Here is a 1,153,433-nt window from a genome sequence, read left to right on the forward strand (position 1 = left end):
AAAATAAAAATAATAACAAATAATTATTATTTAATAATTTTCTTAAATATTTTATTATATTATTATATTGCAGCATGCCGGCATGGAGTAGGGATTCAGCAGAGAGGTGTGAGGGGCTCAGCCCCAATCCCAACTACGTGGACACCTGCCAGTCCCCCCAGAAAAATTTACTGCAGAGGATAGCACTGAATCTGCAGCACTGGGAGAGGGGCATGTCTGATCAGAGCACTTGGGAGCAAATGACGGGGAAGGAAGAGAGAGTGGAGCACATCCTGACCCACTAAACCTTGAAGACAATATTCCTGCTCAGAGCAGCCAATCCACAGAGAAGACCATATGGCCAACCCCACTATGAGACATGACATCCCTCACTGCCCTACAGGGGATAATACTGGAGACACAGTGTGGAAATTCCGCCTGATCTGATCGCACCACACCGAGGCAAAACACTAAGGGCATAGAACAGAACAGCAAGGGGAAGAGGGCAACGAAGTCCCCAGGGAATACCAAAAATAGACTTTGGGGCCAGGGCTTGGCACCCCATCAGACATGACTGGAAAACACTCCTAAAGGCCAACAAATAGTCCTTGAACTAACTACAAGTTCTTCTTTCTTGTTGTGTGTGTGTGTTTTGTCATTGGCTTGTTATTGTTTTGTTTTATTTTGTTGCTTTGTTTTGCTCTGTCTTGTTTTTGTGCATGTTATTATCTCCGCAGGTCTGTCTAAATAAGATAGGCTGGATTTATAATCTGGAGGAGGAAATGATGGGACCGACAGTTTGGGGGCGGGGGGGACGGGGAGACCTGGGAGAGAGGGAGGTGGAGGGAAAGGTAGTGGTGTTAACAAACCCAGGGACAAGGGAACAACAAGTAATCCAAATCGGTGGTGAGGAGGGTGCAGGAGGCCTGGCAGGGCATGACCAAAGGTAATGTAACCGAGAAGAATTACTGAAACCGAAATGAAGGCTGAACATGACAGTGAGACAAGAAAAAAGTAAAAGGAAATAGAGGAAAGAACTAGGAGGCAAAGGGCATTTATAGAGGTCTAAATATAGGCATGTACATATGTAAATATACTTATATATGAGTATGTAGAAATAGATCTATGTGCATATATGTATAGGTTTATTGTTAAGGTAGCAGATAGACATTGGGCCTCCACTCAAGTATTCCCTCAATGTAAGAACACTTTGTTCTATTAAACTGGCATTCCATGATGCTCACCTTCCCGGCACAGTCGCTGAAGACAAAGTGGTTGCATAAGCAAATGCAGTGAAGAAAGCTGATGGTGCCCAGCTATCAAAAGATATAATGGCTGGGGTCTTAAAGGCTCGAAGATAAACAAGTGGCCATCTAGCTCAGAAGCAACAAAACTCACATCGAAGAAGCACAGCAGCCTGCGTGATCACAAGGTGATGAAGGGATCAGGTATCAGGCATCATCAGAACAAAAAAATCATATCATTGTGAATGAGGGGGAGTGCGGAGTAGAGACCCAAAACCCATCTGTAGGCATTTGGACATTCCCTTACAGAAGGGTCGCGGGGAGGAGACAAGCCAGTCAGGGTGCAGTGTAGGAACGATGAAACATACAACTTTCCTCTAGTTCCTAAATGCTTCCACCCCTCCCACTATTGTGATCCCAATTCTAACAGCATGGCAGGAATAGAATAGATACTTATTTTGCAATAAATGGGTAGAAGCATAGTAGTCGGGTAGAGGGCGGACCACACCCAGGGAAGTACATGAGAGTCCAAAAAAACAAGGGGAAAAAGGGAAGGAGGAGGAAGAATTGGGGTGGGGAAAAACAGATGATGACATGGGGGTAACAGGGCCCTAAAACACCCAGGAGGAGAGTATTGATTGTGTCCCCACAGAACTGGTATGTGCATACAGACCCCATCATGATGTGCCAAACCAGGAGGGCAACGTAATGCATGGAGGAATCCATAAAAAGACTGGACTATATACCCGGCCCCAACCAGAATCAGCCTGACCTCTACCATGGAAGGGAATGCCACAGAAAATGAAAGTAGACCCTCTGGTGAGGGAAAAGAACCAACCTACCATACCAAGAAGGAAGCTGAAGCAAATGAAGGGGGAGGAAGGGAGTGGAGCACACCCTGGCCCACCAAGCTCAGAGGATGATAACCTGGCTTGGAGTGGTCAATGCACAGAGAGGACCATATGGCCAGCCCTACTGCGAGATGCAACATCCTGCACTGACCCATGGCCCTCCATGGGACAGCACCAGAGACACAGTGTGGGATGTGTGACTGAGCTGACCCCACCACACTGAGGCAAAACAATAAAGCCATGCAATACAACAGCCAGGGGAGCAGAGCATGGAAGTCCTGAGAGAGTATCAAAATAGAATTTGGAGCCAGGGTGTGGCACCCCATCAGACTGGGCCAGAAAACACTCCTAAAGGTCAACAAACAGACCTTGAACTATTAACAGGTTTTTCTCTCTCTCTCTCTTTTCTTTTTTCCCCCTTCTTTTAGATTTTGTATGTCATTGGCTTTTTGGTTTGTTAGTTTGTTGTTGTTGCTGCCAGTCTTCGCCTTGTTTTTATGTGTCACTTTGTTTGGCGCAGTTGAGATTTTATGTGTATATTATTATCTCTGCAGGTCTATCTAGATAATATAGGCTGGGTAAACAATGTGGAGAAGAAAACAACGGGACCTAGCTCGGGGGACATGGGAGAGTGGGAGGTGGGGGAAGGGAAGAGGTGTTAACCAACCCAGGGAGAAGGGAACAAGGAGTGATTCAAAACCAGTGGCAAGGAGGGGGGTGGGAGGACTGGTAGGGAGTGATCAAGGGCAATGTAACCGAGAGGAATTACTGAAACCCAAATGAAGGCTGAGCATGACAGTGGGACAAGAGGAAAGTAAAAGGAAATAGAGGAAAGAACTAGGAGGCAAAGGGCATACATAGTGGCCCCAATACAGGCATGTACATATGTAAATATGATTATGGGGGAAATAGATCTATGTGCATATATTTATAGGTTTAGTAGCAGGGTAGCAGATGAACATTGGGTCTCCACTCACGTAATCCCTCAATACAAGAACACTTTGCTTAACTAAACGGTTATTCCACGATACCCACTTTCCCAACACGATCGCTGAAGACAAACGTGTGAGTAAGCAAATGTGGTGAAGAAAGCTGATGGTGCCCGACTATCAAAATATATAGCACCTGGGGTGTTAAAGGCTTGAAGGTAAACAAGTGGCTATCTAGCCCAGAAGCAACAAAGACAACACAGTAGAAGCACACTAACCTGTGTGATTACGAGGGGTTGAAGGGACCAGGTATCAAGCACCAAAGAACAAAAAATCATAACATTGTGGAAGAGGGGAAGTGTGGGATGGGGACTCAATGCCCATATGTAGACAACTGGACATCCCTTGCAAATGGGTAGTGGAGAGGAGATGAGTCACTCAGGGTGCAACTTTCCTCTAATTCTTAAACGCTTCCTCCCCTCACCGCCACCACTATCATGATTCCAATTCTACCTTACAAACCTGGTTAGTCCAGAGGATGTACAGTGGTCCAGATAGGAACTGGAAACACAGGACAGCTGAACCCCTGAGGACCAGTGGAGAGAGTGGTGATACTGAGAAAGAGGATGGAATGGGGGTAGAAAAGGGGAACCGATGACAAGGATCTACATATAACTTCCTCCCTGGGGGATGGACAACAGAAAAATGGGGGAAGGGAGATGTCAGACACTGTAAGATATGACAAATAATAATTTATGACTTATGGCGGGTTCATGAGGGAGGGGGAGTGGGGAGGGTGGGGGAGAAATGAGGAGCTGATATTAGGGGCTCAAGTGGAAAGCAAATGTTTTGAGAATGATGATGGCAATAAATGTACAGATGTGCTTGACACAATGTATGTATGTATGATGTATGGATTGTGATAAGAAATGTACAAGCCCCCAATAAAATGATTTAAAAAATAAAGTATTAGTATATTATTAAAATATTTTAATAATAATAAAACAATAATTTTATTGGGGGTTCTTACATATATTGTAACAAACCATACATCCATTATCTCAAGAGTACATGTAGAATTGTTGGCATCAATTATTTCTGAACATCTTCTCCTTGAGCCCTTTGATATCAGCTTTTCGTTTCCCCCTTTCCTTCCCCATGCTGCCACTCCCATGAACCCCACCCTCATGAACCCTTGATAATTTACAAAAAAATTTGTCATGTCTTACACCAGCCACTGTCTCCCTTCACCCACTTTTCTGTTGTCCATCCAGGGGGGAGGGGGTTATAGTAGATCATTGTGATTGGTTCTTCCTCCCCCTCCTGGTATAGCTACTCTCATTATAGGTCCTGAGGGTTTTATCTGTTGTGGATTCCTTGTGTTTCCAGCTATGATCTGTACCAGTGTACATGCACTGGTCTAGTCAGATCTGTAAGGTAGAATTGTGGTCATGAAGGGGTGTGGGGGAAGAAGCATTAAAGAACTAGAGGAAAGTTGTATGTTTCATTAGTGTTATACTGCACCCTGACTGGCTCATCTCTTCCTTGTGACCCTTCTGTAAGGGGATATTCAATTGTCTCCAGATGGGCATTGGGTCTCCACTTGGCCTTCCCCCTCATTCACATCGATATGATTTTTCAATCTGGGTCTTTGATGCCTGATACCTGATCCGATCAATACTTCATGATTACAGACTGGTGTGCTTCTTTCATGTGGGCTTTGTTGCTTCTCAGCTAGATAGTCACTTGTTTATCTTCAAGCCTTTAAGACCCCAGATATTATATCTTTTGATAGCTGGGAATCATCAGCTTTCTTCACTAAGTTGCTTATGCACCCATTTTGTCTTCAGTGATTGTGTCAGGGAAGGTGGGCAACAAAGAAGGCTGGGTTATTAGACCAAAGTGTTCTTGCATTGAGGAAGTACTTGAGTAAAGGCCCAATGTCCGTCTGCTGTCTTAATACTTAATATATAAATATATGTACATAGATCTATTTACCTCTCTTTATATATATATGTAAATACATCAATAAAAATATGTACATGCCTGTTTGCCTCCTAGTTCTTTCCCCTATTTCTTTTTTACTTTCCTCTTGTCTCACTGTCATGTTCAGCCTTCATTTGGGTTTTGGTATTTCCTCTAGGCTACATTGCCCTTGAACAAGCCCCACCAGGTATCTTAGGCCCTCATCTTCAATTTTAGATCACTTGTTGTTCCCTTGTCCCTGAGTTTGTTGACAGCCCTCTTCCTTTCCCCCACTTCCTCCTCCCCTGTGTTCTCTCAGAACTGTTGGTCCCATTGTTTTCTAACTTCGGATTGTTTATCCCGCCTACTTTACCTAGATAGACATGCAGAAACAATAAGTAAAAATAAGCACAAAAACAAGACAAAGCAAAACAAAACAAAAGAAAGCCTATAAATAGTTCCAGGTTTGTTTGTTGACCATTAAGAGTGATTTCTGTTAGAATCTAATGGGGTGCCACCCCCTGGCCCCAAAGTCTATTAAAATAATTTTATTGGGGCTCATACAACTCATCAATCCATACGTACATCAATTGTGTCAAACTCATTTTTACATTTGTTGCCTTCATCATTCTCAAAATATTTGCTCTCCACTTAAACCCTTGGTATCAGCTCATTTCCCCCGTCCTTCCTTGTTCCCTCATCCTCTATCAATCCTTAATAATTTATAAATTATTTTTTCATCATGTCTTACACTGTCTGACATCTCCCTTCACACTTTTCTGTTACCCAGTCCCCAGGGAGGTTATATGTAGATTGTTATAATTTACATATTTCTACCCCACCTTTCCTCCACCCTTTGGTATCGCCACTCTCACCACTGGTCCTGAAGGTATCATCTGTCCTGGATTCCCTGTGTTTCTGGTGTACAGTGTATCTGTACCAGTGTATATCCTCTGGTCTAGCTGGATTTGTAAGGTAGAACTGGTATCATGATAGTAGGGGGGAGGATGTATTTAAAATATAGAGGAAAGTTTTGTTTCATTGTTGTTACACTGCACCCTGACTGGCCCATCTCCTCCTGGCGACCCTTCTGTAAGCAGGTGTCCCATGACCTACAAATGGACTTTGAGTCTCTACTCTGCTCTCCCCCTCATTCCCAATGATATGATTTTTTGTTCTTTGATGCCTGATCCCTGACACCTCATGGTTACACAGGTTGGTGTGCTTCTTCCATGTGGGCTTTGTTTTATCTTCAAGCCTTTGTTTTATCTTCAAGCCTTTAAGACCTCCAGACACTATATCCTTTTTTTAATCGTTTTATTAGGGGCTCATACAACTCTTATCACAATCTATACATACATCAATTGTGTAAAGCACATCTGTGCATTCATTGCCCTCATCATTCTCAAAATATTTTCTCTCCACTTAAGCCCCTGGCATCAGGTCCTCATTCCCCGCCCTCCCTCCCTGCTCCCCCCTTCTTACTGAACCCTTGATAATTTATAAATTATTATTTTGTCATATCTTGCCCTGTCCGACATCTCCCTTCACCCACTTTTCTGTCCGTCCCCCAGGGAGGTCACATGTAGATCCTTGTAATTGGTTCCCCCTTTCCAACTCGCTTTCCCTATACCCTCCAAGTATCGCCACTCACACCGCTGGTCCTGAAGGGATTATCTGCCCTGGATTTCCTGTTTCCAGTTCCTATCTGTACCAATGTACATCCTCTGGTCTAGCCAGACTTGCAAGCTAGAATTGGGATCATGATGGGGGGGGGAGAGGGCGGGGAGGAAGGATTTAGGAACTGTATTTTTTATCGTTGCTACATCGTACCTTGGCTGGCTCGTCTCCTCCCCTAGACCCCGCTGCAAGGGGATCTCCAGTGGCCTACAAATGGGCTTTGGGTCTCCACTCTGCACTCCCCCCCTCATTCACTATGGTAAGATTTTTTTTTTGTTCTGATGATGCCTTATACCTGATCCCTTCAACACCTCGTGACCGCACAGGCTGGTATGCTTCTTCCGTGTGGGCTTTGTTGCTTCTGAACTAGATGGCTGCTTGCTTACCTTCAAGTCTTTAAGACCCCAGATGATATATCTTTTGATAGCCAAGCACCATCAGCTTTCTTCGCCACATTTGCTTATTCACCTGCTTTGTCTTCAGTGGTTGTCAGGAAGGTGAGCATCATAGAATGCCAATTTAATAGAAAAAGTATTCTTGCATTGAGGGAGTACTTGAGGGGAGGCCCAGTTCCTTCTACTACCTTTATTAAACCTATAAATATAGGCACATAGATCTACTTCCCCATCCTCATATATAAATATATTTGCATAAGTACCTGCCTTTGTTTAGACCTCTATAAATGTCCTTTGCCTCCCAGCTATTTCCTCTATTTCCCTTGACTTTCCTCCTGTCCCACTATCATGCTTAGTCCCCACCTGGGTTTAAGCAATTCCTCTTGGTTACATTACCCTTGATCATGCCCTACCAGGCCTCCCACACCCACTTCACCACCAATTTGGATCACTTGTTCCCTTGTCCCTAGGTCTGTTAACACCACTTCCTTTCCCCTAACCTCCCCCTCACCCAAGTCCCCCTGGAACTGTTGGTCTCCTTGTTTTCTCCTCCAGATTGTTCATCCAGCCTATCTTATTTAGACATACCTGTGGAGATAATAACATGCACAAACACAAGACAGAGCAAAACCAAGCAACAATATACAACAAAACAACAACAAACCATTGACAAAGAACAAAACAAAATACAAGAAAGTAAAGCTTGTAGTTCAAGGATCTTGGCCTTTAGGCGTGTTTTCCAGTCCATTCTGTTGGGGCACCACGCCCTGGCCCCAAAGTCCACCTTCAGCATTCCCTGGGGACCTTGCCACTCCATTCCCTTGCCGTTCCGCTGCACTCCCCCAGCGCTTTGTCTTGTTGTGGCGGGGTCAGATTGGGCACAATTCCCAGGGTGTCTCTGGTGCTGTCCCCTGCACCATAGGTCAGTGAGGGGCATCATGTCTCATAGTGGACTCTCTGTGGACTGGCTGCTTAATTGGGGTCATCGTCCTCAAGGTCTGGTGGGTCAGGATGTGCTCTACTCTCTCCTCCTCCCCCTTCATCTGCTCCCGTGTGCTCTGATCAGATATATCCCTCTCCCAGAGCTGCAGATTCAATGTCAGCCTCTGAAATAAATTCTTCTGGGGGAGGGGCAGGCATCCACTTAGTATTTGGGACTGGGGCCAGCCCCCCAGACCTCTCCACTGGTTACCTACTCCACGCCAGAATGTTGCATTCACACCATGGGCATTGGGTTGAATTCTGGTCCCTCTTTCCCTGTGGAGATTTAAACAATACCCCCACCCCCCCTTGGGTGGGTTAGTGCCCCATGTCCCGCTACCCATTTCTTCCTTATTTTCATCTTTTTTTCCCCCTTTCCCCACCTCCTCCCTAGTTGTCTACCTTGTGCATCCCTGCATTTGATCTGGTCCCTGCCATCCTACATGGTCCTCACCCCAGGAATATTTGTATACAGCTTTTTCCCGATGCCCCTTTTGCATTTTTTTTAACGTTTACCTTAGCGGACTCATGTTTTACTTGTCCTTTTGTGCCTGACTTACTTCGCTTAGCATGATTTCCTCCAGTTCTTCCCATGATGTGCTTCATACATTCACCACTGCTTTTTAGTGATGCGTAGTACTCCATTGTATGTATATACCAGCTTTCTAATCCAATCGTCAGTTGATGGAAATTTGGGTTGCTTCCAACTCCTTGCAATTATGAACTGTGCCCCAATGAACATTGGAGCACAAATGTAGGCCTTGGTTTGTTTCTTGCCTCTTCTGGGTATATGCCCAATAGGGGGATTGCTGGGTCATATGGTAACTCTTATTTCCATCTGTTTTAGATATCGCCAGATCGATTTACATAGTGGTCGTACATACTTACAAGTCCACCAGCAGTGGATGAGAGTTCCTGTCTCCCCACAGCCCCTCCAACACTTGCTGCTTTCTGATTTTTTGAATTGGGCTACCTTTAAGGGTGTTAGTTGGTACCTCATTGTTTTAATTTGCATTTCTCTTATGGCTAAACGTTGGGAACATTTTCTCATGTGCTTGTTGGCCATTTGGATTTCTGCCCCTGTGAAACTTCTGTTCAAGTTCTTTGCCCACCTCTCAAGTGGGCAATTTTTTTTCTTTCTTTTTGAGTTAGCAGAGTATTGTAGTTTTTAATAATAAGGCCTTTGTCTGATGTCATTGCTAAAGATGTTTTCCCATTCCGTGGACTTTCTTATTACTCTCTTGGTGAATTCTTTCAATGTACACAGGGGTTTTATCTTCAGTATATTCCATTTGTCAATTTGTGCCTCCTGTGTTTGTGTCCTTCCCTATTTCTGATAGCCTGTGTATTACCTGTGCCAAAGTCCTCAAGTTGGTCCCAATTCCCTCCTTGATGGCCCCAATAGTTTGTGGTTTAACTGCCAAGGTCTGTGATCTACCTTGAGTTTATACTTGTGCATGGAGCGAGATAAAGGTCTTGCTTCATTTTTCTGCAGGTAAATATTTTTTCCAGCACCACTTGTTAAAGAGGGCATATGCTTCCCATTGGATATTTTTGGGGCCCCTATCAAAGATCAGTTGTCTGTATGCTGATTTTATTTCTGGGTTTTCAGTTCTTTCCCATTGGTCTGAGTATCTGTCATTGTACCACAGACACTATATCTTTTGATAGCCAGGCACCATCAGCTTTCTTTAACACATTTGCTTATGCACACATTTGTCTTCGGTGATCATATAGGGAAGGTAGGCACACAATATGATTTTTTGTTGATGCCTGATACCTGGACCCTTCTACACCTCGTGGTCACACAGGCTGGTGTGCTTCTTTCATGTGGGCTTTGTTGCTTCTGAGCTAAATAGTTGCTTGTCTACCTGCAAGCCTTAAAGACCCAGATGCTGTATCTTTTGATAGCTGGGCACCATCAGCTTTCTTCAACACATTTATCTTCAGCGATCGTGTCAGGAAAGTGAGCATCATGGAATGCCAATTTCATAAAACAAAATGTTCTTGCATTGAGGAAGTACTTTGAGTGGAGTGCCAATGTCCATCTGCTGCCTCAATATTAAACCTATAAATATATCCATGTAGATCTATTTCCCCATCATCATATATATATGTACATGCCTATATTTAGACCTGTATAAATTCCCTTTGCCTCCCAGCTCTTTCCTCTATTTCCTTTTACTTTCCTTGTCCTACTATCATGCTCAGCCTTCATTTGGGTTTCAGTAATTTCTCTTGGTTACATTGCCCTTGCTGAATTCCTACCAAGCCTCTCATACCCTCCTTGTCACTAATTTTGGATCACTTGTTCTCTTGTCCCTGGGTTGGTCACCACCACCTCCTTTCCTCCACCTCCCCCTCTCCCGTGTCCCCCTGGAACCATCAGTACTGTTGTTTTCTCCTCCAGGCTGTTCATCCAGCCTATCTTATCTAGATAGACCTGCAGAGACAATATGCACACACAAAAAAACAAGGCATAGCAAGACAAAGTGACAAAAGAACAAAACAAAGAGAACCAATGACCAAGACAAAAAAAAGAAAAACCTGTAAATAGATCAAGGTCTGTTTTTGACTTCTAGACGTGCCCTCCCGTCGAGTCTGATGGGGTGCCATGCTCTGGCCCCAAAGCCTATTCTTTGCACTCCCTTGGGAGCTCACTGCTCTGCTCCCTTGGTTGTTTGCCATACTCCGTGTTTTGCCTCCGTGTGGTGGGGTCAGACTGGGCCAATCCCAACACTGAGACTCCAGTGTTGTCCCCTGAAGGGCCACTGGTCAGCGACCAATCTATTTTTGGTATTCCTTGAGGACTTCATTGCTTTGCTCCCCTTGTTGCTTTGTTACACACAACTTAAGTGTTTTGTCCTGGTGTGGTGGGGTCAAAATGGGCACAATTCCTACAGTGGGAATTTCTAGCACATCTTATACTATACAAACATCAGAAAACAGGAATCATTTTTAGAGGTTTAATGAGATTATAAAATGAAATCAATTATAATAATAATATAGTTTATATTTTCATAAAATAATCTAAGTTATATGATAAAGAAACCTTGACTATTATCTGGTAAACATTGTTGGTTGAACAGATATAGAAATGGCAGAATGCTAGGCCACTGCCAAAGAGTGCTTATATTACAGTTAACAGTACCAATTTTGAAGACAATTCAAACTTCCTAGAAGGATAACACAAAGAGATGGAAGTATTTAATATAGAAATCAGGAATATTTTGGTTAAGGAGTAATGAAAACACATTTCAAACGTGTGTTAAAACACATTTAAATGAAAACATTCTTTTCTTTTAAATGAAAATGATAACTTTTACAATTGCTTGAGGTGTTGTAATATGTCCACTGACATTCCTAGTTGTTGTAGTAAACTGGCTGTCTGTTCTAAAATCCAAGTGAGGCTTGGACTTTCAGAATGTGCGTGCTGTTCTGTTCCACAGCTTTCTGAGTAGGAACAATCTATCCCACCGGGACTTTTGTTTCCGTTTTTGTTAAAGTCAGCACTAGTTTTATAGAGTCTTTTATCTTTAGCTTCATCAATCTTTTTCTCAGCTGGAATTGCATGACAAAGGTCCATATTCTGAATGGAGTCCAATAAATCTACAACCTGGGGCTGTGCTGTGATTGATTTCAGATGTCTGAGCACACACTCTTCACATTGGCCTACTGCATCCAGAAGATGATTTATCTTACTGATGAAAGCGGGACTGTTACCATGAAGGTGACACCAGGAGAGCAAAGCACTGCGTGAAAACATGAACAGGAGTTAAATATGAGAAAAACTAAACAAGCACAGACTGAGAATTCCTGAGGCGAATCTCTATATTCCTTTCTCTCTCGCTAAATACCAGGTAAAAGTGAGTTAATGAGGGTAATATTTATAAAAAACAAGGAAATTAGTGATTGACTTCAAAATTAAGGAATGAAATTTATGCTGTATATACTCATGTATAAGCCGAGTTTCCCAGCACCTTTTAATGTGAGTTTTTGTGGTAAAATTAGGTGCTTCGGCTGATATTCGGGTTGGCTTATACTTGCGTATATACAGTATATGTATGAAATGGCCTTTCTATATAAATTTAACAAGTGGATTTAATTATATACATTCAATATACAATAAACAATTGGTTTTAATCACATTTCTTGGAAAAGGAAACAACTCAGAGAAAGAGAGGTCAAAAATGAGTTTCTCCCTTAAACATATCAGTTTCTAAGCTAGTGATTCTCAATTGTGTTTGCCCATTAGAATCACTTAGGGGAGCTTTTGAAACTATTAAGCCTGGGTCATTCCTCAGACTAATTATACCAGAATCTCTGGAGGTAGGACCCAGGTATCACTCTATTTTTAAAAAGCTTTTTACATAATCTCAAGGTGCAGCCAAGGTTGAAAATCATTGTTGGAAGCATACGGGTACTTTCCATCAAGAATAAAGGCTGGATGAAAAAGCTTTAGAAGCAATTTCACTTTCCTGGCTGTGTTGTAGAATACACATTGGCAAAAAAAGAATACACATTGGCTGCTAAGCTGTTAACAATTTTTGGCAAGAAGGTAAGACACCTTCTAGCTAGAGAACTACTTGTGTGTATCTAAAGTAACTAAAAGGCAACCTTTTCTAGTAGGGATCCAAAAGAAATTTTGCTGTCTTTGTCATTTCACATCGTTTTCATAATCACATTGTTGTCATCCTGTCTGTCCAATCTACTCTGCCTCACTGGGACCCTATGGGACAGAGAACTGCTTCATAGGCTTTCCTGGTTGATGATCTCTATGAGCACAGACCACCATATCCTTTCTCCCACTGGGTGACTGGTGGGTTTGAATTTGCTGGCTGGTAGCCAAGTGCTTAGTCACTGTGCTGCCAGGGAGTCTTTCAGTTAATCTTCAAAGTCATAACAGAATGACAGATGTGAACCTATCTTAAAATGGAATTGACATAAAAATTAACTAAGCAATAAGCTTTCCACACTTATAAAAGATTAATGTAACTTAACGATATTATAATGAATACTTGATTATCTTCTGACTAGAGTAGACTATAAAATTCTGATTTTGATTTATTTTCCCAAATTTCAAACAGAAAAAATTCTTGTCTTGATAACTTTTATTTCAGTCCTTCAGTTGTGACTCGTTGGAGATTGTTTTTCTCAATTGAGGACAGTTTAAAAGGTAAAAAGCGTGTTTGCTTCGGTAGCACATACACTAAAATGTAAAAAGCATTAAAAGGACAGGTCTCCCAGGCTCCGGGATTCCTTTGACAAAGACTTGGCTTTGATTTATGCCATTGTTGGTACTGCATCTTGACACGTATTCAGTGGTCAGGATTAAAATACGTTTTCCATCACCATCTATAACTTTCACCATATACTTCCAGTCTAGCATTCTCTCTAGAAGTCTTTAGTTTTGCTACATGTGCAAAACGAAAAGCTTACACTTGTGGACTTTATTTAAAAAAAAAATTATTGTAGGAGTGAGCGGTAGTTTGGGTGGCAAGAAGTTTATATCCTTTTATCATTTCCTTTCAACAAAGGACCATACCTGGCTCATAACTGAAAGTGGACATGGTGGTGATGCTATTTTTGACTCTTTAAAGACAATACTATTCTATGCTCTAGCGTTCTCTTGAGGATTTAACACCAGGAAAAGCATTTCAGTTTAAACACTTTATTTTCACATAATGCATCCATTAAAAATTCTTCAGTACTGAGATTAAAATTATTTAAAATTGAAGTTTTCAAAAGTACCTTAATGTTCCCCTGAGTTGTCCATAGTTTATAATGCCTTCTGCACCTTCCTTATAACCTTGATTGAAGCCCTGCTGAAGAGCAACTGCTTTGCCAGCATCGACACCATCTCTATAGCCTTCCTGAAAATAAGGAACAATTGCAGCTGTAACTAGCACCATGTGGAGCCACTGAACCAATTCAGGAAATTTGATGAAATGGACCTTGACTTTACTTCACATAATGATTCTAAAACATATACTATGTCCACACAGGCAAAGTAGCCGAGTCTTCCTACTGTTTATTGTCGTCTAATTTTTCTTTATCCTACTTTCAAAGTCTAGACTAACTGGTGGTAAATTTAAAAAAAATACCGTTTCTTATGTTTTTTAAACCCTGTGTTCGCAATAACTTCACAGGAAGGGAACACAGAGAATTACTCTATGGTCTCCATGCTTGACAACTGATTAGACTGGTTGAGTGTGGAAGCAGGGCAGTAAATTGGAGTTGGGGAAGGTACTGGGCACTTAAGTGCAGCAGGGAAAAAACGGGAAAGCAGGTAAAGAAGATGAATGTATGCTTGATGCCCAAATTCCAACAGACGACATATTCTCTGTCGGCCTCTTGCGGTGTCACAGCACTGGAACTGGGCTCAGTATTTACTGGGCCAGCCGCAGCTGTACATTAAGTATTCCTATAAATGATAATACTGCTGTTGGACTAAGCAAATGTTACTTTAATGAAATGTTAAACAAGGGGGGAGATTCACCAACTGCAGTTTTAGAGGCCACCAATTTAACTACCTGGAACGGTCTTCTCCATGCGTGGGACTGCTAAGACCACGGTGGGAAAGTAGTATTCACTGGCAGCGAGGCTGCCTTCCCCAGACGCCAAGTCGCAAGAGTGTATGTGTGCTCCACCAGGAAACTCACTGTCTCACTCCAATTCAGTCCTGCTGACTCATAGTGACCCCATAGGACAGGGTAGAAATGCCCCTGTGAGTTTCCGAAACTGTAACTGTTCATGGGAGTAGAAAGCCCGGTCTTTCTCCCATGGAACTGGCTGGTGGTTTCGAACGGTTTACCTTGCAGCCCATTGGGTTTGGGAGGCTAGAAATCATTAAGAATGACGACTGCCTTATCTTTCTCCATTCTGCAGCTGGTGGATTCAAACCAACGACCTTTAGCTTAGCAGTCAAGTGCTTAACTCACTGTGCTAAGATTCCTGGTGACTAGTGAGACAGTTGCGCGACAAATGATATACACCTAAAATAAAAAAACCAACCAAACAACGTAAAACTCTCCTTACTTAGGCAGCAATATTCTCTAGTGCCCACTGACCGTTCCATGGTCTTTACATCAAGGTCATTCCCCCCCCCCCCTCACGCGTTGAAGGGCAGCTTGCTATATGTAGGCACCGCACCCAGGTAAGCACGCACGCACGCCAACCGAGCTATAATTAGTAGTCAGCGTGTACGTTGCTTGGCCATCCCCGACCCTGCACGCCTTCACAGGACAAAGTTGTTTCGGTCCCTCCCCGGCGTCGCAAGCACCCTGCAGCTTCACGCACTGCCCCAAGGTAACCCTTTGGGAAATTCTGGCAAGCGGTGGGAAGGGCAGGCCCGGTCAGGCCCGGGCCACGTGGCCTTCTCTTCTCCGGGGACCCAGTTTCTCCCCGACCCTGGCGCCCCGCTCCCAGCCGGGCTCCTACGCCGCGCTTTACTTTGACTCGTCTGTGCATGTGGCTCTGCCATTCCCGCTGCACCAGCAGCGACTCGTCCGCCTCCTCATCAAACACATCTCCTTCTCCGGGGCATCGCATCAAATGCGCCGTTTGAACCCAGGACATCAGCGAGGATCGCGGCGGTCGCCGGGCACCGGAAGTGCCGGCACCGCCTTCCGGTAGGAGGGGCGGGACCAGGAAGCCGGGCGGCGGCTTGGGCGGCGCCTGCGCGGTTGGGTGTCGTGGCGCCTAGGATGCGGTGTCGTGGCGCCTAGGATGCGCCGCGGCGCCTTGCCCGCTGGCTCTGTGGACGCGCGGCGTGGCGGCGACCTCTCGCGACACCCCGGCGTTCTTGGCGTCGGCGGAAGGCAGCTTCGGCCGGGACGCTGTACTTTCCCACCGGGTTGTCGGAGTCCGGCGCGTTGGTAAAACCTTCCCAGATGGGGGAGCGGTTACTAATCAAAGACGGCTCTTAAAGAATCCTCTCTGCCCTCCAGTGCGTCCGGGTGGTGTTATAGCGAAGTGGAGTGTGGGGCAAAGAGCCTGAAAGTTTGGTACTGCGGCCACTTTGAGACAGACAGTGCTATCTGGAAAACGAAATTATTTCCCACGGGTTTTCAGAGTCCTAACAGAATTTAAAAACATTTTCTTTCTTGAACTCCTGGATATCAGCTCCCTTCCTCCCCACCTTCTCCACCATGCCCCACCAAGAACCCTTATTCTAGTTGTTATCTCTATAGGTTCCCTATTCCTGGGTTTCATATACTGAAAAACAAAAAAACATATAGCAAAGATATTCAGGAAGGCTTCTCACAATGACAAAATACATCAGAGATAAACCCTAATATGAAAAACAAAAACCACAGTTATGATTATAGAAAAATCACTGGAGGTTTATTTCCTGTGTAGATTTTGTAAATGCATTTTGGGTTTTCAGAATCTCACAATTTAAGCTCTGATACTATTCTCTCCTTTGGTTTTGGATAATAGAATTTACAATCCTTGGGCACAGATGTTGGTGTGCTTCATCCATGTGGACTTCGTTGACATCTCACTTAGATGGTTGCTTGCTTGGAAACAAATCTTAAAACCCCCAGACAATTAAAAATAAAAAAATTTAAATCCTTTTATTAGGGGCTCATACAGCTCCTATCACAATCCATACATATATCAATTGTGTAAAGCACATTTGCACATTCATTGCCCTTATCATTCTCAAAACATTTGCTCTCCACCTAAGCACCTGGCATCAGGTCCTCATTTTCCCCCTTCCTCCCAGTTCCCCCCTCCCTCATGAACCCTTGATAATTTATAAATTATTATTTTGTCATATCTTGCCTGTCCGACGCCTAGACACTATTCTGTCTGATAGCTGACCCCATTTAATGCCTTCCCCACATTTTGCTATAGCACCCATTTCTTCTGGGCTTCCTTCATGAGGGCGAGTATCATGTAATGAATGTAAGGTAGATTTGGTGATGGAAAGAAAGAAGACAAAGGCAGAAAATAGTTTTATTTCAGAACTCCCAGGTGAGGTTCACAGGTCCCTAATTGGGGCCAGAGAAGTCGTGCCACCCCAGAGGGAGGGGAGTACAGAGCAAGGGACAGGAACATCCTGAGCTCTTGTGTGGTGGTTCACGGGTCCCCAATTGGGGGCCCTCAAAGTCACGCTATCTGGGTGACAGGTGAGGAGTTTTACAACCTGGGTCTAGGGCATTATCCCTAAAAAGACTGACAGAAAGCCCATTGGCATGGGTTTTGAGGTAGTGCCTAGTTTGTTCAGTCTGGCTTCTACATTGAGTTTTTCTTGTGTGGCCCTTGGGGGGGGGGGTGCTGTGTTGCCTCTAAGGCCAGCATCTTGCCGGAGTGACCCCAGTCAATGTAAGGTCTTCTCTTTTGAGGTGATCCTTATGAAGAGTACATAGGGGGTGATGTATGGTGCCTGACTTGTAGACAGCCTTTATACCTGTTTGGGAATTAGGGAGACTAACCCTTTACAGGAATAGAAAGCCTCGTTTTTCTCCCAGAGAGCAGCTGGTGGTTTCAGGCTACTGACCTTGCAGATCATGGGTATCGCAAGATTCTCTACATAACAGTATTTACCTCTCTAGCCTTGAACTCTTACACTCTTCACTGTCTTCCTTTGCCTCCATTTTTTTTTTCTGGCTAACCTCCCTGTAATTGTGTCCTCCTCTTCTCATCATCAAAGGAACACATGACTGCCCTAGGCAAAGTGCTAGGTAGGAATTTAACCTCTGCCCCTTTCCTACCCCTAGGAGCTATCAAATAAATGTCTCCTTTAGTGTGAAAAACTTTCCTGACTTTTTACAGTAGTGACTCATGAAACATTTGTCCTTTTGTGATGGGCTAATTTGGGGTTCTGGTAGCAGTTCTAACTATGAATTAAGTTGCTAAAGTTCAAACCAACCAGTTGCTCCATGAGAGAAAGATGAGACTTTCTGTTCCCATAAAGATGTAAAGTCTCAGAAATCCAAACAAGCAGCTCTACTTTGGCATGTAGGACTCTGAGTTAGAATCTCCTCCAGTGGTTCTCAACCCTCCTCATGCTGTGACCTTTTCATACATTTCCTCATGTGATGACCCCCAACCATAAAATTATTTTTGTTGCTGCTTCATCACTTTCATTTTGCTACTGTGATGAATTGTCATGTAAATATCCGATATGTAGGATGTATTGGGCAACCCCTAGAAAGGGTTGTTCAACTCCCAAAGGGGTCGTGACCCCCCCCCCCTAGGTTTGAGAACCGCTGATCTACTTGATGGCAGTGAGTTGGGCTTTGGGATTTACATTCATAAGGCGTTAGTTTCAGGAACCCTCAGGGTAGTTCCACACTATCTTTACTTGTAGAATGCAGAATTTCCTCGGAAAAATCAAACTTGTCCTCTGTACCACCACGACCCTACTCAAACACACTCATTTTGTTTCTATTTTTTATATCACCCATCATTTTCTAACAAGCTACATAACATATCTTTCTTCTTGTCTATTCTACGTGAATACAAAAAGTTTACCAGGGTTGGGAACATTTGTCTGTATGGTTTGCTAATGCATATCCCAAACATTTCCCAATAAAAAGTAGGTGTTCACAAAATATTTGCAGATAAATATTCCATTATCCCATGGCTCACTTGACTCACACACCTGGCAAAAAGAAAACAGTGCAATTGGTGTTCATTCAAGGAGTTCTGCTGATGCAGTGATTCTGGGTTGGGCCACTAACCTCAACTGGTTCAAACCCACCAGCCAGCTCTCTGGGAAAAAGAGAGGTTACCTGCTCCCATAAAGATCTGTTTATTTCCAAGGATATAAACTATAAGATTTGTGACTATAAACTAACAAGGATGTCTCTAAGGGGAGCCCGAGGCAGATAAAAATCATAGATCTGGTAATGGATCCAGTTCTTATTGTCAGGCAGAGGCAGGAGTTCTGAAATAAAACTATTTTCTGCCTTTGCCGTCTTTCTGTCACCAAATCTACCTTATACTTAGGACATGATATTCGGCCCTCATGAAGGAAGCACAGACGATGTGGGCTCTGTAGCAAAAAGTGGTGAAGACATTAAATGGGGTCAGCTCTCAGAGAGAATCGTGTCTGGGGGTTTTACGGCTTGTTTCCAAGCAAGCAGCCCTCTAAGTGAGGTGTCAACTAAGTCCACCTGGAAGAAGCACACAGATATAGACTGGTGAAGCCACAGAGTATAGCTCTTAGTTAACCTCAGCCAAACAATAAATCTATTTAAAAAAAGATTAAAAAACCAAACTCATTGCCCTTGAGCTGATTCTGACTCACAGTGACTCTATAGGACATGGAAGAACTGCGGCTGTAGGTTTCTGTGACTAACTCTTTATGAGAGTAGACAACCTTGTCCCTTTCCCACAGGGGCAGGTTGTTTCAAACTGATGACTCTGTGGTTAGCAGCCCAATGCATAACCAACCCACTAGCCACCAGGTAGTCAGATCTATGAAGGGAACAATAATACTAGCGAGGTATACATACTTTAGAATGGTAAAAGTTTTGAGATCAAACTAAAAAATCCAACTCACTGCCATCGAGTTGATTCCAATCTACAGTGACCCTATAGGGCAGGGTAGAATGTTCCTGTGGGTTTTTGAGACTCTAAATATTAATGGGAGTAGAAAACCTCATCTTTTTGTGAAAAATCATTCTAATTGGGGGCTTGTACAATTCTTATTACAATCCATACATATATCCATTGTCTCAAGCTCATTTGTCCATATACTGCCATCATCGTTTTCAAAGCATCAGCTCATTTTCCCCTCCCTCCCTCCCCAAGTCCCTCCCTCCCTCTCTCCCTCCCTCATGAACCCTTGATAATTTACAAATTATTATTATTTTTCCATGTCTTGCACTGTCCGATGTCTCCCCCTACCCCTTTGTCTTTTGTCCATCCCCCTGAGAGGGGGTTATAGGTAGCTCTTTGTGATTGGTTCTCCCTTTCTCCCCCAACCTTCCCCTTCCCCTCCTGGTATGGCTACCTTCAATATTGGTCCCAAGGAGTTTATCTGTCCCGTGTTCTCTGTGTTTCCAGCTCTTATCTGTACCCATGTACATGCTCTGGTCTAGCCAGATTTGTAAGGTAGAATTAGGGTGATGATAGTGAGCAGGGGTAGGGGGGAGGAAGCATTATAGAATGAGAGGAAAGCTGTATGTTTTATTGGTGCCACTCTACTTTTGTAAGGGGATGTCCAATGGAAAGCCTCACTTTTTTTCTCTGAAAGACTAGTAGTTTTGAACTGCTAACCTGGTGGTTAGCAGTCCAATAAAGATAAAGTTCAAAAGAGTTCCGAAATCCAAAAGAGTTAGGAAAGAAGGAGGAATGGAAACAGAAAACACAGGAGGAAGTGAGATAAATGGTGTTATATTGTGGGAGTAGCAATAAATTATATGAAAAAAATGAAATATTGACTGGAAAATGGACCAGCTCTGTAAATCTGGACCTAATTCATAATACAAAGTTACAAAATGAAAGACTACACAAATTTACTATAAATCAGAAACAAATAGATAGTTGTAGTTACATAATCTGCTGTCAATTTGAGACTGAAGAGTGAAGGGGTAGAGTTTAGAGTGTCAATCAGGTCACAGCTTGATGACCTCATTTGGAGGCCCTACAGAGATAAACAGCTCGCTGGAGGCGGGACATTCACTCACTTCCTGTGAGACATTGCTGCCGACAAGATATATGGAGCTATGCTAGAGCACTGGAGCTGAAGGAGCCTTGTGGAGACCCCTGCAAGTGCTGAGATGCTTCCACCACCACTGGATCCACAAGACTTTCCACCCACTGGCCTGTGATCTTCCTGCATTTGACATCATTGCATGTGTGGCATGAGTTTGAAGAGGACTTTATAGATTGGTATTGGACATATGGGCTAATATCGGACTTATGGACTTGATCTGGACTGGATTGGGATGTTTTCTCAATATTCAATTACTCTTTTATATAAAGCTCTTTCTTATACATGAGGGTCTATGAATTTGTTTCTCTAGTCTACCCAGACTAGCATAATAGTAGAGAAGAAATAAAAATAACAATGGGAATTAATGAAATAGTAACTCCAAAGCTTGCACAAGTAAGTCCCAAAGCTGATTTTCTTTGAAAATATCAGTAATATAGATAATACTTTCATTGCCTTGATTAAGGAAATAGAGAACAAAATTACACAAAATAGAATTGAAAAAGGAGTTAACCATTGATACTGAAAAATCCATATATTAAGAAAAATACTAATTTAAACTCAGTAGTTTAAAAATTTTAAAACTAGATTAAAAAATGTTTTAAAACTAAAACACATTTTAAAACCTAGAAGATGGGAATGATTCCTAAAAAGGTAAAAACCACAAAATTAACTTGAGAGTAGGAAATATAGAGATTAACGTAGAAAAACTCAAAGCATCTACTATAAAAATGGCATGTGTTAATTTCCTTTCTAATTTTTTGAAGAATCATGGATATTTTAATGCGATTTTTACTATTCTAGGGCAGAGAAAATGAGAGATGCTTTTCAAATAATTTCATATACTTAGCCTTACAATAACCAGATAAAGATAATTAAAAACAATAAGAATGCTAATCAAGAGTTAATGAAGGTCAGAGCTTAAACTGGTTTGGGACCACTTGTGGGCTTGCATCACTGAATGTGGGGGTGTTGAGAAATTTTGCAACATTGAACGGGTCCTGAAGGTCCATTGACCACAGATTAACTCAGTCGAAGGTGTAAGGAATCTGGGTGTTTATGACTGTGCTTGCCCATGTTGCATTGTTCTACTTCACTGCACACACAATATATGCTAGCAGTCACTCCAAACCTATCTCTAGTCAGAACTTGTGCCTCAAACTCTAGTCTTTAGATTTAACGTAGTAATGCCCTGTAAGCGGTCAAGAACTACAGTTGAAGGAGCTCTGGCAAGGAAATGATTTATCCTTAGACATGGTGAAGCCTCCTTATTTTTTATCCTCCCCACCTCTCACTCCATGGTGCAGAGACTGTTCCAGCCAAGAGAACCGAGCCTCCCTTCTCTCACCCAGCCCACTCAGAGGATGCTTTCCCCTCAGGGTGTGAGATAGGTAGTTTATTGTGCCAAGCTGGCCAATAAACACATGTAGGGTTAATTGAAGGGCCAAGGGATAAATGGCTCAGTGAGCCTAGCCTTTCTAGTTCTCAGGTCTCTTGCTTTCTGATGGTCGGACCAGCGTGCAGCTGCCTTAGCCAGTTCCCTGCTTTAGCTGGCAGGGCTCACTTCCTGCAAGACATCCCTGAGGAGAAGCCACATGGATGCAGCCCTGGGTGCTGGAGCAGCTTTGTGGAGACCCTTGCCAGTGCTGAGATACTTACATGTTCACTGAGTCGGCTTTCCTCCTGCAGTCGACATCATTGCATCTGTTTTGTGAGATGGAGGGGACTTTGTGGAATGGTGTTGGACATATGGGTAATTGGGTTAATGCTGGACTTGTGGGCTTGGGCAGCACTGGGTTGGGATGTTTTCTTGATGCACACTTCACCTTTATATAAAACTCTCTCTTATACATGAGTTTCTGTGGATTTGTTTCTCTAATGTACCCAGACTAATACAGGGTGGAACTCAACCCCAGGCATGGCAGATCAAGGATTTGGGCTCTGACCGCCTTGTCCAAACCGACTCATGGGTCAGAGGGTCTGCAGCACCTACTCATAGAAAAGAGCATCACTCCAAGAAATTGTGCAGTGGCCCCCTAGCTCCAGAGCAGTGGCACAGAGGTTTTTTTAGGGGCAGAGGCAGATGTAGGAACAGGGAGCCCTATAGCCAACCCTGCCACACCCCAGCCCGGCCTCTCCCGCACGTGACTGATTTTATTTTAAATAAAACGTAGGGAAGTTCCAGTCTAAGGGTATGGTTCACATCAACAGATACCTTAGTGGTGAGCACGTAGAGACTGGTAGCTCAATGATAACATGTGCAATAACACACCAGGCAGATATTTGAGCGAAGAAGATACAGAGAAAGCTCAGATGAGCTTTCTTGGGACAATGACAACTGTCAAAGACTGGCTTCAAAGACAAAGCATTGTAAAGGGTACCACTTTCAATTGGATAGAATTGTGGGGTGATCTTTTTTTAAATAGTCCAAAGTTCAAGTTCAGGTGGATAGATATTTTTAAAAGCCTCTGGTACTTTATAAAAAAAAAGTACAATAAATCTAGTGGTTGATTCTGGAAATGCAGAATCTTTTCTATAAAAAAGATAGATTTAAATGTAATCATGCGATCTAAGTTGTGTTGTTCCTTCTTTACTCTTAAAAACTTTTTGCTGGTTGTAAGAATGCTATGATGGACAAGTTACAAAGGGGTAGGATAATGAAAGTCAGCATCAGCCTAAGGCCAAGCCTATGAAGTGGAGGTCAAACGTACCTCTACTCTCCAAACTTTCTTATCCACTTTGACTTCTACTGTCTTTCCCATAGCAATCTATTTCTCTTCTAGGTTACATAATCTGTTTCAATGGCCACACAGAATTCACTGACAACACCTGCAATTATAGGGTTTACTAGAGAAATTAGGTTACAATTCAGGATCAGAAATGCTGAGGACACAGTTCATAGGTCAGGACAGCCTCTTCTTAGACATGCTTGCTGGCAGGCCTTTCTCTGGTCCCCAGCCTTTCAACTACGAGGCCCTTTGGTCTTTGCCCTGCTTGGGAAATGTTACAACGTTCTTTTAGTGCTGCTGATAAAGGTACAAAGGCCATCTTACTCTGCCATCAGCCCCAGCCCAAAGGCACTCAGCTCTAGCTCCATCCATGAGCAAACCAACTCTCCTAGTTAAGTGCCTAGAGGCCTCCCATTACACAAGTGAGTCTCCTGCCGCAAAGCACTCAGTTTTCCTAGCTCTGGGAGCTAGGAAGTCCACCATCCTATCTGTGTGCCAGCTCTTGATTCTGCTGCTGCTCTTCCTCTGCCCCTCCTCCGGTGTCAAAGTTCTCTGTCTCCTGGATCGTGGAAGTCCATCATTCCAAAGGGTGTGCTCCATTCTTGGCTCTTATTTATTGATGATAGTGAGATCCCCCTCCTGCTTCTGAAATGGTTCATTTCAAACCCAGTGAGATGGCAAAAACGACTAATTCCCAAGTTTTTACTGAGTTACAAAGACGATGGTTAGAAGAGTCCTATCAGATAATCACTTCATCACAATATACAGTCTCTACAATTCCTATATATACAAAACCGAACACGTATCCATTCACACGTCTACATCAAGAGTTAAATGACGATGGTTGTATACTTTATAGTGTATCACCATTCTCACAATCTCTACCCACATGATTTTATCACCATTAGTTTAGGTTTTTGTACCTTAAGTTTATAATGTATGCTTTGCGCTGATTGTTGTCACTTTACACTCATACAGATAATCCTTTATCAGAATGCCATGTTCAAGGCAGGCATTCTTTGTTAACTGGACTGTTGTTTAGTTTAATGATGGCTTCATGGAATGTTTTGGATGGAGACGTAAGATAATTTCCAGACAATAGATTTGGGGGTTCTTCCAACCTATATGAGTAGAATCTGACCAAATGAAAAGAGAAAAATATTGACCCAGTGAGGTGATGTATATTGCTGCAATATCAACTGATGGGCCTCCTCTATACTGGACTTAATTTGGATGCAGATACACAAAGTTCCAAGTGGAATTAAGATTCTTCACATTAAAGAGCATGCTTGTTTCCTAGGAGTACTGAATTGATAGGAATGGGCAATTTATAAAGTGGATATCCAAACGGGAAGTAATAAAGCCATAAAGTGGCTGTCTTATAAACTTACATGGACGAATTTAGGTTCAAAATGAGTGGAACAACAGAGGGTCCCATGGAATCACTTCCTCTTTTCCTGATAAGTCTAGGGAAGAGAGGGTCGGGTAAGATATGGATCAGATTACATGATTCAGGTATAAGTAATTGTTAATAGAATTAATTGTGATGATAAAAAGTGTCCTGTAGAAGATGTAACTGAAAAAAGGGTGGAAGTTAAATTTTCTTGTGTGAAAGAGAAATGGCTAGAAGAGTCCTAGGGGGGCTGTGGTGAAGTGAATTTTCTTAATATGGTTCTTCTATTCATGTCTCTGTAATCCCTACCAAATAATTGGATAGTGCTATGCAAATAGGCCATGTGTAACAAGAATAAAGGGGATTGGTCAGTTTTAATTGGCACTGACTATAAGGATGAGCCACCTCAAAAGCAGGAATAGAGAGAAATCCCAGGACCATCAAGGAAGAAGTACCACCTGTGAAGCATATTCAAAATCTCTGTCTAAAGAGGCGGAGGCCTAGATCTGAGACACCAGAGGGTATGGCACGGAGAAGAACCCATGGGGGAAAGCAGGGGAGTCAGGCTGAGATTAGAGGCCAGGCAAGGAGGCCATGAGACAGAGCAGAGGAACAGTGTAGAGACTATGAAACTATGAGACAGAGCAACAGGTGGGCTTCCTGGCCTGAGGAGGCAGCTGCCAAGGGACCATGTGATTTGAGATTTTGGGAACCAGAGAGAGAATTGGATACTGGCTGAAAACAGGAATCTGTTGGGGACCAATGACTGTATCTTACTGTTTTCTGATCCTGACTTGTGGTAGCCTGCTAATTCCCCCTAATAAACTCCACAATTGTGAGTTTTGTCTGGGAGCTCTGTGTGGCCATCACAGTGAATTATTGAACCCAGCAGAAAAGTAGAGCGTCGTGGGAGGAACTGTTGGTGTCAGAATGGGGTAAACAAGGATAGAGGTTGGGAGGAATGTCTGACCTCGACCTTGTGGCAATTGGCCTTGATGATGAGTTAGATTATCTTTCTTCCTTGTGTAGTTAGAGGTGCTTAGGAATACCTGCCGTGTCATCATGCAGTAAGTATAAATTTGACTTTATAAGAAACTGACAAACTGTTTTCCAAAGTGATTGTACTATTTTCCACCCCAACCAGCAATACATGGACATATCAATTGCCACAGTTCTTCCTCATCACGTGAAATTGTCAGTCTTAGTATTATTCTGGTGAGTGTGTCATGTGTTTTTAATTTGCATCTCCCAGATGATTAGGATGTTGAACATCTTTTCATGTGGTCATTTTCCATTCTTATATTTTTTCAATGAATCTTTATGTCCATGAAAAATTTTGGTTAAATTTCTTCTTACTGCATTCTAAAGACTCTTCTGATATGCAGGATACAAATCCTTGGTCAGATACATGTATTAAGAACATGTTTCATGCATCTGAAAGCAGATACAGAGACTGAGTTAGGAATACGGAAGCGTGATTGGAAGTTGGAAGGTGAAAAATAAAAGGTGGAAGTGTTAGGTAGACTAGCGTAGGGCTGGGGAATGTCCATTAACGCATGCCCAGAGGGCCAAGCTACGGAAACAAAGGAGTGGCGCACTGCACATGCTCAGAGGTTCAGGTTTCCCACCGGGTATGCATGGGTGGGCACTGCACCTGGATTGGCCCACCTAGGCCAGGTGAATTCAATTCAGCCAATGGGGTCGATCAGGGGTCGTCCACCACGCCTCCCTGTGGAATGCTTGAAAAGGCATGAGCCCAGAGTCAAAGGACACTTTTTTTGCGTGACATCCGGAAGCTTCCAGCCAAGCTGCATCTTCAAGAGGAGTCCTATGGGTGCCATGTAAACCTGAAACTTCTTCTAACTCTCATAAAACTCACCTGGATCACAAACCAGGCTTCGGCGTGAACTCTTTCTCGCACGGAGCCAAGGACCGAGGTATAGATCTAGCTCCAGAGAGATCTAACAGAAGCACAGGTGTGAATGAAAAGCATTCAGGAACTGATGCCGATCTGACCCCTGTGGTGGTAAAGGGAGGAGGAAATCAGATTAGGTAGTGAGAGCCCCTGGTTGTGATGTTCAGCCGACATTTTGGTGTCACAGGCAACTTTAAAGGGAGCTCCTGGTAGGCAGTCATGGTCAAGTTTTGGTGCCCCTGCCCTTTCAATCACTGTCTGGTGGATGCCCTGAAAGTGTGTGGCCATGGTTGTAAATCTCAGACAGATCCTGCAGGCACCCAAAGCTGGAGATTGACATCTAATTATACTCCTTTCTCAAGAACAAGATGATCTCCCAAGGTCTTTTCAACTATGTCATCCTCTTGTTTGCAGGATAGGGTCCTTCCTTAAAAAAAACTGAACTGTAAATAACAATATCTCCAGCATGCATTTTGGTGTCACAATGTAAACTCTCTCTCCAGTATTTAGTAAACTTATCTTGCAGTGTTGTATCTCTTATGTAAACAGTCTTTGATGAGGTCATCCCTGAGAATTGGCTGTGTTTTCTGCCCACCCCTCTGTACATTGCTCATCTTTGTCTTTTCTTTCGAAGCTTTCAACAATTCTTTTTAATGTCCTTCTATTTCCCAGCCCTTGCTAACTTTCATTTTTTTTCTGTCTTCCACACTGTATTTGTGCTTTTTGCAAACAGTTTTTTTGTAGTTGATATCATAAACTCTAAGAGGTCACAGACTTTGTTCTGAACCCTCTGCAGTTTCAAGCACACTAGCTTTCATCAGTGAGCAGAACTCCCAGTGTCCATGCCAAGAGAAATAATTTTCCGCTTTTTTGATTTCTTCTAAACATTCAAGTGTCCAAGATCTTTAGTAGCATTCAGTGACCTAGTCCTTGGGCGCTGTCTTTTAATTGCTTGTATCAGGATTTCCCCAAGATTGTACAATATATATTAGAAAATTGAAAATGTTCTACTAGTAAAACTATGTGGGAGAGGATTCAAAATATTTCTTCTAAAGAGAGAACATTTGAGTAGGATAGTATATGGTAGGTAGATTCTGGGCAGAGATGCCTGTTTTGTTTTTAAATTTTTGTGTCAGAGGAAGACCCCAGTTATAACCTGGCTGCCAAAGCTAAAAGGAAAATTATTAGTTCAATATAGAATGTTTGTTGGCCATTAGAAAAGATGAGGTAGAAATGTCAGACAGGAAGCCTGATTGATCTTTCAAATGGCCTATTGATGGACATTTATGACAAATATAATTTAAGCATATTTAAGTCTGTTCCATTTTAAAAAACTCCTTCCTTAACTCCAAGCCCTCCTTTAGCTATTGATCAATATTCCACTTTCCCTTTATAACTAGACTTCTTAAAAGAATCGGTGTCTCCATTTCTGCATTTCTAACCTCAGCTCACTGCAATCTCGCTTCCAACCCTTCTGTTGCATTTTAAATGGGGTTGAGGAGGTGGTGGCAAGTCCCACAACATCCTTGTTCTAATATCTTGCCCAATGCTCCTCAAATTGTCAGACTCACATTTCTAACTACCTAGTAGTGATCTCCACTTAGCTTATTCCTAGGGATTTTAATGCAGCGCATCTGAATTTACTTTTATTTTTCTTTCAACTTCTTATTCATCATCTGTTACCTAGCTCTTTGCTACTATAACTGTGCTGCAGGTGCCTGCAGCACCAACACCATCTGGAAACTTGTCAGAAGTGCAACCCCTGCTAGCATCCTGGACCTACTGAATGAGCATTTTCATCCTCAGATGATGTATAAGCTAAATATGAGAAGCACTGCACCTCAGTCAATGCCACCACTACCTTCCTGCTCCTGGAACCCAACTCCTCTGGTCCTATTTACGGAGCTATTCACTCATTCATCATGTCTGAAATATTTCTCATGTGCATTCATTCACCTCCATTGCACTGCCTCTGCTCTGGTTCAAGGTGTCATTATTTCCCACCTGAAAATGACACAGTTTCTAACTGCTCTCCTGCTTCTTGCCTTGCTTGCCAATTGAACCCATTTTCCTGACTTGCTCAGAGCATTGTTTCTAACGTGAAATCTGCAGGGACAGTGTTGCTTAATTCCCTTCAGTGATTCCTGATTTCTCTTGAGATCAAGTTCAAATGCCTCTATGTGGACAAAAATGCCATGAGTGATCCGGCTCTTCTTCAATTCTTTGGCCCCACTTCTTGCCACCCTTCTCTTCTAACTAGAATGCAGCCTCTCCCTCTACAAGCAACTGCTTATATTTCAGGTCTCAGTTACGATGCCTCTTTCTTCTTTACGAAGATCAATTTTCTCTAATCTTGTAAGTCTAGGTTAGTGGTTCCTCCTATGTATTTCCGTAACTTTCCATTTATTTGCATTGACCACTGTATTAGTCTGGGTAAACTAGAGAAACAAATTCATAGACACTAATAAATGTATCAGAAAGAGGTTTGTATACAAAAGCAGTTGAATATTGAGGAAACATCCTAGCCAGTCCAGATTAAGTCCATAAGTCCAATATTGGCCCATAGGTCCAATACCAATCTATAAAGTCCTCTGCAGACTCATGAAACACATGCAATGATGCCAAATGCAGAACAACCACATGGCAATGGGTGCAAAGTCTTGTGGATCCAGTGGGCCATAGAAGCATCTCAGCACTGGCAGGGGTCTCTTCTGTCTCCAAAAAGGAAATATAGGAATTCCCAGAATCCTCAGGGGAAGACCATGCTCACACAGAGACCGCATTAGCTATGACCCGATTGACAGACTAGACTCCACCCCTGCACTCTTAATTCTCTCAAGTCCCAAATTGACACCGGATTAAGAACTACCACAACCACTTTGTACTATAAATGCCTCTTTTATACATTCCTTACAAGTTTCCATGCTCTTAGAAGACAGGAACTGTGTGTTCTAGTTAACTACTTGTAGTTCATCCCTGTGGTTGTTAGGTGCCATTCTATGGTTCTGCAACCCTGTGTACAACAGAGTGAAAGGCTGCGTGGTCTTGTGCCATTCCTATACTTGTTCTTAGGTTTACGCCATTGTTGCAGCCACTGTGCCAAACCATCTTGTTGAGGAATTCTCCCTTATCCCTAGTGCCTAATATAATACCACATAAATGTTTATCAAATAAATCAATGCATTTAATTGGCAACAGTACAGGAGGTCTCATAGTCATGAGTTAGAGGGACCTGGACCAATCTTGTAAGTGCTTTTATCCCAATTATAGCCCCATTCCTGCTTCTGTAGCCCCACCTGTAACTGTGATATATTAATTTTTGAACAATTATGAATTTGTGACAATTATCTTCACTCTATGCCCTATTTATCTAGCTTCTCAATTGTGAATCCATCCCTTATCTGCCTGATGGGTCTGGGTCTTTGTCTCTTTAAAGGCTTAATAAGTGAGTCTCCTTAAGTAAAAAAAAAAAATCTTCAGAAACTACATGTTAAACAATTCCATATCTCACTTAAAATTATGCAATAATAAACCATCTCTATAAATCCAGATTAGATTGACTAAGAAGCTACTAAGACTGGAATATTGTGAGGGAGATTAGAGTAGGCTGGGCAGGATATAGAAAGGACACTGTGGTAGTTACATAATCTGGTGTCAACTTGTGACTATTAAGAGTGAAGGGGTGAAGTTTAGCCTGTCAATTAGGTTGCCCCTTGATGACCTCATTTGGAGGCACTGTGGAGATAAAAACCTCACTGGAGGCGAGACCCATACTCTGCTTTGTTTTCCTTCTGACAAGACACATGGAGCTTTGCTGATGGAACCAGAGCCCTGGAGCTGGAGGAGCCATGTGGAGACCCATGCCAGCACTGAGAAGCTTCCACCACTGCTGGATCCACAAGACTTTCCACCCACTGGCCTGTGATCTTCCTGCACACAGTGTCATTGCATGTGTTGTGTTAGTCTGTAGAAGATTTATAGACTGGTATTGTTCTGGACAGGGCTCAGATATTGTCTTTTTAAAAAAACAATTATTTATTTATTTAATGAATCACTTTATTGGGGCTCATACAACTTTTATCGCAATCCATACATACATGTATGTATAGATATTTTCTTAATATACAATTGCTCTTTGATATAAAGCTTTTTCTTATACACACACGAGTGTCTCTGGATTTGTTTCTCTAGTCAACCCAGACGAAAACAGACCCATTATAATTAAAAAAAATTATGTGTCATGACTTAAAAAACTTTTCCTTTCAATTTTGTAGCCATAGTTTAAAGCTACTTATTTTGAAGTCTATATATTTAATTGATTTCATGCATTGTATGTACACTTCATGATTCTTAGACTTTTCCATGCTTATGTTTTATGTAGTTTTAAATTATCTTCTATTTTAAGATAAAGTTCAAATCCCAGGTGTAGTTTTGAGTCCCTACCTATGTTGGGTTGAATAGTGGTGTAATAGTGCCACTTTTAAACAGAATGCTCTTGGGAAACTTATTTGTTATCTCTGTACCGCAGCTCATTTGTAACAGTGAATAAGGATGACCTCATGGTGGTGCCATTAATATTAAATGAAAAACCATAAAAGGCTCCTAGAATTTCACCTGGCACAATTTTAAGTGCTCCATAAATATTAGCTATTACTTCTATTTTTCTTTTATGACCAGAGATCAAATGCTTTCTTCTCAAGTACTTTTACCTCCGGTATAACTCAATCCCTTTTCCTCCCATCCTTTTTCATGCTATTTGTTTCTGTGTCCCTTCATCTTAATGTTTGCTACTTATCTGTTAGTTTGTCATACTTTGGTAGCTTCCATGATGCTGTGATGCCAGGAGCTAAGCCGCTGCTATTCCAAATGCCAGCAGGATCACCCAGGGTGAGGAAATTTCAGCAAAGCTTCCAGACTAAGAACAACCAGGAAGAAGAGATAGCTTGTTTTCTGAAGGAAACCTTATGAATAGCAGTTGAATGTTGTCTGATACAGTGCCATAAGATAAGCCCCTCAGGTTGGAAAGGATTCAAAATCCATGTAGACTTGACCTTGATGACATTGATGGAGCTGTTGGGATCTTCATTTGCTGATGGGGCATAGCTCAAAATAAGAAAACATACCTTTAAACACCAACATAAGCAATGACTATGCCAGATACCTTGCCAGATAGAATACACAGGAATCAAATTGACCACCTCTGTGGGACGTGATGAGGGAGAAACTAGATATCAACAATCAAAACAAGGTCAGAGCCTTAAGTTCAGGTGGAAGTTGAAAACAAAATGAAATAAACAAATCATTGGATGTGAAAAGTATGGATCCAGGAAAGGTAAAACTTGTCAAAAATTAAATGGAACAAAGACTGACGTTCTGAACATTACTGACATAAAATAAACCTGTAATTGCCATGATTTTGCACCGTATGATTTTGTGAAAGGTGGGGTTGTCTTGAGAAACAAATTCATTCCTATACACTCATGTGTATAGGAAAGGGCTTTATATCAAGAAATAATTTTCTATCAAGAAGCCAGCCCAGCCCAGCCCAGCTCAAGTCCATAAGTCCAATGCTAGAAAGGGCCCTCTTCATACTCATACTCATACTCTTCATCGCTGTAGGCAAAGGATGCAGAAAGGTGAGGTGGGATGCAGGAAAGTCACGATCAGGGGAGTGCAGTCTTGCATGGATCCAAAGTCCATGGAAACACAGCAGGGCGCTAACACTTCTCAGGGTCAAGTGGCCCATATGAGGGTTCCTAGCAAAGTCACAGCAAGCAGGAAGGCGATGGTGCAGAGAGAGAAGGGGAGGCTCTCCATTTCTCTTTATAAGAACTAGACATTCTCAAGGAGTCATCTTCAGGCTGATGTTGTACTTTCATACAGATTCAAGTTGACATTAAGTTATCCAACTACCAGAGTTTACTATGTCAAAAATGACAAATTCAAGAGGAATGATGTCACATTCATCATAAAAAAGAACATTTGAAGATCTGTCTTGAAGTACAATGCTACATGTAATAGGACAATATCTTTATATCTATAATATGTCATATATAGTCATATATGGTGGCTAGGAGTCAGAATTTTACTTCCCGGCAGTGAGTTTGGTTTGAAGTCCACTTTGTTTGCTGTGTCCCCAGTGTCTAAGGATTTACAGGCACTCAATAAATAAATACTTGTTAAATGAATAAATAGATACATAGATTGACTTTCAGCTTTCTACTCTATTCAACTTCTTTTAAAAAATGTTCTAACTAATGTTGGATTACGCATGTGTTAGGCTGAATTGTTTAGAGAAACAAAACCAATGAGACTCTTATATATACATTAAAGAACTTAATATCAAGAAGTAATTTCATATCAAACAGGCACCCCAGCCCAGTCCAACTCAAGGCCACGGGTCTGATGCTAACTAGGGGCCCTCTTCAGACTCGTGCAGCCACAGGCTGATGATGCCAAAAGGTGATGTGGCAAGTAAGGAGATCACAGGCTGGTAGGTACAGTGTTAAGAGCCTGGTAGATGGACAGCTTGGCAGACAGACAGACAGACAGACAGACAGACAGGATGGCTCCCAGGGTTGGCAGTTCACATAGGGCTACCCCTGGAGGCAGACACAAAGTCCCAGAAAGCAGGAAGGTGAAAGGGGCAAAAGTGAAATTGTTTCTTGTGGTATGCTTGCTAGTGCATGGTGGGTGGTCAGCTGCTTAGAGGTTATCTCCCTGAGGCAATCAGCCATCTAGAGCAATCAGACTCTATAGTCTGTCCACCCTAAGTAGGGTCTACTTCCTGATGATAAGGATAGCGCATTGTTTCCCTGAAGGAGAGCCCAGAGACAAGGTCATGCCAACTCAGGGACAACCAAGGTTAGGCTGCCATCTTGAATCTAGATCCACCCATCTTGTCACATGTGTACCCTCAGTACCTCCCCTTCCTATTGTGTGTACAACCCTAGCTCATCTCCTTCCTGTTGACGTATGCCTATTGGACAGTCCCTCCTGTTACATAGGTGCTTACCTGTAATCAGGAGGTTTGTACGCTTCTAAATGTATATAAGCCTTGGTTAGAAATATATTCTCTCTCCTGCCCTTATTCTCCCACCTCCACGTGAACCACCAAGAGGGGCTGAAGTAGCATGTTATCATAAAATGTATCTGACTCCTTTATTTTACTCTCTCTCCTATCATTTTGATATTATTGCTGTACAATTGTGCCTACGGACCCTTCAGTTGTTAGAGGCTGGTTTCCTCTGGCAGTCTCTGTTCGATCACTCTCTTATACAAAACATCACCCCCCAAGGGGGCATCACCAGGCCTACCACCTGTTGACAGACTGGACTCCACCCCTATCTCCACATAGGTACCATCATTTATTGACATAAAATCTAACTGCTACCTCCAATAAGCAAGGTAAACACGGGCTTACTTGTGCTTTGTTATTAATATAAAGATAATTTCACATTTTTGCCCAGCACATTAAAAGATTTTGCTTCTAGGAATGGCTGGCAACTGAGGCTCTTGCAACTGCACAGGACCTTTGCATAGAATTAACTATATAATACCTGAATTTTTAATTTCAGGAAAATTTTTTTGTTTTTATTCTTCACTTTCATAGTTATCAATATATATAACAACCAAAATATATTAAAAAATACAAAATTTGAAATTTTTGAAAAATGTAACCAAATCGGCACATTCATCCATGGATTTATATTATAATATAAGAATAAAAAATGCACCTCCATTTCTATATTATTTTTCATCTTATTTTATTATTAAATAAAAACAAATTGAAAACTTATTTTATTTATAAAATATAATACAAAATTTATTTGTTTATACTTTTAGTTAGTGTGAAATCGAACAAAACAATTTTTTTCTTTTGTGATACAAAGATGAACTTTGCATTTGCTGCAGAAAAATACTGGTGCACTCTTGGAGTTTACATTTTTGCATCTTCCTCTGTTTGTGACCTCAGGGTAATGGGGAAGACCATCCAAACGGGTATCTCTTCCAGGGAAACTTGGTGGCAGGACCTCTTCTCTTTTTGTTAGCAAACTCAACATCAGTAAAGCGAGTAGAAGGTCTGCCTCTTTATGTTGGTCTATTACTTTTTCCTTCAAGAAGAGGTCCGGCGATGCTCAATTTGAACTCTTGCAGACTTCGGGAATTTGTGAATTATCATTGAAGTGAATCTTGCTCTTTATATCTTCCCATCTATCTCTACTTATCACTTCCGATACAATAGGACAGTTTAGTTTGCTCTTCCAGTATAAAGGTGAATTTGAGAGCTTCACCATTGACATAGCAAGCAGTGTACCCCAAAATTGCTCAAGTTCCTGGCTACTCAGTGCAAGAGGTTTATTGGGATTTTGCTGGATTGCATTAAGATTCGATTGGTCGACAATATGAGTAATGATATCCTTTGAGAAAAAAAATCTCTAAAATATTCATCAGGACATTTTACTACCCCAGAAGAATCTGTTTGCCCTAACCATTCAGGCCTAGGTCTAGCTGTACCATCTCCAAAAATGTACCACCAAAGAGGAATTCTTTGATTTCCTGATGTAGATGGCTGTTAACTTGTAGTTATTGGAATTGATTCTTCAACTTCAACAACTGAAGTTCTAACTCATCTTCACTAGTATTATCATTACTAATGCCGAGGTTTACTAATTCATCCAAATCAGAATAATCAGGCGTATATTCACTTCCTATCAAGGGAAAAATAAAATTGTTATCAAAATAGTTTGAATAGCAATATAATTACAATTTTATATTGTAAAATCAAAACTTTAAAATATAATACACATTTTATTTACTAATTTCTTCCATATTAGCATCTGGTTCCTTGTCTGAGTCTGTACCATTTCCATTTACGTCATAAATTTGCCATTTTCCATAAAACAAATCACAATCCATGCTGTGGTAATTTTTGTCATTGTTGATTCAAAAGATGAGTTTTGAAAATGCGGAAATATATAATAAATATAATGTTTTTTAATGAGTATTACACCTTTGGTATAAAAACTACAATTTTATGAACATATATGCAAAAATATCAACACTAAAACTTCACTAGATTGAAAATTATCATAAAATGCACTGAACGCAAACGATCACTTAACCTCAAATGCACAATTGGTCAAAACATTTGCCACTGTTCAAGCATTTTGTTGCTAAAATGTGTGACTAGGATATGTATTTGTACTCCCGGTAGTAAAGTGCAACGATTTCATTGACATCTTTGTCAACTCCAAAAGCTTTATACTTTTGGTACCAGATGCGTTTTAATTAAATGTGACGAAAACGTCATGCTCGGCATTATAGGGTTAAATCCTCTTTTCAAATTGACAATCCCTCACAGGGATGGAGTACTCAGTAAATAAGATCAACATGGACCTACTTGTGCTTATTTACTAATGTTTCATGAAGATATTCACATTTTCATTATATTGAAGATGTAGTGAAACCCATGTGAAAATATGCTTACTTACTAGTCTGTAATAAGTAATTACACTTCTGGTTTGTGCCATACTCTTGATTAGTGAATTTTTTTTGTTAATCATAATTAACTAGGGCATAGGAGGGGGTACCTCCCCCAAACCGGATTTTTTTTTCAAAGCGATGTAATTACATTTTTTTACAAAACAACCTTATCATGTTCAAAGTACTCTTCATTACATGTAATGCACTTGTCAAATCTGCGATTCCATTCTTGGAAACATTTTTCAAATTCAACTGTTTGGATGGTTGACAGCACCTCCCTTGTTTTTGTCTTCACCTCTTCCATGTCGTCAAATCACTGTCCTTTCATGCCCCTCTGCATTTGTGAAAACAAAAGGAAGTCAGACCGAGTGAGGTTAGGTGAATAAGGTACAGAGGGCAAGAGAGTCATGATATTTTTTGCTAAAAGCCGGTGCACTGAGATGGCTGTGTTGTGGTGGTAAACCAGTCCTCCATTTGCCACAAATCAGGCCTTTTTGGGACACACTGTTATGCTATATTTTCAAACCTTTAAATAGAAAGCTTGATTAACAGTCTCACCTGGCGGAATGAATTCCAAATGCACTATCCCCCTCACATAAAAAAAAAATAAACGAGCATCTTCTTTATCTTTGATTTCACTTGATGAGCTTTTGGGGGGACAAGCTGACAATGGCGTCTTCCACAGGCTTGATTGATGGTTGCTTTCGGGGTCGTAAGAATAGCACCACGTCTCTTCACCAATAATGACCTTGGGGAAAAAGTCTGGGTTGCTTTGGAGCTGTTCTGTCAGCGCACGGCTTGTTTCTAGTCTACTCTCTTTTTTCCTGGTCAGCCAGAACCCGAAGCACAGATTTCCCAATGACCCTTTTCATTCCCAAATCTTCTGTTAAAACTTGCTGAACTGAGCTCCAATATAGTCCAGATAATTTCTCCATCTTCTATGGTCCATTGTCTTTGAGCACAAGTGTCAGAATTTTGTCAACACTTTCGTCCATTTGGGAAGTTGACAGACATCCAGAAGGAGGTTTGTGATCAATCGACATTTCACCCTTTTTGAACAGAGAAAACCACTCAGACACTTGAGTTTTTCCTAGGGCGCTGTCCTTGTAAGCTGTGTTCAACATCACAACAGTTTCTGTGGCATTTTTCTCCAGCAGTAAACAAAGTTTCCCAGTCGAACACTGTTCTCTTAAGTCAGCCATCACAAAAAATGAGATTCAAGGGAAACTGCTTTCATGAAAAAAATTCACCGTGACCAGGGAAAATCCTCCCAGGTGACGCCACTGAGTCCACTAATTCAGAGAGAGTTGCTCAATGATCACCAAGCGGGGAAAATGTGAACTAAGAAAGCTCCGTATTAAGGTATATATGGTATGTGATAGAAAGCTGCCAATCAACATCAGCTGACAGTTATATTTAATTTTGGATATCTAAGTATACTTAAATTATCTCGGCCAGTTTTGTTGAATGCAGTGTTTGAATGAGCTAAGTTTTAGTAAGACCTAGATTTCCAAGATTCATTTCCAACACTTCTTACTTTCATGTTCAAGGACTCGAGCTTTTTTGAATGTTTTCATCTCTTCTATGGGAGTCATGGCGCTTGTCTCGCAGTCTTGATACTATAATCTAGTGAAATCATATAACAAATGCCTACTCAGTTTCTGCCATTCAGTTCCACAAAAGCTGGCTCTCTTTCCTTCCCACCTTCTCCCTGAATCATGTGGTTGAATTGATTCTGGAACATTCATTTTCTACAAAGGAACATCATTCATGTGGGAGATCAGTGCAGACGATTCTATTTCATTAAAGAGCTGCTGATTTAATAATTTACTTAGAAACAGGCCGTGGTTTCCATTATAAAACCCATCTGGCATATGTGCAAGGGACGACTATTATTTTCCTACTGGCAAGAAAGCTGATGGGATATAAATACTTGACAAACGTGCACAGAGGAGTGTGCGCTCCTGGAATGTCTGCATCGGAAGAAATATCATAGGGTGCCCTCCAGTAGAAGTGGTTCAACATAAAATTTGTCACTTCGCAAGCACTTGAAATATTGCCCCATTTCTTATACCCCAGCACTGTGTGTGCTTATTTGATAATGTTGATCTGCCTCCTTATTTCAGGCGTGAAGTGACACAGCCCTGTTTTATAATTTGCCAAATGATTGAAGGTATAGGGCGGGTTGATATTATCCCACCAATGCCACGATAACCAGTTCTTAAAGAAGAGGGGGCAGTGAGCACTTGGCTGGAGGGGGGTAGGCTCTGTGGGAATATACTTTCTTGGTAGATTGTTTATGATTTCCCCCCTCTGCATAGTCAGAGAAGTAGAGGGACATATTTCAAATTCCCGCTGGCAAGGACTCTAGCTTCTTTCATAAGGATTTTAAAAATTCCATCCCTTTGAATCTTGTCATTGATCTCTGGATATCCTGCAGGCTTTCTTTCACAAAGCTTTCAACAACACACAGCGTCGAGCGGGCTGGGCAGGGAGTGTGGAGGTGACAGCCTGTGCTGGCATGCACGGGTGTGGGCACGCGTGCCTATTTGCAGCTCTCTTGATTGAAACGCCAATATTCTGTCACTTTCTGGCCTGAATTTACTGTAGCAATAAAATGGAAGCCTCTCTCTCCGCAGTGGAGTGTGGCAGTCCAGTATTTATTCAGTTGAGTCAGCTTCCTGGAGATCAGTGTCAGCGCTTCCTTTTGGTTTCTTTCCTGTTACTCGTCGACAGAGTCCATCCACTGTTGAGTTTGGAGGCGCGGTGGCATGCGAGGATCGGAGTGGTCTTTCCGTGCTGTGACAGTTCTTCAAATAGGGAAAGACAGGAATTGTGTCCAATCCCCAGAGATAATAACCAGAAATAGGACTTACCAAACGTTTTCTTGTTTGAAAGTGTTGGCATTTTCATGTTTTAACTTCTTCTGTAAAGAATAGATCACCAAATATTGGTGGAGCAAATGTTCACTTTGCAAATGATCACATAATGTGAATAATGGGGGCCGTCCTTAAATAATATGGGTTGTGGTCTTCAGGTTCCTAAAAGCATGAAATAACTACTCTCAGAATTCTACATGCCCCGAAAACTTTAGATTTGGGAGGTAATGAGCAAACAACAGCCACACTAAACCTTTGATAATAGCCAAAGATTATTTTCTATTTTGTGGGTTAATTCAGTTTTTAAATTTTTGGTGGGTCCTGTGTACCTGTATTCTGACCAAACAGAAACTGAGCACTATGAACAGCCAGCTCACTTTGATTTTTCCTATGAGTCTATGCACAGAGAGGAACAGAGCTTTTTCTGGGATACTTTGCAGAGTTTGCCCAATTCAGGATGAATTGCCCCCTGGAGGCTATTAGGTTAGTGCCGCACTATAAAAAGATTGAGGGCTCATTCATGTATTCATTCTGTGACTACTAAGTGACAAACACCAGGCCTGGCTGTGAACACAAAGATAATTCAAACATGGCTAACACTTGACAGTGAGCTCTTTCCCAGCAAAGAGTTTATAATCTACATAGGAAAATACATCGAGGCCATAAGAAAACCATACTATAACACAGAAACTAAAAGGCTATTAAAGCATATGGCTAAAGAGAAGTTTAGATAAATTGTTCTGAGTACGGAAATATGAAATGTATTGCAGAAATGAGGACTTTGAGAAGAGATTTGAGCTGAACTTGAATTTACAGGGAAAGAAGGCTCACACTCTCTAGCTGGGGAAAGCACAGCCGTGGGGAGATCCAGGGTGTGGATTGTAATCATTTCTTGTGGTGGTGGGTAAGGCAGATGAGAGAAGAAAATGTAGGGTCTGTTTTGGAATTAGGACTTTGGGCTCAGGTGGTGACCCAAAAAGAATGGCAAAGGAAGGTGGCTCTTGGGGGTTGCAGAGCAAAGGTAGGGAATCTGGGCAGAAATCATTTATTTTATCTTCGTAGTAAGGAATCCGGAAGCGGGTAGACCAGTCTTAGATGATGGGGGTGGTAACAGCATAAGGTAACAAGAGACAACACAACTTAGATCATGGCCAAGTGTGCCATGTGTGTCCGGGAAGGGCTTCAGCTAAGGTCATGAGAGGCTGAGCAGGGCTGTGGAGACATTGTGGAAGGCTATTGCGCAATGTATGACAATTTTGGTTCCATCTAGAGGTTTCTGGTCTCAAACTTAGGGCAAAGTAGAAGATAAATAATTTTATTATGATTTCTATATAGTCTTTTAAAAAAAATTCTTCCCATGGTTCGCAGTTCAAAACCACCAGCAGCTCTGTGGGAGAAAGACCAGGCTTTCTACTCCCCTAAACTGTTAGTCTCAGAAACCCGCAGGGGTCCCTATGAGTCAGAATGGACTCCAGGGCACAGGGTTTGTTTTTTTTTTCTTTCTGGTTTTACCTTTTTACCCTGTTTGACATTTCTTCCTTTCTTTTTTAAAAAATTATTTTATTAGGGGCTCATACAACTCTTATCACAATCCATACATACATCAATTGTATAAAGCACATTTGTACATTCATCGCCCTCATCATTCTCAAAATATTTGCTCTCCACTTAAGCCCCTGGAATCAGGTCCTCATTTTTTCCCCTCCCTCCCCGCTCTCCCCTGCCTCATGAACCATTGATAATTTATAAATTATTATTTGTCATATCTTGCCCTGTCAGACGTCTCCCTTCACCCACTTTTCTGTTGTCCATCCCCCAGGTAGGAGGTCACATGTAGATCCTTGTAATCGGTTCCCCCTTTCCAACCCACCCTTCCTCTACCCTCCCAGTATCACCACTCACACCACTGGTCCTTAAGGGATCATCCGTCCTGGATTCCCTGTTTCCAGTATCTATCTGTACCAGTGTACATCCTCAGGTCTAGCCAGACTTGCAAGCTAGAATTGGGATCATTATAGTGGGGAGTGGGTGGGGGAAGGGAAGCATTTAGGGAACTAGAGGAAAGTTGTATTTTTCATTGTTGCTATGTTGTACCCTGACTGGCTAGTCTCCTCCCCGAGACCCTTCAGTAAGGGGATGTCCAGTGGCCTACAAATTGGCTTTGGGTCTCTACTCCGCACTACGCCCTCATTCACTATGGTAAGATTTTTTGTTCTGATGATCCCTTATACCTGATCCCTTCGACACCTCGTGATCGCACAGACTGGTGTGCTTCTTCCCTGTGGGCTTTATTGCTTCTAAGCTAGATGGCTACTTATTTACCCTCAAGCTTTTAAGACCCAAGGCGCTATATCTTTTGATAGCCGGGCACCATCAGCTTTCTTCACCACATTTGCTTATTCACCAGCTTTGTCTTCAGCGGTTGTGTCAGGATGGTGAGCATCATAGAATTCCAATTTATTATTTTATTTTTTATTTTTTTCTACCAGAATGCCAATTTAATAGAAGAAAGTATTCTTGCATTGAGGGAGTACTTGAGTGGAGGCCCAATGTCCTTCTGCTACCTTAATACTAAACCTATAAATATATGCACATAGATCTATTTCCCCATCCTCATATATAAACATATTTGCATATGTACAGGCCTTTATCTAGACCTCTATAAATGCCTTCTCTCTCCCAGCTCTTTCCTCTATTTCCTTTGACTTTCCTCTCATCATAGCAAGAACTATTATGCTCAGTCCCAACCAGGATTTCAGCAATTCTTCTTGGTTACATTACCCTTGATCATGCCCTACCAGGCCTCTAACACCCTCCTCACCACCGATTTGTATCACTTGTTGTTTTCCTGTCCCTGGGTTTGTTAATACCACTGCCTTTTCCCCCACACCCCCTTCTCCCATGTCCCCCTGGAACTTTCAGTCCCGTTGTTTTCTCCTCAGATTGTTCATTCAGCCTAATTTATTTAGACAAACCTATGGAGATAATAACATGAACAAAAACAAGACAGCAAAACCAAGAAAAAATATACAACAAAACAACAACAATAACAAACAAAATGACAACAACAAAAAAAAGAAAGAAAATCTTGTAGTTAATTCAAGGATTGTTTGTTGGCCTTTAGGAGTGTTTTCCAGCCCAGTCTGTTGGGGCACCATGCCCTGGCCCCAAAGTCCACCTTCAGCATTCCCTGGGGACCTCGCTGCTCCACTCCCTTGCTGTCCTGTTGTACCCCCTTAGTGTTTTGCCTTGGTGTGGCGGGATCACGTTGGGTGCAATTTCCATACTGTGTCTCTGGTGTTGTCTCCTGTAGGGATATGGGTCAGTGAGGGACGTCCTGTCTCCTAGTGGGGCTGGCCATGTGGTCGTCTTTGTGCACTGGCTGCTCTAATCGGGAACATCGTCCTCAAGGCCTGGTGGGCCAGGATGTGCTCCATTCTCTCCCCCTTCATTTGCTCCTGTGTGCTCTCATCAGATATGTCCCTCTCCTGGAGCTGCAGATTCAATGCTGTCCTTTGAAATGAATTCTTCTTGGGGGAGGGGCAGGTGCCCACTTAGTAGTTGGGATTGGGGCTGACTCCTGTTTGACATTTCAATGCCAAGTATTCATTTTTTTAAAATTGCTAATTCTTAAGGTTTTTTTTTTCTTCTTTGGTGCTGCTTATTCAATGCCCAACGTTGACACTCACATGAGATAATTGAAAATACCATGGCTTGCAAGCAACAAAGCCCACATGGAAGAGGCCCACCAGCCTGTCTGATCACAAGGTGTTGATCGGATCAGGCATCAAAGAACAAGAACAGTCATATCATTGTGAATAAGGAGGAATGTGGAGTAGAGACCCAAAGCCCATCTGGAGGCAATTGGACTTCCCCTTACAGAAGGGTCACGGGGAGGAGAGGAGCCAGTCAGGGTGCAGTAGAGCACCGATGAGAAATATAACTCTCCTCTAGTTCTTTAATGCTTCCTACCTCCCACTATCATGATCCCAATTCTACCTTACAAATCTGGCTAGACCAGAGGATGTACACTGGTACAGATACAAGCTGGAAACACAGGGAATCCAGGACAGAATCCAAACCCCTCAGGACCAGTATTGAGAGTAGCGATACCAGGAGAGGAAGGGGAAGTTGGAGGGGAGATAGAGGGAACTGATCACAATGATCTACCTATAACCCTCTCCCTCAGGGAAGGACAACAGAAAAGTAGATGAAGGGAGACATCAGACAGTGTAAGACATGGAAAAATAACAATGATTTATAAAGTATCTAGGGTTCATCAGGGAGGGAGGGAAAAATTAGGAGCTGATATACCAAGGGCTCAAGTAGCAAGAAAATGTTTTGAGAATGATGATGCCAACAAATGCACAAATGTGCTCGACACAATGTATGGATTATGATAAAAGCTGTACAAGTCCCATGTAAAATGATTAAAAAAAAGAAAGAAAATACCATGGCTTGGGCTTAATCCTCAAAGTAACAGTCTAGTTTTTCAATACTCCTAAAGAGGTCTTGTGCAGCATATTCACCCAATGAAGCATGCCTTTTGTTCAATTGACTCCTGCTTCCATGAACATTAATTGTGGATCCAAGAAAGATGAAATTCTTGACAACTTCAATCTTTCCTCCATTTATCATGATGTTATCTATTGGCCCACCTGTAATTCTCGCCACTTCTCACTTCTGTGGGGACCTGTGGGAAGCACCATGGGGGAGCGGCTCCTAGAGATCTGATTAGAGCTAGAGGAGCTGCCCTGAACCAATAAACAGAATTGTGATTTTCACTTCCTGAGAATTTGAATTCATCTTCAGAAAGAAAGAAAGCAAAAGTACTATTCCATCCTCTAGATCACAGGTTCCCAAACTTATTTGGCCTACTGCCTCCTTTTCAGAAACAAAAATTTCTCAATGTCCCCCTCACCCCAGCAATTAAAAAGTTTTATATTCCAGCCCATAATCCAGGATACAGTATAGGTATCTGTTTTTGCAGTCCCTTTGGATCATTTCAACCACCCCCCAGGGAGCAGTATCACCCACTTAGGGAAATGCTGATCTAAATCTTGGGCAAAACTCACCATCATCTCTAATCTGGAACCATACAGGGAAGATGATTCTAGACATACTTTAGTTTACCTAAATTGACGAGGTACCAATGATCTAAATATGACGTGGTTACATAACATGATTCTAAGTGCCTTACCTATATTAAACGTCTTCAATTCTAACACCAACTTCATAAGGCACATACTATTATTATTTTTTTGACTTGTTATAAAGAAAAATAACTAATCAGTTACTCTTTTTTTAATTTTAACAATTTATTAGGGGCTCATACTATTCTTATCACAGTTCACACATATACATACATCAATTGTATAAAGCACATCTGTACAGTCTTTGCCCTAATCATTTTTTCTCCTCTTTTTTTACATTTATTGGGGACTCATACAACTCTTATCACCATCCATACATATACATACATCAATTGTATAAAGCACATCCATACATTCCCTGCCCCAATCATTCTCAAGGCATTTGCTCTCCACTTAAGCACATACTATTATTTTGCCTAAGAGTACCTAACTCTCGCTTAACACCAAACAACCAATAAGTGAAGGATCTAGAAATTGACCCCAAGTTGTTTGGCTTCAGTCTGTGTGCTTCGGCAACGCATTGAATATATTACCCGTATTCGGTCCCCACACTCTAGGAAAGGCAGAAAAACGTAATATGCACATCATTAGATTGTGCTGTGCCAGAGAATAACAAGGGCCAGGAAGAAAGCAGACAAGTGGAGAGGGGAGGGAGCAGTTAGTTTGCACAGACCATGGGGAGGATTTCTCAGGAGAATTAGCTTAAGCAGACCCTTGAATGAAGTAAGTAAGATTTCACAGTGGTACACAGGCCCCGGGGTGGGAGTGGAGGGTTTGTGCTCTTACCTTCAGAGGCTGATAGAGGTGGAGCTGCGTGAGTGAGGATGAAAGGCAGAGCGTTAAAGAAGGCGAGGACTGGGATAGATCATGTCAAGGATTGGAGGGCCTTAGTTTTTACTCTGAACATGATGGAAAATTCCAGGCAGGTTATCAGTAGAGAAATTGCACAGTCTCCAGGGACACAAGAAGCCATTGCCCTTAGTCACTTTTCAGGTTTGGAAATGAACTCACACGCTGGATAAGTTTTCAGCTAATCAACAGACAAGCCTATAAAACCAAAAACTCATTGCTGTTGAGTTGATTCTGACTCATAGGAAGGGGTAGAACTGCCCCTGTGGGTTTCGGAGACTGTAAAGGCTCGTTTTTCTCTTGAGGAGGGGCTGGTGGTTTTGAACTGCTAACTTTCCAGTTTTCAGCAGAACATGTAACCACTACTCCACCAAGGCTCCCAACAAATCTATAAGGCCGCACAATAATGCTAGGGAGGTACTACTTCTTAGAACAATCAATCATTTAAGACCAAAAGGCCAGCATTAGCCTAAGGTCAAAGTTCAGATGGGTTAGGAAGGGAGGAAGACTGGAAATAAGAAACAGGGAGGAAGTGGGAAAGTGCTATTACATTAAGTGGATTGCAATCAATGAAACAAAATACATGTGAATTGTTGGATATAAAATTAATCATCTGCTCCATAAACCTTCCCCCAATTCACAATGAAAGATTAAAAAAAAAAAAAAGAAGCCATTGCCCAAGTCAGGGCACAGGTAATATGGCGTGAGAAGAGGTCAGATTCCAGATATGTGTAAAGTGGAACTGATAAAATGTTTTAGGATTGGATCGAAAGACATCTCAAAGATCTTATTTAGCTTACAAATCAATGTGACTTGACTGCCGAATTTAGGAAGTAACGGTTGATTCTCTTTTCCTGGTATGCCCATTCAAAAGCATTCATGTGTCCGGATGTTTGCTCCATACCAGCACTCCCTAGCAGAGCTTTCTCCAACAGTGGAAATGCTTTTGATCTTTGCGGTCCGTTATGACAATCTCTCTCTCTCTCTCTCTCTCTCTCTCTCTCTCTCTCCATTTGCAAAGGAGGCTATGTTAATTACCTCAGATAACATAGCTAATAAATGACCTCGGGGTTAGCAGCTGAGCACCTCAGTACCGTGCCGCCTGTGCCTCTTATCCTTCATGGAAGTAACATATAAGTAGATTTTCAGAATTATGTCCGAGGGAGCTCTCAGTCAAACTACCCAACAGGAGCCAGATATCATGCTATGTAATCCAAACACAATATGTGAAATAGAAATTGTGAATGAGCAAAGACTTAAAGATATTAATAAGCACTAAATAAGAAAATCAGAATTTGTACCCTAGTCCATCTGAATCCATGTGTATGTGTGATTTTAAATCTGTGTTAAGTAAAAAATTTAATTTCAGCTTTATTTTCCTTCATAGCTTTAAAGATATTCCCATGATCTCTTCTGACAGCTGCTGAGGTCAATGAGAAATCTCTCCAAATCTTGACTTTTCTTTGAAGGTAATCTGATTTTTTTCTCTGGTGACTTTTAGGATTTTCTCGTTATCCAGGATTTTCTGCCATCTCACCCTGCAGTTTCATTGTGACATGTCTTTGGGTAGATTTAATCCTACTCAGCACCCTCTGGACATTTTCTTTAAGCAATTCTTTTCAATTGTGAACTATAGTACACAGAAGGAAGTATAAATATGTGCAAGATAGAGTTTGAGTATGTAATAATAAATGTGTAACTAAATAAAATATTATAAAGAGAATATTTATACCCTTCTCAGCTTTAAAAATAAGTGTTCAATTTTTTAAAGTTGAATTCCATAAGCCCGAACATTCCCCCTTCCAATAATAACTTTCCCCCATAAAAACAACAACAAAAAGAGTGCTACTATCTCTACAGGGTTTTCCATGACTAATTTTTTGGAAGTAGATTACCAGCCCCTTTTTTCAAGGTGCTGCTGAATGGACTCCAGCCAGGATTTGGGTTAGCAGCTGACCATGTGAACCAGGGTCTCCGACAATGACTGGGAAGTGAAATGCATCAAAGAAGATGGAATTGAGTTTTTTTCCCCCCAAGCAATTTTAGAGAGACCAGATCAAGAGGCCCAGGTGTATAGCTATTTTGGGAACAGAACATTTGAAGCAGAGAAAATATCAATTGTAACAGCCTTCAGGGAGGAGCGGTTATGTTGGAGCACCAATGAGGGAGATAAGAGCTCCTTGTCATTACCAGAGCCGAGAGGGTTCACTGTCCTCCCTGCTGTCCCTTAACTACCCACCACTCTGTGAATAGTACCGTCAACAGACTCTCTTCAATGACATATTTTGAAGATGTCATCTGTTTCCTGCAGGGGCCTGATGGATATGAATAAGCTTTGGTGTGCTGTACAGTTTGTATACATTAATACCGAAGGAGCTTGGTGAAGGAGAAATCATTATAGGTTGATGTAGGAGGACCTTGATTTTTAACTTGAAGAAAATAAAATAGAATCACATTCTTTCTGTGATCCTTTCTGATTAATAGTAACTTTTCACCTGCTAGCCTCAATCAGTAATCTAGGTGTTATCTTGGATTTCTTCTTCATCCCCACTCAACATAGAATTCATCACTAAGCCTGTCCAATTTTCTAAATCTCTCTTCCATCTTCTATTCATTCTTAGATCCCTGTTATCCACCAACTGTATGCCTATAACAGTCTCCTTGTATCTGGTCCCATATTTTCTCTAAAGTCCCCTTCGTGAAATACAAATTGAATTATGTTTCTGCTCTACTTAAGCATTTACTTGTTTCCCCTGGTCTGTGAGAGGAGGCCCACCGTTTGCATTTCCAGTCTTAGCCCCTTCCTTATCTTCTCGTGTGCCTTATGTGCAAGTCACACAGGGTAACACAGGCTCCTGTCTAGTCAGCTTTGCCCACATATCCAGGCCTTTGGCCAGGCTTCACCTGTGGCAATAACACCTTTACTTTTCCTCTGTTCTCTAAGTCCAGCTGACTTTTCAAGATTCAGCTCAACTACCAGCTCCTCAGGAAACTATTCTTTGTGCAAGGTTACTCACTTCTCACTTGTGGACATGGTTATGTTTCAAAGATCAGCTCATTATGTGAAAATCAGCGTTATATGAAAATGGAGACCAACTACACCAAATTACAAAATGCACGATAACCAGCCACACTGCTGTATCTCCAGTAGACCACACGATTATACAATCATGGATTGCATCATTACTAACTGCCACACTACTGAGAATTATGGCTGCAGTAGCTGGATGATTTTATGTCAACTTGAATTTGTATGAAAGAGTAGGGGTGGATACAACTTAATCAGGTGGCAGCCTGATGATGCTTCCTTGGGGGTGTGACCTTCTTATAAGACAAAAGTTGGGATGTCCACCCCTCCCCACTCATTCTTTCTGCCCCTTCACCTTCCTGCTTGCTGGAACTCTACCGGCCTGTAGGGATGGTCCCATGTAGGCCACCTAACCCTGGGAGCTTTTGGTACCTTGTCATGTTTCCACGGACCTTGGATCCATGGGCGTTTGTACCCACCAGACAGTGATCTTCATGCATCATGTTTCACCTTTTTGAATCATCTGCCTGCAGCTTCATGAATCTGAAGAAGCCCCTGATTAGCCTCAGACTTGACGAGTTGGACTGGGCTGGGATGCCTTCTTAATATAAGATAATTTCTTCATATAAAGTTCTTTCTTGTACCTAGATGGGTCTCGTTGGTTTGTTTCTCTAGACAACCTGGTGTGATGCAATGACCCAGGCAACCTGACACATAACTTTGACCATCCCAGCCAGTGTTACTCTTGCCTTGTACTTCAGCATTAGTTACTATCAGAGGCATGTCAATGTGCAAAGTAAAAATTAGATTTTTTTTTACTATGGTCATACATGTGAAGTGCCAGATAATGAGATAGTTGAAAAGTGAGGTATGGGTCTAAATAAAAGAGTGGGGTTACAGGTCATGTTGTTAGGCACAGCTTCATCTGTTCCAACATGTAGTGGCCCTGTGTGCAGCAGAGTGGAATGTGGCCTGGTCTGCATTATCCTCACATTTGTTATGTTTGAGCTCATTGTTGAAGCCACTATATCAAATCTATCTCATTGGTCATCTTACTGTTTGTTTGTTTTTTGCTGATCCTTTACCAAGCATGATGTCCTTTTCCAGGAACTGGTCTGTCCTTATAATATGTCTGTCCTCACTTCTAAAGATGATTCTGGCTGTACAAACTTTGTTCTCTCGGCAGTCCACAGTTCTTTCAATATTCTTCACCAACACCATAATTCAAATTAATACACTTCTGTGATCTCCTTTATTATTGTACAGCTTTCATAAGCATATGAGGGGATTGAAAATCCAGGGGTTGGGTCAGGCATACCTTTAGTGCATCAGATCTGCCATTGTACTACATTATTTTATATCTTGATTGCTACTTCTATAATGCCAGGGTTTATTAAAATGTATTTCTATATTAAAGCATCTCTGCGATCACTGGATGGCTTCATACAAATGCTCTCCACAATATACTTGCCACAGTCTCGCTAGAGTGACTTTAACACAGAGGTTGATCAAACTAATGGCTTTGGAGATGCTCTGCTAGGCCAGATAATCAGTGCAGGTAAGTCAGCTCAGAAGGATAAGGTGATAGCGTTTGTGGAGTCCAAAGAGGTAATCTTGCTAGATTTTCTTGAAGGACATTGAACAATCTTGGGGGCTTAGTATAACGAAGTTGTAAGAAAATTGAAAATCTGCATTGGTGAGAAAAAGGCCGGGAATTCCTGCCCCGTCCCATCACAATAATGATCGCTAGACTTGTCTCCTTAGAATGTTGTCACGAAACAAGCCTTACCCCAACCTTCCTATAGGCCCCACATTACCCCATTCAGACTTCTCTTGGTTTCCTGAATTCAAAGACCAGTGCATCGGAACACTAGTTGAGGTCTTCAAGGATGCCCAAGCTGCCATTTTGATGTGGGGTGAATAGAAGTGTGTAGAATTCTTTGGGGGAAAGGCTAGAGAGATGAGAACACCCCCTTCAGAAGTGGAGAGACCTAAATGGAGGGCATGTAGAGAAATAGTAATTTCACAAGGTGATATTTTTTGTTTAAGAAATTGGGGCTAACATATTTTGTAGCGATACTTTTTTTTTTGGGCAGCATTACTTTTTGACTTTATTGACTCTTTTGGGATTTTAAAAATTTGAAAAGTCATCCTGTGCTGGCATTGAGCTAAGTGCGGTGCATAAACATACAAGGTTGTTGTTATCATACAATGTGGCTTTAGTAATAGTTGACGACACCAAGATTGCAGATAGAACCATTGAACATGGAAACAAGAAAATAAATATGAGATGGAAAACTTGGGACAAGTCCTCAGAAGGAGATAAATGGAACAGTGCAGGTGAGCAAGGGAGTGGAGTGAGGGGCGATTGCACAATAGGATGGAGTCTTTTCAGAGCAGATTACAATTGAACTGATACCTGAAGAGTGACAAAAGAACAGCCAGGTAAACTATATTTTTGTAGGGTGGAGGTTGGACAGAGGCGAGCATTTTAGACAGAGGGGAGGGTCTGAGAAGGAAAGAAGAACATAGTGTATTCTAGCCACTGAGAGCAGGCCGGTGGCTCTGGCCTGTGACGGGCTGTTAAGTAGCAGGAGATGAAGTTGCACGGGTAGGCAAAGCTGGAAGTTGTGTGACTGTATGTGTTTGCCTTCATTTGAAGGTACAGGAAGCCCTCACATTTTTGTAAGCAGGGGAATGACCGCTCTCATTCATATTTAGTGGGAAAATTGACTACAATTTGGGGAAGGGGCTGGAGGGAGAGAAAATTAACAGAATGATGGGTTAGATGTCCCTTCTATACATTCTTAAGGCACCTGGTACTTATTGGAGCATAGAGCTTCTTAATGATAATTGTGATTTTCTGCCTATTCGTTTGTTGCCTCTACTTGTTGGAGAGCTCTTGCAGGATAGGGATTTCATCTTTAATTTCTGTGCCATTTAGTATGTGCTTAATAAATGTCATTTTATTCTTTTTTTGTTGAGTTAAAGGGCTTACTAAGGGATGAAAAAGAAAAAAGATACACTGAATTAGTACCAGCCTTTTTATTTCTAGATTTCAGTTCTTTGGTCTTGTGTTAGTCTTGGTGGACAAGAGAAATAAATTCATAGAAACTCGTATGTGTATAAGAAAGAGCTTTATAAGAAAGAGCAGCTGTATATTGAAAAAACATCCTAGCTCAGTCCAGATCAAGTCCTTAAGTCTGATATTAGTTCATATGTCCAATACTAATTTATAAGTTTCTCTTCAGACTTATGCAACACATACAATGATACTGAATGCAGGAGGATCACAAGCCAGTGGGCAAAAATTTTGTGGATCCAGTGGCAGTGGAAGCACCTCAGCACTGGTGTGTATCTCCACGTGGCTCCTCCAGCTCCAGGGCTCTGGTTTTATCAGCGTAGCTCTGTGTGGCTTGTCAATAGGAACGTCTCATAGGGAGAGAATGTGTCCCACCTCCAGGGAGGAAGACAGGAGTTCCCTGAATCCTCAGGAGAAGGCCATGCCCACACAGAGGCTTCATTGGCTATGACTTGATCGACAGGCTAGACTCCACCCCTTCCCAAGTTGATGGGAGATTATGTAACTGCCACAGATATGTTTTAGAAAGTTTCAAATTGGTTACTGCTAAGGAGTCTGTCAGCTATCAAATTCTGTAAGCCATGATTTCTGGATAAAAAAGAGGCATCAAATGAACATATTGAAAGACAAGTGGAGTGGACAGGGTGTATATATTTGCTAGAAGTTGGATGTGAAGTAGTAGATAAATGGGAGACTTGTATGATTGGAGCTACTTGGTTCAATTTAAAACAAAATCAGTTGCTATTGGGTTGTCGTTGAATCAGGGCAACCCCATGTGTTTCATCTTAAAACTGTGCTCAGTGGGACTTTTCATGGCTGGATTTTCAGAAGTTGACCTCCAAGCTTTTCTTACAAGATTTCTAGAGGGGAACTCCAACTGTCAACCTTGGATTAGCAGTTGAACATGTCGTTTGCCCCAGCAGGTTTCAATAGCAGTGCTTACCCAGTGGAGTTCCTCTGCGGCCTAAAAAGAGGTTCTAAATGTAAGGCACGATAACCACCCTTTCCCATACTCACCAGAAAGCCCACTTTGTCTTCTCTGCATAAAGCAAAGCGCGGGCAACCTTTGAACTCTCAAAAGTTTGTACAATGACAATGCACCAGGCACCGATTTCTGTACCATAGCACAGTAGAATAAAAAGTCTAGCAGGTTGGGGCTGAATAAAATTGAAGATACATATGACAAAATAAATTTGGTGTTCCATAAAATCATTTTGGTGAGCAGAACTCATTAGATTGGGAAAATTAATCACAGTGGATTCAGGGTCCCATAGGCAGAGCACTGCTCATGGCAGAGTAATTCTGTCGTTGTCTCGGGACTCTGCATGGAGGGTGGATTGATGATGATCCCTTCCTTGTTGAGGTTTCAGGCTCACGTCTCATTGATGTTTATGCCTGCCAGGTGGCAGAGCTTCTATATTTCAGGGTATTTCTTAGCTGTTTCTTGATCATCGCTCATGCACAGAAGTTGTACAGTATGTAGGCACAGGCAAGGCATCAGTAAACACTAAGAGAAAAAGACAGTGCTGAAGGCATGTGCTTATTCCCCAGGATAACAGGGATGCAGTTATGACAAGAAAAAAATGGGTGTTCAATATCGGGAAAAATACCCCGCCTGTTTGACTTTAAGAATCCTTTCCCAAGGGAAGCTGTGGACATCTTACTACTTCAGGCTTGTGAAAATAGATGGGATGATGTTCTGTATATCATCCTGCAGGGAGTTAAGTGCACTCTGGTCCAGGGAGTGAGCTAAAGTAGCCAATGGCCTCCCTTAAGTCTCGTGTTTTGCTTTTAGCTGAAGCCTTTGCACGGACATGTATTTCCTCATGCTCCAGAGAAGAGCTGCCTCTCTCAATATACCCCTGGGTGAGACTCATGCTCACGGGTTTGCTGCCAAAGGCTCTTCGCTGTGGGCTTACATCATTTCACTGGCGAACATTGCTTCTCTGCCCCCTCCCTCTTTCCTCCTGCACTCCCAGATCTCTTTTTCCAGTTTACCTCCCTCCCTCCTCCTCCCTTGACTTCTCCACTTTCCTTCCCTCTCCTCCTTTCATTTCCTCTTCCTCCCTCTTTCTTTCTCCTCTCTGTGCATCCTCTTTCCTTGCATCTTCATCCTGCCTCTTCTATCCTAATTAGTAGACAGCGATGAGACAACAAAGGCTTGGACTCTGGTTCCTTTGCAAACAAGTCATCCTGGTGTGCCTGCTTCTCAGATGCTCACTATACCATGGTGAGTGAAGAAAGGAAATGATGAGTCTAAGCCAGAGGGGATCCTTGTGGTATAATGGTAGAATTTTCACCTCCCCTGAAGGAGATCCTGTTTTGGTTCCTAGACAATGCACCTCAGTCATTGCTACACTTTGCCTGTAGTGGTTTGCGGGTTGTTGTAATAGTGAACAGGTTTTAGTGGTGCTTCCAGACTAAGGCAGATTGGAATAAAGGCCTGGTGGTCTACTTCTAAAAACCAGTCAATGAAAACCCTATGGATAAAGATGTCTGATCCACAACTGATCATGGCATTGGGACTGGACTGGGGAGCATGTCATTCATTGTGCATGGGCTTGCCAAGGGTCAGGAGCATCCAAAAACAAGCCCATCAGAGTCAACAAACTCGCTAGAGTGGGAAATGTGAGAGACACAGGAGGTGCTGAGGCTTGTTGGCAATTCCATAAGTAGGCAAGTCCTCCAAAGTCATTAGAGGGGTGAGGGAGATCTGCACCCCCCCACCCCCCACCAAGCCCCATTCCTGCTCTAGGGTGGTCAGAGATCTGCCTGGGTTTCCATAGCTTCATGATTTTACATCATTGTTAATAATTTGAAGGCAAGGGAAGGGACATTTTAATTCCCTAAGGACACACTAAGCCTCTTATTAAGGTTTAACGCTAAGGAACCCCAGAATGAAAACACTGAAGACCAATTTCTCATCAATTTCTTTTCTAATCAATTTCAGTAAATATACCAACACTTATATTTGGGGCAAGTCTCAGAAGACAAAGCTAGGGCATATTGTTGATATAATCACAGAGCTGAGTTTATAGCCACTATGGGGCCTAGACAAGCCAAGAGACTGAGACAGACTGCCAGCAAGTTCTTGGAAAGTTTCCCCTTTTCTCATTAATCCAGTTTATTTCACACTTTTAGCTGATTAGGCAACAGAAATTTTTCCACATAGTAAAATCTTTTCTTTTAAAATTGTTTTATTAGGGGCTCATACAACTCTTAGTACAATCCATACAGACATCAGTTGTGTAAAGCACATTTGTACATTCATTTCTCACATCATTCGTTTTTTTATATATAATCACTTTATTGGGGGCTCTTACAGCTCTTTTTAAAAAACAATTTTTTACATAGTAAATTCTAATCATTCGTAATTTAAATGTACCTCGTTGAAGCCGTCTGAAAGTGACCTAACAGCACATTCTATAAGGTAAAGCGTCGTTGTACTGAGGATGGATCTGCAACGCCACCAGGCAAGAGTTGTTCAAGAGACTCGGCTTATGGCCCAGCTTCTCCCTCTTACCATCTTGAATGTGCTCTCTTCACAGTCTGCATGAGGGGAGCTGAAGATGTCTTCTTCCTGAACACCACGATTCTTCTTAAACGCCTCAGTCCTCCTTGGGATCACTGTGTCCCAATCTATATAGTTCAGCCCAACCCAACCTTTCTTTTTTTTTTTTAAAACAATGTATTAGGGGCTCATACAACTCTTATTACAGTCCATACATATACATACATCAATTGTATAAAGCACATCTGTACATTCTTTTCCCTAATCATTTTTTCTCCTCTTTTCATTTTTTACATTTTATTAGGGACTCATAGAACTCTTATCACAATCCATACATATACATACATCAATTGTATAAAGCACATCCATACATTCCCTGCCCCAATCATTCTCAAAGCATTTGCTCTCCACTTAAGCCCTTTGCATTAGGTCCTCTTTTTTTTTCCCCTCCCTCCCCAACCCAACCTTTCTAAACACACGTATAATTATAAGGAAGATCCAAGAAGCAGGCACACCAGAGCAAATTCAAAATGCTCAACATCATTTATTCCTATTGTAGCCTAGGCTCTGTGTTAGGTGTTGTCATGGTTACAAAGATGCGTATGACTCAGGTTTTGTCCTCAAAGAAAATACACCCAAAAGGAGGTGTGGTGAGGTGGGGAGATCAAGTACACAAATGTCCACAATACAAGGCAATGACATAACCACCAGGAAGAAATGATAAACAAAGCATTGGGGCAGTGTTTCGTGTGTAGTACACAGGCTCACTATGGGGCAGCACGGAGTTGGCGGCACTTTAACAACAATCCATGAAATGGAACCATGCCGGTTCCCCTAAGAAGAGTGTAAAGTACCTCAGATCTCTCACAGGGCAGGCACTTAGTCTTTAAAGTCTTATTTTGTCTACCTATCTCTTCAGTCCTCTATACGCTTAACTACATTGCCTTTTTGTTCTTGTTTCCCAAACCCAAGGAAGATGAGGAGATTATAGCTGGGACCCTGCAATCCCATTATCTCTAGGCCTATGAAAGATAAAGTGCCACCAGTGTATCCAGAAAGTCATTTTTCAGTAGCCATAGGTGACAAGAGTGACATTTCTTTACTGGGACATCTTGATGTGACATACCATAAATATTCAGGTTCTGTAGCCTTTTTTTTTCTTAAAAAGGATAAAATATCTCCTTTCTTGTATCAGACTAGTTTCAAGGTCAGATTCAGAATGACTCAAAAATTGAAACCAAGCATTCTCATACATGAGAGACAAGGAACAGTAGGGGAGTGGGCCGAAGGAGAGGGAGAAGTAGAAACCGACAAATGAAGTCGGGAGGGACTCGCATGGTGGGGCCTGCTGCTGCTGTTGTTAGGCGCTGTCGCGCTGGGTCCATCATGGAGAGCCTAGGCACCCCAGAAGAAAGAGTGCAGGCCCCGTGCCATCCTCACCATCCTTGTTATGCTCAAGTTCAGTGTTGCAGTCCCGGGGCCAATTTCCTTGGCAGTCTTCCTTTTCCCCTCTGACCTTCTACTGGACCAACCATGATGCCCTTCCCCAGGGACTAGTCTCTCCTGATAACAGATCCAAAGTACAAGAGACGAAGTCTCTCCATCCTCACTTGAAAGCATTGGCCATACTTCTTCGAAGACAGATTGGTTTGCTCTTCTGGCAATTTATAATTCTTTCAGTAGTTTTCACCAAGACCACAATTCAAGTGCATCAATTCTTCTTTAACTTCCTTATTCATATACCGATTTCCATAGGCATATGAGGTGATTGAAAATACCCTGGCTTGGGTCAGGGCACCTTCATCTTCAAAGTGACATCCTCACTCTTCATCACTTTAAAGAGGTGTTGTGCGGCAGATTTGCCTGATGCGGAAGGTCATTTGATTTCTTGGCTGATGCTTCCCTGAGAGCTGATGTGGACCTAAGTAAAATGAAATCCTTGACTTTAGTCTTTGTTCATGTTGTATTTGTCCAGCTTTAAGGATTGTTGTGTTCTTTACACTGAGTTGTAATCCACACTAAAGCCTGCAGCCTTTGATCTTCATGGGCAAGCGCTTCAAGTCCTCCTTACTTTCGGCAAGCACGACTGTGTCATCTGCATATCACAGGTTGTTCCTAAGCTTCCTCCAACCCAGATACCTCGTTCGTCTTTATATAGTCCAATTTCTTAGATTATTTGCCCAGCATATAGACGAAATAAGTACAGTGAAAGGAAACAAGGATGTTTAAAGATAAATTATCTCCTTTCTTAGATTCAGAATGACTCAAAAATAGAAACTAAGCATTCTCATACATGAGAGACAAGGAACAGTTAGGGAGTGGGCAGCAGGAGACCGAGAAGTAGAAACTGAAAAATGAAGTCGGAGAGGGCCTTTTCCAGATTGTAAACGAAGCGGTATTCCCTTGCTCTATTTGTGTGACTGTCTCTTGGTTCATGGGTTCTACACGAGCACAATTAAGCATTCTGGAATTCCCATGTTCCTCAATGCGATTCATAGTTTTAGAATCTCTGGTGAAATAGTGGGTTGTGACTTGGACTGTTAGCCACACGGTTAACAAGGTTCAAACCCACCAGCTGCTCCTTGTTGTGTGTGTGTTGAGGGTGGGGTGGGGGTGGGGGAGAGCAGCTTTCTGCTCTCAACATAAAGATTTAAATCCTCAGAAATTTACAGGGGCAGTTCTACTCTGTCTTATAGTCTCTGTGAGTCAGAATTGACTAGAGAGTAGCGAGTTTGATTTGGTGAGGCATATCACCTTTAAAAACCATGTGTAACTCATGGTGATTCATGCTTGTCAGAGTAGAACTGACGCCCCAGGGTTTTCAGTGGTTGATTTGCCGGAAGTAGATGACTAGGCCTTTCTTTCAAGGTGCTTCTGAACTCAAATTCCCAGTCTTTCAGTTAGCCACTGAGTGTATTGGTCACTTTCACCCCACACCTCTATTGCCATATTAGTGAATTCAACTTAAAGAAACCCTATAGCACAGAGTAGACTTTCCCCATGGTTTCCCAAGGCTATAATCTTTATGAAATCGGACTGCCATATCTTTCTCTGGTACCATCCAAAGATTCTTACTCTTCACCCAAAAGTCAAACTCACTGCCATTGAGTTGATTTCAATCAATTGCCACCCTATAATTGAGTCTATAAGACTATAAATATTTACGGGAGCAGACAGCTTCATTTTTACCAGTGGAGGGATTGGTGGGTTTAAATCACTGGGCTAGCCTTGCCCAATGTTTGTCTCAAAGTGCCTCCTATAGGCCCAGGCAAATGGAGTGTCTGCTCTGGCTTTCCTTTCAAGATAGGCTCTAACTCTCCTCCATCTGCTCCATCCTTATGGGATGGGAAATCTAGGAGGTCAACAGGTGTGTACCCACCTTGAGCCCCACCTGGAGGCAACATGCTGCTTCTGAACCATGCTCCCAAACACCTTACACCTGATTCCAAGGCCCACATTGGTTTATTTTCGTAGTATGGCCTTCTGAGGGCGACTAGTTAGGTCTGTATGTCCAAAGGGTGGCCAGTGGTGGAGGGCTATAGAGTCTGGATGGGTAATCTGAATGTGGAGAAGGTATTTTATGATGTGGGAAGAACCAGGGGAGAGAGAGGGGAAGGGAAGTCTGTGATTCTCAAGCTTATATTTGCATTCTTACCCCAAGCCTGCAAATGTTAGGGGCAGGTCTCTGTAGAGGCGCAGGCTTATAATTTTTTAAAGTAAAAATACAGAATTTGAAAATAGTTCCTGGCAACTCAGAGAATCAAACTCCCTCTCTCTCAGTTCATACCTATTAAGCTATGTACACATCAGCCGTGATTCTCTGGAGCAAGCACCACAATACCTTTGGTCAGTAGAAGTGAATTTTGTATTTATATCTGCCGTTTCACTGTTGGGAAAATAGTTCAAGGTAACAATACTAGGATCTTTTGGTCCATAGCTGGGATCCTTGAAATGCTGGGGCAACATTAACGATGAGGAGGACTGACAGACTGGTCTAGAATCTCAGGAAAAACCAGCGATGTCCACATATTCAGAGAAGGAGGAGGCAGAGCTCCTTTTGAGCTTGGGTGTGAGAAAGACATTTTCACAGGACGTTGACAATCCAAGACCATCCTATGCAGACCAAGGAGATGCTACTGCTTGGAGACATCATTAATTGTTCTAATTCCCTTTCTGCTGCCCTGGACCAAGACCCCAGAAGACTCCCGTGTTTGTTCTCCCCCACTTAAGGCACTCTTCAATCCTCTACCCAATGGGAGATGCTTCAGGAGCTCTGAGGCTCACATGTTTGCTGGCCTACCGGGGCCTGTGCCTGGTGACAGCTGTTGAAGGGTGATTTGGAGATACCAAGACTCCTGCAGGCTCGCTGGTCTTTCTCTGATGGATCACAGGAGATTGGGCTGCCAGATAGTTTGGATGTACTTGTTTTGGTGAGTGAAATTGTCTGTATAGCAAACCACTGCCAGTTGATTCGGATTCACCGTGCCTCCCTGGCAGCGGCGAGAGCTGCTCCAGCAGGTGTCTGAGGCTATCCGTGTTTACAGAAGAAGACTGCCTCATCTTTCTCTCAAGAGGTGACCTTTCAGTGAGCTACCTGATGCTTAACCCACAGTGCCACCAGAACGCTTCTAAATTGTCTATATAGACCAAACCGAATAACCAATTGCTTTAGTGTCAACTCCAACTATTACAACAAAAATGATATTTAGTTAATAATAAATGTTGGTTGAACTTGATTGGATCTATCATTTGCAAAGCAAAAACTTCTGAAGAGTCTTATCTCCCATCTTTATCTACATTGCCATGCAAACAGACCAAGTGGTATTTATATGATTATAATTTATCCTTTTTATTATATTTGGCTTCTCTAAGGTGTTTATTATTTGATTTATTATATTATTATTATGTTTTCCATGAAAATTTTAAAGCCCACCAAATGATTTGTGTTATAATCAGCACATAGCTTCCTGAAAAATGACATTAGAAGCAACCTTCATGCAATATTTGTTATTAAAATAGTTATGAAGGGGTTTTTTGGTTAAAACACATGGAAAGGTTTACTTATAGCCATCTGTCTTCTTAATTAATAAGAGAAGTGAAAACCCCTACCTAATTCACACACACACATGCACACAAAACCCCTAAGTGATAGAACTAAACTGTTTCAAGAACAGCTAGTCTACAGATGCTAAAGGCACGTCAGACAGAAACAATGGCTATGAAAACACATAGTAAATATATTGATAGTCTGCAGGAAAATGTTTACTAGTCAATAAAGCCAGCTGCCCATAGAAAGCAATGTGTGCTGGCTGGTGTGCATGTACATGTATGAGAGCATGCATGTGTGAGAGTTAATGTGTGGATGTGAGCTCATACATGTGGATATGTGCGTGAAGGTGCGGTGTGTGTACATGCGTGTGTTTGTGAACATGCACGTGTTCACAATGTGCTTGTGTATGTGTAACCCAGTGTGCATGTATGCATGTAAGCATACGTGAGCTCTAGGGTGGGTAGAAGGTCTACCCTGGTAGCATGGTGGTTGAGCATTCAGCTACTAACCTAAAGAACCCATCAGTCGCTGCCGGAGAAAGATGTGGTCAGCTGTTTCCACAGAGATGACAGCCGTGGAGATGCGATGGAGCCACTGCTCTGTCCTGCAGAATCACCAGGCGTCAGGGTCAGCTTGATGACAATGGGTTTAAACAAACAAACAAACAAGCAAACCGATATGGGACTACATTTGTGTGCACACATGTGGATGTGCACATGTGTGGACTTACCGATGTGGGTGTGCATGCGTATTTGTTAAGTACTCTGCGTATGTGTGTGGATTTGTGTGTGAGTGTGCAGATGTGGGTGTAAGTACATGTGCCTCCATGTGTGTGAGTGAGCGCAGGGGTATGCATGTGAATATGCATGTACGTTGTAGCATGTACAAGAGTACGTGCATGTGGGTATGCTTGTGTGAGGGTGTAGGGGAGCGTGAATATCTCTTCTGTATGTGGTGTGACTGTAGATGTATGCGTTTGAGTAGCATATATGTGAGTGCACACAAGGGTGGGCACACATCCCTGAGCCCGTGTGGGCATACATACGTGTGCCAGCGTCTGTGCGTGTACATAGAATATCAGCAGGTGGGTTCTGCTTAGAGTGCAGGACTTGCCGCTCCTTCTGGAGGCGCAGAAACGAATTAAGAGAGTCCCTCTTACACTTTGGTGCTCCTTGAAAACTGGAAGATTTTTTCCAGTTCTCAGAAAACCACTTTCAGGGAATGAGGGTATAAGAAAAACGCGTGCAGGCTGCTTTGAGAGAGGCCCTCTTTCTTCCGGGGTGAAGGGGCTGGTCTGGTTTCTCAGCAGGAGCTCAAGACTCATCTTCCTCCCTGCCTCTTCTCTTTTCTCTCTCCTTTCTTTACTTTGGTTGTGTGTCTTATCCTCACTTCCCCCATCTCCACACCCCCCCTTGCATCCTTCTCTGGCCTCTTCCCAGGCACCTCCCTTTTCTCTCCTCTCCCACCCTCTCCTTTTCTCTCCTCAACTTTTCCTGCAGCAGGTGAGATGCATGGTAGGACCCCTCTCGATTTCTATTGTGTGCATCACGCTCCTGTACGACATCCCTGTAAGCATCAGGAGACGGCTCCTTTTCTTGGAACCCATGATTTATTTAAGGCTTTTCTACGGCTTACTGAGGCTCCAGTTCTGCTGTGGAGTATTCCTACAGAGAGAATTTCAGAGCCTGCTACTTAGAGATGTTGTGGTTTCTTTGTCTTCTATCACCTTCTACCTTTTTCTTCTATAAACCAATTGCCTTCTTCATGTTAGTGGAAGTGGAGGAAAAATTACCCAAACAACAATCCAACAACAAACCCATAGCTCTGCTACCACTGGACTTTTACTTCCCAGCCGCAATGCACTGGTGTGTAAAACCCCAAAATACATTTATCTGAGCTATTATTTTTGTTCTTGCTCTTCATAGCCTTTCTATAAACAAATGCCTCTATTTTAATAACTTTCAGAGAAATAAGGCCCGTTAGAGCTTACAATCTGGGCACTAGGTTTTCAGAAGGCTACAGTTTACACTGGGAGTCCCACATCCATATGAGTCGCCACACAGATTTAGACTGTTGAGATTTTTCTGATCATTGACTGACAATGTGCAAAGCGTTCCCTTCAGGTAGGTGTGTATGAAAGTAGATGACTACCATTCCCCTAGCCATCCAGGGAAGGGCAGCATCATTCTCCAGGACCTGCTGCAGTGTGCGCTCCATGGAAATCAGGGCACCGGGATGCCTGGGTCTTAAATCATACCCCGCCTGCCTCCATAGGAGGGCCCTGAACCAATCATGTAAATGTTTCCAATCTGTGATAGTGTACATCTCCCAGTCACGGTCCCTTTCCCAATTCAGTAATCCTGTATTTAACCGTGATAAACTAATCTGCTTGCCAATCATGAGTTTGTGTGTGGCTATTTCCTTTGTTTTCCATGCCTTATTTCAGGGACACGCTTCTGTGAATCCTTGGACACGCTTACGGTCTCATGTGAATGGTCTCCCTCTCCTGGCTGATTTGTCTTTGTCTTGTCTTTGTGCTGTTTAAGATGTAATAAATGTGTCTCTATAAATAACATTTGAATCTGGGCTCTCCGTTCCCTCTTGAATAGGCCCAACTGGTTCTCAGGGATAAGGATAGACATGGATTATATTTTGAAATTATTTACCACCTGTCAGTGCCTGTGGCTCTGAATCATTGATGCTGCGATAGCTTCTGGCTGGGAGACGAAGCCCTTCACGGAGGCAGTGGCTCGAGCAGCAGTTGGCACACCCGGGCTGGCTCCATCTAGCTGCCAGACTTTCTTGGGCAGGAGAGTTTGCTCCTGCAAGGCCATTCTTTTCTCAGAGAGAAGCCTGTCCATGTCTTTGTACAGAAACGAGTTTAGGGGTGAGCTTTCCTATTAACTCACTGTAATACCACAGCCAAGTAACTTAAAATCTCCAAACACCAATTTTTCCCTTTCTCCAAATGTGAAAAGAATATTGTTGTGGCCAGCTGCCATTGAGTTGGCTCTGAATTCATGGTGAACTTATGCACAACTGAATGAAAACATAGCCTAGTCCCGCGCCATCCTCCAGGCTAGTTTCAGATTAAAGTACTGTGATGCACCGACTGCTTTTTAGAATTGATCATCAGCCTTTCCCCTAGTCTGTCTTAGTCTGGTGATGTCCGTGATACCTGGGCAGCGTGTCCCACCATTGGCTGTGGATGATGGCACGGTGTATTAAGGCAAGCATTCCTTAGGATGTGCTCGTTCCTGAGAAATGGGAGACCTCCCTGTGAGGGCTGATCAACAGATGCTTCTCTGATAACACTTTCAGTGAGTGACCCTGAAGGTAGTTGGATAGAAACTTTTGTCGTGAGTGGACTCTTTTGCCAGAGTACTGCGTGACACCACTGCAGGTTATAAAAGCGCAGAATTGGGAGACTCAGTGCATTCTCATTGAGTTCTGTGTGGCCAGACTGGGTTTTCCTCTTGTCCCTTCATCTTCTATGCGAGGTTGTTCAAATGCTGCCTCTTCTTTCTCCTTCAAAAATGGCTTGGGTGGGGGTTCTGAGCAGAGACCCCAAGCCCATCTGTAGACAATGGGACATCCCCCTACAGAGGGGTCACAGGGAGGGGATGGTCAACCAGGGCGCAGTAAAGCACCCATGAAACACAAACTATTCCTCTGGTTCCTTGAGCTTTCCACATCCCCCACTACCATGACCCCAGTGCTACCTCTCACTTTGGACTAGACGGGAGCATGTGCACATGGACAGATAAGAGATAAGAACTCATGACCTAAGGAATCCGGGAACAGGAAGGGGAATAGCGATACCAGGAGGGTAAGGGGAAGGTGGGGAGAGAAGGGGAGGAAGGGGGAATTGATCACAGTGATCCATACATAACCACTCCCCAGCCCCTCCAGGGGGCCAAACAGCAGAAACCATGTGGGAAGGGAGACAGTGGTCCGTGTAAGATATGATAATAATAATCATCATTTATAATTTATCAAGGAGTCACGAGGGTGGGGGGCAGGGAAGGAATAAAGAGGAGCGGATACCAAGCTCAATAGAAAGTAAATGTCTACAAAAGAATGATGGCAACATACATACAAATATGCTTGATACAATTGATGTATGGATTGTTAAAAGAGTTGTAAGAGCCCCCAATAAACTATATAATTAAAAATAAAATTGAAAAGAAAAGCAACAGAGAAGTAGAAGAAAATGTGTACTTTGTTTTATATGTAGGCACACACCTCCTGGAAGTGAAACATTTCAGAAAGAAAGCAACATGATTATAGAAATCAGAATTAAAAAAAAAAAACTAAACCTGCTTGCATGGCCCAACCCCTTGTCTCATGCCTACGTTACTGTCAAAGCCGCCCTTACCTGGCCTACATTTACTCTGCAAGAAATTCAAAGTAACTTAGAATTTGATTATAAAAACAAACAAAACCATAGCATAATTTGAAAAAACCCATAGAATTCAAAAAAGAAAAAAAAGAATAGTTAAAGGGTAAAATACAGATAATATTTCTACCTAGAGGTGAAAAGGGGTGGGGGGGAATGAAACAAAAAAATAAAGAAAAGTTTTAAGGAAAAATGCAAATAATATCTCCACCTAGAGACAACAATTTTTTTCTGTGTAAGCACAGGTTTTGTTTAAACAGCAACTGAAAAGAATTGCCATTTGTGTTTTCACGTTAGAGTATGCTGATTGCTATGTAACAAATTACTCCTAAACTCAGCACTTTAGAACAATAGACATTTATCATTGCATGCGGGCTGAGGTCCAGGAAACCCCAGCAGTGGCCTAGTTGGGTGGTTCTAGCTCTGAGTCTCTCATGTGGTGGAAATCAAGATGTCAGCAGGAGACGAAGACATCTCAAAACCGGGCTGGGATGCAAGAGTCTGCTGCCAAGATGTGCCCTCGGCTGGCTGGGGCTGGAGGCCTCGGTTTCGTGCCAAATGGCCTTGGTTTTGTCATGTAGACATTGGTGTCTCCTGGAGTGAGTGAGCCACAAGAGAGGAGTAACCAGGCAGGAGCCACGCCTTCTGTTTTAAAACAGCTTTGTCCAGTTGACCACCAGACCGACATGACCTGAATCTGTTCTGGGTGCCAGTGTCTCTTACTGGCTCCACGACAGAAATTTCTTCCCTGACTTTCAATGATTGTTGGGGTCTTTTCCTTCTCATGCATTATTGTCCGTATACAATTATGTTTTTACCCTTATCACCTTAGCGTAGTTTTGTTTTCTGCTGGGTCTCCCAGCTGTGACGCACAGGTGGAGTGGATGCTTAAGGATAATAGTGGATTCAAGGGAATATAGGGAGTACATGGTGTTGGGGGAAATAAAGAGGGAAAAGGGTTTTGGGGAGTACCTAATGAAGACAGGAAGGGGGAGGGAGCACTAGAAAGGATTGTGTTTGCATAAATAATCTTAAAGGTGATTTAATCATGGCAGGGTGGGGGTGGGATGCTCTAAAATTGAGGTGGGGGTAATTGTACAATTCTCCATGATATAACAGAATGATTGAACTATTGAATTATATGATATATGTTACTTGCCAATAAAACCATTGAAAAAATGTAAAAAAACCCTGCTTTGTTACAATCTAGTTCTCATACCATATAACATTAATGTAAAGTGATTCAGTGCTTTCTGGTATATCCACAAGGTTGAACAACTGTCATTGCAATATAATTTTAGAACCTTTTCCTCTCTCCTAACAGAAATCCATATGCATTAGCAGTCCTCTTGCATTCTCCCCTAACCCATCTCTCATCAGCCCTAGTGAAATGATCTCCACTGTCACTGAATCAACCGTTCTATAAAACAGGGTAGAACTGCCCCCAAAGGGTTTATAGGGCTGTCATTTTCATGAAAGTAGATGGCCACATCTTCTTTGCAAGGAGTAGCTTGTGGGCTTGAACTGCCCACCTCTCAGTTAGCAGCCAAGGGCTTAACCAATGTGTGACCAGAGCTCTTCCCATCAACCTTCTTCACTGCCGTGGAATCGATGCTGACTCATCGTAGCCCCACAGCAGAGTCAAAATGCCCCCGTGGGATTCTGAAGCTGTAGATCTTTGTGGAGACAGAAAGCCTTATCTCTCTCCCATCGTGAAGCTGGGATGTTGGACCTGCCGATCTTGCCATTAGTCGTCTAACACACAACCTCTTATGCCACCAGGGATCTGCCATCAACCTTAGGCAACTATTAAATACTTGCTGCCTCTTCTACACTTGCCTATTCTGAACATTTCCTAGGAAATCATACGATATATTGTCTTTGTGACTGGTTTCTTCATTTAGCATAATATTTTCAAAGTTAATCTGTGCCATCCCATGGGCGGTCCATCCTTTTAAGCTCACTCCTTGTTTATTAGGAACTTTGATGACGTAGTGGGTTATGCATTGGTAGTTTGAATACAACAGCTGCTCCTAGGAAGAAAGATGAGGTTTTCTACTCCAGTAAAGAGTTACAATCTCAGACACTCACAGGGGAAGTTCTACCCTGTTGTATAGTCGAGTTGACCCGAAGGCAGTAGGGTTGGTTTTCTGCTTCAGTCTGAAAGATCGGGTCATGTGTGGAAAATCAGTGTTATGATAACTTTAGTGTCCAAGAGTGCGTGTGAAGCTGCCCCATGTCCAGCTCCTCCTCTCTGTCTGCTTGGGCACTGTTGGTGGCAGGTTGGCTTGTGCAGTTTCTAACAAATGCTCAGAGCTGATTAGTTCCGAGTATTCAACCAGAAGGGGACCTCCCCAACTCAGACCCACATGGAATTTTTGCTCTTCTCAGAAATGTCTCCCATTAGAATCTCCAGTCACTAATCCCAGAGCCCCCATGTGTGCAAGTGGTGGATATCAGGGTCTGCAGTCAAGTGGGTTTCATGGGTTCTGTTTATGTCCTTCTGCTACCTTCTTGCAGACTTCCGGCCTGAAGCCACAGCTCTCTCACAAGGCGGGGCAGCCACCATCCTGGGGGACTGGCTGGGATTCACAGGGCTGATGAGTGTGTGTGCTGATCAGTGGCCCCAGGCCCTGGTGTCCAGCTTCTTGTTTTCTCTTTTAACTTTCTTCACACCCAAGATTGGGCAGCAGAGTGGGATGGGAAGGGTCAAGGACATGGGACTCAAGAGGCAGACACTCTCACTCAAAACACACTATTCTTTGCCTGTCTTTAAGGTGATTTGAGTATGTATTTTTACTATTGTTATAAACGCAAATTTTCAGTTTTTGTGTGGATAAGTTATTGACTATACAAGGTAAGTTGTGGCAGTTATATAATCTCCTATCAACTCGAGAGCATTAAGAGTGAAGGGGTGGAGTTTAGCCTGTCAATCAGGTTGAAGTTTGATGACCTTATTTGGAGACTCAGGGAGATAAATAGCTCACTGGAGGCAAGGCCACACACACTTTCTCTGCTTCACATTCCTGTTGACAAGCCATACAGAGCCATGCTGATGGTAGCCAGAGCCCTGGGGATGCTTCCACTGCTATTGGTTCCACAGGACTTTCCACCCAGTGGCCTAGGATCTTCCTGCATTCAGCATCATTGCATGTGCTGCGTGGGTCTGAAGAAGAATTCATGGGCTAATATTGGATTTATGGACTTGATCTGGACTGGGTGAGGGTGTTTTATTGATGCATACTTACTTCTTGATATAAAGTTATCTCTTATGCACCTTAATGTCTCTTGACATTAATGCCTAAAATGTGTTTGAACATGTCTCCGTGATCAGTGGGTAACCACAGACAAGTTCTCTCAGTAATACACTTATTCTTGTTATGTAAACAAGAATAAAAATGGTGTAAAAAAAGAGTCCAGTCAAAACAGCAATTTCCAAGGGGGATGTGCTGAGTCAATGAAATTCAAGGCAAGAGCTCAGCTCAGAAAGTTATAGATACTGTCTTGGGATGCCAAAGGGCTAATCTTGATATATTTACTTGAAGGACACAGTCTGATCACAGGGGCTTATTTAGAAGTTTCAAGGAAATAGAAAACTGTATTGGTGAGATACAGGTTTGAAAAATTGCATGGAATCACGACAAGGATGGGCTGTACTATAAGAATTAGTTGGGAAACCTTACTCCATCCATCCTACACCTCTTGACATGTTCCACATCCCCCCATCCTCCAAAACTCAAGAGCATTTAAAAGGAATGCTGTCGGAGACCCTGGAGGATGCCCACACTGCCATTTTGACACAGTGTAAATAGAGGAGTGTAGAACTCTTTGGGGGATGGTTAGAGAAATGGAAATAAAACCTTCAGCAGATGGAGGGTATGCCAAGAAACAGTAGCTTCCCATTTTGTTTAAAAAAACTTTTATGATTTATTGGAGAATCCTTTTTTCTTAAATTTTAATTTTTCTCTGCGTATCTACACATTTTAAGAAGGTACTTCTTTTAAAAATAAAATTGTGTTGGGTTAAGGGTTATAGAGCAGATCATTAGTTTTCCATTTGGCGATTCATACACATTTTGTTTCATGTAATTGTATGAAATTCCCTCAGTGTAACATCATTTACCCTATTTTTTGTGTTTCTTGTTTCAATTCCTCCTTCTTTCTTTGTCACTGGAAAAATGCTGCCCTTTTTATCTCAAATGGTTGATTATTCTAAAATGTGCATGCTTCCTTAGTGTTATTGCTACTCTTATAAGCCTGTTTATTGTTTAACTGAAGGTTGAGCTATGCAGGTAAATTCAGTCCCAAGACTGAAGGGTGACTAAGGGCCATCACCTTTGGGGGTGTAAGGGTCATTGGCATTGGAAGCCATGCACCATCTGATACTTGGGATCCCAGATTCATGGTGTCTATGTGGCCCATTAGTCCATGCGATTAATTATTTCACGTGTCTTGAATTTTTTTCACTCTTCTTTCTCTGAGGAGAGAGAAACCAATAATTATACCTTAGATAGTCACTCATGAGTTGGCAAACCACAGTTATATGTAGTAACACTTTTTGACTTTCCCTCATAGCTTCACATTTTGATGTTTCTGTTTAATAAAGATTTTGATGACTTTATAGCAATACGTTTTTACTTATCCTTGTTAAAACAGACAATAACAAACGAAAAGATGTTCAACATCACTTGTTAGGTACCACTGAGTTCCTCCGACATACAGCCCTGTGCTAAACAGAGGGAAACACGATGTGGTTTTGCACCAGTCCCACCATTGTTACGTTTGAGCCCATTGCTATGACCACTGGGTCAGTGCATCTTTTCTATGACCCTCTGCTTTAACAGTACGATGCTCCTTTCTAGGAACTATTTTCTCCTGATTCTATGAGACATGAAGCCAGCCTCGCTTTTAAGGAGTATTTTAACTTTACGTCCTCTGTGGGAATCTGAGGACCAGCAAGAGGATGAATGTGGATAAATTCTGTAGGCTCATGATGAAGAGTCTGGAAGACCAAGACTCTGGTGGAGGAAGGCCTTCACATTTTTGAGTTTGAGATTAACCCCAGTCACATTCCTCTAACTCACGATCATTCCCCACAATATGTCCCCACAATAGTGCTACTATAAAAATATTTCTTACAAGCCCATGGCTGAGCACCGTGCGGCTGGCGGCCCTTATCTAGGGAGCAGACCTGTTTCTATTGTTCTTCTGGCTCTAGAGGTAGTTGACTCCCTTCTGCCTGCCCCAGGACTAGTGCTAGTTTTCTCCCCCAATAAGCTCAGGAACCTCCAGGGTTCAGACACTGCCCATGTTGCTGTGTTTGTGCTGAGACCATATAAACTCACTGTTAAATACATTTGCACGCTCTCTCTAATACCTGGCTTCATGGAAGAGCGGAGCCCTTGCATGTCTGTCCTTTCAGTTGCACAGTCTCTCCATAGGACCCCCTTGGTTGTAAGCCTGGTCCTTACCTTCCTCCAAGACAGATTTGTTTGCTCCCCCCAACTACCATGATCCGAATTCTACCTTGCAGGGCTGGATAGGGCAGAGGTTGTACACTGGTACATATGAGGGCTGGAGGTACAGGGAATCCAGGGTGGATGATACCTTCAGGACCAAGGGTGTGGGGGGCGATGCTGGGAGAGTGGAGGGTGAGTGGATTGGAAATGGGGCTCTGATTACAAGGATCTACATGTGACCTCCTCCCTGGGAGATGGACGGCAGAGAAGGGGGGGAAGGGAGACTCTGGATAGGGCAAGATATGACAAAATAACGATGTATAAATTACCAAGGCCACATGAGGGAGGAGGAAGCAGGGAGGGAGGGGAAAAAAAAAGAGGACCTGATGCAAAGGGTTTAAGTGGAGAGCAAATGCTTTGAGAATGAATGATTGGGGCAGGGAATGTGCGGATGTGCTTTATACAATTCATGTATGTATATGTATGGATTGTGATAAGAGTTGTATGAGTCCCTAATAAAATGTAAAAAAAGAAAATGAAAAAAAAAGAAAAAAATGATTAAGGCAAAGAATGTACAGATGTGCTTTATACAATTGATGTATGCATATGTATGGATTGTGATAAGAGTTGTATGAGCCCCTAATAAAATGTTTTAAAAAAAAGAGATTTGTTTGTTCCTCTGCCAGATGAGGGTACTTTCAATATTTTTCACCAGCACAATAATTCAGATGCATCAATTCTCTTACTCTCTTGCTAATTTATTGTTCAGCCTTCATATGAATATGAGGTGATTGAAAAGACACTGGCTTGGGTTGGGTGCACTTGAGTTCTTAAAGTGACATCTTTGGTCTTTGATAAGAGGTCTTGTGCAGCAGAGTTCCAAGTGCAATACATCATTTGATTTCTTGACTCTTGTTTCCTTGAATGTTGCTTTTGGATCCAAGTGAAATGAACTCTTCGACAACTTCAGGCTTCCTTCATTTGTTGTGATGTTATCTATTAGTCCAGCTGTGAGGAAATTTGCTTTCTTTACATTGAGTTGTAATCCATACCGAAGGCTGTAGCCTTTGCTCCTTATCAGTAAGCACTTCAAGTCCTATGCACTTTGAGCAAACAAGGTGATATCATCTGCATGCCACACGTTGTTCTTGAGCCTCTCTCCAATCTCGACGTGTTCTTCTTTAGGCAGTCCAGCTTCTTGGATTCTCTGTTCAGCATACAGATTGAATGAGTGTGGTGAAAGCTTCCAGCCCGAGTGCACAGCTTTCTGATTTGAGGCCATGCAACATTTTTTTGGTCTGTTTGAGCAGTTGCTTCTTAGTCTATGCACAGGTTCTGCACGAGCATAGTTCAGCACTCTGGGGTCCCCATACTTTGCAGTGTCATCCATAGTTTGTTAGGATCTACATAGTCCAGAGCCTTTGCATAGTCAATGAAACACAAGTAAACATCATTCTCATTCTGTGCTTTCAGCCAAGAGCCATCTGATATTAGCACATCCACACCCTCTTCTGAATTTGGCTTGAATTCTCTGTTAATGTTCTATTGCATTGAAAAAAATTATCTTGCCCTGTCCAATGTCTCCCTTCACCCACTTTTCTGTTGTCTGTCCCCCAGGGAGAAGGTCACATGTAGATCCTTCTAATCGGTTCCCCCTTTCCAACCCACCCTCCATGTTCCCAGTACCACCACTCATACAAAATAATAATTTATAAATTATCAAGGGTTCATGAGGGAGGGGGGAGAAGGGAAGGAGGGGCAAAATGAGGACCTGATAATGCCAGGGGCTTAAGTAGAGAGCAAATGTTTTGAGAATGATGAGGGCAATGAATGTACAAATGTGCTTTACACAATTGATGTATGTATTGGTTGTGATAAGAGTCTTATGAGCCCCTAATAAAATGATTTAAAAAAAACAATGATCATGAGTGCATAAGCAAAAGTTACGAACGAAGCTGATGGTACCGGCTATCAAATGAGGCCTCATTTCTCCCCCTCCCTCCCTGTTCCCCCTCCTTCATGAACTCTTGATAATTTATAAATTATTATTTTGTCATACCTTGCCCTGTCCAATGTCTCCCTTCACCCACTTTTCTGCTGTCCATCCCCCAGGGAGGAGGTCACATGTAGAGCCTTGTAATTGGTTCCCCCTTTCCAACCCACCCTCCCTCTACCCTCCAAGTATCACCACTCACACTACTGGTCCTGAAGGGATCATCCTCCCTGGATTCCCTGTGTTTCCAGTTCCTATCGGAACCAGTGTACATCCTCTGGTATAGTCAGACTTGCAAGGTAGAATTGGGATCATGATAGTGGCGAGGGCTGGGGGAGAGGAAGCATTTAGGAACTAGAGGAAAGTTGTATTTTTCATCGTTGCTACATTGCACCATGACTGGCTTGTCTCCTCCCTGAGAGCACCCTGCAAGGGATCTCCAGTGACCTACAAATGGGCTTTGGGTCTCCATTCCGCACTCCACACCTCATTCACTATGGTAAGATTTTTTGTTCTGATGATGCCTGATACCTGATCCCTTCGACACCTCGTGATTGCATAGGCTGGTGTGCTTCTTCCATGTGGGCTTTGTTGCTTCTGAGCTAGATGGCTGCTTGTTTACCTTCAAGCCTTTAAGACTCCAGATGGTATCTCTTTTGATACCACATTTGCTTTGCACCACATTTGTTTTGCACCCATTTGTCTTAACCACATTTGCTTTGCACCCATTTGTCTTCAGCGATTGTATCATGGAGGTGAGCACACAATGATATGATTTTTTGTTCTTTGATGCCTGATAACTGATCCTTTTGGCACCTCATGATCACACAGGCTGGTGTGCTTCTTCCATATGGGCTTTGTTACTTCTGAGCTAGATGGCCGCTTGTTTACCTTCAAGTCTTTATCTTTTGATAGCCAGGCACCATCAGCTTTCTTTCCCACATTTGCATATGCACCCGCTTTGTCTTCAGTGGTTGTGCCAGGAAGATGAGCATCATAGAATGCCAATTTAATAGAAGAAAGTATTCTTGCATTGAGGGAATAGGTAGATCATTGTGATCAGTTCCCCTTATCTTCCCTCACCTTCCCCTTCCCCTCCTGGTGTGGCTACTCTTAATGTTGGTCCTGAGGGGCTATCTGTCCTAGATTGGTGAAAGCTGGACCATGAATAAGAAGATTAGAGAAGGGTTGATGCATTTGAATGATGGTGTTGGTGATGAGCACAGACCGTACCGGAAACTGTCAGAAGAACAAACCCAAGTACAGCCAAGTGCTCCTGAGAATGGGTGATGGTGAGACTTCATCTCGTGCACTTTGGTCAAGTTATAAGGAGACACCTGACCCTGGAAAAAGACAGGAGGATGGGTGAGTAGTGTCTCACTGAACAAGAGGAAGACTTACATGACGTGCCTGACATGAGGAGCTCCAACAACAGGCTCCCGCATAGATCGTGTGATGCACTGGACGAGGCAGTGTTTCCTTCTGTTGTACGCTGGGTAACTCTGAGTTGTAGCAACTTGGCAAAAACAGCAACCCACCATTTTAGTAAAGGGGTATGGTTTCATAAGTTGTTCATCAGAACTTTGCCAAATACGTTTACGTGGTGGAAAACGCAGTGGTTCATGAAGCCTTTACATCAGCCTTCACTTGCACCTAAATACAGGTACTTCGATACATTTTTTACCTTAATGTTGTTAATAATTGATAAGCATTCTCTTTGACCCTGATCATTAATGTTTTGGGGAAACCAAGTCTGATGTTACACCAACCTCACTCCCCTGCTTACCTGTCTGTGAGTGATTTTGTGATACTGTTGGTGTCGTGTTTACGCGGTGGCCTCCAAATGCAAGGTCAGCAGTATACACTTGCCAGCCGCTCTGTGGGGGGAAAGACAGGGCTTTCTACTCTCATAAAGGCCCACAGTCTCGGAAACTCACAGGGGCAGTCTGCCCTGTCTATAGTTCACTGTGAGTCTGAGACCACTCAGTGGCAGCGGGCTTGTTTTGATTTTGGTGCCCATCAGCACTCTGGTACGGAGAACAGTGCTGGGCAAAGAAATAGAGCTCCCGCGTTGGTTGTGAGGCTCAGTACCGTATTTGTTCAGCGAGGCCCGTATGGCCCCTCCCTTCATCGGTTCTACAGTGGCGTAGAGGAATAGGCCATGGGACACATTATCGTGTTACTCAGACTATGTCTTTCTCAGATCCTTTGTATTTAATTTCTTTCAGGCCTTGAGTGCGTGGTTATTTGTGCACATTTGCAAATACATGTTCATTTGTAAAGTACATTCAAATGTTAGTATGGTCTGGTTTTAATGATAGAAATGTTTTGCTGCACTTAATTTTAGGAAAAGAGTATAAATGATGAAACAGACATTATGCTTTTTTTTTTCCTCTTAAAACTAAGTCCAGCAAAACATTGCTGGAGTCGTGTGTTTTCAGCATAAGCACACTGGTTAGATTTTGAGTATCTTCTGATGTTTGTGCACATGCTGACCCCAGGTGCAAGATGTCCCTCAGTGTCATCTTCACATCCCTGGGAGGCTCAAGACTGCTGCTGTGGCCCAGGTGCCTCCCAACCTACAGGGCTCGCCTTCCAGCAGTGTAGTACACAGCATTTTGTTTTGAACCCCAGGGTTTTCGTGGCTAATTTTTGGAAGTAGAGCTCCAGACCTTTCTTCCTAGACTGGAAACTCCATGGAAACCTGTGCACGATAGATGGCCCTGCTGGTATTTAAATTCCAGAGACATCGCTTCCAGCATCACAGCAACGTACAAGTCACTGCAGCAAAACAGACGGAAAAGGGATCAAATGTCAACTATTAGTGCCTCAGAAAATGCAATCAATCGAGATCTGAAAAATATACCATCTCTTACCTAGTAGAAATTTGTCAAAATCATTGTTTCTTGAACTTTTTGGTTGGCAGCAACCAGAATTATGGTTTGGGCTGCTAACCATAAGGTCAGCAGTTCAAAACCCATCATCTGTTCCAGGGGAGCAAGACTAGACTTCCTACTCCTGCAAAGAACTATGGTCTCAGGAACCCATGGGGGCAGTTCTACGCTGCCCTGTAGGGTTGCTGTCAGTTGGAATTGACTCATATTATTGAGAGAATTTCGCTTTCATCTTCAGTATGTTCTAGGCCCAGTGATTCACAGAATAAACAACACCCTTTCTTGTAAATTTTACCTTCGTAAGTGAACTTGGCATGTGTTAATCAAGCTTAGGTTATAGGCAGGACTTTTGAAAGTATAACTATAAAGGTGTTCAAAAATTTACTGAATAGATGTCTGATAAGAGTATCTCGCACCAGGTGGCGCTAAAGGACTGAACTTGGAAATGGACTAGTAGGTCCTTTTGCCTGTGCACCGAGAAAGAAGGTAAACCTCACCCTTTCTACACCTTGTTACCAGTAAAGGCTAAAGATTGTTCCCATCTAATGGCTGAGGTTACTTCCCTAGATAGTTGCTCTCCCTGAGGTATGAGTCACATAGTAACTTTACTGAGCTCTGAAGTGGCAACACACACACACACACACACACACACACACGTTTTCAAAAGACAAATGAAAACAAATCTCATGTGAAATATCTTCTTACAATGGAGTCATTGAAGCTTGCTCTCACCATGTAGGTACCCAAGAACGGAGACTATAGGAGAGTAACAAAAGAGTGAACCAACATACCCTTCGTGACATAGTGGAAGGCTGTGAAAATGAGGAAGGCCCTCTCCAAGGTGGGGTGACATAGTGGCTACAACAATGGGTTCAAGCAGGGGACAATTGTGAGGATGGTGTAGGACCGGGCAGTGTTTTATTCTGTTGCTCATAGGGTCACTGTGGGTCGGAACGCACAACAGCAACAACAACAATAGCCTAAATTTTCCCTGCAGGAGCCCCAATGACTGTAGTGATTAAGCACTGGGCAAAGAGCACTGGAAACTGTGCATTTGAAAGTCATTGGTTTCAAAACACTGGCTCCTCAGTGACAAAGTCTGAATTCATACTGATTACAGCCTCAGAAACTCTATGGAGCAGTCCTGTTCTGCCCCAGAGGGTCATTGTGACCTTGAAATGGACTTAATGGGGATTTAAACTGGCATAGACCATTAAGCCCAGGGTTGGCAGTTGGAAGGTTGGTGATGCCTATATCCAGAGACTCCAAAGAAAACCGCTCCGCTCATCTGCTTTTGAAAGGTCACAGTCTTGAAAGTCCTGGAAACACAGTGCTACTCTGCCCATTATAGGTGATCCTGCTGGTATTTAAATTCCAGAGACATCGCTTCCAGCATCACAGCAACATACACGGCACTACAGCAAAACAGACTGAGAAAGGGATCACATGTCAACTCTCAGTGCCGCAGAAAACACAATCAATCGATCATCTGAAAAATCTCCCAGGTCTTACTTAGAATAACTTTGTTGAAATCATTGTTTCTGAGTTGGGTCTCCATAAGTAGGAGTGGATGTGTTAGCAAATGAAGAAAAGCAGCAACAAAACAAAATGACAAAAACTCGCTGCCATCTAGTCAATGCTGACGCAGAGTGAACCCCCGTGGGTTTCTTCATGGGAGTAGGATGCCTGAGGTTTTGAACTGCCGACCATATGGATTGCAGACCAACTGAGATACAACCAGAGCTCTTAAAAAAGGTGCTCCTCAAATTCTTCCCCCTTGAGTAGACTATAAAGCAACTCTTGTTATTCCAGCCCCAACCCCAAGATCTTTAAGTCCCACCAGCTTAAGTTTTGGCATTTAATAAAACCCTGCATGCCTAGCAAGATGCCCTAGGGATGCTGTGGGTTAGGTGTTGGGCTGCTAAGCTCAAGGCCAGTGGTTCAAATCCACCAGCCACTAGGCAGGAGAGAGTTGAGCCTAGCTCCTCCAGTATGAACTCACAGGCTTGGAAACTCACTGTAGGACCACCGTGAGTCAAAATTGATTGATTGCTGTAGGTTGGGAATATGTTTTTTTCCTTGCAGTCGTTCATGTACTCCTAGATATTTTTCTCCAGCATTGTTACCAGAAGGATAAAATCTTTTTTTTTCTTTTCTTGTGAGTGAGACAGTGAGTGAGTGAGTGAGTGAGATAGTGAGTGAGTGAGTGAGTGAGAGAGAGTGAGTGGGTGAGACAGTGAGTGAGTGAGTGAGACAGTGACTGAGTGAGTCAGTGAGTGAGTGAGACAGTGACTGAGTCAGTGAGTGAGACAGTGAGTGAGTGAGTCAGTGAGACAGTGAGTGAGACAGTGAGTGAGTGAGACAGTGAGTTGAAGGATAAAATCTTAAAGGGAGTTAATAAGTTTAAAAGGTCTGCTACAAGAAAACCTGCATCTCAGCACCTGAAAGACAGAGCTACCAAAGGAGAGAATGACAACAATTCCCCGGAGAAAGCTGTTTCCGTGGTCTGAGGTGCAACTGGGAAGGTATAAGAATAGTGAGAGGAAGGTGCTCTGGGAAGTGACTGTTGGGATGGGATGGAGAAGAAGGTGATCATAAAAAGTGTCTGAGTTTACAACCATCATCCCTTCCTTTTCTAAAGTTGAGGCTATTAAAAAGGCAGGGCAATACTTCAGCAAGGAACCCTGTGGCACAGCTACCAGAAAGGTCAGAGGTTTGGGTACAGCTAAGAGCAAGGTCAGAGGTTCGAACCCACTAGCTGTTCCTCAGGAGAAAGAGGTGACAGCTGCTTCCATAAAGATTGATAGCCTTAGAAACCCATTGGGACATTCTATCCATCCTATTGGGTCACTATGGTCAGAATAAATGAGATTGCAATAGGTTTTGTTTTCTGTTTGCTTTTGTATAACTAAGCATCTGTAGACTGCTTGACTTACATAGGTGAGTCTCTGGCAGAGTGGTTAAGGGCACTTATCCAGAGTGATGGGCTAGCACACATCACAGTGCATTAAAAAAATACTGTGGGATTTTTAGATTTAGAAATTTATATAAATAAATGGTATCTAGGTAACAAGGCATTTGCCATTTTAACTTTCTTTACATGTACAATTTGATGACATTAATTATGTCTTTCATGTTTTCAATGATCACCATTATCCATTCCTCAAAATTTTCAGAATTATGTCATGAATTCTCCCTTTACCTCCTCCCTCATGCCTGCCCATGGTAACCACTAGTAAATGTTGGTCTCGTCTCTCTTCCTCTGTCTTCCATCTCCACGTGGACCGCCAAGAGGGGCTGAGGTGAAATGTTGATTGATGGCAAACTTCATTCTGGACCTCCATCAACTTACCAAATGGATGAAAATGTCAACAAAATTTGTGTACTTGTGCTCAAAGACCGACAATGGACCATTGAAGAGATGGGGAAGTTATCTGGACTATCTTGGGGCTCGGTTCAGTGAATTTTAATGGAAGATTTGGGCATGAGAAGCCTCACTGTGAAATTTGTGCCTCGGGGTCTGACTGACCAGTGTAAAGAGAATCAACTGGAAACATGCTGTGCTTGGAAAGAACAGCTCTGGAGCACCCCAGACTTTCCCCCCAAAGTCATTACTGGTGAGAGACATGGTGCTATTCTTAAGATCCCCAAAGCAAACATCAATCAAGCCAGTGGAAAATGCCACTGTTACCTTGCCTAATGTCACCCTCCCCCCAAAAAGCTCATAAAGTGAAATAAAAGATCAAGATGATGCTCATTTGTTTTTTGGTTTTTTGATGTGAGGGGGCGTAGTACATTTGGAGTTTGTTCCACCAGGTCAGACATTAAACCAAGCTTTCTATTTAAAGGTTCTGAAAAGATTGTGTAACAATGTGTGACAAAAAAGCCCTGATTTGTGGCAGATGGGGGACTGGTTTTGCCACCATGACAATGCACCTGCTCACGTAGCCATCTCATTGCACCATTTTTGGGTAAAAAGCAGCATAGATCTTGCTCCACGAACCTGACTCACCTGACTTCACTCCGTGTGACTTCTTTTTGTTTCCTCGAATGAAGAGGGACATGAAAGGACATTTCAACATCCTATGACAACACATCTTATGTTCTAAGGGGAGGCTCAGTGGGCAAGCTATGGAATTTACAGCATTACATGGGGCTATATAGGTTGGGGAGAGGGCTCATTAAGCCAAGAATCTTGCTGAGAGAACTTGCCTGCAGCCACCCATTGATTACAGAGACACATTCAAACAACATGTTTGAAATCACCCTACACATGTATAAATTGGAACAGAAAAGTTGGTGAAGGGAGACATCGGACAGTATAAGAAATGACAAAATAATAATTTATAAATTATCAAGGGTTCATGAGGGAGGGGGGAGTAGGGAGGGAGGGGAAAAATGAGGAACTGATACCAAGGGCTCAAGTTGGAAGCAAATGTTTTGAGGATGATGATGGCAACAGATGTACAAATGTGTTTGACACAATGGATGTATGTATGGATTGCGATAAGAGTTGTACAAGCCCCCAATATAATGATTAAAAACAACATTTGGTCTCTATATACTGGCCGGTCCTGGATACTTCATATAAATGGGATCCTCCAATGAGAGACCTTCAAAGACTTTGTGGGAAACGGAGTTAAAGGATAATGCAATAGATATGGGAGTAGCGATACCAGGAGGGTAGGGGGAGGAAGTGGAAACCGATCACAATGATGGACACATAACCACCCCCCAGGGTGACAAACAACAGATACGTGGGTGAAGGGAGACAGTGGTCAGTGTCCAAAAAGAAAACAATAATAATTTATAATTTAGCAAGAGGGTCACGACGCTGGGAAGGTGGGGGATGGAGGGAAAATAGAGGAGATGATACCAAGGGCTCAAATAGAAAGTAAATGTTTAGGAAATGATGATGCCAACATCTGTACAAATATGCTTGAGACAATTTATGCATGAATTTTTATAAGATGTAATAGCCCCCACTAAATGATCTTTTTTTAAAAAACATTTTATTAGGGGCTCATACAACTCTTATCACAATCCATACATATACATACATCAATTGTATAAAGCTTATGATCTTTTAATAAAAAAATAAGCTATAAGAGCCCCAATAAAATGATCTTAAAAAAAGATAATTGAATTTTCAAATGATTTTTTGGAAGTCCCCTTGCATATACCATGTTTTGTTCATGTACCTATTTGTTGGTGAGCGTTTTGGCTGTTTCCACCTTCCGGCTATTGTGAATGATGCTGAAATGAGCATCAATGTGAAAGCACCCACGTGAGTTCCTGCTCTAAAATTTCAGGTACATATCTAGGAGTGACATTTCTGGATCATACGGTAATTCTGTTTAACTATTTAAGGGATTCCCAAGCTGTTTCTCACTGTGGCTAATGGTAACATCACAACCACCAATGGACAATTTTGATACTATTTTTGAGCCAACAACTTCTCCCTCCATTGTTAATCTGTCATCCTGTCTGACCTGATCTGTTGTGCATTGCTGGCTTGGGAGGAAGTGATGTACCGTCGCCACCCTGCTTCTACCTTGCCCCCATTCCTTCTGGCTCTGAGGGTTCTATGAGACAAGGGGGAGGATGAGGTGATGGGAAGGTTAATGGTCTTGAACTTAGCTCAATTCTACTCATCTTGCTTGGCATCACTTGGATCAAAGGACCAACAGGAAACAGCTTTCTCTCCTAAATCTTCTGTGTTTGTTCCACGTCATTAAATATTCTCTCCAGGAACTACTGTCAGTTTAAATTAATTCAGTGGATGAGAGCAGTAGGAGAAAGAGGGTTATGGTTAGCTTTTTCAAGAGTTGGCTTCAAGTTTAAACAATGCAATTAATAGCATCTCCCCACCCCCATAGACATAGTGCTAATGATTCCACAGGAAAACATACGTTATTCCAACTTCCTATGATAACATACACAAGGTCCCACAAAGAGTCTGTAAACATGACTCACATAGATGGAAATGTATGTCAGATTTAAGATGGTAAAGTCTTAGGGGAAAGCCAACACTGTATTTGGAGATCAAGTAAGAATCTTGGTCTTACCAGTGATTGGCTGTGAAGTAAACTTCTTCACGCGTCATTGCTCTAATCAATGAAGTAAGTGTCCTCCGATGGAGGTGACCCTCCTTACCCTAGGCCTGACTGGGATGGAGGGATAACTCAGGGCCCTCTGGTATTCCTTCCTTACCGACAACCCTGTATGTCCCTGCCCTCAAATCCAGCTTTTCTAATTTTACAGGGGGAATCACCCCATGCATTACGCCAATTCACTGCAGAGTTGTCCAGTGACTTTACTTCCCACCATAATAGTCCTCATTTCTCCAACAAAGAGCTCTCCTGCACCCTACAGAAATCACAGAACTTTTTCCTCTAAGGTGAATTTCCCATGACAACAGCGATTTTCAGTGAGGGGTTCTGAACATATAGAGGGGCCCTTTCTGAACTGAGCTGACTGCCATTTTTCTTTTTTTAAATCATTTTATTAGGGGCTCATATAACTCCAATCACAATCCATACATACATCAATTGTGTAAAGCACATTTGTATATTCGTTGCATTCATCATTCTCAAAACATTTGTTCTCCACCCAAGCCCCTGGTATTGGATCCTCTTTTTTTCCCCTCCCTCCCCAGAGCCCCCTCCCTCATCAACCCTTGATAATTTATAAATTATCATTTTGTCATATCTTGCTCTGTCCCACATCTCCCTTCACCCACTTTTCTGTTGTATATCCCCCAGGGAGGAGGTCACATGTACATCCTTGAAATTGGTTCCCCCTTTCCAACCCACCCTCCCAATGCCCTCCCAGTATCGCCACTCACACCACTGGTCCTGAGGGAATCATCTGTCCTGGCTTCCCTGTGTTTCCAGTTCCCATCTGTACCAATGTACACCCTTTGGTCTAGTCAGACTTGCAAGGTAGGATTCGGATCATAACAGTGGGAGTGGGGAAGGATGCATTTAGGAACTAGAGGAAAGTTGTATTTTTCATCATTGCTACATTGCACCCTGACTGTCTCATCTCCTCCCCAAGACCCTTCTGTAAGAGGATGTCCAGTGGCCTACAAATGGGCTTTGGGTCTCCACTCCAAACTCCCCCGCTCATTCACTATGGTAAGATTGTTTGTTCTGATGATGCCTGATACCTGATCCCTTGATAACTTGTGTTCGCACAGGTTGGTGTGCTTCTTCCATTTGGACTTTGTTGCTTCTGAGCTAGATGGCCACTTGCTTAGCTTAAGCCTTTAAGACCCCAGACATATATCTTTTGATAGCCGGACACGATCAGCTCTCTTTGCCACATTTGCTTATGCACCCATTTGTCTTCAGTGGTTGAATCAGGGAGGTGAGCACACAATGATATGATTTTTTGTTCTTTGAAGCCTGATAACTGATCCCTTCAGCACCTCGTGGTCACACAGGCTGGTGTGCTTCTTCCATATGGGCTTTATTGCTTCTGTGCCAGATGGCTGCTTGTTTACCTTCAAGCCTTTAAGACCCCAGACGCTATATCTTTTGATAGCTGGGCATCATCAGCTTTCTTCACCACATTTAGTTCTTCACCCACTTTGTTTCAGCAGTTGTGTTGGGAAGTTGAGCATCATAGAATACCAATTTAATAGAAGAAAGTATTCTTGCATTGAGGGAGTACTGGAGTAGAAGTCCAATGTCCCTCTGCTACCTTAATACTAAGCCTATAAATATAGGTACATAGATCTATTTCCCCATCCTTATGTATAAATATATTTGCGTATATACATGTCTTTATCTAGACCTCTATAAATGCCCTCTGTTTCCCAGCTCTTTATTCTATTTCCTTTGACTTCCCTCTTGTCCCACTATCATGCTCAGTCCCCACCTGGGTTTCAGCAATTCCTCTGGGTTACATTACCCTTGATCATTCCCAACCAGGCCTCCCACACCCCCCTTCTTACCACTGATTTGGATCACTTGTTTTTTCCTTGTCCCTGGATTTATTAACACCACTACCGTTCCCCACACCTCCTCGTCTCCCATGTCCTCACGGAACTATAGGTCCCGTTGTTTTCTCCTCCAATTGTTCACCCAGCCTATCTTACTTAGACAGAGCTGTGGAGACAATAACATGCACAAAAACGAGACAGAGCACAACCAAGCAACAATATACAACAAAACAACAACAACAACAACAACAAATCAATGACAAAAACAAAGCAAAACAAGAAAGAAAAGCTTTCAGTTAGTTCAAAGATTGTTCATTGGCCTTTAGGAGTGTTTTCCAGTCCAGTCTGTTTGGGCACCACACCCTGGCCCCAAAGTACACCTTTAGCATTCCCTGGGGATCTCACTGCTCCATTCCCTTGCTTTTCTGTTGAACCCCCTTAATGTTTTGCCTCAGTGTGGCGGGATCCAGTCCGGTGCAATTCCCACACTGTGTCTCCAGTGTTGTCCCTGTAGGGCTATGGGTCAGTGAGGGACATCATGTCCCATAGTGGGGATGACCATGTGGTCCTCTCTGTCGACTGGCTGCTCTAATTGGGAACATCAACTGGCCTGGTGGGCCATGATGTGCTCCACTCTCTCATCCTCCTCCTTCATCTGCTCCTGTGTGCTCCAATCAAATATGTCCCTCTTCTGGAGCTGTAGATTTAGTGCCGTCCTTTGAAATAAATTCTTCTGAGGGGAGGGGCAGGTGTCTACTTAGTAGTTGGTGTTGGGGCCAGCCCCCCAGACCTCTCCACTGGTTTCCTACCCCACGCTGGCATGTTGCATTCACATCTTGGCGCACTGGGTTGAAGTCTGGTCCCTCTTTCCCTGTGGAGACACAGGGTGGGTTAGTGCCCTGTGAACCCGCTACCCTTTTCTTTATTCTTATTACATATTTTTTTCCTTTCCCCACCTCCTTTTTAGTTATCTACCATGTCTATCCCTGTATTTGGTCTGGTCCCTGCCATATTACCTGGTCCTCACCCCAGGAATGTTTGTATACCATAGCTTTTTCCCTGTGCCCCTTTTGCCTTTTTTTTTTTAAGCTTACCTCAGCAGCCTTTCAAGTCTTTCTATATTTAAGTCAATACTATCTTGCGGTCTGTTTTCTCTTTTGTGCCCTCTGGGTGAGGTTGTTCTATGTGGTGGTCTCTTATTTGTGCTTGGTGAGTGTTGTTCTTCTTCCCATACTGGGTTGGCAAGGATCTTTTGTAGGGCTGGGTTTCTTCTAACATATTCTTTGAGTTTTTCCTTGTCTGGGAAGACTCTTACTTCTCCATCTATCTTGATCGATAATTTGGCTGGGTAGAGTATTCTTGGGTTTGCATTGTTTTCCTTCAATTTTTTGAATGTTACTCTACTCTTGCCTCTTCATAGTTTCTGCTGATAGGTCTGAGCATACTCTTATTTGGGAACCTTTATATGTGATTGCTTGTTTTTCCCTAGCTGCTCTCACGATTTTCTCCTTTTCCTCAAAGTTGGATAATTGAACTATTATGTGCCTTGGTGACTTCTTCTTGGGATCCCGTCTAGCTGCTGTTCTTTCAGCCTCCGGAATGGTTGCCTGGTTTTCATTCATTAAGCTGGGGAAGCTTTCCTCCAAGAATTCTCTCACTATTGTTGCAGATGACTTCTTTGTTGTGTCTTCCTTCGGTAAGCCAATAATTCTAATGTTGTTCCACTTCATAGAATCAGACATAGCTCTTAAGTTTCTTCAGCTTCTCTGATGATCTTATTAGATTTTTGTTTGCGTTTGTTAAAGACTGCTTGGCTATTCTCCAAGTCACTGATGTGGTTCTCTGATTTCTCCAGTTGCTTCTTGAGGTCTGTGAATCTGCTACTGGTTTTTGTTGTCTCCTCCCTACGCTCCTGTATTTCTCTTTGGTTTATGACTTTTACCTCTTCTATCATTTCGTTCTTTTTCTGTATTGTTTCCCTCATATCCTGTATGACTCCAAGCAGCATTCTGAAAATTTCTTTCTGTGGCAGCTCAATGTCTACTTTTTCTATGCATGTCATTATGTTCAGGACATCTTCTGGCATTGCCTTTGTTTCTCCCATTTTTTCGTTGAGGTCGTTGGGGCTGATGGCCGTTTGCGTTGCATCGTTTTAGATGAACCAGGTGCCATTTTCCTGGGAGTCGAAGAGCACTGGCTCTCTCTGGGAGACTTGAAGGAGTACTTCTTTGAACTGCCTATAGCTTATTTCACTATGGAATTAACCTACTACTTTATCCTCCTGTGGCTTCCCTTTCAGGGGAGTGACCCAGAAGGGTTGCCTGTTTTGGTGTTGCAGAGGTTGGGCAGAGGTTCCTGCTGCAGTTTGGAGCCTTGAGTAGTGTTGGCTGAGCTGCCTTATGCCCCCAGGCACACAGGTATAAATTCCCCAGTAAGAAGCTTTTCCCAGCCTAGCTAGTTACCCAGGGTGTAGCTCACCTAGCTGGGTGTGGCACAGGTGTAAATGTCCTAGGCTAAGGGGAGTGGTCTGGAGGTTAGCAGTAGAATGTGAGAGACCAAGAAAGAGACAAAGAGGAGAACAAAACTTAAAAGGCAAGCCCATGAGCCTGTGGGGGGCAGGGGAGGGGGGATATAGTGAATAGATTAAACAAAACAACAATGTAGCCCAGTTGCAATCCCCGCCAGTGGAGCTGCAAGGATTTAGTCCCTGCTCTGAGGCAGCAGCAGCAGCAGCAAGATGTGGCTGTGTTGATAAAAGGCCCCTGGGCAGTCCTCTAAGACCGGGAGGGGGGGGGAGGAGGGGGAGGACAGAGAGGAGCTGCAAGGGTCCAGTCTCTACCCAGAGGCGGGTGGTGGCAAACTATGGCTGTGTTGAGACCAAGCCGCCCTATAGGCTCCAAATGGTCCTGGCTGCAGCAGAGACAGTGACAGGGCCAAGGTCAAGCCCCGGCCGGCCTCCACTGAGGTAAGCCAAAAGCCCCCAACCCCTCAAAACCCCATTGTTTGTGCCTACTTATCTTTATGATGCTCCTCCTGCGTTCCAGCAGTGTTGAATATTCCTTTAAGCAACTCTCCTGGGCTGAATTCTTCAGAGTCCCTCTGCTATGTGTTACTCCATCGCCATCTTGCCAGAAGTCCCAACTGCCATTCTTACCTGCAGTTAGTACCGCACTGTATTATTTTTAGCAGTGCTTTTGTTCAATGGCTTCTCTTGAAAGCAATTACTCTTTATTCGGTGAAAACACAGAGAATGCCTTACACTCGTGGGGCAGGGCAGAAAATGTCAGGTGACTTTGATGGGCTGCCTTTGCTAAATAACCAAAGTGTGGCATGATACTGTATGCTTTCGAGCTGACTTTGACTCAGTCACCCTACAACACAACACCATTGGGCCTGGTTTGTTTAGGTAAAAACTGACAGAGCAGATTAGTTTCCCATTCAATATTTTGTACACATTTTCATTGTGATATTAGTTGCAATCCTTTAACGTAAGAGCACTTGCCCTTCTTGTCCCCATAGTTCCCTCTTTCCATCCTTTCATCTTTCCTGCCCCCTTCTGTGTGCTGCACTTTGGTTTGGGCAAGGGCTGCCCTCCTGCCCTCCTACGGTGGATTGTTATCAGGAGTACAGTCCTCATAGGTGTTATGGTTCACTTTTTGAGGCCTGCCTATTGTTTGACTGAAAGGTGATTTCCAGGAGTGGGTTTAGGTCCTGGTTTGAAGGGTGGCTAAGGGTGAGAGTCAGGGAAGTTCCATCAGTCTTTATCAGACCCGAAAGACTGGTCTTTTGGAGCGGGGGAGGGGGAAGGCGGGGGGATTGTGGTGGAGGGGAGGATATGTGTGTGTGTGTGGTGAATTTGAATTTTGCTCCATATATTTCTCCTTCTTTGTCCAGCAACTTCTATCATGACCCTGATCAGAGCGGTAGGCATTGTTGGCTGGGCACTGTCTAATTCTTCTGCTTTCAGGGTATCACTGGCGGGTGTGGTTCATTAGTCCTTTGGACTGTCTCCTAGAGGTTGTGGTTTTTTTTCATTATCGTTTACTCTAGATATCCTTTACTCAGAAGAGACCTATTGTTATAGCTTACATGGTCTCTTATCAGCTTTTCAGACCAGTGGATTTTCTAGGCTACAATCTTTTTTTTTAATTACCATAATCATTTTATTGGGGGCGCTTCCAGATCTTAAACAAACCTTCATTTGAATTGTATAAAGCACACTTGTACATATGTTTCCATCATTATTTCCAAAACATTTTCTTTCTACTTGAGCCCTTGGTATCAGCTCCTCTTTCCCCTCCTCTTTCTCCCACCCTCGTGAACCTTTGATTAATATATATTATCATTATTTCATATTTTACACCATCTGTTGTCTCCCTTCATCCACATTTCTATTATTTGTCTCCAAACAATATATCTCCAAACTTGTGATCAGTTCCCCTTTCCTTCCCCAAACCTCATGGTATCGATACTTCCACTATGGTTCCTGAGGAGATGATCTGTCCTGGCTTCCCTGTGTGGACATCTCTTGTCTGTACCAATGTGTGTGCTCTGGTTTAGCTGGATTTGTAAGGTAGCACTGGGTCATGCTAGTGGTGGGGAGGAAGCATTCAGGAGCTAGAGGAATGATGTGCACTTCATCAGCGTAGGCTGCTATCTTTCTGACAGCAGATCGCCAGGTCTTTTCTCCTGTGCACATGTCGGTAGGTTTGAACGACCAACTTTTAGTTTAGCATCTGCCTACCGACACATTTCACCACCAGGGCTCCTTTGGGTGTGGGGTAAACATGCCAAAAATGTCAGCTGGGAGACGTGCTGTGACTCACACCTTGTGCGGTAGGTGGAACAAGTGCTGTGTGTCGAAAGCAGTGTCTTCTCTCCTTTCAAAGGCAACTTCCTTCTTTGTCAATAAACTCTGACAAAGGTCTCCATGCTTTGGGGTCATCTCCCTGAGTATATTTTCATAAAGAAGTGGGGCTCATCTGTATGAATTAATACTGTGCTGCAAAGCCACCTCTCTCTGGGAAGAGATGTGAGGTTGGAAATTGGGCAAGGACACACTCATATCCCACAGGCCCTTGAGCCTCCCTTCTGTCCCTGTAGGGGCCCATGCAGCAGAAACACCTGCTGTTCTCGGTATCCAGCTCCAGGCAGCACCGCACTCTTAGGATTAAAGGGTACTTAGGCAACATCTAAGGCATTCAAGGGATCATTGCAATTTAAATTGGCGCTCTGATAGTTTGCAGACATAATCCAGGCCTGTTAATAACTGTAAAGTCTTCAACATAATGTGCTCTTTAAAAATATCCACATTCAGGTTACTCTGTGCGTCTGTGTGTTCACACGTGCACGCTCATGCTTAATGCACATTTACTCTTCAGCTGTTAGTATTTTAATGAATGCATTTGTAATGGCAGGGGGTATATTACAGATGCATTTTTCCTTTAGTCCCTGGAAGCTTTTAAGGAGTCAGGAAATTTCAACTAATAGAGATAATGTTTTATGTAGTCCCTTAGTGCATCTGTTGAACATGTAGTCAAAGGAGTTCATTGAAATAAATGCTGCGGTTGAATTTTTAACCATGGCTGCATAAATACGTGGCCGTCGATCACCCTTATGCCCACAGGAGCCAGAAAATGATCTGTGTAATTAACCCTTTGATTGATCTGGCCTTCGGCTGTCAGAGTGGAAAGGCTGATTTCCCACATGGAGTCTGGGGTCCTGGTGAAGAGGAAGGTAGCAGAATGTTTTTGTGGGAGAAAGTTTCTTTGGCAGCACTAAGTAAGCATGCATTTCATAGAATCTTTAAACCCTTCCATCTCTTAAATTTCCCAGTTTGTGCTGAAGAGTTGGAAAGTACCGGGAACTCATGTTGGATCTCAGACCAGTGATAGTGACTTCAGAGATGTGGAAGGCAGAATTCTGAGATGGCCCCAAGATTCTTGCCCCCTGCTGCTCAAGCCCTATTAATGGACTTCAATCCTCTATCCCCAAGGATGGAATTATTCTAATCAACCAGGGAACTTGGAAGAGGACTGCAAGCCTCAGATGAGATCACAGCGTGGGCCCACATCTAGCAGCCAGTCTGGTGAAGTCCAGAGCAGAGGCTCCGGCTGACCTGTGCCCTGGTCCCTGGTAACAACATGATAGTAAGGGTGTTATTTTGAACAACAAAATATGTGATAATTTGTTGTACTTAAATGTTGCTGTTGTTAAGTGCTGTCAACTTGAGCCTGACGCATCGTGGGGACCCTCTGCTCATCAGAATGATCACTGCCTGATGAAGCAGGGAACCAACAGAGAGGTCTGAGGGGCTGGACCCAATCCCAACTACATGGACAGCCCCCACTTCCCACAGAAGAATTCACTTCAGAGGACAGCACTGAAGTTATAGCTTAGGGAGAGGGACATGTCTCAGAGCACACAGGATCAAATGAAGGGAGAAGAAGAGAGAGTGGAACACATCCTGGCTCATCAAACCCTGAGGACTATATTCCTGATCAAAGCAGACAATGCACAGAGAGTACCATAGGGCTGGCCCCGTTACAAGACACAACATCCCTCACTGACCCATAGTGCTATGGGGGACAACACTAGAGAAACAGTGTGGGAATTGCGCTGACCCCACCACCCTGAGGCGAAACACTAAGGGCATGCAACAGAAGAGCAAGGGGTACAGAGCAACAAAGTCCCTGGGGACTACCAAAAATAGACTTTGGGGTCAGGACATGGCACCCCATCAGACTTGACTGGAAAACACTCCTAAAGGACAGCAAACAGACCTTGAACTATTTACAGGCTTTTCATTTTTTGTCATTGGTTTTGTTGCTGTTGTTGTTATTTTCTTTTGTTGCTTTGTTTTACTCTACCTTGTTTTGTGTGTGTATTATTATGTCTGCAGGTCTATCTAGATAAAATAGGTGAGATAAACAAACTGGAGGAGAAAACAACCAGACCGATGGTTCGGGGTGGGGAAGGGTCATGGGAGAGGGGGAGGCTGGGGAAAGGAAGTGGGTGCTAACAAATGCAGGGAAAAGGGAACAAAAAGTGACCCAAAACCGATGGTGAGGAGGGTGTAGGAGGCCTGGTAGGGCCTGATCAAGAGCAACATAACCGAGAGGAATTACTGAAACCCAAATGAAGGCTGAACATGATAGTGGGACAAGAGGAAAGTAAAAGGAAATCGAGGAAAGAATTAGGAGGCAAAGGGAATTTATAGAGGTCTGAATGCAGGCATGTACATATGTAAATATATATATAGATGATAATGGGGAAATTGATCTATGTGCATATATTTATAGGTTTGAAATTAAAGAGGAAGATGGACATCAGGCCTCTACTCAAGTACTCCCTCAACACAAGAACACTTTGTTCTAATAATCCGGCTTACCTTCTGGGCAAGATCACTGAACACAAAGTGGGTGCATAAACAAATGTTATGAAGAAAGCTGATGGTGCCCGGGTATCAAAAGATATAGTATCTGGGGTCTTAAAGACTTGAAGCAACAAAATACACATGGAAGAAGCACACCAGCCTGTGTGATCATGAGGTGTCAATGGGATCAGGTATCAGGCATCAAAGAACAAAAAAATCATATCATTGTGAATGAGGGGGAGTGCAGAGTGGAGACCCAAAGCCAATCCCCTCACAGAAGGGTCACAAGGAAGAGATGAGCCAGTCAGAGTGCAGTATAGCACCGACAAAACATACAACTTTCCTCTAGTTCAGCAGTTATCAACCTGTTGGTCTTGATCTCTTTGGGGGTCGAATGACCCTATTACAGGGGTCACCTAAGACCATTGGAAGATATATTTCTGATGGTCTTAGGAGCTGAGACACTGCTACTCTATCCATCTCCAGGTAGGTCCACCCACATCCAGATATGCCCACATATGAGTACCCAGCATGAATACTGTTACTCATGCTACACCATGCTTCAAGACAAAATTTCATTTATTTGTCATTATATATAAATATTTCACAATATATAACTACATATTGTTTTTGTGATAAATCACTATACTTTAATTATGCTCAATTTGTAACAATGAAATACATCCTGTATTACATTATGATTCATAACAGTAGCAAAATTACAGTTAGGAAGTAGCAAGGAAAATAATTTCATAGTTGGGGTTCACCACAACATGAGGAACTGTATTGTATAAAAGGGTCACAGCATTAGGAAGGTTGAGAACCACTGCTCTAGTTCTTTAATGCTTGCTCTCCCTCACGCTATCATGATCCTAATTCAACCTTACAAATCCAGATAGACCAGAGGATGTGCACTGGTACAGATAAGAGCTGGAAACACAGATAACCCCCTAAGGGCCAATAATGAGAGTTGTGATACCAGGAGGATAAGCGGAAGGTGGGGGAGAAATGGGGAACCGATCACAAGGATCTACATATAACCCTCTCCTTGGGAGACAGACAACAGAAAAGTGAGTGAAGGGAGACATTGGACAGTGTAAGATATGACAAAATAATAATTTATAAATTATCAAGGATGAGGGAAGGAGGGAGGGCGGGGAAGGGGGAAAATGAGGAGCTGATACCAAGGGCTCAAGTAGAAAGAAAATTTTTGAGAATCATGATGGCAACAAATGTACAAATGTGCTTAACACAATAGATGTATGTATGAATTGTGATAAGAGCTGTGTGAGCCCCCAATAAAATGATTTAAAAAAAGAAAGAATGATCACTGCCTGGATGCACTGTCTTCACGATTGTTGTGATGTGTGAGCCCATTGTGGTAGCCACTGTGTCAATCCGTCTTGTTGAGGACCTTTCACCTTTCCACTGACCCTCTCCTTTATTAAGCATGATGTCCTTTTTCAGGTGTTGGTCTCCTCTGACAACATGTCTAGAGTACTCGAGGCAAAATTTCACTATTATCACATCTCAGGAGCCTACTGACTATACTTTTCCTAAGGTAGATTTCTGTTTTGTTTTTAATCAATGGGACTTTCAATATTCTTTTTAAAAAAAACATTTTATTAGGGGCTCATACAATGTTTATCACAATGCATACATACATCAATTGTATATAGCACATCTGTACATTCATTGTCCTCATCATTTAAAATTTTTTTTTTTACATTTTATTAGGGACTCACACAACTCTTATCACAATCCACACATATACATACATCAGTTGTATAAAGCACATCCATACATTCCCCGCCCCAATCATTCTCAAAGCATTCGCTCTCCACTTAAGCCCTTTGCATCAGGTCCTCTTTTTTTTCCCCCTTCCTCCCCTCAAAATTCTTTACCAGCACCATAATTCAAATGTGTCAATTCTCCCCCAGTCTTCCTTATCTATTATCCAAATTTTACATACAGATGAGGTGACTGGAAAGACCATGGCTTGGGCTCAGGTGCACCCTTCTCTTCAAAGGGACATCGTGCTTTTCAGCACCGTAAAAGTGCAGCTGATGGTCTTAATGCAATGCAGTGCCTCATTGGATTTCTTGACTGCTGCCTCTATGCATGAACAAGTCAAATGAAGTTCTTGACAACTTCTATCTATTTTTTCTTTGAAATATAGCTCAATAGAAAGAATAAATAATAGGTCTGGGGCGAGAATTTGCATTTCTAACAGGCCCTCACAGGGTCCTGAGGCAAGAGCCACATGATGAGAAACACTGGCATTTGATTTTCTTCAGCGACACCATCAATATCTACTCGTGCACACTGCCTGGGAGACAGTAACAGAGGTCAGCCAGAAGGGGTAGAGCCGCAGGTTTGAAGCTACAGGCATATGCAAGCAGCATGGATTTTAAAAAATTATAAGCATGGCCAACAGCAAAAATAGAGAATACAATGTTCGAAGAACAATTAGGATCAGGGCTTAAAAATTAGGGCAGGTAAAAATAACATGCATTGAGGTGTGAGGTTAACCCACATGCAGTTTGTATCCTTGAAGTATAGTTAATTTGACAGTTCCATTCACACCCTCTCTCTCATCACAGATAATGACTGTTACCCTGTCTATTTCCTACCCTGCTCATCACTTATTCACACACTCATTCACACACACACACACACACACACACACACACACACTCACTCACTCACACAGCTCACTCATTCCCACACACACTTTTGAGAATCAAATCCCATCTATACTTCTTATGGATAAGCTTCATGCTCTATTTCTCAGTTAGATGCTAAGTGAGGATTTATAGCAACAAATATGCTCATGAGTCATTCCAACATGACCCCGTGAATTGTGTAGAGTAGAATTGTGCCTTGTGGGTTTTCACTGTCTAATTTATTTTTCCTGAAGTAGATCTCCAGGCCTTTCTTCTAAGACATGTCTGGTTGAACTTGGACAACTAACCTTTTGGGTAGTAGTTGAGAAAATTATTTGAATTACCAATGATTCTTCCACTGTGAGTGACACACACACACACACACACACACACACACACACACACACAGTCAAGTTGATACCGACTTACAGTGATCCTTACAGGACAGAGGAGAACTGCCCCAGAGGACATCCAAAGCTGGGAATCTTTAGAAATCTGCTGCATCGTTCTTCCAAGAAGCAGTTAGGTAGTTGACCCTCTGTCGTTACAGTTCGCAGCTGAGCGCTTAACCACTGTGACACCAGGGCTCCTTCCCCTGTGACAGAGTATGAAAGATAGCACTTTTCTGTAGTCATCCAGAAGGTTGGCAAAGACGCTGGCATTGCTCAATAGATATGGGACGTTTCACTGCTCACTGCCCTCCCGTCCATTCTGGCCATAGCAACCCGACAGAGCTGCTGTTCTCAACCTGCGGGTCGCGACCCGTTGGGGGTGGAACGATCTTTTCACAGGGGTCGCATAAGACCATCGGAAGACATATTTCCGATCACCTTAGGAACAGAGACACCGCTCTTCTATCTGTCTACAGGCGGGTCCGCCCACATGCAGATACACCCACCTACGAGTACCCAGCGTGAACACCAAGCTTCAAGACAAAATTTCATTTATTTGTCATTAGAAATAAATATTTCACAATATATAATTACATATTGTTTTGTGATTGATCACTATGCTTTAATTATGTTTACTTTGTAACAATGAAAATACATCCTGCATATCAGATATTTACATTATGATTCATAACAGTAGCAAATTACAGTTATGAAGTAGCAAGGAAAATAATTTTATGGTTGGGGGTCACCACAACATGAGGAACTGTATAAAAGGGTAGTGGCATTAGGAAGGTTGAGAACCACTGCTATAGAACAAAGTGGAACTTCCCCTGTGGGTTACCAAGACTATAAATCTTTACAGGAGTAGAAAGCTTCATAATTCTCCCGCAGAGGCGCTGGTGGTTTTGAACCACTGACCTTACAGTTAGTAGCCCAAGGTGTAACCACCACACCAACAGGACCCCTCTTTACTGGCTGGGGGAAAATGGACTCTGTACCTCTAATTATGTCTGACAACTATCCTTAACTGTCTTCCATGTTGTGACCATACTCTGCCTCCCATTTCCCCTCTCATCTTCCTTTGTTTCTTTGGAGCAATCTTTAAGTCATGAACATGTAGCTCCACTGAGGTTTCCCTAGTAGAACAAAACAGCGAGAGCCTAGCTTAATCCCGAGGTGTCTTACACTTTTCTTTTAGTAATCTCAGTTCTGCCCAAACCCCAGCCCTCCGAATAATACGGGCTTACTGCTGTGACTTTATTAGCTGAGCCATCTGGGCTGGTTTTCTTGTCTCTTCTTAGTATTGTGCCTCTCACCCAAATATGAAGGCTCTGCTCTCTCCAGGCATCTCCACATCCTGAGATGGTTTACACAGTCGTTCATTGCCAGGGGCTCCAAAGGGAAAAAACTGTGATTTTAAAGTTATTTTCAGTATTGCTTAGTTTGATGACTTCCCTGTTCAGATCTATTCAAATAGTGAGAAGGAGTGATTGAGTACTTGAATGTGTGTGTGTATGTGTGCGTGTTTGATGGGCAGGATGGGAACTGCAGGGGAGAGTAGGTTAATAGTCATCATTGTGGTGGGTAAGAGGGTCTGAGTAGTATTATGGAATTATTTATACGTCTAGAGTATGTACTACATCTTTTTATTCACAGACAAAGGCAGACTACCTAGCTAGCATATTTGTTCAGTCCTGTTGTAATGGTGACCATATTTTAAAAAATCTTCTTTCTTTATTTCTGTTTGGAAGCATAGGAATTCTTTGCCAGGCAGAAGGCCGGAGTCAGTGGGCTTCAGTCCCACTGAGCACGCCGTGTGAGAGGCTGTTTCATGAAGAAAGGAGACTTTGCATGTCCCAGCTGTCTTTTTAGAGTCACATGTCCAAGTCTGTGTGTTAGGTTGGTGATTACATATTGTTTTCTTTTTTTCCCCTGAGTAAAATAGAAAAGGAAGAAAGAAGCATTCATTATGCAACTTCCTTCTTAACTTTTTTTTTTCCTTCTTAACTTTCACTGCTCTCCCCATATTAGGAAAGCTTTATAAACAAATGAAAATTTTGTATTTGAGAAAATTTGGTTCCAAATACAATTTTGAGGAATCTGTCGAATGTGTCCGGTTCTTTTATATCGAACGTCTCTTCCCCTACTTTTCTGTTGTATGTCCCCCAGGGAGGAGGTCACATGTACATCTTGAAATTGGTTCCCCCTTTCCAACCCACCCTCCTATACCCTCCCAGTATCACCACTCACACCACTAGTCCTGAGGGGACCATCTGCCCTGGCTTCCCTGTGTTTCCAGTTCCCATTAGTACCAGTGTACATCCTCTGGTCTAGTCATACTTGCAAAGTAGGATTCGGATCATGGCAGTGGGTGGGAGGGAGGAAGCATTTAGGAACTAGAGGAAAGTTGTATTTTTCATCGTTGCTACATTGCACCCTGACTGGCCTGTCTCCTCCTCAAGACCCTTCTGTAAGGGGGTGTCCAGTGGCCTGCAAATGGGCTTTGGGTCTCCACTCCGCACTCCCCCGCTCATTCACTATGGTAAGATTTTTTGTTCTGATGATTCCTGATACCTGATCCCTTGATACCTTGTGTTCACACAGGCTGGTGTGCTTCTTCCATGTGGGCTTTGTTGCTTCTCAGCTAGATTTCCACTTCTTTACCTTCAAGCCTTTAAGACCCCAGACGCTATATCTTTTGATAGCCGGGCACCATCAACTTTCGTTGCCACATTTACTTATGCACCCATTTGTCTTCAGCGATTGTGTCATGGAGGTGAGCACACAACGATATGAATTTTTGTTCTTTGATGCCTGATAACTGATCCCTTCAGCACCTCGTGGTCACACAGGCTGGTGTGATTCTTCCATGTGGGCTTTATTGCTTCTGTGCCAGATGGCCGCTTGTTTACCTTCAAGCCTTTAAGACCCCAGATCCTATATCTTTTGATAGCCGGGCACCATCTGCTTCCTTCACTACATTTAGTTCTTCACCCACTTTGTCTTCAGTGGTTGTGTCAGGAAGGTGAGCATCATAGAATTCCAATTTAATAGAAGAAAGTATTCTTGCATTGAAAGAGTATTTGAGCGGAGGTCCAATGTCCCTCTGCTACCTTAATACTAACCTTATAAATATATGCACATAGATATATTTCCCCATCCTCATGTATATTGGCCTGAAAACAAAACAAAAGCAACAACAACAAAAAATAATTTGGCGATTGCCGGGCTGGCCCCAATCCCAACTATGTGGACCACACCCCACAACCCCAAAGAATGCATTTTAGATGACAGCACTGAAGCTACAGCTTGGGGAGAGGAGCACATCTGATAAGAGCATACAGGACAATTGAAGAGGGATGGAGAGGGAGAGGAACACATCTTGGCCCACCAAGCCCCGAGACTGATATTCCTGCTCAGAGCAGATAATGCACAGAGAGTATCTTCGGCCCAGCCCCACCACAAGGCATGGGGTCACTCACTGAACCATAGTGCTATGGAGGACAACAGGAGAAACAATATGGGAATTACACTCAATCTGACCCCATCACACTGGGGCTAAACACTAATGGCATCTAACAGATCACCAAGGGGAGCAAAGTGATGAAATCCCCAGGGAATACAAAAAATGGACTTTGAAGAAAGAGTGTGACACCCCATCAGACTCGACAGGAAAACACTGGTAAAGGCCAACAAACAGACCTTGAACTACTTATAGGGTTTTCCATTTTTATCAGTGGCTTTCTTTGTGTTGTTGTTATTTTGTTTTTTGTTTGTTGTTGTTATTGTTTTCTTGGTTTTGACTTCCTTTGTTGTTTGGTTTGGCTTTGCCTGTTTTTTGCACTTATTAATGTCTCTGCATGTCTATCTAGATAAGATAGGCGGGATAAACAATTGGGAGATTAAAAGAAAAAGACTGATGGTTATGGGGAATACGGGAGAAGGGGAGGTAGGAGAAAGGAAGAGAGGTGGGAACCAACCCAGGGACAAGGGAATTACAAGTGAACTAAAATCAATGGAAGGAAGGCCATAGGATGCCTAGTGGGCTTAATCAAGGGCAATGTAGCAGTGAGGAATTACTAAACCCAAATGAAGGCTGAACATGATAGTGGGACAAGAGGAAAGTAAAAGGAAATAGAGGAAAGACCAGGATGCCAAGGACATTTATAGAGGTCTAAATACAGGAATGTACATATGTAAATATATTTATATATGATGAGAAGGGAATAGATCTATGTACTTATATCTATATGTTAAGAATTAAGTTTCCAGATGGGCATTGGGCCTCAACTCAAGTACTCCCTCAACACAAGAACACTTTGTTCTAATAATCCGGTATTCTGCGATGCTCACCTTCCTGACATGATCGTTGAAGACAAAATGGGCACATAAGCAAATGTGGTGAAGAAAACTGATGGTGCCTGGCTATCAAGATATAGCATCTGGGTTCTTAAAGACTTGAAGGTAAACAAGTGGCCATCTAGCTCAAAAGCAGCAGGGCCCACATGGAAGAAGCACACTAGCCTGTGTGATCACGAGGTGCTGAAGGGATAAGTTATCAGGCATCAAAGAACAAAAAACCATATCATTGTGTGCTCACCTCCATGACACAATCACCGAAGACAAAATTGGTGCATAAGCAAATGTGGTGAAGAAATCTTATGGTGCCTGGCTATCAAAAGATATAGCATCTGGGATCTTAAAGGCTTGAAGGTAAACAAGCGGCCATCTAGCTGAGAAGCAACAAAGCCCACATGGAAGAAGCACACCAGTCTGTGTGCTCATGAGATGTTGATGGGAACAGGTATCAGGCAGCTAAGACCCAGAACAAAATCATACCCAATGTGAATGGAGTGGGGTGGGCATGGAGTGGAGGTCCAATGCTCATCTCTAGACAATTGGACATCTCCTCACAGAAGGGTCACAAGGAAGAGATGAGCCAGTCTGGGTGCAGTATGAAGCACACAACTTTCCTCTAGTTCTTAAAAAAAAAATCATTTTATTGGTAGCTCATACAACTCTTATCACAATCCATACATACTTCTATTGTCTCAAGCACATTTGTACATGTGTTACCATCATCGTTTTCAAACCACGTTTTTTTACTTGAGCACTTGGTATCAGCACCTCTCTTCCCCCCCCTCCTCCTTCCTCTCTCCCTTATGAACTCTTGATAATTTACAAATTATTATTACTTTTTCATGTCTTGCACTGTCCGATGCTTCTCCCCACCCCCTTGTCTGTTGTCCATCCCCCTGGGAGAGGGTTATAGATAGGTCATTGTGATAGGTTCCCCCTTTCTCCCCCCACCTTCCCTTCCCCTCCTGGTATGGCTGCTCTCAATATTGGTCCTGAGGAGTTTACCTGTCCCATATTCCCTGTGTTTCCAGCTTTTATCTGTACCCATGTACATGCTCTGGTCTAGCCAGATTTGAAGTGGGGTCATTATAATGGGGGTAGGGGGGAAGCATTGAAGAACCGAGGAAAGCTGTATGTTTCATCAGTGCTACATTGCACCCTGACTGGCCTGTCTTCTCTACCCAACCCTTCTGTAAGGGGTTGTCCAGTTGCTTACAGATTGACTTTGGGCCTCCACTCCATACTATCCCCCTCATTCACATTATGATTTTTTTTTGCTCTGGGCTTTTGATGCCTGATCCCATTGACAACTCATGATCACACAGGCTGGTGTGCTTCTTCCATGTGGACTTTGTTGTTTCTCAGCTATGTAGGTGCTTGTTTATCTTCAATACTTTAAGACCCCAAACTCTATATCTTTTGATAGCTGGGCACCATCAACTTTCTTCACCACATTTGTTTATGCACTCACTTTGTCTGCAGTGATCTTGTCCGGAAGGTGAGCTGGATTATTAGAACAAATTGTTCTTGTCTTGAGGGAGTACTTAAGTAGAGGCCCAATGTCCATATGTTTCCTTAATACTTCCCTCCACTATCATAATCTCAATTCTACTTTACAAATCGGATTAGATCAGAACATGTACACTGCTACAGATAAGAGCCCACAACACAGGCAATCCAGGATAGATAACCCCCCAGGGCCAACAATGAGCATAGAGATACCAGGAGGATAAGGGGAAGGTGGGGAACTCCATCACAAGGATCAACATGTAACCTCCTCCCAGGGGGACAAACAACAGAAAATTGGGTGAAGAGTGACAGGACGATGTAAGATATGAAAATAACAATCTATAACTTATCAAGGGTTCATGAGGGAGGGTGGGGGAGGGAGAAGAAGGGGGAAAATGAGGAGCTGATATCAAGGGCTCAAGTAGATAGAAAATGCTTTGAAAATGATGATCGCAGCATATGTAGAAATGTGCTGGACACAATGGATTAATGTATGGATTGTGATGGGAGATGTAAGAGCCCTTAATAAAAGTATTAAAAACAAAAAAAGAGTTGGGCTGTTAACCACATGATCAGTGATTCTAACCCACCAAACCCTCTATGGAAGACAAAAGAAATAATCTTTTCCTGTACACATTCTGCTGTACAGCAAGTCTACTCTGTCCTATTTAGTCAGAGTTGGAAATGACTTGTCTGTTGTGAGTTATATGGTTTGGAGAGTGGTTGCAACAATGGACTCAATCACAGGAACATCTGTGAAGATAGTGCCTCAACATTCATCTGGCACCTTGAGGATTCCTCACCCCCCCACCCCCTATCATGACCCCAGTCCTGCCTTTCACTGCGGTCTAGACAGGTGGGGGTGGGGATGTGCTCAGGTACAGAGAAGAGATAAGAGCTCACCACAGGAACAGAAATGGGAGTAGCAATACTAGAAAAGGGGAAAGTGGGGAGAAATGGGGGAGGGGGAACTGATCACAACTATAGACACATAGCCCTTACCCCCTTCAGGGGGACTAAGAATAGAAACCTTTGGGGAAGGGAACAGCAGTCAATGTAAGATATGAAATTAATAATAATTTATAATTTATCAAGGGGTCATGAGGGTGGGAGGGGGAGCGCGGGGAGGGGGGAAGAGGACCTGATGCCAAGGGCTCAAATAGAAAGTAAATATTTAGAAAATCATGTGGCAGCATATGTACAAGTATGCTTGATACAATTGGTGTATGGATGTTATAAGAGCTGTAAGGGCCCCCAATAAAATGATCTCTTAATTAAAAAAAATAGAGAGTGTCATGTTTTGTTCTACTATCCGTAGGGACATTGGCAGTTGAAACTGACATGATGGCACCTACTCACAACAATATCAATAAGTAGTGCAAACGCTACTGAATATTTTGGATTTTGATCATTCCAGCTCATCTGGTGTAGCCCTGCTCTGCATAGGAGTGATTGCTGCATTCTCTCAGGGAAGCAGTGCTTCCTCAGATGCCGTTCCAGGGTTGGCAGGTGGGTTCCACTTAAGGACCTGGCTCTATGTAGCAGCATAAACACCACTGTACAGAGTTGAGTTATATAACCATGTTTCCCTTTAGAGGAGCCTGCCTTGTTGATTCTTCCATCCCATCTGCATCCTCACTCAAAGTCTTTTTCAAAGATAGAGCTTGAAATCAATGTGATAAAGGGAGCTGGAAGAGAGGATTTTCTAGAATGTTCCAAAAGGGCATGATAAAACAATGGTCCAATGACAGGAATAGACGGTTCACAAAGCTGTTTAAGTGGTAACAGTTGTTGGTGCTATATTTGTATGATTAAATCTTTATGGATGCCTTTAATAGTTCCTTAAAATAGTTTTCTGAAAGTTGAATTGCGTATCCTTAAAAATGTTGATATATATTGCAGAATTGCCTTCTAGAAAACACATATCAACTAATGCTTTCAACGGCAATATATAAGGGCACTGCATTTCCCAGCAACCTGGGCCATCCTGGTTTGTTTGTTTGTTTTTTAACCTGTTTTTAAAATTTATTTTCTACCTGTGTCAATGCGAGAGGGGAAAATAGTATCTTGCTATTGCTTAGATTTGCATTTTTATGATTGCGATATATTGCAAAGAACCTTGTTTTTCACGTCTGTTTCTCCAGAATAATAATTGCTGGTCTATTTTTTGTGTGTGTTTGGTTTCCTCTGATTGATAGATGCTTCGTCTTTCTCATTCAATATTTAAGAGTGTAACAAGGTGTGAACAATGCAGGAAGCACCGAAAGAAGATGGAAGAAACACATATCGTCACCATACCAAAAAGAATGATTGACAATCAACCATTTCAAGAAGTAGCATATGATCAGGAATCAAGAGTACTGGAGGAAGAAGTTCAAGCTGCACTGAAGATAATGGGAGACTGAGCGGTTTAAAATCTGGAAGAGTTTGTACCTGGGCTGTATTCTGCCACTATATTTAGTTAATCTGTACCCTGATAAAATAATCCAAGGCACTGAGAGTATGAAGAACACGGAATCAGGTCTAGAGGAAGGCTCACTGACAACCTGTGAGATGGAGAGGATACAACCTTGATTGCTGACAGTGCAGAGGATTTGAAGCACTCACTGATAAAGGTCAAAGACAACAGCTTTCAATATACATTATATTTCAACATTAAGAGAAAAAAAACCCTCACATTTGGGCTAATAAGCAGCATCATGATAAATGGAAAAAAGATGGAAACTGTCAAAGATTTCATTTCCTTTAGATCCACAACCAGTGCCCATGGAAGTAGTAGTAAATAAATGAAAGAATGGATTGCGCATGGCAAGTATGCTGCAAAAGATCTCTTTAAAGTGTTAAAAAAGCAAAATGAGGACTAAGGTATGCCCGAGCAAAGTGCAAATACTTTGCATGGTCTCATATGCATATAAAAGTTGAACAATCAATAAAGAAGACCAAAGGACAACGGCTGCCTTTGCATTATGATGTTTGCAAAGAACATTAAATATATCATTGACTACTAGATGAACGAACAAATCTACTTGGGAAGAAATACAGCCAGAATACTGCTTAGAAGGAAACATGGCGAGATGTTGTTTCATCTGCTTTAAACATGTTGTCAGGAAGGACAAGTCCCTGTAGAGGTCAGTGAAAAAGAAAAACCTTCAACAAAACTGCTTCAAGACCAAGGGTGTGAGGGGCGATGCTGGGAGAGTGGAGGGTGAGTGGGTTGGAAAGGGGTAACTGACTACAAGGATCCACATGTGACCACCTCCCTGGGAGATGGACGGCAGAGAAGGGGGGGAAGGGAGACTCCAGATAGGGCAAGATATGACAAAATAACAATGTATAAATTACCAAGGGCACATGAGGGAGGGGGAAGCGTGGAGGGAGGGGGAAAAAAAAGAGGACCTGATGCAAAGGGCTTAAGTGGAGAGCAAATGCTTTGAGAATGATTGGGGCAGGGAATGTGTGGATGGGCTTTATACAATTGATGTATGTATATGTATGAATTGTGATAAGAGTTGTATGAGCCCCTAATAAAATGTAAAAAAAGAAAAGGAGAAAACAACAACAACAAAAAACTGCCTACACCAGTGGACTCAAACAGAACAATTGTAGGGAGGGCACAGAACCAGAGAGTGTTTCATTCTATAGAACGCGAGGTCACTGTGAGTTGTACCCAACTAACTGGATGGCACCTGACAGCAGCAACAACAACAACAACAACAACAACAAAACAACATGCAGTAGTGTACGGAGAAGCAAATAGCAGATGCCAAGACAAGTGTAACCATATAAGAAATTTTCAGAGAGAAATGTGTAGGAGAGAAACAGGGAGGAGGATGAGTACAAGGGGAGGACCAACCAGACTACAAAGCAAGTCTGAGCCTGTGTGAAGAAAAGTAAGAAAAAGGTTGGTGTGTTCTTCCATGTGGACTTTGTTGCTTCTGAGCTAGATGGCCGCTTGTTTATCTTCAAGCCTTTAAGACCCCAGTCACTATCTCTTTTGATAGCCGGGCATCATCAGCTTTCTTCACCACATTTACTTGTTCACCCACTTTGGCTCCAGCTGTTGTGTCGGGAGAGTGAGCATCATAGAGTTCCAATTTAATAAAAGAAAGTATTCATGCATTGAGGGAGTGCTTGAGTAGAGGCCCAAGGTCCTTCCACCACCTTAATACTTAACCTATAAATATAGACACATAGATCTATTTCCCCTTCCTCCTATATATATTTGCATATACATGTCTTTGTCCAGACCTCCATAAATGCCCTTTGACTCCTAGCTCTTTCCTCCATCTCCCTTGACTTTCCTCCTGCCCTACTACCATGCTTCGTCGCCACCTGGGCTAGAGTATACCTCTTCTCTAAGCAACCTTACCCTTGATCATTCCCCACCAGGCCTGCCACTCCCCCCTCTCTACCATTTTGGGTCCCATGTTTTCCCCTTGTCCCTGTGTTTGTTAACACCACTTCCTTACCCCCCTACCCCCCCCTTCCTCAAGTCCCCCCGGAACTGTCAGTCCCGTTGTTTTTCCTCCAGATAGTTCATCCAGCCTGTCCTATTCAGACAGACCTGTGGAGACACTAACCTGCACAAAAACAAGACAGAGGAAAACAAAGCAACAGTATACAACCAGACAACAAAACAACAAAAACAAACCACTGACAAAGAACAGAACAACGAGTGGTCCCGAAGGGATCAGTTACCAGGCATCAAAGAACAAAAAATCATATCATTGACTGCACACCTCCATGATAGGATCGCTGAAGACAAATGGGTGCATAAGCAAATGTGGCGAAGGAAGCTGATGGTGCCCGGCTATCAAAAGAGACAGTGTCTGGGGTCTTAAAGGCTTGAAGGTGAACAAGCGGCCATCTAGCTCAGAAGCAAAAAAGCCCACATGGAAGAAGCACACCAGCCAGTGTGATCACGAGGTGCCAAGGGACCAGGGATAAGGCATCATGCAAAAAAAAAAGATATATGTGTGTCTGTGTATATATATATATATACCATATTAAATGAAGGGGGAAGTGCAGAGTGGAGACCCAAGGCCCAAGTGTCGGCCAATGGAGATCCCCTCATAGAGGGGTTTAGGAGAGGAGATGGGTTAATTAGGGCGCGAGGTAGTACCTATGAAGAACACAGCTTTCCCCCAGATCCTGGATGCTTCCTCCACCCAACTACCATGATCCGAATTCTACCTTGCAGGGCTGGATAGGGCAGAGGCTGTACACTGGTACATATGAGGGCTGGAGACACAGGGAATCCAGGGTGGATGATACCTTCAGGACCAAGGGTGTGAGGGGCGATGCTGGGAGAGTGGAGGGTGAGTGGGTTGGGAATGGGGCTCTGATTACAAGGATCCACATGTGACCTCCTCCCTGGGAGAGGGACAGCAGAGAAGGTGGGGGGGAAGGGAGACTCCGGATAGGGCAAGATATGACAAAATAACGATGTATAAATTACCAAGGCCACATGAGGGAGGGGGAAGCAGGGAGGGAGGGGAAAAAAAAAGAGGACCTGATGCAGAGGGCTTAAGTGGAGAGCAAATGCTTTGAGAATAAATGATTGGGGCAGGGAATGTATGGATGTGCTTTATACAATTGATGTATGTATATGTATGGATTGTGATAAGAGTTGTATGAGTCCCTAATAAAATGTAAAAAAAGAAAAGAGGGGGAGAAAAAAAGTGATTAGGGCAAAGAATGTACAGATGTGCTTTATACAATTGATGTATGTATATGTATGGACTATGATAAGAGTTGTATGAGCCCCTAATAAATTGTTAAAAAAAAAAAAGAACCAAGAGGCAAAATAAATTTACAGAGATAACAAAGAAATGGCCTAGACGGCCATGCAGTCTAAAGAAAGTTCAGCAAGGCTGCTTGGGAACTTTTGAGATAAAGAAGTCGCTTAGAGAAGTCTTGTGTCTCCCAAGAATGAGCCTGTCTTAGAACCTCTGCCACACTACGTTGTTGGCTGGGGCAGTGTTATGTCAAGCATGCTACCCACTTGAAGATCCATGAGGTGCCCAAGCTCTCTTGTTCTCTCTCTTTTGACTTTGTCACCTGCTCCAGTCTCATGGAGGGGAAAGGAAAGAGAGACGCTTCAAATAAAAACCAAAAGAGCTGATTCAACTAGAATTTTTGAAAGAACAAATAGAATAGTTTTTTTGGAAGTCCTCAGTAGAATAGCAAACACACACACACACACACACACACACACACACACACCACAAAAACCACATAGAGAAAGACATTTTTCACATGTTTCTCAGAATCCTGTACTAGAGACTCACATGCAGGGCCTGGTGGGAAGTGGTGGTACCCAGCAAAAGTGGTGAGCTATCCAGAGGTTCTTGTATCCCTCAGGCGCCCCTCATACAGTGGGGTCCTGCCAGAAGACCAGAAGAGAGAAACAGAGCGAGCAAGCGTGAGAGCAAGAGTCAGCGAGAGCGAGCGTGAGTCAGCGAGAGCGAGCGTGAGTCAGCGAGAGCGAGCGTGAGTCAGCGAGAGCGAGCGTGAGTCAGCGAGAGCGAGCGTGAGTCAGCGAGAGCGAGCGTGAGTCAGCGAGAGCGAGCGTGAGTCAGCGAGAGCGAGCGTGAGTCAGCGAGAGCGAGCGTGAGTCAGCGAGAGCGAGCGTGAGTCAGCGAGAGCGAGCGTGAGTCAGCGAGAGCGAGCGTGAGTCAGCGAGAGCGAGCGTGAGTCAGCGAGAGCGAGCGTGAGTCAGCGAGAGCGAGCGTGAGTCAGCGAGAGCGAGCGTGAGTCAGCGAGAGCGAGCGTGAGTCAGCGAGAGCGAGCGTGAGTCAGCGAGAGCGAGCGTGAGTCAGCGAGAGCGAGCGTGAGTCAGCGAGAGCGAGCGTGAGTCAGCGAGAGCGAGCGTGAGTCAGCGAGAGCGAGCGTGAGTCAGCGAGAGCGAGCGTGAGTCAGCGAGAGCGAGCGTGAGTCAGCGAGAGCGAGCGTGAGTCAGCGAGAGCGAGCGTGAGTCAGCGAGAGCGAGCGTGAGTCAGCGAGAGCGAGCGTGAGTCAGCGAGAGCGAGCGTGAGTCAGCGAGAGCGAGCGTGAGTCAGCGAGAGCGAGCGTGAGTCAGCGAGAGCGAGCGTGAGTCAGCGAGAGCGAGCGTGAGTCAGCGAGAGCGAGCGTGAGTCAGCGAGAGCGAGCGTGAGTCAGCGAGAGCGAGCGTGAGTCAGCGAGAGCGAGCGTGAGTCAGCGAGAGCAGCAGCAACAGAGGAGACAGCGCAATAGTGCACTCCTTGCTGTGCCACATGAGTTCTCTGAAGCCTAGAGGAGAGTTCCAGAAGGCCAGAATTTTACAGTGGGCTGGAGGCATGTGTTAAAGCATATGTCTCACTTCTTTTCCACTTGGGTAGCTATGCTTATTCAAAACTTGAGTCATTGTAGTGTATTGCTGAAAGATTCTGCATTAGTTAGCCTGGGCAAAGTTATGGTGCAGTAACAAATAACCCCCAACACAATAGTTAAAGCAACAAAGGTTTATCTCTTGCTTACATACTTTCCCCATTGTGTTGACTCAGGGTGTGTTCTGCCTCATTGCCGTTCTCATTCGAGGACCCATTCTAATGGATCAACTACGTATGGATCAGTGCTAGGGGTCTGGAAGAGGAGGACAGGAGAGGACACGGCGAAGCACAGATGGCCTCTCAAATCTTTTGCCTGAAAGTGACACCCATCACACATCAATGACCAAAATAAGCCATGCAACATACCTGAGCTCAGTGTACTAGGTAAGCTAGACCTTCTTCAACGTGGGGCAGGGGACCTGGGTAAATGGTAATATACTCTCCACCGTTTTTCCACTGGAGGCTTTAGTTCAGCTTCAGGGAACTGAGAGGAGGTGGTAAAAGGAAGCAGTTGTACAAATTAGTTCCAGGTATCTCTCTCGTCTACTTCATAAGCAAGGGTAAATTACCCAGGAAACAAGGTAGGCACAGGCTTGCTTGAGCTTACTTGCTTATCTGAAGTCTACAGTTTACTTTCACTACAGATTAATAAGTAAGCACAGTAAGCCCATGTTTACCTTGCTTACTGGGTACTCTGCCCCTGTGGATTTGAAAAGAGGCTTTGATTCTATATAGAAAGATGTGGGGTTGGGAGAGAGATGGCTGTCAGCCACATCCAGAAACAGAAACTTTGATGAGGTGAAAAACTGTGACTATTTTCACGACAGATTTATCAGGAAGCACAAGCAAACCGGCACTTTCCTTGCTTATCAGGCAATCTGACACTGTACATTAAGTACAATCAAGTTAAACTCCTTCCCAGGTTAAAGATGCTGTATTTGCGTTTCCTTTTTCCTAGCAAAGTTTTCTTCCAGATACTTGCAAAACTAGCTTCCTCTTGCCATTTAGTTGTCAGCTTTTAAGTCATCTCAGAAATGTCTTTCCCGACCACCTTCTTCTTTCTCGAGTGCCCCCGACTGGCACCCCCACCAGCCCTCCTTTTCACTTTGCCATCTTCCAATTTCTTTGTGGAATTTATCTCTATCAGCAAACACACACTATCTGATAATTTTGGTTTACTGCTTATTTATTTACTGCCTGTATTCCCTTCCTCGAATGCAGGTGTCATATTTATTGCACTCTGCTGTCTCTGCCAGCCAAGTTCACGGGCTGCTGTGATCTGGTAGAAAGAAGCTAGGCCTAATGGTGGAGGGAAAAAGGGAAACGAATCAAAAACAAAAGCCTCCCTGGATGAGATCAGGTGCCAAGAATACTTGAAACACCACAGTAGGAAAAAGCGGGGGAGAAGAGACTGTATAGGGCAAGCATCCATGAAGAGCCAAAAGATAAGTGCGAATAGGAGAAGAAAAGAACAGAACCTGAATGGTCTTACTGAGTATTGATAGAACTAGTCAAGAAAAGATCAAAATACTTTTATTTTTGGCTGTTGCAATACGTGCGTGATTCCTGACAGCAGCTATAAAAAGCAGACTGGATTTTACAACACAAGATCCAGGCATCATCCAAACACCACCAAATAACGCTGAAATTCTGTTTGCGTGTATCGCCATCCATAAAACGAGTCCCCCAAATAACCCGGAATCACTAGCTGGGGCAGGGTTTGAAGATTCTGAGACAATCCCTCACTTGTGCTGTCCACGGGGCCCTACCAGTGCTTACCACGTGCTGGACACTGAAGGAAAGGTCACTCCCTGAGAGGCCACAGGCTTCCTGAGCCAGGCTGGGGAGGGATGGTACTGGAGAGGTGGACTGGCACTGTTCTCCATCCCTTTGCAGTTAAGTCAATGGGAAAATGGTGGAGCGAGAAAATGGGCCCTTATTGAATATTTTCAAGCCTATTCTCAGATCTATCATTTGGGACTGTACAGTGAAAAGATGAGAACACTCTGGAAAATAACTGATTGCTGCTAGAGAAACAGAAGATCTGTTAAGTCTTTCTTTTACTTGTAGAGTCACAGATGAATACATTGGCCTATGAATTTTGTGATAGTTGCATTGTTGACAGTTTAGTGTTAAGTGAAACCTCTCCAAAGCTTGCTCCTACACAAATTAATTTATTAACAAATCTTTTTGGTGTAAAGAATTCAATAAAACTTAGGCTTGTTCGACAGTTTTTACATGTATGGTTCATTGACAATGGTTACGGGCGTCACACTGTGTCACTGTTCTCCCAATTTCAGTCTATATAGTGTGTCGCCATTGTTACCTTGGACTCTTCCCCATTAAGTTCCCATCTCTGTGTTGTCCATTTAGTCTCATATCCGTAATTCTTTAAAAAGCCCAATGCTCAAGGTGAGCACTGTTTATTAAATGAGCTGAATTGTTAGTTGAAAGATGATTTTTATGGGATAGTTTTCAAACAAGACTTAAAAATTGTTTCCAGATAACAGATTTGGGAGTTTCTTCAGTCTCAATGTAGCCTATGTCTGGTTTCTTCCTTTTGATTAAGATCCATTTGATAGGCTCTTGATCAAAATGATTAGTACTGATAGCCAGGCCCCATCCATTTCTGCTGGACTCGTGGCCGAAGAAGCAGAAGTAGCCCGTGGGTGCCATTAGACTCGCAGTCATTTCCTTCTCTGATTCTGGGTCTTCTTTCTCTGTTGTTCCAGGCAAATTGAGACCAGTTGTTATATGTGAAGTGAGGCGTGATGGTGTAGTGGCTACATGTTGAGCTGCCAAATTCAAGGTCAGTAGTTCAAAGCTACCAGCTGCTCCACAGGAGAAAAACAGGGCTTTCTATTCCTGTAGAGAGTTATAGTCTTGGAAATCTACGGACGCAGTTCTAGCCGGTCATATAGTGCCTCTATGGGTTGGCATTACTCTATGACAGTGATTTTGTTTTCTGGTTGGTTTTATGTTAAGTGGTTATTTGTGGGCGTTTAAGACTCCAGGCCCCAGTCACTGAAACAGAAAGCAGGACAGAAGCTCTAAAGCAATATTGGGCCAATTGAAGAGAGGCTCACGAAGCCATCACAGATGGAATTTTCAAGAGAGAGACTCGCTAAACGAATAGATCTGAGTACACACTCGCTGATGAGTGAGCCTCTGCTTTGGCAGGTGGCCAAAGGAATGAGTTTCGAATTTGAGTGTCTCTCATGAGGGCATCTCGTTATTTGACACTAAAGCTCCAGGGACCCAAGTTTCTCGGTATCTCATTTGGGACAGGCCTACAGAAGAGAGGCTTTGGTCAACCCCCCTCAGATTCGGCCTGCAGGAACCTCGCAGACACGGTAGCCATTTTTGAGTAGGGATGTTAGGGTGAAGAGGGGGAATTCTGATATAGTTCTAAGATGTGACAGGGCATGAAAATACCACGAAAACAAAAGTTGCATGTTGAGTAATTGAAATAATAGTTTATTTTAAATTCTTTTCAAATAACAGCACACCCTGAAGACATCCCTAGAATTAAGTATTTCTGTCAATTATTTAGTAAGGGCCTAATTTACTCTTGCTAGGGAAGAAAATTACATGGCTGCTCCTGAATTATTAAACAATATTTTGATGCCATTGACAGAGCAAGTAGGAAGGTATTGAGCAGTCACTATGCTGGAGGAAAACCGGCTCGGTTCACTTTTCTCTTGGGAGTGAAATTGAAGAGAAATCAAGTCATGAACTCCGTGAACTACATCGGCAAACTGTGATGGAAAGTCCCAGAGAAAGTTTGCTGTCCTTTTACTAGACAAAGTAAAAGAGTTCTCCAAGTCTTCTAAGAACTACTGAACATTAACTTCAAAACTGAAATATGACTATTCCTCAATGTTTCCTTGTCCTGGGTTCTGCTGGGAAGTTTAGTTTGGGAGTGAGATCTGACTCAGTTTTCTTGTTATGGGATTCCATAATCTATCTTGGGAAATTCCACTCTATGTCCCTCTCAACACCTATCAGAGGAGCCCTGGTGGTGCAGTGTGCTATGCTTTGGACTGCTAAGCACAGGATCCATAGTTCAAACTCACCAGGGCCCCTGGGGGAGGTTGTCTGCTCTTGAAAAGACTTGCAGCCTTGTAAGTCCTAGGGAGCTGTTCTATTCTGTCTATTAGAGATGTTATGAATTGGAACCAAAGAGATGACAGTGGTTTTTAAATTTAAATTGTACATGTTAATATACTTGTGGAAGGAGGGTTGGTAGTGCAGTTTAAGTAAGTGCCTGCTTGCTAACCAAAAGGTCAACAGTTTGAATTCACCAGTAACTCCACAGGAGAAAGATGTAGGACACTTGTAGGCTATCCTACAGAGTCCCTTGAAGTTGCAAAAGACTCAACAGCACTGTACTTTTTGGTCTTATGCTCCCACTGCCCCCGCCTCCTTACTGGCTTTTTACTTTGGTGCCTCAATAGGTAAGTTCTAGGCTCCTAACTGAAATAACAATTTGACAGATGCCAAAACCACCAGCGGCTTCATGGAAGAAAAGGTGTGCCCTTGGAAAACATTACAGGCCAGGAAGCTGCTGTAAGCGCAGTTCTGCGCTATGCTGTAGGGTCTCCTCCACAGCACAAGGTACCATCCCCATCTGGGAAGAAGACGCTCTGCATTCTGTTAATGAGGCGATGCCGGGTGCGAGTTGTGTTCTAAATGGAATGATTTACAGATTCATAGGCAGTTCGATCAAGGAGAACAAGGAAGGCACATGAAGCTTACCAAAGACCTGACGAATGTTGGAACTACAAAAGCTGCAGGAGCACCTTTGCCAACAGCCATCAGAGAAAGAGCCGGCTCTTCCCCAAGCCTAGTGCCCAGGATTTGGACTTCTAACCTCCTGAACTATGAGAAGATGCAATTTCGTTCTTTAAAGCCATCGCTTGCAGTATATTTGTTACAACAGCAGTAGAAAACTAAGACAAATGAACAAAGGCTTTCTCGAAAAACCCTCTTTCATCTTGTTAGCCCTAAAGCTTCCACCCTCTCCCTTTATAGTTTGGGGAGAATCACCAAGAATTGTCTTGTTTTAGAATATTTAAAAAGATGATTGTGAGTTAATTGCAGATATACCTTAAATATATTCTTTCTTACTCTCCCCCGTGTGCCCTTCCCCTACCCGCTCCCCACCCAATTGTTTTGAAGCTGGTTTTGGTTTAGGTAATCTGAGTATAACTAAAGGCTAATCACAGATGGTGCTAATTTAAGCTCTGTCAGCAAACATCATTAGTCAACTGAAAATTTTGGCATCAAGTTGCTTCAGAGATGAGGCAGTCATAGGGGACCTAATCATTGTTTTTGGTAATTATATACCTTTCAAGTTCAATTACACTTAGAAACCCCAGAGCATTTAATTCAAATACCTCTTTTTCAATGCATAAACAAATACCACATCTTCAATGTATATGTGTATACAGACACCTCTTTGTCAATGTGTGTGGCATAAAGCATACCAGGGGTTCCAGGAGTTGATTGAAAATCTATTCAATTATCTTGTGGTTTTTAAAAAAAGTACTGTATTTTGTCTAAGATTGTTGAATTCTAGAGTTAGCAGAGGACTTAGGGTGGGAACCCAAGTTTCTAGATTATTTTAGCTCCTATTTGTGGCAGAGAGAGAAAGACAGAGAGAGAGAAAGAGAGAGAGAGAGAGAGAGAGAGAGAGAGAGAGAGAGAGAGAGAGAGAGAGAGAGACTTCAGCAACTGAGTCTTAATATTCCAAATCTCTATATGGTAGGATTTTACATCCAACAGTTCGTACGCGTTTTGTTTCACCTCATTCACTGTAATCCCCTCCATGTGCTATCACTTACCCAGTTGCTCTCTGTGTTTTCTATTTGTCTAAGCTTTTTCATTGGGTGAATGCTGCCCTTTGGACTGTAAATGGTTGATTAGTCTGCAACAGGGTTGAGTTCAGTTCTAGACCTAAGGGCCATATTCTTTAAACATTTTTATTTATTTACTTACTTTAAGATTTTTATTGGCACATAATCCACATATCATACAATTCAATAGTTCAAGCATATCAAGAAGAATTGTACAATAATTACCCAATCAACTTTAGAGAATTTCCTTTTTTCATGGTTAAATCACTTTTCTAATCAATTGTGGAATCACAGTTTGTTCTAGTGCTCCCTCCCACATCCCACATGCATATGTTGCTCCCCCAACCCCTTACCCTCCCTATCTCACTTCCTCTCGGCTACCTCTTGTATAAACACTTGCATCAGTTATTATCTCTATGCATCTACTCCTTCTGTGCTTCACAAACTTGAAAAGCTAACAGAAACAATTAAAAAACAAAAACAAAATAAATTTGCAAGGATAAACTAATGATAATATAAAGATAAAAATACAAATAATCAGGGAGGGAGGGGAAAAAAAAAAGAGGACCTGATGCAAAGGGCTTAAGTGGAGAGCAAATGCTTTGAAAATGATTAGGGAAAAGAATGTGCTTTATGGATGTGCTTTATACAATTGATGTATGTATATGTATGGATTGTGATAAGAGTTGTATGAACCCCTAATAAAATGTTTTAAAAAAATAGAGCAATAGAATACAGTTGAAATGAAAGCAAAAAAAAAAAAATTCAAATAATGAGCCAGCAAGAAAAGACCATCATCAGTATTTAAAGGCCAGGGAAAAATTTTTTGTCATGGACCAAGCAAGAAATACTTGCACCTACAACAATTTCAGGTTGGGTCAAGAGGAAGGTCATATTGCTTGGGGGACAGCACTGGAGGCACAGTGTGGGAATTGCACGTGATCTGACCTCACCACACCAGGGCAAACCTTTGTGCAACAGAAGAGCAAGGGAGTAAAGCAATGAAGTCCCCGGGGAATACCAAAAATAGACTTTGGGGCTAGGGAGAGGCACCCCATCAGACATGACTAGAAAACTCTTCTAAAAGTCAACAAACAGACCTCGAACTATTTATAGGCTTTTCTTTTCTTTTTGTCATTTTGTTTTCTTTTGTTCTGTATTGTTTTTGTGCTTATTATTGCCTCTGTATGTCTCTCTAGATAAGGTAGGTGGGATAAACAATCCGGGGGAGAAAACAATGGGACCAATGGTTCCAGGGGGACACAGGAGAGGGGGAGGTTGGGGAAAGAAAGTGGGTGTTAACAAACCCAGGGACAAGGGAACAACAGGTGATCTAAAATCAATGGCAAGGAGGGCATAGGGATGCCTGGGACAGCTTGATCAAGCACAATGTAACCCAATGTAACCCTTCCTAGAGGAATTACTGAAACCTGAATGAAGGCTGAACATGAAAATGGGACAAAAGGAAAGTAAAAGGAAATAGAGCAAAGAACTAGGAAGCAAAGGACATTTATATAAGTCTACATACAGGCATGTACATATATAAATTTATTTATATACAATGATAGGGAAATAGATCTATGTACATATATTTATATGTTAGGTATCAAGGTAGCAGATGGACATTGGGCCTCTACTCAAGTACTCCCTCAACATAAGAACGCATGGTTCTAATAACCTGGCATTACATGATGCTCACCTTCCTTACACAATCACTGAAGACAAAATGGGTGCAAAGCAAATACAGTGAAGAAAGCTGATGGTGCCAGGCTATCAAAAGGTATAGTGTCTGGAGTCTTAAAGGCTTGAAGACAAAAAAGGGCCATGTAGTTGAGAAGCAACAAAGTTCACATGGAAGAATCACACCAGCCTGTGTGAAAGTTCACATGGAAGAATCACACCAACCCGTGTGATCATGAGGTGTCCGTGGGATCAGGTATCAGACATCAAAGACCACAAACAAAAAATCATATCAATGTGAATGAAGGGGAGTGCAGAGTGGAGATCCAAAGCCCATCTGTAGACAATTGGACATCCCATTACAGAAGTGTCACAAGGAAGAGACAGACCAGTCAGGGTGCAGTATAGCACTGATGAAACATACACCTTTTTCTAGTTTTTTAATGCTTCCTCCCCCCACTATCATGATCCCAATTCTACCTTACAAATCAAACTAGACCAGAGCATGTACATGGGTACAGATAAGACCTGGAAACACAGGAAATCCAGGACAGATATGCCCCTGAGGACCAGTAATGAGAGTAGTGATACCAGGAGGGTAAGGGTAAGATGGGGGTAGAAAGAGGGAACTGATTGCAATGATCTACATATAACCCCCTCTCTGGGGGATGGACAACAGAAAAGTGGGTGAAGGGAGACATTGGTCAGTTAAGACATGAAAAAAACAATAATTTATAAACAATCAAGGGTTCATGAGAGAGGAAGGGTGGAGAGGGAGGGGAAAAATGAGGAAGCGATACTAAGAGCTCAAGTGGAAAGAAAATGTTTTGAAAACGATGATGGTAACAAATGTACAAATGTGCTGGAAACATGGGTGGATGTATGGATTGTGATGAGTTGTATGAGCCCCCAATAAAATGATTAAAAAAAGAAAAAAGAGGGAGGCCAATCGGCCACTGTTTATTCAGTATAATCACAATTACAGTGATCTCTATCAGATAGTCAAATTGTTCAAGGCCCTTGCCTGTGGCTAGAGGGGATCTGTCAGTGGCTTAATCTGACTAGACACTCCACAGATGGTTTTGGGATCCCACTGTCCTCCATAACCTTCTATAAATTGGGTGTTTATAATTTAAGATCTGACACTTTTTCCTTTGTCATATTTGAATTTTGCTATTGTCATCTTTGGGTCACACAAGCTGGTGTGATTCTTCCATGTGGGGTTAGTTAACTACTCCTTTAGCTGGCTGCTTGTGTAAGACCCCAGACACGATTCCAATTGATAGTTGGGCACCATCTGCTTTCTTCACCACACTTTGCTGTAGTCCCCTTATCTTCAGTGATCATTTCATGAAGATGAGTATAGAGCAGGGTCATGTTATCAGAATGGACTGTTCTTGGATTGTGGCTAGGGTTAAGTGGGGGCCCAGAATCCATCTGCTTGTCTCTGGGATATGCTCGACACAGGTTTACTTTGGCCGTCATGTTATGACAAAATCAAAACCCCATAAGACCAACTATACCAACAACAGCAACAAACCAACCAAGCAACAAACAGACAAACAAAAACAAACTAAATGTAGGGAAACAAAATCCCACAGAAACAGAAAAGTAAAACCCTGTCAATCATCATAAGGAGATTGCACTGATAACCTCATTAGTGTTTCCAATGACGCACTCTGGACACTGTTGCTATTAGTGTTTCCAATGACGCACTCTGGACACTGTTGCTATGAGTGTTTCCAATGACGCACTCTGGACACTGTTGCTATGAGTGTTTCCAATGACGCACTCTGGACACTGTTGCTATGAGTGTTTCCAATGACGCACTCTGGACACTGTTGCTATGAGTGTTTCCAATGACGCACTCTGGACACTGTTGCTATGAGTGTTTCCAATGACGCACTCTGGACACTGTTGCTATGAGTGTTTCCAATGACGCACTCTGGACACTGTTGCTATGAGTGTTTCCAATGACGCACTCTGGACACTGTTGCTATGAGTGTTTCCAATGACGCACTCTGGACACTGTTGCTATGAGTGTTTCCAATGACGCACTCTGGACACTGTTGCTATGAGTGTTTCCAATGACGCACTCTGGACACTGTTGCTATGAGTGTTTCCAATGACGCACTCTGGACACTGTTGCTATGAGTGTTTCCAATGACGCACTCTGGACACTGTTGCTATGAGTGTTTCCAATGACGCACTCTGGACACTGTTGCTATGAGTGTTTCCAATGACGCACTCTGGACACTGTTGCTATGAGTGTTTCCAATGACGCACTCTGGACACTGTTGCTATGAGTGTTTCCAATGACGCACTCTGGACACTGTTGCTATGAGTGTTTCCAATGACGCACTCTGGACACTGTTGCTATGAGTGTTTCCAATGACGCACTCTGGACACTGTTGCTATGAGTGTTTCCAATGACGCACTCTGGACACTGTTGCTATGAGTGTTTCCAATGACGCACTCTGGACACTGTTGCTATGAGTGTTTCCAATGACGCACTCTGGACACTGTTGCTATGAGTGTTTCCAATGACGCACTCTGGACACTGTTGCTATGAGTGTTTCCAATGACGCACTCTGGACACTGTTGCTATGAGTGTTTCCAATGACGCACTCTGGACACTGTTGCTATGAGTGTTTCCAATGACGCACTCTGGACACTGTTGCTATGAGTGTTTCCAATGACGCACTCTGGACACTGTTGCTATGAGTGTTTCCAATGACGCACTCTGGACACTGTTGCTATGAGTGTTTCCAATGACGCACTCTGGACACTGTTGCTATTAGTGTTTCCAATGACGCACTCTGGACACTGTTGCTATTAGTGTTTCCAATGACGCACTCTGGACACTGTTGCTATGAGTGTTTCCAATGACGCACTCTGGACACTGTTGCTATGAGTGTTTCCAATGACGCACTCTGGACACTGTTGCTATGAGTGTTTCCAATGACGCACTCTGGACACTGTTGCTATGAGTGTTTCCAATGACGCACTCTGGACACTGTTGCTATGAGTGTTTCCAATGACGCACTCTGGACACTGTTGCTATGAGTGTTTCCAATGACGCACTCTGGACACTGTTGCTATGAGTGTTTCCAATGACGCACTCTGGACACTGTTGCTATGAGTGTTTCCAATGACGCACTCTGGACACTGTTGCTATGAGTGTTTCCAATGACGCACTCTGGACACTGTTGCTATGAGTGTTTCCAATGACGCACTCTGGACACTGTTGCTATGAGTGTTTCCAATGACGCACTCTGGACACTGTTGCTATGAGTGTTTCCAATGACGCACTCTGGACACTGTTGCTATTAGTGTTTCCAATGACAGCACTCTGGACACTGTTGCTATTAGTGTTTCCAATGACGCACTCTGGACACTGTTGCTATGAGGAGTCTATGCAAGTACAGGTCCACCGGGAGGGGCCATATTCTTGAAGGTCTCATCGTCTCTCTGATCTGAAAGGCTGGTCTCTTTTAGGATTTGAGTTTTATAAGAAGGAATATTTTGATATAATTAATTATAATGCCAACTCTTCTAGTTTGTATTTATTTGGGGGGGGGAGATTTCAGGTTATATGGTCTTAATTTAAGTTGAAATTATTCCTTCATGTCTAGAGGGGGCTGGATCCTGACAGCTTTCTTTCCATTTGTTCAGATATTTGGTTTTTGGGTAATGAAAGAACTTGGGAATCAACAGACACACTAAAGAGTAAACATGGTTGTTATGTGTCGCAAGGACACATTGGTGTTTAATATGACTTTGTTTCTTTTTTCTTTTGCAAGCAAGGATAAGTAAAATTTCTCATATAACTTTATTTAGCTGTTAAGTTTATGTATTCAGTTTGGGAACATAAAATGAATAGTTTTGAACTTTCATGCAACTCATCCTCAGCTGATTCCCATGAGGGGGAGGTCAGCCACACCTCTTTTACCAATCTTGACACCATCCCTCCCTCCCTTGGGCTCTCTACATCTCCTCTGATCTTAATAATCTTCTAGAAAAGCCACATCGAGCTCATGGACCACACACACTTAGAGTTTAGTGACCTATTATGGGCCAGGGTATAATTCAAGCTCAGGACTAACATTAACTGTACTTCTAAATGGGAAATACTTGAATCAGGAGAATCAGAGTCATTTGAGGTACTTGCTAAGCTTTCTAAGTTAGAATCTTTTAGGGACACTCATATTTGAGGATATGGAGAGGTGGTGGTATAAAACTGTTTTCGGCTATGTGCAGGGACTGGGGATGGTATATAATAGTTGTAATAAAGATGTATTTAAAAAATCCTGTAACAGCTGGACATTAGGAAATACATCATTTTTAAATACAAAGAAATGTTACTTACAAATATTTAAGAGTCTGACAAAAATCAAAGTTAATAAATGTTGTGCGGTCTGTTCATGCTGCCCGGATGTTCGCTGTGTACCGGCTATCTTTGCCTTTGGTAGTGGCAGGGGAATATGCTTAAAGAAGGAAGTGAGCTTCACCTTGGTGATGTCTCTCCCAGTGAAATGAATGCAAACCTCTAATGTCATGACCCACACTCCCTGCACCCCAACATCCCCCCCAGTCCCACACTTTCAGTATGCTTTAAGATTGTTAGCAACCCCAGCGCAAGTCCAGAGTAATCTGTGAGCAGATGAAGGTACCCGTTTGGAGCTGGAAGTGAGGCATTTACCTCGGCGGCCAGGAGTCTTCAGTGGAAGGCTGCTAAGCCCATCCTTGGAGGCTGTGGCTGTGCGAATTAATGAAATAGCAAGTGGGTATTATCTTACTTCAGAATACCTGGGTGGTGTGGATGGTTAATGTGTTTGGCTGCCAACCCAAAAGCTGGAGATTGAGTCCACCCAGATGTGCCTGGGAAGAATTACCTGGCATCTGCTTCAGAGTTAGCTGGGTAGCAACTAGTTTAACAGCTGGTTTTTCCCTCATTTTTAAATTCCATTCCCAAACGGCATTTGTACTCTCCAGAAAGGACTGAGAGCTTAGATGTTTGAATCCAAATGCACTGCCTAGAATAGCTTAGAAGGGAGACTTCAGGAGGAGGAGGAGGAGGAGGAGGAGGATAGAGATGCAAACCTTTGGGGAAGATGGCAGACATGTGAAAAATACGGAGGAGAAGGAAGTCTGATTCTTGGGATCAGAACCCAAGTCGTAAGATTTTCTGTGCGTACTGTGAGGAGAACAAAGCGAGGGGAGGGATAGGATATGGAGGAAGGAGGAAGGAAGGTTGGGCAAGGGGAAGAAAGAGAATTACATATATGAAGGCTTTAACAGGATAATGCTGTTGATTTCATTTCTTGTGATGGGCTATGTAAAGATAAATGATGAGTTTCTTTAAAAACAAAACAAACGGACTAAAATCGTTCCAGATTCCTTATCCCTCAAACCTAAACAGTAGTCTGAGTGGTTAAAAATAAAAAGGAGGAAGGCTAAAAATATTACTCTTGGAGTTTTACTGTCAAACAAGTTCATATCACACAAACAAAACCAGAGAAGATTTCTGTGTCTGAGTGAAAATAGCAGAGCTGCCTGCCTCTGGGAACCCAGGAGGGCTCGGAACAGGAAGCCATCAGGGGTGACCAGAGCGGATGGAAGATCAGAGGGATGTCTTAGAACATCTGCTTTGTACACGTTCCTGGGGTCTTCTCATGAGGCTGGGGATGAAGGAAAATTATGATCAGTGTTAATTTGACTTAAAGGCATTAAGGGGAGAGAATGGTAGACATCATCAAGTCTGTGGCATGAAATTCCCCCTTGCTGCATGTGGAACTGCAGGAGCCCCACAAGGTCCTGAAGATGGACGACATTTGCACAACTGCAAGCTGGCGTTTGCTTTTTGCAGAAGTTTTTAGTTGATGAAACCTAACAGACAGGAGTGGGAGGAGTGTTACTTTCTAGATGACAAAGAAATTACATTGTCATTAATATTGCAAGTCACTGCTTTGGGGAGAAAAATCCTTGTTTCATTTTAAGATTTTTCGTTGGGTCCACTCTGAGATTGGGTTTACTCAGGAGAGCTGGCCTTCCAGACAAATGCATTTGCCTCGATGAAACACATTTGCAATAGCTTTCCAACAATGGCCTGGCGACTACTCCCAATTCACATTGGACTTCAAAAAAAATATGTTTTTTATCCTTTTTTGAAAATGGACCAGGTTTGGGGCACTAATTCACACAGCTACCACACCCACTCTTTCTGCCCAGAGAGTGAGGAGAATGAATGGGTCAATCAGCTGACACATTTCCATCCAATTTCAAGGATAGAATGTGTTCATTTTCTGACTAATGGCATGTCATTTTGCAGGAGCCTTTGGTCACGAATTAATCCTGGAATCAAAACAGATTTTCCGGGGAGCAATCTTCCATCAAGTATTGATTTTTTTACACTCATGGAGTCTGTACTCCCTAATTTAACCTGACAATGATTCTGCACAATGGCCTGGGAGCACCTTGGCAGCTGGCGGAGGGAACTTTTACTGTCTTTGCTTTCTGCAAAGTGGAAGGGGGAGTGAACACACCGGCTAGCCCAGTCAGTCACTGGGGGGCGATTATGACCCGATGCTTTACTTTTGATGATTTGGAAAGGGCAGCACGCTGCCTTCTCACTTTTAAAGCAGGGCTCAGAGAGCTTTCCCTTGCTCAAACTCTGCCCAAGCCCTACACTTCCTTTTTTAACTGCCACTTTTAAACAAATCTATAATCTATCGTTCAGTCATGGCCAAGGTTTTCCAATGATGCCATCTTGCTGTGCCCACCAAGCATGAGAAAACGGGGATGAATTTTCCAGAGGATTTTAACTTTGAATTTCAATAAACTTTGCTGCCTTTTTTTCTCTTTTACTATTTCCTTGAAAATATTTTTGGATTATTACATGTCTGGGTTCTTGTCGGATTCATGTGAATGTGGCAAAAATTCGTAAGATGTGATAGATTTTAAAGGGGGCCTTAATGAGCTAGATATCACAGAACCCATACTTAAAAAAATCATTTTATTGGGGGCTCATACAACTCTTATCACAATCCATACACACATCCATTGTGTCAAGCACATTTGTTCATTTGTTGCCATCATCATTCTCAAAACATTTGCTTTCTCCTTAAGCCCTTGGTATCAGCTCATTTTCCCCCTTCCCCGCTCCTTCCTCCCTCATGAACCCTTGATAATTTATAAATTATTGTTATTTTGTTATATCTTACATTGTCTGGATGTCTCCCTTCACCCACTTTTCGGTTGTCTGTCCCCTAGGGAGGGGGTTATATGTAGATTCCTATAATTGGTTCCCCCTTTCTACTCCACCCTACCCATGCCCTCCCGGTATAGCCACTCACACCACTGGTCCTGAGGGATCATCTGCCCTGGATTCCCTGTGTTTCCAGTTCCTCTCTGTACCAGTGTACATCCTCTGGTCTAGCCAGATTTGTAAGGTAGAATTGGGTTCATGATAGTGGCAGGGGGGAGGGGTGGGGGTGGGGCAGGGAGGAAGCATTTAGGAACTGGAGGAAAGTTGTATGCAGAATCCCTACTTTAAGGACCTTAGGGTTAGGAAAATATGGGAAAAGTAAGTACATCCATCTAAGGCTGATCATGTAAACCATGGAATACATAAACATGAGCCAATGGCGCGTGGGGATTGGGCATAGAGACAAGATCTTCCCTCGTTATGGAAGATTGGGGAGAACTTCATGGAGGAAAAGATATCTGAGTTGGGCCTGGAGGGATAATGTGTCTCACAGTTAATAAAGGCTTATCAAATGTCTCTGTGATCCCAGGGGTGGTATCCTTTCACCCTGTTTAGTGAATCTGTACATTGAGCAAATAATCCAGGAAGCTGGATTATACAAAGAAGAATGCAGCATCAGGACCAGAGGAGGGTTTATTAACAATGTGTGATATGCAGATGGCACAGCCTTGCTTGTGAAAGCCTTGCTTGATCAGTACTTCCTGATCAAGGATTGTGGTCTTCAGTATGGACTGCTACTCATGTAAGGAAAACATAAATCCTCCCACTGGGACCGATAGGTCCCATCAGGATAAATGGAGAAAGCATTAAAGCTGCTAAGGATTTCACCTTGCTTGCATCCACACCAATGCCCTTGGAAGTAGCAGTCAGGAGCTCAAACAACACATTGCATTGGGCAAACCTGTTGAACAAAATTTCTTTCAAGTGTTGAAGAGGAGGGATGTTACTGGAAGATTGAAGTGAGCCTGACCCAAGACATTTTAATTTTTAACCTTTTAATGATACGAGTTGTACAATCCATAATCAATTTTGGAACATTTTCTACATTCTTATAGCCTTTCTCTTAGTATCTCCTGTTTCCTCAACGTCCTTCTGTTGGAACCCAAGAAAACTATTGATCTAGTTGCTGTCTCTATAGGATTACCTATCCTGGATCTGGTATAAAGAAAATCATACAAAAAGAAGGGGGAAAAAAGAAGGAAGAGCAACAATAAAACACAACCCAGAAAGACCTCATTCCACGCGAGAGCACAAAGTGATAAAAGCAGGACAAGTTAAAAATGGTCAAAAGGTAGATACAGTATTTTAATCACTTTATATGCACATGAAAGTGGGGCACTGAATAAAGAAGGTTGAAGAAGAATCTATGCATTTGAATTATGGTGTTGGCAAAGAATATGGAAAGTGCCATGGACTGTGAGAAGAACAAATAAATAAATCCATGTTGGAAAAAGTAGAGACAGAATATTCGTTAAATGGAGGATGATGAGACTTCATCTCACATGGTTTGGACATGTTTTCAGGAGAGACCAGGCCTGGGTTAAGGACATAGTACCTGGTAAAGTAGATGGAAAACCCTCAACAAGTTTGATGGATACAGTTGCTGGCTGAAAGAATGGGTTCAAATTCAACAGTCATTGTGAGGATGGTGCAAGGACTGGATATTGCTTCATTACGTTTTACACAGGATCATTCTGAGTAATCACTGACTTGACAGCACCTATCTACCACCACCACCTCCACGACTACCACCACCACCACTACCACCACCACCACCACCACGACCACCATCACCCCACACATCACCACCACCTCCACGACCACCACCACCACCACCACCACCACCACCACCACCACCACCACCACCTCCATGACCACCACCTCCACCACCACCACCACCACCACCACCTCCACCACCACCACCACCACCACCACCACCACCACCACCACCACCACCACCACCACCACCACCTCCATGACCACCACTTCCACCACCACCACCACCACCACCACCTCCATGACCACCACCATCACCTATACCCCCCCACCCCCTTCCTCCATCACCACCTCTTCCTCCATCACCATCTCTTCCTCCACCACCACCACTACCACCACCTCTACCTCCACCACCACCTCCACGACGACCACCACCACACCCACCATCCCACGACCCCCCACCTCCATCACCACCTCTACCTCCCCCACCACCTCTACTACCACCACCACCTCCACCCCACCCCCACCACCCCTACCCTCACCCCCACTCCACCCCCACCCCAACCTCCACCACCACCACCACCACCACCACCACCACCACCACCACCACTACCACCACCACCACCACCACCACCACCACCACCTCCACAGCAACAACAATGGTTCCTCTTTATTTTCCAGGGTGCCTGGCAAGTGTATTCTCCCTGTCATCTCTTCTTCATCCCTTTGGTGAGGGAAGATGTCTTCTAAGATTAGCTAAACATATGACACACAACACTGGACAATGAGATCAACAGTAGTTGTTCAGTCACAGGTAACACAGACAAAGAGAAGAGGACACCCTGCCATGTAGGTACAAATGGCTATGGCTACTGAGAACAGAATGGGGAAAAATGGGCTGCGCAAGATCAGCTTTGTAGTAACAAGAAGATAAGCTGTTAGTTCGTGTAGGAGCAAATGCTTAGGTTGGATAATTCCCCGGGCTGGCAGGGAACTGAAGTCTGGTACTCATGAATAAACAAGCACCGTTCCTGGCACCGTGATAAGGAGAGTTGTTGCCTATGGGGCAGTATTCACTTGGGATGCTCAATTCCACTAGATACCAAGGTGGCACATAACATTGAATCTTAATTTGAGATGTTATACCACAGTGAACTGGGACCATGTGACCAGCTCTGGTTTAGGGACTGAGCGGAAGGGACATATGTCACTCTAAGGTGGTGACAATTCAAAGCCAGTGTCCCTCCTTCATCTGTTCTCTTCCTTTGCCATAGTAACTGGATAGAGAAAAGCCCTTGCCCTCTAGATTCAAAGTCCAAATTGGATTTTGCGTGAGCAAATATAAGCTTTTATGGTACAAAACCACCAAGCATTCTGGGTTGATTTTATATCACAGTGTAGGTGAACCAAAGCAATACAGATGACTAAGATTAATTGAGAAATGATTTCAGAATTCAGAGTTGTGCAGCATTGGGCCCAGGACCACTGAGCTTATGAACACTAGGTGCTTACGCAGATCACAGGAAGCAGTGGCAGGTTTTAAGTGAAGTTGAATTATTTTGTGAAACTTACTGAGAAATTGTTTGGGAAGAGTACATGTACATTTATTACAGATGGAAAATGGAATCAATAAACTGACTGAATAATGCATTAAGCAGTCTTAGTGAGTCCCTGACCCACGGGTATTGTAATAGACTGTTGTGGCCTGGAAGTCAGATCCGCTGGGTTCAGTTTCTTCAACTCAAATGGGAACAAAATGATCACTCACGCAGCATCTTAGCCAGCAAGTATAGAGCTAAGTAGAAGTGGAACTTTGGCCCTCGAAGAACTTGCAAATAGCTGCATGGATGCAATGGAAGAACGGGCAAGGAGCGATCAGCAGCGTGGCGAGTCGGTCAGAAAAGTAGGCCAAAGAAGACTTTCTAAAACTCTGAAAAGCTGGATCGTGGGGAGTGAGAGTTATAAATTAGTGAGAGAAGGTACACGGAGAGTTTCAACAGAGAGCGATTGACCTGAGACTAAATGATCTGCCTTGCTGATGGATAGAGCTCATGGGGGGTTTTGTGTGAAAGCAATGCCAAATGTCCTCCTCAAAAGGGAAGGGCTAGACCTAAGTGTGGACGATGGGAAATCTCTCTGCCACTGCTTTCTCAATCTTAGGTGTTACATATTGGCATGCAGAGCTCAGAAAACATGGGCACGTAGTAGGTATGAACCTGGTTGGTCACCATTCACATCCATGGCTATGCCGCACTTTTAAGAGTGACTGGCTTGCTTACCACCTTTGAATTTTTTTTTAACTCCTCCAGGTTGTTACCATCTGTAGCAGTCACAAAATTATTCCATTAGGCTACTTTGCAACTAAAAATGCCTAGAGATGACCTAACCGAGAAATTGTGTTTCCTCCTAGTACTCTGACCCACAGGAGTACAAGAAGCAATTTATTCAGGTGTAAGATGATAATTAAATTAATCAGATATTTTTTGTACTGTACCTAGTCTAGTATTGGCATATTACAGACTCTTAATCATTGATAATATTATTACCAATTTATTTCTTTCATCATTAAATCAGAAGGCAAACTCTTTTCATTGACGATGTCAAATGAAATTTGACTGTCTATTACATCACTACCATCTCTACTCAATCTAAGGAGCCCAGGTAGCCCAGTGGTTAAGCACTGGGCTGCTCACTCTTAGGACAGTGCTTTGAACCCACGGTAGCATCACTCTGCTTCCATAAAGATTGCTGCCCTGCAAATCCTGTGACTAACGCCAATGTCATCGTCAATTCCAACTCCTGGCAACTCTATAGGACAGGAATACTTTTCCAAAACTGTAAACATCTACGGAAGCAGGCTGATACATCGTTCTCCACTGGAGGCAGCTAGTAGGTTGAAACAGCAGTATTTTGGTTAGCAGCCATGCACTTTAACCTGCACACGAGGGTTCACTTTGAAACTCCAGACATGGCTCTAGTCTGTTCTGGAGGGTTGCTATGAGTTGAAATTGATTTGATGGTAACAGATTATTTTCCTTATTGGAGACCTGAGGTTCTGAACTGTTGAGAGCAAAGACGTCTTTTATCGTTCCTCTATTACCAAGTGAGAAAAATGTTTTCATGTCTACAAATAAGCAATGCTTGTGGGTGTTTACTGATGTTTTAGAATGTGCAGGTGTGCTCAAATGTGCAAAAATAGAATGCATGTTTTGGAAATCCTGGTAAATCTTTAACTTCCTGTACCAGTACCTTTGGGATAGAAGATTGTCCAGCTCTTTCACTTCTGTTTTGTTTTATTATGGGAGAAATCTAAAATTACTGTGCCTCATCTTCTTATATTTTAAAAGTTCTTCTTGGTACTGAAATGTTCACTTAAGAAAAATAGAGCGCATGGCGTTTGAACAAGTGTCCAGTGGGAAATGAGTTTTGAGGAGGGTAGGCTACAAGTTATAACAAATGATCACATAAAATCCCTTGGGTATGAAGCATGATTGAAACAGCACATCTCAACAGTTTTACACGGATATTGTCTTCTGAAGGAATGATTATTATTTTTCTTTCCTGTGAATTAAAGGAAGCCTCTGCTCAGTTGAAAGGGTGTTGCCTCTATTCGTTCTCCCCCCCACCCAGTGTGTCTGCACATTAGTGAAATGCTTTAAGGGCCTTCCCCATGCAGGGTTGCAAAGTGCTCCATTATATGCAAGTGCGAGAGATAAATAGCACTTTTCATAACTGTAAATTTCAAACTTTCCCTCTTTTAAAAACATATCAGCGATCCTAGTGCACATCAAGATATTTAGATTTGAGAGAAACCACTTTCCGATTCTTGAGTGATGGTAGCGTTTTTTTCTATTTGTGGTTTGAGCTGCATTTTAGAGCCAGTCTTCAAACCAACTTCAATTCAAATTATTCCTCTGAGCCTATCAGGTGGGAGACATTTACAGGGAGGTAAATACTGGTTTTGATTATTTTATGCCTCCCCCTGGCTCTTGGGCATAAGTGACAGTTGGAGAACACAAAAGCTGTGTTATCTTCTGGAAGACCTCAGCTTCAAGAGAGTCTGCCAGTTCATCAAACTCTAGTGGGCTGATTGTAACTCATGGAAACCCCTGCTGTGCGTGTCGAAGTAGAACTGTGCCCCATAGGGCTTGCAATGGCTGGTTTGCAGATGTAGATCACTAGTTCTTTCTTATGAGGTGCTTCTGGTTGGTCTCAAAATGCCAACCCCAATGCTAACAGACAACACCCTTCAGGGATACCCAAGAAAATTTAAAAGCCTCCAAAAAACTCAGATGTTTCCAAGGCCTAAATAGAATGGAATTTCGACTACTGAAGAAGGCCAAACAAAACGAGGTTCTGGATGAAGTTGGAAGATCCATTGACTATATCCCTATGATCACAGAAACGAAGAGTCCCAGTAACGACAGTGGATTGTAAAACCTTAAAAACCACAAAAACATTAAGCACACCAACATATAGAATTTATTTGCATAGTGTATGTGTTAGTCTGGGTACTTTAGAGAAACAAATCCACAGAAGCTCATGTTTAAGAGAGAGTTTTATATAAAGGTTAAATGCACATCAAGAAAACATCCCAACCCAGTGCTGCCCAAGCCCACAGTCCGAACATTAATCCTTTAACCCATATGTCCAACACCAATCTACAAAGTCCTCCTCCATCTCACAAAACAGATGCATTGATGCCGACTGCAGGAGGAAAGCCAAGTTAGTGAATGTGCAAACATCTCAGCACAGACAGGGGTCTCCACATGGGTGCCCCAGCACCCACGGCTGCATCGGGGTAGGTCCATGTGGCTTCTCCTTAGGGGTGTCTTGCAGGAAGTGAGCCTTGCCAGCTAAAGCAGGGAACTAAGGCAGCTGCACCCTGATCTGACCATCAGAAAGCAAGAGACCCAAGAACTAGAAAGGCAAGGCTCACTGAGCCATTTATCCTTCCGCCCATCAATGAACTCCACATGTGTTTATTGGCCAGGTTGGCACAATAAACTAACCATCTCAGTGTAGAAATGGGGATTGGGGAGGAAGAATAAAAAATTGGTGTTTTATATTTAGCCCTCACCTGATTCGGTTATTTTATTTGGTTGGTTTATTTTATGAATTGAACATAACTTTAACATATAGGGTTTTCTTTTCCTTTTTAAGCAGAATCAGGGTCTGTTTGTTCACATTTACAGAAAAAGTTCACTTATGTTCACAAAGTTGTAGGGAATGACCCTTTGAAATAATGAGATTTAAATCCCACATCAAACATACATAGTCACACAATGGGGGATAGCATTTAAGAAGAATCCACCAAGGTCTATATTTGAACTTTACTGTGTAATAATGACTTACTGGGAGAATAAGAGATGTGAAAAAACATTTTAAGGAAACAAAACAGCCAAGTCCCACAGATCTAGTTTTATGTCTATCAATATGTACAAAGCCCTATAGAAATTACATGGTAACACTAAGCAATTGGCATGCCCCTAAGAATTTTGCATCCTATTGTGGGGATTTCAAGTCCTGTATTTTTAAAAAGTAATTTTATTAGGGATTCATACAGCTCTTATCACAATCCATACATACATCAATTGTGTAAAGCACATTTGTACATTCATTGCCCTCATCATTCTCAAAACATTTGCTCTCCACTTAAGCCCCTGGTATTCAAGTCCTGTCTCATCAAATAAAGTTTTCCTAACAAAATTTGGTGGACTTGAACAAAATGTCTGATGTGCAAGGGGAAACAAGATTTTCAAACATTAGAAAGCAAATCATCGTTGTGGATTTAATTGCCATTGACAGAAAGAGACCATTGGGTTGGAAAGATAATCATTGTTCAGCCAAAAAGCATTATATAATTTAAAATTAAGGAAAAAAATTCTATTAAGTGAAAACAGCTGGAAAATGGAAGCTAATAAAGAAAATATTTAATTCCAATGATTTGCTTTATTTCTTATTTTATTTTTTGGCCAGTGAACGTCTTCACTACCAATGTGACATGCGTGACTAGGTTTTACATGTCTGGGCCAGACATAAACTGATATTTATTGATAAATGTCAGTCTTGAGAAAAAATATAATGAGCCCACTGCTTTTAAGCATATTGCATTTCCATACCAATCCAAGATTTTTTCCCATGGCTTCAGAAGCACCGGATTCCTCTTACCTTACAGCCGGTCAAGCCATTCAATGGGAGCATGTGTTGATGAAACAGTTCACTTGCAAAGAGAGGCAGAAAAGGTCACACCAGGTGGAACTTCTTTCCCTTCCTCAGTTGGACATCAGCTCAGGACAGAGCCATCTCTCCCTCCCCAACTGGACTGCCACGGTGATTTAGCTTTGTGTTCGTGGACACTGAAATTTCTTCTGTTTTCCTTTCTCCTTTTCACATCACGAACTTTGTAAGCATCTTTTTCAAAGTCCAGTTCTCTACTCATTTCATTGGCCAACCATTCTTGCCCAGCTTTCAATCCTGATCCTGGGGGATCTTAAAAGAGTGAGCCTTTTCCCAGTGGATCATGCAGTAAAACAATCACTGGGAAGCATTAATACAGATACAGTATGGATTTGAATGACTCCCCCCCCCCCGCCCCCCAAGAGTCTGTACTGCAGCCTGGCCAAATTGGTCATATCCACGTTTATGAATCTAAATGAGGTCCTGAAATGTTGTGATTTGAGTTGGTTGAAATGTGTTGAATTGTGTTGAAATGGTCCCAAAATACATGCTGAAATCCTAACCACAGCACTGTAAAATGCTTGGAAAGAGGGGATTTCTTTTGGTATTCCAATGAATGAGTCCTAAGTCTAATCACGTCTGAGTTCTAAAAGGAGCAGAATAGGCACAGAGACCCAGAGCAAGAGGAAGACGGACAAGGGCCGCAGATATGCTAAGGATTGCTAGCAGTTACGAGAAGCTGAAATAGATAAGAAGGGACTTCTCTGTAGAGCTACATCTTGAATCCAGACCTCTCATCTCCTAAATTGTGAGAAAAAATATTTCTGTTCTTTAAAGCCACTCATTTCATGGTATTTCTGTTATAGCAGATACTAGGTAACTAAGACATCCCAACTCCATGGTCATTGAGTAGATTCTGATTCACAGCAGTTCTGTAGAGGACTTTGAAGCTGTAAATCTTTACAGAAGCAGAGAGTGTAATCTTCCTTCCTCGGAGTGGATGGTGGGTTTGAATCTCCATCTTTGTGGTTGTCAGGCCAATGCTTACCCCAAAGGGCCACCAGGTGTCTTTAACTAAGACAGGGACCAATACTGTTTAAGCTATTAAGTTTTCTTCCTCAGATTTCTTTTCTCTAGGAGACATCGAGTCATCACAGAGTTAGTATATTCATTAATTCATCTATTCATTAGTTTTTCATTTTGCTTTTCCTAGGTGCTGAGCATTTATTCCTGACATTGGGAAAAGAGAGACTGAGACACAGTCTTTGCTCTGAAAAAGAAATTATTTTTGAAGGAAGACAATGGTTCTATAGAACGAGTTTAGATTTGCTTTCGAAGTTTCCTGAAGAAAGGCCCCGAGTTCACCCACTCTAGATCTTTGCTCCTTTTTTATCAAAACCACACCCTATGGATGTTCCAGCACGTTCTCTCTCTCTCTCTCTCTCTCTCTCTCTCTCTCTCTCTCTCTCTCTCTCTCTCTCTCTCTCTTTCTTGCATTCCTGTCACAGGTGGTGCTGTCGGTTAGGCAATGCAGCAGAATGATCAGTAATCAAACTATCCAGCCACTAAGATAAGTCTGCCCGCTCCTGTAAAGATTTACAACCTTGAAAACCCTGAATAAGGTCACTGTGAGTTAGACTATGAGAGTGGGCTTTGGTTTTTGTGAGTGATGTGATTTGGAAATTTAATTTTAGCAATTTGAAAATGAGATAAGAAATTATGAACATTTACACCCCAAGAATTTTGTGTGTCTGTAAACAGGAGGCAAGTTTGCTGCTCAGAGGTGGTGAAGATTAGTGAGAGGTCTCCTGTGCCCTTAGCCTTCTACTTCTGGAGCTCCTTTCTCCTGCGACCCACCAGCCCCTCGCAAAGCCCCCGTGCATGTTAGGAAGTGCAAAGAATGCCTTTCATGTGCTCAGAAACACATCGACTGCACGGAGCCAGGCTTTCCTTAGTGTCTGTTAGCCACCAGGATTGAGGAGCTGCTGCTGTCTGGCCAGACACAGGGATCATTCCATTGACCCCCAGATGGCTTTTCTGGGCTGCCCACTGCTGGTTTTTTTTTTTCTTCACAGGAATCACCTGTTGCTGTTCCACTGAATGGGCTAAGGCCCTGCCACTATCACGTGCCTCACAAGAATTGTTAAAGAGGTCTTCAGACTCCGTCCTTTCCCCCACTATGCAGTGTAAAGTGCCAGGTCTGTAGACTTCAGAAGACCCTCTCTACCAGCTCCCCCATATCTAGAGCCAGAACACATCAGCAGCAAGTTAAGATGTAAGTTAAATTCCATGACAGGTACAATTTAGAACAGCTACCTAGAAGATGGCAAATTTATCAGATCAGGGAATGTTACACGACTGCTGAGTTCTTCTCATTGCTCCATGGAGAATGGAGACTTTCAATTGAAAGGGCATCATCCAATACGTGCATGCAATTTCCTCAGCAGTGCTGGGCAACCCAGGAAGAAAAGAGAGGTTTGAATTGAATCAGAGTTGAGGATAAGCAGGGCTGGTTGGGCATAGTAATATTGAGTGCAAAGGGATCGAGAAAGCTTGTAAAATTGTTGTTGGAGTGATGATTGATTTTGAAGCTCAGTTGGTTGGGGCAGAGAAGGAAGGGAGGTCTGAGTTGGAGGAATCATTTTTTTTTTTTAGTATTTATTGATTGACACTGTAGCAGATAGGCACAGGGGTAAATCGTGGGGAAATTGCCCTTGAGAAGCTGGAGAGGTAGAAAAGTACTTAACATAGAATGCTAAGTGATGCAATAATCTGGGGAGCAACAGGGGTACACGGGCACATCTTACTTTTTCTTTGAAATGACAGGAGACCTTGTAAGCAAGGAGTTAAGCAAGAGGGAGGAGAAGAAAAAGCATGCACCCAGGCAGAGGGACCAGTTTAGGCAAAGGCTGATGATCAGAGAGCAAGAGGAAGTCAAGATTAGCTCAGCACGATGGGGCTGTGGGATACTGTGGGGTGAGGCTGCCGAGGTAGTCAGGAACCATACCAAGAAAACTAGGGGGTCTAGAGATTTCAGAGATAGCTAGCCCTCATGGTCTCACCTCCTCCCATCCTGACCACCAATAAACTGCCTCATCACCAAAGGAACCCCAGAACCAAATCTGGGTAATATATAGTCCTCTGCTCCCAGGGTGCCTAAAGACCATAGCCCAGCAACACACAGGCAGAGATGTTAATAAGAGAGATGGAAGAATCAGAATGAACAGAGAGAAGGGAGTGGGGAGGGAAAAAGAGAGGGAGGCAAACACACACACACACACACACACACAGACATATGCACACCTACCGATGGAGATAGAGAGAGATTAATTACATAATTGTCAGGTTTCTCAACAGATCTCTAGTTCCTGAATCTGAGCACACACACTAGTTCTTGGGATCTGGATAGTCCCCTTGGCCCTTTTAATGCTTCCTCTTTGTATTTAATCTAAGTGGATTTCTATTTGTTTGCAACCAGCTCACTCACTCACTGCCATCAAGTTGATTATGGCTCATAGGGACCTTGTAGAGCAGGATAGAATTGCCCCTGTGAGATTCTGTGGCTGTAAGTTTTTACAGGAATAGAAAGTCCGGTCTTTCTCCCATGAAGAAATTGTTTCGAACTGCTGACCTTTTGGTTAATAACCCAATTAATAATTAATTAATAACCACGATGGCACCAGGGCTGCATTGAGATCAAATAATACAGTCTGCTGCAAAAGCCCCTCTGGAAGGGGTTGCAAAGTAAAAATGTAACTTTGAGAAGTAGGTTGTGCTTGATCCCAGCCATGGTATTTTTAATCTCAGACTCATGTGAAAGTTGGACATCAGAGAAGGAAGACTGACGACGAATCGATGCATTTGAATTTGGCGTTGGGGAAGACTATTGCACGTGTCATGGACTGCCAACAGAACCAAGTCACCTATCTGGGAAGAAGTATTCCCAGAGTGCTCCTTCGGGGCAAGCATTGCGAAACTTCATCTCATGTACTTTGGACATGTTACCAGCAAGGACCAATCCCTGGAAAAAGACATCCTGCTTGGTAGAGACAGTGAAAAAGAGGAAGGACCTTAGCGAGAGGGATTAAAACCGTGGCTGCAAACATGCTCAAACATAGGAATAATTTGAGGATGTTGTGGGACTAGGCAGTGTTTTGTTCTGTTGTACATAAGGTTGCTATGGTTTAGAACAGGCTAAAAGACACCTAACAACAACAACAATAACAACAGGAATTAAAAAAAATGAGTGAAGAGAAAGACAACACATCCTAAAGAAAAAGAAGACACGGAGAAGGGCACAGGAGTTAGGGACAACAAAGGCAAATTCTATCACATACACAATCTTGCACTATGGGTAACAATAAACAATAATCTGTGAGTGAATACACAGGCAGGTAGGTAGGCAATATGAACAGGTATTTTAAAAGGACAACATTCAACAGTTATTTATAGGTTTGGCAGATGATAGTTCTATAAATGTAGTTGCTTGTGCCATAAATATACTCCTGTTTATAATAGAAAAAAACACACCAGGGCGATAAGTGTGTAAATTTTCTTAGTAAAAACAAAGCACATGCAGAAATGAACTACTGGGCCTACAAGCAAACAGAACAGAACAGAACATAAAAACCCATGCTTTGATTCCATTTTTGACTTATCAAATTAGAAACTCTATGTATGAGATAATTTCAAGTGTTGCCAAACTCATGTAATAAGCCTTATGTATTGTGAGCTATATGCTAGTCATGCAAAGTCGGAGCGCATTTTGATCCATGAGATGGGTTGCCTGATAAAAGACAGGACACCCAATTAAATGTGAATTTTGGATTGTAATTGGTGTCATTAAACTGTACTTGTGAAAGATGTTGAATTAGCAAATGTTTAGAAATGAAGCAATGCAAAAATCTTGAATCTCATATAAACAGTAAATCATGTTTTTATTGCTATTGATATTATTAATGTTATTGCATGACACTCATTAAAGCATTATTTATTACTGGCTTCTGGTATTAGTTTCTTTTTCTAACTCTGGGAACTTTATATGAAGAATTAAGGGAAATGACTGGTCCTTCATTACACATAATTCGAGAACCTTTGAGTTGAAACACTTAGTGCTGATAAGTGATAATTTGGGAAGGGTCCTTGTCATGATTGTTAACGGCAAATAGCAGCAACCTATTTGAATTCATTTAAATCTAAAAGGAATTTGTTAGAAGGCTCCGAGGTAACTCAGAATCAATGGGAAGGATGTAGAACCAAGTTAAAGTAAAGGTAGGATCCAAGGGAGCTAGAAGCCAATGAGCAGAATCAAGGCCAAGTCATAGGACATTCTGGTTGACATGGCACCTCTGAAGCCACTGGCTCTTCACATCCTTGTTGCTGTGTTTAGCTCTGCCCCTATCAACATCGTTAGTAGTCTCTGTGCCTCTAAGTTACCCCAAAGAAGACCTGGTGGCGTAGTGGGTTACACTTTGGGCTGCTACACAAGGCCAGTCTTTGAACCCCACCAATCACCTTTTCAGAGAAACATGAAGCTTTCTGCTCTCCTAAATATTTCCCAACTTGGAAATCCACAGGAGCAGGTTTTACCTTCTTCTAAAGCAGTGGTTCTCAACCTTCCTAATGCCTTTCATACAGTTCCTCCTTGTGGTGACCCGCCCCCAACCATAAAATTATTTTCATTGCTACTTCATCATGGTAATTTTGCTACTGTTATGAATTGGGTGACCCCTGTGAAAGGGTCAGATGACCCCCAAAGGGGTCGCAACCCACAGGTTGAGAACTGCTGTTCTAAAGGATCAATCTGAATCAGAATCAACTTGGCAGCAGTGAGTCCTTACCCCGGGCAGCTTCCAGGTCCCAGTGGGGACTATGTGAGTCTGTGTCATGCATCCACACCTCTAGCTTCCAGGCAGTGGGAAGAGGAGGTAACTGGCCCATTGGATCTCTGAAAATTGGACTCTGTCTCCACCAAGATTCCCAAAGAGAGAGAAAAAAAGAGTTGTGAGGGAGCAGGATGAATCTGGGTATGCAAATGACTTGCATACTTGACGGCTAAGCTAATGGTTGAAGGTTTGAGTGCCTCAGAAGAAACCGGCGGTGGCTCCATTCAGCAAACACAGGCACTACAAACCCTCTGGAGCCCCCGGAGCTCCATGAGCTGGAAGCTTGAAGGCAATTGGAGCAAGAAATGAGAGCTATCCACTACAGAGATTTGATGTGGATTATTTTTAAGTACTCAGGTAGTTTGGAAGAGGCAGATGGAGATTTTGGGGGGTTAGAAGGGTTTTCTCTTCATTCATACTCTGCCACTAACTCTCTGGGACCCTCAGGATTCATCCAACCTCTCTGAGCCCCAGTTTCTTTACCTACAAAATCAACTTCCAGAATCAATACAATTTCAAAGAAAATATTTGGATTAACATTTTTAACTCGCCAAGTTTTTGTTTTGCCAAGTAAAGATAGTATAGAAAACAACTACTAGTACGATCATTGTTGAAAATGAAATATGTATTAATGACAAAAATTAGGAAAGGTGATGTCTTAGAATACAAATCGATTAGTTCTTTAAATTCTTTTTTTTTTAGTTCTTTAAATTCAATTGGCTTTCAGGAAAAGTTACTATGCTGATATTTTTCTTCTTTCTCACTTGAATAGAATCAGTGAACATGTCATCATCATAGTCTAGTATTAAACCATGAGGAGTGTTTGGGAATGATCATTCTTAATGGTTTTTAATATCTTTTCCAAAAAATTCTTTTGAAATTATTTGAATTTCACAGGGCTAGAAAGGAGGATTTCTGTACGGGTTTTTGGTTGGCATTTAAAATTTTTCCTTCTGATACCGGAGCAAATCTTGCTTTGATGACCTTCAGTGCAAAGTATAGTCTATCTTTTTAACGTGCATTTAAAAAACTCTTGCATGGCAAAAGGAAGCCTTTGGGATAAGGAACATCTACCTCTTTGTTTTGCTTAATGCAACTGTCATAGAGGTGCCCAGAGACCTTGGCAGTCAGTGCATTTCTATAAATCTTAAAAATCAATCCACTAATCAATACAAAGGGAGGGCTGGTCGACATGCCCACTTTGAGGTCTAAATGGTTGGCCAGCTTGGCCTTTCCCATGACTGAGGAGACATTGATAAACTGGGGATGTGCACCTGGTCATAAAGATGCCCCTTGTTTCTCTCTCCTTCGGATTCTCTTCAAAGTTAGAGACCTTGCAGGCAGCTGGGGCTGAGGGAGTTGAATATGTGCATTTTGAAGGAAGGGACTAATGGATGCACGTATAAAGCCTGATGAATAATAACAAGGAGAAGGGACACATTATTGACCAAGGCTAAAAGTATACAGCAAAGAATCACAGGCTTCCTCACACTCAGGACAACTTTGCAGTGATAAGGATCCAACTTTCTAACAATGGGGAGTGTGGAGACGGTTGTAGGGAGAGGCTCTTCGCTGGGTGTTCAGAGTCAAGCATATGAAAACACGAAAGGGTTTAGTGCAGCGAACAGTACTGCCTTCACCAGGGCTTTCCATGGCCCTGGTGGTTTGCCTTTTCAGCCCTAAGAGCTATAATTCTGTTTCCCTTTGTAGATTTTGTGTTGGCTCAGTTTGATTCTTCCATTTCTTCCCTCCCCTTGCCCTCCTGTGCCTGTGGTTGTCTCTTTTTAAAATCTTATCTTGTGAGTCCAGTTTGCTTCGCTCTTTGTGCTGATCCTTTTAGGACCTTGGATGCATGCCCATCTTATTCATTCTGATGTCTTTCCCTCCAACTCTCTTGCTGACTTGGATGCTAGGCTATTTGAACACAGTAACTACCATTTAAAAGAAACCTTTCTCATGCTTACTTCCCCCCCCTTCTTTATCCCAACTTATCTATTGCTAATTCTTCACAAAGTTCTTGAGTGAGAAGAGTTGGCCATTCACATAGTCTTTGTACATAATGGTAAGCTTGCTATGTGTGTGACGGAGTTCTCATTATCCAGTGCTTCACTAACAGAAATACCACCAATAGATCGCTTGGAACAAACAAAACTGGACTCTTCCACAATTTGCTGTCGTTATGAACTTTGAACTGGTTGTGAGTCACAGCGACCCTGCACACACCTCCAGGAAACCCTACCTGGTCCTGTGCCATCTCCATGATGAGCCATTGATTCAGTCACTGAGTCATTCCATTTTGTTGGGAACCTTCCACTTTTTTACTGTCCCTCCACTTCCCTAAGCATGATGTCCTTCTTTAGGGACTGGTCTCTCCTGACCTGTCCGAGGTACGTGAGACGAAGTTTTGCCATCCTTGCCTCTAAGAAGCATTATGACTGTCCTTCCAAGTAAGATTTTTGTTCTTCAGGAGTCTGGAACAACGACTTTACCTCAATCGCTCTATAGGAAGACTTTGTTTCTGTTGGCTCACATTTAAAAAAGTTATTAATCATTTTATTGGGAGCTCTTACAGATATCTAACCATTCCATAGTTCAATCACATTAAGCAGTATTGTACAATTACTACCAATATTAATTTCAAACATTTCTTTCTTCTTCAACTCCTTGATAGCAGCTCCCCTCTATCCCCTCCCTTGCCCCCAGGAACCCCCCTCAGGAAACCCTACCATTTCCCCCACCAAATTTACACATCCACTATATCTATTCACACACAATTCTGTTGTTCGCTCCCCTTGAGTGGGGTTATATTGTCATCATTGCTATCAGCTCCATCCCTCCCACTATCCCCCCACCCTCCTCCTCTTCCTGTACCCTCAGGGAACCATTACTATTGTTACTTTTTCTGAAGGGTTATCTATTTTGGCTTTCATGTATAGGACGATCTTAATTATACATTTGAATATATGCAAGTGTAACATGATTAATGATGTAAAGCAAATAAAAACCCTAATAGTAAGGCGAGAAAATATTAAAGGACTATAGGATAGTTATGTGTTTCATCAGTGCTATACTGTACCTTGGGTTTATCATCCCTTCCATATGGCCCTTCTGAGAGGGACTGTTCAATTATTTTACAGGTGGGTGTTGGGTCTCCACTACATCCCCACACCTTTACATTGATTTGGTTGCTTGTTTTGGAACTTCTGATACCTTTCCCATCAACACTTCATGATCACACTTGCTGGTTTGCTTCTATGTGGGTTTTGTTGCTTCCCTGCAAGATGGAGGCTTGTTTAACTACAAGCCTTTAAGACCCCAGACACTACATCTTTTCATAGCCGGGTACCACCAGTTTTCTTCATCACATTTGCTTCTGCACTGGTTTTGTTTCCAGTGCTCATGTCAGGAAAGTATTGCCACATTATTAGAACAAACCATTCTTGTACTGAGGTAACATTTAAGTAGAGGCTGGAAGTCTATCTACTTCCTTCTTGCATTTGCATAGATGGACATATATAAAAAAAACCCTATATTTATAGATCTACATATTTACCTATACATATTTTTTCTTATTGCTACAAAATCATAGGCATCTTTATTAAACAAAAATATAAAAGGGTGAAGATATGGTCCCTCAACATGTTGTCTATCTATCTAGGTCCATGTACTTCGGTAGACAGTCTCTAGCTCTCTCACCCTCTCCCAACAAATTCTAGTTTTTTATTTACCCCACATTAAAATGGCAGTTTTCAAAACCTAATACCCACCTCACCCCAAACCCAAAACTGACCACCTTCCAGTTGAAACCGACTCATAGATACCCTAATAGGATATGGTAGAACTGCCCCTGTGGGTTTCTTTCATCCTTTGTTTTTTCCCTTATTTTTCTCGGGGTTCTTAAATCTCTTATCAGAATCCATACATTGCTCCAGTGTGTCAAGCATATTTGCACATATGCCGCCATCATCATTTTCAAAGCATTCTCTTCCCACTTGAGCCCCTGATATCAGTTCCCCATTTCTTCTCCCTCCCTCCCTCATCAACCCTTGATAGGTTATAGATTATTATTTTTATATTTTACATTGTCCTCCATTATCCTTCATCCCCTTTCCCATTATTTGTCCCCCTGGAATGGGATTATAGTGTGATCCTTGTTATCAATTCCCCCTTTCTCCCCCCACCCTCCTCTAATCCTCCTGGTATCTCTACTATCACTGTTGGCCCTGAGGAGTTTATCTATCCTGGATTCCCTGTGTTTCTGGCTCTTATCTCTAGAAGTATGCATGTTCTGGTCTAATCTGATTTGTAGGGTAGAATTGAGGCCATGATAGTGGGGGGAAGGAAGCATCAAAGAACTAGAGGAAAGTTGTGTGTTTCATAGGTGCTATACAGCACCCTGACTGGCTCATCTCTTCCCTGTGACCCCTCTGTGAGGGAATGTCCAATTGTCTACAGATGAGCATTGGATCTCCACTCCATGGCCTGCCCATTCACCTTGGATATATTTTTATTCTGGTCTTAGATGCCTGATATCTGATCCCTGATATAGACACCTCATGATTACACAGTCTGGTGTGCTTCTTTCATGTGGGTTTTGTTACTTCTCAGCTAGATGGCCACTTGTTTATCTTCAAGCCTTTAAGACCCCAGATGCTTTATCTTTTGATAGCTGGACACCATCAGCTTTCTTTACCACATTTGCTTATGCATCCATTTTGTCTTCAGCGATTGTGTCGGGAAGGTGAGCATTGCAGAATGCCCATTGTTAGAACAAAGTGTTCTTGTGTTGAGGGAGTATACTTGAGTTGAGGCCCAATATCCATCTGCAACCTTAATTCTTAACATATAGATATAAGTACATAATTTTATTCCCCTCTCGAGATATATACATATATATATTTACATATGTACATGCCTGTATTTAGACCTCTATAAATGTCCTTTGCCTCCTGGTTCTTTCCTCTAGTTCCTTTTACTTTCCTCCTGTCCCACCATCATGTTCAGTCTTTATTCGGGTTTAGTAATTCCTCGCTGATACCTTGCACTTGATTAAGCACCACTAGGCATCCTATCACCTTCTTTCCATTGATTTAAGTTCACTTGTTATTCCCTTGTTCTTGGGTTGGTTTCCTCTACCCCCTTCCTTTCTCCCATCTCCCTTTCTCCCACACCCCCCCTGAACCATTGGTTCCGTTCTGTTCATCTCCGAATTATTTATCCCACCTATCTTATCTAGAGAGACATGCAGATACATTACTGTGGTAGTCTGGGTACTTCAGAGAAACAAATCTACAGAAACTCATGTGTAAGAGAGAGTTTTATATAAAGATTAAGTACACATCAAGAAAACATCCCAATCCAGTGCTGCCCAAGCCCACAAGCCCAACATTAACCCATTAACCCGTATGTCTGACACCAATTCACAAAGTCCTCTTCCTTCTCACAAAACACACATTATGATGCTGACTGTAGGAGGAAAGCCAAATCAGTGAACCTGTAAGCATCTCACGGCTGCTCCAGACCCTAGGGCTGCATCGGGGTAGGTCCATGTGGCTTCTCCTTGGGGATGTCTTGCAGGAAGTGAACCTTGCCAGTTGAAGCAGGCAACTGGATGAGGCAGCTGCACCCTGTTCTGACCATCACAAAGCAAGACACCTGAGAACTCGAAAGGCGAGGCTCACCGAGCCCTTTATCTCTCCACTCTTCAATTAACCCCACGTGTTTATTGGCCAAGTTGGCACAATAAACATTAACTATTTTAATTTCTACGTACAAAAGCCTATACTTACATTTTTCCCCTTCTTTCCTCTTTTTTCTTTCCTCCCTCCCCACTATCATGTTTTCCCATCTCACTAATTTCTCTCAGATACAATTTGATTAATCAAAATTTACCAGAGAAGCTACACCCTCTTTGTCATCAAATTTAGAACCCTTACTCTTTCCCTGTATCCATCATTATTGGCTCACTGCTCACTTTCCCTTTCCCTCTCAGGACCCCGGAACTGTCGGTCCAGTCACTGTCTCCATAGGATTGCCTATCCTGTTTATTTTGTATAGACACACACACACACACACACACACACACACACACACACACAGTGAGAGCGAGAGTGAAACAAAAGAACATACAAATAGCCACAAGTCTACCAGGTATCCTGACAGAGTGGACAAATATCCTTCTGTTAAATTGAGAGAAGGAGATGTTATTATCTGTCTGTCCCATCCTTTTTTCTTTCAGAGCTTCCCATTCTGCTTATCTAACCCCATATACACCTTAAGGTGTGCATCCTAAAAGTCCCTATTGCTATTCCTGCAGTCAAGATGGAGTGATCTACTGCCCTCCAACTCCCCCTCCCACCACACCTTTAGACTCTCAATGTGACCCTCTGTGATAACCCCAACCAGTTCAGATGGGGTGTCAAGTGCTACCCCAGCATCGGAAGTCTACACCTGGGATTCCTCAGGGACTTTGTGGCGTTGCTGTCATCACTGGTCTCTTGTACTCCCTCTTGGCTTGCCCCCATGTTGGTGGATCCAACTAGCCACTCTCCCCCAACTGTATCTTCAGAGCTGTTTTCTGCAGCACTGTCGTCTAGTTTGGAGCTGAGGCTGGCCCTGCGGTCATCTCTGGGAATGAACTGCTCCAAGCAGGAATATTGCCCTCAAAGATGGACACACAAGAAGGAAGTCTACTCCTTGCTTGTCCTTCCCCATGGAGATATAAACAATACCTTCCCCTTCGGTGGGTTAGTGCCTTGACCCCCTCCCCCCATTGCCATTGTTTTTCTCCCCCATCCCTCTGTAGACCTTCAAGTCATATGAGGCTCATATTTTAGGAAGGACTTTGTCTTCTTTTAAGCATCTGTAGGTTCAGTAGTCCTTGGAGATCTCTATGTGTCTTGCATCAGTCTTCTTTTCTTCCCTTGGATCTAGTAGGTTCTCAGCTCAGGAACTTCCAAAGGATACATTCTACTATTAATTCTTCTTTTGTGGTGGTAGTATGTCCTTCTGTGGCTGCCCCACTATCTTTCCTTTCACCTCTTGTAAGATAAAAGGTGTTGCAGAAAATACGCCAGGGGAACTTTCCCATACACTGGATCAGGACTACCATAGGATTAAGGTATTCTGTCCCACACTTACTCACCTAACAGCTGATTGACTTATCACATCAAATCACATCACAGGGCACCATTACCTTCCTGCCACATTACATTGCTGCCAAACCACCTGGAATCTTGGTCCAGTCAAGTAGATACACACACATTTATTTGTGTGTATGTGTATATATTTATATATTTTTTGGTGTGTGTGGTACTATTCAATTCATGATAGATTGAGGATATAGATTGACTCTTAAACACATCCACCAGCATTTTACAAGTAAATAACAATTATTTTAACCATAGCCTTCTTATTCCAAAGCTAGTTGATAAAATGGCAAGGAAGTTGTTATTTGACCTTCAGCTTTTCTAGGACGAAGGAGACTCCAACTCCACACTACCCAAGGATGATTCCTATGAGGCAGAGCTCAGACATGCCTCCACTGTCCAGCCTTCTTTATCCTGTCTGACACCACCTCCCTCCCACCCCCCACCCCCAACAAAGCTTTACTTGTCTGCTGGGCCTGATAGTCTATGACAATAGAACTCAGACAATATTCACGACGATAAAGTTCATTTGTGAAATTGACAGGTTACACATCAGGATGGGAAATGTTCACCATACAGTTATTTTGTTTAGAGTATCTTTTTGCAGTCATGCCCACATGCATGTTTCCAGTCATTGGCATATGTGTCAACAAGATAGGATTTATTGAACTTTGGACTTTGATGCTTGGATACTAGATGCTGTCAAGGATATGCATATAGTTGAAGGGGTACATGTAGGCACCAAAGTAGAGTCCCAAATTCATCTGAAATTTTAATCATGTCTAATAATAATAAGATAGATAATAAATATAATTTAGCTGCCAATATTAAAATATACAGATCCTCCCTTCTGTTTATCTTGATAAAGATTGTAGTTGTTATGCAATGTTAATGGCATTGGAATTAGAAATTGGGGTTCAAAAGACTTGAATAGAAGATAACTAAAGAAGATGCTAAGCTGTCCTTGAAATACCACTGGAGCTCCTCTTGGGTACTAGGAGGCATCATCCGTTGCTAGGTTTTCCCATAATTCTTCAGTCCAAACTGATCTGTCTTTCATGTGCTAACACAGGACTGAGCTGTGTTTTGTTCTGTTGTGGGTAGGGTCTCTATGGGTTGAAACTGACCTGATAGCCTCGAACAACAACAATAACAACAACTGCCATGAAGGAGCCTTGCTGGTGCTGTTGGGTAAGTGTTGTACTGCTAACCTTAAAGTCAGCCATTCAAATTCACCAGAAGCCCTATGGGAGAAAGAAGAAGCTATCTACTCCCCCCCAAAAAATCCAAAGCTCATTGGGCCTCCACCCAAGTACTCCTTCAATGCAAGAATACTTTATTCTATTAAACTGGCATTCCATGATGCTCACCTTCCCGACATGATCACTGAAGACAAAGCAGGTGCATAAGCAAATGTGGTGAAGAAAGCTGATGGCTATCAAAAGATATAGCCTCTGGGGTCTTAAAGATTTGAAGGTAAACAAGCTGCCAACTGGCTCAGAAGTAACAAAGCCCACATGGAAGAAGCACACCAGCCTGTGTGATCACAAGGTGTTGAAGAGATCAGGTATCAGGCATCAAAGAACAAAAAAAATCATAATTGTGAATGAGGGGGAGTACGGAGTAGTCAACTGGACATCCCCTTATGGAAGGGTCACGGGGAAGAGACCAGCCTGTCAGCGTGCAGTGTAGCAACGATGAACCATACTACTTTTCTCTAGTTCCTAAATGCTTCTTCCCCACCCCACCCCCCACACTATCATGATCCCAATTCTACCTTACAAATCTGGATAGACCAGAGGATGTACACTGGTACTGAAAGGAACTGGAAACACAGGACTGATGAACCCTCCAGGACCAGTGCTGAGAGTGGCGATACCGGGATAATGGAGGGAGGGTGGGGTGGAAAGGGGGAACCAATCACAAGGATCTACACATAACCTCTTCCCCGGGTGATGGACAACAGAAAAGTGGGTGAAGGGAGACATTGGAAAGTGCAAGATATGACAAAATAATAATTTATAAATTATCAAGGGTTCATGAGGGAGGTGGAGGCGGGGAGGAAGGGGGCAAAATGAGGAGCTGATGCCAAGGGCTTAAGTGGAGAACAAATGTTTTGAGAATGATGAGGGCAATGAATGTACAAATGTGCTTTACACACTGATGTATGTATGGATTGTAATAAGAGTTGTATGAGCCCCTAATAAAATGATTTAAAAAAAGAAAAAGCATCCAAAGCCTCAGAAATCCTATATAGGGTCTCTCTATGAGGTAAACTCGATATGAAGGTATGGATTTACTAATGTCAGGTTAAAAAAACAAGCTAATAAAGATTTCTGACTTTGAAAATGTTACATTTTAGCATTAAGAGACAGATGAGAAATTAAAAGCACTAAATAATTAAGGTATGTAATGTATGATATAATTACAAATGCTGTGGAAGAAAAGAGTTTGGGTGGTCTAGTGGTTACAGAGGTTGGGTGCTAACTGAAAGATCACTGATTTGAACCCACAAGCTGCTCTGTGAGAGAAAGATGTGCTAATAGCCTGGCACTCTTTGATGCTCACTTTCCCCACATGATCACTGAAGACAAAATAGGTGCATAAGCAAATGTGATGAAGAAAGTGGACGGTGCCTGGCTGTTGAGAGTTATAGCATCTGTGATATTGAAGGCTTGAAGTTGTGCAAGTGGCCATCTAGCAGGGAAGAAAATAAGCCCACATGGAAGAAGCACACCAGTCTGTGTGATCATGAGGTGTCGATGGGATCAGGTATAAGGTATCAAAAGATCCAAAACAATTATAATGATGTCAGTGAGAGGGATTGGAGTGGAGACCCAAAGCCCATCTGTGGACAATTGGACTTCCCCCCACAGAAGAGTTACAGGGAAGGGACAATTCAATCAAAGTGTGGTATAGCACCGTTGAAACACACGTCATTCCTCTAGTTCCTGAATGCTTCTTGCCCATCACTACCATGACCCAGTTCTACCTTACAAATATGGCTAGACTGAAGTACACACACTGGTACAGATAAGAGCTCTCGACACATGGAATTCAGGACAGCTAAAACCCTCAGGACCAGTAGTGTGAGTAGTGATATGAGGGTAGGGCGATGGTGAGGGTTGGGTGGGTGGAAAAAGGGGGAATCTATCACAAGGTTGGATATATATATAGCCAACCTCCAGGGGGGGATGAATAACAGAAATATGAGTGAAGGAAGACAATGGACAGCGTAAGATATGAAATAGCAATAATAATATGTAATTGATCAAGAATTCACAAGGGTGGGAGGGTGAGAGGGTAGGGGAGGGAGGGGAATAAAGAGGAGCTGATACCCAGGGCTGAAGTAGAAAGAAAATGTTTTGGAAATGTTGATGGCAATATATGTACAAGTGTGCTTAATAAAATTGAATGATAGATTGTCATAAGATTTGTAAGAGCCCTTCAATAAAATGATTGATAAAAAACTCGAAAAACTGAATCAAGATGTGGCAGTCTACTTTCATAAAGATCTACTGTGAGATTCTGGTCTGCAGAAGGCAATGGATGACAATGGGAACTCGAGACATTTGTGAGGTCTACATAGGAAATAAGCCTCCGCTGGTTTCCCTCAATCCACAATAGAGGGATGGGAAGAAACTGGCTACCAGAGAGCATTGGGGAGATAACTATAGATCAAATCGATAAGCCTGACTTGAACAGTTAAAACCTTGTCAGCTGATCCACTGCTGAGGCATGTTGGGCCTAATCTGGTTTTCAACACTTTCTGTATTTTTTATTTGTTCATAGTAGGGTTTATCTCACATGTATTTGGTCATTGGGGGGTGATCCTCTTGAATTTTTGTTACACGTTTTTCTGTTTTTCAGTATATGAAACCAAGGACTGATAAAGTCCTTGACTGATAGAGTCAGCTGGTAGAATACGGCTTTTTTTTGAGGGGGGTGCACAGTGGTGGTGGTGGTGATGGGGAAGTCAAAGGGAGCTGATGGCAAGGAGTTCAAGAAGGAAGAGAATGTTTGGAAACTGACTGTGGAAGCAATTGTAGTACAATACTGCTTGATGTGATTGAACTATGGAATGATATATCTGTATTGGCTCCCAGTAAAATAGTTTTTGGGAAATTAAAAAGATTAGAATCCATATGGATCGGTCTACCCTATCCACAGGGTTGGTATCAGTGGGAGTCGATTCAATGGCGAAGTGTTGGCTGTGGATGAAAGAACAAGCAATGTCCAGTGTAATTGCTGCCATGTAAGTTTGATGGCGCATATGACCAGTCTCATGTGCAACAGAGTAGACCTGTGCTCCACAGGGGGTTCCATGACTGTGACCTTTTGGAAACAGATCCACCAGAGCTTTATTCCAAGGTGTCGTTCTTTTGCTTAGGAGCCAAGTGCATTAGTTTCTTGCTCCACCCAGAGGTTCTAAAAGCAGAGCAGCTTGTGGGTTGAAGGATGGTTCGGGGCGGCGGCAGTGCAGGTAGCAGTTTTCATTAGGATGGTTATTATAGGTCTCACTGAAAAGGAAGGAGAGTAGGGAGCAGTGACTTTCTAGGTGGTGTGGGCAGTTCAAGTAAAGGCGCTGGAACAGAACGAGTGACTGCATATCCCAAGAAACTCAAGGACACTTGAGACCACTTGAGCCCATTTGGAGCTTGACCACAGTTTCTCGTGTTGTTACCACAACCATAAAATTGTTTTTGTTAAAAAAAAATTGTTTTTGTTGCTATTTCATACCTGTAATTTTGCTATGGTTATTCATCATAATGTAAATATCTGATATACAGGATGTATTTTCATTGTTACAAATTGAACATAATTAGAGTATAGTGACAAATCACAAAAGCAATATGATGTCATTACATGTTGTGAAATATTTAATTCTAATGACAAAATGTCTTGAAGCATGATGCAGCATGGGTAACAGTCTTCACGCCAGGTACTCCTAAGTGGGCATATCTACATGTGGGCGGACCCTCCTGGAGAGAGATAGAGGAGCAGTGTCTCATTTCCTAAGACCATGAGAAATACTGTGTTTTCCGATGGTCTTAGGGGACCCTTGTGAAAGGGTCTTTCGACCCCCAAAAGGGTCATGTTCCACAGGTTGAGAACTGCTACTCTAAAGCATTGGTTCACAAACTTATTTGGTCTACTTTTCCCTTTTCAGAAAATAATTTACTCCATGGCTCCTTGGCAATTACAAAATGAAGGAGTACAGTCCACAATCCAGGATAAAGTATAGGTATCTGCCTTTGCAGCCCCCACTCTCCTGGACCCGTTCGGTGTGTGCCAGGGGGTGGGGGTGGTATGGCTACTTTGGGAAACACTGCTACAGTGCTACTAGTCACCTGAGCACACATGTCCATGATTGACAGCTACTAGTTTTACCAGTGCTTCTTGATGGGTTGGCAAAGCCAGCATGAAAATGGTCTCCAACCCTAGGACTCCTTCGAGACAACCAGGGCATATTGTGTGTTCTATAAGGTAAACTGTAAGATGAGTCTAGTTAGGATTCTGGGTGAATAATTCCTGGGTTTTGGCAACCCATGCAGCTGTGGCATTTCAGTCATGGGGATTTCAAGATATAGGACTTCTACTTTTGATTTCCTAATTTAAAATAGTCCATAAATGTTTAATAGAGTCGTCAGTATACAGGAAAATCATTTTACTATATAATATTATAATAGAAATATCTTGCTCCATATTTTCTAATTCTGTAATAAAAAGATTTTAAAAAATAAAATAATGTAGAACAATACTTAATACTGGAAGGAAATGCAAGAGAAAAGTGTACTGAATTGAGCCCTTTGCTTCATCTGTTGTCATAGAGGTGGCTCATGTGGTGGTCCAACCCTGGCAGATCAAAGAGGGACGAGCCTGAAGCCTGGCGATCTTCTGTTACGAAGTGTTAGTGAAGGAACTTAGCTTGTCTGACCCTCATAAACCCACTGCCACTGAGTTGCTGCAGACTTCTAGCCACCCTGTAAAGCAGTGGTTCTCAACTTTCCTAATACCGTGACCCTTTAATACAGTTCCTCATGTTGTGGTGAGCCCCCATCCATAAACTCATTTTTGTTGCTACTTCATCACTATAATTTTGCTACTGTTATGAATTGGGAGACCCCTGTGAAAGGGTTGTTCGACCCCCAAAGGGGTTGTGACTCAAAGGTTGAGAATCGCTGCTCTAAAGGGTTTCTGAGGTTGTAAGTCTTTACTGGACCAGATGAACCCAAACCGAAACTCACTGCCATTCAGTCGGTTCCAACTCATGGCACGCCTATGAGGCAGGGAAGAACTTCTCCCCAGTATTTTTGAGACTGTAACTCTTTACAGGAGTAGAAAGCCTCATCTTTCTCTTGTGGAGCGGCTGGTGGGTGGTTTTGAACTGCTGACCTTGAGATTAGCAGTCCAGCATTAGGCTTTAGTAAATCTTCGTCTATGAGAACTCTTATATTTATCAGTTTCGAAGAGCTACACCAGCATGCTCCTGAGAAGTGAGAAGGGTGAGACTTCCTGTTGATAACATGAACCTATCACTGAAAAGGGATATTATGTTGGATACAGCGAAGGGTCAGTGCCAATGAGAGAAAGCTTCAGTGCCGTGGATTGACAACCAAGTGCTCAAATGCATCAATGATCAGGAAAATTGCACGGCCCAAGGCAGTATTTTATCCCTTTAAACACAGGTCATTATGATAACTGGCAGCTATCAACAATACGTATATCTAAGCAGGCCTCAAATCTGAAATAGCAAAGATTTAGATGTGATGGCAGATATCCAAAAAACGTCAGTATCATTTCTGTTTTAATATAGAAGACTGCCTTCTGAAGAAGAGTATATGCAAAGGGTTTCAACAGTTCATTATGAATGTTGTCTTGCTTGGGTCCACAATCAATGCCCACGGAAGCAACCATCCAGAGATCAGAAGATGCATTACACTGGGTAACTTGGTGGCACAAGACCTCTTTAGAGGATTGAAAAGTAAGGACTTTACTTTGAGGACTAAGGCATGCTTGAATTTGGTATTTGCAATTGCTTCATATGCCTGCGAAAGCTGGAAATTGAATAAGGAAGACCGAAGAACTAATGCATTTGAACTAATGCTGGCAAAGAATATTCAAAGTACCATGGAGTGCCAGGAGGTCCAACAAGCTTGTCTTGGGAGAAGTATGTCCAGAGTGCTCCTTAGAGGCAAGGATGGGGAGACTTCCTCTTGCATACTTCGGACACATGGTCAGGAGAAACCAGTCCCTGGAGTAGGACATCGTGCTTGGAAAAGCAGAGGGGCCATAGAAAAGAAGAAGGTCCTTCAGAAGATAGATTGACACTGAGGGCGCAACAATGGGCTCAAGCACAGGAACAGTTGTGAGGATGGTGCCGGGCGGGGCAGTGTTTCCTTCTGTCGTGCACAGGACTGGTGTGGGTTGGAACTGGCTTGATCGCATCTAACACAAGAGCAGTGGCTGTTGTTATTGCATAAGAGTCCCTTGCATGTCCACGAAGTTCCATTTTTGCCATTATACGAGTTCTAGACCTGTTTAGGTCAGAGTTCAGCACTCCCAATAAGGCAACAGAAAATATGTGATCGGTTTCCACGTGGCCTTGCCAGAAGGCCTGATAAAGGTAGAACTCTTAAATGGTTAGCAAGGGAACGAAGACTCCCCAGAACGGCACAAGTGCATACAAGGAAGTTCTGGGGCGGACCCACCAGCCCAGGTTCCAGGTTGGCTTTTTGCCTCTTCGTGGCTCACCTAGCTTTGTTTAATGAAATAGCCTTTAGAATTGATGTGTACTATTCAACGCTTACAGCACATGGGAATGACAAGGAAACCGGACAACACACGCTGTTGCTAGATATGGTTGCAGCAGTTCTGACTCCTAGTGACCTTATGCACAACAGCATCTTCACAGTCATTGCTGCAGCCACTGTGTCAACCAGGCTCATCGAGGGCTTCCTCTTTATCCCTCGCCCTTCCCTTTACCAAGCAAGATGCCTTTTGCCAGAGACTGGTCCCTCGGGACAACATGTCCAACACAGGAGAGACGAAGTCTCAGAATGCCCTGTAAGGAGCATTCTGGCTGTACTTCTGAGACAGATGGTTAATCCTTCTGGAAATCCATGGTTGTTATTAGGTGCAATCTAGTTAGTTCTGACCCATAGTGACCCTAAGCACACAGAATGAGACGCTGCCTACTCTGTGATATCCTCACACTTGTTTCTGTGCTTCCATCCACGTAGCCACTGTGCCAACCCATCTCCCTTTCTCTGAGCCACTCTCCTTCATAGTCAGCCCCCATGTTATGACTGAGTTCTGTTTCTAAGTCAGGGTTTAAATAGAATTTGCACATAAGTTGTAATGGCATCTAACATCTGTTAGGCAAATGTTTGTCTTAGTATATGTTATATAGTATATCTGCGTAGACATAAAAATTAAAGAAACACTTTTATATACACTGAATTATATACATAAGAATACAGCAATAATAATAATAATATTTGGCGCCCTTTGTCAAGTAGCCTCCCTCTGTTACCACGAGGCACTGAATATCCCTTGAGCTGGGGGTACAGGGGTGCTGCGGTTGGCTGTTGCCTCTGGACAAGCTCCATGAGACATTAGTGCTGGGGGCAGCGGCATAGCTCGGCAGGTGAGCCTGGTGCTGTGCTGCGCTGACTTCCAGGTGGTGAGCAACAAAGCCACTATTTGGCTCAGATCCTTCCCCATTCAGACCTTCTGAAGGTGAAGGGCATGGCCTGAACCCAGGCACTATACCATTGGTTTGCAGTGGGGAGAGTGTGGAGATTAGGGTTCAAATTCCCTTCCACCATTGACTGCCTAGCTGGCTTCCCTGAGTTCTTATCTTTGTTTGCAATGTGTCTGCAGGGCCTGGCACTCAATAAGTACCAGGTTCCTCCTTTCCTTGATCGCTCCTGCCTTGATAGTTCCCCTCGGGGTTGCATCCTGAGGAGAGTGAATCAGAAATGGGAAGTAGCAATGACCAGATTTTAGAAATCTACTTTATTCGTAATAGAATATTGGCATTATTTCACTTAATGACCCAGAAATTGTTACTGAGTGCTCTATGCCAGGGGGTGGTGTGTGAATGTGGCCTGGGGACTGGGGACTGCCTGTCTGCAACATCCTCCAGCAATTCCTTAATTCAAAGGCATCACTTCCTCTTTCTTATCCATCACCTGGTTTTCAAATACACACGAGGCTATTGGAAATACTATAGCTTGGGACAAACGCACCTTAGTCCTCAAGGTGACATCTTGCCTTGTAATATTTTGGAGAAGTCTTTGGCTGCAGATTTGTCCAATGCAATCAGTTGTTTGATTTTTGAAGGCTGCTTCCATTGGCGTTGATTGTGGATCCAAGTTAAAGGAAATCTTTGGCAACTTTAATACTTTTACATTTACCATGATGTTGCTTAAGGGGCCCATTAGGAGGACTTTTAGGCATCCCTTTATGTACCGCCATGAGTTTTCCTTGGAAAACTTCACTATCTTTTAACTCTGTATTCACAATACTTTTTGAAGCCCCGTTGTGTTACTGCCAAACCCTGACCATGTAGGCTGAGTTAGCGAACTGATGGTAGACTGGAAAACTAGTTAACTGAGGCTTATCGTCAGCCACAGTAAACATTTCCTGAACTTGTGTCCTGAGTCTGATGTTGTACCTTAAATGGAAATGACAAAGACATGGTTGTATCAGACACCATTTTCCTTTGGTGAACACTCTAATTTTTTGTTGTTGTTGGCATAATTCTTTTATATATATATATATTTATTAATAAATCATTTCATTGGGGCTGGTAGAACTCTTACCACAATGCATCCATCCATCCATTGTGTCAAGCACATTTGTACTTTTGTTGCCATCATCATTTTCAAAACATTTTCTTTCTACTTGAGCTCTTGGTATCAGCTCCTCATTTTTCCTACTTCCTCCCCCACCCTCCCTCTCTCATGAACCCTTGGTAATGTATAAATTATTATTTTTCATGTTTTACTGACCACTGTCTCCCTTTACCCACTTTTCAGTTGTCCATCCCCCTGGGAAAGGGCTATAGGTAGATCACTGTAATCAGTTCCCCCTTTCTCCCCACACCTTCCCCTTCCCCTCCTGGTGTGGCTATTATCCATATTGGTCTTGAGGGGTTTATCTGTCCTGGATTCCCTGTGTTTCCAGATCTTATCTGTACTCATGTACATGCTCTGGTCTAGCCAGATTTGTGAGGTAGACTTAGGATCATGATAAGGGGTGGGGTGGGGGGAGGAGGCATTAAAGAACTAGAGAAATGTTGTATGATTCATCAGTGCTATACTGCACCCTGACTGGCTCATCTCCTGTGTTCAAGTCTCTGTCCACCTATGAAGCTTGTGATCTTGATCAGACCTCTTAACTATTATGAGCTTGAGTTTTCATTTATAAAGTGGAAATACTCATACCTCCAAGGGGCTTTATTACGAGAGAATAAAATAATATGTATGGAACCTATACAAATATAAGAAATTATTGATTTTCTTAGTAGATTAGGACAGCATGTCACATGCAAAGGAGAACTAGTTAAATAATATATGGCCAAACTATACTTATCTGTAGTCAAGTCCACAGGCCACTCACAGATCTCTGCCAGTGATGTTCTACATATAAGCGGTAGCTAATAGAAACTCATATGCAAACATGGTAAATGCTGTGGTGAAGAGATCATAGTGCCTGGCACATAGTAGGAGTTCTAAAACTATTTGTGAAATGGAAATGAATCTCACAGAATGAGTAGAAATTACATAGGTAAATGGTGCAGTGAGTAGACATTCCAGGTAGCTCTAAACGTGTTTTGGGAATTGGGGAAATTTTTGGCAGTTTGGTTTGGCTAGGACCCAACACTATGAACTGGGAATTGATGAAAGATGTGGCAGGGGAAGTAACCAAGGATGAGATACTGAAAGGCCTTGTGTGGTATGTTTGGCTGTTTTCATTCTGAAGGCAATGGGAAATTCTGGAAAGGCTTTAAATGAAAGATACATATGTTCACATTGGCCTTTAAGAATAACCACTCTAATGGCCAGTGAACATAATTGGAGAGGAGGAGAATGTCATGGTGGCCTGAGTGCAGTGAATGGATCTGAACCAAGCAGGGGCAGTGAGGATGGGGACAGGAGATAGATTCAAAGGGAATTCACAAGGCAGAAATACCAGGACGTTTGGTGACTTTGTGTACATGCACGTGTGCTTGCCTGAGTGTGTGTGTGTGTGTGTGTGTGCACGCGCGGAGGGGTGGGATGATTCCTGGATTTCCGTTTTGAATGGCGGATGGATGGTGACACTATCAGGCTGTAGATCGTACATTAAAAAGAGTAAGGATGTTTGTAGTCTGCTTTAAGAAAATAGAAATGTTTCGTATGCTTTAGGAGTATTTTCATTCACGCACCTTGAAAACTTTACTTGGTGTCACCTTCTTCCACTGACCTTAGTCTAGTAAATAAGGCAGATGGATCAAAATGCCTGTTTCTTTCAAAGGGCAAGACAGTTAATGAGGAGCCCAGCTGTGTGTTAGGGAGGATCTGGTTTTATCTACATGTTGAAACAGATGGTCTTGAACACTTTCCATCCAGATTTTTGAGGAATGATTGCCTTGCTACAGTTGCTACTGAATAGATGATGTGCATAGAATTGGTTTAGTGGAAAGTTTTCATGAGAACAGCTTTACAATAATTTAAAACATATTGGTGACGGCCTCAAGATCTAGTTTATTTCTATCCATTCATTTTCCATTTTTGAGCCCGACTCAGAACTGTTTTCCATCATTTTAATGTGAAGTTTATTCTATTTGTAGTACAAGAAATATGTTAGAATTTTAATTTCTGGAGAAATGTTACTGGTTTTGCATAATGAATGTGACTTTCTTGGAGAAAAGGTTATTTTTATTTCTGAGTCACTGGCTCATCGAAGTTTCTGGCACAAATGATATGCTTAGTAGATATTGGTAGAATATGGAATGCTTGAATTTAACTGATGGTCACTCGACTGCCTTTCAAAGGAGAGATTTTTTAATTTCCCAAATCAAATGTCTGTCATATTAGCAGACATAATTTGGGCCTTTGTCCTAAATATTTGAGAGTATTTCAGAAGGAAAGAAAGCTTGATACATTGCTTTATTGGATCCCTTCCCAGCTTTCTTTTGCTACTTTTAAAGTCAGTCTTGGAGATTTCTTGACCACTTCCCTTGCCAGTTTATAATGCATGGATACTTGGATCTTTGGTTCTGCTGATTACCCAAAGCACTTCTTATACATCATAAAATGAACTTGAAATATGGACTTTCCTATGACATAAGAAAAGGTTGCCACAGTGCATTAAAAACATGGGGATCGTGGTTCTTAATATGTTAAACAACGATTTTTACTCTCACTTTCAGCAAGATGGTCCTTCGTCTTTCCTCCTTTTTGATATAGTATTTTATATAACATGATTTAGACATTTTCAGATTCCATTAAAGATCAAACATGACTATATCTACATGCTTACGTTTTCCAGAACACACAAGGACAGATGTCTTAGAACAGCCAAACTCTTTCCCAGCAGAAGCCTATACAGCACTTAGCAGAAAGCGAAGTGTTAGGAGCAGACTGAAGTGCCCATGGGTTGTGACCAGTGGAATTATAGACTCTGTTGTCAATTTGAGTGAGGGGGCGGAGTCTAGTCTGTCAGTCATGGTATAGTCATGAGGCCCATGTGTAGGCATGGTTTTCCCATGAGGATTCTGGGAATTCCTCTATTTCCTCCTTGGAGGCAGGAGACACACTCTCTCTGCTCACTCCCTGGGAGATGCTCTACAGACAAAACAAGGCACTACGCGGAAAGACCCCGTGACCATGCCCTGGGTACTGGAGGAGTACCGTGGAGACCCCTGCCAGCACTGAGATGCTTTTACCACCATGGGATTCACAAGACTTGGCACCCACTGGCCTGTGATTTTCCTGTATTCAGTGTCATTGCATGTCTTTCATGAGTCTAAAGAGGACTTTATAGATTGTTATAGGACATATGGACTAAATCAGACTTATGGACTTAATCTGGACTGGGCTGGGATGTTTTCCCAACACTCAATTGCTCTTGTATATAAACCTATTTCTTATACACACATGAGTGTCTATGGATTTGTTTCTCTAGTCTACCCCGACTAACACACTGCCCACTTTGATTTCTCATTTTCTATCTTCTGGTCTTGTAGGGCCTTCTCTTTCATTCTGTTTGGTCTTGGGAGGTTGTCATCATGAGATCTCCAGTCCTGTACTATGCACAGGGATGCGCCTATGACCCTGAAGGACCAATTCAAGTGCATCATCCGCTCCGGCCCTAGAGCTTCGTTCAGAGATGGCAATGACTCTACATCCTAGACTTGCAGCTTAAAGAAGACATGAGAAGGCAGCCAAGCAGAACAAACCTGGCTCTGATGACGTCACTAGAACCACTATGTCCATCTGCGATTGAGGTCTACAACAGAGCTTCCCAGTCAAGTACAAGAACACCGTCTCTTTCTGTTGGAGCAAGTTTGAGTTGGATTTCCGTAACTTGCAACCAGAGGATTCTTAATTGATAGGGTATTTCATTTGCAATGACCATGATGCTAAGCAGCCCGTCTTGCGTCCTTCCTTTTCATAACACTGGATGTTATAACGCACACTTGTTGTAAGTGTGCGCAGTGAGGTGACTTATCCAAGTTTAAGATACACTTAGGCTAGAAGCTCATGTCAAACAATTCTTTATTTTTTATGGTACAAATTAAAAGTGACAGATCGGAAGCTGTTAAGAAATACACAAAGTGCAGCTTTACTGACCGTACAGATATTGCTCTAGATTAAGTACTGTTTTGTCAGCTTTCTTTTCTTTTTTTAAACATTAAGCAACCTGTGCAGATAAATCAACTTTGGTTTCAATGTCAGAGCAAGTAAGGAGCTTTAAAATATCCAGTTTGGCTTCTTGGTCACAAGTCCATCATGTCTGTGTCTCGTCATGATGATTTTCCCCAAACAACCCAGTCCATTGTCCTGCCCTCCGCCTTGCTGCCTGCTCCAGGCAGGGAGCAGCAGACCTCTTTGCGGTGCCTCGTTCGTGACCCTGGTGACCAGTCTAGATCACAGCACATAGGACAAAAAAAATAAAAATGAAACCACGTTCTTAACAACAAAGAAACAAATGTGCCTCACGTAATTTCCAGTTGAAGACAAGCAAACCACATGACACAAAGCTCATTACAAAATGTTCTCCAAACAGATTTTACAGTCAAACATTCAAATGAAAATCAATGTTCTTTTTCTCCATTATTCTTATTTTTTTTAAGCTTGGTTATTAACTGGGTACAAGTAGAGTGCTGAGGTAAAACATTGATGAACAGTTTGTATTTCTTTTTAAAATTTTTATTTCTTAAAATAGGAACAGTTTAGTATTGCAAGATTGTCAGCAACATTTAGCCATATCTATACAATGTGCATATACCTACAAACATTGAGCTTTGGTCCAGCGTAGAGAAGACGAGCAAAGGCATTTTACAATTTTTTTTTTTTGGTAATAGCTTGAGTTCTTGGATTCGCCTCTACTTGTTTTGTGTGCATGTGTTTTTCTCCCTAGCTCCTTTTGCTTTCTCGCTCTCTCTCTTGTGCGCGTGTGTGTGCGTATGCGTGCGTGTGTATCTCTGTGGATACAACAGAAAGAAACCAACCCCCATGCAATGCAATTAAAATTTCCAACTATTCCAAATGTTTTTGGTCAAGAAAGAAACACAAACAAACGAACCCACCAACAAATGTCAAGTCTAGCATTCATGGTTGTCTTCTTGTGTTGTGCAGTAATGAAGAAAACGAAGATGACAATAATTTCAAAATATCAAAAATATTGAAACTTGAAATACAATCACACGTGGGTGAAGTGGCTTTTTGTTGGTGGCAACCTCAATTTTCAGTCGATGAAATCATAAAAGATACTTTGATGGGATTGGCATATGAAGTTGTTTACCAGTGGAGATAGGAAATGCCCCAATAAAATTATGCAATAGGTGTGGCCCCATAGACTTATGAGTTAGTTATACATTATAATTATATTCCTAAGAATCTGTTTAGGCACCTTTTTATGCCTTGTAGCAAAAAATTTATCCATAAAAAATTAATATAAGAAGCATCATAACACCTTATAAATAATTTATAAAACAATACAAAATTATAAAACTATCAAAAACTCACTGCACTTGGATGGTTTCATGACTGTGGGATGAATGACTTTCTTTTTTATTTTGCTCTGGGAGATTATATCTGTGTTATATTTTCACTCTCCTACATTATACTCTCTCAATCACAGATCTCAGCACTGAGCTGACCTATGTTCCCGCTGCCAGAGGACACACTGAAGCATTTAGCCTCCATCATATGTTCTCCTCTTGGAGCGCTGTTCTCGATGGAATGTGGAGCAGGTCCTCGGAGAATGCGAACTTTGTTTTGATGGACAGATTGCTGGGTTTCTGGGTGCAACGTTTGAGGAGGCAAATGGGCACCGTGATGTTGCCGTCGAGGATCGGGCTAGTCATTTTCCAGTGAGCATTTGGTGGATGAGATGGAAATATTTGATGGAGATCAGTTCCTGCCCTCAGGATTTCTCTTAGTTTCTTTGCTGGTATTCTGGGGTTGTGGCATGAATCCACCAGGGAGGTACAATTCTATTGTACCATTTATATCACCAGCAAAGGAGCCAACAAGAAAAACTGAAACCCCACAGAGAAGAGGGCGTATTAGGGGGGAGGGAAGATGGCATTTCTAATCAATTCAGAAACTTGAGGTTGGGCTTTTCTTCCAAACTTTACTTCTAGATGATGCATCAGCATGATTATTATTTAATCACTCATAAATATTTACATTTCACAGTAGGCAAATCACCAGGTCTCTCCTGCTTCTTTAACTTCACATCTTCCACTTATACCTGACCACCCCCCCAAAAAAAATCAACTGCAGGAGGCAAGTGCCAACCATCCGCACATGTCAACATTTTCTTCCAGCTTATTAGAGTATTTTAGCACATGGATTTCCTCTAGTTCTAATCATGAAGCCTTTCCCATAAGCTATGGGTCCCAAAAGCCACACCTTTGACTTTTATTTCAGTGGATACATCACTGAAAGTCAGGTTGAAACGACCTTTTCCCTCCAGAACCCATTGCCCCAGTTCCAATGGTTTGAATTTATCTGTCAACTTTCTGCTCCATTGATATATCCCAAGAGAAATTGCCCCTCTCTGAAAAAAGAGTCGATCACTGCAAGTGGAATGAAAGAAATAGCAGACAAGATGAGATTAACAGGATACGTGATAGCCTGTAACAATCCTGTGACCATTGCTTTGTTTCGGACTGTTCCTTTGTTTGTGTGTATATGGGTGTGTGCATGCTGCGTATGTATTTTGACTGAAACCTTGAGACATTTCTTTGGCTATCACACTTCTGAAAGAAATTGCTTTGCACAGAAGCATAACATAGATGTAAGTATTGAACCAAATGTGCAGCTTATGTTTATATTACAAAATTAGTTTTGGTCAGCTCTCCATGTACGTGGCCAACAGACTGAGAAAAATCCCAAGCTCTGGTGTGGACAGTGAGCACAATTACAGCTTATGCCAGTGTTAGCAGTTCATTGAGCAAAGCCCTAGCTATTTCAGAGTCTCTACTGCATTTCTCCAGGATCTGAGTGGAAAAGACACGTCTCCCCCTCCCCACTTCAGTGGCCTTCCAGCAGACCCTGGAGGCCCCATGTGCGGGAGATGGAGAAATGGAGGCGAGTGGAGAAATGCAAACTTTGTTGTTCTGTTCTCAGACCCACAAGTCCTAGTGAGAAGAAAGCAACGGATGCTTTGGCACACGATCCAGGATGACCCCTCCCCCAATAAAAATAAATAAATACAAAAGAAAAGAAAAGAAGGGAACCCTTTTCCCCACCGAAAGAAAACCTCAAAAATGAGCCTCAGAGAACGGCTTCAACCATGACCCCCATTGCACAGGTGGTGAGGACAGATAGGCAAGATGTGCGAAATCAGGCTTCGTAATTTTCCAATAAGTACAAATGTAAAAATCCATAACACAACCACACACAGAGAAGAGTAGACTAACACGCGCGTTAGCAATGCCATGTTTCAGACTTTGGTTAATAGGTTTCGTAGTGAATCAGCACTTGGTACCTGAAAGGATGCAGTCCTTCCTCCAGGTGGCAGGCTTGTATTCGCTTTTCACAGGTAAAAGTTTCTGTTTGCTTGTTTGCCATTTTGCGTGGTGGGGCTTTTGTTTTTGGTTTAGTTTAGTTTTGCTTTTACTTCTTTCCTCTTAAAATGTGTTCACATTTTCTTCATATACAGAAAAGAGCATGTGGTTATTTGGTTTTCTTTAAGTCCATTAAAAAATGCTTTGGGGAGACAGGTGGGGCGAGGAAACTATCCTACCATATACACCTTCAGTGTGGTATATTCCTTGTTTAAAAGTTTTCAAAAAAAATCTTTTTGTTTGTTTTGGAAAACCAATGGACACATAGAAATCACTCCGTCCATTTGGTAGTCTTCTTTGTCCTTTACTTACAAGGGTGATGACTGGGACTACGTAGATAATTTTTTAAAACATTTGTTTGTTTGTTTCTGACCGAACCAAGAGTGGAGTGGCGTTTCAGTGGGTTTTGTTCTTGATGGCGTGGTGGGCATCCCTTTAGGAGTTTTCTTCCAGAGAGTCTGTTAAGGGCTCCGGAGGAACCGCTGAGGCCGGCTCATGCTGTTTTAAGCGTTTGATCGTGTTCTTCAGGGCTTGTCTCTTATTGCAGAACCAAACTCTAACTACTTCCCGGTCATAGTTCAGCTTCTCTGCAATTTCGGTCATTTCCTGCCCAGAGGGATGTGTGTTCTTCTCAAAGTGGGCATTGAGAATCTCCAGGGCCTGGGGTGTGAAGGAGGTGCGCCGCTTGCGCTTTTTGGACGGCTCACTTCCGATAAACTCTGTCAGGTTCTGCATACCTGCTCGGTGGCGGGCCTCAGCCTCAGCCATCCACCGCTCAAGCACCGGCTTGATCTTCTGGGCACTTTTAGGGGTGATGTCCAGCTTTTCAAACCTGGCAGGATACAAAAGGCCAGGGTTCAGTTTGGCTGTCAGACTGCTAGCTATAGTGTTCTCTTGGGCTTCCTGTGGTAGGAAAAAGTGGCTTCTCAGGATGGTGTGTCTGGGGGGAAAATTGAGAAAGAACAGTCTTACACTGAGTCCTCTGCCAGGGTGGGCCTCCTGCCTGCCTGCCTGACTGACTGGCAGAGCGAATTCACTCCAGATTAACAGCCAGCTGCAAGGTGGCCACCCCCACTCTCAGCCAACGCCTGCCCTCCCCCCACATGCCTCATGCCACACTCATGCAACACTCAGCTCACACACCGTGAGAGGGTCAGCGAGGAGAGAGACAGCAAGACACCAGGACATCACAGTGGGAAAAAGGGAGAGGCAACCTCGGAGTTTTTCCTATCAGCTCTGAGTTCTATGCTTTGAATTTCACTACAGCGGTCCCTTGTCCCCAATCCTCAGAACTCGTAAGGCAAAAATTAACAGCTGGAAGTGACATCAATGGCAACCACTGTCAAGCTCTTTCGTGTTAATGTTATTCTTTATATGTTTTACATTGTACAAAGAAAAGTTTCAAACTGGAGGCACCAATGAACAGGAGCCAACATACATTCCCAGGAAGCAAAAGGTCCGGATGTGAAGCATTTGTTCACAGGGAGAATGTGTCAAGATATAAACAATTTGTTTTAGGGGTGGGGAGCCACTTACCTAAGGCAGCAACTTCACCTTCCTGTCTAGTGCCCACCTTTACATTTCAAAGGACTTCAAGCTGGCACTGACCTTATTTAAAATCAATCTCTACCCCCCCTTCCTTCCTTTCTTCTTTATGTATAGAGACCCTGATAGCTCCTTTGACCAGTGAAATGCTCAGTATTTTTACTTTGCACTGCCCAGCTCAAGCTATATTTATTTTTTTCTCAATAAGACTCCCTTTCTTTCACTCCTAGCAGAATACGAGCTTCTCTTCTGTGACGTTTGGCTTTCTTTACGTTCCCCCCCCGGACTTGGTAATGAAAAATGTTCTAGTTATTATCTTAGTCGCAGATGGCCACTGGCCAAAGTCCCTTTCATGTCTCCCAGTCTCTCTTGTGTGTCTCATCTTCGTTTGCGCTCTCTCTTTGAGTAGCAAACAATTTTCACCATACGTAAGTTAACAACATGCTCCTTTTCCAGGTAAAACAGAGCCAGTTGCTACTTTATTGTCCTATTCAAACAGCTGGACACATTGTAATTACTATGAGCAGGCCACCCCTGGGTGAGCTCAGGCCGTCTCAATAGGTCCAGCATAGTGGTGTACTTTTGCACCAGGGCACCAAGCTGTGTTTAATGTGCAATATCTGCAAAGTGTACTTGAATGATATCATTTTCTGTAAATGAGGTCTTCCATATATCAATTGCCATCAGCAATTCTCTGGTACATTGACTTAAAAAAATATGAAGCAACTTGGACAAAATTATATAGGGTGTTTTAAGAGGTCATCGTGGTACCAAATTTGCCCTCACTCTTGATGAAATACAAAAAAAGGGACCGATTCCTTTTTCTTTGTTTGTCTGTTTGTACCATATTCAAATTCACAACCAGCCAGCGTGACAACTTTGGTTACTGAGAATTTCCTTCTCGTCTCAAGCGTTCAACGCTGTTGAAAACTAGTCGTTTGATTGCAGACGCCATTACTGCATCGAGCTAAAGAGCACCCGCTCGAGTCAGTTAGGAGCTACGTTATAAGGAGGCCCACAAAAGAACACAAAAAGCTAGGCTGCCTTTATATGCCACGATCTTATCGTCAGCCCTGCATTTTAGATATGTTGTGATAAGCTGCACAAACAACATGAAATTTTAATGTGATTTCCATAGCATACACTCCCGTATGTGGTTCAAGGAGTTGTTTATTTTTAAAACAACCTGGCTTCCAGTACCAGTCTTGGTGGGAAGAAGCACATTTTGCTTTCCACACCAAGGGAGCTAACCATTGAATGTCACTTCCTAACCTTGTCACTTGTGTGCTATCACCTTGTTAATTTGCCACACACCACATTTTGCCGGTGTTTACCATAAAAGTCCCAATGCTTACATTCTTGATAATACAATACAAGCTTTTCAGCTCCATAGTAATCAGGGGGCGAAGCTTGTAAGAAGCATGCTCGGGGACCTCTGTGCTTGACTGGTCAAAGCAGAGTCTACGAGTCACCCTAGGCAAGAAGAGCATGACACCTGGGTGTGTAGATTCAAAGGAAGATTCCCTTCCACCGTTTGAATGAACGGAAATGGTTAGGGCTCTTTTAACACTCTCCATCTTTTCTTGGTACATGGTTCAGAAGGCTGCCTCAGGGAAACACTGGCAGCTGGAGCAAGGATGCTCACCAAGGCCCCTAGCAAGTTTTATTAGACAGTGACTTTCCAGGGTCTCACTTCATTTCAGCCATAGTGTTACTGGCTCCCCTCCTCTGGGGAAGACTCTAGAAATCAACATATTTGACTGGGAATATCCAAGAAACACCAGAGGATTAGTTAAAACATTACATAGCCCAAAACTCAAGCAAGGAAATCATAATTTAGGACCAAAAATGAAGTAAAATAAGCCAAGGAGGAATTTAGCAACAATGACAAATTGCAAGAACTTAAAAACCCGTGCTTGCCTTTATCACAAGCCTGTCAAGATGAAACAAAATTAATGCCGCCCAGCAGGGAGCAGCTGTATTCATATCATTGATGCTGCTTGTTAGTGTTGGTGCTTCGGTACATGTGGTTTGGAATCACATATACAAGCCTTGAAATAAATTTCCCAGCAGTGGTATCCTTGTATAGACTGAATAAAGGTTATTTTCTACAGGGAGGTATCTTATAAGAAAAAACAGTAGGGGAGGCCATAGAAGTGAGAGGATCCTATGGTGCTTTTTGTATTTAACAACAATCAATGGGTTTTATGGAAAATCATTGAGCAAAATGTGAGCTGCAAGCAACTACCCCATACTGATGTTATTTATAACCTTAGTCTTAAACTGCAGGAAAAGTACACTTCCGTCCTTTGGGGAATACATTAAAAGTATAAAGAGCAGATAAAAAGACAGCATTTCATGGATCACCAAGAACAAAATCCACTTAAATGAGTTTAGAGTTGGTTTCCTGGCTTTTCCTGATGGAGGAGGACCTATAAGGCATTGCCCAAGAGGAAAAAGCTCTTACCGAAGTGCCTTTGTTACCTCATGCATAAACACAGGATTAGTGCAACACACACGTGCATGCGTGGGATCTGCTGCTTCTGATGACTTCACCCAGATCAACTTGAACACAACCAAGGCTGGACCTGTCACATAGTTACTTCATTTTGGGGGAGCAGGGTGGGCTGGGTTCCCACAACCCCTCTCTGAGCCACTGAAAACAGTTATTTCTTTTTCAGATGTGCTTTGAAAGCTGGGTCTGGCCAGGCAAGTGAAATCACCCCCTGGAAGGCATCCTGATGGCTCATTTTTGGAGGGTGGGTGGATAGGGTAGCCATGCCTGGGCAGAGACGGTGGGAGCCTTAAAGAAATGGGCACTGACAGCTGTACAGTGCTCAGGACCTCTCTCTGCAGGCAGGGAATATTGGAGGGTGGGCCCGGAGGGAAGCCCCCTGACTTGGGACTGAGTGTTGGTACCAAGACCGCCTTGGTGGTTCTTTGTGAGTTGACAGGGGTTGTCAAGCCAGTTGTCCCCGAGCCTGTGCCAGCATCTTTATTTCCACCCCCCACCCCAACATATAGCTACTACCCCTGACTGTTCCCATGCTCAGCTCCTCGGTTTTGCCCACCCGAAGAAAGAAAGCTGATCTGCCAGGCCAACCGCGGCCTGGCCAGGAGAGGTGACAGCATGCGGGCGCGGGTTACCTGCAGATGGCCGACTGGCTGTACGCGGGGCCCTCTGTGGCACTGAGGGCCTGTCCCACCTGAGTCTGGGTCAGGCCCAGGGACAGGCGCCGGATTTTAAAAGCTTTGGCAAATTCTCGGATCTCCTCCAGATTAACCCCATCCACCTCACCCGCTGCCGTTTGAGGATCTGTGGAGATGTGTTTAAAAATAGGATCAATACGTCAACACACACCCGAGTCATATCTGTTTATTACGGTGTGTAAGAAAAGTGGCTCTCTTTCATAGCGAAGCGAGGTCTGGGTGAAGGGTGCGGGGTGGGGGCTAGCACATGGGGATTTTCTCTTTGTCTCCCAGGTGAGGCACCCAAGCCTCCATTCTGAACTCCGGACACCTCCACAAGTCATCCTGGGAGACGTTTCAGTCATGGAGAGAAGCATTTTGTTTCTACCCCAAACAAAAGCACGTTTCCTAGAGAAACTCCTCTTTCGCCTGCCAATAGATCCATGTGTACAAAACAAGGGAAACTGAAAGGTTTCCATTGAAATGTGCTTATTGAAACCATTGGTGGTAAAAGGATCGTCTCGAAGGAAATTGTATTTGGTGTTTTCCCTTCACCCGATCACTGACAAAGCCGGCCCACTCATGCAGTGTCTCTTCCGATGCCCAGCCACCATTAAGGACAGAGTAGAACTGCTCCCTGGGGCTTCAAAAGCTGCCACCTACTTTCTTGCTCCCTTGTAGCAGCGGGGGGATTTGAACTGCCAACCGTTTTGGTAAGCAGCCGAGCATTTTAACCACTGCACTGTCTGGCCGCCTTCAGTAGGCGATCATGGTGCCTGATGACTTCAGAAGAGCATGCTTATGAAGCTGTGAGACCAATATTGTTTTTTCTCCCCCCCAGCAGTTTCCCGACACAGCCACCGTCGTCCCCTGAAACGGCACATAATAAAAAATGCTGACCACAGGAAGGTTCCTTTGGTGCCGGATAAGGCGGTCAATTTAGGACTTATCAAGGGAAATGACAAAACAGCTGGAGAATGAAACTCCCCCCCCCCCCCCCCCCCCCCCCCCCCCCCCCCCCCCCGGCTACTGATCCCTGGATAAATGAAAGCACACACCAGGCTGGAGTCAGCATGGGATGGGGATGGTGGAAGATTTCAAAGTGGGGCTCAATCCTGCCTGCCGTGAAGCCAGCCTCCCCGTGAGCTGCCTCTATTGTTCTTCACCTCACTCCTTAGTCAGGGGGAAAGTTTTTCTTTTCCTCTTGCTGTACAATAACCCATCCATTTCAGTAAATTCTAGTCCTTGTCCAGCTCAGGGCTAGGGATAACCCTGCAATCCTGGCAAGACATAAACATCTGCATTCCAAGGGCCAATTTTTTTTCCTAAGGACTTAAAAATAAAGATGTCAATGTGCACGGGTAGGTTTGGAGCTTCGCGCACAGATTCTCTTGTTGCAAGAGCGGAACCCATCCCTGCCAAAGTAGAACAGATTCTGTCAACAGAATCTGAAACATAGGTGTAACTTCTCATAAAAAAAGCCTTGTCGAGTTTTTTATATGCCTTTTGTCACAATTTTGCTGGGCAAGGATGGATTGAAAAGTGGTGTGTCCACAGTAATCCAAGTGTGCGCATTATTTAAGGGGCTGCTGGGTATCCTCATTGAGTGGCAGGGAAGGGACAAGAGAAATATAAGCAGCAGCCCTGGCCTTTATGGAGTTAACAGTCTATAGGGGCTGGGGGATTGATATCCAATGTAAAAAAAAATTAGTGAAACACACCAGCCAGAGTCTAATCAGAGACTCATGATGTGCTGCCCCCACTAGAATGTGCAGAGATGGAAGACCTGGCAGGAGGGGGATTCAGCTGGGCCTTACCCAAGGGGCAGCTTTGGGAGGACATCACCACTTGCCACTGAACTGACTAGAGCCCATGACTTCTCTTCGTGTAACAGGGCAGCGTCACATCCATTCTGTAGGATTTCAATGGCTGATTTTCCAAAGTAGATTGTCAAGCCTTCCAAGGCACCTGGGTGTGCGGGGAATGGAGAGTGGGGGAGAGACTCCAGCTTCCAACTTGCTGGTTAGCTGTCTAGTGTGTTCACCATTTTCTTCCCCTTTCAGAGAATGGAGTAGGCATGCTAGGACCATCGGGAACAGAATGCAGAGAAGGACAGATGTGGGAGGAACAAAGCTTCGTGGGGCTGGGAACGACAGAGGTCTAGCTAGACCTGCTTCATGGGGCATCTTAGCTGAACCTCGGTGGAAGCAGATTGCCACATAATTCTCCTGAAGTTTGCTTAACCCATAGCACCACCAGAGCTTTTTGAGTGTGTATTAGAGAGGTGAATATGTCTCTACAGCGACGTTGAGAATCTCTTTGTATGTGCGGATTTGAGGCAGGGAACAGGAGTAATGTGAAACTTAACTAGATGTTAAGGTGAACCGAAACACTGCTTTTTTTTTAATCCCCCAATTTTCTTCCAAAAGACAGACAACATTTTGTCATCAGATATGTATTTGGGTTGCCCCCAGTGGAGGCAGCCTCTGGATCTTAGACCCCACCAGCACACCAGCCTGGAGCCGCTTCAAGGGCCCTCAGGGTCCTGGGAGGCCACACTCAAGCTCTGAGCAGCGCTGAGCCCCTGCTCTTCATTCATTTAAAAATTTCCAGCACAGACATTGTAAACCAGCAGCCTGCAAATAAAACTCAGTTTGTCTACTACCTAAAAATATTTTGAATTAGTTGCCAATATTTAAATATCAGAAGATTTCTAACGAAACATTGAGATGGTCACTTTCCTCGTGACATTCTGGAAGATTGGGAGGAGGTGGGCCTGCGTTTGCTTTGGGAGAAAGTTGCTCAGCTGGAACCTGTGACTGTCCCTCAGATTGTCTTCCTCCTCATTTCCTGTTTTCCGCACTTTTGGGTTTGACTGTTAACCTTCTAAGGCCCTCTGGTGGTTGGAGGAGTACATGCTGGGCTGCTAACAAGACAGTCAGTCCGCAGCTTGAAACCGCCAGGGGTTCCTCAGGAGAAAGACGAGACTTTCTACTCAAGTAAAGAGTTACAGTTTCAGAAAGCCAAAGAAGGCATGTTCTATTACAGAGGCCCTGTTCTAGAGTGTCTCTTTGCGTCGGCATCCACTCAATGGCAGTGAGTTTGGTTTTGGGTGAACGGAGCCCTGGTGGCATTGTCAGGTAAGCATTAGACTATTATCAGTAAGGTAAGCAGTTCAAATCCGACAGCATGTCCAAGGGAGACAGCTGAGGCTTTGTGCTTCTTAAACAATTGATGGCCTTGGAAAGCCTATGAGTTGGAATAACTCTATGGCGGTGGACAGTGGGTCTGGTTTTGGTATGTTCTTGATCGGTAAGGATTTCTTCTGCCCTGCTCTGGTCCTGAGATTCCTGGAGTGCCGTAAACAGTGACACACTCAAGTACTAGCACAAAGCTTGGCCGTGTGACTCCCCACAAGATGCAGTAAAAAAACGCCTGACCATCTACTTCCAAAAGATCACAGCTGTTGAAAGACCATCTGGAGTCCCACCAGGTCAGCGGTTCCCACTTAACACACATTCTCCACACATTGGCAATCTGCTTCCATCAAGGCTTTGCAGCCTTGGCTACCCCATGGAGCAGGTCTTCTCTGTCGTTCCCAACCCCACAGTGCTTTACTCCTCTCACATCTGTGCTTGCAGAGCACGCACGGGGTTGCCATGAGTCAGACTCCACTTGACAGCACCTGACTAAGAGAGCGTGATTTGGTTGCTGTTTCCTGTAAATTGATTATGCCATGTGTTTTCCCCTTCTCCTTCGATTGACTTTGCTTGTTATGCCTCCCAGTCAGTTCCCTGAGACCCCCAAAGTAACTTTGCCTGTGTGGTGTGTGGTCAGGCTGTTGTCATCAGATGCCTGATGCGGTGTCAGTCTGAAGGAAGGCAGTGGACTTTCAGCCCCACTGCATTGAGAGGTACTGTGTGGATTCTCATTAATTTCATTTAGAGCTTGAACCTAACAGATGCTCTGAGAGGAGGGAGGGAGGGAGAAAGAGAGAGAGAGAGAGAGAGAGAGAGAGAGAGAGAGAGAGAGAGAGAGAGAGAGAGAGAGAGAGAGAGAGACTGACTTTGCTCTAGTAAACATGACAGTCTTAGGAACCCAAAGGGGGCAGTCCTACTCTGTACCCCAGGGCTGCTGGGAGTTCAAATTAAGTCTATGACAGTCACTTTTTAGGCTACTAGATACTCATCACATGAGAAGTTGAATTCCTTCTTTCTCTTCCCACACATTTCCTTCTTGTCTTATTCCCAGTTCCACATGCAGAGGGGATCAGGTAGGAATTCTAGGGACATAGAAACAGGGTGATGGAGTCCTAGCAAAGGCCCAAGAAGGAGAACGCAGTATCTTTTAGTGCAATTTGCTGATTATTGGCGGTGAACTGACTTCTTTCTAGTCATGTTCTCTTCCACAAAATTTCGATGCCAAAATGCAGCACTCTGATCGTTCCCCATGGATCTAAAGACCACAAAAGGTTTCCTTAGCTAAAGAGGAAGTTCTCTCCTGGACAAGTGGTAGTTCATTCTGGTTATACTGTGTAGAACTCATTTTCTTTGTCATCAGATGGTATCTGAAAGACGTTCTGAATTAACCAAAGGACTCATGATATATATATCCCAAAGTTCCTGTCTTAACTTCTTGAGGTTTTTCTTATTGTTCAAATAGTTCTCCCTCATTAAGGGAGATGACTACTCTTCTGGTTGAGGAGGGAAGCAAGAGGTGAAGGTGGGCCTTGGAGGACTCTCTGGAATGTTATGCTGGCTTGATGTCTAGCTCAGAGGCTAAGATTTCATCCTGGGAGGGTTAATCTGGCTTCTGCCGCCCAGTCCTCTGGTCCCAGGAGGTGGGTTTGGGTTAATTTTAAGGATAAACATGAGGCCACCCAGATGGGAACCTCAGGAGGAACCTTTTGATTCTCAAAAGGTTGATCCAACACCTTTAACCTCTGGGATCACCTTTAGAGAAGTTTACTGCACAGGAAGATAGTCCAATATTTTAAAGACATTCTTAGAAAGCAACACTAATGACTACAGGGCCTACCCCGAATCTGACCCTGGCGAGAGGAGCCAGAAGATCAACCCACAGAGACATTAATTAGCTGCGAGGTTCAGGAAAACTGGCGTGGTAAATAGGCAGCGACTCAGCAGTACAATGATGGCAGATTCCAAATCCTATCTGGACTGCACGGAGTGGGAAGGGGCATATGTAAAGCGTGCAAGAACAACCTTTTCAATAGGATTGTTCTGCATGAGCACTGGGCCCATCCTGAGTCCAACGTTCAGGAGGGATGGATCAGGATAGCTTTCCTTTTGAAGTTTAGCTCCTTCTGTCAGCCTGGGCAGGAATACGAAGGATGTCTAACAAGATGAGCAGTCTCCATCCATCACTATCCTCTTTCAGTGACTCCTACTGTGGGATTGTTTAGTAGAAAGATACACGTTTAAAGAAGCTGGGAACTCTGAATAAACTTAAATTAACTTCTGGCTGCTTTTCAGTGCTAGTTTCACAGCAAATAATGGGCACATTTTGCCAAATACTTTTGAGGAATAAGAAATCATTCAGGAACACGCAGTGTAATTTGGGAGAGCAGTGTACTTGCAAGAGGGTGCCTTCAGTGGGTTGTGGAGAATGGCGTGAATTGTGATCACGTAAACCAAGGGTTTCCTTGTGTTGTAAGGAATTGCCAGGAATTTTTGTGTTCACTTTATAACTTTGTTTTGTCTGGGACTAGCTATCAGTCCTCTGTTATGTAAGGATGAAGCTCACAACCAGAAGTTTCAAAAGAAGTACACTGGAAAAAAACCCCAACAAACCAAAACCTAAGGAACAATCAAACCCGCACATATTTTTCTTATTATAAACAACACATTGCAATTCTTAAGTGAAGACATTTGTGAAGATATTTGACTTTTCTTCTAAACTTTCCTCAAACCTTACTTCTGGAAACAGTAGGCACATCTGATGACTACAGAGACTGAGCAAGTTTTCACATGGGGGAAGGGGCACAGGTGATAGGAACAGGTCTATGCACATATTTTAGCAAGTGCATAGTATTTGGTAATTCTGCCCTCAGAGGTGCTGTCTTTTGCATATGAATATCCTGGTACTTTACTGAAGTATTAATTCTACATTTCTTTGCCTAAATTGGAGATGATTTCTGGGTGGTCTAGTTAACTGAGGACAATGGCATGTTGGGTCACACTGCAGGTAGAGGCTATGATTACATCGTGGAGTATTTATTGACCATAACTTTGACCCAAGGTTCAAATTCAGCTTGACCATGTCCAGATTTATGACATCCTCTTGGGGGGATTTTCTGGTCAATTAGCAATTCAATTCAAGGATTAGCAAATGCAAGGAGTCCTTCTGTTTGTCTCCATCTACATCAATTTCCCTTATTGCCATACCGCTACATACATGTGCTGATCTTAGCATTTACTTCCCTTTTTGCACCTTGGCTTGGTTGCAGCAGCTCATGAACTCTCCCAGGGCAGGGGCCATACGTTGTTTCTGTTTTCTTTTTTCCTACCTCCACATCTGGATCCCTAGTGGTGTAGTGGTTATGAATAGGGCTATTAACTGCAAGATTAGCCGTTTGAATCCACCAGCTGCTTCAAGGGAGTAAGATGGGAGAAAGAGTTACAGGCTGGGGCAGTTCTACTCTGTCCTACAGGGTTCCTATGAGTCAGAATTGACTCCATGGTAGCGTGTCTTGCATACACACAGTACTCAATACGTGGTTTTTTCTTTGCCACCTACTACTAAAATCCCCCTCTTTCCCGCTCTGCAGTTCAACCTACGTAACAATGACATCTGATATATGTGGTTGAGTTTCCCCAATTCACCCATCTGTAGATTGAGTGATGTTTCAGCACATTTCGATCTTGGATATGCATTCCATCAGATGTGTGGTGTCTCATTTGCTCTCTTTGTTCTGTCACAAAGGAGATCCATCCCGTGCCTTAAAAACACCCACTTGAAAAATATTTAGATGGTCTAATATCTCGATGTCATTCAAAAGGCACTGGCTGAAAGGCCACGCATAAGCAGCTGCTTTTGAAGGCAGCTCCCTGGGGTAGAATGCCGAGATCCATTTTGAGTCCCACAAGCAGGGTTCTCTTCCTGGTTCCGTCACGCATTACACTTTCCACACAGGGAAAGTCATCGTTTCGAGATCAGACTGAAGCCGACCCTACTGAGAGAGAATGGCCCAGGATCTGGCTCGTGCCAGTGTTGATACCTGAACATGAGCATTCACATGAAGGCGCACGGGGGCCCAGTGAGCTAAGCTACGGGTTGCTAGGTGACTATGACGACGGAGGTTTAAGCAACCCCCTTTCTCCACGTGCGAGAGATGAAGCTGTTAGCGCCCATAAAGACTTAGAGTCTCAGGAACCCTAACAGATAGTCTCTTTTTTCTCCCTTGGAGGGGCCGGTGGTTTTGAATTGCTAACCTGACAGCAGCCCAACCTGCCATCCCTACGCCACCAGGGCGCCCTTTCAAATAACCAGAGAAGAACTCATAGAGGGGGTGTGGGCTTCTCACCAGATTCTGCAGATGAATGAGAATTTTCTGTTTCATGGGCGGGTGCAGTAAAGGCTTCCCCTTCCCCGGTTCTTCATTTCACATCAAGATCGAAATGTGGCCTCTTCATTAGATTCATCATATTGAAGTTAGGTGATCTATTAGTTATGAGGCAGTTCAAATTCCACTTGGTTCATCACATACCTCTGGAGCTAGGCAGGTCCTTGATTTCTGAAATCGCCTAATCTTCCCCTGTCCAATTGCGGTAAGTGACTAGAGCATACCTAGTTATACCCACTCATCCATTAAGTAGATCCTATTGGGAGAAAACCTAGTTATAGTGAAGCTCATTTTATCCTTAATTTTATTCCAGTAAGACTGAAGTGTCTGGCCCCAATGACCAGCTAGATAGATTTAAAAACCTAATATGACGGGTGGATGGCAAAGTTCACATGTGCTCTAAAATCATGTGGGACTGTCCCACCTTTAAGGTCAAGAGTACCTGGGCATCTCAATATCTTTGCAGTCGTTCATGTTCTACTCCACTCTCTAGGCACGTGCTCTCCTGAGCTCTCCAGAGAATGATAGGATAGGAATAGGCGCTGCTTGAGAGGAGGACAGAAAGCCCCTCCACTTTGCTTTGTGCATCTCGACTTAGCCCCTGCTATCTCAGGACCCTTCCTGTTCATGGTACAACAGGTCATTCTCACCGCGTGACCAAACACAGATTTATGCACATGAGTCTTCAACTTATGGCATAACTACCTTTGCAAGGTCTTAATCCTGTAAATGACTGGATTTTTTTATTCCCTTGATGAACAACAAGCTATGCAGATCTACTGCAAAAAATCATTTTATTGGGGGCTCATACAACTCTACCACAATCAATTGAATCAGGCATATTTGTACATATGTTGCCTTCTTTCTCTTCTAGACATGTACTTTCTATTGAGCCCTCGGTATCAGCCCTTTTTTTTTCTACTCCCCATAACCCCCGATAGACTGTACATTGTGATTATCTTCATCTCTCACATCGACCGCTGTCTCCCTTCCCCCATGTTTTCTGTTGTTCTCCCCTCTGTAGAGGGTGTTTGGTTATGTGTCGATCATTGCGATCAGTTCCCTCTTTCTCCCTTCCTCTCTCCCTCTTCCCCCTCCCCTTCTGGTGTCGCTATTCCCACTCCTGTCCCTGGATTCTGCGTGTCCTGAGCTCCCGTCCTTTTCTATACCTGTGTACAGGTTCCGGTCTACTGCGATTTTATAGAAAGGCAAAAATTGCGTCCAAGGTGAATAAACATTGAGTTAAATTTTTGCACTCTTCATTTTAGCGCTCTTCTATTTGCATGTATAAATACGCTGTCTTCAATTGGGCCCAAATACCGTTTCTAAAGCGTGTGTGTGTGTGTGTGTGTGTGTGTGTGTGTGTGTGTATGAAATCTCCCACTCCAGGAGGCAAAATGCAGGCTGACTTTACGTGATGAGTGGTGGTTCAGAGATTCTCCCACCTGCTTCCAGTCGAGGCAGCTCCCTGACATGCCCCTGGAGGCAGCTCATTGTGCACACCCACCCGCCCGCGCTCTTTTATTTCTCTGGCACCTACAAATAGCACGGCGGGGACTTCAGAGGCACTTGACCTGCTGGCTGAGTGCGTGCCCGTTGCTGCTTATTTCAGCTCTGAGTGGTGTGCCTCATGCCCTGCCAACTGATCAGTTTCTACCTTATGAAGTGGCAGGACTAACTCAGCATACTGGGAGCCACTACAGATGGACACTGGACCCCCACACATACACTAACCAAGGGGGTTGCTTTGGGGAGTATTTTTTTTTTCATAGTGGGCATATGGACTACATCCCAATATTGGCAGGGTTCTTGGTAGCAGACCCAGAGGATTCCTCTGTGTGGTTGAGAAAGAGAGAGAGAGGGAGAGGGAGGTGGAGAGAGCGTGGAGAGGGAGTGGGGTAGGGGAAGGAAAGGAGGTCGGGATGAGCAGGACAGCAAGAAAAGAAAGAGGTTGCAAACAGGCAGTAGGAAGACCACGGCAATTTAACACGAGCCAGATGATACTTACTGCTGACTAACTGGCCCACGCTCAAAGCTGAAGAGGAGGAGGATGAGGAGGAAGAAGAGGAAGCCTGCCGGACTGGACTTTGAGACATGGAGGCTTGGCTGTGAGCCAGGTGCAGAAGGCTGCCTTGGGAGGCCGCTTGGCCCACTGACGTCTGGGAGGGTTGGTGGAGCTACATGAGGGAAGTGTAAAAAATACACAAATGAATGACAAATCAGGGGACAAATGCCAAGGTTTCAGGTGGAGTTGAACAGTTTTATTTCAAAGATCATATGCTTCTCAGGACAAATGCATGGTCTACAGCAGGGGTGTCACACTGGCGGCCCACGGGCTGCATGTGGCCCCTGAGGTAATGTTCTGTGGCCCACGATGCTCTGAAATAAAATGTAACAGGGGGATTATGTGTATGGTATTGCCTTGATCTCCTCTAAGTACTATTTTCTTCATAACAATTTTTTCTATTTTCATTTTATTTCAGAGCATCGTGGGCCACAAAAAAATTACCTCAGGGGCGGCATGCGGCCTGTAGGCCTCCAGTTTGACACCCCTGGTCTACAGAATAAGCAAGGATAACTATATAATACATACATACATATATTTGGCATCTTGTCATGTGCTTGGTAGGCATTTTATCATCAATTCTTTAAAATATTTTTCTGCGCCCCTCTCTTAGTGATTCTAAATATATTATTAATTTCCAGGTTGGCTCTCTGGAGCACACAATTTTGGACATTTCTCAACCCTGACAGGTCACTGGACTTTTTCTGTTATAGGATAGTAACAGCCTTGAGAGGCTTCTGAAATATGCATTGATAAAATATAATGCTCCAATCAACTTGGAATTCAATACTCCAATTGATTCTTGTGACTTGACTTAACCATTATGTCCTCCATTACAGGGGCTTAGCGACTCCAATTTAGGCTGAGCGTATATGATATAGGCACTTTCTGCTCTCCTAGACAAGTCTGGGTGGGTCGCTCTGGAGTTGGGAAAGATGCCCTCTGATAACCTCTAGACGAATAAGAGGGAAGAGTTAGAAGTTAGAAGAGTCACGAAAAATTAAGAAGTAGCTCTTGACTTTGACTCATGGCAAGACTGTAGGTTTCAGAGAATTGTGCTCTATACCATTAAAAGTAAATCGCCAGGTATTTATTTCTTTTGAGATGCCTCTGGGTGGGCTCAAACCTTCAACCTTTTGGTTAGAAGCTGAGTGATTAACCATTTGAAGCCCCCACAGACTCTTCAGGATGAAAACATCTGGTAATGTTTCTCTCTCTCACTGCCATTGAGTCCAGGCCAACTCATAGTGCTGCTGCAGGACAGAGTAGAAATGGCCCTGTGGGTTTCCAAGACTGTAACTGTTTATGGGAGCAGAATGCCCCGTCTTTCCACCCGGGAGTGGCTGGTGGTTTGGAACTGCTGACCTTGCAGTTACCAGCAGTCCAACATGCAACCATGATGCCGCCAGTGCTCTGCCAGTTAATGACTTTCTTATTCGGTGCCAATAGCTGTGTAGGATAGTCATGGTCCATCTCATTAAATTCTCTCCTTAGCTTGTCATGTGGGTCCTAATTTTACTTCTTTATAGATGAGGAGGCTGCGGTAAAATGAGGTTGAATGACTTATAGTTCTTCCAGCTGCAGGCTGGCCTTACGCAGGGGCCTGAGCTCTTAGCCACAACGCCACATGCAAGAATGAAATGCGTTCACTGAAGGGCTGGTTTGTTAAGGACTGGGCTCTGAGTGGGAAGAGAAGCTCAGCCAAGGGGAAGAAAGAGAGAGGCAAGGGAAATGATTCTGGATGCTGGGTCTTCATGAAGGCCTGACAGCGCCTCAGCAGCAGTCACTTTCGTTGACGGGATAATTCTACCCCCACATCATCACCTCTCCAGGCACACTTTTTGGATTTCTAAGTGCTTTCATAGCCACCCCCACACTCGCAGAAGTATATCATTGTTGGTTTTAGCTGCTGCTGGGTTGGCCTCCCACTCATGATGATGTCATGTGCAACAGAAAGAAAACTTGCATGGTCCTATGATTGGTTGCACATTGGACGATCGCGATCATAGGGTTTTCTTTGGTTGATGTCTGGATATTAATCTCCAGGTGTTTTTTTCTGGGTCCATTTGAGTTTGGAAGCTCTGCTGAAACTTGATCAGCACATAGCACCTTGAAAACTTCTACTGGCCAACAGAGGGCCAATGACTGAGTATGAGGCCCGTTGGTCAGGAATAAAACCCAGGTCTTATGTATAGCATGGCAAGGCTTTAAAACAGGCACCCATCTGTGCCTACCTTTTCAGCAGCTAAGGGCCAGTCCAGGCTACTTCAGTTTCCTTTTTGTCACTGTGTAGGTGTATGTAGGTGTATGTGGTAGGTACATACTCTGTTGTCAATCTGAGACTGAAGAGTGAAGGGATGGGTTTAGCTTGTCAATCAAGTCACAACTTGACAACCTCATTTGGAGGTGGTAAGCTTGCTGGAGGTGGGACACACACTCACTCCCTGTGAGATGTTACTGATGAGGAACCTGATGGAGCTATGCTGATGAAGCCAGAGCCCTGGAGCTGGAGGAGCCACATGGAGACCCACACCAGTGCTGAGATGCTTCTACCACCACTGGATCCACAAGACTTTCCTACCCACTGGCCTGTGATCTTCCTGAATTCAGCATCATTGCATGTGTTGTGTCAGTCTGACGAGGAATTTATAGATTGGTATTGGGCATATGGGCTAATATCAGATTTATGGACTTGATCTGGACTGGTGGACTGGGATGGGATATTTTCTTAATGTACAATAACTCTTTGATATAAAACTCTCTCTTACACACATATGAGTGTCTATGGATTTGTTTCTCTAGTCAATCCAGACCAACACAGTGTATGTCTGTTTTCACCTTTTTGTTCAACCTGAATGAGATATAATATATACAGATTAACAAGCACCCATTTAAAGTTTGCTGAGTTTTGTCACAACCAAGATCTAGAAACCCCTTATCAACTCCCCTCACCCCCTTTGTAATCAATTTAGCCCTCAATCCCAGACAGCCACGGTTCTCCTCTCTGTCCCTCTGTGTTAATTTGGCCCAGTGCTAGAGGTGGAATCTTATAGTATGTCGGCTTCTAGCACCTGGCTTCTTCTGCTTGGCACACTGCCCTTCAGATTTATCCATTTTGTTGTGCGCATCAGCAGTTCATTCCCATTTATTGTGCAATAGTGTTCCACTGTAAATGTACCACCAACTATTGATCCTTTCAACTGGTGATGGACATTTGAGTTACTGGCTGCACGGGTTATGCAGGGGGTTTTGTGAATGAGGCTGTGAAAAATGTTTATGTACAAATCTTTGGGTGTGCTTATGTTTTTCTTCTCTTATGTAAATACTCAGGGATATAAATAACTCTTGGATTATGCTGGAGATGAATTTCTGTCTTTTTAAGACTCTATCCAACTGATTTTCAAAACGGCCGCACCATTGTATATGCCTGCCAGCAATGTATGAGACTTCCAGTTGCTCCATATCCCAGTCAAGGTTTGGGATTGCCAATCTTTGTCATTTCCTAAAATTTAAAACTTTTCTTCCATTAAGTTGACATAAAACCTTTAAAACAATTCTTGATGAAGTCCTGTCTTAGAGAACTTGCCTAGGAAGCTGTTTTCTTCTCTGCTTCCCTATGGTAATATATTTTTCACCTGATTCAAATGACATCTCTATCAGGTCATTATGCCTGGTGTGATTATGAGAATTTTAAATTTCTAGACACCAGACAGATGACTGCCCCAAGGCCAGGTGGTGTGTAGAATGATTGAGCCCAGTTTTCCAATCCTTAGCTCAAAATTCTTCCTAGGATATCAAGTTGTCCTTCCTACAGAATTTCCTGCAGGTAGATTTCAAGTAGCCTTATAGCTACTCAACGGTGCTAAATGGAAGCTGGATTAGGAAGCAAAGGTAGTTAAAATCAATGTGGGAACTCAAATTAATATGCATCAAGCATCTGCCGCAGGTAATTAGCCAATCTGCCGAGCACATAATCAACAATCAAATTCAGTAAATTTTATTCTGTAGGGACACACATTAAAGATTAAATCTATTTTTAATTTGCTTAATAAAATGTGATTTATATTTGCATGTCAGTCTACCCCAGCTAACCTATTGAGCTGTCCTTCTAAGTACTGCTGTTTGACAAACGCTTTGTACAGTTTTGAGTTACTGAATCATGAGATAGTCTTCCATTTTACCATTCCATCAATATCCTATTGGCTCTGGCTGTGGTAAAATGCCACAGAAGCACTGGATAAGACAACAATCAATTGAAATATTCCTTCCTCAGATGCAGTGCAGCAAAGGAAAAATGACTAGGCTGTGTCTCATGTTGGAGTCCCTAAAGCAAAGAGGCTTATGAAGAACTTTTAAGAAAACTGAAAACTGCATTGGTGGAAGAAAAAACCAAACCCCAAACAAACAAACTAGGAAATTGCAAGGAGGAATTTCCCCCTCACCTTGACAATGTACTGCCCATTCCTTGTGGGCAGTCAGGCTGTCCTGTGGGCATTTCCTTTGGCAACCTACCCCATTCACCATAGAGCCCCGGTCTTGTCCATTCAGATGCCCCTTTACTCCCTGAGCTCAAAAAAAATTAAAGGGAAGATGATTCGGCTCCCTTTTATTTTCAGGATGCTAAAATGGCCATTTGGATGTGGTGTGAGTTAGATAGATGGAACACCTCCTTCAGGAACATAGAGACCTAGATGGAGGATACGCTGAGAAATAATAGCTTCACATGTATGTATGTATATATATATATATATACACACACACGCATATATATTAAGAATGGTTTTTATGACATTGCAGCAATATTTTTTGACTCACCCTCATATTTCTAGTACCCCAAACTTGCTTTTCTCTGTATTATTTCCTGTCTCTACACCCTATCGGCTACTCACGTACACCCTGACTAGACTGCCGATGGAGCCTCTGGGGGTGCGAACCTTTGGGTCCACCCAGAGGGACCTGGGGACAAAGACCTGGTGATCTAAGTCTGAAAACTCAGCTGTTGCAAACCCCGGGGCATATAGTTCTGGTCTGGAGGGTGGCCATGAGCTGGAATGCACTTCATGGGAACAGTGTGGTTTCTCCTTTTTAAAATAGAAGTCGATGTTTATTTCCTTTCAGCTTTCTCGCCTACTCACGCTCTTGGCCTGTTTCAAGCCCGAGTCAGGGACGAAGAGACTGAGAGCAGGGCAAATAAACAAGAAAGGAGGAAACAACGGAAGGGAGCGTGGACGTCCCGCCCGCCGTGTTTGCACAATGAGAGAAGAAGGGCACAGAGCCATCCTGTAAGAATCTACTTAGTGGCCCAGAGTGTGGCTCTGAGGGTTACACAGGGGACCCAAAATAGGGAGGGACAGGTTTCAAAACCGAAAACGTCTCCCGCTTCCTGCCCGCTCTCCCGGCTGGCTTCACCGGTTTGTGTGTGTTGGTTGGCACTGCTGGGGTGTCTAATATATTCATCAAAAATAGATTCAAATACAAGAACACATTAAAGGCGTTTTAGATTTCCTGCGCCACCGCTTCCCATATATCTTTCATGTGTAACGCAGTGTATCTTTAATAATGTTTAGTTTCTGCGATAAAGTCTTTTCTAATTAGATTCAAAATTGCTATAAAAAATAACTGGGGCTGACAAGCATCTTGGAAAATGGAATACAATGCAGAATGTGCTAGACAAGTTGGAAAAGCAAATGCCTATAAACAGTAACATTCAAATGGGTCAAAGAAAGAGACATTCATTTTTGGGAGGGGAAATCGAAAGAAAATGAAACAACTCTCCAAATACGCACAGGCCACTTGCAGGCTTCTCGCCGTGTGCAGCGAGCTCAGGCGGTGGCATGGCGCGCGTTACCAGAACCTGCGAGCGAGGCGTGGGGGGAAGGTAGGGTAGTGGGTTACACGTCGGGCTGCTGACCACAACGTCAGCAGTCTGAAACCATCAGCTACCCCGTGGGAGAACAATGAAGCTTTACACTCCTGTGGCAGGACCCCTGGTGGTGCAGTGGTTACATATTGGGCTGGGAACCACAAGGCCAGCAGTTCAAAACTACGAGCTGTCCTTCAGGAGAAAGAACAGGTTTCCTACTCCCATAAAGAGTTCCAGTTTCAGAAACCCACAGGGGCAGTTCTACTCTGTCCTATAGGGTCACTATGACTCAACCTTTTTTCTTTCCTTCCCGCCCTCCCCTTTTTCTACTCCAGTAAAGAGGTATGGTTTCAGAAACCCACATGGGCAGGTCTTCCATGTCCATTAGGTTCAGTATGAGTCGGAATCAACCCGATGGCAGTGTGTAGACTCTGCGCTGCACTTTGTTGGAGGTCCCACCATCGCTTACAGATAACTGAAGTGGGGGTTCTCGAAAGTCAGCATGGGTCAACATCACCTGGAGGGATGCTCGGAACAGAACCTGCTGGGCCCCACCCAAAGGGCTGCTAATTCAGGTTCAGGTGGGGCTAAGTAATTTTTGTTCCGACATGATGCTGATGATGCTGGTTGGGGCCTCTTACAAGAGACTGGAAGGAGGGTCTCTGGGAAAAGATGACGCTGGGCGGTGCCGTTTATAAGGCCCTTGCTGATTCACATTACAGGATGACAAGGGGAGAGTAACCCAAGTCCTGGGGCCATCGCAGCTCTGAGGGGAGCTTACCCCAAGCCACAGTCATTGCCCCATGGAAAGAGCAAAACGTTACTTTTGGGTTCCACCAAATATTTTCCCAGGAAGGATGTTTATTGTTCCTATTTTTACTTATTTTTGGATGAGCATGGGGATCCTTATCTTTAAAAAGCCTAATATTTTACTGACTTGTATTTCCTTGTACTGCTCACCAAGGGTCGCTGATGAATCTTGTGGAAGCCCTTGTCTGGGCTTCAGGACCCTGGCGGTGTCTTTTCGTTCCCAGCGTTGATACCTCAGAGGGAACATGGTGGATCCTTCTAGACTGTTCATCACTGATGAGATACACCATCAGCCAGACTGGCTGGCAGCCTTAGATTGTACTCAGGCTCCATTCATTAGAGGCTGCTCTTGTAAATTGTCACTTATTCGGGCTCACAGCATGGTGACTGCATGTGCGAAAGAACAAAACCTTGCCCTCTCGTGGGCCATCTGCCTGATCACTGATGACGTAATGAAGGAGTCCATTGTGGTGGCTGTGCATCATCCTATCTCCCCTCATTTTTGCTGACCCTCTGTTACCCAGGGAGAAGGACAGGGCTTTCCACTCCTCTCAATGGTGACAGTCTCAGAAACTCACAGGGGCTGTTCTACCCTTGCCTATAGGGTGATATGGGTTGGCAAACTCGATGGCAGTGAGTTTGGTTTTGGTCTGTTACCAAACCAAACTGGCAGTTGATCTTTCCTGACAAGTCCAAAATAAGTGAGAAGTCACTCCAGCCTCGCTCCTAACGCGAGGCTGCACTTCTTCTAAGAGGGATTTGGTCCTTTTCCTGGGACTCCATGGGCTATTCGTATGAAATTAACAAGGTAACTTTTAATTAAATTAAAACCTCACCCTCAGTCGTTTGGTCAGGAAGCGCTGTAGTTCACCCCATGATAGCGGGCTTTCTTCTGATGTGAGTGAGGGAACTCTCTGCCATTTATAGCTCATTTCACTGCTGGAACTCGGCTTTTGTGAAATCAAGCACTTATCATACATCACATGAAGATCTGGATTGAGAAACTTCTCTAATGTACAATAGAAACCCTTGATTCTTTTTTTTAGTGGTTGTCCATATTATTTCTTCAATGCGAAAGATAATTCTTTAAGAGAAATTGAAGAGCAATATCCTTCTATGTCTAGCTCTGAGCTTTTTATATTCTTGCCTCTGGGGATTTTATGATCGTCTATACTCAGAATCACAGCTTTTCTAGCTGAGACCCAGTCTTGCCGATTTATACACCCAGCCGACTTTACTAGGTGTGCCGAGGAGGCTCAACCAGGGCGCATGCATTCACTTTACTTGCTTTGTGTTTCATGATGTTTCTGAACAGGTCCATTCTCAGTTCCTCAATTTTCCTGGGTTGGGATCGACTTGTGGTATGGGCCTTGGACAAGCGAGGCCAGCTTGTTGGTCCCTGCTGTGGTCTGGGGGGTGGGGGGGGGGGCTCCGGAAGGTTCTTGTATGACTCTTTCCAGGAAGGCCCAGGGCTTCTCTCAGCATGTGTAACCACGAGAGGTGTGTGCACATGCACGGTGAGGTGAACCCCACTTTGTGGGATGTGACTGACAGAGTTGGAAGAGCAAGGTACACCCCCAAGAGGCTGGCTGTTTATTCCCAGACACTCCTGTTGTCATTCTTCAGGGAGGAGGGTGGTGGGAGTTTGACCAGCAGGGGCGCATATGCCCCTGTGGTTACAACGAGGCTTTTATTCCAGAGCCCACAGGTGCTGTGACACAGTTTGGGGGATGCCTCTGGATGCACGGAACAGACAAATACAGTGGACATCGTTTTGAGGCATGGCCCCATGCTTGCTTCATAGTTGTCATTGCTTAGGTAGGCCAGTCTTCTTGATGGAAATGGCTCTACCTCCAGCCTAGAGCTGTACTTTTATGCAACGGCACCAGTCTGTCACCCACACACCCTTCCCTGGCATTTGAGGTGAGAGTGAGAGCTACGCTGTCATAAATGCTAATGATTTCTAATGAATTCATCACCTTACACGCACATTGCCACTGGGCTTTACTGATGGAAATAGTTTTTAGAAGACTGTACGGGTACAGGCTGATCTCGCCATGTTTTTCTCCCTTGAGATTATTTCAAACAGTTGAAACGAGTATTTTAAAAGGCAACACAAGACAGAGAATCTTGCTTTCTTTGGGCAGAGAATCTTGCCTTCTTTTCATTTGGAAGGTAGAGAAGCCAATGGAACCCTTTGTAAATAGTTGAAGAGGCAAGGCAGTGAGGAGAAGAGGGGAGCGTCCTTAATGGTATAGAACAACAGAAACTTACACTTGGAGTCCCTGGGGGATGCAAATGGTTAATAGGTTCAGCCACTCACGAAAAGGTTGGAAGTTCAAGTCTACTAGAGGTGCCTCAGAAATAAATAAGGTCTGGTGGTTTACTTGGGGGAAATCAGTCATTGAAAACCCAACAGTGGACAGTTGTACCCTGTTACACCTGCGGGCTCTAGGAGTTTCAGTGGACCCGACGACCACTGCCTGGCCTGCACCTGGGCTAGAGGAGGGCGGCTCGAAAGGATGGAGAAATGGTATTGAAAGATATTGGATTTTTCCATAAACTTCCAAGGCCCCTGTGTTCCTGTTAAACTTTGTCCACACCTGCCTGGTTCCAGGACGTTCTCTCTTTCATTGTGTGATAGGACTGAGTTTATAAATCTGAGTGTGTCTTGCACAAGACTACGACCTCCCCAAAATAATTTTTCTTTCTCCCTTTATCTTTGAATTTAGCAAGGGCCCCGACAGCACAGTGGGTTATGCATTGGGCTGCTAACTACAAGGTTAATAGTTAAAAACCATCAGCAGCTTCTCAGGAGAAAGAAGAGGCTTTCTACTCCTGTAAAGATTCACAGTCTTAGAAACTCACAAAAGCAGTTCTATTCTGCCCTGTAGGGTAGCAGTGATTCGGAATAGATTCAATGGCAGTGAGTTTGGTTTTTGCTAGAAGCATCCAAGTCCTCACAATTGGATCAACAGGTAACATCATGACAAATGGAAGGGTGGGGGGGTGGGGGAGACTCTGGATAGGGCAAGATATGACAAAATAACAATCTATAAATTACCAAGGGCACATGAGGGAGGGGGGAGCTGGGAGGGAGGGGGAAAAAAAGAGGACCTGATGCAAAGGGCTTAAGTGGAGAGCAAATGCTTTGAGAATGATTGGGGCAGGGAAGGTGCGGATGTGCTTTATACAATTGATGCATGTATATGTATGGATTGTGATAAGAGTTGTATGAGCCCCTAATAAAATGTTTAAAAAAATATATCATGACAAATGGAAAAAAAAATGGAAATTGTCAATGATTCCACCTTGCTTAGCACCACAATCAAAGCGCATGGAAGAAGCAGTCAAGAGATCAAATGCAACATTACATTGGTAATTCTGTGGCACGAGACCTCTTTAAAGTGTGAAAGAGAGATGTTACTTTGAGGATCGAGGTACACCTGCTTCAAGCCAGGGTATTTCCAATCACCTCAGATGTATGTGAAAGTGGGGCTTTGACTAAGGAAGACCAAAGAAGAATGTATGCAGTTGAATAACAGTTCTGGTGAATAAAAATGGAAAGTGCCAAATGAATTGCTGATCCCAAGGGCTCAAGTAGAAAGAAAATGTTTTGAGAATGACGATGGCAACAAATGTACAAATGTGCTCGACATAATAGATGGATGTATGGATTGTGATAAGAGTTGTATGGGCCCACAATAAAATGATTAAACAAATAAACAAAAAATCTGTCTTGGTAGAAGCACAGCAAGAGTGCTCCTTGGAGACAGGGTGGGGAAGCTTCGTCTTATGTACTTTGGACATGTGGTCCGGAGCAGGACCAGGCCGTGCTTCATTCTGTTATACATGGGGCAGCTGTGAGTGAAAACTGACCGGATGGCATCTAACAACCTGCCCCCCCCACACCATGTGGTCCTATCTTCATTTTTTAATGCTTACTACTCAGCCGTTAGCATGACACATAGGAGACACTTGATTGGTATTTAAATGAAGAAATGAACCAGACCATTATGGTATCAGGGAAATCCAACCATTCAGCAACTCCCAGTGTTTATTCTTTAATATGTAGGCAGCATCTTGGGATCCCTTGGTGCTCAATAATGATTTGTTCCCACTTAGAGCTAAAATATAAGTGCTCTTGGCTTCTACTTGATCTCACTTAAAATGCATCTGAACATTAAGTGTCATGAGTGTAGATACCTAAGAAAACACCCTATTGAATTTTAAGCCACTGCGCGTGTAGACAATGCAATCTATTCTTGCGTTTCGACTTGAGAGCCATGTAGGTATTCCCCTCCATGCCCTAAGAATGTAAGATAAATTGGCTTGCTTTTCATCAGCATTCCTAGGTTAGGATTAGTGGGATTAAATGTACTGTAATTGAAAAATGACTTGTCATTGACGGCGGCTGAGTGGAAGAAGGAAGGCTTTACCTGTTGGCCTGGCTTGATGGGGGAGAGCGTGATGCCCTGGGTGTTGATCACCGGCAGGATCTGGTTCCCGATGACCGTGGCGATGATCTGGCCCTGGGCGTTTGTCAGCAGCTGGGGGGTGATTGGTTGCACCTGAAGGCCCTGTGCACCACTTGCTGCTTGGCCTGATGGCCCTGGACTAGGCATCAGTGGAATGGTTCCAATAATCTGCAAGAGACAGGTCAGAGATGAGCAGCCCACCCTGCGCTGGTGTGCACATGCATGAAGACCCCCCTGAATCCCGTCTCTGGGGATGCTACCTGGGGGACTAGAATCTGTGAAGGGGGTTAGAAATGCAGCTGCGGGCACTCATATGAAGGGATACATGGCCCGAGTTCAAGTGAGGGAAGGGAAGAAGTCTTTAAAACCCATATTGGGCTGCTCCTGATGAGGTCTGCAGTTCAAAGGCATCAGCCACTCTGTGGGAGGAAAATGCTGAAGCCATTTTCATAAAGATTTCTTCTGGTAAATGCTATGTAGGGTCACTGTGCATTCGAATCAACTTGAGATTACAGTGGGCTTGATTTAATGACATAGACCTGTGGTTTCTGCCAGGGAAGCACATATCTCTTTTTTCCCCTTAGAACCAGGGAGCAGGAGAACCTTGGGACACCCAAAGCCATAGTCTATGTGGGAGCTGCACGTCTGCCCCTCAGGACTGAACACACACGAGCTCCACTGCACCTGCCTCCCACCCGTGTTCCCTTCTGCATTCCCCATCTCTCCCCCCCTTCACCAACAGCCTGCTCTCTCTCTCAAGGTCAAGGGCCAATGCTGCTCGGTGGCTTTTCCTGAGACTCCTCAGCAAGATTACCAGGAAACCCTTTGCCCTGGAGCTGACTCCAACTCACGAGGAACCCATGTGTGTCAGAAGAGAGCTGTGATCCATGGAGTTTTCAGTGGCTGATCTTTTTGGAAGTAGATCACCAGACCTTCCTTCTGAGACTTCTCTGATTGGACTTGAACCTCCAACCTTCAGACTCATGGTTAAGCATGTCAATGCTTTAGATCAGAGAGATGACCCAGTAGGATTTTAACTGAAACTCATTTGTTGAAAGGGTAGACCTGTCCTGTGAGTTTCTGAGACTGGGACTCTTTATACCCCATCTTTCTCCCATAAAGTGCCTGGTAGTTTCAAGCCACCAACCTTGTGGTTAGTAGCCCAACTCTTACACCACCAGGGCTCCTTCCGTAGGATTAGGGCCCTATGATAGCATCAGTATCTTCATGGTCCTCAAGAATCCAGACTCTGCAATCAGAGAGATGAGGCTCCTTTCTCAGCTGTGCCACTTACTTGTTGTTAAAGAACTCAAGCTAACTGAAGGTTTCTAAAAAAATCTTTGAAACATGTAAAACAAAGGTGAAATGAGTATGAGGAGCTGAAATCAGGAAAAAAAAGATCAATCTTTAATGTTGTAGTTTAAACAGGGGCCCAAAGTTTAGTAATTCAGGTGGCAGTATGGGCTTCGCTTTGCTGTTGAGTAGTTTCTGACCTTAAGAGTTTCTGACCTTAAGGTGGCTCAAACGGTTAGACACTCAGCTACTAACTGAGAGATTGGCAGCTCAAACACACTCAGAGGAGGTTCCTTGGGTGGACAGTCTGGTAATCTCTTTCCAAAAGCCAGAGTCTTAAAAACGGCGGAGAGCACAGTTATACCATGAAACACACGAGGGTCACTCGGTGTGGGATGGGAACTGGTTTTCTCTGGTCCCAGTGAATGGATTGTGCGGATGGCCAGCAGGAATGGCCTGGCCGGGTCCAATGGCTAGGCTACAGAGAAAGGGAGTATGGTGAAGCAGCCTGTGTACAGTGTACTTATAACATACCAAAGCAGAGACCGTGGTACATACATTGTCAGGGACAGTCTGTAAGGGACCAACATATGATCTGTGCATCCAGTTGATGGGGACCCATCGCACTTCCTGTGTGATGTGAATTCCCCTCCCCACACTGTTTGGTGGTGGGTGAAGCTGCTCTGCTTGACTTTTGACTTCAAGGGCAGATTCCCGGATGTGCACTGAGGCCAGGGAGTCCAGGGGCTACCGTTGCCTGTTCATCGGATCTCAGCAAGTGGTTTTGCACATAAGGTTTGATTTCACTCATGATTCTTACATCAACCCTATGAAGTAGGCATTAGGGTTGAAAGGGCAAGGATATGAGGGCTGGGGTGGTTAAGTGAGTGGACGAGCTGGTCAGCTCATAGAAACTGGGAAATAAGGAGCTCTGGGGGTGCCGTGGGGGTGCCGTGGAGAAGCATAACCAGCTCGGAAAGACCTGGCGATCTGCTGCTGAAAGATTACAGACAGGAAATCATAGACAGGAAATCACAGACAGGAAAGGGCAGTTCTATTCTGTTGAGTGGGGTCACTGTGAGTTGAAATCGGGTGAATGACACAATAGCATCAACAACAAGGAGCTAGAAGTGGTATTTAGGTCAGACTGACCCCCAAATTCCTGCTTTCCCCACTTTATGCAGGTCATTGAAGGGGATCAGCTCAAAGAAGAGGCACCACAATCCCTTTTGTAATCTACAACACTGGGCATATATACAATCTCATTCCTCTCCTCACACACCCTGAGGCAGGCCTTGAACGCAGTTTCTCCATCAATGTTGTTTTGAATGAATGAATGGCTATCACTCAGCTATCCATTGCACCTGGGACCCTAGGAGAACTGTGAGGCCACACCACTCAGTGACAAAGATCATCCAGAAAAATAACCCTCCCCTCACTTGGCAGTTGCTTCCACCACCAAAGCCCCGTGGGATTGCCCTAATGGGGGAGCTGAGTGAGTATCAAGTATCAGTGGCAGTTGTCAATGGATGTTGATAAAGGTCAAGTAATTACTAGGAGAGTGGTCAGTAGAGCCGCCGGGAGTGTTCACCTCATTGAACTAGCCCGTGGTGTATGCCCAGTAACATCAGCAAGGCACGCATCCCACCCATGTGAGTCCGGTCAGGAGGGGTCCACATCGATAGATCAGAGCTCATAAGTACTTTATTGATGAGTGGCCTTGCATTAAACAGCTCAGGATCCAAGGCTGGCTATACAGCCCCACAGGCAATTTATGAGAGGCTGGGAGAGTGCTTCATTGGAAAACCCCGCTTTCCTCCTTGACAGTCAACCCACCTACCCTGGCTCCTCTCCGTTTCTGAGGCTTAGAAGCCCTGCCCCATCTGATTGGCTTAGGTTGGAAGCCTGTGGGGAAGAGGCTGGATTCATTTAGGTGGCAGGGTTGTGGGCTCTATTTTAGGCAGCATTTCAGTATGTTTAGATGAGGGCGCTTCAGAGGGCGACGAGGCAGCTGACAGTTACAGAACGCACTGGTGCTGAGGAGAGCTGCCTTGTAGTCGCAGAAGATTGACATGAGTCTGCTGGCTTCCTTGGTAATGAGATGCTCTGCCGACTTTCCGAGCAGAAGGAAGGCAGGTGAATGCAAGCAACTTCTTAAGCATCACCTCTCTTCTCAATGTTGTGCTGTGACATTACTAAAACATGGTGCTACGTATGTTCCTTTCCACATCGATTGCTTGGCATCGCTTAGGTAGACTAGGAGAACGCTGATGTTAGAGCCAGGCAAATCTGTCATGGCATTGCTGAGGGAGCTCTTTCATAGAGAGGCGGGGCTATGAAGTGAAAGTGGGGGTCAGGCGAGATTCTAAAGTTGGGGTGTCTTCTGTGAAACTATGCATCGCTCATTTTTGCTTCCCTGTCAGGTGATTTGGTATCAGTCTCCCAGCAGATCAAAATCTTGGCAGTGCATTGGGAGGGATTTTGTAATATGCCCCTAAATGCCTTACAACGCTCTGGTTTTAATTTGCTTCCACTCACGAAGTGGTAGGGAATATCTTGTCTAAAAAGTCAATGATGGGCCTATGTTACTTAGGTTGACTCTTATTCCTCTTAGCATTTTTACCATCTCGTCAAAACTCCTCCAGGACTCCGGATTTCAAGAGGAAGCATTTGCATCTGGACATCTTTCCATGGAACCAGGAAAAGAAAACCTGAGAAGGCCTTACCTTTGGCTCTTCGATTTGAGAACAACGGTCAGAGAGAACACTTTGGAGACTCTTGCCTCAGCTTTTGAAATTTAGGTTCCTGGCTCCCCAAGCACAATGAAATTAGTTTCTGTAGAGTAGATTCCATGGGTCAGAGTAGAATTGTGCTCTACAAGGTTTTAAATGGCTGATTTTTCAAAAGGTTGTCAGGACTTTCTTCTGAGGTACCTCCGGGTGGACTTGAATCTCCAGCCTTTCTGTTAGCAGTTGAGTCAGTTGAGTACATTAATTGAGCACCATCCCTCTGAGTCCCAGAGCTAGAGATTTAGTATCAGGAGAAATCCTGAAGAAAGGACATGTCTTTGAGAAAATAAGACCACTAGGCTCTCCCTTCTGTCCAAGTCAGTAAGTACTCAAGACAAATACTCCTGTAAGTTTTTCTACCAATGCTGGGGACGGTGGCTGAGCAGCTAATACTTGCTAATACCTAAGGCACTGCATCTTGTGCTATGAAAACACAAAGAAGATGCATTAGGGACAGCCACACCACATGCAAAGAGGCTAACATTTTAAAAGAGGAAATGATTCGATTCAATTGATTGCCAAGGGCTGGCAACTTGATAAAAATCTCTGTACTCATAGTTTGGGCAAGGATCCTGGGTGGTGTAGTGGGTTTCATGTCGGGCTGCTAACCATAAAGTGATCAGGAGGTCGACACTGCCAGCCACTCCATATGAGAAAGATGAGGCTTGGGACTCCTGTGAGGAGTGAGAGCCCCAGGAACCTACAGGGCAGTCGACAATGCCGTATGCAGGATTGCAGTGAATCAGAATCAACTTGTTGGCCATGAGTTTACGATTTTTTAGTTTATGCGCTGGGTGCTCAAAAGAATATTGGGAATAACTGACCATGGAGAGGTAGGTGGGTGTGGTTAGGGAAGAATTTACAGAATTAATGCGTTCTTGGGTGAGAATTGGAAAAGTAGTGAAAAAATTTTAAACAAGAGTCTAGAAAAGATTAACAGTGAGGAGCATGGGCATGCTGAGTTGCTAGTTTGGATCCAAGAGAGGGTGGAAATGGTGGAGAAATGGCACTTCAGTGTCTGGAGGGTCAATCCCATATAGCACCAGAGGATTGAATAAGAGACTTTAGAATTCGACGTGGTGTTCATGAAGTCTTTTTGGTGTGAGAGTGACAGGATAGATAGAAAGGACTGAAATCGAAGAGACATTACAGACCAGGAGATCAGTAGCTAGGATGCTATTGTAGCCACCCAAGTGTGAAGCAAAATACCTCAATGAATCCTTGACATCAGGGATGCCTGATTCATCGACTTCCACTTCAATTCAAAAGCACGATCTACTATATGTCTAAGTTGCAACATTGGAAAAATTTGATTGACGTTATTGCCCCATCAATCCCAAGGCAGATAGCGCAGGCATTACTTGCAACGATTTGCTAGGTCTTTGCCCTGGCTCTCCAACTGTAATGATTCATGTCTGATGAATGCCTTAACCAGGCAGAACCCCATAATGGCATTGTAGTGATAATTTGTGACCTCAAAGAGTCCCAGGCCTCTCTGACAGAAGACTTATTTGGTTGTTGCTATTCATATCCACCTGTCTCTTTCTTTAGATTGGTTGTGGCATAAACCACAACGGAAGAAGAGTCGATGTTGCTAGAACAACTAAAAAGAAATTCATTAAAATGACGACTGGTGCCCATCATTTACAACTCCCTTTAAGTATTTCCATAAGAATTTGGGTGGCACCGAGGCAAAGCACTAAGGGGGTGCAGCAGAACAGCAAGGGAACGGAGCGGCGAGGTCCCCAAGGAATGCTGAAGGTGGACTTTGGGGCCAGGGCGTGGTGCCCCAACAGACTGGACTGGAAAACACTCCTAAAGGCCAAAAAACGATCCTTGAACTAACTACAAGCTTTTTTTTCTTGTGTTTTGTTTTGTTCTTTTTCATTGGTTTGTTGTTGTATATTGTTGCTTGGTTTTGCTGTCTTGTTTTTGTGCATGTTATTATCTCCACAGGTCTGTCTAAATAAGACAGGTTGGATGAACAATCTGGAGGAGAAAACAACTGGACAGACAGTTCTGAGGGGACATGGGAGAGGGGGAGGTGGGGGGAAAGGAAGTGGTGTTAACAAACCCAGGGACAAGGGAACAACAAGTGATTCAAATTGGTGGTGAGGAGGGTGTGGGAGGCCTGGTTGGGTATGATCAAGGGTAATGTAACCAAGAGGAATTGCGGAAACCCTGGTGGGGACTGAGCATGATAGTGGGACAGGAGGAAAGTCAAGGGAAATAGAGGAAAGAGCTTGGAGAGAGAAGGCATTTATAGAGGTCTAGATAAGGCATGTACATATGCAAATATGTTTATATATGAGGATGGAGAAATAGATCTATGTGCATATATTTATAGGTTTAGTATTAAGGTAGCAGAAGGACATTGGGCCTCCACTCAAGTATTCCCTCAAGGCAAGAATATTTTCTTCTATTACATTGGCATTCTATGATGCTCACCATCCCGACACAACCTTTGAAGACAAAGTGGGCGCATAAGCAAATGTGGTGAAGAAAGCTGATCGTGCCCGGCTATCAAAAGATATAGCGTCTGGGCTTTTAAAGGTTTGAAGGCAAACAAGCAGCCATCTAGCGCAGAAGCAATGAAGTCCACGTGAAAGAAGCACACCAGTCTGTGTGATCACGAGGTGTTGAAGGGATCAGGTATCAGGCATCATCAGAACAAAAAAATCTTACCATAGTGAATGAGGGTGGGGAGTGTGGAGTGGAGACCCAAAGCCCATTTGTAGGCTACTGGAGAACCCCTTGCAGAGGGGTCTCGGGGAGGAGACGAGCCAGTCAGGGTGGGATGTAGCAATAATGAAAAATACAACTTTCCCCTAGTTTCTAAATGCTCCCTCCCCTCCCCTCCCCACTATCATGATCCCAATTCTAGCTTGCAAGTCTGGCTAGACCAGAGGATGTACACTGGTACAGATAGGAACCAGAAACACAGGGAATCCAGGGTGGATGATACCTTCAGGACCAGTGGTGTGAGGGGCGATACTGGGAGTGTAGAGGATGAGTGGGTTGGAAAGGGGGAACCAATTACAAGGATCTACATGTGACCTCCTCCCTGGGGGACGGACAACAGAAAAGTGGGTGAAGGGAGACATCTGACAATGTAAGCTATGACAAAATAATAATTTATAAATTATCAAGGGTTCATGAAGGAGGGGGAAATGGGGAGGGAGGGGAAAAATGAGGACCTGAAGCCAGGGGCTTAAGTGGAGAACAAATGTTTTGAGAATGATGAGGTCAATGAATGTACAAATGTGCTTTACACAATTGATGTATGTATGGATTGTGATAAGAGTCCTATGAACCCCTAATAAAACTTAAAAACCCCTTTCAAAATTTAGGTGGCTTCCACATAAATGTGATTATCAATAATTCAGCAGCAATTATAATTAAATCCAGACTAAATATTATTTTGTGATCAGAGCAAACACAGGAATTCAAGGCCACATACTATGTTGGGTTACTATATTATTTAAAAAATGCCCATCTGTACCATATGTACAAATATGCTTGAAACAATTGATGTATGCAAAGTTATAAGAGGTGCAAGAGCTCCCAATAAAATGATTTAAAAATCCAAACCAAAACAAAAAACCAAAAAACAAACATGAAAGTAGTATAGTACTAAAAAAAGATACAATGCCCCCTGGACCTCAGTCTGGTAGGCATGCTCAGTTGAATGACTTATAATGGATGGAGGGTAAAGCACTTTGAATTTATTCCCCACATACATAGGTGTCATTAACAACACTCTGAGCATGGCATCACAGAAGCCCAGGGCATCCAGACAAGTGGTCTGATGGACCGCATGTCGTAATAGCCTATGACATGCTGTTACACTCTGCTACAGAGAATGGGATTGCAGTTGTCAAATTGACAAGCAATTTTCTCGCACATATTTTAAAGAAAAGGAAACCTGGTGAATTCCTCATGTCTTTCAATCTATCAGCAGAGACAATTCTTTCTCAAATATTTGTGTAACCTCAGCACTTTTTGGTCAAGAGCCTTTTGTTAACATCGCATCACCTCGTCCATTTTTGAACAAAGAGCTTATAGCGTCTGAGAGCCGAGGAGCTGGTGGGGAGACATCACCAGGAGAAAATACAGCCAATCATCTTTTCCTTCCCTTCTGGTCTGGCCATCACCACTTCTCTCTTCTTCTAAGTGATGGCTTTATGTTCTTCATGCGATGCAGTCATTGCAAACTCCTTGTGTTTCCAGGTTTACATATTGTTATATATATTGAACTCTACTCTTCATGCTGCCCCAAATAATTGCTGAAATCCTAACCCGTATACCTGTGGCCGTGACTTTGTTTGCGACCAATAGAGCTTTTCTCTGAAGACATTATTTGGCTAAGTTGTACCAGAAGTAGGTTAGGTCTGAGTGAAGTAATATAAAACAGAACCACAGACATAGAAACAAAGTCACAGGTTAAAAACTAACCCCAAGTGATGCTGGCAGTTGGTGCATCTGTGCAATAGTTAGGCTTTGTTCAAACCTGGCTAGGCCAGGAATCTCAGTGTTTTGGCAGTTCTGACCTAACATGATGTAATCAACTCCTTGATGGAATCTGCTGTGAGCAGCTAAGTAGTTGTAGGAAGATTAGAACAGAATGCAACCTCCTTACTCAGGTCACAGCCCTGAGGCAACGGAAAGGGCTTTTCCTTGGGGTAGGGCCCCTCCCTTATGTAAGTAGACACTGTGGGAGAACTTGCTTGCCTTGTTCTCAGACTGGATCCTACATCTGATTCATTCACTTTGGTTTCTCTGGTCTTGAGCCAAGGGCGTGTCATATTGACTGCTGACCCTGGGAGCCATCTGTGGCCTTGCCCACCTTGGACTCACTCACTTTGGCAGCCTGATAACTGCTTGTGGTTTTCCTGCCTATCTTGGATTCATCATCCTCCGAAGTTATGTGAGTCAGGAGAAGCTTCAAACTTAACATCTGACCCACAGAACTTGCACTGAATGTGCCTACTTCTATGACTGTGTGAACCATTTTTAAAAATAGAAATTTCTGACTATCTATCTATCTATCTATCTATCTATCTATCTATCTATCTATCTATCTATCTCTATCACTGGTTTTGCACCTCTAGAGAACCTAACCTAACACAAGCAATAAATATCAAAGGAATACCAAAAATTGCTGGCAGCCATCAGGAACTCAGAGAGAGGCTTAGAGCAGCTCTTCTCTCAAAGGCCCAAAAGAAATAAACACGATGGACACTCTGATTTGGACTTCTAGCCTCAGGAACTGTAAGAAAATAAGTTTTTCTTCCTTTAAAGCCGTCAACTCTGTGGTATTATGAATATCCTAGGAAACTAAGACAAGTCTGAAGGATATTCTAAAAGTTATTTTGGCTGCACCAATTAGGACATTGATTCCAGGAAGTATATATTTGTTTCCCAAATGAGTTGTGCTTTCCTAAGACCCTATCTAGGGCCTTCTACTTTACTATGTCCAAGATGAAGAACAAGAGGAATATGAATATTGGGAGTGGTTCTAGCAGAAAATCCAAGTCAGAGAATGGTCAGGGCTTGAGGATAACCAAAGGAAGGCTATCAACTGAAGGAAGCCATTAATCAAGTGCTGGTGAATTGATTGCTATAGAGTTGAGGATTCCTCATGGTAACCCCATGGGTATGAGACTATAGTTGTGTCCCATAGGCCTTTCAATAGTTGAAGACACTTCAATGCCCTCAAAGGATTTTCAGAAGAAGATTGCTAAGCCCTTCTTCCACAGAGCTCTGTGTGGACCCCAATCTCAAACTCTGGTCAGCGGATTAGCCATTTGCACCACACACCAAACGAAGGGCAAAGAGATTTGATCTTGCAGGCAATGCCAATGAGTGGACTGTGGCTTCTTGAAGCCTTGGGAATTTCAGGGTTCCGGAAGACAGAGCCATGATTGGTGGCTGGTAGGGGTATGGAAATAGAGAATGACAGAGTGCTACGGGGGCCTAGCTTAAGCCTGTAACATGAGACAAATGAACTTAGGCTGACTTGCAAGAAATGGATGACACACGTATCTTTAAGGATCATCTGTGTGAAAGGAATTTTTAAAGTGTACATTTTAATGCTTATGTTAGCTGGGAACACACTTTGACTTGATTATTTTTCACTGCTAGTGAGAAAAAGGATCGCGGCTGGGTGTTCTGTTTGGCTTCAACTCTGGAAATACTCATGCAGCATAAAAATATTGGAGGTGTGAGGGTCTTGAAGGTGTTACTCTCTGTCACATTGGGAGAAAAATAATTTGCATGAAAATGGATATCAGAAAAAACCCCAGCTATCACAACAATAAAAACAATCCTCAGCTTTAAAAGCTTGTTTTTGTTGTCAGGGACTGTGGAGTAGTTCAGATTCCTATTGACCCCTGTCCAGCATATGAAACTTCCTTAAAAGCCACTAAAGATTAATCTCTCCTTAATATAATTTGAGATGAAGATAGAGGAATGTAATTCCCACTGTCTGGGAATCAGAGTACTGTATTCAAACTGAGGCAATGCATGTATGACTGGGATACTGTAGGTGAATTATGTCATCTCAGTGATCTCAGTATGCTGATCTGTAAAATGGGAATAATAAGGTCTACTTCACAAGGTCATCGCGAGGTCTAAATAAAAGTATACGTGCACAGCATCTAGTAGGTGTTCTATCAACCTGACAGGTGTCTGATAAAATATTTGTTCATCGCTTCTGTTTGCTCACATACTTGTTTGGAAACTTCTGGGCATTTGCATGGAGTTTCAGTATCAGAATTTATAGAGGAAGCTTCTGCAAACCAGTGGAACCATTCTAGAATGCAGACACTCACAATAAGGGTACACACTGTCAGTCTCTATGGGAGCTGACAGCCTCGTTGTTGCTTCCATGAAGCAGCTGGTGGGTTTGAACTGCCGATCTTGTGGCTAGCACCCAACCCACAGTGCCACCAGGACATCTTACCAGTGGAACAAGGTAACCGGATTAGTAATGTCTTCTCAAATTTGTAGAGGGGAATCTGAAGATGAGAGATCATGGCTTTTGAGCCTAGTGGGGAGGAGAGAAAGATAGGGGGAGGAAGAAGAGGGGAAGAGAGAGGAATATAAATCGACTTTGAAGTAGTGCTGCATGCACTGAGAACAGGGGCAGAGAGGGGTCGGGGTCATATAAAATTCTGCTCCCCAGGACCACGAGTGGAGTGGGCACAGGGACACAGAGCTTTGAGAAGGGGCCCCAGGAAAAGCTCTCTTGAGAGGGGAGCAAGCAGGGGGAAGAAAATGTAATCTCAGGAAGTGCCAATGGAAGGTCCCAACCAGACCTTGAAGGAACTGAGGAAAGTTGCTCTCACCATCTGCTGGTCCAGAGCATATGCAGCCCATTTAAGACAGTTCCGTCACGTGACACATCTGATCCCAGTCGCCTCTTCCCACTTCAACCTGATCGGGTCAGAAGCCAGCTCAGTACACTGGTTGAAGGAGAAAATCATTCCCACTGGGAAAGAGAACTGGACCTGCTGATCTTTCCACAGTCCTGGGCCCTATGAAGAGGGTTCAGCTGGGATGTGGTGGTAGTGGAAAGGGGCCAATTTCACACGTCTGTTAAGTGTGAGCTTGGGTAATTGTTGGGGAGAGTGCATCTTGTTTGCAATTCGGCAATGCTGTTAGGTGTCATCAGTTCGGTTATGACTAATAGGGATCTTATGACACATACAACAGAGTGGAACACTGTCCTATCTTGTGCTGTCCCCAGATTGAATTATCTTTAAACTAAGTACTACTGAGCGGATTCTGACTCACGGTGACTCCATGCAAGTCAGAGTAGAACTGTGCTCAGGAAGGTTTTAAATGGCTGAGTTTTGGGGAAACAGATCACCAGGTCTTTCTTCCGAGGTGCCTCTGGGTGGACTTGAACCTCCATCCTGTTGGTTAGCAGCTGCAGGCACTAGTCATGCCTATATATTACCCAGGGACTCTGTATTACCAATGAATGACCAGAAATACCATGTGACCAGAGTCTGAACGTTTCCCCAAGGCTAGAGGAAGCACCGTGACAACTGGGAAGGAGCAGAGGTAGACAAGAGTAACGTTCCTTTGATAATTACACCCCTGGGCTTCAATCCATGCCTGATTTCCTCACTTACACTGGAACACTTTGGAGTTCATAAATAGACTGATATCCATAAATTAGTAGGCAAAAAACTTGGAATATATAATTCTCTACTGGTCCTTTCCTCCTCACCGACTATTATATGTGTGAGGAGGTTACCTGGGAGAGTAATTTACTATCTTTTCATTTTTTGGATTTAAATGTGGCATGTGGGCCCGCCATTAAGTATTTTGTATAATATCCATATGAACTATTGGTAAAGGTGTATTTTCTAAGTATTTGGTATTTGTAATTCTAGAGACAGTTAAGGTAGGAACTGCTCACCCCTCAAATATAACGCTTCAGAAGGGAGATTTCATGGGCCACAGCTGCAGGACGTCGTCAACTAAGGATGCTTGAAAATTTAAAGGAGAAAGCAAACAAGAAGGGGATTCGAAAGAAAGAATTTCATCAGCGGCCACAGCGAGCGAATTCTCAGTTGTGGGCGGAGTCTGTGTTTCCCCAGAGACGGTGGATTTGGTTCATTTCGGAGTGAGAGTTGCTGCTATATATACACCGATTGTTCAACTTTCAGCTGACTTAAAAATGGATGCTGTTCAAATGTTAGTTGTTGAAATTCCTCTCAGGCTTTTGGAAGCCTAAAACTATAACAGGGAGACACAGTGCCCACCGAACGAAGAATAATGATGGGGTGCAAGGAAAAGCCAGAAAAGTCCAGAGAAGTGTTGACATCTGACAATTAGTGCTGGTGTTCTCATAGGAATCGGCAATATCTGTAAGCAACAACACAGAGCTTTTGTGGCGTCCCGTTCCCTGTATTTCATTAAAAACTACACTGTATTGCTGTGCAGGGTGTCCTGTTCGTTTCCTTGCTGGGAAAGAGTGATCAAATGCATAATCCTTTGTTCGCCCAAGACAAATGAAGCCGGGGGGGAAAGGATCCTACAAGATCTTAATGGCATTAGACAGGATGCAGAATGCCAAGCAAAGAAGCTTGCCACGAAAAATTTGCTTATCAAGCAGGCCCGAACCTGCTATGCAGCCCATTAGCAGCAAGCATCTTGGAAGAAATTCCACATTTCATGGAACTGACAGGCCTCCCAAGTAAGAGTCAACACAGTTGAGAAAATGATCGCTCTTATTGGACCTGAATCTTTCCTGAGTTTCTTGGTAAAATGAAGTTAAGAGGCACGGCCCTGTTGTGAGCCATTGACAGCCCCCGTTATAAGAATACTACAACTGAATCTGGCAAGGCCAACCTCTGGAGGCAGATTGTTTTATTTATAACTTTATTTTGGTTAAGATGCACTGTGATATCAGCTCTTCAATGTTATGATAATCACGAAATTTGCTATTTTCTCTTTTATTTGGGTCTCCCCTCAAAGGTTAATTAACACCGAGAGAAAAGGAAATTTGGTCCAGAACATAATGAAAAGTATTACATTTATATAAGGCGATATATGCCATTGAGATTACAATGATCCATCTTGATTGGATCATAAGATTGAGATTAGAATGAAGTGAGGAGTCATCATAAATAGGCAAAGGCCAATTCCTGGAGTGACTGATGGGCAAGGCTTGGTGTCTGTGAAATACATTCTTTCCTTAAACTCACGTCTCTGTGCCTTTACGTGTAAGTGCCTACCATCCGCACAACTTTTAAAATTACATCTGAATTATGTATCCTCTATGTTGAAAAGCCCATTGGCAAATTCTGGATCCTTTAGGGACTTCCACATTTCTCTAGGAGCACTGGTGGCATAGTGGGTTACATGTTGGTCTGCTAACCGCAAGGTCAGCAGTTCAAAATCATTAGCCACTCCAATGGGGAAAGATGAGGTTTTCTGCTCCTGTAAAGATGTACAATCTTGGACATCCATGGGGGCTATTCTACTCTATGCTTTAGGGTTGCTACCAGTCAGTGTGAACTTAATGACAATGAGTGACTATTATTCTCTATGAAGGAGCCGTAGTGGCACTATGATTAAGCACTGGCTTCCAACCAAAAGGTCAGCAGTCCAGAAAACCAACCATTCCATGGGAGAAAGGTGTTCCCATTCACTTCCATAAAGAATATAACATTAGAAACCTCGTGGGACAGTTTTATTCTGTCATACAAAGTTACTCTGTCAAAAAGAACTTAACAGCGATGGATACCGTCTTTATGATGAGCTGTGGTGGCTGAATGGTTAACCTAATCAGAGATGGTTAAAACCCACCCAGGAACTCTGCCAGAGAAAGAGCCAGCAATGCGCCTCCGTAACAACCACAGCCAAGCAAACCCGAGGGACAGTTCCAGGGCACGACAATTTCACAACAACAACACAACGATTTGTATATGAATCTGTTTTCCTCACCTTGCTCCTTACTTATCCACTCAATGAAGAAGTGAGATGAGGAAGACAGAAAAGGGGAGAGTCATTTGCAAAGTATTCGTCCCAGCAATTGTGAAGATTTGGTTGGGCAAGGTGAAGGAATCAATGGGAGACAGCCTTCTGTGATGGGGAGAACTACCCAGTGGCACCCCATTGGGCCTCTAAGCAAGAGCCAAATGAACAAATTTCATAGCACTACCTGGAATTCTCTTGGAACAAAAGGAGTGGGGTTTGGAGGCTTCTTTTTGGAAATGGGGACCCACTGAAAAGATCTCACCTAATTTAATCCAATCCAGCCTGTTTATGAATTTGTCATATGTACACATTGGCAGTGTTTTAATTGTCAGCATAGAGTAAAGGACTGAGGTCCGCATCACTGATAATTGAATCTTGCATTCCACATCTATGTACTTTATTGAGTGCCTGCTGTGTACCAGTTGTTGTGCTAGATTTTGTGCATCTAGGACACATTTGATTTCCCTTACCTTTGTTTTAGACCCCTCTGATTGTAAAAAGAAGATGACTGAAATGCATACTGAAGTCAGGTAAGCACTAGACCTGGACTGCTTTATGGGAGCTGGTGGGACGTGGATGCACTGGAGCCTCTAGCATTTCAAAAAAGTTCATGGACGATCTTCATTATCTTCTAATCTCACTTTTTAAAGACCCTTCATATTTTTAAAATAGAAAGTTCAAAAATGTTTCAAGTACCAGGATGTTTTAAAAAGAAGTCTTGCGAGTGGACTTTGCTTTTAAATATTTCTTTCCATCATCCCTTTCTCTTTCCCCCCACTGACTACAACTTAAATTACCAAGACTTTTCACTTTGTCTGCAGTTGTTTGCCTTGCAGAGTAGCAGAAACACCTCTCTTCCACCGAAATGCATCACAGGGAAGAAGCCATCATTTTGCAGAAAGACCAAACTTTGTAAGCTTTTACAGGCTTTGCCTACGGATTTAAGTTTTAATTCCAGGAAAAAATACCTAAAATTTGGGGAAGTATTTCTGCTTCTGCCTGTTGATGCCAGATTAAGTAACTAAATCAGATTAAAGTCATTTATTGCTTGAGAGAACCCCTTTTAGTTTGACTCAGCTTTAGTCCTCAAAAGCTTCAGAAAATATTCCTAAATGAACTCCTGGACTGTTTATTTGACATTTCTTCCCCAGCAGGACAAAAAGAGAGATAGCTACAATATTACATACACACACACACACACACACACACACACACACACACCTGAATCAGGAACCAATGTTCTCCAACATTTCAGATTCTTTGAAGCAACAGGAATTGGTAAAGAAAATATTTGCAGCAAATTCTGCATGCATTTAGTTCCATGCAGGGCTGTCTTTATATTTAGCAGGCTCTAAATCTCAATTAAAACCAGTATAAAAAAAAACCAACCCAGTATAAACAACAAAACAAGCCTCCAAGGGTGTGTGTGTGTGTGTGTGTTGGGGGTAGGAGGGTGGTGGTGATGGTGATGAATGAAGCCCCTTCAAATGCTTCAAAAGATAAAGCTGTTTCTCACCATCCAGTTTCACGAATCTACGATGATTAAAAGGCATTTTTAAGGAGAATATCCATTGTTGTGGCAAAAAAAAGTTGTCTTCATCACTCTAACATATATTACTTTTTAAATTTTCTGCTGGTAATTTTTTTTAATGTTCTTTAGGTGAGACCATAGAATTTTTCATTTGTCACAAGAAAGACCCTAATTCATTAGAATTATGCTGATGAGTTTCCCCCATAAAATTGCATCCCCACTTTCACAGGTGAGCAGTCTGTACCCCTTTCTATCATGATCGGGCAGTATTGATGGATATAAATGGGTGGATGCTTCTTCCAATTGTGTTTTTTCATAGCTCTCTGGTTCCACTTTTAAATGGCCCTTAAAACACACTATACTCTGGTACTTCAAATTTAATCCTTGGGAAATGTCTTTTATCATTGCTAATAAGCCACTGGCCTCTTCTAAGCTCAACAATGTATAACTTATACCGAAGGCATACATTTTGAAATTTTTAAATTCAAAATTTTTTTGTGAAACACGGCTTCCTTAAGGGACATGTTTCAGTTTTGCTAGATCCAATCATGCTCAAACTACTTCTATAGTTCTTAAATAATGGAGAAGCTAGAATAGTGATACCTATATTAAAGCACAATTGAGGCCTATGCTTAAATCACAAAATCAATAAAGATTTATCTCTGTGTGCGAAAAAAAGCACAATTGAGATCTTTAAGATAATTGAGACCACTAATTCAATTCATACCTCAAAGGGTTAAAATTAATATGGTTAACTTCTCTGAAAAAATCAAGGCATTTCTAGCCATGGATGTGGGACCATATTTGGATTCTGGGAAGGATGAGTTTTAAGTACTTTTGGATCCATCCAGGCTCAGAATTACAGGAACAAGTCTAGTAATGCAAACAATGCTCCTTATCCACACTTTCTTATCTCCACATGAGCTGAGACAGAAACTCTGCTTTCACAGATTTCTAAATGTATATAATTTTGCTATTTCAAGGAATGAAAATTGAGTTTGAGGATCTGGGTTGCATGCTCTGTACTTTCTCTGCTGTGTCCAATTAAATAATGTTCTTACCATCTTTCAAACAAAATAATGACTGCAGAAGTATTCCTTTTAAAGGTGCTACCCTCTCTCTCAAACAAACTAATAAGACCCCAATGAGTTCTTTTTTAACCCCATACGGAGAAGTCTTTCTTCTGCTTACATTTTTAGCTTGCAATCAAATCCTTAAACTCAATGGGAATTTCAAACAGATGTTTATCTTTTTAGTTGTAGATGTCGCTCATCTTGTCCTCCAGGTTGTCTGTGATAGCTTGTTTGCATCACGGGCAAGTTTACTGAAAGTGAATCATACCTCTGTGGCCCTTTCTTCTGATTAAATGAAATACAAGTGGTCTCCATTACAACATATTCAGTTTACAATGCCTAATACTTCTGACTCTTTACTTTCTTTCACATTTTATTATAAGTAATATGTACTACAGTATGTAATTTGCTGATGTTATCATTTTCAGACATTCACTCGCAGTTGTTCAAAGATTGGATTTATAAAGATAAAAGGCAATAATAATAAAACTAAAAAGTATAGAGGTACCCAACTTAGCTCAGAACTGACTTAGTATGGAGACGTCAGAACAGAACCTCAATGTAGGGCTTCACAGGGGCCTACTTGTACAACATTTTGTTCTGGGGAAGGGTGGATGCTATCCAGTTCCATGACTGTATACTCATGCTTTATGAAAGCAAGCAGACAGCATATCATAGTTTTCTGCTGATAATATGAAGAAAGCAAAGGTCATCCAGTTTTCCCAGCGACCGGTGATGTGGACAGGAGGCTCCGAATTAAGAAACAGGTCTTCTTTGTGTGCTGGAGGAGCTGAGATGTCAAGACAAATATAGCTGAGGGACCAAGGTGGATGGCAGGACTTATGTGGCACTAACTATGTGCCAGGTCCTGTAAGAAGCATTCAACCTGCCTCATTACTTCTCATCCTTCTTACAAACCTTGAAATGTTAGTGGTTTAAAAAAATTGAAGAAAGCTAAACCAGTAGACAATGGTCATTTTTGACAAGTTGATGTAGTTAGCTTATTGTGCCAACCTGGCTGATAAACACATGTGAGAATAATTGAAGGTGGAGAGATAAATGGCGCAGGGAGCTTCGCCTTTCTTGTCTCTTGCTCTTTGATCATCAGACCAGTGTGCATCTGCCTTTCTTGTTCTGTGCCTCATTTTCAAACTACACTACCTGTGGGACACCTAACCCGTGGACTGTGTCGCTGTAATTTGAGGTTCCTTCAAGACCTGCTTCACCACACCATTGGAATTTACATCTCTTGAACTGGGGCCTGTCGGACCCTGTCATCTGGCTGACTGTTGGTGACCTGCCTTACTGTTTGCTGCCTGTGCCAGGATAGCCTGAATTGCTCTACAGAGGATTACCTGGCGGCCCTCAAGACTTGAAGGACTGCCAGTGTCACACAACTGTCTCATGGGAGTGAGTTGCACTGAGCTATCTGTACTGCTTTATAGTTTATTTAACTGTTTATTTCTTATATTATCTATCTATCCATCTGTATAACTATATATAAAATTATCATCTTTCTGGTTTTGCTTCTCTAGAGAACCCTAACACAACAAGGAAAATGTTGAAATATGGAATTTAAAACCTATAAACTTAAATATATTAAATAGACCCCATTTTAGGGTCTAGGTGGATTTATCTATCTAGAGATGCATATGGATACCCATCTATCATTTACTTACCTACCTGCCTGTCGAATGAAACCCATTGCTGTGGAGTTGATTTCAACTCACAGTGATCCTGGAGGCTAGAGGAGAACATCCCCATTGGGTTTGCACAGCTGTAATCTTTGCAGAAGCTGACTGTCACGTCTTTCTACCAAGGAATGCCTGATGGGTTCAAGCTGCTTGCTTTCAGTTAGCAGCTGAGAGCTTAACCAGGGCTCTACATATGCAAGGAGGCTTCAAATTTCCATGGAAAAATTCCTTTTAAATTTCATGATAGTTCTCTTACAGAATATAATATAGTTACCTCTGTATCTATCTATCATCTATCTATTTATATGATTCAAAAGTTTCTGTGAAAATTCCATGATCTTTTCATTCTAGTTTGCCACAAATACTGAACAAGCAAGTGAATGAATATGGCGAGTGCTATATTCATGGAATGAGTACTACATGGAAAACACCATATTAGACCTCAATACACATAATCCTGAAAGCAGCTTCACCCAGTGGAAAGCTGGGCTTTGAAGCAGCCAGATCTGGGCTTGGATCCAGACTCTATCACTTGTTAAAGGTATGTTCCTGGAAAGTTGACTAACTTTCTGAGCTTCTGTTTCCTCAGCTGAAAATTAGAAATAATAGGGCCTACCACACAAGATCATTGAGAGAATGAAATGCAATGATGTATCCGTGAAAAAGGCCTATCAAATTATGCATGAGTTTTACTCAATTTATTCATTAATTCAATAGATCTTATTAATTACTCATTAAGTACTGGCACGGTTCTAGTTACTAGGATACATCAGCGAACAAAATAAAACGTTTCACAGTATTACTAGAGCACAGTGGTTAAGAGCCCTCTGTTACCAGAGAAGACAGGGTTCGAACCCGTTCTTTCCAGCTGGATGAATGTTGTGTTTTTTTCTTTTCTTTCTCCCCCCACCTTTTTTTTTTTTTAACAGATTGGGACATTTCTTCACCTGTAAAATGAGGCTGCACATGTGGATGATCACAGTGGTAAGCGGGGAGTGAAAGCACATGTGTCAAGTGCTCAGAAGAGTGCATGATACATAGAAAGTGATCAATAAACACAGCAACTTAACTAATTTTATCACTGCTGTTGACACCAGTCCTGTTAAGAACCCAGAGAGGAATGCACGGCTGTCGTTTCACAGATGAGAAGCTGTCGCTGAGGAGGGCTCAATGCCTTGCCTTGGACCACAGAGCTGCCGGGGATGGAGTCAGGATTCAGACCTGTCTACCTAATTTTCGAGCCTGTGTTTTTTATCTTGGGTTCCTGGGTGGCACAAGCAGTTATTTCAGAGAACCAACCTGTAATTTGATAAGAACTGTGCACAAATTCATCATTCCATTTCATTCTTTCAGTCTACTATTTCCAGTCCTATCATTCAAAATACCCAAATACACACTGCCATTGAGCAAGTCAAGGCCAACTCATAGTGACCCTATAGTACAGGGTAGACGGCTTCAGTGATTTTATGAGACTGTAACTCTTTACAGGAGGTGAAAGCACCCTCTTTCTCTCTCAGAGCAGCTAGTGGTTTCAAACTGCTAACCTTTTGGGTAGCAGCCCAATGCGTAACCACTATACAACTAGAGCTCTTTCAGGAGGTTACTGGTACAAAGCCACCTAGTGGTGCACACTGCCGAAGAAAGGACGGGTAAATCTGCTTTTACACAGATCATTGCCTCCAAAACCAAACCAAACAAACAAACAAAAAATCCTCCAAACAAGACACACCTATAGAGGTGGCCTCTTCTAACACCTGAGGGCACCATGAGCTGGAATTGGATGGATGGCAATGATCTGTTTTATTTTTTTCATTTCTTTATTCTTGGCTGTCTTCTATGTGAGCATGTGAATGCCTGCTATATGCACTATCCATCTCTGTTACTCAGATTTGCAAGATGGAAATGCTTAGTTGAATGAATAAATAACCATTTGGAGGAATGTCCTATGTCTAATGCATGACCAAAGATTGTAGCCTTCAGAATAGATTACAATTCACTATAAAGAATACCCAAATCCTCACAACTGGACCAATAAGCAAAATCACGATAAATGTGGGGGAAAGATTGAAATTGTCAAAGATTTCATCTTGCTTGCCTCAATAATCAATGCTCATGGAAGCAGCAGTCAAGCGATCAGTTGAAACATTTCATTGGGTAACTCTGCTGCACAGACCTCTTTAAAGTGTTGAAGAGCCAGGCTGTTACTTTGAGGACAAAGGTGTGCCTGATTCAAGCCATGGTATTTTCAATTGCATCATATGCATGTGAAAGTTGGACATTGAATAAGGAAGACTAAAGAAGAATCAATATATATGAATTATGGTACTGGTGATGAATATTGAAAGAACCATGATATGCCCAAAGAGCAAACAGATGTGTCTTGGAATAAATATAGCCATCCAGGATGTTCCTTAGAGGCAAGTTTGGTGAGACTTAGTCTCATGTACTGTGGGCATTTTATCAGGAAAGACCAGTCCTAGAAAAAGATATCATTCTTGATAAAGTGGTGGGTGAAATAGAGGAAAGCCCTCAAGGCAGTGGGCTCAAACATAAGAACAATTGTGAGCGTGCTTCATTCTGTTGTACATATGGTCTATATGAGGCAGTACTGAATCAGAGGCAAACAACAACAACAACAACAACAACAACAACAACAACCTGCCTCTATGGGGTTCTGAGACTGTAACTCTTCATAGGAGTAGAAAATCTAATTTTTATTACTCAGAGTAGCTGGTGGTTTTGAACTGCTGACCTTACATTTAGCAGCCCAATGTGCAACCCACTATACCTCCATAACAGCTTAGGGTAAGATGCAATACCTTTAACCTGGTCACTGCCCAGATCTGATATAAGAGGAGGTTACTTGGGGCGTGGCCTGCATTACCTTTTATTTGGGAGATAAGAGGAGAGAGAGAGAAAAAAACAATAAATAGAGAAAGGATCCTCAGTACAACTAAGAAAGAGAAACCAGGGAACCTAGCTGTGAACCCTCTATAGTCAAGGGAAGATTGATCCCAAGACACATGGAGATCTCGAAAGGACACAAAGTCTACAGATGTTGAAAGATGACAAGGGTCATCCCCAAGAGCCAAGAGAGAGAAAAATCTTCCCTAGAGCTGGCACCCTAATTTCTTTTAAATTAAAGCCATTAACTTGTGGTATTTCTGTTACTGCAGCACTAGATAACGAAGACACTACCTTTCGCTGAACTTATTCTTTCTTACTGGCATAGAGTTGGTGACATGGTCTCCAAAAGTAAGCACTATGCTCCAAACTGTGCGCCAAGAAGAAAGATGAGTGCAATACAGGGCACATACAATAGCAAGTGGTACAATGAATATTTATTTTGATGTCTAATACATCACATATAAATTCAATGTCTATTCTTTTGCTGATGATGTTTTGCTTAATCACAATGACAGTTTTCAGAAAGGACTGATGTTGCAGTGAGGATGTTGTATCAAAATCTAGCACCTCCTCTCTTACTTTGTCACCCGACTCAGACCAAGTTTAGTTTTATTTTTTTCAGTTAGAAAAAAGATGACATGGATAACTTTTTACCTCATTCCTGACCTTTTACTAAATACTAACAAAAGGACCATTCTCAGTATCCCAGTGTTACTGAATTTGGCTAACGCTATTTATCAAAACATTTTCTCAACTATAAGACTTCCATGTGTTTTCCTTTTTAAACATTTGTGAATTTAGGCTACCTCTAACAATTGCTATGTTTGTTTAATGTGGTTGTATTCTTCCCCCATTCCTCAAAAGCTAACATTAAATTGGCGCTATAACTTATCAGTGGTATCTTAGTCTCAAAATATAATGTTAAGCACTTACTCATTTTCCTCTAAAAGACCAGCTCCCCAGAAGAAGGGAAGAGCTAGAAATGTATCTAGCCTTGCAACATTGCCACTTTGCGAACTCAATCCATCCTAAAACCATTCTGCTGGGTTGGGCTACTACGAAGCTCAACAGAAAATTCACTGGGACCGGGTTTCCAATTAGCACGGAAGGGTTCCCTCTGGGGAGCCCCCATAGGAAATGCAACTGTACACGAGATGGCTTCAAACGCTGCTGGGAAAGTGGAATGAAATGATAATGGAAATTTCCCACTAACTTTTGGAAATATATTCCCAAGAAATTCCCAAGAATTCCCTGGGCTTGGTGGGGGCAGGAATTAAATTTCCCCTTTAGGGAGGAAGAAAGAAGGCCCAAGGGGTTTCCAGATGCTGATGGAACACCTAGGGCATGAGCGTGGGCTCTTGAGCCCTAGAACGTCAGGGAGGGGTGGGAGGATAGGTGTGGATTTTGGGCTGAAATCTGAGTTCTGCCACTTACTGGAGAAGCACTGCCGTGTCGGCGCCCACGCCTTTTCACCTGCACAGTTAGGGTAATCCCACCGACGGCAAAGTGCTCCTACAATGAGCCCAGAGGATCCGGGCAAAGTCCCGACTCCAGTGCCAGCCCATAGTGAAGACTCCGTGCATGGAGAGATCATGATTTTTATTACTCTTCTGTTGGGATCACTCATTCTAGAGAAACAGTTAAAATCCAGTATTCCCGAAGGAAATAATAGCATCAGAGAGCTTTGCACATTGAAATGAGCTGTGTAAATCTTAAGTTAATGACATGATTTTGCCATCCCTGGTAACTTTCAAGTTGATCCCAACTCATGGTGACCCGGGGTGTGCCAGCTTAGGAGTGCCTAAACTGTGCTTTGCAGCGTTCCAGTGGCTGATATTTTGCAAATAGGCTGTTGTGCTTCTCCCTCAATGACAATGAGGCTCTGGGTGGACTCCAATCTCCAACTTTTTGTTTAGCAAAAGAACACAGTAACCGTTTGTCCTACCCTCATTGTTCCATAAGGCTGCTCTATTTGGAGTGTAAATGACATTAATGAAACAAATATCCCCAAAGCCAGAGTAACTCTGAGGAGGCTGGCTATATGTAAATGATGACTACTTGTTTCTTACCTGTGTAGAGTGATAGCTGTCAATTGGGTTGCCTACTGGTTAATTTGCCCCCCTCTATCCTCTGGAGAGAAAGAATGTGCTCATATTCTTGATCCAGGAGACTATACAAGAAAACATTTCTCTGTTCACAGGAAAATGCAATACCCATGTATGTAGAATCGATTAAACAAACAAACAAAACTGGAGTAAGAAGACAAAAATGTGATTGTGTGACAGCTCTGTTTTGATGAGAGAAATATTGGTATCTCTGGTTCAGTCCCCAAATTTCGATTTATTTGTGTCATCCTGCTCATCATTTTTATTGTACAGGGCAGATTGTGCTAGGTTTTGCTGTAGGGAAAGAGGAGGGCAGAAAGATAGATTCCAGAGGGAACCTTAGTTTTAATTCTTTAAATTGACCAGCTCTTTGGTCCGATGACCCTAATGTGATTAACCCTTTCATTTAAAAAATGGTAGGGGGGAGAGAAAGCGGGGAAAAGGAGGGAGGGGTGACCTTTGGCAGGGCAGCAAAGGTCTTGCCTGAATGATTCCCTGCAATCACGAGGGACAGTGCTGGTTCTCTGCTGATGGCGCTGACCGACTCTGTGACCTGATTACGTCCCTGAGTGTCAGCAGCTGAGCCACTACAGAAACAAAACATCCCATCGAATCCATCTCCATTGTAATCACTGTGTGGAGGAGAGGCTGTGAGGAGCCAAGAGCCATCAGGCCTCATTAACACCATTTACTATCAAGAGGCCTGGTGCATGTGGCCCCACTCATCAGAATAACGAGGACCTGACCCATCATCTGACACCACCAACTCAGCCACATCCTACTTGGTGGCTCTTACTAGTAATTGCAGAACAAAAGCTTTAAAGATGTGCCACTTTACTGTGCGGTCGGGGGCTGCCACACATTTCTTGGTCTTTGATTTTCATACTTGAGTCTCTGGGACTTCTTCAGAACAGTTTGCAATCTCCATTTCTTTGCACCAATGTGACTCGTAGTGTGTATACTCCATGTGTTATAGAACAGAACCGCTATACAGGGGAGGCAGACAAAGACCGTGATGTTGTCAGACGCCCTAGAGTATTCCTCTTATAGCAAAGACCCAAAGTATGGGAATTTGTTATAGTGACAACTTTAGCACCCTGGATATCAAAGGAAAGGCTAATGAATTGGACTGTGAGCCACGTGGAAGGAGAGATTGTGTAAAAACAGTGGGTACAGAGAATTAGGGATTGCTGGTTCCCTGCCAATTCAACATACATGGCATATTCTTACTGAGATGAAGCAAGTAGTGTTCCCAGCCAAAGCATCCATTAAATGGTGTTGCCAGGCAGGAGTAATTCTGCACCTATGTCCAGAGTCATGCATGTCTGTGCTCTGTCCTGTAAAGATTAAGTAGACTCATTCCCCGTGCCTCCTTCAGAACTGCTGTGGAAGAGCCCTGTGGTATCCTTCTCCCCCATGAAAACCCTCAGGCATGTGATTGTAGTCTGACAGCACCCACCATCATCCCACCCCTTGAACCAGGATCCCATGATCTGGTGGCATCCATCCCTTCATTCAGTCACATACTGGGGACATACTGATCAGTGGCATTGGCTTCCCTGTCTGATCAGTGGCATGGGGGTCCTGGGGATGGCAGTGCTTGCTCCTGTGGTCTGGAAGTTCATAGACTAGGAGCACCTATACTCCACCTAGCCCCTGGCACTAGAAGCTTGCTACATGGAAATTCTCACTCCTATGAGCAGCCACCCACATTGGAGGCTAGATGAGCCATGCCTCCTACTCCTCCTAGCTATTTATGCCAGGGGCCCAAGGCTGATGAATATTCTTCCCCAATGTTGAGCTCTAGCAGACAAGGGGACACCATCCTGGCAGACACCCATGGACTGTTTCATTTCCTCACAGCCCTCCCTTCAACTAGAGACTTATGCCACCCAATAGCCTTTCCTGCCTGGGACTATCAGTAAGAATTTACATATAACCCATCAAGTGATTGATGATCCAGGCACTCTTGTCTCAACCACCTAGAAACTAGCAGTGTGTACAAAGAGCATGTAACACAGTAGCTAGCAAATATGTTCCTGTACTCAGTCAAGGTGGGTAGCCAGATAGAAATATCACCTCACCAGAAATACCAGCTGTATCCTCAGCCACACCGCAAGTCTAGTGAACAGAGACCCACAGTGAACAGAGACCCACAGTTGTACACTCAACTGCTGTCCCCAACCCCCAGAGATTGGTGCTGAGAGTCCCAGTGCAGCCCGATGAGTGATCAGAGTGACACACATAACCCATCTGATTGGATACATAAAAGAAAAATAAATAAACAAAAATTAGGATTCAACAAATAAACACACAACAAACAAACAAACAAACAAATATGGTAACACCTTAATGCCTTGGAGACAATTCAATATCAAATTACATAAGGAAGCGGGATAAGATCGCTCCAACAGATGATCAGAATAAAGAGTGAGAAAAATCTTCCAGGGGAAATGGTAATTCAAAAGACTAACACATGGGATTCTCTAAGAGACTAATAAAAAATTTCAAGGAAAACATAGATAAAATCAAGAAAAGTATGGGAAAAACAAACAAAACCACGGGGAAAGACAAAGCAGTAAAAGAATTCAGGAAAACAATACAAGAACAAAAGCACAAAAATAGACAAGTAATCAGAAGCCAAACAAAAACTGGAACCAGAAAACTAAAAGATTAACAAAATGTTGAAGAAATAGACAACTCAATAGAAGGGCACAGGAGCAGAACTGGATCAATGAAAGACAGAGTTGGTGAAACAGAGGCTAAATCTCGGGACACCAATTTATTTGAAGAAAAATCAGAAGAAGAATAACAGAAAATGAAGAAAACCTAAGAAGATAAAATTGTATAGAGTTGCAATTCCAAATGAGGAGACAAAACAAACAAATAAAACACAGATTTGTCAAAGATTTTCTGGCAGGAATCTTTTCTAATAGCATAAAAGATGAGATGTCCATCCAAAAAGCTCAACAAATCCCATACAAGATAGATGACAAAAGAAAGTCACCAAGACATATCATAATCAAAGTAGATAAAACCAAATTAAAAAAAGAAGAAAATCCTAAGCAGTAAGGAAAACCAAAAAATCAGCTCAAAGGGAAACCATTAAGACTAAGCTCTGATAACTAGGCAGAAACCAGGCAGGCGAGAAGGCAATGAAATGATATTTATAAAACCTTGAAAGAAAATAATCACAAGCCAAGGATTATATACACAATGAAATTGTCTCTGAAATTGATGGTGAAATTAGGATGTTTTAAGATAAATATAAATTAAGAGGATTTGTAAAAAACCCCAACCTAACAAGAAATATTAGAGGGAGTACTTCAGACAGAACAGCACACCATCCTGAAGTTAGAAAACAGGACAGAGTCAGCTAGATATCAACCCATAAAGAATGATCGAAAATAAAACAAAGCTAAAAGGGAACCAGAGATGCTGTCTGTAAATGAAGCCACATCAGAACAAAAAGGGAACTAAATGGTGTAGTTCTAGAACATCTGTATGGAGAGGAAGTCAAGGGGATAACAAGGAATAAATGACTGCTTTAAACTTAGGAAAACACAAGTAAATGTCAAGGAACCACAAAGAAAGTTAACAAACCTACCCATCAAAACAAAAATGGAGAAAAACATAAAGCTCACTAAACAGAAAAATCAATGAAAAAAGAAACCAGAACATTCACAAACAAAAAGAACATTCACAGAAAATTAAGTGGAACAACAAAACTGTCAACACCACAGCGGGTGGGGGAGGGGACAAAACAAAATGACAGCAGCGAATGCATACCTATCAGTAATAACACTGAATATCAATGACTTAAGCACACCAGGCAAGAGACAGATAGGCAGTATGGATTAAAAAAACATGACCCATCAATATGCTGTCTACATGAGACACACCAGAGACTCAAAGTTTTAAATAAACAAAAACTCAAAGGATGGGAAAATATATCAAGCAAACACCTGAAACCAAGCAGAAATGGCAACATTAATCTCTGGTAAAATAGACTTTAAGGCAAGCTCCCTCATGAAAGATAAGAAAAGACAAAATGATTAAAGGGTCAAATTACGAAGAGGATATAACTATATACAAATCCAAAGATAATGTTCAAAAACAAAAGAAACAAACTAATCACATTGAAAAGAGAAATGAACCGTTCCACAATAATACCGCACTTTGGTGAAGGACAGCACAACTAGAAAGAAACTCAACAAAGACACAGAAGATCTAAATGCCACAATCGACTAAATCGACCTCATCGATATGTACAGAACGCGCCACACAACTGTAGCAAAATAAGCATTCGTTTCCAATCCACTCGGAACATTCTCCAGTATAGAAACCATTTTAGTCTACAAAGATTCAATAAAACCCCTAACACTGAAATATGAGCATTTTCTCTGATCGTAATGCTATACAAGTAGAAATCAATAACAGGAAGAGCAAAGAGGCAAAAAATAAAAAATAAAATACATGATGTGGTAGTTACATAATCTGGTATCAATTTGGGACTTGAGAGATTAAGAGTGAAGGGGTGGAGTCTAGTCTGTCAATCGGGTCATAGTCAATGAGGCCTCTGTGTGGGCATGACCTTCTCCTGAGAATTCTGGGAACTCCTGTATTTCCTCCTTGGAGGTGGGAGAGACTCTCTCTGCTCACTCCTGGAGAGATGCTCTACTGACAAGACACATGGCACAACGCTGACAGAACCCATGCCCTGGGAACTGGAAGAGCCATGTGGAACTGCCAGCACTGAAATGCTTCTACCATCACTGGATTCACAAGAATTTGCACCCATTGTCCTGTGATCTTCCTGCATTCGGCACCATAGCATGTATTTTGTGAGTCTGAAGAGGATTTTATAGATTGGTATCGGACATAAAAGCTAATATGGGACCTATGGACTTGATCTGGACTTGAATGGGAGGTTTTCCCAATATTCAACTACTTTTCTATATATAGTTCTTTCTTATACACATATGTGTGTCCATGAATTTGTTTCTCTAGTCTACCCAGACTAACACACATGGATATGGAATAACATCTTGCTTAAAAACCACTGGGAAATTGTGATAGTTACCTAATCTGGTGTCAATTTAAGGATTAAGAGTGTAGAGGTGGAGTCTGGGCTGTCAATCTGGAGATAGCCAATGAGACTTCTGTGTGGGCATGGCCTTCTGTGAATTCTGGCAAATCTGGTACTTCTTCCTTGGAAGTGGAAGATACCTCCTCTCCCTCTCTGCGACTCCCTGGGAGACATTGCAGAAGACAAGCCACATGGACACCACCAGACCACAGAAGCTGGAGAAGCCACAGAGAGACCCCTGCCAGTGCTGAGATGCTTACAGTGCCACTGGACCCAAAGACTTTCTACCCACTAGCTGGTGATCATCCTGTATTTGGCTTCATTGCACGTGTTTCGTGAGTCTGAAGAGGACTTTACAGATTGGTATCAGACACATGGGCTAATATCAGACTTATGGCCTTGGGCTGGACTGGGCTGGGATATTTTCTCAATATTCAATTGCTCTTGTATATAAGACTCTTTCTTATACACATATGTGTGTCCATGGACTTGTTTCTCTAGTCTACCCAGACTTACACAGCAATAGAAGAAATAAAACTCTGAAGTCATATAAGAATGAACACAACATACCTAACCTTTGAGATATATCAAAAGCACATTCACCCTTCCTGCTCTCAAACTGATTAGACAACTACTATAGCTTGGCAAGGATACAAATAATAAAAAAATGTTTGTGGAAGAATTCCATTTTCTGTTCTATATTATTTCACCATGAACCTTTGTAAGCCCTCTTATACATAGATCGATGGAACAGAATTGAGAACCCAGAAGTAAATCTATCTACCTGGTAGATTTTTGAGAAAGGTCTGGAACCCATGACACGGGACAGGGATGGTCTCTGTAACAAATGGTGCTGGCAAAACTGGATATCCATGTGCAGAATCATGAAACAGGATCCAGATCTCAGACCATATACAAAAACTAACTCAAGATGCATAAAAAACCTAATGTAAAAGTAAGAACTATCAACAAAGAAACCAGGGATAGACTAAAGGGCTTGAGACAAGGCACACATATGAGAGGGCCTCAGAAAGTTCATGGAAAAATTGAATGAAAAGATAATGGAGTTTTCCCATGAGCTTCTGGAAACCCTATCCTACACTGTCAAACATAACTAAAAGTGTGCAAAATAATATTATTTACGATACACCCCAGAAAGATATATACTTAAGAATAAATCTAACCAGAGATTTAAAAGATGTATACAAAGAAAACTACAAAAGACTATTGCAAAAAACTCAAAAAAGACCTATGGGGAAAAATATTGAACTCATGGATATGAGGATATAACATTGTGAAAAAGTTGAGCCCCTTTGTACCCAAGATAATCTATAGGTTTAATACAATCTCTATACAAATGCCAATGGAAAATTTTAAATTGTAAATGATATGGAGGTTTACATTTCAGATAAGTATTTTGGAATTAAGAATTTAAACAGCTTATCAAACCTCCTGATAGCTTGCCTGCCTCCTTTCAAAAATGTTTTCCCCCTTTATTTTAAAGATCATTTTATTTGGGGCTCTTATAGCTCTAATAATATCCCATATATAATTGTATCAAGCATATTTGTACATATGGTACCATCATTATTTTCTAAACATTTACTTTTTACTTGAGCCCTTGGTATCAGCTATTCTTTCCACCCCCCACCTTTCCCCCTCCCACCCTCGTGACCCCATGATAACTTATAAATTATTATTATTTTCATATATTACACCAACTGATGTTCCGCTCCCCACCCCAGTTTCTGTTGTTTGCCCCCTGAGGGTGGGGTGTAGTTATCTGTGGATCATTGTGATTGGTTTCCCCTTGGCTCCCCTGTTCTCCCCACCTTCCCTCTACCCTCCTTCTATTGCTACTACCATTTCTGTTCCTGAGGGGCTTATCTGACCTGGATTCCATATGTTGTGAACTCTTATCTGTACCTGTGCACATGTTCCAGTCTAGCCCGCAGTGAAAGGCAAGACTGGAGTCATGATAGTGGGGGGTGAGGAAGCCTCAAGGAACCAGCAGAATATTGTGTATTTCATCTGCATAATACTGCGCCCTGCCTGACATCCTTTCCTTGTGAGCCTTCTGTGAGGGGATGTCCCATTGTAGGTGGGTTTTGGGTCTCTTCTCTGACCCCTCTTGTTCTCAACAATATGTTTTGTTTGTTTGTTTGTTTGTTTGCTTTGGGTCTTCTGATGCCTGTGGCCCAATCCTGTCATCACCTCATGATAGCACAGGCTGGTGTGTGTGCTTCTTCCATGTGGGCTTGTTCCTTCTCTGCTAGATGGCTGCTTGTTTAACTTCCAACCTTTAAGACCCCAGATGCAATTTCTTTTGATAACCGGGAACCATCAGCTTTCTTTACTATATTTTACCACCCGGAATGTGCCCAATATCATGCAACAGAATTTTTAAAGGAGATGCAAACATTAATCATCAACTTTAAATTGAAAGGAATGGGGCCATGGATCAGTAAAGAATTATTGAAGAAGAATGCTGGAGGTCTCACACCACCTCATCTCAGAACCTCCTAGAGAGCCACAGTAGTTAAAACAGCCTAGGACTGGCACAGCGATAGAGTCATAGACTAGTCAAACAGAAGTGAGAACCCAGACATAATTGTATTTACCTATAGAAAGCTGATCTTTGCCAAAGGGCCCAAATCCATTAAATAAGGAAGAGGCAAATGGTGCTGGCAATGCTGAATGTCTATCAGACACCACACACATAAAATCACACCACACACAAAAACTAACTCAAAATGGATTAAATCACCGAATCTAAAACCTAGATCTATAAGGAGCATAGAAGGAAAATTAGGGATGATGCTAACATACTCTGCAAAAAGGGGGCCCTTGTGACATAATGAGCACACATTTGGCTGCTAACTGCAACATAGGCAATTCGAAACCACCAGGCTCTTATGGGGAGGAAGATGGGGCTTTCTATTCCCCTAAAGAGTTACAGTTTCAGAAACCCACTAGGGAAGTTCTACCCTGTCCTATAGAGTTGCTAGGAGACCATATCAACTGGTTGCCAGTGAGTCCGGATTGATGTGGAGTATGTAAAGACAATGTTCAGCATCCTATGTCATGGTACACTTTCTGTACAAACTATCAAATGAGAAACAAAACAAAATTGCAATGATGATGAAAATGTTCCCAAATGGGATAATGGTGATGGACGTGCAACTCAGCAAATATTCTAAAAATCACTGAATTGTAGAGGATCATAGGATGTGAATTATACTTCAATAAAATTGTTATTAGAAAAAATAAGGAGATACAGAAAAAAAGCCCCCATTCATCAAGGTTTTTTTTTTTTTGGCTCTAATCCGTATGAAAGCAGTTTGCCAGGCCTTTCTTCCACATGGCTGGTGGGCTCCACTTCCCCAATCTCTAGATTAGAAGCCAGCACAAAACTGTCTGGGCCATCCATAGACTTTAAATTTAGAAAAACTGGGGTTTAAAAAGTTAAAGAAGTTTCCATGGAGTGTCGTGAGCCTCACCTGTCTAACTTCATTCATATTTATGAATTGGGCCCCCTCTCTGCAGGACCTGGAGTCCCCCTGTCTATGGATCTGGCTGCCTACCATCTCCCCGGCTCCTCTGAAAAGGGAACTCTTGTTTGTGGAGCCTCTGAGGGGCACATTTTATTCGAGGCGTTTAGGGAAACACTGCTTTAATGCAATTGCCTCTTCTGAAATGAGGAAATAAAGCTCTCAACTGGGCTCAAAGGGGGAATTTGATATGTTAGTGGAAAAAGATTGAGGCTGTTTATTGTGGCTGTTGTTTATCTTTATAACTTGGACAAATTCAGGGTCACATTCCTATAATGTTACTAACCTTGTGAACACATGTTTCCCAGTCCCTAAAAAGATCTGCGTTTTTTTTACAAATATTATTCTATTTCAAAAATGCTATTTGATACAAGTTTCATTAAATGTAATTAAATGTTTATACCATAAAAGACTTCATATTATAATCTTTCCAAATGAGAAAATAGAATCTTTTGTCAGACACTTGATTTTTGGCTTAGAAAAAATGGACCAAACCCATGAGTTAAACAGATGACATAAATAGATTGATCTGCTCCTAATAGTTGAAAGAAAATATATAGACACAATTACTGTCTGAATTTTCTATGAAAATCTCTTTATTCTCATGTCTGCTGTACAGACAATGTCAGGGTTAGGAAATCTCCCACTAACAGGCAACTTGTACTTGCACTTTCATGGTAAGTAAATTTGCCCTCATTTTGAAACTATTAAACCAGCTTCTCTCACCACAAAATCTTCATAAAACTCACCTTCCTTTGCTGACTGTGCAACTTCTGAACCACTGAAAAGGCTCCAAGGCTTCTGTGACATTAACCAATTCCAATGCCACTAAGTTGATTCTGACTCATAGTGACTCTAGAATATATAGTTGAGCTGCTCCATAGGGTTTCCAAGATTGTACATCTTTACAGGAGCACACAGCCTCATCTTTCTCCCATGGAACAATGGGTGAGCTTGAACTGCTGACCTTGCTGCTAACAGCCAAGCATTTTAATCACTGCGTTATCTGGGATCCTCTTGCATTATTCCCCTTCCCCCCAACAAAACAAATCAAAATCACTGACATTGAGCCTATGCTAACTCATAGTGACCCAATAAAACAGAGGAGAACTGCCCCTGGGAGGTTCTGTGATCATGAGAGTAGAAAGCACTGTTTTTTTCCTGAGGAGTGGCTGGTAATTTTGAACTGCTGACCTTGAAGCTAGCAACCCAATTTGTAACCACTACTCCACCAGTAGTGGTTCCTCTATTCCAAAGAGTCTGTTGCCACTAAAGCAGTGTTAAATAAGAGCCATGTGTACCTGCTCTGACTTAGTTACGAGTTTGGCTTAATGACACAGCTTAGGTCTATTCTATTATTTCATTCTTTTTAAAAAAATACATTTAAAATGATATCATTAGTATATGACATATGCTTTATGTCACTTTTGGCCTGAATTTTTAGTAAACATTTTATAGTAAAAATACAAAACCTGCATGAAAAGAAATGGCCAACTTAATTATAGTAATGACTCGAGAAGGAAGGAGAAGAGATAGAAGAGAAGGGTATTACTTGTAAATAAATGAAAACTTAAATGTAATAGTCATGTTTAAAAATGAAAGCTGGAAGAAGGTTAATTTCTGTCACATGGATGTTTGGAACATTGGTGAATTTTGTATTATTTATTTTTGTGGTAACTTTTTGATATATTTAATGTTTTTCATTATTTAAAAATGACAGGAGAAAATCAACGATGTACGGAAATGATTAGCTTCATGGACTAATGAACCACTTGAACATCAGTATCCACAACGCCAAGACCACTGGAACTAGGTAATGCCTATTACCACGAGCAAGTGCTCTGAAAGGGATCGCTTTCACACTGGTTCTCAACCTCTGGGTCACGACCCCTTTGGGGGTTGAACAACCCTTCCATGGGTCACCTGATTCCTAACAGTAGCAAAATGACAGTTATGAAGTAGCAACAAAAATAATTTTATGGTGGGGGGGGGTCACCACAACATGATGAACTGTATGAAAGGGTCGTGGCATTAGGAAGTAGAGAACCACTGATCTAGAAGGTCCTGGATAGAGTGTGAGAAAGACGTGGAACGTACCAGGCTCACTAGCTGGATGGAACAGTGGAACCCTGGCATTATGGTCTTTAGATCTCCTTCAGGCCTGGAACTGAGGTTATCCAACTGGCTTCATTTCAGTTAAACAATGGACAGGTCTATAGGGGACAATTCTTGTCAGGGAAGCACACACACCCGAGAATAGTTAACCCTTTGAGAGCAAAAGGAAGCATTTACTCAAAGATGAAGGTCTAAAGGGGTAGGAAAGAGGAGGAATGGAAATAGGAAAGGTGGGGAAGAAGAGGAATAAGGGAGGTTGCCTTGAGGAGATTACAATCAATGCGATGAAAGATAATGTGGAGGAATTGTTGGATGTAAAACTGATAAAGCGCTCTGTAAACCTCCTAAAAGTTTGCCAAAAAATGACACAAAAGATATATGCTAGACTTCCCAAATTCTTGATCAACAAGCTTTAGTTATGTCTTTCTAATGCGTCTGGTTTGCTATAGTCACATTCTCAGTTATACAAGGTTAATCACCTTTGCACAGGGCTCGAAACAGTTTTACAAATGTGGGCAGCTACGACAGTTAGTTCTCCCCATCAGGCCTAATCAAACTCACAGTCAGATTCAATAAACATTTAAGTGAATAATTTCATGATATTTTAGTTGTTTGGTTAAGACTTGAGTTTATTGTAACTTTGTCTAAGCTCATCTTGCCATGACTCACTCTAAAGAATGCTTATCTTTTTATTCAAATGATGTCTTAAGTTCCACTGGCAACCCATAGTTCTGTGTCAGTGGCTCATTTATCATCCTAGAAGGACCAGCTATAATTTGTTAAATTCTTAAGGCATATCAGGCACTGTGCTAAGCACTTTTTTTTTTAGCTCTTATCCTATTTAACTATACAACAAATGAATTTTAGAAGTCTTACCATATTTGTTTACTGATGAAATTTTTTTTGACGGAGTGTTTGACTTTAACCTCCACCACTTAAAAAAAAAATCTCACTGTAGCTGAGGACTAATTTCATCAGGAAACACTCTGAGCTTCAGTTAAAATGTAAAATGCTTTCTTTAGCCTCCGGAGAAACTAAAATTTCATTTGCTTTTACTTTTCTGCAGTAATAGCAATCAAGAGATATTGCCAAGGACACTAGGGATGGTAATTCTGTAACTGAACAAATCAATAGTAAATCTACTTGCCAAATCCTGAACATACTCATGGAATGAATGTGAGAAACACGTACATAACACTTATGCCCAACTGTACTGAAGTATCTAGGCGAAGTATGCAACTTCCTTACAATCATGTAGAGTCCTAGAACCTATAACCTCCACTCTCAAGCTCCTCACTCATCCAGAACCCCGAGGAACTGACGGCACTTAATGGTCTTGACTGATGGCAGAAAATAGCGCTTACTGAGTGATGACTCTGGGCCTCATCCATTTCTGAGGACTTTGCACATTATAATTCATTTAATCCATGAGAATAGGTTTCATGACTGCCCCACTTTTCAGATGATAAAGTTGAGGCACACCTTCTCCGGTAAATAAATTGCCCAAGGTCTCACAGCTGGAAAGTGCCAGTCTCTGTCCAGAGTCCTTTCTCACTGTCTGCGCCTCGTACTCTCTCTCTCTAAACCTAAAAGCAAATGCATATTTCCAACAAATGCTAGGAAAACTGCAAACAATACTGTCCCTGCTCCTACCTCTGCCAGTAATTATCGTCTGAGTAATTATCACCTGTGAACTGAGACAGTATGATAGGCTCCCCAGCCCCATATGGTTTCATTTTAACCTTCACAACTGAGGGACTTAGATTTTATTATCCTTATTTGATAGTTGGTGAAACTGAGGTTCAGAGAGCCCAAGTCATTCGCTTAAGGCCATTGAGCTCGTTACTTACTGGTCGACTTGGTATTTAAACAAGTCTGTAGCGAGTGCTCCTTCTAGTGCCTTTTTCCTACACAGGCAGGTGTTCCTGATCCAGTAAGTGAAGAGAACTAGGACGCTCTCCCCAGCAAGCCCATAACCATTGCCAATCTCACGCTTAATAATTGCCAGTAGGATACTTGCTCCTATCTCACCTCGGTGACTTTGGGTATGATATAATTTTAAAATACTTCCACCTCCCTGGGGTAAAATATGCGCTCTGTGACTTTTGAATGTGGTATCTCTATTAAAATTAATCTTTGATGCACCATTGAACAGAGTCTGTCCTTTGAGTTAAATGCAAATGAATGAGCAGGGTCACAAGGCATAAAATAACTGAGGTTTTTCTTCCATATTTGTTCATAAGCAATGGTTGGGGGGGGGGGGAGAAGAGGAAAAAATTCCTTAAATAGATTCTGATTTCCCATCTCTTTACATTTACTAAGTTTCCGTAAGTTGAAACAAAGTCAGGCTCCAAGACAGGGTAACTAAACTGTAAGCTTCAATGGCAAGAGTTCTTGGCCCGTTAAGCGTTGAAGGCCAAGAGTCTGAAGGACGCTTGATAGAAGACCACTTGTGGACACCTTGACCTGGAGCAGGACCTCTAGCAGTGGACTGTCTGCACTGTCGGCTTCCCACAGTCGCGCTTACCAGCCTTTGCACGTAGGTTCCCATAGAACTTTATGGATGGGCCTTTGTCTTACCCAGATTGATCTTTGACTCACTGTTTTAAGACCAGAAAGATATGAAGTTGGAACCTGATCCCGTGTTGGTCTCAATTCAGTCAGTTTGTGACTCGTGGGCAAACCTTCGTTCATTTCCAGGGAGCCCAAAGAAGCTCAGCAGATGGAGAAGAATCAGGGCCTTTTTGTTGTAAAAAATGGTGTCTTGGGTGCTTCCCAACAGATCCTGTAATTGTGCCAATTTTTGTGTGTGGTACCAAACAGGTCTTTCCAATTTAGATGTAGATTTTAATGTCATTACCCCTGAGCCTGGGTAAGGTGAGCATTCTAAGGGAAAAAAAGTAGATGATATCAAGAACTCAAAAGGGAGACTCTAAATATATTAAGAGTTTCTCTTTGCATCATTTCTGGAGGCGGATGCAAAGAATTAACATTAAACTCTGTCAACTTGAGAGACTGGAGTTTCAAGTCTACTGAGAAGTGCTTCAGAAGAAAGTCCTGGTTATCCAATGATGAAAAATCAGGCATTCACAGCTCTACGGAGCGCAATTCTACTCTTACCCATATAGAATTGGAATCAACTAGTTGGCACCAAAGGGGCTCTTGTGTGGCATAGTGGTTATTAGGCTGCTAAATTCAAAGTCACCAGTTGGAAACTACCATCCACTCCTCAGGAGAAAGATAGAGCTTTCTACTCCTATAAAGAGTTACAGTCTCAGAAAATCACAAGAGGGTTTTACGCTGTCTGATAGGGTCACTATGAGTCGGAATTGAGTGTGTGGCAGTGAGCTATTTGTTTGTTTGAGTTGGCCACTGGTGTTCTCTTTTCTGGGAAAGCCCTGTGGTGGTTTTTAAGACATTGAAAATGGGTTGAGTGTAATAATAGTAGTTTATACAATATTTTGAACAAGGCTAATTGTATTAACCAACTTATCCAATTAATGCAAGCCAAGAGCAGATAAGCAGATACACACACATACAAGATTGATTTTTGCCCTTCTTATTTGGTACAATTTGACTCTGTGGTGTTCTTACCATGTCATAGCTCAAACAAATATCTCTGTGCCAACAGACGTAGGGCATCTGCCTTTGACCGAAACCATGATCATGTTTACACCAGAAAGGTCAGAAGAAAGCAAACTGCTATATATATGTGGTCAATTCATCAAGTGAAAGAAATATGAGCATTTTATGTCACGGACTCTTTCTGTACTAGAAGGAAGACTCGATGCCCTTGCGATTTTGTCTGAAAACTAAATGTAGAATAAACACTTACCCACAACTTCACCAGTGGGTATAAATAATTTCTCTGGAAACACAAATTTCCCCACTTTTGGAGGTTTGGACTGCATAAAAAAATTGCATAGCATCATTTCTAAAAGTGAAAAAATTAAAATAAAATCAACTCTTAATTAGTACCTAACTGAACAGAAGCCACTGCTATCAAATTGATTACAGACTCTTAGAGACCCTATTGGATCCAGGATCCAGTAGAATTGCTCCTTTATGGGAATAGCCCGCCTTGCTTTTTGTCCTGTGGAGCTACTGGTGGGTTTGAATTGCCAACCTCGCAGTTACAAGCCTAACATTAAACCCACGGTGCCTAGTACTAATAAAACTGCTTCACACCTCATTTTCGATGGGCTTTTATGGGCTGGGAGGGCTATCCCTAGGAATGGTGACTGGTAAGAGAAGTGAATGTATTTGCCTTTTTTTTTGCATTTGTAGTTGATGAAATGATATTTCACGACATCATCTGAACAAAGAAAATCCTAATATTTGCCTTGTTGGGAGGTGCCCGTCAGGTGAGTTTGATTCATAGTGGCCCCATGTGACAGCGCAGAGCTGCCTCGTTGGATTTCCTAGTGTGTGAGTTCTAGGGGAGCCCACCACCAGCTCTCTCCTGTGGACTAGTTGGTTGGGTTCGAACCACCAACTTTGGGGCTAGCAGTCCAGTGTTTCCCCATTGCTCCCCAGGGCTGCTAAAAGTCTTAGTAATTCCTTCTACCTAATCATGTGTTTTCTCCATCATAAATATTCAAGGGATGGGGCAAGAGCTACCTTTGGCATGAACGCTGCCACAGAAAAGTCCCAGGGAAATGCTAATCCGTGACTATGATTTCTATGCTCAACCCTTAACACTTACATTTCAGGGGCCACCTGGCCGGTGAGCGAAGTGATGTGTTCTTTCTCTGGGGACAACTCTGGGAAGCAGCTTCCTGGACCGACCCAATCTGACTATGAGTTATAGATATTCTAACCAACGTTTCCTGCACACCCACAGCCTCCAGTTAGAGGTGGGCTGCATCCAATGATCTTTTGATGAAAAGGGATTGGAACAGGGGTTAAAGCAGACATTGAAAGGTTACTGTAGAGGGCACAGTGTTCATACAACCCTCCTTTAATATGTGTGGTGTGCACCTGTGATAAGATGATTCATTACATCGGGCCTGTCTTTGACAAGCTCCATCGTTCAGCCCTTGGGGTTCTGACGGGACAATCCTGCACCCGCCCAGGAAATATAACAAGGTCAGCTTTTTTCCCCCCCTGGGGCGAAGATGGATACAGTTTAGCTTATAACGCATCTTTGTTTATTTTTTATGTAAAATAAAAAGCAGGGTCCCAGACAAGGCAATTCCCTTTCTCCACAGAGCAGGGCAATCCAAGAGGCCACAAACACACTGCTGGGTAAATTCCTGGGGCAGAGAAAAACTTCTCCCTTGCGGTGCATCCTAATAAACAGTAACATTTGAAAACCAAGTATTCTAACCACCAAAGCTGTGCTGTTTAAGTCCGGCCTTCAAAGGAGCTGCCCCGTGACATCAGCAAGATGAACAGCTGGCTGTACGCCTTTAGTGTTGCTAGCATCTTGAAGAGGGGGCTGGCCTCACCTGCAGCCCCAAGAGTGCCCTGGTGCCCGTGATGCAGGCACAGCCGCTGCCGCAGGGATCCACCGTGCTGTCCACGTTCATGTGCTGAGGGATGTTCGCTGGCCCAACCATCGCCAGCAAATCCCCCAGCACAGGAGACAGCCTCGCTTCTGCAAGAGGGAGGGGTGAGGGGCGGCTGCCCTGCCACTGGGCTCATGCAAACACCTTTCCTGAGCTGCATTTTCTTCAGACATTCGCCAGCTGCTTTAGGAAGGCACATCTACATGTCCTAGAGCGATTAGGGAGGACACGTACCCGTTTCCCCCATTACCCGAGTTGGGGCAGGGGGGAAGCACAATTGAAATTTCCTTAAAATTTTTAACTATTGAAAAAACCCAAACAAACAGAATGCCTAGTAACAAAAGGTAACTTCTTCAGTTAAGCTCATCGCATGAGAAATAAAAATAAAGAGATATAAAACAACATTCTAGGGAAAGGCAAAAAAAAAATCAGAAATCTTGCCTCTAAAATATAGAAACACCTCCCAACGCATCTTCCACTCTTGACATTGCTAGTAAACATTATTTATTTGCCTCGAATGGATTCGGTTACATATCACTGTCATGCAAAAGAAATTCATTTCCTTTCCAAGTTCAGTCTGCCATAAAAATTCACTCTCGTTTCCATCCCCCACTCACCTGTCCTTGCGCATTAGTAACTAGTTGACCTGTGACCCCCTGAAGGCTGGAGAGGGCATTGCCAAAGGCCTGTGAGCTTGCTACGGAGCCCAGGGCTGCTGCTGCCGCAGCCGCCGCAGCCTGACTTGCTAGTGGATTATTAACCAGCTGCAAAGAGAGAAAAGATCAGGGTGAAAACCACCAAGAGGCAGAGGCAGAGGCACAGCACAGGGATACAACATCACCCGGAGGAGGTCCATCTCGCCCCAACTCGCTCATGCAAAGGGCGGGGCACCCACTGGAGGAGGCTCGGTGATCATTCCCTCAGGGCTGGAAGGAAAATGACTCTTCACTAACCACTGGGCTGCTTCGTGGAGTCTGGGTACAGGACCAGTCCCTGGAGGGAGCGCGTCTTGCTTTAAGGGCTCTTAGGGTCTTTTCAGGTGGAGGGTTAAGACTTTTTTCGGAGAAGTCCCTGGATTTTGGTCTCCATCCTAAATAAAACTATGAGGAAATGGCTACTTTTCTTGAGGTAACCAGATAGACTATGGGATAAACAGGATGGGAGAGGTAGGAAGCATGAAATGGATTTTAAAGCTTTCTGAGATCATCTCCCTTGGAGGCGCCCTGGTGGCATAGTGCTTAAGCCTTGGGCAGCTAACCACAAAGTCAGCAGTTTGAAGCCACCAGCTGTTCCTCGAGAGAAAGATGAGGCTTTCGACTCCTGTTTAGAGTTACAGTCTCAGGAATGCATAGGGCTGTTCTACCCTGACCTGTACTATGAGTCCAACACAACGTGATGACTGTGTATTTTGCTGTTGTGGGGGGAGGGCTTGTGAATTGCAGTTTCTTATAGGGTCATGAAATAAGGCATATATGTCACTTCTTTTGTCAAAGGCAGAAGGAAACCAAAGTAGCAATGAAATCTCTGATCTCTGTTCTCAGAGGATGAATTTAGGTTTTTTGTTTTTCCTTTTTTAAGGGTTTCACCCTGGCCATGAGCTTCAAGGCCATCATGGGATCGAAGGCCAAGGAGAAGAGTTCTTTAGTGAATAGTCAGGTTGACAGGCCTGCCTTCTACTTTTTTTCTGGAACAGGAGCAAATAAGGAGAGAATGTGACAAGAGAGAGAAGGGGAGTGCGGGGGAGAAACCTGTTCAGGGAGAAGTTATGGCTGCCAAAATCTGCTTTTCCATGGAGACCAATTCAATATTCTTTATCCTGCCAATTTTCCACGCCACAGGTTTTCAGGTCTTCTGACCATGAGGCAGAAGTGTGGCTTGAACTAAAATCTGCATTTAGGTTAATGACTAGATATAAATTCAGGAAACATTTAAACTATTTTCACAGTATTGGTTTTGATACATGAATTTCATTTGTATTTATTCTAGGGTGTTATTTTTTCTCATATACTTTCTCTCAAGTACAACAATTGTTGTGCATAATAATGCATTCTCCATGAAATTCCTGTATTTTTGCAGAAATGTGCCAAGACTAAGGCTTGGTGGGAAAAAAAGGATTGTCATACTTAAATCAAATCCTGAAGTTCTTCTAAAAATGCCTCTTTCTGTTTCTCTTCTATTCTTTCTCCATTTTGTTTCTGTGTCTCCTCTCTCTTTCTTCCTTGCTTCTTCTTTCTCCCCTCAGAATAGTACTCAATTCCTTTGGAAATTTGCCTAGAGCCTATATCATCTGATGAGGAAGGAAATACTGTCAGAGGAAGCATCAAAAGATGAGGATTTAATAATTCTTTTTTATTAATGTGGTATGCTTATCATATTGGTTTCATTATTCATTTATAACCAAATTTCACATAACTAATTCTATGATGATTTCATTGACCTAGCATTTTTTAAGAAATAGAAATCCATTTAAAACTCATTATTTTATGTGTCTTTTACCTTTATCTCTCTCTTAAAGGCAATAATGACTTTCTTTTTAAGGATAAAAAAAATGCTCATTCATCAGTCTAAAAAGTAACCCTGTCTTATCCCAGATTACCACCATAGGATTTCAAATGCAGGTTGGTCTTGAGCTTGTTTTTTGAGTATGTTTTTTATTGTGTGGATGAGGTAAGTAAACAATGTGTCCTTTTAACAGCTAAAAGCTAAGAGTTCATATTATGTCCTATTTCCCCCCACTCCTGAGAGACCATGTGAGGTCCAACTTTCCCATAGGATTAGTACTCAAACCCCATTGCTGTGGAGGTCATTCTGCCTCATGCTGACCTTTGAAGGTGAGTGGAAATTCCCGGTAGACAGTCCAAAGCTGTCATCTTAATGGAAGCAGAATCTTTCATGGACTGACTGGTAGTTTCGAACCACGGACCTTTCAGTTAGCAGAGGAATACTTTAACCACTGAACTCTCGGGGCTCCTAATGATAAGTATCCCAAGCCCCAAACTCACTGCCATGGACTCTATAGGACAGAATAGAACTGTTCACTATCATTTCTAAGGTTGTAAATCTTACAAGGCACAGACTGTCTTGTCTTTTCCCCCAGGAGTGACTGATGTATTTGAAATGCTGATCCATACTGTTAGCTGTCCAACGTCAGTCCCTCTATACCACCAGGCTTCATTTAAGATTAGTACTCAAAAAAACCGAACTCACTGCCATCAAGTCGATGCCAACTCATAGTACAGATACTGCAAATTGGTATACCATTATAGGGTCGTTTGATTACTCTTGTGTTTAAAAAAACAACGAAACCCACTGCCATAGAGTTGATTCTGATACACAGTAACTCTAGACAGGGTTTTTGAAGCTGTCAATCTTTAGGGAGCAGATAGCCCCCTCTCTCTCTAGAGAAGCAGTCGGTGAGTTTGAACTGCTGACCCTATGCTTGCCTGACAGCGCCACCAGATTGCTTCTAGGCTTACATTTCCTTAATGCAACCTAACCTGAAATCATAATGAAATGATTAAATTTTAGGAATATCTCTAAATGAACTTCTTAATCATCAAAGAGAGATTAAATTGCAAGCAGCTAGGTTCTAGTGTCAACTATGTTGTTTTGTCCAGACGTTTGGGCAGGCAACTTTCTAAATCAGTGTACACAAAAGCTCTTTGAGAAAGATAGTGATTCTTATTTAATGAAAAGTATTAAGACAAAATGTTTTTTAGAAAGTCTATCATCTAGCTCAATCTGAATTTAATATGGGAAATGGTAAAATTAATCTGATACAATACACTAGTGTAGATGATCAATTCCCCACATTTAAGATATAAACACATTATTGTTCAGTTAGAGTTCCATATCTTTGCTATAAATTCAAGTATTGTATAAAGGATAAGCTATCATTCTGAATATAAACTAATAATTAGAGTATGTATTTAAAAGCTGGTTTTTAAGCCTCTGTGTGAGGGAACTTTTTATTTGTTTTTAACGTTCATTTCCTCTGTCTTCCAGACCCTAGGTTGACATTCAATTTGTTCCACTTTTTGTTGTCCTGCCTTCTTAATGGAGCAAGTGCCAACTCCAATGCCTCTGTAACATCTTACCCCACAATCTACTGGGTCTTTGTGAAAGACACATGTACTCTGGTGAGATGTGTTGCTGGCCCCTGGAACCGGAGTGACAATGAAAGTCATGTGAATGTGGTCTCTACAGAGAGCATGTAAGTCTTTGTGTAAGCTGACAGCATTTCAGGTGGACCACTGGAGTTATTGATGGATGCATCTTCATAAATATCTTTTGGCTCTGCTGTCTGTGACTGCCAGGGCAGGGGTATGCTAATATGCATTGAGATATGTGTCAGGGAAGGGGAGGGAAACCATACATGTTCTCCTTATCACCTCGGGTCATGTCACCCTGTATTGTCCCTAGTCATGTCATATTGGGAGTGTTTCTATCAGTACTTCTTCTTGACTGGAGACCCAGGGTAGAGCTGGACTGGAGGGAGCCCAGACACAATAAATGCACCTACGATCATGTTAACATTCCAGGATCAACTGGCTATCTTAAAGTTGCTGCCAAGTGTATGCCTCCAGAGCGTTTACCGCCAATCTGCCTACCTAGCAATGGATGGCACAAGTGAAATCTGATCAATTAGAGAGTTGTATTTTCAACATACCAACTAGAAAGACCTATTGAACATGGGTGCAAGCTTTATTTATAAATGTGAAAGCTCTCACAACAAAACTTTGCCTTGGGCTCGTGTATCCACCCATGTCTGTCAGCTTGTCATCCTGTGGTGACTTGCATGTTGCTATGATGCTGGAAGCTATGCCTCAAGTAGTTCAACTGCCAGCAGGGTCACATCTATGATCGACAGGCTTTAGTGGAATTTCCAGACAGAGACAGACTAGGAAGAAGGAGCTGGGGATGTACTTCTAAAATAACTGACCAGGGAAAACCATATAAATAGCAGAGACCATTGTCTAACTGATGGAACATGAGTTCCACAGGCTGAGAGGTATTCAAAATATAGCCAAGGAAGAGCTGCCTCTTTAAAGTAGAGTCACCTTTCATGATGTGGATTGATAAAAGCTTTAGGGATCTTCATTTGCTTATTTGGCAAGACTCAGCTGAGGAGAAAAAGTTGCAAACATCCACTAAAAATCAGAATGTTGAATGCACAAAATATGAATCTAGAAAAATTTAAAGCCCTCAAAAATGAAAAGGAATGAAAATAATCAATATCCTACTTAGGTATTACTGAGATGGACTGGACTGGTGTTGGCCATTTTGCATTGGAAAAATCATATGGTGTACTATGCCATAAGGAAAACTTGAAGAGGAATGGCATCTTATTTATCTTCAAAATGAACATTTCAAGAACTATCCTCAAGACAATGCTGTTAGTGATAGGATGATACACATATGCTGACAAGGAAGATCAGTTAATATGACAATTATTGAAGTCTAGATACTGACCACGAATGCACCAAATGAAGAAATTAATGCTTTTCAACAACTTCTGCAGTCTGAAATCGATCAAACATGCAACCAAGATGCATTGACAATTACTGGTGATTGGAATGGAATCTTGAAATAAAGAGGAAGGATTGCTAGTTGGAAAATATGGTCTTGTATGGAAATAACATTGGAGATTGTTCATTTCAATATATTATTTCCCCCCAACAATATAAACAATGACTGCACATGTGAACTTCACCAGATGGAATACGCAGGAATCAACTCCGCTGCATCTGTGGAAAACAGACAATGGAGAAGCTCAATATCATCAGTCAGAACAAAGCCAGGGGCTGACTGTGGAACAGACCATAAATTGTTCCTGTTCAAGTTGAAGATGAAACAAAAGAAAATTAAAACACGTCCCTGAGAGCCATAATATATCTGACCTGAATTTAGAGACCATCCCACGGAAAGATTTGATACACTGGATATTAAAAACTGAAGACCAAATGAATTGTGGATGATGTCAAAGATATCATGAAGAAAGCAAAAAGACATTACAAAAAGAAAGAAAAGAGAAAACTGGATGTCAGAGGAGACCCTGAAATTTATTCTCGAATATAGAGTAGCCAAAGAAAACAAAGAAAGGTTGATGTAAAAGAATTGGACAGGAGATTTCAAAGAATATCTTGAGAAGACAAAATATTATCATAAAATATGTCAAGACTTGGAGTTGGAAACATAAAAGGGAAGGATATGCTTTCATTTCTCAAACTGGAAGAACTGAAGAAAAACTGCAAACCTCCAGTTGATATGTTGAAGGATTCTACGGGAAAAACACTGCAAGATGCAGGAAACATCAGAAGATGGAAGCGATACAGAGTCACTGTGACGAAGCCACTTCGGGAGGAAGTATAGGACCAAACACCAGTGGTTTTGAAGGAAGGGAAAATGCAGTGAAGGCAATGGCCAAACAACAAAACCGAAACCAAACCAAAGCAAAACAAAAAACAAGGTTCCAGGAATTGATGGAATGCCAATTGACATTTCAATAAATAGATGCAGAATTGAGAATGCTCCCTCATCTAGCCAAGAAATAGCTGCCAGGTCAATTGGCTGAAGGAAATCCGTATGTGTGTACATTTCAAGAAAGATAATCCAGCAGAATGGAGAAAGTATCAAATAATGCCAGTAATATCACATGTAAGTAAGATTTTGCTGAAAATAACCCATAAACTCCTGTAGCAGTACACGGACTTTTGATTTTGAGGATGGCACAGGGGACTGTCAAAAAACTGGAGACAGACGACATGGAATGAGGACCAGCATAGTAGATGCCTTATGGGTTTGGACTGAAACCAGAGACTACCAGAAAGATGTTTACCTATGTTTTATTGACTATGAAAAGGCATTTGATTGTGTGGATCATAGTGGATTATGAGTAAGAATACCAAATTCTAGAACATTTTGCTCATGCGGAATTTGTATAGATAGACCAAGAGGTAGTCCTTTGAACACAACAAGGGATGCTGCATGGTTTATCATCCCGTGTGTCATGGTTGTATCCTTTCACAATACTTATTCAGTCTGTATGTTGACCAAATCACCCAGGAGGTTGGACTACATGAAGAATTCCGCATCTGGTCTGGAGGAAGAGCGCTTAAGAACCCTGGCGAAGGGCATCATGCTTAGTCAAGTGGTGGGCCAGTAAAAAGAGGAGGCCCCTCAAGGAGGTGGATTGGCAGGTGGATTGGCAGGTGGATTGGCAGGTGGATTGGCAGGTGGACTGGCAGGGTGGCTGGACAAATGGGCTACAGCATAGGAATGCTTCTGAGGGTGGCACAGTGTAGTTCTGTCGAACTTGGAGTTACTATGAATCAAAAGTGACCAAGTGACACCCAACAACATAAATAGGCTCATGTTGTTTCTAAATGAATTCTAGAGCTTGAATTGATTAAGTGGTATTTCTGGAATTCACAGATAACCAACATACCTACTAAATACCTCAATAGGAACATGATTTCTTTAAAAAGCCACACCCTGCCAGGATGGACAGCAGAGAAGTGGGTGAAGGGGGATGTCGGATGGTGCAAGATATGACAAAATAATAAGAATTTATAAATTATCAAAGGCTCATGGGGGAGGGAGGCACGGGGAGGGAGGGGAAAAATGAGGAGTGGACACCAGGGGCTCAAGTGAGGAGCAAATGTTTTGAGAATGATGAGGGAAACAAATGTACAGGAGTGCTTGACACCATGGATGCATGTGTGGATTGTGATAAGAGTTGGATGAGCACCCAATAAAATCATTTAATAAAAAAAGCCACCAGCTGCCATATCCCCCCACCCTTAGAATTTTAGTTAATAAAATAACTGAGAAGAATCTTTAAAAATGGTTTTGTACTGTTTTTAGGCTGCCTCGGAATCTCACAGTCCCCCTCCTTTCGCCAATCATTCGTGTAGTGAGGGCACCAGTTCTTGAAACTGGACTGCCCTCCCTCGTTAGCCAACTGTGAATATAAGTAAGTTAATATCTGTAAGCCTCAAGCCTTCACCTGTAAGTGGGTATAAAACAGATCCAACCCACAGAGTTCTGATGAGATTTAAATGAGATAATGCATGCAAAATTCTACAACAATGTCCAGCATGTATCATGATCTTAAGAAACACTAACTGCTATTAGTACAGTGCACACTGTACATGAGGACTAAAGAATTGATCTTAATTATAATTCACCTCCCTACATACCTCCTCATTTTGGAAATGATGTGAACAAACGTAACAATGTTCTCTACATGGTATTTTTAGTTTGCTCTTTAAAAGGGAAAGTTGAGAGAAGCCATGAGCCAACTAACACGACAATAGAAGAGGTGAGTTTCATGACTTCAGACTAGAGAATATCAGAAAGAAGTATTTGAAACATGGCTAAGGGAACAACAGGTGAACTAAAATCAATGGAGAGAAGGGCGTAGGATGCCTAGTGGGGCTTAATCAAGGGTAATGTAGGAGCAAGGAATTACTAAACCCGAATGAAGGCCAAACATGATGGTGGAACAAGAGGAAAGTAAAAGGAGGTAAGAAAGAGGAAAGAACCAGGAGGCAAAGGACATTTATAGAGGTCTAAATATAGGTATGTATATATATATATATAATGGGGTGGAATAGAACTATGTATTCATATCTATATGTTAAAAATTAAGGTTGCAGATGGACATTGGGCCTCAACTCAAGTACTCCCTCAACACAAGAACACTTTGATCTAACAATTTGGCATTTTGCGATGCTCAACTTTCCAACATGATCACTGAAGACAGAATGGGTGCATAAGTAACTGTGGTGAAGAAAGGGGATGGTGCCCGGATATCATAAGATATAGCATTTGGAATCTTAAAGGCTTGAAGATAAACAAGCGGCCCTCTAGCTGGGCAGCAACAAAGCCCACATGGAAGAATTACACCAGCCTGTGTGCTCATGAGGAGTTGATGAGATCAGGTATCAGGCATCTAAGACCCAGAACAAAATCAGACCTAAGGTGAAATGGGTGGGGGGTATTGTGTGGAGAATCAATGCCCATCTGTAGACAATTGGACATCCCCCTATAGAAGGGTCACAGGGAAGAAATGAGGCAGTCAGGGTGCAGTATAGCACTGATGAAACAAACAACTTTCCTGTAGTTCTTTGGTGCTTCCTTCCCCCCACTATCATGACCTCAAGTCTACCTTACAAATTGGATTAGACCAGAACATGCACACTGCTACAAATGAGAGTCCACGACACAGGAATCCAGGATAGACACGCTCCCCTCACCCCCACTTCCAGGGCCAAGAAGGAGAGCAGAGATACTAGGAGGATTAGGGGAGGGTGTGGGGACAAAGGGGTAATCAATCACAAACATCAAACTGGAATCACTTCTCAGGGGAAAAAACAATGGAAAAGTGGGTGAGGGAGGACAATATAAGAGATGAAAATAATAATCTATAACTTATCAAGGGTTTGTGAGGGAGGGAGAGTGGGGGAGGGAGGGAAAAATGGGGAGCTGATATCAGGGGCTCATTTGAAAATGATGATGGCGGCATCTGTGCAAATGTGCTTGACACACTCTAGGAATGTGTGGATTGTGATAGAGATGTAAGAGCCCCCAATCAAAGTATGTAATACTAAAAAAAAAAAAAAAAAAGAAAAGCAAAAAAAAAATCCCAGAAAAAAACCCATGGATTTACTTGCCGGTACTGGGTCCTCATACTTGAAAAGAGCAGCTGATTCACTGAAAATTTAGTAGGAGATTTGACACTGAGACCGGGTCACAGGAGACAGACCAGGACGAGCAGAGCTTCATCTGTTCTGTTATCTACTGAGTTAGTTTGCGACCTTCGTTAGGCATCCACAAAGACCCACATTTTGCAGTTTTACTTCCTGTCAAAATTTTGTAAATGAATCTCTCCCACAGGTGATAAATTTGATAGGAAGAGCATTAAAAAATCGTTTCCGCACTTGCAATTATTTATTTGAAATATATTGGGTGTCTGTTTAATAAAAAATAAGATTCTTTAAAAAAATCATTTTATTGGGGGTTCATACAACTCTTTTCAGAATCAATACATACATCAATTGTATAAAGCACATTTGTACATTCGTTACCCACATCATTCTCAAAACATTTGCTCTCCACATAAGCCCTTGGCATCAGCTCCTCACTTTTCCCCCTCCCTCACTGCTCCCGCCACCCTCATGAACACTTGATAATTTATAAATTATTATTTTGTCATATCTTACACTGTCCGATGTCTCCCTTCACCCACTTTTCTGTTGTCCGTCCCTCAGGAAGGAGGTTATATGTAGATCCTTATAATCGGTTCCCCTTGTCTACCCCTCCCTCTGCCCTCCCAGTATCACCACTCTCACCACTGGTCTTGCCTGAAGGGATCATCTGTTCTGGATTCCTTGTAAAAATAGGATTCCAACATGGTCCAAATGGAGAATCACTCAGTAGACTATCGGCAGTTCAAATCCACCATGTACTTCAAAGGTGAAATATGAGGCTGCTTCTTTAAAGACTTGCAGTCTAAGCAACCATTAAGGAACAGTTCTACTCTGTGCTACTGGGTTGATGAGAGTTGGAATCGCCTCAGTGTCAGTGGGTTTGGTTTTGGTCCGGAATGAGGCAAACAGTGTGTGCTAAACTACTATCCTAAAACTTGTTAGTTGGAATCTGCTGAGACTCATTACAGAAGAAAGACCTGTCTGCATGCGGTAAAGACTGCTGTCAAGAAAACCCCATGGCTTTACTTTGTAACCACTGTGACACACGGAGAAGCCATGAGTTGCAATTGACTCCATAACCACTGTGTGCAGTTGCTGTTTTGAACTTTGATAATAGAAATAAATGCATCTCCAGTCCTAAAGTGCAGTGGGCTTATCCTTGTTAGCCGTGGACCCTGAATAGTGACAAGAAGGAAGACTTTGCAGGACATCTCCCAACGTCTCTTCAGTGTAAACTAAGGTCACTATGTGACGGAAGGTTATTTTTCCCCCAAGTCTTGCCTCATCTCTCTCATGGCAAGGCTCCTCTCCTGTAGCTTAGTAAGGGATTCTTGGATCTGACCATTAATAGTCACAGAGCTTTTCATGGGCATTTGTTGATTAGATCATTCTTCTGTTCGAAATCTTAGTTACAGAAATATGGCACCATGATGAGGCAATTTAGCGGTGGTAGTCTCTTCTTCCGTTTATGCCAAACACCTAGGACTTCATTGCCTTGTTCCAAGAGGGCCTTACGAATACAGATGACTCCAGTTCTTTCTTGTAAGCATAACTGCCCATGATCTATAGGGTATGAGTTTGGAGCAGCTCTTTTTTGCTACCAGCTTTTTCAATTTAGAACCCAGGATGGGTATGCCACTTGTTTTTAAACGAGGATGTTCATAAATGTTTTACCATGTGTCATTCTTCGTCTATGGTCTGAAATGAGTCAGCACGGATTGCTCATGAACAGGAAAGTACATGGGGCTGTTAGAGGCTATCTACAAGCTTAGGTCCCTGTCCTTTCCTATCACTGTGTTTGTGGGGAAAAAAACCAACAGAACAACGACCCTCCCCCCCCCCACTACCTATCCCGAAAACAAAAACATGTCTCATGGTTCCTTGGGACTCTTTTAACCAAATCAAAACTTGCACTTCTTACCCACAATTGTTTTCTTAACAGGTCAAGGAAAACTCAAGTACACAAATATTGGGAGGGGGGACTGGGGGATTTATTCATTTCAAGGATTGCTTTGATGTGTTTTTTACCCTACTCGTTTTCCCCCTAGTCCTATGATTATTATTGTGCTATAAAATCCTCCTAACAGTTAGAAATCAGTTTTGTGAGTTTTAAAATTGCTGCCTGCTCCCTAACCACTTCCTTACAGAGATAGAAATATGCTGAAGGTTGATCACCCAACTCTGTGATTCCAAACACTCCGTTAACCACTACGGAGGCATCTCTTGGGGGGGGGCTTGATATTCTCCAAGACGATGCTGAAGCACTGTCACATCCTGAAATGCCTTCGTCAATGTGCGGTCATATTCCTTTCAGTACTGCCCCGTAGTTAATTATGTTTTATTTTGATTAAAAGTATGGTAAATATACATATTTCTAAAAATAAAACTAAAAGGAAAGCACTTTCTATTGGGACCCCAAGACACAGCCATTTAGGCCAACAGGAATGTTTTTAGAAGCCAGAATTTCACACATTAATAATTCTAATAAAATTGCTGTTTAGCTGACTCCAATTCATAGTGACTCCCGTGTGTGTCTCCATACCATAGCTGATTTTTCATAAATAGATAACCAGACCTTTCTTGCCCAGTGCTTTTGGGTGAATGGATACCTCTAGTCTCTTGGTTAGCAGCTGAGTATGCTAACCATTTTCTCTTCCCAGAGGCTTTCAGACAGGATTAAAAACTGCCACCACTGAGTTGATTCCACCTTGTGGCAACTCCGTGCATTACAGAGTAGAACAGTTCACAAGGTTTTCTTGGCCGTAACCTTCATGGTAGCAGATTACTCGGTCTGTTTTGTATGGCAACACTGGGTAGATTCAAGTTTGCAATGGTGTTGTGCACCACTTGGGAAGAGACCAGATAAGGACAGGAAGAGGGTGGGTAAGCCTAGTCCTGCAGGAGGTGAGTTGGCCTCACAGTTGTCCCACCCCGAGGTAAAGAAGCCAGTCAAGGCTCTGCTCTTGGCGTAAAGTGGGTCCAAGCCGAGGGAGTCTGCGGCAGAAGAGCTGCAGGTAGTAGCTGTTGAACCACCTTCATGGGGCGCGGGTAATCAGGAATCGGGATGGGACATTACTTCCGGGGAATCAGGAATCGGGATGGGACATTACTTCCGGGGAATCAGGAATCGGGATGGGACATTACTTCCGGGGAATCGGAATGGGACATTACTGGGTGCTGCACGCTTTGTGTCTGTTCCCCTTCACTCATTCCTTTCTTTCTTTTTAAAAATCTTTCATTGTGTTTGGGGTGAAAGTTTACAAGCAAATTAGGTTACCATTTAGCACTTTTTCTTTCTTTTTGAGATTTGTGTGAATGTTTACAGAGCAAACTAATTTGCCATTCAATAATCCATGTACATTATGCTTCATGACACTCATTACAGCCCCCTACAATGTCACCACCCTCTTCCCACTCCCTTCCGGTGTTTCCAGTCTCCATTTGACCTCCTTTCCTACCTTGTCAGTGTCATCCCTAGGATCCTGGGATCTTGCATGGCATGATTAAGAAATGCTAGCACCTTGGTATTGTGGTTAATCTTAAAATCCTGTCTATTGTTTGGTTGAAAGTTGAGTCACAGAGGTGAGTTGAGTTCCAAGCTTGAAGGGTGACTGAGGGCCACAGACTGGAATTCCACTAGTCTCTTAAGAGACCCATGAGCCGGGTCTTCTTCATGCTTTTGAGTTTTGTTTCTTTGTTCTTATTCTAGCCAGGACCTGTTATTGTGATTCAGAACATTTGTCAGCCAGGCATCATCTAGTTCTTCTGGTCTCAGGGTAGTTGAGACTGCAGTTCAACGTCTGTTTGTCCTTTGCATTAATTGTTTCCAACTGTCGGATTATTTTGATGCTTTTTTGCTTCAGACGGTGAAAGACCGTTGACAGTTACAACCAACAGTGGTAAACTGATTACAGTTTGACAAATTGTTAACATTCTCATGGTCTCCATTCTGGTTATTTCATTTCTATGAATCAAGCCCCCTTTCCTTTACCATTTCAACGTTGGTTTAGGAGGGTAAAAAAACCCACAAACCATACAAATGTTGTTTTTTTTTTTAAATTTAAAAAGAGTTCAGTACTCACTGGTGACATTGCTTATTTTCTGATCCAATTGTTTGTTTATTTCTTCACTCAAGAAATAAAGAAAAAATGTGTGCCTATCATGTTTTGGGTACAGAGTGAGGGAGACACTGTGATTAAGATCAACTGACATGCTTACTGCCCACAGAGGGTTGATAGGCAAATGGGGAAAGGATTTTGTTGGGAAGTGAAGGGAGTTAGGAAAAGAGGAGATGGCCAGGGGTCAGTGTCAGTCCAGAAGAAAGGTGGCAATCTGATTCTAGGGGTGTTGGAGGTGATGGGTTCCCAGGGACCTAGGAAGGGTAGCCTTGAGTCTGTACATGTGGACTTGCTCCTAGTTGCTAATGAATGTCACTTGCAATGAATGAACCATTCTGTCTTGGAAAGCACATAGCCAGTACGAGGAAGAACTCTGGAACAAGATTTCCTGCTGGGTCCCAATGCTGAGGCTTACAACCTATAGTGTGATGCCAGGAGAGTCATGCACACTCCCTGTCTCAGGGGCTTCCGTTTTAGGATAATGGAATAACGATCGCAGGAATACCCTATGAGAGTTGCTGTGAGAAACAAACCTGTTAATATACGCCAAACAGCTGTGGCCGGCAGAGAGTCAGTACTCTCTGAGTTCTACGACAATGGTCAGCCCTTCTGGGAGCTTGTGGTCACACTGACATTTCAGAACTGCAGCTTCCCTCGCTCTTAGTCCTTCCATGACTTATCAAAGATGGTCAATGACTTCAGTTTGCATTAGCTGTTTCTACTGTTGGAAGTCTCTTTCCAACTTATGGATGTCAGCCTCCCAGGTTAGACACCACATCTGTGAGCACACTCTTGATGTACAGCCTTCCCTTTCTTTTAGAGCAGTGGTTCTCATCCTGGGGGGTCATGATCCCTTTGGGGGTTGAGCGACCCTTTCACAGGGGCCGCCTATGACCATCGGAGAACACACATTTCCGATGGTCTTAGGAACCCAGACATCGCTCCTCTATCCATCTCTAGGTGGGCCCGTCCACATGCAGATACGCCCACCTATGAGTACCCAGCGTGAACACAATGCTTCAAGACAAAATTTCATTTATTGTCATTAGAAATAAATATTTCACCATATATAATTACATATTGCTTTGTGATTAATCACTATGCTTTAATTAAGTTTCATTTGTAACAATCAAAATACATCCTGAATACCAGATATTTACATGATGATTCATAACAGTAGCAACATTACAGTTATGAAGTAGTAACAAAAATAATGTTATGGTTGGGGGTCACCCCAACATGAGGAACTGTATTAAAGGGTCACGGCTTTAGGCAGGTTGAGAACCACTGTTTTAGAGATCTGTGCCAAGGCATTCAGAGAAAGAATGGTACTATGTTTTGGATTTGTTTCCAGACCATCCATGGTGGGTTATTTGGAAAGGGATGAGGTGTTAAAGGTGAAACAACACAGGGTTTGAGTTGATTACAATCGAAGCTGGGTAGCAGATACTTGCCAGTTTGATTTGCTCTGTTCTCTACTTTTAGGTAAGCTTTCAATATCCCATAATAAACAAGTTTAAAAGTTTTTCTTTCATTAGCTATCCAGTCTTCTCAATTGTTCCACAGAATTTATTAGTATCTGATATGTTATTCAATTATGTGTTTAACTTCTTTATCGCAGCCTCTTGAATGAAAACTTTGCTCACTTCTCCAGCAGTACTTGGCACAGGTGTTTCCTTTCTTGCATCCAATGAACATATGGGTTCTTCAAATGTGCTTTTAACATAAGCTTGCTGCTCATCTAAAAGCTGGAGGTTAAGTCCACTCAGAGGCACCTCAGAAGAAAGGGCTGGGGAGCTACTTCTGAAAAAAATCAGCCCTGGAAATCCAATTGTGCACAGGTGTATGCAATTACCATGAGTCAGCATCAACTTGTTGGCAAGCACTTTGTTCTTCAATATAACAAACATTTCGTCCCTAAGTAAGTGCTAACTAAATGAAGAGAGGAAGGCATGAATAGACGATATTAGGCCTTGGGGTTTGCCTTCCTGACATTTACAAAAAGGAGTAAAGATATTCGAGGCCAGTTTGGAGTCCTTTTAAAAATACAAGATCATAGTTCATAATCTCTCATACCACACTGGGATAATTGGCCAGAGTCTCAAATGTTGGTAGGGTGACCCAGAGTCCTGTCAGTTCCCAAGTGTCATTTCATCATGCAAAATTAGTAGCCCCAAATATAGCATTTTTCTTGTCTGTTCAGGCAGATTTCCACAAGGTTAAAATTGGCACTGAATGGTATTTCTGTACCTGGAACAGTTCAGATACAAAACTCAACAGGAAACTATCTTAAGATGAAGGCTTCGGTTTTCCCTGTTTTTCTCAAACCAAAGCCTTTTGTTGTCACTAGAACTGCAGGCATGGAACTGGCTGGGTCCAGGGCTGGGTAGAGGCTTTATTATGGACTCAAAGCTATTTTGGAGCTGAAGGATAAGATGTAGTAAATTAGAGCTTTTATTCCTTATCATTGGAGTAGAGATGGAGCTGGCGATGTAGCCTGGATCCCCTATTCCAGCTTCCAGGGCTTAAAGCAAAGCATTATAGACTGTAGCATAAGCAGGGATTAACAGGCCTGTTTTTCCAGTTAAGGGTGGACTCTTAAGTGTCCTGGTTGCAAATAATCCTGCTTAGAGGCTTAGGCCATGCACTGCAACATCCATGAAGGTGGTGGCATCTTCTCCATTCATGCAGCCACATTGCATTGGAACTTTTGGGTCTTGGGCCACCTGGGCATTTAGGTGCTTTCTGGGTGCTTGAGCACACTGGGCTCAGGGTCAACAGTAAGGTTCCACTCAGTTGGTTTCATAAAACCTGGGAATCTGCCTGAACAGACAAGAAAAAGGCTGGACTGCATGGAAGGTGATTAGACTGGGCCATTCATGGGCATGGGCGCACTCCTTAGAGAATCTTCTAGAGAAATATCAGAAAGAGGGGGACTCTGCAAGGGCTGTGGTTAAAGTTAGGCAGGATGAGAAGTGAGACCTTCATAGAGGGAGCACAGTGACATTTTGAGGGAGGAAATGGAAATAAACATAGCTGATGACACACTATGATGTGGGAGCAAACTTCAAAGCCCTTCAAAGGCACACATTACTTTTTATTTTTAAATTTCTTGATAAAATCATCATATTCAGAGTTGAAGGGCAAAATTAGCTTTTAATTTAACTCAATACGTGTTCCTTTCACTTGTCTTTCAGTTGGTTATACTGTGGTGGCTTGTGAGTTGCTATGGTACTGGAAACCATGCCACCAATACTTGCGATACCCTGGTGTTCAAGTGTCCGCCCAGCTTCCAAATTAAGAGCAATCTAGGAAGAAGGAGTAGACTTCTGAGGAATTGGCCCCTGAAAACCTTATAAATAGCAACACACTATTGTTGGACATGGTGCCTGATGATAACTCTACCCTCAGGTTGGAAGGCACATAGAAGATGCCTGCCTCTTCCACGTCGAGTTGACCACGCTGAGTGACGTGGGCAGAGCAAAGCTTTGGGGATCTTCCCCTGCTCATGAGGCACAATTCAAAATGAGAAGAAAAAGCAGCAAACATCTATTACTAATCCGAAAGTATGAACCCTGAATCTTGAAAAATTGAAAGTTGTCCCCCCAAAGCTGCAACATGTAAAATCCAATATCCTAAGCATTAGTGAGTTGAGATGGGTTGATGGTGGTCATTGTGAATCAGAAAGTCATATGGTTTACTGTGCCAGGAATGGCCATTTCAAGCAGCAACATATTACTAGTCAAAAACAAAACAAAACAAAAGTCTCAACATCTATCCTAAAGTACAATGTTGTATGTAACAGACTAATATCTATAAGCATACAAGGAAAACCAGGTAACATATTTTTATAAAAAATTACCCACCAACAACTAAAGCTAGTGATGAAACAATTGAAGAATTTACTAGCTTATTCAGTCTGAATTGATCAAAATGCAATCAAGATGCATTGGTTGGGGGGAAATGGGCAGCTAGTAATGACGAGCACAAGGATGAAGAAAAAGTTCTAAAAGTGATGTGGTGATCATTGTGAAACTCTTCTTGATATGATTGAATTGTGTGATATGTGAGTTGTATGCCAATCAAGCGGCTGGAAACAAAAAGATGCATTCATAATTACTGGTGGTTAGAAAGAGAAAGTTGAAAAGTTGAAGACAAAGAGGAAGAATCAGTAGTTGGAAAATATGACCATGGTGAAAAAAGCTGTAGATTGTATGATATAATTTTGCAAGATAAATGACTTTTTTTCAAATTAAAAATACCGTTTTTTCCTTTTCAGTCACATAAACAGTGACTACACATGTGGACTTCCCCATATGGAATACATGGGAACCAAATTGGCTACATCTGTGGGAAGAGTTGACATTGTTTTGGCTCAAAATCATTAGCCAAAACAAAGCGAGGGGCTGGTTGTAGGACAGACCATCAACTGCTCATAGGCGTGTTAGAGAGAAGCTGAAGAAAGTGACAAGCCCATGCGAGCCACAGTCTGAGCTGGAGCACAGCCACTTAAGTTTCGAGACTATCTCAACAGATTTGATGCCATAAAAACTAACGACCGAAGGCCAGATGAGTTGTAAGATGACATAAAAAACCATATATTAAGAAAGCAAATGGTCATTAAAAACAGGAAAATAGAAAAAAAAGTGGTTGTCTGAAGAGACTCTGAAACTTGCTTGGGAATGTAAAGAACCTAAAGTGAATAGAAGAAATGATGAAATAAAAGATCTTAACAGAAAAAATAAGAACACTTTGCGAAGACAAAACTAAAGCTTTATAATGAAATGTACAAAGACCCCGAGTTAGAAAACCAAAAGGGAAGAATACACTCAGCATTTCTCAAACTGAAAACTGAAGGAAAAATTCAAGCCTCGAGTTGAAATATTGAAAGGTTCTAAGGACAAAATATTGAATGATGCAGGAAGCTTTATCAGAAGATAGAACGAATACACCGAGTCTCTGTACCAAGAACTGTTTATCACTGAATCATTTCAAGAGGAAGCATATGATCAAGAACCAATGGTCCAAAGGAAAGAAATCCAAGTGGCACTAATAGTAACAAACAAAACAAAACAAAAACAAGGCTCCAGGAATTAATGGAATACCAATCAAAATGTTTCAACAAGTGGATGAAGTGCTGGAAACACTCACTGCCATTAAATCAATGCTGACTGATAATGACCCCCTGTGGGTTTCTGAGACTGTAGCTGTTTATGGAAGTAGAAAGCCCAGTCTTTCTCCTAAGTAGCTTCTAGTGGCTTCAAACTGCTGACTGTGGGCTTTGCAGCCCAAAGTGTAACCACTATGCCTCCAGGGCTCCTGGAAACACTCACTAGCCTATAACAAGACATTTGATGATAGTTATCTGGCCAATCATCTGGAAGAGATCCATATCTGTACCCATGCCAAAGAGAGGTGACCCACCAGAATGTGGGAATTATCAAACAGTCTCACTCATATTACATACAATTAATTATACTGAAGATAACTCTAAAACAAAGGCTGCAGTACATCAACAGGAAGTTGCAATTCAAGCTGGATTCAGAAGAGGATGAGCAATGAGGGACATCGTGGCTGAAAATAGGGACTATTAGATGTTTACTTTTGTTGTATGGACTATGTAAAGGCATTTTATCATTAAAAATAAACAAAAAAATTATAAATAACATGGAAAAGAATGGGGAATTCAGAACACTTCATTGAGACCTCTCTGCAGAACACGGGGCAGATGTTGGAACAGAACAAGATGATTCTGCAGGGTTTAAAATGAGGAAAAGTATGTGTCAGGGTTGAATCCTTTCAACATTTTAAATCAATCTTTATGCTGAGAAAATACCTGAGAAACTGCACTATATGAAGGAGAATGTATCAGGATTATAGGAAAACACATTGACAGCCTACAATATGCAGATGACACAGCCTTGCTGAAAGGCAAAGAATTTGAAGCAGTTGCTGATGATCAACGACTAAACCCTTCCGCGTGGATTATAAACCAATTTAAAAAACTTAGCAACTGGATCAATAGACAACATCGTGATAAACAGAGAAAAGATTGAAGTAACAAAGAATTTCTTTTTCCCTATATCTACAATCGCTGATCATGGAAAAATAAAGAAATGAAATGACACATTTTTGGAGGGGATAAATCTGCATAAGACCTATTTAAAAATTTTAATAGAAAGGACATCACATTGAAAACTAAGGTGTGCTTGACCCAAGTCATGGTGTTTTGAATGGTCCCATGTGCTTGGGAATGATGGAAAACGCATAAAGAAGACTGGAAAAGAAGTGATGCATTTGAATATTGGTGATTGCGAAGAATCCTTAACGTACCACGGACTGCTGGAAGAACAAACACGTCTTGGAGGACGTACAGTCAGAATACTCCTTAGAAGTGAGGATGGTGTGACATCATCTAAGGGACTTTGGACACGCGGTCAGGAGACCGGGGCTAATTCCTAGAGAAGAAAACTATGCTGGGTAAAGTAGAGGGTTCGTGAATAAAGGGAAGACGCTCCAAAAGATGGGCCAACTCAGTGGTTGTAACCACGAGCAGTGCTCTCTCTCCCAAGGGTAACAATCACTGAGGCTGGCACAGAGCCTGGCCGTGTTTGCTTTTGCTGTATTTAGGGTGGGAGCTCACTCGATAGGCGCTAAACACAGATACATGTTTGGTTTTCAGCATTACAGAGAAACACCAACTCTAAATCAGATTTTATATGGAAAAAATATTGTTACTACAAGTCTGCACATCTCATTTCCTTTTCTGTCTAGTCCCCCATTTAATAACCTGAAAATCTTTCTTTTCATTGAGTTTCATGCTATTTTCTACCTACATGCTATAATGCTATTCTTACCAATTGCCTAGCGTCATGGCACATTAGTTAGGTGAATTTGTTGATATTTCAAAATTACTCCCTCTCTCTCTAGATATATCGGAATGTACACATGTGTATATATATACATATATATATATATATATTCTATCTAGTTTAAACAAATGGAAGCATTTCTGTGATAAAAGAAAAACTATCTTTTTAAACAAAGAACGGAAGGGCTGAGGCTTCATATTTGGTATGATGCTAGTCCCTAGTTATTGAGAAACACAATATACTCTTTACCCGCCGATGCCCAACTTACACAGGCTAGTTCAGCACTTGCTGAGTCTTCGATGCTGGCAGGAAAAGTAGGTGCTAGTGAGAGCAGAGAAAAGGGAGGACAGGATGAGGGGCTCAGAAAGCCAAAGTATAAATTCTACCCATGTGAAGCCTCGGGATTCTTCTGTTAGTCAGATTTTATCTAGCTAACCTGCCGGACTTTGTGACCAGCTCTGGGTTCTAGAAGTCGATAAGACCAGAGCTTCATGTATTGAGTCATCTCCAGACCAGCCAATTAATTGCAGGTTTCCACTCAGCTTACCCAGTGCTCTAAGAGAACCAGCACTGGGAAAAGGGAGCTCAGATAAGAACCCTTCATCAGGCCTTGAAGTAAAGGAGAACAACTTTGCAATTGAGAGCAGAGTCAACAGTTCAAATCCACCAGTCACTCCACAGGAGAAAGACGAGGCTGTCTGGTTCAGTAAAGATTTATAGTCTTGGAAACCCTGTACAGTCACTATGAGCCAGAAGTGACTCAATGGCAATGGGTTTAGGCCTTTTTCACTTTTTAAATGTTATGATGTTGAACAGGGTTTGATGGCGCTTTCAGACAAGACTAACAAGAGAAGTTTGATGATCTACTTTTGAAAAACAACAAGTGAAACTTTTAGGTTCGTAACAGTCCTATCCACAACCATGGGGATGGCAGCGGGGGTCGCCATGAGTTAGAGACAGCAGCTAACAATAACAGGAGCTGACTGGCGAGTAAGAGGGAGGAGAGGGACCTAGATAATTGGGAATGTTGTTGTTGTCAGGACTAGTCCAGTTGGTTCCGTTTCAGAGTGACACCAAGGAATAGCAGACCTCCGGGAGGAGCAGAGCCAGACACAAAGAGGTGAGAAACAGCATTTATTTGGGGCATGAGTCATCACTCGTTTGGCAATTTGGGGGACATAAAGTGGAAAGAGAGGAAGCAGCAGAGGATGAGGTGATGAGGGAGCTGCTGGAAGATGCTGTGCATCGTCTTATGGGCTGTGCCCTAACGATGGAGGAATTAGCATCAGACCTAAATTTCAGATTTATCCATGTCTCTGTTACTCACACCAAATGGCTGGGTTGTTGTTAGGTGTAGCGAGTCAGTTCTGACTCAGACTGACCCTGTGTACAAAAGAAGGAAACATTCCCTGGTCGTGGGCCATCCTCACAATTGTGCTGATGTTTGAGACCATTGTTGCAGCCTCTGTGTCGATGCATCTTGTCGAGGGGCCTTCTGCTTTTTCACAGCCCCTCTAAGCTCGTTGTCCTCAGAGACTGGTCTTTCCTGGTACATGCTCCGAGTAGGCGCGAGGCAGTCTTGCCATCCATGCTACCAAGGAGCATTGCTTGCGTGAGACTACTGGGGGTAGGGCTGTGCAAATATAGTGTGCACAACACAAATAGGGGGATTTGTCCATTTTATTTGCCATTCCCTTGGCTGGATCCTTACAGTTTACCATTTTAACTTGCGGCAACTTATTGGCTTTCCTAATTAATCCCCATGGTTATGAGTCTTGTCTGTGACTTTTGTGTGGCCCTTTCAATGAACTGTTAAACCCAGCACACAAGTCGAGCGCCATGGGAGGAATGGTTGGTGTCAGAAAGGTAAAGAAAGATGAGGGTAGAGGCCTGTCTGACCCTTGCCTCATGGCAGCACAGACACCGTAGCAGGTCAGATATGGCCACATCCGTGCCATTGACTGGAGCTTTGGAAACTGAGCTGGCTGGGCTGGCAGTTGTCAGCCGGGTGGCAACAACAGAAGGCTGCTAGAAGTAAAGGCAGTTGATCTCACGATCCAGCAAACACCGAGCATTTACTCCACGGCAGGCATGGTGGGGAGTCTAAGGAATGGGGAGACAGACATGTAGCTAGAGAATTAAGGACTTATGTGTCCAAGTTGTGGTAGAGGAGTGCTCAGTGAACTCGGGGGACAGTAGGCTACTGGCCAGCTCTGTGGAGGAAAGAAAGGGAATGTCAAGGAAGTTTCACAACAAGAAAGAACAAGGGCTCAGTCCAGAGTAAATGACATCACTGACAGAAGGGAGAAGAAAGGCAGTTAGAACAGAGTAAGAACAGGATTGTGGGGGATTATGGGAACCCGAGAAAAGCCTTCATGTGTTCCGAATGCGCAGAGCATAGTCAGGGCAGGAGCTAGGTCTAGGAAAATTGTGAGCATGAGTTCTGGTAGCATCGAAAGAAGATGGCACTATAAATTAGTGAGCATCTGTGTGAACCACATGCAGGGGTTCATACCATGGCATCTGCTGAGTGCCTGCTACGTGAGCTGTTGCTATGAAAACTCTGTTCACTTCCTTTTGCAGCGTTACAAAGATAGTCTCAACAGCTTTGCAGCTTGGGAAACAGCATGAATTGGTAATCATCAAGTCATAAAGCATTTTAATTTAGTCTGTATAAAGACGACTCTAAAATGCTGACTGACCAAAAGTTAATTAAACGTTGGAAAAGAAAATGATGCCATCACCTTTTAAAATATAGAATGTTCTCTGTCGCAAATAAATAAAATTGAAAAATGAGATTATGACTATGTCCAATATTAAGATTGAGTTGCTATTTTCTAAATTAGTTATAAGGGCGGTGGTAATAAGGCCTCAGACCCCTGGGAATCTATCTAGGGTGCATTGAAGTCTTTCAATTACCTTGGGACTGTTTTACTCCTGAACAAGTGTATTTTCAATTGATACTATTTTTGCCATTCAAACATATATATATAATTGATATGAGGCTTATAGCCTTAATTTTTTATGTGATATATTATAATTTTGGACTCTATGCGAATAGACAAGATTAAGGTGAGAGTAAGTTTCCACCTTGGTAGAGTGTTTGAACTAAGTCATACCCTTTGTTTCCTGGGGCATTTGGTCTGCTGAGGAGCTGTGGGGGTGTAGAGGTTACACACTGGGCTGTGAACTGCAAGGTCAGCTGTTCAGAACCACCAGCTGCTCCTTGGGAGAAGGATAGGGTTTTCTACTTCCATAAAGAGTTACAGTCTTGGAAGCTCACAAGGGTAGTTCTACTTTTCCTGTAGGTCGGCACTGACTCAAAGGCAGTGAGTTTCAGTCTGTTGGGAAACAAAAACCACATCTGTTTCGAAGCCATTCTTCTGTCGATACGTGCTATCTCAGAAGCCGGGACACAGAGAAATCCCTGCACCACCAGGAGTGGAGCAGTTTGAGACCTATTGATGAAGTGATGGAGGCCAAGACCAGAGACACCAGAGATGCAGACCAGGAGACCATGGGAAAGAGCAGAGGAGCAGCGTGGAGAATAGGAGACTGTGAGGTAGAGCAGTGGGCTGGCTTCCTGGCCCCCAGAGGCAGAGGACAAGCGTCTTTGTGGCTGAGAGGCTGAGGACCAGAAGGAGACTTGACTGCTCACCGAGGAGAGGTGTTGTGGACCAATGACTGTATCCTTGCCATTTACTAATCCTGACTCGTGTTGGCGTTCCTTAATAAATCTCAGTAAACGTGAGTTTTGTCTGCGAGTCTGTATGACCATTGAAATGAATTACTGAAGGCAGCATATCAATCAGAATGCTCTGAGGGGAACGGTTGGTGTCAGAGTCGGTAGACGAGGACGGAGAACAGAAGCATGCCTGAGTCCTGCCTCATCGCAATAGGGGAACCAGAGGAGGTCAGAGATACCCCCCTCCATACTATTCACTGCAAACGCAAGTTATTTCTCAGAAAAGCAAGGCCCATTGGCCAACAAAATGTCTTACAACAAATGTTATGCATAATATCTTGGTATCCTCAACACATGAGCAAATGGAGAGCCTCTTTTAAAGTGTTAATAAGCTTTATTATTATGCATAATAGCTTGCTTGCCTCAGAAAACTATTCATCGAACAGTTGAAAGCTAGCAGAATACATGCTACCCCCCTCCCCTCTCCAAAATCACAATACTATGTTTGGACCATGCACTATTTTCTTCCAAGGACCAGCAGAAACCAACATACCTATTGTTGGTCTACCACTGAACACTGGACATCAGCTTTCACAGTGATGGTCTGGTGTACAGTCTATACTCCCTCAGTTGTCATTGACTAGGTGGACTGACACAGCGGCGGCAACCATAGGCTCAAACGTCAGAACACTTATGAGGACGGCACAGGGCCAGGCAGTGCTTCGCTCTGGGGGACACAGGGCCGCTACGGACCGCAGCCTATTCAACAGCACCACGACGCGCGCAGGGTAATCCCACATGTATCAGAGCAGAACTGCGCTCTGCGGTGTTTGCAATGGCTGGTTTGGGGGAAGTAGAAGGCCACTCTGGCTGGACTCAAACCTCTCACCTTTCAGTTAGCACTCTAAGCATGTAATTTCTGATTGCATGACACCCATCTTTAGGTGGGTGTCTGTATTCATTCCTGGGTTTAGCATTCACAAAGGGTTACTCCTTGTCATGAGTAGAGACTGAGTTCTTGTCAGTGGTTTTCAGACACCAATCTCCCTGTCATAGGAGCACCTGGTACATCCACTCCAGGTGTGCAGATACAGTCTCTCCTAGCTCAGGAGCGAACTAGGGAACCAGACAGCCCACATTACTAGAGAAAATATGACTCTGTAGAAATGGAATGATAAGTACATGAAACAGAAGGCAAAAAACATGGCTAGAATGCCCAGAGGTCAATAGAATACATTGGTTATAGCTTGTTCTAAAAACATTAAGCTAATAGTAAGAACCACTACCTGGAGGATCCGTAAGCCAAGAAAATATAAAAAGCTGTTGTATAGATAGTTTGGCACGTTCCAGTTAATAAAACCAAACATAGATTTAAAAACATAAAGCTGAATGTTACCAAGAGCAAGATCAATAGCAAGACTGTATCAGAATTTCCCACATTTCCGGTGAAGAGAGCACAAAGTCACTGCCTGAAGAAACCAAGCCACCCAGGTGACACGGAGAACAATGCTTTGGAAGTTTTTTTTTTTTTTTTTTGTCAATACTGGTCATCAAGGTCCCAAAGATGATTGGCTATCTGTTTTTGGGGTTTTCTTCCTGAGTCGGCAGACTGGCTGCATCATCTTGACCTGCCTGAGCCTTCTTTACTGCGTTTGCAAGATTTAGTCTGAACTAGATCAGTGGTTCTCAGAAGGTGAGCCCTGAACAGAAGGTCAGTGTCAGGAGTTTCAGGTGTATGTCTTTCAGAATTGGCCTTCCCTGACAAATGCTGTTACGGTTAGTTAGCTCAGCTGCAATCTAATGTGTTAACACATTAAGATGCTGTCCAGCCTTGTACCATCTTCCTAATTGTTGATATGCTGTGACTTTGTGTTGTGGTTTCCGATCGAGGGAGGCTCACCTCCCAGCACTCTATCAGACAATATGGTGCTGTGATCCAAAGCACTTACATTGGCCAGCTTTTGGAATAGCTTGCCAGTACTTTCTGGCTTGTTTGGAAGCTCCACTGAAACCAACTCACTGCTGGTATTTGAAATATTGATGACATAGCTTCCACAATCACAGACAGACCACTACAGTGTGTCCAACTGACAGAGGGATGGTAGTCTCTGAGGCCTATCAATCAGCGATTCTTTGTGTCGCTCCAAGAATGAAAGAAATGAATATTTCCACCCTCCCCCACATGTCTTGAAGGAGATTGGACTGAAAGTAATTCCTGGGGCTTCTCAGACTCTCTGGAAGAGGCCTGGAAAAAGTGGGCTTTCTGTTGCAGTGGCTCTCGAAGTGGTACCCTGGGATCCATAGCATCAACTCTACCTGGGAACATGTTAGAACTTCTTGCCCTCCACCCAGACCTACTGAACCAGAAACTCTGGGTGTGGAGCAGCAGCCTGTGTTTAAACAAGCCCTCTAGGTTGTGATGATGTACGAGGGGGTGCCCTCCCTCCAAATAAGCCAACAACCAGAAAAAAGCTCCTCTGGGCGAAGCTGTCATAGTATGCATTTTTCCCGCTAGGCGGGCCTTGAGCAACTCGCTCTGAGTTAGTGACCCAGGAGTATCACCTGGGAAGGTTCTGTCTGGTCATAGTGAAACTTATCATAAAAGTAGTTTCAAGAGAACTGAAATTTTGTATCCTGCTTGGGAAAAATGCCGCAGAAACTGTTGGGATGTTGAACACAACTTACAAGGGCAGCACTAAGGGAAAAACTCAAGTGTACCTATGAGCGGTTTCCTTCTTTCAATAAAGGTGAAGTGTTGATTGATGACAAATCTTGTGTGGACATCTGTCAACTTCCTGAACAGACGAAAATGCTGACAAAATTGGTGCACTTGTGCTCAAAGACCGACAATGGACCATTGAGATAAGGGGAAGTTATCTGGACTATCTTGGAGCTCGGTTCAGTGAATTTTAATGGAAGATTTTGGAAAGAGAAAGGGTCTCTGTGAAATTTGTGCCTTGGGTTCTGACTGATCAGGAAAAAAGCGTCAAGAGGAAATATGCTGTGCTTTGAAAGTACAGCTCCAAAGTGACCCAGACATTTTCCCCAAGTCATTACTGGTGATGAGACATGGTGCTATTCTCGCTCTTAAAAAAAAATCATTTAGTGGGGGTTCATAAAACTCTTATCACAATCCATCCATCCATCCATTGTGTCAAACACATTTGTACATCTGTTGCCAACATCATTCTCAAAACATTTTCTTTCTACTTGAGCCCTTGGTATCAGCTCATTTTCCCTCTCCCCTATGCTCCCTCCCCCTTGATAATTTATAAATTATTACTGTTTTTTCATGTCTTATACTGACTGATGTCTCCCTTTACCCACTTTTCTGATGTCCACCCCCCAGGAGTGGTTTATATGGAGATCGGTTCCCCCTTTCTATCCCACTTTCCCTCCGCCCTCTGGGTATCTCCACTCTCAGCACTGGTCCTGAGGGGTTCATGTGTCCTGGATTCCTTGTGTTTTTCCAGTTCCTATGTGTACTAGTGTACATCCTGTGGTCTAGCCAGGTTTGTAAGGTTGAATTGGGATTATAATTGGGGGGAAGGCAGTATTAAAGAACTAGAGGAACATTGTATGTTTCATTGTTGCTACACTGCACCCTGACTGGCTCGTCTCCTCCCCAAGACCCTTCTGTAAGGAGAGGTCTAGTTGCCTACAGATGGGCTTTGGGTCCTCACTCCATACCCACCCTCATTCCCAATGATATGACTTTTTGTTCTGATACCTGATCCCATCGACAACTCATGATCACAGAGGCTAGTGTGCTTCTTCCATGTGAGCTTTGTTGCTCCTGAGCTAGATGGTCGCTTGTTTACCTTCAAGCCTCTGGCCGCCACCCTAGTGGTAATCCCGAGTGTGGCTTGGGGAAAATGTTAACTGTCAGAAAAAATTTATCATACCTGGAATGTCTACTAGAGAGATTAAAATGAGTACTTTCTTAAGAATTACAGGCCTACAATATAAAACAACAAATTTTATGCAAAACAATATACCACTTTGGGTACAAAATTACTGACATAATTAGACCGCCAGGGAGGTTACAACCCCAGACACTATATCTTTTGATAGCTGGGCACCATCAGCTTTCTTCACCACATTTGCTTATGCACCTGCTTTGTGTTCAGTGATGGTGTCCGGAAGGTGAGCATCATGGAATGCCAATTTAATAGAACAAAGTATTCTTGCACTGAGGGAGTACTTGAGTGGAGGCCCAATATCCATCTGCTACCTTAATACTAAACCTGTAAATATATTCACATAGATCTATTTCCCTATCGTCATATATAAATATATTTACATATACACATGCCTGTATTTAGACCTCTATAAATGCACTTTGCCTCCTGGTTCTTTCCTCTATTTCCTTTTACTTTCCTCTGTGCCTATCATGCTCAGCCTTCATTTGGGTTTCAGTAATTCCTCTCAGTTATAGTGCACTTGATCAAGCTCTATGAGGCCTCCTACACCCTCCCCACCACTGATTTTGGATCATTTGTTGTTCTTTTGTCCCTGGGTTTGTTAACACCCACTTCATTTTCCCCACCTCCCCCTCTGCCAGAGACATGTGCTATTCTCATGACCCTGAAAGCAACCATTAATCAAGCCAATGGAAGATGCCATCATCACCTCAACCCTCCTTCCCCCCACCAAGTTCAAGTGAAATCAAACATCAAGATGATACTCGTTTGTTTTTTTGATATGAGGGGGATAAGTGCAGTTGGTATTCATTCTACCAGGTCAGACTGATAGTTAAGCTTTCTATTTAGAGGTTCTGAAAAGATTGTTTAGCAGTGTGGGACAAAAAAGGTCTGATTTATGGCAGATGGAGTATGGATTTTGTCACCATGTCGTCAATACACCTGCTCATCCAGCCATCTCAGTGCGCCCCTTTTGGGCAAAAAACCACATGACTATCTTTCCCCATGCATCTTCCCAGCCCTCACTCCATGTGAATTCTTTTTGTTTCTGCAAATGAAGAGGGACATAAAAGGACAGAGATTTGATGATGGAGGAGAAGTGAAGAAAAAATGAGGGAGATGTTGTCAGCCATCCAAACATATGAGTTTGAAAAGTGTTTCAAAAAATGGAATCTCAGATTTGACAAATATCTTAAGGTTGTTTTGTAAAAAAAAAAAAAAACAACCCCAAAACATAGCTTTGAAAAAAATTCAGTTTTTTTTGTGGTACTCCTGTGTACATCAAAGTCTTCAAACCCATGAACTAGAACACATGTAAGGTTCTTTTACCAGTAAATTATATTATGATGCCAAAGTGGTGAAAGAAACATTTGCAACAGTGTTACAGCTTATTTATTTATTTATTTCATTTCCTGTCAGAATTACCAAATAATCATGAAAGAATCACCAAATAAAGATAGTAAGTATAGTTCTCTATGTACATTTTCTTTAATGAGTGAGAAAATATGCGTGAAAATATGTGCCTAGGTCAGAACAGATAGCAAGATGCTAAAGCAACTGTGCTATCCCCCCATGGCTTCTCATTTGACTTCCAGAGGCCAGTGAGCAGCAGTCAGGTGATGCACAACCCTGAGATGAGGTTGGTACTATGTGCTTTTCCAGTGTGACCAGACCTACCAAATGTCCCATCATAGGGAACATCAATGAAAATTTAATTTTTAATATATTTTAAATATACTAGTTATCTGATGTTAATATATGTTAAATATACTAGTTATCTTAAGTCAATCAAGGAAAGACCTTCTGGGACAGATGATAGCAGAGACTAAGAACTGGCCTTTCTGTTTTACCTGTGGGCGGGAAGGAAGCTTGTTATTCTTGTTAGGTCCCATTGAGTTAACCCCTGATTCATGATGGCACCACGCACAAGAGTTGCCAACACTTGCTAGGCCGACAATCCTCATGATCGGTCGAGGACAGGACATTGTGATCCACAGTTTTAATTGGCTGGTTCCGTGCCGTAGATGGCCTCCCACAAGCTTTTAAGGTACCAGATCCTATGCAACAAACTGGGAGGCAGAACTGAAACACTAACCATGTTATCAGACCAATTAATTAAGATGCCCTATGAAACTGTGACTGAATCTCCACACCAAGGAAAACCTCCCATGAGGTGTTCGCTTGTACCTAAGCAGCCTAGCTGTTACTCTTTTTTCTTATTTTCCTTTTGGTAAATATATCTATTACAAAACTTTCACCAACTCAACTTTGAACAGGTATACAACTTATTCAGCATTATAATAATTGTGCAATTCTACCCTTAATCAATGTGGTTTTTTTTCATTGCTGTGAGACTCCTCTTTCCCTCCTCCCTCTCACCCCTTGTTGCCCCAAATAAACTTCAGGCTCTATACATTTGCCTTTACTTGTCTTTTTATAGAAGTGAGATCACACAATATTTGTCCTTTTGTGATTAGCTATTTAAAGGAGCATGTGTCTTCAAGCTCCATCCATCCTCTTACCTGTATGGAAACTTAATTTCTTCTACTGGCTGAGTAATATTCTACTATATATATTACATTTTGTTTATTCATTCGGCTGTTGGTTGGCACTTAGGTGTTTTCCACCTTTTGGATATTGTGAATAGTGCTTTAATGAATATTGGTGTACAAGCCTCTTTTTGGGTCTCTGCTTTTAACTCTTTTGGAGTAGAGTTGCTGGTTATACGGTAGTTCTACTTTTGGTATTTTAAAAAGCAATCTTCACATTTTTTACATAGTAGCTGTTTTATTTTGTATTTCTGACAGTAATAGGTAAGGGTTCCAATCTCTCTGCATTTTCTTCAACATTTGTTATTTTCTGTTTTTCTTTTCTTTTAACCTTTACCATCCTACCCCAAATAAAAATAAAATGAAATAACTAACCCCAAACCTACTGCCATCAAATCAATTCAGACTCATAGTGACTCTATTTAAGATTCCTGAGACATTAAATCTTTATGAGAACAGGCAGCCTCATCTGTCTCCCAGGGGGTGGTTGGTGGATTTGAATCACTGAAGTTTCCATTTGCATCCCAACAACTAGCTCACAGCACCACTAAGAGTTCTTTTTTTACATTTAATAAATCTTTTTATTGGGGCTCATAAAGCTCTTATCACAATCCGTATATACATCAATTGAGCAAAGCACCCTTATACATTCGTTGCACTCGTCATTCTCATAATTCACCTTCCACTTGGGTTCCTGGAATCAGCTTGGGTTCCCTTTTTCCCCCCTCCCCCTCCCTCCCCGCTCTCCCCTTCCCCCTGGTCCCTAGTTCTTAGCCATCCTCAAACCAAAACCAAAACCAAACTCACTGCCTTCCAGTAGATTCTAACTCACAGTGATCCTATAGGACAGAATAGAATTGACCCCGTGCGCTCCTGAAACTGTAAATCTTTATAGGAGCAGAAAACCTTCTCTTTCTCCTGCAGCCCACGATGTAGTTAGCAGCTCAACGCATTACCCTCTGCGCCACCAGGGTTCCTAGGAGTAAAATGGTATTTCGTTGTGCTCTTGAGTCACATGACTTTTTATGAGGGAAAAAAAGAGATAGTACTAGATAGTATTAAGAGGAAATTAATTTTCAGGACTTTATCAAGAGAAAGTTGGAGTTCCTAATGTCTTTTAAATAGTGTACATTTTTGGCTTGTAGTTATATATACTACCAAGCAGTGACATTTTCATGGACTCTTTAGAATTATATTTCTAAGTTGTGTTTTCTGGAATCCTGGCTCTAGAATTTTCTCTGGAATAAGATAACATGATGTATCTACCGCTTGATGAGTCCCAATGCATCACAGCACAGTGGAAGCTCTAAAAGTTGTCCAGCCGTAAGAGACAAAACAACAAGCTATTCAGCTTTTAAATTCTATTCTGCAATCCAATTTGGCCATCTACCTCCTTTTTATGGAATCCCTACACCTATCTTTTTAGAACTGGTGCTCTGTGTTTTACACTCTGGAAGAAGAGAAGTGTTGTGTCACTGTGCTTTCACACAGTTAGCAAATTGCCTACACGAGTTCGGAAACTGCGTTGGCAGCGCTTATCCACTGCATCTCAGGGAAGGATGCGGCGTCCACGTCCCGATGCTCCAGAAACCATCCAGGGCTGAACCAAATGCCCTCTGGTGTCCCCATTCATGTTTACACGGGCTTTTTAAGATGATTTGTGGATTGAAGAAGAATCATGGAGACACAGGAACTTTGCTCATCTACAAACTCATCGAGGTACCATCATGGCAGCATGATGGTAATATTTCTGCATTGTTAGTAAGGGACCTTATGACCCCAGAAACACACCTGAGAGACCCGATCGGGTCCTCTTTGGTTTCCTCTAATGGAGCACCTTCTGCATCCAGGCAAGAGAAGTGGGACCCGAGGCAGCACAAAGGACATCTTCCGGAAAAGCCACCTTGGCGCATCACTGGCCTAGAACATGAGGATTACGAACGGAACCCTGGGTATCCTATACATACGGGTCTATTTCAAAGGCTGTCGGTGGTGAACTCCGTCTGTGGCTAACTTGTCTAATTCTGGCTCGAGAATGACATTATGATTTTTATTGACTTGGGCCATCGTGGTTAGTTGCACACACCATGTGTAGGTATGTGGGGAAGGACAGGGGGAACCTGAAGCTTTTGTTGTGTGTTTGACACCCCAGTTAACAAAGATAAAACCAGGCAGCACATATTTGAATATACTGAGATCTAATGTATTACCCCCACTGCTGTTGGGTTGCTTTTGTTTCCCAGGGATGCTATGGAACAGAGGAGACTGCCCCTAGCATTTCTGAGGCTGTGCGATTGACCTGGGCAGAGCATTGCCTCTGGGTTTGAACAGCTTGCCCTGGGGTTGGGTTATTAACCCCAACATGCAACCTACGGCACCAGTTAGGAATCAAACTCCTTTTTGCTTTTGAGGCAAATTAAAAATTAGACATTTGGGTCTCTATTTTCCCTAGTGTCTATAAACACATTTTTATTTAAAAACCTGGGCAATATTGGTTGCTAAATTTATTTGTATCCATTAGTCATTTGTTTTATATCATGATTGTAATTAAGGCAACTTACGCAAATATCTGGTTTGATTATACCTAAAGTTCTGGGGGGGGGGAATTATTTGAACACAAAATATCTCTCTCCCATTGCCATTGAGCTGATTGCAACTCATAGCAACCATCCTACAGGACACAGTAGAATTTCCCCTGTGGCCCCAAGACTGTAACTCTTTATGGGGATCAAAAGACTTATCTTTCTCCTTTGGAGAAGCTAGTGGTTTTGAACTTCTGATCCTGTAGTTAGCTGCACAACTCATAGCCAGTAAGCCACCAGGGCTCATGTAACATAAAATATAGGGATCATAAATTATAATGAAATTGTACTATTAAAAGTCTGGCTCTAAGACTAGCTGGTTGTATATTTTAGAATTTGTCAGTGACAAAATGATTTTGAATCATGCCAGAATAAGGTGAAAACATGTAGACATATATTTCTGGGAAATAAGTTTATTAAAATATGATATATTCATGTGCTTGATAGATAGATTGGCTTGTCTAATTTTGAAGTTGAATGATGCTATATACTTCCTATTCCTGCCTGATGTTAGCATTATGGCTAATACAGATATGTATCTCTTTCATAAGCATCTTCTCCAGAAAGAGGATTAATAAACTTATGTGTATGACTATCTCTAAAATGCCTAAAATAAAACAATAAAATTGTGGTAAACATGTTCAGGAAATAAAAGGAAAATTGCATTCTACCTCAGGAGATTTTTTGAAGCCATCCTGTAATTTTCTAAACATATTTTTTAATGCACTTCTCTTTTATGAACTCTATCCTATAGTATTTACATTGAAATCTTATAGTGCACTACAAGATAGGTTATCTTACCTGATGTGGAGGGCTTAAGTGGAGAGCAAATACTTTGAGAGTGATTAGGGCAAAGAATGTAGGGATGTGCTTTATACAATTGATGTATGTATATGTATGGATTGTGATAAGAGTTGTATGAGCCCCTAATAAAATGTTTAAAAAAAAAGATAGGTTATCTCAACTAGGAATGGCTTCAAGTGTTGAGTGAGGTTTGTATATTAGCCGTTTCTTTTACAGAATAGGTAGAAGATCAATTTGACAGCAAAATAAGAAAAATTCCCCCTCTCCTTTCTGAGTCTTGTTTGCCTTGTCTTAGAAGCTTAAGCCCAGGGAGTGTAAGCGATTGTTCTCAGAGTAATGGCACAACCAACTTTTTTTTTAAAAATTCACTTTCATAATTAAACTAGGATACCGATAGGACATTCTAACCGTGGGACCAAGGAAATTACTTTTATTGATGGGGAATTGGAGCGGTAGTCAGTTAATATAACCTTCGAGCCATAATTTCTTATGCGACGTATTACGATTCTGGACCTTATGCCTGTGGCTAATCCCATTTTGGAGGGCATTCTTTTTTACAGAATTAAAGTGCAATGTCTTTAGACCTGTGGTTCTCAACCTGTGGGTCGCGACCCCTTTGGGGTCAAATGACCCTTTCACAGGGGTCACCTGATCCATAACAGCAGCAACAGTTATGAAGTAGCAATGAAAATACTTTTATGGTGGGGGGTCAGCACAACATAAGAACTGTACTAAAGGGTCGTGGCATTAGGAAGGTTGATTTTACTCTACTACTAGAGAGTGTGGCTTAAGCCACATCCTTTGTTTCCTTGGGGGTTTTGGTTTACTAGCAGACAAAAACACCCTTCTATCAAAGCCATTGTTCTCTCTGTAAGAGCTATCTCAGATGCAGACAGAAATCTCAGTACCGTTGGAATAGCAGGTTCTAGATCTCTGTCTGAGTGGCACTGGAGGCACCAGAGACCATGGTGTGGAGACTCAGAGGAGTGACACTGAGATATGAGGGACCGTCTCTTCCTCTGGCCCGAGACTGGAGTTCTGTGTTAGGCTCTTCCTGGCCCACAGAAGCAGAAGCCAAGAGAACAAGGGGCTGAAGACTGGAGAGAGGCTTACTGCTGGCTTAGGGCTTGGACTTACTGTTGCTGTGGGCCAATGGCTGTATCTTCTCTGTTCACCGAGTCTGACTTGTGGTAGCCTGTGAACTTGCCCAATACACCCCCACAGTTGAGCATTGTCTGTGAGTTCTATGAGGCCAGAACAATGAATTATTGATCCAAGAACTGAAACAAGAGTTTTGTGGGAGAAATGGTTGGAGTTAGAATAGGTCAAGAAGGATGGAGTGTGAAGGCTTTCTGACCCTGCCTCCCAGAGGAGGTCAGGTCTGTGGTGATGCCTCTTAAACTCCCATTCTGGAGCCTATGGTGGTTTCACGATGAAAACAGGTTTAAAGTCCCTCCTTGCCTTTGCCCCAATAGCTCTCCATTCGCTTTCACATAAAAATGGAAAACCATCTACTCGGCTCCTTCCTTGAAGTGTTCTCCCTTGAGAAATTATAATTTGCTGGAAAGAACTACTTCTTTTACCTCCTTACTTGATAATGAACGGATAAGCTGTGGCTTTCAGATGGAATGGGTAACTCCTCTGAAGGCAGACAGTTTGGCTCGGGCAGGAGTCAGCCTCAGGAATCAATGGCTGCCTCTTCAGAGCTTAAAACAACCGTACAAGCCAGAGTGGATCTGCCATGGGGTTCCCAAGACTGTAGTTCCTACACATCTTTCTCCTGTGAAGCATCTAGTGGATCTGAACCACAGGCTTTTCTGTTTGTCTCAAGGCTTCACCACTTTGCCACCAGGGTTACTATGACTCAAAGTCAACGTAATAGGAACTCGGTTGGTTTTTGTGTTTGGTCAAATCTTAGCTTCCAATCCATTCATATACACAGCTCAGACCCTAGCATCCAGTGAACTCTCTCTCCATCAATGTTTGTTGAAAGCAGGATGTTTGATGACTGTAAAGGGGACTGATCAAGAACAACTGTATCAATCAGAAACAACTGCTTTTGGCAGAAATTCTCCCTGTATTCAAATGAATAAAGCTAATTAGACATGCCCAGCTGATCATACCCAGTTGCATTGTTTGGAGGCTGAAAACAATGGAGTTTCATATGAATAAAATGTGCCCACCCCACCACATGCCAATGCAATACCAACATTCCAGCGTAATTCCCTGTCTTTTAAAGACGACAAAAGTAATGGAATTGTTAGACACGTAATTTAACTGTGGAAGTACTTAAAACCAACTGGTAAACCGTGTGAAACAAACACCTGGTTTCTATTAGTTCTACCATTGTGATATGTGTTCAGAATACTAAGGTTCTAGAAATATAGTAAGTCAAAAAGGATTGTGAACAATTTCACAGAGAGGGGTCCACTCAGAGTGAGCAGCAGAGTTGGTCATCAGGTGGCCTACTTTCCTGGGGATGAGTTGGTTGGGTCTAGTTGCTATCCCTTCGGCTCACTGGAGGGACTGCCTGTGGGCTCCTCCAACCACGGGGGGTGGGGGGGTGGGGGGGGGCTCCTGAAGCCAGTGGCCTTAAGCAGCTGGCATTGTTAGGAGGTGCGAAATTCTCAAAGCCTTGAGACTTAATCTTAGGCTGCCTCTGCCGTTCTTTCAAAGATCATGCCTTAAGTCCAATAAAAAGTGGAGAAGCAGAGAAAGAACAGTATCAATCCTACAATCCTCTCCTAACTGGCCCACGGCCTCACCAGACCATATTTGTGTTAAAAAGAATGGCAGTCCATGAACCTGAGGATCTCTGCATAGGCTAAATGTGGTAATAACCAAATCCAGTTATTATTTGATTCAACGTAGTCTTGCTGTCTTTTGCATTATTTTCAGTCAGTTAAAGAATAAAATAATGTAGCATCCTTACTAACCCACAGCCATTACAGCAACCTCCCCCTCCCCCTCCTCGTTTGGTCCCAGCATCACTGCCAGAATGACTGTCTAAAAGAAGCTTGATGATTTCATTGTCTTGTTTCAAATGTTCTGATGGTTCTCCCATGACTTGAGAACAGCAGCTCACTTCCTTGGGTTGGCATGAAAGGAAATTCCAATATGCCCCCTCCATCCCATAATCTTCTTCCTTATTTGTTCTACCCTTATCTTCTCTTATAAAGACACTTGTCATTGGGTTCAGGGCCCACCCTTAACTTGAATGATCTCATCTCTCACTGAGAGCCTTAGCTAAAATATATCTACAAAGACCCTTTCTTTACAAATGAGATCGCATTCACTGGTTCTATGAGATATTTAACATCTGCTATGATCAATAAATGAAGTATATTATTTGATGGCTGCTATACTTGCATAGCAACCTGGTGGCTTAGTGGTTATATTTTGGGCTCTAGCCCGAAATGTCAGCAGTTTGAAACCACCAACTGCTCCAAGGGAGAAAGACAGTGCTTTCTGTGGTGGAAAAGAGTGACAATCTCAGAAACTCACCGAATAATTCTATCTGGACCTACATGGTAGCTTTGAATCAGCCTCAACTTAATGGCAGGGAGTTTTGCTTTTGGTTTAAAAAAAAAATCATTTTATTGGGGGCTCATACAACTCATCACAATCCATCCATCCATCATGTGTCAAGCACATTTGTACATTTGGTGCCCTCATCATTCTCAAAATGAGATTATAGTTTGGGGTGGGGGCAATATTCAACTCACTACACTCTCTGAAGCTTGATGCAGAATGAAGAGGAGGCTGAAAATATAAGTTTTCCTCCCTTCCAATTTAAATAGGAAAGAAAAGTGGACAAATGTTGATATTGAGGCATTTGGTATCTTATTCTCCTTAATTCTGTATGGATTTTGGTATTTGTTTTATTGGATCTGTGAGGGTATTATGTGTTTTTTACTATAAGCCCTCTCAGATCCCTTATGGAAGCAGACAGGTTTTATAAATTATAAATATACAAACACCACCATCTTCTAAATCCTGGCCTTCAAAGGATATTTAGGTAATACCATCTGATAAGAATTCATCCTTCTGCCTATAAAGATCTATTTATAAAACACTAATGCTTCCAAATGTTCTAAATCATTTTGGTTCAAGTTGTTCTATTTCACTGTTTACAGGGAGGTGAGGGAAACATTATTATGACTAAGATATGATAAAGATCTTGCTTAAATATGGCTGGCATGATAGAAACATAGATGCTGAAACTGAGGGGGAATATGTGAAATAATGAATCTGTTCATTAATTCAACCTCTGTTTATTATCTGTCACATAAGTGTCTGGTACTGTTCAAGAGACTGGAGGATCAACAGGGAGTGATAGAGACAGGATGGGAACACGAAACTATTAGGACCATTATGAGGGAATTGGGATCAACTTGAGAACTTTGGCACAGAGAATACATAGGCTATCAGAAATAGGAAAGGACACAAACACAGAGGAGGCAAAAATTGACGAGTGGGATATACTGAAGATAAAACACCTGTGTACATTGAAAGAATTCATCAAGAGAGTAATAAGAGAGTCCACGGATAGGGAAAACATCTTTAGTAATGACACATCAGACAAAGGCCTTATTACTTTTTTCCAAAAAGAAAAAAATTAATTGCCCACTGAGGAGGTGGGAGAAGAACCTGAACAGAAATTTCACAGGGGCAGAAATCTGAATGGCCAACAAACATGAGAAAATGTTCCCGTTCTTTAGCCATAAGAGAAATGCAAATTAAAACAACAATGAGAAACCACCTACACACTCAAAGATAGCCCAATTAAAAAAACCAGAAAGCAACAAACGTTGGAGGGGCTGTGGGGAGACAGGAACTCTCATCCACTGCTGGTGGACCTGTAGGTATATACAGCCACTATGGAAACAAATCTGGTGATATCTAAAACATATGGAAATTGAGCTACCATATGACCCAGCAATCCCACTACTGGGCATATAGGAGGAAGAGACAAGAAACAAACCAAGGCCAGACATCTGTGCTCCAATGTTCATCACGGCACAGTTCACAATTGCAAGGAGTTGGAAACAACCCAAATTTCCATCATCTAATGAGTGGATAAAAAAACTGTGGTACATACATACAATGGAGTACTACACATTGCTAAAAAGCAGTGATGAACGTATGAAGCACATTGCCGCATGGGAAGAACTGGAGGAAATCATGCTAAGCGAAGTAAGCCAAGCACAAAAGGACAAGTACAACATGAGTCTGCTGAGGTAAGCTTAAAAAAATGCTAAAGGGACATAGGGAAAAAGCTAGTTTATAAAAACATTCCTGGGGTGAGGACCAGGTAGTACGGCAGGGGCCAGACCAAATCCAAGGTTACATATGGTAGCCAACTAAAAAGGAGTGGGGGGAGGGAGGAAAAATTAAACAAGAAATGGGTAGCAGGGGAACAGGACACTAAGCCACCCAAGAGGGTGTGTGTGTTGTTTATATCTCCACAGGGAAAGAGGAACCAGACTTCAACCTGGTGCTCCAAGAGGTGAATGCAACATACCGGCATGGAGTAGGGAACCAGTGGAGAGGTTTGAGGATGACCCCCAATCCCAACTACATGGACAGTTGCCTTTCCCCTGAGAAGAATTTATTTCAGAGGACAGCAGTGAAGCTGCAGCTCAGGGAAAGGTACATGTCTGATCAGAGAACATGGGGGCAAATGAAGGGGGAGGAAGAGAGAGTGGAGCACTTCCTGGCCCACCAGGCCTTGACAACGATACTCCTGCTCAGAGCAGACAGTCCACAGAGAGGACCACATGGCCGGCCCCACTATGAGACATGACATGCGTCATTGACCCATAGTCCTACAGGGGACAACACTGGAGACACAGTGTAGGAATTGCGCCCGTCCTGATCCCATCACAACTAGGCAAAACACTAAGGGCGTGCAACAGAACAGCAAGGGGAACAGAGCAACAAAGTCCTCAGGGAATACCATAGACTCTGGGGCCAGGTCTTGGCACCCCATCAAACTCAACCAGAAAACACTTCTAAAGGCCAAAAAACAGTCCTTGAACTAACTACAAGTTTTTCTTTCTTGTTGTTGTTTTGATTTGTCATTGGCTTTTTTGTTGTTGTTTTGTTTTCTTTTGTTGCTTGGTTGTGTTCTGTCTTGTTTTTGTGCATGTTATTATCTCTGCAGGTCTATCTAAATAAGATAGGCTGGATGAACAATCTGAAGGAGAAAACAATGGGACCAACAGTTCTGGGGGCACAGGGAGAGTGAGAGGTGGGGGGAACGGAAGTGGTGTTAACGAAGCAGGGACAAGAGAACAACTAGTGATCCAAATCGGTGGTGAGGGTGTAGGAGGCCCGGTAGGGCTTGATGAAGAGTAATGTAACCAAGAGGAATTACGGAAACCCAAATGAAGACTGAGCATAATAGTGGGATAAGAGGAAAGTAAAAGGAAATATAGGAAAGAGCATGGAGGCACAGGGCATTTATAGAGGTCTAAATAAAAGTATGTACATTTGTAAATGTATTTATATATGAGGATGGGGAAATAGATCTATGTGCATATATTTATAGGTTTAGTATTAAGGTAGCAGTTGGACATTGGGCCTCCACTCAAGTATTCCTTCAATGCAAGAATACTTTGTTCTATTAAACTGGCATTTCATGATGCTCACCTTCCTGACATGATCACTGAAGACAAAGCAGGTGCATAAACAAATGTGGTGAAGAAAGTTGATGGTGCCCGGCTATCAAAAGATATAGCATCTAGAGTCTTAAAGGCTTGAAGATAAACAAGCGGCCATGTAGCTCAGAAGCAACCAAGCCCACATGGAAGAAGCACACCAGTCTGTGTGATCATGAGGTGCTGAAGGGATCAGGTATCAGGCATCAAAGAACAAAAATCATATCACTGTGTGCTCACCTCCCCGATATGATTGCTGAAGACAAATGGGTACATTATCAAATGTGAAGAAAGCTGATGGCACCCAGCTATCAAAAGATATAGCATCTGGGGTCTTAAAGGCTTGAAGGTAAACAACCGGCCATGTAGCTCAGAAGCAACCAAGCCCACAAGGAAGAAACACACAAGCCTGTGTGATCATGAGGTGTCAAATGGATTAGGTATCAGGCATCACAGAACAAAACATAATGTCATTGTGAATGAGGGAGAGTGCAGAATGGGGACCGAAAGCCCATCTGTAGGCAACTGGACATCCCCTTACAGAAGGGTTGCAGGGAGGAGGTGAGCCAGTTAGGGTGCAGTATAGTGATGATGAAAATACAACTTTCCTCTAGTTCCTAAATGCTTCCTCCCCACCCACTATCATGATCCCAATTCTACCTTACAAATCTGGCTAGACCAGAGGATGTTCACTGGTATAGACAGGAACTGGAAACACAGGGAATCCGGGATGGATGATCCCTTCAGGACCAGTGGTGAGAGTGGTGGTACTGGGAGGGTGGAGGGAGGGCAGGGTAGAGAGGGGGAACTGATTATAAGGATTTACATATAACCTTCCCCCTGGGGGACGGACAATAGAAAAGTGTTGTGAAGGGTGACGTTGGACAGTGTAAGATATGACAAGATAATAATTTATAAATTATCAAGGGTTCATGAAGGAGGGGCTATGGGGGAGGGAGGGCAAAAATGAGGAGCTGATGCCAGGGGGTTACGTGGAGAGCAAATGTTTTGAGAATGATGAGGGTAATGAATATACAAATGTGCTTTATACAATTGATGTATGTATGGATTTGTGATAAGAGTTTTATGAGCCCCCAATAACATGATTTGAAAAAAAAAGAAATGATGGCAAGATGCCTTACATTTCCCCAAGGAACACAGGAAACAGGTAAACAACAAATACAACCATTGTAGGTAGTGAGAAGTATTAGAAAAATAATAAAAACGGCAATATGATAAATGATGGTGGGGACAGAGGGAACAGAAAATTTAAGAAGATATGAGGTTTTAGTAGTGGCCAGGAAATATACAAAAGGTGATATTTGAATAACAGTTTAGAACTGAGAAGTCAGCCATGTAAATATGTGGAGGCATAACTTCTGGGAGAGGGGACAGACAGTGCAAAGGCCCTGAGGCAGAAATGCATAAGGCTGTTTGTCAGCCTCAGGCTTGAAAACCATGTGCCATCACTAGAATATTGGTTATTTTAATCTACTCCCAATGCACATGGCAGAGTGGCAACAAGTCACAAAACGAAAACAAACCCTGTAGATTCAAATGGACTCTTCTGTTTTCCACTCACTTATTTCTCATCTTACATTTTTATAGACACCAGACACAATAACCAATATGAGCATGGCTTGCATTTCATTGTATTTTGTTAAAACTTCTTACAAGCTTTGTGGGTTTTAATATAATGATCTGTCCCAGTTACTAAAAAAAAAAAAAAAAAAAAAAAGGAATTGACCAGGCCATAATGCTGGGTCCAAGCCCTAGAGCATTTGATCTGAATCAATTGAATTTCAAAGGATGGAGTATTATTTTATGAGCCACAACCAATAAAATTCCCTTCTCCCAACTTCAGTGCTACAAATGAGAACCGCTGGGGCTTGTTTGGATTTATCCCTGCTTCCTTGACCTCTAATGAAGCAGGGGTATGGATTCCTAAATCCACCTTTCTATCAAAGATATTTGAGTTATTTACAGTTAAACCATTTGTTATTTACTATATATTTTGGGTAAGTCTGTTGCATAAAACCCCTTCAAAATATTGGAAAGCAAGGAGTTTTTAGTTTGAGGCCTGAGGTACACCTATTTTCAGTTGCTTCATGTGCATGTGAAAGTTGGATTTTGAATGAGGAAGACCAAAGAAGGGTCCATGCATTTGAATTATGGTGCTGGCGAAGAAAATTCAAAGTACCAGGGACTCCCAAAAGAACAAACAAAACTGCCTTGGCAATGTAGCCTCGAATGTTTCCTAGAGGCAAGGATGGTGGGATGAGAGTTCGCCTCACATACTTCGGACATGTTGTCAGGAGGGACCAGACATCATGCTTGGTACAGTATTAGGGCAACCCCAAGGAAGAAGGGCCTCAACAATATGGATTGCCACAGTGGCTGCAGCAATGGGCTCCAACATACGAACAATGGTGAGGCTGGTGTTTCATCTGTTGTACGTAGCGTCACGACAAGTTGGAACTGGCTTAACGGCACCTAACAACAACAACAGCATCTAACAACAACAACAGCATCTATTTGAAGACTCCTACTTTAAAGCTTATGTGTCATATTCAAACTGCGTTTTTGGAGGGGATGATAGGATCAAATTATGTTACTTCTACAGAGGGGCCTGTGGGGTGGGGTGGGGTGTTCAGTGGTAGAGATCGGGGTTGGATTCCTGGCCAATGTACCAAAAGCGCAGCCACCACTTCTCTGTCAACAGAGCTTCCCAATTCAGATGGACTAAGAAAGGCCTGGTGATCTACTTCCCAAAGTGCATGAATTGAGGACCAAGTTGGTGGCAGCTAACAACAATAACCTTTCTAGAAATGGCTAAGTGAGAACAACATAAATTGAAGACGTATTTTAATGAGATCTCATGTAACAAGAATTCTGAGAGGTAGACCAATGACTAAGAACCAGTGTCTCACAGGGTCCCCCAGGCTCTTAGGGGAGGAAAAGCTCACCAAGGAGGATTTTGTACATGTTTTATAATCACTGCGATTTATGTGGATCAAGTAGGGATTAGCCTTCAGGGCACCCAGATTCTAGCCCATAAAACACTGGTTTGTTTATGACTATGAACACTTTTGTGACATTCTTTTGGGTTTTGGTCAATGGCTAAGCATAACTGAGCATTTTCTGTGGACCAGGTACCAATTTCAAAAGTCCAAGACACAGATCTTAATTTGGAAGAGGCTATACAATTGGGTGTATCTAACTTGGGTGGGGGGTGATGTGGGGTTCTCTATGAAGCTCAAGTCTCCTGAGTCTAAAGTAAGCAAAGAGTCTTAGAAGAAAGGGCTGAAATATAGCAGGAGAGAGCAGTACACAAGCTGCTACTTAAGGTGGATAAGATTGAGTTTCTAAATCACAAAGACCAATCTCAGGTGCCTGGGGTTTCTAGAGGCATGGGTACTTAGATCACCAGGACTTCTGGACAGCTGAGTGGTTTTGTTGTTGTTGTTGCTAGTGTTGTTTTTGTTTTACTGTGAATTAGGTGGAGGTTTATTGAGCAGGTCATCACATTTACTTTCAATAGTTAATACACATTTTGTTTCAACCCTTCATTGCAACCCTCTCAACGTGCCATCACTTCTCCCATTCCAGCCCGATCATTCCTATTTCCACACTTCCCTTTTCTTAATCCTTTTTCTCTTGGATAAATGTTACCCTCTTGAGCTTTAATGGTTGATTATTCCAGTGTGGGGCTGTGTTAAGTTCCAGGCCTGAAGGGTGACTAATGGCCATTAGGGCAGTGGGTGGTCTGAGGATCCCACCAATTCTAATTCAACAAGTAAGCTGGTATATTTTATGATTTGGGATTTTGATCCACATTTATACCCCCTACTCTATCAAGGATCTTCTAATGTGATCTTTTTTCAGTGTAATTGGTAGTGGTTGGCTGAGCATTATTAAATCATTTAAATTTTTTTACAAAGAAATACTAAAAAAATTGCTAATCTCACTACTTTCAATTACCTGTCATAATTTTTATTACATTAGAGATAAATTCTTGCTGTAAAAAGTTATAAAAAACAGAGAAGCAAAGAGGACATACATTAAATAAAATGATCCCCATTCTTCCATGACTTGTTTGTCAGTTTGCTGTACTGTGGTGGTTTGCGTGCTGTTGTGATGCGGCAGGCTATGTCACTAATATTTTAAGTACCAGCAGGGCCGCCCAAAGTGAACAAGTCTCATCTGAGTTCCAGGCTAAGAAGAGAAGGAAAGGAAAGCATAGGCTGTCCACTTCGGAGGAATTAGCCACTGAAAACCTGAAGGATAGAATTGAAGTATTATCAGTTGCTGAAAAACCTAATGAACAGAAGCAGAACTTCTTGAGAGTGTCAGAAGATGAGCCCCTGAGGTTGGAAGGCACTAAAAATATGTCTGAGGAAGAGCTGCCTCCTCAAAGCAGAGCCAACCATAATGACACAGAGGGAGCAAAGCCTACTGGAGAAAAGCCTTTCGGACCTTTATTTGCTGTTGGGCATGTCTCACATAAGAAGAAACAGCTGCGGACATCAATGAATAATTGAAACTTGGAATGTATGAAGTGTGAATCTAGGAAAATTGGAAGTCATTACAAATGAAATGCAGTACATAAAGATCGATATTCTAGGCATGCGTGAGCTGAAATGGATTGGTATTGCCTATTTTGAATCAAACAATTATCTGGTTTACTATGCTGGTACTGACAGAATCAATAAGAATAGTGTTGCATTCATCATCAGAAAGGACACATCAAGAGCTATCTCCATGTACAATGCTGTCTGTGAAAGGATCATGTCTACCCACATAAATGGAAACCCAATCAATGCAAATATTATTTAAATTTATGAGCCAACCACTAAGGCTAGTCATGCAAAAATTGAAGAATTCTACCAACACTTTCAATCTGAAATTGATCAAACACACAGTCAAAAAGATGTTTACTTTTGTTTCATGGGCTATGCCAAGGCTATGTAGACTGTATAGGTCATCACAAACTATGGATAGTCTTGAGATTTCTTGGGAATTCCAGAAGAAGACTTCGGAATTCCAGAACACTGTTGTGGAATACTGCATGATTTAAAATCAAGAAAGGTGTTTTTTCAGGGATGTATAATCTCATCATGCTTATTTGATCTGCATGCTGAGCAAATAATTAGAGAAGCTGGGTTATATGAAGAAGAATGTGGAGACAGTGCAAGATATGACAAAAATAATTTATAAATTATCAAGGGTTCATGAGGGAGAAGGGAGTGGGGAGTGAGGGGAAAAATGAGGAGCTGATGCAAGGGGCTTAAGTGGAGAGCAAATGTTTTGAGAATGATAAGGGCAATGAATGTACAAATGTGCTTTACACAATTGATGTATGTATGGGTTGTGATAAGAGGTGTATGAGCCCCTAACAAAATGATTAAAAAAACAAAGAAGAATGTGGCATTATTATTGAAGTAAGCCTTCTTTACCTTCTTTACAAACTGCGGCATGTAGGTGACACAATGTTGCTTGCTGAAAGTGAGGAGAATTTGAAGCACTTGCTGTTGAAGATCAAGGATTGTACCCTTTAGTATGGCTTACAATTCAGTGTAAAGAAGACCAAAATTCTCACACCTGGAGCAATAAGGTAATATCATGATATGTGGAGAAGATATTGAAGTTGTCAAGGTGTTTCATCTTGCTTGGACCCACAACCAATGTTCATGGTAGCAGTAGTTAAGAGTTTGAAGGACACATTGCATTAGGTAAATATGTTTTACAAGACCTCTGTAATATTTTGAAAAGCCAGGATGTTACTTTGAGGACTAAGATGAACCTGACCCAAGTCATTGAATTTTCAATTGCCTCATAAGCATGTGAAAGTTAGGCACTGAATAAGAAAGATGTAAGAAGAATCAATACATTTGAATTATGGTTCTGGTGAAGAAGATGGAAAGTATCATGAGCAGCCGAAAGAACAAACAGATATTTCTTGAAAGAAGTCCAGTCAGAAGGCTCCTTAAAGGCAAGGATGATTTTAAAAAAAAGAAAAAGGCAAGGATGGTGAGACTTTGTTTCACATATTTTGAACAGGTTATCAAGAGAAACCAGCTCATAGAAAAGGGCATTTATAGAGGTGTAATTATAGGCATGTACATTTACAAATATATTTATATATGATGGTGAAACAGATCTATGCACATATATTTGTAGATTTAGTATTAAGTCACAGATGGACATTGGGTCTCCACTCAAGTACTCCCTCAATGCAAGACACTTTGTTCTATTAAACTGGAATTCCATGATGCTCACCTTCCCGACATGACTGCTGAAGACAAAGCAGGTGCATAAGCAAATGTGGTGAAGAAAGCTGATGGTGCCCAGCTATCAAAAGATGTAGTGTCTGGGGTCTTAAAGGCTTGAAGGTAAATAAGCGGTCATCTAGCTCAGAAGCAACAAAGTTCACATGGAAGAAGCACACCAGCCTGTGTGATCACCAGGTGTCAAAGAGATTAGGTATCAGGCATTGAAGAACAAAAATCTATCATTGTGAATGAGGGGGAGTGCGGAGTGGGAACCCAAAGCTCATCTGTAGACAACTGGACATCCCCTTACAGGAGGGTTGCAGGGAGGAGACGAGCCAGTTGGGTGCAGTATAGCAATGATGAAACATACAACTTTCTTCTAGTTCTTTAATGCTCCCTTGCCCCCACTATTATGATCCCAATTCTACCTTACAAATCTGACTAGACCAGAGAATGTACACTGGTACATATAGGAACTGGAAACACAGGGAATCCAGGAAAGATGAACACTTTATGACCAGTGGTGAGAGTGGGCGATACTGGGAGAGTAGAGGGAAGGTGAATTAGAAAGGGGGAACCAATTACAGGGATCTACATATAACCTTCTCCTTGGGGACAGACAACAGAAAAGTGGGTGAAGGGAAATTTTGGACAGTGTAAGACATTACTAAATAGTAACAATTTATAAATTATCAAGGGTTCGTGAGGGAGGGGGGAGCAGGGAGGGAAGGAAAAAATGAGGAAGTGATACTAAGGGCTCAAATAGAAAGCAAATGTTTTGAGAATGATGATGGCCACAAATGTACAAATGTGCTTGACACAATGGATAGATGTATGGATTGTGATAAGGGTTGTATGAGCCCCTAATAAAATTATTTTAAAAATAAAATAAATAGAAAAGGATATCATGCTTAGCAAAGAGGAATGGCAGTGTAGGAGGGGAAGATGCTCAATGAGATGGATTGACACTGGCCGAGCATGCTGTAGGAGTGAGCAGTGTTTCATTTGCTGTACCCAGGGTTGTTGTGAATTTGAAATAGATTTGACAGCACCTAACAACCGACCCAATCCAGAGAGAACAAGGCTAGTGAGCATTTTGGTGTTTTTCTTCTTAGACTTCTCTCTGATAACGTATATATTAACAGTTACAGCAGCACAACATAAACATTTCCCCTAACCTTTAAAATCAACTTTTAATTGTTTATATATGTATAATTTGTTTTCTATATATATGTTTTTGTTTTATGTTTTCCATGCTAATAAACATTTCTGGATTTCCTAAACTTAATGGCCATCACCAATTTGTCAGTTTGCTGTCCTGTGAGGACTTGTGTTTTCTATGTTTCAGGGAGATATGGCAATGCAATGGCAAATACCAACAGTACCACTGATGGTACAGAGCCTAGGAACAACTACCGACAAAGGCCTGGCGATAAACTTGTGAAAACGATCAAATGAAACCCTTTCGGACACAAGAGAATGTTGCCTGACATAGTGCCGGGCACTGACCTGCGACAGGGAGCATGAAGATGGCCTAGCACTGGCAATGTTTTGTTCAGTTCTACAGAAGGTGGAGCTGACTTGAAGGCAATCACCACTGGCAAATAATGTGCATGTGCATACTAAGATTTTATGATATTTTAAAATTATTGTTCTGTTTTGTTTCTGGGTTCTCAATTGGTTTAAAGAATTGAGTTGCTGGCTAACAAAGGTTCCAGTAGGGAGTTCATACCAGGTTTTATTTATTTTCTTACATGTCATCAAGAAAATATGTAGCTATTAGCACAGAGAGTTCTTAAAACTTTTTTTTTTTTTTTAGCAAAGTCTGTGTAAGTTACTACAGACATCAACTGGTAGGTTAATAAGGGAAAACAGGAATCTAATCAACGGATTATGGGAATCAATTTCATAATGAGGTCATTTTCTTATATAAATTGCAATCATGCAAATATCCCCAGGGGTCAGGTGGTGGTGGGTGGTAGAGGTGGAGAAACACTTATGCATAGAAATCAGTCTTTTGCAACTCACAGCACAGAATTTCACTTGGGTTCACAAGGGGTAGGCCATGAAATTGGTAAAGATGGAAACAGGCTGAATTGTGCTGAGCATATTCGTACTTCATTCGTGGACTGTGGGCTTCCCTATGGTAACCCTTTTTCTTGTGTGGGGATGAGATCACTGGAGGGCAATGAGCCTATTACCCCTCTCAGTGTCATATGATGCATCTCCCAGGGGCCACTGGAGCAAGTAGGGTCTCTGTGTGAGCAGTTTCCCAGGTACAGGACCTTCATGGCATTGGAAAGTAGGGCATTTGAATTTGGTGTGAAAACTCTCATCACAGGCACTCCCACCCAGTACGGTGAAGGAAGCGCAAGAAGATAAGATTTAATAGGTGAAGAGGGCATGAGGCAATTCATTTTCAGCCACATTAATTGCTTTGCACCATGAGCAGAGATTTATTATAGAAGCAGGTAAATGCTAATATGGTAAAAAACAATTGTCATGAAAAAGAGGTTAAATGTATAATGAAGTGATTGTTTTCCCAGCATGCAGCACTCTCACATTCACACTATTCTTATTTTATTATAATTTACACATCACCTGCGATTCGCTATAGAAGCAGTGCTGAGCTGAGAAAAAAAGTGTGAAATGGAGCATTCTCCACCCTGCCCTGCCCTGGTTCAGCTGGCACAGGGCCATACATTAACAGTGCCAGAGATGCACACACTTTCTGCAAAATAGGCTTCCCCACGTGTGATAACATTTACCATATAACAGCGTAAGTCCGATACCTAACACATATTGCTTCATGTACTCTTCTCAACACCTTGAAAAGTAAATTACACTCTCCTACTTTCTGGACTGGGATTCCAGACCACGTCATTGTGCTCATGTGGAACCTGTGCATAGACCCAGAGGCAGTCATTTCACCTGAACAAGGGGACACTCGCTACATGGTTTTCAATCAGGAAAGGTCTGCATCATGATTCTCTCCTTTTGCCAATCTTAACCAGTCTGTATACTGAGCAAATAATCTGAGAAGCCGGACTATATGAAAAATAACAGCATCAGGATGGAGGAAGATTCACTAACACCCTGCAATTCACATAACCCTCCTTGCTGAAAGTCTTTGAAGAAGACTTTAAGCACTCACCGATGAAGATCAAAGACTACAGATTTAGTATAGCTTATACTTCAAAATAAAACAAAAGTCTTCACAACTAGACCATTAAGTAACATCATGATAAACAGGGACACCCTTTAAGTTATTAAGGATTTTATTTTGTTTGGATCCATAATCAGTATTCATAGAAGCTGCACTCAAGAAGGGGGAGAAACAGGGAGCCGACTACAAGGATGGACGACTTATTAAACACCCCCACCCACCCAGGGGGACAGAAACATGAGCAAAGGGAGAGAGCAGACAGTGTAAGATATTGAGGTGGAAGAAAGGGGAAAGTACTGGTGGGGCAGGAGGAGGCAAAGGAAACAGAGGCAAGCTCTAGGAAGCAAAGGTATAGATAGGGATATTAACAGAGGTATGCACTTATGCAAATAAATTAATCCATAAAATAGAGGTATTGACCTATGTTCAGATATTTATAAGGCAATACACTGAGGCTGCAGTTGGCCTTGGGCCTCGGCTCATACCTTCCCTCAATACAAGAACACTTTGTTCTAACAAATTGGTATTCTGTGATGCTTAACCCCCCTATCTGCCCCGACATAATCGCTGAAGACAAAGTGGGTACATAAGTAGACATGGTGAAGACAGAGGATGGTGCCCAGCTATTAAAAGATATAGTGTCTTGGGTCTTAAAGGCTTGAAGTGAAACAAGCGACCATCAAACAGTGAAGCAACAAGCCCACATGGAAGAAGCACCCCAACTGGTGCGATTGTGAGGTGTCATTGAGATTTGGCAACAGGTATCAAAAGATCCACAACAAACAATAAACAAATAAATATGCATTGGTGAGAATGAGAAGGGAGGTTTAGAGTGGAGATCCAAAGCCCATCTGTGACCAATGGAACATCCCCTCACAGACGGATTGCAGGGAGAGGTTGAGTCAATCAGGGTGCAGTAGAGCACTGATGGATCATACAATATACCTCTGATCCCTTGAAGCCTCCTCATCCCCTACTATCATGACCCCAGTGCTGCTTCCCACTCTGGACTAGAAGGGAGCATGTACATAGGTATAATCAAGAGATGAAGCTCACGGCACATGGAACCCAGGAACAGGAATAGGAATAGCGATACCCAAAGGGTAGGGGAAGTGGCGAGAGGTGGGAAGGGAGGGGGTTACTGATGGCAATGAATGAAAAGAGGAACTGATCCCAAGGGCTCAATTGAAAGTAAATGTTTAGAAAAGAACAATGGAGTTCCAATATGTCAGATAAAATTGATGTATGGATTGGAACAAGAGTTGAAAGAGCCCCCAATAAAGTGATCCAAAAAAGAGAAAATAATAATAATTTATAATTTATCAGGGGTCTATGAGGGCAGGAGGGCGGGGGAAGGACAGAACAAAGAGGAGCTAATACCAAGGTCTCAGGCAGAAAGAAGCGTTTTGAAAATGATGATGGCAACATATGTACAAATGTGTTTGATACAATTGATGTATGGATTGTTATAAGAGCTGTAAGAGCCCTCTATAAAATAATTTATTAAAAAAAGCACCAGCAGTCAAGAAATCAAAGGGCACATTGCATTGGGCAAATCTATATTCAAAGATCTCTTTGGTTTTTTTAAGATCATTTTATTAGGGGCTCTTATAGCAATCCATAAATCAATCATATCAAGCATATTTGTATATATGTTGACATCACTATTTTCTAAACATTTACTTTTTATTTGAGTCCTTGGTATCAGCTCTTCTTTGTATCCTCCCTCACCCCTCCTCCCTCATGACTCCTTGATAAATGATAAATTATAAATATTTTCATATATTCCTTCCCAGCGGTTTCTTCCCCACTCCACTCCCCACCTTTCCCGTACCCTCCTGGTATCGCTACTCCCATTTCTGTTCCTGTGGGGTAAATTGTTCAAAATCAAAGATGTTACTTTGAGGACTAAAGTATGCAGAACTGCAGCTGTGGTATTTCCAATCTCCTTATACACATGCAAAAGTTGGCCAATGAAAACATCACAGACACACCTGGAAGAATGAATGAATGAATCCATTCAAGAAGTACAGCCACCATGCTCCTTAAAAATAAGAGTAGCAAGACTTCCTCCCATGTACTTTAAACGTGTTATCCTCAGGAGGACATCCTGCTCGGTAAAAGGTCAATAAAAAGGAAGAAAACCCTCAAGGTGGTAGACTGATGGTGGTTGTAACAATAGGCTCAGACAGCCACGATTGTGAGGATGGTGTAGGACCAACCACTGCTTTGTTCTTTGAAGCCACCAGTTGAAATCGACTTGACAGCACCTAACAACAGCACAATCATTTTTAGGTGAAGAAATGAAGTCACATAATCTGCCCAGGGGTCCTGGAGCAGCTGCCATTAGAACCTGGGTTTCACTCACTCAATTGACCATGGTGCCTTCTTAACCCACTGCCATCTTGTTGATTCTAAGTCATAACAGCCTTGATAGGAATTCTAAGACTATACTTATGGGAGCAGACAGATTCACGTTCTTCCTAAGAAAGCTAGTAGATATGAACCACTGAGCCTACAGTTAGCAGTCTAATAGCTAATTGACAGGTCCACCAGGGGCCCATGCTTCCTTCTTAGAGTACAGCAAATAAAAGAGAAATTTTGTAAGTCAGGTTTTTGCAGTACAAGTTACATGGAGTTATGAAAATACTCAGTCGAACCATCGTTCTTCTCATGTGAATAATACAGTCATTTTTTGCCAGAGTTATCTATAGCTTTTCAATTGGGTTGGGATGAATAGATCATTTCTAAATAAAACAAGAGAGCATAAAAAAATGAAATGAATGGGCTCAATCCCAGTTGAAGCAAGAAGAGTAAAATACATTTCCCTGCTTGAAAGAAAACAATTCATCTATTGGAGGTTCTACAAATGCCCTCTTTCAGAAAGTCATATGGCTTTGCCTAGAAGGGCATTTTCTCTTAAAATGACTCGGCTTTCATTTTGAGTAGGAAGATCTTTTCACTCACTAACACAAGTTACCAGTTCTCTCTGGAACCCAGGAGTGGATGGGGGTGGGGTGGGAGGGCAAGTGTGGGTCCTATGGAGAGGAAGCAGGATGGCATATCCAAGAAGGGAGACTGACCCGGTAAATAATTTTAACATAAGAAAGGAGAACAATATTAGCTCTTGTGAGAGAGCAGAGCTTGTAACCCAGTGAAATTCACTTGAGGATTGCAGAAACTGGGTCGAGTTTCCCTTGAAGAGTAGTGTGGGCTGGGTCATTTTCTGTATATCTGTTTTGGGAAGACTGACAATTAGGGAAATAGTTAAAATGACACTGAAAGGAATTGTGTGGAGAGTGGGGAGGAGTGGTAGGTTGGGGACAGAGAAAGGGACAGTGACTAGCTAAGGAATTTGTAGACTTAGAAAACCAAGAGCCATCTGGCCAATCCTGACACATAGCAACCGGTTGGGGCAGAGAAGTGCTTTTGGGGTTTCTGAGTCTGTAAATTGTTAAGGGAGCAGATAGCCTCATTTTTCTTCCTTGGAGCTGCTGGTGGGTTTGAGCTGCCAACCTTGAGGTTGGCAGCCTAAAGCATCAACCACTAGGCCACCACGACTCTTTTCAGAACACAAGATTAGCTGAGGAGTGACTGCTGGAGGAGAACAGGGTAGCAAGAGCTGTTTTTTTTTAACACCAGGAGAGTTTTTCATATCAAAAATTCCATTTCCAAATTCTAGAGTTCTACCTCTGACTTTAGCCTTGCTCCAGAGAAATCCCAGGAGGTTGTTGGATATTTCCATGATGATGATGCACAGTAACTAAAGCTCATCTTTTTCAAAATAGAACTCAGTATCTCTCCCTCAGAGCCCTTCCTCCTGAATGAATTCCCGAGCCTTTCCCCTCTGGCTCCTTCTCTTTTCGCTTTTTTGATCTGCTCAATCAACCACCAATACCAGCTACCATTAAGTTGATTCCAACTTCAGGGGCCCTCGTGTGTCAGAGTGAAATTTTCCACATGGCTTTCAGTGGCTGTATTTTCAGAAGTAGATGGACAGGCCATTTCTCTGAGGTTCCTCGGGTGGAATCGGAAGTACACCCTTTTGGTAAGCACATGACCGTCAGCACCACCTGGAGACTCATCCGTGGCTAAATCTCATAATTTTGATTTTGAATCTCCATCTATTCTTTCCACTGCTATTGACCACTTGAATCCACATTCTTTCTCATCTTCACCTGCCAAATCATCTTGCTTGCTTTCCCTTAGAATTCTCCACGTTGGCTTAATTTTCCTCACAGGAAAAACAAATCTCCAAATTCAGTTGCAATATGAGTTTCAGACATGTCTGTGCTTATGTTAACCAAACATGTCAGATGGAGTCTTTTGAATTATTATTACAAGAAGTGGATTATCTTTCAAGGTAATGGTTAGTGAATAGTTTACGAGATGGCCCCAAACTTGGCTCAGGAGAAAGACTACCTGGATTTGCTTACATCATGGCACCAGTGAGAGGCACAAAATTCCTTGAAAGATGCTTATTCTTGAGGACATATTGCTGGCAAGAAAGTTCATCCGAAATTTAGGTCCAAGCAAAATGGAAAAGTTTTAAAATCAGGAACACTTCATCTCCTAAACAAATTCTTCTTAGAAGTTTTCGTCTTTTGTGGAGTTTGTCTGTTTTAAATCCAGCTTGTTTTAAAATTAACTCATCTTATAGGTTGAAAAGGCCCTGGTGACACTCTGGGTTAGGCATTGGGCTGCTAAGTGCAAGGTTGGCAGTTCAAGTCCATCAGCCACTGCTCTGGAAAAAGATGAGGCTATTTGTCCTGATAAAGATTTAGTCTTGGAAACTATATAAAGGGTCACATCAACATTGTAAAGAGGTTCTTAGCAACTGCACTTAGATTGGAATGTAACACCATTCCAGGAGATCTCCCTTTGGAACCACTTTCAATTTATCCTAATATTTTAATATTGTTTGCCTTTTCTTGGACTGAAGTGTTTCACTGTTTTTATATAACCATTGTTACTGGGTCCCTTCCCCACCCCCTTCTGTTCTTTGTCCTTGTTTCATGTGATTTTCTCTATAGGGAACGCAGGATTTATGAAGGGAGTCACGGGGGGGACAAAAGTGGAGGGTGGGGACAAGGGAAGTCAATACCAATGGTACAAGAAAGAAGACCATGTTTCAGAGGTGATTATGTTGATGACTGTACAACCTTCATAATACGACTGAACTATTGAATTGTATGATATGTAATTATAGCTCAACAAAACTAAAAACAAAACCCCCAAATTGTATAGGAGCAGACAGACAGCCTTATCCTTCTCCCACAGAGTGACTGTTGGACTCAAACCTTGCGGTCAGTAGCCCATCCTATGAGCTACTACACCACCAGGGCTCCTCCATGTGACAGAGCAAGTGCAAAGTTGCTGGCTAGAGATGCGAGGATCAGCCTGCCTCCCATTCTCTACACCTCCAGCTAGATGGGATATTCCCCTGTCCTGCTTCTCTTCCTGCTGAAGTGACCTTTATGGTTTCTACTAGTCTTTGGAGTGTGCCGGTTGTAGCATGGTGAGTGAGATGCTGTGCTGCGAAGCATAAGGTCAGCAGGTCAAACCCAGCATCCGCTCCTCTGAAGGAAGATGAAGCGGTCTGCTCTGGTAAAGATTTGCAGCCTCAGGAAACTCTTGTATAATACCACAGAACACGAATCACCAATTTGCAAGGCACTTAAAGTGGACAAGATTGAGTTATTTCTACAGACTATAGGTTCTTGAGGGTCCACAGCAGGTCCTCTGCTAAGTGTACCCCCTCACCCCCCAATCAAAACAACAAAAGTCTTATGAAGTTAGGGGCTATGATCTTCCTATTTGACAAATAGAAAAACAGGTTCAGAGAGGTTAGGTGGCTTGCCTAAGGTCACACAGCTACTGAGTGGCAGAGATAGGATTTAGATTTAGTATAATCGTAATACTTTACTGTCTACCTGAAAGGAACAGAGGTGGTGGAAAACAGGTTTCCTCCCCACAAATTTAGTCTCTCGGCTAAAGTGTCTCCTAGGGATGTGTCTGAACCTTCAGATACAGTCAAACACAACGCATGTACAAGGGGCTTCAACAAGTGTCACGGGGAAGTTCCTGTATCTTTGACTTCCATTTCTCCAGGAACTTTTTTTGGAAGCTCCCTTGGATGTCTCTAGGGATTAAAGCTCTCCTAGAGTGCTCAATACTCCTCTTCTGGGGGGACTGTGTTTAGCCTTTGGCTTTTGCACACACCCACCCCTTCCTTTCCACATTTCTGCATTTAGAGAACCAAGGACAAATTGTCCTCAAGGAGACTCTGACTACTGTGTCCGAGGAGGACTGTGCTCCAATCGGCATTTTCAATGGCGGATATTTCCGAAATCGGTCACCACACCTTTCTTCTGAGGTGCTTCTGGATGACCTTGAAATGCCAAACGTTCATTTGGCTGCTGAGGGCATTAACCATTTGTCCGCTCCAGGGACGTCTACGCTTGAATAAGAGCCTGAAGTATTTTGAAAACTCAAGGGGGAAGCATCGGCCTCACCTGGAGAGCAACTCTACCTCACCATCCTGGCAAAGGGAAAGGCGGATGGTGAGCAAGGCGACAGCAGGAAGAGCTGTAACAGGCGCCCTTTCAGCTGGCGCCAGGTGGCGTCTCGGTGACTGTCTCTGGAAAGCTCCAGGAGGCTGGGAGGACTTTTGTCTCCAAGGACGCCAGAGGCTGTGGCCTCTGCCAAAATAAACTTTCAATTTCCCGCCCCCGCTGCTGATCACCTGAGTAAGGACTGCAGAGTAAATGAAAATAGCCATTCCCCGGAGAAAAGTATTTATTCATCTAATGGCTGGAACAAAATGCCACCTCTGCTGTGATGACAAAAGGTTTAAAGTGCATTACTGTCGTTTCTCAATACACTTGTGGTCTGACTGCCGGGTCAGAGGTGCAGCAGCCCATGTAGTCCCCTGAATGGAAAAAAAAATGTAGTCTAAAAGTGCCAAATGGGCACCACCTAATATCAGGTAAAACAAGCATATTCCCTCTCCTGACCGCCCCCCTTTCCCAAGCCTCCCCAATGTTAGAGAAATAGAGAGAGATTCCAGTCATTTCTCATTACTGTGAAGGTCAGCCTGGCTGGGAAAATTGTTTCTGCTTCACAATTCCCCAAACTGTAGAAAGCAGTTAGACTTCTGGACAAAAACTAATGTTGCATTCAAAGGGAAAAGAGGCTGAGATGGCATTGCTGCAGTAATAAGCGAATTTTTTACTCTCTCCACTTCCCTGTGAACCTAATCAACTGTGACATGAGAAAATACACTGGCTCACCCAGCCAGAATGTGACTGCCACCTGAAAATGTCCTCAAGATTCCGCTGTCTGGGGCTTTACAACGATCCTTCCGACATCAATTTGGTGCGTGTACATCAAAATGCCATTAGAAATGCCCACAGTGTTCTCCTGTCGTTCCCATGCCTGCCCTGGGCCTCCAATCAAATCCCGATACAGAAGGCTCCCTAGCGATTGACTAATGTTTTCTTTCTGTACTCATTTGGAGGCATTTGCTTATACAAAAAGGTGTCTTACAGAAATAAATGGGCGCTCTCAGGATTGCTCTCCCCCAAAGCACCTGTGGACGCCGTTAGAGGGACAGGAAGAATCCAAGGGACTTTAAGAAACCGTCTTAAACTTTTGACAAGTATTTGTTGACTAATAAGGAGGGTCCTACCATCGTCCATAGCATTAATTTGCTGAACTGTGGCGATATTTCAAAGGCGAGCAGTGGGGTCACCCCTGGTGGACAGGTTTCAGCTGAGATCTCAGCCCAAGACAGACTAGCAAACAAGGGCTTGTGAATCTAAATTTGAGAACTACCCAATGAAAACCCACTAATCGGAACAAAATATTGTCTGACACAGGGTTCTGATCATGGACGCAGCATCAAAGGACCGGGCTGGGTTTGTGCCATTGGGTCGGTGGTCTCCATGAGTCGGAGTCAGCTTGACAGTGACGATCAACAAGAACCACAGCGATAAAGCAGGAGTGAAGCATTCCCACCAGAGCCAGCGGTTGCTCAGCGCTGCACAGCAGGCTGGAGTTCTAGAATCGCCAGCTCAAATTTGTATATGGAAATGACTGCCTGTACAGCCCCACAGGGCAGGTGAGGTGAAGAGATGTATGGATTGTTTTTTCCTCCATTTTCCTGAACGTCACACATGTGGGCTTTTTTTTTTTTTAATTTTTTTTTTTTACATGTGGGCTTTTTGTGTGTGGCTCATACAGAGACACAAACACATGCATAAACGAAGTGAAGCAGTTTGGGATGAGTGCTTGGTGCCACTTTTAATATTTCTCAGTCACATGAAGTTGAACAAATGTAATGTGACTCTTCACAGTGGCATTATCATCTTTTCCCTTTGCCCTAATATTTACAGGAAATATTACAAGTGTTTGACATATAAATTCAGCATTTGACTGACTTTAATAACCATGTGATCAATAAGAAGTGATATTTTTATAGTCCAGGTTCAATATTTAGTGTCAAGAGTGGCAAATCTTCATCAAAGCAATAAGACTAGATTTTTAATTTTATTTTTCAGAGCTCGTGATTTCTTTCTTTTCTTTTTAAAGTCTTCTCTTCGGAATGAGTATCATTAAGAATCAAGATCTATAAAAAGCTGGCCATGTTTACAAGGGGTGTGGACATTAAATGGAGCAGAGCGAGAGATATATTTGCTTTCTCAATGGCTTCCTTTTGGATACTAAGAAGAAATTCAACATGGTGAGCAAGATAGAAACTGGATGGAAAATCAATGAATGTAAATCTGGGAGCTTAGTTTTTATTCAATAAGGATACCAGTCCCTAGCCTCTTTGTAAAATTATTGCTTCGCCAGTAAATAAACTTACACAGTTAGCTAGGACTAAGGTAGGTAGGGTTCCATCTCCTGTGTGCTGGGGTTGGAGTCATTTCTGAAATTTAAAAACCCAAATTCTTCCACCTCCCTAATTCTCCCCCATCCAATGCTCCTCCTAAGCACAGAGTAAAATAAACATTAATCATCTGGATTGTTGGCCTCGCATATGAAAGAGGACCTTTGCTGCTTTTGATACTTGGGTTTATACTACTGGGGTGCGTCAGTCTCAGAGGTCAAGTGATGGGTCCCTAACAGTGTTCACAACCGGGGAAGCCACTCCTCTCCTGGCATCAGGAGGATGTAGTTCCCATCACTTTGGTGGCCCCCTTCCTCTTCTTTCATCATTTTCCCCGTTAGCATCATATGGAATACTCATATAGCCCCCACTATGGGCCCAAACCTTACACATACAAAATTCAACCTCTGAAAACCTTACACATACAAAATTCAACCTCTGATGAAAGCTACCAGATCGATACCATTATCTCTTTTTTAAAAAGGAAAAAACAAAAACTCAAGGCATGGAAGGGTGAAAAGCTTAAGGTCATGCAGTTCTCAAGTGAGTCTGAAGTCAAACCTAACAGCACTGCTTCAGGCTTTTCTCATAAGTCTGCACTACACAGCACTACTTCTTACTATCTGTATTTTGAGAAGGTATTGTCATTATCATGATTCTTTGGCAAGGATTAGCAAATCATGGCTGAGAGGCCAAATCTGGCCTGGAGTTTTTCTACAGGCCTGTAAATGAAACATGTTTGCTGCACATGGATAGTTTTAGTCGATTTGATTTGTAAGGAACAATAATTTCGAGCCCCAAGTACATGAAAAAGATGGCATTTTCCATGCATTAGTAGACTTGTCTTACTTCATTGTTGTTAATATGTTTTGAAAGCCATCAATAAAAATTGTGGAAATTTGTTTTCACTTGATATAAATAATCAAGTATGTAAATAATATCCTCCCTTTCACCTCTTAGGCCAGAAAACCTAAATATTTTCTATCTGGCCCTTAACATAAAACATTTGCATACCCATGCTCAATAGCAATGCACCTATGGACCCATTAATGTAAACGATGTAGTTGGTTTGATCAATCCCTCTAAGCAATCACTTGTCTTGACCAGGGGTTTGGCAGCGTCAAACAACTGAGAGTACCCAAAGCATGGAGGCCCTGTTGTTGTTGGTGGTGGTGTTAGGTGCTGCTGAGTCAGTTCCACCTCATAGTGACCCCATATCTTGTGCCAGCCTCACAATTGTGCTTATGTTTGAGCCCACTGTTGAAGGCATCGTGCCAGTCCGTCTTGTAAGAGCCTTCCTCGTTTTGCTGCCCTCCACTTTACCAAGCATGATGTCCTTCCATAACTGGTCTCTCCTGCTAACATGTCCAAAGTACATGAGACGAAGTCTCACCACTTGTCTTGGAAGAAGTACAGCGAGAATGGAGGCCCTGGGTAGTGTAAATGTCTAGTGCACTCAGCTGCTAACTGAACGGTGGGGACATCTAGTTCACCCAGAGGGACCTTGGAAGAAAGAGCTGGTGAAATATTGAAAACCCTATGGAGCACTAAAAGCATGTGATACACATAGAATTGACTTAAGCAAATTCCTTTTGCTTTCATTTATAAAAATTAAAACCCGACATCCCTTAGAGAAGGAAGAGATGAGCCAGTCAGGGTGCAGTACAGCCCCGTTGAAACAGACAACTTTCCTCTAGTTCTTTCATGCTTCCTCCCCTGTCCCCACCCCACTATCATGACCCCTTATAAATTTGGTTAGACCAGAGCATGTACATGGGTGCATATAAGAGCTGGAAACACAAGGAACCCAGGACAGATAAACTCATAATCGATATTGAGAGTAGCGGTACAGGAGGGTAGGGGAAGGTTGGGGGAGACAGGGGGACCCGACCACAATGATCTATGTATAACCCCCTCCCAGCTGGGTGAACAACAGAAAAGTGGGTGAAGGGAGACATGGGTCAATGTAAGACATGAAAAAAAATTGTAAATGATCACAAGGGTTCATGAAGTAAGAAGGGTGGTGGAGGGAGGGAAAAAGATGAGTAGCTGATACCAAGGGCTCAAGTAGAAAGACAATGTTTTGAAAATGTTGATGGAAACATGTACAAATGTGCTTGACACAATGGATGTATGTATGGATTGTGATAAGAGTTGTACGAGCCCCCAATAAAATCATTAAAAAAAATTAAAACCAAAGTGTGTCTGGCATGATTCTTCCCTCCATTGCTGGGGACAGTCACCGAGCTGACTGTAGAGATAAAGTGATAAGTGGTGAGCTAACTTTCAGTAGAGCCAGGTGGAAGAGTAGGGAGAACTGCCCTCTAATAGTCTAGGTTTGATTTATTCCTAGACTGAACTTTGGAGCATTTTTGCTCCAGGACCAGGCTTCCTTTGCTCTGATCACCAGTGCCCTTCTTGATCCCGTTGACTTTAAGGGATCAAGTCATTCTTCCTTCTACAAGTCTATACAGAGGGAATTATTCTCCCAAATATATATATATATTGTCTAAGAAATTAAGTCCCTGATGGTACCCAGGGATTTTAATATGCTTGACTGTTAAGCAAATGGTTGAAACCACTCAGAGGTGCCTTGGAAGAAAGGCATGGAGAAGGATTTTTAAAAAATCAGCCACGAAAACGCTATGAAACATAGTTCTACTCTGACACACACAGGGCTGCCATGAGTCAGAATTGACGCTGGTAACTGGTTAAGAGAAAGAGACTAGTTTAGATGGGGAGTAGGGGACATGATTGGACACTTTAGTGGTAGCCATTGAAGCACAACAGAATCCATCCCAGTGACGACGGACTGGCAGGGAAACCTCCAGGAGCATTCTTCCTCCTGTCCTTCTGAAGCCTCTTCCTGCTTCTCCAAACCCTACTAACATTGCTCGAGTTCTGCCTCCTCCAGAAAGTTCTCTTGGACCATTCTTACTGCTTGGCTGGCTCCTCTTTGGGTCTCTCTGAAAGCATCCAGAGCCTAAACACACAGACTTCACTACATATTCTGGGCCATCCATCCCTCTACTCTATGTTGGTCACAATGATCCAAGTCATTGGAGAGTTGCAGCTAAGCTTCCTTCCATGTACTCTGGGCAATCCACCCCCTGTGCGTGGCCATCTCACCCATTTGAAAGAGGTGGGAAATGCCTTCTTTATCGAGACGTTGGAGTGTGAGACACTGTGAAAGTACACTGTAAGCCACAAAGCATGATACAAATAGAAGATTTTTATAACCATGCTATGCTACTTAAGAAGATAGAGGCTAGAAGCAAAATGCTTTGAAAAGATTTACATTTTATAAGTTTGATAGTTCTAGCACTAAAAGGTTTAACCCTTAGCTCTTTTGAGAGAGCTTAGTTATCAAGAGGAACTTACTTCTTTGAAGGTGATGAACAGGCAACCTTTCTCTGTGTTATTCTGATTTCCTTTCAGGTGGGCTCTTATGAAAAGTGTGTACATGCTCACATTTTAATGTTATGTTTATTTTCACGGCAGGGATGGGTACTAGACACATGGCTTCCAAGGCTAACTGCACATGTAGATGTTCAAACTTAAAATTAGAGATCCAAATTTCAATACACCTGAATTTTCTGAGTAGAGGAGGAAAGCAAAGACTCCCCAAAACTCTTATTTGTGTTAGTTGAAAGAACTGTGGCTAATTCATGAATATTTAATTGATAAATAACATCTCAAATAAATGTTTACTAGGAATGAATAAAGGTCAAAGTCTTCCTTGTGAATTCTTGAAATATCGCCCATTCCTAGCCTCCACATCTGCATCCCTGGGAGTGAAGAGGAACTCCCAGATGGCATGTACTCATGGGAAAATCTACACTCCTCTCTCCGCTAAGCTCTCAGAGTCTCTCATGGTCTTCCCTGGAGGTCACGTCTGTGTCTCTATTGTGCAGGTCACCTCAGAAATACCAAGACCTCGAGAGGCTCTCGGTGGCCACGGAGGCGGCGGAGGCCAGGGAGGAAGATGTAAAAAAAAAAAAAAAAGAAAGAAATACCAAGACCTCTAGGCCCAACTTCTTTATCTGGCCACTTTCCCATCTGGCTCTAGGTACCCATGCTCCTCAGTTCTCCAGACCTTCAACGGAATCTCTGGAACCTCAGCTATGTAATCTATCCTTTCCATGTCTTCTCTGAATGTTCTCTACAACTTTTGGCCTGAGTAGGACTCTGGGTTGCCCCTGAGGATACCGCTTCCCTGAATCCCTCCTAGGTGATGATTGTGCTGTCCTAGGATCTCTGGGCCTGCAGAAACGTGAGTGTTAGGCTTGCTTCTCATCGATGATCCCAGGCCATTCTCCCCCCTCCCTCCCTGAGAATTCTAGCTTTGTATTTCATGCTCTCAGACTGCACTTCCTCCTATTGTTCACTGCAATCATCTATAGATCTCTAAGTTACCCCCCCGAATTTTGACCCTCTCTGTCACTTTGTGGAATCAATACAGTTGTGGTGTGTGTGTGTGTGTGTGTGTGTGTGTGTGTGAGTATGTGCAGTTTTTAATATTCTGATCTCTCAGCTGTTTGAAATTCTGTGGTCCGATGTGCAAGTGCAAAGGTCATGCTCTCGTGTTGTCCCTAACCTCAACCCTTCCAGCATTTCACATGGCTGAAATTGGCTGGAGAAGGGCTCCCAACTGTGCTGACCAGTCTCACTTTATCAGTGTAACTGTTCACTTCAAGCAGATCTTTGATGCCACCCCAATTCTATGGCATCTCTCTGGTCAGAACATTCTCCAACATTCCTAGAAGGACTGTTTCATGTTTTTCTCATTTATTTTCTCTCATTTCCCACTTACCGTACCATTCTCGCTCTCAATTATTTATCTTGCTTCTTGTTATTGAAAAAAATAGAAATAATCAGAAAAGCATGTTGAGTACCTTTCTAGTGAAATTTGCTTTTCATTGATTTAAGGACACTTCTGACTTGTTTCATCAAGATTTCCGCATCTAGTAGACCTTTGGAGTTCCTGTGGGTTTCAAATGGCTAACATCATAGTCTATGAACCAAAAGGTTGGAGGTTTGGTTCAAGTCCACCCAAAGGCACCTTGAAGAAAGGCCAAGTTTTGTGTCAACTTGACTGGGCCAGGATTCTAGTATATCCCCCATCATGAGATCTCCTGAGGATCTTCCAATATAAGTGGATACCATATTAATGCTTATTTTATTTTTGCTGGGTATGGATCCTATAACTGTCTCCTCATCTAATCTCCAGTTCTGTGGATTTGAGCTAGTGGCCTGCTCTACTGCCTGCCGACTCTGAGAGTCATCAACAGCCTACTACCTCACCTGCTGCCTTTAGTTTCATTTGCTTGTATAGTCCAAAACCTGCAGTCTGACTTGCTGATCTTGCATTCATAAATCCCTACACTACATGAGTAGGAGGATATTGCATTCTGATATCTGACCCACACACTCAGAACTTGTTTGCCTCTACACTGTATAAACCATTTCCTTGATATAAATATCTCTGTATATATACATATATAAATTTTACTGCATTTGTTTTCCTAGAGAACTTTGTCTAAGACAGGTGTAAGGATCCACTTCTTGAACATCAATCACTGAAAACACTATGGAAAAGAGTTTTACTCAGGAGCATATGTGGTTTCCATGAGTTGGGAGAGACACTTGGCAGAAACAAATGGTTGAATGGATCAGTGCCATCAGTATATCGATATACAGCTTTAATTTCCATCTTAAAAAAAGGAAATCAACCTTTCTTTACCCCACATCCCCTCCTGATACTGCACCATTTGTTTGCTTCCTTGTCTAGTGAAATATCTCAAAAGAGTGATATATTCTTCCTGGAACCAATTTTATTCACTTCAATTCATCATGGACATTACATTGAACCTTTTGTCAAGGTCACCACCATTTACATGCAGGAGCTTCATACAGTGATTCATTCTCAGCCTTCATCTTATTTGATCGATCAAAAACAGTGGACAAGTTAATGAATCCCTCATTGAGGTACTTGCTTTACTGTGCCTCCTGTATACTACCCTCTCCTACCTAACTGGCCTTTCCATTTCCTTGACCAATATCTCTTCCTTCTAAGAATTTCTTAATGTTGGAGTGCTCCAGGGCCCAGTCCTTGTCCCTCTTTTATACCTATGCTCCCTTTCTACATGATACGGTCTGAGCTTATGACTTTAAGCACCAGTAAAATACTTGTGAGTCCCCAAATTTATATCCCCAGCATGGACCTTTTCATAGAAATTGATTACCTGCTTCCTCAACACTTATGCTTAGTTATTTCATGGTCTCTCCAGCAAAATATATCCCAAACTGATATGCTAAAAAATTTGTTTCATTTTAATAAATGGCAACATTATACATCTAGTTGCATAAGTCAAAGTCATTGTTAACAGCTTTGACTCTTTTCTTTTTCTTAGACCCCCAAGTCAATCCATCTGCATATTCCATCAGTTCTTCCTTGGAATCTGTACAGAGTCTGAGTACTTCTCACCACCTCTACCACTTCCTTCTCACTACATCCGCCACTTCCAACAAGCCATCATCACTCCTGCCTCGATGACTGCAGTGACTTCTCAGCTGCACTTGATATTTCTGCTCAGGACTCTGAAGTTTTTATTCTCTTCACAGCATCTACAGACTTCCTGTTTCACCCAGAGTAATATCTAAAGACTTCGAAGTAGCCGAGATGTGATCTGGTCCCAGCTTCCTCTTTGACTCCATCTTTTGCCACTCTGCTCCTCTCAGTTGTTAATTCCCTGAACCTACTCAGAATCGTTTTACTTTAGGGCTTTGCTCTTGGTCCCTTCTGTGAAGTGCTCTTCCCGTACATTTGGAAGGTTCTCTCTGGAAAGCGGTGTCCAAGAGAGCTGTCTTTCCTCATCAACCTGGGTCAAACAGTAAGCTCCCTACGTTAGTACTTCCGGTTGTCAATGCTTGACAGACTATGTATTTAAGTGTTTATTTGATTTTAAAAACTGGTCTGTAGCCCTGAGCTCTGTCCTAGCTCTTAGAATAGTACCTGAGGTCCATATATGCTCAACACAAGGGGCCACAAGCTAGAAGGGACATGGAATTTATAAAACATCCCCTGATGATCAGTCTCAGTGGCCTTAGAGTTGACAAGCAAGCATAGTTCCAAACAAGGTGCTTAACGGGGCCTCCAATAGCCTCTTGCTTGGGTTAACACCAGCTGCCTTCATTTCGTTTGGACTCCTGGTGGTCGTGAGTGTGTTACAGTAGACTGTGCCCATACAGCTTTCAATGGCTGACTTTTTTTCACGCGTAGAACACCCGGCCTTCTTTTCTGGGGTGCCTCTGGGTAGACTTGAACATCCAATCTTTCAGTAAGCAACCAAGAGCATTGTCTGTTTTTACCAGGCAGAAACTTCTCTCTTGGGCTACAGAACTCATGTTTATTGGGGTAAATGTTTGTCTGCTCCCTTTCCTATTTTTTCTCTAGCAGTTGATGGCTTTCGATGGAAAATCAAAAAGCATTGCCTAAATGTACACGCTCTGAATTTGGCTCAGGACTGCCAACTTCAAGATGCAGTTCAGTGGGTGGCCCTTTAAGATCAATTTAAGGCTAGGTTATAATTTTGTTTGCGTTCATGGAAATAACAGTTGTCTCCCACACTAGGGGAGAGAGCTGGGACGGCTGTGGCCACATGAGGCCTAATACCCAGAGCAACCCTGGGGAACTCTCAGATTCTTATCGGTGAAGGCACGCTGGGGACCTGGCACTGCCCTGTAGGACCAGGTGCATGGCCCACGGGCAGCTTGTGAAGGACATATTGTCACTGCGTGACAGAGCTATTTTCTATGGGCTTCCCCTTTTTGTCTGACACATTCACTTGTGCAAATAACATCCGTCCTCTCTCAAACCACGCCTGCGGGCACCCTTTCTTCAGACTCAACAACTTCAAACTTCACTATGACCTCTTCCAAGTGTCCGAGTAGGGAGATGCGTTGAGAGAAACATATCTTTTAGTACTGTGTCTTGTCTTTCAATGTAGGTTACACAAAAGAGAAAAGAATAAACTTTAAGATGTTTTTAACTGCCATTCGATGGCATGTTTGGCCATTTTCTGAAGATAGGTCCATGTTACCACCACATTTGGGAGAATCTATGTTAAATAAAAGTTTTCAGTAGCATATCTGAAGGCGATCATAATCTGTGTCACATCACGAATCTGTTTCTGAAATCCTCAGAATGCATTTTAGTATGTCTGTGGGACTTCAGCTCTTTGGATCACATACCATTTGCATCACACCCAAAAGGGACACAGTCAAACAGATGGATTCTAATTTAGAAACCCGAAACTCAACCTTCTATTGCTTTCAAAGGGTATAAAACACAACAAAAACCCGATAGTCTGGCCTCTTCTCCTCGAAACCTATCTAAACGATGCGCTGTTACTGCTGTTGTTGTTAAGGGCCATAGAGTCGACTCCGAGTCACAGGGAACCTGTGCACAAGAGAACACTGCTCAGTCCTGGGCCAGCATCACCTGTGTTTTCATGCCAGAGCCCTTGGTTGCAGCCACGGCCACTCCACCTTGCTCTGTGGCGCTGCCCCTCTCCTGACACGTCCAGTGAACTTGAGACGACGTCTCACCATCTTTGCCTCTAAGCAGCGCTCACTCCGCTGTGCTTCCTCCATGACAGATGGGGTTGTCTTTTTAGCTGTCCCTGGTACTTTCAGTATTCTTCTTCAGCGCTACAATTCAAATGAATTAATTATTCAATATCCAACTTTCACACGCATATGAGGCTATTGAAAAACCATGCCTGGGGCCAGGTGCACCTTAGTCCTCAAAGTAGCATCCTTGTTTTCAACCTCTTAAAGAGGTCTCGTGCAGCAGGTTTACAAAAGGCAACGCATCGTTTGAACTCTTGACGGTAGCTCCCATGAACATTGATTGTGAAAAGAAAGTTGCGTGCTTTCCTTCAGACTCTTGAATCTCAGAAGGTTTTTAGTTCATATTTTTGTCAGTGGGCCAAGAAACTGGCTTTTGGGGGCTCATACCTAATCAATGCAGCTAATCTTTATTTATGCGATAAATTGGGGCCGGCCTACAGTTAACACATGGGAGTCCCCACAAACAAAAAGAAAGTAAATTTAATAATGAGGGCTTCATTAAATGAAACGTGTTTGAATCTTTGCAACACACTCTCGTTCCTTTTGGATTTCTGAGTTCTCTCAGGTCAAGAGAAAAAATATAGACCATCACACCCTTGGGTAACTTTTAAGGAAACATGGTAGCACAGTGGGTTAGGCATTTGGTTACTGACTGCAAGGTCAGCGGTTTGGTCTAGGGAGAAAGATGAGGCTGTCTGAGCCTGTAAAGATTTGCAGTCTCAGAAACTCTCTATGAGGCTGCAGTAATCAACTCGATGACAGTGGATTTGGTGTGTGGGGTATGAAGATACTTTTGAGCCTCAGGGTCACTGTGGTAGTCAGAGCTGGTCAGGCTCTGTGCGTACTCCCAGGATGCAGTCTCATGCCTCCATATAGACAATGGAATCACCATGAGAAGAGACAGGTGAGTGGTCAGCAAAGGAGAGAGCAGAAAGGGAGCGAAACGAAGATTCGGCGAGTGACTATTATGTCCTAGGCACCGAAGAGCATTTTCTATTCGCTCCTTCATCCTCACAAGGAATGTGCATTTCTCTGGAAAGTTTTACAGTTGTAGGAGGTCTCAGTCATCATATATGACTCCAAAGTCCCTATTCTTTCTACTTTCAACATTACACCTGCAGTTGATAGAAACTGTGCATTTTACCTTTAACGTTTCCATTGTCTTTGACAACTGTCTGGTTTATATCTACTGTCTTTATATTCAGCATATTCCTTAGAAAGTCCTTGTCTAGTACTAATTAACACTAGCCAACAAGAACTTAATGAACAGACAATTGCGTTGTGGGCATTACATCACGAGAGTGGCATGTCCCCTTTGTTAATATTTCACATGCATTACAGCGGTAGAAGATTTCATCTGGAAATGTAATTCTAAATGAGGATGTTAATTGGCTCCTTGAAAAGTGCTTGAATACTTCACTGCAAACAAACCCCACACGTGAAATATAAAGATTCTCTATGTTGCATTTGGAATCTGATAAATATTTATTATCAATGCTGTTTGCTTTTAATCTGTTCAGGATATCACTTCTCCAGCTTCTTAGTAGTTAAACAAAAATGGCATTTACATTACAATATTGCTTGCCAACAATCTCATTTTCTGGTTTAGTCAGCAGCCCTTCACGCTTGATTAGTCTTTAATTATACAAATACCTACATATTAAAAAAAGTTTTCTTTTTTTCCATACTTTGAGCATGTAATTATTTTCTCTTGCACGCAATAACCTTTAATTTTAGGATTAAGCAACTGATTCTCTTTAGTATGGATGGGCCTCTTCAAGTGTTAAAGCAAATTTGGTTATTGTATTATGAGAAAAATTAACTTTGGGAGACCTCTCATCACCGTGCATTTGATAGTGCCCCGACCAACTGCCGCGGCAAGCAGAAAGTGCTGGGCATCGAAAGAGCAACAGCAAGCACGCGTCTTCCTCTGGCTTCCTCCTCCCGCGCCCGTCTGAGGGCTGCTGTGGGTTGAGGTGCCGGAGTAGGTCACCGCCTATAGCGGCCCTGCCTATGTACGACCGAAAGAACCACCATCCAGTCCTGCACCGTCCTCGCAGGTGTTCGTATGTGTGAGTCCATGTCTGTGGCCTAGGTATAGGATGACGTAAGCAACTAGAGCTGAAAATAGACCTCCTTTCCTCTTTCCATAAAATCAAGCTGTGAACAGATGTTTTACATAGCAGTGTTTTAACAGGAAGTCTGTTTACAGTCTGAGTACAGAAAGCCACAAACGACCAACTTTTATAGTCAAAGAGCTTTCCATAATAAATCCACAGACTGTCTCAAAAAGGACAGAATCGTACGTTAAATGGTGTTTCTCTCTGCAGGCTCGAAAATGGAGGGCTATTGAGAGAGTCGCTATGGTGGCGTGGTGGGTGCGCATTGGGCTGCAATAGGCCTGGCTGGCAGTTCGAAACCACCAGCAGCTCCATGGGAGAAAGACTGGGCTTTTCTAGAGTGAACAGTGCATAGTCTTGGAAACCCACAGGGAGAACTCGCTATGAGTCAGCATTGGCTCAGTACTTGTGAGGTTAGATTGAGAAAGTCAAACGATAAGAATTAGTAGTGTCGGCAAACCAAACTTTAGTGCATTGGTGTCAGGTGCCAGTAAGTCAGTCCGAGTCTTAGTGATTCCACATACAATGGAATGGAATTCTGCCTGGTCCTAAATGAGCTCAGCCTTGGTCTACAACAGCATCAACATCCATTGAGTCGATTCTAACTCATAGTAACCTTCCAGGGCGGAGCAGGGCTTCCCAGTCTTTACAGGAGCCGATAGCCTCGCCTTTCCACCACATAATGGCTGCTGAGTTTGCACCCCTGGCCTTTCACAGGGCAGCCCAGTGCTTAGCCTTTGGCCACACCAAGGCTCCTGTAACTTTAGCTTTAGTATAGATGCCTGAAATGATGTATATACTGCCAGACACCTGGGCGGACATTTATTCTGTATTAGTTTCGTCATCTCTCCTCTTATATAAATTCCAGGGGGGACTCATCCATTCCCATAGAGAGACCATGTTGATGAGCAATTTCTCTGAGACTATCATGGCATTCAATTTACACACACTCACTGTCATTGCTCTGATGGCCACATTAAATACTGTCTTAGCCAAGCAGGTCTCTGAAACAAACAAACAAACAAACAAACAAACAAACAAACCCCTCCCTGTCACTGAGTCCATTAATGCCCTATAGGACAGCGGAGTGCTGTCCTGGGTTTCCAGGACTACAACGCTTGCCGCGAGTAGAGAGCCGCATCTTCCTTCTGCACAGCTCTGGGTGCTATCAAACTGTCGACAGTGCAGCCGGCAGCCCAGTATGTGACCCACTGCGCCCCCAGGTTTCCTGGGTGATTCAAGTGGCTTGTGCTTCGCTGCTAAAGTTTGGAGGTGTGGTCAGGAGGGATCCATCCCTGGAGAAAGCCATCAATCATGTGGGTCAGAGAGGGTGATCCTCAACAGGTGGATTGACACAGTGACCGCCACAATGGTCTGAAACATCACAACGATTGGGAGGAAGGTATAGAATCAGGCAGTGTTTTGTCTGTTCTGCATAGCACCTAACAACAACTAACGTCAATATCGACAGGTGAGCCCACCCGAGGCATCATGGCTCTCTAGTGTCTCCTACGTGAAGGCATCTTTATTTGGCTGGGGCAACAGCACTAGACAAGACAAAGTCCCCACGCTTCTGGAGTTTACATTGTAATTAGAAGCAGAAAATAAGTACTCAAACGTGCCAGGTGTTGAGAAATCCTCTGAAGAAAAGCAAAAGAAGGAAAGGGGATTGTTGTCGCCGGGTGTCACTGAGTCCGTCCCGACTCATAGGGAGCCTCGGTCCAGCAGGAGGAAACGCTGCCCGGTCCTGTGCCAACCTCACCGTTGGTCTTATGGCTGAGCCACTGATGCAGCCACCGTGTCCGTCTATTGTTGAGGGCCTTCCAGCTTTGCTGCCCCTCCACTTGACAAGCATGATGTTCTGCAGACACTGGTCTCTCCTGACAATATATCCAAAGTACATGAGAAGAAGTCTCGCCATCTTTACCTCTAAGGAGCACTCTGACTGCACTTCTTCCAAGAAGATCTCTTTGTTCTTTTGGCACACCATGGGACTTTCAATATTTTTTGCTAACACCATAGTTTAAATGCATCAGTTTTTCTTCACTCTTCCTTACCCAATGCCTAACTTTCACAAGCATATAAGGATTGGGTCAGGAACACCTTAGTCTTCAAAGTAACCTCTTGCTTTTAATACTTTAACCTCCCCGGCGGTCTAATTATGTCAGTAAATTTGTTAAGGGACTTCTCTGAAGTGTAATCCTGAGTGTGGCTTGGGGTTACCGCTTCTGACAGCTAACATCTACCCCGAACCACATTTGAGATTACTGCCAGACAGGTTAAAGGGGTTTTGTGCAACAAATTTACCCCACATGCAGTGCATCCTTCGATCTCTTGACTGCTGCTTCCATGATCCTTGGTTGTGGATCCAAGCAAGATGAAATCCTTGACAACTGATGTTACCTATTGTTCCAGTGTGAAGATTTTTATTCTCTTTACATTGCAATTTTATATAAGATGATAAGGGAATTACTTGCTGATGGGGCAGAATTTGAGCCAAGACTAAAATTTAAGTGAAGAAGTAAGGTGCATGCTAAAGGGGGAAATATCCAAGCAGAAGGAATGGTTAAACACAAAAGGCTTGGGTATAAAAGGTCTATATTTAGCAATAAATATACTTTATAATAGTATACTTTATAATAATAAAATTATCGGCTCCATAACTTCTGATCCAGGATATGCCTCTCCAAAATATTTTAGATGTATCTTTTTCTATCTTCTAAATAGAATGCTCAAGATTGTTTTCTTCTTCTTGGTTTTCCAACTTGAGGCATTCTACCTGGACTTCCAAGTTGTAGAATGGGGACCCACGCGCTCACAGCCTCTCTCACACGTCCCTTCCTTCTACTTCCTCTGGGCTTCAGTAGGCTTCTGGTTCAATCTGTATTCAGGGTTTACCTTTGTGTGACTATGAAAGTACTATTTACTGCTGAACAAATTAATACCCCATGCTTACACTTCCTTTCTGGGGAAAAAAATGGTTTGTTCTTACCAAAATAGTTCATTATTTTATTTTCTAGTTTTCTTGGTTTCTATCAAGAGTTCATCCTAAACTCATCACAAAAGTGGTAAAACCCCATCTGCCTGCACTCCTCCCCTCCCTTTCCCACTCCTTCATGCTACCATTTTCTGGATGTTCTCCCAATTACTCTCTGAACGCTCCTTGGGCGTAGCATCCGCTGCCTGCTTCGTGGATGCAAGCCTTCTCTACTCTCTAGAAGGGCATTGCAATTTAGCCTTTCACTAAGATTTGTTTTCTTTTCCTGTGTTTTTCTTTCTTCTCAATTTGTTTTGGTTTATGATTTTGAATAAAAGCACTTTTCAAATATCTGGTCATTCTTTGTTATACTTGCATAAATAAGAATGAGGAACGTTTTGCCTCGGTATGGTTTGGTCAGTTCAGGTGCAATTCCCACACTGTATCTCCAGTGTTGTCCCCTGTAGGCTTATGGGCCAGTAAAGGATGTCGTGTCTCCTAGTGGGGGCCGTCATATGGTCCTCTCTGTGCATTGGCTGCTCTGAGCAGGAATATTGTCCTCAAGGCTTGGTGGGCCAGGATGTGCTCCACTCTCTCTTCCTTCCCCTTCATTTGCTTCTGTGTGCAATAGAACATCAAGGGCAGCAGAGCAAGGAAGACCAAAAATAGACTTTGGGGCTAGGGTGTGGCACCCCATCAGAATCCACTGGAAAACACTCCTAAAGGTCAACAAACAGACCTTGAACTATTTACAAGCTTTTCTTTTTTTTGTTATTGTTTTTTGTTGATGTTGTTGCTTTGATTTGTTCTGTCTTATTTTATGAATATTATTATCTCTGTAGGTCTATCTAGATAAGATAGGCGGGATGAACAATCTGGAGGAGAAAACAACGGGACCAACACTTCCAGGGGGAACATGGGAGAGGGGGAGGTGGTAGAAAGGAAGTGGTGTACACACCCAGGAACAAGGGAACAACAAGTGATCCAAAATCGATGGTGAGGAGGGTGTAACAGACCTGGTAGGGCTTGATCAAGGGCAATGTAAATGAGAGGAATTACTCAATCACAAATGAAGACTAAGCATGATAGTGGGACAAGAGGAAAGTAAAAGGAAATAGAGGAAAGAACTAGGAGGCAAAGAGCATTTATAAAGGTCTAAATACAGGCAAGTAAATATGTAAATATATTTATATATGATGACGGGGAAATAGATCTATGTGCATATGTTTATAGGTTTAGTATTAAGGTAGCAGATGGACATTGGGCCTCCACTAAAGTACTCCTTCAATGTAAGAACACTTTGTTCTATTAAACTGATATTCCATGATGCTCACCTTCCTGACACGATCGCTGAAGACGAAGCAGGCGCATAAACAAATGTGTTGAAGAAAGAAGATGGTGCCCAGCTATCAAAAGATATAGCATCTGGGGTCTTAAAGGTTTGAAGAGAAACAAGTGGCCATCTAGCTGAGAAGCAAAAAAACCCACATGGAAGAAGCACACCAGCCTGTGTTATCATGAGTTGTCCATGGAATCAGGTATCAGAACAAAAAATCATATCATTGTGAATGAGGGAGAGTGCAGAGTAGGGACCCAAAGCCCATCTGGAGGCAACTAGACATCCCCTTACAGAAGGGTTGGAGGGAGGAGATGAGCCAGTCAGGGTGAAGTGTAGCAATGAGAAAAAATACAAGTTTCCTCTAGTTCTATAATGCTTCCTCCTCCCCACTATCATGATCCCAATTCTATCTTAAAAATTAGGCTAGACCAGAGGATGTACACTGATAGAGATAGGAACTGGAAACACAGGGACCCCAGGACAGATTAACCCCTCAGGACCAGTGGTGAGAGTCACAATACCAGGAGGGTGGAGGGAAGGTGGGGTAGAAAGGGGAACCGATTACAAGAATCTCCATATAACCCTCTCCCTGGGGATGGACAATAGAAAAGTGGGTGAAAGGAGACATCAAACAGTGTTAGGAATGTCAAAATAATAATAATTTATAAATTATCAAGGGTTTGTGAGGGGGGGGAATTAGGAGCTGATACCAAGGGCTCAAGTAGCAAGCAAATATTTTGAGAATGACGATGGCAACAGATGTACAGATGTGCTTGACACAATGGATGGATGTATGGATTGTGATAAGAGTTGTACAAGGCTCCAATAAAATGATTTTTTTTAAAAAAGAAGAAGAATCAGTAAGGTACCAGGCTGCATTGTTGAAGATCTACAAAATCAACAATCAGGTGTGTTCCTCAGAGACCATGCAATCACGAGGCAGGGTGGTGGCAGGATGCATATACAAGGGGAAGTCAAAAAGTACTGCTACACATAATAGACCCTTTATTCAACAAAAATATCCAAAGTGGGGAGCTATTGTTTGAGGATGAGTCCTCTATTCTAGGTCCATACACCTCTGAAGATGATGTTTCTGTTTCCCTGCAGAGCTCTGTACTCTACAATTCACACTTTTTCAAACGGCAGTTTTGGCACGAAGGGAATCACATCATGTTCCTTTGAAATCTTCTTTCAATTTTGGGGACAAAAATGAGACTAACGTGGGAAGATCAGCACTGTTGGGTGGATGGAGTAAGGTTTCCCATGGACATGCTCCTCGTACCGCCATGCACCTGGAGACAAGCAGGTGCATTGCTGTGATAGAAAAGCATTTCTCAGCACTCACTTTTCTGGCCTTTTTTTTAATCCAATGGAATATTTCATTCTTAAAATTTATTCCTAAGAAGCCCCACGACTGTCCTGCCCCCTTTGAGAAACATCTGTCAAGATTACCCTCTAAGAAATTCCCCTCCACAAAACAAAAACAAAACAAAACTACCACCACTTTTTGAGTTGACCTCTCTGTCTTGAACTAAACCGGCCCAGCATATCCTTGGGCAAGACATTGTTTTGATTGGACATTTTATTTCAAAGACACCCTAATGAGACTAAAACAAGTCTTTACAAAGAGAATTTATCTGCAGCTTATATGTCCACTGATGATAGACATATGTTGAAACATGTTCTCTTTGGAATACACCTACATAGGTGTGAGCTTGAAATTTAGTGGCAATACTGTTTACTTTCCTTGTCTACTTCACCTCCAATGTACAGATCTGAGGGCCCAATCAGGCCAGGTGCCATCACTTGGGACATATATTACCTTCATTTCTTGTCATCATATTGGGTCTCTCCCTAGCATGTAGCTGTAGCTGATGTCTATAAGCTTAGAATAGCTCTTGGTCAGTGTCTCATAAATACAGCTCCGGGTGGGGAAGAGAAAGTTCTTTCTCTAGCTGGATGATAGAGGGAACAGAGGGTCTAATTACTCATTATATAGTCACCTCCTGTTGTCCTCAGTATTGCTCACCTCACGCCCATCTTGCACAGCACCTAGTACCTCAAGGTCCCTACAAGTAGGAAGGGGAAAGGGACCCCAGAGATGTCCTGCTGCTTCTTGTCTCTCTCTCTCTCCTGCTTCTTCTCTCTCTCTCTCTCTCTCTTTTGGACCCTTGGTGCTTAGTTTTCTCAGATCTGTTAACTCCTCTACCTACTTTCTTTCTGGCTTTCAAAATTTGCTAACACTGCTTATCTACCATTTGTTGCTTTTCTTCTGATTCCTTTTCCATTTCTAATGGATTTTGTCATTAGATAATCTTATTATCATTTTAGGGTGGTTGAGAAGGGCATATAGATAAATGCATGTATTTAATCCACCACATCCAATAGGAAGTATACCTATGTATTCCTTTTGAGGATTTGACATTTTTGTTATTATAGTACCTTTTGCAAGGAGCCCTGGAGCTAGAGTGGTCCAGCGCTTGGCTGCCAACCAAACCCTTGGTCGTTAGAACCCACCAGTCAATTGGAGGGAGACAGTTATGTCAGACTACTTCCACAACGATGAACAGTCTTGGGAACCCTGTGGAGCTCTTCTGTCTGACTCTATGGGTAACCATGAGTTGTAATGGACTCAATGGCAGTAGCATGCCTGAAATTAAAAAAAAAAAGTCCCAGGAGCCTCAGATACTGGTAGGTAGTCATATTTCCAGTTGTTGGCTCATAAAGATCGTGCATTTCCTTTTTGCAGTTTTCCTCAATTGGAATCCAAATAAAAGGCACACAGTGAGACTGATGTAGTATCTTTTCATGTATAGGTCCAATTCTCCAGTCTCTCCTGGCCTCCCATCCTCTCCCATCCCATGCTCTCACCCCACCCGCCTTCTGTTTCTCTCTCTCCCTGGAAATCTAATTATTTCATTTATTCTTAGATCTATTATTTAGATCTAAAGTTTTAAATCTAAAACTTTCCCTATGTAGTTTTTATCTATGGCCAATCTGGGAACCATACACACCGTTCAGGTGTCATCTTCATAGAGGAAGGATGGAGCAATTAGCACTCTGGCACCCACCAGTAGACTCGTTTATGAAACCTTTCCCCACAACCCCTCCAGACCACTTGCCCATCTTTTAATAATGTTGCATATTTGGCTCTTGTTTACTAAGAGATTTTTTTTAAAAACATCAGTTCTATTCTTATCTCTCTGTGTATGAATCCTTCTTATACTATATACATACTATATACATCTGTATTTACTACAAACCATCTACCTATATTTACTGCACACCATCTCTTCTTCTGTTCTCATTCATGGTGTTGGTACCTCTTCCAGCACCATAGGACCAAACTTAGTCAGAATGTTCTAAATGCCATTTAGAAGGAGTGACAAAAGTTGATAGGGATTGAAGAGCGTCAATAGGCAAAGACTGGGATGGACAAAAAGTAGATGGCCCGTATTATCCTTCATTTAAGATGTCTGTGATCTCAAGTAGAATCCCATTCTAAAAATCGTTAGCTGAGTCATCAAGTAGAGGGAAAAACATGTATTTATGAGAAATATTATTTCTGTGCTTTTCCTAAATTAGCAAGTTATCCCAAGTTCTTAGCTTTTGTGGCCTCACGTGGACTAAACAGAGCTGAAGGTAGTTTGGACAAATGTTGATGACAGTATGGTGCTCATGGTCGTGCAATGAAGTGGCCAAGTAATTTGTCATCCAAATAGGACACTTGTGAGAGTCCTGATGAAAAGGTACTATATAGAAATATACTGGACAATAGACCTTCCTATTTTATGGATATGTAAAGGTCACTCATATCAGATCCAAATAGACTGGGTTCTCAAATCCCAGATCCACATTTTACAAGATCCATAGCTTTTGATGTTACCACTTCTCTAAGCCTTCATTTCCTCTGCTCAATAGGGACTCTAGAAAACCCAGCCTCACCCGGGAGGTGTAAGGATAAAACATATACAAAACATCCATGATAGTCTCCAGTGTGTGTCCACTACCCACCAATGAATTTGTTTTCGTTTTTTAAAAGAATATCATTATTACTTTTTTAATGGGAGATTCTATATACAGGTGTCTACTCTAACAGGTTTGAAGCAGCCAGAGCATGGGGCAGTCAGAGCCGGAAACTTCCAGATGTCCAAGGACTATGGGGACCTGACATGCACCCAAGGTGGGAGAATTGCTTTCATTTTCCTTGGATATCCCTATATGCTTTATAATATTTTTACACTTTGGAAAATATGAATGAATTAACACAGCAATCAGATCTATAAAACATTAAGAACTCCCGCTGGAATAATGTTTATTATACTCTGAATACCAGAGTTTGAAAAAATTGTTACTGAGATGGTGGAGAGAGTGAGGACAAAAATATAAATGAAGATGAATACAAAAGAGATGGCCCTTACTTTGATGTCCATTTCCCCCTAGGCTAAAGAAACTGATTTAAAGCACACTTAATCCAGTCTTTATTCCCCAAAGCCTATTGAAAAGATCCTGCAGCGAAGGATGAGTTAAAATAATTTTACAGGAAACATCATCATTAGGTTCTGTGTCAACCTGGCTGCACCTATAAGCAGATCTGGGTAAAGTTCAACCTCTCAATCAGGTCACAGTCTGATGATGTGTACTTGGAGGTGTGAGCTATTTGATAGCTATACATTTAAAAACAAAAACCTCCAGATTCATATCACATCATATCTAAATATTGGTCTGAGTGCTTAAAAAGGAAGAAAAGTAAAATTGAAGGCTTTAATGACATACAAGTTCATTGCAAACATTGAGAGAGAGAGAGAAAGAGAGAGAGAGAGAGAGAGAGAGAGAGAGAGAGAGAGAGAGAGAGAGAGAGAGAGAGAGAGAGAGAGAAGCTGTGGAGAAATGACTCTCCCTTTATCTCATTCCTGTTGTTCTGGATGCTGGATGTTGATCTTGCTAGCTTCTTGGGATGGCAGTCACCATGTGGTCTGTCCACAGCCTGCCAGGTCGCCTATTGACCCTGGATCCCATGGACTCTACCTCCATCAGCCTGGGGTGTTCCTGCTTCCTAGTTCATTACTCCAGCAGCCGTGTGAGTCAGCACTTGTCTACAAACTAAAGGTGGTGATTGAAATACCCAGGGGTAATCTAAAAGAAAAACCTGGTGGTCTGTTTCTGAAAACAAGAAAGCAATATGGTTTGTTCTAGATAAGCAGAGACCAACAGCTGTGTCTTAGATGGCTGCTTGCAAGCTTTTAATACCCCATAGTTCTATTCTGTAACACATGTGATTGCTAGGTAGAAATCAACTCGGTGATAAAGGATTTGGGTAATTTTTGTTTACATACCCAAGAAAGTTTTAAAAAGTTTATGGAAAGCAGAATGAAAAATTTCATGGGATTTTTCCATGACTTTTTGGAAGCCTCCTAAAGGTAGGTGAATATGCCACTGTGTAGAAAGCTCTAGTGGCAAAATGGTCAGGTGCTCAGCTTCTAACAGAAAGACTGGTGATGTGAACTTACTTGTTGATCTGCTCCCATAAATATTACAATATAGAAAACCTTATGCTTCTCACGGGGCTGGTTTACTGGGTTAAAAGGCTTCGGGCCATAATCACATCAGACAACTCAGTCAATCAGCTTAAAAGAGTTCCTAAGATGTTAATTATTTTACATTTATTTTGGTGAGTAGTGTACGGGGTCTTAAAAGTTTGCAAGTGGCCATATAAGATACAACGATTGGTTTCTCCTTATCCAGAGCAAAATAGAATGGAAGAAACTAAAGAAGGGGAGAAACTGAGAACAGAACTCGATGTTGCCCAGCTACCACTTCTGAGTGTTCAAACCAGGGGCACAGTAGAAGATCCCAAATAAAACGCCAAAGTTAAAAAAAAAGAGGCCTGATTATTAAATCAATAGAGTTTAGAGGAACTCCTGAGATTATCTCCCAAAGATACTCTGAATTTGGAATGGGAGTCACACATAAAAGTCACTTTTAATTTAAATAATAGATTGGCTTAGAAAATAAATAATATCCATGTGTACTATGGTTCCTCAAATAATCAACTATATCTACTCTTCAATTATCAACTGCCATTTTATACAGTATTTCACATTTATGACAATACTAAAAATTCTACTATCCAACCTTTTTGTATATGAACAACATATCTGGCAGTAACAATGCTGAGGTGAAGGACAAGAGTAATGCTGGTTGTGATGTTTGACTTGGTCATGATTCTCATGGTTTGGCATTTATGTTGTGATAACCCTGGACAGTGATATAATGATGAAATTTGGTAGTTATTATTGACATAGCCACCCTCCATTTTGTGATCTGATATGTTCCATCCTCTCTTTTTACATGATGTCTACTTGTGCATTACAGCTTGGTTGTTGGGACTTAACCACCTTAGTAAGTGATAAGCTATGTATATGAGACCCATTGGTTAACATTTGCTCTAAAGCAAAGATCAGAAGGGAAGGGAAGATAGATGAGTGGAAATAGAATGCATAAGACAAAAATACTGAGAATGCCGACATATGAAACACATGAACAGTGTTGGAAAGAGTTTGCATAAAAATTGTTAAATGGGAACCTAATTTGCTATGTAAAATTTCATGGTGTAAGATATGACAAAATAATAATTTCTAAATTATCAAGGGTTCATGGGGGATGGGAAAGGGGAGGGAAGGGAAAAATGAGGAGCTGATACCAAGGGCTCAAGTAGAAAGCAAATGTTTGAGAATGATGATGGCAACATATGTACAAATGTGCTTGACACAATGGATGGATGTATGGATTATGATAAGAGGTGGATGAGCCCCCAATAAAATGATTAAAACATAAAATAATATATAACAATAACTTTAATAATACAAAAATTATATATGGCATAGTCTGTCAATATAGTTCATTAATATTTCCTATGGGGGAAATAAAACACAAAATATTTTAAAGAAAACTCTATGGGGCTCTTACGTAGGATTTCATGATGTTTAATCATTTGAAACGCTTAATAATAGCAACATTATCTACCTACCTACCTTTGTTGTTAGGTGACATCAAGTCAATTCCAATTTATAGTAACCGTAGGTACCACCAGACTAAACAGTCTAGTCCTGTGTCATTCTCATAGGCAATGAGATAATGTCATAGCCACTGTGTTAATCTGTTGTTGAAAGTCTTCCTTTTTTTCCATTGACCCCCTACTTTACTAAGCAGGACATCCTTTTGCAGGGAATGACTCGACCCTCCTGATAATATGCCCAAAGTAGACAAGATGAATCTTACTATTCTCCCTTCTAAAAAGAATTCTGGTTGCTCTTCAAAATATAAGCTGTTCATCCAGGACAGATACCGAGGGGGCACCTCCCCACCCAAACAAACCAAGAACAAACAAACATGCAGAAAAAAGCTCCGCTGGGCAGATGGAGCTTTGGAAGTACAATTTTATTTTTTCCCACTAGGCGAGCATGGAGCAACTTGCTCTGAGTTAGTGCACCCAGTGGTATCGCCTGGGAAGGTTCTCTCTGGGCACAGTGAATGGTTTCATAAAAGCAGTTTCACTTGAACCTCATTTTATGTGATGGCTGATTTAAGAGAACAATGTGTGGCTGCGAAATTTTGTTTCCTACTCTGGAAAAATACTGTAGAAAATATTGTGATGTTGAACACAGCTTACAAGGACAGTGCTATGGGAAAAACTCAAGTGTATATATGTTTTTCTCTTTCAAAAAATGGGGAAATGTCGACTGATGACAAACCTCCTTCTGAACTTCCATCAACTTCCCGAATGGATGAAAATGTCTACTCATAGTGCATTTGGAGTTTGTTCCAGCAGGTCAGACTGATAATGAAACTTCCTATTTAGAGGTTTTGAAAAGATTGTGTAACAGTGCGTGATGAAAAAGGCCTGATAAGTGGCAGACGGGGTCCTGGTTTTGCCACCAGGATAGTGCACCTGCTTATGCAACAGTTTAGGGACAAAAACAACGTGCCTCTCTTGCCTCGGACACCTTCCTCACCTGACCTCACTCCGTGGGACTTCTTTTTGTTTCTGTGAATGAGTAGGGACACGAAAGGACAGTAATTTGATGACAGAAGAGGGGAAGAAAAAGTGAGGAGGTGCCATCAGCCATCCAAACAGATGAGTTTGGAAAATGTTGCCAAGAATGGGATCTCAGATTTGACCAATGTATTAAAGTGTAAAGAAGGGTACTCTGAAGGTTATAAGGTTGTTTTGTAAAAATGTTTAAATACATAGCTTTGAAAAAAATCTGTTTTGGGGGTACCCCTTCAATATGTTCATTCTTCTGTCAGTCCATGGTATATTTAATATTCTTTACCAAGATCATTCAAAGACATCGACTCTTCTTTGGTCAATCATATAAAGTATACAGATTTTTCATGCTAATAAAGAGATTACAAATATCAAGGCTTGGATCAGGCGCATTTTAGTCCTCAACTGCCATCTTTGCTTTTTAATACTTTCAGAAGATGTTTTGTTTTTAAGCGAAGCAGATTTTCCAAATGTGATACATCATTTGATATCTTGACTGCTCTTTCCATGGGGGTTGATTGTGGATCCAAATAAAATCAAATCCTTGACAAGTTCAATCTTTTCTTCTTTTATGATAGTATTTCTTATTGGTACATTTTGATGATTTTTGCTTTCTTTAAATTGAGGTATAATCAATACTGAAGGCTGGAGTCTTTGACCTTCAATAATATGTGCATCAAGTCCTTTTCACTTGCAGCAAGCAAGGTTTTGTTCTCTGTATATCGCAGGTTGTTAATGTCATTCTCCAATCCTGACATCACATTCTTTTCTTATATTTTTGTAGCATGCAGATGTTTGGATTATTTACTCAGCATACAAATTATGCTTAAGAATGGCAAAGGGATACAACCTGATGCACATCTTTCCTAATTTTAAACCATACACTATCTCCTTGCTCTGTTTGAATGACTGACTATGAACTGGTTCCACATGAGCACCATGAAGTGCCCTGCCAATTCCCAATTCTCAATATGAATGTATAATGTGCTATGATCTCATAGTCAAAATTCTTTGCATAGTCAACAAAGCACAAGTAAACATCGTTCTAGTGTTCTCTGTTTTCTTCCAAGATCCAGTTGATACCAACAAAAATAATATCCCTTGTACCACATCTTCTTTAGCATCAGGCTTAAATTTCTGCCTGTTCCCTCTTTATATACTGTTGATTCTCATTTATACATGCTCTCATGAAATGGTTGAATGCTCACTAAAATTTTTTGGTACTATGACTTTTTGTATTTTTTTCCATTTTCTTTTGATGCTTCTTACAACTTTCAGCATTTAGCCTATAGGATCTTTCCATATTGCAACTCAGAGTCTGAACTTTTTATAAAGTTCTTTCAGCTTGAGAAATGCTGCGTGGATTCTTTCTTTTGGTTTTCTAACTCCAAGGCTTTGCGCATTTCTTTATCATACTTTGCTTTGTTTGCTCCAGCTTCCTTTTGAGATCTTCTGTTAAGGTCTTTTACTTCATCATTTCTTCCATTCATTTTAGCTACTCTATGTTTAAGAGAACCTTTCTGAACATCCTCTGACATCTATTGTTGTCCTTTCTTTCCTGTCATTTTAAAAAATCACTTTCGGCTTCCTGCATTATGGTGTTCTTGATGTCATTCCACAACTCCTCTGATCCTCAGTTATGAGTGTTCAGTGCATCATATCTATTCTCGAGAAGGTCTCTAAACTCAGGCAGGATCTACTCAAGGTCATACGTTTGGTCTCAGACACTTGTTTTAATTTTAATCTTCTCAGCTTCAACTTGCAAATGAATAGAAATTCTTTTAAATGGTGTGTTAAACGGTTAGCCCTGGCATTTTTCTGCCTTGCTCAGATCTTCTTTTTCCACAAGGGTAGCAGATTTGATGCCTGAGTATCCTATCTGGTGAGGTCTAGGTTTATAATCATTGTTTATATAGTCAAAAAGTATTTGCAAAATTAAATCATGTATGCACCATCATGGTTTCTATCATTAAGGCCATACTTTCCAGCCACTGTTTCTTCTTTATTTCCAACTTTCATATTCCAATAATCAATAATGATCAGTGCATCTTGACTTATAATGGATTAATTTCTGACTGTAGAAGTTGTTAAAATGCTTAATTTGTTCATCTTGGGCATTCGGAGTTGGATAAATCTGAATAACTGCCATGTTAACTGGTCTTTCTGAAAGGCATATAGATATTTCCCAATAACTGAAAGCATGGCATTTCAGGATAGCTCTTGAAATACTCTTTTTTTTTTCATGATGAACACGACTCCCTTCCTCTTCAATTTGTCATTTGTAGCGTAGCAGAACAGATGACTGTCTGATTTAGAATGGCCAATACCAGTCCATTTCAGCCCACTACTGCCGAGGCTATCGATCTTGATGCATTCCATTTTTGATGACTTTCAGGTTTCTTAGATCTGCATTTTGTACATTCCCATCTTCTAATTATGAATTGATATTTGCAGGCGATTCTTCTCATTTGAATCCTACCAGGCCAGCAAAAAAGTCACTCCATTTATGTCATTTGAGGAGGAAAGGTTTCCTAGTCATATTTTGAGTGTTCTGAAATCTGAGACACTCACTTTTTGGCAGGATTTCAGCTAATGTTCCACTCTTACTCATAAGGTTTTCAGAAGTGGTCTGCCACACTCTTCCTTCCTGGTCCGCCTTCATGTGGAAGCTCTGCTAGATCCAGTCTACCTTGGGTGACCCCACTGGTATTGGAAATTCTAATAGAATAGTTTTCAATATCATAGCCACAAGCAAGGTGTCATAGAATGACTCAAGTGGTGGAATATATCTATAACTGAAACAAAACTTTCAAGAAAACTGTGTCATTTTACTATATGTGATATGTCCTAGAATTTTCTGTTCTTAAAAAAAAAAAACAACTGGTTTCAAATCACTAACTTGGAAGGGGGAAAAATCAGTAAGTTGGTTTAATAGTCATTCATACTGTTACCATAAATAACACCAGAGCATATGATCCCATCTAAGTCTTTCTAAGGATCCGTACATTACAGTTAGAAGACACAGCCGTTTGAGTGCCAAAGCTACCTTGTCTTCTATGACCACGAGTCTCTATACTCTTTGGTTCAATGGACTCCTTCATTTACAAAATGGACCACATTCATTTGTTTGGCCGATGGGGCCCTTTTCAGGCAAGTATAAGCAGCTGTTCTGGAGATGAATAAATGGCATTTGGATAGTCCATCAGATCAAGGTCGTACTGCTTCAAAGGTATCTAACAATTGTCACTTGTAATAATGAGATTCCCTTTCGTTGCCTCTTTCCTCAAAAATCTCTGTCTTAAGATGATTTTTCTAGAAAACTTAGGAAAAGCTGATTTTTAGTTTTACCTATCTCATTGATGAGGCAGAAGTAGTTAGTTGGTGAGAAGGCCTAATTTTTAACTTACAAGAACTCCCAATTGAGTGCCTATACTGGGTACGAGTTGGGTGCACTTCTTTGCATCCTTAATGGGGAGGTCCAAATAATAGTAGTGATAATAAAACTTGAGTCACATTTAGCCGCAGGGCTGGGGACTCTGCTGAACTGACTTGTTTTCTTAAACAAACAAGAAAACAAATAAACAAAAGCAATAATACAGTTCTCCATTTACCTCCCCTCCAAACACATGGTAGGGTATAAAGTGATGTTTAACATTTACCACACCAGGGCCATGCTCATTTTGCAACAATGAGATCCTGCGGTGGAGGGTTAGTCTGTCTCTTGCAGCCCCTGGATCATGATCATTCCCATCCATACTCTGGATCGGAGCTATGGTAGCCGAAAGGTTGCTCTAAAGGGGTTTTTCCCATTGCTTGGACACAAAGGTTTTGTCCCCTGACCTTTTGATTCGTGCTCTGCACCGAGTAAGTCAAAGATGTCTGCACCTCATTGAAAACGAAGAGTAGAAAATTCAAAAGTACAAAGCCCAACAAGCACAATGCTCCAAGCCTGCCTCGCCGGATTTTAAAAGCTCACCATTTTAAAACAGTACACTCGCCCCGATAAGAGACGGTTTCTTGCTTACTGTCCTCTCTCGGCGCCCCCCTTCATTTGTTTGGTGCCTGGTTTGTTTCTGGTTGCAGCAGGGAGTTGAGAGCCAGCAGGAAAGTGAATGGAATCAGCCTCCAGCCGGCCGCCTGCAGCGGCGGGTTACGGATCAGCGTCGAGCCAGCTCCCGTCCCGGCCTGGGCCGATGTAACCCACTGGAGTGGCAAATTACATCAGACCTACAGCTGTAACCCGACATTATGATTAATTTGATCAGTAATTTCTCCTGTTTTTCATTTTAATCGGTGTGACTATTCTGCTGTGGCAGGTCTTTCAGATCTAATTAAGATAAATTTCGGAGTAAAAGACTTGGCAGTATTTCCCAGTCAAATCCAGGCACCCAGTGTGAAGACCTGGCGCTCCAGTCAATCACCGCCAGGAGGGCGAGGCGCTCGCTCCAGATCGGCCATTCCCACTTAAGCAAATTCATGATCTCCGGCTCTGCTTCGTCATTCTCTCCAAACAGCCCTGGCTGAGAAGAAAAGGCCCAGACAGTGGCATGCCCCCTGCGCTTCCACTCCCCTGACTTCCTCAGACGTGTGGGTAACACTCTAAGCCCAGGCTTTGAAGGATCCCTGGCTTGGCGTTTCTAACAAAGAGTTAAAGGGAGGAAAAGTGAGTATGTAGACATCGAATGACTCACACATAGATGTTGGGTACACATGACCATAACTCCGCAAAATTAACGTCTACATATGTCTTATATATCTGGATGCCTTTTATATGTATGTATATCTTATCCTTTTGTGCAAGAAAACACGCTGTGCATGGGCAGGTTTAGGACTTCATTTTCCCAGCTGGGGCTTCTGTTCTCTTCTTTCTGTTGGGGAATCAATGTTCTGACTCATGGCGACACCGTGTTCTAGACACAGCAGAGCAGTCCAGAGTCTTCCTGGCAGGAAGCTGTAATCGTCACAGAAATATTTTGCCAGGCCTGTCTTGTGGAGTCACTGGATGGGTCCGGATTGCCAACCTTTCGGTTGCACACTGCGCCACTCACTGACCTCATCCTTAATCTCCAAACCAAGACACCAAACTCCCTGCCAGTGAGCCCGTTGCAACTCACAGTGACCCGCTAGGACAGGGGAGAACGCCCCGGTGGGTTTCTGAGACTGTAACTCTCTGTGGGAGTAAAACCCATCTTCTTTCTCCTGCAGCACTCCCCTAGTGGCTGTATTGAAACAAGATCTATGAGGTTTCTTATTTGAAGATGAAGGTGTTAATGAGTTGAGCCCTCCAACCCCACCCTAAACTATTTCGTTTGCAGGCCCTCTGTCCAATTGGGTGCAGATAGGCTCCAGCATTTGCTCGGGTCCCTGGGTTCTCATACCACCTTCCAGGAAACAGAAAGTATCGGGTCAAGAACATCCAAAGGGAGGATTTCCTGATGACTTCCGTTGCATTTTAATCTGAGTGTCATTTTGTAGACAGTACCCCGCCCCTCCGACCTGGATTAAAGGGAAAGGATTTCTACAAAGATATGATAGGTGATCTCAAATAGCAAGAACCACATTCTGACCTAGATATTTTGAGGATTTTCTTAAAACTTCCCCATATCTTTGCACATGTCTCCAAAATTCTCAAGACTCCGTGCTCCTGAAAAAGGATATTGTTCCTATGGTGGGAGAGGGGGCTTCCTAAATGCTTTCTCGTTGCTGCTTGGAGAAGTGGTGGATAGTCTGAGGCGAGTAGGTACGTTGTTCACAGTCATATTGTAAGGCAATCCTAGATCTAAAAGTTAGAATGAGACCTTTCAAATTCCCACAAATATCCTGCCAGCTCTCTCGGTTCTAGTTTCATTAGTTGGTCACTGACTAGTTGGTCTTTTTGTGTTTGTGTTGCTGTTTGGTACAGTTTCATCCTGGGTATGGGAGCATACCCATGAATATACAGGTTTGACAGAGGATATGTGTACGTGGGTCTTTATTTTTGCTGCAAATATATCCATAGATGCGGTAGAGCATACAGGGGGCCAAGTTAAGAACACATTTTTTTTTTACAAACCATAGATTCTCTTCTTTTAACATTTATTTTAAAGAATCATTTTATTGGGGGCTTATACAACTCTTATCACAATCCATCCATCCATCCATCCATCCATTGTGTTAAGCACTTTTGTACATGTATTGCCATCATCATTTTCAAGACATTTTCTTTCTACTCGAGCCATTGATATCAGCTTCTCATCCCCCCACCCCCACCTTTCTTAACACTTCTTAACCAAACAATTTGAAGGAGTGATTCTCTGGACCTAAAGGTTTAAGTCAATTGTCATAACACAGTCCACAAAGACAAGGCTTTACATTCTACTTTAGGGAGTAGTGGCTGGGGTCTTTAAAGGTCACGAGCAGCCAGCTCAGGTGTAACTATTTGTCTCTCCCTGCTCAGACAAAAGAAAAGTGATGGAGATTGAAGATGCATGGAAAAAATCCTCCCAATAGACTAAAAAGACCATGTGAGCATCAGTCTCCATGAACTTGAGATCAGAAGACATAGATGGTGCCTGCCTATCATTATCAACTGCCCTGAAAGGAATCATACTAGAAGAAAGAGAGGGAGAAAAATAGGTGGGAAACAGGAAAGAGGTGGGATGGGTGATGTTGCATTAAGACATGTGATCAATGAAATGAAGTAAAATGTATATGAATCATTGAATCAAAAAGTGGATGATCTGCTTTGTAAATGTTCGCCCAGTTAACAATAAAAAGGTTTTAAAAATCTGTTGTATTTATTGAAGAAAGGGACGAATGTGTGACCGTGTGTCCAATCTTCACGTTGGAGTTACTGATTCTTGAACACAAATAAAGTCAAGATTTAGAGCAGGAGATACAAAAAAGACTGACAAGGAAAGTCATGGAAATGGTCCCAGGAGGGTCTCTGCTCTAAACAATGGGGTCTCTATCTTGAGGTACTAGGGAGGGCATCATTAGGTGACATCAATAAAATTATTATATGATTGGAATAAAATAAAAAGATGGAAATCCCACAATAAAGATGAATAAAACAAGGCAGATTAGCACAGTTGAATCACAGTTTGTATCTTGGTCTTTCAAGGTAATCCAAACCCAGTGCTTCTGAGTGAAGTTCAACTCATAGTCATCTACTGGCAGAGTAGAACTGTTCCACAGGGTTCCCCAAACTGTAATCTTTATGGAAGCAGAATGCCCTATCTTTCTCCAGGAGAGAAACTGGCGAGTTTAAACTGCTGACTTTTTGGTTAGCAGCTGAGCACTTGGACCGCTGTCTACCAAGACTCTTTCTGGTACCCACTCTTAATTTCCCCATCGGGGAAATGGGTTTGACAGTTTGCTGTGTAGAGCCTTGCTATTCCAGGTGTAGCCTTGGCGTCAACTGAGAGCTGCTAAGAATGGCATGATCTGTCGTGGAGTCTCTCGGTGGTGTCCCTGGAGGGGTGTGTTGGCTGCACCAAATGACTGTCAGAGGTGGTGATTCCAAAATGACTATGTATGCATTTTTTGGGGGGGGAAGGGGAGGCACAGAGTTTTGGGTAGAAATGATGAAGCATACAACTTTCCTCTAGTTCTTAAATGCTTCCTCCCCCATCTATCATGATCCCAATTCTACCTTACAAATCTGGCTAGACAAGAGGATGTACATTGGCATAGATAGAAACTGGAAACATAGGGAATCCAGGATAGATGACCTCTTCAGGACCAGTACTGAGAGTGACAATACCTGGAGGGTGGAGGGAAGGTGGGGTAGAAAGGGGGAACTGATTACAGGGATCTACATATAACCTCCTCCCTGGGGGACGGACAACAGAAAAGTGGGTGAAGGTAGGCATCTGTCAGTGTAAGATATGACAAAATAATGACAATTTATAAATTATCAAGGATTCATGAGGGAGGGGGAGTGGGGAGGGAGGGGAAAAGGAGAAGCTGATATCAAGGGCTCAAGTAGAAAGCAAATGTTTTGAGAATGATGATGGCAACAAATGTACAAATGTGCTTGACACAATGGATGGATGTATGGATTGTGATTAGAATTGTATGAGCCCCCAATAAAATGATTAAAAACAAAAAAAAAAGGAGAAAGGTTATAAAAGGCTCCCTGGTCAGCTACTGAGAATGTTGCAACTAATACCATTGTAATTCAATGTTGAAACTTTCTACAAAACAATTTTGTTAGTATTCATGTAATTCAACGAATATCACCTGTAATGCTTTATGATCAAAATAATAATAAACATTACTGAGGGATTTTATTTATCAACCTTCCAGGGGATTCATTTGGGAATAGAAGTTTGAAAAACCCCTGTATGGATGAAATTAGATAACATCTAACATCTGGCAGGCATCAAACAAGTTCTCAATAAGAAGCAGTTCTTGTTTTGAAAGGTTGTTAAAGATCATGAAAGGATTATTTATTTCCCTTATTAAATTTGAAGATATTAACCACCAGACTTGAGATTCTGCTGCAAATACTAGGGAGAAGTCTATCGTCAGAATTTCAAAAACATTAAAAAATGCAGATAGCGTGGTTCTAATTCTCTAGTGGGAATTTTAATTCCCTTAGGAAGAGTACAACAAAAGCAACAGAGGCTCATTCTTTTTAGAAACAACAGTAACAAAAACAACTTAAAAAAGAAAATGATTGGGGCAAAGAATGTACACATGTGCTTTATACAATTGATGTATGTATATGTATGGCTTGTGATAAGAGTTGTATGAGCCCCTAATAAAATGTTTAAAAAAAACTGTGAAAAGAATTGTATGAGCCCCAATAAATTGTTAAACAAACAAACAAACAAAAAAAACCCAAAACAACTTAAAAAGCCCACTGCCTTGAGTCAGTCTATGTCAACTCACAGCAACCCCATAGGTCAGGGAAGACTGCCATCTGAGTTTCTGAGACAATAACTCTTCTTATCTATCTATCTATCTATCTATCTATCTATCTATCTATCTATCTATCTATCTATCTATCTATCTATCATCTATCTATATCTCCTATCTATCTATCTATCTATCTATCTATCTATCTATCTATCTATCTATCTATCTATCTATCACCTATCGATATCTCCTATCTATCTATCTATCTATCTATCTATCTATCTATCTATCTATTAGTTGGGATTTAATACAGATACCACTCCAAATTTTGATCACGTCCAGCAGAATGCACACACAGTGCTACCACAATCAGTTTCCAACCACTCTTTTTCTACATGGACTCCTTGACATCGTGTCCCTTTACCTCACCTCCACCACTGTACTCCTCTCTCCCAAACCCCTTGCTCTACTTGCTGTCCTATTAGGTACATCGATCCTAGGTTTCAATACTGGAAGATGTAAGTAAACTCTTTATGGGAGTAGAAATCCCCATCTTCCACCAGTGGAGCAGCTGTGTCTTCACACCGCTGATGTTGTGGTTAGCAGCCCACCCGGGCTCCTTGCTTATTAATCAAACATGGTTATTATCATAAAAAGATATGCAGGCAACCCATATTTTAGATTAAAAAGCATTTTTTATGAACAAAGGGTAGGACCTTGCTCTTTTAACACTGAATTATTTGGGAACCTATGTACAAGACCAAATATGGCTGTATTCAACAAAGAACTCTGGAATCACTTAGAGAGTTTATAAAGTGTCCTGCTTCACCCTGCTTACATTCCATCGGAACTTTGTCCCTATAGCCCGTGCCCCTGAAACAAACAACTCCTCAGGTGATTCTAAAATCAAGCCAAAGTTGAGAACCACAGCCACCGATTTAGGAAACTTTCCTGGACAAAGAAAACAATGCAATTTAGCCAAGTATAGCTTGCAGGTGTCTGAGCTCTTTGGTGATATATGGGAGAGACGAGAAATGGGATTGTTCTTGTGCCAGAGTGTCCAGCCAGGCAAGGTTGTTAGCTGACGGCTCCCAGTGGCGCAGAGAAGATGTGATTATAAGCAGGACTTCCTTTCTGGTCTGGCAATACCTACTGTACCAATTAAGGAGGGGCCACTGGATTGGAAAAACAATAGTTTGTGGCTTGTGTCTTGGAGAAGCTGGGAGTAGAGTCAACGTGACAGGTACGTGCAGGGAGCTGCTTCCTTTCTGCCCTGTTCAGGCCAGTCCCCGTGACCCCTAGCTTTAGCAGATTGGGCACATTCCCAGTCTTGGAGGTGATCACTACTTTTAAGCACGTTGCTCCTCAGAACCTTAGACAGGAAGACAAGATGACCTTCTCACTGATTTTTAAAAAGAAGTTTCCATGTCAGCCTGACTCAGGGAGCTTTCCTTGGGGGAAGTTGGAAAATTTCGCTTATCATCTTCTCCTCTCTGAACTCTTAAACATTGCTGTGTTCTCTTTAAACATCGCATTCACACAACCTCACAATGAGAAGAAAGAGTGCTCATCTCTGCGGGGGATATGGGATCCGACTGGGTAAAAGAAGGGACTCTCTAGCTTTACCTTTTTAATTAAACTTTTTTTTATGACAGTTAAGTAACTTCTGGCGTAGAACACTAAGTAGTGGTGGCAGGCAGATCACTGTTACACAACTGTTTAGACAAAATGTGTCACCTGGAAAGCCTTCATTGATTGGAGCCCAACTGGCTCTTAGACACGGAGGCACTAGCTTAGAGAGCAGAGCTGTTGCTTACCAATGCCGAAAGTTCCCAGCACTGCTGCATTCATAGCGGCCCTGCTGGCAGCCCCACTGAGAGGAATTGCCCTTTCAGGTAGAAGTCTACTACAAGGAGCACTTGAAGCTTTGTCATATGGTCTCCTCTTACAGATCATGAAAGGAGAGCCTCTACAATGGTGAGCCTCTATATGGTGACTTTCTCTGCTTTCTCTCGGCACAGCAGTCCTCCGGTTATGAACAAACTGCATTCCCAAGTAGGACTTTATGCCTACATCAGACTATAAGTCAAGTTCGTCGGTAAGTCAGATCAGGTTCAAGTGGGTCTTATTCGAGTGCATGAAAGAGCCCTCGTGGCGTAGCAGGCTACATGTTGGGCTGCTGCCTGTAAGGTCTGCAGGCTGAAACTACCAGTTGCTCTGAGGGAGAAAGCCAAGGCTTTGTATGCCAGTAAAAAGTGACAGTCTCACAGACACACTGGGGCGATTCTACTCTGTTCTCTAGGGTCACCACGAGTCAGAATCGATTCCATGAAGGACTCCTGCAGGAGCCGTCCGCAGGCTTGGCTGGTTACAGGAAGGCTGGCAGTTTGAAACCAACAGTTGATGTGCCGGACCAAGTCGTGGGAGTCTATTTGCATCAACATTGTCGTCTTGGAAACCATTCCCTTCCCTAGAACAGTGTGCAACAATCCACCAACTGAACCCAGTAGGCTAAACAGTCGAGAAAAGACGAGCTTGGAAGGCTCGAAAAAGGTGAAGGAGAAATGAAAGCTCGGAAGCAGGAAAGCCCAAATCTGGGGCAGTCCTTCTAGTGGACAATGAGGAAAGGCCTGGCGAGTGTGCTCCCATCGACAGCACAAGTCTTGGATATTTTCAGAAAGGATTATGAGTTGGGCTGCTAACCGCACGGTCAACAGTTCAAAACCACAAGTTGCTTCATGGGAGAATGAGAGGCGGTCTACTCCCATAAAGTTACCGTCTCAGAAACCCACAGGGGCAGCTGTAACCCATCCTAGCGGGTCACCATGTGTGAGCGTCAAGGCCACTGCAGTGAGTTTGGTTTGACTTCCTTCTATGTCCTCACTGCTCATGATTTTGCCTGTTCACCACGAGGCACCGGCAGTCACTCTTCCCCTCGCCAGTGCACAGAGATGTGATGGGAAGAGGCGCCCAGGACTACCAAGCTCCTGCTCCATTCATGGCATCGAGGGGACTGCGAGTGAGAATACCCTTTTCTCAGGTCAGCTATAGCCTCCTTGTCCTTTGATTAAGGACTTTCCAGTACTTAGAAACTTCCCCACCAACTGGACTGCCCTCACTCTCCAAGCCCGTGTCGCAGGACATGCTGTATTCCAAAGAAGAGTCCCTCAATAGTACACACTGTTAATGCACTCACTTGCTAACCAAACATTGACAGTTCAAATCCATCCAGAAGGTGCCTTAGAAGAAAGACCTGGTGATCTCCTTTTGAAAAACCAGACATTGGAAACCCGATGGAGCAAAGTTCTACTTGGTACCCATGGGCCGTCATGAAAAATAATCAACTCAGAGACAACTGTTTATGGATTTTAAAAAATCATTGGAAACCCATCGGGGTGGTTTTACTCTGTTCTCTGGGTGACTGTGGGTTGGAATCCGTTTGCAGGCAATGGGTTTGGTTTGGGGTTTTCTGTAAGACTTTCCAAGGATGCGAACTTTGCAGGCTGTGCTGGGGAAGAAGGTGATGCAATGAGGAAATTGTTGCGTGTAGAGGTTGGTTCAAACATCTCAGAGTTATCCGAGTGACTCACCCTGTTAGAGAAGGACGCCCCAGAGCAGTGATTGCTGAAGGATTGCCCAAGGGATATCAGCTAGCATCTTAGTCATGCGAACTACATACAGCTACTGCAGGGTGTCATTCCTGTCAGGGTGCTATGGGAATTATCTCATGGTAGTATACTGTGGGCAATCATTTTTAACTCTGGTAATTTTTCCATAAAATTCTAGGGTTCTGTGGAGGAGACTTTGGAAGATGCTTGCAACCAAATAAAGAAATAAGAACGTATATTTTACCAACAAGTGCAATGAACATTGTAGAGGCAGTGAAATATAAATGGTGATGCTTTGAGTTTGGACAGACAAAGTCTGGAATCTCAATTGAATCATTTTTTTTCAGTGATGTTGAGGAAGTTGTTTCAATATTCTGAGACTTTTTTTTTATCTAGATGAAAATAATACTTTTTGCTTCATAGATTGTTGTGAAGAGAAAATGAGAAACTGAAGTACTTAAAAAAGTACATAGTGATCATTTGTTAGATGGTATTATTATGACTAGTATTGTTATCCAATGCAGTAATTCATAAAATTACACACACTGATGCATTCACACACAAATACACACATTTTATAAATGTTAAATCAAGATATAAATTATTAGCCTAGTATTAAATAAGTATTTCCCTTATTGGGAGTATTTCTTGAGTATTGAATATGTGATGTGGTTTATGGTATTGCATATATACAACAATATTTGTGTACATATACAAAATATACATATTGAAAATATGTATATATTCAATTATACGTATTCTTTATTTCCAAATAATTCAAACCATGTCACTTGTGTTACTTTATAAATAGACTGTGCAGTTGGAAAGGACTTAAAAATCATCTAAGATTAGCTTTTCACTTTATACGTGGCACACTGTTTCCCAAAGAAATGAAGTAGCTTGTCTAAGGTTGCACAGCTATTTCGTTGCAGAAGTGTGATCACTATGATTCCTTTTCCTTATCTATACATGACACCCCACAACTTTGTATAACTAAGAAATTAATTTTTGACTCTATAATATTGACAAAGAAACTGAGGTTCACTAGCTTCAAATGAGAATTTTTAAATATTGCATTGTTAGGCAGCATGAGCTCAAACTCATGTCTAAAATCTTTCTCTCCTTTTGCTAAATCCTTTGAAGAATCCTCATTACGGTGAGCCTTTATGCAGGCTTTGCCCTGTGTTGTACTATGTCTACACCACTTCCAGTTAAGACCCCCCCATGTCCAGGACTATTTACTTCATGTTCAACTTTGAGCTTGTCTGTTAGTATCTACTTCCTCCTTAGACTATACTATCTATAGTCAAGAAAATGGGTCGAGGGGACACTAATATTTTAGAATGTCAATTATTTACCAAGAGATGAATTAAATGCTTTCACATAAGTGATTTGATTAGCCATCATGTCAACCCTTCCACCTATGGGAAATGGAGGCTGAGCCAGGATGTAAATCAAGGTAATTCTGCTTCTGAAGACTGTGCTTGCTCTGTATGGCTTCCCACAGTTGGTTCTGCAAATTTACCCCAGGGCCACATGTACATTATGGGTGTTCAATGAATGTTTTCAGATAATGATTAGAAAGCTTTCTTTGTGATCTGGAACCTATTTACTTGCAAATCTACAGTGGGGAAGTCAATTGAAAGACCCATGGAAATTACCAGACCTACATTGTGAGACATGAACTGAGGCTCAGAGATGAACAACACTGGATTATCAATGCACTAGAATATTGTATTCAATTCAATATAAACTCAGGCTATATTCTACTGGCTCAGAGTAAAGTGCTAGCTAGCACATTTTTGGCATCTCATATTACCACTAAAACTTGATTCTACACACTGTTTCAGAAGACCTCTTAACTAGGCTTTGAGATAAGCTTATCTGCCTCCACCCACAAGACAGTGGTGGGACTGGACAGTGTGGGAGGCTCCGGGGACTTTGCTGAGCTCACTACAGAGGAATAGGGAGCAGCCCCACTGTTTGGCTCAGAGAGGTTCTCTTTTCTTTGAGAAGCGAGAACTTGCTACATTCCAACTTACTACATTTCAACAATTCAAGGCTTCTTTAGGTCTCTTCGAGTCTGGCATCCTTTCCATCTTCTGTTCCTTCACACCAGTGTCCATATTCAGTGGTGTGAACAGGCGACCTGCTTTTTAAAATCTCTTTCTATCTGATTTAACTAGTCTTCAGAACAGTACCCTGCAAAATCTAGTTGAGGACAAAGAAGCATTCACAGAATGTGACTATATTCTGAGTAAACTAATTTTTTCCCCTGCCACTCTCAAACCAATATAAACTTTGTTGTTCCTCCTGGATCTTAAATGCTTGTAATAAATTCTTTAAAATGTCAGTAATGTGAACTGAGAGTTTTTGTAAAGAGACCTTTTTTTCTTTCATAAAAGGAAAAAATGCCCCTTGTAGAGTATATGGGCAAATTGGAATTTTAGTGAGTGCTTAATTCAGGTGGGGAAAGGACTTCTCAATCCGTACCCCACCTCTTTATTTATTTATTTTAAGTCACTTTACTGGGGGCCCATACAACTCTTATCACAATCCACACATCCATCCATGGTGTCAAGCACATGTGTACATTTGTTGCCATCATCATTCTCAAAACAGTTTCTTTGTACTTGAACCCTTGATATCAACTCCTCATATTTCCCCTCCCTCCCTCATGAACACTTCATAATTTATAAATTATTATTATTTTGTCATGTCTTACACTGACCTACTTTTCTGTTGTCCATCCCCCAGGGAGGAGGTTATAAGTAGATCCTTGTGATCACCAATCTCACCACTGGTCCTGAGGGGTTGGTTCATCTGCCCTGGATTCCCTGTGTTTCCAGTTCCTATCTGTACCAGTGTAGCATCCTTTTGTCTAGCTGGATTAGTAAGGTAGATTTGGGATCACGATAGTGGGGGTAAGGGGAAAACATTAAAGAACTAGAGGAAAGCTGTATGTTTCATCATTGCTACGTTTCACCCTGACTGTCTCATCAACTCCCCGTGACCCTTTTGTAAGGGGATGTCCAGTTGCCTACAGATGGGCTTTGGGTCTCCACTCCACACTCCTCTCCCATTCCCAATGATATGATTTTTTTTGTTGTTCTTTGATGTCTCCTACCTGATCCCTTTGATACCTCGTGATCACATGGGCTGATGTGCTTCTTCCATGTAGGCTTTGTTGCTCCTGAGCTAGATGGTCGCTTGTTTACCTTCAAGCCTCTAGCCTCCCTGGCAGTAATCCCGAGTGTAGCTTGGGGTAAATGTTAACTGTCAGAATAAGTTTATCATACCTGGAATGTCTACTAGAGAGATTAAAATGAGTAATTTCTTAAGAATTACAGGCCTACAATATAAAACAAGTTTTATGCAAAACAATATACCACTTTGGGTACAAAATTACTGACATAATTAGATCACCAGGGAGGTTACTACCCCAGACACTGTATCTTTTGATAGCTGGGCACCATCAGCTTTCTTCACCACATTTGCTTATGCACCTGCTTTGTCTTCAGTGATTGTGTCAGGAAGGTGAGCATCATGGAATGTCAGTTTAATAGAACAAAGTATTCTTGCATTGAGGGAGTATTTGAGTGGAGGCCCAATGTCCATCTGCTATCTTAATACTAAACCTATAAATATATACATATAGATTTATTTCCCCATAATATATAAATATATTTACATGTGTACATGCTTGTATTTAGACTTCTATAATATAAATTCCCTTTGTATTGTAGTTCTTTCTTCTATTTCCTTTTACTTTCCTCTTATCCCACTATCATGCTCAACCTTCATTGAGTTTCAGTAATTCCTCTGTTACATTACCCTTGATCAAGCCCTACCAGACCTTCTACAATCTCCTCACCACTGCTTTTCCTACCCCACCTCTTACTAAATGAGCAAGTCATGAATGGTGCTTTCAACCCATTCAACAGTACTATAAAAGGCAATAAATGTATGCTCTTTTTTAATCTTTTGTATAATTAACATTTGCTTAACAAACATATAACACACAGAGCATTTTCATCAGTGTACAAGGAGACTTCTACAAGGTCATGGAAAAATCCATGATCATTTAATTCTACTTTCCACACATGTAGAAGGGGAATTTCCCTCATATTATATAAAAATATCCACAACTACTTTGAACCTTTTTTCTCCTCTATAATACTGAGATTTTGTTTGGCTCATAGTCAAAGAGAAGGTCTTACCCACCCATGTGGACTCTGATAGCTCTTACAAGGTCTTCATGGCCTGATTGCTCTGGGAGAACGTTGTGTGTGTGTGTGTGTGTGTGTGTGTGTGTGTGTGTGTGTATAAAACTCCAAAGCTACTGCCATTGAGTAGATTCCAACTAAGAGTAACCCAAAAGTAATGCTTAATTGGGTCACTTTCACCAAACTTACTGACATTTATCAGGTAAACCACAACTTTGTTTAGTGAAAAATGTCAGTCAAAAGAGTCATCCAAGGTGTCTAGGTCAAGATGGCTGACTGATCTCATATGTCTATTGAGTTGTAACCTGGAAACCCCAATGTCCAGAGATGGTGGAAGCAGCAGATGGGGAAAGGGAATGGTAAGATCACCCACGGGGCACCTAGCCCTTCCTCCCACTAGCCCTTCCTCCCACGAGACCAAGCTAGTGAACGTGGGCAGATTTGAGTGGCCTTAACTTGCAAACTAGTGTGCCCTCCATACACCTGGCCCCTGGGACTTGCACCACAACCTCCCCATCTCTCGAGGAGTGCTTCCTGGAGGCTGAGTGCACCTCAGCTGGCGAGCACCCCTAGGCTGGCACAAAAGTCATGTGACCTGAGTATGGATGGCTCCCATAACCACCTCGAGTGCCAGCTGAAGCACCATCCTGGCCCCCTCACGACTGAATCCCTTTGAGAGCACTCCATGTAAACCAGCCCAGACCACCTAGAGGAATAGTCTGCCCTCTAAGAGGGCTCCTGCTTCACCCACACCCCAGGCCATCCCCAGAGTTGACCCCCCTGCCCCAACACAAGCCATTTGGCATAGTCCTCTCTTCCCCAGCCCCTCCAGGAGATGCTATATCCTGAATAGCTTCAGCCCAGGAAGCTCCAGTGTGGGCTTCTTGAACTCCATTCCTTTAGGATAGTTGGCTACCCTAAGCGCCACTCTTTTCTAAACTACAAAACCTCTTGCCTCTTAGATATCATAGCCCTACTCAACTCTCTTGTCTCCAGCTGAGTGTTGGCCTAAACATTCCTGCCAGTCCAAACCTCAAATGTGTACAGACACTCACTCTTAGGGACTGCTGTTAACTACTCACCTGCTCTCTGCCCAGAACATACCTAAAATCTCTCCAGGAAGTGTTTAGACCTTCAGCTTTTGGAGCTCTTCCTCCCCTTCTTGAAAACAAAATCCTGTACAAGTTTCATAATTCCTTTACATCCAGTACTATCCTTTCTTTTGGACTTTTCAATAAAAATATTTCCCCTACCATCTCCACAATCCATAAGTCAGCAATATTCTCATCTCCTAGTCAGCATCTTATTTAGACAACTAGATCATAAGCAATACCCTGCCCCCTGGGACCATTAGTCTTCCACCCCTTCCCCATGAGTCATCCCAATAAAAGATCCTCAGCTCTGCTCTCTCCTCCCAAGACCTTCCTCAGAGACCAGTGCTTCCTGAAAGGTGTGAATTCCACCTCCTCCACATTCATTCAGACTCAGGGTGGTGAAATCCCGCACTATAAGACTGGTCTCTTAGCTCTTGCATCCCCCCACCTGATCCACTCACCTCTGGGTCTAAACCTATTCCTGTCAGTACAAGCACTCAAATGGGTAGAGCCAGCCACTCCTAGGCACTGCTGGCCAACACTTAAGTAATCCGTGCCTGCACATTCATGAATTCTCCAAGCGTAACGTTTAGAGCTGTAGCTCCTTCTTCTTTTCCCCCTACCTTCTTTAAAATAAAACTTGTACTAGTTTGTAATTCCTTTTTAATTTGTATAATCCTTTATTTCATTCTTTTCAACAAAAATTTTTTTTTCTATCACTTCTACAGTCCTTAAAACTCTCATCTCCCAGCCAACACCTTATTTAGACACCCCCCCCCAGGTCATTCAGAGCAATAGTCTGACCCCTGGGCCAATCATGCCTCATCTCCCCCATTTGCCCATGGCAATAACAAGGAAAGCTTTATGGTTCTGGTATCTTCCCCACTCCCAAACCTTCAGAGACAACTGCCTCTTGAAAGATGTGGGCCCCATCTCCTCCACATACTCATGAACTATCTTGAGAAAGCTCTCCACATCTTGCCATCCCACGAAATCCTTGCACCACCAGGCCACTTTCAAACCTAGACATATTCCATCCTGCCCAAGCACTCAAGCAGTTGGACTCAATCACTCTTAGGCACTGATTGCAACTGCTCACCTGGTCCTTGACCTTTGTGTCTCCAGCCCAGGTGTTAAACCTACATAGGCTTCCAATGCTTCTGGAAACACACTGTTCTTCCACCAACACAAGTTACAGTGCTCCTGGGCAGAGCTTAAACCTCAATCAAACACCAATAGCCCTTCCTTTCTGCTGCCCCCCCTTTTTACACTTTTGTACTTTTCTTCATCTTTCTTTTTTATCTTCAAAACAAAATCGTATACTTTTATAATTTTTTTTCAATTATTACTACTCTTTCATGCTTTCAAATTAAAAAATATTTTTTTACAAATATTTCTTAAAGTATTACAGGATCGTTTTTTTCTTTACTCTTTTACTTTCCCTTCTGTTATTTCTATCTTTCCCTTCTCCCCTATTCTGCCCCCTTTTCCCTGTTCTGAGGTATCTTTTATTCTTCTACTACACCACTCAACACAGTTAATTACTCCCACACTACCCAACCTCACTACCACCCCTAACTGCTACACCAAGACATCAGAGAAATAGAAGAAAATATCATTTTAGACACAAACAACCCCCCACCCCAAACAAGGAAATAGGCACAAATAAGTGAACAGCATCCAGCCCTAAAGGAAATTGCTGAAATTGAACAGGTTATAGAATGACCATAAAAATCAGTATTATGATGAAGGCACACGTGCAACATAAGAATAAAGACTCTGAGAGAGAAGAGGGAAGAATAGGAAAGCTAGTTACCACATAAGAAAAGCTCCAAACAGAAACCCAGGACTCCAACACTGCGTTTTATGAGAATTATAAAACATTATCAAAGAACAGAGAAACAGAATTGAAGAGATAAAACTCAGAATTCGTGAACTTGAAGAATAATATATTGACTCCAATATAAAAATAGGATAAACAACAAAAATGCAAAGGTGACTGCAGAAATCCCAAGAATCATGTCTGACACAATCAAGAGGAACAATGTACGGCTTATAGGGATTCCAGAAGAAGAAGAAACAACAAAAAGAATCGTTCCCAAACTCCTGGAAACAAATTTTACTAACTGCATAAAAGATAAAACAAAGATTATCCATGAAGCAAGAAAACTCCAATCAGGATGGACCTCACAAGAAAAACAGTGCGGCATGTTGATTATAGTCAAACTATCAAAGACAAAGCATTCTGAGAACTGCCAGAGAAAAATGAACAGTAAAACACAAAGAAGCAGTAAATAGAATCGGCTCAGATTTTTCAGCAAAAACCATGCAGACAAGAAGACAATGGAGCAACATATTTAAAAATCTTGAAAAAAAAAGTCAACCCAAATCTGGTATAAAGCAAAATTCTAATTCAAATATGAAGAAAAAATAAAGGTATTTTCAGACAAGGAGAAATAAAAAGTATTTTCAAACACAAGGCAATGACTAAAAAAACCCCAACTAAATGTAATACTATGACAAAAACAAAACAAGCAAACAAGCAAAAAACCCCAAACTACCAACAACAGCAGCAGACAAACCAACACACTTAAGGCAGAATCCAAAATAGTATATGACCATCGGAAAACCAACCCAAAACCCCTAATACACACAAACACAAATCCAAATGTCAGCACACGGAGCCCTGGTGGCGTAGTGGGGAGGGACGCATTGGCCTGCTAACCTCAAAATGTCAGCAACAAACCCACGCATATCAATAATCTCACTGGATGCTAATGGATTAAGTGTACCAGTCAAGAGACAAAAAGGAGCAGATTTGATAAGAAAACAAGACCCATTAATGCCACTTATAAGAAACACACAAAGAGACAAAAGCAGACTCTATACCTAAGGCTGGACAAAAACATATGGAACAAATGGCAATAAACAAAAGGCAGGAGTGCCGATATTAATCTCTGAAATAATAAACTTCAGGCAAATAACATAATGAGAGACACAAATAGTCGCTACAAAATGATTAAAGGAAAAATAGACTAAGGAGACATAGCTATTATATATATATATATTCTTTCTAGTGAAAGATCCTTGAAATAAATTAATCAAATCCTCACAGAATTTAAGAGAGAAATAGACAGCTGAACACCGATAGTATGAGACTTCAATGTGACATTCTTCAGGAAAGGGAGACCATCAGTAAAGAAACTCAAGGAAGACATAAAGGTGGGGCCCTACACACCATTTTATTAGACCACAACACTATAAAACTAGAAATTCACAATTGAATGGACAGGAATAGAAAGACAAATACATGGAGACTGAACAATATACTACTTAAAAATGACTCAGTAATAAATCAAACAGGGATGAAATTAAGACATTCTTTGAAATAAATAAGAATACCACAAGATATCAAAACTTTTGGGATACAGCAAAAGCAGTTTTCAAAGGACAATTTTTTAGCTATCAACTCACACTTGAAAAAAGGAGAACTCCCAAATCAATAGCTTAACACAACACTTTCAACAATGGGAACAAAGGCAACAAAATAAACCTTTCAAAACAAAAGGAAAGAAATCATAAAGATCAGGGCAGAAATAAACAAACTGGAAAACAAGGAAAAAAGGGATAAAATCAACAATACAAGAAACTGGTTCTTTGAGAAGCAAACTTGACAAAGGAAAACAGAGCAGATGCAAATATCTAGAATTAGAGATGAACATAGCCTCTCATAACATATCAAAGCTTGATAACCTAGACGAAATGGAAAAATACCTACAAATACACTATCTGCCCACATTAACATAGATAGATGTCAAAAATTTCACACACCCATCACAAAAGAAGAAACAGAGAAGGGCATCAAGACACTCTCCCAGGAAAAGCTCAAGACCAGATGGCTTCAGAGGAAAAGTCTGTCAAGTTCAGTGAAAAGCTGTCAGCAAACCTACACAGACTATTCTAGAATATAGAAGAGGACAACAAAGTCCCAAAATCATTCTATGAAGTGAACATAACCTTAATAACAAAACCAGGCAAATAATCCTCAAAGACAGAAAACTACAGATCCATGTCCCTCATGAGCATACATGCAAAAATTCTCTACAAAATTCGGCCCAATATAATCCAACAAGATATCAAAAAAAATTCAGCACGATCAAGTGGATTCATACTAAGGAGGTAAGGATGGTTCAACATTCAGGGAAAAAAACCAATATAATCTACATAAATATATCAAAGAATGAGAACCATACAATCTTATCAATAGATGTAGAAAAGGCATTGGACACTATCTAACACCCACTTCTGATAAAAACACTCAAGAAAACAGGAATAGAGGAGAAATTCTTCAACATAATAAAGGCCATATATGAAAAATTAATAGTTAACATCAAGCTCAATGGGGAAAATCTGATATATTTTCCCTGAAAATGGGATCCAGACAAAGGTAATCCTTATCAATGCTTTTATTCCACATTCAGCTGGAAGTCTTAGCCCGAACCATTAGACAAATAGAAAACAAGGATACCTTAATGATATAGGATTACTTCTTGATACAAAGCTCTTTCTTATAAATATATGAGTGTCACTGATTTTGTTCTCTTGAGAATCCAGTCTAACACAGCATCTTCAACAAATGGTGTTAGAAAAATTGGATCTCCATATGCAGAAGAATGAAACAGGACCCATACCACTCCTCATGCACAAAAATTAACTTAAGACAGATTATAGACCTCTATATAAATCCCAAAGCTAGAAGACTTACCAATGAGAAAATTGGGACAAATTTAAGGACCTAGTCAGAGACAAAGTTGATGACTGGGATCTACTAAAAATAAAATACTTAACTTCATCAAAAGAGTAAAATGAGAGAACTCAGATTAGGGACACTAAATTTAGCAATCACACAAAGGACAAGGGTCTAATTACTCAAATATATAGAATTCTGCAACATCTTAATAAGAAAATAAAAAATAACCTAATTTAAAAATAGGCAAAATACAGGATACTTCACAGATACTTTGATCAAAAATGACACTCAAATGCCTAATAAACATGAAAAAATGCTCATGATCACTAGCCATTTGGGACACGCAAATCGAAAGTAAGATGAGGTGGGGGAGGAGGGTATAAAAGAGGAGTTTATACCAAGGGCTTAAGGAGAAAATATTTGGGAAATGAAAATGGCAACATCTGTACAAATATACTTGATACAACTGATGTATGGAATGTTATAAGAGCCCCTAATAAAATGATTATTTTTAAAAGTAAGATATCATCTTACCACCAGAATGGTGGCTCAATTAAAACAAATCAAAACAAAACCCCAGAAAACTGCAATGTTGGAGAGCATGTTGGAATGAGATTGGAACTCACTTCTGGTGGACTTGTAAACATGTATAATCATTGTGGAAAATAATATGGTGCTACTTAAAGCAATTGGGAATAGAAATTCCATATGACCCAACAATACTTCTAATGGGCATATACCCCAAAGAAGTAAGAGACAAAATGCAAACATATCTATGTTCTCCCATGGTCATTGCTGCACAGTTTACAATAGCAGGAAGCTGGAAAGGGTAAGAATGAATAAGGAAACTGTGGTACATATATACAATGGAATAATATGTACCCCTAAAAACTGATAAAACCATGAAATATCTCACGAAATGAATGAATCTGGAATCCATTATGCTGAGTGAAATTAGTCAATCACAAAATAACAAATTTTGGGGAAGACCACTACTATAAACACCATGACAAAAGGAGGCTTTTGTTCTCAGGCGATCTAATCTATCCTAGATTTCCAGGTAGCCAGGTAGTGTGTTTGCCTAGTGCTCACGAACCCCTTATTTGTACAACCCATCAGTTGTACATCTTAAAAGTCACTTTGAAAGGGGAGTCTTCACCTTAATTCTCACGATGTGGGGAGAGGGAAATGAGTCACTTCTTGCCATATAACATTATTCTATGGTCACTCTGAATTAACTAACATTCCTATTGGACATCCACGTCAAGAGATGGCGTGGTGGAGGACAATGTCTGTCTTGGAGAAGGTGACTATTCTTTAGTCAATGGGTAAACTGGGTGGGACAACCCATAATTCAGAAAATTGCTTAACATTAAGTGTAGAGACGACCAAAGAGGGAAAAATCTCAGTATTATGTCCCTAATTGGACACTTATGACTTATTTTTATTCAGCTCTTGGTGATCCTGGCCAAGTACTATAGAAAACCAGGGCTTAGACTCTCTCAATATGCACAACATCTTTCAGAGGCCACAACAGAAGGATTCCATTTGGAACTCCCACTAAATGAACTGGATTTGGCTTTGTACACACCAGTTGCAGATTAAAGGAAGTGAAATCATCCCGTAGCCTAAGTCTGCAATGTCCCGAGAAGAGCAGACAACTACTTCAAATGATATGGATGTGAAAGTCACTGGAAGTTATTGGTTCAAAATTCTTGCCTTGAGGTTGCTCAATAAGTGGCAACCCAGGACCACCATATATGCGCTGTTTTCATAATCTCTTAGCCTTTTTAGGATATGTTTAATACCATTTTGCCTTTGTGAATTGTGGTTGTTACCTAATCTGGTGTCAATTTAAGGATTAAGATTGTAGGGGTGGAGTCTAGGCTGTCAATCTGGAGATAGCCAATGATACTTCTGTGTGGGCATGGCCTTCTCCTGAGAATTTTGGGAAATCTGGTACTTCCTCCTTGGAGGCAGAAGACACCTCTCTCTCCCTGCTACTCCCTGGAAGACATTGCAGAAGACAAACCACATGGACACAACCAGACCTCGGAAGCTGGAGAAGCCACAGAGAGACCCCTGCCAGCACTGAGATGCTTACAGTGCCACTGGACCCAAAGAGTCTCTACCCACTGGCTTGCATTTGTATCATCCTGCATTTGGCTTCATTTCATGTGTTTTGTGAGTCTGAAGAGGACTTTATAGATTGCTGTCAGACATATGGACTAATATCAGACTTAGGGCTTTGGACTGGACTGGGTTGGGATGTTTTCTCAATGTTCAATTCTTCTTGTATATAAACTTCTCCCTTATATATATACATATGTCCATGGATGTGTTTCTCTAGTCTACCCAGACTAACACATGAATGAACATTATGGAAAGTTTTCTCGATCTCCAATCCTTATTGTTTGAGTAAATAGTGTCTTGTTACTTAAATTATTAATTTGCAAAAATAAGCAATCCGGTATTTTGGTCTAAAAAATCCTATACATATATACTTTGTTTTTCTTGACAGTGTTTTAAATTCTATACCACTGGCTAAATTAATAATATAAGTAATACTACTGTATGCCCTATCCCCAGGCTAATTAAAAATAACCTTCAACAAAGTAAGAATGATGTCTTTAGAATGAACCTTAAATATGTAAAAACCATGTGTGTGTGTGTGTGTATGTATATATATATATGAATATATTTGAGCTAGGGCTTAATTTCAGGCCTAATCTAACAACAATTAGTTCTTATGATATGGTCATGCTCAATACCTGCCTCCATGAAATCATCACTGAAGTTAGGGGTGATGTAGCAAAGTGTTGTGAAGAAACCAGATGGTGAGGATGGAGGGAAGGTGAGGGAGAAGGGAGGAACAGATTACAAGGATCTACATATAACCTCCTCCCTGGGGGACGGATAGTGGAGAAGTGGGTGAAGAGCGATGTCAGATGGTGCAAGATATAACAAAATAATAATAATTTATAAATTATCAAGGTTCATCGGGGAGGGGTGAGGGGGAGCAGGAAGGGAGGGGGAAAATGAGGAGCTGATACCGGGGCTCGAGCAGAGGGCAAATGTTTTGAGACTGATGAGGGCAACAAGTATACCAAAGTGCATGACACAATGGATGGATGTTATGGATTGTGATAAATAATAAAATGATTTTTTAAAAAAGAAGAAGAATAGTGTCTGGGATATTAAAGGCTTGTCTTATAACAAGCAGCCATCTAAGTGAGAGATTGAGCATACAAGCCTATTTGTTGCAGGAAATACAAATAATAGAAATCAATCCCGGAGGAGAGGACGGTATGAGAGTTTCAATTGTGAACACCTGGTTTGCAGAAGGCTATGGATAACAGTGAAAGCACAAGACCCGTTTTCAGGGACCCTCATGGGGATTAAGGCTCTTGTGAATTCTCTTTGACTATGGAGGGTGTGTGTAGTGAGGAGTACTGCATCTGTAATTACCGTATATACTTGAATATAAGCTGACCCGAGTATAAGCTGAGGTACCTAATTATTACCTGGGAAACCAGAAAAACTGATTGACTTGAGTATAAGCCTAGGGTGGAAAATGCAGAAGCTATTGGTGAGTTTCAATAATCAAAACAAATGAAAATAAAATTACTAAAAATTGAGACATCAGTGGCGTAATGTATTTAAATATTTATTTTAAATAAAAGGACAAGTCACTTAACATTAGTAAACCAGCACAGCAAGTGGAAAATAGGATCAACAAAAACAAGAAGATATCAACAATGATACCTTAAGAGTACTATTCCTTGAGCTCAATCAGCAACCAAGCTAAAATGTAGAGTTAAAATGCTTCAAAACTGGATTCCTCATCATCATCCATATCCCAATGCAGAGCTTCAGCTGGTGTGAGGTCATCATAGACGCTGTCCTAACTGAGTCATCACCATCACTGCTATCATTTTCATACAAAGCGCAGTCTTCACTGCCATCCATAGCATTACTAATACTACATTTCTGGAAGGCACGTCGCACCATGTCTTCTGGAATGTCTTCCCATGCATCTTGAACCCACTTTGCTATTAACTCTATGTCAGGCTTCATGAGATTTCCTCCTTTTGTTAGTCTGGCTTGACCAGATGACATTCATTCATGCCACATCCTTCCCACACGGTCTTTAAAAAGCTTATTCAAAGATACACGTCATAGGACGGCTCTGATTGGTTAGATGTGAGTAAACAAACCTTCAAAGCCCTGCAGTGTCAGTGGGGCTTTGAATAAACAGCGGAGAAACGGCAATCACCCAGGAGATAATGGGCGCTCATCCCGTTACCTGGGGGGGAGGGGCAGTGAGATGTTACACCTCGCTGGGGTACCACTGACCCGTGTATAAACCGAACCCCAGTTTTTCACATTGTGCTGAAAAACTCGGCTTATACATGAGTATATGCGGTAGGTCAAAATGCGACACTTGGTAATCTGAGTACAAGGAAGAAGAAATGTCCTGGAATTCATTGTGGTGATGGTTGCAAAGCTCTCAGGAATGGAATAAGGTTGCTATCACTTGGTTAGGTTAGTGGGTTCTCTAAACCAATCCATGATCAATCACACACTTATCTACTTTGTAAAATTTTTGTTGAATTATCAAGTGTAACTAGAAAGTGACATCCAAGGCCTTGCTGACTAGCTATATTGATTTACATGTATTATGAATTGAATTCTGTGTTCCCCTCTACAAACCTCCCCCGCCCCCCCACCTACCACAGGTGGCAGAGTGAGTGAATTGAGATTGTGGCCTTTGCACTCATGGTTATGATCCGAACAAGTAGAGCTTTTCATTTATTATGTTAACGAGGCCATGTCCGTGTAAACCAACACCAAACCCGCTACTCTCAGGCTGATTAGCACTCATAGCGACCCTATACGACAGAGTAGCTCGGCCTCTGCGGCTTTCTGAGATATGAACCTCCTGTGGAGCAGTCAGCGGTTTCAAATTGTAATCCATGGCACGACAAGGGCTCCTTTATATCTATACAATCCTAGTCATTTCTGAGATATAAAATGAGATGGGATAAGATATACACGAGAGCAAGACAGATGCCAACAAACATCAAAGACTGATGCCAGCCTCAAGCAACTAGGAAAGAGACCCCCAAAAGGAACTGACACGGGGAGGATTCTAATTTGGGTATTTAGCTTCCAAAAATGTGAGACTTCTTTAAAGTCACTCAAAGTATTTGTTAAGGTAACACTGGGGACCAAAGACATATAAGACCTCTCCAAGCATTGATTGCAGAGAATATTTGCTAACTCGTTCATTCACATAGATAGTCACCAGCAGGGACACGATCTGAAGGTGTGTCCCTGAATACAGTAATCAAGATGAATAACACTTTAACGGGCTACTCATAAAAATTAATGGCAAAATATTCATAATCCACAGAATATCTATTATTTTTTTCTTTTGCCTCAGATTCCAATATAGCTCATAATTATTACTGATTTTATCTCTAAAAACATATTGATATTTTGTAGATTATAGAGTGTTTGTATTAATTTGGATTTTAAAAAATATTGCATAATATATCACCTATCTTGACTATTGTGTTTTGGGACATGCATTTAAAATTTGCATTTGAGATGAGTGCTTCACCAGCCTTTCCTTCATTCTTCCTTGGAGACTTCTACCCAGTGATGATGTTCTGTGTAGACATGCAAGGGGGCTTTGAAAAGTTCATGGAAAAAATAGAATTAAAAGATAATGGAATTTTTCCATGAGCTTTCTGAGGCCCACTTAAAGCTATCTGAGCTTTATCAGACATAATGGTCACTTAACAGGTTTTTGGGTTGTGTAACATAAAACACTAAATAGAACTGAAGTAGGTCTAGAAAACATTTAGTTCAGTCCCTTTCCTTTACAGAAGGGAGGTGGCAGTGGTTCAGTGGTAGAAGTCTGGGCTCGATTCCCACACACCTCATACACAGCCATCAGCGGAGACTTGCCATTGCTATGATACTAAACAGCTTTCCTCAGAGATTCCAGACAAAGATGGATTTGGAAGAAAGGCCTACTTTCAAAAATCATCCAGTGAAAACCCCATGGCTCAGTGGTTTGATAGGAAATCAACCGTGATGATGGTGGAGGGCCCAGCAGAGTTTCATTCCATTGGGTTAGGGTCAACACAAACTGGGCCAATTCCACAGCAGCTAACAGCAACTTTAAAGATAATAACATTTAGATCCATAGAGCTTGGGGTGATTATCCTGTGAAACTGATCAAGACTAATTATGAGCATGAGTGTAGGTTGGAGAGGTTGGACCAGTGAGCGGGATCTTTTCTATGAGAAGCACATGACGGGAAACTATTTGTTTAATTGAAGACAAACGTGTGCATAAGCAAATGTAGTGAAGAAAGCTGATGGTGCCCGGCTATCAAAAGATATAGTGTCTGGGGTCTTAAAGGCTTGAAGGTAAACAAGCAGCTATCTAGCTGAGAAGCAACAAAAGCCCACATGGAAGAAGCACACCAGCCTGTGTGATCATGAGGTATTGATAGGATCAGGGATCAGGCATCAAATATCCAGAATAAAAATTCTTATCATTGTGAATGAGGGAGAGTATGGAGTGGAGACACAAAGCCCATCTGTAGGCAACTGGACATCCCCTTACAGAATGGTCTCAGGGAGGAGACAAGCCAGTCAGGATGCAGTGTAGCAGCAATGAAATATACATCCTTCTTCTGCTTCTTTAATGCTGCTCCCCTCTACATCCCCCACCCGCCACTATCATGACCCCAATTCTACCTTACACATCTGACTAGACTGGAGTGTGTATACGGGTACAGATAAGAGCTAGAAATATAGGGAATCCAGGACAGATAAACCCCTGAGGACCAATATTGAGAGTAGCCATATCAGGAGGGTAAGGGGAAGGTGAGGGGAGATTAGAGAAACCAATCACAAAAATCTACTATAACCCCTTACCAGGGCAATGGATAACAGAAAAGTGGGTGATGGGAGACATTGGTCAGTGTAAGACATGACAAAATAATAATTTAGAAATTATCAAGCATTCATGAGGGAGGGAGGGGGGAAGGAGGGAAAAATGAGAAGCTGATACCAAGAGTTCAAGTAGAAAGAAAATGTTTTGAAAATGATGATGGTAAGAAATGTACAAATGTGCTTGTATGTATGTATTGTGTTAAGAGTTGTATGAGGCCCCAATAAAATGATTTTTACAAAAAGAAACTATTTGTTTAAGGAGAATAAAAGGCCCATAAGTCTACTTCCCAAGGGCTTGTTAAAAAAAAAAAAAATCAAGTACCTCCTTCTCCCGTCACTGATATAGTTGGGAAGTTTGCACTGAAATGTTTGAATGGGAAAATTTCCCTAGTGAGAGCAGGAGGATGCACACAGCACAGCAGAGACGGAGTTCAGACTCGGTTTTACTCCCAGGTGCCTGAGCTGTAACAAAAGCTCTCTAGCCTCAGCCCCTCTGAGGACGTGACCAGGCCCCTCACTGCTCATCCCAGCACAGATAGATTTCTCTCCCCTAACTGCTTTCACCGATCTCTCCCTCTGTCATTTATTAAAATGTGCAATACAACAAGAAAGGGAAATGATTAGCCTGCTTCCTGCCATGTAAGACGGTGGGTAGAAGGCCAAGGTTAAATGCAGTATTTGGTTTTTTAAGCTCCTCTAATGTATAGGTGTGGAAAAGCAATCTGGGACCAGCTCCTACGGCGGTGACTCTTGAGGATAAGAACTTGACTTTAATTTGGACTCTCTGGCTCAGCTAAACCCTGCCCCTGCTATCATTACCTCTCTTATGCTTGTCCCCACTCGCTGTTAACTCTGCCACCCAGCTGAGTGGGGAGAAATTAACCTGACCTTGAAGAATACTCAGTAAATCTTCAGGGCCGCCAGGTTTTCAAGAACCAATGAACATTCCCGAGGCCCGCCAACGTTAAGATTGTAGTCTCAGAGACCTCAAAGGAACCGTAAACACCATGTAGGCTAATTCACATTTTGCAGACGAAGAACACGAAGAGGTAAAGTGACCTGTCTAAGGTTTCGAGCTGGTTGGAGGCAAGGTCAGCAGTACACCAAGGTCTCAAACTCTCCCGCCATCCTCCTCCCACTACCTTAAGGATAGGCTCCCACCGAGCCCAGCTCGCCCCCAGAGAGCTCCCAGGGGAACACCAGGGCATCCTCAACATGTGTTGACTTTCTCTAGAACAAACAAGAATTTTCAAGGACCATTCACAAGAAAAGCTATCTCAAGGTCATAGGAGGGAAGCATTTTTCTCCCACCACTCTTATGCCCCTGGAATCTTTATTCCAGATCAATATGACATACTTAAATTAAATTGTCCGTTCTTTTTTCTACCCAGAACCGATCAGACTGTATCTTTTTTCCCCAACAGTTTCCTTCCATTTGCATTTCTGACCAGCTCATACCTAGCACACTGTCTATCTCTACTGTTAGATTCTGGTGCAAGCCTGGGGCTCCTGGGTTGGAGCAAAAATAAGGAGTATAGAATGATAGCCTTTTGTAACCCATGGGCTAGATCAGCTCACACACGTGTTTTGGTCAATCTCATACACTATTTAAAAAAATCTGACATCGTTTTATATCCAAGTCTACTTACTTGCATTAACTGCCCCACATTTGTACTTGGAAGCTCTGTTTCAAACTTCTTTCCATACCCCTCTCAGGAGAGAATAAAGTTGCGGGTGGGTAGGTCTTGAGTCTCAAGGGAGAAGTTAAAGACAGACCTCCAGGGGCTAGCTCATAGGATTCATGCTTGACCACCTTCCCTTTTGTAAGCCAAACTTAATATAATGGAGTAAATTCTGCCTCCTAGTGACTGATAGGACCAAGTAGAACTGCCCCTGTGAGTTTCTGGACTGTAAATCTTCATCATATTTTTCTCTAGGTGGTTTCGAACTGCAGGTCTTGAAGGTAGCCGTCCAATTTGTAATCCACTATAGCACTAGGGCTCTTGATTTATAACCTGAGAGGTCAAAATGAATGAACTACAGTTCTTCTTAAGCTGAATTTCTCTGAAGTGGTAATATTACATAGACTTATGTCTATCTTGAAAAAAAAAACAGCCTGGCTTTATAAATGCCATCTATTTGGGGGTTGAGAAAAAGGGAAATAAAATTATACTGCAATCTTACAGAAAAACCTGATGAGAATTATTTAGCGAATTTTGGTCTATAGTATTACAACCCGCCAGCAATATTAATTTTTTTATCTAGAAAAACCACTTCACTCAAGTATATCTAAGCAAGGTACTCTGATTTATTGTTTTTCTATTCCTAAGACATGAGACCATCTGTACAGATCTGGGAATAATTGTTTTTATCCTTCAATATCTTTAAAGCCAAATAACTTTATTTTTTTTATATTTTTGCCAAATAACTTTAATCCTAGCTTTCCATGAAAACCTAAGTTGCCTAGGTTCAAATTAATATCTATCAAACAAAGTTTGAAAAATATAAAATATAAGGCCCACATAAAAATCAGGTGAAAGTGGTAAAATGAAATATAAGCTGGCTGATATGAATTTCGTTGATCTGTATGGCCATAATAATCTTTAAACAAGAAAACTTAATTCTAGTTCAACAGATCATTACCTGTCAGAGTTAAATTAGCTTTGTAATGCCTTCTAAATGGTTTTCTTTTTTTAAAAAAAGTTCAAACATTTCATGTTCCACAAACTCAAAAACCCTGCATCTATTTTAGTACATATGTATATATATATTCACACACACATACATATATATTCCATGAAATTTTGCCTTCTGAACATATGCTGACAGTAAGTAGGAAAAATCTTTTTGTTCTTTCTAACTTAGATGTATTCAAAATTATTTACATATCTACTATGTAATATATATATATATATATTTATTTATTTAAGTTTTGCCAAACTACTCCTTTGGTTTTCCCTAATTTCCAAATTGCCCATGTAAGAAGCTGGAATAGTCTCTCACCATTATCTTTATTAAGTTTAAAGGTTCAAAATCTAAAAATTCCAAAGGTGAGATAATCTCAGCGTTACAGAGAAGAAATGGTGCACTGAGGCATAATTCATTGCAGAAACAAAATAGGTCCTTTGATTTCATGGGGGAAGTAGTTGGGAATATTTCTAGAAATTCTCCTAAGAGAATTTATTTCCATGAGGCCAAATGGTCACTTTATCTAAAATCATGTCAATGCTCATTCAACTGGGCTTGTCGCTTGTCTACACTGGGCTTTTACTGACTAATAGAAATTTCAGAGACACTGACAGTGTTCAGGGAAGGCTAATGTCCACATAACTCAAAGCTTTTACTTAAAGGATAGGAAAACTGAACGATATGCAACAACGGGAGACAGAGTTAAGCAATCTCATACACCAGGGCAGGGACATATTTTTCTTTTGGCAATTTTACTTTCTTTGGTGACGTGGACACAGGGAGTATTTAATCATTTGGCACAGTGGTTCAACTGCTCTTAAAAAGCATGAACTCTAGAGTTGAATTCCAAATGTTGAAAACGTTTGGTTTTCTCTAATCATGCATTTTGTAAATTTGACCATACTAACTCTCTCAGTACATGGAAAGTGTACAATGAAGTATTTTAAAATGTAATGTTTGTATCAGTTCCATGTCAAAGGCTGTCTCTTTCTAGCTGTAAGATTTGTAAAAATGACCCCTTCAACCCTGACTTAAAAAAAAATTCCACACCGCAAGTCACTGTGGCTTGAGTTCCTAGGAGACACATAACACATGATTCATCTCACCCCAAAATTTTAATTTCCAGGAAAATTTTGGGCAAGTAGAATCCATGCACAAAGAATCAAAGTTATGCAACAACAGTGTTAGTCAACTCTAAAATATTGTCACTATCACTAAAGTACCTGACTTTCTGTCTGCATACCAATTCTTTCTGATTTTCTTTATTTCGCTATCTGGGACTCAGGGATGCCATGTTTATTGGCATCTTTTGGTTGAGGGGGGTTGTACTGATCACCACCACTGAGGAAAGTGTGTGTGTGTGTGTGTGTGTGTGTTGGGAGGGGAGTGTGAGTTGACATTTGAGATGAGTGAGAGAGAGGCTGCTTACTCAGTTGGATTTTGTCACATATGAACAATAATATGAGAGAGAGAGAGAGAGAGAGAGAGAGAGAGAGAGAGAGCTCATTATGTTAGTCCAATAATAGTTGGATTTCCTGAAATGTTAATTCCTGGATCGGATGTGTGGCCATCCTAGTCGTTACATTTTGAAGTAGCTTATTTTAAGCCTCCCAAATGTTAGGAATGTATAGTCCTGAATTCTCCTACCCACTTCTCCTCCATGCCAGTAGATTAAAGATGAGGTTTTGCGATTTGCCTGAAAGACCTATTTTTGAGACCCTCAGCTTCACAGTCAGGAAGCGACTATCGCGATGCTAACTATCTGATCAGAATGCCTATTTTCAGATGGACTTGGAATGAATCTAGAATATTTGTTAGTATATGAAGCAATGGTTGGAATCTGGGACATAAGACTGGGGCTAAATTTCTTTACTCTCCTAACCCCAGAGAGTCTTTAAAAAATAATAGAAACAAAAGAGCACCAAGCACTAAGGTAAGACACTGCTGTATTCATAATATAGAGAAATAACCACCGTGCCTCATGGACAGTAGATGCAGTTCTCCGCGGGGCCACAAAACTGTGCTAGTAATAATTTTAATTGGATGCTATCTTTGCTGCCTTCAAAAAGTATCATAAAGTGGAATTATTACCGGCTACAAGCGCACTTACAGTGCCGGCCTCTCACAGGAGGAAACAGATACCATTTATCCTTTGGAGGGCGACATCAATGGGCTTCTATTTGGTTTGCTTACATGCATCCCCTGTTGCCGCTACTTGCTGCTTCTTCCTTAATCTACGAGATCAATTTGAATCAGTCGCTACCGAATGGGGTACTGTTTTTGCTGGCCTCTGTTTTTTGAGGGGCCATAGCATCCCACGCAAAGGTGTTCCCAGATCTTGGGGGCAGGGCAGAGGGTGCCATACCTGCAGAGGGGTGGGTGGCGTGAGTGGCGAAGGTAGACCATGTCCCGGGGATTGGCTGGGTTTCTGAGGGGGGCTGGAACTCTGCTGAGTTGGAGACTGTTGGTTCTGGTTCTGGGCGTTCGGATGGGACGGATGCTGCTGGGGCGGAGGAGCCTGTGGCAGCTGAGACCCTGGAGCTGGCAGCTTCTGGCAGGCGGGTGGCGGAGGCTGCTGCTGCTGCTGGGGCGGGGTGGCCTGGGGCTGGGGCTGCTGACACTGTGAAGCTGCTTGGGAGGGAGTGGGTGCGTGCTGGCTGGTGGCCTGCGGAGGTTGCCCCTGCCCCTGCCCCTGCTGCTGCTGCTGCTGTTGTTGCTGCTGCTGCTGGAGCTGCTGGAGCTGCTGGAGCTGCTGGAGCTGGGAGCTCAGGGATGAGGTAGCTACAAGGAAAGAAAGTGAATGTGGATTTGAATACACAGGACAACATATCTTGCTGCGCCTTTAGCAGCGTGGCCTGTGCAAGGTCACAGGGTTCCTTCTCCTCCCTCCCTCTCCTCTGACTTAAACTCTGGTTACACACCCCAACCTGTTGGTGTTTCTTCGGTTCTGACTCAACGCGTCTCCAAGTGGTACAGAGTGGACCAGCTCTTTGGATTTTCTTGCTGGTAAGCTGAAGCGTTATATCCCGGAAAGAGTCGCAGGGCCAGAAACCCAAAGGGGGCAGTTCTGCTTGTCTCACAGGGTCGCTAAGAATCAGAATTGACTTGGTGCCAGTGAGTTTGGCTTAGAAATTTTAAAGTCAGCGGACCAGCGGCGCTTTCTTCCATGTGCTGAGGGGCTGTTTCCTAACCACCACACGGCATTAAATGCTACCCAGAGACCTTTCAGTTAGACAGAAGTGAGACAAGTGAACACCTGTTGCAAGAACATTTACATTTGGAGAGAATCGAAATGTAATACATCAGGCCTTTGAGAAGTATTGACCAGTGGAAGCCAAGGAAGTGCATTGGGGGCAGGAGATCGATTCTCAGCACTTTCTTTTCCATGTGTTCTTTTCATCCTTGTTGGGAAATACACACATGCATTTTTGAGAATTGCTTTAAATTTCTCAAGTTCACCCCGTTTCATTCTTTTGGTAAGTGCTCCAGTGGAGTTAAAATAAGAAAAAGAAATTTCTGGTAATTTTCTTTTCCTCGCCAATGCCATTTAATGGTATCATTTTCACAGAGTATATCAGACCTCCGGCAATGTGCTTAGACATGCTGGCTTCAGGTTTCCACAGTTAAAAAACATTTCCCCCCAAGTTAAAGATAGTACACACTTCTTAGTTTTTCAGAGTCAAATGCCTGAGTCTGAGTTTTTGCCTGCTGATGAAAGATATGAGTCTCCTCCCAAACTGGAAGTCTCTAACTAGGCAGCGGAATTTGACTGTGAACTGCATTTCTATAGATCTTTCCATTACTGAGAAGATTAGACATATTCACACCTCAAAGGCAGACAGAGGCCCAGAGAATGAAATCATCTTTCAGGATTTTCTTGTTAAAACAGAAAGAGATCGTGGGAAAAGTTGTCTTTGCACTGAGCATACGGAATTTGTTCTCATAAGCTCAGCGGACGTTGAACAATGTCTGCATCAAGAAGACACTTAGGCCGAAGACGGATCGATAGAAAATTCTTACTGAAAAGCAGGTTCACAGTCTACTTCGCCCAAAGTTTAGTCTAAGAAGGGGGAACCGATTACAAGGATCTACATGTGACTTCCTCCCTCAGGGACAGAAATCAGAAAAGTGGGTGAAGGGACAGGGCAAGATATGACAAAATAATAATTTATAAATTATCAAGGGTTCATGAGGAAGAGGGCAGTGGGGAGGAGGGGAAAATGAGGAGTTGATACCAGGGTCTTAAGTGGAGAGCAAATGTTTTGAGAATGATGAGGGCAATGAATGTACAAATGTGCTTGACACATTTGATGTCTGTGTGGATTGTGATGAGAGTTGTATGAGACCCTGATTTAAAAAATATCTTTAAAAAAAAGAAAATAGGGACCACAGGGAGGAAGGAGGATCTGTTATGATACATCGAGGGCCTGCAGTGGTGAGGTGAATCAGAATCTTGATAAGGAGTCGTTTAACATCAAACTACGATCTGCTCTGTAAATGTTTACCTAGTTCACAATTTAAAGGAAAACATTAAACAACAACAACAGAAGCTTCCTAGCAAGCCTGCAAATGAGCGCGAGGACCAATATGCAGCCCTGTGATGTCGTGAGTTCAGCTGCTAACCACGGGTTGCCAGTTCAAGCACACCAGCCGATCCTTGGTAGAAAAGTGGGCTTTCTGCTTCCATAAAGATCACAGACTTGGAAACCCTCAGGGGCAGCTCTGGGCTGTCCATAGGTTTCTCGGAGTCGGAATTAACTTGATGGCAGTAGGGCTTCACTGCAACATGTCCCAGCTCTTCCTCATCTTAGGATTAGTTAAAGCGTCCAAAGGCAGTAACTTGTGTTTGCAACACTAAACTAACCTCTTGACGTACAGTCAAAGCTGACCCACAGCTACTCTAGTACAGGTTGCTGAGACTGTCAGTCTTTATGAGAGCAGGCAGTCCCCTTTCTCCTTTGGAGCTACTGGTGGGTTTGAACCACCATCCTTGTGGTTAGCAGCCAAATGTTTAAGCTACAGTGTCACTGGGTTTCTGTAACTAGCCCAATTGCAAACAAACAAACAACAAAAAGCACATTTTAAATCTTGTGGCTCAGTCTAATGACATATGGTACAGTTGCCTTCATATAACAAATATGCTTTGAGAAATATGTGTCCATTGAACCATATGTTGCGGGTACCTGAAGAATTTTGCACGGAAGTCAACCAGTGACTTTTTAGGTAATGTTGAGAATCATTTTGCATAATATATCAAACATTTGCTATATAACCAGTACTATTTCAGGTATAAGATAGGCTTTAAAACAAGACACTGTCCTGACTCCAGGGAGCTTACAATCTATTTGGGAAGCTAAGATTTACATACACACACACACACACACACACACACACACTCACGTAAGGTTTGGGGGTAACTGTTAGGGAGTTCTGCCAATGGCAGATGTGTGCTATAGATGTGTTAATTGACTGAATAATCAATGGTGTGAAACTGGTAAAAAATTCCAGGAGAATCTGGAGAGGGAATCATTGGTGATCAAGCTCGACAAAAGCAGGTGTTCACGGAGACTGGGATGTGTGCAGAGAGGGTTCAGGAGGATACAACTCAGACCTCAGGAGGGCAGAAGAGAGAACATGGAAAGAGACAGAATGTCTTGGACTGCGGTTCTTAGTAACAGTGTGGAGAGTGAACTGTTTGGAACATTGGTGCTAGGAAGTTTTGAATAATTTTAGATTCCGGAAACAGTGGACTGAAAATCAGAGAAGCTGGTTTATATGAAGAAGAACATGGGATCCGTATTGGAGGAAGACATATTAATAACCTACGGAATGCAGATGACACAAACGCCCGAGCTGAAAGCACTTGCTGAAGATCAAGACTGCAACATTCACTATGGATTACAACTCAATGTAAACAAAACCAGAATTCTCCCTTTTGTACCAATCGGGAACATCATGATAAATGGAGAAAAGACTGAAGCTGTCAAAGATTTCATCTTGCTTGTATCCACAATCAATGCTGGTGGAAACAGCTGCCAAGAGATCAAACGACACATTGCAGTGGGTGCACTGGGTGCTGTACAAGACCTCTTAAGTGTTAAAAATAAGCAGATTACTTTGAGGACTAAGGTATGTCTGACCTAGGCCATGGTGTTTTCAATAGCCTCAAATGCGTCTGAAAGTTGGACACGGAATATGGAAGACAGACGAGAAATGGATCCATTTTTACTTCGGTGCTGGTGAGGAATATTGAAAGTACTGTGGATGGCCGAAAGAACAAACTAATCTGTCTTGAGAGAAATGCAGCCAGAACACTCTTCAGAAGCAAGGGTGACAGGTCTTCATCTTATTTACTTGGAATATGTCAAGAGAGACAAGGCCCTGGCATAGGATATGCTTGGGAAAGTAGCAAGGCAGTGATAAAGAGGATTGACATAGTGGCTGCAAGAATGGGCTCAAACCATTTTGAGGATGGTGCAGGACCAGGCAGTGTTTTGTTCTGTTGCACATAGGGTTGCTGCAAGTCAGGACAGACGTAATGGCACCTAACAGCAGAAAAAGTGGAAAGTTCATCTCATAGAAGGAGTCAGACAATAGTTCATTCCCAACTGACCTTTGATATAAGGTAGATTTAAAATATCATCCAGTTCATTTCAAGTAAGGTATGCTGTGTTGGCATCCCTGGGAGGGGCAAAGGTTTAGTGTACTCCATTGCTAACCAAAAGGCTAGTGGTTCAAGTCCTCTCAAGGCTTATTGAAAAGAGGGTAGACAGTCTACTTTCCAAAAAATCATCCACGGATAACTCTGTGGAGCACAGTTTCACCCTAACTCACGTGCAATTGTCATGAGTCAGAATCAACTTATAGGCGAGTGGTTTAGCTGCATTGGTGTAATAATAGTTCTACAGTCCCCAGCAATTCCAAAGAGCACTTCTGTGCTCTAGACCCTGGAGGACTCCATACGGGCCAGTTGGGATAGCAAGTCCTCACTAGTCTTGAGAATCAGACTAGGTCATTCGAGAACTCTCACGACAATTGTGCATTCTGCCATTTTTTTCTAAGTCCAGGATTGTGGGAGGGAGGCTCATAAACTGACACTGGAGGTAGAGATGGTCTATGTACGAGTAGAAAACACTCATCATCCTCTTTATCAGAACTTTAATGGGAATGCCTAGTTTTGCCATTGTCTCCTTTTCTGCACTTTTGTACAAAATCACATTTCATTGAACAGCTGGGAGCCCAGATCAACTCTGACCTCCCAGGATCCTCTGCAATCTGGAGGGTCCTGAGGGAGTGTGGGGGTGGGGGTGGAGTTGGGGTGGGCATGGGGGTAGGGGGTGTGTGGTGGCTCAGATCTCTTCTTTGGTGGAGCTTCAGACACTGAGAACCTGATTGCATCTGGCCTCCTGCCTGATTCAAATCAAGCCTGTCCTGATTTCTTTCAGGTGGGGCACACATGTCAGTGCTTATTTTCATGGTTGACTTAAATAATACCACACTGTTTCTTTTGGGTTAGAAAAGCATTTATCTACATCAGCATTTAGACACAGGAAAGACTGGGGGAATATTGGCAGATAGATATTGGCAGACAGGAAGGTGCAGCAGACCTTAACCTACTAATGAGACATGGTCCCAAATGTGTCTTTGTTCCTTTATGTCTATGAGTTAGCATTGCTTGGATATTTCTGTTCCATAACAGCAGCTTGTCTGGGAAGGTATTAAAAAACAAAAACAACCCCCCCCTTCTAACCCCCAAATAAAAACCAAACCTGCTCTTGAGTCAACTGACTCATGGCAAGCCCATGTATTACAGAGGAGAACTTCTCCACAGGGTTTCTTGACCATAATCTTTATGAAAGAAGATAACCAGGCCTTTCTCATGCTGATTCAATGAGTGGTTTGCAGCCACTACCCTTTAGACTACTGGCCAATCACAAGCCACTTGTGTCACTTGGCTCTACAAAAGGTGTAAGCCTAAAGCTATATCCTTTAAGCTACCTTAGTTAATTAGACACCTGCAAGTGACAACAAAAAAGGAAAATAGAATATGTGCAGGTACATGCTGAATGGAAAGAAGAGCATGAGGGGATTGCATAAGAATGTAACTGGTCTCCAAAAGTTACAAATCACCCGCACAATGATCAAAAACGAAAACTAAAAAGCGCTGAAACATGGAACATACCAATGAGTCAGTGTAGAAAGCCTACTGCAATATAGACACAGAAGCTGAATAAAGACAAGCGGGTGCAAGGACATAGTTGAGCTACAAAGAATGTTTGCAGATAAAATGATGCTTGTTGTGATAAAAAACTGATGGTATATGTGTAAAATGAAAGATTTTACTTTCTTTCCTGGTATTTATATCTTTTGCTGATTAAGACCTATGATAAATGTAAATTTTAAGTACTATAATGGCAGTTCTAAAACACCGAGAGTTACAGAAGTTTACAGTAGGGTATTTAGAAATTTTAAACCCTACAATTGTGCAAAAGAAGCAAAATCCCATCACGCAACCGTTGACTTTCCCAGAGAGAGACAACGCTATGACAAAACCCGGTAAATAATTTAGTCCGGCAAAGGAGTAACCACGAGGCCCGTATTGTTTTATCATCTGTAAATTAGAAACAAGTTTTCATTTTGAAATGTTGCTAAAGATTTCTTCGGCAATCCCATATTGAAATAGAGGCACACAATGAAAAGTGTCAGAATTATAATGAATGGGAGCTGCAAAGGATTACTGCCGGGGCAGGAAATTGGAGAATGGAAAGCATCACATGCATCCATATTTGAAGAACAAGTCCCTAGGAGATTCTGGGGAATGACAAAAGCGCCCTTCCCTAGCAAGGGATTGGGATGGGGTGGGATCTATTGTGAGTAGATTTTGACTCATGGTGATCATATGTACTCTAGAATTCAACTTGGCTCTTATCTTTTACAGAGGAGCTCTGTTGGTACTGCAGCTTAAGTGTCGGGCTTTAAATACAAGGTTGGTGGTTCAAACACCTACATGGAAGAAAGATGGGGCTGCCTATTCCTAAACAGGTTTACATGCTCAGAAAATCCTATGGAGTAGTTCTACTCTGTGCTAGGGGGTCCCCGAGTTGGAATCAACTCAGTGGCCATGGGAAATCTGCAAAAACTTCTTTCCACTCTATAGAAGACAGATGAAACTCTCTCCTCCCTTAAAGAGGTACCGTCTAAGAAACCCACAGGGACAATTCTACCCTGTTCTATAGGTTGCTATGAGTCTGATGGCAAAATTTGTTTTTTTGTGTGTGAGGAACCTTTTCACAGAAAACACAAATAATAAAGGAGCACGATGCTTAGCAACTCATCAACTTTATGCAAACTTTAAAGTTATAGTGCTGTAATAATTCCATCAAGATCCCAATTTCATCATTTTCTTGGACTATGTAGGTTGAGACATATATGGGCAAGGTTGGCAAACGCTTGCAAGGTTTGGGTCTGAATACCTTCTGGGCAGGAGTGTAGTTCTGCTGGTATTTAAATAAGCACATAGTCCACAAAAATATGTTTATATAGAGGAGAGGACCCATTTTAAGGAGGGAGGATGTGGGAATGGGGTCCAGCCCCAGCAATCCCATGGTTTAAGCCTGGGTTTGGGGGAGAAAATGAGCGCCAACTCAAGACAAAAGGAGCTGCCCTGAAAACAATGGGCTAAGTGAAAGAACTCGAAGCAAAAGGTCACGGGCTGTATGATTCCATTTCTATGACATAGACAGAGAGGCAAAGCCACCAAATCAAAGAGTAGATCCGTGACTGCCACAGGCTGCATCGAGACGGGAATGGGAGACGGGAATGCGAGACGGCTCCTTTTGGGGTACCAGGCTTCCCTTAGGGTGATGCAAATGTTCTGGGACCAGATAGAAGTGTGATTGCATAGCATCGTGAATCTATTTGGGGTCGCTGAAGTGTATACCTTGAAAATGGTACATTTTATGTTATGTGCATTTTATCAGCATAATAATGATGCTTAAAAACAAACAAACAAAAAACCTGTTTCTCTGAATGCACACACACTGGAGACCAAGCTACCAGGCTTTGACAGCTCCCGGGAGGAGATATTGCTTCCCCACTCAGCATGCCTTTGTGGTCCTGGGGGTTTAGGGCAGTCACCAGCCTGGGAAGGACAACAGAGTTCTGGGCAGCACAAGGAGGAATACTGTGTCCACTAGAGACTCACGAGTCAACTTATTCCTAAGCACATGTAAGATGTACTGTGAAACTTCTAGAAATGCCTAGAGAAGACTTGGTTGGGAGAAAAATTTGTTGTACCAGTGAAGAACAGAGGCATTACAATTGGATTTCAATATAAGAGAGCACGACATTGTTCAGACACCATTCCCATTGGATTAGCTCCTTTAAGACAACCATATGAGTTGGTAATATTACCTACCATGATATGGAATTAGAACTTGGACTCAGAAAGGTTAAACGACCTTCTCAAGTTTATACAGCTGGAGAATGCTAAGGAGGACTCCATCTTAGGTCAACTGCTTTCCAAAACCACTTCTAATAGCATAGCATGGCATGGCAGAGCATGGCATGGCAGAGCATGGCATGGCAGAGCATGGCATGGCAGAGCATGGCATGGCAGAGCAGAGCATGGCAGAGCATGGCAGAGCATGGCATGGCAGAGCAGAGCATGGCAGAGCAGGGCATGGCAGAGTAGGGCATGGCAGAGCATGGCATGGCAGAGCATGGCAGAGCATGGCATGGCAGAGCAGAGCATGGCATGGCAGAGCAGAGCATGGCAGAGCAGGGCATGGCAGAGCAGGACATGGCAGAGCATGGCAGAGCATGGCATGGCATGGCATGGCATGGCACAGCAGAATATAGCATAGCTTGTACAGACCAAGTGACTGGTTTCTCCCTAATGAGTTCAACAGAAGGACTTGCTCACTCATAGAAGGAAATCTTCCCTAAGTTTGGTTCTTAAAAATTTTTTTAACTTCTTATTGTGAATCGAGTGAATGTTTACAGATCAGTTTTACATTAAGCATTTCATATCCAATGGGTGTCAACTCATTCATTGCGATCCCAGCAATGTAACATCACTTATTGCACTTCCTCCCTGCATTTCTTATCCCCATTCCTCCTTTTCCCCTAACCTTCCTGAACTTGGTCCTTGGGTAAATATTCCTTTTTAAAAAAATCACAAGTGGTTGGTTATGCTAAGGTGTGTTTACTTACCAGTGTTAGTGCTTCCCTTATAGATCCGTCTACTGTTTGGTTGAAACTTGAGTAATGGGTGATTGCAGTTCCAGACGCGAACAATGACTAAGGGTCACAGTCCTGAGGGTTCCACCAGTCTCTGTCCCACCAGTAAACACGCTCCCTTTTATGATTTTGATATTTGTTCTATGTTTTCCTTCCACTCTATCTGGACTTTCTAATGTGATCCCTTTTAGAACAAGAGACAGAAGAGGTGACAAAAGACATGGCTTACAGAGTCTAATTTTAAAGGTATGTGTTCAGTGACGAAGCACTCAGATCTTGGGAAAGTGTGCAGTTGTATCTTTTTGCAGCAGGCAAGACATTTTTTAAAACCTGCTGATATGAACCATAAACATTTGTCTTTAGGAAAAAGATGTTCATTTGGATATATGTCACAAGTATTACAAGGGTCATGGGAAGGGATGGTGGGAAGTAAAGGGAGGGGAGGTGGAAAGAGCCAGGGTACCCTGAATTGGTCCCACAAGATTGCCTTGGTGGTAAGAGAATGCTTCCTTTGTGTTTAGACATAAGGCAGAAGCAATTCAGCGCTCAGCCTTGGTGACAGTTGAAGAAAAGCAATTGAGTAGGGCATTAACTCTCATTGTCCCTTGGACCATATGACATGTTATCTTGAGAGTATTACTGGGTGGCAGCGTGGCAGCTAAGTGTTCTCCATCTGAATTTGGCCTTATGAAGGAGGAGTGGCTCTCAGACCAGTCCTGTCCTTAGAGACTTACTGAACTTATAGGCCACCAGAAAGGAAAGAGCTACACCATTGTCTCCCTGCCTCGTATTTATGACTGCCTTTTGTTAATATTTTTAGAAGAAGAAAGAAAAAAGTCTAGGACAACCCAATGAGAGATACTAATAAAACTGGACACACACACACACACACACACACACTCCTGTAACATCAAAGGCAGCTGAACCAAGCATGCAGTCGGGGACCCTTTCTGGTGCCCTCTGGAACAGCCTGCACTGGCAGAGACTTTGCAAAGTATCTGGAAGACAGCATGACTGGGGATTTTTAAAAAGTGCAGAAGGTGAACACTCTCTGAGAAATCTTCCCTCTTTTTCCTGGACAACAGGGTCAGAAATAAAGACTCCTCTGCCTCAAAGACTATGATGTGCAACCATCTCTTACAGGTGATCGCAGTGACCTGCTCCAGAAATATTGCTGCATGGATCCTTAATTTGCATCCAAGGCAGGGATATAAATGACTCTTAAGATTTCAGGAGAAAACAGAGGGATATCACCCATTGAATACATCCCTACATATTTCCATATATTGGATGAAGCATCCAAGCTGCTTTCTGAGGTCAGTTATTTTCACCAAGTTGAACAGCCTATCTCAAATTATGGGTCAGAATCACCTGGGAGCTTGTTAGACAAGTGGATCCTGTAGAGTAGAGCAAAATCTGTATTCTAAAGAGCTTTCCCAGGGGATCAGGAGCCATTGCCCCTGAGGCTCCCAGCAGCCCATTCAGGAGTAGCTGCAAAGAGGGACAGGTTTCTACTTTCTTGGCCTTCAACCTGAATAGCTTTATTATCCATCTTAATAACTTTGTGAATGTTTTTTTAAAAGAACAAATTTGTCTTCTATTAGCAAAACAAACAAATAAAAACTGGTTGAAACAAAACCCTGGGTTGGAAAGAAGAGAAAAGTGTTATCTGGAAATGTTCATCTTCTTCAGTATGTTCTTTTAGAAGTTGGGACGATTCCCTCGTCCTTATTGCCTTTGTAACATTTTCAGATAGCCCTGGTTTGGGAATATCTTAATGAAGATTAAGTCCAAAGCATCATGATAACTTTTAGAGGCACAGTTAAATAGTATGCAAAGCATCAACACAAATTGTGTTAAGAAACCTACTCTGTATTGTATGTTAGTGTCTATTCAAATGTATAATTTTGACCTCCAGTGCATGGGTGTAATGAATAAACATCCATTTCTATCCTCACTTTCTAAAAACAAATTTGCAGCCATTGAGTCGATTATAGCTCATAGTGACACTATAGCACAAGGTATAACAACCCCTGTCAGCATCAGAGACTATAAATCTTCATGGGACTAGAAAGCCTCATCTTTTTGCCACAGAGCAGTTGGGGGTTTCATACTGCCGACCTAGAGTTTAACAGCCCACTACAGAACCCACTATTCCTTTCAGGGTCCCCAAATTAAAGTCAAATAACAGAAAACTGTGTGGAAATATTGAGATGGAAGGGTGGCGTCAGCATCTGAATGATCACAACAGGCTTCAGGAAAATGAAAATGAAAGGACGAGTGTCCACTGTAAAGCAGACGGAAGCCACTGTGGAACGGCTCTCCCTAGAAGAGCTGCAGGAGAGGGCTCGCACTCCAGCAAATTCCCCAAGTGACTTAGGACTCAGTGTTGGCAAGTACACCAGTGAGCTGGACAAGAAAGAGAGAAAAATGAAAATAGGAAACCAGAGTAGGAATTGGGAAGAGGGTAACTACATTGAGGGGGACTAAAATCAGTGTCACAAGAAATTTGTAGAAATTGTTAAATGGAAAATTTGCTCTGTAAACTTTTACTGCAATAAAAATTAATAAAAAAATATACTGCATTCATGATATAAGAAAAGGATGCTATGACAGATGAATAATGAGAACCTAAGGAAAAATGCTGGAAATTAAATATACAATAATTTGAATAATAAATGACTAGAGACTATGGAAGATCAAATGAAATAAGATATAGAAAATATGAAAAAAAATAAGAGATTGAGAGAATTAGTCCAGAAACACAATATTCTACTAACAGAATTTAAAACAATTCCAAAAAGAAAAAAATTATCAAGAAAATAAGATCTTTGCTCTAATTTAAAGGTCCTATCAAGGTGGGTGCCAGCTAAGGTGAAAGTTTCAGAATATCATATCCAAAGATATTTTATATTCCTAAACAATTTCAGAAAGAAAAAAAAATGCTCATGTACAAATAAACACTTTAAACTGGCATCTTATCTCTCATTAGCAAAAATGTATTACAAAAAACAGCAATACCTAAAAAATTCGAAGGGAAATGATCTCTATTGTAGAATTCTATTGCTAGCTGAACTATCTTTCACTAGCAAGACCAAGGCTCATGTTGGAATTTGTCAGACTGACATTTATCTCTACATACATTTCTTAGGACACTGAATGGGTATTATTCTTCTATTATCATCAAAATAAGGTAGTGAGTGAGCCAAGAAGACACAGGAATCAGAAAATACTGTATGTTACCAATGGGGGCATTAAAAGTCAGCCTCACAGTCCAGCAGTCCTAGAGAGCAATCAGTCTAACTAAAGTATAACGGCAATGAGGTCTAGCTGAAATATGTCAAGGGGGGTGGGTGGAATATGTGTTTGTGGGGTGTGTGTGTTGCAGGGGATGGGGTGGTTAGTTACCATAGAAGTGATAAAATTTTGAGATTTTGGAAGAATTTGATAATATAGGAGAAAAGAGACGCTAAAACTTTAGCAAATACAAAAGTTGTCTAGGTCCCCACCTCCAGGGGGATGGACAACAGAAAAGTGGGTGAAGGGAGACATCGGTAAGTGTAAGACTTCAAAAAAACTAATAATAATTTATAAACTGTCAAGGGTTCATGAGGGAGGGAGAGTGGGTGAGGGAGGGAAAAATGAGAAGCTGATACCAAGGGCTCAAGTAGAAAGAAAATGTTTTGAAAATGATGATGGCAACAAATGTACAAATGTGCTTGAGACAATATATGTATTGTGATGAGTTGTATGATCTCCCAATAAAATGATTAAAAAAAGAGAAAAACTTAAAAAGCTGTCTAGGAAATCACAATCCAGATCGGAAACAAATATGTTCCAAATTACAATAAGAAGTTAGCTTCAAGAAGAACCACTGAATGGATATGGAGTAATAGAAAAAGTAAGACATTAGAAGATGGTAATACTTTACTCTAGATAATATATTTCTTCCCATAATAAAAAAACTGGGGAACACAAACCATTTAAAATCTGAGTATTGTTTTCTAAGAAATAGCAGAAGAAACACACAGTATGATCCCAGAATGTAACAAAATGTGGCCCACCCCGACAGCCACTAAATCCATTTTGATTCATGGTGACCTTATATAGGGTTTCTGAGATTATAAATCCCTACTGGAGCAGATAGTCTCATCCACTATTTGAGCTACTGATCTTGTGGTTAGCTGCTCAGTGTTGACCTAGTAGTGTCACTGGGTTAGTGTGACAGGATAATGCATTTGAATATTTTCTACATGGCACTGAAGTCCAGACTGTGAAGCACGCTTAATACAGTATATTTCTTGGCTTTGCAGGAAACAATATTTACATAGTCAAAATAAGGTACAGGGTGTTTAATGGCTTTCAGTTTTTTGAAACAATGTAGAAAGAGAGCATGGAAGATTTAATGAGAACATAGATGCTATCATGCTTGACAACGCAGAGGGAAAAGGAAATGAAAGGGTGGAGGGAGGAGGGAAGTGAGGGCTGGAATGATAAGTGTGGAATCAAGAGATGTTTCTCTAAAGGACAAAAAGAAATGGGTCTGAGGTTGTTATTTAAATAAAAAGGTTAACTAAAAATAGTCCTATAATTCTACTGGGAAAATGGGGAAAGAGAAGATAGGGTTAATGAGCTAAACTTTCATTCACCATAGTAGGGATTGGATAGATAATGAATAGTGTCAGTAAATCAAGAAACATACCAGATATGAAGAAATCTGGTGGTAATCACATAAAGTCTATATTGATATCAAGAAATGGTTATGGTTTAATGTGAATGAATTAGGGGAATCTATCGAGGATGAAGAGTACAGCTGAGAACTGGACATTAGTTCATGAACTCTAAATGCATGCACAATAAAACTACATGCATGACAAATGCATATATTGATTATAATTCCAAAAGATCAGTCTAAAAATGTGAATGTCTAATATGCTATTTGCTAAACCATCTGTGCTGGGCACTATGCTTGGCCCTTGACCCTCATTTTCTCAATAAGTGTTCCAAGGAACCTTATAAAGTAGGTGTCCAAATGTGGATTCTCCATGAAAGTGGCCCCAAACCAAGGCTTTGAATGCAAGTGATTTATTAAGGAAGGGGTCCCAGGAGAAATCAGTAAGAAGCACAGATGGGAAAGAAGCTCGGCAAGGGTTTGATTTCAAATCCACCTCATCCTCAATGCAGGGAGCTTTGAAAAAATGCAGCTCACAATTTATCTAGTTTCAAAACGTTCCTTCTATTCTTTCTATACCAGCAAACCGCTGATTACAGGGGGAGATGGGACACGAACTTATGTACTTCAGTCCTCTCTAGAAAGGCACGTTGCTTTCTTCCAATTGAAGTACAGTATTTTAAATGACTATTAATAAACATTTGTGAAAGTTCATCATTAGGTGACCACTTGTGTGCTTTTGTGACGGTGGAAGCCATGCCACTGATATTGCAAATACCAGCAGGAGTGACCACAGTGGACAGGTTTCAGTGTCCGCTGACTTCCAGATTGAGACTAGGAAGATGGGACAGGTAAACCACATCTGTAAAATTAGCAAATGAAACATGAGTAGCAGGGGAGTACTGATTTGGGGAAGAGATTCTTCCTCACAGTAGAGTTGATTTACTGATGTGCCTGAGTAAAGCCTCTGCTGCTGTAATTTGAGGATGGGGTATGACTCAAACTAGAGTAAACATCCTTCATAATCTGAACATAGAACGTACAAAGACTGAGTCTGAGACAAAGTGAAAGTCATCACAAATGTTATGGACACGTAAAGAGCAGTATCCCAGGCAGCAGTGAGTTGAAAAGGACTGGATTGGCCATTTTGAATCTGGTAATCCAATGGTCTGCTATGTTGGGAATGAATTGAAGAGTAATAATGTACTTCTCTTCAAAAAGAACATTTCAAAAACTATCCTGAACTGCAATGCCTTCTGCGATAAGATAATACACATATGCTTAAAAGGAAAACCAGTTAATACAACTATTATTCAAATTTATACATCAACCGCTAAAGTTACTCATGAAGAAACTAAAGAATATACCGGTTACAAATCGGTAATTACTGGCGATTGGGATGCAAAAGTTGGAATATGAATGAGGAGGGATCAAAACCAAAGCCAAAGTTACTATCGTTGAGTGGATTCTGACCCGGAACAACTCCAAAGGGCAGAGCAGAACTGCTCCGGTGGGTTCTGAGACCATAACTTTTTACAGAAGTAGAAAGCCTCATCTTTCTCCTACAGAGTGGCTGGGGGTTTCAAACTGCTGGCCTTCTGGTTAGCAGCCCATTGAGTAATCCAGTATGCCATCAAGACTCCTTTTACATGGTAAACTGTCTCAATTCAATTGATATGACAAGTTTTATACATATAGTTTGCTGGCAACCTTCTGACAAGATATGGACTTCACTGAAGCTTGTCTATAAGCAGAGAACATTTTTCTGAAAGAGTAATCATATCAAGACTTTAAAAATTATACTTTTATTTACAAATCAAATGGCTATTTTAGGTTTGTAAATCTATCTCTTTTGTGTAAATATAGTGAAACTCTGATCCATTTTAGGACACTAACGGATTAAGTTTTTCATCAGCCTTCCATAGGCTGAGACCCAAAATGGTGACAGGTGAATCAACTTGAGCTCCCTGCCATAGGATGAACCTTCTCTTGAAAAGTCAACACTATAACTTTCCCAAAGCATATTCCATAAAATGTTAGTCCCTAGAGATGGTCCATGGAAAAAGTGTTCTACGGTCCAAAAAAATTAGGAAACATTGTTTCATATCCTGTTTCTGGAAACTGAAGTGAATACTCAAACACTAAAGATGTAGAATTTCAGTATTAAAGAAATTTATTAACTACTCTATCTAGCATTGACCAAATTCATTTGATCTCAGAAATTTATCATTTTGCTTTTTTTGACACAAACTTATTCATACGTGGTAGTAAACATCATAAGGAAACCGTTTTCAAGTAAACAAAAGGTGTTTGTCTTTTTTTAAAGGGCAGGACAATTTTATAATAGAAAGAGTCCCCATCTAGCTATCTTCCCATCTATCTACTAATGTATATGCATGATTTATTTATTTTAGTTCAGGGACCATGAATTTCTTAGTAAATAGAATGACTGAAGACAATAATCAAAGTCTTACATTTATTCCAAATAAAACAGAATTAATCAATTGATATATTTAACTTAACTGGTGTGGTTAATTCATGCTGAAGAGAAATTTTGTGTGAGTATAATGGGCCCTCTTGATTGGTTTCAAAGGTTAATATGTGCGTGAGATAAGTATCAACCTAAGAATTTCTTAGTAGATAAAGTTTCCTTAAGATAAAAGACTGATTTTCTTATAAGAAAAAGAAAACAATATAGAAAAGCTGCTTGAAGGGTACCAAGGTGAGAGATCAGGGCTAGACTTTTCTGTGGTATGGTCACCACTCATCTGCAGACATTCGATAGTGATCAGAACATGGACTGCACAAAGTATGAATCTAAGGTAATTATAAGTCACAAAAAATTACATTAAAAACAAAAACACTGCTGGAGTCAGAATGGACTCATAGCAACTATATAGGACTGGTTAGAACCGACCCCGTAGGTTTCCAAGACTGTGGATTTTTACCGGAGTAGCAAGCCTTGTCTCTCTCATGGAGTGGCTGGTGATTTTGAATGCTGACCTTGTGGTTAGCAGCCTAACACATAACCATTATGCCACCAGGGCTCCTCAAAACCTATGGAATCTATAAGTGTTGATGCTTTAGGCATTAATGAAATGAAACAGACTGATTTTGTCTTTTTTCCTCAATCAGATGTCTATTAGGTCAGGAATGGCAAAATGAGCAGAATGGTGTCACATTCATTGATAAAACGAACATTTCAAGATCTGCTCGAAAGGATGGTTCTGTCAGTATTAGGATACCTTCCATACCCCTACAAGGAATAACAGTTAATACAACTCTTATTCAAATTTTTGTACCAACCATTAATACCAAAGATGATGAAATTAAATATTTTTACCAATATTTGCCATCAGAAATTGATCAAACATGCAATCAAGATGCAATGATAATTCCTGATGATTGGAATGCCAATCCTGGTGTTTAAAAAGATGGGTAGTCAGTTGAATGGATTTTGAGCTCTCACTTATTGTAGTCCTATTCTAGGAACAATTAGCTCTTCTGGAATGGTTCTGCTCCGCAGTTGCCCTCATGAGGAGATCACTGAAGATATAGGTGCTGTGGCAAAGTGTGGTGAAGAAATCAGATAGTACCTGGATACAATAATAAGAATAAAAGAAACAGCACGTGGCGTCTAAAAGGCTTGTCTCAAATCAAGCAGTCATCCAAGTGAAGAGCTATCTGAGTCCACAAGGATGAAGCACAGCAGCCTGGGTGATACAAGCACTGATCATACTAAAATCCAAACCTGGAGGAGGGAAGTGTACAAAAATCTAAATTCCAAGCACCCAATTTCCTGAATGCCATGGATGACAGTGGAAGCCCCCAAACCATTTGCAGAGCCCCTTCAAGGATTAAGTCTTTGGTGAATCCCCAACTGACTACAGTCTAGGCATGTGACTAGCCTTAATATCAGACAGAAAGCACCAAAAAGTGGATTATAGCAGTTGAACTTAGGCTGGATGACGCAACACCTTGAATGTGACACATTTTAACACATTCTGAAGTTATTCTACTTTTAAAATACCTTCTGCTTTCTTTTCAATTGAGGTTTTCATTTTTTTGGCCATTGTTGTTAGATCTCTTCTTTTGTTTTGTATATTTTTCTCTTTAGCGAACTCAGGATTAATAATTATCTGGGGCACAAAAGTTGGGAGTGGGATGGGTAGTCAACAGCAAATGGGTTCCAAAGTTGATTGTAGTGATGATTATACAACCCTTCTTAATGTTATTGGACTATTAAATTGTATGATATATTAGTTATATTTCAGTAACATTATTAAAATAAATAAAATTAAAAGCAAGATAAAAAACACAAGCCCGATTCAGAAAAAGATGTGAAGACAGGGATATCATTGATATCAGATAGATCTTGGCAGACAGCAGAGAACACCAGAAAAACATTTACATGTTTTATAGACTATGCAAAGACATCCAACTGTGTGGATCATAAAAAAATTATGGAAAACATCGTGAAAAGTTGGAATTCTAGAATACTTAATTGTACTCATTGACACCTGTTCATAGACCAAGGGGCAATCGTTTGAACAGAAAGGGGATATGTCTAGGCTGAATCCCTTGACCAAACTTATTTAATCTGTATGCTGAGCAAGTAATTCAACAAATTGAACTGTCTGATGAAGAACATAACATTAAGACTGGAGGGAAACTAAACAATTTGTGATATGCAGACGAAAAAAATGTTGTTTGATGAAAACAAAGAGAGCTTGAGGCGATAACTGATGCAGCTCAGATTACAGTCTTCAATATAAAATAAAAATCTCCACACCTGGACCATAAGCAACAGCCTAACAGTCACTGGAGAAGATTGAGGTTGTCAAGGACTTCATTTCCTTGGATCTATCACCAGTGCGCACAGACAGGAACTGAAATAACGTGTTGGGCAAATCTACTGCAAAAGATGTCCTTAAGAAGTTCTAAAGCAAAGACATCACTTTGTAGACTAAAGTGCATCTGACCCAAACCATGGTTCTTTTGAGGACTTTATCTGTATGAGAAACTGGAAAATGACAATAAATGAAGAAGGATTTATGGATTTGAACTATGGTGTTAATGAAGAATATTAAGGGTTCCATGGACTGGAAGAAGCATGAATGCATTTGTTTTGGAAGACTTACAGTTGGAAAGATCCTTAGAAATGAGGACATGCAGCCTGCATGATCACGAGGTGCTGAAGGAATCAGTTATCGGGCATCAAAGAACAAAAAAATCATATCATTGTGTGTTCCCCTCCCTGATACGATTGCTGAAGACAAAGCGGGTGCATAAGCAAATGTGCACCATAAATGTGCAGCATAAGCTGATGGTGCCCGGCTATCAAAAGATATAGTCTGGGGTCTTAAAGGCTTGAAGAGAAACAAGTGGCCATCTAGCTCAGAAGCAACAAAGCCCGCATGGAAAAAGCACACCAGCCTGTGTGATCACAAGACATTGAAGGGATGAGGTATCAGGCATCAAAGAACAAAAAATCATATCATTGTGACTGAGGGGGAGTTCGGGGTGGGGACTCAAAGCCCATCTGTAGGCAACTGGACATCCCCTTACTGAAGGGTTGCGGGGAGATGATGAGCCAGTCAGGGTGCAGTGTAGCAACGATGAAATATACAACTTTCCTCTAGTTCCTAAATGCTTCCTTCCCACCCAGTATCATGATCCCAATTCTCCCTTACAAATCTGGCTAGACCAGAGGATATATGCTGGTACAGACAGGAACTGGAAGCACAGAGAATCCAGGGTGGATGATCCCTTCAGGAGCAGTGGTGAGAGTGGCAATACTGGGAGGGTGGAGGGAGGGTGGGGTAGAAAGGGGATCCACATATAACCTTCTTCCTGGGGGACGGACAACAGAAAAGTGGGTGAAAGGAGATGTTGGACAGTGTAAGATATGACAAAATAATAATGTATTATTTAATGTATTATTAATAATCAAGGGTTCATGAGGGAGTGGGGAGTGGGGAGGGAGGGGGAAAATGAGGAGCTGATGCTGGGGCTTAGGTTGAGAGCAAGAGATTGATGAGGATAATGAATGTACAAATGTGCTTTATACAATTGATGTATGTATGGATTATGATAAAAGTTGTATGAGTCCCCAATAAAATTATTTTTAAAACTCTATCTATTGAGGAAGAAAGAACATAAAATGTGTATAAATATGTGTAGCTATAAAAATAGAGGGAGAACAGAAAGGCAACAAAAAAGTTTAAAAACAAATAAATATTCCCTTCCATCTTTTTGCATTAGACTGTTTAGTCTCCTTCGAGTGTTAATATAATATCACATCAGAGCTCCAAGGATATAAATTTGCATTCTGACAAAATTTCTGAGTGGAGTCCACATATACCTTGATTTTGCTTGCTTGATGTTTCTATAACTTGTAGGGAATACTAGATTGTATATGAAAATATTTATTTCCTATTTGAAATCCATTTTTAACAGATGAAACCAAATTTATCCATCAAAGAATTCCAATATTTCATAACAATTGGTTTCCCTCTCTATTGAGTTTGGCAGATGGTTTAGTAAAAATTATCATAGAAACAAATGATCTTTCCATACATTTCAGTTACTTGCATTCTACCTTATTCTCTAATGTATGAAACATCAAGGTTGTCTTGTTGTTTTTCCTGTGTTTTGTTTTTGAGAGGTTATCCCTGACTGTGCCTCACTTTTTCCTTACTTTTGCATGAGTATCAGGACAGAAGATATATTTGGGTAAAATGGGAAGAAGCTCAGGGAAGTATTGGTGCAAAATCAGTTCCAATATTTTTATCTCCATAAATGTGAAAACCAGTTATTTAATATCATTAATGATGTCTCCTCAAAAGACCAATCCACCTTCCACTAGCAGTTAAAAATATTAAATTATGACTATTTCTGAATATGCTTTTCCCAAGGAATTTTTTTACGTCTTTCATTTATTTTTTACTTCTTTCATAAAGAGAAGTCAGTATTTTCCAAGAGATGCTATAGAAAGGGGAGAAATATGCTTATTTTGTATTCCTTTTCTAATCAAATAATCATTTAAATGAAGAAGACAAAGCATTTGCTTTTCCCTTTAATGGAGATTCACAGGAGAAAAGAGTACAGGCAATTCAATGGCTAGTATGCATGGTTTAAACACAGTACTCTGCTCCAATTTCTTTTAGGTTATAGAGCATGGGCCAGTGCTTATTTTCATGGTTGATTTAATACATTCCTTTTGCCAGTGTGGGGATTATTCCCTACAGTTATTCTCCAATGATCTGTCAGTTCAGATTAAAAAAATGTTAAGTGACAAAGGTGCTGTGGCTGGTTCCTTTCTAAGGCTGTGAGGTCAGGAGTGGATAGCAAGATCTTTCTTTTCAAGAATCTGATTATAGTCTCCTTTTAATTTCCCCGTAGCATCATGGACAACTCTTATCTCGACTGAACTTTATACTCCCTAAACGGGGAATTTAATTTTGCTCCTATACAACAACTCCAGAGTTGCTAAGAAGCTTTATATATCTTACTTATTATTTGAGAAAACGAAATGGCATATATTTCCTCTCACTTTACAGATGAAGAAATCTCAACTCAGATATGATTCCAGAATCAAATGTACCCTAGCTTTGCTTGGCCTTCACAGTAAAGAATAATATTTTGCTTCAGTCACATCTATTTTTATATTTTGAGATGTAGGAATCAAAATAATATCTTTGCTCAATTTCAAATTCTGGATTTATTGAGAAGAAACCAAAGACTTCAGTGGTGTAGCAAAATGTTGAATATTTATGGCATTCGTATTACATAACAGACATTACTACTGCTCTCTTCCTAGTCTCTTTTCTATCTTTGGGTAGAACTTAGTAGGATAAGCATTGATCATTGAATGATTTTTTTTACTGATTTGCAAATTAACCATATAAAACATCTTCAAAGCTGTCATACATAATAACCTAAATTAATTGCATTAATATCAAACCCTGTTGATGTCATTGAGAACCACTAAGTGCACTGCAGCTCATAACAATTGCCCCACAGGGTCTCCAGGGTGGTGATACTCAGGACAGCAGACCTCCACTTCATTCTCCTGCAAAGCAACACAGGGGTTTCAACTGCTGACTTTGCAGTTAGCAGCTAAATGCTCAACCTCTGTGTGTCACCAATGTTTCTTTGATAAAGCTTACTGGGGGAAAAGAGTCATCAAAAAATAATCCAGGGAAAATGAATAAAAAGCAATAAATGGTTGAAATCTTAATGAGGCAGGAATGTAACCGTATCATTACCTTTATGGGTACACTTTGTTGTTGTTGGTGAAATGTCTCATAGATTTGGGGCAGATGGTTGATTTTGTAAATGGGAAGCACAATGTGAGGTTAAGTCAAAAGTAGTATCACAAAAATCACAGACACCTATTGTCTCTTGATACATTCTCTGCTTAGGTCCACACAGCCGTGGTCAGGTAAGTCTTGGACTTCTGACTGCAATGTGGAGATTCAAATCTGCCTGCTGCTCTACAGGAGGAAGCTGATGCTATCTGCTCCCATGAACATTTACAGCATTGGAAACCCTATGTAGGGCCACCATGTGTCCGAATCGACTCAGAGGCAGTTCCCTCTACAGGGGGTAGAACCACAGAAAACATGGGGGAAGGGAGACAGCGATCGGTGTGAGAGATGAAAATAATAGCAATGCACAATCTATCAGGGGGTTATTAAGGTGGGGTTCGGTGAGGGAAAGAGCTGATACCAAGGGCTCAATAGAAAGTAAATGTCTAGAAAAGAATGAGGGCAACATATGGACAAACATGCCCGATTGAATTCATGTATGGATTGTGATGAGTTGTATGAGCTCCCAATAAAATGATTAAAAACAAACACCTTTCCAGTAAGAATTTTGTGCTCTTCCCATGTCAAAACAGCAGCGTTCATTTTCAGTGCTCTTTGAGTTTGGGGCACAGAAAGGAATCTGAAAGGGTAAGAGAAGGGCTGTTGGGTAGATGAGATGAAGTTTCCAAACTAGAATCAAAGTTCTTGTATGTCAGCTTTTGCTCCCGGCAACGAATGAGTAGTTATGCTATTGAAATCGGAAAAAATTCCTTGATGCAACTTAAAAAAAAATTGGAGGCTCGTACAGATCTTATCACAATCCATACATCCATCCATTGTGTCAAGCACATTTGTACATTTGTTGCCATCATCATTCTCAAAACATTTGCTTTCTACTTGAGCCCTTGATATCAGTTCCTCATCCCCCCGCCCTCCCACTTGCCCCTCCCTCATGAACCCTTGATAATTTATAAATTGTCATTATTTTGTCATATCTTACACGGTCCGATGTCTCCCTTCACCCGCTTTTCTGTTGTCCATCCCTCAGGGAGGAGGTTATATGTAGATCCTTGTCATGGGTTCCCCCTTTCTACCCCACCTTCCTGCCACCCTCCCGGTATCACCATTCTCAGCACTGGTCTATCTAGATAAGATAGGCTGGATGAATAGTCTGGAGGAGAAAACAAGACAGCTGGTTCCGGGGGGACATGGGAGAGGGGGAGGTGGGGGAAAGGAGGGGGCATTGACCAACCCAGGGGCAGGGGAGCAACAAGTGGTCCTTGATGCAGCTTTGCTGGCATTCTCTCATCAATGAAGTTTTCAATTTTCTAATATGCCTCTGTGATTGTCCCATGTCCTTCGAGAAAATTTATCAAGACGGTCCCTTTGGGTTCACAACAAGTAATCCCCATAACTTCCTGAGCTGAACTTTCTGCCTCAAATTTAACTGGCCCAGCAGATACACATGGAAGCTATTGTTTGAGCGGACTCTACCATCTGGATCATCTTGGTCAAACAAGACTTGCTCCTGCTTACAATTCACTCCCATACAATTGACTATATTAGCTTTAATCTTGCTAAAAGACTGATGGAAAGGTCATGTCTTTGAGCTAGGTGGTTTTCATACCAGACTTTTAGCATTTTGTATTTAGTAAAAAGCTTTCTGAGGTCAAAATATTACCTTCAGGACCAGGGGTGTGAGGGGCGATACTGGGAGAGTAGAGGGTGAATGGGTTGGAAAGGGGGAACCGATTACAAGGATCTACGTGTGACCTCCTCCCTGGGAGATGGACAACAGAAAAGGGGGTGAAGGGAGACGCCGGATAGGGAAAGATATGACAAAATAATAATCTATAAATTATCAAGGGCTCATGAGGGAGGGGTACAGGGGAGGGAGGAGAAAAAAAAAAGAGGACCTGATGCAAAGGGCTTAAGTGGAGAGCAAATGCTTCGAAAATGATTAGGGCAAAGAATGTACAGATGTGTTTTATACAATTGATGTATGTGTATGTATGGATTGTGATAAGAGTTATATAAGCCCCTAATAAAATGTTTTAAAAAATAAATGCTATTACTGGGAAAAAAATGAAAATGCTAAATCATGTGAGATTCCCACTTCAGTATTTATTAGATCAATGGTAATTCTATGGTCTTTTGATTTCTGGGCTTCTGCCATAATTTCTTTGTTCCCTGGGGCCGATGATCTTTTGCCTCTTGGCTTATCTTTGGTGTCTTCTCCAGCCTCTTTAAAATGTTCGGGTCACCTAAAATCTACTGTTTTATTTGGAGCGGTGTTCAAATAAACTTGTTGCCAAGCTTTAGTAATTTGGGAACGTGTCTACTTGAGGTTTGTTAAAAATTTGCCATTAGTCTAATGTCAGAATCATTTTACCCAATGTACAAAAAGTATCCTTATTTTAGGGCACCCCAGTGAGATGAATAAAAGCACATTATTGAGAGAGGGTCTGCAGTAGACCCCTGTTTGCAGAGGTATTTAAGAATCTCTTTCGCTTGGAATAAACCTGTGCCAGTATGAATTATGCTCATAGTTATAATACTTTTTGATTTACACCTGTAGTATAGTTTTTACCTTGTCAAATTCACTATGGACAAAAGAAGCAAACAAAGCAATATCAACCAGTATAGATTAAGTTCTGCTGCTGTAACAACAACAACAAAACCCTTAGTGGTTTAGCACAACAAATATTTACCGTTTCTGTCATCAGAAGTTGATAGAGGGACTTAAGTAATTGTATTTTTTAGGCACCGAGGTTGATGAAGCAGCCACGATCTTTAATACTGCCAGATGGTGCCAGAAGGAATGAAGATATTGCTTTTAGTTAGGCATTAGGCAGAAAGGCTGGATGCAGTAACCGAAAAGTCCCCCTCCATATGAAGATGTGGTAGTGTGTGTCCATAAAAAGTACAGCTTTGGAACCCCTATGGGGAAGCTCCACTCTGTCCTAAACCAGTACCATGCGTTGAAACTATGGCAATGAGTATTTGGGTAACCTCATTTGGACTTCTCTATTTCTTTGGGAAAGCCAATTGGGTTTTCATCTCTTACCTTTCCCACCCTCCCTTTCTTGTTCACTCAACAAATGTTATCAAGTCCTATGCCAAGTGCCCATCTGCCACCAAAGTTATTGTTCTACAACACAGATGGACTTAATCCACTAATTATAAGATGAAGACAAAGAAGACAATGACAAAAAAGAATAAAGAGAAGCAGGTACTGCCAAAATACTCACCTACAATCCAAAAAATTAAATCCCTGCCCGGTCCTGGAGAGTCACTGGCTTCAACCCACCGCTTGAGACTCATTTGAACCTTCTTTGAGGAGTCTCTCCAAGTGGTAGCTGGACACAGCTTTCAGACCCAGGGATGTCCCACCCCCATATTGATGAAGCCAGGGCTTGTACAGAGACTTTAACTGGTTAGCAAGACTTCAAAATCAAGAGAACATGTGAAATATTCTTTGCTCATTTCTCTTTCAGAAGCCAGAAGGTCTAGCAACATGACTGCCTTTTCCGTGTGGAAACAGCCTGTACCTGCAGGGGGACTTGAGGTGCACAGCAGCTGCTTGGCCAGCAGAGATGGTACCCACAGGAGTGACCGTGAACTCTTCCATCTGCTTTCCCCTTTACATTGCGTTGTGCTTTGCACTACAGTGAATTATGCGTGCTTGTCTCTTCTCCGCATGAATAGTTGGCTTCTTTAGGATGGTAAAGATTCTGCTAACTCATGTATTTCTGTTTTAAAATTTCTGGCCTTTCCCCTCTGCAACCTACATACAGTAGATGCTCACTAAATACTTGAGAAATGATTACTTTATATCATCTCAACTGGGTTGCTACGTGTGACTTTTATTCACCACTTCCTGCAGCGACAGTTGTGGCTCAGGGGCAGAATTTTCACCTTCCCTGAGGGACACCCACTTTTTATCCCTTAGTATATGAACCAAGATCCCTGGTTAATATGCCTCCTATGCGGCCATCTCCTGTCTGTCAGTGCAAGCCTGAGTTTTGTTATGGATGAAGATACAATAAGAAGAAAAGTCTGAAATCACCAAGTGAAAACCCTGTCGCTCACAACAGAAGTGAATCACAACAGGCTGGTCTATGCCTTATCACAGGGAGGGAACAACACTTGCAGCATTTCATTCCATTGTATAGCATGTATCATAAAATTGCTTCAGTTTTGATTCACTGACGGAGATGATGGGGAAATTCTTCACACTAATGAACTCCATTGCCTTAGTTTTGGGGAGCAGGGGGAGCACGGTGGTACCTGTACATCAAATGACCTCTAAGCATGCGAGGACCAGTAATTAACTTTGGGGGGCAGTGCTTTGAATTCATCCAAACCTTAAGTCAAATATTTGTGATTCTTTGCTTGTAGCACTACATAGTCATCCTGACATATTTGATGATGAGAGCTAAACACCCCGCATAATACTTTTGTTAAAAAATTTTAGCAGTGTCTTAAATGAAGTGAATTCATATTGAAGGAGTCCACATCTGAATGTGTGTTACAGGAGTTCAGCATGAAACAGGTAGATAAAATGTGGTCAAAGGGAAGATTAGAGACAAGCTTAGAGAGACCTCAAATGTTACCTGGATAAACAGAAAAGAGCGTTAGGTGGGTCTGAGATAGACAGATAACACCAGAAGCTTAGAAGAGTGAAAAATGTCATCCCAACCCAGAGCTGACCCAAATTCAACCCAGTCTGGGGAGAAACATAATGAAGCATCTAGATTAAGAAGGTTTGAGGTAAAGGGCAGGTTGTTAGTATGTCCCATGTAGCAGAAAGGGAACATCGACCATGCATAACTCATGTGTTCCCCTGCTAACTGAGCAGGTGGGGCAAGGCAAGGCAGGCTTGTAGTAGATTCGTGGGGCCCCACGGCTCAGTTCCTATTGCCTGCTTCCACCCTCCCACTTTTTCCTTGCCATCAGCAAGTGCATACTCTCCCCACAGGGGAAGCTGAGCCTAAATGTAGGATGGAGGGGGCATAACTTGACTAACTGTACTGATAAAACACTTACACATCCTTTCCACTTATATTAATGAATTAAATCATAAATGCAAATCCTGAGTAGGTTTGGGGTGCTATAGAAAAGCTGATTGGAGGAAGATGAGAAGCTGAGTTCGACGACACACAGCAAGGAACACCGGCAGCACAGTGGGCTACCCATCAGGTCACTAATGACCAGGTCAGTGGTTAAGACTCATCAGCTGCTCTGTGGGAGAAATTGGAGGCTTTCAGTCCCTGTAACGAATTACAGCCTCGGGAACCCACAGGCCACTTCTACTCTGACCAATAGAGTTCCTCTGAGGCAGAATCAACTCAAAGGCACGGAGCTTGATCTTTGAGGATGGCAAATGATCAGTGCCAACTACTCATTCTTATCATGATGCTGTTCTCTCAACCCACAGCTCTCGTCGTGGATGACCTGGACTGACGTAGTAGTCCCGTCTTCTATTCCAATGTTTCCTTTGAAGGAAGCACGCTTTCTTCGGTGTTTGCTAACTCGCCCACAAACAACCTCACTTCCCTCTCTACACTCACTCTCCTCTTTCTTCCCATTCTTCCTTCCTGCGCACCGTCCCTCCTATCCCTACTACGCACCAGGCAGTTCAGGAAGCCAGAGCTAGAAACATGACTTGGTTTCGAAGCTGGGCTGAGTTTCTGTCTTCTTTGTGTCCACACACATTCTACCTGGGAATACAGACGAGCAAAGGTCTAATTGTGCTACAATGTGGTGTGTTAATATTTCTTATTGCTTAATGGTTTTCCCTGTGTCCATACTTCCCCCAAATCAGTACAAAGTACCCCCACCCCCATTAAAGTCCCATCCTAAGTCTTAGCATCAACCCCATTTTCTGGTGTTAGCTGTCCACATCCTCCTGTGTGTGACCTGTCACTCCACTTGCTGTGGTGGTTACTCTCGCTGAAAGGGACTTTCTCCCAGTTCTTCTCTCGTATGACACCATGTTCTTTACACGGCCCAGCTCATTTTTGTTCATTCCCACTTAGTGGAATCAACTTGATGGCAACTTTTGCTTTCCCTTTCTTTGTTTGATTCAAAGAAATAACAGAGTGTGGGCTCTGGTATGGGTGCATCTCTTTTATAGACGCTGCTGCTGTTGTTAGTTGCTTTGCATGGATTCTGGCTCGTGGTGAAGTCATACCTCACAGGGCAGGATTATTCCACTGGGTTTTCTTAGCTGTGATATTAGCCAAAGCAAACTGCCAGGCCTTGTCTTCTCTGATATCACGAGGTGGGTCTAAGCCTCCAAATTGGAGGTTGGCAGCGGAGTACAAACTATGTGAAATCTGTAAGACAGGCAGGGCAGCCTGAAGGAGAGGAGGGGCCTGTGATAGAGAGGACACAGGGAAAGAGGTCCCCCAGGAGGGAAGAATTGTTATGCCACTGCTTACTGGGAGACCACTCTTACCAGAAGGCGCCTCCCCACCCCTCCCCCTGGTCACTGTAGGAAGATGGAGGAGTGCTGGGAAAGGTCCTTAAACTAAGGCCTTGATTCCCTTATCAGCCTGAAAACACAAGGTGATACTCAGAAAGTGACCTCAGCCTTCCTTGATCACTACTTCTTGCCACACGTCCAAAGACTTCTCTAGCCTAGCACAGACCTGTGAGGATTGCCTTGCTCATATGGTTAGAGGAACTGGTCCAAATCTACAGCCTTGTGCCTCCTTGAAGGGACCTTGGAGTCTGTACATTTCTCTGGAAAAATCCACATTATACATGTGAATGAAGAATTTGGAAATAATCGTATAAATGATCCTTTAGATCATTAATAGAATTAGAACTGTGAACTGTCCTCAGAAATCCTAAACTATAGGTAGGATTATCTCCCGGCCGTCTCCCACTCAGCCTTGAAACGCAAACATAAAGCTTTCCTTCTCGGGCTGCAAAGCAAGACGTGAAAACGGACAGTACATAAATCTCAGGCCGGGCAGCCCTATGAAACACAGAGAACCTGATATAGAAGAGGCGTGTGTTTTAGTATGTTTTAATTTTGATCACCTGAAGCTTTAATCTACCCCACTTTATGGAGGTTGTCACAGTCAAGTTTCCAGTGTTCCTCTCATCAACTTGACTCGGAAATAGACACAGGGACCAACCAAACAAAACAATACACACTTATTTGGCAAAAATCATAACAAAGTAAAAAAGCAAACAAACATAAACACCTGTTTTATGCTCTTGTTTGCAGTTTACAAGTGAGACTGAGCCTTCTCACTGAAATATATGGTGTGAACTCCACTCTTTTGAATGTCTGACTCTTTCCCGTCTGTCTTTTATTTTCACTGCAAGGAATTCTAGAATGGGACTTCAACTCAGGCACATTCCTGCAAGCAACTCAGTTTGGAGGAATTGGCTAAAGGTCATCTTAATGCAGGTATGATTTTCAAAAGAAGCATGGGATAACCTGCCTATCCAATTACAGTAAACAGATTTCTCCTGTTGGAATTACTGCTGAATTGGAAATCTCTTCAGGAAAGGCCAGCCAAGCAGCGAGACTGGTCTGAGTCACTTGGAGTGTTGTGATCTGAAGCATGTGGGAGGAACTGAGTGAAACAGCAAGTGATCTGAAGTCAGGACTACATTTTCAGTCCCCGAATGCAAGCTTCCACAAAACCCGACACATCTGGTGAGAGCTGGTTGTAAGGTATTTGCACAGCATCTGAACGTGGGACTCTCCAAACTAACCTCCTTACACAGTGTGAATGTCTTCCACAGCGTCCCTGTCAAAAGCATCTGCTTTGTAATCTCCCTCTGCAAAGAAGCTCAGTGTTACAAAGAGAACTATTTCTCCGTTGGTGACCTTGGCTGGGGAAAATGGTTCACGTGCTAGGCTATGAATCAAAATGTTAGAAGTGTGAGTCCACTCAGAGATGCTTGAGAAGAAAAATCAGTCACTGAAACCTACTGAGCACAGTTTTTTTTCCCTCTTCTTTTCTTCTGGTACACAAAGGGTACCAGAATTGACTCAATAGCAACTGGTTATTTTCTGGGTTGGAACTGATCCAATAGGAACTGGTTATTTTCTGTTAACTCTGGCAATTTGATGAACCTGTTTAGGGATGTGGGGGAGTTGCAAATCTACCACTTTGTAAATATTCAGATTTTAGAGAAATACTTGGTAAATCTTTGACATTGCTTCTGATACACTGAGCACAAAATCTGAGATCAATTAAAGCAAAGGGTAAGCGTTTGCTAGATTGTTCTAACAATAGACAAGAAATAAGATAAAATAATGAAAATAGAATATTTAATTTTGGTAATAACTTCATTCTCATTATGGTGACTATTGCTAAGGAGAAAATCAAGAAGAAAAGAGAGAGTGAGTAGTGAAATTTTAAACGAAAATATTACCAAGTAGATACTTAATACAGACTTGAAGACAGTTGCTATGGATTGAATTGTGTCTTCCAAAAATATATGTCATCTTAGCTGCGCCAGGTTTCCTTATCATTTAGCAGTGACGTAATGATGTGATTTAAATAACGATGAGATCATCCCCATGATGCGATCTGATGTGGTCAGCTGATCACGCCTCACAAAATTAGGGTGTTAGGCAGTGCCTTTACTTAGGTCATAGCACTGATTGAATATGAAGGGAGTTTCCCCGGGTTGCCACCTGCATCATCGTTTGTCTTACAAGAGACCTAAGGAGAAATAAATGAGCAGAGAAAGGTTGATCAACTATCGACAAGAAAAAAGAGTTAGGAGCACAGCCCATTCTTTGGACCCAAGGTCTCTGCTCGGTGGTGTTCTGTTATAGCAGCACTAGGTAACTAAGACAAGGGAAGGGGCAAGACCTTCCGAGAGGGGGATGAAGAATCCTCTAGCCAGAGGGAATGGTGCAATGGCTGGCTGATGTGTTCGATAATCAGCAAGGTTATGCATGACCTATGCGTGACGGTACGAATAGGACATGGGGAGAGGGATCAGAAGAAAAGGCTAAGGGAAACCAAATAACAGGGATCTTGTGTAACACTGTAAGAACTCCAGCCTTTACACGGCATGAGTGTTCTCTCCCCAGCTCGTTCTTGATTGAATTTCCATAGTGTGATGTTCCATGTGCTTCCACATATTTGTAGCTTTACTACTTGAGTGCCTGCTTGGCTTGGTACACAATACTTAGACCACTCCTTCTCTCAAAACTTTATTAGATTTTGCACCATCACATTGTGGAACTAAGTATTTTTGTGGAGAAGTTGGAGACAAGCTTAATATTGATCCTTTCTAGATAACTTGCTTTTGCTACCTAGATGCTGGAATAATGAGCCTTTCGAGTATTTAACAATGTCAGTTTATGCCTTACAGTAAGCATTCCTGAAGCATGCCCTCATGCAGTGTCAATCTTGTAAAAATTTCCACATTCTTCTAAGTATTTTTCCATTTTCTCTGGAAAAATCAATTATATTTATGTTGGATCATCATCATCTTTGCTCCATATCTTATCCCCCTCTAGTGGGTTCAGCATTTTTCCTCTCCATTTAGTACATAAAGATATAGTGCCATTGACTCTGCTCTATTCCAAAAATGAAAGGATGCGGAGACACCAGTGGGGAATTCAGGTTTCCAGAGAGCATGGATCTCCCTCTAAAGAGTGACAAGATCCGCTTCATAGTGCAAAGCCTAACATTGCTGGTTCAAGGCGATCCTTTTCTGTTCAAGTTCTTTATTCTTAGACCAGCGTGGTGTTTGCAAAACTCTTATAGAACACGTCAGTGCTTTATATGCTCAAGTTAATAACATTGCAGTTTTTCTAGTATTATTGTTCCTACCACTGGTTCTATAGCATTTTCTTTTTTATTTTGACTTAATTACAGGCTTTCTAGAGATTATTATTTTTTATTTTTAGAATCATTTTATTGGGGGCTCATACAACTCTTATCACGTTCCATCCATCCATCCTTTGTGTCAAACACACTTATACATTTGTTGTTATCATCATTCTCAAAACATTTGCTTTCTACTTGAGCCCTTAGTATCAGCTCCTCATTTCCCCCCCTTCCTCCCTGCTTTTCCCCTTTTCATGTGCCCTTGATAATTTATAAATTATTATTATTTTGTCATATATTACACTGTCCAACATCTCCCTTCACCCACTTTTCTGTTGTCTATCTCCCAGGGAGGAGGTTATCTGTAGATCCTTGTCATTGGTTCCCCCTTTCTAACCCACCCCCCCTCCACCCTTCTGGTATTGCCACTCTCCTTCTGGTCCTGAAGGGATCATCTGTCCGGGATTCCCTGTGTTTCCAGTTCCTCTCTGTACCAGTGCACATCCTCTGGTCTAGATAGATTTGTAAGGTAGAATTGGGATCATGATAGTGGGGGGGAGGGGGCATTTAAGAACTAGAGGAAACTTGTATGCTTCATCGTTGCTACCCTGCACCCTCACTGGCTCGTCTCCTCCACGAGACCTTTCTGTAAGGGGATTTCCAGTTGCCTACAGATGGGCTTTGGGTCTCCACTCCGCACTCCTCCTCAATTTAAACACTTAAAAAAAATAAACTCTTCACTTTATCTCTCCATCCCTGTTTTTTTAATTTTACATACATTTACACGAATCTCTACGCATGTCTCCCTTTCTATGTGGCTTCGCCTGTAAGTATACTCGTTTTCATTGTGTATGTATCTATACCTACACTATGAGAAAGACCTTTGGCGGGACAAAGGATGCATGGCTGCGAACTGAAAGGTCAGTGGTTAAAATCCACTGGACTCTGCATAGAAGAACGATGAGGCAGCCGGTTCCAGAAGGATGTACAGCCTCAGAAATCCTCCGGGGCAGTTCTACTCCATCCTGTTGAGTGGCTGTCAGACGAGAGGACTTGATGGCAGTAGGTTGTTGTTGCTGCTGCTGCTGTTGTTACCAGACAGCTGTATCATTGCATTATGTCTATCTTGATTCGATGCTGCTCATCACTCACAGACTCACTCATTCCACCAGGAAGTAGCTATTGAGCACTTAATAAGTACCAAGCACTATTCTGGGTAAAGATAAATCTCCGACACCCTCAAACTCACTGCCATCGAATCAATGCTGACCCACAGTGACCTACTGGACAAAGTAAAACTGCAAAGGTGGGTTTCTCTGACTGCAACTCTTATGGGAGTAGAAAGCCTCATCTTTCTTCCTCAGAGAAGCTGGTGGTTTCGAACTGCAAACACTGAGGGTAGAAACTGAATGAATAACCACTATACCACCAGAGCTCTTTAACCCAGGAGCAAAAATCTCTACCCTTGGGGAGATGATTCCATTTGAATACAAAAAGACAGAAGAGAAATTCAAGACCTCACGAGTCAGTAAAGTACACGGTAAGTGTTATATGTGAATGGCCAGGAGCAAGATGGACAACCAACGGATGGTTCTGAGCACAGCAGTGATATTACTTGATTTTTTTTCATTTTTAAAAGAAACATCCTAACTGCTCTTTATATTTTTTACCACTAGCCTAATCTGACCTATCTTTGTCCTATGTCATACGAATGGATTCTACTCAATCTCTTTCATTATCAGAGATTGTGCCTTAGAGCTTCAGCTGAAAACTGAGTTTCTTGTCATTTGAGAAAATGAGAAAGAAGACAGAGAACGTTGGAACTTTGGAAAAGCACTTTGTAGATTCACACTATGTTTTCCCTTCCAACGTATGGTTTAAAATAGCACCCCAAGATAACTCAACCCTAACAGGGATGCTTCCTGCTTCTCAGGGGGGTTACTCTGGTTATTCAAGTTGAAATACCTTTTAATTTAAACAAAAGAATTCAACTCTAGGTAATCATTTTTCACCTTCCTTTCCCAAGCGTTGACCCCAGCCATTTCTTAGGCAGTGATGAAAAAAGGTAAAAGTTGGTGAGGATGCCTGGATACAGGTGGGGCAGGGGACAAGTTCTATAGCTCTCTCTTTTGGGCACTCACTTAATGGCTCTTGATTCATATATATATATATATATATATATATTTGCCTGTCATTCTGGTATATATATCTGGTTGATTCTGATCACCTCCCCTCCCTCTTAAGGCCTGGTGATCTACTTCCAAATATCAGCTATTGAAATCCCACGCAGCCCAGCTATACTCAGACACAAAAGGGTCACCTGAGATGGGGCTGACTTGATGGCAATGTGGTCGGCTACTAGGCTTCCTTTCTTCCTAACTGGGAGAATAAAATTAGTGGCCTGTGCACATGCAATTTAACATTGTCCTTCAGCATCCTGAAGAATAAACTGATTTATGGAGGTGTTTTCTTCATTGAAAAAGGAATCCATCCTATTTTTACAAGGCGGTTCCTTCATTTTGATATTTAAGGCAATAGCAGATACTTGGCATGAATATTTGAGGACATTTTAAAATTAATCTCAAGAACTGGCTGTGAAAACGAGTCTTTTATTAAAATAAATCCATGCTTATGGATAACAACTACCATTGTGGTTTTGAGTCTTATGAAACAAAACTTAAACAGGTGTTTGTAGTCCTTCCTTCCATTACTTATACACAGGCTTTTATTTTCCTAAGAGTATGTGACATGCTGAAATTTATTTAACTATTTTTCAACCTTGGAAGGCTATTAAACATATATTAGTTCCAGTGTGCAGATCTGAAAGGCTTCCCATCCTTTACAATATAGATACATTTTCCTTTTTCTGCTCTTTGTAAAATACTGTGAAGTGTTTCACTGCGAAGTCATATACTCTGGATTGCCCCAGATTCAGGTAATTTAGAGGTAAGGCTCCAGCAGTAACCTTAACTTTGCCTTTTCTTAGGGTTACAACAGTCTTTTGTTATGTGATCACAGCAGCCCAAAGAGCTACATTTTCCACCGCTTTATCTGCCATTCCACCTGCAAAACCCTCTTTGAAGTCATTGAGGCTCTGGACACAGAGGAGCAGACATAAGGTAGGAGAATTAGGTCTTATGCATTCACAACTGCAAAATGACACCTCTCAGTGCATTTCTTATCTGTGAGGAAAGGTCAAAAGGGGCCACAATTTAGCTCCTTGATGGTTCCTTCTGGAAGAGCTATAAAAAGAGTGTGCGCTCTTCCATTTTTGTAAGTCATATTCCATGTCATGCCACCAACTTGTATGGAGTTGCTGGATAAAAGCCTCTACTGTACAGGAGAGGTGACCTTGACAATGACAAGCATAGGCTTTCTGGTGTTTTATGCAATTAAAATGTTAACCTTGAGACATTAGACAGTGTAAGATATGACAAAATAATAATTTATAAATTATCAAGGGTTCCTGAGGGAGGGGGCAAGAGGGAGTGGGTAGAGAGGGGGGGGGAAATGAGGAGCTGATGCCAGGGGTTTAAGTGGAGAGCAAATGTTTTGAGAATGATGAGAGCAATGAATGTACAAATGTGCTTTACACAATTGATATATGTATGGATTGTGATAAGAGTTGTATGAGCCCCTAATAAAATGATTTAAAATGTATGTAAATAAAAATGTTAACCTTGAAATTATACTAGCCTTTAGTTTTCTTTATGAAGCCCCAGTGGTATAGTGGTATAGTGAGCTGAGCTGTGAGCCACATGGTCAGCAGTTGTAAACCATCAGCAGCCTTGTGGGAGAAAAACTGGGTTTTCTCCTCCCATAAGCAGTTCAGTCTCAGAAACCCACAGGGCCACTATAAATCAGCATTGAATTGATGGGAGTGAGTTAGGTTTGTTTTTTTTATTCCTTTCAGTTTGAGAACCTGAGTAAAATTATGAAAAATATGTACAAGGTACATCAAAAAGCTTCCTTGCAGAATTATGCACTCTTCAATTCATACCATGTCCAAAGGTTACTTTGAGATCCAGAGCATGTTTTAAATGTTCTTTGAGTTTGGAGAACAGAAAGAGCATGGCAGATTATACTTGTAGATTTTGTCATGTTTCCAGCTTTTTAAAATTTATACATCTTTAATTTCTTGTTAGTTTTTCCATTCTAAAAGTATTCACATTTTATACACAATTTTACATTCTTAATTTTATATTCATTTTCTCAAAGAGGGATTTGAAAATTACATGCACTTCATGCTCTACAACCCAAAACCTATCCCTGTAAAAAAAAATTCTGATTTTTAAAGTGGTGCCTGGCTGTCAATTGCTTTGTAAGCATAATAATAACTGCAGAGATGGGTATGTGCCAAACTTTTAGAATTCAACACATGAGCAGTCATTTGGGTGGTTCTCTTCGACGCCTGAATAAACCAGATTGACTCCAGATCACAGGTGCAATTTTGTACAAAGGCAATTAAAAACAGGAGCAAAGAATCCAGGATAACTCTTGATGCCCACTCTGATAGAAGTAGCCTATCAACAGGGACCTTTGGCAAAGTAAATAAAAAGCCCAATCTCTGCCTAGACAGAAGTAACTATCCAAAGATTAACACACACAATGGTGCTCTATACAGGTTGGGAACACATGCACATAACATGTCAATGGTACCCTACACAGGTTGGGAACACATGCACATAACATGTCTTTCTACTCAGAAAGAGAGTCTTTACGTATTTGGAGTTCTGTAGAAAATTCTGAACTCTTGGCCAGTTTTTCTGAATTTAGTCAACTATTTAGGTTAGGTTAGCTAGTGAACTCAAGTGAGCTTAGTGCTAAAATCTGTGCGACAATGATTATTAAAGATGCCAAAATGTTGTATTAACTTCCAGAAAGTGCAATCGTATGGAAGATTCTCATTTGGCCCCTAAATTGATGTCATCGTAGTAAGATGGTAGGATGATGGGCTTTGAACACTTGGGTTTTACTATGCATCAAGTGAGACTGGCTGACTAATTAACCTCCCCGAGTCTTGGTTTTCTCATCTGTAAAGCACGTTCAATGATATCCACCTGCAATAATGTTAAGAGGAGTAAGTATGATGCTATGAATAATGTGTCTGAATAGTAGCAGGGACTTGAAAAATATAGTTATTATTTCCTGTGGGTTTATGCCAGCTTCAGGTAGAAGGTCATAGTCATTGACTCATTAGTAATAGTGGCTTTTATAAGTAGGTGTGACTTTATTTTCAACAATGCTAATTTATTGGCAATAGACACGTGGGCAGTTGTAAACGATTTCAAGTGTTAGGATTGCTGATTTGTGGGCCTGGTCTCTATTTGTCCATACTGCTCACATCTATAGGATTTCTGAATTTGCCAGTGTAATGTTTCTTTCTTCAGTTAAGTAGCTAGGGAAACAGGGGCAAACCAAAAACAGAAGGATGAGAGTTAGCTTTCAAGGAGAGGAAACTGCGTTCTGCTCCATAGTGGTTAACGTTCACCCTTCTCTCCCAATGAGGGAACTTATTCAGTGCAGCTTTCGAGGAGCAAATTTTGTTCACAATGGTCTTAGAACACTGAAGAATAGTAGCAAAGGCCTGTTTACCATCTTATCATTTCAGAGAGGTATAATATTGCCAGTTTAAGCAGACAGTTTTCCTGCATGCCGTATGTGTATGTTCTCATCGGAATTACACAACAGGGGAAAGTCTTTTCAGGATTCCACACACATAAATATGATACCTGGAAACCTTTGCAAAATGTCTCTGTTGAGGATTATAGCTACCGATAAAAATCAAAACCCCAGGAAATGCGCTGGTATTCCCTGAATACCTGAATAAGATTGTGACATGAACTGTATGGCGGGTCCGATTCATATTGAGAACGCTGAATACACCCAATATAAAGGTGGAGCACCATTATGACTTTTGCTACCATGAAAATGGCCATCTAAGATACAACTTTTGGTCTCTCCCTGTCCGCAATAAAGAAGAGTGAAAACAACTGAAGACTAATGAACTGTATGAGCCACAGCCTCTACTACCCAGGGACCAGGAAAACTAAGTGGTACCTGTCTACGATGACAGCTCACTTCAATCAGGATCACAAGAGAAGGTCCAGGGCAGAGAAGGAGAAAAGAATATAGAGCAGCATCCAAAACAATTAAGACCAGTCTTACTGGTCTGATAAAGATTGATGTGACCCCCAGTACTGTGGCTCTTAAACATCCTTCAAGTCTGGAACTGACCTTAGCTCTCAGGGATCAACTTTCAACCAAGCCTTATCTGGGTTTGTGCTAAGCCAAGTTGACTATAGAAACAAATCCAGTGACACTCACATATGTGTAAACAAGGGCTTTAGATCAAGAAGTAATTATAGATCCAGAAAATATTCCAGCCTAATCCAACTCAATTCCATAAGTCTGGTATCAGTCCACATTCCCCATTCAGACTCATGAAGCCACATGCAATGCTCAAGAATGAAGGACAATCACAAAGTCAGGTAGATATGAGGTCGGTGGAAACATGGCAGGCCGCTGACAGCTCTCCAGGTCAGCAAGCAGCAAGGTCAAGGGAAAGAAAGAGAAGGGAAGGTCCCTGGGCCCTCCTTATGAGAAGGCCATGCCCATAAGGAAGCACCATCAGACTGTGACCTGACTGGTTGAATGCCACACCTACATTGTTATACATCTTCAAGTTGACATGAAATTATGTAATTACCACATGGTCTATAAAGTGAATAATAGCATCAAGGAGGAGCTTACTCCTCAACCTACCAACTGTGTGAGACCAAAAGGACAGACTTTGCCCAACACTTCAGCTCAGAAGGCAGGAAGGGGCAAGTAAGAAAGGTGGATACAGAAGCCAGGGAGGAAGTGGGAAGCATGCTGGTTCATTGATGGGATCACAACCAATGTCACAAAACAAAATATGTATAAAGTGTTGAATGGAAATCTAACTTGCTCTGTGAATTTTCACCCAAACTACAATAAAAAGTAAATAGGAATAAATAAAATTGCATTGAACATTAAAAAATAAAGAACGAGAGACAATAAAGGTTCTTAGTGTTTTACACATAAAAACAAAAGAAGATAGAACATCATACACAATTGACTAGAGCAAGAAGAGTGGAAGAAGTGACATGTGATTGCAAACTGCATGGCGTTCTTGAGCACGTCACTGGATTTCGCTAAGCCTTACCTTCTTGAAGGATACAATGTGAGAGAGATGTCTTTTTAATAAAGTCACTTGGAGGATTAACTGAAATAATGTGTCTCAAGAGCCTATCTCCTTGCTGAATGCTCAACAACGATAATTATTATTTTGTTCTATAAGACATACATTGTAGATTACAAGGATCTACATATAACCTCCTCTTGGGGGATGGACAACAGAAAAGTGGGTAAAGGGAGATGTCTGGCAGTGTAAGATATGACAAAATAATAATTTATAAATTATTATGGGTTTATGAGGGAGGGGGAATGGGGAGGGGGGTAGAAAATGAGGAGCTGATTTTAGAAGCCTAAGCCAGTGTTTTGAGAATGATGAGGGAAACAAATGTATAGGTGTGCTTTACACAATTGATGTGTGTATGGATTGTGATAAGATTTCTATGAGCCCCAATAAAATGATTTTAAAAAGGACACTTATTGGATTTTAGCATCAAGTGTGTTGAATTAGGAATTTATGTATGCTGCAACTTCTTTCTCTGCATATTATCTTTAAATCTGCTTGTTTTTTAAATATCCACTCTGTTTACATTTTTAATTGATTGAATCTTTGAAAATTTCTTTATAAAAATTTCCCCTTGCTGTTATTTTTAGACAATTCTATTCCTATTTGATATGAGGTAAATCCCACTGAAGGTTTTTGTGCAGAGAATGACATTGTTAAGATGGTGGATTAGTGAGTAAATCTCATACTCTGCAGTAGTTTGAAGTGGGTTGAAATGGAACATAGATAAAATGAGTATTAACAGTCTTGGTAAGAAATAATAAAGGTCTAAACCAAGTGGTCTTGAATGAATAATACTTTTCTAACTACTTTTTTTTCTCCAAGTGGAATGAATGAGATGCATTACTGTGAGATAGTTAACTTGTTTCTTCCTTTTTCTTCCTATTACTATCTAGATCATGCATTCATTTGTGAGGTGTTAGGCTGACGGGACCATGACATGGGCAGAGCTTCTATATCCATCGTTATCAACATCAGAGTTGATCCTGAAGTTTAACATCCACATTTACTGACATGGGGAAGACAATCTAACTTTCAGAGCATCAACCCAATCACCTACTCCAATCAATATTTAGGGATAACTTATGTTATACCAACCATCACACACACACAAAGATAATAGTGTGAAAAGGTAGGGCTAAAAGTAATTACAATCTTAGGATCTACCACCACCGACAGTTTGTCCTTCTGGACTATCTTCTATTATGGTCCTAGAAGCTATGCCACTGATATTTCAAAGGCCTGTAGCATCACTCCTGCCTGGTGCACAGGTTCTAGTGGAGCTTCCAGACTAAGACAGACTAGGAAAAAAGACCCAGTGATTGATTTCTGATAATTAATGAGTGAAAACTTTAGGGATCTAGCAGAATATTGTCTGATACAGTGTTGAAAGATGAGCCTCAATAGATCAATAGTCATCAAGATAACACAGGACCAAAACTATTTTTGTTATACACACCATTCTGCTAGCCAGGAAGTTGCTATGAGTTAGAGCTGACTAAATGGTAACTTGCACCAACAACAATCTGAATGTGAGTTGTTTCTATACATTCATATGAAATAGTCAAGCAGAAGGACAACAATGTAAATCAGTATATGGATTAAAGGCAATGTGTGCACTATAACAGCTAATGCCTTTTCAAGCCCCTGTGCTGATGCTGGAGCACCGGTTCTCCAAGTATGGTCTCCAGACAGAAGCAGCAGCAGCATCACTGAGGAACTTGTTTAAAATGGAAATCCACTGGTCCTGACTCAGACTTACTGAAAGAAAATTCTGGCCATTGGGTCCCAGCAATCTAGGCTTTATTAAGTCCTTCAGGTGCAATTCAAGTGTGGGAATTACTGCACTAGAATTAGATCTCCGCTCTTGAGGCATGCCATTCTTCACTCAGTAATGAATGAGTGCCTACTATGTGCTCAGTTCTATAAGCATTTACTGTGCTCTGCCTGGGGCTCAATAAACCAGAGACGTTCAGAAATATAAAAGATTCAGGTGCCCATATCACTCATGGAAAACCTAATTTTTAATTTACTCCAGCTGCTTGACTTTTGTAACTTGTTGTTTTGAAGTCCGGGAAACTACTGCTCACTGAAATACCACACATTGTGCGCTTTGCTAACCACTGAGCAGCCTCTTAAGAGACGTTCAGGTGTGGCTCCTGCTCTCAAGGGAGTTTCAGTGTTCACTGAGATAAATCAACCCTATAGACCCGAGCTAGGAATTCAAATACTAAATTTCATGGTTCGAGAGTTGAGTTTTCCCTTTTCTATTGTTAGGCTATGACCACATGGTCAGCACTTAAACAAATCACCAGCCACTTCCATAAACAGTTTGGTTTATTTTCAAGTTATTTTTATTCAAATGACTATATCACCCAAACATTTTGGTTTTGGAATAAACTACACACAAAAAAACAGAGTATCTGAGGGAAATAAATATCACTCCTAACACATTTTTTGGTACTGTGTTCATCTGTTTTGATTACTGTTCCTAGGAAGAGGGACTTCTTCCCTGTAGCCTTTTATCCCCCTACTTCAGATTCCTAAGATTCCTTAAGTTCAAGGTTTATTGGAACAAAACTTGCTTTATCCCTCTTGAATTTACCCAAAAGCATGGAGTATGAAATAAGAAAATGTGCTGATTTTTAAAGCGGGAAGGAGATGATTTGTGAAAACTGTATGCTGGAGAAATTGATGTCATTTTCAGGCAAACTCTCCATTAGTGTAGTAAGTAGGTGCTTCAAAGGGGCTATGCTGAACACTGAGACATGCTCACCAGGAAGACAATTTGAGGACAGGTCCTTGTGTTTTTGTTCTGAAAAAATCACCAACTTTAGATTTTTGGGGAAAGGTAAACACATGACTATTATTATTGGGTTCCAAGTAGAGTAATCAATAAAGTCTCTCATTATGTCTACGTGAATAAATTGGAAAATTATGGCTTCCTAAAGTTCATAAAAAGCTGAGCAAGCAAATCCAGAGTATTTTTTTAATAGGATTGTGGCAACCCAGGTATAACTTGTTGATGAACTGCCTCAAAGGTCTGTCCTTGGCCCTTCCTATTTAACATTTTCCTGAATGACTGGAACCGAAGGATTTGGGATATGACAGTCAATACAAGGATGGGAAAAACGAGTATGGCAAAACTTCAGGAGAGACTGGGATAATGAAACCAGCCAGATGAAACAGGATATAATGAAGAACACGTCAGAAATACATGATATAGTTTTGGTCATGTGTGCACATGCACGCGCGCGCACACACATCTCTGCTGGACTGCAGCTCCTTGGGCTACAGCCATACATAATAAAAGTCATACGGATCCTGAATGACCATGAGCAACAAGGGAGTCAGAATGATAGAAAAAGGAGCTGATAAGCTCAATAAAAGGAAAAGTATGAAACAAAGACTATAAAAGCCCTCTGTACCCCAGGCTGGCAGACCACATTGGGAATCTTGGCTTCATTTTGGGGGACCGTAACTTACAAAGGGCACTGAGAAGAATGTTATAATTTCTTGGTGATTCTGAAAGAAATAAAGACTCTGAAAGACATAAAACCCAGACTTCTAGTAATGACCCAATTCAAGTTTTAGAGGATGGCAAAAAGAAGTTAAAATTGTAACAAATAGGAAATGGGGGGATATGGTCACACGGTAACAAACATGGGAAGATCCTCTCAGTAACTACTGAGGAGGTTCCACTAGGAAGGGTATCCTATGCTTCCTGGAAGTGAGAAGATCAACTTTCAAGCTAAGTAGAACCAAGTGGGAGAGCAGCAGTGCCTTCTGACAGATTCAGTAGTGACCAGTGGCATGAGGTGCTTCTGTGAGCGCAGACCCTCCTCAGCACAGCTGTCTTTTTCCTGGCCTGTGAGGCAACCCATCCAGCCCAACGGATTACCTCATGGACCTCTGGAGGCCCTTTGTGGATAGCAGATCACTAGAGCCGCTTTGCCTTGCTGCCTCTTACTGTTCTGCTTTGTTCTTTGGTGACCCGCCTCCCCACATGGCACACACATGTGCACAATAACACTACCAAAGAAGCATGGATCGACATCCACAAGGCAGTTTTAGTTTTTGCTATATTTTGTCTTCTTCGATTTTTCTGCTATTGTTCTATTATAATACTTTTTATTTTTTTCTAGTTCTCTCTTACTTCTTCTTCTAGTGTGAACTAACCCTCCTTAGAGTGCTCATTTCCCCCAGACAGAAAGAGGCAGGCTTGGAGATTCTGGAATACCCATTTAAGCAAGGGATCTTTTCCCTTCTGAGTGATAAGAGCCCCTCAGAACTGCAGTGCCCACACCCAAGCCACACTCAAATCTTTGTCTCTGTTGTTCCTCCTCATCCCCGAACCCATTGTCTCATTCAGCACTTTTCCCCCGTGAAATATATTTCCATTATACCTATTACTTCTGACTCCTCCTCTTAAAATTAATTTTCATTTATTTTTAAAAATCTTTTGGTCTATCCAGACAGCCATTTATCACATTCTGTCATTTTATTTTATTTTCTCTCTTCTCTCCTCCTTTCCCACTTACCCATCTCTCTTCTCTATTTCACCACAGTATGCTTTATGGTTCTTTTAAGCCTTTATAATGTTACTAGACAGAGCCAACTACCACAACATCACCCAACATCTCACATACCACACACGTCCCACAATGCTGAGGAAACACCAGTCAGACAAAGTGAAAAAATAAATGCATATACCCCAAATTACCCAAACCCAATGGGGTACACTGAACAAAAGGCCCTGGAACTATAAGAAACAGAATTCAGAAGACTGATGCATAGGTACTTTCAAGAGATGGCTAGTACACTAATGAGAACAATTGAAGAAACTGAAAAACTAAAATTTTAAACCTAAAGGAATCCCAGAAGATAAACACTGAGTTAACAGAATTAGACAACATATTAAAAGACTAGAGGAGTGGCTTGGGAGAAAAATAAAATGAATTGGTAAGATTGAAGACAATGACTTTGACTATAATCAACTAGAGAAAAAAATCAACAAAAAATGGATCTTAAGAAAGCCTGAGAATGCTATGGAATACAACCAAGAGAAACAAGCTATGTTTCATGGAGACCCCAGAACAAGGAAAACCAAAATTACCTACAGATAAAATAGTATCAGAAATCATGGGGGGAAATTTTCCTTAATATCGCAAAGACGGAGAGAATATTTAAAAACCAGAGAGAACCCCAAGTAGGATAGAAAAAACAACCCCAAAACATGACACAACATAATTGAACGTTTCACTTTCAAGGAAAAGGGGAACACCAGGAAGATAGCTAGAGAAAACAGAACAGTCACCTTCAAAGAAAAACTGATAAAGACAAGCTCAGATTTTTCAGCAGAAGCTACACAGGCAAGAAGATAATGGAGTGACATATAAAAATTATGAAAGAAAAAAACCCTTGTCAATGAGAATCCTATAGGCAGCAAAAATTATCTCTCGCAATCCAGGGAGAAATAAAAGCATTCCCAGACAAGGCAAACAAAAAAATTCATAGAAACAAGGCCAAGATTACAAAAAATATATTAATTGGTTCACTATGGACATCAGCAGCAGACAAACCTGATAGCCCGGTACTATCTGGTCTTTTCACTGCACTTTTATGTAGCCTCCATATCTTCAATGATTTCTTCAAGAGGGTGAGCATTGAGCAGGGCTATGTCATAAGAACTGATTATTCTTAGATTTGAGCTAGATTTAAGTGTGAAACCAAGATCCCTTCATATCTAGGGTTTGCATATGTTTCCAGTTCAATTTAGCGATATCATTATCATTTTATTATAGAGAACATTATAAAACATCTCCATGAGGCATACGGTAATTCTACTGATAGTATTATTAATTTAGACAATTGTATAAAATTAAAAACATTGCTGAGAAAAGGGAATCGTGTAAGTATTAGATGACTTCTGACTGCAATATATTAATCATTGACCTGTATAGATTAAACTCAAGTGACTGGACACTGTTTGCAGGAAAAATGGGGGTTGGTGATAGAACAAAATGGTTCAATAACACTCATTAATTCAAAGGCAGAACCAGGCCTAACCAATTAATACATGTCATAGGAAAGGAAGAGAGGCATTAAAATAGCCAATGTATGGCAGTCCAGGGCCATCATTCACTGGGCACCCCCAAAGTAAGAGCTCCTAGCCAAAGTCCAACAACTACCGATTCCACAGCGTTGGGACAGCAGGCATGTCCCTCTTCTCACAGGCACATCTGCCTTAAGTCCAAGGGAGCATGCCCTTTCTGTAAATCCTGTTGGTGAGTTTGAGGAAAAGCCCTGCTCAATGACTGGTTTTCCCACATGGACTCCTTCTGCTGTGGCCTATGCAGGATGTTGTGCTCCTTGCAGGACAGAGTCTAACGTCCCAGTCTTGTGTAGCACAAGCGCTGGATTGAAACTTGGTTAGAAGTGTCCAATTAGGTGGTTAGGAACCGTCAGATTTTCCCTTGGGGTAAGTTTTGCTAAGCATAGTTTTCCTGATGGGAGGTTGTTCCATCAGGTGTATCCATCAACACGAGGGCATTCGCCTTCTGGAAGACATGCATCCCCCTTCACAAATCTAGACTAATTTCCAGCAAGGTTCTGTTATCACTCTTGTGGGAAAGTCTGTTGATTTGGGGTGACCTTAGCACAAGGTTGTGTAGTTGTATAACAACTGAATGATCTTCTCCTTCTCCCTTTTTATGTATCAATAATCCCCCGATCTGCACCACAAGACAGCACTTCAGTCATGTGTGCATGGGGTCATCACGAGTTGGGGCTGATCCAAAGGCAGTTAACCAGAACAACAACATGACAATGTTGCATTAAACCATGTAGACGTTTTGATTTGTTCGGAAATCAAATTTTCTTACTCCCCCTACCCCTAATTATATGTGAAGAGCATACTTTCCTATGTTGGATGATTCATTAGTGATTGAAGGAAGTCAGAACTGCAAACTGTATCCTCTTAGATTCTTCCTCAATTCAGCTTGCCTGTGGGAGACAATCCAGTGTTTTGGCTCTCCAGTTGGCAGTTGGGCAGGCCTTGCAGAGATTTCTGGGAGAGGCCGCAGGATGACAGGCTGAGAGAAACCTGAGTCTCCTGGCCGGGGAAATGAAAGCACAGTGGCTGTCTAGCAACAAAAAGCATGGCCTGGAGGAAGCTGCCGGGGGCAAGTGCCTGTGTACCACCTTAATGAAGTTGTGGCCCAGCTCTGCTTCCCTTCAGGAGAATTCTCCCGAGCCTTCCTGCCTGGAGGACCTTGGTATCAGCAAAGGCCTTTTTGGATTCGAAGGAGTCCCCCCCCCCCCCCCCCCCCCGCAGATGCTGTGCAAATGCCAGGGAGACAGACACCTGGAGCTTCACACAGGCCAATGCTCTGTGCCTCCATCCAGCTCATTCTATTCCCAAAAATCTGATGCCTCAATGTCCAATTATGAATGAAATCATGCCCCAAATCTGAAACAACCCCAGCCCCTCATTTCATCATCGGTCATAGTTTTCTGCTAGACAGGAGAGGTCGTTTCCCCTGCTATGAAATCGATGTGTTTCTAGCTGGTTTTTGTTTTGTTTATTTCAGTGGTTTTTAAAAAAAATTATCCATGCTGTGGGCATTAGGCTGGGAGTTGGGTTTATTAATTATTTGTGATTTCTCTCTAGGATCTTTCTTAAAGAGATGAAATAAACAGCAGTGGCCAAAAGGGTCCACAGATAAGATTTTATACTACAAAAGATGAAAAGAAATGCAGAGTGAGTTTAAAAATTAAAAAGAAAGAAAGAAAATGCAAATATCTGACAGACTGGACTTAGAAAAGCCAGTGAGGGCAGTTTCATTTGACTACTCTGCATCTACCCGACACTGTGAAGAGGTGTTTCACAAGAGGGAGAAATCTGTCAGGACACACGATTGTATTTATTAACAGGTAAGAGGAGTATGTCACACCGTTTTATAAACTTGTTCTGGCCAGGACTACACAAAGGTCAGTCAAAACCTGTTGCTACTGGGGTTTAAGTTCACACATTCACAAGTTTATTCCCTGCAAAACATATTTAAACATGTCTCTGCCATCATTGACTTGCTGCATACAAGTTCTCTCAGTAATATGCTTGTCTTAGTCTCCTTCCAAAAACCCAAACAAAACACTGCCACAGAGTCTATTATGGTTCCAATGACCCTATGAGACAAAGCAGACCTGCCCCTGTGGGTTTCTGAGACTGTAACCCTTGACAGAGTAGAAAGCCTTGTCTTTCTTTCATGAAGAGACCGGTAGTTTCCAACGGATGACCTTGCAGTTGACAGCCCAACGTGTAAGGTTCAATCACACAGGGATGTCTGAGGGGATCTGCTGGGCTGGTTCAAGTCAAGGTGAAGAACTCAGCTCAGGAGGTTTTGGCAACTGTTTACTCAGAGTCCAAAGGGGGAATCTTGTTGGGTTTCCTGGAAGAGCAGAAGCCATCACTGAGACTTATTCAGAGGAAGTTATTGGCATTCCATGATGCTCACCTTCCCGACATGATCACGGAAGACAAATGGGTGCATAAGCAAATGTGGTAAAGAAAGCTGACGGTGCCCAGCTATCAAAAGATATAGTATCTTGGGGCTTAAAGGCTTGAAGGCAAACATGTGGCCATCTAGCTCAGAAGCATCAAAGCCCACATGGAAGAAGCACACCAGCATGTGGGATTATGAGGTTTCAAAGGGATCAGGTATCAGGCATCAAGGACCAAAAATGAATGAGTGGGAGTGCGGACTGGGGATCCAAAGCCCATCTGTAGGCAACTGGACATCCCCTTACAGAAGGGTCATGGGAGGAAACGAGCCAGTCAAGGTGCAGTGTAGCAACTATGAAATGTACAACTTTCCTCTAGTTCTTTAATGCTTCCTCCCTCCTCCACTATCATAATCCCAATTCTAATTTACAAATCCGGCTAGACCAGAGGATGTACACTGGTACAGATAGGAACTGGAAACACAGGGAATTCAGGACAGATGATCCCTTCAGGACCAGTGGTGAGAGTGGCGATAACAGGAGGATGGAGGGAAGGTGGGGTAGAAAGAAGGAACCAATTACAAGGATCTACATGTAACCTCCTCCCTGAGGGATGGACAACAGAAAAATGGGTGAAGGGAAATGTCTGACAGTGTAAGATATGACAAAATAATAATTGATAAATTATCAAGGATTCATGAAGGAAAGGGGGCAGGGAGTGAGGGGGAAAAGCGAGGAGCTCAGTTCAAGGGCTCAAATAGAAAGCTTTGAGAATGATGAGGGAAACAAATATACAAATGTGCTTGACACAATGGATGGATATATGCATAGTGATAAGAGTTGCATGAGCCCCTGATAAAATGATTTAAAAAAAATAAAAGGCAATAAAGTAGGTATTGCCATTGTCTCCAAAAAAAAAAAAGAGGAAGTTTTAAGAAAATGGAAAACTGCATTGGTGAGGAAAAAGCCAGCAAAGGGGTGCTGGGGAATTTGCCCATCAGGGCCATGCACCTGTTTGTTCTCTAAGGGGAGACATGGGGATTTCACAGGGAAACTTCACTTCAACACCTGATCTTGCCCCTTCACACTTTGATCTTCTTCTCCAAACTCAAAGAACATTTTGAGAAGGAACAGAATTTGAGTGCCTGAAATATGAGAAGATTACCATGTGGTCCAGAGCAAAGAGCACAGAATTCTTCCGGGAAGGACTAGTCTAATGGAGCTACTGCCTTCAGCAGTGCACAGGCCCAACTAGATTGTGTCGAGAAACAATAGCTTCACACATCGATATTGTTGTTTAAAAAGGTTTCCATGTTTTACAGCAATTAAAAAACACGTATTCCTCATGTACTTAACAATAGAGTTTCAGTCCTTCCACATCGTGGTTCTAGTGCTTGCCAGGTAAGAGATTGATCAGAGGGAAAACTATATATCAGTCTTTGTCTTCTAAAAAAAGTGCCAAAAAGTTCAAGAAAATCTCCATTATCTTTCTATTCTAGTTTGTCATGATATGCAAGGAGCATTCTCACACTACAATAATGTGGCCTATCTATTTCGTCCCCGGCTAAGTATGAGTTTTTGACGAAGCTTCATTTTATAGTGAAGGTCAAATGAAAACATCAAGCTAGCGGTCATTATGGAAACACGGTGCTAAGTTGCATGTTTCCAAACCAAACCCGCTGCCATTGAGTCAATTCTGATTCATAGCCAGCCTATACAGGGTTTACCAGGCTCTCGATCTTTAGGGAACACACAGTCTCATCTTTTCTCTGGCAGAATAACTGGTGGGTTTGAACCCATCTTCTGTTTAGCAGCCCAGTGCCACCGAGACTGCTTATACTTTCTATGGGCATCTTGAACTCAGTCCAACAAAAGAACACGCATTTACACAAGTGAATGTGTGGGCATGTAAGTAGCCAAATGTGTCAGTACAGATGATTTCAGCCCAGTTTTCGATCCCCAACACTCTCCCATGATTCCTCAGGTCATGGTGATTTTATACTTCTCAATTTCCCCATGAATAAGACAACTCACCCCTACCTCATAGAGTGGTGAATAAACAAGATATCCCCATTGTGGCAGTGACATAATCTGCTGTCAATTTGAGACTTGAGAGTGAAGGGGTGGAGTTTGGCCTGTCAATCAGGTGCAGCGTGATGACCTCATTTGGAGGCGCTAAGGAAATAACTAACTCACTGGAGGCGAGACAGGGAGCTCCCTCCCTGGGAGACATTGCAGTTGACAAAACACATGGAACGACCCAGTGCTCTGAGCTGGAGGAGCCACGTGGAGACCCCTGACAGCGCTGAGATGCTTCCACTGCCACTGGATCCACAGGATATCCCACCCATTGGCCTGTGATCTTCCTGCATTTGGCATTATTACATGTGTTTCATGAGTCTAACGAGGACTTTATAGATTGGTATCAGACACATGGACTTATGGACTTGATCTGGACTGGGCTGTGATGTTTTCTTAATGTACAATTACTCTTATATAAAGCTCTTTCCTATACTCATGAGTGTCTATCAATTTATTTCTCTAGTCAACCCAGACTAACACACCCACTTACTGGACTTAAAGGGTTTTTAAAACACAATGGTAATCCGTATCTGAAAATATTAACTTGGTCCTAAGGTGCTGCCCAAACCTGATGTGCAGACTTAACCCCTACAATGACCCTTTACCATCATGGTTCACACACAGCTCAGAGCCAGGCTCCCCAATCCTTATGCAGAGCGGTGCCTATTTCCCTCGGCCAAGATGTGGTCCAATGTGACAATGGTTCTATGTGGATCAGAAAGGGAAGCCAAAGGAAGAGCTGGACAACAGAAAAAGGTATGAAGAAAGGAAAACAAATTCAGTGGGAGTAACGGCGGGCCCCATGTGGCCTTATTATATGAATAGACTGCAGATAACTGCATCTTTCAGCTGCAGCGCTTCATAAATTCTGTCATCTTGTTAGGATTGTCAGATGCACTGACCTCACTTCCTCCATTAACGAGCTTGCCTGATTTCTTGCGGGGAGATTCTCTACAAACACACAGCCCAGGAACACCTCATAAACAGCTTGTCAGCCTTGTAATTCTGGAAGTAAACGCACTCCATGCCAAGGAGAAGGAAGGCAGAGCCTCAGAACCCGCTGACCAGCTGAGCGGCCGCAGAGACTCCCCGGCCCATCACCAGGCAGCCACAACAGTTAAGTCTGCGAAGCTGCCGAGACAAAGTGTCACCCCTTTGTCCAGGCTGGTGTTAGAGGTAGCTTGGTGGCCTTTCCCATGGTGACCAGAGACAGAGGCTGTCATTTTCAGAAAGAATGAGGAGAGAGGAAGACCAACAGCCATAAAATGGTTGATCCATGCAATTCAGAATCGGCAGGGAAATTTTTCATGTGACTGGCCAACATAGCAACTCCACATAACGCCACACACCCTTCGAGCCAGCGCGGGTCCAGATGTGAAATGCCGAGGTGTTGGAGGGAAGACTTAGCCCACCTTAGGGCTGACTACCTCCACCCTCCCCAAAGGCATCAAATAAAGGTGGATGAATCCATTCCCTGTCCATCGAGCTTGGAAATGGGCCACCTACAGGAAGGGAATGTTGTGGGCTGCCCACTCTGATGTTTTATTTTCTGATTACTTTATTTGTTTTTTATTTTAATTTTTAAATCATTTACTGAGAGTTCATACAACTTTTATCACAATGCATACATACATCAATTATGTAAAGCACATTTTTCCATTTGTTGCCCTTATCATTTTCAAAACATTTTTCCCTTCCCACCCCGCTACCCCCTCCCTCATGAACCCTTGATAATTTATAAATTATTATTATTTTGTCATACCTTACACTGCCAGACATCTCCCTTACACACTTTTCTGTTGTCCGTACCCCAGGGAGGAGGTCACATGTAGATCCTTGTAATCGGTTCCCCCTTTCCAACTCACCCTCCCTCTATACTCCCAGTATCGCCACTCTCACCACTGGACCTGAGGGGATCATCTGTCGTGGATTCCCTGTGTTTCTAGTTCCTATCTGTCCCACCGTACATCCTGTGGTCTAAAAAACAGTTTTATTGGTATATTAATTCACAAAAGGTATAATTCAAAAGTTCAGTTGTATGAAGGAGTGTTGTACAATCACCACCCCAGTCAATGTGAAAACATTTTCTTCCTTCTTGTACTCATTAATTATTAGCTCCCCATCCTGCTCCCCCATACTTCTTCACCCCAGCCATACACCCAAGGAATCATTCATTCATCCAGTTCCTATCTCTATAGAGTTGCCTATCCTGGGAGTTTCCGATTATTTTTAAGAACCGATCTTGGAGATCTATGTGTAACCTCCTCTCTGGGAGATGGGCAATGGGGAGGCGGGTGAGGGGAGACGCCGGGGAGTGTAAGATAAGATATAATAATTATTTATAAACTATCAAGGGACCAGGGGGAAGGGGGGAGTGGGAAGGGAGGGGGAGGGGAAAAAAGGGAAACCAAGCTGATTCCAGGAACCCAAGTGGAAGGTGAATTATGAGATTGATGAGTACAACGAATGTATAAGGGTGCTTTGCTCAATTGATGTATGTACAGATTGTGATAAGAGCCTTATGAGCCCCAATAAAAAGACTAAAAAAAATAACCAGGAGAGACACCAGCAGAATGTTCCCAAGGAGTCAGGGTGGATTAAATGGTCAACATTTGCGTTGGGCTTCTATGAGACTGTGGTGTGTGTGTGTGTGTGTGTGTGTGTGTATAGAAGTCTTCAGTCCAGTCTTGAACCAGAATCTTGCCTGTGTGTGTGTGTGTGTGTGTGTGTAGAAGTCTTCAGTCCAGTCTTGAACCAGAATCTTGCCTCTAGAAAGGTGAGAAAAACTCATCTGTGAGACTGCTGTGTGTGTGTGTGTGTAGAAGTCTTCAGTCCAGTCTTGAACCAGAATCTTGCCTCTAGAACGGTGAGAAAAACTCATCTGTGAGACTGCAGTGTGTGTGTGTAGAAGTGTGTGTGTGTGTGTGTGTGTGTGTGTGGAAGTCTTCAGTCCAGTCCTGAACCAGAATCTTGCCTCTAGAACGGTGAGAAAAACTTATCTGTGAGACTGCAGTGTGTGTGTGTAGGTGTGTGTGTGTGTGTGTGTGTGTGTGTGTGTATAGAAGTCTTCAGTCCAGTCCTGAACCAGAATCTTGCCTCTAGAATGGTGAGAACACTCCCAACCGTCAGCTTGTGCACCAGTCGGGTCCCTTAAAGCTGCTCTTACCGAGTAGCCCTGGTTTTACCATCTCAAGATAAAGTGCATCGAATTAAATATAAAAACAAAGCATTGGCATGCCAAGGAGGGCCTGGCTCAGCTTCCCAGGGAGCTTCCTTCGCCTCCCTCAGGGATACCGCCCGGCTGCTGGGATTCATGCTAGCTCTGCACACACCAGGGTGGACGAGCACCCAGTGTTTCGCGCCGGCCCTGGTGCCTTTACCAGATAAGGCAAACAGCTCGGTGGCCTAGCCCCCTACCCTTTTCTTTCCTGTAATGATGCCACCAGAGCCCCTACCGGCGCACACTGCAATCAGAGTCTGCGGAGAGGGAATGGATTCATCAAAATTCATTTGATGCCTTCTGGGGCGGGCGGAGGTGGGCAGCCGGGAAGGTGGGCCGAGCCTCCCTCAATACTTGATCGTTTCACATCACGACCAGTGCAGGCGGGAAGGCTGTGGAGGGTCATCCGTTATTTCGAGTTGCTATTTTGGCCAGCCACATAAAAAATCTCCCTGACAATTCTGAATTGCATGTATAAACCATTTTATGGCTGTTGGTCTTGCTGCTCTCTTTCTCAGGGTTTTTGTCCCCCTCCCCCCTCTGAGTAGCCCATATTTCCTCCTTTCTGCTATATACAACATAAACATTTATCTTCTTGGACCACATATTAAAAAAAAAAAGGTAAAAGGGAATAGTAAAAGTCCAGAGTCAAATGTGAGTGGCAGAGCTGTAATTCTTTATGAAGTAGCAGGTAAGATTGATTGTCAAGGGTCAAAAGGCTAGGTCAAACTCTGCTCATTCGTCAGCTGAATGTCATTTTTGTTTTCCCTGTCACCAGATAGCTTGGAAAAAAATTGCAAGTCCTTCCTCATTATCCGGGGCTCGGCTCCTTTTCTGCCATCCACTATTAATGAAACCGTGCTTCAAGCCTGGCCCTCATCTTTCGAGGTTCTTCTTCATCTGCTACCACCGTCCTCTCTTCAGCACTCCGGAGACAGGGCCGTTTCAAAGGCCATTTTCTTCCACAGTCACGCTGCAAAGTTGCTGCGCGTGTGAGGGGGATTTCTAAACACACGCGAGGCGTGAACGTTGGGACGAACCAAGCTGTAATTAAACCCTCGCAGGTGAAAAAGCTTGTAATCCAGTGTAATTGGATGGTGGCAATATCTTTGCATCTCACAAAGAGAAAACCAAGTGAGGTGTAATGTTTAGAAGCCATCTAAAATTAGGTGCCATCAATAAGGGGGGAAATTCCCCATATCATTACAGTTGGTCACCAGCAATATAATGCACAGCATAAGCCAACGCATTGGTTTCGCTGAGAGGCTGACGTCCCAGACACCATAGGTCAAATGTAGGTTAACACTGTCCAATAATTTCACCCTCAAACGACTCTTTTAATTAGCTCATGTTTAATTATCCTAATGTGGAATGGAATCATGATTAACTCGATGGGGATTAATTTGTTAAATTTTAAGCAGAGATCTGCCAAATGCTATAGTTATCAGCTAAAAGAGGTGACTCCATGATACACAAATTTATATCCAGATAGCAGTTTGACGTTCAAACCTTAAGCAATAAAAATGAGTTCCTCATAATTAGTATCATGCTGCACCCCGCCGCAGCCCGCTTTGCCTCTAAATATTGTTAGGCCATAGACCTAGGCCAGAGTTGATAAATTTGGTTTAGAATTTTCTTTATCAGAGCAACATTATTTGGACCACTTGTCTAGTCTCCTCTTTGAGCATTTGTGATTTTCATTAGCTTAGCTCATCCCTAGTGAATAGCAATGGTATGAACCCATATGTTTTGTGACCACAGGTCTGCAATCCCCAAAGGAGCGAAGTCAAGAGACTGAGCATGGTGGTCTCTATGTAAGTCTGTCTTCTGGTAAAACGACTCAGTGAGCATGCTCTACATTGACATTAACAAACAAAAACATTTGGTGACATTCTAGGCTACTTTCAATTTTCTTAAAAATAATTATTAACTTTGAATATAGCATCCCTTGATTTGATTGTATTATGTGTTTGGTCTTTTTAAAAGGGCCCTTGCAAAGCTAGGTTCAGCTTGATTAGCAGGAACTTGGCACAGCAATGTTTAGGATCTGGAAGACAAGAGCAAAACTCTCAAAGGAAGAACCCTCCACAGGGAGTGGCTAGCTGGGCAGGCTTGCCCGGGCAGCCTACAGCCTTTAGTCCCTCTCTAGACAAATCCTCCCGGGAACGCTCCAAGGGAATGGTGGGCTGCCCAGCTACGAATGCGGGGGTGAGATTGGAATTCAGAAAGGGGCTCTGTGAGAATGGTTGGCACTTAGGGCAGGGTAATTCAGGCAACTCTCCACGGAGCAGACAGGCTAATCTAATATGAAATCGAGTTCAAATATGCAAAAGATGTGTACACAAGAAAAGAGCTGGAATGAGCTAGTTAAATGATTACATTTAAAACATTTTCCTTAAGTCTTTTTTCTACTTTTGGATATTATTTTCATAATGATTTATGATGAAATAACTTTATATTTTGCTATTGTGACTCTTAAGTTTATTATTTGTGTCACCGGGAAACTTGTAAACAAGGTTCAAGTCCATAGCATTGTATCAAGTGACTTCGCAGCCATGCTGATCAAACTGCTGCTGATGAATTTGAGAATGAGCATGAAGGATGACATCATAGCCCCAAGATAATTGTCCCAGACTTCAAATAATGATGGAAATGTAATATCTTTAACTATAAATGAACGAAATCCTATATGGTGAGGTTAGGACACTGGTTCTAATAGCCACATCCAAATCAAACCTAACTCTTTTGAACATAAAATTCAAATTGGGAAATAAAAGAGTGTTAAAAATGACTATACATATTTTTATTTATCATACCATTTTAATATTATTCAATGGTTGATAGTCATAGTAGAATTGCAGATTGTTATCAATTTCTGATTTTAAAAAGAAGACAGCTAATATTGCTGGCAACTGGGTAAAAATTGCTAAAGATCTTAATTGCTTTTTCATATGAGTGTCAATAGAAAAATACATGAAGACCTGCTTTAAGGTTAAAATAAGACAACTGTACAAACAGGATCAGCCCAAAAGTATTGCTAAAAAATAATAATAGCCTTTATTGAACAAAATATCAAAATGTGAGGCTATTGTTTCTTGACATCTCCTCCAGCTACATCAGTACACTTCTGACTGGTGCTTCTATCTCTGTGACACTGCTGCTCAGAGAATCCGCTGCTCTTCGATGGATACCAGGTCAAAACAGTAATTTTGGCATTCACAAATGACTCAAATTGTGGTCCTGTGAAATGCTCTTTGAGTTTTGGGACCAAAATTAATTCGGAAAGGACACAGGTAGTGCTATAGGATGGATGGTTTCAGGTTCCCCATGGAAATTCTCATAGGACAGCCCTTGATCCCCTTGAAAAATGAGCAGGTCCATTGTTGTGATGGGAAAAGGTTCCTCCGCACAACTTTCTTGGCCCTTTTCTCACCAATACAATTTTCCATTCTCTTAAAATTTATTTCTAATAAGTCCCTGTGGTCTCCCTGTGTCCTTCGAAAACATTTATCAATATTACCCCTTTGGAGCCCTCCCAAAGGCCAGGGTCACAGCCTCCTGAGCTGACCTCTCTGTTTCGACTTGAACTGGCACAGAGCATCCCTTCGGAAGGCACTGCTAGGATTGGCCTTTTAATTTCATTTCTTAGGCACCCTAACAAGACTAAGGTAAGGGTATTTCTGAAAGCATTAAAGAAACAAAAATGTTAATAAACCTGCACATGTATGAACTGGACGCCCAATAATGATTCTTTTTTCTATACCCTTGTATATATAGGACAGGAAGATTTGGTGTAATAGTGGCATAGGTAAAACAAGCAATAGACTTTAGCTGATTAATTTGCCACTGCCAGCAACATGATCATGTGGTGAGCGCCTTTACTGCTGGAATGGAATGCACATGAAGGCTACATCAGCTCTTCTGAGTGCTGGTGTTTAGTTCCCAGTATGGAGGCTGTACTGGCACCAAGGCAGTGTGGGCAGCACAAGAATGATACCAGGACTGGAAGAACTTTGGGCGAGAGAAAACTTCACATGCTCTTTACCAGAGGTAGCTGGAGGCATGCGCGAAGGTAAAAGAAATTGTAGAGGGAGAGGCCCGGTATGAAGACGAAAGGAAAACTTGAGTATTGTCTTATGTTTTTTAAGATTCCTATCAGAAAAAAAAAGATGATAGTTAGGTACCAGTTGCTGTTGAATCGACCCTGACTCGTGGAACCCCTTATGTGTGACTGAGTGGAAGCATGCTTTGCAGGGCTTTTCAATGGTTGATTCTTTTGGATTGAATTAACAGGCCTTTCTTCTGAGGTATCCTTGGGTGAACTCAAACTTCCAAACTTTTGGTTAGCAACTGTGTACTTCCACCCTTTGTACCAGATTTGAAGGGTGGCTCATTTCAGAGGTTCTACCAGCCTCTAACTGACCAGGGAGCCTGGTCTCTTTTATGCTTTTGAGTTTTGTTCCACAGCTTTTTCTCCCATGATCTCCAGGACCTACTAATGCAATCACTTTCAGAGTCGAACATCTTTTAAGTAAGGGATCAATTGGACAATAAACACCTCCCTCTTCCCATTTAAAAATAATCCTTGTTAACATCCTATGGAACTAATTAGCATCCTTAGGGCACACTTTAGAAAATCTTGATGTTGACAGATGAGTTAGATCTGAGAGCTAACGCTTCAGGGAAGCCTATTTCAGAGTAATATAAAGGAAAACTTTCTAACAACCTGGCCTGTCAAAAGTAATAAATTCCCCATCACCGGAAATGTTTGAGAAGTCACTATAGATTGAGAGAAAATTGAGCAAGTCTGGCAAGGTGTGCTATTTTGAGGAACATGTTGGTAACAATCCTACCTGTATTTTGCATGATTTGTCCATTAATTTAATAATAAAATTAAATATTGTACTAAATATGAACCATTGGTGGTTCAGTCATGGAATTCTTGCCTTCCATGTAGGAGACAGGGTTTGATTCCCAGCCAGTGCAGCTCATGGATAGCCACTGCCTACCTATCATTGGAGGCTTAAACTTTGCTACGATGCTGTTGAGCAAGGTTGTCACTTTGGAGACAAAGGTGTACTTAACGCAAGCCATGTATTTTCAAGCACCTCAAATTCATGTTGGGACATTGGATAATGAATAGGGAAGACCAAACAATAATGGATGCATTTGAATTATGGCACTGGTGAAGAATATTGAAAGTACTGTGAACTGACAGAGAAACAAATAAATTGGTCTTGCAAAAAGTACAGCCAGGATGCTCCTTAGAAACTCCTTAGATGTCGATTAAAAAAAAAGACACAAAGATGATGTGGCAGTTACATAATCTCCTATCAACTTTTGAAGGAATGGAGTCTAGTCTGTCAATCAAGTCATAGCCAATGAGGCCTCTGTGTGGGCATGGCCATCTCCTGAGGATTCTGGGAACTCCTATCTTCCTGCCTGGAGATGGGACACACAGACACCCTGCTTCATCTTCCTGCTGAGAGGCCACATGGAGCCGGAAAAGCCAGAGCCCTGGAGCTGGAAGAGCCACATGGAGACCCACGCCAGCACTGAGATGCTTCCATCACCACTGGATCCACAAGACTTTCACCCATTGGCCTGCGATCTTCCTGCATTTTGCATCATTGTATGTGTTGTGTGATTATAAAGAAGAATTTATAGACTGGTATTGATCATATGGGCTAATATTGGATTTATGGACTAGAATTGGGATGTTTTCTCAATAAACAGTTGTTCTTTTATATAAAGTTCTTTCTTATATACATATGAGTGTCTATGAATTTGTTTTTCTAGTCAACCCAAACTAGCATAGATGATGAGACTCTATCTAATATTCTTTGAACATGTTGCCAGCAGAGACTAGAATCTGGAGAGACATCTTGCTTGGTAAATTAGAGGGTTAAGACAAATGAGGAAGACCCTCAACAGTGGGTTCAAATATAACAGCAATTGTGAGAATGACACAGGACCAGGCTGGGCTTCATTCAGTTGTGCACAGGGTCACTAGGAACCAGAACCGAGTCAATGGTACCTAAAACCAACATTAAACCTAACACGGGATAGAAATGAAGTCTTCCACAAATAGCACTTTTTGAAATAAGCTGAGAACCCTGCCTAAATGTATATTTCTAAGCAGGAACTCCTGAATGTCTGTTACTGACTAGCAATTCATACATTCAAAAGGCCTTTTGCCAGTCAATCAGGCATTTGGAAAGATAGAGATGACTGATAACATCACATGCAAGGCATTCTCTTCCACCCAGTGCAATAGATGTTCAAGGTTTCTACAGCAGCCTGGAAAATGCATCAGACATGTAGCCAACCGTGTCTTCAGGGTTGGGTGCAAACAAGAGGTTAAAAATTAGTTATGGTGGAGGGAGAAACAGGGTGGGGAGAAACTGAGTGGATGGCATCCGGGGAACAGGTCACTAACCCACCCGGGGGAGAGTATTGGTTGTGTCCCCACAGAATTGGAACATACATACAGACCCCCCCAGGACACACCAAACTAGGAGGGCAACATAAAGCACGGAGGAATACACAAAGAGACTGGACCATACGCTGGCCCAATCCAGAATTAGCCCGACCCCCACATTTGAAGGGAGTACCACAGAAAATGAAAATAGATCGTCTGGTGTTGGAAAGGAACTGACCCACCACACCACACCCAGAAGGAAGCTGAAGCAAAGCAAGGAGGAAGAACGGAGTGGAGCACACCTGGGCCACCAAGCTCAGAGGACGATAGCTCAGCTCAGAGGGCCCAATGTACAGAGAGGACCATATAGCCGGCCCCATGGTGAGATGCGACATCCTGCACTGACCCATGGCCCTACATGGGACAGCACCTGAGACAGTGGGGGATGTGCGACTGAGCTGACCACACCACATTGAGGCAAAACACTGGGGCATGAAATGGAGCAGCTGGGGAAGTAGAGCAAGGAGATCCCGAGGGAGTATAAAGGATGGACTTTGGGGCCAGGACCTGGCACCCCATCAGACTCATGCGGAAAACACTCCTAAAAGTCAACAAACAGACCTCGAACTACTAACCGGTTTTTCTGTTTGTTTGTTTGTTCTTGCTTTTTTGCTGTCTTTTTGTTTTCTTTTTTTCTCTCTTCTTTTAAATTTTGTATGTCAGTGGCTTTTTTGTTCGTCAGTGTGTTGGTGTTGCTGCTGTTGACGCCATGTTCTCATGTGCCACTTTCGTGCTGTCAAAGCCATCCGCATTTTTATGCACATATTACTATATCTGCAGGTCCACCTAGATAAGATCGGCTCAACAAACAACGTGAGAAGAAAATAACGGAACTAACGGTCCTGGGGGACATGGGAGTGTGGGGGGTAGGGGAAGGGAGGAGGTGTTGGCCAACCCAGGGACAGAGGAACGAATGGTTCAAAACCAGTGGAGGGAGGGGATGGGAGGACTGGTAGGGAGTGACCAAGGGCAAGGTAATTGAGAGGAATTACTGAAACCAGAATGAAGGCTGAACATGGTAGTGGAACAGGAGGAAAGCATGAGAAAATAAAGGAAAGGAGTAGGAAGCAAAGGGCAGACATAGAAGCCTAAATACAGACATGTACATATGTAGATATATTTATGATTAAGGGGGAAATAGATCTATGTGCATATATTTATAGATTCAGTAGTAGGGTAGCAGGTAGACATTGGGCCTCCTGGCACACACGCCCACAATACAATAGCACCTTGCTCAGCTAAACAGTCATTCCATGATACCCACCTTTCCGACATGATCGCTGAAAACAGACGTGTGCATAAGCAAACGTGGTAAAGAAAGCTGATAGTGCCCAGCTAGCAAAAAGATATAGTGTCTGGGGTCTTAAAGGCTTGAAGGCAAACAAGCAGCCATCTAGCTCAGAAGCAACAAAGCCCACAGAGAAGAACCACACAAGCCTAAGTGAACACGAGGTGTTGAAGGTATCAGGTAGCAGACATCAAAGAACAAAAAACATCATTGTGTGATCATCTTCCCCACATAAACGCTGAAGATGAATGTGTGCATAAGGAAGTGTGATGAAGAAGGCTGATGGCGCCCGGCTATTGAGAGATATAGCATCTGGGGACTTAAAGGCTTGAAAATAAATAAGCGGCCATCTAGCCCAGAAGCAACAAAGCCCACATGGAAGCAGCACACCAACATGTGTGATCAGGAAGGGCCGAGGGGACCAGGTTTCAAGCAACAAAGGCGGGGAAAAAAAATCATATCATCGTGAATGAGGGGAGTGCATAATGGGGACCCAATGCCCATCTGTAGACAACTGTACATCCCTTGCAGAGGGGTAGTGGGGAGGAAATGAGTCACTCAGGGTTCAGTGTAGCAACAATGAAACTCAAAACCTTCCTCTAGTTCTTAAACGCTTCCTCCCCCTCAACTATCATGATCCCAATTCTACCTTGCAAACCTGGTTAGACCAGAGGATGCACAGCAGTACAGTGGGGATGTGGAAACACAGGGAATCTAGGACAGATGAACCCCTCAGGACCAATGGTGAGAGTGGCAATACCGGGAGGGAAGGAGGGGGTAAGAAAGGGGGAACCATCTCGGCGATCTACATATAGCCTTCTCCCTGGGGGATGGGAAACAGGAAAGTGGGTGAAGAGAGACACTGGGCAGTGTAAGATAAAATAAAATAATAATTTATAAATTACTAAGGGTTCATGAGGGAGAGGGGAGCGGGCAGGGAGGGAGAGGGAAAAATGAGCTGATTTCAGGAACCCAAGTGGGAAGGCAAATTTTGGGAATAATGAGGGCAACGAATGTATAAGGATGCTTTACTCACTTGATGTATGTATGGATTGTGATGAGTTGTATGAACCCCAATAAAATGATTTAAAAAAAAGATGAAATGGCAGCAATTTACCCAAGGATACAGTTCCCCAAAGGAACGATGAAACCTGGAGACACAGGGAAGAAATGGTATAAGCAATGGATGATTGTGGGGACTGCACTGGATGCGTTGAATCAGAATGTGTCTGACATGTTGAATGTAAAGCTATGGTCTGCTCTGTAAACCTTCCTCTAAATTCACAATTAAAAATGTAAAATAATGGGACTAATAAACTAAGCACTATGTATTAAAAATGAGTTATAATACTTGAAGGATGAAAAATCCCACACACAATACAAGGTGATGATTCAGAAAAACAAAACAAAACAAAATATGGGTTTGAGATCAGAAGATCTGGCTTTATCACTTGTTATGTGTTTGACAAAGGTAAGCCACTGGGCCGGGTTTCTTCATTTGTAAAATGGGATGCTATTCATGCTGAGGGGCCTGCAATGGAGAACCCTAGAGATGAACTTGGCACAGAGTGGGTGAGGCCTGTAAGGACCCTAGGTCCAGATGAGAAGTAACAGTTGCAGAGAGAATATGAAGGGCTAGGTACCCAAGGCACGGAGGCCAACTCTATATGCAGGGCTTACATGGTCAGAGAAGGAAGAGACAGCCTCTCAAATGGCTAATGCCATAATCCTGCTTAATTTCAACTTAGCTTGGTGGGCGGCGGTGGTAGAGATATTCCTGATTCCTCGGGTGGGATGGAGAAACTCCAATGCATTATGATTCTAAGGTCAACTACTTGGCAACCGGAAAGTGTTTAAAAGCCAGCACACAGAAAAAAGAGATGTGCATTTTCTCTAAAGGATGCTGGCTCTTCCTCCCTCCCCAAAGGCAACATCACTATTTTAAAGAACAAAGCTCAAATTAAATGTTTAGCGCTGCAATGTGCTGTTGCCAAGTGTGTCAGGCTATTTATGAACAATTTATAATTTGAACTGTTCTCCAGACAGCTGGTCATATGTACACTGAAGTAGTCATAATAACCTGTCAAGAGAAATTTCCTATAGCACATTCATTAAAGGAAATACGGGCAAGGACAGCAGCCTTTTTAAGCTCCACTAGACCCCTTTATCTTGCAGCCGTGGATGGCTGTACCACAAGCTGCAAATCCCACAGCAAGTCCAAAGCTCACAGAGGTGTATTGCATACCCTCGTTGAAAAGGTGCTGAGAACTGCAAAATCTGTAGGCTGTACACATGTATTTACATATATAGAACTGCAGAAGCCAAGCCGTTGATGTGTTAAATGGAATCAACCAGGTCTCCAACTTACATAATAAGGATCTACCTTAATCATATGGATGTCAGAAAAATTTATCTCACTACCAAGTCTTTTGTACAAAGTAATTTCTTAGCTTCTTGAGGTTTTAGGCTCTTGATACTGCATGTAGTATAGACAAGTGGCTCAGACTTGGAGGCAGATGGATAGGATTTTCAAACAGGTCCCTTGGTGGGGCAACCAATTTGCACTTGATTTTGAGCCTAAAAAATCGACAATTTGAACTAATTCAAGTGGTGCCCAGGAGACCTGCTGACACAGTGGGCTGTGCTTTGGGCTGGTAACCAGAAGGTCAGAAGTTCAAACCCACCAGTAGCCCTGTGGGAGAACGTGAGGCTTTCTACTCCTACAACTATTATCATCTTAGAAACCCACAGGAGCAGTTCTACTCTATCTTTTAGGATCACTGTGACTCAAAAATGACTCAATGGCAGTGAGAAGTGGTTCCATAGAAGAAAGGTCTGGTGATACAGGGCGCATTTCGACTATAATTCTCATGGGACCACCATGCATTGGAATTGACTCAATAGCAACGAGTCCGTCACTTATTATATGTGTCCTTGGGCAGGTCACTTAAATGCTCAGATGTTCATTGGAGAAATGGTAGTCTTAATGCATGTTTCACATTTTTGGAAGGCCTAGATGCTAAGTTTGGAAGAAATTAGGAAGGAAAATGAGTAATCTTTTTGAGCTATTTAAAGTGCTGTTTCTTTATCATGTTCAGTGGGCTTGGAAATTGGTGAAATTAAAAACCAGTGGTCATTCAGTCAGGTATGACTCCTTGGCCTCATTTGTGTCAGGGTAGAACTGTGCTCCCTAGGATTTTCAGTGACTTATTTTTCAGAAGTAGATCACCAGGCAGCCCCGAGTAGATTTGAACCTCCCACTTTTTGGGTTAGCAGCTGATCACAGTAAGCATTTACTCCACCCAAGGATGCTGAGTTAAGGTAAGCTTAAGAATTCATGATTTGCAAGCTTTTGGATGTCTTGCGTTGTCTGCTATTTTGCTGGCATTTTATGTTGTCCTTGTTGTGAAGGTGGTCACGTCTGATGGCAGCTCCATGTGTTCAGGGTAGGACAGCCCCCTGAAGTTTCCCAGGCTGGGAGCTTTGGGGAGCAGATTGCCAGTTCTATCTTTCCAGCTGCCTCTGGGTGGCCCTGAACCACCAACCCTTCAAGCACCGAACCATTAAAACTATGAAAAGATGGCTTAGTACACAAAGCATCCGTCATTCTATCCCAAAGGAATTCCAACAAGGTATCTGTACCTTCTAGCAGGATCATGAATATTTGGAAATTAACTAGAGTCTGAATTTGTGAGGATCACATTTTAGAGACCTGCTGGTCAGATTGTACAAGATGTTTTCATTCACAAATATCACCCAGTATTTCTTTTATTTCCCCACCTAATATAATTTAAAAAAAATCATTTTATTGGGAGCCCTTGCAGATATCATGAATTCCACAGTTCAATCACATCAGGCAGTACTGTATAACTGCTACCACAATCAGTGTCAAAACATTTTTCTTTCTTCTTGAACCCCTTGAATATCAGCTCCCCTTTTTCCCCTTCCTCTCCCACCCTGCCCCCATAACCCAGTGTGTCTGTTATGAGAGTATAGTGAAATCTCAGCGTAATTCATAGGAAACCTTGTGCTCTGGGTTAGTTACCTATGTGTACATAGTTTTCTTTTTTTGGTAAAAAATTCACCTTTCCCACCTCTATGCCCCTTGAGTGAATTATGAAAATATGAGTATATCAAACACATAGTTTCATGAAGTTGCCATTGTTAGGTGGCATTGAGTAGGTTTTGACTCAGAGCCACTCTCTCCAAAAACCAACCAAACAAAGCATTGCCCAGTACTGTACCATTGTCACAGTCCTGGTTATGCTGGGGTCCATTGTCGAGAAGAACTCCCCAAAGCAGATGCACAGTGAGGGTAGCACTGCTGACCATGCAGTCAGCAGCTCAACACAGAGCCGCTTCGCCACAGTGTTGAAATCACTGTCAAGACTCATCTTGTTAAAGGTCTCCCTTGTTTTCTTTGACCCTCTGCTTCACTAAGCATGGTATCCTCCAGAGATGAGTCCCTTCTGATAGCATGTTCAAAATCCACGAGGCAAAGTGATACCTTTCTAATTTGTAAGGAGTATTCTGGCCATACGTCTCTGAAGACAGGTTTGTTTGTTTTTCTAGAAGCCCATAATATAGTCAAGATTATTCATCAACACTAATTAAGATGAAAGGTCTTCTCAGGTCTTCCTTTTTCGTTATCCAGCTTTCACATGCCCACGAGGCCACTGAAAACACCCTGACATGGGTCAGGTGCACCAGGGTCCTCAAAGGAACATCTTTTCTCTCTACCACTTTAGAGAGGTCTTGTGCAGCTGGCTTTCCCAGTGAACTATGTTGTTTGGTTTCTTGGCTGCTACTTCCATGAGAATTGATTGTGGAGGCAGGTCTTAATGATAGTGTTTGCTAATGTCTCTATTTTGATGAACCCCCTTTCTTTGGGGTGTGCTCACATATATAGATCTCTTCTAAGTGGGTTAACCAGATAGCTGTTTTCAAAAGATTTTGGCACCGCGTCTATACTCCAGAAACACGAGTGTTTCCAGTGTTGCAACCGTTTGTGGAAATGTCTCAACTGAAATGCGATCAATTCTTGAAGCCTTGTTTTATGCAGTGAAGTTTGTACTTCTTTCAGTACCATCAGTTCTCAATCATATACTTCCTCCTGAAATAATTAAATGTCAGTAGCGGCTTTGTTTTTCCCTGAGTCATTCAATATTTCGCCCATAAAATACTTTGATATCACAACTCAAAGCTTTTTTCAGTTCTTCCAGCTTGAGAAACGATGACCTTATTTGTTCCTTTTGGTTTTCTGACTCTAGATCTTTCTTTGTCACCTCCTTATAGTACCTTGTCTTCTCAAGCTGTCCTTAAAATCTTCTGTTTATGTCTTTGACTTCATCATTTCTCAACTTTTAGAGTCTCTTCTGAAATCCCTTTTGGTCTCTTCTTTCCTGTCTCTTTAATGACTGTTTGCTTTTTCATGTGTGATGTCCTTCCAGGTCTCACCTGATCTTCAATCATTAGTGTTCAAGGCATCGAATCTGTTCTCAAAGAGAGTCTCTAAATTCAGATGGTTAAATTCTCAAGGCTATATTCTCACTCTGTGGACTTGTTTTAATTTTCTTCTGCTTCAATTTGAACTTGCATACGAACATTCCATAGTCTAGTCTGCAGTCAGTTGCTGGTCTTATTCTGACCAACGTCACTGAGCGTCTCCTTTGCCTCTTTCCACCCCCTCACTCATTGCCATTTAGTTGATGCCAATGTACAGAAAGCCTACAGGACAGGGTAGAACTACCCCCTGGGTTTTTGAGACGGTCACTGTTAAGGAGAGTACAAAGCCCCATCTTACTCCTGCCAAGCCACTGGTGGTTTCAAACCACTGACCTTGTGGATCGAAGATCACTGCATAACCACTGCACCATCAGGGATCCTTCTCTTTCCACGGATGTACTCACTCTCTCAATAACAGCCTGTTCATGGCTCATGGTTGCTTTTTGCGGCAACACAAATGGAGACTATCCATTTGTGAGACTATAATTTTGAACAGGTTATTCATGAAAATTCTATCAGATAATCTCCCCCTGAAGCTTCTCTTATCGAGGCCATATTTTCCAACTACTGATCCTTCTTGGTTTCCAACTTTCACTTTTCTAATACTGGTAATTGCCAATGATCTTGATTGCATGTTTGATCAAATTCAGACTGCAGAAGTCCTTACAAATCTTCAATCTCTACATCTTTGGCAGTAGTGTTTGGTACAAATATTTGAGTAACAGTTGTGTGAACTGATCTTCCATGCCGGTATATAGATATCCTTCTATCACTGGCAGTGTTATACTTCAGAATAGATCTTGAAATGTTCTTTTTATTCCTGAATGTGACACTGCCCATCTTCAATTTGTCGTCAAGGAGTAGAAGTCTTATACAAAGGGGGAATACCAGTCCACTTCAGCTGGTGAATGCCTTGCATATCCATCTTGATGATTCCATTTCTTCAGACAAATCCCAAAATTTCTAGATTCATGCTTCGTACATTCCACATTCTGATTACTTGAGGTTGTAGCTGCTTCTCAGTTAGAATCTGATTTTAAAATAGAGACTTTGAAACCATCACTCCACCCACCACCTCAAGTCGACTTTGAGGCAGGCAGCAGCTTTTCCTCAGTTATATTGTGAATGCCTTCCAGCCTGAGTGGTCACCCCTCCTTGATTACAGTTGACACTGCTCATCAGCAGGTTTACACTGGCCAATGTGTTTGACTAAAGGGCGAAGGCATCCTTCCTAATCTGTCTGCGTAATCTGGAAGCTCTACTGAAACCTGTCTGCCATGGGTGACTTGGTGGTGTTCTGCGGCCATAGCTTCCAGCATCACAGAGACACGTTAGCCACGGTGGTATGGCAAACCGACAGACACAGTTCTAGCTGCGGGTTGGCAATGGAGATAATGATGACTGCCATCTCAGAAAGCAGGATCCCTGGTGGTATCGTGATTATGCAATCTGTGTGGTCGGCATCACTGCCACCCCCGGAAAGGAGTTTTTGAGTCATGTCAGGGAAGATTTGTAACATGAGAAGAAAGATGCTTGCTGGTGGAGAAGGGTGTGGCTTCCAGTATAATGTGAAGGAAGAACGTGCTGGGGACGAAGAGTCCTGAGTGAATAGAAGACTGGGCGTGTGACAGGGAAGGGAATGAGGCAAACTAAGAAAGTGTGCTGGAGCCTGATTCTCAACAGGTCTGCCTACTCTGTCAGGAAGTCAGGGGTGACTAGAGCCAGCGGGGTAAAAATACAAAGAGGAGGTTGGGCAGCTTCTAATCCAGTCTAGAAGTTCCAAGAAATTCGAACACTGTTACAGAGACTGATGCGAGGATGTGGGGCTGGGGGTGGTTGATCATGAGGGTGGAGGGGGAGGGTTGAACCTGAGGAATGTATGGATGGCGGGGCCTTGACTGAGAGGTTATATGCAGTGTGCAGCACACAAAAGACTTTCCAGCTGAGCCACATGCTCGACTTGATGTCAGGCACAGAGTCACATTGTTCATGCCCATGATGTCCCCAGATTTGCAGAGGTAAACAAGGAACAATTTGAATGATCAGAAAGAACCCTAAAGCAGGAAAGTGGGTTCTTCCATTGGAACAGAGCGGAGCAGGTGCAAGATGGGTACCCAGACTGGGCCACACAGAATCTAATCACACTTATGAGGAAGAGCTGGCAACCAATGTCAGGATCCCCCAAGCACGCCTAGTTGCATTGCTTTCCTGTATAAGGGGAAATTATGAAGCATCCTCATTAGAGAATATGGGCTCAGTCATTCTCGGGGATCTTCTTTCCCTAAAGGTCAGAATTAAAGATTCCTGGAACAGGAATCACACAGACGACATCTGACTGCAGTGCAGAATGAACAAAGCTTGCCAAGCAAGCTTCCCGTCCATCCAACAGCTGGCATACAAAGACCACGTCATGGCTCTGTGTCTGCCCTTTGGCTTTCCCATGCCTGGAGACGCAGACTTTTCTTTCCAGTTTCTGGTCGCCTTTTAATGTTGAAGTGCCCAGTGGTTCGTACGCTTTTCTGAAATCTCCTTTTCAACTTTGCCTCAGAGTTACTCTTCCATTATGGAGTCTTGAGAACTCCAGTTCGTCCCTTTATTGGCTAACAAATCTCCTAGGAATATTTCTCCTGAGTCATCATCCCAGCATTTCACGGGGTCCGTTACAGCCACTTAACCTCACGGTTGCAGTTAATTTTTAACTCTTGGGTAAGGTGTGTTGCCAGGTTTCTCCACTGTAAAGTTACTGGGTATCCTTTTTCACACTCCGTGTATGAACTGCATTGCTGCGCACTTAGTCAAGCCTCAAAGAAGTAGGTGGGAGAATTGAGCTCCACTGTGGGGGGCCTACCAGTATATGTTATTCACAACTCTTCCCATACTGGGTTTCCCATTGGGTTGATAACCTCAACATCGAAATCGAAACTACCAGCCACTCTAAGGGAGAAATAGGGGGCTTTCTACTCCTGAAAGGTTTTACGGTTTCAGAAACTCACAGAGTCAGTTCTATCGTGTCCTCCTGGGTCACTATGAGTCAGAATAGACTCCATGGCCGTGATTTTGGTCCTTAAGGAAGATTGGAGACTAGTTTTATCTTCTTCTTATCCCTAACTTTTCTGAATTAGTACTTCGGGGTTATCAGTAAATATCCAGAAAGTGCCCTAGTCTTACCAGCTCACACAATTCCTTAACATGTTAGGCATTTACTTAAAGTCATCTCTTCCTCCCTCTCAAGAAAGTCCACAAAGAAGCAAGGAGTTCTCACTTTCTTACCACGTGCTGAACTAGAGTTGGATGACTGTGTGTTCAGGAATATAATCTAAGGATTTATTTACTAATTCCTCTCTACTCATGTTATAAGGGCAGCATTAGAGAGGGAAGCCATTTTGTCAATGAATAAATCTTTACTTCTATGAAGATGACAGTTCATGAAGTCCCATGGGGAACTTCTACTCTGTCGCTTAAGGTTGCAAAATTGACTTGAAAGCACACAACAACAGCAACAATGTTTAAGGCTGGTCTTTTCCCATTGGGCGTCCACGCAAGTCCTCCCTGAAGGCAAGAACACTGTGTTCTAGTAACCTGGCACTCCACGATGCTCTCCTTCCCTACAGGATCGCTGAAGACAAAGTGGGTACATAAGCAAATGTAGAGAAGAAAGCCAATGGAGCCAGGCTATCAAAAGATATAGCGTCTGGAGTCTTAAAAAATGTGAAGGTAAACAAGCGACCATCTAGCTCAGAAGCAACAAAGCCCACATGGAAGAAGCACACCAGCCTGTGCGATCACGAGGTGTCAACGAAATCAGGTTTCGGACATCAAAGAACAAAAATCAAATTATTTTAATGAGGGGGAGTGCAGATTGGGTACCCAAGACCCATTTGTAGGCAACTGGACGTCCGTTACAGAAGGGTCACAGGGAGATGACGATCCAGTCAGGGTGCAGTGTAGCAATGATGAAACATACAACCCCTCTAGTTCCTAAATGCTTCCTCCCCCACCACTATCATGATCCCAATTCTTCCTTACAAATCTGGCTAGACCAGAGGATGTACACTGGTACAGACAGGAACCGGAAACACGGGGATCCAGGACAGATGATCCCTTCAGGACCAGTGCTGGGAGTGGCAATAGTGGTAGTGTAGAGGGAGGGTGGGTTGGAAAGGGGGAACTGATTACAAGGGTTTACATATAACTTCCTCCCCCCTGGGGGATGGACCATGGAGAAGTGGGTGAAGGGAGACATCGGACAGTGTGGGATGTGACAAAATAATAATAATTTATAAATTATCAAAGGTTCATGAGGGAGAGGGAGTGTGGAGGAAGGGGAAAAACTGAGGAGCTGATACTAGGGGCGTGAGCGGAAGGCAAATGTTTTGAGAATAATGATGGCAACCAATGTACAAATGTGCTTGACACAATGGATATATGCATGGGTAGTGATAAGAGCTGTAACGAGTCACCAATAAAATGATTTTTTTAAAAGTGAACGTTAGAAATGTATCATGATGAAGCCAGAAGTATAATATAGCAAGTTGACATATTTTTGTTGATATTTAGCCAGTGTTTGAGGAGCCCTATCTTGGTAATGAGGAACCCTGAGGGCTCAGTTATATGTTGGGCTGCTCACCACTAGGTGTATGGTTTGAATCTACCAGCTGCTTTGAAGGAGAAAAATGAGGCTCTCGACTCCAGTAAAGATAAAGTCTTGGAAAAGCCAAGGGGGAATTATACTCTGTTTTATAGGGTTGCTATGAGTGGGAATCGACTTGATGGCAGGGAGGGAGGGAGAGAGGAAGGGAGAGACAAAGAGAGAGAGACAGAGACAGATATCTTGATAACTGAAGTCTAAAGAATTTTTAGTGCTGTAATAATACTTAGCATATTTATTCTCACTTATTCCCAAATCAACAAAACAAAACCCCTACCTCCTCCAAAAGTTTAGCTTACTAGGTATTTGGTTTTGCTTGGCAAATATTTACTTCTTTGGAAAGGCTTGGTGATATAGTTGCAAAAAATCAGCTATTGAATACCCCATTGAGGTAGTTAGTTTATTGTGCCAACCTGGCCGATAATCACATGTGGGATTAATTGAAGGGCAGAGAGATAAATGGCTGGGCGAGCCTCGCCTTTCTTGTCTCTTGCTTTTTGATCATCGGACCAGTGTGCAGCTGCCTTGCTTGTCCTGTGTCTCAATTTACAGGCTGCACTACCCACGGGTCACTGTAATTTGAGGTTCCTTGAAGACTTGCTTTGCCACACCATTGGGATTTACATCTCTTGAGCTGGGGACTGTCGGACCCTATCATCTGGCTGACTGTTGGTGACTCGCCTTGCTGTTTGCTGCCTGTGCTTGGATAGCCTGAATTGCTCTACAGAGGACTACCCGGCGGCCCTCGAGACTTGAAGGACTGCCAGTGTCTCACAAAAGTCTCATGGGAGTGAGTTGCACTGAGTCATTTGTACTGCTTTATAATTTAATTAACTGTTTATTTCTCGTGTTATATATCTATCTGTATAAATATACATATAATTATTAGCATACTGGTTTTGTTTCTCTAGAGGAACACCCACAAAGCACAATTCTATTCTGACACACATGAAATCACCATGAGTGTGAATAGATTTGATGGCAATTGATGGCTGTGTTTGGTGTGGCTTGAATATGTATCCAAGGCATTGGTGGGTCAGTGGTAGGATTCTCTCTTTCCAAGTAGGAGATCCACGTTCCATTCCCAGTGAATACGCCTCGTGGTCAGACACGGCCCATCTGTCAGTGGTGGCTTTCCTGTGGCTGTGATATTGAAGAGGTTTCAGCAGATCTTCTATCTAGAGTATGATGGACTACCAAGAAAGGGCTAGTAGTTCTCTTCCAAATAAATGCAACCAATGAGAATCCTATAGGTCACAAATATCTGATGCACAACCTTTTCTGAGAACGGTGCGGGACGAGGCAGTGTTTCATTCTATCGTGCCACACGTTGCCATAAATTGCCTCAAGTCAGGAGCTAGCCAACTGAATGGCAGCTCACAACAACAGCATTATGGGTTTGGGGGTGAGGGTTGTCCTTGGAATTCACTTAGAATTCAGTCATGGCCCTGTCCCCTAGGACCTTTTGGTCTGATAGCAGCGGGCAAGGGGATGAACTAGATCAACAGGTAATTTCAATGCAATCTGGCAAGCGCTTGTAGAGATTTCTCCCCAGTCCTACAGGGCTCTGGGTGGAGAGGTGGGTGAAGTTGACTGGGAAGACTGGCGTCTGAACTGTGATAAAGGGGGCGTTAGCCCGCTCTCTGCGCCTGGCTGTCATAGCTGGGAGGACGGTGAACTAACTGACGCGTAATACATTTCTGCTTGGCATGTGTGCCGCATCTCTGTTCAAGCAACCATGGAGCACTGTGCTTTCTTTAAAACAAGACACAAATGATACGCACTAAACACGCTGGAGTGAATACTGACAGAGACATAGGAACCGAAGGGGAAAAACCGTAAAATAAACAATAAAGGGATCTCACAACCACCAACTGAGGAAGAAAAAAAGAAGTCTCCACTTTTTTGCACCTCAAATGAAACAAATTAGTAAGTAGAAAGAGGGTGTTCTGTTTGGCCTGTGCAGCGTTGTCATGTCGACAATTTTCTCACAACTTAGTGGCTTCTTTTAAAAGCATTTTTAATAGAGCTCATGATTTTGTGGACTGGGTTATTCAAGCAAGGTGGATTCTCCTTCTTCTCTGTGGCATTGGAGATGGTTACTGGGTATTACTGAGTTGGCAGCTGGGCTGGAGGACCTAAGATGGTTTCATTCTCGTGTCACCCCCTGCAGAATGGCCGGCAGGCTGGCCTAAGTTTGATCCCTTTCCTCTGCCCATGGTGTCTCTAGTATTCTCCACAGGATCTTCCTTAAGGGTGGCCAGGTGTCTTACATGGCAGCTCAAGGATCCAAGAATGTTTACTCTGCTGGGACTGGGAACCCCCTGGATCTAATGCCGGGAGATTATCTTTAAACCTTGAGCCCAAACCATACCATGAAGCCATCATTAAACTAAACAATGGTTTAGCCCAATTACTAAAGAATATTAACCTCAGAGCAGTGCCCTCATAAAGAACCAGCAATATGAAATTGGCCACCGCTAATGCATAGCCCAGGAAGATCTTTAAGGGCAGACCTTCTAAATTAATGGGGATGAAACAGTGTAAGTAGAGAGCATGGTGATGTGGTGTGAAGTATGTAGTCAACGTGATTCACTATTTGTGTAGAAATTGTGAATGGATGTGTGTTTGCTTCTGAATATTGTAACCAAAGAGAAATCAAATGTTATTTAAACAACAGCAGCAGCAGCAGCAACAAATAACCCACAGAATAGTTTCTACTTACAAATGTAGTTATCTCTGGACCTCCCCCAAATTTTCTGTATAACTAGGATAATTTTTCAATTTAGTCCCAAATCGACTATCTGAATGACTTCCAGAAGTACTTCCTTATTTATTATTTTTTTGGTAATCTGAGCAAATAATACGCACAAACACATAAATGCTAGTTCCTCATCTTCATAACCTGGATAAAGTCGTGACAGTCTCATTCTGGATCAGAAACAATCAAATCTCCCAGGTTTTATCCCCCTTTCACAGCAAATCAGTTTTACTGAAAACATTTCCATTTCCAAGATTTTGAGTTAAAAAAAGAAATAAATAGAATGGCTGAGCTGCTCCTGGGTTTCTTGCCCCCATATTACAGTAAATTATCGCTTCTGGCAGAGATAATGCTTGAGAATGAGCATTTGGGCATGTCACTGATGGAAAGGGGGGGGGGGGATACATCATGCCACTTTGCTCAGCCACAAGAAAGGAATTGTGTACAGCTCACACTGCGGCGGCAATTGGCTGCTTCTTATGGCTCTTGCAGCGACCAGGGCCACTTTGCTGGCAGATGGCCAGGACTTGGAGCTTTCTGTAATTTCTTGACTATTGAGACGGCTCCCTGGTCACAGGGTTATTTATTTTACCGATTGAACACAGAGCAGTACCTGGATTTTCTTTGTTTAAAAAAAACAAAACAAAAGCCTGGACATTTTCCCTCTTGCCCTTCATTTAGATGAAAGGTCAGCTAACTTTTTCTGTAAAGCATCAGGCAGGAAACATCAGCGGTATTGTGGCTATCTGGTTTCCACTGCGACAACTTAACCCTGCTTCCAGCAGGAAAGCCGTTGGAGACAACATGCCCATGACTGTGTTCTGTGTTGCCAGTCAAGTCGGTTGTTACAAGAGAACTTCATGTGTGGACACCGAAACTTGAATCACATGTACTTTGTAGATACTGTGAAAGATGACTGTTCTTTGAATTCTTTGCCTGCAACCACTTCAAAATCATTCTTGCCTGGCAGGGATCACACAAGAACAGGTGACAGGCTGGATTTGGCACACAGGCTGTAGCTTGCCAATCTTCATGAAGATAAAGCCAAACCTCACTTGACCTCAGGGCAAGGCTGGCCCTGAGCTGGAGCAGAGGATGCTCTGTGAGTGTGTAATGGTCAACTGACTGACCCAGGATGCTGTTTTCAGCCAAGAGTGGAACCACCATGCGTTGGTTCAAGCCCATCTCTGTGACAACATTCCTATGCACACGTGGCAAATTCTTTACCTTCTCTGTGGCTTTGTTTCCTCACTCTAAAATCAGTTTGTTATGGAGATCAAGTGAGTTTATGTCTACAAAGTACTTAAGAGACTACTAGGCACATAGGTAGGTGTCGGCTCTCTCATGTCATCCTTGACATAATCTAGACAGACAGGTATTACTAATTATCTGTCACATAAAAGGACATCATCTTGATCAAGTGACAGGTCCATCCCCCTGTCTCACTCTCACACTGGAATTTGAACCCGGGTCTGAATCCTTTCTTAACTATGATGCTACCTTGTCTCCTCTCCAGGGAAATGCAAAAGAGCAATACACAAGGGCTAGTTGTGAAGTACTGGGAAATCTGTATTGCACACAAATGGGAGGATAGCTATTTTAACTACTATACTGATATAAATTATCTTGTATTTGGAAAAAAAATATTGTATCTTGGTTTGGCCCAGGCATTGAAATACCAGCTTTTAGAGTAGAGAGGGGGGTTGGGTAGACGTCCTTGAGTTGGTCTTTGACCCATGACGATCCAAGGTGTTACACAGTAGAACAGAATAGGATTTTTTTGGCTGTGATATTTATGGACACAGTCCAGCATACCTTTCCTTCATGAAGCCACTGAGCAGATTTGAATTACCAACCTTCAGATTAGCAGCCAATTACAAACGACTTGTTCCACCGAGGCTAGCAGTCTGGGACAAGGTCACTATTTCTTCCCACTCCTTTATGTTTGGTGGGGCTTGACAGCAACAACAAGGTTGCCGAGAGAGTTATGACTTATACGCTTTAGTAATAACATCTACCTGTGAAAACAAGGCACCACGGAGCACAGGAAAGTTCATAGCACAACAAGCCCAATCAGGCAGGCTCTCACAAGCTAGGAGGAGCATCCCAAGGATTCCACCTAACAGGTGACCGATCTCTCTCTTAAACTCTAAAAGATTAGGCAGCTTGGGAAGGCAGATTCTACATGCAGAATTGAAACTCCAAAATCTAAACTCACTGCCATAGAGTGGATTCCGACTCACAGTGACCCTGCAAAGCAGAGTAGACCTGCTGCTCTGGCTTCTGGGAGCTGTAAATCTCTACAGGAGGAGATGGCCTTACCCTTCTCCCTTGGAAGGGCTGGTGAGTTTGAACTGCTGACTCTGTGGTTGGCAGCCCAATGTGTAACCCACCATGCCACCAGGACTCCTTCCTGAGCTAAATGGTGCTGATAAAGCAAGGAGACCCACCAAAAGGGGGGGAAGATTCAAAGTGTTTTCAAGGGGATAGCTTATGCTTGGTGGTCTGACTTCTCCCGGCCACACCAAGTTTCTAAGTCACTTGCTCTGGCAGGACAGCTCTGCCATCAGATAAGAATATTGTCCCAGGGAGAACCATGGGAAATCAAAGTCCTCTTCATAATATCTGAAAGCAATTGCTTCCCTTGTGCCATGAGAAGTCATCTAGGAAAGTACAAAGTCACTCTGGAATGAGATGTCCTGCCAAGACATCTAGAGTCACACCTGACTCCCATACTCAAATGCCCACTGACCCTCGACCTTCCTTCGCTTGCTGTCAGCCAGGAGTTTTAAGTCCTGTCTGTCCTATGTCAGCTTGTTCATAATCAACACTGTAAAACATTTCCTTACTACTTTGAGGAGTCCCTGGGTGATGCAGACTTGAACATATCCAACTGCTGAGAGAGTTGGTGGTTGGAACTCACTCTGAGATGCCATGAAAGGAAGGTCTGGGGGTCTACTTCGGGCAAATCCACCCTTGACAACCCAATGGGGCTCAGCCCCTCTCTAATACAGATGGGGTCCCCGTGAACTGAAGGTAATTGCTGGGCAACTGACTTTTATTATCTATGCACACAATTTCTAAAAACAAAACAAAAACCAATATAATCCCTAACTGTAACACAAAGGAAAAACAAATAGAAAATAATGTTGAATAAGATAAAATAGTTCCATATGTAAAGGCTTGGGAAACACCATGGGAAAGGGCAGTGAAGTAGTCTGATAGTTGCACCAATATGTAAAATTCCATGTAGACTACAGCTTGTAATGAGAATGACACAGGAGTGTGGTCTTAGCAACCTAAAAACTCAAGTCACAGCCATAGTCGATGCTGACTCATAGTGACCCTACAGGACAGGGTAGAACTGGCCTGGTGGGTTTCTGAGGCTCCTATAACTTTTCACAGGAGTAGGAATCTCTGTCTTTCAACCACAGACAAGCTGCTTACAGGTCCCAGCTCAAATGTCACCACTAAGCCACCAACATTCTATGGCAACAAATACCATTTGCAATGGAGACTTTCCCACAGAGGGAAACATCCTGCTAACTTTGTTGGCAGATCTGAACAAAACAGAGTTTCAGTCTTCCCTTAATTCCAGTGATAACTGCCTTTCTAGAAAATCCAGTGGGATTTGCATTAATTGTTAAAGAAACATTATTTGGATGTGGGTATAAAAAGAAGTTCAGAATCTCAGGCCAGATGATGTTAACCGGGGTTTTCCTGAACACAAAATGCCTGGCTGGTCCTGGGAGGGCCTTGCTGGATGCGGGATGATTCTTTGTCCTGCAGGATGTTAGCGTTGCTGTCCCCGACCAACTGCTCTACACAATGCAAAGTGACAACGCACTCTCTTTAAACCCTGCCATTTGTAGTGCCCTGTAGAAAACTTCTGCTTGAGTAACTTAACAGCAGTTCCAGCTCTCTGTTTAAAAAAGGTGCACTAAACATCACCGAGCCCCTCTGCCTTCGTCCTTTATGGACTCTCACCCCATCACCGGTGTGAGCCGTCACCCCAAACCATTTGTATGATTGCCCCCCAAGTGCGAACACGCATAAAGATAACATCAGGCAGATCCGAAGTGGCGCCAATTAGTGTCCCAGCACCGACATTCCAGCTCAGGTGGGCGCGGAATGGGGAGAGGTGATTTTATTTTATCTCCTTTCCATTATCTTTGATGGACTTTACAGCAGTCACAAAATCACCCCCGACAGGGGCGGGCATGTGCCTCGATGACTTTCACACTCTGTTGCCACATCGCTGTAAGCAGACAACACATAAAACACGCTGGTCTTCTCGCTGAGGCGGAAATGGAGTCAGCTCCCACCGGCTAAGGCATCTCAGGTAGGAGTGTGTTCTGAAACGGGTTGCCCAGAGTTGGGCACCCACCCCCCCTCCATAGCTCCCCTCCACTCCCCACCACCACCCGGTTCATGCTCTAGTCGCCAGCAAATCTGAGTTGTCACGGGATTGAAAGACCTGAACATGAGACCCTAAAGGGCTTTGGCAGGACAGTGCGGTGGTACAGAGTCAGCTCCAGGTGTATATTGGAATCAAACACGTAGTAAATCATGAAGAAGGAATTAGAGGGTCATTGGACTGGCTAATTAGGGGTCATTGTTTGTGTTCAATTAAATTTAAAATTTCTTTTCGAAAAGTCAACAGCTAGTGCGATGTTTTTGGCATCTTCTGTAGCCACAGGAGTAGCACCTGCAAACACTGGGGGCTAACACACGAGGTGGGGGATCCTTGGGTTGTCAAAGCTCATAGAATGGTTCCACTGTGTACATCAAATCTACTGCTCAATATTTTGGCATTATTTTGAGGTGGAATACCTCTCCCCCATCATGCAAAATGCAGCAAGTGACTAGAATTCTCTTTGACTCTGATTGGCCTCAAATTGGACTTTTACAGAATATTTTTACTGTTCTTCTGTCAGTTTGTCGTACGGTGGTGGCGCGCATGCCACCGTGACTCTGGAAGCTATGCTCGCAGTATTTCAAATACCAGCAGGGCCCCTTCTCATGGGTGGGTTGCAGCAGAGCTTCTGGAGTAAAACAGAGTAGGAAGAAAGGCCTGGCAATCTGTTTCTGAGAATCAGTTCATGGAAACCCCATGAACCACAGCAGCACATTGTCTAATAGAAGGCTACAAGGTGACCTCCCTAAGTTGGAAGCTGCTCTGACAGAGTGACTAGAGCAATGCACTTGGGCATACCAAGGAGCAAGAAGGTGGCGCCAGCCCGAGCAAAGCTTTGTTCTGTTGTACATGGGGTCCCCAGGGGGGAGAACTAGTAAGTGAAAGGAACTTGGGCTATGATGTGACAGGCAACAACTGTGGGGCTCCTGCTGTCTCCCGAGGGCCCAGCAGGAGCCTTGCTCAGAGGAGGCAATCACGGAGGATGTATTGATGGATAAATGAATGAATTCAGGAACAATGCACACTTGGAGGTGCACATGAGATCTGAAAACCACAGACGTGGCCATTTATATATCCTCTAAGCCAAGAATCTACATGTCTCATTCCTGCTGTTTTCATGACAATGTACTTCCTGTTCTCCTTGCTTGTCCTGCTTCCTCCTGCTCACACATTGCTGTTACTTTTGACTTGCCTCTTCCTTAGTTTTCCCTCCGTCTGCCATCTCACACTCCAGACAGGCTGCCTACATGCCATCCCTGCTGGCGCTGGCAAGAATCATTACTGGTTACAATAATAAAAAATTGGCATGTTATTATTTGTTACCATTTTATGAAAGAGGGCATGTTCATATTCAAATCAACACACAGGGAAATGCAGAGGCCCAAGCCCAAGCGTGGGGTTGGAAGACCCGATCAACGGTGCAGAAGAGCAGGGGCTGAGCGATTGCTTTCCTGGGGCAATCAGCTCGCCAGTCTTCCCTGGCGAGAATGGCCTTCTACATCCTTGAGGTCTGGCCCATGAACAACCTAGAAACCTTCCTCCTGGTCATAGGGATGTGTCTCACTGCCTCCCCTCCCCCAATTAAATCCAACTTTCTGGGGTACTTTTTGATCGGATAATCTTCATTAAACTCTCCCATGAGTCCTTGTCAGGGGATCTCGAAAGATGGGTCACACAAACGCAGCTGGATTCCAGTCCATAAAAAAGGGTGAATGAATCACAGTGTCTTCACAAGCATTCTCCCTTCCCCGTGGGGTTAGAAGCTTTGATTCATCTGAAAAAGCCTACACTTGGAGGGAAAAGGCAGACTGGCCGCTCTCTTCCCTTTATTGCTTGATATTGGAACAATTAGAAAGCGTATGGACTTTGGACACAAAGGGTTAAGCCAACTTCCCCTGATAAAGGGAGAATTCTTCCTGGGAACTCCTTGGAGACACTTGTAATTAATTTGATCTTCTTCAGTCATTAACTCAGACTCATAGTGAGTCGTCTGCACATTGCTCTATTAATTCACTGGAGATCACTTCCTGGGATTCATTTAGTTAAGCAGCGCTGTTGGATTACATTTTAAAACCCTTAAAACTGGTTGTAATTGATGTCTGTTTATAGAGGCTTACTTTAATGGAGTCACAGGGAGATGGAAATCTCACCTGCTAGTCAGAGATGCCATCTTAACAGCAGAAGGCTCAGCTCGGGGAGTATCGGGTTGAAGAAGAGGCGCTGTCAATTAAAATGAATGACTATTTTTCATCTTCATAATAGTTTTAAAATGAGGAGCCATTCAATTGTGACAACATCGATAACGTATTAAAGCCACGGTCTCCTCTCAAAATGCACGCATGAACATGGGTAAATGTGTGCATGCTACATTCAAATGAACTCAGAATTTGGTGAAGAATTGTCAGGAAACTGGAATTTCGCAGCACGTTGAGTGTCTCCTGAGGAAGTCGGAGTTGGCAGGGCAGGGATGCCCTGTCTGGCTGTTAAACCCCAGGGTTTCGTCTTGGTTGGTAGTCTGTGAGGTCCTATAGCTCAACATCTAAATATCCTGGTTCCCAGGCTAGGGGATTTACTCCCAGGCCCGCATTTCCTGCCTCATCTGCTCAGAACTAGCAGGGCTGGTATTTTTACTAGGCTGGCGTGGGAGGAGGGTGGGTTCATTTTTTCCCCATAAAACAGAAAATCACGAATCGCCTGCAGTACACACACATTCTGACCTTTTCGGTTTATTTCACCAGGCTGGCTTCTCTCTGCCTGGCCAGACTTTGCCTTTCCTTTAAAGTTCAGTTTAAGGCCTAACAAGCTCCTCTAATAATCCTCCTCTGACCACGCTGGGCAGTGGGAACAAACACTTTATGGTTGTAAAGCCGTCTGCCCTTTTCCCAATCAATGTTTGATACCTTATCAGATTTATCCTTCAGAAAAATTCTGTGTGGGATGCAAAGTGTGTGTGTGTGTGTGTGTGTGTGTAGTGAGTGTGTGTGTGTGGTGTGTGTATGTGTGTGTGCATGTGTGTGTATGTGTGCGAGTGAGTGTGTGTGTATGTGTGTGTGCATGTGTGTGTATGTATGTGTGTGTGTGTGTGTGTGTGTAAGTAAACAATAGTACCACTAGTGCTTGCAGAGGTTTATTCCAAACAAACACTTTCACAACGGGCTATCAGTGACTGGCTGGACACAAGTGACTTCAGCTGTGCACTTGTGCCGGTCTTGCTGCAGTGCCTAAACAAAAAAGAAAAGCCCCCAAAAGACGGGCTTCCGAGAGGATCTGCTGGGTCAGTTGATTGAAGGAAGAGAGGTCAGCCCAGAAGGTATGGTGACTGATTACTAGGATTCCAAGATCAATCTGGATAAATTTTCTCAAAGGGCCTGGGATGATCACGGAGCTTATTAGGAAGAAATCTGAAGAAAGTGGGAAACTGCATTGGTGAGAAAAAGGCCAGAAAAACTGCTCTGAGGAATACTTTCTTCCTCTAATGACTGTGCCCCCCCCTCCACCTCGCCCCCCAGGGTTGAAATGGTATCCCTATGAGATTTTGTTTGCTTGGAAACCATCCACCCTACTGCCCTGATCTTGTGCCTTCAGACATCTTTTTGTCTCCAAAGTTCAAAGGGGCACAATTTGAGTCCCGGGGTGGGGACTACTGCTGTGCAGACAGTGTCCCCTGAAAAGCAAAGCATTTGGGGGGAAGGGTTAGCGAGACAGAAACACCACCTTCAGAAGTGTGCAAACTTAGATGGGAGATAGGTTGAGAAACAAGTCGTTTCGCAGTTTGATATTTGTGTTTCCTAAATATATTATTGTAAATACATTTTGATATACTGTCTTGTGTATAAAATATCAGTTTCTACTTTGGGCTCTTACTATTTTGCCTGAGGAGCCCAGGCGGTATAGTAATTACAAGGGGGCTGATTAAGCCTGAAGGACGGCGCTTCAAAACCCCCAGCCGCTTCATGGGAGAAAGATGACGTAAAGAGCTAGTCTCAGAAACCCATGGGGGCAGTTCTACCCTGTGCAGTAGGATCACACGAGGAGTCAGAATCAATTCGATCGATGGCAGTGAGTTTTGTTTTTGGCTTTTATATTTCCTTACTGAGTACACTGCAACCAAGAAATGGCCACAATCTAGAACTATACTGTCTGATTAAGCACATCTACAAATGTCTGATCTTCAAATATCTTCTGAAGTTCACAGTTAGAGGTGCAGTCTGAGGAATACACTCTGAATATCATGTTCAATGGACAAAACCCGGACTACTACATGAAACCAAAGAATCATACCAGTTGGCATGAGTTCATTCTGACTCATAGTAACACCTGTGTGGCTGAGCAGAGTGCACGCACTTGCTGCTTTCTTTCCGAAGCAGGTCTTTAGGCTTCTTTTTTGATGTGCCTCTGGGTAGATTTGAACCACCAATCTTTCAGCTGGGAGCATAACCATTTGTGCCACCCAAGGCCTCCAATGACATAAAATGTGTTTTAAACTTTAAAACACACCTGTATAACGAGCATGATTAGCTAGAACACTGGAAGGAAAAAACACAAGAACAGAATCAGATGTTAACTCTGAGAGGATGAATAATCTCAAAGCAGTTAAATTTTTTAAAATTGTAATGACATTAAAGAGAGAAAGAAGGGAATAAAACATCTTTGCCTCAAAACAAATTAGGGCGCTTTAATTTTTTAGAAATATTTTTCTCTAGTTTTGGAACTTTCCAAAAGCATATATGGGTCTTTTATAATAATAAAAAGGCACACAAAAGAAGTCTCTAAAGCCGTGACTTGAATGTCTGGGGACGGCATGTGGTTTCACAACAAGGAAACAAATTGCCCCAATCATCTTTAACGCGATCTCATATCCGATGAGCCAAACACCCTACCTCAGGAAACCCATAGAAACTTAGCTGTTTTCAGTCAAATAAAAGTGCAGGGAAATGGTGATTTTCTGAGCAATAGCACTCTTGTTGTCAGAAGAGAAGGGGAAGGGAGTGGAGGACTATTCACAGAAAATGCACTGGGTAATTTTGTTAAGTATATGTTGTAGGTTCCAATGCATTTTATATTTAAAAAAAATCCCAACTCCATCATTCATGTAGGCTGGGGGGGGGGGTGTGTAGGAAGCAACAGCAACTGCGCTATAAATAAAATGCATATGATGAGCCTTGAAAGGAAAGGAGTTTATGTTCCGATGAGAAGTCTATCCATCTCTGGGCTGATAGCTTAAGTAAAGGTTTCCATTGTGGTGTTGATTAGTATATGATTACGCTTTTCTTAGATATTAAAAATGACCTAGTTATTTGTAAGAGAAGGAACACAAAATGGTTCTTTTCAGCAGCATAGTGACTATTATGAAGTTGGTGATCGGGGATAAATAGTTGAACAGTGATCCAATATGGCTCCCACCAATAAGATTTACTAATATCAAGTTATACTGGGCAAAAGAAAATGGATTAAAAATTGAGTCCCAAACCAGCATCTGTTGGAATTTAAATCTTCTCTAGCCACAGTCATAGACACACATCCCTGTGGTGATTACTGGCTCATCTAGCCGTAGTCTGGATTCCCCTTGCCAAATAACTAGGCGGGACCAGGCGAATAGGGTTTATGGAATTCTAATGCAGGCATTGATCAGTTTTGCCATCCCACTGGATTTAAAATGAGCCTTCCTGGAAGCAGGACTGGGGGAATCTCACCGACCTCAAGAAAGAAGAGCCAGGCTTAGAGTGTAATCTTTGGACTTTGAGACCCTGTACATTGAATCTCCTCATTTCAGAAACAGAGGCCTGTGAGCTGGAGATGGGGTGGACACAGCAGCACCAAGAGCACTAGACAGAACAGTAGTCTTCTTGCTTCAGAGTGCAAGAAAGTTGAGTACCTTTGGGCAGAAAGCTTGCTTGCAAATTGAGGTGTTTTCTGGCACTTAATTGGAGGGTGGGTGTGGAGTGGGCTGTTGAACCACAGAGCTAGACTGTCCTATGGCGACATGGCGTGTCCCTTGAACGTTTATTAGCAGTGCTAAAAGAGCTTCGTACCCCTTACTTGAGCAGAGCGGAGGCCAAGGGACCACGTCTGAGAGGCCCAGAACCCCAGAGAGGTGTACCTTGGGCAGAGCTTTGAAGAGGCACTCCTGGTTGGAAGAGCTGTATCATCAGTATTTCTGATCTTGAAGCGTAACCTGTTAACTTCCCTAATCAGTCTCATAAGCATTGAATATTGTCTAAGAGTTCTGTGTAGCCATTGAAGCCAAGAGTGCCGTGGGAGGATCTGTGTAAGAATTGGTAAAGACGTTTGGCGGATGGAAGCATGGCTGACCTCCCCGTCATGCAAACTGGCCTTGGGCTCATGGGTTTGATTTTCTTTCCTTCTTCTTTTTTTTGGTCACAAACCACTTTACTCGGTGTAACTCTCATCCCATATAGCAGTCAACTCAGAAAGCACATCTCTAACTGTCCCTCTCATAAGGACTCCCACGAGACCTCAAATCACGATGAGAGGAGACAATGAACGTGTTGTGACTTTACAGCTTCATTTCCGTTATGGCTGCTCTGACTTCTTAAACATGAAAGTACCTTCAATTTTCTTTTTAAGCCAATCTACATAAAATGACAAAAATAAAAATCCAGGTACCCAGACAACATACAAAACTCCCAGGACCATCCACAGGTTTCCAACTCATAGCAAACCTCCAGGACACAGCAGAACCTCCCCTGTGGGTTTTTGAGGATGACCTCTTAAAACTTCATCTTTCTCCCATGAGCAGTTGATCGGTTTGAAATGCTGCTCAATGCTAATCCACAATGCCCCCAGGGTTCCTCCCAGACACAATAGTGCAAAAGAAATGACCAAATGTTTGCAATGGAAAGGGCCTTATGGATTGCTAGTTCCCCTTTGTGTTTTCTTAGATGTTATATGGGAACATGGTATAGTTCAGTCAGGTCTGAGTTCAAACCCTGCCTTTGTCATTGAATGGCTATGTGATATTAAACAAGTTACTTAAGAATTCTGGGCCTCTACTTTGTAATCTATAAAACAGGATTAATATTAATATCCACCTAAGCATTGAAAATAAAAACAAACTCAGTTCTATTGAGTCAATTCTGATTCATGGTGACCCTATAGGACAGGTAGGACTGCCCTTGTGGATTTCTGAGATTGGAACTCCTTGTATGAGTAGAAAGCCTCATCTTTCCCCTCCTCAGAGCAGCTAGTGGTTTTGAAATACTAACCTCAAGGCTAACAGCTCAATTATAACCACTATGCCATGAGGGCTACAGGGAATGATTAAATTAGCTATTTTAGATAAAGTGCTTAAAACAATGCCTTATATTCTAACTAAATCCTAGCTCCAATTTAAGAATAACTAGTTCCTATATCATAGCTCTGCTTTATACTCACCCTCAAGAAGGGTACACAGAAGATATGGGTGCTACAGTAAAGTGTGGTACAGAAATTAGGTGGTCCCGGTTGGCACAGCTCGTGAGAAAGTCCCACAGCCTAATGGAGGAAGACCTACATGTTCAAAGAAGATCATTTTGGTGAGGCACCAACGCATCGAGGAAAACTCAGGGAGGAAGAGAGTTTCCCATTGGTCTGGAGGAGGAATAGCTTCACTAAGCAGGAGGAACAGACGTGTGTCAAGATTGAGGGCCTTGTCAGGGGTGTTGTGGCTGTGAGAGAGCTTCAGTTTACCATGGTGACAGCTGTGTTTGGAGAATTCAAGTTGTGATGTTAATAACAGGTCTATTTAGAATTCTCTGGGAATGCGAGCTCGCCCCCGCATCACAGAAAATCGGCTTCTCATTCCCCTAAGCATCCCCACCAAACCCGCCCCCCCCAAACATCCAAACTTAACGGTGAATTGGTTCCTGTAGGTTGCTATGGATATGAACCTTAAGCCTTAGGCAACCACTAGTCTAATTAAGATCATTATAGTTTCCCATTTTGGAAAGTTCATATAAATGAAACCATATGTTATATGGTCCTTTGGGGAAAAAAGAGAAATGGACTGTGGTAACAATTGTACAATACTGCTTGATGTGATGAACAATAGAATGATATTACAACTGTCTTAGCTCCCAATTAAATGGTTTTGTAAAAAGACAAAAACGGAAACAATGCCTTATAAATAAATGTCAGGTCCAGAATGGCTCAAGATATCCCAAATGGGAAGTTAGTTACAATCAAATACAGTAATACTACATATGCAGGAAATTCAAGGATTCGTGGAAAATTGAATTATTTTTAGCACCATTTTTCTATTAACTTTTTAAAGCCCCCTTGTATATGAGTTGGATAAGTACTTAAAGGTAATCATCAGTGCTCACCTTCCTGACACAATTGCTGAAGACAAAGCATAAGCAAATGTGGTGAAGAAAGCTGATGGTTCCTGGCTATGAAAAGATATAATGTCTGGGGTCTTAAAGGCTTGAAGGTAAACAAGTGGCCATCTAGCTCAGAAGCAACAAATCCCACATGGAAGAAGCACACCAGCCTGCTTAATCATGAGGTGCCAAAAGGATCAGTTATCAAGCATCATCAGAACAAAAAATCTTATCATTGAGGGGTCACCTCCCTGATACAATCACTGAAGACAAAATGGGTGCATAAGCAAATATGGCAAAGAAAGCTGATGGTGCCCGGCTGTCAAAAGATATAGCATCTGTGGTCTTAAAGGCTTGAAGGTAAACAAGCGGCCATCTAGCTCAGAAGCAACAAAGCCCACATGGAAGAAGCACACTAGCCCGTGTGATCACGAGGTGTTGAAGGGATCAGGTATCAGGCATCATCAATACAAAAAATCATATCATTGTGAATGAGGAGGAGTATAGAGTGGAGAACCAAAGACCATTTGTGGGCAATCGACATCCCCTTACGGAAGGCTCACAGGGAGGAGATGAGCCAGTCAGGGTGCAGTGTAGCAATGATGAAACATACAACTTTCCTCTAGTTCCTAAATGCTTCCTCCCCCCACCACTATCACGATTCCAATTCTACCTTACAAATCTAGCTAGACCAGAGGATATACACTGGTACAGATAGGAACTGGAAACACAAGGAGTCTAGGGAGGAAGATCCATTCTGGACCAGTGGTGAGAATGGCGATACCGGGAGGGTGGGGTGGAAAGGGAGAACAGATTAGAAGGATCTACATATAACCTCCTCCCTGGGGACAGACAACACAAAAGTGGGTGAAGGGAGACATCAGACAGTGCAAGATATGACAAAATAACAATTTATAAATTATCAAGGGTTCATAAGGGATGGGGAGCAGGGAGGGAGGGGAAAAATGAGGAACTGCTGCCAGGGGTTAAGTGGAGAGCAAATGTTGTGAGAATGATGAGGGCAATAATGAATGTACAAATGTGTTTTACAAAATTGATGTATGTATGGATTGTGGTAAAATTTGTATGAGCCCCTAATAAAATGATTGGAAAAAAAGAAAGAAATTCCTAGGCACATTTTTACTTGTAAACGCCTTGGATCAAAAGGAGATGAGCCACCTGGGAAGCAACTTGTACATATGTCCATACACAGTAGATTCTGTGAGAACCAGAACTCAGTAAACTGCTTTGTTTCTTCTTAAAAAAAAATTTAAAAAGGTAATCATTCAGGAAAAATACATACATAATTCCACTGAGTTGATTCCTATTTATAGCAACCAATATAGGACAAAGTCAAATTGCCCTTTGGAGATTCCATTCTAAGAACTTAAATCTTTACAGGAGCAAAGAGCCTCATCTTTCTCCCACAGAGCTGCTGGTAGGTTTGAATCAATGACCTTGCAGTTAACAGTTCAATGCATAAGCCACTATATTGTAAATATATATGTATAATATATATAGGTATATTGAAATATATGTTTCAGTAAATGGCACAGGAGTTATAGTCAAGAGGTTAGTGAAGAATTCGACATTTTGGAGCTGGCTGATTGAAGGGAGAAGAGCTGATAGAGTCGGATGGCACCCTAATTGTAGTACACTTGCTGCAGGGCAGATAATCTGGTTGGGCCTTGACTGGTTGTAGAGTTCACAGTCCCAGGATCTTTCAGTTCATCTTGATGGCAGCTTTAATTGCTTGGTGATTTGTGAGACAGATTTATGGAGTCTGTGTGTCCGGGGGAGAGGGTGTGTGTATGCGGCATGTGTGGTATGTGTGTGAGTTGGGTATGTGGAGTGTGTGGTATGTTGTGTGTATATGGAGTATGTGCATATGTGAGTTGTATACATGAGCAGTGTGTGTATATGGAATGTGTGAGCTAGTATATAAATATCTATGGGCTTGTGTGTGATGTGTGTGGTAAATGTGAGTGTCCTGTCTATGGTGTGTGTGTAAGAGAGAGAGAGAAAAGGGGTGTGTGAGCTTAGTGTATGTAGACTATGTGGAGTGTGGTATGGGTGGAACTTGTGTATGATATGTCTATGGAATATGATGTATCCATGGAGTATACATATGTGGAGTATCTATGAATTGTGTATGTCTGAGTATGCTATGTCTGTGGAGTATGTTGTGTATGAGGAATATGGTGTGGGTGGTATGTGTGTGAGCATGTTGCATGTATGTGGAGTATGTGCTTACCAAGCATGTGTGTGAGTAGAGTGCATGTGGAGTGTATACACATGAAGTATGTAGGAGTATGTGGAGTGGGGTGTATGTGTGCATAATATGTGTGTGCATGTGCTGTATATGTAGCGTGTGTGCATGTGAAGGATGCATGGAAGCATGCGCACTGGCTCCCAAAGGGCCTGAGGCTGTGGTTAAACTTCACCTGGGGGAGCCCGGAGCATGTGGATGCTGAGGAGTTCATAACAAAGCCGGGAGCTGGAGGTGGGCGAACTGGCTGGAATGAGCAAGGCACAGATTTCCTTCCAAAGAGAAGGCTGCAGGAGGGTAAGGAAGGGTCGCAGAGGCATATAATCCAGGGCAGCCTGATGAAAGGCTTTAGGGAATCCAGGGTGAATGATACCTTCAGGACCAGGGGTGTGAGGGGCGATGCTGGGAGAGTGGAGGGTGAGTGGGTTGGAAAGGGGGAACCGGTTACAAGGATCTACATGTGACCTCTTCCCTGGGAGATGAACAACAGAGAAGGGTGTGAACGGAGACTCCCGATAGGGCAAGATATGATAAAATAACAATCTATAAATTATCAAGAGCTCATGAGGGAGTGGGGAGTGGGGAGGGAGGGGAAAAAAAAGAGGACCTGATGCAAAGGGCTTAAGTGGAGAGCAAATGCTTTGAAAATGATTAGGGCAAAGTATGTACTAAGGATGTGCTTTATACAATTGATGTATGTATATGTATGGATTGTGATAAGAGTTGTATGAGCCCCTAATAAAATGTAAAAAAAAAAAAGAAAGAAAGAAATGCTTAGCACAGACAGAAGTACTCTGGTGGCAGGAAAATGCCAGAAACACCATGTGGAAGGACTGGGGGAGATGGATGGCTAAGAATAAGGCTTCCCTGAGAGAAACCAAGAGGAAGGGTGGAGAGCTGAGGCAAAGCCCCAACCAGCTCATCTCAACCCACAGTTGTGCTTTCATGGCCAAGGCCACTCGTGTGTCCTCTGAAAGGAAACTGGTTTGTTTTTTTTTAAGTCCTCAAAGAGGAATTGGCTCCAGGAGCGAAGGCTAGGTATGCTGATGTCCTGTGGCCCACGGTTGGCCCACCCTGCCTGTCCCTGGATTTCTACTCCCCTCCTGCCCTGCCTTCTGCACATTAGGACCTGCCGGGTCATCTCCTGCTAAGGTGGCTCCGAGGCCATTCCCCCAAGGGCAAACTGTGGTTTGCAAGTGAGCTCTTTAAGAGGATAGTCTACTTTCAAGGACTGAGAAAGTTCTTAACACATAGTCGGGCTACAGAATTTATCTAGGATTAGACATAAATACTTAATTGGCTTAAAGAACCATTCGCTCCTTCAGCATCTTCCTCAGGATAGCAAGGAGATTCGGAAATAACAATCTTCAGCTTCTCAAATTCATGGACAGGATTTGTTAAGCAGGAGGAGCTATCTCATGCCCGCCCCAACCCTGTAGTCTTTTAAATGTCTCTGCGAAAGTGGCTCCCAGATAATCATCCCACTTTTGATAGAGCGATTACCAGGTAATGCTATCAAATAGCAATCATGATTAAGCAAGTTACACCAGCCCTCGAGCCCTGAAGCAATTTCTGTGAAGAATGAGTATGTCCTTCAAATGTCATAATAAGAAAAAAAATTAGATGCAATTCACCCAGTGGAGTATGTGAGGCTGGGGAAGTACACTATGTTTACCTCTTCCCATCAGGTCCCAATGGCCCACAATTAGCTTCCTTTCTTTGCAGTCTCCTGCCCTTTTGCATCCTTTCTTATGTGAGTTGCCCTCAGGGTGCCTTTGTTTGCTTGTCCACCTGGACTGCTTTACAACATTACCAGTCTCTCCTCCACCTAGGCCCTGTTTAATCCCAAGAGACATGAAAACCTGCTGCTGTCTACTTCACCCGAAGTAGGTGTCCAGTTGAGCTGCTCCAGGGAGTTTCCTTTGACCTTTCTCCTTGACCTTTTTATAGCGACCCTCATTTTCCATCCCTAAATTTTCACTAGCAGTCGCCAGGCCTTTCTTCCGTGACACCTCTGGGTAGCAGGGACCGCCCATCTTTCACAGCTGATGGCATTAAATCCCAAGGACACTGTTTTGGGACTCCAAAGATAGACAAAGCAGCGAGAAAGCAATGTGTGCCTCCTGGTGATGTTGCCATGGGAGATGTCAAACACCGTAAAACATCATAATTTGAACTCAGAAGGAACTGAGCAACGTTAGAATCCCGTGACCAGCGGGAAGGCGGGCATTGGTTGATTAAATCACCAGGAGGAGGCAGCCTATTTTTTTAAGGGAGAAAGTGAGGGCACATGTCAGCTCCACTGAGGGCAGGGTGGCTGTGAAGCACAAGAAAAAGAGGTAAAACAGCTGGCTTAATCCAAAGGCCCTGCACATTAATGCGCCCATTTTCTCATTTACACCCAGAAAATAGGTGTGGGAGTGAAAGGCAGACCTGCCCCCTTCTATCTCTCAAAGTGCAGGGGCGTGCTGTTGCCTCTGGGCATTCCCTGCCACCCTTCTATTTGTGGACCCAAATAAAGGGGAAAGAAAGTATGTGGGAACAATGCTTGCATTTCTGAGGGTGAGAGAGACCATGACTGGCATTGTCTGAAAGTTAATTCCACTACAGTGGAGAGAAGGAACCAGTTTTGATGGTCTTGCCTGTGTGTGGCCTCAACTTGCATTGAATTCCGTTTCCATTGCAAACCTGACAGGATCATGTAAAAGAGATGAGAAACAAGTCCAGTAATTTTGTCTCAAGATCACTGATATACATTAGAATTAAGTACTGATGGTTTCTTTTAAACTTTTTTGGTGCCTTTTGATAAAAGTTGTAGCTGTCTGGAAGCTTTCATATACCTGAGAACCTCGATGGGAAAGAATAAAAATAGATTAAGTGTGGGGTGTGGTGCATGTGCACATTTCCCCTGTGTTTCCTCTGCCTTATGGGCATACAAATCTCTGGTCACGTGCATTTTCTTTGTGCTATTTGCGATGCGGTATATAATATTTATTCAAATGCACAAATCATATATATTTTCTTTCTTTTCAGATATTTTGGGGCTTGAAGGTGCAGTTTGAAGCTCTATTTTAAGTCCATTTTTCTCACCTTCTTAGTTTGCTCTTTATTTCCCAATAGGCATCTTCCTAAAGCTTGATCAGCATGTAAGAACACAGTACTGTGCTTTTTTACACTCAGAGTTGTGGTTTGTGGGTGTGTGATCATAGGGAGACACAATTTAGGCAGTTTACAAAAGTTTGATTATGGTTTTTCTTACTGGATAACATATAATGATCTTTAGATGGGCAACAGAAAAAAAGTAAAGAATACAATAGGAATTTAAAATTACTCTGTGTAAGTTAAGTAGTTGAAAATGATTTAGAAAATTCTAATTAGGCTTTAGAGTGGCTTTACAGAAATAGAGTTAACTCCTTACTCTGGGTACATGCATTCCCCCCCAATGCCATTCAAGATCTAGAAAGAAGAAAGTGTACCCCTTTTCTTCTCTTGAGTTCCCACTTTCCTTTCTTAACTAGGCTCAGTCTAAAACCAAACCCACTGCCAGTGAATTGATTCTGACCCACCCAGTTTCCCAAAATACCAGGGTATGTGAAAAAAAAATCTTCTAAAAATTTAGAGAGACCTTTATTAAACAAAGATACCAAAATGTGAAGTTACAGGTTCTCAACTTATCCTCCGTCTAGGTCTATGCCCTTCTGAAGGCACAGCTTCTATCTCTCAAACCCTTCCACAAGAATTCTGTACTCTGATCTTTACCCTAATGAGATTAAGACAAGGGTATTATTACTGAAAGAATTTGCTTCCAGTTTCCAGCCAGCCATTAATTTCAGAGGCATGCTGAACCACATTGCAGAGCTTTGTTCCCTCAGTTTAGACTGCAGAGGCACGCTAAGCGCATTCTAGACCCACACAGGTATGAGTAAGAGCCCTAGTAATAATGCGGGTTGACTTGAACTCTGTATAAACATATGCGGAGAAGATTATCTTTAGTGAGGGCTGCTCTGGCGGGAGTTTCTCATCAGAGGGCTGGGGAACTTTTAAGTGTATATATGCTAGAGAATAATAGATTCTCATGGACTACTAATGTAAAAAATTTTTACTAAAAATTTCATGGCTTAAAGTGCATACATTTATCATCTTAAAGTTCCGGAAGTCAGAAGTCTGAAATATAGTTTACTGAACTAAAGCTAAGGCATCAGCAGGGCTGCCTTCCCTTCAGGGGACCTAGGGTAGAAGCTGTTTCCTTCTAGGCAAGCTCCTGGCGCAGTGTTTCTCACAGTGGGTAACACTACCCTCAGGAGGTGCTGAAATGATGGAGGGGGGCAGGCCGGGTGGGGGTGGACAGAGTGCAAAAGCAGATCCCTAAACTTTATCCTGGAATCCAGGCCATAGTATCAAAGTTTCAGTTGTCAGGGGAGGGGTTGAGTAATTTTTTTTTTTTTTTGCTGGAAAGTGGAGGTAGGCTACATTAGAGAAAATATTCCCTATAGGCTGCTGGCTTTCCTTGGCTTGTGGTTCCTTCTACTCTGTCTTCAAAGTCAGCAGTGGTCCCTCAATTGTTTCTGGATTACTCTAACTTGGTTTCACGATCACATCTCCTTCTTTGTTCCTGGTGCCTCCTCTCCCTTTCTTTCTGACTTCTACAAATCTAGTGATTGCCCTGGGTCCACCTGGACAATGCTTTACGGTCAGTTGAATAGCAACTTTAATTCTCCTTTGATCCATAATGTACCACATCCCCAAGTACCAAGGATTAGAACATGGACATCTTGTGGAAGCCATCATTCTGCCTACCACATGGAGAAGGAATTTAATGTGGAAATATTTCTAGCTTCATCTTCCTGACTTATTTCATTTATCTTGAAGATTAGCAGTTTCTCACTCTTTTCCCTTAACCCTAGGACATGCTCTTCTTGGGGATTTCCATACTCAAGCTCACTAGCCTTCGGGAACATTGCTTTTAATTTGTCCTATCAGATTCCACTTTTCTTGTACTGAACATTTGTTGAGAGCCTACTATGTGCTAGGTCATATGCTTTATAAACAGCAATAGGTGTAAACAAACAAGCAAGCAGGAGTGATTAAAGCAACTATAGGAAGAAAGGGAGGAAATTAAAGAGCCCTAAAGAAAACAGTGGGCCAGATGATCTCGCTATGAGATGAAGAAATATCAGTAGGGAATTCAAAGAACCTCAGTGGGATAAAGAGAAATCAATCTTATACTTGAAACTCTCCAAATCAATGAAGCCACCGGAAAAGGTACACCAAACCCCCGTTCTATATCCTAGTTGTTTAGAATTTTGTCTCTATAAGGAACACTCTTATATATGGGAATATTAAGCAAATGTGTACTGATTTTTTAGTATCCAGACTACATGTTGATGCTGGAAAACAGATGATACAATTCTTGTCCTGAACGAGTTTACAGTCCTGAATTTTGGGAGGGAAGAGGGCATATTTGTAAAGGGGTAAACCGGAGCCTCTACCTCAAACCCCGTCATCTGACATCTCCCAGAGCACCCTACCCTTTGGAAAACTAGCTTGAAAACCCCTTTTCTTGTCCTCTCCTGCTACTGTCACCTATAAAGTTATAGGCTAGCCATGGTTTATTTGGATAGTGAACAATCCAAACCAGACATTTAACTGATTTAACAGTTTGAAATAGAATTTTACTGTGTTTTATTTGACAGTTTACACAGCCAGTAGGGTTCTCATTGAATAGCTACTCCGCAAAGTGCCATTGACCTTGGTTACATTGTCCACAAAGTGTCGACGTTCTCCTTAATGCCATTCTGGATGTTTCCATTCCAGTCGTTTGATCTCTGTCACTTTGCCCTTTCGTCTTTGCTTGAGCATCGTTGTTGATGATTTGTTCTCAGTTTTAAAGGTGTGCTGGACTCATGGGTTGGCTGGTTTAATTTTTTAATTAAAAATTAAAGTTAAAGTCTTTTTCTTTTCCAGAGCAGTTAACATTCTGCTCAGTCTCCCAAACACTGGTACTAGGATTGTTAATTACGTAATAATTCCTTAAACATTTACTGACAGATTTTTGTATCCATACCAAGGATACAAAGATGAAAAAAGACATGCTTCTTTGTCCTGGATTATAAAAAAGAGTTTCCTTTCCCTGAAATGTATGCAATAAACTACTGGAGTATATTCTAATAAACCTGTAAAGACTAACTTCTATAATTTGGCTTTTCCTATTGTTCTTTTGTCAAATTGCTATGACTTTCTGATTCCCAACCAATTACTCCCAATTACAACCAATTGAAATCATTTTAATAACAGTTAATGTTTGTCATTCAGTGAAAAGGTCACTTGCTCTCGTGTGAAGAAGCCACATTCACTTACTGGAGCTATGATGATTTACAATGAAATGTGTAACTCTTTTTAAAGGAGGGTTCCAAACTCACTTTTCTATTTGTATAACCAAAAATTAGTCAAACTATCTAGACTTCATGCTTTCTCAAAAACTGTCTAGGCACCTTATCAACCTATAGTTTATGCACATGTTCTGGAAAGCTAATCTACATCATTCTTCTCGGACTGCAAAATGATCTGGCTGGGACAGGCAGAATTATAACACGACTTTGAAAGGGCCTTCATCAGAAAAGAACATCGTTCTTGGTAAAGTCGAGGGCCAGAAAAATGAGAGAAACCCTCCAAAGGTGGATTGACACAACAGTCCCAACCATGAGTTCAGACAACCCAATGATGAGGAAGCTGGTACAGGACCGGGCCCTGCTTCACGGTGTCCTACATAAGGCGGCCGTGAGCAGGGTTCTGACTGGACTGCAGCTAACAGCAACAGGGTGTCTAGAACTTACGTCCCTACTCTGGCCCTGGCCAGCCTCATCTTCCGATATTGCAGCTCACAATTACTTCTGTCTTAGAAGATGGATGTGCTGTGCCTCCATCCTCCATCCAAGGAGGAAGGCCAATCAACGTTCTCTCTACCAGGTGAAATCCATCACGAAGAGACATTTAGCAATGGTCACTGAAGCTGAAGGTACAGTAAGGAGTCAGAAAGCAGACCCAGGATGATCAAACAGGCCCTGGAAGCAACACTGTAAGAGAAATTATGAATGAGTGGAGTCCTGCCCTTTGTAGAGAGAGGGAAAGGGGTAGATGCAAGGGGGAAAGCCCAGATATTATGAGAAAGCCCATGCAGGCTCCTGGAAGAGTGGTGTAGACTCCCAATGAAGCTCCTGGTTTGTCCCCTGGGACTTTACTTACTGGCAATTTTCCTCCGTATCTTCTCATGAGAGTCTCATTCAGATTTCAAATGCACCACTTCTCTTGACTTCACTCCGCTCTGCATTAACGTGGCAGTGGAGTAGACTCACCAAGCTGATTCAGTTTATAAATCGTGGGAATGCAAGTGCTGAGCTCGTCTTTTGAGGACGTGATACACAGAACTATTGGGCTTCATGGCTACCGGGTCATTGAAGACGTTTTAGAAAAAGAAAGAGACTAACCACACTGTCATTTCCCTTCAAATCATTCAGTCTTTGTCTTTTCTGCAAACATTTGCAGAGCTTTAGGTGCTTGGTGGTTCGGTGGTAGCATTGCTGCCTGGTGTGTGTGAGATCGGTGCTTGATTCACAGTCAGTGTACCTCATGGGCTGCCACCAGGTGTCTGTCAGCAGAAGCCTGCGTGTTGCTATCATGCTGAGCAGAGCGTTCAGACACGAGGGAGAAGAACCTGGTGATTGCTTCCAAAATCAACCAAAGTAAACCCTGTGAATCACAGTGGTCTATGAACACACGCGCTGCTAGAGCTGTGCTTGGTGCCTGGGGCATGCGGCCCTTCGGAGCCGCCACAAGCTGGCTCCATTGCAGCAAATGTCAGCCACGTCTAGTCTCTATGCTGGGAGCACACGCGCTGAAATGAGCATGCCAGGATGAACTTGGAGATGCACAGGCTTTCCAGAGGGGACAAGTACAGGCCAACCAAAGAGCTGCCGCGGCAGAGGGAAGCACGGCTCAACAATGGCTTTGCTGGCACCGATTCTCCGGTGACTGAGATGCCGGGCTGTGTGAGATAAGATAAAATAATAATTTATAAATTATTAAGGGTTCATGAGGGAGGGGGGAGCGAGGAAGGTTCATGAGGGAGGGGGAGGGGAAAAAGGAAAATGAGGAGCTGGTTCCAGGAACCCAAACAAAAAGCGAATGTTGAGAATGATGAGGGTAATAAATGTATAAGTAGGCTTCCTTACACAATTGATGTATGTATGGATTGTGAGAAGCATTGTATGAGCCCAATAAAATGATTAAAAAAAGGAAAGACCTGACATTGTACTTCTAAGAGGAAATAAAATCAGTCACTGAAAAAAAATAAAATAAAACAAAAGCTTTCAAGCAACATGGAGGTGCTGTCAGGCAAGTGTCGGACTGCTGACCACCAGGTAGGCAATTGAAACCCGCCAGCAGCTAGCTCCATGGGAGAAGTGTGCGGCTTTCTGCTCCCATATAGACTTTCAGTCTTGGAAACCCTAGATGGCTCACTTGGAGTCCGGATTGACTGACTCTATGCCAGTGGGTTTATCAAAGCTCTCCCATGGGCTCATGCCAATGCTGGAAAGTTTACTCTCTCAGCTAGTTACAGATGTGTTTTCCAAGCATTGTGCATTTTGAAGAATGGATGAACATGAGATTAGTTACAAAGAGATAGGATTTTGCTAATAGGTATACTCTGAGGGGGGGTGGGTTGGAATAGTTGGCCATCTTAAGGCCAAAAGAATAATAGGAAACAAATGATTAAATAACTTTGTAATAAACTCAGATGAAAAAAGAAATAGAAGTTTCTTCTCAGGGCCCCATGTCAATGGTTGCTCTAGGCATCTGCAAGGCTCTTCATCTCCCCCTCCATCCTTCCTTCTACCCACTCCACCCCTTTGACTGGCATTGGGTGTTCCCTGGTGTCTCAGCACTATGATCCCCATTGTATGCTTCTCATTTCGGCAAGGGCACTAGCAATCTGCCTGTTGTTCTGGGGTTGGTAGCAATTCTGTAATTTCATTCTCTCATTAGAAGCTGTGTGTTTATTTATTAAAGCTGCACACTGCCCAAAGGCAATGTACCAAAAAATAGAGAAATCCTGAAATTAAATAAAGGCTATTATTACTGTTATTTTATAAAGCTTGTCTATCACAAGCCACCGTGTACATTTATAGACTAGAAGCTCTGTTAACCAGGTGTTCCCCGGCACTTCAATCAACTAACTGTGTACCAACCCTGTTTTCAGCTTCTGCCAATGCGCAGGCCTTTGCTAACAAAGGCAAAGGAGGTGACACACAAGGCTGAAATCTTGCATCTTCTTGGAAATTCTCCAGTCCCCATCCGAGTCCCTTGGAGTAGCACCCTGGGGTCTTTGCATTGAGCTCAAACACACCGGAGCAGCCTCCAGGACAGTGAAGGGAGCACTGGGTTTCCAGATGCCTCTTTCTTCGCTATTAGATGGAAGAACCATCTACCATTTTCCCTGGTGCACAGAGCAATCCCTGGTAGTGCGAACTGCCAACATGCTTGGTAGTTAACAAAACGTTGAAGGCCTTAGTCCACCCAGAGATGTCTCAAAAGAACAGTCTAGCCACCTGGAAAAATCAGATACTCAAACTCCTATAGACAGCACAGTTCTACTCTTGGTGCGTACGGCATTGCCAGGAGTTGGAATAAACGTGACAGCAGTAGGCACTGCTCCCAGTATTCAGTGCACGAGTATTTATGGAAGACCTGCGGTGAGCAAATCACAGCAGTTAGGACCCAGCCAAGGCCAGGCATTGTCCTTGCCCTCTTGGAACTTACATTGCTGAAGGACACAGAAAACAAACCAACACATTCTCAGGGCAGCACCTGGGGTTGAGAGCTCGGGCTGCGAATGAAGCAGAGACGGGCTGATGTGAAGCAGCACAGAAGCAGGTCAGAGTGCTGATTTATACAGGATGGTTCGAGAAGGCCTCGTGGATAAGATGCTATGAGCAGAAGCCCCCTGTGGGAGGGAGCAAGCTGTGTGGCTAGAGGAGGGAAAGACATACCAAGGGATGCAAGCAGCAAGCAGGAAACTGAGAGCAGATGCAAATCGAGCACAAGTTGGAGATCCCTCCAAATGCAAATGTGCTGAACTTTTAGCATCAAAAAGCTGATTCATAAATATATGATATAATGACCTTTTCCATGGAGAAAAGCTTTGAGAATAACAAAACAGGGTTGTGTTAATGCCTTTTCATTGCAGACTAGCAAAGATGCCTCTGTTTCAAGGCGTCAGTCACTTGGATGTCTTCTCCCCCCCCTCACCCCCCTCCCCGAGTCGATACTACAGCCACTGTCATCTGTACTGCTCACGTCCCCACCCCAGCCTGCTGGGGAATTCCCCCTCATTCTCATATTCTCTCCACTAGCAAGTGTATCATGAGGCAGTTACTTATGCAAATAGGGTTACTCTGTGAGTCAGAAAGACCAACAGGCAAATTCTGATCATGTTGTTTATTGGCTGAGACCTTGTTCAAGTTCTTTATCTTCTCCACATCTTTTTTTCTTTTTTAATTTGTAAAATAAAGAAAATCCTATTTGTTCAGAAAGATCCTATGGAGATCAAATAAGAGATTTGGAGATTAAATTTGACAGCCTGTGCAAATCCTTAGCTCCAGGCCTCAGTCCCTGGGCAGTGAGAAAAGATGCACCCAGGTGGCTGTGAGCAGAGAGGTTGGTGCTTTGAGTTCACCTCGAGATGCCTCAGAAGAAAGGCAGGGCAATCTTATTCCACAAGACCAGCCACAGACAACAAACCACTAGCAGGCACGACTGCTATGACAGAGACAGGGTCACCATAGGTTGGAATTGGTCCAATGGGAATTGGTGCCTAGCACTCAATAAACAATTGTGTGTTTCTCTTCTTTCTCTTTCTGTCTGTTTCTAGATCTTTCTCTCTCTTGGGCACATCCACCACCACCACCACCACCACCACCACCACCACCACCACCACCACCTCCACCACCGCCACCGCCACCGCCGCCGCCACCACCACCACCACCACCACCACAACCACCACTACCACCACCACCACCACCTCCACCACCTCCACCACCACCACCACCACCACCACCACCACCATTGTCATTCAATTGGGGTTGGGATCAGAAGAGGCCCTGGAAAGATGTGACAGTATCTTATGAAAAACAAAAGAGAACACAAACTCTTGCCACGGAGTTGATTCTGAATCATGGGGACCCTATATGGTGTAAGTAGAATTATGTTCCATAGGTTTGCCATGGCTATGATTTTTAAAGCAAATCATCAGGCCTTTCTTTCAAGGTGCCTCTGGATGAATTCCCACCTGGATCCTTTGGATTATCATTCAAGTACTTAGCCTTTTGCATCACCTTGGTGGCCTGTGCTCAAAATGTCCATTCATAAACATGTACAGGATCAGGGAAAATTCTAGGGCCATTCATAATTCCGTGTGTGTGCGTGTTGGTGTGTGTACTTCTGGTGATGGGAGAGAGGCGATACAAAGTGGAGATTTAAACTTCCTCAGGACCTTCTTTGGTGGTTGAACTCAGCCAGCATCTGAGGTGGGAACTGGGAAAAGAAAGCACGTTGCTGTGTTTGCCCCAGGGATGAGGCATCTTCCTGGTGTTCCAGGGACAGACTGCCCTCAGGTCATTCAGTCTGCTTCCCAGTAAGTGCTGACCTCTCCATGGAGACTTGAGTAGAATAAGAGAAATGGCCCAGACAGCCACGTACTGGGAAGGACACCGAAAGGACCATGGCATTTCAGACAGGCCACTGAGAGGACAAGACAGCTCTCAGGCACAGGGATGGTGAGAGACAGCCAGGCTGGAAGGAAACCATTGCGGATTCTGTTCCTGGCCCTTCAATGATTTCAGGGTCCCTATTTTCTCCCTCACTTATTGTCAAATTTTAGGATGGATGAGGTTGGGGAGGGCGGGCAGTGAAAACAGCAAGAACAAAGAAAAAAGAAGAAAGAAAAGGGAGAGAGAGAGAAGAAAGTTGAACCCACTAGATCTCCTTACCCTCCCCCGTGCTGGTGAGGGGAGGAGATTCAGGACTGTGAGCGGAACCCAGGAGCCATTTTCCTTCTTCTATCCTCTCCTTCCTCCTCCTCCTCTCCCTCCTCCTCCTCCTTCTATCTCTCCTCCTCCTTCTTTTCATGTAACAAAATATGTTTGCACAAATTTAGTTTAACTGGTATCTGAGCCTACTTTAAATGGGGAGCCATTGTCTCCATATATTTTTAATTTCCTACGAAGAGCACCATATTTTGACCACTATTCCCGAGGTGAGTAAAGTTGGGAGAAGATGAGGCTTTTTGCTATTACGCTGGACCATCTTGGAAACCCACCGGGGCAGTTCAGCTCCACTCTGTCCTGTCGAGTCAGGCGATAGGAGTTCGCATCAACTTGACGGCAGTGAGTTTTGCTCATGAAGTTGATGAGATGGATGAGTAGTTGGGAAATATCGGGGTAGCCTTGTTGGTGGGGACAGTGCTGGAGACGACAGGATCGAATTTTGCAAGACCAAGTTAGTACAAACACTTTTCCTCACTAACAGAGGCAGTCACTACAGAAACATTGAGATATTTCAACAAGCATGAAAGCCTGGAAGCCGTCACTTGTCAATGGAGACCTTTGGCAGAGAGCTCCTAGTCCCCTGGGAAAGCACCTTCTTTGTGCTCATTCTGATAAAAGGTGATTTAGCAGAATGTGGAAATTATTGAACAAGAGCATATCACATGCATACAAATTTTGCTGAAAATAAGTTAAAAAAATAGCTGAAGTAGTACTACAGGAACTGCTGGGAATTCCAGTCGGAATCAGAACAAGAGGCCTCGGGGAAGAAATCAGAAGGGCATTGGCTGAAGATATGTACTCAGAAAGATGTTTATCTATGTGTCATTGACCACACAAAGGTATTTGTATGGATTATAACAAATTACAAATCCCACTGTGAAGAAGGGGATTCCAATATACGTCACTGCACTCCTGCCAAACCTGCACAGAGGCCAGAGGCAGTTCTCATGAAACATGGGAGCGCGTGGCTTGAAATCATGAAGGATGCATGTCAGGGTTGCCTAGTTTTGTCAAACGTATGACATTTGCTGAGTAACTCACCTGAGTTCCTGGACTATCTGAAGAAGAACCTGGCCTCAAAATTGGGGGGAAAGTATGAGCAATCTATGATTTACTTGTTGGAAGGGAAGAGGACTTGGCAGCCCGACCCTGTCCTAGCCACAACTGGGGGCAGTGAGTTTGGTTTCCATGACATTGCCGCCATGGTGAGACAGACTAACAGCTCCTTGTGTGAGGTCTTCGCAGTCACGGGAGGAGGGTTGGGATTTCTAGGGAGAGGGAAGCAGTTCTTTGCAGAATATACAGCCCAGTGCTATGTGTGCGTGTGTGTGTCGCTTAAAGAGCTCTGGTAGCAACTTGGGTTGTGAGCTGGGCTGCTAACCGCAAGATTGGTGGTTCAAACCCACAAGCCCCTCCTTTGGAGAAGATGAATGTTTCTGCTTCTACAAAGAGTTACAGTTTCAGAGACCACATGGGCCAGAATCAATTTGATGGAAGTGACTTTGATTGTGTGTCTAGTCATGGATTTAAACTTAAATTCATGAATTTAAAAGGACATCTTGTTTCTCCTCCTCATCAGAATCCCAAACACAATCTCCTTAGATAAATTTAGAATTAAACACGGGAAAGGAAGAAGTGCTTCGGACCTAGACTTTGAATCTATAAATTGTGAAAAAGCACACTGATTTTGATATGCATTATGAATGGTCTCAGGTTAGACCCCATTTCAATGGAAAGAATGCAAAACTCTCCTTATTTACAAGCCAAGGACAAGAAAAGAAAAACAAAATAAAAAAGAAAACAAAATAATTTTCATGAGCAGTCTTATTTAAAAGACTTCCACTCATTTATATATAGTTCTTTAAAACACGGAATCAATTCACTTTCTTATTCAGGCAGGATGATACTCCCACCACTCTCATGGTTGATCTGACTCTTGGAGATTCTGTAGGCAAAGTAGAACTGCTGTCTGTGGTTCTCCAGACCCTGTATCTGTGTAGGAGCCAAAAGCCTCCTCTTTCTCCCTCAGAGCTACTGGGCGTTTCCAATAGCTAACGATGTACTTGTAAGTTCAACATGCAAACCATGACACCAGGTATATATTCTCCATGAACTGTGTGTGCCTTATTTGTGAATTGGTTACAAAAATAAAATAAGTCAAAACAAAACTATAGCCTCCAGTATGGAATAAACCTCAGCATAAAAATTAATAATACTCCTCACAACTAGACCAATAAGCAACATCATGATAGATGGAGAGAAGATTGAAGTTGTCAAGATTTCAGTTTACTTTGACCCACAATCAGTGCCCATAAAAACAGAAGTCAAAAAATCTGCATTGGGTAGATGAAGGCCTTTAAAAAAATTAAATTATTTACTTTCATTTTTTACAGTCTGCTGTCTCCCTTCACCCACATTTCTTTTTAAATTTAAATCATTTTATTGGGGGCTCATATAACAATTAACACAACCCATACAGACATCCATTGTATCATGCACATTTGTACAAATGTTGCCCCCATCATTCTCAAAACATTTGCTTTCCACTTAGGCCCTTGGAATCAGCTCATTTCCCCCTGTCTGCCCCCACTGCCCCCTCCCTCTTGAACCCTTGATAATTTATGAATTATTATTTTATCATATCTTACATGGCCCAATGTCTCCCTTCACCCACTTTACTGTAGTCCATCCCCCAGGGAGGAGGTTATATGTAGATCCTTGTAATCAGTTCTCCCTTTCCACCCCACCCTCCCTTCACCCTCCCGGTATCACCATCTCACTACTGGTCCAGAAGGGATCATCTGTCCTGGATTCCCTGTGCTTCCAGTTTCTATCTGTACCAGTCTACATCCTCTGGTCTAGCCAGGTTTGTAAGGTAGAATTGGGATCATGATAGTGGGGGCTGGGGGGAGGAAGCATTTAAGAAGTAGAGGAAAGTTGTGTGTTTGGATGAAGGCCTTTTTAAAGTGTTTAAAAGCAAAGCTGTCACTTGGAGGTCTGTGGGGCACCTGAATCAAACCATGGAATTGTCAACGGTCTCACATGCATGTGGAAGCTAGACAATGAACCCGGAAACCAAGGAAGAAAGGCTTTATCTGGATGCTGGTGTTGGCAAAAACTACCCGACTGCCAGAGGACTGAACAAGTTTGTGTTGGAAGAATAAGCCTTGGAAGTGAGGATGGCAAGGCTTCCTTTGAAGTGTTTTGGCAATGTTATCAGGAAGGACCGGTCCCTGAAGAAGGACATCATGCTGGTACAGGAGACAATCGACATAAAAGACAAAGCCTCTCTGAGAAGGGAGTGACGCAATGACTGCAACAGTGGGTTCAAACAGTAATCATGGAAGGGCAGTAGAGGAGTGGGCAGCATTTTGTTCTAGGGTACAAAGAGTAGCTCTGAGCTAGAAGCAGCAGGTCACAACGTAGCCACCAGGACCACAACAACACAAAGCCTACCCAAACTAGACAAATTATTTTTCAAACACATTCACAGCACCATTTCACTCATGGTTCTGAAGAACCAGTAAATGTAATAACTTTGGTTTGGAGTAGAAAAGTCTTCTGTGATAGGGTCAGTTAGAAACAAAAAGAATAATTTCAGACAACACCCAGTGTCGATGAAACATGTTATAAGGAGAAGGCAGCTCTGGAAAGAGGAAATATTCAGAACATTGAAAATGATGGAGACCGCTTCTCTTTTCTGAGCAACGGAGATCGTCTGTGCTCATACAGCTCTGCTTCTCTTTAAATATCAAATAAATATAGTTTAGGTAAAGTGTTTTACTTTACCAAAAGGTAACGCTATGTGAAATCTATACCCTTAATTGGGTGCTGCCAAAGTTCAAAGTGTTTTAGTCTTAAGTGAAAAGAGCCACCCCTTCCTCCCGATTCGCAAGCTTCAAAGTGGACGTCATGATTGTAATTCCAGGGGCGACACGAAAGCAAAGCATGCGTGCAATGGAAAAGATTCATTAAAGCAGGTCCTTATCGTGTCCCATGCTTTTTATTTAAAAGAAAGCTGTGTCATCGACATGAAATAGACAAATAGGGACCCAAGTTCATTCGTGGTTACCAGTAGTGGGAAGAATGGGACATAGGGAACTCTAAGCTGAGGGAGCAACGAGTTTCTATTAGTAGTAGTGGAATAATTTGTAAGTAGATGTTGGGGTGGTCACAAACCATAATGGAAATAACCAATGTCACCGAGAAAAGTGACATTGAACTATGTAATTTATATATGGCAACAATTATAGAAGTGTTGAATTACCAAATGTTAAGACCTCTCACAGCCATCAATTCAATTTCTGACTCATAGCAACCCTATAGGATCAAGTAGAAGTGCTCATGTGGGTTTCTGAGACTGTACATTTTCAGTGGAGTAGAAAGTCTCATCAGTCTCTCATGGAGTAGCTGGTGGTTTCAAACTACAAACCTTGTGGTTAGCAGCCTAATGTGCAACCCACTGTGCCCAGCAGGGCTCCATGTTTACACACACACACACACACACACACACACACACACACACACACACACACACGAGGGGGTACTCCCCAGAAAACGGATTTTTTTCCCTCAAAGCTATGTATTTACATTTTTTTTTACATTACACTTTTTTTTCCCATTACACTTAATACATTTGTCAAATTGGCAATTCCATTCTTTAACCGCTTTTCAAACTCATCTCTTTGGATGGCTGACAGCACCCCCGTTTCTTTCTCCCCTCTTCTACATCGTCAAATCACTGCCCTTTAATGTCCCTCTTCATTCGCAGGCGAGTCAGGTGCTCGGGGCAAGAAAGACATGCTGCTTTTTACCACAACGGTGTGCTGACCTTGCTGCGGCTCTCGTAGCATGCACCTTTCCTGTGAGATAAACAGCAAGTAACTCGCTCTGGGTTAGTGTGGCATCACTTGGGAAGGTTCTGTCTGGCCACTGCACTTTTTTTCATAAAAGCAGTTTCACTCTTTTGTGATGGCCAATTTAAAAGAACAGTGTGTGGCTGTGAAATGTTGTTTTCTGCTCAGGAAAAATGCGGCAGAAATGGTTGTCATGTTGAATACAACTTACAAGGAGAACGCTATGGGATAAACTCAAGTGTACGAGTGGTTTTCATGTTTCAAAAAAGGTGAAATGTCCATTGATGGACATCCTTCAACTTCCCAAATGGATGGAAATGTCGAGTGATAGTATATTTGGAGATTGTCCCACCAGGTCAGACTGTTAATCAAGCTTTGTATTTAGAGCTCGGAAAAGACACCTCATGACAATATGCAACAAAACAGGCCTGATTTGTGGCAGACAGGGGACTGGTTTTGCCACAACAATGTACCTGCTCAGCAGCCATCTCAGGGTGCCAGTTTTGGGCAAACAAAAATCAGCATGCTTCTCTTGCCCCACACACCTGACCTCATTCCCTGTGACTTCTTTTTGTTTCTAAGAATTCAGAGGCCACAGGAAAGGCCAACAATTTGATGACAGAGAACGGTGAAGGGAAAAAAATGAGGGAGGTGCTGTTGGCCACCCAAACAGATGAGTTTGAAAAATATTTCCAAGGATGGACTTGTAGATTTGACAAATGTATTAAGTGTAATGGAGAGTACTTGGAAGGTTGGTTTGTAAAACAGAAATGAATACATTGCTTTCAGAAAAAATTCTGTTTGGGGTGGGTATATATAAATGTGTGTACATATATATCTATATAGCTACATAGATATGTATAATCTGTATGTGCTTCTCTATCTAGATACTCACTGCCATTGAATCAGTACTGACACATAGTGACCACCCCACCCCCACTCCCTGAATGTGGGCTGCTGAGATTAAGTGGTCCCCAGGGGAGAAAGCAGTCTTTCTCTTGAGGAGCTGTTGCTGGTTTCAAACAGCCGGCCATGCAGATCACAGGCCAACTGGTGATCAGTTCACCAGGGCTGTTCCATCTAGATCAGATACACACACACAGATGCACATACACACATCTACCATGAAATGATTAAAAGAGAAAGAATGAGTGGAGAGAGAGAGGGAGAGGGAGAGAGAGAGAGAGAGAGAGAGAGTCAGTCTTCAGCTTGATTTGAGCCAGCCACCAGGGATTTTTTTATTTATAGATAATTCCCGCCCCCCCCCCCAAGCCAATTCAACTTAACCTTGAGAGTTCTTTGTATCATAATATAAATTAATCACACCCGATGGCCACAGCTAATGTGACTGCAGCAGAGGAGTTGTGACCAAGCAATTATGCCCCATGGGATAAAGGTGGGATCAGAGACGTGGAGGCAGGATTATGCTCCGCGCTCATTTCTACTGGCAAAATCTCCTAACGGCATGATTGCCCTTCCACCAGAACATTTGAAATCATAAAGAGATGAGATGGGGAACTATCAATGGACAGAGAACTCTCCAACGGGGCCAGACTGGGTTAAATGGAATGTGGCGATTAAGGAGGTAGCTTTTCTTGTACCTGTGTATCAGTGAGTCACACCTTTAGATAAGGCCTTTTTATTCCCCCAGCATGATACTAGATCCTATCAAATGTTGTTACACACTATTTAATCTCAAGGGCCTACATAAAAGAAATGACATCAGTGATGAAACCAAACAACACGGGGAAGCCGAGAAGCGGCGCAGTGAGTGTGCCCACGATGGGTACCCACTCAGTCATTAGCGCAGGGACTCTCCCCATAAAACTGAGCTTTACCTCGAGTGAGCAGTGACAATAAGAGGTGCGGTGGGTGGGTGAGTGGGTGAGTGAGTGAGAATGTGTGTTGTGGGCTCTTTTTCAAAAGACTCCTGAAAACACAGGAAGGAACGAAGTAGAAAATAAAATTGTGCCCGGCTTGCCAAGATGGAGATGCCATTGTTCAGGTGCGCGTCCGCACCCCGCGTTTGTCCTTCCAAGCAGTGTGAGCCGCGCGTTGATGCCCGCAGCTGGACCACGCATTGTTATTACACAGTCTGCGTGCTCACATCATGTGTCATCTGACCAAAGGAGAGTCTACAAAGTGAAAGGCTCATGCAAAATTTATGCTTATACGGCTCTCTCAGTCAGTGGAAAAATCAATACCGCGGGCTTGATGCACTGAAATGACGGAGCGCCTCTGACGGACGCTAAAAGCTCCGGGAGATGGAGGGCGGCGTTTGCCGTTCAAGGAAGCCAGTGTATTAGAGTCTTATAATAGTCTGCTCACCTTGTATTAGCCTTTCCTGGGGATTATTTTTTGATAACAATTATGATTGTGGGGTTTAAGGCAATTACACTATTACAAAGAAAAAGCTGCTTTTTATGTCCTGTAAAGCTGTCATATATTTCACACTGCAACTGCCTTCCAATTATTTTGCTACAATGCACTTTGGAGGCAAAATGTCCTAACTGATATATATTAGTCCTTTATGTTTTATAAATAAAAATCAAAGCCAGAATGTAATCCTTCAAAGGAGCTACTCAGTTCCCCCAGACATGATTTTCAGAAAAAGCAGAAATGGAAGGTGTGTTTGTATGTGTGTGTGTGTGTGTGCACGCGTGTGTTTTCAAAGGGACACATTAGAACATTTGTGGCCCCACAAAAGGAGTGCGGTGCCAAGGTCACGGAGAGACCCCCCGTCCAAACCCAGGTTCAAAGTGCTCCGAGCACCTGGTAAGTGGAGCTGCAGGGAGGCTGACAAGTTGGAATTTAATGATGAAGAACCAACACCAAAAACAATCCTTGACAATGATTCCGTTAGAAAGGACCGCCCAGACACATTGGGACAGGACATTAAGTAGCGGGGGGCAGCGGGACCACAGGCAAGCTCTCTCTTGTCCTTCAAACCCATCACAATGAAGCTCTTACAGCTGCGCTGGGCCGGTGTCAGAGGCCAGAGAGAATGCAGAGACTGGCGTGGACACAAACAAACACCCGCCCGGCTGAGAGGAGGATCTCCTGCTTAAACTGTGGCCAGAAGATGCTCCTTGTTGGTGAGCCAGGAAAAAAACAGAGCCAAACAAAACGTGCTGATGTGTTCCCAGCCGAAGGGAAGGTGGGACGTGCCTCCTGATTCCAACTCTGTGCAAGATGAGCCAAGTCAGCTTGGTGGGGTAGGGAGGCCTGGGCGTGTTGGCACAAAGCTGACCTGCCCTGTCTGGCCACGTGGCATGGTCGGCCGAAGCAGTGAGCTCTGTCTCTAAATTGATGGCATGAAAGTTGCTATATGGCTTTGTTCCCAAGAGCAGACAACAGAAGGGCCGAAAACTGCTGGAAGCACGGTGGCTATTCTGATGATACGGATTTAAAATGTGACCAGGACACATTGGCGGGTGTCTTTCACAAAAATTACCCGCAAAACAATTTTACCGTGCATGCATTGGGAAGCACCTTTGGGGCTTGGAAGCGCCATCCAGAACGGAGTTCCACGATTCCTTGATGCCCATGCTGTATGTAGGCCAATGAGCCCTGCTGGCGCAGTACCTAAGCACTTGGCTGCTATCTGAAAGGCTGGGGGTTAGAAACTCCTCGCCAGCCCGTGGGGACAATGATGTGAGAGTTTGTCACAGCCGAGGAGACCCTAGGGGCTCTGCTTTGTCTCGTGGGACTGCTATGCGTCAGAAGCAACTCAAAGCCACCCCACAGCAACGGCAGGGAGCATAGTTACCTGGTCCACCCGCAGAGCATCCTCACGCCAGACTTGGGTGATGGTCTGAGGATAGAACCGCGCGGGCAGCAATGTGAATAACGTCGGCCTCCAGGGCTTCTGAAACGTACAGTATTAGCTCCCTAGGAGCCCTGGTCATGTGGTGGGGATGCGTTAGATTGCTAAACGCAAGGTCAGCAGAGTGACATGACAAGCCATTCCTCTGGAGAAAGATGAGGCTTTATGGGTCACTATGAGGCAGAGTTGACTCTATGGCAGTATTACCCCCCTGGTAAAGATTCTTTCCTTAATTTGTTTTGTGTTCTCAATTAAAAAGCTATGATTTGGGCAATCGTCCCTGTGTTGCTAATTAGTCTGGATTCAAGCACATTGGCCCCCAATCCTATTTTAATCCCTTACTTTACTAAATGTCTTTGTGGCACTTGAAATGTCAACACTATTTCTTCCCTAGCCAATATGTCCACTCCTCTCAGAGTAGTAAAGCCATTGTGTCTTTTATCCTGGAAAAGAGAAGACCAGCTATGAGATCTACCCAAGGCAGCAGACTAAATCCTGTCTTTAATGTGGAATATATTTTGAAGCTTCCACATGGGAAACATGTGAAGGAATTAAATGGCCCTTATGTTGAACATACGTTGGATATGTTATTGGAGGGGCTAGTCCCTGGGAAGGGCATCGTGCTTGGTAAAGTAGAGGGTCAGAGAAAAAGAGGAAGATCCTCAGTGAGATGAACAGACATCGTCACTGAAGTATTGGGTTCACTTATGAAGCAGGCACAGGAGCACAGTGTTTCATCTGTGTTCTCAGTACACTGGCTCTCTATGAGTTGGAACTGACTCAGCACCCACCACCAATGTCACCTCCCAGGAAAAGGTTCCAGGTGAGTTTGTCAGTAAAGAGACCAGAAGTAGCCATGGGGAAATAGATCCTAGAGGTTTTCAGAGACCAAATAAGAGAAGCTTCCATGCTCTGGCAATGCTATTCTCTCCTAGATGACCTGGAACAACTGTCCATTAATTTACAATTTTGTCAATTTAGATTTTGGTTGAAGCCTAAGGAAATGGATGACTTCTGGAATTCCTTCCTGGTCTCAAATGAGAACAATCTGAGAGATAAAACAATGGGACTGATAGTTCGGGGGGGGGGGGTCACAGGAGAGGGGGAGTAGGGGGGAGGAAGTGGTGGCAATAAAGATGCATCTGAGCCAAGATCTGCTTGGTCAAATTGTTCCTCTGTCTAATGTTTAAGGATTTGTTTTTCTTCCACTGGGTGCCCTCCACTGGAAAACATCTTTTACTTTTCCCCTGGTAGCCCACAGACGTTTGCTGGGGGTGATCATCTGATTCCTTGCACCCCACCAAAAAACACTTCTTGTAAACCCGCAGGATTTGAATTTGTGCTCAACTGTAGTCCTAGAGGTAGGATCAAAAGCAGAGTTTGAACTGGTTCACTCTGGGGACCCCTTTGCTGGGACTTTGCATCTCCATCCCAGTTTTACCAAACCAGATTCATCTGGAGTGGAAATGCAAATTCTCAGCCAGCAGTTCACTGGAATGAACCTGTCTGTAGTCCTGATGAAAAGGCTGTCAAACTGAATTCGTCTGAACAGGTTTAAAGGTGTTTTAAAAAAAATTTTCGATCAATTATGGATTGATCAAAATCAAAGTCATAAGAAAGGTTCTCCTCTCCCCTGAAGTGGTATAGAGACTACATCTTGGCCAATGACTTTTTTTATATTGAAATTGTTCAGTTTGTTGGAAGAGTAGAAGAATGAATTGCTATACAGTTCTTGAATTTTTTATGACAGGATAATTTCAGGAAAGCAAATGAAACCCACTGCTGTCAGGTTGATACCGATCCATAGGTCCCTGTGTAAAGTTTCTGAGACTGTACACTTTCATGGGGAGTAGATAGCCTCATAGGTCCCCCGAACAGTGCTTGCTGAGGTTGACCAGGCAACTGTCGTTAGCAGCCTGGGCCTTATCCTCCAGCACAATACCACGAGGACGCTTTAAATTTAGGGCAAGGAGCTAATAACCAGTGACTTCTTTGTGAGGGATACTTTGCACATGTCATTGTATTTAGTCCTCACACCAACCTCACTGTGGCGGTTAGGCCCGTGGACTCAACCCTATGTACAACAGAACCAGCCACCACACAGTCCCGCACCAGCCTCACGATGATTCTTACGTTGAGTCCATTGTTGCAGCCACTGTGGCAGCTCTAAGTCTGACTGTTCTAGGCCCATTTTATACAGGAGAAAATTCAAGTCTCACAGAAGGCCATTCAGTGTGGTCACGTAAGCTTTTCCCTCAGAATCATATTACTTTCCACAGTTAACCAAAGGTGTACATGTGAGATTTTTTTTCAGTGAGATGTCTATTGAGGAGGGAATGTCTTCTGTCTTGCTTTGGAAGCGATCTGAAATGGGTTTAAACCTAGGAAAGTCACAGCACAAAGTCAACTAAACCGTGATAACTGAGATGTATTCGTGGCTCGTTGTTTTTGTTTTTGTTTTGTAGGACATTTAAAAAGTTTTCGATTTCCTCTTCTGAAAAATATTTTCCCCTTTGAGAGAGCGTAACTCCAAGCTCATAAGGGACCTTACCAGGAAAAGATTAAATCAATTAACAGCAAGTTCTCCCAGACTATTTCCCTTTTGATAGAATGTTTGCTCAAGTCTGGTCTCACAATCAACATCTCCTCATTTGAAGAAGCTGCAAATGAGGACTGTAGAGCGCGCACTCTCAAAGGCGGAAGGACTTGCTGGCACCCAAGCCAGGCCAGGGGGTCTTGTGAATCCCTCTAGGCCTCCGTTGTCGATAGGCAAATCTTTCCTGAAGTGCCACATCACATCACTCTTTCAAAGAAAGTTCCAGTGAGCAAAGCAAATTCTGTTTCCCGACTGACTGAGGGACAAATCGCGTGAATTCTGGAGACTTCGTTCCTGGGGATTAGTGTCTGATGCTGACAAAGCTGAGCTTCTCACACACTTGCAGCATAAAATCTCTAAAAATGTGTCCATTTTGTTCTACTAGCACAAACTGCCTTAGTCCCTGGACTAAATTATTGACATTACAATTAGCACCGCGTATCTGTTCTTGGGAGACTCAGCAACAGAACACTACCATGGCTAAGCCAAGAAATGAGAAAGGATGAACGAGCTTTCTATTGTCCTTTTTTTTTTCTTCTGTTTTCCTTCTGGCTCTGCAGAAGTGATTTCCAGGGTGGGTGCTACCAGGCCCAGTGGGCATGAGTGCCCCCAAGTAGTGATGGCGGTACTCGCACTGGAGTGTGGACTAGAGAGAGGGTGCCTGTGGCGAGCTGAGGAAGCAGCTCAAATATGCTTTAGCTAAGTAGGCACCAGAAACCCTGGTACCAAGGAATGGCCTCAACTGCTAACTGAAAGGTAGAGGTTCCAGGCCACCTGCAGGGGCCTCAGGAGAAGGGTCTGGAAAAGTCCGTCTAACAATCCGTCGCTAAAACCTCTCTGGAGCACCCTATCACTCTGACACACACAAGTGTTGTCTAGCATTGGAACTAGCTCAGAGGCAACTGGTTTGCTGGTAAGTGTGGGCCAGGGAGAGACGGGCATCTCTGAGAAACAGCCTGTCTTCTGGCTACGTGGCCACAAAGTGGCTCCCCTTTCTGTGGGCAGTGGGAGAGATTTGAGAAAGACTCGCAGAATATACGTCAAGTACCCTGAAGTCTATTAATTGTGGTACCCACCACTCTTGATTTAGTTAGGTAAGCAAGGAAGATCAGTGTTATTGTAATTACATTTGATGTCTTTGCCAAACCAGTTTTGACTATCAGATGCCAAACTATAAATTAGAGATACATGGTGATTTCTTAGAGTTTACTAATTGGATTCATTCAGCAGACAGTCTTCAAGCTGCTTCTAGGAGGGCAGTACCAGGCAGTGCTTACTAATGTGGGCATGGAGGGAGACTAACTCCTTAAAAAGAAAACAAAAAACCCTGCTCTTCCCCACAGAAGAATGTATTTCAGAGGACGGCACTGAATCTGCAGCTCCGGGAGAGGGACATTTCTGATCAGAGCCCACAGGAGCAGATGAAGGGGGAGGAGAGAGTGGAGTACATCCTGGCCCACCAGACCTTGAGGACGATGTTCCTGATTAGAGTAGCCAGTTCACAGAGAGGACCACATGGCCGGCCCCACTATGAGACATGACACCCCTCACTGACCCAAAGCCCTACAGGGGACAACATTGGAGAAACCGTGTGGGAATTGTGTCTGATCTGATCCCGCCACACCGAGGCAAAACACTAAGGGAATGCAACAGAACAACAAGGGAACGGAGCAGCGAGGTCCCCAGGGAATGCTGAAGGTGGACTTTGGGGCCAGGGCTTGGTGCCCCAACAGACTGGACTGGAAAACACTCCTAAAGGCCAACAAACAGTCCTTGAACTAACTATAAGCTGTTCTTTCTTTTATTTTGTTGTGTTTTGTTTTTTTGTCATTGTTTTGTTGTTGTTTTGCTGTATGTTTCTTGGTTTTGCCCTGTCTTGTTTTTGTGCATGGTATTATCTCCGCAGGTCTGTCTAAATAAGATAGGCTGGATGAACAGTCTGGAGGAGAAAACAATGGGACCAACAGTTCCGGGGGGATATGGGAAAGGGGTGGTGAGGGGTAAGGAAGTGGTGTTAACAAACCCAGGGACAAGGGAACAACAAGTGATCCAAATCGGTGTTGTGGCAGATGTAGGAGGCCTTGTAGGGTGTGATCAAGGGTAATGTAAACAAAAGGAATTACTGAAACCCAAATGAAGATTGCGCATGGTAGTGGGACAGGAGGATAGTCAAAGGAAATAGAGGAAAGAGCTAGGAGGCAAAGGGAATTTATACAGGTCTAATTATAGGCATGTATATATGCAAATATATTTATATATGATGATGGTGAAATAGATCTACAATTCCAAATGACTCTGGGAAGTCTGCTTCTGTAAAGATGATAGCCCTTTTAACCCTATGAGAGTTCTCTTCTCTTCTACAGGGTCTCTGTGAGGCAAAACTGAGTTGATGGCAACATGTATTGAGTATAGTTCCCTGCTCCCTCCACACGCAAAAAAAAAAAAGTGTTTTCTTTAGACACTTACTAAAGAATATCTATAGGTGACAAAGACACACTTAAAAAGGAAATGACACTCAAAACACAATGAGACAGTAATTTCCATTTGTTAGAATAGCTGAACCGAAAATATAGACGTGGCAAGGAGGGTGTAAGAGGTTTGGTAGGGATTCAGCAAGGGCAATGCAACCTAGAGAAATTACTGAAACCCAAATTAAGGCTGAGCATGGTAGTGGGACAAGAGGAAAGTAAAAGGAAATAGAGGAAAGAATTAGGAGACAAAGGGTATTTATAGAGGCCTAAATACAGGCATGTATATATGTAAATATATTTATATAGGATGGTGGGAAAATAGAGCTACATGCATATATTTATAGGTTTAGTATTAAGGCAGCAGATGGACATTGGACCTCCACTCAAGTACTTACTCAATGCAAGAACACGTTGTTCTATTAAATTGGCATGCCATGATGCATACCTTCCTGACATGATCGCTGAAGACAAATGTATGCGTAAGCAAATGTGGTGAAAAGCTGATGGTGCCCGGCTACCAAAAGATATAGAGTCTGGGGTCTTAAAGGCTTGCAGACAAACAAGCGGCCATCTAGCCGAGCAGCATCAAATCCCACATGGAAGAAGCACACCAGCCTATGTGCCATGAGGTATAGAAGGGACCAGGTATCACACATCAAAGAACAAAAAATCATATCAGTGGATGCCCACCTTCCCAATATGATCGCTGAAGACAAATGTGTACATGAGCAAATGTGGTAAAGAAAGCTGATGGTGCCCGGCTATAAAAAGATATAGCATCTGGGGTTTTAACGGCTTGAAGATAAACAGCTCAGAAGCAATAAAGCCCACATGGAAGAAGCACACCACCCTGTGTGACCATGAGGTGTCGAAGGTTTCAGGTATCAGGTATCAAAGAACAAAAAAATCATATCATTGTAAATGAGGGTGAGTGCGGAGTGGAGATCCAAAGCCCATCTGTAGGAAACTGGACATCCCCTTACTGAAGGATTGTGGGGAGGAGACAAGCCAGTCAGGGTACAGGGTAGCAATGATGAAATATGCAACTTTCTTCTAGTTCTTAAATGCTTCCTCCCCCCAGTATCGTTATCCAATTCTACCTTATAAATATGGCTGGATCAGAAGATGTACATAGGTACAGATAGGAACTGGAAACTCAGGGAAACCAGGATGGATGACCCCTTCAGGACCAGTGGTGAGAGTGGTGATACCTGGAGGGTGGAGGGAAGGTAGGGTAGAAAGGAGGAACCAATTACAAGGATCTACGTATAACCTCCTCCCTGGGGGATGGACAACAGAAAAGTGGGTGAAGGGAGACATTGGACAGTGTAAGATATGACAAAATAATAATTTATGAATTATGAGGGGTTCATGAGGGAGGGGGAAAATGAAGAGCTGATATTAAGGGCTCAAGTAGAAGACAAATGTTTTGAGAATGATGATGGCAACAAATGTACAAATGTGCTTGAAACAATGGATGGGTGGATTGGGATAAGAATTTTATGAGCCCACAATAAAATGATTAAAAAAAGAAAATATAGATGTAGGTATAAATGACACCTGACAATGTCAAGTGCAGGCAAAGAGTAACTGGGATGCTCCTCTATGCCACCTGGAACACAAAGCAGAACAGCCCCTTTAGAAAACTGCTTGCCAGTTTCTTCTAAAGTTAATCATACCTAGAGGTACCAGAGAAAACCCAGAATTTTTTTCCCCAAAGCTATGTATTTAAACATTTTACAAAACGACCCGATCACTTTCAAAGTACTCTTCATTAGACTTAAAACATCTGTCAAATCTGCGATTCCACTCTTGGAAACATTTTTCAAACTCATCTGTTTAGAAGATCGACAGCACCTGCCTCATTTTTGTTTTTCTTCACCTCTTCTATGTCCTTAAATCACTGTCCTTTCATGTCCCTCTTCATGAGGGGAGACAAAAAGAAGTCACACAGAGTGAGAGCAGGTGAGTCAGGTGTGTAGGGCAAGAGAGGCAAGCTGGATTTTAGTTAAAAACTGGCACACACACTGAAATGGCTGCATGAGCAGGTGCACTGTGGTGGCAAAGCCAGTCCCACTCTACCACAAATCAGGCCTTTTTGGACGCACACTGTTACATGCTATCTTTTCAGAACCCCTAAACAGAAAGATTGATTAACAGTCTGATCTGGTGGAACAAACTCCAAATGTACTGAGTCAATATTTTCATCGGTTTGGGAAGTTGAAGGATGTCCAGAACGGGGTTTGTCATCAATGGAAATTTCACCTTTTTTGAAATGAGAAAACCACTCGTACACTTGAGTTTTTCCCATAAGGCTGTCCTTTTCAACATCAGAACCATTTCTGTGGCATTTTTCCAGAGCAGGAAACAAAAGTTCACAGCCACATGCTGTTCTCTTAAATCAGGCCTCACAAAAATCTAGGTTTGAGGGAAACTGCTTTTACGAAAAACTCTGTGTGTCCAGAGAGAACCTTCTCAGCCGTGCCATTGGGTGCCCTAACTCAGAGCTAGTTGCTCAATGCTCACCGAGCAGGAAAAATGCACCCTACGAAAGCTCTGCTCTGACCAGTGCAATTCCAGATTTGGGGTTTTTTTAAGTACCCCAGGCACACTTATAATAAATCCCAGCAATCCATATCTAGTTGTTTGTTTCAGAGAAAAATGACATCACAGAAAAAACCTGTATGCAAATGTTTGCAGTCCCTTCATCCTTAATTGTCTAAGACCAGGAAAGAACCCATATCACTTTCATTCGATGACTGGATAAAGAATCTGGGATGTGGCCATTCAATGTGAGACTGCTCAGAAGCAGAAAGAAACTATTGCTACATACAACATGGAAGGAATCGCCAATGCTTATGCTAAATACACTAAAAAACCAAATGGCTTATCTATTTATATGACATTCCGAACAAGGCAAAACAACTGGGACAGACCACAGAGCAGTGATTTCCAGAGATGGGCAGGCAGGAAGTGGTTACTTACAAAGGGAAGGTGCAGTAGGAATTTTTTGTCTTAAAAAAACCCAACTATTCTCAGTCTTGATCTTGGTTAACTGTTCAACAACTCTAAAAACGCATGGAACACCCCAAAAAGAAGAGAGAAACTATACTTAATATAAAGTAGTAAAGCTCAATAAAGCTGACTTTATAAAAAGCAAAAACAACCAAAAAACCCACGTCTCATTGCCAATAGAATAAAGTGAAACCAATTAGTCTAATGATAAAATCTTTTCTTCCAAATCGATCCTTAATTACTGTTTCCTATTGATCCCTCTGTTTATTCCACGAGCCCGTGGCATCGAGAGTTCCACACTGGACACTGACTGCAAAGTCAGCTGTTGGAAACCATCAGCTGCTCCACAGGAGAAAGATGGAGCTTTCTACTCCTTCAAAGATGGGCAGTCTGGGAAACCCACCGGGACAGGTCGACGCTGTCTTGTAGGGTCACTATGAGTCAGAATTGACTCGAGGGCAGTGAGGTTTGTGTTTGGTGGTTAATTCCACGTTCCCCTCACCCTTGTTACATGTTGTAGGAGCATTTATTTTCTTTCTTTATAATTAAGAAAAATCGTATTATTGGGGGTCTGATAGCTCTTATACCAATCCATACAGCAATTGTCTCAAGCACATCTGTACAAAGGTTTCCATCATCATTTTCAAAACCTTTTCTTTCTACTTGAGCCCTTGATATCAGCTCTTCTTTTTTCCTCCCACCCTAATGGTCCCTTGATAAATGATAAATTATTATTATTTCATATTTCACCCCTTCCACTGTCTCCCTTCACCCATATTTCTGATGGTCATCCCTCTAGGGGGGGGAAGGGGTGCTATACGTCCATCATTGAGGTCAGTTCCCCCTGTCTCCCTCTTCTCCCCCCACCTTCCCCCTACTCTCATAGCATTGCTACTCCCATTATTGTTCCTGAGGGGTTTATCAGTCCTGGAGTCTATGTGTTGTGAGCTCTTATCTGTACTAGTGTCCATGCTCCGGTCTAGCTGGATTTGTAAGGTAGAACTGGGGTCATGATAGTGGAGGCTGGTGGGGAGGGTGAGGGGTTGGTTAAGAAGCACTAAAGAACTAGAGGAATGTTTGTGTATTTTGTCAGTGCTATACTGCACCTTTGCTGATTCGTCCCTTCCTTGTGACATTTCTGTGAGGGGATGTCCAATTGTCAAAAGATGAGCTTTGGGTCTCCACTCTGAGCCCCCTCATTCCTATTGATATGGTTGTTTGTTTTGGGTCTTCTGATGCCTAATCCCTGATCCCATCAATGCCTTGTGATCACACAGGCTGGTGTGCTTCTTCCCTGTGCATTTTGTTGCTTCCCTGCTAGATGGCTGCTTATTTAACTTCAAGCCTTTATGATCCCAGACACTGTATCCCTTAATAGCTAGACACCATCAGCTTTCTTCACCACACTTGCTTACACACCCATTTTGTCCTTAACAATTGTGTCAGGAAGGTGAGCATTACAGAATGCTAGGTTGTTAGAACAAAGTGTTCTGCCGATGAGGGAGTACTTGAGTAGAGGCCCAATGTTGTGGGGTTGTTTCTATATCCCTACATTGGATCAAACCATCCCCATAAATGAAATACTGTTGCCATCCCTTAACCCATATCCAAATCATCCCTGTCCAGATGCAATGGCATTATCTCAGAGACCACTCCTTGTTCAGCCCAATCTAACGTGCTCTCTCCAGAAAATTCTTCTGTCATTTAAACTTTGCTTCAGTCTTGACCTTATTTCTTGATGCCACCTGTTTCACCATCCATTCATTTATTCTGTATATATTTAAGAGATATTTGATACTGTAGTGGTCACTGTTGACTGGATACCTAAATCTATTGTAGGTTCTTCTTGATAAGAGAACCTTGGTTTTGTTCAGGAAATACAGCTATCTCCCCTACACTATTTATGCCAGTTGTCAGTTCTTCTTGTCCTACCAGTGGCAGGCTAGGGATGGGAATGGGACCTACTTCTGGCCAATAGTGAATTAGCAGGAGCTGGCCAGTGTCTTATGGAAAAGGAGACATGTGGAAATGCATCAGCCATTTGTCAATCACAAGGTGAGTCAACTTAGGAGGAAAGATAACATGCCAAAGAGAGGAGAGCAGGACATGGAAGAAATCTGGGATTTGATGACACTCTTGAGCTCTGAATTTGCCAAGCGTGACACTATCTAGCTCTTGCCTATTTATATGAGGTAAAACTTTTACCTATAAATCATTTGGAGGTGAGTTTTTCTGTATTACTAAAAATATCTAATATCTTATTTGCAAGATGATCCTGGGTGGTTCACCAGTTTGTACGAAGGTGCCCTGGTGGCACTGTAGCATGATTGAGTAAATCTGGGACTGCTAATTGCCAGGTCAACTGTTCAAACCCACCAGCGGCTCTGTAGGATAAAGTCGAGACTATCTGATTTTACAAAGAGTTTTAGCTTCAGAAACTTTGTGCAGGGTCACTACAAGTCAGAATCAACTTGGTGGCAGAGAGACAGACAGAGACAGTGACACTCACCTAAAAGTAGGTGGTATGAAGCAACCAGTAGCACTGTAGAACGCAGACCTGGTGTTCTGCTTCAGAAAGATCACAGCTAAGAAAACCCATAGAGAAGTTCTACTCTGTCATATGCGGGGTGACCTTGAGTTGAAATCAACTCATTAGACACAAGCTCGGTGTTTGGTTATTTATAAAAGTTATTAAATACCACCATCTTCATTAGAGTTTGTTAAAGAAATGACTACTGACTCATTGACAGATCTGGCACGAAAATGGCTAATCTTTCATTCACTCAGCAATATTTTTTGAGTACCATCTTGTACCAGGTAGTCATTTAGATGCTGGAGATGCTGCAGGAAACAGTCATAATTTGAAACAGCCATTGCTTTGTAAAATTCCTGGTATCTGTAGCTGCCTGGTCACAGCACAGCCCAGGCTTTCATGTTTTTTGTCTTTCCAAAATTGGAATAAAGAGAAACTACAAAATTGGCACACACAAAAAATAGAGATTTACTAAAACTTATAAGCTCCTACCAATTTACAAATAACAAAACTGAGGTACAGAGAGTTTAAGTGGCTTGCCCCAGGCCTTGCAGCTAGTATTGGCTGAAGCAAGAACTCAAAACCAGGACTCATTCACTAAAGCAGATGCCTCTTCTTTTGATTGTTTTCAGGTCCTGGAAATCCTCTCGAAGTGTCATTGATGCAGTTGGCTTCTCCGGTTAATTTTTCCTTCTGCTCTGAGTCCGGGGAGCTCTCCCTCCATTGCCACCTTAATCCCAGCACAGCAAAGATGCAGAGACATTGCAGTCCTTTCAGTAGTGTTCCAACGGGCATTGTAAATGGTGTCTATTTTACACTCAGGCAGAATCAGCACTAGATAAAGCCCCTCTCTTGGTTTTTCATCGAGGCTCTCATACCCTGTTCAAGAACACTTAGCAATTGCTGGTCTTAGTGGAAGAAGAATTCACTTGGAGATGTGGTACATTACAGCCGTCTCTTGAGAGAGTCCCGTTTGTGAAGATTTTCTGGGTGATAATTCAGGGTTTCTTTTCACTTTTATTAAGCTATACTTTTCTACTTCTTTCCCTTAAAATTAAATCAAGAGGAAATTGATAGACTATGGCCTTCGAGATTGGGCACATGATCATTTTTTCACAGCTGAAATGAACAAGTCCTCAGGCACAAATTTCCTTGGAATAAGAGCTGAGACCACAATTAATATTCTTTAATTCTTTCCAAGGAACAGGTATTGTCTGAAGTTCTCTTCAGGTGTTACTGCATATATGTCATTTTCATATACCCCCATAAGGGACGTATATATATAATATCTCTTATCTGACACCTTAGGGGCATGTATTTTAGAATACATACTATATTAAAAATTTTAAGGTGAAATAGAGATATAAACAATATATAATACCTTAAATATAGGGCAGTATTTCATAATCAGATGTAAAACTTCTGCAGAATAAGCTATTCATTTTATACTGAGAAAAATAAAACTATAACTATTCTGATTTCAGTTAAGGTCAGTTTTGCTGCCAAATGAGTTATGAAAGAACTTTTCAGAGATTTGGGGTTTGGGAATTGAAGATCAGGAGGTTAAGATGTGCATAACTATTTGGTTATCTTAAACGTGAGAAACCTAAGTCATTGCCAAAGCAGCCTCCCCAAGTGTACAGCTGGAAGTGGTTGGAGCTGGGACTTGAACCTTGACAGCCTCGGTTCATAACATTCTTTCTTTCTTCTATTTTGTTTGAGCTCACCTGTCTAACAAGCCAAGTGTAGAAAGTGCACTCATCTTAAATATACAGCTCACCAAATTTTCATTTATGTAACTGGTGGTGGAGTGAGTTCACACTGGGCTGAGATCCAGCCGCCCGCCATTCCCTTAGAGAAAGACGGGGCTTTCTCCTCCTGTACAGAGCCATAGTCTCAGAAACTTAGAGCGGCCGTTTCACCCTGTCCTAAAAGGTGCACTATGAGTTGGCTTCGACTCAATGACAGTGAGTTTGGTTTTCTTACTTACCATCCTGATCTAAGCTGTCAAGGGCTGGCCTGTCGACAGCAGCCTAGAGGGCTCCCTTTGGATCCCTCCCCTTCTGGCTTCTATCACCACGGACTCATTTGGCACATTCATCTTCGTATGAAGAGCCGCCGTATGCTATGGCCTCTTTTGCAACCAGCTTCCTTTGCTTGACCCACGTTGCCGTGAACAGCAGTGGCTCTTTCCTCCTAGTGCTGTGCCTATTTCATTATACAACTATATCCTAATTTATTCATCCATTTTCCACTTGAGGGTCATTCGAGTTGTTCGCAGTCTGGAGCTGTGATGCTGAACATGCAGTCTTCACCATCTGACCTCTCTGCCACCAACCTGCAGTGGAACCTCCAGCAGGACGGGGTCACATTGGAGAGAAACAGGCTCTTTCCAGCCAGACAAAGGAAACTGGATCAGCGAGGGATTGTCATTCCCTACCCCTCCCCCCCCACCACTTGGTGTAGAGCAGAGGTTCCCAAACCTTTCTCGGGGGGGGGGGGGGCAGGGAGTAAATATATTTGGTTTGAGAGCCACATATACTGTGGCTAGGATTACTGAATACCGACATCTACAAGTACTTGGCTGCTAACTAAAAGGTCAGCTGGTGGCCGTTGGACCTCAGTAGCCACCACTGGAGAACGATGTCCTATGGGGTTGCTGTGAGTTGGAATGAACACCATGACAAAGGATCGACACAAAAGCCATCATGTTATTGTTGGTTGTCTTCCTGTAGGTTCTGGCTCACGGTGACCCAGGTGCAATAGAATACCATCTGGACCTGTGCCCTCTGACCTTCATGCGTGCGCATGGCCCATGCTGAGCTCAATGCTGCCGTTGCTCTGCAGCGTCACTACACCAAACTGGCTGTCTTCCCACAAAGCATTCTTTAGAAAAACAAGTGGCGGAGCAGATTTGGACAGAGTTTGATAGTTGGCCAACATCTGCTTTAGAGTGAACGACTTTGCTTCCAGGTAGTTCAGTCGAAGAAAGGAACGGAAGCACACACTGACTAAGCAGCTAGCCAGGATGAGGCAGGGTATACCTTGTCCATGATTGTTTAAACATGCCCCCTAGTGCAGTGGGTTAAGTGTTGGGTATGTAGCCACCAGACGTGTGGTTCAAACCCACCAGCCCCTCTGAAGGAGCAAGCTGTGGCGCTCACCACCCTATAGGTTTTCAGTCTCAGAAACCTGATGGCTTCACTCTGTCCTTTGACGTCCCTGTGAATCAGAATGGGCTCCAAGGCAGCGGGGAAATGACGGTCTCATCTACACTCCACTGCAACGCATTCAGGTTTAACAGACGCCCAGCCGGAGTCCAGAGAGTGCCACCTACCCACGAGGGGGGGGGGGCAGCCATTCCCATCGGTGCTCCTTTCACTGCATTCAGGGATCGACAGGGGAAACTTGGAGCACCCCAAGTGATATGCAGAAGTCTGTGTGCTTTTGTGTGTGTGCAGGAGACTCGGAGCTTTGATTGGCACTTCCACATCTTCATGAACCAAACATCAGGAAGACCCAAAGCCGAGAGAGAGAGCTATCACTGTTTGGAAGGGACATAATCAAAGAGCTGGTTGTCTTCTACACAGTTGGGGTGGTTTCTCAGAGGCCAGAAATCAGTTTCATTGACATTCTACAGCCTAATACTGTATTCCAGAAGGGACAGCTTCTTTCTACAACCATCAGCGAGGTTTCCTCTGAGAAGCACCTTCTCTCTTATGTCAGGACCGCCCGTGCGGCAGGGTCCGGCCGAGTCAGGCGTATGAGCTTATAGATAACTGAGCTCCTGCCGAAAGGACAACACAATATCCAAACCCGTTGCCATCAAGCTGACCGGGACTCCCTCCTGGTGTCCCCACGTGACACAGAGTGGCACTGCTCAGGAGGGGTTTGTTGGCGGTCCCCTTAAAGCAGTTTATGGGATCTTTGTTCTGGGCTGCTACTGCCTGGGATTGAATGACCACCCCACGGACCTCGAGGGACGGCATCTCTACATAAATGAAACCACGGTGGCATGCATTTACACTCGTGTCTCTTTGTACGCGCTCATACTCCTCCTGTACCTATGTGTTTCTACTCGGCTAAGGCACTTCCTCCTTAAACAGAACCAGGAAGCAGCAGCCACATGATTGTTAGCAGTATTTCATGGGCCGCTTCCTCTGAGAGAGATGCTAATTAGTTTAAGCAGTGCTTAATGTAAATCAAGTTTCACTTTCAACGTTTCCAGGGGCCGTTCTGACAAACATAGATTGTTGTGTGTGGTTTGTTTGTTTTTAATGCTAGACATAAAACATGGGTACTAGTAACCCATTTCAATGACAGACCGGGGAAAGAGCAGAGATCAATAGATGAAAAGGTACTGAAATTAGGGAGGCCTGACCTTCTGGATAAGCATCAAATGGCTTACAGAATGGTCAGCATTTCAAACCCATCAGCCACTCCTCGGGAAAAAGACGAGGCTGTCTGCTCCTATAAAGATTTACAGCCAGGAAGCCCTACGTCGGATCCCTATGAATTGGAGTTGACTTAAGGGCAGAGGGTTTGGGTTGCTTGGGTGTGACCTTGTGGAGTTTCCTTGGAAAACCTATAGTTGCCAGAGCAGACTCCCTCAGAGCTGCTGGTGAGTGTCAATGAGCCTCTGTGGAGGTAGTTAGCAGCTGAGCCCTTTGACCACTCCCATATGGCTGGTGCCTCAGAAAATAACGCTTACAAAAAAAGACTTTTCTTTAAGGCTGACATGTGGAGTTTTGTGTTTCTTGCTTTCCATCCACTGTTGTCCTCTTCCCCTCCCAGCCCCATCCCCTCTTTTCCAAGTGCTGGTTCTGACTTATGGCAGTTTTCAGTTAAGGTAACAGGAGAAAAATGTGGAGGCGCTGCCCCTGGTGAGAAGTCTGGCTCGACAGAACTTTTGAAACATTGCCGAGATTCTCCATGTGCTGATGTATTTCACAACGCAATTCAATTATTGAAAATAGGCTGTGTTTTTATATCTTCCCGGTCTCTTACATACCCAGTCACAAAAGCTAGATACTTTCCATTAGTATTTGATAGTATGTGGTAGCCAGGCTGATAAAATAAGTAAACAAATAAATAAAGGGTACTTACGGATCTGGTATAAACTGTGATTAATTTTTATTAAGAGGATACATTTATGTATCATAAGCTGACAATTTATTTGAAGATCTGCTTTTTTCTCCCCCACGAGTTGGATAATTCCCATCTGTGCAGAATGCAGAATTGTATATGAGATATTTGAGTGTCTGAAACGATGTATGATAAATGAAGTAGCATGCTACTTATACGCTTATCATGTTCCCTGACTAGCAACAGGTTCAGCAAAGGGCACAGCCAGTAAATGAAATTTTCCACCAGGACAATATATCATCACAAGAAATGTATGCGCTGGAAACTTACAAGCTTGCTCAAGATGCGGACAAGGTGTGAAATGGTAAAAAATGAAAAGCAGGCGCATCATACAGTAAATTTCAAATTCCACTGCATATTGGTTGGCGCTGATGCTTTAACTGTTTCAAACCATGAGGGCTAGAGGAACAATGCTGATGCCATTGAAAAAGAGGAATGTATGTCCATTATTACTCATTACATCATTATTTACAAACTGTGTTTTATCCCAGGCACCACCGGAGCAGAGAAAAGCATGTGGCATGGAAATTTATATAACTGTCATGATATTAATTTGAGAGAGAGAGATTTTAGTTACATGCTTTCAGAAGTCTTCACCAAGTTTGACCTTGAGCAAGTCCCTCAATATTTTTAGTTGCTAAACAGGAGGTGAGAACAGATAACTTCTAAAGCCTCTTCCATTAAAAAAAAATCCTATGGTCCTCTGATTTTTATCTTTGAGCATTCGCAAAGAAATGGCTGAGGCAGTTAATTTTTCAACACATATTAATAATTTCTTTTGAGAATAATTGCAATTGCATTTAGCTACTTATTGCAAAGACGAAAGCTGTAACAGAGAGATGTTTCAGAAGATGCCCATGAGCTAGCCCTGTATTTTATTCCAATAACGAGCTTATCTTCAGATCCTCTGATGCTCTTAAAGTCATCAAATGAAGCTCCCACCTAGAATAAGACATCTATGCCCTCCAAGAGTTAAAGGCTCATTTTCTTGCCATTTGTTTGCATCAGGGGACACCACGGTCCTCTGTGGATAGGCACCATGCCTGTGATTTCCCTTTGCTAGCCACTTCTCCTGACGGTGGGAAGTGACAGTTTGCAAGGGTATAAATTACAATGGGCCCAGGTGACAGCCATCCTACGGAAGGGTGCCATGTCTTGTAAACAGCACAATGGAAGCAACACCTGGGGAGTAAAGGGCTGGAAGGTAATCTGATGAAGGTTGAGGAGTTGTCAACACCCAAACCCTCAGAGAGGAAACAAGCTATGGATTTGACTGGGGGAGGAAAGGACATGATTTGGAAGGAAGGAGGGAGCAGTGTGGGATGGTGGTCATGGCAGGGAAGCCTTAGTTTAATTCCCAGCACCACCACGTGTCAGTTGTGTGCCCTGGGATGAGTACACTGGAGATTCAGCTCACAAAACTATTATTTGTACAAATGAGATGATGCATGCAAAGTCCACATTGACACAGGATATATAATTGAGAGATGTGAGGATTTGTTTGGTTTTGTGTGTGTGTGTGTGTGTGTGTGTGTATGATGTGTGTGTGACAGTTACTTTTATTGTGCCGACTTGGCTGATAAACACATGTGGTATTCATTGAAGGCCAGTTTAATTGAAGGGCGGAGAGATAAATGGCTCAGCGAGCCTCACCTTTCTTGTCTCTTGCTCTCTGATGGTCACACCAGGGTGCGGCTGCCTTAGCTAGTTCTTTGCCTCAGCTGGCAAAGCTCACTTCTTGTGAGACATCCCCGAGGAGAAGCCACATGGACCTACCCCAATGAAGCCCTGGGTACTGGAGCAGCCATGTGGCGACCCCTGCCAGCGCTGACATCCTTACGCTGCCACTGGATCCAAAGATTTTCTACCCACTGGCCTGTGATCCTCCTGCATTTGGCATCACTGCGTGTGTTTTGTGACTTTGAGGAGGGCTTTGTAGATCCGTGTCAAACATATGAGCTAAAGTCAGACTTACGAGCTTGGATGAACTAGGTTGGGATGCTTTCTTAATGTACTTACCCTTTATATAAAACTCTCTCTCATACACATCTGAGTTTCTGTGGATTTGTTTCTCTAGTCTACTCAGACTAACACAATATGTGTGTGCAGTCTTTATGGTCTACCCAGATATATCAAGGAGCCCTGGTGGTGTAGTGGTTACATGTTGGGCTGCGATCCCTGTGGTCAGTAGTTTAAAACCACCAGCAGCCCCTTGGGAGAAAGACTGGGCTTTCTACTCTCATAAATTTCCAGTCTCAGAAACTCACAGGAGGTCCCTATGGGTCAGTATGGTCCTGAGGGCAGCGAGACTCAGAGATAGCTATTACAGTATTTTTGTTGCTTTTTCCTTTGTTGGAAGAAGAGATTGGCTGTAAATCTGGGTCAGAGAAGAAGCAAGCACGCGAGCAACAGGTAAAAAGCCACCGTGAAGAGAGGAAGAGATGCCGCAATGTCAGCTTGAAAGGTTAGAGCAACAAGTGATCGAACATAAGGGGATGAAGCCAAAGCACCACCAGGTGAGTGTAGAGCAGAGGCTGCCGCGTAGAGCTCTGAAAGGTGCTCAAAACAAAGGGGGTAGACGTAAGAAGGCAAGTGCTTTGTTGGATTAGCGTGGAAATGAATCTTCTGGACACAGCGAAAAACCATGTTGCTCTCAGGAATAAAAAGCGGAAGAGGGCTTATATTTAGTTAGTTCTCTAGCAAAATTAACTTCTTTTGTTGGCTGATAATTTTACTTTGAGACAAGAATTGTGTGAAGCATAAACAGACAGGTATGATGGCATTGGTGATGCATGGGGGATTCAATGTGTGGGCAAGAACACTGGTGTTAGTAGAAAACAAATTTCTAGAATAGTCTCTATTATATCACAGCTTTGTTCATATGAAAGAGTGAATGGAATCATTGGGACAAAAGATGGTTTTGCTCCTAGAGGGAGGCTGAGTACAACGAGGCAGCCAGCGGTAAAAACACAAAGGAAAAGAAAGTTTCCTAAAGCCTCACACTGTGATCTTTATCCTGGACTGCTAGACTCCTTCTTACGGATGAGAACACAGTAGCATGGCTACATTCTGCCTTCACCTGAAAGCACCACTGAATCCAGAATTATCAAGTGATTAGAATCCCTCTGCACAGCAACACTCACCAAGGCAAAGACTCAAGCAGACTAGGAAGAAAGGCCTGTACGTTTGCTTCCAAAAATGAAAACCTTATGGATCCCAACAGAACATCACTGAAGATCAATGTTGAAAGATGAGCCACTCAGATCGGAAAGAATGCAAAATAAAATTGGTAAAGCACTGCTTCTCGAAGTCAAGCAGGCTTTGATGGTGTGGGCAGAGCAAAGTGCTTGGGACAGTCATTTGCTGATGTGACACAATTAAAATCAAAAGGGAACACCTGAAATTAGATGGCCAGTGACAACAAGTGGAACTCTCAAAGGGATGAATCGACACAAGAGCACAGCAGCTGACTCAGCCATACCCAGGATCATGAAGATGGCCCCATACTGGGAGCTTTGTTCTTATGTTAAGATACATAAGGTTGCTATGAGTTGAAGTTGAATCAATAACTACTACCAACCATAAACAAAAGACTTCAGAGTTCTCAGGGTACAGCACTGTGCGACTCCAGGGGGCGCTGTTCACATTGTGTTAAATCATATGTGAAGGGTATTCGTTTAAATAGTGAACAGTAACTAGACATACCCAAGGGATGAGCAGAGGAACCAAAGAGATATCCGTTCTGCCTCGTTCCCCTTCAATAATCTACTTTTAACCATCTGGAATCCTCAGAGTACCATTCTAGTCAATATCTGAGAAGACAAATTTATCTTTAAAAAGGAATTACGCATTTTGTCTCCCAAAGAAATGACAATGTCCTTAGCTAATTGATCACAGGAGGAGTATGGTATATTTAGCATAATCTAAAGATGCTGTTTCCATAAAATTTATCCTAAAACAAACAGGACAGGAGCCCCCTCTCTCCCATGTACAGGCAGCAGAACATTAAAGATTCAACACCACTTTTGTCGGTGCTGAATACCATTTAATGAAGATTCTCCAAGGAAATATCCACATGCTCTGATTTCACACCCGGGAGTCTTGAGAACACAAATGGGGACAACTGAACAGATGGATTGATACAATTAAAGTTATTATTTTGTTATTTTGCTTTGTTTTGTGCTGTGAAGGAGCAAGTGAGTCATGAAGGTATTCAGAAGCAGAACCACATTGGGTGGGGTAATGCTCACAGCCTGGCTTTCTTCTAGGGGCATCTAATGGCCATAGTACACTGGGTACTGGCATGAGTACCACCATAACCAGGTGGGTGGAATTAGAGAAGGGACGCAGTGACCCACCACTTTATGCACTGAGGGAGGGAAGGAGATCACTCTTGGGCAGGACCAAGGGAGTTGAGCAAGAAACTTTTCTGTAGTATATTTCTAAAAAACACAAAATAGATAAATCGATAAAGTGACAATATTGGCCACTTAATGAAGAATGTAGTCAATAATAACATTGAGAATAATCTGATGTTAAATTCAGATTAAGCTCCAGTTAAGTATAAGACTTCTGATAAGACAGGAAAATGACCATTTCCTTAGTTCCCATTTTATGTGCCTATTTCTATCAAATTATTTCGTAAATGATAGGCTTCTACATTTGCCATTCTCACCACTATGATCTTCATAGTACACCATTTAGAATATGGCAGTATTAAGAATTTGAGTCCAGGTGCCAGATAACCGGTATCCCCTGAGCAGAGCCTGAAGTAGACAGTTAATAAAATGTGTGGTGAATAAATGAATTAATAAACACAGTGACATATGATTCATAAGAAAACATCTTAAGTATACAATGAAATCCAATGGAATCTACAATGAACTAAAAATATCAACATAAGCTTAATAAAAAGCATAGTCCCAGAAAGAATGAAAATATTACATGCAGAGACACGAAATTTTGTAGATGTCCTTGAGAGAGCACAAAACATTATTTCATGGGTAAGTCCTTAGTTTAATGCCATGGAAATTGCTGCCACACTGGAAGATTCCTTGCCTTTCCTATGCACATCATTTCAGGCAAATGCCATGGGCCATAACTACTTCTGATTTTAGCAGGTTCTGGCAACATAAAATTATTGCCCCAGATCTATTTGCTCAATATGTTGAACTCAATGAAGTCACGGGGAACATGAAGATAAAGGAAAGCTACCAACAATCCCCGTATGTGTTCCTTATGACTAGATCTTATAATGGCAGTAACGCACTAACATTGCAATTCATTCAAGAAGTAGCTGAGTATCACCGTAAGCCAGAGGGAGCTACAGATGTGATGATAAAATTGCATTTCCCCTTCTCTCTTAAGGAGTTCTTCATCTTTCCAACCTGGTCAGAGGCTTCTCAGAGCCTCCACCCTTTGCTTGCTTGATCATTTGCTGACAGTGGGCCTCTCCCTTTCATTTGGAGTAGAAAGAGGTGGGAAGCATGTGGAATCTCTGTCAGATATGGTTGAGTGCTCACTGTGAACAGAAAAACACCCTGCATATCTTATTTAAACATCCCAACTCTCTGAAATGTGTATCATTATACCCTCTTAAGGAGTCTCTGGATGGCTTAACCATTGGCCCAAACCCTGGGATATAAAGGTGCCTGGGACATAAGTACCAGCAGTCTGCTTCCTGAGGGTACTCAGGACTTTGAAAACATTCGTGAGTAGTTTTATTCTGCACATGGGGTTGCCAGGAGTCAAAAATCAACCCAATGGAAACGTTAACAACAACAACAACAACACATCCTTTTATAGATGATGAAATTCTGGCTGTGTGAGACAGAGTGATGTGGCAAACAATGTTGGGGTTACAAAACCTTGTTTCCTTTTCCTCTGGGACACACATTTTCCATCCTCGCTCACAGGTAAGTAGAGCTCTGTGACTGATCTCGGCCACAGAAATGTGGACTGAAGTAGCCTATGCTCTTCCAGAATTGGTTCCTGAAACGTTCTCCTTTGCAGTCCCTTACATGCTCCTTCTTCCCTGAGCTGCTGGTCAGAGGCAGAGGACCCAAAGGGAGCCCTGGTGCCCCAGAGAATGGCCACGATCCTGGAGTGGCTGTGTGGATCTGAGCCGCACTGAGTCTAACCGGACCTTGATGTGAAAGAGAAACAAAACCTTCACTGAATTTAGCAGCAAAGACCCTGGGGGTGTTTTTTAGAGCTGTTGGCAAGCTGAGATTCATGACAGCACCTTGTAAGTAAGCTGGAGTTTGAACCCAGGTTTTTCTGATTCCAAATCCCCTGTTCATAATTGCTACATTCTGCTACAGATAAATGATTATTTATCTTGTCAAAACAAGTACAGATTGTTTTCAAGAATAGATGCAAAAGGATGTCTGTAATTTTCTCTGTGTTTCTTCTGGATAGAAAAGTCAAAGTTTGCAATTGTCACAGAATTTCCTCATTATGATTTATAAATAGACACAAAAATATCCCTGGAGTGAATACATTTTCAAGAGTCTTAGTAGCAGATAAAAATGTCTGACTTCATGATTACTTTGTGAAGAGACACTGTTTATGGCATGCTCTCCAGATATTAGCTAAATGCTTACTCGTTTTTTTCCTTTCCTAGCACAAAATGAAGGTAGATTATAAAGATTCCACACACACGCACACACACTAACACACAGGGAAAAGACAGGCGAGATGTCTAGGCTAGAAGACCCAGCTGCTGCGGGATTGCTCTTGCTTCAGGACACCCTGTGGCTGCAGAGTGGAGGTGTGCCCCAGAAGGCCTTAACTTTTTGGAAGCAAATTTCTCGACCTTCCTTTGGAGATATGCCCCTGGGTGGATTTGAACTGCCAACCTCACGTTAGCAGTCCAGTGTTTGTGTTATGTATGAACTTATTGTTGTTAGGTGGCATATAGTCATTCCAACTCATAGTGACCTTATGCACATCAGAACAAAACACTGCTCAGGCCCACGCTGTCCTCACAATAATTAAATTAGAGGCCTTTGTTGCAACCACTGTGCTGATGCATCTCATTGACCGTCTTCTTTTTCACTTCCCCTCTGCTTTATCAGGCCAGATGGACTTTTTCAGGAACTGGCCTCTCCTGATAACACGTCCGAATTCCGTGAGTCAAAGTCTTACCCTCTTCAATTTGATGCATCCTTCCTAGAGTTGGGAGGATTAAATAAGGTCGTGTAGGAAAGTGGCATTAAACGGCTGGCAGGTGGCCGTTGGTAAAACAGAATGCTGCCTATTACTGTTCCTGTTTTCCTCGCTGATGGGACGTTTTTGGAGGCTAATCTCATTAAACTATGAAGGGCACGGAAATAATTTTTCAATCAAGCCAACCATATTAAGACTTTCTTATCTCAATTTCTAGTCACAGCCTACTTTCACTTTGAGATTGTAAATTCAATCAGACCTTTTTAGCCTTTGTCAAGGTTTCTTGACAAAGAACCCCCTCCCCCACCCCACCCCCCACCATAAATCTCTAACCAGGGTCTCTCAACCTTGGCACACAGGTATTTGGGGCCGGGTCAATGGCCGTGGGGCCTGTAACGGTGCCTTCTAAGGTGCTGACGGTCTCCATGATGTCTACCTATAAGAGGCAACAGCACCACCAGCACCTTGATTATGGCAACAAAAACTTCTCCAGACCTCCTCGACTGTCTCTGGGGGTTGCCTCTTGTTGAAAACCCTGCTCGAAACGTTTGGCTCATATTTTATCCCTTTAGCATGCTTACTTTTTGGTGATTGTTGAAGTACTAATTCAATTTTTGTTGTTGTTACTAATACTCATCACAAACACACACACGAAATAATACTTAGGATACTTGGAAGAAAAAAGCTTGCGTGGTTCACTCACCTGAGCGACTTTTATTGAGCGCCGATTGCCCTATGTCTTTCTACTCCCGTGAAGAGTTAACAGTCTTGGAAACCCACGGGGGCAGTTCTGCCCTGCCCTATAGGGATGCTGTGAGTTGGCATTGGCTCAATGGGAGGGAATTATTGCCATCTGAGCTCTAATGTGCTCGACAGGAAGAAGCAAGTGTGCGAAGCAGCTCGTTGCCTTCTGTGGTGCTCCCGAGCTAAATCCCAGCACAGTGGACTACCTTGTGGTCTAATTCTAGTTTTAAAGCGTGACCAGTTTCCCCTGAAAATGAAATAACCACTCTGTAGAGTTTGGGGAGCACTGGTCGTGCCAGAAGGAGCCCCGTTGGTACAGTGGTCAAGCTCTCTGTTGCTACGTGAAAGGTTGTTCAAACCCCTCTGAGAGAAAGCAGTGGTTGTGGGCTTCCATCGACAGTACCACCTGGAGCCCTGAGAAGCTGTTCTGCTCTCTCTGCAAAGTGCCCAGGTGATGAGATCAGCGGGACAGCCCTGGGGTTAACTGTGTCAGGCACTGTGCCCACCACCTTGTATGTGTTATCACTTCTTCCAATCAACAGCCAGGGGAGAGGGTTGTATGCATCGCCGTGAAAATGCCAGTGCTCAGGAAGACACAGAGGGTTGATTGGGGCCTAGATTTGGATTTCAACGAATCTTTTTGCTTTTACTCATGTAGATACGCTGACTCAGTCTCAAACAAATGATGTCTTTTCGAAAGGAATACTTTCTTTCAGGAAGATGAACTTGCTCTCTTCTCCTTCGACTTAAGAGAGAAAATATCTAGTCGGTTGAGAGTGATGGATAGAGAAAATCCCTGGGTTGCCATGCCCCAGCGACAGCTTTCAGAGGAAACTGAGCCCCACCAGTGGCAATGACCTTGGGTTTAAAAACATGCCTCGTGTGTCAGTTATCTCCGGAGGGGGCTATGAAAGGTTTCCAATTAGATTTGTGCACTATAATTATGTAATCAAACTGTGTGGTTCTGGACTAAATCGTGTCCCCCCACAGGAGGGTTGTCTTCCCCTATGTACCTATGGATGTGAGCCTGTTCAGGGAGTTGATTTCTCTTAACCCCAGTAGGGCATGCTCTAAATCTAATGACTTCTGAGTTATAATAAATGCAGATTAGAAAGCCAGCAATACCTCTGCAGACTCTAGATCCCGAAGAAGCAAAAGACATAACACGGGCAGACATAATGCACTCCCATATCATCGCAGCCCCATTCACAAGAGCCAGAAGTCGGAAACAGCCAAATGCATATCAGTAAAAGAATCGATCGAGAAACGTTGGCATACACACACAATGGACTACTATACACCGCTGAAAAACAATGGTAGAACCATAAAGCACTTCAAGACCTGGACGGACCTGGAGAATATTCACAGAAGAACACATCCTGTATGAGGTTACTACTGTAAGGGTAAATCCCCAAGTGAAGACTGGCACAGCAAAGGGAAGAGGCTTGGGAGGGGGCTCTAATATGAGGGAGGACAGGGGAGGGGGTGCTGAAGCAATGGACTGTGAGTTTGCAGGTATTGCCATGGGCGAAGGGGCAGGTGGAGACCCATAAGAGGGAAAAGATGACTCAGGGGAGGGGTGGGGAATAGGATATGGGGGCTGGGAGGAGGGCTGATGACTGATTGTTGATGGCCTGAAAGGTTAAACACCCCCTAATTCACAATTTTAAAAAACCCCATTGATTAAAAATAGCGACTATTCAAGGGCTGTGCTATCTAATATGGTAGCCCTTAGAGGCAAGGGTAACTATTTCAGTGAATTAAAAGTCAGAAAAGGAAACAAAACCATGCACTCATCCCTCGCAGCCTACCCTGGGCTCCCCAAGTCTGCACAGTAGAGGACGCCCTCATGCTTCCCAGAGAGAGAATCTCAGGAGAGAACTCATCACGAGACTTGGAATTTCCATCGAGTGTAGAACGTTCTAAACCTCCCAAATCAAGTGCAGGAAAACGTGCCTCCTCAAGTCACGTCACAGCCAGAAAACCAGTTCACACTCCGGCTCCGTTGCTTTCAAGGTGCATTATTTTGGAAATCTTTTAATCACCTGGTGCCCCAGTTAGCCGCTCTAAACAGCGAGGACAGTAATGCACACTTCACAGAGTGCTTGGAGAGCTAAGTGAGCCGAGGTCTGAAAGCGCTCTACATTGGGTGCGCGCTCAGTCAATGTGCTCTGGGTTTGAGTCTGCACATTGCTATTAACGTTCCATTAAGGTCCTCAGACTGTGACCGCGCGGGTTGATGGCCCCCCTTTCCGCACAAGGTCCAGGATCTTTGTCTGGAGCAAAGCTAGCGAGGGAAATGGGGAAAAGCTCACGGCTATTCTGAAGTGCCTGTCTGGTCCTCTAAAACACACACTTTCCTGAAATGCATCTTTTGTACAGCTAATATTTCGATCATTGCTGAGGAGACACTGATGAACAGTGGTTCTTCATACAGCAGCCTAGACAGTGAGTCCGTCACTCAAAGTATCAAGAACAATAGCAGGGCCTCCATGGCCGATGTCTTGTTTGTTAGGCAATCAGGCCACAGATAGCCTATACAATGTGCACACAGTTTTTCTTCCCTTGGAAACAGTTCTCAAATCCCAGGTCACTGCTGCCTGGCTCAAGACTGTGTGTCCCTATCAGACACAGAGATTTCTGGAAGCATGAATAGGGGCAAAATCACAGAAGGAAGAAGTTCATCAACGCCTTGGGGTGGGGGTGGGGGTTGACAGAGAAGAGGAGGTAAGAAGTGTAGACTATTTCAGAGTTGGCTCTGGGTGAGGAGGGCAGAGGGAGTGTGTGTCTTGGAAGAAGGGCCTGCAGACTGAGGGAGTTCTAAGTGAAACTTGGAAACAATTTTACCTCTGGCCAATCCTTCAGACACAAAGAGTTTGGCCAGGTAAGCAGGGCAATCTCTTACATCAGGGCTAGAGGATCCACAAACAAAAGTCGTCCTACTGTTTTCTCTCTCTCGCCCACTCTTTTTTACATTCACAGGCAAATGTCCAGAGGCTGCTGGCTTCTAACCAGAGCCATCCTTCTGCCAGAAGCTGTATACAGTTCAGGCTCTCTTCACAAACAGGGACAGAAGGGGGAAATGGATCCCCTCCGCTCATTCCACAAGTCACCGCTCACCACTCTGTGGGCTGTGGAGACGGCTATCTGATCACCAGGCATGTACTTGTGGTTCCTAGAAGAGGGACCACTAGCTTCGCAGAGCCTGCGCCTGCTCCCTGGGGCCCATTTCCCCCTCTGCTATTTCTCCATGGTCCGAAAGACATCCCTGCAACAACAATCCCTAACTCACCCGGGAGCCCCAGAAAGAGGGGTCCCAGGCTTAGCAGCTATTAATTAGGCTAATTATTCCCAGGGTTGCGATTACAAACCGAAAGAACCACTTAGCAGCATCTCTTCTTGAGTCTCTTGTTTCTGCGGTGCCGATGTCCCAAAGATTCATTTGGCACCACTTACTGATTACATTTACAGCAGGATATTGTTTCGGATGGACAGGACGGAAAGCCGATACGGAATATTGACCTTCGCTGCATCCTGTGATTCCATGGGCTGCTCTGGCTGGCTATCATTAACCATGCTGCTGCATTTTTCTGAGGGCACAAACACCGCCGGTGACAGATCCGTGACCTTTCCCCTAGAAATGTTGCAAACGGAATGCAATGCAGAAATGACAGGAGGAATGGAGGTCGAATGGTCATTGAAATGCTACGTCAGCACCCAGAGCCAATGTCCCAGGTTCTGACGTGAGTGGACATCATGTTTGGGGGCCATTTGCTTTCAGTTAGAGCAAAACAACTGGAAAATCAAGCTAAGAGGATAAGGGCAGGCAGCCACACTTTGCCTCCCCAAACAGTCTTAGCCACCTCTCAGAGTGAGCCTCAAGGTTTATGAAATTTTATTTAAAATTAAGATAGAAATCTCACTTGGAGTCCTTAAGCAGAATAAGCCACGGATTCCAAATATATTATGACAATATCCCAGAAAAAAAATGCAGGCAGGTAAGCTATGCAAAATTGTCCTGAAATCCAGCTGTACGTGTGTTTAGATCATTTATGCAGATTCACACAGTGCAGCTCAAACCATCGCTGGAACACAAACTGGAGAGCAGGAAAAGTAGAGGGGGTGCATCTGGCTAGAAAGCAGGGGCCAGTCCACGCCATCTCTCCGAGGGCCCACCTTCTCCACCAATACCGAAATCCACTCCCTTTAGAAAGAGTTCCCTATGTTCTGTTCTTAGAGAAGTGTAGTTTCAACCTTGGCTATCGAAGGAACTCAACCAAGGAATTTTGGGAAATAGGACAGTTTCCACTCACCAGCCACTTTTCAGGAGAAAGATGTGGCCTTAGATTTTTGTAAAAATTCCAAGCCCACAGACAGGCCGTTGACCCTGACGCGTAAGGACCCTGTAGGTAAAGCTCCCAGCCTTGGAAACCACATGGGGCAGGCGGACTGGAAGGCAGGTGGCCTTTGCATGGCAGACCCAAACCAAACCCAGTGCCCTCGAGCTGGTTCTGGTTTACAGTGACCCTGTAGAGGGGTTTCCGAAGCGACAGCCGCCCAGTGCTTACCACACAGTGCCGCCAGGGCTCCTTTAGAATGGCAGAAGGTACCCTAAAAATAAAACTGTTGCTATCAAGTCATATGTCTGATGCAACGGTTGGCAATTCCTGGCACACGTGACCTCCAGTGTGTCAGCATAGAACTGTGCTCCCCAGAGTTTTCAATAACAGAATCTGAGTTGCCTCTCGGTGGATTTGAACCCCCATCTTTTTCTTTCATCAGCATGTGTGTTAACCATTTCCACTGCTCAGGGATCCCAGAGTACATTAGGTTCATTAAATCAAAATGATGCGATGATTTGCACTTTTGTAAAATTCCTCCAATGACTCTAAAGAGTGGGCCTCCTTAGGAACCACCACTGTGAATCTGGAGACAGCAAGTTTCATTCTAAACGAAATAAATGGGGTATATTTTTAATTTATTGAGGAAAATAGAAGTGAGAAAATGTCACAAATGAAAAATTTTGATGAAAAGAAATTAAAATAAAATCAGGCAATCCAAACCACCAGTCATAAAAGGAATAGTTCCCATATTAAGTGGATTTATTGAAAGAGTAAGTGAAATACCAATTTAGCCAAACACCTTAACCTTCAGAACTTTTTAGAAGCTCTTCCCACATTCAGCTGTGAGTCATACAGAGAGATAAAAAGAGAGAAAAGAAAAGAGATTCAGAAAGTGGATTATGAAATTATAAGGCAAATAATTTCATGGCTTGTGCTTTAGCTCAGGGGTCAAAGTATTTAAATTATTTCAAGTGTTGAAGGTAGAGTAACTCAGAAATTATATACTTCAAAAAGTCATGGCCACCTGCCAAGCGTAATAAATATAAATGAGGAAAGAATAGCATGTGGAATTAAGCCCCCTCCCCCTCCCCCTCTTAGCATTCACAGCTTCTCATTAATACCGAAATGAGATGGACATTTCTTTATTTTACCACTCACAAAACTTAAAGAGATATCTATAACACAACAATTGGCAATTCAAGATTCTTCAAGAATTTGGTGACACTAATCACATGAATCATGTGCTATCAGCTCCAATGTTCATTATTGAATTTTTCACCATCATTTATAGAAACGTGGGCTTCCTAAAGAATTCTTTCCTCTTCTCCATTCCCTCTGACCCCTGCTAACCACGATTCAACTTTGTTCTCTCCGTTTGTGTATTTGAGGCATTTCATCGCAGTGAGAGGATACCTGTCGTTTTGTGCTTGTCTGACTCTAATCAGTGTAACGTGTTCAAGGATCATCCACTTAGCATGTACCAAGCCTTCCTTTCTCAGTACGGCAGGCGGGCCTGCTTATCAAACTGAAAAGAGTCTTGGCCTTTCTACAGCATCCTTCTCTGGCCACAGAAATGATTGTCTTTGTTTTCACCGAATTGGCATAAAAAGGCAGGGTGGGGGTGAGGGGTTTGGACTCGCCAACTTCAGAAAACCCTATCTCTAGGAAGACCTGAACTGACCATTCTGCCAACCCGTTCTAGGCAGCAGGGGAGTGTTAATCATACTTTTGTGAGAACACCAACCTGGTCAAAGGTAAAAAGCTTTACATTCGGAGCTCGCTCCTTCCGCGCACCTCTCTAGGTTCTTCCTTGGACATTGCGTGAACAATGCAGGAAGGAAGGGAGCAGCAGCACTGCTTCCCAATGTGCTGTTAGATCGTACTGGTGAGCCCTGATGTTCTTCTTTAATAACCTCAAGTCAAAGGCTGAATGAATTCAACAACAGTAGCTGAAAAAAGTGCAATGAGTCATATTATAAGAAAATGGAGAAAAGGATACAGGCCTCTCCACTGAACACAATCCTATATTGTAGGCAATCTGTGATAACACCCTTTTCATTTCAGTTCAGTCCCATAAAATTACCACTAACATTACAACTCATGCAGAACACAGATAAATGTAAAAATGTCACCGAATTCTTCCAGATGGGACTTTTAGTTCCACTAGATCACCATCTACTTTTTTACTTGTCTAATATTTCATTACAACCTTCCATAAGTTAATTTTCTTTCCACTGACCATGTAAATCACAAATCAATTTTCATTTAAAATGCCTGACTACAGATTGCTCCTGAAAGCTCAGAGCCTATGCTTCAGTGAACTCTCCCACATCCTTAATGTACATTAGAAAAATGTTGTGTTTTTAAAAAAAATCCTTCTTTAAAGGAATTAATTTTACATTAAACTCTGGCATGAGACCTGAGGCATCGTACTTCCCCCCAAAAATGCAGATGTATTTTTAAGGCACAAAATGATATGTGGTCAAGCATCTGTTATGAGAAAACACGTGAATGTGGCAGCATTTTAATACTAGCCAAACGTACAATGAGTTTGTTAAAGCACACACACACACACACACACAATTACACGTGTAGGTAAGTGGCTAGTTAATCCAGGATTTAAAAAAAAAGAATTATGGATCGAGAATTAGATAAATGTCTCTAAATATCTCTTTTATACCTCAAAATCTTGTGAATACTGTGGTCGTGGAAATTTTGCCTTGCAATGACAAATAAATACTTTGGAGTGATGGACTTCCCTTCAGTGGGAGATGAAGGAGTTTAAACATGGTTGTTTCAAGTCCTAGGTAAACTGAGGTTGGCTCAGAAGCATTCCACCAGAAAAGACCATCTTCTTCTTTTCTATAAGAATGTGAAATATCCTGATCAAAACCTGTAATTAGTGGAAAGATTGAGCTATTATGAACACCACCCCCACCACCCCCACCAAATCTTTATGAAATAGGATCATTTCAAATTTTAGCTCCTTAACTTAAAGTCTATTATTGCGATTGCATTCTGAATTGAATAGAGTGTTGTCTTGATAATATTCCCAATTTTTCCTCCAAATCAAAGTGTTTACATTATTTTTATTGTAGTTATATATATATGTGTGTGTTTGCTATTTGCCAGTTCAAATTTTTTACATGAACAATTCAGTGACGGTATATTCATCACAGCAAAATGTTTAATTTAAAAATATATTCACAGATGGTATTTTTATTTGAATGCAATCTAGAAATACCTCAGGTGAGAATGCTCTGAGCTCTGGCTTTGAAAATGCAGTTGGCAGATGATTGCACATGAGTAAATCACATGGTCACCTCCTATTCCGGAACATTCACATGGCAGGCACAGCCATGGCATGTTGCCCCTGCTTTCAAGGAGAAAACTGCACTAGGGAATCAGTCGTGTTTCCCGAAGGCCCCAGGATTTCTGAAAGGCTGTGATTGAGAAGTGGTATGTCCTTTGTGTTCAGGCCCCAGTGAATGGCTGTCAGTCATTAGGAGAGAGTCTGGGGCTGATCACCTGCTTTGAGTTGCTTTTTTTATTTATTTCTATTTTGTTCTCTAGTAGCAGTAACTGCTTATTATTGGTTTTCTCTGTATTCCACAATAATATCATTCTTGGGACCCAAATGTGATATTTCCAAGCTTGCTAGTTAGGGAAAGGTAAAGCAAACACCTGTAGTCCTTGGATGTGTCCGCTGGTGAATAGTCAAGGGGACCCAGCACACCCTCATTAGGACACCCTTTTTACCACCTCATCTTCACTCAAGTTTCCAAAGTGGGATTTTAAGCTGAAAGACCTCACCAGGTATGAATCTGGGGCCTTGTACCCAATGGGTCAGCTTTCATCTGGACACATTTCAGTTTTCAATGGCTACGTTCCTGTTTTCCTTCACTAAATCTTGTTAAGTGGCGAAAGGTCACAGCATTTGTGTTCTGAACCACGAGTGCTCTCAGAGCAGGGCTTTAGCAATGGAAAAAGCACAGTTTTTGACTGGAAGGGGGCCAAGAAGTTAATGTGATTTTATGCCCCCACCCCCCATTAATCTCCTGAAAGTACACATTATGGTTTTATGAGCAGTGATGACTTTATGATTTTTGAGGCCTGTTTGTACACACGCTCTTTTGGGGAGCTAATCTGGCCGCCTTAACCTGTAGCCTGCGCTCTGCCGAGGACGGGCTGACTTGGCAGACACTTGCCGGGGAAGGATAGCTCGGGCACCTCCAGTCCGCGCCTGTCTGACTTCCGCCTGTCTGACTTCCGCAACGCTCTACATGGCATATTGCACATCAAATGCACCACAAATGGCCAGTAAATGTTTGAACTGGATAGGATTGGATGGAAATGATAGGAAAGAGACTCTACTTTTAATATAACTTGACACTTTGATCGTGATAGAAGCATAAATTACTCATCCTTAAAGGCAGAACCACGCCTGCCAAACTAATCCATCACAAACAAGTTAAGAGAGCGTGCAGTTGCTGCTGCTGTTAGGGGGTTGTCAGCTTGGTTCTGACTCATAGCGACCGTAGGTTCAACAGAAAGAAACACAGCCTGGTCCTGTGCCATCCGCCCAATTGTTATGATGCTTGAACCCATTGTTGCACCAACTCTCTCAATCTATCTTGTCGAGCGTCTTCCTCTTTGCCACTGTCCTTTCCTTTACCAAGGATAATGTTATTTTTCAGGGATTCATCTTTCCTGATAACCTGTCCAAAGTCCCAAAGGCAAAGCCTCCCATCCTAGCTTCTATGGAGCATTCTAGTTGTACTTCTGCCAAGACAGCTAGTTTCTCAGGCAGTGCATGGCCCTTTCATTGCCAACCCCACAATTCAAATGCATCAGTTTTTTACCGATCTTCCTTTTTCAATGTCCAACTTTCACATGCATATCATACAATTGAAAATACCATGGCTTGTTCAGGCCCAGCTCCATTCTCAAAGTAACATCCTAGCTTTTCAACCCTGTAAAGAGCGTAAGAGGTCTTGTGCAGCAGATTTACTTAATGCACTGCATACTTGGATCGCTTAACGTATTCTTCCATGATCATAAAAGCAGTCAATGTACGGGAGCCCCCAGCCACCATTCACTGGGCACCTTCAAAGCAAGTGATCTGAACGAAGACCAATGACCACCAGGTGCATGACCTGCGATATCAGCTATCAGTCATCTGCTGCTTCTTACACTAAGCTATTTCAGGTGTAAGTCCAAGAGAGTGTGTCAGTTCTTCAAATCTGCTACAGGTAGAGCACTGTAGTTTTGGGTAAAGCCCAGTTGGTTTAATGGGGTTGTCAAATTGGGTCCTTCTCTGCATGCATCTAGGTGTGACCTATGAAGGATGCTATGCTTCTCAAAATGACAGAGTCTAAAGTCCCACTTGTCGATAACATGCAGACTGGGTCACCAAGGGCTGAGCAGAAATTAAGTCAAAATTGTCCAAGCATGAACATAATACTTGATATTCTCCCCTTGGGTTCTATGTAAAGATTCAGTGTTTGTTTTGTTTTGTTCTGTTTTGTTTCCTGTGCAGGTTACCCTCCACAGCTCATCCCCCCCCCCCCCAACAGAAGTCTAGTTATCTTCCCTGACACAGAAAACCACCATCCACCACCCCCATTTCAAACCTTGCCGGAAACTCAAATCAAGACATGGGCAATTTTTAGAGAAAAAAAAATCTCAACTCTATTGAGATTTTTCTCTGTTTTGTTGTGTTGTTGTTTTGTTTTGTTTTGTTTTCTGTATTTGAAATCCAGGATAGGTCAATGAGTAGAGACATTATCTAGAATAATAATAGCCGAAGGGCATGGCAGGGGAGGTTGGGTAGAAATGAAGGGTTAACAACATTCAGTAAGAGAAAGAAGAAAATGTTCCGGATTTGATTGTAGTGAGGACTGCATGACTCTTATTAATATGATTGAACTATTAAGTTGTATGATATATGAATTATGTGCCAATAAGACTATTAAAAAAGGTTTAGGCTAAAACCAAACAGGAGCTGGAAAATGCCATTTATTAGAACAGGATAGATAATTCTCCAGTAGTCCCCCACAGAACTGAAGCATGAATATGGTAGCGATAACCTTGGAATTCACAGTAGGAAATAAGGTAATATCTTGGCTTGGAAAAAAAAAGTCAAGATTCAGAAAGAAACTTCGAGAGCTCTCACAGTGATGGAAGTTTTTAAGATTGGGGATAAAATGCTATAAGGGAAAAGTGATTCTGAATCTCTTCCCCAAACCCCTTAGTTGAATTCCAACAGCTAGTATTTCTTCTATGCAGACACTTCATCTTCAGGAGTAGTGGTCATTTTATCTATTGCTGCTTTGTGTGTCTGTGTGCAATGGCATACTTCTTTGCGATGGGACATTTCGATGCACAAATCCCTCTCAGGGAAAATCTTGGTGGTATTAACCTGCATGTAGAGCATATTTGTATTAACCTGAAAATTTAAATCCAACAATTACATAAATACTGCATTTCTCATATGTACTGGTCCATTTGAAGGACATAAAGTAGAAAGAAGGTACCTTTTAAAGGGTACCCTCTCTGTGTGATCATTTAAACATTTATGATTGTACATTAACATGATTAAGCAATATCAGAATCCGTGCATTTTAATTTTCTCTCTCAAAATATTCCTTCAAGTGTATTCTTCTATATCTTTGTTTAGCCTTTATCAGAACATTTTATTTGAACATATTTTCTATACCCTTAATAATTAAAAAATACTTTTGTGCTTTGTGTTTTTTCCCAAATCAAGAAATTTCTTAATTCCATTGTGATTCCCATTGGTTATTTATTTTCAAGAACAGAGATTAGCTGAGTAAAACAACAACCTTTGGGCACCTACACAGATTGCTGTTTATGTAATAAGAACCATAGGCCAACCTATCACTCAAGAATCTCCCAGAAGGCAATGCTAGAACACAATGGCAGACATATTTGTAATGGGCCAGTGGCGTTCTTACTAACCGTTTCTAATCATTTCACAGAGGATATATGCAAACCATTCAAGTTAAATGTTCTACCCAATTCAACTGAATGTGTGATGTCTTATGAGTTATCTATTTGCTAAGAATTATTAAAACTCTAGACCTACTGAAAGAAATTAAAAAGGCAACAAACAGTAAAGAGAGTTTTCCTGTTAGCATGTTATACTGATGTAATATGGTCATCTTGCCTTCTGGAAATATGTAGATATTGTGGGCAAAATGTCAAACATTTACCTATAAATGCAGAAAGGAAAATCGTCAGGCATCAGAAAATGAGCAGGGTCAAACTCAAGCATCTGGCAAGCTTGGCGTTGATGTCTGGACACCAACACAAAGGCAGGCTACAATGGTTTGGGACAGATAAGCAAAGAGAGGTGTTTGCTTTGATCTTGAACTCTGCTAGGGCTACCCTCTCGGTGAAAGGTGATTAGAGACATCCCATTTGCTAGCCCTGGGTATTCATAAAGATGCCTGTCTCTGTTAAAGGCTCTAACCAGAATCCAAATGTACGAAGTTGATTCGAACCCATGCTGGCCCCGGCCTAAGTGGGAGCATAGACCCAGGCTCCTCTTCTTGGAGGCACCGCTGGACAGGTTTCAGCGGCTAGTAGCCGAGCCTTGAGCCATTTGAGACTCCATGGCTGTTAAAGACTAAACATGGGGAACCTTTCTGTGGAAAATTGAAACTCAGTTCTGCATATTCCACAGTGAGAGACTGCATTGATATGATGTACATAACACAAACATCCCTAAGAAGAGAAACTAGTGTATGAAACTTGTTGGGCCTTTAGCAGAAGCCAATGTGAAGCTTCATATTAGACCCCTCAAAGGTGAAAGGATTGCATAGAACAACGAACGCTGCTTCGGGTGAGTTCCAAATCAGACTTTCCCACACAAGAGAGTGATTCACCCTGAGGGAAATAGACAGGGGCAAGAAGAAGGATCTGTCTCTCAAGTATTTGCGCTAAAAGGAAGTCAACAACAACAACAAATAAAATCCATACACTATCTCAGTAGAGATAGCTAAGTGGTTATGCTTTGGGCTGCGAACCTAAGGTTGGCAGTTTGAAAACACCAGCCGCTCTGTTGGGAAAAGCCAGGGCTCCTAAGCCATCAAGAGGTACAGTCTCAGAAACAAACCCGGGAAGTTCTACCCTCTCCTGTGGGTCGCTATGAGTCGGCATTGACTCAAGGATAGTGATTTTGGTTTGGATTTTTTGGTTTTGTTTTAGAAAAGAATGGAAATCACAAAGAAAGAAGGGCATCTAAAATAATAATAACTAAAAGGAACTTTTTAAAGGAAAACCTCAGGTTAAGCCGTGATTAAGTACAACTAGAGAGAAGTAGCAAGCTTGGCGACCTAAGAAAACGGTACAGATGTGGCACACAATGCAGCAAGAAAAGTACGTAAAGGAGGTGAAGAGACTCAACAACGGGAGGAGAAACTGCAGTATGGGTGACAGGTGCTCGAGGCCGCGACAGGCGCAGGACGGTGGTGGTTGCCTCCAGGAGAGGAAGAGGGACTGGGAGGGCTGTGTACAGGAGAATGTTCGCTTCCATTATCTGTTGGTTACAATGAAAGGTCTCACGACACGTGTGGCAAGACCTTAATGCCTGGGGATTCAAGATCATGTTATTCTCTTACCAGGGGGCTTCAACAAATGCCTGAAAAAGGGAATTAAAATTGATTGTGGGACTTTATGAAGCTCCCCCTCTATGGTTCCCCTGTTTCAAACATACGCCTTCACAATCTGGGGTAGGTTTCGCACTGACAGCATGGCTCAGTTCAGCCTAGCCACAAAACTCAATGGCCACAGCGGGCCCCTGGTTACTCCAAGGGGCTTTGCGGCTTATGAGAATAAAAGCAACTAGCATTCCTGTAGTATTTACTATGTGTCTGGTACTAAATATTACACATATTATCATATTTAATCCACAAAATAAACCTATAAATTAGCCGAGGAACGCAGTGCTCAGGTATCAGAGTGCTTTGCCCAAACCTACAGGGCTAACAAGCCGCCGAGGTGAAATCGCAGGTGGCCCCTGGGTGTGAACAAGATCCCTTCCCACGTGTGCCTGCTGAGTAGAATTTGCAAATCAGCTGGAATAGGTGCAGATGGTTCTTATTTAGTGTGACCTTTTTTAAGGCCTGGAGAAAGCCAGGGCTTTTTCCTCGCAGAAAGAGGTACAGTCTTGGAAACCACAGGGGTGGTTCTACCCTGTCCTCTAGAGTCACCGTGAGTTGGTACCGACTAAATGGAAGTTAGTTTGGTTTAGAATTTTAATGCAGGAAAAAGTTGGAAGCATTTGCCTTGCTTTTAAAGTTGCACCTACACCAAGTGAAGGGCGATTTGGGTTCAATTATTTCCAAGTGAAAACAAATTTACATACCATTAAAGGCCACGTTTATATCAAAGTGAAGTCCTAACTTGGAGGTTCCTAATCCAGAGAATACCTGTAGTCCCAGTAGTTGCCTTTGGCTCCACCCAGCTTCGTGGTGCCCTGTGTGTGTCAGAGGAGAACTGTGCACCCTAGGACTTTCAATGGCCAACTTCTTGGAAGTCAACCATCTGGCATTTTTTCTAAGACACCTCGGGGTGAACTCAAGCCTCCGAGCTTTTGGTTAACCACCAAGCACTTTAATTCTTTGCACTGCCCAGAACTCTGGATTGAAATGAATCCACCTCTCAATCCTGCTGTTAGCAGTTCAACACTTAGCTGACAGCACCATAGGTCTGGATCGAAACCGGGTCCATGAGATTCCAGCATCTACCCTGTAACCATGGTGCTCAGTGGTTGCCTGAGGGCAGAAGCTTTCTCCAAGCTGATCCTCTCCTGACCACTTAGCTTCTAGAGTAACTGGGATGATGACGATCAAAGGCTGCAGCCTTCAATATGGATTATAACTCAACATAAAAAAACCAAACTCCTCACAATTGGACAATAGACAGCAGCAGGATAAATGGAGAAAACATTAAAGCTGTCAAGGATTTCATCTTGCTTGCATCCACAACCAATGCCCAGGGAAGCAGCAGCCAGGAGATGGAACGACACATTACATTGGGCAAAGCTGCTGCACAAGACCTACTGAGTGTGTTGAAAAGCAAGGATGCCTCATAGTATTTGCATTCATCACATATGCATGTGAAAGGTGGACAATGAATAAAGAAGACCGTGGACGCATTGATGCCTTTGAATTCTGGGGTTGGCAACGACCAATCATGAAAATACCATGGGCCGCCAGAAGAACAGATAAGTCTGTCTGGAAGGTATACAGCCAGAACTCTCCTTATCAGAAGAAGCCAGAGGCCAGAAACTTGGTCAAGTGAAGGGCAGGGTCCGGGAAAGAGAAGAAGGCCTACAAGGAGGTAGATTGGCACGGTGGCTGCAGCAATAAGATCCAACACGGCAGCAACTGTGAGCGCGGTGACAGAGGGGCCAGGGTTCTTTCCTCATGCATTGGGTTGCTGCAGGCCGGAGCTGGCTCCAGAGCCCCTCACGACAATGACAAACAAGTACGCCACCCTTATTCTCACTAGATGACATGGAAAATAACCTGGACTGCAGTCAGTTGCGTTTTCAACTGAGTGAACACCTGATCTGGGCCCAGAAATCGCGCTGAGCATAGCCCCCTCCCTCTGCCCACCTCTAGTTTAGGGGCTGGAATATGGGATCTACTCTTTCCTCTGACTCAGGATCGCTTCAAAATCCCGTCAAATGCCTGAGAGCAACAACCTGCCAAAAAAAGAGAGAGGCTGAAATAATTTAGCGTGTGCTGCTGGTGCCAGATTAGATTCTTTTGTCTCTCTCCATTGTTCCCGCATTTGACAAACTTCTATTTCTATCTTCTCCATAAAAGTGTGCCTCGTTGGGGAAGTTGTGCGCCTTTCACGGTTTCCTAATAAACTGGAAGTGAGTAACAGGACGGAATCAAAGGAAATAAAACTCCGGTTGCTGCTGCTACTGGGCTTGGCTTCTAAATGTGGCCGACACGATATTTCATCTGTGCTGACACCTTTCACTCTCAATTATTTCGCTGCTGTCAAAACAAATCAATCAAATTATAGCACTGTGTCTTCGTGTTACCATTCCATTGTAAGTTAGCCGCATTAGCTTTGAAATATATGGAAGTATAAATTTTATCTCTATTATTTATTTAATGCAACTTTCTCCCATGTGAGTTATTTTCCAAACACAGCAAACTCAAATTATCTTATGTCAAATGTTGAATAGATATATCTATAAATATGTTCCTCTAAGAATTTCTCAAATGATGGCACACAGGGGAACTCGGATGCATAAAAATGTGCTAATGGACTTGTGTATTTGTGCTAACATTAACCCAGTGACAAAAGCCACAAACACTATGGATGTTTCTAATTTTGTCTCTAAGCTGGGTGCGTACAGTGGATTAATATAATTTGAGGGACCATGACAATAAATCAAAGGAAAAGGTCAGTGCGGGAGCCAATTTTTGAAGAGATTGATTCTTCTTAGAAGAAGACATCATTTTCTAAGGCCAGACATTAAAAAATTAGAACTCTATTATTTAAATGAGAGCTTTTACAAAACCCCAGAGTCAAGCCTCGTGAAGCTGTTTCTACTGCCATAGAAAGCTCCATGAAGCACCACCTCGAAGGCGCTTTAAAAATCAGCAAGCAAGAAATTAAAAAAAAAAACAAACTCAAATATTTCATGAGCTTTTTTTCAAGGCTGCAACCGCATTTTAAAATAATATATTTAAATCAATTGAGTTGCTTTTCAAAAAAAGAGCACGCATCATTGAAGTTTTTATGTATAAGATCTTAAAACAGCTTCTTTATACACAGAAACTTGGTATGTCCTTAGAAGATAAAAAGCAAACGAGTAGATACATTACTATTACTATTATAGTTTGCTCTTTCTTATTGCACTCTGCATAAATAAGGGTAATTTAACCATCAAAAACTCTGATGTGAATGAGGACATTATATCTAATGAAACAGAATTCAAATGCAGGAGCCCCAGCAAACGTGGTACAGAATAAGCAAGGAGACAATATGCTCCCCTTGAGGAACTATCGTTTCTATCCTCTGCATGTTCCAAAGGGAAGGCTGTATTGAGACTCTTCCTCAGTCTCTATGGTGATGGCCTCTTCTTCCAAGGTTTGAATTGTGGTATACCCTCCCTAACCTCTTCTCTCCCACAGTGTCCTCCCTTCCTGACTTCAGTCAGATATGTGGATGGTTTCTACATAAGACACAAACCTCTGTTCCTGACCCGTGTAGTTCCAACTGGTCCCTAGTACTTCATTTGAACATGTCACAGGGAACTGGAATCAACCACATCAAACAGGACTAGTCATCTGTGCATCTTTCCTCCTAGACAGCTACATATTCAGTCCATCACCAAATACTATCAAACCCACCTTCTGAATGGTCCCCAAATCAAGCTCTTGTTCATCACTTCCACCATCACTTCTTTCCTGAGTGACTGCAGTGTCCTTCTCACTAAACTCCACATCCCTGCGCCTACCCCCATGCCTGGAAAACAGCAGATGCTTAGTGAGTAAGTATTTGTGGACTCCACCAATCCTTGTGCACAGTTCCTAGCAGAAAGTGAGGGCTAGCTTTTTCCTAGAGAGGCTGAGAAATACTAACAGCGATCTCTTGCTGGGAGGCTACCTTCAGGTATTATATACATAAGAGAAAAGGGGACTTTTAGGGGGGTACTAGCTCATGAAAAAGTGGGCAGAAAGAAATGGGGACCACTTTGTTATATTTTCACATCTACCTCCTTTACATAGATGCTTCCACAGCTCGAGAAGTCCTCTGACTGGATTCCAGAGGAAAGCTGACCCAGGGCATATTTCCTGCTCATTCTTCATCATGGAGGGTGATCGCGAAGGATTTCAATCACAGTCCTTTGCCGACTTCAGCACCAGTGCCATCTGAGCAGAAGCCATCTTGGAAACCAGCTCGTCACTCTTGCAAACTCTTATCATCGAATTCAGTTTGCACACGCTGGTGTAGACACATTGCTAGATGCCATCAAAAGCCCAGATAGATTTACAGCCTTCTTATGTGCAACCCGGGGATCACGTTGCTTCCCTGCCTTTAGCTTTGAAAATAAATGTCTTGGCTTGGCTTTGACATGTATGTGGCAGCTGGAAGCCATTATCCTTTGACAATGCTTTACTCTATTGACAGTATCTCTGAAGTACGCACTAGACTCGTCCCACTCCTCATTCGGGGCTTCCAGTTTAATCCATGCCCCAGTGCCTCCGTGACGCCCGCTTCAAGGATAATGTACTGCACAACGGGCTTCTCCAGGTATTTTAAATAAAAAGCATGAATCCTTGGAGACATTGGAGGTTTGAAAAACTGCCAAAGTAAGACACATTGCAACTACTTTTCTTAACTTCTTGATAGCGGATTTGGTATTATTGTATGGCATGTCACGTGGGGCTCTTCAGAATAACACGGAGAATATGAATTTATGTACTGGGTATTTTTAATATTGGATTTGGTGACAGTCAGCCAGGTAGTTGAGGCTGAGAAATTATGGCACACTAAAGCCAGAGCCAGCTCTTCTCATTTCTAAGCACTATGGCTGGTTCTGTCTTGTACTCTCCCCTGAATGGTCTAAATCTTGCCTGTAAAGTCCATGTCATTGCTGCCATTGTCTTCCACGAACTGTGTATAAATATTGATTCAATCAACTTTCCTAATATGGGTACCACTTGAATACAGGACTTTTGACTGCTTCAGCCTGGTCCAGGAAGCGTAATCAGAACATACACAGGTTTAAAATTTGGGTGAAGTAGAGTGATAACGGAGCTTGGTAAAATGATGGGTTGTAGCCCTGCTAGAAATGTAATCGCTCTGACGTCATATGTGCTGTTTAGAAATCAAATCTCTTGCCCTGACACTTGGTTCAAAGCTGGTGACCAATTATACTACTTTAAAGATATGTTACTCTCCTCAGTTTTACCAATAATCTATCCTCCACACCAGGTGGCTAAAAGCACCCATTACACTCCTTCCAGCTCTCCTGTTCCAAGCTTGGACTCATGAATTTTTCCATCTGGTTGTCATTCTTGGTCACTTCTTTTTTTTTAAGTTCCTATAGCTTCCAGTTTCACTCTGCAGGCCTGATGGAATCAGTCTGAAACAATTCAGAGCCCTACTCCATGAGGACAAAAGTCAATAAAATAAAAAAGGCAGCATGTGTGGCCAAAGACGTGGTTTGTTCATGCATGGTACCACAATGTCCAGAACATGTTCCAACCTAACCCACCTGAGCCTTACTGACAATTTCATCTTCAGTCCTTAAGAACAAGCAGGTTGAAAGGCAGTCTACTGAGTACTAGATATCACTCATTCATAATGAATGTGAAGCTCATAATGAGGCTGTCTGCATCAGCGCTTGCTACAGAACCCCCTCATGTAGTAACTGCTCAAGTCCTTTGATAGCCACATGTTGCCCAGAGGAGAGACATCCAGGACTCTAGAAATGCCATCTTCCTGCTCTTCTGGAGACTTTGAGCGTTACAAGCATGCTACTAACCAAAAGGTGGAACTCTTGGGTCAGTGCAGACACACATTGGAAAAAAGTTCTGCAAAAAGTAACCATTGAAAACCCTATTTGGAAACTTCATGGGGGTGGGGCACCAAGAGATGGAGTTGAGTAGGCAGCAAGTGCTTTTTCCCATCTCCCAGTGTGATTTCTCACTACCCTCATCTCCACCTGCACAACAATCAACCATTGGCATCGGATTCCACGCTCCTCAAGCCTTCTTGACATAGACGGCTCTCCTCTTTTCTCCTGACTTTCAAATTCATTCATTCATTCTGGAGAAACTATTGGATCAAGCATACTTCTAATATTCTTGGGCCACGTTCCTGAGCTAAACAAACATGCTTGTTCTAGGGTTTGCATCGTAGGGGCAGTCTGACAGGATTAGGATATTCCAGATAAGTTGTACGAAGTGGTCCTCCTCCATAGTGCAAGAGCTAAGCATGACAGTATTGCTTCTGGTAGAAAGGATAAGATTCGAGCATTTTTTATCTTGAGATTTTAAGGTGGTGCCGAGGGTCCAAGACCGGAGAAATTGGTGTCTTTAGGTTATGCTGTCGGCAAAGAAAATGGAAAGTACCATGGACTGCTAGAAAACATATTTCTCAGTCTTGGAAGAAGTATAGTCAGAATGCTCTTTAGAAGGGAGGACAGTGAGACTCTGTCTCACAAAGTTTGGAAATGTCATCAAGGGGGACTGGTCCTGAGAAAAGGACATCATGCTCAGTAAAATAGAGGGTAAGCGAAAAAGAGGAAGATCCACAGTAAGATGTACTGACACAATGGCTATCACAATGTATGTACAGCAAAGCGTAGCTATGATTGTGAGGTTGGTGCAGGGGAGTGGGGTGTGTGTGGGTATTTCCTACCAGAGTACATAGGCATATATAACTCACACCGGACTCAATGGTGCCTCACAGCAGCATGAGACAGGAGAAGGCGTTGTCAGAAAGGAAGCATATAAGGAGGACAGGAGTGCTGGGGGATGAGAGGGAGTTAGGTTTGATACTTTGTGGAGAAGAATGCTGGAGTCTAAGCGCATAGGCCCTTGGGCAGGAACATGTTCACAGAACACCAAGGAGACCAGAGTGCCTTCACCCTGAAGTTTATTACATTTAAAAGTGTTTCTTGGGCCTCCACTCAAGTACTCCCTCAATGCAAGAATACTTTTTTCTATTAAATTGGCATTCTATGATGCTCACCTTCCCAACACAATGGCTCAAGACAAAGCGGGTGAATCAAGAAAATGTGGTGAAGAAAGCTGATGGTGCCCAGCTATCAAAAGATGTAGCATCTGGGGTCTTAAAGGCTTGAAGTTAAACAAGCGGCCACCTAGCTCAGAAGCAACAAAGCCAACATGAAAGAAGTGCACCAGCCTGTGTGATCACAAGATGCCGAAGGGATCAGTTATCAGGCATCAAAGAACAAAAATCATATCATTGTGTGCTCACCTCCATGACACAATCGCTGAAGACAAATGGGTGCATAAGCAAATGTGGCAAAGGAAGCTGATGGTGCCTGGCTATCAAAAGATATAGCGTCTGGGTCTTAAAGGCTTGAAGCTAAACAAGCGGCCATCTAGCTCAGAAGCAACAAAGCCCACATGAAAGAAGCACACCTGCTGGTACAACCACGAGGTGTCCAAGGGACCAAGTATCAGGCATCATCAGAACAAAAAATCTTACCATAGTGAATGAGGGGGTGAGTATGGACTGGAGACCTAAAGCCCATTTTTAAGCCACTGGAGATCCCATTGCAGAGGGGTCTTGGGGAGGAGACGAGCCAGACAGGGTGCAATGTAGCAACAATGAAACGTACAACTTTCCTCTAGTTCCTAAATGCTACCTCCACCCCACTATCCTGATCCCAATTCTACCTTGCAAGTCTTGCTAGACTAGAAGATGTACACTGGTACAGACAGTAACCAGAAACACAGGCAATCCAGGGTGGATGATCCCTTCAGAACCAGTGGTATGAATGGTGATACTGGGAACATAGAGGGAGGGTGGGTTGGAAATGGGGAACCAATTGCAGGGATCTACATGTGACTTCCTCCCTGGGGGACGGACAATGGAAGGGTGGGTGAGGGGAGACGTTGGACAGGGCAGGATATGACAAAATAATTTGTAAATTATCGAGGATTCATGGGGGGTGGTGCAGGGAGGAAGGGGAAAAATGGGGACCTGCCTGATGCAGGGGCTAAGTGGAGAGCAAATGTTTTGAGAATGATGAGGGAAGTGAATGTACAGATGTGCTTTACACAATTGATGTATGTATGGATTATGATAAGAGTTTTATGAGCCCCTAATAAAACGATTAATTTTAAAAGAGTCCCCAATAAAATGATTTAAAAAGAAAAGTGTGTGTTTGGGCAGAGTAATGGGAATAATGAGACAAAATAACTTAGATTTAGGATGTATGAGGAGATTTCAAAAAGTTATGAAAATGGAGTTAAAAGATGCGTCATTATTTCATGAACTTTTTGAAAGCCTCTCCTGTCTCTTGGGGAAAACTTTGATACTTGGAACTTGCTGAAACAAAAAGATCAGGAGCAGTCCTGATATCTGAAAGTCTACATTCCCAATCCCCAAACTAAATTCACTGCCATCGAGTCAATTCTGACTCATAGTGACTCTATAGGACAGGGTACAATGACTACTGTCAGTTCCTGAGACTGTAATTCTTGTAAGGAGTAGAAAGCCTGTCTTTCTCCCATGAAGTTGGCTGGTAGTTTCAAACTGCCGACCTTTCAATTAGCAACGCAATGTACAAACACTATGCCACCAGGGCTCCCTGCGTCCCTCAAGAAACTACAACTTTAAATGCTGGAAATTTCAAGCAACCGTTCAGCTCCCCAAACTTCCACAAGACACATTAGGATTGAGAAAACCCACCAAAAAAATCTTCTATGTAATTTTTCTTCAGATGTGGTCAAAGTTGTTAACAGACAGAGAAGAATCTCTGAGAAGATGTAGTCAAAGGCTACAGAACAATGAGCAAGGGTTGCTTCTCTGGAGATGCCCAGTGGAGGAAGCTTCTCCCTACCTCCAGGAAAGGGGACCACGTGAAGTTGGCTCACAGGGCCATTGGGATCCCATGGGCAAGCAAACTGGTATATTTATAGATTGAAACACTACCCAGAAATAAAAACAAATGGTATATTGATACACACAATACACAAACCTCAAAAACATATAGCTGAATGAAAGAAAGGCAACAAAGAATGCACACTACATGGATCCATTTATGTGGTGTTCTATAAGAGGCCAACTCAATCTACTGGGACTGAAATCAGATTGGTGGTTACCTTGTTAGATGAAGGGCAGTTTTCTGGAAAGGTTAACAGAGGAAACTTTAGGGGGTAAGGAAGAAATATTCTATGTATTGATTGTGGTGGCAGTCGTAGGGGTGTATGCCTCATTAAACCTCATGGAACCGAGCACTCAGGATTTTTGTATCTTATGTTCCACATATAATACCTCAATTAACACAAAATCAAAAGGAAAATGGGAAATAATCTGTGCATGGAATTCTTAACCCCTACACTATTCTTACACATGTTACCACGCCCAGATTTGACTTTGGGGAGTCAAAGGAAAAGCAGGGCAGGTTTCCTGGCAGACTTAAGGGCAGGGAACCCTCCTTGGCCTTGAATTTTCAACTTGCCTTCAAACTAATTGCTTTTCCATGTTCATGTTAAGCAGCACTCTTTAATGTATTTTCGGTCATTAATTTAAATGTTATGCTTGACTTAACGGGAGTGTTCACACTTTGATATAAATCTTCTCCTTAGCACATTGATATTCTCCATTATGTGGCCCTCTTGTGATTCGTGAGTCATTCTGACCGGTGCCTTGAGAAGGAGACGCTGACCTGAATCCTTTGTCCTAGGTCATTTCCAGAGGCAGAACTATCTCTGCTCTCCTTTTAACCCCCTTTCTGTGTTAGTATGAGTGTCAAAACTGTATCTAGTATCTATTTGGGGGGGCATCACTTAAAAATCAAGAAAATCTATCATTTTGGCATGAATTCCCTAAGAAGGCATTTATTTTGATGCATCAAATAATCATCCCTGCTCCCACATTAGAATGACTGCAAATGACATTCTTCATACATGTGTCTGGGAAGCTCTGGTGACACTGTCAAGAAGTGCTGGACTGCAGGTTAAGCCCACCAACTACTCGAAGGGAGAAAGCGAAGGCTAACTGCCCTCATCACTACCCTCGAAACCTTACACAGGGTTACTAGAAGTTGTTAGCAAATCCATGGCAGTGGGTTGGGTTTGGGGCTGTGGTTATGTGTTTTGAAAGAAAATAAACAAAATCAGAGGCACTTATTTTTAAGAGTTTACAAAGCTTGTGGCAGTGTTTAGTAATTTCCCATGCTTAAGGTTTCCTTTGGTGACGTAGTAGGTTGTGCACTGGGCTACTAAACATAAGGTCAGCAGTTCCAACCGACCAGGCACCCTATGAAAGAAAGACAAGGAAGGTTTCACTGCTGTAAAATTACAGTGTTGGAACCCCATTGGGGCAGTTATACTCTCTCCTATAGGGTCACTGCAGGGGCCGTGAATTATTTACCTGGCTTTTCTGGCCACAGTCTCTAACTCCTACCTATGGATCTAGTAAGGAGGCAGGAAAAGATAATGGGAAGATTTATCTGTGAGTAATTGTGAACAGAATTCCCTGAATTATCAATCCTGCTGCGTATACAATGAGCCCTATGAGAAGCAAGAGGAAGGATATCATTATCATTACCATCGAGGGCCAGGAGTGGAGTGCGTGTAATGGATTGGAGATCCCTGTGCAGCGAACCTCCTGAATCCACAAGACAGCTATAGCAGCAGCCAAACCAGGAGCCAAAGTGTTGAACAGAGTGGTAGGCTTTCCAACCCAGGAAGCAAGTAAAGCTGAGTGCTTCGGTGCAGGAGGCTGCCTTGAGAAGTTGGGTGCCTCTGGGTATTTAGTAGGGTAACTGTGGGTTTGCTGACACATGGAACTTGAGCTGAATGCCTTATGGAGGACGCTTCCAGTGAAGTGGTATACCCTTTGGGGCATTTATTAGAAGACCTAAATGATCTTTGTAGCATATCTTGATGAACACTGGCATGACAACTTGTAAAATTCCTTAATGAACCCATTGATCATGAATCTTGTTAGTTCTGTGTCATCATTGCAATGGGTATTAGAACCCAGAGAAGTGTATTAGAAAATATTAACCAATGCAAAATAGTCACTATCAGTCACAACTGACTTGGTGCCAGTAAGGAGCCCGTTAGCAAGATGGATTGACACAGTGGGCATGACATTGGGTTTAAACACAGCAATGACCAAGAGGCTGTCACAGGACTGGCCAGTGTTTCATTTTGTTAGACACAGGGCTGCTAGGAGCGGGGACCCACTGGAGGGCACCTAACAACAACCAATAACAAATACCAGTTGTCTTTCACAGGATGGGCTTGTTGATAGTCTGCTGAAACCACAGAAACATGAGCAACAAAGGACCCAGCAATGGGGCGCTCACGAGTAGGTGAGGCCTGCAGGTATTTGGACATAGAAAAAGACTACCATATATACTCGAATATAAGCCAACCCGAGTATAAGCTGAGGTACCTAATTATTACCTGGGAAACCAGAAAAACTGATTGACTCGAGTATAAGCCTAGGGTGGGGGATGTAGCATGTGAATTAACACAGAGACCAGAGGGGAGAGATGAAGTGCAGCCACAGACACATCCTTACCAGTTCGGCTGCCGTCGTAAGTGAATCACTGCGTGTGCTTCTGCGAATTGGAGCCATCCACATCATAGGATGGTTCTGATTGGTTAGATGTGAGTAAACAAACATTCAAAGCCCTGCAGTGTCAGGGGGGCTTTGAATGAACAGCAGAGGAACGGCAATCACCTGCGAGATGTTACACCTCGCCGGGGTACCACTGACCCATATATAAGCTGAACCCCTGTTTTTCAGCACATTTCTTGTCCTGAAAAACTTGTCTTATACACGAGTATATACGGTATTCCACAGGGAAGTAAAAACTAAAGCTCAGACCACTGCCATTGAGTCTATTCCAACTAATAACAACCCAATAAAGGGGTTCTGAAGCTGTGAATCTTTATGGGAGAAATAACTGTAGAGTGACTGTTGGATTTGAACCACCAACCTGAGCAGCTGACCCTACAGTACCACCAGAGCTCCTAAGTTGAGGCAGGAGAGGGCAATACACTTCACCTACTTGTAGGACCCAAGGTGTGTGGATTGTGCCATTTCTAGGTCTTATCTCAGATTAGAGCATTTATGGCTTACATTTTAACCAGAATTTCCCTTAAAATAGCCAGAATCTAGACTCTACTCTTGACATCTTAGATCAGAAATGATCACAATCTCATTCTACACCAAAGGGTGGGGGTGGGGGGAGAAGCCATACTGATCTATTCAGTTATGCCAGCAGACTGTCCAATAGAATGCCTTCTATGCCCATTTGCCCTTCTGCTCATGAAAGAGCATGTTTCTTAAGCCTGAGTGGCCATGTTCAGTACCAAGCCATCCTGGCTTCCCCTCCCACCCATAGTACCACTGACTGGACAAGGGTGAACACCCAGCCTTGGACTAGGAGTCACTGGTCTGGCCAGGTAGCATAGTATAAAAAAGGAATTATTCTCTTTTTGAGTGCTTGAAGTTTAGATATATACTTTCTGAAATAGGAAAACAGGAAGTTTGAAGACAGGAAAAAAGATAGAGGTGATGGAGATAGGACATCAATGGAAGGTTCTTAATGGATACATGAGCTGGAAAGATGCAATTGTCCACAGGACACACACTAGGGCAGAAATGAGCCAACAGTTTTAGCTAACCAACATCATCCAGTTTAGTAAAGAAAAACCATGCTGAAGCATTATACACTGAACAATGTCTCCTACAAAGATATGCATAGGTTGAAGTCTAAGTCCTGTACCTGTGCATGCGAGCGAGTTTGAAAGTAATCTATGAAGGTGGCATCAGTTAAAGTAAAATGAAGGCACACTCAAGTAGGGTGGGTCTTAGTCCAAAAGAGAAGAGATGCAGAGAGAGGACGTCCTGTAAATGTTCAGTAAGAATGCCAGGAGATGCTGGGGTGCAAACCAAAGAATGCCTGGAGTTCTCAGAAGCTGGAAGTGTAGGGTAGATTTTTTTTTTCCCTTCAAACCTCAGAAGCAAACAGTATGACAGATACTCTGACCATACATTTCTGGAATGCCAAGCTAAATAAATGTATGTCCTTTAAAGTCACTTAGTTTGTTATACTTTGTAACAACAGCCCAAGGAAACTAATACAAGGAAGACGTAGAAGGTGGGCAACTGACTATTAGTCATTCTAGAAGTCTGCTTGCTGGGGCACAGAGGAGGACAGTTTGCAGCCTGGGGGCTCACTGGATTCCCTAATGTCCAAACCTCATCTCAGGATCCCACAAGATTTCTACCTGCTTAATCTCAAATATCTCAATACAGTAAGACCCCATCCTCGAGGAGGAAAGGAAAGCCCATCTATGTCATATGGGTTGTCTGCTGGACAATATGGTCCCTTTTATAGCAATGCAAAGCACTTGCTGGATACGGTCTCAGATAGGAACTGCAGTAATGCTTCCAAGATGCGAGAGAGCTCCTTTTGCTCTCAAAGCTATGAATGTCCTGGCAAAAGGGAAAATGTCTCCAAACAGCTTATGCTTTTCAGTGATTTAATTCCTCTAGACTAGAGGCTAGGGTATGCCTAATCCAGCCAGAATATTTTCAAACACCTCATATGCATATTAACATGGGATATGGGATAAAAAAACAAAGAAGAATCCATGCTTTTGAAATATGGTGCTGGCAAAGAATATTGAAAGTACTGTGGGCAAAATAATAAACAGATCTATCTTGGAAGAAGTATGGCCAGAATGTCCCTTAGAGGCAAACATGGTGAGACTTCATATGTGTTATATACTTTGGACATATTATCAGGAGAAACCAGTCCTGGAGAAGGACAGGATGCCTGGTAAAGTAGAGGGAATTTAAAAAGAGGAAGACCTTGGACCAGATGGGCTGATGCAGTGGCTGCACTGATGTGCTCCAACAGAAACACAATTGTGAAGAAGGCACAGACCAGGTAGTGTTTCCTTCTGCTATACACAGACTTCTTGTGAACTGGAACCCACTTGACAGCACCTAACACCAGGAGGCTCTGGGTGGTGAGGGAAGCAAACAAGAACTAAAATTAAAACTAAAATTAATTGCGTGCTCATCTAGTTTGGTCTATATCTTGGTAACTCCACCTGTGTCAAAGAGCTGTGCTCCATAAAGTTGACACTGTCATATTATTTTTAGAAGTAAATTGCCAGGCCTTTCTAAGGCATCTCCGGGTAGACTCAAATGTCTAACCTTTTGAGTGGCCTTCAAGAGCTTCAACTATGTGCATTATCAGGGACTCCAAGAAGGATCCATGAGGACAAATCACCACACACACACACCGCTTTACACACACATTTCTGGAAGAATAAAATCAGGCAGAGGCCCAACAGCCCCACTACCTTTTATAATGTAAGTTGAGAAGCAACACAAATCTAAGACATATTTCCTAGGGAGTTGTCAGAGCCTACAGTTGGTACCCTAAAAGTTGGGAGATTGCCTGATCAGTTTTGATAGTCCCAATCTTGCAAATAGTAGTCACTAGTTTGGAAACCTTGGGGATATGGAACACTATGGAGAGTCACACTTCATATTGTCCTTGGACGTCTCATAGGTGATGAATTCATTTTGGTTTGCCTGGAACCTTCTTGACTTTGACCCTGAAAATCTCCAGGATTAAGTACCACTTGAGTCGCAGGCAAGCAGGATAGTTGGTCACTACTATGAAGACTAGCGAGGTCTGGGTGGTGAGGATGTCATGGGAAACGTGAAAGGAGGGGCAAAAACCAGAAGGTGGAATTTTTTTCGGAATCCTCACAGTATTTGGGGAATTGGCATTCCCTTGTAAGGATGTCAAAAAAGAAGGTAGAGGGAATGGACTGGACTAGTAAGAATAATTATGGGAAATTTCCTAGAACTAGTTAACTTCCAATTTGGAGATGTTTTAATAACTACGTAAGCCAGAAAGACAAGCAAGATGCAGAAGGACATGTGAAATAAGGAATATCATTGCTGACATATGATGGATCGTGGCTGAAAGCAGAGCAGTCAGAAAGATGGTTACCTATGTCCTCTTGACTAATGGGTCACAATAAACTATGCACAACACTGTGAGAATGGAAATTCCCTAATCCTGTGCACCAGGGTTGTGTCCTTTCACATTACTTATTCAATTACACGATGAGCAAATAAACTGAGACGCTGAACTATATAAAAAATAATGCGGCATTTGGATTGAAGGAAGACTCATTAACAACCTCCAGTATGCAGATGCTTGCTCAAAGGGAAAGGGACTTTCAATACTGATGGAGATCAAAGGCTAGAGCCTTCAGTACGAATTATACCTCACAATAAAGGAAACAGAGACCCTCACAGCTCGACCAATAAACAATGTCATGATAAAGAGAAAAGATAGGAGCTGTCAGGATTTTCTCTTCCTTTACCTGGATTCTCTGTCAATGCTAATGGAGGCAGCAGTCAGGAACTCAATGCATTGTCTTGGGCAAATCTGGAAGACTGCCTTACAAAGCAAAGATGTCACAGGACTCAGATACTCCGGACTCAAGCGTGGTCTTTGGCCAAACTTACTCATGGACACGCAAAAGCTGGACAAGGAATAAAGGAGATTGCAAAAGAGTTCACGTATGTGAACAATGGGGTTGGAGAAGAATATCAAAGATGGCATGAACGGCCATAACGATGAGCTTCTCAGGCTTAGAAGACGCACAGCCAGGGCGCTGCTTGACAGTGAGGATGGAAAGACCTCTTCCGGCATACTTTGGACACGTTCTTGCCAAGGACTAGTCGCTGGAGAAGCAGGGATTGTTAATAAAACAAAGGATCATTGAACTCGCAATGGAGCTGACAGTGGCTGCAGTACAGCAACAGCTCGAAGGGTGGCGCAGAACAACATTTCGTTCTGTTGGACATTGGTTTGTTGTGAGTCAGAAATGACTTGACGGCACGTAATAGGAACCACCTACTCCTACCATATCAAAATCTCAGGAATGGAGACGAAGGGGAATCATGAGAATGTAGATATTTAGGGGACCAGAGTTTAACTATTAACACCAATAGACTTATGAAGATTATAATAATAGAAAATTGGTTAAGAACCCAAAACTGTACCGGTTTCATTAGCTGTATCACAAATCTCAAGATTCATTCTGTATATGAAATTCATATAAATCTATAGAGACAGTAACTGGATTAATGGTTTCTTGGAGGTGTGGCAGGGGAGGTTGGGGGGAAATGGGGAGCGAATAACAATGAGTATTAGAACAAAGAAAACATTCTATAATTGATTGTGGTCATGATTGTACAACTCTTCTTAATATGGCTGCACTATTGAATTGTACAATTTGTGAATGTGTGCCAATAAAATTGTTTTTAAAAAGTCAAAGTACACTATAATACTAATATTTAATAATAAAGCAAAACTAAAATGAAAGTTTTGATGAAAACTTACATTACAGCAGGTCAATGATTTTGGACCTTAAAATAACAGGTAATAAAATCTTTGGAATATTAAATCTTCATAAAGATACACTAGGTTTGTTTTGTGAGGATCTGACTTCCACGTCCATCTTAACCAAGCAGGATTAATTCATGACCCAGGCATTCTGCAAGCTTATGTTTATTTATAATGTTCTATATTCCCATATGCACAAATGCTTCAAATGGAAGGCTGTGTTTTGATAATGCCCATTTCTTCATGAAGATTTCATCATCCGTCTACATTAAGGAGCCTCTCCTCACACTCTGCTGCTCCTGCCTTCACCTTGGATGTTCCTGCCTTATTTGCTCAAGTCTAGATTCTGACTTCCCAGCACTCTCTCAAATTTGTTAGCGTGTCCTGGGAATACATGATTTATGAAAGGTAGGTTCCTTGGCACAGCTTAATAGTATAAAAGAGAAGTTATTTTAAACATTAAAATGAAAATCAAGAAGTGGCAGTGATAGGCAGGGCTTTAGAACATCGAGGATGTCAAAAGTTTGACCTGAGAATTAGCCAGTTCTTACAGTGTCTGCCTCTCTTCCATGCGCAGATGCTCTGAATTGCTCAGTCAATTATAAGAAGGACCCAATTTTACACCCACTAAAATAGCACTTTCAACTGTTGCTCTGATAACATATTCAGCCAAAGCCTCATTCAACAAAACACTAAAAGAAAACAAAACTGAATTGCTAGCACTTATGTCAATGGAAAAAATCATGTGCTAGTCCAAAATAAATGTATAAATAAATAAATTTTTATTTAATATAGGCTTAAAATAAATACAGACTGGTAAGTCAAGAAGTCATCCTAATCAGATTCTAGTCATTTCTCCATCATAATGACTATTAAACTATCAAATATCCGAGCAAAGTCAAACTTTCTATTATATCAACAGTATTGCCTTTCCTGAGGACACTTAGAATCTGACTTTTATTATATGCCTATGTAATATAAAGGTTTAATATAGAGCTCTTTAATTTTGTTGTAAAGCTACATTATTTGGGGTCAAAATATGACCCTTATTTGGGTCAAGATATAACCCAAAATAATGTAGTTTTTGTTTGATAGTTAAGACTACACTATGCTTGGTAAACAACAAACAGAAAGCTCACTGCCATCCCGTCAATTCTGACTCATGGCGACCCTAGAGGGCAGGGTAGAGCTGCCCCCATGGGTTTCTGAGACTGCAACTCTTCACGGGAGGAGAAAGTCTTATCTTTCTCCCTCGGAGCAGCTTGTTGTTTAGAACTGTGGACCTTGCAGATCGCAAGCCAACATGTAACCACTAAGCCACCAGGTCTCTTTTGGTAAGCAAAACAATCATTAAGTAACTACTGTAAGCAATGCCTAGATTTGAGCTATGCCATCCATTTCTAACACAAAGAACATCTAATCTATGCATGGACATGGGTAAATGAGAGACCTGGTGTGGTTACAGCTCTGGTCTTCCAAAAAACCACCTAGTACTTTCACATCTACGTGTTTGATATTTCATGTAATGATTGCTCATACCTGCTTCCAGAAGACCTGGAAGTCTTAAAAGTTAGGAAATAGGGATTGATAAAGCCCATTGTTCTGACCAAACCCAAGATACACAGATCACTTGAAACTTTGCTGCCAGCATAAACCATGTATCGTCCCGATGGCAGAAGCAAGATTGGATCGCCTTCAACATTTGGAGCTATTTTCCTCCAACTGCTGTAGACAACGCCAGAGGGCAGAGCTCTGTCTAGCACAGGGACAGACAGACAGACAGACAGACAGACAGACAGACAGACAGACACGGTGGGTTACCTTGTAGATTTTGCAAAGGCAGGGTCATGATGCCTCCAGCTGCAGCTGCCGCCACCAGCCCCTGGATGTTGGTGAGGTTCGCTGTGGGCAGTGTGAGGACCAGCCCTTGCTGGCCTCCGAGCTGCCCAGCCATGTTGAAGGGGATGAGGATCGGCTGGTTGAGGGCGGGCGGGCCTCCAGGCATCACGCCAGCTACAGCAGAGGCCAACTGCTGCGCTGTCAGAAGTGGCTGCAGAAACAGCAGATAGACCCAGCTCACTTTACCGTGGAACAAAGACACTGGTTTGTAGTATATTTCTCTCTCATATCAGTAGTGGCAAAGAGTTCCTGAACAACTAGTAAAAGAAATATGCTCTTTTCCAGGAAAACAACAACAAAAGAGGGGTTAAAAAAATCGTTTGTTTGGACAATTTCATTTCGTTTCGAGGATCAAAGGAAGAACCTGCCTTCTAATATTTGAAGCTTTAATGTATGTGGTTCTACAAAGAACTCATTGGGATCAGAATTTATTGGGTAAAAAGTAGGAATTCAGAAACTCTTCACCAATACTATTCTGATTATTAAACAGGCAAAAATAATGTAAAAGACTTATTCCATGTAATTGAGACTTTAGCACAACTATGATGCAGACCTATGATTAAGTCAGTGATGCTGGCGTAGTCCAGACCTAAAAAACATTCACCCCCTTGCGACTCAGAATACCCTCTCCTGGGATAAAACCTGAAGACATAATTCAAAAGGAAAAAACAAGATAAATGAATGCATTCATTATATTTTGGAATGTACAAATGGTGAAAAGTAGCTTGTTATGATACTAAGCATGGGAGATTACAGCGCTGATGAAAAGAATAATCAGGATGTCTATTTAGAAAAAAATTTTAAAGGTCTCATATGTGAAATACATAAGAATATAAACTTAATAATAGGATATCTTAATTTAAGTTATTGAAGAGTAAAGTGAGGACTTCAAAACATTCAAGAAAAAATGAAATTGAAAGGTAAAAATATTTTGTTTTTTGTAAGTAATATTTTCATCTGTTACATATGTACTGTGAAGTGCTAAAAAAATTTTAAATCATTTGATTGGGGGCTTGTACGACTCTTATCATAATCTGTACATCCATTGTGTCAAGCAAATTTGTATATATGTTGCCATCATCATTCTCAAAACATTTGCTTTCTACTTGAGTCTTTGGTATCAGCTCCTCATTTTTCTCTTACCTCCCGCCTCTGCCTCCCCCATGAACCCTTGATAATTTATAAATTATTATTATTTTGTCATATATTACACCATCTGATGTCTCCCTTTACCCACTTCTCCACTGTCCATCCCCCATGGAGGAGGTTATATGAGGATCCTTGTAATCTGTTCCCACTTTTTTTACCCCAACATGATCTCTGAAGACAAAGCGGGTGCATAAACAAATGAAATGAAGAAAGCTGATGGTGCCCAGCTGTCAAAAGACATAGAATCTGGGGCCCTATAGGCTGTAAGATAAACAAGAGGCCATCTAACTGAGAAAAAACAAAGCCCACATGGAGGAAGCACACCAGCCTGTGAGATCACAGGGTGTCGAAGGGATCAGGTATCAGGCATCAAAGAACAACAATAAAAAAAAACATAGCATTGTGAGTGAGGGGAGTGTGGAGGGGGACCCAGGGCCCATCTGTGGGAAATCGGACATCCCCTTGCATAAGGGCTGTGGGGAGGAGACGAGTCTGTCAGGGTGCAGTGCAGCAATGATGAAACATACAATTTTCTTCTAGTTCTTGAACGTTTCCTGCCCCCCACAATCATGATCCCAATTCTACCTTACAAATCTGGCTAGACCAGAGGATGTACACTGATACAGATAGGAACTGGAAACACAGGGAATCCAGGACAGATGAACCCGTCAGGACCAGTGGTGAGAGTGGCGATACTGGAAGGGTAGAGGGACAGTGAGGGTAAAAACATTTTTTTCATGAATGCCTTGAACCCCTTAATATATGACAGGATTATGAGACAAATATAGAAAAATTAAAATAATTGATGATTATACATTTTAAAATCTTAAAAAAATTTTCTTTCGCTGTTCTCTCACATTTTGTCCAGCCAGAACAACATAAAATGTATGCTTATATTCCCTCTTTATCCAATGCTATTGCTTGGTAGGAGACAGCGGCCTCACCGCAGTGTGTTTATCGGCAGCAGACGTGTGGGAGAGCAGAGTCTCTAGCCCTTCACTGGGCGTGATATAGGAAGGAATCCTGCCCTGGCTGAGCCACATGACAGGAAGGACTTTGGACCTTAGAGTCCCTGATCCAAGACTTTTTTTCCTACCCCTGGAAGTGATGTGGTAGCTATAGTCCCAAGGTTCTTATTTTTTCTAAAAGAACCAATACAAAAGTTGCACTGAAGGGTTTTCAACTTACTTTTTATATGAAAATATTCTGTTAAGAATAGAACCCCTGGGAGAGTGGAGGGTGAGTGGGTTGGAAAGGGGGAACTGATTACAAGGATCTACATGTGACCTCCTCCCTGGGAGATGGACGGCAGAGAAGGGAGGGAAGGGAGACTCCGGATAGGGCAAGATATGACAAAATAACAATCTATAAATTATCAAGGGCACATGAGGGAGGGGGGAGCGGGGAGGGAGGGGGAAAAAAAGAGGACCTGATGCAAAGGGCTTAAGTGGAGAGCAAATGCTTTGAGAATGATTGGGGCAGGGAATGTGCATGCAGATGTGCTTTATACAATTGATGTATGTAAATGTATGGATTGTGATAAGAGTTGTATGAGCCCCTAATAAAATGTTTTTTTTTAAAAAAAAGAATAGAACCTAGTCCAAAGCCCAGGATGTCGCTGACAGGCATGGTATTAGTGCTTGGGAGTCTCTGGGTGGTGCAAATGGTGACTTGCTCAGCTGTTCACTGAAGGCCTAGAGGTTTGAGGCCAGCTAAAGGTGACTGTGGAGAACAGCCTGGTGATCTTTGAAAAGTCGGTCACTGAAAACCCAATGGTGTTTAGTTGTACTTAGACACTCAGGGGGTTGCATGAGTTGGGAGTCACCTTGATGTTAACTGGTTTTATGTCTTGCAAGCAATTTCAGTTAAGCATTGGACTACTAATCACAAGGTTGGCAGTTCAAACCCACCGGCAGTTCTGCAAAGATGAGGCTGTGTGCTCCCATAAAGATTGATAGCTTTGGAAACTTTATAGCATGTGTTAATGAGTTGGACTGAACTCAATGGCCATGGGATTGTGGGGTTTTATGTGGGTGGTGGTGGGATTATGTATATTAATTCAGTGATCCTATTAACGAGGTATGGGGAGTGCTTAAACAACTTGTCCAAAGTCCCAGATCTGGCAAATGTAGAGGGGTTTAAATCCAGGCAGTCAGCTCAACGCCCTTTCTCTTCACCACTTCTTACTACATGGCACAGATGAAGTGGGGACTGCCTTATCTGATGAATGGAGGTAGTGTGACAGTCAATTTGTACTTGGTATTAATCTGCTTCTTCCCCGCAAGGTCCCTACTGGGACACCCCTGAGGAAGCCCTGGGACTCCATGTAGCTTAATTTTATGAAATGTTTAAAAGATTGTAATTTTTACATATCTAAAACATTTTTATGGAGCTTTACTCAACAGAGCATCTAATTCGATAGTTGATCCGTCTCAAGAGGGCTATGCCGTCATCACCGCAATCAATGTCGGCACCTTTTCTTCCTTTTCGTGCCCAGTGATGTTGACTCCTTTGCTCCAGCCTCCACGGGCCTGGCTCCTACTCTATTTGTTATACTCCACTAGATTCACACAAAGGAAATGCATCTTCTTGTGGTGGGCGTGGGGGGGGGGCGGGGGGGAGCAAAAATGCTATCCTAAGGCACAAAATAAGCATGATTTGAACAGTACGAATCACGGGCCTCGGATCCCTGGTGGTAAATTACTGCCAATAGTAATAGGATGGAGAGGAAGGGCTGTCTTCAGGTGACATGCAGCCACAGATTTGGAGTTTTTGACCTGCTGCACTTTTAAAACCAGAATCGAGGGTGTGTCAGCGCATTTGCCTGTCATTTTGTCATACTCTTAATCGTCCTCCATCTATTCTGTTACTTATGGAAGAGGCATTTAAATATATGACCTCTAGCATGTACTTGCATACATGTACGCACACATGCACACACAAATGCACACATAGATCCACACAAGGATACATGCGCACACATATTAGGTTACAAGTGTTAGGGAGGGCATGGCACTAAGAAGCTTGTTTCCATAGTTCATAGAAATGCCCTCTTCTAGGCTCCCGTGAGTGAGTCAACCCTCCCTCATGGCACAAGACAACCAAGAGGGATGTTGGGATCTCTGACCACAGGGACACATTGTGGGAGATGGAATAAGAGAGTCAAGACCTACCCAACACCTACACTTGTGCTTGAGAGTCTTGAATTGCTTGGCCGTCACTGTGCCAGAAGTGATTGTGACCCAGGAGCGCCCATGATAGCAGAAGGGAGAGGAAATGAGCAAGCTTCTGCTGTGAACTCTGTGAGCTTCACACCAAAGGACAGATGACCAGAGAGAGAGAGAGAGAGAGAGAGAGAGAGAGAGAGAGAGAGAGAGAGAGAGAGAGAGAGAGAGCGAAAGAAAGCCCAGCCATTTATAATTGTGTTCTACATCTCCATATAACCCACATCAGGCTGCAAGAAAACAAATATTGTACTTTAAAAAATAATGAATGCATTTCTTTATTAATGCAGGAGCTATGTGTGATGTACAGTATTGTCACACCCAATAAGCTGAACTTGCATTAAAATTGCATTAACTTTTTTATATTAAATCATATCTTGTATTTCAAAAATGGCTATCGTAAGGTTGCAATAACTTAATTTCCTTCACACTGCAGTCATTAAAGTTTTACTTTCTACAAAACTGCCTAGTAACCGAGAGCACGGTCGTTGAGGAGCTTCAGGGGGAGGGGGAGGGGAGAAATGTTTCCAAATGATTAAAACCAGCATTTCCTTTAAAAAGGCAGAAGAGTCTTGCAAACACATTTTTTTCTTGATTGCCCTTAATAAATAATGTAGCCATATAGCTTCTCATACAAAAATTTATCACCGTCTTTGCCTTGTTGGAGTTAATTGGATTTAACTCATTATTATTTATTTGGTTATTTATGGGGTTGAACCACCTGAAAGGCAGCTGAATGAAAAGCAGTTGAGAGGTACTAACCTGTGGCCCAACTGGGTATGAGGGGTGGGTCTGGCTGGGCTGGTGTTGGTCAGGGGTGCCTGGGTCTGAAGGTAGTGAGTTTCCTCTGGCCCCTGGAAATCGAAAGAGAAGTCCTTTATTAATATAAGATCCAGCCTGGGGTCTCTTCCCATAATCCCATGTTCTGATGTCACATCACGTTAAGGCACAAATGATATGCCACAGTAGTTTATCAATAGCTCCAGTGCTCAAATCACTTATCGACCGCATACATTATGCTAAATAAATTATGCTAACAGGCACTGAGGATGACCCAAGTCATTCCAGGAGGTAGAAGGACATGACAGTAGAGAAAGTGACACTATCCTCACGTGCACTAATAGTCTTGCATTATACATTAGTTGACAGAGAGTCCACCAGTGGTGGGCATCCTTGATGCAGACGCCGGCAATAGCTAATCTGATTTCCCAAAGACAAAAAAGAAGGTGCAATGTTGGGCACGGCCAACCTACTCATAATACCGTTCACATGGCTCTCCTCCGTCATCCTCAGGCCCCTCAGCCCGTTCCCACCTGCATGCTTCAGACACGGGCGTGTGTTTTCCTAGAAACACAGTCTTTCCCAATGTCACCTTATGGAACACCTTGAAAAGAATATGGATTTCCTTCCAGCAAGTTTTCTGGGTGCTAACTGAAATTTGGGGTATGTGGGTGGTTAAATAAAAAGATTGGAGGTTCTAGTACACCCCGAGGTGCTTCAGAAGAAAGCCTTGAATTATACACTTCTGAAACATCAGACTCTGAAAACCTTCTGGGGACACAGTTGGAATCTGACACACAGTGGGGAGCCAGGAGTTGGAACTGACTTGGCAGCTGTTGTATTTTGGGCCATGTGTGTTTCATCTTGTTTTGTTTGTTTGTTTGTTTGTTTAATGGAAACAGTTGTCACCCCACACTGACTTTTGGGAACCCCACTCTGCTAGGCACAGACCACAATGGATTTCCTTCACTGGATACAAAAAGTCCTCTCCAAGTACAAACACCGAAAGCCCGCCGAAGAAGCCGCCCTTTCAAGCTTTCTTAAACATCCTCGTTCCTCTTTGTGGATGTATCTACTGTTCTGTCGGACACAAGGTAGCAGTTAAAACAGTGACAGCAGTACATACATACGTACATACATACATACATACATATATACATACATACATACATACATAAACACACAAATAAAGCCATTATGGATTTGCAAGGGTTTCCAGTTGGAAAGTCTTCTTTTCTGGAGATTTCTACTGGGTGGGAGTTGGGCTGCAACCTAATTCTAAGCAGAACTTAACAAGATCCTCTGTCTCAATGTTTGTCCTATGAAGAGCAAGCGGAAGACAGTTCAAAACCTGTTTACTGGCATGCCACGGCCAACAAAGGGGAGGAAAAAGATATGATTCTGTCACACTTATAAATTTTGAAGAAGGTATTATTGGCTCATTTAAAACAAATTCTTCCATATAGTCTCCAAAGGGACAGACTCATAAATAATGGAAATGTGGGAAAAAGACTTCAGCACATTAAACTCCAAATAAAATTGACTGCTACATATTATTCAATTGACTTCTATCTCCACAGCGATGTGTCAATCATAACAGCATTTTATAATGGGATTAAGCAATAAATGTGCCAAGCCATTATGCAGAAATCTGGAAATCTGATTAATTTGTAATATTTTTTTTCAGAAAGTCAGAGACGGACACTGCTTGGGGAATACTTACAAGCATTCTATTGAAATTTCTAAATTGATTTGGAACAAACTAATAAAAACACAGACTTGCTGACATTTTATAAAGTGAATTCTGTCAAAATATGTTTGGCATTTTAATGATTGCTGTCATTTAATAACAAGGCTAAGATGACCCGTCACAAGATGCCAACACTCCCTTTAATGTGCAGGAGAGGACCTTCCTTTTAAATTTTTTATATGTGATTTACTTAGGATGCTTGAAAAGCAGGGCATTTTAAACGGGGAAGGGACATGATGCAGTGTAAACTCTCTGTTCTGATCTCTGCAAACCCGGATTTTGTCTTCACTTTCTCAGCACAGCTCTCTGGGCCTTTATAGAACTAAGCAGGCCCCCACATGGTGCTTTTAGTCAAGTTAGGTAAATTCCCAGATTACTGAACATCGACTTCAGTTTCATTTGATAGGGTTTTTGTCTGTTTGCTTGTTTGTTTCGTTTTCCCTACTTTCCAGGCATATTTTTCACTGGGATATGAAAAGAGAGTTAAGATATTCAGAGGGGGGAGAAGCAAATCTTTTTTAATCAAATAAAAACTATATATCTGAATTAAAAAATGCCTATGCCATGCCAGACACCTCCAACTCATATTTCCTCCTGTGTACCCAGTTCACATTTTCATTTTGCTGGTAAGGATGCACCATTGTCGTGTTCAGGGGCTGCCTCACGCAGGCACTATGTCAACAACATTGTGTGCTCGCTACGCGTACCTCTATATAGATTACATATGCTTATGTTTCATTCTTTGCTGCTGGAGTCCCCTCCCAGTCCACAGTAGCTTGCTCGGAGGCGAGTTATCCTCAAAAACCATGCTTGGTTCAGTACAGGGCAATTCCACACAATTTCATGTGTAAAATGAGGTCTTTCACAGACTCTAGAGGAGATTATGTATGCTCTCCTGGCTGGATCAAAAAGTAATGTTTCTTCTTAATGTGCATCTCCATTTTCCCCAAACACATGTATCTCGCTTAACCTTGTAGGACCGAAAAGCCATCTGCCGGGTCATAAAGCAGCTCCTGAACCAGATGCCTTCTGGGAGCCCGGGTGGGGATCCAGCAATCAGAAGGGATAAATGAGGTCAGCTAAGGGAAATCTGAAGCAACCCACAGCCATATATTATAAGCGAATCTGAGATTAGCTGTTTCTATGGGCACAGAGGGAAAAAACAGCCTGAGTTGGACCCCCACCGCAAGGTCAGCAGTTTGAACCCACCAGCCGGCCAGCAAGCTAAAGATATTTTCCACGAGCAGAGAGTGGCAGTCTCAGAAACCCACCAGGGCATTTCAATAGATCTCTATGAAGCCAAATTACCTCCATGGCAGCCAGTTTGGTGGGGATTTTGGTTTGTTTATTGATTCCTTTAGCTGCGCCTTGAGGAAACAGATCAGAAGCCCAGGGAAGGGCTCTGCGGCCTGTTCAGCAGTTGGTGTTCTTAGTCTGTTGTAGGGCAACAGCTGCAGGTTCTGCTGAGGACGTGCCATCCGAGGTCTACCTCCTCATGGTGGGAGACCCAGGGATGAACCCCTGATTACTGAAGCACAGCCACTGCCCATCTGTCATTGAAAGAGTGCATGTTACCATCATGCTGGTGGCACTGTGGGCGGCTAACCGTAAGACCAGACGTGGGAATCCACCCGCTGCTCCGTGGGAGAAAGATGAGGCTTTCTGCTTCCACCGAAATTCGCAGCCTCAGAATCCCATAAACGCAGTTCAGCCCCCTCCTCTAGGGTCGCTACGAGTTGGAATCAATTCAATGGCAGTGAGTTTGGTGAGGGAGTTTTATCGTGCTGAGCAACTTTTGGCAGAGCCTCGAGAAACTAGGGAGAAAGGCCTGGCAGTCTGCTTCTGAGAATCTCTCCTGTTCTGACACATAGGCCGGTGGTCATGGGTGGAAATCAATTGGGTAGGAACTGGTATGGCTCTATCAAGGCAGGTCTGTGTCCCCCGACTCACCATTTTCTGCTTGTTCATTCCCTCTCCCACTCATCAAATCAAAGTCGACTCAGGGGCATTTCATTCATATCTATTGAACATCCATTTAGGAGAAACAGAGGATGGGATTTTGATTTGGGAGTTGCATAATTCCTTTAAAATGGTGCTGATAGCCTCTTGACTCTACTAATCAATAGTCGTGTTTTTGTTGTTGTTGATTGCCATCCAGACTGATTCATGACAAATGGCTCATTGACTATGTCTCTAAATTATTGGCATATTCTACCTCAATTCAATTTTGGTTTGAAAAGAAGTTTGGTATCAGAGTTAAAAGAATTTTTTTTAAACTTCTGAACTCTGCATTGATTTAAATTTAGTTCTGACACTTAATGGGGTGGGTGAACTTGAGAGACGTTTTCACTTCTTTATGCATCAGTTTTCTCTTGTATAAGATGCAGGTAATACTAGTACTTACTCCGTACCCTTGCTGTTACATGGACTAAGTGTAAGTTCATGGCAACAGTGCTTATTTACCACACAGGTGCGATTTGTTTTGGTTTTATTTTTACTAATATTTCATATTGCTTAGTTTATTCAGAATAATCACTTTCCCAAGTAGAGAGTGCTATGGGAGAGATATTTGGTGCCAGAATTCCTGAGGAAGGTTGGAGGGTAGAGGTGTGTCTAACCTCTGCCCCATAGGGATGACCCCCAGGCTACTGATGGATGACTTTGGTTCTTTCCCTTTCCCCTTGTCGGGTCAGAGGTCAGATGCTATATCCACGCCATTTCCTATCATATATACATATGGGGGGTTTGACAAGCAAGGTTCAGGGAAAATTAGAATGAAAAAATAATGGAATATTTCCAGCAACTTTCTGAAGCCCCCTCGTGTGTGAAAGTGTGTTTGCAAAAGTGAGACGAGCTGGCTTCGAGAACGTGTTGTTAGGTGCTATCAAGTTGGTCCCCACCCACAGCAGCCCTAAGCGCAACAGAGCGAAAGATTGCCCCGGTCCGGTCTGTGCCATGGTGCTACAGGGACTTGGAGCTAGGGGCTTCCTGCCCTCGTATCCCCGCGCTCATGTCCTGTCACTCAGGCAGCTTTGCAGGTTCAGGAGTGAGGTCAACTCTCGAAAGAGGATGATGATTGAATGAATACTCTCTGGCAAGCAAGATACCATGATACACAAAACTTATAAAATAATTATAAAATATAGCATATGTTTTAGCAGATATTAACTAGTATATATTAAATATAGCAATATTAAATATGATATATTAAATTGATTAATTATAGCAGATAGTAAGTATATATGATATGTAACTTATTGATATATATGATATGTAATTTATTGATATATATGATATTTAACATATAATTCATGTTTAACTTATGCCAGTTATAGTAAATATATATGATGAATATTAATTAAATAAGAGAAACCATTCTCAACTATTACTATATTGTAAAAATGAAAAAGATCTGCATTCCAGTATAAAGTTTTGAATTCCCCTTCCCCCCATTTTGGAGCTGACTTCCAGATAATTCATTTTAAGAAACAAACTACATTTTCCTTCTTTAGAAGGTACAAGTCTTTCTGGTTCTTCACCCCATTGCCTTTGCCAAGAGGCTATGAGAGTTATGGTAGATGGTGAAGGCAACATAATTGTATATATGAATTGTTCATTCCAAATAAATGAGTCTCACATTGCTCCCTGGTGTTGGCCACATATCCCAAGTACCATATGGAAGGGTCACTTGTTAACGGCCAATGCATTTTTAATGAAGCGGTGTCTTCAGATTGGGAGTTTGGGTTTCTGTGTCCGTGCATTAGCACAAACATAATCACATGAAGGTCATAGAGAATCCTCGGCTTTCTCTGGCATTCATGCCTCTCTAACCCACGGTTTGCAGTTTTCTCCTGTGAATGAGGTGTTGCAAAGGTTACTTATTATAAGATGGACAGTTGAATGCATTATTATTTCATGTTGGGCACATGAACCCCAGCTAAGCAGAGCAGAGGCCCCTCTAAATTAAACTTGCCTTTCTTTCAATTTCTTCAAGATTACGAAATGCCAAAGAGGGAGTGGCAGTATCTATAAAAGTCTTTTCAGAGCCACTGCCACTGTTTGCCACTTTTCATTGCCAGTCTGCATTTCCTCATGCTACTGGACATGCACACAGAACACGCTGTAGACGCTCGGTGGAATTTGTGCCTCTAAAGTAATAAGGGTGATTCTATAAAGCACACTTGAAAATCAAACACTCATTAATCCACATAAGGGTTTGTGTGATTATGCTGTCAGACATGAAGTCACTGGGAGACTTGTCATGTTTATCAGGGGGTGGGGGGGTTGAGGGGGGAAAGTAGGGAAAGAACTTTGGTGGTGAAGTGGCTAAAGCACTTGGCTGCTAACCAAAAGCCATTGGCTCAAATCCAACAGCCACTGAGAGCGGGCAAAGAGATTGGTAGTCTGCTTTCATAGAAATCCCTGCCTTGGACACTTGATCCTTGTAGATCGATGAGGCAGGATAGATTTGAAGGCAATGGATTTGTTGCTGTTGTAAAATCCGGTTTAGGTTTGGCAAACACATAAAAAGAAATCCTAAAATTCCTTATTTTGACTGATTATCTTAAGATTTTTTCAAACACTTATCTAAAATTGTTCAGATAATTATTTCAAGTCTACACTAGGTTTAATATGTGTATGTTATAGATTTTGAAGAAATGCTTTTTCTCCCTCTTAACAGTTCCTAAATCTCCATTTGGTTTTCCTCCAATAATTTTTAAAATCATTTTTGTTTTTACATCCATCTAATAAATGCAGGGCTGAGCTCCTAGGACACTTTTAATAAAGGTCTCAATTTCTGCAAAAAACTCCCTTTCCAAAAATAGAAAAAGAGACAGTCATCAAACATATTTTAGTGGGATTCTAAGACATGCAGGAGGCAAATGGGAAGCTTTGGGGTGTGGATTCTCTTTTGAGGATTGCTCTCTGCAAGAGTGGAAGTTCTTTCACGGGAGAAACTATTTCTTGCTCCTCTCTGTGTCTCTGGTAAGCAAGCTCCAGGCCTTAGTGTATCTGCATATACATGCACATCTGTCGGACTTCTTGCATGCAGTGGTAGCTTGGAAACCTTAACATGAATGACATAGATATCAACGCCACCTGAAACCATCCAGGCACTACATTTTCAACCACGTGAACATGTTTTGTCTGAGTTTAAAATGGTGTGTTCTAATCTAAGAAGCCCTACTAACTTTAACACATTTCTACCAGGAAAATAACTCTTAAAAAATAATGTATTGGGGCTCACTCTTGGCATGACCCTCAATCTTAGCCTGGAAGTTTTCCTCTTCCTTAAAAGTTGACCAGATTCATGTGTGAGACCCCACGATGATGGGCCATGTGCATCTTATTCTTTTTTGTGTGGCTATGGAGGCTCCTTTTATGCATCATTAATGCCGAACTTTACAATAGGGCCGGCTACATCATTCACAAGGCTCAGGATAGAATGAAAATGTAGATTCCCTAGCCCAGAATAGGAGAGTCAATCTCTCATGCTGGGATACACAGGGAAGAGAACCCCCACCCCCAGTGTGGCCTGATGCACAACCCTACCGTCAAGCCCAGACCTCAGTCTAGGGTGAATGAAGCAGGGATGTAATGAGGTTCGGGCTTTCAGGGGTCCTAGGGCCCCAGAGATAAGGAAATGGGTGGAGAACTCATCCTTAGGATGTGAGAAGGTGATTGCAGGTGGAGGGACAAAGGCTCCAAATGCCCCCTCCCCAACCAAAAGTCTCATGGTCCCATCAAGTTCCACACATCCAAAGAAACCTTATTAAAGACATGACCTCGGTTCATAAAACCTCGAGGGGGCTGAGCGCCTTGGGCAAACATAATGTGCTATAAAGTAGGACCTGCCCACAGCTCCCTGTCAGCTTCCACTAACTCCATTTCTATAAAACCTTGGTTTACTAGGCTTTGCCTCAAGAAGTCTTTTCAAAAAGTTTCCTTCGAAGTTTGAAAATTGCTTCTAACCTCACAACTGCTTCCAAGAGAGGCACTTTTCCAAATGGAGCACAGAACAAAGGGAAGGAGATGAGAGGCTATTGTCTCACCCAACACCCGTGCTATAGAACTGTGGTTATCTAATAGGTAGTCTGAGGATGCTAGAGATCTTTCTGCCATATCTCATCCTCCACCCTTCTCTGGAGATATTCTTTGTTCTCCAGTCTCTGCAAAGCTGAGAGTCTCATTGTACATTTTAGGAACTGTTTCCAACCAAGTGAATCTATTGACAGAGCGGCCTGACGTAGGTACTTGGAAATCCAACTTGCGAAGGAGACGGAAGTGCAGCTGCATCGAAGGAGCCATATCCTGGTGCCTTCGGTCCGAACGCATGGCTCAGCCACAGTCAAATGGAAACGACAATGATATGCAATTCCGTGCCTTTCATCAGACTGAACATTGTACAATCTTACAGTGGCCAGAAGGCTACAACTCGTACATTAAGAATATGATTTAACCATGAAGGACAACAGAATAAGTCATTGCTTCTATTGGAAAGGAGAGCCTCGGGGCCCGTGGCGTCTGGAATACATGATGCAAGAAGAACTCATCAACTTCAAACACAGAAAATGTGTGTGCTTTTTCATCCCTATTGTCCAAATTTATGATCATAGCTATCAGGTGATAAGCTTATCACTGGCCATTCACTTTCTCAGACTTAGCGCTTTCACAGGGCAGTCAAATTAAAGAAGGATATTAATCCTGGCATGAATAGAAATAATGACATTGGTATTTAATTGGCCAAATGAAAAAATATTTTTAACTGCAAAGTGATACCAACATCATAAAACAGAAACATTTTAGTGTTCTTCTCTTTCCCCAAATGATTGTCTAAAGCTTAATCTTTAAAGAAATTTACTCCGTTGAAAACCCAATGCATGGTACTTACTTTACTTTTCCTGTGAGAGATAGGTACCAGTCAGCCACAGAAGCAATGGGGGACTTCTCATTGGGAGGAATCCCAGAGCATATGTATCTTGGGCCGTCTAAAGAATGGCCCACATCTTTACCCATCAGGTTATTCTAGAGTACAGATATTTCAGAAGCATTCTGAATATTCCATTCTACTTTCAGTCAAATAGGACGAAGGTTTCACAGAACCCATTCAGATTACTTTTCATCATTATTGTATCTCCATTTCATTCCAATATCCAATATTTAGCAATTCCCCCTTATTACATAAACTTATTTTGGGGGGGTCTGCGCCAGAGTTCATATTATAAACATATGCCAACTAAGTAGGATGTGGACTCATTTACTGAGCATGTAACATGGACCAGGTCCTGTGCTCAATCTTATATGTGTGTGGATTCTCACTTCATCTCCACACAGGCCTGCTGATGTTGGGATTATTGTCTTCATTTTATGGAGGTGGAAATTAAGGCTTCAAAAAACAAAAACCCACTGCCATTGAGTCTACTCTGCCTCATAGTGACCCAATCCACTAAATAACTCTCCCTCAGGGTCACACAGTGAATAATCGGGTCAGGAGGTGAACCCCATTCTGTTTTGATGCTGAGCTCACAATACACTATGTAGAGAATGCAAATATTGCAGGAAGGTGGAAGGCAATGAGTCACCCACATCATTTTACAAACGGCCCTTTCCCAATCTTTTCCTTTGGGAGGGAAGGCAGCGACCATTCATGGGGTCTGGAGATTAAAAGGCAGGTCAGTCCCTAGTGTAGGCCAGCCGAGCTCTCATCATCTGGGGCCTTGTTGCTGCTGTCAGTTGTCTCCGAGTCCACGCCTACCAAGGGCAACCTCATCTACGATGCACAGAGCTGTAGGTGGCCCTCCACCGCCTTCACATCACCGGCTCCTCTGAGTCCAGTTCAGAGCCTCAGGCCCCACTCCACCCCCTCCTCACTGACCAGCTCCCGTTCCCGGGCCATTCCTGTCGTCCAGAGCTCAGCTGGAGAAGCACTGGCTTTGAACACCAGATGCCTTTCCTCCCTCCGTCCTTCCTTTTTTCTTCTCATCTCTCAGGTCTCCTTCCCTCTTCCCTTTCTCTTATTTCACGTACTCCTCTTTCCTTTTCACTCCCTCCCTCCCCCCTTCTTCCTTCCTTTATTTCTTGCCCCCCTTTTTCAGTTAGACGGCACTTAAAGGATAAATGCACCCGAACCCTTCATTTTGATCAGACATTGGAATGGGCCTTTGGATTCTATTCCCAGAGGAACAAAGGATGGTGGAGGTTTGGGGGAGGGGGACAGGGAGCCAGGGCTGGGGCCCTGTGAGGATGAGAAGAGGGAAATGCCCCAGCAGTAACCAGCACCACTGCGTACCCTGTGAAGCTGGCAGGAGGATTCCCAAGGAAGAGGCTCACAGTGGGAAGGGCTGGCTTTCTGTTCGAAAAGGGAAGCATATTTATCCTTTTTTAAAACACAACAAAACTGATGCTGAATCGAGCCCAATATCAGTGCTCTGTGATTTACGGCAATTTTCCTGACCACTTTCTCCTTCCATATCCATATCTTTACTTTTCCATTTGTGAGGAGCCGCGAAGATAAGCGTCTGGCCTCTCCATTTCAGTTATTTACTCTCAGAGCACCACATCTTTTGCAAAAGTAGCTGGAGAGCCACTTTAAAAGGGGGGGGGGCGGATAAAAATTTTAAATCTCTTAAAGCTGAAATAAAACTACATTTTTTCTGCACCGGCACTCCAAAAGGGTAGCATTTGCAATCACTCTTGCGTGCAACTGAAGATTGGTGGAAGTAGGGTCATTTAGAACTCAGCAAAGGACAGGAAGGAAATCCCCCCCAGAGGAATTACCTTCCATGAAATTGTAGCATCACACCTAGTTAGCAACCCCTGACGCTAATGGCGCCTCGGTACCAGCACAGCCACCCAGAATTGTGCAGCCCGCGAGGGATGCCGCACAACTCACTGTGGACAGAGTGCCAAGAGCAGCCCGGCCTCTGGAGATCGGGTAACAGACATGCTGTTCTCTAATAAGATGAAGTAGAACCCTAGGATGAAAACACACCTCAAGGCCCCATCAGTAGATTGCTCTTTACATTCTTTCCTTCTGAAGAGTTAGTTTTTAACAACCGCCAAACAACTAGTACAATTAATTTGTTTCTGGCTTTCCCCCCCCTCTCTTAGTCTTTTTTTTTTTAGCATTACTGTAATTGAAAAAGTATATATTGCTTTAGCTATTAGCTTGAGTGCATTCATAGGGTGCTATATCACTAATAGACTCCAGTCATATTCTTTATCCTTTTAGTGAAGCATTATTTAGCTGTCCTCTTGTTCTGAAGATTTTGTTCCACTTAAAGTAAAATAGGAAAAAAGCTTCATAGAACTCATTCAGATTATTTTACATCATTATTTTATCTCTATTGCATGACAGCATCAAATGCCTAACAGTAGCCATTTGCTCCATTAACTTTTTTAGAGTTGATGGCAGGGTTCATATTGTAAAAATAAACCTCCTACATATGAGTTGGGCTCAGATTATAACTTAAAGGTGCTTTGTCAAAATATTTTTGTAATTTTATTTTTGAGTGTTATGTTTGGTCTTAGAACTCTAAGGTCAGAATTGAAAATGAGCGAACCTTCTAAATACAATGGTGAACATAAAATAGTGGAATAATCAGCTGCTATCAGCGTCAACTAATGGTGACCCCAAGGGAATCAGAGTAAAACTATATTCCTTGTGGCTTATTATTTTCTAATTTGTCCTAAGTTTCATTTGTTGTTCTTGTTGAGAAGGTATGCAGCAAAACATACCCGGATTCAAAAATTTCTGCATGTTCAATTTAGTGACATTGAGTACATTTTGTGAGGTGACTGACCACATGTACTCTTCTTTTCAGCGTTGTCCCTCCCTCGTTAACACAAACTCACTACCCCTGAAAGTTCTTATCTCAGCCTTTAAGTTGTTGTCATCAAGTTGATGCCATATGGAGATCTTGTCAGCCAGCACACAACTCCAGGAAAGCCTTTCTTTATGAAGTAAGCAAACTGATTGTTTGGTTTTTAAGATGGCCCAGGGGATACTTTGGGTCTATGGTTTAAGGATTACCTCAGAGCAAGACAGCGTTTAGATCCCATGAACATTTGGAGTGCTCTTCTACATTCCTTTCCTTTGGGCTGGTATTCTATGGAATCTCAGATAAAAGCTGGCAGCAATAGTAGCTGGGCACCATCCAGCTCTTTCGGTCTCAAGGCACAGGAGGGAGTTGTTCCCACAGTGCTTTCCCTCCATTGATGCCTGACTCCCCTGCTTCCTCTGTGGCTCTAGGAGAATAGAGACCAATCATTGTACCTAAAGTGGTGATTGGAATGCTTTTAAGACCTCTGGAAACTGTGCAATGAACTAGGACGAAGACAAAAGCTCCAAACAAGTGTAGGGCAATTAACTAGGATGTGAAAGGGTTTCCGAGAAGGGATCTCTTTGATGTGCATTGCCAGGTCTTTCTTCAATGTGCCTCTGAGGGAATTTAAACTTCCAAACTTTCTGAAAGTAGCTGAGTACATAAACAGTTTGTACCACTCAGGACTCCTGTGGAAGAAGAGGCATCCAGTAATTTTATATGTATCTACTATAATTCATCAAATCTATGACATCATTGAGTCAAAATACTTTATGTGCCATTAGAAAAGAAGAAAAATTTTCAATTAAATCAATTATATTATTGATTATAAGATCTATCCCAATTTCCAACACATTAAAATAGCAATTAAAAACTGTTTCTTAGGAGTAGGGAAGCAGTGGAGAGGTCTGAGGGGCCGGCCCCAATCCCAACTACGTGGACACCTGCCCCTCCCCACAGAAGAATTTATTTCAGAGGACAGCACTGAATTCGCAGCTCCTGGAGAGGGACATGTCTGATCAGAGCGGAGAGAGTGGAGCACATCCTAGCCCATCAAGCCTTGATGACGAGATTCCCACTCAGAGCAGCCAATTCACAGAGAAGACCATATGGGCGGCCCCACTATGAGACACGACATCCCTCACTGACCCATAGCCCTACAGAGGACAACACTGGAGATACAGTGTGGGAATTCCGCTGGAACTGATCCCACCACACCGAGGCAAAACACTAAGGGTATCAACAGAACAGCAAGGGGAACAGAGCAACGAAGTCCCAAGGGAATACCAAAAATAGACTTTGGAGCCAGGTCGTGGTACCCCATCAGACTCGACCTGAAAACACTCCTAAAGGCCAACAAACAGTCGTTGAACTAACTACAAGATTTTCTTTCTTGTTGTTGTGTTTTGTTTTTGTCATTGGCTTGTTGTTTTTTTGTTTTATTTTGTTGCTTGATTTTGCTCTATCTTGTTTTTGTGCATGTTATTATCTCCACAAGTCTGTCTACATAAGATAGGCTGGATGAACAATCTGGAGGAAAACAACTGGACTGACAGTTCTGGCGGGACGTAGGAGAGAGGGGAATGGGGGGAAAGGAAGTGGAATTAACAAACCCAGGGACAAGGGAACAACAAATGATCCAAATCAGTGGTGAGGAGGGAGTAGGAGGCCTGGTAGGGTGTGACCAAGGGTAAAGTAACCAAGAGGAATTACTAAAACCCTAATGAATGCTGAACATGATAGCAGGACAAAAGGAAATAGAGGAAAGAGCTAGGAGGTAAAGGCATTTATAGATGTCTAAATACAGGTATGTACATATGCACATTATATTTATATATAAGGATATGGAAATAGATCTATGTCCCTATATGTACACATTTAGCATTAAGGTAGCAGATGGACATTGAGCCTCCATTCAAGTACTCCTTCAACGCAAGCATACTTTATTCTATTAAACTGGCATTCCATGAGGCTCACCTTCCTGACACAATGGCTGAAGACAAAGCGGGTGCATAAACAAATGTGGTGAAGAAAGCTGATGATGCCTGGCTATCAAAAGATGTAGCATCTGGGGTCTTAAAGGCTTGAAGGCAAACAAGCAGCCATCTAGTTCAGAAGCAAGAAAGCCCACATGGAAGAAGCACACTAGCCTGTGTGATCATGTGGCAAAGGGATCAGGTAGCAGGCATCATCAGAACAAAAAAAATCTTATCATTGTGAATGAGGGGAAGTTCAGAGTGGAGACCCAAAGCCCATCTGTAGGCAACTGGACATCCCCTTAGGGAAGGGTCGTGGGGAATAGACGAGCCAGTTAGGGTGCAGTGTAGCAATGATGAAGCATACAACTTTCCTCTAGTTCATAAATGCTTCCTCCTCCCCCACTATCATGATCCCAATTCTACCTTATAAATCTGGCTGGACCAGAGCATATACACTGGTACAGATAGGAACTGGAAACACAGGGAATCCAGGGTGGATAATCTCTTCAGGACCAGTGGTGAGAGTGGCGATACCGGGAGGGTGGAGCTAAGGTGGGTTGGAATGGGGGAACCGATTACAAGGATCTACATATAACCTCCTCCCTGGGGGGGCAGACAACAGAAAAGTAGGTGAAGGGAGATGGCGGACAGGGCAAGATATGACAAAATAATAATGTATAAATTATCAAGGGTTCAAGATGGAGCGGGGAGTGGGAAGGGAAGGGAAAAATGAGGAGCTGATGCCAGGGGCTTAAGTGGAGAGCAAATGTTTTGAGAATGATGAGGGCAATGAATGTACAAATGTGCTTTACACAATGAATGGATGTATGGAGTGTGATGAGTTGTATGAGCCCCCAATAAAATGATAAAAAAACAAAACAAAATGGAGTTCAGGGGCCACTGCTGACCTTCAGTAGAAAAAAACAACAACAAACTGCTTCTTAGAATTAATAAACTACTTAGTATTCATTGCCTTATTTAGCTATAAGAGATACTATAGATTATGGTGTAGAGACTGTGTAATAGAATGAATTGATTTTTCTTTTACCTAAGAAGGTACATATAATCTCTAAATATTATCAGGATTTGGTAGATTAGAATTTATGGATCCAATAGGTTTAAACACACGTACACGCACATTCAATACTATGAAATTAAATAAGGATCTTGAAATTCTTCATTTCTACCAACTTCAACTCCAAGTCATGGTAAAGCTGTGGGATAGAATAGAATCACGCCTTATGGTTTCCAAGACTATACATTTTCACAAGAGTCGATCTTTCTCCTGAGGAGCAGCTGGTAGGTTTGAACAACTGACCTTTCAGTTAGCAGATCAATGCTTAACCCACTGTCCCACCAGTGCTCCTTAGATGAGAGACCTTCTTTATAAGAAACAGATACAGGTAAGATGGACTCAGGGAAAGAATCTAGCATTTATTGAGCATCAGCAAAGGGTCTTGCAACAGAGTAGAGAATTCTACACCTGTCATTATTGAATTTTTATGTCAATTTCATGAGGTTAGTATTGTCATCCTTATTAGAAATGAGGAACGAAGGTTCTGATAATTTAAGGAACTGAACCAAAGCACAGAGCTGATGTTTTCAAAAGGACACAAAATGAAGCAGAGGAGCTGGCCTTCAAATCTAGAGCTGGCCAAACTCTTATGTTCATTCAATTCTATGCCCTGCTGTAGGCAAATCCACCATTGTGTGAACAGAACTAGAATGAGGACTAGGTCGGCCAATGTCCTTCAGGCAATGACCACCAGGTTCACCATGCACTTTATCCAGTGGGCTTCTAGACTCACTGGGTTGGAGTGGACTCACATGATGGGGACAGTGTGGCGTCTCAAAAACCCGTGTGTCCCTGGACAATGTATACGATTTGGGCTTGTGTGTGGCAGCTTTGAGGAGGCTTCCAGCAAGTGGGGCTGCGATCAGATTGGATGTTGTCACGGATTTAATTGTCTCCCTCACAAAATAAGTATTGGGATCCCAGTCCCTATTCCTGTGTATGTATTTCTATTTAAAAATTAGTTCTTGTTATGGTCATGAGACTGTGTTTGTGTAGAGTGCGTCCTACACGTAAGCACACCTGTGCGATAAGGAGCAGCGCAGACCTGGAGATAGGCAAGCACAGGGCAGGAGAAGATGTTCACAATGTCAAGTGAACATTAGCAAGGAACCAACCAACCAAGCTACAGAAGCTGGTTTCCTGAATTCAGACTTCTTACCTCCTGAACAGTGAGAAATTAAAGTCATCCACATGCCATAGTAGCACTAAGAAACAAAAAAGGAATAACTTATTATAGAGTATCACAATAATTCCTGATTTTTCCAGTTGCTACAGAGCCTATTCTGATCCGTGGAAATTCCATGTGTGCCTGAGTGAAACTGTGTCCCATAGCTTTTCAGTGGCTGGGTTGTTGGAAGTTGATTGGCAAGGTTTTCTCCCAAGGTGACCTTGGGTGGACTGGAACTTCCAACCTTTTGGTTAGCAAATGAGTATGTTAATTATTTTTATTGCCTAGGTTCTTCCAGTTATTATTTATATCAAAAAACCAACTCATTACCAGGGAATCTATTTCTACTAATATTTCAACCTTATATTTTTTAGAAGGCGAGAAAACGTGATACAAAGCTACAACTCTACTTGGTGAAGAAATGATATTCATTCCTATGCATGTGGATGGAAAAATATTTGGGTAATTTTTCTCCTGATTCTTCATGGTCATGCAGCGGCCCTGTCTGCTGTTAGTGTCCTTGACATTGTTTATATTCACCAACAGACCACCAAGGCCTCACTGGAAGTAGCAGGCTAGCTCCTGAAAGCCCAGGCTGTTTCTTATTCTCGGGATTTTTCGTGAGGGGGACAGGGCGGCACAAATGCCCTTTTGAGGACACATGTCTCTAAACTAGAAGGCAGATATGAATAGCACTATTCAATGCTAATTATAATTTTTTAAAGGAGACATATGGTGTGATAAAGAGCTTCTCTTTAGAAGTGCCTGCTAAAAGCAGAACATCTAATGAACCTGTGGTTGGCCGGTCTGATCATTTCATCTCTCTGGAGGTTAAGGAAGCAGGAAGTACTTTTAGTCTAGACTTAATTCTGATCAATAGAGCCATGTTGAAGTCATAGGATCCTTGGGATAATATGACTCTCTGCTCCTAGATGGCTTATTTATCAAAAAGGAGAAAGAAAGGCGGGGAGAGTCTGGAGTGCTGTGCACTTCCAAAAGCTGCTTCTGGAAAATCCTCACCGCGATCTCATAGCCAGCACTTATAAAACAGTAAGTAAAGGGAATCTTCAGAACCATATTCAAGAAATGGTTCGAATTAGTTATAAGCATAGTCACATTCTATGGAGTCAGGTTGAACTGCATTTCCTCTTTGCTTCTCATGTGTTAACTGGGTGGCTTTGAAGAGGTTATTTAACCTCTCTCACGCTTTTTTCAACTGCAAAATGGAGGGAATTGTAGCACCTGCTTTACCGTGTGGTAGTCTGGGTGGTACACGCAGTTTTTAACTGGCTGCTAAGCTAAAGGCTGGCGATTTGAACCCACCCATCAGCTTCATGGAAGAAATACATGATGCTCTATGTTCATAAAGATTACAGTCAAGAATATCTGATAGCACTGTTCTACTCTGTAACCCTAAGGAGTGATCATGAGTCAGAATTGACGACAACTGCAATCAGTATTACACGGCCGGGAGAACTAACTAGATTTCCATGACTGGCACATTATCTATCTCTACCTATACCTATGTCTATCTACATCTATATCAATAACTATATATTGATAATTGACTCAGCACCATTGAGTCAGTTACAATCATAAGGACCCTTCCATACATGACAGGGTAGAATTGTCCCTGTGGGTTTCTGAGACTCTATTCTTTATGGGAGTAGCAAGCCCTGCCTTTCTCCCTTGGAGTGAGTGGTGGGTTCAAACTGCTGACCTTGTGGTTAGCAGCCCAAGGCATAAGTATCATGCCATCAGCGCTCTCTGGCACGTGAGAAATGATCCATAAATGTTGGCTGTTATCAATCATTATTGTTGTTAGCTATTACTGAGTTGACTCGTGGCCAACATGATGTACAAAAGAATAAAAATATGCCCAGTCCTGCATTATCTTCATAATCAACAGGATGTTTCAGTCCATCTTTGGGGATAATGTACTAATCCCTCTAACCAAGGGTCTCCCACACCTCTCTTGGTTCTCTATTTTGCTCTCCAATAGTGATCTGTCCCTTGTGATGGTGTGTCCAATGTCCTGTTGTGATCCATGGCTAATTTTGGTATGTACAACAGTGAGTCTTTCTTTCTAGTCCATCTTAGTCTGGAAGCTGTGCTGAAAACTTCAGTGCTATAGCAACATACGAACTTCCACTGACATCATGGCAGATGAGTGGTGGACATGCATGAAGCGCATGGACCGGAAACAGAACTCATGCCTCCTGGGTGGAAGACTAGAATTTCACCACTAAAAGGGGCCCATAAAACTCAAAGTATGTTGTCCCACTTCTCCTTCATTTATTAACTCAATGGTTTCCAACGGGTATTTAATAAATATCTAGCAGATAGGCTTCCTAGACTCTTAGACTTATTGCCTAGCAGGGAAGTTAGATATTCAAATAATAGTTTGACAAGAAACCACTATTTATTTCTAGAAACCACATGAACAGTGCTCTAAGAAATGATGAGTGTTGGCAGTAGCAACAAAATGCCCTATGACATTTCTATCAGAAGCCCCAGCAAGGTAAGATGTTTGGGGGTACTTGACCCTCTTCTTATAAGATCTCCTAAGGGACATATCCTTCATGTTTCAAAGAACAACCCCTGACATACATATAATACTAATGGCCTGTACAATTAAAATGGAAGTTTAAAGACCAGAATCCTTTAACCCAACTATCTCTATTGACAGCCTTCCTGGTTGTAAATGGTATGGCAAGAGAGGAGACAATCCAGAAGCTTTGCGGTGGATCTGATTACCCCCGGGATAATTTATCGGCTACTTCAGCTGGGCTGAGTGCTCCTGTCCTTGCTGCTCCTCCCCTCCCTCTTTTATCGCCCCCATCCCGTTCTAATGACTTTGCACTGATGTGTGTGATGTGTATTTGTGGCCATCACAACCTCCTTAGGTAACAATGGATAAGCATCGGCTTGAGAACTTCCAGGTCTATATTATTTATGAAGCTGCAATTCTCCTGTAAATAACCCAGTTGTTAAAATGATATGTATCTATGTAATTGAGTCTTCTGTATACAAATAAATAAGACTTTATTGCAATGTCAGAAGTTAACAGACCAGTCAATAAAATCAATAACTCACTTTTTCTTGCTTATATATCTAACTTTTCTCCGTCTTTCCTATGTCCTCTCTTTGTTCTGGTTACAGATTACTGCTCAAGAGAAAATACAGCTCTTGTGCTACTGTTTATTAAGTGACAGTCGGTGGTGGAGGGGAGGGGAGTGAAGCATCAGGCTTAGTGAGGATTTCCAACCCCCTTTGTTTGGCTTCACTCCCCTCCCCTTTTGGTTTTATGGATCAGGGGGCGGGCAGATAATTTAATGTCAGTGTCCCATTGGTGGAGGAAGTACCGCAAGTCACAGGTCCACACTTGATGATTCTCCAGATCCATTTTCCATTATCCCAGAGCTGCTTTCAAAACAGCCCCCTCGATGAGAGCTGAACCATTTGGGCTTACGTGGAAGACATGTGTCAGTATCTCCATTCCGTGTCCCTAGTTTTGAGAAATTGGTAATCCAGCTGGAAATTTTTGTTCTGCATAAACTATGGCATAAGCTACCTCTGCAAGGGCAAAGAAGTTTCTTTAGAGTTTTGTTTTAAAACACAATTTGCTTAATTGATTTGGCACCTGTTAAACTCATGGAAAACAGTTTAAAAGGACCGCTTAATATTTTTTGTGCTTAAAAAAATCCAATTAAACAAATTGGCATTGATTCAAATTGTCCTGGACCTGAGCAGGGAAAGATAACCAAAACAGGGGAAACAGACACTTAGAAGATTGGGCCAATAGCCTACTCAAGATGATTCTATTGCTGTGAAAATAAGTGGGTGATTTATTGGCACATTTGCATGGACCCGTTTGTCTTCTCCTGTGGAATGCGTAGATAAATAAAATTGTCCTGCTTTATTATCTGTCAAAACGGGACCTAGACTCTTGGGGAAAGGAAACCTGGCATTTGCAAAACACGATACAAAATGCAAGCTTCCGCTTGTACTGCGGGCCTTAATCAAGGGGTTAGAAAGCAGAGTTCCTTCATGATTTGAAGGAAACGATTGTGTTCATACTTTGGCTTGCAGCATGAAATAGTAATAAATCACATTTGCATAGCACATTCTATGTTATAATAATAAAGCATTATATTCCTTATTGTAAGCCATGAAGAGTTATGCCAATTTTTAAATTAAGGGATAAGAAAACGAGAATTATTCTTCTGTTCAATATTGTCAGTTGTTGTAGATCCAGATTCCAGAACCTCTGATTTTCTTCACTGCATTTTTGCCTGGAAGAAGGAGTTCTCTTTTGGTCACAAAGAGAACGACATAACTATGGGACTCCAGGTGGATATGCGGATATGTGCTTATGGCCAGCTAGATGCTCGGGACGAGGAGCTGAGTGGAGGCAGACTCAAGAACAATCAACAGACTGTTGGTATGCGAGATCATTCGAGTGGATGAACTCTCGGCACATTGTGTTGGAAGAGCAATGACTTAAGCTACAATTCTGGGGAGCACCAATTTTTAAAAGATTGCAGCAGAGAAGAGGAACCCACGAGTTACACAGAGAAAGCTCGCTCGCTAACTTGAATCAATTCAGAAAGTTCACAACTATCATAGTGGTCAAGGAAGAGGAGCTTGCTGGAAGAAGAGGGCAATGCAAGTAGCCGTCCCAAAGAAATCAAGTGAAATTATCAGAGACAGGTATCACTAATATCCGCTCAACTCAACACTGCCGTCAAGTCAGTTCTGACTCATACTAACCTGATAGGGCGGGGTAGGACCTCCCTTGGGGGTTTCCAAGACGGAACACTGTATGGGCACAGAAACGTCTTCTTTCTGCAGGAGAGTGGCTGGTAGCTGGTTTCTAACTGCTGACCTTGCTGTTAGCAGCCCAAACTGGGACCACTGTGCCACAAGCGTTCTCAATATACTAGACGTTCACAATGTTGGTGTTGTTGTTAGGTGCCATGTAATTGCTTCTGACCATAGCGACCTTATGCACAACAGGAGGAAGCACTCCCTGGTCCTGCGCCACCCTCACAACTGCTCCTGGGCCTGAGCCCCTTGCTGCAGCCATGCTGCCAATGCAGCTTCTTGTGGGTCTTCCTCTCCTTGTTGTCCTTCTCTAAGCTCTGGACGCTCCTTTAAAACATGAGCTGCGCTTTCTTTATCTATGGACCTTGTCATTGGAATGCTGGATATTGAGGCTGCATTTCGGTTAGTAATAAAATATGAATAAGCATTACGTATAGGCAATGTGAAGAGATGTTGGTCAGATAGACAAGAGTGATTAGCCCATTGATTCTAAAATGATGGGTTGTGGTCAGTAGTGGATGTCTGGTGGTGTAGTAGTTATGCATTGGGGTATGATCGGCATGGTTGGCAGTTTGAAACCCCCAGCAGCTCCGCAGGAGAAATACTGGGCTTTCTCCATCTGAGAACAGTTACAGACTCAGAAACTCACAGGGGATTGCTATGAATCAGCACTGACTTGATGGCAGTGGGCTTTTGAGTTTGAGTGGGACAAAATATAAATTTCTTGCATTGCAAGCAATATTAAAGGAATAGAAGAGAATGGAGTAGGAAAGGGTAGAGATAGCAGTCCTTCACTTATCTTCAGTTATGTGCTGGAAGAAGTACAGCTAGAATGTGCCTTTGAAGCAAAGATGGGAGTTTTTTTCTCACATACTTGAGACAGGTTATCAGGAAAGACCCATCCCTGGAAGAAGACATCATGCTTGGAAGGTAGAGGGTGCGTGAGGAAAGACGCTCAACTGAGTGAATGGACACAGCAACAGCCACAATGGGTTCAAACACAGCAACGGTTGTGAGGCTGTCTCAGGATCGGGCAGTGTTTCGTTCCAGTGTGCAAGGGTGACTGTGAGTCAGAGCTAACTTGATGGGTCCGAATAAAAATGGCATTTAGTTGTCCCTGCAGTAAACACCTGTAACTGTTATCTAAAAAGTTGGAGGTTCAAGTTCATTCAGAGTCACCTTGGGAAGAGGCCCGATAATCTACTCTTGAAAATCAGCCTCTGTAAAATCTATAGAGCACAGTTCTACGCTGACGCACATGCAGTTACTATGGGTCAGAACCGATTAGACGACAACTGGCGATTCATTTCAAGAAGTTTCAGTTAAGGAATAAACATATATGATTATAATCTACATATATACATTAATTAATATTTTGAACTGTGTTTTGTGTTTTAAGTACAGGGGTTTCAAAAGTTTGAAATCTTCTGGATTAGAAACCAGAGAAAAGGTAGTGTAAAGTGACTTATCTTTTCTAAGGAAGCAGGGGCTAGGGACTAGTGTGCTCTGAATGGAAGAAGGTGATTAAGTGTGAAAGAGAAAAACATATTAGAGAGGAAATTGAGACGACCACAGAGGAGCTCAAGAGTTCACAGGACGGTTTGACTTTGAACCAGAGGAAGGACATGTCATCCTCTGCCACTAGGAAGCGAGAATGAGTTTGGAACACTCCTTCCTTTCCGATGGAAATTCAAAATAATATAGGAACTAGAATCCTTTGACAATTCCTCTCAAGGCTGAACACAGAACTACCATATGACCCAGCAATCTTAACCCTACATGCCATCTACACGGGAGTCTACGCCGACCTGAATATCTGCTGAGGCACCTAATTTGACCACAAAACTGCATCCAAAATATGCTGAAAAACTCGGCTTCTACATGAGTATACATGGCATATAAGCAAAAAATGGAAGTTGTAACACTGACATTAACATAACGTTCATCATCATGCTATTCACAATCGTCAAAAGTTAGGAAAAACTAAGTGCACATCAGCAAAAAAACAAAACAAAACGTGATATATACATAACATATTACTCAGCCATAAAGAGAAATAAACTCCTGATATATGTTACAACATGGTTGGACCTTAACAATTTTATATGCTGAGTGAAACAAATCAGTCACCAAAGGTAAACTATTGTATTACCTCACTTAAAGGAAATAGGCTAATTTATAGAAACCAAAGCTTTTGAGGGTATCATTACTAGAGGACACTGAGTATCTTTTAATGAATGTGAAATAACTTGTCAAAGAATAGTGGTAATAGTTATACAGCATGATGGGCATAATCAATGCTCTTAAATTATACCTGTATAAATAATTGGATTGGGAAATGTTTGGACATATATACTTTTACCCCAATTACATAGAGAGAATTAATCTGTGTGAAGGAATCTGATGGCAAACAAGTCAAATGTCTTAAAATTTTTATGGGAAGAAGAACATGAGATGACCACTCAGGACAGTGGTGACCGGCGACGATGTCTAGAGAGCCTTAAAAGGGAGCGGGAAGCATCATCTCAGAGCATGAATGAATCTGGAGGATGGGTGTTGAGTAAACTAGTCAATCACAAGAGGGGTATGAGTCTATTGTATAAGACCAGAACTATAAAAATCAAGAAAAGGTTTCCACACAAAGGAAACATTATTTTAGGGTTAGCAGAAGTGGGAAGGGAGAATGATGTGAGTCCCTAACTAAAGGGGAGACACATATAAACTTGGATGAAAGGAAATACTCAATAAGTGGGAGGTGAGCACAAACTGATAAAGGCAAAGGATGACACAAGACGGGACACAAGAGTTAAAGTCAACAGAGGTAAGTCCTCCGCAGACACAATGCTGCCATAGCAACAATAACCCGTATCCACACGTGGATACGTAGATATAAGCTGAACAGGTGTGGGAAGGCAAATGGGACTATAATCACAAATACATGTGTATGATAGAGGATTTATCTACACATGTATTTATATATGCTACAAACACCTCCATGAATTTAGTAGTGTGCACAGGGGAAACGTGATGAGAAAGTTCTCAGTCATAAACAAATACCTTGAGAAAATGAGTCCCTTGACCAATGGGAGTGGAAGCTCAGGACCACAGTGTTGGGGAACACAAAAATCAATTGGTGCAACACAGTCACCAAAGACAATGTTCAAAATTCCACTTTGGTGAGTAGCAACTGGGCCCTTGAAAGTTTGTGAGTGGCCATCTAGAGTGAAACTGTGGGTATTTCTCTGTCTGGAACACAGAAGAGTGAAGAAAGTAAAATACACATGGAAACATTTAGTCTGAAGGGCTAATAGAGAATGTGAAGCTTGGCCTTGATGATCCTGAGACCAGGAAACCCAGGTGCTTTCAGCTACCATTGGTGACCACTATGAAAGAATCACAATGGAAGGTCCTGGATAGAGTGGGAGAAAAATGGAACAAAACTCAAAATCAGGGGGGGTGTGGAGACCAGGCTTACTGGTCTAATAGAGACTGGTCTCCCATGAGTCAACTTTCAGCCATATAACAGACAGTCTTCTAAGGTAAAACAGAACACCAAGGAGGTTACGCCTCAGAGCAATCAACCATGTGACATCGAAAGAGCAGAATTCACCCCGGGGTAGAGCTCAGACGGCAAGACAAGATAAGCGAGAAGCACAAATAGGAACATGAACCCAGGAAAGAAATGAGAAGGGGGCATTGCCATCCATGACACAAAACGCAATTTCTTGGATGGAAAACCAGTTTTCTCTGGGAGCATTCACACAAATAACAATAAAAAGAGTTGTTTTTGTAAAGTAAAGCAATGGGTTGAAGAGGTTAAACACTATGGGCTTTTATTTTGGTTTATGTATCCTATTATTTACTTAGTTTCATATTCCGGTATGAAAAGTTGTATGAGTTTGGTATAGAGAAAGAAAATTGCTACAGTTTCCAACAGTGGGAAGTTTGCTCATAGATGGCTTGGAAAATTGGGATGTGAGAAAGTTCAGTATCATTAAAGAAGTTCCTACTCGTACAATTAGCCGTGGACTCAGGCTGTAAGAAGGGACTAAAGAAAATTAATTAAAATCTTGATAGGTATGACAGGAAATAAGATAGCACTGAGATATGATCAAAATGAGACTGTGTTCAGCATATGATTGTGCACGTGGAAGAGTTCTGAGTGGAAGGCACTCAATTTGAGATCCATCTCCCTGGGGAGCGTGGGGAAACCATCCCAGTTGAAGTAGGCAAGGAACAGTGCCTTTAGTTACAGAAATGAAGACATTGTAGATTTTTAGCAAAAATGTTGAGCAAGATTCACGAAGAAGCACAATGGAGAAGTAATGGTATGTTAGCACTATTTCAACAATGTGACAGTTCTGAACTTTTATTTTCATGGATTGAGGGGTTTACAAAAATGAGTAGTTTCTACCTAAAATGACTGTAAATAAAGCCATGTCCACAAGGGAGAGGTACATTTTGTTTAAGGCAAGGAAGTTCAGCATGTTTCCTGTAAACAGCACGTGGCTATCCGCACTGGAAGCTCCTTAAAGTCACCTGGATACCTTGGGGGTCCCAGGCCCAGGAATTCTGATTTAATTGCCTGTGCTGGAACTCAGCGTTATTTTAAACATCAGAACAACACAGACTAGGAAGTACAGCCTGGCAGTCTACTGCTGAAAACCTTGGCTGGTAAACACCTTCTGGCTAACAGTAAGACACTGGCTGACACAATATATAAGTCCCTCAGGTTGACCATGAGTTGGCCCTGATCTAATCAGAGGACACGTAGCCAAGAAGACAAAGGTGGGGTTTCATTTCTGCAGTGAATTAAATCATGCCCCTCTAAAAATATGCTGAACCCTTGACCCGAGATACTTGTGAGTGAGAGTTTGTCTGCAGAGAGAGCCTTTGATGATCATTCTGGAGTAAGGGGGTCCCTAATGAAAGAGAAAACCCACAGAGACAGGAAAAGGATGCCCTGTTACCATGAAGGTGCAACGCAAGAAATGCCTGGCACTACCAGAACTTAGGAAGGACAGAGACAGGGAACAGAATTTCCCTCAAAGCTTCAGAATGAGCAACATGACCAGCACTGTGATCAGACAGATCCGACTCCAGAACGGTGAGAACCAGTCTCCAGCAACACGAGGCCTGGTGGAGACGACAGCTAGGGAGGTTTCCAGTGATTTCAACTATTTGCCTGGCAGGTGGTTAGGCTTGTTTGCTATGAAGCAACATTTAAAGGCTTTGTAAAACAATTCATCTGTTGTCCTTGCATTGACTCAAAAGGCTTAAGCCTAGTTTCAGACACAGTGTTCTATGTTGCTTTTTACATTCTTTTTCTTGGAATACGTCTTTCCTTTGTAAAAATCTACTCTCTCATTAATTCTCCTGAACACACTGAAAGCAGGTCCGTCTGCTGCTGCTCTGGTTCACACAGGACCACACACACCTGGTTTATTTGCTCCTGTCTCTGTGTCATTTCTTCCACCAGCAGTGACTTTAACAGCAAATCTGCCTCCTTCCCATCCTTCAAACACAGGATCAGCATTTGCTCTTCTGGAGAGCTCTCCATTACCGCCAAACATCACTCAGCCTACCTCCACCTTCTGCTACTATTGATCCCTTTACAATTGGGCAGCACTTTTAATTTTTCAAAGAGCTTTCACATACATTTTCTCATTTGACTCTTACAACAATCCTGTGAAGTAGGGAGAGCAAGTATTATTATCCCCATTTGGAAGATGGGAAAAATGAAATACAAGGCACTTAAGTGGCGGGCCTTAAGTGATAGGACACGCAGCTGGTCAATGGCAGAGTTGCAGCCAACACCGAGTCCTCCCCACTGTCTGCCAGCTCCAGGAACTCTCCAGTAGGCAAGGAGTGATTACGGTGGGGATAGCATTAATTTTCCCCACTTGATGATATTGTCTGCAAGCACTGCTTCTCATCTGCTCTAATCCTCCAGACCAAGAGGCACTGAAGCAGGTGCAGAGTCTCAGACTGCCCCAGACCTACTGCGCTAGAGTCTGCAATTGATCATTTCCAAATGTTTTTATGTACATATAAGAATGCGAATCACTGTGGCCATGTGTGTCTGTGTGTGTGGTCCCATGAACAAGGATGGTCGACAATAGCAAGCACTCCCAGTGGACTCATCAGGGGCAAGGCTCTCTTCTAAGCACTTGCTAGGTCCGAACTCGCTGAGTCCCAACGACAATCCTCATGATGAGGTAGGGGCAGTGGGCAAGAATGTGTACTAGAGAAATGTACAAGCAACAAGGAACAATCCCGTTACTGTCTCTATTTTACAGGCAGTGCACAGAAAACAAGGAGGTAAGAAACTTCATGTGGGCTACAAAAAGTGGAAGGATTAGAATTTGAACTCAGATCATCTGGCACCGGTATGTCCCTGAATGCTGAATGCTCTCCATGGTCCATGGGATCAATCCACAGCACTTAAGAGAACGATCTACCTGCAGTCACAGTCGTGTAGGTTTTCCTCCACGGACAATGCCATACGACAGTGGGATACAATCACACTGTCAGAATACAATCTTAACTCAGCTCTATGGAGGCCAGTGGCCTAGGAACTCAGGCTTTCAAACAAACTTCTGAGTAGAGTCTGTACCTGATTTAAAAAAATAAATCTCTTTTTTCAATTATGAAAAAGAAGGCTTTTTCAGTTGAAAATATCCATACTCCCTAAACACAAACAGTCTTGGTCAACTTGCCTTGGGGACAAAGAGAACTGTTCTGATGGGATAGAAAATTCTGCTCATTGGCTTTTATTCTGGTAGACATCAATGTATCTCAAGGGTTCAGCAGACTGAGGCTATGCCAACTTACATGATTATGTAGCCAGATTTTCTGAGCAAAACAAGGACACAAAGAGCATCAAAAGAAGATGGAAGAAGTACTAAAAAGACTCGGTCACGGTGCAGCTGTTTCAGGAGGTAGACTGTGATCAAGAACTGATGACATTGAAGAAGACCAAGGTGCATTGAAGGCACTGACAAAATAAACGAGGCTTCTGGAATTGGTGGGATAACAATTTAAATACTTCAACAAAGAGATGCAATGCTCACTCATCTTTCAAGAAAGTTGGAAGACAAATGACTAGAAGAGACTCAAATTTATGAATATTCCAAAGAAAGGTGATCCAACAGAATATGGAAAGTGGTGAGCCACATCATTAATATTTCACAGGAAAAATTTTAATGAAAATAACACAAAAATGGTTGCAGCAATACATTGACAGACACAGAAAGGAACATGGAACAAGAACAGTGTACTAATGTCAGATGACTATTGACTGCAAGCACAGAGTCCCAGAAAAATGTTTACCTGAGTTTTATTGATAATGCAAAGACATTCACCATGTGGATTATAGCAAGGACTCTGGGCACCTGGCAAACAGTCCACCAGGGAGGTGAGGTTTGGTATGATTTTTTCATAACCACTCTTTTTACTGCTTTCTGATTTTTCTGATCTTCCCAAGGGGCGAAAGTAGTCCTTTCGTGAAAATGATGCGTTAGTGAAGCCAACGAGGCTTCTTTTCCCAGTCCGTTTCTGCTTCCCCTCCCCACAAACCAACCGAAACAAGCAAGCAATTGTCAAAAAAGGTCCAGGGCCCTACTTTTTAGCAGTCATCAAACTGTGGTTTGCTCGATGTGGTAGACCTTAAAGTTTGAGTCTCTTCTGACTTTCAATGTTTTTAACGCTTGAATGTGTTAAAAAACTAAAGTGATTTTTAAAGAGCAGATTTGAGTGGAGAGTGCTGCTACTTAAGACAGGACAAGGGACAGGACATCACCTTGCAGACCTCCTCCCGTCTAGGATCGCAGGAAAAAAAGCAGTGATAGGCATCCCATGGCTAAGTACACTGAAATTTGGATTTCTTGTTGGAGTCTATTACAGACAGCCATTAACCAATTGAAGGATTATTTCTGTTCTATGGGGTCTGTTTGTTCTTTGAAAAATAAACCAAGCTGAGAGAGGGAGAATAATAAATGTCTAAGAAACTTAAATCTAAGTTATGGAACGTTTAAAATTTGCACATTACTTGTATCCCAAATTGAAAAGGTGACCTGATGCTTAGAAGGAGATGACTTTATCTTTACATAAACTAGGAAAACATTGTGAATGATGAAAATGGTCTCTTTTTAGTGAATGATTACAGAACTAATAGGATACACATATACGAAAGGGCTTCAGAAAAGTTTGTGGAAAAAATGTTTGCCAAAACATTGCATTTTCTTTTGATTTCTATGAACTTTTTGAATCCCCGTTGTATTATAAGACACATTTATGACATAAGTGAATTCTGTTTCAGTTTTGATTAATGGTCCATATGTGTAAAGAAATAATTTGAAGTGTTTGACAACATTGAAATAAGCAGGGTATTGAGTACATAATGTGAAGATGAGATAGGTCTTAATATACCTACTGTCTCTATTGTTCCTAGTTTATGACTAAATATATAAACATAATTCATTGCTATAATGAAACCTCATATTGTTTAAAGCCAGGAAACTGGACATTTTCAGTTCTCCTGGATATAGGAAGTCATTTGTAGTGCCTCGTGGTTTTGAGAATAATTTTTATTCTGGGCTCTTTAAACTATGAGGAGCCTTGGTGGTGTAGTGGTGATGTACTGGGCTGCTAAACACAAGGTCTGTGGTTCAAAACCACCAGTTGCTCCACGGTAGAAATATGAGCTTTCCTTCCCCTGTGAAGGGTCGTAGCATCTGTGACCAGGAGGGACAGTTCTCCCTGCTCTACCTTTGCGGTTGCCACAAGTCAGAAGTGACTCAACAGCAGTGAGTTTGAGGTCATAGACAACAGGTACAAAGGATTCTGGGGATTTTCTTATTTTTGCATCATATTTTCCTTTGAAGAAAATGTGGGAATATGCATTTTATCAACCAAGTCCCTGATATGCAAAGTTATACAATGTTATCAGAGATAGAACTATGCAGACTGAATAAAAACAGCAGAATCCCAAATATGACATATTGTAATCACTTAGCACCATTTTATATTCATAAAATGTCCTAAAATGTTATGGAAAGTGTTAGCGCATTTCGAACCTTCATCATTAATTGATGGATTCACTCATTCAACCAGTAATCATTGCACCATCCCATTGCAACAGTTCTCAAACTTGGCAGCAAATCAAAAGGTCGGCAGTCTGAGCCCACCCAGAGGCATGTTGGAACCCAGGTCTGGTGCTCTACTGCCCAAATACTAGATATCAAAAACCCAAGGGAAAAGCCTTTCAATGGCTGACTTGAGAAGTAGATCACCAAGCCTTTCTTCGGCGGCACCTCCGAGTCTTTTGGTGAGCAGCCCATGGGTTAGCCACTTGTCCCCTCAGTGACGGCTATATAAAATGCTGATACCAAAAACATTTTTATTTTTGTAATCTGCATGATTATGCTGTCACTCATGGGTTACTAATACTCCTTATTCTGTCTTAAAAGCAACAGAACATTTTTAAAGGTCAACACAAACAAATAAAACCCGATGGGACACAATTTAACCCCGAGGCAATCCGGGTTGTCATGAATGAGAAGCAACGCAACAGCAACTGGCTGGGCAGCAAGTAATTCCAGGTCAAACGCCAAGGGGGCGTCGTGAAAATGTTGTGAATATTGGATCACATGCCTATATGAGCACCAAGAGGAACCGAGAAGTCACATTATTATTAGCAAACAACAACCACACATTAAAATATTGCATCTTGTGCTTGACTGGAACCCCTATATTGGGCTAACTGCTCCCTTCACACACATTTTGGGTGGTTTTGTTATTGCGGTTCTAGGTTTGTCCCTTTGGGAGGGGCTGACTCTCCGTGGCCTGGCCTCAGCTTATAGCTGTACTCAACAGGCCGAATAATTCCTCTCCCGCGCATGTTCATTCTCAAAGCCTAACGGCTTTCCACACGTTAACATCCTAAGACAGAACAATGCAAAGGGCCCTCTGTTAGGAACAGGAGTTCTAGGTGAAGGCCAATCAGCAGGCATTAGAGTAACAGTGGTCTAAAACTTAGGGGATGCATCTAATCGGTGCATGCAACCTCCTCCCTGGGGGACGGACAACAGACAAGGTGGGGAAGGGAGACATCGGACAGGGCAAGAGATGACAAAATAATCATTTATAAATTTTCAAGGGCTCATGAGGGAGGGGGGAGCAGGGAGGGAGGGGGAAAAATAGGACCTGATGCCAGGGGCTTAAGTGGAGAGCAAATGTTTTGAGAGTGATGAGGGCAATGAATGTACAGATGTGCTTTACACAATTGATGTACGTAAGGATGTGACAAGAGTTGTATGAGCCCCTAATAAAATGATTTAAAAAAAAAAAGAAGAGTTGAACCTAAGACGGTCCGGTAATGCGCACATTTCCTGGCCTGTCCTTCCAGGCTTTTCACACGGAGGCGTTCTTTAGGGACCGTATTGAAATGTACAGCTCAGTTAATTCCACGATGCAAGATTGTTAAACACGAAACAATGTACTGCGGTAGAGCATCACGCCATCCATCACAACAGACAACCTGGGAAACAGGAAAGCACTGCATTTTCAGAGTAAAACGCAATATAATGACCGTGGCCCTGGAATGGATCAATGTGGCCGCAGCGGCGCAGCTGCGTGGCATTTAAAGCAGCAATCAGGGCGGGCTCCGTGCGGTCCTTTGCTTCCCCGTGTTATCTCATCTTGTCCCCTCTGAAAAGGGCAGTGGGGGCAAAAACACACACCCGCAGGACTGACACCTCCGGTTTCCCGTCAGCGTCCTTCTCTATTGTGTTAACAACTCTCAATTGTGCCAGCAATTTTCCACGGTCTCAGATTAGGAATTAGACTGCCACAATTTGTACCTCCCCAGTTAAGCCTGAACCTTGCACGCACCTGAAGCCCATTTGCAGCCGGTTTGTAGCTCGGGCAGGACCGTTTCTGTGAGACCAGCGATGGGCAGAAAGGGCTCGTGGCCAACGATTTTAACAAAGCTATTTGGCTTAACTTAAAGTCTTTCATTCTTATCGTAGTCAACACTTTCTGCCATGGGATTTTTTGATCATGACAACAGAGTAATGCTTGATACGAAGGTTATAATTGTTAGGAGGTAGAAATAATACGGGCTCTAGCCAGGAAGCAGGTGCTCAGCATCAAACCGTCTGTAATGCTCGTGGAGAATGGAGAGAAGTCGCTTAAAACAGAAACCGCCGCTTGCTCCAGCTCCCTCAGCAGGCTGCTGTGCTGCAAAACGGCACCTCCACACAAGGTGCGTGCGCAATTTTATATTTTGCAGATGTGAAGTGTTTTAACCTGCCATGAGTCTGGAGAAAATAAACATAAGTTATAATCGCTGCATCACTGAAATACGCAATTTTATTTTTTTCTAAAACCTTAAAGAAAATCTTTTAGAAGATATACCGCACTGTGTTGACATTTTATGCTTATTTTCTGTAGGCTTTCTGAACAGAAAAATTCATACTATATGCCCATCATAAGAAGTCCCTGAGTAGAGTAAACAGTTAAGGTGCTCAACTAACCATGGAAACGACAGGGGTTCAAGTCTATCCAGAGGATCATCGGGAAAACACCTGGCAATCTATGAAAACATGGAGGTGTCATGAGTCCGATTCAACACGATAACAATGGACTTTTCTGGACCTTCACAATGATCCAGAGAATCTAAACACCTTTTCAAAATTATTATTATTATGAATTTGAGGAAACACAGAAATAATTTGTAAGCCTGTGTTATACTTTACTTAGCATGCCACAGAAACTACAAGCCAAAGAGAAAAAAATTAAGATATGTAACTATGTATATAAAAATATATAACTTTCCTAAAGCAAAAATAAATTTTGAAGAGAAATTATTTTAAATTTTACACATTTGTATTATTGAAAGCATTAACATCCACAAAATATAACATTGCCTATAAATCAACAGTAAAGGGTAAATGAACTAGAAAGGAAATGATTTTAATAAATAATTAATAAAAAGAAACACAAATGGCTAATAAGGGGAATATGCCTAATATTAGGAGGAATTAAGGAACTATGTGAGATGCTATTGCTATCTATTATGGCGGGAAATTTGGTAATATATAAATGAAACCCAGAAATTTCACTTTTAGTTACAGATACAAAGATGTTCATAGAATGATGTTCCAGGAGGCATTTTCTGTGTAAGGAAATATCTTAGAAAGCTTCCAAAGATGGATTAATCAATAGACAATACAAATGAATTATAAATCATCCATAATATGGAGATTCAGGATATTATAGCACTGGAAAATTGTTCATAAACTCAAAAAACCTCACTGCCATTCAGCGGATGCCAACTCACTGTGACCCGTAAGGGACCCTACAGGACGAGGTAGGACTGCCCAGAAAGCCCAGTCTCTCCCCTGAGGACTGGCTGGTGCTTTCAGACTGCCGACTGTGTAGTGATCAGCCCAATGCATAACCACAACCCCACCAGGGCTCCTTTGTTCATGGTGTGCAGAAAACGCTCGGAGGACTCAGAGTGGAGGCCAGGGTGTGGGTGGGTATGACCCAGCTCTCTATGACCCTGGGCGTGGTTTTTCCATGAACTGAGAGCATGGCTCAGCTTGCACAGATGTTAAATAGTGAAGTTGACACTCAACACTCAAGCACTGAAAGCATATAGACAGATGCCACTCCTCCTGAGAAGGCCTCTGGCTCCAAAGGACCATTCTCTCAAGAGACTTTTGCACCTTTACTGAGAAATTAGTAATTCCATGGGAGGACAAAGTTCCTGGGAAATGCTAAACTAAGCCAAGTTTCATTGAGTGAGGAGGCCTAAGTACAGATTTCAAATGTACAGTTACAGTGTATAGCATTCTCCAAAGTTGTTTTTAGTGGTAGAACCAACCAAGTGCTCCAGTGTCTTTGGAATACTAGTTTCTAAATTGGGAACATAAACAATACAATATTTTAGATCTTAGAACCCAGTCTCATTTATGTATTTATTAATTCAACCACCAATGACAACTATTTTGCTTGCATTTGGCACTGGGCGAGGGACTGAAAATATCAAGAGATGTGATACAGTGTGGTGAATGAGACACACACAGATATTTGCATTTTTGTGGTTAGGCGTAGTGTTATAGATGTGATGGAGATGTGTCAGGGGTACACAGAGATGGCATAACTCATCATGGAGTAAGAGGAGGGAATGGAAGATACCTATGGGGAAGAATAGTATCAGGGAGCTACAACATTTTGCATGGGTTTTGTAAGTTGGGATTGTGAAAAGTTTTACTTACTTATGATTGTTCAACTCCTGGTTATTGTTATATATATTGCATAATTGTTATTACTTTTTGTCTACGGATCTTTATTGACCTTGAATCTCTATCTCAAGCAGTGGTTCCCAACTTGTGGGTCGCAACCCCTTTGGGGGTCGAACGACCCTTTCACAGGGGTTGCCTGGTTTATAACAGTAGAAAAATTACAGTTATGAAGTAGCAATGAATATAATATTATGGTTGGGGTCACCACAACCTGAGGAACTGTACTAAAGGGTCGCAGCACTAGGAAGGCTCAGAACCACTGGTTCTAGAGTCCTCTTCTTTCCCTTAGATTCCCAGGCTCTTTCATCAGCAAGAGCTTTACCAGAAAATTTTTCATGTGTAGGAAGACTTCATTCCAAGTAGACTGCACTCACATAGCAATATTCATATTCCTATACAGAAATACTAAAGATACTAAACCATAGAGGCTGACCCTCAAAGTTACAGATAAACATGTATCCTTAAATTTTATATAATTTTATTCTAATAAAATAATCTTTTCTGTTGTTTTTTTATGAGCAAATGTCTAACTTTTATGTGGCTTTTGAAACAGTAAAAAATATTAACGGCCTGCTAGTGTTGCTTACAGAGACGCCAGGCCAGTTTCTAAGTTTTGCCTTACAGTAAGACTGTACTGCACAACAGAACACAACCCACCCAGTTCTGCACCCGCCTAATCTTCCTTTGCCCCTGCTCCCCCCACAGGAGAGCTTTGGGGAGTAAAGAGAGGTGCTGCCTTTAATGTGTGTAGATTCTGATAAAAAATTTAATATATTGCCGTCACTAATCTCACCGAGATTTCTTGCATGATACAAGTTCTTGACCTACAAATTACATGTAATTATCACACTGTCATCATTCATTGGCTTAATAAACATGCACTGTTTCTACATGACTGCATCACACACTGGGCTCTAAATGGACAGTTTAAAAATCATTCCCATTTAGTCTCTGTTCGTCATCACAGGCTGGAGAAGACAAACATCGCTGTTCCTGGAATACCTGGCCATCCTCACTTTTATAGCTATCATCCATCTAAAGAGACATCGGACAGTGTAATATATGACCAAATAATAATCATTCATGAATGATGAAGGGTTCATGAGGTGGGGGCAGTGGGGAGGGAGGGGGAAATGAGCAGCAGATATTAAGGGCTCAAGGAGAAGGCAAATGTTTAGAGAATGATGATGGCAACAAATGTACATATGTGCTTGACACAATGGATAAATGTATGGATTGTGATAAGAATTTTATGTGCCCCCAATAAAATGATTTTTTTAAAAGATGAATGTAGTTCATTAGGTGCTTCTTACATAAGCTTCTTAATCGTCAGCCCCCAGCACTGGGTCTATCTTTCCAAGGGGACCCTGAGCTCTCACACGGCTCACGTTGCAGGTCATCATTTGGACACAGCAATTCCACATCCCGTGCACAATGTCTCTCTTGTACAAGCCTCCTCGTGACTCTGAGATTGTGGTTCACACCACTGATAGGCCTAAAACGCCTTCTTTCCATTTGTCAATATCTAACCTACCACTTGAGTTCTGTAATGCATTGATAAATGTTCCTTAACAATTCTGAGAGCATTTGCTGCCATAATGATGATTTATGCATTCAGCTTGCTAAACTGATACACAGGCGTGGGCTGTGTGTTTTCTAATGGACTGCAGGCTCTGTGAGGTTTTGGAATACATAATACACTTCTCTGCCCTCTTTCATGATGGTGGGATTAGTCCTGGAAACCTTTCAGGCACGTTATAAATACTTATCATATATACTCGAGTATAAGCTGACCTGAATATCAGCCGAGGCACCTAATGTTACCACAAAAACTGCATTAAAAATGTGCTGAAAAAACTTGGCTTATACACAAGTATATGCGGTATTTAATGAAATACATTTTTTTAATCTAAAAAGGGAATTTAGCAATTGTTTTGCTGGTGGCTCGCACACAAATACTGTTTCTGTTATAAATTAGTTGGCATTTCAAGATCAATAAGCAATGTAAAGGAACAAATTAATCCTTTTGATATAGAAGAAAACTCAAACTGCCGAGGTGGGTGGTTTCTGGTGCAAGCACAGTATGGTGCAGACAGCCCTCAATCCGCTGTGCACCGGCTCCGTGACTACTACAGCCCTTCCGGCGTGGGCTGCCACACCTTGAAGAATGTATAACATCTACCTGCCCTACAACTGAGGGGATTTTCACTATGGAGCTTGTTAGACAGAACTTTGAGCAGAGATGTCTGGGATTGTACAGTAAGATGGGCTAACGACCAGCAGCAGGTAAAATATGAAGTCGCAATGCCTATTTCATAGAACAAACAAGAACCGACACACCGGGAAGAGAACATCACAGATGCCTTACAAAACGGGGCTGTCGAGTCAACCCTGCTTCATGGAAACCCCTTGAGGATCACACAGGGCTATACTCCACCTGGGTTTTGCTGGCTGGTTGTTCGAATGCCATGTTAATGGTTGCATTCTCAGAAGTCGATTGCCAGACCTTTCGTTTGAGGCGCGGCGGCCATCTTTCCATGGTTCAGTTAGCAGGCAAATCCATTTACCATTTGCAATACCCAGGGACTCTACATAGGTCAAGGCTATCTCAGAGAGCAGCAGCACTTGCCAGAGAACCAAAATGATCACCATAGCTGGTTTCTTTTCGTTTTGTTTCACTTTGTCTTTCCTCTGAATTGCATTTTGAAAACCAATCTAAATTGCATTAGAAGAAAAACCCAGAGACCCACAACAAACTCTGGTATACCCAAATGTGCCATGAACCCACACATTTAGAAGTTGAGGGCCATAGCCATGGGAAATCGGCTGGAATGTGCTCTGAAACACTCCAGAAAGTTCATTCAACACCAGTCCTCTCACAACTGGTTGGGGAAAAGTGACAAGTTCTCAATGCTCTGTGATGCCTAACTTTCTCATCTGCAAAGTGAAGTTACTGATTCCCCATTGGTACCGTTATTAGGAGAATTAAACATGCTAATACGTGAGGCACGGAGACTGTGCTGGGAAAGACGCACAGCTTTTTATAGATGCTGGCAGTCTCATTATTGTCAACACGAGTACTATCTAGCAGCAGCGATCCTTGCGAAGTTGTAGCTCTTCTTTCTGACATTCAAAATGGAATGTCGTGGAGTAGACTCCATACTCTCTACCAGCTCCTCGGGTTCTCAAATTCTATGACTTTTCATCTCATCTCATAAGACAAAGACACAACCCAAACCAGTATAAAGAGGTAACATGACCGATCCCATCTGGGGCACCATTACTGTGAGGGGCCAGGGGAGTGTCACAGTCTTTTCATCAAGTACATTAGATTAGCGTCCGGACGGAAAAGCCTGATGAAAACCCTCGGTCAGCCTGCCAGTCAGGGTTGGCTGTAATCTCCTGGGAAGCACGACATGATCATTGATCTTTGTGAAATTGCACTCCTAGGAAATACAAACCCTTTGCATAATTTAAATGAACAGGCCAAGGATGACTTCAAAGAAATAGAAATAATGGGTAGGACAGTGGTTAATATTAATGCGAAGGAAGAGCCAGTCCATACCTAATGCAGAGTTGGGAATTGACATAACTAAGGGTGAAAAGACAACTGGGTAAGTACAGCACCAACGTCTCTTCAGAAAGCCTCCTCTAAAGAATTAACTTCCAGACAAACATTTCTCTAGTAGCCCGCATCTCACTTCAGAAGTCGGCTTCCACTTTCCCTTCACATCGTCATTTCCCACCAGTATAAACTTCTAAGCCCAACACTTGCTATCTCTCCTCCCCACTGCATTCCACTACATCCACACACCAACCCTTTCTGTGAGGCCGAGCCTGTTTCTATCTATAAAACACCAGCGACCACCAACAGTGTTGGGCACAGAATGCTCCCAAAGTCTCCTTTCTCACCCGATGCTGGATTCAACGCTAATCGGTTCATGCTTTGAATACGCAGAGCTTCATAGCAGGCTCGTAGCCTGCTCCAGAATCCTGCGTAGCGCACGCAGAGAGGTATGTCAAGGACTTCCCTCGGGCAGTCGCAATTAGCAGAGTAGGTGGGATTTCTCCATACCTTTAGTCAACTTCTGAGGGCCGGTGTCCTATCTCTACTGAGATTCAAACAGGGCAATCAAAGCAGTTCCCCAAAGTCAATACCGAGATGCTCTAAATGCAGGAGCCAAGGGAGTTCCTTTGTAAAACTATTTAATTAATTGCCGCGTCATCCTCCTGAAGTAGATCAGGACTGGATGTTCACTTAGCCTCAGTCAGACTCTATTAGATCACACCTTCTCTGACACATGGTATTTATTATTGTCTCTGATGTGAAAATGGGTGAGACTCCTACAGGCAAAGGATAGCAAACCAGAAGGCTAAAAACTAAGCAAGGCTGGATCAATAGCACATGGATCTCCAAAGTATGTGGGGAAATAGGTGGTTACTGCTTTCTTCCTTCAAACGACACAAATGCTAGCATAGATATTTGGGCAGCTCAGGTTCTGTCACAGCATCTATCAAATATCCTAATGTTCCTAGAGAAAATAATGTATTCTATAGAAAAAAAGGTTTATTTATCCCTCAAATTGGGGGATACTGAATATTACATTTCCATTAGAAACTTACCAGCCTAATGGCATATTAAAGGCTCCCAGAAAGTCAACAGTAGGTGGGTTATCTTTGTTTACATGAAACTTCTCTGACTACAATATCTATTATATATAACATAATATCTATGACTATTCATTCTACTTAAGCAATACACCCTCAAACACATTTTGGAACACACCGCATCATGTAGATTTTTTGACTTATCAAATGTGACCTTATACAACAAAACATGCAAACAGTACAAGACCTCACTAATGTGAACAAAAATGCACGACCTGTTTCCTTGAAATTATGGAATATTATGAAAGACAGAGATCCTAGTGGCATGAGAGCCAAGCACCGCTGTTAGCCCAAGGTTGGCAGTATGAACCCAGCAGCCATTCTGTGGGAGAAAAGAGGTGGCAATCTGCTCACATAAAGATTACAGGTAGGTGACACCAAGGTGGAGAGCAAATGTTTTGAGAATGATGAGGGCAATGAATGTACAAGTGTGCTTGAAACAATGGATGGATGGATGGATTGTGATAAGAGCTGTACGAGCCCCCAATACAATGATTTTTAAAACAAGGTTACGGGTAGGACAGCTTAAGGGGTGGTTCTACTCTATCCCATGGGATCATTCTGAGTTGGAATCGACTCAATGGCATCTAATGCAGCAAAACTTTGTTGTATTTATCTAAATCAGGTAATTCCGGCTACCATTCTTTAAAAGCCTTCTTCAGTCCGTATGCAAGTGTGCCTGCTTAGTAAACATGCACTATTCTTTAACAATTAGAAATTGTCATGGTTAAAAATAAAACAGACTGGGAAGAAAAGAATTGTGTTAAGCTCTTCATGAAGTCTTGTTGGCATGTCTCCTGTGTCCCCGGGTGTGTGCTGCCCATGAGATGGCTTCTTTTAGCAAGGGTGATCTTGCTAAATGCACTTACTTCATGCACTACAGCTGCAGAGTGAGCCCCCCAGCATGACCATGTGTCTTCCAGAACTGTTCTGGTCACCACGGAAATACCATAGGAGACCATAGTCTGAATAGCAGAAAAGTGTGTGTTATGATGAAGGGTGTGTTATGATGAAGAGTGGGATGTGTTGTGATGAAGGGTGGGATGGGAGCATTATGTTCTCAGCAAAAGAGAGCATCACTGCACTTGGCTTCTATGGCATCGATGGACCAACAATTTGATATCGTCTCCTGTTTTGTACTGGTCATCCTCTCTCCCAAGTTCATTTAACATATACCATGACAAATGGATGTAAGCAGAGAGCTCAATCCCTCTCCCTTCTACCACGATCTATTTATCATTTTGCTCAATTGTCGTAATTTTCCCCTAATATTACCTTCTTTCCATCGTACTGATCCTGAATCATGAAACTGTGTTCTCACTGCTCCATGGGAGCACCAACAGAGCAAAACCTATATGGCTCTGCTCTCAGAACATGCAAGATGCCTCCTCACTCTACATGGGCCACAATGAAGGCAGTTACTTGGAGCAAATCACTTGACCCCTCTGGGTTCCTAGTTTCTCATCTATAAAACAAAGAAAGACACCAATATGGAGCTGCCTGGCGGGGTTAATACCTGTACCAGCATATCTGTCATACAGCTGTTGTTGGCAGATTGAAAACAGGGGAAATACTGAATTTTAGTACTACCATTCTACTGACCTTTGCACAGAGTAGACCGAGTTAGCACAGAGAAATATACTCAAGGCAGACCGAGATGACTCAAGTAGCATATCAGTTTCAATGAGCTGCATGTGATTTTTTAAAGAAAATATATAGTTCTACATAGAATGTGCAATACTAAACCATCTGCCTATCAGAAGACTCGTGAGGATAAACCTCAGCACTGAAAAATCAGACTTAAAAAGGAAGAGAATAAGTATGCATAGTTAGGAATGAATGAAACAACATTTGTGGTCTCGGAAGTAAAAGGCGCCCTGGTGACATAGTGTTTTACACGATGAGCTGCTAACCACAAGATCAGCAGTTTGAAACCACAAGTGGCTCCTCGAAAGGGAGATGAGGCTTCCTGTTCCTATAAACAGAGTTAAAGTTTCAACACCACCACACAGGACATGTCCTGTCCTATAGGGTCACTAGGAATCATCAATGATTGGAATGACAGTGAGTGAGCAAGCAAGTACGCGAGCAAGTGAGTGAATGAGTATAAATGATTAACTGGAAGGTTGGAAGTTCAAATCAACCCAGAGGCACCATGGAGTAAAAGCCTGGTATACTTTGGAAAAATCAGTTACTGAAAACACTATGGAACATAGTTTTACTCTATTTATCAAAATTGGGGTCACAGAATCATAATCAGTTGAACAACAAATGGTTTTCAAAATAGGTCATAGTCTAGGTTATAAACTTAAAATTTAGTCCTCAGCATTTGTTTTCCTTACATTCCCTAGGTCTTCCAGTCTGACCCAGAACTTTTACCACAATTTATTTTTACTTCGTGCACATAATGTGAAGACACACTAGGAGTTAAGGGTCACTATCAGCTATCAGTGACTGCCATTATTCAACTCAACAACTACTTAGCAAGTAACTAATGTTCAAGGCACTAGAGAAAGCACAAAGGAAGATAAGGTTCTTTCTCAACCATTCTCTGAGGCTTGGCAGGGGACCCACCTAACCTACAATTCAGGCAGTCCCCTGGAGGACATTTTATCTTACATCCTCTTTTTTCCTTTTAATCTACTGTCTACATCTACCTTCGTTTTTTGTTACCCCTTCCCACCCCAGTATCTAAGATAACACCTATTTTAAGACACAATCTATACCTTTTTGTTACAGTGCCTTGCACAGATTAGGTATGTAATAGTTATCCAGATGGAACTAAACATGCTAATGTGTTCACCAACTAGAAAGGCACCTACATTTCAACCATTACAAAAGCTATAAACATTAAAGTTGTCTGTCAACATTTGTGTTAAAGAATATGAAACTCCATGGTGCTTACATTGGGAGGGGAGGTTTTCCAGTACCTCTCCTTGTTGAGCATCACAGACAGCAGAAAGGCAGGGGCAGAGAAAGAAAAAGGAGTTGCTCTTTCAACGGGTCTCCCACCCACCTGTCAGTTTGTGATGGCTTATATGTTGCTGGGATGCTGGAAGTTATGCCACTGGTATTTCGAATACCATCCAGGGCACCTATGGTAAACAGTCTAGAAAGCAAAGTCTGGTGATCTGTCTCTGAAAATTGTCCACCAAAACCTGGTCGATCACAACTGAAGAAGGTCTGACCTCCTTGGTTTGGACACGGCCCTGGTGAACTGAAGCCCAAGAGGAGGGTATCATGTTGGGGGAAGCAAAGGCCTAATGTTGATAAGAGGAAACCTTTGCAAAATGGATTGGCACAAATAATGGCCACCACAGTGGACTCGAACAAACTGGTGATGGTGAAGATGGTGCAGGACCGAGGGGCATGTTGCTTTGCTTTCGATAAAGTTGTCCTACGTTAGAGTCTACTCAGTGGAAGTGAACAATAATGTGTCATTAGGTAATTACAAAATGCCAATCAAGAGGCGAACAAGCCTACAAACACACACCCCCATCATATCCAGAGGAATGCAGCACTGGAGGACAGTGTCTGAGTAACTCAATAGTCTCCAAGTATGTTCAGGAATTTGGCAAAATCCATACAACTTGAGGACTATTCGTTGTACATCAGTCTAGCCAAATTGTATATAATAGTATACGAAGATCTTACTGAATGAAGATCCCTTTTAAAAAACATGTAACAATTTTTTAGCACTGTGAGCTACATGCATTAAATATTTAATGTCTACTATCTTTTGTAAAGAACCCTGGCGGCTTAGTGATTACGTGTTGGGTTGTTAACAATAAGGTCAACAGTTTGAAACCACCAACTGCTCCTCAGGAGAAAAGCGAGGCTTTCTACTCCTACAAATAAAGAATTACAGTCTTGAAAACTCACAGGGATGATTCTACTCTGTGCAGTAGGGTCTCTATGAGTCAGAATTGACTTGATGGCAGTGAATTTGTTTTTGTTTTAATTTTCTTAATCTCCTATACAGTCAATAACACCCTAGGAGCATATTATTATTACTCCCATGTTACAGAAAGGTGAGGTTCTCTGCTCAAATATTTGCAGCCGCGGCAATCCTAGGAAGCGGTGGACTTTGCCCTAAGCAGTCCTTCTGAGTTGGAGTGAGCTGAATGTAGCGGGTTGTTACAGAGGAGGAAGCTTAGAGAAGGTGAGCAATGTGCCTTAGTTGGAAAGACAGAACCTATCCGACCAACTTCACACGTCTGATCTTGACCCAGCTTTGTGAATGGCTGACATTTTGAACTCGTATATGTTGCATTAAGTATCTTATTACAAACATACTGACTGCTAACCTTTCGGCTTTGATTTTTACTGCTTTATGAACCTCCAGGTTCTTGGAAGCCAAGTGCATGTACTGCTTGAACCTCCCAGGGAGCCTTGAGAAGAACAACGAACAACTTAGGGACCTTTCCAGTATTTGGCTATTTATTGAAGCTACCTCTTTAGCAGTTAGCTCCCTTTCAGAGAGTGTGTGTTTAATTCAATGTGATTCTATGCGGTTGTATCTGAAGCCACTTGCAGGCTAGATTTCATCAACATGTCCAACCCATTCATCTAAGGTGTGTACTTAAAACATGCAGAGTGTGCAACAAAAGTGTGAAACCTTGAAAAGGTTTTATTTGCCAAGTAAATGCAGCTGTAAATTAATTTCTTGCAATCACCCTTTTTTAATATTTAATTTATTTATATGAAGGATACCACTTCACAATTCCCTATACTTTCAGCATTTAATAATGTAAAAACAGCTTATCTTCCTCAACTCACCGAGACTGGATTTGCAATAACTAGTAATGTTAAATGTATTTTTTTAAAAATCAATAATAAATAAATGCATAAGCACTTCCCTCTAGAATGCTTCTGATGTTATTTACAAAATTAAAAAAAAGATGCCAGACCCACAAGGGACTTTATAACCATTTCATTACCACTTCCCTAATTGTATATGGTGGAACTGCGTAATCTGTTTACTGAAATTGAAATCTTTGGAACGGATCCTCCCCACAGACATTAACAATAAGCATCTTGTGCAATAACATCGTACTTAATGTAATATTAACATTATATGCGCCAGGCCTTAACCGCCTGCTGGCTCCCCCACTGGAATTGAACATTTTTAACACTCTGTGCTCTGCCTTACTATTCAATTCTATATCTAATTTACAAGCTGTAAAACACAATATTCGCAGATGACAATAAATACAAAGAAGTTCTGAGGACATACCTGGCGGTGACGAGCAAGTGAACGATTACTTTGTTTAAAGTGAGAAACAAGGAAAGAAAGCTGGACTTGGAACATTTCAAAGATCTATTGTTGAAGGACGCTGCTTGCTTTGTTCGGTCTGACAAGGGAACACAAAACCATTCCTGTTTGTTTGTTTCTTAACAGTAGGTGAAGGGGTGTGCATCTCAGTGGCCCGTGGTTGGAGTCCCTGAGTGATGCAGTGAATATGCTTGTCTGTAACCGAACAGCTGGACGTTTGAGTCCAAGCAGAGGCAACTTGTAAGAAAGGCCTGGTGATCTGCATTCAGTAACTCACAGCCACTGAGAACCATAAGGAGAGCTTGACTCTGACACACGGGGTCATCCGAACTCATCGGTTGTTGCTGAGATTGCTGTCCCACACTGCAAATCCAGAGGGCCCACAAGCTGCCCTTCTTGAAGAGGCTCACAGCATAGAAGAAAGTGCCGGACGGTGAGTTGGGGAGCCGGCTTGCTCTTGCATCTTCCTGAATGCTTTTGAGCAGTTTACGTTACTTCTTCAGGGCTTATTTTTAAAAAAACAGGATGAAGTTGATTGTCTGAAATATGTTTTCCCCCAGCTATAAAACTCTGAAGTCTCTGACATTCTGAATTCTCTGTCCCCAACCACCCCCCCCCAGTATCCTTTAGCCAGTCCCTCTTAAATTTCTGCCTCCTTTCTCAGTAACAAAGCAATTATAACAACATTTGTTTCATGCTGTACAGTTTCTGGACACTTTTTCTATATTATCCTCATTAATCTAAAACCCCCTCTCAGACATAAAGGACGTGACTGTGATGAAGACTAGAGACAGGGTTCAAAGGGCTAAACCACGCGAAACTGCAAAAGAACCACTGAATAAAGGAAAGGCCTTGAACGTCAATGAGCACTCCCCCAATTCTTTTATGATCCTTCAACTCTCTAAATGACCTAATTGGGGTCTAAGTCTCAGATCGCATCTTGTCAAATGCATGGTTCGCTGTCATTTCATAATGCACTCATCTTCGTAAACACTGCACATACACACCTCCATCACTGCTTTTAGGGCTATGCCAGGTAATAACTCACAGTGGAGTTTTTACTTGGTGATGTAGAGCAAGGTGGGGGCATTTGTTTAGGTCACAGTGTTCCTATCAGTCATAATGTGCACTTGACATATACTTTTGGAAAAGTGTCTGAAAGCTCTCTAGTATGAAGAATCACTTGACCTACCAAATCCAGGATAGTTGTTACATTTTGGAAGGAGAGGAGAATGGGTTTGATGCGAGATTCTCAGAGGCTTCAGTTGTCTCGGTTGAATTTGAGTTGGGAAGGATTCTGGGACAGGAGGAAGTTCACGGCTGCATGAGTCCACGAGTCATTGCAGTGTGTTCCACTAACCCTAGTTGTGCCACCGAGGAACTGAGCCACTTCTGAAAAGTAAAAAATGAAAACCTTACTGTAATCTAGTTAATTCTGATTCCTGGTGACCTTGCAGGGCAGAATGGAACTGCCCCTTTGGGTTTCTGAAACTGCAACTCTTGATTGGAGTAGAAAGCCTCATCTTTCTCCCAAGGAGAGGCTGGTGGTGCAGAACTGCTGACCTTGCAGTTAGTAGCCCATCTCATAACCCAGCTATACCACCAGGGCAGCAGCCAATTTTTTTAAAGGGATGATCATTCCAAACCCCAATTAGACCATTTAGTAACCGGAAACTTCTCTTGATTTCTCTTTTATTCTAAGGACTACTTCATTCTCAATAAGGCTATTGATATAGGTTCACAGACACTAATTGCCACAACATTGTAGCTAAGCAACTTGACAGAGTTGGTGACTCTAAAAACACCAATTAGATCTGGTGAACGTTCATTGGCTTTTGAGACTTTCCCATTACTCAGTAGTTTGAGGTTGTTGTTGTTGTTGTTGGCTTTTGAGACTTTCCCATTACTCGGTAGTTTGAGGTTGTTGTTGTTGTTGTTGTTGGCTTTTGAAACTTTCCCATTACTCGGTAGTTTGAGGTTGTTGTTGTTGTTGCAGGTTTAGTTCAGTCTTTAGTCTTCATCACAGCTTATGTTGAGTATATGTTGCGTAATGAAACTGATTAATCAAAAAACCAAAATCTTTTTGTCATTTTGGTATTTAGGCATTTCATTCTCAATATAAAATGTGCTTTTCCTACAAAGATAAATTACACAATAGGTTATCTTTGAAAATATATTTTCTTCTCTCAAGCCAATCTTCATTTCAGAAAGATTCCTAAACTCCAAAACTGAACTCACTGCCATCAAGTCAATTCCAACTACCAGTGACCCACCAGGACAGAGCAGAACCTCCCCTGCGTGACTCTGAGGCTGCAAATCTCTACTGAGCAGAAAGCCTCCTCTTTCCCCCTTGGAGCTGCTGGTGGGTTTGAATCACCAACCTCATGATTAGCAGTCCAAACTGAAACCCCTGACACCGGAGAGAGCTCCTTTATAATGTCAATCACTGCATTGGGTGTTTGTTTTTTAAGTAATCCTTTGATACAATGCGGAGCTGTCCGGAATTTAAATCCCAAAAGTAAACATTAAACATTAAAAAACGATGAGAAGCATTTTGGATGAAACTATAACCACAAAGCCCACAACAGTGAGAAATATTGGTTTGGAATGATTGTGCATTTCCCAAAGCTGCCTCCTTTCTCAGCAGCAGCTCTAGGGCTGGTGACGCCCAGTGCAGTAACTCATGGAATGACCTTCCTGGACCAGACCACACAGAATCCTTCCAAACTCAATCTCACTGCCATGAAGTCTGCTCCTTCTCACAGAGACCCAAGAGGACAAGCGGAGAATGGCCCCTGTGGGTGTCTGAGGCTGGACATCTTCAAGGGTGCAGAGCCACCAAAGTTCCTTAGTCAGATTTATTATAAGTTTCATTCACACACTAATAAGTGATCAAGATAGTTGTAAAATCCTTAAATGTAATTTGTTTAGATTTTATGGATACTCACAACAAGATGGTTTTGTGAAATCTTTGTACATCATATTACAACATTAATAATTCCAATTTCTTAAGACTCTGATCTTGCTTTGCTGGCTTGCCTATGAGGCTACTTATCACTTATAATGCATTGGTCATCTAGGCGAGTCACTGTCAAAATTTCTGACTTTAGAAAGACCTTTCAGGTGTGGTGTCTTTCCCCCTTTCTCTCTCTTTCTGAGAGGTACGGGATGTGAAGGAAGGGGCCTGATATTGGTGTCTCTTCTCCCACAGGTCCACCTCCCTTGCCTACATTGAACCTGCCCCACAACTGCACCAGCATGGGCATGTGGCATCAGTTGCACAGAGTTTGGGAACCATTGTCCACCTTCATGTCCTGAGTTCACTACAGAAACCAGCCGGCTCCTGCATTGCGTGGCTCTTCGTGGACGCAGCAAAGAGATGGGATGATTGCCAGGCCTTGGAAGCAGTGCACTCATCAGTGCATCCATTGCGTTGAAATAGTCTCCTCCTTGGCCACCGTTCTCCATTCGATTTGACCAAGAGAGCCCAGAGACTCTTTATGAAAAAACAAAACAAAACAAAAACATGAAGTATTTCCCTCTGAGCCCATCAGCTTTTGACTCTGCCCATTTTAGCCGTTTCTAATCTAATTCATTTCAGTAGAATGTGTGTATTCATTATTAAAACATGGAAATTACATTAGAGGAGACTTGGACATCAACTTTGTACTTAAGGATCTTATATAATATTAAACTTAGACATACTAATCAGATGCAAAAGAGTACAAAACAGTAATAGGTGTTGTGAAGTAAGCACTTTCTGTGTCTGTAACCCAACACAATCTTATCTACAAGTGTATGTATTTATCACATTTAATTTTGTGACAATGTTTTGCAAACACTATTACTCTGTGGCCCATGGTGGTGCTCATATACCAAGGTCATAAAGCAAACTAGTGCTTCTAGCCACTCCCTGGGTTACTAATAGGCTTAGGAGAGCGTTCAGAAGTTCTGGTGGTGCACTGGGTTACATGCTGCACTGTTAACTTCAAGGTCAGCAGTTTGAGACCACAAAGCGCCTCTGCTGGAAAAAAAATGGATGCTTTCTACTCCTGTAAAAAATGACAGTCTCGGAAATCCACAGAAGCAAGTCTGCCCCCATCCTATAGGGTCTCTGTGAGTCAGAGTTAAGTAGATGACAGTTTGGTTTGCGGAGCAGGAAGAGAATACAGTACTAGGGAGAGTGGGGGAATCGGAAACACAGGCTTTGGGGTTTTATTTTGAGCAACTTCACCAAATGGGTGTTTGTGCTTTGAAATCGTTAACTAGAGAACCCACGAACAAACAATGCATCGAGTTCACCGTACTCCCAAACACTCTAACTCGGAGCCCTCTGTTTTGTTTGCTAAAGCCAATGATCAGAAGAGTCAAATTTCTAGGAGAGAACCTTGCATATTTATGTGCTCTTTCTCACCTGTGCTCATTGTACACGGCAGAGCACCATGTGTTCTCTTTCCCTCCCAGCAGCAACCTGGCGGCATGCACGCACGCAGCCGTCATTAAAGTGACTGCGCTCTTTGCTGTGAGGCTCAGGGATGCAGCTACTGAGTTGTACATCCTCACTCTCTGGAAACATGAGCATCATAAAACCATGTGGGGAGATAATGAACACGTAGCTATATTTTTATTGGGACCATTGAAATCTAGGAACTGTTAGCTTGATCACTGGACCAGGTTCTTCCTTCTAATTAAATTGTCAAGGACAGGGGTAGTCTGGAGGCTCACTGACTTCATGTTTTACCCTGAAATGGAAGTGAGTCAAACCCCACCCATCAGCATGTGGACTTTCTGGATAACGATGCAGTTGTTTTAAAACGATTCCTTTTTGGTTTTGTCATCGCCTCCATCTCCTCTTTATCCTAAGGGTGGGATCCCGTCGTGAGGTAGCACAGTCCAGTCACCCTACGGGGCAGCCTTGATTCATGAAGGGAAGGTGCTAGGCCTGATGCCTCGGCTCCAGTTTGAGATCATGATTTGAAGCCATATGATTTTAAACACGGGTCAATCAATTTACATAACCTTTCTCCATCCACATTACGTTAGCTTCTGGTTTTGACACGGAGTCTCCCCTGACTACCTTTGCCCAATGCACCTCGCTATAAAGACCATTTCTTATGGGCTGGCAGCAGATAAACCTGCCAAAAGTCAGTGCTGATTTCTTTCCCGTGAGAACACACTTGAGTAAGCAAAAGGAAGCATAACTGTGTGTTTTCTTCCCCAAAGTGACAGGCAGTCTGAGCACAGAGGATCTTCGTTTCTTAACTCGGCACCCTGGATGTGGATGATTTAACTAGATATAAAGGCAGCACTAGGTTGATTTGAGAGATACATTTTATCAAGTTGTCAGCTTTCCTGGGCCAACTGTTTCAGAATCACTTATAAGTAAACTAGAAAATGATTTGGATTGTAGGAAATTTAAACCTTACTTTCCCAGGATGTTGCAGCAAATAGCTGAAAAATAGACATAGAATCAAACTCTGAAATTAAAGTGTCCTGAATGTGTCTCACGGGCAGTGAGAGGCAGCATGGTCTAATGGATGGAGAGCAGAATGAGTGGTCAGGGGACCCAGAAACTGATTTTCTCGCTCACAGCAAATCTCCAAGTGACCTTGAGAACTCACCCAATGCAGCCACAAAAAGGAGACGGGATCTCTTGAGCTCACAGCCCTTGCTACTTGTGTGCAGCCCACCTCTCAGTTGGCTTTGCCAACAGGAATGCGAAAGCTCTTTACAGGGGGCAGGGATGCGGAGGTTCAGCTCCCTGGAGAACTGTACCCCACACTTTCTGTCCATCTCCCCTATCTCATATCACTCGGTAACCTGCTTCCTCTCAGTGGGGAAACACGCCAATTGTGGCCATCACTCCCTACCAACCATGGGGCCATATGCCTATCCAGCGGCCTAGAAGATCATACTGACCCTTGGCTGACTTCCCAGAGATGTTCTGAAGAGTTCCAATCAGGTTCTGATTGTATCTCAAGATTCTGAGCATTTCAATGATTGGGATATTTCCAATAGTTGGGGATTCTTGTTTTAGACACAGCCTTACTGTTGTTGGATGCCATGAAGTTGACCTTCTGACACATGGTGACCTCATGCGTAAGGGGATCAGATGGTTGTGACCCACAGGATTGTCAGTGTCTGATTATTCAGAAGGAGATCACCAGACTCTTCTTAGACATAACCTTACCCAACTCAAAATCAGACAGCTGTAATTTCTAAAACGACCTGAGCATAAGTCAGTGGGTATACTATGCTGGGTGAGCAATGCCCGTGGGCCTGCAGGTATCCTCTATCATGTGCTTTCCTGGGATTGTCACCCTAGCTGGTACTCTCACCCTGAGCAGCCCACCAGCAGCAACAAGGCACAGGGAGAACCAATGTTCACTAGCATTTCCCTTGCTCTGTGGCAGGGATCATCCAGGTTGCTGGGCCTTCGCTCCATCTTTTCTTTAATACCGTCCAGGGGCTACATGGCAGGAAGCAGGAAGAAGCCAACAGATTTGTGTCTTTCAGGAGAGCTTACCACAGCCCTAGTTCTCCTTCGTTCCTGTCTCTGTTGCTCAATGGTAGTTTAGGAAACCATTTTATTTCCCAAGTTCTTACACCAATGGTGTGCAGTGACGATACGATGGGTATCGTCTTCTATGTGCCTTATTTGTCTCAGCACACAGTTTTCATGGCTGTTCCGGTTCATAACATGTATCAGGACTTCATTTCTCTCTATTTACTGTGTGAATGTACCACATTTTGTTTTGTCTCTTCATCTGTTGATTGAAATAACATTCTGTTTTTCAGAATCTAATGAAGCCACATAGGTGCCTTATTTGCATTGCAGTTGTTAGGTGCTGACCAGCCAGCTCCCACGCATAGTGACCCGTGTGCAGAGATCCAAACCCTGCCTGGTCTTCGGGCAGCCTCGGGATTGCTGCCAGGTTTTCACGATTGTAGCCACTCTGTCAATCATCTCACTGAAGGTCATCCTTCTTTTTGCAGACTGTCTCCTTTACCACCATGTCCTTTTCCAGGGACTGGTCCCTTCCAATAACATGACCACATTAGGGGAGATATAGTCTTTAAGAAGCATTTCAGCTATCTTTTTCCCAAGCCAGATTTGTTCCCTTGTCTTTAAGTCCATAGCATTGATATTAACATAGTATTAATTGTATTGGCCCGCGCCATAAGTGACAAGGAAAGGATCAGTCACTCTCTCTCTTTTGGACAAAAGGGTCAATAGATATTCTATTGCCACAGAATTACAGAAGGCATTTCATGGAAATCTCTGCACAACAAACTATGGGAAGCTTGATGTATCAACTTCAGAAGAATGAAGGGCTGCAGTAGCCCAAGAGGGATTTGAACTTGGGGTCCCAGGGATTTCTCCCCTAAGGAAGCAGATGGTGTGGTGACTAAGTCATCACAAGCTAATGGGCCCCCAGAGAGGATGCATGTGATCAGAATGATTTATTGATTGAATCTGACCTCTAAACTACTTTATGACAGGCATTGGAAATGTAACACCGCTTTCACTGTGCAGTGGCTCGGGCTGTTGATACTTCAGCTTTGTAAAATGCTGTGTAGAGCCGGATCAATCATTGCTAGACCTTGCAACTTGCTGACCTCTATCAGGAAAAGAACCTTCTGGAAGAGACAGAAAAGCCTTATTTAATAGAAAAACAAGCAAAGCCGCTTTGGTGGTGTGGATCTTTACAAGGTCTCAGTGGACAGAGCCCCACTTCCCATAGAATGGAAGAAAAGTTTTCATTTTTATTAGGAAAGGGGTGGGAGGAGTTAATTCCACACACTCTCTAGGGAACACATTGTAGTTCCAGAAAAGGCCGAAGGACCCCTCGTGGAGACATGAGCAAGCCTGGAGCTGTTGACTGGGAGCGTGGTTGAGCCCAACCAGCACCTCTGAGGGCTGCAGAGCTGGTGCTGGGTTCCTGCCAAGGTTGTCGCCTAGAAAGCACTGTGCGGCAGTTCTCGGCAACATGTGGCTGTGAGGAGACAGAGGCAGCAACACCCCAGAAGAACAGCCACCAGAAAAGGCACATATATTGTCTCAGAATGAAGACTCTTGCATTGATTCCATAGATCACCATATCTGTGTCTATTCTAATGAGATTCTGCACTAAATCCCTGCAAGTAAATGTACAGCATGGGACAATTGATGGATGTTTCATAATCCATAATTTCATGGTGGAAATCATAATTTCATGATATTTTATGCAAAATTCTGATGACTTGTCTCAGGGACTAATGGTCAGAAAGGGAGCAAAGCCAGCTGTCACAGGGCAGGGAAGACCCTGGCCTCACCACCTCAGCAAGATCTAACGCCTCCTGAATGAGGGTCCCCTCCTTACTCAGGAACCCTTCAGGAGCTACTCCCTATTGCCCCTGCTTTCTCAGCCTCCCCTACTCTCGCACTCTAGTAGGCTTGGTAAATAAATACGCACAAGGCTTTCTCACATAGAGCAAACCCACTATTACATCTGAGCTGACAAACAGAAACTAACAAATGTTGATGAGGTATGGAGAGACTGGAACCTCACCCGTGACTGAAGGCAATGTAAAAGGGAGGAAACCCAGATTGGTAGTTTCTCAAAAAGCGAAACGAGAAATGATCAGATGATGCAGAAATTCCACTATGGGTATGCACCGCAGAGATTTAAAACCAAGGACTCAATGGGATGTAGATCAACCTCAATTGCAGCACTGTTCACAATATCCAAAAGGTGGAACAAGGAATGAAAGAAAACGTCCATCGAGAGATGAATGAACAGCAATATGTGATATATATGCACACACATATATAACAGTTATTCAGCCATAAAAAGAAATAAAGTGTAATACATGCTACAACATGGATAAGCTTTGAGTGAAATGTTAGACACAAAAGGGAAACTCTTACAGGATCGCACTTAAATTAAATACTACTAAGCAGATGCATAGAGACAAAGGTTTATTAGTGCTTGCCAGGGACTAGGTGGAGAAGGGAATGCACCTTGCTACAGAAGAGGTGCTGAGTTTCTATTTGTCAACAACAACGAATAATGTGAGCACAATATAGTGAAAATATTACTAATGAACTGCACAGTTAAAACTTTGTAAAATAGCAAGCTTTTGGATATGAAACAGCTTCAAAAAGCTCATAGAAAAGTGGAATTAAAGAATAAAGGAACTTTACCGTGAACTTTTTGAAGTCCCTTGGGACAAGCAAAGGGTGATACCAAGATAACCAGAAAATGTCATTCTAAATTTGGAGGGAGAAATGTGGAACCTCAAACCTGGCCAATGGATCGAGTGGTGGGGGTGGTCGTGTTAGGTGCCACGAGGTTGGTTCCGACCCCCAGCCACCCGACACACACAGAATGAGGCACTGCCCATCTTATGCCATCCTCTCAATGGTGAGGATTTGGTGTACTAACTTCATTTCTCATTTCATGGGTAAGAATAAATCTAATCACATTACTCTCCTGATAATATCTGTACACTCCTTTGGATCAACAACCAATGCTCATGCAAGCAGCAGTCAAAGGAATTCTTTGAATGTTCCTCATAAGCAAAGATGACAAGATTTCCAACTCATCTATTTTTTGATCTGACGTTAGGAGACACCAATTGCTAGAAGAGGATATTATGCTTGGTAAAGTAAACGATCGATGAAAATGAGAAAAATGAGATGTACTGATACAATAGCCACAACAATGGATCTAAACATACCGAGAACCGTGAAAATGATGCAGAACCAGGGACATTTTGTAATGTTCTGCATAAGGTCACCAATGGTAACCAGTGGCAACACCACCTGTAGCCTGCTTCTGACCAGGCTGTTGCCTGAGTTGCCTTCTCCCCACCGGGGAAATCCATCACCTTCCGCCCTCACTGCCTTCCAGCCTCTTGTGACTTCAGTTCCTTAAAGACATCAAGCCTGGCGGGCCCTGCAGACAACCTGGTTGTGATTGCTACTTAACCATTTTTCCTTTCACCATTCCCATCCCCAAGAGCAGTTAACCTTTACTTAGCATCCAGAAAAAGCTAATAATGTCTAACCTCCCTCCCTTGTGCTAAATTACATCCTTTCTTATGTGCCCTTCCACTTCACATGTATCACAGGTTGAAGTCATATGCATTTGTGTGGTTATGTGATGAATAGCTCCTTCCCATTTAGACTCTACGCTCCATGCAAGCAGAACTATTTTGTTCACCATCATATTCTACTGCCCAGCCCGACTCTTGAACAAACTGTAGCACACAATAGATGCTTGTTAGAAGTGCATGAATTTTCTCTTTGCCCATTTTCTCCTCCAAATATTTTAAATTATATTTTGCCTTGCTTCATTTCTGTGAAGGTAAATTTTTCCCCAACTGTTCTGAATCCAGGCAGAAAAAGAGTAAATAAAAACAAACGACAGGGTAGCCCCTGTTATTTTTTCTCTTTCCTAAAGAAAGCTTAAAATCATAAGTTAAAATTATCCACAATTCAGTTACCTTAAAAATAGACAAATCAGCCACCGACAGAAGCAGGAGGGGCCATGATAATGACCTTTTCATAGCAACTGGTCTTCCTCTGTTTTCCCCACAAACCGACCACTACAATCAGATGATCTAAATCCTTACACTTAACATGAACTCAAAGGGTGAGAATCTTTCAGAAGTAATAAAAGGCTTTAAAGAATCTTTCAAAAGCCAATATAATTTCAAAAGATTTTGTCAGACTCATTGACAGGGAGGTTGAAATCCAGTTATGTCTGGTCTACACATTTGTAAATAGACTCAACAAATCTGGCAAACATTTATTTCTCTCTGTTTGGGCAGATTTTATTTGACTGATTATACTAAATGATATACACTGGATAAGGAAATAACATGCTGATGGTAAATGAATTTCTCCCCCCCCCCCACACACACACATACATTATAACCACTAATATAACCTACATGTTGATATAATTGCATTCAGAGTAGATTTTTATGTAAGTATAATACTTTGTCTCACTGCATGCTTCTCAATAAACATATTGATTATCCCATTGTGGGGAGAATGCACTATTTATTAGTTTTGTAGATTTTAGTGTAAACTATTATTTTTTGGCAAAAGACAGTAGAGTCAAAAATAGACTTTCTTTTCCCATGAATTATCAAGTTTAAGGGGAGAGAATACGCTGAGAAGGCTTCAACTGGGAAACTGCTTATTCTTACGTGACCAAAATGTGTTGTTTCATAAGAGAACAAAACTGGAGTAATCCAAAGTCTGATACCAGTATGAAGGACATATTGACCCATGGAATAAAATGGAAGCGTGCAGAAATAAATTCACATATCGATAGTCAATCGATTTTCAGCAAGGGTCCCAAGTCCAATAATTGAGGCAGTGTAGTCTCTTTAACAAAATGGGCTGCAACAACTAGATCTCACGAGCCACAAAATGAAGCTGGACATCTACCTCACAGCACATATGAAAATGAACTCCCAATGGATCAAGTGCCAACACATAAGATCTAAGACAATGAAACTGCTAGAAGAAAACACAGGGGCAATACTTTGGGGTTAAGATACAAGTGTCAGATAATCCCCACATATAGCTGTGCATTGCTTAGAGTCCACGATCCAGTCTGTGAAAGAGGATGGTATGTGATTTGAACATTGTGCAAATGCGATATCAAACCACCCGTCCTCTTCTTCCTCATGGCCAGTGTTGCAAAAGTCTTTAGAGCCTTTAAAATCATTACAAGGAAACAATCAACCAATTAACTGCTTTCCCTTTTTAAAAGTATGCAACCATAGATATCTATGGGGTCAGATATTGTCCGAGTAGTATTAAGCAAGTTGTCCTGTGTACAGACAGAAAACAGAGTCAGCCTTCCACAGGCACAGTTTTGTACCCATGGATTCCACCAACCATGGATTTAAAATATATATTTTAAGATGAAGCAATTATTTGGTCAAAGCAATCATTCAAAGGTGACAAGGGCACTATTTGTATAAAGTTTTTTTTATCATATTAGGTATTATAAGTAATCTAGAGATGAGTTGAATATCTAAAAGGATGTGCATATGTTATATGAGACGGCTTCAAAAATCCATGGAAATCTTTTCTTATCTTCTATTTTCATTTTTCCATGAACTTTTGGATGCTCCCTCATTTGCAAATACTGTGCCATTTAATATAAGGGACTTGAAGCAATCAGGACTTTTCTTTTTTATATCATTTTATTGGGGGCTCTTACAACTCTAGTTACAAACCATATACCAATTGTATCTGACATATTAATACATCTATTCCATTGTTCTTTTCTAACCCTTGGGGTCAGCTCCTCTTCCTCTCCCCACCCCCCACACCCCACTCTCGTGGCCTCTTGATAGAGGGACTTTTTGCACTTGCCGGTTGGAATATTGAGGGATGATTACAAGAGCATACAAATGAATGGGCTTCAAAAACTTCATGAAAAATGGAAGTGAAAGATAACATTTCCCCATGATCTGTTTGAAGTCTGTGTGTGTGTGTGTGCGTGCATATGAGAGAGAGAGAAAGAGAGAGAGAGAAAATAAATAAGGGTTCAATACCTAGAATATAATTTAAAGAACAACATTATGCCTAGAAATTCCACATGAGTGAGCTATGGCCCAGATCACTTGGGCTATACTGGGGAAAGGAAACTATGACAGATCAACCGAACAGTAAAAAGACAACCCAAACCAAAACTGGACAAAGATACAGACATTTCACCAAAGAAGGTCCACAAATGGCTAGTAAACACATGGAAAGATGTTTAATGCCATTAGTCATTAGGGGGAAGCATTAAAATCTCAGTAAGATACCGTTTCACTGCTGGTCGGATGGCTATGGTTTTAAAAATGGCAAGCAACGTGTGTGAGCAGGGACATACCCAAATCGGATCCTTCATCCATTGCTGCTAAGATTGTAAATGGATGCAGCCACTGTGGAAAATAGTTTGGCTGTTCCTCAAAAAATTAAGCATAGAATTACCATACGGCCAACAATTTCTCTCCTGGGCTTTTCCCAGAAGAACTGAAAGCAGGAATGCCAGCCCATGTGCACCGGTGCTCACTGCAGCACTCTTCCAACAGCCAGGACGTGCAAGCAACCGAGCGTGCAGAAGGATGGACAAGAAGTGGTATATGCATACCACGAATATTGCTCAGTCAGAAAGAGTAATACATTCCTGGTAGATGCTTACACCAGGAGTGAGCTTTACAAGCCATACACACACTGAAACAAGGCAGTCCCAAAAGGACAAACCTTGTATGAGATCACTTATTTGAAATACCTGAATAAGCAAATATATAAAAATTCAAGCTCATTATTAGTTAATAGAGGAGGGAGGGGAGGAAATAAAGAGTCATTGCTGAGAAGCCAATATGCTTCTATGAAGGAAGAATAAAGCATTGGGATATGGTTGTACCATATGATTGATGTAATTAATGTCACTGAATTGGGCATGTTCAAATGCCAACTGTCTTGTTGTAGGTTTCCTTGCCATAATTAAAGAATAAGCTTTTCTTTACACACAGCCCTCTACATTGTGCCTGTAAGTTGCAGGCATGTGAGAAATGGCTCAGCGCATGTGGGTTACATTGAGGAAGGGAGCCCGTGACAAGTCAAGGACTTCTCCTCCAGGAGAAGGAGCAAGAACCTCCAAATCATCCCTTCACTGTTTCTAACTCCCTATAAGGACACAGAACTGGACCCCTGTGAGGGTCCCATTACAAGAATTATACCCAAGGAGAATCCTGCCGGAGATTTTAAAAGCAAGCATTAAAAAAGGTAATTGATCATTACCATAAGGCATCGGACAGAGAGTAGTAAAGACAAATCAAGTAATTGGGTGAGACTCTTCAACATGCTGCCTACCCATAGAGAAGCGATGGTTCAATTATCCACACTCCAAAGGTATCTTTACTGTGTAGATGTTCCACTAAGCATAAACTTATTAAACATATCCAGTTATTGCCTTATCGTAACATTTAGAAGATAGAGGATAAAAATGGTAACAAAAGAAATGAAAAGAAACCACCCTTGACTCAAAAGCCATAAATAATTAAAGTTCAGTTCAGAAGGAATTATCATGCAAGTAAAATTAACGGTTGGCTTGTGCACCATTTTATTCTCAGCAAGCGTACCGGAGGGTGAGCATCACAGAACGCGTCTGTTACAACAAAGTGTTCTTGCATTGAGGGAGGACTTGAGCAGAGGCCCAAAGCCCTTCCAGTTCTTCAATGTATTGCCATATGTGAAGAAAGTGGATGGTGCCCGGTTAACAAAAGATATAGCATCTGGAGCCTTAAAGACTTGAAGTTAAACAAGCAGCCATCTAGCAAAGAAGCAACAGCCACATGGAATAAGGACACCAGCCTGTGTGATAACAAAAAAAAACCAACACATTGTCGAGGACATGGGGGGCTGGAGCAGAGGCCCCAAACCTATTGTAGACCATGAGACATCCCCTCACAGAAAGGTCTCAAAGAAAGGATGAGCCAACCGGGGCCCAGTACAGCACTGATGAAGCACACAATATTCCTCTGGTTCCTTGAGGCTTTCTCGCCCCCCACCCCTCATCCCACTATCATGACCCCACTCCTGCCTTTCACTTTGGGCTAGGCTCAAGCATGTACACAGGAACCATTAAGAGCTCTGGACACATGGAATCCAGGTCACATAAACCTCTTGGGAACAGAAATGCGAGTAGCGACACCAGGAGAGTAGGGGGAAAGTGGGGAGAGGGAGGGGGAAGAAACCACAGGGGAAGGGAGACAGTGGTTGGTGTAAATATGAACATAGTAATAATTTATCATTTATCAAGGGGTCATGAGGGTGGAAGGGAGAAGGGAGGGTAAAAAGAGGAGCTGATACTGAGGACTCAAATGATGATGGCAACTTATGTACAAATATGCTTAATATACTTGATTGTTAAAAGAGCTGTAAGTTCCCCCCAATAAAATGATCTTTAAAGGGGAAAAATATCCAACCAGAAGAGTGACTTCTGAGGGGATCTGCTGGACCAGGTCATGGAAGAAAGGTCAGCTCTGAAGGTGATCCAAGAGGCAATCTTGATGGATGTGCTGGAAGAATACAGGGTGATTGCAAGGGCTTCTTAGAAGAAGTTTTAAGAAAATGGAAAAGTTCATTAGTGAGGAAAAGACCAGGAAAGTTGTACATAAAAATTATTTCCCATCACAACAATGCACACGATCATCCTTTGAAGGTAGCAACAGCTATCTGTCCTACAAAAAACCGGGGGAGAAGGAAACCTCACCCCATTTACCCACAGAGTCTTGGTCTTGCCCCTTCAAACTTTTGTTGTTGTCTTCCCTCATACGTAGAGAACATGTACCGAGAGCATGATTTAACTCTTCACAGATGCCAAAAACTCTGTTTAATGCGGTGTGAATCAGAGACTGCAGACTTCTTCAGGAAGGAGTTCCAAACTAAACCCGAACTCACGACCCTCAAGGCAATTTTGACTCATAGCAACCCTGTAAGATAAGGTAGAACTGCCCTGGGGAGTTTCCAAGACAGTAGCAGCAGTAGTTGTTGTTGTTGTTGTTGTTGTTGTTGTTGTTGTTGTTCTTCTTCTTCTTCTTCTTCTTCTTCTTCTTCTTCTTCTCCTTCTCCTTCTCCTTCTCCTCCCCCTCCCCCTCCCCCTCCTCCTCCTCCTCCTTCTCCTCCTTCTCTTTCTTCAAAATCATTTTACTGAGAGCTAATACAGATATCATATTGTTCCATAGTTCAATCGTATCAAGCAGTGTTGTACAATTGCTACCACAATCCGTTCCCAAACATTCTCTTCCTTCTTGAACTACTTGACATCAGTTCCCACTTAACCTGTCCCCCACCGGACACCCTCCCCCTTGCTCACTGCTGAGGTCCTTATTCTACTTGCTGTCCCTCTAGGCTCATCAATCCTGGGTTTCATGTACTGAGAAACATGTATCAAATTTTCAAGAGGGACACCCCCAATAATAAACATATTTGAGATAAACCCCCCCAATATGAATGAACAAAATGCAAAAAAGTGTTGAAAACCAGATCATGCGTAATGTGCATCAGAGAGGGTCAACTGACGAGGTTTTAAGCAGTTAAGTCGGGTTTATTATCACTGTTATCTTCCACAGTCATCTCTCCAATGCATTCTGTGTGGTACCCAGCTCTCCTCATCCCTCTAATCTGGAGTGAGGGGAATCACTGGAGGCTTTTCCTACGTAGATCTCACCAATGTATCTTGGGCTCCCACTGTCCTGATACTATTCCCTCCTTCGGCTTTAGATTATATGATTTACAGTCTTTCTGTCACTGATGCTGGTGTGCTTCCTCCATGTGGACTGAGTGGAAATCTCACTTAGATGGCTGCTTGTTGGAAACAAGCCTTTAAGACCCCAGACATGATTTTCCTCTGATAGCCAGGCATCATCTAATTTTCTTCACCACAATTTGCTATAGCACCCTTATCTTCTGTGTTCCTTTCCCGTTGGAGAGTATCAGCAGGCCCTGGTGTAAGAACTAATTGTTCTTAAATTGTAGCTCGGATTTAATGTGAGTCTAAAACCCATTCCTGGATCTATTTTATATTGTGTTTTGTTTTATCCGCCTTTGGCTCCCTTTTAAAATCTCCTTGTTAATTTATGGTAGAGAATACTATCAATCTTCTGTTAATATTGTTTTGATTAGCCCCTGACGCTAATTTTTTAAAAGCACCTTTGAAAGAGAGATATTGGGCCAATAGGCTACCACCACATCTCAGTATCTGAATTATTCACTGTGCAGAACCAGTCCTTTGTGGCTAGACACTATTTACACAAGCAATGGGAGCTGGTTCTCAGGGAAAATTTACAATAATATTCACTGATAATGTCAGTCACGGGTTTGCTGGAATAATATATATCTTAATACAGTATGTAGGGCATTGATGTAGCAGGACCATGATTGTCCGCCTACCGATAGTTTAATGATATTGGTACAGCTGTCTTCTGCTTCCTCAGACACCATGAATTTTCAGTCTTAAGTCCTCAGATTACAAGTGTGTCTGAGGTAGTTCACTCAGAGTAGCACTGAATGGGAGTAGAAAGTCTCATCTTTTGCCCGAGGAGCAGCGGGTGTTTTCGAAAAGCTGACCTTGCAGTTAGCAGCCCGACATGCAACCAGTCCGGCACCACGTCTCCTCACAGAAAGGAGAACAGCACTTCAGAGGAGCACAGACCTTGTGGGAGAGGCTACGTCAAGGATCGCATTTTGATATTTTTATTTAATAAAGGTCTCTTCAGTTTTGTTACAATACTTTTTAAATTATAGATACAGACACATACATATATAATAAAAATTTCCCTTTTAGTCTTTTTAAATGCACAACCCAGGAGCCCTGTGAAATTACCCACATTTACTATATTGTGCAATTATTATCACTACCTTGTTCCAAAAGTTTTTTTTATCTTATTGAGAGTCTTTCTCTTTTTCCTTTCTTAAATTAATAAATCATTTTATTGGGGGCTCTCACAACAACGCAGACATCAATTTTATCAGGCACATTTGTACATAGGCTGCCATCATCCTCTTCAAAACATTTCTTTCTGCTTCAGTCCTTGGGATCAGTGCCTCTTTTTCCCTCCCTCCCCCACACTCCCATCCTCATGAACCCCGGATAAATTATAAATTACTATTATTTTCATATCTTACATCTCCCACTGTCTCCCTCACCCATGTTTCTGTTGCTTGTCCCCCTTGGCATTGGCAGGGGGGCACAAAGGAAAGTCTTTCTCTTTGACCAAGGACAAGTCCATATCTAGGTACTGGTCATCCCTAATAACATACTTAAAGTCCATGAGACAAAGTCTTGTCACCCCTACTTCTAAGGAACAATCTAGCTGTACATCTTCTAAGACACATTTTATTTGTTCTTCTGGAAGTCCACAGTGCTTTCAGTGATCTTCATCAACACCATAGTTCAAGTGCATCATTTTATCTTTGGTCTTCCTTATTTATTGTGTCACTGTCACATTTCTATGAGGCAATTTACAACACCACGATTTGGGTCAGGTGTGCTTTGGTTCTCCAGGTGACATCCTTGTTCCTAAACACTGTTTAAAAGTCTTGTGCAGCAGATCTGCCTAATGCACCTTCTCCTAGTACCCACCAATCCACTTTCTGTCTCTATGCCCAGTCTAAGTACTTCATATCTGGTGTAATACAATATTTTTCCTTTTCTATTAGGTTTATTTAAATTCACATAGTGCTTTCAACATTCACCCAGGCCACGGTATGTATCAGAAAATAATTTTACTTATTTGATGAGTAATATCCTGATGTATAGCACATTTTGTTTATCTGTTGATGGATACTTGGGTTGTTTTCATCTTTTGGTTGTTGTGGATAATGCTGCTATGAACATGTATATCTCTGAGTCCCTGTATTCAATTCTTTGAAGTATATAGCCAAGGAGGAGAACTGCTGAAACAAAGCAATTCTATGTTTAACATTTTGAGAAACCATCCAACCCTAAAGTGGTTCTGAAACATAATACCTGCATTTCAAGTACTGTGTCTAAGCCAAAGCTATTTCAGATCTGAAAAGTTCATCAGGAAAAAAAAGATTAAGAACTCCTGGCTATCACTGGGTCCAGGAATGTTAGTTGTTTCATTCAGTGCTGTGTCCTTAGCACCTAGAACTCAACACATATCAGAATTTGATAAAAATTGGTGAATTAGAATAGTATTATTTTAATTAAATTTATATTAAATAAATAGGCTTCCATGGTTTTAAATATTTTCAAACCCATATGAGTGGAAATTTTTATGTAAAAATATTAATGATTATGGGGGAAATAGACCTATGGGCATATAACATATATTATAGGTTTAGTAGCAGGGTAGGAGGTGGACATCGGGCCTCCTCATGTGCATTCCCTAATACAAGAGCACCTTGCTCAGCTAAGCAGTCATCTCATGATACCCACCTTCCTGATATGATCGCTGAAGACAGACGTGTGCATAAAGCTGATGAAGAAAGCTGATGGTGCCCGGCTATCAAAAGATATAGTATCTGGGGTCTTAAAGGCTTGAAGGCAAACAAGCAGCCATCTAGCTCAGAAGCAACAAAGCTCACAGAGAAGAAGCACACAAGCCTAAGTGAACACGAGGTGTTGAAGGGATCAGGTAGCAGACATCAAAGAACAAAAAACATCATTGTGTGATCACTTTCCCCACATAAATGCTGAAGACGAATGTGTGCATAAGTAAGTGTGGTGAAGAAGGTTGATGGTGCCCAGCTATCGAGACATATAGTGTCTGGGGACTTAAAGGCTTGAAAGTAAACTAGCGGCCATCTAGCCCAGATGCAATAAAGCTTACATGGAAGCAGCACACCAACATGTGTGATCATGAAGGGCCAAGGGAACCAGGTTTCAAGCACCAAATGCGGGGGTTGGGGGATCATATCATCCTGAATGAGGGGAGTGCATGATGGGGACCCAATACCCATCTGTAGACGACTGGACATCCCTTGTAGAGAGGTAGTGGGGAGGAGATGAGTCACTCAGGGTTCAGTGTAGCAATAATGAAACTCACAACCTTCTTCCAGTTCTTAAACGCTTCCTCCCCTCACCTATCAGATCCCAATTCTACCTTGCAAATCTGGTGAGACCAGAGGATGCACAGGGGTACAGGTGGGAACTGGAAACACAGGGAATCCGGGACAGATGAATCCCTCAGTACCAGCGCTGAGAGTGGCAATACCCGGAGGGAAGGGGGGGCTAGAAAGTGGGAACCGATCACAAGGATTTACATATAACCTCCTCCCTGGGGGATGGGCAACAGATAAGTGGGTGAAGGGAGATGCCGGGCAGTGTAAGATAAAATAATAATTTATAAATTATTAAGGGTTCATGAGGGAGGGGGAGGCAGGGAGGGAAGGAGAGGGGAAAAAGGAAAATGAGCTGATTCCAGGAACCCAAGCGGAAAGCAAACTTTAAGAATGATGAGGACAATGAATGTATAAGTGTGCTTTACATAATTGATGTATGCATGGATTGTGATAAGAGTTATATGAACCCCAATAAAATGATTTTTAATAAAAGATTAACATCTGTTAACTCAGAGGGTGAATTTGAGGGGTGGTACTATATTTTAGTAGTAGAACAGGAGGACCAATCAGGTAGACTTTACTAGAGAGGTAAAGTTCTTTCTGAGACAGGTATAGATGGCTTCATACTTTTTCGCAGCTGACTCCTATGATTCAACAACTATAAACAAAGAAGTAAAATTAAGGATATATTCTTATAGAAAACATAATTTCCTTGTGTGCTAAAGTCTCCTAAGAAACATTTTTATTTGCTTTCATTAAGCAGCCCCTTTTATTTTTCTTCCCCATTAGTTTCCAAAGTGAGTTCTTTCTCTTCCTTTAGAATCAGCTTGCAGCTAAATGCATAGGAGCATCTACAAGCATGTAAACACTTTTCAGCAGGTCATTACCCACCTTCCTGCCCTACAGAAGGTAGAAACACAACAGTAAAGCAAATGACAGGAGTCTTCTATCCAGTGCCTCATCAAATAGGCAATGTTCCAAGAATGAGGCGCACACCGATGGCTCTCTGCAGAGGCACGCTACAAACTGCCATCCACTAGGGCAGGTATGGAGCCATTTGCATTTCACAAACCCAAAAGCCAAACTTGCTGCCATCAAGTCAATGTGGCCTCCTAGTGACTCCTTGTGGGTTGACAGTCACTCCTGTAACTGTTGTCAGGAGTAGTCTTTCTCCAGCAGAGCAGTTGGGGGTCTTAAACTGCTGACCATCCGTCTTATCCCCATGCATAACCACTACACCAGCAGGGCTCCTAGGGAAGAGCATGAAGAGGCACTTTGCATCAGCACACTGATGTTTTATTGAGAGAACAAGATTTGCTTTGATGTGACAACATTTTTAATACCTTTTCTGTCTTTTTCATGGCATCCCCAACATTCTAGTAGCAAACATTTATTTTTTTCCAAACTATAAAAGTATTCATGTGATTATTACTGATAAATTATTGTAGGGCTGAGAAAGGGAATTTAAGACCATAGTATTTCATTTTCACTCACTGTATTATAGTATGCGCTTCCAGGACCGAGGGATAAACCTGAAGAGTCGACTATAAAGCACTAAGGATATTTGGAATTATATTTAAGACATATGAGAAATATGATGAGACTTTAGTAAAGTGAGGCCATTGGTATCTTGAAAAATAACTAAATCACAGAGCTGTAGGTTTTGACCTATCTTCCCTAGACCTACATTTCTAATTGGGCAGCAGCTCCAGTGGTCTGACAGTGAGATAGGATTTGGAAAAAAAAAAACTTTAAGAATGAGGTGGGCCTGGTATAGATGAGAGCTCTTGACACACGGAATCCAAGACAGATAAACTCCTCAGGAACAATAATGGGAGCAGCAAAACCATGAGGGGAGGGGAAGGTGGGGGCGAGAAAGGAAGAACCAATCACAGTGATTGATATATATATGCTCTGCACACACACCCCTCTCCAACAAGGGGGGTGAACAACAGAAACATAGGTGAGGGTGACAGCGGTCAGTGTAAGATGTGAAAATAATAATAATTTATATATTATCAAGGGTTCATGAGGGAGGGAGGGGAAAAATTAGGAGCTGACACCAAGGGTTCAAGTAGAAAGAAAATGTTTTGAAAAGAATGATGGAAACATATGTACAAATGTGCTTGAAACAATGGATGTGTGGATTGTTGTGAGAGCTCTAAGAGCTCCCAATAAAATGATAAAAAAATGAAAAAGAATGAGGTGGGTTTTGCCCACAGTGAAGAAAATATTCACTTCCTTTCCACTGCCCCATCAACTGCTTCCTATTTCCTGAAATTCCCGTCAAGTTGCTCTCTTAAGATTTTGCTATTCATTAAAAAGATGCCTGAAAGGCATGCACATATGCAAATATATTTGTATATGATGATCGGGAAATAGGTCTATGTGCATATATTTATAGGTTTAGTATTAAGGTAGCAGATGGACATTGGGCCTCCACTCAAGTACTCCCGCAATGCAAGAACACTTTGTTCTATTAAACTGGCATTCCATGATGCTCACCTTCCCGACACAATCACCGAAGACAAAGTGGATGCATAAGCAAATTGGTGAAAAAAGACGATGGTGCCCGGCTATCAAAAGATATAGCATTTGGGGTCTTAAAGGCTTGAAGATAAACAAGCCACCTAGCTCAGAAGCAACAGAGCCCACATGGAAGAAACACAGCAGCCTGTGTGATCATGAGATGTCAAAGGGATCAGGTATCACGCATCAAAGAACAAATAATCAAATCATTGTGAATGAGGAGGAGTGCAGATTGGGGACCCAAGACCCATCTGTAGGAAACTGGACATCTCCTTACAAAAAGGTCATGGGGAGGAGACCAGCCAGTTAGGGTACAGTGTAGCAACGATGAAACTTACAACTTTCCTCTAGTTCTTAAATGCCACCACCCCAATATTATGATCCTAGTTCTAGCTTACAAACTAGGCTAGACCAGAGGATGTACAGTGGTACATATAGGAATTGGAAACACGGGGAATCCAGGACAGATCATCCCTTCAGGACCAGTGGTGAGAGTGGCAATACTGAGAGGGTGGAAGGAGGGTGGGGTGGAAAGAGGGAACCGATTACAAGGAGCTACATATAACCTCCTCCCTAGGGGATGACAATAGAAATGTGGGTGAAGGGAGATGTCAGACAATGTAAGATATGAAAAATGATAGTACTTTCTAAATTATCATGAGGAAGTGGGAGCAAGGAAGGAGGGGAAAATGAGGAGCTGATGCCAAGGGCTCAAGTAGAAAGCAAATGTTTTGCGAATATGAGGGCAACACATGTACAAATGTGCTTGACACAATGGATGGATGGATGGAATTGTGATAAGAGTTGTATGAGTCCCCAATAAAATGATATAAAAAATGCCTGAAAAAGGTCAGATTCTATGTTAGGGGTGTGTGAAGCTTCCATATGTTTCAATATTTTTCTGAAGAAAGAAAGAGGGCATGAAAACAGGTACATAGTCACTCAAACATTGACATTTGGATGTAGAGCCTATGGTATGGGGGGTTCAGAATAGCTGGTAACTCAGGGAACTCCTCAGACTTTAAGACTTGGCCATGGACTAGACCAGAGCATGAACACTGCTACAGATAAGAACCCGCAACACAGGGAACCCAGGAGAGATAGACCCCTCTGGGCCAACAAGGAGAATAGAGATACCAGGAGGATACGGGGAAGGTATGGGGGGAAAGGGGGAATCGATCACAAGGATCAACATATAACCCTTCCCAGGGGGACGAGCAATGGAAAAGTGGGTGACTGGTGATGGAGGACAATGTAAATATGAAAATAATAATCTATAACTTATCAAGGGTTCATGAGGGAGGGGGAAATGAGGACTTGATACGAGGGGCTCAAGTGGAAAGAGAATGCTTTGAAAATGATGGTGGCAGCACGCATGCAAATGTGCTTGACACAGTGGACGAATGTGTGGATTGTGGTAAGAGATGTAAGAGCCCCAATAAAAACAATTTAAAAAGAAGAAGAATTAGACACATACCCTCTGCCACATACCCTCTGCCATCTAGGAAGAATTAGCCACATACCCTCTGCCATCCAGGAAGGGGGACAGGGTTGACTCCAGCCCAGGGGTGCTCACCTGTACTGCAGCACCACAGTTTCTGGACACCCCACCCCTGCCACTGCTTCTGATTCTCAGCCTGTGCCTACACGCTGACTGATCCTTGAAGCCATCTAAGACCTCCCCACTGCCCGCAGATCAATTCCAAACTCCTGAGCAAGGTGGATGCAATCATTCCTCCACCTACTTCCCGCTGGAAGACAAAGATATCCAGGTCCTGATAACTCAGATTGGTAAATGCAATTGTACGTGGCAAAAGGGGGTCTTTACAGCTAGCTTAAGCTAGAGACGTTGAGATGGGAATTCTTTTGGAAAAGCCACAGTGCAAGCATGCATGTCCTTATAAGATACAGAGGGCGATTTCCTCTCACACAAAGAAGGCAACGTGACCACAGAGGCAGAGCGTGAGGTCGTGCCGACCAAAGTCAAGAACGCCAGCAGCCACCCAAGGCAGGAAGAAGCAAAGAAGAGATTCTCCCCGAGAGCCTCTGGGTGAAGTACAGCCCTGGGATTCTAATTTCAGACCTTTGGCCTCCAGAAACACAATAGAATAAATTTTTGTTGTCTTAAGCCACCAAGTCTATGGTAATTTTCTAAAGCAGCCACAGGAAACTAACATACTCCCTCCCTCATTACCACACAGCCATCTGCCCCTTCCCACCTCCTCTATGAGCTAGCTTCTGAGACTGCGTGTAGCTATCAAATGAATGGTGCTACGTAGCCCTTTTCTCCCTGCCATCAGGGCTATGCCGAGCCCTAGGGACCCTACAGGACAGAGTAGGGTTCCTGAGACTGCCAGTCTTTAAAGGAGTAGAGAGGCTCATCTGCTTCCCACAGAGCTGCTGGTGAATTCAAACTACAGACTTTGCAGTCAGCAGCCCACGCGTTAGCTCACTACCCACTGGCCCTTAGCGCATGCTATTCCCTTTGCCAGGAGACACAGTCAACCACTGTTGGAAAGAAGTATGCCGAGATGGAATATCAAAGTAAACTTTGATTCTATGCCCAGATTGGTAAAAATAGGAGTTATGAGGTACAGCTTTCACATACTTGAAATTTGCAGTGGGCTTTTCCCCATTCCCCTTAACCAACCACCACAGCCTTATGGTGTAGGGGAGGGTAGGTGATAATATCACCCTTTTACCTGTGAGGGAGCTCAGGCTCAGAGAGTGACTGTCATGACAACTGGTTAATGACACCTGTCCTTGCTTCTGTCTCCATGGCTGTGTCTGCTATGAATCTCTGCTTCCTCTGGTGTTCCACAAAAAAGGTGCTAACATGATTTTCAACTCATCTCGATTCAACTTGTTTAACTGTTGTTCTTAAAGCACAAACGACTCAGGGTTCCATCAGCACCAACTAGACTCAGATGTCTTTCTGGGAGGGACATGCTGGATGAATTGGCAAATCAGCAAGTTGAACCTCAAGGGCCAAGCCAGGGACATGTGTCACATCACTCTGTCACTCTCCTTGGATTTACGAGTGATGTAGACACACTGGATTCTGCTCTCATCCAAACAAACCCATCCCTCTTGCATCCACACAGAGTGCTCTTGCAGAACCCTGCCAAGTCAGACTTGTGAGTACCCATCACATGAGAAGCAGAACACGGAAGCCATCCCAAGCTGGCAGAGCATTGTCTGGAGTGTCAGCACTAGAACACAGCAGGAGAGCTCACGTGCAGAAGCCATGTGGCTCATTATCACGTTATTTTTCAAAAACACAGCAACACATAGCAGTCAGCTTCTGTGGCAGAAGGGGAGTGGTCACTCATGAATAACTCAGGGAGCAGGGAGCACCAGGGACTGGAGAGGATGGAACCCTGGGTCACAGATGAGCAGCAAAAAGCTATCCCTTTAATGATGCCCTGAACCCATCCTCCCAAACTACTGCTGCCCCTTTGGGGAAAGATTGTGGGATCCATAAAATGGGCTAGCTTACTGAACAGGGCTGGGGAGAGAATTCACAGAGCATAGTGCACAATGAGAATGCAGGACCCCTGGTTCCCAAAGTACTAAACTGCCCAAGAGAGTGAGAGCAGAGCATTAAACGGCAACACAGGGCCTTGTGTGAGTGTACCGGCCCCTTGCACACAGACCGTAGCGTGTAAATGAACAACAGCTCCCAATGGGTCATAAATTACTATTTACCAAGTTGAGCAAGAGCAGAGACAGAGAGAGGGCCGAGGGGAAAGGGGAGAGAGGAGAGGAGAGACTCTCAAACTATGAGTGCATGGTGTGAAGGAGAAAATAGTGTGCTCCTGTCAGCGTACTGCACAGAACAAAATTCTCTTGGTGATGCACTTACTCACTGCCACCAAGCTGACGCTTCGTGATCCTAAAGTCCCGTGAGTATCAGGCATCAAAGAACAAAACACCATATCATTGTGAATGAGGGGAAGTGGGGACCCAAAACCCATCTGTAGGCAACTGTACTTCCCCTTACAGAAGTCATGGGGAGGAGACTAGCCAGTCAGGGTACAGTATAGCACTGATGAAACATAAAAATTTCCTTCAGTTCTTTAAGCTTCATCTCCCCCCCCCCCCGACCACCAACACTACCATGATCCCAATTCTACCTTACAAATCCGGCTAGACCAGAGCATGTACACTGGTACAGATAAGAACTGGAAACACAGAGAATCCAGGACAGATAAACCCCTCAGGATGAATAATGAGAATGGCGATACCAAGAGCGTAAGGGGAAGGTGGGGTAGAAAAGGGGAACCAATTACAAGGATCTATATATAACCTGCTCCCTGGGGGACGGACAACAGGAAAGTGGGTGAGGAGAGACGTCGGACTGTGTAAGACATGAAAAAATAACTATTATTTATAAATTATTAATTATTATTTATAAATTATCAAGGGTTCGTGGGGGGAATGAGGAGTTGATACCAAGGGCTCAAGTAGAAAGAAAATGTTGTGAGAATGATGACGACAACAAATGTGCAAATGTGCTTGACACAATGGATGGATGTATGGATTGTGATAAGAGTTCTATGAGCCCCCAATAAAATTATTTTTTTAAAAAAACCATCCCATGAGTTTCCAAGCTGTAGCTGTTTATGGGAATAGAAAGCTCCATTTTTCTCCCAATGAGCAGCTTATGGTTTTGAACCGCTAACCTTTCAGACCACAGCCCAACCTGGAATCACTCCATCCTCAGAGCTCCTGTATAAGAATGATGTAATAGTCTCATTGTGGGCCAAGCACTTTGCCTATACATTTGCATCATCTTGTTTAATGTGTAGTCACCCAAACAAATAGTGCCACTTAGATTTTAGTCTCTAGCACATGTTGTTTCTCCTACCAAGAGATTCCTGACAACCAGCATTGGAAGGAAGAGGGACACCAAGGGGTGGGGATGAAATTAGATTCTCTGCCTGAAATTGGAACTAGAGGGTCAGTTCTTTACTTCTCTAGTGCTCTGAGACTTATAAAGAATTTTAGTCCTTCCTAGTGGACACTAACAGTAGCCCTTTGGACCATTCAAACGCAAACCCCACTCTTATGGAGTCAATTTTGACTTGAGAGACCCTACGGGACAGACTAGAACTGCCCCTGTGGCTTTCTGAGACCAACTGTTTACAAGAGTAGAAAGTCTTGTCTTTCTGACCTTTTAGTTAGCAGGCCAGTGCCCAACCCATCATGTCACGAAGGCTAAGCAGGAATGCTCCTCTCATTTTATAAATGAAGAAACTCATTTTATAAAAGCCTCAGAGGAAACCCATCTGAGGCACAGAGGGGTCTCCTGCCTACATACTTTGTTCCTAATTTCAACATTATACGTGATATCTTCTCAGCCTGGCTTGTGAAACATACATCCTATGACAAGGAAAATCTGAACACAGACGATGTGAAGAAAAGTCCCATACCCTACATGAATAACAAAACGGGGTACGTCCCAGTCCTGTAGTACATGCAAAACATCCATTGGCTGAATAGCCAACCTTGCACACCTGTCCTCAGTTCCTACATTAGCTTCAGCATCTCTTCAAGTGACCCTATGCCATGGAAAATATCTTGTCAGGGTGTTGTAACATTTTTGTCCACAGCAACGCAACAACCTCATTCAGGTTTAGAAGTAAACAAAACCCCACTGTCAATGAGCCAATTCGACTTTTGCCGATGATATGTAGGGTTTCTGAGACTGTAAATCTTTCTGGGAGCCAATAGTCTTAAAGTAGGGCTGGTGGGTTTGAACCACCAACCTTTTGGTTAGACATCCAATGCTTACCTGACAGCGCCACCAGAGTTCCTTAGTTCAGAGAAAACCCCAAACCAAACTCTCTGCCATCAAGTTGATGCTGATTTGTGAGTTTCCGAGACTATAACTGTTCACAAGAATAGAAAACCGAGTCTTTCTCCACAGAATTGCTTGTGGTTTCAAACTACTGGCCATGAGGATCAAAGGCTAATAGGTAACCACTACACCCCCTCAGAGAAGAGGATATTAATGCGATTGACCAGCCAGGAAGGGTTCATAGAAGAGGTGACAGCTGAGCTGAGTCTGAGGGTTTTTACAGCTTACCTTTCCGTATGTGTTAGACAGATGAGGACTCCTAAGTTATATCATCACAGTGTTGGTGGTGATGACATCGGCTGTCGTTTCAGAGCCTGTATCACTATTTATGGGAGGATCAAACCCCTTTCTCTGGAGGAGTGGTTTCAAACTGCTGACTTTTCGGATTACAACCCAACTTATAATCACTATGCAACCCACTCTGTTTTTTTTTAATCATTTTATTGGGGGCTCTAACAACTCTTGTTATAAACCATACATCAATTATATCCGACATATTTGTACATATATTCCATCTTTCTTTTCTAGACATATACTTTCCATTGAGCTCTTGAGATTAGCTCCTCCTTTTTTCCTTCCCTCCCCCCTCCCCCAACCCTCGTGGCCCCCGGATAGATTGTAGATTGTTGATAATTTTCAAATCTCACTCTGACCGCTGTCTCCCTTCCCCTCTGGTTTCTGTTGTTCTTCCCCCTGACTGGGGTGTGTGGTTATGTGTCATTCATTGTGATTGGTAACACCTTCCCTCATCACCTCTCTCCCCCTTCCCCCTCCCCTTTTGGTATCTCTATTCCCATTCCTGTTCCTGGGTTCCATGTGTTGTGAGTTTTATCTCTTGTCTATACCTATGTACATGCTCCCGTCTAGTCTAGAATGGGAGGCAGCACTGAGGTCGTGATAGTTTGGGGTGAGGAGGTCTCCAGGAAACAGGTATATTGCGTGACACATTGGTGCTCTACTGCACCCTGATTGACTCACCCCCTGCTGCCTGCGACCCCTCTGTGAGGGGATGCTCCATTGTCCATACATGGGCTTTGGATACCTGCTCCAACTCTCCTCCATTCTCACCAATACATTTTTGTTTGTTTGTTTGTTTGTTTACTGTTTGTTGTGAATCTTCTGATCCCCGTTGCCCAGTCTTGATACCTCACAATCGCACCAGTTGGGGTGCTTCTTCCATGTGGGCTTGTTGCTTCACTGATTGATGGCCGCTTGTTTATCTTCAAGCCTTTAAGACCCCAGACACTATATCTTTTAAGAGCCGGGCAGCATCCTCTGTCTTCACCACATCTGCTTATGCACCCACTTTGTCTTCAGCGATCATGTGGCGTAGAGGGGAGTGAGCATCACAGAATGCCAATTTGTTAGAAAAGTGTTCTTGTATTGATGGAAGGGATGAGCTGAGGCCCAAGGCCCATCTGCAGCTTCAGTATATTGCCTTATAAATATATGCACATAGGCCAATATCTCTCTTGTTATGGATTAATGTATTTGCATAAGTGCACCCCTCTGTTAATCTCCCTATCTATGCCTTTGCTTCCTAGAGCTTGCCTCTGTTTCCTTTTGCCTCCTCCTGCCCCGCCATCACTTTCCCCTTCTTCCCCCTCTTAGTGCTTCCTCTCCACTGGCTTGGAGTTGCTCTAACATTCACAGGATCTCTACCCTCTCCTAGATGCTGGTTCTGCTTCCCTAGTTGGTCCCCTGTCAATGACGCCACCCACTCTTAATAACGGATCTGGATCTCTGATTATGCCCTTTTAAGATTCTTTGAAAGATATTAGGGCAAAGGGGAATCATTATTCATATGCTTAAATGTTGAGAGTTAAATTCTTCACGTTTTAAATTCATCTGTTTAAAAAGCCCATTCAACTGCTTTCTTATGTGGTTGTACCCGTTTGAGTGGTGAGCGTGTCTACACTCCAGTGGCAGGGCTTTGGCAAATGTTCTTGCAGTCAGTCTCTGCCAGGAACCCTGGTATGCTCTAGGCTCTGTCCTTGACTTTTGATCTGAACTTTGGGTCTTGATACAGTTCCTTACTGCAACTGTGGTTTCAGAAGTATATTTTAATATCTAGGGGGGCAAGTCCCACTCCATCTCCCACTCCTCCAACTTTTCTGGGCTCGTTTTGAAATGGTTTAATCTTTTTAGTTTGTCTTTGTCAGGCTAACCAGGTCATCTCAGCTGGCTTTTGATTGAACCACTGTTAATTTGAACCAGCTGTGAATCTGCGTCACAGTAACATCACTTGGCGTGAAACGATTCTCATTCAAAAGTACAATATGCACGTCCATTTATTCAAATCCTCTTTTATGTTGTGCAATAAAATTTTGTGGGTTTCTTCATGGAGGTGTCACACATTTCTTGATAATTCATAGTTTGAGCTGCCATTATATCTTCTAACAGGTTTATTGCTGTCATACAGAAATGTCATTGGTTCTTGCATATTTATCCTGCAGTCATTCTGTTCTGATGAACTTGCTTATTAATTCAAAACATTATTTACTTGTTGCCCTGGATTTCCTAGGTATGTCTAATCATATTATCATCATATAACCATAATTTTATTTCCCACTTTCTAAAGTCATTCTTCTTCTTTTCATGGTTTATAGACTCTGTCTCAGCTTCTGGACAATGCTAAATCACAAGCACGACAGCGAGAATTCATCTCTCATCTCTGATTTAAATGGATCCTTCCACTATCTCTCCAGGAAGTAGGATGTTGACACTTGGTTTTGGATAAATCTTACCAGGATAAGAAAATAGCCTCCTAGTCTTAATATTCCAAGAAGATTTGTATCAGAAACCATTTCATTTTATTGAATACTTTTTCAGTATCTAAGATAAACATTGTTTAAAATTAGTGGACTTGGTGATTGGATGCATTATATTAATGTATCTGCTAACCTATCATCATAGGCTTGGGATTCTTTTGAGGTATTATTTAATGTCACTTCTTAGCCTCTCGTTTGCATTTTACCCCTTATCTTTATCTGTATATGGAGTCCCTAGGTGGTAACAAAGAGGTAAGGTGCTCAGCTGCTAACCCAAATGTTGGCAGTTGCAGGCCACCATGTGGCACCTTGGAAGAAAGGCCTGGTTATCTCCTCTCTAAAGCCAGCCACTGAAAGCCCAAGAGAGCACACTTCTCTCTGGCATCCCTTGGATTGCCATGAGTTGTAATCAACTGAAGGGCATCTGATTTGGGTTTTAATTTCTCTTGCTCCTCCAGAGAAAATGGGATTTGTTTACTCCAGTGAAGAGTTAGTCTCCCCATGGATGCATGTATGTATTATGACAAGAGCTGTGTGAGCCCCCAATACAATGATTTTTTAAAGAAAAAAAGAGGGGGGATTTACAGTCTGAGAAACTCACTGGGGCGGTTTGACTCTGTCCTGTAGTGTCCTTATGAGTGGGCATCAACTTCACGGCAGTGAGTTTGATTGGGCTCAGTGCATGGATCTTCAGATCTTGTTGCTCAGGATCAGGGAACGGAAATCTAATAGGGCTGTGCGCTTGTCTGTTATATTTCTGCCAGCTATCTCTGCCTAGGGCAAACTAAATACTTGATATTTGTTTAAGTAATAGAACACTTTTGGCATTTTGGGGGGAAGCTCCTGAGTCAATGGTCATAACCATTTTCTCAAAAATTCTATTTTATTTTTCATCACTCTTCTTTCCTCCAGGAGCTCCGGTGTTAAGCCTTGGGCTGCTAACGGAAACGCCAGCAATTTGAACCGACCAGCCTCTCCATGGGAGAAGGCTGATGCTGGCTGCTTGTGTAAGGATTAACGTTTCAGAAACCCAAATGGACAATTCCACTCTATCCCACGGTGTTACTCTGAATCAGAAGTTATTGACTGGCCATGGGTTTATATTTCAGTCCCTCAGGCCAATGAAAATAAACTCACTGCCATAGAATCAAATCCAATGCATGGCCACCCTACAGTGGGTTGGGGATTGGACTGTTAACGCAAGGTCACCAGTTCAAAGCCACCAGCTGCTTCATGAAGAAAAACGAGGCTCTCTATTCCTGTAAAGGTTCACAGTCTTGGAAACCCAGTGGGGCAGTTCTACTCTGTTCTATGGGGTCACTCTGAGTTCAGACCTTCAGGGCTGCTCCATAGAGTTCATACATCGGTGTTGTTGTTATTGCTGCTGCTGTTATTGTTGTTAGGTGCGATTGAGAAGGTTCCCACTCTTAGTTACTCTCTATAGAGTATAGTCTATGTGAAGAACACCCCTTGGATTTGTGTAGTGCACAGCCACCAGCAAGGATTGGCCTTACTGCCACTGTATCAATCCTGATAGTCTCATGGTGGCCCTGTAAGAGTAAAACTATTCCTGTGGGTTTCTGAAACTGTACACTTGTACAGGAGTAGAAAGCTTCATCTTTCTCCTGATGCCCACTGGTGGTTAGGTAAATATAAAGGAAGTACACAACAGACAATGCTCTTAGATGATGGAATGTATATATTCTATTGGGGGAGATACCTTAAACTGATAGATAAGTACCGTATATACTCAAGTATACGTCAAGTTTTTCAGCACATTTTAATGCAGTTTTGGGGATAAGATCAGGTACTTCGACTGATATTTGGGTTGGCTTACACTCAGGGATATCCAGTACGTAAGATTATTGTAGAACTGTGAGATCTGCTTTGAAGAGAATCAACAGGCCACAAAGAGGGAGCACTCATATTCAAACCTTCACGCATAATCGTGAAGGCACCTGTGATTGCTTTAAAACCGCACGGTTAGGAAAGACAGCCCAGCTCCTGGCTTTACCCGTGGCAGAGACCAGGTGCTGACATTGCCTTGCTCCCTCTTCTGTAGCAGATGACGTGGGCTCTCAGGACTCGAAGCACAGCACACAGGTTACACAGCAGCTGACTTTACCTGACAGAGTGCCATTCTCTGTTTCACCAATGCTCACATGTAGTAGGGGAAGCCCCCGCAGAAGCTAACTACAATGTTCAGAAACTTCACCAAGAATGATACAGCAATATTGTTTGACTGCATCCAAGTGATGGAAAACATTTTCAGAATTTCCATTTGACATGCAGGTCCTTGCTCGTGAGCCCCGACACGGGCTGTGGGAGAATGTGTGTTGGGTTGACTTATTTCATTGTCCAGGAGAATCTTCTGTCAGAGAAATCATCTCACGCACCATTGAAAAGATGTCCTTTGAGTGTGACATCTCATCTGAACTTGAAATGAGTGACTTTTTTAGTTCTCACTTCTGTGTCGCCAATGGAAAAGAAGGTTAAGCCTGACCGGTTATTCCAGAGAGGAGTACAGAATAGGGAAAAGCAAAACTCATGTTTTAATTCACTTGAGCTAAATGAATCTCATTTCCCTTCCTGTTCCTCATCCTCACTCCAACCTTTTCTATATAAAGTCTTAAGGCTTCCGGCTACTTTTAACCTGAACTCCCCGTTTTTTTTCTTCTGGTCAGATCAATGACAAGTCACGTTAACAGCGGTGTTTAATTCTATCAATATGTGACCAATTGTGTTAGATTGTTTGGGCATTGATTTCACTTAGTGCTACAGTTGAGTTGGAAAGGAGCCACTTTTCCCTGCAATACGTCACACAGAGACAAATGCTGAGCGCCGACTTTCTGTCTGACTTGTGAATACTGAGTCCACTTTAAGAACAGTCAGCTCACATATCAAACCCAGCCGCATGGTACAAATACCATTTCTGAATTCACAGGGCCATCACCAAACCCTCTGATTAGCCTTAAAAAAAACAGGCCCCAGATGATGGGGCAAGGAGATAAGAAAGTAAGTGGTATTTGAATTAAGCAATAGGGAAAAAAAGTTCCATTTACCCAGCCAGTAACCAAAAAATGGAGTAACAAAAGAAATTTGAACTCAGATGATGAGAGACTTTGATTCTTCTTCTTCGTCTTTGATTCTTTTTTTAACCTTTAGCTTTATAAACAGGTTTCTAAAATGCCAGCCACATTATTTTCTATTAGAAACACAGAGATGCATTATTCCATACAATACCCTCTGAACATATTCACAGACAAGCAAAGATAGCTCTGCTTTAAAAATCCACCCCCATCTGTAAGTTTGTTTTTGTGTGGTGGTTTGCATGCTGGCTCTGTTCCTGGAAACGATAGCACCGTAATTCAAACACAACAGATCACCCACGATGGACCTGTTGCAGTCATACCTTCCAGATGAGGGAGGAAGAAAGACCTGACAACTACCTCTAAAACACTGGCTGAGGAAACCTGTATTTCACACCAGCACATTGTCCCCTGGAGAGCAGCCCCTCAGGTGGTGCAGGCCCTGGCAAAGTTGTGTCCCATCAAGGTGAGCTCACCATGAGGCAGAGCTGGTCCCAGGCCACCAACCCCACCACTTCCAAAATGCAACCTGGCTGCCAGCTCCAGGAAGAGAAAGGGGGTTACTCTCCAGCCCTGCCCAACGCTCCTCTCCACTATGATCTGAAGATCAAATATGAAAAAGACAAGTTAATAATTTTTCTAAATACCACCCCATAATCTCCTAAGTACGATTTCCTAAAATAAGAAGCTGATGTCACTGCAAATTCTCGGTCCATAGTTTGGGCCCTTTCAGAAAAAGCAGAAGCTAGTCACTGAATGTGAGCTCGGGCTTAGCATGGTCGTGGCTTCTCAGACCCACCTGCATCCTGGGCAAGTGCTCTGTTTCCAAGCTGGCGGCTCTGGTCAGTTAGGGGCTGGTCAGAAAGAAAGCGCCCCTGAACGCAGTGAGGCCCTGGCAGCAGTGTGTGTCCCCCGCCACCGCCCTCAACCCTCCTGAGCCGTTACAGCGCTCGGCTTATCAATTTACTTGCAAATGGCTCCCTGAAGTATTAACCCAGGTTAATTATTCGTCAAATATGATTATGCAATGGTAATGTAAAAAATCGGAAATGCGGGATGGAATTTTTCACTCCAGCGGTTTGGCAATTGTGGCAGCTGGTGGAGGAGCTGGAGTAATTACCGGGCCATTCCAGCCGGTGGATCAGCACTCTGGTTCAGGAGGGAAGGGGGAAAGCAATAAAGAACCAGAGGAGCGGGAATATGAGCCGTGCCAATCGACGTGGGGAAAATTTCACAGCTGCTGGCGGTGATAAATGAGAAACGGTGGCCCTACTTCTAATCAATACATGTAAATGCTACTCATTACAGCCTTTATACACACTTCTCAATTAGCCTTTCCTCCCACTGGTAACAAGGAATGTCATGCTTTCCGGACTGTGAAAGTGGTCCGCGCCGGGTTCACCTGCATCCGTGGGACGCGGTCGCAGCGCGCTCAGCGCCGCTGGGCAGCAGGTGGGGACACTGAAGTCTGAAGTCCTTCCCCACTAGGGTGGCGGAGGGAAATCCTAAGGGGGACTTTTTAATTAAATCGCCCCTTTTAAGATACCACTTGTTCATTTCCGGTGGCTGACAATCCCACCTAGACCCCACTTAGCACTGAAAGCTCAAGAAACATTTAGAACATAGGCCAGAACACATTGTCTGTAAAATCAACTGTCTTCTTCCTCATCAGAAGTTTTTTCCCCCCTTTTTTATTGTTGCTCTTCTGTGTCAAGAAACTTCCCAGGAAATTAAGTGATTTTTCTGCACATATTTACAGAATTGTCTTTTTGTTTTTTGGGGGGGTTTTTTTGAAGTCCTTAAGGAGCCCCTAATTTGCGGGCAGGACTTCATCGGTGTTTCATTTTACTTTTGTCCACATAGATAAGGAAACACGTTTAAATCACAAATATTCCAGGCTTGAGTTAGCTTAGCTCAGCATAATTGTGCCAACAGTACTTCTCTCGAGGGATTTTTTTTTAACAGTGATGATGCAGTTCTGCACATTTTCCACAAAGTCAAATAGCATAGTCCGCCTGTGGACGAATCAGGCGTCCAGATTTCCTAGACTAAAGTCTGTAAGAAAGAAACCCAGTCTTCTGTGGTTGTGGTGTTCCCTTGTCGTCCAGGAGACGGAATTATTTTAATTGAATTATATTTTTCGTCGAATGTTGAATATCATGTCTCCCTACATTGAATAAAGATCTTATTGAAAGAGGAAACCCGCACAGAGACACCCAGCCCAGTCTCCCTGTGTTGTGGTTAAGCTCACAGCACCCCTCCACCCCCTGCAACTGAACTCGAAATATTTGTTATGATCAAGCCGTTGGTGCAGCCGCTGTGGCAAGCCATCTAGTCGAGTATCTTCCTCTTCTCACTGCCCCTCTACTTGACCAGCCTGGATGTCCGTTCCAGGGGCGGGTCTCTCCTGATAACGTGTCCAAAGCACGTGAGGCAAAGCCTTGCCATCCTTGCTGCTGAGGAGCATGCCGGCTGTACTTCTTCCAAGACAGACTTATTGGTTCTTCTGGCACCCATGGTGTTTTCCATATCTTGTCATTTAAATCCATCAGTGCCCTTCGGTCTTCTTCTTCAATCTCCAACTTGAACATGGAGCCCTGGTGATGTCGTGGTTGTGGATTGCACTTTGTACCTTAAGATCCGCAGTTCGAAACCACAAGCCAATCTGGGGGAGAAAGACAATGCTTTCTGCTCCCCTAAAGAATTATCATGTCCGAAATCCACAAGCATGGTTCTGCTCGGTCCTACTGGGTGACTGTGAGTAGGAAATGACCGGATAGCAGTAAATGAACCTTCCCTTCGTTTTTAAAAATGGTATTTTATTGAGCCCATATTGTGTAGAACTTCTAAATAATTATAGCAACAGTATTTAAAGTTTGATTTGTTGTTCAATTAAAAATGAATCCTTAAGTTGAGTTAGGAAATAAGTTGTAAGTACCCAGAAGTTTGAACACACAAACACACACACACACAAACACATACACACCGTGTGGACACCTCAAACAAGTTCTGTTACTAGTTTGAAGCTGCCTTCAAGATGGGGAGGGAAGGGTAAGAATGAGGAACTGGTGCCAGGGACTTATGTGGAGAGCAAATGTTTTGAGAATGATGAGGGGAATGCATGTACAAATGTGCTTTATGCAATTGGTGTATGTGTGGATTGTGATGAGACTTGTATGAGCCCCTAATAAAATGATTTTTAAAAGATTACCAAATAGCTATTAGGGAGAAAGGTCAAAGAATGTCCCATTACCTTAAAAGCAAATTATATTGTAAGTTCACAACTAGTTAGAGGTGGAGGTGAGGGGAAGAATCGGTTGTGGTTCTGGAAGTTTTCCTAAAGAATACTGTATATTAGTATTGTAACATCAGTTCATGTTTTCCATCCAGAAACATTTAACTGGGTTTTACTTTTAACTAACTGTTAGAGGATCTTTTCCTAAATAAGGATCCTGGCAAGAGATTTTTTTCTTACACACTCCTACGAAATTTCTGTTGAATTCCTTTTTAGAGGTAATTTTTTTCTATGCTGCAGAAAACTTATATCAGAGAGAGCAGGAATTACATGTGAGTCTAATAGGAGATTAGAAATAGTTTATAATTTCTAGGCTACCTGAGAACACATGACAAACACTGATTCAAGAAACTGGATACCTCCGGTGTTCTTTCTTGTTTACAAGCAATATACACATTAAATAAGAATAACATACCACCAATTTCACTCTCCACACATTCTTCACTGCCACAGATCAGAGTGCTGTAAAAAGACTGACTAGAATCAGTATACTACATTTTTCATTCACACACAAAACCCTATGCTGAAGCACTTTTATTGATAAACATCAAAGTAAGATATGCATGTGCTATAACCTAGTTATATGTAATGATTCATGAATCTTAGTTGTTGCTAATGTCAAGATTAGCTGCTTAATCTCGACACAAACTCTAACACTCACATTGTGTTTGGGATTCAACTCATCTACATTTGGGAGGCATCAGATCTCACCAATGGTTGATGATTGCATTGGTTAATAATAGCATTTTTCAAGTAGAGGTTAGACCAACATTTTGCCTTGTATTCAGTTTATTTTGGAGAGATAATATGATTAAAGGGAAAATGTATCAACAAAAAGAAGCAAAAATAGAAAGCATCCACATATAAATGATATCACCTCAATTCTCTCTTCTTAAAGTATCCCGAATGTCACTTGCCATGCCTTGGCCAGAAAATTTCCAAGGATATTCCATCTTATCTAAATAAAATCAAAGTCAAAGATCTTGTGATTTGCCTGCAGGATTTAATTGAATTTTCTTTTCTACCCCAAGGTATTCACAGTTGTTCTTTGAAACCTAGATACCTACATGACTCCATGTCACCTCTCATCTAGGTCTCAGCTCACTTGTTTCCTTACCAATTACCTTTGCAGATGCCTCTACGCCCATCATTCTCTAGTTGTTGGCCCTCCTATTTTATAATCTGTATCTTCATATAATACAGGATCTATGGTGACACACTGGCTACCAGTTGGGCCATTAACCTTAGGGTCAGTAGTTCGAAACTTCCAGCTTCTCCGTGGGAAAAGGATGGGACTTTCTATTTCCATAAAGAGTAACAGTCTCAGAAGCTGATCTACCCTGTCCTAGAGTAACTGTGTGAGCACTCCCTCAACAGCAATGAATCTGGTTATTGTTTCATATGATTCTCTTGTTGTGGGATAAACTTTGGCCTGCTAACCTCAAGGTTGGTGGTTCTCACCCCCATGCACTCTGTTGAAGCTACCTGTCCCCTTAAAGATATACAGCCTCAGAAACCTCATAGGGTGGGGCACTATCGGTTGATGGCAATTGATTTGGTCTTCCCAACTGGAATGTCAGCTCCTTAAGGGAAGGAACCTTGTTTGTCTTTTTCACTTCTCTCCATAATTCCAAGTGGTTCCAATGGTTATGTGCTCAGCAGCTCGCCTCAATGTTGGTAGTTCAAAGATTACATCCTTGAAAACTGTCTGGGAAGTTCTGCTCTGCCCTGTAGTGTTGATAAGCGGTGGAATGGGTTCAACAGCAACGTGTGGTGGAGGTGGTGGTGGTGGGGATGGTGATGGTGGTGGTGGTGGTGGTGGTGGTGGTGATGGTGGTGGTGATAGTGGTGGTGGTGGTGGTGGTGGTGGTGGTGGTGGTGATGGTGGTGGTGGTGGTGGTGGTGGTGGTGGTAGTGGTGATGGTGGTGGTGATAGTGGTGGTGGTGGTGGTGATAGTGGTGGTGGTAGTGGTGATGGTGGTGGTGGTAGTGGTGATGGTGGTGGTGATAGTGGTGGTGGTGGTGGTGGTGGTGGTAGTGGTGATGGTGGTGGTGATAGTGGTGGTGGTGGTGGTGATGGTGGTGGTGGTGGTGGTGGTGGTGGTGGTGGTGGTGGTGGTGGTGGTGGTGATGGTGGTGGTGGTGGTGGTGGTGGTGGTGGTCGTGGTCGTGGTCGTCGTGGTGGTGGAGGTCGTGGTGGTCGTGGTGGTGGTGATGGTGGTGGTGGTGATGGTGGTGGTGATAGTGGTGGTGGTGGTGATGGTGGTGGAGGTGATGGTGGTCATGGTGATCGTGGTCGTGGTCATCGTGGTGGTGGTGATGATGGTGGAGGTGGTGGTGGTTGTGGTTGGTATTGTTGTTGTTAGTTTTTATTTATACATTTCCCCCACTATTCACAAGAGCACCCTGTACTCTAACTATTCACTTGATTAAATGAATAAATGTTTCATGCCTAAACTTAGATATTATCAACATACTTATTTCTTCTTTCTGAGATGACCGCATTTTGGTAGAAGCCAGAGTTTCTTGTTTCTGTTTAAAGCTGTGCTATCTAATATTGCAGCCAGGATTATATGTGGTTATTAAGCACTTGAACTGCAGGAAGTGTGAATTTAAAAGTGCTGTAAGTATAAATTGGATTTTGAAGACTAAGTACAAGAATGTAATATTTATCATTAATAATTTTATTCTTATATTATAATTTTAATTGACAAGATGAAATGACAGAGCTTTTTTACAGTATTTAACATAAAATATATTATTAAGGTTAATTTAATCTAAAACAATGGAATGGTCAAATACCTCATAACATGGGGGCAGATTTGGGAGACATTATTCTCAGCAAAGCTAGTCACTCTCATAAAGATAAATATTGCAGGAGACCACTATGTTAAGAGAAGGAAAAAGCCAAGAAAAACTTGTTTTCTCACCCAAAGAAGCAGACTATGAAGTCTGGGAGCCGAAGGCAAGGAAAGCAAGGAAGGGAATGGTGAGGGAAAATTAACTTCATCTGCTTCTTTTTATCTTGGTAATGAAGCTACTAGAAAATTTCAATTGACAAAATTTTACTATGTATTGGATGTTGCTTATTTTGGGCTGGCTTCTCCAGAAAAGCATAACCAATGAAGCTTACAGATGCATACTGAGACAAGAGGGAGAGAGGGAGAGAGAACGAACGACAGGTTTATCTGAATAAAAGGCTCAGAGTTGTAAAGGGAGGCAAGTCCCACATCTGGGCAAGTTTCCAGGTCGGCATCTCTGATATACTGAGAGTTTATATTGTCCTTATTGGACTTGTTGACATGAGTCTTCTTAGGTTGGACTTGTTAACTTTTATTTCTAAGTAAAAAGTGAGCCTGACTTAAATTCATGCATCAGAAAGTGCTAGGACGCTGTGATTCCTGCTGCCGTCTGTAGAAGCAAAAAAAAGTGATCCAGAATAAAACTTGAGGACATCTACTGACCCGACATCCTTCATGAGGACCAAGCCCAACTATGGCTGTCCACAGAGGCCTCACGTAGAACCAGGATACCTGGTGGCACGCATGTCCAGATCCACATTTCTCACACGGTCATCTCGTTCACAAGCGTGCCTGCCCTCTAGATGGTGGGTTTCAACCAAACACCAATGCTCCTGTTGGCCCACAAGAAGTCCATACCTTCACTTCATAGTTGCCATTCCCGCAAAACCATGACTCGTGTAGCTTAGCCAAGGCTGAAATCTGTGTATGTGGAACTGATGGTTATTCCAAAGTACAGATAAAGATGTATGTCCTCGCTGGGAGAGCTGATAATGAGCCTCCCTGAAATGGAAGCTGTCACTTTGCATTGCATCAGAGTGACCTGAATGATGTAAAGAAATTAAAAGCTCCTGGTGGCAATGGATCCCATTTCAGTCATTAGGGGCATGGGAGGAACAGGTCCCATTCAGGAGACCGGAGCCTGTGGAGCTCTTTGGTCCGCAGGGAATTTGGCTCTCATACTGGTTTATGGCCCACTTCTTCTTAATGCACATCAAGAACAAATGAATGTGTCTTTGGTTTGTATTATTATTTAGGTCCAGCGACTGAGGATGGAGTGGGGCCAGACAAGGCAAGGAAAGGGAGACGTGGTCCAGGGCCTTTTTCCAGCAATCAAGACAGCAAACCAAGATCCCCCTTTAACAAGTGTATATGTAAAAGGTATTTGTATGCTCGTGTGAGAGAGATAATGTAATGGATGTAAAAGTGTGACTTCCCTGTGTTCTCTCTCTCTCTCTCTCTCTCTCTCTCTCTCTCTCGCGCGCGCGCGCGCACTTTCTTTTTTTGAAGCTGGTCTGCTGAAAATGAACAAGACAAGAAAACCCAGGGCTGACTCTTATTTCAGGCTCAGAAATATGAAAAAAAATGTAATATATTTTTTAACAGAAAGTCTCAGAATATATGCTTCAATCTTGGAGTTTCAAAAAAGGCAGCGAATCAGGCAGAAGGACAGAAGGTTACAGATTAGTACTGGTCATTGCTCAAAGAGTCCAGGTTATAAATAATAAAGGAGGAAAGGGTGAAGGACACTAAAATATAACTGGGGCCCACAATGGAATAATCAAAGCAGAGAATCTAATTTCAGCTTGAAAAAATACCATCTAACAGTGAATTCTTACTATATAGGAATCTCTCTACTAGCACACTGATACAGAGACATAAAGGCCTACCTCATGTATACATGGTTCAAAGTTTCAACGTAAGTCATGGCTAGTGTATGATTTCAGGTTCAGCCACCAAGTACTTTTTTTTTGGTTTTGCTTTGCTGTCGTATTTACTATGGAAGTAAAAATGCCATGAACAGGGAGACATAAAGGGGAAATATGGTAGATTATAACAGGAATTAAAGCTTAGCAGAGATAAAGAACCCAGGATCTATAGTTTGAAAAGATACATTGCATAAACATTTTAGCAGGCTTATCAGATTAGGGACCGCACACATGCATAAGACTATATTAACAAATCCAGTCATGCTTCCAGAGACAACATAAACCTTGTCTCCCCAAAACACAAGCAAACAAAGAAGTATAAAGGAAAGTAATTAATGACTGAATTGTACATGTAAAAAATGTTGAAACTGAATATTTTTGTTATACATACACATACATGTATATGTGTACTTCAAAAAGATCATGGGAAAATTCCATTATTCCTCACTTCCATTTTTGATGAACATTTGAAGCGCTCAAGGAACACAAATTCTCATGTACTCACCACACTAAAAATACATTTTAAAACAATATATAAATAATGATAAAAAAAATAATGACCAGAAGCCTCGGGATCAATCAATACTTTAGCTAACCATCCCAACAAAAAAGCAAGTCAAGTCAACTTTTGAAGATATTCCTTGGTGTTGGTTTTTATTTTTAACCTGCTTTTATGAAAGGGATACTCAACATGAGCCATGGGTGCTACATAGAACAAAGGTGGGGAACATCCGACCCTCGGGCCAGAGAAGGCCCATGGAATCACCAATATCAGCTAACATCACAAGCCTCAATGAAGACACAGTTCCAGCCATCACAATTGGAATCTGTTAATAAAAGGTTTGATCGATGCAGCCTGTGAATGATGTTATAAATATCCAATGGTCCTTGGAAGAAAAAAGGTTTCCCTCTCCTGGTCTAGAAGAACACGAGGAAAATTAAACTCTCCAACATGTGTCAGAAGCACTACTGAATGACCCTAGAGCGGCAACTTCAACGACACCAAAAGTCTTCATGATGGCTGCAAGCTGATTCTCACTTACTTCAAAATACGCTTGGTCGATTTATGAAATGTGTAGCCATTAATAACCAAATACTTCTCTTCAAGATGTAGTTCCATTTGTTCAAAGATGAGTAAAATGTCTAGTGTCAGTGGAAATATAGTAACAAAATGGTTTATTTATATTGCCCTTATTTCCCAATGCGTTTGGAATAAAGTCTTCAACAGATGTTCAGTCATTCATCGCTCCCATATCCACATGCTCAGAAGTCCACCCAGTTGTTGTTAGGTGTCTTTCAGGCACTTCCAGCTCTTAGCGACCCATGTCCAACAGAAGGAAACACTGCCCAGACCCATTGAGTCCTGACGATCCTTGTTGAGTCTGAGCCTATTGTTGCAATCACCCTGTCCTCCATCTGAGTCTTCCCTTTGTCTCTGCCTTTCAACGTTCCCAAGTTCCTTTTCCAGGAACTAGTGGTGTGTTCCATCTCAAACAATATTCAAAACTTTCTGATTTAGATCCTACGATCCATCGCAATGGCTACCACAACTCACAGACAATATTCACGAGGAAAGGGTTGCGTAGGGAAGCGAACCCACCACAAGCAAGTGAGGAATGGCCATGATGCAGTTGTTCATAAGGTCATGTTACGAAGTTCATTTGGGCTTACTAACAAATGCCTAAAGGACTTGCCACTCCGCTGTAAGCCTCCACCCAAAGGCAGTCAACCTCCCCCTAGTTCTCAGAGCCCTGCCTCCTGCCAAGAGCACTAGCTTTCCTTGCCCCATGGACTAGGAAGTCCACACTCTGGCTGTGCTTCTGCTGTTCTTCCTCTGATATCACAGCTGTCTTAGGAATCCAGGAGTTTCACTGAACCGGAATCTCATGATCCGGAGGATCTGTTCCACTACTGGCTTTTGCTGGTAGTGAACTTTCCCCGACTGCTTCGCAGAGGGCTCCTTTTGTGCTCAGCATGGTGGCAATCGCAATGCATCCTGGTAGCAATGACTCACAGTTAATCCCATCAGAGTCTTTCCCCACTTTGTTACCCAGACTCATGCAAGTGAAGGTCATTTGGTGGGAGGCACAGAGACTTTGGCTAGAAGAGCCCATTAAATAATTCACCCACCTCCCCTACAACTGGTCTCTGCTGATAACATGTACAAATACATGAGATGGGATGCCAATCGCTTCTAAGGAGCATTCTGGCTATATTTCTTCCGAGATAGATTTACAGATTTGTTTATTCTCCGGTGGGCCATGGTGCTTTTAATAACCTTTACCAGCACCATAATCCAAATGTATTTATTCTTCTTCAGTAGTGCTTATTCATTGCCCAACTTCCACAAGCATGTGAGGCGATTGAAAATACCATGGCTTGGGACAGGTGCCTAGGTCCACTCTCTTTCAAAAAAAACCAAAACAAAACCCAGAAACAACTCTATCATTGAGTCAATTTTGACGCATAGCAACTCCATGGATAACAGCGGAATTGCCTTTGTGGGTTTCTGCACGTCTCATTTTTCTGTCCCAGAGCACCTGGTGGGTTTTGAACTACTGACCTTGTAGTTACTGTCCAATGTGCAACCCACTAGGCCACTAGAGCTCCTTGAACACATTCTAGAGGTGGTTTAATTGAGATACAGTAAGGCTATGTAGGAATGGTGTATCTTTTAGGTTTCTTCATCGTATGCACATGTATGCAAATACTTTCATTTTTATTAATTTACAGCTTTCAAAACTTGGTACCTGATTTTTCTTGTTGGCATGTGAAATTGTGGAAATGCCAGTATGTATAAGTATAGATAAAATAAAGAATAAGAAAGGAGAATAAAGGTCATATGAGGAAAAGCTAAAGCTCTCTCTAAGAAACTGAAGAGCCATTGCCATTAGGTAGTGCTATCATAGTATACGCCTTAAAGACACCCAAGCCGTCTAGAAAATGAGCAAAAGATAATATGTGTTGTTCTCGTATTTTAGCTCCTGCACAGCTAGAAATAACAACCGAGGAAGCTTCCAAAGGTTTTGAAAAATCCCTTAAAGTAATAAGCAAGTGATTTCTTATTAATCGAGAAATAATGTTTCTGTATAAAGAACCACATTTTAGTGCAGATGTTTTCATTCAGGTCCAAAGTAAAGAAAACTAACAGAGCTTTTTCACACTTAGCTAAATGCTCTCTTTCTCACCAACTTCCCAATCTCTTGATTCCCAGGTCTGCGGCTGTGGTGGAGTTTCGCATTCTAGTGCCTAAGACACAGCCCTCCAGTGGTTGGGCACTGGTACTGGGGAGTCCTCAGGGTCCCCACAGGAGGCAAGGTGATCGAGACAGCAAGTGCATGCACACTGCACACAACTCAACCAAACTATCACATCTGCTGCCTAGAGCAGCTTATAGCCATAACATTAGCACTGTGAGGGCAGTGCTGAGCTTTACAGCCTTAGCGTCGCTGAACCCCACAGGGGCAGTTCTCCCCCGTCTTATAGGGTTACTACAAGACAGGATTGCCGGGAGGGCCGCAGGTTTGGTTTCGTTTTGGTATTCTGTGTGAAATTGTGTGCTCGTGACTTTACACTATATTTCACTCGGGCGGACGTGAGGATATTGCGGGGTCTGTCTGTTCCAAACCATCACAATAAAGTAGATATTAAATAAAGTGAATCATGCAAGGGTTCTGGTTTCCCAGTGCATGTAAGTGTTACTGTCTACTATAAACTGTAGTGGAGTAAGTATGCACTAGGATCCTACTGAAAGGTCAGATATTTTGAGAATTACCAAGCCAAAGGGACCCGGAGTGAGCAGCTGCTGTTGCAAAGAGGGTGCTGACAGACTTCTTAGCAAAGTTGCCACTGACCTTCATCTTGTTACAAAAAATGCAAAATATCTGACGTGCACTCAAATGAGGCATGCATGTACCCACTTCAACCAATGGCAAGATGGATTCTCTAGCAGTTATTTCGCACTAGACAAGACAGCAGGAGGTGGGGCTGGCGCTACTGAGCAGTCTGACTTAGCCAGACCATGTGTTCTTTCTGCCATGCTGGGACTTATGCTGGGCACGTGAATCATGTCAATTTTATAAATCTGCCAGGTTCTCAACATACAAGGATGCTGATGGTATAAATCAGGAAACGCAGGGCACTTTTGCAAAATATAGATTCACATTTTCGTAAATCAGGTATTGGCCAAAAGACTCCGATGATGGGCTTAAGATTACTTTACAAATTGGGTAAGGATAGAAAATATCAATGATCACTACCATGCCCTCAACCTGATTATTAAATATTTATATGATATGATACCAATCAGATAAGCTATGGTAATATATATTCCGCTTTTCCTCCTAGGTGACCACCTGCCTAAATTAATTAAGAAAACAGCAAACTTACTGTGTACCTATCCTAAGATAGTCAGTGAGGAAAACTGAAGAGGAACACAAATTTAGACAAATATTGACCAATAACATCTGGTCATTTGGGAAAACCATTTATAAATAACTAGTCTTGCCTATGCCATTTGGCAAAAACAAAACAAACAAAAACAAAGCTGATGTGACCCAAATGTAGAAAGGAGAAACATTTGATAAGGAAAGTGATGAACCAGACGGAAGGTTGTAACCTGGATTGTCACGCCTAATCCTTAAAAGAGCTTATGTAAAGAAGATAACCTTCTCATTTAATACATGAAGGATTGCAGGTTCAAGCTAGGAATCGGTTCAGCTGGGATTCGAACCCGAGGCTAGCCCAAGTGAAAGTCCTGTCCTTCACCGGTATTGTCGGACTTTTTTTTAACCCTTTCCTCTAACATCTCTCTCCTTCCCACTTGCAAATGTCTGTATCATTAAAACCAGGTTTCCTGGAACTCCCCTCCCCTTCCTGACATCCTGGCCTTTTATCACGGCGTGTCAGGGTCAAACAATAACAATAAACAATTAAAAAGAAAACATTTAAAAAACGTCTTTTTAATCATTTGAAAAATAATAAAAATTTATCATCTATCAAGAGGTCACGAGGGTGGGGAGGGGAAGGGGGAAAAAGAGGAGCTGCTACCAAGGGCTCAATAGAAAGTAATTCTAGAAAAGAATAACGGCAACTTATGTACAAATATGCCTGATATAATTGATGTATGGATTGTAATAAGAATTGTAAGAGTGCTCAATAAAATGATCCAAAATAACCCAGAAAAACAACAAACTGGCCAAGTGGCCTACCAGAATCAGACAAGACTAGAAAGAATCATATCAAGGCCCAACTGCTGGTCCAGAGAACATCTCTATTCTGTGAGTCTCATCCTTGTCCAGGTTCTTTTGTATCTGGTTCCAATGAGAACTGAGACTTTTCAAAAATTCTGTAAGAGATGACAGTGTTTCTATTAAGGAAGAAATGTGGGAATGCACAAGATTATGGTTTCAATTGTGGGCACAGTAGATAAAGGAATTGGCTGCTAACTGAAAGGTCAATGGTCCGAATGTAGATTGCATACATCCATAACATGACAAAATATTCTAGTCTAGGCCATGCCTTTATTTTTAATAAATATTCCTACTGACCTTGAAATTGATTTTACATCGAGTGGCAAGGGGTATTTTTAATGAGATGGAAAAGAATAGAAAACTTAAGTTTACTATGAAGATCACCCTGCTGATTTGGGTCAATAACTTAGAAAATTTGCATTTTTTCTTAAGCTATTTCTATCATAAACAGCTACAAACAAACAGCATGTTACATTTATGCAGCAAATTGACATAGCCCATAGAAATTCAATGTCTATACTATTATGCTACTTTTTTATTAAAAGTATGAATTTTCATGAAAGATAGAAGTAATAAGATATCATATGCCTTGGACTTTGGTTGGCATTTTATTCCCACTATAAATGCTTATTTTAAGTATATAGATGACATTAATATAAGATATATGAAGTTTAATAAAGTGCTGAATTTATTAGATACAATATTACCTTACCTATGGGATTAATGTGCTTCTGGTCAGTAAATGTCTGGTATGATGTTTGTCAAACTCTCATAAAGAAATGCTAATTTATAATTTCTTCTATCATGTGACACCGGTCCTTGGCTTGAATTTTGTTTCATACCATTTCAAACATTAAATGTGAGACTTTATTTTCCCCATTCTAAAAACTTCAGCTGGTCATAGACCCCTGCCTCTTTGCCCTTTATCTCAGCACCCATGATCCTATCCTCCAGGTCTCAGGTGGTACAAATACTGTGCCCAAGATATCAGATTGAAGGAAGATGCTGATGGCACGACCTTGGGTGTTAAAGGGGTGGCCCGGTGGCTTAGTGGGTTGGGCCACTAATTGTAAGGTCAGTAGTTTGAGACCACTAGCTGCTCTGCAACACAAAGATGTAGCTTTTGACTTCCAAAAACGGTTGCAGTCTCCGAAACCTGCAGAGGCAATTCTCCTCTGCCATATAGGGTCACTATGAGTTTGAACTGATGGCAGTGAGTTTGGGTTTTTGAGTTTGCATGTCACAGGGAAAGAGGCCCTGAAGTGCCGACTGATGATGATGGCCAAAGAGTCTAGCCTTCAGAATGAATTCTACCTCAACCCAACAAAAACCTGAATTCTCACAAGTGAGCCAAAAATCTCACTTTGAGTCAACTCCAAATGAATGGCTCAAGGGAATCACAATGAATCTAAAGAAATAAGTCCTTCCAGCAGTACCAGTGGTTTTGATCATGTTTTTAGATGCCAAGAACTCGTTCCTGCTTTCTGAAGATCCCTTTTGTAACATCCTTTTCTCGGTTCCTAACTGTAGTATTCTGTGATGCTGTTATTTTTCTTTTTTCAGAGTTACACCTCCCAAGGTCATTTCTTTATCTATCTTTTATATTGAATGTTTTCTTCAAATTTTGGGTGATCTAATAATTTATTTAAAATAGGATAATAAACTCGGCTTGCCTATTTGGGGTTTATTCCAAAAAATTCACTGTCATCAATCTGTTCTGACTCAGAGGACTCAGTAGAACCACCTCTTTTGTTTACCAGGAACAGAAAACCTCACCTTTCTCCTGAGGATCCACTGGTAGGTTTGGACAGCTGACCTCACCCTGAGGAGCCCAAAACATAACTCACTGTATCACCAGGGTTCAAAGATATATTAGACTGAACCCCAGTAACTTTGCTGGAGAACACACATATATCAAAAGCTGTGCATCTTTTCTCTTAGCCAACCCATTTCTCAAGAGAAGAAACTACAAATTTTCTGCTGAAAGGGGATGTGTGGATGCCCTAGGGTGTAGGACTGGCTCCCCCAGTTCTAAAAGCTGAGCTGAGCAGACAAATGGCTATAGAGTTCAACTTTTGTGTGCCCACTCTCATTTCATCCCTTGATTTTAATCTGAGGATTCTTGCTTGCCTTCTCTCCACATTCCATGATGCCACCGACTCTGGAATCTGTCTGTTTTCATTTTCCCAGAGTGGGGGCCTGCCGCCAGCTGGGGGAGAATCACTCACCCTTCAGAGGTTTGCAGAGAAGGACTTAAGGCCCTAACAGTTCTTTTGAGGCCAATCCTCTTACTTTTAGCCATATCCCTGCTATTCCCCAGTCAAGAGTCACCAGGTGTCCTCAGTTCCTGAGATGACCGGTTCTGCCGTGGGTATTGACGTATCTCTCTGTTCCTCCCCCTGTCAGCTCAGGTGTTTGTTACTTGTCCATATCTTCTCATCCAAAAGCCTGCTGATGTATCTTGTTCAAGGTCTTATTCCTGTACCTCTTTCTCCTTCTAGGTTTGTACCTTTCTAAATTCCTGTATAGTTTTGTTTGTAGGTTTCAATGGGAAGTAGAGAGAAATGTATGTGTTCAGTCATGCCTGTTTAACTAAAAACTCATTACAGTTTTTTATGTTGTTATTGTTAATCTATCAGCTGATGGTATGACTATGGGGTGGGTCTCCCGGGGAATAAAATTTGGTATCTTAAATTCATCCTTCCTTCTGAGGTTTTATGCTTATTTCCCTGCCCCACAGCCTCAAGCCAAAGTTTTCAGACTACTCCAAAGATTTATCATTATAATGATTTACTATGAAAAACACGGAGCAATAATTCATTTGCTATTAAGTAATTTCTGGGTACACACTGCTGAATTCTCTTGAACCATACCTATCTTTCAAACTGTATAAAATTGATATGCAAATAAATACATGGCCTTCCAGGGTAAAATTCACTTAGAAAAAAACAGCTCTATATCAGACTAGCCCTAAGAAGCAAAAGAAGATGCCCAAGACGTAATAAAGCTTCAGTCAATGAATAATTCACCCCAAACTTCTCCGATTCCTGTATAACCTACTGTCTACAATCCTATTTCTAGTTTTTGCATTCCTTTTTCTTTAAAAAATCATTTTATTAGGGGTTCATACAACTCTCATCACAATCCATACATACATCAATTGTGTAAAGCACAGTTTTACATTTATTGCCCTCATCATTCTCAAAACATTTGCTCTCCACCTAAGCCCCTGGCATCAGTTCCTCATTTTCCCCTCCTTCCCTGCTCCCCCATCCCTCATGAACCCTTGATAATTTATAAATTATTATTTTGTCATATCTTGCCCTGTCCAACACCTCCCTTCACTCACTTTTCTGTTGTCCGTCCCCCAGGGAAGAGGTCACCTGTAGGTCCTTGTAATCAGTTCCCCCTTTCCAACCCACCTTTCCTCTTCCCTCCCAGTATCGCCACTCACACCACTGGTCCTGAAGGGATCATCCACCCTGGATTCCCTGTGTTTCCAGTTTCTATCTGTACCAGTCTACATCCTCTGGTCTAGCCAGATTTGTAAGGAAGAATTGGGATTATGATAGTGGGTGGGGTGGGGCTGGGGGAGAAGCCTTTAGGAACTAGAGGAAAGTTGTATGTTTCATCGTTGCTACATCACACCCTGTCTGGCTCATCTCCTCCCCGAGACCCTTTTGTAAGGGGATGTCCAGTGGCCTACAAATGGGCTTGGGGTCTCCAGTCTGCACTCCCCACCCTCATTCACTATGATAAGATTTTTTGTTCTGATGGTGCCTGATACCTAATCTCTTCAACACCTCGTGATCACACAGGCTGGTGTGCTTCTTCCATGTGGGCTTTGTTGTTTCTGAGCTAAATGGCCGCTTGTTTAGCTTCAAGCCTTTAAGACCCCAGATGCTATATCTTTTGATAGGCGGGCACCATCAGCTTTCTTCCCACATTTGCTTATGCACTCATTTGTCTTCAGCAGTTATGACATTCCTCTTTCTCAAATAGGAAAAAAATTTCTCTCCTTGGGCAAATATTTTTGGTAGGCACTAATACCAAAAAATGTTGGTTTAAATAAAGAAGTACCTGAAGATTCTGACCAGGAGGGAGGGTGATTCTCAGGAATGTGACACTAGAGGGGAAAGGGAAAGTTGAGACAGAGACGGGAAACGGCAGAGGGTGGACCAAAAGTTGAAGCATACATGTGAAATGGTTAGGTAGGTTGCAAGTTCAGCAACTAAAGCATGGTTTAGAATACTAGGAAGACCCAAGTTCAAATTCAACCTTTTCAATCACTGGCAGGATAAGAGAGTCTTTCTTTTGGTTTTCACATCTGCAACAAGGGGGTGATAGTATCTATTTCAAAGGACTAAAACGGGTTTCTACCAAAAGTTCCTTGTCCCTAATTAGTGCTCAATACAATGTCGTTAATGATTATAGTGATCATAAGAATGATAACTTGATTCACAATGTTAACTAGAGCTGTCCCTGAGTGTCTCCGTCTAAAAAGGTAACACTCGGATCAGAGGTGTGGGTCTTTGACAACCCTTTGCCCAAGTTCAATGGACGATATTGCACAGTTATTAAAATCTCAGAAAATGCTGTCATTTTCATACCCAATGAATTTGGACTACAGTTGTATAAATACCCCTATATGTATGATTGTTTAAATGTCCCTATAATCTAGATAAGAATAGCTTCTGGCAGAATAATATACCTATATTCCATGAAGAGAAAATGATTTTGTAAAGTATTTTATTAGTGCCAAATGTTCAAATTCTTCTCCCTGTTAAGAAGGTAGGATCTAGAAAGTAAACACACCAAGTCTGACCCCTAAGGTCCAGAAGCTTTGCCTTCTTCTCCTCACAAAACAGTTTACCTGACGATACCAAGCTTTGGTGTGGTTTCCTCCAGCAGTAAAAAAATAGTGGGTGTCAGGGTGAGTTAGGCACTGGGCTGCCAACTGAAAGGTCTGTGGTTCAAACCCACCAGTCACTGTGTGAATGAAAAATTACATTGCTTCCATACAGATTCACAAATGAAGAAGCTCTAAGAAACAGTTGTACTCTGTCCTAGAGGCTGGGTTGCTGAGTCTGACTGACAGTTGAATTGGATTGGTTTGCATCCCCCCTGCTGCTGCAAATGCAGAAAGGTCGCTGATCATTCAAGGGTGGAATTCTTCCCTTCCAGGTGGGAGACTCAGGTGAATGCATTCCATGTGCAGTCGCCATTGGGCTGTCAGGGGATACATGCTTGTTACTATGACACTACACAGGTCCCAGAGGAGTTACTAGACTACAACTAGAAAAAAGGGTCTGGAGATCTACTGCTGAAAACCAGCCAATGAAAACAAGATGGTTTGATCCCCAACCAATCACGAGGCTGGTGTAGGACCAGCACGTGTTTGGTATATTGTGCATGAAGTCCCCATAAGCCAAGGTGAGCTGAAAGTGTCTACTCTCACTTCTAACGTTTCCTAAGAAATGAAATCAGTGAAATCTTTGGGTTAGGCACTTCCTCTCCTGGCTTTAAAGGCTTGGAGACGTTTTCTGAGTGAGGTGGTAAAGCAGGCTCTCTACAACACAGAACACAGTGCCACAGAACCAAGGAAAGACTCCTTGTTCCTCAGAGCAGAATGCGCTAGAAAACAAGGAGTGAAACTAATAGAAATTGAAGAGAAAGAGATCTTTGAAGATATTGAAGGACGCTGAACTTTCACATGAGAGTGAGCAGAAATTAAAGTTTGTAAAGAGGTGGTTGCCCATCACCCCTCCTGACCCCTGAGCACTTAACAACTTAGAAACATCCGAGGAACGCTGCCCAAAGAGCAGACCCTGGTTGGTGCTCCGGCCCTGCGCGTAATGCCGTATGATGAAGGGCACCAATCAAATCCAAAGCTCTCATCTGTGGAGTCAAAACTGAGGCCAATAATCCCAAAGGCTTACTTTCCACACCTGTCTGATAATAGGACTATCTCTTCTGTCTTTTCCCAACTGGGAACAAATATAATTATATCTATTTAACTGTTAAGATGTATGTTAGCTAATCATAATTTATCGCTATGCCAATCGAAGGAACACGGGCATAGAATGCGCACACAAACATAACAATCTATGTATATGTGTTCCTACCCTCCCATCGATCTAGCACCCATTGATTCATCTAGAAGCATAGACACTCTCATATGCATAAAGGGGGCTTTAAAAATTCATGGGAAAATGGAATTTAAAGACAATAACTTCACAAAAATTTTAAAGCCCCCTCGTCTATGTGCAATTTAGTGTCATCTTGTTAAGCATTTACAATCTCCCATCAGATATGATACATGTACATTTGCTAACTTCCCTATTGAACATTGCAGTATTCTTAAAATACACAGAAATATTACTCAACATTAAAAGACAATAATCTTCTTTTGGTGTAAGGCTTCACAGCTTCATTTTTTTCCCTTTTTTATGGCATAAAGATGGAAATTCAGCACTATACCAACAACTTTTTAAATAAAATTTCCTGTTCTTAATCCCATCAAAAATCAATTCCATTCCTTTTTGCCAGAAAAATCACCTTTTCATTAACTGGAGGTGATGATTTCCATGTGAATTATATTGTTTATCTGCACTTTCCCCACATTTGACCTTATTTCTTCTAAGAAACATGGGCTATTGCTTTAGGCCTTTAAAAGGAAAGGAGCTGGGGGAAGTTTCTATTAGAATAATCTCCACCTAAAGAGGTTTTAAGACTCACCTATCCATTGACCCATGAAGGGTAAATGCTAAATTCCTACAGTCAAATATTCATTCTAACCCTTCAGAATAGATGAATGAGCTTGCCTCTTATTTAAATTACTGCAAGATGGATAAGAATTTTGCTATCAGTTGAAAGGTGATAATCATGACCACCATCACTGTCACCAGCATTTAGTCATTAATGATGACAAGAATGACAAAGACATTTGGGTTCAACCAACAGCTTCTTTTGTAATGTTTATTTGTTTGTGCACAATTGAGCCCCCCTGTCTATGCAACTGCATGTCCACTTCAACATATTTAACTCTATGTACATGGATGCATTCATGCATATTTTGGTAAGCATAATATCTTTACATGCTGATAGGCTCCAAAGAAATGTTCCATTTAGCCATTGCACAACTGATAATCCACTGACCTCTACATATTAAGATCATTCTATGACCTTAGCCAGAAGAGCATTTTCCTTAATCACGCATTTGTGTTTGGGGCTCCCAATTGACGTACCTTCATCAGTCAGTCCTGGATGACCAATAACCCTGCATAATTCTGAAAGGGTATTAAAACTTAAATTCTGAACACCAGGTGTGCTGAATGCTATGCTTTACAGTACAGGAACCCTGGTCAGTAGCCGCTTACTACAAAGTCTGCCATCTGAAACCACCAGGTGCACCATGGGAGAGGGTCTTGGAGACCCACAGGGACAGTACTACACTGTTCTATAGGGTGTTCTACATGTGTCAGAATTGACTTGAAGGCAGTGACAGTGGGTGCCTTCAATTAATTTGTTTCCCCTGATCGATTCAGCCTCCAATGGGCTCTTTCTGACCATCGCAAAACTTTCTGCCCTCAGTCAACCTCACACGGAGGCACTTGCCTGGAGAGAACGGTACCAGGGCACCCTGGCAGAATAAGGGCTATGAGTTGGGCTGCTAACCCCTGGAGGTCAGAGCCACTGTTCAAAACCACCAGCCACTCACTCCCTGGGAGCAAGATGAGTCTTTCTACTCCTGTAAAGGGTTGCAGTCCCAGAAACCAACCAGGGCAGTCATACCCTGTCCTCTAGGGTCGGCGTGAGTCAGAATGGGCTGGAAAGCACTGAGTTTGAGGGTGGGGGTGGCATGGTTATGCGTCATGCCCAGGCCACCTTGTTCACAGGGCCTCAGAACAAATTCTGTAAGTGTTTCTAATCTGCAACAACACATATATGCCAATCATGGCTCCTTCCTAGCTTCCTTGGTCTGATCTGCCAACAATCATGGTTTTGTGATGACGTTTTCTACGCTTTATAATATAGCCATGTGGCTGTGAACCCTTGACACACCAATGTAGCTTCATACTCATGGTCTCCCTAATCAAGATGAGTTTCTTTCTTCCTCCTCCCCACCCCCCGCCATTGTCCTGTCCTTTGACCCATTTAAGATCTAACCAAGAGTCTCTATTAACTAGATTTGAATTTGGGGTCTTTTTTCACCTAAAAGAAGTAAATATTTTTCTTATAAAACTCCATAATAAACAACTCCATAGATCCCCTCACAGAGGGGTCTAGAGTAGGAGATGAGTCAGTCAGGGTGTGATGTAGCACCGATGAAGAATACAGCTTTCCTCCAGTTCCTAAATGCTTCCGACCCCCCCACCACTACCATGATCCGAATTCTACCTTGCAAGTCTGGATAGAGCAGAGGTTGTACACTGGTGCATATAGGAGCTGGAGGCACAGGGAATCCAGGGTGGATGATCCCTTCAGGACCAGGGGGGTGAGGGGCGATACTGGGAGAGTAGAGGGTGAGTGGGTTGGAAAGGGGGAACCGATTACAAGGATCTACATGTGACCTCCTCCCTGAGGGACGGACAATAGAAAAGGGGGTGAAGGGAGATGCCAGATAGGGCAAGATATGACAAAATAATAATTTATAAATTATCAAGGGCTCATGAGGGAGGGGGGAGCGGGGAGGGAGGGGGAAAAAGAGGACCTGATGCAAAGGGCTTAAGTGGAGAGCAAATGCTTCGAAAATGATTAGGGCAAATAATGTACAGATGTGCTTTATACAATTGATGTATGTATATGTATGGATTGTGATAAGAGTTGTATGAGCCTAATAAAATGTTTAAAAAATAAAATAAACATAAACAACTCCATATAGTTCATAAATGATTTTGTTTTAAGAAGGTTTTATCAAAATGGATCACTTCTAGTTTATAGAAACTAGAAATGAAGTCATTCTGCTGTCCAGCTTCGGAAATCTAGGACGAGAACTGCAAGGAATCAATCCCAATGATTCTCTGACTTTATAGGTGGTTTTTTGAGTTACTGATGTTGGACAGTAGGAGCACTGACATCACCTCAGGAGCCCTGGTGGTGTAATGGTTACGGAGCAGTTTGCTAACCATATGCAGGTCAACCATAACAAGGCTTTCTATACCCATGAAGAGTTACCATCTCAAAAACCCACAGGGGCAGTTTGATCCTGTCCTCTAGGGTCACCTTGAGTCAGAATTGATTCAATGACAGTGAGTTTAGTTTGGGCATTAGCTCAAAGGAGCCCTAGTGACTCTGGCTAGGCCTTGGGCTGCGGTGGTTCAAACGCACCAGCCCCTCTGCTGATGCAGAATATCTGCTCCCCTGAAGATGCACAGTGTGGGAACCCTGCACAGGGTTGCCATGAGTTGGAACAAATTCAATGGAAATGGGTTTGGAGGGAAGATTGCCTGGACTCCTCTACATGCCTTTTAGAAAGATATTTTATTTCCTTGATTATGCATTGCCATTCCTTGTTCCACACACACACCCTGCTTTTTATTTTGATATGAATGAAAACATGAAGCTTGATTTCTCTTCGGCCAACTGCCCCATCCACCACAGCCATACATTTCTGAGATATTCTGCCAAATTTTACCCATTCATTTCATTTCCACTGTTTTGACTTTATTTAGCATAATCCTGAAGCTTAAAAAATAAACAAAACAAAATAAAGCGCTCGCACTCACACACTCACTCTCTCTCTATGGAATTTGCCAAAGGTCTTTTCACGAAGTGGGTACCCAGGGGCACTTTCCTGAGCAAGGTTTCTGAATTTAAATTCCAGGCAATGTTGTACTTCAAAGGTTTTCTCCAAGTGTTTTCATATCTTTTGTGTTTCTTTGTAATTTCTATTCCAAGCTGACTCAAGGATAAAACTAGGATCTTCTTCTGAGTTTCTCAATCCCTAGAAATGTTTTTTTTTTACCCCCTATAAGAATAAATTAAATTTCAAATTTTTCAGCTGCTTTATAAAAGTCAAGAACAGTTAACAGGGGGCTAAACATATAAACATCAAATCCATAACAGTTGAAGAAGGGAATATCTTTCCTCTGGGGAACAAAAACTTTAGCAATTGGATTAGCATTGCTAATCAACACTGATTCTCTCTGCACATACTTTTTATAGAGCGACACAGCCAAGTCTCATTAATATTCCAGAGAGCCTAGTCAAGTTTCATTTTTGTTCATTTGATCTATGAACTTCTTCAAGTATAACACTGATTTGGGGGATATAATTGGCCTCTAGAGGTGATAATGCATTTTTTTGAACTAGGAGAAAGTAAAAGAAGAAGAAGTAAAAATAAAACTCAATTCTTACGCCTTCAGCAATTTCATGAGGGCACTTAGTGAAAGGGCTTGCCCATGGCAACTCAGTTCAACGAGTACTTCCGACTGTTTTCTCCCTGTCCTGCCCTTGATTTTTAGCTACAAAATAACAGGATTGAGAGAAGGAGTGGACAGAGCGGGAATGCAGTCTAGTGCCCGCCGTGTAAGTATACAGCAGTCTCTAATCTACGATTAATAAATTGTAGGGCTTTGTGCCATGGGCCACCTTCAGAACATACAAACACCTTCGTTATGACGGTGGCCTCTTTGTAAGCATACTTGTTCCCATGGGCTCCTGCCCAAATCACTTAGAAAGTAGCATGTGACCATGACTTTATTGTATGTGAAAAATGAATTCTTATATTATAGAACCAACTTATTTACAGACGTATGTACAGCCCCCTGATAAATAGGGATTTAATATAAACGTGAGAAGCCAGGTGCCTCACAGGATTGTGGGATGGGACAGTTAGTTCAAGTGCACCGACCTCCATGTTTTACCGAGCGCTGCAGCAGAGGGCTTCTGAAGATGAAGACGTCACTGCCTCTTTCCTCGCTCTCCCAGGCCCTGAGTCGGTTCTGGCCCATTTTGGACACTGCTAGCTATTAGACAATTCTTGTTACCTATGACAAATGCATCTCTCTATAACTTCTACCCACTGAAGTTTGCTGCTATAAGGTGCTGTGGAGTGGATTCTGCCTCACCGAGGCTTTGTGTAAGTGCCCCATCGCATTTTCTTGGCTGTAATATTCCATATTTCTTTCTCCCAGGGAGCCACCGGTTATCCGTGAAGTTCTTTGACCACTGAGCCACTAAGGCTCCGTTTAAGTTTGTTCTCCTTGAGCACCCCCCCAAAAAAATCAGAAAAGGCTCAGTCTTTCTCTAACATTAAAAAATAACTTTCCAGTAATTATAGCCTTCTCCCCCAACATGCTCGGTTTCCAGTTCCATAAATTTCCTGTTCCTGTGGAGTCTCTGGCCTTCCAGAGCACGGGTTCAAGGCGCTGCTCGTCCTCGAGTGGCATCTGGACGTGAGTGCAGTTCACACTCAGCGGAATTTAGATGTCCGTTTGGTCCATCTGTGCCTGTCTTTGAGGGCGGTGGTGTTTCCATAGCAAATGCTCTCCTTCCACGGGAGACGCCTGTGTTCTATTCCAGGGGAGTGTACCTCCTGTGCAGTCATCAACTGTCTTGTCAGAGGAGGTTTCTATGTTGCTTTGACCCTAAACAAGTGTTAGCGGTGCCTCCAACCTAAGACTATGAAGAAAGGTCTGGCAATGTACTTATGAAAATAATCCAGTGAAAACCCTATAAATCACAACAGTTAGATCTACAACTGATATGGTGGATGATGCAGGGCTGGATCGCAGCTCATTCTTGTGCATGGGTTTGCCAGAGTCAAGGACTATGTGGACGCAATGGCAACTTGCGTGGCTCTACATCTCTACTCACATCTGTCCCTCTGCCTGATTGCTTTAAGTCGATATGATTATCAGGCAGCTATGGAACATATAGAGGCAACATCTATGGCTTTAATTTTTCTTGGATTCTTTATGAAAGGAAAGATTACAAGAGAATGAAACAATTGGGCAGAAAGGTCATGATTATCTGCTTTGCAAAAGTTTAAAAATTATATTTTTCATTTTATAACCCTGAAAATCTAATTTCTAGGAGGAATCCAAAAACACCTTCTCTTACAAAAACCAAAACAAACAAAATTGATATTGGCATACAAAGGTTACTCCAATCTTCTTCTCTAGAAGTCTTCATGATATTCTTATAATAAAATAGTTCTTAATACAACTTTTTAATCTTTTTGTGGGTCTCCACAAATCTAAAGATTGGAGCAGAGGTTCTCAGACTTGCTATTCTAAGCTATAAGACCCAATAAGCTATAAAAAGTTATGCTGGCAATCTTTTAATGGATAACATTTTGGAGGGCGTGTATTTATACACATATATACACTTATTATCACTTAATGTAAAGGATGTATAGTCCACAATTTATTAGTAATGACAAAATATCTAATGCTATTTTCAATTATGTGCACCCATAATTCTGTGACTTACTACTTCTGTCACAAACAACTATCAGATTTTTTAAAAGGTAATTCTATCAGCAACAATAATGCTGGCCAAATTAGCCTTCTCATCAATATTTACATACTATCTGAGTTAGCAAAAGTTGATGACATTGTGGACAGTTATGTCTAGTTACAGTTGAATACTGGTTGATACCTTTACTTTTACAGATATAATGAAAGGAAGTAAATACACAATTCTCTGTGCTAGAACTGCATCCATTTATCAGTGACCTAAGTGATTTACTTGAAGAATCAGATAATATGGTTTTAATATAGGAAAAACATCCACTTTATGCGATTTCTAATGTAATTAGTAGCTATCAAAACTAATACTTTTAGGTTTATTTTTTAAACCATTATTTGTATTTTCACTATTACCTTCTCAAGGCTAGACAATGAAGGAAAAAAATGGAGGAGGATTTCATTTTTTTTAGCATTTGCCAATTCATATGTTGTAAACTTTTTGTCTATGGTCAATTTCAAATCACTAATATTGAATGTGAAGTTGGGAAGAAATACTCACTAGCTCCTCCTGATATAGTATTTCCACACAGATATAAATAAATACAAATAACCTCAAGAGCATATTCACTGCCCTCAAGAAGTTGATCCCTACTCACAGCAACCCTACTGGACATGGTAGAAGTGTCCCCGGGGGTTCCCAAGACCGCAGCTCTCGATGGTCGTATAAAGCCTCATCTTTCCCAGCAGCTAGTAATTTCAAACTGCTGGTCTTGGGAGGGAAGAAGACATCACACGTTCCTTAGGCCCTCTCCTAGCTGTCACCACTGGATGTACACTGTACGCAAAATATGCCAAGGGCTTTAACTCCTTCAATCATCACATAACCATTATGTTATAGATGTTAAAGGAAAAGAAGCTTTCCTTATTAATATTGAGAGGTTCCCTATTGCCTTGTGTTTCCCTATAACTGATCGACATCTTGGGATGCAGTACTCTCTTAAGCTCATCTCACCTGACTCAATTTAAATATAGCAGGATCCTGAGAGATTCTACTATAATATACTGCCATGTAGTAATATTTTTTGGTCTATAGATGACCAATTCAAAAGAAAATATTTCCCCATCATATCTTTCTAATCTGGCTTAATATGCTTTTATCTATCAAGGTTAATAAATCTTTTCAAAATAGAAAATGAATACCAATGTCCTTTGTTCATGAAAAGTTCATACAAAGCAGTAAGAAAAAAATATCGACTTGCCAATAGAAGTCATGAATAGGTAATTCACATATGTTGAAATAGCCAAAATAATCATTTAAAAAAACTTTTCTATCCTGATTTTTAAAAAAGGAAGCAAACTTATTTACCATCAAGTCAATTGTAACTCATATCAACTCTATATGACAAAGTAGAACTGCCCCTGTGGGTTTCTGAGATGGTAACTCTTTTTTTTAAAACAAATATTTTTCAACCATTTTATTGGGGACTCTTACAACTCTTGTTACAAACCATACATCAGTTGCATCTGACATATTCATATGTATATTCTATCATTTTTCTTTTCTAGATGTTTGCTTTCCACTGAGGCCTTGGGATCAGCTCCTCTTTTTCCTCCCTCCTCCCCCCACGCTGAGACTCTAACTCTTTACGTGAGTAGAAAGCCTCACCTTTTCTCCATCAGAGCAGCTGGTGGTTTCAAACTGGTAACCTTGGGGTTAACAGCCTAATGGTAACCCACTCTGCAACCAGGGATCCCTTCGATCCCGGTTAGTAACAGCTAAAAACTATAATGGAATCTATGAGATTCAATTTTACACTGATCACATTTTGCATGCCCCAAAATAATTACACTTTTTAGACGCGGTGAAGCAATTTGAAAACGGACAGCTTCCAACACGGTGAATGTGCAAATTTGCATACCATTTCTGGAAAAGACAGGATGTGGATGCCTCCTGAGTCAGCATTTTCACTTGAATTAGTGTTGCTTACGGACACGATTAAAGATGTAAAGACAATTGTTTTCTATAAAAGATCTGAGTTTTCGAAATTGGAACCACCCTACCGTCTAATGCGGTTCCCATCCGATGCCATCGAGCGGGTTCTAACACACAGAGCACCTACACACAGCAGAGCTTATCAACCGTGTCCTTTTCCAGGGACCGGCCTCTCCTGACAACATGCCCAATGCATACGAGACAGAGCCTCGCCATCCTTGCCTCTAAGGACCATTCTGATTGTACTTCTTCCAATTTTGTTTGTTCTTTTGCCAGTCCAAGGTACTTTACAATTCTTCCCCAACACCATAATTCAAAGTCATCAATTCTTCTATCTTCCTTATTCAATGTCCAAATGTCACATCAATAACATGGCATTAATGAAATAAATGATGGCAACACCACATATGAAAAAATATTACATGCCCATTTGAGTTTCCATTATTAAAAATATTCATTTGTGTAGAAAAAGTTCAACATCTACAAAGGAGCTTCAAAGAGCTTATAGGAAATTGCCAGTATCTTTTTTATTCCATATTGTACAAAAGCAAGCGGCAGAACTCTTTTTATCATAGCACGGTGTCGTTTAGGCTATAGGTAACCAAGAGATGAAATAAATGCACATCGGCTGCAAGCCCGAAAGCCAGAGGATCAAGTCCACTAACAGTTGCCTCAGAAGAAAGTCCTGTTAATCGACTTCATAAAAACAAACAAAGCAAAAATGCAGTGCTTGAAAACCCCACGGAACACCGTTCTACAGTGAACACCTGGGGCCTCCGTAGGTCCCAGCCAGTTTAACTATTGGTCAAGCAAGAGATGCATCTACCAGAACATGCATTATTTTAGAAATTTATTCTGAGATCTACAGGAAGCTATTAACAGGTTTTATATTTTTTATAAAAGCAATGCTCACAGCTCTATAAATTCAATAGAACTCCAAGTTTGACAGCCACATCATGGTAAAAAATATTCCTCATGGGTGTGACTGACAATGCTTTAAAATGCTAGTCTAGGCAATGATCACCAGGATGGCTAAAGGCAGGTTGAAAGTGGTGGAAGTTAAATGTAGAAGATGCACTTGGAGTTCTTACTCGCTTGTGTTCCATCTTTCTGATGTTTCAACTTTCTCAAAGGACTTTGTAGACTGGCATTCCACATAGCATATTTGCAGTATTAACCATGACCTACACAGAATAGTTGAAGACACCACACTCAACATTTTCCCCTAGTGCTCTGCTCCCCTTCCATCTGGGCACGTTCCACGACAGTACTGTGGGAAGGCTGCGCCATCAAAGCTCCAGCTTCACGTTTCATGTATGCCTGGAGAGCAGGAGCTTAGAGGAAAACAAGCTAATAGGATAGAATGTTCAAAATAGTGAGAAGAATCCAGAATTCAACTCCTGACTTGAGCAATAGTTAGCAGTTCAGCAAATCATAACTTTCATGAAAACAATCATGGCTAATTCTGACTTTTAATGGGGCTTTTCTCTCGCTTACTTTCCTTAACAGAGGTAGAAGATAATGTCTACTTTATTTGTACATACCTCTATATAAAATACCACTATTTTCCATTCTTACCACTGATAATCCATCTTACTGTAAATCAAATATGCTAGAAAATGGAGAATCAATTTCTAAAATAATCTAAAATGCTTCAAAGGGGAGTTTCCCATATCCAAGAAGGAAAAAATGCTAAGATTTTAAAAGAGCAATCCTCATATGTAGAATTTACTTAATTTTTAAAAAACTAGAAAATTGTAATGCAGATGATTTATTTTACAAGCAACAATAACTCCATGAGGTTTTTCAAAAAACTTCATTCCAAACACACCAACTTTCTTTTGCCAGTTTATCCCTCTTTAGAAAGTCTAGCAATAGACATAAAGGTTCAGAAATGGTTTATTATAACTGAAATTTCTGTCTGTTATTACCAAAGAGAAATGTACTGAACTTAATATGTTAGGTTTGGGAAATCTACTTTCATTTTCTGTAACCAATGGTCTGTCATAAGCGTGGACATAGTGGACTTCCAGGCTCCGTCTTCCATCTGCCCCTGACACCCAAAGATGAGACTTCCTTTATGTTATTTATGTTTATAGAGCGAGGACTCAGGTTCCAAAATCTAAACTAAACCCCTTAATCTCTATGAAGAAAGAATGAAAGTGACAAAGGTAACCTCCAGTAGAATGAAACAAATATCTAGCCAATATTGGGTTGTGATAATTAAAATTGATGATATAGACGCTATCCCCATTTAACCTTAGTTGGAAATGAGAGCTCTTGGCTCACTAAGACAATGTGTTTACTGAGAAGGGGCCTTGTTGGTGCAGTGGTAAAGCACTCAGTCGCTAATCCAATGTCACCATACTTATCCACCAGCCACTCAGCAGGAGGAAGATGTAGCAAGCTGCCTCTGTAACAGTATATAACCTCAGACACACGCTGGGCTGTTCCCCTCCATCCTATGGGGCCAATAAGAATGGGATTCAACACAGTGGCAACAAGTTTGGTTTTTCTTGTTTGGGTAAGAAAGGACTGCCTCCAAATTGTGGCCAAGTAATGTCACCTTAGATGTGGTTTTAAAATTTGCTTGGGAAGAAATTTGTCTTCTCATTAAAACGTGAGGTTTAATTCCCCTCATCTTGATCTCCCCTTTGAAATGTGGGCCAGTCTTATTGACTGAATTATAATGAACAATAGGATGGAGGTATTGCTGAGTGATTTCCAAGATTGCATTAGAAGAATATGGTTTATTTCAAAAGCAAGATCTCTTGTTCTCACTCTTTCTGTCACTTTCTTCTGCTCACTCGCTTACTTTCTCATATCTGTCTTTGCTCTCCTTTTTTCTCTTAACCAGAAACCATCTTAGCCCTGTGTATATGCAGAAGCACATATAGATATACCAGGAACCACTTCAGCTCAATGTCTCAGTCAACAATCATCATCAATCACCAGCTATGTGAACAAAAGAACCCTTCACCTTTGAACCACCACTAGCTAATGCCAAGAGGAACCATAATGGACAATCTCTATATTCCTGCCCGAATTGCAGATTCAGGAGCAAACTAAGTGCTATCACTGTTTTAAACCATTAAGTTTTGAGGTGATTTTTAATGCAGCACTGAACATTTATTGGTAAGTAGGGAATTTGCCATGCTTGACACTAAGCTTTGAGTAGAAGGCAGTTTGGATCAGTGGTGGGTGCCCTGGCCATCTGAGGTTAAGCAGGAGATGAGAGACAGCTGTATAATGTTGATGCTACTTAGTTTCTTTCATGGTTTCCCAGTTTTGCTTACTCAGAAGTCAGATTTCAGTACTTCCAGTTAACACTCTGCTTAAACATGCAGTTCAGACCTAGTCCTAACGCTATAGTTATTGAATCAATTCCAAGTCATGGTGACTCTCCACAGGATTTCCAAGCAGATAAATCTTTACTGCAGCAGACAGCTCCCTCTTTCTCAGGAGAAATCACTACTGGATTTGAACTACCAATCTTGAGGTTAGCAACCCAATGTTTAGGACCAGAACGAATTATTTTCTTCTCATCAGAGACATTGGGCACAACTCTTATCACTCCGTCCCTGTGCTTGTGCTGCTTGCCCAACCCAGAAAGTCTTGTTTGTTCTAATTTTTAGGTGTTAATTTTAGAAAACTGTCTTGCACCCTTGGAGATCATAAATGTATCTGTAGAAGAGACCTTCAGTTTTGCATAAGATGGGCTTCTATTGGCCTATGTAATTAAAAAGATAAAAGCAGGGGAAGGAAAAAAAACATTTTTAAAGGCTTCTTATGGTTCAAGGAGTCAAAAATAAAAATATCTGGAAAGAGAGTAATCAAGACTCCTCCAAGAATCAACTAAAAAAACTCAAGAGCTTGCCACCATTGAGTCCATGACCTTGCCCCCAGTGTGTAACCACTGAGCCACCAGGGCTCCTTCCAAGAATCGAGGTGGTGAAAATTGTCCATTTCTAAGGCAGCATTGTCTAGAGAAGCGCTATCTGCTTTCATTCCTTGAATCACTCTGTTCAAGAATTGTCTTCCAGAGAGGGTTCCTGATGGAATGCTTGTGACAAAGACCCTCCTTGTGTCTGTGGGAAGATGAAAGATCTGTTGGACAGTTCCACCAAGACTTTGTGCAAACAACAAAAAGAAAAATAGCCTAGTAAAAAATGGGGAAAGTACATGAACGGACAATTCACCAAACAGAATAGCTAAGCAATCAACAAAACCATGAAAAGATCACTAACCTTTAAAACCAGAAAACCCAACAAGTCATTTCTGACACTAGTCATTAGGGAGTGATGAAAATTAAAGCTATACTGATGTAGGGAGGGGGGCCTGTGAGAAAAAAAATCCTTCTCTGGGATGAAATAAAAATAATGTGAATGATGATGAGAAAGATGTCATCAGGGAAAGATGACAAATGGAATCAATATTATTAAGTTATACACCAGAAAAGGGTGAAATGGCAAATGTAGTATACAAAAGTTTCCAACAATACTAACAACAATGATAAAGCAAGAAGCTACTGCTTCCAAAACTACTTAGTGACAGCTTAGGACCTCATGAAATTAATTCTCTTGGTTCAAAGGCTTAGGAGTCATGGCGACATGGTAAAAAGCACACCAGCCTGTGTGATTATGAGGTGCCGAAGGGGTCAGTTATCAGGCAACAAAGAACAAAAAACCATATCATTGTGTGCTCACCTCCCAATACAATAGTTGAAAACAAAGGGGTGCATAAGCAAATGTGGCAAAGAAAGCTGATGGTGCCTAGCTATCAAAAGATATAGCATCTGGGGTTTTAAAGGCTTGAAGGTAAACAAGCGGCCATTTAGCTCAGAAGCAACAAAGCCCTCATGGAAGATGCACACCAGCCTGTGTGATCACGAGGTGTCAAAAAGATGAGGTATCAGGCACCAACGAACAAAAAATCATATCATTGTGAATGAGGTGGGTTGTGGAGTGGGGACCCAAAACCCATCTGTAGGCAACTGGACATACCTTTATGGAAGGGTTGCAGGGAGGAGATGAGCCAGTCAGGGTGCAGTGTAGCAACGATGAAACATACAACTTTCCTCTAGTTCTTAAATGCTTCCTCCCCAACCCACCCCCACTATCATGATCCCAATTTTATCTTACAAATATGGCTAGACCAGCGAATATACACTGGTACAGAGAGGAACTGGAAACACAGGGAATCCAGTGCAGATGATCCCTTCAGAACCAGTGGTGAGAGTGATGATACTGGGAGGGTAGAAAGGGGGAACCAATTACAGGGATCTACATATAACCTCCTCCCTGGGGGACAGACAACAGAAAAGTGTTCTGAAGGGAGACGTCAGACAGTGTAAGATATGACAAAATAATAACTTATAAATTATCAAGGGTTCATAAGAGAGAGGGAAGTGGGGAGGGTTGGGGGAAATGAGGAGCTGATGTCAGGGGCTTACATGGAGAACAAATGTTTTGAGAATGATAAGGGCAACAAATGGACAAATGTGCTTTACACAATTGATGCATGTATGGTTTATGAAAAAGTTGTATGAGCCCCCAATAAAATGATTAAAAAATTAATAAAGATGATCAAATTAAAAAAATGAGTGACTGTCTGGGAAATTCAGAGGAGCAATCATATTCTGTTCTATCGAGTCATTATTCCATGGCAGTGAGTTTGGGGTTTGGGATGACGCCCAACTGTTTTGACTTTGTGTAAATGCAGGAGTGCAAAGTCATTAAAGAATTAGAGGGTTGGAGACACTGCCTTCTGAAGTATGTAGTCCTAGAAAGGTACTTCAAGAAATAGGAGGGTCACCTTTTCATACATTTTTAAAATAAAGGCTTCTATAATCTCATAGTAGTATTTTTTTTACTTACCTACATATATATTCCTACAAATGTCTCCAGGTGAGTAGATTAGTAAACTCCTTAGGAAAGTCTGCTTCTCTATTACTGTAAGAGTGGAAGATGTCCACAAACATCCTATTCAAAAGCATTTAAATTAACACAAAAAGCCTTTAGGTGTCACTTAATATATGCAAGATAAGATATATTATCTGTCCTCTAGGGGACTGCTACCCATCAAAAGTGACAGACAAATACAGAAGTCATTAAAATACAACACAAACACAGACGATGACTGCAAAAGAGATTTAAAAATGGTATAGTTGAAAAGCAAGAGAACATTGGACTCATTGTAATTTGGTAAATTAGGAATGTTAGCTAAAATATTTTGATCACAAAGAAGGAAAACGTAGGCACAGACTGGTCTACAGCCAATGAATACTTGTTGAATACATTAACCTTTCGATAAGTTCATTATAAGCAACTAAGTGACATATAAAAATGTTAAATGATTATCATCACCTGGCCTCAGTCACCTAATTAAAATGAAGTGATATTGGCGACCAATGTACTGGTTTAGAAATCCTACAAATTTTTCTCTTAAAAACAATGCAGCTCTGAAGGTTAAGAAAAAGAACTATGGTATTCTTCCAGCGGGTAGACATTTTCATAGCTAATTATCTTTTAAAATACCTAATTGTGTCTTAAAGGCTTGAAGGCAAATAAGCGGCCATCTAGCTCAGAAGCAACAAAGCCCACAGAGAAGAAGCACACGGCCTAAGCGAACACAAGGTGTTGAATGGACCATGTAGCAGATACAAAGGAACAAAAACAATCATTGTGTGATCACCTTCCTCACATAATGGCTGAAGACGAAAGTGTGCATAAGCAAGTGTGGTGAAGAAGGCGGATGGTGCCCAGCTACTGAGAGATATAGCGTCTGGGGACTTAAAGGCTTGAAAGCAAACAAGCGGCCATCTAGCCCAGAAGCAACCGAGCCCACACGGAAGCAGCACACCAACATAGGTGACCATGAAGGTCAGAGGAGACCAGGTCTCCAACAACAAAGGTGGGGTGGTGGTGAGAATCACATCACCGTGAAAGAAGGGGAGTGCATGATGGGGACCCAATGCCCACCTGTAGAGAGCTGAACACCCCTTCCAGAGGGGTAGTGAGGAGGAGATGGGCCACACAGGGTTCAGTGTAACAACAATGAAACTCAAAACCTTCCTCTAGTTCCTGAACGCTTCCTCCCCTCCCAACCATCATGACCCCAATCCTACCTTGCCTTGCGGACCTGGTTGTACCAGAGGATGTACAGCGGTGCAGTGGGGATCTGGAGGCACAGGGAATCTAGGACAGACGAACCCTTCAACACCAGCGGTGGGAGAGGCGACACCAGGAGGGAAGGGCATGTAGAAAGGGAGAACCGATCTCGGAGATCTATGTGTAACCTCCTCTCTGGGAGATTGTCAAGGGGGAGGCGGGTGAGGGGAGACGCCGGGGAGTGTAAGATAAGATATAATAATTATTTATAAACTATCAAGGGACCAGGGGTGGGATCGGGGAGGGAGGGGGATGGGGGATAAAAAAGGGAAACCGAGCTGATTCCAGGAACCCAAGTGGAAGGTGAATTATGAGAGTGACGAGTGCAACGAATGTATAAGGGTGCTTTGCTCATTTGATGTATGCACAGATTGTGATAAGAGCCTTATGAGCCCCAATAAAAAGATTTAAAAAAAAACCTAATTGTGAGGAAATTTGGAATATTTTACATGAAGAAGGTAAGCTCATGGTTCCTAGGGATGCCAAAAGAGTGGAAGCTTTAAGGTTCTGGAGAAAGGAAGATCTTGAAGCACCATGAAACACAGGAAGCAAGCTATTTGCTATCAAGTTGATTCCAACTCCTGGTGACCCCACACGTGTCACAGCAGGACTGTGCTCCACAGGCCATTCTTTGGGCGGTAGATCTCCCACCCTTGCCACCAAGGTATTTGTGGATGGACTCAAACCTCCAACCCTTTGGTTCGCTGAGGAGCTGCCCACGAACTGTTCAAGGCACGTTGGGACTCCCATGCAACACAAGAGCAACGAAAGTAGTGTTCTGTTTTCGTTTTCCCTCTTGAGCGTATGTGAGGAAGCTGGCGTCTAGTTCGGACTGAATGAAAATCTAACTTTTCTTTAATAAAACAGTGAACAATAGGGAGGTTTTGCTATGGAGGATAGGACTTGAAAGGGTCTTCCAGATAGTATGTAGAGAGGGAGGGCTGGCAAGAAGGCACATTAGAGTCAATGAATGGTTTGATACATAAATCTGCACCAATACAAACCAGGTTAGAAAGAAGCGGATTTTCTTTCCACTGCAGAACACAAAACACCTTAATATGAGGAGACTTCAAAAAGTTCATGGGGCAAAAAGGGAATGGAAATTTCCCACAAACTATAACCCCCGTTGCCTTTCCATGCTGATACTCCCCAGTTGGGCAGCCACGTGGAGCTAGATCTAAGTTGGGATACACAATGACAAAGTCACAGAAAGTCACAATGACAAAGTCAAAGCAACACAAACTGGATCCTCGAAGGAATAGACTGCATCAATTCTAACAGAAAGCCAAAGCTATGAACGTGGTACGTGGCCGCTGCCACGGGCTTAAACGAGAGTGTATTTCCTTTACTTAATGGGCTCCTATACATAACAGCCTGAGAGCATGGATTTGTAACTTTCAATCTCACCGGATAATTATAGACATTGGTCAAGGCATGTTAATTATGTGGTTTGAAATCAACAAAATAAAAGCCTGCACGCATTGCCGTGCTAGAAATTCTGACTCATAGCAACGCTCCTAACATGGGCTAGATCTGCCCCCAGAGAGTTTCAAAGGCAGAAACCTTTATGAAAAGAGATTGGTACATTTTGCTCTCTTGAAGCAGTTGGTGGGTCTGAACCGCTGACCTTTTGTTTAGTAGCTGGGTACTTAATCACAGCACCACCAGGGTCCCTGCAAGCAGTTGTAGAAGTGACAATCCTGTCTGATAAATGTGCATGGAGCATGAATATGTAATTAAAAACCTGTGATGCTACCATATTGAGAGTTGGGTTTTATGTAAACTTTGGTAGGCTGGGATTCTCCCATGGTATGACCAAAACATAGTGTAGTCACCTACATGACAGGATCTTCTATGGAGCGCCAGTTAATCTGGTCACAGACTTGAGATAATGAAGGGGTTTCAGTCAGAGTGTGGTACATCTATTCGTGTAGATTTACAAGGTGAGGAATCTAGCTCACTCTACCGCTGGATTTGAATCCTACATTTGGTCCAGAGCCCTCCTATTAGATTGTCTGCCAATTCCAGGAGCCATCGTCGACTGCTGACCTTGCATTCATTCGGCTGATCTCAGATTCATTCAGTGAGTCACCCACCAGCCTGTGGGCTTCCTGTTTCATCGTCCTGCTTCCTATGCATCCGCTCCTGCAGCTACAAGAGTCAGAAGGCTTCCACTTACAATTGACCCATGGACTGGACTCAGCTACTTCCACAAGTGTTTGAGCACTTTCTTTACATAAACATCTTTCTATGCATACAAATGTAAGAGTCCTTGGTTTTGCTTCTCAAAAACACTATTGTAACAACGACAACAAAAATGCTCCTTTAACGATTCTGACTAGTGTGATGTATATAAAGGTCATTGTATTGCAGCAGTATTTCCATCCAAAGTTTCTAAATATCCCTGAACAACAACAAAAATAATACCGATTGGAACCATTTATGATGTCAGATACCTATTTAACCGATTTACATGTTCACAGCATGTTCTACTCTCAGACACAGTATATGGATGGATTTTTGAAGATTGACATTTATTTTTGTTTCCAACTTTAAAAGATACACATACATATACAGGGTTCGTTCATGAAGATTAGAAAGGGCTAATTAAACAGTGACTGCAAAATTCCCCAAACAAAGAGAATCATGAGTTTATAGTTATGAATATATCCCAGTAGCTAAAACATAACTAACCCTTTGAAAGAAGTGCTTCCTTTGGGGGAAGAGGAGAGAGCGCTCCCCATTGAAACAGAGAAAGCCAGAAAAAATTAATGGAATCCTCATTACCACTGGAGCAGAGATGACTCACTATATGTCTAGCTTGAGTTTTAGTTCTGTGGAGAAACTTTGATTAGGAAACCAGTCCAGGCCATTCAATACGCCTGCCTTTTATGTTACTTATGATCAGATTCAGACTCTCTAGAGCTCCTATAAAAGTAACTGGCCACTTCTAAGTCCTGGGGCACTCTTGGCTGCAGGAACCTCACTTGCCTTCTTTGGTAGTTACATAATCTGTTGTCAATTTAAGACTGTTAAGAGTGAAAGGGGTGGGGTTTACCCTGTCAATCAGGGTGCAGCTTGATGACCTCATTGGAAGGCGGTAAGGAGATGAATAGCTCACTGGAGGTGGGACACATGTTCGCTCCCTGTGAGACATTCCTGCTGACAAGACACATGGAGCTACACGAGAGCCCTGGCACTGGGGGAACCATGTGGAGACTCCTACCAACATTGAGATGCTTCCATTGCCACTGGAACCACAAGACTTTCCACTCACTGGCCTGTGATCTTCCTGTATTAAGCATCATTGGAGGTGCTGCATGAGTCTGAAGAGGAATTTACAGATTGATATTGGACATATGGGCTAATATCAGACTTATGGACTTGATCTGGACTGGGATGGGATGTTTTCTTAATGGGAAATTGCTCTTTGATATATAAAGTTCACTCTTACAGACATATGTCTATGAATTTGTTTCTCTGGTCAACTCAGACTAACACATCATATTGTATTAGTGTTTGAACTTTCATGTCTGTTACCAGCAGCTTCCCTTGTCAACCCTTAACTCGTGTTGATCCCAAGTACAAGCCAAAATATTGCCTGATCTTGAACCATTTCTATGGTCACTGGTTATTAATCAGACCACTGATCTATATGGTGTTCACCGGCTGATTTTTGGAAGTAGATCATCAGGCCTTTCTTCCTAACCCACTTTAATCTGGAAGCTCCTTTGAAAACATCTTCAGCATCATAGTGACACACGGCCTCCAAGGATAGACAGCCAGTAGCGGCTGCACATGATGTGCATGGGCCATGAACAGAACCATCAGGGTACTTAAGAGCAAACCAAAGGACAGGAGATTATATTTCTCTGTTTCAGTCACAAGTAATGATTTGAACCCATTATTACTGGAGACCAAAAGCCTGTGATCTTTTTACTGCACTGTTTTCCTCAGTGGTCCATAAGACACAATGGAATGCTTCTGTTCTGAAGCTTTCTGTAGTTCTCCTTGACATGGTCAACACACACACAAACGAAAAAGCAAGCTCACTGCTATGGAGTCGATGCTGACTCATATGGTGCTACAGCAACGGAATAGAACTGCTCTGTGAGTTTCCAACATGCTTAGCTGTTTATGGAAGTAGAAAGCCTTATCTTTCTCCAAGGAGAGGCTGGTGGTTTTGAACTGCCATCCTTGTGCATCGCAGCCCAATCTGCAACCACTAGCCACATTGAGCATTTAGCTGGAAGTCAAAGTTATGTTCCTTATTTTGGTGACAACGTGGACTAGGTAAAGAGAAATAAGTACTTGGTGGTTGACACGTTATCAAAAAAAGAGAGTGGACACGCTCTGGAAAAACACCACACGTTGGTATTCAGACAGGCAGTGTCTGAAGCACAAGTTTGGATGGCATTAACTACCATCCTCGGATATCTGGTTTCACATCACTTTCTGGTGCTAAGATTCTTTTAAATCTCTATTATTTGAAAGAATCACATACTGTACTATTTTAAATTTAGAAATACGTAAGCTGTATAACTTCCTATCTTCCACCCTGGCTCACCTTACTTACACACTACCCAGGATAAAGATAATAAATTATTGTCCCCTCTAAAAGCTGTGGCCAGCCACTCATAGGTCTGCATACCTTCCTGAAGGGACTTTGAGGAAAACACTGACTAATGGATCTTCAGATCACAGGGGCTGTTGACCTCAGGAAGAAGAGTTCTATACTTTTCTTGGGCTAGAACAGCCCTGGAGATTGCAGTAGCCTTCTGGAGAAGGATGGCCACTTGTAAAGGTCTCAGTAATTTGCTGCTGGTTTTTCTAGCAGTCAATCCTGAAAATGCATCAACTAAGAAAGGCGATTTCATTTTAAACTCTTACTAGGTGGTATGGCTGGCATTGGTTGAGTGTTGGCCTAGGACTCTGTAGGAGTTCCAATATGTGGCATGTTCTTTAAAACTCAAAACTCCTCCATGAAAAGTCGTTGCTAGGATGTGTCACAGAACAAACTATCAACCAGGCCGGCACCATCTTCGTGATCAGTGATGTGTTTGAGTCCGTTGTCGTTGTGGCTATTGTGGAGTATCTTCCGACCTAGGACTCTCATCTTCCACCGCTGTGTAAAAGACTGTTAGGTTGAGATACATAGCTGGCTAATATTTGAGACTAAATCACCAGGCATTTCCTTCCACCTTGTCTTAGTCTGGAAGCTCTGTGGAAATCTGTTCACCATGAATGACAGTACAACAAACTGACAGCGGGATGGTGGGCCTATGAAGAATGTAGCATCACTGTCTCCGCTTAGTGCTGGGGAAGTGGAGGCTTAAAGCAAGTTCCCCACCCAGTCCACCCAACCAAGCAGGCTGAACTCTGCTCAGATCCCAGCAGCCTGACTCCAGAGCTTTGAAGCACTACATTATTCCAGAAAATAGCTAACCAAGAATCTTGGAAGAGGAATGAAGATAGGAGAGACAGATAGGAAAAGACAAACCTCATCCACTCTCCTTTCCGACATAATTAAGACCCATTTTCTAAAGAATCGAATTTGTGTTTTTCAGCACAAGGCCCAAACTCTGGTAAAAGAAGTATTATGAATGTAATTTTTTACTAGTCACTTAATCCTTTTTCTTCCTCACTCTTTGGAGATAATAGTTTTCTCAAATAAGAAGCTTTCAGACCAATGAAAGCCCCCAGAAATACATAACTCTAAAGATGAAGATTTACTGAAGAGTCACAGGAAATGATGAAGCAAAATAGAATGTTAAGGCAGAATGCTGACTGGTTGCAGGCTCCTTAATGGTGAAGTGACACACCTGGGTTGCCTTTAGCATCCACAGCAACCAGGTTTGCAGGGCAGCAATATGAGGTGCTCAAGAATGTCTTGCACATTCTCCACGGAGTCTTGAGAACACAATATAGTGCCCTCACTCCATCCCCCAGTGTAAGTACTCCACTGATAGTGATTGAGTGTGTAAATTAATTGTTGAATGCCGAACGCATAAACTGTAGTGTAGAGACGAGACTCATCTAATAAAGAGGGCAAATTGTAGGTTCTCACTTCAACGCCATGCTACCATGACACGGTCTAGGTGCCCATCTCCTTTGCATCCATACACCGAGGAAGCACAAAGGTAAGAAAACCAGTTTCAAAGCACTTCACAGTAAAGGAGAGAAATATAAGAAATGAAGACACATAGAGTTGATGAAAATTCCCAGGAAAAGTAATTTCAAAGATTCAATATAGAAATGATCCCAGGATATGGTTTTATTTTCATCAATTGTTTGATTTCAAGAGGAAAAACTATTTCTAACTTCTATATGCACCCCACCCAACTTCCACCTCCCCTCAAAAAATGTTTCTTTGTGAGTCTCTGTGACTGTCAGAGAGCAAAGAAGAAAATGTGATGAATTTTGCCAGAGAATAATAAAAAACCATTCCTTTATTTATGCTTTATACCTCTTTGGGAAAAGGGTGTATATATATATATAAAATAAAACAACAAATATAATGGGTATATTTAATATAAAAGGGTATATATAATAAAACAACAACTATAGTGACATAATTTCATAGAGTACGCGATGTTAAGAACTTGATAACTACTGTAAAAAATGCCTCATAATTAAATTTGTATTGAAAATGTCATCATCTCTTCATCTATATATTTCATATTTCTATATATTAAATATATTAAATCAAATTTTAGAGGATTAGAAAAGCAATTTCACATTTAGATCTGTTTCATCACAGAGGCACAGTCATGGTGTTTTACTTTCACACTGCATGAAGTATTCCATTGCATAAACTAATTTCAAATATAGTTCAGCTAAAAGCATTAAATGATTTTTGTGTTCACTTGTTAAATGTTCAAGAATGGTCACGTTAAAGCAAACAATTTCAGCCTTCAGCCATCTGTTTTTCTCCCCCCCCCCCACCCCCCGGTCAGGTTGCAAAAGTGTATTATCAAGTAAACTGACACAACATCCCAGCAACTAACATAAACGTGCAATTTTAATGCCTTCTAATCACACAAATCAATATGGGATTTTTGTACTTGGACATGACCTTCTTCAAATTATCCCTCCATTTTGGCTGAATCAGAATGAGTGTGGGCTATTTGATAAAAAAAAAAAAAAGAAGAAGAGGAAGGCAAAAACACCCTAAGTGTGTGAAATAAGAGCCCTCGCCTCTTCTGCCAGACTCCTCTTGACAGAAAGATGATGGAAGCGTCACATCCCTGGGAGAGTAAATGCAAACTGACAAGAGATGAGCCTTTAGCTGTTGAATATAATCTTGAATTGTGCTTGAAGTGTCTTATTATCTTGTCTTTTGATGTTTGACTGGGTGGCTCATTGTTAGAAAAAGGAAAACCCTCACGCATCTTTGCCATCTTTAAAAATTGTTTGGCCTTTAACAACTGCCTTTCCGACTAATGTCCATTTCTCCTGACAATAAATATGGCAGGTCATTGGCAAGTGACAAACAATTTCCTTTACATACCACCCTTTTATGGGTTTTGCGAGCTCATGTGGAAGGGTATTTTTAAAAGCCTGGAGAAATTAGCAGTATAACAAATGTTAAGCAGACTGAGATCCCCTCACATATACTGCTGTGAAGTTACTCACTACCAGCTCTCTGGTTATAGCTCTCTGGTCCCAGATTCAAAATCCATGGAACAGCCAAGGGAGGTGACAGAGCCACAGCCAAGACGGACAGAACAAACGAAGGAAATGCACGAGGACAAGTTGCCAATGCCCTGCTAAATTCAGGGCAGCATACCAAGCAAAAACATGTTTTTTAAGAGGGGGATTAAAATCAACAATACTGGGTTTGGTGCATTTTGCCTCTTAGCCCAGACCCGTCAGCCTTTTAAAATCATCACTGTCATTTTGAGCAGCCCACCCCTTGGTAGCTAGCTATTTGTTTTCTGTATCTTTAACTTAAAAGTTTAATGATGTTCCCAATCGATAGGATTCCTTAGCAGCTAAATCACAGTCATGCTAGTTTTCTGTCACCCAGCCAGATTCTGTGAAAGCTTTCAAGATCTTTTCTTAGACCTCCGTCACTCGAAGAATCCATAAGAATTCTCAAAAGGATCATAAACTGTTACAGGGTTCAGGTTATTGTATCATTATAAAAACATATTGATGCACTACCGATGACAAGACAGGTAGCTCCCATTCTAGGCTGGCGCAACCATCTCAACGCGGTCCACAACCTCCCATCAGACCAGCCCTTTTTCTTGAGGCAGGTAGCTGTAGGCATCAATTCCTTTTAAAACATGATCCCAGTTTCTAACATCTTTCTCATAGCCCATAGATCCTAATTGACTTACAGGCCTCAATAAAAATCACTATGGATATGGAAAGGCAGAAGTAAAGATTCCTACCTATGGCAGTGAAATAGACCAGCACACTGAAACATTGTAGTCATTTCCTTGGTATCTTTGAAGATTAAAACCTGCCTTTATTTTAGGAATTAGATTATGATGGGTCAGTCAATGCAGGACACAGTGAGGTATGTATTTCTTCCCTAAAAGTTTGTGGCAAGTTTCTCTGTAAAAGCAAAATGAGTTCTTTGCTGAAGAGTGGCCTGTTCCTAGATAATGGGGCCCTAGAGGAGATAATTAAGCAAAATTACTCAAATGTGAACTTCACTCAATGTTTCTTTCATGCTTCTCCTTTTGAAAATTATGTGCTTCTCTTTTGGCATGTTTCTGTTTTGCAATACTATGCACAACGTAACAGCTATATTGAAAAATGTATGGCAGGTCTGTTAAAGTACAACTCCACCCCAGCACTATCACATCTCTCTACATTTTTAAACCCAGGAAGACATGGGGTTTTATTGTTTGGTTTTTGTTTTGTCTTATTTGGTTTTTTTCCCCCGTTTCCCTCTATTTAACCCAGGGTTGATTTTGGCAAAAATTCACTTTGTCATAATAACTCTTCAAGCTTTTTAACAGCTTCAAATGTTTGCAGTTTAAAATCAAATGAATCCCTTGTCCACCATCTACTTCAGTGCTCTTCTGCAGTAAGAAACCCCAAACTATTTATTTTTTAAAAGTGAATTTTGCCAAAGTGACACTGAGAAACAAATTGGTCATCAAGAACTGAAAAAGGAGAGGAATTATATCCCCCTCTTTTAATAACAAATGTTCAAAATGGGATCTCTTTGTTTTGCATTAGCTACTCCCTCTATCACTCTCTCTATGTACTTTACTCGCACATACTTTGGAGATGGGATCAGGAGAGACCAGTTCCTGGCAAAGGACATCAGGCTGGGTAAAGCAGAAGAGCAGGAAAAAGAGGAAAGCGCTGGGTGTGAGGGATTAACACAATCGATGCAGCAGTGGACTCCAAAACCGCAATAATGGCGACAGTGGAGCCGGACTGGGGAGTGTTGAGTCCGAACCGACTCAATGGCACCTAACGACGACCATGAACACCCACTCTACCCTGAAGCATGTACACACAAATAAGAACGTTCACATTACTCCACATTGAATCCCTGCAGACAGGTTCAATATCACTATTAAGATGCACAACTATTGTCTGTATCCTTTCATTTTAAAAAAGGAAACGTGTGTGTTGAATTATATGTGCATCGCATAAATAGACAAGTATTTTGGTATCCAATAGTTAGATTCCAAAAGTCTTTCCTATCTTGCATGATTTTTAAATTTTTCCTTAAATACCTATTTTCTATAACAATGTACAAAAGCCTCCACATCTTTTTACAGACCTGAGCTGCACAAATGCTAAGACAGTCGACTGTTTCCTCTGCTCCATGAATAGTTGCCCCAGAGAGGACCGCAGCATGTGGCTCACAGCCCAAGTCTGCCTGAAGCAATACGTAATATCATTAGTTGCTCCTTATTGGTAAACTATTCACTTTGAAGTGTGTATCTGGAAGCTACATTTAAAATATATCTAAGTACAGGAGAAGTGCATTTAAATGACATATGGGTAGGATGAACTAAAAAATAAGTGGGTATTTTTTGTTTGGTTTGTTTTTTACCAATTAGCCATTATAAATTTTATACTAGAGAAAGTACAGGTGCGATAACTCATCTAGTAACCTTATTTGCGACAACACAGAATGAAGGAGGGCATTATGGAGACAAGCACATCCTAACACATACATGTTTGAGGTGGGTAACATGGCATCTATTCCCAATGCATGCAGAGTGTCAAAAGAAGAAAATAGGGACAGGCAGAAATAAAGTACTTAAGTGGTAAGAAAAGGGAAACAACACTTTTGCTTTAAAGTCATATTAAACTTTACTTATAGGTTTTCTTAATCTTTAGGGATGAGTTTTTTGCTTTCACAAAATTGTGTCACCATTGTGGTCTTTCCTCACTATTGAGAGAAAATTAAAGTAGCGCGAGACTTGAAAAGTATCTCAATCTGGAAAACACTGATTATTCTGCAGGAAAATGTGAAATATTATGAAAACCCATTGATGCCAAATAACATAAGGCAGGACAAATATATTGGTGAAGGTGCTAAATTTCTTTGTTTGAGGGATTTGGGAAACATGATAAAATACTTTTAATATACTTTAACAGTCTCCCTCATTTTCAGGTTAATCGAATAGGTTTGATTTGGGTTACTAACAAGGAACATTTCTCATATGGCAAATTGAAGATTTTAACATCGTAAATGCTGGCTTCCCTGTGTCCTGTTATTTTTCATTGGTCTTCAGTGCAACGCCCTTCTCAAGGATTTAGTTTATGTACAATGATATGATTTTATGTAATCATATCTGATTATCTTTTCCTGATATTTTAAAATGTGTTTGATGGTGATACAGTCCTCTAATAAATGTAACTTAAATGTACCAATTGTGTTGTGGCAGGTGGCTAATATTTTAACTTTCAAAAGTATGTCCTTGTCAATTTTTAAGACCTTAAAAGCACTATTATAAAGGAGACATGTCTGGAAACTTTGAGCATGGAGTTTCTGATAAAGTCTCAAATAAAATAATGACATATATATGTATATATATATATAATAGCCCAGTATTTTTTAAAGCAGCTAAATTTTGTTAATAGTAGAAGCTATGCATCTTGATTAGATGCCTTTTTAAAAATTATCTTTGAATGCTTACAACACAGAGTAAATGTTCCTTTATCTGAGAATATAAGCTCTCTCTAACCAAGAGATGCCAGTTCTTCTTTTTGAACTCTGCATTCACACTAAGAAATGCTCAGTCTATTTCTGATATCTCAAAATCAACTAAGGATATCATCCTACAAGTCTGTCCTTGTTTATATTTTTATGGAGACTGATTTTGACAATCAGCGCATGGGAATTTACATGTAAAAGATCAAATCAAATCAACAGCTCTCCTAACATGATGTCATCAGAAGTTTTCACATTGCCACAGCTCCAAGTACCCCTTTTTGAATGAATTTTTAATGAAAACATGACTCAAAAAGTGTTCTCAGAGGAACGTCCAATTAAGAGCCTAATTCAGGTGGTCTGGTATACATTCAATTTGAAAAATCCCATGGTAAAACATGAAAACAAATTCTACTTACTTCTGTCTTGTTTTTGTGTTTATTATTGTCTCTGTGTGTCTATCTAGATAAGCGGAATAAACAATCTGGAGGAGAAAACAACGGGACCAATATTCAGGGGGTCCATGGCAGGGGGGACCTGGGAGAGGGGGAGGCCGGGGGAAGAAAGGGGTGGGTATCAACAAACCCGAAGACAAGGGAACAACAAGTGATCTAAAATCGACGGCGAGGAGGGTATAGGATGTCTGGTGGCACTTGATCAAGGGAAATGTAGCCGAGAGGAATTAGTGAAACCCAGAAGAAGGCACTAACATGATAGTGGGGCTAGAGGAAAGTAAAAGGAAATAGAGGAAAGTACTAGGAGGCAAAGGACATTTATAGAGGTCTAAATACAGGCATGTACATATGTAAATATATTTATATATAATGATAGAGTAATAGATCTATGTACATATATTTATATGTTAAGTATTAAGATAGCGAACGGTCATTGGGTCTCTACTCAAGTACTCCCTCAAGGCAGGAACACGTTGTTCTAATAATCCAGCATTCCATGACGTTCACTTTTCCGACATAAATGCTGAAGACAAAATGGGTGTATAAGCAAATGTGGTGAAGAAAGCTGATGGTGCCCGGCTATCAAAAGTTATAGTACCTGGGGTCTTAAAGGTTTAAAGATAAACAAGCGGCCATCTAGCTCAGAAGCAACAAGGCCCACATGGAAGAAGTACACTAGACTGTGTGATCATGAGGTGTCGATGGGATCAGGTATCAGGCATCAAAGACCCAGAACAAAAAGTCAAATAAAGTGAATGAGGAGGAGAGCAGAGTGGAGACCCAAAGTCCATCTGTAGACAATTGGACATCCCCTCACAGAAGGGTCACAAGGAAGAGATGAGCTAGTCAAGGTGCAGTATCACACCAACAAAACACATAGTTTTCCTCTAGTTCTTTTATGCTTCCTCCTCCCCTCTCCCATTATCATGAACCCAATTCTACCTTACAAATCCAACTAGACCAGAGCATGTACACTGGTACAGATAAGAGCTCAAAACACAGGGAAACCAGGAAAGAAAACCCCTCAGGACCAGTAATGAGAGTAGTAATACCAGGAGGGGAAGGGGAAGGTGCAGGGAGAAAGGGGAAACTGATCATAATGATCTACATATAACCCCCTCCCAGGGGTCGGACAACAGAAAAATGGGTGAAGAGAGACATGAAAAAAAAGAGGGAATCGATTACAAGGATCTACATGTGACCTCCTCCCTGGGGGACAGACAACAGAAAAGGGGGTGAAGGGAGATGCCAGATAGGGCAAGATATGACAAAATAATAATTTATAAACAATCAAGGGCTCATGAGGGAGGGGGAGTGGGGAGGGAGGGGAAAAAAGAGGACTTGACGCAAAGGGCTTAAGTGGAGAGCAAATGCTTTGAAAATGATTAGGGCAAAGAATGTACAGATGTGCTTTATACAATTGATGTATGTATATGTATGGATTGTGATAAGAGTTGTATGAATCCCTAATAAAATGTTTAAAAAAAGAAAGAAAATGATGATGGCCACAAATGTACAAATGTGCTTGACACATGTATGTATGTATGTATGTATTATGATATGAGTCCCCAATATAATGATTAAAAAGAAATTATCAAGGATTCATGAGGGAAGGAGGGTGGGGGTGGAGGGAATGAGCTGATAGCAAGGGCTCAAGTAGAAAGAAAATGTTTTGAGAATGATGATGGCAGCATATGTACAAATGTGTTTGACACAATGGATAGATGCATGGATTGTTATAAGAGTTGTAAAAGCCCTTAATAAAATGATTTTTTTAAATAAATAAGTGTTGAAAAGAAAAAAAATTCTACTTACTTACCTCTCCCTAAGTGAAAAGACATTTGAATTTCCAATGGGCACGCATTAAGAAGACCGACCCAAATGTCATTAAGGAAAGGAAAGGTGAACAAAAATGCCAGTGAACCTGTAAGGACAAGAAACAAGAAAATTCCAGAGCCGAGTTGGCTCTTAAAGAGAAACCTACCTGCTGGAGCACGGCAACTCTTACTATGAGCTTTCTCTAACGACCTCTGCCTTTGGATATTTTAAAAAATTTATTAGCCTCTCAGCAGGTAGCTTTACACAGATTGCCTCTTGACAGGGGGCCAGTTTGTTATCAACACTTTGCTATCTTTTTCTTTAGCATGAGAAAATCAAGGAGCATGGTGAGTGGTACTAGGTGCTTATTTGGTTAAATGTGACTACTCCCTGATGCTGTCCCTTTCCCATGGAAGGCCTAAAGAATCAGGGGGAGCCCATAAGCCCAACCGCACCCTCTACCCTTCTCCTTCACATCTACTTTCTTTTTAATGTGCGAATGTCTGATGTATTATTAATCCTCAGACGTAAACCAGCAAGGCCGTCAATCAACAAAGGACCAGTTCCCTCACAAATTATCTGTTTACTGTCTAATAGCAAAACAGGTACATCTGAAACAGTCACTGATCTCTCTCTCGCTCTTTTTTTAAATAGGGTAAAATTATATTTGGTCAATTCTTGAATAGAATCCCATTTAGCTTATAATGAAGTCAACTTCTTAAGAAAGAATGCAATCTTTTTACAGGCTGAGATGTGGGAATTTGAATTTTGGATGCACTTCCATTTATTAATTTTCATATAAACTGGGCTGGTGAAACTGTAAAAAATATGATTATACTTTGTAACATTTAAATCAGAACTATAATATGAGAAGACCACAGAATCGGACCATCAAGGTATGGTGATGCAGATAAGTATAATTTCTATTCCCGTTTTAATTTCCAGTTGTTTAAGGCAGGGCCATTTAACAACAACAGAATGTAAGAACAGCAGCAATCAAAACAAAAGAAGAAAGTTGTGAGCCATTTGCAGATATTGATTCATTTATGTGTTACCGTATCATATTCTTGGGTGCTTCTAGTTTTGAGCTTCTGTCTTTAAAGAGAGGCCCGTCCTGAGGACCCCAGGCAAAGAAAAGAGGTAGAAGAGGAAGGCAGCCAAGAAAGTCCTCACTGAATGATGTCACGCAGTGCACACGTTGTCCTCCTTCGAACAGTCACTTAGGAAGGAGCACAGCTCGATGAAGTCCTTTGACGAAAAGTTCGAACATTCATGCCGTTGTATATACATTTTTATTTCAAAGCTTATACATAAAAATGGATTCATTCACCAAGATGACATTACTATGGTTTTCTGGGGGTTAACTAAATTCATCTGAACCCTCACAGTCACTCAATAAATTTTTCTTTTTTAAAAGAAATATCCCAGTGCAAATGTAAGAAGGGTGCCTGATATGCATTTCTTCCTCACTCCCCCGCCCCCTCTTGGTCGTCAGCAGCATAAACAGAATTTGTTCGACTTTTAGACCATAATTGGCTTTTCACAGAAACTTTATCATGCATCCCATTTACTTATACAAATACAAGTTTCTCCCAATTTCTTTTAAATAACTGTTTTTACCTGTTACTCAAATGACCTTGCTGATTTAAAAATATATTTTTTTGGATATTCCCCTACTAAAACATGATTTCTCCTATATTTAAAAAAAGTGGGGGGCTATGATTTCTAATTATATCATTTAGAAATTTGAAACAATGTAAGTGTGATGTTAGATAAGCACATTTCTGGAAGATTGTACTCATCACACCTAGCTAAATCTGCCGTGGGCTTAAGCCCTGTGTACTGATCACTAGCCCCAGCATATTTTATCTGGATATTAAAAATAGTCACAGCACTGGTATCTTGAAAGAGACATTTAAAGACAGTAATAAAGACAGTTATAGCACCATGAAGACCTCCACGGTGCACAGGCTGGAGGCAGTGTCCCCAAGACATGCAGTCCCACAGTGCCCCGCGAATGACCTCCAGGCCGACCTGCAGAGACCACAGTCTCAATGGCTGGCAGACCATTTAGTCCTTTATCCTCTTGTCATTGACAACTATTCCACTGCCATACATTCTGATCAAGTCACACTGGATGGCAATTTCTTTTTAAAAATAAATAAAAATCTTATACTGCATGTTTTCTGAGAAAGAAAACCAAAGAGCAAAGGAGAAAAAAAAATCACAGAAAGCACATTTCCTAGCAAGAAGGAATCCTTGTCCCAACTTTTCAACCCTTTTCCAATAGATCACAGAAAAATGACATTGCAAATACCTACATTCCAAGTATCATTGCAATTTCTTTTAACCTCGCAGACCACAATCTCATGAAAGAAAACCAACCACCAATTTTTATTTCAGGCACAATGTTTATAAATGTGTTTTTGTTTACATCTCAGTTCCAGGCTCTACAGTTGTACACTGCCCCATGCATGTGCAATGGAGTACAACTCATAAGCAGCCCACAGAGACAGACAGAAGCCACCCAGGATTGTTGAGACTGAAGGAAAGCAATCGTGAGATTCATCTCAAAACAACGAAAAATTTCCCCAGGAGTTAACGTGTTACTAAATCGTCTTTCAAATATCTAGTAATTATATATGGCAGAAATAAATATGGATGAGAAAATATTTAGGACATCTTTTACAAGGTCTCACTTCTATGGCTGAGTGAAAGACACATAGAAAAAATCAGTAAGGATATTTTTTCAGGATATATATCACTTTTTTCTTTATGTGGCCTTTTTTTGTTACCACGTTGTTGAGACTACCATTTGAATTTTCGCATCTGGCTGGACTGAATAAGGACCGCTAGATACCTGATGGGCATAACTAAGAGCCCAGGGTCTATAAATGGTGTAACACATTGACACACTATTACCAATGTCACTGCAGACACACAGCCACCTCTTTTGCCTTTGAGACGTCTTGCCAAAGTCCAGTTTTAGAATGGTCCTCCAGTATGTACAGCACATGGATTAAATGGTTGGCCTTGGATAGCATCACTCATTTGATAACACAGCTGAAGCGCAAGGAGACAGAGCCAGATTTTAATGAAATACACACACACGGACACACACACCAGCCTCTTCTCCATACGGTTTCCTACGGCTCAGAGCTTAGCATAATACAGTGATGAACTGAAACAAGAGAGGGTTCTTCCACGGGCTTTACAAGAATAAATAATGTACCACTTAATGATATCACAGAGAACCACCGAACCACAGGCTTCTCAATGAAACACGGATTCTTCTCTCCTAAGTGTACTTTAGTTTCTGTGGCTGCTCAAGTTAAGCAAAACATTACCTCCAATGTAATTACTTTATAAAACACAAGGGCCCTTTTCTGAACTTTCGACTAAGGCTGGCAGATGGCTGCTCGCCTCTCCTTCTGGTGTCTGTGCTGCTCTGAGTACTGAAAGCAACTGCACAGTATGTTTCCCTTTAGACGCTGTTAAGTGTAGAGGTGCACTTTAAGGAGAGGCATGAAAGGCCAGCGGTTCCTAGAATTTCCTTTGTTTATCCATAGAAAGCATCAGCTTAGCCTTTCTCCTGCAGTTTTGGGCTGAAGATGCGAAGATGCCATACTGTGAAAGAAACAGACTTGTCCTCTGGACGGCTCACTTTGGCAAGACACAGGCACAGGAATAAGTGCCAAGGAAATCCATGGATACTGGAATCTCAGGCACAATAACAGATTTGAGTGCTCCCGATCTCCTGCGATTGGCGAATGCCTTTCTGTGAGATGAAGCACATCTAGATGCACATGATTTGTCTCACTCTGCCCGTCTCATTACAGAAGTAACTTTCACAGTACAATGTACTTGCAATATGAAATTTGGAGGATATATATATATATTAGAGAAAGTATTATGGGAACAAATTGGATGCTCTCAGTTATTCAGGAAGAATACAGTTCTTCATTATCAAGTAAAGAACATCATGAAAATGATGTTTAAAGACAAAAAGTAAAGATCTGAACATATTCATATCAAATGAAACAATGATTTAGTATGTGGGTATACGTATTTGTGAGAAATTACCACCAATTGATTATTGTTAATGTTGTTAAAAATCTGGGAGAGAATTATTTTTAAAAGTTTTTAAGCAAGCTAGAGTTCCTCAGATTGAGTCTCAGTACTAGTAACAAAATCAGAACATAATATTCCCAAGAGATAAGCAAGCCTGAATAGCACATGTGGGCACTCTCCTTGCAATGTTTCCCCCCACCACTCTCTCCCATTGTCTCTACTTTTTGTTTCTTAAGTTTTCCAAACTGTTAATCTACTGATTTCATCCTAACTTCATTGGGAACTAGGAAATAGTCACACTATACATGGAAAGTTGTCTAGTGACACAAATCCATTAATATATAAGGAGTGTGAGATACAGAATGTGGATAATGCTATATTATCTCCCAATGTCAGAAGTCAAATATTCCAGAATGGAGTGGTGTCTTCTGAAACTTACTATAATTTCTAAACTTACCTTAGCAAATCTTACCCCATAAACATTCCACAGAAAGTGTATTTTTAATAAATCTTAGTTCAAACATCTTACACCCCTTGGGATTTTCTGAAGTTTATTTCTTTACACATGAAAATCAGTAAGAACTGACAGGAGAGAAATCTATACGAACTGTCACCATTTGAAAATCTAAATAAATGTTGAGAAACCAAATTAAGCACCCCAGTGTTCGTTTTAACCAGAAGGAATCAAATTGGGGTTATAAATCCACATCTGTAAAATGCAGTTACCATTTTTAAAATGTATACGAAGTTTGGGAACCAACTTTTCAGTTAAACAAGTCATGATTCATATTTATGCTTAACTCACAATTAATTACTTTTTAAAAGACAACAGCTTAGAGCTAGCATACTCATCTTTAGGAAATCTTTTACTTTCTAGTAATTGATCATTTTGGTGTACTCTACTAACCTTCAAAAATGGAAACCAGTAGGTTAAGACCTAAGTCTTTCCATTACAGATAAGAACTTGCGCTGCAACAACAAATTTCTCTTGAGTGAAAATGACTACAACATTAATGCCTAGGTCTGGGGGATTTATGTCAAATATGGAATTGCTGCTTTTCAGAGGAAGGATAATATCAGGAAGGCTATTGAAATGGGGACCGATTGTATCCTTAAATAAAAACATCACTTTTCCCAGAGAAATGGCGAAAAGAATAGGTTGTTTTGCAGCATGCCTCAAACGCATTTAAAATTAGGAGGAATCCCTGCGGTTGGCAGACTCCCATGCAGTTTTCTTTCTAGAGGTTCGACTAGAAGAAGATAGCTTCGTTTAAAAACAAAACACTGGATTAATGAGTTTCTTAAGTATTAAGTTGTCTATTCTAGATGACGATTTCCTTTGAAGATCTGACACAACATTGCTTTTAAACTCGAACCAATCAAATGTGTGTGTGTGCCATTTATGTGCACACACACACACTTAAAAACAACTAAAAGGCAAATGTTTCCAACACAATTGTTCTAGAAACCTCACACCACCCTGTACCATAAAGCGCTGCTCCCACAGACATCTATCAACACCTATCACTCGGCACGTGCCTCAACAACTCTCCGCCCTTTCTGATTAGAGCTCCCAGTTGCCCGAGCTGGCTTTCAGAGTGCCATCTATTTGAGTGACACCTGTCTTGGCTAGAGTGGCACTCTGCTACTTCTTGTTTTGTTTATGAAACAAAGATTCCTCCAAGGTCCTGGGCTGCCCCGCCACACGTAGCACTTAGCCTGAGACTGTAAACAGATGTTAGAGGGTAAAGGAATGGGGATTCCCTTCCCTCAGCACCCTTTTAAAAGAAGCAATATTCATCCTCATTGCGACCGACAAAGGGATATTTCTTTGAGCTATCACCGGAGCCACCTTTGTTTACCTGGCACGGAATGACTTGTATCAATATGTTTCTGTTCTCTTCTGCCGTCTTTTGACTACAGATAATAACTCTTTACTCTCCGTCCCTTTAACAAAAGACTGCGAAGCAACCCCGAAACGGAGTCGATATTTATTCAATAAACATTAGCCGATTCGCACAACAGCACTGATTTCCTGATGAGAATTACCGTTTTCTTTCTCTCTTCCCAACTAAGGTCTAGCCTGAGGACTCTCCGCAAGGTGTGACCAGTCAAAAGAAACTGTGCGGCGCCCAAGTTCCTTGTCGGTAAAAGTTTGCAGGACATCCTCCCATCCCGGGCAGCGGGAACCAGCTTGGGTGGCTCAGCATCTTGCAGAAGCCAAGCGCCTCTTTGGTACTTACAAGCAAATTGAATGACCCGCAGGCGGGGGGGACAGGGAGGGAGGGGTTGCTCTTGGGGACAATATGGTCCGACTGACATGAAATACCTAGACAGACTTACCGAAGAGCTTGCTGGGAGTGTCCTCGCTGTCATTTGATTCCGCGGGCGCAAGCAGGGGCTCATTCAGCTCGCTGTCTGGAGTAGCAGCCCGGTCCTCACCTCTCAAGTCCGCATTCATTTCACTGCGCACTGACAGCGAGGGCTTACTGCCTGCTCCGGCTATCATGGGATCCTAGGAGGGGGGCAGAGTGGAGGGGAGGGGGAAAAAGTGGCAGCGTTAGTGTGCGTGCCTGGCTTCTCTCTCTCTCCCTGTCTCTCTTCTCTCTCCCCCTCTCTCTTACACACACACACACACACACACACACACACACACACACACACACACACACACACTCTCCCCCTCTCCTCTCTTATCTCTGGCTGCTCCCGCTGTTATTGCTGGCTGCAGTCAAGTGAAGAGCTATTACAGATCCGATGAGTTTTCCATTACTCCCCACCCTATTAAAGCTCAACTAGCATGTGAGAGATTCAGGAGGCTTGGGGGGAGGGGGAAAAAAACTTTGAAAGCCACCTACCCAAGACCGCTTTAATTGTGGAATGTGCTTTTGTGTGAATGTTTTTACACCTTGTTCTGGCTTTAATGCAGCAAGAAAGAAAGAAAGCAAGTGCTGGGCTTGTACTTCAGCCACACACTCAGAAAGGAAAGAGCACCTATGGAGGAGCCAGGGGCTATTTAAAGAAGGCTTCTCTCTGGGGGAGAAGCAATTAAACCTTATCCCTAGAGCAGAGAAAAGAGATAGGGAGAAAAGACTCTCAAGGGAATAAAAGATATTTCTTATGTAAATTCTAGAAGCACCCTTAGAAGTTGACTTCAGCCAAGTCCCAGACTGGGGACCAAAGAGACCCCAAATCAAAGGAACATTTTAAAAAACAAACAAGACACAGAGAAGATACACACAATTCCTATATAAATATTTTTCAAGGAAATGTGAAAATACTTACAAACTGTGTTCAATAATTCGGATACCTAAAGCATCATATGGCCAGTTCATTAAAGAAAACAACAAAACAAAGATCACCTTCAAAAAAAAGGTAAAACTTTCCTCCCCAATAATTCAAATGAGATGAATCTTCAGCTCATTTGAAAGATGCCCCCAAGTCTAGTCTTTTTTATTCCACTTGCAAACCGCGATGTCTAATATTGTGTGGGCACAAATACCAGTTGCAGAAGGAAAAGAAAAGCAAGAAGTGCCCCTTTTGCGTTATCTGAGAGCTATTTATTGCCAAGTTCATGCCTAAATGGTTTCTGAGCAGGAAACAGGTGACCAGCGCGGAGCAGGTGGGGCGGTATGCTCCTTGTCCCGCCGTCACATTGGCTGCTGGATGCTCATGCTGGTCTTTTTTTTTTTTTTAATGTATTCATGCTTGAAAAGTGAATTTGATATGACACATGATAATCTATGAAAATGTTAATCAATACAAATAGTTTAAGCTGTCATCAAATGCACTTCTTTAGTCAATACTCATCCCACTGAAAACAATGTCACTGTCACCAGGGCTTAATTTGCACAGCACTTAAATATTGGACTCTGTGCATCAATGCACTTCTTCTTCAAATACTGTAGGTAAACACATTTTCTCCCTATTTAAGGCTGAAGCACTCAGCACGCATTTAGCTGAGCTGAATCCTCCCTTTTGAATACCTTGATAGGTCCACTGGAGGGCAAAATTAATACTTAATTGAATCTCACAGTCATCAAAATAATCAATACTTTTTTATTATTTATTCTTTACAGTCTGTTGACTGTTTCAAACCTCTGAGGGAATGGTGGAAAGGATTCATGGCTTTGAAACACTGTCATTTAACAAGGTAATTTTCAGTGGGGCATTAGGGGTTGTGAAACATATAATAAAACAAAAAGGGTGGCTTATAATAGGAAGAAAGAAAAGAATTATATTTCTGCCATCTAACCAAACAGGATAAATAAAAAGCAAGTGCAGAGAGAGAGGGAGAAAGGAGGGGGCCGGGGGAGAGAACAAGGCTGGCTTTTGAAGGGTTTTATCATATCAAGAGCAGAGCCAAGCTTTCATAACGCTGACATTTCTCATCCTGACAATCCTAAACAAGTGGAAAGGATGAGATCGCAGATATCATCTTTCATCACATTCCCCAGCTTAAGAACCAACATGACAGCTCCTCTCCCCTTTACACTGTTAATTACTAAATAAAATACTACTCTCTGTCAGCATTAGATTATTGCAGATAGCAACCACCTACATTGCTCCATTGTCTCCCGCGCCACCCCCTCACCCGCCTCAGAAACCATGATACCTTCCATGAACTCTTTAGAAAATAAATTAGGCTTGTCTCACCATATTGTAGATATTTGAAATAGAATCAATGTAATCAATGTGGTCAATTCACATTATTGTCAGCCTAAATTTGTCAGTGATCGATTAGCATTTCCTTGACTGTGTTTGTTCCCTGAGGTCTGGAACACTTGAGATTTGGGGCCCCGGGGGTGGGGGGGGAACAGAGGGGGAACCCAGCATTCTCAGATTTCCCCCAATGTCTCCCCTTTAGTGCTAAGCAAGAACGCGTGGCTGGCTTTTTCTGATTCAGTGAGTTGAGCAGGGTAGGGTAAGACAGGGACGATTTTGCTTTAGCTCTTGCCATTTATAAGTAAACTTATTATATGAAGTCATGAGCCTGGGTTAAACATGCTAGTCCCTTATTTTCACTTTATGAAAAGGTTGAATACTCACCCTCTCTCATCGAAAGGAGGGGTGTGATTTATGCCTTTGAAACGCCCAATGTCTGTGAGTCTACCGCTCATATGAGATATTTTTTCTCTTCAAGGTAAGGTTAATAACCTGCTTTAGGTTTAGAACCCACTCACTCTCCTTATGATAAACCAAACATGAGTATTTATGCATCAGGGAATATCTGGGTGGACTGAAGAAAGGATGCTCCTCGCCGTCTTTATTTGTGAGGGGTCAAACTGAATCCCGAATCTCATGGAAGAGCTGAAGTGCAGCCGCTAAGTTCAAGTGCACTTAAATCTTTAAGATGTTCAATCGGGCTGATGTGTGCAAAGCATGTACTGGCAGATGGTATATATTCACTGACCATTAAGCTCTTCTTCCTTAAATTACTTTTCCGTAACCTCATCCATGGCTAGGGTGCCAACTACTGCCTCTCGGTGACTTGAGCTTGTACAATTCAGGAGTTTGTCATTCAAACGCTCATTTGATTTTGCATCTTGCAAAACACTTTGCGCTTTCTGGGATGCAGCTGTAGCCCACATATATATGTGCATGACATGGTTAAACAGTCAAGCACCAGTGAGGCAGAGAGCAGACAGCTTTTAATCACAGCTGCAGCCACTGGGGGGTCTATTTGAAAATGTGTCATGAGCAGTAACCGCCAAGCACAGTCTTAGAAGTGAGCGGGGAGTGCCTCCTTCAAGCAGTATGCAGTTTGAGAGGCTTCTCTTCCTGCTGCCGAAAGCTATGGCAGCCTATAAAATTCTTTCTGCCACAGAGTGAAGAATGAAAGCACTTTCCAATATGCACCTACGTTGGGGCTTTGCTAGAAATGCAAGAGAGCTGCCATTTTGGAGCGTTCAAGGATCTGTGCAGCCGCAAATAGGAGCAGCAATAGGAGTGCCAGTGAAAATTAAAGTGAAGATCTCTTCTTACATGCATGTCTAAAAATGTTACTACTATAGTCATAACATTGAGACGTCTCTGTAATTCATCTATAAGCCCAGGAGACGAAAGTGACTGGGCCAATATGGAGCGGCAATGAGTGAATACAAAAGGGCAGTAGATGTGTCAATGAGGATGCTTGCAAAAACCATCTGAGCAGCCAAAGAACAATAGCAGTTAAACATAAGCAGGAGGATTTTCCATTAGCAAAATCTCAACCCAAATTTTCATGATGTTCTACATTAAAAGGAAGGACAATTAAGGTTGGAAAACACAGTGAACATTTAAAGCTCTTTTAGGAGTAGTTAAAGAAATCATCTTATTAAGTGCCATCTATTCAGATACATCTAATGTTAACCGAACTACACAGGCATTAGTCCCATTTTACAGATAAAGAACTGAGGCTCAGAGAAGCTACGTGGCGCCCTCCAAAGCCACGAGCTAATAAGTGGTGAAGCTGTGTTGCGTACCCTAAGCAGATACATCTCCAGAGAACAGGGTCTAAACAGACACTGGATGGGGAGAACAGAAGCTTAGAAAATTAGTAGCAAGTAGAGTACCGAGCATTTGAATTTTGCCACAGTGCTCAGACTTGGCTAACAGGTTCCCAAGGAGATCCTAGAGAAGGGCAAACCATTTAAAAACTCAGCTGTTTACTTGAAAGGTTAGAGGTTCAAGGGCATCCTTGACAACCTACTTCTGAAAACTCCGTGCTTGAAACCCTATTGTTTTACTCTGACAGATGTGGAGTCGCCATGGGTGGCAATGGATTTGCTGGCAACTGGGCTTTTGTTTCGATATTGTGACTTTTTCTCAAACCTTTCTGTGTGCTATATCATTCTTCTTCCCTTATATTGAAGGAATCAAGTCCCTCCCGGTTTGACATTGCTTAGCTGAAATCTATAGGGCAGCAAACTATAGTGAACAGTATATGGATCATGTCAAATTCCTGGATTAACATTTAAGTCTGAACACTAAATAAACTTGGCCAGCGCTAAACGACTCTTCCCACTGGAGAGGGAAATAGTTAGGGTAAAAATGTGTATATATATATATATATATATATATATATATATATATATATATATATATATATATATATATATATATATATATATCAGTCTTTCCTAAAGTGCATTTGAGAGACCAGAAGCACACCAAGGTGGAAAAGACAAAGGAGAAGAAAACCAGGAAAGAAACTGACTTAACTATATTGAACTTAGCAGTTCTCAAAATTGTCTCATCGTTTTTATTATAACCCTTATTAAATTGTCTAATAGATCAACTGCTTCTTTGAACTCATTTTAGATTATCTGTAAATTACAGCTCTAATTTTTACCAATTTTATCATAAGCTAGAAGATTACAGGAAGCAGACTTTTATGTACTGCTGCTCATATTCTAATGACTCTTACCTAATTAACACTCGTATGCTTTATTTAGAAGCCCTCATACCGTGGTGGTTACACGTTGGACTGCGAACTGCAAGGTCGGCAATTTGAAAACTCAAAGGTGGGGCTATCAGCTCCTGTAATAGTTAGTCTCAAAAACTCACAGGCAGCAGTCTGCCCTGTCCTGTGGGGATGCTGGGAGTCAGAATGGTCTCAAGGGCAGAATGTTTGTTTATTTAATTTGCTAGACTTTATTTTGGCAATTATAAAATTTTCTCCTTTCATGCAGAAGGCCAGGGTTGAAGAGTTTTATTCCCAACCAATGAACCTCAAGTGTGGCCACCACTTGTCTCCTAATGGAGACTGTTAGCTATTAGGAGGCCTGGTGGTGATGGTGGGTCAATAGCAGACGGCTAACTGCAAAGTGGATGGTTCAAATCCATCAGCCGCTCCAATGGAGAACAGGGAGGTGGCTGCTTCCATAGAGACTCAAAGTCTCCAAAACTCTACCCAGCGTCTATCAGTTGGAATAAATTGCATGACAGTGGGTTTGGGTTTTGACTGGGATGATACTAAGCAGTGTTCAGTGAACCTTGCATACTAAGACAGTCTATGACAGTGGCTCTCAACCTGTGGGTCGCCACCCCTTTGGGGAGCTAATGACCCTTCCACAGAGCTCGCCCAATTCATAACAAAATCAAAATTACAATTTTGAAGTAGCAACAAAAATAATTTTATGGTTGGGGAGTCACCACCGCAGAAGGAACTATATTAAAGGGCCGCAGCATGAGGAAGGTTGACAACCACTGGAAGAAAAGTCTTGTGATTTCTTTTTAAAAATCTGCCTGTGGCTCACAGTGGTTCAACCCATGGGGTGGCCTGAGTCAGGCGCCAACTCAATGGTAGCTATCAACAATACCATCAGTCTATTACTACATAGAAATGGCGTTTAGTTAGTAATACACTGATGTTTTCCCTGTTATCCTTTAATATCATTTTTAATAGAAAAGTCTCTGTTCTTTTGTAAATGGGGAAGTTTTATATTTCAATTTATTATTTTCTGAAATAATTTTATTGGGGGGGCTCTTACAGCTCTTGTAACATTCCATACATCAATTGTATCAAACCTATTTGTACATATGTTGTCATCATCATTTTCTAAGCATTTAATTTCTATTTGAGCACTTGGTATCAGCTCTTCTTTTTACCCTCCCTCCCACTCTTATGAACCCTTGATAAATGATAAATTATTATTGTTTGCATATCTTACTCCACCGTCTCCCTATTGTTTCATATCAACCACTGTCTCCCTTCATCCACTTTCTCTTGTTCATTCCTGGAGGGGGAGGGGTGTGAATAAGATAATACATTGTTCAGTTCCCCTTTCTTCCCCTACACTCCCCACCTTCACCCTATCCATGCTTAAATGGGAAAGTTTTATTATAAAATCTTTATTTGAACAGTAAATATGAAACCCTTGGTCAAGGAAGATAATTCAACTTGGATTTGAACCAGACTGCTAAAAATAATAGGAGATAAACAAAGATATAATTTAGCTACAGCTCTTCAATAATTTAACCAACAGAGGTTTTTGTATGCACATTCGTCTTCATCCCATAGTCAGGGGAACTAATGCTACTGAGGTCATTAACTCAGTAAAGCATCCATGTCCAGGTGCAGCCACTCAGTGGAAATACCTAGCCACTCTACACTGAACTTGAACTGGGGCCAGCATAAGAGGGAGTGCCCAAAATATAACAGATCTCTTTTCAGAGCTATATATTTAATTATTTTATTTTTTACAAAATAACCTTATCACCTTCAAAGTACACTACACTTAACACACATTTGTCAAATCTGTGATTCCATTCTTGGAAACATTTTCAACCTCAGCTGTTAGGATGACTGACAGCACTGCCTCATTTTTTTTCTTCACCTCTTCTGTGTGGTCAAATTGTTGTCCTTTCATGTCCCTCTGCATTTGTGGAAACAAAAAGAAGTCTCACAGAGAGAGGTCAGGTGAGTAAAGTGCACGGGGAAGGAGACGCATGGTTTTTTGCCCAAAACTGGTGCACTTAGATGACTGTGTGAGCAGATGCGTTGTCGTGGTGGCAAAACTAGTCCCCCGTCTGCCACAAGCCAGACCCTTTTGATCACACACTGCTATCCAATCTTTCCAGAGCCTCTTAAGTAGAGAGCTTGATTAACAGCCTGACCTGGTGGAATGAACTCCAAATGCACTAGCCCTCTTCACATAAGAAAAAAAAGCCTCGGGGTTTTTTGGGGGGTGCCCCCCTCATATTTGTACAAACATACAAACACTTAGGAACCAGGCAATCAGAGAGGCTTGAAGAAAATGCAAAGGCGAGAGGCAGGCTCCAAACTCCAAGGAAACTATTGGTTTTGTTGTGGAGCACCAGTGTGGCCAAGCTACACACAACAGAGCTACTCCTAGAAATCCAGTCAAACAAATGATCTTAATTATCACTGCCACATTTCAATTTAAAGTATGAACAAATTATGCTCAGCAAATTTAAGACACAGACACACCACTGTACTTAGTATTTAGCTTCTCCCATTGCGAAGAAGTAAAAATCAAAACTGCTAGTGATTAAGAGAGGGAAAAAATCTAGATCTTCGTGGGATTGGGGGAAAGAGACTTTAAGTGTGAACTTTTTTACTATCATCATGAATAAAACCATTTTTTGGTTCTTTGACCAATTGCTGAATATTACTAAGTAGTCTATTGCTAAATATGAAATTTAATGTACTAAGTAATGTTTCCCACAAAAGCTAGAAAGATTTTCTAATTGTCACTACTCAATATTTTCTTCTATAATTTCTGAAAAGGAATGCTACTGCACTTTTAGAAAGATCATCTTTTTAATTTTTCTGTTGATGAAAATATACATATTTATTTTGAAATTATATGTTTTTGAAGTATATATATTTAATTTTTGAAAATGTGAAGATCAAAAAATAATAACAAAAGCACCATAAAGTTACCCACCATTGATTCTTTCACTTGTCACCTTTGGGCAGCAAACAAAAATTGTTTTGAGAAGAGTAGAAAATCTCATGTGTCTAGTAAATATTCACCAGGCAGAAATTTGCATAATAATGAACTTAATGACAGAGCTTAAGCATACATACGTAAATAAAAAAATATTGCAACTAGAATTTCAAATCAACTATGCATTGATTTGTTGCAAATATTGCATGTTTAAACAAATCACTGCAATCAGGCAAGTCTTTTTCTTTCAGTAATACGTGTGTTTTGGTTTTAGTCTCATTAGGGTACCTTTAAAAAAAATCCAAACAAAACAATGACCCTTGAGGAGATCTCTAGGGATAATTAAATTCAAGGCAGAGAGGTCAGCTCAGGTTATGACCAGAGTTTTTTGGAATTCCAAAGGGATCATCTTTGTCAATTTTCTCAATGGACACAGGATGATCATGGGGAATTATTATAAAGAACTTTAATAAAATTGAAAAATGCATTGGTGGGAATAAGACCAAATTATTGTGCCAAGGAATTTTCCCCATCTTGACAATGCACCTGTTCATTGCCCAAGCGGAGAAAGGGCTGTCTTGGAGGAACTCCTTTGGAATACCTTACCTATCTACCCGACAGTCAAACGTGTCACTGGTCAGACAGAAATACATTCACAAGTGCATGCACCTATAAATCAATCCACCCATATTGGAGAAGTACACAAAGCTGAGTCCAAGGGTTGTAAATAACAAAAGTCAAAGAAGTGAATGGTGCTGCTGCTGGCGGCACCATGTCAGTTCCAAGCCATAGAAACCCTACACACAACAGAGCGAAACAATGCCTGAGCCTGAGCCGTCCTCATAACGGTTCCTATTGTTGAGCCCCTCATTGTAGCCATGGTGCCAATCCATCTTCTTGTCCCTCGACTTTACCAAACATGATGTCCTTCAACATGACAAGGTTCAAAGTATGGAAGATGAAGTCCTGCTGTCTTTGCCCCTAAGGAACACTCTGGCCATACTCTTTACCAGAGATGTTTCCCCTTTTATCAGTGCATGGTATTTGACTGCTCTATTCCAGTACCACCATTCAAATACATTGATTCTTCTTCAGTCTTTCTTCATTCAAATTTATGTACCAACCACCTAAGCTAGTGATGAAGAAATCGAAGACTTCTACCAAAGTCTGCTTTCAAAAATTGATTAAACATGCATGAAAGATACATTGATCAATATTGGCAATTGGCAATTAGAATGCAAAAGTTGTAAACAAAGAGGAAGAAATAGTAGTTGGAAAATATGGATGTGGAGATAGAAATGAAGTTGGAGAGCACATGATAGAATTTTACAAAACCGACGACTTGTTTATAGCAAATACCTTTTTCAACAACACAAAGGTGACTACGCACACGGACTTCTCCAGATGGATGACACAGAAATCAAATCGACTATATCTGTAGCAAGCTCAGTATCAGCAAATACCACAGGCCAGGGACTGACTGTGGAACAGACCATCAATTGCCCATAGGTAAGTTTGGGTTAAAGCTGAAGAAAATTAAAACAAGTCCATGAGAGTCAAAATACAACCCCGAGTCTACCACTTCGGAATTTTGAGACTATCTCAAGAACAGATTTGATGTATTGAACACTAACGACAGAAGCTTGATGAGCTTGGGGGAAACACCAAGAATAGCATTCATGAAGAAAGCGAAAGGTCACTAAGAAGAAAGGAAATATCAAAGCGGATGTCAGAAGAGACTCTAAACTTGCTCTGAATTATAGAATCGATACAGCAAGTGGACGAAATGATGGCGTTAAAGAGCTGAATAGGAATTGTCCAGGGGCAGCTCTAGAAGACAGAGTAATATGTTATAATGAACTGTGCAAAGACCTAGAAACCAAAAGGGAAGAACACGTTCAGCATATCTGAAAGTGAAAGAACTCGAGAAAAAAGTCAAGCCTTGAGTTGCAATATTAAAAGGTTCTACACTCGACATGCTGAAGGACACTGGAAGCATCAAAAGAAGATGGAAAGGAAATACTATCAGCGCTTAAATCGTGTACACCCAGTATGCAGAAGGCCGCAGATGGCAGTAGAAGCCCCAAATCCATTTGTAGGGTCCCTACGGGAATTCAGTCTCCTTTAAGTCCTCTCTGAGATTAGTGCAGGGGGGTGAGTAGCCTTACCATCAGGCAGAGTGAGTGGAAATTTGATGATGGCAAACTTAGTTAGGTTAAAAACGTAATATTTTATCATTTGGTCTCCCTTTTGACCTATCTTAAAATTGCTTCAGTTTTCAATATTTTCTACTTCCTTTTGATTTGTGACGTTCTACGTGTTGTCTAGTCATTGTGGTTGGTTTATATTTGTTTGTTTGTTTGTTTGATTCCCATCTGTGCTTTGTATTATTTGTGTCTATGAAATCCAGGAGCGGTAGATCTCTAGAGACAGCATCTGGTTGGTAATTATCTAGGTGCATAGTGGGGAAGGATAGGAACAAATGTGGGACTAACAGCTAGCACAAGAAGAAAATGTTCTGAAATTGATTGTGGTAGTGATTGCACAAATCTTCCTAATATGATTGAACAAGCTTTGTGCAGCGGCAATATTGTAGCCAATGACGTCTAGCCGAGGTGCGCTCATTGCTAATTGAAAAGCTAATATGACTGAACAATTGAATTACATGATATGTGAACTAAATGCCAATATTATTTTTAAGTGCATATGCCTAGATGGAGAATCTGACAAGAAACAATACCTTCACTTTTTATATCGTTGATTAATGATGGGTTCTATGATTACATAGCAATACTTTTTGATGTACTGTTGTAAGTACTCTTTATTATCCTACAATAGATTTTCAATGAAGAATACTGGTCACAATCTGGACATTTTTCTTCAACTCAACATGCCCACGTACTATTTTCCATCTGTCAATGGCAATGGGTTTACTACCTACCGCGAAGGTGGCTGAACACTTTTTGAAAGAATAAGAGGTGTTTTCTAGGAACATCTAGCAGGGCATTCACAATTCAAACAAATACTAGGTTTTAGATAAATGACCGAAGAGCTTGCAGGAGACTTACTGGTCATTCCCTGATATAGCACAATTTACCTGCAAGCCTATGAATGAATCATTATCTCTGCCATCCGGGAAATCCTTCCAAAGCATCGGCACACGTGCTGTGATGAATCGTTCCTGACGTGCATGCTGCCATTACTTGGGGCTGTTGCTGCTGGCCAACACATCTAGGCCCCCACCTAGAGACCTTAGTGGATGGGTAGTGATCCTCACAGGAACACATGCCCTGGGCTCCTCTCCCTCGGACTGGGTGGTGGGTTCTACCTGCACTTTTCCGAGAACAGCGCAGGTGCTTAACCATTGAACCCGAAGCGCTCCTTTCAAGGTGTGTTACACTCTCTTGAAATGACCGAGAAGTAGGGCTTCCTCAAGCTTGCAGAGAGATTGAATCCACTCTCTGGAGATTATTAATAGCATGCAGTTAATGAGTATCTCTGTGGGTGGCAGCATTTGGTCTGAGCCTCTTGGGGATATAACCAACCTTCACTCATCTCTAACCATTGATGGCTACCATTAAATACCAAAATTAACCTCAGAGTCGTGCGTACAAATCTCAGATGATTTCATTTGCATCAGAGGGATGATGACTCACAGTTCCGTGTGCCCTGTCTTAGAGATAGGCACGGCCCTTACAGGGTGAAATGGGTCTTGAGCTCCTGTTCAGAGGATATCCTGGACAAATGACACCATTTGTTGCCCCCACAATCCTCAACACTTTGTGAGGAAGAGCTATTAAGCTAAGATGAAGATCCAGAACCATCTGAAAAGGTAGAAATAATACTGAAAAATATCGGATTGGCTTTGTTCTCAGCGAAGGTATTTCATTTGCCAATGATATGTGATATGTGATATCTAGGGCACAGTTTCAGAGCCTGGTTTTTGTTTTCCTTGTTTAATCTCAGAAAAGTGTACAATTTCTCCCTGGCCAATTACCTCCCAACATCCTTATCCATCTTGGAGTCCCATCATTAATTATGCTTTGGCTCTAGAAATGACTACAACTTAAGATTCACGCATACGATGTAGCTGTTTTTAGGACTAAACATGCAAATAAACAAGCAAAAGAGCCCATCAACATGAACCTATGGATTGAGGTAACAACCCACCTAAGAGGAATCTCTCAGCTCTGGGTTTTACAAAGCATCGAGTGTCTGACAGACAAACCTCATCTAGACCGTCGCCTTGAACCTCAATAGCTGCTTTGTCCCCAAGAGGTTAAAATGACTGTCCGAGCGATGCTTCATGTATACTTATCTGGGAAGAAAAGGAGACACGGGTATTGACAACCTAATAGCACCATCAATTCAATTTCTGCTGCCTTTGTGAAAGAGCATCAATAAGAGTTCAATCTAGGCTCGTCTAGATCTGCTCTTTGGGTAATGGGGTTATACAGCAGTATTGACACAGCATGCACACACCCTAGATTCAAACATTCTTCATCATCTGGTAGCTTCAAGCAGGTTTCAGGATTTAATCAGAGTACATTCAAATTTTAAAATTTGAATATATAGTTGCTAAGGCGTGCCAAAGAGAAAATATTTAGGTTTTGCTTTCTAGTCTTTTGAGTAGCGTAGCAAAGACACTTAATACTTGCTTGTACATATCCCACATGGGTAATCTTTGGCAAAAGGAGCTGGGACAACAAGTTCACAGGATGGGAAGGCCCGATCTTTCATCCCCGGAAGTCCCAGGACCTGTAAGGAGGTGCTTACCAGGTCTTCCCAGCAACAGGCGTCAGAGAGTCAAAGTGCCCACTCCTATTGTTCAGAATTATTGTTTTGACTCTTATCTATTCAAATAGAGTCTTTGGTGGATTTGAAGATTACATACAGGGGAATTTCCAAAAGTTCATGGGAAAATGAGATTAAAAGAGAATGCGATTTCCCCACAAAGTTTTTGAAGACCCCTTGTCTTTGCAATGCATCACCAATCCAAACCAAGCCAGGAACCCTCGATTGAATTCCACTTATAGAACAGAGTAGAGCTGCCCCCAGTACAGTTTCCAGGGCTGAAATTGCTACAGAAGCAGGTCTTTTCTCCTGCAGAGGCACTGGGGGTTCCAACCACTGATCCATTGGCTAGCAACTGAGTGCTTTAACTACTGTGCCACCAGGTCTCCTGCCAGTTGCAATGAAATCATGAAAGATTTTCGATTGATTAATCATTGCCTTTTCCAAAACTGCTAAGGTATTGGCAGACATCGCTCAGAATTCCCAATACACAGCATTGTGTCTAAAATTATAAAACAACAACAACAAAAAACTGCCTGTTGTCAAGTCAATGCTGACTCATATGACCCCCAGTGGGTTTCTGAGACTGTGACTGTTTATGGGAATAGAAAGCCCAGTTTTTCTCCCAAGGAGCTGCTGGTAGTTCTGAACTGCCTACCGTGAGGATCATAACCACCATGTTGGAATTGAATGACTGAAAGGTAGGGAAGGAAAAAGAGAGAGAGGTAAAGAGGGCGAAAACAAGAAGGAAAGAAGGCAGAGGGGAAGGTAGGGAGGAAGGAGGAAGAAAAGTTATGGTGAAAGTTGGTCCTTGCTTGATATGTTTAATATTTCTTAAACATATGTTAACCATGTATGGACGTACATGATGTGAAAGCAAGAGTCCCTCTGGCTATCTAACCTGTGTTCTCAAACACTCTACCCCAAATTCAATAGCAGTGAGTCAAGTTTCACACGTGACCCTGCTGTGTGCCGCAGTAGAAATGTGTCCCATAGGCTTTCCAGCGGCTAATTTTTCACAAGTAGATCTCCAGGCCTTTATTCCAAGACACCTCTGGGTAGACTCCAGCCTTTATTTTCACAGTGAGTAGCCAACCACATTAACTCTTGAACCAACCAGGGACCCACAAACCACACACTGCCCTATAGTTTGCTTCTGGAAGTGGAAGTGTGTTTGGTTTGTGTAGTTGTACTATTTTGCTGTACAAGAGAACAAAATGTAAGAATTTAATAGCAACACTGAAAAACTAACAAACCCACGGCTGTATTTGAATCCATGAAGATATACTAGGTGGTCCACTAGACAAGTTCAACACACAAAAGCATCAGGGCCTGGAGCTGAGAGTAGCCCCAGACTGGGGACCTCTGATAGTGTCCCTTGCCAGCCTGGAAGAATCTCCATCTCACTAGGGGAAATGGAAATAAATGTAGTTTGTGGAGCTGTATTATTTTGCTTTACCAAAGGACAAAATGCAAGAATGTTGTAGCAACACTGAAAATAGTGTCATCTAGCAGCTAGAACTGTAATCTTATTGCCAATATTCTGATTGTGTCATTTTCCTCAGAGGACAAAGAGTCTCTTAAATAAATATCACATTAAATGTGTAGACAGACCTCATTCTAGCCTGCCTTTCTAAATGACCACCGATGTTCGGGGGGGGGGGGGGGGGAGAAAAACTTTTTTGTTCCAAAGGGACCCAGCTCCATTTAGTGTCATATTTCCACTGTAAACAGAAAATCCACCCTGCCCCCTGCTGACAGACCAGTATTTCTGAAAATTCCGTTTGAAATTTTACTGTTTCTGCAGGACCTTCTAAATTGGGTTCACACACCCAGCTTGCTGCACCAGGACCTCCACTGTCAGAGCCTGCTCTGGCCTCCCTGGGGCTGTTGAACAGTCCCAGAGATGTGCTTCCCAAATTTTTCTAATTCCTCTAAATTGATGAAGATGATTTTCAGGCAGGAGGTGACAGAGTATCTGGGGACTGAGTTCAACTCACTTCCTTGCTCCGCCCCCACCTACCCCGCTATGGTTAAGGGTGGGACGCTGAGGCCTGAGAGCTGGGTTGCCCTTCTACTCACTGGGTGGTCTGAGCAAGGGACAGAAATCACTCTGAGCCTCGATTGTCCTTTGAGGAAAATGGGGGGAATAATAGTATAGGTCTCATGTGTCGATTCAACAAATAATTCACAAATAGTGCTCTTAGCAGGCCTTTGATGTTAATCGTTGCTCTCATTCTGACTCGAAGCCGCTATGTGTATGCAGAGAAGAACTTCAAGGCTCTGATAAAACCGCATGCAGAAGGCTAGGCCTGTATGCCAGTGCACCTCTGTGTCCAAACGACCACGTCGTAGGCTAGTAGTCGAGTGATTAGCTATATGCGCCACCCAGGGTGCCCTCGAACAGGAGCTGATAAGGCCAAACCACCAGTTTGTGAGTGAGCAAACAACCCCTTAAGCATTGTGCCACCTGAGCCTTCTGCAGTAATAATAACAGCTCTCAATATTGCTTGTTCCATGCTCTGTGTCTGCAATTCCCCTGAAAAAGTGTCAGCGTGTTACTGTGAAAAAAAAAATCCTCAGATTTTCAGAAATTCAAGAGCCACCTTCCCACCTTCCACCTCCCATCTCCACCAAAAACATATATAAAACAAAAATCAGTAACTACTGACACATAGAAGGGATCGGCCTTCGAATTGTCCGAAACATCAGCGCAATGCTTGACCTATAATCAGCCCTCACTTGATTGGGTTGTATTGGAAACCAAACCTCAAATCTCTACCTAAGAAACAAAAAGAATAAGAAAATTCCAAGAAGAGATGGGATTTAAGAACAAATATTTTGAAGTCTTTTGAGGAATTTGATATTCACATCTGAAGGCCTTATCGCTTAAACATATAACTACATATGTTTAAACATAAACATTTAAGCAAACAAATAACTATGTTTAAACATAGACATATAACACAGAGAGAGAGAAAATCCTGCTTCCATAGACTTCACTCTGAGGGTTTCTGAGATTGTAAATCTTTACAGGAGCAGACAGCCTGCTCTTTCTGCCGAAGATGTAGACTATGTTGAATTTTATCCCTTCATTAAAACAGTATCTGGCTTTTAATTTTACAAGGTTCCTGCATCCATGTTCTCTGAAAGAACCATTCTATTTCTGGTTAAAAGGCCATTTTGTAATTGATTTCAGTAATATGTGTTTTCCTTTCTCCACTCACAAACTGCACTCTCCACACCGGATCACTAATGACGTGGGTTGCTATGTTGCTCCTTCCTGTACTTAAGTAGCAACCTGGGCAGCTTTCTCAGGGCCAATAGCAGCTCCCCTGGAGTTTTCTGAGCATTTGTTGCCTTGTGCCTGTAGGGCCTCTGCCCAGCCCCAGCTGCTCCCTGCCCCTCCCTCTCCTGTAATCCACTCTCCTTCAATATTCCAAGGGTGACCCTTGACTGTCCTTTGAATGCCACTCCAATTCAAAAGGCTCTGAGCTTTTAAGAAGAGCAGAGATAACATAATTCCAAGGAGATGGGGGTGGGGAGAGAGGGAGACTGTGATTGGAAAGATTAGCTAAATCTTCTCATTCCTGGGGATTCAGGCTCTCACAAAAAACATGAACTGGGAGGTTTGCTTTTTTGTTTTGTTTTGTTTTGTTTTAAATGAGCTCTTCCCACCCTGCCCCAAGCTCATTCACTCGATTAATTTATTAGTTGATATTTAAAATACTTTGTGTATTCGTTCCCCGCTCATACTGTAAAATGAAACATCCCTAAATGTTTAGGCACCTCTCTGGCCTTTGAAATCGAGGTCAATTTTAAAACAAGGTCAGTCTTTATTAATATCTATCCTGTCTTCTTTAGTTTGCATGAATTGGGTCTTAGCTCTGATTCAGGGCCTGCTTAAATGAAACTGGTTCAATTCAGCAAATACTTATTGACAGTTCATCATGTGCAAAGTGTTGTGCTAGAGAACTATGGGGAATGGAAAGATCAAGAAATGTTTGTGACCATCAACACTTTCACCATCTACTAGTCGTCAATAAAGGCAAGAGAAAACGAGGTTCAGACTCTGGAGTGTGCCAAACGTACTTTCCTTCACAATTACAGCATTTTCTTAGGACCCTTTATCTTTCTTTTCTGTAAACAAAGTAGTTGGAGTTTTCCCCTGTGGATAAAAGGAGTCCTTAGGGGACTTCCAGAAGCTTGGTGGTGATGCTGCAGTGGGGACAGCACTTGACTGCTAACCAAAGGGTTATGACAGCCCTTTTGGGTAATACTTTAATTTACAGCCTTAGCAACCTGACAAGGCAGTCTTACTCTGACTTAGAGTCACCGCGAGTTGCAATCAGCTGGGAGAGCATGGGTTTCATTTCGGTACTTACCATGTGGAATTGGTATGTACACTCACAAACACAGGCCCTTTCTGTGAAGCAGTGTGCTGATATATTTATATTTATGCTCTCCCCAGTGATCTTCACTTGTGGTCTTCTAGGCTTACTTCCTTATTTAAAGTAGTCATACTGAAACTGCTGATCGTTCGACTCATGCTGGTCTAAGGTGTCACTCCAACCATCTGCAGAATCACTGGTAAAGACGGGCTCCACTAATAAATGGAACTGAGGAGACAGACTGCTGTTTGTCACTGAATATCTTTTCCAGTATATGTGCTGCTGAAATAAGCACGTCACTGAATATCGTTAACGACTCACTTGTTCAATAACCGTAAGCACCTGTAGTCATCAGTGTGGCTAATGTGTTCAGAACAGGAGACTGACCTACTTTCCTAGATCATTAAAGTGACATCACCCCTGCTCCTTATGTTAGTCTGGGCAGACTGGATAAACAAATGCATAGACACTCATATGTGTACGAAAGAGTTTTATAGAAAGTGTAATTATACATTCAGAAAGCATCCTAATCCAGTCCATTCCAAGCCCATAAGTCTGATACCAATTATAAAGTCCTCCTCAGATTCAGCAAACACATGCAATGACGCTGGATGCAGGATGATCGCAGGCCAGTGGGTAGAAAGTCTTTGGATTCAGTGGCATTGTGAGCATCTCGGCGCTGGCAGGGATCCCCACATGGCTGTTCCAGCACCCAGGGCTTCATCAAGGTAGGTCCATGTGGCTTTTCCTCAGGGATGTCTCACAGGGAGTCAGCCTTGTCAGTAGAGTCTTCAAGGGAGTCAGCATAGAGAGAAATGTCTCCCACCTCCAAGGAGGAAAATACAGGAGTTCCCAGAATTCTCAGAAGGCCAGTCCCACACAGAGGCCTCATTGGTTATATCTTCATTGACAGGCCAGACTCCACTCCTTCACTCGTAATCCTCTCAGTAATTATGTAACTACCACAGTTAACTATGGTTGCTTGCATGTTACTGTGATGCTGGAGGTGTGCTACCTGTATTTGAAAGACCAGCTAGGTCACCAATGGTGAACAGGCATCAGTGGCGTTTTGGAACTAAGAACAAACTAGGAAGACTGGGAAGAAGAAGAAGAAGCAATCACTGCTAAAAATTAGTCACTAAAAGGTGTATAAATCAGGAAAACTAGAAAAGAATTAAAGCATTGGAAGTATGATGTTGGCAAAGAACATTGAAATGACCACAGACTGCCAGATGAACAAAGAAGACAATGACGTCTGTCTCGGAGGAAATACACCATGAGTGATCCTGAGAAGGAAGGATGGTGAGACTTTGTCTCATGTACTTTGGCCAAGTTATCAAACGAGGCCAGTCGCTGGGAAAGGACATCATGCTTGGTACAGTAGAGGGCAGTGTAAAAGAGGACGAGCCGCAATGAGATTGACTTATGCAGTGTTGCAGCAACGAGCTCAAACATAACAAAGTGACGATGGTGCACGGCTTCATTCTGTTGTACATAAGATCCTACTGTCAGAGTCAATTCAGTAGCATCTAAGAACAGCAACAAGATGCAACCATTTAAAAAAAGAAAATCATTAACACCACTGTTTCTATTGAGCAGATTCCAATGTAGGGCAACTCCATGTTCTCATAGGACTCCTAGTTTTCAATAGATGATTTTTAGAATTAGATTTTTGAATCTTTCTTCTGACACACCTCAGTGTGAACTCAAACCTCCAACCTTTTGGTTAACTGTGAGCATATTAACCATGCACTAACAAGGGGCTCCACAATAATAGGTGACGCTTTCATCAACAAAGAAGGTCCCATCTATCCGCAGCCCACCGCTGTAATTGCTTTGTCAATAAAAGCTTCATCCACCGCTAATACAAAAAGCATTTCTCCCAGAATTCCAGTTTTGCATGTCCATTTTTAATCCAAACAGTGCACGTTAATCATGTCTCTGTGAATGGCTGGAGACAAGTTCTCTCAGTAATAGATTTGTCTTTTAATCTCATTAGAGTGATATCAGGAGGGTAAAAGGAATTTTTTTTCTATGCCTTGTGGGGGAAAATGCGATCAGGACTAATATCAAAATTTTAAGAAAACTTAACTGGATATTGTCCCGAATCATTGAGTCTAAGCAAGTTTACTGGAACGCTTCCCCACATAGAGTAGCAGTTTTTAGATGGATCAAGCATTTTAAATAAGCTCAGAAAGACCTCAAAGGTATCCCACGAGAATAAAGATGGTCAACCTTGACCAGTGAAGAAACAGTGGCTGAAACCTAGAAACTCGTGAAAGAAGACTGTAGAATTATCACTGAAAGCAATAGCTACTGAAGTTTCTACAGGGACTTCAATTTTGACTGATGACCTGAGTCTAGAAATTGACTTGATGGTGCCCAAAATCACTATGCAAAGATGAATTGAGTCAAGGAGCTGATCTTTCCATCTCTTAAGCAAGGTCAAAACAAATAAAAATAATTTTGTGGAATAAATCATAACCAGGGAGTCTTGATGTTATCACTATGATTCAGAAAGTACAACAGTGAGAAGAGTGACTACTCTGGGGGAACTACTGGCCCAGTGACATTTGAGACAGAGAGGTAAGATTAGAAGGTTATGGAAACTGTGTGATTTCACATGTGCAATCTTGGTAGAATTTTGTGAAGGACATGGGGAAATCATATGAGTTTAATATGAAGAAATATTAAATAAATTTTAAAATCATTGGTGAGAAAAATATCAGGAAAATTGTAGAGGAATTTTTATCCACCATGACAACGCATCTGCCTATTCTTTGAAGGTAGCAAAGGCGATTCTATGAGAATTTTGCTGGAAAACCTTACCCTGTCCACCCAGCAACCATGATCCTGCCCATTCAAACTTCATTTTGTTGGCAAAACTCAAAGAATATTTAGAAAGAATATGATTTAAGGCCCTCAAAGATGCCAAAGCTGTCATTTTGATGTGCTGTGAATTGAAGACCATGGAATTCTTTGGAAAAGGGTAAGAAAAGTGGAAACACGTTGAGAATGTGTAGACCGAGATGGAGGCTGTGTTGAGGAACAATAGCTTCAGGATTTTGTATTTCTGTTTGATAAAAATTTCTGTGCTTTCTGTAGCAATATTTTAATGTGCTCTTATAGATTGAATAAAGATTATTTAAATTCAATGCCCAATAAATATAATTTTAACTCAATATCCACTGGTAAATGCCAGAGTTCATCCAATGACACTAATGTACCAATGCTCCACCTCCACCCCCACTGAAAAAGGCTCAATCTACCTGTAATGAAAAATCTTCTTTTCTGCTAATTTTTAGGCTTCTGAAATACTTCTCCGGTTGCTTTTTGCTTGAAACGTTTTCAAAAAGATAGGTAGCAGAGTTCTCCCACTTTCTCACACACTGGAATCTAAGGGCTCACCCCTTCCTCCATGCCCACAAACAAATGGCTCCTTTCAGAAACCCTTTTGGATCAATGCCCCGACTCCCAGGCTTGCCCTGCCTTGAAGTTTCTGAAGGGGGCTGCTAAGGGGGTGCCTTCATAAGCCAAACCAACTCTAATCAAACCTTCAGAATTATGTATTTGCTTAAAGCACTAAGAATTTTTTAATTAACAAAATCATAACAATAAATTTACATTAACACTGAAATAACAAAACAGGAAATGAATCCCCAAGTTTTTTATGTTAAAAAGATATATTGGTCAGTTAGATTCAGCAACTGATACTTAATCCAAAATATAAATTAGAGTGACATTTCAGAACTGACTGGAGGATGAATTGCTTTGATGGTGTACAAAGATTACTGTTGTTTGGTTGGTTTTTCCTTCTCATTTAACTTTGGTGTTGGGATTGTTTTCAATGATACAGATTCCCTTCGTCAATGAGTGTGTATTGAATGAGTACTCTATGCCATGCATGGAACATGACAGACCAAGCCTGTGCCCTCATGCTGCTAAAACTATAGTGAGAAGACTGGTGATAGCACAATGAACAATCAAATGAACGCCCCGAGTTTGGGTAGTGATGGATGATAGGAACAGCAAGTGCGATTGAGGGGGATGAGAGAGATATGCAGCATATTCCACAGAGAAGGGGACTTTGGAGGGAAAGCCACAGAGGCAGTGTGGCCTGTGAGCCTCACAAGAGGATTTGATTAAAAAAATTCCTGCATGTTATAAAGAGTTTTCACTTGTTTCATAACCAAAAGATTGGCAGCTCAGACCCCTCCAATTCTGCTTGGCCACAATATGGGGTCACCAGGATGTCACACAGTTTACTGTGCCAGAAATGATGTTTAAGAGAATGGCTTTGCATTCATTGTCCAAAGGGACAGTTCAAGATCTACCTTGAAGTAGAATGCTGTTTATGAGAAGATTATATATCTCCATTTAAAGGAAATCCATTCAGAACAATTATTATTCAAATTTATGCACCAGCCATAAATGAAGAAAATTTAGGTATTCTACCAACATCTTTAACTGAACATTGAGCAATCATGCGAGAAAGATACAGTGATCGTTATTGGTGATTGGAATGCAAAATTTGGTAATAAAGAAGGCAGAGTAGTTGGAAAAATATGGAAATGACAATAGAAACAAAGCTGAAGATCACATGATTGAATTTTGTAAAACAAATTACTTTTTCATAGCAAATACCCCTTTCCACCAATACAAATATATACAGATATAATACACAAAAATCAATTTTACATAACTGTAGGAAGAGATGATGGAGAAGCTCAATATCAGTAGCTAAAACCAGGCCGACTGTGGAACAAAATCTCAATTGACCATATGTAAGTTCAAGATAAAGATGAAGAAATGTAAAGCAAGTCCTCCACCAGATCCAAAACGCAACCTAGAATCTACGACTTGTAAATTTTGGGAACATCTCAAGAAGAGGTTTGTTGCATGGAACACTAATGACAAAATACCTGATGAACAGTGGGAGAACATCAAGAACATCGTTCATGAAGAAAGTAAAAGGTCACTGAAAATATAGGAAAGAGAAAATATCAAGGTGAATGTCTAAAACTTCCTCTTAATTGTGGAGTAGCTGAGGTAAATGGAAGAAATGACTAAGTTGACAAGTTGAACAGAAATTTTCAAAGGGTAGCTCAAGAACACAGAGTATAATATAATGAAATGTGAAAATATCTAGAGTTAGGAAGTCAAAAAGGAAGGTTACACTCAGCATATTTTGAGCTGAAGAACTAAAGATACAATTCTAGTTTCTAGTTGTTATCTTAAAAGATTCTGTTGGCAAATATTGAATGATATAGGAAACATAAAAAGAAGATGGAAATAGTCACTGTACTGTAAAGAATGAGTTGGCATTCAACCATTTCAAGAAATAGTATATGAGCAAGAACCAATGTACTGAAGGAAGAAGTTCAAGTGGCACTGAAACATTATCCATAAACAAGGCTCCAAAAATTTATGGCTAACCGATAGAAATATTTTGACAAACTCATGAAGCACTGGAAGCACTCACTGGTCTACACCAAGAAATTTGGAAGACAGATATTTAGCCAACTGACTAGAAGAGATTCATATTTATATCCATTTCAAAGAAAGGTGATCCATAAGAAGGTTCACGCTATAGAACAATATCACTGGTATCACATACAAGTGCCGTTTTGCTGAAGTTCATCCAACAATGGTTGCAGCAGGACATTGATAGGGAGCTGCCAGCGGTTCAGGCTGGATTCAGAAAAGGACTCGGAATAAGGGATTTCATTGCTTCATCAGATGGATCTTGGCTAAAAGCAGAGAAGACCAGAAAGTTGTTTACTTGTGTTTCACTGACTGTCAAGGCATCAGAAAAGGTGAATCATTAAAAGACTATGAATATCCGAGGGAATAATAGGAATTCAAGAACACATAATTTTGCTCATTCAGAATTTATGCATGGATCAAGAGGTAGTTGGAAAAACAGAATAAGGGAATACTGCACAGTTTAAAATCAGGAAAAGTGTGTGCCATGGCTCTATCCTCTCACCACATACCAAGCAAATCATCAGAGAAGCTGGCTTACCTTTACAAACACACACACACACACACACACACACACACAATCAGCAGGATTAGAGGCTCATTAACAACCTGTAAAATGCAGAAGACACAACCTTGCTTGCTGAAAGTGAGGACTTGAAACAACTTGCTGATGAAGATCACGGATTGCAGCCTTCAGTGTGGATTACAACTCAATGTAAAGACCAATAGCCTCACAACTAGACCAACAGGTCACATCATGAAAAAAAGGAGAAACGACTGAAGTTGACAAAATGGCGCACTGCCTAAGGTAAATCTGCTATACAAGGACTCGTAGAGCACTGAAAAGCAAAGATGTTACCTTGAAGACTAAGGTGGGTCTGAATCAATCCATGGCATTTTCAATTGCCTCATGGACGTGTGAAAGTTGGACATAGAACAAGGAAAACCTACGAAGAATCAATGTGTTTGAAATGTGGTGCTGGAAAAACGTATTCAAAGTACCATGAGCTGCCAAAAGAGGAAGTAAATCTGTCTAGGAAGAAGAGCAGCCAGAGTGCTCCCAAGCGACCAGGATGGCAGGACTTCGTCTCATGTACTTTGTGCCTGCTGTCAGGAGAGACCAGTCCCTGGAGGGGCAGCGAGAAGGAGGAAGGCCCTCAAGGAGATGGACTGATACAGTGGCTGCAACACTGGGCTCACACACTGGGACAATTGTGAGGCCGCATGGGACTGGGTGGTGCTTCATTCTGTGGTGCATAGGGTTGCTATGGGTCAGAACTGAATCCAAGGCACCAGCAGCAACCAGAATTTCACTGTCAGTTAGGCACTGAGCTGGTAAAACTGCAAGATTGGATGTTTAAACTTACCACATGCTTCACAGGAGAAAAATGAGACAGATGTTTTAAAGATTTATAGGCTTGTTAACCCTGCATGGCGTCACTGTGAGTCAGAATCAACGCAATAGCAGTAGATGTTGGTGGGTGTTACTACGAGATATGTACCCTCCGTCCCTCTTACACCCCTGACAGCCACCAAAGAAGGTTGTTTGCTATGTCTATATCTATTCTTGACTTTTTGGAAGAGTGATATCGTGCAATATTTAGATTTTTGTGTTTGACGTATTTCATCCAGCATAGTGTTCTCCAGATTCTCACTGCCATTAAATCCATTCGGACGCATAGCAATCCTATAAGACAGGGTAGGACTGTGACTTTCCGAGACTAACATTACACAGCAATTGAAAGCCTCGTTTTCCCACGAGGAGGCGTGGTGGCTTGAAACTGCTGGCCTTGTGGCTAACAGTTCAACACATACCCACGCCACCCAAAACTCAAAACCAAAGTCACTGCCATCAAGTCATTCCTGACTCAGAGTGACCCTGTAGGACAAGGTAAATTTGCCTCTGTGGGTTTCTGGGCTCCATACATTACATACATCTATGTATGTATTACATACACACATCCATGTATTATATACAATGATATATAACTGTTCATATAACTATAAGTACATATCTGTGTGGTATGCTTATGGACAATCTCTCATTGCATATAAAATGTATTAGTCTGCTTTATAAATTCACTTTTCACTTAATAAATATTTTTAAAGACTTAGTATCTGCTCCTGGGCTAGGTCCTGGAAATATAATCGTGAATAAGCGACACACAAGTAGCCCCGAGCCCAGTGACACAGTGGTTACAAGGTTGGCAGTTTCAAGTCACGAGTAGCTCTGCGGGAGGAAAATTAGGATTCGTATCCCGGTAAGGAGCAACAGTCTTGGAAATCACCGAGCAGTTCTCCCATGTCCTAAAGGTAGCTATGAGGCAGAATCAACTCAATGGCAGTGAGTTCGGTTTGGAGAATTTTTAAGCTACATACTATATTAGCATTGCATTGTAAGCATTTCCCCCACAAAAGTCATATTACCTAAAATTGTGATTTCAAATTGTCATATAACATTTGTTCCGATAGATAGGCCAGTGACTTCAAAGAGGATATGCATTGAGGTACTGGAAGAAAGTATTAGAATTTCTATTTTTAGTTCGTTTCCCCCCCCCCATTCTATTCATATAGGCTTTTAATAGTAAATGTGAACAGTACAAAATGAAATGAAATATATATATGGATAAATAGTACAGAGAAAAATATTTTTATTGATAAGATTGGGTTATCAAAAAACCTTAAGAGCCCTTTGATTTAAGTTGTTCCCAACTATTCACACAAAGATAAAATTTTGACAGTTTTAAATGCATTCTTATGAGTGAATTACAGGTTAAAAGACAATGGACCATGGCCAAATTGCCTTTAAGGCTAGGTGGTGGAAGTTTTATGATACCAGTATAAGAGAGTGCCTCTCTTTCACATTATCCTTTAATTTCCCCCCTTAATTTATAAAATGGGTGCTGGCATTTTGTTAATGTTTCAATCTGCATCTCATTAGTAAGGCTAACCGTTTCACATTTATTAGCTAATTATATTTCTTTTATAAATTACATCTCTTGCTTGTCTTTCTATTAAGGGCTTTCTCATTGGACTTGGTTCCGAATTCCAACCAAACTCACTGCCATCAAGTCCATACTGACTCATTGCAACCTGCTGTGGGTTTCAAAGACTGTGTATGGGAGTAGAAAGCCCCAGTCTGCAGTGGAGCTGCTGGTGGTTTCCAACTGTCGACCATGTGGATTGCAGCCCAACACGCAACCACTACACCACCAGGACTCCTACGGATATAAAAAAAGCAGTAATTATTTTAAACTCATACCTGACGCGATGTTGAGGACTAGGGTGTGCTCTAATTGCATACATTATTTTTAACCCTGTCAATGACCAAAGGCGTTATTATGCACATATTGGATCAGGAAATTAAGATTAATGAAGTTCAATAATATGTGATTTGGTAGGATTTTCCCATTTAAAAAATGTATGCATTCCAAGTTTTTTTTTCTAGATTTTGTTTCCCTTTATTTTTAGTAAAGTTTTTTTAATGAGCATATATTTAAAATGTCAAGTAGTGACATTTGTTAATTCTTTCTCTGTGTTTTTCATTGCTTTTAGGATAAGAAGTGACTTTTCTATCCATAAAAAACCTTCATCACTATATTTCTTTCTCTGATTTTATTTTTTTGAGTAATCCTATAATCTATTCATAATTTATGTGAATATGTGGTATTAACTGAAGACATATGCATTTCCAAAATAGCAAAAGACTATGTTTGAATGGACACATAAATCTGATTTTTTACTATCATTTGGATATATGAAGCAAATGAATAAATAAGTGTAAATATATGTGTATGTGTATACATACACATATACATAAACATATATACACAAAAATAAGCATATTTATGGTAGGGCAAAAATCCTCTCCAGATTCTACTATTTTCTTTAATTTCATAGACAGTCTCAGCTATGTATTTTCCTACTAAACATTAGAATTCAAATTCTAAAATAAAAGGGATGAGGAATAATTATCATCTTCATAATATTCAAGGTCAACTACAATCAAGATATTTGGTTCTTGCCTCCCATTGTTCAATGTTTCTTTGCACTGATAATAATATTATGATGAAGGATAGCAATTATTTTTGTTTGAAAATATCCAAATATTTTGTTTTGTTTCTCAAAGTGAATGAAATAAACTTCTTTTTCTAAAGCATTGTTCTCGGGTCCAGTCAATTCTGACTCATAGCCACCTCATACAAGAGCACAGAATTGTCTTATAGGGTTTCGAAGGTTGTAATCCTTCTGGGAGGAGATGGTCAGATCTTTTCTTCCATAAGAGGCTGGGTGAATTCGAAACACCTTCTTTGGATTAGCAGCCAAGAGCATGTAACCAATGTCATTGGCCCTATAAAGCAAAGCCAGGATTACTGTAGAATTATATAATAAGCTGCCATTTATTGAAATCTTATCAAATTTAAGAGCTCTCCATTGATTCTTTTAGGATGTAGAAATGTATTAATATCTTTATTAAGAATGATCCCATCTCTCCATTTATTTTAACATTGGATTTAATGTTGACTATTTTAAATATTATAACATTGTTAAAAAAACAACAGTGAAATAAGGCATTCTTTTTGAGCACTGATTTCAATTGGAATGCTTATAAGATAGTGTTAGGATATTTGATGCTAGTTTAGGTTAATCTGTTCTATCATGTGAAGAAACTCCTAATTTATTATGTTTTTAAAACAAAAACGGCTGTTTTATCATTCATTTTGCCAGCATTTTATTAGATGTTCTTTTTATTTCTTTTAGCTATGATGTAATAAATGCAGATATGTTTCCTAAAAATAAGGCTTCTTTGTATTCCCCGATAGCCTGGATTTTTTTGTATTTGGGTATCAAGATGTAGATGATTGCTTTATAAAATGATTTGGGTCATTTTTCATATTTTCCTATCTCTGGAATAATTTATGTAGGTGGCAGGGGAATATCTTTTCTTTGAAAATTTTAAATAATTTACCAGTTAAATTATCTGCACAGGGGTCATTTTTCTTCTCCTTTCCTTTTTGGAGGCATCTACAATAATTTTATGATTTTACTATGCTTATTATGCTATTTATTTCTTAATCAACTTTGGCAATTTTACCTTATAAATCCAATCACTATCGAGGTTTTCTAGTGTCTTAGAAAAGAATTATAGATGATATTGTGAGTACTTTATCATATATCCACTGTTAAATTTTCTATTTCACACTTAGTTTTTTCTTCCTATTTTTGTGTTGTTTAGATTTGTCTGATAGTTTGTACTTTATTGCTTGTTCAAAGAACTTTCACATTTATTATAACTATCTTTTAAGATGATATTTCTTTGATATTTATTACATGACATGATATTAGTATATCAGTATTTTCTCACATTCTTGATTTTCATAACTTTTATTTACTTTTGTTAAATGTGAAAATTGAAGGTTATCAGTTTATTATATACTGTGGATTTTCATATTAGTCTTTTCCATTTTTGCCAGTGAACAAAATATCACCCTATGGTTTTGTTTTTATTATTGAGCTATAATTAACATACTGTGTTTGTTTGGGTTGACTAGAGAAACTAATTCATAGACATTCATATGTGAATAAGAAAGAGCTTTTAATAAAAGAGCCCCGTCCAGATCAAGTCCATAGTCCAATATTAGCCTATATGTCCAATACTAGTCCATCAATTCCTCTTTAGACTCACACAGCCATGCAATAATGCCGAATGCAGGAAGATTGCAGGATGATAAGTCTTGCAGATCCAGTGGCAATGGAAGGATCTCAGTGCTGGTGAGGGTCTCCTTATGACTCCTCCAGCTCTAGGCCTCTAATACCATCAGTGTGTATCCATGTGGCTTGTCAACAGGAATGTCTCACAGGGAGAGGAGAAACTGGATCTACCTATCTGACTTCCAGTGAGTTATTTATCTCCATAGCAACTCCAAATGAGGTCATCAAGCTGAAACCTGATTGAAGGCTACACTCTACCCCTTCACAGGTTGACAGGAGATTATGTAACTGCCACGCATATAATAGAATTCAATATTTCAATCAATCATACCAAGAAAGGTTGTTCAATCATTGCCACAATCAACTTTTGAATCATTGTTCCTTTTGTACCCAGTGATATTGACTCCTCATTTGCTCTACCCTCTCCTTACATTCCCTCTGGCAATTGTCAATCCAGCTACTGTCTTATTAATTCCACCACCCTGGTGTCTCGATACAGATAAAGACACAAAACAAGGGCAAACAGGGACTCAGCAACAATGCTACCTCTCTGACAGAATTGCTGAAGTAAAAATGGATGCATAAGCAAATGTGGTGAAGAAAGCTGATGGTGCCCGGCTGTTAGAATATATAGCATCTGGGGATCTTGAAGGCTTGAAGTTAAACAAGTGGCCATCTAACAGGGAAATAACAAAGCCCACATGGAAGAAGCATAACAGCCTGCATGATCACGAGGTGTCCATAGGATCAGGTTATCAAGCATCAGAAGACCCCCCCAAAAAAACAATTATATTGATGTGAACAAGGGGGATTGGAGTGGAGACCCAAAGCCTATCTGTAGACAATTGGACATCACTTCACAGAAGGGTCACAAAGAAGTGGTGAGCCAGCCGGGGCCCTGTATAGCATGTTCGAAACAAACAACATTCCTCTAGTTCTTTAATGTTTCCCACCACCCCCGTATCTTACACCCCCTTCCCCCCCACTATCATGACACCAGTTCTACCTTACAAATCTGGCTACCAGAGCATGTACACTAATACAAATAAGAACTCTCAACACAAATGGAATCCAGGACAGATAAACTTCACAGGAACAATAATGGGAGTATTTATACCATAAGGGTAAGGAGAAAATAGGAGGAGAAAGGGGGAATTGATCACAATGATTGACATATAGCATCCCACCCTACCTCGGGGGATGAGCAACAGAGATGCAGGTGAAGGGAGACAGTAGATGGTGTAAAACTGGAAAATAATAATTTATAATTTATCAGGGGATTCACAAGATGGGAGGGTGAGGGTGGGAGGGAAAAATGAGGAGCTGATACCAAGAGCTCAAGAAGAAAGAAAATGTTTTGAAAATGGTGATGGCAACATATGTACAAATGTGCTTAATACAATTGATGTTATATGAGCTGTAAGAGCCACCAATAAAATGATCTATATATTAAAAAGGCAAAGACCTCAATCTAAAAGAAAGAAGAAAATATTAAAATTTTAGAATAAATTCACATTGAATCCAGAGGGAGATCAAATTATAAGGTGTTACATTCCACATTAAATACAGATGCCAAAATCACGTTACAATATTTTTCTTTTGATTTCTTTTTCTGTCTGATATTAAAGCTGTTAACATTCCTAGCCTATGTGCATTGGGGATCCATCAGGGACTCAACCCACATGGGACCCTTCAAATGAATTTTGGGCTACCACTATCATTCATAGCTTTCCACAAACTAGGTGTTTAGAATTTAGGTAATGATCCCATGGCCTCCTCCAGGTTTGAGTCTTATTATTTACCATACTTGGATCATACAGGCTGTGTGTTTCTTTATTTGAACTTAATTAATTGCTCACTTGGATGACTGCATGTTTTGAGACAATCTATGACTTGGTTTTATTCTTTAGCTCAACAAATAGTTTGGATAATATTTTAAATCCCATGGAAATTCTTATTTATATTTTTTATTCTAATATATTGGGACAGTGGTATTTATAAGTTTTCTTTTTTTCTATCTAGTTTATGACAAACTTTTGTAAATGGATTACAGAAATTTGAGAAGAGAGTATGGTCTAAGTTTATTAGAAAACTCAATATATAAAAATATTTAAATTGTGATTTAAATTATTTATGTCATTATTTCTTTGGAGTCTCTTTGTTCTATGACCTTATTCAGCTTAACTTAAAATCTTTAAATGCTATTTTAAGTAATTTTACAGTGAATATTTTAGTTTTTCCTTAGATATATTTTAAATTCCAGCTAGTGTATTGTGCTCTAATTAGCTGTCAGCTATATATTTCCCAAGACTATAAATAAACTTTTTGACATTTAGTGCTTATTATCTTAAGTATCACTTTGATTTTGGTTTTCTTTTGTTTCATTTCACAGATAAATATTTACTTACTTAATGGTACTCTTTTCATAATATTTGATTTTAGGTGTGTTTTTTGTTACTAAGATACCTGGACTTTTAAAGTGCAGTTTGAATATCTTGAAATTTATATCTTGTAGGAAAGTTTAAAACACACTCATTGCCATAATCGTTATACTTAATCTAATTTTGATCACCTCATTTTTATTTATTTGAAGTTTTAATATTTATGATATTATTGTTTCTCTTGATGGTCACTTTTGTGTGTGGATGTTTTGATCTTTGACAGAAATAGGGAGTTTTCTGTTATTTTGTTATGCTGTTTTTAATTCACATCAGTATGATCTGACTTAGGGAGAACTCATGTGAAATAGTGAAACACTTCTCAGTCCTGTACAATTTTGATGATCCAGCCCCTTACTACAAACATGGTGTATTTTGAGTGCTTTCTTACCTAGGGGGCTCATCTTCTATCAATAGATCAGGCAGATTCTGTTGTAATCCACTGGCTAATTTTTGGATATAGGTCACTATTCTTGGCCTTTCTTTTTAGTCTGTTTTAACCTGTAAGCTCTCTGGAAATCTGACTATAGTGGATGACCCTGCTGGTATTTGATATGCTTGTGATAGTTCCAGCATCAGAACAATATACAAACCATCAGAATCAGACACACAGGAGACATGTTGTACTTTTAGAGAGTATTCATAATTGTGTTTCTTTTTCCTATTCTATTATTTCTTTATAAAGGTTCAATACTGTTGTTGCTATTATTCTTTTCTTCTTCGTCTTAGTTTCATTTATAAACAAAATGAAGTTTTCCAGACTATTATTAAGTTGAAATGGGAATCTAGATCCATTTTCAGAACCTCATTTAAAAGGTGACTGATCTCTTGCTCAAATCTACAATGATCCCTCTAGAGGCTTGCCATGTGTATCTCCTGGACTGATTTCCAGTGCTTACTTTTTTTGTTTTTTTCTCTGTTCTTACTACATATTGACTGTATAGTCGTATATCTAAAGACTATTATCATTGTTTAGAATGATGTATCTATCACATTTGTATTAGATGGCTATTTTACACTCAAATATTTTCCATAGCAAAGTAGTATAAGTAATATGCAAGACCCCTTAGACTTTACTTGTTTCTGTTTCTAACCAGCTTGTCCTGGACAAACTATGTATATTAGGATAGCGGGGGGGGGGGGGACTTCCGGAAGATGGAAGATGACAAAGGAGTGACACATATCAGAACAACTCTGCAGAATTCAGCCCAGGGTTGTTGTTTTGAGGGAAATTCAACATGGCTGGAATGCAGGAAGAGCATCATAAAGCTAAGGAGGCACAGACCCATGGGGTTTTGAGGGGCTGGGGGCTTTTGGCTTACCTCAGTGGAAGCTGGCTGTGGCTTGACCTTGGCCCCACCACTGTCTCTGTGGGAGCCAGGACCATTTGGAGTCAGTAGGGGTGCTTGGTTTCAACACAGCCAGTTTGTTGGTGCTTGCCTCGGGGCAGGGACTAAACCCTCGCAGCTCCATGGTCAGGGATCAGGGTTCAGCCACATTGTTACTTTTGTTCCATCTATTCTCTCTATCCGCCCCCCCCCCCCAGTCTTGGGAGGCTGCATAGGGGCTTTTTCTCAACACAGCCACAACTTGCTGCAGCTGCTATGGGGCAGGAACTAAAGAAACTCTTGCAGCTCCATGGACTAGGATTGGGACTCAGCTACATTGTTGCTTTTCTTTCCCTCTCTTCTCTATATTCCCCCCACCCCCACACACAGTCTAAGTGGTCTTACTTTATAATTGTTCTTTTTTCCTTTTTGCCTCTTTCCTGCTCTCTCACATTCCACTGCTGACCTCCAGACCACCCCCCTTAGCCTAGGGCATTAACGCCAATGCCACAACCAGCTGAGTTCCACCCTGTGTAGCAAGCCTGAGGCTGGGAAAGACCTGCTGACCTCCACCAGGGGATATTCTGCCCAACTTCTTACTGGGGAATTCCTGCCTGTGTGTCTGGGCATATAAGTCAGCTAGGCCAACACATGTCAACATTCCAAGCTGCTGCAGGAACCTCTCTCTGCCTAACCTCTGAAGCACAAAAGCAGGCAACCCCCCAGCCTTCTGGGGCACTCTCCTGAGAGGGAAGTCACAGAAGGATAAAGTGGTAGGTTAATTCTATAGTGAAATTAGCTATAGGCAGTTCAAAGAAGCATTGCTACAAGTCTTCAAGAGAGAACCAGTGCTCTTCAACTCCCTGGAAAATGGCACCTGGCTGCCCTATAAAACGCAACACAAACAGCCATCAGCCCCAAAAACCTCAACGTAAAAATAGGAGAACTAAAAGGCAATGGTAGAAGATCTCCCGAACATAACGACATGCATAGAAGAAGCAGCCATTGAACTGCCACAGAAAGAAATTTTCAGAATGCTGCTTGGAGTCATACAGGATATGAGGGAAATAATAGAGAAAAAGGATGAAATGATAGAAGAGATAAAGGCCATACACCAAAGGAAAATACATAAGCTTAGGGAGGAGATAATAAAAACCAGTAGCAGAAACACAGACCTCAAGAATTGACTGGAAGACACAGGGAACTGCATCAGTGACTTGGAGAAAAGCCAAGCAGACTTTAACAAACGTGAACAAAAATCTAATAAGATCATCAGAGAAGCTGAAGAAAACCTATGAGTTATGTCTGATGCTATGAAGTGGAAAAATATTAGAGTTATTGGCTTACCAGAGGAAAACACAACAAAGAAGATATCTAGTGGTGTACCGGGTGGCAAGTTGGGCTGCTAACCACAAGGTCAGCAGTGTAAAACCATCAGCCTCTCCGTAGAAGCAAAATGAGGTTTTCTGCTCTGGTGAAGACTTACTGTCTCAGAAAGGTCAAAGACCGTTCTACTCGGCCTTATAGGATTTCCATGAATCTGAATTGACTCAACGACCATGGGTCAAAGAACTCACTTTTAACAGGTTCCAGTTCAGGGTCACAAATACTCAGGATATGGTTCTTCTAGTCAAGATACTCTCTTCTCAGTCACATCGAGAGATACACCTCACTCTGGTCCTTGGTCCCTCACCCAAACAGCCCTTTAGCCATTCTGCCCTGATCAAGAAATGTTACAGAGTTCTTCTAAAGCTGTCAGTAAATGACAACAGGGCAGGACATTCCATGGTAAGCCTTAACCAAAAGGCACTCCCTCCTAACTACAGTGGTCAGTAAAATTCTCTGCATGCTAACCTCTTTCCTGAAGGCCCCAGCTTTATTTAGTTTGTGTGCTGTGAAGTCTACCATTTTCCCTCATGCTTTCATTCTTAGTCCTGCTGCTGCCTCTTCTCTGCCACTCAGTATTGTTTTTCAGTTGTCACAGATTCAGGCTTTCTATCAAAGACATTCAATGTGCAAGGACTTAGGGTCCAAAGACACACTTTAACCTGATCCTTCTTTTTGGTGCCAGTGATATGCATCCCCACTTGCTTCTGGCTCATATTGTAGTCAGAAGGATGGCAAAGTTGACCAATCCCTATGCTGGTTTTTAAAATCACAATTAACTCTTTGAAAATAACAATTAAATCATATAATGTACCACCATTCTTCTGACTTCTCTTATGCAGATTCATCCCAATCTGCATGGTCCCATCCAGTCATTTGTTGGACAGGACAAAAAGAGTATATCCAATAATTAAGGACATCACAGCATCCTTTGTGACTTCTTTTGTACATTTTTAAAAATCCATCTCCTGTGTGCCTGTGTTAGGCTGGGCTCACTAGAGAAGCATAACCAGGACACTTGTGACCAAACAAACAACAATTCAAAAGAAGCAGGGGTTACAGTCCTAATCTCGGATAAAATAACCTAAAAGTGCAAACCATCAAAAGAGATAAGGAGGGACACTCTATTATGCTCAAGGGAATTGTAGACAAAGAATCACTAAGCATTGTAAACATATATTCCCCGAATGAGAGACCTACTGATAACATCAACCAAACACTCCAAAAGATGAAACAGGAAATCACAGCTACAACAATTATAGTGGGTGACTTCAACACACCACTCTCTGAGAAAGATAGATCACAGGGAAAGAAATTCAACAAGGAGGCTAGAGATCTAAGCACAGTTTCACAATTTGAACTCATAGATATTTGCAGAGCTTTTCATCCAAATACAAAAAAATTCACATTCTTCTCAAGCCCACATGGCACATGTTTGAAGATAGAACACATGCTGGGGCATAAGGCAAATCTACATAAATTTAAGCACATTGATATCATACAGACCTCTCTCTCTAACCACTGTGCCATAAGGCTGGGAATCAAATAAAGGAAGATGAAGAAACAAGAGCAAACAATTGGAAGATGAATAATTCTCTACTACAAAAGGAGTGCATTCTGGCACAGATCAGAATTGAAATTAAGATATTTCTAGAAACCAACGAGAATGAGCACATGTTGTATGAAAAATTATGGGGCACAGCAAAGGCAGTGATCAGAGAAATTTTCATAGCAAACATGGACACCAAAGACAGGAAGAGAGACTCATGGTTGATATGCTGGCACAAAATGTACAACAACTAGAGCAGAGTCAGCAGGATAATCCTATTAATAGCAAAAGAAAATAAATTATAATAATCAGGGCTGAGATTCAGGAGAGGGAAAATGTGAAAACTATGGAAAAATTAATGTTGCTAAAAGTTGGTTCTTTGAAAGGATAAACAGAATCTACAGACCACTGGCAACCTAACCAAAGAAAGGAGGGAACAAATTTAAATAGCAAGAATAAGGGATGAAAGAGGAGATATTACAACAGACCCTAATGAAACCAAAAGGATAATTGCACAGCACTGCACAGGATTGTACCCCAATGAATTGAAAAATTTGGAAGACATGGTCAAATTCTTGGAAAAACAATCCCTCCCTAGACTATCTTCGATGGACGACAAGAATCTCAACAGATCCATAGCAATAGAAGAAATAGACAAGGTTATTAAGGGTTTACCAAAAAAAACCTTCCCTGGACCAGATGGCTTCACTGGGAGAATTCTACCAAGCATTGAGGGAAGAACAAACACCAATCCTACACAAATTCTTCCAGAACATAGAAAGAGACAGCAGAAAACCAAAATCCTTGTATGAAGCTAGTATAATTCTGACACCAAAACCGGGCAAGGATCCCACAATAATCGAGAACTACAGACCAATATTCCTAATGAACATCGATGCAAAAATCCTTAACAAAATACTATCCAACAGAATTAAAAAGCATATAAAACAAATAATTCACCATGACCACATGGGATTCATACCAGGGATGCAGGGATAGTTCAACATACAAAAGACCATTAATATTATTCATCACATTGACATGAAAAACTGTAAGAACTATATGATAATATCTATAGATACAGAAAAAGTATTAGACAACATCCAAGACCAATTCCTCTTTAAGATACTTGAGTAGATAGGAATGGAAGACAAATTCCTGAAACAAAACAAGCTACATATGAAAGACCAACAGCCAACGTGGCAGTCAATGGAGAAAAGACTAACACATCCCACTGAAAAAGGGGACCAGACAAGGATGCTCCTTGTCCCCACTCTTATTTAATATTGTGATGGAGGTTTTAACTAACAGCACAAGGCAAAGAAAAGACATCAAAGGTTTTCGTCTGGGGAAGGAAGAGGTAAAACTATCATTATTTGCAGATGATATGACTTTATATATGGAAAATCCCAAAAGTTCCACAAGGGGAGTACTGGAAGCAATAGAGGAGTTTGGCAGAGTGGCAGGATACAAGATCAAAAGCAGAAGTCCATCAGACTGTTATACACAACAGATAAGACCACAGAAAAGGAGATCAAAAGGTGGTACCCTTCCCAATAGCCAAACAATAATTGAAATATCTATGGATATACCTGACTAAAAGAGCAAAAGATGTATATGAGTAAAACTACAGAACAGTCTTACAAGAACTAACCACGAGCTTTTCTTTCTTGCTGTGTTTTGTTTTGTTTTGTTTTTTTGTCATTTGCTTTGCTGTTGTTGTTTTGTTGTATATTGTTGCTTGGTTTTGCTCTGTCTTGTTTTTTTTTGCATGTTATTATCTCCGCAGGTCTATCTAAATAAATATGCTGGATGAACAATCTGGAGGAGAAAACAATGGGACCAACAGTTCCACGGAGACATGGGAGAGGTGGAGGTGGGGGAAAGGTAGTGGTGTTAACAAACCCAGGGACAAGGGAACAACAAGTGATCCAAATTGGTGGTGAGGAGGGTGTGGGAGACCTGTTAGGGCATGATTAAGGGTAATGTAACCAAGAGTAATTGCTGAAAGCTTGGTGGGGACTGAGCATGATAGTGGGGCAGGAGGAAAGTCAAAAGAGGAAAAAGCTGGAGGCAAAGGACATTTATAGACATCTACATAAAGACATGTACATATGCAAATATATTTATATACAAGTATGGGGACATAGATCAATGTGTATATATTTATAGGTTTAGTATTAAGGTAGCAGAAGGACATTGGGCCTCCACTCAAGTACTCTCTCAATGCAAGAATACTTTCTTCTATTTAATTGGCATTCTATGATGCTCACCTTCCTGACAACCACTGAAGACAAAGCAGGTGAATAAGCAAATGTGGTGAAGAAAGCTGACGATGCCCGGCTATCAAAAGATATAGCATCTGAGGTCATAAAGGCTTGAAGGTAAACAAGCAGCCATCTAGCTCAGAAGCAGCAAAGCCCACATAGAAGAAGCACACCAGCCTGTGTAATCACAAGGTGCTGAAGGGATCAGTATTAGGTATCAAAGAACAAAAATATCATATCATTGTGTGCTCACCTCCATGATATAATCGCTGAAGACAAATGGGTGCATGAGAAAATGTGGTGAAGAAAGATGATAATGCCCGGCTATCAAAGGAGATAGCGTCTGGGGTCTTAAAGGTTTGAAGGTAAACAAGTGACCATCTAGCTCAGAAGCAACAATGCCTACATGGAAGAAGCACACCAGCCTGTGCAATCACGAGGTGTCCAAGGGATCAGGGATCAGGCATCATCAGAACAAATAATCTTACAATAGTGAATGGGGGGGTGGGTACGGAATGGATACCCAAAGCCCATTTGTAGGCCACTGGATACCCCCTTATGGAAGGGTCTCAGGGAGGAGATGAGCCAGTCAGGATGTGATGTAGCAACGATGAAAAATACAACTTTCCTCTAGTTCCTAAATTCTTCCTCCACCCTCCCTGCCCCTTCCACTATCATGATCCCAATTCTTCCTTGCAAGTCTGGCTAGACCAGAGGCTGTACACTGGTACAGATAGGAACTGAAAACACAGGGAATCTAGGGAGGATGATCCCTTCAGGACCAGTGGGTTAGTGGTGATACTGGGAACATAGAGGGAGGGTGGGTTGGAAAGGGGGAACGGATTACAATGATCTACATGTGACCTCCTCCCTGGGGGACGGACAACAGAAAAGTCAGTGAAGGGAGACATCAGACAGGGCAAGATATGACAAAATAATAATTTATAAATTATCAAGGGTTCATGAGGGAGAGGGGAGTGGGGAAGTAGTGGAGGGGAATGAGGAGCTGATGCCATGGGCTTAAGTGGAGAGCAAATGTTTTGAGAATGATGAGGGCAATGAATGTACACATGAGCTTTACACAATTGATGTATGTATGGATTGTGATAAGAGTTGTATGAGCCCTTAATAAAATGATTTTTTAAAAGAAAGAAGAAGAAGAGACAGTTGCCTCCTACCCTCTACTTTCTGTGTACTTGACTTTTGACAATAACAATGTCTGACTGCATATAGGAAGGTGAAGAAAGGTGAGGTGATGGATGGCATATATGTGTTTAAACTATAAAAAAAGAACACTTTGAAAGTTCTCTGTGTCAGCAGTTCTCTATGTGCAACCTGCAAATGTACTTTCTAAACAGTCTATAATGTAATAATATTAAATAGTTTATAATAATACTGAAGTATTATTTTATCAGGTTGCTGTGATGACATTCACACTGAAACCACAAGAGCAATAGTAGAAAAAGCACTCCCCTGTTAGCATATACCATACAGTTATATCCAGTGATACTTAAAATTACTGAGTGTTAAGAACGATTCAAGCATCACTGCTAACCCTAAGACTTCAAGTTCAAATTAACCAAGAGGAAACTCAGAAAAAGACCAAGTGATCTTCTGCAAAATCAGATACGGAAAACCCTAGAGAGCCCAGTTCTTCTCTGACATTCTTAGGGGCATCATGAGTCAGAATGAACCTGACAGCAAACATACATATATGTGCAGTACTCAGGAATCACACTATATTTTCACTTTAAAATGACCCTGATGGAGTGTTAAAATTCATTTTTACTAAATCTCAATTCTTGAATACATGTCTTCTTTTAAAAGTTTTCATTTATTTTGCTCTTGTTATTGCGAATTCAAAAATTTTCATTTCATCATTTTCTGCCTAAACAGTTCAGTGACATTGTGTATATTCTTCAAACTGTACAACCATTTCCACCCTCTTCTTTCAGCTCTTCTCCCTTCTAATCTAAACTCACTAACCTCAAAGTTTACTATTCTTTTGAATTATTGGTGACAATTTTATCCCAACTAGACAATCATTAAAAGAGTATAATTTAAGACATGCTAATTTCTTTTTACTTATTAAACTATAGTTTTTAAGATCATCTCAGGGAATGCTTCTGGTTTAGGTTTAAAGATTATGTCAGGGAGGTAATTTCAGGAATTAATCCATCCTCTATGGCTTAGAAAGTCTGGAATCCATGAGACTTTGAAATTCTATTCTGAAATTTTCCCTTTTTGCTCACAATTCTCAATGGAATCCTTTATCAAAATGTATAGTAATGGTAGCCAGAACGCATGTAATTCTTTTGGATACATGGCAAGTAAGTAGTTGTTCTTGAAGCCTTCCACACATTTTTTATCCTCCTGTTCTTGTTTAGCATAATTCACAATAATAATAAATAGATAAATAATAAATCACAACAATCGCATCCAATCATAGTTAACATGGTAGCTCCAAAAGTGAGTACAAACATACCAGCTGTGAGGATGCTGCAGGACAGGTCAGTGTTTCATTCTTTTGTACATAGGATCACTATGAGCCAGAACCAAATCTATGGCCACCGGGGTAATTACATCATTTCACGTCAACTTGATAAATAGAATATAGGGGTAGAGTAAATAAAACATCTTTTTATATAAGTGAAGTCAATGATATTAGTCCTCTCATGATTGGCATATTTTGCTCAGCATAATGACTTCAAACGTCACATATACGGCAGCATACATCAAGATTTATTTCTCTTACTGACTGACTAATTTCCATGGTATGTGTTTATCACATTTTATCTATTTATCTGTTGGTGGACATTCAACTTGTTTCCAACTTTGGTTATCTCTCATGAATATAGTAGCAGAAATTCTCCCCCAAAATACTTGCTAATACAATATTAAAAAAATTATATTCCACAACCAGTGAAATTAATTCCAGGAGTGCAAAGATAGTTCAACATTACCAAATCAATCAGTGCATCACACAATATCAATAGAACAAAGAAAGGATCGCAAGAGGATCTCTCTGGGTACAGAAAACGCACTTAATAATTTGAATACTCTCTCTTGATGTAAACCCTAAAGAATATTGGAATATAATTTGAATAGTCTTCTTAACGTAAACCCTAAAAAGTGTTGTAATAGAAGGGAATTCCTCAATATGATTCAAGGACTGTGTAAAAAGCTTTCATAAAATATTATATTTAATGGCAAAAACTGAGAGCTTTTCCCTTGAAATAGGAACAAGACAAGTGTGACCACTCTCACCACTTCCAGTCAATTTTGAATCAGAAGTCCTAGCTAGAGTAATCGATAAGAAAAATAAAGAAATCCTATCCAGATTGAAAAATAATACAATTATTTCTTCTAGTAGATGATATGATCCTAAATATTGAAAATCCTACAAGCCAACAGAAAAACTTCTAGAATTAATAAAAGATAGACAGACATTTCACTAATAGGCAGCAAGTGGCTAACACACACATTAAACGATGCTCAACATTAAAAGCCATCAGAGAGATGTATATCAAAATCACAATGCATGGCTATGATTAAAAACAAAAACCAAGCATAGCATTTTGGGGAGGGTGTGGGGAAATAGAAATCCATATTCATTGCTGGTAGGAATGCAAGATGCTGCAGTCGTGAAAAAAAAGTGTGGTAGTCCATAAAAAATTAAAAATAGAACTACCATATGACCCAGAAAATTCACTCTTAGGTATCTACCCAAAGGGTTTGAAAACCAACATGAAAAAAGATGTGTGTCTGTTTGATATACCTTTTTAATGTCTTTGGTGATGGAACAGAAAGTGCAAATGAAACATCTCTGCTGCATCACAGACATAATTGTTTAGAGAAAAAGTCTTTGTGTAATTGTTTAAATTACATATTTGAAGGAAAAATGACTGACAAACTACGATTTTCCTATCTTGGGTATTGGCAGGCAAAAATTGATTAGAGGCTTGAATAAAGAGCCTGCCACTTGAAGGAAAATATTGACAGTATTTGATGCCAAAGTTAAACTTTTATCTTTCTATGAAAATTAGAATTTTGGGAAACGTATTTTGGGAACATGACAATTTTGAACTACTTTGAGACTTTAGTGAACTTAATCATGTTATTAACCAGTATGAGGTTTCTTTTGAAAATGTATTTTAATGAAGTGTATCAAAAACAATCTGTATATTGTTTATATTTATATTTAAATGTATATTGTTTAATTATGCTTAAATTACATTCCAATATTCTTTAGTGTTTACATGAAGAGAGTATTCAAATTATTAAACGCTTTTTCTGTACCCAGAGAGATCCTGATGCAATCCTTTCATAAAAGTTACAAAAAGCTAACCAATAGTTTCCAAAAAGTCAACATGTATAGTCTTGCAAAATTGTACCAGGGTAAAAGAGTTATTCAAAGTGCAAGACATATCATTGAATTAAAATGTAATTGAGTACAAAAACATATTATTAATAGGTGTCTGATCTTGCAGGGCAAACAATTTTTGCAAAATTATCACTTGTCTAATTTTGGCTTGATATAAAACAATTCTCTTTGAAAGCTTTAAGGTAATCCTCTGATTTCATGCAATATACATGAGTAAGGACAGATTTCTACACAACTTAAGAAAAACAACAGAATATGTGTAGAAGAAAATATGAGACTATAATTCTCCACTTAAGAAATTTTCACTAATATACCACTCTTACTTGTTTTTGCTTTTGAAAATATAGTGCTATTTTGTGAAACATTTATGTTATCATAAAATTAGTCTAATTGTTATTTATAGATGCATTAATATATAACTTCTCAATTATTATATTAGTATCCAATTTCCTCAATTTATCTAATTTGGAAAAGATCAATAAATATTATCCAACTAACAAAATCCTTGGAGTCTTCAATAACTTTTAAGAATGTAATAGGCTTCTGGTACTGACAATTTTGAGAGTTGCTGTTCTAGTGTTTGCAGATTTTCAGTTTCTAAGCCAGGAAATCATAGAAGAGAACTGTTTTCTACTTTGTTTTTTGATCACATAGCTTTGTTGGGCGGCAATTTTCAATCAAATTCCATCTCTCTTAGCTTAGTGAATAATCCTTTCAGTGCAAGATAATAAATGGATTATTATTTTATCTGTTAATTTTGGAAATGTCCATTTCCTTCAGATACTTTGTAGGAACATGGGCATTAGTTTTCTTTTTTTTTAATGGAGATATAAGTTTTGGGAATGAAATTCACTAATATAAAATGCATAACTCAGGGTTATTCAGCATGTTTACAAGACTGTGCAACCACCTCTCTCCAGTCCCAGGAGATCTTCATCACCCTAGAAAGAACCTGCATGCCCCTCTCTTACCACTCTCCATTTCTTCTCCTTTTGCAAACATCACTTCACTTTTTTATGACTGCAGAGATTCCCCTTCTGGACTTCATTATAAATAAAAACTTATACTATGTGACCATTTGTGTCTTAGCATATTGTTTTTTAGGGTCATCCATATTATAGCAGACATCCATATTGAATTATTTTTTATTGATGATTTAGTATAATTTTTACATTCATAGCTTAAGAGACACTTGGAGCATATTCACATTTTTATTATTATACATAATGCTATGAGCACTTCTATAAAGGTTTTTATGTGGACATGTTTTTCAGTCCTCTTGGATATATATCCAAGAGTAGAATATTTGCATTCCTAATTTTTGGCAATTCTATATTTATCATCTTAAACAATTGCCAAACTATTTCCGCAAAGATGGGACACTTTTGTCCCTCTAACTACCTAGCATCGATACATTTCCCCACTGTCAACATACAAAAGTTTGAATTTTTCCATATCATGGCCAGCACTTATTGTTGTCTTTTTAAAATTCTAACTAGTCAAGTGGATACAAGTTTTATCTTCTTGTGATTCTAAGAAATTGAATAATGCTGTTTAATATTACATTTATGAGTAAGGTCTGGCAATGCATTTTCAATATTACAAACACATTTCAAAACTCTCAATCTTTGATACCTCAGTTCTTTGTGCTTTTGTCTTACTTCTAAATACAATCTTTTAAAATTATTTAAAAATACAATGTTTTAAAATTTTCTCTGAGGCCGTTTGGTTTTCTGTTATAAATGCTTGAGGATATGATGGCACATTCTCTGAAAAGTCATGAAGAATATAATGATGTGAAAGTATTTCTTCCACGTTTGTGGGTTAGTTCTACTTGGGTAAGGAGTCTTATTAATTTGAATAATCAACACCTAGTGTCCGCATTTTATTTTCTAAGCTTTATTTTATTAAAGCAACTGAGACTAATAACATGAAATCAAGTGGTTGCTTTTGTGACAAAGTAAAAAATAGTCTCAAAGACTTGGGAAAAGAAAAAGGTATAATATATAAATCTTTTAAAAAATTTTGTAACAGCAAATAAAGACTAATGTTTTTGCATTGTATCTTTTTGTAAAACTGAGACACTATCACACATGGCTTATACTTGGAGGTATTGCTTGGAGCTACTCCCATCCTCTCCCCGGTCTCTTGCTTCCTGGAGTTCTAACTAAGTAGATCAGGTTCCAAATGACCAGCAGTTTAACTTGCAGAAATACAGTGTCTGTAAAATCCTATGCACAGCATAATCATCCACAAGTAACAATCTCAATGACAAATGAACTAGGAAGTTCAGCAGTTCTGATACCGTGAAGGACTCTCAGTGAATGTTAGAAGGCCAGTCATAACTATCACGTGGCTATATAGACATGAAATAGTCATAGAGACACTTAATATCCTTAGATAAATAGAGGTGATGCATTCCCATAAGGGAGATGAAATTAATAAGAATCAAATAAAAATTCTTGAGTTGAAAAGTACAGTAATTAAACCCAAGAATTTCACATAGGAGGCTCAATGGCAGATAGCAAAAGAAAGATTTCAGTTATTATTATGATGAAGCAGATTATAATAAGATTAATATTATAATCTCTAGAACAACCACTAAGAAACTATCTCATAAAGTATAGTAAAAAGTATAATTGTACAACTTTTCTTAATGCGACTGAACTATTGAATTGTATGATATGTGAATTATATATTAATAAAATTGTTTCAATGAGACAAGTAGATAACAACTAGAATTTGATGATTTTGAATCCAAACTTGTTAATCATTACATCAAATGTGAATGACTTGGCTAGAAACAAGTTCAAAATCAAATATGAAAAATTATATGCCATTCAAACAGCTACTAGCACAGATGTGAAATAGCTATATTAGTGTCAGGCAAAATAATTTTAAAGTAGGAAATGTGCTATAGCAAAGAAGGGTAATTCGTGGTACTTAAAGGGTCAATATAACCAAAAGATATAATAATTACTAGTGTATATACATCTAACAAAAGAGTTTCAGGACACATATAATAATTATTGAATTGAAAGGAAAAATAATACAATAAGAATTGCATCGCTATTCTTCAACTAATAATGAAATCTCAGTAGTTGATAGAAAAACTGGACAGAGCAAGGATATAGAAAGTGTAAACAATATGAGCAAGTATATAGAAAATGTAAACAATATTATCAACCAACTTTATTGATATGATATATATAGTATACTCCTCCAAGTTATAAAACAGTATACACTCTTTTCACTTGGTATGTGAGTACACATGGCACATTCTCCATAATATCAGGAAAAGGACAAGTTCTTTTCTATAAAAGGTCAGATAGAGAAAATGCAGTGAGAATTAAAATAACAATGGATAAAATTTACAAAAGAAGTCAATTTATAGTGGAAATGGTAAATCATTGGTTGCCTTCATTTGGAGGTGGGAGTAAAAAGACTGTAAATAATCGACAGGACCCCCACCCCTTTTTATTCAATGTGTTTATTCTGAAAAGTTCCTTTCTTTCCAAAAGGCGATCAAGTGACCCTTTGAAGGATGGACTGAATTATTTTAAGCCTGCCTAATGAGCAGCTGCACATGATTCTCAAAAACTCATGAATTCCGTGCTTGGCATTACAAGATCCTCTTCTCACTCCATTCCTGGCTGTTCCTACTGTCTATTATGGGCTCCATTAACTATTATGAGCTTGTGTCCAAATAGAAGGTAAATATATATATATAAAGTCTTCGATCTCTTGGCGGCTGGTTCCCTGAACATTGATTGTGAATCCAATTAAAACAAAATCCTTAACAACTTCAATCTTTTCTCCATTTATTATGATGTTACCTATTGATGTAGTTATGAAGATTTGGGTCTTTTTTACATCGAGCTTTAATACATACTGAAGGTTGCACCACCTTGATCTTCACAAACAAGTGCTTCGATTCTTCTTCAATTGGAGCCAAGAAGGTGGTATCACCTGCATTTCACAGGTTGCTAACAAGGCTTTCTCTAACCCGACTTCTCTGGTGACTGTCTCAGCATAGATTGGATAAGTACGGTGAGAAGATACAACTCTGTCGCACACCTTTCCTGATTTTAAGTCGTGCTTTTTGATTTTAAGTGCTGCATGAACATAATGAAGTGTTTTGAAATTCCCATCCTTCTCAAGGATATATACAGAGTTTGTTATGATTCACACAGTCAAATGTCTTGGCATAGTCAATAAAACACAAGTAAGCATCTTCCTCATATTCTGTGCTTTGAGCCAAGATCCATCTGACAACAACAATGATACCCCTTGTTCCATGTCCTCTTCTGAATCCAGCCTGAACCTCGGACAAATCCTTGTTGATGTACCGCTATGATCTTTGGTAGAATTTGACAGGCATGCAGTATCAGTGATATTGTTCTATAGTTTGAGCATTCTGTAGGTGGCCATGCAATGGTACAATCTGATAGTTATACAATGATGTGGCTTGGTAATTATGTAATGATGTAATCATCCTCTATTTTGTGACCTTAAGAGATCATCCTTCAATTCTACATAACACTGATTTTCATTTAACAACCTAGTCTTTGGAGCACAACCATGCTGATAAATGAGATACGAGTATAATTGCAATAGTCTATCATCTGGGCCGAAAGGGAGCATAAAGGACTATAATCTAGCCTAAGAGAATCTCCTCCTATTTTCCTCGGGTTAATGAAGGGTGGGGCTGCCCAAGAAGAATACTGGTCAGGGGTAGATTTTTGAGTTGCTAACCAATAGATCAGAGTATGGAACCACCAGCTGCTCCTCAGAAGAAAGGTGAGACAGCAGCCTTCTGGGCAGATTGACAGCCTTGCAAATTTTATGGCGACACTTCTACTCTGTCCTCTGTGTTGACAATGAGTGAGAAATTACTCCAGGGCAGTGGGTTCCGTTTTGTTGTTTTGGAGTTGCCAGGTTTTTGTATAGGAAGCCATGATCCTCTGACAGAGTAGAGGATCAGAGAAAAAGAGAAAGACCCTCGATGCAATGGACTGACACAGTGGCTGCAACAATAGGCTTTGCTTTAGCAATGGTTGCGAGGATGGCACAGGAGCTAGGTAGTGGTCCTTGCTGTTGTACGTAGGGCCACTAACTCGGTGGCACCTAACAGTAACACAGCAACAATGTTTTAGTGCTTTTAAGGTGAAAGTGGGATTTTAAGCCCCATCTGGCACCCACCTGTAAGATCCTGGAATTGAACAAGGAACTGATGATTGCTCAAATCAATATCCTCTTTGTCATGGTGTCATTAGCTGCTGTGAAGTCGGCTCTAAAGTAGGCCCCAACTTCTGGTGGCCTAAGAACTTCATAAATGTAAAATAAGGCCCTACACCCTCTTCACGATTGTTCCTATGCCTGAGCCAGAGTTGCGGCCACTGTGTCCATCCCTCATTGAGAGCCTTCCTCTTTTTATTAAGCCTCCACTGTACCGGGCACCATGTCCTTCTCAAGGAACTGCCGTCTCCTGGCAACAGGCCCAAAGTATGTGAGATGACAACTCACCCCCTTTGTCTCTAAGGAGCACTGTGGCTGTAATTCTTCCAAGACGGATCTGTTTGTTCTTTTGGCAGTCCATAGTATATTTTCAGTATTCTTTGCCAATACCATAGTTCAAATGAAAGTACTTCAAAACTGTAAAATAAGGTGATAATGAAAATAAAACATGTATGTGCATATATATTAATTTCATATGGGTCATAGTGTACGTTCTTTCCTGACATCCAAATTTAAGGGTCTGCTATACATATGAATCTAGTAGGTTGCTTGTTCAAATACCCACTATTTAAGGCCTCTCTCTTAGATATTCTGTTTCAATCAGCCTGAAGCAGAGCCTAGAAACCTGTGATCCTTGGACGGGCAGTCTGAGAATGATGTCTTGAACATCAGTGCTACTGACTACGGTGCGATTCTTAAATAGAGGTGCTGTTTCCAAAGTCTATGTCCTGGAACTTGAAATACATGCAACAGGACGTGCATGCAACAGAGCACACAATGTAGATGCATGACAACCTGAACAATCAGGGGCCCAGCGACACAAAAGATCTAAATTAAACTAAATAATCAACTGGAAGACATTTCCTTTTGAATTATTCCAATAAGTACATTACATCTTAACCCATCCCAGGTAACATCTGTGTCTTGTTTCAGTATTCAAGGAGAACAATTTTTAATAAGAACTCTCTGCTTACTGGCCACGGTAAATGCAAGGCAGCCTGAGGAGTCAGTATGGGCATTACCACACTCTTTGCTGGCCATGAAATCCAGTTGGTGTGCAATTACTCCAACGTGACACCTTATATAAGCTAGAAATCATGTCTTCACTTTAAACATTGTAAATCAATAAAATTACATTGTAGCCATTGACAGCACATACAATTTTGCCTATTTTATGTCCCATTACAGCAATAGCACCAGCCTTGGTTTGGAAAGCAGTGCTTCTCTTTCCTAAGTGAGCATTACAGGGTAGTTTCCCCCTCTTTGGTCTTGGTGCATCTAGGACGTATTTATAGAGAGCAACATAATGTCACACAAATTGCTCTCACAAATCGTCCTTTCTACTTTGCAGTATTGATGCCCATTCTGAAGTCAGATGTCCAAGAGTTCAATTTTTCCCCAATATATTTCATTGCCATTCTCACACAAAGAGACCGTGGAGTATAGCAGTCCTGGATTAAACGTGAGGTGCTAAACAGACTAAAGTGCAAAATATAACCTATTAAACTTTTGCTTTTATATAGATATAAAAATCCTTAGAAGAATAAAATCAAGGAGAACGTGTTTGTGGGCTTTTCCAAAGCCCGACTCACCCACTATCTCCTCTGGATTTAAACCTATAGGGATTGAACACACATTTGCCAAATGAGAGTTTCCCGCACTCCAAAAGCAAGGCTTCTTGTTGGAGGACGCAGCACAGAAGGCATTCAGAGACCATGTGACCTTGCTACTCCCTCAGCCTCAACTCAAAACAGCTTTGTGTGGACTAAAGGCATGGCTTAGCCATCCAGGTGGAATGGAAAGAAGAAACAGGAAGAACAGGCATCTCACTGGATCTCCAGCAACGCCCGGGAAGGTCTGCTGACCACTGAGAGGTTTGACAAGCCCTCTCAAGAGGGATGGCTCTGGGGCTGGGTCTCTGCCATATGAATGACGGTGATAGTCAAGAAAGACGAGGCTTAGTTGCTATAACAAGCAACCTTAAATGTAGGCACTTAAAGTAGCGTTCGTTATTGCTCATGGACATGTCAATGCTTGGTTGGCTGAGTGGCAGGGCAGGGGGATGTTCTCAACAGAATCATTCTGAAATCTTGTTGACAGAGACTCCATCCCAATGCCTGCTTCCATGATCAGTGCAGTTCTTAACTTCATGAAACAAAACAAAAACAAACCAAGTCGACGTCACCGCCATCAAGTCAGTTCTGAGTCACAGCGAGCCTGTAGACTAGCGGAGAACTGCTCCGGCGGGGCTGCACATCTCATCGCGAGCGGAAGAGTCATACACAGTAATAAAATATTCGTTACACATATCACAAAAATGTAGCATCCATACTATTTGAACGGAGGGGTTGAAGAACAGTGAGTGTACCATGAACAGCCAGGGGAACAAACACATTTGACTTGGCAGAAGTACAGCAAGAATCCTCTTTCCACGATGTGCTTTGGACACATTGCCAGGGATGATCAGTCCGTGGAGACTCTTGGTAACAGTGAACGTGCTGGTGAAGCAGAGGGTCAGCAAAAAGAAGGCCCTCTATTAGATGAATTGAGACAGTGGCTGCAAAACTGAGTTCAAGCAAGGCGACAATTGTGAGGACGGCACAGAATCTGGTTAGGCTTCATTGTTTTGTGCGCAAAGTCTCTGTGAGTTAGTGCAAACTCTATGACACCTAACAACACCAACAACAAACATGAATAGTCTGTGTGTGTGTGTGTGTGTGTGTGTGATTGTGTGCCTCAACATTCACACACAAACCCACAGACTAATATTAGGACAGGTAAATAGAAACCGGGGGAGAACCAGATTGGAACAAGGGGCCAAGTATCACTTCGCACTTTTCGTACTATGCGATTGTTGCACTGAATCATGTATTGCTTTAATAATTTTCTTAAATCAATATTTAAGTATTTTATATTACTAAAGAACTTTAGGCCTACTATCAACAAATGGAGAAATATGAAAGAAAAAATTACAATTATTCTACATCATAATTAACATTTGTGTGATTTTGGCATATTTTTTCCAGTTTATTTTTTCCCTAGGAAATAATTGTTTTGGTTTTTCAAAACTTTGTATTTTATGAAAAAAACGTTATTAGTTGTACAGATATTGACTCGTTTGGGGGTACTTCCCCAGGAGCTGATGTTGTTTGCTAGCTTCCAAACCAAAACCAAACTCACTGCCACTGAGGGAATGCTGACTCCTAGCGAGCCCCTGTGGTTTGTGGAGACTGTCCCCATTTGCGGGAGTAGAGAGACTGGAGTAGGAAGCCCAGCCCTAGCCTTTCTCCAGCAGAGCTGCACATGGTTTCGAGCTGCTGACCATGGGAATCACAGCCTAACACGTCACAAGTACACCACCAGGGCTCCTGTTTACTATCTTAGAAGTACATTAATTATTGATTAACTATAAGACTGAAAAAATATGTCAACAAGAAAGTGGCTAGAGATTATTAACTGTTGTGGCTGATAGCTGCCACTGAGCTGATGGCAATTTAATAATGAGCTCATGTGTGTCTGTGAAAAATGGATTCACAGTGTTTTCAATGGCTGACTTCTCAGATGTAGGTTGTCAGGCCTTTCTTCCAAGGTGCCTAGGGATGCACTCAAACCTCGAGCCTCTCCGTTGGCAGTCAAGTATATTACCCATTGCACTACCCAGAGAGTCTGTGTGAGGGAAATAGAGAGGAAGAAATGCTGTCAATATGTTTGCTATATATTTAACTGCATATGTATTATGCCCTTTCAGTTTGCAGCAGGAACAAAGAACATTAGAAATTGGCTGAGCTAATAGGAATGTACAGATTTTAAAAGAAAAAAAAAGAATTTAAAAGGAGGAAGAAGGAATTCACCAAACATGTCAGGAAGAAAAGAGGCTTTAGAGAGAAAGCAGGACCTTGAACCGATGAGATGATGAAACTGGCAGTGGATGAGATGGTAGGACTCCTACATGGCATATGTGTATGTATGTGTATGTGTGGATACATAAATGCTTTTGTATTTATGGGTATAGATTCATGTAAATACACTTGTTAACAGTGCGCGCGCGCACACGTGCACGCGTGTGTGTGTGTGTGTGCACCTTGTCAAAAAGAAAAGTAAAGAAAAGCAGTGCTGACATTTAGGAAGTAGTGAAAATCTTGTCAATATAGCGCCTGATAAAAATCAGGTGAGGGAATTCCATACAACCTGCTTACGCCCAGGATTCTAGAAACTGGCATTCACTAGGGATTTGAAGCCATCAAATCAAGCTGTGTACCTACTGCGATATCTCACCACATTGAGCCCCACTCAAACTCCTGGTTTCACAGTCTAATTTCCAAAAACTTTCTCCCCATAGCTCAAACTCTGCAAATGCAAATTGTTAGGAGATTCTTTCATCGAGTCCTGTATTCAGAGATACCTCAAGACTGGTGTCTGGAGCATGAACTACATACATTTCAAGTCATTTGTTTTCCTTGGGAACCCCATCCCATATGTTCTTGTACCCAGGGCAGCACTACCCTGTAAGTCACTTCAGTAATTAAGGGAGCTCAAATAGCCATTGAACTAATTACACTTCCTTGCAATCACTTTCCTTTCCTTTTAGAAAAGATGGAGCGTGTCTTCAGTGAGTGAGTGAAGGAAAAAAGGCTTGTCTTCTTCCCTTTAAACTAATGCAATCAGTGGACACCCCCACACGGAGGCTCATATATACTTCACAAAATTAAATATGTAGACTTCAGAGGACAAAGATGGCAAAGGGGGGGGAAATCAGATTTCAATGGAAATTAGCTAATAAGGTTCCTCAGTGATCGATTCTTCTTCCCGGTCCCCTCCTTTCTAAAATAAATTGTGGAGGGCAAAAGTAAGCATCGTAGGACCATGAAAATTAAACATGATGGTAGAACTCTATAAAATACGAGTAACCCCGTGTATCTGCCACCCCCGAACAGAAATTGTGACCCCAGTAAAACAGCAAGGGAAATGTTGAGAAAATCTGATCAAGAATAATGGAATCCATGCTACCAATAAACTGCAAATCAGTAGAGAAAGGGACACCCCAGAGGCCTTAATCTGAACTTGAGTCAATAGTGTGATGCAATTGTCCGTCAAAACTAATGTGAATTCAAATCGGCTTGAATCCATGCCCTTCATCCATGTATTTATCTTTCATCTCCTCCCAACGAGCTACAAGCATTTTATAAGCAGTTTTGTCTTCCATACTTAGTAAACACCCACATTTCCCCCTTCTGATGGTGATGTATAATAGTCCTCCTTGTCAGGAGAAGAGACTGGAATAGACCGTGCTAAGCTAAGCTCAGCCGTGTGGTATTTTCAATGGCCTATGCTTTTCACACGTTAAAATCTGATTAGGGGACTGAAAGAAAGGATTTGTTAAAATAACAAAAATTAAAGTGAGGGTAGATAATTAAAGAGATTTTTCTAGGAATCTTTTTTTAAGTGAGTAAATATTGCTGAATTACAAGGTTGTAATAGAGTCAAGTTATACTGAAAAGTGGTAAGACATGACTCAATTTGCCTCAAAGCTAAATTTCAGAGAAGTGAGACTTTTTATGGGACATTTGCTATTAGGTATATTCTCTTAAGCTAACTTAAACTTTTTGAAATTAAAATACACTTACTCTTGGCAAAAATAAAGGTAACATTTTCCAGAAGGGAAAGAATAGAAGCTTTACAATGTTCATCCACATGGCAAAACCAAGCAGAGTAGATTCTGTCTCATAGCAACCCTGTTGGATCAAGTAGAATTTCTTCTTAGGGTTTCAGAAATTGTTACTCATCACAGGAACAGACAGCCCCAACTGTCTCCCATAGAGTGGCTAGGGGGTTTGAGCCAACAACCTTGCAGAATACTCAAATTCCTTAGAAATGTTTGGCTTAAATTTCCCCTGAAATAAATGCAGATTTGAATTTCCAGAGGAAACGAGTACCTAACCTTGAGAAGCACAGTGTAAAAGGGTGCTATGTCAGGGGGAAAAGGTGAACTATACTTTGGTGGGACAAGCAAGTCCTCCAGATAGTTCTAACTGCAAAGTTCATGCAGCAAAAGGGAAGGGTCCCAGAGTCAGTAAGCGCTTTAGTCCTTAATCTTCAAAAACCAGATTAGTGAAAGCTACTATGATGGAAAGTCTGTAGGCAACATGCATACATTCAAGTATTTCCTTCCATAGATTCCTGGGAGAATTAAAGCCCTTCCTTCTTCCAGAAAAAAAAATCCCTTCTTCCAGGCCAAGATATTTGAATTATGGGAGCTTTATGGCTAGCAATTTATTGCATGGTTCTTTATCACCCAAGAAAATTTAGGAATACATAAGTGGGGGAAGTTTTATTTACTCTTGGACTTTAGGAAACTAGAAAGATGCCACGACCTCTACTGATGGTACTTCTGAACAATCAGTATGAGGAAAATAATTTCCATAGGGAAGTAAATCAATCAAAATATTTCCCCAGAAGTAGGATAGTTAAAAAAAAATAAGCTAGAAAAAAAATCAAGTTTCTGTTGCTAACTTAAAAGGCATGATATATATTTAGTAAAATATATAGGAAATTTATTAACAGCATTCCTTCCTCTCTACTATATTAATTGATCCAGGGTACAGAAACTCCCCTTTCCAAACCCACAGAAAAGCACTTGAAGGCAAAATGCAATTCTGAATCTCTTCATTCACCTGACATAGCACTAGAAACACAAAGGAGAAAGCAAACGTATTTGGAAAATGGAATTTTCCCAGAAATAACCTTAATAAGTGTCCTCAGAAGAAGAAAAGAAAAGAAACTTTTATCTCTAAAATCAAGAAGAGTCTGTTTGCGTCTAAGCTGCTGACAAAAATATTCAGAGCAGTTCACTACGTGAAACTCTGTGTTCTGTGATACCAAGATGCTTGGGACGCAGGCCTTGGGCAAGTGCTGGCTGAATAAGGTAGGACTACGGGGAGACACTCCATGCGCTCAACTTTTCTAAGATTGCAGGAAAAAAAGAAAGAAAGAAAATGAAAGAAGTTGGGATTGGTTTTGAAGGTGGCATATTCTGGAATGCTTGGGGGGTGGAAGGATTTCCTGATATCCTTTTCGGAAGACTAGTGGTTCTGGAGAAAGCAGCAGATGAGGGGCAACCTGGATCACCGCCCTACCCCAGAGCCTCGGGGTTTTAAACAGGAACCCCACTCCCAGTTCCTATTTTCACATAAGGACAAGTTTTCAAATAGCTGAAGAAACATTTCAAAATCACAATCAATGGGGGTCACCTTTTCATGTTACCACGAATCGTAAAAAGTTAAACTCCTAAGACACTATTAAACTTACATGGAATAACTAAAAGGAGCTTGTATTTCAGATAATGCAAATATTAAAGTATGTGCATTGTGTCTTAAATTCAGAACCCATTTCCTCCTGGTCATTTATAAGCATCCTTTCTTGGAATGGAAGACATGTAAATAATAAAATTTATGTCAGAAAAAAATCAAGCTTGTTATTTTGACGAATAAGATTATTTTAGAAAATTGGAGCTACCATGACAAATTTCATAGTTCTTCTCTCCCTGGTGTTCTAAATGGCAAGTGATTTGTAGAGTCATTGATAAAGGACAGAAAAATTAAAATCTTGTCCCAAAAGTCAAATTGTGTGCTCAGTATTACATAGAATAAATGTTGATGGGTCACTTACAAAAATAACTTAGTGGCTAGAATCAAACAAAATTGCATCCTTTGGGACAAGCAATTATACTTCAGTCCTTCTCTTCATGTGTAACAGGTGTCTCTGTAGTACTTAAACTCCTTATATTTAAGTTTTCTGCCCAGTTTAAGCATATTCTAAAATTCTATTTTCAACAACTTATTTCTGAGTCATTTAAGAATTATTGTATTTAAATACATGCATTCTCTCTAATTTCTGCTGCACAAGACTCTAGAGACCATTAAGAGAAGACATTTGGGTCTAAATGACATAAGGGTGATAATGCATAGAAAAATACTACAACTGAACCTTAGATGCAAAGATTCGTAGTGACCCTCCCCAAGACACTGCCCCCTTGCAAAAGTGCTGCTGACTACCCCCTGTAAGCAAAAGGGTTCCCTCTTCTCCACACAGCTCTCCTTTCCCACAACTGACTTACTCCCCGGGGACATTGCTTCTCCAGTTTCTGCAGATAACATTATACTTGATTGTACTTGATCTGAGCTTTAATAATATATTCAATTAACTTTTTGTAAAAATGTTTATTTGGATGTAAAAGACTGCCAGGGCCTGTGGGAGGAAGTGTCAACTTGGCTTTCTGCCATGGGTCAACAGCAATGTCAACTTAATTCCTCGGGTCTTCTTTTAACTAAATTAAAACCCTGGAAGTTAAAATTAAATTAAGTTCAAATTAAAAGCTAGGCAGCAATGTTATCTTTTCGAGAGGTTAAAAAAAATTAAACCAAGGAGTAATTCAGTGGTGAATGGATTTCAATGTAATGGAAGGATAATATTCTTCCATTTCTCCAGTTTACTGGTCCTTAAAACCGAAGTCTCCTACACGTATTTTTATCAGTAGAGAACATGGTTCCCTTGAAGGAAGAAGTGAAGTATTGCCCCAGTAAATGCAAAATAGTCTGCCTGTTAATTGTCTTTGCTCTGTACGTTCCTGCTGTGAGATACAACCAAAGAGAAGTCCTCCACAGAAATACTTAGAATAGTACTAGAAATCTCAATCTCTTCCCACTTGCCTTCTCTAAATGACCTAACATGTATTTCAATGGGACATGATAAAGAGAAACCTGTAAAAACACCCTTGAGCTGCTCCTGAACTTTCATGTTGGTGGGGGACTGTATTGACAATTGGCTCTTTCAATCAGGACCTGCTCTCCCCTTTAGAGCAAGTGAGCTTTGGGCAGGATGCAAAATCATGACTCAGCTAGCTACAAATAATCAAACATCTCCCGTGCACATGTGTACCAAAGAAAACTCTTGAAAATTCCATTTGACAAATAATACTGATAAAAAGATACATATATTAAAAGAATCTTTCAAGTTACCTGGAAATCAACAAAGCCTTGTGGTCGATGAATAGATGGATGGATGAAAAGACAGAAAATATTTTTTAAAATTTTGATTTTAGTACCAACTTGTGTTTTCATTTTTAAACAGGTTGCCTTGTTTTGGATGTCTTAACAGGGGCAAAGCAAACCAAGGTCCCCACACTCAAGTGCCTACAGATTCATTTGTTCAAATAGCAGGGGGCCAAACTTTAAAGCCCTGTTTTCAGCCTGCCTCTCTTGTTCTGCAGTCACCATATCATCTCAATTATGATAATAAACAGCATATTTGCCTTGCAGTATCTTCCTGATCTAAAAAACAGAGCCAAGCCGTATTTGAGGCTTGCGACTCATGCCCAGCAGTGTCCAGTTTAAATAGAAAAATCTCATTGATTGCCTGAAACTCAGGGCTCATTTTGGTCCATCGATTCCCCTAGTGACCTTCCGTAGCATCAAAGCTCAGAGCGAACCCAATCTGACCCCGGCTTTATGTGCATTATTATATCAAGAGACAGGAGCTACTTACAGTGCACGCCATTGTCTCCATAGATATGTAATACAGTATTCTAGAACTGCTCCTGCCGAGAATGCTTCAGGTGCATGTCATTTTCTTTTCTTTTTATCTCCACCCGCCTCCTTCTCTTGCACACAAACACATACAAGCTACCCTCCTGCCAGTATTAAAATTCTTTGTTTACTGAGTTCCACCCCCCCCACACACACACACCTTCAATATAGAACAGCTCAAAAGAGTAACTTCAGTTTTTGACTAATGCCCGCATAACTCTCTGTAAACAACATCCTTTGCCCTCCTCCATAACTAATAATAATTCTCTCTATTAAGCTCTTCCGTGAAATAATATGGGTAATTCAAAGTTCCTTTAATTATAATAAATCTCCTTCATTATCATGCCTACTTCAATATAACATGTCTGCTGCTTAGCTGCCTCGGATACTCCCACAAGGAGAGGAGAGCAAGGCACGATGTTGCAACGAAAGTTATTTACACATACCTTGAAAAATTCTGCAGCATCCTACTGCTTGGCAGCAGGAATCTCAACAACTTTTATCTTACCTTACTGTTCAAAGCATCACAGCTGAGAAGACAGGGGGGGAGAAACGGAACAGAGAGCGAGCACTGCACCTGAAAAATGCTGTTTACACAAATAACAGTATCCAGAATACAACCACTAGCATGGAAAAACAAGCCCTTGCAGTCCAATCATTTCTCTATAAATGTGTAAAAGTATTTTACTGCCCGGTGCAACAAATCAGTGATGAGACTCCAGGCTGTGGTGTGCAAGTTTCAAGGGACTCTCCGTCAAAGTCAACTTCGCGGGCAGTCCCCTGAGGACTGCGCCGGGCACATTCTCATGAAAGGTGTGAAAATCTGATTTTCTAAAATGGATCAGTAATTCTCTAAGAAGGGGGAGAGGATCAATAAATCTTTGCTAAGTAGATTGTAAAGGAAAAATTATTCTTTCAGTGACAGTACATTAGGATCCTCCAAAACAATCTCAATAAACTAAAGACATAGCATTTCTCCACCAGCTACTTTTGACTCCTGATGTATTTTTGTAATCTCAGATCATTCTGCAATGCACATACATTTATATTTGCTAAGCAATGTTCCGTGTTGATGTTGATTTATAGTATGTGCCGTTATAATACTTGGCTGTGACTAGCAAAAGAAAATTATTAGCTGCTTGTAACCTGATAGATGTGATCCAAGGAAATGTCATTAGAGTTATACACACATATGTGCCTCCACTATATCAGTTCCCATGTAGCCACACGATACGCTCCCAGTATTCTTCAGACAAATAGATCTGCATTCTTTTTAGGTACCTGTCCATCAATATGTATATTCTCTGAATCCCTGAAAATACCAGGTGTGTGATGTGCTGAGGATGGTGGCTGTTAAGAGCCCTCCCAAGAATATCTGCTCCGTCCTGTAGGCAAAGACCAAGGCTGCTCCAGATGCGGGGTTTATCACGCACGCTCACTCGGTGACACTGAAGTGTTGTAACTACCAGCTCTTCCTTATGAACAGATTCGCCATTGGTTTCATGACTGGGGGGGGGGGGGGGTTGGGGGGGGGCTGGGGTCTATGCTCTTTACCACAGTGAGACCCAGGAATCCTTGCTTCAGAATTTAGACAGAAGATGTGTGTCCTGAAGAAACAAGTCTAGGGGTGGACAGACTATCCCCAGGAGGCTCTCTGGTTATAGCCTTCTGAGCCGTGTGTGGCTGAGATTTCCCCTGCACTGTGTTAAAGCGGTTATTAAAAAATATGGCCTGTGTGGTAGCAAGGTATTTCAGTGCCTCAGAGCACACGGCATCGCATCATGTGCCCTGTAATACTAAGGCAAGACAAAGCAAAGCTTGAGCATGGTGGGCTTCAATCCGAATTTCTCAGTATTGAATGCAAGTTGATGTCAGAGTTAATATCAGGATAGCTCATTTGCTTGGGTGGGGGGGGACTCCCAGGACAAGCACTACTTTAACAGATAACATTCTTGGACAAAGGGGAGAAAAGGGGATTGGAATGCTAAACTCTAGCAAATAGGTGTGAATATTTGTACATTTTCTTCACTTGAATCTCCTCATAAAATGCAGGAATTGCATCAGGCAATGGCTCTCCAGGTAGGATCTGCATACCAGCGTTGTTAAATGCCCCCCTTTTGCTCTTTGTAAGGACCCCCGGTGGCACTGTGAGTTAGTCCCTGGGCTGCTTACTGTAAAACCAGTAGTTCAAACCCACCAGCCTCTTGAAGGGAGAAAGATGAGACTGTCTGTTCCCATAAAGATTTACAGTCTCAGAAACACTATCGACGGGCACTATGGGTTATACTTGATTCGGTTTGGTTTTTCATTTTATTCCACCATCTTGTAATTGAATAATAGAGAAGCCGTTGTAGAATCCTTGCCTTAGATTTTATGATGTTTACTATCAGAGGCTGTAGGAGTTGTAAGAAGCAAGGTCTCAGTTTACTTACTGTGCATCCTCCAACTCCCACTAATAAATAACAACCCGCAACAGGAAAGTGCACGGGGTGGCAAATGAAAGAACTCTTGGTTGTTACATATTTGGGGGGGAAAGGTGACTCGTTCTGAGCATCTGAAATACAGCCTGGGTCTAGAAATAATGGTTAGAACACTTCTTAATTCACAAGTTACATTCAATGGGACACAAAGACAGAAGTGTACAGATACACATTCCCCCAAGTCGGAGCTCGCAATACATGCATGAGTCTTGAATCTTAGCCATCACAAAACAAGGGCACTTCTACAACGGCTAAATTGGAGAAAGACAGGAATTTGGTCCCCTTCAGAAGGAAAAATAGGGACTCTTCATTTAGAAAATACTGGTCTATAGCTGTCTGAGTAGGTGCTCTGCAGCATACCCATATTCACAAGATATTTTCAAAAGGAATGGTTCCTCTGATATTTATTCAAATTGCATTCTAAATTTGAAAAGCATTTATTTTGTTCATCTAAATAATTATCTTTCACTAAACTTCACAATGGTTCTCAGCCTTCCTAATGCCATGAGCCTTTAATACAGTTCCTCATGTTGTGGTGACCCCCCAAGTATAAAGTTATTTTCATTGCTACTTCATGACTGTAATTTTGCTACTGTTATGAATCCAGCAACCACTGTGAAAGGGTCATTTGATCCTCCAAAGGGGTCATGACCCCCAGGTTGAGAACCACTGTACTAATAAAATAGCTTATAAATATTTTTCTAAAACTAAGAACACATCATATCTAGGGCAACTTTATGAGCTAAATATGATATAATACAGAGTTGTCAGATGTTTATGAGATAAAAGAAGGTCCATCAATAGACAAAGAAACTTTTTCACCCATAGTCTCACGTGCAGCATTGCATCAAGATGTGGAAAGTCTGACCTTTCTCCTTATTCTCCTTTCTTGATACAAGGAAATTACCTCAGGTAAAAAGAAATCATTCAACAGGCTTCCCTAGGCTAATACAAAAGTTTGGATAGACTGTTTTCTCTGTGTCCAGATAGGAAGATTGTTTATAGAAAAGGATCCTCTACAGTAAATGTTCTTTACCTACTAACTGAACCACGATGGACTCAGACTAAACAGATTTTGTCATTATCACTGCACGGCTTTATTTTGTTGTTCCTTCCTCTGCTTCTCTTTGATCCCCTGATTCCATTGCATTGAAAGAATGGTGTCTAAAAGAAACACGTGCTTATTGAAGATCATTTGGAAAATATATGAATCAGGAAATATATGCCTCATCGTCACGCTACTTTAGATGGCTCTTTAATGCATTCCCATACACAAGTTTGGTATCAAGTGGTATATTTACTCTCCTATTTCCTTGATTTAAGATTTTATTGCCAGATGAGGTGCAGCAAGAGAGCAGAGTGAGTGGAAGTTTTCATCCACTCTCCCAGCAACTAACCCAATGAACAATGAAATGAACGAAGACAAGCAGAGACTGAAATCTCAAGACTTGACTGAAATACTGGAAGGTGAACCTAAAGGCACAAGAGAGGGGGGGAAAGGACTTGCGAACCTATAACGTACTTGATAACATCACTTACATCAGGCGATTGGTGGATGAGATGAGGCAATACCCCAAATGGGGGACATAGAGTAGAAGCTAATCTGAGGAAACTATAGCCTTGTTCTTTTCTTAAGTCAGGGCAGATTCATTGTGCATGTTGAAATTTGTGCGCTATCCAATGAAACCAAAAACTAAAACTGGTACCATAAAGTCAATTCCAATCCTTGCGATCCAACAGGACACAGTGGAACTGCTCCTTAGACGAACTGCTCACCGGAACAGATGGCCACATCTCTGTCTCACAGAGTTGCTGGTAGACTCAGACTGCTGACCTAGCAATTAGCAGCTCAGTGTGTAACCTACAACTGGAAGGTATCAAAGAAAGAGGGTGACACTGCAAAGGAACCCTGCTGAATCCCACTGAGCAAACACTAGCGCTGGTGGAACTGCAGGAGCAGAAGAACAAAGGGAGTGAGCACTTCAGATGGAAAAATGGCTGGCTCCCTTTACATAGCAGGACATTGTAGGAGAGTCTGCTGAGGGAAAGGCCTAGAGTAATCACAATCTTCCTCTCAGGAAAGTCAAGCCCCACCATTTATATGAATCTGAAATCAGCTAAACCCTCCTCCTTGCTGCACATGTGAATTGAATTCTTCAAATGAAACACCCAGAACTGAATCAGCACGGAAAAGCATCTAAGAGTACAATGTCCTCTACTGTTCAACAAAAACTAGTAACACACATAAAATCACAACACATAAAGGACTAATTGAAATGAAAAGCCCATGAAGAGGAAATCTCCCCTATGGAGGCAAAACTAGTGCAATAATCTTCTTATAAATAACAAATTACTGAAGAAAGCAAAACACACACACACAAGAAAACAAACTAATGAATACAGGGAAACAAATGGGAGATGGAAAAGAGAATCAACAAGGAAATTGAAAGCATTATAAAAAGAAACAACGAGAAGTACTGTAACCAAAGTACAGAGCAACTGAACTAGAGAAACTAGCAAAAGAAGCACTCAACAAAAGATTAAGGTAAATAGAAGATAGAGTACATGAAATAGAGAACTATAACTGAATTTACCAAATCTTGAGAAAAGAGCAAAAAACAAGGAAACAAGCCTGCAGGGAAATATGAGATTGATTTAAGAAATCTCACATTAGGATTATTGGAATCCCAGAATATCTGACAACTTTAAAACATAGAAATGTAATTTTCCAAGGAATTATCACGGAGAATTCCCCAGTAAAAATACAAGCAGCTACATGAAACCCCAATGAGAAGAGACCAAAAAAAAACACACTTTTACTTACATTTCATATTCTTAACAAAAAATATTGGAAATCAAAATCAGGAGAGAATTCTGAAAGCAGCAGGAGAAACATGCACCATTACATACCAAGGGTCTTTTTTTTGGTATTGGGGTGGATTTCGCCCCCAGAGACTTTATAGGTCAAGCAGATAGTGGAGCAAACCTGCTCTGCAAATATTACTCAAGGGAGGACTTCAAATAGCAAGGCAAAGGTATTAAATAAACATTTGTATCCAATCATGGGAAAATAGTAAACACAGAAATTAGAATGAGAAATAAAAGGAGAGAGATAGAAATCTCCAAAAATTGAAACAACATGGACAATCTCAAGGATAAGGTATATGATATCTTTCAGGAATTAAGCCAATAATTAAATCAAACTCAGTAATCAAATCAGGTTAGTAATATAAAGTGTTTATTTAAAAATAACTATAAAGCAAACTTATGAAATATAAGTTGGATATTGATGTTAATGGAGGCACACTAACAGAAATGAGAGAGGAAGAAACATAGCAAAAATATTTTTGTTATGTTAAGATTGTATGCTAACAGCTGTTTATATGTCATATATTGTAAATTTGTGTAATCTAAGCTACATGGTCACCACTAATAAATCACCAAGAAACACACAGAACAAAAGAGGAGGTTATCAAAAAGCTTCATCACAATAAAACACCCAAATACAAACAAAAACCGGGAAAATTTCAGAATTAAAAAAGAAAATACAAAACATTCAAAAATAGCAAAATGATGGAAACACCCCTTTTCCCCCAGTAATAACCTTAAATGCAAACAGTTTAAATGCCCGTGCAAAAGGCAAAGCATGGCAAACAAACAAACAAACAAACACACCTTAGCTACAAAGACACAGAGAAAACTAAAGGGACAGGGGAATGTCTCAAGCAAGCAGTGAACAAAAGAACAAGGGCGTCCATACTGATATTAGATAAAAGGGGCTTTAAATAAAACTCGATGGCAAGAGATAAAGAAGGCTATCACATTACAGTGAGAAGATCAACCAAACAAGAAACATCACAATTACAAATACTTGCACCATATACACCCAAGTGTAAACCTACCCAAATATCAACTGAGGAACCTAATTTTACCACAAAAGCTGCATTAAAAATGTGCTGGAAAATTCGGCTTATACACAAGTATTTACGGTATACCTAATAGCAGCCCACCACAAGAACTGACTCAAGAAGAAATAGTAGGAGTGTTCAACACACCACATTCAATTATATACAGACCATGTAAAAAAAGATCACTGAGGACATGAGAAATTAAAAAACAACAACTAAAAAAATAAAACGAATTAGACCTACAGAAATATAGAACACTCTCCCCAACATCAGAATAATATACATTCTTCTCCAGAGGACATGGATCTATTTCTGAAATAGACCATATGCTATGATATTTAAAAGTCTCAACACATTTCAAAATATTGAAATCTTATAAAACATTGTTGTCTTAGATCATAAAATAAAATCTAGAAACCAACATCTGGAAAAAGAAATGGGAAATGCCTGGACATAAAATAACATAGTACTAAGGTACTATTATGTAATAGTTTTTATTACCCAATCAAAAGTAATGTTTTAGGTTATCCAGAATCAAGCAAAAATGAAAACACAATATATTAATGTTCAGGACACAGAAAAAGCAGTACTCAGAGGGAAATGTATAGCAATAAATACTTACATTAAAATAAGATTCAAAATTACAAGACTAATCTAAAAACTAGAATAGTAAAGTAAGAACAAAAGAACCCATAATTTACTAGAATAAAGAAAATAATATAGGCCAAAAATAAAATATACAGCAATAGAGAAAGGATCAACAAAACCAGAGTTGGTGCTTGAAGATGATTAATAAAATAGACAAACTTCTGGCTAGATTAAAAACAAAAGAAAAAAGGAGGCAAAAAAAAGCAGAATAGGCAAATAGCCAAATTAAAATTTAACGACATGACATTACAATTCATCCAACAGAGTAAAAGAAAATAAACCGACTATTGTCTAAAATGTGCGCTCCACCAGATTTGAAAACCTAGCTAAAATGGACAAAGCCCTAGAAACACATTATCTACCCAAAGTAGCACAGAAGTGTAAGATTTAAGCAGACCTGCAAGATTTAGATAGGCCTGTTGCCACAGTATTTACAAGTTAGGTTGCAATCTGCAAGCTAAGCAGTTTGAAAGCACCAGCTGATCCGAGTGAGCACAAGACAGAGCTTTCCAGAACCACAGACAGTGACCATCGTGAAAGCTCACAGGAGCAGTGCAACCTGCCCTATGGGGTCGCTGTGCCACTGATGGAATGGTGGTGAGCTTTGGTTTGGTTTTGTTATTTTATGAAAAAAGAAATGAAGAGGTCATTAAAAAGCTGCCAACAGTCTTTCCCTGGTGGCATAGTGGTTAAGCATTGGGCTGTTAACTACAAAAAGCTGCCAACAGCAAGAAGACCCAGAACCAGATAACTGGACTAGAGAATGTAATCAAACATTCAAAGAAGAGGGGACACCGTCCTACCCAACGACTTTAAAGCAGAAGAGTAAAGGAACACTACTGAATGCACTTTCTATGAAGCCAGCACAAATAATCCTGATGCACAAACCATCACACACACGAAAGTGACAGACCAGTATTTCTTACAGGGCAGATCCAAATTGTTTTCAGGAAATTCTAACCAACATACTTCAGTAACATATATAACATATATGTGTGTATGCATATATATCACATATCATGAAGAAGTGTACTTTAATTGAAAATTACAAAGGTGGTTCAGTATCACAAGAATCAATCATGATAATATAGAAAATTAAAAGAATTATATGATCATATCAATTATTGTGTAAAATTCAAACTCTATCCTGACAACCAACTCTCAGCAAAATACAAATACAATGGAAATCCCTCAACGTAATTAAGCACTACATATACAAAGCCAACAACCCACATTATATTAAACCCACATTATATTCAATAGATAAAAGTTGATTCAAGAACCATACTTTGAAAACAGGAGTGAGATGAGGATGTCCGTTGGCACCTCTCTTATTCAACACCATACGGAAGCCCTATCCAGAGGAATCAGACAAGAAAGAGAAATAAAAGGAGTCTAACTTGGAAAGGAAGAAGTAAATCTCTCTCTGTTTGCAGATGGCTTGATCCTATGTGCTAAAAATTCCACAAGCAAATTGCTGAAACTAACAGTAAGAGTTAGTAACAGTCTGGGTAAAAGATCAACGCACAAAAAATCAATGGGTTCTCTACATTAAAAAAAATCTAGACGCCAATACTATAAATAGATAACTGGCTCTCCTCACCAGATCTCAGCCTGCAACCACATCAAGGATTGGTAACCAGGAGGCTGGGATAACCTCTGCACCTGCCCCTCATCCACTCACAGAGACCACAGGTGCGGTCTTCCTCACCCCCGTGGCAGCTGTGCAAACCTCCCTTCACTGCCAATGGTGTACCTCTTCGTGTTAATCTGGGTATATTAGAGAAACAAAGCCACAGAAATGCATGTGTAAGAGAGAGTTTTGTGTAAAGGTTAAGTGCATGTCAAGAAAACATCCCACCCCAGTGCTGCCCAAGCCCACAAGTCCAACATTACCTCATATGTCCCACACCAACCCACAAAGTCTTCCTCCATCTCACAAAGCACACACTATGATGCTGACTACAGGAGGAAAGGTGAATCAGTGAGCATGGAAGCATCTCAGCACTGGCAGGGGTCTCCACACGGCTGCTCCAGCACCCAGGGCTACATCGGTAGGTCCATGTGGCTTCTCCTCGGGCATGTCTTGCAGGAAGTGAGCCTTGCCAGCTGAAGCAGGTCCCACCCTCAGAAAGCAAGAGACCAGAGAACTAGAAATGTGAGCCTCACACTGAGCCATTTCTGCCTCCGCCCTTCAATTAACCCCGCATGTGTTTATCGGCCAGGTTGGCACAATAAACTTAAACTATCTCACCCTCCCTCTATTTTTCTTTTTTTCCCCTCCTCTCTCCCTATCTCTCTACATCTACCCCGTCTTTTCTCCCTTTCATCTTTCTTTTTTTCTCAGTTATTCTCTCTCCCACCAATTTTTCCTTGTCTCCTTTTTTCCTTTATCCTTTCCATATCCCCACTTCTTTTTTTCCATTTGATCCATAGAAGTAATTGTTCTATCCCCACACCCTCCTCGATCATCAGTGTCCACCACTACTATCCAACATGAGTAATGCATGCTCCTGTGGAAGAAGCACTACATTTTCACTGTGGCCCTGGTTGACAGCCAAAATGTATACTATCTTGCTTTAATTTAGTTCTCCTTTTACAATTATTTACTTTTAACCTGCATGTTTTCCTTTTCCTCTTCCTCCTCCTTCCATGATGCACATCTTTTTTATTTTGTCCTGTAGGTCCAGTGCCCTGGCTCCCACGGTGTCCACAGTCAGCAGTACCCACTCATAGCCATCTGTGAGGCACATGCTCCTGCAGAGAAGTCAAGGCTGTTCCACCATAGATGTTTGAGTCTCTGATTTCTTTTTTTACTTCTCTTTTTTCTTTATTAATAATTCTTTATTATTCCTCCAGGTCTTTTTTTTTTACTTTTCTAATTTTCTCCTTTTTTTCCCTCTCCTTTTAAAAATATCTTGCTAAGTGAGCACCTCACCCCCTCCTGTCTCAATGGTCAGCAGTGCCTGTCTCTGATGCAGTGCATGATCCCATGAAGCGCATGCCATACCCCTCACCACCTCAGCACCTGTACAAGCAGCAACATCCTTCCTCAGCCCTTTCATCATCCATGTGAACCTCGCAGAGGCAAAGCTGTGTCTCCACTCCACTCATGTTTGGCAGCTAATTTACACCAATACTGTATTATTTTTGTTTCTCTTTTCTCTCTCTCTTTCATTCTTTCTTTCTTTTTTCTTCCATCCCCTTGTTTTCTTTTCTCTTTCCTCTTTTCTCTCCCTCTCCTTATTTTTGCACACACATATACCAAATCAATTATGCATCACCAACTCTACTGAGCCCTGCCCACCATACCTGCTCAATAGGACTGTGCCACCATAAACTACCACACCCCAGATTAAGGTGACAGATAGAGAACAACACCCACACCGTTTTCACTCAGCCACTCTATATGACTATTAGAAATGTACCAATTCAACAAAAGATAGATGCTGAGTCCCTAGTACTGCCTAAGTAGTGACCTGAGTAACATCACCATGTTATTGTCCAGCTATATTAAAACACAGTAACATATGAATGAGATTGAAGCAAACTTACATAGAATTAATGAATTAATCCAATACTAGCACAATGTTTCAGAGACAACAAGTAACTTCTCTCTCTTGCTCTCTCTGTCTCACACACACGTGAGAGTAAGATGGCACAAACATTGGCCAAATACAGAAACAGAAAATCTTCCAGAGGAAGAAGTGTGATTGGAACTACCTAGTAAGAAATCTAAAAGAATATAAACTTAGGCTGTTTCAGAGTACTAAAAAGATATCAAGGGACAATAGACAACATCAAGGAAATCGCAACAAACCCATGGAAAATAAAGCCAAACTTTAAATGATTTAGAAAAATAATGGAATAACAAAATGATAACATAAATGGAAATTGGAAATAATAAAATTAAATGGTAAATAGAATCCCAAAGACAAACACTAAAATGTAGGAAGGAGATACTGCACTTCCATGGCATAGAAGTAGAATTTAATCAATGGAAGACAGCATGCATGATATTGAAGACAAATATCTTAATATTAATCTGTTATAGGAATACTAGGTGGGAAATAATTAAGAAAGCCAATGAATTATGGGTGACATTATCAACAGGGATAACTTACATGTGATCATAATCCCAAACAGGGTGAGAGATAACAAAACACAGAAAGCTGTCAAAGATTTGTTGGACAAAATCTTCCCTAATCTCATGAAAGATGAGAGACTATGCATTCAAGAAATTCAAAGAACACTAAATAGAATAAATCCTCACCCGAAAGTCACCAACATACAAAAAAATTGTCCTTTTCTAAACCAAAGCAGCTTAGGAAAAACAAAATTTCACCTATGTAAGAGAAAAACCATAAAGGTGAACATAAGAGAAACCATAAAGATGAACCATAAAAGTTTCTCAGCAGAAACCATGGGGGCAAGAATAAAATCTAAGCCTAGAAAATGAACTCATTGCCCCCTAGTTGATTCCAGAAGAATTGCATATATAAAATACGCCCAAACAACAACTAAACAATAACAAAAAGCTACCAACTCAAAATTATATATTCACTCAAATTTTCCCCCAAGTATAATGGAAAATTTAGGACATTTCCAGATCAACTGAAATTAAAAGAATTTATAAACACCCGATTGACTTCACAAGACATGGGAATCCTATGGACAAAGGACCTTGCAGCTAAGCAGTGCCAAAGAGTGTTCAGAGCATGGGGGTTGAGCCAGAGAGTCCTGGGTTCTAATTCCACCTCTACTCCTTAATAGCTTGTTACCAAGGCACAGTTGTTCATTTACTCTGAGCTTTCATTTCCAAGACCAAAGCAGGAATGACCATTACATTTGTTAATGTCAGCTGCCGTTGGCCCCTGAACCGCAGTAACCCCACACACAGTAGAAACAACCTGAGAACGAAACACATGATGAAAATCAACTGATTTCATTAAATCACCTTGAAAATCAGTTAAGATATTAACGTATTGGACTAAATAAAACCAGAGATGTCAATTTGTAAACAATGACAGCAACACAGCAAAAGTAGTGACTACATGGTGTAGCTGTAGAATGGAGAAGAAGTCAAGAAAATATAAAGATAGAATGGACAGTAAAAACTTGGAAAGATGATGGAAAATTACAGGGTAACCTCAAAGAAAATTAATAAATTTTCTCAAATAAAGAAGAAAATTATAAAGATTCAATACACACTAAATCAGTGGTTCTCAGCCTTCCTAATGCCATAATCATTTAACACAGTTCTTGATGTTGTGGTGACAACCCCAATCATAAAATTATTTTCGTTTCTACTTCATTACTGTAATTTTGCTACTGTTATGAATCAAGCAACCACTGTGAAAGGGTCATTTGACCCAAAAGGGGTTGTGACCCGCCGCTGATAAATCAACAGCAGAAAATAGAATGAAAAGAAATCCATAAACAAAATAAACTCAGCACAGGAAAATATATGAAACAAAGAAACCATCAGCACCACACACCAAAAAGATACAGCAATTACCTGTCAAAAATTATACTTAATGTGGATGGATTTAATACATTGATCAAGGGTCAGAGTAGCAGAATCGATAAGAAAACATGACTCATTGATATACTGTCTACAAGAAACATAATTTAGACATAAAGACAAAAAACTAAAACTTGAAAGATGGAAAAATCTACATCATGTAAAAATAAATAGATAACAAAGTAGGAGGCATCACTATCCTCGATTTGAAAACGTACCGTATGGCCACAATAGTGAAACAGCCTGGAACTGATCAGTCAGTGATAGACACAGACCAATGGAACAGAAGTAAATACATTTACTTGTGGACAGCTGATCTTCGATAAAGAGCCAGAACATATTAATTGGGGAAGAGAAAATTTCTTTAACAAGTGGTTCTGGCACAAGTGAAGAAAAATGCAGAAAAATGAAACAGGGTCTTTAACTCTCAGCACATACAAGAGGTAAGTCAAGATGATTCAAAAACCTAAATACAAAACATATAGATCATCAAAGAAAAAATAGGAGCCAATTTAGGGACTCTCCTACATGGCATAAGTAATCAACGAACATAAACAAACATGCACTAACAGCAGAAGACAAACTAAACATTTATGACCTCCTAAGAACCAAACATGTAAGTACATCAATAGACGAACTTCCCAAAAGAGTAAAAGGAGGACTTACAGACTAGGGGGCAAAAATGGCGACAACTTCTCAGACAAGGGCCAATCTCTAACACTTAACGAAAACTTCAACACCTCAAAAACAACAAAAGACAATTAAAAAATTGGTCAGAGAATACGAATAGATATCTCATCAGAGGACACTCAGGTGGCCAACAAATATATGAAGCAATGCTCACAATCTCATTAGAAACCTGAAAATCAAGAAAACAATGAGATGGTCTCTCACCTCATCATTTATGGCCAAGATTTATTTTTAAAAAACCAAACAGAAGTCAAGAAACTCTGGCAAGGTTGTGAAGATTGGATCCCCATATCCTACTGGTGGGATTGTAAAATGGAGGGTCGCTGTGAAAATGATATGGTACCTTCCTTAAATAGGCAACAGACATACCATATGATCCAGCAATCCCCCTGCTAGATCATATATCCTAGAGAAATACAAGCTATTATATGAACTTATATAAGCCCAAGTCTATTGCAACATTATTCACAACAGCACACAAAAATGGGAGTAACCCAATTGCTCACTAATGGACGAGTGGATTAATAAACTATGGCACATGTACACTAAGTAATGGTGTATGCTTCATTCAAGAATAATAACAAATGCATGAACTATCTCATACTATAGATTAATTTTAAAAACATCATGCTGAGTGAAATTAGTCAATCGCAAAAAGGCAACTAACTTATCCAACCATGGCTGTGTATTGCGTGGGAAAGGTTTACACTCAGAAAGAATGATTCTTTGAACTTTACAAGAAATGGTAGGAAAAGAGCAAGTATAACACCAACTAGAGAACAGGCCCATGATCGCTCGGGTGAAGGAAAGAGCAGTGTATAATGCACAGGCCAAAAGAATACAATGGGAGTTGCACAGAGTTAGAGGTACAAAGACAAATACTAATACATACACACAGCCCTGAAATAAAAGTAGCGACAACAATTTAATAGTGGATACATGTCTATTAAAAACTAAACAGGGGTGGGAAGAAGAGTGAGACTACACCCAAGAATACATCTAGGTTTGACACAGGATATTTCTCCATGTGCTGCAAATGTATTCATGAATGGAGTAAAGCAACAGCGGGACCACATTATGAAACTGTCTAGTCTTAACCAAACAACTCAAGTAAGAAAATAAGCCACTCTATCTCAGGGCTCTTTTTAAAAAAAAAACAAAAAACATTTTATTAGGGGCTCATACAACTCTTATCACAATCCATACATATACATACATCAATTGCATAAAGCACATCTGTACATTCTTTGCCCTAATCATTTTCAAAGCATTTGCTCTCCACTTAAGCCCTTTGCATCAGGTCCTCTTTTTCCTCTCCCTCCCCCCTCCCTCATGAGCCCTTGGTAATTTATAGATTATTATTTTGTCATATCTTTCCCTATCTGGCGTCTTAACCATAGTGTCAAACCCCTTCCAGGTCAATTGGCATAACATAGTCTATAAAGACATGTACATCCTACTTCGGTGATAAGGAACCAGAGTGCTGAATGCTTCTGAATTGCCATGTAAAGTGTAAACTTTGATCTTTCCCCATCTAGAGCAAAGAAGATTAAAGAAAATTAAGGGACTAAATTCAAAAGACTAATGGACCACATGAACTCCAGCCTCCATGACCAGACCTAGAGGATCTCTAGCTATCACTGCCAACTGCTCTGAAAGGGATCGCAATGTGAGATCTGAGGTAGTTAGTTTATTGTGCCAACCTGGCCGATAAACATGGGTGGGGTTAATTGAAGGGCGGAGGGAGAAATGGCTCGGTGAGCCTCGCCTTCGAGTTCTCGGGTCTCTTGCTTTCTGATGGTGGGACCAGGGTGCATCTGACTTAGCCAGTTCCCTGCTTCAGCCGGCAAGACTCACTTCCTGCAAGGCATCCCCAATAAGAAGCCACATGGACCTACCCGATGCAGACCTGGGTGCTGGAGCAGCTGTGTGGAGACCCCTGCCAGTGCTGAGATGCTTACATATTCACTGACTTGGCTTTCCTCTTGCAGTTGACATCATTGTGTGTGTTTTGTGAGATGGAGGAAGACTTTATGGATTGGTGTCGGAGATGTGGGTGAATATTGGACTTGTGGGCTTGGGCAATACTGGGTTGAGATGTTTTCTTGATGTGTTCTTACCCTTTATATAAAACTCTCTCTTATACATGAGTTTCTGTGGATTTGTTTCTCTAAAGTACCCAGACTAACACAAGGTCCTCAACAGAATGGAAGTCACTGTGAAACAAAGCTCAAAACCATAAAACAAGGACTAGGCTCATTGGCCTCACAGAGATGGGTAGAACCCTGAGAGTGAGTGACCTTTAGTCACCCTTTAATTCATTAAGCCACTCGGATTATTCAACTTTGAGTCCAATAATAAACAGCCCTAGAAGGTGTATAATAACATCAGGGAGGCAAACACTCACAAGAACAGGCAGCCATTGGGGATCAAAGGGCAGCATTCTCCTAAGTGTCAAGCTCAGGAAACAGAAATGGGGATGAAAAAGTGATGAATGGAAACAGCAAACACAAGAAGGAAGTGGAAAAAATGCTGTTACATTGTGGGAATTGTAATTAATGTCTCAAAGTGAAATGTGAACTCATTATTTAATGGGAAACCAATTTGCTCAGTAAACTTTCACTCAAATTATAATACAAAATTAAAAGAAAAAAAGAATCACAGTTACAATTTGGATGGATCAGCTCCAACATTTCAGTTGTGAAAACAGATAGGTGCTCACTCAGCGTCCATTCCAATCCCTTCTCTTTTCTTTTGGTGCTAGAAGTTACGAAATGAATATTCTTAATTTTTCTGTTTCCCACTGGAAGGTGTCTACGTTCAAGTAACGAGCATGGTTTTTACAACCATTAACTTTATGCCTTCTTCCTTTCTAGGAGGAAAGATAATTAGAGGTTAGTAGCCATGGTGTGACCAACAGAACTATGAGCACGCACGAAAGATGGTGGTACAGAAAACATAAGATTAGCTTCCTGATAGAGCACGCACGAAAGATGGTGGTACAGAAAACATAAGATTAGCTTCCTGATAGAGCACGCACGAAAGATGGTGGTACAGAAAACATAAGATTAGCTTCCTGATAGTATCAATGAGCTGAAACCCCTGTCCTAGACTGCCATCCCAGAATCTCTTATTGTGGTGTCTAAAATTCCTTATTTATGCCACTGATTAATGCTTTCTGTTCCCCCTAAGGAACCATGGTCATGGTCTGGGATAAGTGTGGAACTGCCGATCACCGGGTCAGCAGTTCCAGTCCACCAGCCTCTCTGTAGAAGACAACTGATGCTGTCTAGTCCTATAAAGATTTACAGTCTCAGAAACACTATATATGGTTTCTATGAGTCAATGACAATGAGTTTTGTTGGGGATGATTTGTAATGGAATGCGATTTTAATTGAGTGTCATTCAAGATTTATTTTCTGACTGGCCTAAGCATACCCCTTGACTAGAGAAGTGCTGGACCCTGGGGTTTAATTGTCTCACTGTGACAGAAATTACTAGGCAATGGTTTTATCTGTTCTTTATTTTGAGTACAGATCCAATCTCTTTTCTTATTAGGTATCATCTTGGGACTGGGTTCTCTGTCTTGGAACGTGAGCAGATGGCAAGAATACCACTTGAGAACCACTTGAAGTAGACAGTTTCTGACTAGGTTTCCAGCACCTGATTATCCTGTATCACATGCTTCAGAGCTATATTGAAGTGAAGGGGACATAATGACCAACATCCATGGCCTAGTCAACAGCAGCATTGCATTAAGTCACTAGAAGAACACTAGGAAACTACCTCATCTATCTACTTATCAGAGAGAGAAAGAGCTCAGGTCTGTCTTGGGTACATGGGTAAGTACACCACAAATTCGTCTTGGCTGCTTTTCTTGCAAGGAAAATAGAGACTGAAACCAACTGGATGAACATGATACGTATAGTTACTAGATGCTAACACCATGTCCAGTACTTGCTATGACTCCTCTCAACAATACAGTGAGCTAAAATCTGTTTGCTACACAATACTATAGCAAAGGTCACTAAGACCTCTGTATTGTGAAATCCAATAGTCATTCTCAGTTTTCATATTACTTGACCTTTTAGCAGCCTTTGACCATTGATCACTCCCTTGTCCTTATAATACTTGTCACTTGGCTTTTAGGACACCACATCTGTCAGGATTTCCTTCACACTCCCAGATCTCATCAGTCTTTTTATCATTCTCCTCTTCATTTTCCTCTCTTGTAAATATTAAAAGCACCCCAATCTCAGTCCTCTGACTTTCTCTTCTTAATCTGTCTTTTCTTCCGAGGAGAAATCTTCCTGACTCCTTGCTTTAAAGTCCACTTACAGGATGACACCTCAAAAACTTAATTCCAGGAGAGTCCTGATTTCTAAACTCACGTGTCAAGCATCCCAGTCACTCAGCCAACACTTTCACTTGAAAAATCAAATATCTTCGATTTTACTAGTCCCAAACTAGTAGTTTCAAAGTCTATTCTTCCTACAGTTTTCCCAATCTCGGAAAACTGAAATTCTAATCTTCTAGTAGCCTTTGGGAGTCATATTTGACTTCTCTAGTTTTCTCCCTTTCTATCTAATTGTCTCATCTTTAATGAATGAGTGACAAATAAAAATCCTCATATCTATTTTCCTAATAAGTACACAGAAACAGATTGAGCAACTTTTAAAAAGTTCCTCATTCTAGTTCAAAGTATTTGAACTCTGGCAGCCTGGTTTTAGAGGGTTTGGGTTTATGGTTCATTTTTTTCTCTCTGATTACTATACATCTGAATATGCCTTTAAGATAGCTCAAACAATAAAACACTTCCTCCTTCCCAGTAGACAAAATGAGCAGAGGAGGAAAGTCCCCATTCCAGTCACAGATATGGAATTGTGAGATGCAGAACATGGAATCATTTTGCATAGAATATTTAAACAAAAGAGTGAAATAATTTTAGAAAAATGAGCAAGAATTCTGAGCAAAAAATCTCAGAATTTAAAAAATCTCAGATTTTTACAAAGAGAAAACAACAAAAAGAAATACAGGACTTTTAGAAATAAAAATATAGTTTTTGAAGTAAAAGGAATTTCTATGGATACGTTAAATAACAAATTCCGGATAACCAAAAAGAGAATTCTAATACTTGAAGACATCACTAGAGAAAATTTCCAGTTTAAAGAGATAGAGACAAGAAGAAGGAAATTAAAGACTGAAATTCAGATAGAATAATAAAATTCATCATCTATTTAACAAAATCCCCAAAGGGGAAAATGAAGAAAACGTAAGGAAGGCAATATTAGATAAGTAAGTAAATTAATATTTTATAGAAATTATGAAAGACATGAACCCACAGATTAAAGACAAACACATTTCCCCCAAATATATCAATGTTTAAAATGCAAATATGGACATATTTTAGTGAAACTACAGAACCACAGAATATAAATAGAATTGTACAGAATCTCTTTAGAACAAAGGTGGAAATAGGCTTTTAATGAATTGAAAACAAAAGTTACCATCAACTTATATCTACTAGTGGAGCTTTGGGAGAAAGAATTAGGTAAAGAAAAGGTTGAAATGAATGACAATTGGATAAAATGCTAAGCAGAGCAATCAATGAAAGAAAATATATGTAGAACACTGTGCTGACTTACAGAGTGTGTGCATGCATGAGTGCATGTGTGTGTGGTTTGCAAAAGAACTCTAGGCGGAGTCCAGGGACATGTAAGATTTTTTTGAAATACCCTTGAATTAAGGAAATGCACTTGTTCAACTTTAGATCTTTTAAAATCTAAATATGCATGCATCAGGAAATATCTCTATATAATCATTAAGAGGATAGAAATAAAGTGTAAACATGCTGAATCAGTAAAGGCACAATAAAGCAAGGAGAACAAATATTGAGTCCTCAAAAACTCAAACTTCAAAAACAATGGAGAAAGAAAAGTGCACAGAATATATGCGATATAGAGAAATCCAAAGGAAGATGAAGTGAATAGCCCACTTTTACGGAAAAGAAGTTTTAACCCGCATTCCATAAGGAATTCATCGGATTTCTAAAAACCCATTGTATGCCACTTATAAGAGGTATTTATACAATCTAATGACTTAGTATATAGAAAGATTGATACAACCATTCAAAAATTATATAAACCAGACATACACTCATCAAAAGAAATTTTGGCAGACTATATTAATTCAGACAAAAAATTTTCTAATGATTAACATTGGAGATATGATCATTAGCTAGAGATGGGATTTACCAGTAAGCTACAGCAGTGATAAACTTTTATGTACCTAGGAAAAATAATCTAGTAAATTATATAAATTTATATATATATATATATATATATATATATATATATATATATATATATATAGAGAGAGAGAGAGAGAGAGAGAGAGAGAGAGAGAGAGAGAGAGAGAGAGAGAGAGTGGTCATGTTAAATTTTGCACAAATAAACAAATTATAGAAAAGGTTAGCAAAGCTGTTAACAAAGTTGACCTGTTGGACCTACATGGGCCATGCGCCTAGTGGTGAAAACATCAAGGAGCCGAAGAAGGAAGAGAATGTTTTGAAGCTGATGGTGGTAGCAATTGTACAATACTGCTTGATGTGACAGTGGTATGGAATGATATGGTATCTGTATTAACTCCAAAGTGTTTTTTAGAAAAAAACAGAACATGAACAGTTCCACATATTAACCATGAGTGAGCTCATAAAATTAGCCTCTAAATATTCTAAGAATGTGCTGCAAATATACTATATTAGCTGTTTAAAATATGATTCCAAGTCCATCAAAATAGATGTATTTAAAATTTATATATATTTGGTTCTACTTATAAAATCTAGTAAATAACTCAATCAAAGAAGAAATCATGGAATTTTTAATTCCCTGAGTTATAATAAATATACTACATATTAAAGCTTATATAGCATTTTGGCCATACTTCTCAATAACATCAACACTTAAATAAAGAAAATTCTAATAATCCTCCCCAAATTTGTTAGTTATATAAAAACATTAAAACAAATATTTCAACAGAGATTTTGTTAACCTATCATTTAGAAAAAGTAGTAACTACAATAAAATGGTCCTGAGGGAATTAACAATGCAGCAGACCCTGGCATACATGGGATTTGCATCTATGAGAGAGGTGCCATTACAGATGACAAGAATCAAGCTGATTGATAATTACAACCAAAGACATCTGGATTTCTATACCCACCAAACAAAAAATATAATTCCTGGTGAATTGGCAACTTAGATGCAACAGAAAAATCTTAAAATGTTTTTAAAATGTATATAAAAGAATATCCCTAAAATCTTGAGATGTGTTTAAATATCTTTTTTTAATCATTTTATTAGGGGCTCATACAACTCTTATCACAATCCATACATGCATCAATTGTGTCAGGCACATTTGTACATTCATTGCCCTCATCCTTCTCAAAACATTTGCTCTCCACTTAAGCCCCTGGCATCAACTCCTAATTTTTCCCCTCCCTCCCAGCTACACCTCCCTCATGACCCCTTGATAATTTATAAATTATTATTTTGTCATATTTTACACTGTCCAATGCCTCCCTTCACCCACTTTTCTGTTGTCCGTGTGTTTAAATATCTTAAGCAAGATACTGAGAGGAGTAAATTTAAAATAGTTATAGATTTATTGACCTTAAATTAAAATTCAACAGTGACCATAGGGGAGGGAAAAACAATAAAGCCCAGCTGGGGAGATTTCTATAGTACTTGTAAGCAACAAAAGGTGACTATACAAAATACATATGTAATATGAGGAAACTATCATAGAAAGTATGGACACAAAACACGAAGAGACTTTCCACGGAAGATAAGTTAGAAATAGCACACAGACATATGAAATCATGCTCAACCTCAATAATCAGGGAAACACAATTAGAAGACGCTGGTGGACTATTTACCCCCCTCTTTAGGTTGGGAAAAATGAAGCAACTTAGTTCTACCAGGTACTGGAAAGAAAGTAGATCAGTGTTGTTAGATGCCATTGTGCATTTTAACTCCTAGTGACGCTTTGTACAACACAACAAACTATTGCTCAGTCCTGCACTATTCTCAACAACTATTTTTTTAAGTTTTAGGCACACATATTAATTCACATATCATACAACCCAATGGTTCAAACGAACTAAAGAGGTTTCGCAATCACCGCGACAATCGATTTTAGAATTCTTATGTTTGAGCTCTTCGTTGCAGACACTGGGTCACTTCCTCTCATGTCGCTGACTTTCATGATGTCCTTTTCAAAGGACTGGTCCCTCCTAAGGACAGGTCCAAAGTGGGTGAGGCAACCGGTCAGCACCCTCCCTCCTAAGGAGTATTCGCTCATTCTTCTTGCCGTCCATGGTGTATTCAGTGTTCTTCAGCAGTACCGTAATTCAAAGACATCAATTCATCAGGCTTCCTTATTGGTTGTCCAGCATTCCCATGCAGATGAGGAAATTTACAACCCCATGGATTGGGTTTAGTGTTCCATAGTCTTCAAAGTAGCATCTCTGTTTGTTATCACTTTAAGGAGATCTTTTGCCCCAAACAGACTTCCTCAGTGCAATATGTCATTTAAGATTTGACTACTGCTTCTATGGGCATTGACTTGAACTCATGTACAACTTCAATATTTCCTCCCGTTATCCTCACGTTGCTTATTGGTCCCTCATGAGGATTCTGGTTTTCTTTTGTTCTTCATCATCAGGAAGTGTTTGAGGCTGCTTCACTTTCAGCAAGCAACGTTGTGTCATGTGCATATTGCCCACTATTTATGACTCTTCCTTCAGTCCTCATGTCATGTTCTTCATGTAGTCCAACTTCTTGGATTATTTAATCAGCATATAGATTGAACAAATATGCTAAAAGGATAAACCCTGACTCATATCTTTCCTGGTTTTGTTTGTTTTGTTTTTGTTGTTATTGTTGTTTTTTACATCATTTTATTGGGGCTCATACAACGCTTATCACAATCCATACATACATACATCCATGTGTCGAGCACATTTGTACATTTGTTGCCATCATCATTCTCAAAACATTTGCTTTCTACTTGAGCCCTTTTCATCAGTTCCTCATTTTCCCCCTCCCTTCCCACACTGCCTTCCTCATGAACTCTTGGTAATTTATGTTAGTATTTTGTCATATCTTACACTGTCTGATGTTTTCCTTCACCCACTTTTCTGTTCTCCATCCTCCAGAGAGGAGGTTATATGTAGATCCTTGTAATTGGTTCCCACCTTCTGGTTTTAATCCTGATAGTACCCCCTGATTCTGTTCTAAGGATTTTTCCCTGGAATTTATGCTCAATTCTGCCTGAGCATAATTAAGTCTTCTGGAATTTCCATTCTTTGCAATGTCACACATAATTTGTTATGCTCCACACAGTCGACTGGCTTTACAGAGTCAACAAAACACCGGGAAATATATTTCTGGTATTCTTTGTTTTAGCCACATTAGTAATGATATCCCTAGTTCCACATTGTCTTATGAATCCAGCTTGAATTTCTGACAGATGCTCATTAATATAATGCTACAATTGTTTTTTTAACTCTCTATATCAAATGGGTGCTTGTGTGTGAGATTAGTGATACTGCTCAATAATTTTCACAATCTATTAGATGACCTTTCTTTGCAATGGACATGAATATGGTTCTCTTGCACTCTTGTAGTCAGGCAGTGGTTTCCAAATTTCTTGGCATATGCACGGGAGCATCTGAAGCACTGCATCCTGTGGAAACATCACTACAGGCGTTCTGTCAAGTCCTGAGGTCTGCATGTTCATCAGTGCTTTCAGTACAGCCTGTATTTCTACCTTCGATGCGGCATCATTGGTTCTCGATCATATGCTGCCTTCTGAATTGGGTGTACATCAAACAATTGTTTTTACTGCAATGACTCTGTGCACTCCTCCCATCTTTTTAAATGTTGATGTTTACCTTTTCACTGTGATTGGGGTGAAGGATTACAGAGATCATTAGTTGTCCGTTCAATAATTCATACACATTTTGTTTCAGCTCATTTATTGCAATCCCCTCAAGTGTCTCATCAACATGTGAAGGTTCTGCCAGTTTTATGGTATCCACATCATTAAGATTGACTCTACTTTGAAGAGGTCATCCTTTCTCAGTTATGTTTGCATTCCTTCCAACTGAGGGATTCATCTTCCAGGACCATACCAGACAATGTTCCCTTGTTATCCATTCCGTCATTTTCCAGAACTATACCAGACAATGTTCCCTTGCTATCCATTCCGTTTTCCCTGGCCAGTATTTTTTAGATTAGATCATCAAATCCTTCTTCCTAGTCTGTTTCAGTCTAAACTTGTCCCCCTGGGTGACTGCTGGTATTTCAAACAGCAATGGGCACAGCTTCCAGTATCACAGTAGATCACAATACAAGAAACTGGCAGGTAAGTGTTGGAATTCCAGAATATTGCATTTTAAGGACATAAATTGGTATAATCATTGGGGATACAATTTAACATTCTTTATAAATTTTGAATATTCTCCCATCAAAGTTGGAAAGCAAAAACAATGACCATCATGGAGGCATGAAATAAGAAGACACCTTCAGAACACTTTGGAGAACCCTACAACTGAAGCAGAGGTGTGTGTTTATAGGAAGAGGAGATGGCAATGTGATCACCACATCTACAAGGGGGCCCTTCATAAAAGACCCTTTGGTTATGCTAAATATCACAGTCCCTAGCAAAAGGAAAGTAGTTAAGGTAGAAAGAGAAGAAGAAAGAGTGAATGAAGGAGGCAAAGGAACTGAGACCTACAGAAATGTGAAGGAGTCTCACAGATCTTGTCCTGAATGAAAGGAGAATGGCTGAAGGGCAACCAAGAATAGCAACAATGACCACAAAAAGAACACAAATAAACCTCGATGAGAAAACAAAATAGCAAATGCTATTGAATTGATCCCCTGGGAAGTCTCTCTGGCTAGAGGTGTGTTTTGTGCCTTAATTAGTGCAGTGGGTACAACTTGCTTTACATTTGTCAAATCTAATTGAAATGGACATCACTTTAATTTCTTGTAAAATATGTGGGAGGGGTTCATGCTAAGCTATCAGAATTAGTAACACTCAAAAGAAAGAGTGTAGGAAACTAGAGAACTTTAAATATACATATATATTTTTATATATAAGCTATTTTAATAAATTTTAGAGGACATTTTTCTGGGGGAAATGTAGAGGAGTGAAAACAGAGGAGACAGGCAGGAAAAGGATCAAATGGCAAGAGGGAATGAAGAGACGATAGTAAACTGAAAGGCCGGACAGAAGAATGTGGGAAATAAACAGTGGGCCATACAAGGAAAGACGAGAGGAGAGAACAGAGAAGGTGGAAGGAGAGCACAAGTCAAAGATATCACAGAAGAAATCCTGTGCACTAAAGAAATCAAAACGCTTTGTATCCAACAGTCTTCCTGAGACTCAGAATTGTTCTTAAGGCACCTCCCACTCCCTCACCATATCCTGACAAATGAACGATTATCAAGGGTAAAGTCTAAATCCCGCATATGTTGGGGTGAGGAGGAGGAGAAAAAAGACACAACCAAATCATGTAAGACAATACATAGAATGGATTGACTCAAGATTTATCTTCAAAGAAACTTGATAGTTTATTGGATTTCAGGAACCAATATAATGATATTTTCTTTAAAAAAACATTTATTATTTTTAAAGAATTATTGTCCATTTTTATTTATACTAGTAAAGAACATTTAAAAATCATCATCATCTAGTATGACCACCAAGAAAGCAGGAAAGCTATGTCAAAAATTATTGTGAGGCATAAGGCAAAAGTGATACTCATAATACAGTGTCCATATGTCCTCATTTCTTGGCTGTGAAGTCAGTATTTTTTCATACAAGGCAACAGTCATCAAAGAAGCATTAAAGAACAGAGTAAGATTTCTAGAAAGCTTTAACAAATGAAGTGGTTTTGTTGGGCAGATAGGCAGGGATGGGATGTCCATTGACGCATGCCCAAGAGAGCCAAGAACGAAAATAAAGGGCGGCGCACTGCACATGCTCAAAGGCCTAGGCTTTCCTGCAGTGGGCATGGGTGGGAGTTAAACCTGGATCAGCCCACCTGGGCCAGGTGATTGCAATTCAGCCAATGGGCTCGACCTGGGATTGTTCACCACACCTCCCCCTGGAATCCTTGAAAAGGCAGGAACCCAGAAAGAGAGAGTTCTTTTTTTGGAGGAGAACTTGGGAGAGAGATCTTTGCGTGACGCTGAGCAGTCTCTGCCAGGCTGCATGGTCGAAAGGAATCCTATGGGTGCCGCGTAAAACCTGGAACTTCTTTGAACGCTCATTAAACTCACTTGGATCACGAGCCAGGCTTCAGCGTGAATTCTTTCTCATGCGGAGCCAAGGACCAAGATGTAACTCTAGCCCGGAGAGAGATCTTACAGTTCCCTAGCATAATGCTATGGTATGTTTCATTTTTGTTAATGCAAAGATTGAGATAGTATATCATTTATAAATCCCTTTGTGAAAAACATAATTTAAAGAAAATGTGCATCAATTAAATGTTATAGAATTAAGGGAATTTTTTTTAAAGCAAGAAATATTTGGGGTAATAAACCAGTAAAATGAATGTGAAGTTTATGAATTCTTGAAAATATGGTTTTCAAGCTTAAATCAATTATGGAGAGAGAATTCTTAAGAGGAAAATGGCATTCTGGAACTAAAATTTGGGAAGTAGGGTTGCAGATACTTTTAATAAAACCTGGGGAACATGGAGTAGAGTAAATGAATACTAAAATATTATCTTATCTTGGGGTCATGGGAGAGGCCACAGATAGCGGTTAGAGAAAAAGGAAAAGGAAGTTGAAGAATGTTTGTTACAAGTTTTCTATTACCCACCCATAGTGTCCAAACAGGGTTTCAGAGACTGTCCACTTTATGGGAACAAACGGCTGCATCTCTCTTCCGTAGTGGCTGGTGGATTGGAGTCCAGCACTTACCCCACAGTACCACCAGAGCTTCTTATTAGCTGCTTCAACTTAAAACCAAACTCACTACCATCGGATCCGTTTCTACTCAGAACAGTCCTACGGGACAGGGGAGAACCACCCCTGTAGGTTCCTGAGACTGAAATGCGTTACAGAAGTAGAAAGCCTTCTCGTTGCCCCAACGCAGAACAGCTGCTGGTGCAAACTACTGACCACTGACTACCCACTAAACGCACCGACATGGAATCAATGCTGACTCATAGCGACCCCTGTGGGTTTCCAAAACTGTAACTATTTACAGGAGTAGAAAGTCCAGGCTTGCTCCCCCAGAGCTTTCAAACTGCCAACCATGTGGATCACGGCTCAATATGTAGCTACTACAATACTAGGGGTCCTCATTACCCACTAGTACAGTCTAAATAAGATGTAGAAGTTCAAACCCAATAAGAAAGAACAAACGAAGGGAAAGAAAAAAAAAGGTACCTCATTCAAAGGAAAGCAAACAAAAGAAAGAAAATAATCACATGATATAAAATAAATCAGTTAAGATTCAGGGTAAGAGCAAACAAATCAATTACCATAATATGTGGAATGGATTAAATTTTTCTATATTAAGAGGTAAGATGCCTAAAATTGAGCTTCCAGAAGAAAAGCAAACTCACACAGGAACTCTGTTTCTACCGAGAGGTAGAAAACAGATAGTTGAAGATCTGATAGACAAATGGAAACATGAAGAAAGAAATCAGGTGGCAATATTAATATCAAAGAATAATTCAGGTACAATGTATGAAATGAAATATTTCATATTTATTAAAGATAGATTCTTCCAAACTGAGATATCAAGAAATTTTATATACTGAAAAAAAAATCTAACCTCAAAATACATTAAGTGAAGAACTTTAGAAATCATAGAAATTGGCGGAGACTGCAATCTTCCAGGAGATAACACACCTCTTTCAGAACGTGACAGAGCAAATGGATCGAACATAGAGTGCTTCACCAGCACAAGTAAGAGGTTCTGTGTATTGCAGAGCAAGAGGAAGAAAGCTCTGCACTGGAAGATGTAAAAATATCTATATCTTTCAATTATGAAAAAAGTAATAAAAAGTGGTCATGTGTCAGGCTGCCAAGACCATCTCAAAAAGTTCCCCAACGAAGAAATACCACCGTAGCCACCCTTGGCTTTCAATGCCATAATGCTGGAAATTAACATTGCCCACCAGAGATCATACTAGAAACCAAGATGGGTTATATTTTTATAGCCAATGATAGCTTTAGTAAAAATATAAAATGATTTATCCCTGTCTCATATTTCACTTCACCCTTTATAAAAAGACTTAGTTATTTAATAAGGACATAGGTGAGAGAATCCCTGGGTAGAGCATTTGGTTAAACACTGGGCTACCAAGCAAAAGATCGATGGTTCAAATCCACAGAAAGTTACCTTGGAAGAAAGGTCTGGTGATCCACTTCGTAAAGGTCATAACCATTAACACAGTGAGCAGTGTGTTTCTACTCTAGATACATGGGCTACCATGAGTTGAAGATCACTTTACAGCAAATGTTTTGTTTTTGTTTTTGGTTTTTGTTTTTGCTTTTAGGTGAGACAGTGTCTTCTAATCTTTGTCAACACTTCTTCAAAATAGTGATCCCTGACTTCAGAGGAGTTTGTTTCCCAGAATGACAGGCAGTGTGGGTGGTGGGGATGCATTGCACTGTTTTCTTTTGGATGCTGGGTGGGATGCCCAACCTGCCTGCTTATTCTCCACAGAATAGAGTAAAGCTTGACATTTGTGAGCTGCAAAGGAAACTGATGTCTGTCACATATAGTTATCCTACTCCACTTCTATGTACAGATGGACAACCAGAGTTTACCAATAGTCAAGGAAAAACATAGTAGCAGAAAAGTAACTGGCCCACAGACGATGGAGAAAAGAAATGATTCGTGGTATCCAAAACTCATTCTAATTTGTGTCCTGGGGGAAATTTGGCAAATTAGCCATTAAAAAAGAGCAAGTTGCAAAGATAAAAAGAGTGAAAACTTGTAAAATTTCAAAATATAATTGCTACATTTGAAAGCCCGAAAGAATAGTAAATGAAAACATCAAGAAAAAGTTTCAGAAACTAGAAAAATGACAAAGAAATGGAAATTTTGAGAGGAAGATTTACAACACAAAAATCCCAGGAGGACCAATATCTGTTTTCTAGGTATTTCAGATAGAGGTAGTTCAGAAAAGGGAGATAAGCAATTTGTCAAAGAAATAAAAGAAAAATGACCCAAAGGTTAAGCAAACAGATAAGCGCAAAGATTATACGTTTTCATTATGAAAGATTCCATATGGTGTTGTTTGGGGTGGGGGTGGGGACAAACTCTTAGCACACTCTCCTCTAATGGCAGAGCATTAGAATTCTGAAGATGACCCTAATAACGTCCAAAGAGATTACAAAAGTTAGCTTCAATGGGAGAATGAAGATATTGGTTTCACACTTCAAAAGCAATGTTGGAGCCTAGAAAAGAGTGAAGCCTTTGAGAGTTCTGCATGAATATTATTTTGAACATCGAAGTGTAACAGGAACAAAGGGACAGACTTGTTCACACATTCAAACCCCATTGCCATGCAGTTGAATCTGACTCAGGATGACACCGTTAGGGTGAGGCAGAGTAGAATTCCCCCCATATAGTTTCCAAGGCCCTAGAGATCTTGATGGGTACAGATTACCATATCTTTCTCGTACAAAATGCCTGGTGGTTCGAACTGCTGGCCTTGTGAGTAGCCACTCACTGCAACCACTGTGCCACTAGCCAGAATGCATAAATTTTACCATCTGTAGATTTGTTCTTAAAGGACTGCTTGACACTGTCCTCTGACAAAACAAAGTGGAATCTAACAGTGAGAAAACATAAAATTTAAGAAGGACTCTTCAACAAAGGAGTAAAGTGAAAGGAAATCCAGGAAACTGTCCATGAAATGGGCCCAGCAAGCCACCGGTGCAATAAGACATGATGTCCCAGAACTCTGAAAGGAGGATTTCCACAAGCAGATGAATTCTAGTGGTGAATTTCTGGTTAGCAGAACTAGATCTTCTGGATTAACAGGTATATCAAAGATGTATCCCTGCTTTAAAGGCATATTAATATGCTAAAAGGCTAAATTTCTCTGTTCCATTTCCCTCACCCCTTCCAACTTATATTAGCCATAATTTTATACATTGTGGCATTGGTTTAAATTAATGACCTAAACTCATATGCCTTCGTCTATGAATCCAAATGCTCAAATTTGTTTTATACTGAATATTTCAAATGCTAAGGTGGTTTTTTTTCCTTCAATTTTTATATTTAACTTACAGAAAAATATATAAATGAGAATTTAAATATATGAATATCTTATGTAAAGAAAGGAGTCCAGCAGCGGTTGGACGGAAGAGCATAAAGATAAAGAGAATAGAAAATTCAAAGTCTCAGAGATGACAGCATATATAAGAATATATATAGGAAACTGCAAGAATGCCCATTGTGCTTGAACTAGAGTGGGTAAGGTGGCGTGTAATAGGAGATGAGGTCAGAGAGGTAGTGGTGGGATGGAAGGAGATTGACTAAGGCTCTAGGAGTAGTTATAATAGCTTAGACTTCTACTCTCAGTGATGTGGGGAGTTGTTAGTGGCTTTGAGCTGAGGATAGAGTATTCTGTGAGGGTTTCATGGGTTCACTCAGTCTACTGTGTTGATAATATAGGGTGGGGAAGAAGGAAAACTCTTGCGATAATGCATAAATACACATAAAATTATGATTTAGACCAGTGGTTCTCAACCTGTGGGTGGTGACTCCTTTGGGGGTCGAATGACCCTTTCAATGGGGCCACCCGATTCATAACAGTAGCAAAATTACAGTGATGAAGTAGCAACGAAAATAATTTTATGACTGGGGGTCATAAAATTGTATAAAAGGGTCACAAGAAGGTTGAGAACCATTGATTTAGACCAAGATAATATCAGTGGAATTGCCTTAAAAAATAAAATTCCCTGCTGGATTGCAGATGACTAACAAAAACAAAATACTACAGGGACTCATGCTACCCAAGTGCTTTATAAAACTGTATTTGATAAAATCTATAAATTATGGTGCTGGTGAAGAATATTGAAAGTACCATTGATTTCCAAAAGAACAAACAAATTTGTCTTGGAAGAAGTATAGTCAGATTGCTCCTTCGAAGCAGAGGCATTGAGACATGTTCCTAAGAGTAACCAGTCCCTGAAGTGGGACAGGGAAAGGAGAAGAGCAGATGGCTTAACACCGCGGTTACAACAATGGCTCAACATGAGAACAATTGTGAGGACGGTGCAGGACTGGGCGATGTTTCTTTCTGTGGTGCGCAGGGTTGCCCTGAGTTGGAATTGACTTGATGACATCTAACAATAACAATGTATTAATGTCACTCGATGTCAATTGGACTCTGTCCTCTAGGATTTCTATGAGTCGAATCAACCCCACGGCAGTGAGTATGATTTGGGTTGTTGCTTCTAAATCAAAACTCTGAACCATACCCACCTTTAAGCTTATCCTTGCTCTCTGTGCTTCTGCCACGGGGCTCTTCAGCCTTCTCCGATTCTTTGAACTTGATGAGGCAGGTTCCTCTCAGCCTCATTGTGCCTATATTGTTAAATCTGCTGGTCACGCCGATCACCATTCTAATCTACCCAACTCCTCTCATTCCTTCCATCTCTCCTGGAAGTTTCCCTCACTAATGATTTCTCTCATATTCCTGATCAGGTCAAAGCCCCGTGATATATTCTCATACCATGTTCATTTCCCCGGGAGTGCTAACTCTTATTCTATATTTATGCATAAGAGGTCAGGGACCATGCTGTTATGTCCAAAATTCCCAGCACTGGACTTGGCTCATTGTGAAGATTCGAGCTATTAAGTGGAAGAATTAAGGAAAATATCACTGCATTACAATTATTTGTTGACATTGTCTTTAAATTATAAAGTCCTTGAGTGTAGATACCATTTATGTTTGCTTTTATCTTCAGCACCCACCAAATGCTATTGTATAGCAAGGGTTGAACAATGCTGACAATTTTGGATGAATGAATGACTGAATGAATGTTTCAATATATAAGGAAATTAATTTTTCAAGCACATCTGGTTCTGAATTAAATTATTTTTCTACTTTAGGGTATTTTCTTGTGTATACAGCCATATACTTGTGACAAAGTACACACACACACACGGAATTCCACTACATTTCAATTTCATTTCTCTATAAATTTTTAAGCCTCTCCAACTCACATACAAATGGTTTACATAACCATTTACAGATAGTATAAACTTGTTTTGAAGGAGTAGAAGATAAGTAGATGAAATTATTATTTTTAAATATGACAAGGGTTGAATAGATGTTGATTATTTGGATGAAGGAATGAATAAAGAGTCAATACATAAACTAATTTTCTTTATATGTGAAAACTGCATCCCTGAATAGTCTCACTGAGAAGTTCGCAAAGTCCATGCTACCTGCTATTTCCTCAGGCCCATTTCACGCCCTTGCCTGCCGGGAATTGTGCGTTTAAAACAGCTCTACTGAATTGCCAGCATCGGGATGTGCTTCTCCGAATGCTCTGCCGCTGAACATCGGCTTTTAAGTAACTGCTTAAAAACACTCCCAAGAGATGTACAGTTAACGGCCCCATAATGAGTCGCTTCTCCTGGCAAGAAAGGATATTTCTGCCACATTCATATTTGATTTTCTGGAAAATCTATAGCAGCTTAAGCTTCACGCATGAGCCAGTATAAGCTTATTATGAGCCTATAGTTTTTCTTTTTGCAACTAATGTGGTCTCTCCCCATTGCTCTGGGGGCAAAAAAAAATCCAGAAACAAAGTAACTTGACAAGCTGAGTACATAAATTAGGTGCATAAATTCTTTACAAATAGGGCTCTTGATAGTACATTTAAAGTACAAATAGTACTTCTACAGCACACCCAAGGAGTTCATTTTTAAAACAAATGAAATGATGCTGGAAAGATGGCATTTTAGAGTTATTTTCCCCATTCGTTGACTTACAGCAGCTAAATTCTCTTCATGTTTCTAGACAAACAGTGTTTGGGAAGGAAAGGTACAAGGTTTGACGTAAATGTGTCTTTCCTTTTACTACGTAATATTCTATATCAGCGGGTCGCAACCTGTGGGTCACGACCCCTTTTGGGGTGAACGACCCTTTCACAGGTGTCGTCCGTTTCATAACAGCAACAAAATTGCAGTGATGAAGTAGCAACGAAAATAATTTAAGGTTGCGGGTCACCACAACATGAGGAACTGTATGAAAGGGTCGTGGCATCAGGAAGGTTGAGAACCACTGTTCTATGGCATTTTCATTATCATGGAAAAATATGTTAATTCTCTTCTCTCCAGGTTACTAGAAATCTATAGACCTTACTTAAGAGTTGTCATTTTTAGGAAATCATATAGCTAATATAAAGAGTGGAGAATCGGAAAACAGGAAGCACATTCTGTTCCCAGTTTCATCAGCAGTGAGGTCGGTCTCCCTTGAATAAGACAAGCCTGTGATGCCTTCCCTTCACCCTGACCTTCTTCACAGGAAGCCATGGGATTTATTGACCTGAAGAAACCAAGCCCATTATCATTGGGTCCCTTTTGACTCACGGTAACCCCACGTGTTCCAAGGTAAAACTGCTCCAAAGAGTTATTGCCGGTAGTTTTTAGGGAAGCAGGTTGCCAGTCTTCTCATCCATAATGAGGCTGAGTGGACCTAAGTCATTAAGCTTTAGATTAACAGGTGGGTGCTAATAACTTGTACCACTCCCAAACGATGTTGCTTTTCCTAGAGGGAAATCATTCCTTGATGGTTCAATTGATTAATGTGCTTGGCTGCTGTGGGGCCAGGCACAATTCCAACTGAAGAAGTTAGTTTATTGTGCCAACCTGGCCAATAAACACATGTGAGGTTAATTGAAGAGCAGAGGGATAAATGGCTCAGCGAGTCTCACCGTTCTCGCTTTCTAATGGTCAGACCAGTGTGCAGCTGCCTTATCCAGTTTCCTGATTCAGCTGGTAAGGCTCACTTCCTGCAAGACATTCCCAAGGAGAAGCTACATGGACCTACCCCGATGCAGCCCTGTGGAGACCCCTGGCAGCGCTGAGATGTTTGCGTGTTCAGTGATTCGGCTTTCCTCCTGCAGTCAGCATCATAGTGTGTGTTTTCTGAGATAGAGGAGGACTTTGTGGATTGGTATTGGATATGTGGGTGAATGTTGGACTTGTGGGCTTGAGCAGCACTGGATTGGGATATTTTCTTGATGTGCATTTACCCTTTATATAAAACTCTCTTATACATATGAGTTTCTGTGGATTTGTTTCTCTAAAGTACCCAGCCTTAGGAGATTGGAGTCCACCTAAAAGCATGGCATAGAAAGTATCTGTACTCTACTTCTGAAAAAATAAGCCTTGGAAAACCCAATGAGCACAGTCTACTCTGATGCCCATGAGTTAGAATAGACACATGGCAATCAGTTACCTGGATAGAAAGATATATCAAAATTTAAAAAAAAACATTTCTGAAAACCCATGGTGTCTTTTCCCACTAAAGCCACTGTCTGTTTATCTTCTAAAAAGATAAAATAGATTTGAGAATGATGAGGGCAACGAATGTATAAGTGTGCTTTACACAATTGATGTATGTATGGATTGTGATAAGAGTTGTATGAGCCCCAATAAAATAGATGTTTTCCCTTTTCATTTATAAGAACAAGAATTTGTTAAAAAGACCATATATATACAGTTTAAATTTAGAATATAAACCCTAATGACCAATTATATAAACAATGAGGAGGAATATGCACTCCCTCTAAGTGTTCATTGTAAAACACCCCATACCATCACCCATGTACACAGAATGACCCAGAGATGAGACCAGATAAGGAATTGACTGACTACTTGCCTCATGACTATCAAGTCAATTCCGACTAATAGTGACCCTAGAGGACAGGGCAGAACTGTCCTGGTGGCTTTCTGAGATCAGATGTTTTTACAGGATCAGAAATCCTCATCTCTCGCCCACAGAGCAGTTGGTGGTTTCCAACCACAGGTCGTGGGGTTAGTGGTTCAAAGCATTATCTACTACTCTGCCAGTGCTCTGTGATCAGAATTTAAGGACACAGTCAGTACAGCTGGCGTTTCAGAAGTGGAGCAAAGGGGAACCTCACACTTTTAAGTAGAGGAAAGGACTGTATTTTCTTTCAGATTTATGCCATGAATTCAGAGACTATAGTTTTGTGAGAATTTCCTATAGATAGACATTCTGAAAAACTGACAAGATGTTTCAAAAGGAGCATTCATTTGCCATTGCCTCCTGAATTATTGTAAGCATATATTTAACCATCTTGCTAGTAAAGAGCAAACAGAGTAACACAACCCAAGAGAGTTCATGCTTACAGAAAAAGCCTAGCCTAACATTTTACTTAAAGGACAGCACTGTAAAGGAAACTCAGCGGAAATGACACCCGGTGTTTTTCTGAAGGATGACACACTTGACAGTTGAGCTCTATCACAGCCTGTGTCAATCCAGGTTGACTAGAGAAACAAATCCAGAGGCATGCAAATATGTAAGAGAGAACTTTAGACCAAGAAGGAATTATGCATCAATAAAACATCCCAGCCCAGTCAAGATCAAGTCCATAAGTCTGATATTAGCCCATGGATTCCTCTTCAGACTCACATACTTTGGCAAGATCAGAGGCCGGTGGGTGGAGAGTCCTGTGGATCCAATGGCAGTGGATGCATCTCCAGGGCTCCGGCTGCCATCAACTTGGCTCCACGTAGCTTGTCAACAGGAATGTGTAGTAGAGAGAGCGTGTGGGGTCCTCCTCCCAGGAGAAAAAGAGGAAGTTCCCAGAATCCTCCTGGTAGGTGATTCCTTGACCCCACCCTTACCTTCTATTTATCAAGTTGACATGAAATGGTGTAACTATGAAACAGCATCAGCCATAAATGCAGCTTCTACTAGGAGGCCACACAGGTCAACTAGGTTTTGTTTTTTTGTTGTTTTTTTAAAAAAGCAAAACTCGGACTCTATGACAGATATCCAAAAGAGAACTTAGATATGTTGGTAAATGTCCCTGACGCTCACCCCCAGCGTGTTCAGTGAACCCCCCTACGCCTCTTCCTAGGAGCCAACCCCATAAAATGAGTACCATGAAAGTGCTGGCAGACTTTCCTTAGGGACTCACTTTTCAGGTGGAAAACTCCTCATCTAGATTCCACAATTAGTGCTTGCCCAGGGCCTCTGCTATTCCATGGACTGGATAGCGAGTAATTTGGGCGAGGATGAGCTGTGATGCAGAGGTCTGATTGTTCTGGAATAGGACCTTGGAGATATCATGGGTCTTGTCAAAGACAAAACCACTTGGCATCATTAAGAGTGGTCACTGCCAGCCTCAGGACAGTCTGTGCCAACACAAACAGACAATCTAGAAACTCGAAACCACACCAACTGCTTAAGGGGTACAGCGTTCGTGTTTGGAGTGAGGAAGGAATGGAAATAAATAGGCACAGTGGTTGCTTTTCATTAGCGCCCGGGAGAAAGAGGAGGTTTCCTACTCCCATAAAGAGTTACAGTCTCTGACGCTCACAGGGACAGCCGCATCGTGTCCTAAAGGGTCTCCAAGAGTTGGGATCACTAGACGGCAATGAAAGGAGGTTGCTAAAGACGGCAAATATAATTAACACCACTGAAGTGCACGCTTAAAAATGGGGAAAGTGGAAAATGTTATACATTACTATTAAATACCTAGATTATATATACCCTAGGTGGTAAAAATCATTTTCTCTGCTTGCTCTCTGCTAAGGGATTGTTGATTGGAATCTACCCAGTAGTGCTGAGGAAGAAAGGCCTGAGGACCTGTTTATTGAAGGCCACAGGCAAAAGTCTATGTAGTGCAGTTGTACCATGAAGCACATGGGGTGACCCGAGTAGCTACTAGGTTCACAATAACAAGCAAAATGTTTTGCCATCTAAAAACTCTCCGCCATCTAGCTGATTCTGAGGCGTGGTGACACTATAGGACAGGGTAGAGCTGTCCTTGTAGGTTTCTGAGACTGTACCTCTTTATAAGAGTAGAAAGCCTCATCTTTCTCCCAAGGAGAGGCTGGTAGTTTCAAATGGCTGACCTTAAGATTAGCAGCCCAGTGAGTAACCCAATGTTTCGCCAAGGCTCCACAATATTTTACCATAGTTTAAAAAGAAGAAGTGTCCATTTTCTGGCGTTTAAACCCCTTCTACACTGAAAAATACTCTTTTTGTTTCACTTGCGGGGAAAACAAGAACAACAACAAAAAACACCACCCAAACCCGCCGCTCGGGTCGGCCAATAAGCATGCCTGTGTCAACCAAACCCTCACAAACTGCCCTTTCTCCAAATAGCATTCCTGGTGAGTATCCATCCAGACGAAAGCTCCGACTTTCCTCCTGTCTGCGTGCTGTGGCCCTAAGGGGTTGCAGACCGCATCGGTGAAGAATAATAACGACCGACACTCGAGACACATGCCACACAGTTCCAGTGCAAATCAAACTCTGAGAAAAATTTTAAATGTTTTCAACACATCAGCATGAAGCATCGACCTACTTGGAATCACTTAGATCTAAAGCAAGTGCACTGATTGTTTTCACAGCAGGCGTTTCTTCTTGGCGCTGAACCGGGCATGCCGCCAAGGGTAGTGGGCAAGGTTTTCAGCCCCCTGCCTTGGCCGGGTGCAGCCTGTGACACGATCAATACCAGGGTGAGCAGCCGAGGAAGCTCAGGGAAGATGATGAAGAGGAGGTGAGTGACAGGATTGCCTCCCCGGATGTGTTCTTTCTCTCACATTGAATCTCATCTACCTCAGACAGAGATGGAAAGCCATCCGGGCGGGGACCACATGCCAGAGGTGGGGAGAGAGGAGGGCATTAGAAACCACAGGGCTGGGATCCGGCACACGGGGGCTCCTCCCAGGCCAGCATCATCGGGCACGGGCGAGTCCTCTCACCAGCCAGAGGCAGTGTCACTGATTAGCCGAGATGACAGTTGCAACCCTTTCTCACAGTCTGGCCAACAGCATGTGCACAATAATGGGTCTCCGTGATTTCAGTATATCTTTGATTCTGATATTACCGCAATTGTTCCTCCTGTTTTTACTTTTTGACTCCATTCAGATGCTGTTCAGAGGTGCTGTCCCATCGCTTCTGACTCAGAGCAACAAAATGCAGCACTGTCTGGTCCTGTGCCGTCCTCCCAACTGCTGTTAGGGTTGAGCCTGTGTTGCGGCCACTGTGTCCATTCGTTTCCGCTGTTTCATTCACCCTCCATTACCAAGCCACGACAGCTATTCGCACTACCATCGAGTCAAAGCCAGCGCAGTGACCCCACAGGTGAGGGTAGAACTGCCCCTGTGAGTTTCCAAGACAATCTGGTTACAGGAGTAGAAAGCTGCAAGGGGCAGCTGGTGCCCAGGGCATCACCACTGCGCCACCACAGCTCCTAAGGCAGGTGTTACTGATGCCATGTTACACCCACCCGATCCACCTCTGACGACACCTGTGAGATGGAATGCCCAAGATTTGGATTTTAATTGGCATCAGTCATCTTCTTTGGAGGCCTCCTCGGTACCAAACGCCACTGTTGTTAGCCGTCATCAAGTTGATTCCCAACAAGTGGCGACCCCAGGCACAGCTGAACGCAAAGATGCCCCGCCCTGGGCCATCCATCTGACAGGGTGCAGGCGGGACCATGATGACCCATGGGTTTGTATTGGCTGGGTTTGGAAGTGAATCACCAAGCCTTTCTCCCAGCGTTTCTCAGTCTGACGCTCTGCGGATACCTGTTCAGCATCATAGCAACTTGCAAGCCTCCAGGTAGATGGGCCATGGCTGCTCCTGAGATCCCCTGGCCGGGGATCAAACTCAGGTGTTCTACGTAGAAGGTGGATATTCAACCACAGAACCGCCACTGCTGCCCAGCTAATTGTTCTCACATGAATTCCAACTCATTGTGACCATATAGCAGAACCTGTTTTTGCCGCTTAACAAAAACACCCGAGAGCTTCTTTCCAAGTTGTCTAAATTCTAAAACGAAAGCCCAAGCCCTCGCTCATACGTTATGAGGAGAATAAGTCTGATTCTAATGGCAATGTTGTAATTTTCAAAACATTATTTCCATTCATGACCTGGATCCATTAGTCCTGCCTCCTGAGCGGAACTTTCGTGTCTCTGTACTGAGCATGCCCTGGCAGGGGAAGAAAGAGAAGGGCAAAAGGGAAGGGTACAGCAGAGAAGGAGGAATAACTATTTAATTTATTTTTATTTTTTTATTTTGTCTGAAGAGAAAAATAATCCTTAGTGATTTTTAGAAATTGATCAAATTAATAAATTACCAAAATAGAAGATGATTTATGTTTAATATCCTAGAATGTTATTTTACTTTTCTGAGATGTGTAAATCCTTGACCTCAACACAAAACCATATGGTATTTGAAAAGTGGCTCAAAAACTCATAGATTTTGCCTAAAGAAAAAAAGTAAAGCAACAGCCGTTGTGTGTTTGCTTTGTTTTCTTCCCCTCAAATCCACTATCAATAAAAGAACATGCATCAGCTCTTCCAGTATCGCTTGCTGCTTTGCAACTAAGCGTGACCTCCAACGTGAATTGTTCACAAGCAAAAATACAATTGAACAACTCTTTGCTATTTTTATTTCTATATCATCATTTTTTAAATGCCTAGGGTTATTATTTAACATAGATCTGTTCTTTTTATCATAGTTCGGTTTTACACTTCACTCTGTCTTCATCACCAGCACCAGTATCATTAGGAATTAGCTTAAACCATAGCCTTTTCCCATCTCCAACCATAATTCACCATCTTTGTAATCTTTGTATTTCTCCCTGGTGCCAGTTACAATTTGAGGTGTTTCTTTGCTTTATAATTGAGGCTTAACTGTTTCCTACACTACAAAAAAGTATTCAAAACCAAAAGCAAATTCACTGCCATCGTGTCAATTCCTACTCACAGAAACTGTATAGAACAACAATTCTCAACCTGTGGGTCACGACCCCTTTGAGGGTTGGATGACCCTTTCACAGGGGTCACCTAAGACCATCGGAAAACACATAAATATTTCACAATCTATAATTGCATATTGTTTTGTGAGTAATCACTATGCTTTAATTATGTTCAATTTGTAACAATGAAAATACATCATACATATCAGATATTGACATGATGATTCATTACAGAAGCAAAATGACAGGTATGAAGTAGCAGAGAAAATAATTTTTATAGTTGGGGTCACCACAACTTGAGGAACCGTATTAAAGGGTCACGGCATTAGGAAGGTTGAGAACCACTGCTATAGAACAAGGTAGCCTGCCCTGTGGATTTTCAAGACTGTAAATCTTGACTAGAAAGCCTTATCTTTCTCTCGGAGAGGCTGGTGGTTTTGAATTGCTGACCTTGAAGTTGGCAGTCCAATACATAAGTCACTACACCACCAGGGGGCCCTCATGAGGACAAAGACCACAAGTATCTCAGTATCTTATTCTCAATTCATAAGATATACAACAAATGTCATATGAATTGATAGATCAATCATATGTACCTATCCTCAACTCTATTGTTTTAAATTCTAGCTCAGTGCAAAAAAAAAAGGGTGTCTGAGGTAGAATATCTCTTTCTGGTATATTTTGTCTCAGTAAGGAAATACAGTGCTGTGATATACACAAATCAGTTTAATTGTCTACAATTATAGAAACCCTGTCAGGAATATGCATTTAAGACATGCAGAAAAGAACAAGTCACTCAGAAATATCTCTCTCACCTGCCCAACCTGAAATTTTCACCATTAAATTAATCTTTAAAGTTTGTGTAATGTCATGAAACTCGTATTGTTACCAATACTACTTTATAATTTACATGTCAACATCTTGTAAAGAATTTCTTTATCACACTAGTTGAACAATGGGCATTGGCCAGGTCAGTTTTAATTTCCAAGGACTGAGAGGCGGGAAGACATAAGGAAAAGGAAAAGCAATACTTGTTCATAAGGAAGGACACCAAAAAGGCAAGAGTAAGAGGAAATATCGCTGTTGACCCTGGTCTTTTCTGGATCTTTCATGAAGGAAAAATAACAATGGTTTAATGAATTTTAACAGATACGTCTGAGCTCATCAATTTTAATGCGTGAAGGGGAAACAAATTAAGAAATGTTTACTATTGGAATCAGGCTACCAAATTTAGAGAAGTGAAATTAGACTCCTTCTTTTATGTTGGAGGGGGGACACTGTGTGTGTGTGTGTGTGTGTGTGTGTGAGAGAGAGAGAGAGAGAGAGAGAGAGAGAGAGAGAGAGAGAGAGAGAGAGAGAGAGAGAGAGAGAGAGATAATAAAGAGTGAAGAATGTGGAAAATGTGAACATGGGGAAGAAAGCATTAAAAAGGGAGAAAATAAAGTGAAGAGGATTCTGAAACTAGCCTCAGCTTTCTGATGGACACGAGTAAAATGTCCTGCCTGCTCCACTAGACTGGATAAGTGGCCACTAGACGGAAAAGCCTCGTGAGTAAACAATAGTCTTAAACAACCAGATGCCTTCAGATTAGAAAGGCAAAAATATTCTGAGACGTGCCTGCAGAGACAAGGACAAAAGCTAGAAATCCAAGCTTTTAAGCAACAGAAATAAAAATATGTCTCAAGGTCAATCTTCTTAAACAGCATCCTCCAATACCCCCTAGAATATGCTTTCCTGAACCTGGAAAAGAGAAGCAACAAGTGCTTGATCCCACTTGACATTCTCCTGACATCCCTCCCCCGCACACTGCCCCCATGTCCTCCCCAGCTTTCCCGTTCACAAGGCGGAGTTATAAGAAGAACTAGGGTGAGATGAGTTTCCAAGTCAAGTTTTTAAAAACTCCATTTCAAATATCTGTAATTAAGAAGATAAAAGGAAAGATCCAGTTAGTAATGACTGCAGAAAAACAAAGCAATTGTGTTATATTCTCTGATTGAATAAGCAAGTGAAGGAAGCCTTTGTTTTATACTATTGTGCCTATGACTGTCTTACGTAACCAGATCACTATTGGCTGATGTCCATGTTACACAGGTATTTTTAATATACAAGTAACCCATTTGAGTCCCTAGTCCCTGGCCCGTGTGAATGTAACTTTCTTTGGAAATAAAGTCTTCAAAGGTCTTATCAGTAACACAAGTCACTAATCCAAAAGGAGTGATGTCCTGATTTTTAAAATGTATATATATAGAAATACAGAAAGAAGATGATGCCAAGAGGCAGAAACTGAAGTGATGCATATACAAGCCCCCAAACCAAGGCTTGCCAGGGACCACCCGCAAAGAGGAAGAAACAAGGAAGAACGTTCCCTAAAGCCGTCAAGAGACGATGGCTGTGTGACACCTGGATTTTGGACTTAAAGTCTCTAGAACTATGAAACAATCCTTTTTATTGTTCTAAGTTGCTCAATTTATGATACAGTCAGTCCCTGGGTTATGAGTATCCAGTTTACTACCTGTAGTCACACACACACAAAACAAGATACATCCAGGAGTTTATATTAACAGATAGGTACTACTTTGCAGCATGAATCTAAACATTATTAAGTTAAAGATGTTAGTATATCAATAATTTTTTTTAAAATTTTATGCATAGAAAGGTACATATATGTGTGTGTAGTTATATACCAGTGTATACATATGTTGTTGGTTGGTGCCATCAATTCGGTTCTGACTCATAGCAACCCTATGGACAACAGACTGAAGCATTGCCTGGTCCTGTGCTATTCTCACAAGTGTGCTTAGGTTTGAGCCCATCAATGTAGCCACTGTGCCAATCTATCTTGCGAAGGCCTTCCTCCTTCTTGCTGCCTCTCTACTTTACCAAGGATGATGTCCTTCTCCAAGGACTGGTCTCTCCTGAAAACACGTCCAAAGTACGTGAGACAAAGTCTCACCATCCTTGCCTCTAAGGAGAATTTTGGGTTTGAACTTGAATTTGTATGGAAGTTGGAACAACTAGGGACAGCTTATATCCAATGCCAGTTAGTTAAACGTTTATGTCTATATATCTGTATGTGTGTGTGTGTGTGTGTGTGTGTGTTTGCATAAATACAAACATTTGACTAACTGACATTGGATGCGATCTATCCTTAACTATTCCAGCTTTTGTAAATATTTTACTTAAAGACACACAGAGGAACAGAACTAATTCTTAATCCGGGAGGGCTGTCTGTTATAGCAGTCCTAATAAATTAATACAGCCCCTAACAATGCAATATTAAGTATAAAAACACGCTTTAGAAATATGCAATACCATAGTGTTACAAGAAGAGTATTTAGCTCAGAACTGTCCTTATAAACAGCCCTTAATGTGTAACTAGATGCATCAGGGTCAGGTTCACATATGAAAAGGTAGCAAGTACAGTGTGGCTTCTGTCTAGATGAGGGTGGCAGGCAAAGGCTTGTGTTAGATTAGAAATGACCTGTGGTTCCCACAACACCTGTAACCTGACTGGTTACATACATAGCATATTATGGCATGAAAGCTGACACCACATACAGAAATACTAAATACCACCATGCTCGAGGGGTATGGGTTATTGTTGCCATGGGAGCTGTAAGTTCGGAATGGCAATAAAAATGGAGTAAGAAACCACCTGAACAGCCTTGGATTATGCCTCCATGGAAGTGCTATGCATTCAGGCTGTTGACAGATCTTTATTGAGTGGCTACTATGTGTAAAACATGTGTTAAAGGCTGTGGGAATATCTGTTCACTGCCCCAAGTAGATTATAAAATATATATATATCCACTAGGACCTTAAACTACTACAAAGATTGAGGGAATCCCTTTCATGAGATCAACGGCAGAAAAGTTGCTCGTTTTTCAAGTGTTAAGATGAGAAGTTTATAAATGGAAGTGTTGTTACATGATACCCCTAAATATCTACCACTTCAACTTCAACCACCTGGAGGTAACCCTTTAATCCTCCTATGCTGAATTTTCCATGGTAGGTAATTAAATTTAATTATTGGTCTACTCTTTACTCTCTTAAAACCTATCCAGTCTTATAACAATCAACAGTAAAAAACTGTTTCCTACTTACATTTTCCTAACATTCTCCTTGTTTCAAAAACACCTTATAGACCATATCTACGCTGGTTCATATGTGTTGTGATCTCCTTGTAGCTTGACAAAGGTATGATTGATGATTCAAGTCATGGTATATTTAATGTCCACATATGCATTCAAAGGCTGGACAATGAATAAGAAGGACCAAAGAAGAATAGATGATTTTGAATTATGGTGCTAGCTAATAATTCAGAATAGTAAATATATCATGGATTAACATGGAAGAAATGAACCCAGAATGTTCCTTGGAAGCAAGAATGGTGAAATCCAGTCTAATGTGCTTTGGACTAGTCCCCATAAAAGGATAGGATGCTGGGAAAAGTAGAGAGTCCATGAAAAAGAAGCCTCCTACTTGGATAGACTGACACATGGCTGCAACTCTGGGCTCAATCCTGGCAAATATTGCTAGCAGGGCCCTGGACTTAGCAATGTTTCATCCTATTGTACCTAGGCTTGCTAGGAGTCAGAACCCATTTGAAAGCATTTAACAACAGTGTATTTTGTGGAATCTTTGAGTAAAACAAACAGTTAAAACTCTGGCCTGATAACCAAAATTGTTGTTCTTATTATTAGATGCCATTAAATCAGTTCGGACCCATAGTGACTTTATGTACAGCAGAATGAAACATGGCCCAGTCCTGTGTCATCCTGTTATTTTTCCTGTGTGTCTGTCCATTGATGAAGCCACTGTGTCATTTCATCTCACTGAAGGCCTTCCTTCACTGCCTCTCAACTTTACCAAGCATGATAACTAAAACAAAGAAGTTCAAATTCACTCGAAGGTATCTTGAAAGAAAGGTCTAATGACCCATTTCTTAAAAAGTGTGGCTATTGAAATCCATAGCTCTACTCTGACACACACTGAGTAACCATGAATCGGAATCATCAGGAAAGAACTGGTTGTTGTTTTCTGTGAATTGGGCCTGCTGAAGACCTGCAGTTGCTGAAACCATACTGTGTGTGTCTGAGGAGGGTTCCCAACACTTCTATCCTCGTACAAAGTTAAAAAAAAATTTTAAGATGCTAAAAATATTCAATCTAGCCACAAAATGATACTCTCCCTATTCTATTAATCAAAGATTATGAGCACATTTGAGGGAGTTCACTAATAACAAGAGAAGGTCTCTGCCCTTAGAGGTCATGCCGAGAGAGTGAGGGGAGCCCTGAAAACAGGTGGGCACACTGAGACTACAGATTTCAAGAGATTCAGGTGAACATTTGTTGATTCAACTCATTCATTCAAAGGTGAGCACATAAAACACAGCATTTTCCCAAAGAGAAAGCTCAAAGAGATCTTAAATAGTTCAAAATTTGAATGTCCAATATATTCTGTCTAGTTTGGGGGACATGTTTCTTCGTTCTTTGGTTGGACAAGAATGCATGAAGAAGTTGGGGCCCACCCGCCCAATGTAGTCTCCATTAAAACTTCTACTAAAGTCAATTATTAGCTGTGTTTCAGTATGACTTTGGGAGTAACTCTAAAATGCTCTAGTCAACCTGGAATTCTTAGTGCCAACAGGAAATCCATTTTCAGGAGCAGATAATGACTAGCAGGCATTCTTACAAGGTCTAACCTGATTGCATTGGTTTTGTGGAAGACTTACTTTGGTCTCACCTCCTTTTCTCACAGGGAGCTTGGCATTATATCCCCAGCTTCCTATGATCTTATAATTCACTCCAGTACATCTCAATAATTCAGGGCAGCTCAAACTAGAATGCACTTGATAAAGATCACGGGTAATTCCCTCTCTAACTCTGAATCTCAAGAAGTCTCATGATCAAGGAGAAGGCACAGTTAATTTGTTAGCTAGAGAGATTAATATGACAATGCATACCTACTCACATTTTCCTCTTGCTTGTTTGAGAGAATTGGCAGGAATAGGGAAGGAGAGAAAGAAAAAAGAATTCATCCATATAAAAATGGTCAGAGAAAACAGGAAATCCATATAAAGATCATTCGGCAGTGAGCAATATCTGTGATGCCCATTTTTCTAAACAAACAAGATCTCGTGCTTAGGAACTAGACAAGGGTGGCCTGACAATTGTGGCATAAATGCCATAAGAGAGGCTCACTTGGGTTTGGCTCCTGGTTTTGCTCATTTTACCCTTTTGAGTAAAACAAAGGGTTTGGATCATATGGACTCTTTCCTCTAAAAATTCTATAACTATGTAAAACTCATCGGTGAAGAGAAGAGTTCAATCATTTCTGGTTATGAATGTCCATACCCAGCATCTGTCTAGGATTCCGGGGCCTGGACATTTGCCCAATAAATACTCAACAAACAATGGCTAAATGAATATTTTTTCACTATGTGCAATATTTATGTTAGGTGGTTTGGGGTTGAATGTTCTGAACTAAGTGAATTCTCCAAAGGAATATGCATAGGATAACTCTGGAGAGGTTATCATCAATGAGAAACTGAACACAGAATATCAATAAACCTAATACAAACAAACTGTGCATGTTCAAAAGAGGCCAAGGTGCCCTGAGGATTCAGATAAAGCCAGGTTTGGTCAGGTGGAACAGTAGAAGCTTCCTGAAGGAGTTGTTGCTTCAAATGGAGAAAATTAGACGCGTGGGAAGAAACATAAATAAATCTTGCAAAGATAAGTTAGGAAACTCTCATGACCAAGTCTGTGAACCACTGGATGTTTCAGAACAGAGAGAAATGTTTACAGCACCTCACCTTGCTCAGCAGTGTATTTTGTACCCTAAAGATTTTACAGTGGACCAGGGACATCAAAGGGGAAGAAAGCCAACAAGTGGATAAGTAAGAATATGGATTGCTGCCCTGACTGCAGTTAGAGTCTGTTCCTCCTATCTGTCTTACATTTGGCACTTCTGGGTAAAACTTGTTTGAAAGAAATGATGGAGAGCCCTTGATGTACAGAATGCATAGGAACAGGAATATTAGAAGAGACTATTCAACGGTCAAGAAAGAGAAATAAACATGTGAAAAAGAGGGTGGCAGCAAGAATGGACACTCCAAGTAGAGTCCAATGGTTCAATGCATTAATTAAATATGGGAAGTAAGGACAAGATTTTTTGTAGAAAAGGCAAATGAAAAGGTATACACCTGGAACCAAACTGTCTTCGTCTGAATCCCAATTCCCCCATTTGGTCAAGTTCTGTAATACTCTGGGCATACCTGTCAAGTGCATGTAAGTTTCTTGGCACACAATAAAAGTTCAACATCTGCTACCTAGGAATCTTATTAAGTGGAACAAGTTTGGAAAAAGAGTTGTCTATAGCCTCCAACATGATATATTTGAGTTGAAAGGTAACTATCGATATAGTTATTGTTAAAGAATGGTCAGGCAGAAACAGAAGTGGAGTAGAGAGTAATCAGTAGAGACATATCAGTTGAAGTCTCTGAAGTTACGGGGCAAACAGAAAAGAAAAGGGAACCTGAAGTTTCACCTTCAGGACTGTCTAGTCTCTGGTGAGAAGGAGGAAAAAGAAAGTAAATAGATCGAAGAGATGTGTAAGAAATCTGGGAGAAGGTTTGGATCAAAAAAGCCAAGTTGAGAAAGGGAAGATGGCGTCCAGGTAGAATTACTTGCCTGGAGCTTCTGTTGCCAGACCAGAAAATCAAGAGGTAAGGAGAAGGAGACTGGGAGGCCAAGTCCTAAAATTAGAATCAGGGTAATAGTGTCTGGCCCAGACCCTCACTTTCTTTGATGTTCACTCACAAAGCAAACAGAACACACTGGACTGCTCTAGGTCCATTGTGCTGGGCTCGCGGTCTCTGCACCTGAACCCCTGCCAGTGTCCTAGTCCCAGAGCAAGCAGCGATTACCCGGGGGTGCTGCCTAAAAGTGGTCATAATCCCAGACTGGAAGAGAGCCTCTGAAAGCTACTCATAAGACCCCACTCCAGAGCTCCCAGTGCTGTTAGCTACCTTGCACTCTTGGCCTAAGGGTCAGCGCTGGTAGCCAGAGATTGGCAGCAATTGAAAAGAAGTCAAGAAATTTACCTGAGTCAGATCGCGGTGTGGCAGGGCACAAGTGGGTAGCCATAGCCTGGGGTGTGAATTCAGTTGTAGTTGGCAGAGAAGAAAACAACCTCTCTGATAATCTAGATCTTCTTCCCTGGGTGGTCATGGTGACAGCTCCCCAAATCAGGGCACCCCACAAGCCCAATATAAAGAAAAGAGAATATTTTCTTGGTAAAAACTTCAAATCCAAGCCTCATTATTTAACTCCAAGACAAACCTCCTTTAGCATACATTAGCATAATAAGGGAGCCAGAGTTAAGGTATGCCAGAAGTTAGCTAAGGGGCTCACTCAAGGCTTTCAAGATAACAAAGAGGCTCTGGAGCAAACATCAATCTCAGATTAATTTCACTGAGCACAAAGGGAGAGCTCATAGCCAGGGGGCAAATTTAATTTAATTTAATTCCAGTTGGCCAGGAAAAAACCAAAAAACTTCTCTGAGCTACAGGGGCATCGGAGGTGTTAACACAAGTTAAGGTAACTCTGCAAGCCCAATGGGGAAAGCTGCTGTCCACCCGCAGTGGTCCTCCATGCAGCTGGGGAGGTCTTGCCTGTCCTTCGAATGGCCTCAACTCTGGAAGATTGTGCCTGGCTCCTCCTAAACAACACATAAACAGCAACCAGTCGCAACAGCCTCAACAAAAAAAGCAGGAGGAAAAGAAGACAATTCAGGAAGAGGTCATGAACCTAATGACATACAAAGAAGAATCAGATATCGACCTGCCACCGAAAGAAATCTTCATAATGATGCTTGGAGTCAGACAGGATATGAGGGAAGCAATACAGAAAAAGGAAGAAATGATAGCGGAGATACAGGCAACGCACCAAAGTGAAATACAAGACTTAAGGGATGAAATAACAAAATCCAGGGGCAAATTGACAGACTTTGGCAACAGACTTGAGGAGGCAGAGAATTGCACCAGTGACTTCAACAAACAGGAAAGGCAATGAAAAAAGACAATCAGAGAAGCTGAAGAAAACTTGAGGGCCTATGAAGAGGAACAATATTATAATAATTTGAATTACCAGAACAAGACACAACGAAGACGTCAACAGTGAAAATAGCGAGGGAATTCTTAGGGGAAATCTTCCCCAACTTAATAAATTAAAATCAAGCTATTATTCAGGAGGCGAAAGAACACCAGACAGACAGAACCCCAAGAAGAAGTCACCAGGACACACAAATTATTCAACTATGAGGAAAAGGAGAAAATTATAAAAGCAGCTAGGGCAAAGCAAATAGTCAATTATAAAGGTACACAGCAAGAATATGTTCAGAACTATCGGCGGACACAATGATGAAGAGGAAGGCGTGGAGTAACATATTTCAAAACTAACGCAAACCCAATAATACTATATCCAGCCAAATTATCTATTAATATAGTTTGAGAAGTCTATCCAAACAAGGACAAACTCAAAGAATACATACAAATAAACCCTGCCCTACAAAAGACCCTTGCTGACCCAATATGGATAGAAAATCAACATTCACTGAGCACAAATAAGAGACCATCACATAGAACAAGCACACCCAGAGGAAGACAAAGAGAAAGCAGCCCCCAAGATAGCATTAGCTCAATGGTGAAAAGAAAGCTAGAATGAACCACACACATACAACACAAACTGATAAGGTAGGTAGGTGGGAAAACGCCCAACACAAAAGGTACAAGATGACATCACAGTGTTCACAGATGGATGTAATAATACTGAATATCAATGAACTAATCTCAGGCATTAAAAGGCAGAGGTTAGCAGGCTGGATTAGAAAATGTAAACTATTGATCTGCTGCCTACAGGAGACACATCTCAAGCTTACACATAAAAACAGGATGCGAATTAAAGACTGGGGGAAAATATACCAAGAAAATTGCAATTCAAAATCAGCAGGGGTAGCAATCTTAATCTGACAAAATTGATCTCAAGGCACAAGTCATAACAAGAGACAAGGAGGGGCCCTATATAATGCTCAAGGGAACAGTAGACCAAGAACCACTGAGCATAAAAAATATATATGTGCCCAATGAGAGACCTGTGAAATTTGTAAATCAAACACTTCAAAAGACGAAAAAAGAAATCACAGGCTCAACAATTATAGTAGGTGACTTTAATATAGCACTCTCTGAAAAAGACAGATCACAGAGAAGGAAACTTAACAAGGAGGCTACAGCTCTAAACAGCACAATTGGACGATTTGACCTCAGAGATATTTTCAGAGCTTTGCACCCAAATGCAAAAATATGACATTCTTTTCAAACTAAAATGGCACATACTCAAAGATAGACCACATCCTGGGATACAATTTGAACCTCTGTAAATTCAAGCACATAGAGTTTATAAAGACTTCTCTCTTCGAGCTACTATGCCATAAGGCTGGAAATCAACAAAATGACAACGAAGAAAACAAGGGCAAACAATTGGAGGATGAATAACTCTCTATTGCAAAAAGCAGTGGGTATTACCCCAGATCTTAGATGAAATCAGGAAGTTTCTAGAAACCACTGAGAATAAAAATACAAAGTACCCAAACCTTTGAGACACAGCAAAGGCATTTATCAGAGGAAGTTTGATAGTAACACATGCACACATGAAAAAGGAAGAGAGACTTATGGTTGATATGCTGGCACAAAGCTTATACAAATTAGAGAAGAATCAACAGGACAATTCTACTAATATCAAAAGGAAAGAAAGAAATAATAAAAATCAGGGCTGAGATACAGGAGTGGGAAGACAAAAAAACTATGGAAAATTTATGCAGCTAAAAGTTGGTTCTTTGACAGGATTTACAGAATTGATAGACTGCTGTCAAACCTAACCAAAGAAAGGAAGGAACAAATTTCAATAGCAAGGATGAGGGATCAAAAAGGGAGACTTACAACAGGTCCTAATGAGATCAAGAGGATAGTTACACAGTACTATGAAAGCCTGTACTTAAATGAATTCAACAACTTGGAAGACATGGACAAATACTTGGAAAAACGGTCCCTCTCTAGACTATCCCTGATGGATGTAAAGAATCTCAACAGACCCATCACAATGGAAGAAAAAAACAAGGTTATCAAGGGATTACCAACAAAAAATACCCCCTGGCCAGATGGCTTAACAGGAGAATTCTACCATGCATTCAGGGAAGAAATGACACCAATCCTATACAAACTCTTCCAGAATATAGAAAAAGATGACAAACTCACAAACTCTTTCTATGAAGCTAGTATAATTCTGATACCTAAAGTGGGCAAGGATCCACAAGAACTGAGAACCTACAGACCAATATCCCTAATGAACATCGATGCAAAAATTCTTAAGAAAATACTAGCCAATAGAATACAAAAGCATATAAAATAAATAATTCACCATGACCAAGTGGGATTCATTGCAGGAATGGTTCAAAATATGGAAGACATTAGTATCATTCACCACACTGACATGAAAAAATTATAAGATCCATATGATAATATTGATAGATGCAGAAAAATCATTTGACAACATCCAACACCCATTCCTCTTTACGACACTCAAGAAGATTGAAATGAAAGGAAAAGTCCTCAATATTATACAAGCTATATATGAAAAACCAACAGCCAATGTGGTAATCAATGGAGAAAAGATGAAAACAATTCCACTGAAAAAGGAGACCAGACAAGGATGACCCTTGTTCCCACTCCTACTTAACATTGTACTGGAGGTCCTAGCTAACAACGTAAGGCAACGAAAAGACATCAAAGTATTCGTCTGGGGAATGAAGAGGCAAAACTATCCTTATTCACAGACGATATGATTTAATATATTGAAAATGCCCAAAACTCCACAAGTGGAGAGCTGGAAGTGATAGAGGAATATGGCAGAGGGGCAGGATACAAGAGCAACAAACAGAAGTCTATCGGACTGCTATACACATCAGACAAGATCACAGAGGAGGTGATTAAAAAGGTAGTACCCTTTACAATAGCCAAGCACATATTGAAATATTTAGGGATATATACCTGACTAAAAAACAGAACACTACTACAAGAAACCAAGAGTGACCTCAACAAATAGAAGAATATCCCATGCTCATGGATTGAAAGACTCAATAAAGTAAAGATGTCAGTTTTTCCAATGGCACTATATAAGTTTAATGCTATCCAGATATGAATGCCATCATCCTTCTTCAAAGAATTAGAAAAAGTGATTACCAACTTCATATGGTGAGTGGAGAAACCCAGAATTCGCAGAGAACTCCTCAAAAAGAAGTACAAAGTGGGAGAGCTTTCTTGATCTGACTTTAACACCTATTATACAGCCACAGTGGTCAAAACAGTGTGGGACTGGTATACGACAGCTATTCAGACCAATGGAAAGAGCTGAAAAGACAGAAATAAAAATATAAGTAAACAGACAATTGATTTTTTATAAGGGCCCAAAAAAGATCAAACAGGAAGCTGATGCCCTCTTCAGTAAGTGGTGCTGGAAATAATGGATATCTACCTGCATAATAATGAAGCAAGACCCTTACCTCATTCCATGCACAAGCATAAACTCAAGGTGGATCACAGACCGTGAGGTAAAACCTCAAACGATTAGGGCCATTAATGAGGGAATTGGGACGAATCTGGGAACCTTAGCACGGGGAATACATAGGCTATCAGAAATAGGGAAGGAGACAAATACAGAGGAATCACAAATTGACAAGTGGGATATAAAAGCCATAAAAGGTGGCAGAACTTGTATGCAAACTTTGCATTCTGATATTATAGATCTTTTTGCAACAACTTAGCAACAAAACCTTGAGGATATGTCCAGGGCAATACATATATATCAGATGCAAAATTATTTTAAGTCTACTTCTTTAGTAACACCGTAATATTTTTTTAGTGTAAAAATTGTCTGAGGTCTTTCTAACTAAAATTCCAGGTGTATATGATTTAAATAATATCTCAAGAAACACAACAGATAGGTAGGTGTTCGCCAATTCCTGGTAAATCTTTAAGAAGCTACTCAATATCTTTGATACCTTCCCAGGATAAGTAATTAAAGCACAAAAAATAAAGAGATACACAATGAATTATATTATAGTGTGATAGTTGAGATTGTCGACTAGACACTCCCAAGTAAGGGTTGGATGGAGCTAAGTCTATCAACTGTGACATAGCCTGATGACACCTCCCTAGTGTCATAGCCTTTTTGTATGAAAGAGCTCGTCACATTCTGCTGAGCTGGATTTTGCATCTGGTTCCTTGATCTCCTGTTGTATCACCTGTCAGTTCCAGGAGTCATCAGCAGACTACCAATGGTGGATTCATTCAGCCGACTTCGGACCACTGCATCCACCAGCCTGAACGCCTTGCTGTCTCTGCCTCATCACCCTGTTTCCTGTTCATCAGCTTACCCACTTTAGGAAGAGTTTGACTGAACTAGACAGGAGTTAGCGATTTCTATTACAGTGTAGGCCATTTCTTGATATAATTATCTATATACAAGTAACACAGGTTCTGCTTCTCTGGAGAATCCAACCAAACACATATTGCACTGGACTTCAGCATCTAAGGTTAATATAATACAGTGAAACTTGTGAGATCCCAAATTCAATGGGACTGGCCTGAGTTTTCCAGGTCTTATAAGTTTTCCACTTTTGATGGGTGAAGTCTTGCATTTTGCTACTCTCTATTAATGGGAAAATCTTTGAATTTTCCTTCTCTGAGAGGTTGCTGCCTTACATATGCTCATGCTTTCGCAGTTTTACTATATCTGCTATTCTACTGGAATTTCTGCTGGGAATCCCTTTGAAAGGCTCACTCAAACAATCCGAATGGCCCAGTGTGGCAATCGGTGATTGTTGAGAGGCAAGGATGAAGAAAGTAAGATGGTACCTGACTGTGGGAATTTTAAACTTTGCACATTCGGCTGTGAGACTGTGGTGGGTTTAACAGAGTCTGAACAGAGACATGATCAAAATGACAAGTAATGAGGTTTAACCTGGAGACAAAGGAAAGCATAAACTGAATAGAGATAATAGAGAGTTTAGACCTGAGATGAGGAAAGGTTGAATCAGGGAGAACATAAGAAGTGATGGAGAAAATAGGGAAATTATGAAAACAAGACAGCCGGTCTGATTCTCTGACCACCCAATCCTGCTGATTACATGACACAGCATTATTCAGAGGGTCACTGACGAGCCCCTACAAACTCAGTTCTCTTCACCTCTGTAAAAACCAGAGCAAAAGAGCACTCATGCGTCTCAACCTTCTTGTCCCTGTGCAGTGGGCTCATTAAACAGGCCACCATCCTAGCTCTATGTTCAAATGCTCACTTTGCATCCAAGTCCTGGTAACTGGATTTTCCTTGTTCTTCCATGAAGAAGTTTTTCTCACCCTCCTGTGGACCAGAAGAATTAATTCTCCCCTTTCTGCCCTGCCTTCTCCGGGACTTGCCAGGTACTAGTCATTATATCAACTTGACCTTTCATAGCTGGATTTCCCCCACCAACTGAAAGAATTCCTGGTTCTGGTGTGTATTTCCTACACCCAGATATTTGCTGTGCAACTCTCACCTCTGAAGAACTCCTGGAGTGTGGGTTTCCCATTTATCACTAACCTTCAGGAGGAGGGGATGACGTGATCTTTGTCCAAATATTGATTTAGAAACATCAGTAATATAAGCAAGAGTTAGTTCCAATAAAATTGATTTCCTTTTTTAATTAGTCTTAGACATTTTAAATTTTAGGTGGACAAAGAGTTTCACCAGCCAAGTGGACCCAGTAATTTTTAGGAATGACAAAAAGAAAGAAAGAAAGATTATGAAGAAGAATAAAAGGATCATGTAAATGATATGTGTTTAATTTCACTCCCAAAAAAGAGAAATCATGCCCTGGAAAATAGGTTGCTCTTCTGGTCTACCAATGGATGAGGATTCATGTCCTAAAACACACACTCAATATACCAAATTATCTCTTTACTTATTATAGTGTATTATTCATTAACTTTGTCAGTTAGCTCCTTTGTGAGAAGATAAAAAAATTTTCCATTACTGTAAAAAACCATTGATTTATATGTATGTGTGTATAAAATCCTAAAATTCAATTATCAGTATTTTTCAGAATCATTTCAGATGCTAGACAGACTTTTCTTTCAATTATTTTTTAATCATAAACCTAAACTTATCACCCGGAGCAATCCCCATTTTGTCCTCAGCCATTGTCTTTGACATATGTCAGACTTCATTTTTTATGTACCATTTTATAACATTACAGAATTCTATTTGAAACTTGAAAAGCATAACTAACTTTTTATTCATAGCACTCATGCAAACAAATGAAATCCATCAACACTTTTTAAAGTCTTAAAATCATCTAAAATAATTTCAAATCTTCCCTCTTCTATTTTGTTTTGTTTTTAAATTGTGCATATACTCTATTTTCCTCAATGTGAAATTGAGGGAAGCAATGCATATTTCATAAAAGTAAAAAAATACATATAGGAGGGTCCTTCTTAGTTTTGGGGGAAAATTCATTCATTATCTTTTTATTCCATTTTTCCATGAAACTTTGTAGCCCCTTCCTAGATCTTCATTGTGATGATGAGCTTGAACCAAAAGATATGTCAAATATGCAGATGTTACATTTCTCATCCCTATACAAAATAGTTCATTAATATACCCCTTACTTTTACAAAATAAAATGAACAAACTCTGTTCAAGGTCCAAGTAAAATAGATTCTAAATTCATTAAGGATCAACTAAAGTGGATCCTAAATTCATGTTTTCCAAGTACCAAAATTCTCTCTTTACTTATTACAGTGTAATAGTAAGCATGAAACTGACAATTAACATTCTACTCAGTGTCCTTTCATAATTAAAATTTTTTAAATGTGATTGAAAATCCAATACCCAGTCTGTAGGAAATTGAAAATTATTCAGTCAACTTGACTTGTGTTGCACAAAACATGGCTAAAGTGAGTAGTAACACAATATTTTCACCCAGAGTAATATTTTAAAGAATATGTTTAAAGGTGACAAAATGCTAAAGCAATTTTTTCCCTAGTAAACAAAAATAATATAAAGGCCCTTTCAAGGAAATAGCAGAAAGAACTAGGGGGCAAAGGGCATTTATAGAGGTATAAATACAGGCAGGTATATATGTAAATATATTTATATATAATGATAGGGCAATAGATCTATGTACTTATATCTATATGTTAAGAATTAAGGTTGCAGATGGACATTGGGCCTCTACTCAAAACTACCTCAATGCAAGAACACTTTGCTCTAATAACCTGGCATTCTGTGATGTTCACCTTCCGGACACGATCGCTGAAGACAAAATGGGTACATAAGCAAATGTGGTGAAGAAAGCTGATGGTGACCAGTTGTCAAAAGATATAGCGTTTGGGGTCTTAAAGGCTAGAAGATAAATAAGTGTATATCTAGCTGGGAAGCAGCAAAACCCACATGGAAGACACACACAGCCTGTGTAATCATGATGTGTCGACAGAATCAGGTATCAGGTATCAGAAGACCCAAAACAAGCAATCATATCAATGTGAATGGGGGGGGGGGTGAGGAGTGGAGACCCAAAGCCCTTCTGTAGAAAATTGGACATCCCACTCACAGAAGGGTCACAAGCCAGCCAGGGTGCAGTATGGAACCAAAGAAATTTATAATATTCCTATAGTTCTTTAATGCTTCCTCTCCCCCCCACACCCCTATCATAATCCCAGGTCTACCTTACAAATCCAACTAGACCAGAATATGTACACTGGTACAGATAAGAACTCTTGACACATGGAATCCAGGACAGATTAACCCCTCAGGAACAATAATGGGAGTAGTGATACCAAGAGTGTAGAGGGAAGGTGGGGAGAGAAAAGGGAAACCAATCAAAATGATCAGTGTATAACCACCACCACCATCCAGGGTGATGGACAACAGAAACATAGGTGAAGGGAGACAGCAGATGGTGTAAAATATGAAAATAATAATAATTTACACCTTAATTTATCAAGGTTTACTGAGGATGGTAGGGTGGGGAAGAGAGAGGGAAAACTGAGGAGCTGATACTAAGGGCTCATGTAGAAATAAATGTTTTGAAAAAGATGATGGCAACACATGTACAAATGTGCTCGACACAGTGAATGTATGGATTGTTATAAGTGCAGTAAGAGCCACCAATAAAATCATAATAAAAAAATAAAGGCCTTTTCAGGAAATCCCTAAACATATGCTATGAGGTTTTCCATTCTCCTTCAGTTATATTTCTTCAGTCATGTCTTGTTTTATTTGATTCACATGCAGCTTAATATCTAAATGTGAAATGCCAAAACTCAAATTCTATGTCTTCATTCTCCACTTCTTTGCCTTTTTAAGGGCTGTTAAATAAGATCTGCATTTCTAATTATAGTTTTAAGATGCAATATTATAATGCACTACTAATATATGTGCATGGAATATTATATGCATGGCCACTTAAGTTAACCACCTTATGGAATATCAATAAGAAACCACAGCTTAGGAAGCCCCTTTTCTCTTAGAGATCAATATGAATATGGAAAATGAGAATTTTCAAGGATAGCCTCATTGACAAATTCTAAGATGAACCTGGAAGCAGAACACACACCCAAAGTCTACACAAGAAATGTTGAGAGTAAACTAAAGGGACCAGATGTCACCCGGCTAAGAAGAGCATTCTACCAAGACATAGATAGGAGCGTGACAAGGAGAATGAAGCAATGGCTGAAGTCCCATTACAGGCCCGGAGGCATTTCTAGAAAGACTGAACAGTTGTCTGTGAAACTGGAGAGAAAGGAGTGATGGCGATTATGGATACATTTATTTTTACTATAAAGAGCAAGATAACTGTGGCGCCTCATGAAACTCTTAATTCTTCAAAGGGCCAAATTCATTAGGCACCAATTTCACCAGAGAGGGAGACGAGTAGGGAAGAGAAGGGGTAACATTAGAAGAGAGGGATGGAGAGGGAAGAAGAGGGAAAGCAAAGAGAAGGGAGAAGCAAAGAGAAAAAAATGGAAAGGAAAACAAACATGTTCACAAGTCTAGATTGAATATACAGGAAGTCCTGGACCCTATTTTATTCAAACCTGCTTGTTTAGATTTCCAATCCACTACTGGCTCCAATAAGACACCAGTATTTCCATTTTCTGAAAAGGAGGGCAGCAGGAATTGTCCAAATAAAAGGTGGCAGGAATATTTCTTTTCCTTGGCCATGAACTTCCTGTGAGATGAGAAATTCCATACCATATTGATATAAAGAGGACTATCTATGAGTCTCGTGTTCTTATAGGAATTTGATGATTTTCTCTATTGGTCTGCTCCTAGTTATAAGTATTAATCCTCCTCAACAAGCCCATTGGACTACAGCGTGAAAGTCACATTTCTCAATGCATTTTACTAGCTATAAAGTTAAGCTAAAAAAATCAATAGAATTATTTTTCAACTAGAATAAGAGGCATCTGTTCATTTGTTAATATTGTGATATTAAGTTTTCCTTAATTATAAATGTAAATAAGTTCACAAACTTATTTGGCCCTCTTACCCCTTTTCAGAAAAAAAGAAAATTCAAACTTACTCAGTGACCCCTCACAATGAAAACCATTTGTACTGTAGTCTAGAACTTAGGATAAAGTACAGATGCCTGCTTTCACAGCACACCTGGATTGGTACAGTGCCTCCGCAGGAACAATATGACTCATGTTGGGAAACACTGATTTAAATGAAAACTAATAGATTAGGGTCATAATGTTCTGCTCATTGTTTAATAGACATGATTTGAGCCATGTTATGCCCGGTACTTGGTGCAATATCATCTCCATGTGCTGATCTTAACCAGAGAGTTGGGAGACAGCATGATTCCTTGCCTTCAACATTTTCATTAAGATTCAATTTCTTATAAAGTCTTGGCGTAACTGGTAGAAAAGAAATTCATCAAAAAATATTGAAGGAAAAGAAAACAAATAGATGAGAAGACTTGCAGCAAGCTTCACATACAATGTCCCCATCTCATTTGCTTTTCCCCTCACTTGGATTCTAGTCCACCGCTGACATTTACTGTCCACATGCTCAGTGCTCTGTGCACACTGCTCGGCTTTGGCAGGAGACGTGTCATCAAGACTCAGCACACTGTTTGAACAGACTGTCTCTCCTCCCTGTGGTTCAGAGTGGTCACTGCGAGGAGGAGGGGTGTGGGAGAGAGGGAGAGACATAAGAGCTATTGTGCTAAATGGAATCGTGAGTCCCAAGCAGAAACACTGTCTTTGCTGAGCATTGTAGTCACTTCTGTGTTGCTTCTGATGCTCCGGAGCAATAAGTACTTTGCTGAAGATCATGATGGTGCCCTTTGTCAAGTCAACATCCTGACACAAATGAATTATATACAAAAGTTACTCTGTCCTGTGTAACATATGACAAAATAATAATAATTCATGAATGATGAAGGGTTCATGAGGTAGGGGGCAGTGGAGAGGGGGCGGAAATGAGCAGCAGATATTAAGGGTTCAAGTAGAAGGCAAGTTTTGAGAATGATGATGGCAACAAATGTACATATGTTCTTGACACAATGAATGGATGTATGGATTATGATGAGAAATGTATGAGGCCCCAATAAAATGATTAAATTAAAAAAAAAGTTACTCTGGCCTACATCTATATCATAGGCATACACACAAGAGTAAAGGTTTGGTGAAAATTACTAACTACTGGAAGCAACGAGATTTTCTTCCTTAGTCTCACAACTGCCTTCTATGTCATTAGGAAGGAAGGAATGGTGTGGAAAGTAGGCTAATAGGACCAAAAAAATTTTAACTCAATTTTAAAAACTGGAATTGAAAATAGAAAAGTCACCATATTATTCAATTGTTTTCTAAAATTTCAGTTAAGGAATATTTCCTTGGAACGCCCCCAAATATCATTCACATTGAATTGACAAGTCAAGATTGGGGGAGGGGTATGCATGTCTCTGAGAAGGCAGTTAAATTTCTCTTGGAGGATAAACAGGGAGGCGCAACCTCCCATCGGAAAAAAAAAATGCTAAAGAATACTTATACAGAACCCAAGTGGAGACTATGCCGGGTACTATGGCCCCAAGTGGACATTTTTGAACTAGTTTCTATTCAGCCCTTGGTGATCTGTGTGTGTGCTACAGACTACTGGAATTTTAGAACCTGTTCTCAGGGTGCATAACATCCTTTAAGACCACACCAGAAGGCCTCAATGTGAAAACCCCAACTAAGTGAACTGGGCTTTATCTCACACTCATTGGACCTAAGGCTGAAACTCCCCGGTGTGAGAAGTAAATGGCAGCTATCCCAAAGGAATAGAGCTGGTGGTCTTTGGACTTCGGTTCACATCTCTTGCCCAATGAACGGTGGCCCAGAATCACCATATGTTCACCATGTTAATGCCCTTCTTGCTTTCCTACGACATTCATTAATCAGGTATGCGTGGCTTTGCCTCTGTGCATGAGTGTTTTTGTGAGTTTTGCTCTATTATCAATTCCCCTTTTGTCTGCAAGTAGTCACTTAAGAGGTTAATCTGTACAAGTCAACAATACATGCATTCCAGTCTGAAGCCAGCCTAGAGTTGTATAATTTCCTTGCTCTCACAGTGTTTTCAATGCTGTACCACTGGCTAATTTAATGACAATATCAACAGAATTACTTTATTCCCCAGAAGAATGATTCATTTATTCATTCATTTATTTCTCATAAAATGACAATGATGTTTCTAAAGTGATATATAAATATATAAACCCCACATATGAATGGATTTTGAACTTACACTAATTCTAGCCCTAATCTAATAACAATGGTTTCTGATGACTTGGCCCTGCTCGACGGTCATCCTCATGAAGAGATCACTGAACATATGGGTGTTATAGGAAAGTGCGGCAAAGAAACCAGACTCCACCCACCTATCAGAAGGAATGTCATCTGGGGTCTCCCAGGCTTGTCTTCAAACAAGAAGCCCTCTAAGGGAGACATCAACTAATTCCACATGGATGAAGTGGACCAACCTGTATGTGACCCAATGATGGTAAGTAATAAAGTCCAAATCTGAAGGAAGGAATGGCATCAGAGCTTAAATTGTGAACATCCAGTTTGCAGAAGGCTATGAATGCTGTCAAACTCCATGTGTGGGGTCCCCAGATGGATGAAGCCTTTGGTGAATCCCCTCTGAACACAGTCCAGGTGTGTGAACGGCCTTGCTATCAGACAGAGAGCATTGTAAAGTCAACTATGGCAGATGTCCAACGAAAAACCAAACTTATTACCATCGAGTTAATGCCGACTCCAGTTAGGTTAAAGCATAATACCTTATGTTTGATCTCCCTTTTGGCCCATTTTAACATTGTTTTAGTGTATATTATTTTCTCTTTTTTCTTCTTTTTAAACAGTTTAATTCACAAATAAGCCAATATACTATTCAATAGTTTAATCATATCAAGAAGAATTGTACAATGAATAGCACAATCAATGTTAGAATATTTTCTTCTTTCTTGGATTCATTGTTATTAATTCCCCATTTCCCTCCAACCTCCTCTATCATACCCCCAAGAAAGCATTCATCCATTACTGTCTCTAGAGATTCACCTATCCTGGATTTCATATACAGAAAACATATCCTCACACAAAATGACAACAATAATATATAATTGATCAAGGATTCATGAGGGTGGGGGAGAGGAGCTGATACCAAGGCCTCAAGTAGAAAGGAAATGTTAGGGAAATGTTGATGGCAATATATGTACAAGTGTGCTTAATACAATTGAATGATGGATTGTCATAAGATTTGCAAGAGTCCCCCAATAAAATCAGTAAGTAAAAGAAAAGAAAAAGAAAACATACCCCCAAGACAACAAAAAGCTAATAATAACAAAGTAAAACAGAGAAAACCCTTGAGCAAAAACAAAGCAGAAAATGTTAAAAGAAAAACTAGAGCAATTTTTAAATTAGTCAAAAGAGAGTGTCTGCTTTCTTCTTGGCTGAGGTTTTTCAATGTTTCATCTAGTCATTGTTGTTGACCTTTGTTTGTTTGTCTGTTTGCTTGCTTCTTGTCTGTGTTTTGTCAGGTTTTCTGTATAAGAAATCTTGGATGGGGGATCTATAGAGACAATAACTTAACTGATAATTGCCAGAGGTACAGCAGGAGAGAATTGTGGGGGGTGGGTGTGGGTGAGGAGCTAACAACAATAAACATGAAAAGAAAATGCTCTGAAATAGATTGTGGTGACAAATGCACAAATCATAATAGGATCGAATGATTAGATTGTATGATATGTGAAGTCTACGTCAATAAATTTATTTAACAAAAAAGAAAGGGGAAAAAAAAGAAATGGCACCAAAGGAAGCAGTGAACCCTAAGAAAGATCTGGGCTAAAACCTCAGTTTCTCCTCATTCACTCTATGGCCATACATAAAATACAACACCTCTCTGAGCTCCTTTCAACTTCCATAACATGTCGATGATCATTAGTGCCTACTTCACAGAGTTGTGGGTTATAAAGGAGACGATTAATATCCAAAGACAAATTCTGATTTGTTCTTGAGAGCCAGTTTTGAGCTTCAGGTGAGGAAGTTGGCTACTTTGAGACCTGTAAATGAAGCCTGGTCATTTCCTATCCAGGTTACGTGTCATCATATCTAGAGTGAAGAATGGGGAAGGAGGAAGGGAAAGGTCGGCCCAAATTCTGGTTCCATAGAATCAGTTCTGGAAATCTGTAATGTAAGCCATGTCACCGCCAGCTTAAACTCCCATCTTTTATACAAATATGATTGCATTCCCACCCAATCCACTTTCTTCTTAGTATCAATAAGGCAATGTGGTCAAGATGAATGCACAGAGACGTATCATGAAAGAAATGTAAGACACAACTTTTTAGATTATTGTAAATATTTAAATAGTATCTATTTTGTCTACCTTACCAAAACCCCAAATTAGTAGAATTTCAGGGCTTAAGTCTGATAAGTTTTCACTCGTTTTGATTGAACCATTCTCCCAACTGCATTATTTAACCAATGAGTCATGGTTGATGGATTGGTCTGACAGTATGAAATATAGAAAACAGTAATTTAACTGACATTAATTACCACGAATTTCTTCTGGTCTCTTTTTCACTAATCTAGGTATACTAACTGAATCATGCATTAGAAACATATATCTCTGTCAGTTATTTTAATAAATAACATAGAAGCCCACAGAAGAAAATAAGTTATGCATTTTGTTCAGCTGAATTTGTGGCTTGGAACAAACACAGAGGTTTTAAAGTTAAAATGTATCTCATTGATTGATTGAGAACTATTCCTTATTTCATTAGCTCTTCTTCCTATTGCTTTGTTTCTCAAGACAGTATTATGATCTTTATTGCCTTTAAAACTGGTTTTATTGTTCATTATAAATGATAAATATCTTTTCATGTGGCATAAAATTACCCTTTGCTTTTAACTTTTTACCTACTCCCAAGAGATGCTATTTATGGATTACTTGAGGTAAGCAAACGCCATTTGGAAAATATTGAAATTTTTCTATGCTAGGAGATATGAAATACCTTTACATGTTAGACTGATTGCAGAGATGAATTTACTTTTAAAAAGCAACATACGCATCAAGAAAGAACTGGCTAAATAAATCACTGTACATCCACTAACAGGAAAAACTTGTAGTAATCTAAAAAGATGTGCAAGTTATGGATTTAAAATGTAAAAGTTAATTGAAGAATTGCATATAGAGTATGGGATCCTCGAATGAGTCAAACAGTTAATACATTCACCTAAAAGATTTGAGATTCAAGTCTACCAGAAGCTCCTTGCAAGAAACTCTGATGAGCAGTTCTCTGACACACATGGGGTCCTGATGAGTCAGAACTGACTTGATGACTACTGGGATGTGCTTTCGTTTGGACCCATTGAGTCGTATAAACATTTCATATGTACTTTAGTACATAAAATTTCTGGGGACTTCCGGCAAGATAGCAACAGAGTAACACATATCAGAGGGACTCCGCAGAATTCAGCCCAGGAGAGTTGCTTAGAGGGAAATTCAACACTGCTGGACCACAGGAGGAGAATCACAAAGATAAGTAGGCACAGAACCACGGGGTTTTGAGGGTCTCTGGGCTTTTGACTTACCTCAGTGGAGGTGGGCTGGGGCCTGACCTCAGCCCCACCATTGTCTCTGCTGGAGCCAGGACCATTTGGAGCCTGTAGGGCGACTTGATCTAAACACAGCCACAGTTTGCCACCACCTGCCTTGGGGCAGGGACTAGACCCTTGCAAATCCTCTCTGTCCCCACTCCCCCCTCAGTCTTGGAGGGCTGTGCAGGGGCCTTTTCTCAACACAGCCACAGCTTGCCATTGCCAACTCAGAGCAGGGACTAAACCCTTGCAGCTCCACTGGCAGGAATCAGGACTCAGCTACACTGTTGCTTTGTTTCCATCTCTTCACTATATACCTCCTTCCCTCACCCCCCCCCCCCCCAGGCTCATCAGGCTTTCTTCTTAACTTTTTTTCCCTCCTCTTTGCCTCTTTATTGGTCTCTTACACTCTACTGCTAACCTCCAGACCACTCCCCTTAGCCTAGGGCATTTACCCCTGTACCACACCCAGCTAGGTGAGCTCCACCATGGGTAGCTGGGGAGGTTGGGAAAAGCCCTGCTGACCTCCACCATGAGATACTCTGCTCAACTTCTTACTGGGGAATTCCCGCCTGCATGCCTGGTGGCATAAGGCAGCTCAGCCAACACTCCTCAACACTCCAAACTGCTGCAAGAACCTCTGCCCAACCTCTGCAACAACAAAGAAGGCAATCCTTCTGGGCCACTCCCCTGAGAGGGAAACCACAGGAGGATAAAGTGGTAAGTTAATTCCATAGTGAAATAAGCTATAGGCAGTTCAAAGAAGCACTCCTACACGTCTCCCAGAGAGAGGAATTGCTCTTCGACTCCCAGGAAAATGGCACCTGGCTCATCTAAAACAACACAATACAAACAGCCATCAGCCCCAACGACCTCAACAACAACAACAAAAAAAAAACGGGAGAAACAAAAGGCAATGCCAGAAGATGCCTTGAACATAATGACATGCATAGAGGAAGCAGACATTGATCTGCCACACAAAGAAATTTTCAGAATTCTACTTGGAGTCATAGAGGATATGAGGGAAACAATACAGAAATAGGATGAAAAAATAGAAGAGGTAAAAGGCAAAAATCAAAGAGAAATACAGGAGCTTAGAAAGGAGATAACAAAAACCAGTAGCAGACTCACAGGCCTTGAGAATCAACTGGAGGAATCAGAGAACTGCATCAGTGACTTGGAGGACAGCCAAGCAGACTTTAACAAACGCAAACAAAAATCTAATAAGATCATCAGAGAAGCTGAAGAAAACTTAAGAGCTATGTTTGATGCTATGAAGTGAAACAACATTAGAATTATTAGCTTACTGGAGGAAGACACAACAAAGAAGTCATCTGCAACAACAGTGAGAGAATTCTTGGAGGACAGGTTCCCCAGCTTAGTGAATGAAAACCAGGCAACCATTCAGGAACCTGAAAAAACACCAGCTAGAGTGGATCCCGTGAAGTGACCAAAGCACATAATAGTAAAATTATCCAACTTTGAGGGAAAGGAGAAAATCATGAAAGCAGCTAAGGAAAAACTAGCAATCACATATAAAGGTTCCCAAATAAGAATATGATCAGACCTATCAGCAGAAACTATGAAGAAGAGGAGAGAGTGCAGTAATATATTTTAAAAATTGAAGGAAAACAATGCAAACCCAAGCATACTCTACCCAGCCAAATTATCAACCAAGATAGATGGAGAAGTAAGAGTCTTCCTAGACAAGGAAAAACTCAAAGAATATGTTAGACGAAACCCAGCCCTACAAAAGATCCTTGCCGACCCAGTATGGGCAGAAGAACAACACTCACCAAGCATAAATAAGATACTACCACATAGAACAACCTCACCCAGAGGGCAAAAAAGAGAAAACAGACCTCAAGACAGCATTGACTTAAATATAGAAAGACTTGAAAGGCTGCTGAGGTAAGCTTTAGGGGAAAAAAAGGCAAAAGGGGCATAGGGTAAAATATATAGTATACAAATATTCCTGGGTAAGGACCAGGTAATATGGAAGGGATCAGACCAAATACAGGGATATACATGGTAGACAACTAAAAAGGAGGTGGGGAAAGGAAAAAAAATAATAAAAAAGAAAAGGTTAGCGGGGGCACAGGGCACTAACCCACCCAAGGGGAGGGTATTGTTTGGGTCTCCACAGGGAAAGAGGGACCAGACTTCAACCCGATGCTCTGAGATGTGAATGCAACATGGTGATGTGGAATAGGGAACCATTGGAGAGGTCTGGGGGGCCAGCCCCAACCACAACTACTGAGGGGACATCGGCCCCTCCCCTCAGAAGAATTTCTTTCAAAGGACAGCACTGAATCTACAGCTTCAGAAGAGGGACACATCTTGATCAGAGAACACGGGAACAGATGAAGTGGGAGGAGGAGAGAGTGGAGTACATCATGGCCGACCAGGCCAGCAGGTCGATGTTCCCAATTAGAACAACCAGTCGACAGAGATGATCACATGGCCGGCCCCACTATGAGACATGACGTCCCTCACTGACCCATAGCCCTACAGGCGACAACACTAGAGACCCAGTGAGAGAATTGCACCCGATCGGATGCCACCACACCGAGGCAAAACATTAAGGGGGTGCATTAGAACAGCAAGGGAATGGAACGGCGAGGTCCCCAGGGAATGCTGAAGGTGGACTTTGGGACCAGGGTGTGGTGCCCCAACAGACTGGACTGAAAAACACTCCTAAAAGCCAACATACAATTCTTGAAGTAACTACAAGTTTTTCTTCCTTTTTTTGGTTTGGTTTGGTTTTTGTCATGGGTTTTTTGTTGTTTTGTTGTATATTGTTGGTTGTGCTCTGTCTTGTTTCTGTGCATGTTATTATCTCCCGCAGGTCTGTCTAAATAAGCTAGGCTGGATGAACAATTGGAGGAGAAAACAACGGGACCAACAGTTCCGGGGGGACATGGGAAATGGGGAGGTGTGGGGAAAGGTAGCGGTGCAAATAAACCCAGGGACGTGGGAACAACAAGCGATCCAAATCGGTGGTGAGGAGGGTGTGGGTGGCCTGGTTGGGTATGATCAAGGGTAATGTAACTAAGAGGAATTACTGAAACCCTGGTGGGGACTGAGCATGATAGTGGGACAGGAGGGAAGTCAAAGGAAATAGAGGAAAGAGCTGGGAGGCAGAGGGCATTTATAGGTCTAGATAAAGACATGTGCATATGCAAATACATTTATACATGAGGATGGGGAAATTGATCTATGTGCATACATTTATAAGGTTAGTATTAAGGTAGCAGAGGGACATTGGACCTCCACTCAAGTTCTCCCTCAATGCAAGAATACTTTATTCTATTAAATAGGCATTCTATGATGCTCACCTTCCTGACACAACTGCTGAAGACAAAGTGGGTGAACAACTAAATGTGTTGAAGAAAGCTGATGGTGCCCAGCTATCAAAAGAGATAGTGTCTGGGGTCTTAAAGACTTGAAGATAAACAAGTGGCCATCTGGCTCAGAAGCAACAAAGCCCACATGGAAGAAGCACACCAGCCTGTGTGACCACAAGGTGCTGAAGGGATCAGTTATCAGGCATCAAAGAACAAAAAAAAATCATATCATTTTGTGCTCACCTCCCTGATACAACTGGTGAAGACAAATGGGTACATAAGCAAATGTGGTGAAGAAAGCTGGTGGTGCCCGGCTATCAAAAGAGATAGCGTCTAGGGTTTTAAAGGCTTGAAGGTAAACAAGCGGCTCAGAAGCAACAAAGCCCACATGGAAGAAGCACACCAGCCTGTGCGATCACAAGGTGTCAAGGGATCAGGTATCAGTAATCATCAGAACAAAAAAACTTACCATAGTGAATGAGCTGGGGAGAAGGGAGTGGAGACCCAAAGCCCATTTGTAGGCCACTGGGCATCCCCTTACAGAAGGGTCTTGGGGAGGAGACGAGACAGTCAGGGTGCATTGTAGCAACGATGAAACATACAACTTTCCTCTAGTTCCTAAATGCTTCTCCCCCTCCTCCCCCCACTGTCATGATCTAAATCCTACCTTGCAAGTCTGACTAGACCAGATGATGTATACTGATACATTTGGAAACTGGAAACACAGGGAAGCCAGTGCAGATGACCCCCTCAGAACCAGTGGTATCAGTGGTGATACTGGGAGGGAATAGGAAGGGTGGGTTGGAATGGGTGGACCTATTTCAAGGATCTGCATGTGACCTCCTCCCTGGGGGAAGGGAGATGTGGAACAGAGCAAGATATGACAAAATAATAATTTATAAATTATCAATGGTTCCTGAGGGAGGGGGGAGTGGGGTGGGGGAGGAAAAAATGAGGACCTGATGCCAGAGGCTTGGGTGGAGAGCAAATGTTTTGAGGATGATGAGGGCAATGAATGTACAACAGTGCTTTACACAATTGATGTATGTATGGATTGTGATAGTTGTATGAGCCCCTAATAAAATGATTTTTAAAAAATTAGGAGCTGATGCCAAGGGCTCAAGTAGAAAGTAAATGTTTTGAGAATGATGATGGCAACACATTTACAAATGTGCTTGATGCATGCATGTATACATAGTGATAAGAGTTGTATGAACCTCCATAAAATGATTGAAAAATAATTTCTGAATGAATTGTAAGAGACTGTCAGAAATGGTTTAAAAGAAAACTCTATTTTCAGTCTACACTCTGCTGTTGAAATCATTGACCATGAAAATGCACTTCATTTATATTTTTTAATAAGGAAGCTTAAAAAGATTCCTTGTAGGAAAAATCACACCATGTAGGTGACCTCAATCACATGCACATAACATGTTCTATGCGTTCTAATCCGGGATCCCACGCTCTGGCGAAACTAGCTTTTCAAATGATATTTTAAGACTGAGAGTAGACCGAGAAGGAACCCTCGTAGCAGGGTGTGTTTGAGTGGGTCTGCAGTGTGGAAGTACCAGCCGCTCCCTGGGGGGAAAGAGGAGACTGTCTACTTTTGTCTCATAACCTCAAGGGCAGTTCCACCTTGCCCTACAGGGTCACCATGTGTTGGCATCAACTTGTTGGCAGTGATTTTGACTTGGGGGCTTGAGAAGAAAAAGAGAAAAGCAATATCATTTTATATGTTTCGGCACTTGAACAGAGTAGCTGTACAGTGGGAACACATTTCAAAGTAAATAGCCCATGTTCTTTGGAAGAAAATAAAACAATCATCTCCTTTAAGTATACTAATCAACTTTGTACTCAAGTTCACAGAAACACCTTGACTTTTAAAAGTTGCAAGGTATTTTTCCATTCCTTTGAATAATTTAGTTGAGTTGGCAAGACATTTTTAATGTACTAGTTAACTATTTTAAAAAGACTTAGAAAAGTTTTAGATGAAAAATACGGAATCATCAAGTATTCCAAAATTGTTTAAATTGTGTGTGTGCTTTAACTTGCTCCATTTTCATTCTTGTTCTAAGTTCCTTACATTCTCAGATATCCAGGTATCACTTTAATAATACTGGGAAAATGTTAAAAACAAAGCTTTGTTTCTTAATACACTATTAAATTGTAAGCCAAGAAACAAAGTGTAATTATCTGGGATTTGAGAAATAATGTTGATCATTTATTTGTTCAGGAAAACCTTTTAACTATTACTACAAACACCTTTCATCTTAACAATACTAGACATAAACGATGATGAACTGCTCCTAAGGATGTGTAATACTCACGCTGCTAAAAACAGATTTGAAACAGAGAAAGTGCACATCGCAGTGTATACCTAATACTTTCAGGCCCTGGAACCCCATCTGCTGATATGAATCAAGAAAAAGTTTCAAGTTGGGGATTCCTACATCAAAGCTAAATTCCCACAGAATCTCTCTTCCTTTTGCTCCACATTTTTACCTTGGGCATTGCATACAATGACCATCACTTCTGCCTACTATTCAGCCAGCATCTTGTCAAATCTGACTGCAAGTTTACGTTTTCTGATTCAGAATTCAATATTATAGCCCTAAGGATGTAAGATTCAAGCTGGGGCATTTTGTTGTCGTTGTTTTTAAATGGATAAAACTCTTTCAGCCCAAGCACCACAGTTTCCCCTGGCCATAATGATGAATCATCAGGACTGACACTAAGTGACATGAGTTTGATGTGCTTGACTTATTCACTTGAGCATATAAAGGAACATTTTACATTTGTTCCAGTTCTCAACCTTTTGGAGAAAAGGCTGAAAGAGCCTTGTTTTCAACGGTTACTAGGGGCTCACAAACTTAACTCGCTCTGTCTGAAGCAAGCTTGGTCCGCCGTAGGCTAATGTGGTGTGCCTGACTCCCTTCTCCCCTGTGCTGAGCCTTCAGGTTTAGAAGAACAGAAGTGAAGTGGGACAGAAATGAGGATTTAGTCACTTGCTTTCAGTACCCACTAGAGTTTCTGATAGCCATGGTTCTGTGTTCATGCAATCTGCATTGGCCTCTCTTGGAAAGAGAGTATTTCATTTTTTAAAAAAATCTTGTAAAGTCATCAACTTACATGTGTGCTGCACTGACAAGGAAGGCCTTTATAAATGAGGCATGTTGGTCTTCAAAAGTAGAATTTGCCCGAGTTCTTGTGATTTGTGCTATTTAACAAGCATTTGATCCTCTTAGATGTGTTCCTTTCTTTAAAATGCTAGGTGTTAGAGATGCATATTTATTTATTACAGTAGGTTCTAATTATTCCTCAAAATCAAATTTATATAATGTGCAGAGTGAACATCATATTAATCCCTGGGAACATTTTGTGATGAGGCTGCTGTTTTCCAGCCTGTGAGCACTGGATAGACTCCCGTGAAGAACTCTCAGAAGCAAAAGGGCTCCTTAATTTTGAGATTTATGTTCCACGGTGCGAGTATTATGCAGTTCTTTTTCTTTCTTTCTCCATTTACCTTTTGTCACAATTCTATATTTTTCTGTTGGAAGTATTGTTTCATTGATTATTTGAATCACTAAAATTGCTAGGGGGGATGAAGTAAGCTTGAAGAAAAAAACATCATGGGCACCAGTGTGTTGGTCATTTTGATAATGAAGTTGGTAAATGTTCTGCCACCGTTTTACTTTGTGTTGCTTGAAGTTTTGTCTCACTTTTGAGCTGTCTTTTCTGCCTTGACAGCCACAAGATTCACTCTTTGCCTATTTCCCATCAAACTGACTTTGGATTACAGTGGAAAAAAGAAGAAACACTGGGTAACGGCAGTGAAGAAAGAGCAAAATGCTAGAGCAATGAATCTTAGAGCTCCATCCTTTTCGTTAGCATCCATACATGTATTTGCATCTTTGACCCCAGAAAGGGAGAACTGGAAGCTGCCTAGGTATCACTTCCAGTACAATTGTTTTCCACTGGAAAAAAAAAATCACTGAAAGTAGGTGAAATTCAGAATAATCTCTTGATCCTCCATTTTTTCTCTTGAGGTAATGGTTTGGGGAAAAAATGCTGCTGAGGGACAAAGAGACCCACTGCACTCGAATCAGTGCTAAATATCAACAGCTAATCTCTGTCTTTTGAAGAAAGGGCCCTTCATATCACCGGGGTTTTAGAGCTAGTGATAAAACAAAAAGCTATTTTCTGAAGCCCAACCAACTTGAAAAATAAAGTGTTCTAAAACCTAGACAGTTGCCTTTGATATAAATAATCAGAGGTGTTTTCAATTATTTCACGGCGATTTAAATGCCATAGTTGGTATTTGAGACATATGACAATAATAGCATCCTGTTTAGCTATCATGAAATACGAAGAAAATAACACTTGCTTATCTCAAACCAGGAAGGAATTTATCAAATAGAAATTAAGCGATTCCACCACCATTGGCTCAAATGGTGGGATTGGGAGGAACAAGAAAGAAAGAAAAAAAAAAGACAGAAAGAAAAATGAGTCCTTCCTGAAAGGTAATGATAGTCTCTCTCCCACAGCCTTTTCTTCCATTTGAGTTTCAGAAGAAATGAGTAAAAAGTAAAACTGGTACAAGTCTTGATTGTAGCTGTGGACCAGCTCAAGACCATACAGCTCAACAGAGAGATTTCCATGTGCTCCGAAAGCATGGCTGACCAGGTACTTCATTCATTCCACAGATATTTGTACCTACCCAAAAAACTTAAGGAATAAAGTGGAGGATTGAGATTATGGTTAAAGCAGCTATCATCTCCCAAATAAAGGTTTGGTCATAAGATATAAATGATATAATTTGGATTTTCTTACAGTGTTCAAATTATGATAAGCACCAATTTCTTCTAAGCTGACTCTTGTACCTTATGAAATGATTCTACTTTCTACTCTAAGTTTTAGAAACTTAGTTTATACAGGTCACAAGGCAATTTTTAAAATAGAGGTTTCAACATTTGCATACATATTAATAAAATTCCAATTTTGCTAAAAAAAAACAATGAGGAAAAAGATGTTTTAAACTGTTGGATGGACTGTAGTTGACATAGCAAAGAAATGAGGGAAAAACATTTCCTTCACTGACAGCTTCTACATATAGGTAATATCAATTTCAAATTTTATTTCACTGGGTACAGAGTTTACATGTGGCTGAAACTTCTCTGCATATGCTAGATATGAATCCATAAGCTTTCAATTTTTGCACATTAAAAATGGCATTTCAATAGTAATTGGTGAGAGTTTCATTAACTGCTCTAGACATAGAAAAGGAAATTTAGTTTCTGGACCTGATTTCCTCTGTTGGTTCCCTAGTTTTACCATTAATGTTACTGTACATTATTATTAACACAGATCAATTTTATTCTTATGAAAAAATTGGTTTTTCAAATTAGGTATCCGCTCTAGTAACATAATGAATTTCAACTGGAATATATTCCAAAAGTAAAAGAAAAAATTTAATACATCCAATATAAATAAAACAAACACCAACCCTTCCTTTAAGTATAAGGAACGTGTTGAGAGTCAATAAGAAATGAATATTACAAATTCAATTTTGGTGTGATTGACACTAAATTCATTCAAGTATTAATTTGCATTCAGAATAAATAACCCCACTTAACTTTTCTCTTTCTGGCATACTGTTTGACAATAAATTCTAATGGGTGGGATGGTATTTCTAATGAAATTCCAGTAGTCCCAAACGTCCCCCCAAAACAGTTTTTTTAAGCGCTGTCAGTTTCCAAAACTGGACATTCAGACATACAAACATGATTTGTCTTTGGTTAAATGAGAGTTATATTTGACATGTGTAAAACAGAATTAGAGTCTCCCCGCCCCCGCCTCTCCCCCGCAATTGAATGATTCAATATGAAGCAGAAAAATCGGTTTAAATAGATTGAAGAAGGTCTGCAAATGTGCAGTTACACACTGTTGGGCACTCTCCCTCATAGACTAACCCCACCTGACACTAACCTGTGCGTGTTCTACGAGGTAAACAAACAGTTCTGAAAACTACCTTGAACACTAGTGGAAGGGTGGAGAGTAAAACAGACATAAAAAGTAGAATTATAACCAGAGAAAGCTTTCGGGGAAAGAAAGTCTAAAGTGACAGTGGAAAAACAAGATGGGCATAGATAGCAAGAATGAAGAAACGACGTGACATACATGTAATCACTGTCAATGAACTCCACAGGGCATGTAAAAATTGCTGAATGGGGGCTCGCCCATTGTGTATATTTTCTTTCTTTCTTTTTTTTTTTTTACATTTTATTAGGGACTCATGCAACTCTTATCACAATCCATACATATACATACATCAATTGTATAAAGCACATCCATACATTCCCTGCCCCAATCATTCTCAAGGCATTTGCTCTCCACTTAAGCCCCTTGCCATTGTGTATATTTTCACACGCACAAATTATTTTTAAATGATAGTTTATTAAAACAACTACCTGAAATTTATCTATCTATTTATCTATCTATCTATCTATTTATCGATCGATCGATCGATCTATTTAACAGAAGAAACCATGCAGTGAGATACAAGCAAGACCAATACGCTGCTTTCAGGCCCGTTGTGCTCTCCTCATCTGAAGCCCAGGAGCAGGAATCGGCGTGAGAACATAGCACATGGAGCACCGCCTTGGACATTTGCATTAGCTTTCTAATGGACAGCTGTCACCCACTGTAAACACTACATCTACTGCAGAGAAGGCACAGAGTGCTTCAGGTGTCCTGGTGATGCTGTGTGATGAGTATTGGGCTGTTGACTTCTAGGTTGGTGGTTCAAACCCACCAGCTTCTCCGGAGGAGAAAAATTAGGCAGTCTGTTCCCATAAAGATTTAGTCTAGGAAATTCTGTGCAGAGTCATTGTGAGGAGCAGTAGACTCCATGTCAGCAGGTTTGGGTTGGAGTCTTGAAATCTACCATGTTATTTTGTTTTTGTCTTAAAAAACAACAACCCATTCCCCAGTAAGGAAGCGTTGTGGTTATTGTTTGAACTTCCATTGTAAATAAGCACGGCTCCTCATGTTTTACTAGTACTCTAGCAATATAAATTAGAAATGCGCCCATAAGTACTAGGACTCAGCTGTTTCTCTTTCCTCCCTAGCAAGTGCAGAGACTGTCTTGATAAATATTTTTATCTAATTTGCCGCATTTATTGTTTTGAGTAACACCTAAGTTAATATCCTCTGTTCTGTAATATTTGCAAAATCAGGATATAGACATGTGCAGACAGCTTGGACCCTCAGGCTTGTGCCTCAAGATGGCAGGCTAGCCAGGGGTCCTCTGGGGACAGCAGTGGCAGAAGGGGGAGGAATTGGACACAGTGACCTGTCTGCACAAGATGAGAGGGAACACACACATGCGCATGCGCACACACACGAGATCATAATACTGAGAAACTAATCTGACTCCCAAACTCAGCTCTGCGAAGACAAAAAGATGCAACAAACATTGAATGACCATGAAAGGTGGAAATGCAAGTCTTCATTTCTGAATGCTATTCAACCCCCTGTTTCAGAATCTACTTAGCGGTTTATTTTGAATTGATTTGAAGAGTATGTGATGAATAACAGCCCATTTGATGGTTCAGAGGGTTATGTACCTTACAACAGACAACTACTATCAAAAATTAGGGTTTGATTTCTACAATCTCACTGAATGAACCAAGTTTCATGATCCTGATGCAGTAAGCAGAGAGTTTGCTCTTCCAACTACTAGGCGGCTTAATTGCTTGCTTGGGGGAGGGAAACCCCTCTGGGAAAGGCACATATGAGCAATATCTGCTCTGTGGAGCCAGGACTCTCTCCAGAGCTGAATTGTGTCCAGCAATGCAGGAAGTCACGCCTCCCAGCAATGGAAGCAACTGTGGGTATTTAATCCTAGAGGTGAATTAAAAAAAGAAAAGATCCTATTTCATGAGTATTCTAAATGAGAAAATATCTTTGAAAATTGATTATTTGCTCTTCCGTCCCAGATTCATGTAGGAACAGAACTCAGAACAGAGAAAAAAGAGGTAAGGAGGGAGTTAATAATAATTATTACTCCAATATATACTTGGAAATGGACAGTTGCAACTATATTCATTATCAAATGGGACAGTCCGTATTTGTTGAGATGCAATTTGAATTTCAAAAAACCTCTTTTTTTTTCCTTTCTGGTTACAAGGAACTGCAAAAAGATACAAATTATTTTCAAGGTTCTTTGCTGATTGCCAGAAGTAGTCATTTGAGTAACTATTCTTACTTTTGCTGTGATCATAAAAATAAATTCACTTGTCACCTTTCTTTTTCAATCCGTACATAAGCATTCAATTTAGGCATTCTAAATTAAAAATAATTTTAACAGTTTTATTGGCATATCTTACAATCCAATAGTTTAAACACATTAAAGAGAGTTGTGCAGTCACTATGCTCACTTCTGAAACATTTTCTTCTTCTTGTACGCATTATTATTAGCTATTTCCTCCAACCTCCCTGCCGTCGCCCCAAGAAACTATTAATCCAGTTGGGATGTGTATGGGACACTATGCTATTTTTCTTTCTCTTCAGTGTTTCTGTTTCAAATTAAAAAAATAAGGATCTAGTTTATATATTCTTGTTACAGAAAATCTAGCTTGACTTTAAGTACCGGAGTTTTTGACAATCTGTGTGAAATAATATTTTCAGAAAGCTCGTGACTACTTTGATGCTATATTTATGAAATTTTCATGAAAATCAGTAATACATACAGTTGCAGAACATACTGAGCCTTGAAAAAGTAGAGTACCTGAAAAATCACAGAGCTATGTCAAAGTGTCAATTTTAATTGCTAGCAAATTCAAAGTTTTGTCTGGGTTCTGTAATGTATATGCTTATTGCTTTCTGAATGTATATATATGTATATATATATATACACACCCTTACTATTGATTTCCAGTAAATAATATTGAATAACAAACTAGAGATATCGCAATTTTTCACCAAGCTTCTTTATTTTTACCCCAACAAGGGATCTCTGTATGAAAGGAAATCCTGTTTCTCACTTGAGAGTGAAACACAGTCATTTTGCACAGAATTAAGTACCATAACAACTACAGGCCCCCCAGAGAGCATTCTTGCAACCGAAGAAAAGTTTTATTAAGCAGGACAAGACAGGTAGCAGAGGCTGAAGTTTTATTCATACATGAAAAGATCATCTATGTTGATAGACATCTATTAAATTCTATAAGCCACAATTATTTACCTGTTTTATATCCTTGCTTGTGAATGTGCTCTTATATTAACGTGAGCCTTTAACATTATACAAAATCAGTCTTCACATATTTTCTCCTGACAAATGTATGCCCACTCTTCACTTTCTACATATCTATAGAGCAAAACTTGAAAGCTTAAAATATTTTTTTTCTGTTGAAGCCAATAGCTGCAGCTTTTAAAATAATGTGAGACTGTGGTAAATGTAGTATTATATATCTGACATTTTTCATCTAAAAATATATTACGAAGGATACTGGTGTTAAGAAACCATGTGCTTTCAGAGCCTTGAAATGCTTTGCTCTAATTTTGTTGAAACCAGAGTAAGCTGGTACGTTCTCCCTGCGATTTTTAAGATACAGCAAACAAAATGTATATTATCTATCACTCTACCAGCTTGTCTTCATTGGAAAGTGCACAAAATAAAAAAAGAAACTTTTAGGAGTTTTTAAATATTCGTAAGCATATTCTGATTTATGAGTTAACAGTTCCTAAGTCAGCATGGATAACTTAGAATTTTTTAAGTCAAAAATACATGACACCAAGCAAGGAGGAAGGGGGGGATCCACATATATTCCCTTTTTCCCCTCACCCCACCCCCATCACAGTCAGAAAAATCACCCTCTCTCTGCAGCAGGACCCCATCACTCCATTCACCACTTCAGTTATTTGAAGGCAAATGAAAATACAATGACGCTTCCCTCTCCCGATTTAGCTCGCAATGCCAACATTTAAAAGCAAACATGCACTACGGACTTCACCGGAAAGCACCCAACAGAAAGAGCAAGACTCACTGACCCATTTGGAAGACAAAGACGACGGAGCAGGAAAGCTCTAACAATCAGCTGGCGAGGCCTCTGAGAGAGATTCTTCTGGCATTCCTCATCCCAGCAGCCCCAGACCAGTTCACCTCCCTGGATGCAGGGAGGAGAAACTAAATAGAGCTGTGTATTAAAGCTGTTGTGCTGGATTGCATTAGGACGTGCCAGCAGGCCACCTGGACCTTTCAGATTGTGGCAGTGTTTAATTTGCAGCCAGCCCCTCTGCAGCAAGCAGTCAAGACTCGGACTGCATTTGCCAGGCTCAATCACACATTATCTGGGTTATAAGTAAAGGCCCATATATTTATATATTTATAGTATCCACGTGGAGACAAACATACAGAGAGAGAGAATAAGCAAGAAGAATCCAGCTAATACAAAAATATTGAACATCATTTAGAGAAACGTTAACTAATCCCAAGGAAACATATTACTTCATTCTCTCCCCACACTTTATTTCTGGCAGCGATCCTAATCTAGCCAGAAAAAACACATTCTCAAAATCAAATTTTTAAACATTCAAGACAAAAATTATGCATTAGATCTGTCCTTGAATTTTTTTTTTTGGTCTTGCTTTTGGTTTTGTTTTAGCTTTTTCTTGTTGTTGTTCTTAGTTTTGTTTTGAAGCATCACATTGAAGTTTTAAGCTGGGGTTTTCCAGAGCAGATTTAATGGGTGCACTTTCAGCACTATGCTGGCAGGAGCTGAAGATACAGATAGAAAGATGGTACTGTAAATATGAATTATGTGAATCATATGGTGAGACCCTTGTGGGAAAAAAGGGGGGAGTTGAGAAATGGCTGACTCCATACCTGACCAATTACAGCTTGCATGGTCCCCGTGTCCTGCTGCGCGGAGAGATCACAATCCATCATATGTTGTCTTTGAAAAGGAGAATGGGGGCGTCTGGCATGCATCTGTCAATCAACTTCTGCACTCCAACCATCACCAAAAGCAAGGGGGAGAAAAGTCAGGCTGCGCCACCAAATAGGATGAAACTGTCATGTGACCTCCGGCACACGCACACACACGCACACACAGTACCTCCATAGCGTGTACGAATTTTCTGTAGATATGAAATGACATTGACAAATATCCAATACCAAGTAAATAAAGTGAGACAAACAGCTATTCACCAAAGACAAAACAGTGCCTGCAATCTTCTGCTAAAGGCTTAACAAACCTGAAGACTGTTTTTCCTCTAATGATTTAGAACCTATGCTTAAGGAACAGCATCAACAAAAATGAACTATTTTTCGTGAGCATGGTGACTTTGGTTTCTCCACCACCATATTATTTAAAATAACTAGAGCGAGAGCTCATGCCTGGTAAGCTGTCCCTAATGATTTTCTTTTCAGCTTGCCTAACTGACCTTTTGACAATACGCTGCAGAGGCACAGAGTCGCCTTTCTAGAAAAAGCTTGAAGTGGTAAGCATTGTCTAACAAAAATCACCTGATAGTTGTGGATGGGAGACACTCGTTTGTGGGACGGGAGTGAAGGTGAAATATTCAAAGTGTGTAAACAGTAACCCTAAACTTTTCATCTTCTCGAGGGCTAGATCATTTACCTGTGGCTCATCTAAACTAATTGCAACATACTGACTAATATTGTAACTTTTCATTCATACTTAAGCTATTGATCCAATGGATCCCACAAGCTGGGCTGGGAAGTACTGGATGTCTGTTCATTGTGAGGCTGACATAAACTTAACCCTTCCGAGAGGAAAACTGCAGATGATTTCCAAAACAATCGCAGATATGGCAAAATGCTCTCTGGCAGGTCCCATGTACCAAGAGTACTCAGTACGGTACAGTCTGGGGGCGTTACCAGTGTTTGCACATTTCTACTTAAACAAGTAGACGTCCTGTTTAGTAAACAATCTATTTAAACCGAGTCCATTAGTTGATACACTCTCCCTAACTTTCCAAGCATTTTTAAAATATGAAAACCTCATACTATTGAAAGAGATAATTTTCCCTCGAAGTTCAAAACTGATGTTTCACTTGAGAAAATGGCGGAGGGGGTGGGTTGTGGACATGATGAGACATATCTAATATATATTCTATGATCTCACGCATATTGCCATATTTTAAGAAACAATCGCTGGAAAAATAATTGGAAGGCACTTCAAGAAAGAAAAAACATTGGCGTATGTTTTGGAAAGCTTTAGGGGGCAAGAAGGAAGGCTTGAAGTTCCAGAGAGCCCCGAAAGGGCCGTCCCACTCCATGCACACATTTACACAAACACAAGGTGGCGGCCACGAACCAAAAGCACCTGTGCGTCAGCCGGGCGGCAAGCTCCTTGTCAACGTCATTAAAATGTTTAGTGTTTGCCGCTGACCCTGAGTGACACGCGCGCACGCACACACACATACACACAACCCGGGCTCCGTCTGCAGTCAGCCTCTTAGCTCGCTGCCCGCGCTCGTCCCCGCCTCTGGCCGCCAGCCCAAGGGGACGCAGAGGCAGCCGCTCCAGGCAGCTCGGGGCACGGCCACCGGGGACCCGCGAAAATTAAGCCACCTTGACCTGGAACCTGCGCGCTCAGAGAGAGCAGGTGGGACGCCTGTGCTCCTGGCCTCACCCTGCTCTGGGGAGAATCTTAGGGTCAGGTGAAAGTTGGCTGGAGGACAGGGTGGGGACCCATGCTTTTCTGTCTCTCAGGATCACCGCGTCCAAGCCTGGGGCGCCCTGCGGAGGCGCCCTCCCTCCGGGTGGCTGGCGTCTGAGCCCAGTGCCAGCAGTCTGCTCCCGCTGGGAGGAGGTGGAAGAAAGGCCAGAGGCTGGAAGCGCCGCTGGCCACACACCAAGGACAGCCGGGGTTTTCCACTGGCCATCACCCCATTGGCTGCTCAACTCCTTCTGGGACCCGCGCTTCCCAGGAGTCTCCCACCCAGGAGTGGCGGCCCGGCTACTGTATGAGTCAGAATACCTGGGTGGGCGTTTCATCCCCACCGACACCCCTGCATTACACGTGGGTGCTTTCAGTTTGGCATAGGAACAACTTTGTTTACTACAAGCTGTACAAGACCATCTGCCCGGTCTTAATTGCAATCATTGAAAGTATTATTAGCCAACACCGATGGAGACCTGTGCCAGGCACTGTGACAGCACTTCACAGTACACTATCTCTTTGAATCCTCCTTGGGCCCCCGTGTATGGGTGTCGGTTTATAGATGTTGTTATTAGGTGCCTTCCAGTTCCCACTCCTAAATGAAACGCTGCCTGGTCCTGCAGCATCCTTGTCCTTGTTATTCGATTGAAGCCCAGGATTGCAGCCATGGGGTCAATCCATCCTGTCCAGGGCTTCCTCTTTTGGCACTCTCCCACTACTTTACCAAGCGTCGTGTCCTCCGAGGACTGGCTTCTCCTGACCACATGTCCAAAGCACAGGAGAGGAAGTGTGACCTTCTTTGCCTCTGAGTCTACTGGCTGTGCTTCTTCCAAGACGGAGTTCTTGGCTTTTTCGGCAGTCAGGGGTAATTTATTCAATATTCTTCACCGGCTCCATAACTCCAAAGCATCGATTCTTTCCGTCTTCCTTAGTCAATGTCCCACTTTCACAGGCAGATGGGGCAGTTGAAAATACCTTTACCTGGAACAGGTGTGCATCAAGCCTTGAAGGAACACCCTTCCTTTCCGACACTCTAAAGTGTTGAATTATATGAAGAAGAATGCAGCATCAGGCTTGGAGGAAGGCTTATCAACAACTTTTGATAAGCAGATGACCCACCTTTGCTTGTTGACAGTGAGGAGGATTTGAAGCACTTGCTGATGGAGATCAATGATTGGAGTCTTTAGTGTGGATTAGCACTCGATGTACAGAAGACCAGAATCTTCACAGCTGGCGACATCATTATAAACAGCAAAAAGAGAGACATTGTTGCTTGGATCCACAATCAATGCTCATGGAAGCAGCAGTCAAGTGATCCAATGGTGCGTTGCATTGGGTGAATCTGTGGCACAAGACCTCTTTTAAAGTGTTGAAAAGCATGTTACAGATAGGGATCAACGAGAGCGAGAATTGCCCAAGATTATCCGTGTCGAGATTTGAATCTGTTTTTTAATTAAAAGCTCTCCCACTGCCATCCAGTCTATTGTGACTCATTGATTCACCCTTTTCACTGTCCCACTACTTTACCATGCATCATGTCCTCCAAGGACTGGTTTCCAGCCAAAAAGTAGATTCCAACTCAGAGTGACCCTGCAGGAAAGCGTAGATCTGCATCTATGGCTTTCTGAGACTGTAACTCTTTACTGGAATAGAAAGACTCTTCTTTCTTCCATGTTGCAGCTGGTAGTTTCAAACTGCCGACCTTGTGCTTAGTAATTCAACTAGTTGCCACTATGCCAACAGAGCTTTTAGTGACCCTAAATAGGATTTCGAAGACTCCAACTCTTTATAGAAGTTCATTTCTGCTCATTCTGAATGGCTAGTGGTTTTTGGTTTGGAGTGGGTGGGGAGGAAGTGTTGATCCATTCATATTGGAATTGACAGCCTAATGTTCGTCCCACAGCGACACCAGGGTTCTTTCTGATGGTGTTTTCCACATGAAACCTCAGTTCTGGTAACGGTCAGCATAATAGCTGCTACATGTAAAATGCCCTTCTCACGTATTTGTGGCATGTGCACTCTGTGTCAGAGACTGTATTGAGTGCTACTGATATAGCAAAACAGATCCTTACCAAGCTTAGTTCTAGGGTTTGGGACATTATAATCAAAGAGCTACATTTAACAATGAAAACTCTGCCAGGAGGTATAGAGACAAACAACAGGGTTGACTGAGTCTTGGGTGTGAGTCTTGAAGGCGGAGACCATCTACATAGTTGCCCTAAGCTATTGATTTTAGATGACTGAAAATGAAGGACGGTTAGGGGAAAGGAGAGAGGCGGTGATAGAGAAAACATTCTCTGCAGAATGACAGTGCCAAAGGTCAGAAGCACTGAAGCAATTTGAAGAAGCTCAAAGAAAGCTCTGCCTTGTGTCAAGCCCAAACAGCAAGGGAGAGCGACACGGGCGTCAGAGGCCTGGTCACGCAGGATCTCATAGGCTCTGTCAGAGATTGCAGGAGCACTAAGAATGTTTTCAGCATTGGCCTCTCACGCTTGCATTTGAAAGGTCAGTGGGGCTTCAGAGAGAATGAAAGTAGGAGGGAAGGGGCACACACAAGCAGGTCTCTTGAGGAGCCCTGGTGGTACGGCCAGGTACGCATTGGCTGCTCACCAAAAGGCCACTGGAGCCATTGTTGTTACACATCCCACGGCTAACTGCAAAGTCAGCATTTCCAAACCATCCACCACTCTGAGAGAGAAAGAGGAGGCTTTTAGAGATGCTAGAGTTACAGTCTTGTAAACTGACAGGGGAAGTTCTACCCCACCCTGCGGGGTTATTCTGAGTTAGAATCGACTCCTTGACAGTGTGGAAGCTGCTCTTCAGGAGAGAGTGGATGGTGTCTACTCCTGAAAAGATTTACAGCCTTGGAAACCCTGTGAGTTGGAATTAACTTGCTGCTAGGAGATATTTAGCTTCAGGGTAGGAGCCCTAGGAATGCAGAGAACTGAGTGGATTTAAGAAAAGAGGGATAAGTCACATAACTTGTTGGTGTATTTGATAATGGAACCTGAAGAAGAAGGTGCCTTGATGTGCACAAAATATATACGATTGGTAATGCCACTTACTGTGCTAGGGAATTCTGGAGGAAGCAAAGGTGAGCAAGAGTACTGAGTGTTCATAAAATTGGTTTGAGGCCTACAATCTTGTTTCCTTTTCACTAAATTCTCAAGATAAAACTAATGTCAAATCTAGGGTCAGAGGGATGAAGGACTTGCCCAAATGACAGGCAGTGGCAGGGAAGGACTGCTTGAGAGCAAACTCTAGGCTCTTAAAAGTCACATTAGATTGCTTTGTAATGCATTTGGTTGTTCTGGGATTGTCCAGGAAACCAAGAAAAAATGGATGACCAGAGTCTTTCTTGGGAGTTTCCCTCTCATCTCCAAATGGGATAATTTAAGTCAACTCATTTTGGTACATAAGTTTGGCTAAGATCTTAAGACTCTCTCCAAGAATAATGGAAGAATTGGATTCTAGGTCCTAGTATCGGTGATGACAGAAATAATACAAAAGGAAAAACACAAAGGTAATTTTGAATGATACAATTCAGCAAATTTTATTTAGGATGTACTGTAAAATTGCCTGGTAAGCACTTTGGGTAATACCAATCCAAAAACCAAACTTGCTGCCAGTGAGTTGAATCCAGCTCATAATAATCCTATAGAACAGAGTAGAACTGCCTCTTTGGGTTTCCAAGCTTGTAAATCTTTGCTGGAACAGAAAGCCCCATCTCTCTCCAACAGAACTGCTGGTGGGTTCAAACTGCTGACCGTGCCCAACACGAACCCTCTACGCCACCAGGATGCTTTTCATTAACACAGAATAAGACCTGAATCCTAATATTCAAACATCCCTAATCTAGTGGGAGATGTAGGCACACATGAATGATGTAAATATAGTACATATTCCTTTCTAAAAATCCATAAGCCATATGTTGTATTTTTAACATAAAAGATTTATCTGAGGGTTTGTTTGATTCTAGCCTCCATTGTTCAGCCCCATAATGTGCAGGCCTCAATTAGGATCAACTCCATCCCTTTCCTCTGCCTGGCAATATGGCCTTGGGAAAGTTGCAACTTCTCTGAGTCATGAGTTTCTCATCCTATAATGGAGATAATAACCTCTCAAGGGTACTCTAAGGATTTGGGGAGATGATGTTTTGTGAAAGTTTATTGAGTTCTATTCTATAGATACCCAGGGAAAAAATGTTAGCTCTTTTCCCATATGGTCGGACAAAAGAAAGACAGGGCAGATGAATCCTGAGGGGCGCTCACAGGAGGGGCCATGAAAATGGAAGAAGGCTGTTGGTTGCCGTATAAACAGAGAGACACTTCCATTCTAAACAAGGAGAGTAGCTTGAGCAAAGCCATGTATTCTCCCCTTCCTAACAGGGTGATGTAGCAGACATTCCTAAAATTAGGCTCCAAACAAAGCAAACCGCCAGCATCAAGTCTATTCAGCTTTATGGCAACCCTATATAGGATTTATAATAAAATATAAATCTATATAAATCTCAGGGGAACAAATAACCTAACTCTTCTCTTGTAGAGTAAATGGTAGGTTTGAATTGCTGGCTTTGTGGTAAACAGTCCAACCCACTAGGCCTTATTCTTCTAAGATTAAAACAATGGGAGGGGGGAATGGGGGCAATAGGGAAGATTTAAAATCATTTCTACTCATACTTCCACAGTAGAATGTAGGAAAGACAGTTCATTACATCAAGGATTTTACTATTGCCACTACCTCTCCACGGTCACCTGTCCCTACCAAATCTCTAGAAAGCCATGCATTCTCCAACACGATAAGACACCCAAGCACAGGTGAGTTGGTATGCTCTTTCCCAAAAAATGACTATGCTGTATGCAAGGCAGCAGTAGTGAAATTAGCTCACCATGATTCAGGTAAGAAGTGGATCCATCATTCCCTAAAACTCCAACCATTGTCAGCTTCCCAGGATAAATTCCAAAATCAAACTCACTCCCGTCAAATTGATGCCAACTCATAGTGACCACATAGAGCAGAGTGGCACTACCCCTGTTCATGTCTGAGACTGTAACTCTTTATGGGAATTGGAAGCCTCATCTTTCTCGAGAGGAACAGCTAGTGATTTCAAACTACTGACCTTGAAGTTAGCAGCCCAACACATAACTTCTATGTCACTAGGACACCTCTGGGGGTGTCCTTAATTTTTAATTATTAAATCACAAAATATACTGAGATAAATGCAACCCTAGGAACCAGAATAAAATAAGAGTACTGGCCACATATTTGTATTCTTTAAGTATTTTGTAGTATTTAAAAAAAATAGTAAACCAAACTCACTGCCATTTCTGACTCATAGTGACCCAAGGCGACAGAGTAGAAGTGCCTCTGTGGGTTTGTGAGACTTTGATATTTGTGAGAGCAGAAAGCCTCATATTGATCTTGAAGAGCAACTGGGGAGCTCAAACTCTTTACCTTGTGGTTAGCAGATACATGCATAACTCATGATACCACCAAGACTCTTTATATAGAGTTTTGAGATGATATGTTGCATAGGGAAAATATACTATACATACACTCTTTAAAATATTGAAGAACAAAGAATTCACTCTATGGACTAAAGTGTGCCTAACTCAAACCATGGTATTCTCAATCGCCCCATTTGCAGGGGAAATTAAACAAGGCATTAGGAAGACTGAAGTAGAATCTATGCATATGAATTAAAGTATTGGCAAAGAATATCAGAATTACCATGGATGAACAGAACCAACAAATCTGCCTTGGAAGAAGTGTGGTCAGAAGGCTTCTTAATAGACAGGTTGGCAAGACTTCATCTCACATGCTTTGGACAAGTTAACAAGAAAACCCAGTCCTTAGAAAATGGACATCATGTTTGGTAATGCAGAGGTCAGCATAAAGAGAAAGGTCTTCGAAAGGATGAGTTGACATGGTGCCTGTAACTGTGGGCTCAAACATAACAGCTGTGAGGACGGTGCAGGACTGGGTGATAGTTCCCTCGGTGGGGTCAGAGGGTCACTGTGAGTCGCAACCAACTTTATGCCATCTAACAGCAAGAACAAGAAGAGATGATACATATGGATAGCAGGATGCTTCTAGAACACAACGACCAAAGGAAGAAAAAATTAGATGGATGGTTCAACAAACATCACAAAAAAAATCCATTCCTTATTGATTATAATCCTTGGCTCAGACATGCTGGTGTGCTTCTTCTGTGGAGACTTAACTGATTCAATTCAATAGATGCTTCTTTTGAGACAAGCCTTTAAGACCCCAGATGCTATGTTTCCTGATAGACACCATCTGATTTCTTCACTGCACTTTGCAATAGCACCTGTGGTAGTCACCTAATCCTGTGTCAATGTAAGGATTAAGAGTGTAGGGGTGGAGTCTAGGCTGTCAATCTGGAGATAGTCAATAAAACTTCTGTGTGGGCATGGTCTTCCCCTGAGAATTCTGGGAAATCTGGTGCTTCCTCCTTGGAGGCAGAAGACACCTCTCTCTCCCTGCTACTCCCTGGGAGACATTGCAGGAGACAAGCCACATGGATGCAACCAGACCTCGGAAGCAGGAGAAGCAGAAAGACCCCTGCCAGTGCTGAGATGTTTACAATGCCACTGGACCCAAAGACTTTCCACCCACTGGCTTGTGACCATCCTGCATTTGGCTTCATTGCATGTGTTTCATGAGTCTGTAGAGGACTTTATAGATTGGTATCAAACATATGGGCTAACATCAGACTTATGGCCTTGGACTGGACTGGATTGGGAAGTTTTCTCAATGTTCAATTCCTCTTGCATATAAACTTTTCCCTTAAATATATATGCGTGTTTATGAATTTGTTTCTCTAGTCTACCCAGCACCCGTATCTTTTGTGATCTCTTGAGGGCAAGTACCAGGCAGGGTCCTGTCACAGAACTAATTGTTTTTATATTCAAAAATCCATTCGTATCTATGGTTTCTATATGTGCACAGTTGACTTTTGAAGATACTTTTATCATTTTGTTTTGTAGTACATCATAGATCATCCCCATAGGCTTAAGGTGATCCTATTGATTGTAACCTTGTTGTAGTCAATTATAAAGCACTGTTGTGCAAAGGATTTTATGCATGTGTTGTTGCTGTTGCTGTTAGGTGCCGTCAGGTCAATGCCTGCCCATAGCTGCCCTGTGCACAGAAGAACGACACTGCCCCGTCCTGCGCCAGCCTCATAATTGCTGAGCTCATTGTTGCGGCCAGTGTGTCAAACCGTCTTATCTAGGGCCTTCCTCTTTTTCACGGTCCCACTACTTTACCAAGCATAGTGTCCTTCTCCAGGGACTGGTCTCTCCTGACAAGATGCCCAAAGTCTGGAAGATAAAGTCTTACCATTCTTACCTCTAAGCAGCATTCAGGCTGTTCTTCTTCCAAGACAGATTTGTTTATTCTTTTGGAAATCCATGGTAATTTCAATATTCTTGGCCGACACCACGGTTAAAACTCAGATTCTTCTTCAGTATTCCTTAGCAATGTCCAACTTCCAGATACATATGAGACGATTGAAAATACCATGGCTTGGGTCGGGTTCACCTGAATCCTTAAAGTGATCCCCCTGTTTTCCAACACTCTAAAGAGCTCCTGTGGAGCCGATTTGCCCAATGTGACCTGTTGTTTGATCACTTGACTGCTGCATCCATTAGCACTGGCTTGGATCCAAGCAAGGAAAAATCCCTGACAACTTCAATCATCTCATTAGTCTCGAGATTGAGATCTTTGACTGTTTTATACGATCATTGTTGCTGGATCTGTCCCCCGACACCCTCCTCCCACGCCCGCCCCCCCGTTCTTTGTCCTTGTTTCATATACTTTTCTATATAGGGAAGCCAGGATTTATGAAGACAGTAACGGAAATAATAACTACCTCAAGGTAAAAAAGATGAGGGTGGGAAAAATAAGAAGTTAATGCCAATAGGTACAAGAAAAGAAAATGTGATTGTGGTGATGACTGAACAACCCTTAATAGGATTGACTATTGAATCGTATGATTTGCTGATTAAAGTTAATAAAAGTGGGCTAGTCTGGGTTGTCTAGAGAAACAAATTCATAGACACTCATACGTGTATAAGAAAGAGTTTTATATCAGAGTAATTGTATATTAAGAAAATATCACAGCCCAGTCCAGTTCAAATCCATAAGTTTGGTCTGATACAAGTCTATGAATTCCTCTTTAGATTCACGTAACACATAAAATGACGCCAAACACAGGAAAATCACAGGCTAGTGGGTGGAAATTCGTATAGATAGATCCAGTGGTAGTGGAAGCATCTCAGCACTGGCGTGGGTCTCCACGTGGCTTCTCCAGCTCCAGGGCTCTGGCTCCATCAGCATAGCTCCATGTGGCTTGTCAGCAGGAAGATGAAGCAGAGAGAGTGTGTGTCCCACCTCTAAGGAGGGAGACAGGAGTTCCCACAATCCTCAGGGGAAGGACATGCCCACACAGAAGCCTCATTGACTATGAACTGATTGACAGGCTAGACTTCACCCCTGTGCAAGTTCATAGGAGATTATATAACTATCACAAAAACTAACTAAAAGGAAAGAAAAATCCACTCCTACTAGAGTTGGTGTAGTTCTATGCATTCTAGCACCAAGTGATTTATCTCATTCCTGTCTGTTGATACCTATCCTTTTTCTTTGTTGTTTGTTTCTTTGTTTTATTTTATTTTTCCATATCTCTATTATTCTTTGCTTTTTAGTTCCTCCCCTCTAAAGATTCATTTCATCCTGTCTCCAATTAGTGAATTTCTTATAATTTGTTTGTTTGTTTATCTTGCTCTCCCTGTACCCCTTTCTTCTTACCTGTCTGCATGACTTTCACCTTCTTCCTGCAATATGCATCATGGCAGGGAATTCTCCAAAGTAGGGTTCAGCAGAGAGCTGGCTGGAGTCACATGATCTTGGAGACTGATGTAGAAACCGAAAGACAGGCAGACAGCTTCCCAAACCCAACCAAACTCACTGCTGCTGAGTTGATTCCAACTCATAGTGACCCTGTAGGACAACATGGAGATGCCCCTGTGGGTTTTCAAGACTGTAAATATTCCTTGTGGTTAGCTGCCCAACAGGACTATTGCGTCACTTTCCTTTCTGCATCTTCAATTCACTCCTCTTTCGGACATCTCCTTCCTCTCTTTCTCAGTGTCATTTTTCCCCCTGGAATTTCATTTAGGGTCATCAACCTCTGAAATGATTGGTCACCTTCTCTATTTTCACACCTTCGCCTCACCAAGATTACATTTCTGTCAAACATTTCCTGGAACTTTCTGTCCACTACTGTGAGTTTTCATAAGGACCATTGGGTAGATTTTACTTTCACGTGATTTTAAACGTAGAACTAATCTGAATCCTGGAGTCTTATGTTGGTTTTCTCAAGTTTTTAGAGAACTTTGGGACAGGAAAAAGTACTGAAATTAAAATGATTATTATTTTTTAAAGCGAGGTGAAGGAAGGAAACTCCACGTGAACCTGATTCAGCAAAGCAGAGTTGGTAGCAGAGTTCAGTCAGGGCACCTTTATTTTTTGAGGATCTGGTATTTACTGTTTTCTTCTACAACATATTTTGGAACACTGTTTTCCCATGAGGAATAGTGACAAGATATTGCTTTTCAAATGAACAACTGAGAAGTTCAAGAGCCTCTTCATGCTGAGCAAGCAAGACTTGTGAATATCCTAATGCATTATCAGACCCTTGACTTTGTCATCTCTTCCACCAAGTGACTGCGGTGTGTGTGTGTGTGTGTGTGTGTGTGTGTGTGTGTGTGTGTGTGTGCTGGGAGACGAGGGAGAAAGAGCAAGTCAGTAAAAGGAGCCAATTGTCACTGAATTTCTGTTTGATTCTTTCTTGAAATGTTTTAGTTACAGTTATGCATTTTGGTCTCCCAGAATTTGTCCTTGGAAAAGGACACCAAAATGCATCTGAGTTTCACTAGGTACATTCGGCGGTATTGATGCTTGCGTCCAAATGTAAACGTATAACTTCTCATGAAATTTCTCCAGGGTTGGACTAGCACAGAGCCAGCTTCCTACAGCAACGGTACACTAGGGGGGCTTTTCCTCTTTACTTCATGGCTGTAGCGCCACATGCCTGAAACAACTAATACTGTGTCCTATCCTTCCTTGTATCCGTAACTTCACAGCACTTGAACCTAGTTACTGAGCTTTAAAGAAAGTAGTTTTCAGTGGATATCTGAATGGAATCGGAGTCATTCATAAAAATATATTACTGCTGGTATAATTTGATTGGTGTATTATCTTTAAGTGTGCCATATAATTTGAAAATTGTTTTCTCAGCTTTAATTTCTAATCTAATACACATAGTCCCTGACTTAAGATGCTAAAAAGTTATGACAAACCACACTTGTAGACATCCATTTTTTGGTCTTTGTTTGACAATAATTTGCTGATGTTGTCATTCTCAGATGCTCACTAGCAGATGTTCAGTTTTATGGTTTCCTGTGCAAATAGTGCCGTATAGATTTAATGTTCTACACTAAACCAGGGGCTTCAGTTGTTTGAAAACATGGGCCCAATCACTGATCACTTTGTTAAAGTTGAGAGGCCGATTCAAGAAGCAGTGAGATGATACCGCAAGCTATAAGAAGGGGAAAAAGAGGACCATGCAGATAACTCTCACCAATTTTCTCACTAGAAATAGCATCCCTTTCCCAGTGATAAGCGAGATGATCTGGGAGTTTCACGAGTGCAGTTATTACTAGAACAGACAAAATGCCACCGTTGTAGGACTCTTCTTGCTTTTCAGAGGAAATACTGATGATGTGTGTGCTTTTATGTATGTATGGTTATGCACTGGACTGTGATCCAACAGGTCGGTAGTTTGCAACCACCAGAGAAAGATGGGGCTTTCTACTCCTGTAAACAGTTACAGTTTTGGAAACCCACAGGGGGCCCAATCTACCCTGTCCCCCAGAGTCGCCATGTGTCAGTTTTGACTCAATGGCAGTGAATTTGGTTTTGAGTTTATGTTAAAGATTATATGTAGGTTTATGTGCAATGTTTCCCACTCCCCAAAACAAATAAAGACCAGATTCATACAAATGTTGATAACAATACAAAGTAACAAGAAAAACCCACTTCCTTTAAGTTGATTCTGACTCATAGGGACCCTGTCGGGCAAGGCACCTTACATTTTTAGTATAATGGGTTTTACAGAGATTGCTCTGTAACTAAAGGTTATTCATCAATTGATGTACATGAACCAGGGCCTGCCTATGTACCCATTGCTTTTGAGTTAATTCTGACTGGTAGGGACCACATAACAACCCTGGTGGTATAATGGTTAAGCATTTGGGTGCAATCAGCAGGATCTGCAGTTTAAACCACTAGCCACTCAGAAGAGGCTTTCTATTTCACGTTAACAGTCATGATCTCAGCAACTCACAGGGGTAGTCCTATCCTATAGGTTCCTATGAGTCGGCGTTGACTCTATGCTGTGAGTTTGGAGTTTGGGCTTAGGGACCCTATCGAGCAGGGTAGAACAGCCCCATAGAGTTTCTAAACGTATACTATTTAGGGAAGATGATAGCCACGTCTTTCTCCCATGGACTGGCTGGTGGGTTTGACTAGCACTCAGTCATCAGAGTTCTTGAAAACTAACATGATACTGTACTTTTTAATCTCTCCCAGCACTCCTCTGTCAGGTTGTTGTATTGTGGAGGCTTAAACAGTACTGTGATGCTGAAGGCTTTGACACTGGTATTTCAAACACCAGCAGGGTGACCCGCGGCATGCAGGTTTAAGCTGAGCTTCAGGCTAAGCTAGGTACGGAAGAAGTATAGGTGATTCCTTCTGAGAGAGTAAGCCTTGGAAACCTTATGACTTTAATATGCTCTCAAATTTCTGCCTGTATTTTCACGCTTGCGCATTCGTCTTAATTTTCTTCAGCTTCTGTTTTAATTTGCATTTAAGCCTACAGTCTATATCTGTCCTTGCTTTGGCTGATGATATTCAGCTTCTCCATCATCTCTTCCTACAAATATTGCCAATTTGGTTTCTGGGTATTCCATTTGCTGAATGTTGCTGAATAAAAGACACTTGTAATGAAAAAATTATTGGTCTTTCAAAAATCTATCGTGAAATCTCCAATTTTGTTTCTATTGTAAAGGTCATGTTTTCCAACGATTATTCAACTATTACCTATGTAAAGAAATAAATTTGTATCAAGTAAGTGGCTCACACAGTTGTAGAAGTGGGCAAATCCAATCCAACTCAGATCCATGAGTGAGATGTTAAGATGAAGACTTTTCCTGATTCACGTATTTCTGAGAGCTGGTGAAGGTGGAAGCAGGAAGACCACAGGCTGATTGAGGCAGAGGGGGATGAATCCAAGTTCGATAGGACAGGCTTGTATCTAGTAAATTCAAAGTAGGCAGGCAATATGGTGAGTTGCTATTATCCCCTAAACTTGGAAAGCAATATGACAAGCCGTTGGCTCAAATCCAAAGAACCAAAGGTTGAAGGAAGAAATGCAGGATTTGCATAAGAAAAAAAAGAGATGAACCTTCGCACTGAGTCTGCTTTTTTTTAAAATTAATTAATTAATTTATTTTTTTACATTTTATTAGGGGCTCATACAACTCTTATCACAATCCATACATATACATACATCAATTGTATAAAGCACATCCGTACATTCTTTGCCCTAATCATTTTCTTTCTTTTTTTTAAAATCTTTTTATTGGGGCTCATAAGGCTCTTATCACAATCTGTGCATACATCAAATGAGCAAAGCACCCTTATACATTCGTTGTACTCGTCACTCTCATAATTCACCTTCCACTTGGGTTCCTGGAATCAGCTCAGTTTCCCTTTTTTTCCCCCCATCCCCCTCCCTCCCCGATCCCACCCCTGGTCCCTTGATAGTTTATAAATAATTATTATATCTTATCTTACACTCCCCGGCGTCTCCCCTCACCCGCCTCCCCCTTGACAATCTCCCAGAGAGGAGGTCACACATAGATCTCCGAGATCGGTTCTCCCTTTCTACACCCCCTTCCCTCCTGGTGTCGCCACTCCCACCGCTGGTGTTGAAGGGTTCGTCTGTCCTAGATTCCCTGTGCCTCCAGATCCCCACTGCACCGCTGTACATCCTCTGGTACAACCAGGTCCACAAGGCAAGGTAGGATTGGGGTCATGATGATTGGGAGGGGAGGAAGCGTTCAGGAACTAGAGGAAGGTTTTGAGTTTCATTGTTGTTACACTGAACCCTGTGTGGCCCTTCTCCTCCTCCCTACCCCTCTGGAAGGGGTGTTCAGCTCTCTACAGGTGGGCATTGGGTCCCCATCATGCACTCCCCCTCTTTCACGGTGATGTGATTCTCACCACCACCCCACCTTTGATGTTGGAGACCTGGTCTCCTCTGTCCTTCATGGTCACCTATGTTGGTGTGCTGCTTCCGTGTGGGCTCGGTTGCTTCTGGGCTAGATGACCGCTTGTTTGCTTTCAAGCCTTTAAGTCCCCAGACGCTATATCTCTCAGCAGCCGGGCACCATCCGCCTTCTTCACCACACTTGCTTATGCACACTTTCGTCTTCAGCCATTATGTGAGGAAGGTGATCACACAATGATTGTTTTTGTTCCTTTGTATCTGCTACATGGTCCATTTAACACCTTGTGTTCGGTTAGGCCGTGTGCTTCTTCTCTGTGGGCTTTGTTGCTTCTGAGCTAGATGGCCGCTTATTTGCCTTCAAGCCTTTAAGACCCCAGACGCTATATCTTTTTTTGATAGCCGGACACCATCAGCTTTCTTCACCACATTTGCTTACACACACGGCTGTCTTCAGTGATCATGTCGGGAAGATGGGTATCCTGCAATGGCTGCTTAGCAGGGCGAGGTGCTATTGTATTGGGGGATTATGCATGAGGAGGCCCAATGTCCATCTGCTACCCTACTACTAAACCTATAAATATATGCATATAAATCTATTGCCCCCATAAACATAAATATATTTACATATGTACATGTCTGTATTTAGGCTTCTCTGTATGCACTTTGCCTCCTACTCCTTTCCTCTATTTCCTTTCGCTTTCCTCCCGACCCATTACCATGTTTGGTCTTCATTCTGTATTCAGTAGTTCCTCTCAGTTACGTTGCTCTTGGTCACTCCCTTCCAGTCCTCCCCTCCCCTCCCTCCTCTGGTTTAGAACCATTCGCTGTTCCCTTGTTTCTGTGTTGGGCGACACCTCCTCCCTTCCCCTACCTCCCACGCTCTCATGTCCCTCCAGGACCGTTGGTCCTGTTGTTTTCTTCTCTCATTATTTGTCCAGCCTATCTTGTCTAGGTGGACCTGCTGACATAGTAATATGTGCATACAAATGGATATGACTTTGACTGTACCCAAGTGGCCCATAAGAACATGGCTTTGACAGAAGCAACATCGACACGCTGATAAGCAGAAAAGCCACTAACATACAAAATTTACAAGGTAAAAAACAAAACAAATTAAAAAAGACTAAGCAAAAAGATAGCAAATATTAAAAGAAAAATTGCAAGTAGTTCAAGGTCCTTTCGTTGGCCTGTAGACCATCCTTTATACTCCCTCGGGCTCCCTCTGCTCTGCTTCCTCCGCTGCTCCATTGCATGCCCCCAGTGTTTGCCTCAGTGTGGCGGGGTCAGCTCATAGAAAAGAACGGTAAACTCCCAAACTCATTTTACGAAGCCAGCATTACTTTGATACCCAAACAGGGAAAAGACCCCACAGGTGTAGAGAATTATAGACCAATATCTCTAATGAACATAGATGCAAAAATCCTTAACAAAATATTGGCCAATAGAATACAAAGGAACATCAAACATATCATTCACCACGACCAAGTAGGATTCATCCCAGCGATGCAGGGATGGTTTAACATCCGAAAATCCATCAATATCATACACCACATCGAGAAGAAAAAGGATAAAAACCATATGATAATATCCATAGATGCAGAAAAAGCATTTGACAACATCCAGCACCCATTCCTAATCAAAACACTCATGAAGATAGGATTGGAAGGTAAGTTCCTCAAGCTCATACAAGCTATCTATGAAAGACCAACAGCCAACATCATAGTCAATGGAGAAAAGACAAGAACAATACCACTGAAAAAGGGTACAAGACAAGGATGCCCCCTGTCCCCTCTTCTATTCAATATCGTTTTGGAGGTTCTGGCTAACAACATAAGACAGCGGAAGGACATCAAAGGGATCCAGTTGGGAGAGGAGGAGGTGAAACTATCGTTATTTGCAGATGAAATGATCCTATACAATGAAGACCCCCAAAACTCCACAGTTGGAATACTTACAGCAATAGAGGAATACGGAAGAGTAGCAGGATACAAGATCAATAAACAGAAGTCGGTAGGGTTTCTATACACATCGGACAGGGCCAGGGAAGAGGCGATTAAGAGGGAAGTACCCTTCACAGTAGCCAAGAACAAACTGAAATACCTAGAAATATATTTAACAAAAAATACTAAAGACCTTTATAAGCATAATTATAAAACCCTATTACAGGAAACCAAAAGTGACCTTCACAAATGGATGACCCTCCCCTGCTCATGGTTAGGTAGGCTGAACATAGTAAAGATGACAGTTCTTCCTAAAGCACTCTACAAGTTCAATGCTATACCAATCCAATTACCATCAACCTTCTTCAAAGAATTGGAAAAACTGACCACCAACTTCATATGGAGAGGGAAGAAACCCAGAATTAGCAGAGAACTCCTCAAGAAGAAGGACACAATTGGAGGACTCGCCCTGCCTGATTTTAATGCCTACTACACAGCTACAGTGGTCAAAACAGCATGGTACTGGCACAATGATAGACACTCAGACCAGTGGAAAAGAATAGAAAGCCCAGGAGTAAAATCATCAGCATATAGACAACTGATCTTCGACAAGGGTCCCAAAAACGTCAAGTGGGAAGCAGATGCCCTCTTTAATAAGTGGTGCTGGAAACAATGGATATCCACATGTGGAAAGTTGAAACAAGACGTCTACCTCACCCCATGCACAAGAATACACTCAAGGTGGATCACAGATCTAGAAGTCAAACCCCAAACCATCAGGACCATTAAGGAGGGAATCGGGACTAATCTCAGAGCACTGGCCCAGGGAGCACATAGGCTCAATGCAACAGGGAAGGGGACACACACAGGTGATCTGGAAATCGACAAATGGGATCTAATAAGAATAAAACACCTGTGCACCTCGAAAGACTTTGCCAAGAGGGTGACAAGGTTACCCACAGACTGGGAGAAGATTTTTAGTAATGACACGTCAGACAAAGGGCTCATTACTAAAATCTACAACACCATCATGACCTGCAAAAAGAGGAAAACAGTTAACCCCCTAAGGAAGTGGGCAAAAGAAATGAGAAGAACTTTCACTAGAGAGGAGATCAATATGGCCAATAAATATAAGAGAAAGTGCTCGAAGTCCCTTGCCATAAGAGAAATGCAAATCAAAACAACCATGTGATACCACCTAACACCCCTGAGGCTAGCCCAGATCAGTAAATCAGAGAGCAACAAGTGTTGGAGGGGCTGTGGTGAAGTAGGAACCCTCCTCCACTGCTGGTGGTCGTGCAGATTTGTACAGACACTGTGGAAAGCAATCTGGCGATACCTAAAGAAAATGGAAATTGATCTACCTTACAACCCAGCCATCCCTCTACTGGGCATATACCCGATTGAAGCAGCAAATAAAACACGACCAGTCATATGCGCTCCAATGTTTATTGCAGCACAATTCACAATAGCAAAGACTTGGAAACAGCCTAAGTTTCCATCGATAGACGAGTGGATTAGCAAACTTTGGCACATACACACAATGGAGTATTATGCAGCACTGAAAAGCACCGATGAGCACATGAAACACGTTATTTCATGGGAAGAGCTGGAAGGAATTATGTTAAGCGAGGTAAGCCAGACCCAAAGGGACAGGTACAACATGAGTCCCCTGAGGTAAGTACAATCAGCATGACAGAAATAGAAGAATAAACATCCATCCCACAATAAACGGGAGGAAGCATAGATAGTTGGAGGGAGGACAGGCCACACCTAGGGAGGTACATGAGAGCCCAGCATAAAGAATGAGTAGTGGGGTAGAGAGAGGGAGAACCGGGAGGGGAAGAATCTGAATGGATGGTATGGGGGGGGCAGGGTACTAACCCACCCGGGGGAGAGTATCGGTTGTGTCCCCACAGATCTGGAACATGCATACGGACCCCAACACGACACACCAAACAAGGAGGGCAACGCAAAGTACAGAGGTCTACACAAAGAGGCTGGACGACAAGCCGGCCCAAACCAGAATTTGACTGACCCCCACACTCGAAGGGAATACCACAGAAAACAAAAATAGATCGTCTGGAGTGGGAAAGGAACTGACCCACCACACCACATCCAGAAGGAAGCTGAAACAAAAGAAGGAGAAAGGACGTACTGGAGTACACCTGGGTCCACCAAGCCCAAAGTCGATAGACCAGCTAGAAGGGCCCGTCATACAGAGAGGACCATTCAGCTGACCACACTACGAGATACGACATCCTGCACCAACACATGGCCCTACATGGGACAGCACCTGAGACACAATGGGGGATGGGCGACTGAGTCTGCTTAAATAGGTCAGATTCCTGAGGAAATAGCCTTTCCATTGCCTCCGGGTGGTGACCTGAGCAAGGGGACTGCACTTCTCTATAACCCTCTTACAACTGCCTTGCTGCAGTTCTCATCATGACGTAGGCTTATTACACTGTTACCTTACATCATCGGAGTGGCCTCAACTGCCAACCTACTGAGAATCCTGGACATACCAGGGTGACACAAAACCCAACTATCCTACGAGCATAGTAAGCCATATGATCAATATCAATCAATTTTGAGTCACTAACATCTATGATATTGATCTTTATGTATTCTATTTCATTTATTGTAATTTCCAATATTCATATTGCCTACATTCTACATTGTGCTTTTAATTGATGTTCGCATCTGTATATGCCCTCATCTCATGAAGGCCCTGAAGGAGGCACATTGCTTCACTTGTGCCGTTAAGATCAATTCTGCTTTGAAGAGGCAGCTCTTCCTCAGTCTTATTTTGAGTGCCTTCCAACCTGAGAAAAATCCTCGTCTAGCACTATATCTGACAATGTTCCAATGTTATTCATAAGGTTTTCAGTGGCTACTTCATCAGAATTGTATATCCATTGAAATCTGTTCACCATGTGTGACCCTGCTGACATTTGAAATACTGGTGACATAGCTTCCTGCAACACAGCAACATGCAGGTCACCGCAGTATGAAAAACTGACTAATGAGTGGTAAATAGAAAGCAACTATACATGTAAACAATGAGTCAAAAGGGTTCATTGAACCATGTGAACATCAGACTTCATGACCCTGGCACAGGCACTAGATGGTACTTGGCTACAACTCCAAAAGGAATCGCAGTAGACAGTCCTGAATAGAGTTGGAGAAAAATTGAAACAAAACTTAAAATCATTTTTAAAAGATAAGACTTACTGCTCTGATATTCATGGAACCTCTGACACCACGACTCTTGTTGCTATTGCTAAGTGTCATCGTTCTGGCCCATAGTGACCTTTGCACAACAGAACAAAACACTTCACAATCCTACACCATCCTCACAGTTGTTTTTATGCTTAAGCCCAACCATGGCCAAAAGTTACCCTTAAACCCGGGAATTAAACTTAATTCCATAGTTCAACTTTCAGCTAAACAATAAGTCGATAATAGATGAAAATAGTACAAGAGAGATAGGCGCTCCTTAGAACAACCCACCATACTAGATTAAAGGAACTGTATTTTCCCTGGGAAACAGCTCCAAAGGCAAGAAGGAATCGAGAGGAAGGGTAAATGGAACCAGGAAGCACAGCAAGGAAGTAGAGCGGGGCTATTATATTGTGAGGATTACAATCAGTGTCATGAAACAAAATGTGCGTGGATTCTTGAATGGAAAACTAATTTGCTCTGGAAACGGTCCCCTAAATCAGAATAAAAAAGTTGACAGAAAACCTTGTGGAAGGCAGTTCGACTCTGAAACGTAGGGCGCCATCATGAGTTGGGGGGTCAATGGTTGAGTGTGGCTCTGCCTTTGTGAATGCGTGTTATTGAAGAGCTGATGCCAAGGGCTCCCGTAGAAAGAACTTGTCTTGAGAATGTGGATGGCAACGTATGTACAAGTGTGTCTAGTACAATTGAATGATGGATTGTTACAAGATTTGTAAGAGCTCGCCAATAAAATAATTAGTTAAAAAAGAAAAAAAGCAAGTTTTGCCCTCTCACAAACCCCCAACGTACATGCGAGCAGTGTCCAGTGACTGAAGAATTTCATCTGTACACATCAACAATTCATGATTGCAGTCAAGAGCTGAGATACACTCATATAATTTCCTTTTCTCAATAATGCTTTAAATTCTATACTATTGGCTAAATTAATAACACTATCAGTAGAATTACTGTACACCCAGGGCAATGATGGACATTTTTTACACTAAATAGAACAGGTTGTCAACACCTGAACCCTGAATCTATTTTTCAACATTGCATCTAAACTTTTTTTACTCATTGATGACTGCAATAAACAGCATGGAAGTAGATATCTGACTTCCTCTGGCTTCCCAATTGCCACAAGGCATGGGTCAGACATGCCTCCATGCTCCATCTTCCTGTACCTATCTGACATACCAAGCACTCCTCCCACTCCACTCTGCATGTATTCTGTGTTTGATAATTCATTGCAATGACCACAGCCAACTCTCTCTCTCCTGTCCTCAGTCTTGATTGTACCCATTCAAGGTCCACAGAGTTTCTCTCTTCTGCTCCTGCTTCAAAGATGGCTCAACTGCTTAGAGGTTGGTAACAAAAATTAAGCAATCCCCTCCATTAATGTTACAGGTGTCCTATTTCCATAACCCCACACAAGCCTTTGGTGGGAGTTACAGAGACGTGGGTAGCAGAGTCATATGGAAAAGTTTCACTCCACCACAATGACCATTATCTGAAGCTGCTATTTGGTTACAAGTTGCAACAGGTTGATTTTGGTTTTAATGCCATGATTCCTTCTCCATTTATTAACACTAACTTTCCATACAAAACAACATACAATACCCACATAGGGTATTCGCTTCCTCTGAAATGCCGTCACACTGGAAAGGCAGGATAAATGCCCACTTCCTTTCCTTCCATTATCGATTTTCAGAGTAATGAACTTGTGTCCTCACAACCTCCAATATTGTAAATTATGCAATCATTTAAAAATTCTTTTAAAAATATCCCTAATAGCACATAGATTTTTATATTTTCATAAGTTTTAAACAATTACGATAATTCTTATCAAAGGTCAAATTGTCAAATTTTTGTTGAGCTTATTATGTATACTTTTAACATGATCCCATTAGCCTCAAACTTCCTTGTTTTTGGTCCAAAAAGATATTCCAGAATCTTCCTGTATATTTCCTACACCCATTCTAGGCTCTGCTAAATATTTGACATAGAGATTGAGCTCATTATAGGTAGCGAAAGACCTTCTTCTTATTATTAGCTCTCCATTTCCTTCTGACCTCCCCTGACCTGCCCCTGGGTAATTATTAATCCAGTTCTCTATAGATTTGCCTATCCATGATATTATATACAGAATGTCATAAAAATACGAACAACAAAATACAGCAATAATGACTAGAGAAAACAGAGTAAAACTTCAATAGAAAAGAAAGCAGAAAACATTAAAAACTGAAACCACTTTAAAATGAGTGACCCATAGCGCTACAAGGAATTGTGTCAGATCTGATCCCACCACAATGGAGTGAAACCCTAAGGGTGTGCAACAGAGCAGCAAGCGGAGCAAAGCAATCAATAAAGTCTCTGAGGAATACCAAAAATTGACTTTGGGGCCAGGACATGGTACCCCATCAAACTCTACTGGAAAACACTCCTAATGGTCAATAAACAGACCTGGAACTATTTATAGGCTTTTGTTGTTGTTATTGGTAATTTTGTTTGTTTGTTTGCTTTGGGGTGTTGTTGTTTTGTTTTGCTTCATCTTTGGCTTATTATTGGTTTTTTTGCATGTCTATCTAGATAAGATAGGCAGTATAAACAGTCCGGAGGAGAAAACAACGGGACCTATGATTCCAGGGGGACATGGGAGAGGGGGAGGCGGAGGAAAGGAAAGGGGGGTGCCAACAAACCCATGGACAAGGAAATAATAAGTGATCTAAAATCAATGGTGAGTAGGGTTTTGGATACCTGGTGGGGCATGAGCAAACGGAATGTAGCCGAAAGGAATTACTGAAAGCCGAATGAAAGTCAAACATGATAGTGGGATAAGAGGAAATTAAAAGGAAATAGAGAAAAGAACTAGAAAGCAAATGACATTTATAGAGGCATAAATATAGGCATGTACATATGTAAATATAATAATATACAACAATAAGGATCTAGACCTATGTATATATATTTATATGTTAAGTATTAAGGTGGCAGACAGACAGTGGGTCTCTACTCAAGTACACCCTCAATGCAAGAACACTTGGTTCTAATAACCTGGCATTCCATGATGCTCACCTTCCTCCACATGATTGCTGAAGACAAAATGGGTGCATAAGCAAATGTGTTGCTATCAAAAGATATAGCATCTGGGGTCTTAAAGTCTTGAAGATAAACAAGCGGCCATCTAGCTAGGAAGCAACCAAGTCCACATGGAAGAAGCACACTGGCCTGTGTGATCATGAGGTGACCATGGGGTCAGGTATCAGGCATCAAAGACCCAGAACAAAATATCATATTTATATGAATGAAGGGGAGGGCAGAGTGGATACCAAAGCCCATCTGTAGACAATTGCACATCTCACAGAAAGGTCACAGGAAGAGATGAGTCAGTCAGGGTGCAGTACAGCAACGATGAAAAATACAACTTTCTTCTAGTTCTTTAATGCTTCCTCTCTCCCACTATCATGACCCCAATTCTACATTACTAATCCAGCTAGACCAGAGCATGGACACTGGTACAGATAAGAGTTCATCAAACAGGAAATCCAAGATAGATAAACCTCTCCGGATCAATAATGAGAGTAGTGATACCAAAAGGAGAAGGGAAGGTGGGGGAGAAAAGGGGAACTGAACACAAAAAGTTGACATATAACTCCCTCCCAGCAGGACGAACAACAGAAAAGTGGGTGTAGGGAGACAGCAGTCAGTGTAAGACATGGAAAATAATAATTTATAAAATACCATGGGTTCATGAGAGAGGAAGGGATGGAGGGAACGGGGAAGGAGGGAGGAAGGCATGGGACCAGTGGTGGGGGGAATGACATGATACCAAGGGCTCAAGTAGAAAGAAAATGTTTTTAAAATGATGATGACAACATATGTACAAATGTGCTTGACATAATGGATGGATGGATGGATGGATGGATGGATGGATGGATTATGATAAGAGCTGTAAGAGCCCCCAATAAAATGATTTTTTAAAGGGGGTTCAAATGATAAGGTATATTTAAAACCACTTCCTTACTCCCGACCTCCTCCTATCCCATGTCCCTCCGGAACTAAGGGAACAACAAGTGATCCAAATTGGTGGTGGGGTGGGTGTGGCAGACCTGGTAGGGGGGCATGATCAAGGGTAATGTAACGAAGAGGTATAGCTGAAACCCAGGTGGGGGTGGAACATGATAGTGGGACAGGAGGAAAGTCAAGGGAAATAAAGGAAAGAGCTGGGAGGCAAAGGGCATTTATAGAGGTCTAGACAAAGACATGTACATATGCAAATATACATAAGAGGATGGGGAAATAGATCTATGTGCTTATATTTATAGGTTTAGTATTAAGGTGGCGGAAGGACATTGGGCCTCTACTCAAGTACTCCCTCAATTCAAGAATACTTTCTTCTATTAAATTGGCATTGTATGATGCTCACCCTCCCAATACAACTGCTGAAGACAAAATGGGAGAACAAGCAAATGTGGTGAAGAACACTGATGGTGCCTGGCTATCAAAAGATATAGAATCTGGGGTCTTAAAAGCTTGAAGATAAACAAGCAGCCATCTTGCTCAGAAGCAACAAAGCCCACATGGAAGAACACACCAGCCTGTGTGATCACGTAGTTCTGAAGGGATCAGTTATCAAGCATCAAAAAGCAAAAAATCATATCATTGGGTGCACACCTCCATGATAAGATCACTGAGGACAAACGGGTACATAAATAAGCAAATGTGGTGAAGAAAGCTGATGGTGCCCAGCTAACAAAAGAGATAGCATCTGCGGTCTTAAAGGCTTGAAGGTAAGCAAGCAGCCATGTAGCTCAGAAGCAAAAAAGCCCACATGGAAGAAGCACACCAGCCTGTGCGATCACGAGGTGATGAAGGGATCAGATATTGGGCATCATCAGAACAAAAAAAATCTTACCATTGTGAATGAGCCGGGGAGTAGGGAGTGGAGACCCAAAGCCCATTTGTAGGCCACTGGACATCCCCTTACAGAAGGGTCTTGGGGATGAGATGAGACAGTCAGGGTGTGATGCAACACCAATGAAAAATTCAACTTTCCTCTAGTTCCTAAATGCTTCTTCCCTGCCCCTCCCACTGTCATGATCTGAATCCTACCTTGCAAGTCTGACTAGACCAGAGGATGTACACTGGTACGGATGGGAACTGGAAACACAAGGAAGCCAGGGCGTATGATCCCTTCAGGACCAGTGGTATGAGTGGCAATACTGGGAGGGTGTAGGGAGGGTGAGTTAGAAAGGGGGAACCTATTTCAAGGATCTACATGTGACCTCCTCCCTGGGGGACATACAACAGAAAAGTGGGGAAAGGGAGACGTGGAACAGAGCAAGATATGACAAAATAATAATTTATAAATTATCAAGGGTTCATAAGTGAGGGGAGAGGGGAAGGGAGGGGGAAAAAAGAGGACCTGATGCCAGGGCCTTGCGTGGAGGGCAAATGTCTTGAGAATGATGAGGGTAGCGAATGTACAAATGTGCTTTACATAATTGATTTATGTATGGATTGTGATAGGAGTTGTATGAGCCCCTAATAAAATGATTTTTAAAGGTATATTTTATTGTTCTTTAAACTTTAAACAATTTTACCCTTACTACATCTGCCATAATTGACTTTACAATGTTCACTGTCTGGTAGCAATGTTACTCGCATCCATGGACTATGGTCAGAAAGGATTCGCAGGAGGCTCCATTCATGGGTGGACCCTGAAAATAGATTTTGGGCTTCCACTGTTGTGTGATACACTCATATATTTATAAGAAAGAGCTTTATATCAAAGAACAATTGTATATTGAGAAAATATCCCAGACCAGGCCAGATCAAATTTATAAGTCCTATATTAGCCTGTATGTCTGATACTAGTCCATAAATTCCTCTTCAGATTATAAAATACATGCAATGATGCCTAATGCAGGAACATCACAGGGTGGTAAGTGGAAAGTCTTGTGGATCCAGTGGTAGTAGAAGCATGTCAACACTGGCACAGGTATCCATGTGGCTACTCCAGTTCTTTGAGCGTCAACTCCATAGGAAAGTAAAACAGAGAGAGTGTGTGGCCCAACATTAGGGAGAAAGATAGGAAGCTCCCAGAATCCTCCTGAGAAAGCCACGCCCACAAGGAAGCATCATCAGGCTGTGACCTTCTTGACAAGCTAGACTCCACCCCTAGACCTATTTAGCAAGTTGACATGAAATTATGTAACTACAACAACTGTCATCGATAGCCTTCTGCAAACCAATTGTTGACAATTTGAGCTCGTATATCATTCCTTCTTTCATATTTACCAAGCATGGTGGCTGGAGAGCACCGAGGGAGAGGAAAGCCTCAAGGAGATGGACTGACACAATGGCTGCAACCATGGACTCAGGCATAGGAACAGCAGTGTGTTCCTCTGGAGGATGGAGCAGGACTGTGCACTGTTTCCTTTCATTGTGTATAAGGTCACTGTGAGTCGGAACCGACTCAATGTCACTTAAAAACAACAACACATGAATGATGAAGAAGGCTATAGAAGAATCAACGCATTTGAACTGTGGTGCCATGAAAGAATAAGGAAAGTAGTCTGGACTCTAAAAGAACAAACTCACCTGTCTCCAAAGAATTACTCCCAGAGTGGTCCTTAGAGGCAAGGATAGTAAGTCTTCATCTTCCATCCTTTGGACATGCTGTCAGGAGAGACCAACCCCTAGAGATAAACATCATGCTAGGTAAAGTGGAGGGGCAGGGAACAAGGAAGGCCTTTACTGAGATTGATTGACACTGTGGCTGCAACAATGGGCCCAAGTATAGAACAATTGTGAGGACGGTGCAGGACCAAGCTGTGTTTCATTCTGTTGGGCAAAGGGTTGCTGTGGGCCAGAACTGACACAATGGCACTCAACAAGTAAGGGGAAATTTTTAACTTTGGGATGAAAATAGATGAGGTTGTATTTACTCTATGGTGGCAGGCAGATTTCATAAGGCACCAAAGCCACACAATATATAGAGAGAAATTAATCCATTTAAGACTTAAGTGTTCCCTATAACAAATGAAATCATGTAATAGGCTGAAAGGAAAATTATGGTTTTCAATAAAATATTTGCAATCCCTTAGCCCTTAAAGGAATAATATCTAGACTCTATGAAGAATTGCTACAAATCAATAACCTATTCTTTAAAATTATTAAATGATTCTGAATGGACATAAGAGGACTTATGGCAGGCTATTAAAGTAATGAAAAAGAAAAAGTTCAACCCTATTAACAGTAAAGAAAATATAAATTAAAACAACCCTGTGATACAAAATATTTTGATCCAAATATTCAGTAATGTGAGCTGGGTGTCATCTGACTGCTATGATTTCATACTAAAGGAGACAATTGTCAAATTTTCATGGTATTAAATCATATAAAATGAGTGCTGGTGGTGCAATGGTTAAGCACTCGGCTACTAATCAATAGTCTTCAAATGTGTAATAAGACTTTAAAGGTTTAGCTACCCTAAATTCTGATGAGAATATAATTTGGGGGAAAACTTGGCAATGCTTTGTCAGGTTGAAGATATGCACAGTTTGAAGCCACGTTTAGGAGCCTCCTCAGGTGTTGTCAGGTTGGACTGCCAACCACACAGCTAGTGGTTCGCACATCCATCAGCATTTGCTTCAGTAAAAGGCTTACAGCCTTGTGAACCTTGTATGGATTTGCTACAAGTTGGAATTTGCTCAATAACCTTGGGTTTGTATTCTTAATTTACTGAAGAGGAATCTTTGCATATAAAAGCATTTGGAAACATAAAATGGGATATAAGTTTATAATCATTCTACATTATGCCAATGAATTATTTTTCTGTGGGAACAACAGCAAGATATTATCAAATGTGTTGGGTTCCAGATGTATTTCACTTCCAAACTCTTGATCAAAATTAACCCAAAGAAATATACTATAACTCAGTGAAATTAATCAGGCTAAGAGATTCAAGTATTGACTTTAAAAGATTTAAAAGAAGAGTAAGAGAACACTGAAATCTGTAAAACATGGGCATGATGTCTAAATGCGCATAGTAACCCCATACCCTCACTAATTCTCATTCATTGCAAACCCAGTATAGGGATCCCAAGGCTGTAAATCTTTACTGGAGCAGATAGCCTCATCTTCCTTCCTTTGAGTGGGTGGTGAGTTTGAACCATGGACCTTGTGGTTAGCAATCCAAAGCCTACTTGACCGTGCTACAGGCATTTCTTAAATATACATGACAGTTGATTCAAATAGTTTCAATAGACTTTTTCCTTAAATAGAAACTGTTTTATACTTTTCTGGGCAATTTACTGAGCCAGTCTGTGCCTTATTATTCTTGCTTGTAAACTTGGGGTGAAAGTGCCTACCTTACAAGACTGTGAGAGCATTAAATGAAAAATCTCTATAAAGCATCAAGTTACTTCATGAGGATGACAGCTAGCAATTGTTTGGGGGAAATTGTTTGAGTTAGGGGACAAGCAAGAACAAGAGTTTTTTTTTTTAAAGATATGGGAATGGGAGGGTGGTGTCTGAACACCTTGGTGAGAAGCTGTAACTAAACTGATAGAATTGAGCTTTGCTATGAACAAGAAATTAATCTTAGGCTTTCAGTTAGCTTCTGTATGGAAATGCAACATCCCTATCACCCCATTCCACCTCCTTTTACTGTTACGCCCGGAAACATCAGGAAGCCTAATACATACTTGTGCTTCTCTGAATGGCATTGTGACAGACAGAGGATTTATTTGGGTTGAGGGGGCTCCATTTCATATTTGGGAAGCAATGGCGGATGGGGAGAAATGCACAATGAATTTTGAAAATTTAGCAAACGCTCGAAATCAGAGCCCTAGGAGACTTGGATGAATGCTAACATCTGAGAATTTTTATAAACTTGTTAAAACTATTGAGTTTCCATAGCTGGGGCTTGAAATAGATGCAAGATCTTAAAGGGCATCTGGTTTAACAACATATCTGTAAAATTTACTGCAGATGACAAAAATAATTTCTTAAGATAGATACGTAACTTGACAAAGAAGCATAATATCAACCAGAAAACTTGGATTATTCCAATAAAAAATAAGAATTTAGAAAAAGGGAAGGCATAAAACCATGTAATAACAGATCACCTTACCCCATCTGCAGATGTTGTTCCATGCTTCACTAATAGTGAACTATACGTTTGATTTTGGAGGACAAGGTATCAGACAAAGTCCACTATCTTAATGGCATCTTGTTCCAAGGACCTGGTGTACTTGGAAAGATCAGGAACCATAAATGCCTTCCAGGGCAAGGCACACAGATGTTCCTTAAGGAATGGATAAATCCCGATGAAGTGCAAGAGGCTGCAACCTGAAGCTCACTGTCTAGGGGCCGGTTTCTGGGGCATGTCAGAGCATTTCCGCAAAGCAAGAACAAATTGCTGCAACTTTCATCTCCTTCTCATAAAAAGAGTCAAAATACCTGATGGATATCTTTAGATTGTAGATATTGATTTTTTATGTGCTACTTTGTCCTATTTCGCAGGTCATCTGAAAAATTGCTCTCTTAAAAAAGAGCCCACAACCAGCAAAGGCTGCTTGGGCATGTTATTCTTCTAAATAGGTGGTTTTCTAATGCAGTCATTATAATAAGACCTTGACGATAGAATAAACTAAAAAGTATGGTTACTCATAACCCTTGTGTGGTAGTTACATAATCTGTTGTCAATTTGAGCCTTAAGAGTGAATGGGGTGGAGTTTAGCCTGCCAGTCGGGTCACAGCTTGATGACCTCATTTGGAAGCACTAAGGAGATAAATAGCTCTCTATAGGTGGGATATGTGCTCACTCTCTGCGAGACATTACTGACTAGAAGCCTGCAGGAGCTAGCTGATACAGCCAGAGCCCTGGGAGCTGGAGGAGCCATGTGGCGACTCACCCTCAGCGCTGAGATGCTTCTACTACCACTGGATCCATAAGACTTTCCACCCACGGGTCTGTTATCTTCCTGCATTTGGTGTCATTGCATGTGCTTCTGAAGAGGACTTTATAAATTGGTATAGGACATAGGGGCTAATGTCAGACTTATGGACGATATGGGCTGGGATATTTTCTCACTGTTCAACTGCTCTTGTATATAAAGCTCTTTCTTATGAGTGTCTATGAGTTTGTTTCTCTAGCCAACCCAGACTAACACACCTAGTGGGAAAATAGTTGTTGCTGCTAGGTGCCACCAAGTCAGTTCTGACTCAAATCATGACTATATTTGAACAAATGGTTGGAGCTACTGTGGAGCTCTATCTCCTTGAGGGTCTTCCTCCTTTTCACTGACCAAGCGTGATGTCCATCTACAAGGACTGGCTCCTCCTAGCTTTCAACAAAGATTCCTTCATTCCTCTGGCAGTTCAGAGTAATATCAAATTTCTTTGCCTACACAATTCAAGTACATCAAATCTATTTTTATTTTTTGACTTTCTTATTCCTTGTTCAACTTTTGCATGTATAGTCAACTGAAAATACCACTCTGTGGGGCAGAGGTACGTTAGCTCACAAAGTGGCATCTTTGTTCTTTAATATTTTAAAGAGGTTATTTGCAACAGATTTGCCCAATGCAATCTGTTATCTGGTTTCTTGACTGCTACTTCCAGGCATGCTGATTGTGGACTCAATTCTACAATGAAATCATTAACATACTCAATCCTTTTTATATTAACTATGATTTTGCTTAGTGATTCAGTTGTGAGGATTTTTGTTTTCTTTATTTCAATAAAGCATTTCATTGGGACTCATAGCTCTTATAACAATCCATACATTCATTGTGTCAAACACATTTATACATACATATGTTGCCATCATCCTTTACAAAACATTTTCTTTCTACTTGTCCCCTTAGCATGAGCTTCTCTTTTTCCTCTCCCTCACACTCCCACCCTTATGAACCCTTGATAAATTATTATTATTTTCATATCTTACACTGTCTGCCTGCTGTATCCCTTCATCCATGTCTCTGTTGTTTGTCCCCTGTGGTGGGGGATCGGTGTTAAACAGCGGTCATTGTCATCGGTAATTTTTGTTTTCTTTATGCTGAGATTTAGTCTATTCTGAAGGTTGTAGTCTCTGATATTCATCATTAAGTTCTCTAAGTATTATTCATTTTCAGCAAACAAGGTTGTGTCATCTGGATATTCCAAGTCTTCTTCACATTCTGCTAAAAAAGGAAATAACAGTCATATATTAATAGAAAAAACAAGAGTTTGAAACATGATACTTGTAGGGAAAAGGACAAGAAAGTGAAGGACAGATTCACTATAAGCTTTTAATTAATATTTGATTTTTAAACTATTTGTTTCTGCTAAAAGCCTGCAAGTTAATTCTGATTCAAAGTGAATCCCTTTTTTCAGATAACAACTGCTTCATAGGATTTTCAAGGCCATTGAAAGAGATCAACAGGTCTCTGAGTGGGTTGGCTTAAAACCTCTTTGATTGTGATAAAAATGGAAAAATTAATTATTTCCATTTGTAGATTAATTATAAAACACCTGATCTTAAAGTTAATCTCATGTTCTAAGTTTTCAAAATTTATTTTATTAACTGATTTTTCCAAGACACCAACACTTAAATTCCCTTGTAGATAAATAATGTCTGGCTAGGGTTCAGAAATTTCTTAGCACTAGAGAACTTTAAAAACACCTTCATAGATGTTTTAGAATACATAATAATATATTGTTAATGATATGTGGAGTTTTTTTAATTTTAGAAAGAAAATAAAAATCAATTTGCCTCTCCTATGTAAAAAAAATAAATATGTACAACATTTTCCCTAGGCTTTCTCGTTTCTAGAAATGACATTATTAACCACATTGCTAGATAATACAGGCTTCCCAGGTCATTGCTGCTTCTTCAACAGAATTATTGTGGAAACAACTCGCTAATGATCCTATTAAAGAAAATGCACTTGGTGTATCCTTTAAAGTCTATGTGCCAACGGGAGTTTCATTGCTGCTCTTGGAAGATAATCTGAAACAAACGCTGGTAAGAATTTAATAAGCCAAACAATTTTTAAACATTTCGTTACATATGTAGATTTTGCAAAGGAGAATTGAACTCCGGATTCACTCATGAAAGTTAATAACTGAGTGAATTTCTTAAAGCCAAGAGCTGTCCTTTATGCATAACACAATCTGTAATTGATGTGGGCATCATTGTTTCTACCAGTCTGATGAGCAACGGGCAGCTAATGACTGGTTTTCCAAGATACCAACACTTAAATTCCCTTTTAGATGAAGAATGTCTGGCTAGGGTTGAGAAACTTCTCGATGGGGCATGCCACATTTTTTAGGGAACAGTGGAGAACTTCAAAATACTGTTAGAGCTTACAGACAATCCTGCTTCGTCTAGTAATGTTTCTGCTACTTGGTGATATGGTGATATGGTGTCCCATATTTTTAGATCTATTAGAACTGAATTTAAAAGTTTAAGAGATAGTCAACATTACTTGGAATATGGAAGGGAATTTAAAAAATAAGAATCTACCAATATGCAGTGTCACCCTGCACATTGCTTAGCTTGTACAGCTAAGCTGTACAAGTACACTGCACCACTACAGTGACTGCTCCTCATATAGCATATGATGTGATGTTACTCTTGGAGATGTGCAAAGAGGTGATCCTGCCATCTCAAGCAAAGACACTGGAGCCCTGAACTCCAATTAAGTTACCACTCTGCATGCAGACATGTTTTCGGTACTAGAATTCAATAATTTCAGAAAAGCACAGAGGATATAAATTCTTAGATAGCTATTAGAATTTCCCTGATTTGTAAATAAATGGCTTTGTCATATTCAGCCTCTCATTTAAATTATTTTTCTTTTTTCACTTATCTGATTTTAGTTTTCAATGAAATTTTGTCATTCTGTTCTACAAATGTCTTGCTAAGGTAATTCCTTGCTAGGTAGTTTTTAATTTTTGGTTCTTATTGTGACTACAAGAAATATGTAAATCGTGACCTTTCGACTATATTGCCTTCTCCTTCTAACTGTGTTCTTCAACACTCAGGATGTTTACCTTTTCGGAACTTCCTTTGCTTCGCTTCTCCTGAACCTTGAATATGTAGGGCTTGCTCAGTATCTATCTAGAAACCATATATCAAAATAAAACCTTTGATATTTTGTTATTTCTTGTGTTCCAGCCAGAGCAAATGAATAAAATTGTGTATGAAGTTGATGATGTTATTCTGAAAAACTCTAGGATATCTCTTGCTATCTATTTTATTCAATTTCTAATATAAGTGGCACACTTCATAAGAAATGGCAAACCATTATCATGTCCTTCCAAATGAGACACATAAATTGTTAAGGAGTCCGGAAACAATTTTTTTAACTGGGTTTTCCCATTCAACTTGAGTAACTTTAAGTATATCCTGCAATGAGTATTTCCAACACATCTTCCTCAATGGGTTCAATTATCTCTTACTAAGCAGCAGGCTGAGAGTGCATCAAGGAGAAGGACCCATTTAACCATACAAGGCAGTGAATTGAATTGTAAATAATCGTAGTCCTGCAACAGCTAAAGAGAGACAATAGCATTTGTCTGTAACTATATTAGTATATGGGGGGGGGTTACTATTTTCTATATGAGAAAACATTTGCAATGTTAAGTCTCCTTAATGTACAGCCTAATGTAGACCATGATAAACAGATCGAGTTAAGAAGCAGTAGAAGCTGGTCATATTAATAGAGGATAGCTAGATATGATCCAAAGATGCTTTTTTCTTTCCTTTATTTTAAAAATCAAAGATCATTTTATTGGGGGCTCTTATAACAACCCATACATCAGTTGTATCAAGCATATTTGTGCATATGTTTGCATCATTCTTTTCTAGACATTTACTTTCTATTGAGCTCTTGGTATCAGCTCCTCTCCCCCCACCTCCGGTGACCCCTTAATAAATTATTATTATTATTATTTTCATATCTCACACCAACCTCAGTCTCCCTTGCCCCATGTTTCTGTTCGTCGTCCCCCTGGAGAGGGAGTGTGGTTTTGTGTTGATCATTGTGATCAGTTCCCTCTTCATCCCCTCCCCACTTTCCCCCCACCTTTCTGGTATTGCTATTCCCATTCCTGTTCCTGGATTCCATGTCATGGACTCTTATTTCTTATCTGTATACCTGTGCACACGAGCAGGTCTAGTCCAAAGTGAGAGGCAGCACTGTGGCCATGATAGTAAGGGGGGAGGAAGCCTGAAGGAACCAGAGGAATATTGTGTGTTTCATCCGTGCTTTATTCCCCCCTGTTTGACTCATCCTTTCCCTGTGACTCCTCTGTGGGGGAATGTCCCATTGTCTACAAATGGCTTTGGGTCTCTGCACTAACTGCCCCCCCTCACCCTGCATTCTCAACAATATGGTTTGTTTGTTATGGGTCTTCTGATGCCTGTTACCTGGTCCCAACAACACCTCATGATCACACCAGTTGGAGTGTTCCTTCTATTTGGCTGTTGCTTCTCTGCTAGATGGTCACTTGTTTAACTTCAAGCCCTTAAAACCCCAAATGATGTATCTTTTAATAGTCGGGCACCATGCACTTTCTTCACTACATTTGCATATGCACCCATTTTGTCTTCAGCGATTGTGTCCGGGAAGGTGAACATCTCAGAATGGCAGTTTATTAGAACAATTGTTCTTGTATTCAGAGAGGGTATGAGCGAGGCCCAAAGTCTGTCCACTACCTCAGTGTATTGCCATATAAATATATGCACATAGGTCAATATCTCTATTGTTATGGATTAATGTATTTAATTTCCTTTTCTCAACAATGTTCTAAATTCTGTACCACTAGCTAACTTACTGATACTATCAATAGAATGATCTTATGCCCCAAGGGGATGTATTAGAATACTCTCCAATAAAATGAGAGGCTTTCTATTTTTCACTGACCCTCTACTTGACAGCAGGACCCCTGGTACCATTTCTGTGTTGGTCAACAGGTGAAATGCTGTCCTACAGAGTAATGGTGAGTTAGAATTAACTTGTGGTCAGGGAAAGTTTGTTGGTTCTTTTGTTTTGGCTATTTTTAAAAAATAATTTTATTAGGGGCTCATACAACTTATCACAATCCATACGTACATCCATTGTGTCAAGCACATTTGTATATTTGTTGCCATCATCCTCAAAACATTTGCTTTCTACTTGAGCACTTGATGTCAACTCCTCATTTCCCCCCCTCCCTCCCCACTCCTGCCTCCTTGCTCCCTCATGAACCCTTGATAATTTATAAATTATTATTTTGTCATATCTTACACTGTCCAATGTCTCCCTTCACCCACTATTCTGTTGTCGACCCCAGGGAGGATGTTATATGTAGATCCTTGTAATCGGTTCCCCTTCTCTATGCCACCCTCTCTCCACCCTCCAGGTATCACCACTCTCACCACTGGTCCTGAAGGGATCATCCGTGCTGGATTCCCTGTGTTTCCAGTTCCTATCTGTACCAGTGTACATCCTCTGGTCTAGCCAGATTTGTAAGGTAGAATTGGGATCATGATGGGGGCGAGGGGGGAAAGAAAGCATTTAAGAACTAGAGGAAAATTGTATGTTTCGTTACTACACTGCACCCTGACTGGCTCGTCTCCTCCCTTTGACCTCTCTGTAAGGGGATGTCCCATTTCCTACAGATGGGCTTTGGGTCTCCCCTCTGTACTCCCCCTTATTCACAGTGATATGATTTTTGGTTTTGATGATGCCTGATACCTGATTCCTTTGACACCTTGTGATCACACAAGCTGGTATGTTTCTTCCATGTAGGCTTTGTTGCTTCTGAGCTAGATGGCTGCTTGTTTATCTTCAATCCTTTAAGACCCCAGATGCTATATCTTTTGATAGCCAGACACCATCAGCTTTCTGCACCACATTTGCTTATGCACCCATTTTTGTTTTTGTTTTTTGTTTTTTTCAGTTATTTTACTGAACATGATGTCCTTCTCCCAGGTCTCATCCCTCCTGATATTTACTCACTGCCTTCGAGTTAATTCCGACTCATCGTGAAGCACTGTAGGACAGAATAGAACTGCCCCTGTAGGTTTCTGAGATTGTAATTCTTTATGGGAGTAGAAGGCCTCATTTTTATCCTTCAAATCAACTAGTCAATTTGAACAACTGATTGTTTTGAATTCCTTTATGACTTTTCAGCTAGCACTCTGAGGTACACCCACTACACCACCAAGGCTCCTTGGGCCCTCCTGATGACCGGGCTACATGATGTCAGACGAAGTCGTAACCATCCTCACCTCACAGGAGGACATGGGCAGTTCTTCTTCTAAGACAAATGTGTTCTTTCTCCTGAGATGATCTGCCTCTGAGACTATGGCCTTTAAGAAACCTGGAAGACTGGAACGAACTTTTCCAAGCGTTCAGCCAAATTACAAACAGGTCTGTCAACAATAGCATTATGAAGGTATGTACTCCATCAACCAATTGAGATGCAAAAGGTAGAATTTGTCCAAAGAAAAAGTTAGGAACCAAACCCACTACTGTCGAATTACTTCTGACTCATAGGGACTCTACAGAACAAAGCAGAACTGCCCCCTTAGGTTTCCAAGGCTGCACTTCTTTGTGGGGACAGGAAGCCTCATCTTTCTCCCACAGAGTAGCTGGTAGATTTGAATGGTTGACCATGCAGTAAGAAGCCCAACGTGCAACCAACTATGCCACATGGTTCTTGAAATTTTAGAAGGCTTAGGAAATTAGGCTCAGGAGGAATAGAAACGGAAAACCCAGGGCAGAAGGAGAATGAGTTACATTATGAATATTGCAATCAATGGCATGAAACAAAATGTGTATGGCTTGCTGAACGGAAAACAGATTTGCTCTGTAAACCACCACCTAATTCACAATAAAAAGTTTAAAAACAAAAATAAAGGAAACGATCTATATCTGGGTATATAGAACAGGTATCAGTATTACTCCAATGCTCAAGGAGTAAAAATGAACTCAGAATTTGAGAGCAGGACAATGTTTGATGAGTGTTCTGGTCTCTGAAATCTCTCTTTTAAAGTCCACTTTTACTTTTTTCCTCTCCTCATTTTTAACTAGAAAGTTTCTTAAGAGATAGCTGATCAGCATTAAAATAGGACCCTAAGATGGCCTAAAGGTAACCCTCACACATTCTTGTGTCATGGCCAAGACTTGTCTTCCTCTCCACTTAGCAAAACAGTGAAATGGGAAAATGTCTGCTCAAAGCTGTGTCAGTAGTCTGGGACATGACAAATAAGGAAAACCTTGCTTTCCTGCCCCCCCCCCTGCACAAAGATTAAATACTTGTTACTAATTTCACTCTTTATTTCTTCATATCTTAAAAGTCAAGTTAGCAAAACTCTGTATCAGATCTCCTCTTTTTTTTTTCAGAGTAGGGGTTACAAAAGAATGAGATTATGCATAGTAAATATCAGATATGTACATTCTAAGGCATATATACTTTCCACTTGTGGCAATTCTGTTCTGTATGAATAAGTTTATCTTTTGAATCTATTTTCATTTTTATGATGCAAACTCTCATGCAATCCTTAGTGAAATGACTGTGTTTTCATGAACCAGAATTTGGTAAAAATATCTTCTATGACTCCATTGAAAAATGTTATATAACAATTGATGTATGTATATGTATGGATGGAGATAAGAGTTGTATGAGTCCCTAATAAAATGTAAAAAAAGAAAAGAGGAGAAAAAAATGATTAGGGCAAAGACTGTACAGATGTGCTTTATACAATTGATGTATGTATATGTATGAACTGTGATAAGAATTGTATGAGCCCCTAATAAATTGTTAAAATTTAAAAAAAAAGAAAATTAAATGTTTGCTTGCTTGCCATAAAAAAAAAGAAAAATGTTATATATTTCAATAAACCAAAAACCTGACACACGGCCATTGAGTTGATGCTGACTATTAGGACAGGGTAGAAGTGCCTCTGTGCATTTCTGAGATGCTAATTATTTATGGGAGTAGAAAACCCGTCTTTCTCCTCAGGAGCAGGTAGTTGTTTCAACATGCTTACCTTGGAATCTAGCAGCCTAATGCATAACCACTATGCAACCAGGGCTCCTACATATTTAAATATAGAATAATAATATTTCCATAATGTTTTTTAAAATGTTTCATAAGACTTTTTACTATTAAAATATAAATAATTCATCAGTTCTAAGATGAGACATAGTACTGTTAGGTGAAGAGAGGCATAGTGAACCTATGTACAACGGACCATATGTACAAACACTGCCCTTCATCATCCTCACAATTGGATGTGAGCCCATCTTGCAGACATGGTGTTCATCCATCTTATGTGCTGCCCCTGTACTTTAGCAAGCAATATATTCTTTTCCAGGTACTGGTCTCTCTTGATAACATGTCCAAAATACAGTAGATGAAGTCCCATCATCTTTGTCTCTAAGGAAAATTCTGACTGTACTTCTTCCAAGGAAGATTTGTTTGTTCTTTTGGCAGTCCATGATACTCTCAATATTCCTTAACAATAACATAATTCAAGTGGATTAATCATTCGTTTCCTGATTCAACCAGCTTTCACTTGCTTATGAGGCCATTGAACATAGCGTGGCTTGGGTCAAGCTCACTTTAGTTCTCAAAGGAACACCCTTGTTTTTCAACACTTTAAAGAGGTCTTGTGCAGTATATTTTGCCCAATGTAATGAGACATTTGATCTCTAGACTGCTACTTCCATGAGCATTGATTTTTTTTAATCCAAACAAGACGAAATCCTTGACAAATTCAGTTATTTCTCTGTTTATGATGATGTTTCCTATTGGTCTTGTGAGGATTTTGGTTTTCTTTATATTGAGTCATAATCAATATTAAAGGCTGCAATCTTTGATCCTCCTCAGCAAGTGCTTCAAATCTTCTTCATATTCAGCAAGCAAGGGTGTATCATCTGCATATCAAAGGTTGTTTAATAAACCTTCTTCCAATCCTGATGCTACATTCTTTTTCAAATAGTTCAGCTTCTCTGATTATTTGTTTGGCACACAGATTGAATAAGTATGGTGAGAGGATACAACCTGGTGCATGCCTTTCCTGATTTAAAATCACAGTGTGTCCTTATGTTTGAACAACTGTTTCTGAATCTATGTACAGAATCTACATGAGCACAATTGTTTTGGAATTTTCATTCATCTCAAGGCTATCCATAGTTGATTATCACCCAAACAGTCTAAAGCTTTTGCCAGAACAATAAAATATATGTAAACATTTACTAGTATTTTCTGTTTTGAACCAAAATTCATCCACCGCAAAGAAGCAAAGATATCCCTGGTTCCATGTCTGTTATATGTGCAGCTTGAATATTTGGCCGCAATTTGTCAATGTACTACTGCAACCTTCATTGAATGATTTTTAGCAAAACTTGACTTACCTGTGATATCAATGACATTATTTAATAATTTTATATTCTATTGAGTCACCTTTCTTTTGAAATGGGTACAAATATGAATTTCTTTCAGTCATTTATGGATCAAAGAGTGCTTCCAGTGTTTCATCAATACATGAAACATTGGAGCATTGCAATTGTTTTTCTATCACATTTTAATTTGGAAATTTCAATAACATTTCAATTACCATATATAATCGTGTACACGGATCAGTGGTACCCCAGTGATGTGTAACAGCTTGCTGGACCCAGCCGCCCCCCCCACCCCCAGGTAACGGAATGAGCAACCATTATCTTGCGGGGTGATTGCCACTTCTCCTGACACTGACACTGCAGGGCTTTGAATGTTTGTCTACTCACATCTAACCAATCAGAGCCATCCTATGACGTGGATGGCTCCAATTCGCAGAAGCACCCGTAGTGATTCGATTACGCCGGCAGCTGAACTGGTAAGGATGTGCCTGTGGCTGTCTTCCGTCTCTCCCTTCTGGTTTCTGTGTTAATTCATGTCCTGCATTATCCCGCCCCTTCCCCGGCCCATACGGACTCCCCACCACCTCCTCCTGGCTAACATGTTGTGTGGGGGGTGGGGTGGGGAGTGTATTACCATGAAAGTTCTTTTTCAAAGTTTTGTTTTTTTAGCCTATTAGAAATGGAAACTCTTGAACCAATACAAAAACGCCGGTCATATGAGGCTGGTTTCAAAATGAAGGTTGTGTCAAGAGCAGAATAGAGCAATAATACTATCGCAAGTAGGGAATTCTGTGTTGACAAAAAGCAAGTGAGGGAGTGGCGGAAAATGAAGGTTGACTTGGGAAAGATTCCAAAAGCTAAAAAAGCTCGTGGTTTAATGTCTTTTTATGGGGCTCTAGAGAGTGAATTGCATAAATGGGTTATGGAGTGTTGTCAGAATGGTTACTGTGAAACACGCATGGAAATCCGCATACGTGCTCTACAAATGGCTATGGATGACAAATATAAAGCACCAGGCATTGAAAAATTTGTTGCGTTAGCAGGATGGTGCACCTGCTTCATGAATAGGTTTGGCCTACTATGTTTGAGACAAAGAATGAAGATTTCCTAGAAAATGCAACAAAATCTTGAAGAAAAAATTATGTCATTCCAGTCATTTATTATAAAACAAAGAAGGATTTATAATGATGACCTGGCAGATACTGGGAATATGGATGAAACTGCCATGATTTTGATCTTCCAGGCAACACACTGTGGTAAGTTTAGGAGAAAAAAAAAACACATTTTTCTCAAAACCACCGGAAATGAAAAAAAACACTTTACAGTTGTTCTATTGTGTTTAGCTAATGAACAAAGCTGCATCCTGTCATTATTTTTAAAAGAAAGACATGGCCTATAAAGATCAATTTCCCACCAAGAATTACTGTGCATGCACATGTTAAAGGCTGGATAGATGAAGACGGAACAAAAAATGTTAAAGGCTGGATAGATTAAGACGGAACAAAAAAAGGGCTAGAAGAAATTTGACTGACAAATAGGAGAAGCCTTAAAGAAAAAACCATCGTTACTTGTTTGGGTTATGTTCAGAGGCCACCTATCGGATGACATAAAGAAAATTGGCAAAATCTAGTAAAGTTACTTTAGTCGTTATTCCAGGTGGGCTTACATCTGTCCTGCAGCCTCTGGATGTATCTTTGAATAAGCCTTTGACAGACCATGTGCGAAGAATGTGGCATGAATGGATGTCATCTGATCAAGCCCGACTAACAAAAGGAGGTAATCTCATGAAGCCTGACATAGAGTTAATAGCAAAGTGGGTTCGAGATGCATGGGAAGACATTCCAGAAGACATGGTGTGACGTGCCTTCCAGAAATGTAGTATTAGTAATGCTATGGATGGCAGTGAAGACTGCGCTTTGTATGAAAATGACAGCAGTGATGGTGATGACGGTGATATTCAGTGAGGACAGCGTCTATGATGACCTCACACCAGCTGAAGCTCTGCATTGGATATGGATGATGATGATGAATCCAGTTTTGAAGGATTTTAACTCTTTACATTTTAGCTTGGTTACTGATATTCTTAGGGTATCATTGTTGATATCTTATTGTTTTTGTTGAACCTATTTTCCACTTACTGTGCTGGTTTACTAATGTTAAATGACTTGTCCTTTTATTTATGTTTTTATTTAAAATAAATATTTAAATGCATTACCCCACTGATGTCTCAATTTTTAGTCATTTTATTTTCATTTGTTTTGATTATTGAAACTCACCAATAGCTTCTGCATTTTCCACACTAGGCTTATACTCAAGTCCATCAGTTTTTCTGGTTTCCCAGGTAATAACTAGGTACCTCGGCTTATACTCGGGTCAGCTTATATTCGACTATATACAGTATATCTCAATCAGATTTCCAAATTTCATAGACTTATACTTTGTACACTCAATTTCCAATTTGTAATAGATAATTACAGCTATTTCACTTCATCCTGAGTTTTATCCCATCAGCAAATGAAGGTCACAAAAGTTCTACTCCATCCAAGTCATGATAGTCAACTCTACTTGGGAAGGCAGCCCATCCTTAGTCATATTTTAAGTGATTTCCAACTTGAGGGGCTCATCTTCTACCACTTTATCTGAGCATGTTCTACTTTTATTCTTGAGGTTTTCCGTATATAACAATGTCTCGTTCTATTCATAAGGTTTTCAGTGGTCCATTCCTCAGAAGTGGGCAGCCTCTTCCTTCATAGTCTGCTCTTAGTCTGGAAGTTCTGCTGAAAATCGTCCTTGCTGGTATAAGAAATACCAGTGACACAGCTTCCAGCATCATAACAACATGCAAGCCACCACAGTATGGCAAACTGACAGACAAGTGGTTGCTTTAGACAGAGTATCATCACTGAAGTCAGGAAGCTTAAAGTTGATCATGTCACAATTGAATTAGTAGCATTTTTTCTCCATTTCTTAGTTTTATATAAATAATTATATATTAAAAAAACCCAAACCAAACTCTTTGCAAGTGATTCTGACACATAGAAACCCTATAAGACATATTAGAATGGCCTTAATAGATTTTTCCCATGTTTTTAATCTTTACAGAAGCAGACAGCCACATCTTTCTCTGTCAAGTTGTGATGAGTTCCAACAACTGACCTTTAGTTAGCTTCTGAGCACTTTAACCACTTTGTTAGCAGAGTTCCTTAATTGTAACATAGGGTCCTTAGAATACAGTAATTCTTATAAAAATGGATAGTGATGTACTGATTTGACCAATGAGAAAATTGAGGCTAAGGAGAAAACATATATTTCTCAAAAAATCCTTGATAAGTAGTAGAGGATTTTGAAATTAGGTATTTTTGATTTCTAAAACTATTATTTACTATATTTATTATACTATGGATACCAATGTAAATGGTTCAACAGGCTGATGGAGCACTGAAAGTGCTTACTCCTGGATGCCAGGAAATTTGGCAGGCAGCTACTTGGCCAGCTGACTAGAAGAGATCCATGTCTGTCCCCATTACAAAGAAAGCTGACCCAGGCTCAAATGATAGAACAATATCATTGCTATCTTATCCAAGTAAAGTTTTACTGTAGATCATCCAAGAAGCGTTGAAGCAGTACATTGACTGGGAGCTACCAGAGGTTCAGCCTGGATTCAGAAGAGAGCATTGAACATGTGTCATCATTGCCGAAGGCAGATATATCTTGGCTGGAAGCAGAGTATATCGAAAAGAAATGTGCCTGTGTCTTCTTGAGTCTGCCAAGCCATTTGACTGTGTGGATCATAGCAAACTATGGAAAACCATGAGAAGAATGGGAATCACATAACACTGGTACATGGATTAAGAACTTCTACATGGATTAAGAGACAGTTGTTCAAACAATACATGGGCTAGTGCATGGTTTAAAATCTGGGAAAGTGTGTTTCATGGTTGTATCCTCTCACCGTACTTATTCAATCTGAATGCTGAGAAAATCCTCAGAGAATCTGGAAGAAGAATGTGGCATTAGGACTGAAGGAAGGCTTTTTAACCACCTGTGATATGCAGATGACACAACCTTAATTGCTGAACATGAGCAGGACTTGAAGCATTTGCTGATGAAGAACAAATTGCAGCCTTCAATATAGATTACAACTTAATATAAAGAAGAACAAAATCTCCACAACTGGACCAGTAAGTAACATAAGGATAAATGGAAAAGGTTGAAATTGTCAAAGATTTCATCTTGCTTGGATCCACAATCAATGCTCAGGAAAGCAGCAGTCAGGACATCTAAAGATGCGTTGCGTTGGGTAAGTACTGGAAATCAAGGATGTTACTCTCAGGACTAAAATGTGCCTAACCGAAGCCGGGGTATTTTCCATTGCCTCATAAACATGTGAAAGTTGGACACTGAATAAGGAAGACCTAAGAATTGATGGGTTTGAAATATGGTGCCACAGAAAAGTGAAATTATCATCGACTGCGAAAAAGACAAACAAATCTGTCCTGGAAGTAAAGCTGGTGTACTCCTTAGAGACAAAGGTGGTAAGATCTTATCACATGTACTTTAAATGTGTTATCATGGGAGACAAATCCCTGGAACAAGACATCGTGCTTGATAAAATTGAGGAGCAGTGAGAGAGGAAGATCCTCAATGGGATGATTGACAACAATGGGCTCAAGCATAACAAGAATTGTGAGGATGCTGCACGACAGGGTTGTGTTTCACTCTGTAATTCATGGGGTCACTATGGGTCAGATCGCACTGAAAAACAACAGCATAGTGTGCAACCAGGGTGGCCAGAGTGTGTGGAAAGAAGATATGAAAGAATGTTCTAGAAATTAATACTTTGGGGGAGGAACCAAAATATCAATTGTTACTTTATGTATTTCTCTAGACATTTTTTTGACCTCTTTACCTCTACATTAACTCACTCAATACACCACACCTTTTCTGTTCCTTTCATCTCTGTCAGTCCCATTATGCTTTAAAACAGTGGTTCTCAACCTGTGGGTCGTGACCCCTTTGGGAGTCAAATGACCCTTTCACCGGTGTTGCCCGATTCATAACGGTAGCAAAATTAAAGTTATGAAGTAGCAAGGAAAATAACTATATAGTTGGGGGAGGGGGGTCACCACCACATGAGGAACTGTATGCAAGGATCGCGGCATTCGGAAGGTTGAGAACCACTGCTTTAAAAGTTACAACTTGAAAATCATATGTTGTGGTAAGATGCCATCAAGTCGATTCTGATTCATAGTGACCTTATGTCCAAAAAGATGGGAAAAAGTTCTGATCCTTGACCAGCATTCCAGTCATTGCTATGTTTAAGCCCGTTGTTGCAGCCACTGTCAATCCATCTTATTGAGGAACTTATTCTTTTTCACTGACATTCTACTTTACCAAGCATGATATATGTCCTTCACCAGGGACTGGTCCCTCCTGATAACCTGTCCAAAGTAAGTGAGATGAAATCTCACCATCCTCACCTCTAAGGAACATTCTGGCTGTACTTTGTCTAATACATATTTGTTCATTTTTCTAACGGTCTGTGGCATATTCAATATTTTTCACTAACACCACAATTCAAAAGCACCAGTTTTTCTTTAGTCTTCCTTATTTATCGTCCAGCTTTCACATACAGATAAGGCAATTGAAAATAACATATCTTAGTCCTCAAAGTGGCATCTTCACTTTTTAGGACTATAAAGAAATCATTTGCAGCAGATTTCCCCAATGTGATATGTCATTTGATTTCTTGATTACTCATATATAATACAAAACTGTTTTCTGGATCAAAACTAACATGTATCCCATTCTCTGCACTCTACCCCACAAAAATAACTTTCCTTGACACTCTTTGGATCATATATTTCATATCCCATTAACCCAACTAAGTTTCTACTTTCTTCTTTTAAAAAATATCTAGATTCTGAATGTGTAGGAACACATTTTTAATAGGTTTATAAGACAAATGGATCCGCTTTGAAGGCAAAAAGAACAGGTATCAGAATAGTGTTTGAAGACATATTAAAGTCCAGATAAGACCGGTGGGAAGTAAAAAATGATCCCTTACTTTAAGCCAATCATAACACCTGGGGGGAAATTTGACCAGAAATGGTTTGTTTATGAATAAAACCTTAATCTTAAAGGTAAAGATAGCCTTTCTGGAAGCAGAAGCTGAGGTTGGATCTTTACAAAATATTGATTGCACAGGGATGTTTAGTAGGATACTTTTTTAGAGAAAAATATATTTTGTTTTCCCAGAGTCCACATATTAATTTTGGAAGGATGCATGATTGATGTAATAATCTTGTTTAAGAACCAAGTAAAAAAATGTGATTAAGATCATATTTTTCCTAATGGGATGTCTCCCTCCCCATTTTTTAAAGAACAAATTTCAAATGTGAGAAAACACTTCACATTCTATAGATAAATCTTGAATAAATTTAAATTTGGAAGCAATTAAGATTGTATGAAACATTTTCCAGTTTGTACTTGCTTGGTGATATAAAGCAAAAAGTAATCAATTGATTAAATTAATAAAAAGATAAATGTCCTTTTTTATACATGCGGTTTTATATCAACTGCTATGGGTACAAACACAAAACAAACACTGTTGTGGAGTTAATTCTGACTCATAGCAACCCAGTTGGACAGAGTAGAACTGCCTGTATGGGACTCCAAGATTGTTAACTCTTTATGGGAATAGAAAGCCTAGCCTTGCTTTCTCCAACAGAGCAGTTGTTGGTTTCAGACTTATGATTTTAGCAGCCCATTTGGCAGCCCAATGTGTGACCACTACACCACCAGGGCTTCTCTAGAGGTCTTGTGGACTAGATATCTGTAAGTCCTCCGGTGTCTTTGGGCCAGTCCTTTAAAATCTAAGAAAAGAATGCACACCCACATCCTGGGATTCCAGACCATGGGTCCTAGAACACTGGGATATTCAACCCTGGATCTTCAAGGTTTACAATACACCCCGAAGGCCATACCTGAGGGATGTGATGTAGAAAACCCCTAGTGAACTAGACTTTACCTCAAACACACCTGTAACCTGAGGGCATAGTCTGAAACTACGTAGTATGTTAAGAAGCAGAACACAGCTATAGCAAGAGTATGGAATTGTCAGTAGTTGACTAACATATACTTACTATTTCAATGCCCTATTTGCTATATTAAGATATGTATTATTTTGGCAGATTTGTGTCTGACAATGCCAGTGAATACTATTGCAAGTTTTGCCTGGCCACCAAGTCTCCATGTTTGTGCAAATAGCATCCAGTCTCATAAGGAATTATTCTGTACATGTCAATAATCCATGTATTGCAATTTGTAGTTAGCTTACACATGTTCAAGCTCCTTTTCTCAATAGTGTTTTAAATTAGTACCCTGGACTAATCAATGACACTATAAACTGAAGGTCCATATGCTCTAGGGAGATGATTGATAGGATTCTCTACCATAAAATAACAAGGGAGAGTTTCCAGAAAGGTGGCACCTAGGTAACCAGGTTGTGTTTAGAGCTCCATGGAAATCAGTGAGTCTGGGGGTCAGGAGGCCAAGTAGGAAAACTGGGTCTAATAGTTAACATCGACAGAAACCCAGAGCTCTTCCTTGATCTTGGAGTTGACCTCTCCCCGCCCTCACCCACCCCCACCCCCGATCTATACCCGCTGCAGAGCCCTGGAGATCTGAGACCTGGTGCCAGGACTATACCTGCAAAAGTCACCCATGTCATGGTGAAACCTGCCACAGCCTGCACCCAAATGTCATTCACCTGCACGCTGGCCACAGCACCCAGAGCCTACCAGCTGCCCAACTGCAGTTCTTACAGCCCATATTGCTGCTGTCTCCCTATGGATTTTCCCCTCATGCCCAGCACCCTCCAGCTGTCCACCAGTGGCTTCCCACCCTGCATTTGGGATACCCTGGAACCTAGCCAAGACCTATGGCACACTGCATGACCCAGGCCCACGGCCCTCCTCCTATCCCAGATTGGAACTTCAGATACACCATCAATCCTCCCACAGACTGGGACCATGACCTGCCTACTGCTACCAGCCTCAACCTACTTTCCATGGTCTTCAAAGGACTTCAATCGCTGCTGAGCCCCAAGTGGTGTTGGCTCCTCACCCAGTTGCTCTGCACAGTGCCAACCTAATGGCCCACAACTGTCAGGTCTACGCTCCCTGACAAGGTAACCGAACTTGCCCTTCTAAAAAGGAAATCCCAGCTGGATAGGGAAAGAGTGAAACTCCAGTGATGTAAAGCAGTAGCAAGATCCCCCAGCACCATTGACTACAGGCAACCCACAGGAGAATTTTTACCAGTCTCCTAGAGAAAAAGCCCAGGGCTCTTTGAGTCCAGGGAGGCGCCAAGCTCCTCCCAAATGACAAACAGAAAACAACCTCCCTCAACAGCCTCAACAAGAAAATAAGAGAAACATAATGAAATTTTGGAAGAAGTCCCAAACCTAATGAAGTTCATAGAAGAAGCAGACTTTGATGGGCCCCCAAAAGAAATCTTCAGAATGCTGCTTGGAGTCATACAGGATATGAAGAAAGCAATATAGAAAAAGGATAAGATAATAGAGGAAATTAAATACACAAACCTTAGGGAAATACAAGAGTTAAGGGATGAGGGAACAGAAGCAAATATCAAGATAACAGACATCATCAACAAACTAGAAGAATCAGTGAATTGTGTCACTAACCAACTAGAAGAAGTGGAGAAACCATATCAGTGATCTCAAGGATAACCAGGAAGACATCAACAAACAGAAAAGACAGTCAAACAGACAGGAAAGATCATTAAAGAAGTATGAGAAAACTTGATAACAATGTCTGATGCTATGAAAAGGAACAATATTCAGCTTTGTGCAGTGGCAATATCGTAGCCAATGAGGCTTCCCTGAGGCGCGATTATTGCTAATTGAAAACTTTTCCCAATACCCCGCCATGACGACTTGAAATATAGTCGGCATTGGCAATTTTTGACGGTCTCCACGGAGACTGAATAAACTGGTTTAAAAGTAAAAAAAAAAAAAAAAGGAACAATATTCAAAAATTGGGATAACAGAACAAGACAAAAGGAAGAAGCCAACTATAAAAATAGCGAGGAAATTCCTGTAGAAAAACTTTTACAGCTTAATGAATGAGAATCAGGTAACTCTTCAGGAAGCAGAGAGGACACCAATTAGGCTCAACCCCTGGAAGAATTCACCAATGCATTCAATCGCTAAATTAACCAACTTTGAGGAAAAGGCGACTATCCTAAGAGCAGCTAGAGAAAAAAAAGGCAATCACATATAAAGTTATTCAGCTAAGAATATGCTCAGACCTATAAGAAGATACCATGAAAACGAGGAGAGAGTGGAGGAATACCTTCTGAAAGTTGAAAGAAAACATCAAATCAAGAACCCTCTCCTCCAGCAAAGTATCTATCAAGATAGATGGAGAAGTAAAAGTCTTTCCTGAGAAGGAAATACTCAAAGAATACATTAAAAGAAACACAGCTCTATAAAAATAACTTGCTGACTCACTGCAAGCAGAAGATCAACATTCACTGACCACAAATAGCAGACTACCACATAGTGTTACTCTACCCAGAAGTCAACACACTGAAAACAACTCCCAAGATAACCTTGACTCAATGGTGAAAAGAAGAGAAGAATGAACCCATACACACATACACATCCACTTGATCAAAAGGGAGTTAGGAGAACACCCAACACAAAAGATATGAGATAATATCAAAGAATCCACAGATGGATGTAAAACACTGAATGTCAATGGTATGAATTTACCTATTACAATACAAAGACTAGAAAACTAGATTAGAAAATATAACCCATCAATCTCTTGTCTGTAAGAGACACAACTCAAGTTTGCAGACCAAAAAAATAGGCTGAGAATTAAAGGTTAGTGAAAAATATACCAAGCAAACAGTAATTTTAAAAAAGCAGGGGTTGCAATCCTAATCTCTAACAAAATTGACCTCAAGGTTCAAGCCACAACAAGAGATAAGGATGGGCAAAATATAATGCTCAAGGGACCAGTAGACCAAGAACCAGTGAGCATAATCAAAACATATATGACCAACAAGAGACCTGCAAAATTTGTCCATCAAATTCTTCAAAAGATGAAAAAATTAAATCACTGGCTCAACAATCATAGTAGGGGTCTGTAATACACCACGCTACAAGGAAGCTAGATCACTGGGGAAGAAGCTAGACAAGGAAGCTACAGAACTAAACTCTACAACTAGCGACTCAACCTGATTGACATTTATAGAACTCGCCACCAAAATGCAAATAAATTCACATTGTTTTCAAGTGCACACAGCACATATTCTAAAATAGACCACATGCTGCACCACACGTCAAGCCTGAGTAAATTCAAACCCACAGAGGTCACACAGACCTCCCTCCCAGACCACTATGCCATAAAGCTGGAGATCAACCAAAGGATGATTTTTTAAAAAGGTAAACAATTGGAAGTTTACTAACTCTCTTCTACAAAATGAGTGCATACTGACCCAGACAAAGAAGAAATTAGGAAATTTCTAGAAACCAATGTGAATGAGAATAAAATGTATCAAAATCTTTGGGACATGGCAAAAGCAGTTATCAGAAGACCTCTGATACCTCTAAATGCACGCATTGAAAAGGAAGAGAGACAAGATTGATACGCTGTCACAAAACCTTCAACAATTAGAACAGTCAACATAATAATCCCACTAACATCAAAAGAAAAGAAATAATAAAAATCAAGGCAGAGATAAATGAGTGGGAAAATAAGAAAACAATGCAAAAAGCCAACGAAGTAAAAAGCTGGTTCATTAAAAGGATCAAAAGAATCAATAGACCATCGGCAAACCTAACCAAAGAAAGGAAGGCTTAAACATCTATAGCCAGGCTGAGAGATGAAACTGTGAAATTATAATGGATCCTAATGAAATGAAAAGGCTAACTACACAGTTTTATGAAGGTCTGCACTCCAGTGAATTGAACAACCTGGAAGATATGGAAAAATACTTGGGAAAACAATCCCTCCATAGATTATCTCAGATAAATGTCAAGAACCTCAACAGGCCCTTAGTAATAGGACATGAGGCTATCAAGGGACTTCCAACTTAAAAAAACAAAAACAAAAAAAACCCTACCATATATACTCGAATATAAGTCGACCCAAGTATAAGCTGAGATACCTAATTATTACCTGGGAAACCAGAAAAACTGATTGACTCGAGTATAAACCTAGGGTGGGAAATGCAGGATGTGAATTAACACAGAGACCAGAGGGAAAAGACGGAGCAAAGCCACAGACACATCCTTACCAGTTCAACTGCCAGCATAATTGAATCACTAAGGGTGCTTCTGCGAATCGGAGCCGTTCACGTCATAGGATGGCTCTGATTGGTTAGATGTGAGTAAACAAACATTCAAAGCCCTGCAGTGTCAGCGGGGCTTTGAATGAACAGTGGAGGAATGACAATGACCTGTGAGATGTTACACCTCACTGGGGTACCACTGACCCTTGTACAAGCTGAACCCCAGCACATTTTTTGTGCTGAAAAACTCGGCTTATACACGAGTATATATGGTAGGTCAGACAGGTTCACAGGAGATTTCTACCATGAGCTGACCCCAATCCTACACAAACTCATCCAGGTCGTAGAAAAGGATGGCAAATCCCAAACTCATTCTTTGAAGTTAGTATAACACTGATATTTAAAGCAGGCAAGGATCCCACAAAAATAGATAACTACAGACAGATATCTCTAATGAACAATGATGCAAAAATCCTTAACAAAACATTAGGCAGTTGAATAAAAAATTATACAAAACAAATAACTCATCATGGCCAAGTGGGATTCATTCCAGGGATGAAGGGGCAGTTCAACATCCAAAAGCCCATCAACATTATCCATCATATTGACAACAAAAAGGACAAAAACCACATAATAATATCAATGGATGCAGAAAAAGGATTCAACAAATTCATTCCTAATTAAGACACTCAAGAAGATAGGAATGGAAGAGATATTCTTCAATATAATACAATCTATATATGAAAAGCCATGAACCAGTGTTTTACTCCATGTAGTAAAGACAAAAACAATCCCACTGAAAAAGGGGACCAGACAGGATGCCTCCTGTCCCCACTTTTATTCAATAGCATACTAGAGGTCAAAGCTAACAACATAAGGCAAATGAAAGACATTAAAAATATTTGTCTACAAGGAAGAGATGAGCCAGTCAGGGTGCAGTATAGCACTGATGAAACACACAACGTTCCTCTAGTTCTTTGGTGCTTCCCCTCCCACCCCTTTATCATGACCTCAAATCAGATTAGACCTGAGCATGCACACTGCTACAGATAAGAGCCCGAAACACAAGGAGTCGGGGACAGATAAACCCCTAAGGGCCAACAATGAGAATAGAGATACCAAGAGGATAAGGGGAGGGGAAGGGGAGAAGGGTTAATCGATCACAAGAATCAATCTAGAACCCCCTCCCAGGGGGACAAATAACGGAAAAGTGGGTGAGGGGGGATGGAGGAAGATGTCAGATATGGAAATAATAATCTATAACTTATTAAGGGTTTTGGAGGGTGGGGGTGGGAGTGGGAAGAAATAGGGAGCTGATATCAGGGGATCAAGTGGGAAGAGAATGCTTTGAAAGTGAAGATGGTGGCATTTGTGCAAATGTGCTTGACACACTGGATGAATGTGTGGATTGTGATAAAAGATGTAAGCCCCCAATAAAAGTTTTTTAAAAATAACATGACAAAAAGTATTTGTCTGGGGCAAGAAGAAATGAAACTATCATTATTTGCACACGGCATGGTTCTATATATTGAAAACCCCAAATGCTCCACAATAGGAGTGCTGGAAGGTATGGAAGAATAAAGTAGAGTAGTAGTATACAAGATCAACAAGCAGAAGTCTCTTGGATTGTTGTATACATCAGACAAAGCCACGGAAGAGGAGATCAAGAAGGAAGTACCCTTAAAAATAGTCAAGCATAAATTGAGATGTCTGGGATATACCAAACCAATAAAAACAAAGATCTATATAAAGAAAACTATGGAGCACTATTACAAGAGACCAAAAGTGACCTCCACAAATGAAAGAATAACCCATGCTGGTGGATCAGAAGACTCAATATAGTAATGGTTTCAATTCTACCCAAGGCACTATATTAGTTTAACACTATCTCAATACAAACACCAGGATCTTTTACAAAAGAATTGGTAAAACTAACTTCCAACTTCATATGGAAATGGATGAAGCCCAGAATTAGCAAAGAACTCTTCGAGAAGAAGGACAAAGTTGGAGGACTTCTATAACTTATTTTAACAACCATTCTACAACCACAGTGGTCAAAACAGCATGGTACTGGTATAATGACAGGTACTCAGACCAATGGGTGTGGAGTGCCTGGTGGTGTTTAATCAATTGTAATGTAGCTTAGAGGAATTGTTGAGAGCTGAATGAAGTATTAACATGATTGTGGGGCAAGAAAAAAGTAAAAGCAAATAGAGGAAAAAACTAGGAGACAAAAGCTATATAGAGTGGTATAAGTATAGGCATGTAGATATGTAAATATATTAATATATAACGCTAGTATTGGTCTATGTATATTTTTTTATCTTATAGTATTAAGGTAGTAGATGGACTTTGTGCCTCTACTTAAGTCTTCCCTTAGCAAAAGAACACTATGTTCTAATAATGTGGCACTCTGTGATACTTATCTTTCATACATGCTGAAGACAAAATGGGTGCATAAGCAAATGTGATGAAGAAAACTGATGGTGCCCATCTATTTAAAGATATAGCATTTAGGTTCTTAAGTGCTCCAATTTAAACAAGCAGCCATCTAGCAAGGAAGCAACAAAGCCCACATGGAAGAAGCACACCAGCCTGTGTGATCTCAATGTGTTGACGGGACCAGGTATCAGATGATCAAAAACAAACAAGTATATTGATGTGAAGAAGAGGGGTCAAAGAGGAGACATTCCTGCTAGGCCAGCATATGCATATTGGTACGAGAAGAGCTTTTAACACACAGAATCCCAGAGAGATAAACCCCTCAGAAACAGTAATGGGAATAATTATTCCATGAGGGTTCGGGAAGGGAGAAGAGAGAGGGGGGGAGGGGAACTTATAGGGCAGGGAGGGAATAAAGAGGAATTGATATCAAAGGGCTCAAGCAGAAAGAAAATGTTTTGAAAATAATGAATGCAACATCTGTACAAGTTCACTTGATATAATTGATTTATGGATTGATATATCTATAAGAGCCCCCAGTAAAAATGATTAGTAAAAATAAATAAGGATGTCTCTAAGGTAAAACAGAGGTACATAAAACACATATATTCAGGAATAAAGTTTGGACTCCTAGCTCCATCTAAGATACTCACCCTCATGAAGGAAACACAGAAGATATGGGTACTATAGCAAAGCATGGTGATGAAATTAGATGGTGTTTGGCTATAAGAAAAAAATATCATCGGGTGTCTTAAAGGCTTGTTTTCAAACAAGCTTCCATTGAAGTGAGACATCAACTAAGCCTACATTGAAGAAGCACACCAACATCTGTGATCCAAGGATTATAAATTATATAATCCAAATTTGAAGGTGGGAATCGTATCAGAGCTTAAATTGTGAGACCGTGGTGTACAGAAGCTATAGCTGACAATGGAAGCCCCAAATACATTTTCAGGATCTACATAAAGAATAAGTCTCAAGTGATTTCCCTCTAACCCTAATGGAGGGATGGGAATCACCTGGTTATTAGACAGTAGTATTGGATAGACAACTAAAACAGATTAAAATGATAACTATGACTTAAATAGTTAAAACCTTGTCACTTTATCTCCCTACCTCCTTTTTTTTAAACTTTATTTTATTGGGGGCTCTTAGAGCTCTTATCACAATCCATACTTATATCCATTGTGTCAAACACATCTGTACATATGCTGTCATCATCTTTTTCCTTTTACTTGAGCCCCTGATATCAGCTCCTCATTTTCCTCCTTCCCTCCCCTATGTCCCTTTGATAATTTATTTAAAAAATTGTTCTAGTCTTACACTGACCGCTGTCTTATTTCACTCACTTTCCTCCTGTCCATCCCCCTGGCAGGGGGGCCATACTTCAGTCATTATAATCGGTTCCCCCTTACTCCCACCCCCACTACCCTTACCCTCCTAGTATCACTGCTCCCCTTATCGGCAGTGAAGGTGTTATCTGCTCTGGATTCCCTGTGTTGTAAGTGGTTATCTGTACCAGTATACATGTTCTGGTCTAGCCAGGTTTGTATGATAGAATTGGGGTCATGGGGGTGGGGGTGGGGAGTGTTAGAGTAAATAAACCTCTAACAATTGTGGGGGGTCCATAGGTGCAATTGTACAGTGATAATATATAAAGATCACAGTAAAGTCATAGGGAATAAGAGAGAAGATAAAATAAAGGAGTCATACACAAAATATGGTAGCATGCTAACCTCCTGGACAGCCAAAATTTCAGCAGCCAGGAGAGCGAATATATTTATAACCAAGGCTTATTTATACTTAGGGGCATGTAAGTCCCCCTGATTACAGGTAACCACATATGTCACAGGAAGGGGCTGTACAATAAGTATAAGTGTCACAGGAAGGGAATGAGCTAGGGGTTTACACGTAATAGGAAGGGGAAGGATTAGGGGTACGCATGTGACAAGATGGGAAGATCCTAGTTTCAAGATGGCAGCCTAACTTTGGTCGTCTTTGAGTTAGTCAGACCTATGTCTCTGGGCTCTCCTTCAAGGAAACAATCCACTATCCTTATCAGCAGTGTGTGAGCCCCACCTGCCATGGACAGACTGTAGTGTCTTATTGTTCTATACGGCTGATGCCCTCAGAGAAACTAACTCTAAGCAGCTGACCTCGCAATGTGCTAGCAAGCAGCTTTACAACCTGGGGACAAACCTTTCTGTATCCCACAGGGGAGAAGCATTAAAGAACTAGAAGAAGGGTGTGTGTTTCATCGGTGCTATACTGCACCCTGACTGCCTCTTCTCTTCCTTGTGGTCTTTCTGACAGGGAGTGTCAGTTGACTACTGATGAGCTTTGGGGCTCCTCTCTGCCCTTCCCCTCATTCCCATTGATGTACTTTTTGTTTGTTTGTTTTGTGTCTTTGATGCTTGATACCTGCACCTCATGATCACACGGGCTGGTTTGTTTCTTCCATGTGGACTTTGTTGCTTGATCTCCCCTTTGATACACTTTGTGCCCAATTTGGTTTTTAATATATATATTGGGGTTTGTCTCTATTGTTTTTTCTCATTGTTGGTGTCTGGACAGGATTGGGAAAGCAAAGGTTGAACATCCCCACAAGACCAAAAGCAAGGCAGAACAGATGGCGCAAGATAGGACAGTCAATACCAGGAAGTGAGACCAGATGCTCTGGGTACAAAGGAAACCGCAAGAAGTCGACAAACAATTCTTGGAGCAACCAGACTCCATCTGCTAATTGCCACATGTTCTGGACATTCTTTACCACCCCTCTAAAAATCAGGTCCCTGACTGCTGGGCACAACTTCCTTGGGCTACTTGCTAGCCCACAGAACCTCGCCTGGGAGCTTCTATTCTAAAAAAGAACTGTTACAGCTTCTCTAACTTTTTCTTTCCTTGTTTGCACTCATGGCTTCATTTACCTCTCGGTTGGTAGCCTTCTTGTCTCTGTGCTATATGTTTTTCTGTACTAGAATCAGGGTTCCTGGGAGGTATGGTGGGGAGGTGGGGTGGGAGTTAGGGGAAGCTGATATATCAAGGAGTTCAAGAAGGAAGAAAAGGTGAGTATCAAAGAGTGCCAGGTTATTAGAAAAAAATGTGCTCTTGTGTTTAGGGAGGCCTTGAGTAGAGGCCCAAGATCCATCTGTTATATGAATACTTAACAGAATTCTTAGCATAAATATATGTATATTGGCCTCTATCCCTTCCCTTGTAAATTAATATATTTAAATATATAAATGCCTATAGCTATACTTCTATAAATAGCTTTTGCTTTCCACTTCTTTCCTCTATTTCCTTTCACCTTCCTCCTGTCCCACTATCATATTCGCCCCCCATGAAACTCTCAGTAATTCCTCTCCAATACATTGCAATTGATCAAATCCTACCAGACATTATACACCCTCCTCACCATCAATTTTAGATCTCTTGTTGCTCCCTTACCCCTGAGTTTGTTGGCTCTCCACTCCTCCTCCCTGCCCCGTCCTCTCCCATGTGTCCCCGGGGCCACTAGCCCTATCGTTTTCTCCTCAGAATTGTTTGTCCTGCCTATCTTATATAGACAGACATAGTGCAAAAGGGGGGAAAAAACATACCAAAAAACGATACACAGTTCCAGGTCTGTAGTGGTGTTAACAAACCCAGACAAGGGAACAACAAGTGATCCAAATTGGTGGTGAGGAGGGTGTGGGAGGCTTGGTAGGGCATGATCAAGGGTAATGTACAAAGAGGAATTGCTGAAACCTTGGTGGGGACTGAGCATGATAGTGGGACAGGAGGAAAGTCAAAGGAAATAGAGGAAAGACCTGGGAGGCAAAGGATATTTATAGAGGTCTAGATAAAGACATGTACATATGCAAATATGTTTATATACAAGGATGGGGAAATATATCTCTGTGTATATATTTATAGGTTTAGTAGTACTCCCTCAATACAAGAATACTTTCTTCTATTAAATTGGCATTCTATGATGCTCACCTTCCCGACACAACTGCTGACAGCAAAGCAGTTGAATAAACAAATGTGATGAACAAAGCTGATGATGACTGGTTATCAAAAGATATAGCTTCTGGGGTCTTAAAGACTTGAAGGTAAACAAGTGGCCATCTAGCTTCAAAGCAACAAAGTCCACATGGTGGAAGCACACCAGCCTGTGTGATCACGAGGTGTCGAAGAGATCAGGTATCACGCATCATCAGAATAAAAAATCATAACATTGTGAATGAGGGGGAGGGCAGGGTGGAGTCCCAAAGTCCATCTGTAGGCAACTGTACATCCCCTTATGCAAGGGTTGCTGGGAGGAGATGAGCCAGTCAGGGTTCAGTGTAGCTACAATGAAACATACAACTTTCCTCTAGTTCCTAAATGCTTCCTCCCCACCCACTGTCATGATCCAAATTCTACCTTACAAGTCTGGCTAGACCAGAGGATGTACACTGGTACAGATAGGAACTGGAAACACAGGGAATCCAGGGCAGATGATACCTTCAGGACCAGCAGTGTGAGTGGCCATACTGGGAGGGTAGAGGGACAGTGGGTTGGAAAGAGGGAATCGATTACAAGGATCTACATGTGGCTTCCTAACTGGGGGACGGAAAACAGAAAATGTGGGTTAAGGAAGGTGTCTGACAGGGCAAGATATGACAAAATAATAATTTATAAATTATCAAGGGCTCATGAGGGAGGGGGAAACAGGGAGGGAGCAGACAAATGAGGCGCTGATGCCAAGGGCTTCAGTGGAGAGCAAATGTTTTGAGAATGATGAAGGCAATGAATGTACAAATGTGCTTGACACAATTGATGTATGTATGGATTGTGATCAGAGTTGTATGAGACCCTTCCTAATAAAGCGATTAAGAAAAACAAGAGAAGTGCTTAGCCTGAAATAAATTCTACCATTTTTTCTAGGTGCCAGTTTCAGATTAATAATAAATAATTAAAGTTAAAATAACATTTTTGCTTCTCTGGTAGAGTTGTCACTGAGTATAACTGACATAAATCAATTTTGAAAAAGACTCCAAGCTCCATTCTTCTGAAGTTCCTTTTTGGACTTAACTGCTGTTTGAAAGAAATTGGCATGCTATTAAAAGTATATATATCCCATAAGCCCTGTGTTGTTATGTCTATAATTTCCTTAAATATACTTTATTACAGAACGATACAAGTGAGTGTGCAGGTTAATTTCAATCTACACCAAGGGCTCTATGATTTATCTTAATCAAGGCTTTACACTCAAAGCATTTAATCAGAAAGGTCATGAACTATCCAGAGGCGATGCTTACTTTCCCTATCGTCAATCAAAAAAAATATGTGTAGAAAATGTACGTTTTTAATACTGAAAAAGGTTTGTGCAGGTGAAACTACTTCCTTGATGACAAAAGAATATAAAACATAGTTAAATTGGTTAAATGAGTGACATTTGACACATGTAGCTTGAGCAAATATCTTGAAGTGTGACCTCATCTTGCATAACCCATCAAGCCTTCCACCCATCTCTCTTGAACAAGGCGCATGAGGAAGGATTCCAGTCTCAATTTCCAAAACAATGGTTATCGGATGTCGATATCAAGTAAATTGAATTCTTTCACACACTGGCTTCAAATTAACTTTCCATACCGGGTGTGTGCAAATCACCTAAAAGTGCAGAGACCTAAGTCTTCAGGGAGGTCATGGAACGAATGATATGATGACTGTGCTTGTTTGCTGAAAACATTTATCTGACATCAGATTGTATATATGGCAGACTTACTCTGACTCTTGTTTTCTTTAAAACCGGATTTGGTGGGGGAGTGTGGGAAGGAGAGGGACTACTTAACCATCACAACTTAAATGTAGCTGCTTATCAGCAAAATGAACCTAATAGGTAAGCATTACCCTACTGACTTAGATAAGGGTCAAAAGTCTTTGCTAGCCAGAGCTCAACGGTGGCAAGGTCAATGTCATTTCATCTGTTTCCGCAGTATGTTACATGTAGTTGAACACATGGTACAGCTTAATAAAGTTGAATGAGTGAACAACCAGAGTGAACTAGAAATTTGATTAGGTACTGAAGAGATAGGATGAAGAACAAAAATAAATAACATTTGTTCATTTGGTCACTTTGGTGTTTGGCTACAGACATGTACAGGAGAGAGTGGCAAGGCTGAGGATGTCAGGACAGGTCTTCCAGAGAAGTACTGTTAAGAGCAGACAGCATGATCAAGCCAAAGAAACCTCTTTGCAAAACTAAAGTATTTGAAAAATGAAGGCAGCAAAACTTTGTTAACTTATAACATGATACATGGTCCCTATAAAAATGGCCTTAATAGAAAGGCAAGTCAAAACCTAAGTTACTTGGGGAACAAGAAGTAATAGCTCAAAGCATTCTACACCCTTATATTATGGACAATATTAACCAGAGAACGCAAACATTGAAGGCCAAGATTCTCTATCCTTTGATAAGTTCTGGTGGCCTTGCCATTAAATCTTTTTCTGGAAAAATTAATCCTCTTGTCTGGTTACCATCGAATACGGCAAGCCCGAAGTCTATTCCATAGTTGTAAGGTATTTTTTGTCTTACTTTTCAAATGGATCCAGAGGATGCTTAAATTTAGCACACCATCGCCATGGTAACAAGGACAGGGAGATATTACCCTTCATGGTCAAGGAAGCATAACACTCCTTACAAGACCCTTCACAAGTAGCCTGCTTTTGATAAGCATGATGATCTGAATCACAAAGCCTGAAAGAATCACTGAAAACAATCTGTTCTGAGATTCTTTCCCAGACATGCATATCTAAATCCTTGTGTCCAGCACATTTCCCAGTGCTCGTTATCATGGAAGTATTGCATGAAACATTACGTCGTTGTGAACTGTACATAGTGAACCTATGTACAACAGAAGCAAACACGCTCGGTCCCAGGCACGCTCAGCTGTTTTCATGTCTGAGCCATTGTTGCAGGCGCTGCGTCAATCTTGTCAGGGGCCTCCTTTTCGCTGCCCCTCGATTTCACCAAGCATGATGTCCCTCTCCAGGGACTAGTCTCTCTTCATCACATGACCAGAGTACATGAGCTGAAGTCTTGCCGTTCTTGCCTCTAAGAAGCATTAAACATTACAAAGTATTCAAAATATCTTCCATGATATCTCTCATTCCTCATCCTCTTCTTAATCTGTTTTGAATTTCTGGTGGTTCCCTTGTCAATATAGTATTGCAAATGTTTTTGAAATTTTTTCAGCAAAATTTTACTTGCATGTTCTATTAATACTGTTCTTTAGTAACTTCTGTATTCTGTTGGTTCACCTTTCTTTGAAATGGGAGGGAATATGGATATTTCCTAGTCAGTTTATCAGGTAGCTGTCTTTCAAGTATCTTAGCATAAATTTCCAGGCCCGCATCAGTTTGTGGACACATTCCAGTTGGTTTTCTGTCAATTCCTGGAGCCTTATTTTTCAAAAATGCCTCTGTACCCCTTGGAGTTCTTCCTTCAATATCATTGGTTCCTGATTATTCCAGGTCATTAAACATTTCATTATAATGCTGCCTTTTGATATTTTCTGTTCAGCTCTTTTACTTCATCATTTCTTCCATTTGCTTTAGCAGCTTTGTTTATTAAGAGCAAGTTTCAGAGCCTCTTCTTACATCCAGTTCGATGTTTAATTTCTCTCATATTGGCATGAAGAGGAAGTCATTAGCCTTGCAAAATTCTATCATGCGATCACCACTTTCATTTCAATCACCAAGGCCATATTTTTGAATTACTGATCCTTCCACTTTGTTTCCACCTTTCCCATTCTACCTACCAGTAATTATCAATGCATTTTGATTGCATTTATGATCAATTTCAGATTGAAAACACTGGTAGAATTCTTCAGTTTCTCCATCATTAGCTTTAGGGGTTGGTGTATACATTTGGTTATTAGTTATATTAACTGGTCTTCTTTGTAGGCATACTGTATTGTCTTATCACAGACAGCACTGTATTTCAAGATAGATCTTAAAATGTTCCTTTTGAGAATGAATGCAATGCCATTCTTTTTGAACTTGTCAATCTTGGCAGAGTCAACCATATAATTGTCTAATTGAAAATAACCAACATCCTTCCATTTCTGTTGGTTAACGCCTATGATATCAATCTTTATGCATTCTATTTTGGTTGTTTTTTCACTGAACACATATTGAAAAGTCAATTTTTCCTTTCTCCCCTCCCTCCTTTCTTCTTCCTTTCATCTCCTCTCCTTCTGTAGCCTTCAAAGTTTTCTCCTGTTGGTGTGAAAACCAGTTTTCTTTTTTTCATTTTATATAGTGTTCTCATACAGTATTTGTCTTTATGGGAATAACTAACTTTGCTGAGCATAATGTCTCCCAAATGTGGCCATGTCATGAGGTGATTGACAGTTTCACCATTTTTGATAGGGTCATCATTGTGTTTTAGAGTAGCTTAATATTCCATTGTATGTATGTATCGTGTGTATTTATTCATTCCTCCAGATTTTACTACCATGGATAGTGCTGTGATCATGTATGTGCACATATCTGTTTGTGTTCTGTTTATCTGGGGCATACACTAAGTTGAGAGATTGCTGGATGATGTGATATTTCTATTTCACCCTGTTCAAGGAAGTGCCATCCTGGTTTTCCTAATGGCTGTACAACGTTGCAATGCAACCATCAGCGCCCAGGCATTCCAACCTTGTCACATTCTCCAACACTTGCTGTTTTCTCTTTTGTTTGTTTGCTTGTCTGTCATAAATGTTCCTATCTATACTGACATGAAGTGGTATCACATCTTTGTATTTATTTTATTTTCTCTTGTAGTGAATAATTGTGGGTATTTCTATTGTTGGGCATTGAAATGTCCTCTTGGTTTAATTGTCTATTCGTGTCTCCCATCAATTTCTTAATTGGATTATTTGCGTGTTTTTTCTCATTGATTTGTTGTAATTGTGTATTGTTTTGAAGACTAGGCCTTATCTCATACATCATTGCCATTTCCCGCCAGTCTTACATGTCTCGCTCACCATTCTATGTGCTCTCTTTTGGTGAACTCTTTTTTTTTTAAACACCATTTTATTGACATATAATTCACATGACATACAATGTATTCATCCAATCATGTTAAGAAGAGCTATGCAATCATCACCACCTTCTATTTCAGGACATTTTCTTCTCGTGCTCATTGCTGGTGGCTTCCCATTTGCTCCCAACCTCCCCAGCCATGCCCCCAATAGTTATCAATCCAGTTGCTGTCTCTATAGATTTACCTATCCTAGATTCCATAGGCAGGAGATCATATAAAACACAAACTAACAAACAAAAACCCAACAATGGCCAAACAAAACAGAGACAAATCTCAATTGGTGTTAACTTAAATATGTCTGTCATAATTTATGCTACCGTGTCCTCTGTCCGATAACAAGGCTGTTCACACCTATGGACTATGACCAGAAGGGATTCACCAGAGGCTTAATCCATGTGGGGACCCAGCAAATGGCTTTGCAGCTTCCACTCTTATGTAAAGACCTCTGCAGACCAGGTGTTCACAATTTAAATTCTGATACCATGCCCTCCTTCAGACGTGGATTTTACTATTTGCGATCCATAGATTACAGGATGCTGTGCTTCTTCTATGTGAACTTAGGTGGCACATCATTTAGATGGCTATTTGTTTTAAGACTTTAAGATCCCAGATGCTATTTTTTTTCCCTGATAGCCGGGAACATGATGAAGTCTTTTGATAAACATGTCATATTATAGAAGGTCCACTTAATTTCTGTTGACTTCCAATTTTCCTAGAGTCATAATACATACATTCCATGTTCTGATTATTACTGAGTGTTTGTAGTTGTTGATCCTCATTTTGAGCCATGCCCTACCAGCAAATGAAGGTTCCCCCAAACTTTGCTCCATCCACGTCATTCAGATCAACTCTACTTTGAGAAGGTAGCTGTGTCCCACCGCCATTTTGATTGTCTTCCAGTCTGAGAGGCTCATCTACCTGCATCTGAAGATCTGCTTTAGTGGCTACATCCAAAAAGCATAGTGCTTATTTCTTCTTCCAGGTCTGTTTTTAGTCTGGAGGCTCCCCCTGAAGACTTTTCAAAATGTTTGGGCCTATGGGTATTTGAAGTACTGACAGCCTAACTTCCAGAATCACAGCAACACACAGTACAACAAACTGACAGACAGTGGTGAAATTTGGTGCATTAGATATGAAGTAAATGCTCCAAAAGGTGTTTTCTGATTATGCAAAGACATAAGACTGGGTGGATCACAACAAATTATATATAACCGTGCAAACAATGGGCATTCCAGTGCAGTACATTGGGCTCACATGGAACCTGTGGGTAGACCCAGAGGCAGTATTTTGAATAAAGGATTGCTAAGTGGTACAACATCAGGGAATTTGTATATCAGGGTTGGATCCTTCACCATACTGATTCAATTTTTATGCTTAGCAACTCATCTGAGAAATGTGACTACATGAAGGACATGGCATCCGGTTTGGAGGAAGACTACTAACAACCTTCGACATGCAAGTGATAGAACATTGGTTGCTGACAGGAGCTTGCGGCACTTACTGAGGAAGACGACAGACTAAAAGCTTCAGTGTGGATTGTATTTTCCAGAAAGAAAACAAAAATCCTCACAATCGGACATAAACAACAACATGATAAACAGAGGAAGGAGGCAGAAGTCAAGGATTTCATTTTACACAACTAACATTCATGAAAGCAGCAGCCAAGGAAGCAATAACATGTTGCATTGGACACATCTGCTGCAAAAGACCCCCTTTACAAATTTAAAGCAAAAATCTCACTCTCAGAATTAAGGGACACCTGTGCACGTATAGTGTTCTAAATTTTCTTGTGTGTGCCGGAAAGCTGGAGAGTCGATGAAGAAAATCAAAGAAGAATGGATGCACTTGAATTAGGGCCTTGGCAAAGAGCATGAAATTACAAAGGTCTGCCAGAAAAAAAGTGAACACATTATCTGGGACAAAAGCAGCAGCCAGAATACTTCTTAGGAGAGAAGATAGTGAGATGTGTGTCATGTTCTTTGGCTGTGTTCTCAGGAAGGACCAGGGCCTGGAAAAGGACATCATGTTTGGTAAAGTAGGAAGTCATCAAAAGAGGAAGACCTTCAATGAGGTGGATTGAAATGGTGGCTGCAGCAGTGAGCTCCAATATATTTGTAGCAGCGATTGGGAGGGGGATGTAGGGCTGGGCAGTGGTTCATTCTGTTTTACATGCGGCCTTTATGAGTGGTAACAGCAGTAGCAGAGATGCTGGTTTGGGTTTTCCAAGTCGCTAACATTCTGAACACTATTTACTGGCCAATTTATCCAGGACTATGTATTTTTGTTGACACTATGATGCTCTGTATCAGTATATATTAAAGAAAGTAATTTGGGGTTATTGAATTTGTTCCAATATTTGGAGACACACCTGTTTTTGCTATTGGAATGCAGTTACATATTGCAATATCTGTTAGGATAAGTGTTCCCAAAATATGTCTCTATTCATAAGTCTCCTTTCTATCCTCACCAATTCATTCTCAACAATAACTAGAAATAATTTTCAGGTTCATTCTGTTTCTTGGAGACTATTCTGTATTTTGATGTTAATAAACCCACCAAATAATTTGTGTAAAATCAATGTCTTTAAAATATTGCTATGGTGCATATAAATCATTGATAATTTTATATTTTACTATTATAAAGATAAATATAAGAAAGTTGCTGCTGAGTTGATTCTGATTCATGTGTTAGGGTAGAATTGCCCACTAGAGGCTTGTCAATGGCTGCTTTGTTGGAAGTAGATCACCAAGCCTTTTTCCCAAGGCATCAGGGGGAGAACTTGAGTTTCCAGCCTTGTAGTTGGCAGCCAAGCATGTTAACTCTCAATTCAGACATAGAATAAAAACTGCTCTTTATTGAACACTTGCTTTGTCCTATAAGTTTGATAAAAGCTGCAGAAACATGTAGTCTAACTCACATAATTCATCTGACTGTAGTATAGGTAGGCATACCTTCATTGAGCTGCTTTATTGTATAGATGAGAAAGTTGTATTTATGATTTAAGCTTTGTATGAACTATTAATATTAGTCTGTAACAGTTTGTCCTACTTTTGTCAGGTTTTAGTGTCTGAGTAAGGCACCTTTATAAAAATGGAGCAGATAGTCTTCTATGTCCAACTCTGCTGCCACAATGCAATGGAATGCTCATAGGGCAATGAAGTATGTCTGTAGAACTAAGCAGTTCTGTAATTAAAAACAAACAAGCAAACAACTAAACAAACAAACAAACACCCTGCCATATGTTCAATTCCAATTCAGAATGCCCCTGTCTTTCAGAGAACTGTCCCCCTGGGTTTTTGAGGCTGTAAATCTTTCCAGGAGTAGAAATCCTCATCTTCTTCGCTTGGAGCCGCTGGTGGTTTCAGAAGGCTGGCCTCAATTTTGTGGACCAGTGGTGGTATAATCAGTTATACATTGAACTGGTCACTGCAAGGTCCACAGTTCAAACCCAGAAGCTACTCTCCTGAAGAGAAAAAGTCTTGCCATTAGTGGGTAGGCGTTTCAGACATTGTTATCCAAGTGTATTCAGTTTTTGAATGTGATTTTTCCTTTATTTAGTTAGCCACTTTTCGTAGTTTCTGTCTGTGAAATTCTAGGCTCTTTCCCTAAGTAAATCATACATAGATTCTGGAATAAAATTTTATTGTATTATGTTTTCCACACTGTGTCCTAAGATTGCTTTACTCTGTGTTGGAGCCATGATTGTATTCATTTGTGTTGTTCCCACCAGAGCTTATCTGTTATTTGTTTGTTTGTTTACTTCTTATGTACTTATTCTAGCAACATAGAGGAAGTTTTGCCACCATAAATTCTCATAGCTTGCAGTGGGGTGGACCATGGGAAGTGAATGACTCTCTCCCAAATGCTTGTTGTTATTGACCATCTCAGTTCTGGGAAGCTATATTTTACATGTGGGCCATATGGTAGGCACATTTTAAGATGATATGGTTTTCAGGATTTTAAATCTTCGTGATAGCTAACTGCCTCATCTTTCTGTAGAGGCGCTGGTGGATTCAAACCATATGCCTTTGAGTTAACAGACAAGCGCTTTAACCATTGAAGGAAGAGATATAATGAGTTTTTGCACTGGACCTTAGATCGTCCGGCTGGCCTGCCAGGAGAGTTCTCAAGACCTCAAACCTCTTTCATCCTCCTTCTAGTAGAAATTTAATTTTTTTCCCACGGTATTTCTCCAATCAGAATCCTTTTATTGCCTGCACTATCTGCTCTAAGACACTAGTTATGTGACCGCAAAGAAATCACCTTCAGTTTGAGGCCTTTTTTTTTTTACATATACAATGTTTTATTAGATACACAATGAAAGGGCTACCTTGATTTTACTAAGCATTTGATATACATTTTATGTTTAATCCTTAGAATCCCTTGTGTATTATGATGCACATTTGGCAGGTGATGAAATTCCGAATGTTAGTCAGGAGCCAGCCATCTCATGTAATTCAATCCCTGGTCATAGCTCAAGAACAACCCCGAGTGGTCCTCTGAATGAGAGGATAGTTGTCCGATAGTTTCCAGGGTTGTACATCGTTACAGAAGCGGACGACCAGGCCTTTCTCCCATACACTGCTGGGGGGATGACCTGCTCCTCCTTTTGGTTAGCAGCCAAATCGCTGACCACTGTGACACCAGGACTCCTTTTTGTCATTCAACTGCAGGGCTGTAACAGAGAATTTGCTCTTTAAAGAATGGAAGAATCAGAGCAGGAGAAGATAGTGCATTTAAGAGATTGGTTAGATGGTGTAGATTGTTAGATGGAAAAAAAAAAAAGATCAATTATCAATGGTTCATGAGGGAGGAGGGTGGGAGAGGTGAAAAATGAGCTGATACCAAGGGCTCAAATAGAAAAAAATAATTTTAAAATGATGATGGCAACATATGTACAAATGTGCTTGACACAACGGCTGGATATTTGGATTGTGGTAAGCTGTACAAGCCCCCAATAAAATAAAATAATAAAAAAGAGAGATTGGTTATAGTAGCAGCACTTACCTTGTCTCATAAGCAGGAGGAGTTTATGGTTCCAGAGCCCAAAGGTGGGCATCGACTAGAGCTAGAACCAAGGAAGGAACCATCAGAACAGGGACTGGAGCCTCAGAAAAAGTGCGACTTCCAGGACGGAAGCCACCCAGGCAAAGCAAGAAAGGGAGGGACTTTCTGTGTACTTAAGTTTCTTCTCCTGGAAGAGAAAGACAGAACCTTAGAGAGTTAGAGTCTCAGAACCCCACCATGGCAGTTGTACCCTGCCATTACCCTGGTGCTGTCGTGGTTATGAGTTGGGCTGTGATCCTCATGGTTGGCAGTTCGAAACCACCAGCAGTTCTGTGGGAGAAAGACCTCCAATAGCAGGCCTTTCTACTTCCATAAACAGTTACTGTTTGGGAAACCCATATGGGGTTGCTGAGAGTCAGCATTGACTCCATGGCAGTGAGTTTGGTTTGGTTTTACAGGATCGCTACAAGTCAGAATAGACATGATGTCAGTGTGTGAGTCTTCTACCGGGTCCTCTATTAGTTAGGCTTGACTAGAATCAGTTGGAAGGGCATCCTGAAACAGCAAGGGACCTGAGAGCAAATGGTGCAATGACTGTCATTCTGAGGTTCAGAAAACCTAAGCAATTTTGCTGACAGGTAGTCAGTAACAGAGCTAGCATGTGTATCCAGAGTTTCCTGATTCCAAAACCTGTGTATTACAGACTGCAATAAAAGTTGGAGCAGACCACACATAACATGGTCCCAGGCATATGTACGGAGCGTAGGTATGCTCTAAGGGTCTCGCTCAGGAGTATTCTGGTATATTACTGACTCAGTGAAGCTGGTGAGTGTCAGGCAGGAGGAGTCTGGTTTCCTATGGTTCATTCTGCTCTGTGCCCCTATCCCCACTCCAATTAAGTATAAAATACACATTTCAAGGTTTGATGCCAAAATATAAGGGCTAGAGATGAGCCTGCTGCCCAGCTGTAAATATGAAGGGAGAGATTTAATGTAAATGGCAGCATACGGCAGCACTGATGATTTCTCATAAACTACACGGACTAATTTAGAAAAGAAGAAAGGAAAACAAAACAAAACACAAAAGAAAGCGAGAAGCCTTCAAGGAAGTAATAAGCCAGAGGTAAAAAATATTGATTAGGGAAAAATATTATCTTAATCAAAATATGCCTTTTAGCTGGAAGTTGTTGGAGCTCCAGGAAGAGAAAACAAAGTGTGTTTCTAAGACACATTTTCCTTTGTGGTTTTTGGTGAATAATGAGCAGAGCTATTGCTCTTTCTGATGTCTTTGCTGTATAAATCAAAATAAAGGCTTTAATAATTCTACAGCAAGCCTTTTTTATTACTTTGATTAAAAAGTAAGCAATAGTAACTATTTTCTAAATATTTCAATATATACCTGTGACTTTTGGTATTTCTTGATGATACACTTGATTAAATGTGATAGTGGTTGTCACATACTATATTTTCTTCTAATGAAAGCTTGTTACTTCTGATCTTTTTCATGTCTTCAGAGGCAAATGATTCAAAATGGGTTGTTTCAACATTTGTCTGGTGTTGGAGCAACTTAAAGGAAAAAGCTTCCAAGTTTTAATCTTGATCTTTTAAACATTATAAACAATCTATGGTCATATATACACATGTACTTTTACTTTGTACAGATTCTTCATATTCAAGTGGAATCTGAATGTAAGTCGGTAAAAGAGACTCAGCTCCTAACCCCTCCCTAGTTTTTCTGAATTCTATAATGTCAATATTTAATACACAAACTTGTTTATTATTCTCGTTTGCCATTGCACACCAAATTTATTCACTGGAGAAACTGTCAGCTGTCACACAGGATACCCTTCTGCATCCAATGAGTAGAAAGTTGAGAGGGGGTATGATGTGAATGTACTAAAACTTACAGGCCGGAAAAGAAAAACCAGAACAATATGTTCTATTTGTACTGGATCCACACACACAAGTGACAAGTTAATAAATTATCTGAAAACATCACCATTATAGTTCAGAAAATTCAGGCATAATTGACAATGACCCAAAGAATTCAGGGACCAAGTCCTCAGAAGCAGAAATCATTGCTCCCTCTATGAACAAACACTTGTACTGGCTTTACCTGAAGCCCCCTTTGCTGGCCTGGACATTTCTCCCCTCTGTTTTTGAATCTATTTGCAAAAACCTTTGTGTGCAAAGCCATAGTCTTTACCTTTGTTTTGAAAGTAAAAGAAAAACAAGATTAACTTTGAATAAAATCGCTCCCCCCTCATCAAGCTATGCAGTGAGCACCCCCTGTTGGCGGCCTAGCAGCAGGCAGCCCACACACAGCCTTGTGCGAGCACAGAGACAGAAGAAAACCCCCAAAGCTATGGTAATTTGGGCTTGTATCAAAAAGGGAGGCAATCGATATTTGCTTAATGGAAAAGGACAGCATTGATAGGGAAGGAAGTTTTATTCTCAGGCTTTTAATAGGGCATTCCAGGCCCTGAGGAAGGGGGAATTATTTTCTTCTCTCTTTTTTTTTCCTAATTAAAGCTTACAGCTGTATTCATTTACAATGTTAGATGAGTAATAGAAACGAATAGTGTGAAGAAAATCTACCCAAATGTGTTTGCAGTCGCTAAGGCCACCCCTTGGCTGCGAAGCTGTGTCTCTCTGGTATTGTCTCCACGCCCACTGGTGAGATGTTGTTTCCAGAGGTCCCCTCATATTTCAAGGAGCTGAGCAAAGAGAGGACAATGTATAAGAGAAAAGAACACAATCACACACCTTCACTCTGATCTCCCAGGAAATATTGCAATAAATAGAGACTCCCTTCATATTTACTATAAGTGTCTTATACATCCACACCCTTTCATTGTACCTGTTACAATCTGGTTTTACTTGTAAGCAAATACGTATTTTCAAAGAGGTGCTTTTAAATGTATAAGAAGCGATAAAATTAAAAAATGTTATTCACCTTGCCAAGAGAATAAGATAATTTTTTCCTCCATGAAATCTCACTTCTCACAGAACAATTCAATACTCATACTTTCATTTTTAATTCCATAGTTCCCTTATTATATATCTTAAATGCATGATGCGTAGTGTGACAACCTCATGAGGCTAAGACCAGAATATTATCCCAGATTCTGTCACTCTGTGCCCTGCACTCTGCAGGTCACTTAACTTCCTTGAGTTTCAATGTCTTCAACTGAGAGTGGAACTCATTAATTCAATTGTTACATACCGGACACTATGCTGGCGCTTAATCCAGCTGCCACTGGGCGAAAGGGAATGATAAGCAGCAGCAGCAGCAGCAGCAGCATCATCATCATCATCATCATCATCATCATCATCATCATCATCATCATCATCATCTATTCCTCTCCTGTCATTTCCCTATCATTTTGGACACCCTTGCCTAGACTCCAATAAACTCATAGTGCTAGGGAGCTTGGCTCTGCCTTATCACTTGGGGAAAAGGTGGCTTATGTTGGGTTGCTAACTGCAAGGTCAGCAGTTCGAAATCACCAGTCGCTTGTGGCAGAAAGATGAGGTTTTCTACTCTTGTAAAGCTTTACAGTTTCGGAAACTCACCAGGGCAGTTCTACTCTGTCCTATGGGGTCTCTATCAATCAGCATCGACTTGATGGCAGGGAGAATTTTGACCTGGAGAAAGTAGTTACTATGTAAATATTACCTCATTTCTCCATTGTTACCGGGGTGGAAAATGTCAGAGACAAGATTGGAATGAAGCTATCAGGGGAGATGGACACAAATAAAGATTGATTTCACTGTTTATGTTTGTTCTTCTGGTTTTATTCTACTCCTTGAGGGATGCTGAATGTTAAGCTAAAGAGTTTAGACTTTAATGGGAAGTCCCAGAGGAAGAATGATCATGCTCAGCTCACCAGAGTTCTGAGATCATTTAAAGAGCAGTCACATTTGAATACAAATAATCTATACAAATTTTTGTGTTAAGATTTATTATCGGTGATCCCACAGGGCAATAACTTATACACTACTTCTTATTCTGATGTTGGACACGTGTGTTCCATTATGATTATCTTACAGGGGAAATAAGAGCGTTTTATTGTTTGGAGGGGTCCCTGGTTAAATGCGCTGCTAATGGCCAAAGTGGTTCAAATCCACCAAGAGGTAAATTGGAAGAAAGGCCTGGCAATTTGTTTCCAAAACATCATAGCCCGCACGCAGCACATTGTACTCTGATACGCACTAGGCTGCCACAACTCACAAGACTCAACCTCGTGGGCAACTGACAACACCATAAGGTTTCCGACCCCTCCCCAAACCAAACTCATTGCCCTCCAGTCGATGCCAACGCAGAGTGACCCTATAGGGCCTGGTAGAAATGCCTCTGTGAGTTTCAAAGACTATAACTCTTTGCAGGAGTAGAAAGGCTTATCTTTCTCCTGAGGAGTGGCTAATGGGTTCGAACTGCCAACCTCGCTGTTAGTATCCCAACATATAACCACTATACCACCAGGGCTCCTAAGGTTTCTTCTAGAGGAGTAAAATTCGTACATGAAGGAAGACCATCTTTGAACAGGAAGACTACCTGAGGACCGCGAATTAGACATTGAAAATTCAGCCAAAGTCAAGGACCAGAGGTACAGCTTCCTGCTGTAGTCAACATTTCCTTTATCACCCATTCTAAGACAACACTTCCATCAAGGCACTTCCAACGCATAGCAACCTTCCAGGACAGAAGAGTGTTTGCTGCCCATGGGGTTTCCCAAGTGATCAGTCTTTATAGAAACAGGCTGCCCATCTCTTTTGTGTGGAGGATCCGGTAGTTTGGCACACACTCATCTAACCACGGTGACACCATGGTTCCTGGATTCTAAGAACAGCTTGAGAACTGTCTCCAGTGACAGGAAAATGGCCACTGCCAAAGCTGGGAGCCAGCGATGGGCAACCAGCCCCTCCCATCTGAGAGTTTTTCTCAATGCCAACCATGGATCATATCACTGTGAGGAAGTTGCATGTGAAGAATCTGCAAAAGGTTAGTTTTGTTGTCTGAGAGGAGAGGAGCCCATGGTAGGAAATATAAATCAACACTTAAATGGCACTAAAATAAGTTCAGTATCTAGTTGATGTGTAACAGAAATATGTTTCGCTTAAAATCACAGCTAACTAGTTAATTTATTGCCCCAAAGTGAGGGGGTTATGTTAAACTTTGGTTACAATTCCAAGTGCACGTAATTCCTGACATCTGAATCTTATTCTTTAGCGTTCACTCTGGGGATGGGGGTGCCGAGCGAATGAGGCCTGCTTCTTATGGAAGGGCTGCAGACAATGATTGGAGTGTTTCTGAATCTGGGTCAGGGGTGCATAAAAGGCTTATGATCTATCCAAGCTTTCTCTGAGTTCACAGAAGGAAAAGAATGTGGAGAAACTACTGTTCAGGGAAATCCTTGACGTGCTATGAGGATGTAGTTATTTCAGTTACTTACTCTGTGAGGCAGTCACCCAATTAGAAGGCTGTGCATAAGTGCTTGTTTATGGGATGCCACATAATCTTTTCAAATCAGTCTGCCTTTTCTGAAAAGACATTTCTCGCATGGAGGAAGAAAGTGGTTCTCTTCCTTAATCAGGACAGACTCTTCCTCCAGTAGAGTGAATTAGCTCTATTTTAACTATCCTGGCAGGTGGTAGCCTGGTTTTTAATTCCGTGGAACTGAAAAATATACTCTCCACCCTGAAAGAGGCTCTTAGCTCAAAATGTATTTCTTCAGAAAGCTCACTGAGGAGAAGAAGGGGGAGGAAACCCCCACCACAAAGCCATGTACTTAAGCAGTCTCTTTCAAGCACCACTTAATGGCATTGACCTGAACCAAAGAGATCAGGGTTTTGACGTCTGACGTGGCCACTCCGTAGCTTCATAATCAAGGCCTGCTGCCAAGGGTGAGCTCATGGGCCTCGAGGCTCTGAGTTAGTGTCAATTATTGAAGGGGTTTGGGGAAGAAGAGAGGAAATAGGAAGGGCGGGCTATTTCTATGAAGAGGGGAGAATTGACACCCGCACTGGAGTGGAAATTGCAATGAAGGAAGCTGCCGTTTGGGTGGTAAGGCCGTGATCAGAAGGCGTTCAAGCTCTGGAAAGCACTTGTGGGCAAATGGAACAAGTATCACTTACTGCGGTTGAAATTTACCAATAAAATGGGGTGGGGGGCCTCTCTCAGAGGTTCTTATGGGCATTGTCTATGTTGAGCTTTGAAACTGTGATTAATGTCAAAGTTTACCCTTTTGGTAATATTATGGAAAAAGTCTTTCCTTGAACTATTCTGATTGAGTATGACTATGCCAAAATGAAAATTGTGATAATGCAATTATAATTTATTTTTAACAAATGAAAAAAATATGGAATGACAGCAAGGAATAGGCTTAGATTCTCCTGGTCCAATCTTCTCTTTAATCTGTCAATATTTATCATCTATAAAGGGATCCGTTACATACATTTCTGTGCTGTCTGCCACAATGAGATCAACTTGAATGAGGTCATCTTACCTTAGTCATCATTACGAACTATGAATGACCTTGAGAAGCATGGCGATTCCAGAACGTTACATTGTGCTCATGTAGAACCTGTCCATAGATCAAGAGGCGGCTAGTTGGCCAAACAGAACAAGGGAATACAACACAGTTTCAAATCGGGAAGGGTGTGCGCGGGGGTGTCTCCTCTCACCACGCTTGTTCCAGCTGTGTGCTGAGCATCTAATCAGAGAAGCTGGCGTATATGAAGATTATATGTGACGTCAAGCTTCTAGGAAGATTTACGAACAACCAGCACTATACACAGATGACACAACCCCACTTGCTAAAAGTGAGGAGGGCTTGAGGCATTTGCTAATGAAAATCAAGGCTTGCAGTCTTTAATATTGATTACAACTCAGTATCTGGAAAACCCAAATCCTTACAGCTGAACCAATAGGTAACATCATGGCAAATGGAGAAAAAAATTGAAGTTGTCAAAGATTTCATCATGGATCCACAATCAATGCTCAGGGAAGCAGCAGTCAAGAGATCAAACGATGCACTGAATTGGGTAAATCTGCTGCACAAGACCTCTTTAAAGTGTTGAAAAGCAAGGATGTTACTTTGAAGACTAAGGTGCACCTGGCCCAAGCCAGGGTTTTTTCAGTTGCCTTAAATGCATGTAAAAGTGGGGTATTGACTATGGAAGACAGAAGAGGAATCAATGCATTTGAATGATGGTGCTGGTGAAGACTAGTGAAAGTGCCTGGGATTACTAAAAGAACAAACACATCTGTCTGGAAGAAGTACAGCCAGAAAGTTCCTTAAAAGCCAGGGTGGCCAGTCATGGTCTCCTGCACTTTGTGCTTATTGTCAGGAGATATGAGTCCCTGAAGCAGGACACCATGCTTGGTGAAGTAGAGGAGCAGGGAAAATGAGGAAGGCCCTCCACAAGATGAATGGACAACAATACGCTACAGCTTGACAATTGTGCAGGTGGCACAGGCCCAGGTGGTGTTTCCTTCTGTTGCACATAGGGTTGCTATGAGTTGGAACTGACTCCATGGCACCTAACCACCACCACGACCACCATGACCACCACCACCACCATCACGACCGCTACCACCACCACGGCCACCATGACTACCACCACCACCACCTCCACCACCATCATGACCACCACCACCACCACCACCACCTCCACCACCACCACCTCCACCACCACCACCATCACCACCACCATCACCATCATGACCACCACTACGACTACCACCACGACCACGACCACCACCACCACCATCACCATCATGACCACCACCACCATCATGACCACCACCACCATCATGACCACCACCACCACCATCATGACCACCACCACCACCATCATGACCACCACCACCATAACCACCACCACCACCACCACCACCACCATCATGACCACCACCACCATCATGACCACCACCACCACCATCATGACCACCACCACCATCATGACCACCACCACCACCATCATGACCACCACCATGACTACCACTACGACCATGACCATCACAACAACCATGACCACCACCATCACAGCCACCATGACCACGACCACCACAGCCACCATGACCACGACCACCACCATAACAACAAAAACAACAACGACATATTAACCACCGTTATGTTACCTGAAACTAGTTCTGGCCTTAATTAGCATTGTTTAACACTTGTTGCCACTACCAATCTACCAGTTTTTCATACTGTGATGGCTTGCATATTTCTATGATGTTGGAAGTTATGCATTAGTATTTCAAGAACAAGCAGGGTCAGCCATGGTGGACAGGCATCTGTGAAGCTTCCAGACTGAGACTAGGAAGAAATGGCTTGTAATCTATTTCCAAAGATTGGCCCCCCCAAAGGCAAGGGATCATAGCATTATATTGGCTGACATAGTGCTGGAAGCTGAGTCTCCAGACACTATATCATATAATAGCCAAACATCATCAGCTTTCTTCACTACACTTGATTATGCATCCATTTTGTCATCAGTGATCATGTCAGGAAGTTAAGTGTCAGGTGAACAGATGCATTGGATGGTGTAAGATATGGGGGGGCTGGAGGAATAGCAATACTATTTAATATAATAAAGGTTCTTGGGGAGCAGATTGGGGAGGGCAGGAATAAAGAGAGCTGATAACAGTGCAAGAAAAAAGTAAATGTTTTGAAAGTGATGGTAGCAACAATTGTACAATCATGCTTGATCTAATTGAACTATAGATTGGAATAATATCTGTAGCACTCTCAAAAGAATAGAGGAAGGAATGAAAGGCTTGATCCCTGCTCAATACTTACTTACTCAATACTTATTACTGCTTAATCTTCAGTGAAGGCATCACTGAAAATATGGGTGTTATAGCAAAGTATGGTGGAGAAATCAGATGGTGCACCACGATCACAAACAATAGTATTGGAGTTGTAATAGCTTGTCTTAAAGCGAGCAGCATGTAAGTGGGCTTTTATCTAAGTCCTCATGGAAGCATGTCAGCCTGAATGATCCAAGGGTCAAAAATAATAAAACTTATGATCTGAGCAAGTACATGTACTGGAGCCTACATTTTGAGTACCTCATGTACAGAAGTCTATAGATGACAGTGAAAGCCCCAAGCCCATCTGCAGAATTCTTATGTGGATAAAGGCTTCATTGAATCTCTTCTGAAAACTGACCTGGGCTATGAATAATCTTGCTCTCAGACAGAGGGCAATGGAAAGGGCATTTCCTATACCACATGAAAAGGACAATGGAAAGGGGAAGTCTCCCTTGGGGCATCACCTGAGTGTGTCTTGATAGAGATCACAGTATAAGGGCAGAGTGACATGATTCAGGAGCAGTGGTCTTTCCATTCCTTTCCAGTCGTGTCCAGTCATGTCCCATACTCCATTTCAGGAGCCTTTTGTGTATCCTGGGATTTCTATTCGAAGTTAGTAAGATGGGTACAAATGGGAAACACCTGGACACAAAAAAGATAATTGCCTTTTGACCAGAACTTCTGCAGGTGGCATTAGTCCCTGCTGTCAAAGATTCTCACTGAGTATCATGGCAAGAATAACACAACTCCGCAGTACAGATAATCCAAGGCTCTCTGATAAGGGAGCAAGGCAAGTTTTCATGCCCTTCTTATTAGGCCAGATGTTGGAGCAGAATTGGGCAGTTTTCTCTTGGGGCTTCCTCAACTTTCTCCAACATCATGTCCCTTCCATCTCTTAATCTTCCCAGCCTAAACATTCCTCTAGGATTGAAGTATCAAGAGGCTACCTCCCCCCACCCCTTAATCCTCATACCTCCTGTGTTAGTGAGGGTTGACTAGAAAAACACTCATAAGGACTCATATGTGTATAAAAAAAATCTTCATATACAAGATCAAGTGAATATTGAGAAAACATCCCAGCCCAAGCCAGATCAACTCTATAAATCTGATAATTGGCCCGGATGTCTGATATCAATCTATATATTCCTGTTCAGACTCACAAAACACATGCAATGATGCTGAATGCAGGAAGATCACAGGCCAGTGGGTGGAAAGTCTTGTGGATCCAGTGGCAGGTCTCCGTGCGGCTCCTTCAGCTCCAGGGCTCTAGTGTAGCTCCAAGTGTCTTGTCAGCAGGCATGTCTCACAGGGAGTGAGCTTGTATCCCGCCTGCAGCGAGCTATTTATCTCCTTAGCACCTCCAGATGAGATCATCAAGCTGCCACCTGATCCATCCTTTCACTCTTAAGTCTCAAATTGACAACAAATTATGTCACTACCATACCTCCCTCAATTTATCTAGGAAATTTACATGTCTGCTGCATAATCCCTTTCCTGGGGAATGGTAGAAAAGAGAAGGGATAGAAGAAATGATGGGAGAACGGGCATAAACATTAATATTTAAAATATTATCTAGTCATGGAAGCAGTTCAACAGCCCATTTTCCCATGGATGCATGAAAGGGAGTAGAAAATAGCTCTGGTTACTGTTTTCAACCACATTCTCACAGCTTGCTAAATCTAGTAGAAAGAGACTATCTTCCAAACTTATTTCAGTTGAAAAGTTGAATTGAAAAATAATTATGTTTAATTCAAAGAATAGATACTAAAATAGAAATACCTCTGTGGCAGCTACAGGAGAGTGTTTGGCTAGCTAGGTGGCTGGTTAGCCTCAGGATTTTCCTGAACACTTTCTCCTCATCTCTCCTTGTCATCTTGGTTCCAGATTCCTGGGTCAGGAATGAAAACTCCAGAGTAGTACTCTACTGATCTTGTCCCTGAAGCAGATAGTTGAACTAATATCTTTGAAGTGATCAGAATTGTAGCTTCTCCTTAACCTGAAATTCCTTTCAAAATGCCTTCTGGCATTGTTGCTGTCTAGCTGATCTGTGATGGTTCACCCAAAATTGAGCCAAGAAGGCATGGTGGTGGATGGAATTCAGCGAGCACCAGAAAGGTGGTGAAGTCTTATTTTATTGAGGCAAAATCAAGTGTGGAAACATACTAAAGAAGGATGGGAGTGATGATTATATACAGCACCCTAATAGCAGAGCCTTCAGGTTTGGTTTATCTGTTCTGAGAGATTCCTCCTCAATTCCTTAGGGCTAGGACCAAGACAGTTTCCCCGGTTACCAATGTGCACTTACTATAGCAAATGATAGCGACGAGAGGGCATGGATGGCTTAGCAGAGAAACTCAACGTGCGGGTTATGTATCTATTTTAAGGATCTTCGACTACAAACACTAGAAAATGAATTTGAACTTGTTTTTTTTTTTTCTCAATCTGCCATCGGTTGGAGGATCTAAGGCATCAGGAAAAAGTGTAACTTATTTTAGTCTTCATTCCAAAAAGCCAAGGAAGAGAATAATTGGCCTAGACAAAGATCAATAAAGAGTATCTAGCATGAGGAAGGATTTTGTAGGTATTGAGTGGGAGGTGACCAGGAAATTGACCTTGTAGGGGTGGGGGATAAAGAGGCAGTGAGACTCCTCCAGGACTTGGAAACTAGTTATGCCAGAGAGCTAAGTTCATGGTGTATTAGCTAGTGATATCGGGCCTTGTCTTCTGGTGCTGCCACAGAATTATGCTAGGGCCTGGGGCAACAATTTTTCTCCAATATCTGTCACATCAGATCGAAATAACACAAGGGAGTCTTATAGGCATTACTTAAAGAGGCAAGGCCAGCGCTTCATTTTAGAGTGCAATATTATCCAACATGTTCATGTTTGTGACCCTCCTCTTTCCTGGACTTCTACGGGTTATGCTCCTGTGTAAAGGGAAGTATGTCTATCTGGTAAGGGTTCAAGTTATTTCTCTTCTTAAAACAGTTAACACGTGCCCCTGAATCTCATGTCTAGGTGAAGTATTTGCAATCAACATTGTCTTGCCCTGTGAGGACAAAGCCATACATGGTAACTATAGTTTCTGATGGGCCAATTCCAGTCAGGCCAGTTCAGTAAATGATTGGAATATCTTGGAAATGCAATGGAGTACAAACAAAGGCCTTTGGTGATTAAGTTTGAGTTTTCTTTATAAACATAATGCTTCAGGTAAGTGTAAAACAATTAAACTAGAATATGTGGCGGTTAGCTGCTATCAAATTGGCTCCACTCTACAGCACAACAGAACGAAACAATGTCCAGTCCTGCTCCATCCTTACACTTGTTCCTGTGCTTAAGCCCACTGTTGCAACCAATTGTCAAGCCATCTTGTTGAGGGCCTTCCTCTTTCTCACTGCCCCTCACTTAACAAGTATGATGTCCTTCTCCAGGGACTGGTCACTCACTTCTCACAATATGCCCAAAGTACGTAAGATGAAGTCTTGCCATCCTTGCCTCTAGAATATAATATTTTAAATTTTTGTAATCACTCTTACTTTGACAGGGATATATTATCATGTTTTTTATAACATGTATAGATTCAACTGCCTTGTGGATTAAATCGGCTTCTATAGACTGGTCAGGAAACAGTTATATTATCACTTGGAGTAAAAGAGTACAATTATGTTTCAACGAATTGACACACCTGCCATGTTCACCTTTGAAATACGCTTTGGGGACTGTCATTGCTCCCATTCAGCCAACCTACCTTTCTTCCTCTTGTTGTTTCTCTCTTCTGACCTCCCTGTATTTTTCAATTTCTCAAGCTCAAGAAATGTGGAAGAGAAAGACTCTTGTTTCCACAAACATACCTTGAAATTGGACTCTTGCTGGAAAATGGACCCTGTTTCATAAATGATATTTGGATCCACTGGCAGGATGTGTTTAAGTATTTTGTTTCAAAATTTTGATTGAAAATGAAAGATACTCTATGAAATAATACATTTTCTTGGCACAGCTAAACACCTGGATTCTGAACAGATTGAATTCATGCTTTAAGTTAAAAAAAATTAGTTTTGTGCCTTTCTGTCAAAAAAAATGAAAGAAGTTCAGTAAGTGGATTGTACCTGTCATCTGGGAAAGACTCCAACAGATGGCCTCAGAAATATTAGTTAGCAAAACAATCATCAATATTAAGGTTGAGTAAAATATTCTCTGAATTATTTAAGTGATCACACTGAGTATTCGAAAAGTCTTTTGTTATTGTTGTTTTTCTTTTTGCACTTGATAATTCCAAAGAACTTTTAAGGTTCTCTGACCAAACCAGTTTTCTTCTTTTATTTTTTAAAAAATATTTGTAAATTGGACAAGCACAAAATAATACAATGTTCATCACAATATTTTTGTATTAGTAACAAAATTAAAATAATCTACAGATTCATAGTAGGGTATTGGTCACAAACATTATGGTAATCAGTGTAATGACAGACTCCACCAAGCTGAATGAATATGTAGCTCTATATTTGTTTATGTAGAATTACTTTTATGTATATTAACCAGATATTAAACATGCCCCTGAACTGTAGAGTGTGATCCAAATAATATTTAAAACTCAAACAGATAAGTAATTTCTTGGATATATACATCACACACACACACACATATCCATACATGCAGAGAAAATATCTCCTAAAAGCAGCATAAAGAGTACAAGAGAAATGCCATTTTAGGATCTCTTACTCATAATTGAAATAAGTGTTGGACAGATCACTTACATGTTACCTTTCTCCTTTCGCAAAGGGATTAAAATACACTCTTTAGGAATTCATAAATGTGAATGACCACCATACATAAAGTAATGATTACTTATGAGAAATGATCATAAGCAGGGTTGTTGCCCTTTTGATGGCAGAGAATACTGAAGCTTGGGAAAGCTAACTTGTTCAAAATTGCCCTCTGGGTCACAACAGGCTGATCTGCAATTGACAATGGGGATGCACAAGACTGGGCAGCATTTTGTTCCATTGAGCAAGGGCACATCCTGAGTCAGGGGGCCAAGTCAATGGCAACTATCAACAATCACCACTTAGCTCGAGCAGTCTATGCACAGGTCTAGCTGACATTGGAGAAAGGAGGGATTATAGTTGGTGAAGAAGTTAGAAAAGTGGCAAGGATAGAAATATTTCTCTTACAGCCTCTGCAGTTTGTATGGGCTACTTCTGGGACTTGGAGTCCATCAAGAGCTATGTTTGATCCTGGCTGTCTCTATTGGACACTCTTAGACAACAGAAGCCTATACTTAGGGCATTGGCTATTTGGCTATAGATATGTAAATAATTTCTGAAAAATTCCCTATAGTCATCTAACTGATAAGCTGACTGGAAAAGGTATATTGCCAAAGTGTGGAGAAAGAGGATGGAGTGACAGCTGTATTGGCCATCAGAAGATCCCCAGTCAGCTCAGCTTCTAGTCCTTTGAGGAATCATGAGTTTAGCAGGTCCATGACTTCCTAGTAAGTTAGAGTTAATGCAGTATAACCCAAAACCCATTGCCCTTGGGCCAACTCTGACTCATAAGTACCCTGTAGGGTAGATTAGGATTGCTTCTTAGATGTTCTAAGCCATTGGCCAATATATGGTGCCTTGTCTCCAATAGCCAAGATTCATAGGTCCAGGAACCAAGGGATGGAAGCCAGAGTGGCACCACTGACTATAATTCTGAGTGATCCACTTGCGGCATTTTTGCTTCCTTTCCCAGCAACACTATGGAGGTCCCAGTTCTGAAAGAAGGAACTCTCCCACCTGGAAACACAGTACTGATTCCACTGAACTGGAAGCTGAGAATGTCCCCTGGCCATTTTGGGCTCCTCATGCCATTGGATCAACAGGTCAGTAAGGGTGTTACTGTACTGAGTGTGTGATTGATCCTGGTTACCAGGATAAATTGGACTGGCGGTATACATGGAGGTAAAGATGAATATGTCTAAAATTTAGGAGATCTTGTAGGCTGTCTCTTAGTACTACCATGCCCTGTGATTAAAGTAAATGGTAAACTACAGCAACCCAATCCTGACAGGACATCTAATGACTCAGACTCCTCAGGAAGAAAGGTCTGGGTCACCCCACCAGACTAAGAACCATGGCCAGCTAAGGTGCTGTCTGATAGCAAAGGAAATACAGAATGGGTAGTGGAGGAAGGTAGTTCTACCATGTGATCAATGGCAAAAGTGAGGTTTGTGATTGTCAGTATGTCGTCTTTATATGTGGTTATTGAATATCTTTCCTTTGTTCATGTATAATATACTAGATACAAATGGTTCAATATCCTTTCATTTATAAGTATGCTAGTATAATTTCATAATGCCTAGTGAAAGCATAATTTCATCAATGTCTGGAAATTATATAAGACTAAAGCATTGTGTACTAGTGTTTAGTTGGCAAGGCATGGACTGTGTTAGCTAGGTTAATTGTGCCAACTAGGCCTCCATAGGAACATGGAGGAAGAGTTTATAATCAGGTCACAGCTTGATTGAAGGTCAACTGAGATAAATGCTTTCAGAGGCCAGCATCCTGTCTCTCTTTCTCCCTGGCGATGGAAGAGCATGCTGCTCCTTAAGCTATTACTTTGCTTCAACTGTGTGCTGCACCACATGTGGGCTGAGCCGACCCATGAATTGTGTCGCCTTGCTGTGTGCATTGCTAGAGATGGAGGTTCCTTCGAGACCTGCTTCTTCTCCACATTCTGGTGGATCATGTAGTCATGAGTACATGTCTGGAGTTCAAGACCCCATAGGGGCCTGCCTCACTCTGCTTCCTCTATATTGACTTGCTGACCCACCTTCTGTCTGCTGCCTGCAGGCCGACTAGTCCTGTCTTGCCTGACCTTGACCTTGGACCAGCAGCCCACATGAATTGAAGGACCTTCAGTATATTAACTGTTTCTAGAGAGTTGAACTGAGCCTTCTGTACTGCTGTGTGGACCAGTTAGCTGTTATATTTCTTTTCACTGTATAAACCTGTCCTTTTATATATAATCATAAGTGTCCTGATTTTGTTTCTCTAGAGAACCCTGCCTAACACACCATTTCTGAGACATTTTTGCAGGAGCTGAAAGCCTCATCCTCCTTGTTCTGCCATGAAGTAATTAATGGGTTTGAACTGCCAAACCTGAGTTTGGCAGTCACTATGACACCAACTCTGTACTGGAGAAGAAAGCCTCATCTTGCTCCTGCGGAGCTGTTGACCTGTGATTAGCAGCCTGACACTTAACCTACTGTGCCACAGTCTTGGAAACCACACAGAGGCAGTTCTACCATGTGCTATAGGGTCTCTATGAGTCAGAATTGACTTTATGGTGGTGTTCGGTTTAGGGTTTCTGCCATAAAGGTCCCTTTCCATACAGTATAAAACCAAAATAGCTCAATGCCATTTAATCAATTCAGACTCATAGTAACTAACCTTTATAGTTTCCACGTCTGGAGTACCAATGTTTTTCTTTGGTAGATTTGAACCAGTGATGGTGTGGTTAGCAGTTCAACACTACCTAGCAGAGCCACAGGGATCCTAAACACAACCCAACCCAACCCAACCCAATCAAACCAAACTAAACCATACCAGACCACACCAAACCACACTAAACCATACCAAACATAAACTCACTACCATCATGTTGACTCCAACTCATGGCAACCCTGTAGGACAGGGCAGGACTGCCTCTGTGAGTTTCCAAAACTATAATTCTTTTAATAGGAGCAGAAAGTCTCATCTTTCTCCCTCAAAGTGGCTAGTGGTTTCAAACCACTGACCTTGTGGTTGGTAGCCCAAATTAACCCCTACATCACCAGGGTTCCTCCAAGGAACCAAAAAGTCCACAACATGCTGTCATTGGCTACACCTTCCTCTGCACGTGGGAGGGCACCAGCAGTCAGAAACCACTAGATGACAACTTGTGGCAACAATGTGGAACCCTGGTGGCAGAGTCTAGAGTGGGTTATGTGTTGAGTTGCTAACCTCAAGGTCACCCAAATCAAGCCAAACTCACTGCAACTCTAAAGGCCAGGGTAGAATTCTTCCATGTGGGTTTCGGAGACTGTAACTCTTTATAGGATTCAAAAGTTTCATGTGTTCTCCTGTGGAGCAGCTGGTGGTTCTGAACTGCTGACTTTGAAGTTAGCAGGCAATGAATAAGCATTATACCAGCAGGACTACAAGCCACATTACCACCAGCTTCTACGCCACCAGTCACTCAGCAGGAGAAAGACTAAGCCAGCAGTTCTCAACCTGTGGGTCATGACCTCTTTGGGGGGGGGGGTCTAACAACCCTTTCACAGGGGTCACCTGATTCACAACAGTAGCAAAACTATAGTTAGGAAGTAGCAATGAAAACAATTTTATAGTTGGAGGTCACCACAACATGAAGAGCTGTATTAAAGGGTCGCGGCATGAGGAAAGTTGAGAGCCATTGGCCTAAGGTTTCTACTCTGATAATGATTTAAAGTCTCAGAAACCCACAAGGGCAGTTCTACTCTGTCTGCTAGGGTCACTATCATTCAGAATCAACTGGAGGGCCGTGAACAAAAAATTAAAAATGATATCAGCAACAATGATGGAGGTGTGTGTGTGTGGGGGGGGTTGGGAGAAAGAGAATGAAAGCCATTTCGGGCCAATATCCTGCATATTCCTGAGGACTGTGAGAGTTCATAATGTCCAGAAATATGGATGGAAGTAATACAGTGGCTATACAGATTTTTCTATCAACATATTAAATTAAAGACAAATTTACATTATGTTTTACCTATATTCACCTACCAAAAATGTTCAACAATATTTTAAAAAACAATTTAAATAATTGAGTTTTTAATTTAAAAACTTTTATGTCTAGGATGGACAATAACATCTTACTTTGAAGTGCCAGAAGTAGAAGTAAGTGAATTCCAAGGGAATTCACGGAATATTTCCATTATCTTTTCATTGCATTTTTTACCACAAACTTTTTGAAGCCTCCTCGTAATTTTTTGGATTATAAATTACTCATTGACTCTCTACTCTGAAGACTTGTGAAGAACGTATGGCGTTCTTCTCCGGGGGCTAAACTACAAATACGCTAGATGAAACAAGAAGAACAGCAATAAAACGAATAGTAACATTAACAATGACTGTGTTCACCAAAGAGGAACTCCATCGAACTGGAAAGCCAGAAGCACAAACGAGTCCCCTTATAACTTTACGAAGAGCGGCGAAAACTACATTTCCCAGCAGGCTTTGAGCATAAGGGTCCTCCTGCTTCCCACTTCCGGGCTTGTCATGTGACGCCCTGGCTGCACCATGGCGGAAGCGGAGGAGCAGGTAAAGGCTACAACTCCCAATGCCGAGGGGCGGGAAGAGTGGGGGGCTTGAGGAGGCGCTTAGCGGGTGGACAGAGGGCAAGCCGGTCCGCTCTGGTCGAGGCGGGGCAGCACAAATTCCTTTCGAGCATCGGAGAGGTGGTGTAGACTCCCTGCTCGATGGATGGAAGGTGGGCACCCTAGCAATGTGCAGACACACCCCTCGTGGGCCACCTTTCCTTTGGCGTGGTCTCGGGCGAGGCTCAGGTTTCACGTGCAGGCTCGTTGGGCCATGCCAGAGACTTACTGCCAGAGGGAAGTATAAAAGATGACTTGAATTTCGAGGTTAAATGATTGAAATTTAAATCGCTCTCCACTCCAATTAAGACAGTGAGGGCTGATTGCAGGGGCCCTAGTAAATATGGAGTGAGTTCCTCGTTGACCTACCGAAAGGCCAGTAGTTCGAAGGCACCAGCTTCTCCGCAGGAGAAAGATGAAGCTTTCTACTCCGTAAATGTTACAGCCTCGGAAGCCCACAGAGTCAGTTTCATTCTGCCGTACAGGGTAGATAGGAGTTGGAGTCAACTCGATGGCTACGAGTTTAGTTTTTAGCGATTCCGTAGATAATGTATTTTGTTAATTACAAAAGTCAATTGCATTCGGTGTGCAGCAGTTATGAAATGCACAAGTGTGGACAGAAATGCCCAAGCTCATTGCTGGTTCCTTTTCTGGTACGTGATTTTGGACTAGATATTTAACTTTTAAATATCTTATTCAAATTGCCATCAAGTCAATGCTGACTCATAGTGACATCTGCAGGTTTCTGAGACTGTAACTGTCAGTGGGAGTAGAAAGCCCGTCTTTCACCCGTCGAGCTGCTGGTTTTGAAATGCAGACCATGTGGATTGCAGACCACCGCATAACCACTACACCAGGGCCTCGTTGATTAAAGTACAGTAAAGCGAAATGTTTCAAAATATGGTGGCTTCAAAGTGTCATTGTTATACACTTAGAAATATAGGATAATAGTACATCCTCCCTGGGTAGTTTGAAATCGAAGGACTTCAGGGGCAGGTAACATGCTCAGAACTGTTAGGTTCATCAAATGTTAAACAGGATGATATATTGCTGACAAGACAAACAATGTCAGCACTTAGTCCAAAGGTGGCAATACGACACCACAGATTAGGGGAGACAGCAATGGGTTTATGAAGTATTTTCACATAGGCAATAATAGTAGCTGCAGATTGAGGCCAGAGCCTGGAAAAATACCTAAATGTTGCATTTCTCTTGCCTGTCAGTTGTCATTGTTTCTGAAAAGTGGTGTGATTGTTAGCTGTTTATCTCATAATACAAGGTGGCCTAGTTCAATATTTATACTGCTTTAACATACTTCATTCAAACAATGAAACTTTTTCTAGTATATATTTTACATATGCCAAATAAGGAAGACATTTGGTTTGGTTGACCATTGTCAAAGATTCCTAGAGGTGGCAGTGGGTAAATGCTCAGCTGCTAAGTGAAAGGTGGGCTGTTAGTGGGCAATTTGGGCCCACCAGCTGTTCTGCAAGAGGAAGACATGGCAGTCTGCTTCCTTCAGGAGTATAGCCTTGGAAACCCAGAGGAGTAGTTCTTCTCTACCGCAAGAGTTGGTATGAATTAGAATCAGCTTGATGGTCCTGGGTCTGGCCTATTACATTCACAGGAGGATCACCCACCTAAAACTAACCCCCTATTTACGTTTTGAGCACTTCAAAAGAAAATGCAGTGTTGTTCCCAGGGCTGATAAGAGGAGTGGCATTGCTTTACATACTGTCTTCATTTCATATTGAAATATCATTGTGGTTTGATTTAAAAACCACATAAACATAACCTTTTCATATTCTTAGAGCATAATTGAAATGAAATAATTGCTTTTGTTACTTATTGCTGGCTTGAACAGATGCAGAGTTTGGGAAAACTGTTGTAAAAAAGACATGTAGAAAGTTGGTGATGGAGATAGAATACTTTCCACTTGTGCGGCTCTTGTCAGTGACATACCCCATTCAGAATACTCATGGTTCTCACAAAATAATCTTGTGGGATCAATGTTTGTTCTGATATGTGTGTCAGATCAAGCATCTTAATGTTCCAGACCTCCTAGTGGCGCCCCATCTCATGTTGAGGAAAAGCCAAAGTCAGAGGAGACCAGTGTGGCCCTGTAGCGAGTTACCCCACTGGCCCCTGTGCCCTTTCTCCAACCTCATTTCCCAATACCTTCCCTTTTCTCTCGGCTTTTACTCTGCATCAGCGATACTGGCTTTCTTATGGTTTCTACAGCAAGCTAGGCATGTTCCTACTTCAGCCATTGCTTACCTTGTTCCATATCTGTACCCCAAGTGTTAGCAGGTCCTCGCCCTCACTTCTTCCCAATCTTTGCTCTAGGGTTAACCTTTTTGCGTGAGCCCTTCCCCGACCTTTTCTTGAAACCTCCATTGTGGTTTATTGTTCTCAGTAGTGTTCATCAGAGAAAGCCTGACATAGTGTTCTATTTTTTGTGTGTATTCGCTTCTCTCCAATAGAATGTAAGCTCCACGATACCAAAGATTTGTTTGGTGCTGTGTATTGGATCATAGTTGTTACATGTTATACAGATTTGTGCTGATGAATGAATTGTGCAGATGAGATAACCAAAATTCAGAGAACTTAAGTAACCGGCTTAGATTCATATTCACAATAAACTACTAGTCCATCTCTAAGCTCAGTAGGACTTAAAATGAATAAATTTGTGCTTTGTGAAATAGAATTAGCCCTTACCAGGTTAATCATTTTCCTAAAGTTTATTGTTCTGCCTCTGACTCTTTATAACAGCCCTTTAGGTTTGGAAGGTGGTACAAGTGGCTGTACAGATGGTTGGTTCTTGCTTTCCCACTTACACGTTGGCACTGAACAGCCCTGAGGAAGAAATCTGGCAGTATGCTTCTATAATTATTTTTGGAAAACCCTACCTCGCTGCTATCTAGTTGATCCCAACTCATAGCAACCCTATAGGTTGGGATAGAGTTCCTCCCACGAATTTCTGAGACTAACTCTTTACTGCAGAAAAAAGACCTGTCTTCCTCCAACAGGGAGGCTGGTGGTTGTGAACTGCTGACCTTGCAGTTAGAAGCTTACTCCATAGTGATTACAGCCGAGAAAACCCTGTGGAGCCCCACATGAGGTCACAGGGAGTCAAATGGACTTGATGGCAGTGGGGTTCCATTTAGCGTAGCCCTTCTTCTCCCCAACTGTGGAAAAGAAAAAACACGTGTCCATAAGTTGTTGTTATATTTGTTCTTTAAAAAAGAATAGTTAGTAAATAATTTGACTTGTGTTATCAGTCCTTTGGGGGGAAAAGTGATTAGCCTTTTCTCAGTCTACTTTATTTATGTACTTTTGCAAATTACAATTTACTGAGGTTTGACTAACATAGGAGGTCTCAATTCAATTATAGAAGTTTTTTGAGAGGTAAATTGCACAAAATTGGAGTAACTGTACTTGTTAATTGTTCCGAACTGCCATCTGAAGTCCTTTAGAAATTACAGCAATTATTTTTTTCCTGTGTGTTTTTAAGAATTGAGATACATACTAACTAGATGGCAAGCTTTTCCTAAGTTAGTCCCACTTACTGTAAATGAGCTCACTCTCCGAGATGTACAACACTCCAAGTTGAGTGTAGTGCTAAGCAAAGCAAAGCTAAACCTCTTCATTAACTTCCCTGCGCTCTGTATTCTTTGATTGCTGTTTCCTCCTGCCCCTTGATTTTAGGAAGAACCAACATAAGAGACCTGCCCTGAGTGAATTAACATTTACAAAGCAGTTCACAGATTTTCAAACTGAATCACTCATTGGCTATTACTGAGATATATTTTTTAATCATTAGGAAATCCTTGCCTCTGCCGAGTATGATCAGGACGGTTCACCAGAATAACCACATATACAGTATGTAGCACATACAAAGAACTTAACAGGCATTCTGGCTGGAGTTCTTTCTCTTTTTTTAGTTCAAGTATTGTTTGTTGTCATTTAGGAGTGTTTTCCAGTCCAGTCTGTTGGGGCACCCAAAGTCCACCTTCAGCATTCCCTGGGGACCTCGCCGCTCCGTTCCCTTGCTGTTCTGTTGTACCCCCTTAGTGTTTTGCCTCAGTGTGGCGGGATCAGATTGGGTGCAGTTCTCACACTGTGTCTCTGGTGTTGTCCCCTGTAGGGCTATGGGTCAGTGAGGGGCGTCATGTCTCATAGTGGGGCTGGCCATGTAGTCCTCTCTGTGGACTGGCTGCTCTAATCGTGAACATCGCCCTCAAGGCCTCAGGCTGGAATTCTTTTAACTGGCAATTTTACTTAGCTTCAAAACAATTTATAGTTGACCTTCATAATCACAGATGCCCAATAGTATTTGTTGATATCACTCTTACGGTTCACACTGTGCTTGTCTATTTGTCTTGTCTCCCCTACAAGCTTGCTGAGTCCTCAGGAACGGGGCAGGGAGCTTACTCATGTCTGTAACCTTCACAAGGCTAATGCGCTCCATCTACCAGCTATTTAATATAACCATTTACATGGCTTGTTATGTGCTTATTATATGGTCTTCTGAGTCGTCAAATTGGAAATTTGGGCCATCATAGTGTATGATCAAGTCCTTAGGTACTCAGCTCCTGAGCAAGATGTTCGAGGTTCAAATCCATCCAGAGGTACCCGGGGAGAAAGGCTCGACAATCTGCTTCTGAAACAAGCTGGCCACTTAGAAGTCCGTGGAGCACAGATCTGCTCTGACACATGGGGTCGCCAGGACTTGATGGCAAGGGATACTGGAATAATTTGTGTTACATTGTTTCTATCTTTTTGAAAACTGGGAAGCGACTAATCAGATGTTATCGATCTCCTATTTGCTATATTTCTTATTCCTGCCAGATAGTTTTTCACCCTGTAGCCTGCTGTTCGTTAAAAAATTTGATCAATCAGAGCATCGGTTCCTTTAACAGTAACAAGCGTTTCTACAAGGAATTCTTCCTCAGTGTTTCAGATATTAGGGAACTTTGAGTCTCACTGTGGCTACAGATTGTATACTCCTGGCATCTTCCTAACCAGGTTTCATTCCCGTGTTCATAAAATAAAGACCACATCACCACATTTTGAGTGTTTCCATTTCCTGGTCAGTGATTTGGAGATTTTGTTCCCCAGGAGTCTTGTGAACATGAAATGAGACAAAGTATGGAGCGTGGCTAGGTTGAAGAGGTGGCACTATAATTAAGAAGGCACTAAGTCATCCGAGCGTGGGCCTGGCCCAGGTATTCACAGTTCTCTTTTCTTTCAGGCTGCACAAGACAAACCTTTCAAAAACAACCTCAGTAATGAAGAAAAAACAAAAGCGGGATAGGAAGTACAAAGACAGGATGAGACAGATTTTTGGAGGGTCAACTCTTGTCATATAACAGAAATGTAGTCATAAGTTAGTTTTAGAATGGATTGCTTAGCTCCACGTTTCTTCTCTTCTGTGGTGGTGGTGGTGGTGGTGGTGGTGGTGGTTGGCTTCAAGCTAAGAATCCTCGCTGATCATTAGTCGTTTAGTTTCCATAGCACCCACATTACTACCTTGGTGGTGGTGGGGTGTGTGTGCTTTCATCAGACCTAGGACTTTTGTACACCATGAATTCATGGCTGCTCTGTCACAAGTGCCTTTGTTTCTTCTAAAATCTTAGTTCTCCCCAGTGTTCACATTACTAAATACTTCTGATTCCAGGCTCGTATTTTAGATCGACCTTATCATAATCTCTGAAAAGGGAATTCAAATGACATATTTTTAGCCAGTTCCCCAGATTCAGTTTAGTTGATGCTGCTACAGGGTGAGAGCTGTGAGTGACACTTTATTGGGCCACAGAGTTTGTACTGTTCCCACACTGGCAAGGGTTTCTCTTTAGTTGCAGAATAAGCTGAATGGAGTAACTTGAGTCTGGTGGACTAAGCAGGGTTGAGAACCTGAGTCAATTCCTACTCCTGCTGGTTAAGTTACTAACCAGCTACTGATCCAAAGGCTGACTGCTTGAATCCACCGAGAGACAGGGTAAAGCACAGGCCTGGCGAATCTCATTCTGGAAGATAAACCCCAAAACTCAGCTACTGCCATGGAGTCAACTTTGATTCTTAGCAATGGACTGAGAGTTGATTTTGACTCTTAACAATCCTGTGTACTCTGCTAGAAGGAGACTTAGTGGCGTCGTGGGTTATGAGTTGGGCTGCTCACTGTAAAGTCAGCAGTTCAGAACTACCCGCAGCTACATAGAACGATGAGGTTTTCCACTTCCGCAGAGTGGCAGTCTGGGAAGCCCACGGTGGTAGTTGTGCTTTGTCCTGTAGGGTTGCTGTGAGTCGGAACCACCTCGATGGCCGTGGGTCTTTTGAGTTATGCAGGGTTTACTGTGTGCTACACGGTGTCTACTACCTAGGTACACCATAGAATGTGTAGGATTCCTGAGCCTGTGAATCTCGGGAGCAGACAGCCTTTTCTTTCTCCTGTGCAGCCCTTGATGGGTTTGAACCACCAACCTAGCAGGTTAGCAGACCAACACCTGTCCCACAGCTTCCCCAGGCCTGTTGGAATTTTCTTTCCAGTGCATAGTTCTAGCTACCCGGCACTCAGTTTCATGAGCGGGATGCGACTCCACGGAAATTGGTTGTTTCTCTTCTTATTTTTTGCCTGCTCCCAGCCAGGTTCTCTTATCTCTCCAGGAGCATTGAGTGCTCTAAACTGAGCCCATCATCCTTTGAAATTGAGGTTCTGTGAGAACATGGACATCGAATACATACCACACGGAACACGAGAAGGCTCTAAAAAAACGTTTGTGGCAAACGGAAAGGAAAAGACAATGGGATTTTCTTACTTTCTCTCCCCCGCACTCCCTGTGCCCATGCCTGACACTGGGACCTGATGCAACGCCCTTTTCCACTGGGGTGGCACACTGTTTGTTAGGAGGAGAGAGACGGTGGCAATGTAGTGTGGTCCTTTTCTGACCTCTCTCCAGGCCCAGAAGGACTCCCTGGGGCCAGGACTCTACTCTGTTTCATTGTCTAGCACAGAGCCAGGTCATTCTCAGCCAGATTCGCCTCTTCTTTCCAACAGTGTTTATACCCACCATGACCTAGAACCGCTCAGCTCACCGGGGACCTGACTTCCCTTTCCCTCTGGGCTGGCGACCTTCCTTCTTGCACCTCTGGGCCTCCGAAGCCAGCTGTTCTCATCTCCCAGGCCCCTGGTCTGGGCTTGTGTTCATGACATCATTAAAGGTGGGGCTGGTTAAATCTGGTGGGCGTGGCCTCTGAGAGCCCACTTAGCCCCTCCCCAGCTGCTCATAGTCTGGGACTATTCTGTTTGAATTTGTACTGTCTGCGTGTTGCTGCTCGGAACTCTGGCAGTGTAGTGGGTTAGGCACTTGGCTGCCAATTAAAGGTTAATTCTAAACCACCAGCCATTTCATGGGTGAAATATGAGGCTTTCTACTCCCAGAAAGAGGGGCAGGTCTTCTCTGCCCTGTAGGGTCCCTATGAGTTGGAATTGACTTCATGGCAGTGACTTTGCTTTGGTTTGGGCGTTTGTTGCTGTGGGTCTTTAGCCGTCCCTCTGTCACTGTCCTGTAGCCGTGAGCTAATATTGGAAGCATCTGTCCAGAGAAAATGCATTTGGTAGTCTGGAGGTATTTATAAATGTCAATGTAGTCTATAGAAGGGGGAAAGTGTTACTACTTTTGATCTAATATCTGCAACAATATATTGTTACTCAGGATAGACAGTAGTGGTGAGGACCGTAGAGAAAACAGCCTTGGGCTGGTCCACAGTGACTTTAAAATGATGAACTCTGAGGATCTATAAACCTAATTGCCCTACAGTCTACTCAGAGTCCGGGCAACTCCTTGTGTCACAAAATAGAGTTTTTGTGCCAGGCTTTTTTCTGTGGTGCCACCAGGTGGCTTTGAAGCACCAACCTTTCAGGTGGTGGTTGACCATAAACTGCACCACCCAGGGCCCATATATTAGGACGAAACCAAACCTGCTGCTGTGGAGTCGGTGCCGACTGGGAGAGACCTTGTAGGACAAAGTGGAACTGCTCCACAGGTCTTGAGAGACTGTAAGTCCTTATGGGAACAGAAAGCCTTGTGCTTCCTTGAACGAGTGCTAGATTCGATCTACTAACCCTACAGTTAAGCAGCCCAACAAGTAACCCTCTAGGCTAGTGGTTCTTGATTTTCCTAAAGCTACCACCCTTTAATACAGTTCCTCATGTTGTGGTGAGCCTCCCAACCATAAAACTATTTTTGTTGCTACTTCATCACTGTCATTTTGCTACTGTTATGAATCAGGCGACCCCTGTGAAAGGGTCATTTGACCTCCAAAGGGGTCGCGACCCAAAGGTTGAGAACCCCTGCTCTATACCATCAGGGCCCAGATAGTTAATATTAATTAGTGTGAGCTGAGCGGAATAGGAAGAAAGAGAGGCTGTGAGAGGCCAGATTTAGATTCTGTGGTTTGGGATTGTAGAAGGAAATGAAATATAGATCAGACCATGAAAAAAAAAATGCTTTAGAATTAAAAAGTCATTGATTCAAAACTTTTTAAAGCCTCAAATCGGCAGCATGGGAATATGAGACATTAGAATAAAGCTTTCTAATCGAAGTTGGAGTGAATACTCTGAGGGCCTCTGCGGAATCTTGGAGCAGATTGGGTGTTTGGATACCTCTGGGATAATGGCCAGCAACCCTGGGGGTGCAGTGGTTAAAGTATTTGGCTGCTGTCACAAAGCTGGTGGTTCAAACCTACTAGCCACGGATGTGGCTGTCTGATGCTGGAACGATTACCGCCTGGAAGCAGTTTTCCTGGGTCCTTTAGGGTTGCCCAGAGTCAGAATCAGTGAGTTTGTGCAGAGAAGTGCAGTTTGACTCTTGGGCATTGGCTTGTAATCGCTGGTTCGGGACTTTTGATTTCAATGAGGAATATAATGAGGCATTTGCCCAATTACTCCATTTGCATATTTGAATGAATTCTAAGGAAAAACAAGGAAAATATTTTTCCTCCTTATGTTTAATACCATTTGTTCAGACCAGAGTTATCAAGTGTCCTATTAGAACTTTGGAGATAGGAAATAGGAATCTGTTGTTAAGTGCTGCCAAATTGGTTTCGACTCAGCGACAACTGAGAACAGTAAGAAACCCTGCTTAGTCCTGTGCCGCCCTCTCAGTTCCTGCTAGGTGTGAGCCCAGCTTTGCTGCTGCTTGATCAGTTCAGTTTGCTTTTCTGATGACGTCCCTCCTTGTCAAGCATGATGTCCTTCTCCAGGGACTGGTCCCTCCTGATAACTGTGTCCAAAGTCCTTGAGACGACGTTTCGCCATCCTTGCTTGTAAGGAGCAGTCTGAGCGTCCTTCTTCGTAGACCCCTTTCTCCTGGCAGTCCATAATGACCTCAATATTCTTTGCCACCCCACATTTCAAACAGATCCATTTGTTTCTGGTCTTGCTTATTCATTGTCAACTGCAGCATGCATTTGAAGCCACAGAGACCACCCGGCCTTGGATCAGACACACCCCAGTCCTCCAAGTGACATCTCTGCGCCTCAGTACTTGAAAGAGATTTTGTGCAGCAGATTTGCCCAGTCCAATACGAAATTTGATTTCTTGACGGCTGTTTCCACGAGCATTTATGGTGGATCCAAGTCAAATGAAATCCTGGAGGATTTCGCTTTTTGTTCATCATGATGCCATTTATTGGTTCAATTGTGGTGATTTTTGTTTACGTGGAATTGTAATTCACACTGAAGATTGTATTCTAGGTAGAGTTTATTGGTACAGTTGCCACAACTTTGTGTTGCTAATGCTACCAATTTAATAACGTGGGATAGCCGGGGATGGAAAAGACTTTAGAAGTCATTAGGTTCAACCTCAGTCTCAGTGTTCTCATGGCATGCTCGTAGGAAATTGGAAGATGGTGCATGTAAATCACTTAATATTGTGAACAATATATAATAGATGTTTGGTACAAAGTCAGCATGGTGACTTATTAATACTAAAATTCGAGCTTGTTTGAAGCAGAAGTGTCTGGATGGTCAGGGAACCAAAACTAGAAACGTGGGAAGATGGTGCAGAAGTGAAACAATTGAGAAGTATAGGTGTGGTGCTTGTGGGTAACTATCGTGGGAACCGGCAGGAAGCCAAGGAATTGGATTTTTGGTGTCTCTGTGTGAAATCATGTGACTGCTAACTGAAAGACTGTCAGTAGAATGATGTGGCAGACTGCTCTGGTTAAGATTTCCATCCATGGAAAACCCCAAAGGAGCCATTCTGCATTGCCCCGTAGTGTGGGCGCCGTGAGTCGGAGTCTACTTGATGTAGCAGGTTTGAGTGTGGGTTTCTGTACGGTCACTGTGTGCGGCGGAATCTCCTCAGTGGCGGTGGGCTGGGCATTTGTGTTGGTTGAGTGGTGTGCTAAGGACAAAAAGCTAATGGGGAGCAATTGTAGTGTCCAATTAATGAAGCCTTTGTAAGAATTACACTGACAGTAAATTCCACAGGCTATCTTGGGAAGTAGATATTCTAATATCCATCACAGTTAGTAATATAGCCAATGGAACTCTTAATCCCAAGTCATGTTTATCTCCGTTTTACAGACCTTTGAGGGTAGGGACTACATTGTCCAACCGCTGTGTTTTGAAAGATGTCTGCCCCACAGAATCAACTCACTTGAATGAAGCACAAATATTGCGAAACACTAGATTTGCGTTCATCTTGCCACAAAAGTTGCATTGAGTCAGTATGTTCATCTGCCCTTCTTTAAAATGCGCTCACCCCTCCCCTCCCGCCATTGTAGAACATATTAGTTCCATCAACAGTGTGCCCTTGCCCTCCACCCACCTTTTTGTTTGCTTTTTTTCTTTATCTCGTGAGTTGTAAAATGCTTACATTCAGTGTCAGCATATTAGTTGCCCCCTTTTATTGCTCCTGATATCTATAAACAAGCACGTTAAGTAAATCTTCATTTTGCTGACCTCTTTGAGTCCACACGGCATCAGCAGATTCTCTCTCGCAGTGGACAGGTGAGAGATTAGCAGGATCAAGTCAATTTTTCCCCTTTTTGCTTTGTTTCCTCCAAAGCAGCAAGATTCATTGTCTAGCTAGAGGAAAACAGTGTGAAATGGCAGAATTTGTCTTCAGGTTAATGGTTTAGCAAGTGGATGTAAATTATACAGCTTGTTTGCACAGTGGCTGATAAGTACCACTGTTGGGCAATTCCTTTTTCTTTAAAGCTGTTTAAGTGAGGCTGTTCTTTTGATCCAGCTAGACTATTAGTGTAATCATAAAGAGCATGCTAGGTTTTTGGTTCAAAAATGGGCTGATAGATTATTCGAGACTGCAATGTTTCCTTTCCTTCTAAGACCAGTGGTGACCGCATGACTGATCCCCATGATCAGTGAGGGAAAGTGCCTTTCACGTACTCAGAGGACAAGTCAAGTTCTTGGGGAAATGTGTGTTTCTGTGGTGTGCTTGAAAGGGGTTCACAGCAACAGTGGACCCCTATGACCCAGAGTGACCCAGAGTCTCCTCGGTCCCAACAAGAGGGACTTGGGAGAGCTGGACCCCATGGAGTCCTTTCAAGTCCAGTACCTTCAGAAAAGGGAAGGTGCATATTAGTGGCAGGGACTTGGTTTTTATCCTTTTGTCTATGGTTTTGACCATGTTCCAACTCTCTGCTTTGTAGGAAACCAGGTCGCTTGAAGAGTCTACTGATGAGTCTGAGGTAAGGAGTCTTGGGATGTGTAACTAACCACACTGAAGTAATGAAACATGGGGATGTAGAATGGTTTTTGTCTAGTATGCTTGAAGCATCTTTTATCTTCAGCTTGTATTAAGTTAATATTCCCAGCATGGTTAAGTAGGACCAGAGGGAAATGAGCTTTGGGGAAGAGCATGTCAGGTATCTTAAAAAATATTAAATTGATTGATTAAAAATATATATGTGAAAAAATAATATACATGAAAAGGAACAAGTTTTCCCTTCACTTTGAACACCATATACACATGAAGCATGTTAGCAGTGGGAAGTTGGTGTAAAGTTTAAAAGAGTGAACTTGCTACTTTAAAATTCTACGTTTTAGAATAATAGATTCTGTGAGATTAATCTTTGTTCTTTTAATGAATATGGTGTGCTCATAGGTATATCTGAGCCATTAAAATGATCATTTACATCATAAAATTAAAAAGTAGCTATCTTAAAAGCTGGTAAGGTGTTGGGTTGTATAAAGGAGTGTATCTATATAAGAAAGGACTTAAGACAATTTTCCCATCCAGGATGTACTTAAGAAGTAGATTTAAGTTTATCAAACCAAACCCACTACCATCAAGTTGATTCCAGCTCAGGTGACCCTGTCGGACAAAGTAGAATTGCTCCTTAGAGTTTCTGAGGTTATAAATCCTTATGGGAGTGGATCATCTCGTCTTCCTCCCACAGAGCAACTGGGGGGTCTGCATCACACACCTTGTGGTTAGCAGACCTGAGCTTAACCCATAGTGCCAATGTGTTGCTTTATAACACAAATTAATTAGCATGTTGATTTTTACAGATTGATTAATAATAATAAGTGCATTTTTCTCTTAAGAGTTTTCTTTAGCTCAGGAATGAGAAGGTACCTATGAACTTGAAGTCCATATTGATAGGACTGTAACTGTGGTGGCTTCTTAAATTATGGTTGGAATGGCCGATAGTTACTACCGAAATTTTACTTGCTTTCTCAGGGGAAGACATGTTTATATATATATCCCTCTTGAGACTATGTCTATTTTCATTATCAAGTATCGTACCTTCTTGTACCATCTTTGGAGTAACTAGTACTGAGTTTGCTTGTTGGGATAATATCTGTTGATTTCTAATGAAACACACATCAAGACATTATCATTACCATATTATATTAAATTCATTTTAGTGTATCTATAAGTGTCGTGTCAGTACTTTGGTGTATGTAAAGTTTCATTTATGTTATGAATTGAATTTTGTCCTCCAAAAGTGTTTGACAGCTTGACCAAGCCATTAATCTCTAGTGGTAGGATTTGGCAGTAATGCATAATAGTAAAGCAGTTTTGTAATGGTGTAATTTAGGACTAATGAAATGATGATGTAATTATCCTCAATTTGTGATGCATTGCCAATCCTGGTCACTTGTATGTGTGTTAGGCCAGGTTGACTAGAGACACAAATTCAGAGACACACATATGTATGAGAAAGAACTTGATGTCAAAGAGTAATTGTATATTAAGAAAATCTCCTGGCTCAGTCCACATTAAGTCCATACGTCCAAAATTAACCTATAAGACCAATATTAGTCCCCAAGTCCTGCAGACTCACACAGTCACATGCAATGTTGCAAACTGTAAGATGATCATAGGCTGGTGGGGGCAAAGGTTTGTTGATCCAATGGCCGTAGAAGCATCTCAGTGCGGGCACGGGTCTCCACATGGGTCCTCCAGCTCTTCAACAGGAAGGTGCTGCAGAGAGAGAGCTCTTGCAGGGCTCAGCAAGTCTCCGGGTAGCTTGTCAACAGGAAAAGGAATGCAGAGAGAGCGTGGAAGTTCCTAGAATCCTCATGAGAAGGCTGTGACCTGACTGACAGGCCAGACATGAAGCCATGTGACTACCACAGTGCGTTCATAAGGCAAGATTAGGTTATGTTAATGAGAATAAGCGTTCTCCCCTGGGGAGGGGGGATAAGGTTATGCTAATGAGCCAGAAATATGTTGGATACAAATACTTGTCCAAGGTCACAGCCCTGGTCTAATTTAAGGGGACAATTTCTGGGTGTGGGCTGTCTACTTTTTACCAGAGAGTAAAGGAGAGACAAGCAAGCAGAGAGAGGAACCTGACTGTTGTCGAGAAAGAAGAGCTAGGAGTTAATCAGGGACTCACATCGTTTCCCTGTCTGTGAACAATCATGTTAGCACCGTTAACCATGTGTTCACCTGTCAGTTCATGAAGTGAGACGTCAGTCTTGCTATTCTAGTAGGAAGCGCACGGTGCTAGGTTTTTCGGGCATTCTTATTTTAGTGTGTGTTTGAGAGAAGAATATTGACTGCATTAAGTCTTCTATGTTTTTCATTAATTTAGAAACTACAATCCAAATGAAATGCAATGAATTGTTGACTCTGGTAGAGCAATTAGTGTATGTAAATGTGGTGTATACAGACATACGTCGGAGACCCTGCAAGTTCAGGTCCTGTCCACTGCAGAGAGGTGGATATTGCAATCGAGTCCATGTCCCAGGCATGTCTTTGGGCTGCCCAGTGCATGCAGGAGTTAAGGGTCTGGTTATTGCGGGCTGGTTTGAAATACTGTGAGCTTTAGGAAGTGAGCATACCTGTTGGAAAAATGGCACAGATTGACCTGCCTAACGTAGTGTCGCCACTCTCTTGGATTAAAACAAACAAGCAAGCAAACCACAGTATTTGCTAAGCACAGCAAAGCGTAGCCCAATGAAACGAGGCATGCCTGTATGTCCGTAGGTAAACCTTTGAGTGCGTGGCGACGGTGACTGAGCTCTAGGTAGCAGAGTGGTGCGGGAATACACAGGAAAGGGTTGTTCACCAGAAATTGCTTCTAAAAGAGTCCGAGTACATAAAAACTGAGTGTGTCTGGAACTGTAGGATTCCGGGCAGAGGATGAAAAATGCATGAGTCTTTTGAGAAGACTCCTGTGCAGAGACTCAGTCCTGGAAACACACGTATGTTCATCAGTTCATGAGGCAATCATGGGCGGCTTGGGGAAATAAGCCCAGACTGGGAGATTAGTGTGGAATCATAGAGCTCCATGTGTGCCAGCCTGGCCAGTTCGAACTGAACTCTGCAGCCATCTCTCGAAGCCAGCTGAAGGATGGAGTCCTTAGGGGGCGTTCTGGGAAGGAAGCTATGGCAAATGACCTGGATGGGGAGACCAGTGTCAGAAAAGCCCTTTGGGTGGTTCTTGTGGAAGTCCCTGTAAGGCGGGTCATTGACTGGGCACTAGCAGAAGGCAAAGAAACTTTTTTTTTTTTGATAATCAGTGGCTTTGAGATCAACAAATAAAATTTGCCAGAAGGAGCAGTGTGTTTATCTTAGAGCAGGCCACTTATTTCAGTTTATTTGTTCATTATCATCATTGTCCTCATCATTAGCAGCAGTAGCAGCAGCAGTCTTGTTAGCCAAATTTCTGGAACCTTTCACAATGTCGGGAGACACCTCAGAGCTGCTGGTAGATGCTCTTTGTTCCTCAGTGGTTTCTGAACTGGCTTTATCCACGTTACTAACTTGAGCATCTTCAGCCTTGTGCTGGGTGTTCTCCGGGTACATAAGCACAGCCATTGCAAATGGCCTCTGTGTTCCCCAAGTGGAAGACACCCGCTTCCAGACTTCTATACATGTTGCCGCGTCAGTCATCCTGATGGTTTGAGCTCCTGAGCCACAGACCTCAGCCATTCACTTCACTCTCTCCGCTTGAAGATCGCGCCCCGCTCACAGGTCAGGCCACCAGTCAGGACTGCTCTGGGGGGGGGGGCTCCTTTGAGTCAAGATAATTTTCTATATTCTTTACTTTAGGAGCAGCTATGGCATTAAAAATTAGTAAAGGCTTCTTCAGAAAAAAATCCTGCTCACATTTATCTCGTCTTACTTACGTAACATGATGGCCCATCTATCGCTTCTTACTATGATGAACAACAATACCAGTGGACAATGAATCGCCACATGGGTGGGCAGCTTGTTGCCGGTCATAACGACTCCCTTGAAAATCACCGTTGTGCTAGAGTGGAGCAAGCCCTCCTGAGCCCAGGGTTACACTGGCTAGCTTCCATACCTGAAACAGCCACAGTCCCGGTGGCAAGAATGTTGAACCTCACCCATGTTAATTTGCTGTCATTGAGGATATAGCTAGTTTAAAAGAGTCCATTGGATTGAATTCAAAGAAGTGGAGCTGCCCTTACTCCTACTTATTTTCAAGTTACTGGCCTGCAGTGGTTCTGTTCGCATGGAAATGCCATTCCCCTCATGAATTTAGAAATTCTGGTGAAACAGCGTTGCAATCTGGGAGTCCTTCATTTGCCCAAAGCTTCACTTTAACCGGAATTGCAACAGTAGAGAGAGCTTGATGTCATTCCCTTTGAGAAATGATTTGCTCTTTCAGGTCCTTCTCCAACTAGGGCCATTTCCCTTTGGTGTCACAACATGAGTCCTTTTGCAGACTCCCCGGCTCCTGTGGTCCTTGTCCCTTTGTGAATAGATGACTCTCCAACGGCACGCTCCCTGGCTGCTCCTCCAGTGCTTGCTGCTTCCTCATGTGGGACATGCACTTCCTTCTTGGCATGATCCTAATGGGTGCCGAGCTTTAGGTGGACAAACTGAAAACAAAAGAAAAGCAAACACATACTCTCTATGTATAACTCCATCACCGGCTAGTTCTAGGAAAGAGAGCAGAATTCCAGTGTGAGGTGTGTGAGACGCAAAGTCTTGCTCACAAGGGTTTGACTAACGTGACTCGGGATCACTGATCAAAGACAGTAGCACTAATACAACATAAAATAAGCAGACCTAACTTAATGATCTCATAGGTTTTCACATTTGACTGTTGAGCCCAGAGCAATTGCATATCAATTTTGCTGTTTCCCCTCCAATTAAAAGCCAGAGTTGAAGATGGCTGTGAGAATTATGGCAATACAAATTGAATAGAGACTCCTGCTCATCGTTACATGATGCTGTTTACTCCAGTGTAGCCTTCCCTTTGTGTATACTTCCAGTTAATAGATAGCACACAGTTTATCGAAGGGCATCAGTGGGTTCAATATGCCAATTGATGATGAAAAAGCAACAGTGTTATAATCATCAATTGAAATTAGTGGAAACAAAAGCAACTTTAATGGTTTATTTTACGGTGACTGAAGAACACGTAGGAGCTCAGGTTGCATAGTGTTTACGTGCTGGGCTGTGATCCGCAAGGTCAGCAGTTCGGAAGCACCAGCTTCTCCGTCGGAAAATGACAGGGCTTTCTACTCCCATAAAGTTACCGTCTCGGAAACTCACGGGCACAGTTCTACCCTGCCCTATAGGTCACTGAATCGGCATTGACCAGCTGGCAGTGAGCGAGTGAGTGGAGAACTACCAAACTTGATCCATGCCTAGACCACGGCTTACACCTTTATTTATACAAATATGATCAAAAGTAACACTTTGGACAATTGAATGAGGGTTAATGAGGCTGAGATTCGCTTCTGGAAGTGCCACAAGATGAGCAGTATATGCCTAGGCATGCTGTGCCAGCACTTTTAAGCATAATTGTATCACTTCTGTATGCGTGGTGTGTGCTATATTTTATGTGGGTGTGCTATTTTGGAAAAAGATAAAGTAGCATTCCACGTTATTTATTTCCGACATTCATTGAGCGGCACTTGGGTGCATCATTTTGCTTCCGAACACGTGTGCATATGCCTGTCACTATTGAAAGTCCTGGTCAGGAACACTGTAGCTTAATTTTGATGAAAAGGGAGAAAAATGTGGAACATAATTTCAGAATCTTAAACACTGTATCTTACTGGATCAAACGGCTCTCATGATGGTGGCTTTGAGCTGCTCTTTACGCTGAATTGTAACTATCCCCGGAAGAGACCTTTAAAATAAGCACCAGTTTAGCCCAGGAAGGAAAAATCACCTCCCTAGAATATTGCATCTTAAAAAAAAAAAAAGCTAAATTAAAAATACAAAATGTATACAATGGACTTCAAAAAGTTTAGTGGGAAAAATATTCCATATTTCTACAAACTTTCTGAAGCCCCGTTGGGTGTATAAAAACCAGAGGATCAATAGCTATAAGCACAGATGAGAAGACTGTGGCATGACGACACAGTTCATGGAAGTGAAACAACTCGAACAGAAAAACCAGAATGTTGACATCATCTGAAGACTGTAACCAATGTCACCAGTCACTGTATCTAGAAACTGGAGCTAAAGCGTGTTTTTCTATGTACACTTTCAAAGAAAATGAAACTAGAATTTAAAAATAGAGAATCATTTGAAAAATAGAAACCCCCTTTAGCCTCTAGACTATACAAACCAAACAACAAAAATGTTTTGGGGTCTCAATTTGGCCCTGTGGCCTATAGTTTGCTGATCTCTGACTTAGAGTATCATCTAGTTTCCCATATTCCTCTAAATCCGTATACAAGCATAGAAAAAGGCAAGAAACCTTTATTACCGTTCCTTAACAAATACTTAGCAAGACAGTAACATGAAAGCAAAACAAAAACAAAACACATTCATCTTTATATACTATGCTAGGTCTCTGATGTAATGAGACACAGAACGTTTTCTTCACACAGCTACGGAACCCAGAGTAAAATGGCATGTCTTTCCCCCGCATCTTGAACTCTAACAAAGGAATTAGGGGAACGTTTTGGTATATTTCTCAGCTTTATTTTATTCAAGTTTTTTTTAATAAATAGTTTTATTGGAACATAATCCAAATACCATACAATTCAATAGTTCAATCATATCAAGAAGAGTTGTGCAATCAATTAAAGAACGTTTTCATCTATCTTGTACTCCTTGTTATTAAATCTCCATCCCCCCAACCCCCTGCTACACCCCGAGAGAGCCATTAATCCAGTTACTGTCTCTGTGGACTCACTCATTCTGGATTTCATAGACCAAGAAACATACGGAAGCAAGAAACAGAGTCGAAAAAGCTAACAACAAAAACAAAAGAAAACAATTGAAAAGAAAACATTAAAAACTAGAACAACTTTTAAAATGGGTCAAGAGGAAGGTGAAATGATGAGGTGTTATACGTTAACATCTGCCATAATCCACTTTCCAATGCACTCTGTATGGTGATGAGGCTGTTCACACTCTGGCCTGTATTCAGAGAGAATTCACCCGAGGCTTAATCCATGTCTATCCCCGCCACCCTTTTTAAAAATAATTAAAGTGATAGAAATTTCACCTGGGTTGAAAAGGGGATCAAATCAGCTGTTACATTTCAACCTGGCTATATCTGCCATCATTGTGCCTACACACCCCTCTTTGTCTGAGAACGGGCTATTCCCCCTCCACTATGGTCAGAGGGGAATCATCAGAGACTTAATCGGTGTGTGGATCCTACAAGTGGCTCGAGGGCTTCCTCCGTCATCCATGGTCTTCTGAACACCAGCTGCTCACGTTTTAGTCTTCTGCTACCTTTAAGTTCTGAGACCCTCCCCACCTTCACGTTTGTATCATACGAGGGGGTCTCCCAACAAAATGGATCCCCCCTCCCCCCAAAAAAGCGATGTACGGTATTTAATTTTATTTTTTACACAACAGCCGTATCACCTTCAAAGTACTCTCCATTACCCTTAATACATTTGTCAAATCTGCAATTCCGTTCTTAGAAACATTTTTCACGCTCATTTGTTTTGTTGGCTGACAGCACCTCCTCGTTTTTCTTCACCTTTTCTCTGTCCTTTCATGGAAACAGAAAGAAGTCACATGGAGTGGGGTCAGGTGAGTAAGAGGTGCGGGGCAAGAGAGGCATGCTGTTTTTTGCCAAAAATGCACACTGAGATGGCTGCGTGAGCAGGTGCATTGTTGAGCATTGGCGGCCAAACCAAGTCCCCCGTCTCCCACAAATCAGGCCTTTTTTGTTGCACACTTTTAATGTAATCTTTTCAGAACCTCTAAATAGAAAGCTGGATTAACAGTGTGACCTGGTGGAATGAACTCCAAATGCACTGTGAGTCGACATTTTTTTTTGTTTAGGAAGTTAATGGACAGGACATGAGAAAACCACTCGGACACTTGAGTTTTCCTCATAGCACTGTCCTTGTAAGCTGTGTTCAACATCATAACAGTTTCTGGGACATTTTTCCTGAACAGGAAACAATTTGAAACAATTCTTTTGAATTGGCCAACACAAAAAAAGGTTTGAGAACAACTGCTTTTATGAAAAAATTCACTGTGACCAGAGAGAACCTTCCAGGTGAGGCCCCTGGGCTCACTAACTCAGAGCGAGTTGCTGGATGCTTCCTTAATGGGAAAAATGCATTCTGCTCAGCTCAGCGCACTCCTGGGTTTTTTTGGGCACCCCCTTGTATTATTTACTATCCTTGGATCACACAGGTGGTGTGCTTCTTCTCTGTGGATTTAATTGCTGCCTCCCTTATTTGGTTGTTTGTTTGAAGACAAGCTTGTAAGACTTCTGATGGTATTCTTTTTGATAGCTGGCCTCCAACTAGTTTGTTCTCTACATTTTATTATAGCACCCATATCTTCAGTGATCTCTTCATGAGGGTTTGTATCAAGCAGGACCACAACATAAGAACTAATTATTTTTAGATTGGGGCTAGAATTAAGTGTGAGCCCCCAATCCATTCGTAAGTCTGTCTCTGGTTTATATTTGTCTCTGGTCACCTTAGAGACATCATTGTCATTATCCCTCATCTCCCTGGGGATAAGGTCAGTCTATAGATGACGTCATTAATTTGGCCAGTGGTAAAGAATGAAAACACACTTGGGAAAATGAAATAATGCAAGTATAGGCTGTCTGTGAATCTTATATAAGGCTAGAATTGATTTCATATCATGTGCATGTAGTACCTTTCTGTTAGCATTTTTTGCTTTAAGAAAACACACCTTTTTATTTAGAGATAATTGTAGCTTCACCTGCAGTTGTAAGAAGTGGAGGTTTTGTTTTCTTCACGCAGTTGCTCCAGTGCTGCCATCTTGCTTACTGTGTAGTCCATAGCCCAGGGAGTTCCTTTTGGTTTTGGTGTCTTTGCATAAGGTCTTCGTGTCTTATTTATTTAGAAGTATTTTCCAACACACCCCAAATTGCTTAATGGGTTATACTTACAGCTATGCAATAGGGGAATCAAATTGTTTACCTAACGTCCCAAGATTAAACTTGAACAGTAAAGAGAAGAGTAAGGAGGGGAACCATCATATTAAAGAAGGAGAGCCTGGAAAGGGGAAAGCACCAAGTGCAAACTGACATGTACTGAGGCCTGCTTGTATTAGGTGTGAATTCCCGCGGCTTTGGCACAGCGGTTAGTTAGGCCTGGAGCTGCTAACGGCAAGGTCAGCTGCTCCTTGGGAGAAAGATTGGCCTTCTACTCCCATTAAGAGTTACAGTCTCGGAAACTCAGAGGCAGTTCAACCCTGTCTAAAGGGTCCCTCTGAATCCGCATAGACTCAGTGGTATAGTGAGAGTTTTGTTATTCTTGGTGGTTGGGACTGAGTAAAGCTTATTCTGAATACAGTGTATTGCTTTGAAGTAGAGATGACATGCACATCTCATTCCGTAGTACCTGATCCATGGCATGTAAAAACAGAACAGTTCATTAGTATGGCTTTTCCCTTTATAATTTGTGTTAACATTATTAATAAACATGCAGATATCTTTTCAAAGCTGGCATAGTTCTTCAAAATACCATCGTTAGTTGTTCTTGAATATATTAGGTCTATTAATTTTAGTAAAACCCAGTGGGCTGATACATAGCTGAACCCATTTAACATAAACCTATATGGAATTTGTGCTGAGGAAGTTAATTTTAAAATAAAATACAAATTCTGGGTGCATCCCCTGCAAAGAGAATTCTCAGTGCTGTTGAGATGAAAACCAGTCATTGTGTTAAATCTGGAGATAGCTTTTTAAATCAGAAATTGCATCACCCCAAATAATTTATTTATCTCACCTGGAGGGTAGAGCAGTGTGAATCATTTATTGAAACTCAAATCGCTTCTTTACATATATTAATTTTAATAAACAAATTTATGGCAACTAGTAACTAAAATGGTAATGTACTCTCTTATGCAATTGATTGCTGAGAAAATGGGGCAGAAGGTTATAATGCTACAGCCTTCCAAATGGCAAATAGCTCTTGGATGAAAAACTAGCTTTCTCATTTAATGAGCTATTAATATTAACAGGTTGTGCTGATTATTGCATCATTCCGGGGTGAATAAACATTCCCTTTGGAGCATACATTATCAACATTATATGCTTGGAAACTTAGCTGAAACTTTCTGGATGCAAGTTTCTTGAAGCAGTTTTTGCACCATATGCCAGAAGAGGTGAATATGCCTTGTATATATATCTTTGAGTGAACTTTATAATTTCACTACCTCAGAGAAAAATTAGTTTAGGGAGTTCAAGGTTGATTGATTGATCACTTTATTGACTCAACAAATACTTATTGGACACACTTAAGTGCTGGGCCATGTTCTGGATGCTAAAATACCCATGTCTCTGATGAAAGGGGTTGACCCCAGGAATAGGAGGCTAATACATTAAATAATCCTGTTTCCTAGGCAGATTCATTAGCCTTGATTTCTCAGGGTTGTGAGGATAAAATGTGAGAATACACAGACATTTGCAGTTGTTAAATGTCTCCAGTCATCTCCAGCTCAATGACCCTGTATGTAGGAGCCTAAAGCAGCTGCCAGATTTGAGCTCGTTATGTCAGCCACGGGGTCAGTCTCTGTCATTGAAGGTCTTCCTCTTTTTGTTGACTCTGCTTTACCACACACGATGCCCTTTTCCCATAGACTGGTCTTCCAGACGGTACGGCTGAAGTCCATAAGACGCCCCGCATCCTCCTTCCTACGGAGCATTCTGCCTGTACTTTCTCCAAGACACTTGTTTCTTCTTCTGGCGGCCTAGGGCACGTTTAATATTCGTTGCCAACACAGTCATTCAAAGGCATCAATTCTTCTGTAATCTTTATTCCTTGTTAAACGTTCACATGCATATGAGGTGATGTGCTATCCCTTGGCTTGGGTCAGGCTCACCTTTATCCTCAAGGTACTGTTTATGGTCATTAATACTTTAAAAGGTCTTACGCAGCAGATTTACTAATGCAATGCATTGTTGGTTCTTTTTTAATGCTTTCATAAGTCTTGATTGTGTGTCTAAGAAAATGAACTCCGTGACAACTTCAACTTTTTTGCCATGTATTACGATGTTGTCTATTGGCCCAATTGTGAGTATATATTTCTTTATTTGCACTGAGTTGTAATTTATATTATAGGTTGTAGTCTTTGATCTTTGTCCGCAAGTGTTTCAAGACCTCGTCACGTTCCGCTTGTAAGGTTGAAATCTGCATCCCACAGCTTGTTCATGAACCTTCCTCCAATCTTGAGGCCTCATTCTTTTGATGTTGCCCAGCTTCTCAGAGTATTTGCTCAGAATACAGCTTGAATAGTATGTTAAGGGATGCAACCTGGGCACACCTTGGCTCATTTTAAACCTTGCAGTATCCTCTTATTCACGTGTAATGACTTCTTCATGAGCACCACAAAGTGTTCTGAAATTCTCTTTCTTTGCAACATTGTCCAGTTTTGGGGGGATCAATACAATTGAAAACCTTTGCATAGTGTAGAAAACATAGGAAACATCTTTCTGGTATTCAGTGATTTTGACCAAGATCTAACTGATAGCAGGTAGCAATGATATCCCACATTCCACATTCTTTCCTGAATCTGCTTTGAATTAATGGCAGTGCCCTGTCACTGTATTGCTGCAATTGTTTTGAATTATTTGTAGTAAAGTTTTACTTCCATTGGATATATTCAGGATATTATTTGATAATTTCCACATTTGTTGGGTTGCCTTTTTTTTTTAAATTAAAAGATCATTTTATTGGGGGCTCTTACAACTCTTATTACAATCTATACATCACTTGTATCAGGCATATTTGTACATATTGTTGCTGTCATTCTTTTCTAGACATTTACTTTCCACTGAGCCTTTGGTATCAGCTCCTCTTTTCTCCTGCCCTCCCCACCCTCATGACCCTTTGGTAAATTATTATTTTCATATCTATACTGATTGCTGTCTCCCTTTGCAATGGGCACAAATGTGAGTCTCCTCAAATCTGTTAGCCAGGTAGCTCTTTCAATTTTCTAACTCAAGATCTTTGTACATTTCATTACATCATATGTTCTCTTCTCACCTGCCCATAGAATTTTTTGTTCAGCTCTTTTATTCCATCATTTCTTCCATTTGATATAGCTACTCTGTTCAAGAGCAAGTGTCAGAGTCTCCTCTAGTGCTTCCTGTGATCTTTTCTTTCCTGTCTTTTTAATGACCTTTTACTGTCTTCATGAGTGAGGTTCGTGATGTCATCCACACTTGTTTGGTCGTCTGTCATCAGTGTTTATTTAGTCAGTCTGTTTTTGAGATGGTCCCTGTGCAGGTGGGATGGAGCCAAGGTTGTCACTTGGCTCTTGTGTACTTGTTTTACTCTTCTTCAGTTTCAGTCTGATTTTACAATTGATTGTCCCACTGGCTGCTCCTTGCCTTGTAACTGCTAATGGTATTGAACTTCTCCATTGTCTCTTCCCACAGATTCCACTAGTTTGACACTTGTGTATTCCACAATTGGACATCTAGAGATGTCCACGTGTATACTGTATATACTTGACTATAAGCTGACCCAAGTATAAGCCAAGGCACCTAATTATTACCTGGGAAACCAGAAAAACTGACTGACTCGAGTATAAGCCTAGGGTGGAAAATGCAGAAACTATTGGTGAGTTTCAATAATCAAAACAAATGAAAATAAAATTACTAAAAATTGCGACATCACTGGGGTAATGGATTTAAATATTTATTTTAAATAAAAAAATAAAAGGACAAGTCATTTAACATTAGTAAACCAGCACAGTAAGTGGAAAATAGGTTCAACAAAAACAATAAGGTATCAACAATTATACCCTAAGAGTACTATTCCCTGAGCTCAATCAGCAACCAAGCTAAAATGTAAAGAGTTAAAATCCTTCAAAACTGAATTCCTCATCATCATCTGTATCCCAATGCAGAGCTTCAGCTGGTGTGAGGTCAGCATAGATGCTGTCCTCACTGAGATCGCCGTCATCACCATCACTGCTGTCATTTTCATACAAAGTGCAATCTTCACTGCCATCCATAGCATTACTAATACTACATTTCTGGAAGGCACATCGCACCATGTCTTCTGGAATGTCTTCCCATGCATCTCGAACCCACTTTGCTATTAACTCTATGTCAGGCTTCATGAGATTACCTCTTTTTGTTAGTTGGGCTTGACCAGATGACATCCATTCATACCACCGACCCATGTATAAGCCGAACCCCAGTTTTTCAGCACATTTTTTGTGTGCTGAAAAACGATGCTTATACATGAGTATATATGGTAGTTGCTTTTAATTTTGTTCAAAAACCTATTTGCAATGAGGAAGTCATTGGTCTTGCTAAACTCTATCATCCTTTCTCCAGCTTTGTTTCTACCACCAAGGCCTTATTTTCTTTTTTGTTTTTTTAACCATTTTATTAGGGTGTCATACAACTCTTATTACAATCCATACATCAGTTGTATAAAACACATCTGTACATTCTTTGCCCTAATCATTTTCAAAGCATTTGCTCTCCACTTAAGCCCTTTGCATCAGGTCCTCTTTTTATCCCCTCCCTCCCCGCTCCCCCCTCCTTCATGAGCCCTTGATAATTTATAGATTGTTATTTTGTTGTATCTTGCCCTATCCGGAGTCTCTCTTCCCCTCCTCTGCCGTCCATCTCCCAGAGAGGAGGTCACATGTGGATCCTTGTAATCAGTTCCCCCTTTCCAACCCACTCACCCTCTACTCTCCCAGCCTCGCCCCTCACACCCCTGGTCCTGAAGGCATCATCCACCCCGGACTCCCCGTGCCTCCAGCTCCCACATGCACCAGTGCACAACCTCTGCCCCATGCAGTTCCGCAAGGTAGAATTCGGATCATGGTAGATGGGGGGAGGAAGTATCCAGGATCTGGGGGAAAGCTGTGTTCTTCATCGGTGCTACCACGCACCCTGACTGACTCATCTCCTCTCCTAAACCCCTCTATGAGGGGATCTCCAGTGGCTGACGAATGGGCTTTGGGTCTCCACTCTGCACTTTCCCCTTCATTCACTATAGTGTGTGTATACATATATATATATATATATTGCATGATGCCTTATACCTGGTCCCTTTGGCACCTCGTGATCACATAGGCTGGTGTGCTTCTTCCATGTGGACTTTATTGCTTCTGAGCTAGATGGCCGCTTGTTCACCTTCAAGCCTTTAAGACCCCAGACACTATCTCTTTTGATAGTCAGGCACCATCAGCTTTCTTCACCACATTTGCTTATACACCCATTTGTCCTCAGCGATTGTATCATGGAGGTGTGCACCCAATGATATGATCTTTTGTTCCCTTCGGAACCAAGTGATCACACAGGCTGGTGTGTTCTTCCATGTGGGCTTTGTTGCTTATGAGCTAGATGGCCGCTTGTTTATCTTCAAGTCTTTAAGACCCCAGACACTATCTCTTTTAATAGCCGGGCACCATCAGCTTTCTTCACCACATTTACTTGTTCACCCGGTTTGGCTTCAGCAGTTGTGTTGGGAGGGTGAGCATCGTAGAGTGCCAATTTAATAAAGAAAGTATTCATGCATTGAGGGAGTGCTTGAGTAGAGGCCCAAGGTCCTTCCGTAAGGCCTTATTTTCAAATGACTGTTTTTTTCTGCTTTGTTTCCAACTTTGGCATTTCAATTTACAATAATTATCAATGCATCTTGATTGCATATTTGATCAGTTTCAGGCTGAAGATTTGCTAGAATCTTCTATTTCTTTATCATTTGCTTTCGTAGTTTTTTATCTGATATTCTTTCTAAGTGTTTTATGTTTTAAGGTTAAAAAACTCATTGCAACACATAGCTACTTTAAATAGTATCATTCCCCACCCTGCCACCCTCTACCGCCCTTTGAGCATCTGGTGACTTTGGACCTCTGATAATGCAATTAGCAGTCTGATAGTTACCTGATAGCACCACCATGTCTCTCCTTTTATTTGAAGACTCATCATCAATTGCCCTTTTGAATACGATGCGATCCAGACAGAAATGGTATTGAAACTTCCACTACTGTTTGGAGCTCTAGTTATAAAGATACATGTGTATCCTTTCTGATAATTGTTCAAAGATGCTGTTTGAATGTTAATGTTATTTGACAGTTGAAGCTGGATTCTGCCCTGTCAGAGCTTTAAAAGCTTTTCTTTCTCTGTAGAGTCAAGAAATGGTCTAACACATTGAAACACCACACAGACATAGATTTCTTGTCATCTGTGAGCTATTTCAGCTTTTACTGTGGCCATTTTAAAATACAGAGATCTGCAGGCATCCGTGTCATCACAGTTTCTTGCTTTAGACTATCACTGCGTTTCCCTCAGTGGATTAAGTAAATCTCTCAGAATAATATCAGAAAGAAAGTGGGGAAAACTGCTGATAAAGCTTCAGGTTTAATCTGCTGTCATCATCCCAATCACTAGTGATTGGGCATTTTTAGCTGCTTTGCCAGTGATGGACCATACACTGGGCACGGTCCTTTAAACCTTAGTTGTCTGCTCTGTTGTGAAAGTAATGTGTACCCTCCTAGGACTGTTGTAGGGACTGAATTAGACGCATGGATGTACAGCACATGGAGCTTTGGTGGCATATTAAGTTCACTGTTGGGCTACTCGCAGAGGTTACTTTGTGGGCTGTTAACCATGTCAGCAGTTCAAACCTCCCAGCTGCTCTGTGGGAGAAAAACCAGACTTTCTACTCCCCTAAAGGGTTACAGTCTAGAACAGCCACAGGAGCAGTTCCATCCTGCCCTATACAATTGCCATGAGTTGCAGTAAACTCATTGGCAGTTGAGGTTGGTATTTTGGTTTTATTAATTGCAAGGTTGGTAGTTCAAACCCATCAGTCCCTCCATGGGAGAAAGTTAAGGTTATCTGGTCCTGGAAAATTTTGTCTCAGAATCCATGAGGAGCAGTTCCCTAAGAGTGGAAATCAGCTCAGTGGCAGTGGCTTTGGTGTTTTGGTTTTGGATATGCAGTGCACAAAGCAACACATCTAGCAACTATCGCAATAATGTCAATTACTAAGCTATTGCCATTATTTATATTATAGACAAGTTTAAATTGTGGAATCTCCCTTCTGAGTGTACTTTATATCAGACTATCCCAGACACAAAATGAGAAAACCTACTATTTCTATTCTAATCACATCTTTAATCGTCTTACAAAAAAGAGAGAAATATACACTAATTTCGTTATGTTATCAGTTGTCACAGAGTCAGCCCCAAACCCATGTGGTAAAGTTTGTGCTCTGACATTAGCTCATGTAAGAAAACTGTTCGTACATAGTTTGATTATAGGTTCCATTAGATTTTCTGGCAAATTGTCTCTCCTCTTCTTTTTAAAAAACTGATACTTGTTAACTTAACAAAATACTTAATTATTCTTATTCTCATGTCTCTTAGAGCATCACCAGCATTTCCCCTCCTCATAGTTGGCTGTGTCTTCAATAAGTATACTCTAGTGTGGGATTTTGTGTGATGAGCCTTTCTGTTGCTCTTGTACATTTTTGTAGTTTTGGACGCTTTAGCTAGTTATAATAAGCGTCTCTTCCTTCATTTTTTCTTGCGTCTAGTGTTGCTGTGGTTCCGCTGTGCATGATATGTTCTGCTCTTTCTCTGTGGCTTCATTTTCTCCTTGTCTTTGATATTTTTACATTTCACTCGAATGTCTTTAGTACAGGCTTTTCCTTTTCACTGTTTTTGGCTCTCAATGCCCTTTTTATCCATTTGTCCAGCTTTGTTATTTAATTAACTCCACTCTGCTTCATTTTCAATTATGTAAAACATAATGTTTAAATTACTTCATAGGAGTATGGTTGGGTTCAATGAATTAATCTAAATAAAAATCTTAGCATACCTTGGTAATCATAGCATACCTTGCTAATCATTTTTAAATATAAGGTAAGATTTCTCAAAACCCTAGACATTAATATTTTCCTAATCTGGGGGAGTTTAGTTCTATTTTCATTATTATTCCCTACTCTATTTTTGCTTTCTTTTTTTGCAGGACTCCTATTATTTGGATGTTTTGTACTACTGCTTCTTAAAACATTTTAAAATATGCTTGGCCTATCCTTTCCTATTGCCTTCTGGGATAATCCTCAGTCTCTTCTTCCCTTGTACTTGGCCTTCTTTCTGCTTTAGCACCTGTATTTGTGTTACATGTTTCAGCAACCCTTTTTTCATAGGTAATATTTCCTTTTGGTTGTTCTTTATGTTTTCCCATTCTTTAGTCAGAGCCATAATATATTCCCTGGCTTTAAAAACTATAAAACTAAAAAACAAGCAAACAAAAACTCACTGCTGAGTTGATGCCGACTCACAGTGACCTGATAGGACAGGGTAGAACTGCCTCTGTGAGTTTGCAAGACTAACTTCTAGAAAGCCTCCTTTTTCTCCCCTACTGCAGCTCGTGGTTTCAAACTGCTGACCTTGCAGTTAGCAGCCCAGTGTGTAACCATTACAACTTGTCTAGTCATTCCAGTAAGCCCCCCTTTTGGACAGCAATTATGTCCAAGTTTATTTCGTTTAAAAAAAAAAAAAAGCTGGTAACTGTGTCCGGATGTGTGCCTGTGACTTGTGTTTCCCAGAGAGGTGTCAACCGCTCTCTTTCAGAGTACGTAGATCCTTAGGCTCAGATAATCCATCTCAGTGGGGTTACTGAGAGGAAAGAAGGGGAGTGCTGGGCAACTGTTTCTGTTTGCTGCCACCCATCTGACCAGGTGTCTCTTCTGTTGGGGTTCCACCTTGAAGAAAACCCGGAGCGGGAAGCTGCATTGAAAGGCTGATGTTGGAGAAAACCAGCCCCATTCTCTGTCCTGACTGGAATTACATTTCACTTTTTCCATAGGATCGTACAATCTTCAGATAAAACCATGCCGACAATGGTCTTTTTTCTTTTCTCTTGTCTCTTAGTTTGGCTAGAACCTCTAAATCAGGTTTAAAAAAAACTTGGAACCCAAGAGTGGTCCCTTTTGGATGGTAGAAAGTGTCTATTATTTCTTTTTTTTCCTCCGCCCCCACTGTCAAGTGTCTATTATTTCAATGCAAAGTATCTTGGTTACAATCTCAAATGGCCGTTCTTGTGTCTTCCGGAAAGAAACCTTCTCTTTACCTTTAAGGAGGTAAGCGAAAAAGATCATCTGAAATAAATCTTGAATTTCATAAATACTGTTTCAGTATCTATTAAAATGGCCTTATGGTTTTTCTCTTTGACCGGTCAACTAGGAACTATCAGATTTCTTAATATCTAATCCTTTCAATCCTATAATGTTTAATCTTCAAAATTTTTATTAATGTATAATTAAATTTACAATATTTTATTTATAGTTTTACACCTAATTGCATGAGGTGATTTAAGTTCTTAGGAATTTTCTGCTTGGAAGTTTTTAATAGAATTTGTCATGGAAACAACCTAGGGCAAGTTCCTTTTTGCTGGGGATAAATAGTCCTTTGATTCCTTTTATTTTTCCATTTATTCTTTGCTTATCTTATTCTAAAGAGCCCTGGCAGTGCTGTGGGTTGGGTGTTGGGGTCGCTAACACAGGTTGGCAGTTCAAAACCCAACCAGCTGCTCCACAGGCAAAATATGAAGCTCTCAGCTCCCATTAAGATTTACAGTATAGTAAACCCTATGTAGGGTCACTATGGATCAAAATCTGCTCAGAGGCAGTGGGTTATCTTATTCTGTTTGTCTTTTAAAACAAGTAGTGTCTATAATTCTACCTTACACTATTTCATAATAATCACCTCTTTCTGCTGTCTGCTGCAGCCATGCCCCACTCTCTGCCCACATTTCTGTTCCCCCCACCCCCTGTGCTCTGAGAGACTCTGATCTGGGAGCTCTTGTACTGAAATCTAATTGGAATGTCTGAGGAAAGCTTCTTAGTAAACACAGTCCATGGTTACTTCTCACTTTTGTTTTCATAGGAACCCATAGTTTTGTTAGGTGAAGTTCAGGACAATGCAAAGGCATAAACCCTGCTTCTAAGGATCTTGTGATCACCAAGCAATGCTGGAAAGAAAGGAAAAGAGGGTTATATTGGCGTTAGTGGTGGAGATTGTCCCCTGAATGGCATATCTTGAAGATTGGTAAGGTTATTCCTTATGACTGGAAGGAAATGAAAAGCTTATTTGCTTTTCTCATTTCCCCCCCTCCTCTATGTTTTCTTATCGCTTTCCCAATATAAAATAAATGATGGGAGTTGATCCTGTTTATGGCATGTGGCTTAGGGCACAGGGACCTTCACCTTAGTTTTATACCCCTTCTTGAATTGAACATGAAATTCTGGTACTACAGGGCAAAGGAGAGAGCAGGGTTTATGAAGACTGCATATCTTGTGAATCTTAAGCAGAGAGAGCTCTTCAATTACTTAGAGGCTCAACTTTTATTCTCATTTTTCTGGTCAAAGTTGTTACCATAAGAAAAGCAGCTTTGAAAGATAAAAATCTGAGTTCAGTAGATGCAGAGTGTAGAGGGGGATGTTGAACAGTGGCTTTGAAAGCAGCATTTATTTTTATTAAAAAATACAATAAATATATATTTTAGAAAGTGTGGAAAATATTGAGAATATCTCATAATCATTTTGTTTACTTACTGTAATCCTAAAGGTCACAGTCATCCTATTATAAACACAAATCCGAACCCCCCAACTCGCTGCTGTGGAGCTGTTACCAACCCATAGCGCCCCTGTAAGGTGGAGTGAACTGCGCCTGTGCATGTCTACTGCCTCCCGAAGGGACTAGAAAGCCTAATCTTTGTCCCCTGGAGTAGCTGGGGCTTTCTAACTGCTAACATGTGGATCCAGTAGCCCAACATGGAACGCACTATACCACTGGGCTCCCCAACTCACCCTGTGTGTGAGCCGAAAATATCCCCATCCTTAAGATGAAGAAACTGAAGCTCAGAGAGGCTACTCTTTTGTATATTGTCTTTCTAAGATTCCCAACACATATATATTAAAAAAATAAAATTCAGACCACACAACTATAAACTATGTTTTAGGACTATTTTTTTACACCAAGGCATTGCGAGACTATTTCCTTTTATTATTAAATGGCCTTTGAAAACAGATTTTAATCCAGGGGTTCTCAGTCTTGGCACTGTTGACCGTTGAGGCTGAGTAATTCTTGGTTTTGAGGGCCTCCCTGTGCAGTGTAGGATGTTGACCAGCAGCCTTGATCTCCCCCCACCAGATGTCCACAGCATCCAGCTCCCCCACTCCAGCTGGTACAGCCAACCACATGTCTCTAGATATTGACTGATTAATGTCCGTTTGATTGTCAGAAATGGATCTAGTCAGAAGTGTTTTATACTTTAAAAATAGTATATGGACAGGGGAACTCACGATGAATTTTCTCTATGAAAAACTGACCCATGCTCTTTAGTTTACATGTATTAGCTCTTAATTCCAGCAGCTGCTTGTTGTTGTTTGTGAATATATACTTTTAGTCACATTAATATTGTTGAAAGTTGAAAAATTTAACAGCATTGTGTGCATTCACATAGAATGAAATTGCGTATGCATCACCAGTCTGAGAGAGGGGAATCTTGGGAGCTGTGACCACGTTTCTTTTATTGTAAATGAATTCCATTATCTCGATGCCACTTTCTTTGAAAATTGGTCAATGAGGCAGCTGTAATACTTTGTGTTATTAATAGAAATCAGAACTTATTCTTTTAGCTTGTTTAGGTAGTTTTAAAAAAATGTGTTTTGACACTATAAAAGAACTTATAAATCCATCCTTTACTTATTCTTTTAACCAGGTAGTTTTCCTTTTGCATAAAGACATTATCCTTCTATAATAGAATTGTTATGTACAATAATAATTGTAGTTACCCTCAATGGTGCAATTGAGGAGGAGAGAAAACACGGATAATACAAAACTAATTTAAATTATTCAATCATAACTGATTTTGAATTTTAATTTCTTAATAGTAGGTTACAGCTATATTTAGGTTGGGTTCAGACATAAAAATCCAAACTTAATGCCAGTGAGTTAACTTGACTCACAAAACCCTATAGGACGGAGTAGAACTGCTCCCTTGAGTTTTTAAGACTTTCCATCTTATGGAAGTAAACAGAATCATCTTTCTCCCATGGAGTGGCGGCTGATGGGTTCGAATGGTTGACCTTGTGGTTAACAACTCATTGCTTAGCCCACTGGGCCACCAGAGGGTTCGGGTATAGCATAAAGTAATACAATGTTTTTTAAACTTTCTAAAATCAATATTTAATTATAAATTAAAGCTTTTCATGAACTGTTTTTATCTATTGACCTATAGTATATATCTTTCATGTGCAGACTGGTAGCAGAGTGGGTTATGCGTTAGGCTGCTGGCCTCAAGGTCAACACTTCAAAAGCACCAGCTGTTGTGTAGGGGAGAGATGAGGCTTCCTACTCCAGTAAAGAGTTATAGCTTCGGACACCCACTTGGACAGTTCCACTCTGTCCTATTGTGTTGTTTGTGGGTCAGAATTGACTCAAGGCAATGAGTTGGTTTATAGTCTTTCTTATACAGATAGCATTACCTTTTAAAAAATCATTTTATTGGGGGTTTGTACAATTCTTATCACAGTCCATATATCCATCCAATTGTGTCAAGGACATTTGTACATTTGTTGCCATCATCATTCTCAAAACATTTTCTTTCTACTTGAGCCCTTGCTATCAGCTCCTCATTTCCCTCTCCCTCATTTGTAGTATTGCTAACTTTTAAGGGCTCTATTATATAGAAGGTAACATAGTATTAATGGGAAATGTTTGATTTTCTTTAAAAGCATAACAGATCACTGGGCATCTCTAGCAGCCCCCCTATCTTTGGATGCTTTATTCTATTACTGTGGCATAGAACTTGAGTCCACACATGCTGCAAAAATAATGTAAACCTTCCAACAGGAAGCTAACCATTACCCCCAAAGCTTTCTACAGTAATTATTTCAGAGTGTGCCAAAACATATAAAGCATATGGTCCCATCCTTCAAAGAACTTACACTCTAGATCGGTTTGAATAATTTTGTCATGTTTATAAATCAATTTATTGGGGACTCTTACAGCTCTTTATAACATTTCATACATTCCATGTATCAAACACATTTGTACATGTTTCCATCATCATTTTCAGAAAATTTTCTTTCTACTACTGCCCTTGGTATTAGCTCCTCATTTTTCCCTCCCTCCCCCACTCTCCTACCCTTGTAAACTCTTGATAAATTAAAAATAATTATTTTCAGATCTTACACTGTCCATTGTCTCCCTATACCCACAGTTCTGTTGTTCGTCTCCCTTGCGTGTGGGGTGTGTGTGTGTATGTGTATGTGTGTATTTTATGTTGATCATTGTAATTTGTTCCTCCTTTTGATCCCTTCTTACCCCACTTCCCCCTACCCTCATGGTATCACTACTCCCATTACTGTTCCTGAGTTGTTTATCTTTCCTGGATTCCGTTTGTCAAGAGCTCTTATCTGTACCAGTGTACATGCTCCGATCTAGCTGATTTGTAAGGTAGAACTGGGGTCATTTTATTGGTGGAGAGGAAACATTAAAAGAACTTTTCAAAAGAGCAGATTATTTGTGATTATTGGTGATTTGCCACCACTTGGCTGTCAGTTTGTCATGTTGTGGTGGCTTCTGTGTTGCTGTGATGCTGGAAGCTATGTCACTAGTATTTCAAATGCCAGCAGGGTCACCCAAAGTAAATAGGGTTGAGCAGAGCCTCCAGGTCACAAAGAAGGAACCGAGTGCTCTCTTTGGAGGAAGCAGCCACCTTATGTATAGCATCAAGACATCGCAAGATACCGAAGACCTAATGGATGAAAGCAGACATTGTCCGAGATAGTGATGGAACTTGGGCCCCCGAGGTCAAAGGTGACTGAGGATGGACCATGGTGAACTTGAAAGAAGTGGGGGTGGAGGCTTCCGGGTTTTCATGTGCTGATGGGCACAAATCACGGTAAGAAGAAACAGCTGCAAAAGATCTGCAAATGATCAGAACTTGGAATATGCAAGATATGAATATGCAACATTGGAAGTCATCAAAATGAAATGGAACGCGTAAAGATAGCTATCATAGGTGCTAGGGGGCTGAAATGGACAGTGTTGGGCAATTTGAATCAGAAAACTATGGTTTAGTATACTGAGAATGATATAACCAAGAGGAATGACTTTGCATTTACCATCAAATGGGAAATATCAGTCTGTGATTGGATTGTATCTACCTGCTTTCAAGGAAATCCAGTCAATGTAACTATTATTCAGATTTATGCACCAACCACAAAAACTACTGAGGAAGAAATTGAATTCAACCAGATTTTCAGTCTGAAGATGATCAAACATGAAATTAAGATGCATCAGTGATTATTGGTGATTGGAATGCAAAAGTTGGAGGAAAATGATGACATAGTAGTTGAAAATAAGGACTTGATCAAATCAAAGCTGGAGATTGATGGAATTTTACAAGACCAACGACTTGTTTTTAGCAAGTACCTTTTTTTTTTCAATAACACAAATGGCGACTATATACATAGACTTTTCTAGATGGACTGTACAGAAATCACATAGACTACATCGATGGGAAGAGATAGTGGAAGAGCTCAATAACAGCAGCTAAAACCAGGCCCAGGGCCTGACTGGAACAGACCATCAATTGCTCATATGTAAGTTCAGGTTGAAGCTGGAGATAATAAAAACAAGTCCACAAGAGACAAAATATGACCGTAAGTCTATCCCACCTGAATTTCGAGAACATCTCAAGAAGAAATATATTACATTGAACACTAATGACAGAAGACCTGATGAGCTGAGGGAAGCCTTCAAGAACATTATTTGTGAAGAAAACTAAAGGTCATTAAAAAGACAGGCAAGAAAGAAAAGATCAAAGTAGATGTCAGAAAAGCCTCTGAAACTTGCTTTTAATCATAGAGTAGCTGGGGCAAATGAAAGATCTGTTGAAGTCAAAGAGCTGAATGAACAATTGCAAGGGCAGCTCTAGAAGACAGTGTAAGAATTATAATTAAATTAAACATAGAGTTTGAAAACCAAAAAGGAAGAACACTCTCAGCATATCTTTTTTTAAAAGTTTTATTGATATATAATCCACATATCATACAATCCAATAGTTCAATCATATAAAGAAGAGTTGTACAATCATCACCACAATCAATTTTAGAATATTGTCTTCTTTTTTGTTGTTTTTTTTAATTAATAAATCTTTTTATTGGGGCTCATACAGCTCTTATCACAATCCGTACATACATCAATTGAGCAAAGCACCCTTATACATTCATTGCACTCGTCATTCTCATAATTCACCTTCCACTTGGGTTCCTGGAATCAGCTCGGTTTCCCTTTTTTCACCCCTCCCCACTCTCTCCTCCCCTCTCTCTCCTCCCCACTCTCTCCTCCCCTCTCTCTCCTCCCCACTCTCTCCTCCCCCCTGGTCCCTTGATAGTTTATAAATAATTATTATATCTTATCTTACACTCCCTGACGTCTCCCCTCACCCACCTCCCCATTGCCCATCTCCCAGAGAGGAGGTTACACATAGATCTCCAAGATCGGTTCTCCCTTTCTACATGCCCTTCCCTCCTGGTGTCGCCACTCCTACCGCCGGTGTTGAGGGGTTCAGTCGTCCTAGATTCCCTGTGTTTCCAGGTCCCTACTGCACCGCTGTACATCCTCTGGTATAACCAGGTCCGCAAGGTAGAATTGGGGTCATGATAATTGGGAGGGGCGGAAGCGTTCAGGAACTAGAGGAAGGGTTTGAGTTTCATTGTTGCTACACTGAACCCTGAGTGACTCATCTTCTCCCCACTACCCCTCTGGAAGGGATGTCCAGCTGTCTACAGATGGGCATTGGGTTCCCATCACCCACTCCCCCTCATTCACGGTGATGTGATTCTCACCACCACCCCGCCTTTGTTGTTTGAGACCTGGTCTCCTCTGCCCTTCACAATCACCTATGTTGGTGTGCTGCTTCCGTGTGGGCTTTTTTGCCTCTGGGCTAGATGACCATTTATTTGATTTCAAGCCTTTATGTCCCCAGACGCTATATCTCTCAGTAGCCGGGCACCATCAGCCTTCTTCACCACACTTGCTTATGCACACTTTCATCTTAAGGGATTATGTGAGGAAGGTGATCACCCAATGATTGTTTTTGTTCCTTGGTGTCTGCTACATGGTCCATTGAACACCTTGTATTCGCTTAGACTGTGTGCTTCTTCTCTGTGGGCTTTGTTGCTTCTGAGCTAGATGGCCGCTTGTTTGCCTTCAAGCCTTTAAGACCCCAGACGCTATATCTTTTTGATAGCCGGGCACCATCAGCTTTCTTCACCATGTTTGCTTACACACACGTCTACCTTCAGTGATCATGTCGGGAAGGTGGGTATCATGCAATGACCGTTTAGCAGGGCGAGGTGCTATTGTATTGGGGGATTATGCATGAGGAGGCCCAATGTCCGTCTGCTACCCTACTACAGAACCTATAAATATATGCACATGGGTCTATTTCCCCCATAATCATAAATATATTTACATATGTACATGTCTGTATTTAGGCTTCTCTGTATGCACTTTGCCTCCTACTCCTTTCCTCCATTTCCTTTCGCTTTCCTCCTGTCCTACTACCATGTTCAGCCTTCATTCTGGTTTCAGTAATTCCTCTCAGATACCTTGCTCTTGGTCACTCCCTACCAGTTCTCCCCTCCCCTCCCTCCTCTGGTTTTGAACCACTTGCTGTTCTCTTGTCCCTGTGTTGGGCGACACCTCCTCCCTTCCCCTACCTCCCGCGCTCTCATGTCCCCCCAGGACTGTTGGTCCCGTTATTTTCTTCTCTCATTATTTGTCCAACCTATCTTGTCTAGGTGGACCTGCTGATATTCTCAGCATATCTTAAATGGAAAGAACTCAAGAAAATATTAAATCCTTGAATTGCAATACTAAAAGATTCTTTGGGCAAAATACTGAATGATGCAGAAAGCATCAAAAGAAGATGGAAAGTGTGGCAGTTACATAATCTATCAATCTGAGTGAAGTGGTAGAGTGTAGTCCATCAATCAGGTCATAGTCAATCATGCCTCTATGTGGGCATGGTCTTCTCCTGAGGATTCTGGGAGCTTCTTCCTCCCCACAGGTGGGACACACTCTCTCTCTGCCTTCCCTTTCGTGCTGTTGAGACACTGAGAGAGCTGGAGGAGACACTTGCAGACCCGCGCCAGCGTTGAGATGCTTCTGCCACTGGATCCACAAAACTGTCTACCCACTGGCCTGTGGTCTTCCTGCATTCTGCATCATTGCATGAGCTGTGTGAGTCTAAAAAGGAATGTATGGACTAGTATCGGACATATGGGCTAATATTGGACTTTATCTGTATTATACTGGGTTGTTTTCTCAATATACAATTGTTCTTTTATGTAAAGGCCTTCTTATACACATATGAGTGTTTATGAATTTGTTTCTCTAGTCTACCCTGATTAACACAGAAAGAATACACAGTCACTGTAATAAAAAGAGCTATTTGGCATTCCAACATTTCAGGAGGTATTATATGAGCTAGACCAAAGGTACTGAAGGAAAAATTTCAAGCTGAACTTAAAGCATTAGCCACTAAGAAGTCTCCAGGAACTGATAGAATACCAATCGAAAAACTTCAACAACTGATGAAGCACTGAAAGCGCCAACTCTTCTATCCAAGGAAATATGGAAGAGCGCCATATGGTCAACTGACTGGATAAGATGCATATTTGTGCCCATTCTAAAGAAAAGTGGCCAAAAGACAGCTGAAATTCTTTAACACTATCTTTGATAATGCACACAAGTAAACGTTTGCTGAAGATCATCCAGCAAGGGTTGCAGCAGTCCATTGACGGGGATTTGTGAGAGGTCTAGGCCAGATACAGAAGAGGACACGGAACAAGGGATATCACTGCTGATGTCCGATTGTTCTTTACTTGCGTTTTATTGTGTATGCCAAGGCATCCGTGTGTCTGGAGCACAGCAAACTGTGAATAGCCTTGGGAAGAATGGGAATTCCAGACTACTTGTTTGTGCTCATTTAAAATGTGTACCTAGCTCAAGAGGCAGTTGTGTGAACAAAACTGTGTAAAAAAAGGAATATCGCGTGGTTTAAAATCATGAAAGGTGTGTGTCAAGATTGTATCCTCTCACCATACTTATTCCATATGTACGATGAACAAATAATCAGAGAAGCTAGGATATATGAAGAAGAAGAATCAGGATTGAAAGAAGGCTTATTATATCAATCTGCTATTTGCAGTTCACACAACCTAGTTTTATGAGAGTTAACAGGACTTGAAGCACTTGCTAATGAAGACCAAGAATTGTAGCCTTTAGTATGGACTGCAACTCAAATATAAAGAAGACAGAATCCTCACAACTGGACCGGTAGGTAACATCACGATAAATGGAGAAAAGATTCAAGTTGTCAAGGATTTTGACTTGCGTGGATTCACAATAAGTGCTCGAGGAAGCAACCGTCAAGAGCTCAAAATACACATTGGATTGGGTAAATCCAAAACCTCTTTAGAGTACTGAAAAAGATGGTACTTAGAGGATTAAGGTGCACCTGACACAAGCCATGGCCTTTTCGTTCATGTCATCTGCATGTGAAAGTTGGACCTGGACTAAGGAAGACTAAAGAAGAACCTATGAGTTTGAAATGTGGTGCTGGAGGAGAATATTCAAAATACCATGGACTGCCAAAAGGATGCAATTTACCTTGGACAAAAGAAGGGCCAGCGTGCTCCGGAGAGGCAAGGATGGCAGACTTCATCTTACCGACTTGGACTGTCAGGAGAGACCAGTCCTTGGAGAGGAACTCCGTGTGCGGTGAAGTAGAGGGCCAGAGAAAGGGAGTGATGGCCTTCAAGAGAGGGATTGATACAGTGGCTGCATCAGTGTCTCAAGCATAGGAACTGCGATGAGGATGGCACAGGCTCATGTGGTATTTTGTCCCATTTTGCACAGGGTCACTGTGGCTTAGAACTGACTGAGTGGCAGCCAACAACAGCAACACTGATGGTTTGATGGGCACGGTAGTTGACACAATGTGTGTTTTGCTTTAATTAACAGTCTGTACTTGATTTCTAAAGTTTAATAGCTATTGCACTGGCAATACAGAACTCACAAAATTCACCATTAGGGCTTATTAAGGGAGTTAACAAGTTGTAATGCTAGTGAGAAATGCTCACGTTAGGTGGCTTATCTGGATATTTTATACAGTTCTTTCAGGTGTGCTAATAAATGCCCAAAGTAGCATATCACTCCATTAGAAGGCTAACCCTGAAGATATTCATTCCAAGCTCTGTGTGTCATTTAATCTAGTTCCCTGAATTATGTGCCAGAAACACCCATAAGCCTCAGCCTGAAGGCACTCAGCTCTATGACTGGGGGTCCACGGACACTGTGTCCACAGGCACCCCATTGCAGAAGCCAACCTCCCGCACAAAAGCACTCAGCTTTACTTCTGTGGGCCAGGAAGCCCGTGACTTTGCTCCATGGTCTAGCTCCTGGTTCTGCTGCTGCTCCTCTGATGGTACAGCTGTCTTCTGGATCCAGGAGGTTCACTGCGGAGCTCGTGGATCCAGAAGAAGCGTTCCACCCGTCTCTGGCTAGTAACGCGATCCCTCTGCTTGCTTCTTAGAGAACTCATTTTAGACAAAGCCAGGACGACAGTCCAGGGAATCCTGTTCATAATTACAGGTGAATCCTCTGAGAATCTTCCTCTACCTTCTCACCAGATCCCTGGAAGAGAAGGTCATTTGGGGAAGTTAGAGATTTTGGCGAGAAGAACATTAAATAACTTACTGACCTTGCAATGTGCATGCTCCAAGTTTTTTCAAAACACCCAACTCTTTGAGTGTTTTATACTCTGGTTTGTTATTTTTGTGAAAATGTGAAAATAAAGAATTTATTTTATAGGTTTTCTTATTTGCTTTGGAGCACTAAGAACTTGAGTGATGTTGATAATCACCAGCTGCTCTGTGTGAGAAAGCTGAGGCTTTCCAGTTCCATAAAGAGTTTTAGTCTCAGCAACCCCAGGGGGAGCGGTTCTGTTATAGCCTGTAGGAACACCATGAATTGGAATTGACTTTATGGCAGAGAGTTTGGTTTGGTTTGGGAATTATGATAACTTGCTGAGTAATATTACATCGTTTTTTTCAAATATTTGCATATGCCGCAATTTTTATCTGAATAAATGTGAAATAGTTAAGGTTTATTGTGCCAACCTGGCCAATAAACACATATGGGATTAATTGAAGGGTGGCTTGGTGAGTCTTGCCTTTCTAGTTCTCTTGCTTCTCTAGTTCTCGGGTCTCTTGCTTTCTGATGGTTGGACCAGGGTGCAGCTGCCTTAGCCAGTTCCCTGCTTCAGCTGACAAAGCTCACTTGCTGCAAGACATTCCTGAGGAGAAACATCATGGACCTACCCCAATGCAGCCCTGGGTGCTGGAGCAGCCGTGTGGAGACCCCTGCCAGCACTGAGATGCTTACACTTTCACTGATTCAGCTTTCCTCCTACAGTCGGCATCATTGTGTGTGTTTTGTGAGATGGAGGAGGACTTTGTGGATTGGTGTTGGACATATGGGCTAATGTTGGACTTATGGGCTTGGACAGCATTGGGTTGGGATGTTTTCTTGATGTACACTTAACCTTTATATAAAACTCTCTTATACACATGAGTTTCTGTGGATTTGTTTCCCTGGTTTACCCAGACTAACACAAAATGCTTTCATTATTATTTTAATTTCAAATAGATTTGGTCAGATTTTAAACTTTCATTGTGTATTAGGTATCAAACCATTTTTTTCTGTGCACATTGGAATTGAGAATGGAGTTCTGCTACAGTGCCTTAAAGTCTTCAAAACTTCAAGTTATAGATTTAGTAATTCTCTACCGTAATCATCACTTAATAATTGTTTATTAAAATCACACAGAAATAATGTGTCTTCTTATTGATAATGGCAAGGTACTTTTGAGGTGCTTTGAAATGATACACAGGAACTAAAAGTAAATCTTCTCTTCCTGGAATCAGTTGTGACAGTATCTTTTCCAAAATTTTTTCAGAGAAGAACTTTGAGGTTTTTAAAAATACCTTTAAAATGTTTTGATTTTTAATCTGCTTTTGGGGAAACATGTGATTCATCTGCAATACATGGAGATGTTCTGTACTGTACATTTACTAGTAGCATAGTTTTAGAATAATTAAATACCAGGGGGTTCTCCCCCAAATTGGACTCCCCGCCCCCCAAGATATGTATGAAAATTTTTTTTATAAAACAACCCTTGTAAATTACTCTCCACCACACTTAATACATATTTCAAATCTGCTGTTCCATTCTGGAAACATTTTCCAAACTCGTCTGTTTGGATGGCTGACAGCATCTCCCTCGTTTTTATGTTCACTTCTTCTATATTGCCAAATCACTGTCCTTTCACGTCCCTCTTCATTCATGGAAACAAAAAGAAGTTCACTAGTGAGGTCAGGTGAGTAAGGTGTGTGGGGCAAGAGAGGACTGCTGTTTGTTTGTTTTTTTGCCAAAAGCTGGTACACCAAGAGGGCTGTGTGAGCAGGTGCACTGTTGTGGTGGCAAAACCAGTCCCCCACCTGCCACAAATCAGGCCATTTTTGTCACATTGTTACATAATCTTTTCAGAACCTCTAAATAGAAAGCTTGATTAACAGTCTGACCTGGTGGAATGAACTCCAAATGCACTGAGTCCACGCTTTTGTTCATTCGGGAAATTGGTGGACGTCCAGAATGAGGTTTGTCATCAGCATTTCATCTTTTTGAATGAGAATAAAACGCTCATACGCTTGAGTTTTCCCCATAGTACTGCCCTTGTGAGCTGTGTTCAACATGTTCACAGCCATTTCTGCTCAGTTTTTCTGAGCTGGAACCAAAATTTCACAGCCATACACTGTTCTCTTAAATTGGCCATCATAAAAAAGAGGTTTGAGCAAAACTGCTTTCATGAAAAAATTCACTGTGACCGTAGAGAACCTTCCTAGGCGACACCACTGGGTACATAACTCAGAGAGTTGCTGGGTGCTGGCCTCTGGGAAATGCAAACCATGAAAGCTCCACTCCGTCCAGAAAAACTCTTTTATTTTTTTGGGGGTGGGTACCCCCTCGTATATAGATGATTGTGTATGATTAGTTATTTTTGTTGCCTTTGTTGCCAGTACTCAGTTGTGGAACCAATTGTGTTGAATAGATTGACTCTACATAAAATCATTTGTTGTGCTCTTAAGATTTACAAGTATGAGTTTTAATTGATTTGTAGTATAATTTCAAGCATGCCTTTTAAAAAGTTCTTTTTGAATTTGACACTAACTCTGTTTTCTTATTTTTCTGATTTCCCTTATTTCTATAAGTAGTGCTCTAAATAAGTGTTATAGTATGTCATGGGATTTCCAGGGAGTAAATAATTTGTAAAGAGAATAAATGTTTTAAAGTCCAAATTTTTCAAAATGCTGTTTTTTATACTGGATTGTGATACATATCTTTTACATCTTAAACTTGAAAGATTGACTACTAATTTTTGAATATTTAAAATTTCCTTAAGGTAATTATAGTTCTAGAAAATATGTTCTGGAGGAAGAAAGCCTTTATTTTATTCAGTTATATCTATTGTCACTTTTTTTTTTTCCTAATGGGTCAAGAGGTGGAGATTGGGATAGGCATAAAGCCTTCCCACCCTTCCTTATTGGGAATTAAGTTTGAGGATGTTAGTTTATGATATGTCGCTTTTAAAAACTGAATATTACTGAAAGAGTTTTCTCCCTCATCAGATTTAGTAGTTTACACTAGAGCAAAGAAACCATCAATTATATTAATACAATTAGTACAGGTTCCACTGTGATCTTTTTTTTTCTTTAGATCATTTTATTGGGGCTCTCATAACTCTTGCTACAATTCATACATCAATTGTATCTGACATATTAATACATATGTTCCATAGTTCTTTTTAAAAAATCATTTTATTAGGTGCTCATATAGCTCATATCACAGTCCATACATACATCAATTGTGTCAAGCACATTTGTACATTCATTGCCCTCATCATTCTCAAAACAATACTCTCCACTTAAGTCCCTGTCATCAGCTCCTCATTTCCCCCCACCCCCACCCCTGCCTCATAGTTTTTTTCTAGACATTTACTTTCTACTGAGCCCTTGGATTCTGTCCTCTTTTTTTTTTCTCTCCCCCCCACTTCCCCAACCCTGTGGCTCCTTGCTAGATTATAGATGGTCAATTATTTTTACCTCTCACACCCTCTGGTTTCTGTTGTTCTTCCCCTGGATGGGCGTGTGTGGTATGTGCCATTCATTGAGATTGGTACGCCCTTCTGCCCCCACCTTTCCCTCCCTTCCCCATAACCTTTTGGTATGTCTATTCTCATTCCTGTTCCTGGGTTCCATGTGTTGTGAGTCACCTGTGTACATGTTCCCGTCTAGTCCAGAGTGGGAAGCAGCACTGGGGTCATGATTGTGGGGGGTGAGGAGGCTCAATGGCTCAGAGGTATATTGCATGACCCATCGGTGCTCTACTGCACCCTGATTGACTCAACCCCTCCCTGCAATCCCTCTGTGGATGTTCCTTTGTCCACAGATGGGCTTTGAGTCTCTGCTCCAACCACCACCCCCCTTGCTTCTCACCAATGTGTTTTTGTTTGTTTGTTTATTGTTTGTTGTGAATCTTCTGATGCCTGTTGCCTAGTGTCGATGACACCTCACGATTGCACTGGCTGGTGTGCTTATTCCAGGTGGGCTTGTTGCTTTACTGTTGGATGGCCACTTGTTTAATTTCAAGCCGTTAAGACCCCAGACACCATATCTTTTAATACCCGGGCACCATCCTCTGTCTTAACCACGTCTGCTTATGCACCCATTTTGTCCTCAGCGATCCTGTAGGGTGGGGGTGAGCATCACAGAATGCCAATTTGTTAGAACAAAGTGTTTTTGTATTGAGGGAAGTTATGAGTCGAGTTCTAAGGCCTGTCTGCAGCCTCAGTATATTGCCTTATAAATATATGTACATACGCCAATATCTCTCTTGTTATGCATTAATGCATTTGTGTAAGTGCACACCTCTGTTAATCTCCCTATCTATGCTTTTGCTTCCTAGAGCTTGCTTCTGTTTCCTTTTGCCTCCTCCTCCCCCGCCATCACTTTGCCCCTTCTTCTACCTCTTAGTGCTTCCTCTCTACTAGTTTGGTATTGCTCTAATACTCCCAGAATCTGTACCCTCTTATAGATATTGGTCTTGATTCCCTAGTTGTTCCCCTGTCCATGATGCTGTCTGCTCATCACACCCTTCTCCCCACCCCCTTCTTCCCCCTAGACCTTCCGGGGCCATTGACCCCATTGCCTTCTCCAGGAGCTCCCCCCCCCTCAAACCCCCTCCTCAAATCTGAACCATGTAAGTAGGCAATCCAGCAATGTCCTAAGAATCCATGAAAAGATTGGATTATAGGGCCATCCCAACCAGAACCAGCCTGACCCTGCCCTGGAAGTGTGTGCCTCAGAGAAGGATACTAGACCTTCAGGTGGGGGGAAGAAACCGACTGACCAGGCCCACACAGAAGCAAACCGAGAAGGGAAAAAGAGAAAGGGGCAGTCGGCCTAGACTCCATATAGGCACTCCAAGCCCAGAGGACGAGGTCCCTGCATGGAGCTGCTGGGACACAGAGAGGACTGTGGACTACCAACCGCTCAAAGACATGGTGTCCCCTAACTGGAGCATATGGTGACAGGGGACAATAATGGGGGCACATGGTGGGGAGACAGAGTGGGAATGGAACTTAACAGATCAGCAGTTGGAGTCAAGCCAATCCACAGAGCCCCTAGGAGCCTCCAAAATGGACTTCGGGCTAGGAGGCATAGTTCCCAGATCTTCCGCAGAACCAGAGGGGAGAGACTCATGGGGGCCAGGGAACAGACCTGGATTGATGTAGGGATTTTTCTTTTTCTTTTCTTTTTTTCCTTTCATCTTTTTCTCTCTCCTTTTCTTTTTCAACCGTCTGTTTTCTTGTTTGGTCTAGGACGTTGCTGGTTTGCCCACTGGGATCTTTTTCAGTAAGTGAAGCCAGGGGAGAGAAAGAGCATTTCTGTAGAGGGAGATGGTGGCTTGTTTAAGAGTGCTCAAGCAGCTGAACTTGGGCTTCATAAGACATCTGACCTCTTCCCTTCCATGTGTTGTGATTGTTAGGGGCCACTGAATCACTTCCCATTCATGGCAACCTGCTATACAACAGCTGGAAGCGTTGTCCCATCCTTCAGTATCCTCTCCTTTGTTGTGTGTGAGCCCATTGCTGTCAGTCTTTCTCCGTGAGGGCCTCCCCTTGTCCACTGACCTCTCACTTTAGCAAGCATGGTACCCTTCTGCAGGAACTCATCCCATCCTCAGTATGCGTCAGCACTTTATTTAGTGGATTGGATGTTCCCTAGGAACGAGCCTCCACAGATACAGTGTTCAGTTCTGTATTAATATTACCAGTATAAAATAGGATTTCTCTGCTAACCTCCAGAACTCCTGTGACTCATTTTAAAAGTAGAATTCAAGCTTTTCTTTATTCCGATTCTAACACTGATAATCATGTATAAATGCATTGATGCATGAGGGACATTGCTAAAATTAAACATACTACAAGTGTAGAATTCATTCATTATAAACACCCAAAATAAATTTCTCATATGTAAATTTTATAGCTATCAGTTGGGAAGAAAATTATGGCATGCTTGGTTGATAAATCCAAGTTAGGTAACTTGGCATCCTCCCTGAGAATTGTCCATGTGGTGTGTTAATAATGAGTTACTCAACTGTTTTCAGGCAGAGATGTTTAATTGGTTATCCTTTAGTGGTGATTTTTTGTTTTTTTAAGTTCAAAACTTAGAATGGCTCTGATAGAAAATGTATTCTCCATTATTTTAGAATCATACAGAATGGCTTAAAATAACTGTCTTTAATTAAAAGAACTGTATGCGTATGGAAAATCCATTTGAACCAGAGAATTGATTCTTTTTAAAGGAAAGCTGCAAGTTTTTCTTGTTTGGGTAAATGTCACTCTGTTCATATCTTCACTTAGCTGCTAGTCAGGACTTGTAGTACTCCAGTAGGTTGTCATAGAAACGCAGTTAGCTGTCATCTCAACTTAGACTATTGATGGTTTTATTTGTAGGTTTTCAAGATTATTAACATTCAACAAAAACAATTGATTTATTTTTTATTCAAACTGGGCTAATTACCATGGAATTTCAAACTACATGACAGCCTTTTAAAAAATTATAATAAAATTCTATATTAAATTTACTTGATATTTGGGTGTTTAACAATTTTTTATGTGACATAGCTTACAGTAGTAGAATACTATCTGTGAAATATATTTTTAGCCATTTTCCATTTTCTGTGTTAATAGCAAGATGGGGAGGAGCGGATTTAAAAATTGACCTTTAGACTGCTTTCAGCATAACATAAAAGATACCTTCAGGAAAGCATGAAAAGGTGCATCAAGTGATTCATATAGGAGTTTTCGTTTTATTTATGATTTTTGAAGCCTTGCATGAATGCTCCAGTGAACTGTGTTGTAAAAGTATTTCTATATTATGTGAGAGAAATTATTTTGTTTTCACTTACAAATAAGCCAGGCAAACATATTTACAATAACTTATCTAATGGTCTGTAGATGAATGCTTTTATGCAAAGCAGTCAAGAGGCTAGAATTAGCTTTTCACACTGAATGCACATTTGATGTCCAGACTTGAGCAACAAGTGGTATCTTACACAGGCTAACACTCGAGATTCAGTTTGTATTTAACACGCTTACTTCAGACCACACATGTCACCATGTCACATTTAATGTTAACTGTGTAATGATTTCTATTTCTTCCTTGTAGATACATGAGTTAAAAAAACGTTGCTTGTTATAAATTTCTCTTTTGAGGTTTCTTTTGTTTAAGCTGTTTTATTGGCATATAATTCTCAAAGCATACGATCCAGTAGTTCAATAATATTAAGCAAAGCTGTACAATCATCACCGCAATCACTTCGAAGACATCTTTTTGTTTTGTATTCATCTTTATTAGCTCTCTATCTCCCCCAACCTCTCCATTATACATCCATTAACCAAGTTACTGTCTCTGTAGATTTACCGTATATGCCTGTGTATAAGCCAAGTTTTTCAGCACATTTTAATGCAGTTTCTGTGGTAAAATTAGGTGCCTCGGCTGGTATTTGGATTGGCTCATACTCATGTATATACGGTACCCATCCTGGGTTTCATATACAGAAAAACATTAACCAAAACAAAACTAACATCAATAACAAAGGTGAGACAGAAAAATCTCAATCTAAAAAGAGGCAGAACATATTAAAAATGGAATAGATTTTAAATGGGTCAAAGGGAGATCAAATGACAAAGTGTTAAATTTTAAACTAACTGCAGCTGTAATATTCCACTTTCCAGTGCACTCTGCATGATAGCAGGGCTGTTCACATCCCTGGTCCATGAGCCGAGGGGCTCCTCCAGAGGATTAATCCACATGTATTTCTCCTTCACTTAAAACGAAAAACCGACCTTAAAGTGGGCTGAAAGGGAGACTGAATGATTAGATATTGCATTGTAACCTAACGGCACTTGCCATAATCAACTTTATACTACTCTCTCGCTGATAGCAAGGCTTTGCCCTTCCCTCAACTGTAATCAGAAGGGATAGGTTCACTGGAGGATCTTTAATCCCGGTGTGGACTCTGCAAATGGATTTTAGGTTTCCACAGTCAACTATAGCCTGCAGACCAGGTGTCCACAATTTAAACTCTAATACCATTCCTTCCTTCAGATTTGAATTTTATTATTTACAGTCCTTGGATCACACAAGCTGGTGTGCTTCTTCCATTTGGACTTAGTTGATGCCTCATTTAGATAGCTGCTTGTTTGAAAATGATTGAGATTTCTTTAAAAGTGGCTAATAAGGGTTTCATATTGTGAACAGATCTTTTGTTGGCTTGTATCACATTTTGTTAGGTTAATTGTCATTCATTCCCTTTTAAAAGTGAATGCATCTTGTTGGCTACTGTGCTTGTTATATATTTCTGTTACTATTTATTTTTTAAATTATTTTTGGTACGTTGATGGAAGGTGAGCGATCTTTGATTTTAAAAATAGTTTACTAAATAAATAACTAATAACTTTTATATGTATGTGGAATAAAATTGTAAGGCAGCTTATCAGTAAATACAGAATACAGATTAAAAACAAACAAACCCTATCCACAATGGCCCCCAGTAGCCCAGTCTCTCAGCTTTTCTTATTCTTTGATGAATTATGAGTGGACAGATGATATGATCAATAGGATATTGCTGAAGTGGCAGTACAGTGTGTGGACTCTAGGAGTTGGTCATATAAAACTGTGTGTCACCCATTGGTCTGTTTTTATGATCTGGTTGTGTGTGTGTGTTTCTTGGTCATGTAGGCCTATCTCATGGCATGCTTGATAATTTTTTATTGAATTCTAGTTAACCCTTCAACAGTATGAGTTTGAATTGCATAAATTCCCAGCCATCAGGTTGATGCTGGCTCAGCGATCCTATAGGACAGGCTAGAGTTTCTGTGACTCCAGCCGCTTACAGGTGTAATTTCTCCTGCTCCCAGCGCAGGGGCTAGGGACTTCGAACTGTGGACATTGCGGATCTCAGCCCATAAGCACTCTACCACCAGGGCTCCATTGAACTGCATAAGCTCTCTAATAATGTGGCTTGTTTTCTTCTGTTCCTGCAGTGGTAGGCTCAGGTGTTGTAGTCGCCACTTCAAATGCCATCTGACCTACTCATCTCTTCATGAGCGGTTCCTCCCTTCAGGAGCTAGTAAGCCCGCATCCACCCACTTCCCCTGACTACGTAGGAGGAGACGATAGTATGCGGACAATTGAGAGGTGTCAGTAGTTTTCTTTCTCCAAAGAGGAGTCGTCCTTTCTTTTTAAACTTTGATCCAACTAGTCTAGTCACGCCTAGGTTTACATTTCTATTCCTGGCAACCAGGGTTCCAATTTCAAATCTGTGGAAGTTTTGGCACACATTGAACTCTCACCGTTTCAACACATCAAGGCAGTTTTGCGGGGGTGGTGGGGAGGACTCTCTGTTTAGCTTCTTAGTCTCGGGTTGTATAGCTTTAGTAATTGTCAATGTTAGGAAACTGTTACAGGTTCACTTTTCTGCCCAACTTACCTTGGGATCTTGGCCTCTCATATCTGAAATTTTGTTCCTTTCTCCCCACAAGCACCGAAAGGTTTCCAACTTTCTGTATTCTGCAGCAGTATCATGCTCTAGTCAACCACAGCTTGAGTATCCACCTTTGTCTGGCACCCAGAGCTGATCATTGCCTTCTAGGAGAAAGTGACCGCGAAGGCCAGTTCCCCGTCATCTTGAAGTCTGTGCCATCCTCAATCATGGCCTGTATAGCTCTTGGTTTATATCTTTAGACAGGTGATAATGTCTTGATAGATGTTTTGGGTAGGAGCCCAGATGCGCCTCAAATTGTTTTAATATTAGTGGGAAGATGAAAATGACATAAATGTAGGGCACTGCGGTACCAGTGGGCACCTGCTGCTGTTGCCATCTGCGGTGCCCCTTCACCTGGTGCCTCCCCAGCCTCGGAGATCTCTCCACCTGCTGCTCTGTAGCAAACAGTGTCAGTTTCCTATCACGATAAGAAAACATGCAGGCAAAGTTCACCGTGCTTTCACCGATGGACACAAGACAGTGGACAGTGCAGAAGTCAAGACAGAAAATGAAGAGACTGTGGCTGCCAGGAGCTCCTATCCCTGAGCAGGGCAGAGATCCAGAGCAGGCTGGAGACCTTTGATTGAATGATGGAATGTTATGATATCTGCAAGAGGTCCCAATAAAATCCTCCTTCCTCTTGGTACACGAGAGAAGGAAAACCCAGCTCCACACAAGTGTGACTGCCACAAGGCATGCCACAGACAGGCCTCCCCCTTCTACCTTCTTTTCCTGTTCCGATAGCAGCCGTTTCTCGCAGGGCGTGCTTCTCCCTGCTGGGTTCACTAACTCGCAGACAGTAGCCATGATGAAGGGAAGCTTCTTAGGGAAGATAGCAGGTTAGCACAAGGTCAGATCAGTAAGCAATGCGGATGCAGTCATTGGTCTACAGCAACAGGTTTCCTCAGCCACTAGGCACCTATCTCTCTCTCTCTCTCTCCAGTCCTCAGCCTCTCCCGGCCTTTGCCCGCTTGCTTCTCTGCCTCCCGGTCTCCTTGTGTCGGTGCTGCTGCTCTGTTGTTCTAGCTCATCCTCTCCTTGCCTTGGCCCTGGCCTTGGCCTGGCTCCTTTGCGCTGCTCTCTGGTCTCCATGTCAAAGCCTCTGGTGGAGTTTGAAAGGGCTGCACGGTGTCTCTTCTTCCAATGGCCCAGGGATTTCTCTAGGGCAGTGGTTCTCAACCTTCCTGATGCTGTGACCCTTTAAACACTTCCTCATATTGTGACGGCCCCCAACCATAAAATTATCTTCTCTGCTACTTCATCACTGTGATTTTGCTACTGTTATGAATTTGGTGACCCCTGTGGAAGTGTCGTTCGACCCCCAACAGGGTTGCGACCCACAGGTTGAGAACCGCTGCTCTGTGTATTCCTGCTTCTGAGATTGCTCATTCTTATATGGAGGTGTGATTTTTGTCTTTCAGCAAGCCACATCTCCCAGGGAATTAAAAGGTAGGGATCAGAGTCATACCCTTTACTAAGATGAAAACTCAGTACATCTCACCTTACTCTTAGAACAGAGAGCTTCCTTCAAAATGGGATTATAACCACAAGCATAGATGCCAGAATTTACATTACATCAAAGAAGGATTATTTCTTGGGGAACCCCCCCCACCCCCCAATTCACTGCCATTGAGTCAGTGACCACTCGTAGCAACCGTATATAGGACAGGGTAGAACTTGCCCCTGTGGGTGTGCGAGACTGTAACTGTGGATGGGAGTGAAAGGCGAGCGGCTTGTGGTTTTGAACTGTTGACTTTGCAGGCCATCTGAGTTGGCTATCTTTCAATATCTTTATATCATATCTTTCCATAGATTCAATTTCCCCCTCATTACTAATCAATGTAGCAAAATAAAATATTTTTATAAATCATTATAATAATGTTTACAACTTAGCCTGCTCTATTACTTCTGGGCATTAGAATCAAATTTGCTCCATCGTACTGGTTTCACTCTGAGCTGGAGTGAACTAACAACAGACTCCGTATTGATTACTAACTTCATTCCGTAACTGAGAATTATCACCGGGTATCTGTCAGCTTTCTGTACTATGGTAGGTTCTGTGTTGCTGGGATGCTGGAAACTATGCGACTAGTATTTCAAATGTCTGTGGGATCATTCATGGAAGACAGATTAAGATAGAATAGGCAGAGGGAATAGGCTGTCCACTTCTGAGGGATTAACCACGGAAAAGCTTATGAATAGCAGCAGAACATTAGCTGATATAATGCTGGAAGATGATCCCTCATGCCGGAAGGCACTGGAAAAATGACCAGGGAAGATTTGTCTCCTTAAGATAGAGCTAACTTTAAAGGCCCTGATGAACGAGCGTTTGGGGACCTTTCTTTGCTGATGGGCACAACTCCAAAGGAGAAGAAACAGCTAGAAACATGTTAATCAGAATATGGAATGTATGAGTGGGGAAATTAGAAGTAAAAAATAAAATGGAATTCACAAAAATCCTAGACAGTGCGCTGCAATGAATTTGTATTGACATTTTGAATCACATGGTTATATGGTTTGCTGTGCTGGTAACGACAAATTGAAAAGGAATGGTGTCACATTCATCATCAAAAAGAATATTTTGAGATCTATGTTGAAGTACAATATTATTTGTGATAGGACAATATATATACACGTACAATCGTGACTAGTTAATAAGATGACTGTTCACATTTACACAGCAATCACTAAAGCCAATGATGAAATTGTGGATTTCTACCAATTTCTTCAGTCTGATATTGATCATATGTGCCCTCCAGATGCATTGATAATTATAGTAATTAGAAAGCAAACGTTGGAAACAAAGAAAAGATCACTACTTGGAAAATATCGGTGTTCAAAATGGTGCTGGAGATTACAGGGTATCAATTCACCAGACCAATGGCATCTTTGTTGCAAATATATATTTAACACAGCATCAATGGTGACTCTATCCGTGGACACCTCAGGATGAAATACACAGGAATCAAGTTGACTACATCTGCGGGAAAGGACGGCAGGGAAGGCTGTTATCATCAAAAGGAGCCCAGGGGCTGTGGAACAGACTACCAATTTAGAGAACATCCCCAGAGAAGATGGGACTCAGTGAACACTAATGATCGAAGACCAGATGAGTTGTGGGATAATTTGAAGGTCATTGTGATGCATGAAGAGAACATAAAGGTCATTAAAAATAAAGGAAGGAAAAGTAAAAGACTGAACGATCTTCACTGGAGAGTAGCTAAACAGAAGAAATAGTGAACTAACAGCCAAACAGCCAGAGCAGCCAGAGAAGAACAAGTGTAATGAAATATGCAAGGACATGGAGTTAGAAAACGCAGGGAAGTGCTAAAGGGACGTTCATGCTAAGCTGAAAAAAGAAGAATAAACTCAAGCCTCTATGTGAAATATTCAAGGGTTCTATAAGTAAAATAGTGAGTGAAGCAAGAAGCTTCCAAAGCGGATGGAAGGAATACACAAAGGCAACGTCTACCAGTTCCCAAGGTAGCGTATGGCCAACAACCGATAGTACTGAAAGATGAGGTTCGCACTGTAGTGACAGCACTGGCAAAAAGCTAGGCTCTAGGGATTGATGGAATATCAGTTGGAATGTTTCAAGAGATTGATGTGGTCCTCGAAGTACTCATTCTATATGTGAAGAAATTTGGGGACAACTACCTGGCCAGCTGACTGAAAGAGATCCATATTGTGCCCATCTAAAGAAAAGTGAGCTAACAGATTTGGAAATGATCACACAATATTATTAATACTATCTGTTAAAGATAATGAAATGGTGATAACAGTACATCAATGGGAAAGTGCCAGAAATTCAAGCCAGATTCAGAAGGGGGTGTGAAATGAGGGATGCCACTGTTGATTGCAGATGGATCTTGGCTGAAAACACAGTATACCATAAAAGTATTTTATTGTGCTTCATTGATTATTTACAGTGTCACAGCCTGATTGTGTGGATCATAACAAATTATAGATAATATTCTGTAGAAAAGGAATTCTAGAATGCTTAATTGTGCTCATGCAGAAACCATATCTGGACTAAGAAGCAGTTGTTTGAACAGAACAGGTGGGCACTGAGCCATGTAAGATGTGTGCCAGGGTTGCATCCTTTTACCAACCTTACTCAATCTGAATGCTGAGCAAGTAATCTAAGAAAACAGATTTCTGAAGCAGAATGCAGCATTAAGCTTAAAGAAAGGCTCATTACCAACCTGTGATATGCAGATGACACAACCTTGCTTAGTGGATGTGAAAAGGTCTTGATGCACTTACAAAGATTGAAGACTGCAAGCTTCATTATAGATTCTTCCTGAGTATAAGAAAAGCTAAAATTCGCACAACTGGAACAATAAGAACATTATGATAGGTAAAGGATTAAAGTTGTCAAGGATTTCGTTTTACTTGTATTCATACTCAACACTCACGGATGCAGCAGTCATGAAGGTAGTCTTACTTTGGGCAAAGCTGCCCAAATCCTCTTTAGAGTGTTAAAGAGCAAATGTGTCACTGAGAACTTACGTGCACCTGACTTAAGCCGAAGTATTTTCAAGCATCTCATATGCATATGAAAGCTGGATAATGAAGAAGGAAGACTAGGGAAGAATTGAAACATTTGAATTATGGTATTACCGAAGAATGTTAAAAGTACCATGGATTGCAAAAGAACAAACAAACGTGTCTAAGAAGAAGTAAAGGGCAGAATGTTCCTTTCAAAGCGAGACTTGCCACCTACTTGGACAATTTCTCAGAAGGCACCAGTCCCTGGAAAGATACATCATTCTTAAAGGGTCAGTGTAGAAGAGGGACACTCTCACAGAGAAGAATTCACAGTAGGCTCCATTCCAGTGTGTGGGCTCACACATAGTAATACTTTGTGCGGAGGGTGCAGCTCCAGGGGTTGGTTGGTTATGTTGCCGATGGGTCACTGTTAGAAGCCACTCAAAGGTCCATGTGACTGTTGACTATTGGAGGCAAGTGCTTCAAACAGTGACTGTGGCCCAAAATGTTAAGGACACTACAAACGTATAAAATGATCAAGACCCTTTTAATGGGTAGCATTTATATGAGAGTGAGTAATGCATTTTCTAGCCTCAAATAATAATGATTTTATCAGTTGAAAAATTTGAACCTGAAAGGGCTTGATACATTTTACTCTGTATTAAACTTTACATTTCCTTTTACTTTGATGTTTCTCCGTCATAGTTTTCTAATTGAAAGTCTCTTTAGCTTTTCTAAAATATGACAAAGTCATTTGTTATATGGAAACAATTTTTAGTCTTTCTATGACACTGCTGAGAGTGTATATATGTCCATTCAATTACATTGATGAGTATTTTTCTCACGCACCTTTTAGTAGCATGTATAATGGCATATATTTAGTTGTTAGACAATTTTACAATTACTCTAACATGCTAAAGTTCATTTTCACAGTATGTATACTTTTCACGTTTTTTAATTTATTCTCCCCATGAAGCTTTATCAGTTGGCACATTCAGTTTGAAAACTAAACCTCCGTTGTTGTTGTTGTGCTGGTTGTTGATTCTATTCCGACTGGTGGTTAATAAGAAGATGCTTGATGGAACCATCTCTGGGTCCCCCCTGAGAAGTACATCTGTTTTGTGTAAGTGCACAAAGCCTGACTTTTTCTTTGCATTTTGTGTAGGAAGAAGAAAGTGAAGAGGAACCCAAGCTGAAGTATGAAAGGCTTTCCAATGGCGTCACTGAAATTCTTCAGAAGGATGCAGCCAGCTGCATGACCGTCCATGACAAGGTGAAGTAGCTCTGGAAGGTATTCCATAAGTGGTGTAGACATGGGAAACTTGATACTTTGGGTGTTTTATTTTTACTAGTGACACTGTGTCCCTATTTCCTCCCTTCTCATCTTCCACACCAACAAAAGACAAAAGGACAACCAAAAACATTACCTATGTCATTATAACCCTCCACACACACTTACAGAACGCACGCACCCTATCGGTATAATAAGTATAATGTAGATCAAGAAGTAGAATGTAAACAGTAATAGCTGTTTAACGATTTAGAGCAAGTGGTTTCTAGGAAAACTGTGACCTAATTTTAAAAACATAGGTGTTGAGTTAGGAAAGCGGTAAGGTTGGAAGTGGAGGGCAAAGTTGGCCTGGCCTGAGACCACACTGCGTTCATGCCGGCCTTGGGCCTTGAACTGTGTGGAGGAGGAGCCCGGTCAGTGGGCGGTACCTTGGAGAAAATGCACTCTTACCTACCCACGAGGATTGTGTTCCAGATGAGAAGAGTTTGTCTCTTAGTTCTGGCCCAAGCTCCGCCACTCCATTGGCTGTTTCCAGGAAAGAGACATCAGCTTCTGGAAATTAGTTCCTCATGTGTAATTGAAGACTTCCCTGCTCTAATGTTTCAATGCTGTAAATGTCGACATGAAAGATAGATGAGATTATACTGCTGACTAAATTTGAACCGGCGACTTTTCACTTCTTTTGTGGAATCCAGTGGACTGCCGCTCACCTCTTCTGCTTGCTTACTTGCACAAAGTCAAGTTCGTCAAGGAAAATCAGTTCTGGTCATGAATGGTTCAGAGCAGTTGATAGCTGCGTTTTTGGAGCGTTATTAAAAGCATCAAGTTCTCATAATCAAACATGAAAGGGGCTAACTAAATTATACTTACTCTTCTGCCATTCCAGATTTTAAGTGTTTTCAGGCAAAAGGAGAATTCAGTTTACAAAAGCTCGGAACTTTGGCTGAAATTAGTTCAACAAAAGGGTTTGCATTTATGCACAGTCATATTTGTAACATTAAATTTTTAATAAAATATTCTAAATGAAATTATAACTCAACATTCATTTTAGTTGTTGGATACATTTTTAGGAACAATATATTTTTGAAGCGATTATAACATTGTTTCTGAAAGATGGAAGAAGTAATTTATCTACTCTAAATGATGAACTATTAACAAAAAACAAGTTCTCAAAAAAACAAAAATCTCTTCTAGAGCAATTTTAGCTAAGGGTGAAAGTGTGAAATCACAGTAACGATTTTATGGTTCTCATCTATCTTAAATATTAAATTGAATGAAATGAGGAATTTTGGCCAAAATAAGAGATGAATTCATATCTGGGTAAAGTTCCCTGCATAGAGCCTTTAAAACTTCCATAAAATAAGTTAGAATAGTAAGTCCCAAAGTAGCCTTTCTGGAGTGCTGGAAAAATGATACAGCATCACAGACACTTTAGGGATTCACGCTGCCTTAGTTTTCCAACAAACTAAATACAGTATTTATGAGGAGAATCAATACCATCTGATGCTTGGGGATGCAGCAAGCTTTTACGATCTGTTCTTTTACCAACCATAGTCTCTGAAAGAAGTACAGTGTTACTTGTTTTTAGTTAGTATTTTGTGTTTTGTATTCAAATATTGTCAAGCGTGTCACTGTGGAAAAGAAATTATAGCCATTCAAATCTTCTATTTTGTTTAGAATGCTTCTCCCAAGCCCCCCCATTTGGAGGAAACATTCCTGTTTGGTTCAAATATTCAGACTAATTTCCCCCCAGAATTAGCTCTTCCTGACTCCCCTCCCTGTGCTAAAGCCTCCTGCTTCCACCAGGCTTTGCTGTCTGCCCTGGATGACTAATCGTCATGGCACCTGGTGCACTCAGGCAGGCCTGTGCAGCAGAATCGTCATACCTAGTTATGTCTGCACACCTGATGTTTTATTAACCAGTATTGATTTTTTACCCGGGGGACTTTTTTCTTCCTGAAAAAAGGCCACCTTGCAGGAGTGAAAGACACTGCAGGGGATGAATGTCTAATGACCCCTTCTTCCCCTTTTGGTTTGCGACTCCTCTTTAATGTGCCCACATATTTTAAGGGCCTGCACTGAAATTTCATTTTAAGCAATTCCATTTTGGTAAATCCTTTTAAATCTTGGCTTTCTGTAAGGTTATTTTTTTAAAGATTGTGCTGCTTGACTGAAACGCTTAGCAGTGTCTGTCAATTCGAGCATTTCATTAGAGGTTGCAATGAAGCATGCTCACATGCAGTGAAGTACAGAGAATTTGGGACTGTTTGAGTAATGTTCCAACTTCAAATTTTAAAAAAAAGGAGAAAGAAAAAGACCAAAACTCTCATGTGACATTGCAGGGAGTCCTACAGTTTCTCATGGGGGTTGGATTAGGGTCAATGCAGAGAATTAAAGAAACGGGGAGTTATGAACCTATTGCCCAGCATGGAATGGATAGAGAGCTCAGCAGTTGTTTTGTGACAGGAGATAAAGTATTTTTGCATGAGCGTGAGGGGACTTCGAAAAGAAAATGGAATTGCTGAGAGTGGAATTTTGTCTGAGGACCTTTTGATGCCCTTCTTGTATGTAAACATTTGTACACAACCTTATACATTAAAACATCTCCAGTTCATCTTTCTCATTATGCCTTGGGTTTCCCACCCCATAAAATAATATTGTTGTTGTCTGTGTGCATCGTTATATTAACAACCACACAGATTCATACACTTGCCATAAATTAGGGGGATTTCTTAATAATTCCCTTCTGACTTGGAGTTCAGCTGTAGGTTGGTGGGGCTTTCCCAGCTGCCTTTTGAATTTACTGCCTAAATTCATCAGGCATTGTGTCAGACTGCATCCTAACCATTAGCTGTCAGTAGACGAGGGGCCTCATGAGTCATTCTGACAGCCGGCTTACACTACCACAGTGAAATCGACTTCTGGCCCTGTTCTCTTATTTCAGTGAAGGAGGAAACAAGTCTTCTCCAAGGAATGGGCATCTTCTGAGATGTTACAAACCACTCACCCAGTCGGCACCTCAACTTTGAAACTGGTCTTATTCTTAAAGATTGTCAATGCTATGCTCATTGTGTGGTTGCTCTGTGTTTCTTACAGTTCTTGGCACTGGGTACACATTATGGCAAAGTTTACTTACTCGATGTCCAAGGGAACATCACTCAGAAGTTTGATGTGGTAAGTATCCAATTTAAAATAAATATGAGCTAGAGTTTAGGCTAAAAGTCGGTGCTTTTGTGTATTTGTTTTATTAATGTGTTTTAGTAACATAAAGAACAGGGGTGCCTAAAATAGAGGAGAATCCTTGTTTGGGCAGCGGGTTAAGTATTGTACTGCTCACTGATAGGTTAGTCTTTCGAATCCGCCAACCTCTGTAGGAGAAAGATGAGGTGAAGCGGCAGTTCATCTTTGTCCTATGAGGTTGCAGTGGGCTCAGTGTCAAAAGATGCCTTGGTGATTCAGTGGTTAAGTCTTTGGCTTTAATTGAAGGTTAGCAATTTGAACACATCAGCTACTCTGTGGGTGAAAGTTGTGATAATCTGCTCCTGGACAGGTTTTAGCTTTGGGAGAGGAAGAGCGAGATGATGATGTGAGTGGGACTCTCCCATTTACTCCTCCATCCACATGCCCACCGGACAGTGTGTAAAATCAAGCACAGATAGACACTGCAGAACTCCACATGGCTGCTGAGGTGTTGAATGAGCCCAGAAGTGGGAGAAAAGAGGAGTGGGGATGGCATAGAACCTGGGAGAACCTCTCTGCCAACGCTATGAGAACTTGCTCAACACAAATATAGGAACAGGACTGGGAAGCACCTCAAACAAGGAATGAAGTAAAGGCAGTTACAGCTTGATTTTTTTTTAAGATGGTGAAATAGGCCATTTTAATTAAGGGTCTATGTAACTGTGAGGTGGGGGAAGGAGTCCATGGTGCTGAGGCCCTGCATGGATAAAGACTAGGACTGGGAGGAACTGCAGTAGCAGCAGAGACAGGGATTGCTTTGGATAGAGAGCCACGTGGAGAAAACCGGCTGTGTCCCCGCCCACAGCAGGATACTTTGAGAAAGTCTGTGAAGGAACACCACAGAGAGCTGTCACCTTCATTATAGGGAAGGCGAGCCCCACTGTTTACATCAGAGACTAGCTGAAATCCCCCATTTGCTCATTTGTATTGTATTCCAGAGTTCAAGTGTCCAGAACTGTAGAGAAACAAAGCTAAGAATGAGTGCCCTCGTGGTGCACTACTGTTACTTGATTTGGCCTCACAGAGGCCCTGCTGGCAGACTGGCGCTGTCCTGTGGGAGCTCTGGGCCTGGGAGTGCCTGCAGAGGCAGGCTGCTGCGTCATTTGCTCAGGGAGCAGCTGGTGGGAGGGCACCCTGGCCTTTATGGTTGGCAGCCAGGCACTTAGATGGTGAGCTACCAAGATGTCCTGTCCGAAAAATTTCCCACAGAAACCAGCATATGAAATTTAAAATTTAAAAAAGATAACGCAATGGCTCACATTTCACAAAAAAATAGTAAAACACACACTACCACAAGAAGGACTGATTAAAAGGAAAACTTGAAGAAGAGGAAATTTCTTTTGCGGTAACCAGGTTAAGAAAGCACAAACATAAAACAAATCACTATATTTCTTAACCAGGTTAAGAAAGCACAAACATACATAAAACAAATCACTATGTTTCAGGAAACAAATGAAGAACAAAATAACAAACTGAACAAGGAAACTAAATATCAAAACAAAGATTGAAAAAAAAAGCAACTGAAACTCATAGAGATAGAATTGACTAGAGTAAAAGTAGAATAAAGGAAGAAAAGATAACTGAATATATCAAGTCTCAAAAGAAACAAGCAGTAAGATACCTTTTTAATACTTTTTTTTGTCCAGAAAAGTGAACAACCAAAAGGAGAAATGGGACCTAGTTAAGAAATATAACATTAAATGATTGGAATATCAGTTCACCATAACAGCAATAAAGGCACAGGAGCAGATAATGAAAGAGACTTTTCCACACTTGAATAGAGAACCAAACTTGGGAATATAGGAAACGATATGCAGCACAGTCAGAAGAGACACAGAAAGACCGGCTTTATGCCATATTCTACTAAAATTTTTGAAAAATTTGAAAACCAAAGACAGAAGTGTTTGGTTTCACATAGCATGAGAAAAATAAAATGTAGGCTTTTCATAAGAATCATTGTGAATTTCTCCCCAGAAACTCTAGTGGCCAAAAGACGATAGAGTGATGCATATAAAATATTAATGTAAATATGGTAATTCTTTACTTAACAAAGATGTCATATGACAATAAGGGAGAAATTAGAACATCCCTTCTACCACCAAAAAACAAAACAAAACAAAGCAAAATGAACAACAGAACCCCTAGGATTTGCTACTGCCATGCCAGCTGTGTATTAGTCAAAGAACTGCTGCCACGTGGAAAGGCAAGATTATTAGGTAAATACTAATATCTGTATACAGATAAAAATAAAACATAAATGATCTCAAAACAAAATAAGAATAAACATGATCATAAGAAACTCCAAAAACTCATCGGCAGCAAGTTGTGTCTGACTTCTCCTGGCCCTATCGGACAGAGTAGAACTGTCCCTGTGGCTTTCTCAGACTAACTATTTATAGGAGTAGAAAGCCTCATCCATCTACCGTGGAGCAGCAAGGACCAATAATATGATCGTTTCAGAGAATAAGCTCAGTATTTCACCGCACTAATAACACATCATTATGTTTATAGGAAATAGAAGCCGAAAGTAAGCTCATGGAATGTGGACTGTGTATTGACATTAATGGTGACAAGTCAGTAGAAATAGTGTGGTTACATATCAACAATAGACTTATTAGGCTTAGACTGTATGTTGAGTTTTTCCATAAGCATAAACATTGTTATACTAAGTTCTATTCTAAGTTATATGTAAGTTATACTAAGTTATATTCTAAGTTATATGTAATTAATGTATGTGATAACCACTAAGAAATCACCAATAAAGAAAATCAGAAGAAAGCAGAAAAGGCTTATTGTAAGAAAGCTGTAAAATATAAACAAAAAACAGAATATAAAACAGCAGATAAGGAACAATAAAAAGACAAATAGCAGGACAAGCGACATCGATGTGTTGTCAGTAATATCCTTATAATGGCTATCTCTAGATGGAATATACGGAAATCAAACTGGCCACCCTAAGGAACGTAACAGAATACCGTGGGTGTGGAACACGCTCAGGGTGCAGTTGTTCAGTCGGGACAGTTTCTTCTCTGGCGTGCTCACAAGGAGGCTTCTCTCCCACCCGCAGCCTCTTGTCCTGGCATCTGCCCATCTCAAGCAATGATACCAAGCTGCCAAATAAGTGTCCAAAGCCTGCTATTCTATCATAAGCCTCAGCCTGAAGGCATTCAGCTCCAGCTTCATGATTTAGCAAACGCTGTACCCCCAGTAAGGTGCCCAGAGACACCCGTCTCCACAAGCCAAGCTCTGCTCTATGGACTGGGGAATCCACTGCTTGATGTCATGACCTGGCTCCTGGTTTTACTACATCTGCCTTCTGCTGCCCCTCAGTGGTCGAAACTATCAAGGAGGTTCAATGTGCAGGTATCTTGGGGTGGCTTTTCTCTTGTGTTGTCAGTGAGCTACCCTCCTTTTGAGATGGCTCACTTCATACCCAACAAAATGGCAATTCCTCACTGCTGAATGAGACAGTACAATCAGTGTCTTCCCCTACTTTCTTATCCAGACCCATAAGAGTAAAGTCATTTGGTGGGAGTAACAAAAATTAGCTATGGCCAGAGGAGCCACAAATAATTCACTGCACTGCAAGTGAATTGGGGGGAAAAATGAATACAGCAACATGAAGTATCCATTTGCTTGCCATGAGACACAAACTTTAGACATAAGCAGACTGAAATTAAGAAGGTGGAGAGAAATGTTCCATGAAACCAGCAAACAAGAAAGAGCAGGAGTGACCATAGTGATATCAGATAAAGTAGATTGTAAGTTAACACGATCAAGGGTAAAGAAGACAATTCAGCACGAAGACAGTACAATAATCAATATAAGCTTGTACCTAATAGCAGCACACCAAAATACATGATACTCGTATTTACTCATGTGAAAAGAGAAATAGACAGCTCCAGAGTAGTGGAAGGGGCCTCTTAACACACCACTTTAGACTATAAAAAGATCATCTAAAAAATGACTGCAAAGTCAAACTATATGCCTGCTGAATCTACTGGACAAATGTAGAATACTCCTGATTAAATACATCTGACCAAATACACATTCTTCTCTGGTATGAATCATCTACAAAATACACTATATGCTAGGACACAAACAACCCTCAACAAATTAAAAAGATGGAAGTCACGTAAACCTTCCTCTCTGACAATAACAGAATGAAAGTAGAAGTCAGTAACAAGAAAACTAACGAATACACTACTAGATACACCACTGGGTCATAGTATGAATCAGAAGTGAAACAAAAAATGAAATCCGGGGTGAGTAGTAATCCATGGAGACAGTAACTGGGTTAATCGTTTCTTAGGGTGATGGCAAGGAAAGTTGGAGAGTAATGGGGAGCTAGTAATCATGGATATAAGGGTGGATAAAATGTTCTAGAATTTATTGTGGTAATAATTGTACAACTCTTTAATATATTAAAGCCATAGAATGGTATGGTATGTGAGTTATATGCCAATAAAATTTTAAAAATGAAGTAAAAAAGATTCCTGGAGTCAAACAGAAATGAAAACACAACATATCAAAACTTTTGGGATATAGCAAAAGCAGTACTCAGAGGACAATTGATAGCAAAAAAGGCATACATTTAAAATGAAGGTTTAACTTAAACTTAAACTCAGAATGTGAATAGAGAAGAAAGAGCAAAAGAAACCCCTTCAGAAAGAAAAAAAAGGAAATAAAAGTCAAGGCAGATATTAAAAAACCAGAAACTAAACAAGAGAAAGAATTAACCAAAGAATTGAGTCAGAAGTAGACTCTGAAATGACCTTCAAATTGACTAAGCACTGGCTAGATAGACAAAACAAATAAACCATAAGAAGTACATAACAAATTAAGAACTAAAATTGATGACCTTAAAGCCAGTTCAGCAGATAAAGATCATAACTGATTACTATAAAAAATTGTACTCTTCCCTAATAAAATGTAAAAGAAGAAAAGAGAAAAAAAATGATTAGGGCAAAGACTGTACAGATGTGCTTTATACAATTGATGTATGTATATGTATGAACTGTGTAAAGAATTGTATCAGCCCCAATAAATTGTTAAAAAAAAATTGTACTCTTAATAAATTTGAAAACTTAGGTGAAGTGGACCCCTATCTAGAAACACATTACCTATCCCAGTTGACACAGAGATAGAAAATTTTAACAAACTCCTTACCAAAAAAAAAGAGATTGAAGATGTCATTTACGAAACAGCTAATTTCAGTAATAAAAATGCTCAGGACCACATGGCTTTACCGTGGAATTTTACCAAACATCCGGAGACTTGACTCTAACGGTACTTCCTATCTTTAAAAATGAATTAGATTGAAGAACATACCAAACTTTTAAAAATGAAATTACCATAACCCTGATACCAATTAGGCAGACTTACAAAAATAATTAGAGACAATAGTCTTTTTAGCATAGATCCCAAAATTCCAGCAAAATGCTGACCAAGAGGCACCATCAACATCAAAACCCATCTCCATCCTCAAGTAGGATTAACTCCAGGACTGTAAGAGTGGTTCACCATTAGAAAACCAATCAATATAATCCACTACAGAAGTAAAATAAAGTAAAGGAACCATATGATTACATCACTTGAGGCCCAGCGGTCAACAGTGTATCCAATGGAGAAAGCCATCCCTTTGAGAACAGCAGTTAGGCAAAAGTATTTATTTATACCACTCATATTCAACATGATACTGGACACCCTAGCCAGAGCCATAAGTCAAAGTGAAAGAAACGATATCCATATTGGTAAGGAAGAAGTAAAACTATCCATTTGCAAATAGCAAAACCCTACTGCATAGAAGACCCTAAAGAGTCTACGAAATATTGCTGGAAATAGAAGAATTTAGCAACATTATAAGGTACAAGATCTATACTCAAAAACTACTTGGCTCCTGTACACTTGCAAAGGCTACGACGAAAAAGAAATCAAGAAAATACAATTTACAATAGCTCCAAACCAATAAAAAATCTAGCCACTAACCAAACCAGGTACATAAAAGACATATGCAATGAAAATTACACAACATTATTACTCAAAATGAGATCTACAGAAACGGAAGACACCAAATGATTTTGGATTGGAAAGTTTATTATAGTGAAAATGTCATTTCTACCTAAAGTGATCTACAGATAACAATGAAAACCCAACACAGATCCCCGAAACATTATTTACTGAAGTGGAAAAACTAATTACAAGTTCATATGGAAAGGAAAGAAACCCCGAGTACTCCAAGCAATTTTGAAGACCAAAAATAAAGCAGGCGTCCTTACTTCCTGATATTAAAACACACTGCTTCCACTGCAGTCAAAACAGCTCAGTTCAGCAATAGACATGGCTCACTGGAATATAGTTTAGAACTCAGAATTAAACCCAGCCGTGTAGGGACAGTTGACTTTTGACCAGGGATTAAAGTCCACTCAGTGGGAGAGAAACAGTCTCAATAAATGGTTCTGGCAAAACTGGATGTCCACTTGCAGGTAATTGACCTATACCTCACAAATACCCCAAACTAATACACAATAGGTTAAAGACCTAATATTAAAATTAAAACCACAGAATTCCTCAAAGAAAACAGAAGGGAAAACATGAGACTTAATCTTATATAAAAACTAGGATGACAGACATTACAAACGCATGAGTAGAAGACAACTTAGAGATGGGGCCTCATTCAAATGAAAAACATTTGCTCACCAAAAGACGTTATTTGAAATAAATAAACAACCGGACAAGTGCTGTTGGACTCATGCTTCACCACCTCTGGCCACGTGATAGAGGAACATGAGTCTTGAGGCAGAGGTCAAACGGGCCCCCACACTCATGCTTCCTTTCCTGTTTACTGACACCAACGATCGCTCGGAGAGAACTCTGCTGGGTCCCGTAATCTCGATCGGTGGCCACACAGAACTCACAGACTATACTCACAATTATAAGTTTTTTCCCGTGAAGTTAATAAGTTATCCCAAGTCAGCATCAGAAAGCACTAAGGGCACAGTACTTTTGTCCACAGCAATCCGGCTTCGGTGTCATGCCAGCAGGCATGTTTCCTTCTGGTCCTCCTTCTCTCTCTGGTGCTCAGCCTCTCAGCCGTGTGGCCCCTTGACTTCTGCCCTGCCTGAGTAAGCGTTATAAAGCTCCTGTAGCCCCAAGAGATGCTTCAAGAGCACCCCACTTTACGCACTCGCCTCCTGCCCTAAGCCACGCAGCTTTACTTACTCACCGGGCCATGAAGCCTGCCACTGTCTATGGTTCCACTCCTACCTATATCCCTCAGTTCACACCAGATCCAGTGCAGCATATGAGTCCATTCAATCAGGAAGGTGTACGATAAAGAATTGCTTTCTCTTGGGTTTTCAAAATTGTAAATCTTTTGGAAGCAGGCTACCACATTTTTGTTTTGGTGGCTTTGAAACGCTGATCTTTCTGCTGGCATCTGAGAGCTGTAAAGCCGGAGCTCCTATGCACTCTAACCGTTGACTCCAGCCCATAGTGACCCTGTCAGGCAGAGTAGAACTGCTCCTTCAGGTTTCTGAGTCTTTTAATCTCTGAGATCAGACAGTCTCATGTTTCTCCTACGGGCTTAAACTCCTCTCTTTGTGGTTAGCACCCCAGCATTTAGTCGACTGATGCCTGTTTTTATAGAGCCTAACCCAGCCACCTGCTGAGAGCAACCCTGTGTAGGACAGAGCAGAACTTAGGGTCTCGGAGATGGTAAATCTTTATAGGAGTGGACAAACTCATCATTCTCTTGAGGAGTGACTGGTAGATTGAACTCTTCACTGTGGGATTAGCAGCCTAGGGCTTAACCTACAGCGCCACTAGGGTATAGTGACGGGAACAGACAGATACCCACCTGTATTTATTGTTTCTGTATTCACTGTAGCCAGTACATGGAAACAATAATGCTCATCAGCAGATGAATGCAAAGGTAAATTCTCGTTCATATATGCAGTGAAATACTATGCAGCCATAAAGATGGCTGGTAAGTCCAGAATGGGCCTGGAGGTCATAATACTAAGTGGAAGAACTCAAGCCTTCGAGGTGTAGGACAAACCTTTTGGGGGTGGTTTGGCGAGGGAGATGCTTTGGTGCTATTTTTGTTTCTTTGTGCTACCCAAGACTGTGTTAGTCTGCTTGGGGAAGGTTTGTATATGGCCTTGGCTTCTTGATGATCATTTCCATGCTATGTATATGATCCCCCGGGGGACAGATTTCAGATGATGTTTCTCTATTGAAAGGAAAGTTAATCTTCAGCCTCTCGTTCTGGATAAGTTTTCCCCTTGTTATATTGTTTTCCTGTTACTAGTGATAAGATTGCTTTGTGGGATTCCTCTTAAAAAGGGATTTTTCATCTCTAGAATCAGGTATGAATCATTTGAATTTGTGCATTATCTTTGTATGCAATGCTTTCTGTATTTATTCAAGAACTTTTTTTTTTTTAGAAACATAGAATCAAACATGTTTTTAAAGTAATGAGAAAACACCTCCTGAATTTAGTTTTACTTCTAGGTGAAAATAATTTTAGCAATTTAAACTTGATCAAATAATAATGCCTTATGTTTGCATACTACTTTCTATTCACTAAACAATACCTGTTCAACCCCACCATTTTATTTAGTTTTGTTGATAGTAGTGAAAGCATGAAGCAGTGGTTCCTACGCCTCGCTAATCAATAAAGTTTTGTTTCACAGGGACTGGGGCATCAATGAGTGTTTATTTAAAAAGCTTTCCCAGCTGGTTTAGATGCTCGAGCTGGGGTGATCTTGCAGAGAGAATTCTACCTTCCTTTAAGTGTATGCAGTGCAGAAAGGAAATAAGTAAAATTACTCTGCATGTTGAGGAAAGCTATTTGTTTTGCCATCAATATTTCAGTAGAAACACTGTCCGGCAGAATGTACTAAGGCTAAGCGTAGACCTACCTAATGATCTAGCAGTTCTACTCCTGGGTACATAGTCAAGAAAAATGAGTGCACATGTCTGCCAGAAAACACGTAGAAGAATTTTAGTAGCTACTTAGTTCATAATGGGCCTGCAATACATTGAATTACATTCCCCCAAATATGTAAACATCTTTGTCTTTGGTACCTGTCAACATGACCTTGTTTGGAAAAGGTTTTTAAAGGTTTAAGCAGCTAAATGAACATGAGGTTGCACTTGAAGAAGGTGGGTCTTAATCTATTCTCAGTGGTATCCGATAAAAGAGAAGCGTTAATGGGGGGACAGAGGCAGGAGCGCCAGGTGATGACGCAGCTACAGACCAAGGAACACCTGGTGCAGATGGAAGCCGAGCAAGATAAGAAAGGGTCTTCTCCCTAGAGACTTCCAAGTGAGGTTGGCCCTCCTGACTGATTGATTTGGATTGTTAACCTCTAGAGCTGTGAGACAGTAAATTTTACTCTTCTAAGTTGCCAAGTGTGTGGTATTTTACTATTGCAGCCCTAGGAAATTATTACACACCTCAAAGTAGACATAGCCCCTACCCACCCATAGTATAGTGGAGAAATGCGTAGTGGTTTGTTTGTCATTAAAAAGAAGAAACTTCTGATACACCTGGCCACGTGGATAAGTTTCACAGACTCAAGGTTCAGACTCACAAGTGTGCTTGCTACAATGCCATTTATATTATGGTCAATCAAAAGTAAAACTAAGCTATGGTCATAGAGGTCAAGTGACGGTTAGACGCGGGAAAGTTGGGGAAGGAAGAGCAGATTATTCTGGAGAGCTGGTCATTTGTTCTCTCTGGGGCTTCCTAGGTCTGTCCATATGTGAACGTTCACTGAGATTTGTTCTCGCTGGGGCTTCCTAGGTCTGTCCATATGTGAACGTTCACTGACATGCGCATTCAAGATTTCTGCACTTCTGTATACATTGGACCTCAGTCACACACACGTGTGTGTGCACAAACGCCTATATATCACTTATCTTTCAGGTCTTAAGCAAAGCTCAAACTATCCTTGTCTGTTAAAGCAACCCTTCCTACTCCTCCTTTCGAAGTACCGAAAATTGCCTAGCTTAGAAGCCTATTCAGGGTGCTTTGTGTTAAATGAGTGATGCCCTTTTAGTTTGAACAATATGTGGGCCATTCAGTTGTTGTCCCTTCCCACTAATATTTTGATTCGCTGGTGATTGGTTCCATACAACACACAGGTTCAGAGGGCCTACTGCCTAGATCAGGACACATTCTCTTGAATAACTATGACCTTAATTGCTTACACAGTATATAACGTAAGGCTTTTGAAACTTCAGCACAATCTCAGCTGCTTCTTCCATTAAGTTTCATCTTTCCTGTGAAGCCCTTCTCTTGGATTGTTGTTGGGAGGGGCCCTTCGGGGCGCCCCTGAACTCTCGTATTATTGGTACGTCATCATGCCAGCCATACTGCAGATTTTGTATTTGAGGTCTTGGAGTTCAAAGACTGCTCTTGAACCTTTCTTAGTTGCTATGGGGAATTTGTAAATTCATCAAAGTTTAGAAACCGAAGAGACTTGGAATCCTTCTGGGCATACAAGGTGCCAAGTAAGGAAGTCTGAGGAATTGGACTTGAGCTGTTATAGTTATATAGTCCCTGCCCTTGTACTCCTCTCCTATCCTCTTGGGTTCATGTTAGGCCTTCCTCACCTCACATATGGACGACATGGTGGTTATGTATTGGGCTTAGATCAGATTGTAAAATCATACGGACATTTAAAAAATCATTTTATTGGGGTCTCGTACAACTCCCACCACAATCCATACATCACTGGAATCAGGCATGTTTGTACATATGTTGCCTTCATTCTTTCCTAGATGTTGACTTTCTATTGAACCCTTGGTAATGGCGCCCTCCGTTCCCTCCCCCACCCATAATCCCCGATAGATTGTACTTTGTTAGTATCTTCATCGCTCGCACTGACCGCTGTCTCCCTTCCCCCATGTTTCCTGTTGTTCTTCCCCCTGTAGAGGGGTGTATGGTTATGTGTTGATCATTGTGAACCATTCCCTCTTTCTCCCTTCCTCTCCTCCTCTTCCCCCTACCCTTCTGGTGTCGCTATTCCCACTCCTGTCCCTGGATTCTGCGTGTCATGAGCTCCCATCCCTTTCTATACCTGTGTACAGGTTCCGGTCTAGTCTGAGTTGAGAAGCAGCACTGGGGTCATGGTAGTGGGGGGTGAGGAAGCCTCAAGGAACCAGAGGAGTATTGTGTGTTTCACCGATGCCTTACTGCACCCTGGTGACTCATCAATCATATAGGTATTATGTGGAATTGTTGCATACATTATATGTTTAGATATGGATATGAGAATCTCCTTTGAGAGTTGTGATATTTGGGTTTATTGTGCCAACTACATACATCTCCATAGCAACTTACGGACGAAGTTTAATCAGGTCACACCTTGATTGCAGGGCAGCCGAAAAAAATACTTTCCACTGCCTGCATCCCCTCTCTCTTCTTTCTTGGTGATCAGACAAGCGTGCTGTTGCTTGAGGTAGGTCTTCATGTCAACCACTACCCGTGGACTGAGCCATCCTGAAGCTCATGTCGCTGGAGCTTGAGGCTCCTTTGAGACCTCCTTCACTGCACTGCTGGTGTGTATATCACTTGAGCTCACAACTGGTGGATCTGTGTAGCCATGCATACATTGCTTGAGTTTGAGATCCCATCGGGGCCTGCTGCACTAAGCTGCCTGCCCTACTGTCTGTTGCTGCCCTCCCCTGCTGTCTGCTCCCTGCCGGCTGACTCTGCCTGGTGCGCCTGAGGGCAGACTCCGCTTTCTGCTTCCTTGACTTTGGACCTGCAGCTGGCATGAGCTGAAGAGCCTTCAGTTCATTAACTGTTCCCCAAAATGAGTTGAACTGAGCCCTGTGTACTACAGTGTGGACTGATGAGCCATTACATTCCTTCTCGCTGTATGTACACCTATCCTTCAATGTATATAAATAATCATCAGTGTCCTGGTGGTGTTTCTCTAGAGAACCCTGCCCAACACAAGAGGTAACATGCACAACCTACCTTATATGTTTCCTCTGAGCAGCCCAACTATGTTGAGCTCATCTATACTGTAGTCATTTAGAGGAGATCAAGAAATGTAAGCAGTCTATCAGTAAACAAAGACACTGAGAGCCAATGTGGTTTCCTTTTTCATGTGAAGCAAATCCCATCTGTAGTCCTCACTTCTAGATGGTCCATCATTGGGAAGCATGGCATATCTCTTTTCATATTATCAGTGTGGTGCATTGTTGGGTCAAATGTGCCAGTACCTGTAATATCTGTCTAAGACTGATTGACAGGTCTTAAATTCTTGAATGGTTAAAGAACATCTCTTCGGTATTGGAACTCAGTATTTTCAGTGATAAGAAATGTATCAAATGAATTGAGAGCTACTTAAATGAAAATCATTCTTTTGATAGATGATGTCAGGGAAAGTCATATTTTCCAATTTTCTGCATTTTTTCATAAACACTGAAGTTTATGAATTATGCATTTATAGGTAGTTTTATAATGTTTATGGTGTTCATGCAAGTGGTGGGTAAGAAAACATACTCAGATTTCAGGATCTTCTCACATTGAGTGTAAAGTATGATTCTTTACAGAACATTGTAATACTTGACCGTGTAGTGGTAATTACATTTGGGCAATATTTAGATACTTAAAATTTTAAATATTTCTTCACTGAATGAATATACTGGTATCACACATAGTCTGTATTCAGAGGACATGTTATTTGAATCCTTTGGAACATGACACCGACCTGGATAGTAGACAGTGGTAATATAGTCAGAAGACCCATAGGCGGCATTGCTGAGTTGAAGGCTCTCAGTTCTGGTGGTGCTTTGTTTATAGGTCAGTGGTTCTCAACACTAAGCAATTAAAATGTCTTATCAACATGTTGAAATCATATCACTGAGATTGAGGGGCAGTGCAGAGTGGGGGTCCAAAGCCCATCTGGAGACAACTGGACACCCCTTACAGAAGGGTCACGGGGAAGAGACGAGTCACTCAGGGTGCAGTGTAACAATGATGAAACATACAACTTTTCTCTGTTCTTAAATGCTTTCTCCCCCCAGTATCATGATCCAAATTCTACCTTACAAATATGGCTAAACCAGAGCATGTACACTGGTACAGATGGGAACTGGAAACACAGGTAATCCAGGACAGATGATCCCTTTAGGACCAGTGGTGAGAGTGGCAATACTGGGAGGATGGAAGGAAGGTGGGGTAGAAAGGAGGAACCAATTACAGGGATCTACATATAACCTCCTCCCTGGAGGATGGACAAGAGAAAAGTGGATGAAGGGAGACGTAGGACAGTGTAATACATGACCTAATAATAATTTATATTATCAAGGGTTTATGAGAGAAGGGGGAATAGGGAGGGGAAAAATGAGGAGCTGATACCAAGGGATCAAGTAGAAAGCAAATGTTTTGAGAATCATGGCAACAAATGTACGAATGTGCTTGACACAATGGATGTATGTATGGGTTGTGATAAGAGTTGTATGAGTCCCCAATTAAATGATTTTAAAAAAAAGAATAGATGCGGAGAGGAGGAGGGATGAGCTTTGCAGGTACGGGATGGAGAATCCATAGGAAGTGAAATTTAAGGTGAATTGTGAAGGGTTAACATTTTTCAGGTTGCTAAAGTGAGACTGGACATAGCGATTCTTCCTGTGGAACAAACAAAAATGTCACAAAGAGTCAAGGAACATTTATCACAGACTTATTTACATATATTTTATATTTTTTCCTCTAGTGAATTGAGAATAGAGTAATAGAAAAGGATGAATGGCAAGCATGTGTTAGAATTAAAGACTGCTTTGGCAGATTTTAAAAAGCCCTGTTTGCATAATGGTTATGCATTCAGCTGCTAACTGCAGGGTCAGCAGTTCAAAACCACCAGTCACTACTTGAGAGAAAGGCTGGGCTTTCTAATCCTGTAAAGGTACAGTCTTGGAAACCCACAGGGCAGTTCGACACTGCTCTGTTGGGACGCGATGAGCTGGCATTGACTTGGTGGCATGGATGGCAGTATATATAATTGAGTAACAAATACTTTATACTTTGAGTTTTTGTTAATCCAATTTTTAATGATCAGAATCATTTTATATGCTTATTTCTTAAATGAGCTCTGGTATTTTTGTTTTATTAACCTTTTGTGGAAGCTATTTCTGTAGGTGTAATTTCAAGTATGTTTCATTAAAATCTGGTAATTAGGGTAGATGGTTACTTATAGGATATTTTATTTCCGGATTCTTTCTCGTACTTAGCCATTAGTCCCTGGGCCTTTCCTCCATGGAGCAGGAAGCCAGCCCACCTGTCCACTCTGTCCCATAGTTTATAGTCTCAGGCCAGATCAGGAGAAGGTCCCCCAGGGTCTCCGAGCCGCTTCTCTGAGTCTCTGTGCCACAGTCTGATCCTCTGGTCTTGGCAGCCTCAGCCGCTTCAGAGGGTATTGGTCCAAGGTCCTCCAGGTTTCCCCCTTCTCTGATGTTGCTTCAAAAGATGCACAATAGCCTTACAGGGCCGGGGGGGGGGGCTATTAATGAAAACTGATGAGTTCCCCTCTGTTAATGTTTTACATACTCTATTTGCTTGTTCCACCCCATCACTTAGGAGTTAGAGAGACTTGGGTAGAAGAGCCATATTAAAATACCTTATTCCACCACAGGGACGGTTACAAAAGATGTAGTATTTGCATAAGAAGTTTACCGGAAAGCATCCTTCTTGATTTTCTTCTGAAAGTGCTGAAGTGTTGCTTTTGCATTTTCTTCCCATTTCTAAAAGGAAAAACCATCAACAAGCAAACAAAAACCTTACTGCATTTGAATAGAATTTATTCCTTGCACAGCAATGGATTCTGCAATGCACTTCTTGTCCCTGGTGGGTGAGTGGGGGCAGGATTACACAAAAATCTACATCCTCTGAACCCATTGATTTAACAACTTTCTTTCCTTCTTTACCTCCAGAATGGATGTAGGGAAGCACTGGTGGAACCGTTGGAGGTGAAAGGATGATGGGCCCGGTCTCTGGAGGTTGCAGGTGTTGAGAGCACTGTTTCACTGTGGATGTGATCCCAGAGTGAGAGCCCTTAAAGAGTGCCCCACCTGCATTACCTTGGGCAATTACTTCTTACTTTCAGTGCTACACTGGGTTGACTAGCGAAACAAACTCAGGGACATATGTATAAAAAAAACCTTTCTATGAAAGAGAAATTGTATATCAAGAAACCATCCCAGCCCAGTCCAGAGCAGGTCCAGAAGCCTGATATTAGTCCATCTCTCTTCAGACTCACACAGCCACATGCAGTGATGCAGAATGCAGAAGCATCACCAGCCAGTGGGTGCAGTGTCTTGTGGATCCAATTGGCATCTGGCAGGTCTCCAAGTAGCTTGCCAGCAGGAAGGTGATGCAGAGAAAGTGTGTGTGACCTGCTTCCAAGGAGAGAAAGAGGAAGTTCCCAGAATCCTCATGGGAAGGCCATGCTCACAAGAAGGCAGCATCAGGCTGTGACCTGATTGACAGGCTGGACTCCTCCCCTACTCAACTCCTCAAGTTGAATGAAATTATGTCACCCACGCTCTTGTTCTCTTGAAATAGGGGTCATCGCCACACCTTGATTTTCATGATCACATTGAGAATGAGGTGTGGCAGTCCTTGTAAAAGGTGTGCCACGGAGCTCAAAGAAGAGCTGTGATCATTGGAGGAGGGGCTAGCCAAAGGTGCCTTACAATGTGAAGTGGCACCTTGGCTCCCGCCATGGCCCCAGGCCTGGGTGGGTAGCATCTGCTGGTTCCCTTTGCTGTTTGATCTTATGATTCGTGAGAGTTGCTCTTGGGGTCTTGACTCCTGTACTGCCGTGTTCCTCCAGCTTCCCTGTGATTGTACAAATGCCGCTGCATCCTCCACTTGCTTGTTAATAGATACTGGAACTTTCCAGGCCGTCTGCCCCACCCTCAAGGTCCCCTTTCTGTCACTTCTGTCAGTGAGAAGGGACCAGCAAGTACAATCAATCCGAGGCAGGATGTGGTAGTTTCTGCTTGCTTTGTGAACATCAGTAAGGTGTGTGATATTGTAATGGGTTTTGGCCATCATTGTCCTCTTGGCCACAAATCACAAAGCATTCCTTCTTTGTGTGTTGACCACAGACCATAAAAGTACTACTGGTTCTGAGGCCTCTCTTCTTCACAAGCTTCCCCTGGGATGTGCATGGGTGGACCTGAGATGCTAGACAACCGTCTTGAGTTTTGATAACCACACCAAAACCGCACTTAATGCCAACTCATGGTGACCCTATGGGACAGGTAGAAGGGCCCTTGGCAGTTTCCAAGACTGTAACTCCTTACGGGAGTGGGAAGCTCCATCTTTCTCCCATGCAGCAGCTAGTGGTTTCAAACCGTGGACCTTGTGGATCCCCACCCAGCTTGTAACCCCTGTCCCATCAGGGCTTCTCTTCAGAATAATGGGAGCCTTCAAATTTTAATGGCCCCCTTTCCTACTAAGGTGCTATGGATTTCCCTGCAAAGTAATTTGATGATGAGGTTAAATCCTAAATGATTTGAAGATTTCTTTTTTTTTTTTTAATTTTAACAATTTATTGGGGCTCATACAATTCTTTTCACAGTTCATATATATACATACATCAATTGTATAAAGCACATCTGTACAGTCTTTGCCCTAATCATTTTTTTCTCTTTTCTTCTTTTACATTTTATTAGGGACTCATACAACTCTTACCACAATCCATACATATACATACATCAATTGTATAAAGCACATCCATACATTCCCTGCCCCAATCATTCTCAAGGCATTTGAAGATTTCTATCCAGATTGACTTAATTTTTAAATGATTCTGACCACAGGGAATTTACTATTCCTTCTGAAGAAAAGTGATTTTAAAAATTAAAAATTTGAAATATGTTTATATAGTTGGCCTTAATAATGATTGTTGATTCCAGGACAGTAAAACTTGGAAAGCAAAGAGGGTAGAAGGAAGGCGACGGCAACCAGGAAGAAACAGAATCTTCTGCAACACATGCATAATACACTCATTCCTCCGGTCAGGTTTTGGCTCACTGCTCTATCAGATCCTTCGGTTATTTGGCGGGCTGGTCTCTTATGCCTGTGACACACACGGGCCTATTTATTTGATGTTTAAGAATAGGTTTACTTAAATAGATCCCAGTATAAGTCTAGTGAGTTGGCTCTGCATATTTCTTTTTAGTGTAAAGACACCATAATTTGGTTTAAAGGGGTTTCTATTCGATTAAAATAGATCCCAGAATAAGTCTTGTAACTTGACTTTGGGTATTTCTTTTTAGTGTAGAGACACCACCATTTGGCTTATAAGGGGTTTCTATTGACAAATGATTGAGAAGTAAGTGGCTCCCTGGGAAATAGGATTCAAAGATGAATTGGTAAGGCTGTTCATTTCCATCAGAGGATATAATAACAATTTCTATGACAGAAGAACAGCTTATTTTGCAGTTTTATGTGTCCGAAAAAAAGCGTCTTCTCATTGGTCAATAGCTTGGTCTCAGTTATTTAAATTATTTTTTGCAGCCCATTTTAGGCAAGTGACTTTGACAAGTTTTTAATTTCCTAAATGAAAACCAAACGTTTTATTTCGCAAATGTCTAGCTTTTAGGTAGAATCCATTCGTAGTGCTGCCTGCTGCTACGAGTGTGAAGCATTACCAAGTCAGAAATAAAGCAAACAAAAGAGCATCTTGCACCTAACAGATTCCCCCCTTCATCACTGATGATATTATTAGCTTGCTTATGGAGTAGTTAGAGCAGGCTTATCTGGGGGCTCTGGTGAGATGCTCGGGTAGCTCGTGGCGGAGGGTGTTTGAACACTTGGCTGTTTACGGGAAGTGTATAGGCTCCAAGGGTGGCGGTGCCGACACAGGACTTGAGGGGCCTTCAAAAGAATAGTTAACGTGCTTATTTTTTTCTTTTCTAGTTATACTGTCTCAGAGGTGAGAAGCCGACTTTTATGACCTTGTCCATCTTTCTTTCTGTGGCTAAACTTTTTGGGAAAGTTTACAGAGCAACTTGGTTTTCATTCAACAGTTCATACACATTTTCCCATGCCATTGATTGCAGTTCCCACAATGTGACCACCCTGGTCCCACTTCTTCCCCGAGTTTCCCATGACAACCTCCTTTCCTCACCTTTCCTGCTTTCTCAGCCTCATCCCTAAACAGATGCTTCCATTTTGATTGTCTGTGGTAGATAGTTGTAATCCACATAGACCAGTCAGAAAGTGGTAGCCTGGCACCATCTAGTTCTTCTGGTCTCAGTGTCCTGGAAGCTGGGGTCCTTGTGATCCACTAGTACTTCGGACCAATTTTTTTTCCCCGTGTCTGTTTTCTTCACTCTTCTTAGCTCTGGGCTGGGAGACAAGTTGTTACACCTTAGGTAGACATTCACAAGTTCTTTTAGACCCTAGATGCTACTCACCCAAGTAAGGGTGTAGAACATTGTCGCCGTGGGCTATGTTGTGTCAGCTGACCTCAGTGCTCCTCAGACGATGGTCCTTAGCTCTCAGGCCCAGTGATCCATCGCTTTCAAGTATTTGGACTCATTGCCGCTAGGTGTTTGGGTATGGCAAAGAAGTTTCTATAACACTGTCCCCCGTATGTTCGACTCTGTGCCACGGGTGCACTTGCAGTACATGTATATACATATTCTCTCAAATCTGTAGACAGGGGGGCTTCAAATGTCTCTGGACAAATGGAGTGAGAAGATAATGAAGCTTTTCCACCAACTTTTTGAACCCCACCCCCCCAATAGAATCATGGTAGTGGTCCCATTTGCCTTCCCATACCTGTGCCGCTTGCATGTCAGAAACACTCGACTGCGCTCTCTAGGGGAATATCCGCAGAGGGAAAGAGAAGAATCTGTTCTGCAGTTGCAGGGTTAGACACCATGTAGACAAGGAACCTTGGGTAATGGCCACCTTCAGAAAACAATCTACTGACCCTCTCTGCCTTTCCCTCGAACTCTTTGGGTATTCAGCCTCAGTTTTTATTTCTATGTGCAATTACTATATGGCGTAATTGACACGGTTATGCTTGTATGATGTATGAAAATGTCCGTGTTAATTAGTGCTTCTACTGAAGTGGCAGGGGCGGGGATGGTTCCCTGGCAGAATTCTCACCTTCTATGTAAGTGAGCGGGGTTTCATTCCCAGCCAACGTCCGTCATGGACAGCTGTCACCCTTCTTCAGCAGAACTGTCAGACTAAGGTGCGTGAGGTAGAATGGCCTGGCTATCTAATTCAGAAAAATCAGTCAGTGGAAACACCATGGCTCACTGTGGTTCAATCCACCACCGACCCTGGGGATGGCACAGGCCCAGCATGGCATTAGGTCACCATGAGGTGACAAGAACACCTGACGGTCTGGCTCCACCTACTGGCAAACCCTAAACTGGCCCCAATGAAATCCTACCATTAGATGATGTATGTTGTTCATCGGTGGAGTGGAGTGGACTGGGCTGGACAGGGTAAACTCTCATACTCTTCATCCCAAATACCAGAGCCAACAAATCTCCTAACTCACTGCTGTTGAGTAGATGCTGATTCCTAGTGACTCTATTAGAGTAGAACTCTGCCTGCAGGTTTCTGAAGTGGTAAATCTGTATAGGAGTAGAAAGCCTTGTCTTTCTCCCAGCTGCAGCTGGTGGTTTCAAACTGCTGACCTTGTGGTAAGCAGCCTGATGATAGCTTACCATGCCACCAGGTTTGTAAGCCAACAAAAGTCAATCTTCTAAAATATTCTGTGTTTTAGTTGAATGTTTGTAGGTTCCCATTGAACGATTTGAACACATTGTTCTGTGACATTGATTATACTTCTTTAATGTGTCAGCACTGCCATTGTTTCCATTCTGTGTCCCTTTACCCTACCTTCCCCCTGTGCTGTAGGACATCGGTTCACCAACAAGCACCCTACTGCCACTCATTTGGCCTACTTAGCATCTCCGTGGCCATTAAAAATGTTGGGACTGTGGTATAATATAGCCTTTCAGCTAGTATCAAGGGTAGGTATCTGCTTTTGCAGCTCCCCTGGATTGTTCCAGCGCCACTCATGGGGTGGTAGTGCCGACTGCAGGAAACACTGCTGTAGGGTCAAGGTTGACCATTCAGTCTCATGTAGTTGACCGAATAAATAGTATTATTTAAAGCAGCACATTAGCCATAGGTGAGATTATTTATAAGCCAATTTATTAGTTGGATGAAAAAGTGACCTCTGGAAAACTCTTCAGTTCCAAGGTCAAAGGGTGTTTTAGGGTGCATCTCAGAGGTTCTTCTAGTCTCTATTGGACCAGTAGATCTGAAAAGGCCAGTCTTTGCCTAGCTGCATGATGAAACTCATGGCTTCAGACAGCCCTGTCTCTCCTCCTTACTGTTTATTCCGTTCCAGCAATGTTTTATTCTCCATTAATTCCTGCATTATTCCCTGTACATCCCTGGGATGCTGCTTCCAGCTGGTTCTTTCATCTGCTTGAGTCTTTATTGGATCTCACCTGGGCTATTACAATATAACCATCGGATCTTCACCCAGCTGCTCAAGTAATCGTCCCGAGTGCTGAGATTTTATTACTCCGGCACAGAACCCCCTTAGTCACTCCTTGATGCGCGTGGAATTAAAACAAGGCTGGTCCTCACTTCCATGTCAGCCCCTCCCAGTGGCCCCCCAAGTCATGTCTAAGTTGTATCCCGGCATCAACCCTTGACCCTTACAACTTGGGTCTTCTCCCTGCAGTGTGCATCCCAGTCTTTCCCTCGGGAAGGAGCCTCATCGACCTTGATGACCCCGGCAGCAGCCAGTGTCCCTTTTAAAGAACTTCTTGGTGTTCATTTCATAATTGCTTCTTGTCCCTTCAGCAGCAATTGTTTAAAAAAATTCACTAGGTCTGTAGAGATTATTGGAACGCACCTCTGTTTTCTGATAAACATCGGTGGCAGTTAGTCCTGCAGACAATGTCATGTATTCAATGACAGAGTATGTGCAAAGCTCTGGGACACCTTGAGGGCAGGCCTTGTTTGTTCTTGTTTTTTTTTTTAATCATCTTTATAGGACATTGGGTCCAGTTTTCTTTTAAAGACATCAGTACGTGCATTGTTGTGCACCCTTCCCTTACAATAAGCCAATGGGTTTGCATGTCTCTTGTCTCTACTTTCCTTTTCCAATACTTATTTCTACCTTTTGTTGAGCATGCGTGTTTAGTGAGGGTAGTACTCACATTCAATGCTTTTTTAATCATGTCATACTTTCGTTGTCTTCAGCCATTTTGAAAACTATCAATTGCATTTTCAAGTCATTTACATATGAAAAGCATGCTGATCTTTTTCACATTCACAGTGGCTTCCAAACCATGCAGTATGTCTGGTAAGTGGCAGGTGCTCAGCGATTAGCTCTTAATTCCACCTAGAAATAAAACCAGAAAGGCCCACTGCCATCAAGGGGATGCTTGCAGCGACTCAAATAGGGCTTCTGAGACTCTGTCCTGCAGGGAGCCAGGCTGCCTCCTCTTTTCACCTCACAGCAGCTGGACCCCAGTGCCACCAGGGCACCTTGGAGTAGAGCTAGAAGAAAGGTTACCTTGCCTGCTCCTTGTGTTGTGGTTCAGACTGATTTATTTAGAAGTTCTTGTGAAGCACGTTCTTCCCTTACCTGACAAATTCAGTATTGTAGACAATCAATCCAGGCATCATGTACTCTTCCCTTCCCATCATGCATCCAGAAGACCAACATGCAACTTTGCCGAAGTGTTCATTCTGAACTGCCGGCAAAGTTAACGTTCTCCCAGTGGCAATGGCGCAGGGGAGTTGCAGACTTTGGGGAAGAGAAACCGAGACTTTGGATTTTCCCTCCCACCAGGGCCGTAGGCCTTGTAACATTTCTGGATGGCCACTGTCTTAAATCTCAGCCTTTCAGAGATTGGGCTGGGCCTGTATTTATTGATGAAGTGTTTCACTGTGCGCATGGTCACCGTGAAACACAGCCCCTTGTCCCATGAACTATAGAGACAAAGAGCATGTGCCAAAACAAACCCTGCCTTTTCTTTTCATCAAAGTAATGCATCCATCATGCCCATATAACGATAACTGACGAGCGCGGCCCTGTCTGCAGTGTGCAAGCCAGCTTCCCACCAGTGTCCACAGGTGTTGGGAGCAGGCACAGGCAGAAGACGACATTTAGTAAATGGAAAACAGCTCTAGGAATTATCACTATGCTAGCTTAGGAGAAAATCTCTTCCAAATCCCCCCTCTGCTTGCAAAAGGTTGTTTGGATTTAGCGCATGAACATCTATCTAATAAGACTCTGTACGCTGCAAGGCTATCCTGTGCCCCAGCCTCTGCTGAGGTTTAGCCCACCCTAGGAGGCAGCGACAGCGGGAGTAGGAGCCAGGCTCATGCACTGACCTGCAGGTCTTGGAGCCCTTGTAGGGACAGGAGCCACAGAGTAGATGTCAAATAAGGTTGTAGGTAGTTGCGCCTGTGGTTTTGTAAGGGTATCGTGTCCAAGGAGCTCTGTTGGTACTGTGATCTAAACATTGGGCAGCTAATCACAAAGTCAGCAGTTCAATCTCACCAGCCACTAAAAGAAGAAAGAGGAGGGTAGTAGTTCCCGTAACGATTTGCAGCCTCAATAATCTATGGGGCAATTCGGCTCTGGCCTGTAGGCCTCATGTGAGCAGGCATTGACTCGATGGGAGTGGCTTTAATTCGGTGTGCTCTCGTCAGGGACATGGTTAAAACGTTACTTAGAGGATATATGTTTTTAAATGAAAGCATTTTGGACATTTTAGTGAACAGCAAAGACTGATTTATAAACAGTGCAGAAAATGTTGCCCAAGTGTTAAATTGAAGCACTGGTGGTAAATTATTTTAGAGGATCAAATTTATTTCTGTCCAAACAAAGCAATGCTTCCTCACACCTCCTTCCATTCTTCTCATTCACAGATAGTTTTTATTTCCCTTAGATTATTTGCAGCATGAGTGTTTACATTAAGGACATTGATTTTCTAATACTTTGATGTTTAGGCCATTAGAATAGTAGTTACATTTAAGTGGCTATCTGGGGATACTTATTAATTTTCTTTCTCCAATAGCATTCCTATTGTGTAAGTTAGAAAATATGTATTAAGACCGTCTGGAGATGTGCACAGAAAGTATACTTCAGCTACCTTGTGTCTATTTCCTATTTTCTTATTAACTAAGCAGCCCCAAGGGAAACCTCTGAGGGACAATAAAGCTTCTTGCAGCCCCGCAGTTGGTTTGACGTGACTGAGAAGGCGAGATCAGTGGCAGTTCCAGTCACTTGTGATACTTGGTGAATGACTTTGGGGTCTTCTTTTAAGAATACAGCAGATATTTCCTCTGATGGTAGAGGTGTAATTGTAATATCACATCGATGGTTTGCTTGATATTTAGAATTAAATAAATGAAATATATGTATTTCACTCAGAAATATGCTTTGCTTATGTAAATAGGACAGACTTCTGAAATTATAAAATTATACTCAGTCAGCTCTCACTACCGTTGAGTCAGTGCCCACTCACAGTGACCCTATAGCACAGGGTAGAACTGCCCTGGTGGCTTTCTGGGACCGTTACTCTTTACAGGGGAGACAGCTACATCGTTTTATGTCATGGCCATTGAGTTAATTCCAACTCATAGCAACCCTACTGTGAGGTTTGCTAGACTGCAGATGTTTGTGGGGGCAGGCAGCTTCCTCTTTCTCCCACAGTATAGCCAGTGAGTGTGAATCACTGACCTTGCAGTTAGCCGCTCAATGCCTAACATGTAGCACCACTGGACTCCAGAAAAGTATGTAGTAGGTGGTCAGTGAGTGTGGGGATAAAGAATATTTTAACTTCTATTATCACACAAAATTCAAAATGAGCTTCTGTGTAGCTCTGCCACATATTCTATTCTCCTTGTTTATCCAGATTAGAAAATAAACATCTTTGCTGCTTATTTGCATTTTAAATGCTTTTCTTTTAATTTCTCAAATGGAATTGAATTTCTGCTGACAAAGAACACATCCCCCCTCTTCCCTCCCAGTAACAGCCACGCCTAGGGTCAAAGCCAGATTAGCACGTCAGTAGCTTCAGATGAATAGAGTTATTAAATCTTAGAGCAGTTGGATCTTCTGAAAACCTCGTTAGAGGCGACATAGTTCTTTCATACTTATTTCCAGCTCTGAAATACATGCTAGTTAATATCACAGATGCAGGATGATGGTAAGTGGACTATACCACCAGCTCTTCTTGAGCTGTTCCAGTCGGATACGCTGAGTGTTTACACCCTGCGTCCCAAAGAGCAGGGACATGTCAGGAGCTACCGCTCTCCTCCGAGCTCATTTTGGGGCTTTGCCATGGCTTTTCTTTAAAACAAGATTACAAGGATCTACATATACCCTCCTCCCTGGGGGCAGACAGCAGGAAGTGGGTGAAAGGAGACGTCAGACAGTGTAAGATATGACAAAATAATAATAATTTATAAATTATCAAGGGTTCATGGGGGAGGGGGGAGGAGAGAGAGGGGGAAAATGAGCTGATAACAAGGGCTCAAGTAGAAAGCAAATGTCTTGAGAATGATGATGGCAACATGTACAACTGTGCTTGACACAACTGATGTATGTATGGATTGTGATAAGAGTTGTATGAGCCCCTAATAAAATAATTTATAAAAAACCTTGCTATATACATATTTAAATGTGGCATTTAAACAAATGCAAAAATGTACCTCCTTTTCCCTTATTCTGCCTGTGTTCTGGTTATGTGAGATCAGTTACAGACTTAATGGGACTGAGGCCCCCATTGCTTCAGCAGCATTCATTGAGTTGTATGTGTGCCAGCTGCCAAGGTTTACAGTTTGATGGTGTATTGTTTTCTGCCCGGGGGACTTCACAGTTAAGTGCCAGAGACAGACCACACAGTGAATTATTTTTCTGGATCAGATGCGCGCAATAGCAGTGTGCACCACACAAGAGGTTAGCTTATGAGAGGAAAAGGTAACTAAGGAGACTTCCCACAAGGGTGCATGCTTGCAGCGCATTTTACAGAAAGAGCAGGAAAGAGATGGATGGAATGGGGGAAGGGTGATGTCCATGACCTTTTTCTAGAACATTTTCAGCACTATCCAAAGATAGCCAATTGAAGGAGAGTATTTCACAAAGGTCAGGATAGCTTGTTTTTGTTTTTTCTGTAGCGGTAAGTAGAACTAAACGATGAAAGCGTTTATTATTCACACCAGGACAATTTTGAAAGTGAGTTGATAATTATACCTAGACAGTCACAAAAGACCCTGACTTTGGTAAACCGGGATATAGCCATATTAAAGAATGTGTATCTTAATGAGCACCTTGTGTGAAGTGCTGTTGAAGGATAACCTTGGGAATAGTGCGGAGGATGTGTCGCGTGGGGCATGCTTGTGGAGTATGGTGGGAATTTGGGGATGGTGTCAGCTAAGAGACCAGTTGCTAAGGCCTGGGAAAGAAGGGTGACTTTGAAAGGGGACAAATGATAAGACTTGGTTTGCTTATGTGGGGCGTGAGGAGAGAGACTGCTCTGGGATGTGTCTGAGAACTCTTGCTTGGATGACTTCAGTGAATTGAGGATCAACAAGGTACAATTGTGAAAGTACCTAGTTTAACATAGAACTGTAGAGTATTTGGGTATAAGACTCTGAGAGGCCTGAGCTCAAGTTCAACCAATACCATTAAGTGAAGAGGCTGACTGGGGAATTAGAGGCTGACTGCCGCAATGTCTTCAACGATGTCAATAGAAAGGAAGGAAACAAGGAGAAACAGGTGTGAGGGAAGCCAGTGGAGAGAATGCTCAGATGCTAGAAAATCCCAAGGACCAAAAGGAATTCATTGGCTTTTGCAACTAGGAAGGCATTAGTGACTTTCCCCCAGCAAGTTGGGTGGTGCCATTCAGACAGAAGGCTGCTAGGCATGTGTTTAGGAATTAAAGCGTATTATAATCAATTATTTTTCTTATATGCCTTGGGTGACGGGTTCCTGTGAGCATCTTCCTTTCTGGAATAAATGGAAATATGAGCCCGAGACTAGAGAGGCATGTGTGTATTGTAAGTGTGCATAGTTGTGGAAGATGGAAAACTGTGGTAGTGGCTAGCTTCTTGGTTGGTTGAGTGGTTGTTACTATATTTCAACAATGTTTGTAATGCCCATAGTAACACTACTCGTTTTTTATTTTGTAGGTTAGTTCAAGATGATTTTCCTTCTAGATGGTTATCAAAGTTCTATGATTGATTTACTTACCTAGAAAATCTATATTCCTCAGACTTCAAATATCTTAACTTGGCTATTAGGAACGGACGGAGAAAAGGAACCCAAGACACGTGGCTGCCATCACCACGGTCCTCTCATAGATGCAGGCATGGGTGGATGAGCTCTGTGAGACACTCACTTCTCTTGTGCACATTTGAGGGAACCAGAGTGTTGACCTAGACTGGATGGGTATGTGGACCATATCGTATTCACTATTGGTCCCTGGTGTGGAAATAATCAATAGCTTTACTATTTAAATTAAGGCCATTATCTTTCTTCACTTTTAGGTGAGTATTCTTGTCATCAGCTTTCTTGCAATCAGTATGACTTTTGTATTTACTACTGATCATGCGAAATGTTCAGCCTTTTAGCTTTTGTCCATTGAAAATTTAGTGTTTACCTTTGCATCATTATTCTTCTTACTTTTAAACTAGATTTTCATTATGTGTTTATTGAACATTGTTCTTGTTATTGTTGAAGACTTTTATAGCTTAATTTTTATAATGTAAAATATAAACTGTGTCGTATTTAGTAGTATTTTCAAGTCAGGCTAGAAGAAGTTATTGTTTTCTTATAGAAATCCCGCCCCCCCCCCCCCCGCAATCTATTCCATTAGTATACCATTTCATTTGTATCTATTTTCTTAAGGTAAAGCATCTGGTAGTCCTAAACTAAATCCCACAGCCTTCGAGTCAATTCCAACTCACAGTGATTCCATATCATTTCTGAGCCTATAAATCTTTATGGGAACAGGTAACTTGAGCTTGTCCCATGGATAGGGCTGGTGTTAGCAATCTCATGCTTGCACAGTGGTAACTTAGTTTTCATTAAATCATTTCCCCTAAAGTAATATACTGTGGATACATGCTTTCTTAGTCTACACTTAAAAAAATTATGTAGAATATATGAAATATGTTGATGATGTATGATAAAAGTTATTGCTAGTAGGACAACGTATACCCTGGGTCCTGTATTTATTAATTTATTCAGTCCATGGAGCCAGTTGTGTTACGTTCAACAAATGACAATAAATCCTATTGTTACTGCTGAGAGAAGACCAAATTTGAGGGAAACAGTGGTCAGCAAGATCAGTCATCTCAAATTAGTTGAATGAAGTAAGACTAGCAAGGCTCTCCTTGGCATCAGCTTTTAGGGTGCTCTTGGCGAGCTTACAGAACACAGGTGGCACTGGAGCTGCGAGCAGCAGGCTGCTTGCCAGATTCCTCAGGAGTGGGACGGATCCGAGGCTGCAGGCACAAAGAGTGGGTGGTCGTTCTGGGAGACCGGCTAGAACCCTTGTGTCTATTTTTGTTTTTATTGAACCCTCGAATTGTGGGACTTTCAGGACATCTTCACAAAATATTTTCAATTTCAAGATTGTTTACTGCTACGTTTGTTCCCCATCCTGAATCAAAAGAAGGATATAATGGTTGTCTAGAGATGAAGTCTTAGAGCAACTGGGATAATGTGAGAGTTCATAATTTAATAACTGAGAAAATACGGTTTGGTTTTGTTGTTGTTGTTACAGATTTGCAAAGGGCAGTGCACGATTTAGTGTGCTTGTGTACCAACACCAGGGCCATGGAGTTAAACCCGACTCATAGTCACCCACTGTATATCAGAGTTAAATTCTTGTTTTTATAGGATTTTCTCTTTAATAAAAACAAAATAGCAATAACAAAAAGAAAGCCACTGATGAAAATGGAAAAGCCTATAAATAGTTCAATGTCTGTTGGCTTTTATGAGTGTTTTCCAGTTAGTCTGATGGGGTGCCACACTGTCTCCCTTTCTATTTTTGGTATTCCCAGGGGTTTCATCAGTCTGCTCCCCTGCTGTTCTGCTGCGTGCCCCAGTGCCTCGCCCCAGCGTGAGGGGGCCAGACCGTGCTCTATTCCCACACTGTGTCCAGTGCTGACCCCGCAGCGCCACACTTCAGTGAGGGACCCCGTGCCCATGGCGGTGCCGGCCCTACAGTCCTCCATGTGCGTTGTCTTCTCTGAGCAGGTGCATCGTCCTGGGGCTTGGGCCAGGATGCCCTCTCCTCCCTCTCCATCCCTCTGCGTTTCTCCCGTGTCCTCTAATGCGACGGGCCCCTCTCCCCAAGCTGTAGCCCCAGTGCTGTCCTCTGAAGTGCATTCTTCTGAGGGGGGTGTGTAGGGGGGTGTCCACAGATTTGGGCTTGGGGCTGGCCCCGCAGACCTCTCTGTTGGTTCCCTGGTCCATGCCCCACTATGTTGCATTCACGTCTTGGCGCATCAGGTGAAGCCTGGTCCCTCCCCCTCGCCTGTGGACTCATGTTGCACTTGACCCTTTCTGTTTGGTTTAACATGAGAGGATTTTCCATGGCTGTAGGTTTTTCTCCACAACAACAATGGTTAGTAAATACAGACTGAAAGACTTTTCATGAGTAAACAGAGTAATAACGTAAAGGTAATTATTAAATTTGAAACGATAAGGCAAAAGTTAAGAGGCTGGAAATGGATCACCTGGCCTGTTCCCTGAGGTGGACTTGACCTTCCAGTCTTTCAGTTAGCCGCCGAGCGCGTGGTCTGGTTGCGCCACGCAGACATACTCCCCGAAGCCCACTGCTGTAGACCGAGGGCCACACGGGAGCTCTGGCTCGAGGTGGAGGTCTTCCCTAACTCCACGTGTACCCTCACCCGGGAGGAAAACAGCAGCCAAACGAGCTTTCCCCGAGGATGACCGAACAGACACTTGATTTTCACACATGTAGAATACGCATGGCTGGCTGGCTCACTGTGACTAAAGCGCATGAAGCTGCCTAGGCCACCGTGTGAATGTTGGATTGTTAACCGGTGCCTCTCTGAGAAAGTGAAAATGAAATCCTGTCGTCTGCTGCGTGTTCATTCCCCGTCCATGGGGATGCAGCATTTGTGAAGGAATCAATTATCCATTTGTTAGTCAGAGGAGCTGTACAAATTATGCATTAGCAGATTGATTTCTTGGGTCACTGTTGGGGGGCCGAGAGCTTACGGGGGGCATGATGAGGAGTATCTGGGGAAAAGAGGTTGCCCCAAAGAACACCATTAGAAGCAGCTTTCGCAATGACCATGAATTTATTCCTAATTGAAGAGCTGACCTAATCCATACTAAGTGTATTATTTCAAGCGTTTTGCATTAGGTAATTGATTATCACAGAAGGCGTCCATATTTGTAACTTTGCCTTTTCTTACGATTAAGAACCTGTGCCCACCTGTGGTGGGCTTGGATCTAGAGGCTCTGCTGTGGCCCTGGCCCCCTCCTGCTTACTCCGACTTCTTTCCTTACTGTATGAAGGAAATATTTTTGTATGTTTTATGGTGTCAGCTTGACATTATTGATTTTTGAACAAACCACTTATATTGTCCAGCATTCCAAACATGTCCCCATTAGGAATAAAATTGTAGCTAGTGGGCAGTACAGCTGAGGGCATTTTCCCCTCCGATTGTGGTTCCGTTCCCCGTTTCACGCAGCTCAACTCCAGCCGCCCCTCGCGCCAACACTCACCTCCGCCGATCTATTTAAGACATGGCTGTGTTTAAGATCGAGCACTTTGGCCCATCAGCTATGTAGTGAAAGCCTTAAAGAAGCGAGGAGAAAAATCAGTACCTTAACAAAGAATAGATTTTGCACGGTCGGCGATAGCTCCGAGTTTGAGGGGTTCCTGTCGCCTTTCTCCAGTTTCAGGTATCGCGCTGTCCTCTCGGCCTGTTTCTCCAAGATAAAGATGGCAGGTGCCCACAGGCATCTGTCCCTGTGCACGCGAGGAAAGATTTGGGGTACTAGGACTGGTGCCGGGTGACAGTTACTATGCTGAGATCCTGGTCATTTGTTTTTCTTCAAATGTTCAGGACAATGAACGTGTAGAGCAGGGTGACTTGGTTATTCAAGACGAAAATATGCCTGCAAGTTCCCAGAAGGAGGTTTTTAAAATATAAGAGTCATTGTGATGATTTGTGTATGTTTTTACACTGACGTATAACTTCCTACTTAATTAGATTTTTAAAATAGCATTCTTCTGATAGCAAAAAGGAAATATTTATTGTGGAAATTAGTGAAATAGAGAGAGGTGCAATCTAAACAATACTATTTCAGAATCAAGTCAACACAAATGTTACTGTTTGGGAGTTTTTACTTCCAATCACATATATGATACCCCCACCCCACAAAAAAATCCAAACCCACTGCCATCCAGTTGATTTTGACACAAAGAAGATACCCAATAGGGTTTCTGAGGCTTTGTAAATCTTTATGGCAGAAGACAGCCTCATCTTTTATCTGAGAAGAAGCTGAAAGGTTTGAACCACTAACCTTGTAAATAGCAACTCAATGCTTACTTGACAGTACCACCAGTGCTACTAATATGATGTAAAAATACTTCTAAACATAATGATATTTATAAATTTATAAATATTGGATTATTCTATTCTTACTTAATTAAAAAGTTACTGAGATTTTAGGTAATTTTTCTCAATGTCTTGTCATCTAATATTCCATAGCATAAATACTACAGGTGATTGGCTTTAATAGGAAAAACTTATTTTCTTAGAATTCTGGTGGCTAAAATCCAAATCAGAGCCTTGGCTGTATTGATTCTTGGCTGTATTGTATTGGCTCTAGACACTCCTTGATTCCTTGTCTTATAGACAGTCCTCCCTTGGAATCTGTTTTTCCTCCTTTGTATTTCTGCATCTGTGCTATTCCCTTATAATTCATAAGTGATAAGGGTTTGGCATGTACCCCACGCTGGCAGAACCTCAACTGATTGATTACATTATAGAAGCTAATTCCCTCTACCAAGCCCAAAGACTCTTAACCACATTAATCTCCTCCATGACCGCAACTACACTAGTGTTTGCCCAAACAGATGGGAAGGTGACACAAAGATTTCACCATCACACCACACTCAGCATCTTAGAAAAGGCGCCTGTGATAAAAAAAACCAGCCTCTTCAAAGAATCTTTTCATTTTCCATGGTTATAATAGGTATGCATATTTTTAAATAGATATAATTAGCAAATTACTCCTCCAAATATTTTCATTCCCAGTGAAAGTGTTAGAGAAGTCTCCTTTTGCTTGCTTTCTTCCAAAGCTATCAGAACTGGCCAAATGGGGAAGTTGGAGGGTACAGTGTCCACACAAGATCACTAACTTCTGAAGCCATTTGCAAGTTCAGGAGTTGTTTTAAAATCATGCTTAGATTTAGTGAGTCACTAGAAAACGTCCCCGACATCCTTATCCTCACAGTTAAGGTTTTTTACAGGAAAGAAGGATAAAGATAAACTTATCTAAGGGAAGCTTAGGACAGGGTGGGAGGGAGGAATCCAAATGTGGAACTTCCCGTTGTTCTTTCCCTGGCTGAGGCATGAGCTGTGCTAACTCCTCGTGGCTCCTCGTGGCCACCGTGCATCCCAGGACACACAAAGGATTGCATCCGGGGAAGCTCCCTCCTGCTGGAGCTGACCTGCTTTTATTGAAGCTCAGGCACACGGCGGTGTGACTGAAGTTAGTCTGCAGCTCTTGCTCAGAGGTTCACCCAATACTGTTAGTCCACAGGTCAAAATTGATAAATCACATTAATAGCCTGTCCAGTGGCCAAATTATCTAGAAAAATAACAATCCTATCAGCACAGACTTTCCACACACCTAGAAATCACCTCCCTGCAGCAGAGGTCAAAGGCCAGACATACCTCTGTCTGATAAAAGTTAAGTCTTCACTGCAAAGTTGGGTATTTTTAAAAAATCCTTGTTGCTGTCCTAGATAAAATATCATGTTGTTTTAGAATCCACATATTTGTTATTAGTGAGATTAACTTTTGTATTGCTGCATTAATAATGTAGTTTCTTTTATAAGATTAATACTTCAATAAATTATAAAACTGTTTGCAATTTATCTGACAGAAAATTGTGAGCATCCCGATAGCAAAACAGTGTCTTTCTCTGGTTTCATGCTTAAAAGTGTAATTTTTTACTGATGTATTAGCTAGCTTTTCTATTGTAGTATTTTTGAAATCGCCCAAGAAATATAAAATATTTGTGCTCTTACTTTAAGGAGCACTGGTTAATGGGTGAAACCTTAGGCTACTGACCACGAGATGAGTGGTTTGAACCCCCACCAGCTACCCTCAGGAAGGAAGATGAGGTACCTGCTACCGTCAAGATTCAGTCTCAGAAACTTCAGGAAGCAGTTCTTCTCTGTGCTGTAGGGTCGCCACCTTTGTACTAAACCATATTTCATCTTCAAAATAAGTGGTCCACGGGATAGCCTTGATTCTGGGGGTGCATGGTCCAAGTTTCAAAGATCAGGCAGTTATGAGAACAAGGCCTCCTCTAGGTGCCCTCAGGTGGTCCACAGACACTTCATTTGCATAGTGTGCAGTCACTTGATTTGCATAGTGTATTGACTAATTACTGAAGGTATCTACCAGTCACAGTCCAGGCTGTAGCCTGGGACCAAAGGAAAGATCAAACTAAGCTGTTTGCTGTTTGTGCCAGAATTGTCACAGACATCTAGGGTAAACAAACTCTCTAGTTTACCATAGAACTAAGACAGGGGCCCCAGAAAGGGGCTCATCGCCCCTACTCTTTTCCTCCCTTGTCATATCTGTGCAGGCGTCCTGCGCACTCCTTTGTCAAGCATGCTAGGCTTTCTTTTTTAGGTATTTGAGTTTATCAATTTTTGTCATAATAGTTTTAAATGTACTAGCATAATGTTTTACGTAGCCTCATACACAGACACACAACACCACGCGCACATATATATTTCTGGTGATAGTGCTTTGTTCATTTCAGATGTGTTTTTATTTGCATCTTCTCAGAAATCAATTTATCAATTTGTGAGCTTTAGAAAAATATTTAACTTTCGGTAGCTGTTTTTATTTTCTTTCTGTTTCATAAATACCCATCAAAAACAAACCCACTGCCATTGAATTGACTCAGACCCATAGCAACCCCAAAAGAGAATTTCTGAAATTATAAATCTCTGTGGGAGGTAGACAGTCTCATCTTTCTCCCACAGAGCAGGTGGTGGGTTTGAACTCCTGACCTGATGATTAGCATCTCAGTGCCTTACTCATAGCACTATCAGGGCTTCTGCTCTTTATTATCTTTCTGTTGTATGGTTTTTAATATTTTTGTTTTCTTCGGCTTCTTGATACATTTTTTTCTTTAACTTTCTATTGGGATTTGGGTGAAAGTTTAGAGAACAAATTATGCACACTTTGTTTCCTGATTGAGTACAATCCCCACAATCTAGTAGCACTGTTCCCAGTTCCTCCCTGTGTTTACCATTTCCTTTCATCCTTTCCCCCCATCCGTTTCTGCCTTCAGAGATTTTATCCCTGGGCAGATGCTGCCTATTTGGCCCCATGCTGTTGATTGTTCTAAACAGGGCATCACTTAGTGTTGCTGTTTCCTAGAGAATGTTTTCATCACTGAGTTTCAGTCTTCTGATATCTATGCATCTAACAACAATTTTTGCCTTTGTTTAGATACCACACATTTTTATTTGTAGTCTTTAATTTTTGTTTGATATGTTATCTAATTTTTAATACTTTCTTTTGACCCATGACATTTTATAGCAAACATATTAGGAACTGTCTTGTCTTTACCCAAATCAACCAGCTGTTAACCTTTTTCCCTTATATTTTCTCTCTCTGCACATGCACATAGGCACACGCACACTTTTTTAGATGTCTCCGTGTAAAAAGGGGGCCTTATTCTATGTAACCACAGTACGATTGCCAAAATCAAGGATTAACACTAGCTGTTGGTTTCATGGCCTTTTTGCTTTTCCCGGTCCAGGCGTCAGTCAGGATTACACCTGGTACTTGGTCATCATGTTTCTCCAGCCTGTTTTAACCTGAAGGAATTACTCAGGCCTTCTTTGTCTTTTGTGATCTTGATACTTACTGGTCTACTTGATAATAGACCAGTTACTTTCGAGACTGATCCTCATTTCAGGAGTCTCTGATACTTCCATATGATTTATAGTTTAGAAGAAATATTACAAGGAGGCAGAAGCGACTTTCTTAATTTGAACCTTAAAGAGATTTTCTGCTTAGTATACATTTCTATCTCTATTTTATAATGGCCCAATAATTCTATGTGTAGCATTTTGAGGTTTTTCTTTAACCTGAGTTAATTTTTAATGTATTCTTTATTTTCCAAAGTTATATTTATATTCTGTTTTACTTTTAATTATCTTTTGCTACTGATTCTTGACTGTTTACATAGACTTACATATCCGATGGTTAGGCTAACAAATTGATTTATAAGTGCTCCATGTGTGATGGGGAAGAATATATCATCCCAGCCTACTGGTTATTATCTATAGGTGATCATTAGATGGAGCTAATATAGGGCAGGCCTGACACACTGTCAGTGTCCAAGTGGTGTTGAAAGAGTGACTAATGCTAATAGCGCTATATAGCAGCATCCTTTGGCTTTCAGTTTGTGCTGCTCTGTGTTTAGTGGGTCTCCAAGATGATATATAGATGGAATTTTATGTATACTTTGGTCAGAAAAGATTTGTTTTAACTTCAATGTATTGTACATAGGTAATTAATGACTGAAAGCCCTCTTTATTTATTTCAACCTTATTTTTACTTTTTTATTTTGGGGGGTCCACTTCCCCTGTCCCGCCTTTTTACCCTTGCCGTACATGTGCACACACAGAGTCACACAATCCTACTATAGTTTTATTCCACCAGCTAGTATATTCTACTCTTGAGTCAGCTGCCCCTTCCACACCCCTGGGAAGGTTTTTAGTTAGAGTGCTATGCTCATTAACATAAAAACTAGCATAGCATGTTTACTTATGAAAATATCTGCGGGACCGTGGCAGAAGAACATAAAATGTGTGCATAATTTTCATGAAAATATGGTTTATTTGTATGAATATATAAACTTTGTAAACGTATAATGTATAAATATACTTATTCATGCATTATAGAGTTATCCTTATTGGTGGCTGATTTGTGTTTTTCCTTCTTTTGGTGTGTATTTTAGGAAATCTCTTCATCTGTTAATGTTGTGCCACAATTTATCCTTCATGAATTGGTTTCAAACCGTAAAGACTCCTTGCAAAACAGACTCTCAAAGGGAAATATGGTAGTGAGTAAAACAGCCATAATCCCTACTCTCATGAATTTAGTATCCTATTGAGTTTAGCAATAAATAAGTTAAAGCAATTAAAGATCTCATCCAGTAGGTGGTGGCATGTGCTCAGTTGTTAAAAGTTAAAGCAATACCAGAGTACAGGATATGTGGATGATGTATTAAACATTACATCGGTGGTCAGGGTGTCCCTGAGAAGGTCACTCCCAGAAAGGCCCTGAAGAGGAAGCGTTCAGGCACCAGACACAGAAATGCAGAGACCCTAAGGCTAGGGGACTAGCTAGCAGGTGACTGTGATTGTAGTCAAGACAATGGAGTAGATGCGCTCAGAATTTGGAGAGCGTGCTGTGTCCTGGCAGATAAATACCTTGACATTTGTACTGAGATATGGGAGGTTATTGGGGAGTTTCAGAGGAGTGACATTATCCTCTTAGCCTGTTACCCCAGGTCATTCTGACTGAGTGATTGAGACTAGAGCTCTAGATTTAGAGCAAAAGTAGTTAAGATAACTCAGACAAGAAAATCCATGGGTGGGGCCAGCGTGACAGCTATGGGAGTGGTGAAAAGAGGTCAAATTATGGGTAAAGTTGTTTGAAGATGTAATAGTTTTCTAACATATTCAACATGAGGTGTGAGGAAAGACTCCAAGAATTTTTGCTCTTAGCATCTCTAAGCCATTCACCGAAACGCAAGAGGAGGTGGTTTGGAGGGTACTGCTACACGAGACCCTGCCCTGCCAGCCAGCGGCTGAGGCCAAGGGACACAACGCTAGAAAAACCGAGAGGAGGCTCGGCCTGGAGACAAAGCCAGCCAGGGCGATGGAAGGGGTGGGTTTACAACACATTCTACAAGGTGAACTGTGCCACAAACTCCTGAATGTAGAGCAGAGCCTGCCCCTAGTTTCCAAGCCGGCTGGCATCCGATGTCCATCCAGTTAAACCAAACCAAAGTCAAATTCTCTGCCACTGAATCGATTCCAACTCATAGCAACCCTGCCCCTGGGGGTTTCTGACACTGTGACACTTTATGGGAGTAGAAAGCCTTATCTTTCTCCCCAGCAGCACCTTTGGTTTCAAACCACCGAACTGCATAATCCACACACCACCAGGACCCCCGCCGGTTCAACTAGCTTCTTCTTTTTCATTTTTACAAACTGCACAAATATAACTTAACGCCATCTTTAACAATGATTTAGGGGAAAGAAAATTCTCATATGTGTGTGACCTATTCATCTTTTTTGAACAATAAAGAAGCCACATTATTAAAAACAATAATTTATATATGCCCTTCCAGCTACCATTTCAGTTTCTAGGAACCTAGTTTGCTGTGTGCATGTGTGTGAGCACCCTAAGATGGTTCACTGTAGTAGTTTTTCTAGAAATGATATGCAAGAACAAGAGCATAGGAACTTCAAAAAGTTCTTTAACAAGACAAGAAAGAAAGAAAAATGCTTGTCAGAGGGGACTCTGGAACACCCTTGAACATAAAGGGAGTGGAAAGAATGATGAAGTAAAAGAACTGAACAGAAGACAATAAAGAATGGCGTAAAACAAAGTAAATGATTATAATGAAATGTGGAAAGACCTAGAGTTAGAAAGTTGAAAGAGAAGAATTTTGCAAGCTTAAAGAACTGGAGGGGGATGGGGTGGATGATCCAAGCCTTGAGTTTTCATCAGAAAGGTTCTGTGGGTAAAATGTTGAACAATTTCAAGAGGTAGCATGAGAGCAGGAGCCAGAGGTGTGGAAGGAAGAAGTCTAAGCCACACTGAGAGCACTGGTGACAAACAAAGGCCCACAATGGAAGGAATGCCCAGGCCTCTGGCCTAGCTCTTTCCCACTTCGGCCTTCGTTTTCTTTTTACGGGTTTCTTGTTGCCCAGCAGCAAGTGTGCCTTCCCAGTACCAGGGTTCGATCCTCTCAAGCTTGTAGTCTCAGCACCATCCTGTTTCAGGTGTGGTTCTTGTCTGTGGGCTTCCGTTCAGTCTCCTGTTTCCATGCATCAAATATTCTTCTTCAAGGTTTTTAAAAAATGTTCCACTTTTTAAAAATGTTCCACTGCTAACAGTCTAGAAACTTTTAAGGTGTTAGCTTTATTTTTACAGACTGCGTTTCAGGAATGTTGCTGATTTGATGATCGAAAGACCAAGAAGATAAAGGAAGCTATAGCCAGTGGTCTACTCCTGTAATGTGGCAATTTCTCTGAGCACCATCAGTCAATGAACAGTTGGCTTTTACTAGGTCTCAAGACTTCTTCACTTCCTAATTACAAAATATTTTCCATCTGAAGATCAAACATTAAATTTTGAATATGCCAATTTACTTTCAGTAAAAACCTACTGTATATACTCGTGTATAAGCCGAGTTTTTCAGCACAAAAAATGTGCTGAAAAACCGGGGTTCGGCTTATACATGGGTCAGTGGAACCCCCGCGAGGTGTAACATCTTGCTGGGATTCCCCGAGATAATGGGACAAGCACCCGTTATCTCATGGGTGATTGTCATTTCTCCACTGCTCATTCAAAGCCCCGCTGATACTGCAGGGCTTTGAATGTTTGTTTAATCACATCTAACCAATCAAAGCCATCCTATTATGTGGACGGCTCCAATTCACAGAAACACCCGTAGTGATTCACTTATGCTGGCAGCTGAACTGGTAAGGATGTGTCTGTGGCTGTGCTCCATCTCTCCCTTCTGGTCTCTGTGTTAATTTACATCCTGCACCCCCCACCCACACGGACTACCCCCCCTCCTCCCGGCTAACATGGTGGGGGGGAGGCGGGGGGAGGGCATTACCATGAAAGTTCTCTTTCAAATCTTTTTTTTTTATCCTATTAGAAATGGATACTCTTGAAACAAAACAAAAACGCTGGTCATATGAGGCTGGTTTCAAAATGAAGGTTGTGTCAAGAGCAGAGGAGAGCAATAACAGTATTGCAAGTAGGGAATTCTGTGTTTACGAAAAGCAAGTGAGGGAGTGGCGGAAAATGAAGCCTGACTTGGAACAGATTCTAAAGCTAAAAAAGCTCGTTGTGGTTTAACATCTTTTTATGGGGCTCTAGAGAGTGAATTGCATAAATGGGTTATGGAGTGTTGTCAAAATGGTTACTGTGTAACACGCATGGGAATCCACATACGTGCTCTACAAATGGCTAACGATGACAAATATAAAGCGCCAGGCATTGAAAACTTTGCTGCGTCAACAGGATGGTGCACCTGCTTCATGAACAGGTTTGGCCTATTATGTTTGAGACAAAGAACAAAGATTTCCCAGAAATTGCCAAAAGACCTTGAAGAAAAAATTATGTCATTCCCGTCATTTATTATAAAACAAAGAAGGATTTATAATTATAACCTGGCAGATATTGGGAATACAGATGAAACTGCCATGATTTTGATCCTCCAAGCAACAGACTGTGGTAAGTTTAGGAGAAAAAAACATTTTTCTCAAAACCACAGGAAATGAAGATAAAAACACTTTACAGTTGTTCTGTCATGTTTGGCTAATGGAACTAAGCTGTGTCCTGTCATTATTTTTAAAAGAAAGACCTTGCCTAAAAAGATCAATTTCCCACCAAGAATTACTATGCGTGCACGTGTTAAAGGCTGGATGGATGAAGACGGAACAAAAAAAAATGCCTGGGAGAAATTTGGAACCGACGACCAGGAGCAGCCTTAAAGAAACAGCCATCGTTACTTGTTTGGGATATGTTCAGAGCCCACCTATTGAATGACATTTAAAAAATTGGCAAAATATAGTAAAGTTACTTTAGCCGTTAATCCAGGTGGGTTTACATCTGGACTGCAGCCTCTGGATGGATCTTTGAATAAGTCTTTTAAAGACCATGTATGAAGGATGTGGCATGAATGGATGTCATTTGGTCAAGCTTGACTAACAAAAGGAGGAAATCTCATGAAGCTTGACATAGAGTTAATAGCAAAATGGATTCAAGATTCATGAGAAGACATTCCAGAAGACATGGTGCGACATACCTTCCAGAAATGTATTAATAATGCTATGGATGGCAGTGAAGACTGCGCTTTGTATGAAAATGACAGCAGTGATGGTGATGATGGCGATCTCAGTGAGGACAGCGTCTATGATGACCTCACACCAGCTGAAGCTCTGCATTGGGATACGGATGATGATGAGGAATCCAGTTTGAAGGATTTTAACTCTTTACATTTTAGCTTGGTTGCTGATTGAGCTCAGGGAATAGTACTCTTAAGGTATCATTGTTGATACCGAATTGTTTTTGTTGAACCTATTTTCCACTTACTGTGCTGGTTTACTAATGTTAAATAACTTGTCCTTCTATTTAAGTTTTTAATTTAAAATAAATATGTATATACATTACCCCACTGATGTCTCAATTTTTAGTAATTTTATTTTCACTTGTTTTGATTATTGAAACTCACCAATAGCTTCTGCATTTTCCACCCTAGGCTTATACTCGAGTCAATCAGTTTTTCTGGTTTCCCAGGTAATAATTAGGTACCTTGGCTTATACTCAGGGGGGGCTTATATTTTAGTATATATGGTAAGTAATTTTAGGTTGGTATATTTTTAAAAAGTAATTTGCAAGGAACTCTTGTAACTGATGCTTGGTGTATTTTCCTCTTCATTGTTAGTTTGTTTCCACCATGCTTCGTGTAAGAACGTTGGAAGCTATCGTTATTTAAGAAACAAAACTAGAAGAGCTTAACATTAAAAAAATTATGTCAATATTATTCATTTTGACGTCTACTAGGAAATCCACCTGTATGGATAGTTTAGTAAAAGCTAGCATTCAGAGAATAGGAAATTACGTAAAATATTTACAGTAAAATTGTGCATTTACAGTTTGGAAAATACACCCAGAATGGATAGCCTGATTCCTATCATCTCAGATATTTAAATTTGGGATCAGAGAACAAAATTGGGGGAAATAAAGTTAAATGATTTATGTTTTGTGTGTGTACTAAGTACAACTTATACATAATATGTTTACATAGGAACTTATAGTAAAGCTACTAGATGATTGTGAATCAGACTCAAACTATTTACATGATCATTAATTTGAAGTTTTTGTGGTTGATCTTTTAATAGATTTCACTTGGGAAAAATAATTTTAGGAGTATAGCATAAACAACACACTAGATTAAAAAAAGTATAGCATCTGCATTTCAGACAAGGCTTCAGGTGCCTGACATAGATGATTTTGAGGAGTGGTGGGTTTGTGGGAAACTACCTATCTGGGACACAGCTATATTCTGCTGTTTCTGCTTATTAAAACCGAGTGTTTCTTGGACTTCTGCATCCAAACGCATATATAGTGTTCATCACGTAAGTTTTACCAAGAGCCAAGGCATCTGGTTGAGAATATAACCTACACTCCTATAAACAGTGACAGCCTCAGAAACTCAGAGGGACTGCTCTACCCTGTCCTATAGGGTCGCTGTGTCCGCATTGACTAGGTGGCAGTGCATTTGAAAACTGACAGTTTCCATGTCTCTTTTTTCTCTGGTAGAGTCCTGTGAAGATAAACCAGATTAGCCTGGATGAAAGTGGAGAGCACATGGGCGTGTGCTCAGAGGATGGCAAGGTATGGTCCCAGTGTGCTTCCCTGTGAAGCCCCACCAGTCCAGGTGGGGGGTAAGCATTGCGCTTGCTGTACACTGCATTAGGAAAACCTTGATTATTCTTTTTGGGTATTGGACTTGCCTCCGATAACTCATAATTAAAGTAAAATATATTTTGCACAAATGTGCCTTAGGAAAAGTAATTACAAGAATGTCAATAATGTAACTAGTATTAAGCTGATTAACAGCTGTGGCAGGGGTACATGTCACCTTAATCATTACCGCTCTGCCACTTCTACTTCAGGGACTGGACGGCGGTTCCTGCAAGACAGTACTTTCATGCCTTTCTGCCATAAATCCACAAAATTGGGTTTTGTGGGCATGCTTTCTGTGGCTCAGTGATTTTCATTTTCACACACAAGTTATGAATGTTTCTCTTGAATTATAGAATCTTTTGATAAGCAATCATAGTTTATCAGAAGAATAAAGTGTCCTTCAATGGCCACATTAAATAAATGTAAAATCAATATATGTAGTTTTCTAAAAACCTGGCCCCTACTTCCTCGACGGAGGACATGCATCATGTGTGCAGTGTATAACTAACAATTATCAGTGCATCTTGCTGATGTTGAGCTGCGACGTGTAGTGGTAGCGATGATTGATTATCCACTTATAAGAATGTCTTTTTTGTTTTTAAGTTGATGGAAGCCTTTTCTAATGTTGGTTTGCAATGATAAAATTCTAATGCACCATGTATTTAAGCTACTTTTCTAAAATAACAGTTTAAGGAGAGAGTGCATTAGGAATCATTACTGAACCTCATGTAGTCCTTACTGAATTGAGCGGCTTTCCTAATCTAATTTTATGATTTTACGTGATCTAAATTCAGAGGCTCATTAAGATGAGCAAATTAAAAAACAGCCTTCTCAGAGTGAAAGATACATGCCCATTAAATCTGTTCACAAACGGAATATGAAGTCCTCCGGACATAAAGGAATGCACGTATCTATCTAGTCCTAATGTTGCCCACGGGTCTTTGGATGCATAATTGGCACCTAGTACTTTTCAAAAAGCATTGTCAAATTTTGTAGTACTTTTGGATATTTTGAGATGCGTCGGATTGTCAAAGAGAGATGAGGAAGGAGTTAGTATGTGCAGAATTTGAGAAGAATTATCCAAACTATTGGAACATCTTTATATTCATGTGTTTTAAAGAAAAACAATCTACATTTTCTTTTCTTAAACGGGATGGGACCATTTAATCAAACTAATTTGTGAAAAGAGACTGTTCCTTCTCCTGCACCTTCTCCAGCCCCACCCCTGGAAAAGAGAACTTCATCTAGGAATTTTTTCAGAGATTTAATTGCTAAAATTTTTCACTTAATGTGGCAATGTACATACAGTATGCTTATCTTGAAGAATTACTGTTAATGTGACAATGAGGTGATTCTCGGATGTCTCGTGGTGCATGTCTTGAGAGACACCTCTGTTTTCTGATTCAATCAAATTTATATGTTGTCATGTTTTGTTGTAGACCCATGATCTATTTTGAAAAATTATTTTCTCATGTTTTATTAACACCAATTGAACGGAAAGTAAATCTTGCAGCCCATATGTTTATGGAAGCGATTCCATTAGCATGTGTTAAAACTATAAAACTTGAATAAAATGATCTGGTTACAATGAATAGTGTTGATAAAATCATGATTATTAAGAAGATAAACTGGCTGTGGAGATTTAATGTATTTTTAAGTGGCTGTTCTGATTTTTCTTTAATGCATTGAGCCCTCCAAACAAAAAAAATGTTGTTTATTCTGTCAAACTTTATATTGTCACTTTTATATTATAACTTAATATTTCCTATCTAGATTTGTGTTGTTTCTGTTTTAAATTAAGTAGCTTTAAAACTTTTTTAACTTGTGACAAGGGTGAAGATTTATTTACAGAGTCAATCAGTTTTCCACCGACCAGTTGACACACACATCCTTTGTTGCATGTCACTGATTGCAATCCCCACAATATAACATCACTGATCCCATTTCTTTTGTTTCTGGTTTCCATTCCTTCTCTTGACTCTTCCTGATCTCTGACCTTTGTCCGTAGGCCCTATTGATCTTGTGTGCATGATTGTTCTCCCTGAAGTTACTGTTCGCCTTGTAGATTTGTTCCTTGGCCGAGTATTGAACCGTGGGGATGAATTCAGGCTCAAGCTGAAGGATGCTCGACAAATTCTCAGAAGTCCTACCAATCTCGATCCAACCAGCAAATGTGGTGTTCCTTATGATTTAGGATTTTGTTCCACATATTTTCTCCCACTCCATCTGGGGCCTTCTAATGATAGCATTCAGTACAATTGGTTGTAGTAGCCAGGCACCATTTAATTATAGTCTCATGATCATGGACTGGGGCTCTGGTGGTTCATTTTAGTTCTGTGAACTAATTGTTCTCATATGTCTTTGAATTTCTTCATTCTTCTTGGCTCCAGATGGGGAGAAACCAATAGTTACACCTTCAGTGGCCACTAACAGCCTTTTAAGAATCCAGTCCCTACTCACTAGAGTAGGATGTAGAATATTGTCTTTGTGGACCGTTGTTGTTAGGTCCCATCTAGTCGGCTCGGCCCCACAGTGGCCTCATGCACAACAGGACAAAACACTGCACGGTGCCGTGCCAGTCTCATACTTGTTGGTGTGCCTGAGCCCAAGGATGCAGCCGCTGTGTCAGTCCGTCTCATTGAAGATCTCCCTTTCCTCCCTCCCTTTCCCCTTTACTGAACATGATGTCCTTCTTTAGGGCCTGGTCTCTCCTGACAGTATGTGTAAAGTATGTAAGATGAAGTCTTGTCATCCTTGCTTCTAAGAAGCCCACTGGCCTCACTTCTTCCAACATAGATCAGTTTGTCCGTTGAGCAGTGCGTGGGACTTTCAATATTCATCTCCAGCACCGAAATTCAAGTGCAACACTTCTGCTTTGGTCTTCCTTACATGCATATGATGCAAGGAGAATACCATGGCTCTGGTCAGGGGCACCTTGGTCCTCAAAGTAACATCGTCGCTCTTCAATACTCTAAAGAGGTCTTGTGCGGCAGATTTATCTAATGCAACACATCTTTTTATTTCCTGACTGCTGTTTCCATTGACTGTGGATCCAAGCAAGACAAAATGCTTGACAACTTCAACCCTTTCTCCAATTATCACAGTGTTACTTGTTGGTCCAGTTACGAGGATTTTTCTTCTTTGCGTTGAGTTTCAATCCACGATAAAGGCTACAATCCTTGATCTTCATCATCAAATGTTTCCATTCCTCCTCACTTTTGGCAAGTATACTTCAGGTTGTTACTGTCTTCCTCTAGTCCTGATCCCACATTTTTCTTCATGTAATCCATCTTCTTTGCTGATTTGCGTAGCATACAGATTGAACAGGTATGGTGAGAGGATACAAACCTGACACACCTTTCCTCATTTTAAACCATGCGGCATTCCTTTGTTCTGTTCACACCCTGGTTCCTGGTCCATGTAAAAAGTTCCTCATGAGCACAATGACGTATTCTGCGAATCACATTCTTCTCCAGGTCATTGTGGTCCACACAGTCAAATGCCTTTGCATAGTTAATAAAATGCAAATAAACATCTTTCTGCTGTTCTGTGCTTTCACCCAAGATCCATCTGAATCCTCTTTTGAATCAGGCCTGTGCTTCTGGCAGCTCCTTGTCAGTGGCCTACTGTACTCGTTGTTGTTCAACGATCATAGCGAAGCATTACTTGTGTGCCGTATCAGTGGCATTGCTCTGTAGTTTGAGCCTTCTACTGAGTCACCACCTTTCTTTAGAATGGGCAAAACATGAATATTTTCCAGGCGGTTGGCCAACTAAGCTGTCTCCCAAATTTCATGGCATAAACAAGTCAGTGCGTCCAGTGTTTCTTCAGCTTTCTAAAACTTTTCATTGGTTATCCAGTGATTCCTGGATCCTTGTTTGAGGCTAATGCACTCAGTGCAGCTTGAACTGATTCCTTCTGCACCATTGCTTCTTGCTCATATGCCACCTTCTGAAATGGTGGAATGTCAGCTAGCCCTCTTTGGGTCCGTGACTCTGTGCAGTCTTTCCATCTTCGCGCGATGCTTCTTGCGTCCTTCAACATTTTACCCATAGAATCTATGAAGATTTCAGTTGAAATAGGAAATTGTAAAGGTCACCCCCAGAAGACAAAGCCAAATATTATAACAAAATGTGAAGAACCTGGAATTAGAAAACTAAAGAACACTCTCAGCACATCCGAAACTGCCAGAGCGCAAAAGAAACCCACGCCTCAAGTTGCAATCTTGAAAGATTCTGTGGGCAAAATACTTTAGGGACTATGTTACATCAATTGACTTTTTTGGTCCCCTGAATTGTCTCATTCCTTCAAGATTTTTGGTTATAGTAAAGAAGTGTTCCTAACTTTGCCAGCTCCAGTGGCATAGTGGGTTACCCCAAGATCAGCAGTTCAAATCCATCAGCTGCTCTGTAGCAGTAAAACAACAACAACCACAAACCCCTCTCTAACCTAACAAAGATTTACAGCCTCAGAAGCCCAGGGGAGCAGTTCTGTGCTGTCCTGTAGGTTCACTAGAGGGCGGAATCAGTATTTGAGGTTAGTAAACATAGGTGTATTTGTGAGTATTGTTCTTCCCACACTTGTTCGGTTTGGATATCTCTCTGTGTATCTATCCATTCCTAGGTCATTGTGGTTACTGTGACTGCAGGATTGTATTTACTTCTGTTGCCTTTAACTCTTGTACACCTCCTACTGTTTTCCTGTACCAGATCTTTTTTTGTTGTTGCTGATCTCCCACATCCAATTAATGTGTCCACTCTCTAGTAAATGATCCCCTCCCCTCCCACCCATGTCAGCCATCAAAGAATAGTTACTTTTACATGAAAACCTTTCCATAAATTTCTAGAATAATAACCTCTGATAATATCGGTCCGTTTGTGATCAATTTTACTCAGTAAAATGTTCATCCATTTTACGAGGTGTCTAGCAGATCCGCCCTTCTTAGACAGTAAGTAGTATTCCATGTAAGCATCAGCCTCCACAAACCCAAAACCATAATAAAATGGTGCCCAGTGACTATAACCCCCCATTCAGAAAAGGATCATATATTGCAAAATCTTAGAGTAGAAGGAAAATATGGAACAGAACTCGAAATCATAAAGGAGATTAGGTTGGAGAGAGACAATTAGAACCCTCACTGCTATGGACCATGGTCAGCCTTCAGGTCTGGAGCTAAAGTCAGCCCATGTTAGAATAATCGGCCATTTAAGAGCCATAGAGTCGAATCTTAGGTCTTAGGAAAGGAGAATGGACAAAAGAGGAAGTGGGGTGAGCCAGTGTCACACTGAGGGGATCGGAATGGATGAATTGAAACAAAATGTGTATAGTTGATCTGCTCTGTAAACCCTAAATCATCATCATAATAGTAATTATAAAGATCAACATGACTCTTTTCTCCAAAGTGTCAAAACGCAGTGTCTCCCCCATTAGTAAGCACTAATTTTTAGTGCTTACACTTGGGTTGGCATTCTCTCTCCAACCCTGATCACCCAGGGTCTATACTGAACTCACAAAATAGAAAAACATCTTTCTTCACACCAATACCTATGCAGTCATTCTCTGAACCCAGCCACCCTGAGCTAGCTCACAGTTCCCAAGTTAAAAGCATTCTGTCCTTCAGACTGCCAAATAGGCAGATGGCATTCTTTGCAGGAATGTCTTATAGATTCTCACAGAGAGTATACTATACTTACACCTTCAGATTTATTACAGCTAAAATGGAAATTCACATGAGAGGAGTCATAGCACAAATATTCTGTCTCTAGCAATGGTTGACCCCTGAGAGTAGATGCTCTTACCAATCAGGAAGCTCACTTGAGTTGCCATGTTCAGGGCTCTTATTGGCCTCCTCCTGAGGTTATGCTAGATTACATTATGCACCCTGGAGCTAGTATCGGTGTCCTGGGCAGTCCCTCTTGGTTTGGACACCCCCAGTCATTAGCCTGAGGTTGGGTCTGGCTGGAAAAAAGTCAAAGCAGTACATGCTTTATTATTACTAAAGTAACCTGGAATAACTTTATGGTTGGCACTGATAAACACAAAATTAAATCTTATATTTGTACACTCAATAAGTTCTGCATATGATTGAAAATTAGGTGCAGTTCGTATAATCTCTCACCACGTTGGTCGATCTTCAGGTAGATTTATATATATAACTTCAAAAAGAAGTTCCTTTTGGCTTTAAAAAAAAGAAAAAAATCATTTAGGAGCAGACTGGGTAAATCATAAAAGAATATTAATATTCTAATTATCTCTTTCATTTTTAAAAGTTGGCATCTATTTAATAAAGTAAATTTGTTTTGAAAAAGTGATCTCAATTCCTGGAATGCGTATAAACTCTTGATTGCAGTAGAGCCCTCTCACTCTCATGGAATTATTTTCATTTGGGTGTTTAATGGAGACCCCAGGAGCTTTGAGATTTTTAAATGTCTTTTCTTTCATTCTCTCCTGTCTTTCATCCGTCTTTATTGCTAGCCTGGTGAACTGACTTAGTCCATTTGTTTTTAGGTGCAGGTATTTGGACTGTACACTGGAGAAGAGTTTCATGAGACTTTTGACTGCCCTGTTAAAGTAAGCATTCCGTGAGCTTTCATTTGTCTAAGGGTTTTGTCACTGATATCAATAAAGATCATCATACTATGAGCACCACCACTATTGTGTTCACTTGGCCGGTCTATTCACCAGTTCAGCTACTACATTGACAGTGATGCTCAAGGACCGGGTATCTGTTATGACCTCAGTCTATCTTCAGGAAGCTTCTAAGGCAGTGGGTAGTGGGGACAAACACAGATACAGGGTATATAATTAAAGATTCAAAGAAATTAAAGCAATATTGATGCGTTCAAAGCTGAGAGAAATAACTTTTAGCCATTCTGTTAAGGATGCCATTGTGGAGGAAGCGATGTGGGCCTGGCCTTTAATAAACAGCCTGGGGCAGCTGGGGAAGCTGGTTTTCCTTGTGGTCAAGCAGCATAATGGAAATGGAGACCAGGAACTTTAAATCATGTTCAAGAAGTGCAAATAGTCTAATTTTAGATGTATGTAACATACTGGGCAAGAGGGCTATCGATTGAGAATGGCTTTATCTTCAGGCTAAATAATTTGGACTCTCTGGTAGATAAAGAGAAATTATTGAATGTTTAAGAACAAAGCAATTTTCATTAAAAGTAAGCTTTAGTGAAATTATTATGGTAAGAATATACAGAATAGACTGGAGGCTAAGGTATCAGTTTGGGATAATAATGTTCTAAATTGTGGATCTTATATGGCTAAAATTTAGGATTTTATATGACTAAATGTAGTAAAATGTAATTTAGAAGCTAAAAGAGGAGGCCATTCCCTCCTTTTCATTGCTAATTCAAGCACTGACTTATCAATGTAAATAAGAGTTAAGATCTGGTTAGTTTAGAAAGTCAGGACCACAGAAGGAGAGTGATTTAACAGTGTATTAGACAGGGTTCTCTAGAGAGACAAAACCAGATTGCTGATAATTATATATATAAAGATAGATATATAATATAAGAAATGAACTGTTAAATTATAAACAGACAGATAGATATATAATACAAGAAATGAACAGTTAAATTATAAAGCAGTACAAATGGCTCAGTGCAACTCACTCCTGTGAGAGAGTTGTGAGACACTGGCAGTCCCTCAAGTCTTGAGGCTCTCCAGATAGTCCTCTGTAGAGGGATCCAGGCTATCTCGGCACAGGCAGCAAAATGACAAGGCAGGTCACCAACAGTCAGTCCCCAGCTCAAGAGATGAAAATTCCTATTGTCTGGTCTTAAAGGGACCTCAAATTATAGCGACACAGTCCAGAGGTTAGCTGTCCCACAGGTAGTGTAGCCTGCAAATTGAGGCACAGAACAAGCAAAGCAGCCGCACACTGGTCCGATGATCAAAGAGCGAGAGACAAGAAAAGCGAGGCTCACCGAGCCATTTATCCCTCCACCCTTCAATTAACCCCACATGTGTTTATCAGCCAGGCTGGCACAGTAAACTAACTCTCTCAAACAGGAACAGATTCTGGGGAGAATAGACAACTTAGAAGGCTAATGCAATAGTGTCTTGGAAGAACAGCCAGAATGCTTCTCAGAGGAAAGCATGGTGAGATTTCATATCGAGTGCTTTGGACATGTTCTCAGGAGAGACCAGTCCCTGGTGCAGCAGCAAAAAGAGGAAGACTCTTGTGTTAGTCGAGGTTGACCAGAGAAACAAATCCAGGGACACGCATATGAGTGTAAGAGAGAACTTTATATCAAAGAGCAATTGTACATTAAGTCATTATTCTAGTCCTGTCCAGATCAAGTCATTAAGTTCGATATCATCCCATATGTCCGATATCAGTCTTTAAATTCCTCTTCAGACTCACGCAGAACATGCAATGAGGCAGAATGCAGGAAGATCACAGGTCAGTGGGTGGAAAGTCTTGTGGATCTTGTGGCAGTGGAAACATCTTAGTGCTGACAGGAGTCTCCACATGGCTCCTCCAGCTCCAGGATTCTGGCTCTGTCAGTGCAGCTCTATGTGGCTTGTTGGCAGGAAGACAAAGCAGAGAGTGTGTCCCACCCCCACAGAGGAATGCAGGAGTTCCTTAATCCTCAGGAGAAGGCCATACCCACATGGAGGCCTCATTGGCTCTGGCCTGATTGACAGGAGATTACAACTCTTGACTAGATGTATTGACCCAGTGGCTGCCACAGTGTGCTCAAACATAAGAAAGGCTGTGAGGATGGCGAAGGACTGGGCAGTGTTTCATTCTGATGAACAAAGGACCATGATGGGTCAGAACTGTCCCAATGGCACCTCACAGCGACACATTACTCTACGCAGGCTGTTATTAGCAGAGCTCAATAAAACGACTTAGGTGAATATTCAGAGTGGAAAAGAAAAAAATGAATTTGGAAAACCTTTCGAAGATAAACTTAACATACATAAGAGGCACATTCAGTGAGTAGTGAAAGATGAAGTTACCGATAATTTTCCTCTTGCTTTAGTGACGACATGTAAGAAGGCCATACGTTTCAGGAAGGGGTGGTTTCAATAAGACATTGTTAGCTTGGTCTTGACTCTTGAGTTTCCATGCCAGTTGTACATTTGGTGGAGTTGTTCGGGAGGATTGTTGAAACACAGGTGTGGAGTTCAAGATGGTGACTGGTCCTAAAGACACAAATTTGATGAGCGTAATTGAATAGAAAAGTCATTTTGATAGATATCCATTTTAAAGTTATAGATTCAAAAGAAAAGACTAATAATGATATTCTGAGACCCTCGGATGTAAGTTCCAGGCAGGGCCGTGAACACAGCAGAGGGTCAGTGAAGAAGCATTCATTCAGACAGAAGGAAGCCTAGAAGGACGGTGCAGAGAAGCCAAGGGAGAAAAGGTTTCCAGGAGGAGGCAGTGGGCAGCAGGGTCAGAGGCAGTGTGGAGGATGAGTAGGCAGGATTGACAAAGTCACTTTAGTTGATAATCATGAAGATAGTAGTGGTCTTATTAAGGGCAGTTGAGAGTTCAACAGGTAATAATAAGGAGGGGGAAAGAATCAGTATTGATTATCTTTCAAGAAAGTTTGCCAATAAAGAAGAAAGATCAACCAGTAGATGGGGTGAATTTTGCACACCATGCTTTGGTTGGTGGTGGGATTTCAGGAGAAAGGGACACAGAAAATTAAAAGAAAGGCGTGGTCAGTGAAATGGCAATAATGAATAAAATCTAAAAGCACAAGTAGAGAGAGTCAACTCAGCACAGAGCCCTATAACCTCTGCCTATGAGACAGGCATGCAGGAGGGGAGACTGAGCCCAGTTACTGTGAAACTGAGCAGTGTGAGGGAGCAATGAAGAGAAATGACCCAGATATCTTTAGTTTCAAAGAGAGGAAATGGATTGATCAGCCAGTGCCGTTAAGGGACCTTGGAATAATGGTCGCTATCTAGAGTTGTGCTTTCTAAGAAATCAACAAAAAGACTTAGAAAATTGTAGTCCAAATGAACAGACTGTGTCAATGGTTTGCTGCTAGAACTCTAGGATAAGTGGGAAACCTGTGAAGGCACGGAGGGCTCGTTTGCAGAGATTGGTGGAATCTCCACAACTGTCTGGAACTGACTCATCCTGCGTTAGAATAACTAGCCATGTAGGAGCAGAAGAGCATTATTTACCCCAGGACAAAGTACAGAGGGTTAGGAAAGGAATGGTGGAAATGGGAAACACAGAGAAAGCGGGATAAGTGATGGTACCCTGAAGCGATTGCAGTGGATGAGTCGAAGCGGAAAGCGTATGAACTTTGAATGTAAACCTGGTGAGCTGTTCTGTGCACCTTCACCTGTTTCATGAATCTGTAGGGACAGCAAGTAGAATCAGGGGTTCAGGAGGAGGGGAGAGTAATTGTGGGGGTCGGGTAAAAGGGAGACGCTGTCAAGGAGTCCATGTAGACAAAGATTGTTTGGAAACTGATTGTGGTAACAAATGTATAATTCTACTAGACATGATTGAAATATGGATAATGATATATGTTTTAAATCCAAACTAATATTTTTAAGACAAGAATGACTTAATCTGGGAGGTAAGAATGGATGAATGGGGGTGGGGTGGGGGTTTATATTGCTGAACCTGACAAAAGAGAGGATGGAAAGAGGAGTGTATTCCATTGGAGGAGAAAACTGTATTGTTAGTTAATAAGAACATAAAATGTATATAGTTGATGGTTTACTTATCTGCAATTTTAGTGTGCGTGCTTGTGCCTAGAAATACTCTTTAAAAAACTGTACCTTGTCAGTGATTTCAGGGAGGCTTGGGGATAACAAAAAAAGGTAGACTCTATGTGTGCTTATGGAGCCAGACGGGGGGCCCGAAGGCAGAGGTGCATCGAGCAGAGCAACTGGAACTTCATTTTCTCTCCGCACCCACCCGGTTAATAACATTATATAATCGTCATCCACCACAGTGACTGGAGGTGGTGAGACCTTGGGAGAAACAGGTAGCAGGGTAGAGGAGATTGGCTGCGTGGAAAGTGGATGAGAACCAGGTTGTAGGTAAGAGAAGATCCTCCGCTGCTAACCTCTTGGGACCCTTTGGCTCCCCTAGCTCTGAGGTCTCCCAGTCTTAGGGCGGCTGTGTGACTACCGTGCATGTTGAGGAGCATCATGGCACACATCTTGGACAAAAGAGGCGGTCAGGTTCTTTCTCTGGAGTGCTCTTAGGAATTGTATTCCGTCACAGAGCACTGTGCCTTCTTGCTGCCACAGTTGACCTCCTTTGGGCAGTTAGGAACGAGTTTATTTGGTCTAGTCTCTCTGTTTTCCTCAATTTGTTACAGAATAGTAACTAACTCATCAAGATTAATAAGCAGGGTAAATTTTAGATCCTTCTGTCTGTGGTACGTAAAGGGTTCCTCCTGTGTTTTAACAATGACTTCTAACCGAGTGTTGGGTCTGTTTTCTCTGTAGATCATTGCTGTGCACCCACACTTCGTGAGATCCAGTTGCAAGCAGTTTGTGACCGGAGGAAAGAAGGTGAGTGCTTTCATTTCTCCCATCACGCACAGCATTGGATGTATGATTTTCACTTTATCTTGAACATTTTCAAAGTTTGACCATTCATTTAAAAAATAAAAATAGAATGAGCATGTCTTGGGGGACAGGTGCCTAAGAGCTTACTAAAACTCATCTGTAGTAGACAGGGAGATAAAGATATTTTGCAAGTCTCTGAAATATCTTACATACACACACACACACACACACACACACACATGCGTTTTAAAAATAACAAAAGGATCATTCAACGAACGTTGTTTTTAATTTTTTCTCCCTTGATGTAGAAAACCTCTTCCAGGACTTCATAAAGTTTTAGAACAATTATGGCTACTCTTTAATCACGAGTACTGGCATATCTTATTATCTTAATGCTGTTAAAGGATCAGCGAGTAAAACCCTCGGTACATTTACAGCTTCTGTTTTCTATAAATACACATGGTAAATTCTAAAAGATTTTTTTCTGCTAATAAAGTCAGTCGATTTTCTCTCTCTCATATTAACCAGAGGCATCTTTAAAATAATTTTGGTACCAGAACATTTTATCACCTTACTGGGACTCTGAGTATTGGTTTGCATTTGATTTACAGCTCAGTGTAAAGGAGGTGGACTCTCATTATTTCTACACTATTGCACAGCCCCGGAATAGCTACTTTGGGGCTCAGTAATTGAATAGTTTTGAATGCTTTAAGGTAGTTATCTGTAGTTTCCCCCATGGCCTGCTACTTCATATCCTTAAGAGGTTAGGGGCATGTACTGGTTATGATCATCCCAGTATTTCTCAAGATAGAGTGCTTATTGCATGATCAAGTGGTCTGTCCTGTAGTCCAGTTCCATTCAGGTCATGAAGCCAAGATTGCGCTAGCCCTGATTTCTGATGGAAAGCCAATTCCTTCTCACCTATTTATACCCCATTGCTATCCATAGGCTTTCACCTCATACATCTTTAAAAATGTTGTTGGGATTAATTAAAGTGGAATGTAAATTACATAAGAATGTAGCATTCTCTTTCTGCAACTTAACAAAATGCCCATATATACTTAACCCTATAACGCCAAGCGTGGCGTTTTCTTAACATTTGATTAAATGCATATATTAATATATTGATAACTACGAAAGTAAAGAATTAAAACAATTTTTTCCCCTGAAATTAAAAATTCAGGTGTCATAGGGTTAAACTCTTGGTAAATCTCTATGCCCTAAACATTTCACTTGGTGACCTGTAGTTTTGAGTTCAGTTTCCATTTTCTGGACTTAAAGAGATTTATTTCCTAGTTTCCCCCTATTTCTTGAAGGTACTCAAATTTAAAAAAAAGTTATTAGACATAATATACTGGTGATCTCCAAGCAGTATTATTGTTGTTGGTATTGTTGTTAGGTGCCATCAGGTGGTTGTGATGCACAGCAACCCTTTGTACAACAGAGCAAAACATCATGTGTCCTACACCTGCCTCCTCACCACCACCATGTTTGAGTCCAGTGTTACAGCCACTGTATCAATCCATCTGACTGATGATCTTCCTTTTTTTTTAACTAATCCTCTACTATCACATGTCTGATATCTTTCTCCGGAGACTAGTAATTCCTGATAACATGGCCATAGTATGTGAGATGAATTTCCACCATCCTTGCCTCTAAGGAACATTCTAGCTGATTTTTTTTTCAATACAGACAAGTTCATATGGCAGTTTAGGGTATTTTCAGTATTGTTAGCTCACACTGTACATGCATCATTTAATCTTTGGTGTGCCTTACTCATTGTCCAGCAGTTCTCCTGAACACATTGCTATGAGTTGGAGTCAAACTAAGCAGCAATGGATTTGGCTTTCAATTGAATGCACAAAAGGCGCCTGAGTGGTGCAATACTCAAGCTCTGGAATGCTTACCCAACAGTCAGCATTTTGAATCCATCAGCCACTCCATATTTGCAGTTGAAAAGCTTTAAATTTGAATTTCTGAATACCTTAAGGAATAGCTCTATTTGATTTTCAAACTCTGGGGAAGCATGTATGTTTAGAAGGTGTATGTTAAAGGAGCACTCTCTGCTGTTCCTCGCTCGCTGGGGGCTTGAGCTTCTCATGCTGGTGACCCTCAACCAGCTGCTGTTGAGCAGCATCAATGACACTGAGATGTGTTTGATTTCTTTGTGAAAACTTTTAGAATGGAGCCATCTTCACTTTTAATAGCAACTACATTATGAAACTTCATACCTTTTAAAAATTAGCCAACAAAAACTAAATTTGTTCCAATGGTAAGTTTTAAATAGCACCCATTTGAAGATCCCACCATTTAGCAAATGGTGATAAACCAACAGTTATCATATACTGTGACTTATCAAGGCCCCTCTGTTTAATAGAACACATGACAACCGTGTGTGTGTGTGAGTGTGTATATGTGTGTGAGAGTGTGTGTGTGTGTGTGTGTCACAGAGAGGGCATGCAAATGGTAAATGGTAAAGACAAGCAACAGCTGAGAGATTTTGACCTTCTGCCTTTAAGAAATAGTCTAACCTAAAAAACTGAAGAAACTTGGCAAGAAGGTGTAATGTAGAACGAAAGCCTTCTTAGCCCTTAAGACCACTGACCATTCTCTAGACAGACAGCTAAACGATTCTTAGAATTAATTATATGCCAACTTCTATAACAGTGTGTTCATATGCCACAGATTCTCAGGGCGCTAAATGGGAGAAATAGAAGGTTTGGAAGGAAATATTCACAATGCCACTTCTCAAGAATATTATTTCATTGGTTTTGATTTGATTAAAATTTTTGATCCCTGTAAAAAGTAAATTTTAAAAAGAAGTTACAGCATGCATTTCAGAATAGGCCTGCAGAAAACTACAACCCTGAAACTGCAATGTGACACATCATTGGTATTTCACATACTGTGTTTCCTTTTTAAAGTTCTAACTTCTTCTTGTCTTTAGAGACCGCTTATCCATCAGGGACTGGAAAGAAGGCTACACTTCTGCCTGGCATAAACTTTTATTTTAGGGTTTCAAGGTGACTTCTTAGTAGTTGAATGCAGTAGCTGGATTTATGGAGTCCACTATTTGACACATGAACATAAAAAGCTTATTCGAAATTCTGTTTTGTTTCCATGTTGGAAAAAAAAGGGGAAAGCACTTCTTTTAAAAATGCCGTTGGAGAGAGCTTTCAGACGTGTGCATCAACATTTTTTTTTTTTTAGGAGTAACCTTCTTGTGTCTCAAGAAGTCTAGTACAGGAGCATAACAATGAGGTTTCCATTTTAGAAATAAGTCTGCCAGCAGGTCTGGTTGGAATTCCCTGTTAATTGTCCAGCTCTCTATGTCAGCAGATAAACTTTCGCTTTCTATCACCTTTACCTTTGAACTCTGAAACACACTTCATAATAACAGCTTCGGCTACTTTGACAAATGATTAAATTGTCAGGATGCTGTTTGCAGTGCAGTTCATTTTTAGAAACAAGGTAGTCAGCTGTTTGGCGTGGTGGTGGCTTAGAATGCAGAGCCTGGCCACAGGGACAGGTTGCTTGGTAAGCTGTAAAATGTCAGCCAGCAAACAAGGAGAGGCCCTGCGTGCATGAAATGAGACGGCTTCACTGCTGGGCTTGAAGGCTGGTGGCAAATTTTACCTGAAGGACAGAGGAATCAACTCTAGCATCAATCGACTCCTTATAGTTTCTAGTAATGATTTGCAAGCAACAAATTGCATTTTAATATCATTTTGGAAGAAAATTCAATGCAGCAGTTATTTTCATTGAACAGTGGAAATCTTTTGAGAATCCGGACAGTATGGTAATCCTATCAGAGCCACTGTGACCCCACGTGTGAGATTTAGAAGGACCTCCTTATGTGCTCGCTTTTCTTGTGCTCAGGTTGCAGCTGTGGTGCTTAGGGTTTATGTGTGTTACCTGATACTTGGATTGCCTGCATAATATTTCTGTAGGTAGTCAGGCGCTTTATCAGAAGCAGCCTACTGCATGCAAACATTTCTCATGCATTACTATTTTGTGGTTCTTAAATGAATCATCGAAGCATTTGAAAATCATTTTATTAAGGGCTCTTACAGCTCTTATAACATTCCATATACCAATTGTATCATGCATATTTGTACATATATTGTCACAAAGCATTTTTAAGGATTAAAAATAAGTACCTTAAAGTTCCCAAAGGAGCCTTGTGGCACAATGGTTAAAACGCCTGGCTGCTAAGTGAAAGATCAGCAGATCAAACCCACCAGCTGCTCTGTGGGAGAAAGATGTAGCAGGCTGCATCCCTGAGGACTTCAACCTATGGGCCAGATCTACTCATCCCTGCAGGGTCACCGTGAGTCAGAATCACTTGAAAGGCAACAGGCAAAGTGTGCCTCATTAACTGAACATTAAACTTCCAGCAGCCACAAAATTTATGTCCTAATGGCCATGCATTGAACCATTGTAAATAAATACTTGTATTTCTTTTAGGTACAGGGTTATAAATTGTGGTTCTGTTCAGAGAAGCTTATTTCAGACTGTAAACATATGGAATTGATTAAAACCATAGACGAATGCAAAATAAAACACAAATGAAACCATCACAAACATTTTTTTTTTAGGTAGGGAAAACTAAACTGTAAAATAAATAAATACATTGTGACAGTATAATGTGGTGAGTTCTGCATGTACTGGGCTGGCAGAAGTTAAAATCAAAGTGTAATGTTTGAGACACCAATCATTTTAATAAGATTGCTTTATTGCCTTCAAAATTAAGTCTGTTGGTCTCCACTATTAGTTGCTTATTTGATGTCAATGCGTAGCACTCCCAAATCTGTGAGTGATGACTTCAAGGAGGCCCTTGGCTCTCTGGCTAATTCATCTTCTTGAGTCATCTCCCTTATTTCCTCTCTGTCAAGTTATTGTTAAGAATGGTGGTGGTGTATGCAACCAAGGTGATTTCAACTCATAGATGGACACACCTCAGCGTGTGTCCACGGGGTCATCTTTGTGAAAGCAGGTTGCCAGGTCTTTTCTCCTATGAAGCCACCGGTGGGTTCAAACCACTAGCCTTCGATTAGCAGTTTAGCAATGAAGCACTTAACATGGTGCCATCAGAACCACATCTGTCTAGAATGGAAGCCTTATTTTGTTATCCCCTTAGTTGATTTTGCCAGTTTTTCTGAGATACTAGTTTTGTTTATTTATTCATTGTAGTTTGTTGCCCCATTACTTTGATGCTAGGTCTACCCTGTCTCTTTATGGGGCAATCAAACCATCTTTTGCTCACTGCTAAAACAAAAAAATTTTAAGCCTTCCTTTGCATAATGAGATCACGGTAGGCTAAGCATTGTATTGGTAGCCAGTGGGTTTTCAGTTCAAACTCGCCAGTCACTCCAGCAGCAGAAGATGAGGCTGCTTGCTGCTGTAAGTTTTCATAGTCTGGCAAATCCTATGGGGACGTTCAACTCTTCCCTAAGGTTGGTTATGAGTTGGAATCAACCTGATGGCAGTGGCATTTTTGAGTGCCTACGATTCTGAGCTATTTTTAATTTGACTATGCAAGAATTATTGCACATCATGTTTTTTTGGTGGGGTTTAACGCCTATTTATTTAGCACTATCATTAACTTTATAGTGCCCGGATAGTGTAATGAATTACGCATTGGGTTGCTAACCGCAAGGTCAGCAGCTTTAAACCAGCAGCGTCTCCCTGGGAAAAAGATGAGACTTTCCACTCCCACACAGACGGACGGTCTCATAGCTGCACAGGGGCAGTCCGATCTACTCCATCCCATAGGGTCTCTATGGCTCGGAATTCAGTCCATGGCAGTGAGTGCGTTGTGGATTCTGGGAAGCACTCCGTCTCTTACTCTCTCCTTTTAAAAATTTTGCTGAAAATACACCTAGCAAAACATGTCATCGCAACAGTTTCTACTTGTTGGTTTTTTATTGATTGCATTCCTCAAGTTGTACAACTATTCGATTCTTTTCCAAATCATCCTACCGCCATTAATATGAACTCGTTGCCTTTTAGGCAAAAAGTTCCCCTTTTTCCCTTCTCTTGCATTCTTAGTAGCAATAATAAGCTTAAGTATATTTGCTTATTTTGTGTAAGTGAGCTCCTACTGTCTTTATCCATTTATAGCTGACTCTTTTCCCCTAGCGTGTTTCCAAGGTGCATCTGTACGGTAGCCTGTGTCCGGACTTGCTCTTTGTGGCTGAGTAGTACTCTACTGTGTGACTGCTCCATCTTTTGCTTGTCTGTTTCACTGTGGCTGGGCATTGGAGAATGCGCCCATTGACTATTGTGAAAAAATGTGGCGGCGAACATTGGTGTATAGGTTTCTATTTGCAATTCCTCTTTCCTTTCTTCTGGGGATATTCCTGCAGGTGGAACTGCTAAGCCGTATAGTAGTTCTGTGTTCATCTTTTTGAGAAACTGCCCAACTTTTCCACAGTGGCCGAACCATTTTACATTCCCATCATCAGTGGACGAAGATTCTGTCTCTTTTAAGAGAAAGCTGGATAAGTCAAGGGATCACAACTGTAGCCATTGTAAGTCAGCTGTCACCCATACATGTAAAACATTGTCACTTCGTAGGAGTGTTTGGCATGACTGCTTCTGAAACAACTCTACGTCAGGTCCATGCTAGGGGTTGTGGATTTGTAGGCTCTTGATGTCTTGAAAACCAGTTGGTTTCCAAAAGCAAATAGGTAGGACTCTAGTTGGAGTAATCCGTTAGTCATTAAGACCAGTACTAGACTGACGATATGGTAGAAAGTATTCATTGTATTTTGAAAGAGAAAAACAATGTTTGCGCGTGTCTCTGTATGTATTGCCATGGGATAGTTTTTGCAGTCCTTCATGGGAATTGATGTCTCTGATGATGGTATTGGCAAATCTTGACTATACATGGGCTGCCAGAGAACGAACAAATAACCACTAGTAGATGTATAACCAATATTTTTGGTATTTATGTACATACAGACCAGAGTATATGTAACCGGGCATATAGTAGACATATAACTTAGACGTGAGGATGGTGAGATTTGGCCCTGTACTTTGGATATGCTCCCAGAAAGGAACAATTGTTAGAAGAGGACACCATTCTTGGTAAAGTGGCAGGTGAGCAAAACTGAGAACAGTCCTCGAAGAGATGGACTCGGTAGCCTCCAAAATGAGTTCAAGCAGAGCCGTGATCATGGCGATGGTGTAGGTCAGTCATTCTGTTGTACTTAGGTAACCACAAGTCAGAGACAGCAAAGTGGTTGAATACGATGGGTTTATTACTCCTTGTTCTGAGAGAGAATTCATCCCCCTGGGAGGCATTGATCAAAAGGTGCTAGAAAGAGCATACCGCAGGAGTTGAGATTGTGTGACTCGGTTCTGGGGAAGGTTAAAAGAAGTTCTTTGCTTTGGATTGGTTCCTTCCAGGAAGGAGAAATGATTCCTGTGAATTGGGTAGCTCAAGCACCTTCCAGGTGGGAAGACTAAACCAAAGAACAGTGTTAACATTGGTGAAGCAACAGCAGTCTCAGTATTAGTCAGTACGGAGAACTGTCAGTCGGTGCTTTGGAACATTTTCCTGTTTTGTCTGTATTGAGACATGCTTACAGGGTGGTCATGTTTGTTTATTTGTTTGTTTCCCTGATCCTGCTTGATATAGTAGCCCTGTCTTCGGTTGGTTCTATAAGAGAATTCCAAGGCTTCACTGTGAGTTCTAGGCTAGCTCCTGAAAGCCATGGCTACTTTTTGTGTTCTCATTTGGGAAAAATTAAATTCCCAATATTTGGTAGATTGCATTTTATATAGCTAAAAGTTTATGTGGCTTGATTGCATTTTTAAAAATACAAATATGTATGTATGAACCTTAGCTATACACCAAGTTATTGATAGGGTTATGGTATTTATGTTTAAGCAAGAGTATCTGATTTCTTTCTGGCCTTAATAATTAGCTTTTTTTTAAATTTGTTTTCTGCTTCCCATCCCCTTACTAGTAAACATGCATTACTTTATAATAACAATTTAAAGTAATAGTAACTAATCACAACTACTTTGGGATCTTTTACCTTAGCAATAAAAAGCTTAAGAATTTATCTACAATATTAAGTCAACTCTTAGCTTTCCTTGTTGTTTAATGGTTATATAATTTTCCATCCTATGAAGCTATTTAACTTTCTTAATTTAACCATTTTCCTGTTATACAACTTTTAACTTGTATCTATTTTTGGGTTATCATAAAGCATGCTGATATCTTTTAGCATGAACTTTATCTCTCTGTTTCTGAATGTTTTCAATGGTTTATGTATTGAAAATTTTAAAACTCCATTGTCATGGAGTCAATTCTGACTCATGGAGACCCTACATGGGGTCTAAGAGTCTGTACATCTTCATAGGAACAAATAGCCTCATCTTCCTCCCCAAGAGCAGCTGGTGGATTTGATCTGCCGACCTTGCAGCAAGTAGTCCAACACTTACACGGCAGCACCAGCAGGCTTCCTTAGGATTGAAATTATGTAGTCATCAAAATTGGGACTTCTTCCAAGTAGGGTCGAGTTCCGGAAGCATACCAGTTTAGACTAGCCGTGAGTGAGGGTATGTTTCGCCCCATTTATTTATTGCCTGTTTGAGTGCAAATTGTTGCTGTATATCATGTAGCCTACAGCCTTTTCTCCAATTTGGGCTAATCGGGAGTAATTATTCTTGCTTCCTGGGCGGCATTCTATATGAACCTAAATGAGACTTGTTTGCGGGCACAAAAAAGGGGAATCGGAGAACCAATCTACATTACAACACGGTGTTCATCTTCTCTAAAACCATCGTCCTGCCTCTTCCAGGAAGACTGTCGGTCACAGGCCAGTATGTCCAGTGAATCTCAGCTTCTCACAAAGGCAACCCGAAAGATGATGCTCCATCACAAAGGACATGAAATGAAGTTTAATTATCCAGTTAATTGTTGTTGTTCGGTGCCTTCAAGTCAGTCCCAGTTCATAGCACCACCATGTGAACAGAAGGACGCACTGCCCAGCCCTGTACCTTCTGCACAACTGCTTCTGTGCTTGGGCCCCTTGTGGCCACTATGTCCATCTGCCTTACTGAAGGGCTTCCTCCTCTTCACTGAACCCTCTATCTTCCCAGCCTTGAGAACGCCTGTGTTTTCTCTGCCCTGCTGCCCTTGAGCCCAGCCCAAGGACATGTATTCTCCGCTTTCTGCACAACAGAAAGCAAGTGTCCACTGTTAGACTTTCACAACCAGCTATGTGAAGTCTGGGGGTGTCATATTGGAAGAGTTTTTTTCCTTTTAATGATTTAAAAAGTGTGCAATATCCCACTCATTCTGATACATATTTGCAGCTTAAGTTTGTGCAAAGATCGAATAGTATTAGTTTAGATAGGAGCCAGTCTCGCACGCCAGCTATGGGCCATTGCTCAACATATGTAAGTGGGCAAGTAGGCAGATACACAAATCTCTATCGATCTGTCATGTCTAAGTTTTTTATATAAAGGAAACTGCTCCAAACTGTACCTCTAGTGTTTAACTTCTTCCATTTGCTTTGAACCTGTAACTTGGATTTCTTTGGTTACTGAATTGCCTATTACCTCATGTTGACAGAGTGTTTTAAATTTCAAAGCATTGTTCTGTCTCCATCGTATTTGTAGCAGTAGTTAGCTCGCAGGGATTGTCCAGAATCTGCCGTGGCGCTTTGGAAGTGTGTTTACTCAAATGCTGTTTCGAATCAAGTAGGCTCTGGAAATAGTTCTGTGTTTAGAGACTTTGCGTGGTAGCAGTATTTGCCCTGTATTTAACTTCTTTTAGACATGTTGAATTACCTTTAGGGAAAGGAGGTTGAAGGATTATCACCTGCCCCGAAAATAACCACTGAATGTCTTCTTTGTTTTTCAAATAGCCCCCCCCCCCCCAACGTACAGCAGTAATATATTTGGGATCGTCCTTCTTTCTTCCTGCATGCTTTTATATTCTTTTTGGATGCAGATAGTAACCCCCTTGGGGGTGTCTCAGACGGCCTTATATTTTGAGCAGTGGTTTTGAGCCAAAGCTGGCAGCAAGACAAAGCACTTGCCTGCTCCTCTAGGTTCCTCTTGGCTTCTCTTACCTCCAGCAAGATTCAGAGTCCTGTCAGTGGCTCAACAGCACCCCTATCCTTGGGCATCGTCCTTTCCTCATGTGCTTTTCTTTCCCCCACCTCCTTTTTGTTATCATCTCCTGCTTTCTCGTATTTTTCTTGGGTGCTTTTTGTTGTTGTTGTTAACTTTCGTTATGCCATTCATGATCTTTTCCATTTATCTCCCCCTTCAGTGTCCCCTTTGCTTGTTTTTAACGAGGCTGTCATGCTTGGGTATGTTCTTGTCCTCTGGGCTTTACTTTTTTTTTTAATCTGCGTGCTTTTAATTTATTATCTTGAGCCCCAGATCTTGGATGGGCCCTGTGTTTCTCTCAAGCCCCCCGGCCCTTCCTGTGGAAGCACACGGTGCTAGCTGAGATGGTCCCATTGATGTATGCCGCCCCTCAGCCTGCGTCAGGGCCAAACAAGAAGTGATGCTCATATTTAGGAAACCCGAGCAGCCAAATGATTTAGATGCCTGAAAGATCATAAGGTAATTAAAAGGGGGCCAATCGCTCTGCCTTTCTTTCTCCGGGGAATAGCGAGCCCCAGTAATGACAATATTTAAGCCACCAGAATCCGCGACTTTGTTTGAGCCCCTTAGGAATCTTGCTACACACATGGAACAATGTTGGATGTGCATCCTTGTATCGTGTAGGAAAGTACCAGCTAGATTTATCAGCACACAACATAGGCGAGTAAAGAATATTGCTGAGGATGTGAGGACTCCCATTGAAATATAAGTACTGAGAGTGCTGACTGCCAGGATGTGGATTTATGGGAAATAAAGCCCTAAACTTCTTTCTTCAACAAAAAATAGACCTCTTGGAAACAGTTTGTTGGTTGTTGTTTTTTTTCCCCCCTTCTCTCTCTTAGGTACTTAGCTCCCATTGAGCTTAAATTGCTCTCGGGATTGTGATAATGACAATTCACGATTACAGGATGTGGAAGATGAACCAAACAAATTAACTAGTGCTTTTAAGGGTAGTTCATTCAATGACTCACCCCTAAAACGCTTTGTGGAACATTCATGCTCAGTAGGTCTCTAGGCAGTTTTATGACTATAAGAAAGAAATGGATTTTATTAAATGTCGGTGAAATAGAGGCAGATAGTTTTGTGGTAGGTAAATTATAGAATGCTTATAAGAAAAGTAGCTTATCTTAAATTACTAAAGTAGCACTTTCCTTTGCATTCTTGCCAGACAGTGTATTTCTGCTCGAAATTCCCAAAGATGAGGACGGATGATTGCAGAGTAGATGACTTTGCCCCTCTCCCTCCACGTTCAGTAGAATGGCATGCAACTCTTTGCCCACAGCACTATCGTATTTGGAGAGGTTCAGAAGACAGGAATGGAATAACTCCTTAACCCCCCAAACTCACAGCCACCAAGTCTGTCTGACTCATGTGACCCCATATAGGGACCAGATAGCTTTATCTTGCTCCCTCAGAGAAGCTGGTGGGATTGAACTGCCAACACCGTAGTTAGTAGTCTAACATTTACCCAACAGCCACCAAGGCTTATGGATGGCCCTTTAGGGCTAAGTATTTGAAGGACTTTCGGGCTTACATAGCTTCGCCTCTAGCAAACTCACTGCCGTTGATCAACTCTGACGCACAGTGACCTTGTAAGCAAACACCAAACTGCCATCAGTCAGGGTTAGCTCACGGCAATCCCCTGTGCGTTTTGGAGACTGTAACTGTTTACGGGAGTAGGTTTTGAACTGATGACCATACTGATCACAGCCTATCGTGTAACCACTACACCACAAGGACTCCCTTATAGGGCAGAGTAAAACTGCCCCATCCATTTTTTCAGAGTATAATCTTTATGATAGCATATTGCTGGATCCTTTCTCTCACAGAGCAACTTCTGGGTTTACACCACCAATCTTTTTTGTGTGTTTGTTTAATAAATCGTTTTATTGGGGGCTTATACAACTTTCATCACAATCTATACATCCAACCATGCGTCAAGCACATTTTTACATTTGTTGCCATCATCATTCTCAAAACATTTTCTTTCTACTTCATCCCTTGGCATCAGTGCCGCATTTTTCCCCTCCCTCCCCCACTCTCCCTCCCTAACAAACCCTTGATAATTTATAAAAAAAATTTTTTTTCATGTTTGCACTGACCGATGTCTCCCTTTACCCATTTGTCTGTTGTCCACCCCCTGGGAGGGAGTTACAGGTAGATCAATGTGATTGGTTCCCCCTTTCTCCCACCACCTTCCCCTCCACCTTCCCCTTCCCCTCCTGGTATGGCTACTCTCAATATTGCTCCCGAGGAGATTATCTGTCCTGAATTCCTTGTGTTTCCAGCTCTTCTCTGTACCCATGTACCTGCTCTGGTCTAGCCAGATTTGTAAGGAAGAATTGGAATCATGATAGTGGGGGGGGGGGCGAGAGGAAGCATTAAAGAACTAGAGGAACGCTGTATGTTCATCAGTGCTATGCTGGCTTGTCACCTCCCCGTGACTCTTCTGTAAGGGGATGTCCAGTTACCTACAGATTGGCTTTGGGTTTCTACTCCGCCCTCCCTGCCCTATTCATGTTGACATGATTGCTTGTTCTGGGTTTTTGATGCCCGATACCTGGTCCCGTGGACACTTCAAGTGCGCACTGCCAATCTGATGATTAACCTCAGGCCTTCGAACCATTTCCTTCTCTTGATTCCCCACCCGACCCTGCCCTATAGATATTTTACAGAATTTCCACTTTTAGAATTTGGCACGTTCCATTTATCCAGAAGAGGCACACAGTGTTTCCTCTTTTGATACTGTGGCGTGATATCCCTATGTAGGTGGCCACTGGAGAGGGAAAGGAATCCGGCGCCATCCTCCACGCCCCATCCGTTCCTTCCATCCAGCAGATGCTATTGGAGTGCTCCCTGTGCCCACTTCTGGCTCCACTGAACTCCGACCACTGGTGGAAGGTGGACATTTTAACCTTCCAGATTCCTCATGCTTAATATAGTGTTTACTAACCACCTGTCTTCCATGGAGTGCGATCTTACAGATAGTAGAACTGTATTCTCAGGTTCTCTCCCCAGCCCTGAGTTTCCAACTTGCCCTGTCCCCAAAGACAGACAACCATCCTCCGTCTGCACTTGACCTCCCGCAGTTCCCTCCTCGTTATTGTTCTCCGCCTGCGTGGTAGAGAGATAGCTTGATTCACAGAAGACAGACCTAAGGGTCTTTAATTGGGAGGCAAGAAGGCATGGTGGTGGTCATGTCTTATTTTGGATCTGGGGTGGAGAGGTGAAGGTCGGATAAAAAGTCTTTGAGAGTGTAATGAATTTATCTGATGGGAACAAAGAGCTGAGCATGATCAATAAAGTCTCTGTCTCTGGTTTGTACCGTGGAGGCTCTGATGTCGCCCGCCTTTGCCTGGGAAATGGAGGTCTTCGAATGGGACCGCAATTTCAAAGTGACGTCTCCTCAGCGTCCATATACAAATGGGCAGTTAGTTTTGGTGTTATTCTGTGGTTGTGTTTTTCTTTTGTATTGCTCCACCTAACTCGAGGACCATAACATTTTTTAAGCATATAGGAGTTAATTCTTTTTTCCATATTTATTACCTATTTGGGGGGGTGGAAATGGGTAGGACACACTCAAAATATTCTGACATTACCTATAATGACAGGAATTTTAAACATTCTGTTATGGAATCATCTATTAGCACTTACTTTTAAAAGGTAAACATGTATTTCAGGATTGCCTGCCTTAAGCTATGTATTGTATAAATGTCTTTCCTTAAAGGATTTAAATTGGTCATGTCTAGGGAAAATAGTACGTCCTTAATAATTCATGGATTACTAGGCCTGCATCAGGCTTAGAAAGTTGGACCTGTTATATATGGTATTAAGAGTTATCCAGTAGACAATTTTATTATAGCCTTTTCCTATTATAACAAAGAATATTTATTGTGAGGTTTAAAAAGAAATTTAATGTTAAAAGAAATTTACTTTGAGATGTGAATTGGCTCAACAACTATTATTATTTATCTTTTTTAATGAAAAGCATAGCCTGATTCTAACTATTGCAGTTTAATCTGTGACCAATATGTATGGTTTTCAATGAAATAAAAAACCTTGAGTTTTTATTTCCCAAGGTACAGAATGAATGAACACTAAACCAATGATTGGAGCAACTTTCCCAGGCACACAACTTCTTGATTCCCTAATGTGCAGTGTTGTTCGCGTAACTTTGGTGTGATGGTGCCATCTTGTGGTTTACTATTGTATTCACTTCAAAAAGCAAATGCATTTCAACCATGTCCTGTCTGGATAAGGAGCCCTGATTCCAGAGCTTTTATGCATTGGGCTGCCAACCGCAAGTTCAGCAATTCGAAACCAACGGCCACTCCCTGGAAGAGAGACAGAGCTTTCTACTCCTGTAAAGAGTTTAAGCCCCAGGGACCCCGAAGAGCAGCTCTGAGCAGCCCTGGAGGGTTGTCAAGTCTGCATTGACTTGATGGCGGAGAGTTTGGTGTGGTGGTAGATAAAATGGGCCGGTAATCCATTCTAAATTGCAAATCATATACTACTGTCAATGTATATAAAAATCTTCAGGTCGGATTTTGTGATCCTTGGGCATTGGATGGGCCAAAATAGTAGTGAAGGTATGAAGATGACTCTCAGTTTCTAAGTGTCTGCTTTGATCCCACCCCCCCACCCCCACTAGCTGCTGCTGTTTGAACGGTCTTGGATGAGCAGGTGGAAGTCTTCTGTTCTCCACGAAGGGGAAGGAAACATAAGAAGTGTGAAGTGGCGGGACCACCTGATCGCTTGGGCCAACAACATGGTAACAGGGCGTCTTTGTGTCATTGATGCTTGTGCAGGAACGGGAGAGTGACCCAGCTGATAAGGATGTGACCAAGGGAGAAGGTGCCACTGACATTGAGGTGTCCATTGCTCAAAGATACAAGTGGTGATTGCTACCATAACTGAACTGTTAAAGAAATGGGATTCCTTATGGCTTCTGTAATATAGTAATTCCCAGCATACGCTGGAGTAAGTTACCCAAGGCATCTTAACAATCGAAGGGCTACTTTATTGGGGGTGTAGTTTTCAAAATATGCCTACTTATCAGCCAAGAGCAAGTAATAGTTGACATGAAGGAAATGCAGACTACCACCGATTTCTCTTTAATTCTCAGTGTAATCACAGGCAAATGTAAAGGCATGGCTTTAGAAAAAGGATGGATCATCATTCTGGGTCCTGCACGTGTTTAATTCACATGAGATGGGACTTGTAGAATTCTTTTTTAAAATGTCTTTTTGCCACCTGATGGACCTTTAGAATATCAAGGTATTTAATTAGCCCCTTTTATACTGCTTAAGATGAGAGAGGTCTCGAATCTGCCTTTCTAGTCTGGGGTTGTTTGTGTTTTTTTTAATCCCTCCAGGTTAAGTAAAACCGATGGCCTGTTGGGTAATTTTTGAGCTAGCTGCCTCCTAGATGTTTCCCTTTGAGAACTGTAAAATGCCAAGTATCGTTTCCTTTATAGAGTGATTTTTCAGATTCAGAGATTTTCTTTAAAAGTACATCCTATTATTTGGGGGTAGAACAATTCACTTACAACTGTTAGCTGCCTGTCATTTTGCACATGCCCTTGATGTCGGCACAGTGCAGGTTAGTGTTGGGTTTAAGGCACCCAAGTCACCCCTCAGAAAGTCTCCTTTTCCCGGAGAGAGGGGCAGCTTTTCCTGTGGCTGGGTTCTCGTTAGGGTTTGTGTGGAGCAGCGGAATACTCTTCTGCACACCTGCCAGCCATTCTCCGTCACAGTCAATAATTCGCAGTGCTAGGTATCTGTGGGGTGCAGCAGTAGCTGTTCACAAATTTTCTTTTCCTTCACTTGTCCCAAGTAGAGGATGTTTAATGCTACGTTTTTCCCCCCAGGGTGTGAAGATTTTTGACATCACTTCAAAGCAAAGGATCACCAATGTGCCCCGAGATGATATAAGTCTTCGCCCAGATATGTATCCCTGTAGCCTCTGCTGGAAGGACAATGTGACGCTCATTATTGGCTGGGGGATGTCCATAAAGGTAGTTATGCTTGTCTGTGTAAGAAATCTTCTTATTTTGGATCTACCGAGGATGATCCAAAGGGATGCGAATTCTTGAGCCGCTCTTAGGAACCACAGTATTGTCACCCACTCTATCATCATATTGTGATGACCATTCAATGCTTTCATTTTTTTCATCAGCACAAGTTGTGAGGTTTGCCATATTTCGATGGTGCTACCTTTTTTTTTAAGTCTCCTTTATTTTTTCATAATCCAATTGGCCATACCTGTTTATGGAATGTGCGGGGTTTAGTTAGTTTCACTGGTTCATCGAGTATTCCATTTTTTATTGTTTATTTCATTTCTCTTTCCTTCTTCATTAAAGCAATTGATGATGACAAGAAGGTTGCAATGAAATCATCCTCTTGCTCAGTAATTGTTTGATGGAGAAGTGTCGCAGATTTAAGATCCATAATAAGATTTGGGACTATTTTGTGAATTACAATTTTCTGACTCATATGTGCTTGGATAAATGAAATTTCACTATTCAGCTAATGTAATCTGAGGCTCATTTACACATATTTCATGCTTGTCTGTTGCTTGATCACATGAGAGCAAAAATGTGTGCCTGTCTTTCAAAAATGGATAGCTTAACCTGAACAGAACCAAGAGAAAAATTAGTTGAGATACAAGGATCAGAGAAATGACCCCGCCTAATAGATAAAACCAGGCTTTAGAGAACTCCCTAAGCCTTAACATCCTGGTCTGCAAAGTGGGCACTAATCATTCTCATTTCTCATGTGTCCAGAGAATTAAATAGAGTGATGTACATAAAGAAGTTAGTGTGAAACTTGGCATTTGTAAGTACTTAATCAATATTAGCTGTCTTAATAATCCATCAGGTTCTAGTGAAGTCAAACACCACCACCACCCCACCCCACACACACAAAAGATATGACTGTTTAGAATGTCACTCTTGTCTACGAAAAGTCTTGGTCCAATGACTGCTATGGCCCACACCAGCATTCTCACTTCCATGTGAGATTAGATCCTCCTGGCCTACTCTTTGAAATGGCCCAGGTTCTCGGCTTCCCTTATTAGTTGACTAGGGGATTCTCATGTTAAGTGAGCACAGCTTTTAAATCAAGGGAAGAATATTGTACCCAAACCTCTAAAATAGCAAAATTGATCCTCTAGCCTCCCTACCCCATGTCTGTGGTTGTTCATCCATTAAATGTCCATCTTTTATATATTTTTTTATTTTCTTTTGGTAAAAGACAAGGAAAATTAGTCTTTAGGGGCACATAGCAGTGTTCTGATTGCTACCAGAAACACTTTCTGTAGTAGACGGAATAATGACCCTCCCCCACCCTCCACTCCCCCCCCCCTCCACCACCCCCCCACCACCCCCCACCACCACCCCCGCCACCACCACCCCCACCACCCAAAAGGTATCTAGGTGGGTGTTCCCTTATCTGGCAAAGGGTTTTATTAAGTTTGGAATCTTGATTGGGGAGATTCGTATGGATTTTCCATGTGGGCCCGGACTACAATCACAAACATCTTATATGAGGAGGCACGGGTAGATGCTACCACAAAGTCGAGGAGAAGTCGTCGTGCCCAAGGAAGCAGAGAGTGGAGCTTCTCGGCAGAGTGGTGCTGGCAACCCCTCGGAGCTGGAAGGACGCACAGCACCAGTGACCCCTGAGCACTTCCATGAAAAGGGAGGCCCTGCCACCACTTATTGTGGCCCCAGGGAGACACTTCAGACTCCGGGCTCCCAGAGCTTTAACTGAACCACTTCTGTTTGATAAGCCACTAAGTTCATGCTCGTTTGTTACCGTAGCCTGATGAAACTAATACACTTTCACTGTGGCCAAATGTAGATCTAATTTCTACAAAAGTTTTTCATGTCAAATGTCATTTCACTAGGAGTCCCTTCTTATTTAGGACTCATTCTGTTGTCTCTTGAGCAATTCATAGTCCTCCTATGTTCTGTTCTTTTATTCTGTTTTTGATGAGTTTTCACTGTGAATTAGAAGGAGTTGACATTTCAGACCATCAACTCGGCATTCAGCAGTTCAACCCACTCATCAGCCACTCACCCCCCAGACACACACACCCCCTGCACCACCATCCCCCAACTCCCTTGTTCTTCCCCTCTGGTGAGTAAAGAGATCATCACATGTCATTTCTTCATTGAGACAGAGCAGCCTTGTTCAGGAGAATTGATCACAAATGGTGTGATAAAGTGTGTGTTGAAGAACCAGCCATTTACTTAATTCATATATTTGCTCCACACATAATTACCAGATAGTTACTGTGAGTCAAGCAATGGTACAGTGTTACTCCTCCTCCGTGAGAAGTTTACATTCCAATGAGCCAAGATGGTGTGGCCAAAGAATGCAAGCCAGCTAACAAATTCACTATGTGATGTGGGGACCATCAAGGAGAAGAGTTAAACATTGTGGAGGCAAAGGGGGTTAAGGCCTGTATTGTTTGAAATAGGGAGGGCCACGGACAACATCTCTACAAAGGAGTCTGTCATTTGGGCAGAGATCTGAAGGGAGTCAGCTATGCAGTACAAGACTGTTGGAATAGCAGGTATCCTTGAGACAGGAGTGTGATTGGTGTGTTTTTGAGGAGCATCAAAGAAGTCAACTGTTAGAGTTTTTTTTCTACAGAAATAAAATCAGTGGCACTGATATATGTATAAGAAAGGACTGTATATCAAGAAATAACTTTATATTAAAAAAAAACCCAGCCCAATCCATTTCGACTCAAGTCTGCAGGTTCGATGCTAGCAACAGTCCTCTTCAGATTCACACAGCTGCCAGTGGATGAAATAGGAAGGCCATGCAGGAAGCTGTGAGATTCTGTCTCCCAGGGAAGCATAGGCCAATAGCTTCAGAGTCCAGTGGATCCATGGTCCATGGGAACATGACAAGGCACCATAGTTTCCAGAGTCAGCAAGCCACATGGACTGCTAACCACAAGCAAAGTGTTTGATCCAAACAAACAGGAAGGTGGAAAGGGGGAGAGAGAAAAAGAAAAAGAGAAGTTCTCAGTGTCTGTCTTATAAAAGACCACAACCCCAAGACCATCAACCTGATGAACAGGTTGGATTCTACCTCCACACAAGTACCATCAAGTTGACATAAAATCTAACCATCACACCATTATTGATAGAATGGATGGAACGGGTGGAGGAGAGTTGGTAGGAGATGATGCTGTGAGTGTCTTGTGATACAGCAGTGGTTCTCAACCTTCCTAATGCCGCGACCCTTTAATACAGTTCCTCATGTAATGGTGATCCCCCCCCAACCAAAAAATTTTTTTGTTGCTACTTCATAACTGTAAATTTGCTACTGTTATGAATTGGGAAACCCCTGTGAAAGGGTCGTTCAATCACCCAAAGGGGTCGTAACCCACAGGTTGAGAACCACTGTGGTAGAGGGTAATCAAGATGAATTAGGACCTCGCAGGCCTCTGTAAAGTCTTTGCATTTTAATTTGAATGAAATTACACAGGGAGGAAATGGGGATGTTGATTGTAAAACGTGTGATCTACTCTGTACACCTTCACTCAATGCACAATAAGAAGTAACTGGATCAATAATTACCAAAGGATCATACCAGGGGAGGCCGGGTGGGAATGGATAGCTAATAGCAGTGAGTACGAGAAAGAGGAAACTATTCTGAAATTGATTGGGGGATAATTGCACACGTCTTCTTGATATGATTGAACTATTAAAGTGTGTGATATATGAATTATATGCCTACAAAACTTCAGTGCAACTCAAGTTTTGTGTTGTTGTTGGTCTTGCTATTGTTGTTTGACTTGAGAACCTAGAAGCAGCAGCATCTTTTTACTGCTGCTAGAGTGTGTTAGAAGGCAAAATCAGGAGTTGTTTGCTCTATCTGTTGGACACCTAAGTGGAGATGTGGAGGAAATAGAAGTAGCAGATTGATATTCAGGGGCAAGAACCCATGTACTAGTTAGTACACATTGCTCTTGTAATTATTGGTTTGCTATTATGGAGGACATAAGCTTAGGGTAGCATTGAGATAAATGTTGATCTACCAGCAGTTGCTGATCCTTGCTTATGAATCCCGGGCTGGGACAAGAGCTCAGATCACCGAACTGTTGAGATGTGAATTGGAGCCTTGGCCCGAGCTGCCATTAGGGCTACGAGCCCTTAGTCTTAGAAAATGTGGCCTGGGAGCAGATTGTCAGATCTTGACTGGAGTTCTGCCTCCAGCTGTGTGATCTTGAGTAATGTATGAGCGCCTAGAGACCCACCATCTCTAGAGAAAGGCTGAACAGTTACCTTCAGGAATGGTTAGGATCAGAAGAGGTCTAGTCTGCGTCAGGTGCTGTCAGTATCCCTCAGACATTTCCTTGGTTATGGTTTTGCCCCCCTTATTGTATCCCCCACAGTGCTTCTGGAATTGTCTTTCCAGAGTGCTGGTCAGCTGCTGCCAACGCCCTGTCTAAAACACTTGATGAGTTCTCATGGCCTGTGGGATGGCAATGGAATCCTGAGCGTGATGCTGCATGGATGCTGCATGATCTGACTGTGTTCCTCTCCAGCCTCAGCTCTCTTCTCCCTTGCGGCTCTGTTTCTGTCTGCTTGCCTTGCCACTGATGGCCGCATTGTCCTTTTGCACCTTAAATGTGACTTCTTCCAGGAAGTCTTCCTCTCCTGTCAGCAGATTCACCTTCTCTGCTCTGTATTTCTCTAGCACCCTCCAGCAGAATTCCTATTTAGAGGTCAGGCATCCATACTTGACCTTCACGTTCTTAGGAAAAGTAGCTGTATGTGTCTTCATGATGCACTTAAGCCTAAATTGGGGTCCAGTTGTTGCTCACAGTGTGCTACCAATGTTACTATTATTATATTTGCTTTTTATTGTACTTCAAACCACCTGAAATACTGCGCTTCGAGTGCTTTGGTCAGCACATTAAAAGGTGTAGCAATTAGTTCCTATTAAATGTGGAAAGAAGGGTTGAGAACTTTCCAAACAAAAGCCTCCAAAGAGAAGAAGGGACTAACGTACAGTCGGAGAAACAGTATAGGAAAAAACAGCCAAAGGGAAGGCCAGTCACTCTTCAATGAGCCCTACACCACTGCATCCATGGGTTCTGATTCTGGGTTAGGGACAGCGAGGACTCTTTATATGTCACTGTGTGGCCGATGTCTCACTGAAAACAATCAGGACATGTAGACTAACCATGAAGATTGATAATGCACTTCATAAAAGTATACATCCCCATTGCTCTATTAATTCTACTTCCAAGAATATGTCCTAAGATAAGAAAAATCCTAAAGTTACCTGTATAGGTATGTTGGTTGCACTATTGCAAATAGTAGAGATAGGAAATAAAAATGAATGTAAAAAAAGTAACTGTATAAATACCGTATACGAGGGGGTACCCCCCAAAACTGGAATTGTGCTGGGTAGAAAAGAGCTTTCGTAGTACGTATTTTTCTGTTAGGCGATCATTCTGCAACTCACTCTGAGTTAGCGCACCTACTGACATTGTCTGGGAAGGTTCTCTCTGGGCACATGAATGTTTTCATAAAAGCAGTTTTGGTCAAACCTCATTTTTTGTTATGGATGACTTAGCAGAACAGCGTGCAGCTGTGAAATGTTTCCTGCTTGGGAAAAAATGCTGCAGACACTGTTGTGATGTTGAACAGCTTACAAGGGCAGTACTATGGGAAAACTCAAGGGTACGAGTGGTGTGGAACTTTGTTCTGGACATCCATCAACTTTCCAAAAGGACGAAAGCGTCAACTCAAAGTGCGTTTGGAGTTTATTCCACCAGACCAGACTATTAATCAAGCTTTCTATTTAAAAGTTCTGGAAAGACTGTATAACAGTGTGTGACCAAAAAGGCGTGATTTGTGGCAGTTGGGAGACTAGTTTTGCCACCACAACAATGCACCTGCCCATGCAGTCATCTCAGTGTACCAGTTTTTGGCAAAAAACCAACATGCCTCTCTTGTCCTATGCACCTTACTCACCTGACCTCGCTCTGTGAAACTTCTGTTTGTTTCCACAAATGCAGAGGGACATGAAAGGACAGGGATTTGAGGACAGAGAAGGGGTGAAGAAAAAAACAAGTGAGGTACTGTCCTCTATCCAAAAAAAATGAGTTTGAAAAATGTTTCCTAGAATAGAATCGCAGATTTGACAAATGTATTAAGTGTAACAAGGAATACGTAGAAGGTGATAAAGTTATTTTGTAAAAAAAAAATTAAATACATAACTTTGAAAAAAATTCCAGTTTGTTTGAGGTACCCCTTTGTATTTGTGTAAAGAAATACTATAAAGACATCAACGATTTGTATTGTAGAAGAATATTGAAATAATAAATTATTTGTAATTAGTTGTTCAGTTAAAAAGTAGCATTCACGAAGTTCCTTTCTAAAGTCAAACAACAGTGTTCTTTTGGCTTGGGGGCTTTGGATGGTTGATTTTTCCCTTATTCTGTTTTTCTGTTTTTAAATGTTCTGTTGTCTACTCAGCCATACCAGTAATTGAACCTGGCACACTATTAGGCAAAATTTAGTTCTTGTGTTCATAAAGTCTCTAAGTCAAAGCAAATTTATGATCAACAACACAAATCTAGTAATACGCATGTATCTGCTATAGAAGAACATAATAAATACTTTCTAAAAGAAGGGGGCAAAAAAACTAATCGCTAATGAAAGTTGTGTGAGAGTAGTACGTAACTTTTACTTTCGTTGTGTGAGAGTAGTACGTAACTTTTACTTTCAACTTACCTGGATGGCTGGCCTTATATAAAATAGTATATGTGGAGGCTTCAAACAGTAGAAAAACTGAATTGAGAGATAATAGAATTTTTAAAGGACTTTTTTGAAGCCCCCTTCTGTGGTCCTGCTTAAAAGTGCATCAAATGTCTGGGGTCTTAAAGGCTTGAAGGCAAACAAGCGGCCATCTAGCTCAGAAGCAACAAAGCCCACATGGAAGAAGCACACCAGCCTGTGTGATCACGAGGTGTCAAAGGGATCAGGCATAAGGCATCATCAGAAAAAAAAAAATCTTACCATAGTGAATGAAGGGGGAAGTGCAGAGTGGAGACCCAAAGCCCATTTGTCGGCCACTGGAGATCCCATTGCAGAAGGGTCTAGGGGAGGAGATGAGTCAGTCAGGGTGCAATGTAGCACCGATGAAAAATACAGCTTTCCCCCAGATCCTGGATGCTTCCTCCCCCCCCCCCCCAAACTACCATGATGCGAATTCTACCTTGCAGGACTGGATAGGGCAGAGGTTGTACACTGGTGCAGATAGGAGCTGTAGGCACAGGGAATCCAGGGCGGATGATACCTTCAGGACCAGTGGTGTGAGGGGCGATACTGGGAGAGTAGAGGGTGAGTGGGTTGGAAAGAGGGAACCAGTTACAAGGATCCACATGTGACCTCCTCCCTGGGAAATGGACGGCAGAGAAGGCGGGAAAGGGAGACTCCGGATAGGGCAAGATATCACAAAATAACAATCTATAAATTATCAAGGGCTCATGGGGGAGGGGAGAGCGGGGAGGGAGGGGGAAAAAAAGAGGATCTGATGCAAAGGGATTAAGTAGAGAGCAAATGCTTCGAAAATGATGAGGGCAAAGAATGTGCAGATGTGCTTTATACAATTGATGTATGTATATGTATGGATTGTGATAAGAATTGTATCAGCCCCTAATAAAATGTTTTTTTTTTATTTTTTTTAAAGAAATCAGGATAAAAAAAAAAGTACAACAAAGAAAATAGAAACTACCCGTATGTGCTTATTACCCTTCAGCCACCCTTGTTAGTATGTGTAAATACATGTGTTCCTGAGCTGTGGGTGTATGTGTTCCGAGTGGTGGATAGATAAGAGTATTTTTATCCAGCGTTGTTCTGAGTGCTTATCATGTAAAAGCGGGATTGGAAAGTATTGGTGGGTGAAAGGCCTACCAAAACATGCCTATAGCATGTACCATATACTCTATTTTCTGTAAAAATTTCCTCTTTTTCTTCCTGTCTTCTTTTTCCTTTATTACAATCTTTTAGAAAGTCAAAAAAAAACTATTCTTAGTTCATTGCAAGTAATAAAATAAGGTGGGGGCCGAACTTGGCTCTCAGATGATAGTTTTCCAACACCTGAAATGGTGCAGAAGAAGCCCTGGTGGCGTAGTGGTTACACATTGGGCTGCTAACCATAAGGTCATCAGTTCAAATCCACCAGCTGCTCCTCCTCAAGGGGACTTTCTACTCTGGTCAAGAATTACAGTCTCTGAAACCTACAGAAGCAGATCTCCTCTGTCCTGTAGAGTGGCTATGAGTTGGCATCAGCTCATAGTTTGGTTTCTGGTGTACAGACGGTACAGTGGCCCAATGCTAGCTGTGGCGGATAAGTTGCTGTGTGGGCCCGCCGTGTGGGCCCCCCAGTGTGCTGCCCTGAACGTCACAGCCCGAGAAACCCTGTGTAGCACTTCAACTCCACCTCGGGAGTTGCTGCTGTGGGTCAGAGTCAACTAAACAGCGATTGGCCTTCTATTTCCTGTTTTTTGAGTAATATATAACTTTTAAAACACTCAAAATAATAAAAAACCACTGCCGGTTTTACAAAGACATCTTAGCAACAGAGAAATAAATCTAATAGGTCATTAGGAGCAGAGATTTAATGGGAACATTGCCCAGATTTGCCATTGGGAATTGTTGGTTATGGACTTCTGCCCTACTTTATCTGGACCTTGAGACTTGTTTGGAGGTTCTAGCAGGGGAGCGCAGCTACTCGTATACCCTTGACCGAAGGACGGTCTTCCTTCTTCTCGGGGAAGGTCGTCCTCTTCAACCGAGCGCGCAGCTTCGGGAGGGACGCACATGGAGCGGTGAGGGAGGAAGGGGACACACGCCTAGCCAGCCAGATCAGCCGAATCAACCCTGGCGATCAATGGGGTGACAGATGTCGCAGCCAGATCGCCCTCACTTTATCTGGATGGTGATGGAAACCCTTAAATATTAACCCTTAAAGACGATGGGGCATAGGCAACATGCTAAAAATATGCTATAATTCCCTTCTATTCTTTGCCCTTGAGTCATATTTTATTGAAAAATAATGATGGCACATGCCATTTAAATTCATTTCTGTCGTGATGTAATGTACAGACTCCATCTTTCGTGTCACATGGTCAGCAAAAGTATATATTGGATTAAGTGTTGGGGAGAATTTTTCATCAGTGACTGAAATTGTGTGTAAATCCACTTTCAGATCTGCTCAGTGAAGGAACGGCATGCCAGTGAAATGAGAGACTTGCCAAGCCGATACGTTGAAATAGGTACGATTCCACCCTTGGTCTTTTGGGAGTTCACAACTTGCAAAGAATGTCCACGTCCTAAAGAAGAGGAAGCCTAAAATTGTCTTCTTTTACAAGACTCGTCTCTTGGTAACTTGGTAAAATAGGTCAGAAAGCTTTTGTTTTACATTTTGAAGCTTCCATTTCGGAGACCATTTTTCTCATGGTTTCTCATATGTCTACACTAACTCTGCAGTTGTCTTTGAAGTCGGATCATCATGGGTTTGGGTTTGGGCTCTGTTACTGAGATTGTGGACTCAGGGTTGTTTGTGACAACTGTGTGGTTGTTAGGTGCTCTGAGGAGGGCCTGACCCACAGTGACCAAAGGACAACAGAAAGAAGCACTGCCCCCGTGATGGGGACCCAATGCCCATCTGTAGACAGCTGGACATCCCTTGCAGAGGGGTAGTGGGGAGGAGATGAGTCACTCAGTGTTCAGGTTAGCAACAATAAAACTCAAAACCCGCCTCTAGTTCTTGAACGCTTCCTCCCCTCCCAATTATCATGATCCCAATTCTACCTTGCGGACCTGGTTAGACCAGAGGATGTACAGCGGTGCAGTAGGGAATCTAGGACAGATGAACCCCTCAGGACCAGTGGTGGGAGTGGCGACAGCAAGAGGGAAGGGGGTGTAGAAAGGGAGAACAGATCTTGGGGATCTATGTGTAACCTCCTCTCTGAGAGATGGGCAATGGGAAGGTGGGTGAGGGGAGATGCCGGGCAGTGTACGATAAGATAAAATAATAATTTATAAACTATTAAGGGGGAAGGAGGGAGCGGGGAGGGAGAAGGAGGGGGGAAAAAAGGAAACCGAGCTGATTCCAGAAACCCAAGTGGAAGGCTAATTTTGAGAATGGTGAGGGCAACGAATGTATAAGGGTGCTTTACTCAATTGATGTATGTATGGATTTTGATAAGAGTTGTATGAATCCCAATAAAATGATTTATTTTAAAAAAAAGAAGCAGCAGCACTGCCCAAAGCTGCCCCATTCTCTGCACAGTTGCGGGGCTTGAGCGCACAGTTGCAGCCGCTGTGGTAAAAGCGGGTCTCCATACTGGAAACCCCACGATAGACTTTGACCAGACAAGCATTTTATCTGCTAGAAAGACTGGGCTTCCTGCTCTCCTACATGGGCAATTTTACCCAGTCCTGTTTGGCTTCCTTGGTCAGAACGGACTAATGCCAGTGAGGTTGGTTTTTCAGTTTAGCAATGTATCCACTGAAAACGCCTCTGTCAATAAGAAAGTAATGACTCTACCCTTGGGCCTCATCAGATGGCAATCACAAGAATTAATATTAAAATCTGCAACATTTTGTACTGGAAGTCAGAGGCCTTATTACAGTTCTGCCTTTTTTCTTCAAGAAGGATAAATACAGAGCTTTGATTGCCCCGAGCATGGGCAAATCTTGGGTGCTGGATGTAATCGACTGCTAACAGTGGAGACACAAAATAACAGACTCATAAGATAAACATATTTCAATATCTCTATCTCCTTTCATGCCTCATCTTTGCCTACCAAATAGAAAATAAACACTACTACCACCAACAAAAACGTTTAGACATCTCAATGCATTAAATAACCAAGAGGAAAGCATTTGAGTAATTTAAGTACCGTTGAGCCAAAAGAAAAGTCTGGGAGTTCATAGGGTGTAAAATTTGCAAGGAGGCAAGACAAAGCAAGCATTGTTCTATTATCTCCTGAGTTGGTATTTATTGCTCACTCATACTCTGTAGAATTAGCTGGTGTAGCTGGGTTGTTTCCTTTTATTGGCCTAATAGCTCTTTGAAGTGTCGGTTATATACTTCTCATCCGAGAAATGAAGAAATTGAGGATCAGGGAGTTAAAGAATTTGTCCAGGATCATGGACTATGAAATTAAACCACAGAGAATCTACCCCTGTAGCTTTGGGGAGGTGAGGACAGTATGCTGAATTACTTTGCATGATCTCGATAAGACTGCTTCACCTTCCTGAGCCACATTTTGTCACCTATCAAAGGGAGATGGTAATCCTACCTTTCTTTAGAATTGGAGATGACATGAAAGTATAGGGTTGTTATGAGTCAGAATCAGCTCGATGGCAGTAAGTTTGGTTCTGGTGGCAGAGAGAGAAACGTTCAAGTGTGTGCTTGGCACACAGTAGATGCTCACTAAATGGTGGTAGTTACTAGTGGGGGAAGCTCCCACCTGCTAATAGCTGGCCCAGTGGCCATCCTAGAGCCCCAGGATCACATGATTGAAATGTAGTTCCTCCGAACTCCAACTTATTGGAAATGGTGTGTGGGTTCTAACAGGATCCCTTCACTGATAGGTGACTACTGTGGTTTTCCCCAGGTGAGAGCAAACCTTGAAGAATAGAAATCGCTGTCACAGCAGGAGGCAAAGTGGGTTAGAGAAGAGCCCTGGACTGGGGAAAAGGGACAGAGCAGTATTAGGAGGGCTAGATTCCAGTTTGCTTTAGCACACAGTGGGAGCCACCATTCTGCAGTGAGTGAGATAACAATGGCAAGAAGAATAAAGAAATCCCCGTGGCTGTTCATTTCCTGAAACCACGCATTTCTCATTCAGAATGTCATCGGCAACATGGAAATTCTCCCAGTCATCAAAATAGTAATGTGTTCTTGTAAATTAAAATGATAATGAAGATTAAGCGTACTGGCCAGTCACCTGTCTATGAAAGGATTTCTGGTGTATAGGAATTTTTTCTTTGAATGCCATTGCTTCCTCCAAATTGCATGATTAAAAATAGATTGGACCCCATGCCTGCTTCAATTTCTTTATCCAAACTCGGAACGCTGCTCATGCCCTCCCAGGACTCCTGAACTCTCTGGAACTTTTTACCAGTCTTTCATGATCTTCATGGAATGGTAGGTAGCTGGAGGGTTACTATTCTATTGTCAGTAAAAGAAGCCAAGATTTACGTCTCAGTTCCTGAGGCCTACGACCATGGGCAGATGACCTACATGTAAGGAATTTAGGATTTGTTTCAGATGGAAGTCTCTTTAACATTTTTAATTAATAAGAAGAAAAACTGTACATATGTAGTCCCAAAGACCCAGGCAGAAAGGGGAAAAGAAAAGGTGGGAATCTTTTGCACTTTGTCTTGAGGAGATGGGAAACCCACAGAAAGTCACAGGCCTGAGCGGTATCGGTGCCTGGGTGGGACAAAGCAAAGGGCGCCAGACAGAAATGAGGACAGAAGAACTGCACTCGCTGGGAAACTGAATGGAGGCGGCTGCAGTAGGGTTTCAGAAGCTGATGCCATCTGAGCTCCTGTCAAGCCCTGGCTCACACGGAGGAGAAGCTGCTGGAAGTAGACCCAGGATTGAACAGGAGCGACACGATGACAATAAAGAGGGATAAAAGCCCCTAATTGGAGTTGGAGAGGGGAGTGAATCTTGGAGATCTCAGAAAGCAAGTAGCCAGAATGGTTGGGTTTTTTTTTTTCTTCAGTTGTGTGTTGTAAAAATGTACATAACCAAGCTGAGGTTCCCTAAGCCATTTCTGTATGTACATTTCAACATCATCTGTTACATTCTTCAAGGTGTTCAACCATTGTCTCTATCCGCTCCCACTTCATTCCACCATCCTTCAAAGAAACTCAGTGCCCTCTAAGCAAACACTTCCACTTCCCCATCCCCTCTTTTTCCCAGTAACCACTAATAATCAGTGGTTTCTAATGTGTTTGCTTATTTCATGTAAGTGAGATGATATGATATTGGCCATTCTACAATTGATTTATGCAGCATGATGTATTCGAGGCTTATCGTGGTCTTGTGTGTGTCAGGACTTCATTTCAATTTTTGACACTTAGGACTATGTAGAGTTCTATGTGCAAGCAGCCCCTGGGTTCTGAACGTCCAGCTTGCCTTTGCTGTTCACTGCCACTGCATTATTTCCAGCTCCTAGTAAGCCGGCGTGCGGCAGAATGGAGCACGACTGTCTTGCACCATCCACGTGGTGGTGGTTCTTTCAGCCCAATGTTGTCGGCTCTGTGTCAGCCCTTCTCTTTGATGATCCTCTTCACTGACTCTCCACCTACCAAGCACTGTGTTCTTTTCCAGAGGAGCCCTGGTGGCATAGCAGGTTGTGCATTAGGTTGCTAAGTCCAAGATCAGCAGTTTGAAACCACCAGCTGCTCCATGGCATAAATATACGATTTTTTTGCTACAGTATTGGAACCTCACAGGCACAGTTCTCTGTCCTATGAGAGCGGTATGAGTTGGAATCAACGTAATGGCAGCGAGTTTGGATTTTAGTATATCTTTTTTTTTAAAGACGGCTTTTTCCTGATAACGTGTCTAAAGTACATAAGACAAGTTTTAACCATCGTCTTTACTAATGTGCACTCTGGCTGTACTTCCTCCAGAACTGCTTTGTTTGTTCTTTTGGCAATTCAGGGCATCTACAGTGTTCTTCACCAACGCAGCGGCTGTGCAAACAGAGCAAGGGAACGTGGAATATTGCACTCGCACGCTGATAGGAAAGTGCCAGAATCCAGGCTGGACTCGGAAGAGGACGCGGAACAAGGAATACCATTGGCTAGCATATCTCTGATCTCAGATGGATCTTGGCCCAAAGCAGAGGATACCTGAAAGAGTTTTACTTGTGTCCCATTGACTATGCACAGGCGTCCAGATGTGTGGATCATAAGAAACTGTGGATAATCTGGAGAAGATCGGGATTCCAGGACAATCACTGTGCTCACGAAGAATTTATACATGGATCAAGAGACAGGTGTGTGAGCAATAAGGACACACTGCAGAGTTTAAAATTCTTCCTTTCATCATTTATTCAATCTTCACGCTGAGAAAATAATCAGAGAAGCTGGATTATATGAAGAAAAACATGGTATTAGGATTGGAGGAAGGCTGAAAAGTGGGGAGGGCTTTAAGCACATGCTGAAAGAAGATCAAATATTGCAGCCGTCAGTATGAATTATAGCTCAATGTAAAGAAGACTCAAGTCTTCACGACTGACCTAACGGGTAAGCTCCTGATAAACAGAGAAAAGATAGAAGTTGTCAAGGATGTCATCTTGCTTCGATCCACAATCAATGCCCGTGGAAGCAGCAGTCACAACATCATATGACCATTGTATTGGACTATGTTCAAAATCAAATTTCTCTGTTCCTCATTCTGGAAACCGCCCTGAATAGAATTCTCAAGGGAACAATTTTTCTAAAATGCTATTTGGCCTACCTCCCACCCCTGAAGAATCTCCTACTTTACCTGATTTCTCCTAGGGTATCTGGGAACACTTCATCCTCCTGAATCGGAGTACCAATGCCCCTCACCTCCATTGAGAGCAGGAAGGTTGTGCCATCCCTGTTGCACCCACTTTGCTATGTCCTTCATCATCTCGGTGCCCTGAGCAGGTCTCCAGCGCCATCACCTCAGTCTTCGGCAGTGCTCTCAGGAAACTCTTGGTTCCAGTTCTCTCTTCGGGAATGCTAGTGTTGCCTTTTGTCGCTCACTATATTTGATCTCCTATAGAATTCACCTTTATTTTCTTTGTGAGTTATAGTTTCCAGTTAATCGGTTTATAGATGAGTTTCTGTGCCGTTTGACTTGGTAAACAGTATGTGTTCAAGCTGGTCTTCCTTTAGAAATAAAATTACAGAGCAGCTCCCTCACTGCGATCTATTGAAAGTCAGCCCTCAACACAAGGATTTGTAAAACAAAGGGAAAAAATTAATTTTCTTTCTTTTTTAAAATCGTTTTTTTGAGAGCTCGTACAGATCTTATCACAATCCATACATACATCCATTGTGTCAAGCACATTTGTACAGATGTGGCCATCATCATTCTCAAAACATTTGCTTTTCTACTTGAGCCTGTGGTATCACCTCCTCGTTTTTCCCTGCCCTCCCCGCCCATTAACCCCATATAAATTATTATTATTTTGTCATGTCTTACACTGTCCAACATCTCCCTTCATCCACTTTTCTGTTGTTCACCCCCCAGGTTAATTTTCATTAAAAATGCAACAACAACAAAAAAAAAAACCACTTCATTCTACACAATGTAATCTTAGGGAAAATAAAGTATCTGAAGCTTTCAGGGCCCCATTGAAAACTTGAAGTATAAAGCCAATAAATACTTGAAAATATTTTACAAACTGTTTTATATATTTTATACAGGTAGGGGACTTCAAAAACTTGATGGAATATTTCCATTCTTTTCATCCCATTTTCCCATGACTTTTTGAAGTCCCTCGTGTGTTCTTTAGAAAGATAGATCATCGTCACCCAGCCGCAATTTCCTCTCAATCTTTTCAGTGGGAAGAATACTCTATATAGGAGGCTTCAAAAAGTTCATGGAAAAATTGAATTGACAAATAATGGAATTTTCCCACAAACCTTTTAAAGGCTCTCTGAACATGGGTGTCTGTTCTGGTATCACTGCCTCGCCAGCCCGTCTTACCAGCGTCGATATAAAGAATCTAAAAGCAAGAGTTGCATTGCATTAGTAAGGAGAAATAAAAGAACAAGAGACGACCGTCCATTCCGAAATGCCATGTTGTAGTGGAGAATCCCCATTGATACCTTTCTCAAACAATAAGAAGGCCCTCTATCAGGAAGTAGCATCTTTTTGGCATGATACCATTGCTAGTCCATGTCAGTGGAGACATATTGGTAGACAGTAGAGTGCTCAAAGCTAAGATAAACAGTTTAAACTCTTAATTTGGAATCATACTGATGTGGGTTACCTGGCATTTTTTGTTTTCCATATGAAGATTTGTTATTGAAAAAAATTTTAGCAAAAAGAATGATTTACTTTCAACTTTATCTGGGTGTTTCCAAACTAGGTTTTCTGTGCTCATAGAGATTTACGGCATCGGAAACCCTCATGGGGAGATCTGACTATTAGTCTGAATCGACTCGCAGACAGTGAGTGTGATTTTTTTGAGAAATACTCTGTATCATACTAGACTACTAGACAACTAGACACCATAGCTAACCTTGTTGACATATAACGTTGACTTCCATGCTCTTAGCCAGGAAGTCTTCTCTCTTATTAAGGTAAGGAGTTATGGATTAGCAAGCCAAGATGTGGAAGAAGAAAGATTTAAGTAGGGTTATTTTCTGGGTTTCCTGTTGTGTACCACGCGCACATAAACTGGCTTCTCAGCTCACTCATACAACCAAAGTCTTGATGTAGGGTGTTTGGTTACATTGAGGGGATGCACTCCCTTTGCGTGAGCCATTGGGTCTTAAAAACAAGAAAGGACCTCAGCTACCCACCCTTCTTTCACAGTTAGGTGATGTTCCCCTTGGGTGTGTGTGGCAGACAGGCGCATCACAGCCTCCCTGGATTCGAGAGTTTCTGTGGCATCTTTGATGGCTTCTCTTTGCCTAAGTGGATGGTAAGGGCACTGTTGTGTGTAGCATTTCAGCCAGGGCTCGAGCATGCTTTAGTAAAACAGAATTCAAGTTCATTTTGACCACAATTAAGTGACGGGAACCGAAACCTCATGTTAACATGCCTCCATATGCCTTTGAGAATGTGCCGTCGACACGGATTTGATCAAGGGCCTTCCATGGCCCCATATCGTTCAGCTGCATGTATATATCTCAACCCTCCTCTGCCCCCCTCACTCGATCCCTCATACACACACAGACCTGTGACCCTGTCTGTAGAACCTTCAGTGTCCGTCTTGGCCCATAAGGTTGCGGTTATGTTCCTTATTCACAGAAGCTGTTCAGTTGAGCATTCCTTCAATTACCCTTTTACCCAATGTTCTTTTTATGTGCCTGCATAAGAAAACTCCGTTCCAGCCCACAGGGACCGAGGCGCCATGGGTTAGGGACCAAGCTTGGATCCAAGCACCCAATTTTGGACCTCCATTCTATGGTCCTACTCAGGGTACAGTAGCGCCTATATAAACCAATCAATGGTCAAGAAATAGTATCCCTTGCCTGCTCCTCCCCCCAGAAGAATTTGTTTCAAAGGAAGAAATTGAATCTGCAGCTCCGGGAGAGGGACATATCTGATCAGAGCACTTGGGAGCAAATGAAGGGGGAGGAGGAGAAAGTGGAGCACATCCTGTCCCACCAGGCCCTGAGGATGATGACCCCAATTAGAGCAGCCAGTCCACAGAGAGGACCACATGGCCAGCCCCACTATGAGACCTGACATCCCTCACTGACCCATGGCTCTGCGGGGGACAGCACCGGAGACACAGTGTGGGAATTGCACCTGACCTGATCCCACCACACCGAGGCAAAGCACTGGGGGAGTGCAGCGGAACAGCAAGGGAATGGAGCGGCAAGGTCCCCAGGGAATGCTGAAAGTGAACTTTGGGGTCAGGGCATGGTGCCCCAACAGACTGGACTGGAAAACACTCCTAAGGGCCAGCAAACGATCCTTGAACTAACTACAAGCTTTTCTTTCTTGATGTGTTTTGTTTTGTTCTTTGTCAGTGGTTTGTTGTTGTTTTGTTGTATACTGTTGCTTTGTTTTCCTCTGTCTTGTTTTTGTGCATGTTATTATCTCCGCAGATCTGTCTAAATAAGATAGGCTAGATGAACTATCTGAAGGAAAAACAACGGACCGACATTTCCCGGGGACCATGAGATAGGGGGAGGTGGGGGGTAAGGAAGTGGTGTTAACAAAGCCAGGGACAAGGGAACAACAAGGGATCCAAATTGGTGGTGAGGTGGGTGTGGCAGGCTTGTTAGGGAATGATCAAGGGTAAGGTAACGAAGAGGTCTATCTGAAACCCAGGTGGGGACGAAGCATGATAGTGGGACAGGAAGAAAGTCAAGGGAAATAGAGGAAAGACCTAAGAAGCAAAGGGCATTTATAGAGGTCTAGACAAAGACATGTGCATATGCAAATATACATATGAGGATGGGGAAATAGATCTATGTGCCTATATTTATAGGTGTAGTATTAAGGTGACGGAAGGACCTTGGGCCTCTACGCAAGCACTCCCTCAATGCATGAATACTTTATTCTATTAAATTGGCATTCTGTGATGCTCACCGTCCCAACACAACTGCTGAAGCAAAAGCGGGTGAACAAACAAATGTGGTGAAGAAAGCTGATGGTGCCCGGCTATCAAAAGAGATAGCATCTGGAGTTTTAAAGGCTTGAAGATAAACAAGCAGCCATCTAGCTCATAAGCAACAAAGCCCACATGGAAGAAGCACACCAGCCTGTGTGATCACTTGGTTCCAAAGGGAACAAAAGATCATATCATTGGGTGCACACCTCCATGATACAATCGCTGAGGACAAATGGGTGTATAAGCAAATGTGGTGAAGAAAGCTGATGGTGCCTGGCTTTCAAAAGAGATAGTGTCTGGGGTCTTAAAGGCTTGAAGGTGAACAAGCGGCCATCTAGTTCAGAAGCAACAAAGCCCACATGGAAGAAGCACACCAGCCTGTGCGATCACGAGGTGTCAAAGGGATCATGTATAAGGCATCATCAGGAGAAAAAAAAATCTTATCATAGTGAATGAAGGGGGAAGTGCAGAGTGGCGACCCAAAGCCCATTTGTCGGCCACTGGAGATCCCATTGCAGAAGGGTCTAGGCCAGGAGATGAGTCAGTCAGGGTGCAATGTAACACCGATGAAGAATACAGCTTTTCTCCAGTTCCTAAATGCTTCCTTCCCCCAACTATCATGATCTGAATTCTACCTTTCAAGTCTGGATAGAGCAGAGGATATACACTGGTGCAGATAGGAGCTGTAGGCACAGGGAATCCAGGGCGGATGATACCTTCAGGACCAGGGGTGTGAGGGGTGATACTGGGAGGGTAGAGGGTGAGTGGGTTGGAAAGTGGGAACTGATTACAAGGATCTACATGTGACCTCCTCTCTGGGGGACGGACAGCAGAAAAGGGGGTGAAGGGAGACGTCGGGCAGGGAAAAATATGACAAAATAATAATTTATAAAGTATCAAGGGCTCATGAGGGAGGGGGGAGAAGGGAGGGAGGGGAGAAAAAAGGACCTGATGCAAAGGGCTTAAGTGGAGAGCAAATGCTTTGAAAATGATGAGGGTAAAGAATGTACAGATGTGCTTTACACAATTGATGTATGTATGGATTGTAGTAAGAGTTGTATGAGTCCCTAATAAAATTTTTTTTTTTTAAAAAGAAACCGTATCCTTTCTGAACAGAGCCCTGGTGGGTAGTGGTCAGGTGAACAGTCTTTGAAGCCTCCTGCTGCTCAGCAGGCGATGGTGGGGTCAGTCTGCATGCAGAAGAATGACAGCCTTGGGACCCACCCTTAAGGCTCAGCTCTCCTTTGTCCCACAGGTTTCTGTGTCATAATACAAATGGGTGCTTTATCTTTTTTAAAGTTTATGTTGCTTCATAGTAATTTTCTTGAGGATCCCGAACTTTTCTTTGGTGTGGAAATGAAATTCTTATTAGTATTAGTTTTTTGTTTCTTTTAATGTTTTTCTGTATATGAAATACAGGATAGGCAAATCTATACAGACAATAACAGGATTAATGGTTCCTTGTGGACGTGGCAGGGGAGGTGGGGATGGGGGTGGGGGGAATCGGGGGCTAATAACAATGAATGGAAGAATGAAGAAAATGTTCCAAAACTGATTGTGGTGATGATTATACAACTTTTCTTGATGTGATTGAACTATTGAATTATATGATATGTGAATTATATGCCAATAAAACTGTTGGAAACAAAAAAAAGAAGCAAACCTAAAAGATAGATAAAGACAGTAACTGCTTTGTCTGAAAGGAGAAGGGAGAGTATAAAGAAGAAATACCTTGTAGCTCTTCATTTCCTCTGTATTGTGGATGTATTTCCACTCTAGCTTCTCTATTTTAAAGAGGGGGAAAGGGAGTTACTATGCCCATAGAGGTTAAATGGCTTATCCAAGCCTACACACTTACTAGAAGGTAGACCAAAATGTCCTGTTATTCGCAATATACAATGATCCCTCCCCCCCAAGTGTCCCCTAGAGAATACTGTCATCATAAAAGCCCACTATATCTGAAGCTAATACTGCAGAGAGATCTGAATTAAGAGACTCCCAAGTGAATCGATAAGTGCAGCGTGTATTCCCCAGAGGTCTCTTCTAGTGCTAATACACATCCATCAGTTTTGCTCAATAACAAAGCACCGCAAAGTTTAATCACCTAGTACAACAATTAGTTGTTTTATAACGGCTCAACATTAGCAGCATAATGCCAGAGTAATACTTTTATACTTCTGCCACTGAACTTTCTACCAGATCTTTGGGTATCTATTGTAATTAAATCCATATCTTTCTTAGGTGAAACCAGGTTTCTTCCAAAATTTAAAGCTCTCTAAAATGTTAAGAGTAAATGGGATTTTAAAAATAAATGTTAGTTCACTTAAGAAATACGGATATTTTATCATAAGGTAATTTGAATTTACAAACCTTTTTTGTCCTTAAAATCCTCATAAAGTATTTAATACCCTCCCAAATATTGAATTTCTTCATTATAAATAGCATTCCTTTGGGCCTTTGTACTTACTTCAATGCCCTACCAATCTTAGACTCTGGCATTTTTGTTTGATTATTGCTGTTGTGAACTTTGAACAAGAGTTTTCATCGCAACTTGCAGCTTGCAGGGTCTGGTTCTGTGGGAGCTGTGTACACTGTCCCCACTGACCTTTTGTGCTGCTGTCCTTTTCGGTGTACTGGTTGGTTGTGATGCCCAAGTGTAAGTCCCCAGATAGCCTTTATTCTGCTTACTGTCGAGCACTTTCAGTGCCGCGTCCTGCTAAGTATGCTGACCCATGAATGTGCCCTTTATCTTAGTTTTCGAAAAGGGTCCATCCAAAATTCACATCAGGGGGATGTTTCCCTCCCATTGCATGCTGCTGCTTGCTCCTGTCAACGGTGAATCCAATGTCCCTTTTGTTTGCAGTGTCTCAGTTCGAAATGGAATTCTACATCAGTGGACTGGCACCTCTCTGTGATCAGTTGGTTGTGCTTTCCTACGTGAAGGAGGTATCTGAGAAAACGGTAATTATGATCTCCCTATTCAAAGAGGTGCAGGGGTTCCCTTTTGACATTACACCTAGACCAGGGTGTTGGTGGGAAGGCTCTCTTTTAGTTGGAGCACAACTGCTGACCCCTGAAAGAGGGCCAGCAGAGATTCCCCTGCCCGCCTAACGTACTCACCTTTCCGAAGCCCCACTCACTGTCTGTCTGTGTTCCTTTTGCTGAGTTAAAGTGGTGAGTCCTCCCTTGCTTTGTTTCCCGTCTGTGTTGAAATTGTAGTCAAAAGGATTGAAGGATCTCCCTGCTGAAAGGCAAAGGCACTATGCTGACAGTATGCATTAGCAGAAATCACTGCATTGAACTTGATTGACTTGAACAACAGGGGTCCCGTGGTCAGAGGGCATTATGGAAAGAAAGGGCAGTCATCATTTCTTGTGCTCCAGACGTCCCCTCCCAGTGGCCTCGTGACTCTGAGTCCCTCGATGGTTGCACTGGAATGGAGTGCAGCTCACTCCGTTAACAGTGCAGGTGATGGCGTGAAATGTATAGCAGATCGCAATTGCTGAGCATCTATATGTCATAGTACGTGGCTTCAGAATGAAGCTTGTGCACACGGTCCATTGGAGGAGCGTGCACACTCAGTCTACCTCTAAAGCCTGGGTCAGCCCATTCCCAGCCTGCCCTTATGGTTGGGTGCCCAGACGCCCTGCCAGGAAAAGAGCAAGGGAGTGGCTTCAAGGCATAAACACAGAGCCTCGCAAGGTACGTTCTTCTGGATGCTCTAAAAGAAATTGCAATTGATTGTCCAGCCCTTTGCAGTAAGTAGTCTCTTCCTGTTTTTATCCTTTCTTTCTTTACAAATTGGAAGGGAACAAAATGGGGGATAAAACCCTGGGAGCCCCGGTTTTAAAGTGGTCGCCGCTCTTGAACATTTATCGGAGAGAGGGAGGGAGAGAGAGCATCAGGAGCCATCACTATAGCAACCTGAAGCGCTGGGTGCCCGCGTTGCTAGGCAACGAACTGCGGTAGACGTAAGTGAACACTCAAGCCCACTAAAATCAATAGGGCTGGCTTCTAGCCCTATCAGGACACCAGTGTACTGTTATTTTATATATATATTTTTGAAAATGAAGAAAAGCAGGGGCTCCCAAAGGAGCAAACACAATGCTTTTTGAGGAATGCTCTGGGGAAGCCTGAGCATAGGATTCAGAAGCAGAAGAAGAGAAGCCGTAAAATGAAGAGGAAAGCCCAATAAGTAAACAATTGACCCCCCAAAGTAAAAACGGGACCTAGAAAGGACGCCTGAACTAATAAAAGAGCGCCGGGGAGGAGGAAAAACGAAAGGGAACCCAACCTCATAGAACAAATGAGCAGAAGGCGGTTTTCAGAGGAAGATGTGAAGGTCGGGAGAGGTCTGCAAAGGTGTGCCCATGTGTCCAGGCATAGCTCGGTATGTATTTATTTTACACAACAGCGGACCGTGCCTGCAATCCTCAGACAATAAAGATGCCGACCAAATCAAGACAAAAGGAATAAAGGAGACAATTCAGCCACCTTGCACACCCTGCCGCACCCCTCCCCCCTTGTATTCATATTGAGGATAGTTTTTAACCGAAACATGAAGTAACATTTTTTAAATAACTCATCTTAATACCGAGAATATTTCTGTGATAAACCTTGTATGTTTTCACATACTTGCAGTCATGGTTTCTACTGGCTAGTCTCTGTCACCGTATCTTTATGGGCATTATTCCTGCATCTCGCAATATGTCTACACGATCTCCATCATTATTTATAACAGTTGCCTACTATTTCACCTAAGCGGTGCAGTCTAAATCACTCAACTGCTTCCCTCATATTTTCCCTTTTCATTCACCTGAAGACCCATGTGTGATATACATTATGCTAGAGATCAACAAGATATAATCCCTGCTTTTAGGAGAGTCACTGATAAACAGGACTCTTGGACCAGCAAAGAAAGTTGTAAATAGGGAGATGAATTTCCATCTGATGCTTTCTTTACAAAGGAGCTTTTACAACAGTCTAATGAGGTGGTCAGGAGCCCTAGTAGCCTAGTGGTTACTTGTTGGGCTGCTAACCGCAAGGTCAGCAGTTTGAAACCACTAGCCGCTCCTCTGGAGAAAGATGGGGCTTTCTACTCCCATAAAGAGTTACAGCTTCAGAGACTCACAGGGGCAGCTCCACTCTGTCTCTATGAGCTGCAATACAACCGACTGATGGCTGTGAGTTTGCTCTTTGTTTTTTTTTTTAATGTAATGAGGTGAATCCTCATTTTATCTTTTAATACTGTTTGGTTTAAATAGCTTTTTCCCCTATTGTGTTATTCAAACTTTGCTCATTTTCATATTAGCAGTTATAATATTTAGATTTTAAACATTTCCATTTTTCCCTTTTTTCTCCCTTGTTATTTCAAAGCAGAGAAATCTTGCTCAAATGTAATTACACACACGTTCACTAGTTTTTTTCTCTACTAATTCATCTTTTGTAGTCTTCATTTTGGAAACAAATAGTTACCATGAGTTGGATTCAACTTGATGGCAACTTACAACATTTGCGAAATATTTTACGTTTGGCGTGTGGAGTTAATATGGCAACTACACAGCTCTCCTCCTAACAAATTTGATCAACGTGACCTCCTGATCTGACGGCTCTGGTTATGAGGATTGGAGGGCTAGCTATAGTTCTGGATTTTTCCATAAGGTTCTGTGTTCTTTCCTGTCCCTTGCCACTGTTTTTGTTATTGTTGCTTTGTAGAATATTCAAGGATGTGTCTTAGACCTATATTTTGAATACTCCAAAATGATTTCAAAGTAGAATATATTTGATTTCAAATCTACGATGCATTATAAATCCCAGTGTACTCCCCGGGAAAAAAAAATCTTATTCTCTCCTTTTACTTACATAACGCTGACCCAAGTTTACTTTTCTGAAACTCAATTCTTACGTCTGTAAAATTAGTATCAATAATAGCTAGCTTTCCAGATTTAATTTGAGAACTAAATGAGAGTACCTTGTTTATACAAACCTACTGGGTTGTTTGTCTCAAGAAATGCGAGCTCGCTTCCTCTGCCCCACTATCATGGCCCCAGTTCTACCTTACAAATCCAGCAAGACTAGAGGATGGACACTGGTGCAGATCATAGCTCTCAGCACATGCAATCCAGGACAAAGAAACGCCTCAGGAACAATAATGAAAATAGCAATACCATGAGCTTAGGGGGAAGATGGGGGGGGGGAGAGGGAACTGATCGCAAGTAATGAACAACTGAAACATGGGTGAAGGGAGACAGTAGATAGTGTAAAATATGAAAATAAAAATGATTTATAATTTATCAAGGGTTCATGAGGGTGGGGGAAGGAGGGAAAAAGTGAGGAGCTGATACCAACGGCTCAAGGAAAAAAGAAAATATTTTGAAAAGGATGATGGCAACATGTAAAAATGTGTTTGACACATTAAATGTATAGATTGTTACAGAGCTGTAAGAGTCCTCAATAAGACGATTTATTATGGTATTTTAAAAAGAAGAAATGTGAGCTCATGTTCTCCTTCCATCTTGATCTAGATTGTTCATTATTATATATTTGCTACCACATGCCTGGATTGATCTGAATTGCTCAACCTTAAAGCTCTGTGCCAAAAGGGCGGTTTAAATACCAGTTGATTAAAACTATATGTGTAGATAGACAGATTTTCATTATAGCTATTGTAAAAGTGCAGTCTGAGTCAAACCAGTCGTAGTCCAGGCACCCAGTAAACACCTATAGCCAGTGGCTACCATGTGGGTGGTGACAGCCCTTCTCCACCATCTCAGAAAGTGTTGCTTTACCAGTAACTCTTACTGGTACGCTTCACAGCATTACCAGTAAGTTTACTCCGAGTGGGAATGATTTGAGTTCTGATTTTGACTTTCTCACACATGGCGTGGAGGAGACGTAGCACAGTGGCCTAAGCGTGATCTAGCTCCCAGGAGCAGCCACCAGACTGCAGTGGGGGCACTCGAGGACACAGGACTCCCTGACCTTGTTAGCCTCGTCTGCACAGTTGGAGAATAACACAGAGCATCCTGCTGCTCCTCATGGGTGTGCTGTGAACGAAGGAGCAGGGTGTGCTCGAGTCAGAGAATCAAAGCCACTCTGGCTCACTAGAATTCATTTGTGATGAATTTGGAATCTGAGACGAACCTTTCCCATCTCTTTTTCCCTCCAGGACAAAGAATACTGCTCCAGGCCTAGACTAGACATCATCCAGCCGCTTCCCGAGACTTGTGAAGAGATTTCTTCTGATGCACTGACAGTCAGAGGCTTTCAGGAAAATGAGTGTAGAGATTACCACTTGGGTGAGAAATAGCCAAAAAGTTCATTGCCTTCCTTGTACAAAGTCTACCTCCCACCCACCCACCCTCACCCCTCCACTTGGTTGACACCAAAGGGAATTTGGATTGAGGTACTGAAAGAATCTTAGCAACTGTCTGGATGGTGGCAATCGCCTGTGGGAAGTGGGGATACCGGAGGCCCACGGGTATGGCAGAAATTGCCCAAACTGCCACAGCAGTTGTAAAGGGTAGAGATGAGATCAGGGCTGAGGTGGGCAGGCTCGTAATTTCTTGTTTTTACGTTCTTGCTACAGTCCTAACTATTGAGTGTGATGTTTAACATGGTTGCCACTTAGCATGATTTTACAGCTGTCCTGTTAGTCCCAACTCTGGTCTCTAGAAGGGGTGCCCTACACTGGCTGAGCAGATGACAAGGGATTCGGAACCAGATCCTGGAGCCTGCACGAGTGCCTGGCACGTCGTAGGCTCTCCATGAATATCTGTTAAATAGATGAATGGATTCACTTAGAAATAAAGGCGGAACCATGCCAGTGGCAGCTGTCTTTGGGTTCATCGTATCTTTGTAAAATAAATTGATGAAAGTATAGCAATTAAACTTGTTGAAAATTGTTTCCTCCTTTAAACCCCCCACCCAAGTCTCTTCAGTCCTCCTGTTGGTTAAGGGATATAAAGTATTCCATTAATGTCGAAGCCCTTAACTTGTTGGAAAAGGGAGAGTCTGTTTTGGCCTTGGCAAAAGCGAATGTGATTCACAATGGGAGGGTTCCGATGTAGGTACTTTGCTCAGAGCAAACTCTTCTGCACACTTAGAAACCCTTCAGAACAGGTTTATAATTGAATTCTGCATGAAACCCTCAAGACTGGCATTGTGCACAGCATGCTTCAATGATAGATCATGTTCCTAGGGCGTGGGGCATCTGTCATTTGTGCGTTAGATGGCCTTGACCTTGATGGAAGAAAACCTTTATCGCCGACTGTGGGGCGTAATTGTTCTGTAAAAATAGAACAGTGCTCTAAATGGCCATAAATAAAGTTCATATACAGTAGGTGAATTCTGATAGGCAGTAATGGAGAATTTGGAATACTGATTTCCTGTTGGAGTCAATGGGAACACAGAATTTTAACCCCTCCTTATTTTCAAAACATGATTCGACACTTTCCTCCTCTTTCTCTCTCTCTCTCTCTCTCTCTCTCTCTCTCTCTCTCTCTCTCTCTCTCTTTCTCTCTCTCTCTCTCTCTCTCTCTTTCTCTCTCTCCTCCTTTTTTCCCTTTATTTTTCTTCCCTTTGAAACTTAAATATTTTTCAAGCACTGAAGCTTATTCTGTTATTCTCTACTTCCACTCCTGGTTTTCAACCAAACCAAGCCCCCTTGTCCCAAGGTAGGCGAGCTCGTGCGTGTGTGTAAGTTGTATAGAGTAAATGGGTCCCGAGGTTTTGCTCTTGCGTAACCCAGGTCCCCTCCTGCCCCTTCCTTCCCCCTGCCCACAGAATGTGCCGAAGGCGAGGCGCTCTTTTACATCGTCAGCCCAAGAGATGTTGTCGTGGCCAAGGAACGAGACCAAGATGATCACATAGACTGGCTCCTGGAAAAGAAGAAATATGAAGTAGCTTTGATTTTCTTTTCTGTTTTTTAAATTCTGTTTCCTTTTTTTAATTATTGTTATTATTAGTTGGGATTTAATACATACATCATTCTAAATTTCCGCCACGTCAAGTAGAATTGTACAGTTGCTACTACGTTTTGTTTTTCATGGGTTCCTTGATATCATCTCCCTTTTACCTCCCCCCCCCCACTATTGTACCCCACCCCCAAACCCTTTATTCTACTAGCTGTCTCTTTTTTTTTTTTTTTTTAGCTTTTTATTTTTTTTTTATTTATTTTTTTTAATTATTTTTTATTTTTTAACAAATTATTGGGGCTGATACAATTCTTTTCACAGTTCATACATATACATACATCAATTGTATAAAGCACATCTGTACAGTCTTTGCCCTAATCATTTTTTTCTCCTCTTTTCTTCATTTACATTTTATTAGGGACTCCAACAACTCTTACCACAATCCATACATATACATACATCAATTGTATAAAGCACACCCATACATTCCCTGTCCCAATCATTCTCAAGGCATTTGCTCTTCACTTAAGCCCCTTGCATCAGGTCCTCTTTTTTTTTTTTCTCCCCCTCCCTCCCTTTTCCCCCCTCCCTCATATGCCCTTGGTAATTTATACCTCGTTATTTTGTCATATCTTGCCCTATTCGGGGTCTCCCTTCCCCCCTTCTCTGCTGTCCCTCTCCCAGGGAAGAGGTCACATGTGGCTCCTTGTAATCAGTTCCCCCTTTCCAACCCACTCACCCTCCACTCTCCCAGCATCGTCCCTCACGCCCTTGGTCCTGGAGGTATCATCCACCCTGGATTCCCTGTATCTCCAACCCTCATATGTACCAGTGTACAGCCTCTGTCCTATCCAGCCCTGCAAGGTAGAATTCGGATCATGGTAGTTGGGGGCAGGAAGCATCCAGGATCTGGGGGAAAGCTGTGTTCTTCATCGATACTACCTCACACCCTAATTAACCCTACTAGCTGTCTCTATAGAGTCATCAGTCCTGGGTTTACATAGGAACGAAGCCTCTGGAGAACTCTCTGTATCTACATTGAGGGATGGGAGGAAAGTGATCACTAGACAGGTTGGGGGAGGAATATAGAAAATCAAAGGCAGAAATCTGACCTGACCACAGTTAAACCTTTGTTAAGATATCTACCCTGTATGCAGCTGGACCTGATCTGGTGTCGGTTTTTGTTTGGGTTTCTTTTTTGGATTTTTGATTTGTATTGTTTTTTGGGTTTTTGTTTGTTCATATTTGAGAGTATCTCCGAGGTGTGATGTCAGTGGAGGTCACCCTCTTGAAGCTGTGTTATGTGCTTGTCCATTTTCAGTATGTGATTTTACTTTCTTACGAGACCAGTCGAGAGGATAGACAGTCTTTGTAGTGTGTCTCTCATGTAGTTGAATTAGGTTGCCCCAATCCATAGGTGTGAAGGAGGTTAACAACTTTCCAAACACCTTTCTCAGAAATGATGAGGGGGAAAACAGATTGCCATGAAGTTAACCAGCTTTAGACCAGTCTGTTGAAAATGTTTTGTGAATTTTCCAGGAAAATAAGACATAGCTAATATTTCAGAAGTGGCTGTTTGGATACATTGGTTCCATTATGTAGTTTATGCTTATGGCAGATATAAAAGTAAAGCTATCAAATTAATAATTACTTAGGATTCTGGTGGTGCGGTGGGTTAGGCATGGGGGTGCTAACCACAAAGTCAGCAACTCAGACCTGCCAACCCAAGGCTGTCGCCTCCCTGAGAGACAGACATACACTCCCCGGAACGCTGTGCAGAGTTGCTATGAGTCACAACGGGCTCAGTGACCTAGTTTTAGGGTGGCTCAAACTACCGGGTCAAATAGAAGGATGTTGTCCACTTCTTTGTATCTTCGGTTCAGACTAATCTGAGTAGAAAATGCCCCATTGTGACGTCTAAAAAAACATTCTTACAAACATTTGATTGCTGCAAAAGGATTGTCGCATTGGTTCAGTTAGAGGGACCTCTGGTTCTCAGCTGAGAACACCGGAAAAGCCCACCTATTTATTGTTTTAAGTGGCACCGGCAGGCGGGCAGGCCTCTGATGACTAGATGAGAGTGGCCGTGCAAACCCACAGAGAAGTGCTGAGGAGACTGGCCTGCCCTTCTGCTTCCAGAAGGTCGCCGCCTGGAGAACCCGTGGGAGGCTGGTCTCTGTGCACCGGGCTCGCCATGAGGTGGACCTGTCTGGAAGGCAACTAACAGCCACACAGTGCTGACCTGCTGTGAGTTTGTAACCAACTGAAGTATCAGCGAGGAAACTAAGAGAACGACTGGGACAAGCTTTTTAAAACTCAGAAATTATTTAGACTCTGCCTATAAATACCTCACTTATGATCCATTTGAGACCATATTGCTTTAGATGGAGAATATTTTTTTCTCTCCATCTTTTTTAGGGAATTTTTTTAAAGACTTTTTGTTTGTTTTAACATTTGGGGGCAAATGTTAATTATAAACTTTCCACAAAACAAAACAAAATCAGAGACAAAAATATGCTAGTAGCTATGGGATGCATAAACATATGCATATTATTTTTTTAAAAACAAAGGAGTGTCCCATTGTCAGTGTATGTCACAAAGATTCAGACTGATGGATAAATTCTTTTGTTTGGAGACTAGCGGGTTGGGTGGTATTTTGATTTGTGTCTGAAATGTGATTCCAATATCCTAAGGTGGAAATGAATTCAAATGGAAACAAGAGAAGTCTTCATTTTGCTTGACTGCCTTTGTTTGAGTTTGAATTCAGAGGTTCATTCAACCATAGCATTAAAAATTTCAGTGCTTCAAGCAAAAGCCACAAGAAAATGAGGCTTTATTTATGTTCTCCAGAACTTGAAAACATAATAAACATGGAGTATATAACCTCAGTGTCTCTTTAACTATCTACGATTTCTTTCCTTTAATTTATATAAATACAGGAAGCTCTGATGGCAGCTGAAATCAGCCAAAGAACTATCAAAAGACACAAGATTCTGGTAGGTATATAATTTTATTATTTGAGATATAGTCCTCCCCCCACTTTCATCTAGTTATAATGAGACTGACAGTAATCGGAAAAGAACAAGTGCTTCCTCTCTATAGAAAATTTATTTCAAACTAATTCTCTAACCTGAGAGGTCAAGACACTTCACTGTATTGAATCAGACTCTGCTTGTAAACAAGAGGCCTTAACACCTGCTAGGAGGTAGTTTTCGGTAATTTGAAAACTATATTTGTGAAATCGAGCAGTGGGGGCACATTGGATGAAGTACACCCTAAATACAAAGTTTTCTCCTTATATATGTGGAAGTTTCTTTAAATCCCAGGTAAAATCACATTATCACAAAACTTTATCAAAACAGTGTTTTGGTAAAACTAGATTTCTTCGATATCTCCATAATAACTGCCTCAATTGATTTTGTTATCGAGGCTGGTCTAGGACATCAAATACATTTTTATTACATTATGAACTCCTGAAAACCACAGAGACTGAAGAGCTCACATCCTTGCTCACCATGACAGTGAGTGTGCAGATGGAGGGCGGAAGTGGAATCAGCTGCCTCGGGGGTGAGGGCTCCTTAGAGATCTTTTAGCCCAGTTCCCTTGTTTCACCAGTGAAAACTGAGTCTTTGCGGGTAATGTAGGCTTTAGCAGAAAGTCCTTTTGCCTACCCTTACCCCAAGGAGCCCTGGTGGTGCCCTGGGTAAGCCCTGCACTGCTAAGCACACCCACCAATCTCTCCGCAGGAGAGAGATATGCCGTCTAAAGATTGATAGCCTTGGAAACCCTGTGGGGCAGCTCTCCTCCTAGTTGCAATCAATTCAACAGCAATGATGTTTTGTTTGTTTTGCCTTTACACATATTCCACCTTAATTTCTCCATAAAACTCTCACAAAGCACTGTATTTCCCACAGAAAGTACAAGCAAAATCATTCAGGGGCCAAAAGAGGAGAAAGAACCAGACTGTCTTTTCTTCATCTAGAAGTGTGGAGAAGTCAGATTATCTGGAGATGAAGCAGAAAGCATTCCAGCCGATAGAAAAGCATATGGGAAGATACAGCGATTGGAATCGCTTGGCCGCTTGGTCACTTGGGCAGTGGAGGGTTTATCCCAAGGAAAGAAGAGTCAGATTCTGAAAATCTGGCCATGTATTAATAGGAGCTTGGCTTCATCTGGAAAGTTCTAGAGGACAATTGAAGCTTTTAGTGCCGTTATAGATTTGCTTTCTGGAAGATCATCTAGTAGTGATAGAAGGTCAAGAAGGCCTGCTGAACCTCAACAATAAACCGGTTCAATTTCAAAAGCAGCCGAGGACTCGAAGAGACGCTAGCCAGAGAAGATATTCAAGCAACTAACACTTAGGTGAAGAAATACTTTTGACCATTAGCCAGTGAAACAAAAGATAAGCACCCTGCCATTGAGTCTATTCCAACTCTTAGCTCCCCGGTAGGGTAGAACAGAATGGCTCCATCTGGTTTCTGAGGCTGAATATCTCTATGGAAAAAAGGTGCCTCATCTTTTTCCCTTGGCGCAAGATCCAACCACCTATCTTTCAGTTAGCACCAGCCGTACCCTTTGCCCACTGGGCCACCAGGGCCCTTCATCAGCCATCCAAACAAATTCACTGCCACCGAGCTGGTTCTGACTTATAGCAACCCTGCAGGACAGACTAGAATTGTCCCTGTGGGTTTGTGAGACTATAACTCTTTACAGGAGTAGAAAGTCTCATTTTCCTTCGACGAGTAGCTGGTAGTTTCAAACTGCTGACCTTGTGGTTAGCCGTCCAAAGTATAACCCACCATGCCACCAGGACTCTCGTTAGCTATTGGGGAGATGCAAATCAAGACAACAGCAAGATACCTCACTATAGCATTAGTAGCAAAGTTCAGCAAAACAGAAAACCACGCAATGTCACTTCTTACAAGTTATGGGATGAATCAGAATGATGTGTAAAAAAAAGTAAACAAGATTTATTTGTTTTAAAAAAATAGTATTCTTAAATGTGCATATGCTTAAGACATGCCCATGAAAGTTGGACATTGAATGAGGCAGACCAAAGAAGAAGCCATGCATTTGAATTTGGGGGTTATCCAAGAACACAGAAAGGCCCATGGACTGCCAGAGAACAAACAAATCTGCCTTGGAAGAAGCACGGCCAGAGTGCTCCTGAGAGGCAAGGATGGCAAGACGTTCTCTACATCCTCTCAACATGCTGTCGGGAGAGACCAGTCCTTGGAGAAGGACATCATGCTTGGTAAAGTAGAGAGGCAGCTAAAATGAGGCAGGCCCTCGACCAGCTGGATTGACACAGTGACTGAAACAGTGGGCTCAAACATAAGAACAATTGCGCAGGATGGGGCAGTGTTTCATTCTTTGTACATAGGTTGCTGTGAGTAGGAACTGACTCGCCAGCACCTACCAATGACATGCTGAAGAGCAAAGCCAGTGTAATTAAGCAACGCAGACAGTGACTGCGCCCTTAGTCCTGTGCCCTGCTCAGAAGTTAAGACTGTGCAATTTGGCCGTTACAGTTGAATTGTGAAATGTCCCTATTTTGTTTCCCTTAGGATATTGGCTTGGCATATATAAATCACCTGGTGGAGAAAGGAGAGTATGACATGGCAGCACGGTAATAATGACACTTACACTTACATTGTTTGTTAATGTGAGGAGACTGAACCTATGTTGACCATACGAAATAGGTCGCTATTGACCCTTGCGATACTTTATCTCATTGCCTCTCCTAACAAGGTTAGCTTTTGACTATAGTGGCTTCATCCACAGACTGGGTGGCTGCATGCTGTTTCCCCACTACTCTCAACTTTACCTAAAGCATGTTTTCCTTAACAGTTCATAGAAAGGCATCAAGAGCAGCTAAGAGTCTGAAATGTGGCCCTGTTTGTTAGCTAAGCAGCTGACCTGGCAACATCTCTTGGATGCTCGCAAAAGACATGGGACTCCTGGCTTGGAGCCAAAGGGCTGTCTCATCAATAGGAGTAATTAGCATATGGACCTTGGCCCCAGTTCCCTAAGCTCCACTTCCTACAAGGCTACCCACAGAGGATCAGGTGGCCATGTATACACAGTGGGTTGTGTTGCAATAGGGGAATTCTGTAGTTAGGGCATCTGAATCTTTTATAATGGATAGTAAGCCTGCCTAATGTTTGCTCTGTAATAGACACTATCTTTTCTATGCATGGAACAGCAAAAAAGCCCACCCTTAGTTCTGAAGGGAGACATTAAACATATCGTCTACTTTCCAAGCATCCTCAAGAAAATTGTCTGGAATCAAGGCTGTGAGTGCTTTTCTGCAGAAAATGAGCAGCCCAAGCTCATGAAAGGCGGGCATTAAACAGAAGGGACCAGACCTCAGACTCTTGGTTTGCAGGGGTCTGTGGTAGGGTCGCTATGGCAAATGGCAGCGAGTTCGGTTTGGTCGCCGGCAGATCACAGGATGGTTTGTGTGGATGGCTCCTGCTGGGGCCGTACACGCTCCATGACAACTTTCCAGCCCTGGAAGACGGCCTGCAAAGCTGGCCTTTACACAAAGCCTTGAGATGTAAGACACTGTGTTTGCTTCCTATTTAAAAGACCATACATTTGATTTCACAAGTGAACAACCACTTCCATAGATTATAGATAAAGGACTGTAATTTTCCAAAGTCTTTTTGTTGTCTGTTTTCCTAGCATCTTAAGAAGTGGTTTATCCTGGCATAGCTCGTTGAAGCTGTGTGTGTGATGAGATTCATTTAAAGGAGAAAAGACCCCGAGCCATCAGTGCTCAACTAAATAAAGAGCAAACTGAGAAGGGAAACCCCACTGTAGTCCCCTGACAGGCGTGTTCCTTTCCTTGCAAGTCTATATTCACTTTCACGATTTTGGCAAAGTGAGTAACAGGAAAACCTTGATGTGTTGACAACTGAGTTAAGAGACTTGTCAAAAGTCAAAAGTGAGAGATCTTTCAAATAACAAGGGCAAATATTCATTCATTCTGATTATTTTAACTTTTCAATAATTTCTTTCTGGGCTATCTTGCCACCAGCAAATGTTTGAGAATTCTTGGGAAAAATGCAGCACTCTGGGAATATGAAGTGTACAAGTTTAAAGAAATCAGACAGCTTAAGGTAAGCAAAGTTTCCTTTTAAATTTCTTCTTTTTGCCTGTACTATATTAGTATTGAGATGAAAACAAAGATCGAAAGACTTTGTTCTGTATTAGGAAGCAAATACCATATATACTGGAAAGAAAATCTAACTTTTAATCCTTAGTTTCAAAATTTAAACCTAGTTTTTATCTTATATGCACAAAACATATTATAATATATAGAATTAAGATATAATTTTGTATCATATCAGCTATGTAAAATATATGTAGTACTTCTTGCCTTAGCTTCTTCTAATGCTTTCTATGTTCAGATGAGGTTTCCAAGTTCTTGTTATTTTTTAGGATACAAATAGACATTTATTTCACTCAGACTTTGTTACTCTTTCACGACTTACTTGAGGGACCCAGTACTCTATGGGCTACTCACTTTTTCCTTCTAAGATAATCATACAAAAATGTCCATGGCTGAGATTACATAATATGCCAGCACAGGGGTACTCTGGTTGATAAGATATTCATTAATTGGTGAACATTATTTTTAATGAAGGGATACTCCTATTCCATTCAGCTATAAAATATAAGGGGTTTGGGGGTTTTGTTTTAATTTACCAAGGAGTAGATGTATTTTACCTGCCCAAGACGAATGGGAAAATGAAACCACAGATCTTAAGCACTGCCGTAGTGGAGGGCATTCATACCTGACATCCATGGAGGCTTCTTTTGTGTTTGTTTTTCAATGATTTAATTTTAGCCCTTTCACATGCTTTCTTAGACTTATAAATATTCTTTTTAAAGTTCTTAGTAACTCAGTCCCCATACATCTAACTCTTTTCTGGGAGGGATCACACAGACACATACACACACACATTCACACTTACCGTATTTATTGGATTGTTTCTGGCAGACCTTTTTATTTTTTTTAATACTTTTATTGGGGGCTCTTACATCTCATCACAGTCCCTACATTCATCCAGTGTGCCAAGCATATCTGCCCATATGCCGCCATCATCATTTTCAAATCATTGTCTTCCCACTTGAGCCTCTGATATCAACTCCCCATTTCTTCCCCTTCCCTCCCCCACCTGTCCTCCCTCACAAACCCTTGAGGAGTTGTAGATTCTTATTTCCATTTATTACTTCATCCTCCATTTCCTCGCACCCACTTTTCCATTATTTGTACCCATGGGAGGGGGTTCTAGGTTGATCCTTGTAATTGATACCCCCTTTCTACCCCCACCCTCCCCTAATCCTCCTGGTATTTCTACTCTCATTGTTGACTCTGTGGGGTTTATCTATCCTGGATTTCCTATGTTTCAGGCTCTTATATGTAGCAGTGTGCATGCTCTGGGCTAATTGGATTTGTAAGGTAAAATTGAGGTCATGATAGTGGGGGGAAGAAAGCACCAAAGAATTAGAGGAAAATTGTGTATTTCATCGGTGCTATACTGTACCCTGACTGGGTTATCTCTTTCCTGTGACCCCTCTGTGAGGGGATGTCCAATTGTCTACAGATGGGCTTTGGGTCTCCACTCTGCACTCCCCCTCATTCACATCAATGTAATTTTTTGTTCTGGGTCTTTGATGCATGATACCTGATCACATCAACACCTCGTGATCACACAGGCTGCTATGCTTCTTCCATGTGGCCTTTGTTGCTTCTCAGATAGATGGCTGCTTGTTTATCTTCAATTCTTTAAGACCCCAGACGCTATATCTTTTGATAGCCGGGCACCATCTGCTTTCTTCACCACATTTGCTTATGCACCCATTTTGCCTTCAGCGATTGTGTTGGGAAGGTGAGCATTACAGAATGCAAGATTGTTTGAACAGTGTTCTTGTGTTAGGGAGTACTTGAGTCGAGACCCAGTGTCCATCTGTAACCTTAATTCTTAACATATAGATATGAGTACATAGTTCTAGTCCCCTCTCGGTATATATAGATGTTTCCGGCACATCTTATCCAGCCCTGGGCCCATATTTACTCTGATGGATGCCTTGATAGTCCCAAAGATGTGGTGGCATTTCTTCTAGTATATTTTGCAGGTAACTCTAGTTGATGTTAAATTCACTTCCCTTTCCAAGTTTGGCCCTTCTCCCTTCAGTATGTGTGAAGATGTCACAGTGTACCCATTTCCTCATGTTTAATATCTTTAGGCCTCTATTCTTGATGGGACACCTTATTCTGGTTCATCTCTGATTCTTATACCTTGCTGATACCAACTGACCTATCCCTCTCTATTGCCACTGCCTGCCTGACTCTTGCCTGAGCTATTGCAAGTACCTTCTGATAGATTTATCAGGGTCAACTGCTTACACGGTTGCTTTTCGGTGGGAGGGGAGACTCTATCTGATACTTTCACGTCTCTAATCTTTTGTTGCTTCCTTCTTGCATAGGATGAAATTCAAATTCTTTTCATAACTCGACCCATCCTTTCTCTCCAGCCTCCTCTCTCTTCAGTGACACCCCACCCCAGCACATTTCACCTCTCTAAACTCTTCTGATATCTGGAGACAGCGTGTTCCTGCCTCTGCTCCTTTGCTCATGTTCCCGTCCGGAGATGTTCTTCCCCTTTGCGCTTTGCCCGGGAGCAGTAAAGGATAAGCGGACTCAGCCTGGAAGCTCTCTGCCACCCTAGTGCTGTGTCAGCACTCTACTTACAAAGCTCACCACCACGGTCTGCCTAAGCGTCTGCCCATCTTCCCCTCCGAGGCTGCCAACTCACTTGAGAATGGGGCCCTTAGCTCGCTGTCTGCAGTGCAGTCCATGGTGACGGTGCATAATGAACTACAAAGCTAACGAGCAGTGTTGGGAAAACTGACCATGGTCACTGCCATGTGAATCCAACACAGTACAGGCTTCTCCACTCTCCCAAAGTCAAGTGGTCCTGGGAAGCCTCTCGGAAGCCCACTGGCATACAGGGGAGAAGCCGTCGCGATTGATTCATCTGAGAACCATTTTTTAGGGCTCTCAGACCCAAAAGAATAACCCACTAAATCTTACCAAATAACACATAAAACTCGAAATAACCCTAACAGCCTGAATTCACAGATACAGTTAAATGCTGTGATGGCTTGATCCTGAGGCTCTAAGCACAGATCCCAGGGAGCCAGCATGGTGTCATCTGTCACCTCTCCCGGGCCTGCGCTTGTTTAATGGCTCAGCACAAAAAACAATCACTGAACATTATTTCTCTTTTTGCCTTTTTTTTTTTTAAAGTGAAAATTCTTTCTGGGTTTCTTTCAGTTAGCAAAAACAGCTACTGATGTAGGTCTTCCACAAGCGAGAAGGCGGCGCGCGTCGTAGCCCGGTGGGTACTGTGCTGGGCTGCTAGAGGAGACGTAGACAGCTCTCTGCCCCAGCAGATAGGCCGTCTGCTTTCCGAAAGATCCCCAGTCTGTGGAGCTGTTCTCTTTTGTCTGGGGCCACTTGCCCTAATTTCGAAAGATGGTGATGAGCTTTGTAAAAATAAAATATTCCAGTTTAAGGAAACAAAGATTAATAGGAGGCCTTTATTCCTTGATTACCTAAGTAAGTAGTTGGTTTTTATTAGCTCTTTTTCCACCTCCCTCGTATTATTGAGGCTTTTAAAAAATTCATCAAAAATAAGGAGATAACATGGAGTACCGGAATGCTCTAAGATAGATTGTATAGTTCCCCTTGATATGATTGAACAATTGAACTTTTCGATTTTGTGATATGTAGATTATGTGCCAATAAAGCTGTTGAAAAAAAACAAGCAAAGAGATAAAGATTAACCTAGGCAATTTTTATCCATTCATTCACTTATACATGCATATCTAGCTAATCTTTAACATGTGGTGTAACACATTGTAGTAAGCTCCCTTTAATCTTTTACTTTTCCAAAGTACTCTGTTGCCGTAATCTAAAATGTAAAAATGCACCGTGATGTCTTGTGACTTCGGGAAGCAGGTGTTGCTGTTCCGTTCTGTAAAGGGTTTCTTTCCCCCTTCCTTCCCCAGGCTATTAGTCCGTATCTGCCCAGAGGGGATCCAGTGCTGAAACCACTCATCTATGAAATGATCTTACACGAATTTTTGGAAAGTGATTATGAGGTATGGCATTCTGCTGTGGAAATATTCACCTGCTGTCAGTGGGAAGTGTTTAAAACTGTAGAAAATAGTACAGTGGAACAGTTGGTTTAAAGAAAACACGTCTGAAAGGTGCATTTGATAAATGTAACTGAGATCGATAAGCCCTGTTGATAACTGATACTTACATAGACTGAAAACCCCAAATCCAGGTACATTTTTATTGATTTCAAAGAATTCCTTAAAGTTACCTTGGGAAAGTGCAGGTTTGTGAACTTTATGCATCACATGGCAGGTGCTGTTGATGCCCGTACCACCCCTAAAGGATCCAGCACTGTCTCTAGCAGGATGTGCAACACTGAGCTCAGCAACGGAGGCTTAGGGAGAATTGGGGGCGGGGTATGAAAGGAGATTAGGAAATGATGTGTTTGCTTATTACAGACCAAGGGAAATGCCTATCTACCATAGACATGCATTCTGCATGCATATTGTGGAAGCCATGCGAAAAGACACCATAGACAAAAGCGGTACATGCTTATCCACCATGCACTGCATTTTACATGCACATTTTGGAAACCGTGTGGAAAGAACTGGTGAGCCCCCTGAGATGTACTGGCAATGAGAGGGTGCAGAAGCTAGGAGGTGAAACACCTCTAGTTCTGCCCCACACTTGTGGTCTCTAATAAAGTGACACAGTCGTCAGCTGCTTGTGAAGTTCAGGAGCCTAACCCGATGATCCCTTTTCACTCTGGCTACTTCACTGTGCGCCTGACCCAGGCTTTGGGATTTTCACCTCAGTGCACATGAAAGTTGAAGATTGAATAAGGTAGACCACTGATGGCCCCAAACCTTTAGGGAGAAGTAGTCCATTGTCCTTAACAGCAGGGAGTGGGCCCCTGGTGTGGAGGGACCAGACAGTAGTCTGGCAACTGACTGCCTTCAGGGAGGCTGTTTCTAAGCATCTGGACATGTTCTCAGGAAAGACTAGACCCTGGAAAAGGACCCCGTTCTTTATAAAAGGAGGGGGTCAGTGCAAAATAGGAAGAACCTCAAGAGTTAAAACAGTGGCTACAACATTGGGCTCAAATATCACCACAGTTGTGAGGATGGCTCACAATGGAACAGTGTTTTATTATGTTGTATCAATGACCGTAATAAACCACAGAAATAAAACATGGCAAGAGAATCACGTGGTCATCTCAAGGCAAAAAAGCACTTAATAAAATCTGATACCCTTTCCTGATAAACATTCTCAACTCCTCAATTTAATCAAGCACATGTGTGCAACAGCTAAGAACCAGCATTACTCTCAACCGAAAAGATTGAGCACATTCACCTATAGAATATGACTGAGACAAGGATACTTTTTATCACTCCTTTAATTAATATTTGACTGAAAGCCTTATGCAGGAAAGGAAAATAAAAGACATCCAAAACAGAAAGGAAGAAGGAAAGCTATCTGCATTTTCAGATGATGAGATTCTATACATAGAAAATTCCAGCCACTCTACAAAAAAAGAAGTTACTAGAACTAATAGAAAAATTCAGCATAGTAACACACACACACACACAAGCACACACAGACAGTTGAGTTACTCTACACTAGCAAGGAGGACGCTAAAAAGCAGTATGAAATCAATACCATTTACCCTAGTATTTTAAGCCTCCTTAAAAGAATAAAATTCCTAAAAATAAAGCTAACCAGCTAGCCATACAAGGACAGGAAAAATTTGAAATATTACTACAAGAAATTACAAAAGAGGTCTACATAAATGGACAAACGGACATCTGTGTCGGTAGGAAGGCACATATGTAGGTGCAGGTATATCTGTAAAGCCCACTGTCATAGTTGATCCCCCCTCCTGGTGACCCTACAGCACAGAGTAGAACTGTTCCCTAGGGTTTCTGAGACTGTCAACCTTCGGGGAGCAGGTGGTCTCTTCTTTCCCCTGCACTTGAACTCCAGGGCTCCATCCCTGTATTCAGGTGTACTTTTTTTTTTTTTTTTAATCTCCAGATATGGTAGAGGATGACAGGGACATGGCTCCAGAGACCTCTTTGACATATCCAAACAACTTGTGGAATTGGGTTAGTGGGTTGAAGGGCTTAGAACCATAGTCTCTGGGATAATTTAGTCAGCTAATAGAACATAGTGCGTAAAGTTAATGTCCTACACCCTAATTAGTAATACCTGAGATCTCTAAAGCTTGTAAGCAGCCATCCAGGATACAATGACTGGTCCTTACTCTGCAAGCTCAGCTTTTCAAATTCGCCAGCTACCCCTCAGGAGAAGGACAAGGCTTGTTTCCATCCCGGAAACACACCAAAGCAGTTCCTACCAGGTCAGTGTGAGTCAGCATAAACTCAGTGGCCATGTATTCTGGTTTTGAGTAAAAAAATCCAGAGTAAAAAAATAAATGAAAGGTAGAAATGAATCTTCCAGGTTAATAGCACATGTGAATCATGGACTTTTCTAACCTGAAACCAGAATTAAATGATACCTGGCTACTACGACTGTTCTGACCAGGGACACATTGAAAGTCCCATCTCCAAAAGTCATAGCCATGGTATTATGTAGAGAGGTTGAAATTTGCATGGGATCAAGTGTATTCTGTTGTTATTTTTCTATCTTGCCTAGTGGTTATTTCAGTAGGACGTAGATGGAACTTTAATGAAACCATATTCTTGGTTTGTTTTTATTTTCCTCTTACTAAATCTTGGTAATTTACAAGGCAAAACTACCAGACAATTTTTACTGCTGAAAAATCATTTAAAGAAATCCAAAGATCATCACATTCGTTTCATTTGCTGTCAAAATTATAATTTCTCACTAGCATGAACATTTTTACTTATATTTGCTATCTTTTAATAGGATTTAAGTTGCCTCCCTTCCAATAAATGAACCACTTCAATACAGGTTGAGTTCTAGAACTTGAGGACTGAAGTCAACCCTCAGGAAGGCAGAGTCCGCACAGGCTTGTAACCACGGATCAGGGTTAGGTGTGAGGAAGGAGATGGAGCTGATTACGCATCTGGCGTATACGGGAAGAACCACACATTCTGAGGTGTGTTCAGAGCAGTGCGCCTGAATCTCGGCTGCGCTGTTTACATCACACCCAACAGCATCTTGGGCTTTTTGTCGCAGGGGCGCCCCTCAGCTGGCCTTCCTGTGGACAACAGTGCCCTACAGTGCAAAGACAAAGGATGAAAGAAAACTCAGACTTTAAGATCCAAGATAAGCAGAGGGAGGGACAACTCTTGAGACAAAGGTCCCAGCCCCAGATCAAACTAGGCCTAGAAGTCAGAGTGGAAAGAGGACAAGGACACTACTTTGTTAAAGATGGGATGCTGGCCCTCCTGAGAGCTTATAGAAGAGCCCTTCCAAGGCAGTTTCACTAGGGAAACAGCCTAAGCCCATGCAGGGCCACCGTGCGCAGTTGTGCTGACTGAGAAGGGCACAACTAACGGCCAGTTTCACACAACATCCCGGACCTGCATACGTAGAAGTCAGTGAGGAAAGAGCTGGTCTGGATAAGAGCTGTAAGATACTGAGTGTCACCCGGTGCTTTGTAGTTGCTTCAGAACAAGGTGGAGCAAGACATGCCAGAACTCTGCATACACCGTGCAAAGGGGCCTCTTTCTTGGTTGCGCGTGGCATACGTGTCATAGAAGCGAATGCCGCCTCCTACTGCCAAGAGTTACAGCAGGATTATTATGCCGTCATCCTCCCTGCCATCCATCCCCTCCCTCACCTCAAGACGGACAGAATGTTTATTGACTAGAGTTTTCATGATAAAATTATTCGATCAGTTATAAGAAAACTTTTCAGTGTTATTTAAACTATTTGGATTGTTATCCTGTATGAAGAGTCTTTCTCTCCTTAAATATATCTCTTAGGGTTTTGCCACATTAATCCAAGAATGGCCTGGAAATCTCTACAACACTTCGGTAATCATTCAAGCTGTTCGGGATCACCTGAAGAAAGACGCTCAAAACAGGACCTTGCTTAAAACCCTGGCCGAACTGTGCGTATGTTTTAGTGGTTCTTTTCCCAACTTCGTCTCCATCCACAGTGGAGATTTGGGTTTAGATTTGGGGCGCTCTGAAGGGGGAGCATACTGCTCAAGGATAAGAGCCTACAGGTTGGCTGTTGAAGTCCACCCCGAGGCACCTTGGGAAAGTCTCTGCGGTCTACTTCCAGAGAGTCCACCGGTGACAGAGCACAGTTCTGCTCTGACCACGTTGGGTGGCCAGGAGTTGGATTGACTCTCAACATCACATGGCGATTGTGGTGGGATGATGGGGAAACGGAGGCAGGAAGGAGCCCTTCATGTGTGTGTGCACTCTTAGGAATAGCCTCTTATAAGCCTCAAATGATCAGCTGAAAAATGGGGAAAGGGTCTGAGGCTGCTGTTGGCCTATCCTGTTTCACAGAGGAGCGAGACCCAGCAGATGGGGGGGTGGGGGGAAGTGGGACAGCTCTGAGGCCGTCAAGTCACGCAGACAGTCTTCCAGGGAGGGCAGCCCTGGATTGTTTGTTTTCACGGATCTGAAAGCCAGGTATTCTCTCAAACCTCAGACTCCTTATCTTTAGATTTGTAGTTGGCAGTTCCCTCATTGTGATGATTGTAAGGTTTAAATGAGGTGTCCTCAGAGGTCAGCGCAGTGCCTGGCACCATGTCAGGGCTCACAAACAGAAGCTGTGGTTAATATGTCCCAAGTCAATTAGGCATTGCCAGTGACCCAGGCTTTATGTCAAGATGCAGCCCACCCCCAGAAGGCTAGGTCTGGGGAAACAAGAAGTGCACTTTCGGAGTATTCACCAGCGCTCTGTCCCCCTCTCTCTGCACGTGCCCCCCACTCTCCCTACACGTTTGCCCAAGACTAAGAGAGTTACATCAAAATGACCCACAATGAAGGGTCGCGTGAGACTGTGGCAGAGTTGTGCTGTAGCATTCTGAGTCGGGGTGCTGATCGTTTTCTCCCGGGAACATCATTCTACTTGTTTTTTAGAGTCAATATTCCTGTTAGTACTGTACTTATCATCTACTTTGAATTAGCTTGAAGGAACTGGCCTAGAGGCTTAATTAATCCGAAAAACATTGTTTCCGAAGAAAAATACATTTAAGTTCTATACAAACAAACCTCTGGAATATAGCCCACTTGTTAGCTTTATCTTGCTTGTAACAATTTTTACTGACTTGCCTCTTACTCGAGTGACAAGGCCTTGGTCTCTGCTTCGTAAGTCCTAGACTTACACACTCATGCACGCAGTTGAGGCGCCGCTCCCAAGAAATGTTTATTACTTGAGTTTCATCAATTTTTTTAAAATGAGGCAAGATTTGAGGCACAGTTCAGAGAGAGAAGTACTTATTGGTTGTATGTAGCTACACCCTAAGGAATATTTTTGTTCTAAATAACATTGACTTTACTCTTAAAAGCAGGTGTTTTGGTTTTTAATCTTGTAAAATATAATCTTAAGTGTGTCAGGGGTTTGCTTTTCAATTTGAACTGTTGACCCTGATTAACGTCAACATGTTTGTATCACCAGGTACACCTATGACACAAACTATGGCAGTGCTCTGGAGATATACTTAGCATTGAGACATAAAGACGTCTTCAAGCTGATCCATAAGCACAACCTTTTCAGTTCTATCAAGGATAAAATTGTCTTATTAATGGATTTTGATTCAGAGGTAATGTGTCTCTTATTCCAATACCCGAGAAAGTGCTTTTGCTAACCTTGATTTTAATGCTCGACATCCGGACGGGTGCCGTATTGCGTCATAGATCCCATAGGTGAGTTGTAGGCTGATGGAGCTCAGAAGACTCTGACTCCTGCTAGATGTGATTCGTGGTTTCAGTTGTCACCATTCAAGAATCCTGCTAGCAGCCAGTGTTCAAAAACTGCATTTCATCCATCAGGAAAGCATTTAAAACATAATTCATAGAAATGAAGTAAGCCTTATGTTTTTGCCCTGTTTATTTTTAGTTTTCAGCCCATACGTTGAGGTTTTGTCCCTTGACATGGATAGATGTAGCATGTGTAGTGACCCTTGGTCTCAGTTGATGTTCAGACTATGTCAGTTTATTCTTGAACCAATGTGAATAGAGTTCCACTCGTCAGATGTGGGGACCCAGTTCCACAGCTCACAGTAGTTCACAAAGTGGTAATTCCTTGAAAAGTCCATTGTCTTTTAATTCCGTTTTTCCTTTGAAGCCACCTTATAGGTGTTTTTTAGAGATTTTATTTGTTTGCTGTTTGATCGATTTCATGATGAAAGAAGCTAATGCCCTGCACTGGTGGTAGAACTACACCAGCATCCTCATGGACTCATCTGACCCCTGGGTGTCAGAGCCTGTAACTGGTTACAGTCTTTCTCCCGAGGAGCTGCCGGTGGTTTCGAACTGCTGAACAGCCCAGCGTGGAACCACTACACCACCAGAGCTCCCTTCTTCTAAAACCGTGGTTTTCATTCAGAAAATTAACATATCACATAAATTGAAGAGTAAATCCTCAACACTTTTCAACAGGCTACTTGTATTTTCCACCTATATTTTATTGTATTTGTGGTATCGTGTATTATTCACAAACTTAACACTGAATGCAGATGTGTCGTAATTGTAGCTCTCTGTGGAAAGATGCTTTTAGCCCGTTGTCAGCTCTGTGTGGGTCGAGTACTTAGGGGTCACAGCTCCACAAACCGTAAGTGCTCTTCTGAGGGAGCCCAGCCACAGAGAGTCTGCTAGTCTTGCAGATCATTACGGAGAGGGCGGGGTGCTTACATACAGGTTCATTGTATTTTCCCTTACATCTGGTCTTTCCTCTTCTCCATCCCCTTGGCCCCATGTGTCTCAAGAGCCTAGTGTAACTGGGAAAAAGATGAATGAGCCAAAAGTAATTGCTACTCAAGATTATAATCCAAAGGGAAAGAATCCTGTTTTGTTTTCTTTTTTTAATTAGACCCTAGGGACGATCTATTTCAGCATGCTCATTTGAGAGCGAAAATAAAACCAGTTTGGGGCAGCTGCTAGATAATACTAGAGGGAGCAGAACACTCGTATTGTACTTGAGCTCCCTCAGGCTGGTGCACTGATTCCCCAGGACCTCTTGTGAGAAACACTGTCTCCCGGGTGTTTCATGAATAGTGGCCACCAACCAACCAGTTGCCGTCAAATCGATTGCAACTCCTGGAAACCCGTGCATGATACACCGGGTTTGCAGTGACTGGTTTCCAGAACAGATCACCAGACCTGTTTTTGTAAGGCCCCTCTGTGCGAACTCACACCTCCCGCCTTCGGGTTAGTAGCATTGTCTGTCTGCACCACTCCTCATGCCGCGCAGAAGGTCGTTAAAGTAACTTCTAGAAGTCCATGAGGTGTTATGGTGAGGAAACTTCAAGAACTCTCCTACCCTCCCTCCCTCTGCCCCTTCACCCTGCTCTCCACACCAGACTAGCTCCGTATATTTAGGGAATCTCAGAGCGTGGTCTAATCAAGATTCAGGTGGCCTGAAGGCAAACCCATTCCTGTAGTACTGGTAGTCAGATTCTCTCTGAGTCTCAGAAGACCTGTGACTATATCTGAGACATCGAGGGAGCAGGAATCGGTACATTGGGGACGTTTTAAGCTCCGTAAAGTAAAGCAAGGCACCATTTCTATAGGATGCGAACACATTGGCCTCAAATTGAGACACATTCTGGATGCATACTTGCCAGTTTCATCTCACTTCATAGGCCATTTTAAAGTTAGGGGCTCTTAAGTATTCTGAAATAAGCTCTCTGTCTTTCATGGGTGATGCACCCAGAATGTGGGTTTAAAGTTATCTTCTTAGATGGCAAATGTTAATCATTTTGGCAATTTTTTTATGTTTCAGAAAGCTGTTGACATGCTTTTGGACAATGAAGATAAAATATCCGTGAGTACTTTTTTTTGGTTCTTTTGGCTCTTACCAGATGAATGTTCAGGACCACTTATGCCCTGAGGAAGAAAGATGTTCCTCAGATAGGTTTGTAACTTGATGTGTGTCCTCATCACTCTAAATTTGAAATACTCCTTTTTCTTGCCTGCAGATTAAAAAGGTGGTGGAAGAACTAGAAAGCAGGCCGGAGTTGCAGCATGTGGTAAGCACGGCAGCCTCCCGTCGCCCTTCCCACTGGACATTAGGCACACCCACTCCCAGGATTGAGGGGGCACGTTGGAGAGGCGTCCTCAAGGAAGTTGACGTTCATATCGGAGATTTTTCCCTCAAACACTGTTCTACGGCTGCTAAACCACGGCCCCTGCTATGCATCTGAGGCCAGGGCTTCATCATAGATCAGACAGCTAAATTTCAACTCACAAGTCAAGTGCAACAGCAAAATAAAAATCAGCACATTTGTTACGGTGCTGCCATTAGGCCCAGGCGCGGACCCCTAGTCCCCTGTAGTTTCTGTTTAGTGGAAGTGTGGTGTCGTGGCATATCCTGGTACGTGCCCTACAGCTAGCGGTTCTCATGCCAATGGAGAGCCACGCAAAAGACCCATGTCGGAAGCACAGGATGATAGGAGCCAACCCTCGTTTGGGTTTTGTTTTATTTTAAATTATTTTATTAGGGGCTCATACAACTCTTATCACAATCCGTACATACATCAATTGTGTAAAGCACATTGGTACATCATTGCCCTCATCATTCTCAAAACATTTGCTCTCCATCTAAGCTCCTGGCTTCAGCTCCTCATTTTTCCCTTCCCTCCACCCTCCTGCCTCCCTCATGAACCCTTGATAATTTATAAATTATTATTTTGTCATATCTTGCCCTGTCCGATGTCTCCCTTCACCCACTTTTTGTTTTCCATCCCCCAGGGAGGAGGTCACATGTAGATCCTTGTAATCACTTCCCCCTTTCTAACCCACTCACCCTCTACCCTCCCAGTATCGCCACTCACACCACTGGTCCTGAAGGGATCATCTGCTCTGGATTCCCTTTTTCTCCAGTTCCTATCTGTACCAGTGTATATCCTCTGGTCTAGCCAGATTTGTAAGGTAAAATTGGGATCATGATAGTTCGGGAGGAGGAAGCATTTAGGAACTAGAGGAAAGTTGTATGTTTCATCATTGTTACATCACACCCTGACTGGCTCGTCTCCTCCCTGAGACTCTTCTGTAAGGGGATGTCCAGTGCCCTGCAAATGGACTTTGGGTCTCCACTCCGCACTCCACCCCTCATGCACTATGGTAAGATTTTTTTTGTTCTGATGATGCCTGATACCTGATCCCTTCAACACCTCATGATCGCACAGGCTGGTGTGCTTCTTCCATATGGGATTTTTTGCTTCTGAGCTGAATGGCCGCTTGTTTGCCTTTAAGATCCCGGATGCTATGTCTTTTGATAGCCGGGTACCATCAGCTTTATTCACCACATTTGCTTATTCATCCGCTTTGTCTTCAACAGTTGTATCGGAAAGGTGAGCATCATAGAATGCCAATTTAATAGAACAAAATATTCTTGCGTTGAGGGAGTACTTGAGTGGAGGCTCAATGTCCTTCTGCTATATTAACATTAAACCTATAAATATATGCACATAGATCTATTTCCCCACACTCATACATATATTTGCATATGTGCATGCCTTTATTTAGACATCTATAAATGCTCTTTGCCTCCTAGCTCTTTCCTCTATTTCCTTTGACTTTCCTCTTTTCCCATTATCGTGCTCAATCTTCATTTGGGTTTCAGTAATTCCTCTTGGTTACATTACCCTTGATCATGCCCTACCAGGCCTCCTACACCCTTCTCACCACCGATTTGGATCGCTTGTTGTTCCCTTGTCCCTGGGTTTGTTAACACCACTACCTTTCCCCCCTTCCCCTCTCCCATGTCCCCGTGGAACTGTCGGTCCTGTTGCTTTCTCCTCCAGACTGTTCATCCAGCCTATCTTATTTAGACAGGCCTGTGGAGATAGTAACATGCACCAAAACAAGACCGAGCACAACCAAGCAACAATAGACAATGACAGAAAAAACACAACAAGAAAGAAAAGCTTGTAGTTAGTTCAAGGACAGTTTGTTGGCCTCTAGGAGTGTTTTGCAGTCCAATCTGTAGGTGCACCATGCCCTGGGGGTTGGGGTTTTTGTCCCTGATTGTGGCACTTGATGATCTCCTCTCCGTCTCTAATTGTGGTGGTTGTGCTGTTTGAGACCCATTATTCTAGGCCTGAGGGGAAGCACACCTCTGACTCTGCATTGCTGTCCTCGTGGTAATAAAGGAAGAGTAGGTGTAATCTCTGTCATTGAAAAAGAACCAGACAAGAGAGGCCTTTGGCAGAAGTAGTGATTAAAGAGGCGCTGAACACAGGGTGTGTACTTGTATCCTTGTCCACCTTTTGGCACCCAGTAGAAGCTTAAGGCTTTTGTTTGGGCCTCAGTTTTGTACCTGACACTTTTGCTCTGGTACTTTTTTCCCAGGGGTCACGCAGATGCTACTGTGGTATTGTTCATGCTCAGCAGCTTAAGATTACCTGCTTACCCAGGCAAGGCTCTCTTGGACTGGCCTCCTAGGCATGTGTCTGTAAAGCAGTGACTTCTGGCCTGCTTAAGCCATGAGACATTACTGTGAGCCGGAGTTATCTCTGGTGCGTGTGATTCATGCTGTCCTGTGATGGAGAGAGAGACCACACTAGAATGGCTCTGTCTCCCCCATCAGGAAGGGTATTGTCTCTATAAATCGACCCAGCATAGGGAGCAGAGGCTTCCTATCTGGTGTGTGCTTCTGGGAAGCAGCAGCATGGATCACACCCTGTGGAGGACACCAGGGTCAGGGGTGGGCAGGGACCCTTCATCAGACCGGCCTGATTATACATCAGCCTCAGTCCAAGCGCCAGTTCGGTCTGGTTCCTCTGACCGCCTCACACTGCCCTTGGGCCAGGTGGACCTGTACCCTGCGTAGTGGTTCCTCAGTGCTGTGTCTGTCATGGTTAGGCGTATCTAGCACGTCTCTCCCTGTCAAACAGCTGATGTCAAAATGAGCCGGCTTCTTGCGCATCACAGCTTCTAAGACTGATTAGGAACCAACCACTCTCAAGCTGATTCAGCTCTTCCCGCCTCCGGTGGCGTCTGGGGGTTTTGTGTGCATTTCCTATTTCCCATTAACTAAACATTGCACATTGATTTTTAACCTCTGCTTAATGTATTGGCAGGCTTAGTCTTGCTGTGAGAAGAAAATGAATGACTCACTTCCTGTGAGGTCCATTAGCTTTTTCAGGCAGTGAGGGTAAGGAATGCATTTTGCAGATCGGTTCCTAGCACCTGTAGCCTACGTGATTTTCACTCGTGTCTCCCTGCCGCTAAGGTAACATTATTGCCACGTCCGCTGGTAGCTCCTCACCTGCTTTGGTTTGGATGTGCACAGATCGCAGTGACGTAACCGAGAGGGGACGTAGAACGTGTGAAAACTAAGGTGCCGCTTGCAGCTGGTGTCTTTATAAGCCCGTGCTTCAGACTGCCTCCTCCTTGTACAAGAGAATTTTATGACCTAGCAAGACTACCACTCACCCATGATCTTTGATCTAAGCCGAAGCAGGTGGTGACAAAAGGAACCAGTCGCCCCAGTGGTAGCATATCCGCAGTGCTTCGCATGTGCCAAGCACAGTTCCGCGTGACTCACAATTGGCACCTCGTGCTTTTGTTACGTGCTGTCCGGGCGGTCGCCACTCATAGTGACCCTGTGTCCAGCCAAGTGATTCACTGCCGCGTCCCACCCCATCCTCACAATGGCTGTTATGTCCGAGCCCGTTGTCAGGGCCACTGTGTCGATCCACCTCATGGTCAGTCTGTTTCACCAGCCTTCTACTTTGCCAAGCACAATGACCTTTTACAGCAGCGGTTCTCAACCTGTGGGTCGCCACCCCTTTGGGGGTCAAACAACCCTTTTACAGGGGTCGCCCGATTCATCACAGTAGCAAAATTACAGTGATGAAGCAGCAACGAAAATATTTTTATGATTGGGGGGTCATCACAACATGAGGAACGGTATGAAAGGGTCGCGGCATCAGGAAGGCTGGGAACCTCTGTTTTACAGGGACTGGTCTCTCCTGCTAACAGGACCAAAGTACGTGCAACCCTCACAGCAGTTTAATACAGGCTTTGCAGATACGGAAACCGAGTCAGAGAACGTAGGGACTTGTCCGAGGTCACAGGGTCGGTGAGTGGAAGGGCCAGGGCCCAGGGCGTGCTTCTGGAGTGAGGACCAGAGTCTCCTTGCCGTCCGCAGCCGCCTTCTGTGCACATCTTCATCTTCAGATGGCTTTTGAAAACTGCTTCTCCCTTGACGACTCAAGGAGGCTGTTTAGAACTGCAAATAACAGTGCGCTCCTTTGACTCTCCACGGTGTCTCTTCTGTTGCTTTCAGTATTTGCATAAGCTCTTCAAGAGGGACCATCATAAGGGGCAGTGCTACCACGAAAAGCAGATCAGCCTCTACGCGGAATATGATCGCCCCAACCTGCTTCCATTTCTCCGAGATAGCACCCACTGTCCACTTGAAAAGGTAAGTCACAGGCTCCCCACGGAGACACTGTGTTTCAAAGTTGCCGTTTTTGCAGCTCTGTTCTGGTCCTCCAGTCTCTTCTCACTCACCTCTGTTCCAAGAGAAGGCCGTGGGTTCCGCTGGCACGCTTTAATGATAAGTGGAGGTCTTGCTTGGTGCGATGCGGGTGAGGAGCTCAAGCATTTCTGTGAGAAGCCTAATGGAATAACGGGTTCATCCGGGGTCTAGGACTCAATCAGCCCTCCTGCAAGAGTCACAGGGAGGCCGGGTCCAGTGCTTCGCGAAGAGTGGGCCTGCAGCAGCAGCCGGCCATGTCCACTGTCCGAGAATCACTCCAGTCAGGGAACACAGGTGCTCAACCAAGGGCCTTAACTCGGGTCCCGGCTTGAACACACCTCTGCCCCTGCTGTGTTCCTCTGTATTTCTCTAACCACTTTCTACGGTACTTGTCTGTTTAATATGGAACCCTGGTGGTACGGTGGATTTCCTATTGCTTTGCTAATGTCAAGTTTAGCGGTTCAAAACCATCAGCCTCTCCGTGGGAGAAAGATGACACTTTCTACTCCCATAAAGCATTAATGTCCCAGGAACACACAGGGGCAAATTTAATGTGTCCTAGAGGGAAAAATCTGCATTTGATATGTGGGGCCCTACGACCTTTTTCTAAAGAATAAACTTGGGAATACCTTGTTGTTGTTGTTGTTGTTGTTGTTGTCAGCTGCTATCCAGTTGGCCCCCAACACAAGGTGACCGCATGCACGTGGGATGAAATGCTGCGTAGTCCTGCACCCTCCTGAAAATGGACTGCAGACCGGTGTGGTTCAGAGGAGATGCACGGGGTGATTTTCAGAGGCTGACTGCCAGGTCTTTCCTCCTACCACTCCCATGGCCTCACTTTGAAAATAAAGGCAGTTAGTCCTGTCTTCTATCATTGCAATGCCACATACCCCGGTTATGTCCTCACTGACTATCTCGTGATCTGGCATTTTGCATTTGCAATCATACCTAAACCATTAAACCATTTGACTCTTTCATGTCTTCCTGCCCAGCTATGAGGTGCAGAGAACGCTGGTTGTGATGGTTTAGCTCTCTGTATCTGCTTGGCTGGACCAGCATGCTCAGTAGTTTGGCAGTTGTGTAATGATGTGCTCATCCTCCATTTTCTGATCGAACGTGGCCATCTTTCCTTTTCAAAGAACACTAATTTTGCATAGCAACTTGGTCTGTGGAGCCTAGTACTGTTGGAAAATGAGGAGTGGGTACAACCTATCAAAAGAGTGGACATCTCTTAGCATTTGAGCAGCGTCCCCTCATTCCTTTTTCGCCTTCTGAGGAAACATCCCTGGAGGACATGACTGTCTCCAGAAAGAACCATGCACGTGTGGGTGTCTAACAGCCCTGGCTCCCTAAACACAAACCAAACAGGAGACACATCCAAATTCCAGTGTGTTCCTCACACACTGTCAGCCCGTGCTAGTTTAAAGTTTTAAGCTCAGCTGCTTGACCCGGCAAAGAGAGCATTCATGAAAAAGCAGCCCTACATGTGTCTCGGGAGCCTGTGTGGCTTAACCCACCCAGAGGTACCTAAGGAGAAAGGCCTGGTGATCTCTTCCAGAAGCTTGTATCCTAGAAAACCCTGTGTTTTCTACCCTGCACACATGACTTGGAGTCACCTCAAGCCACAGTTGACTTGACAGCAATGGTACAGCAGGTGCAACGACATGGTCTGTATGTGGAAGACTGTATTAAGAGCATGGGGTAGAGGTTCTAGGCCTTTTCTTTTTTTTTTCCTGCTTTGCAGTAAAAAACAACAGCATATAAAAGAATACACAACGGCATCCTGAAACCGATTATGTTCTAAATGGAATTGTTAGCATGTTTTTTTTCCTAATTATCTCATTTTCTCTGAAAGAATGTTTTAACCAGATAAAGATGATTATGGTGGAGGCAAGCCATTATGAAGTAGCAAGTCAGTAATCCACATTTAAAAATCACTTCAGTGGCCATTGACGTTACAGATCATTGAGACTTCTTCATAAGATATTATTCTTTGTAATCATCCTTTGTGGGAAATCTTCTTGCTGAGATACCCAAAGCCGCCTTAAAGGGGAGATTTCTCACATATTTCCTCATGACGGGTTTCATTCCCTCTCCACTAGTAATAGGAAGTCTGTATACTTCATCATCTTAGAAACGAATTCCTTTGTGTTTACTTGTAACATGCAGAATCTTCCATATGTACCGATGCATGAATAGCAGTTTTTGTTTTTCCTCCAATCGTTTGATTTTACCAGGAATGCAGATTTAATTATTTTCTTTCCTCTTTTGCCCAAAGAGAGACTGATAGCAAATGTGATCTTTTCTTTTATATTCAATATATTAAATATAAGCACTTTTACATTACATATAAAACTAAGCTCTTTAAATTCTAATACCTCTCCCCACCTAAAGAGAACTCTACTTCAGAGGAATCTATAGATTATTTAATGGTTGCTTAAAAATAGTTTGGTGTCATGTATTAAATGGGAAATGCTGCAGGTAATCCTGAGCGGATTAACCCACTGTGATTGATAACTCAGTGCTGGCAGACTTGTAACTAGACCTTCCTCATTTCTCATAGTGTGTGTTTTCTGGGATGGGTTACCTGTTAAAAAGAGACAGGACTCATAACAGGAAAACGGTCGGAACCTCCACAATCCATAGCTTTTAACCAAAAGCTTTGGAGAGACCTGCACACCATCCAATACGCCCTTTAGGGTCTTCGTTAGCAGTGGCCAGTGTTCAGGATTTAAAGTCACCACTTACTTTTGAAAATCAATCATGAGCGGTAATGAATTTTGTTTTACTCTAACGGAGAGGCGGAGTTTGCAGGAATTATAACACCTGTAGCAATTTTAAATAGAAGAAGACAAATCCTTTATATGTATGTAGTGCTTTTTACATGGTATGCGTTCCAAGACTTTGTCTCATATAACTTCTGTAAAAGTGCAAGAGGTAGGTAGAGTAATTTGTAAATAAGAAACGAGTGCACTTTAAGGAAGTGAAAGGAACAGCCGTGAGTGCACAGTTAATAAGTTGAGGTGCCGAGACTCGGAACCTGGGACTCTTAACTTAGGGCTCATCATTGTTTTCACTTTGGCAAGGAGCCGTTTGCCAGCGATAAACGTGCAATTAAAGTAATAATCGTAGCAAGAACAATGGTAATGAAGACATCCCTCAGTGTGGCAAGGAGCCGTGGGAAGACTGTGGAATAAGCACTGGGCTGCTAACCACAAGGCTGGCGGTTCAATCCCACCAGCTTCACTAAGAAAGAAAGATGAGGCTGTCGCCTCCCACAAAGACTTACCACCTTGGAAATTCTCAGGAGCAGAGTTCACTCTGCCCCTCACAGGGTCGCTATGGGTCAGAATCAACTGGAGGCCAGTGTGGCTTTGTGTGGCAAGAATAACGAGAAACATTTTTAAAACTGTTAAACTGTCCTTTGCAATGTCATTTCCAAGAGTGGCCATCAGGCACTAGTTTTCATTTTGCAAATCTGATTTGCTTATGCCTAGAAGGGGTAGAAGCTCATGTCTGAGCTTTAGCAAATCTATACTCAGATTTATGATCCCTCTCATGTCTGATGGCATTCACAAGGTGGCAGTATTTATGACTTTGGAGGAATGAAGTTGGAGACACACAGTTTATAGATATTCATTAAAGAAATCTAAGGAGAAGATTGGATAAAATATGTCAGGGCCAACAGGCTGAGTAGAAATCATTATTTAACATTGATGCAGTTCTTATTACTGAACCCTATAAATCACTCTTTACCCCCAACCTCTATACTAAAACTTATACTGTAATTAAAATATTGGTTTTATTCATATTCTGTCCTAATTCTGTCATTTTAGTTTTTATTACTGCTTTTTCTGTATGTCTGCCTGTATGTGTGTGTAGTGTAGTGTTGACTTTAAAAATGTTTCCCCTTTTTGCCCTCTAGAGGGAGCACTCTGGCCCAGAACATTCAAGAGTCTAAATTAAGGAAACTGCTTTCCTGCCTCGTTTGTGTCCATAATAGGACGATCCTGTGAGATGGAAATACTGTCACTTTATACATTACTCAAAATTCCTAGCATTTCCAGAGTCTTTATTTTTCATTTGTTTAAAGGAACAATTTTAAGATCCTGATAGAACTTAGCTGTACACCATTTAAAAATTTCTGAGCTCCAAATTTCTGAGACTCCAATTATGTGTGAGCTTTTTGACACACATCAGCTTGCATCGCAGACCATTCTTGCCTTCAAACTTGCTTCCATCCTGTTCCCCTGTGGATCTTCATCTTTGATGCCATATAAGGGCTCAGAGCAGTACTATCCAATAGAATTTTCCTGATGATGGAAATATTCTTTTTGATGGTAACCACTAATCACATTGGCTACACAGCATTTGAAGTGCAACCAAGGTGCCCAAGGACTCAGTTGTAATTTTCTTCCATTGTCATTCATTTAAACTTAAATAGCCACATCAAACAAATGGCAGCTGTCTTGGACAACTCCTGTGAATCTCAGCCACAAACGCTCTTCATGATCGAAGATGAAAGGGTTTTCAGGCCTTCTCATAGATCTATGAAAGGGGGGACGGTTCTGTGTGGAACCTTGGGATGGCACTTTAAGGTGTCAGTAAATGTCCACGTATGAAGTTGATTTAGGAATTCCTCTAGGTATTTTGAACAATTGAAACACTCACTTGTAAACGTCCAGGATGGAAGTATAGACAGGAGTTTATGCTCTGGTAACGGCGGATTGTTGGAGTGCTCAGAGGTCAAGGGAAAGAGTTAAAGGCCAGTGATGCACACCAACCTCTTCATGTGGGGTTTCTCCAAAAGAAGACCTTGGTCATGGCCCACCGGGGTTAGCTCATCCTGGAGAGGGAGGGGGAGAATGGCTGATAGGGGGCAAGAGAGAATGTTGCCGGCAGGACACCCACCTGGGGGGTAAGAACCAATGAGCAGCAGCTCAGGTTCAGCTAGGCTTTCCCCTTCACACAGCGCTCTCTCATTTAATAGATTCACTGCCGTAGACTTCACGTGTCTGTGATCACCAGTCCATTTCAGAACATTTTCTATTCGTGCGCGTTGTTAGTTCCTCATCTCCTGCCATCCTTCTCTGACATGCCCCTAGGCTTTTATTCTTCTTCTTATATTATGAAGCAATGTTATAATGTTTATTATTGTGTTATTAATCCAGTTACCGTCTCTATAGCCCTACCTGCCTGTCCCGGATTTCATATTCAGAAAATCATACAAAGCACAAACAAGCAACCAAAAAATAATAAAACCAAAATCATTGACTAGACAAAACACAGAAAAACCGCCATCAATAGGAAAACAGAAAATATTAAAAAGTGAAACAACTTTAAAAGGGGAGATCACATGATAAGGCACTACATTTTAACCTAACTACCATCTGCCAGAGTTGACTTTACAACCTCTCTGGCTGATAGCAAGGCTATCAGAGGATGATAACTTCTTCGAGTAATCTAAGTTTAAACTGTTTAGAAAATTATGAATACATATATTTATTACATACCTAGCATGGACCAGGCTATGTACAAAGCACCAGGTTTAGAGCATGCATGCTCTCTGCAGGCAGAAACTCGGCAGACAGATGAGTAGTCAGTTTGGGTCGTGATTAAGTCTTGGGAGGAAGTGTGAGACTGCAGTGGGTGTGTGTACCCGGGATCTGAAGTGTGTGACGGGTGAGGAGTAAGGGCAACATGTCAGACCGAGGGAACGCAGTGTGACAGTGACACAGTGAACCGGGGCTGTGGGATGAAGCCACCAGAGAATACAGACACATCACAGTGACTTGTAAGTAAGCCATGGAAAACATCTCAGGCTTTCGTCTGAACAGAACAACACAAAAAGAAGCTTATGTTGGAGGCGTATGAACCAAAGTTTCCTTGTTAAACTCTTTATTATTGTATGATTAGTCTACGGACCATACCATTCACTGTCCTGGTGCTAAGCGTGTAGCATTTTGTCTATATTCTTCCCATCAGAGCTCTGTACTGTCCCTTCTCAGTACCCCCCTCCCGGAGCCCCACCCCACCCCTACCCCGAACTCTATCAGGCAGGACTAATGCTGCTTCCGCTCCTGTGGAGTCAGCTCCAATCCTTCTTCTCTGTTTTCTTTCACCTCGTTAGCAACATTTTTAGTTATTGTCATATTTTGCATCTCTCTCCACTATTTTCCACTCGTGTCCACAGTTAATGTGCCAAACCATTTTAAATTGTTAGATTTTTCATATTTTAAAATACTCTGCCCTTTTTTTTTAACACCAAAGGAAATGCTGTTCTGTGTACCCACCCATTTCTTTACATGAAATATTATTTCCTTCCCACACCCATTTTCTTTTCTTTTAATATGTTTGAAACGAACTTGTTTGGGCCGGGTCCAAACTAGGCAGCCCTGTTTGGACTAAGCTGTAGCAGGCCCAGGTCCTGCATGTGCATCCCTGCACATCCCAAAGGTCAGCAGTAGGCGGCGCCAGATAAGATAATAACCCGGGAAACCAGATGTTCCGGTTCCAAGAAAGCCACAAGGAGTCGACAAACAATTCTCCCAGGTTTCCAGACCCCTAGTTTTCCTCCTTTTTAAATTTTTTTGTGCCCACTCCTTTTTGTTGTTACTTTTTCTTGTAATTTGATAGTTTGAGTGAAAGTTTACACAGCAAATTGGTTTTCTTTTCAACAGTTTATTCATGCCATTGGTTACAATTGCAATACAATGGTACCCTTCTCACTTCCTCTGTGGATTCTCCATTTCAATTCTTCCGGTTTCCCTGCGCCTGTCTTCTGTCTTTGTTTTGGAACAAATGCTGCCCTTTTGGAGTCCTGCCTTTGATTTCACTAAGGAGTGCATGCTTTCCTTCTTGGTATTATTTTTCTGTAGGCGTTGTTAGGAGGTTCAGTTCCAGGCTTGAAGGGCAAATGAAGGCCATCATCCTGAGGGTCCTGCCAGTTTTTCTCAACCCAGTCTTTTTTCTGATCAGTCAGATATATTTTCTGCTTTACTTTGTAGAGATCTCTGCACAGAGTTCTCTTTTAAATCTTGTGAGATTGTAATAGAAATATCCCTAGTAAGTTTATTTGTTTTTACAACAAATATTTATCGGGCATTTGTTCAGTGGGGTCCGATCTGGGAAACGCAGCCGTTCACGAAGCCTTGGTTCAGTCTGTCTCCCACAGAGCTGTGGTCTCATGGGGACAGGCGCCGCGAACCGATGGCTCTGGCCCTGGTAGGAGTAGTCCTGGAAAGAGTGAGAAGATGTGATGGGGAACGTTCACCCTTTCTTCTTTTGCTGTTGCTCACGGCGTAGCCCAAGTTGGTTCCGATTTGGGTCAGCTGCTGTGACCTACTAACAGGTGCGCCTTCGCATTACCTCTCCTGAGAATCCATTGAGTGCGCTCGCCAGGAAGGCCAGAGGAGCCTGGTTTGCTGTTTGTTGGCTTGCTTTGTTTTGGTTTTAAAGAAAAGCAGTGGGAACATTCTTCTAAACTTGTAAGTTTAAGTGACTGCTGATGTTTATTCCACTTTGGTAACCCTTAGTAACGTTTTTACCCTGCTTTCATTCAAGGCTCTTGAGATCTGTCAACAGAGGAATTTTGTGGAAGAGACAGTTTATCTTCTGAGTGAGTAGCTTTTATTCATTTCAATCCCTATAAATTGAGAAATGAGGTAGCAGCATCATATACATTGCATGAGAATGGACATAGGTTTTAGATCAAGGTAACACAGAATTTAGGAACCAAGTATACAAGAATCTTAATTTATGAAAAAGGAAACTTTGTAGCACAATGGAGACCGAAGAGTTACTTGATTATGCTATGATATCAACATGTTAGCAATTCTTAAGAAAAGAATTAACACTGTGTCAGTCAACATTACAACATTTAAAATATATAGAGAGATGGGTTCAAATGTTTGTTATTCTGGTTTTCTTTGTTTTAAATGATTGCCTTCACCTTGGTAAAATATAATCTTTGTTTTTAAAAATTGTACTCAAAAATAACTGAAGGAAATAGACTTGTATGTGAGCATTTTGGAGAGGGTAGAATCTAGCCATCCCTTTCCCCTGACGCCTGCTCCTACCCCCGACTCACAAGTGCTCCTTCCCCAGTAGTCCTAAGCGGCTCACCAGCACACAATTTCCGGAAAGTTTAATGTTTACAGCACACACCCTGTGGCATCCATCCAACAGATACGCATTCATGGTAGGCAGTTCACCAGCATTTCTTCCCTGCCCTTCCTGCCCATGGTCTTTTCAACTTACACCCTCCCCTCATGCAGCATTGCACCTCAAACGACTTCCCTGGCCTTTATCATGAAAAATCATCTTCCGCTTCTCTCCCCATTTACGGGCCTGCCGATTTACTGCAGCGCATCACTAAACTGGGACAGTCTAGGTACAGGGCCACCGTCCTCTGCAGAAAGTGCTTTAGGATCTCTGTCTTGATGTGGCTTTTGTCTTGGGGTTCTAATCACAACCTCTAGCAGCTTATCAGTTTACTTCCAGAGAAACTCAGTGTAACCCAAAGAGCACTAGATTTATATTTTCTTCCTGTTACGCTGTTTTAGAAGTAGAGAAACATCTAAAGGGAGATGTGGTCAGGTTTTATAAAAATTTGAAAACCCTATACACATTTTTTAAAGAACTAATTTTAAAAAAAAACACTGGGGATAACTTTTGCAGCAAAGCAAAATACCATATATACTCAAGTATAAGCCAACCCGAATATCAGCTGAGACACCTAATTTTACCACAAAAACCGCATTAAAAATGTGCGGAACACTCATCCTGTACAGGAGTGTGTACGGCACTACAGCAGTGGTAGCCAGTGGGATTGCATTAGTTCACAGGTGGCCGTGATCAGTTGCTAACACTGTCCATGGTGAGAAGGACCCTGAGGCTGAGTCTCAGCTTCATAACAGGAAGAATGTGCAGGTGTATGTGACTGGTTCCTCCCGTGGCTACGTGAACTGTATTAAAACTGCACCAAAGGGACCACGTAAACATTAATATGAAAACAGATCAATAAGCAAGTTTCGTTTTCAAACAACCAACCTTTTAGTTCGCGGCCGAATGTGTAACACACTGCACTGCCAGGACTCTTTAAGATAATTGCCAAGATAAAGCATAGTTGTTAAATATTCTCGTGTCATGAGAGCAAGGCTCTTCCTTAACTCCTGAGTCCTGACACTACCATTTTATAGCTGTATAGTCTTCCTGACATTTTAATCTCCTCTTCTATAAAACAGAGATATGGGTAGTACATTCATCCCAGAAGTCTAGTGATAATTAAATGCCCATGAAATAATGCACATGAAGAACTTAAATGAATATGCAGCCCAAAGCAGATACCCAGTGTGTTGGTCTAGGTTGACTAGAGAAACAAATTCATAGACACTGGTGTACAAGAAAGAGTTTTATATGAAAGAGTAATTGTATATTAAGAAACCATCCCATCCCAGTCCAGATCAAGTCCATAAGTCCAATATTACCCCATATGTCAATACTAGTCCATAAATTCCTCTTTAGGCTCACACAGCCGTGCAGTGATGCTGAATGCAGGAAGATCACAGGCCAGTGGGTGGAAAGGAAAGTTTGTGGATCCAGTGATGGTGGAAGCATCTCAATGCTGGTGTGGGTCTCCATGTGACTCCTCCAGCTCAAGGACTCTGGCTGCTTTAGTATAGTTCCATGTGGCTTGTCAGCAGGAGGACGAAGTAGAGAGTCTCTCCTGCCTCCTGAGAGGACAACAGGAGTTCCCAGAATCCTCACGAGAAGGTCATGCCCACACAGAGGCTTCATTGGCTATAACCTGATTGACAGGCTAGATTCTGCCCCATCACAAGTTGACAGTAAGTTATGTAACTGCCACATCCAGTAACTAGAAGCCATTTGCTCTTCACTACATTATAGACAGAAAAGTGCAGTGAATGATAATGTTACTAAGAAACCATCTGTAGCTTAATTTTCAAACTGTGTCAACAAATTAGAGGATATGCGCTCTCATGGAGAAAAGAAATCATTAGAGGATTATAAATCAAGTTTTTCTCATATCTGTATCTTAGGCCGAATGGGTAACAGTCGGAGTGCTCTGAAGATGATCATGGAAGAATTACATGATGTTGACAAAGCAATTGAGTTTGCCAAGGAGCAAGATGATGCAGAACTCTGGGAAGATCTGATTCTGTACTCCATTGACAAACCACGTAAGCAGACAAGCCATCTACAGTGTCAGTGCATTCTCACCATAGCCAGACAGCGCTGGAGTAATCGGGTTTTTACGTTTGTTTGTTTGTTTGTTTGTTTGTTTGTTTTGTTTTAAGACATATTACTCTAAAAATATAGCGAGGATTCACAGAGATGAAAGGTCAGCTGCATTATAAAGATTCTCAATGTTTCCCATGTCTCCTTGCATTCCCCCAGTGTGGCAAAGCACCTGATCATTTGAAAGCTGCCCCTGTGTAGTGTACCTCCGCCTACATCAACCCAATCAAGTGTCATCCGGGTTGGATGTTGTTGTTTGTACATAGGGGGCGTTATTTTTAAAGTACATAGTGCATGTTCAGCTCTTCAGATGTTTGCGATTAGAGCATTTCGTTTCTCTTTCCGGCCCCTGTGTAACTCGCCTCACCAGATGTTTACATGTGTGCGTTGTGGACCTTCAGCTTGACCGTTTACATTGGGTCTGCTTTCTTGGAAAGAAAACAAGCAATACCCCCAGTCCTCTCGTGAGCACACAGAAACGACTCATAAACTCACTGTAGGAGTTTTAAAAAGCACGTGCATTTTTTTAAGAGGAGGGGTTTATCTCCTTTGAGATTTGCAAATTGCAAAACCTTTTTTGGTTGTCTTTTTTGTTATCGATGTTGTTGTTGTTGTTAGGATCCATAGAGTGAATCCGTTCCAACTGAGAGCAAGCCCACATGCGGCAGCACAGCTGCTCCTGTCACAGGCCGCCCTCACCGTCCTTCCTGCACTTGAGCCCGGGGTGGCTGCCCTGGCGGAGCGTGCTGCTGAGGGTGTACTGTTCCACGGACACTGCCTTTCCGAGCGCCAGGCCTTTCTCCTGGTAACAGGTCCAACGTAGAGGAGAAGGCTTCTTGCCATCCGCCCTTCACAGAAGCCTAGTAGAAATAGAGTGTTGATCTCAGATTACAGTAGTTACATGAATATTTCCTAGGAATCTAGTTCATTTCTATATGTTAGAAGCTTATGGATCTTAAAGGCGGCAAAATGGTGGTCATGGAAAACATCATGAACTTTAAGATCTGACCTGGCTTTGAATTTGAGCTCATTACTTGCTAACTCTGTGATCTATTCCAATTCTCTTTTCTATATAATGGGGACAGATAATATTTGTGCTTTGCAGCATATTGAAGAAAACTATATAATAACTGATCCATAAACATTAGTTGCAATGAATAGTAATTGTACCCCTGTATCCCTTTGATATTGCAAACTATATTCTAAAGGTAAAATAATCACTTCTGATTGAATTTTTTTAAATTCTTATCTTTAACCTCTGCTTGATGTCACAAGCAAAGCAAAGAAAAAGTTATTTGGGATTTAGACACTGAACTGGTTTTACCTATTAACCTGAAGGAAACATCCTTTTCTTTGAGTTGCTTCTGACCTGAAATGTTACTGTACGCATCACTCCCGTGGTCATTGTGCTGTGTTGTGTTTTCATAGCGTTCATTACAGGCTTGCTAAACAACATCGGCACACACGTTGACCCCATTCTCCTGATCCACCGCATTAAGGACGGCATGGAGATCCCCAATCTGAGAGATTCCTTGGTTAAAATCCTGCAAGACTACAATTTACAGGTAAGTACCCTTTCTTACCTCCCTTTCTTAACTTTGAGGGTACATCTCCCTTCTGAGAGAACTGAAGAAAAGGCAGTGTCCTTGACCTACGATGGACAGGGAATATCGAGTGTGTCATGGCCTGCTGGCAGAGTGAACGAATCTTGCGTTGTGAGACGTACCGCTGGACGGCTCCCTAGAGGAGAACATGACAAGACATTGTCTCGCGTGCTTTTGAGAAGGATAGCATGCTCGCCAGAGTAGAAATCCACCAGAAAGAGGAAGGCCATCAAGGGGATGAAGTGGCACAACGACTGTGACAGTGGGCACAGGCACCGTGGTGACCGAGGGGCTGCTGCAGCGTCAGGAAACGTTTTCTTCTGTTGCGCATGGGGCTGCCCTCAGTCAGAGCCTAACACTCAGGGCACTAAACAGATGTCCTTTCTTGGACAGATGAGTGCGTTAAGTAAGCTGATTGACTTCAGGACAAATGTCTCTAATATTTATATTAGGTATCGGTCAGAAATGTAGCTTTTGTGAAATAATCTTATTGGCATATACTTTGCATAGCATGCAGTTAACTCGTTCGATCATCTTAGGAAGATTTGGGCTCTCATCACGACAATCAATCGCAGAACATTTTCTTCTCAGACCCGTTGGCAGCTCTCTGTTTCCACGTGATTGTTATATGTATTTAAGCTGAGATACTTGGAACATTCTTCAAGCAGGCAAGCTAGAAATACCACCCTTTTAAGAAAGTCCTCCGTTCCTCAACAATCGCTAAGTGCTCCCCTGTGGCGAGCTCCTTCTACAGAACGTGTGTGGTCGATGTAGCATGCAGCAGAGGGCCGGCAGCGACCGCGAGATCAGGCCATTCAGACATTTTTAAGGCAAAGGAATAGTATGTCTTTGGACAACCATAAATGTCTTTCAAGTAGTTCAACCATTTTTCTTTTTTTTCCTTCTTTTTTTTAATGGTTGTGTAGTTTGAAAGTTTATTAAACACGTTAAACACTGAAACAAACCTATCCATTTAAAATAAGTGACAACCATTTTTCATAAAGCCACTCAGCAACCCATTGTCAGGAACATATTAGAACCTAAAATTTTAGTTAGCTTTTGGTCCTTTTTTTTCCTGGAATAGTACAATCTTATTATACTTCATTTAGAATTTGTAATAAGAGTAATGATACCCATTCTTTTCATGTGAATGTTAACATTGCAAATTACAAAGCATCCTCATCATTTCCCAAAAGAGCTCTTAGCAATCACCATTGTACCAGGTGCTAGTTAGCTTTTGTGGGGCTTGAACGTATTGAAAACACATGTCCTTTGAAATTCAGACAGTTGTTCGTTCGTGCCTTGATTTGAAAATGAGTTCTTGTTATAACAATGATAAAATTGCTTTCCTGGAAACACGAAACCTTTTGTCAAAAGATAAGGTTGCTGATAATAAGTTTGTCCCTGGAGGAGTAGCTTTCAGCGTTTTGATGAGAATTTTCTGGGCCAGCAGTCCTTGGGAAGGCGGAAGAACAGAGTGCTGCCTGCTTCCCGGGGTGACGCCCCGGGAAGGGTCTCGGTGAAGCAGCTGAGGGGAAACTGAACCGAGCCACCCTGACTTCAGGGAGAAGTGCAGCTCAGGGCAATAGCCACGTCGTATTCTCCAGCACTTCTTTAGATTATCGAACTCATCAGTAAACACTAGGGCCTGGCTCTGTGTGTGTGTGTGTGTGTGTGTGTGTGTGTGTGTGTGTGTGTGTGTGTGTGCATATCTACATATATACGGGATTATTCTTACGTTGTACAGGAGAACTGCACAAAGTTCACACAAAAATTCCATCATCCTTTTTTAAAAGTTATTTATTTTTCCATTATCTTTTAACTCTGTTTATCCACTAACTTTTTGAAGCCCCTCTTATACATCAGAACAAAGACATTCTATCCATTATAAAGCACATGCAAAGACAGCGTCATTTTGGTATGACGTCAACAATGTTAGAATGTTTTATGTTTTCAAGAGAACGCCAAACACTTTTTGTCCTCACGGAGATATGTTTCATTTTGATGTTCGTACTGCGACACAGCAAGTTCATTGTTTTAAAGATATTGTTTACCCTTTTGTGACACAGCCACCACTGTGAGTTGCTTTCGCCTCATGGTGGTCCCGTGTGTGTATTTCAGAGTAGAACTCTTCCATTGAGTGTTCAGTGGCTGTAAGCCTGAGAGAGCAGGGAGCTAGAGTTCCCTTTTGAGGTCTGTGTGTGTAATTCAAACTGCCGACCTTTCCGTTAGTGGGTAACTGCTTCAAAAGATTTGGTGTGATGACAGTATTATCTCTGCCTTTAGCGTTTATGTTTTGTTTGTTATTTTTATCACCAGGCATTTATTTTAATTTACTAAATGTTTTGGACAATATTAAGTCTTTGGCTTCAAAGCAGATAATATTCATTCATTCAAGTGTTCATTGGCGATTATCAAGTGATAGGAACATAGTAATGAAGACAGACACATCCCCTGCTGTCATTGACCCTAGAGTGTGAGGAACTGTACCCTTGACTTTAGTGATCATCATAGTGAAACATTTTTCAGAGGTCAAGGTGGTAGTTACTGGCTATATTTTCACCTTACATGAGGGTTTAAAATTTAGTGGAACGTCACTTGGAAAACTCATATTAGAATTGTACAAATGGGAACATCATGTATAGCAATAAGATTATATAAATGGAGCATTCTGATCAGCTTATTTAAAAGAAATCTCTTTGTGAACTAGTTTCTTTTTAAAAACTTTCTTTCTTGCTCACTGTTTAGATGTCAATCTTAACTTGATAGTTATGTGGGTTTGTTGATTCCTCACTTATTTCATATCTGGTAGGACAATGCCGTTGCTTCCTTGTTTGTTTGGGCAACCACTATTTTTGTGTTATAACGTGAGTCAAGAAAAGCTCTCCTAGGACAGCGGAGGTATACCAACTCTACCATAAGGGGTTTTTGCGTTTCTTTGTTTGTTATATTTGTCTTATCAATTTTCAGGAATCTTATCAAGCCATACATTTACTTTGCAAGGATTGACTTAAGTTAAAACTTGGAATGTATGTGTATATATTTCATATGTATTTATATAGATACAATTATATACATACATACATATACATACATACCCGAGCACATGGGAACTACACCATGACAGAGTATGCTGAAGCGGACAGGGGCTGGGGCTTCGCATCATTGCTCCACCTCGTGCTGCTCACCCTTCAGGGTGCTTTGTCCCACCCCAGGTGAAGTGCTGGCAGCCTTCTGCAAGTCAAAGCACCAGTCAACCTCCTGGTTTTCTCACTTAAAGTCACATGAAAATCAGTTACTTCATTGCCACACTCCCAAGAGATAATCTTGTTCACCGCTTTTTCTATGTTAACCACTCTAGAGGCTATCATAGAAAACAGGAGTGAGATGAGGCTTTCTATTCGTGTAAAGATTTCCCATCTCAGAAACCCAAAAGGTTAGTTCTACCCTGTCCAATAGGGTCTTTACTAGTTGTCAGTGAGAGTGTATCATGGAAAAAGGCAAACCTTTAGCTTTAAGTTGAACCCTCCTTGCCTATATTACCTTACCTCCATCTGAGGCTTGGTTGGAGATTGTAGCAGGGAAATGCAACGACCCGTATACCCTTGATCAAAGGATGGGCCTCCTCTTATTGGGGAGGGTCATCCTCTTTAACCAAGCACACAGCTTCCAATGCACAAGGAGAAGTGACGGGTGAATGGGACATCTGCCGAGCCAACCAGATCAGCCGAATCAACCCTGGCAATCAATGGAGTGACAGATGTCACAGCCACACAACCCTCACCTCCTTCTTGTTGGCAGGAAGCCTCCACTTGAGTCAGGCCCTTACCAGTCCTCACAAATACTGCTCTCCCGTTCATGACCAGGGGCTTTCCCAGACTGAGACATTCCCCAGTGTCAGTCAGTTCCTTCTCCTGAGTCAGAGTCTGACTGAAACGTGCTTCAGGTGTGCTTCATTTTTTCATTCCACCTCCTGGAGTTCCTGTAAGACTTTTATGGAATGCCGTCTGGAGGGCTGTGTGCTGCCGTTGAAGAGGCAGATGAGTGATTACCATAGTCATTGTATTGCTGTCTCTTGTTCATACTGAACGTGAAGGTTGCTCAATGGAGGGAGCAGTTAACGCTTATCCAGCAAAGAGTAGGAGAAGCTAGGAAACCCAGGCTCCCGGGGTCTGTTTTATGAACTGAAATGAGGAAAAGGAAAATGGTGAAAAGTTAAGTAGGGGATAAGAGGAAAGTGAGGGTAGACTGACCGAGGACAAATATAAATATGGGTCATCAGTGTCTATGTATATTCATATCAGCCTAACTGGCCTTGGAAACCTTATTTGCTAATCATAGCACTCCTCCTCCGATTAGCAGAGCAGGGGTAACAGAGAGAAGGGTCCAGGCGTAGGGAAGAAGTGGTGTGTTAGTCTAGGTAGACTAGAGAAACACATTCATGGACACTCGTGTGTATAAGAGAATTTTATATAAAGAGTAATTCTATATTAAGAAAGCGTCCAAGTCCAGATTAAGTCCCTAAGTCCCATATTAGCCCCTATGTCCGATACCAATCTATAAAGTCCTCTTCATACTCACAAAACACAGGCAATGACACCAAATATAGGACAATCACAGGCCACTGGGTGCAAAGTCTTGGGGAGCCAGGGGCGGTAAAAGCATCTTGATGCTGGCAAGGGTCTCCGCGTGGCTCCTCCAGTTTCCAGGGCATGGGTCTGTCAGCGTAGTGCCATGTGTGTCTTGTCAGTAGAGCATCTCTCAGCAGGACGGTGGCCATGGAAGTCGGAATCCGCTAAGGAGTGTATAAAACTCCCCTGCCGAGTCAACTAGCCCTGGAAATGGATGGCGCTGGAGCGTAGGGCCTACACGGCAGTCGGCAGTCAAGACGCACACGAGAGGGACAGGAGCAACCCTAACTTTTCCGCAGACGCTACGCCGCGGGTAGGAGGGCCCTGCCGTGAGCCTTGAAGCCTAGGGCGCGGACTTGGTGGAGCCCCGCAGGTGCAGATCTTGGTGGTAGCAAATATCCAAACTTCGAGAACTTCGAAGGCCAAAGTGGGGAAGGATTCTCTGTGAACAACAATTGAACATGGGTCAGTCCGTCCTGAGAGATGGGCTAGCTCTCCATTGCCCTCAGCCAATGGAAAGGGAGTTGGGTTCAGATCCCCGACTCATTTTAAAAGTCAAAAAAAATTTTTAATTAGAGTCGGGGGGAATAGAGCATCTCCAAAAGAGTGAACAGTGAGAGAGGAGTGTCCCAGAATTCTCAAGAGAAGGCCCTGCCCACATAGAGGCCTCCTTGGCTATGATCTGATTGACAGGCTAGACTCCACCCCTTCACTCTTAATCCTCTCACGTCCCAAATTGACACCAGATTATGTAACTACAAGTGGGGAAATAGTGGAGGATGAAGGGGAAGGAATCAATGGCATCAAGAACAAATGCAAAGTATTTGGAAGAATAACAGACTAGAGGGGCAAGAATTTTCCAGGGTTGGGTTATTATTAACATTTCCAAATGAAAGAGAGGAATGAGTGTCCTTGGGGAGAATTCATGAAGAACTGAGAGCACATCCATTGACGGTTTGGTGTCATAGCTGGGGCATTTATAAGCCAGCTGCAGCATGCTTGTTGAACCAGGAAGTGAACGTGGCAGCCTATAGGTGGCTGCAGGAACACTGGAGCACACAGCTTTAGAGGAGAGGTGACTCATGAAGACAGGGCTGTCTGCAGCGCTTTATGGGACTCAGAGGAGCAGCCTTGGAAATAAATGGATATTTATTTAAGACAAAGAAATGCAGGATCTCTGCTGCATTTGCTTAAAGCGAGGTATTTACTGACAGTGGAATTTGGAGATCTGCAGTTGACACAAGGGAGTGGTGATGGAAGGAGATTAAAGAAAGTCAGGAAGGAGCGACTGATCTGAGCCTGGGCGACAGGCAGGGAGATGTGCTGTGCGGACCATGTGTGTTGTGCAGCAACTCAATGTAAGGACTTGGGCTCTGGTGAAAGTGTGGTGAAGGTCAGACCTTTTAGCCTCTGTGTGCCAGTGAATCTAACAGCTTCGCTGGCTCGTCACTCCTGGTTATGCCACGCTGTGCTTGGGGCTCCGAACATAAATCTGTTGAGAAGTCCTCTAGGTGTCTCTGAACCACTCTGCCCAAGGGAAATAACTCAAGGATTCCCTCTTCTATCCTTGGCCTCCAGGTTAGAAAATGTGCCTGACTTGGTCACAGCCTCCAGAATGCCTCAGTAAACCACCTCATAAAGCACTCTTACAAGGCCTTCATTCAGAGTCAAAATTATGGGCAGCACTGCAACCTTACGCCGTCTATTTTAAATAAATTTGAATCAGCTGGGCACAAGAATAAAATTACTATGTGTAAAGTGAATGCACATATGAGGGGGTACCCCCCCAAAAAAAACTGGAGTTGTGATGGGCAGAGTGGAGCTTTCAGTTAGTGCACTCAGTGGCGTCACCTGAGAAGGTTCACTCTGGTCATAGTGAGTTGTTTTGGTTTTTTTTTTAAAAAAAGCAATTTCGCTCAAACCTTATTTTTTTTTTTTGTGATGGCTGATTTAAGAGGAAAGTGTGAAGCTGTGAAATTTTGTTTCCTGCCCATGAAAAATGCTGCAGAAACTGTTGTGCTGTTGAACACAGCTTACAAGGACAGTGCCATGGGGAAAATGCAAGTGTCCGAATGGTTTTCTCATTTCAAAAAAGGTGAAATGTCAATTGATGGCAAGCCTCATGCTCTATGTGTATCAACGTCCTGCATAGACAAAAGTGTCGACTCATCATAGTGCATTTACCAGGACAGAGTGTTCATCAAACTTTCTATTTAGAGATTCTGAAAAGATTGCGTAATAGTGTGCAACAAAAAAGGTCTGAATTGTAGCAGATGGGAGACTGGTTTTGCCACCACGACAATGTACCTGTTCACACAGCCATCTCAGTGCACCATTTTTTGGCAAAATAAACCAGCATGCCTCTCTTGCCCCATGCACATTACTCACGTAACCTTGCTCCATGCAACTTCCTTTTGCTTCTGTGAGTGAAATGGGACATGAAAGGACAGTGATTTGATGACACAGAAGAGATGGGAAAAAAAACAGTGAGGGAGGTCTTGTCAGACATCCAAACAGATGAGTTTGAAAAATTTTTCCAAGAATGAATCATAGATTTGAAAAATGTATCAAGTGTGATGGAGAATACTTTGAAGGTGATAAGGTTGTAGAAAAATATTAAATGTATAGCATGGAAAAAAACTCCAGTTTGTGGGGAGTACTCCCTTGTTAAAAAAAACATATTTTTATGTAAACTATCCACTTAAACAGTTTGGAAATCAATATTTTATCCTCCTCTTTAAGTTTTCAAACATACTGAGGACCTATTTTTAGGAGCCCTGGTATTATAGTAGTTATGCACTGGACTGTACGCTGCACGGTCAGCAGTTCAAGGCCACCAGCTAGCTCTGAGGAAGGAAGACAGGGCTCTCTACTCCCACAAACAGTTACAGTCTTTGAATCTCAGAGAGGCAGTTCTACCCTGTCCTATAGGCTCCTGTGAGTTGGCCTGACTCAATGCCATGAGTTTGTTTTTTGAGTTTTCTTAAGATATATATGGTTAGATAATGTGTAATGCCTCAGAGTTACTGAACAGTAGGTCCTCAAAACTAGAATACAGTTGTAGGCTGGTAGGCTCTTGACTCACAATGTCCCCGTGTGTGTACTGTATAGTTTTCAGGTGAAGAACTCTTGGAAGTGGATCACCAAGCCATTCTTTCAAGGTACCTCTGAGTGGACTCAAACCCCCAACCTCTTGTTTGGAGCACCCAGGGAACTGAACACTGCACTCCCCATGGAACTATAATTAGTTGCCTACAAACCCCACAACTGCAGAGGGAGGTGGTGGAGCTGTGGGAACAGCCACGCGCAGAGTCTCTGCTGGAGCGCAGGCATCTTGTAGGGGCATTCAGAGAGAAAACGTTGCACCGAAGAAGTGGTTCAGAATGCTCAAGGGGTACTTTCTACTCAGATAGGAAGTGATTAGATACCCCCCAGCCCCCCACCCACACATGGAAAAAGGTCATATTTTTTAATGGCCTTTATATTTGTTTTGTTTCTCTAGGCCACTTACTAGGGTCTGTTATAATAGGTGAAATCCATCTCTAAAGCATTTAGCAGGTTATTTTCACATACTGCATATACTCAAGCATAAGCCGGCCCGACTATCAGCTGAGGCACCTAATTTTACCACAAAAACTGCATTAAAAATATGCTTGGAAAACTCGGCTTATACACAAGTATATACAGTACAGGTTTTTACTTAACTCTAGCTAGTCTTTTACTTTCAGGTTTTGTAAAAGAGTAGTTTCATGTCATCTTGGGTAATGAAATGATATATTGGCAAATCCAGGAAACCCCTAATTCTTGCAGATGAATTTCTTAAGCGGGAGGGGGAATCCTGGACTCTAGGATGTGCTGAGAAGCGTTCAGTGAATAGCATCCTGTGGTGAACAAGGAGAGAAGTGCCCTCCTGGGATTTCCCAGAGCCCGGATTTTGTTCATGGGCGTCAAGCATCTCGAAGGGTGGGATGCGCAATTTTTTTTTAGCCTGTTTGCACATTGAACTTACTTTTTGAAATCACTTGTTCAATTGTTAATCGGAAAGAAAACAAAAGTTGTGTGAGAAAAACAATGCTCGATACCAATGACAAAGTTAAGGAAATTGTCTAATTATCAAAGTTGAATGTTTATTATCATATATGTTTTTACATCTTGCTACCTTACTTATAAGGCCCCCGTGAGGGTCCAGTAGTTAAACTGTGGGCTGCTACCTGACAGGGTAGCAGTGGAAACCATGGGAGAAAGGCGAGGCAGCCTGCTGCTGTGGAGATTACAGAAAGCCCCTGGGAACCCGGGGGCCCATTCTATCTGTCCAGTGGCATGGCTGTGAGTCACAGCTGCCTCACTAGCAATGGGTTTGCTTTTATTTGCTATTCTTTTGTTTTTTCTTCTTCGCCTCAGTAGTAGTAATAACTAGGACCCCTTGTGGTGTAATGAGTGACAAGTTTGACTCTTGAGCACAAGTGATTAGGGTATCTAATCACTTCCTATCTGCTCACAAGGTGAGCAGTTCAAAACCACCAGCCGCTCCACAGGAGAAAGATGGGGCTTTCTAATCCCTTAAGGAGTTACAACTTTGGAAACCCAAAGGGACAGTTCCACTTTTATAGGGTTGCTGTAAGTCAGAGTTGACTTGATAATCATATTTGGTTTGGGTTTGTGTCTGATAACTAAACTGATTTCAACAGCTTCAAAGAGTTAGTTCAATAAAAGTATCTCATATATCATAAACATCTAATGCTTCTATGCCTAATTTCAGAAAAAATACATAATTTTATTTGATATAAATTATAACATATGATATACAGAATATTTCGATGTTTAAAATAAGCAGGCTACAGTTTATAAATTTTTCATGTTCATCTTGAAACCAATATTTCCATCACTACGTTTCTGCTGTCAGAGACTTTCTTTTTCCTTAAGGATTCTAGTAGCTTGGCTCCGAAGTGCTTCTCTTCTGACGGTCTTGTTTGATAATCAGTTCATCTTCACAGCAGATATTGGGGAATTATCATCCCCATTTTACAGATGAGAAGATGGCGCCTTAGGTCAAATGATTTGCCTTGCTACAAACCCAGACCCTCTGGCTAAATGTCATGCCTTTTGATCAGAGACTGTGTTAACTCTCACAGCCTAGAGTGATCCCTAAATCATACTAATCAGATAGTAGGTTCACAGTTTTCCGGATGATTGACGTGTAGTGAGTCTCAGACACCCACAGGGGCAGTTCGACTCTGTCCTTGAGGGTTGCTATGATTCGTGATCAACTCACTGGCAGTGAGGTGGGGGAATTTTTTGAGCTCAGTAATATTTCTGGAGGGGAGAAACTCGAGAATTCCTGATGAGAACCTGGGCTTCACAGAGCATAGTCAGGTGGCCCTGATCATCATGGCACACTCCTGGTCCTCTTTTCCCCAAACACGTGAACATGAAAGAGCAGAAGGTAGAGCAAACCTCAAGTTCAAGTGCTATAGGGACTTCCTAATTCATGAATATGAGACTCATGAACTTGAGACCACCCGCTGAATACAAGCCAATGAGTGCAAAGCTAAGTTGCTTTTGGGAGAACACCTTTCTCTATCCTAAAAACTGGCCTTGATGACAAGTGGTAGTTCCAACCTGGATGGATTGTCCCATGAAATGACCTCAAAGGTCAATTCAGAGTCCTGTGATTGTGAAAATCACTTGAACCTTTGCCAGAATTCACGAAGCATTCTGCCCGCTGTCTCTGCAGTAGACATTCCCTCAACTTGTCTCACTGTGATGACTGGCTTTTCACGTTCACATACACTTACATGTGACAGAGTAGCTGCCCCTCGCCCTCCCCGTGGGCCCCCCCAGGGAAAACGGGAAATGTCAAGTGATTTCTCCAGGTCCTGCCCCAGAGATGAGAGTGGAACTCGTGCCTTTGAAATCCAAGTCTGTACCCTCTCCTAGGATGTGCCGTCTACTTAAATGTAGGTGGTTTCTTTCTGTCTGTCTGTCTTTCTTCCCTTCCTTCTTTCAGAATTGCTAGTCTTAATATGTGATATTCTGTCAGAAGATGTCTACAATTACAATTATGAAGCTTTTCCTTATTTTGTTCTTAAAATATTTTAATTTCTCCCAGCTACCCCCCTAAAAGGAGCCCTGATACTGTAGTGGTTATGAGTTGGGGTGCGATCCTCATGGTCGGCAGTTTGAAGCCACCAGCAGCTCTGTGGAAGAGAGACTGGGCTTTCTACTGCTGTAAACAGAAACCCACAGGGGTCACTGTGGGTCAGGATTGACTGGTGGCAGAGAGTTGGGTTTGGGGGCCCCACCCCAAGCGAAAGCATTGCCCAACTTCCTTCCCTCCAGCTTTCAAAGATGGTTCAGCTGTGGGAAACCTGGATAATGAACATTAAGTTAACCCCACCCGGTGGCAGAAGGAAAAGTTACTCTGTGCTGATTTTTTTGTGGGGCAGATTCCCCGGGAGACGTGTTTGCCCTTCCTTATTGTTGCTGCTGCCGTTGTTTGGTGCTGGTTTCAACTACCCGCGATGCCACGGGCACTGCTTGGCTCAGTGCCCTTGTCACAGTTGCTATGCTGGAGCTCAGTCTGGGGGCGGGAAGGATGAGAGAGAAGACTGAATTCAGTAACAAGGCCAGGTGGATGACAAACAGCAGAGTTGGTTTCTTGCCTGGGTGCAGGCGAGCAGAGGCAGAACAGTGCAGCAGAATGACCGCGGCTCTAACATGCCGCAGCCCCTAGGGCCCTTATGTACTGTACAGAAGTGAGGACGAGGCTGCGGTGGAAAATACAGCTGAGGTCTTCTTGATCGATCGGCCTCAGAAAGCTCCAGGTAGTCATTTTCAGTCGTCATCGTTCTGGTTGCCGATTCCTCCATACTCATCGCTGCCCTTGGTTAACTGGTCTTGACAAAGGCACGTGCTTTCCTGTTTGTGCAGAACTTTTCCGAGGTCAGCCATGGGACAGAACTTTGTCAGGGGCGAACATGAAGGAATGTTGGGCCTTAGCAGACTCTGTTAAGTCTTACAGTAACTACTGTGTCATTCCATCTCCCTGAGCGTCTTCTAGTGCACTGACCTGCTACTTAATCAGGCATCTTCAGGGCTTGGACCATCCTGATAACTTGTCCAGAGTACATGAGACGAAGTCTCTCCATCCTTGGCTCTAAGGACCTTTCTGACAGGACTTCTTCCAAGACAGATTTGTTTATTCTTCGGGGTAACCCATGGTATGTTCTTATATGGAGACATAACTATATCTAAATCTGGTGGGTTCAAACATAACCAACATTGTGAGGACAGCACAGGACTGAGAGGTGGTTCCTCTGTGGTAGGTATGCTCGCTATGAGTTAGAACCAAAACAACAACCCCTATCCACAATGTATAGATAGAGCTGCCACATTTTACTCTGCAACTCTAGCCAGTTACTGACTTTTCCAGTGTACTGCACATCCTATTTCAAGGGCAAGGCCGGAATGGTGGATCAGAAATTAGAAGTGCTTTCTCAATCTAACTCTGGTATCATTTTGGAAGCTCTGTAGAGTCAGGTAGCCTGCTCATCATTGCAATTCTAATTAGAAATGTTGCAAGTGAGCAAGACATTGTCAGCACAAATTTGAACAACTCTCTCTTTTAGTTTTTAAATCCAATACTTTCAAAGAATCTTTTAAAATAAAAAACTCAGAAGCGCAGCAGTATTTTATGTCATCTTTCCCATGGCAGCTGTTTCTAATGAGCCGTGATAACTTTGCAGATGTGACAGTTCTTTTATCGCTTTATAAAATGTCTGTGAGGCGAGTGTGTTACTCTTGTTCAGGAATGCTATCAGAGATGATGGACTGCAGAGAAACAGGAAGGACAGACAGGGAAAGCCTAGAGTCCTGTGTTGACTTTCAATAACTGTCTTATATATTCTTACTTAAATTTATAATGGCGGACTTATGGTAAGGAAATGTATTATGAATGTACACAGACTAAATTGATTACAGAAGCTACAGCTGCTTATCTTGCAAGTTTGGACTCACTCAGTACCATTGAGATATTTCCAACTCATGGTGACCCTAGAGGATGGGGTAGAACTGCCCCTGAGTTTTTCCAAGACTGTAAATGTATACAATCATAGAAAGCCTCATCTTTCTTCCTCAGAGAAGCTGGTGGTTTTGAACAGCTGAATTTGCAGTTAGAAGTTCACCTCATAATTCAATATACCACCAGGGCTTCCTAGTGAAGAAGAAAAAAATAAAGGTCCTGTTAACAAAACATAGAATTTAGAAAAACTTTGGAGTGAAGCAAAATAATTATAAGAAAATAAGCGTGATTGAATGTGATGTAGGAAAAAGTGGGCTTGTAGAATCAGTTAAACAGTTCATCAAGAAAATGAATTTCTAAAAATAATAATTGTATTTTTAATGCCTAAAAATGTTTTTTAATGAAAAATGGAGTTTACAAAAGCAAAAGCCAGGGAGTTGGTTACCCTCAGTGAAATCTCTAATATGGGAGAGGCAGGAAGGGGGGAGGATGGAAAAGTGGAATTAAAAGACGAATATTTCCGTGAACTTTTTGAAGCTCTCTTATGTAGCTACAAAGCAGGGGTTAGTAATGAAGAGAAATCATTTCATAGATAACAATGTTTCAACTGGTTTTATCATATCTGAATGTGATGTCAGAGATGATCCAGCACAGAGAATATTCTGGTAACTATGTTAAAATGAGAGAAAACAAGCAAGAGATGCCTTGGTTAAACAAAATAAAAAGTTAAACAGGTTCAACAAAATAAAAAGTCCAGTATGCGAAATTTGAACACCTTGGAATACGAAGGGCTACTTTTGTAGTTCTTTGCAAAGAAAATCCAATCCTTAAAACTGCATGCTTGTAAACTTTAACTTCTATGTTCTGCAACCATCACAAAATGTACGTGCACATCCCACTGAAGCCGCCATAAAGCTATAAGTTCAAAACTAGCATAGGCCTACAGGAGAGTATATAAGAATTTACACATAATAGATTTAAAATGGAATTAGATATAGAGTTGATATATTTTATAGTAATAACAAAGCTTTTGATGTGTGTTTTGCCTGTCGATACGTATGGTCAACAGTACATACATTTAAACTGTATTTTCTGAAATCATTAGAAATTTCAGATTTCTGGGTACATGGTGGCAGAACGAACTGAATCCCACCTCTCCTATTAGAAAAGTTCTAAATTTAATAATTAAACAATGAATTCATCTTTAATTCACAGTAGCTCTCAATATAAAAAGAAAGAACAAAGTACCAGGAAATAACAAGAGAGAGAAAGGGAGAGGTCGTACACTTGCAGCCCCTGGGTACCAGATACATTGACCTGGCGATGGTCTCCCAGGAGGAGGAATAGCCATTGGCCCATCCAAGTTGTTCTGAGGCTGCCACCGCACCAGTTCTGACCGGGAGTAAAAAGTCTGTGCCCGACACAAATCATGACCACAGCCCTAGCGGACGTCACCCTCTGGTTCTAAAAAGCAGTGAGAGAACCTGCGGACTCTTCAGGGACAGCCTGGAGAGGTGAGAAATTCTAAGATGTAAATTTACACTACACTGTTTGTGACATCTCCTCTAAGATCATTGACCTTCCTTAAGACCAAAATACACCGAGCGGGACACACACTTCAGCACACAGAATTTCTCTGGGGTCAGCAGTTTCCAGCACGGATGAGCTCACAATAAAAGAACTACAAGCCCCGTTATGGAGACCATACCTGGAAGACCAAGAAAAGGATACAGCAGCCTCACTGTTTTCAAAACAGAGAACACTCAATTTATTCCAAAAGGCTTACAATTAAAGCTATTAAAAATAAAGATATGAAAGAATAGATGTTGTCATAAAAAGTTGAACAATATTATGGAAAATAGGAATATTTGAAAAATACTCCAATTCAACACCTTGAAATAGATGTGTTTGTGTAAAAGAGTCGTGTGTGTGAGTGAGTGTGTGTGTGTGTATGTGTGTGTGTGTGTGTGTGTGTAAAAGTCCTGGTGACACAGTGAAAGTAGCACGGGAACAAACTTGAGGCTGTCTCCTCCCGTAAACATCCTTGGTCCCAGAAACCCTAAGGAGCAGTTTTGCCCCACCCATTAGGCTCACTATGAGTTGGAATCGACTTGATGCCCGTGGAGATATTTAAATGTGTGTTTGCATGTGTTTTAGAGTCAGTAGATGAGATAAATTGCAGATAAACACAATTGAAAAGAATTAAAGAGCTAGAAGATAGATCTGATGACATTATCAGAATGTATCACAGAATGATTAAGAAATGAAAAGATTAAAGAAAAGATGTAAAGGTTTAATAAAGTCAGGAAGCCTCTAACAATTGAATAAGAAAAAGAAGAAAAGAAACATAACGTGATGAATAAAAGCCAACGTAACTACCAAAGCAATTCAATTCACAAAGCATGAAATAATTCTCTAGGAAAAGGTACATTTCCAAAATTCACTTAAGAAATGTATAATCAACCTATAATCATTAAAGTGATTAAATCATTAGTCAAAAGCACTATCCCAAAGTTAATTTTAGAGACACGTTCATCCATCTTAAAAAAAAAAAAACTTCTATTTTATTCAGACTTTTCCAGAGACTATAAAGAAAAAAATTCACTAATTTCTCATGGGATGCTAGTATAACTGTATCATGTAAGGATAATATGAGAAATAGAAATAATAGCCCTAGCTTTTAAAAATAAATTAATATATAAGAATTCTTCATAAATCATTAGCAAATTGAATCTGATAATTTAAATATTAAAAGTACATATATGTTATCAGTTCTCTGTAAAACAATCATAGTCTATATGTTCAATAAAATTCTAATTAAAGTTTCCAAATAATTTTTCATAGAAAGTAACAAGCTGGTCCTAAAATTTGCATGAAAAATGTTAGCTAATGCTATCCAAGAAGAATAAAGACAGTAGATTTATGACATACCACAACTTAATGTGTGAAAGTAGAAAAGTAACTGTTTTGAAGGTTGCTTTAAAGCTGGCAGTTACTTTAGAAATTAAATATATACCTTTTCCCTAACCCAGCAGGTTCACTCTTGTGTATTTTCTCAGGTAAATAACAAATCAGCAAAATGATTCATGTAAACATGTTTTTAACATCTTTATCCTTTATTGTCCCAAACTGGAAGGAGTATAAATAGTCCGTCAATAGAAGAGTGAACTACAGGCTTGCTATTGCTGGGTCCCAAGGGAGAAACCGCTGCTGCAGACTTCACGTGATTCCTTCCATGCTGGCCATGTGCAAAGCCAAGGAGTTTTTCCTAATGCCACTTTGCTCTTGCGTTTTGAAGGGATGCCTGCCCAGGTGCAGTGTTTATCTCATTGGCCAGCCAGATGCAGCATGGACCATACCAGTTGCGATTTGAGTTGGACTCACTAATTAAACCAGTTTTGAGTGGTATTCTTAAAGACAGAAATGGAGGAAATAGATACTAGAAAAGACACTAATAATGTTCAGTAAGTGCGGAAGGCAAGGAAACTCTGACTGTGTTAGTAGTACTCTTTCTTCTACAATAAACAGATCTGAAGTTCTTGGCAAAGTAATTTTAAGCATATTAAGTCTAGGTGGCAGGGACCTGAGTGTTTATCATAGTTTTCATTGTAGTCTGCATGTTTAAAAGATGTCTACTTTAAAAAGAAAACCAGCATCAAGTTATAGAACATAGTATTCTGCGTTGCCATTGTCAGTCTAGTCAGTGAACACAGCATCTAATATGCAAGGCTGGAGAAGAGGCTGGTGGCAGGTGAGACTCCACAGTGAGGGAGCTCGCAGGACGACCTGGAGAGTCAGACGTGGTCAGAATGGAGTGAAGACAATGTTCTTAGCAAACCTCTGCGTCATCGCCCTCTCAGCCATCAGTGCCTTATTGACGGCATTGTTGGGAAATTGCAGTTAAGAACTTTTAGAAACTGGGCGTGAAATAAGATTTAACGGTAGCACACTTTTTCTGAGTCACCGAGATAGTTGCTACTGGAGATCTTTCATCAAGTTATTGTCCTGTCGGAAGTCTGATGCTGAAATCCGTTACTATATAGTGTAAGGTAGCGCCTCTACGAATATGCGCTGTCTTCTTCCACGCCCCCCTTTTGCTGGCCTTCAGATGATCACAGAGGTCGCAGGTGAAGGGATTATTTTCTACAAGGGTTCGTCTCCTCTGTATACCTGGCATCCTGCACATCGGACGTTTCCGCAGTGCTCCGACTTGAGCCTTGGCCTGCGATGAAATGAAGGCGAGAGTCGGTAGTACACTGTCTATACGCGTTCACTGCTCCTGGCGCTTTGCCTCTGACTACTGAGTGTTTTTCCCTAGAAAACACTCTCTGTGGGCAGATGGATTGTACCTATTTAGGGAATGAACTCCTGCTGAAAAGATTATTTTTTTCTTAGTTGGCCTTTAAAAATTGGCTTTTCCTTGCTGTTTTCTTTTTTCGTTTATAGACACAGTGGCTTCTGTCTAGACAGCGTGCCCTCCTCTTGTATTATTCATGCAGTGGGCCTCGACATCCTAGATGTTTTTCTCACTATACTTGTCATTTTTTCTTTTCTCTTATTCTTTAATATTTTTTAAATTGTTAGCGTTTTCTTAAACCTAGTCTTAAAAATCTGACTTTCAGTAGTTTTTGTCGTAATTTACTTTTTTGTTGTTGTTGTTGCTAAGAATATATACAGAACATGCACCAAGCCAGCAGTTTCTGCATGTACAATCAATGACATTGATTACATTCGTCACATCATGCAGTTATGGTCTCCTGCATTTTCCATATTGTTCCGCCCCTATTAACAGAAACTCCCTCTCTCCTAAGTTTCCTACCGAATCCTTCAAGTTGCTGTTGACAAGTTGGTTTCATGTATAGTTCTTAAAAGAGCGCAATTTCAAGAGCACACACCATTTACTAGTTAAGCTAAATTACTGTATGGTCGTAAGAAGATTCCAGGGGATATGTTTGGTTTAAAGTTTAAAAAATAGAGCAGAATTTTAAAGAAAAACCACATTAGTCTGATTTCAAAATGAATCTAGAAATAATAAAATCACATAATGTCTTGCACATGCATGTTATAAGTGTGTCAACCATAGAACTTCAAACTAGATATCAGATTTGTCTATCTAAGATTTTCCCTCTTAGAATTGGAGGGGTGGGCTCTGGCTCCATTCACCGTAAGACAATGAGCTTTGGCCATGGGGAGAAATACGATGCTTGTAGATGATTGAGAATAGAGGAAGACAGTTGGCTGTTCCATTGCTTCTGTGTCCCTGTTGTATGTATTTAAAACAATAAAAGAAAAAATCGCCGTGTATGTTGTGGAGGTGAGAGTCTGTGGTTTGAAGAAGCCCAAAGTACACCAGGAAGATAGCATTTGGTATGACTGTCGCCCCTCAAGGCAAGTTCTTCTCAAAACCTTCATCCCCAGCCATAGAGCTGGGTCATCGTATATCTAATTATACACAGCTGCCTCTAATAAGACGTATGATGCCAAAAGATGTTCCCGCAATATCTCCCTACCTTCAAAATAAACAACAAGTTCTAATAGAATATGGCACCCAGCTTACAGGAGCCTCGGACAGCCTCGTAATCTCCTACGGAAATAAGCCGAGAAAAGGAGGCACACCCTACCTTGACCAACAGAACTGGTTTGACAGGTAAAATAGTTTGCTGTCCAAGCTGTGCCCACTGGCTAGAAGCAGGGAGCAGTTCCCTGAGTCTTCCACAGCCCTGGTCCCCAAACACAAATTAGACCAGTCAGAAAAGGCCGTCTTCACTTCACGGTGAGTAGCCTGGCTTCGGTAGCTTCTGGAGTGTTGAGACCCTTCTCGTGGTCATCTAGATATGTAGAAAAACTTTTTCATTGAAAGCGGAAACAAAAACGTATAAAGAAACAGCAAAAGAAAAAGTTTAATAATGGTAAGAAAAATAGAATAATCTTACAATGGAATATTAATATCTGTGGTCATTTCAGTTACCATCCCTCCTAAGAGTCACCAAGCTTAGAATTAATTTATTCAATGAGCATATCACACACTGTGTTCATCTATTATATGTAGAAATAAACCAGAAGACAGATGGCACCCTGAAAAGGATTTAGGACAAAAATCTCCTTGTTTTAGTTTATTGCTCTGGATCTGGTGCCTGGGACGTGATAAGGACCCAATGCGTATTTATACAATTTGTACAGAAAGCAGATGAACTTGTAGACAATCTGACTTTGGGAAAGCAGGCCTTCCATCCTGTGATGAATTGTTAATAAGCCAGCCATAGAGGGAGGAGCCTTACGTGCAGCGGTCACCGAGCGTGGCTGCTAGGAGCAGCAGTACCGACGCACTAGCTGCCCTGTGGGAGAGCAATGTGACCGGCTTTCCATGTGGGTAGCGCTCCTCTGCCGCGGTGGGCCCTTGAGCAGGAATGCACTCAACAGTAGTCGGTTTGGTGTTTTGGTAGGTGTGTGGGAGCCAAACTCTGCTGGGAAAAAAATCTATGCGGAAACCTTGTGAGATACCATTTGGTAAAAGTAGGGTCTCCCCTGCCACACTGTTGGGTTTTTGTTTTATTTTGCAAGCATTGCAGGAGCTACTAAATGTTCATAAGCAGGAGCAGCAGATTGAATCGGCTGTCTCCAGAGCTCCAGCTGGCAGTGGTTTGGAGGGAAGCGGCTGCCAGTAAGAGCTCCTGGGAAGTAGTTCAAGTTCACCATTTTATGCTTTCCTTCCGCCATTGTTGAATGCTCAAAGGTGACTTTTCTTTGCAATGTGTGCACTAGATTCTACTCCGTGAAGGCTGCAAGAAGATTCTGGTAGCTGACTCATTGTCATTGTTGAAAAAAATGCATCGAACTCAAATGAAAGGTGTTCTGGTGGATGGTGGGTAAAACTTAAGTGCTCCGATTCAAACTATTTACCTTGCTTTGAGGGGTCAGGAGAGGAACAGAGACATTGTGTAACCCAAAGTGTGTCTGTCTTCCTTGCAGAGGAGAACATCTGTGAATCATGCCTTTCCCCCATTCTTCCCTCAGGTAAGACAGTTGGGGCATGTGGGGGGAGTAGTTTTCAAATGTGTATTAATGATGGGTACAATAAAAATTGTGAAATTAACTGATTACTATTTATGAACTATAATAATACCATTATTCACCTATCAGTTTGTTATATTCAGTTCTCTTGCATGGTCACCCATGATGGACAGGCATCGCGGAGCTTCCAGACTAAGACAGATTAGGAAGGACAGTCCATTCTAAGCGATTAGTCACTAAAAACTTGATAATTAGCAACAGAGCATTATTTGATAGAATGCCGGCTGTTGAGTCCTTTAGGTTAGAAGGCATTCAAAATAAGACTGGTACAGTGCGGCCTCCTCAAACAAGAGTTGGCTTTAAGGATGTGTAAGGTGCAAATCTTCTGAGACCCGTCAGTGGTTGATGTAGCACATCTGAAAATGAAAGAGACAGCTGCAGACATCCATAATATTCAGAAAATGGCAGAATATGATTCTCGGAAATTTGGAAGTTGTCAAAATTAAATGGAATGCATACAAATTAGCATCAGGCATTAGTGAGCTGAAATGGAGTGTGGTATAAGCCCCTTTGAATAAGAAAGTCATATGTTGTATGTGTCAGACATTAAAGCGAAATGCCATCACGTTCATCATTAAAAGTTGAAAAACATGGCCTTGGTGATAGAAACAGGGCCAGAGACCACATGATAGAATTGTACAAAACCAAGACATAGTCATCATAAATACTTCTTTTGAGCATCGACAGTAGCTATGCACACAGACCTGCAGAGGAGACAAGAGGAACTGAGCCAATAAGCATCATCACAATCAACAGAAAGGATTGCGTTGTCCAAGATTTTGTTTTGCTGGACTCCATAATCAACACCCACAGAAGCAATCGTCAGGAAAGCAAAAGAGCATTGCATAGAGCTAATCTGCTGCAAAAAATCTCTTTGAAGTTCCAAAAGGTTAAGACAGCACTCTGAAGACTAGGGTCATGTGGCCCGAACCATGGTACTTCAGTTACCTCATGTGCATGCAAAAACTAGACTCAGAATAAGGAAGCCCAAAGAGGAAGCGATGGCATTGAATGATGATGTTGGTCAAGAGTATTAAGAACACCGTGGATTGCTAGAAGGAAAGACAAATCTGTGCTGGGAGATGTATAGCCAGAATGCTTCCTGATTGTGCTTCTGAGAAATAAGACTTTCTCTAGCTTACTTTGAAAATGTCATTAAGAGAGACCCGTCACTGAGAAAGACATCATGGTTGGCAAAGAGTGGCAAGGGGAAGACTCTCCGTGAGGTGGATACCACGGTGATTTCGACCATGGCTTCAGATGTAGGAAGCACTGTGGGGATGGTGCAGGACTGCGCACGGCACCCTTTCGTTGTGTGTAAGGTCACTGTCAGTGGGGACTGACGCAGCGGCGCCTAATAGCCACCACATGTCACATTCAGAACTCGATCGTGCAAAGAAAGATTTTTTTGCACGATCCCAGCTTGCTTTAATGGGGGTCTTGCCACTCTTGAGAGCTTAGGTTCTCAAGGTTCCGGGGAATTCCAGATGCCCTGAAGGGCTTGTAAATACTGTGTGCTGACCACGGGCCCTGCCTGCACAACCTTTGATCCGGTCCTTCCAAGATGGGGCTTCAGAACCGCATGTTGAGAAACAGTGTTCTAGGGTAAAGACAAAATAAAAAGGATCCACATTGTTTATGAAGCCCTGGTGGCCTAGTTATGTTATGCTTTGGGCTGCTAACTCTAGAGTCAGCAGTTCAAAGCCATTAGCCACTTCACAGGAGGGGAAAAAAAATGAGGCTTTCTACTCCCCTACAGAGTTACAATCTTGGAACCCGATAGGTGCTTTTCTACTTTGCCCTGTAGGATCACTGTGAGTCCAAATCTACTTGATGGCAGTGATTTCGGGTTTTTTGGTTTTGAGTGTACCAGCGTGGTATAAACTCCATGGCATAAGAAGCAGCATATCTAGGAAACATTTTTTACAGCTTTCCTTTTTTTTGTTCAAAGGCATTTTCTTTGCTGTGTGGTTTTAGGCACCTAAGTTATTTCACATATTAGTGTGAACAATACTTGCCATCTAATTGAAATTGTGACTCAAAAATAAGCATTTTTTCATTTTTAGGTCTTGGGGTGAGGGGTCTATGTATCTTTATATATAATTTAAAGGGATTATGGCATGAGAAGAGGAAAATCACACAATTTTAAATTAGAAATAAAGCATCATTGTTAGGGTATGAAAATTGGCTTTTAAAAGTAAATTCAGCCAAGACCTAGAGGACCCATTTACATGCAACAACGGGGTTACATCATAGAACAGTAGTATCAGAAATAATTGCAAATAGGTTTTTAGCACTGTTGTTAACAACTATAACTTTTAAGTAAAAAAAGATGAGTGCTTATGTTACAGTAGGCACTGTTTTAGTAGGAAAAGACTTTGTCTATTACATGGCGGACCGGGTAAGTGGTTAACTGCTGGGCTGTCACCTGGAAGGTCAGGGTGGTGGTTAGACTGTCTGTCAACTTGAATCTGTATGACAGCGTAGGGGTGGAGTCCAACCTGTCAATCAGGTCCCAGCCCGATGGTGCCTCCTTAGACATGTGGCCTTTTGTGAAAGAGAGACGTGAGAACTTCTCCTTGTGTTTGGGCCCTCTTTGCCCTCCCTGCCTGCTGGGCTTCTGTGCCTGTCTTCAGGGGTGGCCCTGTGTAGGCTGCCTCACCCTGAGAGCTGCCCCGTCATGTTGCTACCAACTTGGGATCCACAGGACTCCGCACACCCCAGCCTACGATCTCCCACCTTCTCGTTCACCTTTTTAGTCACTGGCCTGCAGCAATATGAGTCTGCAGAGAGCTCTGGCTAGCACCTGGCAGGTGGATGGGAGTTGGGATGGACGAGGATACTTTTTCAGTATACAGTTAATCCTTGATATAAAGTTCTTTCTTCTACATAGATGAGTGTTACTGCTTTCCTTTCTGTAGACAACCCAGCCCAATACCGTTCAGTCACTCAAACTCAGCCAGTGGCTCCACAGGAGGGAAACGTGGCTGTTTGCTCCAAGGAAGATGGCAGTCTAGAAAACCCTGTAGGAAATTCTCTTCTGCCCCTCGTGTCCAAATGAGTTGAAATCAATCCCGTGACACTCAGTGACAAGATACTATTAAAGTCACAACATATGTGCCTAAGGATGCCTGACAAACAAACACTGGCCACACAGCTGGAACAAGCAAAGCGTAACATTCACGGCCACAGCTGCAACAGCGAAGGCAAATCACTTGCTACGGCCCTTCTGTCCATAATCTCTAAGTTCACTGAATGACTGGGTGGCAGGCAGCACCCAGTAAGGTGACGGGAACGCGAAGGAGGGACTCCATCGGTTTTGCCATTCACTGGGTATCCAGCGTCATTTCAGAAGCAGGAAGAGGGACCCCCACGGCCACCGAGAAGGAAGAGCCAGGAGCGAGCGTGTCTGAAAGCCCACAGAGACTGAGACCGTGGGCTCCCTCCCGGCTGCCAGAGCAAGGAGCGCTGAGGGCCGTGGGCAGCATGACCAGCAGCCTCGTGACACCGCCTGACGGAGCGGAGACCAAGGGACCGAGACCAAAGACCGCAGAGACGGACCTGGCGGCATGGCTGAGAAGCAGCCCTAGTGCAGACAAAAGGCCCTTTCCTCAATGTTTCCTCATCTTGTTGCGACTTGTCAGCCCCTCTAACCAACCTCCTCGGTGGGACTGTCGGCCAGTCCTGTGTGGCCGTTGTTGAACTCAGCGAGGGGTGCAGTGCGCCTGGGCCGGACTGTTAGTCTCTGAACAGGGAAAAGGCAGCGGGAGGGTAGAGTGCATGTGGATTAGGACCCTCCTCCTCCTCCTCACTAGCCCACGGAGCTCACACATGGCCCCCATGCCACTTGTTCAGTATCAAATCGAGCCCTCAAACCCAGCTCTGGCACGCGTGTTCTTGGCAGAGGCAGTAGTGAAGTAGAACATATTTTCCTAAGGCCACAACATTGACTGCAGCCCCCCTGCTGTGGTGTTGTGTGTGTGTGTGTGTGCGTGCGTGCGTGTGCAATGCACGCGGCATGCGCAGTTCTTAGAATTCTTCAGAATTGTGTGTGTTCTGTTGAACTGTCCCCTGTGGTGGTCCGTTCACTGAAGCAATTGCTGCGTGTCAGCTTCTCATTTGATTATACCACCCTGTAAGAATGTTTGTTGTTGTTTTTTTATTTCTAATTGTGGTGGTTTTTTTCATAAACCGTTTTATTGGCAAGGAATTTGCACCTCCTGCAATTCAGCCGCTCACTCACATCGAGAAGACTTGTGCAGTCATCACCGCAACCAGATTTAGAACATTTTCTCATTCCTGCTTTATCACTGTAACAAAGGCAGCGTACAGCTGAGAATCAAGCCACAGTAGACTTTCCCTCCGGACGGGTAAAAGAGCCCTGGTTTGCTGTCGCATTGAGTCTTTCTCCTTGTTTCTTCCTCTGCCTCGCCCAGATGCAGCGAAGCCCTTCAGCATGGTGGTCTTCCACTGCCGGCACATGTTGCACAAGGAGTGCCTGCCTGTACCTAGCATGGTGAGTGCACAGCTTGGCACCTGTTAACGAGAGAGATACGGGTACACTGAGAAGGCTCTACCCCACTCCACCACCCATCTTCCTTAGGGCACTGTGGGTCCTCAAATTTATCCGAGTGTTTTATATCTCATAAGAAAGATTAATTTATCTGTTAATCCAACGTAAAAATGTTTACTGTACTATATAAACATTAGAACCAAACTCACTGCCACCGAGTCAGTTCTCACTCATATTGACCCCAGTGGACAAGGATGCACTCCCCTCCTGGGTGTGTGAGACTGTAAATCTTTCACAGAGAGAGATCCTCGTCTTTCTCCTGACAAGCAGCTGGTGGTATTGAACTGCTGGTCTTGCAGTTAGCAGTCCAAAGCACAACCCACTACCCTCCCAGTACTTCTGTATAAACATTATAAAGCAGAATAGCTTATTCATTCAGGTAATTGATGACTAAGCTAGCTCAATAGTCATCATTTGGTGGTTCTGTGGGTTGGGCATTAGGCTACTAGCCACAAGCTCGGTGGTTCAAACTCATCAACCATTCTGCAGGGGAAAGATGAGGCTGTCTGCTCTTGTAAAGATGTATAGCCTCTGAGATCCTATGTAAAATCCCTGAGAGTCTTAATAGATTTGATGGCAATGGGATTGAATTGAGCTATCTTAACTGTGGGATAAAGGAGGACACTATTTTGCCTAACTTTCTCAGTACAGTTGTATCATGAAGCTATTATTCTTGAGTAGCCAGACTTGATCCCCTGAGCACATAAGACTTACTGTGCCGTGGTGTGCCCTTGAGTCACAGAAGAATCACGGGGCTTGACCCCAGATGAACCAGAAATTACACCCACCCCCGGGCTAGCACCACTGTACTATGTCTGAATATTACAACGAAGGGAGCAGGGTTGCATTTTATTTGTTCGTTTTTCTCAATCCACTTTTCTGTTGTTGCATTTTCAGAACTCTCCTGCACAATTTTGCAACATCTGCAGTGCTAAGACCCGTGGACCAGGAAGTGGGGTTTTGGAGTTGAAGAAATAGCTGAGCTCTGCTTGGCCGTCTCCTTCACACACTCTTTTAAAGGCTGTTTTTGCAACGATGGGCGCACCGTTGGCAGCCGTGCAGCCTGTTCCGAGACTTGTACGTGTTTACGTTATAGGCAGAAGAGGATCATTTTCTCCTACGCTGGTCATCAGAGCTTTCTCTTGGCAGTGGGTAAAAGATGGGGCTCCCTGTGCCTGGGAAGAATGGAGTCACAGTTGATATTCCATTGATTGGTTTGGTCCACTCTTTGTTGGCGTGGAAACATAAGTCTAGAAGTTAGAAATGAGGTTTTCGGACTCTCATAAAGCACAAAGGGTACCTCTGAGACACCTGTGCCCTTGTCTGCAAACCTCGCCAACTGCACTTCCCTGTTACACAGCGAGCTCCGCCCCGCCTGCGCTGAGGAGCTTCGCAGCCTGAGCTTGCTTGGCCTTTTTAAGTATGTCTTCCAGGGTAGTGAGTGCGTCCATCGGCATTTAATGAAGCGCTGTGGAAATGTTCACCTGTTTGATTGTTTCTCAGCAGTGAGCAGTCTAATATCATGTAGCTCTGTGTTTGCAGATTATATGTTCTGTGTGTTTGTTGAGTGAATAAACACTAACTTTTCTCGTTGTGAAAGACTCTCTTCTATTGGATAAGCCAATTGCATCTTAAGGAATATTGGTGGTGGTGGTGAGGAGGTGTCCAAAAGACTTTGGAAAATGAAAGACAAAAATACATAATGCAATCTTTCCCACAAACTTTGGAAGGCCCCTCATAAAAGAGCAGTTCCTCACCATAGAGGCTGAGTCATTTGTTTATGTTGTTGTTGTTGTCAGTTGCCGTCTAGTCGGTTCCAACTCACTGTGACCGATGCACGACAGAAGAAAACACCTGCCTGTCCTGCGCCGTCCTCACCATTGTCCGTAGGTCTGAGCCCAGTGGTGTAACCCTAGTGTCGGTCCATCTTGTCCAGGGCCTTCCTCTTCTTCCCTGCCCTCTGCTTTACCACCCACGATGCCCCTTTCCGGGACTGGTCTTGGTTTGGATGGGCAGGATGGTGGTAAATAAGTGACTGTGGGGTCTGAGAGGGAATCTCAGAGAAGTGCCACCGCCTCTTACCAAGGTTTCCGTGGTTCTTCCTCTGCTCTTGCAGTAACGAGCCAGAGCGGATAGCAGGAGAGAACTCAAGCTTGGTTTGTCTTTTTTTTTTTTAATCCTTGTTGTTGACATATAATCCACATGTCATACAATGCAATAGTTCAGTCCTGTCCAGAAGAGTTACCATCGTCACCACATTCAAATGTAGAACATCTTCTTCTCCAACCTCCCCTGCTGTGTCCACAAGGCACCCGTCCGGTTATTATCTCTAAGGATCTACCCATCCTGAATTTCATATACGGAAAAGATACACACAACACAAAGCTAACAACAAGCACACAATAAAATAGAGGCAAATCCCAATTGAGAAGAAAGTAGAAAATATTAAGAACTAGAACAACTTAAAAATGGGTCCAAAAGGGCGTCAAAGGAGAAGGTGTTCAATCTAACTTCGTCTGCCATCATCCACTTTCCAATGTACTCTGAATGACAGGAAGGCGTTCCCATCCCTGTGTGCCCATGTCTTGTAGCTATGCGCATCATCTGTCTAGGTATATTGCCACCTTCTAAATGTCTGTGAAGGAGGGTTTTATCGGCTCATTTGTGGGGAATTGTGTTAAATTCCCAGCCAGCAACCTCAAACTCAGCCACTGCTTGTCAGCCAGTAGCGCCTTGCATGTTGCTATAATGCTGCTTAGGCTCCATTGAAGCTCCTAGACGACACAAGTCAATCAGAAGGGGAGCTAACTGCAGCTGTTGGTCTCTCCCTAACGGAGGAAAGAGACCTCGGTTTCTTTAAAGATCGCTTTCAGTAATATTAATCTAAGGCATTTTGTGTGTGTGTATTTGAGTCTATGTGCTAAATATTACAGTGATTTATTCTAATTTCAATCATCAGGGCTCAGCCTCTTCAAACCACCAGTTCTGACATTAAACAATAGCTTGCATGTCCCACCCACCTATTCCTGCACGCTTAGCCACATGGCGTTTCATAAAACCTGGGAAGGCATGCGTCGCTCCGTTCTCATCCCCTGCGGGTTTGTGGTGATCCACACACAGCCAGGAGCCCTGAGGGAGCCACTCCATGGCCCTGCTGTTCCGTTCCAGCGAGAACGTGGCTCTGCAAGAAAGATGGGGTCACCTCCCCTTCCCCCTCCTCCGATCACACAGGAAGCCCCGGACTGAGACTGAGTCAAATGTGGAGAGAAGATGCAAACATTCTGCAGCGATGCTCAAAACTGTATTTGTAGAAAGAAAGGTGATGAGCTGGCCGGTTAAGAGACGTCCAAATGAAAAGAGCCCTTGAGTGGAAACACAGCAGTGCTTGCTCTGAAGTTAGCCTTCAGCTCACGTCTACCTACCTTGCATTTTCACTACTACTGCCTCACGCCCAGAATCTTAATCGTAAAAGCTTCAGGGGTTAGAATCAATTTCCAGTTTTCCTTCTCTGTGTTTCCTGGACAGCCTGGGCAAGTTACTGCGTGTTTCTAAACCTCCATTTCCTCCGGTGTGCAGTGCAGAGAGGCCAATGGCTCGACTTGGGAGCATTGACACGGTGCGTGCACAGTGCCTGGCTCGTCTTGGCCCCTGAAAAGCAACTAGCCTGAAGCAAGAGTTTCATGGATGTCACTTCTGAGTGGCCCCCACCCTCCCAGTCCCTGACTTCCTGGTGCTCGCCCCTTCTTCAGGCCTTCTCCACGCTGTACCAGGGTTGATTGATGGCAGGGGTGTCCGCTTGCAGCCCACAAGGTAATTTTTTGTGTGCCGTGATGCTCTGGAATAAAATGAAAATAGAAAAAAAATGTTATGAAGAAAAGCGCTTAGGGGAGATCGCGGCAATACCGTGCACACAATTCCCTCGTTATATTTTATTTCAGAGCATCGTGGGGGCCGCATGTGGCCCAGGGGCCACCAGTTGACACCCCTGATCTATGGGAATAGCTCACAGCAGACGGGAAGGCATTTCATTTCCAAGGTTCGGTTGTATACAACCCTGGTGCTTTCATGCCGACTGTTCTTTCTTGCTCTCCCTCTCCTCCATCCTCACCCGGGAAACCACGCCATAAGGAGGCCTTTGGAGAGGCTCCCTTGGTGAAGAACAGGAGCCCTGCGCCCACAGCCACGTGTAGGAGGTTCGAAGCAGCTCCTTCAGCTCCAGCCACACATGTACGTCTAGTACCTGGGCCCACAGAGTGCCTGTGCCCTGTAAGGACCCCGAACTAGAACCACCCGTCCTACCTGCTCCTGAAGAGCACCTTGTTTAGACTGTTTTTAAACAACAAAGATTGTGACAAAGTAGAAAAGAGTGTTAGCATTTGAAATCGTATCATTTAGGAAACAAGGGAAGGGATTGGATAGCCCATTACTTTAAAGACATGAAAACAGGTGTTAAATTGCAAGCTGCAAGGTCGTCTGTGGGGATAAAGGAATGCTTCATGTTGCCTCACAAAGCTCATCAGTGGGCGGCGTCACATGAAAGAGTGTAAGACTGAACACCAGGACTTCCTCACACGAGGCGGCCAGCACCAGAGGAGTGTGCCTGGCTCAGGAGTGGACCCCGGAGGGAGAGGAACTGCTTCCAGGGAGGTGGGTGGATGACAGGACTGAGCTCTTGAGTGACGGGTTAGCTCTGTTGATCTCTAAAGGCCCCCTTTACACGCTGACTCAATGACTCATTGCCAGGGCACCAGTGTTAACTCATAGTGACCCAGCAGGAGAGGGGAGACCTGTCTCTGAGTTTCCAGGACTCTAATTCTACAGGAGTAGAAAACCTGCCTTTCTCACGGGTGGTTTTGAACTGCTGACCTTGCAATTAGCAGCCCAGCATATGACCACCATGCCATCTGGACTTGTGTCTAAATCCCTCTGGAGACAGTGAAGTTAATCACATACTGCCATCTTTATAAGCGGATCCTTTGCCCATCTGTCCTGTGTCTGAGTACCACATCTTTGCCTCATTTCTGAACTCAGTGTCACCACAGGTCCCCTTTTCTCTCTTCCGCCCACACAAGACCCACTTGGCTCTCCCCCTGAGCGTTTTGCTGCTTCCTGTCATTTGGTTTTTGCCAGATGAATGCATATTCCTTAGCCTATGATAATGCTAGTCCCAACAGAGCTGCCAATAACTGCCTTTATTTTGTTTTTAATATATTTTTTCTAAAAGCAATGAGACTTTTTCCATATGACAACTCTTCATTCTGTAAATAGAAGCTGATTTAGCAAGATTAGCAAGCTTCGGCTTGCTGTCCAAAGAACTAGGGCCTGAAACTCGATAAACAACAGGGATGCCCCTTACGCCTATCTGTTGTTCATGCCAGGACCGATGGTTATAAGCGACAGAAACAAACTCAGAGTAACTCTGATTAAAAGAGAAATTATTGGAAGGATCACGGAATTACTAGAGGAGCAGAACGGTAGCCTGACCTTAGACTGTAGTGTGACCAAGACCTTCTATCTGAAGAGGAGCCTCTTATGGAAAGAGAGAGAGACCGTAGACAGCATCCTGGCCCACCAAGCATCGAGGACAACATTCCTGCTCAGCGCAGCCAATACTCAGGGAGGACTGTAGGGTCAGCCTCACCATGAGACACGACATCCCCTTACTGACCCACAGCATTTTGGTGGGCAGCACTGGAGACATGGTGCAGGAATTGGGCCCAGTCTGACACCCCCTCTACACACACACACACGTGCGTGCGCACACATGCACGCACACACACCAGGGCATAACATGAAGGCAGCGCAACCGAGCAGCAAGGGGAGCAAGGCAACAAGGTCCCTGAAGAATTCTGAAAATAGACTTTGGACTTCGGGGGGTGGGAGTGGGGTGGGGAAGGCAGGGTTTGGCATTGTATCAGACCCAATCGGAAAACATTCATAAGGGTCAGCAGACAGACCTGGAACTATTCATAGGCTATTTTTCCTTCTTTTTTCCCCCATGTCTATCTATATAAGATAGGCAGGATAAACAATCCTGAGGAGAAAGCAATGGATGCCTTCTCTGACAGAATTACCTCAGTGTCCAGGAATCTGAAATTAGAGCTTAAGCCTGCCCCAGACTTTGGTGTTATACAGCCTGTCATGGTGCTGGTGCTGGCAGTTGTAAACCAGGACCCCACATCGATTCCAGGAGGCAGGGGAGAGGAGGAGGTGGGGGAAAGGGAGGGGGAAGCCAGCAAACCCAGAGACAAGGGAACAGCAAGTGATCTAAAGTTGATGGTGACGAGAGCACAGAATGCCTGGTGGGGTTTGATCACGTGCAGTGTAGCTGAACAGAGAGCCAAATGAAGATTGAACATGACAGTGGGAGAGGTGGAAAATAAAAGGAAATAGAGGGAAAAAACTGGGAGGCAAAAGACATTTACAGAGGTATAAATATAGGCATGTACATATGTAAATTTAGTAATATATAATGATAGAGATAGGTCTATGTACATGTGTTTATAGGTTAAGTATTAAGGTAGCAAACAGACATTGGGCCTCTACTCAAGTCCTCCCTCAATGCAAGAACACTTTGTTCTAATAACCTGGCCTTCTGTGATGCTCACTGTCCCAACACAATTGCTGAAGACAAACGGATCCTTAAGCTAATGTGGTGAAGAAAGCTGGTGGTGCCAGGCTATTACAAGATATAACACCTAGGAGCTTAAAAGCTTGAAGTTATACAAGCAGCCATCTAGCAGGGAAGGAACAAAGCCTATATGGAAGAAACACACCAATCCATGCGATCACAAGGTGTTGACGGAATCAGATCAGGCATCAGAAGACCCAAAACAAACAACCATTTCAATGTGAACGAGGTGAGTCTGAGTGGATACCTAAAGCCCATCTGTAGACAATTGGACATCTCCTCACAGAAGGGTCACAAGGAAGAGATAAGCCAGCCAGGGTGCAGTATAGTACTAATGAAACACACGTTACTCTAGTTCTTTAATCCTCCCCACCACTATCATGACCCCAGTTCTACATTACAAATCTGGCTAGATCAGAGCATGTACACTGGTAGAGATAAGAGCTCTCAACACACAGAATCCAGGACAGATAAACCCCTCCAGACAAATAATGAGAGGAGTGATACCATGAAGGCAGGGGGAAGGTTGGGGGTAAAATGGGGAACCAATTGCAATGATCGATGTACAAAACCCACCCCCACAGGGGGACAAACAACAGAAACATGGGTGAAGGAAGACAGCGGACAGTGTACAATGTGTAAATTAAAATAATTTATGTTATTAAGGGTTCATGAGGATGGGAGGCAGGGGTGGGGGTCGGGGAGAGGAGCTGATCCCAAGGGCTCAAATAGACAGAACATGTTTTGGTAATAATGTTGGCAAAAACATATATATCAAAACATATATATATCAAAATATATATATCAAATCATATATATTCGAGTATAAGACGACCCGAATATCAGCCAAGGCACCTAATTTGACCACAAATCCTGCATTAAAAATGTTTGGAAAAACTTGGCATATACATGAGCATATATGGGATATAAAAATGTGCTTGATACAATTGATGTGTGGATTTTTATAAGAGCTGTAAAAGCCCCCCAAAATTATTTACTAAAATAAAAATAAATTAAATTTTAAAAATAAAATAGCTTTCAGAATAAAGACTTATAAATATTTAGCAAATTAATAAAGCAAAAGGCTTGTAAAACAAATGATAATAATAAATCAATAAAAAGACCTTGACTTCCTGGAGAAGTTACACCCACAACCAACTTCCCATGCGCAATGCAGATAACAGGACTGATCAGTCGGAAAGAACCTATGGTCACCTGGAGATGATTGATTATGAGCATGGAATTTCATTGGTGTGAACCACAAATAGATAAATCACAAATTCCTTCGAAGCCAAGACAGTTAGCTGTGTGCTCATCCAGAGCTGCTCCGTCGTGAACAGTGGCGAAGAATGACGCGCTCTCCTCCATCCGCAGACGGGGTCTGGCTCAATCTGTCACATCGGGAGAGGAAGGGATGGTAAGAGGGACAGAATACCTACCCTCTGGATGCTTCCTCCGAGTTCACACATATCCTTCAGTTCCAACGCTTCTTCCGAGGCGTTCTCTGCCCTCCAGGTGGGGCTTGCTTCGCTGTTAGTTAGCTTCGTAGCAACATGGATTTCTGTAAACAGTTTTGAATCCTTGAAACCATGATTCACTTGATTCTTACAAGACTGCAAATTTCCAGGAAGTGACAAGATTCCTCCCAGGACTTTATTTCATGGCTGAGATACACTAAAGAGTGGCCCTCACATAGATGTTCACTGGCGGCAGGTCATTCTTCACCAGTTCCCGGCCACTCAGACCCAAGTCCAGGAGCTAAAGGAAGGATAGAGTAGTTAGTATACACGTCAACCCTTCGAGAAGTCTAATCCTGAGCCAAACGTCATACCCTCTGCTTTTTCTTGATGTGAAAGTGGCCAGACACACAGCTATTGTCATTGTGGTGTTTAGATCGTCCATAAACAGAACCTGGAAGCAGCCATTTTCCCCCCATGGAGATGTTCATTAAAAGAAGGTGTGAGGTGGGAGGGAGAAGGAGAAGCCTGAGAAATACTGGTCTTGGGACCAGGAGCTCCATGATTTCAATAGCATATACTGAAGATGAACAGCCTCCTGTGAGCTAAGGCTTTATTATAGAGCAGTTAGGTTTAGGGATTCTGGTTCCTCAAAATTTCCCTTTTATCAGAATCTGGTTTTTCACATCCAAATTTTTTCAGAATGGGCCTTTCTCCGTGTGTTCACCCAATACTTTATATGATCTCTGACATAGTTATGGAGGGAAGTATCCATCTGCTTCACTAGACTATGAACTCTAGAATGCAAAGAATATGTTGGTCTCGTGTGTGTGTGTGTGTGTGTGTGTGTGTGTGTGTGTGTATGCCTTAGGACCACTTCATCACATTGTCAAGGTTGAATAAATATCTTACAAATAGATAAATGGAAGAACATGAATATCCCTGCAGAGGACAATGGTGCCCAAGAACAGTGTCTTTCATCTGCCTGTAGACAACCCTTATGCAATGCTGTGCATTGAGTGCACTGTTAGGGTGTCCTTTTGAATTCATTTCTCTAGAGAAGCACACATCCTATCTCAGGCAATCCTCGTCATCATCTCCCAAAGTGCTGTTACCCTCAGTTTACATACCTGGTGTGTTAGACAGGGTTCTCTAGAGACACAAAACCAGAATGCTAATAATTTTGTATATATTTATAAAGATATATAACATAAGAAATAAACAGTTAATTAAATGATAAAGTAGTACAAATGGCTCAGTGCAACTCACTCCCATGAGATAGTTGTGAGACACTGGCAGTCCAAGTTTTGAAGGCCACCGGGTAGTCCTCTGTAAGGCAATTCCGGCTATCCGACACAGGCAGCAAACAGCAAGGCAGGTCACCAACAATCAGCCAGGTCACCAAAGGTCAGTCCCCAGCTCTAGAGATGTACATTCCAATACTGTGGCAAAGCAGGTATTGAAGGAACCTCAAATTACAGTAACACAGTCCATGGGTTAGGTGTCCCACAGGTAGTGTAGCTTGCAAATTGAGACAGAGGACAAACAAGGCAGCCGCACACCGGTCCGATGATCAACGAGCAAGAGAAAAAAAGACGAGGCTCATTGAGCCAATTATCTCTCCGCCCTTCAATCAATCCCATATGTGCTTATCAGCCAGGTTTGCACAATAAGCTAACTACCTCATTGAGGAAAGAGGAAAAGTGACTTGCCAGGCAAGCGGCAGCGGCAAGAGTTGTAGGCAGACCCGAGGGACCTGTCACTGCACCAGACTGTCCAGTGCCCTGCTGGCTCTGAGTGTAGCCTCATCAGCACGAATCTTGGTACGGGAGTAACATGAACAGAGAAAGCTGCCGAGGGCTCTGTGCGTCAGCTCCCAACAAAGTGCGTTCACCACAGTAGGTTCTCAATCGATATTTCTGCATCTCAGTGTTCCCCAAGGAAGCTGGTACAACTCGACTCAGGGAGGCCTCTTCCCTCATTTTTTCTCACCAAATCCATAAGCTGACTCAGGCCATGGAAGAGTGATTCAGTTAAATGGTCATCCAAAAGCATTCATAAAATTGACAGTGCCCCGGTGGACACCATTGTGTTGATGCATAGGAAGGGAGACTCAGGAAGAAGTCAACCATTGTTTTTTTTTTACAGCTTGCTTGCTTCCTCACACCTAAATAGAGGTCTCAGTCCTGTCTGAAATATCTTGGACTCCTTGCCACCTACCCTTTAGACAACCCTGTTTTCAAGGCTGCACCCCTAATGCATAGTTAGAACACTTCAAGATCACTGGAAACATATTGGATTGGAGTTTTCTTTCCAAAGTGCTCACAACTTCTTATATTCATTTAATATAGAAAAATGACTTTAATAACCCCAGTAGCCTGGTCACTGAAAGTATCCAGAGCTAAGGTTTTATGAATATAATCTTTCATTGTGGTCACAAAAGTAATGGATACTTCATTTTTCAGTAACAAATGGTGATATTCCTGAATGGAAAAGACACATTGGCCTCGGGAGACTTGAACTGAACTTTATCTCAGAAATACTTTTACAGTGCAGCCGAGGCTCCGTTCACAGGAAGGAGACCCCTTCTTTTCCCGTGGTTCCAGAAAATTCTTCATATTGGCTGTGATGGGCCAGTTTGGCAACACAGACACAAGCAACAGCACCCATACCCCAGGAGAATTGAGAAGGGGGAGTTACACGTTTGTACTAGAAGTGCAAGACAAGAGATGATGTGTCCACCCTCTTAGGGTAAGAATGAGAGTCGATCCTGGATAGCTGGGCAAAAAAGGCGATACAAGGGGACTCATTCCCCAGCTTATCAAGTGAAAGAGCTTCTGGCCAAGAGAGAGGAAAAAAAACATAAAAGAAAAATGAGATTCAGGAGATTAAATGATTACAAATTGAAAGTATAAAACATGAGAAGCATAAGAAAATAGAATGAAAAGCAAGAGATATGTAAGAAAAAGGAGGGAAAAGTCACTGACAGGAGCTAATGCTAAGAACAGTCCCTCTGCTGAAATACTACTCTGATGCCTTCCCTACTATGGGGGGGCGGAGGGGTTAGTTTACTTTGTTAGTTGTTACTAATTTTATATAATTTACTATTATGGGAAAATGTTAAACATGTACAAATAGAGAGTGTTTTAACGAAAACTCATGTACCCAATATCCAACTTTAATCATTATCATCTCAGGACCAATAGTATTTCATCTATAGCTCACCCTTCTGAATAATTTTAAAGATGATATCTCATGTCATATTACTTTATTTATAAATACTTGTATGTCATGTAAAGATTGTAACTTTTAAAATTCTAACCATAAGATCACTGTTCATAAGCAAATGTGGTGAAGAAAGCTGTATTAAAAGATACAGCATCTGGGGTCTTAAAGGCTTGAAGATAAACAAGCGACCATCTAGCTAGGAAGCATCAAAGCCCATATGGGAGAAGCACACCAGCCTGTCTGACCACAAGGTGTAGATGGGACCAGTTATCAGACATCAAAGAACTAAAAATCATATCAGTGGGTGCCCACCTTCCTGATACGATCACTGAAGACAAACGTGTACATAAGTAAATGTGGTGAAGAAAGCTGATGGTGCCCGGCTATCAAAAGATATAGTGTCTGGGGTCTTAAAGACTTGAAAATAAACAAACAGCCATCTAGCTGAGAAGCATCAAAGCCCATATGGAAGAAACACACCAGCCTGTGTGACCACAAGCTGTCGAAGGGATCAGGTATCAAGCATCAAAGAACAAAAAATTATATCATTGTAAATGTGGGTGAGTTCAGAGTGGAGATTCAAAGCCCATGGGTAGGCAACTGGACACCCCTTACTGAAGGGTTGTTGGGAGGAGATGAACCAGTCAGGGTTCAGGGTAGCAACGATGAAACATATCTTTCTTCTAGTTCTTAAATGCTTCTTCCTCCCTCCTACTATCATGATCCCAATTCTACTTCACAAATCTGGCTTGACCAGAGGATGTATACTGGTACAGATAGCAACTGGAAACAGGAAATCCAGGACAGGTGACTCCTTCAGGACCAGTGGTGAGAGTGGTGATGCCTGGAGGGTAGAGGGAATGTGGAGTAGAAAGGGGGAACCGATTACAAGAATCTATGTAAGGCCTATTCCCTGGCGGATGGACAGCAGAGAAGAGGGCGGGGGGAGACGTCAGACAGTGTAACATATGACAAGCAAATAATTTATGAATTATGAAGAGCTCATGAGGGAGAAGGGAGTGGGGATTGAGGGGGGAATGAGCAGCTGATATTAAGGGCTCAAGTAGAAGGCAAATGTTTTGAGAATGATGATGGCAACAAATGTACAAATGTGCTTGACACAATGGATATATGCATGGATTGTGATAACAATTGTACAAGCCCCCAATAGAATTATTTTTTTAAAGATCATTGTTATATCTTAGTTAGTAATTTCTTCATGTTATTAAATATCCAGTCATTATTTACATTAGCCTGATTGTCCTAAAAATGCTTTTCATGATTATCTTGTTTGAAACAGAAGCCAAATAAGTTATTTTCATATGCATCTTAAGTGTATTTTAAAGCCTGCGTTCCCTTGCTTCCTCTTCCCTCCCACCATGGAACTTATTTGTTGGTATTTTTAATAGATATTTTTTCTGATCATAAAATCAACTTTAAGTTTTCACTTAAAAAATTGGAAAATTCAATAACACACAGGTTGATTAAAAATTCACCTGATATCAACAGCTAGCTAACCAATATTTTGGTATTGTTTCCACACTGACACAATCCAAGATAAAAAAACAAAGCAGCCAGTAAAAATAAAAGCATCCTGTTATGGAGGGATCTATCATCCCCACACTGCCCCCACCCTCTTTTTCCACCTGGTTTCCAGACTATGTGCAAATGGTTACATGCTCAGCTGCTAAGCCAATGGCTAGAGAATTGAATCCACAGAGGAGCACCTTAGATAAAGGGTCTATAGTTCCACTTCTGAAAAATCAGCCACTGGAAACCCTGTTGAGATAGTTTATTGTGCCAGCCTGGCGATAAACACAGGTGGGATTAATTGAAGGGCAGAAAGATAAGTGGCTCAGAGAGCCTCGCGTTTCTTGTCTCTCGCTCTTTAATCACCGGACTGGTGTGCTGCAGCTGCCCTTGCTTGGTCTGTGCCTCAATTTAAAGGGCACACTACCTGTGGGATGCCTGGCCTGTGGACTGTGTTGCGGTAAGTTGAGGTCCCTTTAAGACCACATGATTGAAATTTACATCTCTTGAGCTGAGGACTGACAGTTGGTGATGGGCCTTGCTGTTTGCTGCCTGTGCTGAGATAGCTTAGCTCTCTCTACAGAGGACTACCCTGAAGACTCTATCATGGAAGAGAGTCATACTGAGCCATTTGTACTGCTTTATAATTTAACTGTTCATTTCTTGTATTATATATCAATCTGTTTATAACTTAACTGTCCATTTCTTGTATTATATATCTATCTGTTTATAATTTAACTGTTCATTTCTTGCGTTATATATCTATCTGTATCTATCTATCTATCTATCTATATATATATATTATCAGCAATCTGGTTTTATCTCTCTAGAGAACCCTGTCTAACACACTTATAGAGCCCAATTCTACTCTGACATTGGGAGTCAAGACTTAGAATCAATTGGACAGCAGTGGTACAGGAGATCGTGTGATAGAAATGTTTGCTTATGAGACAAAAAAACTTATTCATATGATATATCTTTTATTTTTAACCAACACAAGCAGTGTTTATGCACATGTACATCAGTGGATAGAATATACAGGAATAAAATCAATTAAACTTATGCAAGAAACTAGAGAAATGCAATATCCTAAATCAGAAATGGGTCAGGGGTCAGTTATGGAACAGATTCAGCAATTCCTCATGTACAATAACAAGTTGAAGCTGAAAAAAAATTAAAAATATACACAAAAGTGAAAGTATGACTTTGAGTTAAACTCACCTAAATTTAAAGACCACCTCAAAAACTGATTGACCAAAGATTGGTCAAAACTATTGACAAAAGATTAGGGAACTTGTAGGATGACATCGGAATATGATGTATGAAAGAACCAAAAGGTCATTAAAAGGACAAGTAAGAAAGAAAAATGTAAAATGATTTCAGGGAAAACCCTGAAACTTGCTGTTGAGTGTAGAGAAGATGAAATTAAATAAAAGGGCTAAGCAGAAGATTCCAATGAATGAGCAATTAAGACAAAACAAAGTGAGGGAAAAATAGGTGGGGCAGAGAACATGCTCAGCATTTCTTAAATGAAAAGAACTGAAGGAAAAAGTCAAGGTCCGAGTCACAAGGTGGAAGGATTCTGTGGGTACAAACTTACCTCTGCCAAAAATTTTGGAAGACAGCAACCCAGCCAACTGACTGGAAAAGATCTATATTTGTATCTATTCTAAGAAAAAGTTACCCAACAGAATGAGGAAATTATCAAACTATATCATTGTTATCACTTGCAAATAAAATGTGCATTCAATATAAAATAAAATATCATTCAACAATGACCATAGCAGTACAGGAGCTGCCAGAAGGCCAGGCATGATTTGGAAGAAGATGTGAAACAGGAGTATCATCGCTGACAGCAGATGGATCTAGGCTGAAAGCAGAATTTCAGAATGATGTGGTTCTATCTTCAACACCTCTCCACGTTTATTGCTTGCTTCATTCATTCATTTACTGCAGGGCCCACACAGAACTCACAGGCAGTATTCTTGATTAAACAATTACGGAAGTCAACAGGTTACAATGCAGGTGAGAAATGCTCAGGAAATCGTTCTCCAGTCAGGACATGTTTACCAAGTTCCTCAGGCCAGCTGACAAATGGCCGAAGAGCAAGGCCGCTCTGCTGTCGGCCCCACCTGAAAGCATTCAAATCAAGCTCCTTGAGTCAGCAAACTCAGCTCTCCCAGTTAAGTGCCCAGAGACATCGTACTCCACAAGCCACCCTCCTGCTCAAAAGTACTCACCTGTACCTGCTCTGGGGGCTGGGAAATCTGCCATGCTGTCCCACGCTCGGGTTCCCGCTCCTGCTATTGCTGCTCTCTGCCACCTTTCCCATGTCAACGCTGTTGTCTGGATCAAAGAAGTTCACTGCACAGGGGGTCTTAGGAGTCCAGAGGCTCACTCCACTCCGTCTCTTGACAGTAGGAAACTGCCCCCACCTCTACTACGACTCAGCTGCCCCATTTTATACCCATCAGGATGGCGATCCCAGTGCATTCTGTTCATAATTGTGCACAGGTGAATCCTGGCAGGGCCTTTCCCCACCTTCTGACCCAGACCTATGCAGGAAAAGGTCACTTGGTCAGTTATTGAGATTTGGGCTGGAAGAACTACATTAAAAGTAAATGTGTGCCCCTGCAGATGTTTCTCATTGCCATTGAGTTGATGCTGACTCGTGGCGGCCCCCTGTGGGTTTCTGAGACGGTAGCTGTTCATGGGAGTGGAAAGCCCAGTCTTTCTCTCACTGAATTGCTAGTGGTGGTTTTGACCCACAGACCATGTGCATTGCAGCCCAACACAACCATCACAGTACCGGGGCTCCTCGGCAGATGTTTACTTGTGTCTTATTGATTTTGCCAAAGCATTCCACTGTGTTGGGCCATAGAGAAACTATGGATATCATTGAGAAGAATGAGCATTCCAGAGTACTCACCGAGCTCATGCAGAACCTGTACATGGATCAAGAGGCAGTTGCTAGAAGCAGAACAAGGGAAATTGCATGGTTTAACATCAAGAAAGGTGTGTGTTAGAGTATGTCTTCTCACCATTCTTATTCAAAATGTACACTAAGCAAATAACCCGAGAAGCTGGCCCGTATGCAGAAGACCACGGCAGCAGGATTGGAGCAAGACTGATTACCAACCTGCGATGTGCAGAGGACACGATCTTGCTTGTTGAAAGTGAGGAGGACTGGAAACACTTGCTGATGAAGATGAAGAATTGCCACCTTTAGTGTGAGTTACAACTCAATGTGAAGAAAAAAAAATGTCCACAAATGGACCAGTAAATGATATTACAATAAATGGAGAAAGTGTCTCAGGGGTTTCATCTTGCTTGGATCCAAAATCAATGCTCATGGAAACAGCAGTCAGGAAATCAAAGGACACATTGTATTGGGTAACTCTGCTGACATGGCATCTTTAAAATGCTGAAGAGCAAGAAGATGTTACTTTGAGAACTAATGTTCACCTACCCCAAGCCATGGTACTTTTGATTGCCTCATACACCTGTGAAAGTTGGATATGTAATAAGAAAGACCAAACAGAAGTTGATTCATTTGTATTATGGTGCTAGTGGGGAATATTGAAAGTACCATGAACTGCCAAAGGAACAAATAAATCTGGAAGAAATGCTTGGAAGAACTACAGTCAGAATTCTCCTTAGAATCTGGTGAGTAGTTTGAATTCACCAATTTCTCCTCAGGAGAACGATGAGACTTTCCATGCCAATAGAGATTTCCAGCCTAGGAAACCCAAAGGAGCCGTTCATCTCTGTCCAATAGGAGCTCTTGGAGTCAAGCTTGACGCAATGGCAGTGATGTAATAGGCTACAAAGAGAACTTTTCATCTAAATAAAAAAGCTGTAAAACTCTCACTGTCTGTAGATGATATGATTATATGCATAGATATACATAGAAATTCCCAAAGACTCAACAAGAAAACGATGGGAACTAGGTGAAAGATTCAGCAACATGGCAAGGTACAATGTCAATATTTTAAAAGTCAGCAGCAGATACCTGTGCACTAACTTCAAACTAAAAAGAAAACAATCTCATTTACAATATCTAGCCACATGATGAAAGACATAGGAAAAAACTAATCCGACAAAGGAAAGAGGTGTACAAAGAAAACTCCAAAACACTGCTACAAAAAATCAAAAGATTTCTTCTAAAGTGAAAATGTCAGTACTACCCAAAGCAGTCTGTAAACATAATGCCACTCCAATCTAGATCCAGCAGCATTCTTTAAAGAGATGGCATCTTTAACCACCGATTTCATATGACTGGGAAAGGGACCCAGGATGAGCAAAGCGCTCCTAAGGGAGAACAATAAAGTAGGAGGCCTCTCACTTCCCAAACTCAAAACCTCCTCCTCATCCAGGGAAATCAAAATCACTTGGTACTAGTATAACAAGAAATACAAAACCCATGAAGCAGAATTAAGAACCCAGAAAAAAAAATCCATCCCCCTATAAGCAACTAAATACATTAAATAGGAAAAAGATAGTCTCTTCTACAAAAGGTGCTGGCGGAACTGGATTTCCATCTTAAGAAAAATGAAATAGGATCCATACCTCATTCACATACAAAATTGAGCTCAACATGGGTTAAAGATTTACATATAAATCCTGGAGCTATAAAAATCGATGAAAAAATAGGGATGAACTTGGGGGCCCCTAATGCATGGCATAAACACATTACCAGACATAATGAAAAGCACAACATAAGATGAAACAGATGTCTTTTAAAAATAAGCCACATATCTATGGGCAATGAAAGAGTCCATCAAAGAATAAAAAGAGAATTTTCAGACTGGGAAAATTTGTTTAGCAGTGACATATTGGATAACTGACTAATCTTTGATGTCTGCAAAAAACTTCAACATCTCAATAATAAAAAGATAAATAATCCAACTAAATATGGGCAGAGAACATGAGCAGATAGTTCACTGAAGAAGATATTCAGACAGCCAAAAAATATATGCAGAAATGCTGAGATCATTAGCCATGCAAGAGATACAGACCAAAGCAAGGATGAGAACCTGCCCAGTGGCCAGCATTGATAGCAAAGGTTAAAAAGTAATAACGATAAATAAATAAATAGCAAAGCCTGGAGAGAGTGTGGAGAGATTGGGATCCTTATGCCTTGCTGGTCAGACTGCAAAACAATAGAACCACTGTGGGGAGCAATACGGCACTTCCTCAAACATCTAGGAATAGAAATGCCTTATGACACAGAACTCGCTCCACTGGGTCTAGAATAGATCTATCCATAGCCCTGTTCATGACAACACTGTTCGCACTGGCAAGAAGATAGAAGCAACTTCAGTGGCCATTGATGGAAGAACGGATAGATACACGTGGGTATATACACACAATGGACTGCTGTGCAGTATGAAAGAGTGAGTATGAAAATCTCATGACATGGATGAGCCTGGAGGACATCTTGCTGAGTGAAATCAGTCAACCACAAAACAATATGTATTATATGAGACCACTTTCATTTTTAAAAAAATCAAGAAAATGTTCACACTACAGGCAACAGACTTTGGAGGTGACGGGAGGAAGGGAAGGGGAGGAAGTAGGGAGTCGAGAGGGCAGACAGGTGCAAACTTGGGTGAAGAGGAAGGCGAGACGCAACAGGAGAGAGATGGACAAATAATGGAGGGACAGGACAAGCCCTTGGGAGGTTTGATGAGTTGCTGGGTGCAAATGGATTACCTACTCTGTAAAACTTGACCTAAGTCCAAATAAAAAGCTTTTGAAAAATTAGGATGAAAAGGTAATGGAATGTTTTCGCTAACTTTCCTCTCTAACTTGTGTGTACCCATTCCAACGAACAGTGTTCTAACAGATGTAGAAATTATCAAACAATAGTAACATCACATACAAGTAAAATTTTTTCCAAAAATAACAACAGTTTCAGCAGTACACTGACATAGAATTTCCAGAGATTCAAGCGAGACTCATAAGAGATGCCGTGGGTTCGAACAGCCGATCTTGTGAGCAGCCCAAGGGAGCATCAACAGTACGACCATTGATAGTACACAGAGACAACATGGACTCCACTGAGACCCTATCAATTAAAACGCTCACCGGCTGTGCTTGAACGCCTAAGTATTACCTTCAATGATTCATGGAGCTGGAATCGAAATTGGTTTGGAAAAGCCAAGGAAATCTTTTGATGGAGACATGACAGAAGAAGGAAGGGGACTGTCCAGGAGGTGTGGTCAGCAACTGATGTGTGTGGCCCCAGGCCAGCTAGATGGTGAGGCTGGGTATGCTGGTGGACCTTTCTGGGGAGTGGAGATGTGTCACCATCTTCTTCAGCAGACAGAAATGTACGCACTTGGTCTGTTGAGGAAGGAACAGTCAAGCAGAAGCCTGTGGAGGCAGCAGGAGGGTGAGGAATGCGCGTGAATTCTCCTGGCACAGTCTGTTTGGACTGTTGTCCGAACAACGGAGAATGAAAGCCTTTCAAGCCTGCTCAGCTCCGTTCTTCCAGCAGCCTTCCTGCTGGTGCAAATCAATCTGCCCTTGAACACAGCTTTCTCTTCTTCCTGTTTGAATTTCTAATAAAGAGGATGTGCCAGTTTCCTAATAAAAATGTGTCCAAATCTTTTTCATTTCCTGACTGGATATTTCCACCCACTGGCAGTCCTTTCTAGGCCATCCGCTTTGAAAGGATGAGTATTCCTTACTTCTACTTGCTGCTGCGTTCTGTCTGTTTGCGCGGCTTTGCAATTTCACACAGAGCTGAGGCTTAACCTAAACTGAGCCTTAATTTTTAAATTTCACAAGAATTAACAGCGTGCTAAATTTGAGGATTACAAATTAAAGAAAAATTAAGATATGATTCCCAATTCCTAGAATAAATGTCTCTACCAAGTTGAGATCACTTTGAAAAAGACAAAAACAAAAAAAAAACAACTCAAACAACTGGAGTAAGAATGGGAAATAACAGCGTCAGATTACTCAAGAAGCAAGGTAAGCATGAACTTACTGTGTGAGCTGCCGTTGAGTCGGGAACAGTTTCACATGGGCTCTGCCATAGCTACACCTGCATTTGTTCACTAAAGATTAGAAAATAACAAACACAAGTAATCCTGTGTTTATCTTGTTTATTGGGCAATTAGTCCCTGAGAGAAAAAGTAGCAAGAACAATTCACTGAAAAGCACAAATAAATGGTAAAATGACAGAAAGACTCAACCTCCTTCATGCTTAAAAAAATGCAATAAAATAAACCACGGCTTTTGGCAAGGACACAGTGAACAGATATATTTATATACTGTTGGCTGGAGGTGTAAATTGGTCACAGCTTTTTATTTTGGAAGGTAATTTGGTGAGATTAATTAAAATGAAAAATATATGTAGCCTCATGCCAGTAATTGAATTTGTAGATGTCTATCCTGGAGGAATCTCAACACTTGTATGTGCAAATACACACACACACATTGTCTCTGTCAACCAATAAAGACATCTGGAAGCCATGATCCTTTCAGGCTGCAGCACTCAAAAGACCAGTTGCAGTGCAGAAGTGAACCCATCCCCCATTTTCACCTTGTAAAGGGAAAGCACCACCAACCGCTATCAGCCTGTGCTACTCTAGTGACTTGCAACTTTCTGTGACCGTGTAAACTAGGCCACTGATATTTCAAATACCAGCAGGCTCCTCCATGGTGGACAGATGTCTGAGCTTCCAGACTAAGACAAAGAATAGCCTGACTTTCTACTTCTGAAAATTAGCCAGTGGAAATGTTTTGGATCACAACAGAGTATTCTCTGTCCTGGTGCTCAGAAATGAGCCCTGTAGGTTAACCAGCATTCCATAATTGATGCAAAAAATTAACTCAAACATACCAACAATTATGAAGGGGGTACGACTCTGGGCAATGTATTGCGCTATATCACTAACAGCTAGCAACAACAACAACAAAGTGTAAATAAGCAAGTTTCACAAAATAGTCCCTTTAGTACAACAAAACAAAGCAATTATGCCCTTCAGGTAGGTATGTAATTAGGCAAATGCACAAATATAAGTTACCTCTGGGATTGAGATCTAAGGGGAGGACTGTATTGGTTTTATAAGAATGGATTTGTGTTGGGTTACAAAATGATAAACATATAAAAATTTTAAAGAAGACCATCAGCTGCAGAATTGAGTTACCAGTTTTCTTCTCTCAGAAAAGAAGTTCCATCTCTTCACTCCTTTTCTACTTGAAAATAAATATTTTTAAAAGTTTTGCATCTCTCTGTTCAGAGTAGATCCATGGATATTTTATTTGAGTAAGAAATGAAACTCAGTCTGTCCAGTTCTCCCAACAATATTTCAATCCCAGGCTAATCTACCTGGCAAGAAATCTACATTGAGTTCCGCTGGTTGATGTATTTCTTGATGACACGAAAGGAAATAAATGACAACAACTACGAGTTTTTTGACTGTCGGTAGCATCGTGACTTTGCAGTCCTGCTAAAGAGGGGCAAAATACACTTTTAAAATGAATGTTCTAAGACATTGTCTCAGAGCCAGCTCAAGCTGTGGATTTGCTATATCACCAGGCTTGTGGGTGCTGTACTTTTTTTTAAAAAGGCAACAAAACTTGACTTGTATTCTTTTGAAAGGCGTGATTTTATCTTTTCAATCTGTTCATAAGAGGACCAATGATTGAAAAGTAACTCTATTATATTTAAAGGAACCTAGAAGAAAAGGCAAAAATCACATTTTCATGGTCATTTAAATGACGGTAATCTAGAAATAAGCAAGCTATGATGTGAGCGGTGATCTTATTCTCCTGGAGGGAATCCACTGAAGAGCTGTAAACACAGGTGACCACGGAAGGGAGGAGAACACGTTCGTTCCACAGTGATGCTCATATGGTGGAGGGAAGGCGTTTTGCAGTGGCTGTGAGGAGAATTCTATGGCAGAACTTCCCTCTCAGCATAAGGAGCAAAATGAGGTGTCTAAGAGATTGTGTGTATTCGAACTGGGAACGTTCTAAGTTGTATTGTTCTTACATTGTGCTTAACTCATATCATTTAACATCTATGTCAGTCCAACACAAAACAATAATAATAATAATAAAAAAACTCTTCGTTGTGGAGGTGATTCTGCATTAAAGTGGATCTAACAAGGGCCTTCCTCATTTTTGCCAGCCCCCAATTTTACCAAGTGTGTTAGCCTGGGTTGTCTAGAGAGATACACCAGTGACACTTATCGGTGTACAAGAACGAACGTTACATCAAAAAGGCATGCCAGATCAGTCCAACTCAAGCCCATAAGTCGAACACTATCCAGGTCCCTTTCCGACTCACCTAGCTACAGGGCGACAATGCAGGACGGCAAAGCATGAGGCAGGAAGGTGCACAATTGCATGGACATAAAGTCAGTGGAAACATGGTAGAGCCCCAACAACTCTCAGAGTCAGGCAGCCCACATGGGGCTGTCAGTGTAGTTTGGCAGTGTCCTAGCATGCAGGAAGGTAAAGGCATGGAGAGAGAGAGAGAGAGAGAGAGAGAGATCTCAGTATCTCCCTTAGAAGGTCACACCCCCAGGAGGGCATCAATGGGCTGTGATCTGATTGACAGGTTGGATTCCTCTCCTACACTTTCATGCACATTCAAATGGACATAAAATTCAACTCATATGCCAAGTATGATGTCCTTTTCCAGGGACTGGTCTGTCCTGATAGCAAGTCCACGGACATGAAATGAAGTCTTACCACCCTTGTCTCTAAGAAGCATTTTGGCTGGACTTCTTCCAAGACAGATTTGTTGGTTCTTTTGGCCGACTGTGGTATTTGCAATATTCTTCACCAATGATACGGTTCGAATGCATCAATTTTCCTTTGGTCATTCTTACTTGATGTCCAACTTTTATATGCATATGATGCGATTGAAAATACCATGGCTTGTGGGTTTGGGGTGAGATACCGCAGAGATGGAGGCAACTCTGTCAGAGGGATGAAGCTCACTGATGGGAGGGGCAGTGCAGGAGATGGAGTGGGAAGGTTCATGTTTGAAGGAACACAGGTGCATGTCTGTTGAGGGGAGCAGAGGGGAGGGAGGGCTGACCTCCAGGTGGTAGAAGGTTTTGGAGAATATTAAGTGGGGAACGTCTTAGTGGTGTGCAACAGGTGGGCTGAATTGATCTGGGGAATCTGGGGGTACTCCGGGAGGCTAGGCTGGGTGCCAATGAATGCTGGGATACTGAATCCTCGATTTTCAGGGTGCACCGCTTGCTCCAGAGGCTGCATCAGGGAGACCCGATATGGGACCCACACTGAGTGAACTAGACTCTACCCCAGACACACTTGTAACCTGAGGACTGAAGCCAGAAAACATGGTGTCGGAGGTAAAGGGAGACAGCTGGACCGAGAGCAGTGTACTGTTGTTTGGCAGAAAAACAGAAAAAGGTCTTGCTACGTCAACACCTTGTATGCTGTATTAAGATTTGAATTGTTCCGGCAATCTGTCATATTTTGCTTATGTTTTCTTCCGATTAGAGTGTATCTCAGAGGTGCTTCGCCATTGGGGGTGGGTGTCATCCTCATGTAGCTGTGTTGTTTCCATGTTTTTTGGTAAATGAAACCCAGGGACATTGAGCCTATAGGGAAGGCAATTATTATAAGAGTGTCAGGGGCAGGGGGGCTTAGAGTGGTGGGAGAGGTAATAAGGAGATGATGTCAAGAAGTTTAGGAACGAAAAGTATGTTTGGAGACTGATTTTGGAAGCAATTGTTCAATTTGGTCTGATGTATTTGAACTATGGAATGATATGACATATGCATTAACTACCAACTTACAGCAAATTAATAAAAATAAAAGGTAGGGATCCAGGAATCGGTTTGGGGCTCGCAGTAAATCCCAGCTCCAACTTAAGGACAATTAGTTCTTACATCATAGCCATGCTCGATACTCACCCTCAGGAAGATATGGGTGCTATAGCAAAATGTGGAGAAGAATTTAGATGGTGCCTGGCTATCAGATAAAATAACGTCTAAGGCCTTAAAGACTCCTCTCAAACCAAGTAGCCATCTAAGTGAGATGATATCTAAGCACACCATCATCAGTCATTGAAGGACTGAAATCCACACAATTCGAAAGGAAAAGAGGGAACTATATCAGAGCCTACATTGTGAGGATCCGGTGTGCAGAAGGCGATGGGTGACGGTGGGAGTCTGAGATTTATCGGTCGAGCTACTCGGGAAATAAGCTTCCAGAGCACTCCCCTGTCTAAAAGTGAAGGATGGAAAGAAAGTGACCCCTAAACAGAGTGCTTGGGAGAGAGGAGTGGAGAAGATCAAAGGCATCAATCTGACCTGAACAGTTACAACTTTGTCAGTAGATTCCGCCTATGATGCAGGACCTAATCTGGTTTCTAAAATTTTCTGTATTTTTGGTTTGCATTGTTTTGTTTGGTTTTTGTTTGTTCATATTAGGGTGTATCTCAGAGGTGTTATGTAAATGTAGCCCCGCCCCTCTTGAAGCTGTGTTATATGCTTTTCCATCTTTCTGTATATGAAACCCAGGTTTGATGAACCAATAGGGACGGCAAGTAGAATAAGAGGTTCAGGGGGAGGAGGGCACAGTGGTGGTGGTGGTTGGAATGAAGGGAACCATGTCAAGGAGTCCATGTAGAAAGAGATTGTTTGGAAACTGATTACGGTAACAGCTATACAATTCTACTTGATGTGGTTGAAATATGGAATGATATATGTTTTAAATCCCAATTAATAGCAAAAAAAGAAAATGCCATGGCTTAAGTCAGAGGCACCTTAGTCCACAAAGGAACATCCTTACACTTTAAAGAGGTCTTGTGCAGCAGATTTACCCAATACAATGTGTCGTTTGATCTATTGACTGCTGCCTCCATGATCTTCGATTGTGGATCCAAGCAAGATTGTTATAAAACACCCTCCAATCCTGATATCACATTCTTCTTCATATAATCCAGATTCTCTGATTAGTTACTCAGCATAGACATTGAATAAGTGTGATGGGAGGATACAACCCTACACACACCCCTTTCCTGATTTCGAGCCATACGCTGTTCCATTGTTCTCTTCCTACAATTGCCTCTAGATCCATGTGCAGATCCCATGGGAACACAATGAAGTATTCTAGAAGTCCCATTCTTCTCAAGACTTTCCAAAGTTTGTTATGATCCACACAGTCAATTTCCTTTGTATAGTTGATGAGACACAAGCAAACATGTTCCTGGTATTCTCTGTTTTCATGCAAAATCCCTCTGATATCAGCAATGGTATTTCATGTCCTCTTCTGACTCTAGCCTGAACCTCTGGGAACCCCCTGCCAACATATGCTGCCACCTTTGCTGGATGATCTTCACCAAAATTTTACTTGTATGTGATATTGTTCTATAATCTGCATATTCTGTGGCACATTTCCTTGGAATGAGTACAAATATGGATCTCTCCTAGTCGGTTGGTTGAGTAGTAGTTTTTCCTGGTTTAGAAGGGTAAGTGCATCTACTGCTTCATCAATTTATGGAAACAATTTAATTGGTATTCCATGAAATCCTGAAGCCTTGTTTTTGCCTATTGCTTTCAATGCAGCTTGGATGTATTTCTTCAGCACCATTGGTTCATGCTCATATGCTACCTCTTCAAATTGTGGATGTACCTTTTTCTGGGTGATTAAACAGAAATAGGTAAGCAGACCATTAATCATACTTCTCTTGAATATTGTCGGGTGTGGACAGCCTAGTCTGTATAGAACTAGCTGATCATTCAGACCACTCTAGAACAATCCCTTTCCATTAACTCTTTACATCCCTTGTTGTTAGGTTCATTGAATTTATTTTGGTGATGGTGACACCATATAAAAGAGTAGAGTTACCCATTGTCTTCTAAGATGTACTCTTTACGGGAACAGATCACGAGGACTTTATTTATATTAAGAGCAGGTTAGTGGGTTTAGTCAACAGCTAAACCCTTAAGTACTAAACTAACAGGGAACCTTAGCAATAATCCTTATGCCATTTCCTCCAAAAGACTATTCTAATTTACCCCTTCCTCGCCAACTCACTGTTACTGCTCTTTTCCACTGCTGTAGAGTTGATCCTGAGTTATGGTGAGCCTGGAGAGCAAAGTAGAACTTGTCTACTGGTGTCCAAGGCTGGAAATATGTATGGAAGCAGATAACCACATCTTTCTCCCGTGGACTGACTAGTGGGTTTCAACCTTCCACCTTTCGGTTAGCAGCAGAGTGCTTAACCACGGTGCCACTGGGGGCTTTCTGCTGCAGCTCAGTTCCTTTCTACTGGACTGAGTCTTTCCAGATAGGAACTCCTTACTACCATTGCTTACAAAGTTTGTCTTTTTACAACTACAAGAAAAATCAGATGAGAAGTTAGGAAAAGGGGGAAATTATTATAATTCTGTGCAATGAAAAGTTATCAATCAACATAAAAATGTCACTGTTTCAAAGGAATCCATTGATATTGAGTTAAAAGCAAAAGCAGGAAAGGTTGATATTGAAGGTGAAGGTCAAGGCTGACAAATTCAGGAACTGGGACAAGAGAGAAGTCACTATCAGTGAGATAGTTTTGCTTTAGCCGTTGCCACGGTATAAGTGTCTGTCTGGCACAATCTGCTGTTAACTATGAGTCATTCTTGCAAATAAACCTTAATAATTTTATGCAGATGGCATACTTTATACAAATCCCATGAGTGGGATTCCAAGAAATAACAAGTTTTAGAAGGAAACCAATTCTTTACATTGGAATTTCATGATTCTGGTTAGTGGTGTTAACTTTGCTAGAAATTTCAAAGGTTATATTATTTGAATATTCCCCAAACTGGTGTTTACAGCGTTTAAATATTTTCTATAGGTTACATTCTTTGTAAAAAATCACTTTGACAGCAAAAATATAAAGAGAAGAGAATATGAATAGTATTGTGGGCAATCCAATTAAAAATTAGAGACTGAGCTAAAGTCTAAATTAGGAAAGCATACAAAGTATTAAATTTTAGCAGCAGAATCAAAGTCAAGATAAGTAAATTAGATATCTTCATCATTAAAGCAGCCTATATCTGAAGCAACACATTTTTTTATGTTCTTTTTTTTTCTGTGCCTATTTTTTTAATTTATTTTTTAACAATTTATTGGGGCTCATACAATTCTTATCACAGTTCATACATATACATACATCAATTGTATAAAGCACATCTGTACGGTCTTTACCCTAATCATTTTTTTCTCCTCTTTTCTTTTTTTACATTTTATTAGGGACTCATACAACTCTTATCACAATCCATACATATACATACATCAATTGTATAAAGCACATCCATACATTCCCTGCCCCAATCATTCTCAAAGCATTTGCTCTCCACTTAAGCCCCTTGCATCAGGTCCTCTTTATTTTTTCCCCTGCCTCCCTTTTCCCCCTCCCTCATGTGCCCTTGGTAATTTATACATCGTTATTTTGTCCTATCTTGCCCTATCCGGAATCTCCCTTCCCCCCCTTCTCTGCTGTCCCTATCCCAGGGAAGAGGTCACATGTGGATCCTTGTAATCAGTTCCCCCTTTCCAACCCACTCACCCTCCACTCTCCCAGCATCGTCCCTCACACCCTTGGTCCTGAAGGTATCATCCACCCTGCTTTCCCTGTACCTCCAGCCCTCATATGTACCAGTGTATGGCCTGAAGCAACACATTTATGCCCAGTGTCCAACTCAAAAATTATTTTGGGAATGCACAACAATTCAGCCAACATCCATGTGAAATAAATTGATGAATCTTGGATATTTGTTATAAAGTGGAGATGAAGACTACCAGGACAAGCAGTGTCATTCGTGTTTAAAAATTCCACTTGAGAATAAATAACTTTTACATATTAAATATGGAATTTCCATTTTAAAATTATTTATTTTGTATTAATATTCCTGTTGTATTAAAGAACTGTGGTAGTGCTGTAGGGTAAGCCTAAGATCACTAACTGCAAGGTCAGTGGTTCAAAACAGCTAGCAGATCTGTGGAAGAAAGGTGAGGCTATCAGTTCCTTGAGAGATTACAGCTTCACAAAACCTATAAAGAGTGGTCTAAGTCAGGATTGCCTCTATGGTAGTGGAGTTTTGGGTTTTATGTTTCATTACCAGGCATCTATGAGGCAGACATTATTTTATGCATATTATTGAAATGTGTAAGCTTATAAAATATTAGATGGTAATAAATATAAACTGTCTATTTAGTATTGTATCTTTTGAAATATAATTCTATCATAAAAATTTATATTTAGAGTCACACATAAAAGAACATATATATTGTTTTGAAAAGTACAGTATACTTTATTTGCTGAAGTCAGGACATTTTCCAGAATTCCATTTTCTTGTCTCTGAATACCAAAGATAGCCTGAGAATCTGGGAAATTACTTGGACTATTGGAACCACCTCCTACCTAATATTGTCTTTGTTTTTTGCCCCATACTCCTCTTTGCTCTCAGAAAGATCCATCCAAACTCCAGAGCAGAACAAATAATTTTCCAATTAAGTGCTCTGCAGTGGCTACTCATGGGTATTTGGTCCATACAGCACTAATAAAATAAAATAAAGATTCCAACCCACGGTGATCCTATGTACTACAGAGTAGAATAGTTCCATAGAGTTTTCTTGGGGTTAATCTTCATGGAATCAGATAAACAGACCCTTAGTCCATGGCCTTCAAAATCATCAATATTTGCTTGATAATTGAGCAAAAATTTTGTGCATCACCCAAAGACATTAAAGCCCTATCTGCAAAAAAAAAAAAAAAGGAATCCACTCCTGATATATGAGTTTTTATTTATAAATTGCATACATATAGAACATTATCATCTTAAAACATGCAAAATATTAAAAATTAGAATGTGACTGTGATATAGGTTTATTGGGCCAACCTGGCCAAAAGGAACATGTGGGAGTAATAAGGTCATACTTTAATTAGAGGGCACAGAGATAAATGGCTCTGCAAGCCCCCTCCCCACCCCCACCCTACTCTCTTGCTCTCTGGTGATCGTGCTGGAGTGTGCTGCTGCTTTAGCTAGTTCTCTGCCTCAACCTGTGAGCTACACTACCTGTGGGCCAAGCCAACCCATGGATCCTGTCCCTAGAGCTTGAGGCTTCTTCAAGACGTACTTCACCATGCTGCTGGTGCCTACATCACTTAAGCTGGAGGCTGGTGGATCCTGTCACCTTGCAGTGCTGGTATTTGATACCCCATCCGGGCCTGCTTCATGAAACTCCCGAGCTACTGACTGTTAGTGACTTACCTGCCGTTTCCTGCCTGTGGGCAGACTCTGCTGGCCTTGCCCAAGAGAGGACTCCACTGTCTGCTTCCTTGACCTTGGACTCAGCAGTCCACGAGAGTTGAAGAATTTCCAGTATATTAACTGTTCCACAGAAGTGAGTTGAATGGAAGCCTCTGTACTGCCGTGGACTAATTAGCTGTTATGTTCCTTCTCACTGTATATATAGTTTTTGTTTATCTAGAGAGCCCTGCCTAACACCGTGACTTTGTAAGATACATAAGTTTAATACTGTCTTCCAGCAAACTAGAAAATAATTTTGGGTAGCTTCTCAGAGGACATGAACCTTACATGAACCTTCAGATCAGAGTGTTCTGATCTGAAGACAAGCAATCCGAAGTCTTTCACAATTTTCTTCAGCATTGAGCGATCGTACCATTCTGTAGTTTTGTGCTCCAAGCAAGCTGGACCACCTGAGGTTTTGTATGTGTCTCAGATTTGTCACATTTCTTCCTTGCCTTTAATGACCTAGACGCTTCTATTGTTTGATGAAATCAACTCTTTATTCTGTCACAGAGGCTTAATGCTCATAATACATGTTAATAATAACTCTCTTGGCTTTTGATGGTCAACATATGCAAACATTTTGCAACTCACTATGACCCAGAACATTCTAAAAATAGAATTATCTACCTAAAAGTATAAGCATCTCAAAAACTTTTCTGTGACAACTATGACAACATCTGTCTAGACAAAATCATGCACCAAGCCTAGGACAAATTAAAGAGAAAAAAACTGAACAAAAATGAAATAGAAAGTGATTCTCAATAAAACGTATAGAACTCTCCACACAAAGAATATACATCCCCACCCCCAGCCAGTCCTGGGGCTTTGGGGCTTGGCTCAAGGGAAGTCCCTCTGGAACATGGGGGTACAGTGAATGGTATGACTCTTTTCTGGGCATCCCTACACAGTAGGGTATGCTGGTCCCCCCTAGGGTTTCCCGTATGGGCTCCAATGAATTTCTTCCCTTTTGCTTAAAATAAAAGGAATGTGGAGTTCAGATTCAAATGGGGGCTCACTTGGAATGGCTGTGAGTCAGAATTTACGTTATGGCAGTGAGAGTTGAGCGAGAGGTTGACATCTGAGCCTTATCCACTGCAATTGGGTTAATGCTGATGTACAGCAACCCAACAGAACAGAGTAGAACTGCCCTTTGAGTTTCCAAGACTGAACATCTCTAGGGGAGTTACTATCCTCATTTTTCTCCCCAAAGCAGCTGGCATGTTTGAACTGCTGACCTTGTGGTTAGTAATTCAGTACATAACCAACTACGCCGCCAGGTAACAGTTACAAAGTTGGATGAGGGTGCACTTGTTTAGAAGGTGATTGCATATGTTTCTAAAAGAAATAATTTGTTACAGGCTCATCATTAAATTTGGCACATCTGGTCTCAAAACCATCATAAGATTCGCCTTGCATCGCTGCAGTGATGACATGAATAATTCTGAAGTTTATTTTGTGTTAGCAGCTCTTTTGAGAATTGTTTTAGGTCAGCCTCCTAAGCAGCAAGCGCAAACCGTAAGCAAGCAATATTGCTCTGTTCTCTGAAATTGCTTACCAAGTGATGTTTCAGGGATCCATGGAGAGTTGCAGGAATGACAGACTACATCGCAGATGCAGAGGTTACTTTTGATTCACAATGGTGCTGCAGTCTCACCACTGCCATGTCATCTTCTGGTGTTGGAAGTCCTAAGTTAATTTGGGGAGCTCCTACTCATCCCACACCAAATCCACTTTTTTTTTTATTTTGCTGTCGTCCTGACAGATACTGAGGCTTGGATAACAGTGTAAAAATCCTCCTTTTCTAGCTATGTAAACCCTTTCCTCCCTTTCTCCTTTGGGTCTGGAGGGTACCTCTCTCCATTTCTGTTGAAATATTTCCCAAGGCATCAGGGTATGGATAGTGAAGAGTGGGTTAAATGAGCACCTATGGGTGAGGATTATAAGATTCAAAAGAGTTGCGGTGTCCTTCTTGAGTACAAGAGGGGGACTACACTTGAAACTGAAGCGGTTACCTTTGGGAAGTTTATTGGAAACTTGTCCAGTGCTATAGAGTCGGTTCTGACTCAGTGACACTATGTATAAAAGACAAAGCATCACGCAGTCCTGCAGCAGCCACACAATTGTTCTTATGTTTGAACCCATAGCTGCAGCCACCATGTCTATCTCTCTGGTTGCGGGCCTTCAGATTTTTCACTGCCCCTCTTCCTTACTGGGCATGATGTCCTTCTCCAGGGACTGTTCTCTCCTGACAACATGCCCAAAGTATATGAGGTGAAGTCTTGCCATTTTCGCCTCTCAGGAGCATTCTGGCTGTTCTTCTTCCAAGACCAATTTATGAGTCACCTTTCATTGGAATGGATTCCACTTGGTTTTGAACAAGACTTTTCGTTGATTTGGAATCCAGTCATTTCAAAGGGTCATCTATTACAGACTATGGTGTTTTTCAAACTCTCTCAGGCTTCATGCTGTAGGGCATTCAAAGAATGTTTTCAGAAGCTTTGGAACATTTGTGAATGACAAATTCTACTCGAGAGGGAGACCCTAGGAGAGAGCAGCAAACATGGGACTCCTCCCGATCTTAAAAGAAGAGGGAAGGCAAAGAAAAAATACTACCTTATAGACATACTTTGAAAAAGACAACTCAAAGGATAAGAAAAGATATTCTGAAATCATACTTCTGATAAAGCAATTTGTACCCAAGCTAGATCACTGACCCCTTAAGCTCAACAACCAAAGACACGTCGTCAAGTTAAAAACGGCAAGGCATTTCTAGCTCTGACGGAGGTACGTTGTTGATGCTGTTATGTGCTCTGGCACCATATGACCAATCAGCACTGCCCCACAGGGTTACATGGCTTTACTTTGTGTAGAAGCAGATTGTCATGGATCCACTGGGAGGGTTAGAAGCACATGAAAAAGTGCTCCCTATCACTAGTCACTAAACCAAAACCATCACACTGCTACTGAGTCGATTCCAATTCAGTGACCCTTTGGGGCTGAGTAGAAGTATCTCATAGGTTTCCTAAGCTGTAATCTTAATGGAAGAGACTGCTCCATCTTTCTTCCCCAGAGCAGTGGGCAGGTTCTAAGATGATAGCAATAAGTGTTGACAAGGATGTGGATGAATTAGAATTTGCATACATTGCTAGTTGGAATGTTAAGGAACAAAGCCAGCCTAGAGAGCAGTTTCGTGCTTTCTCTTAACGTTAAAATCTAGGACTTAACCATATGACCTAACAATTCTTCTCCTAAGAGAATTAAGTAATATATAACCAAACAAAACCTTTTACATGTCTGTTCCTAAAAACTTCAATAACCTCAAAGTAGAAATAGCCCAATGTCCTGTCCATCAAATGATAGATGGATAAACAAAATGTGCTCTGTCTATTCAAAAAATATTATTCAGTAATAAAAATGAATTACGTGCAGGCAGGTCTATAGGGTGAAAATATCACCAGTGAGGTACCTACTTCTTAGAAAAATCAGCCATATTTGATCAAGAGGAAAACATTTGTCCAGAGATAAATCTCAGAAGACAGGAAGGGACAGGAAAAACAAATGGGAACAGTACACAGGAAATAAGACTGATTGTGGGGATTGCAATCAATGTCTCTCTCTCACACACACACAAATACACAATAAATATATATAACTGTTAAATGGAAAACGAATTTACTCTGTGTGGTAGTTATATAATCATTTGCCAATTTGAGGAGTAAGAGTGAAGGGGTGAAGTCTAGTCTGTCAATCAGATCATAGCCTATGAGACCTCTGTGTGGTCATGGTCTTCTCCTGAGAATTCTGGGATATCCTATATTTTCTTCCTTGGAGGCTGGAGACACACTCTCTCTCTGCTCACTCCCTGAGAGACACCCTACTGACAAGGCTGATACCCTGTGAGACATCCTTGAGGAGAAGCCACATGGACCGACCCTGATGCAGCCGTGGGTGCTGGAGAAGCCACATGGATACCCCTGCTGCACATGCTGAGATCCTTACAATGCCACTGGATCCAAAGACTTTCTACCCACTGGCCTGTGATCATCCTGCACTCAGCGTTATTGCGTGTGTTTCGTGAGTCGGAAGAGGACTTTATAGATTGGTATTGCACATATGGGCTATTATCAGACTTATGGGCTCGGACTGTATTAGGTTGGGATACTTTCTTAAAGTAAAATTATCCTTGATATAAAACTCTTTCTTATACACATATGCATGTTTATGAATTTGTTTCTCTAGCCTACCTGGACTAATACACTATAAATATTCAGTCAACTCACCATAAGACCTTTTGAAAAGAGGAACAAAGTTCTGACTTAAGCTACATCATGAATGACTCTTGAGCACATTAAGGGAGGGAATCCTGCTGCATGTTGTATGATGCCATTTATACAAAATAGTAAGAATAGGCAAACTTGTAGAAGCAGAAAAGATTAGTGGTTTCCAGAGGCTGAAAGAGGAGAGAGGGGAACGTGAAGCTGTCCCTGCATAGATCACACTTGAGTAGCTTGGCTGTGAAAGTTGCTCCATTGTCTTCAGCATGTAATGCTACTTTATAAGATGTCTACGTTCAGCTTTCATTTGGAAACTTAATAGGTAACATGACAGTTAAAACAATCTGTCTTTAGTCTCTGAAAATGTACCAGAATGTGTCTTTGCCCAAACCATTCATTGTAAATTTTCTTTCTAATTTGTAGACCCAAGTTTCTCTTCATTTTAAGGATTTTTCCCAAATGTATTTTAAAATATATATTGGTTTCTATTTCATTTGTCTGTCTCCATTTCTGGAAATAGCACCAAATTATTCATAGGTTGGACCTCCATTGTCTACTCTTCATTCATGGTAGTCTTCTAAGTTTTTATGCATTTCAATATAAAGTCTTGCTTCCTGTCACCATTTCTTTGGGTGATTGACTTCTTGTGTACAGAATGGAGAAATCTGATAAATTTATGTCTACATATTTTTATTACAAATCTATTGAAAACTTAGTTCAAAGTCTATATAAGTATACAAGTATCAACATGTTGTTCTACTTTGGGGTGAGTTGGTCACTTTAACAAGAAATAGATGTTCTTTGTTTTTTTATGTAAAAAATGTTTTATTCTGCTGGGTGTCTGTCTTCAAGGTTATTGTTGTGTTAATCTCACATCAGCAGGATTTCTTCCACCTGTCTGTCAGCTTATCATACTGAGATGGTATCCATGTTGCTCTGATATTGGAAGCTAAGCTATTGCTATTTCAAGTACCACCCACGGAGCTTACCAATGGTGGGCAAGTTTAAGTGGAGCTTCCAGACTGACAGGCTAGAAAGGAATATTCTACTTTCAAAATTTAATCCATGAAAATATTATAGGTAACAACAGACTATCATGTACCTTGCTTTCTTTGGACCCATCATCAGGGGAGAACAATCTATCAACATCAACAGGAAAACAAGTTTGTGGAGCAGGGCCAGCAAAGATGTGGGGAACTCTTGGTAACATGGATTGGCAGAATAGCTGCAAAATGGACTTCATGATGCTGGAAATTTTAAAGATGGTGCAGGAGCAGTAACACTCTGTTCTGTTGTACAAGGTCTTGCTAAGATGGCATTAACTAGAAGGCATATGCAACCACAACAGCATTAAGAATTGATTTCAAGGTAGAATTGGGATCATGATAGTAGGGAGAGGATGCATTTAAGAACTAGAGGAAAGTTGTATGTTTCATTGTTGACACCCTGCACCCTGAGATGTACACTGGTACAGACAGGAACTGGAAACACAGGGAATCCAGGACAGATGATCCCTGCAGGACCAGTGGTGAGAGTGGTGATAACTGGAGGGTAGAGGGAAGGTAGCATAAAAAGGGAGAACTGATTACAAGGATCTACATATAACCTCCTCCCTGGGGAATGGACAACAGAAAAATGGGTGAATGGACACGTCGGACTGTGTATGATATGACAAAATAATAATTTATAAATTATCAAGGATTCATGAGGGAGGGAGAGTGGGGAGGAAGGGGGGAAATGAGGAGCTGATATCAAGGGCTCAAGTAGAAAGAAAATGTTTTGAGAATGATGAGGGCATCAAATGTGCTTGACACAATGGATGTATGCATGCATTGTGGTAAGAGTTGTACAAGTCCCCAATAAAATGAATATATATACATATATATATATATATATATATATATATATATATATATATATACCAAAAAAAGAATTGATTTCAAAACTTGCCTCAGGAACTTGGACCTGTGAAAAGTAGCAAGTTGGCACCTATTACTTCTTGATATTGCTTCCAATGTGGTGGGGGACCGGATCCCATTTTCTTTACTGGCTTTTCCAGATCTCTAGTCTTTACCGTACACTTTGGACATTATCCGTGAGACTTTCAAACATTACTCTTCCTATGATGTGTTCCTAAATCATGAAATGATGTAACAAGTCCTCCGTTAACTTGGTCTAAAATAAATTGATAGAAATTGGCTGTTTACAATCTGTGAGGAATTTTTAGGGATTCAAGAGTTTGTTTCTGAATTTTAAGTGATTTATAAGAAGAATTTACTTTTTTTTCATATCTCAGTCAATTTTATTTCCTGATTGGGTAATAATCAAGATAAGGATTTAACTCGCAAGTCTCTTTTTACCCTATCCAAAAACTTATAGCTAAATTATTATGTTTAACTTCTTTTTTTTTAAAATCATTTTATTGGGGGTTCATACAATTCTTATCACAATCCATACATACATCCATTGTGTCAAGCACATATGTAATTTGTTGCCCTCATCATTCTCAAAACATTTGCCTTACACTTGGGCCCTTAATATTGGCTGCTCATTTTCCCCCTCTCTCCCCACTCCCCCTACCTCATGAACCCTTCATAATTCATAAATTATTATTATTTTTGTCATATGTTAAACTGTCCTACATCTCCCCCCACCCTCTTCTCTGCTGTCCATCCCCCCAGGGAGGAGGCTATTTGCAGATTCTTATAATCAGTTCCCCCTTTTTACCCCACATTCCCTTCACCTTCCAGGCATCGCCACTCTCATCACTGGTCCTGAAGGGGTCATCTGTTCTGGATTCCCTGTGCTTCCAGTTGCTATCTGTACCAGTGTACATCCTCTGGTCTAGCCAGATTTGTAAGGTAGAATTGGGATCATGATAGTGGGGGGGAGGAAGCGTTTAAGAACTAGAGGAAAGTTACATGTTTCATTGCTGCTACCATGCACCCTGGCTTATCTCCGCGCCAAACCCTTCAGTAAGGGGGTGTCCGGTTGCCTACTGATGGGCTTTGAGTCTCCACTCTGCACTCACCCACATTTACAATGATATGATTTTTTTGTTCTTTGATGCTTGATACCTGATCCCTTCAACAGCTCGTGGTCACATAGCCTGGTGTGCCTCTTCCATGTGGGCTCCATTGCTTCTGAACTAGATGGCCACTTGTTTATCTTTAAGCCTTTAAGACCCGAGATGCTCTATATTTTGATAGCTGGGAACCATTAGCTTTCTGTACCACATTTGCTTATTCACCCGCTTTGTCTTCAGTGATCGTATCAGGAAGGTGGGCACCCACTAATATGATTTTTAGTTCTTTGATGTCTGATAACTGGTCCCTTCTACACCTTGTGGTCAGACAGGCTAGTGTACTCTTTCCATGTGGGCTTTGATGCTTCTCAGCTAGATGGCCGCTTGTTTAGCTTCAAGCCTTTAAGACCCCAGATGCTGTATCTTTTGATAGCCAGGCACCATCAGATTTCTTCACCACATTTGCTTATGCTCACATTTTTCTTCAGCAATCATGTTGGGAAGGTGTGCATTCTGGAATGCCAATTTAATACAACGTGTTCTTGCATTGAGTAAGTGCTTGAATGGAGGCCCAATGTCCATCTGCTGCCTTAATACTGAACCTATAAGTATATGCACATAGATCTGTTTCCCCACACTCTTATATAAATATATTTACATATGTACATTCCAGTCTTTAGACCTCTATAAATACCCTTTGTCACCTAGTTCTTTCCTCTATTTCCTTTTTCTTTCCTCTTGTCCCACTATCATGCTCAGCCTTCATTTGGGTTTCAGTAATTTTTCTCCGTTACAATGCCCTTGCTGAATCCCTACCAGGCCTCTCACACCCTCATTGCCACTGATTTTGGATCGCTTGTTGCTTCCCTGTCCCTGTACCACCTCCTTACCCCCGCCTCCCCCTCTTCCATGTCCCCCCAGAACCATTGGTCCAGTTGTTTTCTCCTCCAGACTATTCATTCAGTCTACCTTATCTAGATATATCTATAGAGATAATATGCACCCAAACTCAAGCCATAACAAGATAGGTGATGAGTGAGAACACAGTGATGACCACAAAAAAGGAAACTAATTACCCATAGAAGAATAAATGACTTAAAATAAAAAAAATTAAAAAGAAAGAAAAACCTGTAAATAGATCAAGGTCTGATTTTTGATCTCTAGGTGTGTCCTTCAGTCAGGTCTAATGGGGTGCCATGCTCTGATCCCAGAGTCTGTCCTTTGTACTCCCTCAGGGTCTCCCTGCTCTGTTTCCACGGTGGCTCTGCCGCATGCTTTTAGTGGTTTGCTTTGGTGTCACAGGGTCAGTCTGGGACAGTTCCGACACTGAGTCTCCAGTGTTGTGCCCCTTAGGGCCCTGGGCCATCAAGGGAAGACGTGCCTCATAGTGGGACCAATCATATTGTCTACTCTGTCCATTGGCTGTTCAGAGCGGGGATATTGCCCTCCAGGCCTCGTAGGTCAGTATGTGCTCCACTTTCTCTTCCTCCCCCTTCATTTGCTTCCATTTGCTCTGATCAGACATGCCCCTATCCCCTAGCTGCAGCTTCAGTGCCGCCCTCTAAAGTAAATTCTTCTGGGGTGAGGGGCAGTTGTCCATGTAGCTGATATGGGGCCGAGCCCTCAGGCCCCTCCATTGGCTCCCCACTCCTTGCTGGCATTCATCCTGCACTGGCTTTAAATCTGGTCCCTCTTTCCCTGTGGAGAACCAACAATACCTCCCCTTGGGTGGGTCAGTGCCCGTTTCCCCCATCATACATTTTTATTTTCTTTCCCCTTTCTTCCCTCCACCTATTTTTTAGTTGGCTACCATATGTACCCCTGAATTTGGTCTTGCCCCTGCCATACTACCTGGACCTCACCCCTGGAGTGTTTGAATACAGTAGCTATTTCCCTGTGTCCCTTTTGCACTTACCTTTCTGTTCATATATGTCTTTTATATATATATGAGTCCGCTGAGGTAAGTTTATATATATATATAACCTCAGCAGCCTCATGTTATACTTGTCCTTTTGTGCTTGGCTTACTTCACTTAGCATAATTTCCTCTATTTCTCTCCTGTGGAGATATGCTTCATGCATTCATACTGCTTTTTAGCGATGCCTAGTACTCTGTTGTTTGTATATACCACAGTTTTTTAATCCATTTGTCTGTTGATGGAAATTTGGGTTGTTTCCAACTCCTTGCGATTGTGAACTGTGCTGCAATGAACATTGGAGCACAGATGTCTGGCTGTGGTTTGTTTCTTGCCTCTTCTGGGTATATGCTCAGTAGGGGGATTGCTGGGTCATATGGTAGCTCAATTTCCATCTGTTTTAGAAATTGCCAAATCGATTTCCATAGTGGCTGTACATACCCAAAGGTCCACCAGCAGTGGATGAGAGTTCCCATATCACCACAGCCCCTCCAACACTTGTTGCTTTCTGGTTGACTTGAGCTATCTTTGAGGATGTTAGGTGGTATCTCATAGTTGTTTCGATTTACATTTCTCTTATGGCTAATGATTGGGAACATTTTCTCATATGTTTATTGGCCATTCGGATTTCTGCCCCTGTGAAACTTCTGTTCAGGTCCTTTGCCCACCTCCTCAGTGAGCAATTAGTTTTTCTCTTATTGTAAGCTTACAAAGTATTGTAGATTTTAGTAATAAGGCCTTTGTCTGATGTGTCATTTATTAAAGATTTTTCCCAGTCGGTAAACTCTCTTATTACACTCTTGGTGAATTCTTTCAATGTACACATCATTCTTGAGAATAATGAAGGCAATGAATATATAAGTGTGCTTTACACAATTGATGTATGTGTGGATTGTGATAAACATTGTATGAGCCCCAATAAAATGATTAAATATATATATATATATCTGCCATTATGCCAGTACCACCAGATAGTATGTGCTAAAATCAGGTACAGCAAGCCCTCCCACTTTTTCCTTCTTCTCGGGGAGTTATTTTCTAATTCTGGGCTTCTTCCCCCTCCATATGAAGTTGGTAATCTGTTTTTCCAATTATTTGAAGAAGGATGGTTGTATTCATATTGGGATAACATTGAACTTATATAGTGCCTTGGGCAGAACTGACATCTTTACTATATTGAGTCCACCAATCCATGAACATGGGATAGTCTTCCATTTGTTGAGGTCACTCTTGATCTCTTGATGTAGTGTTTTATAATTTTCCTCACACAAATCTTTCGTTTTTTAGTCAGGTATATACCTAGGTATTTCAATTTGTGCTTGGCTATTGTAAAGGGTACTACCTTTTTAATCGTCTCTCTGTGTGATCTTGTCCGATGTGTAGAGCAGTCCAATAGACTTCTGTTTGTTGATTTTGGTATCCTGGCTTTCTGCCATATTCCTCTATTGCTTCCAACACTCCACTTGTGGAGTTTAGGGGATTTTCAATATATAGAATCATATCATCTACGAATAATAATAATTTTGCTTCTTCCTTCCCCAGCTGAATACTTTTAATATCTTCCCTTTGTCTTATGTTGTTAGCTAGGACCTCCAGTACAATGTTAAATAGGAGTGGGGACAAGGGTCATCCTTGTCTGATCCCCTTTTTCAGTGGAATTGTTTTAATCTTGTCACCATTAATTACCACGTTAGCTATTGTTTTCTCATATATGGCTCGAATAATATTGAGGATTTTACCTTCTATTCCTATCTTATTGAGTGTCTTAACCAGGAATGCATGTTGGATGCCTTTTCCGCATCTATCGATATTATGATGTGGTTCTTATCATTTTCCTGTCAATGTGGCAAATAATGGTGATGGTCTTTCGTATGTTGAACCATTCCTGCATTCCTTGTATGAATCCCACTTGCTCGTGGGGAATTATTATTATTTTTATGAAGAGATGTTTAATTAAATGTTCAGTGCACATCAAGAAAGCATACGTCCCCAGAGCTGCCAAAGCGCACAGCTCCAACATTATACTATGTGCACCAACAATCAAAAAAATCTTCCACCATCTCACAAAAGAGATGAAATGAGACCCAAAGTAGGGCAAAAGCCAAGTCAGTGAAGGGGAAATCATCTCAAGAGTGGTGGGGGTTGCCACATGGCTTCCGGCAAAAAGTGCTGAATCATGATAAGGTCGGGACTCTAACCGGAACTTACCAGGGGAACAGGAGGACGTCTCTCACTCTGAACCCAACCAGTGACTGCTCTGACGCTTCCGCCTCAATCGTATTCTGGTCCCAATTAACGGCGCCACCCCTAAACGTGTCGGACAGAATTTTAGAAAATAAAAGAAAAAAAAAAACAAATAAAAAGCTCCTACCTCAAGGATCTGTCCATGCGTCCGCAGCAGGGCCCATGCTTTCAATCCCCAATCCCGGATGAGTCCCCAAATATTAGATTCAGAGAAGGAAGGCGAACTTACCTTGGGCCCATGCAATAATCACGACCAGTTGAGATGCAAAAGCAGCAAAAGGAGTTCATTAGCTAGCTCGAGCGAGGGCTTCCTCCCTCTGCTGCAGGCGTAGCAGGGAATCGGCCGTGAATTATTTTTTTTAATATACTTTTGTATTCTATGGCCCAGTATTTTGTTAAGGATTTTTACATCAATGTTCATTAGGGATATTGGTCTATAGTTCTTGTGACATCTTTGCTTGCTTTAGGTATCAGAGTTATACTAGCTTCATAGAAAGAGTTTGGGAGTTTTCCGTGTTTTTCTATGTTCTGGAAGAGTTTGTAGAGGGTTGGTGCCAGTTCTTCCCTGAATGCTTGGTAGAATTCTCCTGTGAAGCCATCTAGCCCGGGGAGGTTATTTGTTGGTAATACCTTGATTACTTTGTCTCTTTCTTCCTTTGCTATGGGTCTGTTGAGGTTGTTGATATCCATCTGGAATAGTCTAGGGAGGGATTGTGTTTCCAAATATTTGTCCATGTCTTCCAAATTGTTGAATTCGTTAGAGTATAGACCTTCATAGTACTGTGTAATTGTCCTTTTGATTTCATTAGGGTCCGTTGTAATGTCCCCTGTTTCATCCCTCATCATTGCAAATGCCGTTTGTTCCTTCCTTGGTTAGATTTGCCAGAGGTCTATCAATTCTGTTAACTCTTTCAAAGAACTAACTTTTAATGGCATTAATTTTTCCCATAGTTTTCTTGTTTTCCCTCTCCTGTATCTTGGCTGTGATGTTTATTATAGTAGAGTTGTTCTGTTGACTTTGCTCTAATTGGTGTAAGTTTTGTGTCAGCATATCATTCGCAAATCTCTCTTCTTTTACAATGTGTGCGTTTATTGCGATCAGCCTTCCTCTGATAGATGCCTTTGCTTTATCACACAGGGTTTGGTACGTCGTATTTTCGTTATCATTGGTTTCTAGAAACTTCCTGATTTCATCTCTGATCTGGGTCAATAGCCACTCCTTTTGTAATAGGAAATTGTTCGTTCTCCAATTCTTTGCCCTTCTGTTAATTTCCAGCTTTATGGTGCAATGACTGGAGAGAGATGTCTGTATAACCTCTATGTGCTTGAATTTACTCATGTTCGACTTGTGTCCCAGCATGTGGTCTATTTTCAAATATGTGCTATGTGGGCTTGAAAATAATATGATTTATTTTTGCATGTGGGGGAAAAGTTCTGAAAATACCTAACTAGTCAAGTCGTCCAATTGTGCTATTTAGAGCTATAGCCTCCTTATTGAGTTTCTTTCCCAATGATCTGTCTTTTTCAGAGAGTGGTGTGTTAGTCACCAACTATAATTGTTGAGCCTGTGATCTCTTTTTTTCATCTTTGGGAGTGTTTGATTTATGAATTTCGCAGGTCTCTCATTAGGTGCATATATGTTTATTATGCTCACTGGTTCTTGGTCTATTGTTCCCTTGAGCATTATGTAATGTCCCTCCTTATCTCTTATTATGGCCTGAATCTTGAGATCAATTTGGTCAGATATTAAGATCGCTACCCCTCATTTTTTTTGCATTACCATTTACTTGGTATATTTTTCTCCAGCCTTTAATTCTCAACCTATTTTTGTCTTCAAGCTTGAGATGAGTTTCTTGGAGACAGCCAGTCGATGGGTTATGTTTCCTGAGCCAGTCTGTTACCCTCTGTCTTTAATGCCTGATTTCAAGCCATTGATATTCAGTGTTATTATATCCATGTGTGGACTCTATGATGTGATCTTGTACCTTTTGTGTTGGATATTTTCCTATCTACCTATCATATTGACATGTGTTTTGTGTTTGGTTTACGTTTGTCTTCCCTCCACTATTGAGCTGATGCTATCCTGGGGGCTGTTTCCTCTTTGTCACCCTATGGGTGGAGTTATTCTATGTGGTGATCTCGTATTTGCCCTCTGTGCATGTTGATCTGCACATACTGGATTGTCAAGGATCTTTTGTAGGGCTGGGTTTCTTTTTATGTATTCTTTGAGGTTGTCCTTGTCTGGGATGACTCTTACTTCTCCATCTATCCTAATAGATAATTTGGCTGGGTAAAGTATTCTTGGGTTTGCATTGTTTTCCTTCAATTTTCAATTCCCTCCTCTTCTTCATCATTTCCTCTGATAGATCTGAACATACTCTTATTGAGGTACCTTTATATGTGACTGTTTGCTTTTCCCTAGATGCTTTTATGATCTTCTCCTTTTCCTCGTAGTTGAATAATTTGACAATTATGTGTCTTGGTGATTTCTTGGGATTCAGTCTGGCTGGTGTTCTTTCAGTCTCTTGAATAGTTGCCTGATTCTCATTTATTAAGTTGTGGAAGTTTTCCCTTGCTACTTTCGCTGTTGACTTCTTTGTTGTGTCTTGTTCTGGTAGTCCAATTATTCTAATATTGTTTCTTTTCATAGCATCCGACATGGCTCTTAAGTTTTCTTCAGTAATTTGATTGTCTTATTTGACTGCTTTTCCTGTGTGCTGAGGTCTGCTTGGTTATCCTCTAGGACAGTGGTGCGATTCTCTGCCTCCTCAAACCTATTTGCAAGGTCTGTCAATTTTCACGGGATTTTGTTATTTCATCCCTTAACATTTGTATTTCCCTTTGGTGCGTTGCCTTTATCTCCTCTATCATTTCATCTTTTCTCTACATTGCTTCCCTCATATACTTTATGACTTCAAGCAGCATTTTGAAATTTTTTTTGTGGCAGGTCAATATCTGCTTCTTCTATGCCCATCATTGGGTTCATGACTTCTTCTTCCAGCATTGTCTTCTATTTATCCTGATTTTTGTTGAAGCTGTTAGAACTGGTTGCTGTTTATGTGTTGTTTTAGAGGAGCCTGGAGCCATCTTCCTGAGTCATAGTCTGGGCTTTCTCTTGTCAGATTTGTATGAGTACTGCTATGAACTACCTGCCGGTAGCTATACTGAGTGGTCAGGCTATTGCTATATCTTCCTGTGGTTTCACTCTTATCCTAGTCATCCAGTATTCTGTTACTTTGAATGTGTGTTGGATATTCCTCTCATGTGACACTGGTTAGGTTATTGTGGGCCCACGAGGGTGTCACTTCACTGGCCGATCTCTAAGTAGGATCCACGGTTCTTGGGGTGCCTTGGCTGGACTGTGGTGTTTTTCTCTGCAACTGGAGTACTGAGGAGGGCCTGTGGGTATACCCTCCTTGGTGTAGAGCTCTGTAGCTGGCAGAAGAATTATTGTAGACAGAGAGATCGCCTTGGAGGTTGGGTGGATGTCCCCGCAGTAGCGTGAAGACCCACCAGTGGTGGTCAGGCATTTCTCTCAGTCACTTGTAGCGTCTCAGGATTTAGGCTGGGATGCCTCCACTTTTTGTAGGGGAGAACCCCCTGCTGCTTGGTGTGTGACAGAGGACAGGCATGAATTCTCTGGCAGCTTGCCAAGCCAATAAATTCGGATGGGAGCTCCCCCAGTTGGGCCTTCAGAATTTCTCTAGGCAGAGGGGAGTGGCCTGGAGGTCGCTAGTGGCTTGTGACAAGAAAGAATGAAAGGAGAGGAGAAAGAAGAAGACACAGTCTGGAGCAACAATGCCAAGCAAACTGACACCAACTCTCTCTCTCTCTCTCTCTCTCTCACACACACACACACACCAATGCGCAGAGTAAACAAAAGTGATAGCAATAAGAAAAAAGGGAAAAAAAGAAAGAAAAGAAAACAACAAAAAGGGAAGTGAATCTGCTGAGGCTGTGGTAGGAAATAGAGAAGAGCTAGAAGGAGAGGAGAAGAGAAGACATGAAAGAAGAACAAAGAAAGAAAAAAAGAGACAAAGGAGAGGTAATTTTAGAAATAGATAAATAAATAGCTGACCCCGTGCTGTGCTGTGTGTAGCACTGACTTGTGCTGTGTGGAGCACTGTCTTAGGGGTCAGGCTGCCCACTGGGAGGACAGGGTTGCCCTAGGCTTAGTGCAGGGGTCTGGGAACCAGCAGTGGCATGTGAAAGGAATGAGAGGGAGCAGAGACTATCATACAAGCAGAGAGAGAAGTGAAGAGAATAAAGACAGAAAGAGGAAAGAAAGAAAAAGGGAGGAAAGAGAAAGAAGTGGGGGAAAATCTAACTGAGTTCACGAATATTGGCCGTGATGGTAAAGAGGGACAAGAGAGAAGGAGGAAACAAAGAATAAAGAGATAGCTGATCCCTGATTGCTTGAATATGAGGCCAGAGGGTTTTAGACCCTGCCCCACAATGGCAGGTTGGTGTGCCCTTTTAATGCCAGGACCCAGTGGTGCTGGGAAGAATTTCCCTAGTTGATAGATCACCTTAGAGGTCTGACAGAGGTTTTCTCAGCAGCCCAGCACAGTGTAGATGCTTGCCCCAGCTGCATTGTGTGGTGTACGGCACTCCCACGGAGGGCAGGCTGGAGTTCCTCCTGCTATTTGGGTTGATTTGCCCTAAGCGGAGGGTAGTGACCTGGAAGCCACTAGTGGCATATGATAGGAGAGAGTGGGAGAGAAGAGGAGAAAGAGGGGAGAAAGATAAAGAAGAAAGAAAGAGAAAAAAGCCCCAACACAAACCTGAGCTCATTGAGACTGACTGCGAAGGGAGAGATAGAAGGGCTAGTGAATAATGAGGGAAGAAATACAGTAGTAAGTAAGGAAATAACTGAGAATTGATCACCTGTCCGTAAGACTGGAGGAGTTCCAACTCTTCCTCAAGGTAGCAGGTGTTGTACCCGTTTGATGTAGGGTTCCACAGATGCTGTGTGGGATTATTTCAAAGGCAAGATCACTCCTGTGGCCAGGCATCAGTTGCGTGCTGGAGTTCACTGGTATACCTGCCTCTTGCTGTATGTAGCACTGCAGGAGGGTGGGGTGGGCTGTTCCCACAGCCCTGTCTAGGGCCCCAGGACAGGCAGGGCCTCCCCAGCTATGTGTAGAATCACTGAGAGGGAAGCTGGGCTTATTGTCCTATCTAGACTGCTGGTGCCTCCTAGATCAGAAGATTTTATTTTATTTTTTTATCCCTCTGGCCAGCTAGAATAAAATCAAATTAAATTGTCTCCCACAGTCTCTATGCTGCAGCTCCCTGCTGTTTGAAGCTGACACTTGTTACAGGGGGACTTTGTTATTCAAAAAGCTGCCAGGCCCTGTAGTTGAGTTCTGGCATTCCTTAGCTAGGTTTCTTCTTATGCTGATTTATGTTAAGGGATACCCCCCCACCCTATGTGCTCTTTGGAGATGAGCAACCAGACTGGTGTTTGAGTTTTAAACCAATAATATATATTTCACCCTTTTATTTATTATGCTTGTGATGTGCTCTGATTTGGGGGCTGTCAAGCTGACCCCAGAGGGAGAGATCCTGCTTATCAGGGGGTTGTTTCATTCTCGGCCAATTGGAACTAAATTCACTTCCTGAACTCCTGACTTTCCGCCTATTTTCTCCCACACCACAATCTTCCTCAAGTAAAAATCTGCTTTTTCTTCTACTCCAAAATATGGTTACCCACCACCACCACTCTGCAGGCTGTGAGCTCAAGGCAGTCAACTGCGCGGAGAGCTCCTGCATGGGGTTCTCCTCGTGTCTGGGATTCTGTCCCCTCTAGGGTGTCAGCTTGGAGAAATCACTGCTCCCAGAAAGGGCAGAGCTGGCGCCCATGGGCTTGCCAAAGCTAGAGCGCTTTAAAGTGTTCTTGGTTTGCTTTGTGATAGGAAATCACAGGCAAAAAAGGGGTCCAGGAGAGACCCTAGTACTCTGGTTCTCATTTCAGGACTCCACCTCCCCCTTTCCTTCACCTTACCTCCCAATTTCCTGGTCTGGCAGCAGGAGGAATCAACCAGTATGAAGTAAATTAAATCCTTAACATGGCTATTAAGTAATAAGAACAAGGGTGCTGGAAATAAATTTCCAGCTACTCCCTAGAATTGCTTTTGTAGAAACTCCATTTTCACCACCATCCTATTATTTGACCCTTTAATGCTGGGACTAGAATATGGTCTTCATTTAGAGTTGAACTTTAGACCACAGAGTCTCTGCCATATACTACAGGACACTAGAATTTCCACCTTCAGGTTTTCAAGAATATGTCATTATCTGAAATTGCTATTTTTTTCTTGTAAATTTTAAAGTAGTATGTCTTCTTAGAAAAATCTAGGTCCCATCTGGGTTTCCAACTGCAAGAGAGTCTGTTAAATGTAGGGCTTCTTTTATTTTTTTAAAAAAATGTTTCTAGCTTCCACAGTAGATGAAACACAATAGAAGGAATTGGTATTTATTTTCCATGTGTCAATTTCCAATATCTACCACAGTCTTTAAATACAGTCTGCTGACAGTACTTTGAAGAGTAAAAATAATGCCTATGTACAATTAGAAAATACAGTGTAGAAAATGAAATAAATGGTAAAAGCTCCTTGTAACTCTTTCTAACCCTCCTTGCCTGTCTTGGTTATCAAATACTTCTACAATAGAAATACCCAAAGTGGATGGCTCTTATAAATATAAATGTACCATCTCACGGTTTGGTACAGTAAAAGTCCAAATACAGGGTATAAGCTGTAGGGAAAACGTTCTCTCTCTGTTAACTCTAGGGTAATGGCCTGTCTCCTTCCAACATCGGAAACCTGACATCCCTTGGAAACCTCCACACATGGCCTCAATATTCCCTGCGTATAAGAGGATCTCAGTACAGGGCTGTGGGTGTAAAAGTGACAGTCCACCCTTTGCTCTACTTTCTTGGTGATTCTAAGGTCTCACTTTTAGATTCCAAAAGCAATTCACTCAAGATACAACCCAATCCTGTAGATTGCCTCTTGCCTCATTAGTATTGCTGCCTCAAATCCTGTGTGGATTCTATTCGTTAGAAGGAAGTCAACAAGTTCCATGTATGCTCACTACACATTCGGACTCCACGAGTGGGAATCAACATGCTCTCCACTGGTAGCTAAAGAGGAAGGGCTCGCATAGGGCAGAAATACCAGGAAGCGGATTTTTAGTTTTAGGAAACATTTTAGCAGCCACGCCCCCCAGACCTCACCTCCCCGCCCACTTCACATATGCCTCTCACTCAGAAGTATCCCTGCTAGTAGTTTCTTATGATTTCTTTCAGGGGGTGGGGGAAGAGAGGAGGGGATGTAAATCGCCTTTCCAAGATTAACCTGTAAGTGTTCCAAGAGTTACTGCTAAAATTTAAATGTCAACCATTCCAAAGTGGCATCAAAGTCACCATTTCCGCCAAGTAGAACAGATTAACACTGAAAATCACAGCTTGTGTTCAAGTAAAAAAGGTAAACAGTGAATCAATGGTAATGTGGTAAAAGTGTCCAAATGTGTGTTTACAACTTCACAAATGAAAAAAAAATCAACGATGGGACATATGGGAAATGCTTCAGGAGTTTTTGAAAAATAAGTTCACACAAGAACACCTCCACCTCATCTCCAAAAAATCTGAGTAAGAATCAGGGGGTTACACTATGCCACTTGCAGGGGCAGTGAATGATCCAATGTGGCTCTTTTTCACCAAATTCTCTAACTCCCACCAAATGACCTTTCTCTGCCTGGATCTGATAGGATTCATCTAGGAGTAATTGTGAACTGGATTCCCTGGAGTGGCATCCTGCTCTGTGCATAAAATGAGCCCTCTGTGCAACAAGAGGGGCGTCTCACTAACAGCAAGAGCCAGGAGTAAAGTGCATCCACTGAGGTTCCTGTGCAGTAAAGGAACCTCCTGGATCCGAAACCAGGAGCCAGAGCCAGGAATGCAGTGATGGATTTTCCAAACCACAGAGCCAGTTGAGTGCTTTTGTGCCAGGCTGGCCTACTGTGTGGGGTTCTTTTAGGCACTTAATTGGGGAAGGTGGACTTGCTGAGCACCGGAAGTAGAAGTGAGTGCTGAGGCTTACTGGTGTGGGGTGCCTCTGCACACTTAATTCAGGGACTTGGGTTTGCTTGAGTTGAATGCCTTCCAGTTGAGGTTTACCAAGTGTGGTATACCCACTTGGGTATTTAGTAGCAGACCTGAAACTTTGTAACATGTCCTATTAGCGATGAAGCCCTGAACATTTCTCTTTATATTACAACTTGTTGACTTCCTTAACAAATCCTTTAATCATGAATTTTGTCTGTGAGTTTCTGTTAGTCATTGCAAGGGATAGTGGAAACTATAGAGAGGTAAATTGTAGAACATTAATTGAGATAGTATAAGAGGAGAAAGGTAAAGCAGTGGAAACTAATTAAGACTGTACACAACTATTGCACCATTAGTTTCATGTTACGAGGACAGGAATTGGTGCCTTTTCCTCACTCAATACTCATGGCCAACTCGGCAAAAGAGATGTTATTAATTTATTCTTCAAATGAAGACACTGTAGTGCACATAACTTGCCTATGTTCTAATCCAAAGGTTGCTAGTTTCAATGGTTTTGTTCTTTCGACTTGATTTTCCACTACGCTAGCTCTATTTTGGCCCTTCACACCGGTGGCAGTTACATAATCTCCTGTCAACTTGAGTGAAAGGGTGAATCTAATCCAGCCATCAAGTCATAGCCAATGAGGCCTTGGTGTGGGCCTGGGTTTCTCCTGAGGATTCTGAGAACTCCTGTCTTCTTCCCTGAGACTGACATACTCTCAGTTTGACATTCCTGTGAACAAGTCACATGGAGACAAGATGATGGAACTAGAGTCCTGGGGCTGGAGAAGCCACATGGAGAACCACACAATACTCCCACTGCTACTGACCTCACAAGACTTTCCCCCCACTGGCATGTGATCTTCTCTCATTCAGTATAAGTGCATGTGTTGCCTGAGTCTGAAGAGGAATTTATAGATTGGTATCGGGCATATAGGCTAACATCAGACTTATGGACTTGATTTTGACTGGTCTGGGATGTTTTCTTAATATACAATTACTCTTTATATAAAACTCTTTCTTATATATATGAGTTTCTATGAATTTGTTTCTCTATTCAACCTAGACTAACACAACCCCTTTGCGATATGTTGCCCATTACATCTTTTCATAGTGAAACCCAACACTTGACCTTTTATTTCTTCAGTTATTTCTGTTTGATAAATCTTAAGCATGTTCTTTCACTTTAGTGTTCTAACTCGCTGTCTTTCCATATTTTATTGTAATATTTTACTTAATGTCTTCAAGTCACCCTTTTATGTTCAACTCTTTTACTTCATCATTTTTCCCTTTCATTTTAGCTACTTTACATTCAAGAACAAATTTCAAAGTCTCTTCTGACATCCATTTTAGTCTTTTGTTTCTTTCTTCTCTTAAAAATATTAAGCACACATACTGTTTGATCACTTTTTGATTTATTCATTTGTTTATTGGAGTCTGTGTGCCATCCTCTCCTGTTGTTTTATTTACTTATCTAAATTCATCATTTTATTGAGGCCTCTTACAGATATTATAACAATCTACAAATCAACAATATCAAGAAAACTTGTACAGATGCTGCCATCATCATTTTCAAAACATTTCCTTTCTACTTTGATACCAGCTCCTCTTTATTCCCTCCTTCCCCTGCCCTACCTCCCTTGTCAGCCATTAATAGATGATATATTCTTCTTATTATTTTTTCATATTGTACACCATCCAATATATCCCTTCATCTACTGCTCAGCTATTCATCCCCCTCCAGGGGGTTAGGCATCCATCGTTCCTATCAGCTCCCACCCACCCCCCTTCTACCTCCTCCCTTCCCATACCCTCATAGAATCTGAGAGGCTTGTCTATTCTGGATTCTGTGTATTAAAAGCTCTTATCTGTACCAATGTACATATGCCATTCTAGAAATATTTGTGAGGCAGACTGGGTCCAGGATAGTGGGGGAGGAATCAAAGAGCTAGAGGAATGTTGTATGTTTCATCAGTGCTATACTTCACCCTAGATGAATGGTCCCTACTGTGTGGCACTTCTCTGAGGGAATGTCCAGTTATCAACAGGTGGGCTTTGGGTATCCCCTCTGACCCCTCTCCTTCATATCGATATAATTGTTTGTTTTTGATCCTCTGATACCTGATTCCATTGATATTTTGTGATCACATAGGCTGGTGTGCTTCTTCCATGTGGACTTTGTTGATTCTCTGCTAGATGGCCATTTGTTTCACTTCAAACCATTAAGATTGCTATACTTTTTACACTTTTTGATTTAAAAATATTTTATTATGTTTTCAATGAATTCTTACACAGCCATTAAGGTTTTCATTTAATTATTTCTATAAAACTTGTTCAATGACATTGGTCACATTTTTTCATCCAAAAGAAAGCAATATATATATATATATATATATATATATATATATATATATATATATATAATTAGAACAAATAAAGAATTTTAACCTAATAACCTAATTATATCTTCAACAATTCATTTTCTGATGTACTATGTCTCTGGGCATGGCTTTTTTTCATCCCTACTCAATGGTCTAATGGTATTCAATGAGAGACTTTTTTTTGTTAGAAATAATTTCTGATGTGTATTTTTTTTAAATCATGTTGTTGGGGGCTCATACAACTCTTATCACAATCTATACATACATCCATTGTAGACATTTACTTTCTATTGATCCCTCAATGAGAAACTTTTCAATGACCTTTTGCTGTCTTCATGTATGATGTCCCCTCACAGCTCATCTGGCTTTCAGGCATTAATGATCATTGCGTCAAATCTATTCTTGAGGTGGTCTTTAAATTCTGCTAGGGTATACTCAAGACCATACTTTTAGCTTTTGTGGATTTGTTTCAATTTGTTTTAAATTTTCTTCAACTTCAATTTGAACTTATCAGGACATAGGTCTGTGTGGAAAACAGAAAGATTCCACCAAAGGTGGCTCCCCCAAATATATGCCATACCCAAGATGCTGCTTGCTACACATAGTAAATGATTGTACACTAGGAGGTCAATGCAAGTAGATAAGATGTTATTCACCTTAAGGGTATCTGGAGCAACCAGACTGTATAGTCTGACTCACCTTAAGTAGGGCCCACTCCCTTCTGATATTGTTCCCTGGAAGGAGAGCCTAAAGGCAAGTCCGGGACCACTCAAGGATGACTAAGATTAGTCTAATATATTGAGTCCAGGGTCCACCCATCTTGCCATATATGCACCCCTATTCCATCCCTTTACTATTGCATGTATGCCCCTAGGTCATCCCCCTCCTATTGCTTATATTGCCTATGTTACAACACCTTCCCATGACATAAGTCATTATCTGTAATTAAATGGCTTACATGCCCCCAAAGATATATAAGCTTTGGTTAGAAATAAAACTTCACGAGAGCTCTCTCCTGTCATCTTGTCTCCCACCTCTGTGTGTACCACCAAGAGGAGCTGAGGTGAGCATACTCTCTCTCACTCCCATCTCTCCCTTATTCTCTATGACTTTACTATGATCTTTATATATCTTAACCGTTCAATGGTGCCTAGCGAACCCATGATTAGTTGTGGGGACTGGGTACCTCCACAGGTCTGGTCCACAGATGATCTCTAAAAATGCAGGAAGCCTCAAAATAAGATGGAAGGAAATCATAGAGAATTACTGTACTAAAAACAATCAGTTGATGTTCAACCACTTCAGAAGATAATATGATCAGGAAACAGTGGTCTTATACTAGGAAGTCAAAGCTGTACTGAAGGCACTGTGAGACGTTTAAACAAACAGATGCAACATTGGGAGCTCTCTTTGTGGTGCCATGAATTTACAAAAACAACTACCTGGCTAACCAACGAAAGAGATCTATATTTGTGCCCATTCCAAAGAAAGGTAATCCAGTAGATTGTGGAAATAATTGAATGATATCACTGAAATAGTGGAGAGTCATCAAAGTAAGTCAACAACAGTTTTTAACTAGATGGATTGACACGGTGGCTGCACCAATGGGCTCAAAGTATTGTGAGGATGGAACAGTGTTTCATTCTGCTGCTGTACTTAAGTTTACTAGGAGCCAAAACCAACTGACAGAGCCTAAGGACAACAAAAGCATCATTACTATGACACATAGGTGAAGTTTGGCTGAAGACACATTTTAAAATAGTTGCAGCAATAAATCAACTAGGAGCTGTCAGAAATTCAAACCAGATGAAGAGGACCTGGAACCAGGGATATCATTGCTAAGTCACATGGCTCTTGGCTACAAGAGAATAGTAGGAAGATGTGTGTCTGGGTTTTATTAACTATGTAAAGGCATTTGACTGCATGAATCATGAATATTATGTATAAAATATCAAAGAATAGAAATCCTATGATACTTAATATTGTTCGTGCAATGGCAGTTCATAGAGCAAGAGGCAGTTGTGCAGATAGAACAAAGTAATACTCTATGGTTTAAAATCAAGAAAGGTGTGCATAAAGGCTTTTTTTCTTTCACTATTCTTATTCAATGTGTATACTCAGCAAATAATTTGAGAATCTAGATTATATGAAGAAGAACTGAGCATTAGGATTGGAGGAAGGCTTACTAACAGTTCACAATATTCAAATGTTACAACTTTGCTGGCTGTAAGAAGGAGGGTTTGAAGCATTTGCTGATAAAAATTAAAGAATGTAGCCTTCAGTATAGGTTGCAACTCAATGTAAAAGAAAACCCAGGCCTCCTGGACTCCCAGGAAAATGGCACCAAGCTCCACTAAAACACCACACAGACAAAAACACAGATCAGCAGCCACTACAAGAAAGCATAAGAAACAAAACACAATGTCTGAGGAGAACCCGAACCTAGCGATGTACCTAGAAGAGCAGACTTTGAACTACCACAGAAAGAAATCTTAAGTTTGCCGCTAGAGTCATGTAGGACATGAAGAAATCAGGACAGAAAAAGGATGCAATAATAGAGGGTATAGAGTCCACATAATTAAGGGAAATCCAGGAGTTAAGAGACGATGCAGAATCAAAGAATATATGATAAGAGACCTCACCAACAGGCTGGAAGCTACAGAGAACCATGTCAGTGACCTCACAGTAATAAAACAGAATTCAATGAAAGGGAAAAAGAATCAAACAAGATAATCAAAAAAACTGAAGCAAACCCGAGAACAATGAGAGATGCTATGAACAGGAGCAATATTCGAATAATTGGCACACTAGCACAGGACATAATGAAGAAATCAACAGCCAAAATAGCGAGGGAGTTCCTGGAGGAAAACGTCCCCAATTTAATGAATGATAATCAGGCAATCATCCAGAAGCAGAGAGCAAACCAATTCAACCAAACCCCAAGAATACGCCAAGGCATACAGTACTCAACTTATCCAACACTGAGGAAAAGGAAAAATCATAATAACAGCTAGAGAGAAAAATGCAGTCACTGATAAGGATCATCAGATAGGCATATACTCGGACTTAGCAGAAACCATGAAGAAGAGGAGAGTGGAGTAGCATATTCTGAAAGTTGAAGGAGAATCATGGTAACCCAACAATCCTCTATCCCACCAAGCCACCCATCAAAATAGCCAGAGAGGTAAAAGTTTGCCAAGACAAGGAAAAAAATAAGAAATATGTTTAAAAAAAATAAGACAGCAATACACAAAATTCTTTTCAACTCACTTTGGACAGAAGACCAACCGAACACAAATATGACACCACCACATATGTAACCCTATCCAGAAATCAACACATTGAAAGCAATGTCCAACATGTCATTGACACAACAGTGAAAAGAAGGCAAGAATAGATCCCTCCACACATACACAATACACTCCTAAGGAGGGAGGTAGGAAAATATATAACACACAAAAGGTTGATGACAACAAATAACCTATAGATGGATGTAACAACTCTGAACATCAACAAACAGTCTGGGTCCACCGATTAAAAGACAAAGACCAGCAGAGTGGATTAGGAAACAAAATCTATCAATCTGTTGTCTGCAAGAGACACATTTCAAGCTCACAGACAAAAATAGGTTGAGGATCAAAGACTGGCAAAAAGTATACCAAGCTAATTTCAATTTTTAAAAAGAAGGAGTTGCAATCCTAATCTTTGACAAAATCGATCACAAAGTGCATGACATAACAAGTGATAAGGAAGGGCACTATATAATGCTTAAGGGATCAGTAGACCAAGTGACACAGATAGACATATTCAGTGATCTCCACTCAATTGCAAGAAAATTCACATTACGTTCAAGTGCACATACCATCTGTTTGTGGAAAACACAGAATTGGCAAAGAAAAAAAAACTACTCAAGAAGGATAATAAAGTGGGATGGCTTACATCACCTGACTTTAGAACTTATACGACCACCGTTGTCAAAACAGCATGGTAAGTATAATGATAGATACACAGACCAATGGATAAGAATGGAAAATCCAGAAATAACATCAGCAGCATACAGAAAACTGGTCTTTGATAAGAGCCCCCAAATTGTCAAATGGAATCAGATGCCCCTTTAAAGAAATCGTGCTAGAAAACTGGAATGTCTACATACAGAAAAATGAAGCAAGACACTTACTTCACTACATACACAAGAACAAATTCAAGATGGATCACAGATAGACCTTTAGGTTAAGCCCCAAACTATCAGGATCATCAATGAGAGATTTGGGGAAAAGCTATGAACCTTAGAAATAAGGAAGGATGCACACTCAGCAAAAGATAAAAGAGATGAATGGAACATATTAAAGATGAACCACTTGAGAACATCGAAAAACTTCATCAAAAGAGCTAAGAGGCAAAGGACACTTACAGGGGTTTAAATACAGGCACATACATATGTATGTATATATATATAATGATAGGGGAATATATCTATGTATATATATTATATGTTCAATATTAAGGCAGCAAATAGACATTGGGTCTCTACTCAAGCACTCCCTCAATGCAACAACACTTTGTTCTAATAACCTGGCATTCTGTGATTTTCAACTTCCGAACACTATTGCTGAAGACAAAATGGGTGCATAAGCAAATGCGGTGAAGAAAGCAGATAGTGCCCAGCTATCAAAAGATATGGCATCTGGGGTTTTAAAGGATTGAAGATAAATAGGCAGCCATCTAGCCGGGAAGCAACAAAGCCCACGTGGAAGCACACCAGCCTGTGTATCATGAAGTGTCGATAGGATCAGGTATCAGGCATCTGAAGACCCAAGAAAAACAAGGGTGGGGAGGGGGGGGAAGAGGGCAGAGTGGAAACCCAAAATCCATCTGTAGACAATTGAACATCCCCTCACAGAAGGGTCGCAAGGAAGGGACGAGCCAAACAGGATGCAGTAGGACTGGCAAAACACACAGCGCTCCTCTAGTTCTTTAATGCTTTCTCCCCTCCATTATCATGACCCCTGTTCTATCTTAAAAATCTGGTTAGACCAGAACATGCACACTGGTAGAGGTAAGAGTTCTCAACACAGGGAATCCAGGACATATTACCCCCTCAGGACCAATAATGAGGATAGTAATACCATGAGGTAGGGGGAAGGTGGGGTAAGAAAGGGGCAACAGATCACAATGATTGATGTATACTGTCCCCCCAAGGGGGACATACAACAGAAACCAGGGTGAAGGGAGACAACAGTTGGTGTAAGATATGAAAATCCTAACAATTTATAAATTATCAAGGGTTCATGAGGGAGGGAGGAAAATATGAGGAACTGATACCAAGAGCTCAAGTAGGAAGAAACTGTTTTGAAAAGGATGATGGCAACATATGTACAAATGTGCTTGAGATGATGGATGTATGGATTGTTATAAGAGCTGTAGAGCTCCCGATAAAATGATTTTTTTAAATAAAGAGTGAAAAAAAAATTGGCCATCACAAAAAAAATGAGGTTCAAGTGAAACAGCTTTCATGAAAAATTCACTGTGACTGGAGAGAACCTTCCCAAGTGATGCCACTGGGTGTACTAAATCAGAATAAGTTGCTTGATTCTCACCTAGTGGGAAAAATGTGTACTATGAAAGCCCTGCCCAGCGAAGCATTTTTCCATTTTTTAGGGGGGTACCCCTCATATAGAGGTGTGTGTATGTATGCATATATATTATATATATAATTGTAGAAATATGTAAAGATAGGCAAATTTGGGCTGCTACTTAAATGTTACCTCAGTGCAAGAATGGTTTGTTCTAATAATGTGGCAATGTATGATAATCACCCTCCTGACATTATCACAGAAGACAAAATGGGTGCATAAGCAAGTGTGATGAAGAAAGCTGATGGTAACCAGCTATTAAAAGATGCAGCATCTGGGGTCTTAAAGGTTTGAGGTTAAATAAGCAGTCATTAATCAGGGAAGCAACAAGACCCACATTAGCCTGTGTGATCATACAGCATTAACAGGAATAGATATCAGAAGTTTAAAAGCAAGCAATCAAATCAATGTGAAATGATGTGGACAAAGTAGAGACCCCAAACCTACTTCAAAGATATTTGGACAGTACGTCACAGTACGGCTACACAGAAGGGACGATATATCCAGCGTGTGGTGTAGCACTGATGAAACACTTAACCATTCTCTAGTTCTTTAAAATTTCCTCCCCTTCTTATGGTCTTTGTATGTTCTTTTGTATAAATCGTTCCCTTCAGGAATGGTAATGGGAGTAATGATTCCCTGAGTGTATAAGAAAAGAGGGATGTAGGGGAGGAGAGCTGATAGCAATGATGACTCTATAACTTCACTCAAGGGGAATAACAGATTTGTAAGAGAATAGATCCAGTAGATGATATAAGATATGGATATATGTATGTTAACACATAATATGAAAATAAGGTCCCTGGGGGATAGGGTGTGTGAGGGAGGTGGAAAAGGGAGCTTATATCATAGAGATCAAGAAGAAAGAAAATGTGTTGAAAATGATGGTGCAGCAATTGCATAATTATGCTTGATCTGGTTGAATTATGAACTATTATAATATCTGTAAGAGCTCCTAATAAAATGATTAATAAAAATTAAAAGTCAGAAGACAAAAAGAAAAAAAATTAATGTATTAGGATTCTGATCTTGGTAAAGAATATTGAATGCTCTATGGAATTCCAAGAAAAAGAAAGCTGTCTTGCACAAGATACAGCCTGAATCCTTAGAAATGTCGATGGCAAGACTTAATCCTGTGCTTTGGACATACTATCAGGAGGGATCAATTCCTGGAAAAAAGTGTCACACAGGTAAAAACATAGGGTAAGTGAAAACATGGAGGATCTCCTTGGATATGTACTAACCCAGTAGCTATAACAAATGGTTAGAACATAGCAACGATGGTGAGGATGATGCTAGAACCAGGCTGTGCTTTGTTCTGTTGTGCTCAGGATCTCGATAAATAGGATTCAACCTTAGAGTGTACAGCAACAGAAAACAACCATCCCTTAACCAATGCTCTTCTTATGCCAGTTTGGCTGGGGAGTTAAGGTAAGGTCTCCATTGAGGATAGTTTTCCTCCATTAGCCTTCTCGAAGAATGTCTTTCAGCTGACTTGCCAACCCTTCTCCTATGTGGAGAAAGGTTATAGAAAATCAGACTCATCAAATTTTCATCAGGATCTATTCATAAAGATATATTTAGATTGTACAAGGTATTTTTCCTTTAATTTATAGAATCCACCAGATATTTAGAAATCATCCTTCAGCTGTGTGCACTAGAGAAGGGCATTGGATATTGGCTTTTGTCCTGTTTGAATTTAAAATAAGGAAGAACCTATAAATAGATAGAAGACAGCTATGTGGAGGAGAAATTCTATACCAAATAGCACTTATAGAGACAGTGTCCAAATATAACCAATAAAACATGCAATTATGTTTGGAGGACTGCTGGAAATTAGAGATGATTAGACACTATTTAAGGAGCTCTGGTGGTGAAGTGGTTGAGTGTTCAACTGCTAAGCAAAAGGTCATTGATTTGAACCCACCAGCAGCTCCAGGAAAAGATAAGGCACTCTTTTGCAGTAAAGATTTATACCTACAAATATATGCACATATTTCCCCATCATATATAAATATATTTACATATGTACATGCCTATATTTAGACTTCTATAAATGCCCTTTGTCTCCTAGTTCTTTCCTCTATTTCCTTTTAGTTTCTCCTTGTCCCACTATCATGCTCAACCTTCATTTGGGTTTCAGTAATTTGGTTTTCAGTAATTCCTCTTGGTTACATTACTCGTGATCAAAAGTAGCAATGGGTCTTCACACAAGTACTTCCTCAATGCAACAGCACTTTGTTCTATTAAGCTGGCATTCCACGATGCTCACCTTCCCGACATGATCGCTGAAGACAAATGTGTGCATAAGCAAATGTGGTGAAGAAAGCTGATGGTGCCCACCTATCAAAAGATATAGCATCTGGGGTCTTAAAGGCTTGAAGGGAAACAAGCAGCCATCCAGCTCGGAAGCAACAAAGCCCACATGGAAGAAGCACACCAGTCTGTGTGATCATGAGGTGTCAAAGGGATCAGATATCGGACATCAAAGAACAAAAAATACTATAACTGTGAATGAGACAGAGTGCAGATTGGGGACCCAAAGCCCATCTGCAGGCAACTGGACATCCCATTACAGAAGGGTTGCAGGGAGAAGACGAACCAGGCAGGGTGCAGTGTAGCAACAATGAAACATACAACTTTCCTCTAGCTCTTAAATGCTTCCCCCCACCCCTATCATGATCCCAGTTCTACCTTACAAATCCGGCTAGACCAGAGGATGTACACTGTTACAGATAGGAACCAGAAACATAGGGAATCCAGGACAGATGATTCTTTCAGGACCAGTGGTGAGAGTGGCGAAGGAAAGTGGGGTAGAAAGGGGGAACCAATTACAAGGATCTACATATAACCTCTCCCCCGGGGGACATACAACAGAAGAGTTGGTGAGGGGAGACGTCAGACAATGTAAGACATGGCAAAATAATAATAATTTATAAATTATCAAGGGTTCATGAGGGTGGTGGGGAGGAAGGGAAAAAAAAAAGATTTACACCTACAAATCTTATTGGGTTGTTCTATTCTGTCTTATAGGATCACTATACATAGAAATCAAATTCACGCAATGGGAAGCTGTTTGATTTAGAAATTTAGTGTTAAATAGCACTTCCATTTTATGCATTTATGTAACAAATATATTGAATAGAAAATGTAAAATAAACACAGGAAATGGAAAAACAGACAAAAAATATTAACACTGTAGGATAAGTATTGGGTTGTTAATCACAAGGTCAGTACTTCAAAATATAACAGGAACGCTGAGGGAGAAAAATAAAACTATCCACTCCTGAAAATATTTACTGTTTTGGAAACTCTATGTAAATTTTGTCACGAGTTGGAATGGGCTTAATAGCAGTGGGCTTGGTGTTTTTGTTAGAAAGGTAGAGTGAAAGATGATCACATCAAAAGAATAGTTTACCAATTGCCCTTGAGTTGGTTCAAACTCATGCTGGCCCATGTGTTTCAGAGTAGGATTGTCAACCAAAGTGTTTTCAGTGACTGATATTTCAAAAATAGATAACCAGGGATTTTTTTTCTGAGGTGCCCCTGGTAAGACCTGAATCTGAAAATGTTCAGTAAGTACTAAAGATCATTCACTGATCGAATGACCCAAGGATACCAGAGTACTAGTAGGGGGCATTCATTTCCAACATTTTTATTTTCACATGGGGGCTCTTTCATTAGATACTAGACTTTCCTCTAGGTATCTTCTCATGTTTAATCACACACCCTCTAGAAAACCTACTTCCATTGAGTTGATGCCAACTCACAGTGATCCTATAGGACAGAGTACAACTGGACACTGGAGTAACACTGAATTATTTCGTGGAGGATCTGTAAAAGAATGGACTTACTTCTTACATCGCTTTCTCTTCTCTTTCTCTCTCCTCACTTCAATTCTTAAGCTCTTTTATACTTTACTACATAGTGGGTCAGATTCTTTCCACATGGATGTCAGTTTAATTCAGGCAAGAAAGTGTATGGTCATGCACCCGAGCCTCAGGGTATGGTTTTTCAGCAATGTTGCTGAGTGTTTTGATTCTCATTTCATATCTCCTGCATATTTACCTTAACACTAGACAATAAATGCAAGTGTTGCTTATTGAACAATTTAAAGTTTCAAGAAAAATAATAATGTGTATTTTTAATTAAATACTTTTATTGGGGCCTCTTTCATCTCTTATCACAATCCACACAATCATCCATTGTGTCAAGCACATTTGTACACTATGTATGCTATCATGATTTTCAAAGCATTTTATTTCTACTTGAACCCTTGATATCGGCTCCTCATTTCCCCTGCCCTAATGAACTCTTGATAAGTTATAGATTATTATTTTCATATCTTACATTGTCCTCTGTTGCTCGTCACTCACTTTTCTGTTGTTTGGCCCCTTGGGAGGGGATTATATGTTGAGCCTTGTGATCATTTCCCCCTTTCTCCTCCCACATTCCCCTTATCCTCGTGGTAGCTCTATTGTCATTGTTGGCCCGGAGGGGTTTATCTATCCTGGATTCCCTGTGTTTCTGGCTCTTATCTGTAGCAATGTACATGTTCTGGTCTAATTTGATTTGTAAAGTAGAATTGAGGTCATGATAGTAGGGAGAAGGAAACATTAAATTGTTTAAAAGTGCTATAGGGCTCTCTGCAAAGATGGCTTTTTCAAAATTGATAGATAAGAACCTCACAAAGAATATGTTGTTAGATGTTGAAATACCTGGAATCACTAAGATAAGGAGAACAGGAGAGAATACGCCAGAAAATATAACATAAAGTCCAGCCTTTAATGACAGACTATATTATGGTAGGAAAATGGAAAAAAAATTGATGTCACTACAGGAAATAGAGGCTAGCAGGAGAGGTAAACTGGAGTTGAGTCATATTGAGAAGTACCTTTTATTTGTGAGCATTATATAGATTCCCGTGTTCCACCCCCAGGTATTTAGTATCCCTAACATCTGGACAACTACTCAGTAGTTTACAGGACGATGTTAGATGACTGGCATGAACAATTGGTTTGGGAAACTTCTATCTTTTAGGCTAAGAAGTTGGGGTTGTATCCCGTCTAGCAACAGGAGGTCATTCAAGAGGTGCTACTACGGACACCTGTGGAAGGATGACTCAGGGTCAACGTGAAAGAAAAAAACAGAGGATGCCAAACTGTTATTCAGACAGGAATAAATGAGAATTGAAGTCAGAGAAGTTAAAATAGAATGAAAAATTGGGGTAGATTGTAGCTATGCACTGGAGTTGAAAGAGAATGGACTCAGTGACTAGATGTGGAGACAAATGCAGGGGATAATGAAGATGAATAATAAGGTAAAAATGACTCCAAGAGTGAAAGAGAAGTAATGCACAATAAAGGTACTTCTCCCCCCAAGTAGAATTTCTCCCATGGGAATTCTTCTCCATGGCTCATCAAAAGAAGGTGGAAAGAATGCAATCATTGTACCAAAAAGAACTAGTCAATATTCAGCCTTTTCAAGAGGTAGCATATCAGCAAGAACCAATGGTACTAAAGGAAGAAGTCCAAACTGCACTGAAAGCATTAGTCAAAAACAAGGCTTCAGAAATTAATGGAATACCAATAGAAATGTTTCAACAAGCTAGTGAAGCACTGGAAATATGTATTCATCTGTGCCAGGAATTTTGAAGACAGTAACTTAGCCAACTGCCTGGAAGAGATTCATATTTGTGCCCATCCCAAAGAAAGGTGACCAAACAAAATGCTCAAACAATTGAACGATATCAAGGATATCACATGCAAGTAAAATTTTGGAGATCATTCACCAATGATTGCAGTGAATATTGGCAAGGAGCTGCCAGAAATTCCAGCTGGATTCAAAGAAGACATGCAAGACATAATGTCAAATGGATCTTGGCTCAAAGCAGAGAACACCTGAAGCATGTTTACATGTGTGTTAGTGACTTGAAAAGTCATTCAGCTGTCTGGATAATAACCGTAGATAGTCTTGAGAAGAAAATGTATTCTTCATTGTGAACACTTCCTTGTGCTCATGCAGAACCCGTACATGGATCAGGAGGCATTAATGCAGACAGAGCAAGGAATGTCGCATGGCATAAAATCAGAAAAGGCACGTCTTAGGGTTACATCTTCTTTCCATACTTATTAAATCTGTATGCTAAGCAATTAATCAGAGAAGCCGGGCTATATGAAGAACCTGATCTCAGGATTGGAGGAAGGCTTATTAACAACAGTAATAGTCAGGTGGCAGCCTCGCTTGCTGAAAGTGGGGAGGACGTGAAGCACTTGCTGATGAAGCTCAAGGACTGCGGCCTTCAGTACAGATTGCAGCTCAATGTAAAGAAAACCCAAGTTCTCACAGCTGGGCCAATATGCAGCCTTGCGACAAACACAAGATTGAAGTCGTCAAGGATTTCCTCTTGCTTTCATCCACCATCACCGCTCATGGACGCTGCAGTCAAGAGATCAAGTGAAGCATTGCATCGGGGGCACGTGCGGCACAAGAGCTGTTTAAAGTGTCAGAACGCAAGGAAATTGTTTGAGGAGTAAGGTGCATCTGACCCAAGCCATAATCTTTCCGGTGGGATCATCTACATGTGAAAGTTGTACCTTGCATAAGGAAGCCCGAAGAAGAGTCAATGATTTTAAATTGTGGCGCCGTCAAAGAGTATTAAAATGATGAAACACACAACTTTCCTCTAGTTCCTAAATGCTTCCTCCCCCCACTAGCATGATCCCAATTCTACCTTACAAATCTGGCTAGATTTGTTTTTAGATAGGAACTGGAAACACAGGGAGGCCAAGGTGAATGATCCCTTCAGGACCAGTGCTGAGAGTGGTGATAGTGGGAGGGTGGGAGGAGGGTGGGGTGGAAAGGGGGAACCAATTACAAGGATCTACATATAACCTCCTCCCTGGGGGACAGACAACAGAAAAGTGGGTGAAGGGAGACGTTGGACAGCGTAAGATGTGACAAAATAATAATAATTTATAAATTATCAAGAGTTCATGAGGGGGGAGAGAGGAGGGAGGAGGAAAATGAGGAGCTGATATCAAGGGCTCAAGTGGAAAGAAAATGTTTTGAGAATGATGATGGCAACAAATGTACAAATGTGCTTGACACATGAGTGTATGTAAGGATTATGATAAGAATTGTATGAGCCCCCAATAAAATGATTTTTAAAATTTAACAGATTAAGAGTAACAACAACTACACTGATAATTTATGCTACCTGCAATTAAATAAAATCTCTTGAAAATGTGAAAAAAAAGAATATTAAAAGTTCCATGCATTGCCAAAAGTACAAAGAAATCTGTCTTGGAATAAGTGTAGCCAGATTGTTACTTAGAAGTAAGGATAGTGGGACTTTTGATCAAATACTTGGGATATGTTATCAGGAAAGGCCAACCCCTATGAAAGGACATCATGCTTGGTAAAAGTAGAGGGGACAAGCAAAAGACCTTCTTCAAAATGCATTCACACAGTGGCTGCCCCAAGGGCTCAGACATAGAACAATTGTGAGGATGTTGCAGGACGTGGCAGTGTGTCATTCTATTGTGCACAGGCTCACCATGAGTCTGAACCGACGTGAAGGCAACAACAGCAATGGTAGAATCAGTACAATGACTGATCTTTTAGGTCCAATTGGTCCAGGAACATATCTACTAGTAACTAGCACATATTACCCTGGTGTCCTAGCCAGCATAGCTTTTGCCCTAAATTTATGTCTGTTCTGGAGTAGTGCTGCTGTTACTGCTGATTTTCATATGGTGACCCAATGTACAGCAAAGCAAATTTATTTGGCATGAACAACTCCATTACTGAATCCAGGGTATACAGGAGTGCCTTCCCCCTGGGATGTTTGTCTTCCAGCATGGTATCAGACAATATTCCATTCTGAACCAGAGAGGTCTCACTAGCTGATTTCCAGCAATTGGTCACTACATCTTTCTTCCTAGTCTGGAAGCTTGGCTGAAACCTGTTTACCATAAGTGATCCTGGTGTTTAAAGTACTAGTGGCCCAGCTTCCAGTATCAGGGCAGCACACCGGTGGGCTACGAGAGTGCTAAAAACCAACAGATGGGTAGTGAAGGATAGGCTTAATAGTCACCCTAAACCCAGTGGAATGGGCTTGGGATACCTGTATGTGCTCCCATCGTCTGCTGTGAGAATAGGTGCCTGACATTTGCTGGGAGCCTAGTTTTTACATTAACACATGAAAATAGAGATAACCTATCTATTTTTCCTCAATTCATATAGACAGAGTATAATTTACACCTAATTTAAAACAGTATCATGGTCAGCTCTCAGTGGTAAAGTAACAGGTTCCTGGTTACCAGCAGCTAGAAAAGAGCTTTATTCCACTCTGCTGGTCTGGGAGAGAAGTGTGTGATCATGTTGCAATGACCTCATGGCATGCTACTGAGCTGTATGTACCTTGACCCGTGTTGTCAGGTCCATGGTGCCTGGGGGCTTTTAGCTGGATAGCTGTTAAATAGGGAATGTGGGAATATGTGCAGGAAATAGAGGCTGAGTGGTCCTGCTGCAGAACACATAGAAAAATCCTGGGGGTGTTTGACTTTGTTTCGCTTAATTGTTTAATGCTCTTCATTATAATTAAAATGTTATTGGCATCAATGACCTTAAAAAAGAATGTCCCTACTTAGCGCAAAATTCAGTAATAACTTCCCATGTCAAGGACGTCGATGATGAGCATGTCATGTTCTTTATATTTTTATTAGCATGGAGCTATGGCTATTTCACTGAGTGAGCGAACTAAGAAGGCCATCTGCTGGAGAAGCAGCAGCATGGTTTGGCTACCAATTTATTGACTCTTAAACTATGAACCAAAACAACAACAACAACAACAACATAACTCTCACTGCTGTCTACATGACTGAAACTCATAGCAAACCTGCAGGACAGAATACAACTGTATCCAAAGGTTGCCATGCCTGAAACTCTTGAGAGAAACAGGCTGCCCTTGGTCCTGTGGAGAAGCTGGTGTGTTTCAATTGCTACACATGGTTGGCAGCCGAACACTTTAACCACGGCACCAACATGGCTCCTGTCTTAGCTCCAACTTCACCTGTTTCATCAGCTCTATGAATTCTCCTGTGCCTTGTTATGTTAGACAGGGTTCTCTAGAGAAACAAAACCCAGGCACTAATGATTATATATATATATATAAATAATAAGAAATAAAGTTAATTCAACTGTAGAGCAGTACAAATGGCTCAGTTCAACTCACTTCCATGAGACAGCTAATACACTGGCAGTCCTTCAAGTCCTCTGTAGAGCAATTCAGCCTATCTGGCCACCAGCAGCAAGCAGCAAGGCAGGTCATCAACAGCCAGATGACAGGGTCCGACAGCCCCCAGCTCAAGCGATGTATCCTCCAGTAGTGTGGCAACGCAGGTCTTAAAGGAACCTCAAACTACAGAGACACAGTCCACGGCTTAGGTGTCCCACAGGTAGTGTAGCTTGCAAATTAAGGCAGAGAACAAGCTAAGGCAGCTGCACACTGGTCCAATCATCAAAGAACAAGAGACAAGAAAGGCGAAGCTTGCCAAGCCATTTATCTCTCCACCCTGCAATTAATCCCACATGTGTTCATTGACCATTTGGCACAAAAAAACCCTACCTATCACAATACACCCCTTGCCAACTTAGCACCTGTACACAATTCTTTAACCATGTATAATTTCCAGACATTAATGAAATCACACTTATACTTAACATCAATCATACATATAAATGAAAACACACCGAATCCAATTGTATCTACTATATCATACACGTACAAAGAAAAGATATTCAATAAGAATATATAAAGAAAATAAACTGACAATCACAAACCTAGCTTTTGCAATTGATCACGTGGTCGTAATTGATAGGTAGAACTACCTTCTTCTACTACCCATTCTGTATTACCTTTGCCCTCAGCAAGCACCTCAGCTGGCTGTGTTTTTTTGCCTGGTGGGGTGACCCAGACCTCCATTCCTGAGGGGTCTGGGTCATTAGATGTCTTGTCAGGGTTGGATTGCTATAACTTACCATTTACTTTAATAACAGGGCATGGTACCACTAATAGTTGACCTAGATTCTAGACATATTCCTCTTTACCTCCATTGTGTAACACCAGTCCAATTTCTCCTTGGTAATCAGGATCAATCACACCACTTAATACGGTGACACTCTTCCTGACCTGTTGATCCAAAGGCATGAGAAGTCCAAAGTGTCCAGGGGACATTCTCAGTTGCCAGTTCAGTGGAATCCGTGCTGTGTTTCCAGGTGGGAGAGTTCCTTTCTTCGGGACCAGGACCCCCAGGCCTGAGGAACACAGGGTTGCTAGGACAGGAAGCAAAAATGCTGCAAGGGGATCACTAGGAGTAATAGCAAGTGGTGCCACTCCAGCCTCCACCCCTTGGTTCCTGGACCCATGAATTCTGGCTATTGGAGACACAGCACCATATATTGGCTGCTGGTTTAGAGCGTATACAGCTTCCTGGAGAACCTTGCCCCAGTCCCACAAGTTGTTGCCACCTAATTGGCACCATAATTGTGTCTTTAGGCACCCATTCCATCGTTCTATCAGCCGGCAGTTTCAGGATGATAAGGAGCATGATACGACCCGTGGACCCCTTAGGAATGAAGGTCTGGGTCTCTTGTAATAATTTTCTTTTTGTCATCTGCTGTGAGTTACTTTTGTAAGTAAAAGGCCCTGGAGAGATGGCAGAGGAGAAAGATGTTTTCCTTCCTAGAGAAAACATCAGCAGTTCAAACCCACCATCTGCTGTAAGAAAGGTGAAACTCTCCCCTCCTGGAAAGCGCATTAGAGTTGGACCCCGAGGACTTGGTTTGCAGATGGCTATGTGTTCAGTGAGAACACTAAATCCATGTTGAAGCTGCACGTCGATCCAGCCTCCACTGAGTTCCTTCTGACCACTGAGCGGCCACGTGGAAAGCCGTGGCCTTAGGCAGAATGTGTTTCACAGTGGATTGCTGTCACTCTCACAGGCCGCCTCGGAAGGGACCTCCTCATCCTCACGGGCTTGTCTGGGTGTGCTTTTAATGGAAATTGGGTACCAATCTTACATCATACCCTGACTGCTTTGGTCAGAGGGTCTTGAACCAATTGCAGTTTCCCTGCGCTGGTGATGGATTTATCTAGCACGGGATAGGATTTGGGAGAGTACCCTTTGTCTCCTTAGCCTGGGCAAACGGCCGTGTTTCTGGGACCCCTTGGGCACCATTATGGCTCCATGTTGACGATCTCCTCCTCCTGCTGCTTTCTTTTGGTCGGTCTTGTCTTTGTCCTGTTTAAGACCTAATCAATATACTTCCATATATTATGTTTTAATTTGGGTTTCTTTTCTCCCCTAGAACACCCGGGATTTCCGAGTCTTGGGAGGGAGGCCCCATTCAAGTTTGTTCCTTCTTATTTATTTTCACTCAGGATATACAACTAAGACAAAGAGCAAATGAAATATTTTCTGCTGTATTAACATAAACTTTTGTTTTTAATGCAGAGCTGTGGTAAAAACAAAGTGCTTTCTAAATGAGGAAATCGACCGATTATGTAATTCACAGTTATAGCTGAACATGCTATGAGCCAAATTGCAGCTGCATGACACGATGAATCCAATCATTGTTATTGAACTGCCCTTGGAAGAAAAGTTAAAATAGCAAATGTTTTGTTTTACATATACACATATATACTTACCACAATGTATTTGTAATATATAAAATGTTTATATTTTCATTTTTAATATAACAGTACAAGCAACCTATGTGTGTGTGCGTGTTGAAGTTGAAATGAAAGTCTAAAACCTGGATATAGAGCATTGCACAGTTTTAATTCTCATCAATTGGATATTTAAAATTGGAGTGGGGATCTTTCTAGCATTACTCTGGGAATCAAGGTAACCTATTGAAACGAACGGCCAGTGAGTTGATTCCGACTCAGAGCCACCCCATGGAGTGTTCTGATGCTATGAGTCTTTAAAGGAACAGGCAGCCTCAACATTCTCTATGGGTGCACCTCAGAGGTTTGAACCACCGACCTTACAGTTAGCACGTTAAGGTTTACCCAATACAACCATCAGGGTTTCTTTTCAAACAAACCAAACTGAGGGCCAACGAGTGGAAACCCTCTGGGTTTCTGAGACTCTCTCTGTACTGGAGCAAAATCCTCGCCCTTCTCCTGCAGGGCAGGGGGTGCTTTCCAACTGCTGACCTCGGTCAGCAGCCCACACGAAACCACCACACCACCAGGACTCCCTCCTTGGCTCCTGTCGATGAAAGGAAGTGTCCTACAAATGGCGTTGAACTTTTTTGTCATAAAGAACTTAAAAGCTTATTTGCATTGATTCAAAATAGTTAACAGGCGTAGCTCCATAAATCTTAGCATGGGAAGCTTTTTTTTTAGGACTGCAGTTTTGAAAACAATACTTACACACAGAAAGCAAACAACATATTTCGAATAAAGCAACAAAGGAACCAAATACATTTTAGCAATGCGAACTCAAAGGAGTGTGAGGTTGACTTTGAAGGACTGGGTTGCATGTCAGGCTGCTAACCCCACAGGTTGGTAGTTCAAACCCATCAAGCAGCCCCCTGGAGAAAGATGAGGCTTTCCTCCTCAGCAGCTCACCGGGCACTGCTGCTCTCTCTTACAGGGTCACCACGGGCCAGAACCGACTCCGTGGCAGTGAGCTGATGATTCCACTGTGCAATTGCTTGATTTTCAGAAGCGATCTACTAACTTTTCAACATCCACATCTGACTATTGGATGAGTCTAAAATCTGAGGCTTGGTGTGTAGAAATAGCCTAGTCTCAGTCTTAAAGTCTTGACATCAATCTGGGTTCCATGTTAAATTAAAAGTTGCCTTTTCTGACAGCAGTTTTTCTCACGTAAGCTTGATTGTTGTGTCGACATAATCATAGCGCCATAGGGAAATATGTTTGCTCCGTGTCAGGCACATGCCGGCTGCCACAGCCTGTTCCCAGGGGTCTTTGCTCTGCGTCAGATGCAGGACATGCTAGCCTATGTCCAAAAGATCTTTATGAATTTTTATGAAGATATGGAAGAAAGTTTACAGAACAGATTCATTTTGTATTCAATAATTGATAGCTGTTTGATGACAATTCCCACACAGTAACAGCATTTCCCCACTACCTAGTTATGCGTACCCTCTCCATTGACCCTTCTTTCTTACCCCCTCTTCCTTCCTGACTGCTGACCTTTCCCTCTGGGTAAATGTTGTCTTTTTAATCGCCTAAGGTTAATTATTCTAACGACGATGTACCTCCTTAATGCTACTGTCCACCTGTAGGCCTGTCTGCTGTGTGTGTCTGGAAGTGGAACCACGAGGTGCCTCATTTTCATGCTTCACAGGTGTCTAAGCACTCATAGTCTTGGTGGTTGCACCAGTTTCTACCAGAACAATAAGCCTGGTCTTTTTCATGAGTTTGAGTTCTGTTGCACTATCTTCTCCCGCATGCTCAGCCTGGATGTCTATTTAAACATTTCTTCTCAGACCTTCAGTGTTGCAGACTGTGTGAACACTAGTATTTGTTGCTGTTGCCGGTAATCCTTGCAAAGCTCCCAGTGTTATCTCCTACCTGGACCCCCACCCCTCTGCCATCTCTGTCTTATTGTGCATTGCTTTCCCTTTACCCTCTTTCTACTCTGTCACTGTCTTTGTTTACAAATTGCAATCTCTCACTGATTATTTCCAGTCTGGTAGGCGTATTTAATTTTTTTATGTTTCTGTATCTGGGTTGATTTCTGAGCGATGCTGCTGCTGTTTTTTGTGTTCATCTTTGGTTGGTTTGTGTTATTGCAGCTTTAGTTTCTGCATTAACACTCAAAACTCACACCTATCAAGTTGATTGCTCTAATTTTGAATATTTTCTGCTTTCTTTTTCAATTGTGGTTTTATCTGTTGTACTTTATAAAGCCAATTAGGCAGATGTAGTTAGGTCAAAATGTAAGATCTTATCATTTCATCTCCCTCTAGGCCCACTTCAAAATTGTTTCGGCTTTTTAAAAAACATGAAGGGGAAATACACGTGAATTAAGCCCCTGGTGAGTCTCCTCTGGTCATGGACCAGGTACGTGAATAACCTTGCCAGCATGCAGAATGCATTGGAAAGTGGATTGTTGCAGATGCCATTAGGTTAACATTTACCATCCTATCATTTGATCTTCCTTTATATCTATTTAAATTTGTTCTAGTTTAACATATTTTTTTCTTTCTCTTCAATTAAAGTTTTGTCTTGTTATTCTTGTTAGTTTTTTTGTTCGTTTGTTGTATCTTTTTCTGCATGTGAAATCCAGGATAGGTGAATCTATATAGACAGTAAGTAACTGGATTAATGGTTCCTGGGGAATGTGGCAGAGGAAGTTTGGGGGGCAAATGGGGAGCTAATAATGATGAATACAAGAATGAAGAAAACGTTCTAAATCTGTGTTGGTGATTGCACAACTCTTCTTGATGGGACTGAACCAGTGAATTGTGTGACATGTGAATGATACATCACTAAAACTGTTGGGGGGTGGATTAGTACCATCTCAGGACCCCTGGGAGCAGTTCTACTGGGTCCTGCAGGGTCCTTGTGCGTTCCTGTGTTAGTAACAGGAAACCACCTGCTCCTGATGCTCTTTAAAGTGGCCATCATATCTTTGTGATTTTTGACATCTTCTGGCCCTGGTTATTCTCTGGACTTTCATGAAATCTCTTTGATTTTACTTTTATAAAGGGCTAGTTTTCACTTTAGAACACTTCCATTAAAAACAGAGACATGTGTGAGTTTTTTCCTTTGAAGAAAGATATGTTGAATGGTAGCAGCAAGGTAAGACCTGTGAGAACACTTGGGTTGAATGTTTATATATTTCAACATGAAGAAAATTTAAATTTCTATCTAATGAAATCTATTCTGGACTTACAGGGTACCTTCCTACCACTGCCAATGAGTCAATATTGACTCATTGCAACTGATAGGAGAGGGTATAACTACCCCATGAGTTTCTGAGATTGTAACTCTTCTCAGAAGTCAAAAGCTCAGTCTTCCTCCCATGGACCTACTGGTGGTTACAAACTGCTGACCTTTGGATCATGGTCAAAAGCATAACCACTACATTATTACCAATAAAAGGAGTATTTTCTTACTTCAAATATGCATTATGACATAGCAAAAGAAGAGATGTGAAGATGTACATCACATCAAATTATCAGTGAAGTGCATGTTTGAAGAAAATTTATGGCAATGGCTTGGCAAAGAATTAATTATTTAAATTTAAAACAAAAGAAACCAGAGGAACAAATAATATTTACAAAGCAAATTAAAGTAAATAATATATTAAAGAATAATTACTTTGCTTACAATATTTCAAATACTTAAATGATAAAATGTAAAGAAGTTATTTTTAACTTAATTATACACAATGATATGTTTTTGTTTTATAAACTTTTATTTTTAAAAGTTAGCCTCATTGTGGCAGTTACATAATCTCCTGACAACTTGCAAAGGGGTGGAGTCTAGTCTGTCAATCAGATCATAGCCAATGAGGTCTCTGTGTGGGCATGGCCTTCTGTGGATTATGGAACTACTGCTTTCCTCCTGGGAGGTGGGACACACACTCTCTCTGTATCTTCTCTGTGCGAGACATTTCTGTTGACAAGCCACATGGAGCTATGCTGCTGGCAGCCAGAGCCTTGGAGCTGGAGAAGCCATGTTGGAGACCCATTCCAGGGCTAAGATCTTCCTACCTCCACTGATTCCACAAGACTTTCTACCCACTGGCCGGGATTCCTCCAGTCAGCATCATTGCATGGTTATGTGAGCCTGCAGATAAATTTATAGACTGGTATAGGATATATGGGCTCGTATAAGACTTAGGGACTTGATCCAGTTTGGGCTGGGATATTTTCTCACTATACAATTACTCTTTGATGTACAGTTCTCTCTTACACACATATGCGTGTCTATGAATTTGTTTCTCTAGTCAACCCTGACTAGCACACTTATAAAACTATATTACACAATAACCAATATAAGCTACCACTTATGTGTCATTTGTTGTACTGCCAGAAGTTCAGGCCAGATTCCGAAGAGGACATAGAACAGGGATATCATTGCTGATGTCAGATGGATCTTGGTTCAAAGGAGAGAATACCGGAAAGATGTTCCCTTGTGTTTTATGTACTGTGGCCATAACAAACTGTGGGAACCTTGAGAAGAATGGGGATGCTGTAGCACTTCATTGTGCTCATTCAGAACGTGTGCATCGATAACGAGTCCATTGTGCAAACAGCACAAGGGACTACTGTGGGTTTAAATCAGGAGAGGTGTGCATCAGGGTTGTCTTTTCTCACCGTGCTTATTCAGTCTGTCTGCTGAGCAAATCATCAGAGAAGCTGGATTCTATGAGGAAGAGTGCATCGTTGGGACTGGAAGAAGGCTTGTTAACAACCTGCGGTATGCAGAGGACACACCTTCCTGGATGAAAATGAGGAGGAACTGAAGATCAGGGATTGTAGTCTTCATTATGGATTAAAACCCAAAGTAAGGAAGACCAAAATTCTCACACCTGGGCTGATAGGTACCATCATGATAAATGGAGAAAGGGTTGAAGTTGTCAAGGATTTTGTCTTACTTGGACCCACAATCAGTGCTCATGGAAGCAGCAGTCAAGAGATCAAAAGATACATTGTGTTAGGTAAATCTGTGGCACAAGACCTTCCTAGAGTATTGAAGAGCAAGGATATTACTTTGAGGACTAAGGTGTGTCTGACTCAAGCCATGGTATTCTCTATTGCTTCAAATGCATGTGAAAGTTGGAGATTGGTTAAGGAAGACAGAAGAATACTTCTTGCATTTGAATTGTGGTGCTGGAGAAGATTATTGGAAGTGCCACGGACTGCTAAAAGGACAAATCTATCTGTACTGGAGGAAGCAAGGCCAGGGTGCTCTTGGAGGCAAGGATGATGAGACTTTGTCTTGCACACGTTGGACATACTCTCAGGAAAGACATTATGTTTGGAAAAGTGGAGGGGCGGCATAAAAGAGGAAGGTTCTTGAAGAGATGGGCTGACACAGTGGCTGCACCAGGGGCTCAGCCTTAGGAATGATTGTGAGGGTGGCGCAGGAGTGTGCACTGTTTCGCTTTGCTGTGCCTAGGGTCGCTATGGACTAGAGCTGATAGCTCCAAACAACAACAACATGCTGAGCAAATAATCAGAAGAATTGCATTATATGAAGAAGGTAGCTTCAGGACTGGAGAAAGATTTATTAATAACCTGAAATATGCAGATGGCACAACTTTGCATGCTGAAAGTAAAGAGAACTTGAAGCACTTGCTGATGAAGATCAAGGATTGCAGCCTTCAGTACAGATTGCCACTGACTGTAAAGGAAACCAATATCCTCACCCTGGATCAATAGAGAGCATCATGGTAAATGGAGAAAAACTGAAATTTTATCTTACTTAGATCCACAATCAATGCTCAAGAAAGCAGCCATCAAAAGATCAAATGATACATTGTGTTAGGTAAACCTGCTTCACAAGACCACTTTAAAGTATTGGAAAGATAGGATGTTAATTTGAGAACTAACCAATGCCTGGCCCAAGCCAGGCCATTTTCAATAGCCTCATAGGCATTTGAAAATTGGACATTGAATAAGGAAGCCCCCCCAAAATAGATGGATTTAATGGCACTGGAGAAGACTATTGAAAGTACCATGGAGTGCCAAAGGAGCAAGCAAATCCGTCCTGGAAGAAGTACAACCATAATTTTCCGATGGCACCTCTGGCCAGGTTATCAGGCGAGACCAGTCCCTGGAGAAAGACATCATGCTTGGTAAAGTGGCAGGGCAGCAAATAAGATGAAGGCCCACGCCGAGATGCATTGACACAGAGGCTGCAACAAGGAACTCAAACA

The 1,153,433-nt window shown here is 41.7% G+C and overlaps 3 protein-coding genes and 3 non-coding genes across 9 annotated transcripts; 4 read left to right on the forward strand and 2 right to left on the reverse strand.

Moving 5' to 3' along the window:
• Window positions 1-10,978: 10,978 nt before the first annotated feature.
• Window positions 10,979-15,659, reverse strand: YAE1 (YAE1 maturation factor of ABCE1). The gene is made up of 3 exons (XM_075558183.1): window positions 15,477-15,659; window positions 13,776-13,897; window positions 10,979-11,776 (listed from the first exon to the last, which is right to left on the reverse strand). Exons 1-3 carry the CDS (start codon window positions 15,600-15,602, stop codon window positions 11,347-11,349), a joined length of 678 nt encoding a protein of 225 aa, XP_075414298.1. The 5' UTR covers window positions 15,603-15,659; the 3' UTR covers window positions 10,979-11,346.
• A 143,923-nt stretch (window positions 15,660-159,582) lies between these two features.
• Window positions 159,583-778,032, reverse strand: POU6F2 (POU class 6 homeobox 2). 3 transcript variants are annotated; one of them, XM_075557538.1, is made up of 10 exons: window positions 777,928-778,032; window positions 643,565-643,736; window positions 511,144-511,235; window positions 505,931-506,159; window positions 341,742-342,157; window positions 225,451-225,597; window positions 184,641-184,847; window positions 173,472-173,640; window positions 163,840-164,008; window positions 159,583-160,087 (listed from the first exon to the last, which is right to left on the reverse strand). In XM_075557538.1, exons 1-10 carry the CDS (start codon window positions 778,030-778,032, stop codon window positions 159,583-159,585), a joined length of 2,211 nt encoding a protein of 736 aa, XP_075413653.1. The 3 variants fall into 3 exon arrangements, with proteins under 3 accessions (XP_075413653.1, XP_075413655.1, XP_075413654.1); XM_075557540.1 differs by lacking the exon at window positions 777,928-778,032 and adding an exon at window positions 653,282-653,299 and having other exon boundaries at window positions 159,583-159,979; XM_075557539.1 differs by lacking the exon at window positions 777,928-778,032 and adding an exon at window positions 653,282-653,299.
• LOC142457465 (U4 spliceosomal RNA) lies at window positions 654,189-654,329 on the forward strand. Its single transcript, XR_012786194.1, has one exon. It is a non-coding gene; the product is annotated as a U4 spliceosomal RNA (small nuclear RNA).
• A 48,500-nt stretch (window positions 778,033-826,532) lies between the features above and the next one.
• Window positions 826,533-826,673, forward strand: LOC142457458 (U4 spliceosomal RNA). The gene has a single exon (XR_012786191.1). It is a non-coding gene; the product is annotated as a U4 spliceosomal RNA (small nuclear RNA).
• Window positions 826,674-863,595: 36,922 nt separating this feature from the next.
• On the forward strand, window positions 863,596-1,080,364 carry VPS41 (VPS41 subunit of HOPS complex). 2 transcript variants are annotated; one of them, XM_075558184.1, is made up of 29 exons: window positions 863,596-863,651; window positions 875,386-875,424; window positions 919,528-919,635; window positions 922,750-922,827; window positions 963,815-963,889; window positions 970,469-970,531; window positions 975,407-975,472; window positions 990,258-990,377; window positions 991,476-991,622; window positions 1,000,855-1,000,921; window positions 1,012,815-1,012,912; window positions 1,017,120-1,017,249; window positions 1,018,736-1,018,851; window positions 1,021,806-1,021,862; window positions 1,024,434-1,024,495; window positions 1,025,909-1,025,990; window positions 1,029,952-1,030,044; window positions 1,033,918-1,034,045; window positions 1,035,572-1,035,716; window positions 1,037,897-1,037,938; window positions 1,038,093-1,038,143; window positions 1,042,409-1,042,546; window positions 1,050,167-1,050,221; window positions 1,052,665-1,052,805; window positions 1,054,292-1,054,428; window positions 1,073,881-1,073,980; window positions 1,074,088-1,074,132; window positions 1,078,626-1,078,705; window positions 1,079,660-1,080,364. In XM_075558184.1, the coding sequence occupies exons 1-29, from the start codon at window positions 863,631-863,633 to the stop codon at window positions 1,079,738-1,079,740; spliced, it is 2,565 nt and encodes an 854-aa protein (XP_075414299.1). In that variant the 5' UTR covers window positions 863,596-863,630; the 3' UTR covers window positions 1,079,741-1,080,364. The 2 variants fall into 2 exon arrangements, with proteins under 2 accessions (XP_075414299.1, XP_075414300.1); XM_075558185.1 differs by lacking the exon at window positions 875,386-875,424 and having other exon boundaries at window positions 863,604-863,651.
• On the forward strand, window positions 1,033,083-1,033,212 carry LOC142457662 (small nucleolar RNA SNORA11). Its single transcript, XR_012786360.1, has one exon. It is a non-coding gene; the product is annotated as a small nucleolar RNA SNORA11 (small nucleolar RNA).
• Window positions 1,080,365-1,153,433: the final 73,069 nt, after the last annotated feature.

The sequence above is a fragment of the Tenrec ecaudatus genome, chromosome 9, assembly GCF_050624435.1.
Source record: "Tenrec ecaudatus isolate mTenEca1 chromosome 9, mTenEca1.hap1, whole genome shotgun sequence".
In the NCBI taxonomy this organism is placed as follows: Eukaryota; Metazoa; Chordata; class Mammalia; order Afrosoricida; family Tenrecidae; genus Tenrec; species Tenrec ecaudatus.

What these genes read in the sequence shown, in the direction of transcription:
- YAE1 (XM_075558183.1), bottom strand. Translation starts at nt 15,602, where the DNA reads ATGTCCTGGGTTCAAACGGCGCATTTGATGCGATGCCCCGGAGAAGGA. An exon ending in ACATGCACAGACGAGTCAAA is followed by an intron (nt 13,898 to 15,476) that starts GTAAAGCGCGGC and finishes CCTTATTTTCAG; the next exon opens with GAAGGCTATAGAGATGGTGT. An exon ending in CAACTCAGGGGAACATTAAG is followed by an intron (nt 11,777 to 13,775) that starts GTACTTTTGAAA and finishes GTTTTCACGCAG; the next exon opens with TGCTTTGCTCTCCTGGTGTC.
- POU6F2 (XM_075557538.1), bottom strand. Translation starts at nt 778,032, where the DNA reads ATGCATGCCAGACGCCCCCATTCTCCTTTTCAAAGACAACATATGATG. An exon ending in GCCTTTGCAAAATCTACAAG is followed by an intron (nt 342,158 to 505,930) that starts GTAACCCACCGT and finishes CTTTCCTTGTAG; the next exon opens with CTACCTCATCCCTGAGCTCC. An exon ending in CGTGGGCCAGTTAGTCAGCA is followed by an intron (nt 164,009 to 173,471) that starts GTAAGTATCATC and finishes ACATCTCCACAG; the next exon opens with ATCCTCAAACGGCAGCGGGT.
- VPS41 (XM_075558184.1), top strand. Translation starts at nt 863,631, where the DNA reads ATGGCGGAAGCGGAGGAGCAG. An exon ending in GCATGACCGTCCATGACAAG is followed by an intron (nt 919,636 to 922,749) that starts GTGAAGTAGCTC and finishes TGTTTCTTACAG; the next exon opens with TTCTTGGCACTGGGTACACA. An exon ending in TGGAAAAGAAGAAATATGAA is followed by an intron (nt 1,018,852 to 1,021,805) that starts GTAGCTTTGATT and finishes ATATAAATACAG; the next exon opens with GAAGCTCTGATGGCAGCTGA.